General features: G+C 42.6%; 1 protein-coding gene and 3 long non-coding RNA genes across 14 annotated transcripts; 2 read left to right on the top strand and 2 right to left on the bottom strand.

Annotated features, from left to right (window-relative positions):
• Positions 1-56,442: 56,442 nt before the first annotated feature.
• LOC130357066 (uncharacterized) lies at positions 56,443-63,232 on the bottom strand. The gene is made up of 3 exons (XR_008889097.1): positions 63,119-63,232; positions 59,040-59,187; positions 56,443-56,646 (listed from the first exon to the last, which is right to left on the bottom strand). It is a non-coding gene; the product is annotated as an uncharacterized LOC130357066 (long non-coding RNA).
• LOC130357065 (uncharacterized) lies at positions 62,253-115,841 on the top strand. 2 transcript variants are annotated; one of them, XR_008889096.1, is made up of 3 exons: positions 62,253-62,352; positions 66,345-66,492; positions 109,749-110,357. It is a non-coding gene; the product is annotated as an uncharacterized LOC130357065 (long non-coding RNA). The 2 variants fall into 2 exon arrangements; XR_008889095.1 differs by lacking the exons at positions 62,253-62,352; positions 66,345-66,492 and adding exons at positions 101,824-101,933; positions 115,428-115,841 and having other exon boundaries at positions 109,749-109,788.
• A 22,256-nt stretch (positions 115,842-138,097) lies between these two features.
• LOC130357063 (uncharacterized) lies at positions 138,098-870,918 on the bottom strand. 10 transcript variants are annotated; one of them, XM_056559412.1, is made up of 17 exons: positions 870,842-870,918; positions 855,191-855,361; positions 840,366-840,651; positions 825,679-825,833; positions 755,225-755,278; positions 669,119-669,161; positions 641,431-641,469; positions 569,798-570,017; positions 509,361-509,400; positions 458,869-458,917; positions 413,405-413,499; positions 384,710-384,810; positions 255,778-255,874; positions 255,027-255,204; positions 240,979-241,133; positions 236,293-236,470; positions 138,098-140,926 (listed from the first exon to the last, which is right to left on the bottom strand). In XM_056559412.1, the coding sequence occupies exon 17, from the start codon at positions 139,606-139,608 to the stop codon at positions 138,481-138,483; it is 1,128 nt and encodes a 375-aa protein (XP_056415387.1). In that variant the 5' UTR covers positions 139,609-140,926; positions 236,293-236,470; positions 240,979-241,133; positions 255,027-255,204; positions 255,778-255,874; positions 384,710-384,810; positions 413,405-413,499; positions 458,869-458,917; positions 509,361-509,400; positions 569,798-570,017; positions 641,431-641,469; positions 669,119-669,161; positions 755,225-755,278; positions 825,679-825,833; positions 840,366-840,651; positions 855,191-855,361; positions 870,842-870,918; the 3' UTR covers positions 138,098-138,480. The 10 variants fall into 10 exon arrangements, 9 of the variants coding, with proteins under 9 accessions (XP_056415387.1, XP_056415386.1, XP_056415385.1 ...); XM_056559411.1 differs by lacking the exons at positions 236,293-236,470; positions 240,979-241,133; positions 255,027-255,204; positions 855,191-855,361; positions 870,842-870,918 and adding an exon at positions 840,944-841,078; XM_056559410.1 differs by lacking the exons at positions 236,293-236,470; positions 240,979-241,133; positions 255,027-255,204; positions 855,191-855,361; positions 870,842-870,918 and adding an exon at positions 840,858-840,955.
• LOC130357064 (uncharacterized) lies at positions 587,188-610,670 on the top strand. Its single transcript, XR_008889094.1, has 3 exons — positions 587,188-588,261; positions 589,665-589,839; positions 610,269-610,670. It is a non-coding gene; the product is annotated as an uncharacterized LOC130357064 (long non-coding RNA).
• Positions 870,919-879,759: the final 8,841 nt, after the last annotated feature.

Raw genomic sequence — 879,759 nt, 5'->3', positions numbered from 1 at the left:
TTCAGGTCAACTTATGGGGTACCTCCATACTCAGAAGAGATGGGGTTACAAATTTTGGGGGGTATTTTCTTCTATTAACCCTTGCAAAAATGTGAAATTTGGGGGGAAACACACATTTTAGTGAAAAAAATATATATTTTTTTACATATGCAAAAGTCGTGAAACCCCAGTGGGGCATTAAGGCTCACTTTATTCCTTGTTACGTTCCTCAAGGGGTCTAGTTTCCAAAATGGTATGCCATGTGTTTTTTTTTGCTGTTCTGGCACCATAGGGGCTCCCTAAATGCGACATGCCCCCCGAGCAAAATTTGCTCTCAAAAAGCCAAATATGACTCCTTCTCTTCTGAGCATTGTAGTTCTCCCATAGTGGACTTCAGGTAAACTTATGGGGTACCTCCATACTCAGAAGAGATGGGGTTACAAATTTTGGGGGGTATTTTCTGCTATTAACCCTTGCAAAAATGTGAAATTTGCGGGGAAACACACATTTTAGTGAAAAAAATATATATTTTTTTTACATATGCAAAAGTCGTGAAACCCCAGTGGGGCATTAAGGCTCACTTTATTCCTTGTTACGTTCCTCAAGGGGTCTAGTTTCCAAAATGGTATGCCATGTGTTTTTTTTGCTGTTCTGGCACCATAGGGACTCCCTAAATGCGACATGCCCCCCCGAGCAAAATTTGCTCTCAAAAAGCCAAATATGACTCCTTCTCTTCTGAGCATTGTAGTTCTCCCATAGTGCACTTCAGGTAAACTTATGGGGTAACTCCATACTCAGAAGAGATGGGGTTACAAATTTTGGGGGGTATTTTCTGCTATTAACCCTTGCAAAAATGTGAAATTTGGGGGGAAACACACATTTTAGTGAAAAATAGTTTTTTTTTTTTTTACATATGCAAAAGTCGTGAAACCCCTGTGGGGTATTAAGGCTCACTTTATTCCTTGTTACGTTCCTCAAGGGGTCTAGTTTCCAAAATGGTATGCCATGTGGTTTTTTTTTTTTGCTGTTCTGGCCCCATAGGGGCTTCCTAAATGCGACATGCGCCCCAAAAACCATTTCAGAAAAACATACTCTCCAAAATCCCCTTGTCGCTCCTTCGCTTCTGAGCCCTCTACTGCGCCCGCCGAACACTTTACATAGACATATGAGGTATGTGCTTACTCGGGAGAAATTGGGCTACAAAGATAAGTATAAATTTTCTCCTTTTACCCCTTGTAAAAATTCAAAAATTGGGTCTACAAGAACATGCGAGTGTAAAAAATGAAGATTGTGAATTTTCTCCTTCACTTTGCTGCTATTCCTGTGAAATACCTAAAGGGTTAAAACGCTGACTGAATGTCATTTTGAATACTTTGGGGGGTGCAGTTTTCATAATGGGGTAATTTGTGGGGTATTTCTCATATGAAGACCATTCAAATCCACTTCAAATCTGAACTGGTCCCTGAAAAATAGTGAGTTTTAAAATTTTGTGAAAAATTGGAAAATTGCTGCTGAACTTTGAAGCCCTCTGGTGTCTTCCAAAAGTAAAAACACGCCAATTTTATGATGCAAACATAAAGTAGACATATTGGAAATGTGAATAAAAATTTTTTTTATTTGGAATATCCATTTACCTTACAAGCAGAGAGCTTCAAAGTTAGAAAAATACAAAATTTTCAATTTTTTCATCAAATTTGGGGATTTTTCACCAAGAAAGGATGCAAGTTACCATACAATTTTACCACTAAGTTAAAGTAGAATATGTCACGAAAAAACAATCTCGGAATCAGAATGATAACTAAAAGCATTCCAGAGTTATTAATGTTTAAATTTACAGTGGTCAGATGTGCAAAAAACGCTCTGGTCCTGAGGTGTAAAATGGCCTGGTCCTTAAGGGGTTAAGGACATTACATCAAAGTTGGATAAGCCTGTAGTGTGGTTTTCCACTTTGATTTTGATTGTGACTCCCTATCCAGACCTCCAGGGGTTGATAAATTTGATTTCCATTGATAATTTTTGTGTGATTCTGTTGTCAGCACATTCAACTATGTAAAGACGAAAATACTGTATTTATCGGGGTATACCATGCACCGGCCTATAACACGCACCCTCATTTTACCAAGGATATTTGGGTAAAAAAAGTCTGTACCCTTGTTCATGATATTTAGAGATTCTCTGGTGTCTGGTATTGTGCCAAGGGACTGGCGCAAGGCTAATGTGGTACCAATCTTCAAGAAGGGCTCTAGGTCTTCGCCAGGCAATTATAGACCGGTAAGTCTAACGTGCATTGTGGGTAAATTGTTTGAAGGACTTATAAGGGATTACATACAGGAATACATAGGGGATAATAGTATTATAAGTGATAGCCAGCATGGGTTTACTAAGGATAGAAGTTGTCAAACCAATCTAATTTGCTTTTATGAAGAGGTGAGTAGAAGCCTTGACAGAGGAATGGCTGTGGATATAGTGTTTCTGGATTTTGCCAAAGCGTTTGATACTGTCCCTCACAGACATCTGACAGGTAAGTTAAGGTTCTTGGGCTTGGAAACTTTAGTTTGTAACTGGATTGAACACTGGCTCATGGATCGTACCCAGAGAGTGGTGGTAAATGATTCGTACTCTGATTGGTCCCCGGTTATTAGTGGTGTACCCCAAGGTTCAGTACTGGGCCCGCTGCTGTTTAATTTATTTATCAATGATATAGAGGATGGTATTAACAGCTCTGTTTCTATCTTTGCAGATGACACCAAGCTTTGTAGCACGGTACAGTCTATAGAGGATGTGCATAAGTTACAAGATGACTTGTATAGACTAAGTGTCTGGGCATCCACTTGGCAAATGAGGTTCAATGTGGATAAATGTAAAGTTATGCATCTGGGTACTAATAACCTGCATGCGTCGTATGTCTTAGGGGGGATTAAACTGGCAGAGTCACTGGTAGAGAAGGATCTGGGTGTACTTGTAGATCACAGACTACAAAATAGCATGCAATGTCAGGCTGCTGCTTCCAAAGCCGGCAGGATATTGTCATGTATAAAAAGAGGCATGGACTCGAGGGGCAGGGACATAATACTCCCCCTTTATAAAGCATTGGTACGGCCTCACCTGGAATATGCTGTTCAGTTTTGGTCGCCTGTTCATAAAAGGGACACTGCGGAGTTGGAAAGGGTGCAGAGATGCGCGACTAAACTAATATGGGGCATGGAACATCTTAGCTATGAGGAGCGATTAAAGGAGTTACAATTGTTTAGTCTTGAGAAGAGACGTTTAAGGGGGGATATGATAAACGTATATAAGTATATAAATGGCCCATACAAAAAATATGGAGAAAAACTGTTCCAGGTTAAACCCCCCCAAAGGACGAGGGGGCACTCCCTCCGTCTGGAGAAGAAAAGGTTTAGTTTAAAGGGGCGGCACGCCTTCTTTACCGTGAGGACTGTGAATTTATGGAACGGTCTACCTCAGGAACTGGTCACAGCAGGAACAATTAACAGCTTTAAAGCAGGGTTAGATACATTCCTGGAACAAAATAACATTAATGCTTATGCAGAATTATAAAACTACATCCCTTTCCCTTATCCCCTTACATCCTTCCCTTCAATCCCCTGGTTGGACTTGATGGACGTATGTCTTTTTTCAACCATACTAACTATGTAACTATCCTTGGTAAAATAAGGGTGTGTGTATGTGTGCATGTGTATACCCCGATACACTGTTTCTGACCCCGTGGAAGCCCCCAGGAAAGGCAGGGGGAGAGGCCATCGCTGCCCGCTTCTCTCCCACTGCCTTTCCTGGGGTCTAGAGCTCTGCTGCTGCCCCTTCTCTCCCTCTGGCTATCGGCGCCTCTGCCCCATTGCCGGTGCCGCTGCCCCATTGCCTCCCCCATCCCCGGTTTTATAAATACCTGTTGCCGGGGTCGGGTCCGCGCTGCTTCTGGCTCCGGTGTTGCGTCCCCTGTGTCGTTGTTATGTGCTGCCAGACGCAATGACGAGTGACATCTTCAACGTGACATCACTCGTCATTGCGCAGCGCATAGCAATGACGCAGGGGATGCCACACCGGAGCCAGAAGCAGCGCGGACCCGACCCCGGCAACAGGTATTTATAGAACCGGGGATGGGGGAGGCAATGGGGCAGCGGCGCCGGCAGTCTCTGGACCCCAGGATAGGCAGGGGCAGAGAAGCCGGCAGGGGAGGCAGGTCTCTGGACCTGCAAAAGCCGCTGCAGTTCATTGATTTAAAGTGCCCGCTTTAACTCATTGAACTGCATCGGCATATCGGCATATAAAACACAGATAGACTTTAGGCTAAAAATTTTTGCCTAAAAAATGCGTGTTATACGCTGATAAATACGGTATTTCATACGATTAGTTCAGTCATTCAGATCTAGGATGTGTTATCTTTATTTTTTGAGCAGTGTAGGTTATAAAGTAGGAGATGATGAAGAGGACCTGTGTGTCTCATTGCCGCAGCTTCCTATTGTATTGAGTCATTGTTACACAGCACTCCAGGCTTTGTTACATTTACTAGATCATCTGGTACAATAGGAGCCCAGACTATTAGTCATTAATCTGCAGACAATATATGCTGCCACCACATCTGAAGTCACTTACATACTGTACAAAGCTTCCTTTTTATTGCTTGTTATGTAAACATCACAGTATAGTAAATCATGTATAATTTCATCCGCCAAGAGAGCTGTTCTTCAGTGCTCCAGACAGCTCCATCCAGCTCTGTATTATTATATATTTCAATGATATTTTTTAGATCCTTATTTCCATTTAGTAATTCATATCTTGTTTGGATTGTTGACTATTGTTGTTATATTTTTCTTTGCACTGTATATTAATTCAATTGAGCGATGTATCTAGGTAGTATCAACAACATTACATATATTATTATTTATCTCTATTGCTATAATGTTAAAGAGGTTAAACTAGCAGATCAATGATGGTCTGACTGCTAGGACCTACACCAATCCTAAGAATGGAGGTCAAACATCCCCCAAATTAATCGAGTGGCCGCACGCTTGTGCAGTCAGTGTTTTCACTTCATTGCCAATGAGGCTTTTGATCACTGCAGTTTTCTGGTAGATGGGGAAACCATTTGATTGATTTTTTTTATGTCATGGTGCCTAATGCAAGTTATTGACTGGAACTATAGAGTCATAATGCTCCATACAGGTCCTATCTATGGTTTTCCACTTTCTGGAATATCTAACCTCACTCAAAATGTAATCTGCCATGGATTGTACACATATGTGCTCATATATTATTAATGGAACACTGCCAAAATGTTACAGTCATCATAGGGGGTGCTTATAACAGATAAATACTTGTATGCCTGTCATTTGCAAAAACTATTTATATAATGTAGATAATAACTTTTATACACATTTGTAATATATATTGGAACAAATGTGTCTATTTTTGGGTGAAAAATGTCTTGTCCCTGCAGATATTGCCTGAGTGTCTCTGTCCAAAGACAAAATACAGGAAGTGTGGGTGCGACAAGTAGGGCTCTGTACACTGAGGACAAGCAGGGCTCTGTACACTGAGGACAAGCAAGGCTCTGTACACTGAGGACAAGCAGGGCTCTGTACACAGAGGACAAACAGGACTCTGTTCCCTCTGACTCTAGATATAAATCTGTCTTTATATATAAATCTGGCTTTAGATATCAATCTGTCACATGTTTTTTTGCCACATTTCAAGTAAAGATCGGCAAGTGATACACCAGTCTTGATTCATTTTCCTAATGTTTTTACAGTCTGGTTTGTAGGATACTGAACTGCATAAGTAGTTGTTGATATTATGATTAATATAATGTCCATCAAATATTAGTTTTGGGTGAAATAAAAGACACTTGTTTTACATTAAACTATCACGTTACATTAGGATTTCCCATCTTCACAGATGTTCTAGATGACACTATAGTTGGCTCTGTACACTGTAGCACCATTTGTAACCAATTGCTAAAAAATTGCAGCAGATAAGGAACAAGGCTAAGTCAAGGGATATGACATTACCACTATACATAATAAAAAGTTGGGCATAGTATGTTAACTCCTTTTTGCCCCATAACTTACTATTATATCAGGGAGGAAGTAGGGACTATGGAAAGGGCTCGGGATTTATTTATACCAATCAATGAATGACATAAAAGTAATAAAATGACCAATGCCAAAATTGCTGTTTTTCGGTCACCTTGCTTTCCAAAAACATGAATTAAAAAGCATTCAAAAATCCTCTCTGTAGATGAATAAATAAATAAAAAAGTTATAGGGATCAGAATAAGGTGATGCAAACTCTTAGGGGGGCATTCACTAAGCCGCTCCAGTGTGGCAAATCCTCAAAAGTCACCCACTTTTTGGGCAGAAATGGTAATTTTTTTGGGTTGAAAAATCGTAATTTCTGCACAAAAATGTTGGACTTTTAAAGGGCTTTACATACATGCAGCATACTAAAATACCACAAATAGTAAATATCTCTCTTAGTTTTTACATTTTTTAATACTAGTATAACAAAAATAATATGCATTTGGTATCGCTGTAGTGAACCTAACCTGTGATTTTTACTGCACATTGCAAATGAAAACAAAACAAAAAAAGGGTGCAATTTTTTTTTGTTTGTTTTTTTATTCTCTTCCACTTATAATTTTTTCTCATTTCTCAGAACATTGTTTGCTAAAATGCAAGTTGTCCTGCCAAAAACAGGTCCTCTTACAGCTTTGTCCAAGGACAAATGAAAAAGTCTTTTGAGAGGTGAGGAGGGGAAAAATAACTATGGTAACAGCTGACACCACAATAATACTAAGCACAAAAATGTAAATACATGAACTTATAAAGACCTATCTTATACCGATCCTGGGTAATAATATAACTTACAGCAACTTCTAACTATGTTAGCTAAATGCAGAGCTCACATCTCACAGAGATTCCCTGCTGCTTCAGAATCTGTATAAAGGAGACCCTAGAACTAACCAGCAGAATTATGACCGCAGCTCAGGGTTGACATTCCTAGACAATAACTAAAGGGTAATATTTTCAAAGCACCTCGGCTTTTATATACTGTAATTTATGTTTTGATGCAATAAATTCTAAAACGATAGTCAAAGGTAAATGGTCACTTTATGTACGGTGCTACTGATATTCTCCCTGACTATACAGAAAATATTTCAATTTAAATGAGATTACTATGCACAGTAGAATTCCAAATCAAATTTTGGACTGTACATTCAATGACACTATGAAGTAAATACATTTACATTAGATGAAACATAAATGAATTCAATCAATATTGTATTTAAAAGAAAAAGTCAATTCATCCATGTACAATAAAACTGCAAATTACATTTATAGGCATATATCCAGCTGCATGTAGAGGAACAAATCCCTCAATAAATATAAAACTCAACGTATGTATGTTCCAGCATGACTTCTTAATGGCTGGAGATATTTTGACGAAACCTGATACACATGGTACTTATATGTCAAATGTAAATATAGTAAAGTTAAAAGGGTTATACAGGATAAAAAAAACAGAACTAATTTGTTTTAGCAACAGCACCACACTTGTCCTCAGGTTGTATATGATATTGCAACTCAGTTCCTTTGATGTGAATGGGGCCAAGTTGTAATACCACACCCAACCTGAGGAAAGGTGTGGTGTGTGGTATTGTTTGTACAAGAAAATCTTTTTTTTTTCTATTCCTGGATAACCAGGGGGGTTTGTCTGGAGTCAGGGTATGAGGACGAGATATGAGGATGATATATGAGGACAGAATATGAGGTCAGGGAATGAGGTTCGGATATGAGGACGGGATATGTGGTTGAGATATAATGTCAGGATATGAGGATGAGATATGAGGATGATATATGAGGACAGGAAATGAGCATAGGATTTGAGGTTCGGATATGAGGTCGGGGTATGAGGTTCGGATATGAGGTCAGGGTATGAGGACAGGATATAAGGTCGGGATATGAGGTTGGGATATGAGGTTCCAATATGAGGTCAGGATATGAGGTCGGGATATGAGGTCGGGATATGAGGACGAGATATGAGGTTCGGATATGAGGACGGGATATGAGGTTCAGATATGAGGTCAGGATATGAGGATAGGATATGGGGATGGGATTTGAGGTTCGGATATGATGTTGCGGTATGAGGATAGGATATAAGGTCGGGATATGAGGTCGGGATATGAGGACGGGATATGAGGTTTGGATATGAGGTCAGGATATGAGGATAGGATATGGGGATGGGATTTGAGGTTCGGATATGACGTTGCGGTATGAGGATAGGATATGAGGTCCAGATATGAGGTCGGATATGAGGATGATATATATGAGGTAGGGATATGGGGATGAGATATGAGGAAAGGATGTGAGGATGGGAGCGTAATTGTTGCCTTTCTTCTCCTACAAAGTTTAGGTAGGAAGCCCGGGCAACTTTGGGTACTCTGCAAGTACAGTATAACAAAAACACATAAAAGTTAAGATGTCTGATAACACGCTCAGAATACCTCATAGGGAATTTTTATTACCTTCCATTTTTATTTAACTAACTTGACTTGGGATTGCAGTTGTCTTGCATGTTTACTCCTTTTTAGTGATTTGATTTTTTTTATATTTTTCTAGGCTCTTTCTCTAGGGTCTTCTATCTTTCATTGGTGAACCTCTCAAATCGGAATGCTTGATCAATTACGGTCAAATGTTATCATAACCAGCTTAATTGAGTAGGTAATGGACTGCAGAGGGTATCAGGGCACATTTGGAAATACAGTGGTTATAAAAAGTCTACAGCCCCATTCAAAATGCTAGGTTCTTGTAAATGTGACCTATAATGTGAACAAGTTAATTGCAAAATAAACTAAAATCTTTAAGGGTAAGAAAAAAAAACTAATACACTATACACTGGTTGCATTAGTGTGCACACCCTCTTATAAATGGGGATGTGGTGGTGTTCAGAATTAACCAATCACATTTAAATTAATTTTAAATAGAAATCATTTAACATGTTAAATAGAAGTCATTTAAAGTGACTCAGAATAATCACAAATAAAGTTCAGCTTTTCTAGTAAGATTTTCCTGACATTTGCTTAGTTGCATCTCAGAAATCATTCAGAAGAAGGGTACAAAAGAATTTCCAAAGCATCTGATATACCATGGAACACTGTGAAGATTGTCATCATCATCAAGTGGAGAAAATGTGGCACAACATTTCCTGGATAAACTGGATGTCCCCCCAAAATTGATGAAAAGACAAGAAGAAATCTAGTCAGAAAGGCTTACAAGAGGCCTTCTGCACCATTAAAGAAACAGCAGGAATTTCTGGCAAGTACTGGCTGTGTGTTACATGTGACAACAATCTCCCATATTCTTCATATGAATGGGCTACGGGGCAGGGTGGCAAAATGGAAGCCTTTTTTTTTTTACAAAGAAAAACACCCAAGCCAGACTGAATTTGCAAAAACAAACATCAAGTCCCCCAAAAGCATGTGGGGAAATGTGTTATGGTCTGATGAGACCAAACTTTTTGGCCATAATTCCAAAACATATGTTCGGCACAAAAACATCATTGCACATCACCCAAAGAACGCTATACCCACAGTGAAGCATGGTAGTGGCAGCATCATGCTTTGGGGCTGTTTTTCTCAGTCAGGGTAGAGGGAATTGTGAACAGTTCTAAATAACAGGCAATTTTGGCATAAAACCTCAAGGCTCTTGATAGGAAGCTGAAGATGAAGAGGAAGTTTACTTTTCAGCACAACAATAACCCAAAGCACACATCCAAATCCATAAAAGCATGGCTTCATCAGAAGAAGATTAATGTTTTGGAATGACCCAGCCAGAGCCAAGACCTTAAAGGGATACTCTGCCCCTAGACATCTTATCCCCTATCCAAAGGATAGAGGATAAGATGTCTGATCGCAGGGGTCTTGCCACTGGGACCCCCCTCGATCTGTGTGCAGCACTCGGCATTCTAAGCAGTATGTTTAGAATGCTGTGTTCGTGACGTCACACCACACCCCCTAGTAAATGGAGGAGTGTGGCATGATGTCATGACCCCTGCCGCATGAACCCAGCGTTCTAGATATACTGTATAGAATGCTGGGTGCTGCATGGAGATCATGGGGGGGGGACCCCTGCGATGAGACATCTTATCCCCTTTGGATCCTTTGGATAGGGGCAGAGTTCCCCTTTAAAGCATTTCTGTTTTTAAAAACACTGAATACCAGCAAGTCTCACTACTCACTTACAGGGCTGCCATCAGAAATGTTGGGGCCCCTTACACAGCTTGTAGTCTGGCAGGTAGTTTGGTAGAAAGATAGCCAGGTAGGTAGTCAGGTATAAAAACAGGTAGGTATAGCCAGGTAGGTAGATAGATATGCAGGTAGGTATGAAGACATGTAGGTAGGTAGGTAGCTAGTTTGCCAGGTAGGTAGGTAGCCAGTTAGTGTACTAGGCTGGCCGGTAGGTAGGTAGCTAGGTAACAAGACAGTAAGACAAGTAGTTACGTAGGTGGGAATACACTCAGGTAGGAAGGCAGCAGGTTGTGGAATAAAACTCTCAGAAAGTAGCATGGGTAATACAGTTTTTCTCAACCAGGGTGTCTCCAGCTGTTGCAAAACTACAACTCCCAGCATGCCCGGACAGCCAAACGCTGTACGGGCATACTGGGAGTTGTAGTTTTGATACAGCTGGAGACACCCTGGTTGGGAAACACTGCTCTTTGTTTGTGAAATACTGAATTGGCTAGAACAGTGTTTCCCAATCAGTGTGCCTCCAGCTGTTGCAAAACTCCCAGCATGCCCTGACAGCCTTTGGGCATGCTGGGAGTTGTATTTTGGCAACAGCTGGAGGCACACTGGTTGGTAAACACTGGTGTAACATGATGTGTATGCTGAATAGGCTAGGACAGTGTTTCCCAACCAGTGTGCCTCCAGCTTTTGCAAAACTACAACTCCCAGCATACCCTGACAGCCTTTGGGCATGCTGGGAGTTGTAGTTTTGCGACAGCTGGAGGCACTTTGGTTGGGAAACACTGGTGTAACACGATGTGTGTGGTTCCCATACATATCCCCCCCCCCCCCCCCCCGCGTACAGAAAACAAAAAAAAAAAGATACTCACCATGTCCCACGCAGCGATCTTCAAAAGCCGTGTCGCGTGTCATCTTCTCCACAGGGCAGGCGCCGGTGAGTGACGTCATCGGCGCCTGCGTCAGGGCAGAGGTCATGGCCTGCTCTGAACTGTTTACTGGTGAGTGGGTGGGCGATAGGGAGGGATTAGTAGTTTGACCTTCCGCCGGCCACTGCAGATTTAGAGAGGCAGTGGCCGCAGGCATGTGTGGCAGAGGAGCCCTGCTGCATTCTGACTAATTGGCTGACTGTATGTAGTCAGTCAATCAGTCAGCAAGCAGCGTACAATGGTGGGTCCCCAGCGGTCAGTGAGTGACAGACACAGTCACTCACTGACAAGCAAAAAAAAAAGGACAGGGCCGGCCGGGCCTCCCTGAAGCTCCGGGCCCCTTACAGGAGTTTGGGTTGTACCCCCCTGATGGCCGCCCTGCTGATCATAACTTATTATCCATGGGAGTGGGCAGCATCCCCAGCCAGCCGAGAGATCCATACATTTCTCTGCATATACTTGGAATGGACGGGTTGGCCAGGGAGTGGAGCAATGCCGCCTGCTTCCCCGGCTAATACCTTGTGATCGCAGCAGAGACTGATCAACATGACATCATTGTTTTTAATGACAGCAACATTTTAACTAGGCACTTGCGAATATAAAAAAAAACCTTTGTAATACCTGTTATTGCTCCTGTTAATTGTGTTCCCTTTTACCTCTCCATCCTCATGCTGCTCAAATCTTCTCTGAATATCAGCTAAGCTCTATTCTGTGTCTGCAAGACAAGCAATACAAGTTTATTAAGGAGGGGGAGGGATCTCCGCCCAACAGCTATAGGAGTACTGCAAATTAAAGATGAAGCCTGCAGAGCAGAAATCTACAGAAAAATACCATATACGCGTTACATAATGGAGACACATGTGTATGGTGGCGTTCTGACCCTCCCGGACTGATAAAGTTGTGAAAAAGAAAAATGGGGGCAAGTTGAATTTCAACTGCCCAATCTTTCTGTTCTCAGGGGTGAAATGTCTAACAGCGGCTTACATCCTGTCTCTCCATTTTGAATACATGAATACACAACCAAATTGGAAAAGATAGCTGATGGCTGAACAAATGCTTAGCTTATGTGTATTGCCTCTATACTTACCCTCCTTGTTTGTACTTATACAAACCTTTCACCCACCTCTGCCATTGGTAATACTGCTCTCAGTATACTGGTGTAGTTTGGTAATTGTATGATTTATCATTTAGTCTCTGCATCTGCACATAAACTTAATTCGTCCTGGGTGCCAAATAGTCAAGGCCCACCCCAGTCCAAAAAGATATAGTAGATATGTAAAAAGAGAAAAAACGAACACAGGTGGCGCTGTCTGGTGCAGTTACCAAAGGCAACAAGTCATATAAGAAGAACAGTTACATGAGCCTGATGATATTGGGCTAAGGCTCAACATCTTTGTGTGCATATAGAAATAGATGAAAGCAGGATGGCCTCCAACCCAGACCCAACCATGGAAGGGTTCCAGTAAACGAATCTTGGAGTCACTGGAGCATCCAGAGGAGCAAAAATGGGTTTTCAAAGGGGCGAGCGCCGCAGTGGTAACTGGGTCAAACCGCGGACAGTTGGTTAAAATAAAAAAAGATTTTATTAAGAAGTTGATGATGCGTTTCAGGAGCTTGTGCCCCCTTTTTCAAGTCTCTTGAAAAAGGGGGAACATGCTCTCAAAACAGGCCGTCAGCTTCTTAATAAAACTTTTTTTATTTTAACCAGGTGTCTGCGGTTTGTCCCGATTACCAGTGTAGCTCGCGCCCTTTGGAAAACCCGTTTTTGCTCCTCTGGATGCCCCAGTGACTCCAAGATCCAGTCCAAAAAGAACAGAAATTTTGCTGTGCTTCAGGACTGGCTCTGGGAGAAGGGGTGGCAGTAGAGCAAGGAAGGTAAGTATAGCTTTTTAAATATTTTGCACCAGACTCTGCACATTTTTAGAAAAAATACAAATCAAAATACTCATTAAAAATACTTGAACCCCAGGCAGATATACAGGTGACAATGTTTTCTTAGAATCAATTGCTCTCAGTAATGAGCTTTAAAATTATATAGATATAAATGATATAAAGCAAATTTATCATGATGACATTTTTGTTGACTGACATTGTGTGGTCTTTGGGATTTGCTACATTTTTAATTTTGCACTTGAGTCTTCATTTTTAATTTAGAATTTGGCATTTGTGTAGGAGCGATTGATATAAAACATGTGCATTAGTGGTTTTCTAATCGGCCTTCTTTCTACAGATTCTAGTATTGCACATGAGAGACAAGTCAGGCAGAAATGGTTAACTATGAAGCCAAAGACTCTTGGTGATGAATATAGGAGCTTTCAGGGATCCTTTCCATTAATATCTAGGGAACATTTACGGCCAGCTTTATCCAAACTGATGAGGTGATTTCAATGTTCTTGAATTCTGGCTGAGGAACACAGTGTAGTCAGCATTTTAAGAAAGTCCGTGTGTGCTCCAAGGATAAAATGTTTTTCAAAACTTTATTCTTTAAGAATTAATTCTTCTTATTCTTTTCTTAAAGAGGTTGCATGGGATTAGATTAACAGGACTTTGTTTTTCAAAAAAATAGCCCCACACCTGTTCACAGGTTGTGTGTGGTAATGGCGCTTACAGGGGTTATGCAGCAAAAAGTATCTTATCTTCTCTCCACAGGATAGGGGGATAAGTATCAGATGGCAGGGGGTCCGACCGTTTGGACCCCTGTGATCTCCTGAACAAGTCCCGGCTCTATGAGAGGAGTGTGCTTGGGATGGCATGAGTGCCATTCATTCTCAATGGAAGCGCCAAAGACACCTGAGTGCTGTACTCGGGCATCTCCGGTGCTTCCATAGAAATGAATGAAACGTGTTCTGTCCCCAGGAAGTGATCATCTCAGAGAGCTGGGGCCTGTTCAGGAGATCGCGGGGGTCCAAGAGGTCAGACACTTATCCCCTATCATGTAGGTAGGGTATAAATTACCTTTCTCTGCACAACCCCTTAAATCCTGTTCCTTTGAATGGAGCTAAGCTGCTGGACATGTGAACACTTGGACAGAGATGTTGCTGTAAACACATACTACTACTTTAGGAAAAGTCGTCAATGAGTGATCATGGAGGTCCAACTTCCATTCCTCCCATGATCAGCTAAATAAAAGGACCATGGCACTACAAACAAGACGAGGCCAGTCTCTTGGACTGCTAACAGGTTGAATCTTGATTCCTGCTCACTCTTAATACTAATACTGCACTCAAAGGTCCCTGTCTATGGATCAAGTGCAGAAAGATAATGGATCACCACTAGGTTTTCCTGGCAGTATCTGGATAACCATTCGGGTTTCATGACCGCAATCTATACCTTTGGCCTCCTTTATTTTCTCACACCTGATATGTGAGGAACACCACCGGTCCCCATCCCTGAGAGAAATATAAAACGCAAGACCCCTACTTGGTTACCTGTCTAGGCCCCTGGTTACTGTATCCATCTGCATCCCATGTACCCACCCCCTCCTCCAGAAAGAAATGTGGAACACCTGCCCATCCTGGATTACACAACGAGGCCCAGGCAACCAGCGATACCTGTCTGTCGGGGGTGATGTCACGAGGGGGCAGAGCCGTGACGTCGCAATACAGATTGCGGGGGTCCCCAGCAGCGGGACTCCCGTGATTCAACATCTTATCACCTATCCTTTGGATTGGGGATAAGATGTCTAGGGTGGAGTACCCCTTTAGGGACAGGGACATTTTTCATTTTTGCACTTATTATTTCCTTCTCACCTTCTAAAAACACTTTCAATTTTGCACCTACAGACCCATATACCCATATGAGGACTTTTTGGCACCACCAATTTCACTTTGTAATGACATCAATTATTTCACCACAAAATCAAAGGCGAAGCCAGAAAATAATATTTGGGGCAAAATTTTAAGAAAAAAAAATGCCAAAAAAGCCTTCTGATTCTACGCAGTGCACTTTTTGGTAAAAATTACAACTTATCTTTATTCTGTAGGTCCATATGGTTACAAGGATACCTAAATTTTATAGCTTTGATTTTATTTTACTACCTAAAAAAATAATGACCACATGCACCAAAATTAGTAAGTGTAAAATTGTCATCTTCTGACTCCTATAACTTTTTTATTTTTCCATACACAAGGATGTATGAGGGCTCATTTTTTGCGCCCTCATCTGAAGTTTTTATCAGTACCATTTTTGTTTTAATGGGACTTTTTCATCGCTTTATATACATTTTTTTAGGGTATACAAAGTGACCAAAAATGTGCAATTTTGGACTTTTTTTTATGTAAACGCCATTATATATTTTTATAGTTCGGACATTTGTGCATGCGCAATACCACATATGTTTATTTTTATTATGTTTACATATTTTTTATATGGAATTTGGGAAAAGGGGGGTGACTCATACAGATCAATGTAGTTTCATAGAACTGCATTGATCTGTGTGCTCTGCGCTCGAATGATAAAGCCTGGTTGAGCCAGGCTCTATCAATCACAGAGCTGGGACCAGCACCGGAGGAGAGTTAAGCCCTCCGGCTACCTCCACAGTGGATCACCAGGGACTGGTAAAAGGTTTGTTTAGACGCTGCGGTCAACTTTGACAGCAGTGATCGAAAGGGTTAATAGCAGGCCACGGCGATCACTGCATGTTGGCTATTAATGGCAGTCCCCAGCTACAGGAATCAGCTGGGGGCCAGCCGGTATGGCACGGGCTCCAGTCAGGAGCCCATGCCATACACCGGAGCCCATGCCATAAACTGGTGCCAGAAAGTTATACAGATTAGTAAATTACTTTTACTTAAAAATCTTAATCCTTCCAGTACTGATAATCTGCTGTATGATCATATGCTGTATGTAGTTCTTTTTAGTGTGACCACAGAGGTTTCAGGAACTGTCCAGAGCAGGAGAGGTTCGATGGGCTTTTGCTTCTACTCTGGGCAGTTCCTAACGTAGACAGTTGTGTCAGTAGAGAGCACTGTTGTCAGACTGGAAGGAACTACACAACTTTCACTGTAACATGCAGCAGCTGTTAAGTATTGGAAGGATTAAGATTTTTAAATAGAAGTCATTTATAAATCTGTATAACTTTCTGGCACAAATACACCACAGTGAGCCAAGCTGTGAAGACCCCTCTCAGTAGAGTTATCCTATTAAGACTGTGCTTTCTAAGGCTAGGACTCCACTGAGATTTTTGCATTGCGATTTTTGTGGCATAAAAACGCCAGAAAAAACGCCAGAAAAACTGCCACAGTTTTTCCCTGTGTTTTGGCATTTTTTCTGGCGTTTTTACCTTTGTGTGGAATTTTGCCGTTTTTGGCCCCTTTTGCATTTTTTTTTACAAAATAGTTGGGTACCAAAAAAAAAAAAAAGGATGCAGTGGGGATGTAAAAATGTTTTTAACTAAATGTTTATTTTTTATCAAAAATTTTAATAATTTTAATAATTTTTTTTATAAAGTGTGTGTGTGTTTAACTTTTTTTTCATTTTTACATTTACATTTTACATTTCGTTAGGTACAATTTTTTCCATCACTACTGTATCTTTTTTTATTAATGAATTTTTTATGGTACCCTACGAAATTTTAATTAAAAAGGTATCTCCATAATTTTTTTGGATCGCTAAAGTCCAAAAAAGAATAAAAACCACCTACAAAAACGCTACATTTAAAACCAACATGGCGTTTTTCTTGGCGTTTTTGCTCTCCCATAGACTTCTATGGGAGGAAAACGCCACGATTTCAGGGCAAAAAACGCCAAACTAGGTTTTGGCAGGCGTTTTGAAAATCCAGCCTCTGAGCCCGAAATTGCTGAAAAACGCCAAAAGGATTAAAAAAACGCTAAACTGAAAAACACCAAGTGAATCTGGCATTTTGCAGTTTACCATTGACTTGCAGCTAACATCTGGACGTGGCGTTTTTTCACTGAAAAAATGCAGAGCGGGAAAATTGGCGTTTTTGACTGCGTTTTTGCAAAAAAAACCTCAGTGGAGTTCCAGCCTAAAGCAACATCTGAAATACTTCCAGTGTTACCAAAGACTTAATACATTACTCATACTCAGCAATCTGCTAAGGGGACGGTACCAATGTCTCATCCAATGAAGCCCAAAGCCGGTGTACACTTGTCACCTTGTGCTCATAGGAGACTTTATTTTGTATAGGTTTTGAGTTTACATCTGTGTCTGATCCAAGTAATTTGCACCTAACATCTCGGGCACACTAGCACCCAGACATTATTAACTTAGGCTGGATTCACACCACCTTTTTGCAATACAGTTACCGTATCAAGTTTTTGATTAAAAAAAATGGATTCCTCAAAACCTGACTAAACTGTATCAAAACATGTGTACAAATTTGAATCCGTATACGGTTTTAAAAATTATGTCCGGTTGCATCCCTTTTTTAAGAATTTTTTTTTTTTTTTTACTTTTCACTCCATTTTGAATAAAGTTTCACTTGTTTGATTGAAATTCCAAGAAAAAAACTGTGCAAAGTCAAAACCGTATGGTGAAAACGGATGGAACTGTACGCACATACGGTTCTGTACGGTTCCCATTGACTCCCATGTTTAAATAAACGTAGCTGTTTCAATACGGTTTTTTATCTGGACCAAAAATTGTGGTAGGCTACGGTTTTGGGTACGGGAAAAAAACTGACAAAACCATACAGGATGCAAAACGGACATAGCCGGATGCATCTTTTGGAATACGGTTTTCAATGAAGAATCAATGCAAATGGTTTTCAAATTGAAAACGTATACAGGAACTGTATCGCAAAAACATGGTGTGAACCCAGCATAGAGTGGCCCGGGGGTCAAGATCTACCCGCATTGTGCAGACCCTCCCATCACAGAAGTTGCTGAGACCATAGAAGGAGGATATTTAGGGTTCAGCCACACCCTCCAAGCTAATGTGATACCATAGACTGCTATAGGGATAATACTACACGCCCCTTCCCTGTGGGAACCACAAAAAAATTAGGCATGTATGCATATCATTGCCACTTGTTTCCATTGACCAAAGAGTAAGAAATGATGAACAAAATTAATCTACATTTGTTGTAAACTTCATTATTTATAATACTAATGACTTCTTATGTAGCAGAGAAGCCTTTCGGTCCTCAGGCATCAGGGCCTAGGTGTGACTGCTAGCTGTGCATTCCCTATGGCTTTTTCCCAGCATCTCATATGGATTGGCAATTCTATTGAGAGTCCGTCATATTCTGAAAACACCCTTTAATGCTATTATTCAGGACCATAAAAAAAAATCATATTTTATATAAATACTTGATGAAATTTCCAATAGGCTATTAAAATAAGAACGTTTCTGGACAGCAAAACACTTATTAGAACCACATTTAGAGATGTTTTTGTGCATTTTCTATTATAATTTTGTTAGTGTACTCACTAAAACATATTAGTAATGGAAAGTTACTAAGAGGCTTACAATTACTGGGATATAAAGCCTCGTAGCTCTGAGTCATACCTCATATATTTTTATTATGTGACGATATAACTACATTAGTGTTCGATGATACGAATCTCATTGGATCATTCAAATATAATGTTAGATATTGTAGGTTCTGCTTTTAATTCTAAAGATATATATATATATTTATATCTATATATACATACATTTTTATAGTAGTGCATAAATACATAATGTAGTATTGTTCCTGTTTTAACCCCTTAACAACCCGGCCATTCTTTCTTTTTACATTTTCTTCTTCTCTTCTAAGAGCCGTAACTCTTTCCATCTACAGAGCCCTGAAGTTACAAAATTTTTGTGTTCCAAGAATATTTGGAGGGGCCTAAATGTACGATTAATATACCACTTTGGTCAGACCACACAGCGGTATATGGGAAACTAGAAAGTTTTGGTGAGGAGGTTAAAAAAATTCTATTTTTCATGGCGATTAAATAATAATTTATTAAGAGATGTAAAATGCGAAATTACCTTTACAAATAAAGAGTTTCTGGAGGTACATTTGAACGACACAACTGCTATACCGATAAAGTGGGAAGCCCTTAAATGTGTATTAACCCCTTAAGGACCGGGCCATTTTACACCTTAGGACCGGAGCGTTTTTTGCAATTCTGACCACTGTCACTTTAAACATTAATAACTCTGGAATGGTTTTAGTTATCATTCTGATTCTGAGATTGTTTTTTCGTGACATATTCTACTTTAACTTAGTGGTAAAATTTTACGGTAACTTGCATCCTTTCATGGTGAAAAATCCCAAAATTTGATGAAAAAAATGAAAATTTTGCATTTTTCTAACTTTGAAGCTCTCTGCTTGTAAGGAAAATGGATATTCAAAATAAAAAAAAATTTGGATCACATATACAATATGTCTACTTTATGTTTGCATCATAAAATTGACGTGTTTTTACTTTTGGAAGACACCAGAGGGCTTCAAAGTTCAGCAGCAATTTTCAAATTTTTCACAAAATTTTCAAACTCACTTTTTTTCAGTGACCAGTTCAGTTTTGAAGTGGATTTGAAGGGTCTTCATATTAGAAATACCCCACAAATGACCCCATTATAAAAACTACACCCCCCAAAGTATTCAAAATGACATTCAGTAAGTGTTTTAACCCTTTAGGTGTTTCACAGGAATAGCAGTAAAGTGAAGGAGAAAATTTAAAATCTTCATTTTTTACACTCGCATTTTCTTGCAGACCCAATTTTTGAATTTTTGCAAGGGGTAAAAGGAGAAAATTTTTACTGGTTTTTGTAGCCCAATTTCTTTCGAGTAAGCACATACCTCATATGTCTATGTAAAGTGTTCGGTGGGCGCAGTAGAGGGCTCAGAAGGAAAGGAGCGACAAGGGGATTTTGGAGAGAACATTTTTCTGAAATGGTTTTTGGGGGGCATGTTACCTTTAGGAAGCCCCTAGGGTGCCAGGACAGCAAAAAAAAACCCACATGGCATTATATTTTGGAAACTAGACCCCTTGGGGAATGTAACAAGGGGTAAAGTGAACCTTAATACCCCACAGAGGTTTCACGACTTTTGCATATGTAAAAAAAAATAAAAAAATGTACCTAAAATGCTTGTTTTTGCAAAAATGTAACATTTTTACAAAGGGTTAAAGCAGAAAATACCCCCCAAAATTTTAAGCCCAATTTCTCCTGATTCAGAAAACACCCCATATGGGGGTGAAAAGTGCTCTGCTGGCGCACTACAGGTCTCAGAAGAGGAGTAGTCACATTTGGCTTTTTGGAAGCAAATTTTGCTCTGGGGGCATGCTTCATTTAGGAAGCCCCTATTGTGCCAGAAAAGCAAAAAAAAAACCACATGGCATACCATTTTGGAAACTAGACCCCTTGGGGAACATAACAAGGGGTAAAGTGAACCTTAATACCCCACAGGGTTTTCACAACTTTTGCATATGTAAAAAAAAACTAAAAAATTTTACCTAAAATGCTTGTTTTTGCAAAAATTTTACATTTTTACAAAGGGTTAAAGCAGAAAATACCCCCCAAAATTTGAAGCCCAATTTCTCCCGATTCAGAAAACACCCCATATGGGGGTGAAAAGTGCTCTGCTGGCGCACTACAGGTCTCAGAAGAGGAGTAGTCACATTTGGCTTTTTGGAAGCAAATTTTGCTCTGGGGTCATGCTTCATTTAGGAAGCCCCTATTGTGCCAGAAAAGCAAAAAAAACCCACATGGCATTATATTTTTGAAACTAGACCCCTTGGGGAACATAACAAGGGGTAAAGTGAACCTTAATACCCCACAGGGTTTTCACAACTTTTGCATATGTAAAAAAAAACTAAAAAATGTTACCTAAAATGCTTGTTTTTGCAAAAATTTTACATTTTTACAAAGGGTTAAAGCAGAAAATACCCCCCAAAATTTGAAGCCCAATTTCTCCCGATTCAGAAAACACCCCATATGGGGGTGAAAAGTGCTCTGCTGGCGCACTACAGGTCTCAGAAGAGTAGTCACATTTGGCTTTTTGGAAGCAAAGTTTGCTCTGGGGGCATGCTTCATTTAGGAAGCCCCTATTGTGCCAGAAAAGCAAAAAAAAAACCACATGGCATACCATTTTGGAAACTAGACCCCTTGGGGAACATAACAAGGGGTAAAGTGAACCTTAATACCCCACAGGGTTTTCACAACTTTTGCATATGTAAAACAAAACTAAAAAATTTTACCTAAAATGCTTGTTTTTGCAAAAATTTTACATTTTTACAAAGGGTTAAAGCAGAAAATACCCCCCAAAATTTGAAGCCCAATTTCTCCCGATTCAGAAAACACCCCATATGGGGGTGAAAAGTGCTCTGCTGGCGCACTACAGGTCTCAGAAAAGGAGTAGTCACATTTGGCTTTTTGGAAGCAAATTTTGCTCTGGGGGCATGCTTCATTTAGGAAGCCCCTATTGTGCCAGAAAAGCAAAAAAAAACCCACATGGCATACCATTTTGGAAACTAGACCCCTTGGGGAACATACCAAGGGGTAAAGTGAACCTTAATACCCCACAGGGTTTTCACAACTTTTGCATATGTAAAAAAAAACTAAAAAATTTTACCTAAAATGCTTGTTTTTGCAAAAATTTTACATTTTTACAAAGGGTTAAAGCAGAAAATACCCCCCAAAATTTGAAGCCCAATTTCTCCCGATTCAGAAAACACCCCATATGGGGGTGAAAAGTGCTCTGCTGGCGCACTACAGGTCTCAGAAGAGGAGTAGTCACATTTGGCTTTTTGGAAGCAAATTTTGCTCTGGGGGCATGCCGCATTTAGGAAGCCCCTATGGTGCCAGGACAGCAAAAAAAAACACATGGCATACCATTTTGGAAACTAGACCCCTTGGGGAACATAACAAGGGGTAAAGTGAACCTTAATACCCCACAGGGATTTCACGACTTTTGCATATATAAAAAATATATTTTTTTTCCACTAAAATGTGGGTTTCCCCACAAATTTCCCATTTTTACAAGGGTTAATAGTAGAAAAGACCCCCCAAAATTTGTAACCCCATCTCTTCTGAGTATGTAGGTACCCTATAAGTGGGCGTAAAGTGCACTACGGACGAACTACAATGCTCAGAAGAGAAGGAGTCACATTTGCAAACTTTGCTGAAATGGGGGGGACATGTCGCATTTAGGAAGCCCCTATGGTGCCAGGACAGCAAAATACCCCCCACATGTCATACCATTTTGGAAACTAGACTCCTTGAGGAATGTAAAAAGGGGTAAAGTGAGCCTTAATACCCCACAGGGGTTTTACAACTTTTGCATATGTAAAAAAAAACTAAAATGTGCTTCCCCCCAAATTTTACATTTTTACAAGGGTTAATAGCAGAAAATACCCCCCAAAATTTGTAAATACATTTCTTTGGAGTAAGGACATACCTTAATTTTTGATGATTTTCGCTCCGCTGGTGCACACCAGGTCTTGGAGTAGGAGGTCAGTCAGGGGCCTTGAGCTTATTATAGCAGCCAGGATGTGGGACCCCCCCTCAAGGAGCGTTAATGGGTGGGGAGCACTGAGCCCTAAAATAGGGGAACACTATGGGGGACAACAGGCCGTAACTGGGGTAGACAGGTGAGGTACAGTAGCCCGTAATATGGGGTACAGTGGGCCAGAAAATAATATAATAATAAAATATGATATGTTCCCAGAATGATGACCCAGAGCACAGCCAAAACTAAAAAAAATATGCCCGCCCCAAACCCTATGCTCTGAGTAATCATTCTGGGAATGTGAGGTGTGAGGCCGTCCCTAACCTGTTGCCTCAAATGCGCACCCGCTCAGGTGGAGAGAGAGCGCTGCGCATTTGAGGCAACATAAAAAGTCCCCGATGATAGTGACTCAGTGACCTATGACCCATTTTTGAAAAAACACCCCCAGAGGTCTTATCAGGTTTTTTTTTTTTCAGTTTTTTTTGGGCAATTTAGTGATTTATGGGGGTAAAATTTTGGAATGTACTCTGGACTTGGTACATTGGTCAAATTATGGAAAATTCAACTGAAAAGGGAAAATTTAGGGCTCCATGGAAGTATGATACTCCCTGAAGCAGCCTATGCAGAGGCCCGGATTATCTGGGCAAGTGTCACACTGAATGGTGGTGTCCCTCCGTCTCCCCTTCCTGTAACACACTCTGCATTTTTTCTGGGATCGTCCCTTCTTTCCACTGGGGGGGGGGGGGGGACCTCACCTGGAAAGTGTTGGCCTGGGACGATCCTGGCGCCTATAACTCCAGACCCTTGGGAAGTCCGGCCTGATCTTTCCCGGTCAGCAAAGATCAGGAACCTTAGGACTTCTTCTTGGTACTGAAGGAATGTCCCTGTGTTGCCAGCGTACTGGGATAGTACAAAAGCGTTGTACATGGCAACCTGTACCATGTAGACCGCAACTTTTTTGTACCATGCCCGTGTTTTCCGCATGGCGTTGTATGGCTTGAGGACTTGATCTGAGAGATCAACTCCCCCCATATACCGATTGTAGTCCAGAATACAATCGGGCTTGAGGACCGGTCCCACGGTACCTCGCACAGGGACAGGGGTGCTGCCGTTCCCATGAATAGTGGTGAGTATAAGGACATCCCTCTTATCCTTATACTTCACCAACAACAGGTTATCATGGGTGAGGGCACGGGACTCACCCTTGGGAATAGGCGTCTTGACCAAATTTAGAGGGAGGCCTCTCTGGTTTTTCCGCACGGTCCCACAAGCGGACGTCGATCTGGCGGAAAGGGATGTGAAGAGAGGGATGCTGGTATAAAAGTTGTCCACGTACACGTGGTAACCCTTATCCAGCAATGGGTACATAAGGTCCCAAACGATTTTCCCGCTAACACCCAGAGTGGGGGAACAATCTGGGGGTTCAATACGGGAATCTCGTCCCTCATACACTCTAAACTTGAGAGTGTACCCGGAGGTACTCTCGCAAAGTTTATAGAGCTTCACGCCATATCGCGCCCGCTTCGAGGGAATATACTGGCGGAAGATGAGTCTCCCCTTAAAACTGATGAGAGACTCATCTACCGAGAGGTCCCTGAGCGGTACATAGGCCTCCAAAAATTTGGCCCCAAAGTGATCGATGACCGGCCTCACTTTGTAAAGCCGGTCATGGGCGGGATCACCTTGGGGCGGACATGCCTCATTATCTGCATAATGCAGGCATTTCCGAATGGCCTCATACCGGTTCCGTGTCATCGCCATACTGTAAAGCGGGGTCTGGTAGAGGACGTCCCCGCTCCAGTAATGACGAGCACTTGGTTTTTTGACCAGGCCCATATGCAGCGTGAGGCCCCAAAATGTCCTCATTTCCGCTGCATCAATGGCGCGCCATTCATTGGGCCTGGCCAAAAACGAATTGGGGTGGTGGGCAATGAACTGCTGGGCGTACAAGTTCGTTTGCTCCACCATTAGATTGACCAGGCTGTCACTGAAAAAAAACTTAAAAAAGTCCAGATCAGTGAACCCAGCCGTGTCAATCCGAATTCCTGAGTCGCCAACAAACTCAGGAACCCGTGGCTGATAATCCTCTGGGGGGCTCCAGACAGGGTCATCGGAAGGGGGCTCCGGTGCACTTGTCTGGGGGGCCGGACTCCTATTACGAGTGGCATTGCCACCCGTACTAGTGTCGGCCACTGGGTCACTCTCATGGGGGGTGCGTGGCCTCGCCAGGCGGCGTCTCCGCCGCCGTACAGGGGACTCATCATCACTACTAGATGAGGAGGAGGGCGATGAAGAACACAAAAATGTTGGATCTTCATCGTCCTCACTGGCAGATTCGGAGTCTGAGGCTAAAAAAGCGTAAGCCTCCACTGCCGAAAATGCCCGGCGGGCCATCGCCTTTATTGTACGGTGGGGGGGGGGGGGGGAAGTATGTAGTGTGTGGTGCTTGGTGTACAAAGTGTAGAAAAGTAATAGAAAGAGAAAAAAAAAGCTGTGGCCAAAAAAAAAAAAAAAGGGGTGGCAAACGCAGCCCCCTGAACCCCTAATAGGACCCTGGGTAACGGATCAGAAGCTAATAGGACCCTGGGGGACCTATTAGGGGGTCAGGGGGGGGATTTTTTTTTTTTTATAAAAAAATAAAAATAAAAAAAGCTCCGCCGAAAAAAAAAAAGGGGTGGCACACGCAGCTCCCTGAACCCCTAATAGGACCAGGGGTCAGGGATCAGACCCTAATAGGACCCTGGGGGACCTATTAGGGGGTCAGGGGGGGAGGGGGGTTACTTTTTTTTTTACTTTTTTTTACTTTTATTTAACTTTTTAACTATTTATACTCCTACCTGTCCCTAAAATGATCTCACCCTATTCTAAGGCTCCTGAGGCGGCTCCGGAGCTCTGAGAGGGGATCAACGGTCCTCTTCCTGCTGCTGCACCCACTGACTGAACCAAAACAGCGGGTCCAGCAGCGGGAAGGAGCCGTTAACCCCTCCTCTGCCGCTCTGCTATTGGCTGGACGATCGCCAGCCAATAGCAGCGTTGCTGGGGCGGTGACAGTATTGTCACTGCTCCCCAGCAACGGTAGGTGATTGGCGGTGTAATTGTACACCGCCGATCACCATTTATTTCCAGGTCATCGGGTCACAAGTGACCCGAATGACCTGAATCGCTGAAGATCGCTTGCGTTATTTCGCAAGCGATCTCCGGCGATCGCCGACATGCGGGGGTCCCGGGACCCCCCTCGGCATTTGCACGGCATGCCTGCTGAAAGATTTCAGCAGACATGCCGTTCCGATCTCTGCCCGGCGAGCGGCAGAGACCGGAAATACAACAGGACGTTCTCTAACGTCCTTGGGCATTAAAGCCCAGGTAGCGGGGACGTTAGAGAACGTCCTATGTCCTTAATAGGTTAAAGGGGTTATTCAGGAAAAAACTTTTTTTTTTTTTATATATATATATATATATCAACTGGCTCCAAAAAGTTAAACAGATTTGTAAATTACTTCTATTAAAAAATCTTAATCCTTTCAGTACTTATGAGCTTCTGAAGTTGATTTGTTCTTTTCTGTTTTTCCTGGAATACCCCTTTAAGGGGAATTTTTATGTCCCATGGAAGTAGAATTAAGAAAAGCAAGCAAGGATGTTGACATTATTACTTGGTAACTTGGCAGAAAAAGAAAATGTTAACAAAAAAAATTCCAGTATCCAGTTAAAAGCCGAGATCTCATATTTGAGGAGAGAGATATTATTACATCTGGATTAAAGGTCATTGTGTATTAGGGATAAGCTTAGACAGAGGGGCTTTAAATATGACTATAAATGTGGACATACACTTGCTAGCCTTTTACATCCTCGCTCCTACCAACACACAGATTGCAGCTAAACAATCTAAAAAAGGCAAGATGAGATGAGATATTGGGAGAATTTTATACTTACTATAGAGATCTTTACAATTTAAATACAGATGGCCCACAGTCTCTAACTGAAACGGAAAATGTAGAGAAGCAGGAATATTTGAGGAATATCGCTTATGTCCGCCATTACCGGCGGGTCCCTGGCTGCTGAGAGCAGCCGGGACCTAGTGTGCATGATGCGAGCACCTTTCCAGTGCTCGCTTCATGTACAGAACGTAAATGTACGTCCTGGTGCGCTAAGTCCCAGCGAATCAGGATGTACATTTACATCCTATGTCCTTAAAGAGTATCTGTCACCAAAAAATGTTGATATGTTGTTAATTATCCTCTAATAAAAACTTTAAAATTGAATTTTTTTAAAAAAAATGCCTATTTATACAACTTTTTTGCTTTATATAAAATTACCTCTAGGGGTCTCCGTAGATGTCCTGGCCACAAGTCTCCCATAGAGTTCTGACTAATGCCGGCCTCGCATGAGCCTGAACTCAGTCAGTGCAGCCGGGACACTGAGAATCACAGCGCAGCTCCCTGACTGTCAATCAGACAGGCAGGAACGATCGCCGCGTCATTAGGCTCTGCCCCCTCTGAAGGAGAGCTGGCCGGCGGCGCATGCCAATCGAAGCTTAGTGCAGCGCTGGAGAAGAGGAAAGCTGCACTGAGTCTTGGCACAGCAGATCTCTACACAGCAGGTCTCGCTACTTTCCTCCCTGTAAAGCATGTTTAGTGCTAAAAAAGGAGGAGGAGACCCCAGAGCAGCCTGCCGCGCCATAGGCAAACATCTCTGCGTGCTCCCGACACTGAGCGCAACTGAGATGATGAGAGGACGGAAGCGGTCCCCCAGCATGCTTCAGTGACGTTGTGGTTGCTCGGGCACGCCCACAACCTCCTGCCTGCAGCTCACACTATATGAGCAATAAGCTAGGTAAGAAACAGAGCTTTTTAAAGATTTAAACCTGGTCACAGGTACACCTTAAGGGGTTAGGTGACGCAATCAATATTGATTGAGGCATCTAGTGGGTAAAACTGTCAGGATTGTAATATACAGCCAGTACCTGCTGTATATGAAGTGGGCTCAGCTCTTGATTTTATGGGAATGTGTTAATTCCAAGTATTTAGGATCTATATCAAATGAGTGCGGAACACGGGACCAATAAAAACATTTTTGGGCCCATATTGTAATGTCTACCTATGTTGGTTCGTGCCATGATATAGATGTATTTTCTCCAAGAGGCACCATGTGGATGGACCCAGAAAAAAAAGACTTGTTGCCCATAGCCCTGCAAGACCGCTCTACTGCCAGAATGTCATGGTACCATTAAACAAAACATGGGCTGCTCCTGGTTTTTCAAGAAACTAAGGGTTTTCCATTGTCATTAACTCGGAAAGGATATGTTCACATCAGCGTTTTGGAGCTCCACTCTTAACAGAGAGAGAAAATTGAATTGGCGAACGGAGTTTCTTAATGGAGCCTTAGTGACCCACATCATGTTTGCCAACATAACAAATCCAAACACCAGACTGGGCTTCATACACCTTTTTGCACCGAAATCTTCCAACTCCCCCTACCTTTGAGATTTCTTTCCCCATGCTACTCTTCCCCATGCTCACTCTTATCCTATTGAGCCTTTGGAGTGACTTGACTGACAACCTAGGCCGAGTGCCACTTTGTGGGGAAGGGTGCCTGTGGGTTGAGGTTGAGGGGTTCCAAGCAGGTCTCCCTTCTTCTTGGATGACTGGAGCAGGTCCGCTGTAAGGTTGAGGGCAGTGTTGGTAGTGTAGTAGGAGAATTAACTATCTACAAAGGGGCAACTATCTACAGGAAGACAACTATCTACAAAGGGGCAACTATCTACAGGAAGACAACTATCTACAAAGGGGCAACTATCTAAGGCAGTGTTTCCCTACCAGGGTGATCCCAGCTGTTGCAAAACTACAACTCCCAGCATGCTTGAACAGCTTTGGCTGTCAAGCCATGCATGGAGTTGTGTGTGCATGTGTGTATGTACCCAGAGACATAATCACAGGACTGCTCTTTCTCAAAGAATATTGATTTATAAATGATATTTGTGGAATTGGGAAAACATATTTTTTTACTTTGAAATTATACTTTTTTAGCCATTATCCTTCAACGCAATACCTGTATTTCCTCTGTCCTGGTTAGTGTACCCTACAATTATATGCGTAACCGATTACAATGATGATAGCGTGTAATGAATAATGTTAGCGTACGGTAGGTGTAATAATAAATGCAGACGTGAATGATTACATTTTATACAAGAAAGTGCACGTTCCGGGGTCAAGGCATATTTTATGCTTATTTGCTAATGCCAGCACTAGAATGGCTCTAATATAGAAGCATTTGTCTTTCTGGAACACATGAGTTAGAATCTTAATTACAAGCACATTATAGCACAGAGGAGTCCTATCAGACAGAAGAGAACACAGAGGAGTACTATCAGACAGGAGAGAACACAGAGGAGTCCTTTCAGACAAGAGAGCGCACAGAGGAGTACTATCAGACAACAGAGAGAGCACAGAGGAGTAATATCAGACCAGAGAGAGCACAGAGGAGTCCTATCAGACAAGGTGAGAACACAGAGGAGTACTATCAGACAAGAGAGAGCACAGAGGAGTCCTATCAGACAGGAGAGGGCACAGAGGAGTCCTATCAGTCAAGAGAGCACAGAGGAGTGCTATCAGACAGGATTGAGCACAGAGGAGTACTATCAGACAGCAGAGAGCACAGAGGACTGCTATCAGACAGGAGAGAACACAGAGGAGTACTATCAGACAAGAGAGAGCAGAGAGGAGTCCTATCAGACAGGAGAGAGCACAGAGGAGTCCTATCAGACAGGCGAGAGCACAGAGGAGTCCTATCAGACAGGAGAGAGCACAGAGGAGTCCTATCAGACAGGAGAGAGCCCAGAGGAGCACTATCAGACAGATAGATCACAGAGGAGTGCTATCAGACAGGTGAGAGCACAGAGGAGTACTATCAGACAGCAGAGAGCACAGAGGACTGCTATCAGACAGGAGAGAACACAGAGGAGTACTATCAGACAAGAGAGAGCAGAGAGGAGTCCTATCAGACAGGAGAGAGCCCAGAGGAGTCCTATCAGACAGGAGAGAGCACAGAGGAGTACTATCAGACAGGAGAGAGCACAGAGGAGTCCTATCAGACAGGAGAGAGCCCAGAGGAGCACTATCAGACAGATAGATCACAGAGGAGTGCTATCAGACAGGTGAGAGCACAGAGGAGTACTATCAGACAGCAGAGAGCACAGAGGAGTACTATCAGACAGCAGAGAGCACAGAGGAGTACTATCAGACAGGAGAGAACCCAGATGAGTCCTAACAGACAGGAGAGAGCACAGAGGAGTACTATCAGACAGGAGAGAGCACAGAGGAGTACTATCAGACAGGAGAGAGCACAGAGGAGTCCTATCAGACAGGAGAGAGCCCAGAGGAGCACTATCAGACAGATAGATCAGAGAGGAGTGCTATCAGACAGGTGAGAGCACAGAGGAGTACTATCAGACAGCAGAGAGCACAGAGGAGTACTATCAGTTAGGAGAGAGCACAGAAGAGTGCTATCAGACATGAGAGAGCACAGAGGAGAACTATCAGACAGGAGAGAGCACAGAGGAGTGCTATCAGATAGGAGAGAACACAGAGGAGTGCTATCAGATAGGAGAGAACACAGAGGAGTACTATCAGACAGGAGAGAGCACAGAGGAGTCCTATCAGATAGGAGAGAGCACAGAGGAGTATATCAGACAGGAGAAAGCACAGATGAGTCCAATCAGACAGGAGAGAGCACAGAGGAGTGCTATCAGACATGAAAGAGCACAGATTAGTACTATCAGAGAGGAGAGAGCACAGGGGAGTGCTATCAGACAGGAGAGAACACAGAGGAGTCCTGTCAGACAGGAGAGAGCACAGAGGAGTCCTGTCAGAGAGGAGAGAGCACAGAGGAGAACTATCAGACAGGAGAGAATGCAGAGGAGTCCAATCAGACAGGATAGAGCACAGAGGAGTGCTATCAGACAGGAGAGAGCACAGAGGTTTCCTATCAGACAGGAGAGAGCACAGAGGAGTGCTACCAGACAGGAGAGAGCACAGGGGAGTCCAATCGTACAGGAGAGAGCTAAGAGGAGTACTATCAGACAGGACAGAGCAAAGAGGAGTACTATCAGACAGTAGAGTTACATAGTTATATAGTTTATAAGGTTGAAAAAAGAACAGAGGTTGAAAGAGAGAACAGAGGTTGAAAGAGATTGAAAGGTTGAAAATGAGGTTGAGAGGACAGAGGAGTGCTATCAGACAGGAGAGAACACCGAGTAGTGCTATCAAACAGGAGAGATCCCAGAGTAGTGCTATCAGACAGAAGAGATCACAGAGGAGTCCTATCAGACAGGACAGAGCACAGAGGAGTCCTGTCAGACAGAAGAGAGTACAGAGGAGTGCTATCAGACAGGAGAGAGCACAGAGGAGTGCTATCAGACAGGAGAGAGTACAGAGGAGTGCTATCAGAAAGGAGAAAGCACAGATGAGTGCTATCAGACAGGAGAGAGCACAGAGGAGTACTATCAGACAGCAGAGAGCACAGAGGAGTTCCATTAGACAGGAGAGAGCACAGAGGAGAGCTATCAGACAGGAGAGAGCTCAGAGGAGTCCCATCAGACAGAATAGAGCACAGAGGAGTGCTATCAGACAGGAGAGAGCACAGAGGAGTGCTATCAGAAAGGAGAAAGCACAGAGGAGTACTATCAGACAGGAGAAAGCACAGAGGAGTGCTATCAGACAGGAGAGAGCACAGAGGAGTGCTATCAGAAAGGAGAAAGCACAGAGGAGTGCCATCAGAAAGGAGAAAGCACAGAGGAGTGCTATCAGAAAGGAGAAAGCACAGAGGAGTGCTATCAGACAGGATAGGCGGCAATGCATTTCTATTCACAGATTTATACATTCAACAGATTTCCGACACAGCACGGAAACGGCACGGAAATTCTGCTATGTGAACAGTGCAGCAGAATCTCATTGAAATCAATGCCGAATCTCTGTGCGGAATTCCAATGCGGAATCGTGCACGTAGATTTCATCATGTGAACATAGCCTAAGAACAATCCGTACCTGAATGCTGTATAGCTAGGAGTAAATTTTGTCTTCATTATTTTTTATTAAAATGTTTTCTGTTCATCCATTAATGAATTCCCCCCCCCCCCCCCTTTTTTAGAATGCTGCTTTTGGGACATTTGGCATTTAAATACGGAGAGCTATTTGTGTGTCTTTATGCCTTTTTTTTTTATCATTCACTGTTTATTTGAATTCCTTTCACCACCGAAGAAAAGATCTGCACTTCTGGTATTAGGGGATGTTTTTCGATATAATACTTTGATTCTAGTCGTAGCCTGAAAGCAGCTGTACCTTAAATCAACAAAACTCACAGATTCGGCCCGTCTCATATTATTAGATTCCAATATCAAGTGGCAAAGATGTTCCTTGTCATTGTTATTTAGATGGTGGTGTTTTTCTTATTGAAATTTCTAGCTCTGTGTGATCTTACTTTTATGAGCTGCCAACCTTCTCTGCCCCTCATCTGTTTTGGAATCTGCACCTTTTTATACAAAACCAAGATAACATTCTTTGAAAAAGAAGAAAGATTGGCAGCGAGTTGAGAAAAAAAAACCCACGAGACATTAGGCAAGTTTAATAACGTGCACAGCATGCCCTGTGTCCAATAGCCGAACAATGACCCAAAATAACTTGCTGCGGTACAGATAATTCACAATCTCAGAACTTCATTTGGTTTCTTTTCGCAGTAGGAATATATTTTAAGGAACAAAAGATTACTGCAATGTGGACATTTGACATTTTCAAGGGAAAACAGTTAGTGTGGAGCATTTTTATCATGTCAGGCAGACATCTCATAGAAGGCAGGATGGTGGGTGCTTGGACATTGTGACCTCTAATGACTGTGAGCAGGTTCCAATTCATTCTTTACGCAGCTTTAAGTCTCTATTCATATTTAAAGGGAACCTTTTAGGAGATTTCAGCTCCCCCATCTGAGAGCAGGATTTAAAAGATAGAGGGAAGATGAGCTATGTGATATCTAGGTTTTTCTGATGTGATGTCTTAGAGGGGTACTCCGCTCCTAGGCATCTTATTCTTTGGATAGGGAATAAGATGTCTCATCGCGGCTGGGTCCCAGCGGCCAGACCCACGCAATCAGACATTTTATTCCCTATCCTTTGGATAGGAGATAAGATGCCTAGGGACAGAATACCCCATCTAAGGCATCACATCATATAAACCTATATATCACATAGCTCATCTTCCCTCCATCTATTAAATCCTGCTCTCAGGTGGGGAAGCAGATGAAGAATCATGGTGCACACACCCGGCGTTCTGAACACTATGTTATGTTCAGAACGCTGGGTTCGGGTGCCTGTGGTCATGCCGTCATGCCATGCCCACTTGTGACATCATACCACACCCCCTCTATTCATGTCTATGGGAAAGGGGGGGGCCATCACGCCCACTCCCATAGACATGAATGGGGGGGGGGGGGGTAATGTGTCATTACCTCACATGGGGGTGTGGCGTGTCACAACCCCAGCTGCCCGAACCCAGCGTTCTGAACATGATGTTCAGAACGCCGGGTGCATGGGTGCAAACACAGTGATCACGGGTGGTCCCAGCGTCCAGGCCCCCGCGATCAAAAATTTTAACCCTTATCCTTTGAACAGAAGATAAGATGTCTGAGGGTGGAGTACCCCTTTAATAGCAGAGTAAATCTCTTGGGAGAGACAGTGAGAGTCCGGCTTTCCCTGCCCCCACACAGTGATTGGTAACTTTCCTTATATCATTGTGTATAGAGAAAGCTGTTAATCATTTTATCTGGGTCGGGTAATCAGGACTGTCACATCTCTCCAATTCTGTCAGGATTTACTCTGCTCCATATCCAAGAAATCTACATATCATAGAGTTCTGCTACTCTCCCTCTATGGTATTTTGCTCTCAGATGGTTGTATCAGGGTAAACATTTTTTTTAAATATGTCTGGGTGTACAAAAAAAAAAATCCAAAAGCAATACTCACCTGCCCTGATCCGCCACAGCTGTCATACCGATGCTTTGAGTTCTCACGCCTCACTACTACTTCATAGTCCCTTTTATACACTGTCCTCATAAGAAGTGCCTGCAAGGATGAGTGGGGCAGTTCCTATAAGGACAATGTGTCACAAAAATTAGCTTGATGAGAGTGGACTGGGAGTGGACTGGGAGTGTCGGCTTGGCACCTGCAGGGGATCAGGGTTGATAACGATTGCTTCTTTATCATTTCTAAAGCACCCCTGGACAACACCCTTTAACATTGCAGAATATTTTTGTGTGCCATTAGGCCTATGGAGTCTAATAAAGAACTCATAAAATACATTCAGACCCTTTCATTTTTTCAATATTTTTACAATATTGTGCAGCCGTGTCCGACAATCAACAAAATGTTACACTCCATAATGAAAAGTGAAAACAGATTTTTAAACATTTTAGCAAATTTATCAAAAAGGAGAAAACTTAAATATTGCTGTGACATACAGTAAGTATTAAGACCCTTTACTCAGGACTTAGTTGAAGCCCCTTTATCAGTGATTCCAGCCTCCAGTCTTCTTGGTTTACACACCTTTTCTATCTCTGTACTTTGCTCCATTCAGCTTTCCCTCCATGTTGAACAGTCTCCCTGTCCCATCCACTGAAAAACTCCCCCACAACATTAGCTACCATCATCATGCTTCACTGTAGGGATGGTATTGGGCAGGTGATGAGAAGTGCCTGTTTTTTTTACAGACATGACACCTAAAATTGAGGCCAGAGAGTTTAATTCTGGATTCACCAAACATTAGACTCTTGTTTTCATTGCCTAAGAGGCCTTTAGATGCCATTTGCAAACTCCACATGTGCATTTATGTGGTTTTTTTTGTTTTTTTTTTACTTAGGAGAGGCCTTTTACTGTCTCAAATTGGTGGAGTGCTGCAGTGAGGGTTGACCTTCTGGAAATTTCTCCCATCTGTACACAGGGTCTTTGAAGCCCTGATCCTGGTTGTTTCATGCTTCTTCCGTTTAACCCCTTAACGACCACAGACGTAAATGTACGTCCTGGTTTGGCGGGACTTCTCGCACCAGGAAGTACATTTACGTCCTGTGTATGACCGCGAGCCGGGGACCCGCCCGTAATGGCCGACATCCGCGATCGCGCAGATGTCCGCCATTAACCCCCAATACAGCTCACGGCATCTGCGGCATTGCCGCAGCGATCCGATCATCCAGCATGACAGCCAGAGTTCCCCTTACCTGGCTCCGGCCGTCTCCCGGGGTCTTCTGCTCTGGTCTGCGATCGAGCAGACCAGAGCAGAAGATCATCGATAATACTGAGCAGTGCTGTGTCCTATACATAGCACTGCACAGTATTAGCAATCAAAGGCTTGCTATAGTTAGTCCCCTATGGGGACATAAAAAGTGTAAAAAAAAAGTTGAAAAATGTAAAAATAAAAAGTAAAAAAAAAGTGAAAAATCTCCTCCCCCAATAAAAATGAAAATTGTCAGTTTTTCCCATATTTGGTATTGTCGCATGTGTAAATGTCCGAACTATCAAAATATAATGTTAATGATCCCGTACGGTGAATGGCGTGAACCTAAAAAATAAAAAAAATCCAAAAATGCTGCTTTTTTGTCACATTTTATTTAAAAAATGAATAAAAAATGATCTTAAAGTTTTATATATGCAAATGTGGTATGTAAAACAAGTACAGATGACGGCACAAAAAATGAGCCCTCATATCACCCTATATACGGAAAAATGAAAAAGTTATAGGTGGTCAAAACAGGGCGATTTTAGATTACTGATTTTGTACAAAAAGTTTTAGATTTTTTTTAAGCGGTACAAAAATATAAAAGTATCTAGCCATGAGTATATTTTAATCGTATTGACCCACACAATAAAGAACACATGTCATTTTTACCGTAAAATGTACAGTGTGAGAAAAAAAAAAACAAAAGATGCAAAATTTTGGTTTTCATTTCAATTTCCTCTCTACATTTTTTTTTATGTTCGCCGTACATTTTATGGTAAAATGAGAGGTTTCATTACAAAGTACAATTGGTCACGCAAAAAACAAGCCTTTATATGGGTCTGTAGTTGGAAATATAAAAGAGTTATGGATTTTAGAAGGCGAGGAGGAAAAAAACGAAAACGCAAAAATAAAATTGGCCTGGTCCTTAAGGTGAAAAAGAGCTTGGTCATTATGGGGTTAAAAAATGGAGGCCATTGTGCTCATGGGAACTTTTAGTGCAGCACACATTTTTCTGTACCATTCCCGTGATCTGCGCCTCCACACAATCCATTCTCGGAGCTCTCCAGGCTTCTTCCTCATGGCTTGGTTCTTGCTCTGATACGCATTGTCAGCTGTGAGACCTTATATAGACAGAGCGGTGTCTTTCCATATCTTGTCCAATCATCTGACTCCAATGAAGGTGCAGAAACATCTCAGAGAAGATCAAGAGAAGTGGAAGGAGCCAGAGCAAAATTTCATGTGTTATAGAGAAGGGTCAGAATACTTATTTCCATGGAAAATTTTAGTTTTTCATTTTTAATAAGTTTGTAAAATTGGTAAAATTCTGTTTTAATTTTGTCATTATGGGAATTGAGTGCAGGATGATGGGAGAAAAGTACCTTATTTTTCGCCGCCAAAACTGGGGGAAAAAAGTTGGTGCGTCTTATATGGCGAATACACCCCTATCGCGGAGGTCCCTGTGGCCATCAACGGCCGGGACCCGCGGCTAATACAGGACATCACCGATCATGGTGATGTCCTGTATTAACCCTTCAGACGCGGTGATCAAAGCTGACCGCCGCGTCTGAAGGGAAAGTGACACTAACCTATTTCACCGCGGCGGTCCCGAACAGCCCGACTGAATAGCCGGGTTAGTGCTTACAGGACATCGGGAGGGACCTTACCTGCCTCCTCGGTGTTTTCTTCGTTCAGGGATTCCCTGTATGGCCGGCGCTTTCCTTCCTCGTCATCACGTCGTCGCGTACGTGCGTCGGCGTGCGTAACGATGTGATGGCGACGACGGAGAGCGAGGATACCCGGCCAGCAGCAGAGACGTTCCGGAGTGACGGGGACACGGCGACATCGATGGAGCAACATCCGGAGCGGTGACGGGACACGTGAGTATTAACTTCTATGCAGTGGTCTTCAATCTGCGGACCTCCAGATGTTGGCTGTCCGGGCATGCTGGGAGTTTTAGTTTTGCAACATCTGGAGGTCCGCAGGTTGAAGACCACTATTGGGTTCAAAATCTTTATTTTTTTAGATTTTGCACCTATAAATTGGCTGCGTCTTATACGCCGGTGCGTCCTATAGGGCGAAAAATACGGTAGATTGTTTTTTAATTTAAGCACAGGACGTCTATATAAAAAAAAGGGCCTGAAGACTTTCTGAATGCATTAATGCAGCTGCCAAACAGATCCACCATGTACTGCCCTATAGGCATGAGACAGACAATAGCAACAATGTCGCACATTGGCTCTGTAAAGAGCCACGCTATGGTAACAATGTAACGTGCCGCTGAGATCGGTTTGTTGGCCTCTGTATCTGTACTAGTCCATTGTCTTAATGAAGGAAATGCCCCCCCCCCCCCCCCAATCGCATAGAGCAGTAACTTCATGAAAAAAAAACCTGAACAAAACCTTCACATATGCGTCTAGCCTGAAACATGAAATATGCTACTGATGCAGTCAAGATGTAGTTTAAGCCACTATCTAGAAGACACAATTGCATAAAAGTCGATGCTTTTAAAAAAAATCTAAATTAGCTGTAATTATTAAAATGTGAAAAGTCCAAAAAGTGATGGAGCCCACCACAAGATCTATGACAACCCCCCTCTATACATTTACATGCCTTTTTTAATTCCATTATCTGCTTATTATGTATAAGATCTAGGAGGTTATTTGTGAATCATCCCATAAAATATAGCTCAAAAGGGACTTCCAATTGAAGTTGTCATCTTCTGGACCTTTATTGCCAAGTTGTATTAGCGAATCCTTATTGTATTAGTGCCTGCTCATGTTGTAGGATCCTCAAATTTTTTACAGTAACTAATGGTGTTTAATAAATTTGGCAGATCTTTTGTTACTGTTGACAGTTTAACAATAGACCACTTAATGGTTGGCTTACTTTCTGCCAATGTTTTGTGCCAGAGCTTTCCCTTAGTCATGCCACGTTTACTTCAAAACCCCACACCCTTTGTTGGACATGGTGGAAAAGTTGCCTAAAACACAGATTTTCAAGGCATGTACAGTTGAAACCAGAAGATTACATACGATATATAAAAAGACACATGCATGTTTTTTCTCACTTTCTGACATAAAATCATAATAAACCGTACCCGTTTTAGGTTAGCAAAGTGATTTATATTTGCCAAATGCCAGAATAATGAGAGAGAGAGAGAGAGAGAGAGAGAGAAATTTTTAAGGCATTTTTATTACTTTCTGTGAAGTCAAAAGTTTACATACATTTCATTAGTATTTGCTAGAATTGCCCTTAAAGGGGAATTCCGCCCCTAGACATCTTATCCCCTATCCAAAGGATAGGGGATAAGATGTCAGATCGCCGCGGTCCCGCTGCTGGGGACCCCTGGGATTCCCGCTGCGGCACCGCGCTATCATTACTGCGCAGAGCGAGTTCGCTCTGCACGTAATGATGGGCAGTACAGGGGCTGGAGCATCGTTACGTCACGGCTCCGCCCCTCGTGACATCATGGCCCGCCCCTTTCAATACAAGTTTATGGGAGGAGGCGTGGCGGTCGTCACGCCCCCTCCCATAGACTTGCATTAAGGGGACGGGCCGTGATGTCACGAGGGGCGGCGCCATGACGTCACGCTGCTACGTCCCCCGTATCGCCCGTCATTACGCACAGAGCGAACTCGCTCTGTGGTGTAATGATAGCGTGGTGCCGCAGCGGGGATCCCGGGGGTCCCCAGCAGCGGGACCACGGCGATCTGACATCTTATCCCCTATCCTTTGGATAGGGGATAAGATGTCTAGGGGCGGAATACCCCTTTAAACCGTATGACTTGGATAAATCGTTTTGGATATCCTTCCACAAGCTTCTTAAAATAGTTTGTAGGAATTCCTCCTGACTAGAGATGAGCGAACTTTTGAAAAATTCGATTCGCCGAACTTTTCGAAAAAATTTGTTTCGATACGAATTTATTTGCTGCAAATCTATATTAAAAATGGCTATTTATGGCCTACAGACAGCCTCAATAGGGGTATAGAACACTTTGCTGTGTTCTAACACGCATATGGAGTGTGCTGGGGTAGTGAAATAATACTGTTTTTAAGAATAACATGCAGATTACCGGCATCGCTTTTAGAATCACTGCCGCAGAGCGGTACAATGACAGAGCCTGGAGGTAGCATCAATATGAGGAGACCATATAGTGGCTGAATGACACAGCGTGGAGGTGTTGGCAGCATGAGGAGACCATATAGTGGCTGAATGACACAGCGTGGAGGTGTTGTCAGCATGAGGACACCATAAAGTGGCTGAATGGCACAGCGTGGAGGTGTTGGCAGCATGAGGAGACCATATAGTGGCTGAATGACACAGTGTGGAGGTGTTGGCAGCATGAGAAGACCATATAGGGTTTAAATGTCCCAGCGTGGAGGTGTTGGCAGCATGAGGAGACCATATAGTGGCTAAATGACACAGCATGGATGTGTTGGCAGCATGAGGAGACCATATAGTGGCTGAATGACACAGTGTGGAGGTGTTGGCAGCATGAGGAGACCATATAGTGTCTGAATGGCACAGCCAGGAGTTGGCAGCAGCATGAGTAGACACTAGGCCTTCACAATCCCGAAGATTATAAAATTAATTCTGAAATTTAAACCAAAGTTTTTGGGTAGCTAGTGCTACCATAACAAAATTTTTATTCCCCGACCCAGGCCCAGCAGCATTAGTAAACCATATATTGCCTGAATGACACAGCCTGGAGTTGGCAAAAGCATGAGGAGACCATTGAAATATAAGAATTTTAAATAGAAATCTAAGATTTTGAAATTTAAATTGAGGATTTTGAAATCGAACTTTTAACTCACAAGTTTTAGTGTCCCGGGCCCCGGCGTGTGGATACAAAGGACCTAATCTAACAAGGAGTCACATGTCACATGGCAGCCCAATGACAGAGCCTGGAGGTGGCATCACTAGGAGGAGACCATATAGTGTCTGAATGGTACAGCCTGGAGTTGGCTGAAGAATGAGAAGACCCCAGGGCTTCACAATCCCTAAGAAAAAAAGATGAAGTTTGAAATTTAAACTTAATATTTTGGGTAGCTAGTACTACCATAACAACATTTTTCATTCCCAGGCCCAGGCCCAGCAGCATCAGTATATACCATATATTGGCTGAATGACACAGCCTGGACTTGGCTGAAGCATGAGGAGACCATATAGTGTCTGAATGGCACAGCCTGGAGTTGGCAGCAGCATGAAGAGACCATTGAAATTTATGATTTTTAAATTTAAGATTTTGAAAATTGATATTATGGATTTTGTAATTGAAATTTCACTACTCTGCCTGACATACTTATTGCGTATATGAGGGGAGTACACTACGCTTCACTTTGCTTAAAACAGTATTTGTCTAGAACAGCAGCAGGTGTGTACTATTGGCTGTCCTTTCACAGTATATAGACCCTTGACAGATTAACAGGTACAAAATAGTACACTAATTAGATGTAGGTATGTGTTATGCACTAATGAGGGCAGAAAAATGTGCTACAGTACACTTAAAAATACTTATTTTTACCTGTGTCCAAGATTACAAAATTCCTTTCTAATCAGAAATTGTCAGAATACCACCTGACATTCAAAACAATAAAATGATACATACATTCTCTGAAGAAAAGGATCCTTCATTAGATGACAATATGAGTATTATGTGTTCCAGTGACATTAGCTCATTGGAGGAACAGGAAAACTTGATACAACTTAATTCTGCAACTGAAGAACCACAACAAAGAATGAACAACTTAAAGCCTACTGGAACTGAGGAACTTCAAAATGGTAAATCTACCACCTGGGATAGTCAGTTTATTCCAACAGCGGGTGGTCAGTATCCACAGTTCCCTGTTTCTGCTAGTCCTTGGCAATATTCCTTTTATTACTGGTCTGGTATTAACATGGCAATAATGCTGGGAAAGTAACTCAAGGATACCCACTTGTTTCCTACAATACACAGTCAATATATGGAGACCATATAGTGGCTGCATCACACAGCCTGGAGGTGGCTGAAGCATGAGGAGACCATATAGTGTCTGAATGGCACAGCCTGGAGTTGGCAAAAGCATGAGGAGACCATTGAAATTTAAGAATTTTAAATAGAAATGTAAGATTTTGGAATTGAAATTAAGGATTTTGAAATTGAACTTTTAACTCCCAAGTTTTAGTGTCCCGGTCCCCAGCATGTGGGTACAAAGGACCAAATCTACCAAGGAGTCACATGGCAGCACAATGACAGAGCCTGGAGGTGGCATCAGTATGAGGAGACCATATAGTAGCTGAATGACTGCCTGGAGTTTGTGGCACCATAGGGAGACCATATAGTGTCTGAATGGCACAGCCTGGAGGTGGCTGAAGCATAAGGATACCATATAGTGGCTGAATGGCACAGCCTGGGGATGGCATCAGGAGTCCTGAACCCTAATGCAAGGAATTTCTGAAACTGGGGACCAGCACATTAATTATGTTTTGCAGTATTCATGGCAGCACAATGAGAGAGCCTGGAGGTGGTAGAATCAGCATGAGGAGACCCTAGAGCAGCACAATTAGAGAGCCTAGAGGTGGCAGCATCAGTATGAGGAGACCATATGGCGGCACACTGACAGTGCCTGGAGATGGTAGCATCAGCATGAGGAGACCATATGGTGGCACAATGACAGAGCGTGAAGGCAGTAGCATCAGCATGAGGAGACCATAGAGCAGCACAATGAGAGAGCCTGGAGGTGGCAGCATCAGCATGAGGAGACTATAGTGCAGCACAAGTAGAGAGCCTGGAGGTGGCAGCATCAGCATGAGGAGACCATATGGCGGCACAATGACAGAGCGTGAAGGTGTTAGCATTAGCATGAGGAGACCATGACAGAGCCTGAAGGTGGCAGCATGAGGGCCATGCCAACTGAGGGTTGAGTCTGAGGAACCCACCGACTGTTGACTGGAGGTGTCAGATGTCACTTGGGATGAAGTGGATGACCGAGTGAACCGATCAATCATGGCTGCTGCGTTGCTGGTCGCGACACGACTACTAGTTGACACCGGGAGCTCAGACCTCTAGCTGCGACTCCGGCTGCCACACACCCCTATTCTGCTGCGACCTCTGCCTGTGCCTGATAAATTTAGGCCTCTGCCACTCCTCTGTGCACGTCCTGGCACTACTCTGCCTTACATACTTATTGCGTATGTCAGGGGAGTACAATACGCTTCACTACGCTTAAAACGGTATTTGTCTAGAACAGCAGCAGGTGAGTACTATTGGCTGTCCTTTCACAGTATCTAATCCTTTGACCGATTAAAAAGTACAAAATAGTACACTACTTAGATGTACGTATGCGGTATACACTGATGAGTGCAAAAAAATGCGCTACACTATGCCAAAAAACTCAGTATTTTTGTAAAACACCAGCAGGAGATTACTTTTATCTGTCCTTTCACAGTATTTAGGCCCTTGACAGATTAACAGGTACAAAATAGTACACTACTTAGATGTACGTATGCGGTATGCACTTATGAGGGCAGAAAAATGTGCTACAAAGCACCTAAAAAATCTTTCATTTTTTTTTTAAAACACCAGCCGGTGATTACTTTTGGCTGACCTTTCACAGTATGTAGGCCTTTAACAGATTAACAGGTACAAAATAGTACACTACTTAGATGTACGAATGCAGTATGCACTTATGAGGGAAGAAAAATGTGCTACAATGCGCCTAAAAACTCAGTATTTTTGTAAAACATCAGCCGGTAATTACTTTTTGTCTGTCCTATCACAGTATGTAGGCCCTTGACAGATTAACAGGTACAAAATAGTACACTACTTAGATGTACGTATGCGGTATGCACTTATGAGGGCAGAAAAATGTGCTACAATGCACCTAAAAAATCTTTAATTTTTTTTTAAACACCAGCCTGTGATTACTTTTGGCTGTGCTTTCACAGTATGTAGGCCTTTGACAGATTAACAGGTACAAAATAGTACACTACTTAGATGTACGAATGCGGTGTGCACTTATGCAGGCAGAAAAATGTGCTACAATGAGCCTAAAAACTCTGTACACCTTTTTTTTAAACACCAGCCGGTGATAACTTTTCACTGTCCTTTAACAGTATGTAGGCCCTTGACAGATTAACAGATACAAAATAGTACACTACTTAGATGTAGGAATGCGGTATGCAGAAAAATGCTCTACAGTACACTTAAAAAAGTATCAACACCAGCTGGTGATTACTTTTGCCTGAACTCCTTTCACAGTATGTAGGCACTTGACAGATTAACAGGTACAAAATAGTACACTACTTAGATTTACGTATGTGGTATTCACTTATGAGGGCAGAAAAATGCGCTACAATGCTCCGAAGAACTCTGTAATTCTTTTAAAACACCAGCCAGTGATTACTTTTGGCTGTCCTTTCACAGTATTTAGGCCTTTGATAGATTAACAGGTACAAAATAGTACACTACTTAGATGTACGTATGCGGTATGCACTTATGAGGGAAGAAAAATGCTCTACAATAAGCCTAAAAACTCTGTAAGTTTTTTTACAACACCAGCCGGTGATAACTTTTGGCTGTCCTTTCAAAGTATATAGCCCTTGACAGAGTAACAGGTACAAAATTGTACATTACTTAGGCTGCTTTCACACTATAAAATTCATCCGTTTTAAAGATCCGTTTGATGTTCCGTTATGAAAACCCTGAAAATCGGCCATTAAACGTCCGTTCGAATATCCCATACGTCTGTTAGAAAATCCCATTTTAGTCTATGGGATTTTTACATTATCCGTTTTAACCTGTTATAGCCCATTATTAAATACGGACGTTATTTTGGTACGGAAGATAGTAACGGGGAAAGAGCATGCACAATTTCTTCCGTTCATTCTCCCATCACAAAATAACGTCCGTTATTAATAATGGACTATAACGGATTAAAACGGATAATGTAAAAATCCCATAGACCATAATGGGATTTTCTAACAGACGTATGGGATTTTCAAACGCACGTTTAATGGCCGTTTTCAGGGTTTTCATAACAGAACATCAAACAGATCTTTTAAATGGATGGATTTTATAGTGTGAAAGCAGCCTTAGATGTATGTATGCGGTATGCACTGATGAGGGCAGAAAAATGCGCTACAGTACCCTTAAACTAAAAAATATTTTTGTAAAACATCAGCAGTACACAACAGTGCTGCAGCCAAGAAAAGCTTTGTACTAAACACAAAATTGCACTCTGTCACAGACTATTAGGAATGGACTGCTGGTTATTACACCATCTACAGACTAGTATAACCAGCAGATGATTTTTTGTGGAACAAAGACACTGAATTGCGCTGAAAAATTATTCCTGCCACCTCTGCTAAGGTTTATGAAGTTGAGGCAGCTTGTTGAAATGTATGAGACAACACACAACCATGTGCCCCTTTCTGTAATACTATGCCGAAGAAAATTACTGGGAGGTTAATGCCTGCAGCTGCAGTAAAAATCCTTTTCTGGGAAAAAAACAAATGCTCTCCGTCCACGAGAGCGCTGATGTGACTTGGAGGATGTTAACTGCTGCTGGACTGCGCTTTTCTCTGCTGTAACACACACACAGGCTGTCCGTCCTTTCCTTATGCAGTGTAATGAATGATATGACGAGCCGCAAAATGGCTGGCGATTATATAGGGCTGTGACATCACAGGGGTCACTGGCTGCTGATAGGCTGCATCCTGCATGTGATTCAGGGTCATCCTGCCTACTTCCCTTCCCGCCTTGCCTTCCCGCCTTCCCAGCGTTCCTTGCCCCATGTACTGACATGTGGATTTGGCATTTTAGATGCCCTGGAGCCTGGAATGCTGTAAAATTGAGTTTAATGAAGCGATTCGCGCGATAGAATCGCGGTGATATTCGTATTCGTTGAGAATCGAATATTTCCTGAAATTCGTAACGAATTTGGATTAGTCAGCTTCGATTTGCTCATCTCTACTCCTGATAGAACTGATGTAACTGAGCCAAGTTTGTATGTCGCCTTGCTCGCACCTGCCTTTTAAGCTTTGCCCATAAATTCTCTATAAGATTGAGATCAGGGCTTTGTGATGACCATAACATAACATTGGCCCAGATTTATCAAACTGTGTGAGAGAAAAAGTGGGGTGATTTTCCCACAGCAACCAATCACAGCTCAGCTTTCACTGTACCAGAGCTTGTTAGCTGAGCTTATTTGTATTTTGTATTTTCTGCTGTGTGTCCTGTTCAGACATTGTTTATGTCTGAACAGTTTCTGTTTTAATTCTCCCTGGGATGGGAAGAGTTAACCTTCTTGACTTCAGCACTAGGGGGAAATATAAGGCCTCTTCAGGTGTTGTTCTGTGCTGGTGATAAGACCTGTTCTCTGACCGTGTTGGCTTGATGTTCACTATGTCCGTCTGTGCACATATCCTGAGTTTTAACCATGGTTATCTGTCCTGTTTGATATAAATGTTTTAGCCTGCTTTGTTATGGTACATTTTTCAGGTTTTAGTATTTTTGTATGTTTGTTCTGCATTTGCTTTGTGTTGCCTTAGTCTGTATTCACAGACTAAGGCATTTTGTCAGTCATGTTTTGACCTTGTTTGATCCTGCAATCCTGAGGATAGTTTCTTATTCTGAGCCTTGGGCTAATCCATCTATCTAGGAGTGAGTGAGTCTTGTGTATGTTCCCGTGTTTACTTGCATTTAGGATTTTTGTTTATTCCTAGGCCAGTATTCTGATCATTCGGTGGAGAGTGCCTGCTGGCTAGGAGCCTATTTGGCTTTGGTATTGATGTCCCTCCATGACTGGAGTGGGGTGTCTAGTGTGTTCCTTGTTCTGAGTCCAGTGTGAACAGTGCTCTTGATTTCCTGACCCGTTTAGTATTCTGACATTCAGTTAACTTGTTCATCCCCTGCATCTCTTGATTTTATCTGCTTTAAACTTGTGCCCACATCTAGTCTTGTTCATATTATCATATCTGTTGTTAATCTTGATTCTGGTTTCTGAATTGCATGTTAGCATGCTATATCCTGCCTTTTTTTGTATTTATATATTTGTTTGTGGGTTATTGTATTCCTGTTATGTTCCTGACTTGTTTCCCGACTTTGTACAGTTCTGTTTGTGTTGTTGACTTCTACGCCAATGCATCTTAGCGCAAGAAAGGGACCGGCTCCAAGTTGTCGATCTGTCACTTAGAGCGGATGGGCAAGTAGGAAGAGAGAGTAGTTTATAGGGACAGCTTTAAGGCTCACTTCGACCTACCCCCCCCCCCCCTCACCCCTTCATGACACCTTGTTATCCTTAAACCACTTTGTAACCAGTTTGGTAGTATGCTTTGGGTCCTTATCTATTTGGAAAACCCATTTCCGCCCAAGCTTTAACTTCCTGGCTGTTGTCTTGAGATGTAGCTTAAGTATTGCCACATAATCTTTTTATCTCATGATGCTATCTATTTTGTGAAGTGCACCAGTCCCTCCTGCAGCAAAACAACCCCACAACATGACGCTGCCACCCCCATGTTTTTAAAGTTGGGATGGTGTTCTTAGGCTTCCAAGCTTCTCCCTTTTTCCTCCAAACGTAACGATGGTCATTATGACCAAGTGAAGAGGGCAGAAAGCAGGGGCCTCCAGCTCCCCCAAAGGGATAAACAGTTAAAACTTCACTTTTATTCCATATGTGTTAAAACCAATAGGATATCCAGCATTATGATAAAACAGGAAAACACTGACACGTTTCGATCCAGATGTAGCTCTTAGTCATGGCCAAAGTCATTGGCCATGACTAAGAGCCACATCTGCCTCAAAACGCGTCTGTGTTTTCTTGTTTTATCATAATGCTGGATATCCTATTGGTTTTAACACAAATGAAATAAAAGTGAAGTTTTAACTGTTTACTGCTTTGGAGTAGCTGGAGGCCCCTGCTTTCTGCCCTCTTCATTTGTCTAGCGAAGGATACTTCCCACAGTTTACATGCCCTGCTCTCTGAACACAGACTCATCTCTGAGTTGTACATTGGAGTGGTGAGCTGAATTTACAATTTTCTTCTTTTTCTGCTCATTATGGCCAAACAGTAAAATTTTACTGGCAGAGTGGCCTTTCAGCCCATGTTAATGCAGTACTCGTTTCACTGTGAATACTTCCACAACCTTACCAGCTTCTGCCAGCATCTTCAAAAGGTCTTTTGCTTTTGTTCATGGGTTTATATGCACATGTCGGACCAAAGCATGTCCATCTCAGAGAAACAGAACCCATCTCCTTCTAGAGTGATATGACGACTGGACATCTTGTTTGTACTTGTGTATAATTGTTTGTACAGATGAATGAGGAACCTGCAGGTATCTGGAAATTGCACCCAAGGATGATCCAGACTTGTGCAAATCCACAATTCTCTTCCTGATATCTTGGCTGATTTCTTTAGACTTTCCCAGGATGTTAGACACAGAAGCTGTGTATTTCTGGTGTGCATTAAAATACATTCATAGGTGTGTCTCTAATTAACTCAGATGTTGCCAATAAATCAGAAGCTTCCAAATGTCTTTATTAAACATCACTGTTTACATTTGCCTACATGGGGTCACAGTTTAATGTTGGGCTTCCTTTGGTTTCCTTTCTTCACACATTTAGGTTGAGTTCCCTTGTTGACAGTTTTATTACAAAATTGTACTTTATTCCCTCCCCATTCTGAACTGAAATGACCTCAGCATTTTGTAAACACCCCTTGTGTATGCGAATCTGGATAAACCCCTCCTCCTTTGAAATATAGAATATACTTTTGCACAAAAATGTGTGACTTTTTGCAATTTTTGCTTTTTATAATTACTGAGAAAGTGAGCGTAGACTGCCAAGGACCAACAGATTTACTATAAGTTATGCCTGAACTTGGTGTAATAGTGCAAATCTATGTCTACTCTTAGCTAGGGCAGATTTGCTCTTTCAGTCTAAGGCAAACATAAGATGCCCCAAATGTATTAAGGAGTATGCCCTTTTAGAAAATTTGGCACACTTTATAACAGCCTACTAAGGATTAAGTCTGGCATATGAAATATTGCTTGTTTGATGGATGATCATTGGCTCAATTACACATGGAGATACCCACCTGTTTGGCTGAAAAGGGTCATCGATCAACTTTTTTATCAGCAGTGTTGTGATGACTGGTCGAGAAATCTTCAACCATCATCTCCTTGCGTAATAGGGGATTTGCTGCCATCAACAAATCCAGAGATCGTTAATGTGGCCTTTCCCATATATTGCTCAAGCCATGTAAAGGCTCTGTAAAAGAGAGGTGAACTATAGATATTATGCTTGTTTACACCAAGGGGTCAAGCTGTGTAAAGGGCCCCTAGTCAATTTGATTATGAGTCTCACCTTATGGTTGCTATGAGCAGAGTAAAGCTATAGGGGGTACAGAGGCAGAAGTTGTGGCCAGGCCCTGGTGTCTGCAGTAGCCCAAAGGCCCATTTATTAAATAAGAATGTTGTGTCCTGGAGCAGAACATCCTTGTCTACTTGCTCTGTCAGGTGGATGTCACTAAATGGTGTCTGCTTCTGCCACCACAACTCCATATCTAAATGTTTTATGTCATGGCAAATGCCTTTTCTGAATGTCTTGTATAGAATTAATGTATCTTGAATGTCATGTAAAAAGTTAATGTTGTTTCTTAGGTTAAGTTACCACTCCTGGCGTCACTAACATTCACCTCAGTCACATCACCCAACAGTCTTAACTTCACGTAATACCCCTGCCTACCACAATAAGACACTATTATAAGTGGCACATGGAAGGTAGAGGAGCCTGTTACAGATTTTGCCTTTGAGCCCAAGATTTTCTAGATAAGCCTCTGGATTTGAATGCACTTTGTATACTGAGCTGGAGAATAAGTCAGCTAACTGGGAATCAATTCATGATAGTGTTATACAATGTGTTTGCTCTTCCTGGGATATAGCTATGCCACAGATAAGTTTCTTTGAAATAGCGTCTGCTTCTACTTCTAAGAATACAATCTTCATTTTGTAGCGATGCCAATGTATGTAGAGCTAAATACATCCCTGCCCAGAATTCATTCAGGCCGCCTCTGCCAAGTAGAAAAGTCAAATAGGGTAAAAGATTGAAGCTTTTTCTATTTCGCTAAATACCAGATGGAAACATTTCTGCAGTAACAAAAGAAGGTAATTTGCCGGGGTATTTTAAGTGTATCTCTGGTTCTACGGCGGCAGAACATCACCGACGCACAGGAACATTTTCCAGGAGGTTGATGAAATGCTCATAATCTACGACAAATGTTATCCTTTGTGAACTCGTACAAATGACTTTTCATGTAAAGTTTAAAAATTCTGATAATTTTGCCCTGATGTTAAAATTCATTTTATGCATCAATTAGGCTAACACCCTGACATTGTGTAAATGTTATTACCTAAAAAATACTATATTGTCTGTGTATTGAAAAATCCTAGTTTTAGCTAAGTGACTTCATATCTATAATTGAGATTAACCTCTTAAGGACCCAGCCCATTTTCACCTTAAGGACCCAAGCATTTTTTGCACATCTGACCACTGTCACTTTAAGCATTAATAACTCTGGGATGCTTTTACTTTTTACTCTGATTCAGAGACTGCTTTTTCATGACATATTCTACTTTACATTAGTGGTAAATTTTCATCGATACTTGCATAATTTCTTGGTGAAAAATTCCAAAATTTGATGAAAAATTTGAAAATGTTGCATTTTATTTTTTACTTTGAAACTCTCTGCTTATAAGGAAAATGGACAACCCAAATAAATTATACATTGATTCACATATACAATATGTCTACTTTATGTTTGCAATTTTTGTCAACATTTTTAAAATCTGAATTTTTCAGGGACCAGTTCAGTTTTGAAGTGGAAATGAATGGCCTTCATATTAGAAATACCCCATAAGTCACATTTAGGAAGCCCCTATGGTTCCAGAACAGCAAAAAAACACATGGCATACTATTTTGGAAACTACACCCCTCAGGGAAAGTAACAAAGGGTACAGTGAGCCTTAACACCCCACAGATGTTTGACGACTTTTTGTTAAAGTCGGATGTGTAAATTTTTATTTTTTTCACTAAAATGCTGGTTTGTCCCAAAAGTTTACATTTTTACAAGGGGTATTAGGAGAAAATGACCCCCAAAATGTGTAACCCCATCTCTTCTAAGTATGGAAATACCCCATGTGTGGATGTCCAGTGCACTGCGGGTGCACTACATTGCTCAGAAGAGAAGGAGCCACATTTGGCTTTTTAGAAAGAAATTTTTGCTGAAATGGTTTTTGAGGGGCATGTCGCATTTAGGAAGCCTCTATGGTGCCAGAACGGCAAAAAAAAATATACGTGGCATACTAGTTTGGAAACTACACCCCTCAAGGAACGTAACAAGCAGTACAGTGAGCCTTAACACCCCACAGGTGTTTGATAAATGTTCATTAAAGATGGATGTGAAAAGGAAAGATTAGATTTTTTACACTAGAATGCTGGGGTTACCCAAAATTTTTCATTTTACAAGTGGTAATAGGAGAAAATGTCCAAGTAAATTTGTAGATGCATTTCTTTGGAGTAAGGACATACCTCATATTTGACGTAAACTGCTCTGCTGGTGCACACCAGGTCTCAGAAGAGCAGGAGCGCCATTAAAGCTTTTCGAGAATTTTGTCAAGCGACTTGAGTGTTTACAGAGCTACCATGGAGCCAGAATAGCGGGACTCCCCCCTCAAGTGCCATAATTTTGGAAACTACACCCCCCAGGGAATGTAACAAGTGGTACAAGGAGTATTTACACCTCACAGATGTTTGGAACATTGTGCTGTAAAATTACAAAATAGGGTTTTTTTTTTCACAAAAATGCCGGTGTTACCACAAATTTTTCATTTGCACAAGGGGTAATAGGAGAAAAGGCCTCCCAAATTTTGTAACCCCATTGCTCCTGAGTATGGAAATACCCCATATGTGGACGTAACATGCTTTGGGGGCGCACTACAGGACTCAAAAGTCATAGAGCTATGTTTGCATTTGAGGCCTATGGCATATCAGTAGCTGACGGTTACATACATTCAGCAAAAAATAAAAGAAAGGAACACCCACATGTGACCCTATTCCACACAGTACACCCCCTGGGGAAGGTGTATAGGGGGGAATTGAACATTTGGAATGGACGTGTGTTCCCTAAATTTATTTTCCAGGAATGGATGAAGTGTACTATGGGGGGGGGGATGAAAATTTAAATGTTTCTACTATTATGCCAATTATGTTCCCAGAATGATGACTCATCATAGCCAAAAGTAAAAAATATGCCTGCCTCAAACCCTATGCTCTGAATCATCATTCTGGGAACCTGATGTGTGTGGCTTTCCCTAACCTGTTGCCTCAAATGCGCACTCCGCTCAGATGGAAAGAGAGCGCTGCGCATTTGAGGCAACATAAAAAAAAGTCCCAGATGCTAGTGACTAAGTGACCCATGACCCATCTTTGGAAAAGATACCCCCAGAGGTCTTATCAGGTTTTTTTTTTTTTTTTTTTTGATGAAAGAGTTTTTTGGGCAATTTAGTGGTTTATGGGGTTAAATTTTGGAATGTACTCTGGACTTGGTACATTGGGGTCAAATTATGGAAAATTAAAATGGCGGGAAATTTAGTACTCCATGGAAGTGTGATACTCCCTGAAGCAGTTTTTTATGCAGAGGCCCGGATGATCGGGGCAAGTGGAGATGATACTTTCATGGTGCAGGCGCTAGAGCTAGTGGAACGATTAAAACTTGACTATCCCGCAGATCTTTTGTTCTGGGCTCTGTCGAGAGCAAAAAAACAGAATCGTTATGATCTCCTATTTATAAAAAAAAAAAAAAAAAGCAATGTCCCACAACAACTAATTCAGTTGGTCCTCCTCCGGCATTACCTCATGGGGAGGAACAGAATTATCCTCAAATTGTCCACAAGGAGGAGAATGAGCGTTTTTGCTTTTCCTTCAAATTTTCTCCGGTGGCAGATACCATCAGAAAAGCTATTATGAAAATCTGGCCCTTGATTGAAAAAGACCCTAGCTTAGGTCGGATTCGTCTGAAAAGACCGCTTATTACTTTTCGAAAAAGTAAAAGCCTTAAGAATGAGCTAGTCCAGAATGAGTGGATCGAGACCCAGCGGTAACCATAAGTTAGGTTCTTGTAATTGGTGTTCCTATTTTCTACCATGTAAAAACATTACATTAGGGGGAGTTGATTTTAAAATCTCTGATTTCATTTGTTGTAGATCTAAATTTATAGTCTATAGCATTCAATGTAGCTGTAGGTTTTTCTAGTACAATTAGACCCCTCTTTACCAGGTTTACGGAACATATATAGTCCGTTGGGTCTGGAAAAGGTTCACCCAGGTTCATCAATCGTGTTAAATCCCAACACAACAGCGATACTTCTAATTTGTGTTTTTTGGGATTGGGATGTGTTACCAGTAGCAACGGCGAAGATAGGCATAAGAAGTTGCTACAACGAGAAGCCTACATAATCTTAAAGACAAGAACCCAAGATATGCTAGGATTGAATGACAAAGTTGATTTTAGTGTTTTTTTGTGATTGTAATATTTCTCTATTACTTTTTTATGTTGAAATCTTAATGTAACTCACCTGTCCTGCTGATGTCACCAGAGGCATGTACTTCAGTGCCGTCTTGCAGGAAGTGGGCAGGTCTGTAGAAGCACACGAGTTGTGTGAAACGGCGTTACCTGTATTCACTGCATGAGGAAATATAGAACCTGTTTCCTCCCGATTTTAAGAAATGTCTGTTCCTGTTTGATGTTTCAAGAATAAATACATTTCTGCTTGCACCTAACAGAGAGCTGCCACTTTTTCCGTCTTCAGTATGTTGTGATCGGGGCAAGTGTAGCATTGAGTGGTGGGGTCCTTCCATATCCCCTTCTTGTGACACACTCTGCATTTTTTCGTCTATTTTTTCCAGTGTGGGGGACCTCACCTGGAAAGTGCTGGCCTGGGACGATCCTGGTACCTATATTTCCAGTTCCTTGGGAACTCTGGCCTGCTCTTTCCCGGTCGCCAAATATCAGGGCCCTTAGGACTTCTTCTTGGAACTGGAGGAATGTCCCTGTGTTGCCAGCGTACTGGGACAGTACAAAAGAGCTGTACATGGCAACCTGTACCAAGTAGACCACAACTTTTTTGTACCATACGTGTTTTTTCCACGTGGCATATGACTTGAGGACTTGATCAGAGAGATCAACTCCCCCCACATGCTGATTGTAGTCCAGAATACAAGAAGTGTGTATGTGTGTGTGTTTGGTGCGAACTTTATATAACGGTGTGTGATTAGAAATCAAACACCGTTATAGAAAAAAAATGCTGCAGGCCCAAAAAGAAAAAGGTTACTAAATGCAGCACCTTGAAGCCCTAATAGGGCCCGGGTCATGCTGCAAAATCTGCAGCGGACCCTTGAGGACCTATTAGGGGGTCGGCAGGGGGGAATTTTATTTTTGTTTACTTGTTTTTTTTTTTCAAACCCCTACCTGTTTACAGTAAACTCACCCTGACTACAGGTGGCAGGAGGCCACTTCTTCAGCCCTGAGGGGCAAAGATATGGTCAGAGGAGGGGTCCCTAGCTCCTTCTCTCACCTCTTCCCACTGACTGACTTCGGTGGGAGAGAAGGGGACATTAACCCCTCCTCTGCCAGCTGCTATTGGTCGGATCTTCCGCGCGGTGGGAACCGGAATTCCTATAGGCGTACAGGTAGTTCTTAAAGGAGAACTCCAGAACATAAAAATTGTCCCCCATAGTGCCGGCAGTAAAAAAATAAAGATGTACATACCTTCCTCCGCTCCCCCGGGGCCTCCGGTAACCGGCTCCGGCCTCCGCCGTGATCCTCTTCCTGGTTGCCGGTGGTCGGAGAGTCTTACTGTGCTCAGCCAATCACCAGCCGCAGTGAAGTTCCGACTCGGCCGGCGAGAGGCTGAGCGGCAGTGTGACGTTTTCGGCCCTGGCCGCAGGTGCCGTGTAGTCTGACTTCTCTGCGGATGGTGATTGGCTGAGCGCGGTATGATTCATCCGACCACCGGCAACCAGGAAGTGGATCGCGGCGGAGACCGGAGCCGGTTACCGGAGGCCGCAGGGGAGCGGAGGAAGGTATGTACATTTTTTTTTTTACTGCCGGCAGTATGGGCCACTATTTTTATATTCCGGAGTTCTCCTTTAAGTCCCAGGACATCATGGCGTACCTGTACGTCCTTGGTCCTTAATGGGATAACAAGCTTGTAGATTGCATACTGCGACAAGTTACATCAGACGTTCATCTAGTCTGAAGACAGTAAAGTGCTGTGAAAAACACAGAAGTCTTACTTTTTCTCATTCAGGTATAGATTGAGGTAAATCATAGAGTGCCATATGAAAACACAGAATGACCTCCAACCCTCATTGTGTACTATGTACTATGGATTTACAGTACCAGTTAAAGGGGTTCTCCCACAGTTAAGGAAACTCTCAGCAATGCCTATATGCATGCAATTTTGCCAATTTGACCTCTTAGCTGCCACTTCACAACTGAGTGTAACATCTAGGGGGTTAAACTGCCAGTTTTTGAGTAATCACCTGTCAGCTATAATATGCAGTTGGTGTAATACAGCTGAGACCTGATAACACCAATGTTGTCATTTTACCCCCCTAGATTCCATGCTCAATAATGACTGTGCTCACATAGTTATGGAAAATCCTGCTTTGTCTGCTCCAAACATTTAAAGGGGTATTCCAGGGGTATTTTTTGACTATGCTACAGGGGCTGTAAAGTTAGTGTAGTTGATAGTGTGTGACGGTGGTCTCGCAATTCTTATGTGATTTTCATCCCAATATTTATTATTAACAGCATACAAAATGACTGTTGTCTCAGATTTTTCCCAGGTTGCAATGCGGCCGAGATCTGACTCACTAGTCAGCCGATGACAGGGAGCCTGTCTGCTTTAATGGGTGGAGCGCTTGCTGGGTGGTAGAGAGAGAAATCTGCAAATAATGCAACAACTGTAGGCACCATCTTTTGAATGGATGCAGCTCATCTGTGTTTCAATGGGTTGGGTGGCTGATGTGTGGGAGGGGGGAAATGGAATTATGGGATTTGTAGGCAAAGAAGGAGAGTTAAACCAGAAATACCAGTTCACAGAAAGCTAGCCACAGCAGTATGGTACTCTCACAACATAGCCGTTTAGCCCCAAGACAAGCTGAGATCCTTCCTAAGCATGTCCCTTACTGTCTGGCAGGTACATGCTAAAATCACCTTAGGGTGTTAACCCCTTTAAGTTTGCATATCTATCCACTTAGATGCCTCAGTCACCATTGGCATCTAGGGGGTAAAACTGCCAGGTTTGGAGTTATCAGATGACAGTTGTAATATGCTTGATGGATAGTACAGCTGACAGCTAATAACACTGATACCAGCTGTTTAACCCCTAGTTGCCACGCTTAATATTGACTGTGGCATCAATTTACTGTGGGGTTAGATGGGAAAATTGGATCTACAATCTTAGTTGGATCAAAAAAAGCTCAGCCCTTAATAACAGCCGCTCTTCTACTGCAGATGGCATCATCAATGTGCTGTACATAAACAGCAGCCTTCCCACATTCTAAAAGGTACAGAGTGTGACACCATAGGATAACTCAGAAGGTCAAAGCAATATTTTAGCAAAACTTTTCATGTAAAATATATTGTTATATTATTATTAATATATGAAAGCAAGCTGAGGGCACAGGGTTAACTAGTATTGCGGGCTCTGAATCAATATAACCAGCAAGCATAGCGGCCGAAGCTACCTTCACCATAGCTCACATTGGAGGTGCTCTGCTTTAATAAGAAGAACACAATAACTGTAACAATATATAAGATTAAATATGTGGGCACGAATGGTCGTTTGCCTCTGAGCGCCCTCCGATTCCAAATGGGAATACTGAGTTGCCACAGATCCGGTGAGTGACTGCTAGTTCAATCTTACACATTGGCCCTCATTTACTATTGCAAACCCGACATGTTTTATCGGGTTGTACGCTGAATTCTGTCGCATTGTGCCAGAGTCTGTCGCATTGCGCCAGAAATTCTGTCTGCGCCAGATTTTGCGCCAGAATTTGCGCCAGAATTGAAAAAACCCTGACTAACTCTCCATTTTGCTAAGTAAACCCGAAAAAGGGGCATGGTTGCCGGGAAAAGGGGGCATGGTCTCCAAAAAGGGGCATGTTCCTGACATTTTCACAAAAACCCAACATATTTACTAAGGTTTCCACATAAAATGTGGTGGATTTGAGCTGAGGAAAACCAGACAGATCAGAGCATGTGTAAAAAAAGCAAAGTATGTAGGGAAAGTGGAAAATGTAGGGAAACCTTAGTAAATACCGTGGAAAATAAATTGTAGGGAATTAAAACCCACAAAGAAACCTACACTCCACTCTTAGTAAATAAGGGCCATTGTTACAGTTATTGTTATATTATTTCTTAATAAAAAGAGAGGTAGAGGTGGAAATCCTAGAACCATCAAAGGGCAGAACTAATCTAAGAGAATAGTAGAGCCTACAAGGAAGTGCTTAGGTACTCCATCCACGGCTGCCAGGTGGCGTCAAAAGCCTTTTTAGAATCCAAATCAATGCTTGTTTATTTGTTATTGGCCATTATCCAATTTAGTTTGGATCCAACCAGATGGAGAAAATAGATTGAGTCGCCCAGCTCATAGCTATTGCAATTTTGGCAGCTAGAAAAATGAGGTAGATAATGAGGTAGATAAGTTTCCGCTTCCCCTTTGTGATTTCCGGTATCGGGACATTCAGTAGAGCATGTTCTGGGTTCTTACGGAGATTAACCCCTGCAACAGAAAGGATCAGTTATATGCGTATCCAAAAAAGCCTCACTTGCAGGCATTCCAACCATACATTGAACATAGGGCTTCTCTGTTGACATTTACAGAAACATAAAGGGGAGGCCGTTGGAACCATCCTAGCTATTTGCATGATCCAGCTTTTCAAACAGCTGGAGAAACTTGGTACACATCAACACATCAACTAAAAATATAGGATAGTTAAATTAACCCTACCTCCCCTCATTTGCAAAGGTCAGTCTTTGTGTCTAAAGTCCCATGCAAGTCTGTGAGACTTCCAGTAACTTACTTCTGCATCTCCTGTTGAGTATGTTCATCCAGCTTGCAAGCCACACCCCTCACGGAAGCTTTGCCCCACACAGTCCATGCCAGTACTATTTTTGGCTCCTTTTTTATTTCAGCTTAACCCCTTAAGGACTCAGCCCATTTTGGCCTTAAGGACTCAGACAATTTAATTTTTACGTTTTCATTTTTTCCTCCTCGCCTTCTAAAAATCATAACTCTTTTATATTTTCATCCACAGACTAGTATGAGGGCTTGTTTTTTGCGCGACCAGTTGTCCTTTGTAATGACATCACTCATTATATCATAAAATGTATGGCGCAACCAAAAAACACTATTTTTGTGGGGAAATTAAAACGAAAAACGCAATTTTGCTAATTTTGGAAGGTTTCGTTTTCACGCCGTACAATTTATGGTAAAAATGACGTGTGTTCTTTATTCTGAGGGTCAATACGATTAAAATGATTCCCATTATTACTTACTTTTATATTATTGTTGCGCTTAAAAAAAATCACAAACTTTTTAACCAAATTAGTACGTTTATAATCCCTTTATTTTGATGACCTATAACTTTTTTATTTTTCCGTATAAGCGGTGATATGGGGGCTCATTTTTTGCACCATGATCTGTACTTTTTTTTTTGCATATAAAAAACTTTTAATACATTTTTTATAATTTTTTTTAAATAAAATGTATTGAAAAAGTAGGAATTTTGGACTTTTTTTTTTTTCGTTCACGCCGTTAACCGTACGGGATCATTAACATTTTATTTTAATAGTTCGGACATTTACGCATGCGGCGATACCAAATATGTCTCTAAAAAAAATTTTTGCCGCTTTTTGGGGGTAAAATAGGAAAAAACGGACGTTTTACTTTTTTATTGGGGGAGGGGATTTTTCACTTTTTTTCTACTTTTACATTTTTTTACTTTTTTTTTTTACACTTGAATAGTCCCCATAGGGGACTATTCATAGCAATACCATGATTGCTAATACTGATCTGTTCTATGTATAGGACATAGAACAGATCAGTATTATCGGTGATCTTCTGCTCTGGTCTGCTCGATCACAGACAAGAGCAGGAGACGCCGGGAGCCACACGGAGGAAGGAGAGGGGACCTCCGTGCGGCGTTATGAATGATTGGATCCCCGCAGCAGCGCTGCGGGCGATCCGATCATTCATTCAAATCGCGCACTGCCGCAGATGCCGGGATCTGTATTGATCCCGGCACCTGAGGGGTTAATGGCGGACGCCCGCGAGATCGCGGGCGTCGGCCATTGCCGGCGGGTCCCTTGCTGCGATCAGCAGCCGGGATCAGCCGCGCATGACACGGGCATCGCTCCGATGCCCGCGGTTATGCTTAGGACGTAAATGTACGTCCTGGTGCGTTAAGCACCACCGCACCAGGACGTACATTTACGTCCTGCGTCCTTAAGGGGTTAAAGGGGTTCTCCACTGCCCTGTCCTCTGGAGCTCCACTCGCAGCGTCCGGAAGTTTATTACTCCGGATGCTGTGTGCGGGCTTCCGTGTTCGAGGCCGCCCCATTGTGACGTCACGCCCGCCCCCTCGTGACGTCACGCCCACCCCCTCAACGAAAGTCTATGGGAAGGGGGCGTGACAGCGGAAGACTGGGCAATGCCAGTTATTCTGCAAGTAAATAAACAAATATAATTTTGATATATTGAAAGAAGAAAGAGTTGGCCTCTCTCACACTTACTTTTATGTCAAAGAGGAGACAACAAGTAAGCTGAAACAATAATGGTGGTAAAGGCCTTCATGGTGTCACCTCAGGATAACATTTCGCAGCCTTGAAATCATTGCATGTGTCAGTATTTCGAAGCTCTGCTCTCTGGTTGGACACACTAAATGAAATCAAGCCTAAAACCAAAGACTTTAATTTCCTGTGTTCTGTGTCTAAATCCACAAAGCCCTTACAGAAGAATAATAAAGGAAAGTAGATGTGGTGCTCCGGGAGTTAATGGCCAAATACTATTATTCCTTTACAACACAGAATTACTGCAAAACAGCCCCCATACTTCTCCGAAAACCTGTATCCTTGGTTAATGTTGCGCTTGACGTCTACCTTCAGGGCACCTACTTTGTTAAGTGTTTGTTGTGCTCCGGATCTCAGGCAGTAAACAGATGATATTTCAGCAAGTTGAAGGGTCATCTGCAAAGGGTGCTAGGGCTCCAATCCAAACAAAAAATGTTGCATACTGTAGACCTGTGAATCGGCTTCTAACACTCTATAAAAAATTTGGAAGACCCCACATATGAGTTAAACATTCTGTCCCAAGCTGTAGACTTGCAGTTGTTGGCTAATATGGTAAAAAAAAAAATCATAATAACTATTCCATTGAATAAGAGAGATACTTCTACTTCTACTATCTACAACCTTTCAATCTCTGCAATTCATTAGCTACTGGCTTATGGCTGAGGCAAGAATTTAAGATAGTATGGGTAACTTTATTATTTTACTTTATTAAAATCTACCAGTGTACTTTATTAAAATCTACCAGTATATTTTATTCAAATCTACCAGCGTGCTTCCAACTGTTGCAAACCTGTCCAGGCATGCTGAAAGTTGTAGTTTTACAACAGCTGGAAGCACACTGATTGAGGAACACTGTGTAGGCTGGGTTCACACCACGTTTTGTTAAATACGGCTCCCGTACACGGTTGGGAGGAGGGGGGCGGGGCTTAATCGGGGCCCCCGCACTCAGCCGTATTCGGGAACCGTATTTAATGTATGTCTATGAGCCGACCGGAGTGAACCGCAGCCTCCGGTCGGCTTCGTTTTCGGCCGTATGCGGTTTCCCGACCGCAGGCAAAAACGTGGTCGACCACGTTTTTGCCTGCGGTCGGGAAACCGCATACGGCCGAAAACTAAGCCGACCGGAGGCTGCGGTTCACTCCGGTCGGCTCATAGACATACATTAAATACGGTTCCCAAATACGGCTGAGTGCGGGCGCCGCGATTAAGCTCCGCCCCCCTCCTCCCAACCGTATACGGGAGCCGTATTTAACAAAACGTGGTGTGAACCAAGCGTTAGAGTGCTGGCAGGACTCCTACATCTATTTTTCAAAAACAAACTCTGGATATGATGCTAAGCCTGTTCACTCAAATTCTTTGGTCAACCTTGGTGAGGCCTGTTCCAAGTAGAACCTGTCCTGTAAAACCTTTGTATGGTCTTGCCCACAGTGCTGCAGCATAGTTTCAGGGTTTTAGATCTTCTAGGCCTTTTTCATGTAGAGCGACAATTTTTTTCAGATCCTTAGAGAGTTCTTTGCCATGAGGTGCCATGTTGAACTTCCAGTGACCAGTATTAGAGAATGTGAGAGCGAAAACACATTTAAATGGACACTCTCAGTAAAATTTTTTTTGCTATGTCACTCCTTATGTTAAATAAAACATCTTTCTAATGTACTTCGGTTAAAAAAAAATTTTTAAATGCTGCCACTAGGTGTCTCCCTACTTTTCCAGGCCCCATTTCCCCCTATCTCTTGCACAGACTTTGGACTCCTGCTGGCCTGGCAGAAGTCCAAAATCAGGAAATGCAGTCTGGTGTGCTGAGGGGTGTTTGTGCAGCCTTATCCAATCATAGCTCATCTCACATTGAACTGCTCTGGGCTGTGCGTAGCAGAGTGAGGGAGGAAGTTCTTCCCTGTATGGCTTCAGATTATGTCATACCTGCTGGGGAATGCCTAGGGATGTCCTGATACCTTTTTTTTTAAGACTGAGTACCGATACTTTAATTCTAGTACTCGCCGATACCAAGATTTCTCTCTTCTCTAGTGGGCAGAACAGGGAATTTGCATTGGTGGTGAGACCAGTGTCTCCGGAGCAATTGCACTGATGTTCACATGGTGAGCAGTGGTAGAAACCGGTTCACATGCACTATCTACCTATGCATTGAAGTTTGTGCATGTGATTGCCTTTAATAGTAGGTAGTATCCCCTTGTAGGTAGTATAGATAGTTGCAGACATTAGCAGCAGTCCTCTGTAGACAGCAGCCCCCCTGCAGACATTAGTAGCAGCCCCCTGTAGACCTCATCACCCCTTTGTAGACAGCAGCCCCCCTGTAGACCGCAGCCTCCTCCTTGTAGACAGCAGGTACCCCCCTTGTAGACAGCAGGTCCCCCCTTGTAGACAGAAGCCCCCCCCTTGTAGACAGCAGACCCCCCCTTTATAGACAGCAGCCCTCTCGCCCTCTTTGTAGATAGCAGCCCCCTCCCCTCTTTGAAGTCAGCAGCCCCCCCCCCTTTGTAGACAGCAGCCCCCCTTTGTAGACAGCTGCCCCCTCCCCCTCTTTGTAGACAGCAACCCACTCCCCCCTTTTGTAGACAGCAGCTTACTTCCCCCCTTGTAGACAGTAGCCCATTCCCCCCACCTTTGTGGACAGCAGCCCACTCCCCCCCCCCCTTGTAGTTGATCACTTGAGCCTGTTGGGAGTTGCTGCCTCGTTCTCCCGTCCTCATCACAGTCACTGCCCCTTTCTGTCGTCTGCATCATGGAGTTCTATGGAGGAGCATTTGACATACACGTCACTCTGCTTCCTCCATAGCGTTACATTGGGAATGGTGTCTCAGAGTTTAATCAGCGATCTTTAATCAGCGACCACTGTTTAATCAGCGATCTTTAAACAGCGACGGCAGCCCTGTGTACAAGGTAGGGCTGGCACATAAGTCTAGTTGTCCCCTATTGGGAGTGTTTTGTCCGCTATTGGGAGTGTTTTGTCCCTTATTGTGTGTGTCCGCATCCACTACTGGGGGTGCCCTCTATTCAGAGGTTGCAAATACATTAAGTCTTATAGGACTCTGCTAGGGAATTAAAAACTGTCCACTATTAGGAGCTGTCATAACAATGTACATGAGAAGGAGTAGCACTATTTTTTGTCCAAGATAATAACTTGCATTTTGCATTTTCCACCCATTCACCCATTCTGCCCCCCCCCCCCCCTTTTGCCGGCTTCATCCCTCTAATTTTCAGTTGTGTCTGAGCTAGTGGGTGAAGGATTGTTGCTATGATATCTCTCATACACTATACAAAAAGAGGAGGTGATCCTTCTTTCCTATATCTTTATAGCATACTTTCTCAGAAGAACCAGCAACATAGAGGACATTGTAGATCAGTACTAAACAGTATAAGCTGTGAAACCAGCAGTGGGATGATACTGTATATAACACTTTCTACAAATAGCAAAATGTCTCTATCTGTATTTGTCTCTTTCCGACCACTCTTGACCTCTTCCCCTCTTCATTGCTATAGGCAGCTGTTACCTGAAACTTAATTGAGTTGATTTATTGGGCCGTCCATCAAGATGGACCTGAGCAGTTCTTCAAAGTAAATGATGAGTTTGGGGAGGAAAAGAGCCAGAGGAGGAAATTATAGGGCATTTCTCTCTGATAAGGTATACAGTATTACAAATGTTCCTGTATTTGCTTTTTCTATTGATTCATGCAAAGTTTGTTGAAGCTGTAATGCTAAGTGTTATCTTCCAAAGCACCCTAGACCCAATGGAGTGGTGAGTCGCGCTTGAGCAACTCCGCTCCAATTCTTGTCAGAGCAGGGGCAGATTAACAACACTCAGGGCCCCCGGGCCAAAAAAAGCAATTGCCCCCTGCAAGGCTCCGCTGTTGATCACACTTCTGCCATGCCCCTATTCCATCCAAATCCCTCCACCACCTCTACACACAAAATAAACATGAATTTGATAAAGGGAGGAATCCCGAAAGCTTGTCTCTACAAAATTCTGTTAGTCCAATAAAAAAGGTATTTCAAGATACTGCAATATTTTTTGATTTGCATGTGTATGTATATATATATATATATATATATATATATATATATATATATATATGAAACACTTTAATGTAGGTAAAATAATTTTCCATGACCAATAATGCCAGTATACAAGGAGGAAATATATACCACCACACAATACTGCCATACTGTACTGCCATACTGTACTAAATAAAACCACAATACACAGACCAGTATACTATAAAGGATGTGTATACTATATAAGTGATTGTATACAGTGCACATATAGCGGTAGATATCAGCTGTACATAGATCTGTATACCATAAGTGATTATGTACAGGACCATATAGAAGTAGAAACCAGCTGTACAGAGATCTGTATACGATATAAGTTATTACATCTATGGACTCACAATTTCGTCTTTTCTGATCAGCTGCATCCTCTTTCCTTTGCTTCTCCATCCGGATAAAGGCACCATGTCGATCTCTTAACATCTGTGAAACGATTGGGCAGGGAAGGAGTGCACATTATTCTTGCCCACTCCCCTATCCCTGCCTATTTACCTACCCGCCAGGCGACGGGTTTGTAACCACGGTGACAGTCCCTCCCTAGAGAAGTGAGGGGAGTCAACTGTCAAAATAATAAAATACAATAATAGACACAGGTCAAGGTACAGTAAACTAACACACTCACATTAAGTCAAAGTCCACTATCTGCGTCAAAAAAACAGGAGTAATCAAAGTACAAAATCACTAATACCAGAAAAGAGTCAGAGAGCAGAACCAAAGGGTCAAAATGCCAGATATTACAGATACAGTAAAAAGCTAGCTAGGAGTACAAACTGAGCTCTTTAGCAGGCAAAGACTGGGAGTAGACTGCCAGCTTCTATGGAGCCAGAATAGGTGCTCCAGTCAAGGTCAGCTGACCAGTGCAGACAGCTGAGCATAACCCAACAACAAAAAACAATAAAGAACCTGTCAGAACCTTTTAACCCTATAGGGTCTGACAACCTGCAGGACAAACATGCTAGACATGTTAAGCATTTTCCCAGTGCCCTCCTCTCCTCTACACAAACTGTATAATGCCCTCCTTGGTGTCCTACACAGTAAAAGGGCAAGCAGGTGGGTAGATCAGGAAGCCAGATATGTAGGTAGGTGACTAGCCAGGTAGGTATGTAGGTAGCCATGCATGTAGATGGGTGGCTAGCTAGGTAGTTAGGCAGCCATGTATGAAGGCCAGGTACGTACATAGTTAGGCAACCAGGTATGTAGGTAGGTAGCAAGATATGTAGGTAGGTAGTTAGGCCCCCAGGTATGTAGGTAAGAAGTTAGTAATTCAGGTATAAAGCTAGGTAGCCAGCACCCCGTCCACCCAGTGGTGGATCAAGAGTTTAGTCTCGGCAGGGGCACTATCATAGTATTTTGTGGTAGCGGACAGAAAATAAGGTGTTGCTTACCGAAGTTACAGGTAGGTAATGCCCACAGGTAGGTAGTGGCCCCTGGTAGGTCATGCCCCCAGGTAGTTAAAGGGGTACTCCGCCCCTGGCATCTTATCCTCTATCCAAAGGATAGGGGATAAGATGTTAGATCGCCGCGGTCCCGCTGCTGGGGGCCCCGGGGATCGCCACTGCGGCACCCCACTATCATTACTGCACAGAGCGAGTTCGCTCTGTGCGTAATGATGGGCGATACAGGGGCCGGAACAGCGTGATGTCATGGCATCGCCCCTCATGACATCCCGTCCCCTTAATGCAAGTCTTTGGCAGGGGGCGTGATGACCGCCACGCCCCCTCCCATAGACTTGTATTGATGGGGGCGGGGCCATGATGTAACGATGCTCCGGCCCCTGTATTGCCCGTCATTACGTGCAGAGCGATCTCGCTCTGCGCAGTAATGATAGCGGGGTGCTGCAGCAGCGATTCCTGGGGTCCCCGACAGCGGGACCGCGGCGATCTAACATCTTATCCCCTATCCTTTGGATGTCCCTTTAATGTCCTTTAATGTCCCCCAGGTAGGTACTCATGCCCCATGTAGGTAAATCCCCCAGCTGCCACCTGTATGAAAACCCCCTATGTAGGTGGTAGATGGCCCCCCTATTAGTTTGGTAGTTTTTACTCATATTAGCTATGCAGGAACCAAGTAGATAGTTCACCACATTAGCTAGGCAGCAGAGTTCCCCCACATTGGGTGTAGGCAGCAGAGTTCCCCCACATTAGGTGTAGGCAGCAGAGTCCCCCCCCCCACATTAGGTATAGGCATCAAAGTTCTCCCACAGTAGGTATAGGAAGCACAGTTCCCTCACAGTAGGTATAGGCAGCAGAGTTCTCCCACAGTAGGTATAGGTAGTAGAGTTCCCTCACAGTAGGTATAGGTAGCAGAATTCCCCCACATTAGGTATAGGAAGCAAAGTTCTCCCACATTAGGTATAGGCAGCAGATGCGGCTTTCTGCTGTATGTGTGTGAGCGGCACATACATCAGAAAGAAATGTTGTATCCTGGATCCTCAGAAGCAGTGGACGGACCAGCCTGTCAGTCCGCCCCTGTGTCTCGAGTTCATGGGAGTTCCGTGGATGGATCATCCCCCTTTCCCAATCAGACATCTTATCCCCTATTGCTGATAAGGTGTGATAGGGTATGCTTTCACCAATTGATAAGGGAGTAAATACATTTTATCTGTGTAATTCTGGAGCAGAAGTTTTCCTAAATTGAACATTTCAATGTTTACTAACTGTTTTTCATTGCCAAAGTACACCCGTATAAAACCTCAGCTTCTTGAAGTGTAAAATGTTTAGACACCACATCAGTGAAAGGGTTAAATGGTTTTGCTAATAATTTGTAATAACACATAATGATGGAGTTTTTGGTACCTTCATTGCAATTTGGCATTAGCTGTTATAACAGGGGAATCCTGTTCATAGAACATTACAAATATTCTCACTGTATCTAATATTATGAAATTGAAAATGATGTAAACCAAAAAAAATTCTCCAGCAAGAAAGTTGAACGTAATAAGAATTTAAACGATTCATAGGCTCAAGATGGCCTCCTGCCAGATGAAACTAGGCAATTACCTGTCCTGAAGTAATTTCAGGCCTCGGAACGAAGAATAACACATTCAGAATTGGATGTATGAATTGTGATTAATGTGTTCCGAAAGGCAATTATATAATTCTCTTCCAAAATGACTCCGCGAGACCAAATGTCCTTATGTCGTTTCTGGTATTTTCCATCAATATAATATCTGCCAAAATTGTCTTCTTAAAATCTGCATGATAAATAGCTCTGCACAGATTGCTTTTTCCCCAGAAAATCTGTCATATTCCATTGCTCAGCTACACAGCTATGGTTTTTCTTTTGGTAAAAGGATTTATATGGGTTGATGCCTTGGTAACATGAATATGGAAACCAAAATATCCTACTGAAAAGAAATTATGTTTGCAGAAATATGTGCAAAAAAGATCAACTGTTAAAGCAGCCTAAAAAAAGCCAAAAACCTGCACGTGGGTCACCGCAGTGTATTGCAGCCCAGACACTGTAAGCTATTGAATCTGCATCCTCACTGATAATACTCACTGCGCATGCGTAGCCAGAATGACAGCGACAAGACAGATCTAATACTGTCTCTTTGTTGGCGCACAGATGCGATGTCAAGATGCAGAAGATCGGGGATACAATACACAGAGTTGTTGCTGCCCTAAGGCACAAAGGACCCTAGGCCACGCCTCTGTGACACTTGGATTGCCAATGAAATAGTGTTTTTGGTGAAATAAAGACTCTAGTTACAAAGGTATGACATGTATAAAGGTATAAATTATTATGTATACTTATTATTATGATCTGTTGAACTGTGCTGCCAAAATTTGAACATCACAGATTCGCTTTAATGTCAATGTCCTCTCTTTTTTATTTTTCTGTAACTTTACTAGACACTGTCCATTCAGCAAAGTTTGCATAAATCAATAGTACAAGTGAATATGAAAACACTTTGAAATATATATTAACTGAGAAAATGCTTTCACCCTTCCTCCTCCTAAACTCGTCATTTAATCTAAAAATACCATAAGTCCCACTGAAGTATCAGATTACAGCTGCCAATAGAAGTCTATGGAGGCAAAAGAAGACAGGAAACTGGGATGCTTGTAGTAAGTATTAATATTGGTTGTAAAATACAACTGAAAACCACAACTGAAAACCACAAATGTTGATGCATAGTATATGGTACAATGTACCTAAATGTAAAAAAAAACTTAGCTCACACCATCATAAAGAGGTATTTAGCAACTCTTTTAGTGCCCAGACTATATTTAGTGAAGGAATTCTCTCTCCTGGAGTAGATTATTTTACACTAAACCTCAGAAAGAGGTATTGCATTGTATACCAAAAACTCTATATTATGCCGGGGCTGTAGGAAAAAGAAAAAATCTATACTTACCTATCCCCAGTCCCCAGCAGGTCCCACTGCAGCTCCTGTTCTACTCCATTGATGCTTGTCTCTACTTCTTGTTTCCAAAGCAAGAGGTCAAGCAGGACTTATCAATCACTGGTCTCCGTGATGTCCCATCTGGGCCAGTGATTTTCTGAGTTAGCAGGTCCTGCTTCAACCTTTTGTCTTGGAAGCAGGAAAGAGAGGCAAGCATCAAGGGGGTTGAACGGGAGCTGCAGCAGGACCTGCTGGGGACCAGGGGTAGGTAATTATGTTTTTTTTTCTTTTCTCTACAGCCACAGCATTATATAATGTATTTCCATTGTATTCCATATTGATGCATAATCAGTAAAAAGAGAAATTTTACCAACCAAATCCTCTGAATACACAATGAGGACTTGGAACTCCTGGGCCCCAATGGAAATTCTGACCCCCATCTAACATGTTTCATTCATTCAGGTTTCATGTGGCAAGGTGCAACTTACCCTATGCCTGCCCAAGCTAGCAAAAATAGACTTTTAGACTTGCACCTTCCTGAAGTCTTTTATGAGCGAAGGAGGGAAGTAGCCGCTGCAGCCAATCAACGGCTTCAGTGGTCACGTTCCATATTCCTGGCATCACTGCTCAGTGATGGAAGCCAGTAACACCGGAGTGCCCACCAGAGACTGATTAAGGAATCAGCATGCGATCAGAGGAGGGGGTAAGTAAAAGTTTGTTGTTTAATTGCATGTGGGGCATTTTAAATATTTTTGTTAAGAAAAAAAAACCTTGGTTAACCGTTTATTTAACATAAGGACAAGCATCTTTAAAACACATTACACTTCTTTTCCTGTCTCCCTTGAATAAATATATTAAGGTTTTATCACACTTTAAGTACTGGGCTTTTATTTTATTTAGGGTAACAATTTGGGAGGAGCGAATTGAATATGACAAATCAGAATTCATTACGAATTTCAGGAAAAATTCAATTTGCATCGAATGCGAAAAACGCCTCGATCGTTCTATCGCTCTAATTGCTTCATTAAATTCCATTTAGTGCAGTCCAGGCTCCAGAGCATCTAAAATGGCGAATCCACATGTGAGGACATGGGGCAAGGAGTCCAGGGAAGGCGGGAACAAGGGAAGGTGGGATGACCCAGAATCTCATGCAGCCTGTCACCCCTGTGATTTAACAGTCCTATACAATCGGCAGCCATATTGCTGCCAGTCACTTCAGCCATTCACTGCAGAGAGATAGATAGGGACAGATAGCGCTGTGTGTTGCACAGAAAAGCTTTTTTCCAGCAGCGATTCACCTCCCAGTCAAGTCAACGTTCTGTTGCACAGAGAGAGGGACAGAGAGCAGTGTGTGTTTCACAGAAAAGCATTCTTACTTCAGCAATTCAACTCCCAGTCACTGTCTACAGCGTTCCATTACAGAGAGGCAGCGATTCACCTAAAGCACAAATCCTGCCTAGAAGCACAGATAGGGAAGGGAGTGAGATTGAGAGAGAGAGAGTGCAATTTTGGGTGTAGTACATAGCTACTGTGTGCTGCAGCACTGGTGTGTACTGCTGGTGTTCACATATACTTTTTTAAGTGTACTGTAGCGCATTTTTCTCCCCTCATAAGTGCATACCACATACGTGTATCTAAGTGGTGTACTATTTTGTTCCTGTTAAAGTCTCAAGGGCCTAGACACTGTGAAAGGCCAGGTAAAAGAACTCAGCGGCGGTTGTTCTACACAAATACATTTTTTAAGCATACTGTAGCGCATTTTTCTCCCGTCATAAGTTCATACCACATACGTACATCTAAGGCTACGTTCACACTGCCAGCTGTCTCTGGCAGTGTGAAGTCCATTATTTTAGGATCGAGAAAAAACTGTGAAAAAATTGTGCTTGCCCCGACTTTTTCTCAGTTTTTTCTCTACAAAAATAATGTCTGCTATTGACTACAATGGTGTCCATTGGGACCTGTTATTTGCTGGTATGCTCCAGCAAATTTACGGCGAAAAAAATTAAAATAATAAGAGGAAGTTTGACAGGCAAATTTGCCGGAGCATACCAGAAGTGTGAAAGGGCCCTAATTTGTGTACTATTTTGTTCCTATTAAAGTCTCAAGGGCCCAGATACTGTGAAAGGCCAGGCAAAAGTACTCACCAGCTGGTGTTGTACACAAATACTTTTTTAAGTGTACTGTAGAGCATTTTTCTCCCCTCATAAGTGCATACCACATACGTACATCTAAGTGGTGTACTATTTTGTTCCTGGTAAAGTTTCATGGGCCTAGATACTGTGAAAGGCCAGGCAGAAGTACTCACGAGCTGGTTTTGTACACAAATACTTTTTTTATGCTGTCTCATTCTGCCACCATATAATCTCCTCATGCTGCCACCACCTCCACTCTGTGTCATTCAGCCACTATATGGTCTCCTCATGCTGCCGCAAACTCCAGGCTGTGTCATTCAGCCACTATATGCTGCCACCAACTCCAGGCTGTGTAATTCAGCCACTGTATGTTCTGCTCATGCTACCGCCACCTCCAGGATGTGTCATTCAGACACTATATGCAAAACAACAACTCCCATTACAATGGGAAATGTAGTTTTGCAATATCTAGGGAGCAACAGGTTGGGGAATGCTGGTCTGTACTATTCTGTTTTCATTATTCTCTGCCTTGTCTTGAAAGGCTCCAGAGGTTTATATTTAATCATGTTTTTTAAGTTATGTGACTCATAACCTACAAGTTGTTACTAGATATGTAAAACAAAGAGATTTTTTGCTTTCTAAGATATGTGCCATAACCATGATAATCACTCCCACTGCGGTACTGTCAGCAATATCGCTCCCACCCTCTACACTCATCTTACTTTCATCATCTCCTTAAAAAGATAACTGGAAAGGGTCTGTCTGATACCCAATCCATAGTTCACTGCACCACTGAATGGCATAAGCAATTATAAAGAACAAGACTGCCTCAAGATAATTCTTAAGGATCCTACAGCATGCGAGCACTGAAAAAGTCAATGATTCTGCATCTAGAAAAGTGCTTTGGCATAGGTAGGGAATGCTCATCCAGACACAGATACGTGCTGAGCGCACAATATATCAGACACTTCTCATTATTTTATATGGCCCTAAAATTGCACTGTGTACAGAACAGCAGTGGAGGAGCCGTCTCGAAGCGTGCCTTTGTTTCCTACATTGTGAAGAATTTACTTTTTGCTAGTTTTAGTGGTCACAATATGCATATATCTTATGTGAAAACAAAAATGAAATGGCTCTAAAGATCAAGTCTCTCACATACCTCGAGTTTAGAGTGTTTATTGATTCAGCTGCAAATTGGGAATTCTTTCACGTTAGACCCCTCTTGTGAGAACAGTCACATGATATTCAATACTTCATGTTAACAGTTCTACAGCATTGCACTGTGTACAGAACAGGAGTGGAGGAGCCGTCTCAAGACAATTAAATTAGCTAAAGACAATTAAATTGAGACAATTAAATTAGCTAAATTTTGTGATGAAGACTCTTGAAAAGTTGCATGGTAACATTATCGCCGAACATATCTGCTTTTCAGAAATACTATATAAATAAGAACATCTATAATATGTGCTAAATGGAAAAAGGGTCTAATACATTTTCTCCTTTGATGGGTCTGGTAATGTAATATCACTTGTTTTTCTCCAAATCGGGTCATCAGAATAGCTTACTTTGGAGCTAACCACTTGTCTGATCTATATTTATTGGTTAAAACACAAATTATTAGATTGTGTTGTGTATGGATGGGAACTTCTGTTCATACTGTCTCATACTAGTCAAACCAAAGTCTTGAGAAGGAAGAGCTACCCGATAGACAGCTGCTTCAGGGGTTCTTGCCAGGTATCACTATTAAGCACAGTACTGGATGGCTATAGAGATGCCTTAGATACACCTCAGGGGAGGTATGGATTCTCACTGAGGATAACTAGTAGGATACTGAGACTTCAAGGCCTATTTACATATCGTAAACAAGAATCAATATTTCCCCCCCCCCCCTTCTGTCCTGAAATGACAATATTGCCATTCAAAATCATTTCCTATGGAGAACCCATTAGAACACTAGGGTTAAGCCTAACAGATAGGAGGAAACAGCAAAAATAATTAGAATCTGGTTATTGTGTTTGACAACGCCCCTTTTTTCTATTATACCTAGAAAAGTGTAAAAAATAAATAAAGAAAGAAATAGTAAACATATTGGGTAATACTGCATGCGTAAATGTCCACACTTTCAACATATAGACCCTTATTTACTAAGAATGGAGTGTAGGTTTCTTTGTGGGTTTTATTTCCCTACAATTTATTGCCTTTATACAGATCTGTATAGAACTTTCACAATAAGGTGTACACCGTGAATATGAAACCTTCTAAAATTTGCTAAATTTGCTAAAATTTCTTTTCAATTTCCCCACCCAAAAAATATTTGTTGGTTGCACCATACATTTTATGGTAAAATAAGTGATGTCATTACAAAGGACAATTGGTCAGGCAAAAAACAAGCCCTCATATGGGTCTGTGGATGAAAATATAAAGGAGCTATGATTTTTAGAAGGCGAGGAGGAAAAAAACTAAAATGCAAAAAATAAAATTGTGTCCTTAACCCCTTAAGGACTCAGGGTTTCCGTTTTTGCCCTTTCGTTTTTTTTTGCGTCGCCAATTCTACTTTGCAGTGACATTAGTCATTTTACCCAAAAATGCACGGCGAAACGGAAAAAAAATCATTGTGCGATAAAATCGAAAAAAAAACGCCATTTTGTAACTTTTGGGGGCTTCCGTTTCTACGCAGTGCATATTTCGGTAAAAATTATACCTTATCATTTTTCTGTAGGTCCATACGGTTAAAATGATACCCTACTTATATAGGTTTGATTTTGTCGCACTTCTGGAAAAAATCATAACTACATGCAGGAAAATTTATACGTTTAAAAATGTCATCTTCTGACCCCTATAACTTTTTTATTTTTCCACGTACAGGGCGGAATGAGGACTAATTTTTTGCGCCGTGATCTGAAGTTTTTATCGGTATGATTTTTGTTTTGATCGGACTTTTTGATCACTTTTTATTCATTTTTTTAATGGTATAAAAAGTGACCAAAATACGCTTTTTTGGACTTTGGAATATTTTTGCGCATACGCCATTGACCTTGTGGTTTAATTAATGATATATTTTTATAGTTCGGACATTTACGCACGCGGCGATACCACATATGTTTATTTTTAATTTTTTTACACTGTTTTATTTTTTTTATGGGAAAAGGGGGGTGATTCAAACTTTTATTAGGGAAGGGGTTAAATGACCTTTATTAACACTTTTTTTTAACTTTTTTTTGCAGTGTTATAGGTCCCATAGGGACCTATAACACTGCACACACTGAACTCCTATGCTGATCACTGGCGTGTATTAACACGCCTGTGATCAGCATTATCATCGCTTGACTGCTCCTGCCTGGATCTCAGGCACGGAGCAGTCATTCGCCGATCGGACACCGGGGAGGCAGGTAAGGGCCCTCCCGGTGTCCGATCAGCTGTTCGGGATGCCGCGATTTCACCGCGGCGGTCCCGAACAGCCCGACTGAGCAGCCGGGTCACTTTCAGTTTCCCTTTAGAAGCGGCGGTCAGCTTTGACCGCCGCTTCTAAAGGGTTAATACCGCACATCGCCGTGATCGGCGATGTGTGGTATTAGCCGCGGGTCCCGGCCGTTGATGAGCGCCGGGACCGAAGCGATATGATGCAGGATCGCGGAGCGATCCCGCTTCATATCGCGGGAGCCGGCGCAGGACGTAAATATACGTCCTGCGTCGTTAAGGGGTTAAAGGGGTACTCCGGTGGAAAACTTTTTATTTTTAATCAACTATTGCCAGAAAGTTAAACAGATTTGTAAATTACTTCTATTAAAAAATCTTAATCCTTCCAGTACTTATTAGCTGCTGAATACTACAGAGGAAATTATTTTCTTTTTGGAACACAGAGCTCTCTGCTGACATCATGACCACAGTGCTCTCTGCTGACATCTCTGTCCATTTTAGGAACTGTCCAGAGCAGCATATGTTTTCTATGGGGATTTTCTCCTACTCTGGACAGTTTTTAAAATGGACAGAGGTGTCAGCAGAGAGCACTGTGGTCATGATGTCAGCAGAGAGCTCTGTGTTCAAAAAAGAAAATAATTTCCTCTGTAGTATTCAGCAGCAAATAAGTACTGGAAGGATTAAGATTTTTTTATAGAAGTAATTAAAAATCTGTTTAACTTTCTGGCACCAGTTCATTAAAAAAAAAAAGTTTTTCACTGGAGTACCCCTTTAAGGGGTTAAAAGCAGTACAATGATAGAAAAGCATGTAAACATGGGTATCATTTTAATCATATTGACTCAGAAAACATGTCATTTTACATTTCTGCACTTTTTTTTTATTCTTTATTTTTATATGCACACACAATTACAATCCAACAGAAAAGTCAAGCAAAGAAGGAACAAAAATTATCAACTTCACCTAGTTACAGCAAAACCTATCCTGCTCCCTTGCCTTATAATACTGTGGTAGCTTTATCTTATATTGTATGTACTATAGTTTTTGTTTTCCCTTTTAACCCCTCTCCCTCTTTCCCCACTCCCCCCATAAAAGAAACAAAAAGGAAAAACCCTCTCCCTTTAAACCCCTCCCCCTTTATACTCCCGCCCTCTCCTCCCTCTCTCTCTCCCCCTCGCTTTGGACCTCCTAATACTCCAATGAATCTTCCAATTTTTTCCATGCCTCCCAAATACCCCGGAACATGACCTCTTCATCCCTATCTACTGAGCGCAGGTTCTCCAAATACATAACATCATTTAGTCTTGTGCACCAACTTGTTAAGGATGGGGCACTTTTTTGTCTCCACAACGCCGACACACAACTTCTAGCCGTGGTTATCAAAAAACTAAGAAGTGAGTATCTATAATTCTTTAACGGGATGTCATTATATTGTAGTAAGAAAAATTCTGGGGTGAGAGGAATAAATTGTCCCATTACTTCAATAATAATATTATGGACCTGTTTCCAGAATCCCCTTAACAAGGTACAGTGCCAAAAGATATGTAGTAAAGTCCCTTCCTCCTTTCCACAGCGCCAACATGTGATATCTGAACCACCTTGAAATCTACCTAGCGCTTTTGGCACTCTATACCACCTCGCCATTATCTTATAATTGAACTCCTGTATACGAGTGGAAATAGCTGAGCAATTTGTGAGACTAAACATCTTAGTCCATTCTTACAACGAAAAGTGCCCTTTTAGGTTGCTTTGCCATTTTTGCGTAAATCCTGGTAAGATTTGGTCTGCTGATGTAATCCATATTTTATATATCTGTGAGACAGCATGTTTAACCTGTATCCCCACCAGACACATCTCTTCAAATCTCGTGTTAGCACTCCTAAACATCTCTGTATTTGGGATTGAGGCCATGTAATGTCTTAACTATAGTTCACGCCAAAATCCCAAATCAACTCCTACTCCTAATTTCCCAACATCCTTCGATTCCTTAAGTTGTTCTTCTCTCCTCATGTGCCTTACTCTAAAGGTATCTGCCTCTATCCATTGTCTAAAGACTGGGTCTTCTACGCTAACGGGGAAAGCTGGGTGTCCTATTATAGGTGTCTGCTGTGAATTACAGGGCAGAAACACTTCCTGTACCCTGTCCTCTATACAAATCGCATACGTGGCACCAATGGTTGGGTGTTCTTTCAGCCCCCCCAGAAAGCTCTTTTTGCACCATGGAAGAGATCTTAAAGGAATTTTTGTCTCTGCCTCCTCAACTCCCACCCAAAGTTTACATCTTGGTTGTCTATACCATTCCACTACCCGTGCCAGATGTATGGAAACATAATAGCCTTTAGGTCAGGTAAGCCAACCTCTCCCCCTTATCTTTAAGATGACACATGGTCTCTCTCTTTATCCTAGCCTTCTTTCCCCCCTTAACAAAGTCCTGTTGAATTTGGGTCATTTCCTTAAAAAAGGCTGGGGGGAACTTAATTGGTATGCATTGAAAAAAATATAGAATTTTTGGTAGGATAGTCATCTTGTAAAGTGCACACCTCCCAAACCAAGAAAAAAGGTTAGGAGACCATGTCTGGCACAGTTGTTGTACTCCATTAACAAGTTATACAGTTCTTTTTTGTCAGCCGATATCCAAACCCCCAATAATTTCACTTCATGATCTGCCCACTTTAAACTAAAATTCTTCTGCAAAAGAGACACCGTCTCTGTCTGTAATGATACATCTAATGCTGCAGACTTCCTCAAATTTATCTTATAATTAGGCAAACGATTATAGCTTTCAAATTCCTTCAAGAGCGTAGGCAGTGAAATTATTGGTTCTGTAATGAAAAAAACCAGATCATTGGCAAACGCTGCAACTTTATGAATAATACCCTGAACTGTAATTCCATGTCCATGCAGGTCTATGTTCTGTCTAATTTTACATAAAAAGGTTTCCAGCAGGTAAACATCAGTGGTGAGAGTGGGCACCCTTGTCTAGTGCTGTTTCTTAACCCCAAGTCACCCAAAAGGATCCCATTAACCCTTAGCCTAGCCGTAGGATATCTATTTATTTCCATGACCCAATTTAAGATGCTTTTTTTGACTCCCAGGTATTTAAATGTTTCTTCCATGAAAATCCAGTTCACCTGGTCATTTCTGCACTTAACCCATCAACGACCATGGACATATATTCTCGTCCAATGGCCATTAACGGGGTATGACGCGGGCTCCCGACTCGAGCCCGTGTCATACCGGCCGGCCCCCAGCTGATTCCTGTAGCTGGGGGCCAGCGTTAATAGCTGACATGCGGCAATTGCCGTGGCCGGCTATTAACCCTTTAGATCGCCGCTGTCAAACTTGACAGGTGCATCTAAAGGTGCCTGTATCCAGTGGGGTGGATCGCCCCCCCGCAGCGGGATCGCGAGGGGATCCACTACTGAGGTAGCCTGAGGGCTTACCTCTCCTGCTGAGGCAGCTCCGGTGCTCAGAATGATAAAGTCTGGCATGGCCAGGCTTTATCAATTGAGCACAGAGCACACATATCAATGGGATTGTATGTAATCCCATTGATCTGTATGAGGAATCAAATGGTTCCTCCTAAAAGTCCCCTAAGGGGACTAAAAGTGTAAAAAAATAAATAAATAAAAGTTTAAAAACACACACATTAACCTCTTCCTTATTAAAAGTTTAAATCACCCGTTTTCCCAAATTCCATATAAAAATATATAACAATAATAAAAATAAACATATATGGTATTTCCACATGCATAAATGTCCGAACTATAAAAATATATTGTAAATTAAACCACACGGTCAATGGCGTACGCGCAAAAAAATAGCGTATTTTTGGTCTCTTTTCATACCATAAAAAGAGGAATAAAAAGCAATCAAAACGTCAGATCAAAACAAAAAAGGTACCCATTAAAACTTCAGATCACGGCGCAAAAAATTTGCCCTCATACCACCCCGTACGCAGAAAAATAAAAAAATTATAGGGGTCAGAAGAGGACAATTTTGTAGTTAGGATTTTTTCAAAAAGTACGACAAAATCAAACTTATATAAGTAGGGTATCATTTTAATCGTATGGACCTACATAATAAAGATAAAGTGTAATTTTTACCAAAAAATGTACGGCGTAGAAACGGAAGCCCCCACAATTTACAAAATGGTGTTTTTTCTTCAATTTTGTCGCACAATGATTTTATTTTCCGCTTCGCCTTAGATCTTTGGGTAAAATGACTGATGTCATTACAAAGTAGAATTGGTGGTGCTAAAAATAAGCCCTCATATGGATTTTCAGGTGCAAAAAAAGGGTTATGATTTTTAAAAGGTAAGGAGGAAAAAACGAAAGTGCAAAAGCAGAAAACTGCTTGGTTCTTAAGGGGTTAAAATGAAAAACAAACAGCTTCTTTACAAATAGTATGGAATAAAATGAATCTTACTATTTTATGTATAAAGCTTCCATGCAGACCCATGTGTCTTCATGACGATAGACCTAAACAAACCCTGTGTTCTAAATGACAGATAGAGAGAACAGGTGTAAGAATAATACACAACTGCAGGATCAGTTCACTGAGAGGATTTGCTCGTAGTCTATACCCAGTTATATACAGAAACTCTCTATAGGAGCTGTATATGCCAAAGAAGAGTATATTTTTACTTTTTTAAAATTTTGTTTTGATTTTACGTATTTTTACACAAAAAAATAGATGTTTGGCATTACAGGTGACTTGCAATGAAGCCTTTCTTCTCGTGTACCTTTTACGTTGGCAAGTATATTACACAAGAGCCCTGTGCGGGACTGTTTTTTTAATCCCGCTCCCACTGAATTTCAGACAATTATTGCCAGCTCCCGCAATATGTGTCCAATCCAGCCCGCTAGCGCAAACATTTTGTTACAGGTTTTAGAAATGGTACCCCCAGTGACATTTCATTACCTCCCCGTGCCATTTCACCTTCCCTTGTGTTATTTCATCAGCCCCCTGTAGCATTTTAGACGTTTGCGAGACTGCGTGTGATATTGCAGGGCCATCTGTATGTTCTGTGTCGGCCCGCTCCCACCCACACCCACGTTTTTTTTGGGATCTCCCAGGACCCGGGGGATCCCAATTCAGATGCAGGTGTGGTGTCCCGATACAGGTGTGGTGTCCTGTCCTTTGTCTAAGGTAGTGCTGGGCGGTATACCGGTATGAACCGGATACCGTTTTTTTTTTCTCCCACGGTATGGATTTTTGCCCATACCGCTATACCGGTCGGGCCCCTCCCCCACCCTCCGAGTCAATAAAAAAAATTAAACTTACCCGTAATGGGGGTGGTCCGGGCCATCCATCCTTCCTGTAGTGTCCGGCAGCATTCCGGGTGGCGGGTGAACCGGTCCGGGCTGTCCTTCTTCTCCAGGGGTCCTCTTCTCCACTCCGGGCAGGCTCCGGCCTAGTACGCTGCATAGACGGCGCTACACCGTGACGTCAGGACGTCAGGGACGTCACTGCGTAGCGGCGTCTATGCAGCGTTACTAGGCCGGAGCCTGCCCGGAGTGGAGAAGAGGACCCCCGGAGAAGAAGGACAGCCCGGACCGGTTCACCCTCCACCAGGAATGCCGCCGGACACTACAGGAAGGATGGATGGCCCCGACCACCCTCCCCGGACGGTCCCTGCAGCAACTGGGAAGGTGAGTCAGGGTTCTGGGATGGACAGGGGTCTGTATAACATACTATACTATACAGTAGGCCCTCCAGCTGTTGCAAAACTACAACTCCCAGCATGCCCGGACAGCCAACGGCTGTCCGGGCATGCTGGGAGTAGTAGTTTTGCAACAGCTGGAGGCACCCCTAGTTGGGAAACACTGACCTATACTATACACTACTATATAGTCCAACATGCTGGGAGTTGTAGTTTTGCAACATCTGGAGGCTGTAGGGTTGTTTGTTAAATCTATTTAAAAGGGTACTCCACTGCCCCAGTGTTCAGATCATTTAGTTCCAAAAGCCCATTTAGTTTCGCTACGCCACCTCAATGCAACTCTCAATGTAAAAAAAAAATAATACTGTGAAATACCGTGATACCGTGATACTTTAGAAAAATACTGTGATACTCATTTTTGGTCATATCGCCCAGCACTAGTCTAAGGTCCCCACAGCTAGAGTCCCTTCATGTCTTTAGGGCTCTCCTGTAGGGCTTACCCCTAGTCACCTCATATAAATGTGTTATTTGATGTACATATTAATTTAATGTATAGGAAATATATGTACAGGACCTTTGTGGTCACGTGATACGCAGTTGCAATATGTGATATGCTTAAGGACCTTTGGAGGTCTGGTAATGTACCCAGAGTTCACTGGGTTCATAGCTTACAGGGTTGCTGACCAATGAGCTTTGCCCAGCCCCTTATTATATAAAGGGCTGTAGTCAATCAATTCTCTCTCTTGAGACCTGTACATGAAAGCAAGCACATCTCATCAGCATCATCAATTCATCTAGGCCCAAAGCCTAAGAACCTGCAGCCACTAAACGTGAGTTACTCAAAGCACTGAATCCTGTATGACTACTATCCGCTCAAATATTCTAAAAGAGTAGCGCAGTGGCTAGCATCAAAAGCTCATTGCTTCCAAGTCCCAGCAAACCTGTGAGGAACCTGTACCCCGGTTTACTCTAGAAAAGACTGTTATTTTCAATACCGTTGCATAAATTCTACAAGTAAAGTTTCTTCAGTTTACTTCATAAAATCTGCTGTGGACATTCCGTTATTTCCCTGCCGTTTGTGGGACGGTTGGCGGTAGGAACATTACTATTGAGGAAACCACACCCTGGTGTCACGACATTCAAGGGTTTATACCACCAGACCCTACACTATTACCGCAACACTCTAGACACCATTACTCTCCCGGCACCACACAGGGCTCTGTATCCAACTCTTCCCATTAAAGGTACCAATGAGGACCATGGGTTTGTCAAATCTATCTATATATAGCCATATATGGCACATCCATAGACTATGCCATACTCTCCCACCTATCTGAAGAATTTGTGTTCTCTTTGTTCTGTTTGGTAAGTAAAGTCCTATATGTTCTATAAGTAGAGACATTGCTGTGCGCTCAACCGGTTTTACACTTAGTAGCCATCGGCTCCATCATTAGCCACCTTTGTTGGCAGTACAGGGTTTAGGAGAGGGCCTTTATCCTAATAGGTAGGGCTTCCCCGTATGCATGCCATAAATATCTGAAATGGCAATACCCCTTTAATCAGTTGGTATTGTCGCCATGCTAAGACGTTTTTTCTTTTCCAACAGCCAATTTATATTCATGACAGAGATTTATTATATAAGCTTTTTAGCAACTAACTACATTGACCTACGACAGGTACATCTAAAATGTAGCATCATAATTTATCCATTATGCGCCGGACAATTAAGCTAAAATGCAGTTTCCATAATAACAAGGTAAAATACTTACATTTTTAATGACAATTGTGAAATTCTATTAAAGCCTCTTAAGATAGTTCAAGTTTTATTTTCTTGATTACATTTCCAGAAACTTATTTTTATCCAGTGGTAAAAACAAATAGCTCTTGAAGGACATAAAAAGTCATTACCATATTTTTCGTCCTATAGGATGCACCGGCGTATAAGATGCCCGGACAGCCGTTAGCTGTCCGGGCATGCTGGGAGTTGTAGTTTTGCAACATCTGGAGGTCCACAGATTGAAGACCACTGCATAGGAGGTAATACTCACGTGTCCCCGCCGCTCCGGACCCGTCACCGCTGCCCTGGATGTCGCTCCATCGCTGTCGCCGTGTCCCCGTCGCTCTGGAACGTCTCTGCTGCCGGCCGGGTATCCTCGCTCTCCGTCGCCGCCATCACGTCGTTACGCACGCCGACGCACATACGAGACGACGTGATGACCAGGAAGGAGAGCGCCGGCCATACAGGGGATCCCTGAACGGAGAAGACACCAAGGAGGCAGGTAAGGTCCCTCCCGGTGTCGTGTAAGCACTAACCCGGCTATTCAGTTGGGCTGTTCGGGACCGCCGCGGTGAAATCGCGTCGGTCCCGAACAGCCCGACTGAACAGCCGGGTTAGTGTCACTTTCCCTTCAGATGCGGCGGTCAGCTTTGATCGCCGCGTCTGAAGGGTTAATACAGGGCATCACCGCGATCGGTGATGTCCTGTATTAGCCGCGGGTCCCGGCCGCTGATGGCCGCAGGGACCGCCGCGATAGGGGTGTATTCACCGTATAAGACGCACCGACTTTTTCCCCCCAGTTTTGGGGAAGAAAAAGTGCGTCTTATACGGCGAAAAATACGGTATATGAGTCTTGCTATAAGAGAGAACAATGGGGACTTTTAGGCTCTTGTACATTACAAGCTGTTGGTTTTGCAGGAAATTGTTGCCTTCTTGTAGTGATTACTAGGACAGGCTCGTAGATGTCATGTTGAACGTTTTGCTGTAGTTCGCACTCAGTAGGGTGTCTCCTGCTGCAACATGATCACTTGACAAGGAAATAGACCTCAACAAGTGGGTGACCGGTTTTGGAAAGTAGATTGAGGTCATTCCTCTACTACATTGGAAGTATAGAATTGTATGAAAGTCTTGGATCATATCATAGAATAACATGCACATTTTTATTAATTTTAGAAATGTATTTTTTATAATTGCCATAATGTACAGTTTTAATTAAATAAAAATAAATACAACTCAATACATTTATATATATATATATATATATATATATATATATAAAACTAAATGGGGGGAATTTATCATTGTATATAGAGCTATCTTGTGTCTATTTTTTTGCGCAAAAAAATGCGCAAGTGTTTTTTTGCGTCTTTTTTTTGTGCAAAATTTTCATCTCCTTGTTTACAGTTAATTCTACCATAGAGCATTTTCTACTGTAGAATCAATTTACTAACTGCATTTTCTTGAGCAAATATACACTCCCTCGGAGGACACGTACCATGATGGGAGTTGTAGTCCAGGGGCTGAGGTGCAGATCGCACCGGGTCATTCTCCAGAGATCCGCTGCGATCCGCATTTATTAACTGTAAAAGTCGGCGGTACATGCGGCTACATCGCACTGTCACCGGCTTCTATATACACTGTCGTAATTCATAATCCCCACCGCCAGGAGAGGGGAGCTCTGATTGGTGGATAGCTATTAAGCAATCAAAGCTCCCCTCTCCCGGTGAGGATTATGACTTATAAGAGCTGTATATAGGAGTCGGCGGGCAGCGCACTGTAGACGCATGTGCCACTGACTTCTATAGTTAATAAATCCGGATCGCAGTGGGTCTCTGGAGAATGATCACTGCGATCTGCACCTCAGCCATTGGACTACTACTCCCATCATGGGACATAGTCTGTTCCATGATGGGAGTAGTTGTAGTATTGCGGTGCTGTTGAGGGATGGCACTTGCACATCCCCCGGCTGCGGGACATTTAGAACTACTACTCCCATCATGGACAGACTCTGCCCATGATGGGAGTTGTAGTCCAGGGGCTGAGGTGCAGATCGCACCGGGTCATTCTCCAGAGACCCGCTGCAATCCGCATTTATTAACTGTCGGCGGTACATGCGGCTACATCGCGCTGCCACCAGCTTCTATATACACTGTTATAATTCATAATCCCCGCCGCCGGGAGAGGAGAGCTCCCGGCGGGGATCATGAATTATGACCGTGTACTGTATATAGGAGCCGGTGGCAGCGCGATGTAGCCGCATGTACCACCGGCTTTTTAATTTAAATGCGGATCGCAGCAGATCATTCTGGAGATCTGCTGCCATCCGCGTTTATAAACGGCATTCATTTAACCCGGCGATGCGCGGCATCGCACGGGTTAACTGGCAGAAGTCCCGCTATTTCCAGCAGGGGACAACTTCTGCAACACCCCCCAGGACCATCTGTCGATGGTCCTGGTCAGCGACCACTGTGATTGGTCCCTGTGGACCAATCACAGTGAATGAGCTGACTGGGTGGGGGGGGGGGGGGGTAAAGTTCATTTCCCCTGCTCTGCCCACCGCTAGAAGTCTGGGCACAGCAGGGGAAGATGACGCCTAGAGCTGCGGCGGGGACCGCAGCACTTACCGAACAGCTGGAGGCACACGGGTTGGCGGCGGCGGGTAAGTGGAGGCGGGGGCAGCATCTGCATCAGAGGCAGCAGTGAAGCTCTTCACTGCTGCTTCTGGTAGTTTAAAAACTACAACTCCCAGCATGCCAGACAGCCTTTGGCTGTCTAGGCATGCTGGGAGTTGTAATTTTGCAACATCTGGAGGGCCGCAGTTTGGAGACCACTGTACAGTGGTCTCCAATCTGTGCTCTTCCAGATGTTGCAAAACTACAACTCCCAGCATGCCCAGACAGTCCAAGCATGCTGGGAGTTGAAGTTCTGTAACATTGGCCCTTCAGATGTTGCTGAACTACAATTCCCAGCATGCCTTGGCAGTCTGGACATGCTGAGAGCTGTAGTTTTGCAACATCTGGAGGGCTACGGTTTGGACACCACTACACAGTGGTCTCCAAACTGTTCTCCTCCAGTTGTTGCAAGACTACAACTCTCAGCATGTCCTTCGGCTGCCTGGGCATGCTGGGAGTTGTAGTTTTGCAACAACTGGAGGCACACTGGTTGGAAAACATTGTCTGTTTCCTAACTCAGTGTTTCCCTACCTGTGCGCCTCCACCTGTTGCAAAACTATAACTCCCAGCATGCACTGACAAACCGTACATGCTGGGAGTTGTAGTTTTGCCACAGCTGGAGTTGCACGGGTTGGGAAACACTGAGTTAAGTAACAAACTCTCAGTGTTTTGCAACCAGTGTGCCTCCAGCTGTTGCTTAACTACAGCCCCGCCTGATGGGAGTTGTAGTTTAGCAACAATTGGAGGCTCCCTGTTTATGAACACGCTGCATTGTGTGCGCTCTTCCCAGGGGAGAGCACAAAAAATGTACTAACCCATATTTCTTGTTTTTCTTTTCTCATTTCAGATACGTGAATGTGGAGGACTACGTCGGATTCGGTGGACTGCGACGGTGACCAGCAATTTTTTTTTATTTCAATAAAATGGTAACGAGGGCTGTGGGGGAGTGTTTTTTTAAATACATTTTTTTTCAATGTGTCCGTGTTTTTTATAATTGAATTATCAGGGTTAGTAGTGGAAGCTGTCTTATAGACGGAATCCATTACTATGCCAGGGTTTAGCGTTAAGCCCCCAAAACAGCTAGCGCTAACCCCCAATTATTACCCCGGTACCCACCGCCACAGCGGTGCCAGAAAGAGCCGGTACAAACAGGCCCGGAGTATCAAAAATGGCGCTCCTGGGCCTAGGCGGTAACAGGCTGGTGTAATTTAGGCTGGGGAGGGCCAGTAACAATGGTCCTCTCCCACCCTGGTAATGTCAGGCTGTTGCTGCTTGGTTGGTATCTGGCTGATACTGAAAATAGCGGGAACCCTATACGTTTTTTATTTTTATTTTTTATAAATAAATAAATTTAAAAAAGTGTGTGGTTCCCTCATTATTTCGGAATCAGCCAGATACCAACCAAGCAGCAACAGCCTGATGTTGCCAGGGTGGTGAAGACCATTGTTACTGGCCCTCCCCAGCCTAAATAACACCTGCCTGTTACCGCCTAGGCCCAGGAGCGCCATTTTTGACGCTCCGGGCCTGTTGGTACCGGCTTTTCCCGGCACCCCTGTGGCGGTGGGTACCGGGGTAATATTTGGAGGTTGGCGATAGCTGTTTTGGGGGCTAACGCTAAGCCCCGTCTTGGTGATGGATTATGCTACAAGACGCCTACTACTAAGCCTGAAAATTCAATTAAAAAAAACATAACACATTGAAAAAAACAATTTTATTTAAGAAAAAACTGCTGGGGACCCCCGGGATCGCCGCTGCGGCACCGCGCTAACATTACTGCACAGAGCGCCTAATGCGCCTAATGACGGGCAATACAGGGGCCGGAGCACCTCGTGACGTCACACCACGCCCCCTCAATACAAGTCTATGGGATGGGGCGTGGTGGTCGTCACGCCCCCTGCCATAGACTTGCATTAAGGGGGCGGACCTTGATGTCACGAGGGGTGGAGCCATGACGTCACGCTGTTCCTTCCCTTGTATTGCCCGTCATTACGCACAGAGCAAACTCACTCTGTGCAGTAATGATAGTGCTGTGCCGCAGCGGCGATCCCGGGGGTCCCCAGCGATTTGACATCTTATCCCCTATCCTTTGGATAGGGGATAAGATGTCTAGGGGGGGGGGGGGGGAGTATCCTTTTAAGGACTCAGACAATTTTATTTTCACATTTTCGTTTTCCCTCCTCACCTTCAAGAAATCATAACTCTTTTATATTTTCATCCACAGACTAGTATGAGGCTTGTTTTTTGTGCGACCAGTTGTCCGTTGTAATGCCATCACTCACTTTACCATGAAATGCATGGGGCAACCCAAAAAATACTATTTGTGTGGGAAAATTAAAAAGAAAACTCCAATTTAGCAAATTTTGGAAGGTTTCGTCTTCACGCCGTACAATTTACGGTAAAAGTGACATGTCTTCTTTATTCTTTGGGTCGATTAAAATGATACCCATGATAACATACTTTTCTATTACTGTTGCGCTTAAATAAATAGAAAACTTTTTAACCAAATTAGTACTTTAAAATCCCCCTATTTTGAAGACCTACAACTTTTTTTATTTTTCCATATATATGGTGGCATTAGGGCTCATTTTTTGCGCCGTGATCTGTACTTTTTATTGATATCATATTTGTTTACATAAAACTTTTAATAAATTTTTTCTTAAATTTTTTTTGGAATAAAATGTTATAAAAAAAAAGCAGCTATTTTGGACTTTTTTTTTTTTACGTTGACGTCGTTCACCGTACGGTATCATTAACATTTTATTTTAATAGTTTGGATATTTATGCACATGGCGATACCAAATATGTGTAAAAAATATATTTTTTTTACACTTTTTGGGGGTGAAATAGGGAAAATGGGACAATTTACGTTTTTATTAGGGGAGGGTGTTTTTCACATTATTTTAACTTTTTTTAACTTTTATTTTTACACTTTAATAGTGCCCATAGGGGACTATTTATAGCAATCATTCGATTGCTAATACTGTTCAGTGCTATGCATAGGGCATAGCACTGATCAGTATTATCTATCGGTCATCTTCTGCTCTGGTCTGCTCGATCGCAGACCAGAGCAGGAGACCCGTGGAAGGTAGCGGAGGAAGGTGAGGGGACCTCCGTCTACCGTTCTGGATGAGCGGATCGCCGCGGCAGCGATGCGGGTGATCTGATCATCCATTTTAGTGACCGCGATGCTGCATGTCCGCCATTAACCCCTCAGACGCCGTGATCAATACAGATAACAGCATCTGAGGGGTTAATGGCGGAAATGCCTGGGATCGTGGATGTCCACCATTACCGGCGGGTCCCTGGCTGCTATCAGCAGCCGGGACCTGCCGCACATGACCCGAGCATCGCTCGTAAATGTACGTTAAGTACCAGCTCACCAGGACGTAAATTTACGTCTGGCATCGTTAAGGGGTTAAAATATAGGATAGTTAATTTAACCCTTAACTACCCCCATTTGTGAGAGTCGGGGCTTTTGTTTAAAGTCCCAAGAAAATCATTGGAAAAATGTATGTTCCCACATAACTTCCATACGTCTGGAGATATTTCAATACCTGGTACACATATTACTTATATATCAAATAAAAATATATGATAGTTAAATTAACCCTTACCTAAACCTTTATATAAAAGATGGGTTTTTGTTTTAAGTCCCATGCAAGTATATGGGACTTCCAGAACCTTACTCCACAAACTCCGCTCTGCATCTCCTGGTGAATGTGTAAGTCCGGCTTGCAAACTCCACCCCATCTCACAAAGACGGAACAGGATATGGGGTCGGGATATGGGTCGGGATATGGGGACGAGATATGGGGACGGGATATGGGGTCGGGATATGGGATCGGGATATGAGGTCGGGATAGGAGGTCGGGATAGGAGGTCAATATAGGAGGTCGGGGTAGGAGATCAAGATAGAGGGACGGGACAGGAGGTCAGGATATAAGGATGGGATATGAGTTCGAGATAGAAGGTTGGGATATGAGGTCAGGTAATGAGGTTGGGATATGAGGATGGGATATGAGGTCGAGATATGAGGGCGGAATATGAGGTCAGGATAGGAGGTCAGGACAGGAGGTTTACCCTGGCAATGCGTCCTTAGAGACATTGGCGCATGCGCATTGGCCTGCTTTCTCTGCAAACATATACGGAGATACTGCACCCCTTTTACAAGTCATAATTCCAGTATTTCTTTGCTCTATTTCAGCTAGACATGTGATTCATGATGACACGTGTCTCGGGAAACACCCAGTTTAGAAGAGGTTTGCTATGGGGATTTGCTTCTAAACTGGGCGTTTCTCGAGACACGTGTCATCTGAGAGCACTTAGACAGAAAAGAACAACTCAACTTCAGAAGCTCATAAGTACTGAAAGGATTAAGATTTTACAAATCTGTTTAGCTTTCTGGAGCCAGTTGATATATATATATAAAAAGTTTTTTTCCTGGATAACCCCTTTAACCCTGTACTGTGACATCACTTTATGTATTATCTCTATACTGTATCATCTCTGTGTGTATTATTCCTGTACTGTGACATCACTGTGTGTATTATTCCTGTACTGTGACATCAATGTGTATTATCCCTGTACTGTGACATCACTTCGTATTATCCCTGTACTGTGACATCACTGTGTGTATTATCCATGTACTGTGACATCACTGTGTGAATTATCCCTTTACTGTGACATCACTGTGTGTATTATCCCTGTACTGTGACATCACTGTGTGTATTATCCCTGTACTGCAACATCACTGTGTGAATTATCCCTTTACAGTGACATCACTGTGTGTATTATCCCTGTACTGTGACATCACTATGTATATTATCCCTTTACTGTGACATCACTGTGTGTATTATCCCTGTACTGTGACATCACTGTGTATTATCCCTGTACTGTGACATCACTGTGTATTATCCCTGTACTGTGACATCACTGTGTATTATCCCTGTACTGTGACATCACTGTGTATTATCCCTGTACTGACATCACTGTGTGTATTATCCCTGTACTGTGACATCTCTGTGTATTATCCTTTTACTGTGACATTACTGTGTATTATCCCTTTACTGTAATACACTGTGTGTATTATCCCTGTACTGTGACATGACTGTGTATTATCCCTGTACTGTGATATCACTGTGTATTATCCCTTTACTGTAATACACTGTGTGTATTATCCCTGTACTGTGACATCTCTGTGTATTATCCCTTTACTGTGACATTACTGTGTATTATCCCTTTACTGTAATACACTGTGTGTTTTATCCCTGTACTGTGACATGACTGTGTATTATCCCTTTACTGTAATACACTGTGTGTATTATCCCTGTACTGTGACATCATTGTGTATTATCCCTTTACTGTGACATCACTGTGTACATTATCCCTGTACTGTGACACCACTGCTACGAGCAGCGCTCCGGTCATTCATTCTGACCGTAAGCGCTTTCCTCCTCCTGTTACCAGCGGCTCCGAGACTCGCGGTGTAGGATGCATCTCCTTACCCCATGCTGTTTCTGGCTCCTCTCTGCTTGCGCATCAACAGCGCGCGGATCCACTTCCCTTAGACCGAGCACGCCGGCGCTATGCGATTTAAATGGCCAGGATGCCCTTAATTATGGTCAGCTGTGCTGACTCTATAAGAGTCAGCACTTCCCTTTCCCTGTTCCAGATCTTTGTTTGCCTAGTGCCTTAGAGAAAGAATTACTGTGTTTGCTCTGCCGTGTTCTGACCTTCTGTTCCGTGATCTGACCTTGCTCCTGTGCCACGTGCCTATTGACCTTCTACTACGTTCCTCACAGTGCACCTGTGCCGCCTGCCCTGACCTTCTGCTATCCTGACATTGAGTTACCATATCCCTTCTGTGCTACGCTAAATCTTAGCAACCTGTGTGGACGAGTCGTGGCAGGGGTAGCGACCGGGGTGCCGCCTGCCGCCGTAAGTCCATCCCGCTGTGCAGCGGGCTCTGGTGTAAATCAGCGGCACCTTAGACTCCACTCCCTGGTACGGCCCACGTCATCTTCCATGCAGGTACAGCGGATCCATTACTACCGTGAGTGTTACATTAAGATCCGGCCATGGATCCCACTAAGGGTGCCTCTGCCTGATGTCTCGGACCTTTCCAGCATCATGTCTTTACAGTCGCAGCAGTTAGTTCGTCAGGCGCAACAACTGAATCAATTGTCTGCCATGATTGCATAGTTTCTCATCAAGGCCTCCAGATGGATCCTGACAAGCTGACTGCGGTATTGGATTGGCCTCATCCTACTGGTCTACAGGCTATTCAACGCTTTTTGGGATTTGCCAATTATTATCATCAGTTCATCCCACATTTTTCTTCCTTAGTTGCCCCGGTTGTGGCTCTCACTAAGAAGAACTGTAACCCCAAGACTTAGACGCATCATCCGTAGGAGCGGGTGCCGTTTTAATTCAGAAAAACTCCAAGGGCAAGATTGTAACCTGTGGTTTCTTCTCCAAGACTTTCTCGCCTGCAGAGAGGAACTACTCTATTGGAGATCGGGAACTCCTTGCAATTAAATTTGCCTTGGAAGAGTGGCAACATTTATTAGAAGGTTCTTCTAACCTTGTCAGCATCTATTTAGACCATAAGAATCTTCTATATCTTCAGTCTGCTCAGCGACTGAACCCTCGGCTGACTAGATGGTCTCTTTTCCAGATTCAATTTCTTTATTTATTTCTGCCCTGTGAACCAAAATGTCAGAGCCGATGCTCTTTCTAGTTCCTCCGATGTGGTAGGATTGGACTCCACGCCAAGGCATATCTTTCCTCCTGAGCGATTGATTTGTGCAGCTCCAGCCAACCTTCAGCAAGTCCCACCTGGGAAATCTTTTGAGTCTTGATTTGGGGACATTGTTCTTTGCTGGCTGGTCACCCTGGAGTACAGAAGTCCATTCAACTTATCTCTCGGCATTACTGGTGGCCTCACTTTGAACGCAATGTCACAGATTTTGTCTGTTCCTGTGTTACCTGTGCCCGCGACAAAACTCCATGACAGAAACCTGCAGGTCTCTTACAGCCTTTGCCCATTCTGGAATCTCCTTGGTCTCACATAGCTATGGACTTTATTACCGATCTACCACCTTCCTGCAATAATATTGTCATCTGGGTGATAGTCGATTGATTCTCCAAGATGGCTCATTTCATTCCCTTGCCAGGTTTTCCATCTCCTCCACAGTTGGCGAAACATTTTCTTTAACATATTTTTCGCCCCCATGGACTTCCAAATCACATCTTCTCGGATCGTAGAGTGAAATTCATTTCCAAGTTCTGGCGTTCTCTCTGTTCCCATCTTAATATCAATCTGGACTTTTCCTCTGTCTACCATCCTCAGTCCAATGGTCAGGTGGAGAGAGTGAATCAAATCCTGGGATGCTATCTCCGTCATTTTGTCTCAGCTCGACAGGACAATTGGGTCGACCTCCTACCTTGGGCAGAGTTCCATTAACCCCTTGGGGACAGAGGGTTTTTCCACTTTTGTTTTTTCCTCTTTACCTTTAAAAAATCATAACCCTTTCAATTTTGCACCTAAAAATCCATATGATGGCTTATTATTTGCACCACAAATTCTACTTTGTAATGACATCAGTCATTTTACCCAAAAATCTACGGCGAAACGGAAAAAATTATCATTGTGCAACAAAATTGAAGAAAAAATGCCATTTTGTAATTTTTTGGGGCTTCCGTTTCTACGCAGTACATTTTTCGGTAAAAATGACACCTTATCTTTATTCTGATCTGAAGTTTTTAGTGGTACCATTTTTGTATGGATCTGACTATACGCTATTTTGGACTTTGGAATTTTTTTGCACGTACACGCGTTCGTGCGTTTAATTAACAACATATTGTTATCATTCGGACTTTTCCGCACCCGGCAATATCACATATGTTTATTTTTATTTACACCGTTTTATTTTTTTAAATGGGAAAAGGCGGGTGATTCAAACTTTTATTAGCGAAGGGGTTAATTGATCTTTATTAACTTTTTTTCACTTTTTTGCAATGTTATAGCTCCCATAGGGGGCTATAACACTGCACACACTGATCTTTTACATTGATCAATGGTTTCTCATAGGAAACCAAAGATCAATGATTCTGCCACTTGAATGCTCATGCCTGGATCTCAGGCACTGAGCAGTCATTTGGCGATCGGACAGCAAGGAGGAAGGTAGGGAACCCTCCTTCTGTCCTACAGCTGTTCGGGATGTCGCAATTTCACGCGGCGATCCCGAACAGCCCCGTGAGTTAACTGGCATTAGTTTACTTTCACTTTAGAAACCACGTCTAAAGGGTTAATAGCACGCGGCACCACAATCCCTGCTGCGCGCTATTAGCCATGGGGTGACCCCGCGCTATAGAAAGGGAGTGGGCGAAGGGCGTACAGGTACGCCCTCCGTCCCCAACAGGTTAAAATCATAAGGATTCTGAGTCTACGAATGCTGTGTATGGCCATGATCTTCGTTCTCCTCTTAGTCTTCCAATCTCCCCTGGCTTGCCAGCTGTTGATGAGCTAGTTCGAGACTTCACCTACATTTGGCAACAGACTCGGCATTCTCTGTTTCAAGCCTCCTCTCGTATGAAACTCCAGGCGGATAAGAAGAGAAGACCTCCTCCGTCTTTCTCTCCCAGTGATAAGGTTTGGGTGTCCTCCAAATATATCAGTTTCAAGATTCCCAGCTACAAGTTGGGTCCTCGTTTACTGGGCCCATTGTAGGAGTTGTAAAGAGTTCATCCTGCCTCCTATAAACTTTGTCTGCCTTCTTCTCTGTGTATTCCTAATTCTTTCTATGTTTCTTTCCTCAAGCCGCTTGTGATCAACTGGTTCTCGCAAAAGATTGTTGTTTCCACGCCTGCTTCTGGTTCTACAGATGTCTACGAGGTAAAGTAGACTGGAAAGGATATGGCCCAGAGGAGAGATCTTGGGAGCCAGAGGAGAATATCCTGGATCGTGACTTGCTCTGGAACTTTTTAAGCCCCAAAAGGAGGAGGAGACCAAAGAGGGGGGGTGGTACTGTTATGAGCAGCGCTCCGGTCATTCATTCTGACCGTGAGCGCTCTCCTCCTCCTGTTACCGGCGGCTCCGGTACTCGCTGTGTGGGAGGCACCAACATGCGAGTCAGACATCTCCTTACCCCATGCTGTCTCTGGCTCCTCTCTGCCTGCGCATCACCAGCGCGTGCATCCCTATCCCTTAGGGCGCGCGCGCCGGCGCTATATGATTTAAAGGGCCTGTACGGCCTTAATTGTTGTGACCTGTGCTTACTCTATAAGAGTCAGCACATCCCTTTCCCTTTGCCAGATCTTTGTTTGCCTAGTGCCTTAGAGAAAGCGTTACTGTGTTTGCCCTGCTGTGTTCTGACCTTCTGTTCCGTGACCTGACCTTGCTCCTGTGCCGCCTGCCTATAGACCTTCTGCAACTTTCTAACCACGCACCTCTGCGGCTGTCCTGACCTTCTGCTATCCTGACATCGAGTTGTCATATCCCTTCTGTGCTATACTACATCTCAGCAACCTGTGTGGACGAGTCGTACTGGGTTAGCGACCTGGGTGCCACCTGCCACAGCAAGTCCATCCCGCTTTGTGGCGGGCTCTGGTGAAAACCAGCTGCATCCTAGACTCCACTCCCTTGTTTGGCCACGTCATCTTCCAGGCAGGTACAGCGAATCAACTACTACAGAGAGTGTTACAACCACTGTGTGTATTATCCCTTTACGGTTACATTACTGTGTAGTATCCCTGTACTGAGACATCACTGTGTATGTTATCCCTGTACTGTGACATTGCTGTGTTTATTATCCCTGTACTGTGGCATTACTATGTGTATTATCCCTGTACTGTGAATCACAGTGTATTATCCCGAGTATACAAAAAAGAAGGTTGCAGCAGCACTCTTGGTCAAAAAATGGAGGCTCTTAGCGCACTTTTTGATCAAAACGTGTCCCCCATCCCCCACATGGAGGTGGCCTCATTTCTGATGGGACCCTAACACTCATTTCACTTGGGCATATGGCCTCTGACTGGGCAACATGCTGGATCCACTATCAGTTTAAAAAAACTTCCTGTGAAACAGGGAGGGATGCATGGCTACAGAGGGTGCCACTCCCCCTAAATTGCACAGCAAAAACAAAAAGAAAAATAGCCAGCACAACTACTTAATACACGTGTGCACGCTGTTGTGGCAAATACAGAGTATACAAAAAAGGTTGCAGCAGCACTCTTGGTCAAAAAATGGAGGCTCTTAGCGCATTTTTTGATCAAAATATGTCCCCCATCCAACAAGCGGAGGTGGCCTCATTTTGGTTGGGACTCTAACACTCATTTCACTCACCTCTGCTGGGCATATGGCCTCTGACTGGGTGACATCACTGTGAATATTGTCCCTTTACTGTGACATTTCCGTGTGTATTATCCCTGTACTGTGGCATCAATTGGTGTATTATGCCTGTACTGAGGCACAGAGTGTTTTGCATTTCAGAGGTATGGTATATTATAAGGAATTTCTGGGTTGTACAGTTTTTATGTGCCACAATATGTTGCGTTATTGTATTCAGAGGGTACACTGTATGGCAAGGTTATATTCAGAGGCACAGTGTGTAATAGTATTATATTCAGAGAGCCCAGTGTGTGGGGATATTATATTCAGAAAGTGCAGTGTGTGGTATTATTATATACAGAGGATACAATGTGTAGGAGTATTATATACAGAGGGTATATTGTGTGGTAGTATTATATTCAGAGGCTACAGTGTGTAATAGTATTAAATTCAGAGGGCCCAGTGTGTGGTAGTATTACATTCAGAGGGTACAGTGTGTGGTAGTATTATATTCAAAGAGCACAGTGTGTGATAAGGAAAGATTATAGAGAAGACATCATCTGTAGTCACTGATATTATTGTGTATTTCCCTTACTATGTCCCATCAGAGCTTGAGTCAGTTGTGCGTTGTGCATGGATGAAACAACAACTCCTAGCATAACCTTACCACTGCTAAGGTCACACTGGGAGCTGTAGTTTTACATGATAAAAACATCTTTAGCACTTTCCCATTACATGGCAATTGGCATACTTGATTACTATACTGGAAATAATTTTCCGCAAGGCGCTACACCCCTGGCGTCCTTCACAACAGGCTTTAAGATTACTTTGAAAGGGTTGTATGGGGTGACCATTTTCTACCGCACCGGGTGACAACCAACCCTAGCAACACCACTGTGGTCCCATGAAGAGTAAAAGGGATTTCTTGGTTTTCAATCTTTAACCTCCGTGAGTACTCAAGATGGGGACTTACCAATAAGTAGACTGCCAGGCATAATGTCATCTGGAGGCAACGTGATGCAGATGAAAGAAAGGAAGGTTGTGGTCCAGAAATGTAGAACCTTCCAAGCACAGGAATTGATGTGAGAGATGGAAAGCCCAGACCAGGCCACAAATTGGGGAATGTTTAATAATACAACTATTAAAATAAATACAAAAAACTACATTGTTAGCTATGTCTGTGGTAAGGAATTAGATTTTTAACTGGAAAACTATGCTAAAGTGAGGTCTAAACAAGAGTTTCCCTTTTTGGGCCAGTCATTTTCATATGTAATACTTTCTTATGTATTTATGTGTGTAAAGGCAGCTTCCCTTTTTCCTTCCATACACTTTAGAGCTTTAGACAATAATCAACTGAACGTTCAGACTTTGGAGGGGGGGAGGGGTTCTGGGTTGGCCTGGGTGCTGCTTGCCGCAGCAAGACCATCCCGCTTTGCGGCGAGCTCTGGTGAAAACCAGCGTCAGAACGGCATCCGCAACATAGTCTGATTTGCAATGTTGCCACACGTTGGAGTTTCACCCTCCATATGTTGGACCGACTATACGAACAGAGAAAAGCCATCACCGATTTCTTGATGATCTAAGCGGATAGGGTGACTCCTTGTAACATCTGCGCTCCGGCCATGAGCTCTCTCTTGTCATGTCCCCGCTACCGACAGGGCTGGGATTCACATCGCGGGACGCGCCCGCATGCGAATCCCAGCCAGTCACTCAACTCCCAGGTCTTCCTGTTTTCACAACCCCGGCTCGCGTGCCCCGGACTCCTAGGGCACGCCCCGGAGCTCTTACATTTAAAGGGCCAGTACTCATTTAATTAAGTGCCTACACCTGCACCCTGTCTTTAAGTATCAACTCCTCCCTTTGTTCCCTGCCGGATCTTTGTTGCCTTGTGCCCTAGTGTAAGCATACTGTGTTCCTGTGTTCCTGATATCCGTGTCTCTTCTCCTTGTTCTGTTACCTGACCCTGCACCTGTGCCAACTGCCCTGATCTACTGCTTCCTTGACAACATCTTACCTGTTTCCTTCTGTGCCATGCCATATCCCAGCAAACTATGTGGGCGAGTCGTGCCTGGAGTAGTGACCTGGGTGCCGCCTGCCGCAGCAAGACCATCCCACTTTGCGGTGGGCTCTGGTGAAAAAGAGTGACACCTTAGACTCCGCTCCCTGGCACGTCTCACTTCATCAGCCATGGTGCAACAGCTTCTTGCCGCTCAGCAGCAACAACAGCAACAGCAGCACCTGTTCCTGAGCCTCCTCCTGTGTCTGCAGCTTCTCCCGGGACCAAGCTTCATTTGTCCTCGCCTTCTAAGTATGATGGAGATCCCAAGCTGTGTACAGGCGTTTGTGGTCAGTCTACTGTCTGGAAAAGCTTTAGCCTGGGCTACTCCTTTCTGGGATCATAGAGATCCGGTCTCCTTGAATCTGTGGGCGTTTCTGCCAGAATTCTGCAATGCATTTGAATAATCCGCACGAGCCTCCTCTGACGAGATGGCTCTTCTGAACCTCTGGCAAGAGAACTCCTCCGTTGGCGACTACGCGATTCAGTTCCGCACTCTTGCCTCTGAATTTGCTTGGAATGACGAGGCCTTGTGTGCTACCTTTAAAAAAGCACTTTCCTCTAGAATCAAGGATGATCTTGCTGGATGATATTCTCTGACTAACCTGAGCAAACGTATCCATTTAGCCACTTGAAATGATGTGCGTATTGCCGAGAGGCAGGAAGAACTTCCTTTGGAAAAAGAACCTGCCCGACATGGCGATTACCTCGTCTGGCACCCGTGTTCCATCATCCACCCCTACTGTCTTCTTTGCCTCCTGCCGAAGAGGCTATGGAAGTGGACCGTTTTCACTTAACGCAGCAAGAAAGATCCCGTCGATGCAATGAGAATTTGTGCCTATATTGTGCTAGTCCGGAGCACTTTCTCAAAGACTGTTCTGTACGTCCTCCGTGTCCGGGAGAACGCTCTCATCTTGGACAAGAAGGAGTGGCATCCCTTGATTTGAATATTACGTCTCCTTGCTAGACCATCACGGTTCAAGTGTTTAGTACCTCTGCCACGACTTCTTTCATCGCTTCTGCTTTTTTTTGCCCTCTGGTTCCGCTGGCAACTTCATTGGTGCATTCCAGGTCCATAAACACCGTCGTCCAGTGACACGTCTTGTCAAGCCCTTCTACATTTCTTCTGTTAATGGACAAAATCTGAACTGTAAGGTGCAATTCCGCACTGAACTCCTCCTCATGCAAGTGGGGGATTTGCATAAGGAAAAAAATGAGATTTATGTGCTACCACATTTTACTTCAAAGATTCTTCTTGGTCTTCCTTGGCGTCAATGTCATTCTCCACAACTTGACTGGAAATCTGGTAAAATCCCATGCTGGGGACAATATTGTCAAGATTACTGTCTTGTGCCTCCTCTTAGGCCTGCTAATAAAAGGATTGGACTCCACGCCAAGGCATAATGTTCCTCCTGTGATATCTTCTGTGTCTGTTAAACTCAGACGTAAAGTCTTGAATTGGGGACATTTATCTTTGCCAGTTGGTCACCTTAGATGACCGAAGACTCCACGACAGAAACCTGCAAGTCCCTTACAACCTTTGTCCTAGTAGCTCTTACATTTAAAGGGCCAGTACGCATTTAAGTAAGTGTCAACACCTGCACCCTGTCTTTAAGTATCAAATCCTCCCTTTGTTCCCTGCCGAATCTTTGTTGCCTTGTGCCCTCGTGAAAGCATGCTATTTTTCTGTGTTCCTGATATCTGTGTTTCTTCTCCTTGCTTCATTACCTGACGCTGCACCTGTGCCACCTGCCCTGATCTACTGCTTCCTTGACCTCATCTTGCCTGTTTCCTTTTGTGCCACGCCACATACCAGCAACCTGTGTGGACGAGTCATTCCAGAGGTAGCGACCTGGGTGCCGCTGGCTGCAGCAAGACCATCCCGCTTTGCGACGGGCTCTGGTGAAAACCAGTGGCACCTTAGACTCTGCTCCCTTGCATGTCATCATCCACACAGACCCAGAGGATCCACCACCTGTCGTGACCCTTACACTCCCCTGTGTAACTTCAATGTCAACCAGTGGCAGCTCATACGTGACAGGCTCTTTGAGGAAGCCACATTATTAGTCAGTCGCCAGGATTACAGGATGAACAACATCATTCCACTGCTTCATTTCCTACAACACGTGTTGGAAACGATGGCTGGTCAGGGCACTGGAGACGTGGCGCTTACATCTCACGGCCACATGATTCCCATGGGGGCTGAACTGGAGGAGGAGGTGGAGGGGCACAGTGGAGCACAGTTTAGGTTTCACAAAATGGGCGGTATTTTTAGGCATCTCACAGGAGAGGAGGAGCAGGAGCAGCCAGAGGAGTTAGAGGGTTATGAGGAAGGTAAGACAGAGGACCCACCGCAGCAGTATGCAGTGGAGATGGAGGCAGGTAGTCCCTCTGAGTCACTTGCACAAATGGCACGATGCATGCTCAGATGCTTGTGTAGTGACCGCCGAATTGTTACTATTCGGCAGCAGGATGACTTCTGGCTCTCAACCTTCCGTCACAAAATGGGGTCCTTTTTTACACCCACTGAGAGGAAGGACAAACTGACTTACTACATAGACATCCTACTTAGTCAGTTGGCCGATGCCTATCGGCACCATCGTCCATTCTCTCGCAGGTCTAACTCGCGGGGCTCTCTGTGCTCACCTTCCACTGCTATGGCTGCTGGGGAGAGGTGGGGTGGCAGGAGCAGTACTAGCTTAATTAGCAGCAGCCTGATTCTACAGTCGCTAATGAGTACCTTTCTTCACCCGTGAAGCAACTCATCAGCAGCGTGTAGACCTAGAGCAGGACCTGTACCAGCAGGTGATGGCATACATTGACATGCCCATGCCAACACACCTTAAAGATCAGCTGGACTTCTGGGCAGCCAAACTTGATTTGTGGCCGTAAATAGCAACGTTTTCCCTGGAAAAACTGTCCTTCCCGACCAGTAGTGTGCCATCAGAGCGGGTGTTTAGTGCGGCGGGGGCCATAGTCACCCCAAGAAGAACTCGTCTGTCCACAAAAAATGTGGAAAGACTGACCTTTGTGAAGATGAATCAGGCATGGATCAGCCAGGATTTCCATCCACCAATGCCTGATGCATCAGAGTAGATTGACCATGGTGCCACACTAACACTTCACAAATATGGATAGTGCAAAACAGATTTAAGGCGCTGCTCCCCAGTTACAAACATTCCTCCGCATCAGACCTTTTTTCACCCACCTTCGTCACCCACCGCACCACTCTGTCACCGGGTCACTTTCAGGACTCCTGATGCTGCTGTTGCCACCTCCAGGCTGTCTCATTCTGCCACCATATGTTCTCCTCATGCTGCTGCCACCGCCGTGCTGTGTCATTCAGCCACTATGGGGTCTCCTCATGCTGCTGCCAACTCCAGGCTGTGCCATTCAGCCACTATAAGTTCTCTTCATGCTGCTCTTTTCTGTGGCAGATTTTAATGTAAACTGAATGACTGAGCACAGCTTCTAATTAGCAGTAACAAATCCTGCGCATCAAATCTGTGCAAGATACTGTATGTGTGAACATACCCTAAAGCTTAGCGATTGTGAGGCGCTATGGTCTCATCATGCTGCTGGGACATTACCTAAACATTTTTATGGTAGCACTAGCTACCATAAATCTTCAATTTAAATTAAAAAATTCATCTTTTAATCTTAGGGATTGTGATGCCCTATGGTCTTCTCTTGCTGCCGCCAATTCCAGGCTGTGTCATTCTGCCATATTATGGTGTTCTCATGCTGCTGCCACCTCTAGGCTCTGTCATTGTACCACCATGTGACTCCTTGTTAGATTGGGTTACAGTTTTAGTAAACGCCAGGACATTAAACTTTGGAATCTAATATAAACCTTAAATTAAAATTAAAAAAAATTTAATATTTTCAAGATTGAGGCCCTATGGTCGTCGACGTCATATTACCTGTGGAATTATCAAAAGAATCCAAGGAAACAGCTTGGAGTGATAACAATGAACCATAACTAATTAAATTAAAAATGTGCACTTTCACAGTCAGGGGGGCTGAGAGGCAGGGACTGGAACAGGTGGTATTTCACCTGGCAGAGGACTACCAACTTGATGCTTGTCAGAATGGGTAATCAAAAAATGTAAATAAATTCAAATAAAATAAAATAAAAATTACATAAAATATCTGCCACATCCAGACGCTCTGTGGCAGTGATTCTATTATCGATACCTGTAATCTGCATGTCATACTGAATAACAGTATTACTTCACTAACACAGCACATTCCTATGCATTTTAAGACAAGGCAAAGTGTTCTACACCCCTATTGAGCCTCTCTGTAGGCCAGAAATAGGCATTTTTAATAGCGATTCGGCGCAAATAAATTCGGACCGAACCACATTTTTTCACAATATTCGGCTAATTGCCCAAATCAAATTTTTCAAAAAATTTGCTCATCTCTAATGATCAGCTATTGTTACCACAGGACATGTTTACGGCGCGTTCTCTTTATAATTTATAACTGTACATCTGGCTCATAAAGAAAAAGGCAAGGAATTGGTAAAATACATTGTAAAACTATATGTCCAAACATAAAAGGGATTTACAGGGCTCTAACAAATAACATACCATATTCCATACTCAAAAATCTAAAGGCATGCTCCGTCTCACCAGCAAAATAAATAGCCATTTTATTGCACATTCATGTTTCCAAGGAAACTGGCTATAATGAAACAGACACAATGATTCCTTTGATAATGGAAACGGAAAAACGGAAGGTCCTGTCTCAGTTTCAGCTGACTTGCATCCATGTTTATTTATAACAAGCAATAAACTTAATCCTGTTCTTAAATATTTTACAAGCCTGTGCTAAGATATAACTGGTGATAATAGTGACGCTGTGGTAGCAACCGCTGGATTGAAAGAAGTTAAATGATCACGAATCACTAACTGGATTGATGTATTAGGGGGGGGGGGGGGCGTAGCGATTTAGCATTGGGTCTCAGGACTCTCAAGGTGCTCCTCTCAATATATTTGTAAATTTTCAACTTTTTTCTCGAATTAAACATTTTTGCATGCTAAACTATGGAGTAATGGATACCTGCTGGAAAACTCTGCTCATTACATCTGCATACTTGTGAATGTACCCTAAAAGTAGAAATATGGATATATATAGTAACAGCGCCAAATATTTTATAACCTGTAGAATACTAGGTTCAGGAAAGCCCACAAGAAAAAGGGGGAGGTGCGGAAATCTCCCGAGGATATCAATGAGTAAGGGCAAAATAAACATTCATAGGTTTAAATTAGACTGATAAACTAACTGAGCTCCTTACTTTATAGATAACGCATGTGCACTCTACTGCTCACCCAACTATTAGTGTTATTTATTGCCACCAGTGTCCTGGAAGAATGACTGGGCCACTCAAGTGCCACTGCTTCCCTCATCTGCTCATTTCCCCATCTCTCTTCTTCAGTCTTGAAAGGCATATTAAAGGGAAACTCTGCTGCTCAGAGTTTGGAACGCTGGAGCCGGTGCCGGGAGCTTGTGACTTCATAGCCCTCCCCCCTCCTGACATCACGCCCCCTCCCATAGACTTGCATTGAGGGGGCGGGACGTGACGTCATGAGGAGGTGGGGCTATGACATCACAAGCTCCCGGCGCTGTTTCCAGCATTTGGAACAGTTCCAAATGCTGAGCAGTGGAGTACCCCTTTAAGCTTGGCTTCCATTGTCAATGCCATGGTTGCAGAGATGTGTTGAGCTCCGTTTTTACCAGTAACTTGCTACGCAACCAACATCAGATCATCCCTACACTTAGAAGGGAAGCCTAGTGGTATAATCAGGCATTTTTAGATCTAGGGAGTTTATAGTCCCATCCTGGGGATTCTCCTCAATTTGGTGAGTTGCTCTAATAGTTTATTTTCTTTTCAAGGTTCATACAATTTTGTTTTTTCATTTTACCACTCTTTGTTGTTTTCTTCTCAGTGGCCCTGAAGTGCCACTGCTCCTCTCACTTACTTGTTCTCCCATCTCTTCCAGTCTTGAAAGGCATATTTTGCATGACTTTTTAACGCCGGTCCCATGTTTCCCAAAATGCATTGAGCTCTGTTTTTATCAATAAATATCTACACTACTAGCGAGAATTGTTGGTTCATCCCTACGCTCAGAAGGGAAATCTAATGGATATATTTAGGCATTTAATGGTTAGATGGGGATTAGAGTCCCAACTTGATGACTCCCTCCCCCCATTTGATGACTTTCACTGATAGTTTCATTTATTTTCCAAGGTTCATTCTAGAGTCTTTCTACACCTCAGCGCTCTTCATTAGAGAAACAGAAGAAAGTTTCAAAATGATGAAACCTTTATAAAACACCATGTTTCTTTATTCAAAGTTGGCATTAAAAACTTGCCCAGTAGAAAAAGAAATGTATGATGTGTTTTGGCTTAGCACATAATCTTATGATCTTACTGGGGGAGATATATCAAAACCTGTGGACAGGCAAAGTTGCCCAGTTGCCCATAGCAACCAATCAGATCGCTTCTTTCATTTTCCACAGGCCTTGTTAAGAATGAAAGAAGTGAGCTGATTGGTTGCTATTGGCAACTGGGCAACTTTGCCTGTCCACAGGTTTTGATAAATCTCCCCCACTGTGTTACATATAGACTTTTAATCTTAACATTTAAGTATTGGTTCATCATAACACAGAGTAATGAAGTTCAGTGTCTGCATTTAGGCATTTCTGAATATAGGGGGATTAGAGCCCCATTCTGGGGTTTGTTCCTCCCATTTGGTGAGTTGCTCCTATAGTTTCATTTCTATTCAAGGTTCATACAATTGTGTGTGCCTGTGTGTGTGTGTGTGTGGGGGGGGGGGGGGGGTGAGATGAGTAGCAATTGATAAATCTACATAGACCCAATGAGTAACAGACTGGACTGGTTGGCAGAATGTCAGCTTTATTATACAACTAAAGACAACATGTTTTGAGAGGTTAAAGAGTATGTCCCACCATCCTTTATTTTTTTTTTCCTCCCTGCCTATTGCCCATCTATCCCTAACCCCCTCCCTGCCTCTAATTTTTTTTTTTTTACTGTATTAGAAATGTCTATTTGTCTACATGGTAGTGTACTCACTTACCAGGCAGACTAAGGGCGGAAGTCGGCCCCCAGCAGGCATCAGTGACGTTGAGCCTGCTGGGGGCCAACTTCCGCCCTTAGCTCATTTATTCTGCGCTCCCGTCTGGAGCGCGCATAGATGAGCGGCCAATAGCAGGTTGCTCCAGGGTCTCCTCCTCCCTGTTTAGCAGTGCAGATGTTATGCAGGGAGGAGGAGTATAGGAGCATCGCCCACCTGCCATGCTATTCTACGCCGCCGAGCTCGGGACCAAAATGAAATATAATGTGGTTTGTCTTTAAAACAAAAACTATATAAATAAAATCCTCTGCGTAGACCCTCTGTATGCCCCAGTGTAGTATAGCAACAGGTGGAGGCATACTGTTAGTTCTAATCCTCAGTGTGCCTCCATCTGTTGCTAAACTAAAACTCCCAGCATGCCCTGACAGCCAATAGCTGCCACCAAACTGTACATGCCGGGGCGGGGACGGCATTCACAGCCGTCGCTCTCACCTGTCTGATTGACCAGCAGGGAGCAAGCGCAGGCTGACTGAATTCGGACTGATGCCGAGCCGGGAACAGTCCAAATTCATCTGTGACGTCACCCGCTCTGCAGCCGGCCACCAGGAGGGAGACACCTAGTGACCGGATTTTCAAGATGGAATTTAAATAATTTACAGACAGAAAAAAAAATAGAAGTATATTAGAGATATGTTGTAGTACATAAGTACTACAAATTATCAAAAAAAGATGATGACAGTGCCCATTTAAACCCCTCTTCGTCAGGTCGTTCAATGAAAGGGGGGTTCAACCCCTTGAAACACATTGTCTTTAGTTGTATCATAAAGCTGACATTCTGCATCAAGATCAGAACCGACCCTGCTGATTTCTTCCATCCTAATCTGCGCCGATCAAATAACCCAGCTTTCCTGAGTGCTGCACGAAGCGCTGCTCAGAACACCTGTCCTTGATCTTGTTTTATAGTGGTCCAGCAATAGGACTGTTGTTGATGAACCAGATAATTTTTAGGTTTTCTGATTTGAAAAGGCTTCTTTCTTAAGTTTTTTGATGATTAAATAACCACCGACGAGTCCTGTTTTATGTTGTGTGACTGTCTTTATCTGTTCTAAACCCGCTGTGCCTACCTCTCCCAATGCTAATCCCCCACAGTAAGTAAATACAACTTCCTATGTCCACAGCCCCATATCATACACGATGCCTTCATCCCATGTGTCTCATTTAATATCATAAATTTGCCTTTATTTGCCGCATGTTTATCTCTGACAAGCACCTAATGAGGATGTTAACAGCAAGAAAGACAGCACAGAGGTCTGACAGCTGGATGCGAAAAGAGATTTAAATAGGAAAAAATTGTCATAAACATTTGAAAGGTTTGCTAGGATTTTTTCCATGATAATAAACTAAGTACCTTGTTTTCATCACAGACTTCTCATTAGACCTGTCAGTCTGATATACAGATGAATGCACAGGATCTGAAAACTATTGAAACAGAAAAATGTATTGTTTCCAGTAGCAACCAAAATAGTCTGTAATGTATTGTCTGGCTGATAAAACACACATAAATGACTTGTAATGATGAATAACATGGGGTCAAGGGTTATTGGTACTGAAGTAATAGATCTATTGTGGATCTGACTTAATTTTTGCTAAACTTAAGAAAAACTTAATGCTACGAGATGTTTTTCCACAGAAGACACCTATCACCTTTCTATGGGATTGTGAAGGTTTGACCCCTGAGACCACAACTGATCATGACCCCCTCAACCCCATTAAATGGAGTAGTGGTCTGACCAACTGCAATCTACCATAAAATGGCCAGACAGAAATAGCCAAGTACAGCCATATGCTATTTTGTGATCTATGGAGTCCCAGCGGTTGGAGCCCCACCAATCAAATACTCATCACCACCTATACTGTGAATTGGTAATGAGTGTCTTTTTTGGGAATCCTTTTTAAAGGGAACATTTCCCATTGAGATTGCTCCTCCTGTGGGCAGGGTCATCATTGGGGTTGTATAGATCATACTGCTATGGTCTACCCTCACATGCAAAAAGTTATTATAGAACACTATACAAGACAACGGGATAGCGTCCAGGCACTGCAGAGCAATGGAGTAGCCGTAGAAACAGGTATGGAACAGGGCTGCTATAACAAGGACACCTGTTGCTATATGGTAGGGGAGTGTGTGGTGCGGCTTCAACCCAGCAAGAGACTTGTATAGACAACAACGAAGAAATGTAGAATGAATTGCACTCACCACGGATATTCCCAAGATCAACGATCCTTTAATGCATAGATTGTGATAGCAAAGTCTTACAGGAAGGTCATTTCCATCAAGCGGGGAGTGAGAGCAGCCGCTCTCGAGAAGCAGGGGCACACAGGTAGGAGGCGACTAGTTTCGCATCAGAACGACAGAAGAAGCGTCGTTCTGACGCGAAACTAGTCGTCTCCTACCTGTGTGCCCCTGCGTCTCGAGAGCGGCTGCTCTCACTCCCCGCTTGATGGAAATTACCTTCCTGTAAGACTTTGCTATCACTATCTATGCATTAAAGGATCGTTGTTCTTGGGAATATCCATGGTGAGTGTGATTCATTCTACATTTCTTTGTTGTTGTCCAAAAATTCATTATATTTATTTCATGTAAGGTAAACTGTACAAACCCAAAATATGTTGTGTGGGATACAGATCCAAGGTCACTATTCAGTTTTTTTTTTTTTTTTTACTGCATGGAATTAGAATAGCCAGCACTATATATCAAACCCAATTTGCATATAAAACTCCACTCAGTTTTGCTTTCTGCACTTTTATACTTTATTATACATTTACTAGCTCTCTGTCGGTTGCCCGGGTTCATTTTTGTGGCCCTCCATCGGTCCAATATTTGAGATTGCTGTCCATATACTTGTTTTTAATTGTGACATCAATAAAATTATTTGTTTTATTCGAGCGTAACTTTGTGAACTCCAGTTTTTTTTCCTCTTGTGTATCTATTGTAATTGAGTTTTTCCGCCTTAAAAATAGAATCTAGTAAGGTACTATGTAGCCAGTCATGGCCATATATTTGAATAGGTGTCACTGTGGATTCCTTGTGTGTTTTGCTAGTACAGAGGAATACGTGACTCTGTACTGGCTCACCACACACTACTGGTAAGAACCGAACAAAAGTGAGGACTTACATGTACCATTAGACTGTAAGATAGTCAAAACTAAGGGGGACATAAACAATAATTCTCAATTTGCTGTAAAACCATTTACACAAATAAATGGCAAAGTGCATATAGATTATATGGCAAAGTCTAATGGTAAATAAAAATTAGGGAAAAGAGAATAACATCAATCATTACCAAGTGGAAGGATGTAATAAGTAAGCCTCCACCACCCAATGTTTCACTCCATTAGCTTCTTCTGGGGCATGGTGTACATCTTGTAAAGGATTTTTTTTTTCCTGTGTAAACTCTAGCCATGAATTTAGCTAACTCTATTTCCCTACAACTACACTTTCTGAATTATACCCCTTCCACAAAGTGGTAGGTAGATAGATTTGGCAAAATTCCCGACTATAAAGTACACAGGAACAGGAAAGCAGTTACAGCTTGTACACCAAACAGGAAGCTAGGCTAAAAAAACAGAGCAAATAGTTTACATTAAAAACAAAAGGAAGGCATGAAAGATCACAAAAAGGTTGTTCATTTTCATGATTTTTTTGTTTTTGTATGCATCAAATTCAGCTGAAATTTAGCGAGTTACTTTCAGTACTCGTGTATCCTAAAAAACACTAACCATTTTTATTATGCATAATAACATTTACTATACAGGTGGTTGCATATATCTAATGTGTGTAAAGTCTATTGAACAATGAGCCTAATAACTGGCAAATGTGTTCACGTTGGCATAATCTACTTCTTTCACACAGCATACAGCAGGGGTTGAGTCACTGGACTTCCCAGAACACTCATTACTCAATGTTATTGCTCAATAATGAGTTTATTCTATTGTAGTTCTTGTATTATACATTATTCTCGAGCTTGCTATTGTTCTATAAAGGCATCAGTAGCCAGAAAGGCTGGGATGGACTCCAGAATCATGTGTCTGCTTGGTTGTCGCCCACAAGGGATATACCATGCCAGCCTTTAATTCTGCTTATTGTGTGTCTTTCATCCATAGACTATCCAGCCAGGCAGGGTAATTGATCTGACAGAAAACATACAAGATACAGTATATAAGACGTAACCTATACTAGTTCTCCAGATTATTTTCGAAAGGTGATCATTGATCATTTGTGCCCAACTAGATATTGGCATCGTTCAGTCCACTTGGCATGTAGGCATACAAAACTTGGCACCTTTCTCTATATATGAGGGACTATATGTTTACAACACTAAAGGAACTGGCATTGATACGTATATAATCTGTCCTGATCTTTTAGTTCTTCCTTTCCAACAGATGGCAAAACCATCATTTCAGTATACTTGAGATGATCCCTCATTGGCAAAGGGAAAGGCTATTGAATATGCTAATGTATTTTATTTTCACATGCTTTGTAAATATATGAATGACCCCCAATTTCTACACAACATTCGATAAAAACACCAAATAAGATCACATGGATGACTTTTTGGACATGTGAAGGACCCACATAAATGCACATACACTTTAAGGGTGTAAACATGGCTACAGCTTTATTGAAATCACAGGTCTAAAATAAACTCAGGATGCAGGTGAAATGCTAGGCCACTGAGATTCACGAATATGGTGAGGTCCCCGCTCTCTGACATACAACCTTAGGCGAAACAGCCGAAAAGAAGTGACACGCTCTGACTTGCAGCCAGTACACCATAAGGGCACCAATGATCCTACTGAGGATCCCCATTCTTATGCTTAACCACTGTGCTCACCCGTGAATGATGTTCCCATTACGACATCCTTAAAGCTCACCGCTTCCAAGATCCATGGCCGACATTTATCATTGTCTTTAGACTGTTTTTTGTGCCTACAAAAGGCGCAAAAAAGGCGCAAGCAGGGTTTATTTGCCCTTTTAGCGCCTTTTGGTTTACACATTTCTGCTGATTTTGAGTTGCAATCCACTGATTTTGGCAATACACATGATATGGAAGAGTTTTATTAACTGCGCCTTTTTGTGAAAAGGCACAAAAAAGAGGCAAAGCCACTGAAAAGTCTCTAAAACTACACCAGCCCAGACTTAGCTTAGCTTTTTGGTGTTTGTGAAGAGAGACATTTCAGAAAATGTGACCTGCACAAAATTTATCATTTATGCTCTGTGAACATTTAATAAATTTGGTGCATTAAAAATGCTTCACTTATACCTACAATGATAAATGCTTCACTTACACCTACAATGATAAATGCCGGCCCATGAGCTTTAACATGCTCTACTATTTAAATTTAGTCCACCATAACTTGCCTGCAACATCCACCTGACTCCTGTAGAAAATGTGTCGTATTTTTTTTAATACATGTTTTGTTCAAATAAAGGGGTACTCCACCCCTAGACATCTTATCCTCTATCCAAAAGGATAGGGGATAAGATGTCTGATCGCAGGGGTCCCGCCACTGGGGACCCCCGTGATCTCAACTGCGGAACCCCAGACATCTGGTGCCGGATGACTGACGATGCAGGGCAGAGGCTCGTGACATTCCTTTAGAGCATCGGGTGCTCCGCCCCCTCAATCCAAGTCTATTGGAGGGGGCTTATCCCCTATTCTTTGGATAGGGGATAATATGTCTAGGGGCAGAGTACCCCTTTAAGGCAAAGCCAGGAATGTATAACCTAAAACTACATGTTATGGCAAAACTATAAAAATTTGGCTAAAAAAGCAATTCCTTGACTCACAAAAAAACATCCTCTAGCGCGTAGGAGAAGAAACCCCCCTTGTGGAGGAAATCTCTAGGGAACCAAGGCCAAAGAATTGCACTTCCCTTGGGCTTAGAGGGTAGTACCAACCTGTAACTCATTACATTAAAATAAAATTGTACATGGTAATGGATATACAATGGCAATTAAAAAGACATACAAAGATACAAACATGCATCATGATTTAGGTAGTAGATAAACGGTTGTAGAAGAAAGATTAAAACAGGGAGGGTGGAAAGGAAATGTTTTCACCAGATATTCTGTGAGAGAAAGAGGAAAAATCTTCTATAAAGGAAAGAGGAAAAGAGAGCTCAGACAGGGAGTTACATCTACATCTTAAAACCCCAATCTCCTCCCAGAAATATACTCGACACCCATAAACCCTTTCCTCCTAAGGGTATGTCCCCGTGGAATTCTGCCTCAATATTCCACACGGACATTGATCACATTAATTTTAATAGGATTCTGTTGCACCATTCACACAGTGGAATTTCCGTGGCAGACATGTCTATTCTTTTTGCGGATTTTGCTCGGAAATGCATTGCCGTCTATGGGATGGTACATTTCCGAGTGGCCCTAGCGCCTGGCAGATTATTCAAATGTTTGACATGTCCACCGACATTTTTCAGGTGGACATTCTGCACATTTTACGTCATGTAAACATGGACTGAAGCAGAACCACTGTTGCTTAAATCTATACTACCATACAGGCAAGTTTACAGGGGCTAGAAGTCAAAGTCATGTCCTCCTTTGCTTAGGGCTTCGGAGGAGTTTCTGTGTCTACTGTTTAGGTCATGACAGCTCTTACTTTGTAATTACTTCACGTGGGACAAAGGTTTGTAGACAAAAATATATCTCTCAAATGTAACCCACAAAAACTATACATTATCTACCTCCTGGATCAGAGGCCGGTTGACAATGAACAGCAAAAGGCAAGTGAGAAGCAGTCCCTGCAGACATCAAGTTTAGAATTGAGGCCAAGAAGTTTAATCACAGTTTCATCTGACCAGAAAATCATGTTTCTCTAATATTAAGTCCAGATTGTAGAGGCTGCCAGAGTGACCATTGGGTTTTTGGTCACCTGTCTAATCATGACTCTTCTATGATTACTTAGTTTGGTGGCAGCCAGCACTAGGAAGAATCATGGTTGTTCCAAACTTCTTCAATTTAAGAATTTTGGAGACCACTGTATGTTTTTGTACCCTTCTCCAGATCTATGCTTTCACTCAATCCTGTCTCCGAGCTCTACAGGCAGGTATTTCCCTCCATGACTTGGCTTTTGCTCTGATATTTATTGTCAGCTGTGAGATCTTATATAGACAAGGCTGTGTCTTTCCAAATCCTGTCCAATCACCTGAATTTACCACAAGTGACTCCAATCAAGGTGGAGAAACATCTCAGAGATGATCAAGAGAAATGGGAGGAGCTAAAGCTAAGTGTCACAGTAAAGGGTCTAAATACTTATGTCTATGTAAAATTAAAGTTTTTCCTTATTAATACATATGCAAAGATTTCTAAAATGTTGTTTAAACTTATTTAAGGGTATTGAGTGCACAAGTATACTGTAGGTTAAAACACTATTTTGTATGGTTTCCATTTTAGGACATCGTCAGTCATCAGATGTAACTCCGTCCTCCGACAGGTGAAACGACGTCCCACCTCAGACCAATCGCCGTCAGTCGTCAGCTGCAACTACGTCCGCCGTCAGGCAAAACGGCATCCCGCCTCCTCCCTCGGACCAATCACAGTCAGTCCTCAGCCGCAACTACGTCCTCCGTCAGGCGAAACGGTGTCCCGCCTCCTCCCTCACACCAATCGCTGTCATCCTTCAGCCACAACTCCCTCATCCAAAAGTCCCTTATCCAAAACGCCATCATGCCTCAGACGACTCTCCCTCAGACGCAACTTCCTGCCGCATAGCAGAGCCGATGCTGAGCAGCACTGTATAGCAGAATCGACATTGAATAGCATGTACAGCAGAACCCGTATAGCAGAGAGACGACACTGACTCGGCTCTGCTACACGGCAGGAAGGTTTTTCATCTGAGGGAAGACAGAGTTTTGGATGAGAGACTTAAGGATGAAAGAGTTTTGGATGAGAGACTTTAGGATGACAAAGGAGGGAGGAGGGAGTTGCGGCTGGCGCCTGACGGAGATTGGTCCGAGGGAGGAGGCGGGACGTTGTTTTGCCTGATGGATGACGGAGGTACGGCTGATGACTGACGAAATCCTAAAGTGGACACCGTAATTTTGGGATATTTAACACAAGATACCAATGTAACAAAATGGGGGGGGGGGGGGGGGGAGTCAGAATGCATTGTAATAGGAGTCTTGTTTCAAAGCTTTGAAAAGGGTAGGACTACACAGCCGCCATCTTTAGGTGGCCCTAGAGAGACAGTTTACATTCTTCTATTCGTAAACTGCACCATTCTAGATACATATCAGATACCTTTCTGCTAAGCACTCATTTGTCCCACAGCTATCTGTCCCAACCCTCCGCCCATACACATGCTCACTTAGCTCAGCAAGCCTGCATGTGTTTTCCTTAGGATGAAAGCCACTTCTATACACCTCTAAAGGCGTCTTATCTTCCCTGAGATGAAAAGGATTAGGCAGCTTGAGATCCAACTGCCTGATCTTTCTCCTCTATGACATCATCTGTTGGGACAGAGTGGGGAGGTCGACCATACACACTACATGGCTGGCTGCTTCTGTGGTTACATTCACAATAATGTGCATGGCCGTCTTGAGGGTATCTTTGTTTTATACAGCACAGTAAGCACATTCAATGTTATCATTTTATTTTGTCAGACAAAATCCTGAAGGAAGAAGTATTTGCATAGCTCTGAAGGTGACCCCGTACCCTTCTCTATTTTGTACGTGCTTTGTTCATCCATTTTTCCACTACTATCAAATTGATTTGTGTAAATGTTTGTTATTTTTGCTCTGTTGAAGCACGCCAGATTGTGATTGTACTTTCTCTATGTAGACTCAGTACTGTTTTTTTTTGTTTTGTTTTGTTTTGTTACCTTGTCTGGATATTTCTATCTTCTCAATAAAGCACAGGATGGAGACACTTAAAGGTGATGAATTTTTGCCAGGTTTTGAAATCAATTAGAAGAATTGGCTCCCGAGGTAGAAAAGCATATTGGCAAACATCTTCACGTACTGGCAGACACAGTCTTTTTTGACTGTATGATCACGAAAACACAGTGTCACTCATCCCCGAAATAAGGAAAAAGTCATATTTTCAGTAGTAACTTTTGGATTGCTCTACCGCAGCGTTGAGGATATTGAATACCATCCAACAGTATATTTTTGTTTTCTAGATAAATGATGTGTGAGGCATATTCTCATATGAACATTTGGCTCCAGTTATATTTTGATTGATTCATGTTTCCTACATTATATACAGATGGAGCGCCTTCTCTCTGGACATATGACAATACGCAGAAATGGGGGACTTTAGCTTCTTCTCACACTTTCCCAAAACTTAGAGTATTCTGATATGGCAAAAGAAGGGGGGAGGAGTATAAAATGGAAACAATAGTGAAGGAGGGCAAAGAAACTACAAAAATATACATAACAGAAACAAAAGCAGGAAGCGCGAACTGCATATGAATTAATACAGTTCCTATCCATCTCAGTTAAAAATCTGTTTTCAGTAAGCTCACAAGCACACTCTAGTGGTGGCTGAAGGTAGCTAGAATGTTATCATTCTTTGGCTGGGAATATGAAGCAATGTGTTTAAAAAAAAAAAAAAAACACAGATTTCTAACCCATATAAAGATGTATTATGAAATTATTTATGGAACAACCATATGTTAAGTTGTCTATAAACTCTACCACCTTCCTTCTAGACCAACTAACCTAGCAGCAGTAACTAAACTTATTCCTTAAAGAAAGTAACCATATGGATGTTCTTGAGATAAATGGTGAAGATACAATTCAAACAAGGTGGTCTCAACTCGCAGGCAGGAGGTGCTCAACCCCAAATGCGGTTGTGCATATATGCTGGGGGAGCAGATCCTGCCCTTGTGGTCTGTTGCTGTGGGAGATCCCCAGCATAAAAATTCATACAATGGGGGATGCCTGCAACAGACCACAAGTGCCACAATGGCATCCTACACCAGATAGACGGTGTGGATATGTAACAATTAGAATAATACAATACAGGAATTTAGGTGCACTACTGTGGAAGATGTATACAATGACATTGGCTAACCCTCAACACTGATGTTAAAATTGAGACATTAACCAGTATATCCTTATATGAAGGACATACCTGAGCCTGCACACCAACGCCAAGGTTTCTCAAGTGGCACGGGGCTTATAGTCTGCCTCCCTCCTCCCATTGTATGTGTGCCCAGCCACACCTGAGTCAGACCTAATGCTGCTGTAATTGCCCACTGGCCCCTGGTTTTGCTTATCATGCACAGATAGGTTAGTGTTAGGTCCCGAGCCACTTGAGAAACCTTGGCATGGTGTGCGGGCTCTGGTGTGTCCTTCATATAAGGATATACTGGCTAATGTCTCAATTTTAACATCAGTGTTGAGGGTTAGCCAATGTCATTGTTTACATCTACCACAGTAGTGCACCTAAATTCCTGTATTGTATTATTCTAATTGTTACACATCAACACCATTTATCGGGTGCAGGATGCCATTGTGGCACTTGTAGTCTGTTGCAGGCATCCCACATTGTATGTATTTTATGCTGTGGATAGCCCTTAGCAATGGACCACAAGGGCAGGATCTGCTCCCCCAGGATAAATGCACAACCGAATTTGGGGTTGAGTACCTCCTGCCTGCCAGTTGAGACCTCCTCATTTTTGTTGTTTAAATCTTATACTTGGAGGTGTAAAAACTCCACATTTAATGCGCCTTTATTACTATTATAGGCAGCATTAAGGTTCACCTGTCCGGCAACATGTCAGCCAACTTGGGTGGGGCTTGTAGTCTGCCTCCCTCCTCCCATTGTATGTGTGCCCAGCCACGCTGGAGGTGATCTGGGAGCAGTCTGTGAGTCCGACCTAATGCTGCTGTAATTGCCCACTGGCCCCTGGTTTTGCTTATCACGAAGATACAATTCAGTAGTCATCAAATACTTATGGAAAACCTGAAGGTAGAGACAGAAATTTAGAATGGGCATGTGCCTTTAGACTTAAAAGGGATACCCAGCATTGTAAAGTTCTCAGAATAGGCCTTATATATTAGGCCAGGGTCTGTTTCTCGGCACACCAGCTGATCAGCTGTAAGAATTTTTACCAGGTCTTGTCCCTACACCGTTGCTATTGATTGTATCACTGCGGATACAAGGACAAGCAGACGTAAACACTCAAGAGGCTACACTGCTTTAGTCTCTCCAATAGATACCTCTACTAAAAGGACATCAGAGCAAGCAGACGATCCCATGACCACTTTAAAGGGGTTCTCTGGTGGGAATTTTTTTTTTTCATATCAACTGGGTGCCAGAAAGTTTGCTCCTGCTCTGGACAGTTCCCTACATGGACAGAGGTGTCAACAGAGAGCACTGTGGTCAGACTGGAAAGAACTACACCACTTCCTCTGAAGCATACAGCAGCTATTAAGCACCGAAAGGATTAAGATTTTTTAATAGAAGTAATTTACAAATCTGATTAACTTGTTGGCACCAGTTGATTTGAAATCATTTGTTTTTCCTTGGAGAACCCCTTTAAACAGCTTTTTGGCAAATGGGTTTGTTCAACCATGGTTACTTTGAAAAGTTGGAGATTTGTGCTACAACTCCCAGCATGCCCTGACAGCAAGCGGCAGGTCAACATTTACTAGGTGATCCTCAATCCGGTGGGTGTCCAGTCGTTGCAAATTTACAACTTCCAAAATTTCCTGACAGCAAGCAGAAGATCAGCATCTACTGTAATGATCCTCAATCTGTGATATTTAGAGAAAGGAAGGAAGGCGCCTCATGTGCGGGATCAGTAGATCTTGCAGGTGGGGGTAGGGGAAGGTAATTCCCAAGCCGCTTACCAAAGTTGGTTGTGCGCCCACACACAACAAGGTTAGAAGCAGAAAAGATATGAAGGCAGGTCCACTGCAGCCCTCCTGGATAGGTATGAAATCAAAGGCGAATGACCAGGGAGTCAGGAGTTTGTCTGGCGCAGAGAGGAACCATCAGACAGCCAGGTAAAATCAATGGATTTATTAGATGCAACACGTTTCGCTGCGCATGCGCAGCGAAACGCGTTGCATCTAATAAATCCATTGATTTTACCTGGCTGTCTGATGGTTCCTCTCTGCGCCAGACAAACTCCTGACTCCCTGGTCATTCGCCTTTGATTTCAATCTGTGATATTGTGAAACTACAATTCCCTGCATGCTGGGAGTTGTGATTTTGCAAAAGCTGAAGCGCCACAGTTTAGAAACCTATGCCTTAGACTAATGGTAGTTGTAGTTTTGCAACATCGGGAGGTCCACAATTTGAAGACCACTGCTCTGGGAACTTTAATTACCTCCAATACTCATACGATCATGAAGAATAGCCGACTGAAGTGCATGGCAGCATGCACTTCACTCCCCAGCTGTCAATTAAATCTGACTCTTTCACTGCATAAGGCTACAGCCTAGGTCTCTAAACTGTGGACCTCCAGCTGTTGCATAACTACAACTCTCAGCATGCTGGAAACTGTAGTTTCACAACATCTGGAGCTCAACAGTTTGGAGGCCTAGGGTCTATAGAGTGAAAAAGTCAGATCGGGCAGCTAACACTAACGCTTTAAAGGGGTACTCCCCTGTAAACATCTTATCCCCTATCCAAAGGGTAGTGGATAAGATGTTAGATCGTGGAGGTCCAGCCACTGGGGACCCCCGCAATCTCCTCTGCAGCACGCCTGTCATTCGATGCACAGAGCAAACTCCTCTACTCTGTACCGATAAATGGCGATGCCGGACGGCATGCCCCCTCCATTCACGTCTATGGAAGCAGGCATGATGGCTATGCACGAATGTACGAATGCGGAAGCTGCAAGCTCCTGTGTTCTGGACGCCGCAGCTGCCGGCCCAGAGGTCGCAGGGGTCCCCAGCAGTGGGGCCACTGCATTCTAACATCTTATCACCTATCCTTTGGACTGTCTTCCCATGCAGTTCCTCCCAAAAGAGAATATTTCATAAGAAATGATACAATAGGGAAAAATGTACAGGAAATACGGTAAGTTATTTGTTATCTGTTATTGTGAGGCAGCATATGGCAAATGGCGATGGGCTTCAGTGACAAACCATATTAATATTTATCTTACATCTTCAGCATCCTACAAAGTACCCGACGGAATACGGCGCAGAAGGCGAATTTACAGCTGACGCGTATATGTATTCCGAGCACAGGACGAATCTGAAGACATGATCATCTCCTTTCTATTTGTATTCAGTGACATTCGCAGGGTAGCAGACAGTGTTGTCTGCAAGTCTCACAACGAGACGCTGCAAGTGTCAAGGAGATGGATTATATCTGCAGTGTCTGGATCCCCAACCCGGCTTCAGCCAGCAACAGCCCGGTCTCACCTTAATAGTGATGAATCTCTTGGCTTTATGCGGAAGGCAAAGGAAACAGGGGCTAATATGTTTAAATGATGATTTAATGCCGCCTTAAGTATCAACCTAAGTGGAAATATTTAAAGGATTTCGTGGGGATCAAAGTGTTTTCAGATCCTTCAATGGGTAAAAAAATAAAATTTGCAGTGCATACTATTGAAGTATTTATTAATTGATTCTTCTTAACCCATTTCACCAGAAGTTAAAGAAAAGTCTGCAGCCGTAATTGCTCCCACATAAACGCCCAGTGCAGATGTCTCTCCCATCCTTATTATATTAAGTGCAGAAGATTTGCATTTCCCTGCAGCAATGAGTCTCATTAAAAGATGAGAGATGTCGTTTTGGTAATTAACATCGGTAGTTTTCATGTACATTTCCTTCAGATATGTGGAAACATGGATTTTTTGACTTATTTTCCGCACTGTTTCACCTGCTTTTGGCATTGCATGAGCCAGGAAAAACATAGGTCTACAGTCGATGGGACACGTTGATACTCTTGGATAGATGGGACCAAGACCTGGTTGGTCCCATCCTCCTTTCTATTGGGTGGCAAGAACTTGTACAAGACCTCTCTCCAGAATAATGGGGTTGTTAATATGGAAGCATGTGGAAAGTGAGGCAGGACAAGCAGGGATGGATAGTGGGGGGACCATAGGAAGCAGTGTATGGGGAAAGGGGGGATGGTGAGCTGTATATAAGGGAAGGTGGCCATAGTGAGCAGTATATGAGGGTTATAAAAAGTAGAATGTGTGAGAGAGGGGGCCATTGGGAGCAGTATATGTCGGATAGGGCGCCACAGGGAACAGATAATGTATGATGGGGCCATAGAGACCAGTATATGTGAGATAGAGGGCTATAGGGAGCAGTGTGTGGAGAAGGTCAGTCTTTTGGTTTGATCTGCGGTCTGTGTCCTCTTATTCAAATTCATTATCTCTCCATGGGATAAGTGGTAAGTATCTGATCAGTGGGGCCTGACTGAGTTCCCCACCAATCATGAAAACTGAGGTCCCTTGGGAATGAAGCTACAGAGCACATGGTCGCTCCCCAACTTGCCTGCCGCTCATGGTTGCCCGCCTACTCCTCTGTTCTTACGTCTGATGCTAAATGGTTAAAAGAATTTTCCAGGTATTATTTATCAATTACTTATTTTCAGGATGGGTCTTCAATATCAAATTATTGCGGTGCCAAGAATCCGGCGCCCCACCAATCAGCTGTGGAATTTTTTTTTATTATTTTTTTTTAAATCAACTGGTGCCAGAAAGTTAAACAGATTTGTAAATTACTTCTATTAAAAAATCTTAATCCTTCCAGTAGTTTTTAGCTGCTGAATACTACAGAGGAAATTCTTTTCTTTTTGGAACACAGAGCTCTCTGCTGACATCATGAGCACAGTGCTCTCTGCCGACATCTCTGTCCATTTTAGGAACTGTCCAGAGCAGCATATGTTTGCTATGGGGATTTTCTCCTACTCTGGACGGTTCTTAAAATGAACAGAGATGTCAGCAGAGAGCACTGTGGTCATGATGTCAATAGAGAGCACTGTGTTCCAAAAAGAAAATAATTTCCTCTATAGTATTTAGCAGCAATAAGTGCTGGAAGGATAAAGATTTTTTAATAGAAGTAATTTACAAAACTGTTTAACTTTCTGCCACCAGTTGATAAAAAAAAAAAACAACAGTTTTCCACCAGAGTACCCCTTTAACCCCTTAACCCCTTAAGGACATAGGGCGTATCCATACGCCCCCGTTTCCAAGTCCTTAAGGACCGAGGGCGTATGGATACGCCCTGAGCATTTCCGGCCCCCACCGCTAGCCGGAGGGGAGCCGGAGCCGGATGCCTGCTGAAATCGTTCAGCAGGCATCCCGGCATATCGCCCAGGGGGGTCATTATGTCCCCCCATGTCGGCGATTGCCGCAGATCGCTGGACAATTCAGTCCAGCGATCTGCGGCGGATTCCGGGTCAATCGGGTCTCCAGTGACCCGATGACCCGGAATTACTGGCTGATCGGGGCCGTCAGAGACGGCCCCGAACAGCCATAGCCAGCAGGGGTGAGGTGGCACTGGTGCCACCTCACGATCGCCCTGATTCGTCGGCCGGATTACCGGCCGACCAATCAGGGCGCCTGCTGCGGGTGTCACTCCCGCAACCCGCTCCGCCCCTCTTCCGGAGGACGTGAGCGGGTGCGGGAAGACGACCCCCGGTGCTGGGGACCCCGATCCCCGGCGTCCCTGTTGGGATCGGGGCCCCAGGAGCAGCGGCGGCGGCGGAGACGACGAGGGACTGACCTGTGCGGCGAGGATCGTTAGAGGTGAGTGACAGCCTCCTGCTGTTGCTTAGCAACAGCTCCCAGCATGCAACAAGGGCATGCTGGGAGCTGTAGTTATGCAACAGCAGGAGGCAGACCACCACAACTCCCAGCATGCCCTTATGGGCATGCTGGGACTTGTAGTTTTGCAACAGCTGTAGGCACATTCTTTCTATGGAAAAGTGTACCTTCAGCTGTTGTGTAACTACAACTCCCAGCTTGCACAAACAGCTCAAGTGCATGCTGGGAGTTGTAGTGGTGCATCTGGTGGTTGCATAACTACAACTCCCAGCATGCCCGTTGGCTGTCGGTGACTGCTGAGAGTTGTAGTTTTGCAACAGCTGAAGGCACACTGAGTTAAGTAGTAAACCAGTGTGTCTCCAGCTGTTGCATAACTACAATCCCCAGCATCCCCAGCCAATGTAGTATGCCTCCGGCTGTTGCATAACTACAAGACCCAGCATGCCCTTCCGCTGTCCGTACATGCTGGGGGTTGTAGCTTTTGCAACAGCTGAAGGCACACTGGTTGCAAAACACTGAGTTTGTTACCAAACTCGGTGTTTCACAACCTGTGTGTCTCCAGCTGTTGCAAAACTACAACTCCCAGCATGCACTGATAGACCGTCCATGCTGGGAGTTGTAGTTTTGCAACAGCTGGATGTCCCCCCCCCCCCCCAATGTGAATGTACAGGGTACACTCACATGGGCGGAGGATTACAGTAAGTATCTGGCTGCAAGTTTGAGCTGCAGCAAATTTTCTGCCGCTGCTCAAACTGCCAGCGAGAAACTACTGTGAACCCCCCGCCCGTGCGACTGTACCCTAAAAACACTACACTACACTAACACAAAATAAAATAAAAAGTAAAAAACACTACATATACACATACCCCTACACAGCCCCCCTCCCCTCCCCAATAAAAATGAAAAACGTCTGGTACGCCACTGTTTCCAGAACGGAGCCTCCAGCTGTTGCAAAACAACTACTCCCAGTATTGCCAGATAGCCACTGACTGTCCAGGCATGCTGGGAGTTTTACAACAGCTGGAGGCACCCTGTTTGGGAATCACTGGCGTAGAATACCCCAATGTCCACCCCTATGCAAGTCCCTAATTTAGGCCTCAAATGCGCATGGCGCTCTCACTTTGGAGCCCTGTCGTATTTCAAGGCAACAGTTTAGGGACACATATGGGGTATCGCCGTACTCGGGAGAAATTGGGCTTCAAATTTTGGCGGATATTTTCTGCTATTACCCTTTTTAAAAATGTAAAATTTTTGGGAAAACAGGCATTTTAGGTAAAAATTTTTTTTTTTTTTACATATACAAAAGTCATGAAACACCTGTGGGGTATAAAGGTTCACTTAACCCCTTGTTACGTTCCCCGAGGGGTCTAGTTTCCAAAATGGTATTCCATGTGTTTTTTTTGCTATCCTGGCACCATAGGGGCTTCCTAAATGCGGCATGCCCCCATAGCAAAATTTGCTTTCAAAAAGCCAAATATGACTCCTTCTCTTCTGAGACCTGTAGTGCGCCAGAAGAGCACTTTTCACCCCCATATGGGGTGTTTTCTGAATCGGGAGAAATTGGGCTTCAAATTTTTGGGGGTATATTCTGCTATTACCCTTTTTAAAAATTTTAAATTTTTGAGAAACCAAGCATTTTAGGTAAAAAAATAATATTTTTTTTTACATATGCTAAAGTCGTGAAACACCTGTGGGGTATTAAGGTTCACTTTACCCCTTGTTACGTTCCCTGAGGGATCTAGTTTCCAAAATGGTATGCCATGTGTGTATTTTTGCTGTCCTGGCACCATAGGGGCTTCCTAAATGCGGCATGCCCCCAGAGCAAAATTTGCTTTCAAAAAGCCAAATGTGACTCCTTCTCTTTTGAGACCTGTAGTGCGCCAGCAGAGCACTTTTCACCCCCATATGGGGTGTTTTCTGAATCGGGAGAAATTGGGCTTCAAATTTTGGGGGGTATTTTCTGCTATTACACTTTTTAAAAATGTAAAATTTTTGGGAAATCAAGCATTTTAGGTAAAAAAAAAAATATTTTTTTTACATATGCAAAAGTCGTGAAACACCTGTGGGGTATTAAGGTTCACTTTACCCCTTGTTACGTTCCCTGAGGGGTCTAGTTTCCAAAATGGTATGCCATGTGTGTTTTTTTGCTGTCCTGGCACCATAGGGGCTTCCTAAAGGTGACATGCCCCCCAAAAACCATTTGTCGCTCCTTCCCTTCTGATCCCTCTACTGCGCCCGCCGAACAATTAACATAGACATATGAGGTATGTGCTTACTCGAGAGAAATTGGGTTTCAAATCCAAGCAAAAATTTTCTCCTTTTTACCCCTTGCAAAAATTCAAAAATTGGGTCTACAAGAACATGCGAGTGTAAAAAATGAAGATTGTGAATTTTCTCCTTCACTTTGCTGCTATTCCTGTGAAACACCTAAAGGGTTAATACACTTACTGAATGTCATTTTGAATACTTTCGGGGGTGCAGTTTTTATAATGGGGTCTTTTGTGGGGTATTTCTAATATGAAGACCCTTCAAATCCACTTCAAACCTGAACTGGTCCATGAAAAATAGCGAGTTTGAAAATTTTGTGAAAAATTTCAAAATTGCTGCTGAACTTTGAAGCCCTCTGATGTCTTCCAAAAGTAAAAACTCATAAATTTTATGATGCAAACATAAAGTAGACATATTGTATATGTGAACCAAAAAAAAAATTATTTTGAATATCCATTTTCCTTACAAGCAGAGAGCTTCAAAGTTAGAAAAATTCAAAATTTTCATTTTTTTCATCAAATTTTGGGATTTTTCACCAAGAAAGGATGCAAGTTACCATAAAATTTTTACCACTAAGTTAAAGTAGAATATGTCACGAAAAAACAATCTCGGAATCAGAATGATAACTAAAAGCATTCCAGAGTTATTAATGTTTAAAGTGACAGTGGTCAGAATTGCAAAAAACGCTCCGGTCCTTAAGGTGAAAAAGGGCTCGGTCCTTAAGGGGTTAAGGACTCAGGGTTTTTCCGTTTTTGCACTTTCGTTTTTTCCTCCTTACCTTTTAAAAATCATAACCCTTTCAATTTTCCACCTAAAAATCCATATTATGGCTTATTTTTTGTGTCGCCAGATCTACTTTGCAGTGACATTAGTCATTTTACCCAAAAATACACGGCAAAATGGAAAAAAAATCATTGTGCGACAAAATCAAAGAAAAAACGCCATTTTGTAACTTTTGGGGGCTTCCGTTTCTACGCAGTGCATATTTCGGTAAAAATTACACCTTATCATTATTTTGTAGGTCCATACGGTTAAAATGGTACCCTACTTATATAGGTTTGATTTTGTCGCACTTCTGGAAAAAATCATAACTACATGCAGGAAAATTTATATGTTTAAAAATGTCATCTTCTGACCCCCATAACTTTTTTACTTTTCCACCTATAGGGCGGTATGAGGGCTCATTTTTTGCGCCGTGATCTGAAGTTTTTATCGGTATGATTTTTGTTTTGATCGGACTTTTTGATCAGTTTTTATTCATTTTTTAATGGTATAAAAAGTGACCAAAATACGCTTTTTTGGACTTTGGAATTTTTTTGCGCGTACGCCATTGACCGTGCGGTTTAATTAATGATATATTTTTATAGTTCGGACATTTACGCACGCGGTGATACCACATATGTTTATTTTTTTTTTTTTACACTGTTTTATTTTTTTTATGGGAAAAGGGGGGTGATTCAAACTTTTATTAGGGAAGGGGTTAAATGACCTTTATTAACACTTTTTTTTTAACATTTTTTTTGCAGTGTTATAGGTCCCATAGGGACCTATAACATTGCACACACTGATCTTTCACACAGATCACAGGCGTGTATTAACACGCCTGTGATCAGTGTTATCGGCGCTTGACTGCTCCTGCCTGGATCTCAGGCACGGAGCAGTCATTCGCCGATCGGACACCAAGGAGGCAGGTAAGGGCCCTCCCGGTGTCCGGTCAGCTGTTCGGGATGCCACGATTTCACCGCGGCGGTCCCGAACAGCCCGACTGAGCAGCCGGGTCACTTTCGCTTTAGAAGCGGCGGCCAGCTTTGACCGCCGCTTCTAAAGGGTTAATACCGCACATCGCGGCGGGATCCCGCTTCATATCGCGGGAGTCGGCGCAGGACGTAAATATACGTCATGCGTCGTTAAGGGGTTAACCTCTTAAGGATGCAGGGTCTTTAAAACGGGGTCACACTGGGACCCGCATCACACCGGGTCGGTCCTGGCTGCTATTGATAGCTGGGACCCTGGGCTAATAGCACGCGGCACAGATCGTTGGGCCGCACTCAATTAACCCTTCAGATGTGGCGATCAGAGTCGATCGCCGCGTCGAAAACAAAAGTAAAAGCTTCCCGGCAGCTCAGTCGGGCTAATCGGGACTATCGCGATAAAATCGCGATGTCTTGATCGGCTAGGACGCGAGCAGAGGCCCCCTTACCTTGCTCCATCACGTCCGATTGACGTTTGATTGCTCCAAGCCTGAGCTACAGGCTTAAGCAATCAACCCCCTATTACGCTGATCCGTGCAAAGCTATGGCTTTGCAGGGATAATGGTAAGAGATCAGTGTGTGCAGTGTTATAGGTCCCTATGGGAGCAATAACACTGCAAAAAAAAAGTGAAAAAAAAGTTAATAAAGATCATTTAACCCCTTCCCTAATAAAAGTTTGAATCACCCCCTTTTCCCATAAAAAAAAAAAAAAAAAAGTAAATAAAAATAAACATATGTGGTATCGCCGGGTGTGTAAATGTCTGAACTATAAAAAAAATCATTAATTAAAATGCACGGTCTATGGCGTACGCGCCAAAAAATTCCAAAGTCCAAAATAGCGTATTTTTGGTCACTTTTTATATCATAAAAATGAATAAAAAGCGATCAAAAAGTCCAATCAATGCAAACATGGTACCGATAAAAACTTTAGAACACGGCGCAAAAAATGAGCCTTCACACCGGCCGTATGCAGAAAAATTAAAAAGTTATAGGGGTCAGAAGATGACAATTTTAAACGTATAAATTTTCCTGCATGTAGTTATGATTTTTTCCAGAAGTGCGACAAAATCAAACCTATATAAGTAGGGTATCATTTTAACCGTATGGACCTACAGAATAAAGATAAGGCGTCATTTTTACTGAAAAATGCACTGCGTAGAAACGGAAGCCCCCAAAACGTTACAAAATGACATTTTTTCTTCAATTTTGTCGCACAATGAATTTTTTTCCGTTTTGCCGTGGATATTTTGGTAAAATGACTAATGTCACTGTAAAGTAGGATTGGTGGTGCAAAAAATAAGCCATCATATGGAATTTTATGTGCAAAATTTAAAGCGTTATGATTTTTAGAAGGTGATGAGGAAAAAATGTAAATGCAAAAACAGAAAAACGTTGAGTCCTTAAAGGGGTACTCCGGGGAAAACATTTTTTCTTTTAAATCAACTGGTGGCAGAAAGCTGAACATATTTGTAAATTTCTTCAATTAATAAATCTTAATCCTTCCTGTACTTATTAGCTGCTGAATACTACAGAAGAAATTATTTTCTTTTTGGAATGCTCTCTGATGACATCACGACCGCAGTTCTCTCTGCTGATGTTATTAAAATAATAATAACACTTTATTTATTGTTGTCCTTAGTGGGATTTGAACCCAAGTCCCCAGCACTGCAAGGCAGCAGTGCTAACCACTGAGCCACCATACTGCCCTTAGCATGCATCTGCTATTCATGGTTGCCAAAATGGACAGAAATGTCAGCAGAGAGCACTGTGCTCATGATGTCATCAGTGTTCCAAAAAGAAAGAAATTTCCTCTGTAGCATTCAGCAGCTAATAAGTACTGGAAGGATTAAGATTTTTTAATAGAAGTAATTTACAAATATGTTTAACTTTCTTCCACCAGTTGATTTAAAAGAAACTTCACTTCACCGGAGTACTCCTACTGAAGTGAATGATAGCGTAGCTGCAGTAACCCAGCATGGCCACTAGGCAATGTATGGCGCTGTCTTATTTCTGTGTGTACTGGCGCCCTAGATTTGGCAACAGCTAATTGGCTGGGGTGTTAGGTGTTGGCACCTCACCGATTTGGTATAGATTACCTATTCTGTGGATAGATCATGAATACATTTTGCCTGGCAAACCCTTTCAACTTCTATATCACGTATGTCTACGGCTGTACTTAAGATAGCCATGATCATATCACTGCATTTCTGCTTCCTTCTGTACACCCTATTTTTATGGATTCTAAAAATTCTATAAATATTAGCATGGAAAAGAAAAAGAAAAAAACGATGCCACCATCTTTCCTTTGATCTGTAGTAGTCAGAATAAGAGATACTTTTGTAATTCAGCCATCATTTCCATTTTACAAATGTACCTTCCCTAGAAAGCTGCTGTTTTCATAGTAAAATCCCATCTATTATATCCCTAGTGTAATTGTTGCTTTTGTTGTACTGTTCTACCTTATACATTAACATGTTCCTACGAGATCGCACACCGAATCTTTATCTGGAAATGGCAAATGGATTTACAGATACGAAACTATTATATACCCCCCTCCACCAACATCATCATAAAAGGGGCATATAGGAAGTACAGACAGCAGCATAATAAAGTATATGGCTATATGGAGCTCAGCGGTCTGTATACAAATATTTTATTTTTTAAAAAGAAGCTCAAATTAAAATTCAGTGTAGAATAAGGACTCAATGGTTAGTAATATTGCATGACAGCAACAATGGAGTCCAGGGTTTGAATCCAACCAGGATCTGAAATCTGCCCATTTGTGGGCTTTCACTAGGACAGTGGTCTCCAAATAGAGATGAGCGAATTTACAGTAAATTCGATTCGTCATGAACTTCTCGGCTCGGCAGTTGATGACTTTTCCTGCATAAATTAGTTCAGCTTTCAGGTGCTCCCGTGGGCTGGAAAAGGTGGATACAGTCCTAGGAGACTATTTCCTAGGACTGTATCCACCTTTTTCAGCCCACCGGAGCACCTGAAAGCTGAACTAATTTATGCAGGATAAGTCATCAACTGATGAGCCGAGAAGTTCGTGACGAATCGAATTCGCTCATCTCTATCTCCAAACTATGGACTTCTGTATGTTGCACAACTACAACTACCAGCATGCCCGGACAGCCGTTGGCTGTCCGGGCATGCTGGTAGTAGTAGTTGTGCAAGATCCGGAGGTCCACAGTTGGGAGACCACTGCTTTAGGAACTCCATTGCAGAGCATCTTATCCCATATCCACAGAATAGGGGATAAGCGTCTGATAACGTGAGATCCGACTGCTGAGACAACCCATGATCACCTGCCTCGCACCCCATCTCTCCCAGTGGACAGAGTGGATTATTGTCGACCCCCGCACAAAGTGGTGGCTGACACGCCTCTCCATGTATCTCTATGGTGGAGCCAGAGATAAAACATTCAGGTTTCTCCGGCTCTCCCATAGAGTTACATGTAGGGCCACTTTGACAGCAATTTGTGCATGGAATGGAGATCGTAACCATGAGAGAGACGATGTGTCAGGCAGGTGATCGCTGGGGGTCCCCGTGATCTGACCCCCGCACTCAGATACTTATCCTCTATCCTGTGGATAGGGGATAAGATGTCCCTCAACATAGTACCACTGTAAGTATATACACCCCCCCCCCCACCGTTTCCCGATAAAGCTCACATGTGCCGCCCACAGAACTATGCCATCCTGTCCATCTGACTGGGTACCTAGACCATCAGGGGGGTAACAAGCTCTATTGAGAGGATTTACAAAACTTTTGTAGAGGATAAGTGGTGCAGTTGCCTATAGCAACCAATCAGATTGTTTATTTTTTTCCCAGAGGCCTTTTTTCGAAATTGAACTGGAAGTTGCTGATTTGTTGCTATAGGCAACAGCCCCACTTTTCCTCTGCCCATGTTTTGATAAATCTCCTCCTATTTCTCCAGAATAGGGGGAGGGGGATCGCCATTCTATATACAGGTATGTGATTCCCCCACCCCCGCCCCACCCCCCAGTCTATTTATACATGCCACTAAATCATTTATTGATAAAGAGACCACAGGGGAATATAGTTGTTGCAATTTACAATATCTCTTTGTCTAAACAATATTTTTTCTAAATTGGCATAAACCATTGGTCATCTTGATCATGCCTGGCCCCGCCCACTCTCGTCTCGGAACGGTATACCTCCGAAACAACCAAGGAGCCGAAGTGGAGAGCCGGGGAGCAGAACAGGGGGGACCTTTTCCTTTAATGGAGATATCCTTTAAAAACAGTTAGTGAACATGAGCATTGGACTCTTGAGATATGTGACTAATACAATGGACACATCCACATCTTAACTGAATACAATTCATCATCTTGAAGAGAAGGAGCACAAGTTAATGTCCACCAATGGAATAACAGTTGATGTTGAATATGTTTTGGCAGCCACTGTTACTACATTGTTGTAAGTTTTGCTCCACAGTTTTGTTGGCCTTTGTGTTATCCAAACAGCATGTGTGGATGGAAAGACTTCACGACCTTGAAGACTTTAAGCAGTTAGTTTGCCCTAAATTGAAGTTATGCTAATATTTAAGGCTCACATCTTAATCCCCGGCTGATCGACTTGGCCAAACATAAACCATCGCAGATGGAATTCTAGCATAAAATAACAAGTCTTGAGTTAAGCATTTCCCTAATGAAAACTCGTCCAACCCTTATATTAAAGCAAAATAATAATTAAGATATTGGGAACAATGGTGGAACTGCTGCTAGACAGCCATGTTAAGGGACAAATGTCACCTTTTCATAGAGATTCTAAAATGAAAACTGTGGTTATGCTGTCAGGAGAGGGGTCTAGACAATATATCTACTAACCTATAATCAGACTCTTTCACTTTTTTTTTTTTTTTTTACTGTCATTTCTCTAATTATAGAATTAAACAGAAGATGTTCTCATGCATAAAAATGTCGAAATCTTTTACCGCTCTCTTAGAGAAGCTTACAATTCCCGCCGCTTCAAAAGAAAATCAGATTATTAATTTGAAAAAACTAATTCAATCTTTAATGAATTTTTCTTCCATCTTCTGATGAAAATGGTCATCGCTATGTGGGGGGTACACAATATTTTAATAGTTACTAAGAATACATCACTTTGCCCTCGGTTGTCCATTGGCTAAGCTCCTTTTATCCACATAACAAAATATTCTTTATATTATGTATAACTAGCTGAGTATACAGAAATAAGGTTGCAGCAACACTCTTGGTAAACAAAAATGGAGGCCCCTTGTGCACTTTTTAATTAAAACTTGTTCCCCATCCACCATGCAGAGCCGAGGTGGCCTCACATCGGATGGGACACAAACACGCTTATTCTACACACCTCTGCTGGGCATATATCCTCTGACTGGATGACATGCAGTATCCAATATCAATTTATAAAACCTGTAAACAGGAAGGGGTACACGGCTCAGGAGGGTGCCACCCCCCAACTTGCATTGCCAAAAAAAAATAATAATAATAATATCAAAAAAAAATTTCAGCACAACTACCTAATACACAGGTGCACGCTGCTGTGGCAAATACAACGTTTACAAAAAAAATGTTGCAGCAGCACTTTTGGTTGAAAACACGAGTACCTAGTGTTGCCCGGTCTTCCTATCTAAACCTTGTGGGAGAGAAAAAAAAAAATTACGCTCTAGTCCTCCTATCCTGACCTCCAGGGCCAGTTCTGCCTGTAAGCAAAATAGGCAGCCGCCTAGAGCGCCCTTTTAATGATGGCGCCACTCTGTGCGCTGCAAGAAAGTTAGTAGCCAATATCCAAAGTACCCGCTCATCAGAAGCACCCGTCCAGCCAGCACCACCATCGCACCCCTGTACCATAATAATCTGCATTCTTCAGCCAGCTGGAGGAATCTTATCCTCATATCCCCATGAAAGGAAATTCTTTTTTTGTTTTTCCAGATCAAACATAACAAAAATTATGGAATTTCTTTGGAATGTACTGTAAAATCTAAAAAACGTAAACTTGTCTGCTGGTAAGGAAAAGTGTTTACAGATCTTATTATCATATACATTGGAAAGGCTTATAAAACTCCCCACAGGTATGTACGCTACAAATTTCATGTAGCATATTTTATGCTGCCAATTTTAAACTGTGTTCAATTATTATTATTTTTGTCATACAACCCGCAGTATATACGCTACAGTTGAACTTCCACTGAAGGTGAAAATCCAACATAGAGTGAAGAAATAGATGTTGGTTGTTCCCAGCCACCTTTGAGTAATATTTGTTATTAAGAAGAAACAAAATGGGTAGAATAAAACAGGAAAACCTATAGGTAGACCAAGGAATACATGAAAGCATTAGGATAGCAAACTGAAAGCAATACGCCTTCAAAATTGAAAATGTACAACAAAACAAAAAAGGTTTCAATGTTTGTGAAATAATTTTAAGTAAGATTGACTGAATGAAATAGGATTTACAGGTAGACTTTAGACCTTAACTTAAAGGGATACTCCGCTGCTCAGCGTTTCGAACAAACTGTTCTGAATGCTGGAGCCGGCACTGGGAGCTCGTGACATAATAGCCCCGCCCCCTAGTGATGCCATACCCCACCCCCTTAATGCAAGTCTATGGGAGGGGGCGTGACAGCCGTCACGCCCCCTCTCATAGACTTGCATTGAAGGGGAGGGGCGTGATGTCATGAGGGGGTGGAGCTATGACATCACGAGCTCCCTGCTCCAGCGTTCGGAACAGTTTGTTCCAAACGTTGAGCAGCGGAGTACCCCTTTAAGAAAACATGGCAACAGTGGAATAAAGGAATAAAGAGAGAAATGATCAAGTGTGGAAGATCAAAGTAATACACACTCATCAATCATAAATCTGTATTGGTTGAGGAGATTGTGCTGGAACTTTAGTCTGGTACAATTCCAATAAAACCTATAAAGATGACACCTGATTCATTTCCAATTCATTTCTGATATGGGGTCACATATTAGGTAAAGGACAAGGGGAGATGGCAAAATGTCTTAAAATAAATAACTCCACTTATACTTGTGGACAGTGATAACCTGGGGATTGTCGGTTACCTGTTTTGTATGCACAGAAATTCACAGTTGGATAATCAAAAGCAACAGAAAGACATGAAAAGTAATACTGGATATAGTGCTCAATGGGCTTGAAAGCATGACATGCAATCTAATATTAAATGAAGAGCAAAATGGGAAAAAAAAACACCGTTCCTGGTTTCACTACTGCAGATAATAAAACAGACGCTGGAATAATGCATGATGACATTTCAGAATTGCAAAGTAAGCCTAAAAGTAAAATGAAAAACACTGGTGGGTGCGCGGGGAGATTAAAGCAGAACATTGACCTGCAGCCCAATAATAAAAATCCATTAGAAGTTATTTAGCACATGTACGGTGGGTGTCACCAGGACTTCATAAGGGCAATGATGAGAGGCGGCCACCGAAAAATCTACCAGTATAATGATTGCAAGAGTGCAACCTCAATACCCAGTACAATCCACAGCAGAAGTTGAGCTAGATCTATCTAAGCCATTGCAGGCAAAAAGTGATGCAGTTGTTCAGCTTTCCCAGTGTTCTTTGGTACCTGCATATCTACCTGGAACAAATATTTGCCCTTAACCCCTAGGGGAAATGTGGCATAAATGTGCGGCATTGCATTCTGGTACTTGGTGCACAGTGCCGTATAGTTATGGTGTCACAGCATCTATAGGAGCTAGTGGGTTCGGACTGGCTCATATGGGGTCTGATCAAATAGCCATCAGAGGTCTCTTACCCTCCTCCGTGCTGTAGAATCTCCAATCTTCTTGTGCGGTCTTCCTAAGCCGGCTGTACAAGTAAATTACCGATATAACAGATTAGTACTATTTTATTACATAGTACTGAACAGTACATAAAATGTAATTATTGCATATAATAGTCCCTTATGGGGACTTAGTGTAGGGTCACACGTGCCGTATTTTGCTGCAGTGTAAAATAAATACAGTACATACAGTACATGGAGTATAAGCCGAGTTTTTCAGCAGATTTTTCGCGCTGAAAACGCCCCCTTGGCTTATACTCGAGTGAACTCTCCGCCTGTCAATCCCTTCTCAGTGGTCTTCAAACTGTGGACCACCAGATGTTGCAAAACTACAACTCCCAGCATGCTGTAGTTGTAGATTTGAAACCTCTGGAGGTCCGCAGGTTGAAGACCACTGTGGCCTTCGTCATCATCCAGCCCCCCCCCCCCCCTTTTGTTTTGTACTCACCTGCCCTCGGCGGGAAGTTAGGGTGAGCTGGTCCGGGCCATCTATGCTGCAGGGACCGTCCGGTGGGAGGGTTAATCGTTGCGGGCTGTCCATTTTCACCGGGGGGGGGGGGGCCTCTTCTCCGCGCTTCAGGCCTGCCCCGGACTAGTGACGTTGCCTTGACGACAACGTCCCAAAACAAAAGGGGGGGGGGCTTGATGATGACGAAGGCCGCAGTGGTCTTGAACCTGCGGACCTCCAGAGGTTTAAAAACTACAACTCCCAGCAAAAAAACATTATAAACAAGGGAGAACTCCTTTAAAGGAGATGGGGGCTACCCGTCCTGTCCAAAAGCGACAAGAAATTCATAGATACTTTCTTTTGGTGATGAGCGGCAGGGGCCATTCGCGATATTTCGGGAATATATGAGAAAATTCATAATGAAATTTGCCTAATGCGCGATTATATCTTTCACCTAAAAGAAGGGAGGGATCAGTGTCCTTTGAAAGTGCCGATATACGAAATATTCGCGCTCCACAACGACTCACAGTAAAAAATATTGGAGCCTTCTTTGGTCCACAAGCTGGAAGTAGGGAGGGATGATCTTTTTATTTTTTTACACAGTACACATCATTGTCGTCATTACGAATATGTATCGCTATATTCTACATATTCGTAAAGTGCCGATATTCGTGGTAAAAATTAGCATTTCGAATATTCACGCTCAACACTACTTTTAGACATAGACAACCTGAGGACAGGGGTGGCGCTGTTCTTTAAAGGGGTACTCCGGTGGAAAACTTTTTTTTTTTTTTTTTTTTTTAAATCACCTGGTGCCAGAAAGTTAAACAGATTTGTAAATTACTTCTATTAAAAAATCTTAATCCTTCCAGTACTTATTAGCTGCTGAATACTACAGAGGAAATTATTTTCTTTTTGGAACACAGAGCTGTCAGCTGACATCATGAGCACAGTGCTCTCTGCTGACATCTCTGTCTATTTTAGGAACTGTCCAGAGTAGGAGAAAATAAGCCATCATATGGATTTTTAGGTGCAAAATTGTAAGGGTTATGATTTTTAAAAGGAAAAAACGAAAGTGCAAAAATGGAAAAACGCTATGTCCTTAAGGTGTTAAGTACAAAAAGGCATCAGAACTGCACAGGGTAAACTGACACCAACCCCCTTATCAGTCTAATGCCTTCACCTAGGAGACCTCCAGTCCAACAGCTTGACGAGATGACAGGTGCAGTGATCAAACAACCCACCTAAAAACAGGATTCATGGGAAATGTAGGCTGCATTACACAACCCACATCATCGTGCTTTTGTAAACCAAGATTAAGTCTATCCTATGCTTGCCACATGTGCAAAAAGAGGTAACCAAAAAGTCCTATACAGAAAGATGTACATTATTTTCTTATAAAAGCCTATGCTGCACTATATACCGTATTTTTCGCTGTATAAGACGCACTTTTTCTTCCCCAAAACTGGGGGGAAAAAGTCGGTGTGTCTTATACAGCAAATACACCCCTATCGCGACCGTCCCTGCGGCCATCAACGTTCGGGACCCGCGGCTAATACAGGACATCACCGATAGCGGTGATGCCCTGTATTAACCCTTCAGACGCGGCGATCAAAACTGACCGCCGCGTCTGAAGGGAAAGTGACACTAACCCGGCTGTTAAGTCGGTCTGTTCGGGACTGCCGCGATTTCACCGCGGCGGCCCCGAACAGCCCGACTGAATAGCCGGGTTAGTGCTTACAGGACACCAGGAGGGACCTTACCTGCCTCCTCGGTGTCTTCTCCGTTCAGGGATCCCCTGTATGGCCGGCACTCTCCTTCCTCGTCATCACGTCGTCGCGCACGTGCGTCAGCGTGCGTAACGACGTGATGGCGGCGACAGAGAGCAAGGATACCCGGCCGGCAGCAGAGACGTTCCGGAGCGACGGGGACATGGCGACAGCAATGGAGCGACATCCAGGGCAGCGGTGACAGGTCCGGAGCGGCGGGGACACGTGAGTATTCCCTCCTCCTGCAGTGGTCTTCAATCTGCGGACCTCCAGATGTTGCAAAACTACAACTCCCAGCATGCCCGGACAGCCAACGGCTGTCCGGGCATGCTGGGAGTTGTAGTTTTGCAACATCTGGAGGTCCGCAGGTTGAAGACCACTATTGGGTTCAAAATCTTTATTTTTTTAGATTTTGCACCTATAAATTGGGTGCGTCTTATATGGCGGGGCGTCCTATAGGACAAAAAATACGGACAACCTAAATAAAATAATAGTAATAAAATAAAGCAAGATTAAAAAAATTCTCAGACTGCTTCTCTAACATTGCAAAACATGCATTATTTCATCCGACCACTAGATGTCAGTGGTCATAATTCAACTGCATTTTGCACACAGACACAGCTGCAGCACGCAAATCGGTGAAATCTCAACCTGTTCTCAAAGCTACCATGGAAATAATCATTCTGTGCACAGACCCCTGGCAAAACATTCAGTGGGGGCCTTACTGACAGCACCCAAATATCTAGACGTGAATGGTTAGGCAGGCTGCATTTCAGTCCATGTATGTATATGTGTAATGCAAGGTGCAGATTCCATTTACCAAAAAATGAGCTGCAGCACGATGCTGTTATATACTAGCACGGTTTGTATTATCAAGGGCAAGACTCCAGGTAACAAGGGGGTCGGCTCTTCAGACCTCAAGCAACGTCGCCATCAGTAGTTTAGTTCAAATCAATAGTAGCCGTCTAAAATATAGAGCAGTGGTCTCCAACCTGTGGACCTCCAGATGTTGCAAAACTACAACTCCCAGCATGCCCGGACAGCCAACGGCTTTCCGGGCATGCTGGGAGTTGTAGTTTTGCAACATCTGGAGGTCCGCAAGTTGGAGACCACTGATATAGAGTTTCTTGAAAGGGTATTCTAGGCCAAAACTTTTTTTTATATATCAACTGGCTCCGGAAAGTTAAACAGATTTGTAAATTACTTCTATTAAAAAATCTTAATCCTTCCAATAGTTATTAGCTTCTGAAGCTGAGTTGTTGTTTTCTGTCTAACTGCTCAATGATGATGTCACATCCCGGGAGCTGTGCAGTTCCTATAGGGATATTCTCCCATCATACACAGCTCCCGTTGTAATGCCCTCAATCACTTTACCATAAAATGTATGGCGCAACTAACAAAATACTATTTGTGTGGGGAAATTAAAAAGAAAACCGCAATTTTGCTAATTTTGGAAGGTTTCGTTTTCACGCCGTACAATTTACGGTAAAAATGACATGTGTTCTTTATTCTGAGGGTCAATACAATTAAAATGATACCCATTATTACATACTTTTATGTTATTGTTGCGCTTAAAAAAAATCACAAACTTTTTAACCAAATTAGTACGTTTGTAATCCCTTTATTTTGATGACCTCTATCTTTTTTATTTTTCCGTGTAAGCGGCGGTATGAGGGCTCATTTTTTGCACCGTGATCTTTACTTTTTATTGATACCATATTTGCTTATATAAAACTATAATACTTTTTTAATTAATTTTTGGGGGAATTTTTTTTATAAAAAAGCAGCTATTTTGGACTTTTTTTTTTCTACATTCACGCCGTTCACCGTACGGTATCATTAACATTTTATTTTAATAGTTGGGATATTTACGCACATGGCAATACCAAATATGTATATAAATATTTTTTTTACACTTTTTTTTTGGTGAAATAGGGAAAATGGGACAATTTACGTTGTGATTGGGGGATGGGGCTTTTCAAATTTTTTAAAACTTTTTTTTATTTTTACACTTTAATAGTCCCCATAGGGGACTATTTATAGCAATCATTTGATTGCTAATACTGTTCAGTGCTATGTATAGGACATAGCACTGATCAGTATTATCGGTCATCTTCTGCTCTGGTCTGCTCGATCGCAGACCAGAGCAGAAGACCCATGGAAGGCAGTGTAGGCAGGTAAGGGGACTTCTGTCTGCCATGCTGGATGATCTGATCGCCGCGGCTGCGCTGCGGGCGATCCGATCATGCATTCAAAGTACGTCCTGGTGCATAACCGTACGTCCTGGTGCGTTAAGTACCAGCTCACCAGGACGTACATTTACATCCTGCGTTGTTAAGGAGTTAAAATGGGCCTTTCAGCCTTTATTTTCCAGGCGGACATTCCGCAGGAAAATAGCACAGTGTGAACATAGCCTAAGGGTGCGTTCACACGAGCGGACCCACATCATATTTTACCCTGCGGATCTGCTGCTGAAGGACCACTGCATGGTGGCTTTACATGTGCCTGCTCGGAGCGGCAATACGACGCTACGAGCAAACACACTGTGATGCGCTAGTTGCAGCGCGCATGCAAAGTATACTCGCACATCGCGGCAACTCTCAACCTAGATCATGGAGCAAGGGGAGTGGCCGCAATGTGTGCGAGTACACTGCGCATGCACGGTGACTCACACATCGCTTCAGTGTGTCTGCTGGTATCTGCGTAATGCCGCTCTGAGCAGGCACATGTAAAGCCACCATGCAGCGGTCCTTTAGCAGTTGATCCACAGCATAAAATATGGTGTGGGTCCGCTCGTGTGAATGTACCCTAAGACTAAGTTTATGTGAGCGGTTTTTATATTCGTTACTCATTTCCATGATAGAATTTGAGAAACAGAAATGAAAGTGAAGGTAACGGAAGATACGGAGGAAGATAGTGGGAGAACTGGAGCACGGAATGGGATCAGGTAAGTGTGGTTGTCATGGCTGTCACCTGCACTACCTGTTTGTACGGACAGGTTAGAGCAGGTGACACTGATGACAGATTACCTTTAATCCCATAAGGCCATTTTTCATTTTTGCACTATTGTTTTGCATCTTAAAATCAAAAAACACTTAAAATTTTCCACCTACAGACCCATATGAGGGCTTGTTTTTTGCGCCACCAATTTTATTTTGTAATACCATTAATCATTTCACCACAAAATCAATGGCAAAACCAGAAATAAATATTTGTGGGGCAAAATTGAACAAAATAAAAAACGCAATTTTGTAACTTTTCGGGGCTTCCGATTCTACGCAGTAGACTTTTCGGTAAAAATGACACCACATCTTTAGTCTGTATGGGGGAGATTTATCAATACCTGTCCAGTGAAAAAGTTGCTGAGTTGCCCATAGCAACCAATTAGATTGCTTATTTCATTTTTGAAAAGGCCTTTGCAAAATGAAAGAAGCGATCTGATGGTTGCTATGGGCAACTCAGCAACTTCTCTTCTGGACAGATTCCCCCTATGTCCTTAAGGTTACAAGGATACCTAATTTATATAGGGTTTATTTTATTTTACTACTAAAAAAAATGCACCAAGAATAGTATGTGTAAAATTGTCATCTTCTGATCCCTATAACTTTTTTATTTTTTTGCTTACGGGGTGGTATGAGGGCTAATTTTTTGCACCATGATCTGAATTTTTTATCAGTACCATTTTTGTTTTTTGGGACTTTTTTTTATCAGTTCAGATAAACGCAGGCCAATGGGGTCCATTCACATGAGCGGATGTTCTGACCCATTGAAGTTAAAGGGGTACTCCGGCGCCTAGACATCTTATTCCCCTATCCAAAGGATAGGGGATAAGATGCCTGATCGTGGGGATCCCACCGCTGGGGACCCCCGTGATCTTGCACGCAGCACCCAAGTTAAACTCAGTCCCCGGAGCATGTTCGCTCCGGGTCTGATTACCGGCGACCACAGGGCCCGCCCCGCCCCGAGTGACGGCCCGCCCCCGCCCCCGAGTGACGTCACGCTCCGCCCCTCAATGCAAGCTTATGGGAGGGGGCGTGACAGCTGTCACGCCTCCTCCCATAGGCTTGCATTGAGGGGCGGAGTGTGACGCCCCCTCCCATAGGCTTGCATTGAGGGGCGGAGCGTGATGTCACACGAGGGCGGAGGCGCGACGTCGCACTCCGCCGGCCCCGTGGTCAGCGGTAATCAGACCCGGAGCGAACATGCTCCGGGGACTGAGTTTAACTGGGGTGCTGAGTTTAACAGTGGCGGGACCCCCGCAATCAGGCATCTTATCCCCTATCCTTTCGATAGGAGATAAGATGTCTAAGCACCAGAGTACCCGTTTAATGGAAGCAAAATCCACCTGTGTGAACTGACCTTAGAGGAGTTTTCTGGTTATATATAAAACAAGCTCAAGCTCTATTATGAAAAGCTATGAACACTTCTACTTTATTTGTCCTCAGCTAAGAACCATTTTAAAGGCTATGGCCACCTGGACCCCATCTAGTAGTAAAGAAAGCCAAACAGACCTGACCACTTCACTGGATCTATGCAGCCGACACACCAGCTGAGGCCGGTATAAACTCTTTATGGGGCTGGAGAAAGCCTGGCATTTCATTTGCAGGGCTTCTGTTACCTGCGCTGTGGTTTCACCTCACATGGCAGACGCAGATGGCAGCCTGGAAAATCCATTGCCAGGTTTCCTAAGAGTAGGTAGCGATGTATGCCTGTGTGGCTAACTCTGACATACTGTTTATAGTGTTTTTGTGTCTTTTTTTTTTTGTGTTTGACTATTTCAGATGCCACACTGAAGGTACTTTCACACATGTATATTTTGCTTCGTATTTTCTATTAAAGTCAATGGGTAGTAAAAATCAGCTGCAGAAAATCTGCAGCAAAATTTGCAGCAAATTATGTGCATGTGAACTTACCCTGGAAGGGATTTTATGGTATGTTCTGACATCATAAAACATGCACTTTCTATTTTTCTTTTACCTTGCCCTTTTTATGCCATCTCCTTCTATATTACCCCTCATTAATAAGAAATGAGTGGTATAATACCACCCATTCTGCGCACTATAGCGGTGCAGTAGTTGGCCCTTGGCGATATGATTGCAGGGTAAAGTATGTATATAGATTGCAATTACTGCTGACATCTAAACAACATTAACAAAGACTCTATTGGATTTTTCAGGTAATCAAAGGTCATATTATTAAAAGCTTACAAGCTTCATGAGTGCGGCAATAAATCACTTCCCCAAGCTGGAAAATCACTCCAAAGAAAAATGGAAAGTCTTGTGTAAATATGCTGAGCGTTCCCTACAATGTGGCACATTTACTACGTAGGGGAGATGCCCCATTTTGTATACAGGACTGTGCACGAATAGAAAATTGATATTTTATTTAATTGTCAATATTAGAACATTTATTTCTGCAATCCATAGCCAAGGTTCAGTTTTTGAATGGCAAATAAAGCAATATTGGTCCTTGTTTCGTACCGTGTTTCCATAATATCAAAGTTACAATGGTGGTCGATGAAGGTTTTTACTACTAAAAATATATTACAATTTATTAAATTAAACAGGTCTCCTTTCTTCCACAAACAGCACCACATCGGATCACAGGTCATGTTGGTTATTGCAATATGGCTTTATTTCCTTTAATGGGAACCAATCATTAGATTTTACCCTACATAGCGCTTGACATAGCGTTATATAAGGTAAAATCTCTTCATATCTTCACCATCCCTGGGAGCAGGAGTATCCCCCAGGGATGGTGAGGATAAATATTTTACCCTATATAACGCTATGCCAAGCGTTAGGGTAAAATCTGATAATTGGTTCCTTTTATTCCAGGAACAAACTTTATATATATATATATATATATATATATATATATATATATATATATATATATATGAATATGCAAAGCAGCTCATTACACCACCTTCTCAGGTAGTGTTCCCTGGTATCAGCTTGTCTCCTGTTAATGAATATAAAAAGCTGATCGGGATTTATGCCAAGCCAGACTACTCCCCTAAAGAGAAGTTTTCTACCCATCTGCAGACAGCTGTTTCGTGGTTTATTGAAACAGCTTTATTGTCCGTTCAGTCATTACAAGTCATACAATAAATTACAATCACACAAAGCATGACAGTACAATAAAAAGCAAAGGTTCCCTAAGCTATACATCGCACATCATGCTACTCTAACACTCCGCTCAATCCTTTAATAGAAAAGCACAAGATATCGAATAACAAAACAATACAATCTGTGATTGGGGTAGGGGTGTGGGCTTTGGGGCGGGGGCGTGGGGGGTATGGGCGACTATGTGGGGGTGGGGAGGGGGCGGATCACAGGGCCAAACTACTGGGCTGTATCTTCAAGGAGACATGGGAGAAGGAGAGGGGTCTTCACTCCTCTTCTTCCTCATCGACGGCCGGGCTGTCCAAGATGGAATAGTCTCTAAGCAGGCTCTTGATGAACCTGCGGCAGTCCCGGACGGACATGTTCTCCCTGTTGATCATGAGGCGGTTCCTGGCAAGCCACACTGCGTCCTTAAAACAGTTCATAAGGCGCCAGGCCTCCTGGATGGCCTCCACGTCGTGGGTCCCAGGGAACAGACCATAAAGCACCGAATGGTACGATAGGCAGTTCCTGGGTACAGAGTCTCTGAGTTGATGTTCCAGGGCGTCCAACAGACCCTGTGCAAAGGGGCACTGCCAAAACACGTGCAAAGATGTTTCCTCCACATAGCGGCACCGAGGGCAGTACCGGGTTGTGCACAGGTTGCGGCCATCCTTGACGGCCATCCACGACAAGTCCTTGTGTCCATTGGTAAGCCGCTTTTTGGCCACATTAGTCCAAACTGTCTCTGCAGGGAGTCCCGGAACCAGCTCAGTCAAGTCCTTAGCTCGGATGAGCATGTAGATTGTCTTCGGCTTCCATAGGTCAGGTTTCAGTCCTTCCAGCTGGTGCTCCCTCACAAACTGGACAACATCCCCATAGAACCAGGGAGCGTTCCAGTTGTAAGGGATGGAGCTGTCCCACCTGTCCAAGCCCAGCTGTCTCCAGAGGGGCATAAGAAACAAGCGAGACATGGACCTGCCTGCTGAGCCAGTCTTTTCAACAAGAGTCCGCTGCATGCTGACACATGCAAAGGAGGCCCTCAGCAGAGTGGGGATATCGGGTATTCCCTTCCCACCCTTGCAGGGATCCTTGTACATCACAGTCCTCTTGACTCTGTCCCTTTTGCCCCAGATGAAGCAAAACACTGTCCGGGTGATGGCCTTGCAAACGGTGGTATGGGGAGGCCAGGCCTGTGCGGTACATTGGAGCACAGGCAAAACTTCACTCCGCAGTGCTTTGCCTTCAATAGAGAGCTTTCTGGAGCTCCACAGTCCAATCTTAGAGTTCATCTTTCCTAGTCGGTATTGCCAAAACTTAAGGGCCGCTCCTTCCTTCCTGAACCAGACTCCAAGAATTTGAATGAAGTCTGGCTTAACAGTAAAGGGGAAGGGGGGGGAGAAGCCAGGTGCCATTCCCTGAAGAGCATGGCTTCCAACTTCCCGCAGTTGACTTTTGCCCCCGAAGCTCTGACGAAGTCCTTGCAGGTCTGGACGAGTGCAGTCACCGAACGCTGGTCAGTGCAGAAGACGGCCACGTCATCCATGTAGAGCGAGCACTTGACCTCGTAGCGATCTGATCCTGGTGCGGTAATTCCTCTGATCTCTCCATTGTGCCGGATAGTCTCAGTGAAGAGCTCTATAACACAAACAAAAAGAAGAGGTGAAAGAGGGCAGCCTTGTCTAACCCCTGAAAGGATGGAAAAAGGGTTAGTCTTCCAGCCATTCACCAACACCGTGCTGTAAATATCAAAATACATGACGTTAACAAAAGAGCAAAACATCTTCCCCAGACCTAGCCTGCGCAAAGCCCTGCCCATGAATGCGTGGGAGACACGGTCAAATGCCTTCTCCTGATCCATACTGACCAGGGTGGCGCGGCCACGAAGGTCCTGGATGTAATAGACCGTGTCTGTCACAAGGGCAAGGCTGTCACCAATCCTGCGACCAGGAATGCCGCAGGTCTGGTCTGGATGGACGATCTGCCCGATGACAGATTTCAGCCTGTTGGCCAGCACCTTGGCGAGGATCTTGTAGTCCACGTTCAGGAGAGAGATGGGACGCCAGTTTTTCAGGTCACATCTCTCCCCCTTCCGCTTATACAAGATCGTGATCATCCATTCCCTCAACGACGGATTCTGCCCCCCACCACCATCTCCTCATACACCTCCAACAGGTCTGGACAGATCAGGTCACCCAGCGCTACATAGAGCTCGGCCGGGAGACCGACACTGCCCGGGGTCCTGCTGGGCTTAAAGTATTTAGTGGCAGAGAGCAGCTCCCCCACCGTCAAGTAATCGTCCATAGCCGGCGCACCTGCGGGATCAACAACGTTAGTGATACCTGACAGGAACCTCTCGGCGGCTTCGGGGTCGGATTACTTGGGGGCGTAGAGGTTGCTGTAGAAGTCGGAGACGACCCCCCCCACCTCCTCCTTGCCCCTCCTCATGTGTCCGGTCTCATCTCGTAGCTCAGTCAGGGGCGTGTGGCCAGCATGGAGCTTCCTGAAAAAGAAAGAGTTACACTTCTCACCCTTCTCCAGATTCTCCACCTTGGAACGAAAGATGATTTGCTTGGATTCCTCCTCATAGTGCCTTTTCAAGCTCTTTTTGGTCTCCTCCAGCTCCTCCCTGACGTCCCAGCCACACTGGAGCAGGTCCCTCAGGGACCACAGCTCGCGCTGCAGTTTCCTGAAGTCCCACTTCTTCGCGCACGCCTGTTGTCTGCCTTTTGCCTGAAAGAAACAACGGAACTCGACTTTAACATATTCCCACCAATCACTGATGCAGTTAAACAGACATTTGTCATGACGCCATACAAGGTACGCATCCCTAAGTTTTTCCATGACCTCCCTCTGCTCCAACAGGGAACAATTCAACTTCCAGGAGCCTGGGCCAGGTGAGAATCCATGGCCCAGAGTCCCCCGAAATTGAATGGCCCTGTGGTCAGAGAAGAAGCAGGGGACCATAGAGTACGACACCTTTCTGACTGCTCTCGAAGTGAAGATGAAGTCTATCCGAGAACGGAGCGAGCCATCGGGTCGACTCCACGTATTGTTTACGGAGCCATTCCCGATGGACCCAACAACGTCCTGCAAGGATGCCTCTGTCACCATCTCAATCATCAGCTTAGACGTCATGTCCAGGTTGGCGGATGTGCCAGAACTGCGCCCGTCCACCTCAGGGGGCATTTGAAGTCACCACACTACTGCCCTAGTGGTGGCGAGCTGGGCCCGCAGGGCCTGGAGAACCTCAAGTCGGACATTCTTCTCAGGGGAGGCATACACGTTGATGAGCTGCACGGGCTCACCCGCCCAGGAACCGTCTGCGACGAGAAGTCTGCCACAGACGAGCTCCCGGACGGAATCAAGTGCAAAGTTACCTCCCCTGATCAGGATGGCCACCCCCGCAGACCTACTGTCACCCCCACCAGACCAGTAGGAAGGGCCGTGAGACCACTGCCTGGCCAGATGGTTATAAGACCTAGAAGCAGACAAAGCACATTCCTGCAGCATGTAAACATCACACCTCTGAGAATCTAAGAACATAAATACAGTCTGAAATCTAAACCTAGCTCTAATACTCCTCACATTAATGCAAAAGATGTTAAGATCAGCCATGGGAATAAAAAGAGAGGTTAGTTCAGGTACTAGTTACCACTCCGGTCGGGCGGGTCCTCTTCTCTGGCGCCTGTCAGCTCCTGTGGCTTCTCATAGCGCCCTTCCAAGAACTCGTCGTAGACCGGGTTGGCCGGTAGGGGATGGGGCGGGAGGGGCAGGGGTGGGACGGCATGGGGCAGGGGTGGGACAGGATGGGGCGGGAGGGGCAGGGGAAGGGGTGGGAGGGGCAGGGGAGGGACGGGACAGGGCAGGGGTGGTGGCTTTCCCCTTCTTACCCTCCTTGGTCGGCTTGGCCATCCATGCTGCTGGCTCCGGAGCTGGGTCTGGCTTCGGATCTCTCGCTGCCACAGATGCCCATGTTCTCTCCCTCTGGGGGCAGTCCTTGTAGCTGTGGGCCGCCAATCCGCAAAGATTGCAGGTCTTGCTCTTGGGGCAATCCTCGGTCGTGTGACCTGTCACACAGCAAAACCTGCAGGCATCCTCTTTACAGTCCTTGCCCTCGTGGCCCATCTTGCCACATCTCCTGCAGGTCTGCGGCATGTCCGGGTAGAAGATAAGTCCTGTGGAGTTGCCCAAGGAGAATGTCGGTGGCAGGTGCTGTAATCCATCTGGAGAAGCAAGGTTCTTGTTCAGTCTGACGACCACAGACCACTTGCAGGTCCAGTATCCGAGGGAGTTCAGGATGCGGGTGGGCTCCCTCACCACGGTGCAGAAGCACTTCAGGAAGGTCGAGATGTCCGTGCCTGGGGTGTGTGGGTTCCGCATTGAGACCGTCACCCGCCTCTCCTCTCTTTGAATAGGGCAGTTGCCCACAAAGCGAGAGAAAGGGGATTCGGGACTCGCTCACCGCCTCCCAGTATCTTCTACAGGTTCCAATGGTGGCAAAGGTGATGTAGAAGATTCCGGACAGGAAAGTTGCAATTCCGAAAGTGTCTGCCGAGGAGAAGCCTTGATCCGCCAGCATCTTCTTGCAGAGAACGTCGTGGGACATGTCCGGCATCCTTCCGTCCACAGGCTTTAGCTTCAAGGCAACAGTCTGCCTCATGCAGGGCTCCAGGGCTGTAACTTCCAGGTTGGGGATTCTGCCGCCCTTTTGCCTTGCTATGGTGGAGGTTGAAGCTTGCTGTGGTTGGGACTGGACCTCCAGGCCTTGCCCTGCAGCCTCCTGGGTGGACTTGCTGGTTGAGGCCATGGCTTCTTCCAGCAGGCTCTTTTCCGCTTTCTTGCTTGTGGAGATTCTTCGAAAAGTCTTCTTTCCCGGGTGGGAGGAGCTATGCAGATCTGGTCCTGGTGGGAGGAGTTATGCAAATCCTCTCCAGAGGCAGCGAGTTTCTTCAAAAAGATTCTGCGCCACCTTTGTCGAAGTTCTGGAATTCACCGCCAATTCTTCCTCAGCTTCTTACGGAGCTGCAGTCTTCAAGATGTTCTCCTTCTTCAGATGTTCCGAGGCAGGCAGGAGATGATCTTCAGGTGGTATGCTCTCGAGAATTGCGGGTTCTAATAAGAACGAAAAGTAGCACAATGCTGGGAGTTCTTCAGATCGCCCCTCATCAGTACAGAGCAGGGTGATCTGGCTTGGCTGAGGTGAGAGGCCTTAGACCAACTAAAGGGGCTAAGTATTTACCTCAGGGAGAGGCCACCACTTCAAAGATCCCTAAACACCCTCTATAGTCATTAAAGGGGTACTCCGGTGGAAAACTTTTTTTTTTTTTATGAACTGGTGCCAGAAAGTTAAACAGATATGTAAATTATTTATATTACAACATTTTTACCCTTCCAGTACGTTTTAGCAGCTGTATGCTGCAGAGGAAATTCAGTTCTTTTTGAATTTCTTTTTTGTCTTGTCCACAGTGCTCTCTGCTGACACCTGATGTCCGTACCAGGAACTGTCCAGAGCAGGAGAAAATCCCCATAGCAAACCTATGCTACTCTGGACAGTTCCTGACATGGACAGTGGTGTCAGTAGAAAGCACTGTGGACAAGACAAAAAAAAAAAGAAATTAAAAAAGAAAATAATTTCCTCTGTAGCATACAGCTGCTAAAAAGTACAGGAAGGGTAAAGAGTTTTTAATACAAGCATTGACAAATCTGTTTAACTTTCTGGCACCAGTTGACTTATAAAGACCTAAAAAAAATTTTTTCCACCGGAGTACCCCTTTAAGCTGTATACTTAACAGACAATCATGATAGTAAACAGATTTGCTTTTTTATATGATCTCAAAGACAACAAAAGAACAGCCAGCACCACCGTACTGCACATCCACCACTCAGACTCAGCTCAAGATATCGGACCCAGGTGTGTTGATCCGGCAATGGCAATGCGGCGCTACATGCCAAGAAGTCCACAGCAATGGATATCACTTCACACAAAGAAAAAAGGAAGCGGAGTGCTCACTGTTCCAATTGCAGGCAGACCGATCTTAGAAACATAAAATATGTCGGCAGATAAGAACCATTTGGCCCATCTAGTCTGCCTAATAATCTGAATCCTATCAATAGTCCCTGGCCCTATCTTATATGAAGGATAGCCTTATGCTTATCCCATGCATGCTTAAACTCCTTCACTGTATGTGCAGTGACCACTTCTGCAGGAAGGCTATTCCATGCATCCACTACTGTCTCAGTAAAGTAATACTTCCCAATATTACTGCAGAAACCTTTGCCCCTCTAATTTAAAAAGATTTCCTCTTGTGGTAGTTTTTCTTCTTTTAAATATGCTCTCCTCCTTTACCATGTTGATTCCCTTTATGTATTTAAAAGTCTCTACCATATCCCCTCTGTCTCTTTTCTTCCAATCTATACATGTTAAAGGTGTACTCCGGTGCTTAAACATCTTATCCCCTATTCAAAGGATAGGGGAAAAGATACCTGATTGTGGGAGTCCCACAGCTGAGGACGCCTGGGATCATGCACGTGGCACCCCGTTTATAGCGTGTTGGCTCCGGGACTGATTACCGGCGACCCCAGGGCCAGCAGCGTGTGACGTCACGCCTCCGCCCCCGTGAGACGTCACGCTCCGCCCCTCAATGCAAGCCGACAGGAGTGGACGTGATAGCTATCACGCCCCCTCCCGTAGGCTTGCATTGAGGGGCGGAGCTTGATGTCACACGGGGGCGGAGGCGTGATATCACACGCCGCCTGCCCTGCGGTCGACCATAATCAGACCCGGAGCGAACACGCTCCAGGCACTGATTACAAACAGGGTGCCATGTGCATGATCCCTGTGGTCCCCAGCTGCGGGACTCCCGCGATCTGGCATCTTATCCCCTATCCTTTGACTCCTGGATAAAGCCTATCCCGGCAAAACGCGTCAGAGGTTTGGTGTGGAACTGGGGTAAGTCCTGTACCGCTGCATGATCTTGTTTGCTGCACTGTTAGTATATGCTTTTTACTAGGCATTTCTTTGTACTGTAGCACTTGTGCACTTTACTTGCATAGCCTTTTCTTACTTCATAGGCAGCTTTATTGAATAGTTCATTGGCCTGATATCCTTTTTATTGTATATCTGCACTTTCTGTGCAGGGTTATTTATACTTCATGCAGCATACTTTTCTTACATAGACATTCAGCCATTGGGGTGTACAGAATTGTCTTACCCCAGTATCCCCGTCTATTTCTTTCCCACTGTGTGTACCATAATTTTGTGTATTTTAAACTATGTGATTTCTAATAAAGTATTTCACTTTTACATAATTTATTTGTTTGGAGACTTTTTTGTGCGCTGTTGGCGCCTGTAGGTGTTTATGGTTTATTGGAAGCTATATCTCCAACATTAGATTTATATCTTTTTGGAGCTGTTTCATGTGGCTAGGTTTTTTTAGGGGATAAGATGTTTAAGCACCGGAGAACCCCTTTAAGGTCCTTTAACCCCTTAACGATGCAGGACGTATATTTACGTCCTGCGCCGGCTCCCGCGATATGAAGCGGGATCGCGCCGCGATCCCGCATCATATCGCGTCGGTCCCGGTGCTCATCAACGGCCGGGTCCCGCGGCTAATACCACACATTGCCGATCGCGGCGATGTGCGGTATTAACCCTTTAGAAGCGGCGGTCAAAGCGGACCGCCGCTTCTAAAGTGAAAGTGAAAGTGACCCGGCTGCTCAGTCGGGCTGTTCGGGACCGCCGTGGTGAAATCGCGGCATCCTGAACAGCTGACAGGACACCGGGAGGGCCCTTACCTGCCTCCTCGGTGTCCGATCGGCGAATGACTGCTCCGTGCCTGAGATTCAGGCAGGAGCAGTCAAGCGCGGATAACACTGATCACAGGCGTGTTAATACACGCCTGTGATCTGTGTAAAAGATCAGTGTGTGCAGTGTTATAGGTCCCTATGGGACCTATAACACTGCAAAAAAAATGTACAAAAAAAGTGTTAATAAAGGTCATTTAACCCCTTCCCTAATAAAAGTTTGAATCACCCCCCTTTTCCCATAAAAAAATAAAACTGTGTAAAAAATAAATAAAATAAACATATGTGGTATCGCCGCGTGCGCTAATGTCCGAACTATAAAAATATATCATTAATTAAACCGCACGGTCAATGGTGTACGCGCAAAAAAATTCCAAAGTCAAAAAAAGCGCATTTTTGGTCACTTTTTATACCATTAAAAAATGAATAAAAAGTGATCAAAAAGTTCGATCAAAACAAAAATCATACCGATAAAAACTTCAGATCACGGCACAAAAAATTAGTCCCATACCGCCCTGTACGTGGAAAAATAAAAAAGTTATAGGGGTCAGAAGATGACATTTTTAAACGTATAAATTTTCCTGCATGTAGTTAGGATTTTTTCCAGAAGTGTGAAAATCAAACCTATATAAGTAGGGTATCATTTTAACCGTATGGACCTAAAGAATAATTATAAGGTGTCATTTTTACCAAAATATGCACTGCGTAGAAACGGAAGCCCCGAAAGTTACAAAATGCACAATGATTTTTTTTCGTTTTGCCGTGCATTTTTGGGTAAAATGACTAATGTCACTGCAAAGTAGAATTGGCGATGCAAAAAATAAGCCATAATATGGATTTTTAGGTGGAAAATTGAAAGGGTTATGATTTTTAAAAAATAAGGAGGAAAAAACGAAAGTGCAAAAACGGAAAAACCCTGAGTCCTTAAGGGGTTAAAGGGGTTATCCAGGAAAAAACCTTTTTTTTATATATCAACTGACTCCAGAAAGTTAAACAGATTTGTAAATTACTTCTATTAAAAAATCTTAACCCTTTCAGTACTTATGCGTTTCTGAAGTTAAGGTTGTTCCTTGCTGTCTAAGTGCTCTCTGATGACACCTGTCTCGGGAACCGCCCAGTTTAGAAGCAAATTCCCATAGCAAACCTCTTCTAAACTGGGCGGTTCCCGAGACACGTGTCATCAGAGAGCACTTAGACAGAAAATAACAAACTTAACTTCAGAAGCTCATAAGTACTGAAAAGATTAAGATTTTTTAATAGAAGTAATTTACAAATCTGTTTCCTGGATAACCCCTTTAACCTTTCCTGGTAAGTTTTATCCTGAAATCCATGTAACTAGTTTAGTAGTTCTTCTCTGAACTCTCTCTAGAGTATCTATATCCTTCTGGAGAAACAGCCTCCAGTACTGCGCACAATACTCCTAGTGAGGCTTCCCCAGTGTTCTGTACAGCGGTATGAGCACTTCTCTCTTTCTACTGCTTATTCCTCTCCCTATACATCCAAGCATTCTGCCAGCGTTTCCTGCTGCTCTATTACATTGTCTTCCTACCTTTAAGTCTTCTGAAATAATTACTCCTAAATCCCTTTCCTCAGATACTGAGGTCAGGACTGTGTCAAATATTCTATATTCTATATTCTGCCCGAGTGTTTTTACGCCCCAGGTGCATTATCTTGCACTTATCCACATTAATAGCGTGCTATTAACCCTTTAGACGTGGCGATCAAAGTTGAATGCCACGTCTAAAGGGAAAGTAAATCATTCCCGGATAGCTCAGGGGGCTGTTCGGGATGTCCGGCGAAATCGTGGCATCCCGAAGAGCATCCCTTTGCCTCCTGGTGTCCGATCGCCGAATGACTGCTCAGTGCCTGAGATCCAGGCATGAGCAGTCACGTGGCAGAATCATTGATCAATGGTTTCCTATGAGAAACCATTGATCAATGTAAAAGATCAGTGTGTGCAGTGTTATAGCCCCATATGGGAGACCTTTTGCGATATCACTAATGAAGATATTAAACAATATTGGTCCCAGTACAGATCCCTGAGGTCCCCACTTGGAACAAGACCTTGCTCTGAATATTCTCCATTGACCCTCTGTTATCTGTCACTCAGCTACTGCCTAATCCACTCAACAATATGGGAGTCCAAGCTCAATGACTGGAATCCGCAGACCGCACCGGTCCAAGCAGGGAGGCGGCAGATGGATTCGGGGGGGGGGGAGCTCAGACGTCGGGTCACGGACCATATCACGTCCCTAGGCACTTCGTCTCAGCGGCCTGATGAAGCACCTAGGGGTGTGATATGGTCAGTGGCCCGACGTCTGAGCTGTCCCCGGATCCATCTGCCGCCTCCCTGCATGGACCGGTGCGGTCTGCGGATTATCGAATATGATCGGTCTGCTTGCAATTGGAACGATGAGCGCTCTGCTTCCTTTCTTTCTTTCTGTGAAATTATATAGATTTGCTTTTTTGATGAAATGAAGGGACCTTATTTACATCACCACTATGACCGTTACCTGGTTCCCACATCCATATGTCGGCATTGCATTGGCAACAAAGATCATTGGATGATTATAGAAATAAACACCAACAGAATCTTCAGAGTAGGTGGGGTTGGGGGGGTTGAGTGTTGGCTAGGAAAGGGCTAATATATATAGAATTTAAATAGATGTATATTAAAGGGGTACTCCGCCCCTAGACATCTTATCCCCTAACCAAAGGATAGGGAAGAAGATGTCTGACCATGGGGGTCCTGTTGCTGGGAAACCCTGCAATCTCGGCTGCTGCTCCCGACGTTCATTTAAAGCGTTGAGTGCAGTGCCGGATGTTTGTAACATCACAGACATGCCCCGCTTGTAACGTCACAGCCATGCCCCCTCAATGTAAGTCTATGGGAGGGGGCGTGACGCATTGCCAGTCATCCGGTATGGAGCATAGTTTGCTCCGTTCACCGGATGTCTGGGGTGCTGCAGCCGAGATCGCGGGGGTCCCCAGCGGCGGGACCCCCATGATCCTTTGGATAGGGGATAAGATGGCTAGGGGCAGAGTACCCCTTTAAAAAGGAGCTAAACTGTGTATAGTATTAATTTAAAAATTTGTTTTAGGAGTACTCCTTTAAGTTTATCCCCACTTTCAACCAATACCAACTCTTATGGTTGCCTGGTCCATAACTGTACAGCTCAGACAGTAAAGTAATGCTATCAAACTTTGTAATGGAATTGCACTTCCTTCAGCCATAAGCAAGGACTCCATGTTCTCCACGAATGAGAATTATTTATTGCTTTGGTTTTTATAGGGGCGATTTACATATTTATAGATCTCAAACTTATATTAAGATTTCACATAAAACCCTCAGCCTTCTCTTCTCTAGGGTAAATAAATTTAGTTTTGACAACCTATGCTCTTAGCTGAGATCTTCTATATTTAATATATATATTTTTGGTTGCCTTTCTTTGAACTCTCTCCAGCTTTCAGATATCTTTTTATGGACTGGTGCCTGAAACCAGACTGCATACTCAAGATGTATTTGTATCCATCTTTACTATACAAGAAATAGCTTGTTGGTATTTAATGCAGCAGACTGACATAACATGCTATTTTGTAGTTTAGTAACATTTACACCAAAACCCTTCTCCTTTGGAGACTCGTAAGGCTTACGCTAACATTTTTCGTAATAAACAAAATAAATCAAAGCCTATGTACAACTCCCATTCCTTTATATAGGCGCTGTCATTTGAACAAACTTTGCTCAGATCACTTCTACAAGCTAATATGAGAAACTTTGTAATATATCTTATTAGACAAAACCCTTCTTTCTCCTGTTGTCAAAAATGTCCTTCTCCCTTCACCCTTACTCTGAAAATCAGCTCAGCTTTGTCTGCAAGACAAGCAATAGGAGTCTATAGAGGGGGGGAGCTCTGCTCACCAGCTCTTGGATAACTGCCGATTAGAGATAAAGCCTGCAGAGCAGAAATCTGCTGAAAAATACCATATACAAGTTATATACAGTGTAATAGGCAGAAATAGTGCTGCTTCTTGTACACACAGGGCAGCTCATCATGCAAAGTCATCTGAAATGACCGGTATGCTTTAATCTAGGACTACATTGTGATTTTGACTGTGACAGGGGTCACACAAATTCAAGTGTAGTTCTAGCCTAAGGAGGCATTAAGGTCAATAAAGGGGATTGCGTTGCGACAAGTGACCATAACCCAAAAGTCACAAGAAATCCTTTTTAGACATATATTTCTTGCAATTGCTGGCTTATGGTTGCTGCCACTTTTGGTTTATAATTTGAACCTATTTACTTACCTTAGCTGAGATGCAGTGTGAGTCACATGGCAAACCCTGTGACTGCCAAAATAGCTGTACACCAAAATAAAATAAACTGTGTATTTATATGTAACTGTTAAGAAACAGCATGAATATAAAGCACAAAATAATTCATTTTTTGGAAACTTCATTAAAGGTGAAAAGTTAAAGACAAATCACATGCTAATGGGGGAGGGCGTTGAAGGATTACAGTACAGATAGTGGTTGTCAGTCAAGGGTGTAAATGAGGTGATCAGTGCACAGAGGGGAGTGACTAACTGGTGAAGGGGCTGAACTATGCTGGAGGGGAACACCCAGTGGGCGCCAAAGCCTAATTTGCATATATTTATAAACATTTATATCTCAGCCCTGAAGAGGTCAATTTACAGTACTTATGCAGGCACTTATGCAGGCACTTATGCAGGGTCAAAAGCCCTATACACACATATCCTTACTTTGTACCTGCTAACAGGTCTGCTTTAAAGGGGTACTTTCAATCTCACCAACTGATGTATTTGTCCAAATTACATTCATTATCTATACACAGCAGTTTCCCTCTTCCAGCTGTCACTCACATGTAGGGAGTGATAGAAAAACATAATTCTTAGATCCACTTTGTCTCCTCAGTGAGACCTAGCCCTCTCCCTTCAAGACAACACTACTTGATTTCTGTTTGGTATAGAGCTCTAGCTATACAGCCACACCTCCCCTCCCTGTGTGAGGAGCTTGTGAGTCATGAGAGAAGAGCAGTGAAGATTCTCAGCCACAGCTCAGCACATAACCTGCTATTTTCCTGTGTAGATCTAATCACTGACTGCTGCCATTCAGAGCATAGCATGATTTATTGCTGGAGGAAGGATAGTCTGAATGAAAAGACCTGTACAGTGTGTGTGCAGTGTAAACATGCACACAGATAGTGAAAGCAATTGGCTGGCAGCCATTAAACAGACATGCACTGACTTCTGGGAGTTGTAGTCTGTGCTGAAAACAAGGAAAAATAATATTTAGGAGACATCATGGGCCAAAGTTTCTGCCACATGGATAACTACACAGGACACAGAATAGGTAATGTGATGGCTTTGGAGCATTTTTATTTTTCCTAACTTCCCTGGAGTACCCCTTTAAGTCTTTATTCACAGTATATTTCTGAAATATCTTGGGCATATGTGCCAGGAAATCTCCCGACAAGTACACCAGATTTATCCATAGAGCCCTATTCATCTGGCACGGGCCAAAAGAGTGTTTGGTACTGGACTAGTACCATTTTTTACTGGGTATAGAATGAAGTAGTAGGCTACTCCATTACATACAGAGGATTTTTTTTCAGTTGTACCTTGTAAACAATTATGACCTTGGCGGCATAGTAAATATTATTAAAGATAAGTAGGATTCCATTTCTACTAGATGAATGACACTATCTGGTGAGTGTCATTAGGCAAATTAATAGTGCTGTTTGGGTAATGACACCAAATTGTTCTCTTTAAACAAAGCGGCAGATGTGATTAAGTCGCCTGTGGAATGAATGGAAGTAGCGTTTACAATTTAGAGGATACTTAATTGAGCCCCATGTATAAAGGCGATGTGTTCCATTAGTATATATATCACAATGTCATATATCATACACTATACTTCATGGAGAAACTGACTTCACTTGAGCTAAGAAAAATAGCGCTAATAAATTAAGGACTAAATGAACTTTAAAAATAAAAAAAAGATAAAATCAAGCTGTTCCTTGAATGTTATTCTCAGATAATAATTGGGTTTAATGAGGATGTATCAGCTCTCCTGGGGAGTCTGTTTTGGTAAATACTTGCATTCTTTATGAACTATTCTGGAAACTATCTGCCATGTGCCGCCCCTGTTGTTCCTCTGGAACAATTATGAATAAATAGAAAGTTAAGCCTACTTCCATTGAAGCCAGCTCGCCATGCAACAACTCAAGGGGCAAACCGGCAGCCACTGCAACAGATCCCTGCTCCCCTGTACATGCTGTAGCTGCAAGAAGCAGAATTTGAATATTTACTAAGCTTCATGCGTCAAAATTATGGCTAAATTTGTATGAAATAACTGGTGTACTGGCATTTATTTTGTTATATTCTAGGACAGCTACATCTATGTGTTTTATTACTATAACTTGTTCATGTGATCACCAGTCTGACTCTCACAAAATTACTTAATGTGCGCCAGAGGATGTCAGTCCTGGGTCAGCTGACTTCCTGTGAACTACACAATGACATCAGTACCAAACAAATCCCCTCCTGCTATCTCCTAGCTATTACCATCATGTGAGTCCGCTCTACCCACCTTTAATGGCCTTTATTTTGTACACGTACTTGATTGGTTGTTAAGGGGTTCATATTTTGAGGGCTATGGGTCTAAGGGACTTATAATAGCTTTAAACCAAATAAAAGGGGTACTCCTGAAAAAAAAATGTTTTTAAATCAACTGGTGGAAGAAAGTTTTCAAAACTTGTATATTGTTTCTATTTAAAAGCATCGATCCTTCTAGTACTTTTGAGCTGCTGTATTCCCTGGATTAAGTTGTGTAGCTATTTCCAGTCAGACATGGTGTTCTCCACTGACACCTCTGTACTGTTTGAAAGTGTATCTGTCATGAGATTTAAAAGAAATGCTCCAGGCCTACTCTTTAACTGGTGTTGAGCCTATCTGTGTGATGTGTATGGTTTCATCCTTTTTTATGGCTGATAATTCCCTTGTTTATTTTGTTCACACAATGCTTGCAGTTCATTGAGGAGGAGGGAAGTTTCCGTGCTTTTCCCCCCACTCCTCAGAGCTTGCTTGTCCCGCCCAAAATTCTGGTATTTTGTCGTGGTGCAGACAGAGGCACACAGGCAATATTTTAAGGGACAAGACAGTGGTCTGGACAGTGAAAGGACCCCTAGTGGTAAGAAAAATATAGCATTTTTTCACCCAAATATATAAACATTTTTAACCAATGTATATAACAAATATACATATAATGTTATTATCTGCATTATATAAAAAGTTTTGCAAATGACAGTGTCTATGAATGCCCTGAGGCGCAGACCTCTCTCAGTTCACCCCAGTTCATTAGCTTTCTCTTTGGTCTGGGTAACCTCATTGTCAGCACATTTTGCCGCATGTATTCAAATAGTCACAGGAAGTAACATCTGCTATACATTACACTGCCTAGAAGCAATTGTGATCCCTGAAACAAACTCCAGCGAATTTTTGCACTAAATGTTAAACTGTTCTTGTTTATTTTGCAAGTTCCTGAGTAAAATGGAAATAGTTTCCGTGGCCCTGTATCTGTGGTCGTTATTGCCTCAGCATTTGGCCCGGGAAGCTACTAACCTTTTGAGTGTGGAGGTTAACCCTGGCATCACAAACTCTACTAGTCACAGCACCTCACCATTACCACATGCATGCCATTACCTCAAGTAGCCAACCACCCATGGGGTGCCCATTTAGTACATAAGAAATAAAAGGGTACTCTGGCTAGGGTAGGTTGAGCAGCAGTGTTATGTATTGAGCCCGGCCACAAGTAAAAAGACCGGGGCCAGGGCACAATACATCACAATGCCACTGCCGAGGTGGGTTACTGCTGTGGTAATCAATTAGCTAAGCTGCATTGTTGTATGATGGGTCCCAGGATCATCACCTGAGTACCCATTTAATGAAGAGCAGTGTTTCCCAACCAGAGTGCCTCCAACTGTTGCAAACCTACAATCGCGATGTGGAAATGCTGATATAGAGTAATAGAGACTGCATTGAGTCTCATTAGAGTGATTGGGAATTCCAATTTACATTGGAATATCTTTTTAATATTTTCCATACATATACATAAGACATGATGCAAAAACATGATGTGAATGGGGACTTAACTAGAAACATACTTACCAGCCTTATCATAGAATTACATGTCAATAGGAGAACTAGGATGAAGAACAATACAATGTGGAATTGAGCTGCACATGAAGATTCAGAGGTACAGTCCTTTTTATTTTTGTCTGTAGATAAGATTTTATTCTACTGTTATCTAAATTCTATGTGTTTAGATGAGGAGGAGGATGGAATAAACCCCCAGGGGTGATGCAGCAATCAATTTAGGCCCGTAGGAGGGAGATATCCTGCAAAATACTATTACTGTATATGGGTCATTTACATGGATTACTCACCTAAAGTATTTCATTTATAATTAAGCTAAATACATAATATAATCATTGAGTAAGAGAAAGCTAAAAACAAAACTATTCCTAATCCAATATCTCTATTTTACTCTACTGTTGATAGTAAGCACATCATTTTAATGTAAATATAAAGCTGAAAAAGAGTGAAAAGTACATATTTCGCACTCACCTGGTTTCATGCCAAAGAATGGTTTCTTTATGCCATCTGTGGTGTCCCGGTACAGGACTTTGTCCTGTCCCTTGTCTAAAATCCCCTCAGCTAGAGTCCCTCCATGTCAATAGGGCTCTCCTGTAGGGCTTACCCCTAGTCATCTCATATAAATGTGTTATTTAATGAACATATTAATTTAATATATAGGAAATATCGATGTATAGGACCTTAGTGGTCACGTGATACACAGTTGTAATGTATAAAATGCTTAAGGACCTTTGGAGGTCTTGTGATGTACCCAGAGTTCACTGGGTTCATAACTTACAGGTTTGCTGACCAATGAGCTTTGTCCCACCCTCTTATTATATAAGGGGCTGCTGCCACTAAATTTGCGCTCTTAGTTCCGGATTATCAAGCAAGCACATCTCATCATCTCATCAGCATCATCAATTCAAGCTAGGCGTGAAGCCTAACATTCCGCAGCCACAAAACGTGAGTTATTAAAGCTCAAACTACTGAATCCTGTGTGACTACTATCAGCTCAAATATTCTAAAATAGTAACACAGTGGCTAGCATCAAAAGTTCACTGCTTCCAAGTCCCAACAAACCTGTGAGGAACCTGTAAACCCGATTCACTCGTAAAACACTGTTATTTTCAATACCCTTGCATAAATTCCGCAAGTAAAGTTTCTTCAGTTTACTTCATAGAATCTAATGTGGACATTCCGTTATTTCTCCCTACCGTTTGTGGGACGGTTGGCGGTAGGAAGATTACTATTGAGGAAACCTCACCCTGGCATCACGACATCTAAGGGTTAACACCACCAGACCCTACACTACCACTGCAACACCCCAGTTACCATTATCCTCCCGACACCACAAGTCATGTATATGAGAAATAAAGGTTCGGGTAGGGAAGAAGAAAATGTGAGCTCAGCCGAGTTCGTGGAACGACTGTCCCGTTTCGCGGGTTCTCCACTTGGTCACGCCCAGAGATGATGCTCACGGTCTCGGTTAAATAACCTACCGCCGTGATTGGAGATCAGCTGACGTGCTGTTGCCGAGCAACATGACTCTGCATTTTGGCGGCTGCCGAGGGCAGTCACTTACATCTTCCAGCTGTGTTCGGTATGCAGCATCCATCTGCAATGAGGTTGAGTAGAAAGGGAACCACGGGAGTGATTCTGTATGCATGAAAATGCAAAAGGGGGGGTAGGCAGAAAGAGGGGGGGAAGAAAACGAGAGGGAGGAAAGCAGGGTGTAGGTGGGAGAAAATAAAGAAGGGTGTAGATGAGAAGGGGAAAGGGAATGCACTGAATTCGTTGTGTTCATTAAACCCTAAGGGTCCAGTAGCTCCCAGCCTGGACATCCAATGTGCTTCCCCTTTGTTGCAGAAAGGTTTATCTGGTAAGACATTTAGGAGTTTTCATGACAGTTTCCAGACCAAAGAAAGTTAATAATGTGGGGTTGCCATTATATTCTGTCTGCAGATGTTCGCCCAGTCTAGGCACCCCTTCTTCCCTCCGGGAAAGTCGGAAATGTTCTCTAAACCGCACAAACATCAGATGGATGGTGCATCTGACGTAAAAATATCCACAGGGGCACTGTGTGCCGTACACTACAAATTTAGTTCTGCATGTTATGAGATCAGTGACGTGCACGTTCTCTCCGCCTAGATGGTAGTTTCGCCCTTGTTTTAGTTGGCCGTAGAAGGAGCAGTTTCCACACTTGTGATTTCCCGTGGGGCGCAGGTCCTTAAGCCATGTGGATGGTGGTGCGTATTCCGATGTAAATGTACTGCGTACCAGTTCATTTTTTAACGTTTTGGTCAGGGCTGTGGAGTCGGTAGATAAATGTTCCGTCTCCGCAGTTTTTTGTACTTCCGACTCCGACTCCCCGACTCTGATTCCTCTGTATTAATATGCGAATGTATTTATAAACACTTACAGTTGAATTCAAGAAGCTGTTACACCTAGTTCTTCTACGCTCTTCTAGAAGAGAGGTAGTTGGTCAGAAGCTGCTGCCTTCTCCTTTTTGTGTGCTGATCTGCTGCTGAAGATAGGGCAGTGGGAGGATCCAGGAAGGGGCATTTATAATAAAACATGATTTCCCTAGTAGAATCCCATAGTCATGTTTAAAGTTTAAGCTAACAATCGGAGTTTACAAGTTTTTATAGCCTTAGCTGAATGGCAGCAGTTTTCCAATGGTTGACAGCTTCAGTCTTGAACTATTGACCCTCCATTCCCTTCACTTTTACACGTGTCTCTAGTCCGGCAAAAAAACATATTTACTTAATCCCTTATCAGTGAGAGGCTAGGTTACTTAACGCGTTCGTTTTGCGGTTACGTGAGACACTGCATGCATTGGTCTTTATTCTTACAGTAGAGAAGTCCTTAATTATAACTTTTTGTGAATTGGGACATTTAAACTTGCTTTTTTTTTAAATTCCAATCTAAAATTAGCAGCAGCGGAGTCGGTGCATTGTTTGCCGTCTCCGAATCCAGGTACCCAAAATTTCGTCCTCCTCCTCGACTTTGACTCCACAGCACTGTTTTTGGTACGCTTGTGAGCAATCAGTGGTTTTTCCATGGCTATCTCCATAGGGGGTAACCCTTGATAATGTGCCAATGGCGGTAGATAGCCTTCCGGATCACGCTGGACATTTCACTGTGTTTGAAAGAGAAGTTAAAGCGTCTTGGAGGAGAGGGAAATGTGGTCTTTGTAATAGGTTCCTCTCTCGATATCTCATTAGTTTTATTAAAGGCTGCATTCCGGCATGAATGTCGGGTAGCCTTTTTTCATTAGATGCTATTTTAATTGATCTGCTTGTTCTTTAAAGGAAGAATGGTCACTAGATCTTTTTTAGCTGCAAGAATTGGCTATTTGGGAGTGATCTTTTTGTATGGGTGGTAAGAATCATAATGCAAGTAGAGTAGAGGTGCTGAAGGTTTTCTGTAACCTGCGATTTGTAGCTCTGAATTCTTTATGGAGACGACCACATCTAGGAAAGCGACTTCATGGTCACTGTATTCCGAGGTAAAGCCATGTTCATTGTGTTCCCGCTGTTCAAATACAAGATGAATTGTTCAAAGCTCTCTTTGTCCCCTGACCAAACCACAAATATGTCATCTACGTACTGTCTGTATGCTTTGACATACCTCAGGAATGGGTTGGCATTGGAGTAGATCATTCGGGCTTCAAGGACAGCAAGGAAGATGTTTGTGTAGGTGCAGGAGACCGGTGTACCCATAGCTGTGCCGGTCTGCTGCTTGTACCATGCCCCATCAAATTGGAAATAATTGTTATTTAGGACTAGTTGTAGACCTTCTGTATATGCAAAAAATCAAACTCATCCAACGGAGTTCCCAGGGTGTATACAGAATATATATCCAATTTCCCTGATTTTCCAATACTAGGGAACCCCTAATATTAAAACTCATATCTTTATTGTTCTTTATTAAAATTCTATAACTTGTGAGAGAAAATTATTGATGTGCTTTAAAAACAGTTTGGGAGCAGGTGAAATGGGGATAATTTCCTTCATATAGTGATAGAGTTGGATATTTTCCCAGAGATTGGTATTTATTCCACTCTCCTGAGTCAATTTATTAACTCCAATCCTAGTATTATTTTAATTCACTCTTGATTCCTAAAATGCTATTAAAACTACATATGTTGGCACCCCCCCCCCCCCCGACGTTTCGCTGGCCGTAACCCGCTTTATCAAGGGCCGAGGTGCTAATGGTAGAATTCTCTGTATTCGGGGTTTAAATGGCTTCTGTTTGTGGGCGGAGGGCGATTCCCGTTCTTCCCCATCCAATCAGGTCGCCCTATGTCACCATCTGGATGTTTGAAACTCATTGGGCCAATAACTGCTTAGAACGTCATTCACCAGTGACGTCTATACTGTTGAAGGTTCCGGTCATGCGCATCTATTCCGGCACTATGTTTCACCTACAGTTCTGTTTATGCGCTACAGTTATACAGTTCTGTTTATACAGTTCTGTTTATGTTTAAAAAGAAGGATTTATGAACATCTTGCCATTCGCCCTAATTTCTCCTCCCAATCCATGTCTGGTTTGACCAGGCATTTAGTGGAGCATCATGAAGGGAAAAGTAACACCATCTCCATCCAGGGAATTGAAAAAGTACCCCCCCCCCCCCCAAACGGGGGGATGATTGGTTACATGCTCTTCATACGAGAGAGGCTTTTTGGATCTTAAGGATGGAAACACGTGCTCCTATGGGTCTTAACTATAGAAATGACCTCATGTATTTTTACTAAACTAGTATTTTTTCTTTCAGCCTTATGTGGTGTTTTCTGTATATCTTTTAGTCTTGGTTATGGTAGGACCTACTCGCCCTCTGAGTGTTGTGTTGTGATCCCTGTCCCCTATTGATGTTTTATGGAATACGTGCTTACCCACAGGTTCCCATGTGTCTGAATACTAAAATATTTATGAACTTATCATGTCTCCGAGAATACGATCTCATGGCAGTCTCAACATATGCTTATATATATATTTTTTCTATTAGTGGTCTTGTGTGCATTGTATTTAAGCATCTAACCCGCCTAATCGATAAACATGTTTATTACAATTTTTTCATCATTTAATATCATATTTTGCTATGGGTTAAACTCCCATATGTATGATTATACTTATATGCGTTTTTTGGACATATAGGTTGGAGTTCACAATATGCGTTTTATTTATTTACTTATTACCATATTTTGTTCTTAGTGTGCTCGGGTTTTTTTTTCTAATGCTGACTATGTTATGACAGTCTAGCCACCCGGGTATGCCCCACGAGCGGCCGCTATACAACAATACTGCATTGTTTGCATACATTGGATGTCACCATACTTATATTCATATGACAAACAGGTCACTCATGGGTTAATCAGCCATCTTTTTCCACTTAGTTAGATCTTACCTGGCCGCACCTTCCTTTCTTTCTGACTACCTTCCTTATGCCACGTCACATCCTGTTTGACGGAGGCGGGGAGTTTTTTCCACGGTGGGACCCGACCATATGCCAGTGGGTATTTAAACCCCCGTGTGACTAGTTACCAACGCCATGACTAAGAGCAACTGCTCGAAACGCGTCGGCGTTTCACCCCCCTTTTGTTTTTAGTGACATGTCACTTGCCACCTTGTGGCGATTTTCCATGTTTTAATTAGTTGCCATTAAAGGTTAAGTTTTATTGAATACCTCAACCCAGGAGCTGGACCCCCTCCACTTCTTTTTCTCTGTTTATGCGCGTTTTCCATCTGGGGCTGTATGCAGTGATCTCACAGTCACTGCGTCAGTTCCGGTATCTCGCGTCCCCGTGGTCAGTCAGCTGACCTCTTTGTTTACATTCTCACTCAAGTGACTGTAATGTGCCAGTCAACGGAATCATATGATCACACTCCATAGCTCTCTATTGGCCACATTCTTATTAAAGGATTCGGCACTTGCTTCTGATGTAGGCTTTCTCCAAGTCATATGGCCATAGATAATAAATCTCTTTTGGGTATTTTTATATAACAGTCTCATCCTAGATATAATGATTAGGAAGTTATTTTTTTCTTTTGGGAATATTTCCTATGTATTTGAGTTTTATCTCTTATATTTAATTATATTTATATCCATCATTAATCTCTATTAGTAAGTCATATTATTTGTTTTATTATTATTAACTCTTTATTGTATTCACACTGCCTTATTATAGATGAGTTGTTCATTCAGGTACTCGATAATATATGGATTTTTCTTATTATTTTTTAGTATATTATCACTCTCATTTATTTATTTATATCTATTTGTTAAACTTATTAACCCTTGTTATTCTTCTATTTATTTATTTCTAGATCTTGATCTGTTGGAGTCCGCACCATCCAGTAACTCTCCCAGGCATCCGCCATCCTCCATCCGCGGTAGGTATCGTATTATTTTTTACAGTGTGATTGTTGACATTTGTTTGTTCTTTAATTTATTGTTCTTTTCTGAGTGTCAGCTCTTTGTCTCCACAATTTTTATATAATTATTAACCTTTATTTATTCTTTTATTTTTTATTCCTTTCTAGGTGTAGGCTGTTCTGCTCCACAACGCATCCCCAGATCTCCCAGACCCTCCGACATCAGGATTCGCCATCAGCCATCTCCGGTGTGTATCTAAATAACCTCTTATGATTGGATCTTATAGTTCTCAATGCCATATAATTTCCAGAATCTTAGTATTGATACATCATTCTCTTTTGATATCTTTATTACTCTCACTTATTTAGTTCAATATTATTAGTTCAATCAACCAATTCATTTATTGTAAAAATGCTGAAAAGGAGAAACCCTCATTTAATCCTTTCGGGGATCTACACTGTAATCAGTAGATCCATTTGGCTTCTTCTTTTTGTAAGATGTTATCTATATTGCCTTTTCTGGGTCCCATTTTAATTTGAGTTATACCCCAGAATTTTAGTGTCTCCATCTTACCACCATGGTGTTTTCTCACATGTCTAGAGATGGGTGTATCTGCACCCGTCCGGATTGTACTTAGGTGTTTTCCCACCCGTCTCCTTAACTCCTGTGTGGTCTTACCCACATATATAAGTGGGCATTCACATTGTGCTCCATATACTACATTTTTACTCCCACAGTTGATGAAATCTCTAATCGTATAATTTCGTCCATCATGTGGGTTTGTAAATATTTTGGTTTTTGGTAAATACTTACAGATCACACAATGTCCACAGGGGTATGAGCCTTCAGGAGGGTTTGGTAACCAACTTACTCTCTCAACACTTCTTATTTCCTTCTGGTGGCTATGGACCAATAGGTCTTTTAGGTTTGGGTTTCTCCTGTAAGTTATACTTGGTCTAGGGCCAATTACTTCTCTCAGGTCTTTGTCCGCCTGGAGAATTGGCCAATATCTTCCCATTATAGATGTTATTTGGGACTAGTATGCATCATACATCCCAATACATCTAATAATTTTTCCTTCGGTTGTCTCCAGTTTCTCATTGAGAAGTTAATTCCTTGGTCTCTGATTCGCCTTATTAAAGGCTTTCCTCATACATTTCTTTGGATAGCCTCGATGTTCAAACCTAGACATTAGTTTATCACTTTCCAGTTTGAATTGTTCATCCTGTGAACAATTACGTTTTGCCCGTAAGTATTGCCCGACTGGAATACTTTTCCGTAGGGGACCCGGATGCCAACTGTTCCAACGCAACAAGCTATTGGTTGCAGTTGGCTTCCTGAAGACCGTAATCTGTATCCGATTGTGTGTATCAATCGAAATTGTAAGGTCCAAAAAATTGATACTTCGACCCCCAATTTCATGTGTAAATCTCATTCCAATTATATTATCATTACATTTTTCGGTAAATTCCAAGAATGAGGTTGGTGTGCCCTCTCAAAAAATTAGAATATCTTCCAGATATCTACCCCAAAAAGAAATGTGCTCCATGTATTGTGTCAAATCTTCACCACCAAAAACAAAATTGTGCTCCCACCACCCCAAGAACAAGTTTGCAAAAGTAGGTGCACACGTGATCCCCATAGCGGTACCCTTTATCTGTTGATAAAAGGTACCCAGAAACAAAAAATAATTCTGTGTGAGTAGAAAATTAAGTAATTCAGTGACAAATAAATTGTGATAAAAAAATAATCTACTTTTAGTGCTCAAGTAAGTAGTAATTGCTTCTAAACCAAGGTTGTGTTTAATATTACTATACAGTCCCTCCACATCTAAACTCATAAGTGACGTGTGCTCAGTGACTGTGAGATCATTAATTTTTTTAACCGTGTCCTTAGTGTCTCTTAGATGTGAGGGTAAGGTGGGGACGAAGGGTGCCAAAATCGTGTCTACGTATCGACTGATATTTTGGGTTAGGTTCTGATTACCTGATACTATTGGTCTTCCTCGTATTGGTGGATGTTTTTTATGTGTTTTTGGGAGGGCATAAAAGGTCGCTATCCTGGGGTGTGGTATCATTAGAAATTTGAACTCTTCATCTGTTATGAGTTTGTTCTCTTTAGCTCTTTCAAGTATCATTTTAAGTTCCTTAAAATAGTCCTCTGTTGGATCTTTCCTCAGGATCTCGTATGTCTCCTTATCCTCCAATATATCCAACACCATTTTGACATAATCTGATCTTTCCAGGAGGACAATATTGCCTCCTTTATCAGATGGCTTTATTACTAATTCGTCTATTCCTCTCAATTCTTCCAAGGCTTTTTGTTCCTCTCTTGATAAATTATTACCCACTTTGTTCATCCGGGGTTTAATTTTTTGGATATCAGCTGTAACCATATCCACAAACATCTCAATGTTGGAATATGTGGAAAAGGCTGGGGTCATGGTAGATCTTGGTTTCAGGTTAGTAAACGGGGCTCCCAATTTTATTTCTTCCCCCTCATTTTCCATTTCTAAATCAATCAGAGCCTCAAGTGCTACACTCTCTCTATATCTTATTTCAGTGTCCTTATTATTTCTTTCAACATGACATTTATGTAGTGCCAGTTTCTTGGCAAACAGGTTTAGGTCTTTAACCCATTCAAATTCATAAAATTTAGGGATTGGGGTAAATGACAGACCCTTTAGTAGTAGGGATTTTTGTGCTGTTGTCAGGACATGGGAAGATAGATTAAATATCTGCATCTCATCATCTGTATCTTTAACTTGATCATCTATGGTGTTTAATCCCTCCTGTGATGTTTTCACATCATCAATGGGGGAGGTGGGACCGTTGGTATATTCAGGGTTGGTACTTGTCCCTGTTGTCCCAGATTGGGTTGGGGCAATCTGGGTACCATATTGGTACTCATGGGGATCAGATGTACCCCTAAAAAACTGTTCATTGATGATGGTGCATTTAATAAAGGAGTCATCATCCTTTGTGCTCCTCGGATCACATTGGTAATTGGGGGATTCGTTATCTGATTTCCAAAATTCTGTTGTTGTGTATTTGGAAATTGTCCCTGATAGGAGGGACAAGCACCAAATTGTTGCAATGATCCATTCCCATCTCGGGAGCTTCTGTCCCCATGTTCCTGTCCTATTTCTACCTCTACCTGTTGTAGGGTTTGTATTTTGATTAGGTTGTTTTTTAGAGTTGGGGTAATATTTTGATCTGTTCCCCTTTCTAGTCCCTGTGGAGCTACCGCTCGAATCCGAAAGCCCATCCTCAGTATAAGAACTGTCTGGGTCAGTCACTTTTGGTGGTCTAAAGGGCTTATTCTTACCCCTCGAGTATTGGTCTTTATAGGTATATACATTATCGTTAGCTAAATCTGTATAGTCCCGAATATACTTACGATGTTTTCGTTCTTAAAGTTCATTTTTGTATATCTCCAAGTTATTCTGAAGTCTATTTTCCAAATTACTATATTCTGGGTTATTGACAAAATTTTGTATTTGGTTTATTTCAGTCTCTAATTGTGTATTCGTTTTCTGTAAAAACTCCTTTCGTACTCTAACAAATAGTTAATAAACCTAAGGGAGTTCTCAGTCTGGAGGTTCTCCCAACCTCTTATAAAGTTCTCATCCTCCCTATGAGCTGTTGGTATTAGGGGTAATCTCAGACCTCTATAAACCAGCTTTTGTTGTACATAGGTTTCCAGACTGAAAACTTCTTACCACGATCTTATATATTGTTTAGACGTTTTGGTCAGAGTGCGGAATGCTTGTTGTATATCTACTTGATATTAACAGCGGATTTAACCGCCAATTGAGCAAAAAATCAAACTCATCCAACGGAGTTCCCAGGGTGTATACAAAATATATATCCAATTTCCCACTCATGCTTACGCCCTCGTGGGACTGATTTCCCAATACTAGGGAACCCCTAATATTAAAACTTATATCTTTTTTGTTCTTTATTAAAATTCTAATACTTGTGAGTGAAAATTATTGATGTGCTTTAAAAACACAGTTTGGGAGCAAGTGAAATGGGGGATAATTTCCTTCGTATAGTGATAGAGTTGGATATTCTCCCAGAGATTGGTATTTATTCCACTCTCCTGAGTCAATTTATTAACTCCAATCCTAGTATTATTTTAATTCACTCTTGATCCCTAACCTGCTATTAAAACGCCATATGTTGGCACCCCCCCCCCCAACATTTCGCAGGACGTAACCGGCTTTATTAAGGGCCGAAGTGCTAATGGTACAATTCTCCATATCCAGGGTTTAAATGGCCTCTGTTTGTGGGTGGGGGGCTATTCCCGTTCTTCCCCATCCAATCAGGATGCCCTACGTCACCATCTGGATGTTTGACACTCATTGGGCCAATCACTGCTTAAAACGTCACTCACCAGAGACGTCTATACTATTCCTTGATAGGTTCTCACCTTGTCGAAGGTTCTGGTCATGCGCATCTATTCCAGCGCTATGTTTCACCAACAGTTCCGTTCATGCGTGTTGTCCATCGGGGCTGTACGCAGTGATCTCACAGTCACTGCGTCAGTTCCGGAATCTCGCGTCCCCGTGGTCAGTCAGCTGACCTCTTTGTTTACCTTCTCACTCACGTGACTGTAATGTGCCAGTCATCGGAATCATATGATCACACTCCATAGCTCTCTATTGGCCGCATTGTTATCAAAGGATTCGGTACTTGCCTCTTATGTAGGCTTTCTCCAAGTCATATGGCCAAAGGTAATAAATCTCTGTTGGGTATTTTTATATAACAGTCTCATCCTAGATACTATGATTAGGAAGTTATTTTCTCTTTTGGTAGGAATTGAGAGGAATAGATGAATTAGTAATAAAGCCATCTGATAAAGGAGGCAATATTGTCCTCCTGGATAGATCAGATTATGTTAAAATGGTGTTGGATATATTGAAGGATGAGGAGACATACGAGATCCTGAGGAAAGATCATACAGAGGACTATTTTAAGGAACTTAAATTGATACTTGAAAGAGCTAAAGAGAACAAACTCATAACAGATGAAGAGTTCACATTTCTACTGATACCACACCCCAGGATAGCGACCTTTTATGCCCTCCCAAAAACACATAAAAAACATCCACCAATACGAGGAAGACCAATAGTATCGGGTAATCAGAACCTAACCCAAAATATCAGTCAATACGTAGACACGGTTTTGGCACCCTTTATGCCCACCTTACCCTCACATTTCAGAGACACTAAGGACACGGTTAAAAAAAATTACTGATCTTACAGTCACTAAGCACACGTCACTTATGATTTTAGATTTGGAGGGACTGTATAGTAATATTAAACACAACCTTGGTTTTAGAAGCAATTACTACTTACTTGAGCACTAAAAGTAGATTATTTTTTTTATCACAATTTATTTGTCACTGAATTACTTAATTTTCTACTTACACACAATTATTTTTTGTTTCTGGGTACCTTTTATCGACAGATAAAGGGTACCGCTATGGGGACCACGTGTGCACCTACTTTTGCAAACTTGTTCTTGGGGTGGTGGGAGAACAATTTTGTTTTTGGTGGTGAAGATTTGACACAATACACGGAGCACATTTTTGGGGGGGTAGATATCTGGATGATATCCTAATTTTTTGGGAGGGCACACCATCCTCATTCCTGGAATTTACCAAAAAATTATATGATAATATCATTGGAATGAGATTTACACATGAAATTTGGGGTCAAAGTAACAATTTTTTGGACCTTACAATTTTGATTGATACAGACAATTGGATACAGACTACGGTCTTCAGGAAGCCAACTACGAGCAATAGCTTGTTGCATTGGAACAGTTGGCATCTGGGTCCCCTACGGAAAAGTATACCAGTCGGGCAATACTTACGGGCAAAATGTAATTGTTCACAGGATGAACAATTCAAACTGGAAAGTGGCAAACTAATGTCTTGGTTTGAACATCGAGGCTATCCAAATAAATTAATGAGGAAAGCCTTTAATAAGGCGAATCAGAGACCAAGGAATTAACTTCTCAATGAGAAACTGGAGACACCCGAAGGAAAAATTATTAGATGTATTGGGATGTATGATGCATACTCGTCCCTAATAACATCTATAATGAGAAGATATTGGCCAATTCTCCAGGCGGACAAAGACCTGAGAGAAGTAATTGGCCCTAGACCAAGTATAACCTACAGGAGAGGCCCAAACCTAAAAGACCTATTGGTCCATAGCCACCAGAAGGAAATAAGAAGTGTTGAGAGAGTAAGTTGGTTACCAAACCCTCCTGAAGGCTCATACCCCTGTGGACATTGTGTGATCTGTAAGTATTTACCAAAAACCAAAATATTTACAAACCCACATGATGGACGAAATTATACGATTAGAGATTTCATCAACTGTGGGAGTAAAAATGTAGTATATAGAGCACAATGTGAATGCCCACTTATTTATGTGGGTAAGACCACACAGGAGTTAAGGAGACGGGTGGGAAAACACTTAAGTACAATCCGGACGGGTGCAGATACACCCATCTCTAGACATGTGAGAAAACACCATGGTGGTAAGATGGAAACACTAAAGTTCTGGGGTGTAACTCAAATTAAAAAGGGATCCAGAAAAGGCAATATAGATAACATCTTACAAAAAGAAGAAGCCAAATGGATCTACTGATTACAGTGTAGATCCCCGAAAGGATTAAATGAGGGTTTCTCCTTTTCAGCATTTTTACAATAAATGAATTGGTTGATTGAACTAATAATATTGAACTAAATAAGTGAGAGTAATAAAGATATCAAAAGAGAATGATGTGTCAATACTCCGATTCCGGAAATTATATGGCATTGAGAACTATAAGATCCACTCATAAGAGGTTATTTAGATACACACCGGAGATGGTGGATGGTGAATCCTGATGTCGGAGGGTCTGGGAGATCTGGGGATGCGTTGTGGAGCAGCACAGCTGACACCTAGAAAGGAATAATAAATAAAAGAATGAATAAAGGTTAAAAATTATATAAAAATTGTGGAGACAAAGAGCTGACACTCAGAAAAGAACAATAAATTAAAGAACAAACAAATGTCAACAATCACACTGTAAAAAATAATACGATACCTACCGCGGATGGAGGATGGCGGATCCCGTTGGTGGATGCCTGGGAGAGTTGCTGGATGGTGCGGACTCCAACAGATCAAGATCTGGAAATTAATAAATAGAAGAATAACAAGGGTTAATAAGTTTAACAAATAGATATAAATATATAAATGAGAGTGATAATATACTAAAAAATAATAAGAAAAATCCATATATTATCGAGTACCTAATGAACAACTCATCTAGAATAAGGCAGTGTGAATACAATAAAGAGTGAATAATAATACAAATTAATATGACTTACTAATAGAGATTAATGATGGATATAAATAAAATTAAATATAAGAGATAAAACTCAAATACATAGGAAATATTCCCAAAAGAGAAAATAACTTCCTAATCATAATATCTAGGATGAGACTGTTATATAAAAATACCCAACAGAGATTTATTACCTATGGCCATATGACTTGGAGAAAGCCTACATAAGAAGCAAGTGCCGAATCCTTTGATAAGAATGCGGCCAATAGAGAGCTATGGAGTGTGATCATATGATTTTGATGACTGGCACATTACAGTCACTTGAGTGAGAATGTAAACAAAGAGGTCAGCTGACAGACTACGGGGATGCGAGATACCGGAACTGACGCAGTGACTGTGAGATCACTGCGTAAAGCCCCAGATGGACAACGCGCATGAACGGAACTGTAGGTGAAACATAGCGCCGGAATATATGCGCATGATCGGACCCTTCGACAAGGTGACAACCTACCATGGAATAGAATAGACGTCACTGGTGAGTGACGTTCTAAGCAGTGATTGGCCCAATGAGTGTCAAACATCCAGATGGTGATGTAGGGCGACCTGATTGGATGAGGAAGAACGGGAATAGCCCCCCACCCACAAACAGAGGCCATTTAAACTCCGGATACCGAGAATTGTACCATTAGCACCTCAGCCCTTGATAAAGCCGGTTACGGCCGGCGAAACGTTGGGGGGGGGGCGACATATGGCGTTTTAACAGCAGTTTAGGGATCAAGAGGGAATTAAAATAATACTAGGATTGGAGTTAATAAATTGACTCAGGAGAGTGGAATAAATACCAATCTCTGGGAGAAATTATCCCCATTTCACTTGCTCCCAAACAGTATTTTTAAAGTACATCAATATTTTTCTCTCACAAGTGTTAGAATAAACTTCTGTATATGCCTCCAATTTGCTTGCTGACGCTGATGGCTTGAATTCCAACCTCATGCACAATCCTCGTGTATAATGACCCTAGTGCATCTCCTTCTTCTACCTGTATCTCTGTTAGACAGGCTAGGAAGTAATTTGTATCCCTTAGATACGACGGAATGTCCGATAGTATTGGGAGCAATAACCAATCCAAATATTTCGACAGGTACTCCGTGACCCAGCCGATGCCTGAGATTATAGGCCTGCCCCGTGGTTTCTCAAGGCTCTTGTGTACCTTCGGAAGAAAGTACCACTGTAGCCTCGAGAGATTATCTGGAAGCAGTTTTTCGGCTGTTTTCTGGGATAACAGATGTGACTTCACTTTCTGCCTTAGAAAGGTCTGTAATTGGGAGAGCACTTTGGCGGTGGGGTCGGAGGAAACTTTCCGATAGGTGGTGGCATCTGAGAGTTGACGGAGATGTATATTGTTCTGTTGACATGATTACTGTGTTTCCTTTGTTGGCCTTTTTAATGTTCAAATCTTTCCTGTTTTTAAGCCAATCCAATGCTCTTTTTTCTTTTTTTGATAAGTTGGCTTTGGGGGTGGGGTAGATTAGAGCTTTGACGTCATTGAGGACCTTGGTTGTAAAATGGTCCAAACTGCTGCTGCTTTGTATGGGGGGCAGAATCTGGACTTTTTTCTTCCTTTGAACTCTGGGAGTTATGTTGTGGTGTTACTGAGAGAGACTTTGGGGTGCTGAAGGCTCAGGAGTAACTCAAGGTTTCTGTTTTCTGCAGAATCTGAAGTGAAATTTGCACTGAAGTCGAGTGTGCCAAGTACAGCAGGAATTTCACCCTCTGTTGTGTTCTTTCTGATGAAAGAACTTGTGTAGTGCCATTCTCCTTACCCCTTTATGCAGATCAATCTAAAATTCTGTCCAATCGAATGATTCAGTTAAACAGTAGTTAAGTCCTTTTCTTAGGAGCGAAGTGCACTCTTCGTTCAATGGCGTCCTTCATGTTCTCTTCCAAGTCACCTTCTTTCTTTTCTTTCCTGATCTTGTTGTGACTCCTGCGTCTTCCTCTGCCCCTTCTGTTTCTGTGCCTAAAAGGAATGAACCGCGTTCGGAACTAAATTGGGTCTTTTCTAGGGCTTACTGGGACCCGCTCTATCTTCCGAAGAGCTGGAGTCAGAATATGTTGTCCAGTAGTCCTTACTCCTAGTCTTTCTTTTTTGTGCAGTTTTTTTCTTGTTGATGTTAGTGCTTTGTGCAGTTTTTTTCTTGTTGATGTTAAAGCTGCCTGCCTTATCTACTAAGCATCTATGGCTGTGTATAAATGGTTATGCATGTTTAGCAGATTCTATCCTTTTCTTGATTCCTCCCGTCCAAGTTTCCTTTTTTCCCTATTCCTGCCTCCCTCCCATCTGTCCTTCTTTTCTCCCTCCCTACATCTGTCTTTCCTTTCTCCCTTCCTTTCTTTTCTTTCCTCCCTTCCTTCCCCCTTTCTTCCTTCCTTCCCTCCCCTTCTTTACTTCCTTTCTGCCTCCCTAATTCCTTCCCTCACATCTGTCCTTCCTTTCTGCCTCCCACCCTCCCTCTCTTCCTACCATGCTTCCTTTCTTTGCTTTTCCTTCCCTCCTTCCTTCCTTTCTCCCTCCCTCCTTCCCATCTGTCCTTCCTTTCTCCTGTTATTCCCCTTCTTTCCTCTCCCTCTCTCCCTTCCTCCCTTCCTTCCCCTTCTTTGCTTCCTTTTTCCTTCCAGCCTTCATCCTATGTTTCTCCCTACCATCTGTCCTTCCTTTCTACCTCCCTAGCATCCACCCTTCATTCTCATTTCTTCCTTTCACCTTCCTATCTGTCCTTCCTTTCTCCCTATTTTTCCCTTCTTTCCTCCCTTCCTTTCCCTGTTTCTTCCTTCCCTTTGTTTCCTTTCTTTTTTCCCTGCCAAATTCCCTCCCTCACATCTGTCTTCCTTTCTTTCTCCCCCTCTCTCTCCTTCCTATCCCTCCTTCCTTTCTCTTCTACTTCCCTTCTCTTTCCCTCTCCCTCCCTACCTTCTGTCCTTACTTTTTCTTTTCAGCCTTCCTCCCTTTCTTCCTCCCACCCTCCCAGCCTTCCTACTTTGTATTCAATGTTAATGTTCATTGTTTTCCATGCATATTTATGCTAAACCAATGTAGAACACATGTAGAAACCCATGAGGCAATTTGGCTTAAAATACATACTCCACATTCACGTTCAGCACTTTCAATGCGTATTTATGTTGAACACAGATACAAACACTATACGGGACATTTATCCTTAGAGGTTTCTTTTTTTTCCTATATTTGGCGCATTAAATGTTGCACATGTGCCAAAGCGCTTTTTTTTCTGTAAGCAAAAACCTATAAACAATTACAAAAGTCAAATTTAGTTTTCACTTTGCAATCAATGGTACTGGATTTATAAAGTGTGAATATCGCCCAAAAAGTTACAAACCCCTCTAATACACCGCAGATCTACACAAGCCCAGACCTGGCTAACAAAAATGCCTTTGGAGGACACCTTAACCCCTTAGGGACTCAGCCCATTTTCACCTTAAGGACTCAGAGACCTTTTTTGCAATTCTGTCAACTGTCACTTTATATATTGATAACTCTAAGATGCTTTTACCTTTTATTTTGATTCCAATACTTTTTTTGTGACATATTATACTTTAACATAGTGGTACATTTTTGTTGTTACTTCCATTATTTCTTGGTGAAAAATGCTAAAATTTCATGAAAATTTTGCATTTTTTCAAACTTTTAAACATTCTGCTTGTAAAAAAATTGTACATTCCAAATAAATTATATATTGATCCACAAATACAATATGTCAACTTTATGTTTACATCATAAAGTTGACATGTTTTTACTTTTTAAAGACATTAGAAGGCTTCAAATTATAGCAGCAATTTTCAAAAATGTTATGAAAAATTCTAAATCTGAATTTTTCAGGGACCAGTTAAGTTTGAAGTGGATTTGAGGGGCCTTTCTGTCAGAAATACCCCATAAATGACCCCAGTATAGAAACATCACCCTTCAAAGTATTCAAAATGACATTCAGAAAGCCCTTACATTTAACCCTTTAGGTGTTTCTCAGGAATAGCAGCAAGGTAAAGGAGAAAATTCAAAATCTTCATTTTTACACTCACATGTTCTTGTAGAGCCATTTTTTTTATTTTTACAAGTGGTAAAAGGAGAGAAATCCCATCAAAATTTGTAACCCACTTTCTTTCGAGTAAGGAAATACCTCAAATGTGGATGTAAAGTGTTTGAGGGCACAGTAGAGGGCTCAGAATGGTAGGAGCAACAATGCGATTTTGGAAAGCAAATTTAGCTGAAATAGTTTTTGGGGGGCATTTAGGAAGCCCCTATGGTGCCAGAACAGCAAAAAAAATTTTTTTACATTTTTACAAGCGGTAATGCACCCCAAAATTAGTAACCCCATTTCTTGTGTGGACGTCATGTGCTCTGCTGGCGCACTACAATGCTCAGAAGAGGGGTCACATTTGGCTTTTGGAAAGCAAATTTTGCTTAAATGGTTTTTGGGGGCATTTAGGAAGCCCCTTTGGTGCAAAAAAAAAAAAAAACACATGGCATACTATTTTGGAAACTACACCCCTCAAGGAACTTAACAAGGGGTACAGTGAACCTTAACAGCCCACAGATGTTTGACAACTTTTTGTTAATGTCGGATGTGTAAATGAAAAAAGGGGTAATATGAGAAAATGCCCCCTAAAATTTTAACCCCATTTCTAGTATGGAAATTATAGATAATAGATATTATAGTTTACTTTCGCTTACACTTATTTTTATTAACATACATCCCTTTTTAGCGGTGATTGCATACAGATTGTAGGTCTCTGATACATTACTTCCTAATTTTATTTTACAATTCTATATTTATTCACCATTTACCAAGCCACATTTATATACCGTATATACTCGAGTATAAGCCGAGTTTTTCAGCACGATTTTTCGTGCTGAAAACACCCCCCTCGGCTTATACTCGAGTGAACTCCCCCACCCGCAGTGGTCTTCAACCTGCGGACCTCCAGAGGTTTCAAAACTACAACTCCCAGCAAGCCCGGGCAGCCATCGGCTGTCCGGGCTTGCTGGGAGTTGTAGTTTTGAAACCTCCGGAGGTCCGCAGGTTGAAGACCACTGCGGCCTTCAACATCATCCAGCCCCCTCTCACCCCCTTTAGTTCTGAGTACTCACCTCCGCTCGGCGCTGGTCCGGTCCTGCAGGGCTGTCCGGTGAGGAGGTGGTCCGGTGAGGAGGTGGTCCGGGCTGCTATCTTCACCGGGGAGGCCTCTTCTAAGCGCTTCGGGCCCGGCCTCAGAATAGTCACGTTGCCTTGACAACGACGCAGATACGTCGTTGTCAAGGCAACGGCTCTATTCCGGGCCGGAAGCGCGGAGAAGAGGCGCCCCCGGTGAAGATAGCAGCCCGGACCACCTCCTCACCGGACCACCTCCTTACCGGACAGCCCTGCAGGACCGGACCAGCGCCGAGCGGAGGTGAGTACTCAGAACTAAAGGGGGGTGAGAGGGGGCTGGATGATGTTGAAGGCCGCAGTGGTCTTCAACCTGCGGACCTCCGGAGGTTTCAAAACTACAACTCCCAGCAAGCCCGGACAGCCGATGGCTGCCCGGGCTTGCTGGGAGTTGTAGTTTTGAAACCTCTGGAGGTCCGCATGTTGAAGGCCGCAGTGGTCTTCAACCTGCGGACCTCCGGAGGTTTCAAAACTACAACTCCCAGCAAGCCCGGACAGCCGATGGCTGCCCGGGCTTGCTGGGAGTTGTAGTTTTGAAACCTCTGGAGGTCCGCAGGTTGAAGACCACTGAGGGCGAATGATGAGAAGAGGATGATGAAGGGGGGGGGTGTGGGGATGATGAAGGGGGGTGGGGATGATGAAGGGGGGGTGTGGGATGATTACAAGGGGATGATGAAGGGGGGATGTGTGGGATGATAAGGGGATGTGTGGGATGATGACAAGGGGATGATGAAGGGGGGATGTGTGGGATGATGACAAGGGGATGATGAAGGGGGGATGTGTGGGATAAGGGGATGTGTGGGATGATGACAAGGGGATGATGAAGGGGGGATGTGTGGGATAAGGGGATGTGTGGGATGATGACAAGGGGATGATGAAGGGGGGATGTGTGGGATGATGACAAGGGGATGATGAAGGGGGGATGTGTGGGATGATAAGGGGATGTGTGGGATGATGACAAGGGGATGATGAAGGGGGGATGTGTGGGATGATAAGGGGATGTGTGGGATGATGACAAGGGGATGATGAAGGGGGGATGTGTGGGATGATGACAAGGGGATGATGAGGATGTTAATGACGGGTCTGGATGATGACAGGGGGGGATGAGGTATTTCCCACCCTAGGCTTATACTCGAGTCAATAACTTTTCCTGGGATTTTGGGTTGAAATTAGGGGTCTCGGCTTATACTCGGGTCGGCTTATACTCGAGTATATACGGTACACAGTCATATGACAGACCTTGAGAACCAGTCACCCTGTTTGTATATTTCTTCTAATTTTGTGGAGATTGCACCCAGACTAGAGTTCTCGATCACAACACAGATAGAGTACCGGTATATCACAATTTTTATTTTATACCATTTTGGAAACTATACCCCTCATAGAATTTAATAAAGGGTGCAGTGAGTATTTACACCCAACTGGCATTTGACAGATCTTTGGAACAGTTGGCTGAGCAAATGAAAAATTAAAATTTTAATTTTCATGGAGCACTGTTACAAAAATCTGTGGGGCGTAAATGCTCACTGTACCCCTTTTTTTTACTTTACATGAGGGGTGTAGTTTCTAACAATGGGGTCACATGTGGGGGGGGGGGTACATTGTTCTGGCACTGTGGGGGCTTTGTAAACACATGTGGCCTTTAATTCCGGTCAAATTTTTTCTCCAAAAGCCCAATGGTGCTCTTTCTCTTCTGAGCATTGTAATTTGCCCGCAGAGCACTTTACATCCACATATGGGGTATGTTCTTACTCAGAATGAATGGGGTTACACATTTTGGGGGGGATTTTTTCCTATTTTCCCTTGTGAAAATGAAAAATTTAGGGTAACACCAGCATTTTAGTGATTTTTTTTTCTAATTTTCCCATCCAACTTTAACAAAAATTTGTCAAACACCTTGTTACGTTTCGTGAGGCGTGTAGCTTCCAAAATGGGTCACATGTTAGTGTTTTTTTTTTTTTTGCGTTTATGTCAGAACCACTGTAAAATCAGCCACGCCTGTGCAAATCACCAATTTAGGCCTCAAATGTACATAGTGCGCTCTCACTCCTGAGCCTTGTTGTGTGCCCACAGAGAATTTTATGCTCACATATGGGGTATTTCCGTACTCAGGATAAATTGCGTTAAAAATTTTGGGGCCTTTTGTTTTTTCCTTTTACCTCTTGTGAAAATGAAAAGTATGGGGCAACACCAGCAGGTTAGTGTAAAAAATTTTTTTTTTTACAATAACATGCAAGTGTAGACCCCAACTTTACCTTTTTATAAGGGGTAAAGGGAGAAAAAGCTCCCCATCATTTGTTGGGCAATTGCTCCCGAGTACGGAAATACCCCATATGTGGCTCTAAACTGTTGCCTTGAAATACAACAGGGCTCCAAAGTGAGAGAGCACCATGTGCATTTGAGGCCTAAATTAGGGATTTGCCTAGAGACGGACCAGGATGCAATAATTACACATGCCTCCGATACTAAAATTAACCTATGGCAGGGTTTCCCAAACAGTGTTGTTTTGTAAACAGTGCCATCCGTCCCGGAAGTTTTCCATTTTTATTGGGGGAGGGGGGGGATGTGTATAAGTAGTGTTTTAGGGGTATATGTAGTGTTTTACTTTTTATTTCGTGGTAGTGTAGTGTTTTTAGGGTACATTCACACAGTTGGGGGTTTAAAGCGTGTTTCCCACTAGGAGTTTGAGCTGCAGCGGAAAATTAGCTGCATCTAAAACTTGCAGTGAGAAACTCCACTGTAAACCCCCGCCCGTGTGAATGCCTCCGGCATGCCCTTTGGCTGTCCGTGCATTCTGGGGGTTGTAGTTATGCAACAGCTGGAGGCACACTGGTTGTAAAAGGTAACAAACTCTGTGTTTCGCAACCAGTGTGCCTTCAGCTGTTGCAAAACTACAACTCTCAGCATGCACTTACAGCCGAAGGGCATGCTGGGACTTGTAGTTATGCAATAGCTGGAGGTACACTGCTACAACTCCCAGCATGCCCTTTGGCTTTCCGTGCATGCTGGGGGTTGTAGTTATGCAAAAGCTGGAGGCACAAAAATTTACCTCCAGCTGTTGCATAACTACAAGCTCCAGCATGCACAAACTACCAAAGGGCATGCTGGGAGTTGAAGTTGTGCCTTCTGCTGTTGCATAACAACAACTCCTAGCATGCCCTTTTTTCATGCTGGGAGTTGTTGCTAAGCAACAGCAGGAGGCCAGCCTTACCTCCTACTGCTGAGCTCTGAGGATCCTCCGGCTGCCGCCGCTGTCTCCACTCTTGGGGCCCGATCCCGCCACCGATGCCAGGGATCGGGGGCCCCACACCAGGTAACCACTCCTGGCACCCGGTCTAGCCTTCCGGAATAAGGGCGGAGCGGATGCCATTACAGGACACCCCCAGAGCAGGAGTGCTGGTTCCACCAGTGCCACCTCACTCCTGCTACCTGTGATGGGTGCCGTCTCGGATGGCACTATCACACTTTTTTGTTTCCGGGTCAATGGGGACCCGATTGACCCCGAATTTCTGCAAATCGCCGATCTGAAGGACCCTCCCAGGCGTTTTCTGGGTCCCAGAAAGTACAGGCAACCTGACTGTAAATGCTTATTCCACATTCACTATAACGCTGTTAATGCATATTTTTGTTAAACCCAGGTAGAAATACTACATATATATATATATATATATATATATATATATATATATATATATATATATATATATATTTAAACCCAGAAAATACATGTAACTTGGCTTTAGATGCCTATTTTGCATTCACTCTCAATGCTTTTAATGTATATGTTAAAATACAGGTCAGCCCACTACTTTGATCAGTTTGCTTTGTATTGTAATGTAATAGCTTTTATGGGCTCATTCTGCCGTTACACTGCTGGGATCTGTAGTGCATCATCTGGACACAGTAATGCAGGTGATAGGAAGGCAATTTTGGAGGTCAGCTCACTGATCAATGCTTTGCTCAACTTGCTTTCTGTTGGATTTGTGAAGGCTTTCTGGGATCAGTAGTTAGTCTGCTGTCTAATTTTTCTCCAAGATGGTGGCCCAAATACATAAGGTTTTATGAGCCTCTTAAACCAACTCTTTGCTGTCTCCCAATTGGCCTGGTAGCTGTATGTCACATGATGAAAGCAATGATTGGATAACCTGGGTTCATGTGATCTTGCTACTAGCTGCAAGGTATGCTGGGATACCCTGACATCATCTCAGAGTTCCTAGTACTTCCTCTATTCATTCAGATGCCAACATGCCATGTGTCCCTCATTCCTTCTGCTCAGCCTGAAAAGTTGGAAAGTTCTGCGATCCAATTTTACCCTAAAGTTCTGAGCGAGACCAGGTCTGCTGGGCTCAGCTAGCTTATATTTTTAACATATTAAAGGAAGTATGCAGCAAAAACTACTTATCCCCTATCCACAGGGCCGACACCCCCCCCCTCCATGTATCTCTATGGGAGAGGCGGGGATGAAGCGTTCGTGTCTCCCCGCCTCTCCAATAGAGCGACAATGCCTGGGCCCCATTTGGGAGATTGCGGGGTCCCAGCAGTCGGACCCCCGAGATCAGACACTTATCCCCTATCCTGTGGATAGGGGATAAGTTGGTTTTGCTGCAGATGTCCTTTAATATATGTCCAGGATGTTAGAAGTTTTCATCATCCCCTGGTCATGGTCACTCAAAGTCAAAAGACCATAGTTCTGTATGATGACTAGTGATGTCGCAAACATAAAATTTTCAGTTCGTGAACCGCGAACGCGAACTTCTGCAAAAGTTCGCGAACCGGGCTAACTGCCATTGACTTCAATGGGCAGGCAAATTTTAAAACCCACAGGGACTCTTTCTGGCCACAATAGTGATTTAAAAGTTGTTTCAAGGGGACTAACACCTGGACTGTGGCGTGCCGGAGATGGATCCATGGCAAAACTCCCATGGAAAATTACATAGTTGAGGCAAAGTCTGGTTTTAATCCATAAAGGGCATAAATCACCTAACATTCCACATAGATCATAGATCTGCCCATGTTAGCAGCACATAGTTAGAGCTCCCCTTTAGGCAGCACATAACATTCCCCCATATTAGGCAGCACATAGTTAGAGCCACCGTTGAGGCAGCATATAGTGGGATTTGAACCCAAGGCCCCAGCGCTGCAAGGCAGCAGTGCTAACCTCAGAGCCACCAAGCTACCCTGAGCACACACCTATAATCCACGGTTGCTAAAATGGACAGAGATGTCAGCAGAGAGTCCCAGAAAAATTAGGCATGTACACATGCCTGAAACATTTGGTATTGTTGCAGCCGCTTCTGTAGCAGCGGCCATAAAAATTGCTGCACCATAACAAGTGCAGCAAAAAATTAGGCATGTACACATGGATGAAAAATTGGGTATTGTCGCAGCCGCAGCTGTAGCAGCGGCCACAAAAATTGCAGCACCATAACAGGTGCAGCAGCAGAGGCCCGAAAAATTAGGCATGTACACCTGGCTGGAAAATTTGGTATTGTCGCAGCCGCTGCTGTAGTAGCGGCCAGAAAAATTTCTGTTTGTTTCGCCAGACAGAAAGTGCCCTAAAACATTGCGGCTTGAACCCTAGTTGGTGGCCGATAAGCCACGTAAGTCATCCGGCATTCAGAGTTCAAATACAGCAGCGTGTGGACCATTTTTAGCCCAAGGCAGCTCATCTGATCAGGCCTTGTTCAGTCAAATGTATCGCCCAGTGTCAGTCCCTTTGGGATCCATCCCTCATTCATCTTAAGAAAGGTGAGGTAATCCAGACTTTTTTGACCAAGGCGACTCCTCTTCTCAGTGACAATACCTCCTGCTGCACTGAAGGTCCTTTCTGACAGGACACTTGAAGCGGGACAGGCCAGAAGTTTGAGTTCTTCCCCCCAGCCACGTACAACACCACGGGAACCAGATGAGTGACAAGGAGCACCCTGAGATGCCTGCTGTGGTTGGTCTTCCTCCTCCTCTTCAAAGCCACATTCCTCCTCTGACTCCTCTTCCTCATAATCCTCTTCCAGTGTTGCCACAGGTCCAGCAAGCGATGCTGATGAGGCTGTTTCTGGTGGTGATGGTGTCCACAACTCTTCCTCTTCACGTTCATCTACTGCCTGATCCAGCACTCTTCGCAGGGCACGCTCCAGGAAGAAAACAAACGGTATGATGTCGCTGATGGTGCCTTCGGTGCGACTTACCAGGTTTGTCACCTCCTCAATAGGATGCATGAGCCTACAGGCATTGCGCATGAGCCCCCAATAACGTGGCAAAAAAATTCCCAGCTCCGCAGATGATGTCCTAGCACCCCGGTCATACAAATATTAGTTGATGGCTTTTTCTTGATGGAGCAGGCGGTCGAACATTAGCAGTGTTGAATTCCAACATGTCGGAATGTCGCAAATCAAGCGCCTCACTGGCATGTTGTTTCGCCGCTGGATATCTGACAAGTGCGCCATGGCCGTGTAGGAACGCCTGAAATGGTACTTGAGCACAAAGCATTGTACAATCAGATTACACACATGTGCCATGCACGGCACATGTGTCAACTTGCCCAAACTCAATGGCGCCAACAAATTTTTTTCATTGTCACAAACCACCTTGCCGATCTTCAGTTGGTGCGGAGTCAGCCACTGGTCCACCTGTGCGTTCAGGGCCGACAGGAGCGCTGGTGCGGTGTGACTCTCTGCTTTGAGGCAAGTCAAACCCAACATGGCGTGACACTGCCGTATCCGGGATGTAGAATTGCACCTGGGGAGCTGGGAGGGTACAGGTGATGTGGAGCAAGATGCAGCAGTAGCAGCCGCTTCTGTAGCAGCGGCCATAAAAATTGCTGCACCATAACAAGTGCAGCAAAAAATTAGGCATGTACACATGGATGAAAAATTGGGTATTGTCGCAGCCGCAGCTGTAGCAGCGGCCACAAAAATTGCAGCACCATAACAGGTGCAGCAGCAGAGGCCCGAAAAATTAGGCATGTACACCTGGCTGGAAAATTTGGTATTGTCGCAGCCGCTGCTGTAGTAGCGGCCAGAAAAATTTCTGTTTGTTTCGCCAGACAGAAAGTGCCCTAAAACATTGCGGCTTGAACCCTAGTTGGTGGCCGATAAGCCACGTAAGTCATCCGGCATTCAGAGTTCAAATACAGCAGCGTGTGGACCATTTTTAGCCCAAGGCAGCTCATCTGATCAGGCCTTGTTCAGTCAAATGTATCGCCCAGTGTCAGTCCCTTTGGGATCCATCCCTCATTCATCTTAAGAAAGGTGAGGTAATCCAGACTTTTTTGACCAAGGCGACTCCTCTTCTCAGTGACAATACCTCCTGCTGCACTGAAGGTCCTTTCTGACAGGACACTTGAAGCGGGACAGGCCAGAAGTTTGAGTTCTTCCCCCCAGCCACGTACAACACCACGGGAACCAGATGAGTGACAAGGAGCACCCTGAGATGCCTGCTGTGGTTGGTCTTCCTCCTCCTCTTCAAAGCCACATTCCTCCTCTGACTCCTCTTCCTCATAATCCTCTTCCAGTGTTGCCACAGGTCCAGCAAGCGATGCTGATGAGGCTGTTTCTGGTGGTGATGGTGTCCACAACTCTTCCTCTTCACGTTCATCTACTGCCTGATCCAGCACTCTTCGCAGGGCACGCTCCAGGAAGAAAACAAACGGTATGATGTCGCTGATGGTGCCTTCGGTGCGACTTACCAGGTTTGTCACCTCCTCAATAGGATGCATGAGCCTACAGGCATTGCGCATGAGCCCCCAATAACGTGGCAAAAAAATTCCCAGCTCCGCAGATGATGTCCTAGCACCCCGGTCATACAAATATTAGTTGATGGCTTTTTCTTGATGGAGCAGGCGGTCGAACATTAGCAGTGTTGAATTCCAACATGTCGGAATGTCGCAAATCAAGCGCCTCACTGGCATGTTGTTTCGCCGCTGGATATCTGACAAGTGCGCCATGGCCGTGTAGGAACGCCTGAAATGGTACTTGAGCACAAAGCATTGTACAATCAGATTACACACATGTGCCATGCACGGCACATGTGTCAACTTGCCCAAACTCAATGGCGCCAACAAATTTTTTTCATTGTCACAAACCACCTTGCCGATCTTCAGTTGGTGCGGAGTCAGCCACTGGTCCACCTGTGCGTTCAGGGCCGACAGGAGCGCTGGTGCGGTGTGACTCTCTGCTTTGAGGCAAGTCAAACCCAACATGGCGTGACACTGCCGTATCCGGGATGTAGAATTGCACCTGGGGAGCTGGGAGGGTACAGGTGATGTGGAGCAAGATGCAGCAGTAGCAGCCGCTTCTGTAGCAGCGGCCATAAAAATTGCTGCACCATAACAAGTGCAGCAAAAAATTAGGCATGTACACATGGATGAAAAATTGGGTATTGTCGCAGCCGCAGCTGTAGCAGCGGCCACAAAAATTGCAGCACCATAACAGGTGCAGCAGCAGAGGCCCGAAAAATTAGGCATGTACACCTGGCTGGAAAATTTGGTATTGTCGCAGCCGCTGCTGTAGTAGCGGCCAGAAAAATTTCTGTTTGTTTCGCCAGACAGAAAGTGCCCTAAAACATTGCGGCTTGAACCCTAGTTGGTGGCCGATAAGCCACGTAAGTCATCCGGCATTCAGAGTTCAAATACAGCAGCGTGTGGACCATTTTTAGCCCAAGGCAGCTCATCTGATCAGGCCTTGTTCAGTCAAATGTATCGCCCAGTGTCAGTCCCTTTGGGATCCATCCCTCATTCATCTTAAGAAAGGTGAGGTAATCCAGACTTTTTTGACCAAGGCGACTCCTCTTCTCAGTGACAATACCTCCTGCTGCACTGAAGGTCCTTTCTGACAGGACACTTGAAGCGGGACAGGCCAGAAGTTTGAGTTCTTCCCCCCAGCCACGTACAACACCACGGGAACCAGATGAGTGACAAGGAGCACCCTGAGATGCCTGCTGTGGTTGGTCTTCCTCCTCCTCTTCAAAGCCACATTCCTCCTCTGACTCCTCTTCCTCATAATCCTCTTCCAGTGTTGCCACAGGTCCAGCAAGCGATGCTGATGAGGCTGTTTCTGGTGGTGATGGTGTCCACAACTCTTCCTCTTCACGTTCATCTACTGCCTGATCCAGCACTCTTCGCAGGGCACGCTCCAGGAAGAAAACAAACGGTATGATGTCGCTGATGGTGCCTTCGGTGCGACTTACCAGGTTTGTCACCTCCTCAATAGGATGCATGAGCCTACAGGCATTGCGCATGAGCCCCCAATAACGTGGCAAAAAAATTCCCAGCTCCGCAGATGATGTCCTAGCACCCCGGTCATACAAATATTAGTTGATGGCTTTTTCTTGATGGAGCAGGCGGTCGAACATTAGCAGTGTTGAATTCCAACATGTCGGAATGTCGCAAATCAAGCGCCTCACTGGCATGTTGTTTCGCCGCTGGATATCTGACAAGTGCGCCATGGCCGTGTAGGAACGCCTGAAATGGTACTTGAGCACAAAGCATTGTACAATCAGATTACACACATGTGCCATGCACGGCACATGTGTCAACTTGCCCAAACTCAATGGCGCCAACAAATTTTTTTCATTGTCACAAACCACCTTGCCGATCTTCAGTTGGTGCGGAGTCAGCCACTGGTCCACCTGTGCGTTCAGGGCCGACAGGAGCGCTGGTGCGGTGTGACTCTCTGCTTTGAGGCAAGTCAAACCCAACATGGCGTGACACTGCCGTATCCGGGATGTAGAATTGCACCTGGGGAGCTGGGAGGGTACAGGTGATGTGGAGCAAGATGCAGCAGTAGCAGCCGCTTCTGTAGCAGCGGCCATAAAAATTGCTGCACCATAACAAGTGCAGCAAAAAATTAGGCATGTACACATGGATGAAAAATTGGGTATTGTCGCAGCCGCAGCTGTAGCAGCGGCCACAAAAATTGCAGCACCATAACAGGTGCAGCAGCAGAGGCCCGAAAAATTAGGCATGTACACCTGGCTGGAAAATTTGGTATTGTCGCAGCCGCTGCTGTAGTAGCGGCCAGAAAAATTTCTGTTTGTTTCGCCAGACAGAAAGTGCCCTAAAACATTGCGGCTTGAACCCTAGTTGGTGGCCGATAAGCCACGTAAGTCATCCGGCATTCAGAGTTCAAATACAGCAGCGTGTGGACCATTTTTAGCCCAAGGCAGCTCATCTGATCAGGCCTTGTTCAGTCAAATGTATCGCCCAGTGTCAGTCCCTTTGGGATCCATCCCTCATTCATCTTAAGAAAGGTGAGGTAATCCAGACTTTTTTGACCAAGGCGACTCCTCTTCTCAGTGACAATACCTCCTGCTGCACTGAAGGTCCTTTCTGACAGGACACTTGAAGCGGGACAGGCCAGAAGTTTGAGTTCTTCCCCCCAGCCACGTACAACACCACGGGAACCAGATGAGTGACAAGGAGCACCCTGAGATGCCTGCTGTGGTTGGTCTTCCTCCTCCTCTTCAAAGCCACATTCCTCCTCTGACTCCTCTTCCTCATAATCCTCTTCCAGTGTTGCCACAGGTCCAGCAAGCGATGCTGATGAGGCTGTTTCTGGTGGTGATGGTGTCCACAACTCTTCCTCTTCACGTTCATCTACTGCCTGATCCAGCACTCTTCGCAGGGCACGCTCCAGGAAGAAAACAAACGGTATGATGTCGCTGATGGTGCCTTCGGTGCGACTTACCAGGTTTGTCACCTCCTCAATAGGATGCATGAGCCTACAGGCATTGCGCATGAGCCCCCAATAACGTGGCAAAAAAATTCCCAGCTCCGCAGATGATGTCCTAGCACCCCGGTCATACAAATATTAGTTGATGGCTTTTTCTTGATGGAGCAGGCGGTCGAACATTAGCAGTGTTGAATTCCAACATGTCGGAATGTCGCAAATCAAGCGCCTCACTGGCATGTTGTTTCGCTGCTGGATATCTGACAAGTGCGCCATGGCCGTGTAGGAACGCCTGAAATGGTACTTGAGCACAAAGCATTGTACAATCAGATTACACACATGTGCCATGCACGGCACATGTGTCAACTTGCCCAAACTCAATGGCGCCAACAAATTTTTTTCATTGTCACAAACCACCTTGCCGATCTTCAGTTGGTGCGGAGTCAGCCACTGGTCCACCTGTGCGTTCAGGGCCGACAGGAGCGCTGGTGCGGTGTGACTCTCTGCTTTGAGGCAAGTCAAACCCAACATGGCGTGACACTGCCGTATCCGGGATGTAGAATTGCACCTGGGGAGCTGGGAGGGTACAGGTGATGTGGAGCAAGATGCAGCAGTAGCAGCCGCTTCTGTAGCAGCGGCCATAAAAATTGCTGCACCATAACAAGTGCAGCAAAAAATTAGGCATGTACACATGGATGAAAAATTGGGTATTGTCGCAGCCGCAGCTGTAGCAGCGGCCACAAAAATTGCAGCACCATAACAGGTGCAGCAGCAGAGGCCCGAAAAATTAGGCATGTACACCTGGCTGGAAAATTTGGTATTGTCGCAGCCGCTGCTGTAGTAGCGGCCAGAAAAATTTCTGTTTGTTTCGCCAGACAGAAAGTGCCCTAAAACATTGCGGCTTGAACCCTAGTTGGTGGCCGATAAGCCACGTAAGTCATCCGGCATTCAGAGTTCAAATACAGCAGCGTGTGGACCATTTTTAGCCCAAGGCAGCTCATCTGATCAGGCCTTGTTCAGTCAAATGTATCGCCCAGTGTCAGTCCCTTTGGGATCCATCCCTCATTCATCTTAAGAAAGGTGAGGTAATCCAGACTTTTTTGACCAAGGCGACTCCTCTTCTCAGTGACAATACCTCCTGCTGCACTGAAGGTCCTTTCTGACAGGACACTTGAAGCGGGACAGGCCAGAAGTTTGAGTTCTTCCCCCCAGCCACGTACAACACCACGGGAACCAGATGAGTGACAAGGAGCACCCTGAGATGCCTGCTGTGGTTGGTCTTCCTCCTCCTCTTCAAAGCCACATTCCTCCTCTGACTCCTCTTCCTCATAATCCTCTTCCAGTGTTGCCACAGGTCCAGCAAGCGATGCTGATGAGGCTGTTTCTGGTGGTGATGGTGTCCACAACTCTTCCTCTTCACGTTCATCTACTGCCTGATCCAGCACTCTTCGCAGGGCACGCTCCAGGAAGAAAACAAACGGTATGATGTCGCTGATGGTGCCTTCGGTGCGACTTACCAGGTTTGTCACCTCCTCAATAGGATGCATGAGCCTACAGGCATTGCGCATGAGCCCCCAATAACGTGGCAAAAAAATTCCCAGCTCCGCAGATGATGTCCTAGCACCCCGGTCATACAAATATTAGTTGATGGCTTTTTCTTGATGGAGCAGGCGGTCGAACATTAGCAGTGTTGAATTCCAACATGTCGGAATGTCGCAAATCAAGCGCCTCACTGGCATGTTGTTTCGCCGCTGGATATCTGACAAGTGCGCCATGGCCGTGTAGGAACGCCTGAAATGGTACTTGAGCACAAAGCATTGTACAATCAGATTACACACATGTGCCATGCACGGCACATGTGTCAACTTGCCCAAACTCAATGGCGCCAACAAATTTTTTTCATTGTCACAAACCACCTTGCCGATCTTCAGTTGGTGCGGAGTCAGCCACTGGTCCACCTGTGCGTTCAGGGCCGACAGGAGCGCTGGTGCGGTGTGACTCTCTGCTTTGAGGCAAGTCAAACCCAACATGGCGTGACACTGCCGTATCCGGGATGTAGAATTGCACCTGGGGAGCTGGGAGGGTACAGGTGATGTGGAGCAAGATGCAGCAGTGGAAGAGGACTCGGCTGAGGATTTTATGGAAGAGGATGGTGTAGGAGGAGTAGAGGAGGTGGCAGCAGGCCTGCCTGCAAGTCATGGCGGTGTCACCAACTCCTCGGCAGAGCCACGCATTCCATGTTTGGCAGCCGTCACCAGGTTTACCCAATATGCAGTGTAGGTGATATACCTGCCCTGACCATGCTTTGCAGACCAGGTATCAGTGGTCAGATGGACCCCTGCCCCTACACTATGTGCAGACATGCCATAATTTCCTTTTGCACAATGGAGTAAAGGTTGGGGATTGCCTTTTGTGCAAAAAAATTTTGTCCGGGAACCTTCCACTGCAGTGTCCCAATGGCTACAAATTTTTTAAAGGCCTCAGACTCCACCAGCTTGTATGGTAAAAGCTGGTGGGCTAGCAGTTCCGACAAGCCAGCTGTCAGACGCCGGGCTAGGAGGTGACTTTGAGACATTGTCTTCTTGCGCTCAAACATCTCCTTGACGGACACCTGACTGTGGGCAGATGAGCAGGAACTGCTCAAGGCGAGAGACGGAGAGGCGGATGGTTGAGAGGGGGCAAGGAGGGCAGCTGTGGTTGACCTGGCTGAAGATGCTGGACCAGGAGGAGGATGGTGGCTTTGATTTTGTGTGCTGCTTGTACAGACGTGTTGATCCCATAGGCGTTTGTGATGTGGAATCATGTGCCTTCGCAAAGAAGTTGTGCCTAGGTGGGTGTTGGACTTCCCACAACTCAGTTTCTTCTGGCACAAGTTGCAAATGGCCTCACAGTTGTCAGAGGCAGACACACAGAAAAAAGGCCACACTGCTGAGCTCTGCGATGACGGCATTCTGGTGGTGGCAACAGCATGCGTTGATTGGCGTCCCGTCTGGCTGACCTCGGGTGCCGATGCATGCTGTCTGACTGTGCCACTAGCTCCTTGCGACGACCTCCCCCTGCTTCCAACTCGTCTCCTCCTCCTCTCTGTCTCCCCATCTAAACTTTCCCCCTCTTCTTCTCTTCTAGCGGGCACCCACGTGGCATCCACGGACACATCGTCATCATCAACACCTTCACCGCTATCTGACATCTCAAGAAAGGAAGCAGCAGCGGGTACAACATCCTCATCACACCGTACGTCCATGTGTGTAATGCTGCCTGACTGAGACATATCCCTGTTAACTACATCCTCTGGCAATAATGGTTACGCATCATTCATGTCTTCAAACTGATGTGTAAATAACTCCTCTGACGGATCAAGTAAAGCTGCTGTGGTGCTACTGCTGGTGGTGGCGGCAGGCGGGCAAGTGGTAGCATGAGAGGTGCCCGAAGCTAAGCTAGAGGAGGAGAAGGATGGTGCGTCAAGGTTCTGAGCGGAAGCTGCAGTAGATTGGGTGTCTTGTGATAGCCAGTCAACTAAGTCCTCAGAACTTTGGGGGTTCAGGGTACATGACCTCTGAACACTGGCCATTCTAGGGCCAAAGGGAATCCCAGCACCACGATGGCCCCTGCAAGGTAGCCTTCCTCTGCCTGTCATTTTTTTGGTTAAATTTGCACAAGTGTCACACCAAATGTGATTTGCACTAGGGTGACACAATTTGCCCTGCAGGCAAAAAAAACTGGTAACTTTGACGTTAACTGACAGTGACGACTGGTTTTATTTAACAGCCATAAAAGGTTTATTTTTTTTTATTTGCACAACTGTCACACCTAATGTGATTTGCACTAGGGTGACACAATTTGCCCTGCAGGCAAAAAAAACTGGCAACTGTGATGTGAACTGACAGTGACAACTGGTTTTATTTAACAAATATTTATTTTTTAATTTGCACAACTGTCACACCAAATGGAATTTGCACTAGTGTGACAATGAGGAAAAAAGCTTGCCAGTGGAGTTCCCCTTTTAAGCAGTGGTCCCCAACCAGGGTGCCTCCAGCTGTTGCAAAACACACAGACTGATATATTTCAGCCCTTTGAATACTGTAGTAGTTAGTTGCTTTAAAGAAAAAAAGCTTGCCAACGGAGTTCCCCTTTTATGCAGTGGTCCCCAACCAGGGTGCCTCCAGCTTTTGCAAAACACACGGACTGATATCTTTCAGCCCTTTGAATACTGTAGTAGTTAGTTGCTTTAAAGAAAAAAAGCTTGCCAGCAGAGTTCCCCTTTTAAGCCGTGGTCCCCAACCAGGGTGCCTCCAGCTGTTGCAAAACACACGGACTGATATCTTTTAGCCCTTTGAATACTGTAGTGGTTAGTTGCTTGAAGGAACTTAAGTTTTATACTGTAGTACCCCTTTTAACCAGCGGTTCCCTCCCAACCAGGGTGCCTCCAGCTGTTGCAAGACACACGGACTGATATCTTTCAGCCCTTTGAATACTGTAGTAGTTAGTTGCTTGAAGGAACTTAAGTTTGATTCTGGAGTACCCCTTTTAACCAGCAGTTCCCTCCCAACCAGAGTGCCTCCAGCTATTGCAAGACACTCGGACTGATATCTTTCAGCCCTAAAAAGGGCTTTTTTGGGTGCTGTCCTTAAAGCAGATGTTACACTAGTGCTTTAGAAGTAAACTGGACCCTCAATACACCACCTAGCAGCAACCTAGCCATCGCTTTCCCTATACAGCAGGAGCAACTTCTCCGACCCTCCACTTCCTAAACCTGCAGCATGCTGAATGACGGTAAAATGGTGTCCGTGCAAGAAGTAGGGGGGTCTGGAAGGGAGGGACTGCTGCTGATTGGCTGTAAAGTTAAAGTATAGGGGGCGGATTGAACTTCACATATGTTCGCCCGGCGATGCGAACGCGAACATGCTAAATTCACCAGGAACTGTTCGCCGGCGAACAATTTGCGACATCTCTAATGATGACTTGTTCAGTACTGTGTATGCCCAGCCCCCAATATTGTAACATAGATTAATACCTTAGTGCCAGGTGGTTTCAGTGTATTAATAAATGGAGCTATTGATATTTACCTGCTCAAAGAAGTGTGACTGTCTAGCTGAGCTCTTGAAAATCATATGTCCACATGTGGTCTTCAGTGGAATGAGTGACATGAAGCAGACTGGTATGATTCTTCCTATGTCATGATTGACAGTGAATGATTAGATATGCAATCCATTTAGACAACCAAAGCTTTACTTTAAAATTGCTTTCAGTCCTGGTCCTCAGGAGGATTCATGGCAGAACTCCCCCTTTGGACACTTAGGGGAGCATAAGCTAAACTGTTAATAAGAAATAAATATAAGAGTATATATATATATATATATATATATATATATATAATTATTATTATTATTATTATTATTATTATTATTATACAGGTATGAACACCATGCACAGGAAGGTATTTAGTTCTCAGTACAGAGAATTCCCTTTTCAAGATCCCATACTACTTTAATAAACTGCAGTGCTATATAAAAATCACTAAGATTAATGGTTTCCTAAACACAAAAAAAAAATGCTAAAATAAGACTGCACCTTATACCCTAAGAATATTGTATTTCTCCTTTGAAAAGAATGACTATGCAGAATTAGTTATTTTCTGTACAACGATAGGTAGATAGGTAGATAGACAGATAGATAGATAGATAGATAGATAGATAGATAGATTATGTAGATAGATAGATAGATAGATGTGAGATAGATAGATAGATAGATATGAGATAGATAGATAGATATGAAATAAACCAGGGAGAGCTTTTTCTTCACAGGACCATCTTAATCATTAAACATGGGCTGCATCACATAATATATGCTATAGGGAAAGCTCTTTTTTGCAGGAACTAACGGCCACCAATATACTCACACCTGTGACATATTCGTGTAAACTTATGTTGTAAATACTTTTTTTTATATTACACTGGTCTGGTCATTGTTAAGTTTACCTCCCTGATGACGCCATCACTACATCATTTGATGGAAGAAAGGCGTTGGTGGTATTCTGTACATGAGAAATTAGCACCACTGGGCTGGCAGGGCCCCATTTGCCCAAGTGTGTTCTTCAATAATAGTGGTGTTTCTACTTGACCATTAGTTGTGGTTCATTTTTGTTTATCACAAACTCGGCACAAATTGTCCTCAGGTTTTAATGAAAGTTATTATTAAAAGTTATATTTTAGGCACTTCACGAGCACGCTTTTCTGCTTATAATTTTGTTCCATCACTCGATATCAAAGAAACAAACTAAAAAAACAACAACATATTACAGTGTGTGATCGGGGAGGGGTGTGGGATCTATGGGGTAGAGAGGAGCGGATTACAGGGCCAAATTACTCGGCAAACATATGGGGAGGTAGGGGAAGTAGAGGGGTGTTAGTCCTCTTCTTCATCGACGTCTGAACTGTCCAAGATGGAATAGTCTCTAAGCAGACTGTGGATGAGCCTGCGGCAGTCCTGGATGGACATGTCCTCCCTGTTGTAGATAAGGTAATTTCATCTCAAAACAGTTCATAAGGCTCCAGGCTTCCATGATGGTCTCCACGTCGTGAATCCCAGGAAATAGTCCATAAAGCACCGAATGGTACAATAGGTTGATCCTGGGTACCGAGTCTCTAAGTTCAAGTTCCAGGGTGTTCAATAGACCCTGCGCAAAGGGGCACAGCCAAAAAACATGAATAGATGTTTCCTCCACGTAGGGGCACCTAGGGCAGTACCTGGTTTTGCACAGGCCAGAGACAGTCCCCCCTGAATGGCCATCCACTACAAGTCCTTGTATCCATTGGTTAGCCATGCAGAGGCCTTATGGAGCCCTGGAATGACCTCTAGGAAGTCCTTAGCTCTGATGAGCTTGTAAACAGTCTTCCACAGGTCGGGCTTGAGTCCCTCCAGTTGATGCTCCCCTATGAGCCGGACAAAATCAATATAGAACCAGGGAGTTTGCCAGTTGTAAGAGATGAAGCTGTCCCATTTGTCCCTCCCGAGCCTCTTCCAGAGGGGCAGGAGAAACAGGCAAGACATGGGCCTCCCCGCGGTGCCGTTTTTTTTTAACCATAGTCCTCTGCACGCTGACACATGCTAAAGAACACCACAGCAGAGTGGGGATATCGAGGATGTCCTTCCCACTCTTGCTGGGCTCCTTGTACATCACAGTCCGCTTAACTCTGTCCATTTTTCCCCAGAGGAAGCAAAACAAGGTCCGGATGATGGCCCTGCAAATGGCGGCAAGAGGGGGTCATGCCTGTGCGGTGTACTGTAGCACAGGCAAAACTTCACTCCTCAGGACAAGTGTTTCATTCGAGAGCTGTCTGGTACTCCAAAGTGCAATCTTTGAGTTCACCTTAGCTAGTCTTTCCAGGATCTGAGGGCCGCGCCTTCCATCCCGAATCAGACTCTGAGCATTTTGATGAAGTCTGGTTTAACAGTAAAAGGGAAGGGGGCAGAAGAAACCAGGTGCCATATTGCTCAGTGGAGGGCTAATGGCTTAATTATCTCCACAACTCGTGCTCTCTGCAAGGAAAACACACACCCTTACCTACCTCAATATGCCTCTCACACTGCCAAGCTAGATCAACCTTGCTGTGCACTGATGAAGAGCAAAAACTCTGAAACAGGCTGTCTGCAGATGGGTTAAATCTTTCCTTCTGGAGAGATGTCTAGCTTGGTTTAATCCCGGTCAGGTAGCCAGACTTCACAGTGAGTAGAAACTCTGATTCTAAGGGAATGCCACCAGGATCGGTGGCATGTTAATGAGCTGTTTTGCATATTTCCCAGTCAGGTGATGTCAGCAACTTTTGAGTGATACAGGGGTTTGTTTACATCTCCTCTACTTCTGATTGGAGGGGCCCATGGCGATGTCTTATGACATGGACAGGAAGTGGCTGGCGGATCATAGGTGCATGATGGATCCAGGAAGAAGAATCATTCAGGGTAAAAGTCAAATTCTATATGTCACAACATCAGACATTGGATGTAATTTCTTTTCATCTGTTCTTAGCGCTGTGATTGGTCGGTGGTCGGGCAAATGGAGGAATTTAGTACACCACACGATGGGTTAATTTGATACATGGATAGGAAGCGCTGATTGATGAGGTCATAGCCTACACGTATAAATAGGGTCATTTTGTACACTCAATGCTGTCAGTTTGTTTTCCTTGAGAAAGCCACAGTGTCAGTGGTGAAACATGTTGGAGTGTGACAGTTTCTGGGTCTCTTTAGTTTATAGAATACACTGCTTAAGCATTGGAGATGCTAAAATAAGTGGCGGATGCCACATTATCTTGCCCTTGACAGTGGTGCTCTTCTTAAAGCACTAACACGTGTAACTCTACTTTAGACTTAAAATACATGCAAATAGTCAGCTGCAGTAAATTGTAGAGGTTGTGTCGCTAGCAGGACCCCTAAAAAATTAGAGTGGTACATACAAAAATTGAGACCATAGGGACTGTGTTTTTTATAATTTTTTTTAGTGTATTATAAAACTTAGTGTTACGCTGAGCGCTCCGGGTCCCCGCTCCTCCCCGGTGCACTCACAGCGTTCTCCTGTTCGCAGCGCCCCGGTCAGACCTGCTGACCGGGTGCGCTGCGATAATGTCCGCAGCCGGGATGCGATTCGCGATGCGGGACGCGCCCGCTCGCGATGCGCATCCTGACCCACTTACCAGACTCGTTCCCCGTCTGTGCTGTCCCGGCGCGCGGTACCGCTCCCTAAGGCGCGCGCCGGGTCTTTGCGATTTAAAGGGCCAGTGCGCCACTGATTGGCGCATGGGTTTTAATCAGTACCTTCACCTGTGCACTTCCCTATAATACCTCACTTCCCCTACACTTCCTTGCCGAATCTTGTTGCCATTGTGCCAGTGAAAGCATTTCCTTGTGTGTTCCTAGCCTGTGTTCCAGACCTCCTGCCGTTGCCCCTGACTACGATCCTTGCTGCCTGCCCTGACCTTCTGCTACGTCCGACCCTGCTCTTGTCTACTCCCTTGTACCGCGCTTATCTCAGCAGTCAGAGAGGTTGAGCTGTTGCCAGTGGATACGACCTGGTTGCTACCGCCGCTGCAAGACCATCCCAATTTGCGGCGGGCTCTGGTGAAAACCAGTAGCAACTTAGAACCGGTCCACCGACACGGTCCACACCAATCCCTCTCTGGCACAGAGGATCCACCTCCAGCCAGCCGAATCGTGACAGTAGATCCGGCCATGGATCCCGCTGAGGTCCCGCTGCCAGTTGTCGCTGACCTCACCACGGTGGTCGCCCAGCAGTCGCAACAGATAGAGCAACAAGGCCACCAGCTGTCTCAACTGACCGTGATGCTACAGCAGCTTCTACCACAGCTTCAGCAACCAAACCCTCCGCCAGCTCCTGCACCTCCTCCGCAGCGAGTGGCCGCATCCAGCCTCCGTTTATCATTGCCGGACAAATTTGATGGGGACTCTAAATTTTGCCGTGGTTTTCTTTCACAATGTTCCCTGCATTTGGAGATGATGTCGAACCAATTTCCAACTGAAAGGTCAAAGGTGGCTTTCGTGGTCAGCCTTCTGTCTGGGAAAGCCCTGTCATGGGCCACACCGCTCTGGGACCGCAATGATCCTGTCACTGCCTCTGTACACTCTTTCTTCACGGAGATTCGAAGTGTCTTCGAGGAACCAGCCTGAGCCTCTTCTGCCGAGACTGCCCTGCTGAACCTGGTCCAGGGTAATTCTTCAGTAGGCGAGTACGCCATCCAATTCCGTACTCTCGCCTCCGAATTGTCCTGGAATAACGAGGCCCTCTGCGCGACCTTCAAAAAAGGCCCATCCAGTAACATCAAAGATGTGCTGGCCGCACGAGAAATCCCTGCTAACCTGCATGAACTTATTCATCTTGCCACTCGCATTGACATGCGTTTTTCCGAAAGGCGTCAGGAGCTCCGCCAGGATATGGACTTTGTTCGCACGAGACGGTTTCTCTCCCTGACTCCTCTCTCCTCTGGTCCACTGCAATCCGTTCCTGTGCCTTCCGCCGTGGAGGCTATGCAAGTTGACCGGTCTCGCTTGACACCTCAAGAGAGGACACGCCGCCGCATGGAGAACCTTTGCCTGTACTGTGCCAGTACCGAACACTTCTTGAAGGATTGTCCTATCCGACCTCCACGTCAGGAAAGACGCACTCCGACTCCGCACAAAGGTGAGACAGCTCTAGGTGTGAACTCTGCTTCCCCACGTCTTACTGTGTCTGTGCGGATTTCTTCTTTCTTCTTCTACCTTCTCCTTCTCAGCTGTGGCCTTCTTGGATTCCGGATCTGCAGGAAATTTTATTTTGGCCTCTTTCGTCAACAGGTTCAACATCCCGGTGACCAGTCTCGCCAGACCCCTCTACATCGCCTCTGTTAATAATGAAAGATTGGACTGTACTGTGCGTTACCGCACGGAACCCCTCTTAATGTGCATTGGACCCCATCACGAAAAGATTGAATTTCTGGTCTTCTCTAACTGCACTTTGGAAATTCTTCTTGGACTACCTTGGCTTCAACGCCATTCCCCAAAGCTCGATTGGACCACCGGGGAGATCAAGAACTGGGGTACTACTTTCCACAATAACTGTCTTATGCCTGCTCCCAGTACTGTCAGTCAAAACCCTATGGCTCCTCCGATACCAGGTCTCCCCAAGGCCTATCTGGACTATGCTGATGATTTTTGCAAAAAACAAGCAGAAACTTTGCTCCTCACAGGCCTTTTGACTGCCCTATTGACCTCCTCCCTGGTACTACTCCACCCCTGGGCAGAATCTATCCTCTGTCCGCTCCGGAAACACAAGCCATGTCGGAGTACATCCAAGAGAATTTAAAAAGGGGGTTTATCCGCAAGTCTTCCTCCTCTGCCGGAGCTGGATTTTTCTTTGTTTCCAAAAAAGACGGCTCCTTACGACCTTGCATTGATTACCGCGGACTTAATAAAATCCCTGTAAAAAAACGCTATCCCCTACCTCTTATCTCGGAACTCTTTGACCGCCTACGTGGCGCCAACATCTTTACCAAATTGGACTTAAGAGTTGCATATAATCTCATCCGCATCAGGGAAGGGGACGAGTGGAAGACCGTGTTTAACACCAGAGATGGACACTTTGAATATCTGTTTATGCCTTTTGGGCTTTGCAACGCCCCTGCCGTCTTCCAAGACTTTGTAAATGAAATTTTTCGTGATCTTCTATATACCTGTGTTGTGGTCTACCTGGACGATATTTAGATTTTTTCTTCTAACCTAGAAGAACACCGCCGGCATGTCCGCATGGTTCTTCAGAGACTTCGGGACAGTCAATTATATGCCAAAATGGAAAAATGTCTCTTTGAATGTCAATCTGTTCCCTTCCTAGGATACTTAGTTTCTGGCCAGGGACTCCAAATGGACCCGGACAAACTATCAGCCATATTGGATTTGCCACGCCCCTCCGGACTCCGTGCTATCCAACGTTTCTTGGGGTTTGCCAATTATTACAGACAATTTATTCCACATTTTCCACTATTGTGGCCCCAATCGTGGCCCTAACCAAGAAAAACGCCAACCCTAAGTCCTGGCCTCCTCAAGCGGAAGAGGCGTTCAATCATCTCAAAACTGCCTTTTCTTCTGCTCCCGTACTCTCCAGACCTGACCCATCTAAGCCCTTCTCACTCTAGGTAGACGCCTCCTCGGTGGGAGCTGGAGCGGTACTCCTACAGAAAAATTCTTCCGGACATGCTGTTACTTGTGGTTTCTTTTCCAGGACCTTCTCTCCGGCGGAGAAAAACTACTCCATTGGTGATCGAGAACTACTGGCCATAAAATTGGCGCTTGAGGAATGGAGGCACCTGCTGGAGGGATCCAAATACCCAGTTATTATATACACTGATCACAAGAATCTCTCTTATCTTCAGTCTGCCCAACGGCTGAACCCTCGCCAGGCTAGGTGGTTGTTGTTCTTTGCCCGTTTTAACTTTGAAATTCATTTTCGCCCCGCTGACAAGAACATTAGGGCTGACGCTCTCTCTCGTTCATCGGATGCCTCTGAGATGGAAGCTTCCCCGCAACACATTATTCCTCCGGACTGTCTGATCTCCACTTCTCCAGCTTCCATCAGACAAACTCCTCCAGGGAAGACCTTCGTCTCTCCACGCCAGCGCCTCAGGATTCTCAGGTGGGGACACTCCTCACACCTCGCAGGCCATGCTGGCATCAAAAAATCCATCCAGCTCATCTTTCGTTTTTATTGGTGGCCTACCCTGGAAGCGGATGTTGCTGATTTTGTGCGGGCTTGTACAGTCTGTGCCCGGGACAAGACCCCTCGCCAAAAGCCTGCTGGTCTCCTCCATCCTCTGCCTGTTCCTGATCGACCATGGTCTCAGATTGGTATGGACTTTATTACTGACTTACCTTTATCCCATGGCAACACAGTTATTTGGGTGGTCGTTGATCGGTTCTCCAAGATGGCACATTTTATCCCTCTTCCAGGCCTTCCTTCTGCGCCTCAGTTGGCGAAACTATTTTTTATGCACATTTTTCGCCTTCACGGGCTTCCTACGCATATCGTCTCGGATAGAGGCGTTCAATTTGTGTCGAAATTCTGGAGGGCCCTCTGTAATCAACTTAAAATCAAGTTAAACTTCTCGTCTTCTTATCATCCCCAATCCAATGGGCAAGTGGAAAGAATTAATCAGGTTCTTGGTGACTATTTGCGACATTTTGTTTCCTCCTGCCAGGATGACTGGACCGATCTTCTACCATGGGCCGAATTCTCGTACAATTTCAGAGTCTCTGAGTCTACCGCTAAATCCCCATTTTTTGTGGTGTACGGCCGTCACCCTCTTCCCCCCCTTCCCACTCCCATGCCTTCTGGTTTGCCCGCTTTTGATGAGGTGACTCGGGACTTCTCCACCATCTGGAAAGAGACTCAAAAATCTCTCCTACAGGCCTCATCCCGGATGAAGAGACATGCCGATAAAAAAAGAAGAACTCCCACTGTTTTTTCTCCCGGAGACAAAGTATGGCTCTCCGCCAAGTATGTCCGCTTTCGTGTCCCCAGTTATAAACTGGGACCACGTTATCTTGGTCCTTTTAAAATTGAATGCCAAATCAACCCTGTCTCCTACAAACTCCTTCTTCCTCCTTCTCTCCGTATTCCCAATGCTTTTCATGTCTCTCTCCTTAAACCACTCATCCTTAACCGCTTCTCTCCCAAGATTGTTGCTCCTACTCCTGTTTCCGGGTCCTCTGACATCTTCTCGGTGAAAGAAATTTTGGCATCCAAGACGGTCAGAGGTAAAAAAAAATTTCTTGTAGATTGGGAGAATTTCGGCCCAGAGGAGAGGTCATGGGAACCCGAGGACAACATCCTTGACAAGAACCTTATCCTCAAATTCTTAGGTTCTAAAAAGAGGGGGAGACCCAAGGGGGGGGGGGTACTGTTACGCCGAGCTCTCCGGGTCCCCGCTCCTCCCTGGAGTACTCACAGCGTTCTCCTGTTCGCAGCGCCCCGGTCAGACCTGCTGACCGGGTGCGCTGCGATGATGTCCCCAGCCGGGATGCGATTCGCGATGCGGGACACGCCCGCTCGCGATGCGCATCCCGACCCGCTTACCAGACTCGTGCCCCGTCTGTGCTGTCCCGGCGCGCGCGGCCCCGCTCCCTAGGGCGCGCGCGCGCCGGGTCTTTGCGATTTAAAGGGCCGATGCGCCACTGATTGGCGCATGGTTTTTAATCAGTACCTTCACCTGTGCACTTCCCTATAATACCTCACTTCCCCTACACTTCCTTGCCGAATCTTGTTGCCATTGTGCCAGTGAAAGCATTTCCTTGTGTGTTCCTAGCCTGTGTTCCAGACCTCCTGCCGTTGCCCCTGACTACGATCCTTGCTGCCTGCCCTGACCTTCTGCTACGTCCGACCCTTCTCTTGTCTACTCCCTTGTACCGCGCTTATCTCAGCAGTCAGAGAGGTTGAGCCGTTGCCGGTGGATACGACCTGGTTGCTACCGCCGCTGCAAGACCATCCCGCTTTGCGGCGGGCTCTGGTGAAAACCAGTAGCAACTTAGAACCGGTCCACCGACATGGTCCACGCCAATCCCTCTCTGGCACAGAGGATCCACCTCCAGCCAGCCGAATCGTGACACTTAGGTTTTCATTTGACACTTGATATGAGTCGGATCCATTATTCCTTAGGGGGTTACTTGTTGTACCATTGTAGCACCTTCAGAGGGCTCAAATTGTTGTTGGCTTCCTTGTGTTGAAAGATCCGGAAGTGGTCATCAGCTTTGATCAGAATGTCAGGTGAGTATTATACATATATATATATATATATATATATATATATATATATATATATATATATATATATAGTTGTTTTTAGCTAAGTCTGGCCACTTATAAAAAAAAATGGACAGTTAAACCACCTTTTAATCCATTATTATACAATTATACAAACTGAACAAGTTTATTATTTTAATGGACATCTGTTAATTTAATTTTGTTTTGCTTTAATTTTCAAGCTCCGAAGCCAAGATTTACCCGGTTTCCAGCCTCCACGTCAAATATCATCTGCTGTTTTGACCGCTGGAATAGGTTCCTAAAAAATTCAACAGAAATGGCAAAACTTTGACAAGGTTTATCGTAACTTGAAAGAGTTGCTGAACGTTTTACAGATCAAAGTGAAAATGTCACTTATTCCCTGAAAATATGATTGCTTTAATATGCCCATTAGATTTTATATCACATGTGAACAGTGCAGAAGGTTTTAAACTTGTTTCGGATTTCTTATTCTAACACTCCACATTTTCTAGTCTAAGTAAAACAAGTAAAAAAAACAAGTATAATCTAGATGTAGTTATGGTCAAGGGTTTAATATGTATTTTATTGCAAGGGTGGACCCAGATAGCAGAGAACCCCTTTAAAAGAATGATTCCCGGACCCCCAAATATAGAAACCCCCCTTATATGTCTCTAAAATTCCACCAGTATCTGTGAGCTAGGAATACTTAGGCATTAGACCTCTAACCTAATGAATCTAAGAGAATGTATGTGTGGTATCACGGGTGGTGTAGGGAAATACCTTATCACCTCGTGAATATTCCACAATCCAAAATATCCTCCCATACTCAGTAATAATATATGATATTGGCACAGCAGGGGGTTTGACTAATCGCTAAAATCCATATAGTCGATGGACTAAATATCACTAAACAGTATCTTAAAAATCCGTGTCATATGACACCATGTATCTATTCTTCTATATTTTTGTATCATAAGTGCACCTATACCATTGACTTCCAGCAATTATACTACACATATGTCCCTCACACAATATGTATACATGTAAACAGCTATCTCCATAACATTAATGTATCACTTATATATCTCCATAACATTAATGTATCACTTATATATCACCACTCAATTCCCCACAATTGCAATATGTGATATAAAAAATACCAATCAAAAAAGTGTGTAAGATTATAAAATATACTTTTCCTCATAGCAAATTACTTACTGTAGGTCATGTAAATCATGACACACGGTATTACTCCAACATGGAGATCCAATATACCAAAATCAAAGAATATATAAAATATATAAATATCCCCTACCATGCAAACCACTTGAATTTATGCCACAGTTGTTAAATATACCATATACCAATTATAAACCATTAATATCTATGATGTCTAGATCCCTTGCAATCCCACTGCATATTATCCAACAGTAACCCATTGGCACCATACCTCCATCCAGTACCCTAAATGTAACAAATGATCACTAGTACCCGTATATCAATCTAATGTAACTCACTTCTATAGGTCACTGACATAAAAAGAATAACAGTAATATGTGCCTATGTGACATTATTGTCCACCTAAATGCGCCATGTGGGAACCAGCCAACACTCCACCTGCAAATCCTGTACATACAATTCTGTAGAAATACAACATGATTATAATATTTACATCTGTAAACAGTATTTTATTCATATTATTTCCACTGATTTAAATAAGCGGCCTACTTCGGGCCATTAGTAGCAGTTCTCTTATCAAAATATAAATTGTTTTCCATATCTGTTATTCTGCATATGTATCATTTCCTACTCCAACTCAATGATCCTCCAGGTGGAGTGTTGGCTGGTTCCCACATGGCACATTTAGGTGGACAATAATGTCACATAGGCACATATTACTGTTATTCTTTTTATAATGTCAGTGACCTATAGAAGTGAGTTACATTAGATTGATATACGGGTACTAGTGGATGATCATTTGTTACATTTAGGGTACTGGATGGAGGTATGGTGCCAATGGGTTACTGTTGGATAATATGCAGTGGGATTGCATGGGATCTAGACATCATAGATATCGATGGTTTATAATCGGTATATGGTATCTTTAACAACTGTGGCATAAATTCAAGTGGTTTGCATGGTAGGGGATATTTATATATTTTATATATTCTTTGATTTAGGTATACTGGATCTCCATGTTGGAGTAATACTGTGTGTCATGATTTACATGACCAACAGTAAGTAATTTGCTATGGGGAAAACTATATTTTATAATCTTACACACTTTTTTGATTGGTATTTTTTATATCACATATTGCAATTGTGTGGAGTTGAGTGGTGATATATAAATGATACATTAATGTTATGGAGATAGCTGTTTACATGTATACATATTGTGTGAGGGACATATGTGTAGTATAATTGCTGGAAGGCATTGGTATAGGTGCACTAAGGCCGTTGATTGCGGCCGAAACGCGTCACCTGTCATCACTTTGCGTTATGGCTGAATAAAGAAATTTCGTATTGCTTGACATCCGCGCTGGACATCTGTTTCTTATCAGGTGGCACTTATGATACAAAAATATAGAGGAATAGATATATGGTATCATATGACACAGATTTTTAAGTTATGGCCTATGCCGCTGAACACTACTGCTTAGTGATATTTACAGTTTATTAGCGATTTAAGTTACATATGTGGTATTTTTATGTCTGGTCTCTATGGGAGCCACATGTTTTTGATTTTTAGTTGGGGGATATAGGACTCATCTTTATCTTTATACTCATATTTACTATTGGTCATAGATATTACGGATACAATACAATATACTGTCCGTCGACTATATGGATTTTAGGAATTACTCTCACCCCTGCTGTGCCAATATCATATATTATTACATTATTACAGAGTATGGGAGGATATTTTAAATTGTGGATTGCGGATATTTTGTCCATCAGTATCTTTGTTCTAACAAACGAGTGTTTCATGTGATCACATGACCGACTCACGTGACCCGAAAGTGAGTTACGTGAGTCAGCGAACGAACGCAAAGCATCAGGCACGGCGTGCTTACGCATGCGCAGTACAGATACCAGTAGGGCGGAAATGCCTGTACCGATTGATGAAGGCAGAAGTATACGCCATAACATAGTGTGTGCGCGATGTGAGATGCTAGGAGGGACACTCCACCTGCCAGTTATTTTTCCTAATTGATACATAGTATATATATTATAATAGAGGGCATCATAGCACAACACCCCTGAGGAAGTCACCATTAGTGATGAAACACGTGGGGTTCCTAGCTGCTCCTCCGTTTGTGGTTCGCTGTTCTATATTGGCTTTTGTGGTGATTATTTATTTATGTCACCTTGGACCAGTAGCTATTATTATATTTGATTATTGTAGGACAGGATATTGGAGAGAGGGAGTTCATGGCCCCTATCCCATTTTGTGCTCTGCTCCTTTTGAGCTGTTTTAATTGGTTTTAACTGCCCTTATGCCTAATATCCTTGTGTATTTTTTGAAGTAAGTGTTTGTTACAATAAAGATATTACATTCGAATATTGCTTCTTTTTGCACTTTGTACAGCAATAGCATTTCCTTTGGAGACACCACATATGACATATAATAGTATCCATAAGCAGGTTAGCTTCCAATACTGATCACTTAAAGGGGTTATGCCTATAAGGTGCCTTTACGAATCACCTGCCAGCCAGTAACGGACATGCTTAGGAAGGATCCTGGCTTTTCTTGGGGTTAAATGGCTATGTTGTGAGTCCACAATAACGTCGCTGTTTTCTTTTTGTGAAATGGCAATTTCCTGTGAAGTTCCTTCCCTCCAACTACAAGTCCCAGGATATCTTGTTTGTAAGTGTGAGGTAATTTTATTTCTTCCCACACAGCCACTCCACTCATTGTAGTACAGCTGCAGCAGTGTGGAGAATGACCCCTATCCCCTCCACCCAGCAGTTTGTCCACCCTGCAGTTGCTCCACTCATTGACATACAGACAGGCTTCCTTTGAACACCTGACTAGTGATATAGTACCTCGAGCCACACTGCAACCTGAAAAGCCTGAGATGACATTTTGTATGCTGATAAAAATAAACATCGGGGCAAATATCACCTAATAATTGCGAGACCAGCCACCAAACACAGGTACAGAAACTTTTTATGAACAGGAAGTAAAGACATTATATTATTAACAGGAGAGAAACTGTGCACCAGAACTGCTATCACTCAGTGAAAGTATTACAATGGGTTTCCTACAATGGACATTTATCACCCATCCATTCAGTGGGTGATAAATATGATATCATTGGGGGTCCCCCATTTGGATCCCCTCCCATCACTAGTATTGGGGTCATGAGTACCCATACAGTAAGGAGTTTGATTAGACCAATGGTTAAAAATAAACCCTGCAATGTCTCCATTCAATCTTTATGGGGCTAACATAGACAGTGAAGAGGAACATGGTGCTCAGGACCATCGTTTTAGTTATCATTTAACTTTTTTAGAGCCAATAAGTAGCCTTTAGACTCATCTTGTTGATGATGAATACACTGAATGGTCACTTTATTTGAGACACTGGTCCTTTCATAATTGGAGATTCCCTGTATGAAAAAAGACATTTGAATTAATCCACATTAGAATGGGAAAATCTTGTGATCCGAGTGACATTGAATGAGCCCTGGGCATTGGTGCTAGACTAGCCTTACAGAAGTTGTTGCAAACAGGAATCAATGAGCCCTTCCTGTCAGGTGTCAGCAGTTTAGGCTGGTTAAGGTAGTGTAATGTGAGGGGAAAGTTTTCTTGGAACACCTCTGATAGCTATGAATGGATGTTTAGAGAGTGGGTTTATCTAATCATTGTGGTCAAACAAGTTCTTCCCAACAAGGCAGATGTTCGATACTGTACATTCAGCATGACAATACATTGTGCCACAAAGGTCATAGAGTTATGGGTTGGTTCCAGCAACTTTTTCTCACTTCCCTGGCCTTCACAGTCCCCAGATCTTAACCCAGCATGGCAACTCTGTTACGAGGTAAAACAGCCTGTTCAGAGCCTGTCAGTATCTCCAATAATGTGTGGCAACTGTGAGAAACGATCTGGGCCATTATTCCTAAATGGGACAGCACTGTGGAAATAGTGGGTGCTCACTTCCAAAACCTAGGGTTCAAAAGCACATGTAACAACCAAAGACAAAAGATGGCATGCCAAGTAAACCCAAATAGTGTAGTATTTATTCATTCACTTATTCCTTCCACATATGGGTGAATTAACATGTCTTTGGTTATTATATGAGATTGTGGTGACCCGCAGGTGTAGCAGTGTGAGTAGTGGGATCAGATGGTATTAACCCAGGGGGCAAGATGTTGTTAACCCCTAGTGTTCGTGACGCCACTGTGGTTTTAGGGTTCTGGAACACCACACGCCCGGTTGCTAGTAGTGAAATGAGAGTCCACAACCAGTCACTGTCAAACAGAGTCTTTACTGAGTATAAGACAGATGGAATTATCTTCACAGCTAAGGCCAGATTGCGCAGAGAGGTGGCCAGGACCCAGAAGAACCTTGCAGCTTGCTGTACCAATATACTTGTAATTAACTTCACTTGAGATTGGACTTGACTTAACTATATGCAGGACTTGGCTAGTTTCAGTGACAGCAGACATAGACTTGTGACTTACTGGAATGACTGTAGCTTTTGGGGTCTTCCAGATGCTGATCACGTGCACTGAGATCTCTGGTGGTTGCTGTCTCAGTAAAGACTGATGGTACAAGAGCTGCTTGCAGCAGAAGAACGTGAATTGTAATGGCCGCCCCTTTATATAGTGGGGGGGCTGGATTAAAGCCAATTGGTCAAGCTGCAGGTCCTAGGTTAAGCTGGTGCTCTCTGGGAGAACACGTGACAACAAATCATGAGACTGCATAACATAACATGTGACAGACTTACACAGGTCCTTGAGACCTCCCACAGGTCCTCTGTACTACCTATACATAAGGATACTGTCTAGGCATTAAAGTGATATACACAACATTCTGGAAACAACAAGGGGAGACCTTGCAGGGGAGCCACCAGGTCACTTAGGGTCTCAACCTGACAGGGCCTAAGGGTAGTACAGGACCATGTCCTAAACTCGGACATTACAGTCTGCCCAAGCCAATATCCCTGTAGATCTATCTTAACACCTAGTATTATTTGTGCCAAGTCAAATTGCTGTGGTTCTAAAAGCCAAGGAAGGTCCAATGTGCTGCTAAATGCGTGTCTCTAAAGTGGCCATTCAGTGTATAGAAAGAAAGAGACAAGCGCTCCATAGTGTAAAACACATCAGGGAAATGGTGGAGCTGATAAGGTCAAACGATAAAAAAAATGTTTATTGGTAAGAAATACACCTTTTTTACCGTTTATGCCGTGATCAGTCTTTCTAGCGCCGTGTGAATCCTGCCATCCACTCTTAAGTCCGCATTTTTTGCTCTATTCAGTGTATAGAGACATGTGCAAGGGGAGAACAGTTTTAGCTTCTAGATGACAAGGCTCTTTTTGTAACTTTCTTTATCTTTTCTTTTATGATAAAAAAAGTTTTACAGTAAAGTAAAAAAAAACTGCCAAATACCAACCTGCAAAAAAGCGCAAAAAAATTTGAAAACTGTACTCATCATTTCTTACTGGTCCCTCTATTCCGATGACTAAGCCACAATGACGGTGCATTCATAGTGTCGTGTCATATGGCCACATTATCAACAACCGCCGTGGGAGGTTACATCACTGCAAATGAAATGTTTCTGCAGCAAACATCAGCAGAGCCTGCGGCCATTGTACAGTCAGCCGGAATCAAATCTCATTCTATCGGGAAGTAAGGGATTTAAAACTTCATACAAGACAAATAAAAATCTGACTCCCATAAAGATATATGGGGGAGATCTGTGCCCTTCTTTGTAATAATATAAGTCCTCAGGTCGTTCCTGATTGTAGAGTGGTCCATCCTCCCCCGGACAGGAGATTTGTTAGGAGATTAAGGTTTTGGAGACATGAGGCATGAGAGTAGATTTGTACATTTTAACCCACAGCTTTTGCATGAGTGCCAAGCCTGGAGTGGTCTATCTATGATGGTGGGGGAAATGCAACATCTGTAAATCATGAAATTAGTGCTGTCTCCTTCCAGAATATATATAGGTTGACTTATTGATTCTTCTTAACTACTCCATTCATCTTAAACATCTTCTCCCTCCTTTGTCAGTGCCGTCAGCTCCTTCCATAAAGCAATGTGGTTTTTAATGCCCATAAAGGTACAAAGTAGTTAAGGAGAAGAGTTCTGCCAAGTGTCCTCAACTGCCCTTTGAAGCTAGTAGCCATCATAGTTTCCCTACCATGACGATATGTGATTATGTTTCAATTTATATAGATTATATTATCATATATCATATTTATATAGATTTTTCTTTGTCTTAGTTTTTTTCGCATTTAAAAGAAGGTATCTGGATTTCTGAAAATAAAGCTAAGGCTGCATTCACATTACGATTGTTACATACGGGGACCAGATCTGGCTGGGAGATGGGAAAACCAAGCGCTCTCGTATCCCATCAGAATCAAATAGTGACTCTAGTTGACTCATTTTTGCCCCATTTCCAGTTCTGTGACCAAACTTAAAACCATAGTATACTCCGGTTTTAAGTCCGGTCACAAAACCAAATACGGGGCAAAAATGAGCTGACTGGAATCACTACTATCTGACTCTGGATGGCTCATTCAAATTAATAAGATGGGGCCGGCTGGGATACGAGAGCGCTTGGCTTTCCCATCTCCCAGCCAGATCCGATCCCTGTATGTAAGAATCGTAATGTGAATGCAGCCTTAGTCATAATATACAGTAAGAGAATGTTTTCACAGATTTCTCACATAATTAAAGGGGTTATCCAGGAAAAAACTTTTTTTTATATATCAACTGGCTCCAGAAAGTTAAACAGATTTGTAAATTACTTCTATTAAAAAATCTTAATCCTTATATCAACTGGCTCCAGAAAGTTAAATAGATTTGTAAATTACTTCTATTAAAAAATCTTAATCCTTTCAGTACTTATGAGCTTCTGAAGTTAAGGTTGTTCTTTTCTGTCTAAGTGCTCTCTGATGGCACGTGTCTCGGGAACCGCCCAGTTTAGGAGCAATCCCCCATAGCAAACATCTTCTAAACTGGGCGTTTCCCGAGACAGGTGTCATCAGAGAGGATTGAACAACATGTTATACACCATACACCATTTTAGTGATCTCCTCAAGGAGACTGAGGGGTAGATTTATCAAAACTTGTGTAAAGGCGGAGTTGTGCAGTTGCCTATAGCAACCAATCAGGTTGCTTCTTTCATTTTTAAAGAGGCCTGTCAAAAACAAAAGAAGCAATCTGATTGGTTGCTATGGGTAACAGCACCATTCTTCCTCCACACGGGTTTTGATAAATCTCCCCCTCTGTCTCCTTGAGGAGATCACTAAAATGGTGTACGGTGTATAATTTGTTGTTCAATGCTTTATGGAAAAAGAATATGCAAAGCAGCTCATTTCCATACTCTTCCCCTAGTCCCACAATGAAAGCCTCTTACTGACCAGTTAGTACCTTACTCCATACTAAGGGTACGTTCACACGGGCGGATTTTTTTGCTGGTTTTCCGCTGCGTATTTGAAAGGGGACGGGCTCTTCTCGGCTGTCCGCAGCAGATTTTCCGCGGCGGAATTTACTCTGCGGAAAATCCGCCGCAAGCCCCATTGAAGTCAGTAAGGACTGTGGCCGATTTTCCGCAGCGCAAATTCCACCGCAGAAAATCTGCTGCGGACTGCCCAGAAGAGCCTGCCCACTTTCAAATATGCAGCGGTAAACCCGCAAAACAAATTCGCTCGTGTGAATGTACCCTTATAAAGGGCAATAACCTTTAAACAGGTGTCTACAAAATGGTTACTAAGGGTCAAACAAGGGAAACTTCCTCTGGTAGGTAGGAATGTAGAACAAGCTCTTTTCTTCTGTTTCTTTCCTTCACATGGTCACATGTTCTACTTCTTAAAAGAGTACTGCAGCCATAGCCACTTATCCCCTATCCGCAGGATCAGTGTCTGATAGGGTTGCCACCTGGCCGGTATGTTGGACACCCTGATGGTATTTTAATGCTAAAAATACTGGTAATGCAATGGCCGGTATTTATCCAACCAATCCTCCAACTCCCGGAATGTTGTACCATAACCTATATCAGTGTTTTCTAACCAGAGCGCCTCAAGCTGTTGCAAAACTACTACATGCTGGGAATTGTAGTTTTGCAACAGCTGGAGGCACCCCAGGTTGGGAAACACTGACGTATACTATATACTACTACAGTCATGGCCGTAAATGTTGGCACCCCTGAAATTTTTCTAGAAAATGAAGTGTTTCTCACAGAAAAGGATTGCAGTAACACATGTTTTGCTATACACATGTTTATTCCCTTTGTGTGTATTGGAACTAAACCAAAAAAGGGAGGAAAAAAAGCAAATTGAACATAATGTCACACCAAACTCCAAAAATGCGTGTCTGTGTGTGCCACACTAAGCATGGACAAGAGAAAGCGGAGAAGAGAATTGTCTGAGGACTTGAGAACCAAATTTGTGGAAAAATATCAACAATCTCAAAGTTACAAGTCCATCTCCAGAGATCTATATTTGCCTTCGCTCACAGTGCGCAACATTATGAAGAAGTTTGCAACCCACGGCACTTTAGCTAATCTCCCTGGATGTGGACGGAAGAGAAAAATTGATGAAAGGTGTCAATGCAGGATAGTCTGGCTGGTGGATAAGCAGCCCCAAACAAGTTCCAAAGATATTCAAGCTGTCCTGCAGGCTCAGGGAGCATCAGTGTCAGAGCGAACTATCCATTGACATTTAAATGAAATTAAATGCTATGGCAGGAGACCCAGGAGGACCCCACTGCTGACACAGAGACATAAAAAAGCAAGACTACATTTTGCCAAAATGAACTTGAGTAAGCCAAAATCTTTCGGGGAAAAAGGTCTTGTGGACATATGAGACCAAGATAGAGCTTTTTGGTAAAGCACATCATTCTACTGTTTACTGAAAACAGAATGAGAACTACAAAGAAAAGAACACAGTACCTACAGTGAAATGTGGTAGAGGGTCAATGCTGTTTTGGGGTTGTTTTGTGGCCTCTGGCACTGGGTATCTTGAATGTGTGCAAGGCATCATGAAATCTGAGGATTACCAACGGATTTTGGGTCGCACTGTACAGCCCAGTGTCAGAAAGCTGGGTTTGTGTGTGAGATCTTGGGTGTTCCAGCAGGACAATGACCCCAAACAAAGGTCAAAAAGCACCCAGAAATGGATGTCAAAAAAGCGCTGGAGAGTTCTGAAGTGGCCAGTAATGAGTCCAGATCTAAATCCCATTGAACACCTGTGGAGAGATCTTAAAATTGCTGTTGGGAAAAGAGATTGCTCTTCCAATAAAAGAGACCTGGAGCAGTTTGCAAAGGAAGAGTGGTCCAACATTCCGGCTGAGAGGTGTAAGAAGCTTATTGATGGTTATAGGAAGTGATTCTTTTAGGAAGCAATATTTTTTCAAAAGAGTGTGCAACCAAAAATTAAGTTAAGGGTGCGAATAATTTTGTCCAGACCATTTTTGGAGTTTGGTGTGACATTATGTCCAATTTGCTTTTTTTCCTCCCTTTTTTGGTTTAGTTCCAATACACACAAAGGGAATAAACATGTGTATAGCAAAACATGTGTTACTGCAATCCTTTTCTGTGAGAAATACTTAATTTTCTAGAAACATTTCAGGGGTGCTAACATTTACGGCCATGACTGTATATGGTCCAACATGCTGGGAGTTGTAGTTTTTATTTAGGACAGCTGCTGAGTCACAGGCTGTATCAGGGCATTCTGGGAGTTGAAGTTAGTAACTAACTGCAACTCCCGAACTTAAAAAAGCGATAAAAAAGTCAAATCAAAACAAAAACGGTACTGTTCAAAACTACAGATCAGGGCACAAAAGGCACATAAGGATAAATAAAAAAAAGTTATAGGGGTCAGAATAGGACAAAATTTCCCCCACATATGTGTATCCTGTGATGTCACGCATACATAATTATTTATGCAAATTAGCATGGCTGGTATTTTTTTGCAAGAAAGGTGACAACCCTTGTGTCTGATCTCGGGGGTCCAACCGCTTGGACCCCCAGATATGAAAAAGATAAATAGATAGATAGATCGAGTCCCATAAGAAGCAGCATATCCAGACAAGATGAAGATGGGTGCAAGCACAATAGAGCCTCGGCACCCCAGTTCTTCTTAAGATACAATATATATAGGCAGCACACCAAGTTAGTGCAAAAGAAACTTATGTCTTTTATTCCATGATGCAGCATATGTTTCGGCGATCTCTCACCGCAATTTTCAAGTGAGTACAAGTGATACAAAGGGGGTTTAAATACACACTCCCCCAATTAGTGACATCATACTGATTAGCATAATCAGTGACATCATATGAATATCAAAATTGTAAACAAAGTGCAAAAATTCATTTTACAGTGTTAAATAATAGTCTATACATATGGTACATGGAAACATAAATGTGATTAATACACACACTGTGAGTATATATATCAGAGACGATCTTATAAATACAGTCAGCAGATCGCCGATTACTTGTGACCATTAGTGACAGTGTACAGGTGCAAAGAGTTAAAAACACTACCAGTCATGATGTCAGTGGAAGCCAACCGACCTCGGGATGTAAAACGCCATGTCCGCAACCCCGGGACTCCAGCTAACCATGCCGAAAGTCTCTTCCGGGTACAGAGGCGCTATAGCCAATTACAATGAAGCGTCACCGTAACCAAGGTAAAAAAGGGTGGAGATACTTCAAGCGTAGTATCTCGTTGCACCGCTTGTAGACGTGTCTTATTGCACATGCCAGATCAATGCATAAAGCCACTGAGTGCCATTTTGGAAAAGGGCAACCCCCATAACCTATATAAGGCATATAAATATAATATATAGCATAAGAATGTAGTATATAGGGACTAGATGTTACAGTATAGTCTGAAAGCCATATAGTTAACCCCTAATGTGCCCCCACATTCATATGAGTATTACACAATATACAGACATGGGGCCACGACACAGCAATCTCCCTATTATAAAGTGCACTGGGGTGTGAATCTAGCACAGGATCCCATCAATCAACATATCCTCAAGTCCAGTTTTGATGATAAGATCACCACCTGGACTTAGGAATGTAACCCTAGGCTCCTATCATACAGAGGACCAATCAGCATGGGGTATAGGCACAAGGAGTCTAGCAGAACATCTGTTAATAATAGTTGTCATTTATTAAGCAGCTCTATGAATGGTACATAATGGAATATACTAAGATATACAAAGTTGAAAAATCTCTTCGTGGCACTAACCCTGTAATGGATTATAGGTCACTTCTGGAAAAAGTAATAATGTCAACAACTCAACAACAATAAAAAGCAAAATTGTGGATCCAAAGGAGGACTGTGGTTGTTTTCAGCTTCCTATGGCATCATGACCGGAACTTGATGATCTGAAATTAAAATAAATAGATTATAAATAAATGAAAATATACATATCACTTGACTTGACACAACTAACCTGGACACTGTCGTTTCAAAGGGCTATACAAAATGATGACACAAACATTTTTGGAGAAACAATAAATTCTACGTTAAGTCCGTTTGGTTTTAGAGACCCGAGGTCGTAGATCCACCTTAGTTCCCGTTTCTGTAAGATGGCAATTCTATTACCCCTTCTTTTAAGTGGGGGGATATAATCAACCACCATACACTTCAAATCTTGTTCTAAATGCCCCGCCTCCGTGAAATGTTTAGACACCGGTAAGTTAGCCTTATTTTTCTGTATGGTATACCGATGCTGATTCAATCTTTTTTTTAAGTCAAATTTTGTCTCACCTACATAGACAAGGTTGCAAGGGCACAATAAAATGTATACTACGTGGTCACTATCACTATAATTTGAAATGTTTTACTTGTTTTTGGATGCACAAATGTGTTCCCCTTCTGGAGGTACTTGCAATTTGCACATCTTCTGCAGGGAAAACAACCTTTTGTTTTGCACCGAGAGGTATTTTTGAGTGCTAACCCTCTGTTTAGACACATCAGCCCTGACAAGATAATCTCTAAGATTCCTTGCTCTGCCATACGACATTAATGGTGTCTCCCTAAATTCAGGTATATCTGGAAAACTATCACTAATGAGGTGCCAGTGTTTTCTTACTTTTTGGGCTATAGCCCCTGACACCTCATTATATGTTGTGATAAATGGGATACGTGTTAATTGGTCTTTCTTAGTTCTGGGACTCCTTATACCCTGACGTTCTTCAATTACAGGGGGCCTCTAGAGATAAATTATGTTATCATATTTTGTATGGCTCTATCCAATTTCGCATTTGTGTCCACAATCCTACTGGCATGTAAAAACTGGCTGTACGGCAGCAATTCCACCATGGACATAGGGTGACAGGAATGAAATCTTAATAATGTTTTACAATCAGTAGGTTTGCAGTATAAGTCATTGGACAGTTTGCTGTTGACAATAGCAACCTCTGTGTCAAGAAACTGTATTTTTTGACTCGAGTTTGTAAGGGTAAACTGGAATTTCCTATCTATATAATTGAGACAGGACTGGGAATCTACCAGTTCACTGTTGGTACCATCCCAAATTAAAAAGGATCTTCCTGGAGTGGTGGGCCACATAGATATAACTCTCTTCAAAGTCCGCCATTACTATATTAGCATATATGGGCACCATGTTACTGCCCATGGCAGTCCCACACAGCTGAATCTAGTATTTCTCATCAAAAAAGAAGTAATTGTTCTGTAAGACAAACATGAACAGTTCTAGTTCAAACTAAAACTGTTGGGGGTGAAATTTGGCATTTACAAGGGTTTTTCTAACAGCTTGGAATCCCCTCTCATGCTGAATTGACATATACATGCTTACAATATCAAAGCTCGCAATCAAGGTATTTGGCGTCAATATTACCTGGGAGATCTTAGACAAGAAGTCACTTGTGTCCCGCAAGTATGACTTGGTATTGATGGGGTATGGCCCATAAATTGACACATTATTAGAGAGTGACCCCCTGCCAGAGACAATGGGCCTACCCGGAGGGTCCTGTAGACATTTGTGAATCTTTATAAATGATAAAAAATTTGTTTAGCTTCTTGTCCAAAAGTCCATTTTTAACAATGTTTTGAAGGGCCCGTTCCATTTCCCTTCTGGGATCTCTAGGTAAGACTCTTTAGACGTTAGTGTCACCAAGTCGTCTATATTCCTCTTTTAGATACGTGCTTCTATCCATGACCAAAACCCCACCGCCTTTATCGGCTTTTACAATGAGGTTGTGGTCATGGATTAGCCCCTGCATAGCAAGTAGTTCCCCATGTGTGAGATTGGGATGTTTAAGATGCATTTGTTGCTGTTTGATATAGGAGAACTCCCTCCTGACACATTCAGCAAAGGTTGTGACTGCATGAGATTCCACAATTGGTTGGAAATCACTGGGTACATATAGATCTAACTTACAAAATTCTAATCCAACATTATTACATGCATCTGTGGGTACCATATCTTTAGATTTATGTTGAAAAATTTTTTTTTAAGCTTAACCCTACATATAAACTGGATAAGGTCTAGTTCCAATTGCAACCAATCATTAAATTTGTTAGGGCAAAAGTTAAGTCCTTTTGACAATAATAACAACTGATCATTAGACAAGGAACAAGAAGAGATATTTACCACAGTTTGTCTATCCATAGTCTTTACTTCTTCTTCTTCTGTGTAGGAGTGTTCTGTCCCTGATTCCTTGTATTCCTCTGAATCTTGGCTTTTATGGGTGCGGAAGTGTCTATGGCCTCCCCTCCTCTGTCTGTTGGGGAGACCTGGACCTCTAAAAAAGGCTGTGGCTTGACTTGCTGTTCCTTGTTGTTAGGACCAGATTTCCTTGCAGAATCCATCATTTCAACCCCATCAGTCACAATATTACCCCTTCTAAGGAGATATTTTCCTGTTGTGGCCACGTTGTCCCAGGCGTACACTCGTTGTTATAGTCTTGACTATCTCTAAACCACTTGTGGCATTTGGCTTCTTCAACTAGAGTGCATTGTTTGGTCGGGAAATGTTGTTGCTTTTCAGAAAGTTTAGCATAATCCTCTGTGGTGAGGGCCTTCTTTAATGCATTTTCAAGCTCCGTGGTTTTAGTTTGAGTAGCTACTAGATCACGTTGTAAAAATTCAACATTTAATAAAATAAGATCAAGTGTATAATTATTAGAAATGGCTTCAAACCAGGTTCTATAAGAAAAAGTAAGAAAACACTGGCACCTCCTTAGTGATAGTTTTCCAGATATCCCTGAATTTAAGGAGACACAATTAATGTCGTATGGCAGAGCAAGGAATCTTAGAGATTACCTTGTCAGGGCTCTAACGAGAGAGGGTTAGCACTCAAAAATACCTTGCGGTGCAAACAAAAGGTTGTTTTCCCTGCAGAAGATGTACAAATTGCAAGTACCTCCAGAAGGGGAACACATTTGTGCATCTAAAAACAGGTAAAACATTTCCAATAAAACATTATTTAACATGTGAATGTGACCACATGGTGTACATTTTATGGTGCCCTTGCAACCTTGTCCATGTAGGTGAGACAAAATGTGACTTCAAAAAAAGATTGAATCAGCATTGGTATACCATACAGAAAAATAGGGCTGACTTACCGGTGTCTAAACATTTCATGGAGGCGGGGCATTTAGAGCAAGATTTGAAGTGTATGGTGGTTTATTATATCCCCCCACTTAACCCCTTATGAACTGAGTGTTTTTCCATTTTTGCATTTTCTTTCTTCCTCCTTACCTTTTAAAAATCATAACCCTTTCAATTTTGCACCTAAAAATCCATATGAAGGCTTATTGTTTGCGCCACCAATTCTACTTTGAGATGACAGCAGTCATTTTACCTAAAAATCTACAGAAAAACGGAAAATAAAATCATAGTGTGACAGAATTGAAGAAAAAATGCCATTTTGTAACTTTTGGGTACTTCCGTTTCTACGTAGTGCATTTTTCGGTAAAAATTACACCTTGTCTTTATTTTGTAGGTCCATATGGTTCAAATGCGGTACCATATCATTTTAGCGGTACCATTTTTGTATTAAAAGGTCTTATTGATCGTTTTTTTATAAATGTTTTCATGATATAAAAAGTGACCAAAAATACGCTATTTTGGATTTTCTTTGCGCTTGCGCCATTGACCGTGCGGTTTAATTTATGATATATTTTTATATTTCGGACATTTCCACATGTGCCGATACCACATATGTTTATTTTTATTTACACAGTTTTTTTTTTTTTTTGTGGGAAAAGGGGGGTGATTCAAACTTTTATTAGGGAATGGGTTAAATGATGTTTATTAACTTTTTTTTCACTTTTTTTTTTTGCAATGTTATAGCCCCCATAGGGGTGCAACGAGATACAATGCTTGAAGTATCTCCACCCTTTTTACCATGGTTACGGTGACGCTTCATTGTAATTGGCTATAGACTTTCGGCATGGTTAGCTGGAGTCCCAGGGTTGCGGACATGGCGTTTTACACCCCGAGGTTGGTTGGCTTCCACTGACATCATGACTGGTAGTGTTTTTATCTCTTTGCACCTGTACACTGTCACTAATGGTCACAAGTAATCGCCAATCTGCTGACTGTATTTATAAGATCGTCTCTGATATATATACTCACAGTGTGTGTATTAATCACATGTATGTTTCAATGTGTGTATATACTATCATTTAACATGTCACTAATTATGCAAATCTGTATCATGTCACTACTTGGGGGAGTGTGTATTTAAACCCCCTTTGTATCACTTGTACTCACTTGAAAATGGCGGTGAGAGATCGCCGAAACGTTGTCTGCTGTATCATGGAATAAAAGACATAAGTTTCTTTTGCACTAATTTGGTGTGCTGCATATATCTATTGTATGCATAGATAGATAGATAGATAGATAGATAGATAGATATGAGATAGATAGATAGATATGTGATAGAAAGATATGAGATAGATATAGATAGATATGAGATAGATATAGATAGATAGATATGAGATAGATATGAGATAGATAGATATGAGATAGATAGATAGATAGATATGAGATAGAAAGATATGAGATAGATAGATAGAAAGATAGATAAGAGATAGATAGATATGAGATAGATTTAGATAGATATGAGATAGATAGATATGAGATAGATAGATAGATAGATAGATAGATATGTGATAGATAGATATGAGATAGATATAGATAGATATGAGATAGATATAGATAGATATGAGATAGATAGATAGATATGAGATAGAAAGATATGAGATAGATAGATAGATAAGAGATAGATAGATATGAGATAGATATAGATAGATAGATATGAGATAGATAGATAGATAGATAGATAGATATGAGATAGATATAGATAGATAGATAGATAGATATGAGATGAGATAGATAGATAGATATGAGATAGAAAGATATGAGATAGATAGATATGAGGTAGATAAGAGATAGATAGATAGATAGATATGACTTGAAAATAGTAGTGTAAGGCTACGTTGGAAACATTGTACCTTTTCTTATATACTATAGAATGAACCATCATTGCACTGGATATGGTTTGATGAGCTGCATTTATGAGAAGTAGATAGATAGATAGATAGATAGATAGATAGATAGATGAATAGACAGACAGATAGATAATTTGCTATCTGCACAATACATTGTTTGTGAGATATGTAAAAGTTTATACAGAATACAAGATACAGAGGTTTTATTTAATCCGTTCTCTTATTCCTCGCAGAGTAACACACATGGCAGTATAATCTTACTTCTCTGTTTCCAGTAATGTGTTGACACTGAGATCACTGCGGTAACATTGTTCAAGACATTTACATCTCAGATAAAAAAAAATGAACATAAATTGCTATTTCATGAGGCATAAATTTATACGGTGTCTCCTGAGCAGCTAATGCTATATCTGCCATGCTTCATTAGAATATTACCCTCCATTCATACCACTATGTAATTTCCTATGAAAGAGAGAGAGGAAAAACAAAGCGCCACATTCGGCTGAGCCCCTTTAAGGATGCTGACCTAAAATTACATTTTAATTTTGTTTGCATTCAACAATCACTTAGGCTCGCACTCGCTGGCCAAAGAAGATCAGATAAAACAGCTCCATTACACAGATCAGTGCTTTATTTATTAACAGGTGCAAATGGAACGAAACAAATGTCAGCGTCTGAGATGCATAGAAACAAGAGCTTCCATTACAATACGGCACCTGGGATTCTCCAGCTGTTGCAAGACTATAACACTCTGCTTTCGAGGCTGCCAGGGCATAATGAGAGTTGTAGTTCTGATGTAAAGGTATACACATACAGATACAACAGCAGTCAGCCCAATGCTTGTTCGGTAGGTACACAGCTTTCTCTCCCAATTCCCCCATAGCAATGTCTTCTGACATTCCCCCATACACATATTGTTGCGCGCGAATATTCGCAAATTTTCATAGCACTATATATTCGTAATTACGAATATTCGTTTTTTTGTTTTTTTTTCTTCCACAGTACACATCACAGTGATCACCCCTCTCTGCTTCCAGCTTGTGTGGTGTAAAGAAGGCTCTAATACTACTGTGTGAGACTGACATGCGAATTTTCGCATATGCAAAAATTTGTATATGCTAATTTTCGCATATGTGAATTTTCGCATATGCTAATTTTCGCATATGTTAATTTTTGCATACGCGAATTTTCGCATATGCAAAAATTAAATGAAAATATTACGAATATGCGAATGTAGCGAATATATGATGAATATTCGTCCATATATTCGCGAATATTCGCGAATTCGAATATGGCCTATGCCGCTCAACACTACATACACATAAACACTGGTATTTATAAGCTGCTGTTCTGCTTCTCTGGTAGCAGCGATTCAACCCAAGAACAAAAGTATCAGGTTGTTTAAATCCAACCTGCCCAATCCTTCTCTTTTCAGACATCATTTGGAAAAATCGGGAGGCCCCCTTATTCATTGCACAGTTTGTTCCATTCAAAATTGGTGGGTTCAGGCTAAGTTTCCACTTGTTTTTTTTGCCATTGCAGTTTTTGAGCCAAAGTCAGAAGTGGATCCATAAGGGAGGAGAAGTGTAAGTCCTTCCTTTATATGTCTTATTCATTTTGAATACATTTCTGGCTTTGGCTCAAAAAACTGCAGTGGCAGACATCCAAAAACTACCAGAAAAAAAAAACAAGTGGAAACTTAGCCTAAAACTTGTTTTTTTAGGTTATGCACATTAGCAGGCTTGGTGCATGGGGGGCATTTCCAAGCCCCCAAGTGCACAATGACTCCGGTCAGCTCATTTTTGACCCATATCTGGTTTTGTGACCGGACCTAAAACCGTAGTATATTACGGTTTTAGGTCCGGTCAAAAAAACGCATACAGGTCAACTCCGGTTGGCTCAATAAAGTGAATGGAGTTCAGTGCTGGTCCGGCTGGGATAATGGAAAGCCCAGTTTGCCCCTCCCCCAGCCGGATTCAGCACCCGTAATGTAAAAACAAAGTGTGAATGCAGCCTTACACTAGAGCTGGGCGGTATGACCAAATATGTGTATCAGAGTATTTTTGTAACTTATGGCGGTTCCACGGTATATAACGGTATTTCTTTCACCCCCCCATATCATATGACCCGCCAGCGCTGTACTGCTCCCCCCCCCCACCAAATCATGTTACCCACCAGCGCTGTTCTGCTCCCCCCCCCAATTAATTATCAGCCCAGCGGGGTACTACTCACATATGTCACCCGCAAGCACTGCCCTCTTGCTCTTTGTTGGGGGCCGCCGGCGATGGAACTCTATACTGTATGCCAGTGGTCTCCAACCTGCGAACCTCCAGATGTTGCACAACTACATCTCCCAGCATGCCCGGGCAGCCGTTGGCTGTCCGAGCATGCTGGGAGATGTAGTTTTGCAACAGATGGAGGTCCGCAGGTTTGAGACCACTGCTGTACGCTGTATCACTATGCCCGGGCTACAAAAGATAAAGAAAATAAACTTTAACTTACCTACGTCGGCCTTACACTGGGGACGGGAACGTCGGACAGCCGTCAGCCTATCACTGGCCGGAGCGATGTCCCGCCCCGGCCAGTGATAGGTTAAACGCACTGTCATGTAAGAAGCCGTCCAGAGCTCCTTACATGACAGTTGGCTCAGGGCTGGGCTGATAATTCATTCCCGAGGGGGAGGGGCCAAACCGGTATTGCGGTATGGGAAAAATTCATATTGTGCAGCCCAAAAATTTCGGTATTCGGTATGAACCGGTATACCGCCCAGCCCTACCTTACACAGTCTTAGATGATCAAAGTTGTGAAGGTGTACCCTGGAAGTGGCACATGTGCAGTACGATGTGATGGCCAACATGACCCCTCCATGCAGTTCTATGGGAGATCTGGAGATTCCCGAGTGCAGTGCTCCGGCTCTCCCATAGAGATGCATTGAGGGGGCATGTTGTCCATTGCATCATGCAGTGGTAGACACACCTAATTTAAGAGGAGAGCCACAGCCCTGTCCAGTAGATTGCGGCAGTTCTCAGCGGTCAGACCCCCTGATATCTGACACTTATCCCCTATCCTTAGGATAGGGGATAAGACTTATTATCCTGAGATCTCCTTTAGGGTCAGATTACCTGCGGAATTTCCACTGCGTATTTGCTGCGGAAAATCCACTGCAGATTTTGTTGCCATTGACTTCAATGGGTCAGCAGAAAATCCGCAGTAGAGGCAGATTTGCAGATTTTACTTCTGACCCATTGAAGTCAATGGTAGCAAAATCTGCTGCGGAATTTCTGCAGCAAATACGCAGCAGAAATTCCGCATGTAATCCGCCTGTGTGAATGGACCCTTAAGATTTTATCTTTTTTAGGCTAATCAGACCCTGTTGGGTCTTCTCCGCACTATGCTTATTGCTGAGTATATCCATAAGGCCCCATTAACCTGATGTATGCCATAAGATTATCTTTTTGGTACACATTAGTTAGGTGTAGGTGACTATACCCTTGTTTGCAAGTCAACTTTACTATTCTATCAAAAAAAAAAAAAAATACAAATTCGGAATTAGATTAGTGCTGAATTAATTTACCTCTAGTCCTGTTGGTAAGCAGCATATAGTTAAATAATGGGACTAGAGAAGTGTTTCCCAACCAGGGCGACTTCAGCTGTTGCAAAACTACAACTCTCAGCAGGCCTGGACAGCCTTTGGCTGTCCAGGCATACTGGGAGTTGTAGTTTTGCAACAGCTGGAGGCACCCTGGTTGGGAAACACTGGACTCGAGATAAGCAAATTAAATGAGCACAAATCGGATCTGATTTGAATTTCACAACAGATTCAGATTTCTTAGAGACTGAAATATTTGTGATTCATTTTGGATGATTTGTTCAAAGATAGAAGACCCTGCTTCTGTGCATGAGCAGCCTGGAGGTATGGAAATCCACCCAGCGTCAATGTACCGGCAATTTGGATAAAACTTTAAGAAATGTCTTACGCGCTGACGAAAAACTCCAAACAGCATCTGTACATAAATTGACCTGCAGTAAAGATTCCAAATCTGCAGCATCCCCTCCTTACAAAGCTGATCATAGCAAAATGTATGTTGGGGTTCCTGTGTATACTGGTGGTTTTATACATGGCATTTACCGGATGGAATTTTCCTTCCAGTCCACATGCTTTAAAGGGGTATTCCAGGAAAAAAGAGTTGTTGTTTCTGTCTGGCAACACTACTCTCTGCTGACATCTCTGCTTGTCTCGGGAACTGCACAGAGTAGAAGAGGTTTGCTATGGGGAGGTTCCCAAGACACGTGTCATCAGAGAACCCTTAGACAGAAAAGAACAGCTCAACTTCATCAGCTCATAAGTACTGAAAGGATTAAGATTTTTTAATAGAAGTAATTTACAAATCGGTTTAACTTTCTGGAGCCAGTTGATATATAAAAAAAAAACTTTTTTCCTGGATAACTCCTTTAAATACCATGTCTGTCATGGTTTATTACACAATTTTAATGAGTGTGGTCTATTCTGCAATTAGGTATGTGCTTTAAAATTTGCATAACTACTTAGTAAAAAAAAGAGATTGTCTACATTTTTTTTTATTACTATTGTACTATTGTGGCGTGTGTGTCACATTGGGCAGGGAATGGTGCAGCCCTGAGCTTGCCCACAGCAACCTTTCCTGCCTTCTTGACATTCCACCCCAAAAGTCAGGAAGAAAGTCAGGACACACTGGGTTAACTAAAGCACGAAGCAGGGAGCACAAAACAGGTGACAGCAAACTAACAAACTAACAAATAGAGAGTGGTCTATAAAGCCAAATTAGAACCGAGAGAGCAGCGAGGCACAGAAACAGACAGCAAGAGAATAGCCAGGTCACAAGCTAAGGTACAGAATAGTCTAGCTAGTAGTCAGAAGTCAGATACACAATACAAACAGACAAGATTATAGAGGTGTGAGCTGCAATCACAAACAAAGGCTGAGCAGGGCTTTAAATATACCAGCTCTAGATGTGTGAGCGACAAGGCTTCACCAGATTGGCCTGGGGCCTACAGCTCCTTAGGGGCTAAAGCGCAGCATGTGATAATTGGCTACACTGTTTTCTCTTGTTGTTTAGGAGTTATATGTAATGTTTGACATAGTAGCCATTTTGTGGTGTTAAAGCACCTCTATTTATCATTTGGATAAACGGCAGATTTGCCTATTGGCAGATATTGTTTAGGAAATGCTATGGGCCAGAAGAAAAAATTGCAATTGCACATTTTTTTAACATATTCATTTTGTATTTAAAGGAGTACTCCACTGGAAAACATTTTCTTTTAAATCAACTGGTGCCAGAAAGTTAAACAGATTTGTAAATTACTTCTTTTAAATAACCTTAATCCTTCCAGTTCTTATCAGCTGATGTATAAAACAGAGGAAGTTCTTTTCTTTTTGAATTTCCTTTATGCCTGACCACAGTGCTCTCTGCTGACACCTCTGTCCATGTCATGAACTATCTGGAGCAGAATATGTTTGCTATGGGGATTTGCTCCTACTCTGAACAGTACTTGACATGGACAGAGGTGTCAGCAGAGAGCACTGTGGTCAGACAGAAAAGAAATTAAAAAAGAAAAGAACTTCCTCTATAGTATAAAGCAGCTGATAAGTACTGGAAGGATTAATATTTTTAAATAGAAGTAATTTATAAATGTGTTTAACTTTCTGGCACCGCTTGATTAAAAAAAAAAAGGGTTTTCTAGAGGAGTACACGTTTAAATTCACATTTTCTGTATTAAGAATCCTCAGACACAGTTTTGAACCACAATTTGGTGCCGATTTGCCACTGTGGATTTTAGATTTTCCACAGCATTTCCATTATCTATGAAAACCCCAATTGTCTTTGTAGAGTGTAAACTACAGTTTGACCCACATACGTATAAAGAAACACCTTTTCCGATATAATGTGCTTTTCCCTAGCATTCCTGTAGTGCCATCTGCTTCATTTCAGCTATGATTTATCCATACAATTACTATAGCCATGTGACTACTAGTCTGACAACCAGAAGATTACAGAGTTTAAAGGGGTACTCCCGTGGAAAACTTTTTTTTTTTAAATCAACTGGTGCCAGAAAGTTAAACAGCTTTGTAAATTACTTCTATTAAAAAAATCTTAATCCTTCCAATACATTTAATGGTCTGTATACTACAGAGGAAATGTTTTTATTTTTGGATTTCTCTGATGTCATAACCACAGTGCTCTCTGCTGACCTCTGCTGTCCATTTTAGGAACTGTCCAGATCAGCATATGTGTCACGATTCGGCTGGCTGGAGGTGGATCCTCTGTGCCAGAGAGGGATTGGCGTGGACCGTGTTGGTGGACCGGTTCTAAGTTGCTACTGGTATTCACCAGAGCCTGCCGCAAAGCGGGATGGTCTTGCAGCGGCGGTAGCAACCAGGTCGTATCCACCAGCAACGGCTCAACCTCTCTGACTGCTGAAGATAAGCGCGGTACAAGGGAGTAGACAAGAGCATGGTCGGACGTAGCAGAAGGTCAGGGCAGGCAGCAAGGATCGTAGTCAGGGGCAACGGCAGGAGGTCTGGAACACAGGCTAGGAACACACAAGGGAACGCTTTCACTGGCACAATGGCAACAAGATCCGGCGAGGGAGTGCAGGGGAAGTGAGGTATAAGTAGGGAGTGCACAGGTGAACATACTGATTAAGCCTGCTGCGCCAATCAGTGGCGCAGTGGCCCTTTAAATTGCAGAGACCCGGCGCGCGCGCGCCCTAAGGAGCGGGGCCGCGCGCGCCAGGACAAGACAGACGGGGAACGGGTCAGGTACGGGAGCCGGGATGCGCATCGCGAGCGGGCGCCTCCCGCATCGCGAATCGCATCCCGGCTGGAAGTGATATTGCAGCGCACCGGGTCAGCAGGTCTGACCGGGGCGCTGCGAAAGAGAGGATGCTGCGAGCGCTCCGGGGAGGAGCGGGGACCCGGAGCGTTCGGCGTAACAGTACCCCCCCCCCCCCCTTGGGTCTCCCCCTCTTCTTGGGGCCTGAGAACCTGAGGATAAGACTTTTGTCTAGGATGTTGTCCTCAGGTTCCCAGGATCTCTCCTCTGGGCCACAGTTTTCCCAATCCACTAAAAAAAATCTTTTCCCTCTGACAGTCTTGGAGGCCAGAATCTCCTTCACGGAGAAGACGTCAGATGAACCGGAAACAGGAGTGGGAGAAACAATTTTGGGAGAGAAGCGGTTAATGATGAGTGGTTTAAGGAGAGAGACATGGAAGGCATTGGGAATACGGAGAGAAGGAGGAAGAAGGAGTTTGTAAAAGACAGGGTTAATCTGGCACAAGATTTTGAAAGGACCAAGATAGCGTGGTCCCAGTTTGTAACTGGGGACACGAAAGTGGACATATTTAGCGGAGAGCCATACCTTGTCTCCGGGAGCAAAAATGGGGAGAGTTCTTTTTTTATCAGCAAATCTTTTAATCCGGGATGAAGCCTGTAAAAGAGAATTTTGGGTTTCTTTCCATATGGTGGAAAGATCACGAGTCACTTCATCCACAGCGGGCAAACCAGAGGGCAAGGGAGTAGGGAGGGGAGGAAGAGGGTGACGGCCGTACACCACGAAAAATGGGGATTTAGCAGAAGATTCGGAGACTCTGAAGTTGTATGAGAATTCGGCCCATGGTAGAAGATCTGCCCAGTCATCCTGGCAGGTGAAAACAAAATGCCGTAAATAGTCACCCAGGACCTGATTAATTCTTTCTACTTGCCCATTGGATTGGGGATGATAAGAAGAAGAGAAGTTTAATTTGATCTTGAGCTGTTTACAGAGGGCCCTCCAGAATTTAGACACGAATTGGACGCCTCTATCCGAGACGATATGCGTGGGCAAACCGTGAAGGCGAAAAATGTGTACAAAAAATTGCTTTGCCAACTGAGGCGCAGAAGGAAGACCAGGAAGAGGAATAAAACGTGCCATCTTGGAAAATCGATCAACGACCACCCAAACAACTGTGTTGCCACGGGATGAGGGCAAGTCCGTAATAAAGTCCATACCAATCTGTGACCAAGGCTGTTCAGGAACAGGCAGAGGATGAAGAAGACCAGCAGGCTTCTGGCGAGGAGTCTTATCCTGGGCACAGACAGTACAAGCCCGCACGAAATCAACAACATCAGTCTCCAGAGTCGGCTACCAATAAAATCGAGAGATGAGTTGCAAGGATTTTTTGATGCCCACATGGCCTGCGGGGTGGGAGGAGTGTCCCCATTTGAGAATCCCGAGACGCTGGTGTGGAGAAACGAAGGTCTTCCCTGGAGGAGTTTGCCTGATGGAAGCTGGAGAAGTGGAGATCAGACAGTTCGGAGGAATGATGTGTTGCGGAGAGACCTCTACTTCAGAGGCATCAGAAGAACGAGAGAGGGCATCGGCCCTAATGTTCTTGTCAGCAGGGCGAAAATGGATTTCAAAGTTAAAACGGGCAAAGAACAACGACCACCTAGCCTGGCGAGGGTTCAGTCGTTGGGCAGACTGGAGATAGGAGAGATTCTTGTGATCAGTGCATATGATAACTGGAAATTTTGATCCCTCCAGCAGGTGCCTCCATTCCTCAAGCGCCAATTTAATGACCAGTAGTTCTCGATCACCAATAGAGTAGTTTCTCTCCGCCGGAGAGAAGGTCCTAGATAAAAAAAACACAAGTAACAGCATGCCCGGAAGAATTTTTTTGTAGAAGGACAGCTCCAGCTCCCACAGAGGAGGCATCTACCTCCAATAGAAAGGGTTTAGATGGGTCAGGTCTGGAGAGCACGGGAGCAGAAGAAAAGGCAGACTTGAGATGTTTAAATGCATCTTCCGCTTGGGGAGACCAGGACTTAGGATTGGAATTTTTCTTGGTTAAAGTCACGATAGGGGCCACAATAGTGGAGAAGTGTGGAATGAATTGTCTGTAATAATTGGCGAACCCCAAAAAACATTGGATATCACGGAGTCCGGAGGGGCTGGCCAGTCTAACACGGCAGAAAGTTTATCTGGGTCCATTTGTAGTCCCTGGCCAGAGACCAGGTATCCTAGGAAAGGAAGAGATTGACATTCAAAGAGACATTTCTCCATTTTGGCATAAAGTTGATTGTCCCGAAGTCTCTGAAGAACCATGCGGACATGCTGGCGGTGTTCTTCTAAGTTGGCAGAAAAAATCAGAATACCGTCCAGATAAACCACAACACAGGAATATAGGAGATCACGAAAAATTTCATTAACAAAGTCTTGGAAGACGGCAGGGGCGTTGCACAGGCCAAAGGGCATGACCAGATACTCAAAGTGTCCATCTCTGGTGTTAAATGCAGTCTTCCATTCGTCCCCCTCCCTGATGCGGATGAGATTATAAGCACCTTTTAAGTCCAGTTTGGTAAAGATGTGGACGCCTTGTAGGCGATCAAAGAGTTCCGAGATAAGAGGTAAGAGGTAGCGTTTTTTTACCGTGATTTTATTAAGTCCGCGGTAATCAATGCAAGGGCGTAGTGAGCCATCTTTTTTGGACACAAAAAAAAATCCAGCTCCGGCAGGAGAGGAGGACTTGCGGATAAACCCCTTTTTTAAATTCTCCTGGATGTACTCCGACATGGCTAGAGTCTCTGGAGCAGACAGAGGATAGATTCTGCCCCGGGGTGGAGTAGTACCCGGGAGGAGGTCAATAGGACAGTCATAAGGCCTGTGAGGAGGTAAAGTCTCTGCTTGCTTTTTGCAAAAAACATCAGCATAGTCCATATAAGCCTTAGGAAGACCGGATACCGGGGGAACCACAGGGTCACGACAGGGAGTACTGGGAACCAGTTTAAGACAGTCCCTGTGACAAGAAGTACCCCAGTTCTTGATTTCTCCAGTGGACCAATCAAGGGTTGGGGAATGGCGTTGAAGCCACGGTAATCCAAGAAGAATTTCTGAAGTGCAGTTGGAGAGGACCAAAAATTAAATTTTTTCGTGATGAGGTCCGATGCACATTAGGAGAGGTTCCGTGCGGTAACGCACGGTACAGTCCAATCTTTCATTATTAACAGAATTGATGTAGAGGGGTCTGGCGAGACTGGTCACCGGGATGTTGAACCTGTTGATGAGAGAGGCCAAAATAAAATTTCCTGCAGATCCGGAATCCAAGAAGGCCATAGCAGAGAAGGAGAAGGTAGAAGAAGATATCCGCACAGGCACAGTAAGGCGTGGAGAAGCAGAGTTCACATCAAGAGCTGTCTCATCTTTGTGAGGACCATTCCACAGCGGGAGGCACAGGAACGGATTGCAGAAGACCAGAGGAGAGAGGAGCCGGGGAGAAAAACTGCCTCGTGCGAACAAAGTCCATATCCTGGCGGAGCTCCTGACGCCTTTCGGAAAAACGCATGTCAATGTGGGTGGCAAGATGAATAAGTTCATGCAGGTTAGCAGGAATTTCTCGTGCGGCCAGCACATCTTTAATGTTACTGGATAGGCCTTTTTTAAAGGTCGCGCAGAGGGCCTCGTTATTCCAGGATAATTCGGAGGCAAGAGTACGGAATTGGATGGCGTACTCGCCAACAGAAGAATTACCCTGGACCAGGTTCAGCAGGGCAGTCTCAGCAGAAGAGGCTCGGGCAGGTTCCTCAAAGACACTTCGAATCTCCGTGAAGAAGGAGTGTACAGAGGCAGTGACAGGGTCATTGCGGTCCCAGAGCGGTGTGGCCCATGACAGAGCTTTCCCAGACAGAAGGCTGACTACGAAAGCCACCTTAGACCTTTCAGTAGGAAACTGGTCCGACATCATCTCCAAGTGCAGGGAACATTGCGAAAGAAAGGCACGGCAAAACTCAGAGTCCCCTTCAAATTTATCCGGCAAGGATAATCGAAGGCTGGAAGCGGCCACTCGCTGCGGAGGAGGTGCAGGAGCTGGCGGAGGAGAAGATTGCTGGAGCTGTGGTAATAGCTGCTGTAGCATCACGGTCAGTTGAGACAGCTGGTGGCCTTGTTGCGCTATCTGTTGCGACTGCTGGGCGACCACCGTGGTGAGGTCGGCGACAACTGGCAGCGGGACTTCAGCGGGATCCATGGCCGGATCTACTGTCACGATTCGGCTGGCTGGAGGTGGATCCTCTGTGCCAGAGAGGGATTGGCGTGGACCGTGTTGGTGGACCGGTTCTAAGTTGCTACTGGTATTCACCAGAGCCCGCCGCAAAGCGGGATGGTCTTGCAGCGGCGGTAGCAACCAGGTCGTATCCACCAGCAACGGCTCAACCTCTCTGACTGCTGAAGATAAGCGCGGTACAAGGGAGTAGACAAGAGCAAGGTCGGATGTAGCAGAAGGTCAGGGCAGGCAGCAAGAATCGTAGTCAGGGGCAACGGCAGGAGGTCTGGAACACAGGCTAGGAACACACAAGGGAACGCTTTCACTGGCACAATGGCAACAAGATCCGGCGAGGGAGTGCAGGGGAAGTGAGGTATAAGTAGGGAGTGCACAGGTGAACATACTGATTAAGCCTGCTGCGCCAATCAGTGGCGCAGTGGCCCTTTAAATTGCAGAGACCCGGCGCACGCGCGCCCTAAGGAGCGGGGCCGCGCGCGCCGGGACAAGACAGACGGGGAACGGGTCAGGTACGGGAGCCGGGATGCGCATCGCGAGCGGGCGCCTCCCGCATCGCGAATCGCATCCCGGCTGGAAGTGATATTGCAGCGCACCCGGTCAGCAGGTCTGACCGGGGCGCTGCGAAAGAGAGGATGCTGCGAGCGCTCCGGGGAGGAGCGGGGACCCGGAGCGCTCGGCGTAACAATATGTTTGCTATGGGGATTTTCTCATGCTCTGGACAGTTCCAAAAAGGGACAGCAGAGGTCAGCAGAGAGCACTGTGGTCATGACATCAGAGAAATCCAAAAGGAAAAGCATTTCTTCTGTAGTATACTGCCCCTAAAAAGTACTGGAAGTATTAAGATTTTTTAATAGAAGTAATTTAGAACTGGTACCAGTTGATTTAAAAAAAAAAAAAAAAGTTTTCTACGGGAGTACCCCTTTAATGTTTGCTTATGTATTCCTTTTTTTTGTTATTTTTTTCTTACTATATTTTTGCTTATGTGCGACTTATTTATCAACTGCTTTGAGCCTGTTGATAAATTTCTTTCACGTAAGCAATTTTTCTTTTTTTGCTTTGGTGGTGGCTTTTTCTGCTCCATGTCTGAGCTGGAGTAAATTTAGTAGGCTTTTTCATGTAATTTTTTGCGACTTTCGCACATGAGAAATCTCTGACCACTGCAAGTCTAAAATCTCTTTTTGCTTTGGTAAGCAAGATTTTTATTTTTTGCTTAGCACACTGCACAATCAAAAAGTTGCAGAAAAAAGAGTAGTCGCAAGTGCGACTTTTTTGCGACAATTTTAAGCAAAAGAAAAAAAAAACTACTAAATGCTTTGATAAATGTCCCCCCTATATGATTACCTCATCACCTCCCTTCAGGCAGTTCAGACTCCTCTCCTTTCAGCCCCATTTTCCTTGTTCTGATCCATGTCTCTTCCATGCTACTAAAGTTCTTAAATCTGCCCTGACAGAGGCAAGGAGTTCAGTGACAGTAGGTGAGTCCATACACTGATCAACGGAAGAGCATATAATACTTTATAATGTGAGTGAACAAGATCCATGTAACTTTCTGTACTAAAAGGGATACAGTGATGAGACTCCACTCCCTCTCTCTAGATGATTATGTGGAATGTAGGCAGCACTAGGAAATCATGTCAGAGAGGAAATAGGAATTAAGATTACTGAAAACCCATGCATGCCACGTGAATTAAAACAGCCGTTGGCTGTCCGTGCATGCTGGAGTTGTAGTTTTGCAACATCTGGAGGTTGGCAGGTTGGAGACCATTGCACTAGCCCATTAGTTCCCTATACCATTAAAGAAGGGAGGGCTCAATATTCGCGAATATGCGCATATGCGAAGATCAGAGAGGGATGCAGTGATCACTGTGATGTGTACTGTGAACAAAAAAAAATAGAGAATATTCATAATTGCGAATATATAGTGCTATATTTGCAATATTCGCGAATTGCGAATATTCGTGAGCAACACTACACTAAATAAGCAAATCTTCTGGGCTGCTTTTTAATACCTTGAGTTTGAAGGTAGCCTTTTTTTGAAGGGCCACTAGCTGTTGCAAAACTCCTGGCAAACCGGGATAGCTGAGAATTGTAGTTTTGCAACGGGCACATTGGTTGGCAAACACTGGTCTAGATGCTTATTTTGCAGAAAAAAGTGTCAAAATGTCACTTTTTTTTTTAACTACATATTGCTATGTACCGGTGAAATAAAAATATATTAGGGTAGAAAGATGTCCTTAATTCTGCTTATTTTTAGTTAGCTCACAGGCTTATTGCACTGCATGTATATTCTATAGACAAACCATATTTTGTAATTCAGTAGATTTCTGCACGAAATGATTCCATGTGGTTGCCAAAAAATAAATGTGACTGGAGAGAAGGATTGCACAAATAATGCTTGAAAAAAATATTCAAAAAATTTTAGTTTCTTTTTCAGATTTTCAAGTAAAAAAAAACAACTGCATTCTGCAAAGAATAGTAGAATTCCTTCTGTTTTGAAGAAAGACAAACCAATAACATTGGGCTACATTTATATCATGGAGCCAGTAAGGGTGTATGGAGGTGGGGCCCCCCCTCCAATAATAGTGGGCCCACTGGCGGTTATTAATGTCTTACATTGATGACGTCTTAGATAGTTGGAATGCTCGTTGGTGGTAAAGGGGTACAGGTCATATCCCTGCAGGAAAGGAATAGAGAGGGCGCTACCTAGCGCATTACCACTAAAAACCAGGGTGAACAGAGGTAATTACAATGCTCACCCAGAATGTTACACTCGCCAAGTGTAACAATGGAAAATAACTTGTGTGTAAGTATGCCGGCAGCCGGTCCACCTTCAGAAAGATGCACAAGGAAAACAAGGAGCCTCCAAGGAGGTGGCGGACATCAGGAGGCGCTGGACACACTCGGAGGGTAAAATCAACTTTAATCACCCATCATGCAACACGTTTCACAGATTATCTGCTTCATCAGGCGATGAAGCAGATAATCTGTGAAACGCGTTGCATGATGGGTGATTAAAGTTGATTTTACCCTCCGAGTGTGTCCAGCGCCTCCTGATATCCCTGCAGGGGCATGTACTGTTTTGACCTGTATTGGCAATCTAATGACGGCCCATAGAAGTCCCCTAAATCATCCCCTTTCCATATAAAAATATGTAAACATAAAAATAAACATATTTGGTATTGTTGCATGCAAATTAAATATTTAAATATATAGCTATTGATCCTGCATGGTGTAAATCGCAGAACTGCATGTTTTGGTAATATCACATCACAGAGACTTTTTTTTTTTTTATAAAAGGCGACCCATTAACAACTCTATAGGTCGGAAAATAAAAAAGATATAGGGGTCAGATTTTTAGGTATACAAATTAGACTAGAAAAACATGATGGAAAGGATTCAGCATTGTTATAATCATACAATTTTGAAGAATAAATATACCACGTCAGTTTGACTGGTGTAAAAAGAAAATCCCACCCCCCACTTTTCTAAACTGCTTTTTATTTTTTTCAGCACATTTTTTTTTTTCGGTGTTGCAGCATATTTTATGGAAAAATAAAGCATGTCACTACAAAGAAAAAATGGTCCAGCAAAAAACAAGCCTGTATATGGGTAAAGGCTATAGTAGGAAAAATAAAAGCGTTATGGCTCTTAAAAGACAAGCAGGAAAAAATAAAAACGCAAAAATGAAAATTGGCTGCATCATTACGGGGCTAAAAAAATATTTTAACATTCCCCATACCCCCCCCCAGACCTTGCAGTAAAAAAAAAATAAAAATAATAGATTCTGCAAAGAGAATTTGGACTGGGCAGAATTCTTTCTGTTTTTGAAAAAAAAAAAAGACAACACAGGAACAAACCAATAACATCAGGCTAACCCAGTTCCTAATTCTAGTGATTTTGGGTGATATTTTCATTCCTAGAAAAATAACAATCGCAGTGTTTCAGTAGGAGATGAGGGAAGCCCACAGAGCATCAAATAAGAACCAGACATTGAGGTCATTACTGAATAATAGCAGACAATAGCGATAGATATTTTTTTGTAAAGCAGAACTTCGTGCTGTGACATCTGTTACTGAGGCAGGAACACAGAGAGGCATCAAGAAAACTTGACCTTGTCTTAAAAATAGTAAATAACACAGCAGCCCCTTCATTTCAGGGTGGATAAAGAAGTAGATTTGGGACCTGCGAATAAAAAATTACTGGATCGGGAAGGAAGGTGGGGTCAGTGCTGGACAGAAGAAACCATAACATCTGTAAAATGAGATAAAAGCTCAAAGTCAAGGACAATGTGATTATAGTAGATGTAAAGTGTGAAAAATATGAGACTATACCACAAGAATTCTACAATGCAAAAATATCAGTTCAAAAATATAAATGAGTAGTAGCAGGATTTGTCCATAAATGTATATTATGCATTTCCATTTAGATAAATTTTGACTTTATGTTGAGCCAAAATAAAAGAAAGAAAGAATAAAATAAAAAAAATAAAAAAAAACAAAGAGACTTGCTTTTGTTTACCACGGAGCGTATGATGGGTTAAAAGTTTTGTCTGTGACAGTGAAATTGAGGCCAGCTGTAGGTCATATTCACGTCCCAGTCACAGGAAAATGAACCTGTGAGACAGAACCTAATTATCTGCTAAACCAAAAGCCAGTCTCAGTTCAATAACTTACGACAGAGCTGGCAGACAGATATAGTGTTGCCATGGAAACACCAAAAAAAACCTTTCGACTGCAGACAGGAACAAGAAGGAAAACGAGACTATAACCCTAAGTGTGCCGGCGCTGTTTCATTGTCCTCAGATGACAAGGGTCTCCTGCTCCCACATCTTCCAAAATGTTTTTGTTCCAAAAATATATTGTGGATTGCTGTATTGTTACTGTAACTAACGTCTCTTTTCTTTGTGCACAAAAATAAAAATGGACTCCTGAATAGGAGCCAAGACGAATCATGAGGTTGCGGAATCTGAGGCGGTCTAGATTATGGATGTCGCACATTCTGCATTCATAACCGGTTTTATTACCTTTTTATTGCCCAATGCATTGATCGTCATAGCTTTTTGGTAAAAGGACTACACATTACTATTTATTTTTATGTTCTTTATGTCTAATGCTTTCAGTTTGGAAGACAAGCATTCCCCGGTCCTCCCTCCGAGAAAGCAAATTATCAGGGAGATGAAAGACATGGATGGCGGAAAGAAAAAACAGTAGCCTACAGGCAAATAACATTTAAAGGGGAACCTATGATCACTGTCATGCTGCTCCAACCTCGAGTCTTCAAGGTTTCTTTAAGGTTTCCTCTATGGTTTCTTCCTACCGCACCAACCTTGATAGATATTTCTCATCCTGCTTGGATATAGGGAAAGCTCTATAATTCAAGACTGGTGGGGTGGAGAGAAATCACCAGGACCATCCTGAAGACATATGGTTCAGGCAGCATGAAAATGATGACAAGTTCCCTTTAGCCAGATTTGTTAAGAAGTTTGTTGACAAGCATTTTTCCTGATTCAATTTACATGATACATTTGGCAATAATGGACATTCTTAAAGAAGTTGTCCAAATTGTGAAATAGCTTATTGTTCAAAGTGCCCCCTGATGAGAAACTGATCCGGGGCTATCTCATTGCTGGTTAATCCCAAGTGAGAAATACTTTTTGTAATAATTCTCTACTCTTAGGTATTAGGGAGAAAACACGCAATATAGTAGTGTTACAGTTACATTGCGGTTTGTATTTCCATCCCCTACAATTTTTTGAGGTACCAGTCCTTTCCATAATCTTAAAGAATACTTCTCATGATCTTGTTAAATTGTATAAATACTCCCGGTTCACTGCCCCAATCAAGATGAGCTCTGATTGGCTAAGGCTGCACACACCCCCCTCAGCATTTCCTGATTTTGGACTTCTGCCAGGCCAGCAGTGCAAAAGATGGGGGAAAATGTGCTATGGACAAGCAGGGAGACACCTAGTGGCAGCTTTTTTTTAAGCATAAATAAAACAGTACATTCCAAAAAATGTTACCATAAGGAGTGCAATAGCAATTTTTTTTAATGAGAGTGATCACTTAAAGTCTTTATGCCGAAACATCTGTTTTTACATTTAGCTCTTCTACTAGTCGTACCATAGAATGAGTCTTCCCCATTGCCTGCCGATGTCTTGAAATATTCCTTGTCCCTTTGAACAATAGCACAATGTCAAAGGTCTCATCTTGTTTTATCCCCTCTCCTCAGATCTAGAGACATGTGGTTGCAGTCATCAAGAAAATGTTATCAACCTCAGGAGGTGAAGATTTATAACCGAAAAACGCTATGACTTTCGTCTTGCCACCTTCACAGGCAAAGATGTGAATTACCCAGGGCGGGTAAGTGGGGTCACTTCAGTTTACTAGGAGAGCATGAAACGATTACTGCAAGACATATTCCTGACCTCTCAATGACAGATTTGATAGATACTGTAGGTTTACAGGAGTAAAAGACACAAGTGGAAGATTATAATGTTCTAAGGACATTAAAGATTTAGAGAAGAGCAGCACCAGTCATTCACCTTGGAACACCCTCATCCTCATACTGGAAATTACAGCTATACAGAAAGATGTCCATATTGCTAAATTATACATCCTGGTGTTGCTAAAATCTCCACCAGATAGAAAAATAATACATACATTTTAAAAATTCTGCTCCATGGTCCTCCTGCCTCCAGCCAACATGGGTGCACATGATGTACATTGTGTACCTTCTGCCCTGATAATACATCTTGTTATAATGAGGAATCATCCATGAGAACATCATGCAACCTTGGAGGCCAAGGGAACATTTTCCATTGTGATGCAGCAGCAACTGGCCCTGGTGGTCAAGTGTTATAATTATATACAACAGAGAACCTGTGCATCAATACTAAGGCAATAACAATTAGAGATGAGCGGATTTCTCATAATAATTCTGTCTGAAACGAAAAATGACCCAATTGCCCTAAAAAAGTTGTGTATAAGGCTCTGAGGTCTGATAGGACTGTATCCCATTGCATCCAAGTTCTTTATTGCTAAGAGAGTGTAACTCTACCAAAGTAAGGGTTAGTAGGGTTTAGGTCTAACCCAAACCTAACCTTTCTCTTGATGACTAAAATAGTTGCCACCACCCAAACATTTCTAATGCATTCAAATCTTGAAATATGAAACAAATTTAAATAATTAGATTTGCTCAACTTATGAAACTTTTTTTTGGGGGGGAGTTATTTGTGTAAATTAATGTCATGATAGGGAGGCAGAGAACAGGGAGTAGTGAGCTCTAATTGTCCCTACAACAGCTGTCCCTTCCTATTGGCCATCCGCCCTAAATGACATATCCACAACCACGAGGATGGACCGTATACTGCGCTAAAGTGCATGGGCGTAAGAGTCAAACAAAACAAACAAAACTGTAAATGTCAGGAAACAAGTCTGGAACATAACGGGAATATTACAAAGCTACAAACAGATATACCAGGCAGGATAAGTATACAGCAGACAAAACCAGGAGATGCAGGGGATGAACAGCTAAACTGAATGTCAGGAAATCAAGAGCACTGTTCATACTGGACTCCAAACAAAGAATTCACTGGACACCCCACTCCAATCATGGAGGGACATCAATACTGAAGCCAAATAGGCTCCTAGCTAGCGGGCTCACCCACAGTGTGAACAGAATACTAGCCTAGGAGGGAAGAAAATACAAGAAAACATGGTACAGACTCAAGATTAACTCACTCCTTGATAGACGGATGGTACAAGGCTCAGAACAGGAGTCTATTCTAGGAGATCCAGGATCGAACAAGGACAAAACAGGACTTGCAAACACACAGAGTGAACACGGACTAAGGCAACACAAACCAAAAACAGAAAAAAGCTGTAGCAGACCATGTAATCAAAAAGTCACTTAATTATTAAAAATACACATATAACAAATAACAAATGACACAAGAGGAATGGCTGACTGATAAATAGGACATCTCCTGGGTAAGGTGCAAGTTTGTGCGGCAAATACCTATTGTAAAGGTATTTGTAAATTGGCTAGTGCCATACGCTTAATTTGTAAGTCACTGGAGCAATGTATACAAACAAATAGCACAGGGTAATAAAGAGAGGTGATAAATATGGAGACAAAGTAACAAAGCTATATCAATGGTACAAGCAGTAATGGTAAATACTGAAGATATTTCACATAAGATGCATAGGTGCATGTAATACAAGCTGAGGTCATACCAACTACAGAAGTAAGTTAGCAGCGTGTCCAGGAGGCGTCCACCCCTACGACCGTTTCTGACCAAATGTCCTTCTTCTGGGAGTCACTGCACTGAGGACAAGCAGGACTCTGTACACTGAGGACAAGCAGGGCTCTGTACACTGAGGACAAGCAGGGCTCCGTACACTGAGAACAAGCAGGGCTCTGTACACTGAGAACAAGCAGGGCTCTGTACACTGAGGACAAGCAGGGCTCTGTGCACTGAGGACAAGCAGGGTTCTGTACACTGAGGACAAGCAGAGTCCCATACACTGAGGACAAGCAGGGCTCTGTACACTGAGGACAAACAGAGCCCCGTACACTGAGAACAAGCAGGGCTCTGTGCACTGAGGACAAACAGGGCACTGTGCACTGAGGCTCTATGACACGCTCCCACAGCAGGATGGTTGACAACTCGGGAACCTGCACAGAGCCCTGCTTGTCCTGCCCTCACTTCCTGTATTTGGTCTCTTCATAGAGACACATATGCAGGCTGCAGGTAAAGAAAATCTTGCTATATGGATTGGACCTACAAGGGATCCACCATCTCCCAGCTCTAAGATCCAAAAAATATTATCAAATCCAATTGATAAAAAAAAAAAAACAGTAATGAACTATAGATTGTATGCACAGTCATCCAAATATAGAACATTACAGGTATATCCACCACAAATAAATCCCAACGCGTTTCTGCCAGTATTGACTGGCTTCCTCAGGGGGTATATAGCATGGATACTCTAATGAGTTTACATTCTAAATAATATGCCAAAGGTTATGCAGCAACTCATAAATTCAACTGAATTGCAATGATAATTCAATGCATGCCAAAGGATATACTGCATCAGTTGCACAAGATTGCAACAATAATTATATAGAAAATATACAAATATGTGGTCAGATGTAGGGTACACTTGGGGTATGGCAGTTCCTGTCAAATAACCCTCAGACAGCAGCGGCGATGATCTCCGGTACCTACAGTATTATGAAAAAACATAAGAGAAAAGGGGGGCTTATAAATAACATATGTCTTTGGACCCCATCCTATATGTACAGCACAACCTGTCACGGTCACGACCATAGGAGATCCAAAACCTGCAAGAAAAAAAGGCCCCATCCCTTTCATTGTTCCAAGGTGCCTGAGGAGAAAGAGATCACCGCATACCATGCCGCTAGGTGGCTACTCACTATTACGCTGCATGTCAAATGTTCCCAACGGAGGAGCGCTTACCTGCAGTGGCAGGGAACTGTGTATTACTACAGCTGCTAGGCGCTCTACCACATGGAGCCGGCGTCAGGCGTCATGTCCTGTCTCCGGTCCTCCACGTCAGCATGACACGCCCGGCTGTGATGTTGCAGCGGTGCAAGTACGGGTTTGCTGTAAGTGGTGCTTCAGTTCTGGCCTGGTTCTGTCAAAATATGCACATCATGTGATTTTTTAGATTTCAAATCTTGTATAAACTGATGAGCATGTATATCAGCAGAGACCAGAATATTAATCCCACATAACAATATACAATCAATAGAGTAGATACCCTGCTGTTAACCATCAGGTGATTAATCACACTAACATAGATATTGTTACATTAATTATACTGTGCAGTCAGGACTGTCATGCGCAGAACTAGGAAACATGAGATGGTGGCACTGATCAGCAACCCAAGGCATCCAAACAAAATTAAAGGGATACTCAATTTTCAGCTTTTATAGGTGCCGATCCAAAACCACTCATATACATGTCCACCACAACATCATTGATCAAGAAACTGACTAAGGGCATTTACCATTAACCCTCACAATATCATTCAAAAATAATAATGAGTCATGTAATTTCATGCAAGCCGAGAGTATAAAATGTAGAAACACCAGGGAGTCATACGACATTAAATATCGATCGGGATAAAGGTATTAGAATCTACAGAGGTGACACTTAACTAAATGATGTGACTACCCTTAGGGAGATCTATTTTAAGGAGGGAATAAGTTATTTCATGGGCCTAGGGATCCTGATCTTGCCCTACACTAACTCAGAGCCCTACACACCTAGACGGGTTTCCCTGTCCTAAAAAGGACAGACTCGCTCGCCAACCTCCTACTTGGCCTAATAAGTGCTGAGCTAGGCGGGGTCTCCACTAGCTGGCTCCAGTCCACCGTATTGGGCAGTCACATCACTAGTAACATAACTCATAGCATCTAAAACTGTAGGAATGGGGATGAGAGGTGTAAATTAAACGAAGCAAGAAAAATGTATTTGATCATTGAGTCCTCTAGGAGACAATGTTCCCATTTCACATATCCATCGACTTTCCTTTTGTAACAATAAACGGTCAAAATCCACACCTCTCACTAATGTATATAACCTTTCTATACCAAAGAATTTAGCATCTCTCAAATTCCCAGCGTGTCTCTCATTAATATGCCTCACCAATGATGTATCACGTTTATTCCTGATATCCCCCAAATGTTCTAGTACATATGGCATGAGCATTTGGCCATATAGATCACCGATGAAGTACCACAGTTGATGAAATCCCTTATTTGGTATCTTTTCCTTGTCACATCAATATTTCATCCTCGACACATTGGGACGAGCTTTACACCGCCCACATGGAAAGCATCCCTTAGGTAACGGGACTTTCTCCAATCAGATCTGACCTGCCGTCTTATCTGCTCTCAAGTGGCTATGGGTAAGAATGTCTCCAATGTTTCATCCTCTTCTAAAGGTGATCTGTGGAAAATCAGAGACGATGTCACTGATATCTTGATCCATTTTAAAAATACTCTAAGTATCTCTGAGTATCTCCCTTATGGCCGATGATCCCTGATGAAATGTCACTATAATTCGTGCCATATTAGTGGTCTAATCTCGTGTTATTGGTATAAGTAATGACTCCCTTGGTATACTCACGGCTTGTCTATATGCTGATGAAAGTACATGCTCTGGATAACCCCTTTCCTTAAATCGCCTTCTAAGATCTTTCGCCTCTCGTACAAAATCAGTTCCTCCTCAGGCGGAGATACTGCCCCCTCAGAATACCCCTCTTGAGGGGTCCCGGGTGGCAGCTCTCCCACCTCAAGAAACTGTTGGTAGCAGTGGATTTCCTATGTATTAATGTTTTGAGGCTCCCATCCTGATTCTTTTGAATGCGTATATCCAGGAAGGATAAGGCTTCTTTACTCACTTCAAATGTAAAAAATAAACCTAATTCATTCGAATTCAATGATGCTAAAAATTCTTCAAACTGCATTTTAGTCCCTGCCTCAGGATGAAAATCTCATCTATGAAACGCGCCCATAAAATGGCGCGCTCACAGAATTGTTCATGTGCATCAGCAAAAACAGATGTCGCCTCCCACCAAACCAAGTTAAATTAGCATAGCTGGGGGTACAAGGGCTCCCCATAGCCATCCCTCTGAGTTGGTGGAAGAAACTATCATTAAATAAAAAATAATTGTGTGTTAATACAACATTTTATAATTTCAATACAAAATTGTTATGTGGTTGCATAACAGTCCCTCCGAACGATAAAAAATATGACACCACCTTCAGCCCAATCTCATGGGGTATAGATGAATAGAGGGCCTCTATGTCAATACTGGTAAGTAGAGTGTCATCATCCACCATTAAACCCTCTATTTTCTTTAGGAGATCCATTGAGTCCCTAGTATACTATGGTAGGGACAGGACGAATTCTTTCAAAATCTGGTCTATATAGATACCCAGGTTTTGACCCAACCCTCCTATTCACGCCACAATGGGGCAACCCTTAAGTCGGGTCACCCCCTTGTGCACCTTCGACACGGCACAGAAGGTAGGCATAACTGTTTTCTTTGGTAACAAAAATTCTTATTCTTGGTCACTGATTAGCTTTTATAATTTGTCTTGTGTTAATATTTCCAACAACTCACATTTATAAGATTGAGTGGGGTCATGAGGTAACACCTCATACGTGTATTTATCATCAAGTAGTCTCTGACACATCTTAATGTATCTTAATTCATAACCACTATATTGCCCCCCCTTGTCTGCCTTTTTTATAATCAAGTCGATATTCTCTTGAAGTCCCTTAAGAGCTTTTATTTCATTGTTAGAAAGATTAGTCCTCATCTCAGAAGAAGGAGGCAAAGATAGTGATGGGACGTCACGTAGTACTAATTCTAAAAAAAAAAAGTCAATACAAGATGTATCTCTAATGGGAGGAAAATATTTACTTCTTGGTCTTCATGATGTAAATGGTCCCTCGTCCTGCGGTCTCCTATAGTCCTCTAACAGGGATGCTAGATCTCTCACAGCCGAAAGATCATTAATACTGATGCATAGTTCTTGGCATTCCTTTCTCGCTCTTACTTTATGGAATTTGTGCCATTTAAGCCTACAGGTGAAGGTCCTTGGTCCATGTAAAGTGGTCAAATCTCACAGAGGGTACAAACAAGAGACCATGACCAAGGACCATAACCTGTTCATCCATCAAAACCATTCCTGAGAGATTGATCACTTGTAAAGATTTGTCAGGCTGAGATCTGAGTCCTAGCGTAGATTTTCATTGGGTTGCAAAGGATAAGGTTCTCGACTCATATCTTGACCTGGGTCCCCTAAAAAAGGAGAGGAAGATGATGACACAGATAAAACATCCCCCCCCCCCCCGCGCGTGCCCATTCGGTATCATGATATTTCTTTCTTGTGTCACCCCGACCACCATTGGAACCATGTCCTCTGTAACCTCGATAGCTCCCCCTTCCCCGTTTATTATGTGAGCTACCTCGGTCACCCTCAGCTCAGTGTCTGAAAATGATATTTCGGTCTCGGTGTTCCAAGGTAACAAGAGGCCTTGGTTAACACGCTATACGCCCTGTTGTCTCGAAAATCGTGGAGATCTCTTATAAACCGAGAGTGCTTGCGCTCCTTCAGTGGATACTGAAATCGCTCTATAGAATTATGGGCCTGAGTTTCTTTAACTACAAAGTCCGGATTGTCCCAAAATCTTAGGACAATCTCCTGTTGTTCCTTTAATTTGGTTTCAGCAAGAGCAAGATTACTCTTTTCTTCCTCTAATAAGATGTGTAAAAATTTAAGAGATGTATCAGTAGTCTCTGCTTCTAACTTTTTAAGTACAGATGGGGTACGAAATCGAGCTGCTGGGAGCACAGGGATTCTCAAGTCCCTTGGGACTATACCATGTTTGATATAGCTCTCAAATCCCTGTATCTCCCAGAAAGAAGTCACGTATTGTTTGTGGCAATAAACCAAATCCCTAAGCACTATTTTCAGTGATGGAGTAAATTTAGGTAATGAAAAAGTATGTTCAGAGAACACTTCCTTCGCTTCAGTCAACCACTATATATATATATATATATATATATATATATATAGCTGCATGCAGAATTGTCCAGACTATTAAAATATAATGTTTATGGTCCTACAAAATGAACCACTCAAACGAAAAAATTATTTGGTCACATAATTTATCAGAAAGAAATGAATAAAAAGTTATTTCAAAGTTTTAAAATGTTCCATTTAAACTAAAATGGTACCAATGACTATAGATCGTACTGTAAAAAACTTAACCCCATACAATTCCATAGACGAAATCTTTTTAAATGCTTTAGGGGTCAGAATAGGGCCATTTTAGGAAAACAAAACAAAAAATGTTGCAATTTTTCAAAAGTATTAAAATGAAACGATACCAGTATAATTTAATTATTAGTGACCCCCCCCCCCCCGCTCGACCTACGATGGCTCCGACATACGATAATTTCGATATGTGATGGCCTCTCAGAGGCCATCGGATGTTGAAGGCAGCATTAACATACGATACTTTTGTATGTCGGGGCCATCGCATAAACGGCTATCCGGCAGCGCAGACTGCTTCAGCTGCCACCAGATAGCCGTTTACAGTGCTCCGGTGATGGTCTCTTACCTGTCCTCGGGGCTCTGGAGCGTCCTGTTCGGGATCCCCTGCATTGCCGGCGCGCTCCTCCATCATTCAATAGGAGCGGCGTGTGTAGCGACGTGATGGCGGAGACAGAGAGCGAGGATCCCAGGGAAGCAGAGACGTCTGGAGCGTCGGGGACACTGCAAGAAAGCGGCGACAGTGATGGAGGGTGACATCTAGGGCAGTGGTGACGGTCCGGAGCGGCGGGGACAGGTGAGTATAACTTCCTATTCTTTCCATTGCACGGATCCCTCAACATACGATGGTTTCAACAAATGATGGTTAATTTTTCATCGTATGTTGAGGGACCACTGTATTTATAATAACCTACACTGTAAAGTGCACTGCGTACAAACAAAATCCCCCAAACTTGCAAAATTGCGTTTTGTCATTACTAAGTAAAACAGGTCCAACAAGTCCTTAATTAACCTTGTTAATGTAAAATTGATAGAGTTTTTAGACGACGAGCAGAAAAAAAAAGGAAGATTCAAAAATGACAATTGGCAGCACTGTCTGTACTATTAATAATGGGGACTATTGCATCGTTGACTGTAATATTAATACATGAGACTCCTGCAGCACTGTCTGTAATATTAATACTGGGGACTTCTGCAGCACTGTCTGTACTATTAATAATGGGGACTATTGCATCGTTGACTGTAATATTAATACATGAGACTCCTGCAGCACTGTCTGTAATATTAATATTGGAGACTTCTGCAGCAATGTCTGTAATATTAATAATGGGAACTCCTGCAGAACTGTCTGTAATATTAATACTGGGGACTCCTGCAGAACTGTCTGTAATATTAATACTGGGGACTCCTGCAGCACTGTCTGTAATATTAATATTGGAGACTCCTGCAGCACTGTCTGTAATATTAATACTGGGAACTCCTGCAGCACTGTCTGTAATATTAATACTGGGGACTCCTGCAGCACTGTCTGTAATATTAATACTGGGGACTCCTGCAGCACTGTCTGTAATATTAATACTGGGGACTCCTGCAGCACTGTCTGTAATATTAATACAGGGGACTTCTGCAGCACTGTCTGTAATATTAATACTGGGGACTCCTGCAGCACTGTTTGTAAGATTAATACTGGGGACTCCTGTAGCACTGTCTGTAATATTAATACTGGGGACTCCTGCAGCACTGTCTGTAATATTAATACTGGGGACTCCTGCAGCACTGTCTGTAATATTAATACTGGGGACTCCTGCAGCAATGTCTGTAATATTAATACTGGGGACTCCTGCAGCACTGTCTGTAATATTAATACTGGGGACTTCTGCAGCACTGTCTGTAATATTAATACAGGGGACTCCTGCAGCACTGTCTGTAATATTAATACTGGGGACTCCTGCAGCACTGTCTGTAATATTAATACTGGGGACTCCTGCAGCACTGTCTGTAATATTAATACTGGGGACTCCTGCAGCACTGTCTGTAATATTAATACAGGGGACTCCTGCAGCACTGTCTGTAATATTAATACTGGGGACTCCTGCAGCACTGTTTGTAAGATTAATACTGGGGACTCCTGTAGCACTGTCTGTAATATTAATACTGGGGACTCCTGCAGCACTGTCTGTAATATTAATACTGGGGACTCCTGCAGCACTGTCTGTAATATTAATACTGGGGACTCCTGCAGCAATGTCTGTAATATTAATACTGGGGACTCCTGCAGCACTGTCTGTAATATTAAAACTGGGGACTCCTGCAGCACTGTCTGTAATATTAATACAGGGGACTCCTGCAGCACTGTCTGTAATATTAATACTGGGGACTCCTGCAGCAATGTCTGTAATATTAATACTGGGGACTCCTGCAGCACTGTCTGTAATATTAATATTGGGGACTCCTGCAGCAATGTCTGTAATATTAATATTGGGGACTCCTGCAGCACTGTCTGTAATATTAATACTGGGGACTCCTGCAGCACTGTCTGTAATATTAATACTGGGGACTCCTGCAGCACTGTCTGTAATATTAATATTGGGGACTCCTGCAGCACTGTCTGTAATATTAATACTGGGGACTCCTGCAGCAATGTCTGTAATATTAATACTGGGGACTCCTGCAGCACTGTCTGTAATATTAATACTGGGGACACCTGCAGCACTGTCTGTAATATTAATACTGGGGACTCCTGCAGCACTGTCTGTAATATTAATACTGGGGACTCCTGCAGCACTGTCTGTAATATTAATACTGGGAACTCCTGCAGCCATGTCTGTAATATTAATACTGGGGACTCCTGCAGCACTGTCTGTAATATTAATACTGGGGACTCCTGCAGCACTCTCTGTAATATTAATACTGGGAACTCCTGCAGCACTGTCTGTAATATTAATACTGGGGACTCCTGCAGCATTGTCTGTAATATTAATACTGGGGACTCCTGCAGCACTGTCTGTAATATTAATACTCGGGACTCCTGCAGCACTGTCTGTAATATTAATACTGGGGACTCCTGCAGCACTGTCTGTAATATTAATACTGGGGACTCCTGCAGCACTGTCTGTAATATTAATACTGGGGACTCCTGCAGCACTGTCTGTAATATTAATACTGGGGACTCCTGCAGCACTGTCTGTAATATTAATACTGGGGACACCTGCAGCACTCTCTGTAATATTAATACTGGGAACTCCTGCAGCACTGTCTGTAATATTAATACTGGGGACTCCTGCAGCATTGTCTGTAATATTAATACTGGGGACTCCTGCAGCACTGTCTGTAATATTAATACTGGGGACTCCTGCAGCACTGTCTGTAATATTAATACTGGGGACTCCTGCAGCACTGTCTGTAATATTAATACTGGGGACTCCTGCAGAACTGTCTGTAATATTAATACTGGGAACTCCTGCAGCCATGTCTGTAATATTAATACTGGGGACTCCTGCAGCACTGTCTGTAATATTAATACTGGGGACTCCTGCAGCACTGTCTGTAATATTAATACTGGGAACTCCTGCAGCACTGTCTGTAATATTAATACTGGGAACTCCTGCAGCCATGTCTGTAATATTAATACTGGGGACTCCTGCAGCACTGTCTGTAATATTAATACTGGGAACTCCTGCAGCACTGTCTGTAATATTAATACTGGGGACTCCTGCAGCATTGTCTGTAATATTAATACTGGGGACTCCTGCAGCAATGTCTGTAATATTAATACTGGGGACTCCTGCAGCACTGTCTGTAATATTAATACTGGGGACTCCTGCAGCACTGTCTGTAATATTAATACAGGGGACTCCTGCAGCACTGTCTGTAATATTAATACTGGGGACTCCTGCAGCAATGTCTGTAATATTAATACTGGGGACTCCTGCAGCACTGTCTGTAATATTAATATTGGGGACTCCTGCAGCAATGTCTGTAATATTAATACTTGGGGCCTCCTGCAGCACTGTCTGTAATATTAATACTGGGGACTCCTGCAGCACTGTCTGTAATATTAATACTGGGGACTCCTGCAGCACTGTCTGTAATATTAATATTGGGGACTCCTGCAGCACTGTCTGTAATATTAATACTGGGGACTCCTGCAGCAATGTCTGTAATATTAATACTGGGGACTCCTGCAGCACTGTCTGTAATATTAATACTGGGGACACCTGCAGCACTGTCTGTAATATTAATACTGGGGACTCCTGCAGCACTGTCTGTAATATTAATACTGGGAACTCCTGCAGCCATGTCTGTAATATTAATACTGGGGACTCCTGCAGCACTGTCTGTAATATTAATACTGGGGACTCCTGCAGCACTCTCTGTAATATTAATACTGGGAACTCCTGCAGCACTGTCTGTAATATTAATACTGGGGACTCCTGCAGCATTGTCTGTAATATTAATACTGGGGACTCCTGCAGCACTGTCTGTAATATTAATACTGGGGACTCCTGCAGCACTGTCTGTAATATTAATACTGGGGACTCCTGCAGCACTGTCTGTAATATTAATACTGGGGACTCCTGCAGCACTGTCTGTAATATTAATACTGGGAACTCCTGCAGCCATGTCTGTAATATTAATACTGGGGACTCCTGCAGCACTGTCTGTAATATTAATACTGGGGACTCCTGCAGCACTGTCTGTAATATTAATACTGGGAACTCCTGCAGCACTGTCTGTAATATTAATACTGGGGACTCCTGCAGCATTGTCTGTAATATTAATACTGGGGACTCCTGCAGCACTGTCTGTAATATTAATACTGGGGACTCCTGCAGCACTGTCTGTAATATTAATACTGGGGACTCCTGCAGCACTGTCTGTAATATTAATACTGGGGACTCCTGCAGCATTGTCTGTAATATTAATACTGGGAACTCCTGCAGCCATGTCTGTAATATTATTACAGGGGACTCCTGCAGCACTGTCTGTAATATTAATACTGGGGACTCCTGCAGCACTGTCTGTAATATTAATACCGGGAACTCCTGCAGCACTGTCTGTAATATTAATACTGGGGACTCCTGCAGCAATGTCTGTAATATTAATAGTGGGGACTCCTGCAGCACTGTCTGTAATATTAATACTGGGGACTCCTGCAGCACTGTCTGTAATATTAATACTGGGGACTCCTGCAGCAATGTCTGTAATATTAATACTGGGGACTCCTGCAGCACTGTCTGTAATATTAATACTGGGGACTCCTGCAGCAATGTCTGTAATATTAATACTGGGGACTCCTGCAGCACTGTCTGTAATATTAATACTGGGGACTCCTGCAGCAATGTCTGTAATATTAATACTGGGGACTCCTGCAGCACTGTCTGTAATATTAATACTGGGGACTCCTGCAGCAATGTCTGTAATATTAATAGTGGGGACTCCTGAAGCACTGTCTGTAATATTAATACTGGGGACTCCTGCAGCACTGTCTGTAATATTAATACTGGGGACTCCTGCAGCACTGTCTGTAATATTAATACTGGGGACTCCTGCAGCACTGTCTGTAATATTAATACTGGGGACTCCTGCAGCACTGTCTGTAATATTAATAGTGGGGACTCCTGAAGCACTGTCTGTAATATTAATACTGGGGACTCCTGCAGCACTGTCTGTAATATTAATAGTGGGGACTCCTGAAGCACTGTCTGTAATATTAATACTGGGGACTCCTGCAGCACTGTCTGTAATATTAATAGTGGGGACTCCTGAAGCACTGTCTGTAATATTAATACTGGGGACTCCTGCAGCACTGTCTGTAATATTAATAGTGGGGACTCCTGAAGCACTGTCTGTAATATTAATACTGGGGACTCCTGCAGCACTGTCTGTAATATTAATACTGGGGACTCCTGCAGCACTGTCTGTAATATTAATACTGGGGACTCCTGCAGCACTGTCTGTAATATTAATGCTGGGGACTCCTGCAGCACTGTCTGTAATATTAATACTGGGGACTCCTGCAGCACTGTCTGTAATATTAATACTGGGGACTCCTGCAGCACTGTCTGTAATATTAATACTGGGGACTTCTGCAGCACTGTCTGTAATATTAATACTGGGGACTCCTGCAGCAATGTCTGTAATATTAATACTGGGGACTCCTGCAGCACTGTCTGTAATATTAATACTGGGGACTCCTGCAGCAATGTCTGTAATATTAATAGTGGGGACTCCTGCAGCACTGTCTGTAATATTAATAGTGGGGACTCCTGAAGCACTGTCTGTAATATTAATACTGGGGACTCCTGCAGCACTGTCTGTAATATTAATAGTGGGGACTCCTGAAGCACTGTCTGTAATATTAATACTGGGGACTCCTGCAGCACTGTCTGTAATATTAATACTGGGGACTCCTGCAGCACTGTCTGTAATATTAATACTGGGGACTCCTGCAGCACTGTCTGTAATATTAATGCTGGGGACTACTGCAGCACTGTCTGTAATATTAATACTGGGGACTCCTGCAGCACTGTCTGTAATATTAATACTGGGGACTCCTGCAGCACTGTCTGTAATATTAATACTGGGGACTCCTGCAGCAATGTCTGTAATATTAATACTGGGGACTCCTGCAGCACTGTCTGTAATATTAATAGTGGGGACTCCTGAAGCACTGTCTGTAATATTAATACTGGGGACTCCTGCAACAATGTCTGTAATATTAATACTGGGGACTCCTGCAGCACTGTCTGTAATATTAATACTGGGAACTCCTGCAACAATGTCTGTAATATTAATACTGGGGACTCCTGCAGCACTGTCTGTAATATTAATAGTGGGGACTCCTGAAGCACTGTCTGTAATATTAAGACTGGGGACTCCTGCAGCACTGTCTGTAATATTAATAGTGGGGACTCCTGCAGCACTGTCTGTAATATTAATACTGGGGACTCCTGCAGCACTGTCTGTAATATTAATGCTGGGGACTCCTGCAGCACTGTCTGTAATATTAATACTGGGGACTCCTGCAGCACTGTCTGTAATATTAATACTGGGGACTCCTGCAGCACTGTCTGTAATATTAATACTGGGGACTCCTGCAGCACTGTCTGTAATATTAATACTGGGGACTCCTGCAGCAATGTCTGTAATATTAATACTGGGGACTCCTGCAGCACTGTCTGTAATATTAATACTGGGGACTCCTGCAGCAATGTCTGTAATATTAATAGTGGGGACTCCTGCAGCACTGTCTGTAATATTAATAGTGGGGACTCCTGAAGCACTGTCTGTAATATTAATACTGGGGACTCCTGCAGCACTGTCTGTAATATTAATAGTGGGGACTCCTGAAGCACTGTCTGTAATATTAATACTGGGGACTCCTGCAGCACTGTCTGTAATATTAATACTGGGGACTCCTGCAGCACTGTCTGTAATATTAATACTGGGGACTCCTGCAGCACTGTCTGTAATATTAATGCTGGGGACTACTGCAGCACTGTCTGTAATATTAATACTGGGGACTCCTGCAGCACTGTCTGTAATATTAATACTGGGGACTCCTGCAGCACTGTCTGTAATATTAATACTGGGGACTCCTGCAGCAATGTCTGTAATATTAATACTGGGGACTCCTGCAGCACTGTCTGTAATATTAATAGTGGGGACTCCTGAAGCACTGTCTGTAATATTAATACTGGGGACTCCTGCAACAATGTCTGTAATATTAATACTGGGGACTCCTGCAGCACTGTCTGTAATATTAATACTGGGAACTCCTGCAACAATGTCTGTAATATTAATACTGGGGACTCCTGCAGCACTGTCTGTAATATTAATAGTGGGGACTCCTGAAGCACTGTCTGTAATATTAAGACTGGGGACTCCTGCAGCACTGTCTGTAATATTAATAGTGGGGACTCCTGCAGCACTGTCTGTAATATTAATACAGGGGACTCCTGCAGCACTGTCTGTAATATTAATACTGGGGACTCCTGCAGCACTGTCTGTAATATTAATACTGGGGACTCCTGCAGCACTGTCTGTAATGTTAATACAGGGGACTCCTGCAGCACTGTCTGTAATATTAATGCTGGTTACCTATTATATGAATACTGGTTTATTCTCTTGCTCATTCCATAGTATTAATTCAGGCTTTATCTTCAGCTAATGTAACATGTTAATATAAATGAGGGCCGCACCTTGCTGCTGATTTAAGCTTCTGCGCAGAGGATATTGATTTCGCTGACTGTGTCTCAGTGTGAGGAGAAGGAAAAGCGCTTCTGGCAGCCAGGGACTCAACATTAAAGAAAGAAATCTTTAATAGAACAAAATGGAATCCAACATTTAATTACGTGGAATAATACACTGCTCAAAAAAATAATGGGAACACTTAAAGGGGTACTCCACTGGAAAACTTTTTTTTTTTTTTTTAGATCAACTGGTGCCAGAAAGTTAAACAGATTTGTAAATTACTCCTATTAAAATATCTTAATCCTTCCAGTACTTATTAGCTGCTGAATACTACAGAGGAAATTATTTTCTTTTTGGAACACAGAGCTCTCTGCCAACATCACAAGCACAGTGCTCTCTGCTGACATCTCTGTCCATTTTACGAACTGTCCAGAGCAGCATATGTTTGCTATGGGTTTTTCTCCTACTCTGGACAATTCTTAAAATGGACAGAGATGTCAGCAGAGAGCACTGTGCTCGTGATGTCAGCAGAGAGCTCTGTGATCCAAAAAGAAAAGAATTTCCTCTGTAGTGTTCAGCAGCTAATAAGTACTGAAAGGATTAAGATTTGTTTAACTTTCTGCCACCAGTTGATTAAAAAAAAAAAGTTTTCTCAACGGTGTACCCCTTTTAACAACACAATGTAACTCCAAGTCAATCACACTTCTGTGAAATCACGCTGTCCACTCAGGAAGCAACACTGATTGACAATCAATTTCACATGGTGCTGTGCAAATGGAACAGACAACAGGTGAAAATGATAGGTAATTAGCAAGACATCCCCAATAAAGGAGTGATTCTGCAGGTGGTGAGCACAGACCACTTCTCAGTTTCTATGCTTCCTGGCTGATGTTTTGGTCACTTTTGAATGCTGGCAGTGCTTTCACTCTAGTGGCAGCATGGGACGGAGTCTACAACCCACACAAGTGGCTCAGGTAGTGCAGCTCATCCAGGATGGCACATCAATGAGAGCTGTGGCAAGAAGGTTTGCTGTGTCTGTCAGCATAGTGTCCAGAGCACGGAGGCACTACCAGGAGACAGGCTACATTTGGGGACACATTTCGACTTGATTAACACACAGCATTTCACAGCACTTTTTATGGTATTTTGTTTGTGTTTTTACCTGTGTCATCCTCAAATATGGGAGCTGTGTGGTTCTGAATAGGACCCACCACCTGTTCTAAGCTCATGGAACCAATGACCCAGATTTACTATTGCATAAACACAAAATGTCCAGCGGTAAGAAATGTATCCCTCATCTGCAGGATAGAGGACGAATGTCAGATCACTGGGGGTCCGACTGCTGGGAACCCCCACAATCTCCCATATGGGGTCTGGCTCCACTCAAGAAAGTGACGTTTCACACTTAGCAAGTCAGCTGGTGAAAACACGCTCCCTCCATCGATCTCTATGGGAGAGGGGGAGACATAGCGTTCACGTGTTTCTGCCTCTCCCATAGAACTGAATGGAGGGGGTGTGTTTCCACCAACTGACATGCTGGGTACAAAACTCGCTGTAGTAGAGCAAAGCCGGGGCCCCGTACAGGAGATCATGGGGGTCCGACTGTTGAGGCATTTTACCCCTGGACATCCATCTTTAGACTATAGTAAAATTCTAAAACTAAAAAAAAAAAACATTTGTTGGCTACAAAATAACACAACAAATTGATTAGCAATAGATACATTTATTGCAGAAAACTCTGAAAAGCACATAAAAAACTAAAGACGGGCAGAGTGGAGGCAATACATGAGAATATGATAATTCATGCATACTGCGTGTATTATATAATAAATGTGCTTAATAAATAGCATGCAATCTCAAAAACATCCCATGTGTATATATATTTAGCCAATATAAACAGACAGATTGTACAGGAACAAAATAATGGCAAAAGTGCAAAGTCAAGAATCAATATTATGTATAAAAGAAAATGCATTGCATAATACCTATATATAAACATAAACAACAACATAGGGATGAGCAGTCTGTCATCCGTCAGGTATTACCTCCACCTCAGAATTCTATTATGTTATATGAAAACTGTATTTTCATGACAATATAATGTCACAAATTCTTGGTTTTAAGATATTCCGGCTATTAAAAATGATGTGAAAAAGGTTTATAGCGTAGGATAAGCCATTTACTAATGTATTGTTTGTTGCTGAATTGATGGATTGTAAACTTTAGCTTTTTACATTGATAGAAAAGAAAATATCAAAATCACTTTAAGATGTTGTAAAAATTGGTTTATGGTTTTAGCAAAAAGCAGTTCACAGATCAGTTCTTCAGGACCGATCCTTATCATAGACCGACTTTCTTAACCATAAATTTTCATTCAGATTGAGATCCGGACTGTTTGCTGCCCGTGTCATTGAGTTGACATTCCTTTCCTGAAGAAAAGCTTCAACTTTCTTAAAGGGGAACTCCGGTGGAAACAAGTAGAAAACAAATGTTTCAAATCAACTGGTGCCAGAAAGTTAAACAGATTTTTTATTACTTCTATTAAAAAATCTTAATCCTTCCAGTAGTTATTAGCTGCTATATAAAACAGAGAAATTTGTGAATTTCTTTTCTGTCTGACAACAGTGCTCTCTGCTGACACCTCTGTCTGTCACGGGAACTGTCCAGATTAGAAGCAAATCCCCATAGAAAACCTCTCCTGCTCTGGACAGTTCCTGACATGGACAGAGGTGTCAGCAGAGAGCACTGTTGTCAGACAGAAAATAAATTCACAAATTTCTCTGTTTTATATAGCAGCTAATAACTACTGGAAGGATTAAGATTTTTTTTAATAGAAGTAATTAAAAAATCTGAGAGCACTGTGGTCAGACAGAAAAGAACTTCACAAATTTCTCTGTAGTATACAGCAGCTGATAAGTACTAGAATGGTTAAGATTTTTAAATATAAGTAATTTACAAATCTGTTTAACTTTCTGGCACCAGTTGATTTGAAAAAAAAATTATTCCACAGGAGTACCCCTTTAACTCTGTAGCAAGACACATTATTATCCAGAAAAATAACAGAAAGAAGAAAGCATACGACTCAAAATAGATATTAAAAGGGGTACTCCAACATCAGAAGAAAAGGCTGCAGAAGCATTGCTTCACATATCTACCCCAATTCTGAAATTAACAAACATCCATTTGTTTTGTGCATCTGTAGACCTCTCACATACCATGTCAGAAACACTATTTCCTGGTTGAGTAGGAGCTCAGTACTACAATTTTCTGAATACATCGCTTTCCACTAAAAAGTACCTGTCACCAAATAAACTTTTCTAAAGTAACTCAGGCTATGGTCCCTACTCCTAACACTCCTCCCACCCTTAAAAAAAAATTCAGAGCTTTAAAAAGCTGTGTATCTTATCTTTATTCTTGCTCACATAGGGCAATCTCCAAGTAGGAGAAAGTGGGCGTTTCCCAGCAGGAATGACATCACTGAAGCCTGCTGGCGGACCACTTCCACCCTCACATGGTTGCAGTACTATGATGAATAGAAGACCTCAGGCTCTGTGCATGTTTCAGTGATTCTCAATGCATGTTTAAGTGAGGCTCTGTGCAGCTGAAGAACCTGCTGCATTCATTCCATCTGCTTCTCTCCCTGTGACATTGCTGAGTACAAGGTACCATGCTGTAAACAAACCTCATTCTGTCCCTATAAAAACATATATATATATATATATATATATATATATACATATATATATATATATATATACCGTATATGTGGGCGTATAAGACGACTGGGCGTATAAGACAACTGGGCGTATAAGACGACCCCCAACTTTTACAGTTAAAATATAGAGCTTGGGATATACTTGCCGTATAAGACTACCCCTCCTACCGCTATGTACAGTACCTTGTAGTTCCCCCCATATTAAGTAGGCAGTATAGTTCCCCCACATTAGGTAGGCAGCAAGTTCCCCCACATTAGGTCAGCAGCTCCCCCACATTAGGTCGGCAGTTCCCCCACAATAGTAGGCAGCTCCCCCACATTAGGTCGGCAGCTACCCCCCACAATAGTCGGCAGCTCCCCCCACAATAGTAGGCAGCTCCCCCCCCCCACAATAGTTGGCAGCTCCCCCCACAATAGTAGGCAGCTCCCCCCACAATAGTCGGCAGCTCCCTCCACAATAGTAGGCAGCTCCCTCCACAATAGTAGCCAGCTCCCCTCAAAGACATACAACTTCCAGCCATATAGAGTGTATGTCTGTGTACTGCCCCCCACGGTGTTCCGGTCACCGCTCCTCCGGCCCGGGGGCACAATCTACTGCTATGGCCTATGGACCATAGCAGCAGTCCCGGGACCGGAGGAGCGGTGATCGGAACACTGTAGATGATGCTCCGCCGGTCACTCACCAGGCCCCGGCCGGCGCTCGTCCTCCTGCGCCTCTATGGTTGTACGCACGTGACGTCACTGATGTCCCGTGCATTCAACCATAGAGAGGTGGAGAAGCGCAGAAGGACCGGAGGAAGACCGCAGGAGGCCTGGAGGAGGAATGCGCGGTGGTCGGGGAATGGTTAGTGACCCGTGGATATCCTTATGTCCCAAAAATATTTTTCGGGACACAGGGATGTCTGGCATAGGAATACTTATGATTATCTGCCCGGGCCGGCTCCTGTGTGTGGCTGCAGGCGGGGGCCGGCCAGAGCATGTAAAAACTAATTCCTGTATACTAAAAACCAGGGTGCCCCCAGCTGTTGTGAAACTACAACTACCAGCATGCCCAGACAGCCTTTGCCGGAGGCACCCTGGTTTTCAAGTATACAGTTATTTGTTTGTTCATGCTCTGGCCGGCCCCCGCCTGCAGCCGCACACAGGAGCCGGCCCGGGCAGATAATCATAAGTATTCCTATGCCGGACCCCAATACATATAAGATATATAAGAGGACCCCCGACTTTTCAGAAGAAAATTTGGGGTTAAAAAGTCGTCTTATACGCAGGGATATACGATATATATATACATATATATATATATATATATATATATATATATATATGGCAGAGAGATAGTTATTACCCATAGACGGGGCTTCAGATCCTCCTAAGGCAGCAGAGGATGATACAATGTTTCGGGAGAGAGGGTAGAGCCAGGAAGCTGGTAACATGATACCACACTGAAAATTAAAGGACTACATAACTTCCTGTCAGGAGTATTTCAAGCAAAAATATGCTGAAGCCAGTACAATTTGTGACAACACTATAAATTATATATCTGGGGGTCATATTTTTATTTACATACCAATTTTTTGTTACTGGAATACCCTTTTAAATTGTGGATAGTTATTTGTTGTTCAAAATAGATTTTGTCTTTAAAACACGAAGTATTACTGAAATCACGCAGGTATACAGAAGATTGTCTCCTCCTAGGCCACTCAATCTTCTGATGGGATCCTGCTGAGATGCCTTTTGCTGTAGAATGAACATCTGCTAAGAGTTTAGTCTGTGTAGTCTCCTGAGTGCACAATGATCATTAGGATTTTCTAAAATAAAATCTGTCCCCCTGGATAGAATTCATCTTCTAATATCTGTTGTACATGTTATATTTGCCAGTTATATTTGTACAGATTTGTAAATTACTTCTATTAAAAAATCTTTATCCTTTCAGTACTTATTAGCAGCTGTATGCTACAGAGGAAATTCGTTTCTTTTTGAATTTCTTTTTGTCTTGTCCACAGTGCTCTCTGCTGACCCCTGATGCCCATATCAGGAACTGTCCAGAGCAGGAGAAAATCCTCATAGCAAACCTATGCTACTCTGGACAGTTCCTGACACGGACAGAAGTGTCAGCAGAGAGCAAAAAAGAAATTCAAAAAGCAAAGGATTTCCTCTTTAGCATACAGCTGATAATAAGTACTGGAAGGATAAAAAATTTTAATATAAGTAATTTACAAATCTGTTTAACTTTCGGGCACCAGCTCATTTAAAAACAAAAAGTTTTCCACCGGAGTACCCCTTTAAGGGTATGTTCACACGGACAGATTACCTGCGTAAATTCCGCAGCGTATGTGCTGCGGAAAATCCGCAGCTGATTTTGCTACCATAGGCTTCAATGGGCAGCAAAAACTGCAGCAGCATATCTGCAGCAGATCTGCAGCAAAAATATGCAAATGTGAACAAACCCTTAGGGTATGTTCACACGAGCAGATCCACAAAGTGGTGCCTTTACATGTGCCTGCTCGGAGCGGCAATACGCTGCTACGAGCAGACACACTGAAGCGAGTTGCTTCATCTGTGTACTCGCGCACATCGAACCTATGTTTTGGGGTGTTGGAGACCCATAATGGTAAGCTATGGGTTGTTAAAGGGGTACTATGGATAGGGGATAAGATGTCTGTCCCGCTGTTGGGGACCCCCGCAATCTAGCATGCAGCACCCACCTGTAAGTACTGCCGGAAGCGCTGTAGGTTCTCAGTTTTTTGCCTCCCGACCACGAGGGCGGAGTATCGTGACGTCACGCCCCCTCCCATAGACTTTCATTGAGGGGGCGGGGTGGGACGTTACACAGGGCGGAGTCCTTTGGATAGGGGATAAGATGTCTTGGGGCCCGGAGTACCCCTTTAAGATCAATACACAGCATCACTGAGAGAAACACCACTAATACTGCTAATAAAATATGAGAGCTACAAGTACAACCATTGACAACTCGCTGTATATGCCCCATTGTCACCCAACCTAAATATAAAAATGCTCTGTGAAAAGAGCAACTGACCTCCACCCTATCTCTGGAGTCCCCGGCATCCCACTATCATACATTTCTTGCAGATTGTACCGGAATATATGGATATTAATCACAAGATGATACATGTGTGGCGGCATAAGGTGGCTTATTCTAGGATGCATATTTAGATTTTTCCTCTATGTCATGGCAACTCAGGGTTGTTTACTTTATAGAAAATTCACAAATCCCCAATATAAAACAAAACAATGTTTAATATCTAAACATTCTGGTTTCATAACGAATCACTCAATTTAAAAGATTTTTTTTAATTAATGGCTTATATATTTTGATGAAGGAGAGATACATTTTTGGAATCACATTGTAATTTTCATTTCTAAATCACATAATGGCACAAGTCTGAAACTGCTTATTATTCTGTAGTTAAAAGGGTAAATGCTTATAGATCTTACCAAGCGCAGAGTTTCCAGTTGTTTCTATTAAAAGGACTGAAATCAAACACAGAGTGTGGCAAAAGATGTTGGTTGTTCCCAGTCTGCTGTGTAAAATCTGGTGAAAGTATAAATAAAATGGAAAGGTTATAAAAAGGCAAACTTACAGTTAGACCAAGGAAGACATCAACGTGTCTGGATAGAAAACTCAGATTTACATGTGAAGAAAATTAAAAAAATGCTCAACAAGACAAATAGGTTAAAACGGGAGACAATGTTTGTAACAGAGCTGTAAGAAAACAACTGTATGAAATAGGATTTACAAAAGCCAAAAATAGAGCCAACTATAGAATCCGCAGAAACACCTATAGAGAAGAAAACAAGGTTACAGGAGGTTAAAGAGAAGGGATTGTGGAGTGTGGAGAATGGTAGGAAAGTAATAATCGGTTATCAATCACCAATCTACATTAACAAAGGAAATGTGGCTGGAACCTCTGTCTGGTGCTGATATAATAATACATATAAAAATGACACCTGAAGAAGACAATTGTATTTCACAATTGTTTATAATATTAAGTTGCATGTCAGGTAGAGAACCAAGGTTTAACCCCTTTTTTTTTTTCAAGAAAGAAATATCAACAATGATATGAACACAAACAGTCCAGATCTTTATCTGACTGCAAATAAAAAGAAACTTAAAAAATTGGTAAAAATCCTGTAAAGGTAATCCGTCACCGCTCTTTAAGAAAGTTGAAAACAGCCAGATGTAGAATATTGTTTGTTATTAGTGAAGTCTGAGCTTTAAAGTATTTAAACGTCCTAAAAGTTTGAATAGGAGCAGCAGTTTTTTGGTTAATTATTCTTTTTTTTTCCCCCTCTACGTGATCTATTAAAACATATACCTTTAATTACAGAATTTACTCTCATGCGTTTGAGATGATGATGAGGTTTCATGAAGCCGGAATGTTCAGCTATGAAACACTATATTGTTTAATGCCTGTGATCTGTGTACTGGTTACAGCGAGGGGATTCCATTATTTATACCTGCAGTTGTGCTTTGTGAAGGGCATTTTTCCTTTTGATATTTGATGTCCCAGTTTTCTATACATAGCACTATTTATTGATAGATTTTATATTACAATGTACTTTGCTCAATCATTGTCACAATTGTTTTCAGAGCAATTGTTATGTCATACCCACAGTATGTTGGGGAAGGTTGCCTCCTGTTTTAATTGTGTGTGCAAAGTTTAAATGGGCACTGTCATTAAAACTAATTTTTGCTGTTGCACTCCTTATGGTAAATAAAAAATGCTTTCTAATGTACTAGGTTGAAAAAAAAATATTCTATGTTTTTTTGTTTAAAAAAGCTGCCACTAGGTGTCTCCCTACTTGTCCAGAGGTCATTTCCCTCCATCTCTTGTACAGACTTTGTACTCTTGCTGGCCTGGCAGAAGTCCAAAATCAGGAAATGCAGTCCGGAGTGCTAAGGGGTGTGTGTGTTCAGCCTTATCAAATCATAGCTCATCTCACACACTGAACTGCTCTGGGCTGTGTGTAGCAGAGTGAGGGAGGAAGTTCTCCCCTGTATGGCCTAAGATAATGTCACACCTGTTGGGGAACCTCCCTTCCCAGTCTGTGAATCTGACTGAGCAGAAAATACAGAACAATACCAATGTAGAAAACTAAAAAATAATAAAAATAAAGGCAGGGGGTGGTTTATCATGATGGGGCAGTGAACTGGGAGCGAACATGATGGGGCAGTGAACTTATAAAATGTAACAAGATTTTTAACTGTAGTTTTAGTAAAGTGTCACATTGTTTATTTACTTACTGTTGTATGTGCCCTTGTATTACTCCTGTTTTCTCATGTTTTGCATATTTGGACATTATTTGTTGCACTCCATTAAAACTAACACAAGATCATTCTGCCTCAGCCTGCATGTCTTTTTCTTATAGTGCATGCTGGTTACATTTCTTCCCCAGGTAAGGATGGGTTCACACTACGTTTTCTCCCATACGGGAGCGCATATGGCAGGGGGGAGGTAAAACCTCGCGCTCCCGTATGCCTTCGTATGCGCATTCATTTCAATGAGCTGGCCGGAGTGAAATGTTCGGTCCGGTCGGCACCTAAAACTGTGGTCAACCACGGTTTGAGGTCCGGTTGTAAAAGCGCATACAGCGCAAAAATGTGCCGACCGGACCGAACGTTTCACTCCGGCCGGCTCACTGAAATTAATTACATACGGGAGCGCATAGAAAGGCATACGGGAGCGCAAGGTTTTAGCTCCCCCCTGCCGTATGCACTCCCGTATGGGAGAAAACGTAGTGTGAATCCAGCCTAAGTGACACTCCACATGACCAGCCATTTTGGAGATGCTCTGACCCAGTTTTCTAGCCATTCACATTTGTCCCTTGTCAATCAACAAAAAATAAGAAACAGTCTTGATATACGTACGGGAACCGCAGGGCCAGAGGAAGTACACATTGATGTACTAGACGTATGCAATGGTCGTCCAAAATGCCCCTGCCATCTGTGTTACTCCCTGCTTTATTATGTATGCACCAGACTGAAGAATTATCATCGTTCTTGGTAAATGCCACTTGTCTATCTATATACCATGTCACTTGTCAATGTCTCTCAGGTCCTTACACTTTCCTGCTTCCAACACATCAACCTTAAGAATCAATAGTTCCCTTGCTACTAATATATCCCTCCATGATACTGTTTTGTGTTCACTACATGGCATAATGTAGACATCATGTGGCACTGGCAATATTGTGTAGAGAGTTAATGATACTATTTGTTGGGATCATTTAGTATAGTATGGTACTGTTAATGGGACCTTAGAAATACACACAGAGATGACAAAGGTTTGCCCAAAGGCTTTCCCAGACCTTAAAGGAGAACTCCGGTGAAAATGTTTCTTAACTTACCTGTAGCTCCACCTGATGTTGGAATCGGTCTTCTCCGGTGCGCTCTTTTTCAGGCTTTTGATGCCCAACATGTTACCCTATGCTCAGTCAATTGCCTGCCACAGCGATGTCCTTAGCGACAGTGTGATGTAATGGGCTCGGCCCTCTTACATTACACTGCCGCTCAGCCGATCACCAGTCAAGGCGGGACGTTGTTACAACCAGCGATTAGCTGAGCCCAATGTGATGTGTCGGGACCAAAATCCAGAAGAAAACTGGGGTCGGAGGACAGGAAACCGATTCCTGCAGCACCAGGAGAGTGGTGGAAGGTAAGTTAAGGTTTATTCTTGCAGCCCGAGCATCTAAGATAAAGAATTATTTTGACCAGAGTTCTCCTCTAAGCTGACCAAGAGGTATTAAGATGCAACCTCATAAAATGAGTGGGGTCATCTAGCAGCCATTGCAGGAGGATGTGGCATGACATTCATCACCAGGAAACTATGTAAGACATGGAGGCTCTGTGTTCCTGAAGGATATATTTGGCAATTGTTGCCCTAACCCGTCCTCTTTAACCTGGAGTTCTTCATTCGACTTCATGCTTTGGTAACCTTAGTTTCTATAGTTGATAAAAAGCAGTGTTTGGCACAATTTAATACATTATATATTTTTTCTACAAAGGTTGTCAAGCTTACATAACATTATAAGCCACTTCATCAATCCATAAAAGTTCAAAGTTTCGACTGTGTGATTTCTGAAGACGTCTTGAGCAAGTGGTGTTATTATCTTTGTGATCTTCTTTTTCCCCTGCACTTATGTTATTACTGATTGAAGTATTCAGCTATTTACATATGGCAGCAGTGCAGACATAATCATTGTGAGTGGAGGCAGAGCATGGCACAATGCTGGCAGCCGAGTACTATCCTAAATTATAGCATGGACAATTAGAGCGCTGCGATGATCAATACATCCATTATCTTGTTAAGAGATGAAATATACAGCAGCCATTTATCTGATTCCAGGAATTACTCAATGAAACATTGAACACGGGCAAGTGAGGCCACTATAGATTATATATCTGCTCATAGGAAAACACTTACATGCAAGAGAGACAGATCAAATGGGGTCAAGCAGGATATGTGCATGAATCCCAAGATTCCCAATATGATGTCACTGGGTGTGCAGTGGGTGCTCCCACACTCTAAAACATACTGATGGGTAAATTTAGATTGTGAGCCCCAATGGGGACGGGGACTAATTAGAGTGAACAGTGTACAGCACTGCAGAATCTGTGTTCGCTATATAAATATGTATACATTTATATATAATTATTATTATTTTTTTTTCCTACATGCAAAGCCTACTGTGAAGCAATAAAGCTTATCCCTGGCTCTGGCAGAGTATATCTAAATCCAGTTTCAAATTACTAAATTCTGATTTGAATCAACTCCCGTTTGGTCACGTTGAAGAAAGCACTGTGTGGTGTTTCCGGTGGTTTTTACCCAGAAGCTCTCTCCAGTTCATGCTGAGAGGACATCCATCTCTACTATCCTGTTCTTGCTCTGAGAATAAAAATAGTATAGCCAGAAGAGGGAATAGCTGAACAAGGACCCTTCTTCTAACACTAAACTCTTTGTGGGCTAACAGACAGAGTTAGTGCTGTGTGACTTACATGTCACAATCTTCTATATCTGACACTCTGCAAAAGGGAATTATGATATCAGTAATTGCTAATCATTCAATTATATTTACCGCAGTCAGCCACGCTGCTTAGGCCCTTATCAGTAGAGAGTAGAGTTTAGTGAAGTTATCAAAAGTTCAATTCACGAACCAGCAATAAAATAAGTATTAAAACACATGTATACCATAAGAGCTCTAAAGTCCTGTATAACACTGCTAAGGTCACCTAAGAATGTATTCCAAGTAGTTTTAAAGTGGTTTTAAAGGGGTACTCCAGAAACATTTCTTAGAAGTAACTGGTGCCAAAAGTTAAACAGATTTGTACATTAATTCTATTTAAAAATCATAATCCTTCCAGTACTTATCAGCTTCTGTATGCTCCACAGGAAGTTGTATAATCATTCTCTGCCTAACCACTATGCTCTCTGCTGACACCTCTGTCTGTGTCAGGAACTGTCCATAGCTAGATAGGTTTGCTATTGGGATTTGTTCCTGCTCTGGACAGTTCCTGACATGGACAGAGGTGTCAGACAGAAAATAATTAAACAACTTCCTCTGGAGCATACAGCAGCTGATAAGTACTGGAAGGATTAAGATTTTTAAATAAACGTAATTTACAAATATGTTTAACTTTTTGGCTCCAGTTGATTTTAAACAAATTGTTTTCCAATGGAATACCCCTTTAACCTCTTAAGAATGCAGGGTGTACATGTACGCCCTGCGACCGCTCCCCTTCTATGATGTGGGCTCAGGAGCTGAGCGTGTGTCATAGCATAGTGCCAGGACCCGTGTCTAATGCCGAACATCAGCGATTGTGGTGATGCCCAGAATTAACCCCTTAGACGCCGTGATTGATTGCGGCGTCTAAAATTTTTCAAAAATCTGTCCAGCAGCTCAGCAGAGATGATTGGGACAACTGCGGTAAAATCAGCTGAGAGGAAGGCAGGAGGGCCCTTATCTGCCTCCTCGCCGTCCGATCTGTCCCTCGATGCTCCTGTCAGCCTTAGCAGCCTGAACAGTGTATGCAATCCAAGGATTGCATTTAATAGTCTCCTATGGGGACTAAAAAATGGTGTAAAAAAAAGTTTTGAAAAAAAAGTTAATAAATGTGAATTAACCCTTTCCCTAATATAAGTTTGAATCACCTCCGTTTTCCTATAAAAAAAATATGTAAACAAACATAAATATATGTGGTACCACCGCGTACGTAAATGTCCATACTATAAAAATGTTATGTCCAACTGTTAATGGTGTACACGTAAAAAATACCAAAGTCAAAAATTGAGTATTTTTGGTCACTTTGTTTACTCTAAAAAAAGGGGGTTCTCCCCTGGAAAACATTTTTTTTATCAGCTGGTGCCAGAAAGTTAAACAGATTTGTAAATTACTTCTATTTAAATACTTAATCCTTCCAGTACTTAAATGTTTTTTCTGTCTGACCACAGTGCTCTCTGCTGACACCTCTTTCCATGTCAGGAACTGTCTGGAGCAGGATAGGTTTGTTATGGAGATTTGCTCCTATTCTGGACAGTTCCTAAAATGGACAGAGGTGTCAGCAGAAAGCACTGTGGTCTGACAGAAAAGAAAATTCAAACAGAAAATAACTTCCTGTGGAGCATAAAGCAGCTGATAAGTACTGGAAGGATTAAGATTTTTAAATAGAAGTAATATACAAATCTGTTTAACTTTCTAGAACCAGTTGATATAAAACAATGTTTTCCAGGGGAGTACCCGTTTAAGCATTTTTTGGTCATATGGCAAGTGCGCTTTAATCTATCTCCATAGCTATAACCAATATCCTGTTCTGTACTGAGATGTCTATCAATGGGTGAATCTTCCCTTTTGGCGTAGGTTTTGGTTTTTCATTTATAGTTTTCTTGCTTCTGGAGGAATTAAAATTTACCAAGAAAAGTCAAGTCAAATCTATGGGGGAGATTTATCATTGCTTTTAGAGCATTTTTTTTTTTGGCGCAGTTCAGGCGCAAGCAGCATATTTTGAGACAATTATGCGTCTTTTGATATTGACCGTTTTACTCTTTTTAATGACCCATAGAACTTTTTCTTTTTGACCATGCAGTGGTCATGTATTTATAATTTGCGACTTTTGTCAAAAGTCGCTATTTTTTACTATTTTGTACTTTTTTTGGGCGCAAAGCTACACCACCTACCAGTAGGCGTGAGAATAATTTCTACCTTCCACAATTCATCCTTTAACCCCTTGTGGACGACAGCATCCCACTCCCCTTCTATGACACATGCTCAGGAGATGAGTGGTCCTGGCAGCTATCTGCCACCAGGGCCCATCTCTAATGACAGACATCACCGATCATGATGATGCCCGGCTTTAACCCCTTAGACACTGCAATCAAATTTGATTGTAGTGTATAAAATGCAAGTAAAAATGTCCAGACAACTCTGTGAAAGTAAAAATACCAAACCTGCCAAATTCTGGACCTGGGAAAGTGTCTACTTCCGTCCCTCACAAGAGTGTATGTGGTAGAATGTATGTGGTAGAGCTTTTCCACCACAGAAGAACTGCTCAAAATTCATCATCCTGCTGCACCTTCTTGATAAATAAGATGCACGCTAGTCAAACCCACCACCCAAATAAACGTGGGAAAATAGCTCTACCGTAAACATTCTTTGATAAATCTGGGCCTCTATGTGCAGTTATTTTATCATCAGGTTGCCGCAGGTTTTCCTCCGCCTGCCATAGAATATTGTTATACACTTATGTACAAGATGAAGGGTAAGCCATGCTAATCCTTTACTGTGATTATGAGACTGTCGAAACAGACGCTAAATAAAAAAAATATATAATATGGAAGAACTGTAGCGATCACAGAGGATTTGTTAAAATTAAATGGATTTCCATTGGAATTGAGTCTCTTACTCTTGTTGTAAATGTCAAAGTGTCAGACAGGACCATTAGAGGAGTGAGATTTATAGAGGAGACGGAGAGATAATTCTGTCTATACACCGAAAGCACCGACAGAGGAAAGTAACACTACACATCGGTATCAGCTCCCACCACGTTCACAGCTATAGAATTATGGGGTCGCGACACTCAGTAAAATAATGTAGTTTTCCCACTTACACATTATCACTTCTTTAACTCGGGCATGGAGCCAAAAGGAGAATAATCCCTGTTATATATTTTCTCAAAAGGAAAATAATTCGGTGGAGTCGGTTTATATTGCTTGGAAACTAGGACAAATTGCCGTATGACAAGTAGTAATTCAGGTTTATGCTATTATAGACCGGACTGAACTGCAAAGTCAGACGTGCGTTTCATCGCTCAAGTGGCAGCTTCTTCAGGGGTCAAGCAGAAGTGTCACTTGTGCTGATCCGCGTAGGGCAGTGTTTCCCACCCGGAGTGCCACCAGCTGTTGCAAAACTACAACTCACAAACTAGGACAAATTGCACTATGACAAGTAGCAATTCAGGTTTATGCTATTATAGACCGGACTGAGCTGCAATGTCAGACGTGCGTTTCATCGCTCAAGTGGCAGCGTCTTCAGGGGTCAAGCAGAAGTGATACTTGTGCTGATCCACGTAGGGCAGTATTTCCCACCCGGGGTGCCTTCAGCTGTTGCAAAACTACAACTCTCATCATGCCCGGAGTTTTGCAACAGCTGGAGGCACCCTGGGTGGGAAGCCCTGGCATAGGGTTTGTCTGTACTTAGTGACCTATGATTCCTCCTTTATGTATTGTACTTGTTGTAAATAGTATAGGGTGGGCCATTTATTTGGATACTTAATAAAATGGGAATGGTTGGTGATATTAACTTCCTGTTTGTGGTACATTAGTATATGTGAGGGGGGGGGGACTTTTCAAGATGGGTGGTGACCATGGCGGCCATTTTGAAGTCGGTCATTTTGAATCCAAATTTAGTTTTTTCAATAGGAAGAGGGTCATGTGACACATCAAACGTATTGGGAATTTCACAAGAAAAACAATGATGTGCTTGGTTTTAACGTAACTTTATTCTTTCATGAGTTATTTACAAGTTTCTGACCACTTATAAAATGTGTTCAATGTGCTGCCCATTGTGTTGGATTGTCAATGCAACCCTCTTCTCCCACTCTTCACACACTGATAGCAACACTGCAGGAGAAATGCTAGCACAGGCTTCCAGTATCCGTAGTTTCAGGTGCTGCACATCTCGCTTCTTCACAGCATAGACAATTGCCTTCAGATGACCCCAAATATAAAAGTCTAAGGGGGTTAGATCGGGAGACCTTGGGGGCCATTCAACTGGCCCACGACGACCAATCCACTTTCCAGGAAACTGTTCATCTAGGAATGCTCGGACCTGACACCCATAATGTGGTGGTGCACCATCTTGCTGGAAAAACTCAGGGAACGTGCCAGCTTCAGTGCATAAAGAGGGAAACACATCATCATGTAGGCCACTGGATATGTGAAATTGCTACATGATGATGTTTTCCTCTTTATGCACTGAAGCTGGCACGTTCCCTGAGTTTTTCCAGCAAGATGGTGCACCACCACATTATGAGTGTCAGGTCCGAGCATTCCTAGATGAACAGTTTCCTGGAAAGTGGATTGGTCGTCGTGGGCCAGTTGAATGGCCCCCATGGTCTCCCAATCTGACCCCCTTAGACTTGTATCTTTGGGGTCATCTGAAGGCAATTGTCTATGCTGTGAAGATACGAGATGTGCAGCACCTGAAACTACGGATACTGGAAGCTAGCATTTCTCCCACGGTGTTGATATCAGTGTGTGAAGAGTGGGAGAAGAGGGTTGCATTGACAATCCAACACAATGGGCAGCACATTGAACACATTTTAAGGGTCAGAAACTTGTAAATAACTCATGAAAGAATAACGTTACATTAAAACCAAGCACATCATTGTTTTTCTTGTGAAATTCCCAATAAGTTTAATGTGTCACATGACCCTCTTCCTATTGAAAAAACAAAAGTTGGATTCAAAATGGCCGACTTCAAAATGGCCGCCATGGTCACCACCCATCTTGAAAAGTTTCCCCCCTCACATATACTAATGTGCCACAAACAGGAAGATAATATCATCAACCATTCCCATTTTATTAAGGTGTATCCATCCATATAAATGGCCCACCCTGTACAATATGGAATGATTTACCTTAAGGATGTTGTTGATATAGCTTTTGCACTTATTTTTATATTGGGATTGCTACCGATAGTTCCCTTGTTTTTAATCTATATAAATAAAAGACAATTTGCATCTTCTTGAATTTGCACCATTTTGAATGGCTATACTTTTTTGGTACACGCGCATGTACACTCACTGGCTACTTTATCAGGTACACCTGTTCCCTTGCTTGTTGACAGAAAACGCTAATCGGCCAATAACATGGAAGCCACTCAAGGCATTTAGGCATGTAGACTTGGTCAAGACAATGTGCTGAAGATCAAACCTCAGAATGGGGGGAGAAAAAAAAGGAATTTAGTACAGGCTCACCAAAATTGGACAATGGAAGTCTGAAAGAATGTTGACTTTTCTGATGAGTATTATACCAGCTGAGACAGTCAGATGGCAGGGTCAAAATTTTATGTACAATAAACAACATAAAGCCAAGGATCCACCCTGTCCTGTTTAAACGGTTCAGGATGGTGGTGGTGTAATGGTGTGGAGGATTTTTTGGGGGGCACACTTTGGGCCTTTTAGTACTAATTGAGCATTGTTTAAATATGACACTCTATCTGAGTATTGCTGTTCACCATGTCTGTCCCTATATTACCACAGTGGGCCCATCTTCTGATACTCCCAGCAGGATAATGCACCTTGTCACATCCCATCATCTAACACATGACAATGAGGTCACTGGACTCCAATGGCCTCCACAGTCATCAGATCCTATCCACATTTGGACAAATCTGCAGCAACTGTGTGATGTCATCATGTCCATATGGAGGAACTGCATGATGTCATCATGTCCATATGGAGGAACTGCGTGATGTCATCATGTCCATACGCAGGACTCGGGTGATGTCATCATGTCCATTTGTTAAAGGGGTACTCTGCCCCTAGACATCTTATCCCCTATCCAAAGGATGGGAGATAAGGTGTCTGATTGCGGGGGTCCGGCAGCTGGGACCCCTGCAATCACTGTACAGCACCCAACATTCATTTAGAATGCTGGTTGCAGGCGGTAGGGGTCGTGTCACGGCCATGCCCTTGGTGATGTCACGTCACGGCCCTCGTGACATGATGTCACACCCCCTCAATGCAAGTCTATTGGAGGGAGCGTGGCGACCATGCCCCCTCATATAGACTTGCATGGAGGGGGAGTGGTGTGACATCACGAGGGGCGTGGCCAGGACATCATGACCCCCACCACCTGCTCAAACACCTGCTCGGAACAATATGGTCTGAACACTGGGGCAGCGGAGTACCCCACTTAAGATAGGCTGTATGCTTATTTTTGTGTACTATTTCTTTCTTTTTTGACCATTTTGCACTTGAGACTTAAAGTCTTCATCGTGTCTAGGGTTGCACTAAGAAGCAGTAGACTACTGAGAGGACATTGATGTAGTGTGATGAGCTCTTCCTAAGTTGTCTCATGGCCTAGTTTAGTATCTTTTACTCCTTTGCATACAAATGACTATTTAACAGACCTGAATCTTCACCTCCATCCAGTATTACAGCAGTTTCATTGTGAGACCTGCTTTTCTTTCTGGATGACAGTGTTCCAATTCTCAGGGCACTTTTGGTCACCAAGAATATGTAAATCCTTCCAGCTGAAATGTTTCCATGGCCTTGTCACCTAGACATGAATAAATGGAAAGTTATGGAAACAGGTTTAAAATCCTTGAAGAAAGTAGAAACGTCCCTGCATATTTTCCTATATAATTAGAGATGAGCGAATCGAAGTTGACGAACCATGAAAAATTCGATTTGTAATGAATACTAATATCGCCGCGATTCTATCGCGCAAATCGCTTCATTAAACTCCATTTTACAGTGTTCCAGGCTATTGGAGACCTAAGATGGCGGATCCACATGTGAGTACATGGGGCAGGGGATTATGGGAGGGTGGGAAATAGCGGCGGGAATGAAGGTAGGCGGGCTGACCCTGACTCACATGTGAGATGCAGCCTATCAGTGTTCACTGACCCCTGTGATGTCACAGCCCCTATATAATCGGCGGCCATCTTGCCTCTCTTCATTTCATCTATGCACTCAGATGGAGAGGACGGGACTGTGTGTGTGTGAATAGCTCATACCACAGCGTTACACTGCAACTGCTAGTCACATCAGCATTAGGGAAAGGCAGGAGTGCAGAGTGCTGTGCTGTACACTGAGAAGGATCATTGATTGCTAAACCTCCTATTCACGTTATTGAGCATTGCAGCAGAGAGGGGCAGATAGCTGTCAGCTGCCTCATACAGATCTCCAAGCTGCCTGAACTTTCTGAAGCATCTTATCTCCTCATTTTCAGCCCAATTGAGTTTATTTATTTTTTTTGCTCCACAAATCTTCTGCTGCTCAGAATTGTGTGACAGAGTGCAATTTAGGGTTTAATCCCTGGATTTTTTTTTGTGGTGCTGCACTGTTGGGTCCTGCTGCTGTTCAGAAATACATGATTGTTCAGTGGACTGTAGTGCATTTGTACCATTTTGTACCTGTTAATCTGTCAAAGGGCTGGCTACATACTGTGCAAGTCCAAACAATACTATTCACTGGCTGTTTTATTTTTTTAAATAGTTTTTTCTGCGTATAGTTATGCATATATAACTGCCCATATCAGTGCATACCGCATAGGTACATGCAAGTATTGTACCATTTAGTACCTGTTAAGCTATCAAGGTGCTCCATACCGTCAAAGTTCAAACAATAGTATCCACCGGCTGGTGTTTTACAAAAATACAGAGTTTTTTCTTCTAATAGTTAGGCATATTATTGCCCTCATCAGTGTATACCGCATAGATACATCCAAGTATTGTGCCATTTAGTACCTGTTAAGCTGTCAAGGTGCTCCAAACCGTCAAAGTCCAAACAATAGTATCCACCGGCTGGTGTTTTACAAAAATACAGAGTTTTTTTTCTGCTAATAGTTAGGCATATTACTGCCCTCATCAGTGCATACTGCATAGGTACATCCAAGTATTGTACCACTTAGCACCTGTTAAGCTTTCAAGGTGCTCCATACCGTCAAGGTCCAAACAATAGTATCCACTGGCTGGTGTATTACAAAAATACAGATTTTTTTCTGCTAATAGTTAGGCATCTTACTGCCCTCATCAGTGCATACCGCATACGTACATCCAAGTATTGTACCATCTAGTACCTGTTAATCTGTTAAGGTGCTCCAAACCGTTAAAGTCCAAACAATAGTATCCACCGGCTGGTGTTTTACAAAACTACAGAGTTTTTTCTGCTAATAGTTAGGCATATTACTGCCCTCATCAGTGCATACCGCATAGGTACATCCAAGTATTGTACCATTTAGTACCTGCTAATCTGTCAATGTGCTCCAAACTGTCAAAGTCCAAACAATAGTATCCCCTGGCTGGTGTTTTACAAAAATACTGATTTTTTTCTGCTAATAGTTGGGCATATTACTGCCCTCACCAGTGCATACCACATAGGTACATCAAAGTATTGTACCATCTAATACCTATTAATCTGTCAAGGGCCTACATACTGTTCAAGGACAGCCATAAGTAATCACCTGCTGCTGTTCTAGACAAAAGCTGGTTAAAGAGTAGTGTAGCGTATTGTAATACCCTCAAAAACGCACTAAGTATGTCAGGCAGAGAAGTGCCAGGACGTGCACAGAGGAGTGGCAGAAGCCTAAATACTTCAGGCAGAGTTGGCAGCAGACTTGGGGCAAGCGGCCTGAGCTCCCGTTATCAGCCAGCGGTCGTGTCTCCACCAGCAACCCATCTGGTTAACACGCTCATCCACATCATCACAAGTGACATCTGACACCCCCAGTCAACAGTCGGTGGGTTCCTCAGATACAACCCTCAGTTGGCATGGCCCGGGAGCAGTCGGTGCCCTCCCATTGCCTTTGTCCTATGCTGTTCCCTCTCCTAAAGAAGTATCTTATGCTGTGGGTTCAGCTCCACTATTTACTGAGGATGATCTAATAGAGGACAGTCAGCAGCTACTGGACAGCCAAGAAGGGGAGGAGACATACGCCGCTTGCTCCGCTAGGCGGCCAAGTAGTGATGCGGAGAGTGACGTGGGAGGCGGTGTTGCAAGTGTTCAGGGTCAACACATGCTTCGCCACCATAAAGCGGCCCGGGAGAACCGTGGCTCCGATGTAGTGGTCCAGCCTGCTGACAGAGTCACACAGGGGAGGAACTGCTAAAGTTCATTCAAAAAGAAATCCGAGTATGGCTTACTCCACGAAATCTGGAAATGGGAACCATGGTGACCGACAACGGGAAGAACATCGTGTCCGCGCTGCGATAAGGAAGTGTGAAACATGCGTCCTGCATGGCACACGTGTTGAATCTGGTTGTCAAGCACTTCCTCAAGTCTTCACCCCATTTGCAAAACATCCTGAAAATGGCAAGGAAACTGTGCATGCACTTCAGCCACTCGTACACCGCCAAGCACACCTTCCTTGAGCTGCAGCGTCAGAACGGTATCCCACAACATAGTCTTATTTGTGACATTGCCACACGTTGGAATTCCACCCTCCATATGTTGGACACATTATACGAACAAAGAAAAGCCATCACCGATTTCTTGATGATCCAAGCAGATAGGAGTACTCCCCTGTGTAACTTCAATGTGAACCAGTGGCAGCTCATATGTGACACCTGCCATTTGCTGAGGCCCTTTGAGGTAGCCACATTATTTGTGAGTTGCCTGGATTACACCATGAACGACTTAATTCCACTCCTACATTTCCTACAACAAATGATTGAAACCATGGCTGGTCACGGCAATGGAGACGTTGCGCCTACATCTCAAGGCTACATGAGCCCTGTGGGGGCTGAACTGGAGGAGGAGGATGAGGGTCAGAGTGGAGCACAGTTTAGGTTGGATGAGATGGCCGATGTTTCTAGTCTTCGGACAGGAGAGGAGGAGCAGGAGCAGCCAGAGGAGTTGGAGGGTTACGAGGAAGTTGAGACAGAGGACCCAGACACACCGTGTCAGTATGCAGTGGAGATGGAGGCAGGTAGTCCCTTTGAGTCACTGGCGCAAATGACACGATGCATGCTCAGTTGCTTGCGTAGTGACCTCCGAATTGTTAAAATTTGTCAGCGGGATGACTTCTGGATCTCCACCTTATTAGACCCTCGCTACCGTCCCAAAATGGGGGTCTTTATTACACCCACTGAGAGGGAGGACAAACTGGCCTACTACAGAGAGATTCTACATGGTCAGTTGACTGATGCCTATCGGCCACATGGTCCATCCACTCGCAGGTCTGACTCGGGGGGCCCTCTGTGCTCACCTTCCACTGCCCTGGCTGCTGGGGAGGGGAGGGGTGGGAGGAGCAGTACCAGCTCAATCAGCAGCAGCCTACAGTCGCTGATGAGTGGCTTTCTTCACCCACATAGTGAAGCAACTTATCAGCAGCAGGTAGACATGGAGCAGGACCTGAACCAGCAGGTGGTGGCATACCTTGACATGGCCATGCCAACAACCATTGAAGATCCGCTGGACTTCTGGACAGCCAAACTTGATTTATGGCCACGACTAGCAGAGTTTGCCCTGGAAAAGCTGTCTTGCCCGGCCAGTAGTGTGCCATCAGAGCAGGTGTTTAGTGTGGCCGTGGCCATAGTCACCCCAAGGCGAACTCGTCTGTCCACCAAAAATGTGGAGAGACTGACGTTTGTCAAGATGAATCAGGGATGGATCAGCCAGGATTTCCAGCCACCAATGCCAGATGCCTCAGGGTAGATTGACCATGCTGCTACACCAACATTTCCCAATTATGGTTGGTTATGAAACCCTCTTGGGTTATCAATTAGGGTTATGAAACCCTCTTTGGTACTGCCATTGCCTGCTCCTGGCTCATCCTGTGTCTTTCAGGAACTACTTGCCTCACTGATGCTTCTGGCCTTGGGCCTTTAATTTTTGGATGTTTAGCAGTAGCTAAATATATGCTTAATACAAATGTCAACATTGATCTTTAAATGTAAGGGGTTATGAAACCCTCTTGGGTACTGCGAATGCCTGCTCCATACTCATTCTGTGTCTCTCAGGAACTACTTGCCTCCCTGCCCTCAGGCCTTGGGCCTTCAATTTTTTGGATGTTTAGCAGTAGCTAAATACATGCTTAATGCAAATTTCAACATTAATCTTTAAATGTATGGCGATGGTTATGAAAATCTCTTGGGTACTGCTCCTGACTGCTCCTGACTCATTCTGTGTCTTTCGGGAACTACTTGCCTTCCTGATGCCTCAGGCCTTGGGCCTTCAATTTTTGGATGTTTTGCAGTAGCTAAATACATGCTTAATGCAAATTTCAACATTGATCTTTAAATGTAAGGGGTTGGCTATGAAACCCTCATGGGAACTGCGATTGACTGCTCCTGACTCATTCTGTGTCTTTCAGGAAATAATTGCCTCCCTGATGCCTCAGGCCTTGGGCCTTAAATTTTTGGAAGTTTAGCAGTAGCTAATACATGCTTAATGCTAATTTCAACAATGATCTTTAAATTCTTGGCGCTCTGCTAGGGCCTTCTCCTACCCCGCCGGGGCCGATCCGAGGACCTCACTAAACCATCCGATCGGTAGTAGAGACATGCGGTGTGTACAAAGGGCAGGGACTTAATGAACCCGAGCTTATGACCGTCACTTAGTTGTGATTCTTCTTTCCTGGCAAATAATTGCAATCCCTGATCCCTATCGCGAAGGGGATTCAGCGGGTTACCCGCACCTGTTGGTGAAAGATAGACACACACTGGTCTGTTCAGTGTAGTGCGCGTGCAGCCCCGGACATCTGAGGGCATAACACACCTGTTATTGCTCGATCTCGCGAGTGATCGTGCAATGTACGGGGTTATTAAAGCCTCTTGGGTACTGCTGATGCCTACTCCTGACTGCTCCTGTGTTTTTCAGGAACTACTTAGCTTCATGATGCTTCTGGGCTTGGGCCTTTAATTTTAGGATTTTTGAAATACATACATGCATGCTTAATTAAAATTTCAACATTTATGGTGCAATGTATGGGGTTATTAAACACTCTTGGGTAGTGTTTTTTTAAAATTTTCTGACAATTATCACAGTAATAAACTTGAATTTTCCACAATAATAACCATTACACCATTGAAAAATTGTTGCGTGTGAATTTTTAAGTAAAATAAAAAAAAAAAAAATACGCAGAGGGATGAACTCTGCTTCTTTATTTCCTAAAAAATTATTTTATAGAAGAATGTCTTTTGGTGGTCTTCTGGACTCTTGGATATGCGCTTGTTCTTGAACAAAGGTACAAAAACCAAAAATGGCCGGTCAGGGCTATGGAGATGTTGCGCCTACATATTACGGCCACATGAGCCCTTTGGGTGCTTGTGAGATTAGGTCCTTTGTACCCACCCAGCGGGGTCCGGGACACAAATTTTGATTTAAATTTCAAATAAAAAAATCACACATTTCAATGGTCTCCTCATGTTGCAGCCAACTCCAGGCTGCATCATTCTGGTATTATATAGAGAGCACTCGCTGTCCTAAATTTTCGTTAAAATTTTTCGTCAAAAATGTTTGTCTTTTTTATTAGGGATTGTGAAGCTTTGGTGTGTACTCATGCATCAGCCAACTCCAGCCTGTGTCATTCAGGCAATATATGGTTTACTGATGGCGCTGCTGGGCCTGGGTCTGGAAATTTCAAATTTTCTCATAGATAGCATCCGCTATCCATAAGTCTTCTTCATAAATTTCTACAATTGTTGTGTTTTTTTGGAGGGATTGTGAAGCCCTAGTGTGTACTCATGCATCAGCCAACTCCAGGGTGTGTCATTCATGCAACATATAGGTAGCACCCTCTGTCCTAAATATTCTTAAAATTATTTTAAAAATGGTTGTTTTTTCTTTGGGATTCTGAAGCCCTGGTGTGTACTCAATGCTGCTTCCTGCTACACTCTGTCGCAGGACCAACGGGCTGACAGTGTGCTACTCCGCCTCCACATCCTCCACTGTGTCTTAAGCCTCCACTGCCCGGACAAGTCTCAGTGGACCTTCCATGTGTGCAGGTCACGGCGGTGTCACGCTGTTCTTCACATGGTTTGCCTTGGCGAGAAGTCTTGGAAACAATGGCCGGTCAGGGCAATGGAGACGTTTTGCCTAAATCTCACGGCCACATGAGCCCTGTGGGGGCTTGTTGGATTTGGTCCTTCGTACCCACACGCTGGGGTCCGGGACACACAAAGGTTGTTTTAAATTTCCAATCAAAAAATGATGGCGCTGCTGGGCCTGGGAATTTCACATTTTCTCAGGCTCCAGGCTCTGTCATTCAGGCAATATATGGGTTACTGATGCCGCTGTGGGGCCTAGGTCTGGTAATTTCAAATTTTCTCATGGGTAGCACCCGCTATCCAAAATCTTTTTCAAAAATTTCAAAAATTGTGGTGTTTTTTGGGGGGGATTGTGAAGCCCTGGTGTGAACTCGTGCATCAGCCAACTCCAGGCTGTGTCATTCAGGCAATATATGCTTTACTGATGTTGCTGTGGGGGCTTGCTGGATTTGGTCCTTCGTACCCACACGATGGGATCCGCGACACTCAAAGTTTGTTTTAATTTTCAAAGAAAAAAATTATGGCGCTGCTGGGCCTGGGTCTGGAAATTTCAAATTTTCTCATAGGTAGCACCCGCTATCCAAAATCTTTTTCAAAAATTTCTAAAATTGTGGTGTTTTTTGGGAGGGATTGTGAAGCCCTGGTGTGTATTCGTGCATCAGCCAACTCCAGGCTGTGTCATTCAGGCAATATATGGGTTACTGATGCCGCTGTGCGGCCTGGGTCTGGTAATTTCAAATTTTCTCATAAGTAGCACCCGCTATCCAAAATCTTCGGTTTAGATTGAATTAATTTTTTAATCTTAGGGATTGTGAAGGCCTAGTGCCTACTCATGCTGCTGGCAACTCCGGGCTGTACAATTCATCCACTATATGGTCTCCTCATGCTGCTGAGACCTCCATGCTGTGTCATTCAGCCACTATATGGTGTCCTCATGCTGCCAACACCTCCACACTGTGCCATTCAGCCACTTTATGGTGTCCTCATGCTGCCAACACCTCCATTCTGTGTCATTCAGCCACTATATGGTGTCCTCATGCTTCAGCCTCATCCAAGCTGTGTCATTCAGCCCCTATATGGTGTCCTCATGCAGCCAACACCTCCACGCTGTGCCATTCAGCCACTATATGGTCTCCTCATGCTGCCAACACCTCCATGCTGTGTCATTCAGCCACTATATGGTGTCCTCATGCTTCAGCTTCATCCAAGCTGTGTCATTCAGCCACTATATGGTGTCCTCATGCTGCCAACACCTCCACACTGTGCCATTCAGCCACTATATGGTGTCCTCATGCTGCCAACACCTCCATTTTGTATCATTCAGCCACTATATGGTGTCCTCATGCTTCAGTCTCATCCAAGCTGTGTCATTCAGCCACTATATGGTGTCCTCATGCTGCCAACACCTCCACGCTGTGCCATTCAGCCACTATATGGTCTCTTCATGCTGCCAACACCTCCAGGCTGTGTCATTCAGCCACTATATGGTGTCCTCATGCTTCAGCTTCATCCAAGCTGTGTCATTCAGCCACTATATGGTGTCCTCATGCTGCCAACACCTCCACACTGTGCCATTCAGACACTATATGGTGTCCTCATGCTGCCATCACCTCCATTCTGTGTCATTCAGCCACTATATGGTGTCTTCATGCTTCAGCCTCATCCAAGCTGTGTCATTCAGCCACTATATGGTGTCCTCATGCTGCCAACACCTCCACGCTGTGCCATTCAGCCACTATATGGTCTCCTCATGCTGCCAACACCTCCACACTGTGTCATTCAGCCACTATATGGTGTCCTCATGCTGCCAACACCTCCACACTGTGCCATTCAGCCACTATATGGTGTCCTCATGCTGCCAACACCTCCATTTTGTGTCATTCAGCCACTATATGGTGTCCTCATGCTGCCAACACCTCCACGCTGTGCCATTCAGCCACTAAATGGTCTCCTCATGCTGCCAACACCTCCACGCTATGTTATTCAGTCACTACATGGTCTCCTGACACTGATGCCACCACCAGGCTCTGTCATTGTGCTGCTGTGCGACAGTGATTCTAAAAGCGATGCTGGTAATCTGCATGTTATTCTGAATAACAGTATTATTTCACTACCCCAGCACACTCCGTATGCGTTTTAGAACACAGCAAAGTGTTTATTACCCCTATAGAGGCTGTATGTAGGCTAGAAATAGCCTTTTTTAATATAGATTTGCAGCAAAAAAATTCGGATCGAAACAAACTTTTTCAGAAAATTCGGTGAATCAAATTTTTGAAAAGTTTGCTCATCTCTATATATAATGTTCGGCAAAATTCACATAAATACCAATCTGCTCTTTGTGAATTCAAATAGGGAGAACAGACATGGTCGCACATCCACAACATGCACCTAGATCTAAGGCTTCTCAGCAACATTTATTAAACTAGCAGGTGGTTAGTGTACTTTATGATCATGAAGTACAAACCCACTAGCCACGTCACAGCCACCTGTAAGTAGCGGGTCCATAACATTCCTAGCATAAAATGGCGCAACACTGAGCAGCAACCAATACCTCCGCAACACCAGTGCCCACAATGGGTCAGCACTCTGCTTCTCCCCCTCAGCCCGCCCTATATAAATTTGGCAAGAAGCTGCATAGGGCCCCATTCTTTCTAGGGATGGACTGTCACCGTGGTTATGGACCCGTTGCCTTGATTTGTCAGTTTAGATTGGGATTATCTGACACCTTAAAAGACATGCTGGTGATTTACCCCTCTCCTGACATTCTTGACCAAGCCATGACGTTAGCTGTCCGTTTAGATAGATGTCTACGTGAACGTAAACAAGAGTGTTCTTCTTCCTTCAATTTTCCTCTTTTGCTTGAATCTTTACCTGTCTATAATAACCGACCTGTGCCTGAGGTGGAGCCCATGCAAATAGGGTCAATTCATACTCCAGAGGAGCGCAGAAGATTTTGTCTACTAAACGGCCTGTGTTTTTACTGTGGGGAGAATACACACTTCATCGACTCCTGTGTCAAGCGTCTGTGTCCAAGTGTTAATCGTGGAGGCCACTTGGGTGCACAGGTATGTCATGCCTGTCAGAGAGCTATGCCTGGCAGAGTTCTTCTGGGCGGGGGGCATTATTTCATCTAGTGTACAATTTGACTTAACATTTGAGAGTGTTGTAAAGCCTGTTTTGCATCAGTCTCTGGCTGAACCAGAGTCATGTGACACCATTGGCAATAAGAGTGTGGAGGTTACTCCTGTTGACTTGCAGTCAGAGGGAAGTAGTGAGATTCTGGAGGACTACTGTAAGGGCACCAATGAGTGGTGTGATTTGGAGGATGACGATACAGATTAGGACATTGATGGTCCATCTGTATCCAAGTTAAGACCTCTTTACTCTCAGGTTGTGAAGCTGACCTTTATTGGAGCACCTGCTCTAGCTCTATATAAGCTGGCAGTCTATTCCCAGTCTTTGCCTACTAAAGAGCTCAGTTTGTACTCCTAGATAGCTTTCTACTGTCTCTGTAATATCTGGCATTTTGACCCTTTGGCTTCACCCTCTGACTCTTCTCTGGTATTAGCGATTTTGTACTTTGACAACTACTGGTTTTTGACGCGGATAGTGGACTTTGGCTTTTTGTGTGAGTGTGTTAGTTTTTCTTCTGTTAGTCTCTCTGCTCCCTACTGTACCTTGACTTGTGTCTGTATTATTGTATTTTATTATTTTGACAGTTGACTCCCCTCACTTGTCTAGGGAGGGACTGTCACCGTGGTTATGGACTCGTTGCCTAGGGCAGGTACGTAAGTAGGCAGGGATAGGGGAGTGGGCGAGAATAGTGTGCACTCCTTCCCTGCCCAGACGTGACAGTACACTAATGACCTGTTAGTTTAATAAAGATCATTAATCATGTTGTGGATGTGCGACCATGTCTGTTTTCTATATTTGAATTAACATTGTGTCTTCTATCCCCCTCTTTCTTTTCCACTTGGTCAGCACTCTGCTCCTCCACCTCACCCCAGCCATAAATAAATTTGGCAGGAAGCTGCATAGGGCTCCATTCTTTCTGGCAGTCTCACAGTCTCTGACTGGGAGCACATAGTTAGTGAGCTTTTATAACTGTTCACACTGGTGAGGTGCTGTGCGGCGTCCATTGCTGCTGCAGTGCCGTGTCTGTGGGGAGGGTGCAGCCCTGGGACTGGTTTGAGTGGCATTGGGGCTGCTCTGCAAGTGGGTCGTTCCCCCTTTGGGCATTGATGTTGCGGTGGTGGTGGTCACTGCTCAGTGCTACGCCATTTTATGCTAGGGACGTTAAAGACCCGCTACTTTCAGGTGGCCATGATGTGGCTAGCAGGCTTGCACTTCATGATCATAAAGTACACTAACGACCTGTTAGTTTAATAAATGTTGCTGAGAAGCTTTAGATCATTCTGCATGTTGTGGATGTGCGACCATGTCTGTTTTCTATATTTGAATTTGCATTGTGTTTTCTATCCCCCCCTTTTTTTTGTTTGTTTTTTTGTTTGGTCAGTACTCTGCTTCTCCCCCTCAGCCCAGCCCTATATAAATTTGGCAGGGCATAGGGCCCCATTCTTTCTGGCAGTCTCCATGTCTCTAACTGGGATTACATGGTAAGTGATCTTTTGCACCTGTTCACACTGGTGTGGTGCTGTGCAACGTCCATTGCTGCTGCGGTGCCATGTCTGTGGGGAGGGTGCGGCCCTGGGACTGATTTGAGTGGCATTGGGGCTGCTCTGCCAGTGGGTCATGCCCCCTGTGGGCACTGGTGTTGTGGCAGTGGTGGTCACCGCTCAGTGCTATGCCATTTTATGCTAGGGCTGTTAGGGGCCCGCTACTTACAGGTGGCCGTGATATGGCTAGCGGGCTTGCACTTCATGATCATACAGTACACTAGCGACCTGTTAGTTTAATAAATGTTGCTGAGGAGCCTTAGATCATTGTGCATTTTGTGGATGTGCGACCATGTTTGTTTTCTCTATTAGAATTCCCAATCTAATCTTTGCTTCCATTTTTAGACCTGCTGTTTTCTGATGGGTCACTGTGGGCAACAATCCCTGCACTAGTTTACATACATGAAGTCAAAAGTTACATCATATCATAAATATATATGTTTTTTACCATCTTTCTTTATAACAAATAACTTTATAAAATGACAACACAAACTGTATCATTGTGTATCCTGCATGTGGAAAATAACCATTGAATCGGAAACTTTGCCTAAATGGCCAATATTTTACATAATATTATCTTTATAGGTACTGAATTCTTTGCAGATCAACCTCCTAATGTATTTTTATGGCAGTCACAGATTCGTAAAGGCTCTGTTTACATTGTTGTCAGTTTTGATTTTCTGCTCTATCATATTGCAGTATCCCAGTACAGATCCATCTTCCATGAGTTACTTGTTGTTGAATGGTAGCAGGTATGTCACTGCATTTTACTACGTTAAATTCTCACTGGGCTGGGACTGGGCTGGGGCTTCAGATGCAGAACCATGATGAATGCCACTGTATAGGTGCACAGTGGTGTATGATGCCCACAGTAACCAGTAGTAAAAAGTAGTAGTCATAGTATATGTTTTTAACTGTAGACTGTAGACTTGTACATTGTAAAAAAGGATACAATGGCATAGAGGTGAATGAGGTTTTATGGCTATGTTTAAAGTTAAGCGAACTTTTAAAAAGTTCGGTTTGCCACACTCGCAAGCTTGGCTATTTTTTTTAATATATCAACTGGCTCCGGAAAGTTAAACAGATTTGTAAATTACTTCTATTAAAAAATCTTAAGCCTTCCAATAGTTATTAGCTTCTGAAGTTTTCTGCTCAATGATGATGTCACATCCCGTCAGCTCCTGGGACGTGAGTCATCAGAAAGCAGTTAGACAGAAAACAACAACTCAACTTCAGAAGCTATTAACTATTGGAAGGATTAAGATTTTTTAATAGAAGTAATTTAACTTTTCGGAGCCAGTTGATATATATAAAAAAGTTTTGGCCTGGAATACCCCTTTAAGTCGGAAGGTCGAGGCCAGTCGAATAGAGCGGACAACTTGTTAGGGGCCATTTGAAGACCTTGACTAGTAATGATATATCCCAGAAATGGAAGACAGTTTTTTTTTTCCAAAAATACACTTCTCAAGTTTAGCATAGAGATGATTGTCACGGAGATCTTGAAAGACCTGGCGGATGTGTGAACGATGAGTCTGGACATTGGGCGAGTAGATGAGAATATCATCCAAATAGACCACGACACCGGAGTATAAAAGATCACGAAAGATATCATTGACAAACTCCTGGAAAACTGTTGGAGCATTACATAGTCCGAACGGCATCACAAGATACTCAAAATGATCACGAGTGTTAAACACAGTCTTCCATTCATCACCTTCTCGTATGCATATGAGGTTATAGGCTCCTCAAAGGTCAAGTTTGGAGAAAATTCTTGCTCCACGCAGACAATCAAATAATTCCAAGAATAACGGAGGTGGGTAGTGGTTCTTGACAGTCATTTTATTCAAGGCGCAATAGTCAATGCAAGGTCGCAGATAGCAGTCTTTTTTTCCCACAAAGAAAAATCCGGCTCCGGCAGGGGAAGAAGACTTCCTAATAAAGCCTTTTTGAAGATTTTCTTGGATGTATTCAGACACGGCCTGAGTTTCAAGAATAGACAAAGGGTAAATTCTGCCTCGAGGAGGTGTGGTTCCAAGCAATAAGTCTATAAGGCAATCGTAGGGACGATGAGGAGGTAAAACCTCAGCTTTTTTTCTAACTGAAGACGTCAGCAAAGTCCAGAAGAAACTATGGCAATTCCAGGCAGAGGAGTAGGAGGAGACATCAATTTAGACGGAAGTGTATGACTACAGTTGTTGTTGCAGTAAGGTCCCCAATGGAGTAATACAGAAATTTAGGTGCACTATGTGGTAGATGTAAACAATGACATTGGCTATCCCTCAACACTGATGTTAAAATTGAGACATTAGCCAGGATATCCTTGTATGAAGGACATACCTGAGCCCGCACACCAATGCCAAGGTACGGCAGCCTTAGGCCGACTCATAGCCTCCCCCCAGATACCCTCCAGTATGGCTGAGCACACATACAATGGAGTACTTCTCCAGTTTTCCAAACTAGCTGTGGGGCATGGAGTTGCAGCCAAGGAAGGCCAAGCAGAAGAGCGAAGGTACAATGTGGAAGTACATAGAAGGACAAGTTCTCCTTATGTAAGACTCCGACCTGCATAGACAACGGTTCAGTGCAAAATATCACAGTAAAGTCCAGATTTTCTCCGTTCACCGTAGAGATGTACATAGACTCAGCCGCGGCCCGGCCGGGAGAGCGGAGCGGTGAGCGCTCACAATTGGGGCGTCGGACCTGAGCTCTAACCGTAACAATTGTGTAATATTTTCTGTATAAGAGCTGTGATACATTTTTATATATTACATTCTGCTCTTATTTATCAGCTCTGTGGAATTCATTGATTTATGAAATAACTGAGTGAGGAAAATGTCTCTACAGTGTGCATTGGAAACTGCTCAAGTTATGTCAATGATAATTTATTGACATAACTTTAATAATAACAATATTAATAATGCTAGACTCACTCAAGCACAAAACTAGTGCATCATTTATATCTGTATTATAGCTGTATGTCCCGGCCGATGACCCAAACTGACAGCATTGTAGATCCCTAAGTTGTTAGTTGAGGACATTACACCACCCACTATACAAATGCCCATAATACAGGCACATAAATAAGCCTTTATTACACCCACATAAAACTAATAATATTATAAATGATCCTATAAATGCTTTTATAGATAGTTTGCATTTAAGCAGCATATGCCTCCCATACCACCGAAAATATGCACTTTCCAAAAAGGTTTATATGAATGTATCTCGGCTACAAGGATTCCTTAGCTTAACTTTTTTCCGTTGACTTGATTGTGTTTGTTACGTTGTCATTCTGTGGGGTATAAATACAATGAAGACAGTTATGTCAGCGCCATTCAACTGTCTTTGTCTTGTGAAATATCTCAATTAACTTTGAAATGTTTTAACACACATGTAGGAATAGATAAAACCATCCATCTTTACATAGACGTTCATCTAAGACAATGTGGCTTACTCTTGGCTTCAAATATTTATGGATTAAGTGTCCTTCTGTCAAGACGCATAAATTATTGTTAACCCCTTCACACAGCACACCATATATATATATATATATATATATATATATATATATAAAATGCCTGCATTCTAGGGGACTATGAGGCTAGCTCAGGAGCTGTGCTGGCTTCATGCCCAGTGATTACAAACTATTAATATGATATAACGCTTATGAATCAACACAGTGAACGATGTAAACATTAAAAAACATACCAAAAGCCATAATAGCACTTTATATGCCAGAAAAAAAATTATGAACAAAAAATCCTATCAAAACAAAAATGGTATTGATAAAACATAATGATCACAGCACAAAAAGTGAGACCTCAAACAGCCACATACGTACAATAATTTTTTTTTTATTATAGAGGTCAGAATAGGGCAAAATTAAACATCATAATCAATATAGATATAAAGTGCATATATACGTACAAATTACATTAATAAGGGACATCAAGTGCATGTCTGATAAAAAAAAAAGTGTCATAAATATACATTCAGTGCCCATGAAAATACAGAAAAAGATATTAAAAACAGTTTATAAATGCATCATTAGTAATAAGGCAACAGGTGACAGTAATCATATATCTGAAGGGCGGGAAGGAGCTGTGGCATAATCAGCTTACCAGCCTGTAAACATAAAGAAAGAAAGCATGTGTGCTGTCCCATGTGGGACGCCAAGAGCGGGAACAGGAAGCCAATCAGTCTCCAGAGAGGGGAGTGTGTCACTGATCACGTGATGTGGAATGTGCCGATCACCTGATCATCATGTGACACCGACACAACACTTGATAAGGGCAGCGCTGGACTGTATATATCAGACGCATGCGCATATCCAGACCAAAGGGAGCGCCAGACATGCAGGAAGAGGGAAGAGAGAAGGGCACATATCAAAAAAAAATTAAACATGTAAAGAAATAAGAAGTCAAGTATATTATACACCTCAAATTAATATGTGTACAGATACAAAAGTATATATTAAATATATTAAAGTATTGCATATTATAGAAAGTAACTAGACCAAATGGTAAAGTACGTAAAAAAGTGGAACTAGATAAACAGAATTACACCCTGTAAATGTATGTATGCCCATCCATCCAGGACAGATCATATATGCACAGGGGCTTTTGTCCAGAACCCTCCCCCACTCCCCGACGGGATATCTATGCCAATATGGGCCATAAGAAAAAGAAAAACAAATAAAGATAACTATACTATAAAGATTACTATACTATATGAATTATTATGTCCCATATTGTCTTAATGTAACACTTTCAATAAGGCAACACTGGATTTCAGTCTCCAGTAGTGTTGCTCGCGAATATTCGCAATGCGAATTTTATTTGCGAATATCGCATATTCGCGAATTCGCGAATATTCGCGAATATAGCACTATATATTCGTAATTACGAATATTTGTTTATTTTTTTTATATTTTTTTCACAGTACACATCACAGTGATCATCCCTCTCTGCTTCCAGATTGTGTGGTGTAAAGAAGGCTCTAATACTACTGTGTGAGACTGGTGTGCGAATTTTCGCATATGCGAAAATTTGCATATGCAAATTTCCGTATATGCTAATTTTGGTATATGCTAATTTTAGCATATGTTAATTTTCGCATACACGAATTTTCGCATATGGGAAATTAAACGAGAATATTACGAATATGCGAATATTCGTCCATATATTTGCGAATATTCGCGAATTCGAATATGGCCTATGCCGCTCAACACTAGTCTCCAGTAATTTTTTTTTAGACTACTAGAAAAGCCCTGTAAAGTTTTCTTTTGCAACAATTTCTAGTGCATATTCTCACTTGCTGTCTTAGGGCACTGCTGTCTCTTCTTAGTTTCTGAAAAAATCTGGTAAAATTTGCTTTTGTGTAACAACCAGAGACACACTGGGTGATAACCACAAATCTTCTCAGCCCTGTGTATTCTGTGGTTGTCCCTGATGGGCAGGTTTTATAAACCACACCCCTTTTGCAGACTTTTAAAGGTGTATTCCAGTATCATAGAATAATACAACTATGACCCCAAGATATATAATCAACTAATATAGTTTGATCACTTTTTTTTGTTGCATGATTTACCCCTGACAGAAAGTTGTGTTGTCCTCTCATATTTAGTGGGGTGTTGTCTCAGCAGTCCCCTGGCTCGTATCCCTCACCTTGAATAATGCATCATTCTCTGCTGTCTCTCTAATCCTCTAATGCATCATCATCCAATGCATCATCCTCTACTGTCTACTGTCTGGAGGCTTGGCAAGATCTTGTATCTGAGCCTAAGCCTCATCCTCTGAGTGATTTCACCACCTTTTCCTGATGTATATATATATATATATATATATATATATATATATATATATATATATATACACACACACACAAACACACACATTAGCACATTTAGGGAAGAATGAGGTGTGTTGACAGCATGCTGCCTTGTACAATACCACAGGCAAAGGAGCAGTCAGGGAATGATTACAACAGCTTTTGCAGACTTGCTGTTTGGAGAAATAGTCTACTTTATAAAGCAATGGTCTGCAGCAGCTCTGGGTAAGGAACTGGCAGGAGTGCGGTCAGAGGAGAGTAGGCATAATGGGAGGGCTGTGAGAAGCAATTGCTTTCTGGGAATTGCAGTACTGAGCAACCGTTCAACCAGGAAGCACAGTGATTATCTGAAATAGGAAAAGACTCACAGACTCACAACACAAAAAGATTTTGGTGGCTTCAAAACTGGGGCAGATAGGTAAGCAATGCTATATAGTTCTGCAGCATTTTTTTGTTACCAGAAAATGGAGTACTCCTTTAAGCATTGCACTTTTATTTTGTTTAGGTTTTATGAGCATGAATAGAATAATGACCCTTCCATTAGACTGAGATTCATTGAACAGGGATTGTACTATTATGCCAATTATCTCTTATCATACATAAGCACAGGAATAATTATTATTCCATCCAGCAAAATATGAAGCACAAAGATTTGTGTATTTTAGTGGTTATGTCAAGGTCAATTTAAAACTAATATAGTTATTTCTTTCCTGGAAGATTACACAGATAAAGATAGAGATCTGTAGGCTTCATCTATAGGTAAAATAAAGTATAATTACATTCCTACATCTATTTTTACTTCTCTAAGTTACAGTGACCCGAGCCATTTCTTTTTTTTCTTAAGTTGTTTTATATAATGGAAATAAAAACAGGGAGGTATAACTGGATAAAAAATGTTCACCCCCCTTTCAAACTACTTTAAAGGTGACCAGTATTTATTTTATTTATTTACATCCCTGCTCTTTTTATGCCTAGGGGTCCAGTGGGGTCTTTGACTTGGCATAAGACCACTCATTGGACTTTTAAGTATAAAAAGGAGTCCAATGGGCAGTGCTTATAGTGATTCACAGCTCATATTCAGAATCATATAGTAAAGACCACCCAATGGACTCCTAAGCATTCAAGAGTAGAGATATGAATGACTCAAATTCAAGTTATACTAAATCTTCTACAAAATGCATTAATCTGCTCAGTTCTTCTGAGAATTATGACTGCGGATCAGATACCATGTTTATTGTGACAGGTTCCCTTTAAGCAAAAACACACAAAAACACAAAAATCCTTTCTATCTGAGGTAAATTCTGTTAGAAAAAAAAACTGAAACATATATCATTCATCATTAGATGGCTCGTACAGATCAATGCAGGACATATACCCTGCACTAATTGTAACGCCGAGCGCTCCGGGTCCCCGCTCCTCCCCGGAGCGCTCGCAGCATCCTCTCATTCGCAGCGCCCCGGTCAGACCTGCTGACTGGGTGCGCTGCAATATCACTCTCAGCCGGGATGCGATTCGCGATGTGGGAGGCGCCCGCTCGCGATGCGCATCCCGGCTCCCGTACCTGACTCGTTCCCCGTCTGTCTTGTCCCGGCGCGCGCGGCCTCGCTCCTTAGGGCGCGCGCGCGCCAGGTCCTCTGCAATCCGTTCCTGTGCCTCCCGCCGTGGAGGCTATGCAAGTTGACCGGTCCCGCTTGACACCTCATGGAGAATCTGTGCCTGTACTGTGCCGGTACCGAACACTTCTTGAAGGATTGTCCTATCCGTCCTCCCCGCCTGGAAAGACGTACGCTGACTCCGCACAAAGGTGAGACAGTTCTTGATGTGAACTCTGCTTCTCCACGCCTTACTGTGCCTGTGCGGATATCTTCTTCTACCTTCTCCTTCTCTGCTATGGCCTTCTTGGATTCCGGATCTGCAGGAAATTTTATTTTGGCCTCTCTCATCAACAGGTTCAACATCCCGGTGACCAGTCTCGCCAGACCCCTCTACATCAATTCTGTTAACAATGAAAGATTGGACTGTACCGTGCGTTACCGCACGGAACCTCTCCTAATGTGCATCGGACCTCATCACGAAAAAATTGAATTTTTGGTCCTCTCCAACTGCACTTCTGAAATTCTTCTTGGATTACCGTGGCTTCAACGCCATTCCCCAACCCTTGATTGGTTCACAGGAGAAATCAAGAACTGGGGTACTTCTTGTCACAAGGACTGTCTTAAACCGGTTCCCAGTACTCCCTGTCGTGACCCTGTGGTTCCCCCTGTATCCGGTCTTCCTAAGGCTTATATGGACTATGCTGACGTTTTTTGCAAAAAGCAAGCAGAGACTTTACCTCCTCACAGGCCTTATGACTGTCCTATTGACCTCCTCCCGGGTACTACTCTACACCGGGGCAGAATCTATCCTCTGTCTGCTCCAGAGTCTCTTGCCATGTCGGAGTACATCCAGGAGAATTTGAAAAAGGGGTTTATCCGCAAGTCCTCCTCTCCTGCCGGAGCTGAATTTTTTTTTGTGTCCAAAAAAGATGGCTCCCTACGCCCTTGCATTGATTACCGCGGACTTAATAAAATCACGGTAAAAAAACGCTACCCCTTACCTCTTATCTCGGAACTCTTTGATCGCTTACAAGGTGCCCACATCTTTACCAAACTGGACTTAAGAGGTGCTTATAATCTCATCCGCATGAGGGAGGGGGACGAATGGAAGACTGCATTTAACACCAGAGATGGACACTTTGAGTATCTGGTCATGCCCTTTGGCCTGTGCAACGCCCCTGCCGTCTTCCAAGACTTTGTTAATGAAATTTTTCGTGATCTCCTATATTCCTGTGTTGTGGTTTATCTGGACGATATTCTGATTTTTTCTGCCAACTTAGAAGAACACCGCCAGCATGTCCGCATGGTTCTTCAGAGACTTCGGGACAATCAACTTTATGCCAAAATGGAGAAATGTCTCTTCAAATGTCAATCTCTTCCTTTCCTAGGATACTTGGTCTCTGGCCAGGGACTACAAATGGACCCAGATAAACTTTCTGCCATCTTAGATTGGCCACGCCCCTCCAGACTCCGTGCTATCCAACGTTTTTTGGGGTTCGCCAATTATTACAGACAATTTATTCCACACTTTTCCACTATTGTGGCTCCTATCGTGGCTTTAACCAAGAAAAATGCCAATCCCAAGTCCTGGTCTCCCCAAGCGGAAGACGCATTTAAACATCTCAAGTCTGCCTTTTCTTCTGCTCCCGTGCTCTCCAGACCTGACCCATCTAAACCCTTCCTATTGGAGGTAGATGCCTCCTCAGTGGGAGCTGGAGCTGTCCTTCTACAAAAAAATTCTTCCGGGCATGCTGTTTCTTGTGGGTTTTTTTCTAGGACCTTCTCTCCGGCGGAGAGAAACTACTCCATCGGTGATCGAGAACTACTGGCCATTAAATTGGCGCTTGAGCAATGGAGGCACCTGCTGGAGGGATCAAAATTTCCAGTTATCATATACACTGATCACAAGAATCTCTCCTATCTCCAGTCTGCCCAACGACTGAACCCTCGCCAGGCTAGGTGGTCGTTGTTCTTTGCCCGTTTTAACTTTGAAATCCATTTTCGCCCTGCTGACAAGAACATTAGGGCCGATGCCCTCTCTCGTTCTTCTGATGCCTCTGAAGTAGAGGACTCTCCGCAACACATCATTCCTCCCGACTGTCTGATCTCCACTTCTCCAGCCTCCATCAGGCAAACTCCTCCAGGGAAGACCTTCGTTTCTCCATGCCAGTGTCTCGGGATTCTCAAATGAGGACACTCCTCCCACCTCGCAGGCCATGCGGGCATCAAAAAATCCTTGCAACTCATCTCTCGTTTTTATTGGTGGCCGACTCTGGAGACTGATGTTGTTGATTTTGTGCGGTCCTGTACTGTCTGTGCCCGGGATAAGACTCCTCGCCAGAAGCCTGCTGGTCTCCTTCATCCTCTGCCTGTCCCTGAACAGCCTTGGTCACAGATTGGTATGGACTTTATTACGGACTTGCCCTCATCCCGTGGCAACACAGTTGTTTGGGTGGTCGTTGATCGATTTTCCAAGATGGCACATTTTATTCCTCTTCCTGGTCTTCCTTCAGCGCCTCAGTTGGCAAAGCAATTTTTTGTACACATTTTTCGCCTTCACGGTTTGCCCACGCATATCGTCTCGGATAGAGGCGTCCAATTCGTGTCTAAATTCTGGAGGGCCCTCTGTAAACAGCTCAAGATCAAATTAAACTTCTCTTCTTCTTATCATCCCCAATCCAATGGGCAAGTAGAAAGAATTAATCAGGTCCTGGGTGACTATTTACGGCATTTTGTTTCCTCCAGCCAGGATGACTGGGCAGATCTTCTACCATGGGCCGAATTCTCATACAACTTCAGAGTCTCCGAATCTTCTGCTAAGTCCCCATTTTTCGCGGTGTACGGCCGTCACCCTCTTCCCCCCCCCCCTCCCTACTCCCTTGCCCTCTGGTTTGCCCGCTGTGGATGAAGTGACTCGTGATCTTTCCACCATATGGAAAGAGACCCAAAATTCTCTTTTACAGGCTTCATCCCGGATGAAAAGATTTGCCGATAAGAAAAGAAGAACTCCCCCCATTTTTGCTCCCGGAGACAAGGTATGGCTCTCCGCTAAATATGTCCGCTTTCGTGTCCCCAGTTACAAACTGGGACCACGCTATCTTGGCCCTTTCAAAGTCTTGTGCCAGATTAACCGGGTCTCTTACAAACTCCTTCTTCCTCCTTCTCTTCGTATTCCCAATGCCTTCCATGTCTCTCTCCTTAAACCACTCATCATTAACCGCTTCTCTCCCAAACTTGTTTCTCCCACTCCTGTTTCCGGTTCTTCTGATGTCTTCTCCGTGAAGGAGATTCTGGCCTCCAAGACTGTCAGAGGAAAAAAAAATTTTTGGGTGGATTGGGAAGGCTGTGGCCCAGAAGAGAGATCCTGGGAACCTGAGGACAACATCCTAGACACAAGTCTTATCCTCAGGTTCTCAGGCTCCAAGAAGAGGGGGAGACCCAAGGGGGGGGGGGGTACTGTTACGCCGAGCGCTCCGGGTCCCCGCTCCTCCCCGGAGCGCTCGCAGCATCCTCTCATTCGCAGCGCCCCGGTCAGACCTGCTGACCGGGTGCACTGCAATATCACTCTCAGCCGGGATGCGATTCGCGATGCGGGAGGCGCCCGCTCGCGATGCGCATCCCGGCTCCCGTACCTGACTCGTTCCCCGTCTGTCTTGTCCCGGCGCGCGCGGCCCCGCTCCTTAGGGCGCGCGCGCGCCAGGTCTCTGCAATTTAAGGGGCCACTGCGCCGCTGATTGGCGCAGCAGGCTTTATCAGTGTGTTCACCTGTGCACTCCCTATTTATACCTCACTTCCCCTGCACTCCCTCGCCGGATCTTGTTGCCATTGTGCCAGTGAAAGCGTTTCCTTGTGTGTTCCTAGTCTGTGTTCCAGACCTCCTGCCGTTGCCCCTGACTACGATCCTTGCTGCCTGCCCTGACCTTCTGCTACGTCCGACCTTGCTCTTGTCTACTCCCTTGTACCGCGCCTATCTTCAGCAGTCAGAGAGGTTGAGCCGTTGCTGGTGGATACGACCTGGTTGCTACCGCCGCTGCAAGACCATCCCGCTTTGCGGCAGGCTCTGGTGAATACCAGTAGCAACTTAGAACCGGTCCACCAACATGGTCCACGCCAATCCCTCTCTGGCACAGAGGATCCACCTCCAGCCAGCCGAATCGTGACACTAATCCATCACATCTTTGCTTGATTAATAGAGAATGTCGCAATAGAAGAGTGACGGCAATCTCAAAAGACAAGGTAAGTCCTCAAGATGCCCGGAGACAATGGATCACTGCCAATCGCCCATTACTCCACCCCCCTGTGCACACCCCGCCGCACAATCTCGGTCCACACCAATGCCACGTCAACTTTGAGAGTGGTTATCTAAAGGGTTACTAGCCGACACTGGCGATCTCCGCGTAGCTGAAAACTGCCGGAGGCCATTGGATAAGATGCGGGAAGGAGTCAGGATCTTGCTCCATATGTCCTTATGGCCCCATGAGGTAAATGTCATGGCGCAAGAAAGGGTTAAATAGGTTTTATAGCCTCGAAATGGAGGAAATAATAAAAGAAGTCTTGAGCACTAATCCCATGCTCTTCCCATTTTGACACTTTTCAGGTCCCAGCCAGTCCCTTCTTGTCCCTCTTGACACAAGGACATATGACCACTACAGCCAATAACCCATTGCAACCGTGACGCACTACAGCCAGAGATTAGCTGCGGAAGGCACACGTCCATGTTTCCAGCAACCAGGGAGTAGAGACGAGAAGGAGACTCAGTAAGGGTTCATATGGGAATAGTTGGGGATCAGTAACATGAGTCTGACAATATTTATTTTAAAAATTATTTCCACTATCCTGTGCACTGTTAATACTGTAAGTTAAGCACAAGTCACTCCACATTGCTCTAAAGACCTGCTGTATGTTAATAGTACATTATATGACTTTTCTGTATATACATTGATGCACCTATTCCAATGTTTGCAGAGGATTATATATTTTCTTAGCAAATATTGGTAAATGATGGTGGCTGGATTATGAGCAAAAGAAAAGGGATGAAAAAATGCGACACTCAGAATATCAGTAAAGCTAAATGGTATACATATACAGCGGCTGAAATAAGTACTGAACACATCACCATTTTTAACTAAATATATTTCCATAGGTGCTATTGACATGACTTTTTTACTTGATATTGGTAACAACCTAAGTAATTCATACATACAAAGAAGCCAAAACAAATAAGCTTAGAAATTAAGTTATGTGTAATAATGTGAAATGACACAGGAAAAAAAGTATTGAACACATTAAAAAAAGGAGATGTAAAAAGGCATGGAAAGCCAAGACAACAGCTGAGATTTATCAGCAATCAAAAAGCAACTAATGTGTTACTAGCCAGTGTATTAGACCCCCCCTCCGGGATATCAATATGGTAACCTCCCTCCAGTACAGGAACATGGATGGAAACAGAAACCTGTCATGAGATCCACCGAGTTATCAGTGGTCATGTTCACAGGGAGATCCATAGGTGTTTGGGTCCACTCTAAAGTTTCTGGAGCATCACATCCACCATACCAGGGACAATATGGGTCATAAGAAAAAGAAAAACAAATAAAGATAACTATACTATAAAGATTACTATACTATGTATTATTATGGCCCATATTGTCCCTGGTAGTATGAATGTTGCCCATAGTATGAATGGTGGGGTGGATGTAAGGTGCTCAGGAAACTCTTTTAGAGTGGAACGAAACTGATAATTTGGTGGATCTCATGACAGGTTTCCGTCTTTATTTCAGTCCTGGAGTGAGGTTACGGTATTGATATCCTGTTGGAGGGGGGGGGGGTCTGGACTAAAGCACCTGTGCATATATGATCTGTCCTGGATGGATGGGCATGCATACATTTACAGGGTGTTATTCTATTTATCGAATTCCACTTTTTTACGTACTTTACCATTTGGTCTAGTTACTTTCTATAATATGCAATACTTTAATATATACTTTTGTATCTGTACACATATTAATTTCAGGTGTATAATATACTTGACTTCTTATTTCTTTACATGTTTTATTTTTTTGATATGTGCCCCTCTCTCTGCCCTCTTCCTGCATGTCCGGCACTCCCTTTGGTCTGGATATGTGCATGCGTCTGATGTATACAGTCCAGCAGGGCGCGGCCCTGATCGAGTGTAGCGTCGGTGTCACATGATAATCAGGTGATCGGCACATTTCAGATCACGTGATCAGTGACGTGCTCTCCTCTCTGGAGACTGATTGGTTCCCTGTCCAGGATGCAGAAGCGCCACTCTTGGCATCCCGCATGGGACAGCACACATGCTTTCTTTGCTTATGTTTACAGGCTGGTATGCCCCAGCTCCTTCCCGCCCTTCAGATATATGATTAATGTCACCTGTTGCCTTATTACTAATGATGCATTTATAAACAGTTTTTTATTGAAAGTTTTCAACACAAAAATCAAAGAAAATAACAAACAAATGGAACAAAACAGCCTGCACCCACAAAAATACAGAAAAGTACATCCAAAAGGCTTGAGATAGGCTACTGTGGTACAATAAACAAAATAAGAGCCATTGCTAACACCGGACGCAGCCAGATAAAGGCACCTTGCAATATGAACAGATAAAAGTCAACATAGCCCAAAGGGCAACACAAACGTGAATGGGGGGGGGGAGAATAAGAACACTGAGGAACCACATAAAGACACACAGAGACACACACAGGACGAAACAAAAGACACAGGGTCGGGATGAAAGGCAAAGAAAAGAGAGAAAAGCAGGCAAAAAGGGAAGTGAGCCCAACAGGTTACGGCGGTTGTCGATCAGAGATACGGTCCCAAGGTTTCCAAATCGAGAGAAAGGAGGGAATAGCATTGTTCAGCAAGGCTGTTAGGTATTCTAAGAAGTGGATCTCTCGGATACAGGCCAGTAGGTCAGACTCGGAGGGGGGGAGAGTCAATTTCCAACATTTGGCTATGAGAGTTTTAGCGGCCAGAGCTTGATGCATGAAAGGTTTAAATGGTTTCTTGGCCAGGGCTGGGTGGGAGAGATGGAGAAGGTAGATTTGGGGGTCTAGAGGGACCGAGATACCCACGGAGCCAGAGCTCAATCCCTGCACCAACTTCCAGTAGTAAGCTATGAGAGGATAGGACCAGAAAATGTGGAAGACTGTACCCAAACCCACCCCGCAATGCCAGCATTGAGGAGGGATAGTAGGATTCAGTTTAGGGCTCAGGAGTGTGATACCAGCCCATAATCATCTTGTACTGAGTTTCTTTATAAGCAGGGCAGATGGATGCCCTAAACACGCTCTCCCAAATAATACGCCACTGAGGTGAGGTGAGGTGAGGTGAGAGAAGTGTTGAGGGCCTCCTCCCAATGGCCCATATAGCAATGAGAGGGAGGATCCCCATCAGGGAGCTGGAGCAGTAGCGAGTAGATGTCGGAGAGAAGACCCCGCACCTGAGTTCCACCATGACACAGCCTTTCGAAACCAGTCGGTCTAGAGACCGCAGTGGATCCGGTCGCGGAGGTCAAAAAGTGCCGAAGTTGCAGGTAGTGGTAGCGCTCAGACACGGGGAAATCCCAACGAGGCACCAACTGTTCAAAGGGTAAAAGGGAGCGGGACAAGGGATCAACAATGTCCTCCCAGCAGAAGAGGCCTCAGGAACCCCATTCCCGTCCTTTTAGGGAGGACATACCAGCTGAAAAAGTAGGACAGTAAAGAAAAGACCGCAGGGGGGAGGAGGGGGAAATCAATTTAAACTTCCTAGAGCAGTAGTTCCAAACATATCTAGAGAAGGACATAGGACCCAGGAGGGGAGGGGGGGGTGATAGAAGTGATCAGAGGGGACAAAAGGCAGAGATGAGCAGCCCAATAATACTTAGCTACATCAGGAACAGCCAACCCCCCCCATGGCTCGACTATCCATGATGACTGACATCGGCAATCGATGCCTCTTCCCATTCCAAATAAAGCAGAAAATAGCAGATTGAAAGGAGCGCAGGACAAACAAGGGCACCCGCGTTGGCAACATTTCGAAAAAATACAATAACTTGGGCAAAAGCGTCTTTTTAACCGCCGCGATCCAATCGGAAAAAGATATATACTGCGACTTCCATTTCTCAAGCAGCGCCCTAAGTTCATGGAAAAGGGGAAGGTAATTAGCAGAGTAAAGAGTGGAGTACTTGGCGGTGATGTGAACCCCCAAGTACTTGATAGCAGAGGTAGACCATTTAAAGGAGTAGTTAGAGCGGAGAAGAGTGGAGACAGAGGAGGGTAAGTTCAGGGGGAGAGCTTCCGATTTAGAGAGGTTGACCTTATAGCCCGATACAACACCATAGTCATGGAGTACCCTATAAAGATTAGGAAGAGAAAGCAAAGGGCGGGAGATGGTAAGGAGTACATCACCAGCAAATAAGCAGATCTTGAACTCCCTGTCATGTATGGGGATACCAGCGATGTCCGCATCCCCCCTGATCATAGCAGCAAGCAAACACCAGGGGGGGACAGCGGACAGCCCTGTCGAGTTCCATTGAAGAGAGGGAAAGTAGGAGAATGAGCATGTGGGAGTTTAAGGGAAGCAGTAGGAGAAGAATAAAGACCCTGCAGTGCTGTAAGGAAGTTACCAGTAATTCCAAATTTTTTGGAGGGCTGCAAAGAGAAAAGGCCACCCCAACCTATCAAAGGCCTTTTCCGCATCCAGGCTAAGAATCAGCACCTGGTCAGATAGTCGATTCATCAAGTCAATCAGACCCACCACCCTCCTCGTGTTGTCTCTCCCCTGGCGAAAGGGGATGAACCCGACCTGATCCTTATGGATAAGGGAGGGAAAAAAGGAGCTAAGCCGTGAAGCTAAAACCGTAGAAAAAAGCTTCAAGTCCGAATTGAGGAGGGAAATGGGCCTGTAACTGGAATAATCATGGGGGTCTTTGCCCGGTTTAGGTGTGAGGGTAATTAACGAGTGGAGAAAGGATTGCGGGATCTCCTCCTCTCCCATAAAATAATTAAAAAGAGGGACACGCTTAGGCACAAGTATGAACGAATAGGTCTTATAGTAGAGATAACAGAAGCCATCAGGCCCCGGAGAGCGACCCACCGGAAGGGACTTAAGAACCTCAAAAAGTTCCTCCCCAGTATTTGGTGCGTTAAGAACACCACGATTGGCCTCCTACAGGGAAGGTAAGCCGCATCGGGATAAATAAGAATGCAGAGCGGCAGCACGCTCCCCCGAGTGTGAACCTTATGCGGGTGGGAATAAAAACTAAAAGAGCGGTCCGTGGGGTGATTTATGCGCCATAAATCATACAGCAAAAAGGCCTTGATAGTCCTCCGGAAAAGGGTAGCCAGGCGCAATTGGGCAGGAGAAGGTGGGGAGCTAGTAAGGGAGTGGTGATCTATAGTCGGAGAAAAAACAAGGTTGAAGTCTCCCCCCCAATAACCAAGCAGAAGAAGGGTATTTATGGAGCCTAGAGAGGACCCTACGGAGAAACGAGTGTGAACCTTATGGGGGTGGGAATAAAAACTAAAAGAGCGGTCCGTGGGGTGATTTATGCGCCATAAATCATACAGCAAAAAGGCCTTGATAGTCCTCCGGAAAAGGGTAGCCAGGCGCAATTGGGCAGGAGACGGTGGGGAGCTAGTAAGGGAGTGGCGATCCATAGCCGGAGAAAAACAAGGTTGAAGTCTCCCCCCCAATAACCAAGCAGAAGAAGGGTATTTATGGAGCCTAGAGAGTACCCTACGGAGAAACGGGATTTGAGACGTGTTAGGGGCGTAAATATTACAGAGCAGAAGGGGCACCCCACCCAGGACTCCCTCCATTATAACACAGCGCCCATGAGGGTCAAGACAACAGAAGGAGACCTGTAAAGAGCAGGAGCGGGAAACCAAGATAGCTGCCCCAGCCGTCTTCCTATCTGAAACCGCAGAGAAGGCCTGGGGGTAGGAGTGGTGAAGAAAACGGAAGGATCCAGAATGGTCAAAGTGTGTCTCCGGAAGGAAGACAATATCGGCTCGCAGGTCGACCAACTCACGCTGCAGTAAACGCCTCTTAAGGGTGCATTCCCACCTGGCGTATTTTGCTGCATATTTGCTGCTGCGTATTTTATTTCCCATTGAAGTCAATGGGTTAGAAAATACGCAGCAAAATACGCCAGGTGGGAACGTACCCTAAAAGGGGTGTTAAGCCCCTTAACATTCAAGGAGACACACCTGACCATGGTGGATGATGAGAGGAAGAAGAAAGCCAATAAAGAGGCATACCCACGACAAACAACGGAAAGGCAGTAGTCGACTTGAGAGGAAGAGACAAAGGATCCATGACTTCAAGGAGAAACCAAGGGGAAGGGTGACCTGCGGAATAGAAAAAGAAAGAGAAGGGAGGGAACAGGGGACAACGGAAGGTTGGACAAACGAACAACACATAAACAGGACAACACAAAAGACAGAAAAAATAAGGCAGTACAGTAAAACAAACCATTGACAATAAATTCAATGCAGAGGCCAAGACCACCAAGGGGGATCGAAAACCAAGGCATGGACGATCCATTGCTTAAGCCTGAGGAGTGGATGTGGAAGAACACCACCAAGGGACGGCCACAGAGCGGGGCAAGCACCCAACCCCAAGGCCATAGCAAGAATCACATAAGCTAAGATAAAATAAACTACAGGTGACCAATTATGCAAATGGAGAACAGGTAGCAATAAAATATGTAAACTAAGCAAAACAGGGGAGGAAGGAAGGGAATGTCAGCATGAAATCCACACAGGACCAAATCCAGTTACTTCAAGAAGTTAATTCTCGTAATGAAACTGGATAGAGGGGAACCATCCAGGACAACTCAGTGGGGTGCTCTTGGGGGGGGGGGGGCCCGAAGACACAAAGAGGGGGGAGTTTCCTCTAGGAACCGGACTTGCGGGAGCGTACAGGTTGCCAAACCGGGGGCAAGAGGTCCCAGTCCACCAGCTGGGGGATCGGCAGGTCCAGGGCCAAACAGAAGGCCGGAAGGTCAGAGTAGGATCGCAAGACAGCAGAGCATCCATCTCCATGGGCATGGAGGGCAAACGGGAAATTCCATCTGTATGGCACCTGATGGGAGCAAAAAAACCACCAAGAGTGGTTGAAGCATATGGCGCTTACGCAGCGTCAGCCAGGACAGGTCTTGGTACAACTGAATTCCGCAGTGAGCAAGCTTTAGCTATGATAGCCTCCTTTACTTGAAAATCGTGCACACAGTAGACAACATCCATACAACATAGTGGCTGATTTGGGGCAGAGGGCCCTATGCGCCCTGTCCAGCTTAATCCTGTGGGTGGTCGATTCCCCCAGGATCAAGTTAAAGATGGCTTCCAAGGTAGCAAATAAGTCCTCATCTCGTGTCGCCAGCCAACACACTCGGATGTAAATTGTGCCAGCCTCTGTTGTCCAGGTCTTCAACATGGGCATGAAGGTCACAGAGAAAGCAAGTTTGAGAAGCAATGGGGGAGTGAAGTTGGGCGATGTAGGCTCTGGTGGTATAATACGCGTCCTCCAGGATCTCCCCCCGGGCAGAGACATGTTGTAGGTTGTGCCGCATAGCTGCAATTTCAGCCCAACAGGTATCCATCACCTCAGCAATGAGGGAACGAAAGTCCTCCTTCGTAGGAATTTGAGAAAGAAGCTGGCTGAGGTCTTGCAATGTGGCGGGTAGGACCGGAAGGCTGGAGCAAGGCAGCTCAGCCTCCAAGACAGCGTCCCTGGACATGGAGGCTGCTCCCTCGGGAGAGGGTCCAGGGAGGCAGGAAGGAGACCCCTGAGAGGGCAGACCAGGGGCACCAGTGGACATCTTGTTAGGTCTGGGGATCCTCTGCTGTTTAGGGGAGAGTGCCTGAGGTTGACTTGCAACAGGATTCTCCAAGGTGGCAGTATGGAGAGAAGCAGGTGTGCCCAGGCCCTGGGAGGACAGCCGGGGAGTGGGCAGCACAGGGCCTTAGCCAGGACAGGAGGACACAGAGTGGGTCTGATCCGGCAGAGAGAGCAAGGGCTGCTGCAGGGAAGCTACAGGGGGAGGTCTCAAGCCCCTAGCAACAAGCGCCCAAGATGCGGGCCCACAGTCCTGGACACTGAGGATGGAGGGTGGCCCTCGGGGGAGGGAGGCTGGAGGGGAGAGCAGAGGTCACAGGGACTGTGCGGCAGAGGTCCGCAAGCACTCACCCCCGATTCTGCGCAGCCCAGAGGGTTAACCCCGCAGCAGTGAGGCCCACGGCAGGAGGCACCGGCAGCAGCAGGGAGCCGTGCAAGAGACCAGGCCGATCTGGGGCATAGTGCCGATGAGGGGCAGCAGGAGTCTTCAGCTGCGGAGGAAAAGGCGGAAAGCCAAAGGCCCTGAGCGCAACCGCAGGCCCTACGCCGACCCAGTAATGGTGGGCGCGCGGGAGCAGGGGCCGGAGATGACTCCAGGAACCTTCGGATGCCTCCTGGGGTGAATGTCAGTGGCCGGGTGGTTGCAGAGGGGTCCGGTGTCTGCGGGAGGCCCTCCCCATAAAAAGTAGCTAGGTCACCAGGGGTTTATGGGCAGATTTTATGGCCAAGGGAGCTCACTCAGAGTGCAACCATCTCGCAGCATGCCAAGCCACGCCCCTCTATAAACTGTTTTAATATCTTTTCCTGGATTTTCATGGGCACTGAATGTATATGTATGACACTTTTTTTATCGGCCATGCACTTTATGTCCATTATTAATGTAATTTGTACTTATATATGCACTTTATATCTACATTGATTATGATGTTTATCAATGAATTACTCACATGATGTGTGTTACATAAACCACTGTGGATCACTTGTATTTTGACTTGAAAATGGTGGTGTGAGACCACAGAAACATTATCTTTTACTATGCTGGATTAAAGCTACACAATTTTTGGAATCTGCATTTTTGGACCTAGGACCAAGGTCCCTGAGATCGCTTGCACCCACACCCACATCCCTCTTTTACCTTGGAATGCTGCTTTTCCATTTTTTTTGTGTTATATATATATATATATATATATATATGTATATATTCACCAAGAAAAAATAATATGGCTATTAGTATGTGAGAGGGAAAAGCCAAAATTAAAATTGGACTGGTCATTAAGAGATTTTCCTGTATCTTTAAAAAAAGAAAGAACTAGAGGCATAAACCTAATGAAAAAGAATAAAATCTTTACTTACCCCAAAATTCCCAGCACAACTGATGCTCTAATCCATGGTCTTAACAGTGGCGTGACATTCATAGAGGAGACGGCTGAGGCCAGTGTATCGCTGCTGCATCACATGAACGATGTACATGATCTTAATGTAACACTTTCAATAAGGCAACACTGGATTTCAGTCTCCAGTAATTTTTTTAGACTACTAGAAAAGCCCTGTAAAGTTTTCTTCTGCCACAATTTCTAATGCACATTCTCACTTGCTGTCTTAGGGCACTGCTGTCTCTTCTCAGTTTCTGAAAAAATCTGGCAAAATTTGCTTTTGTGTAACAACCAGAGACACACTGGGTGACAACCACAAATCTTCTCAGCTCTTTGTATTCTGTGGCTGTCCCTGATGGGCAGGTTTTCATAAACCACACCCCTTTTTCAGATGTTTCAGGTGTATTCCAGTATCATAGAATTGTTTTTAAATACAACTATGACCACAATTTATATAATCTACTAATATAGTTTGATCACAAATTGTACTGGCTTCAGCATTTTTTTTGCATGATTTACCCCTGACAGAAAGTTGTGTTGTCCTCTTATTTTTAGTGGGGTGTTGTCTCAGCAGTTCCCTGGCTCATACCCCTCACCTTGAATAATGTATCATTCTCTACTGTCTACTGTCTGGAGGCTTGGCCAGATCTTGTATCTGAGCCTGAGTGAATTCACCACCTCTTCCTGATATATATATATATATATTTGTGGTCAAGGCTTCCCATAATGGATATGAACTTACCTAACCTTATACTAACAGCGGTCTGAGGTGTGCCATAACCGCATGAGATGAGGGCCCGCCTATAGAGCGCATACCCTGTTGTGAAAATATGATAAATGAGGGAGGGTTGGGTGGGAATAACGCCGCACCCGCCCCGAGGTAAAGGAGCCCGGGGTTTATGTAGTGTCCAGCCCCTCCCACAAATACAGCCCATTGGGCTTTAATACTTGTGGTCAAGGCTTCCCATAATGGATATGAACTTACCTAACCTTATACTAACAGCGGTCTGAGGTGTGCCATAACCGCATGAGATGAGGGCCCGCCTATAGAGGGCAAAAGACAAGCCAGAATAGGTAAATATATATGACCTTTATTAATTCACAAAACTAACACATTAAATACATCTGACATTTCTTTCTCGGGGTTTGGAATGTATCGAGCGTAACAAGACGACTTCCATCTACCCAACCTCTTTATGACATGAGCGGGCACCTTGTGTTTTGACGCGGCCGATGCTGCACCTATCCTGAAGGAATGGCCAGAAAATTTCTGCGGGTCTAGGCCTAGCATGGTGAGTAGAGAGCGAATAGAACTAGTGAAAAGACTAGTTGACAGCGGCAAACCATCTACTGCCAGTAAAGGCACCTCGGGACCCACCCCGCGTGTGATATTCATGAATTGATCCAAGACCCTTACTGGGCACCACTTGTTACCCGAGGAAAAATAAGTAATCAAAACCTCCGATTTGGATGTCTTGGTACTTAGCAGAGATAAAATATATCTGTCTCCAACTCGCGATAACTGTTGCCTCAAAACTGGCCTGCCCTTAACTGAACTAGCTGTCACTTCTCCAGGCCTGAGAAAACCATAAAAAATTAAGTACATGGCCGATTTAATCAAAATACTGCGTACAACCCCCAAAGGTGCTGTATCCAACAAATCCGATAAGCTACGGAATATCTCACCTGAAATGGGCCACCTAGCCCCTGCCCTGACAGTTGGGGTGCTGCGAATACCGCGCAACACCGACTTTATCGCGTGTACAGAAAAAAGTGAAGGCCTGCTTGGATATTCCATGGCCAGGAAGTGCTGAATACCCGCCAAGTATAATTTGATAGTATTAAATGAAAACTTCTTGGTAAAATGACAAAATGAAATGAAACAAACTAAATTTGAAACATAATCTTCTGCAGAATTAGAAAACTCTGCTATAAATTTGGTATACATGTCCCACGCAAGATTGTACACTCGAGCAGTGCTAGGAGCTAACGAGCTCATCATTAGCTTCCGAGCCAGTTGTTTGTAAAGACCTAATCCATGCTGAGAAGTTGAAATTGTGGTACTGGACACCCTCGCGTATCTGCCCCCGGCATTACCTGAAAGAAAACATCAAATTTTAGCCTAGATAACGCATCAGCTGCTATGTTTCTACTACCTTCAATATGTTCAGCCGAAAAATGGAAATTAAATTGTAACGCGATCCAAACTAAACGTCTTAAAAACCTCATTACTTCTGCCGACTTAGATCTCCCTTTATTGACGATGTCCACAGTGGCCGAGTTGTCACAAACAAAAATCACCGACCTATTGCACCAGTACTCCCCCCAAGCCTGAGCTGCCGCCACTATGGGAACGATTTCAAATGTAGCGGAGCTGTCCGTGAAACCAGGAATAACATAAACCTGCCCCGGCCAGCCGCTAGCTATCCATCGAGAACCCCATATAGCAGCAAAGCCCACGCTGGATGAGGCGTCTGTGAATATGCGGGGAGAATCGGAACCAACAACAGGCACAATGAGAGACACCCCCTTCCAATTTGCTAAAAACTGCTGCCACATGAGCAGATCCGACATAGCTGAATGACCCAGGTGCACTATGCTGTCCTGAAGCGGAGCAGCGGCAACCAATTCTAACAACCTAGAAATGAAGGACCTGCCCTGGGGAATTACCCTCATGGCGAAAGCCAACATACCTAAAAGACTCTGCAACTCTGCTTTGTTCGTGACCCGGGACCTAACGAACTTATTAACCATGTCTCGGATACGTGATAGTTTATCTGCAGGCAACCGGGCCTCCATTTTGTTAGAATCTAAAATTATCCCTAGGAAAGTCAGAACCTTGGTCGGACCTTCCACCTTAGCGGGGGAAACAGGAATTCCTATCTGACTGAAAACCTCAAGTGTCTTTCCCAACTGCCACGGAACTTGCTGAGGGGGCTCTAACAACAGAAAATCATCAAGATAATGAATAACGTTGCTACAGCCGACAGCGTGTTGTAAAATCCACTGCAAAGCGCAAGCTAACTGATCAAAAAGCCATGGACTGGATTTAGAACCAAATGTAAGTTTTACCGCAAAATAATACAGTTGTTGCCACTTCACCCCATACCACTGCCAAAGATCCTTTTTTACTGGCAACAGCTTAAAAGCATCCATTATATCTACCTTGGACAACCATGCACCTGTACCCAACGTTAGCAACATCTGGATTGCTTGGTCAACGGAAGAATATTTCATAGCAAACTCATCTGAGGGGATCAAAGAATTAATACTGGGTATGACAGAGCCGTGCGGTGCTGACAGATCGAAGATCAATCGTTTTTTGTTACTGAACTTTCCTGAGACAATACCAATGGGGCTAACCCGCCAATCTTGAAATGGAGGTACTGAAAAAGGACCAATCATGTAACCTTTATCAACTTCCCTATCCAGCAACTCTGATACTGACATAGGGTCATTGGCCGCTGATAATAAATTATTACATTCATATGTGGATTGCGGAAGAGCTACTAGTCCTGTATGGAAACCGCTGCTGAAACCATCCAAAAGCCAATTTACCCATTCTATGTTGGGATGAAGTTCAAGGTACCCCTTCAAGACATGCATCTGTATGACACCTAAATATGATGAACCACCTTTTATTGAGCACAGTGAATGGGGGTGAGCCCGAAAACACTTAAGACAAACATGTAACAGTCTACACTGATTGTAATTGCATGTAGCTAAATTATAATTATTACAAATTTGGTTTTTACCCAAAAACCTAACTGGTCTGCCCAACTTATCAACCGATTCTGTGGCCCTGTTACCAGCATGTGAGGTACCTGGTTTACTTGCTGAAGCCTCCTTCTGCGCTAAATTGCACCATGCCGTGGCATGTGATATAGATTGACATAAAGCGCATGACGGGGCCCTAAGCCCCGCAAAATGCCGGCAAAACAGCTCCGTGTCCAGTTTGGACCAGTCATACGAGTAACCATGTTGCGCAAATGCCGCCGCTGCTTTTGCCAAAAACGACTTGTGATAATCGTAAAAGTAGGTCCCTCCATATTTGTTACATAGGTCTGCCATATTAAATAGGTAAATATCCAATTCCTCCCTCCTAAGAGGTTTTGCCGAGCAGATTACATCCCTGAACATGCTAAATGCCACAATGAATTCCGGAAAAGATAATTTCCTATTCAACCTGGCGTCTTTGCTCCTCAGCACCACAGACAATTCCCCACAGGCAATGGTTCTAGTATCTATCATGTCCTGGGTGGCAATGAGCAAAGACGCCAAATTGACGTCCCTTCCCTCCAAAATGTCCTTACGCACATTGGAAGGAACAAAATACGCTGGTGCCACCCTAGGAGGCAACAACCCCCTACCTGAATCCGAACTGCACCCTGGTACCGGCACTGCCACCTGCATGCTGTTAGCAGCTAGATCTGGGACTACGGCAGGCACCAGGACACCTGCTGCAGGCCTTTGGGCATTGTTGCTCTCGAGACTGTCCAACCTAGCCTGCACAGTTGATAAGGAGTCCACCATAGTCGCCATTAAGGCATGCAACTGTCCCAGGGAAGCTGTTACAGGATCCTGCTGTAGACTGGTCCCTGGCAATGGGTCAGCCATCAGTATCTTATATAATTCGGCTTTTCGTGCGGAAGCAGGAAAAGGAACCCCACGCTTCTTAAGTTCCTCCATCAGTTTTGGGATGGTCCATGTTCGATACGAGGGAGCGTCGCCCCCCTCAGACACCCTGGATGGGGTATCCAAGACGGACAAGGACTCCTCGATATCTGACCCATGAGACATGCTTGAGTAGGTACCTGTCCGGGCCAAACGGGTGCCGGTGGAAAATAAAATGTAACAATTAAACCCAAACCAGCATGTGTCATGGACTTCTCTCACTTTTTTATTTTTATTTTTTTTACCCACCTAGGTGCTGCTGATGTAATCGAGTAACCACCACTGACACTGGACCTGTAATTACTAAGGAGAAAAACCTGACCGTAAATGGCAATATGCGTACACTAAGTGCAAAATAAATAAAGCGATTGCAAATCGATCTGAAAAACGTGTCAGATTGCCAACCAGAACATGCCGCAATGAGGTTGCTCTGAAGAAGAGTCAGTAACAACAAACCAAGTAAAACAACCCTCGAGCTGAAGGAACGAGTTAGGCAACAGGGTACCGAGAAATTTGACTATATAACTACGTAACGTGCGTAGTTAGGACTGACATACCATTCGTGGCAGTTACTTAGGATAACTGCTGGTGTATAAGCATGACTACCGAAACGAGATTTCCGCCAGACCCAACAACGTGACGGGTCATCGTCAAGATATAACCAATTTACGTAAAACGAGACATCCCCATTCACATACAGTGTGCTCTACTACTCACATAAACATATGCATATACATACATACACACATATGTACATACCTGCATATACCCGCCTGCATATATACATACAGATACCTACACATACGCACACATATATGTAAAGAAAACATGTACACACCCACGTGCCTATACCCAGACCATACGCATATACCTGCCTGACCCATACCCATACATATACGCACACTTATGTATCCCCACAGCTATACACCCATACGAGCATATATATACATATATATATACACCTATCCATATCCCCCTTTTTTTTTATTTTATTTTTTTTTTATCTCTATTGCTTGCTCTGAAGACGTGTCAGCAACAACAATACGTACGCCCGACAGAATCAAAAGTAACCTAAAACCATGTAACCTACCCGAGGTAACTTGTAGCTGAACCAACCAGGAGGAACCCCTCAATGAATCACCTGAATCCAGGACCAACCGAATCTATATGTACACACACAAACTGAATTATCAAACAGAAAAATAACGCCTAATTCTGCAGAAATGTGTCAGAAATGATGCAGAATAACGTTGTCCCCATTTTAAGTAATCTATAAACCTCCAGTGACCCCTACAACAGTGTACTAACTATATCTGCCGAATCCACCACAGATCTGGTAAAACCGACCTGGTGGATGTTCTTAAGTACATTAACCCCTGTATTACCCAACGTAAACTGTCTTAAAAGCTGACTTTGATGTGACATAATACAGTCTAAGTATGTGAGCCTGGCTGCGGGAGCCAAAGCCATCTCATATGGCAGTAGTGCCCCCCCCCCCAAAAAAAAAAGAGAAAACCTTCAATAGACCCACCTACAATGGGGCGTACAAATGAATCGCAGCTATGCGGTGACCAAATAACTAACCACCAACCGAACATAAAACAATACCTACCTGTAAACTGTCTTAAATGAAATAACCCCCTGATCTAACAATACACCGCACGTCATGGACGGACGTCACCGAGTACGATGCCGGAAAAACGTGTAGTGGGGCGGGATACGGATCCCGGTGCATACCTAACAAAGGCCCGTAAAGTAACTACAATATGCCGGCCAGCCGGCACTTACCCTCCACGCGCTGCCTCACACCTGACGTGAAAACTCAGCAGCCGAACGCCGGAGCAGGAAACCGGAAACAGGAAAAAGGAAACCGGAAACAGGAAGTGACGCGACGAGTGAGCTCACTTGCAGCCACACAAGGGAAAACTGCAATAACGCCGCACCCGCCCCGAGGTACAGGAGCCCGGGGTTTATGTAGTGTCCAGCCCCTCCCACAAATACAGCCCATTGGGCTTTAATACATATATATATATATATATATATATATATATATATATATATATTAACACATTTAGGGGAGAATGTGGTGTGTTCACAGCATGCTGCCTTGTACAATACCACAGGCAGAGGAGCAGACAGGGAATGATTACAACAGCTTTTGCAGACTTGCTGTTTGGAGAAATAGTCTAGTTTGTAAAGCAATGGTCCGCAGAGGCTCTGGGTAAGGAACTGGCAGGAGTGCGGTCAGAGGAGAGTAGGCATGGTGGGAGGGCTGTGAGAAGCAATTGCTTTCTGGGAATTGTAGTACTGAGCAACTGGTCAACCAGGAAGCACAGTGATTATCTGAAATAGGAAAAGACTCACAGACTCACAACACAAAAAGATTTTGGTGGCTTCAAAACTGGGGCAGATAGGTAAGCAATGCTATATAGTTCTGCAGCATTTTTTTGTTACCAGAAAATGGAGTACTCCTTTAAGCATTGCACTTTTATTTTGTTTAGGTTTTATGAGCAAGAATAAAATAATGACCCTTCCATTAGACTGAGATTCAATGAACAGGGATTGTACTATTATGCCAATTATCTCTTATCATACATAAGCACAGGAATAATTATTATTCCATCCAGCAAAATATAAAGCACAAAGATTTGTGTATTTTAGTGGTTATGTCAAGGTCAATTTAAAACTAATATAGTTATTTCTTTCCTGGAAGATTACACAGATAAAGATAGAGATCTGTAGGCTTCATCTATAGGTAAAATAAAGTATAATTACATTCCTACATCTATTTCTACTTCTCTAAGTTACAGTGACCCGAGCCATTTCTTTTTTTTCTTAAGTTGCTTTATATAATGGAAAAAAAACATGGAGGTATAACTGGATAGAAATGTTCACCCCCCTTTCAAACTACTTTAAAGGTGACCAGTATTTATTTTATTTATTTACATCCCTGCTCTTTTTATGCCTAGGGGTCCAGTGGGGCCTTTGACTTTCCATAAGACCACCCACTGGAATCTTAAGTGTAAAAAGGAGTCCAATGGGCAGTGCTTTTAGTGATTCACAGCTCATATTCAGAATCATATAGGAAAGACTTTAAATTATTGAGAAGGACCACCTAATGGACTCCTAAGCATTCAAGAGTAGAGATATGAATAAATCAAATGCAATTTATACTAAATCTTCTACAAAATGCATTAATCTACTCAGTTCTTCTGAGAATTATGACTGCGGATCAGATACCCTGTTTATTGTTTATTGTGACAGGTTCCCTTTAAGCAAAACCGCACAAAGACACAAACTTTTTGGAAAATATGCATAAATCCTCTCTAAATCCCCTTTATCTGAGGTCAATTCTGGAAAAAAAAAAAAACAGAACAGAACTTTTTTTTTTTTTTTTTACACTTTATTAGTTTCCCAAGAAACTTGTATGATTCATCATTAAATTCCTCATACAGATAAATGCAGGACATATACCCTGCACCAACCCATCACATCTCTGCTCGATTAATAATGTCGCAATAGAAGAGTGGCGGCAATCTCAAAAGACAAGGTAAGCCCTGAAGATGCCAGGAGACAATGGATCACTGCCAATCGCCCATTACTCCCCCCCCCATGCGCACACCCCGCCCCACAATCATGGTCCACACCAATGCCCCGTCAACTTTGACAGTGGTCATCTAGATGGTTACTAGCTGACACTGGCGATCTCCCCGTAGATGTGGCCCTGGGCTACTGAAAACTGCCGGGGGCCATTGGGTAAGATGCGGGAAGGAGTCAGGATCTTGCTCCATACGTCCTTACGGCCCTATGAGGCAAATGTCATGGCGCAAAAAAGGGTTAAATAGGTTTTATAGCCTCAGAATGGAGGAAACTAATAAAAGAAGTAATGAGCACCAATCCCATGCTGCTCCCATTTTGACACTTTTCAGGTCTCGGCCAGTCTCTTCTTGTCCCTCTTAACACAAGGACATATGACCACTACAGCCAATAACCCAATGCAAACGTGACCCACTACAGCCAGAGATTAGCTGCGGAAGGCACAAGTCCATGTTTACAGTAACCAGGGAGTAGAGACTAGAGGGTGACTCAGTAAGGGTTCAAATGGCAATAGTTGGGGATCAGTAACATGAGTCTGACAATATTTATTTAAAAAATTATTTCCACTATCCTGTGCCCTGTTAAAACTGTAAGTTAAGCACAAGTCACTCTGCATTGCTCTAAAGACCTGCTGTATGTTAATAGTACATCATATGACTTTTATGTATATACATTGATGCACCTATTCCAATGTTTGCAGAGGATTATATATTTTCTTAGCAAATATTGGTAAATGAGGGTGGCTGGATTATGAGCAAAAGAAAAGGGATGATAAAACGAGACTCTCAGAATATCAGTAAAGCTATATGGTATACAGCGGGTGAAATAAGTATTTAGTCACCATTTTTCTCACTAAATATATATCCCTAGATGCTATTGACATGAATTATTTACTTCATGTTGGTAACAAGTAAGTAATTCATATATACAAAGAAACCAAAACAAATAAGCTCAGAAATTAAGTTATGTGTAATAATGTGAAATGACACAGGAAAAAAAGTATTGAACACATAAAAAAAAGAGTGAAGAAGGGCATGGAAAGCCAAGACAACAGCTTAGATTTATCAGTAATCAAAAAGCAATTAATGTCAACAAATGGCTATAAAAAGGCCTCATTGCCAAATGGTGTCAGAAGACACATCTCATGATGGGCAAAAGCAAAGAGCTGTCTCAGGACCTTCTCAACCCAATTATAGAAAAACATAACAATGACGTTGGCTATAGATATATTTCTAAGCTTCTGAATGTTGCATTGAGCACTGTTGGGGACAAAATACGTAATTGGAAAGACGATCATTTCACCATAAATTTGCCTTGACCAAATGTTCCCTTACAAGATGTCTGAGGAGATGAGGAGAGAGAAAAATAATCAGAAAAGTTGTCTAAGAGCCAAGGACACTTATGGAGATCTTCAAAAAGATCTGGAATTAGCAGGTGCTGTTGTCTCAAAGAAACAGTATTTAGTGAGAGAAATGGTGACGTGTTCAATACTTATTTCACCTTCTGTAGCACTAAAGTAACTTGGTAAATAATATATTAACTATGATGTATTCTCTCTCTGGTACTTATTAGCCTACAACCTTGAATTATTATGTTGTACAGTAGCTGGAAACAAAAATTTCCTAAGGTGTTATTTTAGATTTATATACACTATATAGCTTCAATTGTGTACACCAGACCATCATATCTACAGTATATGTGCTGACAACCCATAAAAAAACATGGGTCTCAATATGGAGTTGGTCCCCTCCCCCCCTGCAGATTGCACTCTTTTGAGAAGACTTTCAACATCATTTTGTAGTGCATTTGGGAGATTGTGTGCCCATTTAGCGGAAACATATTTTATGAGGTCAAACCCTAATGTTCAAAACGCTGTGTTCGGGCAACCATGGTTGTGATGTCAAGCCCCCTCTAATCGTGTCTATAGGAGCGGCTCGGTGTGACGCCATGGCCGCCCGAACCCAGTGTTCTGAACAAAATGTTCAGAATGCAGGGGTAACAGCAGCCAGACCTCCGCAATCAGACATCTTATGGGGATAGGGGGGATAGGAGATAAGGTGTCTAGGGGAAGAATACCCTTTCAAGGTTGTGGAGTCATGGGAGCTCAATGTTCCATCATAAGGCTCTGAGGATATGGCTCAACTATATACACAAATTCTAAAGTTGAATAAATTGACTACTGGTATAAAAACTCTTAAAATGATGTTGAATATTTGTAATGATTATAAATAAAAATGCATGTTATCCTTATACTAGATACTCCGTCTTGTCGTTAGCCCCCTCCCCTTTAACATTGGTCATTTTTAAGTGAAAATGCATTTAATTTAGGGAAAATCTAATCTAATTTTTCTGGATTTCAGGAAGAATGAAGTAAACAACTCAACGTAATCCTATTTGTCCAGAGCTAAATGTCACATAAGAGAAAATTGACAACTGGAAGAAGAGAAAAACATTTCAAAGGTAAAGATAAGCAATAGCTTGTTGCACACAATGCTTTTTTCCACCTTCATTTTGAAAATTGCCTTAGAAATGACAATGTTCACATGTCTAGTGTCAATGAGTAACAGCATTTCTTTTTGTCAATAAGCCCAATGTATTTAATAAAAGTTCAATTCTATAGAAAGTATATAGTTACCGATGACAGAACATTGTGCCGAAACTCTCCACAATTGTGACATACTAAAGATTGATCCTGATAAGCTGACAGCATAGCAGGCTAAGTGTTTATAAATGTAAAGTAATACACCTAGGCTGTGGTAATAATAGGGCAGTGTAGACAGTAAATGGAATACAACTCAATATAAAAGAGCAGAAAATGATCTGGGTTACCAGAAAGCTAAGCAGTAGCATTCAATGTTAGGCAGAAGCTGCTATAGTTAATACAAATGTAAGTACCGTATTTTTTTACGCCAATAAGCCGCTGCAGTTCAATGATTTAAAGCGGGCACTTTAAATCAATGAACTATAGCGGCTTTTGCAGGTCCAGAGACCTGCCGTCGCTGCCCGATTCTCTGCCCCTGCCTGTCCTGGGGTCCAGAGACTGCCGGCGCCGCTGCCCCATTGCCTCCCCCCATCCCCGGTTTTTCTGACCCCGCAGAAGCCCCCAGGAAAGGCAGGGGGAGAGAGGCCATCGCTGCCTGCTTCTCTCCCCCTGCCTTTCCTGGGGTCTAGAGCCCTGCTGCCGCCGCTTCTCTCCCCCTGGCTGTCGGCGCCTCTGCCCCATTGCCTCCCCCATCCCTGGTTTTATAATTACCTGTTGCCAAGGTCTGGTCCGCGCTGCTTCTGGCTCCGGTGTGGCGTCCCCTACGTTGCGGCTATGCGCTGCGCAATGACGAGTGACGTCACGTTGAAGACTCCCGCCACACCGGAGCCAGAAGCAGTGCGGACCCGACCCCGGCAACAGGTAATTATAAAACCGGGGATGGGGGAGGCAATGGGGCAGCGGCACCGATAGCCAGGGGGAGAGAAGGGGCAGCGGCGCCGATAGTCAGGGGGAGAGTAGCGATGGCAGCAGAGCTCTAGACCCCAGGAAAGGCCGGGGGAGAGAAGCGGGCATCGAGGGCCTCTCTCCCCCTGCCTTTCCTGGGCTGCGGGGTCAGAAAAAGTGTATCGGGGTATACACACGCACATACACGCACCCTCATTTTAGCAAGGATATTTGGGTAAAAAACTTTTTCTACCCAAATATCCTTGGTAAAATGAGGGTGCGAGTTATAGGCTGGTGCGTGGTATACCCCAATAAATACGGTATATGTAACCCACTGGGATGACTCTTATGCATTGTTCTGCAATTATATGAAGTGTCCAGTTAAAGCAAAACTGTAATGAAATCTTGGTGCAATAACCTGCACACAGCCTTTGTACTGTGTGCAGGTGATGTGGCACGAGGTACGCGATGCCTCGCTGCTGCCAGACCCACCCCCACATCTACCCTGTATGTGCCCTTCAGCTAATCTAACGTGCGCGCCGCTGTGTATCATCCAGCATGCACTCGCTCCCGCCACCGTCTTCCTCCTTAGTGCGCCTGCGCAGAGCACGCGCAATCAGGTTAGTTCTCGATACTAGGTGCAGAGAGGAAACTAGCACTGCGCTGGCGCACGGAGGAGGAAGATGGCGGCGGGAGCAAGCACTTGCTGGAAGACACACATCGGCGCGCACGTTAGATTAGCTGAAGGGCGCATGCGCTGGTACCTGTGTGTCAATCACACAGCGGTCCCAGCGCTGACATACGGGGTAGGCCTGGGGGTGGGCATGCAGGCAGCAGGGAATCACGTACCTCGCGCCACGCCTATCCAACCGTCAGTGGCTTTCAATAAAAACATTTTTTGGCGTCATGAAAGCCTGCAAATTTAAGGTAAAAATATTACGATGCACACCACCTGCACACAGTACAAAGGCTGTGTGCAGGTTATTGCACCAAGATTTCATGACAGTTGCGCTTTAACAGTGTACTGTACCAGCAAATTAAATGAGCAGTGACTAAAGCTGGAGGAGGAGTTTGTGTTGACATGTGCTAGTGGCCATCTTGGATATTTCAGTTCCAATAGAACAAGCAGAGAGAAAGGACACAGAGAGACAGCCTGTGAGAGGTAAACAAGATCCAATGCTGATAGCAGGAAATCCTCTGTGAGCATTGAAAAGAATGTGAAGCTGGACTTACCGAATTTACAGACTGTGTGAAGGTAAACGTGAAACCCCTCCTCCCTGTCCCACAACAAGGAACCCTGAACTCACATACCAATAAAAGACCTTGAGATCCACTTGCAGACATTTTCATCCTACTCCAAGTAACCCTCTGAAGCAGAACTTTGTATGGGCCCCATCTATTTAATGTGTACCAACTGAAGGTGCCGAATGGCTGCTAGGGCAAAGATTTGGGTGGGCGGCTGCTGTGCATGTGGGTGAGTGAAACCTACAGTGTATAAATGTTCCCGTGACGTATTGTCTCACCAGGAACTGCTCACTCAGCCAATCACTTAATAAGGCGGGACACCACTGTGGCCTGTGATTGGCTTAGTGGGCAGTTCCTGGTGAGACAATACGTCACAGGAACAAGAAAGAAGCTGGGACCAGTGGAGACTGAGAGGCATTGGAGTATCAGCTGCAGGGACCAGGGGTTAGTAAGTATGAATAATTTTTTTATTTTTACATCATCCCCAGGTATGTATAAAAATAGGAAAATAAATAAACAAAATCCCCTGAATTAACCCCTTAAAGGGGTACTCCTGTGGAAACCTTTTTTTTTTAAAAAAAAAAACAACTGCCAGAAAGTTAAACAGATTGGTAAATTAAACAACCAAAGAAAACGTAAGTGCATTCACCGCATAGCAGCGACTGTCGGGTCCAGAAGTCAGGTAACGGGATATCGGGTCACGGCATGGGCGCTGGTGAAGTGTGGCGCTCGGAGGCTACGCCGGCAGTTTCGCACGTAAGTGCGTGCTTCTTCCGGCTTTCTAAGAGGCTGGAAGAAGCACGCACTTACGTGCGAAACTGCATGCGTAGCATTCGAGCACCACACTTCACCAGCGCCTATGCCGTGACTCGGTATCCCGTTACCTGACTTCAGGACCCGACAGTCTCTGCTATGCGGTGAGTGCACTTATGTTTTCTTTGGTTGTTTGATTTGATACTTCATATTTGTGTACGTGCACCCCGCAGGAGACTTTGATCGGAGGTCCTTGCTGCCTACATAATTAGGTGATATAGCCCCTTGAGTGCTCTCACCATTTTCTTGTCTTGGTTTTTTAATATAGGTATGTAAATTACTTCTATTAACAAATATTAATCCTTCCAATATTTTTAGGGTCTGTATACTACAGAGGAAATGGTTTTCTTTTTGTAACACAGAGCTCTCTGCTGACATCATGACCACAGTGCTCTCTGCTGACATCTCTGCCCATTTTAGGAACTGTCCAGAGCAGCACATGTTTGCTATGGGGATTTTCTCCTACTCTGGACAGTTCTTAAAATGGACAGAGATGTCAGCAGAGAGCAATGTGGTCATGATGTCAGCAGAGAGAGCTCTGTGTTCCAAAAAGAAAACCATTTCCTCTGTAGTATTCAGCAGCTAATAAGTACTGGAAGGATTAAGATTTTTTAATAGAAGTAATTTACAAATCTGTTTAACTTTCTGGTACCAGTTGATTTAAAAAAAAATAAAATAAAATAAAAAGTTTTCCACGGGAGTACCCAGACTTGGCCATTTTTCCTTTTTGCACTTTCGTTGTTTCCTCCTCACCTTCTAAAAATCATCACACTTTCAATTTTGCACCTATAGACCCATATGAGGGCTTTTCTTTGCGCCACGAATATCACTTTGTAATGACATCAATCATTCCACTACAAAATCTACGGAGAAACCAGAAAAAAATATATTTGTGGGGCAAAGTTGAAAAAAAAATGCCATTTTGTAACTTTTGAGGGCTTCCGATTCTATGCAGTAAACTTTTTTGTAAAAAGGACAACTTATCTTTATTCTTTTGGTCCATATGGTTACAAGGATATCTAACTTATATAGCTTTTATTTTCTTTTACTACCTAAAAAAAATTATAACTACATTTGTATGTTGAAAATTGGCATCTTCTGACCCCAATAACTATTTTATTTTTCCATATACGGGGATGTGTGAGGGCTCATTTTTTTGCGCCATCATCTGAAGTTCTTATCAGTATCATTTTTGTTTTGAGGGGACTTTTTGAAAACTTTTTACAAATTTTTAAGGTGTACAAAGTGACTAAAAAAATGCAATTTTGGACTTTGGTATTTTTTTTTAACGTAAACGCCATTGACAGTGCGGTTTAATTAACAATATATTTTTATAGTACGGACATTTGCTCATGCAGCGATACCACATATGTTTATTTTTATTATGTTTACATATTTTTATATGGAATTTGGGAAAAGGGGGGCGATTCAAACTTGTAATATGGAAGGGGTTAATGGGTGTTTTTTTCTTTTTACTTTTTTATTCATCTTTTTTTTTACACTTTTAGTCCCCTTAGAGGACTTTTAGGAGCAATCAGTAGATTCTTCATACAGGTCAATGTGGTTCTATAGAAGCACATTGATCGGTGTGCTCTGCGCTTGATTGATAAAGCCTGGTTCAGCCTGGTATCAATCACAGAGCCGGCTACCTCCACAGTGGATCGCCCCCTAAATGGGCACTGTCATTTGCAAATCACTTTTTATATAATAAGATAATACCTTTATAAGTATATTTGTAATAAACATTGGTTAAAAAATGCGTATCATTTTGGGCGACAAAATGCTTGTCCCTGCAGCTATGTGTGTGTCTCTGTGTGTCAGCTATTGCCTGTGTGTGCCAGCTATTGCCTGTGTGCAGAGACAAAATACAGGAAGTGAGGGTGGGACAAACATGGCTCTGTGCAGGCTCCTGGCTGGTCAATCTGCCTGTTGTGTGAGCCAGGGTCATGTCACAGAGCCCCGGTGCACAGAGCAACCAATTATCAGCTTTGAGGAGTGAGAGAGAAAGTTCCCACTTGAAATGTGAAGAAAAGCAGGTGAACACCCCCTCCTCCTCAGTGAACTGCCTGCTGTGTGAGCTATATAAACTAGGTAAACTAGCTAGGTAATTAGGAGCCATTAAAAGATAGAAACCGGGATTTAAGCACACAGACAGGACCTGCACCAGTTAAAGAGTAAGCCTGCATGATTTTTTTTTTTGTGTGGTGGTTGTTATGGACAAATAAGACAGTTTTTTTTTTTTAGGCAGCTTGATAGGCCATTGTGAGAATTAAAGAAAAACTGTCATAAAATCAACTGTTTTTGTTGCTTTTAACAACCAATCAAAGTCCAGATTTAATTTCGCATAGTACTCCTGAGAAAATTAAAGCTATGCTGTGGTTGGTTGCTATAAGCAACAAAGATAGTTTTTGTTTTAGACAGTTTTAATTTATTCCCTTTATTACATCTCAAAATAAATCCCTACAACCTTCGTTGGTGTTGTAAAAAGATAAAGGTTGTTGTATTCGTGTTTATACAGTGGATAAATGTTTATACATGGCCGTAAATGTTGGCACTCCTGAAATTTTTCTAGAAAATTAAGTATTTCTCACAGAAAAGGATTGCAGTAACACATGTTTTGCTATACACGAATTTATTCCATTTGTGTGTATTGGAACTAAACCAAAAAAGCAGGAAAAAAAGCAAATTGGACATAATGTCACACCAAACTCCAAAAATGGGCTGGACAAAATTATTGGCACCCTTTCAAAATTGTGGAGAAATAGGATTGTTTCAAGCATATGATGCTCCTTTAAACTCACCTGGGGCAAGTAACAGGTGTGGGCAATATAAAAATCCTACCTGAAAGCAGATAAAAAGGAGAGAAGTTAATTTAGTCTTTGCATTGTGTGTCTGTGTGTGCCACACTAAGCATGGAACCCAGAAAGAGGAGAAGAGAACTGTCTGAGGACTTGAGAACCAATTGTGGAAAAATATCAACAATATCTTCTCCAGAGATCTAGATTTGTCCACAGTGCACTTTATCAAGAAGTTTGCAACCCATGGCACTGTTGCTAATCTCCCTGGGCATGGACAGAAGAGAAAAATTTATGAAAGGGGTCAACCCAGGATAGTCCAGATGGTGAATAAGCAGCCCCAAACAAGTTCCAAAGATATTCAAGCTGTCCTGCAGGCTCAGGGAGCATCAGTGTCAATGTGAACTATCAGTCGGCATTTAAATGAAATGAAACGCTATGGCAGGAGACCCAGGAGGACCCCACTGCTGACACAGAGACATAAAAAAGCAAGACTGCACTTTGCCAAAATGAACCTGAATAAGCCAAAATCCTTCTGGGAAAAGTCTCGTGGACAGATGAGACCAAGATAGAGCTACTGTTCTACATTCTACTGTTTACCAAAAATGGAATGAGGCCTACAAAGAAAAGAACACAGTACCTACAGTGAAATATGGTGGAGGGTCAATGATGTTTTGGGTTTGTTTTGCTGCCTCTCGCACTGGATGCCTTGAATGTGTGCAAAGCATCATGAAATCTGAGGATTATCAACGGATTTTGGGTCGCACTGTACAGCCCATTGTCAGAAAGCTGGGTTTGCGTTCGAGATCTTGGGTCTTCCAGCAGGACAATGACCCCCCAAACATACAAAAAAGCACCCAGAAATGGATGGCAGCAAAGCGCTAGAGAGTTCTGAAGTGGCCAGCAATGAATCCAGATCTAAATCCCATTGAACACCTGTGGAGAGATCTTAAAATTGCTGTTGGGAAAAGGCGCCTTCCAATAAGAGAGAACTGGAGCAGTTTGCAAAGGAAGAGTGGTCCAACATTCCAGATGAGAAGTGTAAGAAGCTTATTGATGGTTATAGGAAGCGACTGATTTATGTTATTTTTTCCAAAGGGTGTGCAACCAAATATTAAGATAAGGGTGCCAATAAGTTTGTCCAGCCCATTTTTGGAGTTTGGTGTGACATTATGTCCAATTTGCTTTTTTCCCTCCATTTTTTGGGTTTAGTTCCAATACACACAAAGGGAATAAACATGTGTAAAGCAAAACATGTGTTACTGCAATCCTTTTCCTTTTCTAGAAAAATGTCATGGGTGCCAACGTGACTGTATTATGTGACTGTTTTCTATTGTGATATACACTGCTCAAGAAAATAAAGATAACACATCCTAGATCTGAATGAATGAACTAATCGTATGAAATACTTTGGTCTTTACATAGTTGAATGTGTTGACAACAATATCACACAAAAATTATCAATGGAAATCAAATGTATCAACCCATAGAGGTCTGGATATGGAGTCACACTCAAAATCAAAGTGGAAAACCACACTACAGGCTGATCCAACTTTGCTATAATGTCCTTAAAACAAGTCAAAATGAGGCTCAGTAGTGTGTGTGACCTCCACGTGCCCGTATGACCTCCCTACAATGCCTGGGCATGCTTCTGATGGATGTCCTCCCAGAACTGGACTAAAGCATCCGCCAACTCCTGGACAGTCTGTGGTGCAACGTGGCATTGGTGGATGGAGCGAGACATGATGTCCCAGATGTGCTCAATCGGATTCAGGTCTGGGGAACAGACGGGCCAGTCCATAGCTTCAATGTCTTCCTCTTGCAGGAACTGCTGACACACTCCAGCCACATGAGGTCTAGCATTTTCTTGCATTAGGAGGAACCCAGGGCCAACCGCACCAGTATATGGTCACACAAGGGGTCTGAGGATCTCATCTCGGTACCTAATGGCAATCGGGCTACCTCTGGCAAGCACATGGATGGCTGTACGCCCCCCCCCCAAAGAAATGCCACCCCACACCATTACTAACCCACCGCCAAACCGGTCATGCTGGAGGATGTTACAAGCAGCAGAACGTTCTCCACGGCGTCTCCAGACTCTGTCACGTCTGCTCAGTGTGAACCTGCTTTCATCTGTGAAGAGCACAGGGCGCCAGTGGCGAATTTGCCAATCTTGCTGTTCTCTTGCAAATGCCAAACATCCTGCATGGTGTTGGGCTGTAAGCACAACCCCCACCTGTGGACATCGGGCCCTAATACCACTCTCGTGGAGTCTGTTTCTGACCGTTTGAATGGACACATGCACATTGGTGGCCTGCTGGAGGTCATTTTTCAGGTACTAGCAGTGCTCCTCCTTGCACAAAGGTGGAGGTAGCGGTCCTGCTGCTGGGTTATTGCCCTCTTACAGCCTCCTCCATGACTCCTGATGTACGGGCCTGTCTGCTGGTAGCACCTCCATGCTCTGGACACTATGCTGACAGACACAACCAACCTTCTTGCCACAGCTCGCATTGATGTGCCATCCAGGATGAGATGCACTACCTACTTGTGTGGGTTGTAGACTCTGTCTCATGCTACCACTAGAGTGAAAGCACTGCCAGCATTCAAAAGTGACTTAAACATCAGCCAGGAAGCATAGGAACTGAGAAGTGGTCTGCGGTCACCGCTTGCAGAACCACTCCTTTATTGGGGGTGTCTTGCTAATTGCCTATAATTTCCACCTGTTGTCTGTTCCAATTGGACAACAGCATGTGAAATTGATTGTCAATCAGTGTTGCTTCCTGAGTGGACAGTGTGATTTCACAGAAGTGTCATTGACTTGGAGTTACGTTGTATTTAGAGATGAGCGAACTTACAGTAAATTCGATTCGTCACAAACTTCTCGGCTCGGCAGTTAATGATTTATCCTGCATAAATTAGTTCAGCTTTCAGGTGCTCCGTGGGCTGGAAAAGGTGGATACAGTCCTAGGAGACTCTTTCCTAGGAATGTATCCACCTTTTCCAGCCCACCGGAGCACCTGAAAGCTGAACTAATCTATGCAGGCTAAGTCATCAACTGCCGAGCCGAGAAGTTCGTGACAAATCGAATTTACTGTAAGTTCGCTCATCTCTAATTGTATTGTTTAAGTGTTCGCTTTATTTTTTTGAGCAGTGTATCTATACAAAAAGATGGTGTGCATGTTCAAGACCTTCATGACATCACAAAAATAACACACAGTAACATTTCCCTCACCTATAACATGCTACATAAAACCTTAATGTAATAGCAATTATAAAATATATTTAACACTTAGGGGGAGAGTTATCAAAACCTGTCAGGAGGAAAAATTGCTAAGTTGCCAATAGCAACCAATCAGATCGCTTCTTTCATTTTTGAAAATGCCTCTGAAAAATTAACGAAGCAATCGGATTGGTTGTTATGGGCAACTCTGTAACTTTTCCTCTGGACAAGTTTTGATAAATTATATTGCTATGTGCCTGCTCCATGCCTTTTGTGAATGGTGTCCTGGTTTAAGGAGCACTCCAGCTTTTTCCCCGTTCCAGCAGAGCTGCATCCATGCATTTCATTACTGTAACCTGGTCATGTGATCCCCAGTCTGACAAACTAAAAGTTACATGGCTTAATATGTCAGAGGAAGTGGATAATCCTGGGTCTGCTGACCTCCTATAAACTACAGGATGACCTTATCACCTATTAGATCACTCCTGCTAGTGCAGATCCCCCTCCCAGCTCTGTCTGTGTATTGCTGTTATTTTGCTGCTCAACACACCTGGGTGAACCAGCACCAGCAACCTAATTAGATGACCAGGTACAGTGATAAAATGCCTCACCCTCTCTCTGCATAGCCAGAGGACCCATGGGAAATGTAGGCAGCATTAGAAAGTGATTTCAGTTATGGATTTGCATCCAATATAGACCCTTACTTGTTCTTGTCGCATGCATTAAAACAGGTGAGCGCACAAGGCATACACAAGAACCCCTATATTATTCTCTAATAATAACCTATGCTGCACTACATATTAATTAAAAAAAAACTATTTCCAGAGTGCTCCTTTAATAGAAATAAAGGAATTCATTGTAAATGTTTACTAATCCCATTGCATGATTTATTAATATTAAATTATACATAATATGAAATCATATGGTGAAAGAAACTTTTTTGTTGTTGTTGCCAAGTTACAACCTTTTCCTAACGAAAATAAAAGTTTGACAACATCCCCAATACGCTACTATATGAAACTATGAAAATATGAGGTACTTAGCTTGCAAATTTGGCGCCAAATAGCGTGGACCGTCCCACCACGGTAAGGTGACCTCATTCTGGCGCCAAATTTGCAAGCTAAGTACCTCATATTTTCATAGTTTCATATCTTCATTTATTGCATTACAGCTGTATAGCTTTTCATGTTCTATCTATATACTCATGTTTTATCTATATACTCATGTTTTATCTATATCTTTGTGCTAGCAGTGTGCTGCTGTATTCTCCTGTTGCTGTATATTTAGCCCAGCAGCCTGCACCTGCAAGCCAGGTTTTTACAATAGTTTGGATCAATAATGCTGGCCAATTTATCCTTTGGTTGCAATACGCTACTATAGTTATTTATAACTGAGGATTGGAGGCTGTGGGGGGTATTTATCAACGGATTTGTGTTTTTTCCCGTAACTTTGGTGCAATTCTTTGGCGCAGTTTCTTTTTGCACCAAAGTTTGGCGCATTCTTTCCACTGTCATTTTTTAAACTTGCTCAAAATCACACGGTCCTGTGTGTGATTTTTGCTTTGATCAATAATTCATCATTTGCGCCAATCGATCTTTGGCGTAATTTTGCACCCTTTTTTGGCGCAATTCACCACCAAGAAATTTTGTACATGGAAAACACACAGCAATGTCAGAAAATGTTAAGGCATCAAAATACATAAAAAAAAATTTTTTTGTGGAAGACACCTCCGGAGCTGTGCAATAATATCCTGCAAAATAGTTGTCTCTGAGGGACCTTCACCCTCCGTTGAGCCAGCATTGGACATGGCCACACAGGTTCAGGAAAGGTAAGCACTAAAAGTAACCCAAAAAATAAAAACACTCAAATTAAAAATAAAATCCATCTCACATGGTGGCTATAAACCCCACAAAAGAAAATAACTCATGTCGCTTGCTGATATACTGCAGGAGGGACTCCGAAATGGCTGCTCTACAGGGTAAAATACGCGTCCTCTGTGGCGGTAAGTTCTGTGTAAAAGGCGCTGTGAACAGCTGATTTCGGCATTTGTGGCAAAATTACTAACAACGTGCGCCAAATGATAAATTTGGTGCATGTCCACGAAAACCAAAGTGAAAAAAAAAAAGGGTAAAAAGAAACTGTCAACAGGCAAAATTGATAAATACCCCCCTATGTTTATAATACAATATTATATTACTTTGAGGTAAGAAGCTTTTTAATGTTACTGAACTGTTATGATTTGATATGTTATATTATAATGGAAGGTTTATAAATTCTTCAATCCAGGAAACCATATTTACTTGGGAAATATTTACTATATATTTAGGCAGCTCTAAACTCTTATCCCTTCTTTTATGTATTGTAACTGGAATGTGATTGTGTAATTAAGTAAGAAAAATAAAATATATATTTTTGGTTTGAATCAACATTTGTTATAGTTAATTGCTTCTAATTTTTTTAAGCTATTAGAACGATAATTTCTAATGTTACAACCATGATATCTTTATTGTAAAATATTAACTTTCTGATTTATTTATAGTTATATAAGTTTTGGTCAAAAAAGAAAGTTTATTTATTTATTTATTTATTTAGTTATTTTGGTACTATCCTTTGGAAAAGATTTGTTCTGAATAAACAAAATGCATCTATTTTCAGTAGATGTAGTAGTATCAAAATGACCAAATAATATGGAATTATTTTTTTGATCTTTCCTATTTATATTATTATATATTTAATGTTTGTTTGTTTGTTCTACTAAAAATCTACTTGATATAAAATGTTGACCAGACATTGCAACTATGGGATAGACCATTGATTTTACTCTATGTCCTGTCTGTTCAGACAGGGCTTCACATGATATTGTTTGTTCATAATATAGTTCCACTATAATAATTCACCCTTTTACTTGTCAATCACATCTGGCCTCAAGTGTAAATCCTGATATCTAATATAATCCTGATCTATATATATATATAGATATATATATATATATATATATATATATATATATATATATATATATATATATATATATATGTCATGTGTTATTGGCTGATAAAAAGAAAAAGAGCTCGGGGGAAATGTGAAATCTTTATAGTCCCGATCTACTATGACTATATTTTCCTTTTCTGGTAGGATGTTATATTTATTTTCAAATAAAGCTAAAAATTATAGAATGGTATATTCCGTTTAGAGGAAAATATTAGATTTCTTTATGTTTTTAATTTATTTATTGGTTTATTATATTTGTCTCTTGTATGTGGTTTACCTAGAATTTGTGTATCACTCAATTACAATTTTCTGTAGTAGTGACTCATTTACCATTCTGCACCTTCTGCCCAGCAATCCCAGGGTTGAGAGAAGAAAAAAAAATAAATAAAAAAAAAAAAAAAAAAAAAAAAGAAGAAAAAAAAAAAAGGAAAGCAGCAGCAATCCGGAAGATGGAAAGTTTACAGGGAAAGTGATTTCACAGTAATTATTATGATAACTCTGCTGACAGTTGCAGCTCTGTAATACTTTACAGCAGGATTTATCACATATTACAGCGTATGTGTGTTTTCTCTCTCGCACTCTGATATCTACTGATAGCATAGTGTTAAAAAATAAATAAATAATTAAAAATAAATATATTAACTAGAATAAAAATCCAACATAAACAAAGTAACTATTTCTGTGTAAAAGGCAGAGATAATGACTATTTGTGCTGTAGTTCAAGTTCAAAAAAATAATTCTGATACTATTTTAAATTTAAAATAATTTTTTTTTTTTTTTTTTATTTATAATGCGACAATTTACAATTTTTAATTTTTTTTAAATATCTTTTATTAAAAAGGTTGGGATACAAATGTTGATATTGGTCTACATTAAATATATTTCTACTAGTTCTAGAATAACAACTAGTTAAGCTCATCGATGTAAGGATAGTGTGATAATATGTGTAGAATATTATTGTATTGTTTAATCCTATAATAATGTGTGTATTGTATCATTTATGTAGTATTGTATAATACTGTACACAGTATCTTTTATGCACTATAGTTCTACATTTCTATTCAATTTGCAAAATGATTTTTTTATTTCAATATTATATATATTTATATATTTTTTCCCCCTATTTCTTTGTCATAACAGTTTTTCCCATAAGAGCATAAATCATTTACTTTACAGTAGCTTTAACCTGGTATAGCAGACTGAGCAGGAAAAGGTTAAAACATTTCTACTGAGGAAGCTGCACAACTACTGAGATATATCTGGGGAGCTTTTCCCAATTAAAAAATGAAATATGAAAAAAAAAAAAAACATTGACATCTAAAATTTTGCTTTGAATATTTTGAATACAGATGCATGGCATCCCAGGGGTTAAGCGGTCATAGCTGCGATAACATTGATTTTTGTCTTTAAAAAATTTAAATGTACAAATAAGCTGGTGTCAAAACCTAGGTGATCCTTTATTTCCAGCACATTGACCAAGCTCACATCAGCAGCAGACAGCAGTTAATATATGCGTCTGGCTCAGTCTCGTCTACCCGCCAGGAATTCATCGAATTGTTAACAACCCTCCTTTTTTGTATGCACCGCACATGATTCTCTCTCTCCCTCCCTCCCCCTCCCTTTCTGACATTCTACAGCTGAAGATTTTTTTTTTTCATAGCGGTAGTACAGTATGATATTATTACCTACTATCACATATTTTAGGGAAGATAAAAATATCATCGACTCTGCAATAAAAACAAAACATGTCCAAAAAAAAACAACGAAGGTCTGATTTTACATTTAACCCCCTGGTGCCCAGTCGTCCTCAAATAACCTTAAAAAACAGGAGAACAATTGATTCACACTGATGTTTATTTTGTATTGTTATTTTTATACTTCTAGAATTTAAGATTTCATTATTTTGAATTAAAAATGAAAGGAAAACTTATCTATAAAATCTAGCAATGCTGGATATACTGTAGCTTTTTCAAGGAACAGGCACATCGAGATATATATGGTTTATAAGTCTATTCTAGATATTAATGGAATGATCAGTATCCTGCGGCCATTACAGTAGCCATATTACCATCCTAGGTTGGGGGAGAACAATATGTTTCTTATATATAGTTTTACTTTTATTGATTCATAAAATCCACAAATATACATAAATATAGTATTGCATATATTGTAAATATATGAAATAAAACTGCCACACTGTGCCAAAAATACAGATTTTAATGACATTTAATGGAATATCATGAAAAAGGGTATAAACATACGACATGTTAAATAGAATTAACAAAGCATTCACACAGTATATAAAATAAATTATAGTTTATTATTTTAAAGCCAAAGCACAACATAAGACACACATACTGTCCCATTTTCCCACCCTAAAAAAAGGGATATAGAATACAAAGAGGGATACAATGACATGATTTATTCTCTCAATATCAGAGATAACCAGTATTACAGTCCAGAGCTGCTGATTCCCCTCCGCCTAGGTCCCAAGAGCCAAACTTGTGATCAATGCTGAAAAATCCTCACAAGTTAGGGTCTCAGGGACTAGGAAAAGTCCAAAATCACTCCCGCTGCTTTCGTCTTGTAAGGGTTTTATTCGCTTTCCACCGGAAAGATTGCAACGATATTTCAGCGTTACAGTAAAGCAAATACATACATATTGTAATATTACTCCAAGAGCCTAGACATAGGGAAAAAAACGACTTTAAACAGGTACAATGTGAAATCCTCATTATATGAAGAGTCAGTATGAGAGACGATGAACCCTAAATCCATATCCTGCTGCTACCTGGGCCCAAGGATATGGCTGGCTTTACATCTGACTCCGTAATGAGGAAAAAAATCAATTTCTTTCTCCTTTAAAAAAAAAAAAATCTTATTTTTAACATAAGGAGCCGAAAATCCTCCCTGGCTGCAGACAACAGAAGATCAGACGCTGTGCACCTACACAAGTTTAAGCATCGCAGCTGATACAGACAGGGAACAACGGGAAAAAAAAAAAGGAGGTGAAAACATTTTCCTATCACCAGGGGGGCTCTGGCTGGCTATGGGTCTATACCACAATCCCGGCATATTCATTTCATAAGATAGCCTTGTGTCACAGGAGCAATATTATTTCCAATGAAGGTGCATCCCCTTTGTCGTTTCTTGCCGAAAAGACATTTTCAGTGGCCCAGAGAGGTCTTGTTGACTGTAACAAACCCGAATAACTGTAGGATGCAGCGGATGGAGAATCTGCGTCGTTCCGAAGGCTTCTTCTGCATGAAAAAAAGAAAATAAAAATAAAATATAGAAATGAGTGTTAGCATGTGATAAGCAAATCATAGAATCAATCAGTGAAAGAGACAACCTCCTGAATAGAGGCTTAGAAGGTGCCAGTAGGACAATCACCAGTTTTTGTCGTTTTTAACGTTTCGTCACTTGCTGACCAATAATAAAAAAAAAAGGTGTAGTAAAATCAGTAGCCTTTATCCAGTTATGGAGCCTACGCCGAACCCTTATCTTAAAATGATTTTACATGCAATATTTGAACACAGTCTACAGACTAACAATTAAAATGAGGAATCTGTGCCCTCCACAGATATGGCATTAACATAATTACATCCCCCCATCGCCTAGACCCATCCTCCTCAGAGACTACATCTGATGCTCCCAAGATTGAAATCAGTGAGATTTGAGTCGCTCGCAGACGTACCTTTTGCTTGTCACTGACTGGCTTTTTTTTTTTTTCACCTTCCATAGGCACGCGCAGAAACACAGACAGACACACACTTGCAGACACGCACAGACACACACGTTTAGAAAAAAAAAAGCAAACGCCGGATGCTGCTGACTCAGAACAGTTGTGTTTGGAGGGGGTGCAATAGGCTGATATTTTCTGCACTCAACATTAACAATAACTCTCTCTAGTATCCTCCCTCTCCAGGACCTGCAGAAATGCAGTATTTGCATGATGCTGACACTCAGCCCTTGCAGGTCAGACGTCGGTGGGGGTGGGGGAGCCCAGGCTGGGGATACACACACGCAGGCATGCATATAAGGCAACAATCCAGCCTCCCTTAAGAATTACCGTCTTATCTCCCAGCATTATCGCTTTCTCTCTGTTTATTTGACATCTTTTCAGATTTCAAAATAAATAAATGGCGTTGAATAAGCTGACTGCACCTTACCCCCCGAAAGCCTGCAGTGCCCAACCTCTGCCCCCAAAAGCGATAAGTAAGATCTCCAAAAGCAGTGCTGAAAACAGGCTGAGACTTTCATCCCCAGTCCTCTCTGTGCCTGAAGAATAGCAAGTGATCCAGCCACGCACGTGACGTGAGGAGACAGAATGCCAGCAATTCTTTTACAGTCTTAAGAGTTTTTTTCTTCCTCTCGCTCTCTCTACGCCTTTGTAGGTCCTCTCCCTCCTCAGTGAACAAATGCTTGTGGTAACAATGCTTTTCTATAGTCCACAGCCCGACAATGCCATGATCAAGCATTTTATCGCCACACAGTCACAAAATCCAACCAAAGCAACAAAACAGATAAGACTCCTCAGATCTAGCCTCCTTACGTCCTTGTCATGCCTTCCAATACCCTGAAGACCCTTCTCTTCAATTAATATCCAACATAACATTTGTCTTTACATTAGAAACCTGTCTAGGTAACTGTAAAGTAAATGGATACGGAGAACGGAGCTGTAAAGCCAGGAGATGTATAAATAAATCATCCATACTTGCTGAGAACCCATTTGAGGTAATGGAGCGACATCCCGGCACTTGTTACCTTCAGCCTTTTGTTATCAAGCACACCTTTCTGAAGTGCCGTACTTATAGGATCTCCTCCGACCACCGCTGTGCTCTCTTCACATACTTGCAGAAGACAGAGAACAATGGAGAAGCTAGCCACATAATCATCCTAAGCCCAAATGCTGTCTCATGGTATACAAATGCCAAGAGACCATTCCCAGCATGCATTGCAATGCTGCAAATACTTCCGTAAGTAATAGACCGGCACAATAATAACATTTTTAAATCATCATACAAATAATAATCATAATCTACACAGAAATACATGCAGCATGAGCATTACTAGTAGTGACACAGACACCTTTCGATTTAATGTTATACGTACATTAAGAAGCGATGGCAATCTAATGTCCTTTTGCCCAGACTCATCCTTTTTTTTGCTGCTCCGGCAATCCCCTTTTTTTCTTTGTGTCTTTTTCCCCTCTCTACTTTTACCCACAATGCCCTGGTTAAAGAAATGTCATGACCTCAGATGCGAATACGAAAAAAAAAAAAAAAAAAGGAGAGAGAGAAGACACTATTTTAAAAATGGATCATGCGCTCTGAGAGAGAGTGGATACTGGTAGAAGACTGTGGACTGCCTCTAAGAACAGCCGTCACCTGCTCTGCGAATCAGAGGAAGCCAATGCTAATGTTTAACATGTCTAGATTCACTCCAGCCCAATCTCTCGCACTCACTGGAGCTCATGCCAACGGTTCAATGATGTACGTGTAACCTAATGATTCTAGGGCTGTTCAACCCTTTCATGGCAATGTACATATATAAGTATAGAGTGTATATGACATTGATCCTCGTTCGTGAAATATAACAATGCTCCTCGAGAGACTGAGGGCAATCGACAGAGAGAATAGGGATAGAACTATGTATTTAAACAATACATAGACTACCAGAGGTATTATAATGGTACCGTCCTTATGGCCAAAGGGACTTTGCGGACCACATTCAATCAATACTCCTCTGCAAAGAGATGCTGTAATCTATCAAGTCAATTGCCTTTGCTAGCATACATTTATTATTGAGCTGTTAACCCTTGGAGTTATTGAGCTGTTAACCCTTGCACTGTTGTCTTTTCATTGTTTTTACAATGTAGAGATATACACACTACGATTCTGACACACTGGTATGATACATAGGTGCTATGCACTGTATGTGCGGCTGAGGTATAGGGCTCAATGTAACTGTGGTACTGATGTGGACACTAGACGGGGCTTCATTTGCATGTTACATTGTTGCACTAAAGTATAGTGATACTAGGAGTTTTATATATGGCAGTACCCATCTCTATATATTATACTAGAATAACAGAAAAAGTCCATGCTTACCGGTACAAGGGCATGTTAAAAAATCGATTCTGGGCAGGATGTAGTCAGGCCCCAATGAGATATGGAGAAGGTTATATAGGGGCAAAATACTGATAAACAGCTACTCACGTGCTTACTATTCATAGAGAGGATGGCTTAGTAATAGACTTGCACATAGATAAGGCTTCTATTAAGTGTCAGACACAAAGTTACATGGTCTACAACCCATTGGTTATACCCATGCTGTTTAAACACCCAATGTTCCCCCGACATAACAAAGGAAGGGTGTGTCCTGCAAAATGATAACCATAAGCAAGCAGGAGATGCTTTGACCAATATATGCAAGCACCTCAAAAGTTCTTATTTATCTTGAAAGTCTCTAAACTAACATTACAAACAAATCACAGAAAATTGGATAAAAATGAATTGAAGGCCTTACTTATAAAAGGTCAATAATCAGTTCCCAACAGGATGGAGACAAGCAATAATTCTATATGAGGAGGGCAAACAGTTATATATTGTATTTATATTGAAGGTTATCTGTCAGCTCCATATAGCTCATAACTATAAGCAGATAGCTGATAAAACAAGTAAAATCTTTCTTTTAGCTGATGGCTGTCTGCAAAGTTATGAAACCATGTTTTCTTTTCAAGCTCAAGAGCCATAGAGGAAATCTTGGGCTTTAGCGTACAGGAGGTGTGCATATTGCAGCTTTGCATGGCTTCTAAGTCTATTGAGCTTGGAAGAAAAACATGACTTTATAGCTTTGCAAACAGTTGCATTCAGCTAAGAGAAAATTATTATTTGTTTTATCTCCCTATAAGCACTTATGTCTGCAGCTGTAAGCATGATATGAAGATGACAGTTTTCCTTTAAAGCATCACTGTTAACTTTTGACATGTTGCACAAGTTGAGGATGCCATAGAACTGAACCGGGGAGGAAAGTTACAGCTACTGCATAGCATTCAAAAATTATCACCAAAAAGATGAAAAATATGTTGTTACCTATGCCATATCTGTCTGGGATCTTGCTATTCAACAGAATGTAGATTGGTCACGGGAACATGATGTGCCTAGTTTTTAAGGAGTCTGGGAAGATGTTTGGCACTATGGATGACCTTGATTGACCCTTTAGGTTTATTGGGAGAGATTGGTGCAGTTGCCCATGGCAACAAATCAGATTGCTTCTTTCTTCTTAAAGAAACCTGTGAAAAATGAAAGAAGCAACCTGATTGGTTGCCATGACCAACTGCACCATTCTTTCTCCATTAGGGGGGAAATTTATCAAAACCTGTCCAAACGAAAAGTTGCTGAGTTGTCCATAGAAACCAATCAAATTTCTTTTTTCATTTTTCAGAGGCCTTTACAAAAATAATAGACACAAGCTGATGGTCAACTTTTCCTCTACACAGGATTTCATAAATCTTCCCATTTGTAACCATAAGTTGAAATATATCTCATGGCTGCCTCCTAAGACCAATAGTTGACTAAATTAAGTAGAGACATAATGGCCCTGAGTGGAGTTTTCTTTGTGGCTTGCGATTCTTGACTTGTATTTTTCCACGGTATGTAATACTGTTTCCCTATTTTGCATTGTTTTGCACATGTTCTAAACTGTGAGGTTTTCCAAAGCTCAAATCCACCACATTTTCTGTAGAAACATTAGTAAATATGTTGAGATTTTTCAAAAATGGTTGGGACTCGCCCCCTTTTCCTGGCTACCACACCCCTTTTTTGGGTTTTCTAAGTAAAATGGACAGTTGTTCAGGTTATTTGATTTTTTTTATGTGCAAATTTTGGCTCAGACACGATTTGTGGCACAATGCAATACATTTTGGTGCATAACCCGACAAATCAGGGCCAATATATAATTTCGGTCATGAAAGTTGCCCATGTAGTGTATAACATCTAGCACCCACAAACAGTGGTATAAATAGTGTGGTAACCATGGTAAATTGTGGACCTGACCTCGACCCGGCATAGCAATAATAGGGTATATAACCAATGCAAGCAATAATATTATTACCATTAACTATTTCTCCCTATAGAAGGTAGGCCCCTCTGTGTCCCCATATGGTATTAGTCTCTGCATTACCCCCATATGTGGTCCCATGAAGAAAAGAAAGACAGCGTAGTAGAGTGACAGTCCATATGTCTCATGTCAAGCAAAAGAACAAGGAGCACTGGTTCCCTGTTCTGTCATGTTGCACTTTTTTGTTTTAGGGTACGTTCACACGTGGATATTTTGCTGTAGATTTCTGCAGCAGATTTTGCTACCCATTGAAGTCAAATGAGCTGCTGAAAATCTGCAGGAAAATATACAGCAAAATACGCTTGTGCGAATGTACCCTTACTACGTTTTGGATATTATTGGTATTAATGGTGGAATCCATAAACTTATTATTCTTTGTTTTTGTAAACACCTTAGGCTGACAATGTACATTTTATGCTACTTCTTACATAGAGGAATTCAATGCCGGCACCAGTAACCTATTTAAACGGCACATATGTCAGAGTGCTATCAGAGGGGGATGCTCAGGTGTGTTCCTGCGGCTGTTGGTGTTCGTAATGCAAGCGTACAAACAGAGAAAAGACAGTTCGTACTAGTATAGGAGAAATAATACGCTGCACTCACCAGACTTCCAACGAAAGTGTCTTCTTTATTCATATAAGATAAAACACGCCAGCAGCTACAGCGGGAGAGCGGGCACACAGGCAAGCGGGGGGAGTGGCGACGGACCGTTGCGTGCTCGTAGCACTTCCTCAGGCCATACGTCATTCCGTCAGAAGGTGTGTTCTTATACCTGCCAGCGCAGGTATCACCATAGTGATCATAACAACAAACATGCTAAAATCACATATAAAGTGCAAAATACATTAAAACCAACATCCTAATGTCGCTGTGAGTCTTACCTACTTTATACAACCATTAGGTGGCTAAAAATGCCCCCATTTCGCATTTATCATTTAGACCTAACTGGCCCAATGCGTCTGTCCGGAGGATCCATTTGGATTCCCTTCTTAGGAGTTCCTGGTTCCTATCTCTACCTTTTCCCGCATATTCCACTTTTTCTATTGCATTGAACTTAAAGGTTCTTAAAGGCTCTCCTGCGTGGCACTCATTAATGTGGGCTATAAACCTGGTAGCTCCTACTCCTGTACTCAGTGACCTAACATGCTCACGGATCCTGTGAAACAATGGCCTAATGGTTTTGCCAATGTGAAACCTGCCACACGTGCAAATTAGGGTATACACAACGTAACTGGTTCTGCAAGTAAAAAACTGTTTTATCTATACGTCATATCCCCCCAAACAACACATTTGGCTTTAGCATTATATTTACAGTAGGAGCATGTTGAGCAATTAAAGTTCCCCAATGGGCGACTATCCGTCAGCCAATTGGTTTTATGTTTTTTCTCTCTTTTGTATTTTTTTTATATGATCATGTACTGTTCAATTCTTTTTAAATGTAGTGTTGCTCACAAATATTCGCAATGCAAATTTTTTTCGCGAACATCGCATATTCGCGAATATAGCACTATATATTCGCAATTACGAATATTTTTTTTTTTCACAGTACACGTCACAATGATCATCCCTCTCTGCTTCCAGCTTGTGTGGTGTAAAGAAGGCTCTAATACTACTGTGTGAGACTGGCGTACAAAATTTTGCATATGCTAATTTTTGCATATGTAAATTTTCGCATATGTGAATTTTTGCTTATGCTAATTTTTGCATTTGCAAATTTTCGTATATGCGTATTTTCGCATATGCAAATTTTCGTATATGCATATTTTCGCATATGCGAAAATAAACGCGAATATTACGAATATGCGAATTTAGCGAATATATGACGAATATTCGTCCATATATTCGCAAAATATTGCAAATTCGAATATGGCCTATGCTGCTCAACACTATTTAAATATAATAATTGGTGGATTTTCAACAGTGTTTTTCAGATCTGTTTATCGCTTTTTTAATTAACAAATTCACAGGAGTGTTTCTAAAGGAGAAAAACGATCTCTCACTCTTCTGTTTCTTTTTAGTTGTAAGGATCTCCTCTTTAGGAATTTTGTCAATCCTCTCTTTTGCTACTTTAAGTACTTTTGGGGGGTACCCTCTTCTGAGTAGACGACCCTCTAATTCTTCTGCCTGTTTCTCAAACAATGTGGGATTATTATTAATTCTCTTCAGACGTGTTAGTTGGCTGAAGGGAATTGCATTTTTCATGTGTGCTGGGTGTGCGGACCCAAAATGCAGGATAGAGTTCTTGGATGTAGATTTTTTATGACCTGTTGTTACTATGTTATTGTCTACGATTTCAATTCTGACATCCAAGAACTCCAAACTGTCCCCTCCAAACACACTGGTAAACATCATATTAACCTGATTGACCTCATTTAGATACCGTACGAAACCTTCAAAATCCTCCTCCGTTCTGTCCCAGACGACCAATATGTCGTCTATGAACCGGAGGAGGTTCTTAATGTGACCTACAAAGGGGTTTGACCTTGTGAAGATGTATCTCCTCTCAAAGATGGCCAGGAACAGGTTAGCGAACGAGCACGACACTGGAGTGCCCATAGCCGTGCTCATTCGCTGCCTGTACCACTGGCCATCATACTGAAACGCATTGTTGTGCAAAATTAGCTCAAGGGTTTCGGCCACAAATTCTATGAAAGCGGGGGACTTCTCTGTGCATTCCAAAAATTCCCAAACTGCCCATATACCCGCGTCCTGAGGGATTCGGGTATATAGGCTTTCTACGTCAATAGATGCCAGTTTATATCCATCTTGCCAGCAAAAACCTTTTAAGGAAGATATAAGATCCCCCGTGTCTCGTACATGGGTGGGAGTGTGCCTTAGCAATGGGGACACCAACCAGTCGATGTAACTGGATAGGTGCTCCATCGTAGCACCTATCCCAGCCACTATGGGCCGTCCTGGTCGTGGGGACACTTTCTTGTGAGTTTTTGGTAAAATATACCACTTGGGTTTAGATGGATTATTGGGTAGGAGGCATTCTGCCAATTTTTCAGGAATTATATTTCTTTCTGTGTTTTTCGTAAGGTGACCTCTCAGTTTCTCCATTATTTTTAATGTGGGGTCACTTTTCAATTTTTCATCACTATTCTCCAATTGCTTGTGGGCTTTTTTTTCATAGTCATCTCTACGCCAGACCACCACTCCTCCTCCTTTGTCTGGTTTCGAGATGACTATGTCGTCCTTCTCCCCAAGCCACTTCAAGGCATCCTTTTCCTCTGCGGATATATTATGGGTAGGGGGAGGATAAATTATTGCTTTGATGTCCCTACTTACAGCTCTGTGGAATAAATCCACTGCTCCTCCTGGAGTAACTGGAGGATTGAAACCTGGGTTAACTGGAGGATTGAAACCTGGGTTACCCCAGTATGATGGCCAGTGGTACAGGCAGCGAACGGGCACGGCTATGGGCACTCCGGTGTTGTGCTCGTTCGCTAACCTGTTCCTGGCCTTTGAGAGGAGATACATCTTCACAAGGTCAAACCCCTTTGTAGGTCACATTAAGAACCTCCTCCGGTTCGTAGACGACATATTGGTCATCTGGGACGGAACGGAGGAGGATTTTGAAGGTTTCGTACGGTATCTAAATGAGGTCAATCAGGTTAATATGATGTTTACCAGTGTGTTTGGAGGGGACAGTTTGGAGTTCTTGGATGTCAGAATTGAAATCGTAGACAATAACATAGTAACAACAGGTCATAAAAAATCTACATCCAAGAATTCCATCCTGCATTATGGATCCTCACACCCAGCACACACAAAAAATGCAATTCCCTTCAGCCAACTAACACGTCTGAAGAGAATTAATAATGATCCCACATTGTTTGAGAAACAGGCAGAAGAATTAGAGGGTCGTCTACTCAGAAGAGGGTACCCCCCCAAAAGTACTTAAAGTAGCAAAAGAGAGGATTGACAAAATTCCTAGAGAGGAGCTCCTTACAACTAAAAAAACAGAAGAGTGAGAGATCGTTTTTCTCCTTTAGAAACACTCCTATGAATTTGTTAATTAAAAAAGCGATAAACACGCATTGGTATATGCTCCAGCAAGACACAGATCTGAAAAACACTGTTGAAAATCCACCAATTATTACATTTAAAAAGAATAGAACAGTACATGATCATATAAAAAAATACAAAAGAGAGAAAAAACATAAAACCAATTGGCTGACGGATAGTCGCCCATTGGGGAACTTTACTTGTTCAACATGCTCCTACTGTAAATATAATGCTAAAGCCAAATGTGTTGTTTTGGGGGGACACGACGTACAGATAAAACAGTTTTTTACTTGCAGAACCAGTTACGTTGTGTATACCCTAATTTGCACATGTGGCGGGTTTTACATTGGCAAAACCATTAGGCCATTGTTTCACAGGATCCATGAGCATGTTAGGTCACTGAGTACAGGAGTAGGAGCTACCAGGTTTATAGCCCACATTAATGAGTGCCACGCAGGAGAGCCCTTCCCCTTTAAGTTCAACGCAATAGAAAAAGTGGAATATGCGGGAAAAGGTAGAGATAGGAACCAGGAACTCCTAAGAAGGGAATCCAAATGGATCCTCCGGACAGACGCATTGGGCCAGTTAGGTCTAAATGATAAATGCGAAATGGGGGCATTTTTAGCCACCTAATGGTTGTATAAAGTAGGTGAGACTCACAGCGACATTAGGATGTTGGGTTTAACGTATTTTGCACTTTATATGTGATTTTAGCATGTTTGATGTTATGGTCACTACGTTGATACCTGCGCCGGCAGGTATAAGAACACACCTTCTGACGGAATGATGTATGGCCTGAGGAAGTTCTACGAGCACGCAACGGTCCGTCGCCACTCCCCCCGCTTTCCTGTGTGCCCGCTCTCCCGCTGTAGCTGCTGGCGTGTTTTATCTAATATGAATAAAGAAGACACTTTTGTTGGAAGTCTGGTGAGTGCAGCGTATTATTTCTCCTATACTAGTACAGTACATTTTATGCTATTTTGTAAGAAAGGGTTAAAGCTAACAATCAATGCAAAAATGTGATCTTTCGCCAAACTGTGGTGGGTGACTTGATACATCAACCTGAGGCACCCAACATTTGCATTGGAGCCTTTGTTCAGCTCGTACTTTCACTGACAATGCAGAACACAACCAAGCCCTAACAATCCTAATTCATAAATCAATGCACAGTTTGCTCTTCCCCCATGGATTGTATTTGTATTTCTACCTAATTACATTTACAAACACAATAAACGGGAAAACCCAGCCACCAGTATTGAGCTTCTTCCTTTAATCTCAGCCACATATTTTACATTTCTACATAATTGAGAAGGTTAAAAGCTGATTTCCAAGTTATTATTGCAAAAATCTAATTTTTATTATCAGTTAGGAAACATTAAACACTCCAGTTGTCTGCTTGGCATAAAGAATGATTTAAGTATAAATCAATATATGTTTAGAGTATTGGTATTTGGGGAAATTGACAGCGATATAAAGTAGTTATAGGACTAAATGCCTTCTTCTTCTGTAAATAACCACAATTATAACACATCACAGTGCTAAAAAATGATGTACATTAGTAGTAGGGACCCTCTGCTCAGGAATTGTATGTATCATTTAGCAAGTAAAAGAAACAATGTCCCACTGATTTTAATAAGCATATGGTTTCTGAACAGATCACATTTGGTCGCTGTTAATCCAAGCAGCAAGTTACCAAGGGATAAGCTTATCATCAGGGGGACCTAAAACAAAAAGGGCTTGTTCAAAGTGGACAACATATTTAACCTAGTTTGAAATTGACATTTTTCATTCACTTTGCCCACAGAATACTTGAAGATAGCCTGTCATAAAAAAAAAAAAAAAAAAAGAAAAAAAAATATTTTTGGACATGGCACAGATCTTTGTCTCACTGTTCTACTAATGCTCAAAAGGAAGTTGTGTAGTTCTTTCCAGTCTGACCACAGTGCTCTCTGCTGCCACCTCTGTCCATGTCAGGAACTGTCCAGAGCAGGAGAGGTTTGCTATGAGAATTTGCTCCTGCTCTGGATAGTTCTTGATACGGACAGAGGTGGCAACAGAGAGAACTGTGGTCAGACTGGAAAAAACTACACAACTTCCTCAGGAGCATACAGCAGCTGATAAGTACTCTAAGGATTGAATGGGCACTCTCATTAAAACATATTTTTGTCATTGCACTCCTTATGGTAAATAAAAAATATTTCAAATATAATTTGTTTTAAAAAAATTGAAGTTTTCTATGTTTTATTTGTGCTTAAAAAAGCTCAAGAGCACATTTTCCCCCATCTCATACACAGACCTTGGACCAAAGCCCAAACACAGGAAGTGCAGCTTGGAGTGCTGGGGGGGGGGGGGGGTGTCCAACCAACAGCATATGGCAGTTAAGTGTGAGAGGAGCTATGATTGGACAAGGCTGGACACACCCCCCTCAGCACTCCAGGCTGCACCTTGTGTGTTTGGACTTCGGTCCAAAGTCTGTGTATGAGATGGGGGAAAATGTGCTCTTGAGCTTTTTTAAGCACAAATAAAACATAGAAAACATCATTTAAAAAAAATAAAGTATATTAGAAATATTTTGTATATACCATAAGGAGTGCAATAGCAAAAATTAGTTACCCTTTAAAGGGTACCTCTCATCAAACAAACTTTTGATATATTATAGATTAATGTATGCAGAATAACTTTACAATTGCATGTTATTAAAAAATATGCTTCTTTCTATTTAATTTTCTACTTTGAAGAAATGACCACTAGGGGTCTCCCTACCAGTCCTGGCAGCAAGCATTTCAGACTCATGCTGGAGTCCTAAACACTACGACCTGCCAGTCTGCTTTGTTCACAAAGGAGAACACTCAGAGCTGCCAGCCTGCTTTGTTCACAGCCTGTTTGGCTGTGAACAAAGCAGGCTGGCAGCTCTGAGTGTTTAGGACTCCAGCATGAGTCAGAAATGCTTGCTGTCAGGACTGATCGGGAAAAATACAATAGAAAGAAGCATATTTTTCATTAACATGCTATTGGAAAGTTATTCAACATTCATTAATCTAAAATATATCAAAATTTTATTTGATGAGAGGTACCCTTTAAGATTTTGAAATAGAAGTAATTTACACATCTGTGTAACTTTCTGGCACCAGTTGATTTGAAAACATTTATATTCCTTTATAGTACTCCTTTAAAGGAGTACTCCACTGGAAAACATTTTTTATTTTATCAACCGGTGCCAGAAAGTTAAACAGATTTGTATATCACTTCTATTTAAAAATCTTAATCCTTCCAGTACTTAACAGCTGGTGTATACTACAGAAGAAGTAATTTTCTTTTTGAATTTCCTTTCTGTCTGACCACAGTGCTCTCTGCTGACACCTCTGTCCGTGTCATAAACTGTCCAGAGCAGGATAGATTTGCTATGGGGATTTGCTCCTACTATGGACAGTTCCTAAAATGGACAGAGGTGTCAGCAGAGAGCACTGTGGTCAGACAGAAAATTAAAGGAAAGAACTTCCTGAGGAGCATATAGCAGCTAATAAGTATTGGAAGGATTAAGATTTTTAAATAGAAGTAGTTTACAAATCTGTTTAACTTTCTGCCACCAGTTGATTAAAAAAAAAAAAAAATGTATCGATTATTTTAGTTAAATTTATCCAAATACCAGATGGGCCACAAGCTATGGACTTTTACCAGTGAAGCACTTGTTTAATGTCACTCGTACATCAGAAATGTCCACCCATCACCAAACACAACAGCTCAGCTCTTTTCACATGAAGCCAATACTATACACAACCTATAAGTAAAGGCTACCCTCTTCGAATTGCAGCTGCCCCTCTATTCTCTAGGTCAGTGTTTATTACTGCAGTCAGCCACAACTATGGCGCATTGAGGGGATAAGCCATCACGTCCTTAGGATTATACCATCCTTAGGAACTATGGGGGACATTTATTAAAACCTGTCCAGAGGAAAAGTTGCTGAGTTGCTCATAGCAACCAATCAGATCGCTTCATTCATTTTTCAGGGGCCTTTTCAAAAATGAAAGAAGCGATCTGATTGGTTGCTATGGGCAACTCAGCAACTTTTCCTCTGGATCGGTTTTGATAAATCTCCCCCCAATATCCTTAGGCTATGTTCACACAGTGGAATATCCGTGTGGAATTCAGCCAGAATATTTCGCACAAACATCTGTAGAGTCCCATTGATTTCGATGGAATTCTACGGCACTGTGCACACAGCAGAATTTCCGTGGCAGATGTTTCTGCCGTGGAAATCCTGATTCCAGTGTCCGCAGAAAGAACAGAATTGTCTATTATTTCTGTGGATTCCGCTCGGTAATGCACTGCCATCTATGAGACGGCGCATTTCCAAGTGGTCATAGCGCCTAGCTAAACCCACCGAAAACTATTAAAGGGGTTATCCAGGAAAAAACTTTTTTTTTATATATATATATATCAACTGGCTCCAGAAAGTTAAACAGATTTCTAAATTAGTAGAACGAAGATAGAAAAATGTCCGCACTCACCAAGCCGTATCAAATGATTCGCTTTATTGGATTCTTCAGATATCCATGAAAAAGCATAAGACAAAAACACCCGAGTGCAGGGAGGGGGAGCAGCTCCGAACAGGGAGACTAGGAGCGGCTGTCAGGAACAACAGCACCGTTTCGCGTTAATCACGCATCTTCCGGTTCCGGGAACCGGAAGATGCGTGATTAACGCGAAACGGTGCTGTTGTTCCTGACAGCCGCTCCTAGTCTCCCTGTTCGGAGCTGCTCCCCCTCCCTGCACTCGGGTGTTTTTGTCTTATGCTTTTTCATGGATATCTGAAGAATCCAATAAAGCGAATCATTTGATACGGCTTGGTGAGTGCGGACATTTTTCTATCTTCGTTCTACTATATATGAAAGACTGTCTCTATTATTGTCCAGCACCATATACCAGCCTGACACCCGTATATATTGATTGCTGCACCTGCATAGTGGTTCTCTAGCAGTGCCCACCCCTTTTTTTCTATCTCTACAGATTTCTAAATTACTTCTATTAAAAAATCTTAACCCTTTCAGTACTTATGAGCTTCTGAAGTTAAGGTTGTTCTTTTCTGTCTAAGTGCTCTCTGATGACACGTGTCTTGGGAACCGCCCAGTTTAGAAGAGGTTTGCTATGGGGATTGGCTTCTAAACTGGGTGGTTCCCGAGACACGTGTCATCAGAGAGCACTTAGACAGAAAAGAACAACCTTAACTTCAGAAGCTCATAAGTACTGAAAGGATTAAGATTTTTTAATAGAAGTAATTTACAAATCTGTTTAACTTTCTCGAGCCAGTTGATATATAAAAAAAAGTTTTTTTCCTGGATAACCCCTTTAAAGTCTTGTCCTTCACCTCTGAGAGAATGACCCTATAGCTATGTATTTCCCTACCAGGGTGCCCCCAGCTCTTGCAAAACTACAGCTCCCAGCATGTCCGGACAGCCTTCGGCTGTCCGAACATGCTGGGAGTTGTAGTTTTGCAAGAAGTGTAGGCATCCTGGTTGGGAAATACTGCTATAGCTGGTCTTCCAGAATGCATCTCAATAGACCAGCCATCCATTTTGACCCCTGGTCACTGATGCATAGGATCTCTAGATGCCTTCTTGTTCCTCTGTTTGTTCCTGGTAGGAATAATCATTTTACTTACAATTAATGGGGTGGCAGACAGATAATGCACTCGCTTCATTTGGAAGAAGCAAGTTCTCGCTCTACCATATTTGTTGATAAACACAGGAAAATGTCATTCTGAAAGTCCTCCCACGTGCCACCGACAGACTGAGAACATCATTGTACCAGCACAAAGCGCCCTGTGTATGGGCATGCAAATTCACTCTCCACAGCTGACTCCGGGAATGTTAGTTATTTAGTTAGGCAAAGTGATTACACTAACAGTCGGTATTCCAAACATCCGAACAGCGCAGAATACATGGGGGGGGGGGGGGGGGGCACAAGAAGGGACATTCTGCTTACTTCCATTGCCATAACCATGGCTAGTACAGACTGAGCTACAGGCTCATCTACACTACACACAGCTCCTCCTGTTGGACACATGACCGTAGCAAAATCCCCTACCTATAAGGTCAGCATTTTATGAATGATGCACAAGTGTAGAGTTATGTCTCTAAGTCTTACTATAGTCTCCAAGCCTCTTCAATAGGTCATGGGTTAAAGTGTACTAATCCTTTAGACTATGTTCACACGACGGAATTTCCCCGATTCCACGCACATTCTGTTAAACAGATATGCGGAATTGCAGAATTCTGCCGAAATTCAAGCCCTGTTGACTTCAAAGGGGACTGGTCTTATATTTTTGTGGAATGTGGAATTTGTGCTGAGGAATGTCTGCCACCGAAATTCCACTGTCTGTATGGGACTGCGGGGTCCCATTAAGAACAAAAGGCAGTGAATTTCGGCTGAATTTTCAGCTGAATTCTTTAGCGGAATTGCGCATGGAAACTCTGCCGTGTGAACATAGCTTAAAGTAACCTTTTGGATATGCTGTCCTGTATGTGTACATGAGCATTAGCAATATTTCTGCCCATTATTTAATTAGTAAATGGCATTTTTTCTCAGTTTCCCTCCCTGCAAGCTCCATCTTAAATTTTCACTTGTCCCTAAGCTTGTGGGAAGACTAGGTACTATTATGTGCATTAGAATAACCAGCCAGTTTATCACGTTATTTTGTTTGGAGAAAAGACGTCTTAAGGGCGATCTGATCACAATGTACAAATATATGAATGGACAGTACAGAGATCTTTCTAATGATCTTTTATACCTAGGCCGGTAACCATGAAAAGGGGGCATCCTCTGCGTCTAGAGAAAATAAGTTTTCACTATTGGCCCAGAGATTCTTTAGTGTAAGAGCAGTGAGACTATGGAGCGCTCTTCTACATGAATCCAGGGATTTTTTATGATTACCATGTTTGGGTGTCCGGTATGTGTAATACTGCCATACCGGTTTGGGGCAATTGGTATCTGCCTAGTAGGGTTTTTTGGCTTTGTTGGGTTATAGGTTGAACTTGATGGACTCTTGTCTTTTTTCAACCTTATAAACTATGTCTCATACTCTGCACACATGTAGAAACGAGGATCCTGTTCTTCTATATCTCGAAAGCACATCCTCAGAAGAAGCAGCATAGAAGGCAATACTGAGAAGTGTAAGCTGTAAGACCAGTATTGTGGTAAGATCTAATACTCACTATAAATTTTCTCTCTCTAAACTCATATTCACTTTGAAATACTGCTAAAACTGTCTTAGGAGAGAGGGCGGGCTCAGACATCATGCTGCACATACAGTTCTATTGAGGCGAGGAGGATAGAGTAGTTGAAAGAAACAGAGGCAAAGACAAACACACAGTGTAGCTGCTCAAAGCTCCAGTGTTATATCTCCCCCCCCCCCAAAGGCTGAATTTGCAGCTTACATTGCCCAGTACTGCTCTGCAATGCTCTCCATGCTGCTGCAATTTCTTTTGAGAGTGTGCTAGGCAGATATAGAGCAGCAGGATCCCCTATTTTGTGTGTGCAGTGTATAGGAGATATCTTAGCAGCTAGTCTCCACTCACTAGCTCAGGGATAACTTAAAAGAGATGGCACCTGAAGAGGATAAACCAATTAAATAAGCTATATACAAGTTATATAACGGAAGAAATAGTGTTACTCCATATTCACACAAACCAGCTTATTCTGGAAATGTATCCGAAAGTACAGGTGTGCTTCAAATGACTAATAATGTTATGCCATTTCGTGTGTGCAGCGCTTATGCAGATCTATAATTTCTTCATGGTTATAACACATGGTATAGGTGACATTTTTTTTGCACCTTTTTTTGTGTGCTGGTAATGTGTACATGTGCCAAACTTTATAATGCAGGTTGCATGGCACCACTTTGTATGGTTCCTCCACTGCAACTTTTTCTGCAATGTTTTAATCGATTGCACAAAATTTGTTTGACTTGTGTAAGTCAGGTCTGTTGTGCTGTGTATGGTTGCAATTGAGGGTATTTTTTTGTTTAGAAAAGTTGCGCTTTATAAATTAGAAACTACTGCAAAGTGGAAAAAAAAAAGTGTGTACCAAAGTCATTTTAGTCAACATCACTTCAGGAACTGATCAGCCATAACCTTAAAATTACCTGCCTTTTTTGCACTTCAACAGGTCATGTATTAATGAGGCTTCTTGCTTTAGTGACAGAACACTTAAAGGGGTACTCCGCCCCTAGACATCTTATCCCCTATCCTAAGGATAGGGGATAAGATGTCTAGGGGCGGAGTACCCCTTTAAGTTTGGGTCCAGGTTTTGGGAGTGACTGAAGGTTCTGGAGATAAAGTCACTCCCAAAGTCACTCTTGTGTGTGTGTTGGAGTCCTGGACCTGATCGCACAGGTGTGTGAGCACTGCTAGAGAGCATAGAGAAGTTGCTCTGAAGCAGATCAGCTTGTCTGTGGTATGTAGAATACTGATCAGTGCAGTAAGAAGACTGATTTTGGGACTGAATGTGCCTAATTTTGGGTGAGAAGCTCGTAAGTATATTTAAAGAACCTGTTTGAAGGGTCCCATTCTACGGTTTTCTGTGGGACAAGACCAGGGGGGTCTAGCATTCATTCTTTACGCATATCAGTGAGAATTAGCCATCCATGATCTTGTATCCAATTCACCACCAGTCCTTCATTAGACTTCATTTTTGGTAGGTACTAACCACTGAATACCAGAAATACCCAACAAAACAAAACCACTGCAAATGAAAAGTGTCTTATATGGGTCTGTGGATGGAAAAATAAAAGTTAAGGCTCATAAAAAGTGAGGAGGAAAAAAATGTAAATGCAAAAAACTGGATGTGTCCTAGGGGCAAAATAGGGCAATGTCTTTAACTCATTAAGGACCAAGGGCGTACCTGTAAGCCCTGAATCCTTAAAGGGGCATTCCAGGATTTGTTTTATTTGACTGTGCTACAGGGGCTGTAAAGTTAGTGTAGTTCATAATATAGTGTCTGTACCTGTGTGTGACGGTTTTCTCACTATTCTTCTGTGATGTTCACCCCAGTATTTATTTTTACCAGCATACAAAATGATTGTTGTCTCAGATTTTTCCCAGCTTGTATGTGGCCAAGACCTGACTCACTAGTCATCTGATGACAGGGAGCCTGTCTGCTTCAATGGGTGGAGCGATCTCTTGGGAGAGAGATCAATCTGCAATTAATGCAACAGCTGTAGGCATCCTGATTGAAAACCACAGGTCTTTTGTTTCAATGGGTGGGGTGGCTGATGTGTGGGAGGGAGGAAAATGGCATTGTGGGATTTGTAGTCAAAAAAACATAAGTCAAACAGGAAATACAAGTTCACAAAAAGCTAGCCACAGTGTTATGGTAATCTCACAACATAGCCATTTAGCCCAAGACAAGCGCAGATCCTTCCTAAGCATGTCCATTACTGTCTGCCAGGTACATACTAAAATCACCTTATGGTGGATAACCCCTTTAAGTGAAATTTAAGCGAGCACTGGAGCTGCTCTCACTTCAGATCAGTGAGTGTCGGCCACTATCAGTAGCCAGACACTCACTGTTGATGTCGGTAAGCGGCGCTGCTGTAATTGAAGCCTTTAGATGCCATGATCAATAGGAGTCTAAAATGAAAGTAAGAGTTGCTGATAGCTCAGTGGAGCTCACCAATCATATTGTGGGGGAGGAGGAGGAGGGTCCCCTTACCTGCCTCCTGCCCACCGATTGTCGATCCAATAATGCAGCCTGGCTTAGCTAGATTGCATTTAAAAGTCCCCTATGGGGACTTAAAAAAGTGTAATATATAAAAAAATGACTCTAAAATTTAATAAAATAAAATCACCCTTATTTTCCCATTTAACAAAAAATGTTTAACCCCTTAAGGACCCGGGCTTTTTCCGTTTTTTCATTTTCAATTTTTCCTCCTTAACTTAAAAAAATCATAACTCTTAAAAATTTTCACCTAAAATTATATATAATGGCTTAATTTTTGCATCACTAATTCTACTTTCTAATGACATTAGTCATTTTACCCAAAAATCTACGGTGAAACGGGAAAAAAAATCAATGTGCGACAAAATTGATGAAAAAACACTATTTTGTAAGTTATGGGGGCTTCTATTTTTACGCAGTACATTTTTTGTCAAAAATGATACCTTATCTTTATTCTGTAGGTCCATACGGTTAAAATGATACCCTACTTATATAGGTTTGAATTTGTATCACTTCCGAAAAAAATCATGAATACATGCAGGAAAATTTATACGTTTAAAATGGTCATCTTTTGACCCCTATAACTTTTTTATTTTTCTGTGTTCAGGGCGCTTTGAGGACTCATTTTTTGCGCCGTCATCTGAAGTTTTTAGCGGTACCATTTTTGTTCTGATCAGACTTTTTGATCACTTTTTATTCACTTTTTTGTGGTATAAAAAGTGATCAAAAATGCGCTATTTTGGACTTTGGAATTTTTTTGCGCGTACGCCATTGAACGATCGGTTTAAAAAGTGGTATATTTTTATAAATCGGACATTTCCGCACGCGGCGATACCACATATGTTTATTTTTATTATTATTTACATAATGTTTTTTTTATTTTTGGAAATGCCGGGTGATTTAAACTTTTATTAGGGGAAGGGATAATTGAAAGGGTTAATGATTTTTTTACACTTTTCTTATGCAACATTATAGCTCCCATAAGGGGCTATAACATTGCATTTACTGATCTTTTACACTGATTTATCCATCTCCATAGGAATGGATCAATCAGTGTTTTCGGCGATTGAATGCTCAAGCCTGGATCTCAGGCTTGAAGCATTCATTCGGCGATCGGACAACACAGGAGAAGGTAAGAGACCTTCCTCCTGTGCTACAGCTGTTCGGGATGCCGCGATTATACCGCGGCGATCCCGAACAGCTCCCTGAGCTAGCCGGGCACTTTTACTTTCGTTTTTAGCCGCGCGGCTCAGCTTTGAGCGCGCGGCTAAAGGGTTAATAGCGCGCGGCACAGCGATCAGTGCTGCGCGCTATTAGAGGCGGGTCCCGGCTTCACTATGACGCCGGGCCCGCCGCGATATGATGCGGGGTCACCGTGTGACCCCGCGTTATATCGTAGGACCGGGACCCATGACGTATGCATACGTCATGGGTTCTTAAGAGGTTAATAAATAAATAAAAAGAATTAACATATTTGGCATTGCTGCATGCGTAAATGTCCAAACTAACAAAATATTATGTTTATGATCCCACACGGTAAACTGTGTAAACGTAAAAAAACACCAAACACCAAAAATACTGATTTTTAAAGGGGTATTCTGGGATTTTTTCAATTTGACTATGCTACAGGTGCTGTAAAGTTAGTGTAGTTCATAATAAAGTGTCTGTACCTGTGTTTTATGGTGGTCTTGAAATTCTTCTATGATTTTTGCCCCAAAGCTATTAACTTAAAGGAATACAAAATGAGTGTCTTTGTCACGATGCCGGCTGGCAGGTAGTGGATCCTCTGTGCCAGAGAGGGATTGGCGTGGACCGTGCTAGTGGATCGGTTCTAAGTCACTACTGGTTTTCACCAGAGCCCGCCGCAAAGCGGGATGGACTTGCTGCGGCGGTAGTGACCAGGTCGTATCCACTAGCAACGGCTCAACCTCTCTGACTGCTGAAGATAGGCGCGGTACAAGGGAGTAGACAGAAGCAAGGTCGGACGTAGCAGAAGGTCGGGGCAGGCAGCAAGGATCGTAGTCAGGGGCAACGGCAGGAGGTCTGGAACACAGGCTAGGAACACACAAGGAAACGCTTTCACTGGCACAATGGCAACAAGATCCGGCGAGGGAGTGCAGGGGAAGTGAGGTATAAATAAGGAGTGCACAGGTGAACACACTAATTAGAACCACTGCGCCAATCAGCGGCGCAGTGGCCCTTTAAATCGCAAAGACCCGGCGCGCGCGCGCCCTAGGGAGCGGGGCCGCGCGCCGGGACAGGACCGACGGAGAGCGAGTCAGGTACGGGAGCCGGGGTGCGCATCGCGAGCGGGCGCCACCCGCATCGCGAATCGCATCCCGGCTGGAGGCGGTATCGCAGCGCCCCGGGTCAGTGGATCTGACCGGAGCGCTGCAGTAACGAGAGTGTAGCGAGCGCTCCGGGGAGGAGCGGGGACCCGGAGCGCTCGGCGTAACAGTACCCCCCCCTTGGGTCTCCCCCTCTTCTTAGAGCCTGAGAACCTGAGGAGCAGACTTTTGTCTAGAATATTGTCCTCAGGTTCCCAGGATCTCTCTTCTGGACCACAACCCTCCCAATCAACTAAAAAAAAGGTTTTCCCTCTGACCTTCTTGGATGCCAGAATCTCTTTGACGGAGAAGATGTCCGAGGAGCCGGAAACAGGAGTGGGGGAAACAAGTTTGGGAGAGAAACGGTTGATGATAAGTGGTTTAAGAAGAGAAACGTGAAAGGCATTAGGAATACGAAGAGAAGGAGGAAGAAGAAGTTTGTAAGAGACAGGATTAATCTGGCACAAAATTTTGAAAGGACCAAGATAGCGTGGTCCCAACTTGTAGCTAGGGACACGGAAGCGGACATATTTAGCGGAGAGCCATACCTTGTCTCCAGGAGAAAAAATGGGAGGAGCTCTTCTTTTCTTATCAGCAAACTTCTTCATGCGTGATGAAGCCTGTAAGAGAGAATTTTGGGTCTCTCTCCATATGATGGAAAGATCACGAGAAATTTCATCCACAGCGGGCAGACCAGAGGGCAAGGGGGTAGGGAGAGGAGGAAGAGGGTGACGGCCGTACACCACGAAAAATGGGGATTTGGAGGAAGATTCAGAGACTCTGAAGTTATACGAGAATTCGGCCCATGGTAGAAGATCTGCCCAATCATCCTGGCGGGAGGAAACAAAATGTCGTAAATAATCACCCAAGACCTGGTTAATTCTTTCTACTTGTCCATTGGATTGAGGATGATATGCAGAAGAAAAGTTTAATTTAATCTTGAGTTGTTTACAGAGAGCCCTCCAGAATTTTGACACGAATTGGACGCCTCTATCCGAGACGATCTGCGTGGGCAACCCGTGAAGACGAAAAATGTGTACAAAAAATTGTTTAGCCAACTGAGGCGCTGAAGGAAGACCAGGAAGAGGGATGAAATGTGCCATTTTGGAAAATCGATCAACGACCACCCAAACAACAGTGTTGCCACGGGATGGGGGTAAGTCTGTAATAAAATCCATACCAATCAGAGACCAAGGCTGTTCGGGGACTGGCAGAGGATGAAGAAAACCAGCGGGCTTCTGGCGAGGAGTCTTATCCCGGGCACAGACAGTGCAGGCTCGCACAAAGTCCACGACATCCGTCTCCAGAGTCGGCCACCAATAGAAGCGAGAGATGAGTTGCACAGATTTCTTGATGCCTGCATGACCTGCGAGATGGGAGGAGTGACCCCAGTTGAGGACTCCGAGGCGTTGGCGTGGAGAGACGAAGGTCTTCCCTGGAGGAGTTTGCCTGATGGAGGCTGGAGAAGTGGAGATCAGGCAGTCAGGAGGAATGATGTGTTGCGGAGAGAGCTCTACTTCCGAGGCATCCGAGGAACGAGAGAGAGCATCGGCCCTAATGTTCTTATCGGCAGGCCGAAAGTGAATTTCAAAATTAAATCGGGCAAAGAACAGAGACCACCTGGCCTGGCGAGGATTCAGCCGTTGGGCAGACTGGAGATAGGAGAGGTTCTTGTGATCGGTGTAAATAATAACTGGAAATCTTGATCCCTCCAGCAGATGCCTCCATTCCTCAAGTGCTAATTTAATGGCTAGAAGCTCTCGATCCCCGATGGAGTAGTTCCTCTCCGCCGGAGAGAAGGTCCTAGAAAAAAAACCACAAGTAACAGCATGCCCGGAAGAATTTTTTTGTAGAAGGACCGCTCCAGCTCCTACTGAGGAGGCATCAACCTCCAATAGGAAGGGTTTAGATGGGTCAGGTCTGGAGAGCACGGGAGCCGAAGAAAAGGCAGACTTGAGCCGTTTAAAGGCGTCTTCCGCTTGAGGAGGCCATGACTTGGGATTGGCATTTTTTTGGGTTAAAGCCACGATAGGAGCCACAACGGTAGAAAAATGTGGAATAAATTGCCTGTAATAATTGGCGAACCCCAAAAAACGTTGGATAGCCCGGAGTCCGGAGGGGCGTGGCCAATCTAAGACGGCAGAGAGTTTGTCTGGATCCATTTGTAGTCCCTGGCCAGAGACCAAGTATCCTAGGAAAGGAAGAGATTGGCATTCAAACAGACATTTCTCTATCTTGGCATAAAGTTGATTGTCACGAAGTCTCTGAAGAACCATGCGGACATGCTGGCGGTGTTCTTCTAGGTTTGCAGAAAAAATCAGGATATCGTCCAGATATACAACAACACAGGAGTATAAGAGATCACGAAAAATTTCATTAACAAAGTCTTGGAAGACGGCAGGGGCGTTGCACAGGCCAAAGGGCATGACCAGATACTCAAAGTGTCCATCTCTAGTGTTAAATGCCGTTTTCCATTCATCCCCCTCTCTGATGCGGATGAGATTATAAGCACCTCTTAAGTCCAGTTTGGTAAAGATGTGGGCACCTTGGAGGCGATCAAAGAGTTCAGAGATGAGAGTCTATGAGAGTCCGCGGTAGTCTATGCAAGGACGTAGAGAGCCATCTTTTTTGGACACAAAGAAAAATCCGGCTCCGGCAGGAGAGGAGGATTTACGAATAAAGCCCTTTTTTAAATTTTCCTGGATGTACTCAGACATAGCAAGAGTCTCTGGGGCGGACAGAGGATAAATTCTGCCCCGGGGTGGAGTAGTGCCCGGGAGGAGGTCAATAGGACAATCATAAGGCCTGTGAGGAGGTAGAGTCTCAGCTTGTTTTTTGCAAAAAACATCCGCAAAGTCCATATAGGCCTTAGGGAGACCGGTTACAGGGGGAACCACAGAGTCACGGCAAGGGGTACTGGGAACCGGTTTTAGGCAGTCCTTGAAACAAGAGGGCCCCCAACTCTTGATCTCCCCAGTGGACCAATCCAGGGTTGGGGAATGGAGTTGAAGCCAGGGTAGTCCAAGGAGAATTTCGGAAGTGCAATTGGGGAGGACCAAAAATTCAATTTTCTCGTGATGAGGTCCGATGCACATTAGAAGGGGCTCCGTGCGGAAACGTATGGTACAGTCCAATCTTTCATTGTTTACACAATTGATGTAGAGGGGTCTGGCGAGACTGGTCACCGGGATGTTGAACCTGTTGACGAGAGAGGCCAAAATAAAATTTCCTGCAGATCCGGAATCCAAGAAGGCCATAGTAGAGAAGGAGAAGGTAGAGGCAGATATCCGCACAGGCACAGTAAGACGTGGAGAAGCAGAGTTGACATCAAGGACTGTCTCATCTTTGTGCGGAGTCAGCGTACGTCTTTCCAGGCGGGGAGGACGGATAGGACAATCCTTGAGGAAGTGTTCGGTACTGGCACAGTACAGGCAGAGATTCTCCATGCGGCGTCGTGTCCTCTCTTGAGGTGTCAGGCGAGACCGGTCGACCTGCATAGCCTCCACGGCGGGAGGCACAGGAACGGATTGCAGGGGACCAGAGGAGAGAGGAGCCGGGGAGAAAAAACGCCTCGTGCGAACAAAGTCCATATCCTGGCGGAGCTCCTGACGCCTTTCGGAAAAACGCATGTCAATGCGAGTGGCTAGATGAATGAGTTCATGTAGGTTAGCAGGGATTTCTCGTGCGGCCAGAACATCTTTAATGTTGCTGGATAGGCCTTTTTTAAAGGTCGCGCAGAGGGCCTCATTATTCCAGGATAGTTCTGAAGCAAGAGTACGGAATTGTACGGCGTACTCGCCAACGGAAGAATTACCCTGGACCAGGTTCAACAGGGCAGTCTCAGCAGAAGAGGCTCGGGCAGGTTCCTCAAAGACACTTCGAATTTCCGAGAAGAAGGAGTGTATAGAGACAGTGACGGGGTCATTGCGGTCCCAGAGCGGTGTGGCCCATGACAGAGCTTTTCCAGACAGAAGGCTGATGTTACGCCTAGCGCTCCGGGTCCCCGCTCCTCCCCGGAGCGCTCACGGCGTCTCTTTCCCTGCAGCTCCCCGGTCAGTCCCGCTGACCGGGAGCGCTGCTCTGTCATGGCCGTTGGGGATGCGATTCGCACAGCGGGACGCGCCCGCTCGCGAATCGCATCCCAGGTCACTTACCCGTTCCCGTCTCCTGCGGTCATGTGCTGGCGCGCGCGGCTCCGCTCTCTAGGGCGCGCGCGCGCCAGCTCCCTGAGACTTAAAGGGCCAGTGCACCAATGATTGGTGCCTGGCCCAATTAGCTTAATTGGTTCCCACCTGTTCCCTGCTTATATCTAGTCTCCTCCCTTGCTCTCCCTGGCCGGATCTTGTTGCCTTAGTGCCAGTGAAAGCGTTCTTTGTGTGTTTATACCCTGTGTACCAGTACCTTTGCTATCTCCCTTGACTACGAACCTTGCCGCCTGCCCCCGACCTTCTGCTACGTCCGACCTTGCTACTGCCTACTCCCTTGTACCTCGCCTATCTTCTGTATCTTCAGCAGCCAGAGAGGTGAGCCGTTGCTAGTGGATACGACCTGGTCACTACCGCCGCAGCAAGACCATCCCGCTTTGCGGCGGGCTCTGGTGAAAACCTGTAGTGTCTTAGAACCGGTCCACTAGCACGGTCCTCGCTATCCCTCTCTGGCACAGAGGATCCACCTCCTGCCAGCCGGCATCGTGACAGTAGATCCGGCCATGGATCCCGCTGAGGTTCCCCTGCCAGTTGCCTCTGATATCACCACGGTGGTCGCCCAGCAAGCCCGACAGATCGCCCATCTAACCCACCAGATGTCAGAAATGTCCACCATTGTGCACCAACTTCAGTCGCAACTTCATCAGCAATCATCTCCTCCGCCAGCTCCTGCACCCCTTCCGCAGCGAGTGGCCACTCCTAGCCTCCGCCTGTCTTTGCCGGACAAATTTAATGGGGACTCTAAGTTTTGCCGTGGCTTCCTTTCGCAATGTTCTCTGCACTTGGAGATGATGTCGGACCTGTTTCCTACTGAAAGGTCTAAGGTGGCTTTCGTAGTCAGCCTTCTGTCTGGAAAAGCCCTGTCATGGGCCACACCGCTCTGGGACCGCAATGACCCCGTCACTGCCTCTGTTCACTCCTTCTTCTCGGAAATTCGAAGTGTCTTTGAGGAACCTGCCCGAGCCTCTTCTGCGGAGACTGCCCTGCTGAACCTGGTCCAGGGTAATTCCTCCGTTGGCGAGTACGCCATACAATTCCGTACTCTTGCTTCTGAACTTTCCTGGAATAATGAGGCTCTCTGCGCGACCTTTAAAAAAGGCCTATCCAGCAACATTAAAGATGTTCTGGCCGCACGAGAGACTCCTGCTAGCCTGCATGAACTCATTCATCTAGCCACTCGCATTGACATGCGTTTTTCTGAGAGGCATCAAGAGCTCCGCCAGGAAAAAGACTTAGATCTCTGGCCACCTCTCCCACAGTCTCCACTGCAATCTGCGCCTAGGCCTCCCGCCGAGGAGGCCATGCAAGTGGATCGGTCTCGCCTGACCCTGGAAGAGAGGAATCGCCGTAAGGAAGAGAATCTTTGTCTGTACTGTGCCAGTACTGAACATTTTCTGGTGGATTGCCCAATCCGTCCTCCACGTCTGGGAAACGCACGCTCGCACTCAGCTCTCGTGGGTGTGGCGTCTCTTGATGTCAAGTCGGCTTCTCCACGTCTCACGGTACCTGTTCGGATTTCCACTTCAGCCAGCTCTCCCCTCTCAGCCGTGGCCTGCCTGGACTCTGGAGCTTCTGGGAATTTTATTCGGGACTCCTTTGTGAATAAATTCCGTATTCCGGTGACCCGTCTTGTCAAGCCACTCCACATTTCCGCGGTCAACGGAGCCAGGTTGGACTGTACCATACGTTTCCGCACGGAGCCCCTTCTTCTGAGCATCGGATCTCACCACGAGAGGATTGAACTTTTGGTCCTCCCCAATTGCACCTCGGAAATTCTCCTTGGACTTCCCTGGCTTCAACTTCATTCCCCAACCCTGGATTGGTCCACTGGGGAGATCAAGAGTTGGGGGTCCTCTTGTTCCAAGAATTGTCTAAAACCGGTTCCCAGTAACCCTTGCCGTAACTCTGTGGTTCCTCCTGTATCTGGTCCCCCTAAGGTCATTAAGGACTCTGCCTGCCACAGGAAATGCCCCTCCCCCCCTCCCAGTTCCATCAGGCCAGCTTCTGTGTCCCCTCATGGCCCTCGTCCTGGTGTCACACTGCCCCGTGCCAGGTCCCGCCCTCTGCCCTCTCTCCCCATTCCTACTCCTGCGGTTCTGCCTGCCGTTGAGGAATCCCTCCATCCTTTCCCGGTGTCCTCATCCCAGGGGAGGCAGTTACCCGATAAAGAGAAGGGGAGACCTAAGGGGGGGGGTACTGTTACGCCTAGCGCTCCGGGTCCCCGCTCCTCCCCGGAGCGCTCACGGCGTCTCTTTCCCTGCAGCTCCCCGGTCAGTCCCGCTGACCGGGAGCGCTGCTCTGTCATGGCCGTTGGGGATGCGATTCGCACAGCGGGACGCGCCCGCTCGCGAATCGCATCCCAGGTCACTTACCCGTTCCCGTCTCCTGCGGTCATGTGCTGGCGCGCGCGGCTCCGCTCTCTAGGGCGCGCGCGCGCCAGCTCCCTGAGACTTAAAGGGCCAGTGCACCAATGATTGGTGCCTGGCCCAATTAGCTTAATTGGTTCCCACCTGTTCCCTGCTTATATCTAGTCTCCTCCCTTGCTCTCCCTGGCCGGATCTTGTTGCCTTAGTGCCAGTGAAAGCGTTCTTTGTGTGTTTATACCCTGTGTACCAGTACCTTTGCTATCTCCCTTGACTACGAACCTTGCCGCCTGCCCCCGACCTTCTGCTACGTCCGACCTTGCTACTGCCTACTCCCTTGTTCCTCGCCTATCTTCTGTATCTTCAGCAGCCAGAGAGGTGAGCCGTTGCTAGTGGATACGACCTGGTCACTACCGCCGCAGCAAGACCATCCCGCTTTGCGGCGGGCTCTGGTGAAAACCTGTAGTGTCTTAGAACCGGTCCACTAGCACGGTCCTCGCTATCCCTCTCTGGCACAGAGGATCCACCTCCTGCCAGCCGGCATCGTGACAGCTGACTACGAAAGCCACCTTAGACCTTTCAGTAGGAAACTGGTCCGACATCATCTCCAAGTGCAGGGAACATTGGGAAAGAAAGCCACGGCAGAATTTAGAGTCCCCATCAAATTTATCCGGCAAGGATAGTCGTAGACCAGAAGCGGCCACTCGCTGCGGAGGAGGTGCAGGAGCTGGCGGAGGAGATGATTGCTGAAGCTGTGGTAGTAGCTGCTGTAGCATCACGGTCAGTTGAGACAGCTGTTGGCCTTGTTGCGCTATCTGTTGTGACTGCTGGGCGACCACCGTGGTGAGGTCGGCGACAACTGGCAGAGGAACTTCAGCGGGATCCATGGCCGGATCTACTGTCACGATGCCGGCTGGCAGGTAGTGGATCCTCTGTGCCAGAGAGGGATTGGCGTGGACCGTGCTAGTGGATCGGTTCTAAGTCACTACTGGTTTTCACCAGAGCCCGCCGCAAAGCGGGATGGACTTGCTGCGGCGGTAGTGACCAGGTCGTATCCACTAGCAACGGCTCAACCTCTCTGACTGCTGAAGATAGGCGCGGTACAAGGGAGTAGACAGAAGCAAGGTCGGACGTAGCAGAAGGTCGGGGCAGGCAGCAAGGATCGTAGTCAGGGGCAACGGCAGGAGGTCTGGAACACAGGCTAGGAACACACAAGGAAACGCTTTCACTGGCACAATGGCAACAAGATCCGGCGAGGGAGTGCAGGGGAAGTGAGGTATAAATAAGGAGTGCACAGGTGAACACACTAATTAGAACCACTGCGCCAATCAGCGGCGCAGTGGCCCTTTAAATCGCAAAGACCCGGCGCGCGCGCGCCCTAGGGAGCGGGGCCGCGCGCGCCGGGACAGGACCGACGGAGAGCGAGTCAGGTACGGGAGCCGGGGTGCGCATCGCGAGCGGGCGCCACCCGCATCGCGAATCGCATCCCGGCTGGAGGCGGTATCGCAGCGCCCCGGGTCAGTGGATCTGACCGGAGCGCTGCAGTAACGAGAGTGTAGCGAGCGCTCCGGGGAGGAGCGGGGACCCGGAGCGCTCGGCGTAACAGTCTTCTCAGCTTTTCCCAGCTTACAATGTGGCACGAGACATTACATCACTAGTCAGGTGATCAGAGAGAGCCTGCCTTTGCTTTAATGAGTGGAGCGACCGCTGGGTGGGAGGAAGCTCATTCTGTTTTTGCAACAGCTGGAGGCACCCTGGTCAGAAAACACTGGTCTATTGCATTAAAGAGATCACAGGTGTGTTTCAATGGGTAGGGTGGCTCATGTATGTGAGGGATGGCATGCTTTGGAGGAAAACTGATGCTGGAAGTGATCCCATTCATTTAATAGGAACAGTTCACAATCATCCAGTGTCTTAGTTTGGACACAGGATGGTTGGAATGCAGAAGCAATAGACGCCAGATGCTACACAACTGATGCATGTTGTCATCAGTTGTGGCATCAGTTGCATTGATATTTAGACTTAGTTCACCTATGCCGGATACCGGACATATATGAACCCAGCCTTACTGGGCAGAAGATACAATCTTAGGGAACAAAATCACATGAGTCAAAGGTCTTATCCCAATATGCTGCTGTTACCAATGGAGCCACAACTTTGCCTACCTTTCAGTAGGAAAACTGAGACACTTTTGGTTGGAAAATTAGGAAGGATCCATACAAGTGATTATAGCCAAATGTGGAAGAGAAAGGCAAAACCTCATTCAAGGGCCGTCCTGTAACTACACAGAACTTTGACTTATACTGTAAATCAAGGCCTCATATAGTTAAGATTCAATCCACACCTAAGACCCCTAAAGATGAGCAGGTGCAGAAAAGTGTCACATTTTTTCAACAATCACAAATATAGTAAAAAAAAAAAAAAAAAGTGCATTACCAGTGTTGACAATGCAAAGAGGGTATAGACTCCAACTTCTCCTCCTATTCCAGGAATAGATGTCAGCCTCTGCCGGCTGGCCAGATGGAGGGTGCAGAGCCTTTACCAGCCAGAGAACACTGACAATTATTCCTGGAATAGAAAAAAAAAGTTGGACATTGTAGACACTGGTGGAGCGCAATGTGTTTTTTTTTATATTAGCAGGATTTGATCCTAAGACTATTAAACACATGGGTGCATGTAAATATCAGAATTGGAAAGGTACATCATGCCATGCTCTAAGGAAGTGGTTTCCTGCCTTGGGTACAAGTACCCCCAGAGGTAATTAGGTAGGTAGGACAGCAAAGGGGAAGCGCGGGCACTGGGCTGCTGTGGGCAGTAACTATCATCAGCTTTGTTGCTCCACTGCCCCTGCAGACGCGAGCACCGTTCCAATGCTGTATGTGTATATGTACGTCCTGGTGCGGGAAGTACCGCCAAGCCAGGATGGACATTTACATCTGTGGTCGTTAAAGGGATACTCCATTGGAAAACATATATTTTTTTTTTTCCAAATTAACTGGTGCCAGAAAATTAAACTGATTTGTAAATTATTTTTATTAAAAAATCTCAATCCTATCAGTACTTATCAGCTTCTGTATGCGCCCCAGGAAGTTGTATAGTTCTTTTCTGTCTGACCACAGTGCTCTCTGCTGAAACCTCTGTCCATGTCAGGAACACACCAGAGAAGGAGAGGTTTGCTATCTGGACTGTTCCTGACAAAGACAAAGGTGTCAACAACTCAACTTCCTGTGTAATATACAGCAGCTGATAAGTAGTGAAAGGATTAAGATTTTTTAATAGAAGTAATTTACAAATCTGTTTAACATTCTGGATCCAGTTAATATGAGAAGAATTTTTTTTTTCCCACCGGAGTACTCGGTCACAGTGAAATAGATTTTCTTCCTATCTAACATTTATGTTGTATGATGTTTTTTTTTTTGTTTGTTTGTTTTTTGCAGGACACATTGTACAGTTCTTCTTGAAATTTTTTTTTGCTTTTTTAACATTTGAATTTTAAAACAAAAAAATTGAAATGAAGAAAAAAATGCTATTATTTTGGGATACAAATATTTCAACTGAAATATATAATAATGGTAGATATTGCTCAATCTGGAGGTGGATAAGTACACTAGTCCCAAGTGTACCCCATGAACTGTGGTAACAAGTGAATCAAAGTAAAATGTATAAGAAGATTGGTCCTCAAACACCCGTATAGAGGGGGTGATCCTTATCTCATTTACATTTTCACCCAATTATTCTTTAAAAATATTTATTTTACTGCTTAAAATAAAAAAAAAAAAAAAAAAATATATATATATATATATATATATATATATATATATATATATATATATATAACTTTTTTTCTTATTTTTTCTAATTGGTTTGCATAACCATTCTCTGACTACTGTAACTTTCAGATTTTGGGGCAGACTTTTTTTTTTTATACCTTTTAATATCTAGTTTTGTAGTTGTAATGTGACAAAAAAACTGAAATAGGCATTACATATTATTGTTTTATTTTCTATTTTCATAGATAATAATAACCTATTATTATTATGGTGTGAACATTGGTGATACCAATTATTTTGTGTTAACTTTTTTATGCTGTTTTTATTTACTTATTTATTCATAATTTTTTAATGCAAAGTTTTATTTGTAAGCTATGATTCGGCCACATTTACAGAACATTGCAATATGGCTATAACAGGCTGTACTAGGACACCTGATATGGTAAACATAGAGAAGAAAAAGAAAAAGACAGGTGCACTCCTAGTGCAGTATGGTTAGCTTTAAAAATGGCCCCAAAAGGAAAATTCACAGGTGTCAGACCCAAAAATAGTAATAGAGATTCAAGGTTTTACGTACCAGCAATAAAATCGGGACTTCGTCCAGGCGCTTCCCCTCAGATGTAGAGATCACGGAACAAACGGTTGGTTATAACGTGGTTCTTTTTAATGAGTGCAACATAAAAGTTTGGAGTCCTTGGATGGACTCTTCATCATGCCTGATGAAGAGTCCATCTAAGAACTTTTATGTTGCACTCATTAAAAAGAACCACATTATAACCAACCGCTTGTTCCATGATCTCTACATCTGAGGGGAAGCGCCTGGACGAAGTCCCGATTTTATTGCTGGTACGCAAAACCTTGAATCTCTATGGTAAACATAGAGGCCTTTATAAGGCTCCTGGATGTTGCGACAATCGGTTCCCACCCTGCAATTACATTGTGGGGAGTGCCGTCCCGATCCCTGAGATGACTGGCATCTCTCAGAAAAATCTCTAGATGCCACGGTCACTACTGACTGCGGCATCTAGGGAGTTAAACAACTGGCACCAGCTTCTGAGCCTACCCCATGAGCTCACCCGCTTCTGAGCCTACCCTATGAGCCCACCAGCTTCTGAGCCCAACCTATTCTTTCCCAATGGACATATGTCATCCACTGTTGCTAAGCATGTCTACTCTGATGGTAGCTACTTGATGATTACTTGTAGGAAAGCCCCTACCCTCTTGTAAGGAACAGTCCTCTAGACTCTACGCAAACTGGCTGTCATGACAATTGATCGGCACTCTGCAATTACAATGTGTGGGGGTGACGTTTGGATCCCTGAGAGGACTGGCATCTGTCAGGAAAATCCCTAGATGCCACTGTCACTACTGACTGTGGTATCTAGGGAGTTAAAGGACTGTCACCAGCTTCCTATGAGCCCCCTCAGCTTGTGAGCCTACCCCAAGAGCCCAACCTATTCTTTCCCAATACTCTGATGGTAGCTACCTGATGATTACTTGTAGGAAAGCCCCTACCCTCTTGCACGGAACAGTCTCTGTTTTAACCCTAAGCCCAAATCCGTTAGCAACGCAGCAGGTCATCATCCCAAGCTGACCCTATAACAACAGTGTTTCTCCGTCTCTTCATAATGCAGTGTTATATTTATCCAGTGAAAACCTATGACACTCCATTGAACTATTTTTTTTATCCGCCCTGTTTGCTAAGCAGCAAGTCCCGTATATATTCTGAAGACGTAAGCCATGTCACCCATGCTCCTGGGAGAAAGCAATATCTATGGAGTTTGATCTTGCAGTTCAAACAGAAACAGAAAGTCCTGAGAGTCCATTACATTTACAATGGATGTGAGAGGCTGCCTGCCTGGGAGACAGCAATCTGCTCATCACATATTGATTTTTCATGAGAGAAAGGGGTCCCATAGGAGCCATGTTTTTTTTTTTTTTTTCTGCATTTGAATTAAGAGTATACAATCATGTATACAAATCAAGTGAGGGGCCGCCATGTTTTCACTGTGTACGACTGATCTTAAAAACTATAATGATAATAATAATACAATAATAATAATAATAATGAAGAATATTAATACAATATTTGACTATTTCTATGGTTCCAAGGTGATGTTATACATTTAAACACATTTTTTGAGTAATATTATAAGTTAATGTTTTCTAAAATATTGCAAAACTACAACTCCCAATGTGTGTGACAGCCTTCGTCTGTCAGGGCACGATCGGAGTTGTAGTTTTGCAATAGCTTAGGTACTACGGGTTGGAGAATAATGTACTACAGGTACTTCAGGTTAGAAATAATGTCATTATTTTATATTGTATTAAACAGTGTATTCCTATCTTGTCCTGAAGGGGTCACTGTTGCCTATGGTAAATGTCTATAGAACACAGGGAACAGGCCAGACAAGTGGAAGAATTAATATGCACAGATCATTTGTCGCTTACAGTTTCTCTCCTCTAACTTTTGTTTTCTTTTTTTTATAAATGACTTCTATCTCTTCCTTTACTTTGTCTAACTCAAGATTCTGAGTTGAGGTTCACAGTGATTGCCTATTATGTATCTGTTATGAAGAATGATCCCTTTTATGAGCAGAAACTTTGGGATAATGGAGAAAGAATTAATGTGGAGATGAAAGGCTTCCTATTGGGTCACTCCGCTCATAAAGGAGAGATTATAGTTATAGATAAATACTATGTCATTTCACCAAAGGTAAAGAAGTCTTATTGCTCTCAATAAGAGAAACAAAATAATAGCCTTGCGGTTATGATACTTATTAATGGCTAATGGTTAGCCATTAAAGGGTATTGTTACTGAAAGACTATTATTGTACCGAGAGCAGTGAGACTTTTTTCAACTCTGGACCAGAACAGTATGCAGGTATAGCTTTCCCTTAATGGAAATCCAGTTTTATTTTAGCCAGCAGAAGTCTAATATTCTACAGGGTGGGCCATTTATATGGATACACCTTAATAAAATGGGAATGGTTGCTGATATTAACCTCCTGTTTGTGGCACATTAGTTTATGTGAGGGGGGAAACTTTTCAAGATGGGTGGTGACCATGGCGGCCATTTGGAAGTCGGCCATTTTAAATCCAACTTTTGTTTTTTCAATAGGAAGAGGGTCATGTGACAACAAGAGAATGAAAACCAGGAAGAGAAGGTAAGAATTTAACTAAGTAAGAAAATAGAAGGCGTAAGACAAAAGCTAGGTCATGGAGGCTGTCAATCCGACTAATGATCCCAAGGCTCCCAGATTGATAGAAACAAAGGGATGGTATTATTGAGGAAAGCCTTGAGAGATTCGAGAGACCAGATCTCATTAACGCGAGCCAGTAAGTCTAACTAAGAGGGAAGGGTCTGTCTCCAATGTTTAGCGATTAGAGTTTTAGCCACAAGGACCACGTGCATAAACAACCTAAATGTTTTTTTATTTTGAGCCCTACAAAATAGATGCAAGAGATAGATCAGAGGGTCAAGAGGGACCTGCACACCAAGTACTGAACGAAGGAGTCGCTTAACCATATTCCAGTAGGGCACTATAAGAGGGCAGGACAAGAAAATGTGAAAAGTACAGCCCAAACCCACTCCCTAACGCCAGCATTGAGGAGGAATATCTGGGTTAAATTTGTTCAATAGAACCGGTGTGCGGTACCATTCCATTAACATTTTAAATTGCGCCTCTTTATAAGCTGTACAAATAGAGGCCTTGGAGGCCCGCTCCCAGATTATCCGCCATTGGAGGAGCGTGAGGGAGGTATCGAGGTCTTCTTCCCAGCGGGCCTACACAATAGGTTTTAAGTTTGTTACTGAGATGCAGTTTCAGCCTGTCTTCTTGTCATAGGTTTCTCCCTGTGCAGCATCTTATAGCACACAAAAAACACAAAAGAAATAGCAAAAACTGACAGTAAAAGTCAGGGGAGCTGTAATTGCTCTGCAATTAAAGGGGTATTCCGGCCTTATTCCCCCTCCCATAAACATGAATGGAGGGGGTGTGGGGTGACATCACGAGGGAGCGTGGCCATGACATCACGTTTATGTGACCACAATGGAGGGGGAATGGAGGGGGAATGGCGCCACGACCCCGGCCACCCGAACCTGGCATTCTGAACATAAATGTTCCTAACAACGGGGTGCTGGGCCGGAGATCGCGAAGGGTCCCAGCGACCGGACCCCCCCACAATCAGACATCTTATTCCATATGCTTTGAATAGGGGATAAGTTGCCTAGGGGCAGAGTACCCCTTAAAATTAGCACCAGTAAAGAAGACAGTGTGGCTAATATGACAAGGCTAAAGAACAAAAAATACCCCACTGGGCAAAGAAAGGGGCCCTTAACGTAACAACTCCAAACCCCAGGGCCGTAGCAGCATTAGCCTCTTGATAGCACCGTTGTCACGGCAAAACATGTCGAGGAGGGCATGACTATTATATTTTAGCATTGATTAGTGATAGAGGGTCTCACAGTGTACTGCAGGGCTGTGAATCAGTATGAATACTAAAAGGAGATCTCTCCATTATACAGTTACCAGATATTTACCCTATCACTGAGCAGACTTTTAACATTTTTTGTTGGGAGTGTTTAATTTTAAAGCACACCAATAAAAGTTACTTTTTAGGGGAAGTATAATAAGGGGTATTTTTACTACGACCCTGGGGTTTGAAGTTGTTAATATGACAAGGTATCCCCCTATTGAGAAATTAGAACCCCCACCTTGCTTTGAGTGCCACAGGCTGGCAGGGCATGCTGGCATATGATGTTGGCTGTCCAGGCATGCTAGGAGTTGTAGTTTTGCAATAGTTGTAGGGCCACAGTTTGGAGACATCTGGTTTAGACACACTGTGAAATCGTTAGTTAATAGTAATCCCTCTACTTTGGGAGTCCGTAACAGAATGCCTTTGTTCCAGCATATAACTGGTAAAATACAATCCCTCCTCCACTTGTATGAACTAGTTTTCTTTTTCACAACTTCTAAAATGAAAATTAAATTGAATTGCATTAAATGCCCACTGTGGGTCATCCATAAATGTGCAAGATTGATGTCCTGCTGAGCAAGTGACATTTAGTGGATCAAGGAACATCATTTACTGCAGAAATGCAGATTGTTATGGAGAGTTCACAATAGTGCTGGGCGGTATGACAAAAAATGCCTATCACTGTATTTTTGTAAGTTATGGCGGTTCCATGGTATCTAACGGTATCCCCCCCCCCCCCCCACGCTGGGGAACTAATCATATGTGCTCTGCTTCTCTAACCCACCCCCAAATGAATTATCAGCCGCAGTGCTGCACTGTCCCCCACATCGGGGAACTTATCATATGTGACCCGCAGGCGCTGCTCCCCCCGTTGTCCGGTGAGCCACCGGAGCTTTAAATGAATGAGTCGTGTCCCGCGCGCTGGAAATGTTTAATAAAGGACATCTGTATTGATTAATTTTACATATTCCTGTACCTGGGCTGCAAAAATGACAGTACATGAAAGTGCCCTCAGCCTATCACCGGCCAAGGCGGAACATCGTTGCGGCCAGTGATACGCTGACGGCTCTGTGACGTTCCCATCCCCAGGAAGCCGCATGAAGATCGCAGCTGAAAACAGTGAGGTCGATACCGGGGGAACGTAGGAAAGTGAGTCAATGTTTATTTTGTTTATTTTTGCAGCCTGGGCACAGGAAAATTAATCAGTACAGATGTCCTTTATTAATAATTTCCAGTGCCGCGGCACGCAACTCATTCATTTAAAGCACCAGTGACTCACAGGAGGAAGGGGGGAGCAGCGCCTGCGGGTCACATATGATTAGTTCTCCAATGTGGTGGACAGCGCAGCGCTGCGGCTGATAATTCGGCTGATAATTCATTAATTCGAAGGGTGGGAGGGGCCCGACCGGTATTGCGGTATAGGAAAAATTCATATTGTACAGAATTAAAAAAACGGTATTCGGTATGGACCGGTATATTGCCCAGCACTAGTTCACAGGTCTTATAATTCACAGGGGGTGTAAAACTTAACAAGTAGCAGGAGGGTAGGGTGCTATGGTGTACTGAACACAGACTAAGTATCTAACATTGCTCAATGCAAAATGTTGTAGCACTGATTCAAAAGAGCCACTAGAGATGAGCGAATCTCCTGAAATTGGACTTCAGATTCAACGGCCAATTTGGGTTCATGCAGCATCAGACAGGAGTCCCCGCTCCTGTCTGATGCTGCAGAGACAAGGCATACGATGTATCCTGAGTCAAAATTTGCTAAGCTGGGCACAGAGAATGTACATGCGTACAGCCCTACCTCTTACCTCTCTTTGGCCCAATACATCCGCTGTGCTGGGCAAATTTGGTGAACAAATTTACTTGCCCTTAAGTGCCACCTATACTTAAGCCTATGTTCAACATTCTAACCAATGTCTGCTTCTAACCAAATTTTCTGCCTTGAACCTTGGCACAGTTTATCAGCCAAATAAAAAAAACATACTGGTAACCAAGGGTTGGACTTGATTTACAGGATAGTCACCTACAGCTGGCACTAGAAGAAAATATCCTTTTTGGAAAAAGCTATTATTATGCATACTTTATCCTAGGTAGTATAATATGTGTAGAAAGAGAAAAGTGTAAATCCGCACTCACCACCGGGTTTGGCAACAGGAGCTCCTAAGTAGAGTCAGTCATGGGACCAGAGCGGCTGGATCGCTTTGTGCGCTCAGAGGCGATAACTGGTTATTTCGCGCATTTGCGCTTCATACGGCCTCGAGGCCCATGACTGACTCTACTTAGGAGCTCCTGTTGCCCAATCCGGTGGCGAGTGCGGATTTACACTTTTCTATTTCTACACATATGATATTACAGTCTTTCTGTTTATTTATCCTAGCACCACCACCCGGCTTTTCTGTTTCAATAACATTAATGCTTATGCAGAATTATAAAACTACATCCCTTTCCCTTATCCCCTTACATCCTTCCCTTCAGTCCCCTGGTTGGACTTGATGGACGTATGTCTTTTTTCAACCATACTAACTATGTAACTATGTAATGTTGGCCCGACTGTGCATATTTACCCCGTCGATCGCTATTAACACTTCAATTGAACCAAGCATTTGGTGCCGTCCTAGCCACCTCTATCTACAGGTATTTATCCCAGGTAGCATTAGCCTCAAATGGGCTCTGTCAGATTCAAAAAAGTGTTTATATGTTATACTTCTTGGCAAAATATTAACCTTTCTAATCTTCTTCATAAGAAATTTTTATTTCCTTTTTATAGAAATCATGGTTTACAAAAAACAAAAAACACCCCTAGGGGTCCCCATATTGTCCAGAACATATTTCTGTCTGACTGCAGCATCATCTTTGTCCCAGCTGAAGCACAGGCTGGGACAAAGTCCAGAACGTGAGGGCGGAACTAGCACTCTGCTGTGTACTCCTCTCTCTGGATGAATAGACACAGCACAGCAGACTCAGGGAGGATTATGAGTCATGCAGAGTAAGGAACACACCCCCTTAAAAGCACAGGATGACAAACCAAGTGAGCAACAGAAAGAAGGTATTTGTAGGAGAAATATAGGTGCTAGACACATAAAAATTATATGTACATGATCAGGATTAGATACTAAATAACAAACAACATTTTGTTTTGTGGGAAATGACAGGTTCTCTTTTCCCTTCTTGCAATCTGGATCTCCATAATAAAAATCAGTAGCTTTTAAGAATTAGATTTCATCCACATATATCATTTTACTATGGTAGGCAAAGTCGGGCTGCATGAAAAATTAAAAGTAACCAGATTTTCTGACATGACAGATGTTTCTACTTGTATTGCTGTGTGAAATCTTCCCTGCCAGGAAGAAATAAACGCTTTTAGAAGCGGCTGCGATCACATCTGAAAACACAACTTTCACTGCGCAAATGTAGGTATTTTTACTTCTTTTACAGATGTAGCAGACTGAGCTTCTGCTTTGATACAACGTATTGAGATATGGGGGAGATTTATCAAAACCTGTGAAGAGGAAAAGCGGCCCAGTTGCCCATAGCAACCAATCAGATCGCTTCATTCATTTTTCAAAGGGCAATGGGCAACTTTTCCTCAGCACAGGTTTTGATAAATCTCCCCCAATAACTTTAGGGTATGTATGACAGATTTGAAATCTAAGTGGAGAATGAGGAAATCATATTTTTATAAGACAATCTCAAAAACAGTGTTTCCCAACCAGCGTGCCTCCAGCTATTGTAAAACTACAACTCCCAGCATGCCCGGACAGCCTTTGGCTGTCCGGGCATGCTGGGAGTTATAATTTTGCAACAGCTGGAGGCACACTGGTTGGGAAACACTTCTCTAAAGAATTATAGGTGCCTATTTCCAGCAAAGCAAATGGATGTTTCCCACTGTATGTAAGACGTCTACTGGGTCCCAGTGTTAGGAATGGGTTGCCTGCAATTTTCTTTTTCTGTTCACTTTTTTCCTATATTTTTTTTTTTATATGTCCTCCAAAATTTCCGAAAAGACCTTTGGGTGATAAATGATTTTATTGATCTTTTTTATATTGCGATGCCCAGAGGCCACCAAGCCTCTTTCCTCTACATCAATCGTTTGGCCTGCTGTGTGATTGACATGGATTCCGCCGTGCATGTGCCTGCGCTCACTACACTAGTATGACACACAGCGAGATGTCTCTGCGAGTGCACTCTCCCTCCACGAGTGCTCGCTCCCAATGCCTTTGAGCACATCAGGAGCTAACACTTGCAGAGACATCTCGTTGTGTGCTGTACTCATTGTGTACCGTATAAGGCTAGGCTCACATTTATCTGGACTCCGGCACAGATTGCCTCCAACGTGCTCCGGAGGGAAACTGATGCTAGAACTGATCCCATTAATTTGCATGGGACAATTCACAATCATCCAGAGCCCCAATTTTGACGCCGGATGGTTGGTCACGTCACGGCACCGGACAGAGGAACGCATACCTGCTGTGCAGAAACAATGGACGGTGGATGCCATACAACTGATGACAAATTGTCATCAATTGGGGCATCAGTTGCGTCTAGATTTAGGCTGAGTTCATCTATTCCGGATGCCGGACATATGTGAACCCAGCCTTAGTGTAGTGAGCTTCAGCACATGCGTTCCTGGCCTGTGTGTCAATCACACAGTGGGCCATGCACTGATATAGCAGCCCTGGGCAGTGCTGACCCCCGGTTAGGCCTCTTTGACTGTTCTTGACTGTCGGAAAAAGTTTTTAGGATCTACATAAAGCTACAGAATAAGCAACTAAAGGTATGTCTGCATTACACAGGTACAGAGCTTTTATATACAGTGCATACTTTGTATTTTCAAGTGTCAGTTGCACTTTAAATGCATAAAATGTAATAATAATTGGAGTTACTGTCTCTTTTAACACATCACTGAGCTCAGCTGAGAACGTCTCCCTTTCTCGGTGCCTCCCGAGCCCTCCTTGTAACGTTCCTGCCTTCACTACCAAATACCAATCTATCACTGGGTGTTTTCAAGCACAGCGGACTGGCAGCTTGAGTTCCAGGAAGTCAGTGCAGACAATAATTATTGTATTCTTTTCATCCTTAAAGTAAGGAACGTTAAACAGGCAATTACCGAATCATTCATATTATCTCATTTTAATTGGTGATCGGTGGTTTACCGCTGCGGCATGAAAGGATCCGTCTGTCCCACTGGGATTTGGACCTGCGATCCCCGATGTCACAGGCAGATGTTTCATACACTATAGGGGCTTAACTTGGTAGAACCGCTATTGAACTTGGAAAAACAGTAAATTACTTACATGTATTATATGAAAATCAGGAATAAAACTGTCTCTAGTGCCATCCATTGGAGCTAGCTTCTTTAAAATCCTTAAACAGCTGTCCTTGAAGGAGTGACTTGCTAAAATCCCCAATCATGTTTCAAGGCTCTTTAATGGTTGTGGCATTGACCTGCAGGGTAGCTACCTCCAATAGGTGGCACTAGAGAGTTTTATTCCTTCTTCAACAAAAATCTAATTTCCATAACCTTTCCCAGAAAACATTGCCTGTAAGGCTAGGTTCACACTATGGAATTTCCGAGACTCCGATTACGCCAGCAGCGACTAAATCAGCGACACAATCTCGTGTGCATTGCAGTTTCCTATAGTAGAGGGTAATGTATTCCAGGTGTATTCTGCTTGAAGAATGAGAAAGTTTATTCTTTCGGTAGTGAAAGAGTTCTAAAGGTCCTAAAAAAAAACAAGACCCCTTCTATGCCAATCTCTTCCTTCTACGAATAAATTTGGCCAAGAAGTTTTTCGATCCATATTTGTGAAGATCTCTCCATCCCCAAACTTAAATGAATAGTTTTCTTTTTCTTGAGCTTATAAAAAAAAAATCATGATTTTGTGATACTCTTTCGGGAGATGTGTATGCTATATGTGTGGTCTATATGTGGTCTATCCAGCGGTTGTGATGTTGACTGCAGCCTGTTGAGGATTTTCCTACCATTGTATGGTTGTAAAATTTGAAACCTAGTCTGTTCTTCTATGTTCCTATGGCACCTTTTTCCCTAATCCTCTTGACTTGACATATTCTTAGATAGGTGGCATAAGAAGATCAACTTTCCAAAATAAAAATTATTTTACAATACACTGTCCAGAGATGTTTAATGCTGTATGTGACTATGTGCTGCCTCCCAGTAGTCCTGGTTTTGCTAGCATGTTGTGAAATGTACTGAATTTGTATTGTAAAAAGTTGGACTACTGTACAAAATTCACAGAATAGTAAGGGTAGATTCACATTGCAGAATTCCACAGTATGGGGGCACCTAGTGGTCTTAAAAAAAGACCACCAGGGATCCTTGTACTATCCACAACATAATCCTGATAGACTGCAGCATCATCTTTGTCCCAGCTGAGGCACAGGCAGTGACAAAGTCCAGTAAGTGAGGGCGGGACTAGCACTCCTCTGTGCTCATTCCTGTCCTGTCTATTAGACTCCTGTCTGAAAACAGAGAGGATGGGGTAACAAAGCCGCTTGTGATGAATAGATGAAAAGACACAGAACAGCAGGGACAGGCCCCCTCCAAACCACAGGATGACAAACCAAGTGAGCAAAAGAAAGAAGGTATTTGTGAAAGAAATATACGTTTTAGACGTAACCTTTTTTTTTTTTCTTTTTTTGTGGGATATGACAGGTACTCTACAAGTTTCAAATGCCTATAGCCCACACTTATTACAAAATATTTGCTTTGCTGGTGTTTATAAATGCTTCCATCAAAATATTTTTTTCAGTTGAAATTATCCTCTAAATAAAAATTCAGTGGCATGTCGCAGCACGTCTCCTGTTATCTGGACATCACTATCTAAATTCTAATTAGACAGAAATGAGTTAAGAAGGGATTGTTTATCAGGATATTAATAAAAGAGCGATTGAGTAGACCACACTCTGCTCCTTGGCCGGTGTTTCCTGTTCTTAATGGCCTCTTGCACCATCTGACTCCCGTAGAGCAGTCTCCTTGTTGGGGGCCATGAATAAACTGCTCACGGTTATGTCTGGCCTCAGCAAACATTCTCGTTCCGTCTTGGAACTATTTTTGGAGAATATGTTTTTCTAGGTTCCAAAAAAAAATTGAAAACAAATTCTTTGGAAAAAATGTATCACATTTTTAGTACCACCATCTTGTGGCCCCCGCAGGCAGGTGAGATGTGCATATTCTGCTATTAGTGCCTGCACTCTTTCGCTTTGCAGTTTTATTTTTTCTCAATTTCTCCTTGCTCTGCCGATCGATAGTGCTGATATTTCCAAGGGTCAGACATTGTACCTTTATTGATCGCAAAAGCAGCCTGACACAGCTGAAGAGCAGATGAATCCAGACAGATCAATGGCAACCCTACCATGTCGAGATGTGAAACATTAAGGTTTATTTAAAGCCATCAAAGCATCATGTGCCCTGGATTTTATCCTCCATAAAACTGTGCTACAGGAGCATGGGAGAAATACATTGCAAGCGTGAACGGTGTAAGGCCATATTGTGCTATTGGCTCACATGTAATATTATACTCTATTATGTAAAGAATACATTTGCATACAGTACGTCATTCATTTTTGCTAGCACATTTTATTTTGTAACTTGTTTTTCTTTTAGTGACTCTTTTAACATTATGATATTTCTAGAAACCGCTCTGTCTTTTTATAAAAAAAAATCTATAACCTTCTACTGCTCCTGCGCCACATCTATGCAGCTCCGATTTTCCCGCCCAGAAGTGATGTGATGGCATCCCTGGACATTACAGGGGTACTCTGCCCCTAGATATCTTATCCCCTAAGATGTCTGATCGTGGAGGTCCCGCCGCTGGGAACCCCCGCGATCTCTCCAGCAGCACCCCATGTCATATGCTGCATGGAGTGAAGTTCGCTCCGTGCATGATGACGGGCGATACAGGGGCCGGAGTATTGTGACGTCACAGCCCTGCCCACTTGTGACTTCATGTCCTGCCCCCTCAAAGCAAGTCTATGGGCAGGGCCGTGACATCATGAAATTCCGGCCCCTGTATTGCACGTCATCAAGCACGGAGCGAACAGATGACACAGGGTGCTGCAGGAGAGATCAGAAGGGTTCCCAGCAGCAGGACCCCCGCGATCAGACATCTTATCCCCTATTCTTTGGATAGGGGATAAGATATCTAGGGGCGGAGTACCCCTTTAAGCACTTGGAACTGCAGCCATTCACTGGCCTTAGTGGTCTCTTCCTGCACATGATCACCATGGCATGAGAACAATGTACGAGGACATTATTGAGACATGTACAGGAAGGGAAACCAGAGTTGCGCAGGAGAAGCAGTGAACTGGGGTTACAGGTTTTTATTCATTTTTACTCCTTTCCTTGCACATAGGCAATTTTTATGGAAGATCAGTAAGCCCCATTCAATATTTTTTTTTATATTTATATATATGCTAGCTAAGTACCCAGCACTGCCCGGTTTTTCCTACCTAATTCTTGTGGAAGAGGAAAAGAAACAAAGGAGAGAACGTTTGTCCTCATATCCCAACCTCATATCTCAACCTCATATCTCGACCTCATATCCCTTCCTCGTATCCCGTCCTCACATCCCAACCTCATATTCTATCCTTATATCCCATCCACATATCTTGTCCCCATATCCCATCCTCATATCCCGTCCCCATATCCTGTTCTCATATCCTGAGCTCACATCACGTCCTCATATCCCGTTCCTATATCCGACCTCATATCTCTTCAGCGGATACCATCCTCATCTCCCATCCTCGGGTGGGGCTGAGTTGTGATGAAGATATTGTAAGCTGAAAATTAAAGGAGTGTGGCTTAAAGGGTGGGCGTGTATTTTCAAGATGGGGCATGGAATGCGTGGAGGGTGAGGCTTGCTAGCCGAACTGACACATTCAACAGGAGATGGAGAGCGGGGCTTGTGGAGTTAGGTACCAAAAGTCCTATATACTTGCTTGGGGTAGGTTAGGGTTAATTTAACTATTTTTATTTGACATATAAGTAACATGTGACCAAGTATTATCGAAAAATCTCCAGCCGTACAGGGGTTATGCTGGAACATACATTTCCCATTGATTTGCATTGGACTTTAAACAAAAACTCTGACTGACGCAAATTAGGGTAGGGTTAGGGTTAAATTAACAATCCTATATTTTTAGTGGACATATAAGTAACATATGGCCAAGTATTATTGAAATATTTCCAGCTGTTTGTAAGTTATGCAGCAACATATATTTCCAATAGACTTGCATGGGACTTTAAATAAAAACCCAGACTCTCGCAAATGGAGGTGGGTAAGGGTTAAATTACCTATCCTATGTTTGTTGTTGAGATATAAGTAACATGTGTGCCAAGTTTCATTTTAATATCTTCAGCCGTTTCGAAGTGATGCTGGAACATACACACATTAAGTTTTATATATATAGATTCACTAGCTGAGTACCCGGCGTTGCCTGGTTTTACCTTCCTAATCCTTGTTGGGGAGGAAAATAAACAAAGGAGGAAGCTTTTGACTTCATATGCAGTCCTCATATATTGTTGTCATATCCCAACCCCACATCCTGACCTCCTATCCCCTCCTCCTATCTTGACCTCCTGTCCCGTCCTCCTATCCCGGCCTCCTATCCTGATCTCCTATCCTGTCCTCCTATCCCGTCCTCCTATCCCGACCTCCTATCTCGACCTCCTATCCCGTCCTCCTATCTCGACCTCCTATCTCGACCTCCTATCCCGTCCTCCAAACTCGAGCTCCTATCCCAACCTCCTATCCTGACCTCCTATCCAGACCTCCTATTCCGACCTCCTATCCCGTCCTCCTATCCCGACCTCCTATTCCATCCTCCTATTCCATCCTCCTATCCCAACCTCCTATCCCGACCTCCTATCCCGTCCTCCTTTCCAGTCCTCATATCTCGACCTCCTATCTCGACCTCCTATCCCATCCTCCTATCTCGACCACCTATCCCGACCTCCTATCCAGACCTCCTATCCCATCCTCCTATCCCAACCTCCTATCCCGTCCTCCTATCCCGACCTCCTATCCCGTCCTCCTATCCCATCCTCCTATCCCGACCTCCTACCCGACCTCCTATCCTGACCTCCTATCCCGACCTCCTATCTCGACCTCCTATCTCGACCTCCTATCCCGACCTCCCATCCCATCCTCATATCCCGACCCGTAATATGTGTACCAAGCATTGAAATAGCTACAGCCATACGGAAATTATATGGGAAAATACATTTCCCATTGATTTGTATGGGACTTTAAACAAAAACCCCGATCCTCACAAATGGGGGTAGTTAAGGGTTAAATTAACTATCCTATATTTTAAGTGGACATATAAGTAACATGTGACCAAGTATTATCAAAATATCTCCAGCTGTTTGGAAGTTATGCGGTAACACATATTTCCCATTGACTTGCATGGGACTTTAAACATAAGCCCCGTCCCTGGCAAATGGGGGTGAGTAAGGGTTAAATCACCTATACTATGTTTGTTGTTGACATATAAGTAACATGTGTGCCAAGGTTCATGTTAATATCTTTAGCCATTTGGACGTGATGCTGGAACATACATACATATATACATACATACACACATACACACACACGTTGAGTTTTATATATATAGACATCACCAATGAGTTCCAATTTGCCAACCCAGTTTAATGGTCAAATTATGATTGGCTGCAGCTACCAAAAGGGAGGATTTATCAACATATTACATAGTGTTGTGTTAATATAGAATTAATATAATATGTTGTATAAATATAGAGTATACAGTAAGCACCTTCTGTGACAGCTTCAAGCTGCTTTTATCATTTATAGCTATGCTGAGGATTTGGAGCTCTGTATCACAAACGTTTTGTTTTGACCAGTACAAAGATACGATCGGAAACAATCTGATTAACAAACAAAAAGGACATTTTCTTAAGGGTGGGGTCACATGTACCGTATTTTGCTTCATAATTGCTGCTTCATATTTTCTTACTTATTGAAGTCAATGGGTGGCAAAATAAGCAGCTGATTTTGCTATCCATTGACTTCAATGGGTAGGAAAATATGCAGCAGCAAATACACAGCAAAATACGGCACATTTGACCCTACCCTAAAAGTGGAACTGTCACCCGGTACGAGGTATAGAGGTGCAGCCACCAGCAGTTAGGACATTACTGACGACACCTTTACCGTGGACGCAGTTTGTAAAGTTAGATCGCAACTGTTTTCTAATCCAGCCGAACAGTCGGAGAAGCCGGCCGAGCTGCAGTGGCACGCTTTCTCCCCAACTCCCCAAATACCATACAGGGTTTTATGCTCGGAGTGGGTCATAGCAGGTCAGGGCATAGAGGAGTCTTGCTGCTACGACTCAGCCAAGCTCCCCTACTGTTCAGGAAAATCGGAGCAGTAGTGAGCTGAAATATGGTGCAGTCTTCTCTATTTCACCCAATTTCCTGCTCGAAGTATTTTTTTTTTTTTAAGACAAAAAGGTTCATAGGAATACCATAATGTTAAATGTTTAAGTGTCACTAAAAGTAAAAAAAAAGAGTTCCAAAATGAAATGTGCTAGTAAAAATTAATAACATACTATATGCAAATACATTCTGTACATAACAGAGCATAATATTACAGTGATGGATGATATGAGCCGATAGCACAATATGGTCTATCACCATTCAGTTGCACTTTAAATGCTTCACTTTTATAAACAATGTTTTTGACTTTGCTTATAGCCTGCACTGAAAACTTGCTCCAAGAATATACTAGGCGTAAGCGCATGCATGGTTTCAGACTAAAAACCAACCCTATGGCTAGGTTTCCACTTGGTTATTTAATTTTTTTGTTTTTTACAAAATAATGCCAGAAAAACGGCCACTGATTTTTACCATTGCATTTTTAACTTTGTGTGGTAATTGCTTTTATTTGTGTGGGCCAATCGCAACTCTTAGCAGCGTATATGAATCTGTGATATAAAGAGAACTTCACATCACAGCATAGTACAGAGCAGGGCAGGGGAGAGAGGTGCGGCGTGCCGCCCGCTTCTCCAGATTAGAAAGGATGATTGCAATGGGTGTCAGGAGTGACACCCGCTGCAATCTGTCTCTTAGTGCAGGTACTACTGCTACCAGCATGGAACATTGTGTTCCATGCTGGGAGTAGTAGTAGTACCAAAATAATGTTGAAAATATACAGAATGAAGTTGAACAGTAGTTAAAAATCACACACTTTGTAAAGCACATTATTAAAATACATTATTAATAAAAAGTTTCACAAAATTAATTTTAAAAACAATTATAATTTTTACAATTACATGGCCCCTTCATTCATTTTTAATACCGACGGCTTCATTTTTATGTCCCTGTCCACTCACATAAATTGGTCCCTCATTGAAAATTTATACAAAATTCTGTTCTAAAAAATTTAAATGTCGTTCCCTACAACTTTTTTCATCTCTACTCTGTAACTTTTTTTTAATAGCAACCTATGAAATTTAATTAAAAAAAGCTAACTCCTTCCCTTTTTTTGGAATAAGTAAAAAAGTAAAAAAGAGAATAAAAACAGCTCGCAAAAAATGCCAATGTTAAAACCCCAATGGCTTTTTTTTGTGCTGTTTTTTTCCTCCCATAGACTGCAATGGGAGAAAAATGGCAAACGATTTTCCCAAAAAAAGTCTTAACATGAGGTCATTTTTAAAAAACTGCCAGGGAGCCAAAAATTGCAAAAAAAACTCCAAAAGGATAAAAAAATTTAAAAAACGCCAAACTGAAAAACAATTTCATTTTGCAGTTCCCTATTAACTTTTATTGGTGTTTTTTGGTAAAAAAAAAAAGTGGAAACCTAGCCTAGTGTAGTCTTTTTCTGGAGTCACATGTTCCCCAAGCTATAGCTCTCCAGCAACAAGTCCGAGTTCACTGCTAAAGATAGTAAGAGAGAACTGAGATAGAAGTGAGTTATACATGAATATAGGCTGTCATGGTTAGTTTAGAGTCGGTAACCCTGGAAATGAATGGGACTGCATTAAAGCTGTATGTGCAAACTGGATTCACATTGGATTTACATGGTAGATATGCTGCATAGAACATGTGCAATACTGAACTGTAAATTAAAAGGGGTACTCTGGCCCTAAGACATCTTATCCCCTATCCAAAGGATAGGGGATAAGATATCTGATCATGGGGGTCCCGCCGCTGGGGACCCCCAGAATCTCTCATGCAGCACCCACTATCATCAGCCTCACGGAGCAAAGATCGCTCTGTGTTGGATGACTCACGATCACAGGGTCGGAGTATCGTGACATCCTGCCCCACCCCCTTGTGACGTGGGGTGGGGCGTGACATCACAAGATCATCAGTATCGGAGCGATCTTTGCTCCGTGAGGCTGATGATAGGGGGTGCTGCATGAGAGATTGTGGGGTTCCCCAGCGGCAGGACCCCCACAATCAGACATCTTATCCCCTATCCTTTGGATAGGGGATAAGATGTCTTAGGGCTGGAGTACCCCTTTAAGTTCTTCATAATACAAATAATAGGAGTGAGATTCTATCTCTACGGTCACATTTTGTAAACACTTTTAGAGAGTATGCCATATGGCATTTTTTTTATGTGCCACTGTTTGGTTATAGACTGGCATACGTTGGAGCATTATTTCAAGATAATAATCCTGATATAGATGTTGGATGCATTTCTATGACCTGATGGTCTTAGTAATAAATGTAAGCTTATGCAATATGTCCCATGGGAGTCTGTGAAGAGTCCAGAGCAACACAGACATTAAGCCAGAAAGACTTTAAAGAGTTGAAATAACAAAAAGAGTCACTTGAAAGTCACATGTACATATTACTCAATGGGAGGAAAAGGTCAAACTATTTCTCACATTGCTGGAAAATGCCATTGTGATTAAAAGGATTGTCTGGTCGTAGGGATTTTCAAGTGACTCAGTTTATTCCTGTCTACAATCTATTCCTATTTTCAGTGATTTATTTAAAAATTGTTCAATAAAATGTATGAACGCAGCCCTAGTCGATAAGTCATCTAAGGTTATTGGAATGGTCAACTTTGTATCTCCTAGTGGAGGAAATCTGAAGATTAAGAAAGTTTAACAAAATAAATTCTTAGGTTTTCTCTTATTCTTGACTTTTTAACAAATGTTATTGAATATTACAGTGTGGACACATGGGAGACTATGCTTGGCCAACGTATAAATGTGTCCACCCTTACTACTCTGCAAGTTTTGTTAAGAATTACAACTTTCCATGATACACAGTCAATACATTATTGTGACATGCTAAGAAAACCCTGGGTGACCACATGTAGACATGGAGCATCAATATCTCACAACAAAATATCATTAAATTATTTATTTTTTGTTTACATCCTGTTTTTGTTTGGTTGTCTAGTGCCTAGTACATTTCAGGAGTAGTCAAGCCCAGAGGGAGGGTAAGGGAGGACCCATTTGAATGATTATATAAGTTATATACACATTAATAAAGTCAATATAACTCTGCTAAAAAGGTTTTTCCATGAAAGTAAGTGAATGCATTCACAGGGACCCTTAAATGGGTACTCCACACCTCGTTTAGAACACTGGGTGTGGGCGGCGGTGATGTCACGCCCCCGCACATAGAATTTCATTAAGGGGGCGTGGTGTGACGTCACAAGGGGCGTGGTTGTGATGTTATGACCCCCTGCCGCCCGCTCCAAGCGGTTGGAACAAAATGTTCCAAACGCTACGGCGGCGGAGTACATCTTTTATAACATTAAGTATTAAACAGCCACAGAGCTCCTTCAAATTATTTCCTTGTACAGAGATGTGATATTCCAATGCACAATAGCCCCACAAATTGCAAAAAAAGGACCTTGATCCCTAATAGATGTTAAGCAGGTATCTAGAGGTAGGGCCCTGGCCAATCAGAATATTATAGTTTATCCTAGTTAGGTTATGCTACCAAAGATAGACTTGTTAGTATATTCTGTTTCGTCCCAACTCTGCCAAAAGTTCAGTTCAGCTCGAACGCAAACCTTGGGTGATCTGTTTTGGCCAAACCTGCTAAAATAATGTCAGTTACATATCAGAAAGGAGGAGAAAGGATCACATGACCTCAGGGAAGCCCATTATATCTTGCAAACAGCTCTTCAAACCAGAAAGCAGTACAGTGTTCCCTTAACATACGATGGTAATCCGTTCCAAACGAACCATCGTATGTTGAGCGATCCGTGCAATGTAAAGTATAGGACGTAATACTCCCCTGTCCCCGCCGCTCCGGACCCGTCACCGCTGGCCTGGATGTCGCCCTCCATCGCTGTCGCCGCGTCCCCGGGGTGTCCCCGCCACTCCAGACATCTCTGCTTCCCGATGATCCACGCTCTCCATCGCCGCCATCCCGTCACTACGCACGCCGCTCCTATTGGATGATGGGACGGCGCTGCCGGATAGCGGTTTATGCGATGGCTCCAACATACAAAAGCATCGTATGTTGATGCTGCCTTCAACATGCGATGGCCTCTGAGATGCTGACATCACTATTCCTCCAATCACCTGTTCTGCAGGGTTGCGATGGCTGGACCTGTGTTGTGGATGGGGCTAGAAGCAGTTGGCTCTATTCACTGCATAGTGACATTGTCTGGTAACTCATCTGCCATTGCACTGAACAAGAACTGAGCTGCAGTAACCACGCATTGCCACAATGCAGTGAACGCAGCCAATGAACCGACTGAGCCTCAATAATGAAGGGACTGTTTACACTTCCACTGTGGCTTCTGTCTGTTTGTAACCAAAACCAGAATGGTCTGCCAGATCTATCATATGTATGATGTATAATGCTGGTGCCCAATGGGTCTCACTTATTGAGAACTGTCATCTTTCATTAATTTGCATGCAATTCTATCAAGTCTACTGAGACTACTGAGGCTTAAAGGGGTATACCAGGAAAAAACTTTTTTTTTTTTTAGATCAACTGGCTCCAGAAAGTTAAACAGATTTGTAAATTGCTTCTATTAAAAAATCTTAATCCTTCCAATAATTATCAGCTGCTGAAGTTGAGTTGTTCTTTTCTGTCTAAGTGCTCTCTGATGACACGTGTCTCGGGAGCTGTCCAGAGTAGAAGCAAATTCCCATAGCAAACCTATTTTGCTCTGTGCAGCTCCTATGGGAATTTACTTTTACTCTGGACAGCTCCTGAGACAGGTGTCACCAGAGAGCATTTAGACAGAAAAGAACAATTCAACTTCAGCAGCTCATAAGTACTGAAAGGATTAATATTTTTTAATAGAAGTAATTTACAAATCTGTTTAACTTTCTGGAGCCAGATTATATATAAAAAAATGTTTTCCCCGGATAACCCCTTTAAAATAAAGCCTATAATAGTAACAAAGCCTTACTGGCATCTATTTGCCCCCCTTAGGCAAAAGGGCCCTAGTGCTACTGCTGCAGTACTTATACTTCAAGATATGCAATGCAGAAATATTCCCTTATAACTAAATGCAATAACATATATGAGTACACATGGGGAACATGTGCTCATGTATAATATAAACACATGGAAAAAGAATCTGTTTTCCAGCACATTTTCTGAAAAAGGGAAACCCAATGCAGACAAAGCCAAATCCTATGAAATGACAGTGATCTTCAGCAGGTAACACTGCAAGCACCATACATGTCAGTTTAAGATACTAGATGGGACATCTATCAGCTCTGTAAATACAGGATCTTGAAGTAAATGTATCAAGTAATGCATTTAAATGTCAAAGTTACACAAACATTAACAATATTTTCAAGCTTCATCTAAGGCCCCTTTCACACTATAAAATTCATCCGTTAAAAGATCCGTTATTACTTCTGAGCATGCTCGGAAGAGGTGACATCAGCAGACTCCTGCAGTGCTGAGGGACTACTACTACTCCCATCGTGGAACAGACTTGTTTCCATGATGGGAGTAGTAATTCCCCGGCTGCGGGAGTCTGCCGGTGGCTGGGGAGGCAACATTAGTGTTTGTACTACAACCCCCATCATGGAACAGGCTCTGTTCCATAATGGGGTTGTAGTACAGGGGCTGAGGGATTAATCGCATCGGGTCTCACTTCTGAGACCCGATGCGATTAGATGTTATTAAGCAGGGGAGCGGGCGGCATCCCCTGCGATGTACAATGGATTTACTTTCATTTTTAAATTCCCCGCCAGGAGCCCTGAATGGCCAGTACTGAGGAGCCATTCAGGGCTCCCAGTGGGGTTTTCAAATTGAAGTGCTGGGTGGGGAAAGATATATAGAATCATTGGGGGGGGGGGGTATATGTTCCCCCCGCAACGCATATATATGTTCCCCCCGCAGCGCTATCATAAGGCCTCGGCAGTGCTATGAATGGAAAGTATTCTACAGCAGCGCATCTGGCTGGCGCGATGTGCTGCTGAAAGAATACTTGTCATTCATAGCTCTGCAGCGGCATCTGTATATGGATATGCTGCAGGGGTCAGACATGTATCCATATGTCTGGCCCCCACAGCGCTTATATAATCATATGCCTCCGCAGTGGTATGAATGACAAGTATTCTACAGCAGCGTATCTGGCCCTCGCAATGTGCTGCTGAGAGAATACTTTTCATTCATAGCGCTGCCAGGGGCATATGATAGCACTGCATAGTGAACATATATAAATGTGCTGCAGGAGGAACATATATAAATGCGCTACGGTGGAACAATATATAAATGCGCTGCGGAGGGGAAAGATATATAGAAGCGCTGTGGGGGCCAGATATATTACCCTTCCCCCACCCCCCCAGCAATTCTGTATATCTTTCTATCGCTTATATTTGAAAACTCAGCCAGGAGCCATGAATGGCTCCTCAGTACCAGCCATTCAGGGCTCCTGGCGGGGAATTTAAAAATTAAAGTAAATACATCGTACAAGGGAGCTCCCCTGTTTAATATCTTCTAATGGCATCGGGTCTCAGAAGTGAGACCCTGTGCGATCAATCCCTCAGCTCCTGTACTACAACCCCCATCATGGAACATAGTCAGTTCCATGATGGGGGTTGTAGTACAAACACTAATGTAGCCTCCCCAGCCACCGGCAGACTCCCGCAGCCGGGGAATTACAACTCACATCATGGAAACAAGTCTGTTCCATGATGGGAGTAGTAGTAGTCCCGGCTGTAAGAGTCTGTAGGCAGAGGTGTTAAAACGGCCGTACATGAAGGATGTTATAGCGGGTCTTAACGGATGAATATGCCCGTTATTTTGATGGACATTATTCAGCCGTTAGCACCCGTTATTTCATCCGTTATTATACATCTGTTTTTACACAGAAAACAGATGTTTAATAATGGATTAATGCTCATAGTGTGAAAGGAGCCTAAAAAAGATAAAATAAAATAAAGTTTTAGTCATGTTTAATGGAGTATAAGCCCAGTACTGACAAACCAGTGTAACTAAAAATTTGGAAACTGCGTAGCTTACATCCTTCTAGGATCAGAGACACAATAAGAGTAGAGATCTCCATCGATAATACTGAGTTGGAGCAAAAATTGTTAATACTGTCTAGTTTTAACCAGACTTAAAACTTAGACCAGACTTGAGCAAAACATATGGTTCGGACTAAACTAGTTTGGCCCATACCTGTACTTTACCAGTAGCACAAAATATGTATATAACAGTGTCTAAGAGCCCTAAAGCCCTGTTAGGTCACCTAGGAGTGTATCTATGTACTTCTGAGTTGTGTTCAAGGCAAAGTTCAAAATTACGGCAACATGTATGGCTAAAGAGATGATGCTTGATGGTAAAAAGCAGACTATTTAAACACATTGCACTAGTTGATGGAGAAGGCAACAATTTCCTGACCGAAATTATTCCTCGTGAATTCCTCTTGAATTTCTCAGTGTGAACGCACCCTAAGTGCTCTCTGATGACAGGTGTCTCGGAAACTGTCCAGTGAAGGAGCAAATCCCCATAGCAAACCTATTCTGCTCTGTGCAGTTCCCGAGACAGACAGAGATGTCAGCAGAGAGCACTGTTGTCAGACAGAAAAGAACAACTCAACTTCAGCAGCTGATAATTATTAGAAAGATTAAGATTTTTTAATAGAAGTAATTTACAAATCTGTTTAACTTTCTGGAGCCACCCAAAGTTTGAGTTTAGCCTGAACCGAACTCTTAGCAAAGTTCTGACCAAAGCTGAGTTCTGTGCGTTCATCTATACCAAAAAATTTTAGTGCCTTTTAAGCCACACTCTTTTCCTCTTGGCCATGATTCCTTTTTGAACTTCTTTGAAAACAAGTGAGGTGCAAAAAGTGTCAAAAACACATAATATATCTAATGCAAGGCATGTTTGCAATGGGCAAATAAGGTAGTGTGTTGAAAGAAATCCATATGCTGCCCAACTAATATTTCTATAATTTTTTTAATCTGTAGATTGACAGCAACTAGGGGGTGAACTTTGCTGGGCTCTAGCGGCCGTGACGGGGCGGAGCCTTGACGTCACAATACTCCGTCCTCTGCACTGCCCGTCATCAGCCACAGAGCGATCCTCGCTCTGTGCTGCTGAAAGATGGGGTGCTGCAGGAAAGATTGCAGGGGTCCCCCTCAATCTAACAACTTATCTGGTTCTAAGATGTTTAGAATCAGAGTACCCCTTTAAGATCACCAGGAGTATAAGCTCACTTCAGGATACCTAGAGTATGTTCACACAGCGGAATGTGTGTCCTGGCGGACATTTTGCAGACAGTGGGCTTTGGCAAAACACGCCTCTGCTAGGGCCCCTGGAAATGGCAATTCATTTCAGAATGGATTCTGCAGAAAGAACTGACATGCCAATTCTTTCTGCAGAGGCTGCAATTTTAATTTCTGCGGCTGATATTTCTGCCGCAATGAAGGAAGATTTGCAGATTTTTTTGTAGACCCATTGAAGTTAATGGTATCAAAACCCTCTGCCGATTAATTATGTGTGAACCTGCCCTAAAAAAAAAATCGATTCCACAGAGATCAAAGATACAGTCACTTTTTTGGGCTGGTCTTGGAAAACATTTTTAGCCTAAGTTTCCACTTATTATTTATTTTATTATCAAAAACTCCCAGACGTTAGCTGGGAATATATAGGAAAATATGAAAAACACCAAACCCACTTAGCATTTTTTCCTTTGGCATTTCTTTCACTCTCCATTGGCTTTTTTTTTTTTTTTTTTGGCTCAGTGGCAGTTTTCTAAAATTACAACATGCTGAGACCAAGGCATTTTTTCCCCCTATAGACTTCTATGGGAGGAAAAAAAGGTAAAGAAAAATTTAATGTGGATACAATTTTTTCTACCCTTGTTTACTTTTATCTGTGTGAAAAACGGCATCCTGAAAGCGGTCAAAAACTGGCAAACACTCAAAAAAGCAATTTATGCTAAAGCTAAAAAAAAAAAAGGAAAAAAAAAAAAAAACGCTACAGTGTTGGAAAAAGCAGTTGCAGGTTTTTTTGGGCCATTTTTGGTGGCGTTTAAGTTGTGCGGAAATATAGCCTAAAGGAGAAATCAGTCAGTGGTTGAAATTTTGGTCAAAGGTTTTAACCCCTAAAGAACAATGGACGTCGCATCACAACCGATAAAAACTACAGATCAAGGCACAGAAAATGAGGCCTCATATAATCTCGGATACGGAAAAATTTTAAAGTTATAGGGGTCAAAAGAGGACAATTTTAAGCCTACTCTTTTTCATAAAAAACTTTATAATTTTTTAAAAGTATTAAAATAAAACAAAACCTATACAAGTAGGGTATCATGTTAATTGTATGGACAGAATAAATAAAATGTGTAATTTTCACCGAAAAGTGCACTGCGTAGAAACAGAAGCCCCCAAAAGTTGCAAAAATGTTTTTTTTTTCAATTCTAATTTGCCCCACAAATAATTTACACCATAGATTTTATGCTAAAATGAGTCATGTCATTACAAAGAAATATCGGTGGCACAAACAACAAGCCCTCATATGGGTCTGTAGGTGGTAAGAATAATAAAAAAAAAACTGTTGTCCTTAATAGTCAATAGTTAATCAGGAAAATGTTATATGGACTAAAACTTCAACATCAAAAATGAATAGCCAAAGTTAGAAGTAACAACTATGCAACAAAGCGCCTCTTTGTTTTTGCTACAATAAATGTCATCCACCACAATGCAAGGTGCAGAAGTCCATAAATATGGATGAACTTCCCATAAACCGGCTACTTTACCTCCCATAAGTGGCCCAGTGGATCCAAACCAGCACGATGGTATATAAAATATACAAAAGAATTACCTTCCAAACATACATTATTCACAAAGGCTCAAAGAATAAAACACCAAAACAAGTGTATCTTTTTTTATCATGCAGACAAGAATCGCATCCCGGGTCTCTGGGAGCACAGCCACTTTTGTTGAGGAACCATTTAAATCTAAAGCAGATGTAGCAGCTGTTTTTTGCACCTGTCAGCGCACACCAGTGACTGAAATAATGAGCTAGCCCCCACCTGAGACCTCTATTAGGAGGTGGGGGCATCTTCAGAACGTGAGAGAACACACTGTAGTGCCGAAATCTGTTGGAGCAACGTACCTCTGCTATCTCCATATGTGTGCATGAGATATATCACACGGGCGCAACACAATGCCACCGGTCTACACTAATGATCTCTTAACAACAAGAGCAACGTCCGTCTCTCCCACCAAATAGGCTCTTGCCGACGAGAACGGTTTCATCAGCTGCGCCACATTTTCTACAATGACCTGGAATAATTCATGCTTCATATAATGAATCCACCGCCCTGTAGTTCCCCCCTGCATTCGGAACATGGGAAGCCCCTAGTTTAATTACAATCTCTGGGAAAATAATACAAAAGTAAGGTCTTCTACAGAATAAAATGTCTTGTCAAACTTGAATGCGATGTATGAAATAATAAAAAAAAAACTGCAAAAACACTCTAAACACTCGAAAGCCTCGTCCTACAGCCAAACAAAGAGTCCTCTTTCTGGCCATTTAATCTGCTAATTTATTTTCTCAACCAACACATAAATCGAAACACAGCTGTAACCAATGACTTGCAGATCTAGTTCCTCTTCCAGCTGGATCCTGTTCTGCTGAAGCAGCAAGATTTTCCACATTGTTCCCTTTTGTACATCTGGAGAAATCATTTGAGTTCAAAGGTGACAAGAAAAGCTCTTTAAATAAACCCAACCAACGGTGAAGATGCCCAGGCAACCAGCAAATCCCCATCAGGGGGATGCTTATTAAAATAAAGCTTCCATTGAGAGGCGCTCCTTTTGTGTATTTATACATGTATCCGCCTTGATTTTTTCCCTTTTATCAGCAAAAAAAAAGCCTAATAATCCTCTGCTGTTGACTAATGAGCTTTCACCTGTGCTATATAACTTTGCAATTTAAGATGACCAGCCTAAATACAGTAGAAAACCAATGAGTGAATTATTGATCGAATTTTCAAAATGGCCACCTTTATTTTGCCTATTTTGTCTAACACTTCAACTATCAACAATTTCACAAGTTTCTCATGAATGGGTAGGCTGAATAAATACAGTATAAATAACCACCATCCATGGTAAATACATGATACATTTACGCCAAGAGTTTAAGGATCTGTTCACATTAGCATCATGGCTTAAAATGTTTCTCTTATTTTAACAACACATTTTTCTTAGGATTTTCAGGCAAAATTTTTTTCTAAAGAACCATGACCCAACATGGTTTATGTTTACCTTGAAAACCATAATGCTGTGATGTCTCTGTCACACGGCTGTCCAAAAAGTTACTGCTAAACCCAAGTTATTGTGTTCACCTGGCCATGCTGGTGTTCCATCACTTTTGATGTAAAAAAAAACAACCCTGTATTCTTTGCTACCAAAATAATGTGAACAAAGTCTTAAAGAGGTTATCTGTCAAATAAAAAAATAAACAATGCAAGAAGTAATAGTCACTTGACTGATCCTCTGTCACCCCGTTCTAATGAATTACTGGGTCCTCACTGGTTTCAGTACTTCCTGGTTCTTCCTGACAGAGACATCTGACCAATGCAGCCAATCACTGGCCACAGTGGTAACCCACTCTGGAAAGTGACTCAATAAAATGGTCACATATCCATATCGAAAAGGAATGGGAAGTACTGCTGGGGACTCAGGAAGCAGCATAGTTGGAGCAGTAGGGGACTGCTAGGGTAAGTATTACTTGTTTAGATATGTTATAATATTCTCAGAATTTTAAAACACTTATCCAAAGATACAAAGTATCCCCTTCTATAGGATAAGAGATAACTAGCTGATCAGTGGAGGTCCACTTGCTGGGACCTCAACCAATCATGAAAATGGACAATTGTCCTTCAGATGAATAGTGTTAGCACAAATGTACTGCCCGTGATCCGTTCATGCTCTATTGGGCTTCCAAACATTGCCACAGTTAGTGTTCAGCAATGTTCGGTTGCCCTATAGAAAATTAATGGAGCACTGGCTACGCATTCAAGCTGCTGACTGCTGGGACTACCCATGGTCCCAAGAACTTAGGACAATTGGTGCTTTATTCATTCTGTAAGCCCCATAGAGAACGGAGCACTGGCTGTGCATAGACACACTTCTGCTTTATTCGTTCATAGGACAGTTGTCCACCATTCCTGGGTTCGGTGGGTTCTCTGTGGTCAGATCCCCACCAATAAGCTAGTTGTCTTTAATCCTGTGGATAGGGGATAACTTTGCATTTTAGGATAACCCATTAAATTAAATGCCTGGACCACCCATTGAAATTGGATAAGTTGGGATTAAATATGATTCTGTCATTCTGGTAACAAAAAATATCACTACAAGCGGCAGTATTTTTGTCACCAAAAGTGATGGATCCCTAGAAGTAGGCTGTGAATGGTAGTGTGCACAGAATTTAACTGTCTATTTAGCATCCATATTTTGTCGGCAACACTTTAACGCCTTTTAATCTTTGCAAAATTTAGATCTCCATAGGGTTCCATGTTATCTAAGTTGGATCCAGTAGAACCTTTGAAGAACTGGAAGTTGCAGAAAGAATAAGTAAACAGACAGGCCGGGAAACATAGATAAAAATGAAAGATCTAAGTAGTTTATCTCACTGTACCTTGTCTTTGTATCAGATTTTGACATAAGGATTCCCCTGTAGTGCTGGAAAGTGATGGAATGGTCTTCGTGGGATATTACGGCTTTTCCAATTATTCACACCTAAAAAATAAACGTTTTAGTGAAGTTAATTCAGAAAAATGAAAGTTAATACAGATTAATTATATTAGTCTAGATAGCGTATAAATAGCAATGTTATGTTAAATCGCTCTGTATAGCAAATAGAACTATGTTCTGTAAGGAATTGTCTAGACCTGTTGAGTTATAACTTCATCACTGACTTCCTAGAAAGAATCAAGGGGAAGAATGCTTTCTGATATTGAGGAGAAGAATTACTGGCCTATTCTCAACCCTAAAAAATTCCTTCCACAGGAAATGTTAAGAAGGATTACATGTTCTTGGAATTTTAACAAAGAAAGAGCGAATTTGGAAATGAACACATAGAGATGCTGCAACCTATAAAAGAAGCTGCACAGATAAAGTGTGATATCCTCTGCAGTGTTTTACAAGACATACAGAACATAACATGAAACTCAATATTTAACATAGTATCCAAAAATGTTATGGTAATCTATTTAAAATCTTCAATTTAAATTTGAAAATATATCTTTAATCTTTTCAGTTGTGAGGCCCTATGGTCTCCTCATGCTGCTGGGACATTACCTAAAAAATGTTATGGTAATCTATTTAAAATCTTCAATTTAAATTTGAAAATATATCTTTAATCTTTTAAGTTGTGAGGCCCTATGGTCTCCTTATGCTGCTGGGACATTACCTAAAACTTTTTATGGTAATGTATTTAAAATTTTCTATTAAAATTTGAAAATATATCTTGAATCTTTTCCATTGTGAGGCCCCATGGTCTACTCTTGTTGCTGCCACCTCCAGGCTTGGTCATTCTGCCACTATATGGTCTCCTTATGCTCCTGCCACCTCCAGGCTGTGTCATTGTGCAACCATGTGATGTCCTCATGCTGCTGGCATATTACATAAAAATATTAAATAATAAATAATTTGATTTACTGGAAATGGGAACCATGGTGACCGACAATGGGAAGAACATCTTGTCTGTGCTGCTTCAAGGAAGCCTGAGCCATGCGCCCTGCATGGCACACGTGTTCAATCTGGTTGTCAAGCAATTCCTGAAGTATTACCCCCATCTGCAAGACATCCTAACAATGGGAAGAAAATTTTGCATGCACTTCAGCCACTTGTACACCGCAAAGCACACCCTCCTCTAGCTGCAGCGTCAGAACACCATCCCTCAACATAGTCTGATTTGCGACGTTTCCACACGTTGGAATTCCACCCTCTATATGTTGGACCGACTATACGAACAGAAAAAAGCCACCACCGATTTCTTGATGATCCAAGTGGATAGGGGGTACTCCCCTGTGTAACTTCAATGTCAACCAGTGGCAGCTCATACATTACACCTGTCGTTTGCTCGGGCCCTTTGAGGAAGCCACATTATTAGTCAGTCACCACGATTACGGGATGAACAACATCACTCCACTGCTTCATAACCAACAACACGTGTTGGAAACAATGGCTGGTCAGAGCACCGGAGACGTGGCGCCTACATCTCGAGGCCACATGAGCCCTGTGGGGGCTGAACTGGAGGAGAAGGGGGATAAGGACAATGGAGCACAGGCAAGGTTTTGCGAAATGGGTTTTTATAGTCCTCTGACTGGAGAAGAGGAGCTGGAGCAGGCTGTGGAGCTACAGAGTGATGAGGAAGACGAGACAGAGGACCCAGACACACCGTTGCCCAGTGGTCTCCTCATGCTGCTGGCACATTAAATGAAACTAAATCTTAATCTATTTTAAAACTTCAATTAAAATTTTCCAAAATATCTTTAGTCCTTTCAATTGGAAGGCCCTGTGGTCTCGTCAGGCTGGGTCGTTCTGCCACTATATGGTCTCCTCTTGCTGTCGCCAATTCTAGGCTGTGTCATTCTGCCAGATTATGGTCTCCTCATGCTGCTGCCACCTCCAGGTTGTTTCATTGTGCCACCATATGGTCTCCTTATTCTGTTGGCACCTTAAATTAAACTTTTAAAATCTAAAATCTTCAATTAAAATTTTCAAAAATATCTTTAATCTTTTCTATTGTGAGGCCTTATGGTCTTGTCGGGCTGCTGCCACCTCTAGGCTCTGTCATTGTGCCGCCATGTGACTCCTTGTTATATTAGATTTTGTGGTCATCCAGTATTAGTTCAAAGTAAACGCTTTGAGCACCTGGGACATTAAACTTGTGAATCTAATCAAAATCTTAAATTTAAATAAAAAAAAAATCTATGATATCTTTTCAAGACTGAGGCCCTATGGTCATCGACGTCATATATTACCTGTGGAGTTACCACGAGAATCCAATCAAACAGGTTGGAGCAATAACAGTGAACCATAAATGATTAAATGAAGCAATCACACTTTCACAGTCGGGTGGGGGGGGGGGCTGAGAGGCAGGGGCTGGAACAGGTGGTAGCTCACCTTTCAGAGGACCGCCAGCTCGATTTTAAGATACAAATATGAGATTTTTCACTGCAGCCACTTTATGCTAGCTTTATACGCCCACTTATCCAACGGCACAAAAGCTGAATGTGCTCCTGTCCAATTTGCTGGGGCTGCAGTCCCTCCCTTTTGAAGAGGACACTCAATCATAAGCATGGGGGTGCACTGAGAGGCAGGGGCTGGGACAGGCATTAGCTGGCCTCGCAGCGGACAACCAGCTCGATTTTAAAATACAAGTACGAACTTTTTCACTGCAGTAACTTATACACTACAGCAAATTATACACTATTGGAGAAGGAATTACCGTGGCTGCTGGCACCAGATTTGCCCTCCAATGGGTCCTCAATAGAGATGAGCGAATCAAATCGGACTAATCAAATTTAAAAAAAAAATTCACTCCGCTCTAGTCATCGTTATTTATTACCTCTGGAATTACCACAAGAATCCAATGAAACAGGTTGAAGAGATAAAAATGAACCATAACTGCTTAAATGAAACATTTGCACTTCCACACAGAGTTAGACAGTTGGGGAAGGGGCTCTTTAATCTCTTCAATTGTGACGCCATATGATTTCCCGACCCTGATGCCCCATCCAGACGCTCTGCAGCAGTGATTCTAACAGCGCTGCCTGTTATCTGCATGTCATACTGAATAACAGTATTATTTCACTATAACACAGCACACTCCCTATACGTGTTAGGATAAAGCTAAGTGTTTTACACCTCTATTGAGCCCCTCTGTAGGTCAGAAATAGACATTTTTAATAGTGATTTGGCGTGAATAAATTCGTACCAAAAAAAAATCAATTTTTTTCAAAAATTCGCTCATCTCTATCAGTGATCTCCAAACTGTGGCCCTCTAAAACCCCAACTCTCAGCATGTCGTTTGCAATATCTGAAGGTCCACAGTTTGAAGACTACTGATCTATGTCTATGCAAGGGAATTTGGAATTATATATTAGAACAATAAAACTTTGACCACTATAATATTTGGAATTAATTCAACTTTCATCTATGAATGGCTTGAATGGGTATTCCACTGTAAACATCTTATTCCCTATCCAAAGGATAGGGGATAAGATATTAGATTGCGGGTGTCCTGACGCTGGGGACCCCCACCATCTCCCCTACGGCACCCCTGTCATTTGGTGCATGGAGCAAACTTTGCTCCGTGCCCGATAACTGGCGATGTCGGCTACCACGCCTCCTCCATTCACGTCTATGAAAGGAGGCATGACGGCTATGTACTAGCCGTCAGGCCCCTCCCATAGACATAAATGGAGAGGGCGTGGCGTGGCTGCAAGCTTCCTTGTTCCAGACACTGCCGCTGCCAGCCGGGAGATCCTTTGGATAGGGAATAAGATGTTTCCAGCAGAGTACCCCTTTAATTTTTGCCCTCTACATGCTAAAAATGTAAGGTAAAAAAAAATTCTGTACAGGACTAGTGACCCGCAGCCTTAGCTATTGTTCTACTTAGAAGAATACATCATTAATATAAGTATGTGACATTGACATTATTTGCTTCTTTGTAGCAGAGCGTATTACTTTGTCTCCCAAAAAAACAGGGGTACTCCGGTAGAATTTTTTTTCTTCAAATCAACTGATGCAAAAATTCAAACAGATTTGTAAATTACTTCTATCAAAATGTTTTAATCCTTCCAGAAGTTATCAGCTGCTCTATACTACAGACGAGTTTTAGTTGTTCTTTTCTGTCTCACCACAGTGCTCTCTGCTGACACCTCTGTCCATGTCAGGAACTGTCCGAAGCAGGATAGGTTTGCTATGGGGATTTGCTCCTACTCTCGACAGTTCCTGACATGAACAGATGTATCAGCAGAGAGCACTGTGGTCATACAGAAAGGAAATTCAAAAAGAAAAGAACTTCCACTGTAGTATACCGCAGCAGATAAGTACTGGAAGAATTAAGATTTTTTTTTAAAATAGAAGTAATTTACAAAACTATTTAACTTTCTGGAGTATCCCTTTAAGCATGCATATGTACCATGGGCATCAGATGAGAACTATAAGCCAAACATGCATTCAGCTGTAAGTTTGGTCAGCTTTAGACTAAGCTGAACCACTACCTTAGCCTTCATAATCTGGGGGGCCGTAATTAGTCCAGTTGACCCCACCATTTATAAAGGTCCAATCTGAAGTACTGCATTGCTAGTTGAAAAGGAATTAGATCATTGGGGGAGATTTATCAAACGATTTAGACTGCTTTTTCCTGTCTAAATTTGTCGCACAGAAAGTCGCAGTCTAAATATGTGCAACTTTTTTGCGACTTTTGCTTTAGAGGATTTGCAGGATGCATTCTAGTCTATTTTGGACAGAAAAATGCATTGGTGCTGAATTTATCAAAGGCGTCTTTTCAGCGACAAGTTGCATCGGCTTAAAGTACTCTGAAATGTCAGACCATACTGGAGCAGGTTTATATACAGTATGAATCATAGATCCCGAAGTCTGCGCTCAGAATTTATCAAGAGCCATGCGCCTTTTGATAAATTAGGCGCACAATAGACTGGCCTAACCCTCTGTAGGTTGGTCTATATTGATGCGGGACATAGGGGGAGATTTATCAAAACCTGTGCAAAGGAAAAGTTGCCCAGTTGCCCATAGCAACCAATCAGCTAGCTTCTTTCATTTTTAACAAGGCCTCTGCAAAATGAAAGAAGCAATGTGATTGGTTGCTATGGGCAATTGGGCAACTTTTCCTTTGCACAGGTTTTGATAAATCTCCCCCCATTATATTGTATGTTCCATCCAAAAGACTAAAACAATTTAAATCTGTGTAATAAAATAGTTATTGTGCTGTGTATTGTCCCTTTTTCTGCTTAAAGGAGTACTCCGGTGGAAAACTTTTTTTTTTTTTATTAAATCAACTGGTGCCAGAAAGTTAAACAGATTTGTAAATTACTTCTATTAAACAATCTCAATCCTTCCAGTACTTATTAGCTGCTGAATACTACAGAGGAAATATTTTCTTTTTGGAACACAGTGCTCTCTGCTGACATTATGACCACAGTGCTCTCTGCTGACAATATGACCACAGTGCTCTCTGCTGAAATCTCTGTACATTTTAGGAACTATCCAGAGCAGCATATGTTTGCTATGGGGATTTTCTCCTACTCTGGACAGTTCCTAAAATGGACAGAGATGTCAGCAGAGAGCTCCAAAAAGAAAAGAATTTCCTCTGTAGTATTCAGCAGCTAATAAGTACTAGAAGGTTTAAGATTTTTTTTTAATAGAAGTAATTTACATATCTGTTTAACTTTCTGGCACCAGTTGATTTAAAAAAAATAAAAAAAGTTTTCCACCGGAGTACCCCTTTAAATACACGTCAGACCAAAACAAACACTCCGCTGCTACATTTCCTGTGTTAGATCCATTGTCCTGAAGTGCTTACACTAAAATGAAATGAATTATTACTTGGTGTTCATGACAAGTGCTTAGAACGTCCTCTCGTCTTTCACATTGGGCTGGTTAATTTTATTACAGGCAGGTAGCATCCAAAACAATTGTCTCCAGCGCGGTGTGACATGACGGCGCGCACCACGGGAGTTTAATAATGCAGCAACAGGATGGAGGACATATGTATGTAAAATGCATTTATAAAATGAGCTTGTGCAGACTACACATAAAATACGGTAATATAGTAGTCCAAACGCATATTACATTCTGGTAAAAAAAAAAAAATATATATATAATATTGCAATAAATAAAATGAGAGTGGAGGAGGGGTGCAATGGGATGAAATGCATCTAAATCATACTTTATTGAAGAAGTAACATCTCAGCGGCAGATACGGTGTAATAAAGTAAATTGATCTGCCCTGTTACTAATCTCTCTTCACAGGTTGGAATTTCAGAAATGTTAAGAGCTCTTCCACATAGCTGTAAAGATCTGCTTAGTGCTGTATAGTGGCCCATAGCAGACGTTGTCACTTAGTGGCGCCACATGGGCAACCACAATAAAAAAAAAAATGTGTCACTTCTAGTGGTATCAATGACTAGGGTCGTACATCAATAGAGAAAAAACCTTAAAAAAAATCATAAAACTAACAGTCTGCTGAGGAATGATGGGAGGCTAAGATTAAAAGAATAAAACCTAACTTTAGTATATGATTTTTATATTTTTTACCACTTGATACTAGGGAACGACCAATTATCGGTTTGGCCGATATTATTGGCCGATATTCACGATTTTGGGCGTTATCGGTATCGGCAATTACCTTGCCGATAATCCGATAATGCCCCCCGCACCGCCCCCCCACTGCACCCCGTCCGCCCCCCCCCCCCACGCACCGTGTCCGTCCCCCCACGCACCGCGTAGCACCCGCCACCGCACCACCCCGGCCCCATTGCCTCCCCCATTCCCGGTTTTATAATTACCTGTTCCCGGGGGCCGGGGTCCACGCTACTTCAGACTCCTGCTGCGTCCTGCGTTACGCTGTGCGTACTGACGAGTGACGTCCTCAATGCGACGTCACCGTCAGTGCGCACAGTGACAGCTCAGGAGGATGCCACCAGTTTCTAACAGCAAAACTTGAAAAATTTGGAAACTCTAATGGGGCATCCCAGGTCCTATTACACAGGATAGATGATAACTGCCTGATCAGGGGCAGAGGTTCCACTGCTAGAACCCTCAGTAGTCAAAATAACAGGGGACCCGGGCCCCTAAGTGAATGAAGCCGTAACATGCATACTTACCAAGTACTGTACTCCGTTATGTTCAGAAATCAGATAGAGTGTGAATTAGATATACTCCAATCACTCAGGGATCTCTGAAACATAAAAAGTGAGCTCATTGGCGCTACCTAGGAGTGGGTGGTAGTGATAATACGTGTCACGTAATATGACGAGGTACAGGTGTATCTGTTGCTGCCTTGTATAAATGTGGGTCCCTAGTTTCCCCACACAGGGTTTAAAACAAAATAATTACTTAAATATACTGGTGCAACTGTATATAAAAATATTTTTTTGTTTATTGATAAATAGTAGGTAAAAGGAGGTATAGCACAAGATTCTGTAAAAAATATATCTCAGCTTGAAATTTCTATGTCACGGAAAATCTGCATATCTATTAAATAGCGAGACATCCAAGAAACACCCATCCCAGACGAAGGAGGACGAATCATCCTCCGAAAGTCGGAAGTTTCTTGGACCAACTGTACCTCCGTAGTGACGTCACTGGGGGCTATCCACCCACCAAACGGGCCACGCAGAGAAACCGAGGATGGTCGAGACGCCACCGGCCGGGGCAGTCTCCCGTACGGTTCCAAGAATCCAGTGACCTTCTCCGTAAGAACCTCGCCAGGACCCGGACTGTAACCATCCAGGATTATAGGATATTCCGGGACCACAGATACCTTAGTCCTATTATTGGACCATTCGGAACACAGTGAGTTTTTTCCTCATCACCACACAGGCACACAAGATTGGATTGGAACCAGGCACACAGGATTGGAACCATAAATATATATGTTGAGAAACAGGGTGAGCAACACATTACTCTTTTTGCTCACCCACTTACAGCTATATTGGTACTCACCAGCCATTATATTAACTCTGTCTCCACTTTGTATTATAAACAGCTGCAATACCCTACATACAGGACCACACACATATACCTATTTAAGAAACAAAAGGGCCCGCGTATATTCAAGGCCAACCAGATTCGCTAGGTATAATACAACCTTCTCTCTGTTTTTCATAACCATCCTGTTTTTTACATTGAACATTTTTTGAGACTCATACACATATACATTTTTTCCTTTTAGCCCGCAAATTTTACTCATCACGCAACTGAAAAAATTTCAAGCTGCAATATATTTTTTACAGAATCTTGTGCTATACCTCCTTTTAGGTACTATTTATCAATAAACAAAAAAAATATTTTTATATACAGTTGCGCCAGTATATTTATTTATTTACTCAGGGATCTCTGTTCTCATGATTGGTGGGGTTTTAGCAGTCAGACGCCCACTAGTCAGATACTAAGTTGTGGGCTAAATATCTATTAGCCTGCTGATAGAAGCTAATAGAGGATGTGGCACTGAGGATTATTATGATACCTTTAAAGGGGTACTCTGGTGGAAAACATTTTTTTTTTTTAATCAACTGGTGCCAGAAAGTAAAACAGATTTGTAAATTACTTCTATTTAAAAATATTAATCCTTCCAGTACTTATCAGCTGCTGTATAATACACAGGAAGTTCTTTTCTTTTTTAATCTCTTTTCTGTCTGACCACAGTGCTCTCTGCTGACACCTCTGTCCATGTCAGGAACTGTCTAGAGCAGGAGAGGTTTGCTATGGGGAATTGTTCCTGCTCTGGACAGTTCCTGACATAAAAGAGGTTTCAGTAGAGAGCACCGTGGAAAGAGAGAAAAAAAATTCGAAAATAACTTCCTCTATATTATACAGCAGCTAATAAGTACTGGAAGGATTAAGATTTTTAAATAGAAGTCATTTACAAACCTGTTTAACTTTCTGGCACCAGTTGATTTTAAAAAATAAATAAATGTTTTCCACCGGAGTACCCCTTTAATATCGCTATCCCGTGTGCTGTTTCTGTGTAACATCCATTTTATATGCATTTAAGGGGCAGCTCAGTAATCATTAGGAGGCATTGTTTTTGGAGGAGGATTAGATGGGTGGACATACCGGTGCATGCAGCGGTAAAGTAACCCCTTGTGTACCAAACGGCCGAACTTGCATATCAATTCAAAGGATGTTATACAGAAATAACATACCAAACAGCAATAATAAATGTATCCTAATCCTCATTAAATGGATCGCAGAAACCAAAATGTGTTTACATTGAAATACTGTTATTACAAGCTCTGGACTGGATTTGCTTTGCATTTATTTTTTGACACAATCTGAATAGCCGTATAGGAACACAATGGTGGATTGTCTTTATTTCAGTGCAAGAGCCACTTCTCTCATTGTAAAAAAAACCCATCACCACTAGAATACAATGAGCGATAGAAAACAAAAATATGTGCAGTTTTTTTTTTTATAAATCATAAAGGTTCCAGAAAGAACAAATTATATTGTCATAATGTCAGGTATACAACCTGCCGTTAGGAGTATGCTCTTTTCTAGTTTTTCTTATTCGAGAAAAAAAAAAATTATAGACCGAAATGTATAAATCTTTTAGAGATAAAAACTAGTGGTGGCATAGAATCACAGTTTGGCGTTTATATCTTAACTATCTCTGATAAAAATAAAGAGAGCTGGGCTGTAACTGGTTACTATAGGAAAATAACTCCAGCTTTTGTCTCCCATAGATTGATAAATATGGGCCATAAATTGACACTTCATTCTTTATATATCAATGTAAATGATAAGTTACAGAAGGTTACCATGTCCAGACCCATGGTATGTCCTTCAAGCCTTGGCATCTGGTCCTCTTCTGCGCCCTCTTCTTGTTTTTATACATCATCTAGTATGGCCCCCAATCCCTTTGTTTTTGTGGGACTTGGCACTACTCTAGGTAGGTCTGAGCTCTTTCAATAGACCCTGATGTAATGTTCTTGTGTCTTTTTGTAAAGAACTTGGAAGGCATCTTTTTCCCATTTCACATGACCCTGCACTATGCGTCTGTTCTCATCCTATTTTTTCATTATAACCTGAAGCATCCTTGAAAAATGAGTCAAGCTTTTTGAAACTATCAAGTGCCAGGATGAGATGGGACGTGACCACCAAGGGTTTAGGTATATTGTGCAATAAAATTCCCTACAGACTTAGCTGTCATTTTTGCCTATTTTATTTTTTACATTAAAAACATATTTCCATCATTATAATGTGGGCAGATATCATACAACATTGCAAAAAAAAAAAAAAAAATCAGGTGCACCTTTGAGAGTTACCGTATTTTTTGCTGTATAAGACGCACTTTTTCTTCCCCAAAACTGGGGGGGGGGGAAGTTGGTGCGTCTTATATGGCAAATACACATTAAAACCCTGTCCTATTGCGGCGGTCCCTGCGGCCATCAACGGCCAGGACCCGCGGCTAATATAGGACATCACCGATCGCGGTGATGCCCTGTATTAACCCTTCAGACGCGGCGATCAAAGCTGACCGCCGCGTCTGAAGCGAAAGTGACATTAACCCGGCTGCTCCGTCGGGCTGTTCGGGACCCCCGCGGTGAAATCGCGGCGTCCCGAACAGCGTACAGGACACCAGGAGGGACCTTACCTGCCTCCTTGGTGTCTGCTCTGTGCCGGGATCCCCTGCATGGCCGTCACTCTCCTTTGTCGTCATCACGTCGTCACGCACGCCGTCCCGTCATCCAATAGGAGCGGTGTGTGTAGCGGCGTGATGGCGGCGACGGAGAGCGAGGATACCGGGCAGCAGAGACGTTCCGGAGCGAAGGGGACACCCCGGCGATGCGGCGACAGCAATGGAGGGCGACAACTAGGGTAGCGGTGACGAGCGTTGACGGGTCCGGAGCGGCGGGGACACGTGAGTATTACCTCCTATACCAGTGGTCTTCAACCTGCGGACCTCCAGATGTTGCAAAACTACAACTCCCGGCATGCCCGGACAGCCAACGGCTGTCCGGGCATGCTGGGAGTTGTAATTTTGCAACATCTGGAGGTCCGCAGGTTGAAGATCACTGTCCTATACTTTACATTGTATTTGGTTCAGAATCTTTTTTTTCTAGATTTTCATCCTTTAAAATTGGGTGCATCTTATGTGCCGGAGCGTCTTATATGGCGAAAAATAAGGTATTCGAAATTCTGTTTGGTTCATCTATAAAATCTTCTCCCCCAAAAATAACCCTCATCCTACCAATGTTGTGCATTATTGTCAGTAGTTCCATTATAATTTATGCTGTACACAATAACTAACAGGAAGTGTCATAAACGATCAACAGCGGAACGATTTAAGGGAAACATAGCAAAGAAGGGCATTTTGCTATGGCTGCTACACCAACTGCTGCTGCATCAACTGAGCAGTAGTATTGTATGCTTATGGCTATGGCTATCTGTGTTATGGTAGAAATAGTAGAAATGTATACTCGTGCATTCTTATATCTAGGGATGCACCGAAAGGGAAATTTTGGGCGGAAACCGAAAACTTAGGCTGTGCTTGGCCGAAAACCGAAAATGCATTGCCCTGCCCACTTTTTTTTTAAATTAAGTTTTTATGTAACTTTTAAATTTTTCCATATACGGGGATGTATGAGGGCTTATTTATTGCACCGTGATCTGTAGTTTTTATTGGTACCATTCTAGATCTGACATTTCTTTTAAATACTTTTCATAATTTTTTTCTGATAAAAATCCATATTTTTGGACTTCGATTTTTTTTTATGTTTACGCCATTACTCTATCACTGTTATAAGCCATATACTGTTATGGGGTACTCTCACTGTTATGTGGGTACTTTATCACTGTTATAAGCCATATACTACTATGGGGACTACTATAAAATTCTTTAATTGGCCTCAACATATCCTCAACATATCCCCACACCTCTTGTTTGAATAGTTATTGTGTAATATTATATCTGATACTTGTCTTTGTTTGTACTGCGCTGCGGAAACTGTAGGCACTATATAAATAAAATTATTATTATTATTATGGGGATACTTTATCACTGTTATAAGCCATATACTATTATGGGGGGTACTCTATCCAAGACGATCATACACTATATCAGTGTTTCCCAACCAGGGGGCCTCCAGCTGTCGAGGCAACCTGGTTGGGAAACACTGCACTATATATTCCCAGGTTCCCTCTTATGAAGATCTGGAGCAGCTGCCGCACGATGGCGGATAACTCACAGAGTAACAGCGCGCCCCCTGTGACCTCCTCCACTCCACTCCACTGTGACCCACGGATACCACCTCAGCCACCTCATCCACAAAGCTCATGGCCCCATAGCTCAGCAGCAGACAGCTCCCTGTCGGCCCGAGTTACCATGGCTACCAGAAGCGGTTCACGCGGCGCAGCTCATGACGTCATCAGCGCGACAACATCAGCCGCCTACAATTTCTACCATTACCAGCTGGTCCCTGGCTGCTAAGAGCGCCTGCACTCACGTCATAGCCCCAGCGGAACTCAGGGCGTACAGCCGCGTTTTGGTGCACTAAGTCCCTGGAACCCAGGGCATACCTGTACACCCTGTGTCATTTAGGCCATGAAAATGCATCAGCCGAAAATGCCAAAAGGGGCATTTTCCGATGCTAATTTTTGGCGACCGAAATTTTGGTGCATCCTTACTTATATCTATATGTCGTGAAAACAGTAGAAAATGACTATTCTTGTTGATAGATTAAGGAGAAAAGTTCATACAGTTGCACAAATAGCAGATTTGCAAAAACAAACTTAAAAAGTGCCTTTGATATCCCCTTCCCCCCCCAAAAAAAAAATATATGTTACTCATCATACTCCTTTTGGTCTGTGGGTCTCTTCATCCAATCACTGCAGGCTGCTTTGTAGACCCCTCCTCTCTCTGCTGCAGTCTGATAGGACAGGAGTGAGCACAAATAAGTGCTAGTCCCCCCCCCCTCACTTAATGCCTGTGCTTCAGCTTGGACAAAGATGATGCTGTAGCCAGATAGGGTTATGTTCTGGGTGGTATGGGGTTTATCTTATTAACCATAATTTCTATAAAAAGTTAATAAAAATTTCTTATGAAGTATATTACAAAGGTTAATGATTTGCCAAGATGTACAACATATTAGGGATCGACCGATTATAATTTTGGCCGATATTATCGGCCGATAATCACGATTTTGGGTATTATCGGTATCGGCAATTACCTTGCCGATAAGCCGATAATGCCCCACCCCCCGCACCGCCCCCACCGCACCGCGACCGCCCGCCGCACCACGTCGCACCCCCGACCACACCACCCCGGCCCCATTGCCTCCCCCATCCCCGGTTTTATAATTACCTGTTCCCAGGGCCCAAGGTCCACGCTACTTCTGGCTCCTGCTGCGTCCTGTGTTAAGCTGTGCGTCAGTGCGCACAGTGAGAGCTCAGGAGGACGCCACCGGAGCCAGATGTAGAGTGGACCCCGGTAATTATAAAACCGGGGATGGGGGAGGCAATGGGGCCGGGGCGGTGCGGTAGGGGGTGCGTCGCAGCGCGGTGCGGCGGGGCGGTAGGGGGCGCGGAGCGGAGTGGCAGTGGTGGGGGGGGAGCGATCGCGGTGGCGGTGATAGGACTCAGGACCCCCGGACAGGCAGGGGGAGAGAAGCGGGTGGCGGCGGTCTATGGCACCGCAAAAGCCACTGCTGTTCATTGATTTAAAGCACCCGCTTTAAATCAATGATCTGCAGCGGTGTCGAGGGGGGATAAATAGCCGACAACTTATACCGGAATATCGGTATAAGTTATCGGTTATCGGCCCTAACCTGCACCGATTATTGGTATCGCCCCTAAAAAAACGATACTGATATCCCTACAACATATGAAAAGTTTTTCTAACTGGCAGAGCCAATGTAAACAATTTTGTACTTCATCTTTGCATTATTTCTACGCATTAATACTTTTAACATTTTCATATATGTGACATATTCTATAACTGACTATGATCTGAAAGTTACAGCAATTAGTAATAGAGTCTCAAAGGTGTATGAAGTGCAGCAAACCATAAAAGACCTTACTAAGTTTAGATAAGAGATTCAATTTGCAGATTCAATAAACAGTCTTCAAATTTCACAGCTGGTAAATCAACTTGCCTATTTCAACTAAAGGGTCAAATTTGCTAATCATTTTACTTAAAGCAAAAAAAAAATCAATAGAATGACAATACAAATGTCTCTTCTAAAGAATTATCTGTAATATTTTTTCTCAATCTCGTATTTTCCAGAAAAAAGGGGATCTGTCAGCTGTATTTGCTGTTAAGAGCGGCAGATATGCTGTTATGCTAGGTACACACTGTGGAAATTCCGCCTGCTAAAATATATAGTGTAGTGAATGCGTTTCTGTTCACAAATTCTCACTTCGGAATTTGTTAAGCGGAATTTGTGCACGGAAAATCCGCTTGGAAATTTGCGCCTGAAGAATGGCGTCGCTCATTCTTCAGGCAGAAATATTCGCGGAACACATTGCAGTCTATTGGAGTCCTAGCACCGACTGATTCAGACGGCACTGGCCGCACTCGGAATCTCTGGGTGGAAATTTTCTGCCCAGAGATTCCGCAGTGTGAACCTAGCCTCAGAGAATTAAAACAAGCTGTACCTTTCCTGAAGCTAATGGTGGTTGCCAAATGTATAAAATAGCCTTTTTTGTCTCAGCTAAGTGTCAAGGAGGTGGAGCCAGGATGCTCATGTGCCCGAGCCTTGCAGACTTTGTTGTTTGCTTTCACCTCTCAGCCCTTTCTTGATTGTAAGCCGAGTCCTTTATGTCAAGGAGGGGCTGGGAGTTGAGATTAGGGATGAGGTAAACCAGGCTGTGGCACTTGAGCAGGTCAGCTCCACCTCCTAGACATAAGCTGAGAAAGAAAAAGGCAATTTTATTGGTTTGGCAACCACCATCAGCTCCAGGAAAGGTACAGTTTTCTTTTAAACCCTTTACAGCTATTTACACAACTAACTAATGGAGACCAAAGCTATCAGCAACAAGAACAACTGACAAATAACCTTTAATTTACAATATTTTCTCTATTTTGAAATGAAAAAATGAATTTAGCATTTTCCACAAACTTCTACATAACCTAACACTGCTTTATTGTCTATTGGGAAGTCATTCAAATAATATTTTAAACATTATTATTCTTTACACCATTGGGAAGCAAAAAAATACTATACAAACAGAATAACATCTATCTCTATAGGGGATAATGAATGCCACTTCTGGGAGAAAGCTTTTTCCGAGACCTTGATAAAACTTAACATGATAGGATGTTTTGTTTGATTTTATTTAATTTGTTTCCATTTTCTCTTCTCATGAATTTAAATAGGTATATTTACACTTCTGAATAATGTAACATGAATTAAATAGAATTCTAAGGGTAACATAAAGTATGCAGCATTCTCAGCAATATTTATATAATTCACTATATAGTTCATTAAATTTTACAAGTGTGACGGGACACGGCAAGTGGTGGATCCTCTGGGCCCGGTTGGATCATGACGTGAGCCGTGCCCGGGAGTTGAGTCTAAGATGCCGCTGGTTTTCACCAGAGCCCGCCACAAAGTGGGATGGTCTTGCTGCGGCACCCAGGTCGCTACCTCTGGCACGACTCGTCCACACAGGTAGCTGGGAGGTGGCGTGGCACAGAAGGAGACTGGCAGGACATGGCAGGATGGCAGTAGGTAAGGGCAGGTAACACAGGTGCAGGGGAGGTAAGGTAGCAAGGAACAGGTACACGGTAACAGGGACACAGGACTTTCACTATGGCACAAGGTAACCAAAGTTCCGGCAGCAAAACAGGGGAGGAGCTGGTATTTAAGGACAGGAGACAGGTGTAGACACTTTAATTGAGCACTGGCCCATTAAGTGAAAGAGCTCTGGCACGTCCTAGGAGGCATGGGCACGCACACTGGGGCTGCGAGGACACAGAGAGGCGGAAGATGAGGGAGGTGAGTGACGGGCTGGGCGCGTCCCGCGATGCGAATCCCAGCCCCGCCGGCAGCGGGTACATAAGCAGAGAGCGCTCACGGCCGGCGTGTCTGGCTGGAGCGCAAGTGTTACAACAAGGCCTTCTAATCTGAACACATGGGAACATTTTTAAGGGGTTATCCCAAGATTTAACTTTTCCACTATATACAGGATAGAGGATAACAAGGTGATTTGAGGGGGTCTGGCCACTGAGACCCACACCTATGGGACTTTAAAACATATATAACAAAAAATCTGCACACTTTCTTAAATTTTAACTTAATTTAGATCTACTTTATCTACTAAATCTACATTAAAAAACAACAAATTATTCCTAATGTTGTAGGGCAAAAAATAATCTTCTTTTACCATGCTAATAATAAGGGCTCTTCACCCTGCAAAAATTCTGAGCGAAATCTGTAGGCTGTCAATTGTATTCCACTGCATACTACGGAGCTTCCAACTGGAATTAAATACTGATAAAAGAATAAACATATTCATTCTTTTGGTGGAATCCACCCAGAAATGCATTGCAGTCAATAGGACGGCACCTAATGTCTGCACAGACATTAAATCGTACCTATCATATCACAGAAAAAAAAAAAGTTATATGTTACTCAGCAACTCATCCTGATCATGTACATATAACTTTTATGTGTCTAGCTTCTGTTTTTTTTTTTTTTTTTTTAAATCAACTTATATCAGATCACATAGAATTTTGATCTTCTCACAGGCAGGGGGCGTGTCCCTCTCTTGCCCTCACTGTACATGACTGAACTTCCTCCCTCACTGTGTGTCACTAAGCTGTCAGCTGTCCTCCTCATGTTATCTCCTTTATACTGGGCTGACACACTTTAACAAACCCCCTCCCCATCTCCTTACTACTGTGGTACATGTTGCTGTAGAAGGCTGAACATGCTGTCACACTTGTGCTCTTCTTCTCCTCTATGCTATGGACGGAGCTGTGCACTGAATCATTCTCCTCCTTGATGCTGCTGAGAGCTGGGGAGGTGTGAGGGGGTGTGGCCTCCTCTCAGCCAATCACAGCAGGTGACAGCTCTCCTCTGCTCTCTCTGTGTTCGGAGATCTTCTCACAGGGAGCACACACAGGCTTATAAAGCTTCCCCCTCACTTCCTGTATTCTGACCGACTAGCTGATGCTAACGTATGATAAGGTCGGAAAGACCATAGTAACAGGTGTGGGACATTTTATAAGGACCTCTAGTGGGCACTTTTATAGGAGCAGTTTTCTAAGGGATACTGTGGGAAAAAAATTATGAAATAGTATTAGAGATATAATTATTTTCTATGGCTCTATTGTTTTTAAAAATATAGTTTGGTGACAGTGGCCATTTAAGCTCCGATTGAGGAGGAGGCTGCTCATTGTGTGAATGAGTCCCAAAGCATCTCCTTTATAATATTTACTAGAAGAGTACCTGGAGTTGCCCTTGTGGGAGAAGAAAAGCAACAATGACACTCTCGTCCTCATATCATGTCATCATATCACATCCTCATATCGCAACCTCATGTACCGTTCACATATTCCAATCTCATATCCCATCCTCATATCCCGACCTTATATTCCGCCCTCATATGCCATCCTCATATCCTGTCCTAATATCCCATCTAGAGGTGAGCGAAGTTACAGTGATTCGATTCGTCACAAACTTCTCGGCTCAGCAGTTGTTGACTTTAGCCTGCATAAATTAGTTCAGCTTTCAGGTGCTTCGGTGGGCTGGAGACTCTCTCCTAGGACTGCATCCACCTTTTCCAGCCCACCAGAGCACCTGAAAGCTGAACTAATTTATGCAGGCTAAAGTCAGCAACTGCCGAGCCGAGAAGTTTGTGACGAATCAAATCACTGTAACTTCGCTCATCTCTAATCCCATCCTCAAATCCCATCCACATAAAGCGATCTTATATCCCTCATATATATACCTCATATCCCTGTCCTCATATCCCATCCTTAAATCCTTGTCCTCATATCCTATCCTTATATCCTGGTCCTCATATCCCGTCCTAATACCCCATCCTCATATGCTGACCTCATATCCCCCTTCCTCATATCCAGTCCTCTTATCCCATCCCATGCACACACACACACACACACATACATACACACATACATAAAAACATACATACTGTACATTGAGATTGCAGCTCAGTTCCCTTAAAGCAAACACAGCCCGAGGACAAGTGTGGTGCTGCTTTTGGAAGACCTAAGCTCTGCTTTTCTATTGTTGGATAACCCCTTTAAAAGAGTCCCCTGAGCTGCAGAGTTGTGCAAGAAGATGGTATTTAATTGTTGCCTTTAACATTTCTCATAGCCCTCCAAGGAAACTTTAACTGACGAGGGCAACATCTATATGGAGATTGTATTCTCCTCATGTTAAAGTGCGCTTACTCGCGGTAATCCACTTTTCTTCTGTAATCCAAAAACCCACTGACAATAGGTTATGAGCCACAAAGGGGCAGGTCTGATGTGACCATCGCTGCACGGTCCTTTTTATTTAAAGGGTTACTCCGCTCCCAAGTGTCTGGAACATTGAGTTCCTGAACGCTGTGTGCGGGCTTCTGTGTTCACGCCCGCCCCCTCATGATGTCATGGCCTGCCCCCTCAATGAAAGTCTATGGTAAGGCAGCGCGATGGTATGACGGGGCATGATGTGACAAGGGGGCTGGCGTGAACACGGAAGCCCACACACAGCGTTCAGGAACTTAATGTTCCGGACACTGGGGAGCGGGGGTAACCCTTTAACCCCTTAACGACAATGGACGTAAATGTACGTCATGGTGCCGTGGTACTTAACGCACCATGACGTACATTTATGCGCCGCCATGACCTCGAGCACCGGATCAGTGCTCGCGTCATGCGCAGCAGGTCCCGGCTGCTATCAGCAGCCAGGGACCCGCCTATAATTGCCATTAACCCCTCAGATGCTGTGATCAATACAGATCACGGCATCTGCGGCAGTCTGGTACTTTGAATGGATGATCGGATGAGCGCTGCCGCAGGGATCCGATCATCCAGCATAGCAGCCGGAGGTCCCCTCACTTTGCTACAGCTGTCTCCCGGGGTCTTCTGCTCTGGTCTGAGATCGAGCAGACCAGAGCAGAAGATCACTGATAACACTGATCAGTGCTGTTCACTATGCATAGCACTGAACAGTATTAGCAATCAAATGATTGTTATAAATAGTCCCCTATGGGGACTATTAAAGTGTAAAAAAAAAAGTAAAAAAATGCAAAAAAAAAAGTAAGAAAATTAGAAAAATCCCCTCCCCGAATAAAAAAGTACCGTATTTATCGGCGTATAACACGCACTTTTTAGGCTAAAATTTTTAGCCTAAAGTCTATGTGCGTGTTATACGCCGATACACCCCCAGGAAAGGCAGGGGTAGAGGCCGTCGCTGCCCACTTCTCTCCCCCTGCCTTTCCTGGGGTCTAGAGCCCTGCTGCCGCTGCTTCTCTCCCACTGGCTATTTGCGCCGCTGCCCGTTCTCTCCCCCTGTCTATCGGTGCCGGCGCCGATAGCCAGGGGGAGAGAAGCGGCGCCGACAGCCAGGGGGAGAGAAGGGGCAGCGGCACCCATTGCCGGCGCCGCTGCCCCGTTGCCTCCCCCCCATCCCCAGTGGCATAATTACCTGGGTAGGGTCCGCGCTGCTGCAGGCCTCCGGCGTGCATCCCCGGCGTCGTTGCTATGCGCTGCACGGCGCTGCGCACTGACATCATGCGCCGCGCCGTGCATAGCAACGACGCAGGGGACGCGCGCCGGAGGCCTGCAGCAGCGCGGACCCGACCCAGGTAATTATGCCACCGGGGATGGGGGAGGCAAATGGGGCAGCGGCACCGAAAGTCAGGGGGACAGAACGGGCAGTGGCGCCGATAGCCAGGGGGTGAGAAGGGCCGGCAGCAGCGCTCTAGACCCCAGGAAAGGCAGGGGGAGAGAAGCGGGCAGCGACGGCCTCTCTCCCCCTGCCTTTCCTGGGGGTTTATCGGGGTATATACGCGCACACACGCACCCTCATTTTACCATGAATATTTGGGTAAAAAACTTTTTTTACCCAAATATCCTTGGTAAAATGAGGGTGCGTGTTATAGGCCGGTGCGTGGTATACCCCGATAAATACGGTAAAACATCCCTTTTTCCCATTTTATCCCCAAAAAAGCGTAAAGAAAAAATAATTAATACACATATTTGGTATTGCCGCATGTGTAAAAGTCTGAACTATTAGAAAATATATTGTTAATTTTCCCGTACGGTGAATGGCGTAAACGTAAAAAATGTAAAAAGTGTCCAAAATTACTGCTTTTTTGTCACATTTTATAAAATAAAAAAATGAATAAAAAAATGTATAAAAAGTAAACCCTAAGCAAAAGTGGTAGTGATAAAAACTACAGATCATGGTGCAAAAAATTAGCCCTCATACCGCCCCATAGACGGAAACACGGTACAATTATAGAAAAGCATGGGTAAAAACATGGGTATTTATTTTATTTTATTTATTTATATGGCGCCTACAGATTCCGCAGCGCTTACAATTATGGGGTACAAACAAACACAAGTATCAGACATAATATTACACAATAACTATTCAAACAAGAGGTGTGGGGATATATTGAGGGTATGTTGGGGATATATTGAGGATATGTTGGGGATATGTTGGGGATATGTTGGGGATATGTTGGGGATATGTTGAGGATATGTTGGGGATATGTTGAGGCCAATTAGAGAATGTTATAGGCCTGTCTGAAGAGATGCGTTTTTAGGCCACGTTTGAAACTATGGATGTTGTTGTTGAGTCTGAGGGATTGAGGGATAGCATTCCAGAGAACCGATGCAGCACGAGTGAAGTCTTGGAGACGGGAGTGAGAAGTTCGAATTATAGAAGATCTTAGTGTGAGATCATTAGCAGATCGGAGAGAACGTGTAGGATGGTAGACGGAGATGAGAGAGGAGATGTAGGGAGGTGCAGCATTGTGGAGAGCTTTGTGTGTGAGACTGAGGATTTTGTACTGTATTCTGGACTGAATTGGTAACCAGTGTAGTGACTGGCACAGGGAGGAGGCGTCGGTGTAGCGGCTGGAGAGGAAGATGAGTCTGGCTGCAGCATTAAGGATGGACTGGAGAGGAGAGAGTTTGGAGAAAGGAAGGCCTATTAGTAAAGAGTTACAGTAGTCGAGGCGGGAGTGAATCAAAGCAATAATGAGAGTTTTAGCAGTTTAGAACGTGAAAGAGACTGAATATGGGGAGTGAAAGATCAGAGTCAAGTATAACTCCAAGACAGCGAGCCTGCTGCCCGGGTATCATTTTAATCGTATTGACCCACAGAATAAAGAAAACATGTCATTTTTACCAGAAAGTGTACAGCATGAAAACAAAACCTTCCAAAATTTGCTAAATTGCTGTTTTCTTTTCAATTTTCCCACATAAATAATATTTGTTTGGTTTCGCCGTACATTTTATGGTAAAATAAGTGATGTCATTACAAAGTTGGTGATGCAAAAAACAAGCCCTCATATGGGGTCTGTGGATGGAAATATAAAATAGTTAAGATTTTTAGAAGGGGAGGAGGAAAAAATGAAAATGAAAAAATAAAATTGGTCTGGTCCTTAAGGGGTTAAATTAATAAAATAAAAATATAAATCTTAGCTTTGTGTCAGCACTATGGATACTAGAGGTCTAATGTGTCTCTCTGTTTGCTCGCTCCATCCCTTAGTTTTATTTTTATATATTTTATAGCTTGAGTATAACCCTTGCAAAAACTTTATATTTATGCAATTCACCAATTCACATCAATATCAATGGGATTTACAAAAAAAGGCAGAAGGGGGCCATGGTAAGGCTTTCTGGGCAACCAATGTAAATAAGAAAGTCCCTGGAAGTCCTAGCAGATCAGGGGAAGATGGCAGTGACGGCTGCGTGGCCAGCATTGCGGGGGGACCGGCAGAAGTTGAACCTGAACACTGGCGGCAGGCAGCTGTGACCAGCGCAGGTAAGTGGATGCAGCGGCGGCGATGTCAGATGCAGCAGTGAAGATTGCCGTAAAGTTATCTTCACTGCTGTTTCTAGGTGTTTCAGATCTACAACTCCAATCATGCCCAGACAGCCTTTGGCTTATGGGCATGCTGGGAGTTGTAGTTTTGCAACATCTGGAGGGCCACAGTTTGGAGACCACTGTGCAGTGGTCTCTAAACTGTGCCCTTCTAGATAATGCAAAACTACTACTCTCAGCATGCCCAGGCAGTCCAGGCATGCTGGGAGTTTTAGTTCTGTAACATGTGGCACTTCAGATGTTGCAGAACTACAACTCCCAGCATGCCTTGACAGTCTCGGCATGCTGGGAGCTGTAGTTTTGCAACATCTGGAGGGCTACAGTTTGGAGACTACTATACAGTGGTGTCCAAACTGCAGCCCTCCAGATGTATCAAAACTACAATTTAAAGCATGCCGAGACTGTCCAGGCATGCTGGGAGTTGGAGTTGGAGTTCGGCAAAATATGTTTTGCAACATCTGGAGGGCTACAGTTTGGACACCACTTTGGTCTCCAAACTGTTCTCCTCCAGTCGTTGCATAACTACAACTCCCAACATGACCATCAGCTGTCTGGGCATGCTGGGAGTTGTAGTTTTGCAACAACTGGAGGCACACTGGTTGGGAAACTGAGTTAACCGAGTTAACAAACTCTCAGTGTTTTGCAACCAGTGTTGCTCCAGCTGTTGCGTAACTACAACACCAAGCATGCACAGACAGCCAAAGGGCGTGCTGGGAGTTATAGTTTTGCGACAGCTGGAGTTTTGAGACCCCCATGTGAATGTACAGGTGAGGGTTCACAGTGGGTCTCTTGCTGCAAGTTTTAGATGTAGCAAATTTTCCGCTGCAGCTCAAACTCCCAGAGGGAAACTCGCTGTAAACCCCCGCCCGTGTCAATGTACCCTAAAGTCACTACATTACACTATACAAAATAAAAAGTATAGCACTGCATATACACATAACCCTACACAGTTACACCCCCCCCCCCCCCCAAATAAAAATGCAAAATGTATGGTACGGCACTGTTTCCAAAATGGAGCCATTGACTGTCCAGGCATGCTGGGAGTTTTGCAACAGCTGGAGGCACCCTGTTTGGGGAAACATTGCCGTAGGGTGATTTTTGTATCAGAGGCAAATATGATTCTTGCAACCGGGTCCATCCCTATGCAAATCCCTAATTCAGGCCTCAAATGCACATGGCGCTCTCTCCCTTCGGAGCCCTGTCGTATTTCAAGGAAATAATTTAGGGCCACATATGGGGTATTTCCGTACACGGGAGAAATTTCCTTACAAATTTTGGGGGGCTTTTTCTCCTTTCACCTCTTATGAAAAGGTAAAGTTGGGGTCTACACCAGCATGTTATTGTAACATTTTTTTTTTTTTTACACTAACATGCTGATGTTGGCCCATACTTTTCATTTTCAAAAGAGGTAAAAGGAAAAAAAGACCCCCAAAATTTTTAACGCAATTTCTCCTGAGTATGGACATACCCCATATAAATGCTCTGCGGCACACAACAAGGCTCAGAAGTGAGAGCGCCATGTACATTTGAGGTAATTTGTACCGGGGTTGCTGTTGTTACAGCGGTTCTAACATTAAAAAAAAACACCCACATGTAACCCCATTTTGGAAACGTCACCCTTCATGGAACATAACAAGGGGTATAGTGAGCCTTAACACCCCACAGGTGTTTGAAGAATTTTCATTAAAGTTGGATGTGAAAATGAAATGTTTTTATTTTTTTACAAAAATGCTGGTGTTATCCCAAATTTCTCATTTTCACAAGGGGTAATTTGTAACACAATTTCTTCTGAGTATATAAATACCCCTTATGTGGACGAAAAATGCTCTGCGGCACACTATAGGGCTCAGATGAGAAGGAGCGCCATTGGGCTTTTGGAGACAGAATGTGTCTGGAATTGGAGGCCATGTGCGTTTACAAAGCCCCCATAGTGCCAGAACAGTGGACCCCCTCCCCCCACCACATGTGATCCTAGTTTGGAAACTACACCCTCACGTAATGTAATAAGGGGTACAGTGAGCATTTATACCCCACATGTGTCTGACAGATTTTTTGAACAGTGGTCCATGAAAATGAAAAATTTTGTGGGGGGGGGGGGGGTCCACTGTTCTGGGAGTATTTCCATACTCAGAAGAGATTGGGTTACAAATTTTGAGGGGGGATTTTCTCCTATTACCCCTTGTAAAAATTTACAAGGGGTGTTTTTTTTTTTTTTTTTTTTTTTTTTTTTTTTTTTTTGCTGTTCTGGCACCATAGGGGTTTCCTAAATGCAACATACCCCCCCCCCCCCCCCAAAGAAAAAAAACCATTTCAGCAAAACTCACTCTCCAAAATCCCATTGTCGTTCTTTCCTTTCTGAGCGTTGTAGTGCACCCACATAGCACTTTACGTTCACATATGAGGTTATTTCCTTACTCAAGAGAAATTGGGTTACAAATTTTAGGGAGATTTCTCTCCTTTTACCCCTTGTAAAAATTCAAAAACTGGGTCAACAAGAACATGCAGAGTGTAAAAAGTGAAGATTTAGAATTTTCTCCTTTGCTGCTACTCCTGTGAAACACCTAAAGGGTTAACACACTTACTGAATGTCATTTTGAATACTTTGAGGGGTTTAGTTTTTATAATGGGGTCTTTTATGGGTTATTTCTAATATGAAGACCCTTCAAATCTACTTCAAATCTGAACTGGTCCCTGAAAAATTCTGATTTTGAAAATTTTGAGAAAAATTGGAAAATTGCTGCTGAACTTTGAAGCCGTCTGATGTCTTCCAAAAGTAAAAACATGTCAACTTTATGATGCAAACATAAAGTAGACATATTGTATATGTGAAACAATTTATAGTTTATTTGGAATATCCATTTTCCTAATAAGCAGAGAGTTTCAAAGTTAAAAAAATTAAATATTTTCTAATTTTTCATCAAATTTTTGAATTTTTCACCAAGAAAGGATGCAAGTATCAACAAATTTACCACTAACATAAAGTGTCACGAAAAAACAATCTTGGAATCAGAATGAAAAGTAAAAGAATCCCAGAGTTATTAATGCTTAAAGTGACAGTGGTCAGATATGCAAAAAATGCTCGGGTCCTTAAGGTGAAAAGGGGCTGGGTCCTTAAGGGGTTAAGTAAATCGATACTGACGGGTTTAATAGAACATGTATCAACACTGTATTGTATCAGCTAAATAACTAAATATATGAGGCTCACCAAGTTCAAGTATGAGCTGTGAACGAGACTCCTTTATTTAAGGCATTAAGACTCTAGAATTTAAACCTACATAATCAATGTGCTTCTTCTTGTAGTAGCTTTTCATCATAATTATTACTTTTCCATCCTAAATGAAGTTGACAGGTTCAGTAGAATTTATGGGCATTGATATTACTACATGCAAAAACGGTATATATCATCTAAGGAAAAGAAGAAAAAATATTTTCAATGTCAATGATTTGTTCTATTGCACTTTCTCCTATCAGTTTTCTCTTCTATCGATATGTCAACGAAACTATGGATCATATTGTGATATTGTGTTTTATCATTATTATTATTCTACAAAAGGGACAGAATGTTGATCCAGGGATTTATTATAATTGAATATTTGGAGAAGGGAAGGAATTTTTCCGCTTGGTATGGGGCAATTGGCATCAGCCTCATAAGAGTTTTTTGCCTTCTTTTGGATCAACACAGTAGGGACATTGGGGGACATTTATCAAAATCTGTCCGGAGGAAAAGTTGCTGAGTTGCCCATAGCAACCAATCAGATCGCTTCTTTCATTTTGCAGAGGCCTTGTTAAAAATGAAAGAAGCGATCTGATTGGTTGCTATGGGCAACTCAGCAACTTTTCCTCTGGACAGGTTTTGATAAATCTCCCCCATTATCCCCTTTGAATAGGGGGATAAGATGTCTAAGGCCAGAATACCCCTTTAAGACCAAAAGTCTTATATTTGGAAGAGTTAACAAGTTTTATATTTGGAAGAGTTAACAAATAAATACAAGAAAAAGAGATTTTGCCAGGAGTTATTGTATAAAGATACTAAGATACTTAGGAAGGCATTTATCATTTAAAAAAATGGTCCGCTGATTTCACCAAATGGATTGGGCTTATGGAGGAAAGGGTGTGGTTGCCCCACACAATGATTTTAAAACAGTTTATTCTAGCTAGAAGAGATGAGCGAAGTTACAGTGATTCGATTCGTCACGAACTTCTCGGCTCGGCAGTTGCTGACCTTAGCCTGCATAAATTAGTTCAGCTTTCAGGTGCTCCGGTGGCTGGAGACTCTCTCCTAGGACTGTATTCATCTTTTCCAGCCCACCAGAGCACCTGAAAGCTGAACTCATTTATGCAGGCTAAAGGCAGCAACTGCCGAGCCGAGAAGTTCGTGACGAATCGAATTACTGTAAGTTCGCTCATCTCTACTAGCTAGCAAGTTCTAAACTAGTGGAGATTCAGGAATGGTCTTAGCTCTGCGCTCGTACATAAATCCCGCCCCCCCCCCCCCCCAAGTCTGAAGTGTCCCTGTCATACATATATATATATATATATATATATATATATATATATATAAAATACAATCAGCAGTACAAGTTAGGAGGAGTGGGGAGAATAGGGCCTCAGGACAGAGATCGCTAGAAGCCAGGGAGTGAAGGAGTAAAGCGCTAAAGTGCTTGCTTCTCCCTGCTCATTCTCCTAATCAGTGGTGTTATCAGCACTGAGACCCTGACCAATCAAAACTTTTAATATGTCTTTGTGACAAAATGTTTTTTTTTGGAAAAAAGTTTTTGCTTTAAACGACAGGAACACTTCAGGCTTAACACATAGTTTCATCCTAAAACTCCTGGCTTAACATTTGTTACTAATATCTTTCATATTATTCTGGTGTTAATTTTAATTTCCAAATATAAAACTTCGGTATAAAAAAAAAGAAAATCTTTATGGTCTTTCCTGTTCTTACTCTCTTTCTATCCTTTAGGTATCTCTGCGCCAAACTTAGGAATTCAGGGCGTGTATAAAAAAATATCTTATATCTTTGACTTCTTGTTGCAGCTGTTCACTGAGCCTTGTAAATATATCTTCTTGCTTTCAAAAAGATCATTTTTTAGATATAAGGAATTCTGTCGTGAGCTGTTCACGTGTAAAAATGTTAATGTGATGTAAAAGGAATAAAAAGTGATCAAGAGGCTTGTTAATATTAAAGAACCCTATTTGCTTCTGCTGAAGGTCTGAGCAGATTAAAAGGGTACTCTGGTACTAGACCAGAATAGGGGATAAGATGTCTGATCGTGGTGGGGGGTCCAACCGCTGGGACCCCAGTGATCTCAGACCCGGCACCTGGGTGTTCTGGACATTTATGTTCAGAATGCTGGCTGTGCTTGTCTTCGGAGCAGCCGTGGATGACGCTCCCCCTACATGCCTATGAAAGAGCCCGAGATACAGCGTTCGTGTATCTCTGTATCTCCCATAGAGATATATGGAGGTGGCGTGTCGACCACAGCTTTGGGCTATGGTCGACAGTAATCCGGCACGGAACGGAAATTACTCCATGAATGAGGGTTACCGGGGTGCCAGTCAGGAGATCGTGGAGGGTCCAAGCAGCCGGACCCCCATGATCAGACACTTATCCCTCTTTTTTTGTGGAAAGGGATAAGATGTCAAGTACTGGACTACCCCTTAAATTTTTCATAAAAACTGCCATAACAAACTAGCTATTAAACAATTTCTTTCCATAGATAGGAAATTAAATCTGACCCTCAAACAAGGGGAATAACCATTATTTATATTAAGAAAACTGTGAAGAGTAAGGGTGTGTTTACACCGTGGAATGTCTGCTTTCTGGGCAAACATTTCACAGGCTGCAGGCTTGGACTGCTCAGAAATGCGCCATCTCCATAGACGGCAATGCATTTAAAGTGGAATACTTAATGCCTCATTGTACATAGTTGCTACTATTAATGAATATTGCCCATCCGAATTGCCCTTCCGAAGTGAGGCCCCCTCCACGTGCTGGATGGGGACACATTTTGATCAAAAAGAGCCTCCATTTTTTGACCAAGAGTGCTGCTGCAACCTTCTTTTTTTATACTTTGTATTTGCCACAGCAGCATACACCCGTGTATTAGGTAGTTCTGCTGGCTATTATTCCTATTAATTAATACAGACTGTTTTATGAACACTTTTCATGACTGTACATAGCCCCCTAGCTATGGATTATGAAGCTGCTCAGTTAAGGAGGAGTTTAATACTGCTTTTTATGATTTCATTTTTTATTGTGATAATGTTGAGTGATGGATCCAATCAGCAACCAAGTGTATCTAAAACAGTGTTGCCCAACCAGTGTGCCTCCAGTTGTTGCAAAATTACAACTCCCAGCATGCCCGGACAGCCAAAGGCTGGGAGCTGTAGTTTAGCAACAGCTGGGCACACTGGTTGGGAAACACTGATCTAGAACATACTCTACATCCAGCTGGATGTACTTCCTATCACCGATAAGAATTTGTGATATCGTACACTCATATAAGTGATGGTACCCAACCTTACAGAACAATGATAAATAAATCAGCACTCACATGTTTTGAAGATGAAGATCATTAGTTCCTGGTGACACCCTGTATACTTGTAAACCTAATATGGATGGAGTGCTTACTATCAGGAACAGATTTATCTACAGTGTAGAAGAAATGGGGGGAAAAATGGAGAAAAAAATCATTAGACATTTCATACATGTTAACTTATTTAATTTTTATATTCTATTTATCTTGGATATACTGTACTTATTTGCAATAAAATCATTTTAGGAGTGCCACTATAGCCCAGGAGCAGGAAACCCTGTCCGAGTCTCTCCTCCTGTACTGTCCAGAGTCCCTGGTCCTGTACTTTCCAGAGTCCTTGCTTCAGTACTGTCCAGAGTCCCCGCTTCTGTACTGTCCAGAGTCCCTGCTTCTGTACTGTCCAGAGTCCCTGCTCCTGTACTTTCCAGAGTCCCTGCTTCTGTACTTTCCAGAGTCCCTGGTCCTGTACTGTTTAGAGTCCCTGCTTCTCGACTGTCCGGGGTCCCCGCTTCTGTACTGTTCAGAGTCCCTGCGCCTGTACTTTCCAGAGTCCCTGCTTCTGTACTGTCCAGAGTCCCCACTTCTGTACTGTCTGATCCCTGCTTATGTACTGGCCAGAGTCCTCGCTTCTGTACTGTCCAGAGTTCCCGCTTCTGTACTGTCCAGAGTCCCCGCTTCTGTAATGTCCAGAGTCCCTGCTCCTGTACTTTCCAGAGTCCCTGCTTCTGTACTGTCTAGAGTCCCTGCTCCTGTACTGTCCAGAGTCCCTGCTTCTGTACTGTCCAGAGTCCCCACTTCTGTACTGTCCAGAGTCCCTGCTTCTGTACTGTCCAAAGTCCCCACTTCTGTACTGTCCAAAGTCCCCGCTTCTGTACTGTCCAGAGTCCTTGCACCTGTACTGTCCAGAGTCCCTGCACCTGTACTGTCCAGAGTCCCTGCTCCTGTACTTTCCAGAGTCCCTACTCTTGTACTGTCCAGAGTCCCTGCTCCTGTACTTTCCAGAGTCCCTGCTTCTGTACTGTCCAGAGTCCCTGCTTCTGTACTGTCCAGAGTCTCTGCTTCTGTACTGTCCAGAGTCTCTGCTTCTGTACTGTCCAGAGTCTCTGCTTCTCTACTTCTGGCTCTGGCTCCAGTACTGTCCAGAGTTCACACACCTGCACTGTACAGAGTCCCTGCTCATGTACTGTCCAGAGTCTCCACTCCCATATTGTCCAGAGTCCCTGCTCCTGTACTGTTCAGAGTCCCCGCTCCTGTACTGTCCAGAGTCCCCCCTCCCATATTGTCCGGAGTCCCTGCTTCTGTACTGTCCAGAGTCCCTGCTCCCATATTGTCCAGAGTCCCTGCTTCTGTACTGTCCAGAGTCCCTGCTCCCATATTGTTCGGAGTCCCTGCTTCTATACTGTCAAGAGTCCCTGCTCCCATATTGTTCGGAGTCCCTGCTTCTGTACTGTTCAGAGTCCCTGCTCCCATATTGTCCAGAGTCCCTTCTTCTGTACTATCCAGAGTCCCCGCTCCCATATTGTCCAGAGTCCCTGCTTCTGTACTGTCCAGAGTCCCTGCTCCCATATTTTCCGGACTCCCTGCTTCTATACTGTCCAGAGTCCCTGCTCCCATATTCTTTGGAGTCCCTGCGTCTGTACTGTCCAGAGTCCCTGCTCTCTTATATTGTCCAGAGTCCCTGCTCCCATATCTTCCAGAGTCCCTGCTTCTGTACTGTCCAGAGTCCCTGCTCCCATATTGTCCGGAGTCCCTGCTTCTGGACTGTAAAGAGTCCCTGCTCTCTTATATTGTCCAGAGTCCCTGCTCCCATATTGTCCGGAGTCCCTGTTTTGTCCAGAGTCCCTGCTCCTGTACTGTCCAGAGACCCCGCTTCTGTACTGTCCAGAGTAATGTACTATTACTACCTTTCTGGCTAGAAGACTAAGGTCATTCCATAATAAGATTGCAGCCACGTGAAACATCAAAGACACAAATGCTTGCAAATAAAGGGGTACTCCAGCATTAAAAAAAGAAAAAAAAAATACATATCCACTATCCACAAAGTTTGATGACAAGATCTAATTAACCTTTTTTAATTTTCATGTAATCTTATTAAAGGGGTACGCCACTGGCCAGCGTTCAGAAGTCAATGTTTCAAAGGCTGTTTTCGCGCTGCGGTCGCCCCTCAATGTAAGTCTATGGGAGGGGGTATGACGGCCGTGACCCCCGCAGCGCAAAAACGTTTGGAACATTTACTTCCGAATGCTGGCCAGTGGAGTACCCCTTTAAGCTAAGATCTGATGATGCCTACTACAGGGTTCTCCAGAGTTTAAAAACAGAACTATATTACTATATAACAATATTAAATCCATAAATAAATAATAATAATAATTAAAAAAAAAAAAAAAATATATATATATATATATATATATATATATATATATATGAAATTATACATTTTAAAAAGCAAACAAAAAAAGGGACATACAAAATAATGCTGCCATAATTGCCCACTGGCCCCTGTTTTGCTTATTACGCAGAGGTAGGTTAGTGTTAGGTCCCGCGCCATTTGAGAAACCTTGGCGTTGGTGTGCGGGCTCAGGTATGTCCTTCATATAAGGATATACTGGCTAATGTCTCAATTTTAACATCAGTGTTGAGGGATAGCCAATGTCATTGTTTACATCTACCACAGTAGTGCACCTAAATTTCTGTATACCGTATTTTTCGCCCTATAGGACGCATCGGCGTATAAGACGCACCCTATTTTTATGTGCAAAATCTAAAAAATTTAAGATTTTGAACCCAATAGTGTTTTCAACCTGCGGACCTCCAGATGTTGCAAAACTACAACTCCCAGCATGCCCGGACAGCAGTTGGCTGTCCGGGCATGCTGGGAGTTGTAGTTTTGCAACATCTGGAGGTCCGCAGATTGAAGACCACTGCATAGGAGGTAATACTTACGTGTCCCCGCCGCTCCGGACCCGTCACCGCTGCCCTGGACGTCGCTCCATCGCTGTCGCCGTGTCCCTGTCGCTCCGGAACGTCTCTGCTGCCCGCCGGGTATCCTCGCTCTCCGTCGCCACCATCACGTCGTTACGCACGCCGACGCACGTACGCGACGACGTGATGACGAGGAAGGAGAGCGCCGGCCATACAGGGGATCCCTGAATGGAGAAGACACCGAGGAGGCAGATAAGGTCCCTCCCGGTGTCCTGTAAGCACTAACCCGGCTATTCAGTCGGGCTGTTTGGGACCGCCGCGGCGGTTCCGAACAGCCCGACTGAACAGCCGGGTTAGTGTCACTTTCCCTTCAGACGCGGCGGTCAGCTTTGATTGCCGCGTCCGAAGGGTTAATACAGGGCATCGCCGCGATCGGTGATGTCCCGTATTAGCCGCGGGTCCCGGCAGTTGATGGCCGCAGGGACCTCCGCAATAGGGGTGTATTCGCAGTATAAGACGCACCGACTTTTTCCCCCCAGTTTTGGGGAAGAAAAAGTGCGTCTTATACGGGGAAAAATACGGTAATTCTAATTGCTACACATCCACACCGTTTATATGGTGTAGGATGCCATTGTGGCACTTGTAGTCCGCTGCAGGCATCTCCCATTATATGCATTTTTATGCTGGGGATTGCCCCTAGCAACGGACTACAAGGGCAGGATCTGCTCCCCCAATATAAATGCACAACCGCATTTGGGGTTGAGCAACTCCAGCCATTTGAGATCACGTCTTTGTTGTTATATATACATATATATATATATATATATACATATATATATATATATATATATATATATATATATATATAAAACAATGGCGCAGCACTCCAAAATTGCAAAAAAGTGTAAAAATGTATTCCTTCATGTCAAAATTCAAAGCGACGTTTCAGCTCCCCACTGGAGCTTTTTTCAAGCATGCTTGAAAAAAGCTCCAGTGGGGAGCTGAAACGTCGCTTTGAATTTTGACATGAAGGAATACATTTTTACACTTTTTTGCAATTTTGGAGTGCTGCGCCATTGTTTTCTATTACATGGACTTTGATCGAGTCAGGGCGCTGGCACCAGGCATCTGGTGAAGTAGTGCTGCATTGTTTTTGAATATATACATATATATATATATATATATATATATATATATATATATATATGTATGTATGTATATATATATGTATATGTGTGTGTGAAATTATACATTTTAAAAAGAAAAAAAAAGGGGACAGAAATAACTTTATACACAAAGCCTCCCACAGAGTTGCAGCCACAGGTCAGTATACATTCAAACTCTAAAGCAGAATGCATCACATTACGTTATCTATTTTTTAGTATACAGTACGTTATATTTATCTGCTGGTCCTTCTATACTATTGAATTCAATTTGACTGGTTTACAATTTCCTTGAACCTGAAGAAAACATGTACTGTTCTTCTCTAGCAACAGCATTATCGTTGGCAGAGCGTCTAGAGCGACGAACAATCATGGCTTCTGCTCATCAATAGTCTCCAAAGCGACAAAAAAGAAGTCGTGTGCAGATTTTAAACAAGCTGCATGAAAAGTGCGTGCAAACTCTTCCAGCGGTGAGAAGCCTATCAGTAACAAAAGCTCGTAGTCTGCAGTCACTTTGCCAGTGATCAGAATTTAAAAATGTACGATTATCCTGGTCTAACATGGAAAAAAACTAGCTGCTCTCCATCAGAAACAGTGCCACTCCTGTCCTCAGTTTGCGTGCGGTATTGCAGCTGGGTCCCATTGAAGTAAATGGAACTGAGTTGTAATACCACACACAACCTGAGAACATGTTTGGCACTGTTTTTGGGAGAAAGCGACTATGTTTTTCTATTCCTGGATAACCCCTTCGGACCTTGCAGCTTTAGGGTATGTTCACACGGTGTAATTTCCATGCATAATACTTCCGCTGTAATTTACTGTCTATTGATTTAAATTGTATTCTGCAGTTCCATTCAGGCAGCAGAAATTCTGCTTTCTGCAAAAATATTAGACCAGTCTTATATTTTGTGGAATTCTGTGGCATAATTCATTAATTGGGTTTGAATTTTGGCAGAATTCCGTGTTTTCAGAACACAGAAATTCTGCAATTCCGCAATTCCATTCAGCAAGCTCAGATTCCTAATAGCCGGCAAAAGTTGCCGACCCATAGGGGCAGCTCAAGTGCAAAATTTCCTTCTGAGCCGACTATGGGGGAAATTTATTAAAACCTGTGAAGAGGAAGAGTGGTACAGTTGTCCATGGCAACCAATCAGATTGCTTCTTTCATTTTGAAAGAAGCAATCTGATTGGTGGTTATGGGCAATTGCACCACTCTTCCTCTACACAGGTTTTGACCCTCTTCCTCTACACAGGCTTTGATAAATGTCCCCCAAAATCTTCTGTCTCCACTACAAGCTTCATGGTTTACATGGAAATAATGCCTAGAATTGGGCCTACTCTCTATTTTGAAGCTAAGGACTAACACAGTGCCAGGGTGGTCTTTCACTTAAAGAGTACCTGTCACCAAATAAAACTTTTAATATAGTGTTCTTTGTGTAATTGGCAAGGAAAAGAGTCAAAAAGACAAGCGCCCCTAGTGAAATAAGTAATTACACCAATATAAAATTGGAACAGGATAAGCTCACTCACCCTGCACAGTTGCGCGGAGAGCACAACATCTTTAAGCGTATTATATAAATTTCCTGCGGCTGTGTTCCTTTCCAACAGGTGAAAGGTCCAGTTTAGTAGTAGAAGAGTAGGTAGTAAAAACTGGAACTTGTTACAGCACTTGATCCAAGAGGCATCACATGAAACAGTATATAACTGTAAACTGTTTATTAAGACACATATCTACGCTTTTCTGGCTAAGATTGGGCCCTTCTCCAGGATGACATGCATCATTGTGTAATTAGCAGACACTTTCCCATTCACTTGCTTTTAAAATTATCAACATCAATATGTTTAAAATGTAATATAAAAAACAGCCACTAGGTGGCTCTGTTCTGTTCCCTGCCCCAATTAATACAGTGAGTTTGGTCTCCTCCCGGCCTGGCAGGAGTCCGAACTCAGGAGATGTTTCTCTGCACTGAGTCAGATGCACAGAAAGTGAAAGCTCCACAGATTCTCAAAGAAAGCTGCACAGACTGACAGCTGAAGGAGAGCCTCACTGAAATCTGCACAGACTGAAACATGCAGAGAGCTTGAGGTCTTCTATACATCACGGCGTTGCAACCATGTAAGGGCAGAAGTAGCCCCCAGCAGGCTTCAGTGATGTCATGCCTGCTGGGAAACGCCCACTTTCTCCTGTTGGGAAATTGTACTATGTGAGCAGAAAGAAAGGTATGATACAGCTTTTTAAAGCTCTGAAATTGTTTTAGGTCAGGAGGAGTGTTAGAAGTAGTTAGGGAAGTAGTTGAGAACAGTTCATTTGGTGACAGGTACTTTTTAATCATTGTTTTCTAAACAGTGTGCCTCCAGCTGTTGCACAACTACAATCCAAGCATGCCTTTTGGGAGTTGTAGTTTTGCAACAGCTGGAGATATACTGTTTTGAAAACACTGCTCTAAATACCCATGCCACACAGTGGAGAGAGCTGCACAATTTGTGACAGGTGTATGTGAGTGTATGTGGTCAAGAGGCTTGTCACTGCCAAATCTACTCTCTTATTCAGACAGTCCTTGCCCAAATTATAAATGCCCCTCATTGTCAGATCGGAACCTAATTTTGCACATAAGTTGTCCTTATGGGCGTGAAACTTATGTCGTCAGGATTTGGTCAGAGAAAAAAGTGTAAATACGACTCACCCTATCAGGCCATGTTCACACGGCGGAAAGTTTTGGAGTTTTAAGGAATGTCCATCAGGAAAAAGACGGGCGGACATTCTGAAAATAGCTGGCGCCAGCTAGAACATGCCAGCACTAAGACCGCCATATAGACTGCAATGCATTACCGAGCGGATTTCGCCGAAAGAATGAACATGTTCACTTTTTTTTCACGGACATCAGAATTGTAATTTCTGTGGTGGAAACCTCTGCTGTGGAAAGTCCGCCATGTGAAGGAGAATCCTATTAAAATCTATGGAAACTTCTGTTGTGTGAACAAGGCCTTAGATATATGTCAACACTTAAAAGCCATATAAAAAATGAAACACCCAAAACAATGAGGTAAAATAAAAATTCCAGGGCTCGTAAGGGTTATGAAAATAGACAAAGCTTCTTGGTTACAAAATGACTTTAAAAGCGCGGCTAAGCAGCTCTGCTGGAGTCATCTGTGGGGTGCTTTTACTAATAAGTTTCTGATGTGTATCTTCAAGGCTTCCCAGGAGTAAAGAATGATGCTGACTCTATATTACTCGCTAGTTCAAATAATGGAGAGGGGATCGGGCAGGGAAAAACAGGCAAGCTGTCCCCAAATTTTTCTAAATATCTCCCTCTCCTGTGGCCCCATGAACAACATATAAAGAATATTTCATATTTGCATTTTTAGATAAAGAATAACAATATATGAAATAGAAAAAACTTTGCATTGTGCCATACATAGAATATATACTGTGGCTAACCACAAGCACTGCCCACCATAGGTGGTCCCCCTTACCTAATAGTAGTGATAGTACTGATCCCCCCTTAAATACATCACCAGCATTGTCCAGGATGTAATATAAATAAATAACTAACTAAATAAAAGATACACTGAAACAACCAATGGGCAGATTTGTCTTTATTTCTAGAAACGTGACAACCCTTTTAATCTACGAGAAGTTTTTCCTGGATGCATTATATATATATATATATATATATATATATATATATATACAGTATTATCCTATAGAACATTAGGTAGTCACATGTAGAACACTCATCATTTGACATATGTTGATATATTGACATATTTACATGTCTGAATAGGCAGAGGGCAGCTTAACTCCTAAAGCAGTATTTTCCAACCAGGGTGCCTTCAGCTGTTGCAAAACTCACTAATGTCTGGACAGCTGGGAGTTGTAGTTTTGCAACAGCTGGTTGGTGAACATTAGATGGTTGGTGATCCTGTCTAGATGTGTGAGTTCAATAGACTTTAAAGGAGTAGTCCAGCCCTGAAAAGGTATACCCTATCCTAAGGATACGGGATAATTTTCCGACCGCGTGGGGGCCCCCTGGCTGGCCAGAGAGCGCTTGTTGACCACAGCACGACACACTCCCTCAAAATAGCGCTATGGCAGAGCCGGAGATTGTCGAAGGCAGCACTACGGCTTTGCCATAGAGTTGTATTGAGGGGGCGTGTCAGCCGCCGCTTCGTGTGGTGGTCGACACGCCGCCTTCCCTCAGGCTGCCGTGGCCCCGTATGGAAGATTGTGGTGCGTCCCAGTGGTCGGACCCGCTGCAATCTGAAAATTATCCCCTATCCTTAGGATAGGGGATACGTTTTTCAAGACTGGAGATCTCGTTTAATGTGCATGGCTGGGCTTTAGGTTGTGTTGGAAGGTAAAGCTTTTGCAGTTGGCCCCAAGCACTTCAAGCAATGCCACTGCATACCACTAGTAATGGTTGGAAGAAAGTGGTCTTCTGTCACCTCATGCCACTGAAGTGCTGAAGCCAAATGATATATATTAGGCTGGGATTCCCTATGTCCGGCGTCTGGCATATATGAACCCAGCCTAAATCTTGACGCAACGGATGAACGCAGCATAATGCCTTCCCCTGTCTGGTGCCAGTCTGGCGTACCCAATCATCCAGCATCCAAGCTGAGACACTGGATGAATGTGAACTGCCCCATTCAAATATTACATATGTAAAGGACATATGTGAAGGAGGTACAATCACAAAAGAACGATAGCATGCACTCACCGCTGGGACTGTATCTAAAGGTCTGAAGATCCAGGGTCACGGAACAGCATTCCAGGCTGTGCCGAAGCGCTCAGAGCGCTTCGGCAGATCCTGGTATGCTGTTCCGTGACCACGGATCTTCGGACCTTTAGACAGAGTCCCAGCAGTGAGTGCACACTATGGTTCTTTTGTGATTGCCCTTGTTGATCCTTTATCTGGATTGCGTGCACCCCGCAGGTGTCGGCTACAGTTCTGCTGGATCTCAGATTGAGACGACCTGTGTTTCTCCCAATGGTGGTTCTGGAGTATCAGATTTTTTAGGTGTGCTCTCCCCTAGTATCCTTCTGCTACGGTTTACATGTAAAAGAGGCCTTACAACAAATAATCAGCTAATATTATAAATACAATTCATATTCTACATTAATAGGTGTTCTTCAGAGACATAAAACGAGCAACATTACAGATGTGTCCAGCCCTACCTTTCCTTTAGTTTAGCTACGGAATACAATTTCTCATGAAAGTTTTTCAAAATCTGTGTAGCGGACGAGTCGTGCAGTTGCCCATAGCAACCCGATTGCTTCTTTTATGATCCTGCTGTTTTCAGTGAGATACCCAACTATGGGTAGGAACAGATGGACTGCAAACTCAAAATGCCTTTATTAAAAAAATCTACCATGCCCCGATCCTTTGTCACCCTATCCCTAGTGCAATAAACCTATACATTTGGTCGATTCAAGTAGAATTCCAGAGTAATGGTAACAGATGCTTTTTTGGTAATTTTTTTATTAACTATAATAATGTGGCCTAAAAGTAACAGAATAACCTGCCTTAAATGACCTACTGCAAGATAAAGTCAGACTTTTAACACACCATCGGAGGTGGTATATTGATTTCCCAGGAATAACTTGTGCGGTTAAGTGAAATATCTGACTGTGTGGGAGCGGGGAAGCTGTGAGGGTGTACATTGAGTACTATCGGTCCGCAGGTATGCTGAGCTCAGCTTTTATACATCCAGCATGTCTGCTCTTGTCTATGGGGAAAAAGCTGAATGCTGCAGGTGCTGCCTGCATTCAGGAAACCTGTCTAAAACACAATGAGAGGCCTGGACTAGAAGAAAAGATTTAGAGAAAAGATCGACATTTAAAGGCACTTAAGTCTATAAATATTGAGAGATCATTTTCCTAACTCCAGACATAATGATAACTCGCCTGTGCGCACTAATCCTTATAATGTTATATTGTTTCTAACTATTTTGCCTAACTGAGTTTCAGACGTCTCCATCATTCAGTTTCTGGAGTAGGACATAGCTAGATGACTATTAAGATTCTCTTTCTTATTAGTTTTCATTGTGCTAATTTCTCTCTAATTTTTCACCAGAACTGTTACGCCGAGCGCTCCGGGTCCCCGCTCCTCCCCGGAGCGCTGGCTACACTCTTGCTACTGCAGCGCTCCGGTCAGATCCACTGACCCGGTGCGCTGCGATACCGCCTCCAGCCGGGATGCGATTCGCGATGCGGGTGGCGCCCGCTCGCGATGCGCACCCCGGCTCCCGTACCTGACTCGCTCTCCGTCGGTCCTGTCCCGGCGCGCGCGGCCCCGCTCCCTAGGGCGCGCGCGCGCCGGGTCTCTGCGATTTAAAGGGCCACTGCGCCGCTGATTGGCGCAAGTGGTTCTAATTAGTGTGTTCACCTGTGCACTCCCTATGTATACCTCACTTCCCCTGCACTCCCTCGCCGGATCTTGTTGCCATTGTGCCAGTGAAAGCGTTTCCTTGTGTGTTCCTAGCCTGTGTTCCAGACCTCCTGCCGTTGCCCCTGACTACGATCCTTGCTGCCTGCCCCGACCTTCTGCTACGTCCGACCTTGCTTCTGTCTACTCCCTTGTACCGCGCCTATCTTCAGCAGTCAGAGAGGTTGAGCCGTTGCTAGTGGATACGACCTGGTCACTACCGCCGCAGCAAGACCATCCCGCTTTGCGGCGGGCTCTGGTGAAAACCAGTAGTGACTTAGAACCGGTCCACTAGCACGGTCCACGCCAATCCCTCTCTGGCACAGAGGATCCACCTCCTGCCAGCCGGCATCGTGACAAGAACATTCTCCCCCTTTAAGTTCTCCCTGGCAGTCAATCACAGTGAGAAAACCCGAAACCTCAATTAATTTCACCCTGAAAACCAACTACAATCACCAATGTGTATGTCTCTTCGGTTTTCCTTGTCTTCTAGAAGGAAAATAGATTAACTCCATAAAAAATGTTTAACTGAGCTCTAGCAGAGAGCAGATCTTAGGAAAAGCTGTTTCCTAAGGATATGTAACCCTAACTGAAGAAAAGAAAATCCCAGGGCACTCCCCATTCATTACCTTGCTGGGTGTTTTTTATTCGGTCATCAGGAATACAATCCCTGATGCAACGGGTAAGAGACAGACAGGTACATGGGAAAGAGAGGAGTTCTCTGGACAACGGTCTGTTTCACAATCTCTCACATTGTTTTATCAGGCCCACACTGTATCCAGCGTTTGTGAAATGCTGAGAGAGTATGAAACGAACCGTCACCCTTAGAGCTCCCCCATTTCTTCATACGCCTGTCTGTTTCTTACCCATTGCACCACGGATTGTATTCTGGATAATTAAAAGGGTTATCCACCATAAGGTGATTTTAGTACATACCTGCCAGGCAGTAATGGACATGCTTAGGAAGGATCTGCACTTGTCTTGGGGCTAAATGGCTATGTTGTGAGATTACCATAATACTGTGGCTAGCTTTTTGTGAACTGGTATTTCCTGTTTGACTTTTCTTTTTTTGACTACAAATCCCATAATCCCATTTTCCTCCCTCCCACACATCAGCCACCCCAACCATTGAAACATATATGAGCTGCATCCATTCAAAAGACCTGTGGTTTTCAATCAGGGTGCCTATAGCTGTTGCATTAGTTGCAGATTGATCTCTCTCCCACCAAGCGATCGCTCCACCCATTGAAGCAGACAGGCTCCCTGTCATCAGCTGACTAGTGAGTCAGGTCTCGGCCGCATTGCAAGTTGGGAAAAATCTGAGACAACAGTCATTTTGTATGCTGATAAAAATAAATATTGGGGTGAAAATCACAGAAGACTTGTGAGAAAACCATAACACACAGGTACAGACACTATATTATGAACTACACTATCTTTACAGCCCCTGTAGCATTGTCAAATAAAAAAAAATCCTGGAATACCCCTTTAAATAAAGGACAACCTGCAAGACAACGTATGGTGAGTGCCCTGGTTATTTCTTCTTGTGCTTTGGTTACATAACAGTTTATTGCTTTGGACGAGAGAGCATCGCTGGTTACTGAAATATCAAACACTGTAGAGATAGGGTACAGGTGTGATAGACGGAAAGCTGTGAACAAGGATTCCAGAAGTGCCAAGCATTTCTTTTCTTCTTGGACATTGTTTCTAAAGATATGTATGTGCAATGCATTCAATATGCCAGCTTAAATGATATCTACTTAACAAAGTAGTCTCTAATATTGATCTATAGAAAAACTAATAATGCAGAAATATTGGGCTAGTGGAGAAAGTATAAATCCTTGAGCGCTTCCCTTTCTGTTACGTTTTTATGAAGTCTGTTCAGTAGTAGTTCTATCAACTATATATAACCAATATCACCGCTATTCTGAAGTGGGCACAGTCACCCTAGAAACCCAGTATATGGGGCCCCATGCATTATGACTAATGAAGTTCAAGTCTTGTAGGAGCGGGCTTATCATTGGTCACATATTTTTGCACAATGTGTGAAAAACTCAAGAAAACCAAACAATGCCATGAATGGCTTATTGCAGTGGCGGGTGATTTATAAACTTCAAATCTGTGTGCAATCTGACGCCAACCTGGACCTCACTGAGAAACTTGTCTACATCTAAAAATGTTGAAAAGAGACAGCACTGGACTTCTCAGCTTGTGCAGGTGATCATCCAGGAATGCCAACCTGGAGAGCATACAAAACAAGAAGTAAGAAAGGAAGAATGCCCAGCGCACACACGTGTAAAACCGAGCTGCTTTATTGCATAGTTGCCATAGGATACATCGGACACTCAGGTAACGTGACGCGTTTCGGCCCGCAGGGCCGAAACGCGTCACGTTACCTGAGTGTCTGATGTATCCTATGGCAACTATGCAATAAAGCAGCTCGGTTTTACACGTGTGTGCGCTGGACATTCTTCCTTTCTTGCATATGTTTGGACCAAGTCCTGGTCCTGTCCGTGCGCAGAAGCCTGGGGTGGAGCTGGTTCTACTTGCTTGTACTCTCTAAAACAAGAAGTAGATACAGCACCAAAAAGCCGGAGACTCAAATCTTGATGGAGTGTGACTTTATTCGCTCACCAAAATGCAACGTTTCGGCATTTGCTTGAAAAAGGCAGTTTGTTGCCGAAGCATTGCATTTTGTCACACTCCATCAAGATTTGAGTCTCCGGCTTTTTGCTGCTGTATCTACTTCTTGTTTTGCCTACATCTAAGCTACTTTGCTATTTATGAAGATACGTCAGTCACATATACATGTGTAAGAATCATTAGCATAGTCTTCATGTGAAGTCTAATAGACAATGGGATCTTTATTTAATTTTTAATGTAGCACTAGGCCATTCTGCCCAGTGCAGTTCCACCGGTTTTACACATGGCATGTTGGCCCCCACAGTTCACACAGTGGTTGTCGGACATCTTCCTAAATCCCTGAATTATCTGTTACCTTATTCAATTATGTATTCACATAAATAGCCAGAATTTCAATTTAGGAATTGAGAAAAAGTGGGTTGAAAACCTTTTAGGAAACATAAGATGGCAATATTGTTTGTTACCCAAACCCCTGAGAAATAGGTATGTATGAGAAGAATACACAGAACAATTGTAACAACTACATGTGTTATTCAGTTAATAGTACACAGCTTTTAAAATATATCTTTCTTTTTGATCAACCACATCATAGGTTTTTATAAGTTGAGTGACGTAACCCTTACTGAAAATGTTTTGTAACATATGTATATGTAGCATATACTGGTGACCCTAAGTGTATATAGGGTAGTTACGTGTATGCACTTTATTTTGTATGGAATACTATCTATCTCATGGTTGTCTGACTGTGCTGTCCCTTATTAATTGTTTTGATGTAATTTCTCAATAAAGACTTTGTGTTATTTCTAATCTTTGTCTAGTGTGAATTGTAGGTACTGTGTATTTTAAGTAGTTAACAAATAAAGAATACAAACTGTAGCATGGGCATACCAGTTATTTCTGGTAAACAACCCTACAAGGAACATATACATCATGTTCTTGTTACAATCTAAACTGCAAAAACAAAGCTCCCAATACATACAAGACAGCCTTGGTCTGTCTATATCAGATTTCATCTATCCTGAACATAATACACTGCTCAAAAATAATAATACACTGCTCAATTTCACATGCTGTTGTGCAAATGGAACAGACAACAGGTGAAAATTATAGGCCTTTAGAAAGACACCCCCAATAAAGGAGTGGTTCAGCAGGTGGTGACCACAGACCACTTCTCAGTTTCTATTCTTCCTGGCTGATGTTTTGGTCACTTTTGAATGCTGGTGGTCTACAACCCACACAAGTGGCTCAGGTATCCGAGCTGTGGCAAGGTTTGCTGTGTCTGTCAGTGTAGTGTCCACAGCATGGAGGCGCTACCAGGAGACAGAGCAGTACATCAGGAGACATGGAGGGGGCCGTAGGAGGGCAACAACCCAGCTGCAGGACCACTACTTCCACCTTTGTGCCAGGAGGAGCAGGAGGAGCACTGCCAGAGCCCTGCAAAATGGCCTCCAGCAGGCCACAAATGTGCATGTGTCTACTCAAACGGTCAGAAACAGAATCCATGAGCGTGGTATGAGGGCCCTATGTACACAGGTGGGGGTTGTGCTTACAGCCCAACACCGTGCAGGACGTTTGGCATTTGCCAGAGAACACTGGCGCCCTGTGCTCTTCACAGATTAAAGAAAGTTCACATTGAGCATGTGACAGAAGTGACTCTGGAGACGCCGTGGAGAACATTTTGCTGCCTGGAACATCCTCCAGAATGACCTGTTTGGCAGTGGGTCACTAATCGTGTAGGGTGGCATTTCATTAGGGGGGGGGGGGCGCAGAGCCCTCCATGTGCTTGCCAGAGGTAGCCTGACTGCCATTAGGTACCGAGATGAGATCCTCAGACTCCTTGTGAGACCATATGCTGGTGCGGTTGGCCCTGGGTTCCTCCTAATGCAAGACAATGCTAGACCTCATGTGACTGGAGTGTGTCAGCAGTTATTGCAAGGGGAAGAGGAAGGCATTGATGTTATGGACTGGTCTGCCCGTCCCCAAGACCTGAATCCAAGCACATCTAGCACATCATGTCTCGCTCATCCACCAACGCCACGTTGCACCACAGACTGTCCAGAAGATGGCGGATGCTTTAGTCCAGGTCTGGGAGGACATCTCTCAGGAGACCATCCGCCACCTCATCAGGAGCATGCCCAGGCATTGTAGGGAGGTCATACGGGCACGTGGAGGCCACACACACTACTGAGCCTAATTTTCACTTGTTTTAAGGACATTACATCAAAGTTGGATCAGCCTGTAGTGTGGTTTTCCACTTTGATTTTGAGTGTGACTCCATATCCAGACCTCCATGGGTTGATAAATTTGATTTCCATTGATAATTTTTGTGTGATTTTGTTGTCAGCACATTCAACTATATAAAGACGAAAGTATTTCATATGATTAGTTCATTCAGTCAGATCTAGGATGTGTTATCTTAGTGTTCCCTTTATTTTTTTGAGCAGTGTACATCTGTATAACCCTACAGGCTTGAGCTTGAAAGTGAAAACAGCTCCATATGTAACATACCATACTATATGCTTTAGTCAGAAACCGAACACTCCATTATATTCTGCCAAATCTATAATACAGAGGAAAAGAGGCCATTAAACTATGTTGCTTTAAACTGTCAAACAGCTTGTGGGATCAGTGGGGATTTCTCCGAACAGGGCCGACCGGTAAAATAGTTTATGTAATCAAATATAATAAAGGATATCGTTCCACGTATATTTGTCAAAATGAAGACCGAGCAGAAGGCGGTCAGCCTATATGAATCTTATTATGGTAGATCGATTGCATATGAGGGAAAATACCTACCGTAAATAAATACAAACGTGTAACAGGCACAAAAAAAAAAAAAAACATTTAGACTAAAGTGACAAAAATGTACTTATATTACATGAATACAATTTCATCCTAATCTTGCACTAGAAATTTGCATAACAATTCCAAAAAATGTATTTAATCTGTTGCTGTAATAGTAAATCATCTGTTCACAAAGATGAGGAACCATAAAGGGTTTATCCAGTAAACATATCTAGTCTCCTATCCACAGCGTAGAGGATAAGTGTCTGCATGAGGGGGGTCCAACTGCTGGGACCATGTACAAGTCCAGGACCTCAATTCCTGGACTACGGCATGCTTGGGAAGCTGGAAAAGGCTGCTCATAGCTTAACTGTTCTACCATCCAACATGCAATAACCACAGGATATCTTTATTTCAGCATAAACAAATACAGCCATGGAAAGTTTATGAAAACCATTTGTGGAGTCTATGTACACACAGATTCAGACTATTCAGGCAGAAAAGTACCATAAAAAATTCAACTGAATCTACTCCGAGTCTTCTGCTGGAAGGGAAACCTGCAGGAGATTTCAAGAACTTGCCCACAGATATGGTCTGATCTCTTAAAGGGGTACTCCACCCCTAGACATCTTATCCCCTATCCAAAGGATAGGGAATAAGATGTCTGATCGTCCGATCTCCCTGCTGCACCTGTCGTTCATTTAGAGCAGGGGTGTCAAACACCCGGCCGCGGGCCAAATCCGGCCCACCAGACCTCGTCATGTGGCCCTCCGCCAGCCTTCACCTTTAATCTCGCTTTTTTTTTTTTTAAAGACAGCCGCCTCTTCAGCGCATGTGCGGCGATCCTCCTTCGGTCCTCCTGGTCCACCGCCTCTATGGTTGTACGTCAGTCACGTCCTGTGCGTACAACCATAGAGACGAGGGAGGAACAGGAGGACGGCAGGATCATCGAAGGAGGACGCGCGCAGGCCTTGGTAAGTGACCGGCGGCGCGTTATCTTCTTCAGCGTTCCGGTCACCGCTCGACCGGTCCTAGCACCTACTGCTATGGTCCATAGGCCATAGCAGTAGATGTGACCCCGGGCCGGAGGAGTGGTGACCGGATCACAGTGGGGACAGCACACAGATATACAGCCTCCAGCCATACACTGTATATATCTGGAGGCTGTATGTCTGTGGGGAGGGAGGGGGGGGGGTTGCTGCCAACCTTATGGTGGGGGCACTATACTGCCAACTAATGTGTGGGAACATGCTGGCAACTAATGTGGGGGAACATGCTGCCTACCTAATGTGGGGGGAACTATACTGCCAACCTAATGTGGGGGAACATGCTGCCAACCTAATGTGGGGGGAACTATACTGCCAACTAATGTGGGGGAACATGCTGGCAACTAATGTGGGGGAACATGCTGCCTACCTAATGTGGGGGGAACTATACAGTCAACCTAATGTGGGGGAACATGCTGCCAACTAATGTGGGGGAACATGCTCCCTACCTAATGTGGGGGGAACTATATTGCCTACCTAATGTGGGGGGAACTATACTGCCTACCTAATGTGGGGGGAACTATACTGCACCTAATGTGGGGGAACTATACTGCCTACCTAATGTGGGGGGAACTATACTGCCAACTAATGTGGGGGAACATGCTGGCAACTAATGTGGGAGAACATGCTGCCTACCTAATGTGGGGGGAACTATACTGCCAACCTAATGTGGGGGAACATGCTGCCAACTAATGTGGGGGAACATGCTGCCTACCTTATGTGGGGGGAACTATACTGCCTACCTAATGTGGGGGGAACTATACTGCCTACCCAATGTGGGGGGAACTATACTGCCAACTAATGTGGGGGAACATGCTGCCTACCTAATGTGGGGGGAACTATACTGCCAACCTAATGTGGGGGAACATGCTGCCAACCTAATGTGGGGGGAACTATACTGCCAACTAATGTGGGGGGAACTATACTGCCAACTAATGTGGGGGAACATGCTGGCAACTTATGTGGGGGACATGCTGCCTACCTAATGTGGGGGGAACTATACTGCCAACCTAATGTGGGGGAACATGCTGCCTACTAATGTGGGGGAACATGCTGCCTACCTAATGTGGGGGGAACTATACTACCTACCTAATGTGGGGGGAACTGTACTGTCAACCTAATGTGGGGGGAACTATACTGCCAACCTAATGTGGGGGGAACTATACTGCCAACCTAATGTGGGGGGAACTATACTGCCAACCTGATGTGGGGGGAACTATACTGCCAACCTAATGTGGGGGAACATGCTGCCAACTAATGTGGGGGAACATGCTGCCTACCTAATGTGGGGGAACTATACTGCCAACCTAATGTAGGGGAACATGCTGCCTACTAATGTGGGGGAACAAGCTGCCTACATAATGTGGGGGGAACTACAAGGTACTGTACATTGCGGTAGGAGGGGTAGTCTTATATGGCGAGTATATCCCAAACTCTACATTTTAACTGTAAAAGTTGGGGGTCGTCTTATACACTCAGTCTTCTTATACGCCGGCATATACGGTATGTGGCGGGGGGGAGGGGTCCTACAGATACAACCGGCCCTTTGAGGGTGACCAAACTGCTGATGCGGCCCCCGATGAATTTGAGTTTGACACCCCTGATTTAGAGCATCGGGTGAAGTGCCAGAGGCTTGTGACTGTCGCGCCCCACTAATGACTTCACGGTCATGCCCCCTCAATGCATGTCTATAGGAGGGGAAGTGATGGCCATCATGCCTCCTCCCATAGACTTGCATCGATGGGGCGTGATTGTGATGTCACGAGCCTCTGCCCCGCATCACCAGTCATCCAGCACAGAGCGAAGTTCACCCCGTGCACCGAATGTCTGAGGTGCTGCAGCCGAGATCGCAGGGGTCCCCAGTGGCGATACCCCCGTGATCAGACATCCTTTAGTTGGGGGATAAGATGTCTAGGGGCAGAGTACCCCTTTAATTATTACAATATAGAGGACCCGTTAGCTCTCATGTTTATTTTAGTAATCTATTCTTCAGAGAATGACAATCTTTTATTAGAACACCACATTCTGTGTTCCTCAGTTATTCCTCCTAGAAATGTATGGATCATTTAAAACTGGGTCTTACCAGTTGGGGTTGTGTAACTGCACACTCTGACTTTGTCACTACTGATGGTGTTAGGCTGTGCAAGGAAACATCCCTATGACAAGGAAAATGGTGACGTGTAGTTGTCACTTTATTCAGAAATATTCAGGAAAAATCATAGAGGAACCTCACAGAGAAGGGTTCAAATGCTTAAAGTAACAGGTCAGGAGAGGTGATGGGACCTCCTGATTGACCAAAGAACAGCAGCCTGTAGTGATGGAGCGCCGATAACCCTGATCAATGCTATACTATGGCACAACATTGTTCAGTTTATGCAATTGAAAATTTGCAGGTAAAAGTTCCCTATGCGGACTGAAAAATTGTGTAAAAAATGTTAATAAATGTGAATAAGCCCCTTCCATAATGAAATCTTATACCCCCCATTTTTTAAATAAAATAATGTAAACAAAAATAAACATATATGGTATCGATCGCCACTTGCGTAAATGTCCAAACTATTAAAATATAATGTTTATAAAACCGCACAGATAATGGTGTAAATGTAAAAAAAAATCCTGACTAAAATAGTAGTAAAATAAACAAAAACGAGGTTTGGATACTGGGCATTGTTCTAATCATTTGGACCTACAGAATAAAGAATATGTATCATCTTTACCGAACAGTTTACTGCATGGAAACATCACCCCCACCACCACCATCACCCAAATACAAAATTGTGTTTTCTTTTTTTTCAGATACCATAATCTGGTATCTATAGACTGAATATTGTTTCAGATGATAAAACGACTGACTTCACAGTATGTGGGCGACAGTGCATTTTAATAAGTAGATAAATATTGTTAGTTTTACAACAATTCCATTAGCTCTGGCTGAGTTATGCGAAAGAAAAATATGTTATTCTTGACTGCTGGGTGCTTGTTTTCGTGAAAGAAGTAGTTTGTGGAACGGGGGAGATGTTATCTTAGAAAAGAGCTAGCTGGCAATGGCATAGAAAGCTTACATTAGTACTTACAGTGAGGTTTTCAGGACATTGGGGGTTATTTATCATTGTGTTCTATTGCTTGTTGTGGTCTACATCTGCAAATTTTGTTTAATTTCGCGCTAATTGCGGGGTTTTTTATTTGTTTTTTTTTTCAAGTTAAAAAATTCGTCATTTTGACATTTTGGTGTTGCTAGACCATTTTTTAAGGTGACGGATGCAGTGGTCACGAAATTAGTATCTGCGTGTTTTTTATTTTTGCATAAATTTTGCCACAACTGGCGCAAAAAAAAAACACAAATCTAGACCACCTACCGACCAGGTCTAAAAAAGATTACTACTTCTGTCTGTATAAAATAAAAAAGAGAAAAAAGAGAGAGAGACAGAGAGAGAGAGAGAATAAGGTAGAGAATAAGAACGTTTAAAGACATAAAAAGTTAATAATAATTTAAAAAAAAAGTGCGACTGATAAGTAAAGCAGTTGTCCGATTGAAACAATCAGATATATTTTTTAAGGTACAAAAAAGGAATTGTAAAGACGTAAGAAACAATAACATTGTTAGCAATGGCCAAAATCTAACAATTGTGCCCAATTTTACAACATGTGCCCAAGTTTAAAACTCTAAGCAGCGGAGCACCCCTTTAAGGTAAATTAGTGTGTAAAAGAAGGTCTACAAAGAGAGTCTCACATTTGAGTAGTGGTTTACCTTGCCGCAGGCCAGGAAAAAAAAATTATTGTTCGAGAGACGGAGGTTTTAGATGAGCCGGGAGCATGTGATGTCATAGCCCCATCCCCTCATGACATCACGCCTCACCCCCACAATGCAAGTATATCGGCACGCCCTCTCCTATAGACTTGCATTGAGGGTGCGGACGTAACATCATGAGGGGGCGGGGCTATGACATCACGAGCTCCCGGGTCCAGCGTTCAGAACACTGAGCAGCGGAGTACCCCTTAAAAATTTTAACTGAAGCAAATAAAGCCAAACACACAGACAAACAAGCTCCCCAGAAGCGGGGTAGAAAATGATCTGGGTGCAGATCTGCAGGAGATTTATCATGGTCACTACGACAATATGATACATTTGGAGCAGCACTGCCAAAAAAAAACACATCTAGACAAACAACAAAAATGATCTAGCCAAGACCATTATTGATAAATAACCCCCATTGTGCTTCCCCATTATGTTATAGCATTAATCATAGCATTTATAATCTTCAAATCAGTCCATGGGAATAGAGTAAAGCAGGAAACGGCATTTCAAAGCTGAGAAGTCACTATTGGAATAAGTACCACACAAACACTTTGCTTATCAAAGTCTAAATGCTGCTATTACTGCCATTTCTTTATTCGGCAGGCATCAAGCTTTTATCATTTATTCACAGTTCAATGGCAGTCACATGCGCATTATTGCCTCAGAGCAAAAAAAAAACAAAAAAAACTACTTGGAAATAGTCTTGGCATAAGAAATGCTGAATTTTTAACAACCAGCAATGGCTGCCATGGTACAGACTCTCTTAATTCAAAATCTAACCCTCTCTGTATAACCTTTGAATTTTGCCAGTTGCACTGCTGCTCTTGTGTTTATGTCATAGTCTGTTCAGTAAAGCCTCATTAACAAAAATAGTGAAAGTGACCATAGTTGATGACTTTTCTTACTGTAAGGGTGGGTTCACACTACGTTTTGTCCCATACGGGAGCGCATACGGCAGGGGGGAGCTAAAAGCTCGCGCTCCCGTATGTCACCGTATGCGCTCCCGTATGTCATTCATTTCAATGAGCCGACCGGAGTGAAACGTTCGGTCCGGTCGGCTCATTTTTGCGCCGTATGCGCTTTTACAACCGGACCTAAAACCGTGGTTGACCACAGTTTTAGGACCGGTTGTAAAAGCGCATACGGCGCAAAAATGAGCCGACCGGACCGAACGTTTCACTCCGGTCGGCTCATTGAAATGAATGACATACGGGAGCGCATACGGTGACATACGGGAGCGCGAGCTTTTAGCTCCCCCCTGCCGTATGCGCTCCCGTATGGGACAAAACGTAGTGTGAACCCAGCCTAAGGCAGTGTTCTCCAACCAGGGTCCCTCCGGATGTTGCAAAACTACAACTCCCAGCATGGGAGCATTATCAAAGTCTAAATGCTGCTATTACTGCCATTTCTTAATTTGGCAGGCATCAAGCCTTTATTATTTATTCACAGTTTAGTGGCAGTTCCATTTGCTTATTAAGCATTATAAAAAAATAAAAATAAAAAGCTACCTGGAAATAGTAGTGTCCAAGCTTGTCCAATAGTGTGATGTTTTATTAGTCTTGGCCTATCTATTCAAAATTCAACCCTCTCTGCATGTTCTTTGAATTTTGTCAGTTCCACTGCTAGCACTTTCATGTCACAGTCTGTACAGTAAAGCCATATTGTGGAAAAAAGGCACAGTGGCCATAATTGATGATTTTTCTTACTGTAAGCAGTGTGTCTAAACCAGAATGCTTCCAGCTTTTGCATAACTACTACTCCCAGTAGTATGCCTGGACAGCCTCTGGCTTGACTTTTCAACAAAAAACTCAAAGCGTCTCCAGTTCTCCCCACTTTAGTTTATTAATATAACTTTTTTTTTTAACATTGCAGCTTCATGTCTCTAAGGGCTCGTTCACATTGCTGCCATACTCAGCTAAAGGGAGTTCAGTTAGTCAGTCCGTCAGAAGGACAGGAGTTGAGCAGAGAAAACAATACTGCATGTCCTATTTTTTTCTCCAGCGAACCCCATTTAAAGGGGTACCCCCATAGAAACCTTTTTTTTTTTTTTTAAATCAACTGGTGCCAGAAAGTTAAACAGATTTGTAAATCATTTCCATAAAAAAATCTTAATCCTTTCAGTACTTTTTAGGGGCTGTATACTAAAGAGAAATCCAAAAAAGAAATTCATTTCCTCTGATGTCATGACCACAGTGCTCCCTGCTGACCTCTGCTGTCCATTTTAGGAACTGTCCAGAGCAGGAAAATATCCCCATAGCAAACATATGCTGCTCTGGACAGTTCCTAAAATGGACAGCAGAGGTCAGCAGAGAGCACTGTGGTCATGACATCAGAGGAAATGCATTTCTTTTTTGGATTTCTCTTTAGTATACAGCCCCTAAACAGTACTGGAAGGATTAAGATTTTTTAATAGAAGTGATTTACAAATCTGTTTAACTTTCTGGCACCAGTTGATTTAAAAAAAAAAGTTTTCCATGGGAGTACCCCTTTAAATCGATGGGATCTGTCGGGAACTGGCAGTGCCAGTTGTGCTCTGACCCACTCAGGGTCCACTTGGCAAAAAAAAAAAAAAAAAGGTAAAAAATTGGTTAGGAAAACTTAATCATGCTATTATGATACATACACATAGCTCTGATCAAAGACTGGCCCATTCTTACTCACCACATAGGTCACTGAACATTTCTGAACTATTTAAAGCTCTTTCTGACTAAATGGGTTACAGTTATTCGTTTTTTTGTGTAGCTTTAGAGTATGAGATAAATATAATCACATCGACTAATTATTGTCTACAATTCTTTCTATTGGTACTCAAACTGTTCCTTCATAATTATAACAGGAATATTTTTTTTTTTTGTGAAATAAATTTGGCAATAAAAATAGATATTCACTCCAGTTTCACCCCATTCCATGGCTTTGAGAAGTAATGCATAGTGTTTGTAGTCTTTAGATCTAGAGTTTCACCATTTCTTCCAACATTTGATACATTACAGATGATGTGTTATATGGAACCGAACCATTGGCTGCCAGAGCAATATACTCTGCCTTGCTTTGTTCATAACCAATTTTGAAGAATTTTCAGTAAAATCTAAATCTAAATTAGGTTTCCAAACTTTGCTTTAAAAGTCTTAAAGGGGTTTTCTAGTAAAAAAATTAAAAATGATAGTCTATCCTTTGTGATCAGTGGGGATTCTTAGGAATTAGTAGTAAACAGTTCTATTGCTCAGATAAATGATTTTTCAAGAAAAAATAAAAATGATGGCTAGGCAAATATTATCTAATGGGTGCGGACCCTTAGCATATAGTGGTAAGTCAAATGGGGTGTCTAGCAAGAAACTTTCATGGCCTACCCTAGGCTTGGTATTCTCTGATCGTCAAGATCCTTAGGGTTCAGACCTATAAAGGGGATATGAGTTTTTCTATAAAAAAAAACCCACAAAACATTGATAGACTATCTTACACTAGGCAATCAGTCTCTGATTGTGGGGATATGTTAGGGGTCAGTGGTAAAAGGTGGCTGTAGTTTTAAGTTAAATAGGGTTTTCAGTAAGAAGAATTGATGACCTACCTTAGGCTAGGCCATCATTGTGTAAATGGCTGGGATCCTTAAAAAAAACATTGATTTTCTATTGGGGCCCTCAATACAGTATAAGGGTGATGTTGTTTTGACTACTGGAACCCTCACATTGACCAGGATCAATTGCTTATCTACTCTGTTCAGGTACAATGGTTTGTTCACATGTGTATCACAACCACATCAATGTTTCATCCCCCAGAAAAGCTCTTAAGCTAAGGGCTCCTATACACTGCCTTGTGCTCAAGTAAACAAAGCTCCATTGGCCATTCCATTGGAAGGACAGGAGTTAAGCACAGAAAAAAATACTGCATGTCCCAATTTTTTTCTCAGATGAACTCTTGTAAAATAACAGATCTTTGATGGACCCCATTCAAGTCAATGGGATTCATTGGGACCTGGCTGTGTCAGTTGTACTCTGACTGTCCTGGGTCTGTTTGACGCAAAAAAAAGAGCTAAATGGACCCAGAACAGGTCGGAGCACAATGGCTGTGTGAACCTAGCCTAAGCAGTACACTTGTTTATTTGAAATAATCCAAAATTGGTTTCTAGAAAAACGGTAAAGCTATAGAAATTTCTGGACAAGCAGTATGATTCAAGACTGCCCAAACTAACCATGGCCAAATCCCCATGGGCCTCAATTTATTTCTATGAATTGTAAAACCTACTCAGAATTTAGTTGTTCATGAATGATTTGGGCCACACCATCTATTACTTAATTTTTTCTCTTAATCCAAGCTTTTTCCAAATGTGCTTACAGTTATCCATTACTTCAGTGTTTCTCAAGCGCGGTCCTCAAGTACCCCCAACAGGTCAAGTTTTCCGGATTTCCTTAGTCTTTCACAGGTGATATAACTGTGGTGATTCCTGATTTACTGACCATAATTATATCACCTGTGAAAGACTAAGGAAATCCAGAAAACATGACCTGTTGGAGGGACTTGAGGACCGCGCTTGAGAAACACTGCATTACTTTAACCAACATAGCGCACCCAATTACCTTTGATCTCCTCTTTTCGAGTGACGACCCATTATAAATCGTTTCTCATTTATTCCTTTCATGGACCAACCCCTGTAAATTAAGTTACACAATCCTGAATAGTTATTTCTAAATATTTACTATACATTTATTCACAGTGTACAGAGAACATCACTCATACCCGCCGCTCCAAAAATGTGATATTGGAATCTAAATCGAAAGCATCCAATTTACGACTTCCTTTGAAGTCCGGGTAAATATCCTTTAATTAAATTCTCATTTGCAAAGCACTTTTGTTGTTGGTTAAAGGAACAATAGGTTTTCTGTTGTTTGCTCGGCAAGTATTAAAATATCAAATTCAAGGATAGCTGATTTTATCCAATGAATATAAGTGGATTTGGAGGGAACTCAAATATTTGTGCACACCTTGATCACCATGTGAAACAAAGACTAGGTAAAAAGTTGTAACTCTGCCATCGGCACATCTGCAGGAAGGAATTAGGAACATGAATCAGCCACTTGCGGGACTAAAAATGACCTGAAACTAAGGACAAGCAACCGAGGGCAAACCTTCTACAACAAGGAATATCGGCCATTTTATAGTTGCCATTCTTCATCGTCCATCTGCTAGCTCTCTTTCTATAGGAACCTTTGTTGGCTACTTCTAACAGATATAAATCTATCATAGAAAATGCACAGCTTATTACATTTGCAGTATATATATTAGAGATGTCTCTTATAATGTAGCGTGCACTTGTGTCCATCACATGACCAAACAGTAGTGGAGAAAGCATAAGAAAATCAGTGGCATACTAGCATAATCCTGTGTGCACTAACACTTTATAGCATTAGCACACAAGAAGTGACCACATCATTGTGTATTAGCGTAATAAAATTACTTTCTTGATATTGCAGAGGTCTGACGTGTTTCATACCATTCACTCCCTACTTTATCAAGTCCTAATTTTTTCACCAACTATTGCTGCACTTCAACCAGTGTGCCTCCAGCTGGAGGCACACTGCTTTGGAAACACCAAACTATTGTATAATGGGGAATTGTATACATAGATATTTCTGCTTTTGTAATCACTCCCTTTATTAGAGCGAGCGCTTTACATTTCTTGCCTTTTCACTAAAATTTATGTCACTGTTGAATGTATTTTGCCTATAGAACAGCCAAGAAGTGCAGTGAATTTGTGCAAACAGCAACAATATAGCACAAAACTAGTACTTGTGAATACTACCAAACAAATTACCTAAAACTGCAAAGTAGTGTGTTGTGTTGTGATATCTTAATGCACCAGGGATAAAAAGACAGCCAGTAATTGAGGAGTAATGTTAAACTCAGGTTTCTGTAACACATTAGGATAACATATCTCAAGTTCAGGAGTGCAGAACAATATCTTAATTCACCAGGGATCGAGATGTAGCTGGCAACATCTGTAGATAGATAGATCTGAAAAATATTGATATGAAATAGATAGATATGAGATAGATAGATATATGTATGAAAGAGAGATAGATAGATAAATATGGGATAGATAGATGATACATATGAGATAGATAGATAGATTTGCGATAGATAGATACGTATGAGATAGATAGATGATAGATAGATAACTAGATCTAATGATCGCACCTGGCCAGGATGTGCATGTTGCTCTATGGTCAGGAAAGAATTACAGTCTTGGACCAATCGGCAGCTGGGAGGGGTTATTTCAGGCCTCCTGAGCCTTTCAGGCTTCCTGATAATTTTACTTTGTATTCTGTATGTGTCTGTGCACACATTCATTTTGTTTTAGCCAGGTTTTTTTGTAGTTTATTTGTTTATGTGCTTTTAGCTTAGTTCGTTGGCAAGTTATCTGGCTGTGCCTTGGTCAGTAATCCTTTCTAATTTAGTATCTGTATTTGAAACCTATGTCTTGTATTTTGGCTTGTGTTCACACCTGTTTTTTGTAAATCCTAAATATTGACCCGTGTTTAGATTTGTTTGCACTTTGCGTATTCCTTCAATGGATAGGTCTGTTCCTTGGCGTGTCGCTTTGTCCCTAACCTGAAGTATATTTGGTTTTTGTACTTTGTTTTCCTCCATTTTTGGAGTTTGGTTTTGTAGTTAGTCTAGTCTGAATTGGTTCTAGTGCATCCTGATCTATATAGTGCTCTGACTTCAGATAACCTCAATACTCTGAATTCTGGTTTAGCCGTAATCTCTAGTTTTTCTGTCTCGATCATATTATCATACCTGCCATATCTTCCTTTGGTTTTTAGGCTGCTGTCTATACGCTATATACTGGCCTCTATGTTTTGTCTACTTTACATTCTTGCCGTAATTTATTCTGGTTCCCTGTCTTTATTAGCCTGTAACCTTCCGTATCCTGAGCTGTGTCCCTGACCTTGTACAGTTCAGTTTATTGTTTTGACTATGTCGCTCCTGCACTTTAGGGACTGGCGCCCAGTTGTAGAGATGCTGCTTATAGCGGCCTACGCAAGTAGGCAGGGAAAGATGCTCTGGGGTTAAGCTCTTCCCTGCCATACATGACACTATCTGTGATGATAGATAGCTATGAGATAGATTAAGCAATACATATGACTAGGTAAATAATATACTATAGATATTGGAGGCAGTGCAAAATAACCCAGAGGTCAGTACCAGAAACTCTTATGAAGCCATTTCCCGCAAGGAAAGGGGATGAGACAACCAATAGCCATTTTATAAGTGCATTCCCCAGCGCTCCTGGGTTTCGTCTTTACTTGGGAAAAAATAAAGTACTACACTAAATAAGTCATATAAAAGAAGATATGTCAGTCACACATGAATATGCCAGTGTTTATTTCAAATGGTTCTGTTCCACAAAAAGATAATTAGAAATAACATTCCACATGTTCCTTCCAAACATAAAAATCAAAGTGTACCAGTCTGTGGACAACTTTTATAAGACAATAAAAGCAAATTTTCTTTGTGAGCACATCAAATTTATTCCAGGCTGGAAAAAAAAAAGAAGCGCCGCGGCTCAGAATGTTATAAACTTTAGTTATGTTGTGACAGCTCTCGGCTGCATGGAGGCATTCTTGTATTAAACAGCTTAGTCCAAAAATTGTCTTCTTGGCAATTGGCTTAGAGGGCATCTGAGGCCATTGCTTCATGTGTACTTAAGGTGGACGTGTTAGTTATTAGTTTGCCCATGTACATTTAAAGGGGTACTCCACCCCTAGATATCTTATGTCCTACCCAAAGAATAGGATAAGATGCCTGATCGTCGGGGTTCCCAGACATTCAGCAGCCCATGTCATCTGGGGCCAGAGGATTGTGATGTGACGGCCCCACCCCTTGTGACGTCCCGCTCCTGCCCCTCAATGCAAGTCTATGGGAGGGGGCCTGACTGCCGCCCGCCCCTTCCGATAGACTTGAATTAAGGGGCGGGGCATGATGGCACAAGGGGTGGGGCCTTGACATCATAATCCTCCGGTCCCTGCATTGCTCCTGCACCAGATTACAAGGGGTGCTGCAGGAGGGATTGCGGGGTTCCCTGTGGTGGGACCCCCACGATCAGATATTTTATCCCCTATCCTTTGCATAGGGGATAAGATATCTAGGGACAGAGAACACCTTTCAGAAGGTAATCTGTTTTTGAGGAATTGTTTTAATATAATGTTAGGGAATTCAGGGTTAGTAGGTAACGGTCAGCCATTTAGAAGGGTCACTACAAAGGAGGACCTGGAGGACCTGACACGTCCATGCATATACGGGACCTGTCGCTTAGTGAGGAGCACAAGCTGCAGACAGCACACGCTCCTTTCATTTCTATGTGGGTGATGAAAAGACCAAAGTACAGCACTTGAGCATCATCGGCGCTCCCATAGAAATGAATGGAGCATGTGCCGTCTCACTGAGAGAGCTGGGGCCGTTCCCAAAGATCGCGTGGAGAACCTGTGAATAGGGGATGAATTCATTTTTGTTGAAGTTCTCCTTTAATGAATGCGTAGGCCCAGTGTAATGCTTTGCTTCTCCTGTGGAAGCGCTGCAGGGAAATTGAACACTTGATATTAGATTCCTACTCAGATTACAGATAACTCCCAGACCAGTGGTCTCCAGCTGCTGCAAAACTACAACTCCCATCATGCCCATAGAGCCAACGGCTTTCCAGGCATGCTGGGAGTTGTAGTTTTTTAAGAGCTGGGAGGGTCCACATTTGGAGACCACTGTCCTAATCTCAGAATAAGCAGTTATACTGAAATCTTCTAAGAGGTTCACTTTCAATTGAACTTGGCCCAAAAGTTTTCCTAATATTGTAAATTCAATCTAAATAATATCCTTTGTATTGTATAAAGGTATCACAGGTATGGGTTAAATGAAGAAAAAATAATATGTAATTAGTGATGAGCGGCAAGGGTCATATTCAAATTTGCGATATTTTGTGAATATATGGACAAAAATTCATCCTATGTTCGCGAAATTCGCATATTCGCTATGTTCATTTTCATGCAATAATCGTAATGAAATTCGTATAGTGTGCATGTGCGATTATATCTTTCGACTAACTAACACTATACCCTACACTAGAATCTGCTCAACTAACCTACCCTATCTAACACTAACGATCACTTTTTTTACACAGTACACACATCATTGTTGTGTTGTGTAGTGTGAAGAAAAAAAACGAATATTCGTCATTACGAATATATAGCAATATCTTCTACATATTTGTGAAATTGCTAAGTGCCGATATTCACTGTAAAAATTAGCATTTCGAATATTCACGCTCAACAATAATTGTGATACCAACCATGAAAACAAGTACGGCCCCTATTATTATTTATCACTCGCTTCCCTCAATTCTTAGTTTTATTAGATCGCCAATTCTTGTTCATGACATTGAATTTTTTTTTTTATTCACAGCTTTTATCACAATATAGCGGGTCAGTATTGTGCTCCAGGCAATGAATGTTACATGCAAGGCTACATATCAAGCAATGCAACAGGTTATCTGTACTTTAAAAAAAATGAATAAGTACATTATAAAAGAAGCTGCCTAGGGAAATAAGTAATAATAAGTAATAATAAAAACAAAGGTGTTGCCCACGGCAACCAGACAACTTATTGGTTTGTTATATTAAGGTTGGCAGGAGAATCAAAGCAAAGATGTAATCTGTTGTTCTTTGTAATCCTTTTAACCTTTCTTTGGAATTAAGGTATATTCTGTGGAGTAATTTCTGTGCATAAATATGTTCAGGCAGAGGAAAAAAAGAAACAATAAAAAAAAGGGAAAAAAAAGAAATAATAGTTTAAAAAAAAAAAAAAAAAAAAACAATACTCACCTTCCTCTCTCCTCTGCTGCTCAGAGAGCAAGGGTCCAGGCTGTGTAGGATAAAGGAATCGCCCACTCAGCCTGGCTGAAGCGAGATACCACTGTAGCCCCTGTTTGGCAATTACTCCTATCAAGGAAGCGCTCCACAGTTGAACCAGACTCCTTCCAGCATGGGAGTAAGGCAGGTAAGTATAGGTAGTTTTTTCTGTTTTATTAATTTATTTTTGTTAATTTTACTCTTTTTCCCATCTGTCGGACCATAAATTTGCATAATATTTCTCACTGCAATAAACCTAAAAGGGCATTGTCCTCAGTTTCTGGGAGAAATACACCAAAGGGAAACTGATGATTTAATAAATCCCATTCATTCAAATGGGACAGTTCCGATATATCTGGCACCTCAACTGGGACATCAGATCACCAGACAGTATTCCCTTGTCTGGCCTGGAGAAATAACTGGAGAGTCTGGTTTAAGATACAATGGTCTAGAAAAGACCAAAAAAATAAAATAAAAACTGAACCACTGAACAAAAAAAAAAGGTTTTGTCATTTCATCTCTTTTCGACTCCACTTGGCTTTATCAGCGGTTGGACAATTGGGCAAAAATACATTTAAGTCAATCAATGTCTGATCTGCAGGAATCCAACTACTATGATGCCCACCAGTCATGAAAGCTGTGTGAAACAGACAGGAGAGGACAGCACTTTTCTAGTTTGGATGACCAGTAGAGGTTTTTTCTTTGGACCTCTACTGGTCATACATTAGCGGCATACCCTATCTATCCTGGATGCAACTATAGCCATAGCAGCTTCTATGGGGCCCAGAGGTTGAGGGCAAAGAAGTAGGACAACACTTTTCTAGCTCTGTTGACCAGTAGAGGTCCGTTCTTTGGACCTCTACTGATCATACATTATTGGTTTACTCTTCCTATCCTGGACATACCTATAGCCATAGCAGCTTTTTTGTGGCCCAGAGGTTGAGGGGCCAGTCAGGTGTAAGAACAATCTACTCTTTGGTAGGGAATAATAAGTTGATGGATATCTGTTGTCTAACATTACTATGTGGGTTTCCTGATAAATGGTGTTATTACTTATACCTTAAGGCAGTATTTCCCAATCAGTATGGCTCCAGCTGTTGCAAAACTACAACTTCCAGCATGCCCGGACAGCCAAAGGCTGTCCGGGCATGCTGGAAGTTGTAGTTTTGCAACAGGTGAAGGCACACTGGTTGGGAAACACTGCCTTAAAGGGGTACTCTGCCCTTAGACATCTTATATCCTATCCAAAAGATAAGGGATAAGATGTCTGATCGCGGGGGTCCCGTCACTGGGAACCCCCACTATCTATCCTGCAGCACTCTGTGTTATCTGCTGCATGGAGCTAAAATCACTACGTGCCTGATGACGGGCGATACAGGGTCCGGAGTATCGTGACGTCACGACCCCGCGTCCTCCTTTTCTCAATACAAGTCTATGGAAGTGGGTGTGACATCCACCATGTCCCCTCTCATAGACTTGCATTGAGGGGGCGGGGTCGTGACATTGCAATACTTCGGCCCCTGCATCGCCCGTCATCAGGCACAGAGCAAATTTCCCTTTGTGCAACGATTGACACAGAGTGCTGCAGGAGAGATTGCTATAGCTGCTGCAATTTCAGTTTCCTGCCCCATTTGGGGCCCATCTTATTTTGCTGTAGGGCCCTATGAGTTATGCCCCTGCCACGTATGTGTCACCATTGTCTATTATGACTCCAACCCTTATTTATTGGCCGGTAAAAAGGAAGTATACGTTGTACGGTTTGTACAACCACTGAAAGAAGAATAATCCGATGGCTATCTCCTTCCACATGAATAAGAACCTGGACCCCAGAAGATGTGGCAGGCAGCTATGTCCCTACACATTTTTGAGTAAACCCCTTATGAAACGTACAGTAAGAGAATATATGAAGGGCAGCGGTAACAGCGATAAGCCACATTGAAGGTGAAGTGGTCAATGGGAAACATTTCTGGAGAGAAACAATGAATCGAAATTACCATATGATCTCAGGAAGGAAACTTTGTGTGAAATGAACTGAGATGTAATTGCTATGTGCCGAAACAGTGATTTAATCTAAACACTTCTGGGGGTCAGGAAAGAATTGTTTATTATTGTGTAGAAAGTTCTCTGAAGCGGCTGAATAGAAGTTTTTTTTGTGTTATTTTTATTTCCTCTGGATGGCCACAAAGTTGTAACCTAAGCTGAGGTCATTACAAAGTTAGAAATGATTTCCCTAACAATTAAGGCATGGTTGCGGTTTCCAAAAATCCATGCTCAGAGCTCCTCAGCTTTTATTTGGCTGCACAAAGAGCCAGCGGTGGGCACAATACCATGTGAAGTGCTATAGAGGTAGGCCTGGGGGACTCTGGGAAATTTCAGCCCTGTTGTATTAATGAGAAGGACTTTGAGATGGACGATACTGTACAGAGGAGTCGAATGGCAAATGACTGATGAAGAAGCAACTAAAATAGATTCACAGTCTTCTAAGAGGATCAGATTACAATAGTGCGGATAAACACTGAATCAAACATGGGGACATGTGTGGTATTAACTAGGATTTTATTGAGCCATGTTCAAACTACCGTTCAGCCCTTCCTGCAGGGATTCTGTTAAGGTATCTGTCACTTTTTGCTGCCATCAGAATTATTCTCCCACAACCATAACCCTAATGGACTCCAATAGGGCATCAATCACATTCACTGGGTGCCACTAGGATCAATCGTATAATAAATCCAGCAAAGCATTATGGGTTTAGTTAGTGTGCACTGTTGTATTGGTAAAGCTGTCTAGTAGGATTAATCTTAATCTCTGCTTATTCTGGTCTTAAAAGTCTAGTGGGTGGTCCTACTGAGTGAATGACGCCTATCTGGTTGGCATGCTCATACAGGCTGTCAATCGTAGGGTTATACCTCCCACTGGACTCCTTAGCCAGAATGCAGAGGTTTAGATCAATAAATTACAATTTAGTAAACCTAGTAAAAATTTACTTTGCGGCTCCAAAGAATTATGTTACTCTCCGGTCACTTAACTAGCCGTCCCTTATTCCCTTTCCCCCCAATGCCAGTTATAAAGGTTCTCATCATAGACAGAGACAAAAAGAATTGTGAACAGACCACAGCCTAAAGTGCACACTAATGTAAAGGGGTACTCAAGAGAAAAAAAAATGTTTTCAAATTAACTGGTGTCAGTAAACTATATAGATTTGCAAAACTATTTTTATTTAAAAAAGATCAGGCGTTCCAGCACTTATCAGCTGCTGTATGCCCTGGAGGAAGTCATGTAGTTTCTCTGCTGCCACCACTGTCCATGACAGGAACTTTTAAGAGCAGTGGAGGTTTGTCATGGGTATTTGCTGATGCTCTGGACAGTTCCTGACATGGACAGAGCTGGCAGCAGAGGGCACCATGTCTGAAAAGACTACACAACTTCCTTCAGTTCATAAAAAATGTAAACAATACTGGAAAGCTTGAGATTCTTAAACAGGAGTGATTAACTGTAAAACCTTCTGTCAATCGTTGATTTAAAAAAAATTCCTCTGGAGTACCCCTTTAAATTTCTACATTTCTAATACTTAATTTTCCCTGCACTGCAGGGAAATTAAACATTTGCTGATTACAGATTACCCACAACTTGTTGTACAGGAATTCATCGAAAAAATAAATAGCTTTTGTCCAAAGCGGAGAACCCCTTAAAGCAGTTCTTGATACGACTGTAACTTCTCCCAAGGTGAACCTCTGCTTTAAGGCACAAATCTCTAATTACACATAACCTTTTTATCAGAAAGCCCCTTGTATAAGGAATTTTATATAATAGCTTTCGTATCAGTATTGGCCAATTAAGTATTAAATCCATTAATCTCTTTGAACCTGTACATCTAGTTTTCTTCATCCAGCTTTTTGTGATAAGACTTTTTAACAGTTTCAGGAAACAAAGTAAAGATATTACAAGTCTGAAGCCTTTGGGCTGAGATTGTCTGTGTCAAGTTACCTCTTCTGACCCACGGCTCACTCTTTTGTATGGGTGTGAAGTCTATGGACGCCTGCGAATGATTACGATGACCTGACGATGCATTGAACTTTATATAGTGATGTGACTGTACAGTAGTTAAGGAACATCTAAAGCACCAGGGGGCATTGACAGCTTTCAATGCACCAAACACCAAACCCTCTCAAATTGTATGAAAGCGATCTGCCATAACTAGAGCTTTTTCATCTATAAAAGTCTCCAGAAATCAAAAGAAATTCTTTTTGTACAGTACGTACATGCACAGAGACGATAAGGCGGCACATAGAACATAGACAGTTTCCACTACGAGCTTGCGCCCCTGTATAGTAAATTCACATGACACCAATATTGTTTTCCTCCCTTGCTCCTGGGGAAATCTATCTCTGTAATAATAAACATTCAATGCTACAACATGCCACCATTTGTTTTCTCTGTGGACCATATGAAGGTCCAATGTTCACAATGACCCCATAGATTTCTATGCATTACAGCTCTGTACAGGTCAAAGATTGTATAAACTTGTCGTTATATGACCATAAGCAAGAACTGTAAAAATCCTATTACTTCCCTTGGGCTAATAAGCTTGTTTCGGGAAAAACAGAGGGAAACGAAAAATTAAGAAGAAACTATGGACACATCTGCAGCATTTATTTATTACTGCTTTAGAAAGTCAAAAATGCTGTTTTTATTATTAGTATTAATTATCCTTATTTTTATTGTTATTGCTGTTGTTGTTTTTGTTGTAATTATCATTATTATTCATATTGGTCAAAAGTTTTCTTTTCTAAGGACTCTGTGGTTGACAACCCTGTTCATAAACCATGGGACTTACATTAAGTCCACATAAATAGCTTATTATATCTATAGCTTTATAGCTTATTATATCTATACCTGATATATTTTATAGATTATCTATCTGTCATCTATCTATCTCTCTCAAATCTATCTATCTATTTCATATACATATATATATATATATATATATATATATATATATATATATCATCATCATATATATCATCTTTCAATTTTTCACAAGTCATACAACCTATGAACTATTTTAACACCAACCTTCTATCACCTTCTCTCATTGGGGTTTTATCATGTAATTTCCCTGTGTACAAAATTTAGACCAATTTTATAGAAATAAAAATCTAGTTTTGAAGTTCCCTAAAATAGTGGGGTTCACAATCAGTTACCTGCATTAATTTATCAGGATAGTTTCATGAAATAGTTACTATATACATGTTACAAGCCACTTTGTTCACTAACACACAAGACACAGTATTTATGTTAACTTAAAACTAGGCTGACCATATTTCCTTCAAACAAAAAGGGACGGCGTCATGTAATGTTCCGTATTTAATTTCTGTAAATGTTAGTGGGGGTGAGGATAGATATTAGTTAGTGGGAAAATATGAGCTTTAGGGTTAAGACACTGTAGTTAGGGGTTAAAATAAAGAAATAAAAAAAAAAATAATAAAAACTTTTACTCTCCCTTTAACAACCCCTCCGTCCTCCACATACATATTGCCCCCAGCTGCCCAGCCATACTGTCATGCTGTGGTGTTCCACTACTCTTCTAAGCACTAAGGGGGAGATTAATCAAAACCTATAAAGAGGAAAAGTGGTGCAGTTAACCATAGCAACCAATGAGATCACTTCTTTCATTTTTCACAGACCACTTTAAAAATGAAAGAAGCGATCTGATTAGTTGCCATGGGCATCTGCACCACTTTTCCCCTACACAAGTTTTGATAAATTTCCCCCTAAGTCCCTTGGCCGAAGGAGCAGGGTAGCACTGAAGCTGATGCGAGCGTTAATTTAGTTAATTTAGTGCAGATGCCCGCTCCAGGGTCCATGCTCGCGCTCTTCTGATGTGCTACTGCTCCTTTACTTAAGGAGTCACTTGTCATAAGTACTGGCAGCCTCACTCACTCATTTCAAGAGGCCATGGCGTCGGCTGTCATTTTAAGATCAGGCAGCACGGGCCGTGGACACTTTAAGAACAGTCACCAGCAGCTACGGCACAAAAACCACAAGTGTAAATTTTGTCAGGGGGACAAAGTTTCCATTTTTAGTAAAAAGACTGGACAGTGTTGAAAAAAATGGGACATGGTCAGCCAACTTCCAACGTGAGTCTAAAAATCTAATTCAAATAGTAACACATAGGTGAGTCCTATTCCTGTTTTGGGCTCTCCAATTTCATCATTTTCCGCAAACCAGAGCACCACAAATTTTCCTTTGCTTTGAACAACATCCACTGATATAGGGACTCCAGAGCTTTTTCCTATGATCAGTTCTGACTCAACAATTTCCATCATGTGCAATGATCAAGCAGAAAACCCAATGATTTCCCTGGAGTATTGATCCATGTTGCTGTCAGTCCACAATTGGAATAGAAGATGATTTTTTGTGATTACCCCAATCTACCCCTGCTGGGATAGCTTCGCTCAAGGCATTGATGGGGACTCCAGGCTTTAATCTACTATTATATTTAAAAAACAAAGGCTAAATGGAGAATCCCTTGACCCCTTAAAAGGGTTATCCAGGCAAACCCTTTTTATATATATATATATATATATATATATATATATATATATATATATATCTATATATCAACTGGCTCCGGAAAGTTAAACAGATTTGTAAATTACTTATATTAAAAAATCTTATTCCTTCCAATAGTTATTAGCTTCTGAAGTTTTCTGTCTAACTGCTCAATGATGATGTCACGTCCCGGGAGCTGTGTATGATGGGAGAATATCCCCATAGGAACTGCACAGCTCACGGGAGTCATCAGAGAGCAGTTAGACATAAAACAACAACTCAACTTCAGAAGCTAATAACTATTGGAAGGATTAAGATTGTTTAATAGAAGTAATTTACAAATCTGTTTAACTTTCCGGAGCCAGTTGATATATAAAGAAAAGTTTTGGCCAGGAATACCCCTTTAAGGACCCGGGGTTTTTCCATTTTTGTAATTTAGGTTTTTCCTCTTTACCTTTTACAAATCATAACCCTTTCAATTTTGCACCTAAAAATCCATATGATGGCTTATTTTTTGCATCATCAATTCTACTTTGTAATGACATTAGTCATTTTACCCAAAAATCTACGGCGAAACCAATAAAAATCATTGTGCGACAAAATTGAAGAAAAAAGACTGTTTTGTAGATTTTGGGGGCTTCTGTTTCTACGCAGTAAATTTTTCGGTAAAAATGACACCTTCTCTTTATTCTGTAGGGCCATACGACAAAATGATACCCTACTTATATAGGGTTGAATACTTATATGGGTGCATCATAACTACATGCACGAAAATTAATATGTTTAAAATCATCATCTTCTGATCCCTATAAGTTTTTCATTTTTCCGCGTACGGGGCGGTATGAGGGCTCATTTTATGCAGTGTGATCTAAAAAGTGACCAAAAATACGCTATTTTGGACTTTGGAATTTTTTTGCGCGTAGGCCATTGACCGTGCGGTTTAATTAATGATATATTTTTATAGTTCGTACATTTATGCACGTGGCGATACCACATATGTTTATTTTTCTTATGGTTAAATATTTTTTAAATGGAATTTGGGAAAAGGGGGGTGATTTCAACTTTTTATAATGAAGGGGTTAATGGGTGTTTTTTTTTTTTACTTTTCATTCAACTCTTTTTTTTAAAACTTTTAGTCCCCGTAGGAGACTTTTAGAAGGAATCATTAGATTCCTCATACAGATAATTTGGTTTCTGTGTGCTCTGCGCTCGACTGATAAATCCTGGTCCTGCCAGGCTTTATCATTCTCAGCGCAGGAACCGGCAGGTAAGCCCTCCGGCTACCTCTGAAGAGGATTGCTCCCCTAGCGATCGCGCTGCGAGGGAGGGGGGCGGCGATCCACCCCATTGGACCACCAGGGATTGTTTAAATGTCCTTTTAGACGCTGCTGTCAACTCTGACAGCAGAAATCTAAAGGGTTAATAGCTGGCCGTGGCAGTCGGCTATTTATGCCGGCCCCCAGCTACAGAAATCAGCTGGGGACCGGCCGGTATGACGTGGACTCGACCCCGCGTCATACACCGCTTGCCGTCTCGTCCTTAATCGGCAATCTGTTAAACTATTCTTTTCCTGAAAAAGTATCTTCTACTATATGGAGGATTCTATATTTTGCATTAGTCATGAAAGCGGAAAATACAGTGAATGCATTTAAATGGGAACTGTATGAATCAAAAACTTTTTATATGTTGAAAATTTTTGCAAAACATTAACCTTTCTAATATACTTCATAATATATTTTCTCCTTTTTTATAGAAATCAGGGCTTATAAAAAAGTTCCCCTATGTAGTTCTTTGTATTTCTTGAAAATTCAATAAAAATGTATTTGAAACAATAAAAAAAAAAAAAAAATTCCCCTATGGGTCCCTATACTATCCTGTCTGGCTAAAGCATTATCTTTGTCCAAGCTGAAGCACTGGCTTTGTGAGTCCAGTAAGTCAGGGTGGGACTAGCACTCTCCTGTGCTCACTCCTGTCCTGTTTATCAGACTGCAGCATGAGACTAGAGAGCAGCCTGCAGTGATTGGATGAAGGCACAAAACACAGCAGACTCAAGGAAGTCAATGAATCTTGAGTGAGGGTGGGCTCAGTGCTTGCCTGGGACACGCCCCTTCCTGAGCAGTGGATGTCAGAATGAGTGAGCAGCAGAACGGAGTAATATGTGAGCCAAATATAGGAGCTAGACACATAACAAAGACATGTAAAGAATCTGTATGACCTAGTAACATATATTTTTTCCCGTCATATGACAGGTACACTTTAAGCATGCATGGGATAGGCATAAGGCTATCCTTCATACAAGATAGGGCCAGGGATTATTAAGAGTATTCAGAATATTATGCAGACTAGATGTGCCGAATGGTTCTTGATCTGCCGACACATTCTATGTTACATAGATCTATATATTGTTTTATATGGACAAAGAAATATATTTGGACCAAACACAAAAAATTGCACACACAAATACACCTATTTGGCATTATTGAATCAAGAGCACGTGGCCTTATAGAAGTCTATGGTCCCTCTATAATTGATACATACAACAAGGATCTATAATACACACTTATGAATACTTTAGCTTTTCCGTCAAGAAGTTTTCACTTCGCTATTCACCATGTATAATCTGTCTTCCAATCATTTATTTTACAAATAGAGAAAACTTATTGTATATGGAGCAAACAAGCATAATCTAGAAAAAGACAAAATTCAAATATAGCAAGTTCCTAATAAACCAGTGTTTCCCAACCAGGGCGCCTTCAGCTGTTGCAAAACTACAACTCCCAGTATGCCCGGACAGCCGAAGGCTGTCCGTGAATGCTGGAAGTTTTAGTTATGCAACAGGTGGATGCATACTGGTTGGGAAACACTGTACTTAATTATGGCTGTCAACTCTTTTATCATGTTCTTTTTCCTTTATGGACACCACTGTGTAGAAATCAGTAAATAGCAGTAGCTCTACTAGATATATGGTACCCATATAGGCTGTCCGGGCATGCTGAGAGTTGTAGTTATGCAACAGCTGGAGGCGCCCTGGTTGAAAAACACTATACTTAACTATAGCTATTCCCTTTCTTTTTTTAAGTTCTGTTTCCATGGTACGTATATATATATATATATATATATATATATATATATAGTGACACTGTGGCAAGGAAAGGGTGTATTTCCCTAGCTAACCCTGGAGAAACCTCCACCTGAGGTCTAATTAATGAGGTAGCAGAAAGGGGAAGTGTGTTTAAAAGGAAGTCAGACAGAAAAGTTGGGGCTCACCCCAGAAGACAGCAAGGTGGCTGTGGGGGGAGGCAGGGGTCCTGGTGAGGAACACACAGCCCGAGCTGTGAGTGACCCCAACAGTGAAGTGTGGACAAGACACACAGCAAGAGGTTGCAAACGCTGTGTGTGAACAGTGAGTAGAAGGTTGAAGGAGGCATAAGTTTAACTAGCCGGGAAAAGCCCACCAGTGAATAGTCAGGGCATGCTGGATTATGTAGTTAGTGACTAGACGGTCTTGGGTTTGGTTTGTTCCTGTCTTATGTTTTTATTTATCCTGCAACCTGTCTAATAAAGCCGGCGAGGGTCCGGACTTGAATAAAGTACTGTTGTTTGCCTGCTGATTGAAGTGGAAATGTGTCCTGTGGCGGTGTCAACGAAGATCCCAGAGCTATCCCTAGGGACAAATCCTTACTATATATATATAGTAAGACAACAATGTAGCCAACAGAAAAAGTAAGGTGACATCTAATATTCTTATAATCTAGAGATCGCCAATCAATATTTGCCAGTTTTATGACGGTTACATTGCTTTATATCTTTATGTACACTATTGTATATTTTGTGCTATGATATTATTCCGATATGTCATTTTATTGCAGGGCATTCATGCAGGATTCAACAGCAGGGTAGCTTCTGGGGTAACCTACCCCACATTTTCATATGCTGGCTTTATATTTAAATAGTTAAATGGTTTTAGTGCGGGGTATATTCTGGGACATTTTATATGGCTCTATATTTATATGGTTGAAATAAATTAATTAAAAAAAAAAGAAATTGTAAAAAAAAAATATTAAATTAATTAAAAATGTATTAAATTAAAGAATTTATTACCAATAAGTCCTCAAGCAACAGGCATTAAGAATTGGCATGAAAAGGTAAATTCAAAATTTATATGACATAAAACAAATTCTGAACCAATATTTTTTTTTTACAATTTCTTTTTTCAATGTTTTGTGGGGAGGTGGGAGCTGTATTAATGGGTTGACTGATCAGTTATAACTAAACAATGATATTGGCGATTATAAATATTTTTATTTTCAAATGCATTTTTCCACCAAACTTGGCAAAAAACATGAATAAATAAATAAACAAAACACGAAAAATTCTATGTACCAGAATATTCAATAGGAATAAAGGTAGAGCAAAGTTAGAATAAGGTACGGCCTGTCTGTTGTTGAATTTACTGTATTATTACTAAGAATATAACTTAATAAAGCAAAATTTTGATCCTCAAAGTTATGGGAGGAAGATAAAGTAAACATAATACATAAATAAAATGTTATATATATATATATATATATATATATATATATATATATATATATATATATATAAATATATCAACCACATTTCTCTCTGATCTGAACAGTCCAAAAATGTTAGGACTCATATTATACCATATAGCATGCTGGGAGTTGTAGATTTATAGCTAGAGATTCGCAGTTTGGAGACGACTGCCATATAAAGATGTCCTTCTAACAACGATAGATAAACTACAGATCACTTATCATGTTGTCACAATGAGTTGCGCCAAATGACAAATTCATCTCCGTTGCATAAAGGTTCATACAACACCTAAAACAGAACCATAATTGGACTACGGCAGTATCCCGTTAGAATTAGTCACTTAAAGAGAATTTTACACTCTTTTTTTTTTTTTTTACTTTTCGGTCATAGGCCATGAACCAGAACCTAGGACACAATGCTATATGCAGTTATTGGTCATCCCCATGGGTGCAGAAGGGCAATTCACTCTTTTTTTTGGCTTATAGTCTATTAATATTACCAGTAGCTGATTTTTGTAGGGATACATGCTCATGAATATTGTTCAACACACAAAATGGCCACCTCCATTGTATGTTACAGGCATATTTTCAGCGGTTAAAGCCAAAATGGTTGCATTTTGTTGGGACAAAGAGGGAGATTTATCAAAACCACAGCACAGCAAAAGCTGACCAGTTGCCTATAGCAACCAATCACCTCACTTCTTTCATTAAAAAAAAAAAAAGGCCTCTGAAAAATGAAAGAAGTGATCTGGTTGTTTGCTATGGGCAACTGGTCAGATTTTCCTTTACACAGGTTTTGATAAATCTCCCCCAAAATGTCCTAAGAATTCAAAATTTTCTGGACGCTTATCACAGTCTACCTTTGTTTTTGACAGTAGACAGATCCGTGTTTTCAAACCAGTGGGCCTCCAGCCATTGCAAAACTACAACTTCCAGCATGCCCGGACAGCATTGGCTGTCCGGGCATGCTGGAAGTTATAGTTTTGCAACGGCTGGAGGCATACTGGTTGGCACACTAAGATAGATGATGTAATCCCTGTTACCCAAAGGTTAGAGGTATAATTCTGGGGTTAAAACGACCATTGTGTAACATTATTCAAAAACATTAAGATGGCATATTCTTTATATAATAACATCCTTCAATATTTGTATTATGTTATACTAGTTTTTTACATCCAAATAGGACTGAATGAGAAAAGTTTGCGCCATGGTCAACTAACTCCACCCCACTTGGAGACGCCACTATATTTATTCATTTTTTTAATTCCATATTTATTTATTTATTTTTGCCCCCCCCCCCCAAAAAAAAAGCTTCTTTTCCATAGGTCGATATGTCTTATTCACTAAAGTTTCTATAAATGTTTTCTTATTTTATTTTATTACATTTTTGCTCATTGACTGCCCCCCCACCCCCTCGGTCGCAACCTTATGGTTTCAAGACATTTAGTGCTTTCAATTATGCAACATACAATTGGGACAGTTTAGAACAAAACTGAAGACAGATGTTTTGTCTCAGGAGATGACGATTCCTCGATGGTTCAAGTGTGCTCCAAGGAAAGCTAGAAGGTTGTACAGTTAACTCCCAGGGTGTCATTCTAAACCATACAACCTACTACCTCAACCTGGATGCACACAGTTTCCAACGTAGTCCATATCTTCATGTCTTCCACGTTCTACACAGTTGCAGAGTCCCCACTCTTCCAAATTTCGCCCTCACTTTTTTAAATTTTTTTTATAAACACCGAGTAGTTGTTAAATTTACACGGTACATGCTATAAACACAGCATGCTTTTTATTTACTGGTGAAGCATAGAGAAAAACTACATCTGTAGGTGGGAAAAAAAGTCTAAAACTGTAAATCAAAAACATGCAAGTAGAAAATATTATTCATGCTAACACATGCCGGAGGAAACGGCGTGCTCTTCTTTGTCAATAAGGTTGGTGAAATAAACAGGCGCATAAGTAACTTATATCACTGGGGATATTGTTTAGTAACAAAATACACTAAAACGCTACAGAAAGGAAAACTGAAAGGTTGGAACATGAAATAAAACTTCACCAACATATTATATTGTATATAGTTTGTAGTAAAATATGTTAATTCTCATTTATGTTCTTAAAAAATAATAATAATAATACAAAAAAAAAATGACAGGGATATATATACACACACATATGTTTTTAAAAAGAAAGAGAGAGAGATAGGACAGAAAATTTAATAGATACATAAAGATAGACAGATACAGATAGAGATAGATAGGTAGGTAGATAGATAGATAGATATGAGACAGATATGAGGTAGAGAGATAGATAGATAGATAGATGGATAGATAGATAGATATGAGATGGATAGACTTACAGATATGTGATTGATAGATATTAGATAGACAGAGAGATAGATAAATAGATAGATAAAAAAAATTGATATGGGATTGATAGGCGATAGATAGATAGATAGATAGATAGATATAAAATAGATAGATATGAGATAGATAGATAGATAGATATAAGATAGATAGATATGAGATAGATAGATAGATATGAGATAGATAGATATGAGATAGATAGATAGATATGAGATAGATATGAGATAGATAGATAGATAGATATGAGATAGATATGAGATAGATAGATAGATATGAGATAGATGAGATAGATAGATGGCTATAAGATTAAATCTCTGCTGAAAAGCTAATGCTAAAAATGTAAAGGAAAATAAACTTAACCTCTAAAAGTAAATTTTAATATTTACTTTACATTTTACTTTTACCCCGTGGACTCAGAACCTCAACCACACAGACCCACAGAAACGAGCTTGAGCAGAACAATTCACCACAAGATCGGATCTACGGGTTTATGTTATTAGGTATAAAAACTTTTACGTACCCTTTTATAAAACTTTAATATGAAAATCAACCTTACCAGGAATTAAAAGTTTTTCTAACTTGTATAAAATTACTTGCAAATATTATTGTATCATTTTTATGGTAAAGCATAAAATGTTTTTAATATTTAAAATACATAAATAAAAGTTAGGCATATTAGATTAGTTTCACCATTCATTTCAAGAAAAAAAAAAGCAATAGCACAATAGAGAAAATTGCAACTAGCAATTAGTCTCTTAGTAAAAACAACAAGACAAAACAGTATTTATCACATAAACAAATAATATCTCTTATGAATAAATGCACCATTGTGGACAGACTGGGTTTGCCTCATTACCTAATTATAGAGAACGTATAGAGTGAAATCTATTGGCAACAATGACATTGCATAATATGACATAGCCTCAACAATGCATTATGGGATACATCCCTAGACTGATTTTCCTATCTCCATAGGACATGCACACCCTGGCAACAATCTTTATCGATCACTAAAACATATCAGATCCCTTATTAACAATACAAATTTTACCACGTTGGAACAAAACGCAAAGTTATTTAAGAACAGATGCCGGGAACTGATAGAATTCAGTGCACAATGACGGAAAATAACTTTTTTTTATTCCAAGCTCTAACCACGGCAAAGTAAAAACAAACACATACACATATTTATACACTTGTCAACCAATGTGAAGGAATTTGGCAGCGGAAGGTTTTATACTGTAAGTTTTTGTTTTTTTTAAGTGCGTCCTAACCCAACTTAAGAAAGCCTTAACCATTTGCATTATACAGTGATAAATAAGTGCCCCCTTACCTTTTCCTAAGGTCCTATAAACTTCTCGTTTTCGGTAAAAAGTTTAATCCTGAAATAATAAGAGAACAATAGGATGACTGGAATGAAGAAAGAAATATTCTTAAAATGATCTATATAAAAAAAAAAAAAAAACAGTAAACCAGCAGTTGTCAAAATCTAAATAATTATTTATTTAGTTTTTAATACACAATCCTGCACTCAATTTTCCAAGAATTATATATTTACCCTGCTACAAGGACATGACACATGATACAAGTAGTATTCTATGTGAAGTGGCGCCTGAACGTGCAATTATAACACTATGTTAAATTTAGCAATTTCCCATAAATATAAATAAAATATAACATTTGCATAAGAGAACGACATATGTAAATATGTTTAGGCGAATGTATGTGTGTGTGTGTGGGTATATATATATATATATATATATATATATATATATATATATATATACATATATATATATATATATATATATATATATGACATTTTAACAATTTTAATATATTTTTTGTACATTTTTCTGTTAATTGCCTAAACATACTTTTTTCTCAAAGATTCTCAATAAAGAATTCAACTTCACACCGAATAAAATAATAAAAAAAAGAGTTAAAAACTATAATCTTGTAATCCTTAATGTTCCACATAATACTCAACACCAGAAACCTAATATTACTCTAATTCCATGTAAAAAAAAAAAAAAAAAAAGCACATTTACATACTCCGAACCCCGTGTCTGGTTCGCCCTTTTAGTAATAAATGTATCTTTTTTTAAAGGCCAAATTAAAGTAGGATCCTAGAAAACAGGTATAAGCAGCTATGATATTAAAAAAAAAAAAAAACACAGAATCTACGTAATACTTAGTGCTACGTATACATATTTAATAAAGGTCCATCATTATTTAAGTAGCAAAAAAGTATTTCAAAAACATAAATAAAAACACAGAAGAATATAGAAACATTGATGACTGCTGGGTACAAATGACTGATAAGAGAGAAGTAAAGTAGTATATACCTGTAAAGACAGAAAGAGGCGCAGGTCGCTGCTGCGTCATGGCCTATTCCCCGAAATTCAATGCGCCAAAAAAAGTTTAAGATTTGTAATGACAAAATATATGGTCAATATGTTGAGCTGTCTGTCCATAAGGCAGAAGGATCAGGATACAGCCTGATTTTTTTTACTTTTTTTTTTTTGTAATTCAGTTCTCCTCAGGATTCCAGGCACAAAGCACTGCACAAAATCATCACAATCCTTGCCGCAAGAATCTGCACCACGGTGGAGGTAGGAGAGCCCATAAAATGTATGTAAGCAGCTTGCATTTTATAAAATAGGGGAAATGATCTGCCGGAGCAGGATGGGGGGGTCAGAGAGGCAGGTTGCCAGAATGCTTCAGTGTAGAGCAATGAGCTCATGTTGTATGCTGTCGCCCCATTTGCCTGCTTCATGTGCCTGATCACTGTACGTAATAGAACTTTTGACTTTGCCATCTCAGCGTTCAGCCGGATGTATGAGATGCTGCCTATCCATTTAAAAAAAAAAAAATACAAAAAAATGCAGATTAAAAACGTATTAGGTGGAAATATTATCCACATTTGTTTTTAATCTGTACAAAAGATAAGTAGCAAAAAAAATAAAATTATCAGGCGTGAAAGGGACAGCCTCCTGGTGGCCTGCCAGATAAAAAAAAAAAAAAAAAAGCCGGAATAAAGACGAAGTTGTTGCTTCAAAGCTGAGTCCTAGCTAAAGTCAAGTTTTTTAAAATCCGCCATTTTCTGAGCCGTGAAAGGAGAAGAAGGGGGGAAAGTCAGCACGGATGTCGCTATCCAAGACCCCTTTTTGGCATCCTCACAAAATCTCAGCCGTGCGGTCACATGATCCTCTGCCAAGTCGGGAGTGCATTCCCATAAACCATTCTGTTGATATTGCGAAGGCAGCTATTGTCTGGCATACTGTACACCCTGAGCTCAGCCCACTCTTCATTAAATTAGCTGGAAAGAAAAAAAAAACGCATCACCTTTGGGGGTTGGGAGTCATGGAAACGTCTACCTGGCACACTGCCCACTTTCTCTGCCCATCAGCGAGAGATGGAATCGTGGCTGCTTAATAGGATGATGACTAGGAATGCAAAGTTGTCCAGAGTGAATCTGATTCATTCTCGCAGAAACTCTTCAAGCTACTTAAGAGCAACGAGAGGGAGAGAGGAAAAATAAAAAAATAAATAAAAATTCTCGAAATGTTACTGCTTGTGAGATTTTCAACCTTTTCACAAATTGCCTTGAAATCCCTAAAAAGAAAAAAAAATCCTAGCGTTCTGTCAAGCTCCTGGACTGTGTTAACCTCTTTCTACCCATAGCCTTGAAAGATCCTGTCCTGGGTACTTGCTGCGTTGTTTAAAACTACTTTCTTTAGGGGAAATAGAAGAGAACCTGCAACATGTTAGAGAGCCAAAAAAACTTTAAAGAGTTAAATCCGACAATTATTCCCTCCTGTCACGGAAGGGGTGAGCGGTAGGAGCTGCCAATAGCTTGTCCTTTTCAGACTTGTTAAAAGTATTGTATAACAGATCCTTTATAAAATCTCATCCGGGTGCAGTCCTGACTTAAAAAAAAAAAATACTTAGAAAGTAGATGTGCGGCAAATAGCAGCTATGGCAAATACTGTATTGTCGTATTCTTGTTGGGAGTAATTCGGTAAAACAAAAAAAAGAGTAGTACGATGAAGCAAGTCTGTAAGGAGAAGGCCCCTCCTTGCTCTTATGTTTAAAGCAACCCTTCCTTAAAAAAATTATAATAATATATATATGATAAATACATTTAAAAAAAGGAGAAAACCACGAAGACTTGGAATAAAAGTCAAAAAAAATTTGAGCCTTCACCACGTGAGATAAAGTTAATGTGAAGCTGATGGTGTTCATTAGCGAGACTGCACTGTAAAACAACAGCTGGAGGTCCACACTTTGGAGACCACTGGTTTAGAAGTTATATGTAATCAGTGTAGGAATCCAATGTCAAGTGTTAAATTTCCCTGCAGCGCCTCCAAAGGTGAAACGAAACATTACACTGTGCCTATGCATTGCTTTTGCTAAAAAGGGCATGGATGTGTCAAGTGCTCCAGAAGAAACATTGTAGTGGCCCATCTAAATATAGAAACCACAAATCCCGGCTGTCTGGGAGTTGTTGTTTTGCAACAGCTGGAGGTCCACCGTTTGGAGACCTAGGCCCTATAAGGTTTTATCAGCTACATTTTTTTGTTTCAAAAATACTCAAAAACATATAGAAGCCATTTTAAACGACTAATACATGAATGGCTGTAGGATATACACAACTCAATTTGTTATGCCTGTATCTTGATAAATAGAACAGGATATATAGTAGCAAACAGGCGTCTGGCTGTGAGATAAGGTCAGCGATGGAGGAATCACAAGAAGGACTAAGCAGATTCTTCTTCATTTGAAGATTATCGGTCATCGAGGATCGGTGAATACTAAATGAGTTGCCTATTTTTTAGGGCTTATGTAATAGAGGGGTTCCTCTGCTCGAGATCCCCCCCTTCATTAACCATAGTAGAGCGCCCCTATAAGAAGAAGGTTTCCCTCCGAGGCATCTGTCTCATCTGCATTACATGGTAAGCTTATTGATTTGGGGTAAAGGTCACTCATCACATCAGTGGTAACAGCTGATTAGGGGGGGCAAGTATGCCGCCCCACTACATAGGCACAGATTTCTATCACAGTTTTTAATTTCAATTCTATGGATTTTGGCATGGTCATGAACATGGATAAGCTCCATATAGAAACCACAGTAACCCACCACCAAGTATGTGTCACTCCCTATAAGGCTGAATTCACACCACGTTTTGAGACTACGGGAACCAGATCTGGTTGGTGGGATTGAAAACCGTGCGCTCCCGTATTCCAGCCGGACCCGGCCCGTATCTCATTCATTTCAATGAGCCGACCGGGGTCATATCCGCGGCATACCACTGTTTTAGGTATGGTCAGAAACCGGATACGGGGCAAAAATTAGCTGACCAGACGCTTCTGAATCAAAGAAGTGACAATGTTACTCCTCTTTCTTTATCATCAAGAAGAATGCATGCCACATATCACAGTATGCGTGCATATATACATTCAAATTTCAATATGGTTTCCATGATGAAATACTCTTAAAACGTATTCAGCGTAAGCATGCCCGTATTATTGTCAAGATAACAAAACATTATGGAGAAACTAAAGGTTTGAAATATATATACTATAAAGTAACCAAATAAAGGTCGGTACAAGCTCCATAAATTCTTTATGGGTGTGCCAGAGATACAGGAGCGCCCATAGAAACTGCATGAAGAATGTGCCAACCCTATGGTATGGAATGTAAATGCTAGAGTACCCCTTTAACACCTTAATTTTTCCAGAAAATGTACTGCACAACTAAAAAAATATTTGAAAAACAAAATAATAATATGAAAAAAGCTATTTTTGCAAGTTGGGGGTGGGAGTCATTTTGAAGCTGTTCCCTGTGCGGAACAACTGATATGTTATAAAAATGTTTTTTTTAGGTCAATATTTTAAAAAAATATCTTTCATAATTTTTTAGCTCTTTAGAGGATTTGTATGAGCGATCATTCAAGTGTTCATACAGATAAATAAAATACTAGTATAGCCTTCTATGACAACAGATTAGCTCCCTGTGATCAGGATGTGGGGAGCTGATCCAACCCCCTATCCCACCAATAATGGGGCACATAATCGCTGTAAGCTTTGACAGCGGCATTTAAAGAGTAACTGTCATTAGGATAAACTTTTGTGAGTGTTCAGACCTCTGTTGATCAGGAGAAGGATCCGGGAGAAGACCACAGTGCTGCATGGTCCTCTTCCTGCCTTCCCCACCTGCTTGTGTCATGTTATCAAGATACTCTCATCGATTTTCATTACGAGTTTGTCTCAATCACAGCACACAAAGTCAGGACGAAACGCACAAACTTTTCTCAGCTCGTTCTCCTGATAGGCTGAGGTCTGAAAACTCAGACCTCTGCCGATCAAAACTTTTGACATGACGAAAGGACATTTTAAAAGTTTTTCCTAATGAGAGTGGCCATTTAAAGTGAAACTGTCACCTGTTTAAAGCTGCCCTAACCATGAAACAGGTGCAGGGTTCAGTAACACTATGATTTACTCTGAAATGGACATTTCAGAGAAATCATGGTTTAAAAACATAAAAATGGCCCTGAGTGATGTGTCTCTCTCTATGTATATATTTTTTTATGTACCTATTTATTATTTTTAAAACTCTCCTGGGAGGTGACCATATGGGAGATACACACTTCCCATAATGTCTATATAGTTACAGCAATCTATGGCACCTGAAATGAATGGGAGGCAATGGTCAGAAAAATGTCTAGACTAATACAGTCTCCAGGAATGGAGGAAGTTTAGCTATGTTTCAAAGAACCAAGAATAATCATAGGAGCTGCATACAGAGCCTTCAGTAGTGAATGAATAAAAAATCCCAAATCCAGGTGCTTCTCCCATTAAATAATGTTCTTTATTTCATCATCATGGAGATAAAAAGGAAGGTAGTAGCACTTTCAACGTGTTTGTAGCTCGGATAGAGCTCTTTATCAAGATGTGCATCTTGATAAAGAGCTCTGTCCGAGCTAGAAACGCGTTTAAAGTGCTACTACGTTCCTTTTTATCTCCATGATGATGATGATGAAATAAAGAACATTATTTTATGGGAGAAGCACCTGGATTTGGGATTTTTAATTCATTCACTACTGAACCTACTGCCGTTTGCCGATTCCCTGGGAGGATCGGGTGCTCCAAGGCTGCTGACCTGCTCAGTGACATGCTGTTTTAGATGTTATGCTCTGAGCATAACCAACTCTGGTGAGCGTAATTGATCCTCAGTTTCCTTTCTTTTTAACTATAGTAACACACTAGGATCGCGCTCCTCTCTCTTTTTGTCTTTCAAGCATACAGAGCCTTATCTGTGGGTAAAGAGTTGCTATACTGCCTTTTCTATTCCTTTAGCATTACAATAGGTCCAGACTCTGTCACAGTCTACACAACAAAGCTGAAGCATTTGTTTTTCAGAAAATGGGAAAAAGGAAATGTTAGCTTCTCTTGAGTATTATATTGGTGCAGTTTTGGGTGGTCTTCCCAAAGAGGGCTCACTATATTTCAAATCATTTTATAGACATTATAAAAAAATTGTTCATATAAAAAATATGATTCAAATACCATGGTTTTCTGCCCATACAATACAAATATATGACTTAAAGTCCAATACAAATACTGATACAAATATATGACTAAGAGTCCAACCTTGCTAGCATGCCCTAAAATCCATATGTCCACAAAAATCTTAAATAATGTCAAATGTTAAAAACATAGTACATGTATACATCAAAACTATTTATTTACTAATAATAAACCCATAATGGTATACAATATCTTCACAATAGCTGATGTCCCAATACATTTCACAATTTATGTTGTCTGCATCAGCCACAAATTCCAGTGAAAGTCAATTTACCTACGGCAAGGTAGTACTGTAGGTGAAGACACCTGGTGGGAGTCATTCCCAATAATATTTGATAGTATTTGATACATCAGAAAAGCAAAACTTAATATTTGGTACAGACAAAGGTTAAATGTTTCCTGTAGTTCTTGACCAAGTTTGCACACACTGCAGCAGGGATTTGGGCCCACTCCTGCATATAGACCTTCTCCAGATCTTTCAGGTTTTGGTGCTGTCACTGGGGAATACAGACTTTTAGCTCCCTCCAAAGATTTTCTAATGGGTTCAGGTCTGGAGACTGGCTAGGCCACTCCAGGACCTTGAGATACTTCTTACGGAGCCACATAGTTGCCCTGGCTGTGTGTTTTAGGTCATTGTCATGTGGGAAGACCCAGCCAGACCCAGATCTCGCAATACTTGGCCCCATTCTTCCTCCCCTCAATACGGCGCAGTCGTCCTTTCCCCTTTGCAGAAAAGCAGCCCCAAAGAATGATGTTTCCATCTCCATGCTTCATGGTTGGGATGGTGTTCTTAAGGTTGTACTCCTCCTTTTTCTTCTTCCTCACACACCATGACACAGAGTGTAGTTTAGACAAAAAAGCTCTATTTTTGTCTTATCAGACCACATGACCTTCTCCTATCCCTCCTCTGGATCATCCAGATGGTCATTGGCAAACTTCAGATGGGCCTGGACATGTGCTGGCTTGAGCACAGGGACCTTGCATGCGCTGCAGGATTTTAATCCATGACGTCGTAGTGTGTTACTTATGGTTTTCTTGGAGACTGTTGTCCCAGCTCTCTTCAGGTCATTGACCAGGTCCTGCCATGTAGTTCTGGGCTGATCTCTCACCTTTCTCAGGATTAGACCGAGGGAGATTGACCGTCATTTTGAACATCTTCTATTTTCTAATAATTGCACCAACATTTGTTGCCTTCTCACCAAGCTGTCTACCTATTGTCCTGTAACTCATCCCAGCCTTGTGCAGGTCTACAATGTTATCCCTGATGTCCTTACACAGCTCTCTGGTCTTGGGCAGGCATCTTTTATACAGGTAAGGATTTCAAATAGGGGCAAATAATACAGGTAATGAGTGGAGAACAGGAGGGATTCTTACAGAAAAAAATAACAGGTCTGTGAAAGGTGGAATTCTTACTGGTTGGTGATCACATACTTATGTCATGCAATAAAATGCAAATTATGATTTTTTTTTAAATCATACCATGTGATTACACTAAGTTATAGAAAGTGAGTTCCTAAAGTTGTTTAGGATCCAATCTATTCATCATGGGATAGTTATATGAAGCCTTTAATATTTTTTTTCTGGAATTACTGCAGTTGACGATCTTGAGTCCTATTCATCTGAATGATTAAGCAGAGATTTCCCTTCGCCCTGGGACCGATATGCATATTTTTGGTTTGGCTCGATGCCTCTATTCTGTGCTCGTGTTCGGAAAGGAAGTTAATATTATTTAAGTATTCTTACATGACAAGTGCACTAATATAATCGTCCAGCGCACTCTTGTAAACTTATACAGTTTATATCTTCATTTTTACTAGCAGCAGGTTCCTCATTTCTGTTACTGAGGCCATATCAGGTTAAAGAGCTGTATAATATATACAGATATAACTATACAATGTGTATCTGTATCAATTAACTATACTACCGCATGGACAGATGTCTTCACAGAACATGTCAGAAGAAAAGAAACAGCAATTATCTTATTTTATGGGGATCACCAACCACTGAAAAGTTATACAGGATAAGCCTTTGCTTGTGGACCCCAGTGCTCATCCTAAAATTAATTTACTATATGTACATAACTGCGCAAAAAATGTTCCCTTGTGGGATGAGATACGGCGGTAATTTGTTTCTTAATGTAGCTTTAAAGCAATTAAAGAGTTTATAGAGCTCCAAAATCACTGCATATATAGAGAGTGTAGTCAAGACATTCTGGATACCAGGCACTGCCACTATAGGAAGCTTAGGAGTCTACAGCATGGCGTTCATACATACAAATCTTTAGGTTTGTACTTGTTATGGCTACAGTCAATCAGAATTTTATTAAAGTAAAACCTCGCCAAAAGACCACCTCTTTGAGAAGATCCCCCCTTATTCAGACTCTCAAAATGTTTTCACTGTATATAAAGGGGTACTGCAGCCAAAATTAACTTATCCCCTATGCACAGGATAGGGGATAAGCAGCTGATGGCGGGGGGTCCCAGGAGTCGACCCCCCGCGATCAGCTGCTTATCCCTATCCTGTGGATAGGGAACGGGACCCGGCTTTGAGTGGGGAGCACGTGCAGTAGATGGTACGCACTCCATTGATTTCTATGGGAGCTCCGAAGAGACCTGAGTCCAGCACTCGATAGGGGATAATTTCATTTTGGCTGCAGTACCCCTTTAAAGGGAAACTGTATTCACTTTTGACCCTCGACAACCATCATCAACATGTTTTAGACCCCTATGATGATGTTCCCTACCATGTTCTTTCCTGGATCCCATACTACCATTGATTTCGTCTGGGCCTGCTCGAGACTTAGAGAAGTCTGACATGCTTGGGCTTTCAATCACGCATAACCACACCTATAAAAGTGGGATTACGGCAATATAGGTTTGATTACATCCTTGGGAGCAGTGACTAGTTCCCAGGTCAGAACACCCTGATGATTTGTTCCGGACCTACGTACAGCATAAAAAAGTTTTAAAACTTCATTTCTCCACTTTACAAAAATTCAGGAAGGACATGGTAGGGAACATCACAGTAGTGAGCAGTGAAGAGATTCACAAAAATGAAGTATGAACAATATCCACTAATAAGGAAATATGGAGGTACAAATAAAAAAAATGATTTAAGGCAACAACTCTAAAAAAAAATCTATAATGTAACAAATATGACTATTAAAAAATAAAAAGTGTGTTTTAAACAAAAACCCAAAAAATAGTGCCGCTCACAACTTTGTTCTAGTGTAGACAGAGGTTAACAGTAAAATTGTACCAATGCCCAGGTGTGTAAATAAAGTGGAGATCAGTAAAAAGCAAGAGAGCAGTCCTCAAGTGTATCTAGTAGGGACAGAAAATGACAAGTGGGGATAAGGAGGTATACAGTGATGTCCTAATATTGTGGAACAATTTCCAAAATTAATAAATCTTAAAGGGGTACTCCGGTGGAAAACTTTTTTTTTTTTTCTCAACTGGTGGCAGAAAGTTAAACAGATTTGTAAATTACTTATATTAAAAATCTTAATCCTTCCAGTACTTATTAGCTGCAGAATACTACAGAGCAAATTATTTTCTTTTTGGAACACAGAACTCTCTGCTGACATCACGAGCACAGTGCTCTCTGCTGACACCTCTGTCCGTGTCAGGAACTGTCCAGAGTAGGAGAAAATCCCCATAGCAAACATGCTGTTCTGGACAGTTCCTAAAATGGACAGAGGTGTCAGCAGAGAGCACTGTGTTCCAAAAATAAAATCATTTCCTCTGTAGTATTCAGTAGCACACCCGGCTAAGCCATGGCGTATTTTTTTTTTTTTCATTTTTCATCTGCCAGGATCCCGTCCTTATTTTAATGATTGAATAAAGATTGAAGATTTTTAGAGGTGAGTGCTCGGCAGCTTATTTTTCTCTATTTTTTGGATTCTCCTCATGCTGCATTTTCTTGCAGCCTCCTGTTGCTGTGACTCCTCGTTATTTTAATGAATATTTTCAGTTTGCTTAGTTAGCGTCCAGTGGTGACACCCGCATCTTTCCTCTATTTGTGCCTTTTTTCTATATACCTTCTCTGGTAAGCATTAAATCACATGAGGTATAAACTTATGTTTGGTAACTGCACTATGGAGCGCTTTCCTTTTTTCTATATGCCATAATATCAGTTCTATTACAGCCTGGCTATGGCAAAAATATAATATGCTGTGTGCTGAAGAAGTTAAAGGGGGAAATACATGTAAAAGAGGCAGAGAAATTGCACATTGGTCAACATGTTGGGCCTTTTTTTTACACCGTGGCAGTGCTGATGGTGCTCAGTGGATACATTTTTCACCAGTTTAGGTTGTCCCATTGGACTGTATTTAGATGTACATATTGCTTAACAACAGGGTCAGAAAGTGACTACTGTCTGAAAAGGTCTGGTCAGGCAAACATGGGAAAGAAAAGGATTATATACGGAGCTGGATTTATCATTAGGCACAGTGGGGGAGACAGCAGATGACAGGAGACACTTAACCATCTTAGCATGCTTGTCAGCCTTATTTTATTCCACGGGCAACATGAGGTAATGCTGGGTGCAAATGAATTAAAATGCATTAAAAGTAAAATGAAGTTACCAACTCAGGTTATTATCGGCTCATATGTGATTTGCTTTAATTCTGTTGCCTGGAAACTTGAGATCTGTTGTACTTACTATATGTCTGTATGTATAACCAATTATAGTGATCCCTCAACTTACGATGGCCTCCACATACAATAGTTTCAACATACAATGGTCTTTTCTGGACCATTGTAACTTGAAACCAGACTCAACATACAATGTACAGACAGTCCAGATCTGTGAAACGTGTCAATGGCTGGAAGAACTGACCAATCAGAATGGGCATTATACTGGTAAACCCCTTGTATTACTGAAGTACATGCACTGACTGGCTGTCTGGTAGCGCCCCCTACAGTACAAGGAGGTATTACATGTTCTGTACTACTCTTAACCTAAGGCACAGTTAGCTGTTCCTTTGGACACCAGGTGATGGTGGCTCCATCTTACTTTTTTAGGACATTGTGTGCACTGTACAAGACCCTCTACATAGCTTCAGCAGATCTTTCTTACTTTTATATGTAAGGACTTACTTTACCTGTATTAGTTATCTACCCTATTTTGTCTACCCTCACTTTTTCCTATATTTGGATGACATTTTGGTGGCTTCATAACCAATTACCAGGTTTCCAAAGAGTTATGGTCTCAACATACGATGGTTTCAACATACAATGGTTGTCCTGGAACTGATTAATATTGTAACTTGAGGGACCACTGTAATTATTCATATAGCATTACATAGTTTGTTTCTCAAGCTATTTGGATGTTGCAGCATCAACAACAAGCTCACTTGTTTATCCGTATCGTTTATATACACAGAGGTGGTAGAACATGGGAGTATGAGTCAGGGAAAAGCTCTCCCATAGAGTTTGTATGAAGTGGCAGTGCACATGCTCCAATAACGCCCCCTAAAGACACCTCTTTACTGTGGCCGTAGTAAGGAGAAGGAATGAGGACCCTCGTTCAAGTGAGTGGTGGAGGTACCAGTGGAGACGTACTGATATCGAAATGTTTGCCCCTCTTCTATAGAATAAATTATGATGGAAAACATTCATTAGGTGCGTTTACTCTCTTTTTGCAGTATGCATTCAATATATGCACCAGGGAAGTTCCTAGTGTGAAGTCACTTGAGTTGAAGGAAACAAAACACAATTTTCTGGAATACTTTATAAGAGTTATGTCTAGAAGGCGAGATGGGACTGTAGTCTTTTAAGATGGTGTTTTTATGGCACAAGATCCTTATGCAAAGACAATCAACAGCTCCTATCTCACCAGTCATAGCTGTGTACAGACTTATCGGTACCTCCCCCGGACAATATCTAACAGTAAAAAAGACATGTCTCATATACAGAAAGTTATTTTTGAAAACATTCTGCTATATAATTGCCGGTAATGGTCCTACAGCAAACTAATATGTGACCCCCTTTCTGACGAGCAATGCCCCAATACGGGCTAAAGGACTTGACATCTTTTTTGTCGCTCCTAATCTCCTTTTCATGATCCTTGGATTGTTTTCCCAATGCCTTGCTTCCTAATAAATGGACTGTACAGGAAAATCTCTGCACAAGTTCTAACCACCAATTGGGGTAAAAACACAATGTGGTTGGCCATATGCAGTAACCAATTACCTATTATTTCTGATATTCTGCTCTTAAACTGCATTTTTTAATACTTGCCGGTGTAATCAATGACATCATCATTGCTATAGATAAAAGTGAAAAATATTAAAAAAGTCACGTTAACAGCACCAACCACATCATGTGTTTTCACCCTTACGGATCACGACAACCTAAACTTAGCCCTCTCTCTCCATAGCTGCCCCATAGCATCCAGGTGGGCCTCCTCTGGTGTCCTTGTCCAGTCTGTTTGTGTGTTCATCTTATGACTGGCTACTTCCATCTTATCTACTTTGGGTGTTTTAGAAATGGTGCTGCTTAATCCTTACTAAGGGGTTGACTCCACCTCTTGTATGTACTTAGATTTGCCTGATCCTAACCCCTCTCCTCTGGGTTTAATAAAGTAGTGGAAATGCTGGCAGCAAGACTATTCAATATTTTCTGGAGCAATGTGTAGCTGGATATATATAAATGAGGTAATTTTATTCGGTTTTATTGTTTTTCGAGTAGCATCCAAACAGCTTGAAATCTCCAGACGATAGTATCTCAGCCTGAAGATAATGGTGGCTGAAAAAAACCACTTGAGTTTGACCTTTTTTATGGCACTGTAGTTATGATAACTGTGCACTTGCCTAATTCAATAATGCAATACCGATAAAGATTACGTTAGGTAATTGCTAGCGTTGGTTGCCAACCAATGCGATTAAAGGAGAAGAAAAGGAATATGGTTCAGTCCAATGTCTGTATATCGGAGGCCCCTCTTTGGAACAGTCTTCTGCACTGATCTCGTACTGCAACCTTCCCTGTGCCTGGAATGGTGTTAGTTCCCTGGGTCATATCAGGACAGCGGGTGAAATATCTGTATTTTATGGAACAAACTTCAGTGCTGGCTTTAAGACCACAATAAATTAGCCAAAACTTAAAGTGAATAATAGATTGCAGTTACCATATAAGACAGACAGCTGGCAGCATACTTCCTGCTCTCTCGTTTCTGAAAACATATTATGCTTGTTGGCAGGCAATTCAGCTCAAGTGGAAAATGACTGCTATGTGTAAGTATGGGATAGCACTGTGTGAAAATATATGAAATTAACATAATCGACAGGAAATAACATATAGTTATGGCAGACAAATATACATATAGAAACCACGTACAATAACTGGAGTAAAAAGGGTGAGTCTTATACTATACTAGGTTAAAAGCGAAAATATTAAATTAATAAATGGAACTCTAAAAGTTTTATAAAGTGAAATGTGTACATAAACAGACGTTTCACATGATGGATGGTAAGGAACCGTATTTTATTTATGGCTAGAATACCCAAAGTTGTTTGGATAAAATGCTATTACCCGACCATCGAACATGGCATATTACTTGAATCTGCCTCGCTGGCTAAAGTTTTATTCAATAAATCCCTTCAAGATGTACAGAAACAAATGCAATATGTTTCTGGCAGAAGCAATTACACAATAATAGTGCACCATGGAAATAAAGTCATTTGGATTATGAGTAACAACACGCTTTCTAGCATTTTGGCAGATAGGCAAAGAAAATTCGACAACATTTGTGAGCACTGTTTGGAGAGCTTATTCTCAGTGCATAGGGCATTTAGGACATATACCGTATATTTCTTTCTTTTTTAAAATAATTTTCTGTACCACTATTTTTCCCAAATACGTCCAAATTATTTAGCAATAGACAATCCCATTTAGTGATGACTTTGGTGCCAATTATTTGTCACTAAGGTCCATGGGGGAGATTCATCAAGGGATTTAGAGCTCTTTTTTTGCTTACAAAAGTTACACAAAAAGTCGCATGTGCACCTAAGCAAATTTTTGTGCAACTTTTGGCTGCAAGCAAAAAGCTACAATAGAGCTTACCAAAGTGAATTTCATTTTTCACTTTGCAGTGGTCAGGGAGTTATCAAGTGCGAAAGTCTCACAAAAAGTCGCAACACCTCAAAAACTCCGTAAATGTAAGCCCGCTTGGGCCTGGCTTACAAAACGGCTTTTGAGAGCAAATTTTTATATTTCCCGCTGGCAGCAGCTCCAGCGGGAAATATGATATAACAACTGTACACAGGAGCTCGGGCTGGTCTCACTCTACAGCCGCCCGGGCTCCCTCATATTTTCTCCCCGCTACCATAACATAATGACGAGGACACTGATTTACATCCCCCCCCTTGTCTCCCACCCGCCCACGCCGCACATCTCCCATCCACCCACGCCGCACATCTCCCATCTGTCTGCTAACTGTTGCAAGACTACAACTCCCAGCATGCCCTTACAGTGAGGGCATGCTGGAAGTTGTAGTCTTGTACAAGATGAGGTCGGGTGGGAGACAAGGAGGGAGGATGTAAATCAGCATCCTCGTCATTAATTTAGGGTAGCGGGGATAGAATCAGATGGAGCCCGGGCGGCTGCAGAGTGAGGCCAGCCCAGGCTCCTGCAGTAGAGTTTTCCTAGTCTCTAATGTAATTTCACATTTCCTGCTGGGTCCCGTGATTGGCCTGGGACCGAGCAGCCAATCACGGGACCCAGCAAGAAATTTGATTTTACAGTATGGGTTACAGAAACTCAGTGGCTCCGTCGTATACTATTCCCGCTACTCTATCTAACTTAATGAGTGGACAGGGACACTGCTTTACATCCCCCCCTTGTCTCCCACCCGCCCGTGCTGCACATCTCCCACCTGCTACAAGACTACAACTCCCAGCATGCTCTCACTGTAAGGGCATGCTGGGAGTTGAAGTCTTGTAGAGAGCGGGAGCTGTGTGGCGCGGGCGGGTGGGAAACAAGGGGGGGGGATATAAAGCAGTGTCCCCGTCACCTCATTAAGTTAGATAGAGCATCAGATGGAGCCCGGGCGGTTGCAGAGTGATGCCAGCCTGGCCTCCACAACGGCACCGGCGAGTATCTCTCTCCATATGCACTTTCACATTTCCCGCTGGGTCTCCTGATTGGCCGAGGCCAATCAAACGAAAAGGATCTGCGCAGCAACTATCGCAGTGAGTTAGGCCTGAGCCTTGCGGCAACCGCTGAGTAATTCAGAATAGAGAGTGTATCAATCCCCAGACACTCTGCAGCATCACCGGACCTAACATAACCCCTAAATCCGGACGGATCTGCAAATATCTACCCTAAATTCAGAGACTTTCTAAATAGCTCAAGGTCCGCAACAACTGTCAGTCACTGAGCGATATAAGGACTGTTTGTATGAGACTGTTACTGTGCCGTGGATGTATCGCAAGCACTTAAGTAAAGTTGTTCAAGTTCAATCTCCTTGTGGACCTTCAGTCATTTCATGCACCTATCGTTACTGGGAAGGGCGGCGATAGGCCGGAGCATTACCTCAGCATACCAGCCCTCAGCCTGGCGTCACGAACTATAGGGTTAACATTAACCCCTCATATACCGATACCATACCACCACTACCATACACCCCCCCAAGGGCTACCACAGCTCCATCTGCGGTAGTTCGGGCTGGCATCACTCTGCAGCCACCCGGGACTCCTGCAGACGGGCTGGGAGATGTGCAGGAGTTGTCCCTGCCATCACTCAGTTATGTGGTACATGCTGAGGGATGGCAGGGAGGGCTCCTGAACATCTCCTGGCCTGATTGCGGGAGTCCCGGGCAGCTGCAATGTTATGTCAGCCCAGGCACCCCTTTCTACGGTGCCACGGAGTTTACTGTAATTTCAAATTTCTCGCCAGGTCCGTGTCACGGGACCAGCGGGAAATATGAAATTACAATGATTTTCTGATCACCGCGGGACAGGGAGCGGAGCGCATTACCGCCTGCTTCCCTGGCTTAGTACTAGAAGCTGGCTTTGAGAACTACAACTCCCAGCATGCTGGGAGTTGTTGTTGTGCATGGGGGCCGGTGCCAAGCTTGTCACCTGCCGCACAACTACAACTCCCAGCGTGTCCTTACTGTAAGGGCATGCTGGGAGTTGTAGTCGAGCAGCGGAGGGTAGGTGACAAGCTTGTCGCTCGCCCGGACATCTCCCGTACCACATGACTACAACTACTAGCATGTCCTTACTATAAGGGCATGCTGGGAGTTGTAGTCATGCGGCATGGGAGATGTGCGGGCGGGTGACAATAAATGTATTAACCTACTTCTCTTATTTTTCTCATTTCAGATCCGTGTATCCTGTGGACTACTTCAGATTCGGTGGACTGCGTCGATGACCAGCGTTTTTTCCCCCTTCTGTTTAATGTCAATAAAATGTTTAACAAGGGCTTGAGGGGGAGTGTTTTTTTGGAATTTTTTTTTAAACGTGTTGTGTTTTTTTTAAATTTACTTGACAGGCTTAGTAGTAGAAGCTGTCTAATAGACGGAGTCCATTACTAAGCCGGGGCTTACTGTTAGCACCAAAAACAGCTAGGGCTTACCCCCAATTATTACACAGGTACTCACCACCACAGAGGTGCCGGGAAGAGCCAATACCAACAGGCCCAGAGCTTCAAAAATGGCGGTAACAGGCTGGCATTATTTAGGCTGGGGAGGGCCAGTAACAATGGTCCTCGCCCACCCTGGTAACGTCAGGCTGTTGGTTGGTTGGTATTTGGTTGAAGATAAAAATACGGGGAATCCTATGTTTTTTGTAAATATATATATTTAATTATTTATGCAAAAAAAGCATAGGGTTCCCCCTATTTTTATTCTCAGCCAAATACCAAGCAGCAACAGCCTGACATTACCAGGGTGGGTGAGGACCATTGTTACTGGCCCTCCCCAGCCTAAGTAATGCCAGCCTATTACCGCCTAGGCACCCCATTTTTCATGCTCCGGGCCTGTTGGTACCCCTTTGGCGATGGATACCGTGGTAAAAATTGGGGTTTAGCGCTAGCTGTTTTTGTGGCTAACGCTAAGCCCTGCTTAGTAATGGATTCTGCCTATAAGACAGCTTCCACTATTAAGCCTGTCAAATAAATAAAAAATAAAAAACACAACACGTTTAAAAAAATGTATTCCAAAAAACACTCCCCCAAAAGCCCTCATTAACCATTTTATTAACATTAAACCAAAAAAAGCTGATCACCGTACTCCTCTGAATCTAAAGTAATCCACAGGATACATGGATCTGAAATGAGAAGTAAAAAAATAAAAATAAAAATTATGAGTTAGTACATTTAGGGGAAAAAGTGTTACATTTTTTTTTAATAAACACACACACACACACACACACACATATATATATATATATATATATATATATATATATCGTACAATTTTTTCAAAGTTGCAAATTGGGGTTCTGAAGTAATTTATTGGTTTTTGCTTATGTGAGCCAAATTTATCAAACCCCTGTGATAGTATGATAAATGTGTCACACATAAGCAAAACCAAAAGCAAGAAAAAATGACTACAGAACTCACTTACCAAAGCAACGATGATAAATGTCCCCGCATGTCTTCTGGGATGATTCCCAATCAGATGTTATTGATGGCATGTGTTTCGTGATGATAATGAAATTAAATGTGGATGTGCACATGTTCTATATGGATGGAGAATCATTTGCTCTGTTTGGGCTAAGGAAACCCAGTCTAACATAGCATTAACTTGTTTAACATCATGCATCATACATGTACAGCATGTGGTCCTTGGCATTTAAACCATGCCATTGTAAATGTATGGTGCGGGTTAAAGCTCCTGGTTCTGCAATAGAGCAGGAATGGGTAGAATGTCAAGCAGAACTATTAGGAGAAGATAGAAGTGGTCTACACAGTGCTCAATAATAGCTTTTTAATAAATAGAGATATAGTATTGGCAATGTGCTGCCTCTATTGGACCAGAAGATCATGTGCTCACCCGGTTCCCCCCAACCCCCCAGCCTCAGACAGACATGTTGATTAAAAGGGAACTTTGGTACATAAGTACTTATCCCCTATCCACAGGATCCCATGGAAAGGGGATAAGTGTCTGATCGCGGGGGGTTCTGACCGCTTGGACCCCGCGTAATTTCCTGCCCGGCACCCTGGCTCTCCCCTGCTCATATTACTGTCGACAATGGCAGGAATAATACAATACAGAAATTTAGGTGCACTACTGTGGTAGATGTATACAATGACATTGGCTATCCCTCAACACTGATGTTAAAATTGAGACATTTGCCAGTGTATCCTTATATGAAGGACACACCAGAGCCCGACAATGGCAGGAAGCAGTGGGCGACATACACCTCCATGTATCTCTATTGGAAAGCAGAAAATACGTAAGTGCTGTATCTCCGTCTCTCCCAAAATATGTAAAGGTTTTAATTAAATACAAATAAAGAAAAAATACCACACTGCATGAAGCTAAACACACAACATAGTAGACCAACAAAAATGGCCTATTTGCCTAAGACTATAAACACAGTATTATATATTAAAATAATATTTAATCTTGGAGCCCTTTAGCAAATTTCCGGAATAAAGAACTATAAAGAAAATAAATAAGTAAATAAATAGTTTGTTCACATTACTCCTAATGTAACAAAAAAAATAAACTATAAAAAGCATATAAAAAAACTAGCAAAAAAAGACTACAAAAATTACTTTAGAAATCCTAGAAATGAAGACATTAGGACTGCTAAGCCACAAGAACAAAATGTCTGAAATAGGTAATTTAGTCTTTTAGGGGTTAATTTGGAGCCTCCCCTCCACATTATTGAAGCATATGGATACAATTTTACATCACTGATGTTTAATGATCCAGCTGTGAAGATGAGATTGTCGCGTGTTTTAGTTATTCTGAACGCATGACAAATCTTCAGAACAAACACAAAATATTGAAATGTAACTTTTTTTTATTTTTTTACATTTTTAAGTATCAAATCCCCCAAATAGGAAATAGAAATTAGAACATTATAGGCTATGTCTACTGCTCGGGGGAGAAATCTTTTTTCCACTCATTAGATAGCAGAACAATGCAAATGCAGAAAAGATGTAGCTCAAAACTTTTGGCTTCAAACTTAAATAAAAATGACAATTACAATTACAGTTCTAAGGGGTAAAGCCCATTTTCCATGCACAGGTTGTTTGGGTCTGGACCTGAACAAGTTCAACAGGCTTATATTTCTTTATACAATAAGCAGGTTTTTGAGGTCAAGTGGATGAAAAGTGTCTCACACACTGTCTAGGTAAACTTACTCCATACACTGGAACATTATCTGCAGCTGCAAAAGACAGAACGTGCTTAGAAAGCCGAAGACCTAATAAACTGAGATACATATTTTTTTCTAGTTTATATTAAGGCCAGTGTAATAAAGAAAACTGTGTCCTTGTAGCCGAATGTGACCCACCACACAGGGACACCCTTTTCTGCTTTACAGCCAGCTCCCTCTTACTCCCTAACTCTAATCCTAACCCCTAACCTCTAATCCTAACCCCTATCCTTAATCCTAACCCCTAACCTCTAATCCTAACCCCTATCCCTAATCCTAACCTCTAATCCTAACCCCAATCCCTTATCCTAACCCTAATCCCTAATCCTAACCCCTAACCTCTAATCCTAACTCCTAACCTCTAATCCTAAACCCTAACCTCTAACCCCAACCCCTAACCCTAATCCCTAACCTCTAATTCTAACCACTAATCCTAATCCCTAAACTCTAATCCTAACTCTTAACCTTTAATCCTAAACCCTAACCTCTAACCCTAATCCTAATCCCTAACCTCTAATTCTAACCCCTATCCCTAATCCTTACCCCTTACCCTTACAACCAATCCTAACCCATAATTCTAACATTAACCCGTAATCCTAACCCTAATTCTTACCTCTAATCCTAACCCTTAATCCTAACCTTAATCCTAACCCATAATCCTAACCCTAGTCCTAACCCCTAACAATGATCAGCTCTGAGAAGGGCTGAGAGCGCTGAGTGCGTTCGGCTACGGGTCACATTTTTTTTTACTTCACCGGGTTTACACATACTATTTTGGACAGTTTTTTAGGCAAAAAAACACAAAGAGCAAGCTACAAGCCTTTCCTTTATAGTTTTTCTCTGTGTCAGTTCCACTCCTGGTTTTGACTAAAAATACTGACCAAAACACTAACAAAAAATATTGTGTATGAGCCTACCCTAAAGTGTCCCTGTCATATTACAAAACGTATGACATATCACAGGGAGTTATCAAAAGTTTATCCCAGTTGATGTTCAGACCCGCACTAATCTTTAGCACACTTCACTTCCTCAGTTGGCCGCCATCGCTGTCCAATTTTAGGAGATAGCTCTATGGGAAAGTTATTGTCTAGAGAACACTCAGACCCTGACAGATTAAAACCTTTGACACGTCCCTCCAACATCTCAAAAGTTTTGTACAACATTTCAAATAAAAACTACATTTCATTCTGTCCTGTAATTTGAAGATACTATTTTATCTTGATCTACTTCTTCCTCCACCAGAGCTTAGACTAGGAGAAGAATGGTGTTTGCAACTTTCAGTTACATGCCCCAAATTTTGCAGTAATTTTTGGCACAAAACGTTACCACATGTTTAAGATACTATTATGAAGCAAATGTGTAAAATAGAATAATCCACTGCGCCTAGCTCACTTGTTTCAGTTTGTTACCTCAACAATGGGTATTGTTTTTAAAGGGGTTGTCCAACAATGGCAAAACACAGCAAATTTCTTCTAAAAACAGCACCACATCTGTCCTTAGGTTACGTGTGACATTACAACTTGGCTCCATTTACTTCAAAGGGACTCAGTTGCAATATCACAAACACCATGAGGACAAATGTGGTACAGTTTATTTTTTTTAAGAAATCAGCTCTGTTTTTTTTAATGCTGTATAGACCCTTAAATTGCAAAACATGCAAAATATTGCCATAAAGAAAGCTAATAGGTAGACAAAAGTATTTATTTTGGCTTGGATGATACTGAATGAGCCACTCATTCAGGATTAGTAAATCTGTCTCAACAAGTTTGGGATACTTTTTTTGTCTACAGCTATGAGAACTTACTACTACGACTGCTCAGACTATAATTTAATATATTTCAGAACAACCCTCTACTCAAACCTCTGTCCTTCACATTCGTTGGCTGAAACATGAAGGGTTCGTATTGGAAATGTACTTAAAGAGTTTGCCCAGGAAGCAGAAGATGTCCTACTCCTACTGCTCTATGGTGCCCCACTTCCTCTCCCTGAATACTGTAATGATACAGGAGGGGATGGGTATTTGTCCAATAACTGCAAGCTATGCAATGCTACCGATGTTGATTTTGTACATACATTGGACATCGCGTGTGGGCATGGTATCGCCCACATACAATGATCAGGATATGGACCCACCCCTTTCTATCTGGGAACAGTATACTTCTGAGACAAATAGGAAGTGGATGTGGGGCCCGGCAAACAGAAGAGGTCGGGACCTCTTCTGCTTTTTTGACAACCCCTTTAACCCAACAGTACCTATCCTTTGTATGCTCTTAGGTGTATGAAAAGTAACTCTCCTCCAGAAGGACAAAGCTTGTTCTCTGAAGCCACCTATTGGATGTAACATGAAAATCAATGTTTGACCTCTTTAAGAGTCTTAAAGCATGACCGGGGATTATTATCCCACCCAGAATCTTTACCAAAAGGACGAATTTCCCATCTGACAACTATTAGTTGGCTAGCAGAGAGGCCTTTCTCATGGTTTTGAGGGGGAAAGTTTCTGTTTAAGGAGAGCGTCAAGCTGACATGTGGTGTCAATAACAATGCTCTACTGGGAAAAATATACCGTAGCCTATTCTGAAGTATGTACTCTCCATGTAAATGTTTAAAGGGGTTGTGCGCTGCCCTGCAGTTCGGAGCTCCGCTCACAGCGTCCGGAAGTTCATTACTCCGAGCGCTGTGTGCGGGCTTCCGTGTTCGCAGCCGCCGGGCATGACGTCACACCCGGCCCCTTCATGACGTCTCGCCCGCCCCCTCGTGACGTCACGCCCGCCCCCTCAATGAAAGTCTATGGGACTTTGGTAGAGGGGGCGGGTGTGACGTCACGAGGGGGCGGGCGAGACGTCATGAAGGGGCCGGGTGTGACGTCACGCCCGGCGGCTGCGAACACGGAAGCCCGCACACAGCGCTCGGAGTAATGAACTTCCGGACGCTGTGAGTGGAGCTCCGAACGGCAGGGCAGCGCACAACCCCTTTAAAGGGGTATTTCAACAATTAACATATTTTAAAAACTAGTTTAGAAGTGGGTGATTAAAAAAAGGGAACCCACTCTTACCTCATTCCCGTGACCACCGCTGTTATAACAGAGCTCCGCCCCTGCTTTTCACTGCTTCTAGGTTTGGGGATGTGACATCACACACCCGCTCAGTCAATAAGCAGCTAAGGCAGGACATCACTGTGACCGCTGATTAAATGAGCGGGCAAGTGACCTCACCAAACCTAGAGGCCGTGCACAGCAGGAACTGGAGCTCTACAATAGCAATGTTGGTGCAGAAGCGAGAAAGGTAAGAGTGGGTCCTTTTTTTTTAATCACCTTCTCCATGACCAGTTTTTTTTCAAAGAAGTTAATCATTGGATTACTCCTTTAACCTCAAAGCACATAACTTTCCAGGTTTTTCATTACTGGCCCACTGCAGCTGAAAAACCTCTATTTTTTCCTTATTTAGAATATCTCTATTTTTTTTAAAAATTTCGGAAGAATAATCTGGTAATCCTGAAGTTTACCTGATTTGTATTAAAAAAAAAGAATGCAGAATTCAGGTCCTAAAGACATTAACAGTAAACTGTCCGTATATTACTAGAATCCACTAAATGGCAGCTTCCTAGCTATCCAAGTGACAGGTCTGAGTTAATACGCTGCGCTACAGTGGTTTGTAAGCAGTGTGTACATCATTTACAGCGAATCTGATACATTGTCTCAAATTCTTAACTGAGTACATTTAAGAATCTTTTTTTGTGCCAAAAATTCAGGTCATCTTTAGGACTAGGAAAGGGGAGAGAACAGGGTGTTAACATTTATGAAATAAGTGATAATAATATATAGTTAATCCATATCACATAAAGTTGATTACAATTTCACACTCCCACATTAAACCATAAGAATTGCTCTGTTGTGGTTCAGAAGAGGTGAAGTGTAACAAATAACGCTTAGCCATAAAATGGTCCATGAACCCAATAAATACAATCTTATCCATAATAGCTGTAATTCTCTTCTCTTACTATAGATATCAACCATTAATGCCTGCTCTCTGCTAATGGTGTACACATGGAATTGTTGTATTACTTTACTTTTAGCCTATTATTAAACACCATACTGTCCATTAGAATTTTATATTGATGAATAAACATGTATCTATTACATTTATAGAAAATACATTAGGAATTACTCATGTTCCTCTTATAGGGGATGCCTTTTTTAGGTCTCCTAAGGGAAAAAAAAATTGGTGGTGGAATTCGTTTTATTCTGTTTGTAGAGAAAAATGTGCTAAAACATTTTAATAAAAAAAAAAAATGGAAGTCCAGCGTGGTTCTCAGTCACATAGACATCAGGACAGCCTAAGTTACGACTGCCTTACATCCGAAACGCATTACTTGCTGTGCACCTGTCCTGATTAGGATCTACGTGACTGGATTTCTTTAGCACAAAAACCACCCTTAACTTCCATTCTTTTGTTATGATTTTGGGCAATCTTCCTACATTTGTGGATTCTTTTCTAAAAAAAAAAAAAAAATGGGAGGGTGGAGTCTGCTTAAAGAATGGACAAGACCAGAATTTCAGTGGTGGAATATCCGCTGCTTAAAATCCATAGTCTGAGTAGTCTGTGCAGCAGAATCCCAGTGTGTGCAGCATAGTGTGAACCTAGCCAGGACTGGGGTATTTTGGGCTAGGTAGACTATGTCATGAAGGGAGAATAATAGAGTGTTTGTAAAATAACCTAAAATTTTTAAAAATGTATAAAAAATCTAAAAAAGGTGCAAGTAGGTTTTCCCATTTTTGGACTGCAATGGCTTTATTTTGCCTGTGCCCAATTACTGTTGCAGAAATTGGGCCGACTAGTGGCTTCTCTACTCTACTCTGGGCCAGAATGCCTTCAAGCTACTCTTTTAGCTTAGATGGTCTGTTCTTATCCAAACTAGTAAGATGATGTTATTGCAAAAGAATATGTCATATATTGTAAAAAGAGAGAAATGCCAGCATGGAAATATGCAGAGTCCCGTTTTATTGGTAAAAGTCAGCTAACACAGGTAAGTGAACAAAATGACGCATTACCGCTAGAGATGAGCGAACTTACAGTAAATTCGATTCGTCACGAACTTCTCGGCTCGGCAGTTGATGACTTTTCCTGCGTAAATTAGTTCAGCCTTCAGGTGCTCTGGTGGGCTGGAAAAGGTGGATACATTCCTAGGAAAGAGTCTCCTAGGACTGTATCCACCTTTTCCAGCCCACCGGAGCACCGGAAAGCTGAACTAATTTATGCAGGAAAAATCATCAACTGCCGAGCCAAGAAGTTCGTGACGAATCGGATTTACTGTAAGTTCGCTCATCTCTAATTACCGCCCTTAGTCATATAACAAAAGACTGAATTTCTCGAGCTTATATATGGGAAATGACCCAGAGGAGATGGAACACACCTGCATCGGGTCATTCAACCCTTAACATGCTAAAACATATCTATGTATATTCAGAGAAAGATATAAGGAAAAACACAGATCATATCACTAAGAAAGAAAACGCCTAGCAATATGTATCAAAATACAAACTGATATAATTATAATATTTGAGCTAGGCGAAACCATATAGTAGTGATATATATATATATATATATATATATATATATATATAATGAAAGGAGGAACAAAATAATACATAAAACCGAGATGGGAAACAATTATTATAGGTACAAAAATACATATACAAAAATGTATGTGAATCTATATATATAAAACTCAATATGTGTGTTTGTATGTGTGTGTGTATATGTATGTAAGTGTGTGTGTGTATGTATGTAAGTGTGTGTATTTATGTGTATGTGTGTGTGTGTGTGTGTGTATGTATGTAAGTGTGTGTATTTATGTGTATGTGTGTGTGTGTGTGTGTGTGTGTATGTATGTGTATGTGTGTGTATGTATGTAAGTGTGTGTGTGTGTATGTATGTGTGTGTGTGTATGTTCCAGCATCACGTCCAAATGGCTAAAGATATTAACATGAAACTTGGCACAAATGTTACTTATATGTCAACAACAAACATAGGTAATTTAACCCCCATTTGCCAGGGTCAGGGTTTTTGTTTAAAGTCCCATACAAGTCTATGGGAAATATATGTTACTGCATAACTTCCAAACGGCTGGAGATATTTTGATAATACTTGGTCACATGTTACTTATATGTCCACTTAAAATATAGGATAGTTAATTAAACCCTTAACTACCCCCATTTGTGAGGGTTGGGGTTTTTGTTTAAAGTCCCATGCAAGTCAATGGGAAATGTATTTTTTTTCACATAACTTCTGTACGGCTGGAGATATTTCAATAATATCTGGTACACATATTACTTATATGTCAAATAAAAATATATGATAGTTAAATTAACCCTTACCTACACCCTTATATAAAAACTGGGTTTTTGTTTCAAGTATATGTATGCAAGTATATGGGACTTCCAGTACCTTACTCCACTCTGCATCTCCTGGTGAATGTGTCAGTCCGGTTTGCAAGCCACACCCCATCTCAAAAAGACACGCCCACAGTTTAAGCACCACCCCTTTCATTATCTACCCTTTTTGTGAATCGGTGGTCAGGCTTGCAAAATCATACCCAGTCCTACAAAACCATGTCCCTTCTATTTTCAGCTTACAAAATCTTCATCACAAATCAGTCCCACCTGAGGACAGGATATGAGGATGGGACATAAGGACGGGATATAAGGTCGGGATATGAAGACAGGATGTGAGGATGGGACATAAGGACGGGATATAAGGTCGGGATATGAAGACAGGATGTGAGGTCAGGATAGGAGGTCGGGATATGAGGACGGGATATGAGGATGGGATATGAGGCAAGGATATGAGGTTGGGATATGATGACGGGATATGAGGACAGGATATGAGGCCAAGATATGAGGACGGGATATGAGGACAGGATATGAGGTCGGGATAGGAGGACGGGATATGAGATTGAGATATGAGGACGGGATAGGAGGTCAGGATATGAGGTCAAGATATGATGACGGGATATGAGGTCGGGATATGAGGTTGAGATATGAGGACGGGATATGGGGTTGGGATATGACAACAATATATGAGAATGGGATATGAAGTCAAAAGCTTCCTCCTTTGTTGATTTTCTTCCTTAACAAGAATTAGGAAGGAAAAACCGGGCAACGCCGGGTACTCAGCTAGTATAAAGATAAAAACTAAAGGACAAAATTATACAGCAATACCAGAATAAAAATGAAAATAATAATGAATAAGTAAAAACTAGTAATGCAGCAATACGTCCTGCCTTTTGTTTGAGCCATTAGGTACCCGGGTGGCAAGGGTCATAATCCAAAAAATTTCATGTGATAATCATTTTTGTTTGAAGTCACCACTTCACTTCATGTACAGTAGTGTTACATCATATGTCACTGGGTCCACCTATAACATCAAGCAATGCATTAATTGCAATACCACACGTGATTTATCGCATTTCATGTACAGAATGCAAATTACAGTATGTGGGGTGTATCACTACAGGATCAGAAAGCATTTATCCGACATTCCCCATTTTAACACACGTCATATTTCAGCCGTGTCTTCTCATTGTGCTTAACATCATGCAGGGAGTACTTCTACATTACAAATACAGAGTATTGAATGGGGGTTCTCTTCCCCAGAGGGGTGTTGACTTCAAACAAAAATTATTGGCACGTGAAATATATTGGATTACGACCCTTGCCACCCGGGTACCTAATGGCTTGAACAAAAGGCAGGATGTATTGCTGCATTAATAGTTATTACTTACCGTCCTTTCCTTTTATCTTTATATTCACATACATTTTTGTATATTCATTTTTGTACCTATTATAGTTGTTTCCCATCTCAGTTTCATGTAGTACTTTGTTCCTCCTTTCATTATATATCACTACTATATGATTTCGCCTAGCTCAAATATAATTATTATTATTATTATATCAGTTTACATTTTGATACATACTGCTTGGCGTTTTCTTTCTTAGTGATATGATATGTGTTTTTCTCCTTATTTCTTTCCCTGAATATACAGTGACCCCCCAACCTACGATGGCCCCGTCATACGATAATTTCAACATGCGATGGCCTCTCAGAGGCATGTTGAAGGCAGCATCAACATACGATGCTTTTGTATGTCGGGGCCATCGTATAATCGGCTATCAGGCAGCGCAGACTGCTTCAGCTGCCACCGGATAGCCGTTTACGGTGCCCCGTGTGCTGAGGTGATGGTCTCTTACCTGTCCTCAGGGCTCCGGAGCATCCTCTTCGGGATCCCCTGCGCTTTCCTTCATCGTCATCACGTCGCTGCCGCACACCGTCCCGTCATCCAATAGGAGCGGCGTGCGTAGTGACGTGATGGCGGCGATGGAGAGCGAGGATCCCGGGGAAGCAGAGACGACTTGAGCGTCGGGGACACGGCGACAGCATTGGAGGGCGACATCCAGGGCAGCTGTGACGAACGGTGATGGGTCCGGAGCGACGGGGACATGTAAGTATAACTTCCTATACTTTACATTGCACGGATCCCTCAACATACGATGGTTTCAACAAACGATGGTTCATTTGGAACGGATTACCATCGTATGTTGAGGGACCACTGTACATTGATATGTTTTAGCATGTTAAGGCTTAAATCACCCGATGCTGGTGTGTTCCATCTCCTCCTGGTCATTTCCGTTATATAAGCTGGAGAAATTCAGCCTTTTGTTATAGGACTAAGGGCGGTAATGCCTGAAACGCGTTGTTTTGTTCACTTACCTGTGTTAGCTAACTTTTAACAATAAAACGGGACTCTGCATATTTCCACGCTGACATTTCTCTCTTTGTCCATTGGATGTTGGTGCTGCCATACACCTGCCGTGCTGTGGACGGGAAGCTTCTGTGGTGAGCTGGCCTATCTACCTTCCCTTGCCTCATATATTGTAACTATGGTAGGACAGGATAACGTGGGGTGTATGCTATCCCTATTATGTGATCTGTACATGTGACTAAATGGTTGGGAAACAATATAGTCTATTATTCAGCCCCAATGACAATTTCTAAATCACAATTCCATGTACAAAATTGTCATCCTCCATAAAACCTGAAAAGAAGCATTATCGCTTCGATGTTTATGCATTTTACCAAACCTGACAAGAGAGTTCAATGATGCACAATGTGCGACCTGTTTCTGCATTTGCATTCAAGGTTTCAACAAATAGAATTTCTACATAAATATTTGTCTTCCCTGTACAATAACACTGTTTTTGGAGGTATTGAGCGGCAACCAAATTTGCATTGGACGTGGTGAAAAGAAAATAGGTTATTTGTCCATTAAAGAGAATCTGTATAAATAAAAGGCAGTTGTTAACATTTTTTTATTTATAAAACCTTAAAGGGGTACTCCGCTGCTCAGCGTATGTAACAAACTGTTCCGGGCGCTGGAACCGGCGCCGGGAGTTGTGACATCATAGACCCGTCCCATCATGATGTCACGCCCGCGCCCTCAATGCAAGTATATGGGAGGGGGCGTGACAGCTGCCACGCCCCCTCCCATAGACTTGCATTGAGGGGGCGGGGTGTGACATCATGAGGGGGTGGGGCTATGATGTCACGAGCTCCCGGCGCCGGTTCCAGTGTTCGGAACAGTTTGTTCCACATGTTGATCAGCGGAGTACCCCTTTAAAGATACACTAAACACAGAATATGTAGAAAAGATCCCCTGAATGTATTCCTGAATTTTGATCCTATTTTGTCTCCCATGGGCTGAGCAAGCATTTCCGTTGTGTCAAGATGAGACCAGAAAGTGGAGATTAGTTGGGATCAAGGTAAAAATCATAATGGCAGCAGCGATTCCTTTTCTTTTTAACCATCCTGACTTGTTTATATAAATAAGTATATATATATATATATATATATATATATATACAGTGGTCCCTCAAGTTACAATATTAATTGGTTCCAGGACGACCATTGTATGTTGAAACCATTGTATGTTGAGACCAGAACTCTATGGAAACCTGGTAATTGGTTCTGAAGCCACCAAAATGTCATCCAAAAAATAGGAAAAAGTGAGAATTAAAGATAAATAAGTAGATAACTAATATAGATAAAGCAAATCCTTACATATAAAAGAAAGATCTGCTGGGAGCTGTAAATCTGTCTATGTTAGTGTTTCCCGAGCAGGGAGCCTCCAGCTGTTGCAAAACTACAACTCCCAGTATGCCCGGACAGCCAAAGGCTGTCCGGGCATGCTGGGAGTTGTAGTTTTGCAACAGCTGGGGGCACCCTGATTGGGAAACAATAGTCTATGTAGAGGACAGGAGCTTCTTCCGGGTCCTGTACAGTACATGCAATGTCCTAAAAAAGTAAAATGGAGTCGCCCTTACCTGGTGTCCAAAGGAGCAGTAACCCTGGTACAGGTAAAGAATACAGAACATGTAATACCTCCCTGTACTGTAGGGGGTGCTACCAGACACCAGTCAGTGCATACACTTCAGTAATACAGGGGATTTACCAGTGAATGCCCATTCTGATTGGTCGGTTCTTCCGGCCATTGACACGTTGCACAGATCTGGATTGTCCGTAACATTGTATGTTGAGTCTGGTTTCAACTTACAATGGTCCAGAAAAGACCATCATATGTTGAAACTATTGTATGTTGAGGCCATTGTAGGTTGAGGGATCACTGTATATATATATATATATATATATATATATATATATATATATATATATATATATTGCTAAAACCTTTCAGACAAATGAATGTAAATGTTTCTAGTGATAGAAGAAAAGTATTTCAGGGTCCTGTTATTGCATTGAAGAAAACTACAGTCAAACCATCCACAGCCTAAAATATCTGACAAGAAGGATAGACAGCTAGAAATCAAGCACTCAGCAGATGGAGATTAGACTGATATAAGTTTAGTTTTCCTTTTGATGTTATTTAAAGCTGGGAACATTCTATATATAAGTGTTGTGGGATGATACAAGGTAAAACAAAGTTTGAAGAGAATATCTGTCATTCAGTGTCCGTGTCATAAAAAAAAAAAAGAGCTTTTGACATGTTATAGAGACATGTACAAGTGCAAACAGCATCCAGAGGTAGTAATGGTTTATCAATTGACCTCTATAGTACCATTCAGGTCTTTGCCAAGCCTTAAAGGGGTACTCCGATGCTTACAAAATGTTCCGAACGCTTAGAGACGGCATGGGGGGCTCGTGATGTCATGGCCCAGCCCCCTTGTGACATCACCCCCCTCAATGCAAGTTAATGTGCTGTTCCAAACGCTAAGCATCGGAGTACCCCTTTATAAAAGACTAACTTTAGGGTGGAAATGTTGCAGCGTGCCATAGAGGGGAAAAAAAGGCTGATTGTACTTGTACATGTAGACGGATTGATAACACTTGCCTTTAATTACTGCAATTTATTTGCTAATCGCAAAGTGCTGCAGACTACTTGTCATGTCCAAGGGCAACGACACATGTCCGGCAATCTGACTTAATATGTATGGTCCAGCGCCCAGTTATTTCTGCAGGTCAAATTGGGGAGCACTGCAAGATTGTTACCTCCATCTGGCCTGTCTGCTGATCCGGCATCCCAATTGAGTAGCCAGATAAATTTGAGCTGCCCATTCAAATGAATGTGAGGACATTAAAGGGGTTATCCACCATAAGGTGATTTTAGTACATACCTGGCAGGCAGTAATGGACATGCTTAGGAAGGATCCATGCTTGTTTTGGGGCTAAGTGGCTATGTTCGGAGATTACCATAATGCTTTTTGTGAACTGGTATTTCCTGTTTGACTTTTCTTTTTTTGACTACAAATCCCATATTTCCATTTTCCTCCCTCCCACACATCAGCCACCCCACCCATTGAAACATAAATGAGCTGCATCCATTCAAAAGACCTGTGGTTTTCAATCAGGGTGCCTACAGCTGTTGCATTAGTTGCAGATTGATCTCTCTCCCACGAAGCGATTGCTCCCCCCATTGAAGCAGACAGGCTCCATGTAATCAGCTGACTAATGAGTCAGATCTCGGCCGAATTGCAACCTGGGAAAAATCTCAGACACAGTCATTTTGTATGCTGGTAAAAATAAATATTGGGGTGAAAATCACAGAAGAATTATGAGAAAACCGTCACACACAAGTATACACACTATATTATGAACTACACTAACTTTACTGCCCCTGTAGCATAGTCAAATAAAAAACAAATCCTGGAATACCCCTTTAATCATCATTTTCCTTCTGATGCTTTTCTACAGTGACAGAGGGAAACTGAGTCTGATCGCTGTGATGGCACCCTTAGAGACAAGTCAAAAATGTTACTGCTTGGGGTCTGAATGCTGAAAACCCGACCATTTGTTACAACAAGAATCTAGAAGTGATTTTCTCCTGGACTCTCTCCGGTGTGTCTCCGGTTGTGCATCATGCCTGTTTCCGACTGAATAATTATTTGCATCTTTTTAAAAAGTTGAAAAATTTTTGCACGTCAGGAAGGGGGAAGCAAAGAATCTGACATTATACACACTGATTTTCTGACAAGGTAACAGCAAAATTCATGGCATATTTATCAACCTGTATGTAACATTTTGATAAATTTGTTGCAAAATAAAAAAAAAGTGTGACAAGCAGCCAAAAAGTGACTTAAAGCGTACCTGTCACATCACAGAATAAAATCATGCTGTAATATGTTAATCACTAGGTCATGTAGATTCTTTACATGTCTTTTCTATGTGTCTAGCTTCTGTATTTGACTCCCAAATCCCTCCGTTATGCTGCTTACTCATTCTGACATCCACTGCTCAGGAATGGGCGTGTCTAAGGCAAGCACTGAGCCAGCCCTCACTCACCATGCATCCACTCCTTTCCTGAGTCAGGTTTTATTTTTTAGAAATTTGTAGGAAATAGCCGCAAAAGGATTTATTGCCGCTGCCCTTTTTCATCTTGTCTTTTTTTTTTTTTTTTTTTTTTAATAGAGGATGACCTTATAAACAAGTAATAAATCAGCCACACAGTCCAGCGGAATGTCTATTAGATGTAAATGTCTGTGAAATTACATTACTCTAATACCAAAAAATAAGCTGAGCCTTCTGATTGGTTCTTCCTACTTTAGAAATATTAAAAATAAAAATGTCTGATTAAGACTCCAAGCTTATTAGCAAACAGAAGCATGAGGCAATTGTATAAAATCACACAAGTGGCTGGAATTTCGTTTACATATATAAATAACAAAGAAGAAGCTGACAAGATATGCAGGAAATCAGTGTAATGCAAATTATAGTGGAGGAGAGATTGTCATTTGCACCAGAGCTTTGATTTCTTACACTTAGTAGGATCTTTGTTGCTGTCAGTGAATGGTAGTAAGCCACAAATGAGAACTTGCTACAAAAGCATCAATCTAGGCAATCCTGTTTGAGATGGATGCATCAGCAGCACAGGTTTCTTACAAGTCCTGATAAATTGATATATCAAACGGGTGGCCAAACTGGCATGTGGCTCTTTGGTAGGTGCCATGCGGCCTGTGGCTTACCACTAGGCCACTTTATTTCTATCAGGTAGAATCACTGCAACACTTTAAGACTTTATGAGCATTGCAGTGGCTGCCTGGAAAAGAAGACCAACGTCATGCCCCAGTAATGTGCCAACGTGATCCCGCCTGAGAGGAGCGAGGAGAGTATGCTGCCCCTTCCTCTCCAGTGAACTGACCGACTGGTGAGATCTGTGACTGTGGCTGGCTGCATAACTGTAAGTCACGTTCTGGCAGACTAACTACATACTTAGAGCACTCAGTCCAGCATGCCAAGCACAACGCTCTACTCCTCTGTCACCTGAAGCAGTGGGCACATAAAGACACATACGACTGATTAATATGGTACTACTGAAACACCCACCTACCTACTTATTTACCTTACAACCTACCCCTACCTATCCACCCACCTACTTACAGATGTATTTTCCTATTGGGGTCAGTACTACCTGAGTTCTCTGGAAAAATAAATAAAAGAGCAAAAAGTCCTTGCTGATAAAATATAGCATAGAAAAAAAATGATGGGGGTTGTAGTTTAGCAACAGCTGGTGGCTCCCTGTTTTTAAACTACAACCTCCATCATTCCTAGACACTACAAGACTGTCTAGGAATAATGGGTGCTGTAGTTTAGCAACAGGCCTTCAGCTGATGCTAAACAACAACCTCCATCATTCACAGAGAGCACAAAGTTGGTAAGTATGGGTCTGTTCACATGTGCGTTTTTAGCATGTTAAAATGTATAATGTGAACACACTCTTTCTGGCAGTGTCTTCCCAAACAGGGAACCTCCAGCTGTTGTGAAACTACAACCTCCATCATTCCCAGACAGCTAGAGGCAGTAGTTTAGCAACAGGGAGCCTCCAACTCTGTTTAAACTACAACCCCCATCATTCAGGAATGATAGGGGTTGTAGTTTAGCAAAAGCTGGAGGCTCCCTGTTGCTAAACTACATCCTCCATTATTCCCAGGCAGCCTCTAATCACCTATAATTGACACATGGAATTGTTATTACATAATGGGACATAGTTTTTTTTATTATTGATCTGAACTATACTCACCTCTTATATGTAAGAATAAAGATCATTTTTATTGTTCGGTGTACTTAGTAGACTGATTCAGGTAAATAGAGGATGGATACGCTGAGATGGTGGGAGTGGGTGACAACATCAATCCATATGATAGCAGAAGTAGATCCAAGAAAGCTGCTGCTGAACTTCTAGGGAAATGTAGATGAAGTCTCCGGAGGGGAATGTAAATAATAGCATGGAGGATGGAAGGAGAAAGCTCAGACTGTGAAACTAATTTATTGACGTGAAATAAAGACCACTGCTATAACATGTGTTATTATATTCCTTAAACTAACTGCTGATTATACGGGTCAAAGAGGGAGCAGCTCCAGACAGTCAAGTCTACATAATACGTGTGGACTGAGATTGCACACTTTTCAGATTCAGGGACTTGGGTTTATGACAAATTAAACTTGCTCTTTTGACCTGAACATGAAATGAGATTTTTCCAGCCAATAAAACCTAAGCTACCCAGGCAGGGTGTCAAGCCGGGGTCCCAGGAGGTCGCAGATGATGAATTAAACAGCAAACGTCCCTTTAGTTACTCACGGTACACATGTTATGTGCTACTGGGATCTCAGATCAATCTTATATATATATATATATATATATATATATATATATATATATACATACAGTTATCAATCTATGTAGGAATCAAAAACCTATCTATCTATTTCATATCTATCTATCTATTTCATATCTATCTATCTCATATCTATCTTTCTAATATCTATCTTTTTATCTCATATATATCTATCGATCTATCTAACATCTATATATCTTTATTTCTCATAGCTCTCACTTTTTCATGTCTATCTAATGTCTGTCTATCTATTCGTTCTCTGTCTGTCTATCTATCTATCTCATATCTATCTATCTCGTATCTATCTATCTATCTCATATCTATCTATCTATCTCATATCTATCTATCAATCTATATATCTATCTCATATCTATCTATCTAGTCATCCAGTCATGTAGTTTACCTATTGCACCCCCTCTGTGCTCCGCTGGTCCCAGGACTTTGACACATAGGTCACACTGCATTTGGAATAACACATCCCAGAAGAAGAAATGGTCAGGATCAATTCAGTTCAACAACTGTAAATTCATCAGTAGGATATTCCTAAAGACAAAAGAAGAAACAACAAACTACTACATTTTTCTTTCTATTATTTCTCTATCTCATATTTATATCTACTTATCTATCTATCTATTGTTAGGATTCGGCTAGCTGGATGTGGATCCTCTGTGTCAGCGAGGGATTGTCGTGGACCGTGTCGGTGCACCGATTCTAGGGTTGCTACTGGTATTCATCAGAGCCTGCCGCAAAGCGGGATGGTCTTGCTGCGGCGGTAGCAACCAGGTCGTATCCACCGGCAATGGCTCAACCTCGCTGACTGCTGAGAAGGCGTGGGACAGAAGGACTAGGCAGAGGCAAGGTCAGACGTAGCAGAAGGTCGGGGCAGGCGGCAAGGTTCGTAGTCAATGAGGATTGCAGGAGATCTGGAACACAGGCTTTGGACAACACTAAACGCTTTCACTGGCACAAGGCGACAAGATCCGGCAAGGAAGTGCAGGGGAAGTGAGGTAATATGGACAGGGAGCAGGTGGAAGCTAATTAGACTGATTGGGCCGGGCACCAATCACTGGTGCACTGGCCCTTAAATCTTAGAGAGCTGGCGCGCGCGCGCCCTAGAGAGCGGAACCGCACGCGCCAGAACATGACAGCCGGGGACCGGGACGGGTAAGTGACTGTGGATGCGATTCGCGAGTGGGCGCGTCCCGCTATGCGAATCGCATCCCCGCTGGCAATGTCAGTGCAGCGCTCCCAGTCAGCGTGTCTGACCGGGGCGCTGCAGAGAGAGAGAGGCGCCGCGAGCGCTCCGGGGAGGAGCAGGGACCCGGAGAGCTCGGCGTAACATCTATCTATCTATCTCATATCTATCTATCTCATATCTATCTATCTATCTCATATCTATCTATCTACCTACCTATCTATCTCATATCTATCTGTGGTGTCCCAGTACCGCATTCTATACGGTACTTATTTATTTATGGGTCCCCATAGCCAGAGTCCCTAGGACGTAGGGATCCCTGTAATCTAGTCTACCCCTAGTCGCCTCTATTCTAATGTATAATTAGTAATTAATGCATAGGTTAATGTAAATAGCATAGTATATGTAGATAAATGGTTAATTACTTGTTTCCATTTGCGTTGCAGGACCTGCGGGTCATGTGATAAGGTGAACTCTATGGTATTTGGCTTAAGGACCTTAGGAGGCCCTTTGTCGTAAGCAATCCCATCACACCATGTAAGGTGAATGGCAGACGTTCGGACCAATCAGATTCGCCACGTCCCTGCCCGTATAAGGGAGTGGCGGCCATGTTTCTCACTCTTACCTCGTGGGCTGTCAAGCAAGCAAGACCTGTACAGCAGTACTCGCAGTGAGTTAGGCCTGAGCCTCGCGGCAACGGCTGAACAATTATAATTATAGAGTGTATCACCTCCCAAACACTCTGCAGCATCTCCGGACCTAATAACTCCCCTAAATACGGACGGATCTGCAAATCTCTTCCTAAATTACGAGACTTATTGTCTAGCTCAAGGTCCGCAAGTACTGCCAGTCGCTAAGTAACCAAAGGACTGTTTGTATGAGACTGTTACTGTGCCGTGAATATTGCAAGCACTTCAGTAAACGTTATTCAAGTTCAAATCTCCTTGTGGACCTTCAGTTATTTTATGCACCTATCGTTACTGGGAAGGGCGGCGATAGGCCGGAACACTGATTCAGCATACCAGCCCTCAGCCTGGCGCCACGAACTCTAGGGTTAACATTAACCCCTTATATACCTATACCATACCACCACTACCATACACCCCCCAAGGGCTACCACATATCTATCTATCTCATATCTATCTATCTATCTATCTCTCACTCTCTATCTATCTATTTATATAACTATGCATTCTCTTTAATTTTAACATCATCAAATGGACAACAAATCTCATGGCAACCAATCAGAAATTAGTTTTCTTTCATGATCCATGAAATCACCAGAATACATAGACAGGAAGTATAACATAAAACATTAACTTGATTCAGAAAAACAAAAGATATTTTAAAGACTCACTCAAAAGCTTTATACATCAATGTCATTTCAAACAACTTTCCCCAATGTGATAGCCTATGTGATTTCTAACATATTTGTAAATCACTTAATTTACCCCAAATGATTCCCTTCCCCCAGAAAAAGAAACCAAAAGTCTTTCCTACTAGGTCACTGCTGCTATCTGCTGTCCACTGCCTGCTGTTAGAGGAATTTCTTCTCTAGAGCAAAGAGTCAAGACAGAACACAGAAAGTGGGGGCCGGGCTTAGACACTGCTATACAGGAAAGAGATTGGCCTGTGTGAATGCAAGCTGAGTCTTTCTGCCTCCTCCAGAGGATTTATGTTGTGTCTAAATTGTAAATCAATGCTTCTCTCTTATCTCTAACCACTCAATGTATCTTTGTATAAATATGTTTTTGTTTTGAATCAAAATAACACAGTTCTGCCTCCTGAATGTAATCCCCTTTCCCCCTCACTGGTTAGACCAGAGCAGTCACTGGGCTGTTCACTTCGTACACTAAAGCTGCTTTTGTTAAGTAACCCTCTTTGTTGCTGTGATCCTGCTTCTGTTTCTTTCTCTACTGCTCATCTAACACATCTTGCAAACCCAGTGCATCAATGACCCCCTCATCCCCAGATGCCAAATATAGTACTGTACTATAAATCATCCCCAAGCACAGTGCCACCCAGGTACTGTCATGGCATAGCAAGAGCGCTCTCTTGTCTTTGGTCAGAGAAGTGAGGGAAAGGATGTCCAGGTGTGAGTATCAATAGCAAACAACCAAGGTAAGTTGAGTCCCCTGAAATCGAGAGAATGACAGCTGTCCTCTTCTGACCCCTATAACTTTTTTATTTTTCCACGTACAGGGCGGTATGAGGGCTAGTTTTTTGCGCCCTGATCTGAAGTTTTATCTGTACCATTTTTAGATTGATCAGACTTTTTGATTGCTTTTTATTCATTTTTTAATGGTATTAAAAGTGACCAAAAATATGCTTTTTTGGACTTTGGACTTTTTTTTACGTGTACGCCACTGAACATGCGGCTTAATTAACGATATATTTTTAGAAAGTCCAATACAAAGAAAAAGTGTGGTGCGAGCACTAACTACCTGTAGCTATTCACATGCATGAGCTGGCCGGTGGTGCGATCCTACGTGCCGAAGTCACACCTGCTAACTGAGTGGTGCTAATCACGCTGTGGAATGCAGTTCGATCAATGTCACAGTAAAGAATTAATGCGGAGCACTCACCCAGTGTTCGTAGCAGGATATTCTTTATTAGATAGTCTTCTTCATATCAGGATACAGACAGGGGAGCGGCATGGTACGTGTGCGGGGGGTATGCAGGTCAGCGGCGACGGTCCGTATTTGCGCCGAGGCACTTCGTCAGGCCGGTGTTCCAGAGCACCAGAGCTCCGGCCTGACGAAGCGCATTGGCGCGAATACGCTGACCTGCATACCCCTGCACATGTACCATCCCGCTCCCCTGAAAATCCTGCTAAGAACACTGGGTGTTCCGCATTAATTCTTCACTGTGACATTGATATATTTTTATAGTTCGGGCATTTACGCACGCGGCGATACATCATTTGTTTATTTTTATTTACACTTTTATTTTCTTTAAATAAATAGCATGCAATGTCAGGCTGCTGCTTCCAAAGCCGGCAGGATATTGTCATGTATCAAAAGAGGCATGGACTCAAGGGACATGGACATAATACTCCCCCTTTATAAAGCATTGGTACGGCCTCACCTGGAATATGCTGTTCAGTTTTGGGCACCTGTCCATAAAGGGACACTGCGGAGTTGGAAAGGGTGCAGAGACGCGCGACTAAACTAATATGGGGCATGGAACATCTTAGCTATGAGGAGCGATTAAAGGAGTTACAATAGTTTAGTCTTGAGAAGAGACGTTTAAGGGGGGATATGATAAACGTATATAAGTATATTAATGGCCCATACAAAAAATATGGAGAAAAACTGTTCCAGGTTAAACTCCCCCAAAGGACGAGGGGGCACTCCCTCCGTCTGGAAAAGAAAAAGTTTAGTCTCAAGGGGTGACACGCCTTCTTTACCGTGAGGACTGTGAATTTATGGAACGGTCTACCTCAGGAACTGGTCACAGCAGGAACAATTAACAGCTTTAAAACAGGATTAGATACATTCATGGAACAAAATAACATTAATGCTTATGAAGAAATATAAAATCCCATCCCTTCCCCAATATCGCGCCACACCCCTACCCCTTAATTCCCTGGTTGAACTTGATGGACACATGTCTTTTTTCGACCGTACTAACTATGAACTATGTAATGGGAAAAGGGGGGTGATTCAAACTTTTATTAGGGAAGGGGTTAAATGATCTTTATTAACACTTTTTTTTACTTTTTTTTTGCAGTGTTATAGCTCCCATAGGGGCCTATAACATTACATACACTGATCTTTTACACAGATCACTGGCATGTATTAACACGCCTGTGATCAGTGTTATCGGCGCTTGACTGCTCCTGCCTTGATCTCAGGCACGGAGCAGTCATTCGCCGATCGGACACCGAGGAGGCAGGTAAGGTCCCTCCCGGTGTCCTGTAAGCTGTTCGGGACACCGCGATTTCACGGCGGCGGTCCTGAACAGCCCGACTGAGCAGCCGGGATAGTTTCACTTTCGCTTCACAAACGGTGGTCAGCTTTGATCGCCGCGTCTGAAGTGTTAATACAGGGCATCACCGCGATCGGTGATGTTCTGTATTAGCCGCGGGTCCCGGCCGTTGATGGTCGCCGGCGGAGGACGTAAATATACGTCCTTCGTCGTTAAGGAGTTAATAAATGTCTGAAATTTTTATGTCATACAGACATGTCAGAAGTTATTATTGGTAAGGGGCTGGGTCCCCCACTGCTTGCTAAAACAAATTGTCAGAAGTTCTCAGCTGAGCGTTATTCCCCTGTCTTTTCTGTCTCTGCACACATTTTGATAAATCTCCCCCTATGTGTCCAAGCAGAGCTATTCTGAAACCATGGGGCACAGGAGCCCTTCTGTTCCTTTGCTTTAGTTAATAATGGGTGATAGGTTAAGGATTTTGCAAGTTTATGATGTTTATTTGACAACGTTTTTAAAAGCCTTACAAACCTTTTTACTAAAATATATAAAGATATCTAGAAAGATAGATTAAATAAAAAAAAATCTATATGAACCATTTGTTTTAAACGGAAATTAAAATATACACAAATCCTCAATTTCACCACATTGAAAAGCAGTCATTATTTTATAGCAAACATTCTAGCTGTTTCCACCAGAGATAACATGGCGAAAGGGGCATTTTCCCTTATGTTATAAAATGCCTGGCTTCGCCCTTCTTCCCACTTCCCAGAAAACCGCACCAGTGTCTCTGCCAGCTTAATGATCAGCACAGGGGCCTGGCCACAAACTCAGTCCGACACTAGATTGGTGCCAGCGCCTGGAAGTGTGAGATGGATCAGCTTCTATTGCACCAGAATACGAGTTGCTGTGTAAAACTAGAAACAATATTAAGGCAAATGGCAATTTCATGTAACTGTATGTACATACATATCATAGTATATGATACATAGAGAATTTATGTCACACTAATAATTATTCTAACTATCCAGCTGAAGTCCAAAGAAAATAGATTTCTTAGTTCTATGTTGAAGCCAACAGGAAAACAAACCAGTGGCGTAAGATGTCAATAGAAAAAAGATATAACAGCAGTCACAAGATAAAAAAAAAAACAGTATTCACTAACTGGATAAAAAGGCCAGTAATCCCACAAAAGTGGCTTTTTAAGACCAAAAAAGTATTATTGCTGACAGCATCAAATTTAGCATCAAAAACTTAAAAATTTAAAAATGTATTAGTGTCCCCAACACATGACTAGCAACAACATTTAGACACCACACATGGGTCACAGCATCCTTGCTAGTTACAGTTAGCGCCTTGGACACTATTAACCATGTAAGTTTTTTTTATAAAATTTCATGTTAATTTATATTAAAATGAGTCCAAAGATTTTAAAAAAGAGGGAACATTTGACTAAGGATGGTTTCACATATATCTGGCAATTTAGCTCAGTAAATTGGCCACCACAGATGCCAAAACTGATGGCAAAGCACCCAGTTATTTCTTCAGGTCGGATGGGGGAACATTGTGAGACTCGTGCAACATCCGGCATGTACAGTGATCCCACATGCCAGAGACACCGGATGAATGTGAACTGTCCGCGCTCAGGCATCTGGAATTTGTTTCCCTCTGGCCCAAATGCCACCAGATCCCATATATCTGGTGATAAGTTTTTGTCTTGGCTGGTAGCAAAACTCAAGATAAGGGTATGGGATCATTCTAGGCATCTGGCCTGTCAAATGAAATGCCAAATCGGTAAAGGAAAATGTGCTCTGCAATGTTCTCCTATCCATCTCTAAAACATTTCTAGTAGAAAATGGTGAAAAATCCTGGTAACAACTAAAACATGTTTGCATCAGTTTTGGCATCAGTTGTGGTAATCTAAAAACTAATTTTGATTGAAATGAAACCAGCCTTGAAAAGTTAGAAAAGATACATTATGAACAGAATGGGCAAGATGAGATGCTGTGATGAAGGCTACCTCTTAAAACTATTTGGCTTATTTAGAGGCTTGTCTATGCTGATGGTTTTATATACCTATGGTTTCTAAGAAAAAAAAAAAAATACATTTTTGAAAAATAAAACCTTTTTGTCAACCAAAAAAAGCAATAAAAAATGAAAAATCCTAAACACTCAGATAATTCGAAGCGACCTGAAATGCACTCGTGGGCAATGCTGGAAAGATGCCCAGTGAGAGACGCACGCTACTTCTTCTTCAATAGTTGATGATTAGGGGCCCTCTTCCAACTGGAGCATATAGCATCTAACAACTTGTTAAGGAAAGATGATCACTTTATTTCCTGAGTAACGCTTGAAAAATCACTGTAAATTATCCACACTCATTTGATACCACGGAAGAAATCTACCCAGAAGACCCGGTTTGTCTTCCACAATACAGCCTTGATTTCCCAATTGGATGCCAACCCTTGGAACAATGTACCCCAGCATGTGATGAGAGTTAAGAAGGCGTGATATCGTTGATTAAATATCTTCTAATAACCTTCCATACAAAATCGTATTATGAAGAATGATGCCCCGCTGGACAGAAACTTGGATTTTTTTTTTTGTATCTGTATCATTATAATATTCTGTGCAGATTACACCCTAAATTAGGGTTGTCAGTGATTTGCTAAATCTTTAGAAAAAACAAAGCATGACAAGGGTCACAACGACTGAAGAACATCATCAAATAATATCTTGGTGATGCCCTACAGAGAGTTTGGGGGAATTGTCATTTAACTCTTTGGGGATGCTTCATTTGAGGTATAAATTCACATAACTAGAGTCCTACGTAAAACTACATGACAAACTCAGTACTAAGGCTTCATGCGCATGAACATTTAAACTTACCGATTGTGGGCTGGCTGTGTTACCATACCAGTTTGACCTAGGGCCAAACTTAAGAGTGTAGTTTAAGTGTAATTTAGATTTTCACCCTATCTCCTGCTCTAGGATACAGAAGCTGGACTTCTGCTGCTAGAGGACACCAGGTCACTTTCCGAACAGTGGTCACAGCCTTAATCTGGCAAAGCAGGCCAGGTATCTCTGGCCCCAGACACTAGGAATACAGGCAGAGGTGAGGCTGGTGCAACTAGTCAGCAGCTATAAGGTAACAGTAAGAGATCCAGCACTGCCCAGAGAGGTTTAAACAGTCAGTAGCAGAAAGCAGCTCCAGTTGGTGGTGCTGGTCAGCAGCAGCAAGAGATTCAACTAAGCTAGGGTTAAGCAGCTCCAAGGAGTAGATGATCATGTCGTACAGACAAAGAAGAACAGATAACTCAACCATTTGTGCCATAAAACCTCCTTAGAATGGGGTGTGAGAACAAAGTTACAAAGAGTATAAGAAGCAGAGCATAAGCTCTTTTGGTAGCAACAGGATGAATAGCTGGCTTGATACAGGCACGGGTTCAGTGTCAACAGTCCAGGTCATGCACAGGTGGGTAACCATGGTACACAAGGGCAATATCAGGTAAACAAGCGCACGTCAGGTACAAGTGCAGGATAGCAGATCAGGAAAAACACATCCTTGCTTTGGCAGAACCACAATACTGCTCAGGCATAGGTGAGCAGGCAGAGTAGCCTTAAATAGGTAATGCCAGGCAGGGTATAAGTGGAGGACATGTTAGGAGACATGTGCACTGATGCTTTAAGTTTCAGCCAGTGCACGGTCATGGCCCCTATAAGGAAGACTAAGAACAGCAGCCATGGAGGAGGAAACAGAGGAAAAGCCAGAGAAGGAAGTCCAGACCAGCCAACATGGAGTTGGAACAGCAATTGCAGCTCAACAGAAGAAAGTGCTGGGACAAGTCATATGCTGGCAGATGTTAACCACAGTGTTACAATCATATTATGGTTCTGTACAATCTCTGAGTTGTAAGGAACATTCATACAGTCATACACGGTACGGTAGTGCTGTATGGGGTCCTAACCATATGGTCCCTTTAATTTTATACATTAGCGTAGAGAGTTTAAGGCGAATTAGTACAGGCAGGTTTAAGGCGAATTAGTACAGGAACAGGGACTCCTGTCTAAGAAAAGAGAAATGCATTGTAGATCTCCTGCTTAGTTCACATTCACTGTAGAGCACCATGTTCAATGAAGGTGTGCGGCTTGACTGAGCAGGAACCCATAAAGTGTATGCCTAGCTTCTAACTACTTAGTTTCTATAATGCCCTAGTGTAGGACAAAACCGAAACTATGCAGAGGAGCAGGGACATCCATCACTCTGAATATTTACTGTTTATAGACAACAGTAGTTAAAGGGGTACTCTGGTGGAAAACTATTATCAACAGTGCCAAAAAGTTATAGATTTGTAAATTACCTCTATTTAAACATCTTAATCCTTCCAGTACTAATCAGCTGCTGTATATTACAGAGAAAATGGTGTAGTTCTTTTCTGGCTGACCACAGTGCTCTCTGCTGACACCTCAGTCTGTGTCAGGAACTGTCCAGAGAAGGAACAAATCCCCACGCAAACCTCTCCTTCTCTGGACAGTTCCTGACATGGACAGAGGTGTCAGCAGAGAGCATTGTGGTCAGACAGAAAAGAACTACACAACTTTCTCTGTAGTATACAACAGCTGATAAGTCCTAGAAGGATTAAGATTTTTATATAGAAGTAACTTACAAATCTATTTATCTTTCTGGCACCATTGATTAGAAAAAATGGGTTTTCTACCAGAGTACTCCTTTAAGGAGCAATTCTATAAATCCCTATTTACTCCCTAACATTTGGCCCAGAAAGTGTAGGGCTGAATCCAAAATAGTTGTGGAATTCAAAATGAATTTGAATGAAACTTCTTGAAACAAATTTTATAAAGTTCTCTCTAGTCATGGCAGTACAAATTGGGGTTCCTTCCCGCACACTATTTTTGCAACATTTTAACTGCTTGCAAAAAAAAAAAAAGTTAAGCATTCTAGTGGCTCAGGATTCTGTGAAATTTGCTCACAAATGCGTTACAATGTTATAACTGTTTCTCATAAATTAATAACAGCAAGAAGCTGAAAAAAAATCAAACAAGAGCACAAAAAAGGGAGTATGTGACTAACTTGTGGAATGTAACACACATGCTGATACAGATAACACCAAGAGCTGGAATACACATGGGTATCAGTGGGAGAGCAAGAAGTAATGGAGAACATATGTGATAGTTGTAGGGGTGAAGCCTGTGACCTGTATAATGTTACAGATTGGTTTTCATAGAACATTCCATCCATTAGAATAACTGTATGTGGGATATGCATATCATGTCATAGTTGTGTAACACATAGGAACACTAACCATTGGCTAAATACTCTGTATAAAGTGGCAAGATCCATACAGCCAATGATCATAGAATTCAGGTACTGGCACCAGGATTGTCCAGTGTTCTATTTGTATATAATATTGATAATATAATAGTCTTTTTGAAATCCTCCTAAAATGTCAAATAGGCTACCAGAGAGGTCTAAACAGTGTGATGACTCGCTCTTGCAGACAGGTGCGGTTGCAGTATAGAAGCACGGAAACAGGACTTTTCAAATCAAAGTTCAGTGTTTTATTCACACTTGGCAATCAGCAAACAGTCTTAAATGCAGATCAAAGAAAAAAGTAACAAAAGTTCACCTGTATTCCTTAGGTGTTTGTTCACATCTGAGTCCATGCCATGCGGCATCAAGCAAGTCTTTTCCAAGCCTCCAGGCAGTCTGCACACCAGCTTCCACATTCCACAAGGAAGATCTCAAAACTCAGCTCCCTGGCAGTGTGAGCTGCAACATGCAAATCCCCCTCAGCTGGTGGAGCAGACTGCCTTTAAGGCCAACAAAAGACGACCTGGATTGTGGGGAATGGCCCCCACCTTACACTTGACCATTCCCAGTAAGAGCCATCCTGGATTGGCTTTCTAGCCATACTACAACAACAGTGTCAGTCAGCATCGCAGCAAGACACTGGACAATCATCGGTTCTTACTTCTCCAAGGCCAGGAGCCTTGGTGACACATACCGACCATCAACCACAATGCCTTTCACCTTCTTACAACAGCTACTAAAATCAGTAACTACAGTATTTTTTACATAGTATATATTAAATACATATTTGAATGTATGTACAAAATCTTTGAAATACACCTTGGATTTTTGAGGACACAGCTCATGAAATCTCATTGGACTCATTTTCTCTGATCATTTTTATTAGCAAAATGGTATGAGGGGAACAATTTAGGCTAGGGCTACATGGTGACTTTGGCTGGGACACAGGTCGCATCACCACAGATTGTGAGTAATTGTGAGTCACTCTCACTGAACTGTACTACATTCCAGCTAATGCAACTGAAAGGAGTTACATTGGACCCACAAGAAGCCAGGGCCGCAATCCAAAAACCACCAGAAATCCATCTCTGATGGATATACCGCCGCAGTCATGACTCCTACCGTAACTAATATGCAACTTATAGGTTGCACATTAGCCTAAATTACCTGTAGCAAAAGTAGCTAAATCCTCTATGTAACCTCAAAACCTGATCCAGAGTGTTCTGCACCTCTGATAGGGCTTATGTTTACCTTCTAACAAGACAATGACCCTAAACACACAGCAAAGACAACACAGGAGCGGCTTAGGGACAACTCTGTGAATGCCCTTGAGCGGCCTACCAAAGGCCTGACTTGAACCCAATCGAACATTTCTGGAGAGACCTGAAAATGGCTTCAACCAAACAGTTCCCATCCAACCGAGGAGCTTGAGAAGATCTACAAAGATTCACAGAAAATCCCCTAATCCGGGTGTGTAACCCTTGTGGCATCAACCTTTTGAAGACTGGAGGCTGTAATCACTGCCAAATGGGCTTCAACTAAATACAGGGACCTATTATTTATGTCCATGTAATATTTTAGATTTGCTAAAAATTCAGAAATCCATTTTTTTTTAAATATTTGTTACGGAGTATTGAGCGCAGATTGATGGTGGAAATCTTGAATTTTGTTGATTTTAAAACAAGGAGCAACCTGACAAAATGTAACAAAATGTAAAAGGGCCTGAAGACTTTTCGAATACGCTGTACTTATGGATAACTATTCCCCAATAGTCCTAGAAAACCATCTCTATAAGTGACTAAAGTGCAATGAACTTTTTCCCTTTAAGAAAGAAACTAAAAATAAAAAAAAGTTAAGTGAATGTCGAACAATCTGTGTCACCGGTAAAATTCATTTGGCATTTTACAATCTCATTAAAATAAAAAGTTGAGTAAGAATTCTTTCACCCCACCCTATAACTGTTCCCAGTGCTTGGTCAGGGAAGGGAATTAGTAATCTCTTAATTCTTCTTTTTAAGATTTCTTCTCTGTTACCCTTCAATACCATAAAACTTCCTGTAATTGGAATATTGAGTTACAAACCCGCGGCTGCTTGTTAAGCCGATGCTGTTCAGTAAAGTGAAAAGAGGAGAAGCATGTTGAAGAGTGAAAGAGTGGCTTAGCTGCCATTGTTTCTGAAGGGCTGATTAAAACTCAGTAAATGCACTTCAGTCGGTGCCCGCAGATTCTATAGAATGGACCTCTCATTGCGTGGGACATACATTATTCAAAACAAACCCTAATAGAACGATTTTGTACGACAATAATGGCATATTGTTAAATTGTCCATTTCAACAAATGTAGCAGCCTTGGTTAAACTGGTATCTACTCGGGTAATTAAACGCCAAGGGGGGAAAACGTTTGTTCAATATTCAGCTAATTATTGTATCGTAGACTTTATTACGTCTATAGGCTCAATTCATGCCAATGACTGGTCATTATATTTATGGATAAAGCTGCGTTCAAATATTTTTCTCTCATTTTTATACCTCTACAGGACAATTTTATGCTAACATTGTTCAACAAAGCTCTAGACTATAACCTATTTAGCAAATATGCTTAAGTCTTTTCTTATTAACTTTTGTGCCTAGTATATTAATCCAAAATTCTGCCCTATTATATCTGTTTATAGGGGTGAGAGCCACAAATCTACTTTCTTAAATACAGAGAAGAAATTAGTTATGAAATCCCAGCTTTCTGCAGCCACCACTAGATGAGCTTAAAAGTTAACTGAACATAGTTTATTAAAAGGGTACTCTGGCATTGTTTTTTTTTTTCTTTTTCTAAAATTATAGCCAGGTTGCTGGCATTTAAAAAAAAAATACCCTCTACTTAGCTCCTGCTGTTCCCCTGGTGCCTCCGGTATCGCTGCCCCAACCTCCAGTGCAATCACCTTCTTGGTGTCCCACCTTGGCCAGTGACTGACTGAGAGGCAATGTGATGTACTGAGCAACAGAACCAGGGAGAAGACCAAGTTGGGGCTCAATATGTCACACTGTCACTCAACAGCCTATACAGGGCACTACATAGAAATCAAAAGGGTCAGTTCAAAATGCTTGACACATTAGAGAGTAGGCCAGTCTTGCCAAAATTGTCAAGGGTGGACAACATTTCACTGAATTTTATGAGGACGTTAAGACATACTATACCATTCAGTATACCAAGAAATAATGATAACGTAACCTACAGCTATATATACCAAAAAAATGTTCCACTGACCAATGTAAACATTGGAAATGAAGACCAAAGGTCAAGTATGCAAAAAAAAAAAAAACATAGACACGGCAGTCACACACAAAACTGACTTATTTGTCAACATTGATGAAGCTTATTTTACCTTGTACATTATACACTTTAAGGACATTAAATGAGAAACTTTCATCTTATATGTCCAGGTTTCTTACGACATCTTTAAAGGGGTACACCGGTGAAAAACTTTTTTTTTTTTTTAAACAATTGGTGACAGAAAGTTAAACAGATTTGTAAATTACTTCTATTAAAAAATCTTTACCCTTCCAGTACCTATTAGCAGCTGTATGGTACAGAAGAAATTATTTACTTTTTGAATTTCATTTTTGTCTTGTCCACAGTGTTCTCTGCTGACACCCAATGCCTGTATCAGGAACTGTCCAGAGCAGGAGAAAATACCCATAACAAACCTATGCTGCTTTGGACAGTTCCTGACAAGGACAGAGGTGTCAGTAGAAAGCACTGTGGACAAGACAAAAAAAAAATTAAAAAAGAAAAGAATTTCCTCTGTAGCATACAGCTGCTAATAAGTACTGAAATGGTTAAGATTTTTAAATAGAAGTCATTTACAAATCTGTTAAACTTTTTGGCACCAGTTCATAAAAAATAAAAATAAAGTTTTCCACCAGAGTACCCCTTTAATGTCAGCAAACAAGAAGGTAGGGAATTATCCAAAATGTCATGGGAAGGAGATTGAGGAACCATTGCTTCTGTCCCATGTTGTTTAGGATGTGGTGGCGTTAACCAGAACCAGTAAAGAAGCCCTGAGGCCACATAATCTTTATATCTGGCTATAGAGAGAGCCGGTCTTGTCTTTAAATATATAATCATATCTCATTAATATTTTCTAATATGCAATAGCAGAGATTAGAATAAAGGTAAGATTAGCCATAAATCCAGTATACGAGGTAATGTAAAATACCTCTTATGTAGGAATATAATGCACAGCATGTTCTAGTGGTTTGATACCAACACAAAACCATTTGTAGTGTTCATAACAGAATGTAGACATTCTGGGGGTGGATAAAGCACTTGTCAAAGCTCAAATTAATATGTACTGTGCAAAGAGACCTCTATGTATGCCACGTTCACAGCAGAGCCCTATTGTATGGCAAACGCACAATAGCGGAGCAACATAGGGGAACTGCTGACAATGCTGAACCATGGTGTGTGAACAGTTATATGAGTACAATCCCATTTGGGGCATCTTTGTCTTACCATGGCAGAAAGCAAAATCCTTCTGCAATGGTTAGACAAGGATATATATAAGAACATAGAGGATAGTACATTCAGTAACTGTGGTGAACTAACACATAAAAAGCTAAATCATTGTCCAGTACGCAGAATCCCATAGTTATCCACCCTATAAAAAGGACAATTAAGACGATGATATTGTACAGGGAAGTGTTCTAATGTACAATGTAAAAGGAAGAGCGCTATGGTTTTACTGGTCTACAAAGTGGATCAATTTGTCATAGTCTATCAATAAAGTGCCATAGTGGGTACAAACCCATTGTGTTCCCCCTGCACAAAGCAGTACCCCTTTTCTTTGGTCAGTGAATAAAGTCTCTTTTTTATTAGACTTGTATAGAAAATATAGCCTATTACTTTCCTGCTGATGACAAGGAACTTGCCTGCTGGGTCTTGGACCTGCTCCCAGCCTGCGGCACAATCACTGCCTGATGGTTTTCCATTTTCTGTCCTCCACTGATGAACTTCAATTGATGGCCAGAGTTCATAGCAGGACAAGAAACAGAGCCCGATCAGTCCGAGAGCACTAAGGAAGCTTAAGACCCCTGTGGTTATCATGTTCTATATAAATGACTGGTCCAATAAAAGTGTGGTGTCCAAGGACACTGCCAAAGTCACTGCTAAGCTGGTCTTAAACAGTTCAGAGTTTTTGATAAAAAAAAAGCCAAAATCATGGAATGTGCTTCCAACAACCTGATCTACAGTACATGATCAATAAATTATCCTTACCTTTATGTAATACTTTCCATGTAACATCCTCCTGACATTACTGTAAAAAAGCAAAACAAAAGGAGTCGTAAATGCAATGTACAGTATATCTATTGTCAAGATTTACATAGGCACTACATCTTTGGCAAACTTTGTATTTATTAATCAATGGTGTAAGCAAATGTAAGAAACTTTGTAGTATATATTTTCAGGGAAATATGCCTTTTTCTCCACTTATCAGGCTCCTTTTCCCCTCCCCCTACACCCCAAAACCCATCATCCACACTGCAAAAACTTCATTCTGTCTCCAGATGGATTATTGAAGTAACAGGTTACAATTGCCCATAAAAGTCTATGAAAAGAGGAGGTAGTAGAAGAAGTAGATGGAAAGAGACAAACAGAGACAGTGCTGCAATTTGTAGTGAGTGTTATATCTCATTTCAGTGCTGGATGCTTTATATAATGGCATTTATGCTGTTGCTATTTCTAAGGGTGCGCTATGGAAATTCAGGGGAGCAGAATCCCCCCTTCTGTGCATACAGAGTGTGGGAGGCATCATAGCAGCTATTCTCCTCCCCCTTTCCAGCTTAGGGCCATATTGAAGTTGTATACTCGGCAGCACAACTGTACACTGTGCATAGGGGGATGCAGCCAATTACTGGCTTAGAGATCACAACACATTACAGATAATGGGAAAATCCTCGTATGCCGTCCACCCTTTGGGCCAGCCTGGCAGTGCCAAGAAGAGGACCACTTGAAGCATGAGGCAGAGGCTAAAGACGCTCCAGATCCCTACCACTAAAGCATTGAGACTCTGCCCCTTCTCTGTTCTTACTGTGTGTTCAGTGTAGGGGGCAGTAGCTGCCAGGCAGAGGCCCCATACCCCAGATGATGATGCCGAACAGAAATGGCAGCTGCATAATGATGTTCCCAAAATATCAAGGCCAACGTCAGTGATGCCAGCTATATAAACATTCGCAGCCGCCATATCTGTATGACATCATCATTTTAAGGCGGGGCTTCTATCCAGCAGCTACAGCTACTTCTTTGCAGAGGGGCGCTAACCTGTTCCTTACAGCTCTCCACCTGTCCTGTTTTTTCCTCTTTTAATTTAAAAATGAGCTCAGGATGAGCTCAAGTTTTTATCCATAATGGAGGACATTTATTATTGTTGTCTTTGGTAAGTGAGTTCTGAAATCATAATTTTTTTGCTTTAGTTTTGCTTTTGTGCTACATAGTTATACTAACACAGGGGTTGATAAATTTGGAGCACATAAGCCAAACAAAAAAGTCTCAGCTGAGACTTTTTTGAGACTTTAGTTAAAATTTTACCAATTCTATTTTCTTTTCATTAAAGCAATATACAAAAGGAGAATGTTTTTTTTAACAATGCAGTGATCCCTCAACTTACAATGGCCTTAACATACAATAGTTTCAACATACAATGGTCTTTTCTGGACCATCGTAAGTTGAAACCAGACTCAACATACAATGTACAGACAGTCCAGATCTGTGAAATGTATCAATGGCTGGAAGAACCGACCATTCAGAATGGGCATTCACCGGTAAAATCCTCTGTATTACTGAAGTGCGTGCACTGACTGGTGTCTGATAGCGCCCCCTACAGTACAGAGAGGTATTACATGTTCTGTTCACTTTACCTGTACCAAGGTTAGCTGTTTCTTTGGACACCAGGTGAAGATGACTCCATTACTTTTTTTTAGGACACTGTGTTTACTGTACAGGACCCTGAAGAAGCTCCTGTCCTCTACATAGACCAGTGTTTCCCAAGCAGGGTGCCCCCAGCTGTTGCAAAACTACAACTCCCAGCATGCCCGGACAGCCTTTGGCTGTCCGGGCATGCTGGGAGTTGTAGTTTTGCAACATCTGGAGGCTCCCTGCTTGGAAAACACTGACATAGACAGTGATTTACAGCTCCCAGCAGATCTTTATTACTTTTATATGTAAGGATTTGCTTTATCTGTATTAGTTATCTACTTTTTCTTTTTTTTTTTCTCACTTTTTCCTATTTTTGGATGACATTTTGGTGCCTTTTGTCACCAATTACCAGGTTTCCATAGAGTTCTGGTCTCAACATACAATGGTTTCAACATACAATGGTCATCCCAGAACCAATTACTATTGTAACTTGAGGGACCACTGTATTTGAATATATGTAATACATGTTTACAGAACACTTCTACTGACTGAAGCTGACATGTACTTATTCGCAATATTGTGGAACGACATTCAGGGACTAAACAATAAGACCTGTGGAACACATACACTGACGCACAAATACATTTCCTTCCATCTATACAGCATTCACATTTGCCAATGTTAACACTTGCTGCTCAGGAAGAAAGATCGTTTTCCCATCGAACATCTAGCAGCAGATCACTGAGGCCAAGGCTGTGCATTGTTGTACCAACCAAACCATAGAAGGAACAAAGATGCGGTACAGGAAAGTGCACATCGACATGGTCAAGCCTACGTACTTCCCTTGGATCCTGTACATTTAGATACAAGATGTGTTACTAACTCCATTATAATGTGAGTTGTGGTAGCAGTAATAGTGTTGGACAACCTGCAGATTTACTAGACTTTTAATGTTCCTATCTAAATCATGTGGGAGAGGTAAAACAACAATGATATGTACGGTAAATAACGCATTATTGGGGGAGTACCCAGAGAAACAGCTCCATTGAACAACATGGCGGTTCCACGGTATTTACACCCCCCCCCATTATCAACATGTGATGGGCGCAGCTCTGCCCCCCAACATCCCTCCCCCCCGCGCACCCCATCACCCGCGAGTGCAGCTTCTGCCCCCCCCCCCCAGCCAAATAATTGTCAGCCGCTGCGCTGTATCTATTCCTGTGCCCGGGCTGCAAATATTAAAAAACAAACTTTAACTTACCTTCGTCCTCCGTTCCCCCGTTGCTAAGGCACCGGCCTCATGTTCCCTTCGCTGTCCTTGCTGCTTCCTGGTGTTGGGACATCACAGAGCCTTCAGCCTATCACCGGCCGCAGCGATGTCCCGCCTCGGCCGGCTTCTTACATCACAGTGGGCTCAGCCTATCATCGGCCGAGGCGGGACATCGCTGCGGCCGGTGATAGGCTGAAGGCTCTATGACGTTCCCATCCCCAGGACTGCAGCGAGAACAGCGGAGGACAGTAAGGGCGGTTCCTTAGCAACGGGGGAACGGAGGACAAAGGTAAGTAAAAGTTTGTTTTTTAATATTTGCAGCCCGGGCAGTGTCTAGGTCAGTGGTCTTCAATCTGCGACCCTCCAGATGTTGCAAACATTTGCAACATCTGGAAGTCCGAAGGTTGGAGACCACTGGTCTAGGTCTTATTTTCGGGGTAGGGCTTATTTTGATAAGCCCCGATAATCCAGCTAGGGCCTATTTTCGGGGTAGGTACTATTTTCGGGGAAATAAGCAGTAGTATGAGCTCCTACTCTTCACATCAGTGGTCTTTTTTTCATATATATATATATTATATATATATATATATATATATATATATATATATATATATTTTTTTTTTTTATTATTACATTGTTTTTGCATATTTCATGCATCATACATTTCAATAACAAATAAAAATGAAGAGAGACAACGAACAAAACAAAAACAGTGGGCCTAACCTACATACGAGGAGCCACGTCCTCTCCTCTCCCTCCCTCCACTTCTCCTCCATGAGATCCCCGCTTGCTCCCCCTAAGATTCCCATCTAAAGCTCCAGTCTCCCCTCTCTGTTTGTTCTCTTACACTCCTCTATATAATGCTTCATCCTTTAGCATGGGGTTTATATTCTAAGGAATCTTGATACATAATCCGAGGGGTCCATATGCTATGAAATCTAAGTCTGCACGGTTACTAGAGATCACATCCTCCATAAGCATTATATCATTTACTCGGGTATACAAGCCATCGCTGCTGTAACCAGAAAGCAAAGTAGAGAGTGTTTGTTTTCAATGGTATCTCACTGTGATGGAGTAAAACTAGGGCGGTAGTCCATGGAACGCCTCCTACTATTACTCTATACACTATGGCCTTAATCTTATTCCAAAAAGAAGAGAGAATTGGGCAGACCAGAAAATGTGAAATAAAGTTCCTTCGGCCTTTTCACAGTGACAACATTGGGAACTCACCTGATGACAGATCTTATTCAGTTTGCTCGGAACTTGATACCATCTGGTTAAGATGTTATATCCTCCCTATTGAGATCTAGAGAAAATGGCTGATTGATGAACTGAGGTGAAGATTTTTTACATCAATGGTCCGGTCCTCAGCAGACAGGAGAGGAGGGGGGAGAAGGGATGGGGGCGCTCTACATTCACAGCCTATGAAGTGATGTCACAGATACACAGCTGATATGGAGAGATCTGTGCCATATGGGTAATGACAGTAGATTAGTAAGTTATTATACACAGGTTGTATCTTTCATTGTATAACCTCTTTAAAGTGTAGCTCCCACCATCCATTGTTTCTTTCTTTCTGTCCCTGCCTATTGCCCATCTCTCCCTAACCCCCTCCCTCCCTTTACATTTTTTTTTTTACTATATTAAAATCCCTTTTTGTCTGCCTGGTAGTGTGCTCACTACCAGGCAGACTTCCCCAGCAGGCACCACGTCACTGATGCCTGCTGGAGCCGGCACTTCCGCCCTTAGCTCACTATACAGGGTGCCTCCAGCTGTTTCACCACTACAACTCCCAGCTTGCCCTAACATCTACTGGCTGTCAGGGCATTCTGGGAGTTGTAGTGGTGAAAAAGCTGGAGGCACCCTGTGGTGAAAACAATAAGCAGTGCTACTTCGGGAGCAGCAGCGGCGGCGGCGGCGCTCTCCCGAACCCCGCTCCCCACCCCCATACCTCTAGTGCTGAGCGGCGGCACTCCCCCGAACCCCGCTTCCCCCACCCCATTCCTCCAGTGAGGAAGACTTACCAGAGGATCAATGAGCTGCCTCCGGACAGGGTAACGGCCTCCGGACAGGGTAAGGGGGGGGGGGGGGGGAGGGGGCGGGGCCGCGCGCGAGGCCAGTGGAGCTGGCCAATGCGCGCAGCCCCAGCTATCAGCGTGCTCGCTCTCGCCTGTCTGATTGACAGGCGCGAGCGAGCACCGCAGTGACTGGATTTCGACTCATTTGCCAGGCTGAAATGAGTCGAAATCCAGTAGTGACGTCACTGCAGAATGCATTCGGCCACTAGGAGGGCGACCCCTAGTGGCCGAATTTAAAAGTGATTTTAAACTTGTTTAAAATCACTTTTTTTAATTAAAGTATATTAGAGATATGTTGTAGTACTTAAGTATTACAACATATCAATTTTTAGATTTCATGACAGTGCCCATTTAAGTTTACTATGACTATGGTTGGTGATAAGATACAGTAAAGTTGAGTTGAGTTATATAGTAACCATTAACCCCTAAATGGGCACTCCACTGGAAAACATCATTTTAAAAATCAACTGTTGCCAGAAAGTTAAACAGATTTGTAAATTACTTCTATTTAAAAATCTTAACCCCTCCAGTACTTATCAGCTGTTATATGCTCCACAGGAAGTTCTTTTCTTTTTGAATTTCCTTTCTGTCTGACCACAGTGCTCTCTGCTGACACCTCTGTTCATTTTAGGAACTGTCCAGAGCAAGAGAGGTTTGCTATGGGGATTTGCTTCTACTCTGGACAGTTCCTAAAAAGAACAGAGGTGTCAGCAGATTTTTAAATAGAAGTAATTTATAAATCTGTTTAACTTTCTGGCACCCGTTGATTTAGAAAAAAATGTTTTCCAGTGGAGTACCCCTTTAAGGACCAGGCCAATTTTATTTTTGCATTTAAGTTTTTTCCTCCTTGCCTTCTAAAAATCATAACTCTTTTATATTTCCATCCACAGACCCGTATGAGGGCTTGTTTTTTGCGTCACCAATTTTACTTTGTAATGACATCACTTATTCTACCATAAAATGTACGGCGCAACCTAAATAATATTATTTATTTGGGAAAATTGAAAAGAAAAGTGCAATTTAGCAAGTTTTGAAAGGTTTTGTTTTCGGTACACTTTAGGGTAAAAATGACATGTTTTCTTTATTCTGTGGGTCGATACGATTAAAATGACAACCATGATATATGATTTTCTATAATTGTGCCGCTTAAAAAACAATCTCAAACTATTTTAACAAAATTAGTATGTTTGAAATTGCCCTATTTTGACCACCTATAATGTTCTCATTTTTCCGTATAAGCGGCGGTATGAGGGCTCATTTTTTGCGTTGTGATCTGTAGTTTTTATCAGTATTACTTTTGCTTATATTTAAATTTTTATCAATTTTTTTTTTTTTTTTTTTAGAATAAAATGTTACAAAAAAGCAGCAATTTTAGATTTATTTATTTAATTTTTTATTACATTTACGCCATTCACCATACGGGATAATTAACAATATATTTTGATAGTTCAGACTTTTAAGCACGCGGCGATAACAAATATGTTTATTAATTATTTTGTTTACGCTTTTTGGGGGGTAAAATGGGAAAAACGGATGATTTACATTTTTATTGGTGGAGGGGATTTTTCACATTTTCTGACTTATTTTTTTTTATTTTTTAACTATTTTTTTACACTTTGATAGTCCCCATAGTGGACTATTTATAGCAATCATTTGATTGCTAATACTGTTTAGTGCTATGCATAGGGTATAGCACTGATCAGTGTTTTCTGTGATCTTCTGCTCTGATCTGCTTGATGTCAGACCAGAGCAGAAGACCCCAGGAGATGGCCAGAGGCAGGTGAAGGGACCTCCGGCCGCCATGCTGGATTGGATGATCGGATCCCCGCGGCAGCGCTGCGGGTGATCCTATCATCCATTGCCGCATCGCACTGCTGCAGATGCCGTGATCTGTATTGATCACGGCATCTGAGAGGTTAATCGTGGACATTCGCCATTACCAGCGGGTCCCTGACCTGCCGCACATAGGTCCCTGACCTGCTGGAGAAGCGTAAATGTATGTCATGGTGCGTTAAGTACCACGGCACCATGAAGTACATTTACGTCCATTGTCGTTAAGGGGTTAAGCATTACAATTTGTTTATTCAGTAATTTCTGTGCTTAGTTTTACACATCTGGGAAAGATCCATATTCCCAATCGGTGATTTGAGCTGCTGCATTGAAATATCCCATTGAGGACATTGGAGGTAATGAATCAGTCCACTATATACCGCTAACTCCATGAAGCTGGATAACATGTCTCTCAAGTATTGCTGGAGGGTGAAAAGCCAAAGTTAAATGAAATGAGGCATAAGTAATTTCTGGCTGCATGTCTGAGGAGGTATCATTGCCAAGAAATGGCATGTCCCACGTATAGCGCTATGTATAGCAGGATTTGGTTTAGTATATCACAAGCTATGGAGAATTTGTACTGACAGGAGTATAGCGGCACACAGGGGACACTATGTGGAATGTGTATGAAGCCTAAACTACCTGTATATATTAAAGCTCAATCTTTGATTAGCATTAAAGTGTACCTGTCGTCAACAAAAACTTTTCATTTAATATTCATAATACCATTATGTGTATATTTGTATTATACATTAGTTAAAACGTGTATATTCTTGGGTTAAAAAATGCTGTCCCTGCAGCTAATGCCTGTGTGTCTCTATGAGGAGTCCAAATACAGAGAGTGAGGGCAGGACAATCAGGTCTCTGTGCAGACTCCTGGCTTGTCAACCATCCTCGTGTGTGAGCCCATAGCATCTCACAGAGCCTCACTGCACAGAGCCCTGCTGGTCCTCAGTGTACAGAGCCCTGCTTGTCCTCAGTGTACAGAGCCCTGCTTGTCCTCAGTGTACAGAGCCCTGCTTGTCCTCAGTGTACAGAGCCCTGCTTGTCCTCAGTGTACAGAGCCCTGCTTGTCCTCAGTGTACAGAGCCCTGCTTGTCCTCAGTGTACAGAGCCCTGCTTGTCCTCAGTGTACAGAGCCCTGCTTGTCCTCAGTGTACAGAGCCCTGCTTGTCATCAGTGTACAGAGCCCTGCTTGTCCTCAGTGTATAGAGCCCTGCTTGTCCTCAGTGTACAGAGTCCTGCTTGTCCTCAGTGTACAGAGCCCTGCTTGTCCTCAGTGTACAGAGTCCTGCTTGTCCTCACTATACTGAGCCCTGCTTGTCCTCAGTGTACAGAGCCCTGCTTGTCCTCGGTGTACAAAGTCCTGCTTGTCCTCACTGTACAGAGCCCTGCTTGTCCTCAGTGTACAGAGTCCTGCTTGTCCTCACTATACAGAGCCCTGCTTGTCCTCAGTGTACAGAGCCCTGCTTGTCCTCAGTGTACAGAGCCCTGCTTGTCCTCAGTGTACAGAGCCCTGCTTGTCCTCAGAGTATAGAGCCCTGCTTGTCCTCAGTGTACAGAGCCCTGCTTGTCCTCAGTGTATAGAGCCCTGCTTGTCCTCAGTGTACAGAGTCCTGCTTGTACTCAGTGTACAGAGTCCTGCTTTTCCTCAGTGTACAGAGTCCTGCTTGTCCTCAGTGCACAGAGCCCTGCTTGTCCTCAGTGTACAGAGTCCTGCTTGTCCTCACTATACAGAGCCCGGCTTGTCCTCAGTGTACAGAGCCCTGCTTGTCCTCAGTGTACAGAGTCCTGCTTGTCCTCATTGTACAGAGTCCTGCTTGTCCTCAGAGTACAGAGCCCTGCTTGTCCTCAGTGTACAGAGTCCTGCTTGTCCTCACTGTACAGAACCCTGCTTGTCCTCACTGTACAGAGCCCTGCTTGTCCTCAATGTACAGAGCCCTGCTTGTCCTCACTGTACAAAGCCCTGCTTGTCCTCAGTGTACAGAGCCCTGCTTGTCATCAGTGTACAGAGCCCTGCTTGTCCTCAGTGTCCAAAGGATAGGGGATAAGATGTTAAATCGAGGGGGTCCAGCTGCTTGGGACCCCTGCAATCTCCGAGCCGGCAGCGGTGGCGGCCGGAACACAGAAGCTTACAGCTACCACGCTTGTGACATCACGCTACGCCCCCTCCATTTATGTCTTTGGGAGTGGGCATGATGACTAAAACATAGCTGTCACGCCTCCTCACATAGATGTGAATGGAGGGGTGTGGCGGCAGGCATCGTCAGTCGTCGGGCACGGAGCAGAGTTTTCTCCGTGCGCAGAATGACAGAGGTGCCGCAGCTAAGGAATCCCCGCGATCTAACATCTCTGGATAGGGGATAAGATGTTTACAGCGGAGTACCCCTTTAATGGGCTCACTAAAGCTGCCCATATGCATTTAATTGGTGTTTGGTAAATATGCCAACTTTAGTGGGACAAGCTGACTCTATAATGTGTATGATGGCCTCCAGACTCTCCCTCCCCCCCCCCCCTGATAACGGAAGTTAGGGAGGGAAGGATCAGGCATGTTGGATTACAATTGCCTTATCCTTTTATTCTTGAAGAGATAAACTGCTGACAGAGCTCTCTGACAACATCTTTTTTCCCTCTCCCCATTTTGAGCATGTATATAGGGCAGGGGTCTCAATCTGTGACCCTCCAGATGTTGCAAAACTTCAACTCCCAGCATGCCTGAACAGCCGATGGCTGTCCGGGCATGCAGAGAGTTGAAGTTTTGCAACATCTGGAAGGTCATAGCTTGAGACCACTGGTTTAGGGGGATTCGGGAGAGATTGGCAGAATAGGTATCTAATGTGCATGGCCAGTTGACCATTCAGATATACGAATACCAAATGAAATTCTACAGGTATAAAGAAAGAGCAGAGAGTGTACAGAAACATATACAAAACAGGAGCTCTCCAACATATGTGAGAACCAATAAGACTGACATACTACCGTAAATAAGAGGCAGTGATGCCTTAGAATAGAGTTTGCCAACCTGGGGCTCTCCAGCTGCTGTAAAACTTCAACCATGCCCAGACCGCCAAAGCAGAGCTACAGGTTTGGGGAACAATGACTTAGATGATGCCTCGAATTCTGACAACTCAATATAAACAAGACTGTATTTCAAGTCTTTAGTATTACCAGTATCTGGGAATCATGGGAAATAACCAATATGGCCACAATTATAGTTCCCATAGGGGCTTTAACTCTGGTGCAGAACAATATATCAGATTTACTCGGATCTCCGGAGGCTCACTCCTTTTTTTTTTTTTTTTTTTAAAGCTTTATCGATTTCTCACACCCAAATGTCTACATGACAGACATTCAACTGGGGATCTGACTGATGTGTGACAACTCGAATATGTTCTTCCTATGGGTACTACTTATGGGTATATTAAAGGTGTCATTGTATTATTTAAATATTATTCAAATGTTTATAGAAAATGTACACCAATATAAAAGATATGATATATCATTCTATATAGATAGATAGATAAAAATATATAAGATAAATAGTGAGGAAGTTAGGTTAAAGGGGTACTCCAGAGGAAAACATAATTTTTTTCAAATTAACTGGCTCCAGAAAGTTAAACAGATTTGTAAAATTACTTCTATTAAAAAAATCTTAATTCTTCCAGTACTTATCAGCTGCTGTATACTGCAGAGGAAGTTAATTTCTGCTGACACCTCTGTCCATGTCAGGAACTGTCTAGAGTACGAGCAAATCCCCATAGCTAACCTCTCCTGCTCTGGACAGTTCCTGACATGGACAGAGGTGTCAGCAGAGAGCACTGTGGTCAGACAGAAAGCAAATTCAAAAAGAAATGAATTTCCTCTATAGTATACAGCAGCTGATAAGTACTGGAAAGATTACGACTTTTTAAAAAGAAGTAATTTACCAATCTGTTTAACTTTCTGGCATCAGTTGATTAACCGGAGTACCACTTTAATAGATAGATAGGTAGATATGATATGATATATATATATATATATATATATATAGATAGATAGATAGATAGATAGATAGATAGATAGATAGATAGATAGATAGATATTGTATACGCAGCACAACCATATATTGGAATAGAAGAAGTGGATTCAAGCAGGCCAGTACACCCCAGGATACGACTGTGATAGTCAGCCATAAGCAAAGGAATTTTCACAGCACAGAGCTAATTTCTTTCAAAAAATACTTCCCATCTGTCTCCAGGTTGGGATGGGTTCTGCAGCTCAGTTCCATTGAAGTGAATGGAGCAAAGTTGTAATACCACACCCAACCTGAGGACAGATTGGGAGTGTTTTTAAAAGAAATTAGCTTTGTTTTTCTATTCCAAGATAACCCCTTTAAATAGATAGACAGAGAGAGATAGGTAAATGATAGATACATAGATAGATACATAGATAGATAGATAAACATAAAGATAGATAGATAGACATAAAGATAGATAGACAGAAAGATGGATAGATAGATAACGACAAATAGGCAGCAGCAACTCCATTAAGGTGCAAAACTAAGGTGTCTTTATTCACACAACGTGAGGCGACGTTTCGGTTTGCTCACCATGGATGTGAATAAAGACACCTTCTTTTTGCACCTTAATGGAGTTGCTGCTGCCTATTTGTCACTATACACTGTGAGCTCTGGACCTGGGTTCGATGCAGACGGCACCCGTGCACCTTATCTGTGGAAGTGCTGCTCTCCTTTGCTGTTTAGATAGATAGATAATACAGTCCAGAACAGCACAACCAATCCAACGTACATCAGTATTTAGGTGCCCGCTGTCATATGGCTCCTGGTTAGGGATACCAAGACTTCTATCCAAGTAGAAAGGACCCCAGCATACAAGGTTCCATTCAAATAAAGAGACTTTATTGCATCCTCAGCATAACAAAGTACAGACAGATAGATAGATATGAGATAGATATATAGATATGAGATAGAAAGTAGAGATGAGCGAACTTACAGTAAATTCGATTCGTCACGAACTTCTCGGCTCGGCGGTTGATGACTTTTCCTGCATAAATTAGTTCAGCTTTCAGGTGCTCCGGTGGCTGGAGACTCTTTCCTAGGACTGCATCCACCTTTTCCAGCCCACCGGAGCACCGGAAAGCTGAACTAATTTATGCAGGAAAAGTCAGCAACCGCCGAGCTGAGAAGTTCGTGACAAATCGAATTTACTGTAAGTTCGCTCATCTCTAATAGATAGAAATGAGATAGATAGATAGATATGAGATAGATAAATAGATATATATGAGATAGATAGATATGATATAAATAGTTAGATAGATAGATCGATATAGATAGATAGATATGAGATAGATATAAGATAGCTAGATATGATAGATAGATAGATAGATAGATAGATAGATAGATAGATAGATATGAGATAGATAGATATGAGAGAGAGAGATAGATAGATAGAGATAGATAGATAGATATGAGATAGATAGATAGATATGAGATAGATAGATAGATATGAGATGGAAAGATAGATATGAGATAGATAGATAGATGATAGATTGATTGATATGAGATAGATATAAGATAGATATAAGACAGATATAAGATAGCTAGATAGAGTGATAGATATGAGATAGATAGATATGAGATAGATAGATGATAGATAGATATAAGAAAGATAGATAGATATGAGATAGATAGATAGATAGATAGAGAGATACAGCAACAGAAGAATGCAGCAGCACACTGCCAGCACAAGGATATAGGTGAAACATGAATATGCAGTTAAAACATGGAGAGCTATACAGCTATGGTGTAATAGATGCAAATGTGAAACTATGAAATAGTGAGGCACGTAGCTCGCAAATTTGTCTCCGCCGGCGGTCAAATAGCTTGGACCGTCCCACCGCGATAAGGTGGCCTCATTGGGACGGATCCTACACTGTGAATATGCCTCTGTGTGAACAGTTTAGTAAGCATGGCAGGATCTGGAACATCCAAGACACCTTATATACACACCTGATAGAGGTGGGTGGGGTGCAAGGCCAACATGGAGGTAGCCACTCCCCCGTATGTGCAATACAGACAAAGAATAAGTCAGCCAGCACTTTAGTTGATACCAAACTATTATATGGACCTGGCCTGCAGGTGCACGCTACTAGGCTAGGTATACAGCAACAGAAGAATGCAGCAGCACACTGCCAGCACAAGGATATAGGTGAAACATGAAAATGCAGTTAAAACATGGAGAGCTATACAGCTATGGTGTAATAGATGCAAATGTGAAACTATGAAATAGTGAGGCTACCTTATCGCGGTGGGACGGTCCAAGCTATTTGACCGCCGGCGGAGACAAATTTGCGAGCTAAGTGCCTCACTATTTCATAGTTTCACATTTGCATCTATTACACCATAGCTGTATAGCTCTCCATGTTTTAAATGCATATTCTATATCCTTGTGCTGGCAGTGTGCTTCTGCATTCTTCTGTTGCTGTATATCTAGCCTAGTAGCGTGCACCTGTAGGCCAGGTCCATATAATAGTTTGGTATCAACTAAAGTGCTGGCTGACTTATTCTTTGTCTAGATAGATAGAGAGATAGATATGAGATAGAGAGATATGAGATAGATAGATAGATATTAGATAGATGTTACGCCTAGCGCTCCGGGTCTCCGCTCCTCCCCGGAGCGCTCACGGCGCCTTTCTCCCTGCAGCTCCCCGGTCAGCGCTGACCGGGAGCGCTGCCCTGTCATGGCCGTTGGGGATGCGATTCGCACAGCGGGACGCGCCCGCTCGCGAATCGCATCCCAGGTCACTTACCCGTTCCCGTCTCCTGCGGTCATGTGCTGGCGCGCGCGGCTCCGCTCTCTAGGGCGCGCGCGCGCCAGCTCCCTGAGACTTAAAGGGCCAGTGCACCAATGATTGGTGCCTGGCCCAATTAGCTTAATTGGTTCCCATCTGTTTCCTGGCTATATCTAGTCTCCTCCCTTGCACTTCCTTGCCGGATCTTGTTGCCCTAGAGCCTAGTGAAAGCGTTTTTGTGTGTTTATACCCTGTGTACCAGAACTTTGCTATCTCCCCTGACTACGAACCTTGCCGCCTGCCCCCGACCTTCTGCTACGTCCGACTTTGCTTCTGCCTACTCCCTTGTACCTCGCCTATCTTCAGCAGCCAGAGAGGTGAGCCGTTGCTAGTGGATACGACCTGGTCACTACCGCCGCAGCAAGACCATCCCGCTTTGCGGCGGGCTCTGGTGAAAACCTGTAGTGTCTTAGAACCGGTCCACTAGCACGGTCCTCGCTATCCCTCTCTGGCACAGAGGATCCACCTCCTGCCAGCCGGCATCGTGACAGTAGATCCGGCCATGGATCCCGCTGAAGTTCCTCTGCCTGTTGTCGCCGACCTCCCCACACTGGTCGCCCAGCAAGCCCGACAGATTGCCCAACAAGATCACCAGCTGTCGTACTTGACCACCATGACTCAGCAACTCCAGTCGCAGCTACAGCAGATTCAGTCTCAGCTACAGCAGCAGCAACCATCTCCTCCGCCAGCTCCTGCACCTCTTCCGCAGCGAGTGGCCACTCCTAGCCTCCGCCTGTCTTTGCCGGACAAATTTAATGGGGACTCTAAGTTTTGCCGTGGCTTTCTTTCCCAATGTTCCCTGCATCTGGAGATGATGTCGGATCAGTTTCCTACTGAAAGGTCTAAGGTGGCTTTCGTAGTCAGCCTTCTGTCTGGAAAAGCCCTGTCATGGGCCACACCGCTCTGGGACCGTGATGACCCCGTCACTGCCTCTGTACACTCCTTCTTCTCGGAAATTCGAAGTGTCTTTGAGGAACCTGCCCGAGCCTCTTCTGCTGAGACTGCCCTGCTGAACCTGGTCCAGGGTAATTCCTCCGTTGGCGAGTACGCCATACAATTCCGTACTCTTGCTTCTGAACTTTCCTGGAATAATGAGGCTCTCTGCGCGACCTTTAAAAAAGGCCTATCCAGCAACATTAAAGATGTTCTGGCCGCACGAGAGACTCCTGCTAGCCTGCATGAACTCATTCATCTAGCCACTCGCATTGACATGCGTTTTTCTGAGAGGCATCAAGAGCTCCGCCAGGAAAAAGACTTAGATCTCTGGCCACCTCTCCCACAGTCTCCACTGCAATCTGCGCCTAGGCCTCCCGCCGAGGAGGCCATGCAAGTGGATCGGTCTCGCCTGACCCTGGAAGAGAGGAATCGCCGTAAAGAAGAGAATCTTTGTTTGTACTGTGCCAGTACTGAACATTTTCTGGTGGATTGCCCAATCCGTCCTCCACGTCTGGGAAACGCACGCTCACACTCAGCTCTCGTGGGTGTGGCGTCTCTTGATGCCAAGTCGGCTTCTCCACGTCTCACGGTACCTGTTCGGATTTCCACTTCAGCCAGCTCTCCCCTCTCAGCCGTGGCCTGTCTGGACTCTGGAGCTTCTGGGAATTTTATTCGGGAGTCCTTTGTGAATAAATTCCATATTCCGGTGACCCGTCTTGTCAAGCCACTCCGCATCTCCGCGGTCAACGGAGCCAGGTTGGACTGTACCATACGTTTCCGCACGGAGCCCCTTCTTATGAGCATCGGATCTCATCACGAGAGGATTGAACTTTTGGTCCTCCCCAATTGCACCTCGGAAATTCTCCTTGGACTTCCCTGGCTTCAACTTCATTCCCCAACCCTGGATTGGTCCACTGGGGAGATCAAGAGTTGGGGGTCCTCTTGTGCCAAGAACTGTCTAAAACCGGTTCCCAGTAACCCTTGCCGTAACTCTGTGGTTCCTCCTGTATCCGGTCCCCCTAAGGTCATTAAGGACTCTGCCTGCCACAGGAAATGCCCCTCCCCCCCTCCCAGGCAAGCTTCTGTGTCCCCTCATGGCCCTCGTCCTGGTGTCACACTGCCCCGTGCCAGGTCTCGCCCTCTGCCCTCTCTCCCCATTCCTTCTCCTGCGGTTCTGCCTGCCGTTGAGGAATCCCTCCTTCCTTTCCCGGTGTCCTCATCCCAGGGGAGGCAGTTACCCGATAAAGAGAAGGGGAGACCTAAGGGGGGGGGTACTGTTACGCCTAGCGCTCCGGGTCTCCGCTCCTCCCCGGAGCGCTCACGGCGCCTTTCTCCCTGCAGCTCCCCGGTCAGCGCTGACCGGGAGCGCTGCCCTGTCATGGCCGTTGGGGATGCGATTCGCACAGCGGGACGCGCCCGCTCGCGAATCGCATCCCAGGTCACTTACCCGTTCCCGTCTCCTGCGGTCATGTGCTGGCGCGCGCGGCTCCGCTCTCTAGGGCGCGCGCGCGCCAGCTCCCTGAGACTTAAAGGGCCAGTGCACCAATGATTGGTGCCTGGCCCAATTAGCTTAATTGGTTCCCATCTGTTTCCTGGCTATATCTAGTCTCCTCCCTTGCACTTCCTTGCCGGATCTTGTTGCCCTAGAGCCTAGTGAAAGCGTTTTTGTGTGTTTATACCCTGTGTACCAGAACTTTGCTATCTCCCCTGACTACGAACCTTGCCGCCTGCCCCCGACCTTCTGCTACGTCCGACTTTGCTTCTGCCTACTCCCTTGTACCTCGCCTATCTTCAGCAGCCAGAGAGGTGAGCCGTTGCTAGTGGATACGACCTGGTCACTACCGCCGCAGCAAGACCATCCCGCTTTGCGGCGGGCTCTGGTGAAAACCTGTAGTGTCTTAGAACCGGTCCACTAGCACGGTCCTCGCTATCCCTCTCTGGCACAGAGGATCCACCTCCTGCCAGCCGGCATCGTGACAATAGATAGATATGAGATAGATAGATAGATAGATAGATAGATATAAGATAGCTAGCTAGATAGATAATGTGAGATAGATAGATAAATAGATATTAGATATCAGATAGATATAAGATAGATAGAGAGATAGATATGAGATAGATAGATAGATATATAGATATAAGATAGCTAGCTAGATAGATAGATGTGAGATAGATAGATAGATATGAGATAGAGAGATAGATAGATATGAGATATATAGATATGAGATAGATAGATATAAGATAGATAGATAGATAGATAGACAGATGGATAGATAGAGATAGGTAGATAACATACATATGATAGATATGAGACAGATGGATAGATAGAGATAGGTAGATAACATACATATGATAGATATGAGACAGATGGATAGATAGAGATAGGTAGATAACTAGTGTTGAGCGGCATAGGCCATATTCGAATTCGCGATATTTCGCGAATATATGGACGAATATTCGTCATATATTCGCTAAATTCGCACATTCGTAATATTCGCCTTTTATTTTCGCATGTGCGAAAATTTACATAAACCATAATTAGCATAAGTGAAAATTCGCAAATGCGAAAATTAGCATATGTAAATGTTCGCATATGCGAAAATTCGCACGCCAGTCTCACACAGTAGTATTAGAGCCTTCTTTACACCACACAAGCTGGAAGCAGAGAGGGATGATCATTGTGATGTGTACTGTGAAAAAAAAAAAATGAAAAAAAAAAATAAATAAAAATATTCGTAATTACGAATATATAGTGCTATATTCGCTATATTCGCGAATAAAATTTGCATTGTGAATATTCGCGAGCAACACTATAGATAACATACATATGATAGATATGAGAAAGATGGATAGAGAAATGACTCTTGTTTTTGGACTATAAAGCAGCAAAACACAAACTTCTACCCTGCAAAAGTTGTTCAAGAATGTTCTGAGGAACATGGCACAAAGTTTAAGGTGTTGACTTGGCTTCTGAATTCCCTGAGCTTAGTCCGATTTAGGATGTACTGGAAAAAGAAAGTTAGATCCATGAAGACCGCACCTCACAACTTACAGGACTTATAGGATCTTCTGGTAACATTGTGGTGCCAGATCCCACAGGACACATTCAGAGGTCTTGTGGAGTCCAGGCCGCCATGGGTCACAGCTGTTTTGGCTGCACAAAAAGGATTTTTTTTCCCTTTCACAAGAAGGGTTGAGATGTGTTCTGTATATACAGTAAGTTGTGATGTCAACAAGCAAACAGGGCAACCTCCAGCATTTATAGTACAATATACAGAAATCTCAGAATATCACAATCTCCCAAAGTCAGGACAAGACTAAGATATATCTAATTAAAACATTTTAGATATTTTTGGAGTTTCCCTTTCCCCTACAAGTAAACTGAATACAAACAATAATAAAAAAAATAATAATAATAATAATAATCCTAATAATAATCATAATATTTATATATGTAGCACCATCAGATTCCTAAGCACATTACAATTATTTTAAGAATGATCGCCAACATTTCATATCTCATCACATCATTGCTGGATTTTCTTTGGTAATTTGTCATTGTTAAATGGTGACTCTCATTAAAACTAATTTCTGCTATTGCACTCCTTATGGTAAATAAAAAATCTTTTTAATGTACTTTGTTTAAAAAAAAAAGAGAAGTTTTCTTTCTTTTATTTGCGTTTAAAAAAGCTGCCACTAGTTGTCTCCCTAATTGTCCAGAGCAGATTTCCCCCCATCTTTTGCACAGACTTTGGACTCCTGCTGGCCTGGCAGAAGTGTAAAAGCAGAAAATGCAGTCTGGAGTGCTGAGGGGTGTGTGCAGCCTTATCCAATCATAGCTTATCTCACACTGAACTGTTCTGGGCTGTGTGTAGCAGAGTGAGGGAGGAAGTTCTCCCCTGTATGGCTTCAGATGATGTCACAGCCTGCTGGGTAACGCCCCTTCCCAGTCTGTGAATCTGACCTAGACTGAGCAGAAAATACAGAGCAATATCAAGGTAGAAAACTAAAAAATAATAAAAATAAAGGCAGGGGGTGGTTTATCATGATGGGGGCAGTGAACTCGGAGGATTATAAAATTTAACAAGATCATGAGAGGTACTCTTTATAGAAAGAAATCCCAATGCTTATAATATTTTATTAAAGTAGTATAGAGAAGCATTGTGCGTTTTGGGGTTTCAGAATCACACAAGTATTTTCATCACTTATTTTTGTTATTCACATTTCTTTCAATCAGCACCAAGAACAATCTAAGATTGGGGGATGGGGTGACAGCACTCGTACAATGAACATTGACATGACTGCACTTCATAGTCAGATAAGAATCCTTAAGCAGATCAGCTTCCCCTACATTTATATCCCTGTGTCATTAGTTATAAACGATTATGACTAACGTACAGTATTAAATAAATAGGTTACCCATAGGGTGCATCGCTGGAAATGTCACCTGAAAAAAGATTTATATTCTTTTACATAACAGCAGCATCATCTTATGTAGCACCTTACAAAGGGTAAAAGGAAACATGGAAACCAGAGACACCAGGGGACGGAGTGCTGCCATAAGAGGCCATAAGGCTAAAGAGCCACAGGTTAGACCCACTGGTCTCCAGTATAAAAGGAGAATACAAGAGGTCAAGGACGGGTAAGAAAACATGTATGTTTGTTAGAGATTGACCTTAGATTCAAGAGGGCCTAGCATCTCCTCCATATACTTTCTTTCTATCTATATATCTATCTTTCTAGACAAAAGCAGAAAAAATTCAGCAGCACTCCGAGGAATATGATGAACTAGTGTTGAGCTTGAGGCGGGCGAAACGTCCCTGCACTATTTGATGAATAAAGCTCAACACTAGTTCATCATATTCCTCGGAGTGCTGCTGAATTTTTTCTGCTTTTGTCTTCATAGGCAACCCTTGACCTGGGTTGCTATCAGCGGGCACCCACAGCATCACACAATAGGAGTGCAATCCTCTTTGGAGTTGTACCTATCAATCTATCTCATATCTATCAATAATCTATCTATCATCTATCTCATATCTATCTATGTATCTTTCTCCTATTTATCTCTTTCTATCTATCCATTTTCTATCCATTTCTGTATCTTTCTTTCTCTATTTCTATTTTTCTATCTCTCTCTGTATAACAGAACAACATTTGTCATTTAATTGTTTAGCTTTGTATTTATTTTTATACAGCAAAATCTACAGATAACACATTTGTGATTATAATCCTGAACTTTGTGCAAAATGACAAACACAACTTTGCTACATTAATACATTTAGTTCTGAGATTTCTATGTGTTTGTTTATGTAGAACAGAGAATAATCACATTATTGTACAGTTATGATATCATCTTCTCCAAATAAATCTTCACTTGGTGATTAAAATAGCTCACAACTATCTATCTATCTCATATCTATCTCATATCTATCTTCTATCGATCTATCTAGCTATCTATCTATCTATCTATCTATCTATCTATCATATAGTCAAAGGGGTATTCCAGAATTATTTTTTTTTATACGTATCAATTGGCTCCAGAAAGTTAAACAGATTTGTAAATTACTTCTATTAAAAAATCTTAATCCTTCCAATAATTATGAGCTGCTGAAGTTGAGTTGTTCTTTTCTGTCTGACAACAGTGCTCTCTGCTGACATCTCTGCTTGTCTCGGGAACTGCACAGAGTAGAAGAGGTTTGCTATGGGGATTTGCTTCTACTCTGAACAGTTCCCGAGACAATTGTCATCAGAGAGCACTTAGACAGAAAAGAACAACTCAACTTTAGCAGCTCATAAGTACTGAAAGGATTAAGATTTTTTTTAAAGAATTAATTTACAAATCTGTTTAACTTTCTGGAGCCAGTTGATATTTCTCTGTGTCCTTTGTGGATTATGTATGTATTATTAAACATTTGTTCAATCAATTTGTTTTTGAGTGATTTTCTTCTCTAGTATAGGTGTATATATTTGTGCTTCCTCGCCGGCACTTTTTTTTTTTTTCACATTTTTCACATAAAATTGAGAGTTTGTTATAGGCTTACTGCTTTGGTTGTAAAAGTGAAGGTGATGTAGGAAGAGAAAACTGTACTGTCTACAATGTTTATATTTCATAGTTATATTTCCATTATTGTAACGCAATCTATCTCCTGTATACAGCATGGTATTTGTTTCACCTGATCTTTTGACTCTTAATGGAAATATTATTTGTGTGTTACCAGAGTCTGATCCAATTCTGTACAACCCATTTATGTTAAATTATCATAAATTATTTTAATAAAAAATAAAAGTTAAAAATATATCCTAAGGTGAAATACATTGGGGGCGACTTACTACTTACTAGAGCTGCAGTACGTAGTGCACCAAAAAGTAACCTAGAAAATATCATTATGGATTTTACAAACCTTTTTAGTTATCGTTGTCAGCATCTAGAATTAGGGGTGTGGCTAAGAGGAGTCATAAAATTGCCAGAAAAAAACTGAGCGTTACAAGATTTTGGCAGGAAAAAAAAAAGTGACTTATTGATCTAGGAAGGCGAGCCAAATGTATTACACAGTGTCCACCATACTGATCAATGGGGGGCATCTTCTGCCTGTCCAGTCTAGTTTTATCATGTCTAACTTTTCACCAGTATTAATAAATCCGCCCCAATGGACATATAAAACTATTACTAACTTGGAACTGTACTTCTAATATACAACATAACATGGACAAGTAGTAAAATGCTGCAGATATTTACGTAGATAAATGACTGAACCAATGTTTATTTGGAGAAGACAATATCTAAACTGTAATAAAGTAAATACTGAAGTCATTATTTATTCTCTATTCTACAAACAAAAATAAATCTAGAACCACACACAAAGAAAATCCAGAGCTAATGTGCTGAGACTGTCATTTAGGACAATGTTCAATAATAATGTTAAGATAGATAGATAAATAGATATGAGATAGATAGATAGATATGAGATAGATATGATAGATAGATAGATATGAGATAGATAGATAGATAGATAGATAAGAGATAGATAGATAGATAGATAGAGATAGATAGATAGATATGAGATAGATAGATAGATAGATAGATAGATAGATAGACATGATAGATAGATAGATAGATAGATAGATAGATATGAGATAGATAGATAGATAGATAGATAGATAGATATGATAGATAGATAGATAGATAGATATGAGATAGATAGATAGATAGATAGATAGATAGATAGATATGAGATAGATAGATAGATATGAGATAGATAGATAGATAGATATGATAGATAGATAGATAGATATGAGATAGATAGATATGAGATAGATAGATAGATAGATATGAGATAGATAGATAGATAGATATGAGATAGATAGATATGAGATAGATAGATAGATAGATAGATATGAGATAGATAGATAGATATGAGATAGATAGATAGATATGAGATAGATAATTTTGTCTTATAACACTTTTTGTACATGACTCCCAAGGCTTCTTTCACACTGCCGCCTCACCCCGTCAAGAACAGGGGGCAGCAGGCAACAATGTGTCCCAATGGACCCCATTATATTCAATGGGGTCTGTCGGACGCCGCTGTTTTCCAGCGGGAGAAAAAGACGGCGCAAGTTGTATTTTTTCTTCCGCTATTTTACCCCGGCGGCCGTCATACTACTGTGTGATAACGTTAGTGTGAAAGAAGCCTGTGAAGAACCACAGATAACAGCATTATATCACGATATGTTACAATATATCACAACACAGCTCTATTATTTCTATACATATAATTTATATGAAGTATTCTACGTATTTCGCAGGATATTTTTAGAAATTGTAAACACTGGAGCACAATTCAGCCTAAACAATGTAACAATCAAGGACACAATTACTATAGGAAAATGTATATTCTTAGCGGAGAACGTGTATAATCCCGGAGAATGCCTGAAGGACAATTACAACCCCGGAACATTAAGAGGACGGAATCACTGTACAGAATAAAGGGGCTTTAATGTTTCCTCTGATTCAGACTTCAACTTTTATCATAGAAATAATAAGAATACCGCTCAGGGGTCTTCTCAGTGAACGTTCACCACCGGGAAGTTGAGTTTGGACAAATTCCAGAATCATGTGCAGAACTACACTCGCTCTACAGATCCATGGACGCCTATACAGCAAATGGGCTGCATGAGAAGAACTCATATATAGTCCCTGATGGAAAGACACTTATTCTCTGTCATTTCAGACAGAAGATTTAGATTTTACATACCGCAGCATACACGATTACAGATGTAGCAGAGCTGGGTTTATCACATGTAGTAGAGCTCAGATGTTCAGATGTGGCACTACACATGTTTACAGATGTAGCAGAACTAAAGAAGTAATATGTTCAGATGTAGCAGAGCTGGGTTTATCAGATGTAGCAGAGCTCAGATGATCAGATGTGGCACTACACATGTTTATAGATGTAGCAGAGCTAAATAAGTAATATGTTCAGATGTAGTAGAGCTGGGTTTATCAGATGTAGCAGAGCTCAGATGATCAGATGTGGCACTACACACGATTACAGATGTAGCAGAGCTGAGTTTACTACATGTAGCAGAGCTCAGATGATCAGATGTAACCCCACACATGTTTACAGATGTAGCAGAGCTGAGTTTACTACATGTAGCAGAGCTCAGATGATCAGATGTGGCACTACACATGTTTACAGATGTAGCAGAGCTGGGTTTACTATATGTAGCAGAGCTCAGATGATCGGATGTGGCACTACACATGATTACAGAAATAGCAGAGCTGGGTTTATCATATGTAGCAGAGCTCAGATAATCATATGTAGCCCCACACATATTTACAGATGTAGCAGAGCTACAGAAGTAATATGTTCAGATGTAGCAGAGCTGAGTTGATCGGATGTGGCACTACACATGATTACAGATGTAGCAGAGCTGAGTTTACTATATGTAGCAGAGCTCAGATGATCAGATGTGGCACTACACATGTTTACAGATGTAGCAGAGCTAAAGAAGTAATGTGTTCAGATGTAGCAGAGCTCAGATAATCGGATGTGAAAACACTGAAATTATTACAAATTATAAAGAATAGATAAACGAAGAGATGTCAGACTGAGTTTATTAGATGTAGCAGAGCTGAGTTTATAACATGCTCTATAGCAGCGCTAAGGTGATCAGATGTAGCAGAGCTTTGTGACAGCACAGAGATAACCGGATACAGCAGAGCTGAGATGATTGAACGACATGTAACCGAGTTTGCCATTTGATCTGACAGAACTGTGTGTCGGTGAGTTTTACATCGATTTCCTGGTAGAGTTATTACGTTACACAATTTTTTCCCAACCAGGGTGCCTCCAGCTGTTGCAAAACGACAACTCTCAGCATGTCCGGACAGCCAACGGCTGTCCGGGCATGCTGTGAGTTGTCGTTTTGCAACAGCTGGAGGCACCCTGGTTGGAAATCACTGTGTTTGCACAAATCATCAGTGTTAAACGACAGGTCGGGTCCGAGCAATAGCAAATAACTACATATAGTAATACAAGCGTAAAAATAGATCTCTTACCAACATGTCGTCCGCCTCTAAAATATATCAGGCACGGCAAATAGATCTGGTTTTCACAAGCCACCAGGACCCTTCATGATCTCAGGGCAGTTATTCGCCTTCTGCACTATGCTCAAAAGGGAAAAGTTTAAAGGTCCCAAAAAAAAAAAAAAAAAAAGCCTCTCATAGACATGCCTAATACTCAATTAGGGGGGTGAGATTGAATAATGTGGATTTTTATCTTTAAGTAGGGGGGAAGGCTATGATATAAAACATGGAAGGTGTGGTCAGATGTTAGGCTATCCCTGATAGAAGGGCCCTGCACCTCACTGCTAGCATGTACTGGGAAGGCTGCCAAGGCAGTGACTTTGTTTGACCCGGCTGCCAATCTTTCCTGAAGCGGTGCGCCAGACTAAACACTGACACTATTTTAACCGAAATCAGGCTTCAGCAGCTGTTTACTCTCTGGCTTTAAGCTTGTGCACCGCCATAGCACCCCTGACCCCGCGCTGCACACACAAATCCGGATCTACAATGTTTTAGCTGCAGATAAATCATTTTTTTCAGTCCTCGTAGTTACTGTATTTGGGAAAATCTCGTAAAATCCGTTATAGCCTCTAAATCAGCGTTTCGCAACCAGATGTGCCTCCAGCTGTTGCAAAACAACAACTGTAGTTTTGCAACAGCTGGAGGCACACTAGTTTGCGAAATGCTACTCTAAATGCATGTTATTATCTAGGAATCTACCACTCCTTAAAGGGGTACTCCGGTGGAAAAACTTTTTTTTTCTTTTTTAAATCGACTGGTGCCAGAAAGTTAAACATATTTGTATGTTACTTCTATTAAAAGATCTTAATCCTTCCTGTATTTATTAGCTGCTGAATACTACAGAGGAAATTATTTTCTTTTTGAAATTCTCTCTGATGACATTACGAACACACTGCTCTCGGCTGACGTTATTATAATAATAATAAGTCTTTATTTATTGTTGTCCTTAGTGGGATTTGAACCCAAGGCCCCAGCACTGCAAGGCAGCAGTGCTAACCACTAAGCCACCATGCTGCCCTTAGCATAAATCTGCTATGCACGGTTGCTAAAATGCAAAGAGATGTCAGCAGAGAGCACTGTGGTCGTGATGTCATCAGTGTTCCAAAAAGAAAGGAATTTCCTCTGTAGCATTCAGCAGCTAATAAGTACTGGAAGGATTAAGATTTTTTAATAGAAGTAATTTACAAATATGTTTAACTTTCTGGCACCAGTTGATTTAAAAAAGAAAAAAAAAATGTTTTTCCACCGGAGTACCCCTTTAGAAGGGTTATCCAGGAAAAAACTTTATATATATACTTTAATGTGTAAGCTTTGTGCCACAACTTCACAGAAATATAGGCTGATATAGGCCTGGATAAATAACCATAAATAACACCCAGTCTTTAGCGGCTGAACATTTTGGTTATAGGACACGTCCCTCAAGCACATGAAAGGTAATTATTTTATTAATGGTATATGGGTTTTTAGGGAAAAAAAAAACATTTAGGGGGACATTTATCAAAGCATTTAGTAGGTTTTTGTTGTTTAACATTGTCGCAAAAAAGTTGTATATACTTTTTTTGTGTGACTTTTATGCAGTAGAGTGCCTAAGCAAAAAAAAAAAAAAAAGAAACTTGCTTACCAAAGCAAAAAATGATTTTTGACTTGCAGTAGTCACAGATTTATCAAGTACGAAAGTCGCAAAAAAGTTGCATCGCATGAAAAAACGTACAAAATTTACTCCAACTCGGACATGGAGCAGAAAAAGCCACTACCAAAGCAAAAAAAAGAAAGAAAACAAATTTGCTTACATGAAAGCAAAAAAATTGTAAGATAAAAAATAACTAAAAAAAGGAATACATAAGGAAACATTGATAAATGTCCCCCTGAATGTTAAAGGGGTACTCAGGTGGAAAACATGTTATTTTTTTGTTTCGTTTTTTTAAAACAACTGGTTCCAGAAAATTAAACAAGACTAGTAAATAACTTCTATTAAAAAAAGCTTAAAGGGGTTATCCAGGAAAAAACTTTTTTATATATATATCAACTGGCTCCAGAAAGTTAAACAGATTTGTAAATTATTTCTATTAAAAAATCTTAATCCTTTCAGTACTTATGAGCTTCTGAAGTTAAGGTTGTTCTTTTCTGTCTAAGTGTTCTCTGATGACACGTGTCTCGGGAAACGCCCAGTTTAGAAGAGGTTTGCTTTGCGGATTTGATTCTAAAATGGGCGTTTCCCGAGACACGTGTCATCAGAGAACACTTAGACAGAAAAGAACAACCTTAACTTCAGAAGCTCATTAGTACTTAAAGGATTAAGATTTTTTAATAGAAGTAATTTACAAATCTGTTTAACTTTCTGGAGCCAGTTGATATATGTAAAAAAAAGTTTTTTCCTGGATAACCCCTTTAATCCTTTCATTTCTTATCAGCTGCTGTATGCTCCAGAGGGAGTTGTTTTTTTCTGTCTGACCACAGTGATCTCTGCTGACACCTCTGTCCATGTCAGGAACTGTCCAGAGCAGGATAGGTTTGCTATGGGGATTTGCTCCTGCTCTGGACAGTTCCTGACATGGACAGAGGTGTCAGCAGAGAGCACTGTGGTCAGACTGAAAAGAACTCAACTTCCTGTGGAACATACAGCAGCTGATAATTCCTGGAAGGGTTAAGATTTTTTTTTTTTATAGAAGTCATTTACAAATCTGTATAACTTTCTGGCACCAGTTGATTTGAAAACAATTCTTTTCCACCGGAGTACTCCTTTAAGGAAACATTTATGGGATTATTTTATCATTTTTAAAAGAAATCCCACCACACGTTTACAAATGGGAAAGTACTTACAGACTTTACAGAGCTGGGGATTTGGCTCATTGACAGAGAAAAAATGTCTCTAACGAAATTTTAAAACTCCTTATGGGTTAATTCAGTAATTCTATTTACATTGAAATCTGCAGCAGAAAATCCTGCACATTATACTGTACATGTAAATACACCATCAAGATGGAATTATGATATGGAAGTGTGGCAAAAGATGTTGATTGTTCCCAGTCAGCTTTGCACACAATTTGGTACAAGTAGAAACTAATTTGGAAAGATTATAAAAGGAAAACATAAGAGCAGACAAAGGCAGAGCTCAAAGTGTCAGGTTAAACTCAAAGCAATATGCCTTGAAAAAATTGAAACAAAAGGATTTTAAAAATTTTCAAGATTAAAATCTGAGTGTAGCAAAAGATATTAGTTGTTCCCATTCAGCTATGTATATAATTTGGTGCAAGTAGAAACAAAATGAGAAAGATTATAAAAGGAAAACATAAGAGCAGACAAAGGCAGAGGTCAAAGTGTCAGGTTAAACTCAAAGCAATATGCCTTGAAAAAATTGAAACAAAAGGATTTTAAAAATTTTCAAGATTAAAATCTGAGTGTAGCAAAAGATATTAGTTGTTCCCATTCAGCTATGTATATAATTTGGTGCAAGTAGAAACAAAATGAGAAAGATTATAAAAGGAAAAATTTTGGCCAGACCAATGAAGACATCAAAGCGTCCCAAAACAAAAGAAAAACAAATACAGTGGTCCCTCAACATACGATGGTAATCCGTTCCAAATGAACCATCGTTTGTTGAAACCATCGCATGTTGAGGGATCCGTGCAATGTTAAGTATAGGACAGTGGTCTACAACCTGCGGACCTCCAGATGTTGCAAAACTACAACACCCAGCATGCCCGGACAGCCGTTGGCTGTCCGGGCATGCTGGGTGTTGTAGTTTTGCAACATCTGGAGGTCCGCATGTTGTTGACCACTGTTAGAGAAAGTTGTACTCACCTGTCCCCGCTGCTTCGGACCGTCACCGCTCGTCAGCGCTGCCCGGGATGTCGCCGTCCATCGCTGTTGCCGCGTCCCCGAGGTGTCCCCGACGATCCGGTAAGGCTTTCCAGGCAATCGCGCTCTCCGTTGCCGCCATCACGTCGCTACGCACGCCGCTCCTATTGGATGACGGGACAGCGTGCGCAGCAACGTGATGACGCCGCTGGAGAGCGCCGACGATGCAGAGGATCCCGAAGAGGACGCGCCGGAGCCCCGAGGACAGGTGAGTGACCATCACCGGAGCTCACGGCGCACCATAAACGGTTATCCGGTGGCAGCTGAAGCAGTCTGCGCTGCCGGATAGCCGTTTATGCGATGGCCCCGACATACAAAAGCATTGTATGTTGATGCTGCCTTCAACATGCGATGGCCTCTGAGAGGTCATTGCATGTTGAAATTATCGTATGTCGGGGCCATCGTAGGTCGAGGGGTCACTGTAGGTGAATAAAGCAGACAAAGTTTGTGACAGAAGTAAGAAATTGATTATGTGATTTACATATAGAAATACTTGATAAAAACACGTACTAACACCTAAACAGATGAAATAGGTTACAGGAGGCTGAAAAAAAGAATTGTGGAGTGTGTGTGATTGGATGATAGTGATACTCAATAATCAAGGCTCAGTCTGCATTGGGCAAGGAGGTGATTCTGGGACTTAAAATTGGTGACATAAAATATATAAAGATGATGTCTAAAGAAAACAATTATTTTTCCCCTTCATTGGGTTTATAGTACTAAGGAAATGGTTATCATTACCACTACAGGCAATGCACAGGTGAACATAGAAATTTTGGGCACTTTTCTCATTCTGTCAAATTGGTGCTGATAAAGTAATTATTCAGGGTGATAATACATCTTGCCACAGCGCAAAGAGTGTTAATGCTATTCTTCAGGCCTATCAACTCAATGACATGGCCAGCAAACAGCCGGGATCTTAATCCTATTAAAAATTTATAGTGGAAATTTTACAAATTAGTCTGTGGCAAGGCTCTATCCTGCAAAGCTGATCCATGGTAAATATATTCAGAAATAATAGTAGCAACTACCGTAAGTAAAAAATAATATCTTTTTTTAATGATTCTATGATTGCTTTCCACAATGTTACCAATATCATTTATAATTATTTAAACAAAATATTTCTGTCAACATATCATTTACAAATAGTCATTATCTTATTCATTTTAATATTTACTGAAATTGTTTGTTAAAGTGGAACTGTTATTTCAAACAACTCTGTATATATCAATAGTGCAAATACATATAAAAAAAACATATCTTATCAGAGAAATATGCTTTCTTCTCCACTTATAAGGCTGCTTTGCCCTTGGGGGGAGGGGACACAGGCACAGACTCTGCAGGCTGACTGTCTTACAGAACATGCTGGATTCAGGGGGGTAACCAAGGGTAACAAAAATGCCATATTCTACATATGTAATAGCTAGAAATAGTGCTACTTCTCATGTACACCACCATGACAGCTTACCCTAATGAGTAACCTTTAAATGACAGATGCCCTCTTTAAAGGGGTACTCCCGTGGAAAACGTTTTTTTCCATATCAACTGGTGCCAGAAAGTGAAACATATTGGTAAATCACTTCTATTAAAAAATCTTAATCCTTCCAGTACTTTTTACGGGCTGTATACTAAAGAGAAATCAAAAAAAAGAAATGCATTTCCTAAGATGTCATGACCACAGTGCTCTCTGCTGACCTCTGCTGTCCATTTTAGGAACTGTCCAGAGCAGCATATGTTTGCTATGGGGATTTTCTCCTGCTCTGGACAGTTCCTAAAATGGACAGCAGAGGTCAGCAGAGAGCACTGTGTTCATGACATCAGAAGAAATGCATTTCTTTTTTGGATTTATCTTTAGTATACAGCCCCTAAAAAGTACTGGAAGGATTACGTTTTTTTAATAGAAGTGATTTACAAATCTGTTTATCTTTCTGGCACCAGTTGATAAAAAAAAAAAAAAAAAAAAGTTTCCATGGGAAATGCATCCTAAAACAATCCTGAGACCATTAAAAAAAAAGCAGATAATTTTGCCAGAGGAAGTTTCCATACATGCAATGGCCACTACAGAATAAAACCAGTATTACAAGTTGCTCTCCGCTCTGGCGCACCATAAGTTGGTTGTTGCCCTGTGCAGTACCCCTTATGGTACCCCTATACTATGTACGGTAATGTGCCAACAACACTTCCTAATGAATACACTAGGGGGTGTAACTGCATAGACATAGCTGCTTTTCCAAAAGTTTAGGGACCAAATGAGATATTGGTTGCAACCTCTGGATGACTAAGACATCAGGAACAATGGTGGAACTATAAAGGTGCTCTGTGTCATCCATGCCGTCACTGCAAATCACCCATAAACATCTACAGCACCTACAACGGACCCACAAAATTAATGGCACAAAGCTTTAGTGATGACATTTCTGTGACTGTTTCGCACATGGAGGTAGGGCCTGCTGGAATGCTGGCTTTTAGATCGTGAACATTTTTGCAATGGATTTGCAGCATGTGAATTTACTCTAGCACCTTGTCTTCCAACCAGTGTTCCTCAGCTGTTGCAAAAAAAAAAAAAAACAACAACTCCAGCATCTGGCTGTGTGGGCATGCTGGGAGTTGTAGTTTAGCAAAAGCTGGAGGTACCCTGGTTGTAAGACACTGCCCTAGTACATGGAAAAGGTAACCCTTAGTTGTACCCTAACCATTCTCTCATTCTGAATAGTTCCCAGATCTAACATGATGTACCTCTTATAATTGGGGAAATGCAAAAAGAAAACATCTGTAGCATAAGCAGAGAAGAAGTAAATGTTGCATGTCACTCATACATATACATAAATACATACATTAGCATGATACCTACACAGCTACCTTGTGAGACCAAGATCTACATCAGGCTGCCAGCTGCCTATTCTGCAACAGTATGCTGTATAGCAGTGGTCTCCAACCTGCGGACCTCCAGATGTTGCAAAACTACAACTCCCAGCAGGCCCGGACAGCCGACGGCTGTCCGGGCATGCTGGGAGTTGTAGTTTTGCAACATCTGGAGGTCCGCAGGTTGGAGACCACTGCTCTATAGCTTAGAAGCAGCAGATAGATAGAGGCCTGTACCCTGCCATCCATTGTATTTCATTTCATAAGATGCAGTTATCACTTGCTGCACTGGAATCAAGAACACTTCTGCCTCTGAAGGGAAAGGGTTAACCCCCCTAGCATGGTCCCTTCTCTATGTTACTGTATCCTAATACATTTTACAGTCTGATGTTGGTTGTTCCCAGCCAGAATTGTATAAATTTGATGCAAAGAGAAACAAAATGGGAAAATTTATAAAAAGGAAAACATACTGGCGGACCAAGGAAGACATCAAAGTGTCATAGCTACCTATCCTGCATGAGCACGTGCCATATTTCAGAAGCAGCAGATAGATGCCTGTACCTGGCCATCTATGTGTATTGCATCTTGTAAGATGTAGCTATAACTTACTACACTGGGATCCAGGACACTAAAGGTGATGAAAAGCAAGGGTTAAAGGGGTTATCCAGGAAAATACTTTTTATATATATATATCAACTGGCTCTAGAAAGTTAAACAGATTTGTAAATTACTCCTATTAAAAAATCTTAATCCTTTCAGTACTTATGTGCTTCTGAAGTTAAGGTTGTTCTTTTCTGTCTAAGTGCTCTCTGATGACACGTGTCTCGGGAAACACCCAGTTTAGAAGCAAATCCCCATAGCAAACCTCTTCTAAACTGGGCGGTTCCTGAGACATGTGTCATCAGAGAGCACTTAGACAGAAAAGAACAATCTTAACTTCAGAAGCTCATAAGTACTGAAAGGATTAATATTAATCTGTTTAACTTTCTGGAGCCAGTTGATGTATAAAAAAGTTTTTTTTCCTGGAATACCCCTTTAATCTCCTAGCACTTACAATACCTGGTCAAGACCAGTATATGGAGGGTTAAATTCAAATGATTTCTTATAGATTCCCCCAAAGGGAAATCCAAAAATACCCTATTTTCCCATATACTTATTTAAAATTCATATGAGCTTTATAAAATTTTTGAATCACTACACACTGTTTTAAAATCTATAGTGCTGAGAACCCTTATTGCTTTTGCATATATCTGCTAGACTGTTAGAAAACTCTCCAGCATCAGTGCTTATTGTTATACAGTCTAGGTGTGCCTGCAGGTCACACTTATTACTGTATTTGGGCTCAGCACTACCTGTTTAAAAACTCCTACTCTCCTCCCTCAGCATGTTTCGCTACATAAGTAGCTTTATCAAGAGGCAGCGGGCATCTGAGCATGGACGCCTTATTTATAGACTCCATTTGTGACATCACTGGGGAGAGCCTGAGCGCTCCCCATCCAATCAAATTCTAGAATCCTGTTACTACTTCGTTGTATGGTCTGCTCGTTTTTGATCGACGAGATATTCATTCAATCAGAGCATTCTGTGATAGTCCCACCTCTTTAAACCACGTGACCACTCTGATTTACTGGCATCCATTTGTTTACTTCCTTACGTCACTTGTGCACTCTCAGCTGCGCGATCACTTTGTTTATTATCGCCGTGAGTGAGTGTTAATCTCGTCTGCGCATTCCCATGTGCTCCGACAGTTTGTTACTGTAGCGCCGTCTGCTCACAACTCATGTGCGCAAACACTTAGGCTTTATGTTGTAACTATGCTGCGCATATTCTGAGCACACTTGCGTGCGCGAGCACTTGGGTTCATTCTGTGTGAATTGCATATTGTAAGATGTAGTTATAACTTACTGCACTGGGATCCAGGACACTAACGGTGATGAAAAGCAAGGGTTAATCTGCTAGCACTGTCCCTTCTCCACAATACTGTATCCTAATACATTTTATAGTTTGATGTTGGTTGTTCCCAGCCAGCTTTGTGTACAATTTGATGCAAAGAGAAACAAAATGGAAAAATTGTAAAAGGAAAACATACGGGCAGAGCAAGGAAGACACAGCTGAAGTGTCATAGCTACCTATCATGCATGAGTATGCTCCATAGTCCAGAGGCAACACATAGATGCTTGTACCCTGCCATCTGCATTGCATCTCATAAGATGCAGTTATAACTTGCTGTACTGGGATCCAGGACACTGCTGCCTCTGAAGGACAAGGATTAACCTCCCAGCACTGCCCCTTCTCTGTGTTATTATTTTCTAATACACTTTACAGTCTGATTACAGATAACAATATGATGTTGGTTGTTCCCAGTCAGTTGTGTATACCATTTGGTGCAAGTAGAAACAAAATGGGAAAACTTTAAAAGGAAAACATATGGGCAGACCAAGGAAGACATAGCTGAAGTAACATAGAAGTGTCATAGCTTCCTATCCTGCATGAGTATGCTCCAGAGTTCAGAAGCCGCAGATAAATGTCTATACATTGCCATCTATTTGTAGAGAAGAACGATGATCCAGCACTTAAAAATGATAGCTTTACTGAAGATCACTTGACACTGTAAAACCGACCATACCAGCAGACACGTTTCGAGCGCTTCGCGCTCGAAACGCGTCCGAGAGTATGGTCGGTTTTACTGTGTCATAGCTGCCTATCCTGCATGAGTATGCTCCAGAGTTCAGAAGCAGCAGATAAATGTCTGTACCTTGCCTTCAATTTGCAGAGAAGAACGATGATCCAGCACTTAAAAATGATAGCTTTACTGAAGATCACTTGACACAGTAAAACCGACCATACCATCAGACATGTTTTGAGTGCTTTGAGCTCGAAACGCGTCCGAGGGTATGGTCGGTTTTACAGTGTGAAGTGATCTTCAATAAAGCTATCATTTTTAAGTGCTGGGTCATCGTTCTTCTCTGCAAATGGTGTGCCTTGCCGTGCAGTTTTGACTAGCTGCACTGGGATCCAGGACACTACTGCCAATGAAGGGTAAAAGTTAACCTCCTAACACCGTCCATTCTTTATGTTACTACTTTATTTCCTAATACATTTTACATTCAGAATAGAGATAAGCAAATCTTTAAAAAAAACGTAGCCCAGTCGCCACTTCAGCAAAGTGCAAATTTTCTATTCTGGAGCCACATTTGCTTCAGGCAGCAATTGTAACCCATATTCAACCATTTCACCCTCCATTGACTTATATGAGAAAAAATACAGCTCCATAAAAAAATAAAAGAAAATCCCCATCCCTGTTATGTGCACATAACTATTTACAGACCCGACCAAGTATCTATTGTGCTCCAGAACGTCTAGCCGGTGTACAGCAAGCGTATCATTAGATGTTTTTAGTGCCTTGTCTATTTGGAAATCCGGCGCTGCATACAATTTGCAGAAATGATCGACTGTGCACGTGACACAGGACAAATTGCGCCTTTTTATACAGTAAATCCCATTCTTGCTATTTAAAAAAAGGATAGAAGGTAGGCATTTACCGTCCCATAAATGTAACCCCAGGCACTGATCCAGCAATTCTCCCCCTTCTAGCAGGCCAGTTATTTCTTCACCACTGTATCGGCAACGTAGTATTAAGGCAAAGTTGCAGCCTAGAGAAATAACAGGTTCCATCTGCATACACTTAGGCAGGGCTCAGCCAAAAACGCAATTATTTCACTCTAGTCCAATGTTCCCATTAAAGGGTGAAATGCAACATGAATTTCTTCTAAGATGAACGGGTTTGGGATTTGCACAGAAGCATAACGACTGAAGAGATGACAGGAAATCTCGCCGCGTCCCTTTTAAGTGCCCATTTACGTGCCTCCAATTTTTCAGCTTCTGTCACTAAAACAATTTACCTGCTACAATCAATGGCTGACTGAATCCACCTGGTTGCAAACTTGGGGAAAAAAAATGGTGTATACGTACAAGAGCTTCCTCGCTGTGAGGCCTCTTTGTGTATGATTGCCCATGGCTGACGGAAAAGCTGTAACAATATCCAGTGAAGCGCTTGCACACCGGGTGCCGAGATCTCTTGTCCCCCAGAATAAGACAGCTGCATGTACAGGCTATGGCTTTACATTTCTGCACAGTACCCGCTGCTGTTCAGCCTTACTACACTTAACCCTTCACCTGACGGAAAGAAGAGGAAGAAAAAAATCATAACACTCACTAGACGCTCACTACATGCTTCCCAGCTCATTTCTGATCTTAAGAGCGCTCCCCACTAAGTGTGACAATCCACTGTCAGGTAAACTGGGTGAAAATAGGTTTTTCACACTTAGGACTCACATCTGGCCGACGCCGCTAGAAGTAATTTAAGGAAAGTGTAAAACACCGGCACCGCTTCCCAAATTAGCATACCTATGCCTGGCCTATGTCTCGTTCATTCTTGTTTTATTCCACTCATTTCTTGTTCTTTCCGTAGTTTATTATCCAAAAATAACTATTTTTTTTTTTCAGTTTTCATATTTTTTGAGCGACCAACGTTGAAAGGATTGAAATAATTTAATATAGTTTAAGAAAATTCAGCTCTGCATAGATCTATAATAAATGCAAGGTAAGATGTGGCCCTTGGCCCAGAATTGGAAGTTGAGCGATGGTTGCAAATAGCACGTGCAGTAGCACCATCATTGAAGGCTCTTTGTGGTAGCCTTGTAGCGTTAACCATATTGGAGGCCTCCATAATGAGTCACTCGAGAAAATTGATATGGCTACCAGAATGCTCACCTGAGCTCATGGATGGCCCGCGACTGACATATAACCATACAAATGCTATGTGGCCACAACCTTCCCTATAGTGTAAGACATACATGAATAAACTATGTACTTTCTGAACAAAGACACCTCATATAATTAGTATTGTGGATCCATACAAGGCCCAGGACAAGGACCAAATATAATATTTCTGGTAAGATTCTTGACTACTCAGCATGCTGGGTTGTGGCCATATAGACAACAGGTCGATAGCACTTATCATCTAGACGATTTTATTTTGCTTTTGTTTTATACATATGTTCCTTTTTGTTTTAAGCTTTCTTCTGACACAGAAGAATTACAGAACGTAAGAATGTAATCTCTTACATCAGTTCCTGTGCCCAGCAGGACTCACTATCTAATTTCCCTTCCCAAGGCTCGCACACGCTAACTACAGCCAACCAAAACTATAGGTATGTTTTTGGAAAGAATAGGGGGAAAATACACATTAAGTGCAGTATTTGTCTTGATGAGACTTGAACCCATGGCCCCTCTGCTGCATCGGACAACAGTTCTTTTTATATATAACAATAAAAAAATGCATAACTTACCTACCTAGGGTTCTTTCTGATACATGGAACCCTATATATTCATAAGATGTCCCCCACAATCTGAGCCTGATATCAGACAATCACACACTTGCTAGCCACAACTTGCAGCAGCATCACTTGGGTAACTCAACTCTAAAAGCCTCTGTTCTTGCCCTTATCTCGAAGCAGTCCCATAACACATGCAAATGTTTAACAATTAAACAATAAGGCAGATAAATGTCTTTGAAGAACATTTAGGGAATGCCCCAAGGTGGTGAAAAAGGTCAGTAGTTTAGTATAAGATATTCCAGCTCACATTGATTGTTAGCACAACATGAATTATTGGTGATAGAAGACATGAAGACCATCAGCGACCATCAGTGTATGCCTCTATGGCTCCTATCTTGTTGCCGGCGGCACATAGAATCCCTGTGACTCTGTACTATTTAATCATTCTTTTTATGAAAGAACATCTCTATAAGGCTATGTAAACACAGAATAATTTGGCCAAACACCAGGTCAGATTCAACTTTAAAGGGGTACTCCGCTGCCCCAGCGTTTGAAACATTTAGTTCCGAACGCTTGGAGTGGCGGTGGGGGTCGTGACGTCATGGCCATGCCCCCTCGTGATGTCACACCACGCCCCCTCAATGCAAGTCTATGGGAGGCGGTGTGGCGGCTGCCATGCCCCCTCCCATAGACTTGCATTGAAGGGGCATGATGTAACTAGGGGACGTGGCTGTGACATCAAGACCCCGGCCGCCCACACCCAGTGTTCTAAACGATCGCCAGGTGCTGCACAGAGATCGCGGGACCCCAGCGATCAGACATTTTATCCCCTATCCTTTGGATAAGGGATAAGATGTGTAGGGGTTGAGTACCCCTTTAATGCATGTTAATAGTGTTTCTTCAACCACATTCCCATACATTAGAAGTTTTCAACGTGGATTCGATCTGTGGCAAATACATGCTATGTTTGGAGATTAGTCCCAATATTTTCTTGGGTGGATCAGCATAGATTTCTGCAAACATATTGGTTTACTATTTGACACATGAATATTCCCTACCAGGGAATCCATTGGAGCATGCTACTTGTAATATTCATGGCAAACCCCTGATAATAAAGCAATGTTTTTATATGAAATTTGAGGTACAGTAAGGTACTTCTGTTGGTGCTTTATTACAGCTTCATAGAAGAGGTTTAAAGGACATCTGTCAGCTCTGTAGGAGGTATGGTGTGGTAGACATTGGCAGATAGCTTATGTGAAGATAAAGCTAAACACAACTGCTTTTGCTCTGATGGTTGTTTGAAAATTATAGGAGTCATAGAGGCAGTGCCAATTGACAACAATACGTCTCCTCCCTCTCCCCCACCACACTTTGCCTTGTATTGTTGATGGACAGTGCTCAGCTTCCAGCCATATATGTCAATCACTACAAAACAGAGAAGTGTTCCATGGTGCAGTACCTTTATGTTTCATCAAATGCTTAGTGTGAACAGGCGCTTACCCTGGGTAGTTGTGCAGATCCAAGCACAACTTCGGAAAGAACATATGATAGTATAATTAGACCCTCTGCAGCCTTCCCATCAACAAAAATTCAATACTCCAAATTTACTCCAACAAAAATGGGATTACTTGGGTGCTGAAAGAACTTCTAGACAACCAGGGACAAGTACTAGTTTGTTTAATACCCAGCATGCAACGCATTTCACTGGCCAATGGCACTTGTTGGAGGAAATTTGGAGTATCGTATGTGTCAATTAGTAAAAGCAGGGCAGAGCGGGGGAAGGAGGAGCCGCTGCTGCAGCTCAGCACCAGCAGTTTGACTCTTCAGATGCTGAAAAAAATGGGATCAGCAAAACTAAAGGTATGGCTATTATTTGTTTTCCCTGGCATCGATCTGCAGCTCCATACCTGGCAAAAGGTCACCAGTATCATAAATAATAATACATGGCACTTTGGTAGGTAGAGGCCAAGTTACCAATTCAGGGGGTGTCATTTCTCATTAGCATGTGTTTTCAAGTGATTTAAAGGGGTACTCGGCCCCTAGACATCTTATCCTCTATCCAAAGGATAGGGGATAAGATGTCTGATCGCGGGGGTCCCGTCGTTGGGGACCCCGGCAATCTCGGCTGCGGCACCCCAGTCATCCAGTGCATAGAGCGAACTTTGCTCCGTGACGAATGACTGGCGATGCGTGGCCAAGGGCTTGTGATGTCACAGCCACGCCCCCTCAATGCAAGTCTATGGGAGGGGGCGTGACTGTCTATGGGAGGGGGTCGTCATGCCCCCTCCCATAGACTCGTATTGAGGGGACGTGGCCATGATGTCACGAGCCTCCGGCGCTGCACCCGAAGCTCTAAAAGAACGCCAGGTGCAGCAGGGAGATCGTAGTGGTCCCCAGTGCCATGACCCCCGCGATCAGACATCTTATCCCCTATCCTTTGGATAGGGGATAAGATGTCTAGGGGCAGAGTACCCCTTTAATGTGTGCATTAAATGTTTAAAATTTGCGCACATTTTTTAAAAAAATCTGTGCTTCACTGCTGAACCAGCACAGTCTTACACAATCAACCCAAAGGTGGTGAATTTTCTGAACAAAATGTACAAATGATGTCCCCCTATGTGTTCACCCAACTTTATTTACTACAGAAATTTCAGTGACTAACAAGCTTTGATTTTTCTCTGATTATATTTTTCCATCTCATAAATATATAGAAGTTCACATGGCACTGCGTTGGGATGAATATTGCTTTTTGCTATGCGGTCATCTGGTCAGTGCTGCTATCAGCAAACAGGTGGTGGTGCTCACGCTAAATAGTCACTGCATATAGACACACAGAAGAAGCCATCCGGACGGGGCTCCCAACACCTACTGCCCTGCCGTAACATCCGTCTGTGTATAGCCATCTGTACTGCTACACATGAAATAAAGAAAACAGCATAGTACGCTGGTGAGTGTTCCGCTTTTTTCTTTGAAGCTTCTTCTGTGTGTCTATATTCTTCCATCTAAATACTAAATAACGTAAATCATCCATCATGGCAATAACACTCCATTATACTAAACACCAACATATCTCAATCCAATAATAAACTGTATGTCAGCATCTATACATGTGGTATTGCCCAACACAAAGAAGGCTACCATATTACACCTCTAGAATTTTGGGATAAAATTCATCACCACACATCAAACCATAGACAAAATACTGAGGAATGATCACATGACCTGAGCCTGGCCATGAGTGCACAAGAAATAAAGCTGACTACACTAGAGTATACAATGGCCTCAATCAAAGAAAGCACAAGTGAGTATGTGCCTTATATACCGATACACCGAACCCAAAAAAAGAATAATATATAAATAACTACTGTACCGCATCTGCTGGGGAGACCGATTAAATGCTCGCTCTCTGTACAGTCTAGGGGATTTTCATGACCCAGAGAAAACATATTCTTAGCACAGATGAAATGCATATCAGTGTGCGATTGGGTCATTTCAGGTTATGCTAGCATTCCTCCTCCTGATATTTCACACGTTCTCAAGTGAGTATTGAGGCTATTGCAATCCAAGAGTGAAAGATGTATTCATTCCCTCACGGTCAACAAGTGTCTACAGAGGCTCAAGCATCACAACCTACCCTCACATATAGCTGCCTCTGTCCACTGTACACGTGGACCCAAAGGTCTCGGAAAAGGCATCCCATTCTATAGAAACAAATACATGGCTATATAAACACGCCATTTTGATGCTCAAAGTACGGATGCAGTCAATTTTGACAACATTTGTAGGGATTCATAGCCTGTGAACCGAATCATTCACCTGCTTCCCCTCATACCTCTTTGGCTCCATTCTCTTAGAAAAAATGGGGACTCTCTGGTGCCTGTTTAGAAAAGCTATCCATCATGCAATGTACTGGGTCACTAAGCAAGCTTTGGGAGACCCAGAGGCAGTCCCATCAGGTACCACTATGCATCTAGGGAGCAGACAATGGCCCTGATTTACTAAGAGTGGAGTATAGTTTTCTTTGTGGGTATTTTTCCACAGTATTTACTAATGTTTCCCTACGTTTTACACCTTTCTCTATGTTTTGCTTTTTTTGCACATGCTCTGAGCAGTGGGGTTTTCAAGAGCTCAAAACCACCACATTTTCTGTGGAAACCTAAGTAAATATGTTGGAATTTTTTTTTTTTTATTATGGGGACATTCCCCCTTTCTGGCGACCATGCCCCCTTTCCCCGGTGTGGCAATGTCCCTCTTTTGGATTTTCTGAGTAAAATGGAGAGTTAGTCGGGTTTTTACATTTCTTGGTGCAAATTTGGGCGCAGACACAATTTTTGGTGCACCAAATTCTGGCACACAACCCAACAAAACAGGTCGAGTTTACAATAGTAAATCAAGGACAATAGAAGCATTGAGCCCTACAGCTGGGATATGCAGGAAGGGCAACTTTTCAGGCTATTACTAAAGTGCTGTAGGCTGAGTGAAATGTCAGCCTTAGAAGAATTCATTCTGGGTAAATCTGTTGGACAGACATCAGCCTGGGATGAAACCAAGGCAGGATTCCTGGTGCTAGACTGTAGTGAGGCTACAATTGTGAGGGAACGGTGTGCAGTATGAAGAGTAAAGATGGCAGCCTATAGCCTGTTGAATGGCCTGGATGGTTCAATCCTGCAACCTCAATGGCCAGAAAGAGATGGTAGGATGGTTTAGTGTTAGTGGTTTTGGGATTAGAGCCAGGGGGAGAAAAGTGTTCCCACTTGCTGGAAGTATCGTTGACAGTGTAAAAGGGTTTTTTGAACAATAAACCTTTTTTTATACTGTCTAATAAATTAACATATATAAGTAAACTGTCTGCTCTGTTGTATTCCCTGTCCCACTTCCTGTCTAGTGTCAATTCTGTAACATAACGTCCTGCTTCTGCTGTACACTCTAGCTAGGAATTCAACAGGAAAACCATTACAGGATGTACACTGGAAAGAGAGTGTGACAAAGTACAGTGACAGTTTGCATCAGAAGCAGAAGGAAAGCATGAAAGACCACTGAAAGGTAATACAATTACAACATTTTTCAATATATGTAGGGGCAAGTATATGTATTAAACAGTTAAAAATAGGTTTCATAGTCGGGAAACCCCTTTAAATCCCCTCTGACCATTGTCAAATTGAGTGCTTTGATGTATGAAGTTCTAGATTGTTGAAGAGACCTTACCGACACAACCTTACCAGCAAGCCTAATAGTGCCACCTACAGTATATTGCAACCACTACACCTACTGTGCCTTGTAAAAAATAATTGTAAGTGTCATGTCGCGGATGTGTTACAAAAAAAATTTACACCTGGAAGTGTCTCATAGCCTGGGTTGGACTTCCAACCAGAATACTAGGGCCTCTATTACTCACCACATGCATGAAGGGTAAGGCAGCAGAAACAACATCATCTATAGATTCTACAAAATGGCACTTTGAACAATCTTGACAAGACCATGGCACGTGAATAAGGGTGGAATTACCCATTAAATTAATACATTTAGCAGGTAATACTGACCACCTTATAAACCACAAATACAAAAAGAAATTAATGGAAAATAAACTCCAGGACTTTTATAAAACATTCTCATTCTCCTGCTCTTGCAAAAGAATGCTCCAACTAACTGGAACAAAGTCCTGCAATATTACCGTGGGATTACATCATTTTGGAGCAGCCATTTTCACTATTCAGGCGTCTCAATTCATCATTGTGTTCAGCTGGCTCAAAGTCACAGATTTTCTTCCGTTTAAAAAAAACTGAATTTCCATTCTTCAAGTTCTCATGCCGGTCTTCCAAAAACTGTTTTTCTACACTCAAAGCATGTTCTCTGTGTCCACTTTTGTCCTGTTTTCGAACAAATGGCTATGTCCTTTTCCTTGCAGCTATCTGGCTTGTATCCGTCAGCCTGACATACTGAAATAAGACCGCTATAGTCCGGTTGCTTAGTTACAAGCCACAAACAATTTCATAGGATGAGTTAATTATTTATCTGCCCATTCGATGTTGTGCACTGTTATTTTATATGATAATAATGTAGTATAATTCTATATATGTAATAGATTGCGCTAGGACCTGCCTAACCCTATTAATACTGCTTACTCCGCATACACATTAGATTAATGCCAACAGAACCCTGCAATATCAGTATGGACGGTGGTCCATGTCATGAGTATGGAGGTATTCAGACTTTTCATTGGTGGCAAATGTCAGAAGAAGAAAGCCACCAACAGAGGTGTCTGGTAACAGCTTAGGTAGATCTTATAAATTACAAATGTGTCAGATGAATCTAATGATTTTAGACGGACCAGCCAACGATCTAAGATGTATGGTGGCCTCCCAACTCCCCCAACCGCAGAGGTTAAGGGAGAGATGAAATAGACATTTGGGTGAAGAGCCATCAGTCATGGTGCACATTGGCACAATGACAAAATTCGGGGTAAGTGGAGTGTCTTAAAAATGATTTAAGGAACTTAGGCAGTACATTTTATGCAAGGAGCTTAAGAGTAGTATTTTTTAAATATTACCAGTTCCACGTGCTGTACCATAGAGTCGGCGGAAGATTAGGGAAGTAAATAAGTGGCTTTAGAACTGGTGTAGGAAGAAGGGGTAAAAGTTAATAAAGAACTGGGTTGAATACAGACTCTATGGTAAGGACGGGCTTTACCTCATTGGTACATAAAGGTGCAGTTGTGCTTGGGGAGAAAATGGCTGGGAGGGTGGAGGAGTGTTTATACTCGGGATAGAGGTGGGGGATTACACAAGTTGAGGACATGATAGTGAAGATAGAGTCAGGTTTTGGGCAACTGCAGTGTCACAGTCATGTTGTCTTGCAAATTTCAATATGACCATGCTAACAATCATTAGATATGATGTCACATGTAAGTCACCACGTAGCGCTAGAATAAGGACATACTTTTACAATGCTTATTGCCAGTTTGAGGGTCATAAAAAAGCCAATAATGCCATTCACTACATGATGCCCTCCTATGGAAATACCCTTAACAGGGAGAAAGAACACAAAGAAGAAATGTATTTGTCAGTGCGCAAAATTTATTATAATCTCCAGAGAAATCTGCCAGAGAAAATGATGGTGTATCACCTCTTAGTCACCTCCATCTTCTTCTGGAGTTTGGCGGAAGGGTGAGGATTAGCTCAGTTATCTTATCTGGTCGTTCTTCCAGGCAGAGGAGCTCAGTGGCCTACAGAGGGCCTCTCGGGACATTCATAGAAAACTCTTTTTTATTCTCAACTTTCAGATTGCAATCAGGAAGAGATTAGGAGATTTAGGATAACGCTGTAACTTTTGCTAGAGTTCTTTTCTTTTAATGCCCTATAAAGTCTGCTGCTAGCGATATACTCTTGTGAATACAATTTGCTTGCTTCCTTACTGGGGATCTGAGGTTTTGACAAGGCGGTGTTGAGATTTTTACAAAAGGGTTTATATGAAGCAAACTTTACAATAAAAAAAATGGACTTAAATGGTGTTTCAAATAAACTTTGAAAACAGCAGCAGTAGATAAAGAACATCTTCTGTTCAGGTGTCATTTACATAAACCAGCACACTAGTTCAGATCTTTTAAAGAAATGAAACAAAATGAAAGTGATCACAAAGGAAGTACCGTATATATAACCCATTTTACTGCCCCAGTAAGATGGGTCATATATAGTCATTAGTCACAATTTTTGCATCCAATTTTTTCCATAATCGGATGAAAGAATGTTCGTGAATAAAATATGGCGCTTCTTTATGGTGTGTGAACATATGGATTGACAGTATTATTTATGTGTACTGTATGGTGGCAAAAGTCATGTGTACAGTATGACAATATTTTTTTATTTTTACCGTATGGTGGCATTAGATAAGTGCACAGAAAGGCAGTATGTTTATTTGTTTAGCACGAGACTGTTATTTATGTGTACTGTATGGGTTATAAGTTGTGTATGGTATGGGAATAATATGTATTGGCCTTGTATTGTGGCATTAGAGATTAGTGCACAGTAAAGCAGAATTTTTTATCTGTACAGTATGGCAGCATTATTTGTGTGGTTTTATTTATGTTTACTGTATGGTGACATTAGCTATGTGTTCTCTGTTGTGGCATTAGTTATGTGAACAGTATGGCAGCATCATTTATGTGTACTATATATGATGGTCTTAATAAGTGCACTGTATGGTGGCATTAGTAATGTGTACAGCATGGCAGTATTAAAACACCATCCAAAGTTTGTCAGATTATCTAGGCTTAGTGCACAGCCAGTACTCTAGTCCAAATAGAAATCATGCAATGACCAGCACTTGTTAGAAAACTTCTTCCTTATTGGATATTCTTTAAAACATCACAACATGACGGCAAAAACAAGCAATGCTGAAAAATGATGAAATAGGCATTTTTCAAGTCACATGATCCTAAATCTCAATCAAATTTTTATTTGATTCTGATTAAAGGTCATGTGGCTCAAAACACCCTTATCTCAGCATTTTTCCAGTGTTGCTTGTTTTTATCATCCTGTTGTGATGTTTTAAAGAATTTTTAATAAAGTTTTGCTGGACATTGCTGGATTTCAGCATGGCAATATTATTTATCTGTACTGTATGGCAGTATTATTCATGTGCACTACATTAGTGGCATTACTAAATATTTATGTATATTTCAATAGTGGCTGTAGTTACCACAGTATGCTGTATTATGCTGTATTGCAGTATTATCACTTTACACTGTATAGTAAAATGATTTACAAAACTGCAAAAACTTATCGACAAACCCCCCACACTTTTTTTTACAAAATTAGACAAAACACGCCAAGAGTTAAATTTAAGTTTTATAAAACTTTGCAGACTGTACACATTTGTATGATAAAAGTAAAAAGGCACAAAGACAGTAACACATATGACCAGGCTTTATGCTAATAATCCGAAACAGAGGATATAGTGACACAATGGTAATCCATGACTTTCATTATACTATCACTATATACTTAAATCACCAGAAACACTTCATTTTCTAATCATCTCCTTAGAAAGCGCTTGATGTCCTTGTACATTGACAAAAAAAAAAAAAAAAGTTAATCAAGTTCATCTCGGATGTGGAATATCTGATTGCCTTGTGTGAATTTCAGCCTGAACGTACACAACTTCACTTCATGTCAGATTTAATAAGAAGCAGATTAAGTGAAGTGCCAAGTTTCAGAAAGTAATTTATATTAATGCTTATAGCAAAATTAGGTCATGGTGTAATTGTAATAAAGGCGTCGAGGCCTCACATTGTCAGTGTTATTAGACGCCCGGTCTTGGTTCTTTAGTCTCTAATCAAACTAAATGCCAGGAACAAAACTCCACAAGAACCCTGCCAGAAATTACAATTATTGGGGCTAAAAAATCAGCGGCATGGTATTAATTTATATGCTATCAAGATGAATCAAGAACAACTGAGGGATAAATAGCATATACGGCGTGTGTGACATGATTTAAGGCTGGGCTAAAAAAAAAAAAAAAATATATATATATATATATATATATATATATATATATATATATATATACATATTTTTTTCTCATCTTTTCAGTAATTTATTAATACTAATAGGGATTTTAAGGGCAAACTGGTAAAACCAGAATCCTATAATTATAATTAACTTTTGGTTAATTCTCAGTCAGCTATTGACCATAACAGAGCTTCTCTTCCCTGTAGTAAAGGTCGATAGTGTTAGTAGGTGGGACATGATGTTGGAGGGTCACCGGAAAGCTGGGGGGCCCCAGTGCAAGGATAGTATGAGGGCCCCTCCTCGCCTCATGTCTTTTTAATGAGGTTGTCCAGGCAGCAGAAAATCTATCTGTTCCACTGCCTGGCACTCCACTTTCGTTCACTGGTTGTATCGGAATTCTACTATTTCTGAGACAGGAGGGGGTGGGACATCATGCGATGTCCAACAAATGCATGATGTGACCAGTGTTGCGCAATGTCAAGCAGCTATTGGACATGGTGTGTGGGCAGGGCAAAATGTGTACAATCTATTTGGCTCTTCCTTTTGTGTTTAGACCTAAACTAAATCTGCTCGTGACTCTACATCTCCAGTTGGCCAAACAGTTCATTGCATAGCGGAGTTCGTAAGGCCCATGGGGAATGAATGGAGCACTGGCCACATACACATGTGGTGCACTCTTGTGATAAATGGGGGTTTCAGCAGTTAGACCCCCACTGATCAGCTTGCTATCCTCTGCAACAATTATAGAAATAATTGTTGGAGTGTCCTGATGGTGCCCTGTTAGAATTAATATCTAAAACATATTGACTATACACAGTGGTGTACATAGAAAATAGAGGTCTCATAGAAAAGGTCCAAATGGAGACCCCATTGTGGTGTGAGAATGGGAGACAGTTTCCATTCAATACCCTTTTCATTATCCCTTTGCTCTGAAACAATGCAAAGTCTTGTCACCAACCAGTAGCATGAGGGTCAGAACCGAGTAAGGGTGCATTCACACAACGTTTTTGCAATACAGTTCCCGTATCAGGTTTTTGATGAAAAACGGATTCCTTAAAACCTGACTAAGCTGTATCAAAACATGTGTACAAATTTTAACCCGTATACGGTTAAAAACCTTTATATGGTTTAAAAAAATGATGTCCGTTTGCATCAGTTTTTTAAGAAAAAAACGTCTACATTTTCAACTTTTCACTCCATTATGAATAAAGTTTCACTTGTTTGATTAAAATTCCAAGAAAAAAACTGTCCAAAGTCAAAAACTGGATGGTGCAAACCGGATGGAACCGTTCTCTACAGTTCCCATTGACTTCCATGTTAAAAATAAAAAACATACGGTTTCAATACAGTTTTTCAGCCGGACCAAAAACCGTAATAGGCTATGGTTTTGGGTACTGGAAAAAAAGACGCAAAACAAATGCAACTGGATGCATCGTTTGGCATACGGGTTTCAATATGATTCCATACGGTTTTCAAATAAAAAAATGTATACAGGAGCTGTATTGCAAAAACATGGTGTGAATGTAGCCTAAGGATGACCCCGTGTTTCCAAGGGCCCTATAGCAGCCACAAGGTCTGTCTCTGCGTTATTTATGCCCTTGGCTATACAGATTGTTGCATTTCTATAAATTCCCCATTATACATAGTTAGAAGCCAACAATTGTAAGTGGTAACAACAAAATATACTGTATAAGACTACATCCAAAAATATTGTGTTGAGTTTCTCAGCCCTGCTTCATCTAAAGGGGGGGGGGAAAGAGATGGGCCATAAAAAGAAGCCCTAAAAGAAAAGGAGATGGAAGCTATGAGGATCCTGCTGGCTGCATTATAAGTCTCTGCAAAAACATCATTAGTATTCACAGGATTATTGCCGTCCGGGAAGAAAACAAAGAATACTCATTTACAAATCATTCGGCTATCAGAAAGAAATATCCCATGGAAGGTTCCTTATATACGTGGAGACTATATTATAGTAATCATACAGGTAGCAATTTCTCATCAGGTTGTAAATTAAATTTAAGAAATGGTAAATTGCATTCAGGATTACAATTTATTACTGAGAAAAAAGAAATAAAAATAATAAAAGAAAAAAATTTAAAAAAATAATCTTGCATGCCACCGTGAAAACGATTAGTAACCCATCTGGGAGCTTATAAAGCAATTTTCATATATGGCCCCAACTTATTCCCCCTCCGGAGTGTTTATATTACACAGCATGCCAGGTCAAGTGGTCTTGCCTTAAATGAAATTGCTGTAACTAAGCCGTCTGTAAGTGGCACTTGTAGAATCTCTTGGCTTCTTTTTATTTGCATTAACATACAAAGAATCAATACCTGCTCATTTTATTCCTACACGTCAAACAATGCTTCAGGATATAATTCTCCCTTACACAAGATTTCCAGTTTCGGTTTGGTGTGTAAGTGACTCTTATATGTAAAAAGTCTATAAACTCGTTTTTGAGAAAACACACACATTTAATCTTAAGTAAAAAAAACTAAGACACTGCATTATCCTGAGTCTGGTGGTCTATGCTTAAAGGATAAAATCACCTTCTTATAGATTTATATAAATAGTATCTACATAAAAAACTGAATAACTTTCTAAATATATTACTTTACCTGTCCTGTTCTGATCCTGAGTTGTATCCTGTATTATACTCCAGAGCTGTACTCACTATTCTGCTGGGGAGGTCCCTGTGTACATACATTACATTACTTCTTCTGTACTGATCCTGAGTTGTATCCTGTATTATACTTCAGAGCTGTACTCACTATTCTGCTGGTGAGGTCACTGTGTACATACATTACATTACTTATCCTGTTCTGATCCTGAGTTATATCCTGTATTATACTCCAGAGCTGTATTTACTATTCTGCTGGTGGAGTCCCTGTTTACATATATTACTTTACTTATCCTGTACTGATCCTGAGTTATATCCGGTATTAAACTCCAGAGATGTGCCAACTATTCTGCTGGGGAGGTCACTGTGTACATACATTACATTACTTATCCTGTATGATCCTAAGTTATATCCTGTATTATACTCCAGCGCTGCACTTACTATTCTGCTGGTGGAGTCCCTGTTTATATACATTACATTACTTATCCTGTACTGATCCTGAGTTCTATTCTGTATTAAACTCCAGAGATGTGCCAACTATTCTGCTGGTGGGGTCACTGTGTACATACATTACATTACTTATCCTGTATGATCCTAAGTTATATCCTGTATTATACTCCAGAGCTGCACTTACTATTCTGCTGGTGGAGTCCCTGTTTATATACATTACATTACTTATCCTGTACTGATCCTGACTTACACCCTGTTTTATACTCCAGAGCTGCATTCAAAATTCTGCTGGTTGTTGTTACTAACAGATACACCCCTTTTGGCTAAACTCCCATAATACAATAGGACAGTTAACTTATACCAAAGTAAATGATAACACAGTGCTTTTTTAAATATTGCATTTTTTTTTAAAGCATTAAGAAATGCTGATAGAATAATGAACCTAGCAATAAAGGCTATACTTAGAATCAGTACAAGATACATAAAATTATGTGTTAACATAGTTATTCATCTTTATATTGATTAAACATTTTATATATAAACTATAAGAAGATGTTGATTGTGGTAGGGAAGTTGAGAAAAAAGACCTCTTAAAGGCGCTGCAGACTCCAATGGAATAAAACCGAAGCCAGAGTTGTACAAAACACTGGGAGGTTTATTGTAATAGATAAAACAATAAAAAGGATTACGCGTTTCGGGGGAGCCACCCCCTTCTTCAGATCAGAATACATGCAGTGAGATATGCAGAGTTTAAATATGTACAAAATGGGCGCCAACCACTTAAGTGGGAGGAGCCAAACATGTTTATGTCACATGATGCAAAAAACAGAATGTAATAAATGAGTCTAAAAAAACATCCAGTATACATTTAACAGTTGTATCAGACCATTGTGAATGTAAAATCACAAGAGCCATCTTATAAATATAGTAAGGAATGTAAAACAGACCTACAGAACATCGATCTCTGTTGGCAGTGTCCGGACCGTCAAAGATAAACATCCGGCGCATGCTGGATGAGCTGATGCTAAAACCAGATGTAAACATCCGGACAGTGCCGCGGTCCGGATGCTGTCACGGACGCCAGCCCCTTACGCGCGCCAGCAATGTTGATAAACAAATACTATGGTCACGGGCATCTGGCCGGACGTCATAGGACCAAAAAACAGCCAACGGATACAAGGGCCACAGATGCGTTGCTAAGAGACGATCGTCACGTGACCGGAATGAACCAGTAGGTGTTCAGAGACAGCGAAGTTGACCGCAATAGAGCACCTACTGGTTCATTCCGGTCACGTGACGATCGTCTCTTAGCAACGCATCTGTGGCCCTTGTATCCGTTGGCTGTTTTTTGGTCCTATGACGTCCGGCCAGATGCCCGTGACCATAGTATTTGTTTATCAACATTGCTGGCGCGCGTAAGGGGCTGGCGTCCGTGACAGCATCCGGACCGCGGCACTGTCCGGATGTTTACATCTGGTTTTAGCATCAGCTCATCCAGCATGCGCCGGATGTTTATCTTTGACGGTCCGGACACTGCCAACAGAGATCGATGTTCTGTAGGTCTGTTTTACATTCCTTACTATATTTATAAGATGGCTCTTGTGATTTTACATTCACAATGGTCTGATACAACTGTTAAATGTATACTGGATGTTTTTTTAGACTCATTTATTACATTCTGTTTTTTGCATCATGTGACATAAACATGTTTGGCTCCTCCCACTTAAGTGGTTGGCGCCCATTTTGTACATATTTAAACTCTGCATATCTCACTGCATGTATTCTGATCTGAAGAAGGGGGTGGCTCCCCCGAAACGCGTAATCCTTTTTATTGTTTTATCTATTACAATAAACCTCCCAGTGTTTTGTACAACTCTGGCTTCGGTTTTATTCCATTGGAGTCTGCAGCGCCTTTAAGAGGTCTTTTTTCTCAACTTCCCTACCACAAGCTACATCAGGATTGGTCTTCTTCCTTTCCCTGTGACCTCCGGCTTAGCAGCGGTTCCAGTATTCCGTGAACTTTTGTAACCCCACTGTGGGTTGATATGCAAGTTCTGACTTGCTCTCAGGTGAGCAGCCACTACCTAGGGGTCATTTATTTTGACCACAAACTGCTGTAATATTCCATTCCCATACGGTATCACACGAGGCGCCTCCCTCTGGTCTCTCCCTTTTTTCTTTCTACAGGTCAAGAAGATGTTGAGGGTGGGAATTGTGGTCTTTCTGTAGGTTGTTACTAGCATAGCTATAGGAAGCATTTCTAAGGGTCTATTCACACGGCAAAATTTCGGCTTGCGGAATTCCGCTCCAAATTAAAGCCCATAGACTTCTATGGGATTCCGCACTTCCATTCACACTTGTGAATTCTATGGGATTGCGAAATCCCATAGAAGTCTATGGGCTTTAATTTGAAGCAGAATTCCGCAAGCGGAAAATCTGCCGTGTGAATAGACCCCTATAAGAACATTATATTAGGAAAAAGCTATTTAAATGGATGTCCAATCCTGTCCTTCTCTATCTATAGTCTTTTATTTTATCACTGACTAGCTGAGTACTCAACATTGCCAGGTCTTTTCAGGAGACTGGGAAAAGCTGAATGGCATGTATACTCTGTGACACCCAGCATGTCCAGCCTCCTGAAGCCTCAGCAATGATAGGCTGTTCATCCTCCCTGCGCTCCTCACTTAAACAGTGCTGCCATGCCCTCTCCTTGCCACCACACTAACTTTTCTCTGCACCTGCCTGTCAATCAGTTAAATCATACTTTATGTGATGTTGTTCCGGTTGCAGGATGTTTTAAACTTCCGTGCAATCTTCGCAGCCCGATACTAACATGATCAGGAGATCGTCGTCGTCATGGTAAACGTCATGGTAAAGAATGATTTCACTGATCAGGCTCCAGTGTTTTACTCTTGGGCTGCAGAGATTGTCAGTGTTGGAAGATCCTTAACCTTTACTATATTTTCATTTGTCATATAAGAAAGATGCGCACCAAGTTTATTTGAAATATCTTCAGCCAATCGGAAGTTATACTGGAACGTACATAGATATACACAAGTGTTGAGTTGTGTAGGAAGTTGTGTAATCCTTTCAGTCTGACCACAGTGCTCTCTGTTGACACCTCTGTCTGTGTCAGGAACCTCTGTCTGTGTCAGGAACTGTCCAGAGCAGGAGAGGTTTATTATGGGGATTTGCTCCTGCTCAAGACAGTTCCAGACACAGACAGAGGTGGCAACAGAGAGCACTGTGGTCATGATGTAGAGACATCCGCTTTTCACCCACTCAAAAGTGTTTTGAAGCGACAGGCACAACCTGTAAAATATAATGTTAATGATGCTTGTTCTCACTAAAGAATTTTATCGACTACTGATGTCACGACTGACTGCGGGGAAAGGAAGCCCTAAACTGACCCTAAAAACAAAACTGACCCTAAAAACACTCTCCCTGCCTACTTTTCCATCCATACTAAGCGATGAATCGACAAGTTGGAGCCGGTCCCTGCCTGCGCTAAAGTGCAGTGGCGTAAAAACAAATAATAAACATAGTCGGTCAAAGGCCAGAAACAGGAGAACTACCAGACAACCAGATATACCTGACAAGATACAAATACTAAGATGGCAGAATATAGTGTATAAACAAACAGTTCATAAACCAGATATCAGATAAATGGCAGACATGATAAAATGAACAAGACTAGGAATGGAACAGGAATACAGCAGAATCCAGGAAATGCAGGGGATGGACGTAAGAACTGAGAGCTAAAACACAAAACTGACCAGGTAACATAGGACACTGTTCACACTGGGACACAGAACAAACAAACAAGACACTCCTCTCCACAAAAGGAGTAGCCATTATAATAAAGCCAAATAGACTACTGGCCAGCGGGCAAACTCCACCATGTGATCAAGATGCTGACCCAGTAGGAAACAGAAATATAATACATTAAACTTCATAAACATGGATACAAGAAAACCAAACTCTACAACTCTGGTCAGGATACTAGACAGGATATTTCTCAAGATACAAAACAGGATATATTTCAAGATACAAAACCGGATACATTCAAAACAAAACTCCACCAAGTGGAGGAACAGGACAGGATTCTAACAGTGTGAACACAGACTAAACAAATCAGAAGGGACATACAATCCTAAAACTGACTAATGTGACAAAGACTAAAATACAAGGAGCATGCTATTTAACCATGGCTAAAAACCCAGAAAAAAAATCACAAGATAAATACAAGGTAAATGCGCAGGAAGAAATAGTAGCTTTATTGCACAAGCAGACAAAGTATATTGCATTGAATAACTTCACAGCAGCATGTATGCACAAACAGACATCATAGTAGCAACAGGTCATCACCAGCTCAGAACCTAGACTGAGCTGGAGATATATAGACACACCCGAACTGCCATTGGGTGAAAGGCTAAGTGCTTTAATTATTCCCTAGCCGGGGAACATCTAACTGTTCAGCCACAACCTAAATCCAATGGTCGTGTGTGAACATAAACCAAGACAGACATTACAACTGACTCTCAGATGTTCCCATTCTTGGATTATTAATCCAGTACTGGGATCCCCACTATCTGATCATTTATATGAAATACTATAAGGCTAGGGTCGGACTGGGGATATAAAGCAGCCCTGGAAATATTTGCATACCAGCCCCAAAGCACTGCATTATTGTGGCAGCTAGCAGCCGCAGGGAAGGGACAGGGAAGCCTGGCATTTGATTTGCCAGGCTTCTGTCGCAGGACTTTGCGCCCTAACATCATACAAAGTAAAAAGATGCAGGGGTGGCACGAGGAAAGCCTTGCATTTGTTTTGCCAGGCTTCCATAAAAAAAAAAAAAAAAAAAAAAATGTTGCGGCTGCACCTTGAAGTCAGAGTAAGCAACTCCACCATATAGGAGGGAAACCTTGTTAATTAAATTCTAGGCTTTCTCTTAATAAGTTCCAAGAGGGAAGCCTGACATTTCTTTTGCCAGGCTTCTGTCTCCATCGTGTTGCAGGCTTGATCCTGTGCCCTTTAAAGGTGGGAATTTTTTTTTTTTTTATCAACTGGGGCCAGAAAGTGAAACAGGTGTGTAAATTACTTCTATTTAAAAATCTTAATCCTTACAGTACTTATCAGCTGCTGTATTCTCCACAGGAAGTTCTTTTCTTTTTTAATTTCTTTTCAGTCTGACCACAATGCTCTCTGCTGACACCTTTGTCCATGTCAGGAACTGTCCAAAGCAGGGTAGGTTTGCTATGGGGATTTGATCCTGTTCTGGACAGTTCCTGACATGGACAGAGGTGTCAGTAGAGAGCACTGTAGACCGAATGAAATTCAAAAAGAAAAGAACTTCCTCTGGAGCATACAGAAGCTGATAAGTACTGGAAGGATTAAGATTTTTATAAAGAAGTAATTTACAAATCTGTTTAACTTTCTGGCACCAATTGACATTTTTTCATTTTTTTTTCATCAGAGTACCCCTTTATATCATACTTTGAGTCAAAGGGCACATTCTCATATGTGCAACACAACAGATTTCAGACTGCCATCGGACTCCGCCATTCGGAACTCCATCGGCAACTGCCTCTGTATGAAGGGAGTTTAGTGAGGAAAAAATAGTGCACGTGCTATTTTTTTTCTCCACTAATTTCCACTAAAGTACTGGATCCCTGACAGACCCCATTCAGTTTCAATGCAAGAAAAAAAAAAGTGCCAAATGGACCCTGAATGGGATGGATTTCAACAGCAGTGTGAAAGCACCCTTAATAATAATAAAAGGGCGCAGTGAGTCTGTGAGGGACTGGTTACAAAAGGGGAGATTTATCAAAACCTATGAAGAAGAAAAATTGACCGGTTGCCCATAGCAACCAATCAGATTGTTTTTATTTTTCAGAGGCCTTTATAAAATTTAAACAGGCAATCTGATTGGCTGCTATGGGCAATCGGTCAATTTTTATTCTTCATAGGTTTTGATAAATCTCCCTAAAAGATCCAAAAACAAGTCCACTGCACTAAAGCCCTGCAATGGGATTGGGATCCCGCAAGACCAAATGAAAAACGTGTAGGCGGGAATGAGGCTGCCGCGTGCGGACAGGTTCCCTTTAACTGTAGTTAAATATATTAAAAGTATTAACAGTTAATTAAAAAACAATAAATTAATTGTGAAAAAGAAAACCAAAGTGCCCCCTTTCCTCACACAGTAGTAACAGCAGGTTTCCCCTTTCCAGGACCACCACACCAACAAGCCCACATAACAGGTCTCCCCTCTCCAGCCCCCCTCCCCCCAATACACACACACTCACAGCAGGACTCTGCATCCCAGCCTAAACTATACACACACATGCACACACACACACACACAGCAGGACTCCACATCCCAGCCCCCTCTATACACACATACACGCACACACACACACACACACACACACACACACACACACAGAAGGACTCCACTTCCCAGCACACCCATACACACACACAGCAGAACTCCACATCCCAGCCCTCTCCCCCACACACATAGCAGGACTCCATACCCCCCCCCCACACACACACAGCAGGACTCCACATCCCAGCCCCCCCTATACACACACACAAACACACACATAGCAGGACTCCACAACCCAGCCCCCTCTATACACACATACATGCATACACACAGCAGGACTCCACATCCCAGAACATCCATAAACACACACAGCAGGACTCCACATCCCAGCCCTCTCCCCCCCCCCACACACACACATAGCAGGACTCCATACCCCACTCCCCCCCCCCCCACACACACAGCAGGACTCCACATCCCAGCTCCCCCTATACACACACAAACACACACACACAGCAGGACTCCACATTCCAGCCCCTTCTATACACACATACACGCACACACATCAGGACTCCACATCCCAGCACACCCATACACACACACAGCAGGACTCCACATCCCAGCCTTCTCCCCCCAAACACATAGCAGGACTCTATACCCCCCTCCCCCACACACACACAGCAGGACTCCACATACCAGCCCCCCTATACACACACAAACACACACACAGCAGGACTCCACATTCCAGCCCCCACTATACACACATACACGCACACACACACACACACACACACACAGCAGGACTCCACATCCCAGCCCCCTCTATACACACATACACGCACACACAAACAGCAGGACTCCACATCCCTGCCCTCTCTCCCCAAACCCATAGTAGGACTCCATACCCCACTCCCCCCCCCCCCCATGCACACACAGCAGGACTCCACATCCCAGCACACCCATACATACACACACACTCACAGCAGGACTCCACATCCCAGCACACCCATACATACACACACACTCACAGCAGGACTCCACATCCCAGCACACCCATACACAATGATGCTGTATGTGTTGTGACTCCTCCAGCCACTGCCAGCACACAGGGCTGTGTCTGGAACTGCAGCTCAGCACCATTCACTTCAATTGAAAAACTGCAACTCCCAGCATGCCCGGACAGCCGAAGGCTGTCCGGGCATGCTGGAAGTTGTAGTTTTGCAACAGCTGGAGACATACTGGTTGGGAAACACTGCAATACACAGTCATAGTAGTACACTAGACAGGTATATTAAAATAATCTAAAATTGTTGAGATGCCCTAAATGCTTTTATGTTAGAAATAATAGAAGATTATCCATATACACGTATTTATAGCACAATAAAGAAGGTCCCTGCCCTGCAGGTCTAACAGCTGGAGACTCAGCCTAGTGAAATCTCTTATTTCCCAGCATTATACCAACAGGTATAGAGGCATAGAGAAGCCAGCTCGACCCGCCACGGTACTGCCCAGCAGGAGAGTGGCAGCACCCACAGTGCCTCTTGTTCTTCATCACTGTACAAGCATCAAGAGAGCTAAAAAAAAAAAAAAAGCTGAGATCAGGGGTCATGGCGGCCTTTGTTGCGCAAAAGGTTTTACATTTCAATGTCCTATACTTCCCACAAATCGGGAAAAATGCAGCGCTGGTTAAATGAGGACAGCTTATCGTTCTGGAGGCTGATGCAGGAAATGAGCTGGAAGGACAATAAACAATACGCTTTTCATAGGTAACGCCAGCAGATCGACAGTATTATATCTACGGACGGCTGCGCTTGCTAAAGGTTTTTTTTTCTGGCAGGTGGCGGCTGCGGGATGCTGATGGCAAACCAATGTATATGTATTAGGGAATCGCATTAACGGCTATTCTATAATATATACAGTACGGTAACTGAATCGCTTCCTACCACAAGAGCGAGTAAGTCTGGAAAAAAAAAATCATTACTGTTAGCGTCTTTTTCCCGGCTTAATTTTCCTGGTTCGGGCCTATTCTTGCAGCCCTAAATTGGCCAGCGCATTTATCATTTGCACCCAAATTTTTTCTCCTTATGTAAATGTTTTACCTATGGTAATAAATGTACACCCTGCGCCCGGTCTATAAGGCGTGTACAGGTGCTGACACGCTTCACACCCAGTGGATCACGACTGCTATCAGCAGCCAGTAAATGTGAAGAAAAATGTTAATAAAGGTGAATAAGCCCCTCCCCTAATAAAAGTTTTAATCCCCCCCCCCCCCACACACACACACACACACACTTTTTTTCAGTTTAAAAAAAAATCTGCGCTGGCTTAATTGTTTTTTTTTCTTCTGTGCTTCTAATGGGTGTAGTTAAAGGGGTACTCCCGTGAAAACATTTTTTTTTTAAATCAACTGGCGCCAGAAAGTTAAATAGATTTGTAAATTACTTCTATTAAAAAATCTTAATCCCCCCCCCCCCTGGTACTTTTTAGGGGCTGTATACTAAAGAGGAAATGCTTTTCTTTTTAGATTTCTCTGATGTCATGACCACAGCGCTCTCTGCTGACCTCTGCTGTCCATTTTAGGAACTGTCCAGAGCAGCATAGGTTTTCTATGGGGATTTTCTCCTGCTCTTGATAGTTCCTATAATGGACAGAGATGTCAGCAGAGAGCACTGTGGTCATGACATCAGAGAAATCTAAAAAGATAAGCATTTCCTCTGTAGTATATAGCCCCTAAAAAGTACTGGAAGGATTAAGATTTTTTAATAGAAGTAAATTACAAATCTGTTTAACTTTCTGGCACCAGTTGATTTTTTTTTTTTTTTTTTTAAGTTTTCCACAGGAGTACCCCTTTAACCAAAATTTTTGTGCAAATGTACTCCAGTGTCCAGCTGGCAAAGGAATGTGTGTGATCTTTTTATCTTTTTTTTATTTTTATTTTTTGCACTATCCATGGACAATATAGAGGTGTAGCCAGATTTCTTAGTAGGCAAAGATTTAATTTGGTGCTTGGCATCTTCCCAAAAACTTTACAATTTTCTGTAGATGTAGCTGTATGAGTAACAAAGCAGGATTCAGCTCACCTCTCCCAGTTCGGTGCCCGGACCCATGCCCGGTCAGGCACACTCCATGGAATAAACAAATGCAGATGGTCCAGCACTTCAAAGAATGCAGCTTTATTCTGGTTAACAGCACACGTACAGGTAGACGTTAGACATGTTTCGAGCGCATGCGCTCGAAACATGTCTGAAGTCTACCTGTACGTGTGCTGTTAACCAGAATAAAGCTGCATTCTTTGACATGCTGGACCATCTGCATTTGTTTGCAGCTGTATGCATTTTTTTAAATCCTATATTATAAGGGAAGGAGAGAAAAGAAAACAAAAAAGATTTCTGCAGTTTTTAGGGTTTCGATTCCATGTTTACAGAATTCCCAGCATTTAGAAAAAAAAAACATGCATGTGGATGTGACTGCAGAAGTAGTGATTACAGCTCTGGAGGTGACTAGAGTATAAGACACGATGTAACAGCAGAATAGTGAGTGCAGATCTGGAAGTGACTGAAGTAGCACACATGATGTAATAGCAGAACAGTGAGTGCAGCTCTGGAGGTGACTGAAGTAGCACACATGATGTAATAGCAGAACAGTGAGTGCAGCTCTGGAGGTGACTGAAGTAGCACACATGATGTAATAGCAGAACAGTGAGTGCAGCTCTGGAGGTGACTGAAGTAGCACACATGATGTAACAGCAGAATAGTGAGTGCAGCTCTGGAGGTGACTGAAGTAGCACACATGATGTAATAGCAGAACAGTGAGTGCAGCTCTGGCGGTGACTGAAGTAGCACACATGATGTAATAGCAGAATAGTGAGTGCAGCTCTGGAGGTGACTGAAGTAGCACACATGATGTAATAGCAGAACAGTGAGTGCAGCTCTGGAGGTGACTGAAGTAGCACACATGGTGTAATAGCAGAACAGTGAGTGCAGCTCTGGAGGTGACTGAAGTAGCACACATGGTGTAATAGCAGAACAGTGAGTGCAGCTCTGGAGGTGACTGAAGTAGCACACATGATGTAATAGCAGAACAGTGAGTGCAGCTCTGGAGGTGACTGAAGTAGCACACATGATGTAATAGCAGAATAGTGAGTTCAGCTCTGGAGGTGACTGAAGTAGCACACATGGTGTAATAGCAGAATAGTGAGTGCAGCTCACTTATGCCACTTACTTGTCCGTCATCTTCCTCTGTATCATGACATGCCAGCAAAACCCTCGACAGGTGGCAATCCTCATCAAAACCACTGTGTCACATAGTCACATAAAGCATACATACTGGCCCTCATTTACTATTCTAAACCCAACTTGTTTTGTCGGGTTTTTTTGGCGCATCTTTGTCTGTGACATGTCGCAGACATCGTGCGCCAGTCTGCGACACGATGCAACATTTTTTCCCGACGGACCCAATGTGGATTCTCCCAAACCCGAAAAAGGGGCGTAACCCGACATTTCTGAGCTTTCCCACGTATTTATAAAGGTTTCCAACCCGAATTTGTTGAATTGTTGTGGATTTTTTCCCGACAACTCAGAGGAGTTGGAAACCAAAACCAACAAAACCCACGTGCGACAAACAGGATGCGACATAATAATAAATACCAGGGGAAAAAAGCAGTCGGGTAAGAAAGCAAGATAGACTTACAACCTGATTTTCTAAGTAAATGAGGGCCAGTATGTATCCCAACAGTGTATCCTAAAATATATATATTTTTTTTTCTTAACTAGTCATGTGATACACATTTTGGGATATGTTGAGCCATGAGGAAATAAAGGACACATCTGCATATGTACAAACTCTAAATAAAGAAAAATGATATTCTGGAGAAACCCTTTTCACTATATGTTACCATTATTGATACTACTAATTATAGTAATAATACTACTAATAATACTCATAACTGCACTTTTGACAATTTCTCGACCTGTACAATCACTTGCAGTTATCATCCTAAAAAAAAATCTGTTTTCAATACTGCCATCTGGTGCCTTGTAATATTATTGCGCACATGTGTGAACACGCAGTGTGGCGTCATCTTATGCTGCGACACTTCACCAATGTCACCAAATGCGCCTATACATTAGGAAAGGCAGAAAGGTACTTTGTAGGATGATGCTCATGAAGTACACCGGATAGATGTGGGTCACTCAGGGGGACAACATTCAGTAATCTATAATGAACTTATTTCTGCAGAATAAACAGGAAGAGGTCGATAAGAAAAAGTAAAATGTGAGTGACTTACGTTTACTGCAGAGGGTCATGTCGCACGTCCTCGGTCACTTAGGAAGCATGGCGGTGAATACATGAATATAGCAGTGAGGCCTCCAGATGCTTTGCAGTCAGAAAATATCCCCGGCTCAGCACATTCCTTCTTCAAAGATGACTTGTCCATTCCTCCAGCAGATGGCAGTAACTACATCTTCAAGTTCGGAGAACTCGGAAGAACAATGGACTTCTTTATCCTGGAAAGTTAAGAAAATGGCTGGTTTTGACAGTGGAACAGATGTACAAGGCAGATATTAAATCTTTAAGGGCTTGGAATCGCCTGCAGCACAATGACAATGACCAGTTGTACCTGTGGGGTAATTTATAGCGGCGATTATTAATAGCGTTCTGATAGAAGGCCGGGATGGTGTATTTTGACAAGTATACATTAGTCATGTTTGACTTTGGAATTGCTTTCCCTGGAGAGACTTCTCAGAACCTCTCATTAGACATGGGCTCTTTACATTCCAGATCCTTTGCCGATACCCAGATGTTGTTCTTCTCTCTAAAAATCTCAGCCGTCCATACAAAAAAATGAAACCAGACAAATAGTAGAGTTCAGCTCATTTTACTCAATTTTAAGAAATTGGATTAAAAAAAAACAAGCCATATGTATTTATTTATTTGTTTCTTTAACTATTTATTATTTGTTTGTTTATTTATTTATTTACTTATTACATTCTATTTAATGCTAGAATAGGTTACAAAATGAATTCTGCTTTGTGTGACAGCTCATCCCATAAGTCCGGTCATTAGGTCACGTCTGAATGTACAAAAACATGAATACTCAAGGCATTTTAGAGCTAAATGTAGTGGTTTGTATGCATAAAATAAGTAATATGCCCAGTGGCGTAGCTACAGGGGGTGCAGAGGTTGCAGTTGCACCTGGGCCCCTGTGCCTAAGGGAGAACCAAAAGTCTAGCATAAGAGAGCAGCATTGTAAATTGCAAGAGATATTTTAAAGGGGAGGGATAGGGGCCGCCTTGTGTAGATTTTGCATTGGGACACAGAAGTTTCAAGCTACACTGTTCAAGATAACCATATTTAAAGGGGTACTCCGGTGAAAAACTTTTTTTTAAGTCAACTGGTGCCAGAAAGTTAAACAGAATTGTAAATTACTTCTATTAAGAAATCTTAATTCTTCCAGTACTTATTAGCTGCTGAATACTACATAGGAAATTATTTTCTTTTTGGAACACAGAGCTCTCTGCTGACATCACGAGCACAGTGCTCTCTGCTGACATCTCTGTCCATTTTAAGAACTGTCCAGAGCAGGAGAAAATCCCCATAGCAAACATATGCTGCTCTGGTCAGTTCCTAAAATGGGCAGAGATGTCAGCAGAGAGCACTGTGCTCATGATTCAGCAGAGAGCTCTCTGTTCCAAAAAGAAAATAATTTCCTCTGTAGTATTCAGAAGCTTATAAGTACTGGAAGGATTAGGATTTTTTTATAGAAGTCATTTACAAAGCTGTTTAACTTTCTGGCACCAGTTGATTTAAAAAAAAAATAAAAAAATAAAAAAATAGGTTTTCCACCGGAGTACCCCTTTAACTCCTAAATACTACCAGGATGCACATAAAATTGGGAAGGAAAGGGCATTTAATGCCCTAATAATTACCTGACAGTCTAAGTGAGAATTTGCCTTAATTATAGAAACATACTTTAAAAACAAATTGAAATATGGAGCTACAAGATACTGGGTAACTTGTCTAGAAAAGTCTCGGAGACTCCAGAAAGAGCAGGGAAATCTCATGTCCTCTGGAGTCTGTATTTGTGAAGAAGTCTGGTCTGGGGTCTGTATTAAGAGAAGTTTGATCTGGGGTCTGTATTAAGAGAAGTTTGATCTGGGGTCTGTATTAAGAGAAGTTTGATCTGGGGTCTGTATTAAGAGAAGTTTGATCTGGGGTCTGTATTAAGAGAAGTTTGATCTGGGGTCTGTATTAAGAGAAATTTGATCTGGGGTCTGTATTAAGAGAAGTCTGATCTGGGGTCTGTATTAAGAGAAGTTTGATCTGGGGTCTGTATTAAGAGAAGTTTGATCTGGGGTCTGTATTAAGAGAAGTTTGATCTGGGGTCTGTATTAAGAGAAGTTTGGTTTGGGGTGTGTATTAAGAGGGGGCCTGGTTTGCTGTCTGTAATAACAGGGAGTCTGGTCTGTTGTCTGTTTATAAAAGGAAACTGGGCTGGTGCCTGTAATAACAGGGAGTCTGGTCTGTGGTCTGTATTGGTTCGGGGACTCTGGGGATCTACATTTATTTAGGGCGTCTGCTTTTATTTAGGGGGTTGGGTTTATGTATTTGTGATGGTGTCTGGTCTAGGGTTTGGTCTGGGGTGCTGCTATTATATTATGAGAATCTGCACCCCACAGCCGGGAATTGCTGTGCCTAAGTTTACACATGTTGGGCACTGCACTATATGAGACAGTCTGGAGAGTAACTGCCTTATAAACAATTGTCTGTCTGCATCTGGAAAACTGAGGACTGGTGTAAGCGACCAGGCACCACAACCTACACCAGGAGACCTTCACACAGAGAGTGCCTACTACTAAGTGCAGCTTTCTAAGCACTGTGCCAGCCCTGGAGGTTAGAGGTTAGAGATCTGGCCGAAAGATCCCAGCCACTGTGAACCAGACTGTAACAACTAGGTGCTTCAATCACTATCACCCCCCTGCACCCCACTATATCTCCACCCCACATGCTGCTCCTGGGCTGCTGCACCTCTTAATATGGTATATAGAACAAAAAGTAAGAATAATAGTATTGCAGTCCTTTCTATAGGTCCTTGTCCTTTTTTAATTACATTGCAATATTCCCTCTATAACTTTAATAGACAATTTGCATTTTCTCAACGCAAACAGCCATCATTCCCCAAATCTGTAAGAGTCCAAATGTAATAGTCACAGCTAACAAATCAGTGGGCAGTAATCTGTATCAAATGTTTGTGGTGATCAACAAAAGGTTAATTAAAACATAAAGAAATTCATTGTAATAACCTACTAGACCAGCGGTCTTCAACCTGCGGAGCTCCAGATGTTGCAAAACTACAACTCCCAGCATGCACGGACAGCCGTTGGCTGTCCGTTCATGCTGGGAGTTGTAGTTTTGCAACATCTGGAGGTCCGCAGGTTGAAGACCGCTGGTCTAGTGTATCTAAGATGGTAAAAACTGACCGTTCATATCTAGTTGGCAGATATGTCATTCACGTCTACAGGTTGCAGTAAAGACTGTCCCCAACCCCGTCCGCAGGCCCACTAACAGTCCAGGATTTTAGTTTTTCACTGTTCTATTCAAACAAAGTAACTGAAAAAACCTGGAATGTTGGCCGGCCTTGAGGACTGGGTTGGGGACCACTGGACTATAGCTGACCCCTTGTTTCTGTTCTAGTCTGAATATGGAAATCAGCACAGAACAGAAAATATAAGGCAAGGCTCACATTACAATTCTGCTCTCCTTATCACCTATATGTTGGCAATCTGTTTAAATGGGATGTTGACATGAACATGCGCGTACAGGCATGGGCCCCATTCAGTTTATTGGCCCGAACATAGAAAAGTGACTATGTTTGTGACATTTCCCATATGTATTTTGTATGTGGTACCACATTATGCTTCTGGGTAAATCAGAGTCGGTGCCACCTATAGGCAAGATAGGCAGCCCCCTATGGCGCCCGAACGATGGGGGCGCCGTTCCGCCCACTGCATGAAAGTTAACTGTCTTCCTGTTAGCGCGTGCAAGAACCCCCCCCTTCGGCTAGTAAAGGAGCTCGGCGCTGCTGCTGCACGCAGCGCTCCTTACTCAGGTCCGGCCCTGTTTAACAACACCCCCAACACACGGTGCAGCACTCCTGGTATACAGGAGCACCGCAGCACTGGCAGTTGCCCTATCCATATCCCCCGTCCCGGCCTCCCTACTGTGTAACACGGTGCAGTGCTCCTGGTATACAGGAGCACCGCAGCGCAGAGAGCAAAGATGGCCCAACCGTGAACTCTCCTGCACAGCTCCTGACTCCAGCTGTTGCAAAACTGGAGGAGGTACCCTGGTTGGGAAACGCTGTTATATATATATATATATATATATATATACACACACACACACATACACACCAGTGTTTCCCATGGTGCCTTCAACTGTTGCTAAACTGCAATTGGGCATGCTGGGAGTTGCTGTATATATATATATATACACAACAGTGTTTCCCAGGCTGCCTCCAGTAGAGCGCAATCGCGACCTGGTCTCAACTATGCTGGCTCGGGCCCTTTAAAAATCATGAGCACAAGCGCTTCTGCATGGAGCGCTAAGACATCAAATTCCCCCCACCCCCCGAGTGGAGGTTGCATGTCACCCCAGTAGGAAAGAGATTACATGAGGAGGAGGTTTGTTACAGTGTGTCACCCCAGTAGGAAGGAGATTACATGAGGAGGAGGTCTGTTACAGTGTGTCACCCCAGTAGGAAGGAGATTACATGAGGGGGAGGTTTGTTACAGTGTGTCACCCCAGTAGGAAGGAGATTACATGAGGAGGAGGTTTGTTACAGTGTGTCACCCCAGTAGGAAGGAGATTACATGAGGGGGAGGTTTGTTACAGTGCGTCACCTCAGTAGGAAGAAGATTAAATGAGAAGGTTTGTAACAGTTTGTCACCCCAGTAGTAAAGAGATTTCATGAGGAGGTTTGTTACAGTGTGTCACCCCAGTAGTAAGGAGATTACATGAGGAGGAGGTTTGTTACAGTGTGTGAGGTTTATTACAGTGTGTCACCACAGTAGGAAGGAGATTACATGAGGAGGAGGTTTGTTACAGTGTGTCACCCCGGTAGTAAGGTGATTACATGAGGAGGAGGTTTGTTACAGTGTGTTACCCCAGTAGTTAGGAGATTACATGAGGAGGAGGTTTGTTACAGTGTGTGAGGTTTATTACAGTGTGTCACCACAGTAGGAAAGAGATTACATGAGGAGGAGGTTTGTTACAGTGTGTCACCCCGGTAGTAAGGTGATTACATGAGGAGGAGGTTTGTTACAGTGTGTTACCCCAGTAGTTAGGAGATTACATGAGGAGGAGGTTTGTTACAGTGTGTCACCCCAGTAGTAAGGAGATTACATGAGGAGGTTTGTTACAGTGTGTCACCCCAGTAGGAAGGAGATTACATGAGGGGGAGGTTTGTTACAGTGCGTCACCTCAGTAGGAAGAAGATTACATGAGAAGGTTTGTAACAGTGTGTCACCCCAGTAGTAAAGAGATTTCATGAGGAGATTTGTTACAGTGTGTCACCCCAGTAGTAAGGAGATTACATGAGGAGGAGGTTTATTACAGTGTGTCACCCCAGTAGTAAGGAGATTACATGAGGAGGAGGTGTATTACAGTGTGTCACCCCAGTAGTAAGGAGATTACATGAGGAGGAGGTGTATTACAGTGTGTCACCCCAGTAGTAAGTAGATAACATGATGAGGAGGTGTGTTATAGTGTGTCACTCCAGTAGTAAGGAGATTACATGAGGAGGAGGTTTGTTACAGTGTGTCACCCCAGTAGTAAGGAGATTACATGTGGAGCAGGTTTGTTACAGTGTGTCACCCCAGTAGTAAGGTGATTACATGAGGACTGGGTTTGTTACAGTGTGTCACCCAGTAGTAAAGAAATTGTATGTGGAGGAGGTTTGTTACAGTGTGTCACCCCAGTAGTAAGGTGGGGTGTGTCAAAGGGCGGAGATAATGAGCAGGGTCAAGGGGGGCGGCAAAATTTGCTTTCGCCTAGGGTGACAAAAATCCTTGCACCAGCCCTGGGGTAATACACATATATGTGCAGGAAACCACCTGAATATAGTAACTAGTTGACTACATTTGGGCTATTAAACTCAGGGGGGCCTGTACATGCACATGCATGGTGTTTGTCAATGTATAAGTGACACAAAGGGCAGAATCACAACGTGAGCCTATTGTCTGTCCTATTTTCCATAGATAGAATAGAACAGAAATGCATCTATACATCTCTCCAGGCATCCAGTAGTCTGCACTGTATTGTGACAGGCAGGACACTTGAAACAGCTGTCTACAGACTGTTGAATCTTCTGGAGTCTCATATGAATAATATTCTTTTTGGATTAAAGCAAATCTACCTACTTTTTTCCCCAGAGAGTATTGACTGAAAACAAAGTCTGCATAGCACAGATCTCTTCTATAAGACTCAGTACCCCCATCCCAGCTGTATCTAAGGCATCTCTGTAGGCTGGCGTTTCCCAACCAGTGTGCCATCGTCTGTCCAGGCATGCTGGAGGTTGTTGATTTTGCAACTGCTGGAGGCACACTGGTTGGGAAACACTACGGTAGGCATCATTACTCTTCACTGTACTGAAGAACCTGATCCTACAAAGATCTGCCTACGGATACATAACTTTTACTATTGAAGGAAACTTTGGTTTCTGAAAAAATTTTCTTCCTTTTGGAGGATAGTAAATTTGTATTCTTTATACTGTATAAAGAGTGAAGAGTAGAATTTAGGTTTAAACTCTTATGAAAATGCTTTATTTTTACCTCTGTAATGTTGTAGTGATTGCTACATTCCATAGATACCTTAAAGGGGTACTCCACTGGCCAGCTTTCCGGCTTAGTTCGGAAAATTTTGTTCTGATTGCTGTGCGCACGCTGCGGGGGTCGGTCACGCCACCTTGTGATGTCAGGCCACGCCCCCAATACAAGTCTATGGGAGGAGGCGTAATGTCACCCACGCCCCCTTCCATAGACTTGCATTGATGGTGCGTGGCCTGATGACACAAGGGGGCGTGGCTGACCCCCGCAGTGCGCGCACAGTGTCCGGAACATTAGTTCCCAATGTAGCCGGAAGGCTGCCCAGTGGAGTACCCCTTTAATGAGTATGAAAATAAAATGCATAATGTCATTGTGATTAAACTTTATATAAGGTAAAGATCTTAAATTACTTGAGACATAGTGGTGTATCAAATAAACATGTGCAAAATGCCCCGTAACAAAAAGATGTTCATATGAAAGTTTACACTATTGGATATTTGTAGCCATCCGTAGCTAGGAACAAAATGTATTTATACATTTATATGAATAAACAATATGAATAAAAAGAACAAAATGGCAAACATCTGAATGATGTAAAAGTCTAAAATGATGAAAACTGTCTAATAACAGTACACAGTGGAGCTAGAGAAGGATGTACACAGAGGGGCTAGAGAAGGCAGTACACTAAGATGCTAGGGAAGGCAGTACACTGAGATGCTAGGGAAGGCAGTACACTGAGATGCTAGGGAAGGCAGTACACTGAGGGGCTAGGGAAGGCAGTACACTGAGGGGCTAGGGAAGGCAGTACACTGAGATGCTAGGGAAGGCAGTACACTGAGATGCTAGGGAAGGCAGTACACTGAGATGCTAGGGAAGGCAGTACACTGAGATGCTAGGGAAGGCAGTACACTGAGATGCTAGGGAAGGCAGTACACTGAGATGCTAGGGAAGGCAGTACACTGAGATGCTAGGGAAGGATGTACACAGAGGGGCTAGGGAAGGATGTACACAGAGGGGCTAGAAAAGGCAGTACACTGAGATGCTAGGGAAGGATGTACACAGAGGGGCTAGAAAAGGCAGTACACAGAGGGGCTAGAAAAGGCAGTACACTGAGATGCTAGGGAAGGATGTACACAGAGGGGCTAGAAAAGGCAGTACACTGAGATGCTAGGGAAGGATGTACACAGAGGGGCTAGAAAAGGCAGTACACAGAGGGGCTAGAAAAGGCAGTAAACTGAGATGCTAGAGAAGGCAGTACACTGAGATGCTAGAGAAGGCAGTACACTGAGGTGCTAGAGAAGGCTGTACACTGAGGTGCTAGAGAAGGCAGTACACTGAGGTGCTAGAGAAGGCAGTACACTGAGGGGCTAAGGAAGGCTGTACACTGAGGGGCTAGAGAAGGCTGTATATGAGGTTCTAGGGAAGGCAGTACACAGAAGAGCTAAGGAAGGCAGTACACTGAGAGGCTATAGGGAAGGCATTGCACAGAAGGGCTAGGGAAGGCCGTGCACAGAGGGGCTAGGGAAGGCAGTACACTGAGAGGTTAGGGAAGGCAGTACACTGAGGCCGGGCTGGCCTACCTGGATACCGGGAAACAAGGTCATGACGTTGTATGCAACGGCCGCAGAGTGGCGGAGCTGAGAACCAGCTCCCAGCCCCGCCACTCACTTCACTTACTGACAGGAGGCCGCGCAGCATGTCCGCATCATGGCACAGGGGGACGCACTGATATGACATCATCACGCCGCCTACTCGATGACACGGATGTTCTGCGTGGGTGCGGTGAAAGGTAAGTTGTTGTTTTGTTCTTTTTTTTGTTTTTTCAAATCGTGCAGCAAAATGGACGAGTGGAGAGGGAGTGGAGGGGGTAGACCTAGGTGGGTGAAGCCTGCCAACCTAAGTGCCTACCTATCTGCCTGCCTAAAGGGGGGAATATCTATCTATCTATGGAGGGTGGAAGGGGGTGGGGGGGGGGGGGAGAGATATACCTAGCTAATGCTGCATTCACACCACAATTGTTACATACCGGATCCGGCTGGAACATGTAAAAACTGGGCGCTCCCATCTCATTCATTTGAATGAGCCTACCAGAGTCAGATAGTGACTCCGGTCTGCTCATTTTTCCTTGCATCCGGTTTTGTGAAAGGACTTAAAAATGTAGTATACCATGATTTTAGGTCCGGTCACAAAACCGGATACAGGGCAAAAATGAGACGACCAGAGTCACAATCTGACTCCGGTTGGCTCATTCAAATGAATGAGATGGGGGCCAGGCCCGGCTGGAATACGGAAGCTTCTGGTTTTCACATCTTCCATCTGGATTTGGACCTATATGCAACAATCATGGTGTGAATGCAGCCTAATGTGGAATGGAGGTGGAAGTGGGAGGAAGCCTGCCTACCTACCTAATATATTGAGGCAGAACATTTACTTAGCTAAGAAGGGGAGAGGGAAGGGGGAGGGGAACCCTGCTTACCTATCTAAAATAAAGGGGGGGATCTACCTAGTTTATATGGAGGAAGAGGAGGGGGAGCAGCCTGCATACCTACCTACCTAATATCAGGTTGGAGGGGTGAGAATAGCAGTTATAGTGGAGAGAAGCCGACTTACCTAAATGTAAAGAAGGGAGTAATCTACCTGCTATAACTGTTACATGGGGGCACAGAAGTGGGTCTAAATACTTTATGGGGGCACAGAGGGGGCCTAACTGCTAAATGGGTGCACTATTACTATGTGAGACAATATTGATGACAAGTTTGTATAGTAGTGTGGATGGTGCTGAAGCGAGGAACTTAAAATGTTTGTCTGGCAGATTCTGGAGTGACAAGTCTTGGCCGGAAGAAGTCTTCATGATGCCCAGGACCGAAGGAGAAGAAAAGTAAAAGTGAACGACTCAAAGAAGACGTCACCTGTGATTCACTGGATGTAACTGTAAGCACTTATATAGTACCTTTGTGGTGTTGGTATCTATCTGTATATGATCACTGTATGGGGTTAACCTTGGTGTTTGCCTAGTGGATTTTTTTTCAGTAGCAGTGTGGGGATATCATTCTGTGGTGATACTGGTCATGGTGTGACGGTATTACTTGTACCCTGTATGCTGGTATTCGATCAGTAACAGTATGACGGTAATATGTATGGGGATAATATCCCCTCTTGTATACTGGTATTATTGGTAATATTGGTCTCAGTACACAGAATTTGGTCAGTAACAGTATGACGGTAATACTGTGGGGATCAAAAGTTTGGACACAACAGGTAAAAAATTGTATTAGGCTGGAATTCCACTGAGGGTTTTTTTGCAAAAATGCAGTCAAAAACGCCAATTTTCCAGCACAGCGTTTTTTCAGTGAAAAAACGCCACGTCCAGATGTTAGCTGCAAGTCAATGGTAAACTGCAAAATGCCAGATTCATTGGCGTTTTTCAGTTTGGTGGTTTTTTAATCCTTTTGGCGTTTTTCAGCAATTTCGGGCTCAGAGGCTGGATTTTCAAAACGCCCGACAAAACCTAGTTTGGAGTTTTTTGCCCTGAAATCGTGGCATTTTCCTTCCATAGAAGTCTATGGGAGAGCAAAAACGCCAGGAATGACGCCACGTTGGTTTTAAATTTTGCGTTTTTGCAGGCAGCTTTTATTCTTTTTTGGACTTTAGCGATCCAAAAAAGTGATGGAGATACCTTTTTTATTAAAATTTTGTAGGGTACCATTAAAAAAAAATTACAAAAAAGATACAGTAGTGATGAAAAAAATCTTTTTTATTACGAAATGTTTATTCATTTTTAAACAGGGATAAATTGATGGGGGGGGGGGGTAAAGCACAAAAAATGTAGCCGACAATAATAAAAATGTAGTTTGTGTGTGTGTTTTTACACTTTTTTTTACATTTTTTTAGGTAGTACTACTACTCCCAGCATAGAACACACTGTTCCATGATGAGAGTAGTAGTAGCTGTACTAATAGACAGATGGCCCTTTGCGATCCTTCTGTATAATTTATAGATGCGCTGCACATATATATACACATATTCATATTTCCTGCAGAGAGCTGTGATTGGCCAGATGGTTCCAGCCAATCACAACTCTGTGGGAAATAGGAACATGTGTATATATACGGCAGTGCAGGGGACCATAGAAGAATGTCCGGCTGCATCTATACATTATACAGGAGGATCACAGCGGGTGTTAGAAGTGATACCTGCTGTGATCTTTCCTTAACTACAAGTACTACTACTCCCAACATGGAGTATACTCTGCTCCATGCTGGGAGCTGTAGTACCTGCATTAATAGACAGATCGCATCATGTGTCAGAAATTACAATCACTGCGATCTGTCTATTAATGCAGGTACTATAGCTCCCAGCATGAAGCAGAGCGTGCTCCATGTTAGGAGTAGTAGTACTTGCAGGTAAGAACAGATCACAGCGGGTATCACTACTGACAACCATTGTGATCGTCCTGTCTATAGCAGAGATGGAGCGGCTGTATACAGCGCTCGCATCCCTGCTCTGCACTATACTCCGGCCACTCACTCATTCATATTTTCCTCAGAGCTGTGATTGGCTGCCACCATCCGGCCAATCACAGCTCTGGACGGAAAATATGAATAATGTTCTATTCACATCACTGGCCGGAGTACAGAGCAGAGATGTGCGCGATGTATAGAGCCGCTCCACATCTCTGCTATATAATTGATGATTACATCGGGTGTCAGGACTGACAACCAGAGCGATATGTCTATAGTACAGGTACTACTACTCCCATCATGGAAAGTGTGTTCCATGCTGGGAGTAGTAGTACTACATAAAAAATGTAGAAAAAAAAAAGAAAAAAGTTAAACACAAACACACACTTTAAAAAAAATGTCATACAATTTTGTTATAAAAAAAATAAACATTTAGTTAAATACATTTTTACATCCCTACTGCATCCTTTTTTTTTTTTTTTTTTTTTTTTGGTACCCAACTATTTTGTAAAAAAAAAATGCCAAAGGGGCCAAAAATGGTAAATTCCACACAAAGGTAAAGACGCCAAAAAAAAAAAGCCAGAAAAAAAGCCAAAAAACAGGGAAAAACTGTGGCATTTTTTCTGGCATTTTTAAGCCCAAAAAGTCGCAGGGCAAAAATCTCAGTTGAATTCTAGCCTAAATGTGCATAAAGAAGCCAAGGAAAGATGGAAAAACCTCCAAAAGGCATCAAATTACAGATTAGACATTCTTATAATATGTCAACAAAAGTTAGATTTTATTTCCATCATTTACACTTTCAAAATAACAGAAAACAAAAAAATGGCATCTGCAAAAGTTTGGGCACCCTGCAGAGTTAATATCTTGCACTGCCCCCTTTGGCAAGTATCACAGCTTGTAAACGCTTTTTGTAGCCAGCCAAGAGTCTTTCAATTCTTGTTTGAGGTATCTTTGCCCATTCTTCCTTACAAAAGTCTTCCAGTTCTTTGAGATTTCTGGGCTGTCTGTCACGCACTGCTCTTTTAAGGTCTATCCATAGATTTTCAATTATGGTCAGGAGATTGTGAAGGCCATGGCAAAACCTTCAGTTTATGCTTCTTGATGTAATCCCCGGTGGATTTTGAGGTGTGTTCAGGATCATTATCCATTTGTAGAAGCCACCCTCTCGTTAACTTCAGCTTTTTCACAGATGGCATCAAGTTAGCATCCAAAATTTGCTGAAATTTTATTGAATCCATTTTTCCTTCTACTCGTGAGATGTTCCCTGTGCCACTGGCTGCAATACAATCCCAAAACATGATTGATACACCCCCATGCTTAACAGTTGGACAGAGGTTCTTTTCATTAAATTCTGTTCCCCTTCTTCTCCAAACGTACCTTTGCTCATTCCGGCCAAAAAGTTCAGTTTTAACCTCATCGGTCCACAGAACTTGTTTCCAAAATGCATCAGGCTTGTCTATATGTTCATTTTCAAAGTTCAAACGCTGATTTTTGTGGTGAGGACGTAGAACAGGTTTTCTTCTGATGACTCTTACATGAAGACGATATTTGTTCAAGTATCTCTTTATAGCGGAATAGTGTACCACAACTCCAGTGTCTGCTAGATCTTTCTGGAAGGATTGTGCAGTCAAACGTGAGTTTTGAATTGTTTTTCTCACAATCCTGCGAGCTGTTCTGTCTGATATTTGTCTTGGTCTTCCAGATCTTGCTTTAAATTCCCCAGTTCCTGATGACTGCCATTTCTTAATTACATTCCGAACAGAGGATATTGACATCTGAAAACGTTTTGCTATCTTCTTATAGACTTCTCCAGCTTTGTGAGCGTCAACTATTTTCAGTTTCAGATTTCTAGACAACTGCTTAGAAGAACCCATGGTGCTGATTGTCGGGGCAAGGTCAGATGAGTCTGGGCATTTAAAACCATTGAGATTGACATCACCTGGTCTTCACAGATGATGATTGAGAACAATCCATGACACTGGCAGGTCTCAGCTTTGCAAAGGGGGCAGAGCATGCTATAAATTCTGCAGGGTGCCCAAACTTTTGCTGACGCCATTTTTTGGTTTTCTGTTATTTTGAAAGTTTAAATGATGGAAATAAAATCTAACTTTTGTTGTCATGTTATAATATATATATATTTTTCCATCTTTCCTTGGCTTCTTTATGCACATTAATAGAAATTTTTACCTGTGGTGCCTAAACTTTTGATCCCCACTGTATGTAACAATATAAAAAGGGAGTTACTAGGACGTAATACATATATAATCAATCTCACGGTGGGGAATTTACTTTTCCTGCACCTCCAAAAAGATGACCCACCTGAATGAGCGGGCAATTTTAGTTGCAGAGCCAGCAATGTTAGTAACTTGATATAATAAAATTGCTCATAATGCATGTATTCATGTCCTGGTTCATATGCCCCCTTACCAGAACAATCCATATAAAAAAAGGTTGTATAACCATATAGTTTAAGGAACTACCTTGGGTTTGAAAGTTAACCCCCTTAATTTTTATGTTTTTTTCCCCTTTTCCTTCTCGTCTTCTTATAAACATAACACTTTAAATTTTCCACCTGCAGACCAATATAAAGGCTTATTTTTTGCGCAACCAATTGTACTTTGTAATGACATTGCTTATCTTTCAAATCTAAGCTAAAACAAACAAAAAAAAAATATCTGTGGAGTGAACTTTTGTGGGTTTTGCTCCTACCCAGTGCACTTTTTCAATAGCAAAAAAATCTAAATAAAAATTATTCTGTAGGCCCATACAATTACAATGACACCAGATTTATAAAGGTTTTGTTTTATTTTACTATTTTTAAACAATTATTGTTGTAAATAAAAATGAGTATGCCAAAATTGTCCTCTTTTGACCCCTATAACATGTATTTTTCTGTATACGGGGCACTATGAGGACTTATTTTTTGTACTGTGATCTGTAGTTTTTATCGGTACCATTTTTTGTTCTTATTGCACTTTATCACTTTTTATACATTTTTGATATTTCTGGACTTTGGAATTTTTTACCGTTTATGTCATTTACCATGCGGTTTAGTTAACGTTATGTTTTAATATATATTTTATATTTTAGCACAAGTCGATACCAAATATGATTGCTTGTTTTTGAATGGGAAAGGGGGGTGATTTAAACTTTTATTAGGGGAGGAGCTTATTCACATTTATTAAAGGGGTCAGGCTGTTAAATCTGCTTTTCTGCCCCTGCAATTTCTCCTTGGTTGTCCTGATCAGCTTCCTCGAACCAATCAGCAAAACTATTTTCCTGCTTTTTAGATGCTGTGATCAAGTTTGATTGCGGCATCAGGGTTATTGTTGGATATCAGCCTGATCGATGATGTCCAGCATTAGCCACTGTATATGTATGCCCTTTGTCTTTAAGAAGTTAAAAAAGGTGTCACCAATTGAAAAGAAGATTAGGGGGAAAGTTGCTGCAAACCTTCACAAACCTATAGCTCAAAATAGGAAATCGGAGCACAGACTGAAGGACACCTTGGAACTATAGATAGAACTGTGATTATTATGGTAAGCTTATGCATAGATCATTACCGAGTCACAGCACTTAATGAAAAAAAGGAGCCCACCGCTAATGGGATTATCTAATGTGCAACTCAAAAACATAAAATCAGACCCATACCAAGGCAAATCTACATCCCAAGCAGTGCCCGTCTGGGCGACCTTCAGAAACGGCTTCTTGTGACCTTCCTGTGTCACTCAGCATCCCTGTGTATTAACTGGTTAACTCTGCACCTTATGGAACATCCCTATGAATCTGGAATAGAAAAACCCAGGCAGCACCAGGAGGCTGGAATCAGAATTTCATCATCCTCCAAAAACTGCATTATCACTCTTTTACTTCAATTTACTGCATAATCAAAGCGAATCTCATCTGGAAAGATAACACTATTTCTATATGTTAAAAAAAAAAAAAAAAAAAAATATATATATATATATATATATATTTTTATATATATATATATATATATATATATATATATATATATATATATATATATCGGAATGGATTAAATAAAAAGTATTTTGTTTCTGGATATTATTTGTTTATTTTTATATTTGTTTTGTTTCTGGACACAAGTTAAATAACTAGCATTGAACATGATAGTATTACTAATAATAAAAGTTATATAAAATATAAGTAGTAATGTGAAAGCAATAGTATGGCACACACTCAGACTTAAATGTATAGTTAGCTATCTTATATACACTGCTCAAAAAAATAAAGGGAACACTTAGATAACACATACTAGATCTGAATGAATAAACTAATCGTATGAAATACTTTCGTCTTTACATAGTTGAATGTGCTGACAAAAATCACACAAAAATGATCAATGGAAATCAAATTTATCAACCCATGGAGGTCTGGATATGGAGTCACACTCACAATCAAAGTGGAAAACCAGACTACAGGCTGATCCAACTATATGTAATGTCCTTAAAACAAGTCACAATGAGGCTCAGTAGTGTGTGTGGCCTCCACGTGCCCGTATGACCTCCCTACAATGCCTGGGCATGCTCCTGATGAGATGGCGGATGGTCTCCTGAGGATGTCCTCCCAGACCTGGACTAAAGCATGGAGCGAGACATGATGTACCAGATGTGCTCAATCGGATTCAGGTCTGGGGAACGGGCGGGCCAGTCCATAGCATCAATGCCTTCCTCTTGCAGGAACTGCTGACACACTCCAGCCACATGAGGTCTAGCATTGTCTTGCATTAGGAGAAACCCAGGGTCAACCGCACCAGCCTATGGTCTCACAAGGGGTCTGAGGACCTCATCTAAGTACCTAATGGCAGTCAGGCTACCTCTGGCAAGCACATGGAGGGCTGTGCGGCCCCCCAAAGAAATGCCACCCCACACTATTAGTGACCCACCGCCAAACTGGTCATGCTGGAGGATGTTGCAGGTAGCAGAATGTTCTCCATGGTGTCTCTAGACTCTGTCACGTCTGTCACGTGCTCAGTGTGAACCTGCTTTCATCTGTGAAGAGCACAGGGGGCCAGTGGCGAATTTGCCAATCTTGGTGTTCTCTGGCAAATGTCAAATGTCCTGCACGGTGTTGGGCTGTAAGCACAACCCCCACCTGTGGATGTCGGGCCCTCATACCACCCTCATGGAGTCTGTATGACCGTTAGAGTGGACATATGCACATTTGTGGCCTGCTGGAGGTCATTTTGCAGGGCTCTGGCAGTGCTCCTCCTGCTCCTCCTTGCACAAAGGCGGAGGTAGCGGCCCTGCTGCTGTTCTTTTGCCCTCCTACGGCCTCCTCCACGTCTCGTAATGTACTTGCCTGTCTCTTGGTAGCGCCTCCATGCTCTGGACACTACGCTGACAGACACAGCAAACCTTCTTGCCACAGCTCACAATGATGTGCCATCCTGGATGAGCTGCACTACCTAAGCCACTTGTGTGGGTTGTAGACTCCATCTCATGCTACCACTAGAGTGAAAGCACTGCCAGCATTCAAAAGTGACCAAAGCTTCAGCCAGGAAGCATAGGAACTGAGAAGTGGTCTGTGACCTGCAGAACCACTCCTTTATTGTGGGTGTCTTGCTAATTGACTATAATTTCCACCTGTTGTCTGTTCCTTTTGCACAATTGATTGTCCATCAGTGTTGATTCCTGAGTGGACAGTGTGATTTCACAGAAGTGTGATTGACTTGGAGTTACATTGTGTTGTTTAAATGTTCCCTTTATTTTTTTTTTAGCAGTGTACATTTGTTTCAGAAAAATGATAGATAGACAGATAGATATATGAGATGATAGACAGATATTGAATAAAAAGGTAAATTATGTTGTTACATAGATATAGATAGATATTACAGTAGATTGAAAGCAAAAGTCGATAGAGCAATAAATAGACATAGATCTATGACATACATACATACATTTATGACATAGATACATGATATACGTAGATTGATATACAGATAGATATGAGATAGAAAGCAAGATGTAGAATAGATAGATAGATTGATATGACACAGATAGATAATAGATAAATAGATAAACAGATAGATAGACAGATAGATATCACTTATTCTGAACATTTAAACATCCAAAAACCATAACATAGGTTAACAATAGGTAATAACAAAACAAAAAAAAAGTAAAGAAAATCAGAATTTCCTTTCTAGAAAATGGAATAAAGAAAATGAAATTCTTAAATTTTTGTAATAATCCTCTCCAATAATATCTATTTTATCACATGAAATTCTAAGCTAAGTTGGGATATGACTAAGTGTTCTCCCCTATACTGTTCAGCTTGCAGTATGTTGTACTCAATCTCCATTTTTCAATATATAGTTATAATCTACCTCCCACCAAGTCCCAGTCTCGTCCCACTTCACCTCTACATCACAATCTCAGTTCTCTAACCAAGCAAAATTCCAGAATCCAAAAAAAGACAAGAAATCGTCAGCTCCTTGAAGACTCTATCCTGCTACTTTCCTGCCGGATTGAAGAATACATTTAGCACAAACTCCTTGTAATAAAAAAAAAAAAAAAAAAGAAAGAAATGTGCAGTCAGGGGAAAAGAAAAATGACAATGCAGCTAAGGTCAGCAAGATAGAAATTCATTACTTTTCATGCTTTGTCGAACCTATGAGAACGGCTTCGTTTTAAAGAGATGCAAAATCTAGATCGAAATGCTATTCATTCGAGGGGCTATGGCAACAAAAGGGGGGTCTGTGGCCTGGCCACATAAACCTTGACCTTTAACCCTTTATTTCAATCCAAGAAACAAAATGTAAAGTGCAAATCTGGACTATCATAGGAAGGCTGAATGCCAGCAAACGTTTGTCTTGGTCTGACCTAGCAAGAGGATTTTTATGAAACAGCAGAAGCCTTGGAAAGTGTCATGTGACTCTTTTTTTCCTGGTATGAACCATGTGCCTGCGTATCATTTTGCTGTGAAATACTATGCGGATTTCAGCCCAACCTGCCTCTGCTTCTAAGGCATGACACGAGTCTGTGAGGGAGCATGAGAACAGTTCTCCATGAAAGGCAAGGTTTTCATAGTTGGCCTGTAACCATGGAAGCAGATGCCTTTTTTTTTTTCCGCTTGCCCCTGCTTACCTCTTTGCAGCCAAGAGCTGCTCCCTTTTGTTTTGGGGGGGTACGCCTTGATTTTTCCTTTACCATGAGCGAACTTGCTTCTTCTTCAAAGGGCACGGTGATGCAGGTCATTGGTCTAGACTGTTTGAACGGTCGAGGGAACAGCCTTGATGTAACCCTTGCTCCTTCAGAACCACACCACCAGCCGTGCGACTGCAGACTGTAGGGGGACATTTGAGCTCTGTATTGAAAAGGAGATAGTCCGATTTTGCCATTGTGCCTTTTCACTCATCGATCGAATGAATATCGAACCTTCTGTCGTTGCATGTGTGAAATAGATAGCTTAGCAAGCACTTTTCCAACCAAACCTGAGCGGTGGGCCAAACATTTTTTTTTTTCTTCCTCCCTACCCACGGTTATTTATTTATATATTTATTTTTTATTTTTTTCCAGTTCATGTTTCTTTTCTGAAATGGTCATCTTTTATAGAGAAAATGTCTTCTTGTTTCTGTATTTGTTTAATTTTTTTTGCATTTAACTTCAAAATGTTATCAATATATTTATATTATTTATTTATTTATTATATATTTTTTATGTTATTACATCATTTTACATTTACATACATTTTTATTAGATCATTTTCTTAGGTTCTTACCACATTTTTATATCACTTTGTTTTTTCATTAAATTATATTTGTGTATATAAATATATATATATATTATTCTCTTATATTTTTATATCATTTTCCTAAATTATCATGTTATTTCCAAACAATATTAAATAATTTTATCATATTATTCAAACATGTTATGGTATCATTATTTTATGTATTTTATTTATTTATTTGTTTTCATATTGCTTACATTTAGCTTAAGGTTACACATTTTGTATTTTTTTTTTGTTTTGTTTCAGCAGGTTACTAATACAATATAAATAGAATAGTAACATGTTTGTGAATTCTATTTTAACAGAAATATGTATTTTTTTTTATTTTGCTTAAAAATATTTTGTTTTCCTTTTCCATATCCAAATAACAAGACTTGCATACAACTAACTAAATTATTTTATTTACTTTAAGCAAAAATGTATGTAATAATGTGAAGCATTGATATATCTATCTATCATACCAAATGTTATAAAGCGATAGATAAATATAATAAATATATAGGTATATTAGGTATATATAGGTATATATTGATAGATCGAAGGATGGATAGATAAATAGATAGTAGATATGGCAGAGAGATTAAATTGATTATAAGATTTTAATAAGATAGATAGATAGATAGATAGATTGATAGATAGATAGATAAATAGATATTAAATGTGACAGAGGGATTAATTTGATAATAAGATACATAGATAGATAGATAGATAGATAGATAGATAGATAGATAGATAGACAGGAGATAGAGTAGTATTTTTACACATTCACATGTTACTGTGTATCTGCTTGAAAAAGGATCTGGTGAGAATTGAAACGTCTTTTTCTACCATGGAATTCTGCGGGAAAGTGTTTTAAGATAGATAGAAAGATAAAGCGATAGATATGAGATAGATAGAAGGATAGATAGAAAAATAGAGCGAAACATATGAGATGGATAGATAGAAAAATAGAGCGAAAGATATGAGATAGATAGATGGATAGATAGAAAAATAGAGCGATAGATATGAGATAGATAGGCAGATCATAGATATTGCTAGCAATTGATAAAGATATAAAAAAAAATATCAAAATGTACATATACATTATCTCCTGAATATTTCATTATTCCAGTATAAAGAAATCCAAAGTTCTCTGCCAAAGTAAAACCACTTGAGGGTGACAGCCAGCACCACCTGCTCAGTCTGGGAGAGAAGTCTGATAGTGAGGACTCAACAACCTGATATCAAAATACCAAGAGGACTTAACCAATCTTCATGGTTGTGCTCTCAGTATTAGACTTTGGTTGGTATGTATTCCTTCAGACACCATTATCTCATCCCACATAGTAGGTCTTCTCTTTTTTCTTTTTTTAATTACTATAGGCAAAGAGGAGGCACACTTAAGAGAGTAGATTATTGTACCAGATTCACCAAGAGGGTTGTTTGCATGGCAGCGATACGCAGAGTGCAAGTACTAAGTGTCTAAGGGCAGCAGGAGTACTACTGGATTATAATAGCTGTGGTATATAGATAGAGGAGAAAGAGAGTGGGTATGATAAACCTTCCTGACAACGAAACATGAGGGTAACATAAGATGATGTTAATCTACAATAGTCATTTGTTACACTGACTATAGTTGGCTTATAGAAGTTTAAAGACATATATTCAGTAGGCAATGTTCATACAGTGTTATTTGGCGTATTTCATTTGTAAAAATGAGTCCGCAAGATTGCAATCAAATTGTGTATGTATTTCACATTAATGTGATTTATCACTTACTGAATTTACGTGTCTGTAAAAAACGTGTCTAAATTTTTACATATTGTATGCACAGACAACCACTTACATACAGCATATTAATGTTAAAAAGGCAGACGCAATTTGTCCGCGATGCATTTTTGCAGATGGATTTCTACAAATGGAAAACATCTAAAAAACACAGTGTGAACCTCGCCTAATACCATGTGAATATCTGCGTTTATATTCACAGTCTACAGCATAGACAGGGTACTAACCTTTTTCTTATTTTACTTTATTCCTTATTTTATATGTTCCTTTTATTACAAATTTATTAGGAGATAATTATAAAGTAGATCTAAATGAGAATATCAGCATTGTAAATCTTAGAATCTGTCATTTACTAGAATTTACTAGATATTTTTTATTTTGGAATTCTTTTGTTAGAATTTTTTTTTATTTTGTTTTACATATTACCACATAAATACATTACAACAAATACTTTTATATCAAAATGTTATTTGTTACTATAAAAATGGAATCAAAAGCAAAAGTCTTCTTTAGTCTATCCTTATATATCTATATTTTAGATAGGGATATTATATTGAGAGATAGAGAAAGATGAGAGAGAGAGAAGAAATAGATGCTATATGGTAGATAGATAGATAGATATATATGATATTGAGAATTAGATAATAAATGTATATGAGACAGATAAATATGGAGAGGAAGATAATAAATTGATATAAGAGACATATATAATAGATATAATCGATGTAGGATAGATATCAGATATAGAGATAGATAGACAAATAGACATTTAGACCGACAGCTAAATATTGCTCCTAACTAATAACAAATAATTTTCATTAAGAACCATTACCTTAAAATTTTAATACATTTAGAAAATAAAAATTATAACATAAAACAACAACTTAAAGACACATGATGCACAGGCTAACATATTTAAAATATATGTATAAATAAAGTTTATCTCTCTTATAACTAACATTATTATATTAAACATTAATATGGTGTACCCATAACATTACATTATGTACTTTTGACTTTTTCAAGCAGGTATAATAATGATTTTATTGCTGTTATTGTTACCACTACCAATGGTATGAAATGGTATTATGAAATGTATATGTATGTTTAGATGTATATCGAGTTCTTGTGTAATTGTGTATGCATTTTACATTACAAAGTAAGATAAGGAACCCATTACATTTGGCATGTCCTTAAAATACATCTTTTGGTCGTTGTTGTGACGGAACATCAAAATCTCCCACCCATGACTCCCACAAGGTTCCATACATTTCTTTTTTAGATTTCAGGCAGTATTTTCTTAGATTTTTATTTTTTTTTTTATGACAAAAAATAAATAAAATAAAACAAAACAAAACAATAATGCTAACAAAAGTTATTTAAATGGCTGGAAAAAAAAATTCTAAAAAATCTATGTTTCCATCCATTCATTCATCTAGATGGAATCCCCCCTTGTTAAAGGTAAAGCCTTATCTTTGTTTTCCAGGATCTATATGTTGTCAGTCGTCCATGTTTAGATGCGAACATTACTAAGCGGGTCTAGGAGTGAAGGATCATACAGACAATTTAGGAGACAGCTCAGCAAATAATAATAATAAAAAAAAAAATGCATACTTTGATTTCATAAGACAGACTGGATCAGAGTCAAAGCTGCCACATGCTGTGTGAAAAAATGCCACCCTGATGTGAACAAAGGGTTTAAAATGGAGTCAAAAAGCATGCAAGCTCAATGTCTAAGCCTTTCCTGTGTATTGTTCTGCCACAACCTGCAGGACATCAAGTGGGCTAGAAAGAATAGAGTGCTCTCAGAGATTACTGTTGACAGTGAAACGCACAGGGATTTTTGGGGGATTAGTAGAATAAATAGATCCAGTGTTTATGTTATATATAGATAAATATGAAAAAATACATACAAGGAGCAGCCACTGTAAACTGGAGCTCTAGAATTACAGGCACATTTATACAATATGGCCTAAGAGGAGAAATGGGGCCCAATGTGAAATTATATATATATATATATATATATATATATATATATATATATACACATACACAGATATTATACACATAATAATGTATCACGGCCATGAGTTTAGATCCTAATATTGCAAAGGATATATATATTTTATATATATATATATATATATATATATATATATATATATATATATATATAGATATGAAATATATAGATAGACAGATAGATAGATATGAGATAGATAGTTAGATATGATATAGATAGATATGAGATAGAAAGATATGAGAGATAGATAGATAGATAGATAGATATAAGATAGATAGATATGAGATAGATAGATAGATAGATATCAGATAGAAAGATATGAGAGATAGATAGGAGATAGATATGAGAAAGATAGATAGATGTGAGATAGATAGATATGAGATAGATAGGTAGATAAAAAATAAAAATATGTTTGATATCCAGATCTAGATTTGTTTAATAAAGAGAATGATGAAATGATACATATTAAATAGATAGATAAATAAATACTGTACATAGATGGATAGATATAGATACTGTACATAGATAGATAAAAGATAGAGCTAGACAACTAGATAGATTGATAGATAGATACCCCTTGTTCTGAATGTTTTAACATCTAAAATCCATAAGACAGGTTTGATTAAAAAAAAAAAGTAAAAATAATAATTTCCATAGATGGATACTGTAGCTATATAAATAGATAACACAAACAAGGATAAGTTGGCCAGCACATACTAATACCAAACTATTGCATGGACCCAGCATACAGGTGCACGCTGCTGCACAGAGGCATATTAACAGTGTAGGGTCTGTCCCAGTGAGGTCACCTTATCGCGGTGGGATGATCCACACTATTTAGCCAAATGGTGAGCAAAGCACCTCAATTGTTTTATTGTTTGCTTTGTAGCAATATAGCATTTCATGTTTTATCTGTATCTTTGTGCTAGCAGTGTGCTGCTGCATTCTTCTGTTTATATATTTAAATAGATAGAAATAAAGATAGATAGATAGATAGATAGATAGTGAAGCATTTAATTAATAAATAAATAATGTATTGATTGATAAGAGGATAGACAAATAAGTGAATAGATAGATAGATAGATAGATAGATATGAGATAGATAAATAGAAAATAAAGAAATACTGTAGACAGATAAAAATGAGATTGAGATTAGATTAATAGATGAAGAAATATATAATAGTTGAAAAGACATGTACATTAAAATATATATAATACATATATATATATATATATATATATATATATTCTTTAAATTGATGGCTAGATAGAGAAACCAAGAAATGAAAGATAGATAGATATGATATAGATAGATAGATATATCCCAAGGAGAGCAGCACAACCTATTAGATGAACACTGATACAGGTGCACGCTGTAAGGGAACCTGGGTTGGAGGTTCCACTCACATATACGATTCCAGTAAAAAACAGCACACAGGATTGTGAAAAAGTAGTGAAGATTTATTCCATTTCCAGTGCAAAAAAACGGAGCAACGTTTCCGCAGCCTCTCGCTTGAGCTTGAGAAAGGCAGTGAGAGGCTACGGAAATGTTGCTCCATTTTTTTGCACTGGAAATTGAATAAATCTTCACTACTTTTTCACAATCCTGTGTGCTGCTGTTTACTGGAATCGTAGATAGATAGATATGATATAGATAGATAAATATTTATGAGATAGATCAATAGATAGATAGATATGAGATAGACAGAAAGATTGATAGATATGAGATAGATAGATAAATATGAGATAGATAGATAGATATGAGAAAGATAGATATTAGATAGATATTAGATAGATAAATAAATATGAGATAGATAGATAGATAGATAGATATGAGGAAGATAGATATTAGATAGATAGATATGACATAGATAGGTAGATAGATAGATAGATAGATAGATAGATAGATAGATAGATAGATAGAAAATAAAGAAATAATGTAGACAGATAAAAATTAGACAGATAACTAGATATGAGATAAATAGTTATGAGATAGATCGATAGATAGATATGTGATAGATAAATATGAGATAGATAGATAGATATGAGATAGATAGATAGAAAATAAAGAAATACTGTAGACAGATAAAAAGGAGACATAACTAGATATGAGATAGATAGAAAGGCAGATTGGTATATAGATTAGATTAATAGATGAAGAAATATATAATAGTTATGAGATAGGCAGACAGATAAACAGATACTGTGAATAGATAGATTTACTATAGTAGAGCGTGTATTGGTTTATTCCATACTGTTTTATTTATTACCATACTCTTTCATTCCAGCATTAACCAACATTAGGATGTATTTAACTGAAGATGAATTTGGGAATTTTCTTGATGTTGTTGTTTTCCATTTGCATTTAAACTCAAAGTATATAAAAAAAAAATGTCTTTAGAGCCAGTAAATCCCAGAAGCTTCCCCAGAAGGTCAAGATGGGAACAGTTTTCTATTTACTCTTTGTAACTCTGTATAAAAATCAATTTGTTGCTTTCATTACAACCACACAATCAATTCCATTTAAAGCATGATGCAACAGTCAAGTCCAAAGACAAAGCCAAGGAACTCAGATCAAGAGAATTTTTTTTTCAAGATGTTGGTGGCACAGCTGTGTGTAAGAGGGGAATACAATGTCTGTCTGACTATGTCTGTCTGTCTGGGTATGATGTCATGTAACAGAGATAAAGCGCCGATCCCCAGCCTCATGCCATTCATACACTTGCAGTAGGGATTATTGGTGAACATTGGTGCAAGGGAAATAATATTGCCCCCATAATAAGACCACTACTACCATTGGTCTACTAAGGACCTGACATCAGTGATCTAAGTGGAGGCTGCGAACAAGACATGAGTGAAGAATCACCAAATGGGCACAAAAAAATCCTAATTTAATTTGGTGTTTGCTTTTGGTAATTTTGAGTGAATTGGGTGAATTAAGATCTGAATTTGGTGAATTTGTCGAATTGACATCTGATGCAAAGATACAGCTAAGGATGTGGATTTTCTCCTCTTTGAGCCCCACTTTCAAACCTCCCGTGTCCCTCCTTAGCCTGTTTATGACCCCGTGCTGTACATGTCGCCATGGACATATGTGATCATCAGTATTAAACACATGGCATGGCAAAGGTACTATGGGGGGATATCCAAAAACAGACATTATTTAAGTGTTTTCAATTGCACCCAAAAGTGCATAAAGGGGTTATCCGGGGTTAGAAAAACAGGGCAGATTTCTTTAACAGTGAATGTGATATCAAAGACCTTTAAATAAATTTGCATATCCTTTATTTATGGGCAGATGTTTGGTAAAAAGAAAAAAAAAACATCTGATAAATAAAAAAATTAAAATAAAAAATAAAAAATATATATATAACCAATTTTCATAAAAACAACTGAAAAAACAGTGTGAGAACATTGCCTGTCAGTGAGTAATGCCATGACCTGGGGTTGTTTTCCCCCATAATTGGGACTTGCATGGGTATAACAGTTACAGCTTAAAGGAGTAGTCTCATGGATAAAAGCTTATCTCCCAGGAGACCAGGACCCCCTTCAGATAGGGGATACGTTTTTATCCATGAGACTACCAAGGGTAGGGTCACGCATTTGCAGCGTATTTCATGCTGCTAATAACAAAATGGAAACCATTGTTATTAGTAACCCAGTTTACTTAAGATCATAGATTATTATACATCAAAACTGTCAAAATAAACAAGGAAATTTTTTTTAATACTTCAGTTAATATAATAAAGAACTATACAATACAAAAAATCCCTATTAAAAAAAACAGCTCTGTGTGTAGTAAAAAAAAAAAACTCTGCAAAATTTTAAATAAATAAGTTGTGATTGTTAAAGGGGTACTCCCACCCTAGACATCTTAACCCCTATCCAAAGGATAGGGGATAAGATGTCTGATCGCGGGGTCCCACCGATGGGGACCTCCGCATTATTGCATGCGGCACCCACCTGGTTTTTCACCGGAACCGCTGGAAGGTCTGAGTCGCGACTCCGGGGACGGAAGTCCGTGACATCAGGACTCCGCCTCCGTGTGACGTCACGTCCGTCCCCTCAATGCAAGTCTATGGGAGGGGGCGTGACGTCACACGGGGGCGGAGTCCTGATGTCACGGACTTCCGTTCCCGGAGTCGCGACTCAGACCCTCCAGCGGTTCCGGTGAAAAACCAGGTGGGTGCCTGGTCTGATGGATATACTGCATGTAATAACACCCAAAACCATAAAAGTTAAATATATTTAAATTTCAACAAAGTTGCAATACCGACATCACATGAGATTAGTCTCCTTACAGTATAACTCTTTAAATTGTTGCTTATTATTCCTCTGTTTTCCTGCATTAGACAATACATATTAAACTGTTATAATAGGATGAAATATAAATGAACCTCCTTGCAATTGAATCGGAAGAAATAAACTTTTTTGTTTTTAATGTAATATTTATCCTGACTGTGAAGAGTCAGTACCCCCTAAAGAACATGGCTACTTTGGGTCTTTAGCATTAGGACAATATTTAAATTGTACCTGTCATAACAATTTTTTTTTTTTACATATCCTAGGGATATGTCAAAAGTTTTTATCACTTAGGGTCTGAGTGTTCAGACCCCAACTGATCACTAGGAAGAGCGGGGAGAGTAGCATTGTCTTTGTGTCTATTTTAGTGAGACATTCCCTTAACCCCTTAACAACAATTGACGTATATGTGCATCATGGTGCCGTGATACTTAATGCACCATGGGGTATATTTACGCTCCGCCATGACCGCAAGCACCAGACGGGTGCTCGCGTCATGCGCGGCAGGTCCCGGCTGCTATTAGCAGCCAGGGACCCGCCAGTAATGATGGACATACGCGATCGCGTGGATGTCCGCCATTAACCCCTCAGATGCTGTGATCAATACAGATCACGGCATCTGCGGCAGTGCGGTACTTTAAATGGATGATCCGATTATCCAGCATGGCGGCCAGAGGTCCCCTCACCTGGCTCCGGCTATCTCCCGGGGTCTTCTGCTCTGGTCTGAGATCAAGCTGACCAGAGCAGAAGATGACCGATAATACTGATCAGTGCTATGTCCTATGCATAGCACCGAACAGTATTAGCAATCAAAGGACTATGGGGACTATTAAAGTGTAAAGATGAAAGTTAAAAAGAAAGTTAAAAAAAAATGTGAAAAATCCACTCCCCCTAATAAAAATGTCCCTTTTTCCCATTTTAGCCCCATAAAGTATAAAAAAAATTATACACACATTTGGTATCGCTGCTTTTTTGTCACATTTTATATAAAAAAATAATAATACAAAAATGTATCAAAGTTTTATATACATAAATTTGATATGAATAAAAAGTAAAGATCATGGTGCAAAAAATGAGCCCTCATACTGCCGCTTATACGGAAAAATGAAAAAGTTATAGGTTGTCAAAATAGAAGGATTTTAAACATACTAATTTGGTTAAAAAGTTTGCGATTTTTTTTAAGCGCAACAATAATAGATAAGTATTTAATCATGGGTATCATTTTAATTATATTGACCCACAGCATAAAGAACACATGTCATTTTTACCGTAAATTGTACGGCGTGAAGACGAAACCTTCTAAAATTTGCTAAATTGCAGTTCTCTTTTTCATTTCCCCACACAAATAGTAATTTTTGGGTTGCGCCATACATTTTATGGTAAAATGAGTGATATCATTATGCAGGACAACTGGTCGCGCAAAAAATAAGCCCTCATACTAGTCTGTGGATGAAAATATAAAAGAGTTACGATTTTTAGAAGACGAGGAGGAAAAAACGAAAATGCTAAAATATAATTGGCCTGGTCCTTAAGGTCAAAATGGGCTTGGTCCTAAAGGGGTTAAAGGAGATCTCTGGCGAAAAACAACTTATCCCCTATCAACAGGACCCCCCACGATCACCAGGACGGGACCGAGTTGGGCATCATCGGCGCTCCTGTAGAAATGAATGGAGTGCATGTTGTCTACTGGTGGACGACACACACTGCTCACTGAGAGCGCCGGGGTCCCGTCTCAGTGATCGTGGGTGGCCCCAGCAGCCGGACCCCGCGATGAGCTACTTATCCTTTATCCTGTGAATAGGGGAAAAGTTTATTTTTGCCAGAGTACTCCTTTACACTTGTTTTATAAGACCCCTTCGGTCAAGTGATAGACAGGGCACCCCAAATGTGGACTTTTTCCCAGCTCATTCTAGTAAATGGTCAGGATCTGAAAAAATCTCAGACCCAACCGATCAACTTTTTTGATATGTCTCTATGAAACATGTAACCTTTTTATATAGTAAAAAAATAAAAAAATTAAAAAATAAAAACATTTGTCTTGGACTCCTACCTGAATTACAGCTCCACTAACTTTATTGAATTGATGTGGGGGAGCTGGTGACCTGCAGGTCATTACCACCTTCTACAAGCTATACCTACTGCAGATTACACATGACTGAAATATCATCCCGGCCTGATTCAAACTTGAAAGAGAATGACATATTCAGAGGGTTTTCAATCATGTCTTGAATATAGGTTGAGAGCGGAAAAGTCTTCAAAGGTGAGCTTTTAATACATCTCAATATATAGGATGTTTCTTTTTAAGAAACACAGGGTCAAGCATTCTTAATAGTTCAAATAATATACAGGGTGGGCCATTTATATTGATATACCTTAATAAAATGGGAATGGTTGGTGATATTAACTTCCTGTTTGTGGCACATTAGTATATGTGAGGGGGAAAACTTTTCAAGATGGGTGGTGACCATGGCGGCCATTTTAAAGTTGGCCATTTTGAATACAACTTTTGTTTTTTCAATAAGAAGAGGGCCATGTGACACATCAAACTTATTGGGAATTTCACAAGAAAAATAATGATGTGCTTGGTTTTAACATAACTTTATTCTTTCATGAGTTATTTACAAGTTTCTGAACACTTATAAAATGTGTTCAATATGCTGCCCATTGTGTTGGATTGTCAATGCAACCCTCTTCTCCCACTCTTCACACACTGATAGCAACACCGCAGGAGAAATGCTAGCACGGGCTTCCAGTATCCGTAGTTTCAGGTGCTGCAGTATGGGCAAAAAAAATTAGAACAGGACCCACCGTTTATGCAGAAGATTTTGTTCAGTGATGAGGCAAACTTTTATGTGAATGGTGAAGTTAACAAACAAAACCACCGCTATTGGTCTGACACTAACCCACATTGGATAGATCCCTCCAAGAATGTTGAAACACAAAAATTGATGGTATGGTGTGGTATATGGGGTACAAAGTTAGTGGGGCCATTCTTCATCAATGGAAACCTCAAGGCCAATGGATATGCGAAATTGCTACATGATGATGTGTTTCCCTCTTTATGCACGGAAGCTGGCACGTTCCCTGAGTTTTTCCAGCAAGATGGTGCACCACCACATTATGGGTGTCAGGTCCGAGCATTCCTAGATGAATAGTTTCCTGGAAAGTGGATTGGTCATTGTGGGCCAGTTGAATGGCCCCCAAGGTCTCCCGATCTGACCCCCTTGACATTTATCTTTGGGGTCATCTGAAGGCAATTGTCTATGCTGTGAAGATGCGAGATGTGCAGCACCTGAAACTACGGATACTGGAAGCCTGTGCTAGCATTTCTCCTGCGGTGTTGCTAACAGTGTGTGAAGAGTGGGAGAAGAGGGTTGCATTGACAATCCAACACAATGGGCAGCACATTGAACACATTTTATAAGTGGTCAGAAACTTGTAAATAACTCATGAAAGAATAAAGTTACATTAAAACCAAGCACATCATTGTTTTTCTTGTGAAATTCCCAATAAGTTTGATGTGTCACATGACCCTCTTCCTATTGAAAAAACAAAAGTTGAATTCAAAATGGCCGACTTCAAAATGGTCACCATGGTCACCACCCATCTTGAAAAGTTGCCCCCTCACATATACTAATGTGCCACAAACAGGAAGTTAATATCACCAACCATTCCCATTTTATTAAGGTGTATTCACATAAATGGCCCACCCTGTAGTTCATGGCCACCACATCTCAACGAGCAGACAGTGTAAAAGCTAAAATAGTCAACCTCACATCTGTCCATGCATGTAAGTTGCACCACTTATCACCACTGAGTAATGCATTTGACCCCCCCCCCCCCTTTGCTGGTTCCAGGCTTCCTCATCCTGCAATGCTATGCCAGTTCCTGTTGTGCCCTATAGGGGATGCACGCTGCATCCTAAAGAACTCATGCATGCCCTCCAACATCCACCAATCCCTGCCAGGCACCATATAACTCTACTCTACCCATTATCTGGTGCCTAAGCAAGTTTAGCTCACTAACAGCAAAGTACTCTGATATCTGTTCTGTTGATTAATGTTTGACCTATGTCTGTTATCCTGATCCTTCCTCTGCCTGACTCTTCTGTACTTCGCTGGCCTCCTGTGCTTGACCAGGACTGTCAACTGCGTCTCTGGTACCTGATCCAACTTGCTACCACCTGGCTGAACCAGCAGCATGCACCCGTGTATTAGGTAGTTGTGCTGGCTATTTTTCTTTTTGTTTTTGCTGTGCTATTTGGGGGGAGTGGCACCCTCTCTAGCCGTGCACCCCTCCCCTTTTTCACAGGAGGTATTTTAAATTGATAGTGGATCCAGCATGTCACCCAGTCAGAGGCCACATGCACAGCAGAGGTGAGTGAAACGAGTGTTAGGGTCCCATCCGAAATGAGGTCACCTCCGCGTGGTGGATGGGGGACAAGTTTTGATCAAAAAGTGCGCTAAGAGCCTCCATTTTTTGACCAAGAATGCTGCTGTAACCTTCTTTTTAGTAAAATACTATGGGATGCAAACAAGTGGTTTCCAGGACCTATTTAGTTATTCTGAGAGAAGAATGAGTCATTTAATAACAGCTTACTGATCCCACTAGATAGATGTAAAACCAGCATAAACCTTGTATACCTTATAGAAATAGTACTGAAATGTCACCGCATTGAATGGAAAGCTATTTACATTGATACATTAACGGCAGAGGTACAATTATCCCACACATGATACATTTTCTCCTGTTAAACATACATTTTAGTACATAAACATATTTCACTCTTTATTCACTATTGATTTGTTGGGACTTTGCGTTTCTTTTCAACCTTTCCAAACCATTAGAACTTTTATTAACCCCTTCCTGCCGCAGCCAAATGCCATTATTTCCTTATTTTATTTACTATCTACAGAGCAAAATCAGGGCTTGTTTTTTTTTTTGCAGAAGTGATTGTACTTTATATTGACACCTTTAATTTTATCATAAAATGTGCGGGGAACTGAACAAAAAGTATTTGTGGAGGGAAATTTTTTTTTTTTCTGCAATCATGCAAATTTTGGGGGGTTTCATTTTTATGCCATGCAAGTTACGATTAAAGTGACATTTTATCTTTATTCTGTAAGTGAATATGATAGCTTTTGCTTTGTTTTACTACTTTACAAGATATATATATATATATATATATATATATATATATATTCATTCTTAAAAGTGCACAATTTGATAAGGTAAGACTTTTACATTTTTTTATTTTAGCTATTTAGCAATAATGTTATTTTTTTTTTATAGTTTGGTCAATTCTGCATGCGGCAATATATGTAAATGTTGTTTGTTTAATTTTTTTTATTTAGAAAATGGTAAAAGGGAAGTGAATTTAAATTTTTGTAAGGGAAAGGGCTTTTTTCCCCCAAAGAGGATGTTTATAAGCAATCATTAGATTGCTTATTCTGATAACTGCTATGCTATTGCATTGGCCATTGCCCTCTGGCTGTCATAGTGACTGATTGCCACCCTGTGATTGTGTTGCAAGGGGTGCTGATCATGCAGCTTACACCCGCAGCACCTGTATTTTTTTTAATTTAACCTCTAATGATCATGGCATTTAACACCTTAATGACCAAAGACGTACCAGTATGCCCTGGGCCCGTTACCGGCATTTGAAGCGTGCTCATGATCTGAGCACGCTTGAAACACGGTGATAGTAGCCAGGACCCATGGTTAATCGGGCCGATCGGGCCGATGACTGGCATTAACCCTTTAGACACCACAATCAAAGTTGATTGTGTCATCTAAAATGAAGGTTTTACCATTGTGGTAAAATTGGGATGTCCCGATCAGCTGAGTTGATGGCGGGATGGCCCTTACCTGCTTCCTCACTGTCCGATTGGTCCTTTGCTGCTCCAGGAAGCTTCAGCAGGCTGGAGCAGCAGAGCACCAACAACACTGATCAATGCTATGCTATGGCATAGCATTGAACAGTGTATGCAATCTAAAGAGTGCATGTTGTATAGCCCGTGTGGGGACTAAAAAAAAAAGTGTAAAAAAAAAAAGTTAAAAGTAATTTAACCCCCTTTTTTCCCCTCAAATTTCCCCCTTACCACCATACTCCCCCCCCCTCCACCTTGCATGAATTATCAGCCGCAGTGCTCTGAGGAACTAATCATATATGACCCACAAGCGCTGTCCTGCTTTTCTCCCCCCCCCCCCCCCACCGAATGAATGAACTATCAGCCGCAGCGCTGTCCCCACATTGGGGGACTAATCATGTTACCCACAACATGTTCTTCTTTTCCTCCTGTGAGCCGCGGCGCTGGAAATAAATGAGTTGTAAGCCGCGGGCGCAGGACGGAGAACGGTAGCTGTCACCTCCCCCTGCAAGCTCTGAAAGCCAGTGGGCCAGGGCACTGCAGAAGTTCTGATCTGAACTTCTGCAGTTCCCATGGCCCACTGGCATTCAGGGCTTGCAGAGGGAGGTGACAGCTTCTGTTCTCCATATGGTGGTAAGGTAGAAATGAGTGGGAAAAAAACATCGTCAAATACCGTGGAACCGCCATAAGTTTGAAAAATACTGATACACATATTTGGTCATACCGCCCAGCACTAACTATACTGCCGGCTGCAGCACCCGGTATTTAAGTCTACCCCCAACTTTTGAGTCATCTTATATGCCGGAAAATATGGTAGTTAAACAGCACGGTTGATGGCGTACACATAAAAAAATATCAAAGTCCAAAATTGCTAATTTTTGGTCACTTCATATACCATAAAAAATTAATAAAAAGTTTAATCAAAATAGAAATGGTACCGATAAAAACTACAGACCACGGCGCAAAAAATAAGTTATAGGGGTCAGAAGATGACAATTTTAAGCATACTAATTTTGGTGCATGTAGTTCTAATTTTTCTTATTATAAGTAGTAAAATAAAATAAAAGCTATATAAATTGGGTATCCTTGTAACCGTATGTATCTACAGAAAAAAGAAAAGGTGTCATTTTTACCGAAAAGTCCCCAAAAGAATGTTCTTAAAAACTACAGACCACGGCGCAAAAAATAAGTTTTAGGGGTCAGAAGATGACAATTTTAAGCATACTAATATTGGTGCATGTAGTTATAATTGTTTTTATTATAAGTAGTAAAATAAAATAAAAGCTATATAAATTGGGTATCCTTGTAACCGTATGTACCTACAGAAAAAAGAAAAGGTGTCATTTTTACCGAAAAGTCCCCACAAATAATGTTCTTTTTTTCTGCAGATTTTGATATGAAATAAGTGATGTCATTACAAAGTACAATTGGTGATGCAAAAAACAAGCCCGTATATGGGTCTGTAGGTCTAAAATTGAAAGTGTCATGCTTTTTAGAAGGGGAGGAGGAAAAAACAAAAGTGCAAAAACAAAAATTGGCCTGGTCCTTATAGCCAAAATGGGCTTTGTCCTTAAGGGGTTAAAGAGTTAAATGGCCAATAACAGTGTAATTGTTGCTGTTAGTCATTAGCAGTGAGTTCTGGCTGCTGAAAAAGCAGGTGGTCAACAGGTATGAAGCGTTCTTCATACACTCCAGCCTACATCCCCAAAGGCCATTGAGCAGAGTACAGTAATAATACGGCCATAATATTGAGACTGTACCCACCTAAATACAAATGCACATAAAAATGGAAGAACTGTGTGATACCGCTATTAAATATTGAGATCCATGTCACCGCAGGTATTATCCACTGATGGAATGTCCACATAAGCTCTCATTTCTAATTCAATTGACTCTACATGATATTATACTGTATCTGTTATAATGAAATCTCTCCAAAAGACCACCGCTTTGTCCAGACCAAATTATTATTATTATTTTTTTTTACCAATTTTCAGTTTCACCATAGATTAGGCATACTTCTTTGAGAGTGGTCGTCTCAAAGAGGTTTCACTGTACAGTTTATTATATAAATTACCCTATATTAAGGGTGCATTCCAACCGACCCATTTTCGAGTTGGCATGTTCTGTCAGTGCTCTGGTGTTGATGGAAATTTTCTGTGTGGGCATTTCACCATCTGAACATAGCCTTAGCCGATTGACCAACCCTCTGACTGCCTGAATACCACAGGATCCTCTGTGTGGACAGTAAGTCAGTTTAGAAAAGACAATTCAGAATTTTCAAAGGCTCCTAAATGAGTCAAACAGTGACTTGAAGGGAAGCCACAATCCAACAGGTGGCACCAAAGAGCAAGATCTTTTTTTAAGAGAGTACTTTGCATATTTCTCCCCACAAATCTAAGCATATGGGGTCTACAAGACTCCACAAGCCTTTTTGACCCTCTCCTCAAGGATAGTTCTTATCCTGTAAATCTCATAATAGTACCCACATTACATTACATGTACAACAGTATTAAAGAATGGTTTTATTTCTATTTACAGCTAAACTTTGTGTCCATAACTCTTGAACTATTGTTTAGCAGTTAAAGTAACTAAATATTAAACAAAATCTTAACAGAGTATTATGGTACCAACATTTTTTATTCTAATAAAACTATCATCACCTGACATATAACTTACTAATATAGTGTTAACACAAATTGTACTGGCTTCAGCATGTGGTTGCTTGAAATACTCCTGACAAAAAGTTGTGTAGTCCTATCGTTTTCAGTGTGGCATAATATCTAGCTCCTCGACTCCTTCCTTTAGAAACAATGCATCATTCTCTGCTGTTTCAGGAGGTGTGGCTGGATTTTGTCTCTGAGCTCAAGCCCCGCTTCAGTAATGTTAACACATCTGAATTGCCCCTACAGCCTACAACACATTTTCATCTTTATTGAGAAATTTAGGGAAGAAAGATGTGTGTCTACAGCATGCTGCCTTGTGCTGAGCAAGGCCACAGGCAGAGGAGCAGACAGACAATGAATGCAGCAGGTGCTGAAGCTTTACTGATTGTGGTGCAATAGTCTACTATGTACTAAAATGTTCTGCAGTAGCTCTGGGTAGGGGGTAGGCATGTTGGGAGGATTGTGATGAAGAGCTGAGGAAAAGCAATACATTCTGGGATATGTTGTATTGAGCAACAGCTCAACAAAAGAAGCATATGGTAGGGGAGAAGATTAGATACCCACAAAACAAATACATTTTTGGTGGTATGAGACCTGGGGCAGGCAGGGAAGCAATGCTATATGTTTCTGCAGCATTTTTCTGTTTTACCTGATATCAGACAACCCCATCAATAAGAGTGAAGGCGACTTATTGACTGTATGAAAATCTCAAGAAATGTCTCTAGGTATAACCTATTGTTATAGCTGTTGTTCTTGTTGGAGCAGGAAGATTAGAATTTACAGGGATTCTCTTATTTAAATCGAACAAAGGATGTAAGCCAAATACTCTCAGCTTCCATATTGACCGTCTTGACGTCATTTTGATATTATTCATTGACAGTTATTTAAACAGAGAAAACATATTGTTGCATCACCTTTCAGAGGATGCATTCTTATGTGTTCTGAATGTAATGCCCCCGATCTATTCCTCTGCCTCAAGCACACATCTAGGCCGGCTTATGCCAATTTCATAGGTTTCCATTAACCTAGTATAAAAACAAGCGATTGAAGAAGATATGAAGAAATCTATGAAGAACTCCAAGAACTCTATGAAGATGGCCCCCAGTTGAACCCAAACCCCAAGGCAAGATTAGTAACCACTGAGCCACCAAGAAAAAAACTTTAAATATGTGTATCAGAGGCACAGTATCTCTCAAATGTTAGTGAGATACGGGGTACATGAAGAGGTGAATGAGTATGCATGTCCCATTACTACCAAAGGAAGGGAATATGACCCTTTTCCTAAACATTGGTTTGATTACCATTTGTCAAATCCCCAGAAATGTGGTATACCCCAATGTACATTTCAAGGGATTTTTTGAGAACTTCAAATTGGAGGCTGTGTAAGGGAGCCAACTAGTGTTGAGCGGCATAGGCCATATTCGAATTCGCGAATATTTGCGAATATATGGACGAATATTCGTCATATATTCGTGAATATTCGCATATTCGTTATATTCTCGTTTTATTTTCGCATATGCGAAAATTAGCATATGCAAATTTTCACATATGCGAATTTTCGCACGCCAGTCTCACACAGTAGTATTAGAGCCTTCTTTACACCACACAAGCTGGAAGCAGAGAGGGATGATCACTGTGATGTGTACTGTGAAGAAAAAAAAAAAAAAAGAAAAAAAAAAACGAATATTCGTAATTACGAATATATAGCGCTATATTCGCGAAATTCGCGAATTCGCGAATATGCGATATTCGCGAATAATATTCGAATTGCGAATATTCGCGAGCAACACTAGAGCCAACAAGGTGGCAATATACTGCACAGCCAATACTTACCAAATTCTCCATACGCTTGATGGAGTATCCTAAGGACAGACCACCAATTTTCTAATCATGTAAAATCCCTTTAATGTATTTATTCTATAAAGAAAGAAAGAAAGCCCTATTTTTCATAGTTGATATCATCTTAAAATAGGCACTGTCAGATATAAAAACTTTTGATATGTTGTAAAGCATGCAAAACCAATAGGTATTGCAATTGCTTTCATTAGAAAATTTTCAGTATTTCATTCTGAAAAAGCCAGTCAAAGAACTGCCCCCCCCCCCCCCCCTGCCTTCTGGAATGCATTCAGTCCTTCTGTGAACACTGCTTCGTCCTGGACATTTTGGAGGGGGGAGGGGCTGTACACACTGCAGACTCATGTGAAGAGAAGAGGAGGGGCAGGAAGACTGCTGCCGGGCTCTCACTGATGTCTGCTGTGTGAGAGAAACACATTGCATTGCAGACAAAAAAGTAAGTGTCCCTGCATGTATGTGTGTGTGTGTGGATATATGTGTATTTGTGTATATCAGTGTGTCTATCTAATGTGTATGTGTAAGAATATATGAAGTAAGTGTGTGTGTGTGGATATATGTGTATGTGTGTATATCAGTGTGTCTATCTAATGTGTATGTGTAAGAATATATGAAGCCTATGTGTGTGTGTGTGTGTGTAATAAAGGGGGACTACAATCATATGCCTCCAACTGTTGCAAAACTAAAACTCCCAGCATGCCTGCACAGCCATATGATGTGTGGGCATGCTGGGAGCTGTAGTTTTGCCACAGCTGGAGGCATCGTCACCAAAAATATATAGGATAAGAATATGATTGCTGGAAAACTGTAATACCAAAACACCAAATCACAAACTTCAGCAATACACAATGAATATACAAAAATTAGAAAACTTTATTGGACGAAGCGCAGTAGCGCGAAACGTGCATTGGGGTAAGTGCAGGTGGCATATGGCTCTACAAGGACATACTATGTTTTCTTTTTGTGCCCATGTTTTGGTTGCTATCTTTACTTGTAGGGTTGATATGTACCTATTATGATATACTTATTCCTTACACTACCATGTATTGGCACTTGTATCTTTTTTCTCCAGTGTTTGCTGCCTATACCTCCTGTATTTTATTATATGTACTATTCCAATAAAGTTTTCAAATTTTTGTACATTCATTGTGTATTGCTGAAGTTTGTGATTTGGTGTTTTGGTATAACAGCTGGAGGCACCCTGGTTGGGAAGCACTGGACGGAGGAGAGGGAGTGGAAGTGGTTATCACAGTGAGGGACCCACCCCCCTTCTTCTGGGGGACAAAATTAAGGTTTTACAGAAATAAAGCTAATTCTGAGAGAAATGTAGGTCACAGACACATACAAAGTACATGTACATGATCAGGATGAGATACTGAGCAACATATAACAGTTTTTTTTTTATGATCTGACGGGTACACTTTAAAGGCTAAGTAATTGTAGTGATGGGTGTTGCTATGTGTCTAAATAGAGAGGTCCATTCTAAACTGAAGAGAACATGGTAATCACTGTGTATGGTGGGTGAGGATGGAGATTTTGGAGCGTCACCAGGAATGATTTGAAGTAAAGTGTAGCTGATCACTGGAGGTCTAACCACTGGGATTTCCTGAGCGGGACCCTGACACTTTCAGTGAGAAGTTCCATTTAATTTCTATGGGAGCGACAGTAATGCCCGAGTGCTGTACTTGGGTCTCTTCGGCACTCCCATAGAAATTAATGGAGTGCGTGCTGTCTACCGCATGCGCTCCTTACTGAGATCCGGGTCCTGTTTCAGAGATCGCTAGGGGTCCCAGCGGTCGGACCGCCGCGATAGAAGATAAGTTCATTTTGACTGGAATTCACCTTTAGGGTCTATTCACACGTACAGTATTCTGCGCAGATTAGATGCACAGGATTTCAAGCTGTGTTCAGTTTACAGTGTTTAAGAGTACCTGTAATTTTCAAAACCTTTTTTATATAATGCAGATAATAAAATTATATGTAAATTTGTAATATACCCTGGTAAAAAAAAAAAGTGTATATTTTTGGGTGGAAAAGTGCAGAGACACACACACACAAGTAGAGACACAATACATAAAGTGTGGGTGGGACAAGCAGGGCTCTGTGCACTGAGAACAAGCAGGGCTCTGTGCACTGAGAACAAGCAGGGATCTGTGCACTGAGGACAAGCAGGGTTCTGTACACTGAGGATAAGCAGGGCTCCGTACACTGAGGCCAAGCAGGGCTCTGTGCAGTGAGGCCAAGCAGGACTCTGTGCAGTGAGGACAAGCAGGACTCTGTACACTGAGGACAAGCAGAGCTCTGTACACTGAAGACAAGCAGGGCTCTGTACACTGTACACTCTGAACACAAGCAGGACTCTGTACACTGAGGACAAGCAGGGCTCTGTACACTGAGGACAAGCAGAGCTCTGTACCCTGAGGACAAGCAGGGCTCTGTACACTGAGGACAAGCAGGGCTCTGTACACTGAGGACAAGCAGGGCTCTGTACAATGAGGACAAGCAGGGCTCTATGCAATGAGGACAAACAGGGCTCTGTGCACTGAGGACAAGCAGGGCTCTGTACACTGAGGACAAGCAGAGCTCTGTACACTAAGGACAAGCAGGGCTCTGTACACTTATGACAAGCAGGGCTCTGTACACTGAGGACAAGCAGGGCTCTGTACACTGAGGACAAGCAGGGCTCTGTGCACTGAGGACAAGCAGGGCTCTGTGCATTGAGGACAGGCAGGGCTCTGTGCACTGAGGACAGGCAGGGCTCTGTGCACTAAGGATAGGGGATAAGATGTTTTTTGGCGGAGTACCCTTTTAAAGAATAATTAACAATTTGCTTTTAATTATATTTCACTTCAAAGATAAAGAAGGAACGGCCATTAATTATATAGGTGAAGTTCAAAGCTATTCCATCTGTTGACCTTACTGGTATGCTGCCTGGTAGAGGATGGGTTAAACATTATCAAAATGAAGATTGCAAAAACAATGTATATTTATGAAATGGCACAGGAACTATTGATTCTAGCCTGTGATTCCAATCACATGCCTCCACTCCTCTCCATCCACGTATACGAACAAAAAGCTTTATCTACAGTGGCCAGTGAGCAAAGTCGGATCTATGCGGGGACTATCCATCACACTTCTGTCTTAATTGAATGACACCAGAATGAAATCGATAAATTGTTACAAGAGACAGCTTTGCATTTCCACACTTACTTATACTCCTTCTCTATTACTCGCAGCCTCCAACGTGACTAGAAAGCCAAGCCGGAGCCGAACAAGGAGGGCTGAAGAGCAAACAACCTTTTGAACAAACTTACAAGAAACACAGTGTATAAAAATCTAAGAAGCTCATTGGTATGCCAGAAGCGGGTTGATAAAGACGCCTGTATCCACAGTTGGAGCCTGCAGGCACCAGGGATTATGGGTATTAAGAATATTACCATTTCACTAAAATGAAGAAGAAAAACGAGAAGGTTTAACCTGCGATATGGAACTCAACAGTTGAGAATGTTGTTATGATATAATTATAAGCGGGGGAAAAAATCTGAATTTATAGAAATTTTTGAATATTTAAATTAGATTGTTTAGAGTTTAACAAATCCCAAAAATTTTGCATCTCTTTATAATATTAAAATAATGACCCAAAATTTGTTTCTAGATTAGCTTTTTGCCCACCTTTTCTCGACTGATTTACCATGAGTCTCAGTCATTTTTTTTCTTGATCTGCCAACTACCCCGACAATTCAACTTAAAATCACTGAAAGGTAGAAAGGATTAATTTAGCACACAATGGCGCACCAATGCACATGAGAAAAACAGACATATATACAAGGTGGCGCGCAGATAGATAATCTAGCAGAATGAGAGCTTAAAGTGGTACTCCGCACAAAGGATAGGTGATAAGATGTCTGATTGCGGAGATCCCACTATTTAGAATGCTGAGTGCAGCATGGGTGCAGGGAGTATGCAGGAGGTACCAGCGGCAGGACCCCCCGCAATCAGACATTTTATCCCATATCCTTTGGATAAGGGATAAGATGTCTGTGGACGGAGTACCCCTTTAAATAAATCCAAATGCAAGGTCGCCAACACCAGTCAGTTAAAAGTTTCCTTTATTTATTTCCATTAAGCGGCATACAAATAGTAAAGAGAAATGTAACTGACTGGTGCTGTGGACCTTGCATTTGGACTTTTATGTACGGTTGGAGAGGATCGTCTTTTCCATGATTACATGAGAGGTGAGAAATACTTTTTCTTTTTTGTATTTTACCCCTTTACCTCTTAAGGACCACAAGGCCGGTTTTAGACTGTGTGGCCCTGGTCAAAAATAAAAAAATGGGGCCCCCAGATTGCATGACCAAAGATCACTATTGTGCCCCCCTGAATTGTGCTGCATCTCGGCTAATGTGAGTAAATGAGATTGAGCTGAAAACCACAAATGGCTGTGACTACAACATGAGAAACGTAATAATTCCATCCAGGATGATTTTGCGGCTGCGGTAATTTGGGGGTTGCAATGTGACCCCATTTAGTGCAGATCAGCTCAGCTCCCCCCTTTGCAAGAACGGTGCACGGACACCTGTGGAGTAACAGCAACTTGTTAGGACAAGAAATCCAGCACAAAACAGCATCATAAAATATATGTTAACAGGTAACCACAGGGTCACAGAAAGTCATAAATATTATGAAGCCGTTTTAAACCACCTAAAGAACAAGAACTGATTTGTGCAGGATCTCTTTATGTGTGACCACATTTACTTATATTAGCTAAGATTCAGCACGATTCAAGGAGAACAATTTTTGACTGTGCGACCCATTTTTGCCATGTAGCCCTTACCTAATACTGTCACCTTGTTCTTATAATAGTCACTGCATACAGATAAACAGTGATCTTCTCAATGCTACCTATCAGTAATAGCGCCCACATAACTATAAGGCTATGTTCACAGACAGAATGTCCACATGGAGAATCTTTGTGCAGATATTCCGCAAACTGCGGGGCACCGATATAATATGCCGGCACTAGGACGGCACAGGAATGCGCCATCTCATAGACAGCCATGCATTCTGCGTCCTCTCATGTTCTTTCTTTGTACGGACACAGAAAATGGAATTTCCATGCCGGAAGCATCTGTGGATCTGCCGGTGACCTGACCCATTTTGTGCCTCCAGCTGTTGCCACCCCGCCTTTCCCCGCCTCGCCCGCCCCTGGCCTGCTTAAAATGTTCCGAATGCTGGGGCAGTGGACTACCCTTTACGTATGCAGCATAGTCCCCCCCCCATTAAGTTGACAGCAAAGTTCCCCCCATATTAGGTAGGCAGCACAGTTCCCCCCACATTAGGTTGGCAGCACAGTTCCCCCCACACTAGGTTGGCAGCACAGTTCCCCCCACAGTAGGTTGGCAGCACAGTTCCCCCCACATTATTTTGGCAGTATAGTTCCCCCACATTAGGTTGTCAGTATAGTCCCCCCACATTAGTTCGGCAGTATAGTTCCCCCCACATTAGGTTGGCAGTATAGATCTCCCATATTAGTTTGGCAGTATGTTCCCCCACATTAGGTTGGCAGTATGTTCCCCCACATTAGGCTGGCAGTATGTTCCCCCACAGGCATACAGCCTCCAACCATATACAGTGTATGGCTGGAGGCTATATGTCTATGTATTGCCCTGCTTCAGTGCTCCGACCACCGTTCCTCCTGGCTTTTAGACCATAGCAGTAGGTCCCGGAGGCGCGGTGGTTGGAGCACCGAAGCTGACGTGCCACTGGTAACTCACCATGCTGGCCAGCGCGCGTCCTCCTGCTTAATGCTCCGCTCCTCCACATCCCCGTTCCTATGGGCGCACGCACGGCCCCTGCATTTTTAAAGTTAATGCGGGGCCGCCGGGGGCATCCTTGTGTCCCAAAAAGATATTTCGGGACACAGGGATGTCTTTAATAGTGATGGGGGAAATTAATCTGGGGGGGGGGCAATTGCCCCGTTGCCCCCCTCCCTGGATCCGCCACTGATACCTACACTACCGATACTGCCCCTTGGCTCCGCCCTTTGACACGTCCCACCTTACTACTGGGGTGACACTGTAACAAACCTCCTCCTCATGTAATCTTCTTACTACTGGGGTGACACACTGTAAAAAGCCCCCTTCACGTGAAATTAGCATACTACTGGGGTGACACTGTAACAAACCTCCTCCTCATGTAATCTCCTTACTATTGGGGAGACACACTGTAACAAGCCCCCTTCACATGTAATTTCCTTACTACTGGGGTGACACACTGTAACAACCTTCTCTTCATGTAATCTCCTTACTACTGGGGTGACACTGTAACAACCTCCTCCTGGGGTGACACACTGTAACAACCTCCTCCTGGGGTGACAACTGTAACAACCTCCTCTTGATGTAATCTCCTTACTCCTGGGGTGACACTGTAACAACCTCCTCCTGGGGTGACACACTGTAACAACCTCCTCTTCATGTAATCTCCTTACTACTGGGGTGACACTGTAACAACCTCCTCCGTGGGTGACACACTGTAACAACCTCCTCCTGGGGTGACAACTGTAACAACCTCCTCTTGATGTAATCTCCTTACTCCTGGGGTGACACTGTAACAACCTCCTCCTGGGGTGACACACTGTAACAACCTCCTCTTCATGTAATCTCCTTACTACTGGGGTGACACTGTAACAACCTCCTCCTGGGGTGACACACTGTAACAACCTCCTCCTGGGGTGACAACTGTAACAACCTCCTCTTGATGTAATCTCCTTACTCCTGGGGTGACACTGTAACAACCTTCTCCTGGGGTGACACACTGTAACAAGCCCCCTCCACATGTAATAAGCATACCACTGGGGTGACACACTGTAACAAGCCCCCTCCACATGTAATAAGCATACCACTGGGGTGACACACTGGTGGTGGATGGGCAGTAACGCATTTGTGATGTCATGAGGCAGAGGAAATCAGCGATCATGCCTGTCTGCCTTAGAGGAGCACAGCACTGCTGCTGAAAGCAGTACTCCTCCGAGGCAGAGAGACATGATCGCTCAGAAGCGCCATTACTGCACACTGTCCAGTGGCATCTTCAGTTTTTAAATTTTGGGGACACACTGGGGTTCAGAACAAAAGTAGGGGTGTGTGAAAGTAGCCTATCATACACACGCACATCTCTCATACACATGCACATCTATCATACATATGCACATCTATCATACACATGCACATCTATCATACACACGCACATCTATCATACACATGCACATCAATCATACATATGCACATCTATCATACACACGCACATCTATCATACACACGCACATCTATCATACACATGCACATCTATCATACACATGCACATCTATCATACGCATGCACATCTATCATACACATGCACATCTATCATACACACGCACATCTATCATACACATGCACATCTATCATACGCATGCACATCTATCATATATATGCACATCTATCATACACACGCACATCTATCATATATATGCACATCTATCATACACACGCACATCTATCATACACACGCACATCTATCATACACATGCACATCTATCATACATATGCACATTTATAACACACACATGATTCATATAAACACATCTATCATATACACACATCATTCATACACTCATATCTATGATACATACACACATCATAGATACACACATCATACATACACATAAATCGATCATGCACACAATACATATACACACATCAACCCAACCCAAATCCTTTCCTTACCCCCATGAGATAATTGCTGGAGATCAGGTTGGCTGAGGCTGCGTTGCTTCTGCGCCAGGGTCATGTCAGCAGGGGCTCCCAGCAGCCCATGGCCTCCTCAGTCCTGCGAGGCCGCACATGAAAGGAGTAAAAAAAAAAAAAAGTTTTGGCAGCAATCGCCCGGGCCCCCGAGCAGTGCAACACATATAGTGGCGGGGGAAGGATCCACCACTGGCCAGTGGAGCACAAGCAGCGTTCCTCCACTAAGTATGATGAGGACGTGAGGGGTTTATTATTATTATTGGAGCGCCGCCTGCCGCGTTACTCTGAGCGTGGTGACGTCTGTCAGTAGAGCGCAAGTAGCCCTCCTCCAGAATGATGTCTTTCAGTGGAGCGCAAGCAGCGCAAGGGGAGGAGTGTAGTGCGTTAGGACCTGAATACTGCATTTTGCTCAAAATAAAATCGGGGCAAAAACATCGCCATTTTGAGCAAAATGTACTATTGTTAATAATACCCTCAAGCTTTTCAGGGGCCCCCTTTTGGATGGGGGTCCTGGGCAACTGCCTGGGATGCCCCGCCCTAACGTCGGCCCTGAGGAACACAGATTCTTTAATTTTTTAATGTAGTTTTTTCCTCCTCACCTTCAAAAAATCATAACGCTTTCAATTTTCCACCTACAGACCCATATGAGGGCTTTGTTTTTGCGCCACCAATTTTACTTTGTAATGACATCAATAATTTCACCCGAAATTTACGGCGAACCTAGAAAAAAATATTTGTGGTGCAAAATTGGAAAAAAAAACACAATTTTCTAATTTTGGGGCTTCCAATTCTACGCAGTGCCCTTTTTCGTAAAAATGACACCATATATTTATTCTGTAGGTCCATATGGTTACAATTAGGGATGTCCCGATACCATTTTTTTTAAGACCGAGTAAGAGTACCGATACTTTAATTCTAGTACTCGCCGATACCAAGTACGAGTACTTATATTTTAAGGGGAATCTGACACCAGGGTGACCCGGTTTCTGGCGCTGCTTACCGTATGATATGTGGGTCATTGTTGTGTACAATCGAGGCGGCTGCTGTAGTAAGAGCCTAGATTTTTCTCTCCTCCATTGGACAGAACAGGGAATTTGCATTGGTGGTGAGACCGATGTTAACATGGTGAGCATCGGTAGAAACCGGGTCACCTGCACTATCTACCTATAAATTCAAGTTAGTGCAGGTGACTCTGCTGTAAGATTGTCTTTAATAGTAGGTAGTATCCCCTTGCAGACATTAGTAGCAGCCCCCCCCCCCTGTAGACAGCTGGCCCCCTGTAGACAGCAGCCCCCCCCTATAGACTGCAGGCACCCCTGTAAACAGCAGCCCCCCCCCCCATTTAGACAGCAGCAGGGCCCCCCGTTTAGAAAGCAGCAGCCCCCCCCCCCATTTAGACAGCGGCAGGGCCCCCCTTTAGACAGCAGAAGCAGTGCCCCCTTTAGACAGCAGCAGCAGGGCCCCCCTTTAGACAGCAGCAGCAGGGCCCCCCTTTAGACAGCATCAGCAGGGCCCCCTTTAGACAGCAGCAGGGCCCCATTTTGGACAGCAGCAGCAGGGCCCCCCTTTGGACAGCAGCAGCAGGGCCCCCCTTTGGACAGCAGCAGCAGGTCCCCCCTTTGGACAGCAGAAGCAGGGCCCCCTTTAGACAGCAGCAGCAGGGCCCCCCTTTAGACAGCAGCAGGGCCCCCCTTTAGACAGCAGCAGCAGGGCTCCCCTTTAGACAGTAGCAGCAGGGCCCCCCTTTAGACAGCAGCAGCAGGGCCCCCCTTTAGACAGCAGCAGGAGGGCCCCCCTTTAGACAGTAGCAGGGCCCCCCTTTAGACAGAAGCAGCAGGGCCCCCTTTCGACAGCGGCAGCAGGGCCCCCCTTTAGACAGTAAGCCCCCTGTAGACATTAGCAGCAGCACACAGTTCACCTGCGGCTGTCCTCCGTCGGGTGCTACCGCTCCACTGCCCCTTTCTACCGTCCTCCCGGTCCGCATCATGTTGTCCTATGGAGGAACATGTGACATACACGTCACTCCGCTTCCTCTGTAGCGTTATGCTGGGCGCAGGGGAGGAGGCGGAGTGACGTGTGTGTCACATGCTCCTCCATGAAACACTATGAAGCGAACGGGAGGATGGAAGAACGGGGCAGCGGAGCGGTACCAGGTATCGGGCATGGTATCGAGGACATTAAACGAGTCCCCGATACCATGTAAATGGCTAGTATCGGCCCCGATACCGATACTAGTATCGGTATCGGGACATCCTTAGTTACAATGATACCCAATTTATATAGGTTTTCTTTTTTTTACTACAAAAAAATTACTAAAATTAGCATGTTTAAAATTTTCCTCTTCTGACCCCTCTAACCCTTTTATTTTTCCATATACGTGGTGTTATGAGGGAAATTTTTTGCGCCGTTTTCTGAAGTTTTTATCGGTACTATGATTGTTTTGATGACTTTTTATATATTTTTTTAGGTTATACAAAGTGACCTAAGTGACAAATTTTTCACCATTGACCGTGTAGTTTAATTAACCTTATATTTTTAAAGTTTGGACATTTGCGCATGCGGGAATACCACATATGTTTATTTTTATGTATTTTTTATATGGAATTTGGGGAAAGGGGGGGTGATTTAAATTGGCCCACTGGACCATGAGGGAGTGTTTAAATGTCCCTTAAGACACCGCTGTCAGCTTTGACAGCGGCAATCTAAATGGTTAATAGTCGGCCGCATGTCGGCTATTAACAAGAATCAGCTGAGGGATGCGCCATACACAGTTAATGGTGTGTATACACGTCCTTGGTCGTTAACCAGTTAAATACCCTAATACGGCGTCATTGTGAAAAACAGATATTAGTAAATCTGGTTAAAATGTTAAAGATTACATTCAGAAATGGTTCGGCATTAGGATATCTTTTTTTTGAATTCCTTGCGGGGACATCTGAGCCAGAGACTTGCACCAAAACTATGGTGATCTGGAAACCGATTTTCCTAATGTTCCACAGACTTGCATTGGACTTTTGGCAGATACGTATCCATATCACATAAGTCTTGGGGCAAGTCTTGGAAACAGTAGTTCCCTAGGAATTTTTTTAAGATATCCTCATGCCGGACCATTGCTGGAGGAACTCTCTAAAGATTCTCCAATAGTCTATAAATAAATGTTAAGAGAGATAACGATCGGTCAACAGATTATTAGCATGTATGGCTACCTTAAAGGGAAAGTTAGACAATCTAAAAACAAGCTAAAAACGTATATAGGTAGCTGCAACCTGACAATAGGGACAATAGAATTACTGCCAGACGAGTACTAATGTGAAAAAGGTTGTGTATCCCATACAACCTGCGAACAATATATAAAGTGGGGGTCCACTTTCCTCAAGTCTGGGCTTGATTGTCACCAATAAATGGGTGTATATAAAATATATGTAGAAAATGATTTAGATCCAGTGAATTCATTTAAAACAATTTACTATTACAATGATAGTGCTTGTGGTGTCCTTTGTAGGGCCCTTACATCGGACTCACCACGATAAGCAAGGTAGTGAATGTCTAAAATATTCATACAAGTAAATAAAGTAGACATATAATATACAGGGTAAAAAAGTGCTGGTATCCCAGTGTGGTAGATAGTCTGTATCGCTTATAGATGTATACAGGGAGATCGTGCCTTGTATGGTTGATTACAAATAGTCTGAGTAGCAATGTCTCTGTATAGCTCGTATCTGGTCGGGACACTGCATGTGGCAGCGTGTTTGTAAGGGGTTAAAATCAATGCGCTCTGCGGTGCTGGGGTTTCCTTGTGTGTATCCCACTCTACCCTGGCAGCACAGGGATAGCGATTGGTGAGTGGTATATAGATAGTCTCTTAATTGTAATCCTGTCGGGGCATGAGGCAGTGCTCTGCAGCGCTGGAGGCCCCTCAAATGTGGACCACAGGGAAAGTTTTGATTGGATTTGGGGATTTGGCACACTGTGCCTCTTACCAGCAATGTCCTGGAGCCTGGTTGCCAGAAAAAGGTTTTCGCTGGGGAGACGTCCGCTGGGTGGTGGAATGCGTACAACCCCAGTAGCGTGCTCCGGTGAATGATGGTAAAGATCGTCGGGTTTGCCAATACTGGGGTACAGGTGATAGAGGCTAGACGCATTTCGAGGTACTCATCTACCTCTTTTTCATTAGCAAATGGAGCAGATTTGTAAATTTTGTTTATTTAAAACTCTTAATCCTTCAAGTATTTATCAGCTGCTGAATGCTCCAGAGAAAGTTGGGTAGTTCTTTCCCGGCTGACCATAGTGCTCTCTGCTGCAACCTCTGTTCGTGTAAGGAACTGTTCAGAGCAGGAAAGGTTTACTGTGTAGATTTGCTCCTACTCTGGACAGTTTCTGGCATGAACAGAGGTAGCAGCAGAGAGCACTGTGGTCAGACTGGAGAGAAAAGACTGGTAAAAATAAGAGGGGGAATCAGGAATTAGTTTCAAGAGAAGATCCGGACAGCCCTACTTTCTGGAATGATATGCACCTATGCACCTATGGGGTATTTGCCACGTCAAGAATTGTTACTATCAATTTGGCAGGTGTAATGTTTCCTTTTTGTCATCCTCACTTTTCTTTTTGCTATTTTGCACATCATCACGTTCACATCTACATCCCAGTCTACATGTCATTTTTAGTATCCCAAAAATTGTATGCATTAAATTCTATCAATCCTCGAAAAGAGACGAAAAGCTGTCTGATATCTAGACTCTAGTTTCTTGCCCGGCTGACTTTCAAGGTGACTGCAGATGTTGGTGTATATAAAACAGGTCCATTATCTGCTGGTAATAAAACTGATGGTTGGATTTATCTGCTTTTACGGATACTTCATAACTTTGGAGAAGCTGCAGCTGCTTCTAATGAGAGCAGGTCCTTCAGATAATCTTGCACCACTAGTGATTATGGTTTCTTCACAGTCCTTGAGATCTGCAATGCATTATTGATAATCCCATCACTGTGTTAAAAGGAGTGACTGACACTGTTATAATACAAGACACTCCCAGAAAGGCTCCGGTGATTGCCGGGAATCAATCACACTGAAAACCAGGGACAAAAGAGGAAAAAATGACACTGCACACCTCCCTATAATAAAATACAGCATAGTGCCAAGCAAAGATTGGGGTGATAATGCTACATAGCTATAATGTAAGTAGAGTCGGACGTGTTGTTAGGTGCATTACCCATTTAAAGGAACTGTAACTTTAAAGATGGACACGAACTATTCTAAAAAAAAGCATCCTGAGGATCTCAGAACTGGACATATATGAGATAAAGCAGTGATAACGGAGGCAGGGATTATTCTAGATTTAGTAAACCCATTGAAGGAACAAGAGATTGCATTCACTGGCATGGACAAAGATAAGATAAACTTGAGGTTTTAGTTTGGTATAAATATACGAGAGATGACCACCAAATAATTATCAATCCAACCGCTACCTATGATAATAATAATAATAATAATAATTATTATTATTATTTTATTTATAGAGTGCCAGCATATTTCACAGCGCTTTACAGAGATTGTCATCACTCAGATTGGTCCCTATCCCCATTTGGGCTCACAATCTATATTTGCGTATCTGTTTCCTGAGTACCCAGAGGAAACTCAGGGAAAACATACAAGCTGTTTGCAGATGTTGTCCTTGTTGGGACTTGAACCTAGTACCCCAGTTCTAAAAAGCAAGTGTAATAACCACTGAGCCACCATGCTACCCGACCTTACTCTTACACATGTACGATAGGGGAAGGGGAGACAAGCTGTTACCAGACATTTTTGATGCTGAATTATCTCCTATGTAATCAAAGGATCTTCCATTGGGTGACAGTCGGTATGCCCCCATCCACATTGGATTCTTGGCAGGTCCCACCAAAATTGAAGGTAAGTGCCACCATCTAGTTTTAAACCATTAAAAATCAATGGCATTGTTAGAAATACAACCAAGAGTCTACATTCTTTAGAGTAGATTTATTTGATGCCAGGATGGTTTCTAAGATGTAAATTAACCTAATCTAAGAAGATTGGCAATAAAAAATTGGAAAATTTACAAATTGGTCTATTTAGTGTCATGAACAGGACACAGCCATAGACACAGACATAGGACATAGCCATAGTCTAGTAATGGAATGTATTAGTTGTTCTTAGGGCAGAAAGTGTACATATGTAGCCACAAACAGTCACAAACAGTAGTATTTCTTGGAAGCAACATAGATACAGTACAGTGTACAGTGCTTGTACATCGCTCTTTCGGGGCTCCCAAAGAGAATGAATAGAGCGTGTACCGCCACTCCATGCACAGTGAGTGATAGAGCCCAATTAAGAATAGAATATCATACACTGCAGTTGCAACACATTTGCCACTCTCCTATATATCTCTTCTTTCTCTTCCTGGTAGCTGTTCCAAATGTTCTTTAAAGTCTGGGTGAATATCCAGACACCCCTTCCAATCAGCTAGTTGAAGAAGCTGCAAGAGCTCCAGCCTATTCAGTGTTCACATGTGATCATTGTTGCATTGCTGTACTATTAGTTGTTGTGGTGCAAGGAACTGCAGCATCATCCCATTCAAGTTAATGGTTCCTTGCACAGTGGCTACAAATAACAAATAGTACAGCAATGCAAGGACAAGAACAGGAAAACACTGAAAAGTCTCACTTGTGCCCTGCTGCCCCTTCAAAAGACATTTTGGAAAGACATTGCAATAGCCCCAAAAACAGCTAGCGCTAACCCCCAATTATTACCCCGGTACCCACCGCCACAGGGGTGCCGGGAAGAGCCGATAACAACAGGCCCGGAGGGTCAAAAATGGCACTCCTGGGCCTAGGTGGTAACAGGCTGGTGTTATTTAGGCTTGGGGGGCCAGTAACAATGGTTCCCGCCCACCCTGGTTAACGTCAGGCTGTTGCTGCTTGGTTGGTATCTGGCTGAGAATAAAAAGATGGTGAACCTTATGCATTTTTATTTTTTATAAATAAATCAATAAAAAAAAAACGCATAGGGTTCCCCATATTTTTATTTTCAGCCAGATGCCAACCAAGCAGCAACAGCCTGACGTTACCAGTGTGGGCGAAACCATTGTTACTGGCCCTCCCTAGCCTAAATAACGCCAGCCTGTTACCGCCTAGGCCCAGGAGCGCCATTTTTGACTCTCCGGGCCTGTTGTTACCGGCTCTTCTCGGCACCCCTGTGGCGGTGGGTACTGGGGTAATAATTGGGGGTAAGCGCTAGCTGTTTTTGGGGCTAACGCTAAGCCCCGGCTTAGTAATGGATTCCGTCAATAAGACGACTTTCAATACTAAGCCTTAAAATTCAATTTAAAAAAAAAAAGATCACACATTGGAAAAATGATTTTATTTAAAAAAACAGCCTTCATTAAATATTTTATTAAAAGGAAAAAAAATCCAGTTCATCCGAATCCGCCCTAATCCTCTACATACACGATCCTAAACAAGAAGAAAAAAGAAACACAAAAAATGAGTTAGAACATTTTTGGTGCTCTCTGCTGGGGAGAGCGCCAAAAATGTCCTAACTAATTTTTTGTGTTTCTCTTTTGTTCTCGTTTCAGATCCGTGTATGCAGAGGATTACGGCGGATTCAGAGGACTACTGCGGATGAACTGGATTTTTTTTCCTTTTAATAAAATGGTTAATGAGGGCTGTTGGGGAGTGTTTTTTAAAATAAAATAATTTTTCCAATGTGTCATCTTTATTTGCCAAAGGCTGTCTGGGCATGCTGGGAGTTGTAGTTTTGCAACAGCTGGAGTCTCCCTGTCTGGGAGGACACTGCCAGAAGGATCAGTTCACATTATACAAAACGGACAATGTGAACAGAGCCTCACGCCAGCCTTTCTCCCGTTTGTTGCCCCACCCCTAATGATGTCTTCATTAGGGGGCGGAGCTACACTGACCCGGCTGAGACAGGAGCAAGGGAGGTAAGTGGAAATCTTCTGTATACACTATAGACAGCTATCTATAGATAGCTGTATATACCGTATACTGCCCAAAGGGGCTATAGGAGCAGGCAGTCCCATCAGTCTGGTGACAGAACTCACGGCTCCTGTATAGTATACACGGGTACAGTATGCACCCCTGTATACTATACGGCCTGGAGAGGTGAGTAGAGATGCTGTACATCATTCCTCATCTCCTTACAATCTGTGGACCTGGCACTCAGCATCTAACCCACAGAGTGGTACCTGAAGACCGTGAAAAAACAGGGTGCAAATTTGGCTGTTTCACCACACCAGAAAAAACGTCTGGCGTTTTTGCTGGCATTTTTTTAGGTGTAAAAAAAAAAAAAAAACCTGGAAACCTAGCCTCAGTGAAGTTTTACTTTTACCTAGTACCCAAAATAACTAACTGTATGATAATATTTTGTAGAAAATCATTGGGAAAAGACATATGAGAGGCTTTCTATGATAATAGAAATATAATATAAACCAAGAATCATTTTTCCATTGATAGTCTTCCTGAGGGTGATTATTCATATTCCAAGAAAGCCTTTTTTGGATAAATGTTCAAGGTGTCTCAACGGGAAAAACAGTTTCCAATATTACGCGTAAGGGCTGAAAAGAATAAAGCAGCTGAATTTAAGTTGGAATACATGTTACAGCCACCAGCGGTTTTGGATTCATCCTGGGCATAATAGTAAGAGATAGAGTTCTTACCATTTTCTAGGGTATATGATAAAAAACTTATAAAATACATAAGATAAGTGAAATACAGTGAAGGAGTTTAAAGGGGTATTCCACCCCTAGACATTTTATCCCCTATCCAAAGGATAGGGGATAAGATGTCAGATTGCCGCGGTGCCGCTGCTGGGGACCCCTGGGATCCCCGCTGCAGCACCGCGCTATCGTTACAGCACAGAGCGAGTTCGCTCTGCACGTAATGATGGGCGGTACAGGGGCCGGTGCATCGTTATGTCACGGCTCCGCCCCTCGTGATGTCACGGCCCGCCCCTTTCAATACAAGTCTATGGGAGGGGGCGTGGCGGTCGTCACGCCCCCTCCCATAGACTTGCATTAAGGGGACAGGCCGTGATGTCACAAGGGGCGGAGCCATGACATCACGCTGCTCCGTCCCCCGTATCGCCCGTCATTACGCACAGAGCAAACTCGCTCTGTGCTGTAATGATAGCGCGGTGCCGCAGCGGGGATCCCGGGGGTCCCCAGCAGCGGGACCGCGGCGATCTGACATCTTATCCCCTATCCTTTGGATAGGGGATAAAATGTCTAGGGGCGGAATACCCCTTTAAGCATGCATGGGATAGGCATAAGGATATCCTTAATATAAGATAGAGATAGGCATAAGGTTATCCTTCATATAAGATAGGGATAGGCAAATGGCTATCCTTCATATAAGATAGAGATAGGCATAAGACTATCCTTCAGATAAGATAGAGATAGGTATAAGGCTATACTTCATATAAGATAGAGATAGGCATACGGTTATCCTTCATATAAGATAGGGATAGGCAAAAGGCTATCCTTCATATAAGATAGAGATAGGCATAAGGCTATCCTTCATATAAGATAGAGATAGGCATAAGGCTATCCTTCATGTAAGATAGAGATAGGCATAAGGCTATCCTTCATATAAGATAGAGATAGGCAGAAGGCTATCCTTCATATAAGATAGGGATAGGTATAAGGCTATCCTTCATATAAGATAGAGATAGGCATAAGGTTATCCTTCTTATAAGATAGGAATAGGTATAAGGCTATCCTTCGTATAAGATAGAGATAGGCATAAGGTTATCCTTCATATAAGATAGGGATAGGCATAAGGTTATCCTTCATATAAGATAGGGATAGGCAAAATGCTATCCTTCATATAAGATAGAGATAGGCATAAGACTATCCTTCAGATAAGGTAGAGATAGGTATAAGGCTATACTTCATATAACATAGAGATAGGCATAAGGTTATCCTTCATATAAGATAGGGATAGGCAAAAGGCTATCCTTCATATAAGATAGAGATAGGCATAAGGCTATCCTTCATATAAGATAGAGATAGGCAGAAGGCTATCCTTCATATAAGATAGGGATAGGTATAAGGCTATCCTTCATATAAGATAGAGATAGGCATAAGGCCATCCTTCATATAAGATAGAGATAGGCATAAGGCTATCCTTCATATAAGATAGGGATAGGCATATGGCTATCCTTCATATAAGATAGGACCAGGAACTATTCATAGTATTTGGAATATTAAATAGATAGGCTAAATAGACTAGATAGGCCAAATAGTTCTTATCTGCTGACACATTCAATGTTTCTAAAATAGTTTATTGTTTTTATCCATGAATGCTGAATTAGTGCTTTGAAGGTTACTGAACGACTATAGTGATAACCCTATGAGCGATAACCCTAACCCTAATTTTTTTCCGTTTTCCCTGACTTGTTCATAGATATTGCCTCCTGAACTTGAATCCTTGTCTTCTATGCTGTCATCACCATGAGGAGTATAAATTCATGTATTCGGTATGGTAATGGGGTAGCATTAAATAAAGCGCTCCAACGATATAATATACAAACATGACATTTAACAAGGGTGAAAGTAAACATCCCTGTAACACATGAGGGATTAGGACGGAGTTGGTCGGCGTAATTCACTGGGAGGCAGTGAAATTTGACAGGAGGAAGGGTAGTCCAAGGTCTGGCTCATTAGGACAAGGGCCCGATAATGCAGAGATAATGTCATTATCTCAACAAAGGCAGTAAAATAATTTGTCACCAATTAGTCTCAATTATCTTAAGTGTAACAATTAACCAGAAGTAGAATAACCTTTGAAAAGCTAATAGGCCGCAGCCATTTCAATGGCTGTAATCTAAGCTGGTTCTCAATGGCCTATCAGACCTATTGTGCCTTTGTGATGTCTATGTAATGAAACACTTCACAATGCAGGCAGATGCCAATTCATTGATGGAAATAAAATAATAATTTATGACCAAGACATATTTTTTTTCTACTGTTGCCAGCTTCTCACATCTGTCTGCCATCTATTGATATAATGATTTTTCCAGTACATTTTTCAAAAATCCCATAAAGTAAAATTGGAGAGTCCCCCTTTTGTTGAGATAATTATCCGTGACCACGGCTGGTGCCTGGGGCTAAAATATCAAATCAAAGGTTAGCGTGTGGATGGTTATGCACTCTCGTAAAAAAAAGGGCTAAAAAGAAAACACTAGTTTGCTCAGAAATAATAAAAAAAGAAATGGGCAAGAAGCTATTCTATCTGTTAATGCCCGTCTCGTAAGCTATCCATCTGGTAGGATAGTGCTTGGAGAATAATTGGCAGAGACTCAATCTTAGCCGTCAAGATTGGAAGAGAGTGATTGTCTTGACGGATCTATTGTGTTCCCCTGCTATGTATGTATTCAGACGTAAACTAGTGTTTACATATCAGGCTAAAACACAAGACAACCCCCTACTGAGTCGGGCTTTGTAGGTTGGCTTCCAAGATAATAGGCAAATGATACTGTGCTCTAAATCACTGAAAAGAAAACCCACAGAGTAAAGACCTCATAGGGCGGAGTGGAAAAGTCAAGTCCTCCTAGAACCAAATTCACTGTCTGACTAATATACCAGGGGTTGTTTTTACAACAAATTAACTTTTAGGGCTCATGTCCAAAGGTCAGACAAACACTGTGGCCTAGAAGGGTTTTAGCCATGTTTAAGTGGTACATGCACCTCCCCTGCAGGTATTTTGTGTTACCATGAGTATATTTGGATGTGGATTTAAATTTATTTCCAGATGTGAAGGTTAATATGTTGTATTATTATCATTTTTATGGGTGCCATTGGGAGAAGAAAGTATCATTGGCTGAATTAACTTATATAAGAATGTGGTGACTTTGTATAAACCACGGAAGTTTAGGAAATTAGAAAATAAATTTAAGCAGTATTTTTGGTGGGAATAATGACAGAAGATATGAAAAGTATGAAGCTAGTAAGGATTTATAGAATAGATCTTACAATCCAGAACATAGGATGGATCAGTTCTATTGTATACTTTGGTACAGACTTTGTATTCTCGTGAATAAGTTCCGCTATTCACAAAGTCCCAGATAAGTTAAACTGAGCAAAAACAAACAACGTGGATGGGACTCACTAAATTAGTGTTTAAAATGATTATAATTGTTTAAATAGTTATTGTAAATTTTAAATATTTTAAAACATTACAAATTATATTATAATGAGAAGTTCATTGCAATGTTTTTAATTATTATTATTTTTTTTTGTGTGCTGAATTTTCTTTACATTCCTTTATATATATATATATATATATATATATATATATATATATATATATATATATATATGAATTACTCAAGGTTGTGCCTATACTGAAACTACACTTTTATATTGCAAAGAGTTTTTTCAGTTATGTTTTACTTTTTGGCTACTCTTCTTGCAGCTGTTTCTTTAAATCATAAATCAGCCATATAGGGGGAGATTTATCAAAACCTGTGTAGAGGAAAAGTTGACCAGTTGCCTATAGCAACCAATCAGTTTGCTTCTTTCATTCTTACATGCCCTCTAAAAAATAGAAGAAGCGATCTGATTGGTTGCTATGGGCAACTGGTCAACTTTTCATTTACACAGGTTTTGATGAATCTGAAATGGTCCAAAATAGTGTGTGTGTGTGAACAGAGCACATTGTCTTAAATAGAAGCAGCAATTTTACCCAAGCAAATTTACCCAGTTGTGACTAGTAAACTATTTAATCTTCTTTTTCCATCAAATACTTGTAATTTGGCAATATGCAATGCTATTATCCATAAATCCACAAATAATAAGGCTGGGTTCACATTTTTTGTTCAGTATTTTGCTGAGTATTTTTCTCAGTATTTTTATTTTTTTTTTAAATCAAAACCAGAAGAAGAACCAACACCAAGAGAAAAGCTATAAGGGCACTTTCACATGTACAGGATCTGCTGCATATTTTTGCTGCATACTTTGCGCAACTGATTTTGCTACCCATTGAAGTTAATGGGTAGCAAAATCAGCTGCACAAAATAAGCAGTAAAAATATGCAGCAGATCCTGTATGTATGAACGCACCCTAATAGTATTTTGTTTAGTATTTATCGCCAAAAAGCAGGATGTGGAACCAGCATAGAAAGAAGTGCAAATCTTTCTAATTGTGACCACAGCCTAAAGAAAAAGAAGCCATTGTAAAAAAAAAAAATATATATATATATATATATATATATATATATATATATATTTATTTAGTTTCCAAAGTGTTAAAATGTTTTGTTCTCCTAAAAAAATGGGTGATCACATATGCATGATATCTTTTCCTAAAATTCTGCTGACAGTCCAGTTTACATTTTATTTAATGCATTCATGATAAAATACTGTAAACCATCTGGTGTGAACAAGGACTTAAATGGCTAAATGATGTGCATTTTGTTTTATAAGCTCCAAACACATAGTAAATATAATGTATTAAGGAGCTCTAATGGCATTGTAGTATATATATATATAAATAGAGATAGAGAGAGAGAGAGAGAGAGAGAGAGAGAGAGAGAGAGAGAGAGAGAGAGAGAGAGAGAGAGAGTGAGAGAGAAAGAGAGAGAGGGAGGGAGGGAGGGTGAGAGAGAGAGGGAGAGAGAGAGGGAGAGATAGAGAGAGAGAGAGAGAGAGAGAGAGAGGGAGAGAGGGAAGGAGAGAGAGAGAGAGAGAGAGAGGAGGAGAGAGAGAGAGAGAGAGAGAGAGGGAGAGAGGGAAGGAGAGAGAGAGAGAGAGAGAGAGAGAGAGGGAGAGAGGGAGGGAGAGAGAGGGAGAGAGAGAGAGAAGGAGAGAGAGAGAGAGGGAGAGAGAGAGAGAGAGAGAGAGAGAGAGGGAGAGAGATACATATATATATATATATATATATATATATATATATATATAAAATCTTATGACATTGTAGTATATATATATATATATATAGAGAGAGAGAGAGAGAGAGAGAGAGAGAGAGAGAGAGGGATATATATATATATATATATATATATATATATATATGTAATCTAATGGCAAAGATGACCCAGTTTGCAAAATGTAACCTAGTAGGAAAAGAAGGAACTTTGCAGTAAATCTTGGTAGGAAGAAGATAAGGCTGACTCCAAGGTGAGGAGCCTTATAGGTATCGTATAACATATATACGATGGTAAAGGTGACCCAGTTTATAAGATCTAACCTAGTAGGAGAAGAAGAAACTTTGTAGGAGATCTTGGCGGAAGAAGATAAGGCTGTGACTCTAAGGTGAGGACTGAAACCCTGCTCCACCGCCTTTGTGTGCACTGCAGGAATGTGCTTGCCTTTCATTCTACTTTTTGTGTCTAGCTCTCTGGCTTGCAAGCGTATCTTAAGCCATGCAGGGTCGGGGCAAACAGAGAACTGCATTCATGAATAGATCAAGTTTATGTGAGAATCTGCTCCTCCAGTGCCCTCAATTTCCATATGAATTGTTAATAAAATCTCAGGCTGAAAGCACATGATCACATCAGTGGGGAAGTCATGCAGAGAATCCCCCGGCTAAGAAAAAAAATGCTCTATCTTTCTCATCCCCCTTTCTTTATTCGTGGGAATTAATCCTTGTAACCCCTCCCAAATCAGCCCCCCTTCCCTCCACCCTCGACACCATTCTAACACCTGATCACTAGGGAACAGATTGCCGAAATGACATAGACACAAAGGGAACAAGATGGTAATAGCCCTCACCTGCCTAGCAGTTGGCCACCACAGATACCTTTGACCAAAAAGAATATTAAGATAGGGAAACAATGACTTGCGCCTAACAGCTGATGCAAGGGGCTAGATGACTTTCCCACAGCTTTTTGACATTGGGTGAACTGAAGAGCAGAGAAGACAATGGAAGGTCATACATGGTGCAAAGAACAGAACCCATGGCTATTAATGTTATCTTCCCATGGAAATGTAACGGACAAGAGACCATGTCTGCTGCCCCCGATTCTTGTATCATTTACCAAGGTCCCTCTTGGCCTTTTGAATTTATTCTGATATATGTCAATGAGGTACAGGGTTTATAAATGGCAAGCCAGCTTGGTTTCCTTTGTATTAAAGAACAGCAAACATTATGGTCACCATTCATTCAGACTCTGTTAACCTCCATATGCACCCAAAAGATTGAAGAAAATGTATGCATTGTATGCTACGCTAAATGCTCCTTGTATGGAGTCCCATGTGAAAAATAAAAGATTATTTTGGGGAATTATTCATCATGCAATCTACAGGCATAACGGTGGTTACAAACCAACCAAATATATGTAACATATAGCAGACTATGACTGCTGAGAGGCCCCCAGAGAAATGGCATCCCAGACTAGTATGGTTGTTTCCCATATTTTATTGAATGGTAGGAAGCTGTCTTAGAGTCCCCTCTTCATTGGTCCTTAAAACACAGGTCCAATTTGCTATGTGGCCCCTCACCTCTATGTAAGACATTGTTCAAAACCTTCACTTTACCCCTTAGCGTCACATGCCATTTATTTTCTCTCACCTATTTTTCTCTATATTTGCACCTATTTTTCTCTATATTTGGTAGCCTGATATAACATACAATTCTTTATGTGATATAAGCATGTTCATCTTATCACCCCTACAGCTGTGCCCCTGATGAATCACTTTATGTGGAGGAAAAGTGTCAGGCAATATCTGTAATAGGAACTTACCAAGAAATAAGGGGAGTGCCCCGACAGCCCCAGAGCGAGCATGGGTAGAAACATATACTAACTCTATTAGGATGCACTAGGCAGGGTGTATCTTCCTGAACCCCAGGAGATATCATAACTTGTACTTTTGCCATAATAGATCAATGACAACTATCAACGGATTGACAAGTTTTCCCTAAACTGAGTGAGATTCAAGGCTTTTGTTGCATTCATATCTGTATTGGTGTTTGTTCATGGTGGAGGTCCATTGGTTGGTGTGGCTATTGGATGGTTGTATGAGTTGTCACCCCCAATGACTTTAGTAAACTAGTCAAATTGGAAAGTTTACTAGTTTACTGCTTACTGTAGATTTTTTGGATTGAAATAAAAGCTGTTTTAATACAGAGCACATCCCTTTGTTACATTGCCATGTGATGAGAGAAAGCTCTGTAAATGAACCAGAAAGTCAGCTATATATTACAGAAGTCAGCTATATATTACAAAAATCAGCTATATACTATGCTGTTATTGTTGGGATCTTAGTCAAGGCCATTTCTGGTTGTTTAAAACTCTCAAAGATCACGGACAATGGCTTACATGGCATCTGGATAGATGAAAGATGGTGCTGCCTCTCTAAAATATAATCACATGGTGAGGATGGGTTGCTATGGCAAATAGGACGCCTACAGAAGGTTGCTGGATGTGTCATGTATGCATGCCTATTAGGTTTATACAGACAGGTATGATCACACAGGCAAAACAAATCCTCAAAAATGTCCCATTGAGTTCAATGGTAAATATTAAAAAAGCATGTGGTTTTTCAAATATCAGCGCTGAAAAATTAGCACTAAATAAAAAGAAATAAAATGTCTCTAGAATGCCCATTTAAAGTAAAAAAAAAAAAAAAAAAAAAGCTGTACCCCCTTTAACCCCTTTGCACTTTAGTTTTTTCTCCTCCTTCCCTTCTAAAAATCGTGCTTTAAGCAGCGGGAACAGGGCGTACTTAACTACTAGGACGCAAGAGCATACCCCATACGCCCTGTGTCCTTAACGGGTTAAAGTGTTTCAAGAGTATTCAAAGCTTCCCCAGTAACAGCAGTTTTCTCATTATTTTTAGGCTGGCCTTACACATAAGATAATGTTCGTCCAAAATGGTCAATTTTAGGCAACCCTCATCTCTAAATTACATGTGAACAATTGTTGATGATGGCAGAGGGCAGACATAAAGAAAAACTGTCATCAGTATCACCGCCCTAACCTGCTGGTACAGGCAGGTAGAGTGGGTGACACTGATGACAACCATACTTACGTGTCCGCGATCCGTGCTCTAGTCCCGTTATCTTCATGTGTTCCCTTCGTTCGGCTGGCAGACTTGGAGCACGGGCAGAGCTCCCTGAGGTTTCCACTGCTGTTTCTCTCCTGGTCTCCGCTATGAGCAGGCCTAGGAAAACAGCACCGGTGACATCACAAAGCTCCGCCCATGCCCCAAGCAGGGCCGAAAGCAGGTAACAGATGAAGATACCGGAAAAATGGGAGCACGGAGTATGGTTATCTTCTTTTTATAGAAATCATAGCTTATAAAAAGCCCCCTAGGGGTCCCCATATGATCCATAACAAAATCCTGTCCGGCTGCAACATCATCTTTGTCTTAGCTGAAGCACAGGCTGGGACAAAGTCCAGTAAGTTAGGATGGGACTTTCATTTCTCTGTGCTCACTCCTGTCCTGTCTATCAGACTCATGTTGGAAAACAGAGAGGTAGGGTTTACAGAGCAGCCTGCAGTGATTGGACAAAGAGACCCAGTGAATGCAGGGTGAGTGAGGGTGGGCTCAGTGCCTCCTTCGGACACTGCCCTTCCTGAGCAGTGAATGTCAAGTGAGCAGCAGAACAGATATTATTGCCTCCTCTACGACCCCTTTATAAACTGGGTCTTTACACAGCAAACCAAGAAATAGAAAAGATGCACAATTATTTATTTTTTTATTGAATGTCAACTTGGAACACACGTTGCAAAACAACGTGTTGAGATCACAATGTTGCTGATGTCATAGAATGTTTTATGAGTGTCTTACATCTGCCTCAAAAAAGCCTAATAAAGAATAATGACTCAGATGCAGCTGCTTATATGTGCTAGCAGCCTGTATCCCCCCGGTTAAGTAATTCCCTGCTCTGTTCATTGCACAGATCTTATAACAGATTGGCTCTGAATATGCATTGCGGAAATATATAATTCCAGCCACTTGCACAATGACAAAAGTTTGCTTAAGTTGTGATAATAATAATATATAAATATATACACACTGTGTACATAAATATATATATATATATATATATATATATTATTGATTATTAATAATCACTGTAGAAGATTGCAAAGAAGACAGCACTCACCATACAGTAGAAGAAGCTTTAATGCAGCAGTTGGTGCTTGAGGGACATCGGTAGGTAGGGGGGCATACACAGGACAGACTGTTTCACGCGACATGCGCGCTTCCTCAAGCCGGGATACCCCCCCCCCCCCGTTCTCCCTGTCTCTGCCTCCCGATGTTCCTCAAACACCAACTGCCACATTAAAGCTTCTTCTACTGTATGGTGAGTGCCGTCTTCTTTACAATCTTCTACAGTGGATATACAGTCATGGCCATAAATATTGGCACTCCTGAAATTTTTCTAGAAAATGAAGTATTTCTAACAGAAAAGGATTGCAGTAACACATGTTTTGTTATACACATGTTTATTCCCTTTGTGTGTATTGGAACTAAACAAAAAAACAGAGGAAGAAAAGCAAATTGGACATAATGTCACACCAAACTCCAAAAATGGGCTGGGCAAAATTATTGGCACCCTTTGAAAATTGTGGACAAATAAGATTGTTTTAAGCATGTGATGCTCCTTTAAACTCACCTGGGGCAAGTAACAGGTGTGGGCAATATAAAAATCCCAGCTGAAAGCAGATAAAAAGGAGAGAAGTTCACTTAGTATTTGCATTGTGTGTCTGTGTGTGCCACACTAAGCATGGACAACAGAAAGAGGAGAACTGTCTGAGGACTTGAGAACCAAAATTGTGAAAAAATATCAACAATCTGAAGGTTACAAGTCCATCTCCAGAGATCTAGATTTGCCTTTGTCCACAGTGCGCAACTGTTACGATTCGGCAGGCTGGATGTGGATCCTCTGTATCAGCGAGGGATTGGCGTGGACCGGTTCTAGGGTTGCTACTGGTTTTCATCAGAGCCCGCCGCAAAGCGGGATGGTCTTGCTGCGGCGGTAGCAACCAGGTCATATCCACCGGCAACGGCTCAACCTCGCTGACTGCTGAGAAGTCGTGGGACAGAAGGACTAGGCAGAGGCAAGGTCAGACATAGCAGAAGGTCGGGGCAGGCGGCAAGGTTCGTAGTCAATAAGGATAGCAGGAGATCTGGAACACAGGCTTTGGACAACACTAAACGCTTTCACTGGCACAAGGCAACAAGATCCGGCAAGGAAGTGCAGGGGAAGTGAGGTAATATGGACAGGGAGCAGGTGGAAGCTAATTAGGCTGATTGGGCCAGGCACCATTCAATGGTGCACTGGCCCTTTAAATCTTAGAGAGCTGGCGCGCGCGCGCCCTAAGGAGCGGAGCCGCGCGTGCCAGGACGTGACAGCCGGGGACCGGGACAGGTGAGTGACTTGGCGATGCGATTCGCGAGCGGGCGCATCCCGCTATGCGAATCGCATCCCCGCCGGCAATGTCAGTGCAGCGCTCCTGGTCAGCGGGTCTGACCGGGGCGCTGCAGAGAGAGGAACGCCGCGAGCGCTCCGGGGAGGAGCAGGGACCCGGAGCGCTCGGCGTAACAGTACCCCCCCCCTTAGGTCTCCCCCTCTTTTTGTCGGGATGTTTCTTCATCCGGGATGAGGCCTGTATGAGGGATTTTTGAATCTCTTTCTAGATGGTGGAGAAGTCCCGGGAAACCTCATCAACAGCGGGCAAACCAGAAGGCGTGGGAGTGGGGAGGGGGGGAAGAGGGTGAAGCTGGGCACGGGGCAAAGTGTTACCAGGAAGGGAGCTATGAGGAGGAGACACAGCATAGTCCAGATAGGCCTTGGGGAGACCAGGTAAAGGAGGAGACACTGAGGTTTGACTGACGGGACTGGGAGCAGACGTGAGGCATTTTTTATGGCAAGAAGCCCCCCAGCTCTTGATCTTTCCGGTGGTCCAATCAAGGGTAGGAGAGTGGTGTTGGAGCCATGGCAGACCAAGGAGGACTTCAGAGGTGCAGTTGGGCAAAACAAAAAGTTCAATTTTTTCGTGATGCCGTCCAATACTCATGAGCAGGGGTTCTGTGCGGTAACGCACGGTGCAGTCCAATTTAACTCCGTTGACTGAGGAAATGTAGAGTGGCTTGATGAGACGGGTCACCGGAATGCAGAACTTATTCACCAAAGAGGCCAGAATAAAATTTCCAGAAGACCCAGAGTCCAAGAAGGCCGCGGCTGAGAAGGAGAAGTTGGCAGAAGCAAAAATCCGCACGGGCACAGTGAGACGGGGAGAAGCAGACTTCATACCAAGAGACTCCACACCCACGTGAGCTGGGTGCGTGCATGCCTTTCCCAGACGTGGAGGGCGAATAGGGCAATCCACCAAGAAGTGTTCGGTGCTGGCGCAGTACAGACATAAATTGTTATCCCTACGGCGAGTCCTCTCTTCGTGGGTCAGGCGAGACCGATCCACTTGCATAGCCTCCTCGGCGGGAGGCACAGGGGTAGATTGCAAAGAATACTGTGGGAGAGGTGCCCAGAGATCAAGGTCTTTTTCCTGGCGGAGCTCCTGGTGTCTCTCAGAAAAATGCATGTCAATGCGGGTGGCCAAATGGATAAGTTCTTGCAGGTTGGCAGGAATCTCTCGTGCGGCCAGCACATCCTTGATGTTACTGGATAGGCCTTTTTTAAAGGTCGCGCAGAGAGCCTCGTTATTCCAAGATAATTTGGAAGCGTGAGTACGAAATTGGATGGCGTACTCGCCTACAGAAGAATTACCCTGGACCAGGTTCAGCAGGGCAGTCTCGGCAGAAGAAGCTCGGGCTGGTTCCTCGAAGACACTACGGACTTCAGCGAAGAAGGACTGGGCAGTGGCTGTGGCAGGATCATTGCGGTCCCAGAGCGGTGTGGCCCAAGACAAAGCCTTTCCAGATAGAAGACTCACTACGAATGCCACCTTAGACCGTTCTGTAGCAAATTGGTCCGACAACATCTCCATATGCAGGGAACATTGAGACAAGAAGCCACGGCAGAGTCGGGAGTCCCCATAAAAATTTGTCCGGCAGGCTAGGAGCGGCCACTCGCTGCGGAGGAGGTGCAGGAGCTGGCGGAGGAGATGGTTGCTGCTGTAGCATTGGCAAAAGTTGCTGTAACGTGGCGGTCAACTGCGACAGCTGCTGTCCTTGTTGGGCAATTTGCTGCGATTGCTGGGCGACCACCGTGGGTAGGTCAGCGAGACTTGGCAGCGGCACCTCAGCGGGATCCATGGCCGGATCTACTGTTACGATTCGGCAGGCTGGATGTGGATCCTCTGTGTCAGCGAGGGATTGGCGTGGACCGTGTCGGTGGACCGGTTCTAGGGTTGCTACTGGTTTTCACCAGAGCCCGCCGCAAAGCGGGATGGTCTTGCTGCGGCGGTAGCAACCAGGTCATATCCATCGGCAACGGCTCAACCTCGCTGACTGCTGAGAAGGCGTGGGACAGAAGGACTAGGCAGAGGTAAGGTCAGACGTAGCAGAAGGTCGGGGCAGGCGGCAAGGTTTGTAGTCAATAAGGATAGTAGGAGATCTTGAACACAGGCTTTGGACAACACTAAACGCTTTCACTGGCACAAGGCAACAAGATCCGGCAAGGAATTGCAGGGGAAGTGAGGTAATATGGACAGGGAGCAGGTGGAAGCTAATTAGGCTGATTGGGCCAGGCACCAATCACTGGTGCACTGGCCCTTTAAATCTTAGAGAGCTGGCGCGCGCGCTCTAAGAAGCGGAGCCGTGCGCTCCAGGACGTGACAGCCGGGGACCGGGATAGCTGAGTGACTTAGGATGCGATTTGCGAGCGGGCGCGTCCCGCTATGCGAATCGCATCCCCACCGGCAATGTCAGTGCAGCGCTCCCGGTCAGCGGGTCTGACCGGGGCGCTGCAGAGAGAGGAACGCCGCGAGCACTCCGGGGAGGAGCAGGGACCCGGAGCGCTCGGCGTAACAGCAACATTATCAAGAAGTTTGCAACCCAAGGCACTGTAGCTAATCTCCCTGGATGTGGACAGAAGAGAAAAATTGATGAAAGGTGTCAACGCAGGATAGTCCAGATGGTGGATAAGCAGCCCCAAACAAGTTCCAAAGATATTCAAGCTGTCCTGCAGGCTCAGGGAGCATCAGTGTCCGCGCAAACTATCGTCAACATTTAAATGAAATGAAACACTATGGCAGGAGACCCAGGAAGACCTCACTGCTGACACAGAGACATAAAAAAGCAAGACTACATTTTGCCAAAATGAACTTGAGTAAGCCAAAATTCTTCTGGGAAAATGTCTTATGGACAGATGAGACCAAGATAGAGCTTTTTGGTAAAGCACATAATTCTACTGTTTACCGAAAATGGAATGAGGCATCCAAAGAAAGGAACACAGTACCTATAGTGACATATGGTGGATGGCACAGTACAGCCTAGTGTCAGAAAGCTGGGTTTGTGTCCGAGATCTTGGGTGTTCCAGCAGGACAATGACCCCAAACATAAATTAAAAAGCCCCCAGAAATGGATGGCAACAAAGTGCTGGAGAGTTCTGAAGTAGCCAGCAATGAGTCCAGATCTAAATTCCATTGAACACCTGTGGAGAGATCTTAAAAATTGCTGTTGGGAAAGGGCACCCTTCCAATAAGGCTGGGTTCCCATTACGTTTTCGCCCATACGGAAGCGCATACGGCAGGGGAGAGCTAAAAACTTGCGCTCCGTATGCCTTTCTATGCGCTCCCGTATTTAATTCATTTCAATGAACCGACCGTAGTGAAAAGTTCGTTCCGGTTGGCTAATTTTTGCCCCGTATGCGCTTTTACAACAGGACCTAAAACCATGGTCGACCACGGTTTTAGGTGCGGGGAAAAAGCGCATACGGGGCAAAAATGAGCCGACCGGACCGAACGTTTCACTGCGGTCGGCTCATTCAAATGAATTACATACAGGATACGTATGGGGGAAGACGTAATGGGAACCCAGCCTTAGAGAGACCTAGAGCAGTTTGCAAAGGAAGAGTGGTCCAACATTCCGTCTGAGAGGTGTAAGAAGCTCATTGATGGTTATAGGAAGCGGCTGATTTCAGTAATTTTTTCACAAGGGTGTGCAACCAAATATAAAGTTAAGAGTGCCAATAATTTTGTCCAGCCCATTTTTGGAGTTTGGTGTGACATTATGTCCAATTTTCTTTTTCTCCTCCCTTTTTTGGTTTAGTTCCAATACACACAAAGGTAATAAACATGTGCATAGCAAAACATGTGTTACTGCAATCCTTTTCTGTGAGAAATACTTCATTTTGTAGAAAAATTTCAGGGGTGCCAACATTTACGGCCATGACTGTAGCACGCTTTATAGACAGAGCACCACAGTAATGCATAGCGGGTGTGGATTTCATCAGTGGTTTCTAGCAGCAAAGAAATACATGTACACGTAGTGGCGCCAATGCCGAAGCCACCCTCCTTTCATTCTGAATTATTATTAATAATGATGATAATAATATATTAACCACTGCAGCCTACTCAGTTATAATGGTATAGAGGAATGGAGTCCAAACTGTGGGCCTCCAGCTGTTGCAAACCTACAACTCCCAACATGCTGGAAGTTGTAGTTTTGCAACAGTTGAAGATCCACAGTTTGGACACCACTGGTATAGAGGCTCCTACTTTATCTTGAGATAACACTACTTCTGCATTCTTCTTTACATAAAGTGTGATCCTATTGTAGACCTGCCACTCTACGTTGTGCAATCCCTCTGTTGTTCCTCCTGGAAATGTATGAACATATTGACAACTGGGAGTTACCATTCACTTTATGAAGAGAAATCGGAGAAAACTGATTGATCATTGTCTGTGTAATTCATCTTTTTTTTTTTTTTAACCCTTGTTTCCGTGGGCATATGTCATGTGTACTTCAACTTCACTCACATTTATCAAAGAGATGCAAGTTTTTTTTATAAATAGCAAAGTACAGTATGTAGACAAAATTGTTAGTGTGTTCCAGGCTGGTGTGAGATTATGTAAAAAAATCTTGATCTTTTAAAGGAAATCTGTCCCCAGTGTCACCTGCACTAACCTGTCGGTACCGACAGATAGTGCAGGTGACACTGATGACAACGGTACTCACCTTGTCCCGTTCTGTGGCGGGGATCTCCGGTAATCTTGGCCGTTAGCTCCAGCTCCGGGCATCCGGCTTGGGGTGCGGGCGGAGCTTGGTGACGTCACTGCTGCTGTTCTCTGGCAGCGGGACCCAGCAGGGAGCAGCAGCGGTGAAGTCACTAAGCTCCATCCATGCCCCAAGCCGCTGCTGGTCTTCGCTGGATCTCGCAGTAGCTGTGACGTCACTAAGCTCCACCCGTGCCCCAAGCCAGGTTCCCGGAAGTGGAGCTAACGGCAAAGATTATCGGTGATCGCCACCACGGAACGGGACAAGGTGAGTACCGTTGTCATCAGTGTCACCTGCCCTATTTGTCGGTACCGACAAGTTAGTGCAGGTGACACTGATGACAGATTTTCTTTAACTACCATTGCAGCAGGGGCCAGTGGTTTCACCAAGGAGAGACAGAAACCTAAAAGTGTGACCCTTCACATTAGGGCAGTGTTTACCAATCAGGGTGCCCTCAGCTTTTGTAAACCTACAACTCCCAGCATGCCTGGATAGCCTTTGGCTGTCTGGGCATACTGGGAGTTGTAGTTTTGCCACAGCTGGAGGCCCCCCGGTTGGGAAACACTGCATTAGGAATTAAATATTTAGTCACAGCAACCTAGTTGTAGTCACTGTCTGTGCACTGCATGCTATCATCCCACCTCCAAGTTACCTTTTGGATTTACGTTAAGTTTTTTGCTCTCATTTTATATACCTGGAGCAAAGAATAAATACAAATTTTAAAACTAAAAAAATTAAAAATAAATCCTTTTGCTCTTGGAGGATATTCCATGTCCCATTAACTTCTGCTGATTTAGCCACAATATTGAGCCAGAGTGGTTACATACATAGGATCGGTAATTAAATACACTTTCTACTTTATCTACAGGTAAAATGTACGATTGTAGTGTTATTCAAAGTAACATAAGATTGAGAGAAGACACAAAGAAATAAAAAGTTATATTCACAAAAAAAGGTTAAAAAAAATGACTTCCAGACAAATATCAGTCTCTATGTACAGGGTAAGTGCTCTGGAAAGGGCAGTTTCTACTAAAAGGGGTACTCTAGTGGAAAACAATCTTTTTAAAATCAACTGGTGCCAGAAAGTTAAACAGATTTGTAAATTACTTCTATTAAAAAATATCTTAACCCTTCCAGTACTTATCAGCTGCTGTATAATACAGAGGAAGTTCTTTTTTTTTCTTTTTTCTTTTATGTCTGACCACAGTGCTCTCTGCTGACACCTCTGTCCATGATCGGAACTGTCCAGAGAAGAAGCAAGTCATCAAAGCAAATCTATCCTGCTCTGGACAGTTCCTGACATGGACAAAGGTGTCAGCAGAGAGCACTGTGGTTACACTGAAAAGGAATTCAAAAAGAAAATAACTATTTAAAGGGATCTACTTCAATAAAATACTCCAATACAAGCCTTTGACAACTGGAAACTCAACAGATGCTTGGTACAAAAAAAAATAAAAATGAATCGGCACTTAGTATTGTGATATATTCAGATCTAAAAGAACACACTTTAAAACATTGGCTTTTCTATCCACAATTTGACATTTTTTATGGCATAAAATATATCTTTAGGCTCAGGGCTTTACTCACATACATTTCTCACTATTGCCTAACGTTCCAAGATACCTTTTAGAGAGAAGAAACCCTATAGAGTGGTCCCTCAACATACGATGGTAATTCGTTCCAAACGAGCCATCGTTTGCCGAATCCATCGTATGTTGAGGGATTCGTGCAATGTAAAGTATAGGAAGCTGTATTCACCTTTCCCCGCCGCTCGAGATGGTGTTCCCGGGCCTCCGCTGGGCTCTCCACTGTCTTCTCCGGTCCTCTGCTATCTTCTCCGGTCCTCCGCTGTCTTCTCCGGTCCTCTGCTGTCTTCCGCAAGGCCTTACTGGGCCTGCGTAGTGACATCATTACGCCGCTGCGTACGCCATTCCTATTGGATGACGTGCACAGCAGCGTATTGACTTCATCAGAGAGGGCCGAGAAGACACCGGAAGACCAGCGCTGGACCCGGAGGGCACCCCGGAGCATCGTGGAGGGGTAAGTAATACTTACCGCACCACACGGGGAACATTAAGCTGCTATCTGGCAGCAGCTTAAGCATTTGGCGCTGCCGGATAGCACTTAATGCGATGGCCCCGACATAAAAAAAGCATCATATGTCATGTTGACATCGACATGCGATGGCCTCTGAGAGGCCATCGTATGTTGATTTGATCATATGTCGGGGCCATCGTAGGTCGGGGGGTCACTGCAATGGGTTCAGTGTCACAGTCTAGCTCAAGTTGTTAACAATGTAGAACAGCGTTTCCCAACCAGTGTACCTCCGGCTGTTGCGAAGCAACAACTCTCAGCAAGCCCGGACCGCCTTTGGCGGTCCGGGTTGTTGGGAGTTGTAGTTTTGCAACAGCTGGAGGCACACTGGTTGAGAAGCACTGATAAAGAACAACATTGATTTAGTTGAATTTTTACTAAGAATTGCACAAACATGATACCGTAATACCATAACTAGAAACTTACCAAGCACCTTGCTCCGTCCAGCTTGAACATCATTTTTTCCTAGAGAGAAGGGAACACGTTGTTATTTCATGAGTGTAAACATTTACATGAAATAAAATAAATATCCAAGAATATCTAAAACAGAATGTTGGCTAAAATCTTTTCTCTTCTCTTTGTTCTCATCTAACAAAAATAAATACGATTCAATATAATCATACAAGTTATCAATGGTTATCTGCCACTTAGATTTCCCAGATTCCCAATGAACTTGCCCAGTTATGAAACAATAGGAGGGCACAGAAGATGACAACCCGGAGCCTTCAGTGAACAGGGAATATTTATTTTACTAGCAGAGTACCTGGCGTTGCCCGGTCTTCCTACCTAAACCTTGTGAGAGAGGAAAAGCTGAACCTGTTCCCCCAAATTGATAGCATATGTCCAGAAGCAGCAGTAGCAGCATGAAAAACATTATAGAACAGTACTGAGAAGTCTAAACTGTGAATCCAGCGCTAAAGTGAAATCTAATATACTTATGATATATACTATAAACTCCTGTAGTGTCTGCAGTCTCTATGTCTGCTTCTGGCTCTCTCCAACCACCCACCACTCCTCTCCCTTTATCTTCATCTCCTCTTCACTAAAGGAGTACTATTGTGCAAGAGAATTAATTCCCTATCCAAAAGATAGGGAATAAGTGTGTTATTGTGAGTAGAGGGGGGCTTGGGGGGTGCTGTGGGTCCAACCACTGTAACCCCGTTGATCTCCTGCACGGCACCCCAGATCTCCCAGGAACAGAGTGTGTAGACCCTGCATAAAAGGTGGCAGACATGCCTCCCTCTATGTATCTCTATGGGAGAGCCGGAGATACAGCGTTCAGGTATCTCTTGCTCTCTCATAGAGATTTATCGAGGGGGGGGTGTCAGCCGCTGGACCTGTCGAACCCCATATGATCAGACACTTATCCCCTATCCTTTGGATAGGGGATTAATTGTCCTACATGATAGTACTCCTTTAACTTCAATGGGAACCATGTAACCTGACCCCTCAGAAATCCGTCTCTTATTTTTTTTTCAAGACAGACTTGGGCAATTTTTTAAAAGTGAATAAAGAGTTAAGGAGAGGGATGCAGGAAAAGAAAATGATAAGTAGAGAAAGTGGTATTTTTTTCCTGACTCTATACAAAGTTTCTTATATTTGCTTGTACTGTTGATTTATGCAAATTCTGTTAAAACAACAGTGTCTATTTAAGGCTGCAAGTTTATGGGCACATATGCATTCATGCTGATAGTATTTGAATCAAGCCCATTCTACTATATTTGCTAATCTACCTGGTATGTCAGACCTGAGCATATGTTTACCAATTATTTTGTCTTGCCAAAAGCGAAGCTCAAAGAGGTCAAATTGATTCTTTTGATGAATCTTGGCGGCAGACGAATCTAAAATTGATTTCTGGAGAGGAGCGAATAAATTTAATTAACTCTGATTACAAACAAAAATCTTGCCTTATGGTTTTCTTTCAATTATTTTTATTTTTTTTATTTTACAGTCAACGGAACGACAGAGGGAAACCAGAAAAGTTGATGACAAAAGTGAAATAAGTTGTGATATGGCATTCAAAAATGGGGGGAAAAAAGATAAGAAAACATTATCATTAAAACTATTGAGATCTGCAGATGGTTTAGTCCCAATACATTTAATTAATAAAAAAAAGAAAACCTGCTCTTACACAAATAAGTGGAGTACTTCTACAAAAAGTTTTTTCCCCTAAACCCCTCTTTATAACCCTAAATAGCATTGCCTTTTAGCATTGCAAGAGTCAGATCGGCCTTGGAAAATACTAGAGAATCCTCTGAGTGAGCATGTGTGGATGAAACATCTTTTGGGCGACTATCTACTGTAAGTTTCAGATAGGGCCAACTTCTTCCCAACTCTTTTAAAGCATCTTTCTATTAAGAAAACTGTTAAGAGAATATTAAGAGATTTTATGCAATATTACAGTGCATTTGTAGTAGAATTTTCCAACAAATGGGGGGAGGGTAAAAAGGAATATATATGGCAATACATGGTAAGACCTAGGAAAGCCAGTAAGTCCACATGTCATCTCTCACCTCCACAAGTTGGTAGGCGGTAGTCCGAACAATAATAAACCAGTAAAACAAAGGGTGAAGGGTTGCGTGGCGGGTCAGATGAAGTGGTGTTAGGGAGGAGTGTGGCAAATAGATGGATGAGTCATGAGTACAGTTAGTGCATACATTATTTATGAGTAATGGAGTAGATAGCACTCACCTTTAAATCTCAAACCAACAAAGCCCAGCATGGACCCAATAAGTAGAAAAAGAAGAAGTGGGAGAAATGCATTTAAGATGAATTGTAAGATCTTGATTCTAAGTCAAGAGCAATATTTCTGTATTTAGTCCATGGAGTCCATATCTTCCGAAATTTGTGGTGGGCCTTATGCTTCCTGAAGTCTAGAGATCTGGTCAACCTTTTGTGACCCATGCTGGTAATGTGGGTGGCATATTTTCTTTCCAATTATTGGCTAAAGGTAAACGGGCCGCTGCCAGAAGAGGTCTAAGCATGGTTTTGGACAAAGGATTTCATGAGTCCAGGAATAGGAAAAAGAAGCAAATTTTAGGGGAAAGAGCAATATTTGGCTCTACTACTGAATTGTTGACTTTCATCCCTTTTTACCAGAATGTTTAAATTAGGGGAGACATCTCCATATATATAAGTAGAAACCTGTTGCATTTTTGTATCTGGGAATTTTCCATTAACTCTGGAGAGTTTAGAGGGTGAAGAGTACAACGGCCAACTTCTTCCCAAATGAAGACACTGATTGGTCAGCTAAAACAGTCATGCATTAAAATTTACAACTTAACACAAAATTTTCATTAAAATTGAAAAATTTTGATCAACTTTAATTTAATGTATATAAACATCAACATCGTAACGACACCAAAAGACCTCACTACTTCTTAGGGTATTCTTCTTAAAGGGGTATTCCGGCTTTAGGCATTTTATCCCCTATCCATAGACATGAATGGAGGGGGGCATAACATAATGTCACGAGTGGGGCATGGCGTTACGTCACGTCTCCAGTCGGGAAAACTTCTGGTTTCCGAGCCTGGAGACGCATCTCCGCACATAATGCGGGTGCTGCAGGGAGATTGCGGGGGTCCCAGCGGCGGGCCCCCTCAAAATCAGACATTTTATCCCCTATCCTTTGGATAGGGGATTAAATGTCTAAAGCTGGAATACCCCTTTAAGAATTATTGTAATTTATAAACTATTACAATAGTCTCTAAATTGTGGACCTCCAACTGTTACAGCTTCCAGAATGCCCGGACAGTAAACAATCACTATCAAAAAATAGAAACAGATTATAAAAAATAACTTCTCAGAACATCTCAGTATCTGGCTCTAATCAGGAAAAATAAAATCTACATGACATGTTCCCTTGAAAGCCATTGCTGTTGAATTTCTGCCCTTTGCCTTCCCATAGAACCCATGTATTACACAACTCCCTTAAGTTGTGTGTCATTAACATTCTCCTGATGCCGAGGAAACCTTAATCACAAATAGGAGGTGGATATTCGGTTCACATCATCTATCATTTTACACATGCAGAACAGTCATTACTATTATTATCTTATCTATAGGGATCCTTCAAAAATGTCATCTATTTTAATAAAAATCAGCGCAAGCTAAAAATATGCACCGAGAATACTTCTTAATTTTACTTTAGCATGACTTCATGGAGACCTTGGGTATTTTACGGTCAAACTGAGATATAATCATTTCATTACACCTCGGGTGAACCTTTACTTTTATATTAGAAAATTACAACTTCCTAATGTACAACTCAAGTAACAGAGTAAATGCGGGAAATCTAAACAGCAGAAGAGTAAACTGAAGACAATTGTTTTATAATTGGAGAGTTTCTTCTATTTCAAATTAAAAGATACAAACAAATAGTCACCCAGGTGCAGTAACCGTCAGGGAAGTTGCGGTTTCATACAGATTTTTCACTACAACTGGAGCCTCCGATTCCCAGCCGCAAACATAGGCACTCACCGTGGGCTAGGCACTGTAGCACTCCACCTCCGCGAATATGCATGTGTGATGCTTCAAGAGCTCTTGAAACTGCACCTGGGTGACTATTTGTTTGTATATTTTTAAATGGAATAAAAGCTACTTTCACATAAAGTATTGGCATATAAAACAATTGACTCTTTCATGTTCATATTCTTGGATGATGCTTTTGACTGGGGTATGTGAAGCCTTCAGTGAACACGGTTACACCCCTGGTTGCCCAGATAAAGGGGTATTACAGGAATGTTTTATTTTATTTGACTATGCTACTGGGGCTGTAAAATTAGTGTAGTTCATAATATAGCATCTGTACCTTTCCCTGATGTCTCGCATTCTTATGTGATCTTTGCTCTGGATGTTCATTTTTAACAGCATACAAAATTACTCCTGTTTTAGGTATTCCGAGGATGCAGTGCGGCCGAGACACATCCTCACTAGTCAGATGTGTGAGAGGGAGGAAAATGGAATTATGGGATTTGTAGTAAAAGAGAAAACTCCAACAGGAAATATCCAGTTCACAAAAAGAAAGCCACAGCTTTATGGTAATCTCACAACATAGCAATTTAGTACAAAGTTAAGCACAGATCCAGGGGTGTGGAAATTTTATAAAAAAAACTACTTGTCCACAAGACTAAAATGGAGCAAAATCTACTTGTCCCTCATGGCGATCCACTTGTCCGGGCCAATTTTTGCTTTTACACTCTCTTTTTTTCCTCCTCGCCCTATAATAGCCATAACTACCTACAATAATGATGCCTTTTAATTTTTAAATAACATATTCTCTGAACCAAAAAATAGGTGATGAAATTGAAATAGTAAAAGATCATTTTGCAGATTTGATGGTTTTCTTTTCTACGCCATTTACCTTGTGGTTGAGATAACATGTTATTTTGATACTTTAAGCTTGATTACAGCAACACCAGATTTGTATAGTTTACGTCATGTTTTACAAATGTAAAAAAAATTCTGAACTTTTTTGAATTTTTTTAATTGCCATTTTTTGACCCCTGTAGCTTAATTTTTTTTCCACATACCAGGCTGTATGGGGGCTCATTTTTTGCGCCATAATCTGTTTTTTGTATCGGTACCATTTTGGTATTGATCTGACTTTTTAATCACTTTTTAACTTTTTTTTCTGGGATATTATAGAAATTGCTATTCTGCTGTTTGGTATTTTTTTTACATTTACCGTACAGGATACATAATGTTATATTTTGATAGGTTGTACAATTACGCACAAAGCGATAACAAATATGTTTATTTTTATTATGTTTGCATGTTTTTATATAGGAAAAGGGGGTGATTTGAACTTTTAACATGGAAGGGTTAATGTGTGTTTTTTTAAACTTTTATTAAAACTTGTTTTTTTTACACATTATTAGACTTATAGGAGGAATCATTAGATTTCTCATACAGATGAATAGAGTTCTATTGAACTCATTGATCTGTGTGCTCTGTGATCCATTGATAGAGCCTGGTCCAGCCAGGATCTATCAATGACAGAGCGGGACAGCAGGGAACAGAGGTAAGTCCTATGACTACCTCCATAGTGGATCGTCCCCTCACAATCGCGCTGCGGGGGGGGGGGGGGGGGTCGATCCACCCCACTAGCCCACCAGGGAGCAGTCACATGTCCCTTTAGACACCGCTGTCAGCTTTGACAGGATCTAAAGAGTTAATAGCCAGCTGCGGCTACTAAAAACAGCCGCGGGCTGTAGAGTATGGAGCGGGCAGGAGTCCGGAGCCCGCTCTATACATACTGCTGAGCGCCGCATGCTAGTTATTAGCGGCGGTGTGACACTTGCTCCCTGTCCAGACATGCGTCCGCTCCTCCCCTCAGCTCTCCAAAGCTAGAGCTGGGGGGAGCGAAGGCAGAGGATGCAGGTCTGCACGGGGAGCAAGAAGCTACTCCGCACCCGAAACTGCATGTCCTGGGCATCGGGCGATAGGGATTCCACATCCCTGACAGATCCTTCCTAAGTATGTCCATTACTGTCTGGCAGGTACGTACTAAAATCCCCTTATGGTGGATAACCCCTATAATCCGTCTTTTGCCTTTGATTGTAAGAACCACATGGAAACATTCTCAAAATCAGGTCAAAGCTTTTTACTGAGTCCTGGTAACAACTTCAATATTTCTTAGTAAGGAGACACAGTACTCAAAAATTTCAGGTTGCAAACAGATACCGGCACTTACCACTCTGTTGTTGTCATTCATACATGGTCAGTGATGCAGACAACCACTGAGTAACAGCTGTTTCAGGCAACAGTGCGCTTCAACTGGCCTGGGCAGAGTGGTGAGTATCTGTATTTGTTCTTGCTTTTTTGTTTGGATGTTGCAGTACAGATTCTCTATGTACTATCCATTACTAAGAACGTTTTTTTTTTTTTATACTTACCTTTCTTTGAGACTTTAACAGTTACAACCTGCACAGCTGCTGTCCCTTCACTCGCGCTCACTTAGATAGGCTCACATTGGTCATACCCTCGCTCCCGATAGGCCATAGCAATTATACCTTGCAGCTTTTGGCTAAACCAATGCACTTGCTACTAGATAGACATGGATAGACACTAGTCTATAGATAGACATGGTTTCTTGGGGCAGGGTATTCTACTCTAAAAAGGTTTACACCATGGCATAGGTAACAAAGTCCTCTGCAACACCTACTGTAAGTACTGTGTACCTTCTGCCAAGTATCAGCTGCGTAGCGTGGGTTGTCAGCACCCGGGGCAAGGCAAGTAATTTGCGCCTCCTAACCCGTGGATTTTAGCACTCGAGTCTCTTCCACTAGATTAGTTAAAGAAACCCTTACCCCCTAAGCACATGTTTTGTTTGTTATGAAAATACTGATAAATAAATTAAAGGTTGCTAGACCCACTGGCTTACATCACCTTATGTTGAGCTGGAGCAGCTACATACGGATCGAAATCTGTCTCGTCACTGTTAAACCAACCAAACTTCAATCCATCTGGTCAGCTCAACATGCCAGTCTTGACCTGCAGACCGGGAACATCCCTAAGAAACTTCAGTTTTGGAGATGCTCTGCTAGCACTACACAGCCAGCCCACTGAGCCCAGTACTACTCCAGTCAGTCCTGACTCCTTTCACCCGTGACTCCTACCTTTTTTTTCACCGGCTGTCCCAGACCCGATCACAGCAGTCAACAGGCTATGTTTTCTCCTCCAGGTCCTCCTAGGTTTTCCTCCTGCAGCGTCTGTCACCACTGGCTCCTTCTCTCCTCTCTGGCCTGTGTCACCTGCTTGCCGCCGCTGCCAGCTTCTTCTTGCTGCTGCCTGGGCTGGTCTGGTGTGCTTCTCTCCCACGCTCAGCGCTGCGCTGGGTGGCTGCTGCACTATCCCTCCCCCAGATAGTCCCTCGCTCTCTCTTCGCACCCACCGCACGCCTGCCCCTCCCCCCCCGCCTCCACAGTGGGCGGCGACCCGGCGGCTCAAACCGGATTCGCACAGCCAGCACTGCAGAGAGAGTGAGTGAGCCAGGCAGGGGCAGAGAGCTGCGAGTGCGAGCGCGCCCCCCCAGATGTTGCGCCCGGTGCGGCCGGCCCCCCCTTCACCCCCATGCTACGCCACTGCCGAGTATCACACTCATGAGGGAGAATTTAGGTGTCTCCTGATCCGATGCAGTCTGGGCTCATCTTTTCTGGAATCCTCCTTTGTGATAGTGATACTCAGCAGAAGATTCACAGTACTCCAATGGTGCATCAGATTGATAGTCACAGAGGCATGTGACATCAAGGTGCATGTGACTAATTGTGGCACAACAACCTCTCTAAAGGAACAGGCCATTGCAGCAGCAGAAATCTGTCTCTCTCATGTTACTGCAACCTTCCACTATACAACTAGGTTCAAAACCAGTATAAACAGGGGCCCTTCCCTATAGGGTTGTTACTGGTGAGTTATTTGCAGCTGTGAGAGTAACCATCTGCATCAGCATTGATTGTCTGCTTGGTTCACTACATACTTGATACTAAAATATCTGCAGATTACATATTTTACCAGTTACCAGTACCAAGAATTATATCTGCCATATTACAATCTAAACTTCTATGTCAGTCTAAAGGGGCCCATACACACAACAGCATAGTTGCTTGAATCCACAGAGTTTGATAGGATTCATCAACTGTCTTATCTGCATTTAGGTGTGAAGACTGTTCAGACCTGTTAAATTTCCTTTTTTTCTCCTGGGAGATACGTCAAAGTTAGCCAAGTCTTTTAGAACACACGCACACTCCAATCAAGCATTTGTCTGACTTCTGTCAAAAGTTTTTGCATCCCTTAATTTTGAGAAATTGTATCTTCATTATTAACACAAATGTGTTTTCCTTTTAAACATGTAAATAACCCTATTGATCATACAGACAGAACCACAGGATTTGTTGACAGCCCGTGATGTTAACCTATGAAAACCCAGCAGTGGAATAAAACGTTTTATTTGCTATCCAGAAAATGACTTAAATCTCGACTATTGATGTACAATGAGAGCGTTAACCTTGTGCCGAGGTTCTGTCCCACCGAGCACCATAGAAGATGATTAGATTTCAATTACTGATTTTATTATCTACACAAATGTATCTGTTGAAAGAACAAAACATTTTATCTTTACCTCGGAAAACAAATCCTCAGTCTTTCTCCGGGGACAGTTCAAGCATAATTCACCTTGTCTAGACTTTGCCTAATTACCATTCATCTCAATATTTCAAGTACAATAAAGAAGGGCATTTTGCTTATTTTAACACCTTTATCAACACACGACCTTCAATTTAATATAATTGTCGATGCCCCTGCATTTAGATTCCGGCTTACACCAACCACTGAGTAATAAAATAACAGCTTTTTGTTGTCGTGGCAGACACAGAGAGCATCTTATTTGTATGCGTTGCGTGTACGGTGGCGAAGACTGTAATACAGATGTAAAAAAGCAGAACGAAACATCGCTAATGAAGCCGTCTCCGCCAGCGCGTTTAAATGCTGTCTTGTTGATGATTTATGAATTATGGGTGTCAAAGAGTTTATAATATACTGTACAAAAACGGTTTCTGTTCACAAAATATTTACATTCGTTAGTTTACGGTTTGGCACATACGCTGTTATTTTGTTATTTGCATACATTTTGTAAATGGGAAAAAAGACTGATGTCCAGATGTTGCCTGGGAAGTGTAAATAGTATAGAAAACCATTAAAGATTTAAAACATATGTTCAAAACCACATACCATAGATATAATTTACATAGAAAGTTGAGTAACTTTGAAAAAACTTTACATTCATTTCTTTTTTCTGATCCAAAATGGCAGCCTGTATTATAGTCCAGAATCATAATTCTGCTGAGTGCTGTTAAAACCAACAGTTTGGTGATATAACACCGTAGCTGAGCTTTTACAATGTAAAGCTCTTTGTATTACAATCACAATTAAAATTTGGAAGTGATGAGCTGACCATCCATATGACTGAACCTGCAGTCAAAATACCAAAATAAAAAAAATGTTTAATGATAGAGGATATTTATTATAAACTGGCATATGATCTAGACAAACTTGGTTGGCATGAGATGCCCCAAATTTATTAACAGGCACAGTTCTAAATGGATGGGATGTAGTGTTTACCTAGCCCACTTGTAATGGAACCCTATGGTATGTGCGCCGGAGCTCAGGACACTCCCACCTGTGACGCGCACCAGAGCGTACACAGGGGGAAGAGCTAACAGATGATGTCCACCGGCGTGTTCCGATCCCTCCCACCAACGGTGTAGACATATGCCATAGGAGGGGAGGAGCGGGACACCATCGGCATGATTGCAACAGGCTGTGACCTGATCCAACTTCATCCACTGGCGCCTGACGCAGCGGTGGGGTAGAGGACCAGGATGCGGGTCCATGGCAACCAGATGCTATGGGTCAGTAGTAGTGGGTGTTAACCCCATGACAGCAGGGAGAAAAGGATACGTCAGCGGAGATAAACTGCACTCATAATTACAAGGTAGGTAGTAAAACCATGAGAAAAGTGCAAATCAGCAATAATAAAATCAGTCCAAAGGGGAGAGGAGGAAAGGGGGGAGGGGGGAGGGGGAGGGAAAGGAAGAGAAAAAAGAGCCATACTGACCTGTGATTATAAAGGGGGTCCTCCACCTTCAGCTCTAGGTGACTGCGATGGGGGCGGCTTGTGCGCCCTCATACGCAAAACTCTTCCTGGGGCTGTGGGAGAGGACCCTCTTTGCATCTGACTCTCCCCATCTGAGCAAGGTGATATCATGGGGGTGGTACATAGATGATGTGCTGATTATATGGCAAGGCACTATGGAAGAATTTGATCAATTTAAGAACTAGCTAAACGCAAATTATCTAAATATACAATTAACTTATAAGACCAGTCGCTCTGTTATTGATTTTCTAGGCATCCAAATCCAAGTGGACAATAATGGATACATCCAGACTGACTTATATCGTAAAAGTATGTCCGCCAATACTGTGCTACATGCGACATCAGCACATCGATCTCATCAGATTAGGAACATACCTGTGGGATAATTTCTTAGAGCAAGGTGGCTCTGTTCCGTGGAAGCAATGTTTGAGACCAAAGCATTAGACCTCAAGAAAAGATTCCAGGAAAGAGGCTACAATAACAGGAGCATAAAGCATGCATATTGGCGAGCTAAGTGGGCAACACAGACTTAACTATTACATCATCACCAGGAGGACCAACAGACATCAGAACAGGTAAGATGCATCCTGTATATTGCGGTACTTCTAAGAGCACTCAGATAGTAGATATTATTAAGAAACACTGGTCGACACTTCTTACCGACCCTACATTGAATCGCATACTACCCTCCAGAATGTCAGTGGCCTATCGTCGTACCAAAAATCTGAAGGATGTGTTGGTGCATAGTTATTACACACCTAAAGAGACAACACCCATTTTTGGGGCCAGAAGCCCCAAATGGGGAAGTTCAGCTTGTGGCAAGTGTGTCGCTTGCTGTAACATGGACATGAGTACTGTTTTCTTTGATGCATCCAAGTCAAGGAGTTATGAAATCAGATGTACCATTAACTGTTCCACACAAGGAGTCATTTATGCTGCCACCTGTCCCTGTGATTTAATTTATGTAGGGATGAATATGTGGAAGCTTAAACGATGAGTTTGTGAACACGTTCGGGACAACCGGGGGCAGTTGATGCAACGGACTTACAGGGTTTGAAAACCATTCCTCGCCACTTTTAAACTGAAACACCAATGTGACGCGTCCCTCCTTCGATTTCGGGGAATAGATCATATCCCCATCGGACCTAGGAAAGGTAATTGGCCCAAACTTCTTGCTCAGGGAGAAACACGCTGGATTTTTAAGTTGGGAACCATGACCCCTCATGGCCTTAACGAGGTCAACAGTTATGTGCCATTCCTACCGCATAATGGTGCTCAGGAGTCTCCTTCGCAATCTTTCATATGAATTCAGCTCGGTTGCTTTTTAATTTCTCTTTTTAACTTCCGTGTTTTTTTTTTAATGGTTTTAATTTTCTTTTCTTCCCACCTGCATGTTTAGTGTACCGGGAATGATGTCCACTTACCTACCTTTTTGTGATTAAGTTTTTACACGATAGTAACGCCTTGAATATGATGGAGCTGTAATCTATTACTGCCTTCCCTTTGGGACTCTTTACATGATGTCACAATTTGTGTGACACCGACTATAAACGCATAAGAATAAAACATTTTTTTCATGTATTTTTTCAGGATTCAGGAGCATCTGCAGTACCATAAAGCACACACGAGCGATGTTTTATAATCCCTGTTCAGTATGGCTCTTTTTTCTCATAATCATAACCACTTGTGGTTTACAGCATGACCACATTTACTACCTGAGTTGCAATGTAGCACGATCACTTGAGTGACATATGGCGATTTTTAGCCGGGCAAACACATGTCACAGCTAAAATCACAGTAAGGCTAGGTTAACACTACAAAATTTCCATTGATTTCGAGTGTGGCCTGTGCCAACAGAATCAGTCGGCACTATGACTGTGCATACAATGCTGTCCTCATAGATGGCAATATATTCCAGGCGGATTCCACAGAAAGAATGAGCAAGATAATGTTTTCCATGGCAGAAATTCAGCAGTGGAACTTCCTCCGATGAAATTTCACAGTGTGCGCCATGCAGCAGAATCTCACAGACAGCAGCAGGATTCTGCCTCAATGGAATTTCTGAATAGAGAATCAAAAAGTAATTCCACTCGGAAATTCCGTAGTGTGAACCTAGCCTAAGTGTTTTGAGCCACAAGAAATCACCCTTCTTTTAAGCCCCACCCGCTTTTCAAGAAATAAGAATACATCTGGTGCAAAATGAGCTTAAAGTGGTACTCAGCCCCTAGATATCTTATCCCCTCCGCCGCTGGGGACCACCGCGATCTCGGCTGCAGCACCCCAGACATTCTGTGCACGGAGCAAACTTCACGCCCTGCTGGATGACTGGCGATGCGGGGCGGAGACATGTGACATCACGGCCACACCTCTTAACACAAATCTATTGGATGTGGCATTCTAAACGAACGTCAGGTGCAGCACGGAGATCATAGGGGTCCCCAGCGGCAGGACTCCCGCGATCAGACATCTCTAGGGGCGGAGTACCCCTTTAACACATAAATTTGCAATCCTGTCGTACAGGGTTCAATACATAAGTGTTGTCCGATTTACAAACGGGACTTCTCTGGCAGATTCCATTGGAAGATTGAACCTGTTCACTTTTTTTTTGCCAAAATCCAATTTCCCCCAGGTTACTCTCAATGTGTGAATTGAGTAGCACAATTCTCATTGAAATCAATAGGAGGCGTGAATGTTTGTGCCATGCACTAAACTCTACTCCACCTTCAGTTCTTGAGAATGCGCACAACCAGAAATGCCTTCAATTCCTAAACAGTCCGACTTCACAGGAGCCGTTCATCAAACACAATGATGAAATAAAAGCTGGCGAGGAGCCATAATGCAATATACGTTTTGACAGTTTTCCCTGATGATCTGTAGATATCCTTTATATAATAGTTCCGTGCCACACTGAGCTGCAGAAGGGAAATTGCCTCCTCTATAGGTGTCCTGGCAATTATCTAACATGGTTAAACATCTCTACCAGGAGAACCCGAATAATCGAATTGACCACTTGCCTAATCTGACTTTTTTGTTCTTCGGTAAATATTTGCCTTTTGTCATCTGTTATGCTGCCTTGTATTCAAAAATAAGAATCTCCTTGTTTTGGAATAGAAAACATTTAATTAAGATTATTTCCGATTTCTAAAACCCCCCTCCCCAGGTGCTGATTAAAGAAGCATGCAATAAGATAGGTGTGTGGGGGGGCTGAGGTTGGAAGCCTGCTGGTTGTAAACAGGGTATAACAAATGTCCCTCCGCTTCAAAACAAGAAAACATTGGCCCTCCTGCTGATTCGTAATGAGGAAGAAGCCGTCCCCTACAGACACAAAGTGCTGAGAGGATAGGAAAGAAAATGGGCTGAGGAATCATATGACCGTAAGCAGAGAGGAAGGGGGGGGGGGGGGGTCCTGTTAATGGAAGGACACTGCATTGTATCCCCTGATAGCAGGGAAAGCCTCAAAGGAGATGTTTATAATCAATTGCAGGTTGGGAAAGATAGTAGTTGATCTTATAAATAAATATGTGCTCATAATACTCAAAATTAGACAGCACATCCGCCTAGATTCCCCAAATCACTAGCCCAGCAGCAAAAAAAGATATGAGGACATTTTACCTGCCTATGACTTCCATAAGGATTGAGCCCACCTCTTCAGTACTAATGATCAGTAAGTCTGCCTAGTTATTCCCTAATATTGGGGGGGGGGGGGGGATTAGGAATCTATATATGCAATTATTTGTGAATAATGAAAACATATGTAAAGCATTGAAATGTGAAGTTTTCCTTTAGGGCCTATTCACATGGAGCAATTTTCGAGTGGAATCCTGCCTATGGCTAGGGTAAGCAGAGTCATTTCTGAACGAAATTCCGCTCCAAAATTCCGACGCAGCAGAATCCCAATGCTGTCTATGGGATTATGCTGCACAGTGCATGCTAGGGAATTTCATAGGAAGGGCTTCCGCCACTGAAATTCTACCTCTGAAAGAATGGGGATGGAAATTTCTGCGCTGTTCTAGCACTGGACGCCCAAGTATTCTCTGACCAGATGACCAGAATGTTTCTGGTTGGAGATTCCTCAATATGAACCCTGATAAAAATTCTGCTTAGAAGTTCCAGTGCCGCAGCCTCCCATTGTATTGGATGCAATTCTGCTGCAACGTGTACAAGGCAAATTTATCCCGTCCTCATATCCAGTCCTCATATCCTGACTTCACATCCCTTTCTCATATCCCATCCTGATATCCCATCTTCATATCCCGACTTTATATCCCGCCCTCATATCCCATCCTTACATTCCAACCTCATATCCCATCCTTACATCGTGACCTCATATCCCAACCTCATATCCCATCCTTACATCCTGACCTCTTATCCCGTCCTCATACCCCATCCTTATATCCTAACTTCATGTCCCATCTTCATATCCCCACCTCATATCCGGTCCCTATCCCCACACTAAGTATTCTCTGCACCTGTTCCCGGACAGTCAGCAGCATGTTTAAATGCCTCGAGCAATCTCTCCAGCCCGAAAGTAACGCTATCATATCATATAAGAATGATAACGTTGACTTCAATGGAATCTGCTGCAAATTTTTCGCTGTGAAAATCCCTCTGCGAAAAATCTGATGCGGCTCAAATTTTCATCGGGAAGCTCGCTTCTAAATCTGCTTGTGTGAATGTACCCTTAAAAGACAATAGAAATTAAAATACGGATCTGTATTTTAGCCTACATATCTTTAATGTTACCTACAGGGCAAAGGGAATTTCACTCTAGCATCTGATATACTGTGTGTATGTTCTAGAAATGTAACTCTTCCATACAGGGTGCTACTGGCAAATATATTAATACAATGCTTTAAGTTTACAAAGAATGGAAGGGAAAACAGCTGAGTGGGATATGTACAAAAATGCCTATAACTAACAATGCATGAGGATCGGGTCGGCAAACATGATTTATGAAAAACAAATGCTTTTTTTTTTTTTTACTTATGAGGGTGAAATGATGGAGTAAAATGAAACTGAACTGAGTAGCTATAGTTAATAAAAAGTCTAGCACAGGGTTTCCCAACCAGTGCACCTCCAACTGTTGCAAAACTACAACTCCCAGCATGCCTGTACAGCCAGAAGATAGGAGTGGAGGAAGAGGTAAAACATCAGCAGATCTCACACCACTTTTTCCATGTGGTTTTAAAAATAAAAATGTGTGTTTCATTCCAACTAGGAGTCTTGGAAACTGACTGGGAATGTATGCCAAGCTAGAGATCTCTTTAGAATGACACAATGGCTCAGATTTATCAAACTGTGTAAGAGAAAAAGTGGAGTGATTTTCCCATAGCAGCCAATCACAGCCCAGCTTTGGCTTTACCAGAGATTGTTTGCTGAGCTGTGATTGGTTGTTGTGGGAAAATCTCTCCACTTTTTCTCTCACACAGTTTGATAAATCTGGACCTATATCTGTAATGTCCGTTTATTTGTTTTTGTATTTTTCTGTTTAGGTGTGTATTCTCACACCAGTTTGTTGGGAGCAGTTTGCTATTCTATCTGGATAGGGAATAGTTAATGCTCTGAATGAATGAGAACTCAGGTGGAGTTATTTAACCAGAGTTCTCCTGCATTCTGGTGCTGGTTATTTAGTTTAATGCCACTATGTCTGTTTGTGCTATATTCTTACTATGTCTGCTTGAGCATTTACCTTGTATTTATCTTGTTTTTTTATCTGGGTTTTTAGCCATGGTTATATAGCATGCTCCTTGTATTTTAGTCTGTGTTACATTATTCGGTTTTAGGATTATGTTTTTTGTTCTGCTCTGTCTGTGTTCACACTGTCTGAGTTTAGCTTGTACCCTGTGCTCTGTATGTTAAATTCCTGTTTGGTATTCTGGAGTCTATTCAGACTCATCCGCTTCTAGTCTAGTGTTTCATGTATTATATTTCTGTTTCCTACTGGGTCAGCATTTTGTCCACACGGTGGAGTGTGTCCGCTGGCCAGTAGCCTATTTGTCTTTATTATTAATGGCTACTCCTATAGTGGAGTGGGGAGTCCAGTTTGTATGTTCTGTGTCCCAGTGTGAACAGTGTCCTATATTTTTATTCTGTTTGGTTGATCTGATCTTTGTCCTTTGTACTTATACCTGTTTGTTAACAGCGTCCTATGTTACCTGTTCAGTTTAGTGTTTTGGCTTTCAGTTCTTCAGTTTATCCCCTTCATCTCCTGGATTCTGCTGTATACTCATATCATGCCTGGTCTTGTTCATTTTATCATGTCTGCCGTTTATCTGATATCCAGTTTATGAACTGTTTGTTAATTCACTATATTCTGCTCTGTTTGTGAGTTTATATTCTGCCCTGTTAGTATTTGTATTCTGTCTGGTATATCTGGTTGTCTAGTAGTATTCTGTTTCTGTTCTGGTCTGTATGTATATTATGGGTTTTTACGCCACTGCACTTGAGCGCAGGAAGGGACTGGCGCCCAGTTGTCCATTTATCGTTTAGAATGGATGGGCAAGTAGGCAGGGAGGCAGGGAGAGATGTTTTAGGGTCAGTTTGCGGCTCACTCTCCATGTTCCCACGGTTGGTCTCAGACAATATTCATATGAAAACAGCGGTTTTGGGGTGACTGTCTATTATCAGTAAAGAGCAGGGTGTTGGCTGGCATGTGAAAGGCCTATCATTGGGGCACTAAATTGGTAATGTTTCTACTTAAGAAGAGTACTCATAAAGATGGGTAGAGCCATTTATGTTCCACTGGAAATTTTGGTAAAAAGAATATACAAAGCAGCTCTCAAACCACTTTTTTCCAAGGTTTTCCCTTTAAAAGTCTGAGTTTTTCTCTTCCACTAGGAGTTTTGGAAACTGACTGTGAATGCATCTGCAGAAGAAGATAATACCCATCTGCAGACATCCTGCTCAGGCAATCACCCTGAAACAGGTATCTGCATATGGGTAATCACTTCTTCTAGACATGTCTGGCTTGGCATAAATTCACAGGCAGTTTCCACTGACTTTGTAAAGGAAAACCACTTGGAAAAAAGTGGTGTGAGAGCTGCTTTGCATAAGCTTTATTCCTAAAGAAGTGTAAATAGCATATAAGTCTTCACATGTCATTAGGACACTCTCCTTAAAGGGGTACGCTGGAGGGATTTTTTTTTTAATCAACTGGTGCCAGTAAATTAAACAGATTTGTAGATTACGTCTATTAAAAAATCTTAATCTTTCCAGTACTTATCTGCTGCTATATGCTCCAGAGGAAGTTGTGTAGTTATTTCCAGTCTGACCACAATGCTCTCTGCTGCCACCTCTGTTTCAGGAACTGTCTATAGCAGGAGAGGTTTGCTATGGGGATTTTCTCTTGCTCTGGACAGTTTCTGACAACGACAGAGGTGTCAGCAGAGAGCACTGTGGTCAGACTGGAAAGTACTACACAACTTCCTCTGGAGCATACAGCAGCTGCTAAGTACTGGAATACTTTTTAATAGAAGTAATTTACAAATTTTATATAACTTTCTGGCACCAGTTGATTTGACTTTTTTTTTTAAGGAGAAACATCCTTTTAATCTTATACATTTCTTAGTCTAGACTTGAGAAAGGCCTTGTGAGGTTGAAATGTTTCTGAAGATCTGAATAAATTCAAAGTGTTATCTGAAGCTGCGGTTCCTCAGACCTCACTTATTTCACAAGTTATTGCAACCAGGCCGCACCAAGTGAAGTACAAAGGACTACAAGTGGTGCACGGGATACGCAATCTTGACCAGAGTAAGGGCAAACATCCCACCAGGAAAAGCAAGCTTACTCAAAAAGCACTCAAGGCAGTAATACCTTCAGAGAAACAATGCAAACAGATGGAAAAGACCCAACATATGCAGGTTAGACACAAAATCAATAGGATTTCTTTATTATTTAACTTATTCTATAATCCGCTTAATACTTTGTTCTTAAGTTGAGAGCAGCTGAAATGCATTCATGGTATTCCAAGCATCTTACAACACTTCCTCCTTGATATTAACCACAAAGATATAAACTCTTAGTGGTCCTTGGTTTAACCACAGGAGATAAGAGATAAAACATTTTTATGATTTCAAATAAAAGAACCGGGACTTTGAGGTTGTAGAACACAGTGAAAATGTAACAGAGAAGGTAATGTAGAAAATCCCATGTCCAATTCCTCAGGGAACACTAGAATCTCATAACTTTTCGGGCTACATTAAAAGCTCTTCATCAGACGAAGATGCAGCCCATTAATTTGAGAGCTTTTAATATAGCCCAAAGGGTTGTATAATTGTGGTGGTGACTGGGGATTTCCAGCAGTGCGTACAATTTGGCCCCAACTCAATATGTTACGTTGCACATTAGCAGGACTCAGTCGTGATCTGTTCAGGCAATGTTTGTCATTAGATGAAACTGTTCTTTACCCATGAGAGCTGGTATGGAAAGTCTATGGCATATGACCTACAGTATATGATCACTCCATAACTTACTGTAGATGGTACTTAACTTAGATGCACAATGTGCTACTTGCAGGGGCAGGCTGGGAGCCAAGCACACAGTATTGGCACTCCTGTTTAACTTCTCCTCCCTATACGCCCCCACCCTCCATTGTGACAGCACTAATAGTACATATATAAAACACATATTTGTTTATATACAAATATATATATATATATATATATATATATATATATATAGCATACATAGGACAGCAGTACTCCCAGGTAGTGAAAAAATCGGGTCTTTATTCACAAATGTGCAGGCAACGTTTCAGCTGGCTCACCCAGCTGAAAACGTCGCCTGCACTATTGTGAATATAGACCAAGTTTTTTTCACTACCTGTGAGTGCTGCTGTCCTACGTATGCTGTGTGAAGTTTGGGATCCCTCACCTAGATCCTTATACAGACTGCGTCCCGACATCCTATCATTTGATGTGTTGCTTTTTTTTGGAGTTCTACATACATATATATATAAAGATGATGAAGCCTTTATCAATCATGCTTCATGGAGAAGCTGAAACGTTGCTGTGACATAAGATAATAAAACGGCACTTGAATTGAGTGATGCACCCTTATTTGTGTATATATATATATATATATATATATATATATATATATATCAATGCAAGTATGTATGTACAGAATATATATATATATATATATGTTTGTATGTATGTTCCAGCATTACTTGTAGAATTTTCAATGAAATTTGGTGCACCTGTTACTTATATATCAACTAAATGGTAGAGTTTGATCAATATTAACCCATCTTCTTGGCATGCGAGGGTGAGGTTTTTTTGTATTCAGTTCCATGCAAGTCTACGGATTTTCTGGTACATCTCCTGATCGTGTTACTCTTGGGCTGAAGAGATTGTCCAGGACTTTAAACATCCCACTGGCTTTCCAGCAGACTGGTGCAGGGAATAGTTCGCGCAGGGATGGTATAGGAGAACGGAATATGAGGTTGCATATGAGGACGGGATATGAGGATGACTAATATGAGGACGGGATATAAGGATGAAATGAGAGGACGGGATATGAGGACGGGATATGAGGACGGGATAATGAGGACGGGATATGAGGATGGAATATGAGGACGGGATATGAGGACGGAATATGAGGATGGGATATGTGGTTGGGATGTGAAGACAAAATATGAGGACTGGATATGAGGAAGAGATATGAAGAGAGAGCATTATTGTTGCTTTTCCTCTTCCATAAGGTTTAGTTAGGAAGATCGGGCAATGCCAGGTACTCAGCTAGTCTATTTTTAACAATTTTCCATGCATGATAATACTGCACACAGTACATCTGAATAAGTCATATAGCTACCAAATAAGACAGATATATAAGTATATTACAATTGACGGAATCCAGTACATATGTTTACAAGAGTCAAATAATATCACCTCACCATAACCACATATTACCACCACATAAACCAATATTCCCCATACAGTGTAGAATATTGTTCATCATTATGGAAGTCGATAAGAACTTAAAGCCTGAAGAGGAGCAACAAAGTAATAAATGGGATTTTTTATTGTGGATTATTCTATAATATTTTTTTCCTCATATGATAGGGAAAAACATATTCTGTCTATAAAATAATTTACTTTCCCTCATTTGAAGGATGTTTCAAGAAATCAGAATGTTCCGCTATTATATATTGCTTTGTATTCTGTACAACATTGCTTTGTATTTTATTTGTGCTGGGTGACTATCCTCTAAGGTTGAAGATTCCTTAATATTTGCCATTGGATCTATAGTTCCTAGCCATTTGTTTGGTTAGCTAACCAAATGGATGTTAGTGCAGCTTTCTCTATTGATGTCAATGGAGGTTTTGGAAATGAAGGAGCAAGCGGAGCATGTGCAACCAAATCTATATTTGTTCCTTTCTTATACTCATGTTATAGCCCCTAGTCCTCCAAACTGTGGACCTCCAGCTGCTTCAAAACTACAATAACAGGTCTTAAACTGAAATGTAAACAGCCTTAAGATAGAACAGAATACTGCAGAAAATAGCAAAAATACATAAAATAACTAGCTTTTGCCCGCGGCTTTACTCGCGTTAAATTTGGGTTAACATAGATTTACTTTTTACGAACCTATAGTAATGAGGCCGCTCTGGGTAAAGTCTACGGGCATGCAAACAACCTGAAACATTACATCTGCTGTTTCACGGAATTGAAGATCGACATCCTTTGAGGACTTTTACCAAGTCTGGGTGCAGGGGAACCCGCCTTCTCGCGCTGCTTATATACTGCCAACCTCCTATCCCATCCTCCTATCCCGTCCTCCTATCTCGACTTCCTATCCCGAACTCCTATCCCGAACTCCTATCCGTCCTCATATCCCATCCTCCTATCTCGACCTCCTATCTCGACCTCCTAACCCGACCTCCTATCCCGACCTCCTATCCCGACCTCCTATCCCAACCTCCTATCCCAACCTCCTATCCCGACCTCCTATCCCGACCTCCTATCTCGACCTCCTATCTCGACCTCCTATCTCGACCTCCTATCCAGTCCTCCTATCTCGACCTCCTATCCTGTCCTCCTATCCCGTCCTCCTATCTCGACCTCCTATCCCGTCCTCCTATCCCGACCTCCTATCCCGATCTCCTATCCCGTCCTCATATCCTGTCCTCCTATCCTGACCTCCTATCCCAACCTCCTATCCCGTCCTCCTATCCAGACCTCCTATCCTGTCCTCCTATCCCGACCTCCTATCATGTCCTCCTATCCTGTCCTCCTATCCCGACCTCCTATCCCGACCTCCTATCACGTCCTCCTATCTCGACCTCCTATCCCATCCTCCTATCTCTACCTATCTCGACCTCCTATCCCTACCATCCCATCCTCCTATCTCGACCTCCTATCTTGACCTCCTGTCCCGAACTCCTATCCCTACCTCCTATCCCGTCCTCCTATATTGACCTCCTATCTCGACCTCCAATCCTGACCTCCTATCCCAACCTCCTATCCCGACCTTCTATCCTGACCTCCTATCCCTTCCTCCTATCTCTACCTCCTATCCCGACCTCCTATCCTGTCCTCCTATCTCAACCTCATATACCATCCTCCTAACTCGACCTCTTATCCCTACTTCCTATCATGACCTCCTATCATGACCTCCTATCCAGATCAGACCGTCCTCCTATCTCGACCTCCTATTTCGACCTGCTATCTCGACCTCCTATGCTGACCTCATATCCCGACCTCCCATCCTGTCCTCATATGCCGACCTGTAATATATGTACCAGGTATTGAAATATCTCCATCCCTACGGAAGTTATGTGGGAACATACATTTCCCATTGATTTGCATGGGACTTTAAACAAAAACCCAGACCCTCACAAATGGGGATAGTTAAGGGTTAAATTAACTATCCTATATTTTAAGTGGACATATAAGTAACATATGACCAAGTATTATCAAAATATCCCCAGCTGTTTGGAAGTTATGCAGTAACATATATTTCCCATAGACTTGTATGGGACTTTAAAAAAAGCAAAAAAAAATCCAACCCCTTTTTCACCCCCTTAACGACGAAGGACGTATATTTACGTCCTCCGCCGGCTCCTGCGACATGCCGCGGGGTCACCCGGTGACCCCGCGTCATATCGGGTCAGTTCTGGCGGCCATCAACGGCTGGGACCCTCGGTTAATACAGGACATCACCGATCGCGGTGATGCCCTGTATTAACCCTTCAGACGCGGCGATCAAAGCTGACCGCCGTGTCTGAAGCGAAAGTGAAAGTATCCCGGCTGCGCAGTCAGGCTGTTCGGGACCACCGCGGTGAAATCACGGCGTCCCGAACAGCTTACAGGACACCAGGAGGGACCTTACCTGCCTCCTCGGTGTTCGATTGGCGAATGACTGCTTCGTGCCTGAGATCCAGGCAGGAGCAGTCAAGCGCCGATAACACTGATCACAGGCGTGTTAATACATGCCAGTGATCTGTGTAAAAGATCAATGTATGTAATGTTATAGGCCCCTATGGGAACTATAACATTGCAAAAAAAAAAAGCGTTATTAAAGATCATTTAACCCCTTTCCTAATAAAAGTTTGAATCACCCCCCTTTTCCCATAAAAAAAATAAAACAGTGTAAATAAAAATAAACATATGTGGTATCGCCGCGTGCATAAATATCCGAACTATAAAAATATATCGTTAAACCGCATGGTCGATGGGGTGCACGTAAAAATATTCAAAAGTCCAAAAAAGCTTATTTTTGGTCACTTTTTATACTATTAAAAAATGAATAAAAAGTGATCAAAAAGTCCGATCAAAACAAAAATGGTACCGATAAAAACTTCAGATCACGGCGCAAAAAATGAGCCCACATACTGGTTATAGGGGTCAGAAGAGGACATTTTTAAACGTATACATTTTCCTGCATGTAGTTATGATTTTTTCCAGAAGTACGACAAAATCAAACCTATATAAGCAGGGTATCATTTTAACCGTATGGACCTACAGAATAAAGATAAGGTGTTATTTTTACCGAAATATGCACTGCGTAGAAACGGAAGCCCCCAAAATTACAAAATGGCGTTTTTTCTTCGATTTTGTCGCACAATTTTGTTTCCCCTTGGATTTTTGGATAAAATGACTGATGTCACTGCAAAGTAGAATTGGTGACGCAAAAAATAAGCCATCATATGGATTTTTAGGTGGAAAATTGAAAGGGTTATGATTTTTAAAAGGTAAGGAGGAAAAAACGAAAATTCAAAAACTGAAAAACCTTGCGTCCTTAAGGGGTTAAGGGTGGAATTTCGAAAAATCCTTTCTTATTCCTTGTCTACGTCTTAAAAACAACACCTGTGCAACAATTCCGGTTTCTAGGTCCAAGGGTTTAGGCTGGGCGTTGATGAGTCAGTGAGTCAGGTCTTCTCCTTTTATATATAAGATTAATATTAATAATAGATAGTTTTACTTTGAGATATTATACCACAACCTATAATAAACAATCCGTTGAACCCTACTGCCGTGGGACTGTCTATAAAGTGTTGATCTTAATCTTGGAAAATTCCTGTTTAGTGAATGCAGAAAGTAGCTTAATTTAAAGTAATACCTAAAGGGCTAAAGCTGCATGTAATAATATACAATGGAGAAGGGTAAATTATTTGGCATTGCAAATGAAATTTAGGAATAAACCTTCATTCAATTCAGTAGTCCTAAATGTACTGTACATCCCACATGGAACCTGACCTCTCTGCTGCACTCTTAGGCTATGTTCACACTGTTTAATTGTTTCACTGGCAAAATGAGCCTCAAATTTTCATACTTTTTATGTTGCTTTTTGGAGCTTTTGATGCATGTTTCATTTTACAGACCATTGGAGCTTTTTTTTCTTGCCTTTTTTTTTTATCTTTTCAGGTGCCTTTTCTGTATTTTATGCAAATCAGGTCTTTGCTTTTATGTGTTTTGGAGTGTATTTTCATACATAAGGTCCATGTTATGTCCTTTTTCCCAATGAATTAAAAATGATTGGAATAGTATGTGTTTTAAAGGGGTACTCTGGTGGAAAACAAATGTTTTTAAAACTGGCTCCAGAAAGTTATACAGATTTGTAAATGACTTCTATTTAAAAATCTTAATCCTTCCAGTACTTATCAGCTGCTCTATGCTCCCGAGGAAGTTGTGTAGTTTTTTCCAGTCTTACCACAGTGTTCTCTGCTGACACCTCTGTCTTTGTCAAGAACTGTCCAGTAGGAGCAAATCCCCATAGTGAACCTCTCCTGCTTTGGGCAGTTCCTGACATGGACAGAGGTGGCAGCAGAGAGCACTGTGGTCAGACTGGAAAGAACTTTCTGGCACCAGTAGATTCGAAGAAATTCTTTTTTTTTCCATCAAAGTACCCCTTTAAGCTATTTCCCATCCAAAAATATATATTTTTTTCTGTATATAATGTTTGGTATTTTTTTTTTTTTGTGTATAAACCAAACATTTCAGTATTGTAAAAAACAAAAAAACTTGATTTGCATAAAACACTAGTGAAACGCTCCAAAACAAGACAAGAAATGTTATGTTAAACATGCATTAAAATGCTTCAAAAAGAAATAAAAAAAAGTTTGAAAAACTTGATCACAACACAAAAATGCCCCAAAAATTCTATGCAATTTAATGAAAAACAAAACAACATAATTAATGTTTTATGGAGACATAAGATGGACATTATGGGGGAGATTTATCAAAACCTGTGCAGAGGAAGAGTGGCGCAGTTGCCCATAGCAACCAATCACATTGCTTCTTTCATTTTCCACAGGCCTCTAAAGAGGCCTGTGGAAAATGAAAAAAGCAATCTGATTGGTTGCTATGGGCAACTGCACCACTCTTCCTCTGCACAGGTTTTGATAAATCTCCCCCTATATGCCTCAAATTATGCTCCAAAAATATGTGGGAACAAAGCCTAGCAATGTTCTTTTCTTTCTCGAATGCCGCCTGGCAATGAGTGCTGCTGCTAAGATTATTCTTAGGGTCTATTCACACAGCAGAATTTCCACATGCGGAATTCCGCACAGATACCGCCCCAAATTAAAGCCCACTGAATATGAGGTCAGAAGGGAAGGAAGAAAACCAGTCCTGAAGAAGAAATGGAGCGGAGACTACTGAGAAGTTGGTAATCTACAGAGTCAATAGCTGCAGAGAGATGTTAGAGAATCAATAGAGAGAAACTGTCATTCCATTTGGCCGTCAGGAGATCATTAGTTACTTTTGTTAGGGCCGTTTCTGCAGAGTGTAGGGAGCAGAAAACGGACTGTAAGGGGTCAAAGAGTGAGAAGTAGCCAATAAGGTGGGTCAATGTAATATACAGGCAGCAAGGATGACTAATGGGAACTATAGTTAGGACAACCATGGCCCATTGCTAAGGCAATTGTAGCCTGACTAGGAATACTCGCTGTATTGTGAGAGAGAGATACCTAAAGGAACAGGCGGTATATAGTCCTACGTACTTGATTCCATCAGTTGTTGTGGTTGGTTTGTTAGAATTCATTTAGATGGTGGTTTCTTTAAAGACAAAACATTACATGATTTCATCAAAGGATTTATTCTGATATCTGTATTTGTAGCAGGAAAGGTTTTATTTCCCATGACAGGGAGATAATTCACTCCTGACTCATAGGGGTTGTTTTCGCATTCCTCTATATCCACCATAGGTTGTAATATATACATTTGTGTATTTATGTACAAATGTATTGGGGTATGGTTTCGCTTGGAGACTGCTAGAAATACTAAAGAAAAGTCCCTTTAGCCCATAAACATTTCTTAAAAAAATCTTTACAGAAATAAATGCCCCTTTGTCCCAATAACAAAACTTTTGTCCTATGCTCTGAATTATGAAGGTTTTTTTTTTTCCAGGGCAGAAGTTATAAGCCCCCCCCCCCCCCAAGTTGCAGAACTTGTGTGAGTCCTCTATGTCTCTGCGTCCTCTATGTTTCCAGGCACAGCTCCATGTCATTTGTAGTAGTTATGCATATGCATGCTACTACATGTTGTTTAGTCTCATTTAGGCCATGGCGGAATTTCCAAGCAGAATTCCTCAGGAGTATTCCACTCAGAAATTCTGCTGCAGCAGAGTCCTATTGATTTCAATGGGATTCTGCTACACTGTGCACACGGCAGAATTTGCACGGCAGATGTTTCTGCAGCGGAAATCCCGATTCTGGCGTCCGCAGTAAAAATAGACATGTCTATGAGACGGCGCATTGCCGTATCACAGGCGGCAATGCATTTTCAAGCGAAATCTGCAAAAAGAATAGACAAGTCTTTTCTTTATGTTGATGCTAAAATCAGAAATCCTGCTGTGTGAACAGTGCAGTAGAATCCCATTGAAATCAATGATTCTGCTACAGAGGAATGTCCGTGTGGATTATTCCAGCAGAATTTCGTATGGAGATTCTGCCATGTGAACATACCCTAATGTAGTGGCCCAGTACAGGAGTTGCACCCCTGTCCCCTTGCTGCCCTATCAGGCAGCCTCCATACAGTGTCCCCTGGGCCCCCTTACACCTGTTCCCCTTGTTCCTGTGCTTCTATGTCTATGTTATGCTCTGTATTGTATATAAAATGTGTTATAGCTTTAAGAACAGTGGACATGTGATTAACCTGTTGTCTTGTAACCCAGTGAGCTATCAGTGACCATGTGACCTAAGGGTAACCTATGGGACCCCTCCAGAGTTTCCCCCATATAAGCTCTGGGTGGAGCTAGCTCACTCTCTTCTCTTCCTGCTAAGCTGAGGAACAGTGAGGTCAAGTCCCCGGTGTGTGTCTGGAGTCCAGAGGAGGCCTAAAGTCAGTCAAGCAGCCACCGATTCTCAAGTCCATTTCCTCACAGATCAAGTCAAAGCCTAATAAGCTACAGAAGGGGTGAAGTCAGTCATAGTCTGTCATAGTCAAGTCAGTCTAAGTCATCCTGTCTCAAGTCAGCGTGGCCTGCATCCAAATTGTCCAAGTCCACCATAAGTCCCAGCAAGCCCTAAGGTCTCTGAAGTCACTGGTCCCCTCCGTGGGACTAGCCAAGCTGTATAGACTGTTACACCTGTCTGACTCAGTAAAGCTGCTGCTGTTCTGTAACTTGGCGTCAGAGTCATTATTTGCCCCCCCCCCCCTCCGTGCCTAGCCCAGGATCCAGCGGTATTCCTTCGGGTGGTGTAGAGGATAAACCATGTCCTGGTGTCACGAACACAAGGGGTTAATGCCATCTACCCCTAAGGTAATTCCATCTGCCCTCATCTTACCCTCACACTAAGTAGTCAGAGTAGTGCAGCTATAGGCGTCATGTCTATTATAGGCATCTGGTCTACATAGTTGGAAACATGAGTCAGTGTTTATGTCAGAATTGTAAAAAAAACAGTGAAATGAAAAGGAATTTACATATAGAAAAGTCAAAACATTTTAGTCATACTCATTAGTTTGACTGATATTTCACCCATTTATAACACTATATTATGCATAAATATGTGTTACTTACTAGTATACTGCTGCTGAATGATGTTGTGTAATCCTCAGAACATCTAAAAAAAAATAATAATAATAGTTACAGATGACTAATCTATTACTTATATGTTCATCAATGTGTGGCTTTTAGAACAGTCCGATATAAAGTAAATAATTGGAGAGTTATTTAATGAGGACCTGTGGCCAACTCAACAAAAATGAGAAAACAGTAAACAGCTTAAAGGGGTACTCCGGCGCATAGACATCTTATCCCCTATCCAAAGGATAGGGGATAAGATGCCTGATTGCGGGGGTCCCGCCGCTGGAGACCCCCGTGATCTTGCACGCTGCAAGATCACGGAGCTGTCATGCCCCCTCCCATAGGCTTGCATTGAGGGGGGCAGAGCGTGACATCACACAGGGCGGAGCCTTGACGTCACAACGCTCCGGCCCCATGATCGACAGTAATCAGACCCAGAGTGAACACGCTCCGGGGACTGATTATAAACGGGGTGCGGCGTGCAAGATCACGGGGGTCCCCAGCAGCGGAACCCCCGCGATCAGGCATCTTATCCCCTATCCTTTGGATAGGGGATGGATAAGATGTCTAAGCGCCGGAGTACCCCTTTAAGGTGCCCTGATGACTCAGCTTTTTACGGGTTGTTGATATGTTTTCCTGTCCTGGAGATAGGAGGGTTAACAATTTGTCTGACTATTCAGGAAATCAGTCATATGGGCATGAAATTAATATTAATAATGGCAGTGACTATCATGTGACAGGCGCAATTACACAGTCAGGGGTTGTGTATTGGGCATTCATGCTCCATAATGTAACACATTCACACCCCCAGTCTGTATAATCAAAATCATCACCTGATAGTCACTCCCATTATTAAAGCTAAATCCACGCCCATCTGACTGACACCCTGAATTGTCAAACTCTAAAACTATTAACCCTCTTATCTCAGGAATAGAAGCAAGTATCTGTGAAGTGTAAAAGGTATGTGATCAGGGCACCACAAGCTATTAAATCAAAATTCTTGGCCACATGTCCTCTTAAAGGGTACTCCGCTACTCAACGTTTAGAACAAACTGTTCCGAATGCTGGAACCGGCGCCAGAAGCTTGTGACGTCATAGTCCCACCCCGTCATGATGTCACGCCCCCTCCCATAGACTTGCATTGAGGGCACGGGCGTGATGTCATGAGGGGGCGGGGTATGACGTCATGAGCTGCTGGCTCCAGCGTTCAGAACAGTTTGCTCCAAACACTGAGCAGCGGAGTACCCCTTTAAGGGTCTATTTACACGTACAGTATCCTGTGCATATTTGATGTGCAGGATTTAAAGCTGCAGATTTGATGCTGTTTTCAGTCATTTAGTTAATATTGGAATCTGGAGCAGAAAATTCTCCGAATCAAATATGTGCAGGGTTCTGTATGTGTGAATACACCCAAAAAAATGATCCATCTGCTGACTTCACATAATGTATCTAACCACAGCAATAGGGCATGTTTATAGGCAACACAAATAAAAGTTTTCTGGCTCCACATGTAAAATCTATTCAGAACCAACACGTTTCAGATAGTTTGTACATCCTTATATGTGTTTTACCATATAGGCAAAGGAGAACAACTGTGGACAACTGTTACACATAAATGAAACGCATAAGAGTTTGTATACCATGCAGCTCTCTGACATATATAAATTTTAATCATAAAGACCTCATCAAATCGTAAAATGATGTCATCTCATACAGAAGAAGGAGAAGAAATACCAATTCAGTTAATTTTGGAAGCTCCCTTAACAGTACTGTATTTTCCGCCGTATAAGACGCACTTTTTCTTCCCCAAAACTGGGGGGGGGGAAAGTTGGTGCGTCTTATACGGCGAATACACATTAAAACCCTGTCCTATCGCGGCGGTCCCTGCGGCCATCAACGGCCAGGACCCGCGGCTAATACAGGACATCACCAATCGCGGTGATGCCGTGTATTAACCCTTCAGACGCGGCGATCAAAGCTGACCGCCGCGTCTGAAGTGAAAGTGAAACTAACCCGGCTGCTCAGTCGGGACCGACATGGTGAAATCGCGGCGTCCCGAACAGCTTACAGGACAACGGGAGGGACCGTACCTGCCTCCTCGGTGTCCGATCGGCGAATGACTGCTCCGTGCCAGGATCCACTGCATGGCCGGCGCTCTCCTTCGTCGTCGTCGCGCACGCCGTCCCGTCATCCAATAGGAGCGGCGTGCGTAGCGACGTGATGGTAGCGACGGAGAGCGAGGATCCCGGGCAGCAGAGACGTTCCGGAGAGAATGGGCCACCCCGGGGACACGGCGACAGCGATGGAGGGTGACATCCAGGGCAGCGGTGACGGGTCCGGAGCGGCGGGGACACGTGAGTATTACCTCCTATACCAGTGGTCTTCAACCTGCGGACCTCCAGATGTTGCAAAACTACAACTCCTGGCATGCCCGGACAGCCAACGGCTGTCCGGGCATGCCGGGAGTTGTAGTTTTGCAACTTGTGGAGGTCCGCAGGTTGAAGATCACTGTCCTATACTTTACTTTGTATTTGGTTCAGAATCTTTTTTTTCCTATATTTTCCTCCTTTAAAATTGGGTGCATCTTATATGCCGGAGCGTCTTATATGGCGAAAAATACGGTATATATATTGGTTGTGTGTATAAAGTTCTAAAAGGCCTGCAAAGTAAGAAACCTAATACCATGTTGGTGCAGGCTGTATACATAAGACTGGAGTAAGATAAAACAATAACAAAAAAAAAAGATAGATCATGTCATCACTAGGAATTAAGTGCAAGCTTGAGCTGCAGCAAAGATTATATGGCTAGAATGACTTGCTTAAGAACAGATTAAACTAGATCAGCAAAAGAAAAACTCATTTATTGATACAGAACCAGCAAGATCCCAAAATGCCCTGGCTAAGAAGTAGTTAAAGAATGGGGAGATGCTGGAGCTACATTTCTATCACTGACTTTGTTTCGGTGTATTCACATGTACAGTATCCTGCGTATATTTGATGCACAAGATTTGATGCTGTGTTCAGTCATTTAGTGTAAACCGTCCGCAGCTTCAAATCCTGTGCATCAGATACACTTGAATAGACCCGTGGCAAACCCCAAAAATTTAGATTTAATAGCTTAGGGTGCCCTGAGCTCACACCTTTTTACACTCTCTAGATATTTCTATTCCTAAAAGGGTTTATACTTTTGAAGTTTGAAGATTCAGGGAATCAGTCAGATGGGCAAGGTAAATCCCCACCGGTACCCCCACTGGATTTATGAAAAGGTGCATGCCTCATGATAAATTCAGGCATTTCTTAGGTTGCCTTCTAACAGGTGTGAATAATAAAAGAAATTCTGCAAGGCCTACCGTGCCCCCTATGTGTGAAATCACAGCCCTTAGTGATAAGCTCCGCCTACTTGGTGAACATGGTGGAAACCGTTAAAAAGGTGCAAATTTTGTGCACCTTTTTGACAATCTCTGCCAGGCTCAGAGTATCATAAATTCCCCCCCATCCCCCCTTACACCCACCCACCCATAGGCATGAGAGAAAAAATAGATACTGTATATACTCGAGTATAATCCGAGTTTTTCAACACGATTTTTCGTGCTGAAAATGCCCCCCTCGGCTTATACTCGAGTGAACTCTCCGCCTGTCAATCCCTTCTCAGTGGTCTTCAACCTGCGGACCTCCACACGTTGCAAAACTACAACTCCCACCATGCTTGGAGTTGTAATTTTGAAACCTCTGGAGGTCTGCAGGTTGAAGACCACTGCGGCCTTCGTCATCATCCAGACCCCCCTTTTGTTTTCTACTCCCCTCCCCTCGGTGGGAAGGAAAGGCGAGCTGGTCCGGGCCATCTATGCTGCAGGGACCGTCAGGTGGGGAGGGTTAGTCGTTCCGGGCTGTCCATTTTCACCGGGGGGGGCCCTCTTCTCCGCACCTGCCCCGGACTAGTGACGTTGCCTTGACGACGACACACAGGGATGCGCATGAATGTCCCTGTGCGGCATCATCAAGGCAACGTCACTAGTCCAGGGCAGGCCCGGAGCACAGAGAAGAGGGCCCCCCTTGGTGAAAATGGACAGCCCGGAACGACTAACCCTCCCCACCTGACGGTCCCTGCAGCATAGATGGCCCAGACCAGCTAGCCTTTCCTTCCCACCGAGGGGAGGTGAGTAGAAAACAAAAGGAGGGGTCTGGATGATGACGAAGGCCGCAGTGTTCTTCAACCTGCGGACCTCCAGAGGTTTCAAAGCTACAACTCCCAGCATGCCCAGACAGCCGATGGCTGTCCGGGCATGCTGGGAGTTGTAGTTTTGCAACATCTGGAGGTCCACAGGTTGAAGACCACTGATGAAGGGATTGACAGGCGGTGATGATGAAGGAAGGGGATGATGACGGGGGTCTGGATGATGACAGGGGTCTGGATGATGACATGGGGGGATGATGTATTTCCCACCCTAGACTTATAGTTGAGTCAATAACTTTTCCTGGGTTTTTGGGGTGAAATTAGGCTAGGTTCAGACTACGGACTTTCCGACAGAAATTCAGTCGTAAAATTTCCATCAGAAATTCCGCTTGCTAAAATGTCTAGTGTAGTGAATGGGTTTCCGTTCACAAATTCACACTTCGGAATTTGTGAAGCAGAAAATCCACTTTGAAAATCCGCTTAGAAATTTCGCGCGGAACACATTGCAGTCTATTGGAGACTGCAGTGTCCGTGCGGTCCTAGCGCCGACTGATTCAGCCGGCACTGGCCTCACTTGGAAAATCTGGGCGGAAATTTTCTGCCTGAAGATTCCGTAGTCTGAACCTAGCCTTAGGGGCCTCGGCTTATATTCTGATCAGCTTATACTCGAGTATATATGGTAGATTTTCCCCACAAGAACCAATCACAGCTCAGCTTTCACTTTACAAGAGCTCGTTAGCTGAGCTGTGATTGGTTGCTGGGGGAAAATCACTCCATTTTTTCTCTCATACAGTTTGATAAATCTGGGCCATAGTGCTTTATTTTATGTCAATTCATAAGACAAAGGGGACACAAGCCTTCCCCCCGATAGTCATTATATTAAATGACATTGACACTGTCTTGTGGAAATACATTCAACATTAATCTATAGAACAAATAAATAAAGAAAAGTATAAAACCTAACAAAAATAAATTAATTAATAAGTACAATAAAAGAATATAATTACATTAAAGCGAATACATAAAATATAAGAGCAAAGGGGAAAAAAAGGAAATCATTTTATATATAAAAATTTATAAATAGCAGTAAATGAAATGAATGAAATACAAAATAAAATTAAAGCTGAAGAAGACATGAAAGACAAAATAAAATAAACGTCTAAAAGGAATGTCATAAATTTATTAACATAAACATTTGAGCTGATCCTTGCACATGTTCCTTTTTACTTTGAATTACACTAAATAGGAGATATGAAAGATGACATACAGCCATTCAGAGGGAATTATTTACACTGCACTCTATTCATCACCAGCTGTTTCCAGCAACCATCTGCAGTAGGGGGAGACTTTGCAGTGACCCCAGAACAGCAAAACCTTGAGGGAAGACTCTCTGGAAAAATTCAGACCTCAAACATAATATGAGTAGTTGCTGATGGCAGATAAGAACCAGTTGGCCTACGACCACCTTGGAATTTTTTCTTTGTTCTCTCTTTTTTTGCACGTTGCTGGAACTGTTTTAGTATTCAGTAATTTTACTCTCTCATTTACCTTGTCACTTTCACTATAATTCCTTAATTCTGTTTACAAGAACATTTTGCGAGCTGATGACATACATCCCCACTTTGTTTTAAAAACACTGTCCAGGAGAAGCGTGGGGCGACCATGAGCGAGCAAGAAAATACCCAAAGTTTTAGCAACTCCTGCAGTATCCTGGAGTGGGAAGTAATCACATGTGTGTCGATATTTATTTTAGGCTGTCATGTCATCATGGTTACCATGTGTTTTGCGCATTTTATTTCAATATTTTGATAACCTCTGCTATAGTCAAATCACCAGCTGAACATCAATTCCTAATGTTTATAGGGGTTGAACAGTAATCATTCTAGAGAGAAAAGACATATGTTATCTGGCCCAATCATACAAAATGGTCGAGGAAAATCAACATGACCGCTTAGGGATAGGTATTCCCGATACAGCGGGTCATGGAGTACCTATTGTTCTGCATTGCCGGGAATACTAATAATATAGTACCTGACAAAATGTGCTAAGATATTTAATTCAAAGAAAAAAACTCAGCTCTGACAAAGCCAAGCAGCAAGTACAGTGAATAGCAATAGCAGGGAGGTCATCTTCACTTACACCGATCGGCCAATAGCCAATACTAATAATTGTACTGAAGTGAACACTAATAATTGTGTCCTGACAATAGCTCCTGTCAAGGGGTGGAATTTAATAGATAGCAAATAAGCAATTGTGTTTGAAGCCCGAAAAACAGGCAGGTGTGTGGATCTGCAGGACTTTGAGTTTTGATGACTAGACGACAGGGTCAGAGCATCTTCAAAATGGCAGGTCTTGTTGGGCAGTAGTATACTCAGTGTTTAGTCCCAACCACAAGTGCGCCAAGTAAAACAGTGAAAGGGTCATACATGCATAGAGTGAAGGATAGCTTGCCTGGTCTGATCCCACAAAGAAGGACTACTATAGCACAATTTGGTGGCTATTTACCGCTGGCTATAATAGAAAGGTATGAAAACCCACATGGCATCGTAGCCTGTTATGCATGGGGCTGTGTAGCCGCAGACCGGTCAGAGTGCCCATGCTGATTCCTGTCTACCACCAAAAGTAGGAAATAGACATATTGTTACGCCGAGCGCTCCGGGTCTCCGCTCCTCCCCGGAGCGCTCGCTTCACTCTCTCCGCTGCAGCGCTCCGGTCACGTCCTCTGACCCGGGGCGCTGCGATCCCGCTGCCAGCCGGGATGCGATTCGCGATGCGGGTAGCGCCCGCTCGCGATGCGCACCCCGGCTCCCCTACCTGACTCGCTCCCCGTCTGTTCTGTCCCGGCGCGCGCGGCCCCGCTCCCTAGGGCGCGCGCGCGCCGGGTCTCTGCGATTTAAAGGGCCACTGCGCCGCTGATTGGCGCAGTGGTTCCAATTAGGGTAATCACCTGTGCACTTCCCTATATTACCTCACTTCCCTTGCACTCCCTTGCCGGATCTTGTTGCCTTAGTGCCAGTGAAAGCGTTCCTTGTGTGTTCCTTGCCTGTGTTTCCAGACCTTCTGCCGTTGCCCCTGACTACGATCCTTGCTGCCTGCCCCGACCTTCTGCTACGTCCGACCTTGCTTCTGCCTACTCCCTTGTACCGCGCCTATCTTCAGCAGCCAGAGAGGTGAGCCGTTGCTAGTGGATACGACCTGGTCACTACCGCCGCAGCAAGACCATCCCGCTTTGCGGCGGGCTCTGGTGAAAACCAGTAGTGGCTTAGAACCGGTCCACTAGCACGGTCCACGCCAATCCCTCTCTGGCACAGAGGATCCACTACCTGCCAGCCGGCATCGTGACAGTAGATCCGGCCATGGATCCCGCTGAAGTTCCTCTGCCAGTTGTCGCTGACCTCACCACGGTGGTCGCCCAGCAGTCACAACAGATAGCGCAACAAGGCCAACAGCTGTCTCAACTGACCGTTATGCTACAACAGTTACTACCACAGCTTCAGCAGTCATCTCCGCCGCCAGCTCCTGCACCTCCTCCGCAGCGAGTGGCCGCTCCTGGGCTACGCCTATCCTTGCCGGATAAATTTGATGGGGACTCTAAGTTTTGCCGTGGCTTTCTTTCCCAATGTTCCCTGCATCTGGAGATGATGTCGGACCTGTTTCCCACTGAAAGGTCTAAGGTGGCTTTCGTAGTCAGCCTTCTGTCCGGAAAAGCCCTGTCATGGGCCACACCGCTCTGGGACCGCAATGACCCCGTCACTGCCTCTGTACACTCCTTCTTCTCGGAAATCCGAAGTGTCTTTGAGGAACCTGCCCGAGCCTCTTCTGCTGAGACTGCCCTGTTGAACCTGGTCCAGGGTAATTCTTCCGTTGGCGAGTATGCCGTACAATTCCGTACTCTTGCTTCAGAATTGTCCTGGAATAATGAGGCCCTCTGCGCGACCTTCAAAAAAGGCCTATCCAGCAACATTAAAGATGTTCTGGCCGCACGAGAAATTCCTGCTAATCTACATGAACTTATTCACCTAGCCACTCGCATTGACATGCGTTTTTCCGAAAGGCGTCAGGAACTCCGCCAAGATATGGACTCTGTTCGCACGAGGCGTTTCTCCTCCTCGGCTCCTCTCTCCTCTGGTCCCCTGCAATCTGTTCTTGTGCCTTCCGCCGTGGAGGCTATGCAGGTCGACCGGTCTCGCCTGACACCTCAAGAGAGGACACGACGCCGTATGGAGAACCTCTGCCTGTACTGTGCTAGTACCGAACACTTCCTGAGGGATTGTCCTATCCGTCCTCCCCGCCTGGAAAGACGTACGCTGACTCCGCACAAAGGTGAGACAGTCCTTGATGTCTACTCTGCTTCTCCACGTCTTACAGTGCCTGTGCGGATGTCTGCCTCTGCCTTCTCCTTCCCTGCTGTGGCCTTCTTGGACTCTGGATCTGCAGGAAATTTTATTTTGGCCTCTCTCGTCAACAGGTTCAACATCCCGGTGACCAGTCTCGCCAGACCCCTCTACATCAATTGTGTAAATAATGAAAGATTGGACTGTACCATACGTTTCCGCACGGAGCCCCTTCTTATGAGCATCGGATCTCATCATGAGAGGATTGAACTTTTGGTCCTCCCCAATTGCACCTCAGAAATTCTCCTTGGACTTCCCTGGCTTCAACTTCATTCCCCAACCCTGGATTGGTCCACTGGGGAGATCAAGAGTTGGGGGTCCTCTTGTTCCAAGAACTGTCTAAAACCGGTTCCCAGTAACCCTTGCCGTAACTCTGTGGTTCCTCCAGTAACCGGTCTCCCTAAGGCCTATATGGACTTCGCGGATGTTTTCTGCAAAAAACAAGCTGAGACTCTACCTCCTCACAGGCCTTATGATTGCCCTATCGACCTCCTCCCGGGCACTACTCCACCCCGGGGCAGAATTTATCCTCTCTCTGCCCCAGAGACTCTTGCCATGTCCGAATACGTCCAGGAGAATCTAAAAAAGGGCTTTATCCGTAAATCCTCCTCTCCTGCCGGAGCCGGATTTTTCTTTGTGTCCAAAAAAGATGGCTCCCTACGTCCTTGCATTGACTACCGCGGTCTTAATAAAATCACGGTTAAGAACCGCTACCCCTTACCCCTCATCTCTGAACTCTTTGATCGCCTCCAAGGTGCCCACATCTTCACTAAATTGGACTTAAGAGGCGCCTATAACCTCATCCGCATCAGAGAGGGGGACGAGTGGAAAACGGCATTTAACACCAGAGATGGACACTTTGAGTATCTGGTCATGCCCTTTGGACTGTGCAATGCCCCTGCCGTCTTCCAAGACTTTGTCAATGAAATTTTTCGTGATCTGTTATACTCCTGTGTTGTTGTATATCTGGACGATATCCTAATTTTTTCTGCCAATCTAGAAGAACACCGCCAGCATGTCCGTATGGTTCTTCAGAGACTTCGTGACAACCAACTCTATGCCAAAATTGAGAAATGTCTGTTTGAATGCCAATCTCTTCCTTTTCTAGGATATTTGGTCTCTGGCCAGGGACTACAGATGGATCCAGACAAACTCTCTGCCGTCTTAGATTGGCCACGCCCCTCCGGACTCCGTGCTATCCAACGCTTTTTGGGGTTCGCCAATTATTACAGGCAATTTATTCCACATTTTTCTACCATTGTGGCTCCTATCGTGGCTTTAACCAAAAAAAATGCTGATCCCAAGTCCTGGCCTCCTCAAGCAGAAGACGCCTTTAAACGACTCAAGTCTGCCTTTTCTTCGGCTCCCGTGCTCTCCAGACCTGACCCTTCCAAACCCTTCCTATTGGAGGTTGATGCCTCCTCAGTGGGAGCTGGAGCTGTTCTTCTACAAAAAAATTCTTCCGGGCATGCTGTCACTTGTGGTTTTTTCTCTAGGACCTTCTCTCCAGCGGAGAGGAACTACTCCATCGGGGATCGAGAGCTTCTAGCCATTAAATTAGCACTTGAGGAATGGAGGCATCTGCTGGAGGGATCAAGATTTCCTGTTATTATCTACACCGACCACAAGAACCTCTCCTACCTCCAGTCTGCCCAACGGCTGAATCCTCGCCAGGCCCGGTGGTCTCTGTTCTTTGCCCGATTTAATTTTGAGATTCACTTTCGTCCTGCCGATAAGAACATTAGGGCCGATGCTCTCTCTCGTTCCTCGGATGCCTCAGAAGTTGATCTCCCTCCGCAACACATCATTCCACCTGACTGCCTGATCTCCACTTCTCCTGCCTCCATCAGGCAGACTCCTCCAGGAAAGACCTTTGTTTCTCCACGCCAACGCCTCGGAATCCTCAAATGGGGTCACTCCTCCCATCTCGCAGGTCATGCGGGCATCAAGAAATCTGTGCAACTCATCTCCCGCTTCTATTGGTGGCCGACTCTGGAGACGGATGTTGGGGACTTTGTGCGAGCCTGCACTATCTGTGCCCGGGATAAGACTCCTCGCCAGAAGCCCGCTGGTTTTCTTCATCCTCTGCCTGTCCCCGAACAGCCTTGGTCTCTGATTGGTATGGATTTTATTACTGATTTACCCCCTTCCCGTGGCAACACTGTTATTTGGGTGGTCGTTGATCGATTCTCCAAAATGGCACATTTCATCCCTCTTCCTGGTCTTCCTTCTGCGCCTCAGTTGGCTAAACAATTTTTTGTACACATTTTTCGTCTTCACGGGTTGCCTACGCAGATTGTCTCGGATAGAGGTGTCCAATTCGTGTCTAAATTCTGGAGGGCTCTCTGTAAACAACTCAAGATTAAATTAAATTTTTCCTCTGCATATCATCCCCAGTCCAATGGACAAGTAGAAAGAATTAACCAGATCTTGGGTGATTATTTGCGACATTTTGTTTCCTCCCGCCAGGATGACTGGGCAGATCTCCTTCCATGGGCCGAATTCTCGTATAACTTCAGGGTCTCTGAATCTTCCTCCAAATCCCCATTTTTCGTGGTGTACGGCCGTCACCCTCTTCCCCCCCTCCCTACCCCCTTGCCCTCTGGTCTGCCCGCTGTGGATGAAATTTCTCGTGACCTTTCCATTATATGGAGAGAGACCCAAAATTCTCTCTTACAGGCTTCTTCACGCATGAAGAGGTTCGCGGATAAGAAAAGAAGAGCTCCCCCCGTTTTTTCCCCTGGAGACAAGGTATGGCTCTCCGCTAAATATGTCCGCTTCCGTGTCCCTAGCTACAAGTTGGGACCACGCTATCTTGGTCCTTTCAAAATTTTGTGTCAAATTAATCCTGTCTCTTATAAACTTCTTCTTCCTCCTTCTCTTCGTATCCCTAATGCCTTTCACGTCTCTCTTCTCAAACCACTCATCCTCAACCGTTTTTCTCCCAAATCTGTTCCTCCCACTCCTGTTTCCGGCTCCTCGGACGTCTTCTCGGTCAAGGAAATTTTGGCTGCCAAAAAGGTCAGAGGGAAAAATTTTTTTTTAGTAGACTGGGAGGGTTGTGGTCCTGAAGAGAGATCCTGGGAACCTGAGGACAACATCCTTGACAAAAGTCTGCTCCTCAGGTTCTCAGGCTCCAAGAAGAGGGGGAGACCCAAGGGGGGGGGTACTGTTACGCCGGGCGCTCCGGGTCTCCGCTCCTCCCCGGAGCGCTCGCTTCACTCTCTCCGCTGCAGCGCTCCGGTCACGTCCTCTGACCCGGGGCGCTGCGATCCCGCTGCCAGCCGGGATGCGATTCGCGATGCGGGTAGCGCCCGCTCGCGATGCGCACCCCGGCTCCCCTACCTGACTCGCTCCCCGTCTGTTCTGTCCCGGCGCGCGCGGCCCCGCTCCCTAGGGCGCGCGCGCGCCGGGTCTCTGCGATTTAAAGGGCCACTGCGCCGCTGATTGGCGCAGTGGTTCCAATTAGGGTAATCACCTGTGCACTTCCCTATATTACCTCACTTCCCTTGCACTCCCTTGCCGGATCTTGTTGCCTTAGTGCCAGTGAAAGCGTTCCTTGTGTGTTCCTTGCCTGTGTTTCCAGACCTTCTGCCGTTGCCCCTGACTACGATCCTTGCTGCCTGCCCCGACCTTCTGCTACGTCCGACCTTGCTTCTGCCTACTCCCTTGTACCGCGCCTATCTTCAGCAGCCAGAGAGGTGAGCCGTTGCTAGTGGATACGACCTGGTCACTACCGCCGCAGCAAGACCATCCCGCTTTGCGGCGGGCTCTGGTGAAAACCAGTAGTGGCTTAGAACCGGTCCACTAGCACGGTCCACGCCAATCCCTCTCTGGCACAGAGGATCCACTACCTGCCAGCCGGCATCGTGACACATATGAGCATCATTTACTAAAATATTGGTGTATTATTCTGTCAAAAAACATTGCTGTACCTATAAAAACTAACACATTATGGATCAACATCCCATAGATTTCCTCAGTCTCCAATATGATAGTGGTTTATTGTAAGACACCCCTTTTAAACAGACATCCAGTTGCTTATATCCTTATTGGAGAAAGGTCTACAAAAAATGCACCAAACCAGGTAAACTATAAATCATTCAATGACTGTGTCATATTACAGCAATAACAGGACCAGACTACAAAAATAAGCCGGATAAGAACCCCTTACATATAGTTATTATCCCTACAGTCTGAGATCCTCTGACTGGTCAGATCTTTCTAATAAAATGTTTTGTATAAACCCAGCCTATACTGGCCTGAAGACATTTCATATGGATATCTCATGAAAACCTGGGAGATAAAGACATGTTGTATGCAAAGTGATTCCATCTGAGGGATAACTCACATTTAAACTTTTCTTTGGCAGAAAATGGACACTGATGTAGAGATGAGCCACACCATGACTACAGATCCGGAGCCAGAAAACACTATAACAACAGCAAAGTATTTTCTCATCTGATACTGATACAAGTGTCTAATGAGTCTATGGGGCAGTTAGTCTTCTGAGCTTTGTCCCTGAAACACGAACCCCTAAAATGCTTGGAAACTGCTGCAAAAATACATCTACATATATACAAATATAAAAAAGTAAAGTAGACGTTCTATGATATTGCAAAAGTTTTCTCCCTTCTATGTAAATAGTGTTGAGCAGCATAGGCCATATTCGAATTCGCGATATTTCGCGAATATATGGACGAATATTCGTCATATATTCGCTAAATTCGCATATTCGTAATATTCGCGTTTTATTTTTGCATATGCGAAAAAATCGCGCATGCGAAAATTTACATATGCGAAAATTAGCATAAAAACAAATTAACATAAGCGAAAACTAGCATATGCAAATTTTCGCATGTGCGAAAATTCGCACGCCAGTCTCAAACAGTAGTATTAGAGCCTTCTTTACATCACACAAGCTGGAAGCAGAAAGGGGTGATCACTGTGATGTGTACTGTGAAAAAAAAAAAAAAAAAAGAATATTCGTAAGTACGAATATATAGCGCTATATTCGCGAATATTCGCAAATTCGCGAATATGCGATATTCGCGAATAAAATTTGCATTACGAATATTCGTGAGCAACACTATATGTAAACACTATTACTCAATTGATGTTACTGATAAAGCAGTTTGACAGTGTCTTCATGGATTTCTAGGAAGCTTTCCCAATGGTGATAACAAATATGGCCGTACTTTATGTGGCCCTTTTTGAAAAAACAGCTACAATACCATAATAAATAAATAAATAAATAAATAAATAAGTCCTGTAAGTAAAAAAAAAACTTACTTACTAAACTTTGGCTGTTAACTTGACAGACCATTTCCCATAAGTTGCCATTAGGGAAACTATGAATTAGAGCTGACACTCAAAACCCGTCATACCACACTCTCTTTCACTATGCTGGCTATTATAATATGAAAAATATAAAGAACAATTTTAACCACCAACAGGGAGCTGGATCTTCGCTCTTTGTTGGATAGGATATGTTTCTGTTTTCTCTCTGGTCCTATTGTTTCTGCAGGAGATAAGCAGAAGGAGAGTTAAATACTTCTAATCCCCCTCAGTTTAGTTGAAATGACATTCACAATCGACTGAGACAAATCATAAAGTTGTTGTCTGGATGATTGTTTTGTATACACTTATGGTTTTGGCCATGAAATACCGTTTTCCAGGCTTTGTAAAAATGTATACATAGGAAGGTAATGAGGGTGGGTGGGCAAATGCAAACCTAAAATGACTCCTAAGCTCGCTCTGGAGTCCCCAGTGGACATTTTCCGATGACATCATTGTATCCGTGTTGCAAATCACTGGCCTCAGTGGTCATGTCCACTTGCTCCTACACATAACCTCTGAGACCAGTGAATGACTGCAGTGCCCAGTTATTAGGGATCATCACAACGCTTCCACTGGGGACCCTGGAGGAGCATCGGCAATGAACCAAAATTATACTAAGAAATGTGTATCATTTTTTTTATCCCGCTCCATTTGCTGTCTGTGTCTTATTTACAAAGCCCAGAACACCCCTTTAATGGCAGCTGATCACTGTAAAGCTACCCATATGCTACTGATCATTGGTCAACAGCTGTGGTTTCTAACTCCCCCATATATGTGTCCATTCAGCTTGTCCAAGTTTGCACATGTTTTCAATGGCGAGGAAATCTGCTATAGGTGGAGAGTTAGAACTGCCTCACAGCCATTAGATGAAATCATTAGGTTTGGCCAAACATTATCAAATATGCATGGGTCCCTTAAAGGCTGCTCATACAGTTTAGATAGCTGTCAGCTGAATGTCAGAAGTAGCCATCTCTCTTGATCCCTTCAGTCAAGCATGCTTGTTGTGAATGGGGACTGAGGACTAAGGGGGAGATTTATCAAAACCCGTCCAGAGGAAAAGTTGCTGAGTTGCCCATGGCAACCAATCAGATCGCTTCTTTCATTCTTCAGAGGCCTTTTCAAAAATGAAAGCAGCAATCTGATTGGTTGCTATGGGCAACTCAGCAACTATTCTTCTGGGCAGGTTTTGATAAATCTCCCCCTAAGTGCTTCTAGGAGTGGCTTATCTTCTCTGATAAGAATGGGCATGGTAAAATACAACTTCCTCATCCTGCTCTCCTTGATATCGGCAGTTGAGGAGGCCCCATAAACATTAGATGGTTGGCTATCTTGGTTATTCCGTCAAATTTGGTGGGTGCAGCCAAATGTAGCTCTTTCTTTTGACCCCTTTGGTTGAATGGAGACAAAGTAGCAAGTCACTGCAAGACACCTCTTTAGAGGTTATCTCCTCTACGACAAAAAAAAGGTACTTAATGAAATTCAAACTTACTGATCCTTCTCTGACATCCAGGAAGAGTTTAGAGGCTCCTTTACACGGTGTGTGCCAGTATAGTTAAAATCAGCAAGTTCAGCCAACAGGAGTACTCAAGTTTAGGAATACTTATCTCCTATACAGGAGTTACTGCGTTCAGGTATTTACGGCTTTCCCATAGAGGTACATGGATGGGGCATGTCGTGTAGGAGGCCAACACGTCCCAATCCTGGGGACTGCCGTGGTGCCATCCTATGGATAGAGGACAAGTGTTCCGCACTACAGAACCCTTTTAAAGGAGTTGTCTGATGATGAAACACTTTCATAAATGTAAATATGTTGGTAAATAAAATCATTTTATTTATTATTTTTAACTTTCCTGTGGTCTTTCTTTCCTTCTGCTCTTAATGCAAACTCTGCGTTTACTTCTCTATGTTGCCCAACATCTGGTCTGGTGTAGATCCTGCAATGACCTTCCTGTTCATGTGTACACTTAAAGGGGTATTCCGCCCCTAGACATTTTATCCCCTATCCAAAGGATAGGGGATAAGATGTCAGATCGCCGCGGTGCCGCTGCTGGGGACCCCTGGGATCCCCGCTGTGGCACCACGCTATCATTACAGCACAGAGCGAGTTCGCTCTGCATGTAATGATGTGCGGTATAGGGGCCGGAGCATCGTTGCATCACGGCTCCGCCCCTCGTGATGTCACGGCCCGCCCCTTTCAATACAAGTCTATGTGAGGGGGCGTGGCGGTCGTCACGCCCCCTCCCATAGACTTGCATTAAGGGGACGGGCCGTGATGTCACGAGGGGCGGCGCCATGACGTCACGCTGCTCCGGCCCCTGTATCGCCCATCATTACGCACAGAGCGAACTCGCTCTGTGCTGTAATGATAGCGTGGTGCCACAGCGGGGTCCCGGGGGTCCCCAGCAGCGGGACCGCGGTGATCTGACATTTTATCCCCTATCCTTTGGATAGGGGATAAAATGTCTAGGGGCGGAATACCCCTTTAAGCTTGGGTTTCACTTTACTCTCTCTCCCACTACACTTTTTTAATTTTAAGCCCCTTTCACTAGTCCTCAAACTCAGGTTGGCTGTGGGATTACACCTAAAAGGAACTGAGCTGCAATACTACACACAACCTGAGAACAGAGGTGGTAGTCTTTTTGGAAGAAATTAGCTTTGTGTTTTTAACCCTGGATAACCCATTTAATCTCTTGTATATAGGCAATTTAAATTGCAGCTACTAGCAGCCAGCTATCCTTTGCATTCACTCCAGGCGGTGCAATAGTGAGGTGTATTGTGGTAAATATAAAAGCAAGTACACTAGCGATTGTTTGAGCAAGGCGATTGTGTGGTTGTATACGCATTGACAACCTGGAGAGGAGTCTCCTGCTCAGTGAGCAAGTACTCTCTGGGGTAGAGGTGGGGGAGGATAGTGGGACAGAGGTGCAGGACAGTCAGGCAGTTAGCTGGGTTACAGTTAGGAAACGGGGTAGAGAGAAAAGTGTCTGGGAGGCTAGTCCTGAACTGACACACCCAACAAGTTTGCCCGGTTTGCAGATGAGGGGGATGCCATTTCAGAGCTAGCAGTACTGCAGCAGGACTCTGCCTCTGACCGCCAGGGGGGTGTCTGCTCTAGTAAGGATGGAGGTAGGAGTGCAGGGCAGGCCAGACAGGTGCTGGTAGTGGGGGACTCAATTATTAGGGGGACAGACAGGGTGATCTGTCACAAAGACCGGGATTGCCGAACAGTGTGTTGTCTTCCTGGTGCCGGAGTTCGGCACATCGCGGATTGGGTTGACAGGTTGCTGGGTGGGGCTGGAGAGGACCCAGCAGTCATGGTACATATTGGTACCAATGACAAAGTAAGAGGTAGGTGGAGTGTCCTTAAAAATGATTTCAGGGACTTAGGCCGCAAGCTTAAGGCAAAGACCTCCAAGGTTATATTTTCTGAACTATTATCTGTACCACAAGCCACACCAGAGAGGCAGCAGGAAATCAGGGAGGTAAACAAGTGGCTCAGTAGCTGGTGTAGGAAGGAGGGGTTTGGGTTCATGGAAAAATGGGCAAACTTCACTGTAGGATACCGGCTCTACCGTAGGGATGGGCTGCACCTCAATTGGGAGGGTGCAGCTGTGCTTGGGGAGAAGATGGCTAGAAGGGTGGAGGAGTGTTTGAACTAGGGACTGAGGGGAGGGAACCTACCACATAGAGGGGGAAGATAGTGTAGATAGAGAGGGGGGACTTATTAATGTACCTGGGGGTGGAGCGGAGGGAGGGGTTAGAATAGTTAATAGGGATAGGCGTCATAGGAAAAAAAAAACATACACCATTGAATTGCATGTTAACTAATGCCAGATGTCTGACCAATAAAACTGACGAACTGGAGTTGAAAATGTCTGAGGAGGATTATGACATAGTGGGTATAACAGAGACTTGGTTGGATGATAGCTGTGACTGGGCGGTCAACATACAGAGTTATAGTCTATTCAGGAAGGATCGGACAAAATGGAAAGGGGGAGGAGTTTGTCTTTATGTAAAGTCCAGTCTGAAGGCCGCACTGCGGGAGGATATTTGGAAGGGAAACGATAATGTGGAGTCATTACGGGTAGAAATATACGGAGATGAGAATAAAAAAAATCTGATAGGGGTTTGCGATAAGCCACCAAACATAATGGAAGAGCCAGAAAATCAATTACTGAGGCAAATAAACAAGGCAGCAAATCAGAATGATGTGATAATAATTAGTGTTGCTTGCGAATATTCGCAAAGCAAATTTTATTCGCGAATATAGCACTATATATTCGTAATTACAAATATTTTTTTTTCACAGTACACATCACAGTGATCATCCCTCTCTGCTTCCAGCTTGTGTGGTGTAAAGAAGGCTCTAATCCTACTGTGTGAGACTGGCATGCGAATTTTCGCATATGCGAACATTTGCATATGCTAATTTCCGCATATGCGAATTTTCGTCTATGCTAATTTTTGTATATGCAAATGTTCGCATATGTAAAATTTTGCATACGCGAATTTTCACATATGCGAAAATAAAACGAGAATATTACGAATATGCAAATATTCGTGAATATATGAAGAATATTCGTCCATATATTCGCGAATATTCGCGAATTCGAATATGGCCTATGCCGCTCAACACTAATAATAATGGGGGATTTTAACTATCCTGATATAAACTGGGAGACTGAGACCTGTGAATCTCATAAAGGAAACAGGTTTCTGACTATAGCTAAAGACAATTATCTGTCCCAAATGGTGCAGGGCCCAACCAGAGGGGGTGCCCTACTAGACTTAGTATTAACCAACAGACCCGACAGAGTAACTAATGTGCAAGTAGAAGGATATCTAGGAAATAGTGATCATAATATAATACATTATAACTTGTTCTTCAATAAAGGAATCTCTCGAGGGGCCACAAAAACAATTAACTTTAGGAAGGCAAAGTTTGACCAACTCAGAGAAGCCCATAACAATATAAAATGATATAATATCCTCAAAAACAGGAATACTGACACTGAATGGGAGACTTTTAAAAATATCTTAAATTCTCACTGTAAGATGTATGTACCTTATGGGAATAAAAGGGTCAGAAATAAAAGAAAACCAATATGGATGAATGAGAACGTTAAGGGGGCAATTAATGACAAAAATAAAGCATTTAAACTACTAAAACAGGATGGCAGTGAAGAAGCATTAAAAAGCTATAGAGAAAATGTAAAATATGTAAAAAAAAAAAAAAGATAAAACCTGCAAAAATAGAGACAGAAAGACTTATTGCCAAAGAGAGTAAAACTAACCCCAAAATGTTCTTTAACTATATAAATTGCAAAAATGAAAGCGTAGGCCCTTTAAAAGTGATGAGGAAGAAATTATAAACGGGGATCAGGAAAAAGCAAATATATTAAACAAATTCTTCTTCACTGTATTCACTGTATTCACCGAGGAAAATTAAATGCCAGGAGAAATACAGCGAGATAAGGTAAACTCCCAAGTACAGGTCACCTGTCTAATCCAGGAAGAAGTACAGTACCATCTACAAAAAATCAAATTAGACAAATCACCAGGTCCAGATGGTATTCACCCCCGTGTTCTAAAGGAATTAAGTAATGTAATAGACAGACCACTATTTTTAATATTCAGGGACTCTATAGTGACATGGACTGTTCCCCAGGACTGGCGCATGGCAAATGTGGTGCCAATATTTAAAAAGGGGTCAAAAGGTGACCCCAGGAATTATAGACCTGTTAGTTTAACCTCTGTTGTATGTAAATTGTTTGAGGGTTTTCTAATAGATGCTATGATTTTCTAATAGATGTATGATTCCTTATCAGCATGGCTTTATGAGGGATCAGTCCAGTCAATCTAACCTGATCAGCTTTTATAAGGAGGTGAGCTCCAGACTGGACCAGGGGGAATCGCTGGGTGTCATATATCTGGATTTTTCCAAAGCATTTGATACGGTTCCACATAAAAGGTTTTGTGCATAAAATGAGAAGGATTGGGCTGGGGGAGAATGTGTGTAAGTAGGTAAGTAACTGGCTCAGTGATAGGAAACAGAGGTTGGTTATTAATGGTACTTATTCTGATTGGGTGACTGTTACTAGTGGGGTACGGACATCCGTCTTGGGTCCTGTTGTATTTCATATATTCATTAATGACCTTCTAGAGGGGTTGAATAGTAAAGTAGCAATCTTTGCAGATGATACTAAACTCTGTAAAGCGGTGAACACTATAGAGGACAGTGCACTTATGGATCTGGATAGGTTGGAGCTTTGGGCTGAGAAGTGGCAGATGAGGTTCAACACTGATAAATGTAAAGTTATGCACATGGGGAAGAATAATCCAGGCTGGGATTATGTATTAAATGGGAGCACACTTGGGACGACTGACGTGGAAAAGGACTTAGGAGTCTTAGTTAACAGTAAATTTAGCTGTAGTGACCAGTGTCGGGCAGCTGCTGCCAAGGCAAATAAAATCATGGGGTAAATCAATAGGGGCATAGATGCCCACGACAAGGAAATAATTCTACCACTGTACATATCACTAGTCAGACCACACATAGAATACTGTGCACAGTACTGGGCACCAGTGTACAAGAAAGATATAGTGGAGCTGGAGAGGGTTTAAAGACGGGAAACCAGGGTAATACGGGGAATCGGAGGACTACAGTACCCAGAAAGATTATCAGTATTAGGGTTATTTAGTTTAGAAAAAAGAAGGCTTAGGGGAGACCTAATAACTATGTAAAAGTATATCAGGGGACAATACTGAGATCTCTCCCTTGATCTATTTATACCTAGGACTGTATCTATAACAAGGGGGCATCCTCTACATCTTGAGGAAAGAAGGTTTCTACACCAGCACAGACGGGGGTTCTTTACTGTAAGAGCAGTGAGACTATGGAACTCTCTGCCAGAGGAGGTGGTCATGGTGAACTCTGTAAAAGAGTTCAAAAGGAGTCTGGATGCATTTTTGGAGAATAACATCACTGGTTGTGTATACTAGATCTATAGGGAAAGAACGTTGATCCAGGGATTTATTCTGATGCCATATTTGGAGTCGGAAAGGAATTTTTACCTCTAGTATGAGTTTTTTTTTGCCTTCCTCTGGATCAACTCAGTAGGGACTCATTAGGGTTATAGGTTGAATGTTGAACTTGATGGACCTTTTCAACCTTATGAACTATGTTACTAAGTTACAAAGATTTTCAAATGATGAAAAATATTTACAACTCTTTTGGCAAAATAAAGTTATTTTATTACCATACTGTGGTCTTTCATGCATTCCTTCTGCTTGTAATGGAGACTGCCTTTTCTCTCTGTTCTTTCCATTGACCCACCTCCTGTGTATGTCCTGTACCAGAATTCCTGCTGTACAGTCAAGCAGGGATTTCAGCCAATTCTATCTTTTCCCCCACTAGTTTGAGGGATAGTAAAAAGGGGTTAAAATAAAAAAAAGTGTAGTGGGAGGGAGAGAGAGTAAAGTGACATCCAAGTGTACACTGGAACAGGAAGGTCATTGCAGGATCTACACCGGACCAGATGTGGGGCAACGGAGAGAAGAGAGCACAGGGTTTGTAATGAGAGCAGAAAGAAAGAAAGACCACAGGAACATTATAAAATAATTTTACTTACCAAAATGTGTACATTTATGAAAGAGTTTCATCATCACAGAACCCCTCCGACCTCCGATCTCCTGCATGGCACCACAGCAGTCCCCAGGAATGGGGCATGTCAGCCTTCTACACGACATGCCCCATCCATGCACTTCTATGGGAAAGTCGGAAATACCTGAATGCTGTACCTCTGGCTCTTCATAGAGATACATGGAGGGGGCGTGTCGGCCATTGATTTGTGCTGGGGTTGACACTCCCCATTCCTGTGGACTGCCAGGGTGTCGTGCAGGAGATCAGACCCCCTGCGATCAGGCACTTATCCCCTATCGTATGTATAGGAGATAAGTGTTCCTACACTGAAGTACTCCTTTAAGAGTGGCTTTTTACAATCCTTGGGGTTCAGCTGTTTGTTGCTATGTGTAGTAAAATGTCCCTAAGAAAATTTTGGACAGGCATTGCCTTTGATAAAATAAATTACTCATTAATTATTACTTTTTTTTTTTAAAGAGTGTTATTCTTATGTGCAAAACCAGATGTTAAGCAAAAATAGTTTTCTGTTGAATCCTTTTCACTGCTGATTTAAAAATAAATAAATTAAAAAAAATGTGAAGAATGCAAAAATAGACCAGAGAAGAAGTTGAAATTGCTGAAGTCTAAAAAGGACTGACAGGTGTTGAAAGTAATGAGAGGAATACCTGCTCGGGAAATTAAAATTCAGAATGAGATGATATAAAATCCTGGGGGTGTTATTATAGTCAGACGCCGGGTTAATTAACTGTGCGCTTAATGTGATGGAAGTAATCGGCCGGGGCGTATCTGGGTTTGGTGGATAATTCTTGATGAGCACTATTAAGACGTGATCAGGACTGCCATGGTAGATCAACAAAGCAGTTTTTTTTCAACCAGGGTGTCAGACCAGTGACGAGGTTGTAAGTAATCACTCTCTTTACTGTATACATTAAACAGCCATATACATGGCTGTATAATGTATACATCCCCTCCTCCCATTCACCAAGAAGTTAACTAGTGCTGCTCAGTACTGCTAACTAACTTCTTCCTTGCTGGGCCAATGCATAGTAGTGCTCAGCCCAGCAAGATGTTACAGTAAACCAGCGGATTCACTGGTTTACTGTAACAAAACAAACTTTTGGGAACTTCGCTCAACTGTAATAACAATAATAATAACAGCAACAATAATAATATTGCTATAATAATTATAAGAATATAACATAGATATTGGATGTACTTTAAAATATTCTGTGTTGTACTAAAACTAAATAAATATTTGGAATTAATTGTAATAATATAAAGTAATGAATAAACAATACATTTTTTCAAAATAGTTAAAGGAAACATGTCACAATGTAAATACAGTGCAGACTGCAGGCATCAGGTTATAGAGCTGGAGGAGCTGAGCAGATCGCTATACATTGCTCAAAAAAACACTATGATAACACATCCTAGATCTGAATGAATGAATTAATCGTATGAAATACTTTTGTCTTCACATAGTTGAATGTACTGACAACAAAATCACACAAAAATTATCAATATAAATCAAATTTATCAACCCATGGAGGTCTGGATATGGAGACACACTCAAAATCAAAGTGGAAAACCACACTACAGGCTGATCCAACTTTGATGTAATGTCCTTAAAACAAGTCAAAATGAGGCTCAGTAGTGTGTGTGGCCTCCACGTGCCCGTATGACCTCCCTACAATGCCTGGGCATGCTACTGATTAGGTGGCAGATGGTCTCCTGAGGGATGTCCTCCCAGACCTGGACTAAAGAATCCGCCAACTCCTGGACAGTCTGTGGTGCAATGTAGCGTTGGTGGATGGAGAGAGACATGATGTCCCAGATGTGCTCAATCGGATTCAGGTCTGGGGAACGGGCAGGCCAGTCCATAGCATCAATGCCTTCCTCTTGTAGGAACTGCTGACACACTCCAGCCACATGAGGTCTAGCATTGTCCTGCATTAGGAGGAACCCAGGGCCAACTGCACCAGCATATGGTCTCACAAGGGGTCTGAGGATCTCATCTCGGTACCTAATGGCAAGCACATGGAGGGCTGTGCGGCCCCCCCAAAGAAATGCCACCCCACACCATTACTGATCCAATGCGAAACCAGTCATGCTGGAGGATGTTGCAGGCAGCAGAACGTTCTCCACGGTGTCTAGACTCTGTCGCATCTGTCACATGTGCTCAGTGTAAACCTGCTTTCATCTGTGAAGAGCACAGGGCGCCAGTGAAGAATTTGCCAATCTTGGTGTTCTCTGGCAAATGCCAAACGTCCTGCAAGGTGTTGGGCTGTAAGCACAACCCCCACCTGTGAACATCGGGCCCTCATTCCACCCTCATGGAGTCTATTTCTGACCGTTTAAGTGGACAAATGCACATTTGTGGCCTGTTGGAGGTCATTTTGCTGGGCTCTGGCAGTGCTCCTCATTCTGCTCCTCGAACTGATAAGTGATCTGTGGTCACCACCTGGAGATCCACTCCTTTATTGGGGGTGTCTTGCTAATTGCCTATAATTTCCACCTGTTGTCTGTTCCATTTGCACAACAGCATGTAAAATTGAATGTCAATCAGCGTTGCTTCCTGAGTGGACAGTGTGATTTCACAGAAGTGTGATTGACTTGGAGTTACATTGTGTTGTTTAAGTGTTCCCTTTATTTTTTTGAGCAGTGTATATAGTTTTGTGGAAAAAGTTCCAGGATAACTTGCCATTTATTCATGTAAATCTCTGTTCATTTTGACCTAAGTAATCAAGTGGGTGTTGCTGCACAGTGATGACAGGTATGTGTTTATAAATTTGAATATAGGGAGTTGTCAATCACTGGTTAGCCCCTCCCACTTGACTACTCAGACCTTATAATTCAAATCTGCTGTGAAAGATATATTTGTTAGAAGGGTGACCTGAAAAGAACAGAGCCATCTGCAATTAGCTGTAATCCATGAGGGAACCAGGATGCAGGTTTACAATTTCCCTACAGCACCACCTCAGGGGAAATTAAGCATAACATAGTTCTAATTAAAATCAATACCCTATTGATGTAAGGCAATTAGATGTTAGGTCCTCCATGGAAACTTTTTGCTCTGACTTATAGATGAGGGTCCTGAACAATATACCTCGCTTATAGCCTAAATATTTCCTAATAGGGTATTTGAAAATAGGTTTTATAAAGCTTGCACTATATGGGGTCTTATACACACAAGTTACACACATACAAATCCCATAATTCATTAGTGAACATGCTTTAAAAATATCATAGAAAGATTTTAAAGAAAATTCAAGCGACTGACACATATTCCTTAATAGATTCCAATACCAGCGATATGATGTGTATACCTAAAGAAATACAAATAAGTAGAAAAGCAATAAATGCAAGAGTTATTCAAGTGATTATGGAGTAAACACCAAAACATGACAAAGAGGTGCTGAGGTCACTTTAAGAAAACACAGCTGAAAGGTCCTGAATCCCATGTGTTGGTGACCAGATTAAATCCTCATTGGCCTTCATTTCAACTCTGACATAAAAGGTTCACAGCAAGAAAAAAGCCAATTCATCTTTCATCCAGGCCAAGAGTTTAACAAAGCCCTTAATATCCCCCTGCTATTGCTGAACTTTCTCTTTAGTGTCAGACATATCTGGTTATAAACTCCTTGAAGCTGTTAGCACTCTATCTCTCTCATATCTTATATCATATCAGGAAATCATGAAATATTTACAAATCACACTTATTGGTTTATTTCTGCCTTCTTATAGCTTCACCTTCAATCTGGACACCCAGTTAAGTTCTATTTAGTTCTGTCTCCAAGTAAACCCAAGACGATACAATAAAATCAAATGAGCTAAAATTGTATCACTGTATTGCATTCATTCAATATGATTAATTTCTTTCGTTTTTGTTTTTAAAACACATAGTTCCAAATATTTTGTATTGCTGAAGAGCGATACTGTTAAAATCTGCCTGTCTGCAGCCTCCACTGGGAGGAGCTTTGGTTATTGTTTTAATGTGATCCTCATAATGTCTACACGCCACCTGGTGGCAGATGTAGGCAGTCAGATTTTTGTAATTAAGCTTGATGCATGAAACTTGAACCTATGTACCATTTAACTTCACTCTGACCACTGCAAAGATATATCGAGAAATGTATCATCACAGAATGTTAGCAGACAGCTGATGGAGGTCTCCTTTAAAAATTACTCTACAGCTTTTGTTTTGACGTTATTGGCATATTTTAGGAAAAAGAAACATTCTCAGTTTAAGGCCAAGTATAATGTTTATGCTCAATCTTCTGGCAATCTGTACAAATTCTTGTCAATATTTTACAGACGCCATGATTCCGCTTCTACCGTCAGCCTGCTCTTTCTCACCTGTCACCAGGCTGACATCTAGCAAATAAGATCCACTATGGTCTGTTAAATCATGGGGTATAGCAGAGAGTTACATAGACCAGGACAAGCCATTATATGCCCTCGGCCCTTTACTGTTATAATTGTAAAAAAAAAAATCAATGTCTATAACAGAACCATAAGCAGAACCATAAGCAAGACCCCTATATCTGCTTTACTTCATGGTCTCTGCAGCTTCACCTCCCCAGTAATTCATTCAGTAATAGACTAAATCAAATCTTTTGCACACTACTTAATAAAGGCAAAACAAGAGGTAACTTATAGGGAAATGAACTTCAGTATAATTTATTTTAACTGGCTAAAAGCCACCACCTCCGAGAGCATGATAAACTTTCTAGAGGAGCTTTTCGCTTCAGACCAGAAGCAAATTAATATCACAGCCATGTGAAATTGAGATCATATACAATAAACCCTCGTGGACACAGACAATTTTCATGTTAGATTTTTATGCTTTTTCCTCCTTGCATTATATTTCCCTTGCAATATCTGTATTTTTGTCCTCTGATATTTGTGTCATATAATATTAAATAAAAATTATATATATATATATATATATATATATATATATATATATATATATATATATATAAAAGTCCTACACAAGCAGCACATCCCCAAAGTGCCAAAGGTTTAAGGTGCACGCCATCATCGGGTTCCTGGTCAGGGAATCCAGCATCAATCCAAATGAAAGGATCGCAGCACACATGGAAGTTCAATAAAGTGAAGTTTATTGCATCCTCACAACACAAAGTGCGACGTTTCTGAGGCCTCTCGCCTCCTTTCTCAAGCATGCTTGAGAAAGGAGGCGAGAGGCCTCAGAAACGTTGCACTTTGTGTTGTGAGGATGCAATAAACTTCACTTTATTGAACTTCTATGTGTGCTGCGATCCTTTCCTTTGTGTGTATATTTTTTTTTTTTTTTTTTTCTTTGGGTGAAGTATAGGAGCAGGGACACCTGAGATACAAGCCATTCATTTTAGTTTTTTATGCTTTTTCCTATTATATTTCCCTTGCAATATCTGTATTTGCGTCCTGTAAATATAAAAAGAGATTAGTTATTAAAAATAAATATTTTGGATTTGTTTTCTTTAATTTCTTTATTTTCTATTTATTTTGGGTAAATAGCTGGAGCAGGGACACCTATCAAAGACAGGAGTCCCTGCTCGTGTACACTGTTTGCCAGTTTATCTGAGATACAAGACATGTAGTGTATGCTCCACCACCAAGTTACTTTAAAGGAACAGGAAGTCCTGCCAGGAGTTCCTGCACCTGTAAATATTTTCCAGGGCCCCTACTGCAAGAGCATAGACCACAACATCAAATATTTACAGGATAGCTGACACTTTAGGAGGATTGTAATGCTTTATGTTGTCGGCATCGAATGAATGGTAGAGCAGCAGATGTTATCAGCAAAACTGCAATGTATGGATTCTAAAATATTAACATTTTGACCTGTATTCCATTAGGAGTGTGGGATGTTCCATTATCTACCTGTAAGAAAAGATAAAACTTTATACAGCTATCTCACTGCAGCCAGTGATTGGCTGAGCAGACATTTCCTGCATGAATGAAATGTTAGAGAAAGCGGTAAACAGCAGAGAGCAGGAGGGACTGGGAGCGATTGGAATGGCAGCTGCATGGGATCAGGGCTGTTTAGTAATTTCTGTATTTGGAGCATATAAAATATCTTCTATATGCTCCAAATATCCCTTTAATTTAGTAGAGAAATTAATAAATATATGAATTATCTTCTGTATACTTAAAAAGGGAAATTCAAAGGAATTGCAAATGCATTAGAATAACAAGAAAAACAGCGGTTAATGTGTCTTCTGAATCTGAAGTAATAAAAAAAAAAAATCATATGTTGTTGTTGGTTTAAAACAGAAAAAAAATATCTTACCTACCCATGGTCGCCTGCTAGTCCCCACAGCTCCAATTCAGCACTATCCAGTCCCCAGATCTCCTGTCTTCTTCCTGCTTTCGAGACTGTGCTTGTTGCAGGAACTGCCCACTCAGCTAATCACTGGCCACAACAGTGTTCCGTCTTGGCCACTGATTGGCTGAGAAAACAGGTCCAGCAACAAGTGCCCATCTCGGAAACAGGAAGAAGACCGGGAATCAGGGGACTAGATGGAGAAAAATGGAAGCTGTGGGGGCCAGCAGGGTAGGTAAGTATAAATGTTTTTTTTTTTGTTTTTTAACCCAGCCCAGCAACATATGAGTTAAAAAAAATGCTGAAATGCCCCTTCATTGAATTAACAAAATTGGCATGTGGATTCTTATAGTCCACGTGATACTCCATTGGGGAAAAAAGTAGTTATCTTTGTAGGAAAAAATCTTGCTTTCTGGTGCCACCTATTGGAGTCAGCATCCTTGCAAGTCAGTACTTGAACCCTTGAAACATGACTAGGGATTAATAACTAAACCATAACGTCCTCCAAAAGATAGGGAGAGCCATTTGTAGACAGCTGTTTCAGGGTTCTTGCTTCTTGTCAGTACAGAGCAGGCTACTGGCTGGCAAGCAAAGGGGCCTTTGCCATGGAACGAAAGGGGTTATTAGTCTTCTTGAGCAGACCACCATACCGGTAGGTGTAGACTATGCAATACATTGCTTTACTGCATTTATATGAAGTATGTTAAATAAATAAATTAATCAGAATTGTTTTCAACATTTCATATATTTTATTACTAAGTTACTATATTTCTAATCTGCTTTAGTATATGGCTGTTTTTGTAACAGCAAATGAACAAAAAAAAGTGGATTCCAGGATCAGGACAGATGTACTGTATAAACAGGACATTGTCAGCGTGAAGTGCACTGTGATAAATATTTAATGCTCCACCGTGCCCCATGGCTCTTTCTCTTGCTCCTGACACACTTCTCCTATTCCTAGGAGTATCTGCTGAGCAATGCATTTTGCTGTTATACCTACAGCGGATATTTAAAGCATCTGCTTAGTTAGCAATATTTACTTAAAGAAACCGCTCTGCAAAGATTGAAAATAATAATGTAATGGAAGCTAAGGATACATATAGGTAAACATTGCTGCATAACACTTATAGACACCGATTAGCTATAATATTGTGTTGGTACCTCCTCTGTCACAAAATGTACTTTGACCTGTTGGGGCTTGGACTCCAGAAAACCTCTGAAGGTGTCCTGTGGATCAACCATCAAGACAGAAGAAGTAGATCATTTCAGTCCTTTAAGATGTGAAGTGCTGCCTTTATGGAATAGATTTGGTTTTCCAGTACTTCTCACAAATTATCGATTTTAGAGGCTACATCAACAATTAAAACTTTTTGTCATGTTCTCCTCACCGTTCCTTAACAATTTTTGAAATTTGGCAGGGTGCATTATTCTGCCACAAACATTAGGGAATAACACTGCCATGAAAGGAGGTGGGGACTTGGTTTGTACAATGTTAAGGAAGGTGGTAAATGTCAGAGTGACATTCACATGCCGGGGCCCAAGGTTGACATATTGACATAGTGCATCCTCATGCCATCAACATGAAGAGTACAAGAAAATGTGATTCCTCAGACCAGATCGCCTTCTCCAATTGCTGCGTGGCCCAAATTCCAATTGTGAATATTTTTTAAGGCCAGAAGTAACTTTTTGAGCAACAGTGGTACAGTTACTTTTCTGCAGGATTGGACCAGGTGAGCCTTGGATTTCCATGATCCAGTTGACTAGTTGTCCTCCATCCACTTTTGGCAAGCTCTATCCACTGCATCCTGAGAACAACCCCCCCACCCCCAGACCTGCTAGTCTGCAGAAAGTCTGATCCGATTGCCTAGCAGTCACAATTTATCCCTTGTCAAAGTCAAATGTGGAGGTGCTGCTGTCCTTATTCATGTATATAGTTTTTATAGAGACATTCAAGCTTAATTATTTATTAGAGTGACTCAAAATTCAAGTGCACACCTATAGGGAGGTAGTTAGGTCACCAAAAGCTATATTAGTACATTTACACTTGGCCAAGCCAGGGATAGCTGTTGGTCGAGAAAAAGTTTGTCTGCTAGCTATCTAAGAAGTATGGCCAGCTTCATACTCTATTTTGGAACTTTTTTTTAACAACCTCTTTACAAATCAGGGAATTTTTTTTTTAAGTAAGCCAAATGTGATCAGCCAAATTGTAATAACTAGATTTTTCTAAATCCTTTTATTCTCCCTAGGTCAGGCAAAGCCAACTACTATTTTGTAGCAGTACCTTGGGAATGTCTGGAGATAAAGATGTGACAAATTATGATCCCCCAAAAATGTATGCAAAAATTACTGTTGAACCTATAGTAAAAAAAAAAAAAAAAGTGGCAAAGGTAGGAATGGCCGAATAGAGGGTATGTTTTGTCAGTACTGGAGTTTTTGTTTCAAAATTACTTCAATCGTGGATGTAGTTTGTTTTTTTCTTTTCATCTACTCAAAGAATGAATGTCGGGCATTTATAGAAAATGCTTGAATGTGAAGACGACTAATCAGTCAGTCATAGTAGTCACATCTGTCATCTCAATGCTACTTTAATAAAGACAACACTGGATGAATAGACACCACTTCCAGGACTTATAGAAACAAGTCTTAATGAGATGAGACATATGTTAATTGATCCATTCAAGTACTCCCCTCATAAGCTAAGCGTGCACTCATCGCCGCTAAGAAAAACTAAGCCTTGGGGTCAACGTAACGGTGGCAAATTGAAATGTTTTGTAAATTATCCACATGAAACCAACTAAACACTCATTAAATCCATGCAGCTCTTAACATGAGTGTCATGAACCTGCTTAAAGTCACAGACTTCTCTTCTCAAACTTGCCAACACGTGCTCCTTCGCGGAATGCTACCCACAAAGAAGCCGGTTAGTATCGGCCACGGAGAGAATGTGCTTGGTTGTGCTTCTAGAGTGTACTGTATATGTGCCTAAGAATCAATGTATATTTCCATATATAAATATTTCATGTATTAAATATGTTACTAAGATGCAATATAACACCTTACGTTTTCTGGTGTTAATGGCTCATTTACATACTATATTATGGCATGTTGATTTAACAGAGGTCCATACATTTTCAAGACATTTGTCTAATAGCAAAAAAGGAAAATGACTACAAAATGTCTATACTTTATGCACACAACTAATTTATATAATTGGGCACATTATAATCTCCCCTATGGGAGTGCCGCAGGGAAGTAACATTTGAATGCTGTCTACCCCAAAACATTAGGCTAGATTCACTCTGTTTTCGTCTGCGTTACAGTCCGTTTAGTTTTGCTGTATGCAAAAATGAAGTGAACTACTCTTTTGCGTATCTTGAAAACTGGATATGTTATAGGGACCGACCGATTATCGGATTGGCCAATATTATCGGCCGATATTCACGATTTTGTAAGTTATCGGCATCTAACCTGCTGATAACGCCGATAATGCGGGTTGCTTTAAATCAATGAACTGCAGCAGCTTTTGCGGGGCCAGAGACTGCCGCCACCACCCACTTCTCTCCCCCTGCCTGTCCTAGGGTCCTGAGTCCAACCAATGACGCTGCCCAATTGCCTCCCCCAGCCTATCCTCTGGCCAGAGCCCGCTGCTGCCGCTGCCCCATTGCCTCCCCCATCCCCGGTTTTATAATTATCTGTTCCCGGGGTCCGCGCTACTTCTGGCTCCTGCGGTATCCTGCGCTGTTGCTGTGCGCTGGGCAATAACGAGTGACATCCTCAACGCGACGTCACCGTCAGTGGCCCGGCACACAGTGACAGCTCAGGACACCGCCGGAGCCAGAAGTAGCGCGGACCCCGGGAACAGGTCATTATAAAACCTGGGACGTGGGAGGTAATCGGATCGGATACCCGCGGCAGCGGTGCGGGCGTTCCGATCATCCATTTTTCTGACCGCACTGCCACAGATGTCGTGATCTGTATTGATCAAGGCATCTGAGGTGTTAATGGCTAACATCGGCGCAATTGATGATGTCCGCCATTACCGGCGGGTCCTCGATGCTCGCGGTCATGTCCATGACTTAAATGTACGTCATGTGCGTTACGTACCACAGCACCATGACGTACATTTACGTCCGATGTCGTTCAGGGGTTAATGTTGTTCACTGTACAGGATCATTTATATTATATTTTAATAGTTCGGAAATTTCTGCATGTGGCAATACCAAATATGTTTTTTCTTTTTTTTTTATTAGGGTAGGGGGATATGTATTTTTTTATTTTATGTACACTTTTTAACCCTTTAACGACCATGGACGTAAATGTACGTCCTGGTGTGGCGGTACTTAGAGCACCAGGATATACATTTACGTCCTGTGTATGACCGCTTGCATCGGAGCGGTGCTCGCATCATACACGGCAGGTTTCGGCTGCTAGCAGCAGACGTGGACCAGCCGGTAATGGCCGCCATCCGCCATCGAGCGGATGTTCGCCAGTAGCCCCTCAGATGCCGTGATCAGTACAGATCACGGCATCTGCAGCAATGCGCATGTTAAAATGGATGATCGGATCGGCCGCAGCGCTGCCGCGGGGATCCAATCATCTGTAATGGCGGACAGGGGTCCCCTCGCCTGCCTCCGGCCGTCTCTCGGCATCTCCTGCTCTGGTCTGAGATCGGGCAGACCAGAGCAGAAGATAGCTGATAATACTGATCAGTGCTATGCCCATGCAAAGCACTGAACAGTATTAGCAATTGAATGATTGCTATAGATAGTCCCCTATGTGGACATAAAAAAGTGTAAAAAAAAAAAGTTGAAAATTGTCAGTTTTTCCCATTTTACCCCCAAAAAGCGTATAAAAAATTCATAAACATATTTGGTATTGCACCAGGCGTAAATATCCAAACTATCAAAATATAATGTTAATGATCCTGTAGGGTGAACGGCGTAAATGTAAAAAATTTTTTAAAAAGTCAAAAAATGCTGCTTTTTGTCACATTTTATTCCAAAAAAATTTATTAAAAATTATCTAAAAGTTTTATATATGCAAATGTGATATCGATAAAAAGTGCAGATGACTGTGCAAAAAATTAGCCCTATATACGGAAAAATGAAAAAGTTATAGGTGGTCAAAATAGGTTACTGATAGATTACAAATTTTATATAAAAAGTTTTAGATTACAAAAATAAAAAAAAAGTATTTGACCATGGTATCATTTTAATCGTATTGACCCACAGGATAAAGAACACATGTCATTTTTACCGTTAAGTATACAGTGTGAAAACGAAACCCTCCAAAATGTGAAAAATTGTGGTTTTCATTTAACTTTCCTCCCTAAAAAAAATATTTTTGGGGGTTCGCTGTACATTTTATGGTAAAATGAGAGGTTTCATTACAAAGTACAATTGGTCGTACAAAAAACAAGCCCTCATATGGTTCTGTAGATGGAAATATAAAAAGAGTTATGGATTTTAGAAAGCGAGGAGGAAAAAACTAAAACACAAAAATATAAGTGGCCTGGTCCTTAAAGGGTACCTCTCATCAAATAAACTTTTGATATATTTTAGATTAATGAATGTTGAATAACTTTCCAATAGCATGTTAATGAAAAATATGCTTCTTTCTATTGTATTTTTCCCGATCAGTCCTGTCAGATAGCATTTCTGACTCATGCTGGAGTCCTAAACACTCAGAGCTGCCAGCCTGCTTTGTTCACAGCCAAACAGGCTGTGAACAAAGCAGGCTGGCAGCTCTGAGTGTTCTCCTTTGTGAACAAAGCAGACTGGCAGCTCGTAGTGTTTAGGACTCCAGCATGAGTCTGAAATGCTTGCTGCCAGGACTGGTAGGGAGACCCCTAGTGGTCATTTCTTCAAAGTGGAAAATTAAATAGAAAGAAGCATATTTTTTAATAACATGCAATTGTAAAGTTATTCTGCATACATTAATCTATAATATATGAAAAGTTTTTTTGATGAGAGGTACCCTTTAAGGTTAAAATGGGCTTGGTCCTTAAGGGGTTAAGTGCCTAAAGGAAACTTTTACATGCAGCCATTAGATTGCTGACACTGAATAATGATATGCTATTGTTATCGATGATCTACTGATACAGTCTGGCTAAGCAGGCTCAATCAGCAGATCGGACCTGGGACCTGCATGGAGTAGTTGAGTGGACCTCTAGCAGGAAAAACAAACCGATCAGACTAGCGGCATGCTGGGATTTGTAGTTTTGCAATAGATGGAGGAACACTGGTTGGGAAACACTGATGTACACACATAAAGATGGCAGCATTATTTTCCATAATTCTTTTAGGAATTGCTCCATAGTGGGAACGTACAAACTGGAGGTACAGTAGATCTGGTTCTATTTAAAGAGAAAATCAAATGAGTTAAAAAAAATGATGTGGCCGGATACTGAGTCAATTTCAGTTTAGCTAAATCACTCAAAATGTAGCATTTCATTGCCTGCTTCAGTGCATACTTCTCCCTATTATATAGTGGTTTGAGAACATGTTAACTGGTCTTGGCATCGGTGCCACTGCTTTTGAACTCTCAAACCACAAGTCCTACCATGCCCAGTGATGACCATAATGACCATAATGACAGGATCCGCTCTGACAAACCAAACGCCTGGTACTTGGCCCAAAGATTATGCATCTATAGCTGTTCTCTACTTGTATTACCACATAACATGTTCATAGTAATCTTTATTCTTCTCTACACCTCGGATTACACCATCTGACATTTAACAATTCATATTTCATTAACGCCTGAAAACAAAAAGTCTACTGGGTCACAGTCAGGGCTCCTGGACAAAGAGCCCTATGAGAAATCCTGTAGGGAAATCTCATTTCCCTTACCCAAGTGTGTAGAGATGAGCGAACTTACAGTGAATTCGATTCGTCACGAACTTCTCGGCTCGGCAGTTGATGACTTTTCCTGCGTAAATTAGTTCAGCTTTCAGGTGCTCCGGAGGGCTGGAAAAGGTGGATACAGTCCTAGGAAAGAGTCTCCTAGGACTGTATCTGGACTGTACTGCTAGAAGTATTGGGTTAGTTGGGTAAAGATGGGGGCATCATGAACCAACACCAGGATAGGAACCCTCCCCTGATCATTTGGGCGTCTCTTTGCAGCTATCACTCATTGGATCTTACGTCTTTTATTACACAGATGTCAAAAACACAGAATTCTGATGAAATTAAAGCCCCATTGACTTCACAGCGATGCCGCCCGGAATTGTCAGCGTTTTGCAGCCCAAAAAACTCCATGTGGTGAATTTGGTGTGTTTTTTTTTTTGGGGGGGGGGGGGTTTGCAAAAAAAAAAACTATGTAAAACAAGTGGAAATACAGCCGTATGTTCACACTGCGGAAATGTAGCTGAATCTCCGCTCGCGGAATTCAGTGGACAGAGATTCAGCCTGGCAGCTGGCGGCAGCGGTAGGACCGCGCGGCACTGCGCCTTCACCATTGACGGCAATGTAGTGCTGGCGGACATTCGCGCAAAGAATGAACATGTTCCTTCTTTGCGCAGAACAATTTCAGCTGCTGAAATTCCGCAGTGTGAAGACCCATTCACACAGATGCTAACGTTCACTGTGCGGGAATTTTACTCTCAGAATTCCACTCACGGAATTCTGTGGGGATTCCGCAGTGTGAACATATGCTACCTTCACACAATGGAAATTCTGTCATTCTGCTCAAATTTTGTTCTGCAAAGCTTGCTGATAAATTTTTCCAGTTTCACTGAATTTTCAGTGGAGTTTCTGTGTGCTCAAAACGGGATGCCGCCCGGAATTCTGCAAAATGTCAATGTTTTTGCAGAATTTCTGCTGTGTGCATGGGACAACGGAATCCCCGTTCAATTCGTCAAATTTTGCAGAATTTCTGTGCAGAATTTTCTCGCGGAATTCTGCACTGAAATTCCGCTGTGTAAACAAAGCCTTAGGGTTCACACGAGCGGATTTTTTTTTGCCGGTTTTCTGCTGTGTATTTGAAAGTGGAAAACCTGCAAAAAAATCCGCTCGTGTGCACGTACCCTAAGAGAGACAGTTTTTTTTACCTTCTGGAGGGGATCTAATTTGCATACATCATTGGTATAGTGCAGTGTTTCCAAACCAGGGTGCCTCCAGCTCTTGCAAAACTACAACTCCCAGCATGCCCGGACAGCCAAAGGCTGTCCGGGCATGCTGGGAGTTGTAGTTTTGCAACAGCTAGAGGCACCCTGGTTAGGAAACACTGGTATAGTGTATGGATGGGTCTGTAAATGACTATGAAGCCAACTACTCTATGTATCAGCTACTGTAGTTATGCAAAGTTTCTTTTTTCTTTCTTTTTTTTTTTCTTCAAAAAATTTAAATTTAAAAACTGTGACTTTCCTTTTGTCTTTAAGCCCTCGTCTGAGCCATAAAATGCCAGCCATTTTCCGACATTACTGATGTGTGTTGTGGGACAGGTTCTAACATCTGTACAGGTGCTGCAACAAAGGCAAAATTCGGAGAAATGAGCTGAGCGGCCTGACAGCTGTAATTACATTCTGTAGACACAAGCCTTGGCATTTCTGTGCACTTCCTGAAAATGCTTTCTAATAATGTCTGGCTTGTCAGGGACTACTATATAAATCTCTCCGTCGGAATGTAATGTAGAGAGTAAACATAATAAGAACTCAGATTAACAAAATCTATGTAAATTCCAGGAGAGTATTAACAGGGTTTAAAGACTGCTTGAAGACGGTGCTTCATTCTGAGAACGGTAACAGCTTAGGTGACAATGAATTGGAGACAGTATAAAGGGTTAGGTCCTTTGATAGCCAAAGAGAAGGTGCGCTTATGTTTTAGGCTATGTTCACACGGCGGAATTCCGTCGGAATATTCCACTCGGAAATTCCGCTGCAGCAGAGTCCTATTGAATTCAATGGGATTCTGCTGCACTGTGCACACAGCAGAATTTCTGCGGCAGGTGTTTCGGCCACAGAAATCCCCATTTCGGCATCCGCAGGAAGAATAGCCATGTCTATTCTTTCTGCGTATCCCATAGGAAATGTATTGTCGTCTATGAGACAACAAATTTCCGAGCAGTCCTGCTTTCCGGGCAGAAATTCCGCACATTTTCCACTGTGTGAACATGGCCTTATTGTTGCAGAATCACAACTAGTTACTTTTCCACAGGAGAGGTAACAGATGTCTAGTTCAGAGGGTTCCAGCTCTGAATCCCCCATTTGAATGAAGCGGCAGTCAAGCATGGATGCTTCCATGCCATTTAGTCTCTATCAAAGATAAAAAGGAGAGCGCTCCATAGCATAGAACTAGGTAGCTGCCACGCCCCCTCCCATAGGCTTGCATTGAGGGGGCAGAGCGTGACTTCACACGGGGGCGGGGCCGTGACATCACAATGCTCCGGCCTCGTGATTGCCAGTCATCAGAGCATGTTCGCTCCGGGGGCTGATGGTAACAGGGTGCTGCGTGCAAAATCACGGGGGTCCCCAGTGGTGGGACCCCCGCGATCAGGCATCTTATCCCCTATACTTTGGATAGGGGATAAGATGTCTTAGCGCCGGAGTACCCCTTTAAGAAATTAATGCAGTTAAAAACATGGGCAAAAACAGACCAAAATATGAATATGGGAGTCCCACCTCAGAGATACCTACCAGTTAGGGAATACAGGTGAAACTCAAAAAATTAGAATATCGTGCAATCTTTATTTATTTCAGTAATGCAACTTAAAAGGTGAAACTTATGTATGAGAGAGACTCATTACATGCAAAGCAAGATAGTTCAAGCAGTGATTTGTCATAATTGTAATGATTATGGTTACAGCTCATGAAAACCCCAAATCCCCATTATATTATGTGATTTGGGGAGCCATGTCATCTGCTGGTGTTGGTCCACTGAGCTTCATTAAGTCCAGGGTCAACGCATCCATCTACCAGGAGATTTTGGATCACTTCATGCTTCCTTTCCTTATAAGTTGCATTAATGGAAAACAATGGATTTTTGCACAATAATAACATTTTTCGAGTTTCACCTGTAGGTGTCCACTGACCCCAGTTGTCAATGTGTATAGCATAGACCGCTACAGGAGGCGAGCTGGAGAGGTAACGTGTGCAACACTCGCCAATAGCAATCGCTACACCACAAGTGTCTTAAGTGGGAATATTGCTAGAATTTAGTAAAAAGAAAAAATCCCTTGAAGGATTTTGCACATGCAGTGATTTAAATTTGAGATGAAAATGCATGGAAAGTGTCACCTTGATGCTGATGGACTAAGGCGCTCCAAATTGCGTATTCTTTACTTCTTCCACCTTAGCTCAATGGGATTCAGTGTTTATCTTGGCCCTTATGACCGGTGTGCTTGTTCTCTCTTATTTTACACTACGTCTTATGTAGTTGGGATTAAATGTGATGTTAAGCAGATGTTGGCCATTATCTATCATACCCTCCTTTTCCCTCCCGGCATGATGTCATTTGTTGGCTTTAAGCTTAGGCACTAACCTATTGGACGTGACACAAGAAAACATTTCGGACAGGATCTTCATTGTAGCCGGGTTGGAGATTACAGATGTGCAGTACTTTTGTCTCCTTATGTAAAGCACATTATTTCTGTGGTCTCATGGGCCATTGATGTTTTCGAGCAGTGAGTAGGATTACATAATCTTAGTATTAGGGTGAATAAACATGTTATTACAGTACCTACTGCATTCAAGGGAAAATATGTAACATAATGATACACCAGTTAAGTGTTCATACTCACAAGCCATTATGGGCAAGTTTTACGAATCTTTAAATCAAGAAAAAGTCGACCCTAGAGTAGCGGTACTCAACTGGCGGACCGCCGCCAGTTGTCGGGACCCCGGCCGGTTCAGGGAACCGGCCAGAGGTGGCAGCCGCTGTCCTGGCATTCATATGTATCGGTGTCTTTTAGACACCAATACAAGTGAATAGCTGAGCGCAGCCGGAGCGAGGGAACACTGTGCTCCTTGCCCGGCCAGCGGTTTTCCTATGATGCAGGCTGCGAGATTAGCACTGCCTGCATCATCTGCTCTGGCCAGGCCTGATTAGAAGAGGCTAGAGCAGCAGAGCAGCGCAGGACCTAGGACAGAGAAGCAACAGGACCTGGCTGTCCGCGGGGCCAGCCATCTGAAAGTAAGAATGATTTGTTAGGTTGTTTGTTAGGGCAGAAGGGAATAAATGGATCTGTGGGGCATAAAAGTGAAAATGAGAATGATGCAGGGGTTTTGGGGTGGTGGGGGTTAGGGCAGAAGGGATAATGGGGTCTGGGGGGGCATAAAAGTGAAAATAAGAATGATGCAAGGGTCTTGGGGGGGCGGAGGGTGGTGGTGTTAGTGTTAGAAGGGGATAAAGGGGTCTGGGGAGCATAAAAGTGAAAAGAATGATACAGAGGTCTTGAGGGGGGTGTTAGGACAGAAGTGGATAAAGGGGTCTGGGGTAAGAATGATGCAGGCGTCTTGGGAGGGGTGTTAGGGCAGAAGGAAATATAGGGGTCTGGGGGGCAAAAAAGTGTAAAGAAGAATGATGCAGGGGTCTTGGGGGTGGGGAGTGTTAGAAAAGAAGAGGACAAAGGGGTCTGAGGGGGGCAGAAAAGCTTAAAGAAGAATGATGCAGGGGTCTTGGCGGGTGGGGAGTGCTAGGGCAGAAGGCACAGAAAAGTGTAAAAAAAGGATGATACAGGGTCTTGGGGGGCAGAGGAGTCTGGAGCAGGTTTTAGTGGTCAGGGGGACAGAGGAGTCTGGATGAGGACTTAGGGGTCAGGGGGCAGAGGAGTCTGGGGGGATCTGAAGGAGGATGGGAAAGATGGGTCTGGAAGAGGACCTAGGGGTCTGAGAGACTTAAGGCCCATCCACATTGAGGAAATTCTGCAGCCGGAAATCTGCTTGTAGCAGAGTCCAAATGTTTTCAATGGTTTTCTGCTGCTCTGTGCATACTGTGAAATCGCCAAAGTGGAATTCCCCCAGCAGAATGGACGTAAACCCCAAGAATTAACATGTCATTCTGCTGGTGGAATTCCGTTGGACTGCATTGTCATCTACAGAGATGGCGCACATCCGTGCAGTTCTACTGCCAATGGCTTCGGTGGCACCTGCAGCAAGCGGACTGTCACGATTCGGCTTCCAGGTAGTGGATCCTCTGTGTCAGCGAGGGATTGGCGTGGACCGTGCTAGTGGACCGGTTCTAAGAGGCTACTGGTTTTCACCAGAGCCCGCCGCAAAGCGGGATGGTCTTGCTGCGGCAGTAGCAACCAGGTCGTATCCACTAGCAACGGCTCTACCTCGCTGACTGCTGAGAAGGCGTGGGACAGAAGGACTAGGCAGAGGCAAGGTCAGACGTAGCAGAAGGTCGGGGGCAGGCGGCAAGGTTCGTAGTCAGGATGGGTAGCAGAAGTTCAGGTACACAGGCTTTGGACACACTAAACGCTTTCACTGGCACAAGGCAACAAGATCCGGCGAGGGAGTGCATGGGAGGAGGTCGGATATAGTCAGGGAGCAGGTGGAAGCCAATTAAGCTAATTGGGCCAGGCACCAATCATTGGTGCACTGGCCCTTTAAGTCTCAGAGAGCTGGCGCGCGCGTGCCCTAGAGAGCGGAGCCGCGCGCGCCAGCACATGACAGCAGGGGACCGGGACGGGTAAGTGACCTGGGATGCGATTCGCGAGCGGGCGCGTCCCGCTGTGCGAATCGCATCCCCAACGGCCATGACAGTGCAGCGCTCCCGGTCAGCGGGACTGACCGGGGCGCTGCAGGGAGAAAGACGCCGTGAGCGCTCCGGGGAGGAGCGGGGACCCGGAGCGCTAGGCGTAACAGTACCCCCCCCTTAGGTCTCCCCTTCTCTTTGTCCGGTAACTGCCTCCCCTGGGATGAGGACACCGGGAAAGAATGGAGGGTTTCCTCAACGGCAGGCAGTACAGCAGGAGTGGGAATGGGGAGGGAGGGCAGAGGGCGAGGCCTGGCACGGGGCAGTGTGACACCAGGACGGGGGCCATGGGGAGGCACAGAGGCTTGCCTGACGGGACTGGGAGGGGGGGAGAGGCACTTCCTGTGGCAGGCAGAGTCCCAGTTCCTGATCTCCCCGGTGGTCCAATCAACGGTGGGGGAATGAAGCCGGAGCCAAGGCAGACCGAGGAGGACCTCAGAGGTACAGTTGGGGAGAATGAAGAACTCAATCCTCTCAAGGTGGGGTCCAATAGACATGAGGAGGGGCTCTGTGCGGTAACGCACGGTGCAGTCCAATCTGGCTCCGTTGACCGCGGAAATGTAGAGCGGCTTGACGAGACGGGTCACCGGGATGCTGAATTTATTAACAAACGACTCCAAAATAAAATTTCCAGAGGCACCGGAGTCCAAGCAGGCCACGGCTGAGAGGGAGGAGTTGGCTGAAGAAATCCGCACGGGTACCGTGAGACGTGGAGGAGCAGACTTGGAACCAAGAGACGCCACACCCACGTGAGCTGGGTGCGTGCGTGCGTTTCCCAGGCGTGGAGGACGGATAGGGCAATCCACCAAGAAATGCTCGGTACTGGCACAGTAAAGACAGAGATTTTCTTCTCTACGGCGATTCCTCTCTTCCTGGGTCAGGCGAGACCGATCCACTTGCATGGCCTCCTCGGCGGGAGGCCCAGGCGAAGACTGCAAGGGATGCTGTGGGAGAGGTGCCCAGAGATCTAAGTCTTTTTCCTGGCGGAGCTCTTGGTGTCGCTCAGAAAAACGCATGTCAATGCGGGTAGCCAAATGGATGAGTTCTTGGAGGTTGGCAGGAATCTCTCGTGCGGCCAGCACATCCTTGATGCGACTGGATAGGCCTTTTTTAAAGGTCGCGCAGAGAGCCTCATTATTCCAGGATAGTTCAGAAGCAAAAGTACGGAATTGTATGGCGTACTCGCCAACGGAAGAATTACCCTGGACCAGGTTCAACAGGGCAGTCTCGGCAGAAGAAGCTCGGGCTGGCTCCTCGAAGACACTCCGGAGTTCAGCGAAGAAGGCCTGGACTGTGGCTGTGGCAGGATCATTGCGGTCCCAGAGCGGTGTGGCCCAAGACAAGGCCTTTCCTGAAAGAAGGCTTACTACGAACGCCACCTTAGACCGTTCTGAAGGAAACAAGTCCGACAACATCTCCATATGCAGGGAACACTGAGACAAAAATCCACGGCAGAGTTTAGAGTCCCCATCAAATTTGTCCGGCAGGGACAAGCGGAGGTTAGGAGCGGCCACTCGCTGCGGAGGAGGTGCAGGAGCTGGCGGAGGAGATGGTTGCTGCTGTAGCAGAGGCAGAAGTTGCTGTAACATGGCGGTCAACTGCGACAGCTGCTGTCCTTGTTGGGCAATCTGCTGCGATTGCTGAGCGACCACCGTGGGAAGATCAGCGAGACTTGGCAGCGGCACCTCAGCGGGATCCATGGCCGGATCTACTGTCACGATTCGGCTTCCAGGTAGTGGATCCTCTGTGTCAGCGAGGGATTGGCGTGGACCGTGCTAGTGGACCGGTTCTAAGAGGCTACTGATTTTCACCAGAGCCCGCCGCAAAGCGGGATGGTCTTGCTGCGGCAGTAGCAACCAGGTCGTATCCACTAGCAACGGCTCTACCTCGCTGACTGCTGAGAAGGCGTGGGACAGAAGGACTAGGCAGAGGCAAGGTCAGACGTAGCAGAAGGTCGGGGGCAGGCGGCAAGGTTCGTAGTCAGGATGGGTAGCAGAAGTTCAGATACACAGGCTTTGGACACACTAAACGCTTTCACTGGCACAAGGCAACAAGATCCGGCGAGGGAGTGCATGGGAGGAGGTCGGATATAGTCAGGGAGCAGGTGGAAGCCAATTAAGCTAATTGGGCCAGGCACCAATCATTGGTGCACTGGCCCTTTAAGTCTCAGAGAGCTGGCGCGCGCGCGCCCTAGAGAGCGGAGCCGCGCGCGCCAGCACATGACAGCAGGGGACCGGGACGGGTAAGTGACCTGGGATGCGATTCGCGAGCGGGCGCGTCCCGCTGTGCGAATCGCATCCCCAACGGCCATGACAGTGCAGCGCTCCCGGTCAGCGGGACTGACCGGGGCGCTGCAGGGAGAAAGACGCCGTGAGCGCTCCGGGGAGGAGCGGGGACCCGGAGCGCTAGGCGTAACACGGACATTCCACCAGCTAAATGTCCACAGTGTGAAGAAGCCCTTAGGGGTCTGCAGGAGGAGGGGAAAATGTGTCTGGGGGGAGTACAAGGGTGGGATTCTGACAAACAGAGGAAACAGTGTCTGGCCGTATTATTATTAGGGGTCATGATGTCTGGCAGGGTTATAATGATTATTGTTGTTATACAGAGGATAAGGATCTACTAACAAAGAAACCAATGATGTCCAGGTGTCAGACTCTGCAGAGAAGATGGAGTTGAAAGAAGACAAGGACCAGATGAAGAAGAACAGTAAAGACAACAGAGAAGACATCTCCTGTGAGTCATTATACAGTTGTGTATTCGTGTATTCTCCTGATGGTGCCCATCAGAGCTGGAGTCACTAGTCATTTCTGCAGTGATGATGGGTGACACTGTACCCCAATCTGTGGCTCTCCAACTGTTACAAAACTGCAACTCCCATAATGCCTGAAGCTTTGCAGGGATGATGGGAGTTGTAGCTTTGTAACAGCTAGAGAGCCACTTAAGCCAAGGTGATTGTAGAGTATGCAGCCTATTTTATTTTAATGGGTGTCTGGCTTCTTCAACACCCACCGTAAAAAAAAATGGACTGCATAGTCTTATATGCCCAGAAGTATGTGTATTAGAGGAATTTTACAACCTTTATCTCTACAGTTGTTTCAAAACTACAGCTCCCATTATGCTCTTCTGTCTGCATGATGGGAGTTGTAGTTTTGCAAAATCTGGAGAGTTCATATGGGGGGGGGGGGGACACAGAGGTATAATTCACTTCAGGGCACAGTGGCAATATAATATTTGGGGGCCCAGCATGTGGTAGTTTTATACTCAGGAGCACAGTGTGAGTCAGCATTATAATCAGAGGCACAATTTGTGGCAGTATTATACTAAGGGGCACAGTGTGTGGCAGTATTATATTAGGGGCATAGTGTTTGACAGAATTCTATTTAGGTATACAGCATGTGGCATTGTTATATTCAGGGGCACAGTGTGTGACAGTAATTATACCAGGGGCACAGTATGTGGCAGTTATATATTCAGAGGCACAGTGTGTGGCAGTTGGAGAACGATTATGACTTATTAAGTACTAATTATGTTCTTCAACAGGCAGCGCCTATTTCTGGCATGGCACTGAGGTCGCTAGGTGTGAACCATGTCTTAGCGTTTAGCTCGGACCTTCACCGGATGGCAGACCTGGAAAAGTGGACCCCTACTAAAAGTAGTTGAGTACCCCTGCCCTAGACTATAGTCAATTTGGAATCAGAGTATCCTTGAATCAGAACAACAAAAATTATGTCAAAGCAGATATGTCAAATGACAGAAAAGGAAGGTTGCCCAACATAGCACATTGATGTAAATGGAAACAGTCCGGTTTCTGTCATGGTGTTTGGCATTTTACCGGAACAGATAGTGCTGTATGCTGCGTTATTTTGTTCAGGATTTTTGACAGAACCTGCAAAAAAGGCTCCCAATGCAAATGTGAACAGGGCTTGATGTATTACTTTGGCCATCTTGTATTTGATCCCTTAAATGGGTGCTGCCATTAAAACTAATTTTTGCTATTGCACTCCTTTGGTATTAAAAAAATAAAATTTATTTTTCTATGTTTTATTTTTGTTTAAAGAATGCTGCCACTTAGTGTCTCCCTACTTGTTCAGAGCACATTTCTCCCTATCTCTTACACAGACTTTGGACTCCTGCTGTCCTGGCAGAAGTTCAAAAACTGGAAATGCAGTCTGGAATGCTGACGGTGGGGGTGGGGGGCGGTTGTGCAGCCTTAGACAATCATAGCTCAGCTCCCACTGAACTGCTCTGGACGTGTAGCAGAGTGAGGGATGAAGTTCTCCACTGTATGGCTTCAGATGATGTCACACCTGCTGGGTAACACCCCTTCCCAGTCTGAGACTGAGCAGAAAATACAGAGCAATATCAAGGTATAAAACTAAAAAAATAATAAAAACAAAGGCAGGGGGTGGTTTATCATGATGGGGACAGTGAACTGGAAGGATTTGGTAGAACATAATTTTTATGTCATAAATCCCTGGCCTTAAAGGGGTATTCCAGGCCAAAACTTTTTATATATATATATATATATATATATATATCAACTGGCTCCGGAAAGTTAAACAGATTTGTAAATTACTTCTATTAAAAAATCTTAATCCTTCCAATAGTTATTAGCTTATGAAGTTGAGTTGTTGTTTTCTGTCTAACTGCTCTCTGATGACTTACGTCCCGGGAGCTGTGCAGTTCCTATGGGGATATTCTCCCATCATGCACAGCTCCCGGGACGTGACATCATCATTGAGCAGTTAGACAGAAAACTTCAGAAGCAAATAACTATTGGAAGGATTAAGATTTTTTAATATAAGTAATATACAAATCTGTTTAACTTTCCGGAGCCAGTTGATATATATAAAAAAAGGTTTTGCCTGGAATACCCCTTTAATAGTGATGCTTGTATGTATTGTAGGCACTGCTAAAGAGAGTGATTGGTCACAGCCTCATGTAAATGAAATACTGTACATCATGTGACCAATGCAGGAAACACAGGGACAATCAATGTAGCAGCAGAGATGGTGCAGAAAAGGATTTAAGGGTACATCAGGGTAATTTCTATAATCTTGTGCCATTTTCAGCTTAGGCATTTTTCTTAAAATCTGTGGCATGGGACCATGGATATTTTGTATAAGGCTTCTACATACAAGACCTCAACTTAGCTTTCAATATTTTATTACTTTTATTTATAGGCTTGGTCATACAAAGTATTTCTGTCACTATTTTGATCAGTATTTTTAGCGAAATCAGGAATGGAACCAACACAGAGAAAAATTATAATGGAAAGATTTTCACCTTTTTCTGTGTCTTGGACCCATTTCTGGTTTTGGCTAAAAATGCTGATAGAAATACAGTGTGTGAACCCAGTCTTATCAGAAGAAGAAAAGTGTTTATTATTAAATTTGTAGGACAAATTGGCCACTCACGCTCCACTGCTTTTTTTTCAAGAGGCTTTTCCTTTAAATTAGTGTTTAACTCTAACTAGGAGTCTTGGAAACTGACTGGGAATGTATTCCAAACCAGAGATCTCTCCAGAAAGAAAGAACAACCACATGTAGACAGCTGTTTCAGGGTTTTGCCCCTCATCAGTACAGAGCAGGGTGCCGGCTAGTGAGGGATCTGTCGTTGTTAGACAAAAGATGTAATCTTTCTCCTTGAGAAGAGCATCATAAACTTGGAAAAAAGTGGTGTGAGTGCTGCTTTGCATATCATTTCTTTTCTGAATTTTGGGAATGCTACATTTTGGAGACACAGATGGAGGCTACATAATCAGAAGCTGATTAGAGAAAAGATTTTGTGCTGCTCCACAATCAGCTGCTATTGATGGAGCCTCTGTCCATGCCTCCAAAATCATGTCAGGCTACGGAGGTCTTACCCTGTTCCATGCACGTCTCAAGCAGGACTTCATAATTTTATTTTTTTTAAGCCAGTCTGCTTCTTTTAATTTAATGACACAGACTGTAGACATACAAATACCTGTGGCTGCACCAATTGGAAGTAAAGAGGGGCTGCGGCCATGGCATGCTTTTGCAGTTTAGAGAAGATTTTCAATTATAGACTCTAGAATCTAAAGATCTCCAAGTCATAAAAAGAAAGGGTATAGTGTTTACGGTCCTTTTATTTTAGTGATTGATGGGGGTGAGGAGGCATAACCTTCCCCCAAATCATATCCTTTGTAATTGGGCCCCCAAAACTATAGGCAGGCATTTATAGTACTAGAGTTCTCTTAAGAGTTAAGAGACAGATAGACTTTAATGGTCTCTCCAGTTTCTGGGACCCTCCATAGTTATGCCCATGACATAATTTAAACATGATCATAGTTCAATAGCATGCATATTATGTTGTTATAGCTATAGATATGTTGACATAAGCAAATTTTGCGGTAAATTCTACAAATAAACAATATCATAATAGTCAAGCAGTATAACCATCGCACTATACTCTTTGCAGATCAAACCAAAGGTAATAATCCAGAGGTCTTCCCCTGCACATCTTCATATGTAAAAGATGGAAATAAAAAACAAATACAAAATTGGTGTAAAAAATACTATTTGGTCTTAAAATGATCAAGGAATATTGGAGCAAATCCACTATATTAACCTTTCTATTCAGGTCATATTACACACGGGGCTCTGGATATTAGAGATTACGTATACAGGATATTGGGCTGGAAAGTAGGAAATGTATATGGAGGATGGAAAGGTGTATTGTATGGAATAAATATTCAAGGTCAAAGTCCATAGACCATGAGATGATGGAAGGCTATGTCTGATATAGTAGTTTATAACCATTCACTTGGATGGTGCTGAGTTGCAAAAACACACATAGTTCATTATAAGAATGGCATCTTATATAGAAGGCAGCTATGGTTTTTTGGTAATGTTTTCAAAGTCTTTGATAAGTAATTGATTCACTTAATGCATCCTGATGGTAAGCCAAAACCAGAAGAGTTTGCAAGTCAGCAATATGCGGATCGTCATAATATTTTCAGTCATGATAATCACTCCATTATTATTATGGGGAATTAGGGCTCGAGAAACTATGACAGTGTTTCCCAACTCTAGGAAATATTTTTTTCTGTGGGGTTCCCCTACCGAGCAAAAAGGGGGGGGGGGCACAACATCAATTCATCTGTTGGCTATATAGATTACAGTGCTACTTTATACAGCAACTCACAAGTGTCATCTTCTAAAAACAGCATTGTTTCCTTCTCTTCTCTGGTTCATCATAACAATTCCTTCCAGCCACAATTCTTCACCGTTAAAACTGCAAAACAGACCGATTAGGCTCCGCACTTTTCCTGCATCAGCTTTCAGATTCGCTTTTACAAGTGAAGATGAATACAGGGGCATATAGGTTTATAGGGGTAACAGAGGGGTGTAGAAGATTGTATATGGGTGACAGGGGGCATATGGGGTGACAGAGGGGTGAACATGGGTAATAGTGGTGTTGGGGGAGTAGAGGAGTGTACATGGGTGACAGAGGGATGTTGACGGGTGTACATGGGTGAAAGTTGGTTCTAGAATAGTGTACATGGGTGACAGGGGGCGTAGGGAGTGACAGAGGGGTGCACATGGGTGTAGAAGAGTCTACATGGGTGAAAGGGGGGTGAAGGGGGTGACAGAGGGGTGTACATGGATAACAGGGATGTTGGGGGTGTAGACAAGTGTACAGGGGTGACAGAGGGGTGTAGAAAAGCGTACATGGGTTACAGGGGGGCGTAGGGGTGACAGAGGGGTGTACATGGGTGTAGAAGAGTGTACATGGGTGACAGGGAAGCGTGGGGTAAGAGAGGGGTGTACATGGGTAACAGGGGTGATGAGGGTGTAGAGGAGTGTACATGGGTAACAGAGGGGTGCTGAGGGGTGTACATGGGTGACAGATGGGTGTAGAAGAGTGTACATAGATGACAGGGGGCATAGGGGGTGAAAGAGGGGTGGACAGGAATGACAAGGTGGTAACAGAGGGGTGGACAGTTGTGACAAGGAGGAAACAGAGGGGTGAACAGGGGTGACAAAAGGACAGAGGGTGAATAGTGGTGGGTGGACATTGGTGATGGGGGATAGACTGGGGTGTGGTCAGAGGGGTGGTGAACATGGGTGACAGGGGCGGACAAGGTGGACATGGATGACAGGAAAGTGGACAAAGGTGAAAGGGGGTAAAAAAGGGGTAACAAAGGAGGGCAGACAGGGGTAACAGAGGGAAGAGGGTGCAGTACCTTAATTAAGCTGAGCTGTTTTTCAATGTCCTTCTGCAGGGGGTCAGGAGGATGGATGCTCCTGGGGCCGGGAGGATGGATGCTCCTGGGGCCGGGAGGATGGAGGCTCCTGGGGCCGGGAAGATGGTCCTGGGGCCAGAAGAATGGATGCTCCTGGGGCTGGGAAGATGGTCCTGGGGCCAGAAGAATGGATGCTCCTGGGGCTGGGAAGATGGTCCGGTGCACCATCCCCATTGCATATATCCCCTTCCCTGCCTGCACGCCTGTGACTTACTCACGGCAGTGCAGGAGGGAGGGGGACGCTGCGCATTTCGGGGAACCCCGTTTGGGAATCACTGAACTATAAATTAGAAAAAGATAGACCTTCATGGAGAGGAAGGGTTTTATTGAGCTAATACAGTCAAATTGAGCCATGGGGCTGGGGTGCCTGGACTATAAGAATGGGCATAATTAAAGGAGTAACCTCATCATATAACATGGTGGCACATTGTATGTATTTTCCATAACATTATGAAGAGTTTAGGTGCGACCTTTGGGACCACCACTTATCCTGAGAATGAAGGGGTAATGCACTGATTCATTGTTGCTTCCCCTTTCTAGTTTTTCACTGTGCAGTGTTGCCTGGCACCTGGCTGTGCTGGGGAAATATAACACATTTCCATAAAGGAGAATGGGGTTGTGTGCAGTTACCTGCACAGTCAGGTGGCTGGGATTGGTGGTGTGCAAGGAAAAACAATGAGAGGCCACATCGCTACCATCCCTTCAGTTCAAAGATGGACCCCCACCTAGCAATATTCCAGCTCTTTATGGAATGGGAATATCCCTTAAAGGGATACTCCAGTGGATTTATTTTTTTTAATCAATTGGGGCTAGTAAAAGAAATTTGTAAATTACTTCTATTAACTAATCTTAATCATTCAAGTACTTATCTGCTACTGTATACTACAGAGGAAATTGTAGAGTTCTTTTAAGTCTGACCACAGTGCTCTTGGCTGACACCTCTGTCCATGTCAGGAACTGTCTAGAGCAGTAGAGGTTTGCTATGGGGAGTTTCTCCTACTCTGGACAGTTCCTGACATGGACAGAGGTGGCAGCAGAGAGCACTGTGGTCAGACTGAAAAGAATTTTACAACTTCCTGTGGAGCATACAGCAGCTGATAAGTACTGAAAGGATTAAGATTATTTAATAGAAGTAATTTACAAATCTGTTTAACTTTCTAGCTTCTCTGAAACAAATAGTTTTCCACCGGAGTATGTTGATTTGTCAACATGTCGTGTTATCATTTGCTTTAGTTGGCAAATGGGTTGCCAGTAATAAACATTACAGAGCAACTAAATGGTATCGGTGAGTATTTATATATACTTGTACACAGTATTAAAAGATGCTATGTGCGCATCCCTAATGATGTTTATACATATTCATTGTGTAAGAGCTCTTTAAGAACAAATCACAGGAATAGTGGGGACAAGGAGCATTGGTTTACCAAGCAAATCCCCACACTGTATTCCTAGTCTCTTTCAGAAAAGGCGGCCATTTTGATAACCATTTGCACATAGTAATTTTTTTGTTCCTTAAGACATATAATACTGAATAAGACACATCTTTATGAGCAGCCAAGTTAGAACTGAAAAATATAGACCAAAAAAATCCCTCTGCTTCTCACATGAAGTTTAACCAGATCGCAATGTTCTTCGTGTTATCCGTATTGTAACATTTAATAAGAAAACCCACACCCGTGCGCGCCTGACAGCTTGACAAACTGCTGGAATGAGTCAGCCTGTATCACAGACATTTCGAGTTTCCTAGAAAGCACAGAGGTATGTAAAGGAAGCCTGAAACATCTGCACTCAAGTATTGTATACAAAATGCTAAACCGAGGGAAAGAATCGCTGCGTACAATGCACCGGTTTTTACTTACATTATGTTATTTTTTTTAATTCACCCACCCTGTAAACATAAACCAGAGCCGTTAACCTGAATCAGATGCGGGAGATTACAATGCCTTCCCTAATAATACACATAGCGGATTATTTACTAACATGCTGGAATGAGTAGTTATTGCTTTAGTGCATAGCAACTGGTCATTGCTAACATCCTGCCACAGATCAATTAATATAGGATAAAATATTAGTGGTTCCAATGGGTAACAACATAGAATTAAACACCCAACCTACAGTATATTTATAATTTAACTCTTATTTACGAATTGAAGCAACTTATGACCAGAAGCCCAGAAGTTTTTTCCTATTAGAACATTTACTGATATGTGTGTGTATGACGCCAGCAGAGTTTTATTTTTATTTTTTATTTAAATGGGAAGTTGCGCTCCTTACCGTAAAACAAGACATAGATATTTATTTGCTTTGGAAACATTTTTCAATACGAGTAGTTAAAAAATAAAACAAGCTTTATAAAATCAGACTTATAAGGGTACACTTAAAGATATTAACATTGTTCACCTTTCTTGACAAAAATGAAAAAATTTAATCTTAGGGATGCAAACTTACCGTAATTTACTTCGTAATTAAACCCAAATGTTTAATTGAAAAAAAACAGAATTCTACTGCATTGAAAAGGGTTAAGGACATTGACACAAGACTTATTATCATGGTGATAATTGAAATATTTAATTACAATAGTGAAAAAAAAATCAGGGTATGTAACGTAACCGATGCTACAGCCCATAGCCCTTTAGTGGTAAGGAATTTTGCCGAAAGTGAAACTGTTGAGCTAACCACAAGACTGCTTTAATCATCTGTAAAGCCTCTTATGTCACACTAAGGAGTGCTTTACTTACACAATAAAAGTGGAGCTAGGGAAGATTTTCCTTAGGCCTCTTTACTGTATTAATTCCACCATCATACCACATGTATCATACCAAAAGAATTCTCTACAACATCCAACAACACCGGCATCGACAGATTGCGGTTTTTCCAAAAACTATAGCAAAAAATTGACAAAACTGTACAGATTTTATTTACCAAGTGACATAGTAAAGTGGACAAAGCGAAGTGACTTAAAATGTTTCTTAAGAGATCAACTACGTTTTCTTATTTTATTCAGAAGAGTCAAGTTAAAAGAGCTGCACCATTTATTTTCAGCAATAATAGAAAATGAGGTCAAGTGAAACGCTCAATAAAAAAGGAAGAATAAAAAGCATCCAATGTAATAAATATCTATGAATAAACCATATAGAAACTTGTAGCAATATTGGAGGTATTTCACAACTCGATTTTTTTTTTTAAGAATATTAAAATGCACAGTAGGACAATACAGCAAAATTGTGATTTAGATGGGCCATTAGTGCTGATGAAAAATTATCATTTAAATTCTATTTATAAATAAAAATTCAAATTTCAATCGAGAGGAGCACGGTGGTATTGGCATGTAAAAAAAAACTGAAATTATACATCTAAAATAACGTGGTATGTTAGAACTGAAATAAAGAACAGTACAAAATTACAAAAATATTCAGTATACTGGAGGTGGCCTTTAATATTATTATTTAAGATCATAAAGCCTAAATCATTTTACTCTTGTCGTAAAATATAGAAAGTAAGAAAATAAAATTAATTGAATACTTTAATTTTCATTTTATTTTTAACATTTCTGAATATAAATATTTGGCATTTTAAGAAAACATAACGCCACAGGTTAATTCAGTACCACAAGACTTGTCTAAGTACAAACTACAGACTCCCCCCAAAAAATCCCCAGACTATGTTTTCACTCCTGCGACAGCAAACAAGAGCAATATGCTTCCTATTGATAACGTCTAAAGGGGTGAGAGTAAAAGAAAACCACAAACCAGCCATTAAATATGTATCTCAAGTTAGAACAAAGGAAATGATAAGTGCAAAGACGAAAAAAATATCTTGAGCATAAAAAAAAAAAATCCAAGGCCAAAAAAAAAAGAGTTTATTTTTTTCCCTAGTAAATGGAGCTCTCGTTGTTTCCATGGAGCGCCTATTAGAAAGCTACAGCCTCATTGTTATAAAGTGATTTTTTGGGGGAGTTTCTATAAAGAAATGCAGCTTCTGAGATCTCTCTGGCAAGCAGATGGATCACACAGGCCCTGACCTCTCACACTGCCAAGAATTCTCACACAAAGCCCTTTTCATATTGACCGCAGCCTAAATATCTCAGATAAGGCAGTGATAAAGTGTCTGTAACATCAGATTTCATTACATTTTGATTTTTTTTCCTCCCAGTACGGCACTGGGACGATTCGAACCGTGGGTGGAATTTACTTAACAAAAATAAATAAATAAATGAATAAATAAATAAAAAAACTATTCCTATCTATAAAAGAGAGAAACACATCATAACACAGGAATGTAGCAGAGCCCTACTTGTCAGTGCAGAACAGATGAGTTTGTAAATTGTAAATACATTTTTTTTCTTCTCACAGTATACGATTCGGAATCCGTACAGTCCTAAAAAAGAGTTACAGGACTAATTCCCCTCTGCTACATGTGCATGCACAGAATCAGCATTTTTCTCTGTAAGCGTCTACTTCCGCAGCAATACAACAAGCTCTGGCACCAGGCTGCACTCACCATGTGTTAGCAGGAGTCTTCTGGATGCAGTTTCGCTCCCTGGTCCATTTCACGTTTTGTCTGTAGTCGTCTTGTATTGTGAAGCTTGGTGGCTTCACATAGGCCCGTCTCTCTTCTCTCTCTCTCTTCTCTCTCTCTCTCTCTCTCTCTTCTCTTTCTCTTCTCTCTCTCTCTTCTCTCTCTCTTCTCTCTCTCTTCTCTCTCTCTCTTCTCTCTCTCTCTTCTCTCTCTCTCTTCTCTTCTCTCTCTCTCTTCTCTTCTCTCTCTCTTCTATCTCTTTCTCTTCTCTCTCTCGCAGTGCCGGCTAATTTTCCTGTCATTCAATCTCAGTCCCACTTTCAAAATTAGTCTGATGTGCACATTTTCTGGTGACTCTGCATCGTATAACGTGATCATTTTTTCTAAGTCAAAATTATTTTTTTAAATAAAAGGTGGCCTGTTTTCCTTCTCTCTCCCCCACTCACCATGACAGTCAGATGAGGAGGCAGATGCTGTGCTAAGTCTTTGGGTTAGGAAGTTTGCAGAGAGGCGAAAGAAAGAGAGCTGGAAGAGCCGTGCATACTCCTAGAAAACTTCTTCCTCCTTCTTGCTAGGCTAGGCTAACCTCCTTCACAAAACTTTGGAATGTAAAGGGAGGACTCTCGGAGAGGGGCCCAGCTAGACAAGCCTTTCTTAATCAATTAGCTTGCAGGCATTACTTGTGACCCCGGGTCACACAGCAGAAGTGTGTGTAGGGTGTTCCTTAAAGGAATACAAAATCAGCATTTTTCTGTGCATTTGATACAAGGCTCCCCCCCCCCCCCCCTTACCACCTCCTCCTCCTTCTAGAGATGCTCGAGCAAAGCAGGTATCATGTCTCAGATTTGCTATGAACTGCACAGCCATAGAGCAGCAAAGTACCTGCTGTACTTGTGATCATGTAATTAACTGGGGGGATTTTGCACAATGGGAAAAAATAATAATAATTAAGTATATATATATATATATATATATATATATATATATATATACACATATATATATATATATATATATATATATATATTATATATATATATATATATATCTTTATTTGTATATATATATATATATATATATATATATATATTCCATTTTTTGTATTTTTTTTATTTGTATATATATTCACAACAAGAAATTGTTAAGCAATTGTCATAGGGATTTTTGAAAATGGGAATGTGGACTATGTTGGAGATACACCTAATAAAGTCAGGGGTTGTTTGGCTATCCAAATGCACCAGAAATGATTATTTTATTTATCATTATTATTATTATTTTTTAACTAATTAATAATTTATTATTATTTTATATATTTTATTATTTCATTATTATTGTTATTTATTTACTTAATTTATTTATTTCGTTTTATAGCACCCTTGTTTTCGCTAATGTTAAAATTATGTTGCTGCTTGTAAGGAAAGCTTATCTCAACTTCAGAAGTCCAGAACAATAGCTTAAATCATTGTTTTTCAAACAGTGTGTCTCCAGCTGTTGCAAAACTACAACTCCCAGCATGCTCGGACAATTTTTTTACATTTTTTTTTACACTTGAATAGTCCCCATAGGGGACTATTCATAGCAATACTATGATTGCTAATACTGATCTGTTCTATGTATAGGACATAGAACAGATCAGTGTTATCGGCCATCTTCTGTTCTGGTCTTCTCGATCTCAGACCAGAGCAGGAGATGCTGGGAGCCAGAAGGAAGAAGGTGAGGGGACCTCCGTGCGGCATTCTGAATGATTGGATCCCCGCAGCAGCGCTGCGGGCGATCCGATCGTTCATTTAAATCGTGCACTGCCGCAGATGCCGGGATCTGTATTGATCCCGGCACCTGAGGAGTTAATGGCGGACGCCCGCGAGGTCGCGGGCGTCGGCCATTGCCGGCGGGTCCCTGGCTGCGATCAGCAGCTGGGATCAGCCGCGCATGACACGGGCAACGCTCCGATGCCCGCGGTTATGCACAGGACGTAAATGTACGTCCTGGTGCGTTAAGTACTACCGCACCAGGACGTACATTTATGTCCTGCATCCTTAAGGGGTTAATACCCCACAGGTAATTCACAACTTTTGCATATGTAAAAAAAAAAAAGAAAAATTCCCCTTAAGGACTCAGGGTTTTTCCGTTTTTGCACTTTCATTTTTTCCTCCTTACCTTTTAAAAATCATAACCCTTTCAATTTTCCACCTAAAAATCCATATTATGGCTTATTTTTTGCGTCGCCAATTCTACTTTGCAGTGAAATTAGTCATTTTACCCAAAAATGCACGGCGAAACGGAAAAAAAAATCATTGTGCGACAAAATCGAAAAAAAAAACCATTTTGTAACTTTTGGGGGCTTCCGTTTCTACGCAGTGCATATTTCGGTAAAAATTACACCTTATCTTTATTCTGTAGGTCCATACGGTTAAAATGATACCCTACTTATATAGGTTTGATTTTGTCGCACTTCTGGAAAAAATCATAACTACATGCAGGAAAATTTATACGTTTAAAAATGTCATCTTCTGACCCCTATAACTTTTTTATTTTTCCACGTACAGGGCGGTATGAGGACTCATTTTTTGCATCGTGATCTGAAGTTTTTATCGGTATGATTTTTGTTTTGATCGGACTTTTTGATCACTTTTTATTCATTTTTTTAATGGTATGAAAAGTGACCAAAATACGCTTTTTTGGACTTTGGAATTTTTTTGCGCGTACGCCATTGACCGTGCGGTTTAATTAATGATATATTTTTATAGTTCGGACATTTACGCACGCGGCGATACCACATATGTTTATTTATTTATTTTTTTACACTGTTTTATTTTTTTTATGGGAAAAGGGGGGTGATTCAAACTTTTATTAGGGAAGGGGTTAAATGACCTTTATTAACACATTTTTTTAAAAATTTTTTTGCAATGTTATAGGTCCCATAGGGACCTATAACACTGCACACACTGATCTCTCATCCTGATCACAGGCGTGTATTAACACGCTTGTGATGAGCATTATCGGCGCTTGACTACTCCTGCCTGGATCTCAGGCACGGAGCAGTCATTCGTCGATCGGACACCGAGGAGGCAGGTAAGGGCCCTCCCGGTGTCCAATCAGCTGTTCGGGACGCCGCGATTTCACCGCGGCGGTCCCGAACAGCCCGACTGAGCAGCCGGGTCACTTTCAGTTTCACTTTAGAAGCGGCGGTCAGCTTTGACCGCCGCTTCTAAAGGGTTAATACCACACATCGCCGCGATCGGCGATGTGTGGTATTAGCCGCGGGTCCCGGCCGTTGATGAGCGCCGGGACCGAAGCGATATGATGCAGGATCGCGGCGCGATCCCGCTTCATATCGCGGGAGCCGGCGCAGGACGTAAATATACGTCCTGCGTCGTTAAGGGGTTAATACCCCACAGGTAATTCACAACTTTTGCATATGTAAAAAAAAAAACACATTTTTTAAAAGGGTAATAGCAGAAAATACCCCACAAAATTTCTAACACAATTTCTCCCGAGTACGGCGATACCCCATATGTGTCCCTTAACTGTTGCCTTGAAATACAACAGGGCTCCAAAGTGAGAGCGTATTGCGCATTTGAGGTCTAAATTAGGGATTTGCATAGGGGTGGACATAGGGGTATTTTACGCCAGTGATTCCCAAACAGGGTGCCTCCAGCTGTTGTAAAACTCCCAGCATGCCTGGACTGTCAGTGGCTATCTGGCAATACTGGGAGTAGTTGTTTTGCAACAGCTGGAGGCTCCGTTTTGGAAACAGTGGCGTACCAGAAGTTTTTCATTTTTATTGGGGAGGGGAGGGGGGCTGTGTAGGGGTATGTGTATATGTAGTGTTTTTTACTTTTTATTTTATTTTGTGTTAGTGTAGAGTAGTGTTTTTAGGGTACAGTCACACGGGCGGGGGTTCACAGTAGTTTCTCGCTGGCAGTTTGAGCTGCGGCAGAAAATTTGCCGCAGCTCAAACTTGCAGCCGTATTCTTACTGTAAACCTCCGCCCATGTGAGTGTACCCTGTACGTTCACATGGGGGGGGGGGAATACCTCCAGCTGTTGCAAAACTACAACTCCCAGCATGTACGGTCTATCAGTGAATGCTGGGAGTTGTAGTTTTGCAACAGCTGGAGGCACACTGGTTGTGAAACACAGAGTTTGGTAACAAACTCAGTGTTTTGCAACCAGTGTGCCTTCAGCTGTTGCAAAAGCTACAACCCCCAGCATGTACGGACAGCGGAAGGGCATGCTGGGACTTGTAGTTATGCAACAGCTGGAGGCATACTACTTTGGCTGGGGATTATATTTATGCAACAGCTGGAGACACACTGGTTTGCTACTTAACTCAGTGTTTCACAACCAGTGTGCCTCCAGCTGTTGCAAAACTACAACTCTCAGCAGTCACAGACAGCTAACGGGCATGCTGGGAGTTGTAGGTATACAACAGCTGAAGGTACACTTTTCCATAGAAAAAATGTGCCTCCAGCTGTTGCAAAACTACAAGTCCCAGCATGCCCATAAGGGAATGCTGGGAGTTGTGGTGGTCTGCCTCCTGCTGTTGCATAACTACAGCTCCCAGCATGCCCTTTTTGCATGCTGGGAGCTGTTGCTAAGCAACAGTAGGAGGCTCTCACTCACCTCCAACTGCAGATCCACGCAGCCGCCGCCGTGCAGGTCAGTCCCTCGCCACCGCCGTCGCTCCTGGGGCCCCGATCCCAACAGGGACGCCAGGGATCGGGGTCCCCAGCACCCAGGGTCTTCTTCCCGCACCCGCTCACGTCCTCCGGAAGAGGGGCGGAGCGGGTTGCGGGAGTGACACCCGCAGCAGGCGCCCTGATTGGTTGGCCGGGAAACCGGCCGACGAATCAGCGCGATCGCGAGGTGGCACCAGTGCCACCTCACCCTTGCTGGCTATGGAGACCCGATTGACCCGGAATCCGCCGCAGATCGCTGGACTGAATTGTCCAGCGATCTGCGGCCATCGCCGACATGGGGGGACATAATGACTCCCCTGGGCGATATGCCAGGATGCCTGCTGAACGATTTCAGCAGGCATCTGGCACCGACTCTGCTCCAGCTAGCGGCTGGGGCCGGAAATGCGCAGGGCGTATCCATACGCCCTGTGTCCTTAAGGACTTGGAAACGGGGGCGTATGGATATATGCCCTGTGTCCTTAAGGGGTTAAGATAGATGCCTCTGATGTATGCCACCGTATCAGCATACATACTGTGTGGTTTATGATTTTTTTACTGGATGCCTCCGTATACAGTAGTGTAGTCATCTAAGCAAAAGGACGTATACATTTGACGTTTCGGCCAGGAGCTTTCCTGAAGCATATAACAAATGTACATTGCAAAGTGCAAGTGTAAATGCATCCCAGGCCATGGTCACACATTTCTGGCCACATTTTCAGTCTTAGAAAAAAAAAATGGCTGTAAAAAAAACAGCTGGTTGCAGGTACTGAACAAAAAGTAGCTCAAAAAATAACATACCACTTAAAGGGGTACTCCGGTGAAAATCTTTTTCTTTTTTTTTTTTTATCAATTGGTGCCAGAAAGTTAAATAGATTTGTAAATTACTTCTATTAAAAAATCTTAATCCTTTCTGTACTTATTAGCTGCTGAATACTACAGTGGAAATTCTTTTCCGTTTGAAACACAGAGCTGTCTGCTGACATCATGAGCACAGTGCTCTTTGCTGACATATCTGTCCATTTTTGGAACTGTCCAGACTAAAAGGAAATCCCCATTGCAAACATATGCTGTTCTGGACAATTCCTAAAATGGGCAGAGATGTCAGCAGAGAGCACTGTGCTAGGGATGTCAGCAGACAGCTCTGTGTTTCAAAAAGAAAAGAATTTCCGCTGTAGTATTCAGCAGCTAATAAGTACAGGAAAGATTAAGATTTTTTAATAGAAGTAATTTACAAATCTGCTTAACTTTCTGGCACCAGTTAAAAAAAAAAAAAAAAAAAAAAAAAAAAAGGTTTTCACCGGAGTACCACTTTAATTTTACGGTCATAAAAATGACAGTTGTAAACTTAATGGGGGGGGGGGAATTTATCAAAACCTGTCTGGAGTAAAAGCTGCTGAGTTGCCCATAGCAACCAATCAGATCGCTTATTTCATTTTTTAAAAAGGCCTCTGAAAAACCAAAGAAGCGATCTGCTTGGTTGCTATGGGCAACTCAGTAACTTTTCCTCTAGACAGGTTTTGATAAATCTTCCCCAATATGTGTATGCACAAATGCATTTATTGGTATTGTGTCTACCAGAAAAGCCTTTTTGTCAAATTTTTGTGCTTTAAAATGGCAGTTTTTATGGCCAATTAAAAACAGGCAAAAAACACTGTGAACATAGCCGTATCCTGCAGGACGTTGGAGTATTGACTGGAGAACATTTATTACTTTGTGTTCTGAAATCAATAATTTAGGTTACAATTGACAAATCGCTTTATGGTTACAAATATAATCAGTAGCCGAGTTGAAAGTAAATTTGAGGAAGGTTCACACGCCCTGTTCACATACAGATGTCAAATATTTTATTGGCTTTTATAAGTAAATAAAAAACATACCATAAACATAAAAAAAATAAGCCACTGGTATTAAAAACATTCAAATGCATTCCATACATGCGCAGAAATAGGTAGCGACATTTCTTGTATGCGCTGAATGTGTTCAGCTACTGTATAGCCCCTGCACAGAAGTTAAGGAAGCCTGGGACAGCTTGGGATTTTAAATCACTTTTTTGGCAATTTGCCTGTTGTTAGGGAAAATCCCTCTCTAGTGTTAGGTGGATTTGCAATGTTCCTTAAACATAAATGAAGGCTTCTCTGTCATTTAAGCAGCAGTAATACAGTACTCAATGTAACCCCTTCCTTGCTGTCCTACTGCTCTTTCTTTTATTTCTGCTTATATAGCAATTGCAAAGTCAGGGCATCAGTAAGGCTATGTTCACACAGGGAGAATGTCCGCAGCAGATCGATGGCAGAACATGCCGGCGCTAGGACAACTCGGGAATGCCCCGTCTTATAGACAGCAATGCATTTCTCAGAAAGAATAGACATGTTGGAATTGGAAGTGCTGCACCAGATGTTTGCGGTGAGGAAATTCTGCTATGTGAACAGCAGAGTCCCACTAAAATCAGCAGGACTCTGCTGCTTCGGAATCTTCGTGCAGAATTTAATTGCGGAATTCCGCATGGAAATTCCATCATGTGAACATAGCCTAACTTTTTCTCCCTCCACATGCCTTCCATAGTACTTTACTGTAAACCCCATCCCAGCACAGGGCCAGCCTGTTCAGTCCAATGCACTTTCACCAACACTGTCATAGCATAGCATAGAAGAAGACTAAGTACTTTGCTGGGATTGGCTAGACAACTAAGAGTGGAAGTTACTGTGTGTGCTACAGGCAAATAGCATAGCTCTGGTCCCACCCACTGAAATGGAGAAAATGAGAAATAACTGTGCACTATAAGGCTAAGTTTCCACTTTTTTTCCTGCGGTTTTTTTTTTCTGTGAAAAAAACACCAGAAAAAACGCCAGTGCAATTACCTGCATCTGAAGTTTTTTCTGTCATTTATGCATTTATGCGTGGATATTGCATTTTTGGCCCCTTTGGCGTTTTTTTTTTAATTTGTTGGGTACCAAAAAAAAAAAAAGGATGCAGTAGGGATGGCAAATTTTTTATTTTATATAACGAAATTGTAATACATCTTTAATAAAGTGTGTGTGTTTCTCTTTTTATCTCTCTATTTTTTAATTTTTAAGGTAGTACTACTACTCCCAGCATGGAACAGACAGTTCCATGATGGAAGCAGTAGTACCTGTACTAATAGACATATCACCCCAGGTGTCAATCCTGACACCCGATGCGATCGTCCATAATATAGCAGAGATTCGGAGAGGCTCTATACAACTATCACGCCGAGCGCTCCGGGTCCCTCTCCTCCCCCGGAGCGCTCGCGGCGTTCGGCTCCTGTTTGCAGTGCCCCGGTTAGACTCGCTGAACGGGAGCGCTGCTCTGTTTCCCCCGGCGGGGATGCGATCCGTGCTGCAGAACGTGCCTGCCCGCGGGTCGCATCCTGTTCTGTTCACCTGCCCCGTCCTCCTTCTGTTCAGTCCCGGCACGTGCGGTCCTGCTCTCTAGGGCACGCGCGCCGGGTCTCTCAGATTTAAAGGGCCAGTGCACCATTAATTGGTGCCTGGCCCAATCTGTTCCCAATCATTCCCAAACACATATAAACCCACCTCCCCTTCCTGTCCTCGCCGGATCTTGTTGCCTTGTGCCAGTGAAATCATTTTGTGAGCCCATTGCCTGTGTATCCAGACCCTTGCTGTTGCCCCTGACTACGAACCGTTGCTACCTGCCCTGACCTTCTGCTATGCCTGACCTTGCCTTTGCCTTGTCCTTGTGTCCCACAGCAGCAACCATCTCCTCCGCCAGCTCCAGCTTCTCCTCCCCAGCGAGTGGCCGCTTCTAGACTCCGCCTGTCCCTGCCTGATAAGTTTGATGGGGGCTCTAAGCTGTGCCGTGGGTTCCTGTCCCAGTGTTCTTTACACCTGGAGATGATGTCGGACCAGTTTCCCACAGAACAGTCTAAGGTGGCGTTCGTGGTCAGCCTGCTGTCTGGAAAGGCCTTGTCCTGGGCCACACCGCTTTGGGACCGCAACGATCCTGCCACTGCTACCATTCAGTCCTTCTTCTCCGAAGTACGCAGTGTCTTTGAGGAGCCAGCCCCGGCTTCCTCAGCCGAGACGGCTCTATTGAATCTTGTCCAAGGGAGCTCTTCAGTGGGCGAATTCGCCATACAGTTCCGTACACTCGCCTCTGAGCTAGCCTGGAACAATGAGGCCCTCTGCGTGACCTTCAAGAAAGGTTTATCCAGCCACATCAAAGATGTTCTGGCCGCACGAGAGATTCCTGCTACCCTGTCTGAACTCATCCATTTGGCCACCCGCATTGATACACGTTTCTCAGAAAGACGCCAGGAGCTCAGCCAGGAAAAGGATCTTGTTCACACTAGGTGGTTTCCTCGCTTGGCACCTCTCTTCCAGTGTCCTTTGCAACCTGTTCCTGTGCCTTCCGCCGAGGAGGCTATGCAAGTGGATCGGTCTCGCCTGACCCAACAAGAGAGGACTCGCCGCAGGAACAAAAACTTGTGCCTGTACTGTGCTAGTACCGAACATTTCCTGAAGGACTGTCCTAGTCGTCCTCCGCGTCAGGGAAACGCACGCACCTAGTTAACGTGGGAGAGGCGTTACTAGGTGTGAATTCATCCTCTCCACGACTGACTATACCTGTGGGGATTTCTCTACCCGCAAATACGAATACTTCCTTCTCCGCTGTGGCCTTTCTGGACTCAGGTTCAGCAGGAAATTTCATTGAAGCCTCTCTCATCAACAGATTCAATATTCCTGTTACCCGTCTCGTCAAAACTCTCTTGATTTCATCAGTGAATGGAGAAAAACTGGTCTGCACCATGCGTTAACGCACAGAACCTCTGCTCATGAGCGTTGGAGTTCTCCATCATGAAAATATTGAATTTTTTGTATTGCCCAACTGTACCTCTGAAATTCTTCTTGGCTTGCCCTAGCTCCAGCGTCACACACCTATCCTCGACTGGGCCACTGGGGACATTAAGAGTTGGGGATCTTCCTGCCATAAAGCGATGTCTCAAGTCTGTTCCTACCAGCCAAGTCTCCATCGCTACACCATTGCCAGGCCTTCCTAAGGCCTATCTGGACTATTCTGACGTTTTTTGTAAAAAGCAAGCAGAGGTTTTACCACCACACAGACCCTACGACTGCCCTATAGACTTGCTTCCTGGTACCACACCGCTCCGTGGCAGGATTTACCCACTCTCCGCTCCAGAAACGCAAGCCATGACTGAATACATTCAGGAAAACCTAAAAAGAGGTTTCATCCGGAAATCTTCTTCTCCAGCCGGAGCTGGATTCTTCTTTGTTGCCAAAAAAGACGGATCTCTACGCCCTTGTATAGACTACCTCGGTCTTAATAAAATCACAGTGAAAAAACGCTATCCTCTGCCACTCATCTCTGAACTCTTTAACCGACTGCGTGGAGCAAAAATTTTTACCAAACTTGATCTAAGGGGTGCATATAACCTCATTCGTGAAGGTGACGAGTGGAAAACCGCATTTATCACTAGAGATGGACACTTTGAATATCTCGTCATGCCGTTTGGACTTTGCAATGCCACTGCAGTCTTTCAAGATTTTGTTAATGAAATTTTTTGGGACTTGCTGTATACCTACTGGTAGTGGTAGTCTACTTAGATTACATTCTAATCTTTTCCTCCAACCTAGAGGAACATCGTCTCCATGTCCGTCAAGTGCTCCAGCGTCTTCGTGAAAATCATCTGTACGCCAAATTTGAAAAATTTCTTTTTGAACGCAGCAGCCTTCCTTTCCTGGGATACTTAGTTTCGGGTCAGGGTCTTCAAATGGATCCTGACAAACTCTCCGCGGTATTGGATTGGCCACGCCCCTCTGGACTCCGTGCTATCCAACGCTTTCTTGGATTCGCTAACTATTATCGTCAGTTCATTCCCCACTTCTCCACCATTGTTGCTCCAATTGTGGCACTGACTAAGAAAAACGTGAATCCAAGATCTTGGCCTCCCCAAACGGATGAAGCTTTTAACCGACTCCAGACCGCCTTCGCCTCGGCACCTGTCCTGTCCAGGCCTGATCCTATGAAGCCTTCTTTCCTGGAGGTTGAGCTGGAGCTATTCTTCTTCAAAAAACCGCTTCTGGAAAAAACATCACTTGCGGTTTTATCTCCAAAACCTTCTCTCCTGCAGAAAAAAACTATTCCAGTGGAGACCGTGAACTTTTGGCCATTAAGTTGGCGCTTGAGGAGTGGAGACATCTCTTGGAAGGATCCATTCGCCCCATTACCATCTACACGGACCATAAAAATTTATCTTACCTCCAGTCCGTCCAGCGGTTAAACCCTCGCCAGGCTAGATGGTCGTTGTTTTTTGCCCGCTTCAATTTTGAAATACACTTCCGTCCTGCTGACAAGAATGTCAGGGCTGATGCTATATCACGTTCCACCAATGCCTCCGAGTCTGAAGCTCCTCTACAGCACATTATACCACCTGAGTGCCTGATCTCCTCTGCCCCAGCCACTCTGGTGCAAATTCCTCCTGGGAAGACTTTTGTCCCTCCACGTCTTCGCCTCAAGATCCTCAAATGGGGTCACTCCTCTCTTTTTGCGGGCCATGCTGGAATCAAAAATCCATTCAGTTAATTTCCCGACTATGTTGGTGCTCTTCCCTGGAGAAGGATGTGCTTGTACAGGTTGTGCCCGTGATAAAACTCCTCGCCAGAAGCCTGCAGGTCTTCTCCTTTCTCTGCCAGTGCCCGAACAGCCATGGTTTCATATTGCTATGGATTTCATCACTGACCTTCCATCTTCTCACGGCAACACAGTCATTTGGGTGGTCGTTGATCGTTTTTCTAAAATGGCTCATTTTGTCCCTCTGCCGGGTCTTCCTTCCGCGCCACAATTGGCGAAACATTTTTTTCTTCAAATTTTTCGTCTCCACGGGCTTCCCACGCACATCGCCTCTGACAGAGGCGTTCAATTTGTTTAAAAATTCTGGAGGGCACTTTGCAGTCAATTAAAAATCAAATTAAATTTCCCTTCTGCTTACCACCCACAATCCAACGGTCAAGTGGAAAGAGTGAACCAGGTACTTGGTGACTACCTGCGACATTTTGTTTGTTTCATCCCTTCAAGATGATTGGGTCGACCTTCTGCCTTGGGCCGAATTTTCCTACAATTTTAAAAAATCTGAATCCTCTTCTAAGTCTCCATTTTTTGTGGTGTACGGCTATCACCCTCTTCCCCCCTCCCCATACCCACTTCTTCTGGAGTTCCTGCCGTGGGTGAACTGACTCAAAATTTTTCCTGTATTTGGCGTGACACTCAAAAGTCTCTTCTAATGGCGTCTTCCCGTATGAAGAGAAACGTAGACAAGAAGGGAAGGGTTCCTGCTGTTTTTTCCCCCGGTGACAAGGTATGGCTTTCTGCTAAGAACTTACGATTGCGGGTACCCAGTTACAAGTTGGGCCCTCGATTTTTAGGCCCATTCAAAGTCAAAAAACAAATTAACCCTGTCTCTTATCAACTTCATCTTCCCCCCTCTCTCTGTGTACCAAATTCTTTCCATGTTTCTTTGCTCAAGCCTGTTGTTTTCAACCATTTTTCTCCCAAGGTCACTGTTCCTATTCCGTCTCTGGCTCCTCCAATGTATTCTCTGTGAAGGAGATCCTCGCCTCTAAAGTTGTCCGAAGTAAAAGATTTTTTCTAATTGAGGAGCTCATTCACAAATTCCTTGGTTCTAAAAAGAGGGGGAGAACCAAGGGGGGGGGTACTGTCACGCCGAGCGCTCCGGGTTTCTCTCCTCCCCCGGAGTGCTTGCGGCGTTCAGCTCCTGTTTGCAGCGCCCCGGTCAGACTCGCTGACCAGGAGCGCTGCTCTGTTTCCCCCAACAAGGATGCGATCTGCGCAACGGGACGTGCCTGCCCCGTTCTGATCAGTCCCGGCATGTGCGGTCCCGCTCTCTAGGGCGCGTGCGTGCCGGGTCTCTCAGATTTAAAGGGCCAGTGCACCATTACTTGGTGCCTGGCCCAATCTGTTCCCACTCACTCCCAAACACATATAAACCCACTTTCCCTTCCTGTCCTTGCCGGATCTTGTTGCCTTGTGCTGGTGAAAGCGTTTTGTGAGCCCATTGCCTGTGTATCCAGACCCTTGCTGTTGCCCCTGACTACGAACCGTTGCTACCTGCCCTGACCTTCTGCTACGTCTGACCTTGCCTTTGCCTTGTCCTTGTGTCCCGCGCCAGTCTCAGCCGCCAGAGGGGTTGAGTCGCTACCGGGTGGAACGACCTGGGGGTTACCTGCCGCAGCAAGTCCATCCCGCTTTGCGGCAGGCTCTGGTGAAAACCAGTAATCCCTTAGATTCCGTTCCCCTGGTACGGCCCATGCCATCGCTTCTCTGGCACAGAGGATCCACTACCCGTGTCCTCCCCGCATACCAGTCCGGACCCTGACAACAGCGCTTACATCTCTGCACTATACTCTGGCCGGTTAGTGATGTGAATAGAACATCACCCATTCATATTTTACGCCCAGAGTGGGGATTGGCTGGATGGTGGCAGCCAATCACAGCTCTCAGCGGGAAATATGAATGAGCGATGTTCTATTCATATCACTGGCCGGAGTACAGAGCAGAGATGCGGAGCGCAGGAGAAAGCCGCTCCGCATCTCTGCAATAGATCGGACGATCACATCGGGTGTCAGGAGTGACACTTGCTGTGATCTGTCCTTAGCTGCAGGTACTATTACTCCCAACATGGAGCACACTCTGTTCCATGTTGGGAGCAATAGTACCTGCAGTTAAGGAAAGATCAGAGCGGATGTCACTCCTGACACCCGCTGTGATCCTCCTGTATTATGTATAGATGCAGCCACCCGCTCTTCTATGTGACGTATATATATATATACACCTATTCATATTTCCCGCAGAGAGTTGTGATTGGCTGGAGCCATCTGGCCAATCACAGCTCTCTGCGGGAAATATGAATAGGTATATATATACGGCAGTGCAGGGGACTATAGAAGAGCTGCCGGCCTCATCTATAATTTATACAGAAGGATCGCAATGGACCCGGGACGATCTGTCAGTTAGTACTGGTACTACTACTCCTATCATGGAACAGTGTGTCCCATGTTGCAAGTAGTAGTACTACCTAAAAAAAATTATAAAAAATAAAGAAAAAAAGGTAAAAAACACACACACTACATTTTTATTATTGTCGGCTACATTTTTAGGTCCCTGCCCACACACATAAATTGATCCCTGTTTAAAAATTCATAAAAATGTTGTTATAAAAAAGATACATTTCGTTAAATACAATTTTTTTTATCACTACTGTATCTTTTTTTTTTGTGGTACTCATTTTTAATTAAAAAAGGTGTCTCCATCACTTTTTTGGATCGCTGAAGTCCAAAAAAGAATAAAAAAAAACGCCTATAAAAACGCCAAAGTTAAAACTCACATGGCGTTTCTCTTGGCATTTTTTTTTTACTCCCATAGACTTCTATGGGAGAAAAATGCCTCAATTTCAGGGAAAAAAATGCCATAAACCAAGGAGCTGAAAAATGCCAAAAAAGAGTGAAAAAATGCCAAAAGTATTAAAAAAAAACACCAAACTGAAAAACTCAACGTCGAATTTTGCGTTTTTTCACTTTCTTGATCTACAGCTAACATCTGGCCGCAGCGTTTTTTCAATAAAAAAACGCCATGGGGGCAGTTTTGGTGTTTTTTTTTGGGGGGGGGGGGGGGCAAAATGCTAAAAAAAAAAAAAAAAAAAAAAGAAAAGCTTAAAGGCCATCAGTAGCTCAGTAACATCAGTGAACAATCTAAAATCACCTTGTCACCACGCTGATTTTTTAAAACTATTTTGAAACTATAGGCAAGCTTTATGTTTCATTTAATTTAGATGAAGGTGCATCGGTAGTCATTGGTGGGACAGAATGTAGGGAAAGTTAATTCCATGTGTGGACCTGCCATAAAACACTCCATATTTAAATTTCCTGGACCCTTATAAGTATGACATGTAAGGTTGGGTTCACACATATTATTTTAGTCAGTATTTGGTTTTTATTTTGGAGCTAACTTTTGGTCAATATTTTAGCCAAAACCAGGAATGGGTCTAAAATACAAAAAAGGTGCAATGTTTTTGTTATAGTATAGTTCAACTTTTGGTTTGGCATAAAATATTGATCAAAATGAGAGTAGTTTTTTGGTAGGATTTGTTGCAGTTTCTTTATGCCGTTTAAATAGGGGGACAAATTTTGTAGGGAGAGTCCTACTTATCCTATTCTTTTGTATCCACTCCTAATTTTGGTTTAAAGGGGTTATCCACCGTAAGGTGATTTTAGTACGTACCTGGCAGTAGTGCTGGGTGGTATACCGGTTCATACCGGATACCTTTTTTTTCCGTCAGACGATATGAATTTGGCCCGAAACTGCTATACCGGTGGGGCCCCACCCCCCACCCCTGAATGAATTAGAGCCCACGGCTCCGCTCTGCTAGGGGAGAGCAGGATGAGACTCCTCATCCCCGCTCCCCCTGCAGCCTTTTGCCCGCCCGTTCTCTGCAATCAGAGCCAGGGGAAAGCGCAGACTTGTGAAACTGCATCCCCTGGCTCTGATGTTTCCTGGAGCCTGGAGAAGCGGAGGAGGAGGTGAGGAGTGCGCTGCCTTCTGTCAGGGCTGAATGTGTTGAGACGGGGGAGTATGGAAGAACCGCTATCCCGGGCTGGAGTGGCGGGCCTGTGTGTGAGGAGAAGCCGGCCGGTGTCTTTGTGTGGGAGCCTGTGTGTTCCCCGAGCTGGGGGAGAGATGTGAACGGGGTTACGGTTGAGTGTGCGCTGTGTAGATACTCGCTCGTACAGTCCCAGTGCTGCAGCCGCGCTCCTATTGTCTGGAAGGTGTCAGTAATAAACCCCAGTGTGTGAGCCTGTAGAGGCTTCAGCACAAGCTTGTACAGGCCGGGCCTTCACACTGTCTACTGTTCTGTCACTGCAGAGTAGCTGATAATAGGGACCTTCATTGTCCTGGACACAGAACCCCATGTGAAGTGTTATAGTTCTTCCTTGGGACTCTTCCGCATTCAGGCTCCTATCCCCATAATACTGTGGCTACTGGTATTTCCTGTTTGACTTTTTTTTTTTACTACAAATCCCACAATTCCATTTTCCTCCCTCCCACACGTCAGCTACCCCACCCATTGAAACATAAATGAGCTGCATTAATTCAAAAGACCTGTGGTTTTCAATCAGGGTGCCTATGGCTGTTGCATTAGTTGCAGATTGATCTCTCTCCCACCAAGCGATCCCTCCACCCATTGAAGCAGACAACAGTAATTTTGTATGCTGGTAAAAATAAATATTGGGGTGAAAATCACAGAAGAATTGTGAGAAAACCGTTGCACACAGGTACAGACACTATGGTATATTATGAACAACACTTACTTTACAGCCCCTGTAGCATAGTCAAATTAAAAAAAAATCCTGGAATACCCCTTTAATAAAAACAATTATAGAAAATGAGACCTTTTTTTACTTATAGTCACAGAAAAGGCCTTGCTCACTACTTATTGGTACGAGGGGAGGGTTAACCCCTTAAGGAACTACAGTTTTTTTTTCTCCATTTTTTCATTTTTGTTTTTTCCTCATCACCTACTAAAAATCATAACGCTTGAAATTTTTCACCTATAGACCCATATGAGGGCTTATTTTTTGCTCCACCAATTTTTCTGTGTAATGACATCAATAATTTTGCCACAAAATCTACGGCAAAACAAAAAAAATATTTGTGGGGCTAAATTGAAAAAAAATGTTTTTGTAATTTGGGGGGCTTCCGTTTCTACACAGCACACTTTTCTGTAAAAATTATACATTGGCCCTGATTTACTAAAGTCCAACCGACTTTTTTCCTCGGTTTCTGCATCCAAATTTTACACCACACAACCTACACTTTTGAAAACCCTCGGATTGTTTTTTTATTACAAGAAAATGGGCGTGGTTAACAAAAAATGGGCGTGTTCCCGACAAAAAGCAAAAATTACTCTGAGTACTTCCAAAATCACTCCTGAAAAAGTGTGAGTTTAGCCAAGAGGATGTGTAAAAACTACCAAAAGCGAGTGATCTTGGCAAAGGCACAGCTTAATGTGGTGGAGAGTGCTTAAACTATTTTCTTTTCTTTTTTTTCATTGTTTTACAGTTCTACACAAGAATTTTTTAAATATGCAATGCATTTTAAACTTTAAAATATGCTTTTAATTGTATACAGTGGGGATCAAAAGTTTGGGCACCCCAGGTAAAAAATTGTATTAATGTGCATAAAGAAGCCAAGGAAAGATGGAAAAATCTCCAAAAGGCATCAAATTATAGATTAGACATTCTTATAATATGTCAACAAAAGTTAGATTTTATTTCCATCATTTACACTTTCAAAATAACAGAAAACAAAAAAATGGCATCTGCAAAAGTTTGGGCACCCTGCGGAATTTATAGCATGCACTGCCCCCTTTGCAAAGCTGAGACCTGCCAGTGTCATGGATTGTTCTCAATTATCATCTGGGAAGACCAGGTGATGTCAATCTCAAAGGTTTTAAATGCCCAAACTCATCTGATCTTGCCCCAACAATCAGCACCATGGGTTCTTCTAAGCAGTTGTCTAGAAATCTAAAACTGAAAATAGTTGATGCTCACAAAGCTGGAGAAGGCTATAAGAAGATAGCAAAATATTTAAAGAGCACCTGTCATCAACTAAACTTTTCCTAATCGCCCTGCCCATCTGCCCCTAACTCTAACTAAGCCTATTCTTGTGTTTATTGCGGTTGTAAATCGCATGTAAATACCTTTATATATTCATCTTCGGTAGCTCAGGAGCGCCCTTTCACAGAAGAGCGTAAGGAGGCTGTCCCGGCAGGCGCGATGTCACATGAAGCCAGGTGGGGACTGCTTCCGCCCTCTTCTTGTATTCTGCGCTCCCTCCCAGGAGCGTGCATACCAGCAATGTACAGGGGAGGGACGGCAGCCAATCAGAGCCAACAAAAGTAGTACCACACTCTCTCCTCAGACCATCAGCGCTGCACTAAAAAATCAATGCTGATGGCTGGACAAATATAATGTGAGGGGCGGGGAGAACCAGGGGAAGGAGCTATTACAGTGACAGAAGTAAGATAACACGGGAACACAGAGCAGGGAGTGCAGTGAGAGGATACAATGTATAAGATAACAGGTGCTGAGGGGCGGGGGAGGTGACTGGGCTCTGAGAGGCACGCGCAGGCTTCTAGCTCACAGTGCTGCTCATGCATGATTGACAGGCACTGAACTTCCTGTCGAAGGACCAGTGCCCTTCAGCATTTAGTCCTAAGAGCTGCACATTTACTATGCAAAGCATAGGATGCTGCCTGCAGACCAAGCATAGAAGAGTGACCTCTAGTGGCCAAAAGTATAAAATGAAAAAACTGGTATAAATATTAATATTTTTTAATGAAGATATATAACAATATGTCTTCATTAATGATTAGGAACAACATATTAAAAGTTTTTGTTGATGACAGGTGCTCTTTAAAGATGTCAATATCCTCTGTTCAGAATTTAATTAAGAAATGGCAGCCATCAGGAACAGTGGAAGTTAAAGCAAGATCTGGAAGACCAAGAAGAATATCAGACAGAGCAGCTCGCAGGATTGTGAGAAAAACAATTCAAAACCCACGTTTGACTGCACAATCCCTCCAGAAAGATCTGGCAGACACTGGAGTTGTGGTACACTGTTCCACTATAAAGAGATACTTGTACAAATATGGTCTTCATGGAAGAGTCATCAGAAGAAAATCTCTTCTACGTCCTCACCACAAAAATCTGCGTTTGAACTTTGCAAATGAACATATAGACAAGCCTGATGCATTTTGGAAACAAGTTCTGTGGACCGATGAGGTTAAAATTTTACTTTTTGGCCGGAATGAGCAAAAGGTACATTTGGAGAAGAAGGGGAACAGAATTTAATGAAAAGAACCTCTGTCCAACTGTTAAGCATGGGGGTGGATCAATCATGCTTTGGGGTAGTATTGCAGCCAGTGGCACAGGGAACATCTCACGAGTAGAAGGAAAAATGGAATCAATAACATTTCAGCAAATTTTGGATGCTAACTTGATGCCATCTGTGAAAAAGTTAAAGAGAGGATGGCTTCTACAAATGGATAATGATCCTAAACACACCTCAAAATCCACGGGGGATTACATCAAGAGGCGCAAACTGAAGGTTTTGCCATGGCCTTCACAATCTCCTGACCTCAACATAATTGAAAATCTATGAATAGACCTTAAAAGAGCAGTGCATGACAGACAGCCCAGAAATCTCAAAGAACTGGAAAACTTTTGTAAGGAAGAATGGGCAAAGATACCTCAAACAAGAATTGAAAGACTCTTGAATGGCTACAAAAAGTGTTTACAATCTGTGATACTTGCCAAAGGAGGCAGTACAAGATATTAACTCTGCAGGGTGCCCAAACTTTTGCAGACGCCATTTTTTTGTTTTCTGTTATTTTGAAAGTGTAAATGATGGAAATAAAATCTAACTTTTGTTGACATATTATAAGAATGTCTAATCTGTAATTTGATGCCTTTTGGAGATTTTTCCACCTTTCCTTGGCTTCTTTATGCACATTAATACAAATTTTTACCTGGGGTGCCCAAACTTTTGATCCCCACTGTATATATATTTTGTGGGGGGAGGGCTGTTTTTAAACTCTAATTTTTGGAATCAAGCCAACACTGTCCTGCAATTCCAAACTTGGTTCATTATATAAGACTTTTTGAATCTCTCTAAGCTATACGGAACTTTACCCACTGGATTATAAATTGTGCAATATTGCATTCGAAATCGCTGCCTATCCTTTGGATTGCATAATATGGACTTTCTTAACTTATCTGCATAATTATTTTTACAATAATTTTTATATATTGTTTTATTAATTTTACATTTTTTTGTTTCTATTGACACTGCTGCAAGGGCCCTGCAGGCAGTTGCCATAGACAATTACATCAATAAATATATGTATGTTTTAATATAATACATATTGTTTCTACTTCAGTACCAACTGCATATATACACAATTCTTTATAAGCAGTCCAAAATCACAGCACCAGACAGGTGAGGGATCTTCAAAGAAACTGGGTAGTCGTTATTAACCCCACATCAAGAGCAACGTTTCGGTAGTAGTAGCCTTTGTCAAGCATGACAAAGGCTACTACTGCCGAAACGTTGCTCTTGATGTGGGGTTAATAAAGACTACCCAGTTTCTTTGAAGATCCTTGACCTGTCTGGTGCTGTGATTTTGGACTGCTTGTACAAATATCCTGGGCTGGCTGCCTGGGCAACCACGGGCACATAGGTCGAACCCCGGTGCTGTCCCACCACCTTCTTCTACACAATTCTTTATATACGCTCTCTCACCATTTTTTCAGAGCATACAAAAGACCAGATTTGAGGAAAGTGTTTCTCTTCTCACTTTTAAACTCCTATATTAGATGGTCTAAGTCCATAATTTTTTTTTTAAATTACCTAATTCCAGTTAAATCTTGTGTTTAGCTTGTTTGGTTTGGCACATGCTATTGATAATTAGTATTCTATACCCATGTTTTTAGTTTTTTTTCTTTTAACTCGGAGTATGTGCGACACATTTTCCCGTGCGACACAAAAAAAAATACAGAAAATGAACCGACATGTGCGACACATTAGTAAATCAGCTCCCAGAAAAAGAGGAGTGAAATCTAAAACACTCCAGAAAGAACACTCAGATTTTAGCAAATCAGGGCCATTATCATTATTCTGTTGGTCCATACGATTAAAAGGATACCCAACTTGTATGGGTTTGATTTTGTTTTACTTCTGTAAAAAAAATATAACTTTATGCACAAAAATTTGTAGGTTTAAAATGTCCCCTTGTGACCCCTATAACTTTTTTATTTTTCCATATAGGGGGCGTTTGAGGGCTCATTATGTGCGCCATGATCTGAAGTTTTCATCTGTATAATTTTTGTTTTGATGGGACTTTTTGATTTTGGGAAAAGGAAGGGGTTAATGTGTGTTTTTTTAAACTTTTATTAAACTTTCTTTTTATTTACACTTTTAGCCCCTTAGAGGACTTTCAGGAGGAATCATTAGATTCCTCATACAGATCAATGTGGTTCCACAGAACCACATTGATCTGTGTGCTCTGCGCTGGTCCTGCCAGTCTTTATCATTCTCAGAGCCACAGCAGCCAAAGGAGAGGTAAGCCCTCTGGCTACCTCAGCAGTGGATCGCCCGGGGGGTGTTTAAATGTCCCTTTAGACGCTGCTGTCAGCTTTGACAGCAGCAATCTAAAGGGTTAATAGCCGACCGCGCCGGAGGACCGGGATGCCAATAACGGTGCAACGGGGGAACGGAGGAAGGTGAGTTAAAGTTAGTTGTTTTTTTTTTGCAGCCCTGGCACGAGGGAAGATAAAAGTTTTGCGCCACATTTCTCCTTTAAAACCTATTACCACCATGATGTAGATCAGCCACAATGCTATATGGGGTAGGTCACACAGGTACAAAATACTGATGAACAGCTACACTATTTATCAGGGGGGTAGCTGCATAGTATTATACCTCCACATAGATAAAGCATATGTCCACCAACAAAAAAGGACCAATTGTGTACAAATATATAGTTTTATTCAACATATATCAAAAAACACATACCGTATATACTCGAGTATAAGCCGACCCGAGTATAAGCCGAGACCCCTAATTTCAACCCAAAATCCCAGGAAAAGTTATTGACTCGAGTATAAGCCTAGGGTGGGAAATACCTCATCCCCCCCTGTCATCATCCAGACCCGTCATTAACATCCTCATCATCATCCCCTTGTCATCATCCCACACATCCCCCCTTCATCATCCCCTTATCATCCCGCACATCCCCCCTTCATCATCCCCTTATCATCCCACACATCCCCCCTTCATCATCCCCTTGTAATCATCCCACACCCCCCCCTTCATCATCCCCACCCCCCTTCATCATCCCCACACCCCCCCTTCATCATCCTCTTCTCATCATTCGCCCTCAGTGGTCTTCAACCTGCGGACCTCCAGAGGTTTCAAAACTACAACTCCCAGCAAGCCCGGGCAGCCATCGGCTGTCCGGGCTTGCTGGGAGTTGTAGTTTTGAAACCTCCGGAGGTCCGCAGGTTGAAGACCACTGCGGCCTTCAACATCATCCAGCCCCCTCTCACCCCCCTTTAGTTCTGAGTACTCACCTCCGCTCGGCGCTGGTCCGGTCCTGCAGGGCTGTCCGGTGAGGAGGTGGTCCGGTGGGATACTGGTTCCGGGCTGCTATCTTCACCGGGGGCGCCTCTTCTCCGCTCTTCCGGCCCGGAATAGAGGCGTTGCCTTGACAATGACGCAGAAGTACGTTGGCAATGAACGCACCTCTGCGTCGTTGTCACGGCAACTTGACTATTCTGAGGCCGGGCCCGAAGCGCTTAGAAGAGGCCTCCCCGGTGAAGATAGCAGCCCGGAACCACTATCCCACCGGACCACCTCCTCACCGGACAGCCCTGCAGGACCGGACCAGCGCCGAGCGGAGGTGAGTACTCAGAACTAAAGGGGGTGAGAGGGGGCTGGATGATGTTGAAGGCCGCAGTGGTCTTCAACCTGCGGACCTCCGGAGGTTTCAAAACTACAACTCCCAGCAAGCCCGGACAGCCGATGGCTGCCCGGGCTTGCTGGGAGTTGTAGTTTTGAAACCTCTGGAGGTCCGCAGGTTGAAGACCACTGCGGGTGGGGGAGTTCACTCGAGTATAAGCCGAGGGGGGTGTTTTCAGCACGAAAAATCGTGCTGAAAAACTCGGCTTATACTCGAGTATATACGGTACATTTAAAAATCGAAAAAATATTAAAATCAAGGCACATACAGCAACAGGAACAGATGACTGGAGATGGTAAAGAAGGTACAACATCACATGGAATACGGGAAAGGACAAATCAATTAGTTAACTCTCTGAACAAGTATTACAGTATCTATATAAAGGAAAAGAAAACAGACTATATCAGGAGTCAGAGATTATTATAGACGGAAAATAGTTCCTACAAAAAAACAGGCTGTAAGTTAGGAGTAAAAAATAGCAATAATAGAGAACTATCCGCCATGCATGCTACCACCTACCAACTCCAACCCCAACGTACGTTTTGCGTTATGCTTCGTCAGGGGGAGAAAGCACAACGCAAAACGTACGTTGGGGTTGGAGTTGGTAGGTGGTAGCATGCATGGCAGATAGTTCTCTATTATTGCTGTTTTTTACTCCTAACTTACAGCCTGTGTTTTTGTAGGACCTATATTCTGTCTATAGTAATCTCTGTCTCCTGATATAGTCTGTTTTCTTTCCCTGTATATAGATGCTGTAATACTTGTTCAGAGAGTTAACTACCCTATTTTTCGCCCTATAGGACCCACCGGCGTTTAAGACGCACCCAATTTATAGGTGCAAAATCTAAAAAAATAAAGATTTTGAACTCAATAGTGGTCTACAACCTGCCGACCTCCAGATGTTGCAAAACTACAACTCCCAGCATGGGAGTTGTAGTTTTGCAACATCTGGAGGTCCGCAGATTGAAGACCACTGAATACGAGGTAATACTCACGTGTCCCCGCAGCTCCGGACCCGTCACCGCTGCCCTGGATGTCGCTCTATCGCTGTCACCGCGTCCCCGTCGCTCCGGAAAGTCTCTGCTGCCGTCGGGTATCCTCACTCTCCGTCGCCGCCATCACGTCGTTACGCACGCCGACGCATGTACGCGACGACGTGATGACGGGGAAGGAGAGCGCCGGCCATACAGGGGTTCCCTGAATGGAGAAGACACCAAGGAGGCAGGTAAGGTCCCTCCCGGTGTCCTGTAAGCACTAACCCGGCTATTCAGTCGGGCTGTTCGGGACCGCCATGGTGAAATCGCGGCGGTCCCCAACAGCCCGACTGAACAGCCGGGTTAATGTCACTTTCCCTTCAGACGTGGCGGTCAGCTTTGATCGCAGCGTCTGAAGGGTTAATACAGGACATCACCGCGATCGGTGATGTCCTGTATTAGCCGCGGGTCCCGGCCGCAGGGACCGCTGCGATAGGGGTGTATTCGCCGTATAAGACGCACCGACTTTTTCCCCCCAGTTTTGGGGAAGAAAAAGTGCGTCTTATACGGCGAAAAATACGGTAATTGATTTGTCCTTTCCCGTATTCCATGTGATGTTATACCTCCTTTACCATCTCCAGTCATCTATACCTGTTGCTGTATGTGCCTTGATTTTAATATGTTTTTGATTTTTACATGTATGTCTTTTCATGTATATTTTCATGTACCTGGGATCCTTAGTATGCCTTATATATGCGGTAACAACGCTAGGCAGTTTGATGACTCAGTGGTTTGTGCTGAGGTCCTAAGTTGAAATCCGACCAAGGACAACATCTGTAAGGAGTTTCTCCCTGTATTTTCTGGGGTTTTCTCTGGGTACTTCAATTTCATTTAAAACATATTGGTGAATTTGGAATTTAGATTTTGAGGCCCAGCACTGATGAATAGTAGACATGTGAGTAGTGGTTCATCAGTATTTTGCACCTGTGAGACCTCCCCCATAAAGTATTGTGGCTGATCTATTTTCATGGTGGGAATATGTATGGCCTCTTTTCTTTGATTTTAAAGATCTGCAGCCATAGAACACTTACTGATTAATGAAAACTGATTGCAGGGGGTCCGAACGCTGGGACCCCCTACGATCTCCTGTACAGGGCCCCGGCTCTGCCGCAGCTCTCCCCGTGCAGGAGTCATGTCAGCCTCAGCATGCCGAGACGCCCCCTCTATGTATCTCTATAGGAGAGGTGGAGATTCAGCATTCATGCATCCCCACCTCTCCCATAGAGCTAAATGGAGGGGGCGTGTCTGTCAACCTCTTAGTGAGGTCGATGACGCAAGCATTAGCCATGCAGAGCCACGGCAGTGCCAGGTCCCCATATGGAAGATCGCTGGGGGTCCAAGCGGTCAGACACTTATCCCCTATCCTACAGATGGTTGCAGTAGATCCTATGGTTGCAGTAGTCCTTTAGGTAATGTTGATCCTATTTTCTGTGATATTTTTTTTTTGCAATGTTAGTGTTGAGACTTGCAAGAGAATAAGGACCCTGGTAGCAAACTTGCGTATTTTGGCAAAAATATTAACTAATACCTTGTGTTCATGTGTAGTATCATGTGTAGAATTATTTTTCAGGATGTAGTCTGGCCTTGTGATGCTGGGGAAGCCCAGGGTGCCAGCGCTCTGTGAAGCGCACATAGAGGATGCTAGACACCTCAAGTGTCCATTCACCCTAAGAGGGTTTGCTGAGGGAACTGGAAAGTTGAAAATATATGCCCTAAGTATTAATTCTACTTTCTACTTTCTGCAAAATATGATGTGTCTAAAACTTTAGAGAACCGTCGGAAAGTAATAAAGATGATAAGTCTGCTGTTCTCAGATAAATGTTAGGAAGCAGCTCTGGCTGCATCCTCTTAATTATTTTAATCCTCAAAACAGACTGTGAAATAATTCGAGAAGAGTCTGGCGAATTGGAGATTTTCCGCTCTCAGTTATAATTAGGTAATATTTTAGCTAAAAGCAGGAATGTCATGTTTGGGGAAAAGAATAGGCTCTAAGTATTGTCAAGTGTGGCTTCATTAGTGGAGGCAAATAATAATAGACAGAATATTTAGCAAAAAAGTCCTAACGTTAGGGGGAAAAAAAAAGATTAGAAGCAGCCATAATGTTAAAAAAAAAACACTGACAGGTAAAATTATATAGTTTATAAGGTTGAAAAAAGACCAGAGTCCATCAAGTTCAACCTAAAAATAATGTAACCATGGTACCTGTCAAGGTGTGGTGTATATTAAAGTGCCCATAAACCTTCAATGGCAGTTGGCCAAAATGACAGATATTCCTCCTACCCTGACTCTCCCACATAGATGCATGGTTGAGTGGGCTTGCGTTTTCGATTGGGAAAGGGGAGTAAACCACTGCCAGATACCTATAGCAGGCAGAGATTCCATGTGCAGTAGGCGCCACTGGGCTGAAATGGTGCATAAACATGTTCATTCTTTTGGCGCATTAACATGTTCACTCTGCTGCACCGCTATGGTGCAACAGAATGTCATTGAAGACAAACTTGGGGTGGAAATTTCATAGTGTGTAAGGGGCCTAAGTAAATATTTCAGGACATATAGAAAAAACAAAGGACCGACCCCCTTTTAGAGTCTTGAAGCTGCTTAGCTGGTCTCCATGCAAAATCAGGAAAAAACGGACAGAAACACTTTGTATATCTGTCATAAATATTAAGAACATGCTAAAAAAAAGAAAAAAAAAAAAAAAAAAAAGCCCAAATAACCTACAAAATGTGTTGGCTTTCAGTTAAGTTAACCTGGGCCAATGTGTTGCATGCATGAAAAATGGGCTAGCGCAAAGATTTGCTCAAAAAGGGCCAAATTGTGATGGCTAGAGCATCTCCAAAATAGCAGGTCTCTTTGCTCATGTCCCCGCTGCCGGCGTGGCTGCGATTCGCATGGCAGGGCGTGCCTGCATGCGAATCCCAGCCCGTCACTCACCTCCCTCATCTTCTGCCTCTCCGTGTCCTCCCCGGCGAGTGTGCCCCCACCTCCTAGGGCCTGCGCGCACCGGAGCTCTTACTCTTAAAGGGCCAGTGCTCATTTAATCAAGTGTCTACACCTGCAGCCTGTCCTTAAATATAAGCTCCTCCCTTGGCCTGCAGGATCTTTGGTTACCTTGTGCCATAGTGAAAGTCCTGTGTCCCTGTTACCGTGTACCTGTTCCTTGCCACCTTACCTCCCCTACTCTTGTGTTACCTGCCCTGACCTACTGCCATCTTGCCACGTCCTGACAGTCTCCTTCTGTGCCACGCCACCTCCCAGCTACCTATGTGGACGAGTCGTGCCAGGGGTAGTGACCTGGTTGCTGCCTGCCGAAGCAAGACCATTCCGCTTTGCGGCGGGCACTGGTGAAAACCAGCGGCACCTTAGACTCCGCTCCTTGGCACGGCTCAAGTCATCATCCACACAGGCCCAGAGGATACATTACCTACCGTGACCCGTTACAATAAGATCCGGCCATTGATCCGGCTGGGGTGCCTTTGCCAGATGTCTTGGATCTTCCAACCGTCGTGGCTCAACAGCAGCTAGCTCATCAGGCACAACAACTGAATCAACTCTCAGCCATGGTGCAACAGCTTCTTGCCGCTCAGCAGCAACAACAGCAGCAGCCACCTGTTCCTGAGCCTCTTCCTGTGTCTGCAGCTTCTCCTGAGACCAAGCTTCATTTGTCCTTGCCTTCTAAGTATGACAGAGATCCCAAGCTGTGTAGAGGCTTTGTGACACAGTGTTCTATCCACCTAGAACTCATGGCGGATCTGTTCCCGATGGAGCGTGCTAAAGTGGCGTTTGTGTTCAGTCTAATGTCTGGAAAAGCTTTGGCCTGGGCTACTCCTCTCTGGGACCGTAGAGATCCGATCTACTTGAACTTGTCATGCTTCCTTGCAGAATTCCGCAATGCATTTGAAGAACTCGCACAAGCCTCCTCTGCCAAGACGGCTCTACTGAACCTCTGCCACAGGAACTCCTCCGTTGGCGACTACGCGGTTCAGTTCCCCACTATTGCCTCTGAACTTTTTTGGAACGATGAAGCCTTGTGTGCTACCTTTAAAAAAGGACTTTCCTCTGGAATCAAGGATGCTCTCACTGCACGAGATTCTCCGGCTAACCTAAGCGAACTTATCCATTTAGCCACTCGAATTGATGTGCATTTTGCCGAGAGGCAGGAGGAGCTTCCTTTGGATAAAGAACCTGCCCAAACACGGCGTTTACCTCGACTGGCCCCAGTGTTCCAAAATCCACCCCACTCTCTACTTTGCCTCTTGCCGAAGAGGCTATAGAAGTGGACTATTTTCACTTAACGCAGCAGGAAAAATCCTGTTGATGCAATGAGAATTTGTCTCTTTATCGTGCCAGTCCAGAGCACTTTCTCAAAATACTGTTTTATACGTCCTCCAGGTTCCAGGAGAATGCTCTCAACTTGGACAAGTTACAGTGGCTTCCCTAGATGTTAATATTACCACTCCTCGCTCGACCACCCTGGTTCAAGTATTTTCCTCTGCCAAGACGTCTTTCATAGCTTCTGCTCTTCTGGACTCCGTTTCCGCTTGTGACTCCATTGGTGCCGCCCAAGTCCATAAACACAGTCTTCCAGTGTCTCGTCTTGCCAAGCCCTTCTACATCTCTTCTGTAAATGCACAAAATCTGAACTGTAAGGCGCAATTTCGCACGGAACCCCTCGTCATGCAAGTATATGCATAAGGAAAAAGCGAGAGAGAAGAGTTCTATGTGCTACCACATTGTACTTCGGAGCTCCTTCTTGGTCTTCCTTGGCTTTAACGTCATTCTCCACAACTTGACTCGAAATATGGAAAAATCACTTGTTGGGAACAATATCACAAAGTCTTGTTCCTCCTGTGATATCTTCTGTGCCTGTGAAATTCAGACGTAAAGTCTTGAATTGGGGACATTCTTCCTTGCCAGTTGAACACTTTAAAAGATGGAAGACTCCACAACAGAAGCCTGCAAGTTCCTTACAGCCTTTGCCCATTTCAGAAATCCCCTGGTCTCATGTAGTGGGGAACTCTCTGAATTCCAAAGAAGAGGGGGGAGACCAAAGGGGATGGGGGGTACTGTAACGCCTGCGTTCTGGCCGGACACGCCGGCCGTGAATGCTCTTTTCTCATGTCCCTGCTGCCGGTAGGGCTGGGATTGCGCCCCGCATGCGAATCCCAGCCCCTCACTTACCTCCCTTATCTTCCGCCTGTGGACGAGTCGTGCCAGGCGTAGAGACCTGGGTGCCGCCTGCCGCAGCAAGACCATCCCGCTTTGCGGCAGGCTCTGGTGAAAACCAGGGCACCTTAGACTCCGCTCCCTGGCACGCCTCACGTCATCATCCACACAGGCCCAGAGGATCCACCACCTGCAGTGACCCATTACAATAAGCAATTCTCTGATAATTTATTGGGGAATTTTTGCATGGTAATGGCATTGACTCATTGAAATCTAAAGAGGGCTTAGAAAAGCAGACCAAACATTACAAGTGATCCTTTTTTTTATGTGATTACTTTTCTGCCCCCTACTGGCAAAACATGCACTGCACTCATCAACATTGTTTATTATGCTTACTGCTTGTTATAGAATAGTTTTTATAAAGTAAAGTAAACATTGGCTATATAAAAAAAATATACAATCCATTAAATATTTATATATTGAGAGTCTAGAAATTTTTCATTTCTGAAACTGAGTTATAAAGGCAGTCCAAAGTAGCAAAGGAAAAGTGCATACTACTTTGAGGTCCTTGAACACACAAAAGCTGTGCATACGGACCCTGTTTGGCAGCACTGGTTCTTTATTACAGAGACACAGGAGCATCTAATGCTGCCATTTGGTGCCTCCATGATATGCCTTAAGACGTGTTCACACAATGGAATTTCTGCTAGCATGGATTCCGCTAGAAGATGTTCAATAAGTTCAATGGGATACTGCTCCTCAGTAAAATTAGATTCCACTGGAAGATAAAAAATATTTATCTTGTGGCAGAACCCAGCAGAGAATTTCTGACACTTTGCTGCAGTAGATAGGACAGTGATGACTGTCTGCAGCAGACTGCCACAGACATTAAGCGCTGATTCTAGAGGAGGGTTCTGTAAGCAGAATAAAATCGATCCATCTAATGATAGTTGGGACTTTGATACACACAGAGACACTGGGGAGGATCCAAATGTACAAATGGAATCTAATGAAATGTATTTATATGATATTCATAACTCAAATACATATGATGAGCATACGGTAATTCATGTAATGTTTCCAGTCTTCCTTTAAGTGAATTAAACAAAATAGAAATAAATAGAGATTCAGACTTGGTGGCATGTTTATCCTTTCAGGAGCAGGCCAACTTGTCTGAATTTAAGGAATTGGGTGATACCAGAAACCCAGTCAGTCCAGTGTTTCATACACCAAACCCAACTTTGTATCCTGTCACATTCCACACACCTATTTTGGACCAATTTCAGAACATAGTAGAGCAAGATCTTATGGTACTTGTTAACAATTTGGCCCGCTTAAACATAATCTGTCACAAAAAGAAAAAATGGCATTAGAAGAATTAGAATCCATGGAGGATATAATAAAGGGGCAGACAAGGGGGGTGGAGTGGTAGTGCTAGATCGTGGACCCCCCCCCCGATCTCCCTAACGGGGCGCCGCCATAAGTGCTCATGGTGAGCGCTAAGGCACGTAGCGTCGACCTAGAGGTCGACGGTGATGCCCCGTCTCCTCCCCGTCCCCATACAGTTCTATGGGGGATGCGGGGAGGCATGAATGCTGCCTCCCCGCTTCTCCCATAGAGATGTAAGGAGGAGGCGTGTCGGCCGCAAAGTCATGCTGCGGCTGGCACGCCCCCTGCACGGGAGAGCCGCAACCCCGTACAGGAGATCGCCGGGGGCCCCAGCGTTCGGACCCCGCGCGATCAAACACTTATCCCCTATCTTGAGGATAGGGGATAAATGTTTGTAACGCTGCAGATGTCCTTTAAATCCCAATCCACATCACTTGCATGGAGCCAGCCCCGGGAGCTTGTGACATCATAGCGTGACGGCTGTTTGTTCCAAATGCTGAGCAGCTGAGTTCTTTAAATTTGTCACTGCACCATGCAAAATAGGCATATTTTGTTTTACTTATATTATTGGGTTATATATTTTCAATAGTTTGCATGGTACAGCCACACATAATTAAATATACAATATAATGCTGCACATAGATGTTGCAATATTCTGCATAAAATCCAACTTCTTTTGCAGTGTTCTTTTCAGATATATATGCATCTTTTTAGGAGAATTTACACTGCTGTTTAAAATATAGAGGTATTTATATATTTAATTAGTAAAAATAATGCATTGAATCAACATGAATAATATACAGCGTGTTTATCCTTTCGAAAGTATTTTATATAGTGTCCAACGCAGGTAAGTAACTGGCGCAGTGATAGGAAACAGAGGGTGGTTATTAATGGCACTTATTCTGATTGGGTGACTGTTACTAGTGGCGTACCAGAGGGGTCAGTCTTGGGTCCTGTTCTATTTAATATATTTATAAATGACCTTGTAGAGGGGTTGAATAGTAAAGTAGCAATCTTTGCAGATGATACTAAACTCTGTAAATTGGTAGACACTATAGAGGACAGTGCACTGTTACAAATGGATCAGAATAGGTTGTAGGTTTGGGCTGAGAAGTGGCAGATGAGGTTCAACACTGATAAATGTAAGGTTATGCACATGGGGAGGAAAATCCAGGCTGGGATTAAATTAAATGGGAGAACAATTGGGACGACTGACATGGAAAAGGACTTGGGTGTCTTAGTTAACAGTAAATTTAGCTGTAGTGACCAGTGTCGGGCAGCTGCTGCCAAGGAAAATAAAATCATGGGGTGCATCAACAGGGGCATAGATGCCCACGACAAGGAAATAATTCTACCGCTGTACAAATCACTAGTCAGACCACACATAGAATACTGTATACAGTACTGGGCACCAGTGTACAAGAAAGATATAGTGGAACTGGAGAGGGTTCAAAGACGGGCAACCAGGGTAATATGGGGAATGGGAGGACTACAGTACCCAGAAAGATTATCAGAATTAGGGTTATTTAGTTTAGAGAAAAGAAGGCTTAGGGGAGACCTAATAACTATGTATAAATATATCAGGGGCAGTACAGAGATCTCTCCCATGATCTATTTATACCCAGGACTGTATCTATAACAAGGGGGCATCCTCTACATCTAGAGGAAAGAAGGTTTCTACACCAGCACAGACGGGGTTCTTTACTATAAAAGCAGTGAGACTATGGAATTCTCTGCCTGAGGAGGTGGTCATGGTGAACTCGGTAAAAGAATTTAAAAGGGGTCTGGAAGCATTTTTGGAGAATAGTAACATTACAGATTATGGATACTATATTTATAGGGACAGAACGTTGATCCAGGGATTTATTCTGATTGCCATATTTGGAGTCGGGAAGGAATTTATTTCCTCTAGTATGAGGGGTTTTTGCCTTCCTCTGGATCAACTCAGTAGGGACTCATTAGGGTTATAGGTTGAACTTGATGGACTCTGGTCTATTTTCAACCTTATGAACTATGTTACAATTCCCAGAATGCATTGCTTTCCTTCAGCTCTTTATCACAGTACTCCCTCCCAACCTACTTTTCTCCCATAGCCCTACTGGTAGTTCCCCCACTTAGGGCTGTTGAAGAACCTTTCCTTTTTACAGCATACTATTTGAGATTGCAGCTTCTGCGATTCATTGCCTGTCTGCTCCTTTGCCTGTGATATTGTTAAGAACAAGATTGCATGTTGTAAACACAAGTCATTCTGCTTAAATGTCCCTTTAAAAATATATGTGTATATGACAGGGAGATGGCACTATAGCTGTGGGGGCTGGTCACAGGTGAGGACATCACTCAGAGGAAAGTGCTAGACAAAATCCAGCCACATCTCCTTAGACATCAGTGGATGATGTATTTTCTTGAAAAAGAGGAAGGAGTCAGGAGCTGCTGAGACAACACCACACTGACAATGAGGAGACTACACAACTTCCTGTCATGGGTGAATCGTACAAAAACATGCAGAAACCAGTACAATTTGTAATAATCATATATTGGTAAGTCAGACAGTCCTATTTAAATACATTTTCTGAAAATTGGGGTCATACAGTCTATGAGCACCATATTACAGATCTGCACAGGTTAATGGGCTATTATGAATGGTGAGTCGGCTACTATTCATATTCTATAATATTCCTCGGAAATGTATACTGTCTGCATAGCAAGAAGGTTAAAATCTTAAGTCAACCATAAGAATGCTAAGCTATTTTATAAAAGGTTTAGCTATTTACGCAGAAATCCAAGAATTACTTTTAGAAAGTAAATGCTTTTTTCCTTGACACTGTTCAATTGTTACGCTGGGAACTGTTTTTTTTTTTTCCACTAAATGTGAACTTACCTCTATCAGTAATTGCCTTTTCCTTTGAAAAATATTATCTGAAGAGCACAGCGTCTGTAAGGGAAGGAAATGTAAAATAAATGTTCCAGTATGTTTTACTATTCACTCGCTGGATTACAGATCTTTGCATTTTTCCATTTAACCATGAACTAATAACCCGGAACATTACAAAAAAAAAAAAAAAAAAAAAACAACACTATCACCTACATTACTAACCAGTTGTTAAGCTGCAAAATAACTTGATGACATTTATTGTCTATGGAAATGAATTAAATCCATTATGCTGCCATTCTAAATTATGCTTGACTGAGTCCTGAGTAACTAGTTGCCATGCGCAGCTATTAACCAATGACATAATAAATAGGGATGCTTATACATTACGTGAGTGGCTAAAAAAGTTACACATAACTGGTGAAGTTAAACACCTCTCCAACATGGTCACCTTCAAACATAATTTACATTGACAGCAGGAAAGATTTTGCGGCACCGATTACCTTGAAACGGCAATTTCTTAGGGAAAAAAACTATTATAATTAACGTTATATATAAACATCGAAATGCACAACAAGCACAGTAGATTGTGAATAAATTATAATCAAAGGTTAGAAACAAAAATAGAAGTAGCAATCGGGGGAAATCAGAGTCCCTGAGCAACCATCATGTAAACCACAAAAGGGCCCCTCTGGGACCAGAGAATGGACCATCTAAAGGATCCTGTGTGTATTTTATAGGGTTAAAAAATGCTGACAAATCCTGTTAAAGGGGTTCTCTGCAACTAGACTTCTTATCCCCTATCCAAAGGATAGGGGATAAGATGTCTGATTGCAGTGGTCCCACTGCTGGGGACCCTTACGATCTCCGTGCTGCACCAGGTGTTCGTTTAGAGCGTTGGGTTCAGCGCCGGAGGCTTGTGACGTCACGGCTGCGCCTGCTCGTGACGGCGATCACGCCCCCTCCCATAGTCTTTGGATAGGGGATAAGATGTCTAGGAGTGGAGTACCCCTTTAAGTTTGAATTGTAAGGCATTATATATATATATATATATATATATATATATAGGCATTATATATATATATATATATATAGACAGTATATATATATATATATATATATATACTGTTGCTGTATATATATATATAGAGAGAGAGAGAGAGAGAGAGAGAGAGAGAGAGAGAGAGAGAGAGAGAGAGAGAGAGAGAGAGAGAGAGAGAGAGAGAGAAAGAGAGACAGAGACTGAGAGAGATAGATATTTTTTTGGGTTAGTTTGTAAAATAACAGGATGATATGACAACAATATTATAAAAAAAATTATAACAACAACAATAATTTTTTTTTACTAATAACAATGAAAATAACTATTACTGTATTATAATAATAAGAACAAATACATCAACAATAATAATATTAATAAAAATATTATGTAAAAGTATTATGTAAAAGTATTATAATCATGGTACCCATCCCAAAATGAAAATGAAAATAATGATTTTAGACCATTCATTTTAAAAAAAACTTTTGGCAAAAACATTTGCCAAAAAGTTTTGATCAGTCAGGATCTCAATCCTTTACCTCCTGGCTCGCTGTGATCTCAGTCTACTTGCTCTAGATGAGCTCTAAAGATGTATAATGGAGCACGTCAAATGCAACTGGATGGAGATCACACCTTCCGCCACTCCCCGGTGACCCCCATATCGGTCTCCCCACCTCCGGCCCCGGTCTTCTTCCTGGATTTCAGCTAATCGCCGTCCACAGTGATGATAGGCTGAGCAGCAATGTTATTTAATGGGCCCGGCCTTATTCCTGGTGCCTAGGCCCTTTACATCACACTGACGCTTAGCCTATCACAAGATAAGGCGGGACAACGCTGCATCTGGTAATTACCTGACCCGCAGTGTGAAGTTTTTGGACAGCTTTTGGTGGCAATGTTAAATAATCTGATACTGATGACCTATGCTGAGAATAGAGAGTCAATAAGTTTAGCCTAGAAACCTCCTTTAAAATGAATTTCTATTAATAGCAACCCCAATGTTATTGTGGTGGCAGGATACACTTTTGAAATGGCCACCAACAGAATTGTTAAAAGTCTTTTAGACTTGCATGGGACTTCCGGCAAATCTGGAAACCACTGGCTTTAGCTCACTACATAGTTGGTATCAGTTTTTAACCCCTTAAAGACGTAGCGATTTTAAATTTTTGCATATTTTTACTTTTATCTCCATCTTAACATTTCCAAATTTTTTTTCTCTACAGACCCATATGACATTTTTTTTTGTTTTTTGTTTTTTTGCGGAACCAACTGTTTGTTGTAATGAAGTTACTCATTTTCCCACAAATACTAAGTCAAAACGAAAAAAAAAAAAAACATTTTGCAAATGTTGGGGCTTTGTTTTTTCCTAATGAACCAACCACAGCTTAAAGGGGTAGTCCGGTGAAAACCTTTTTTCTTTTAAATCAACTGGTGCCAGAAAGTTAAACATATTTGTAAATTACTTCTATTAAAAAATCTTAATCCTTCCAGTACTTATTAGCTGCTGAATGCTACAGAGGAAATTCCTTTCTTTTTGGAACACTGATGATATCACGAGCACAGTGCTCTCTGCTGACATCTCTGTCCATTTTAGCAACCGTGCATAGCAGATGTATGCTAAGGGCAGCATGGTGGCTTAGTGGTTAGCACTGCCTTGGGCCTTGGGTTCAAATCCCACTAAGGACAACAACAAATAAATAAAGACTTATTATTATTATAATAACATCAGCAGAGAGCAATGTGCTTGTGATGTCATCAGAGAGCATTCCAAAAAGAAAAGAATTTCCTCTGTAGTATTCAGCAGCTAACAAGTACAGGAAGGATTAAGATTTTTTAATAGAAGTAATTTACAAATCTGTTTAACTTTCCGGAGCCAGTTGATTTAAAAGAAAAAAGGTTTTCACCGGAGTACCCCTTTACATTTCACTTTACAAGAGCTCGTTAAGATGTGGAAGCTGAGGTGTGACTGGTTGCTGTGGGAAAAACCAGACAATTAGGGTTTTGGGCTATTTAATAAATCTGGGAAATTTTTTTTATTCTGTATGTCTTTTTTAAGAAGATATAGTAGTAGTTTTTAGTACCATTTTGGTTTTGATGGGAGCTTTTGTAAACTTTTTGTCTGGTGTATGAGGTGACCAAAAATCAACAATTCTGTATTGTTATTTTTTTTGTTTTACTTAAATGGGCACTGTCACCAACTTTTATTTTTGATATCTTGTAGTACTTATGTGCTACAACATATCTCTAATATATTTTCATTACATTTTATTTTATTATAAAGGTGAAATTTATGTTTGAAAACCGGCCACTAGGGGTCTCCCTAGTCTGAATTCATTTAGGCTGCGCTCGCTCCCTGCCTGTCAATCAGAGAAGCACGCATTGGCTCCCCTGCTCCCTGGCCTCGCACGCCGACCCCGCCTCCCGGCATTCCATTGCTGTTGTCCTGCACTTACTTTTTTTTGTACTGTCGCTGCACTGTCCTGGTATGTCTTCTTTGGGGGGGAGCGGGTTGCGCGGCGGGGGTCGGGTAGCGGGGTTCAGGGGGGGAGGTGACTGGCTGGGCGGGTTTTGTGTTGCGCCCCGGCCATGGAAAGGTATTGTTTTTAACACAGGGTGCCTACAGTTTTTTCCCCACTACAAATCCCAGCATGCCTTGACAGCCAATAGATGTCTGGGCAAGCTTGGAGTTGTAGTGGTGGAACAGCTGGAGGCACCCTGTGTAGATGAACTAAGGGCGGAAGTGTCGGCCCCAGCAGGCATCAGTGACGTCGTGCCTGCTGGGGAAGTCTGCCTGGTAGTGAGCACACTACCAGGCAGACAAAAAAAAGCATTTTTAATGTAGTTAAAAGAAATTAAAGGCAGTGAGGGGGTTAGTGATAGATGGGAAATAGGCAGGGACAGAGAGGGGGAAAAAAAGGATGGTGGGAGCTACTCTAACGCAATTCACCCTGCGGTTTCAATAACATTATATTTTAATAGTTCAGACATTTCCACATGCGGCAATGCCAAATATCTTTATGTTTAATTTTCTTTACATTATTTTATTTGAAAAATGGGGAAAGGATGGTGATTTATTATAGAAGGGGCTTATACTGAACAATGCTATGCCATAGCTCAGCATTGATCAATTGCCATTACTACAGGCTGATGAGGCTGCCTGCACAGTTGAAGCACCTATCAAACAGGAGAAGACAGGGTAAGCGACCTGTCATCTAAATTAAGCCTGTCATCCAAGGTAATCGAGACCATGTAATTTTGTCAGGGTAGTCCCGATCAGCTACTTTAAAGGACCAGGACATGGATTATTATATTTTTGTCACCGCAATAAACTTTGATTGTGACATCTAAAGGGTTAATGCCGGACATCAGCCTGATCAGTGATGTCCAGCATTAGCAATGAGACCCTGGCAGCCTACTTTGGGACTTTAAGGGGAATCTGACAGCTTGTTCACCTGTACTAAACCCTACACACAAGTGTACATGGTGTTAACTCTCCTGAATCGGTGGTCCTGAGATAAAGCCCCTATTACTGGAAATGAGCTCTTTCGCACAATCAACAATCAAATACTTTAAGCTACAAGTTAACACTGTTGCAACTTAAGACATTGACATCTGCTGAGTAGGACTTTTGTCGGGTACAATATAACTACTATAATTATACAAGTGATCTTTTAGAATAAATCATATTGTCTTCAGGGCTCAAATTGACTTGAAATCTGTTCACCATTAACTTGATAAATGAAATTAATTTTTCTAATTGAGATGTTTACATCCATTAGATCAGAACTACCACAAAGAGTTGTGTAAGATTGTTCCTCATGAATTCATGGTGGTAAAATATAAATTGGTCTTAGTGAGATTTAGAAAAATCTGTCGGACTGAAACTAATTTCTTAGACTGACATTTATCTGTGAATTTGGAATTATCTTGAGATTTAGAAGATGATATGCATCAATCTTCTCGCGTCTATATGACTGCCAAGTTAAAAAGGGTTGTAACACTACAACTGCACCCTTTAGAAAAATAGTAGATATATAATATTTATCATGTCCCTATTTTAGCAGTATATAGCAGAGGTTAGTCTCTGAAGCAGCCATGTGAACATCTCTGGGTCCAGACTCAATGAGGCTTCTCCTCTCTCTCCCCCTCTCCCAGCAGGAACTCCCAGCATGATCTCAAGCACCAATAAGCTGCTGAATTGCATCCTCCAATTCCACTGCCAGTTACATAGTAACATAGTTAGTACGGTTGAAAAAAGACATATGTCCATCAGTTTCAACCAAGGAGGTGAAGGGAAGGGTTATGTGAGGGGATGCTATGTTTCTTCATATGTATTAAAGTTATATTGTTCTAGAAATCTATCTAACCCTGTTTTGAATCTGTCAATGTTTTTTTCTGTGACCAGTTCCTGGGGTAGATTGTTCCATAAATTCACAGTTCTTATGGTAAAGGCGGCGTGTCACTCCTTGAGACTGTGCTGTAGACAGCATGCCCTCCAGTCATTTGTATAGGAGTGCCGAAGATAGCCGAGTGCTGTACTTGGGCATACCCGGTGCTTCCTTACAAATGAATGAACCCCCCCTTCCCCAGATTCAGACGCATATATTATCTAACTGTGCACGAAAAATGTAGTTTTACACTGCATCCATTCAAAGTAAACATTAGTTTGTATGTGGAAAAACTTTTTACACATCATTTGGCTAATACACTGGGCAAAACATATGTCCTAGAACTATGGAACTGGGTTCAGAGTGGAGAAATTCTGGCGCAGAAGCCTCCTATTTTCTTTATTGGTATTCTGCTGCATGGTGCACACTGCTGAATTTCCAAAATTCTAATTCCAGACTCTGTTGAAAAAATGGACAAGTTCATTCTTTTGGCAGAATTCCACACAGACTACATTGCCAACACCAAAAAATATACCATGTAAGACGAAACTTTCGTCTTACATGGTCTATTTTTTGGTGTTGATTATTGTTAGTGACCATGAGACATCGCATCTCGGATGGCCATTGAACATAGTGGGTAACCCACAAACTACATTGCCATCAACGGGGGGGGCAAATGTCCGTGCAGTCCTCGATGGAACTATTCTGTACAGTTTAAAGTATACCAACACATATCAACGAAAGCAACATATTTATCATAGTTTTGGCTAATGATGATATATTTAAATATATAAATATCAAATGTACAGACAAAACATAGTGTGATCCTAGATTGATACAGAAATTAGACATTTATTAGCAAGAACCCATCCTTATCATTCAACCCATTTAGATTTTTTGTATTATGTTTTGTATTATCAGATACTTAAAAACTGAAATGTTAAAACTGACAAAAAAAAGGGCTTTTTTTCTGTAGCGACAATAAATTTGTTTCTCGTAAAGAAATAAGTACCAATAAAATGAGCAGTTAATATGTGCAAATTTAGTATTCGGATCACAATTGACTTTAACAGTATTTGTACAAGAAACATTCATTAATTCAAAAACAAGGAAAATTGGTTTAGCTAAATTTGTTTAAAATACGTATTTCCAATTCACTTAGTAGGTGCTCTGTACTGTGCTCATAGTCGGCCCCTGCTGGGTAATGCACTTTTTATGACCAGCTAAGCAGTTTGGGAAGGTAAGATTCAACAACTGCACGTGTATTTCTATCCAGAAAACTGCTTGTTATCATATGTTTATGCCGCAAATGTTTCACATGAAATATGACACATGTGAATACACCCTTATTAATTTGGGGGGTTGTCCCACAAAATACTTTGGTGGCATTAGCTAGCTATACCTCAACAATAAAATATGGAAGGGACCTATAAATCAAACAGCTGTTTTTTCTCCCCTATTTACTTCAATGGAGATTGTGTGGCCACTTTCCTAGGACCCTAAAGGGTCTCAGTTTGTGGCAGACTGACATTTTGGATGCATTTCATTCATATGCCATCACAGCTTTTTGTGATAAAGCTCCTTTAATATGCAGAGACTTTGATTGGCTTTATGAGTTGCCTAAAATAACTAAAAAATAATATTTAATGTGGTAAAAATTGTCCTAAATGCTCAGTCAAAACCAATGATTTCATTATATTTCTTCAAAATTATTTTGTGCACCGCAATGCTGTGAAATGCTCTTTTCTATGTCCAATACATAAAGGGAATGCTCTTCATGAGTCCAAAGTTATCGTAGTAATGGGTCATCAGTGACAATGTCAGTTCTCCACAGCTGAAGACTCATAGATTTATATACACAACACAAAGATGGTGCACATGAGAATAATATATAGTGCCTTAAAGCAGTGGTGACATCTGGACAACCCCTTCTATAAGGGTCGTACTACACGGGTCTAATGTGATCACTGATCAAATAGATCTGTGTTCGTTTAAGGAGCCTATTGCATGCCTTGATTTTCATGCAGGCAGCTCCACACGAATGATCTTCGGATGGTTGGTGTGGGCCTTTATTATTGTCAGCTACGCATCCCTTATTACAAACAGGCCCCAACCTATTTCTAAAATGAGCTAAGAGAAGGCTGTGCTAAGCGCGTTTTCTCCCTGCTCTGTGCCATATGACCAAGGCAGTCTTATAATGTAACTCTATGGACTGATCTCTAGACACATGCACGGACAAAGGGGAGAAGCAGTGATCAGTAGTGTTGAGCGGCATAGGCCATATTCGAATTTGCGATATTTTGCGAATATATGGATGAATATTCGCCATATATTCGCAAAATTTGCATATTTGTAATATTTGCGTTCTATTTTCGTATATGCGAAAAATTTGCGTATGCAAAAATTAGCAAATACAAAAATTTGCATAAGTGAAAAATCGCATATGCAAAAATGTAGTATTAGAGCCTTCTTTATACCACGCAAGCTGGAAACAGAGAGGAATGATCACTGTATTGTGTACAGTGGAAAAAAAAAGAAATAAAAAGGAATATTTGTAATTACGAATATATAGTGCTATATTCGCAAATTCGCGAATATGCGATATTCGCGAATAAAATTTGCATTGCGAATATTCGCGAGCAACACTAGTGATCAGCTGTGTGCTCCTCCCCACTCGTTCTAGAGGTTTCGGGGTCTGAATGTTAAGAACCCGACCAATCAAAACTTTTGGCGTGTCCCTGTGAAAACTCAGGACCATTTAAAAGAAGTTATCAGCCAATGAACAAGCTCATTCATCGGCAGATTTCTGGGCCATTGTATTTTTGCTAAAGATGGATAATGAGGAGCAAGGACAGTTTTGAGTAGAGTTCCCCATCAGCAACCACATATGATTTTGATGTAACTGTAAGGCTAAAATCAGAAGTGTATTCAAAGGGAATAGGACATATAAAGGAAGGACTTATACTTCTCCTCCCTTATGGATTAAATTCGGACTTTGGCTCAAAAACTGCAGTGGCGGATTTCCAAAAACTACCAGAAAAAAAACAAGTGGAAACTTAGCCTAAATATCTTGCCTTCTACTGGATGATAATTGTATTGAAGAACACTAGAGAGTTTCTATGAAACTGTACAACTCATATAGAGAAATACTGCTGAACATCCACCATTTGTATTTTGATCTACTTGCTTCTCAGCATAATTAAAAAACTAACAGGTTGTCACTATACATTTTGATTAAAAAGTACAAGCCCACTCGCCACATCAAGGCCATCTAGTCAGAGTGGGACCCTAACCTAACACTGGCGTAGCACTGGGCAGCAACCACTGCCTCCGAGACACCATGCCCACAGGGGGATTGACCCAGTGGCCAGGCAGCCCCACTGCTGCCTGACCAAGCACTGGGCCGCATCACTCCACAGACAAAGCATCACAGAAACAATGGCCACCACCAGGACTGGACTGGGACCAAAAATAGGCCCGGGCATTTTAGATTAAGCAGCCCATTTTGATTGTGGGAGTGGCTATGTGGAGGTGGAGCGAGAAATGGGAGGGGCCATATGTTAATCACAACTGGGTACGTAACAGAAAATGTATACTATATAAACATTAGGCTAGAGTAAAGCAGTGTAGGTGTATTTCAGTGTGAATAATGCATTCACAAAAATGCACAAAACTTGTGTCTGTATTTTTAACATTATTGTGCTTAATGTCTATGGGAAAGTAGTGTCTGTGCACATAGTATGTAAAAAAAAGGCATATTTTCTATAACTGTGTAAAAAAGTGACGGATGTCAAAAAATACATTTTTTTCCCCCCATAAACTTATATAGAGCACATTAATGTTAAAAATACAGACTCAATCTTTCTGCAATGAAATAATGTATACTGAGACCAATATTACAAGGAGGAATATTATCACCATATATATTACCATCATACTGTTTCTGACCAAATCCTGTATACTGAGACCAATATTAATAATAATATCAGTATACAAGGAGGAATATTATCACCATACATATTACTATCATACTGTTACTGACCAAATCCTGTATACTGGGACCAATATTACCAATAATACCAGTATACAAGGAGCAATATGACCATACATATGATATATTACCATCATACTGTTACTGATCAAATCCTGTATACTGAGAGCAATATTAGCAATAAGAGTATACATAGATGATTATGACCATACATATTGCCATCATATTGTTACTGAACAAATCCGGTATACTGAGACCAATATTAGCAATAATAGGAGTATACAATGAGGAATACACTTCTAATAGTGGTACCTCCAAATCTGTGTTCGCTGCAGGTTCTCTCACCTTCCCTGTTACGTCAGTGGCAGCTCTGGCAGGCAGTGGTTAGCAGGCACATTGTAACAGCACAGCGGACCCACAGTGTAGCACAGGGGTTTGACTCAAGACATCCCTGTGTTCCGAAAGATGCTTTCGGAACACAAGGATGCATCTGTTAAGTCCCTGCGGCCCGCGTTTACTTTAAAAACGCGGGGACCGCCGGGAACAGGCGCACGCAGCGACGTCACTGACGTCCCATGCGTGCGCCCATGGCAACGGAGCGGAGAAGCAGAGAAGAAGCAAGGACGTGCGCTGGAGGTAAGTGTTTACCAGTGGCGCGTCGCTTCGGTGTTCTGACCACCGATCCTCCGGTCCTGCTATGGCCGGAGCGGTGGTCGGAACACTGAAATGGGGCAGTACACAGGCATACAGCCTCCAGCCATGGCTGGAGGCTGTATGCCTGTGGGGGGACATACTGCCAATGTAATTTGGGGGAACATACTGCACCTAATGTGGGGGAACATACTACACCTAATGTGGGGGAACATACTGCAAGCCTAATGTGGGGGACTATATTGCACCTAATGTGGGGGGACTATATTGCACCTAATGTGGGGGAACATACTGCCAGCCTAATGTGGGGGGACTATATTGAACCTAATGTGGGGGAACATACTGCCAGCCTAATGTGGGGGACTATATTGCACCTAATGTGGGGGACTATATTGCACCTAATGTGGGGGAACATACTGCCAGCCTAATGTGGGGGACTATATTGCACCTAATGTGGGGGGACTATACTGCCAGCTTAATGTGGGGGACTATATTGCACCTAATGTGGGTGAACTATGCTGCCAGCCTAATGTGGGGGACTATATTGCACCTAATGTGGGGGAACATACTGCCAGCCTAATGTGGGGGACTATATTGCACCTAATGAGGGGGAACATACTGCCAGCCTAATGTGGGGGACTATATTGCACCTAATGTGGGGGGACTATACTGCCAGCCTAATGTGGGGGACTATATTGCACCTAATGTGGGGGAACTATGCTGCCAGCCTAATGTGGGGGACTATATTGCACCTAATGTGGGGGAACATACTGCCAGCCTAATGTGGGGGACTATATTGCATCTAATGTGGGGGGAACATACTGCCAGCCTAATGTGGGGGAACTATACTGCACCTAATGTGGGGGGACTATACTGCCAGCCTAATGTGGGGGACTATATTGCACCTAATGTGGGGGACTATATTGCACCTAATGTGGGGGGAACATACTGCCAGCCTAATGTGGGGGAACTATACTGCACCTAATGTGGGGGGGACTATACTGCCAGCCTAATGTGGGGGAACTATACTGCACCTAATGTGGGGGAACTATGCTGTCAGCCTAATGTGGGGGACTATATTGCACCTGATGTGGGGGACTATATTGCACCTAATGTGGGGGGAACATACTGCCAGCCTAATGCGGGGGAACTATACTGCACCTAATGTGGGGGGACTATACTGCCAGCCTAATGTGGGGGAACTATACTGCACCTAATGTGGGGGAACTATGCTGTCAGCCTAATGTGGGGGGGACTATATTGCACCTAATGTGGGGGAACATACTGCCAGCCTAATGTGGGGACTATATTGCACCTAATGAGGGGGGACTATACTGCACCTAATGTGGGGAACTATACTTCCAGCCTAATGTGGGGGACTATACTTCCAGCCTAATGTGGGGGAATATATTGCACCTAATGTGGGGGAACTATACTGCCAGCCTAATGGGGGGGACTATATTGCACCTAATGTGGGGGAACATACTGCCAGCCTAATGTGGGGGACTATATTGCATCTAATGAGGGGGAACATACTGCCAGCCTAATGTGGGGGACTATATTGCACCTAATGTGGGGGGACTATACTGCCAGCCTAATGTGGGGGACTATATTGCACCTAATGTGGGGGACTATATTGCACCTAATGTGGGGAAACATACTGCCAGCCTAATGTGGCGGACTATATTGCACCTAATGTGGAGAAACATACTGCCAGCCTAATGTGGGGGGGAACTATACTGCCAGCCTAATGTGGGGGGGGGGTGACTATATTGCACCTAATGTGGGGGGACTATACTGCACCTAATGTGGGGGAACTACAACCTAATGTGGGGAACTATTCTGCACCTAATGTGGGGGAACTACAACCTAATTTGGGGAGAACTATACTGCACCTAATGTGGGGGGAACTATACTGCACCTAATGTGGGGGGAACTATACTGCACCTAATGTGGGGGAACTATACTGCACCTAATGTGGGGGAACTATACTGCACCTAATGTGGGGGAACTATACTGCACCAAATGTGGGGGGAACTATACTGCACCTAATGTGGGGGAACTATACTGCACCTAATGTGGGGGAACTATACTGCACCTAATGTGGGGGAACTATACTGCACCTAATGTGGGGGAACTATACTGCACCTAATGTGGGGAGAACTATACTGCACATAATGTGGGGGGAACTATACTGCACCTAATGTGGGGGGAACTACCCAGTTCCCATTGAAATACTGGTAAGTTTGTTGATTTAACTTTACTTGTTCTTCATTTTAAATATTGTATTTATTCGTGCTTTGTTTCTTCACTTCAGAATAAGATAAATGCAGTGTGCATAGGAATTTGTTGATAGTTTTTTTTTATTTATTTTTTACTCCGGCCCTCCAACGGTCTGAGGGACCATGAACTGGCCCCCTGTTTAAAAAGTTTGAGGACCCCTGGTGTAGCATATGTACACAGTGACCTCACCAGCAGAATAGTGAGTACAGAGGCCATTTGTCTCTTAACCCCTGAGGACGTGGGTCATACCACGAAACATGTAGGGGAGACAGATTGATTACATTTTTTTGCAGCACTTTCCCCAATCGACAGTGGTCTGCAGCCACTGTCAAGTACATATTACTGTGAACTCCAGATAGGAGAAGTTACACTAGTTGAGGGAATAGCCTGCTAATTTTATTCACTACAGGGGACTTTTTTAATTATAGTGAAATAAAAGTGAAGTTTTATATTTACAGTTAGGGAGGGAATTTTCAATAAGGGTTTTTTACCCCGTCACCTTGGTGACTGGGGTTTGGAGGTTTTTCTCAGCTCTGGAGTATAACACAGAATATAATTCAGGATAAGTACAGGATAAGTAATGTAATGTATGTACACAGTGATCTCACCAGAAGAATAGTGAGTTCAGCTCTGGAGTATAATACAGGATATAACTCAGACAGGATAAGTAATTTAATGTATGTACACAGTGACCTCACCAGCAGAATAGTGAGTACAGCTCTGGAGTATAATACAGGATATAACTCAGGATCAGTACAGGATTAGTAATATAATGTATGTACACAGTGACCTCACCAGCAGAAAAGTGAGTACAGCTCTGGAGAGAGGTTGTGTTCCGCTGAGCTCCTGAGTCTTCCAGTGAAGCAGTGATTTTCTTCCGCCCCTCCCCAGGTGTGTGGCAGATACCTGGGTAGAGGGTTTTCCTGCTATGGAGCCCCAGGAGGCTTCATCTTGCACTCCCCGTACCCGGCCGACGGGGGGTGCAAAGGAAAATGCGACGGCCAGCAGCCAGGATGGGGTGAGACGATCCACCAGGGCCCATCGCCATGTGGGGCCCCCTCCCCCATCCCCAGCTGGGAGCTGCAAGGCTTCCAGCAAAAGTTCCTCTGGGAAAAGAAGCACATCCAGGCAGAGGAGTGGAGTGAAGGCTTTTACCTCGAGCTCCTCAGAACCCCAGCAATGGGGGGGTAAAGGAGCCAAGGGAATCCCTGGAGACTTTCAGATCTAGAATCCAGGCAAAGATGGCCCAATATGAACGGCTTGGGAAACAGCTACGAGGTCTAAGAGAAGACATTAAATTTGCAACTTACCAGGCGGATACAGCAGCCAAGGGCAAGAGAGCAGCGTTCACTGCAAAGGTGAGAGCACTAAACAAAGAGGTGGAGGAGATTGTTCAGCTGAGAGCGGACATTGTGGCTGGAGCCGGCTTCTTCAGTGAGAAGATTCTTAATGAGGAGAGGTTCCCCAAAAAGGGGGTCTCAAGAGGTGCAGAAAAAGAAAGTCACCAAGATGACTGCCAGAGCGAGGAGGAGGAGATGGAGGAAGGTGAGGAGGGGGATGTGAGTGAGGGGGATATGGACACGGGTTCTGTTTGTACCACCACTGTTACCCCAGACCCCCCACTTACCCTCAGTGCGGACTACATAAACCCGGCTCAGGTGGCCTTACCTCCCTCCAGTGAGGATGATGAGGATGGCAGTGACTGCAGTGATGGCAGCAGCTCGGCAGATGGGGGTCTCCTGCGGGCGATTGTTATGCAGGAGTCCCCCACCCGTCTGGAGAACTTCACTTTTGGTGATGATTTGGGCCCAGAAGAGAAGGGGAAGAGGAAGAAAGTGAAGGGCAAGAAGAGGAAGAAGGCACAAGGAGTGAAATTTGTATTTTCTTCTTTCCAGCAACCTGGGTCGGCTGAGAAGTCAGCTCAGGGTGCTGGGTCCCCCAATCTGCCAGACCCCGTTTCTGTAGTGGAGCGGGGCCAGCATGGGGGATACAGTAGTGCACCCAAAATGGCTGCGGGTGCTATAGAAAAAAAAGGGCACCCTCCTGTGAGGGGGGAGGGTGTCCAGGCGCAAGAAAATAGCGGCAGATTCACCCGTCTGGGGGGCGGTCCCTCGGTTGAAGTGGGCGGTACAGGTCTCGGCGCTGCAGGGCACTCCCCTGTGAGGGGGGGGGGGGTGTCCGGGCGCCGGACCTTGTTGGTTCAGGGGGCGGTCCCCTAGGTGACGTTGACGGGGCGGGAGTGCGTCTGGAGGGACAGCTCCCGCCAAGATGCACAGCATTTTGTGGGGGGGCGTGGCCACCCATGTCAGAGGCGAAGCCTGTCTCTGCGTCCCAGGAGAGTGGAAGGAAGAACTCTACAGCGCCAATCCTAAAACCGGCAACCCTTGTACATGATACAAAAGACCCAGCCAGCCCAGTCTGTAATAAAAGGGAGAGTGTAGGCAAGAGTGGAAGTGAAAGCAAAAATGGTAATGTGCAGAATGGGAGTTATGGTAGTGTGCATGGGAGGAGTTGTGGTAGCAGTGTGGATGAGGGGGGTGCAAGTGGTGTACAAGAGAGGGGTGCAAGTGGAGTGCAAGGGAGGGGTGCAAGCGGAGTGCAAGAGAGGGGTGCAAGCGGAGTGCAAGAGAGGGGTGCAAGTGGAGTGCAAGAGAGGGGTGCAAGTGGAGTGCAAGAGAGAGGTGCAAGTGGAGTGCAAGAGAGGGGTGCAAGTGGAGTGCAAGAGAGGAGTGCAAATGGGGTGCAAGAGAGGGGTGCTAGCGAAATTCAGGTGAGGAGTGGTAGTGGAAGTTTGGTGGCTGACACCTCTGTTAAGAATAAGGGTCCTGGTTTGGTTTCTGGTTCGACTGCCCCCCCGGTAGTGGCTGCTTCTCCCAGAAGCTATGCCAGCGTCACTGCCGGGGGATCAGGGGGATCCCCATCTCCATCTGGCTCTGGGGGTCACTTGCAACAGCACCTCCTGGAGGCTCTACGTAGGGGAGACAGATCAATTCATGTAGAGGGGAGGGGTGAGGTTGACCTGTCTTTTTGGATAGAAAGACACGGCTTAGGCGCCTTCCGAGAACAAAACAGGGAGGTGGTCTGGTCCCTTCCGACATCCGGGCAGGAAAGTGGCCGTAGGAATGTGGTCCGTTTAGTGTGGAGGGGCGAAGATGCGTGTCCGCCTCGGGGTAAGGTGGTTGAGCTCCTCCTCCGGATGGAATTCAGGGCAAGTGACATCTTTGCCCTGATCCACCCCTACGGTACTTCCGAGTTTGACATCAGCTTCGTTCGGCCAGAGGGTTTGGAACTCTTCTGGTCGAACTGTGAGGTGGTGAAAAGCGAGCCCGGCTGGCGGGATTTTGCCGTAAAGGCGATATCCCGTCAGAATTTGGTCAAGAAAGTGACCGTTTTGACACGTAACGAATCACTTTTATGCTATGATATCATGACCTGGCTCAGCAGATATGGTGATGTGACGGACATGCCGAAAAAGAACTACGACGAACATGGGATCTGGTCTGGGGCCTGGACGTTTTCCGTCAAACTGAAGCGTTCGGGGAGCACTGTTGCCCACATCCCATCAGCTGCTTTTCTTGGGAGAGACAGAATCCAAATTTTCTACCAGGGGCAGCCAAAGGTCTGTCACAGGTGTGGCAGCCCCACTCACTTTAGCGCAGCCTGTACCGTGCAGGTCTGTGCTCTGTGTGGTGGGGTAGGTCATCTTGCCGCATCCTGTAGTCAGATCAGGTGTCATCTGTGTGGTGTCTTAGGACACCCTTTCAGCCGTTGTCCTAGCGCCTTTGCCCTTGCGACGGTCACCTTGGCTAGGCAGAGCAGTAATGTTGCCTCAGCTGGGGAGGGCACGAGTGCGGGTGAAGGTGCAACAGGGTCAGTGAGGAGGAAAAGTCCCGCCAAGCTGAGGCGGGAGGCTAATCGGAGAAGGAGCAGAGAACTGGAGAGTTCCCATGTGGCAGGGGTAGCTTCTGGCCCTGCTCCAGAGGTTAGTCCTGAAACTGCTGAGGCCCTGGGGGAGAATGTGCTGGATGAGGAAATGGGGAGAATCTGTAGAGAAGAAGGCAGCAAGGCCGATCTTTCCGATTCCTCCCACTATGAAAGTGTGGATGAGGAGGGTGAAGAGAGGCCAAAAAAGAAGGGCAATAAAGGGAGAAAGAAGAGGTCGGAGCCCTCTAGCCCCCGTGCTACGGACCAGGTCCCAAGCGGAAGCTTACCTGCCCCCCCTCTGATTGATCTGTCTAACCGGTACTCTGTACTCGATGCCATCTCCTCCCCCTCCTTGGAGGGGGGGGTCGAGGATGGGGTGCCTGAAGTGGGGGAGCCTCCAGGGGGAACTGGGCCCTGTCCTGATGGGGCTGTTTCCTCAGGGGATGGGGCCAAACCAGAGCCAAGCGGAGATGGGGATTCAAAAATGGACCAGTCAGAGTCTAAAAAAAGGTCCAAAGGGAAAGAAGCCTCCTCATCTGGGGATGAGGGGGTGAAAAAAAAAAACAGAAATGAGGGGTTAGGGTCGTCTAACTCAATCACCCATGATGGTGGCACTCACCCCATTGACGCTGGCATCTATTAACTGTGCCAGCATAAAGTCGGATACGGCTAGATTCACAGCCTTTGATTTTCTCGGCCGTGTTGAAGCCGATATTTTGTATCTGCAGGAGACCAGGTTGTCAGATCTAGCCTCCCTGGTAAAAGCCAGAAGAGAGTGGAGGCGCGGGCCCTCCCACTGGTCTCTTGCGGCTGAGCCGTATAGTGGGGTGGAGGTCCTTTTTTCCGCACCGGTTGAATGCAGACGGGTTATTGAGTTAGAAATGGGGAGGTGCCTGATCTTAGATGTCCTCATGAAGGGACAGGAGCTCCGGCTCATTAACATCTACGCCCCCACAAACCAAGTGGGGCCGCAAAGATCTCTTTATGAGGATCAAGCCCTTCCTTTTTACTAGCCGGCAAGTGATCTTTGGAGGGGACTTCAATACTGTCACAAGGTCCCAAGATAGGAGAGGTTCCAATGGTCCGCTAGCTTACGACAGCATAGCTCTCAATAATATAGTTAGGGAAGCTCGCCTAGAGGATGCCCACATTCAGAGCCCCTCAGGCCACGCGGGTTTCACCTATCATCGAGGTAGCTGCAGGTCTAGGATAGACAAGTTTTATTTAAAGGAGGAAGCCGTCTCTTCCGCAGTGTCCGTGGTTGAGGTGGAGTTCTCCGATCACTGTATGATTTTGTTTTCCTTGAATGTTTCAGAGACCCCCCGGATGGGTAAAGGTTATTGGAAGCTGAATTCGTCCCTCCTGGAGGAAGCGGAGATAAGACAGTCCTTTGAGGATTTTCTTCAGAGTCAGGTACCTTTACTGGACCTTTGTAGTAGTAAGTCAGAGTGGTGGGAGATATTCAAGAAGCGTGTTGCGGGGTTCTTCCGCCAGCTCTCGAGCCTCAGGTCCCTGAACAGGTATCGCTTGTATCAGGGTCTGAGGCGGAAACTCGAGCTTCTCGTCTCGACTGGAGGTAGCCGGGAGGATATCTCCAGAGTGAAGTCCTTGCTGATGAGGTGTCAGTATGATAGGCACGCATTTTTGGTTTTTGAGAGGGATTTTGGGAAGTACCGCTCGCCCGACCCTTACAGAAACTGCAAGATGTCAGTGAGTAGTAAAATCATCTCAGGACTGATTGATAGTACGGGATCTCTGAATCGGTCCAGATCAGGGATCCTGGAGGTCATCAGATCCTTCTACTTGCACCTCTTGGGGAGGAAGGATCTAGATCGGGACAAGATGTCGGCTTTCCTGGCTGAAACCATTCCTGAGCCAGGGGTAGACCCCTCTCTTGGCGTTTTGGCAGAAGAAATCAGGGAAGAGGAAGTGAGACTGGCGATCGAGGGGCTTGCCCCCAAGAAGTCGCCAGGTCCGGATGGCTTAACATCCGAGTGTTACAAGACCTTTAAGGAGTCTTTAGCTCCCCTCTTGACTGTGGTATTCAATGAGTGTCTCTCCTCGGGCACTCTGCCTAGGTCAATGAGGAGGTCAGCCCTGATTCTTCTCTCAAAGGGTAAAGATCCTGTCCGTGTTGGGAATTGGAGGCCCATAGCTCTTCTCAAAACGGACAGGAAGCTTCTGGCCAAGATACTGTTTAATCGGTTGGTGGAGTTTGCACCCCGGCTCCTTTCGGGGGCCCAGCACTGCTCTGTTCCAGGCCGAAGCACCTTAAGTGCTGTCCTTAGTGTCAGGGAGGCAGTGGAGCGGAGTAGTGCAGGTCTCTGGAAGGGGTACTTACTGTCCTTGGATCAGGCCAAAGCATTTGATCGGGTGAACCACGAGTACCTCTGGTCCGTCCTCCTGAGATATGGCTTACCGAGTACTTTTGTTAATTGGCTCAAGATCTTGTATGCAGGGGCAGAGAGTTTCCCGCTGGTGAACGGTTGGTCTGGCCGCTCTTTTGAGGTGGGGTCCGGAGTCCGTCAGGGTTGTCCTTTGAGCCCGCTGTTATACATGTTCGCAATCGATCCCTTCGTCCAGAGGGTAGATTGTGGGCCATTGGCGGGAGTCGGGATGAGTCTGGCGGAGCCGGATGTCGCCCAGAGAGTGGTGGCGTACGCTGATGATGTCACCATTTTCGTCTCCTCGAGGGGGGAGGTCGATGTGGTGATGTCAGAGGTGGACCGCTACTCGGAGGCTTCCGGGTCTAAGATCAACCGGGATAAGTGTGAAAGTCTCTGGCTGGGAGGGGGGGATCCCACGTTTGATCTCCCGGACACCCTTCCAGGGCCCCAAGAATCAGCAAAAGTTTTGGGCATCACATTCGGCCAGGATGATTATCCCACCAAAAACTGGGATGGTAAGCTCCAGGATGCCACTCAGAAGGTGAACCAGTGGAAGGGTTGGTCTATGACCCTCAGGGAAAGGGTACACCTGATCAAATCGTACCTGCTTCCCTTGTTTATCTATCTGGGCAGTGTATGTATCTTACCAGAGGCTTACTATACTAGGGTCTACAGCCTGTTTTTCCAACTGTTATGGGGGAACAGGATGAACCTAGTCAAGAGGGAGGTTACATACCGCACAGGGAGACTAGGGGGTTTATCTATGGTAAACCCTGTGGTGTTCTTAACAAACACCTTCTTGAAAGCCAACATCTCAAACCTCTGGTCAGAGAGGGCTCCTCCGTGGGTACTCTCCTGCAGGGAGTGGTTTCGGCCTTTCTTCCAGGAATGGGAGAGAGGAGGGCAAGTGAAGGACCTCCGTACACCACATGGATATCTTCCGGCTTACGCTACCCCGACTCTGAAGGCGATACGTCGGTGGGGTCTGGGAGTGTGGGAGATCAGGACCCAGTCAAGGCAGTTCCTTGACAAACGGTTTCTGTTGACCCACTTCCAGAAGCCTCTGGCGCTCAGGGACTGCCCAGGTCAGGATCTGAGGGTGGGGTTGTTTCTTTTAACCTCTTCAGGACATAGGGCGTATGGATACGCCCTGAATCCCGAGTCCTTAAGGACCGAGGGCGTATCCATACGCCCGTGGGAATTCCGGCCCCCACCGCTAGCCGGTTGGGGACCGGAGCCGGATGCCTGCTGAAATCGTTCAGCAGGCATCCCGGCATATCGCCCAGGGGGGTCATTATGCCCCCCCATGTCGGCGATCGCCGCAGATCGCTGGACAATTCAGTCCAGCGATCTGCGGCGATTCCGGGTCAATCGGGTCTCCGGTGACCCGGTGACCCGGAATTACTGGCTGTTCGGGGCCGTCTCTGATGGCCCCGAACAGCCAGAGCCTGCAGGGGTGAGGTGGCACTGGTGCCACCTCACGATCGCCCTGATTCGTCGGCCGGATTACCGGCCGACCAATCAGGGCGCCTGCTGCGGGTGTCACTCCCGTACCCGCTCCGCCCCTCTTCCGGAGGACGTGAGCGGGTGCGGGAAGATGACCCCCGGTGCTGGGGACCCCGATCCCCGGCGCCCCTGTTGGGATCGGGGCCCCAGGAGCAGCTGCGGCGGCGGGACTGACCTGCAGCGTCTGGATCGTTGGAGGTGAGTGACAGCCTCCTGCTGTTGCTTAGCAACAGCTCCCAGCATGCAAAAAGGGCATGCTGGGAGCTGTAGTTATGCAACAGCAGGAGGCAGACCACCACAACTCCCAGCATTCCCTTATGGGCATGCTGGGACTTATGGTTTTGCAACAGCTGGAGGCACATTCTTTCTATGGAAAAGTGTACCTTCAGCTGTTGTATAACTACAACTCCCAGCTTGCACAAACAGCTAAAGTGCATGCTGGGAGTTGTAGTGGTGCATCTGCTGGTTGCATAACTACAACTCCCAGCATGCCCGTTGGCTGTCGGTGACTGCTGAGAGTTGTAGTTTTGCAACAGCTGAAGGCACACTGGTTGTGAAACTCAGAGTTTTTTTTTACCTAACTCAGTGTTTCACGACCGGTGTGCCTTCAGCTGTTGCAAACTACAACTCTCAGCAGTCACCGTACACCATGCACCGTACATGCTGGGAGTTGTAGTTTTGCAACAGCTGGAGGCACACTGGTTGTGAAACACTGAGTTAGGTCACAAACTCAGTGATACATAACCAGTGTGCCTACAGTTGTTACAAAACTGCAACTCTCAGCAGTCACCGACAGCCAATGGGCATGCTGGGAGTTGTAGTTATGCAACAGCTGGATGTCCCCCCCCCCCCCCCCCCAATGTGAACGTACAGGGTACACTCACATGGGCGGAGGCTTACAGTAAGTATCGGGCTGCAAATTTGAGCTGCCGCAAACTTTCTGCTGCAGCTCAAATTGCCAGCGAGAAACTACTGTGAACCCCCGCCCGTGCGACTGTACCCTAAAAACACTACACTACACTAACACAAAAAATAAAATAAAAAGTAAAAAACACTACATAAACACATACCCCTACACAGCCCCCCTCCCCTCCCCAATAAAAATGAAAAACGTCTGGTACACCACTGTTTCCAGAACGGAGCCTCCAGCTGTTGCAAAACAACTCCCAGTATTGTCGGACAGCCGTTGACTGTCCAGGCATGCTGGGAGTTTTGCAACAGCTGGAGGCACCCTGTTTGGGAATCACTGGCGTAGAATTCCCCTATGTCCACCCCTATGCAAGTCCCTAATTTAGGCCTCAAATGCGCATGGCGCTCTCACTTTGGAGCCCTGTCGTATTTCAAGGCAACAGTTTAGGGTCACATATGGGGTATCGCCGTACTCGGGAGAAATTGTGTTACAAATTTTGGGGGGTATTTTCTGCTTTTACCCTTTTTAAAAATGTAAAATTTTTGGGAAAACAAGCATTTTAGGTAAAAAAAAAAAAATTTTTTTACATATGCAAAAGTCGTGAAACACCTGTGGGGTATAAAGGTTCACTTAACCCCTTGTTACGTTCCCCGAGGGGTCTAGTTTCCAAAATGGTATGCCATGTGTTTTTTTTTGCTATCCTGGCACCATAGGGGCTTCCTAAATGCGGCATGCCCCCAGAGCAAAATTTGCGTTCAAAAAGCCAAATGTGACTCCTTCTCTTCTGAGACCTGTAGTGCGCCAGCAGAGCACTTTTCACCCCCATATGGGGTGTTTTCTGAATAGGGAGAAATTGGGCTTCAAATTTTTAGGGGTATTTTCTGCTATTACCCTTTTTAAAAATAAAATTTTTGGGGGAAAACAAGCATTTTAGGTAAATTTTTTTATTTATTTTTTACATTTGCAAAAGTCGTGAAACACCTGTGGGGTATTAAGGTTCACTTTATCCCATGTTACATTCCCCGAGGGGTCTAGTTTCCAAAATGGTATGCCATGTGGGGTTTTTTTGCTGTTCTGGCACCATAAGGGCTTCCTAAAGGTAACATGCCCCCCAAAAACCATTTCAGAAAAACGTACTCTCCAAAATCCCCTTGTCGCTCCTTCCCTTCTGAGCCCTCTACTGCGCCCGCCGAACACTTTACATAGACATATGAGGTATGTGCTTACTCGAGAGAAATTGGGCTACAAATACAAGTAAAAATTTTGTCCTTTTACCCCTTGTAAAAATTCAGAAATTGGGTCTACAAGAACATGTGAGTGTAAAAAATGAAGATTGTGAATTTTCTCCTTCACTTTGCTGCTATTCGTGTGAAACACCTAAAGGGTTAAAACGCTGACTGAATGTCATTTTGAATACTTTGGGGGGTGTAGTTTTTATAATGGGGTCATTTATGGGGTATTTATAATATGAAGACCCTTCAAATCCACTTCAAACCTGAACTGGTCCCTGAAAAATACTGAGTTTGAAAATTTTGTGAAAAATCGGAAAATTGCTGCTGACCGTTGAAGCCCTCTGGTGTCTTCCAAAAGTAAAAACTCATCAATTTTATGATGCAAATATAAAGTAGACATATTGTATATGTGAACCAAAAAAAAATGTATTCGTAATATCCATTTTCCTTACAAGCAGAAAGCTTCAAAGTTAGAAAAATGCAAAATTTTCAAATTTTTCATCAAATTTACGGATTTTTCACCAAAAAAGGATGCAAGTATCGACAAAAATTTACCACTATGTTAAAGTAGAATATGTCACGAAAAAACAATCTCGGAATCAGAATGATAACTAAAAGCATTCCAGAGTTATTAATGTTTAAAGTGACAGTGGTCAGATGTGCAAAAAACGCTCCGGTCCTTAAGGCCAAAATGGGCTCCGTCCTGAAGGGGTTAAACATGAAAAGGATCCCCCAGAAGTTTTGGGACTTAGCCTGGCACTGCTTTCAGGGGAAGCTATATGTGAGGGACAATTTGAAGTGTAGGAGATCTGATGACCGGGACTGTCCCCGAGAAGAGTGTGTGGACACGCTGGAAAGCATGGACCACTTCCTCCTTCGTTGTCCCTTTAATATAGGGGTTTACAACCGGGTGGGCGCTTCCATTGGCTGGAGTCAACTTGCTGGCCTTACCTACCCAGAGTGGGCTTATGGAGCATTCAGGAACCTGGGTGGTCGAGACCGGGGCACTTTATTCTTAGTTAGCTTAGTGATTAGGTACCACACGTGGAGCGCACGGTGTTTAGTGTCTACGCAGCGTAAAGTCCTCTCCGAGGTGGAGGTCTGTAGGAATATCACCGGTGACCTCGGGAAGATCAGGTCTTTGGAGTATGGCAGCCTTGGTACCAGTAGGGCTTCTCTCCTGTGGAGAGGGTTTTCTTTTGATGTGCCCTAGGTACTAGACCTTCTGGGTAGAGTACCCTTGTTTTGGTTAGGGACAGTGATGTAAGGGGACAGGGTTAGGGTGATAGTAGGGTCAGTTTTTATTTTAGGGATAATGGTAGGGTGAGAGGTAGGGAGGTGTTAGGGAGAGTATGTAAATTTTTGTATGTATCAGGATTGCCATCCTTCTGCCTGGTGGTTGGCTAATGCATGTGCACCATAGCTTTTTGTTTTGTTTTCCAATGTTTAGGTTATGAAGGGCTTACAGGCACCAAACTTGGGCCTAGTGTGGGTTCTATTGTTTATGTATGTTATAAAGTTGGTTATGGTTAAGTTGGTTGGGAGGAGTACTAGGTTGGGAGGGTGTATTTGGTGGGTGGTGGTTTTCTTTTGGTGGACCTGGCATGGGTCAGTCGTGGCTGGACATTGAGAACTGTGGACTCTGACCCATGTACAGGAGGGCGGGTGGGGTGGTGTGGGTGAAGGGATAGTTTAGAGTAGGATGTTTTATTGTATATTTAGGTGTGTTTCCTGTATAATAATAGGTGTGTATATAGTGTATATAGTTTATATGTATAAATTGTGTACATTACATGTAATTATTATAAAAAGATATATATAATTTTTTTTTTTTTTTTATCTTGATTTGTGAATTATATATTGTTTATATTGTGTTTATAGTAGAGATAGATATGGCAGTCAAACCAGATGTTATTTTTGTAGTAATTTTTGTATCCAGTTGTGGCTTAGGTCTTGTGGGATAACGTAGAAAACTTATGTGTGTGTGGAAGGGGAAAAAAAAAAAAAGTGTATATATATATATAGATATAGATATAGATATATATAGATATAGATATATAGATATATATAATTTGGTGTGCAGTGGGAGTGCTTGTTGTGTTTTCGGTTTGTAATATGTGTTTTTCCCAAGTTTGGGTGATTTTTGAGTTGAAGATTAATTTATCTTTATGCCTTTGTAAAGTTATGGATCTGTGATGCATGTGTGTGGCATATTATTATTATTATTATTATTAGTGTTATTATAAAAAAAAAGGGGGTGTGGTGTGTAGTGGGAGTGCTTGTTGTGTTTTCTGTGTGTTTTGTAGTGTGTGTTTTCCCAAGTCTGGGTGTTTTTGAGTTACGGCTAAATAGTGCTATTTTTATGTTTCTTTTTTGGTTATGTAAGTTGAGTATGCATGTGAGTGTGTTGTTAGATATTTGGTTATGTAAGGTGTGTTTTTCTTTTTGTTAGGAAAACTGGGCTGGCCGGTTAGGCAGGATTTATGTTCTTTTATTTTAAATGTAAAATTTTGGTTATGTTATTTCATGTTGCTGTTTTCAGCTATGGCCAAGTTGTGCTGGTTTTGTGTTTTTGTTATGATTTATATTTTTCTAATAAAAGATCTACAGGATATAACTCAGGATCAGTACCGGATAAGTAATGTAATGTCTGTACACAGTGATCTCACCAGCAGAATAGTGAGTGCAGCTCTAGAGTATAATACAGGATATAACTCAGGATCAGTACAGGATAAGTAATGTAATGTATGTACACAGTGATCTCACCAGCAGAATAGTGAGTGCAGCTCTGGAGTATAATACAGGGTATTACTCAGACAGGATAAGTAATGTAATGTATGTACACAGTGACCTCACCAGCAGAATAGTGAGTACAGCTCTGGAGTATAATACAGGATATAACTCAGGATCAGTACAGGATAAGTAATATAATGTATGTACACAGTGACCTCACCAGCAGAATAGTGAGTACAGCTCTGGAGTATAATACAGGATATAACTCAGGATCAGTACAGGATAAGTAATGTAATGTATGTACACAGTGATCTCACCAGCAGAATAGTGAGTGCAGCTCTGGAGTATAATACAGGATATAACTCAGGATCAGTACAGGATAAGTTTTTTACTTATTCTGAGAAGTAAGTAAATCAAAATACAAATGGTGGATGTGCGGCTATGTTTCTCTATTTGTGTTGCACATTCTATGAAACTGTATTTCTCAATCATGGGTGGACACCTGACTCTGGTTCTTCTATTAAACTCTTATGACAAGTTCAAACGTCGTGAATTTCCACATGGAATTTTGCATTGTAATTCCCCTGAAGATTCTGGAGCAGCAGAGTCTCATTGTATTCAATGTGATTCTGCTGCTCTGTGCACTTAGCGGAATTTCCACCCCAGATGCTGCGGACGCTGTACGGAATGCATAGCCATCTATGAGACGGCGCATTCCTGTGTAGCTTTAGCATTGGCATGTTATGCCGACGCCCGCAATCTCCGGAATGTTCGCACGGAGATTTTCCGTGCGGACATTCCGGACGTGTGAACATAGCCTTACACTTCTTTCTTTGAGAATAGGCATAGGATCCTATGCCATCGTTTGGGCAGATCAAGCAAGGAGAAAACCTACCAAATTTCAAACTTCACACATATGACCTATTGGAGCAAACAGACTTTATAAAGGGTGTTTCCTAGCTCATGATCTCTTTATATGAGCATAAATAAACAAATAAAACAAGCTTGGCTCAGGGTTTATGGTTAAAAACACAGTCACAATATGGGTAAAAAAAAATCCATGCACGGGTTTTCTTTGTGGTACAGTCATTTCAATGTCTCCATTTTTAAGGCCTACCATTTTTTGCTTATTAATTTTATTATATCATTATCTCATTATACTGTAATGAAGTTATGTTTCTCTTACTTGATAACCTATATATTTCTGGAAGGGGCAACTTATTTCCAATATAATGTATAAATCTGTATGCAATGGGTTCCCCTATGTGGTGCCCACAGGTATCCACTATTACAATGTCACTACTTGTAGAGGAAAAAAGCTCAGTGCCAGGCTCCCTCTCATCACAAGCTTTATAAGAAGGTCATGCTCTAGCTACATGGTAGGTTTTGTCAAGTTTTTCATGGTAGGTACACTACTTATAATCTATTTAAACCTATCATCCCTTTTATGCTGCCTTTACCTTGAGTCATAGGGGTGGAACCTGGCAGCTTCTCCCAGCCCCATCACCCTTGTCTGATATATCTCTTCCTATACGCAAACAGGGAAAGACTTATTAATTTGGGCAGTGGGGTGAGGAGAAGCAGCTGCGGATCACCTCAAAGACTTGTTCTTTGGGTAACGTGAAAGTGATGACAGGTTTCCTTTAAGTGTAACTCCAATTCAAACTTCCCAAAGTGTAAATGGGTCTAAATTGGGAGATTTATCACCTGTCAAAGAAATACACCAGAAACACCTGTGAAGTCCCTCAAAATGCCCACTTTGATTGTGCTGGCATGTATGCCATAATGGAACTGTTGGCAAATACAGTGGGGATCAAAAGTTTGGGCACCCCAGGTAAAAAATTGTATTAATGTGCATAAAGAAGCCAAGGAAAGATGGAAAAATCTCCAAAAGGCATCAAATTATAGACATTCTTATAATATGTCAACAAAAGTTAGATTTTATTTCCATCATTTACACTTTCAAAATAACAGAAAACAAAAAAAATGGCATCTGCAAAAGTTTGGGCACCCTGCAGAATTTATAGCATGCACTGCCCCCTTTGCAAAGCTGAGACCTGCCAGTGCCTCGGATTGTTCTCAATAATCATCTGAGAAGACCAGGTGATGTCAATCTCAAAGGTTTTAAATGCCCAGACTAAACTGACCTTGCCCCAACAATCAGCACCATGGGTTCTTCTAAGCAGTTGTCTAGAAATGTGAAACTGAAAATAGTTGACGCTCACAAAGCTGGAGAACCCACGTTTGACTGCACAATCCCTCCAGAAAGATCTGGCAGACACTGGAGTTGTGGTACACTGTTCCACTATAAAGAGATACTTGTACAAATATGGTCTTCATGGAAGAGTCATCAGAAGAAAACCTCTTCTACATCCTCACGACAAAAATTAGTGTTTTAACTTTGCAAATGAACATATAGACAAGCCTGATGCATTTTGGAAACAAGTTCTGTGGACCGATGAAGTTAAAATTGAGCAAAAGGTACGTTTAGAGAAGAAGGGGAACAGAATTTAATGAAAAGAACCTCTGTCCAACTGTTAAGCATGGGGGTGAATCAATCATGCTTTGGGGTTGTATTGCAGCCAGTGGCACAGGGAACATCTCACGAGTAGAAGGAAAAATGGATTCAATAAAATTTCAGGAAAAGAGAGGTTGGCTTCTACAAATGGATATTGATTAGTGTTGCTCGCGAATATTCGCAATGCAAATTTTATTTGCGAATATCGCATATTCGCGAATATTCGCGAAAATAGCACTATATATTCGTAATTACGAATATTGGTGTTTTTTTTTTTTCACAGTAAACATCACAGTGATCACCCCTCTCTGCTTCCAGCTTGTGTGGTGTAAAGAAGGCTCTAATGCGAATGCGAATATATGTGAAAATAAAACGCGAATATTACAAATATGCAAATTTTGCGAATATATGACGAAAATTTGTCCATATATTCGCGAAATATCGCAAATTTGAATATGGCCTATGCCACTCAACACTAATAATGATCCTAAAAACACCTCGAATTCCACAGGGGATTACATCAAGAGGCGTAAACTGAAGGTTTTGCCATGGCCTTCACAATCGCCTGACCTCAACATAATTGAAAATCTATCGATAGACCTTAAAAGAGCAGTGCATGACAGACAGCCCAGAACTCTCAAAGAACTGGAAAACTTTTGTAAAGAAGAAGATACCTCAAACAAGAATTGAAAGACTCTTGGCTGGTTACAAAAAGCGTTTACAAGCTGTGATACTTGTCAAAGGGGGCAGTACAAGATATTAACTCTGCAGGGTGCCCAAATTTTTGCAGACCCATTTTTTTTATGTCTGTTATTTTGAAAGTTTAAATGATGGAAATAAAATCTAACCTTTGTTGACATATTATAAGAATGTCTAATCTGTAATTTGATGCCTTTTGGAGATTTTTCCATCTTTCCTTGGCTTCTTTATGCACATTAATACAAATTTTTACCTGGGTTGCCCAAACTTTTGATCCCCACTGTAAGTTGTAATGTTACAAGGTTCCATGAGATCAGCAAAGGAAAAGGTTTGACCAACACAATATAAACATTTGAGACATCTGTGACGCAAGTGGAGTAACAACATACCTCAATGGATAATACAGCTATAAAAGTATAACAATAAGCTTCTAACAAAACACAGGCTGGTATCCTGCACAGTGTATAACCTATTTAGGAGGTCGGAGACAGAGGCACAATACTACAACAAGGGACGAGTAAATCTTTCAAAAATCATGAATGGGAGACTGCAGCCATATTGCTTCCTTTACAAGCTAGGTGAACTGAGGCAAACAGGAACCACAATATCTCAGAGCGAAAATAACAGGAAGTAAATGTGGAAAAATGACCGTCCAGACAGGATGACTTTATGGGACCTGCTTTACAAGAGATTTTCCGTTCTTAGACATAGTCAAACACCAGTAAATTACTAATAATGCTTCATATCCTAAGACTAGAAGTCCAAAGAAACTGGAAAAGGATGGAAACACTCAGGCCTTTATGATTATATGACCTTTTCCTCTTAAAACAAAAACCTAAAGTCACCGCCTGGCAGAGAGGACGGAAAGTTTTTGTCAGGTGTAATTCACACACAGAAGACTTCAGGAGCTGAATGGGACAGAACATTACTTTTCTATAGTTATTTTCTTCATAGGCTATAGCATTTTACAGGAAATGTAGCATTACCGGAAGGCCGAGATTCATTATATATTCTTCCTATTATTTTAACAAATGTTTAAAGGGAATTTTTTTTAAATCATTAAAGAGTGCCTATCATGAACTCACCTGTCCCTAATTGCCCCCCCCCCCCGTCCCTGACTCTTCCTGACTCTAATCCTACCCTTTTTTTTCTAAAACACCTTTTCTAACCTATATGAGTGTCTTCTCTCTTGCTCACTTTCATGATGGGAAGTGGCCTGGCAGGCGTGACATCAGCTGCTGGCTGGCTGAGGTAGTGCTGGGGGCAGTCCACGGCCTGGCACTGGCAGAGTGGAGACCCTGCAGCATCCGCAAAGCAGCAATCACAGGTGGCTCCGGGGGTCTTCGCTCAGATCTCTAACAGGCTCCCCGTGATGAGAGCAGCGGGTGCTGCGGTGACATTGTAAGTTGAAAGCACCAGGGTGGGGAGGGGGGGATGTGGCGCTGTGATCCTCTCTTCATTCAGGGCAGCGCTACACTGAGCACAGCGCTCGCTCCTGCCTGTCTGATTGACAGGAGGAGAGCTGTGCTGTACGTGTCCTTGCTGCAGTCTGTGATTTTGGACTCATGCCATGAGTCCGAAATCAATGCAAAGCTTTGCGGCCAGGACTGCTAGAGAGACCCCTAGTGGTGAGTTTTTTACATTGAAAATAAACATAAAAGTAATAAAAAAAAATGTATAACATCCTATTAGAAAGTGATTCATTAGGCACTAATCTTTTACATATAAAAAGTTTTTGGGATAACAGGTGCCCTTTAAGGAGAGTTTTCTCTACACCTATCTTCTGTACGCTCTCATAACTCTCTCTCTCTCCATATATAAATATACATATATATATATATATATATATATATATATATATATGAACCAGATACAGGCGCAGCACTCCAACAAAATAAGGGATTTAATTTCTCATGTCAGCATTACAACGTTTCAGCTCCTCCTGGAGCCTTTTTCAAGCAGCCTTTTTCATGCTTGAAAAAGGCTCCAGGAGGAGCTGAAACATTGTAATGCTGACATGAGATATTAAATCACTTATTTTGTTGGAGTGCTGCGCCTATATCTGGTTCTTATCTTGGATGGACTCTGATCAAGTCCTTTGGGACGCTGGCACCAATTTTTTGGTTGGACTGGATAAGTAGTGCTGCTTTATTTTGGGATTATATATATATATATATATATATATATATATATATATATATATACATACATATATTCTCTCTCCAATAGTCCACCTTATTCATAGTGTTGAGCGGCATAGGCCATATTCGAATTTGCGAATATTCGCGAATATATGGACGAATATTCGTCATATATTCGCGAATATTCGCATATACGTAATAATCTTGATTTATTTTCGCATATGCGAAAATTCGTGTATGCGAAAATTTACGTATGCGAAAATTAGTATATACAAAAATTTACATAAGTGAAACTTCGCATATGCGAAAATTAGCATACGCAAATTTTCGCATATGCGAAAATGCGCACACCGGTCTCACACAGTAATATTAGAGCTTTCTTTACACCACACAAGCTGGAAGCAGAAAGGGATGATCACTGTGATGTGTACTGTGAAAAAAAAAAAAAAAAATTCATAAAAAAAAAAAAAAAGAATATTCGTAATTACGAATATATAGTGCTATATTCGCAAATAAAATTTGCATTGCGAATATTCGCGAGCAACACTACTTATTCAGACCAGATTTTCAGTGACAGACTTTTAGCTCCATGTTTATTATGCATTCTTTGAGAAGACCACCCCTGGAAGAGTTTGGGTCTGGAAACATGCCTGGCCAGTCCATCACCTCAGTTTTTGGGCAAGGAAGGGGTCACCTTGGAGGTGTGTTTATCATGTTAGAATACTGCTCTGTGGTCCAGTATCCGTAGAGGGGATCATGCTTTGCTTCAGTATGTCACAGTACATGTTGGCATTTTTGGTCCCCTCCATGAACTGTAGCTCCCCAGTGCCAGCAGCACTCAGGCAAGCCCACACCATGACACTTCCACCATGGCAAGACACATTTGTCCTTGTTCTCCTCTAAGGGTTTCTGCCACTCATATCTATCTACAGTATTCATTATTTATTTCATTTAATAACACAAAAATAATGCACCAAAAAGGAGTTTGAATCACATAAAACTAAATGAATGAATGTAATGATGTTATATATAAGCGGTTACATAAATTTATTAGGGAAAACTGCAATTGAAAGGAGGCTCTAGTACCCTGCTTAGCTGCCTCACCACAAGATACAGTTGGCCATGGAGGAACACAGGTTCCGTATGGCATCCTATGGTACATTTGTCTATAGATGTTGAAGTTGGGCATTATCCAGCTGATGCCAGTTAGAAGCCAGGAGAGGCAACACATCTTTCTACTCTCTGTTCAATGATTTGCCCCTCTTTTAAAGTCTGTCATTTGGGAAAAATGTATTGGAGTGCATCAAAGAGGCATGTCTAGACATAGATGATCTCTTACTAAGAGGTACAATACCCAAAAGTAGCCTCTGACATCATTTACATATCTTTATTGTATTATTATTATTGACCATGCAGGATCAGAAATGTTATAATTTATTTGTTCAGACAATTCTGTACAGGGTAATGCCAAACAAGTTCATTCACTTTTTTTTTTTTTTGGGAAAATGGAAAAAGTTAGGTAATTTGAATTTTTATTACTGGTGGAATTTTTTTTATACAGTATTGTTGTATTTACATGCATGGGAAATTGACTATGGTAGGCAGTGATGGCATTTGTATGCATCAGCTTAGTTTTCAGAAAAAACATTCACATTATGATGTTATTACGTGATATTTACGTCTCTGCTTTCAAACCTGCTATCGGCTCTTGCCCCGTATCTTTTGGAGACCTATCAACATATATATATATATATATATATATATATATATATATATATAAATAGATAGATAGATAGATAGATAGATAGATACATACACTCACACATACACCAAGAATTTGGATGGCTGTTCAGTTACAACAAAAATGTTTTTTGTTACTTGAAAATAATTCTAATGGAGAGTTGAAATGTTGCTGCTGTGATATGAGTTGAATACATCACATTTGATAGTGGACTATTTGGGAGTGCTGTGCCACGCCATTGTGTATCTAAGGGGATCATGAATGGATCTGGGACGCTGCCATTCCTACATCTGCAATTGGTTGAATAGAGCTACATTACATTATATATATATATATATATATATATATATATATATATATATATATATATATATGTATACCAGCTATAAACAAGAATTCGGATTGCCGTTTAGTTGCAACTCAAATACTTTTCGACTTGCCGTTCAGATCCTTCTATTTTACAACGTGCATGTAAGCATGCAAAGAGTTAACAGGAAAAAATCTGAAGGAATCCTACTGAAGACTTTGCAAACATTTGGGTTGGGTTGAGTTTGTTTAAATTCATAAGAACCTGGCAGAGTAAGAAGTTCTCAAACTATGGGAGTCGGCACCGTCCCTCAGAGGTCTGGCACAAGCCTCTGTCACCCACCAAGCCGTGGCGTAGCGGAGTGTAAAATTATTAGGCAGGTCGGGGTCCCGGTCCTTCATCTCTGCCATTTTAAGAGGTGTTTTTCATTTAAAACAGTGTGGGGGTCCTATTTGTCTCTCCTTCCCTAACTCATAAAACAGCCTTGCCATGTTTGGAGCACTGAAGCTGCTGTTTATTACCGCACTTGTAAAGTATGCTGGATATTACAGGGTTGACTTCCATCTCAAGAAACGCTCACATCATGAACTGTTGCTCTTGGCATTAATGGTTGTTATTAAAGCCAACCCAAGTGAGTCCTATACTTGTTCTACTGTAAAGCACTGAAGAAGCGCTGCAGCATCCTCCACAGGTTCGCCTTCAAGCCCATTCACATTGAGGTTTTACGTAAAGCAACAACCGGCAAAAAGGATTTTATAGAACATTAAATGCTAACATTTAAAAGCATGCTGTGCGCAATTTTGTAAACAATAATGAGAAATGTATGGCTTGTACGAGGGGGTCTGGCTATACTTTCAAATGTTTAATTTTTCTAGTCTCTAGAGCAGTGTTTTCCAACCAGAGTGCCCCCAGCTGTTGCAAAACTACAGTTCCCAGCATTCTGAGAGTTGTAGTTTTGCAACAGCTGGAGGCACCCTGGTTGGGAAACAATGCTCTACAGGAAAGGAGTGGTGCACACTAAGGGTACGTTCACACGAGCGGATCCCCAGCGTATTTAACGTGGCAGATCCGCCGCTGAAGGACCGCTGTATGGTGCCTTTACATGTACGCTGCCTCTCCGAGCATGCACCTGTAAAGGCAGCATTCAGTGGTCCTTCAGCGGCGGATCCGCAACGTAATACACGCTGGGGATCGGCTCCTGTGAACGTACCCTTAGGCTAAGTTCACATTACCGTTGTGCTCCATCCCATTCTGTGTCTATTCAGCTAAATTTTTGTGCCCAAAAACTGGTCGAACCACAAATGGGTTCTCAAATGGGTTCCGTTGGGGATCCGGTGATCTACAGGAGAAAAAAAATTGTGCATGCACTATTTGTTTGCCAAGCTAAACTCCTGTTGTTTTGACAGAAATGCCAACAAAGCTCCATATAGCGAAGCAAAGCATTGTTTGAGTGTAATTTGCCCCCATGCCGTTTTTATAAAATGAATTTCACCATATTTATGCCATGTGTACCAAATTATTAAAAGGGGGCATGGCCTAAGAAAAAGGGCTCTGGCAAAGGGGTGGGGCTTAAATTGTGGCAAAAAATTATTGGCGTTACCTATACCACCCAAAAGGTGGTGCGGACTTAGAGTAGACAGTGTAAGATGTGCCTGAGTCTTTGTCAAAAATCTGGCGCGATCTTAGACTACCTAGTCTATGTAAGACGTAGCGGACAGATGTTTGCAGGGGGTCAATAGGGATATGTACAACACTAAAACCACTTTGCGTTTTTAGGTTTGGCATTTTTTCCCCCCTTATCTCAGCATTTTGCTGTGATTTGGGACTCACTGGCAGTTTTTCCAAATTGCCGCATGCTGAGACTATGGTGTTTTTTTTATGAAAAAAGTCACAGTTTCAGCATCCACCGAGGTAAGTAGGGATGCAAAGCATCCATACTTACCTTTGCCTGCCATACAGTATCCAGCACAGCAAAGCGCAGTGCTAGATACTGTCTTTGTTGCCAGAGGCAACAAGAGAAGTGTTAATTAACACTGCTTAGCAGTGCTAGTTAACTCTTTGAGGGGGTATATAGTATATACAATCATCTATACATTCACTTTACCACCCTGGCTCCTGCTCTGGCCTGGTCCAGCTGTTGCAGAACTAGAACTCCCAGAATGCCGTTGGCTGTGTGGGAATTCTGGGAGTTGTAGTTTTGCAACAGCGGGAGACACCCTGCTTGGGAAACACTATCTGTCTGTCTGTCCGTCTGTCCATCTATCTCATAGCTAGCTAGCTATCCGTACATTTCATATCTATCTAATATCTATTTATCTATTTATCTATCTCACATCTATCTATCTCATATCTATCTTTCTATCTAATTCATAAAAGGAAAACAGCACCCAAAATACCTTGCCAAAATTGTAGCAATCCTTGCAGAAATAGAGCCTTGGTACGCGGCTCAGTTTTAACAAAAAAAGTTGAATTCTGCTGCACACAAAAAAAAGTGATGAAAAAACAGCAGATTTATTGCATCACCAGTGTACACAGACAGCTACGTTTCAGTCAGCCTGGCCGAAAAGTAGCTGTATGTGTACAGTGGGCCCTCAAGTTACATTATTAATTGGTTCCGGGATGACCATTGTATGTTGAAACCATTGTATGTTGAGACCAAAACTCTATGGAAACCTGGTTATTGGTTCTAAAGCCACCAAAATGTTATCCAAAAATAGGAAAAAGTGAGAATTGAAGAAAAAGTCCTTACATATAAAAGTAAGAAAGATCTGCTGGGAGCTGTAATCACTGTCTATGTCAGTGTTTTCCAAGTAGGGAGCCTCCAGCTGTTGCAAAACTACAACTCCCAGCATGCCCGGACAGCCAAAGGCTGTCCGGGCATGCTGGGAGTTGTAGTTTTTTAACAGCTGGGGGCACCCTGCTTGGGAAACACTGGTCTATGTAGAGGACAGGAGCTTCTTCAGGGTCCTGTACAGTACAGGCAATGTCCTAAAAAAGTAATGGAGTCGCCCTCACCTGGTGTCCAAAGGAGTAGCTAACCCTGGTACAGGTAAAGAGTACAGAACATGTAATAGCTCCCTGTACTGTAGGGGGCGCTACCAGACACCAGTCAGTGCATACACTTCAGTAATACAGGGGTTTTACCAGTGAATGCCCATTCTGATTGGTCAGTTCTTCCAGCCATTGACAGGTATCACAGATCTGGACTGTCCGTAGCATTGTATGTTGAGTCTGGTTTCAACTTACGTTGGTCCAGAAAAGACCATTGTATGTTGAAACTATTGTATGTTGAGGCCATTGTAAGTTGAGGGATCACTGTACACTGGTGATGCAATAAATCTGCACTTTTTACATCACTTTTATTTGTGTGCTGTAGAATTCTACTTTCTTAATCAATCTATCTATCTACAGCAAAGAGGTATTGAGGCAGTACAGCCAAAATAGAATGTAGAGAGCGGGTGCAGGCTGGAGCTAGACAGTCGCAGTTGCAGACTGTATGGAGATATCCAGAAAAAAAGGGTTCAGCAGCACACCAAAAGTTGCAAACAAAGGTGGGTTTTAGAGATGAGCGAAGTTACAGTGATTCGATTCGTCACGAACCTCGCGGCTCGGTGTTTGCTGACTTTAGCCTGCATATAATAGTTCAGCTTTCAGGTGCTCCCGTGGGCTGGAGACTCTCTCCTAGGACAGTATCCACCTTTTCCAGCCCATAGGAGCACCTGAAAGCTGAACTAATTTATGCAGGCTAAAGTCAGCAACTGCTGAGCCGAGAAGTTTGTGACAAATCGAATCACTGCAACTTTGCTCATCTCTAGTGGTTTTAACCCTCCATGTTCAGATACAACGTTTCAGCAATATCTCACTGCCTAGCGCAATGGGTATCAGTGCTCCAATATATCAGGTAAACAATAAAGTGCATAATCATTATCAATTTACAGAAATTTTACAAAAAAAAACCACATAAATATATTAATAGTGCAATACATATTTTCTCATAATAATATAAAGTGCATCATCCGTTTACATACTCAAAAAGTAGTATCCATATACATATAGAATCATATAAAATCAGTGCATAAGGTTAAATACAGTGCAGGTGTACACAGTGATTCTAATTAAAAACATAGTGGGAGGGCAGACTGTCATGACTCCCCAGCATATAGTGTATAGAAAGCATGCCATAGCAATATGTATTTGTGGAAGGTGACGAAGTCACATGACCCCGCACTCACGTGATCAGCGTCTCGGCGTCTAACATGCGCATAGAGCCCGGTGTCTGCTCTAAGCTCTGTGCGCATCATTCCCATATGGCCAAAGGCTAGCTACATATTTTTGTTTTACTATTTTGTAAATAATTGTAAAAAATTGCTTTGCATTATCATATAATGACCCCTACAACTTTTTAGTTTTTCCCTTTATGGAGCTGTGTGATGGCTTATTTTTTGAAGGGTGAGCTGTTGTTTTTATTAAACCCATTTAGGGGTCCAAAAACGTTTTGATCATTTGTTGGTTTGGAGACCGAGGGACGTTCTGGCATTGGGTATTTACTTCTTTATTTTTTGTTTCATTTTTTTAATGGGACATTTGTATATCCGGTGATAACAATTTTGTGAAATTTACAGTATTCTGTCATTTTGGTGATCTCCTGTTGCACTTGATCTGGATTTTATCAGTGCTCTTGTAACTATCTTACTCCCGGCCAAATCCGTATACAGAATTTATATACCGAAGCATACCAAAGTAAATCAAACAGAGCCTATGTCAGTTTCAAATTCTTCTGCCCATTATTATGCCATCCACTTGGTTATATCACCTCTGTATTTAGCATAAGTTCCCACCCTCACTAGGGGGGAAGGTATACCTTTCCTGAAAAGTTTGGCGGGCTTCTTTGTTCAGAAACTCTACACGATGGGAGGGGTCAGACAGGAAGGAGCAAAATAGCATTAGGGGGAGGGGTGGCTCCTAAATGGGCATTCTAAATATACAGTACATAAACGTATATATAAAGGACGACTTTAGGTGTCATGTCAGGTATGGAAAATGTAAACGACGCCCACATGGATATTTACAAAAGGCATTGCTGCCAAGCTTATGCCACAAGGCAACCATGACCACGTCAGCTCCTCACCAATTAACATTAGCCCCTTGGGGTAAAAACTTTACAAACTACCAAATGTTGATTTAGTAGTGGTTCTACAAAATGGGAACTTATTAAGTTCAACTCTGCTGTATCTGTACTTTCTAGAAAAAAAACTGAAAAAAGGGACATGAATCATTCAGAAAATCACAGAAAAAAGGCCAACGTACTGGTTACTGATACAAGGGCAGATTAGGCACCTATTCCCATTATGATGCAGCTATTATGTGGCTGATCTGCATCGTAATGGGAATAGGTGCCTAACCTGCCCTTGTATCTGTAACCAGTAAGTTGGCTTTTTCCTGTGAATTTTTTGTATCTTTGCTTTACTAACATCCTAGATTCTGTTGTGTCCCATGTATACTGCTTTAATTAAAGACACATAAATATAAACTAATCAGAACCCAGGAGACTTATGATCTTATGATCTGCAGTGATGCCAAAGAACATGAAGCTCTCTGTCATACTCCTATAAACTTCCAAATAATAATAAGGATCTGTGTGCAATTAAATCCTTTTTTTCCCCGGCAGTCACATGATTAAAACACGGCGCTGCGGGTTTGTTTTTTCTATTGATAACATCAGAAGTCTGGTTGTCTCCAAAAAAGATTACATTTTCATGTTACAGTAAATACTCTTTTTAAAAGACCTAGTCACAGAAAAGAAAATAAATATCTGTCTTTCTGTCCTACATGGGAAAATATTGCAATGTGATATTTTATGGAGTGGAATAATTGCTTATAACTGTCCAGTCCTGTCAGCAACTTTATGAAATGTAGAATGGGCTCCAATTACTTGGAGTATTATCACATGAAGAGGTGAAGGATCTTTAAGAAGGTCTTTATCAGACTTGGGTACATGTAAGTAAATTGGTAAATATAAGTAAATATGACCCAAAGGGATTGTCTGGCAATATATTTATTTTCAGACAGAAGTAGCTTTGGTCAAAAGTCAAAGCTTGATTCAAAGGACAGAAGCACTAGGTCAAATTGTAGCTAAATAACACATCATTGTGTAGTGCACACTTGACGGTTTTCACTGGTACTGGTGGCCTTATAGGGGTTATCCAGGAATATAAAAACTGAGCTTAGTTCTTGTAAAAACAGCAACACTCCTGTCCTCAGGTTGTGAAATGTATTACAACTTTGTACCATTCACTTCAATGAAGCTGATCTGCAATACCAACCACAACCTGTGGACAGGGGTGGTGCTATTTTGGGTAGATAACAATTTAGTTTTTTTTTTAATCCTGAAGAACCCCTTTAAAGAATACCTCTCATGGTGGTCAGCAGGATATCTGTTTAAATGTTGCCGCAACTATGTAACCAGAGACAAACATCCTTAGGAGATGGATTTTCCGGAAGTCTTATAGACATGCATGGGACTTGCAGCAAATGCGTCTCCTTACACATTAGTCTTGGGACTACACAGTTGCCGCAAAATTTTAACAGATATTTTGGCGGAGATCATCATCAGAGGTACAATTTAAACTTGCTTTCAACTCTACAGTGATTTGAGGGTCCATGGTTTTGTATTTTTTACCTACAATTTGACAAAGTGCTTTACTGTCCCTTTCAGCAAGCTTTGACTTTCGACCACAGATACTTCTGTCTGCATATGATTAGCTTGTCCTAATGTGATAAAGGAAACAGTAGACCTCAACAACAACTTAGGTTACAGATGCCTCTAGCAGCTCCGGACCAGGTCTGACATGTCATGTCCCTTGGGCTGAAATTCCACTTTTGTGAAAAACTGTAACAGCATTTTATTTTATTTTTTATTTTTTTTAACAGAGACCGAAGTTGATCCAGCAGGAAAAAGTCTAAGTCCTTCATTTATATTTTGTATTCCTTTTAAGTACACTTCTGACTTTAGCTAAAAAAATAAATAAATAAATAAAACCTGCAGCTAATGCTTTCCAAAAAACTGCAAAGTAGAGACCCTGTCGGTAGTTCACAGTAAGGCTATGTTTACGTGGCTGAATTTAAGCAATTCTGCACAAATTCTGTTTCAGCAAAGCTGAAATTCAAGCCCCATTGACTTTAATGGGATTCCGCCACGGAATTCCGTAAAATATAAGACTGGTGTTATGTTTTTCATAGAGCGTAATCCCACTAAAATCAATGTGCAGTTAATTTTGGCCGAATATCCAGTGGAATTCTTCCGTGGAATTCCGCATGGAGATTCTGGTGTGTAAACTTAGCCTAGGTCAGCAGACCAAGGACTGTCTTCCTTTTGACACATTTAAGCCAAGTAACTTTATCAGGCTGGTGATCACATGACCAAGTTAAAGTGATAAAAGGCATAGATGCAGTTGTGCTGGAATAAAACAAATGGAGCTATATGATAACGATACTAAGTGTTAAAAAAAAAAGAGTGATTCTTTAAGGGCACCTACATTGGGAGTTTATTCAGTCATTGGTCTATTGGAGTAGCACAATGTATGTGTACGCCAGTGAAGTCCATCTACATATAGCAGTTTAGTGATGTGTTTTTTGTCAGGTACATACTGCATACTGTCATAGCTGGCATGTAAACCGTATACTCAGAACTATAGTTAATGGTTATTAAATCTGCTCCAGTTTTGTTTAATCGGCTTACCGCAAGGTGTTTCTATCTGACTTGTTGATGGAGCCGTTGATGGATATTTTCTTTTGGCCGGTCCTGCAGCCACATACTTACTGCAGTGCAAAATGGAAGCCATTAATAGAGGCCATTCGCACTCTCGCCGGTAAAGATGTTAAACATGACTCTGGCTTTGGAGTGTTTGGAGTTCTCTCTCCAGGTCTCTCATCATTGCTGCCAATAGGAATATGCAAAAACAGTCTGTATCTCTGGCACCAATTTCTGTGTGACAGTATAAGGTCTGTATTTTTATTTCCTAGGGTATGCTTAACCGTGTTCATTTAAACTAACTGGAACTCCACATATCCCAGCAGAGAATGTAAAGATTATATTTATTTAAAGAGAACTTCCATCTTCTGATAACATTAAGAAATGTTTTGGGAGTAGATATTTACTGTGTATATACAATGCATTCAGACATTTTTCAGAACCTTTCCCTTTTTTCGTGGTTGATAATTTGAAATAAAATCTAGAATCCATATTGAGAATTTACTCCATAAAGATCATACTCCAAATTTGCAAATTTATAGTCATTATGGCTTAGTTTCAAAGATGGTAGACTGTAACCTAATTTTTTTTCCTTATTTGTATCATCAAAATTATAAAGTGTTGTATAATTTGTTGGAACTATGTAAACAAATATTTATTATAACTATTATTATTATTAATAAGATCATGTGTACAGATGGGAGAAACTTCCAGAAGTTCAACCATCACTGCATCACTCCACAAATCTGTTCTATATGGCAGAGTGTCCTGAAAAAAGCGTCTTAGTAAAAGCCCACCTGGAGTTTCCAAAGGCCCCTAAAGGACTTTTAGGCTAGGTTCAGACTACGGAATTTCCGCTGGAATTTTCGCTTTGAAATTTTCGGCAGAAATTCTGCTTACTATAATGCATTGTGTAGTGAATGGTTTTCCGTTCACAAATTCACACTTCGAAATTTGTGAAGCGGAAAATCCGGATGAAAAATCCGCTAGAAAATTTCCGCATGAAGAAAGGGGTTGCTCTTTCTTCAGGCGGAAATCCTAGCAGAACACATAGCAGTCTATAGGAGACTGTAGTGTCCGCACGGTCCTAGCGCCGACTAATTCAGTCGGCGCAGGCGGAACTCGGAATCCTCGGGCAGAAATTTTTTGCCCGGAGATTCCGTAGTCTGAACCTAGCCTTACACTCTGAAAAAAAGATTCTCTAGTCTGATGAAACCAAGATTTAACTTTTTGGCCTCAATTCTAACTGCCATGTCTGGAGGAAATCAGGCACTATTCATCACCTGCCCAATACCATTCCAACAGTAAAGCATGGTGGGTGCTGCATTGTGATGTGGTGGTGTTTTTCAGTGGTTAATACAGAGAGATTGGTCTGGGTTAAGAGAAAGATGAATGGGGCAAAGTTCAGAGATATGCTTAATGAAAACCTTATCCAGAATGCTCCAGACCCCAGACTGGACCACCTTTCAACAACACAATGAGCAAACATCCAAGACAACACAGGAGCGGCTTAGGGACAACTCTGTGAATGTCCTTGAATGGCCCTGCCAGAGCCATGACTTGAACCTTATGAAACATTTCTGGAGAGACCTGAAAATGGCTTCCACTGATGGTCCCTATCCAACTTGACAGTGCTTGAAGGGATCTGCAGAGAAGAATGGCTGAAAATACCCAAAACCAGCAGTGCAAACCTTGTGGCCTCATCCCCAAGTAGACTGGAATCACTGCCAAAGGATCCTGAATAAAGGATCTAGATTCTTATGTCGTTGCAAGATTTTAGTTTCCTCCTTTTCAATAAATTAGTAAAGATTTACGATCACTGTCTCATTATAGGGGATTGAATGCAGAATGATGAGAAAATATTGTTTATTTAATTTTTTTGTTTTTCACATTTTTAGCACAAGGCCACAACATAACAAAATGTGAAAAAAAGTTAAATGGTCTAAAGACTTTCAGAATGCATTGTGTTACTGACCAAATGTTGGGACACCTACAAATTACACATACAGAAGCCATTAGGACATGTCATTCAAAATCTGCAGGCAAATCTGCCGGCATTAATATGGAGTTGGTCCCTCTTTGCAGTTATAACTGCTTTCACTCTTCTTGAAAGACTTTTTACAATTTTGATAATTTTCCATAAAAACGTGGCAAAGATACATGGGATAGAGTGACAGTACTCAAAAGCTAATTTTGCCACCCACCCCCTTGACTCCTCCCGATGACACACCCCACTTTACTACTGGGGTGACACACTGTAACACACCTCATCCTCATGTTATCTCCTTACTACTGGGGTGACACACTGTAACACACCTCCTTCTCATGTTATCTCCTTACTACTGGGGTGACACACTGTAACACACCTCCTTCTCATGTTATCTCCTTACTACTGGGGTGACACACTATAACACACCTCCTTCTCATGTTATCTCCTTACTACTGGGGTGACACACTGTAACACACCTCCTTCTCATGTTATCTCCTTACTACTGGGGTGACACACTGTAACACACCTCCTTCTCATGTTATCTCCTTACTACTGGGGTCAGAGTATATCTAAAAAGTAATAGGCAGAGCTCCTCATGGGGCAAATAACATTTTTAGGCAAGAATAGCAGGTAAAACAACCAAATTGGTAATGGTATAACTGCTCACCTGGCACAGTTGTGTAACTGACATAACTGCATTCGTGCATGAAACAGTGATGAAAGGTGGTGCCACCTTCCGATATCAGCTCGAAACAGGTTCCGTCCAAGAAGTATGCAGAGAAGGAAGTATCTTGAAAAGACCAGATGATAGGCGCGATCCACCAATGGAAGGAGATAGTAGTGTTCAAGAAATAACTTTATTTGCCACTCATAACGCATTTCAGAGTGGGGGAGCCCCTTCTTCAGATGAACTGGTGTGCATACTGGAGTGGCTTACTATTGGGGTGACACACTGTAACAAACTCCCTCCTTATGTAATCACCTTACTACTGGGGTGACAGCTTAGCAGCTGTCAGGACCTGGAGAAAATAATTTCTTGCGGAGGGAAGAATGGCACACGCTTTAATAGGGTGGTCTAGATGGCTGCCTATTTTGCCTATAGGTGGAGCCGGCCCGGACCACATGTGAACACAGCCTCTGGTCTCTGAAGAATACAGTAATATTATCTCACATATTTCATTACATGTGATTAGCATTTTGCTAACAAATTCTTTGAGATTGAGAAGTTGGTAAAAAAAATTAAATGTTGGTGCCATATTGAAAAAAGTGGCATGAAGCCAAAACCTTACTTAGGGCTCATTCACATCACGTTTTGGGGATACAGCTGCCGGACGGAGGGTGAATCTGAAAACCGGTCGCTGCCGCATCTCAGTCTGGCCCGCGCTGCACCCCATTCAATTGAATAAGCCGGACAGAGTCAGCTAGTGACTCCGCTCAGCTCACGTTTGGACCGTATGCGGTTTTGTCGCCAGACTGAAAAAAGGTCTGGCAACAAAACCACATGCAGGCCAGCCGGATCCGGCTGCCATATACCCAAAAAGTTAAGTGAATACACCCTTATTTTCAAAACAACACAACTGAGTTTAAAAGATGGTGTGAAACAAAGAAGGCCTGATGAATATTGCTGTAACATAAATTGCGCAGGTTTTTAAAGCGTACCCGTCAGATCCAACAAAAAACATTTTTTATAAATATATCACTCAGTATCTAATCCTGACCATGTACATCTGATTTATGCGTCTAGCACCTTTATTTATTTTTTATTACACTTTTAATTTAGCTCACTAGTCTGAATTCCTCTCAAAGGGAGGGGGCGTGGCCTCACTGTGCAGGTCTCCGCCCCCTCCCTCAGTATGCTGTTTGCTCACATCTCCCCTAGCATTAGCAAAACTACAACTCCCAGCTTGCCCTCACTGACAGTAGTGGGACACAAGATGACAGTGGGAGGATTTTTCCTCCAGTTGTGAGCCCTGCGCTCACAGCTGTCAATCAAGGAAGTGTGTCCATGACATAGGTGATGATGCATGGACACAGCAGGACTAGTATGTGTCCAAGCAGTCAGGGGGGGGGGCAGTTGTTTGACTGGCTTTTTCAGTATGAGATACTGAAAATTTTCGAATGAAAGCAATTGCAAAACCTATTTGTTTTGCATGCTTTACAACATATAAAAAGTTTTTGTATCTGACAGTGCCCATTTAAATATGTTCCCCCAATAGATCCAAAATTCACACTTATGTTCTCTTTACAAGCAGGAGTGATCCTGTTTATTTGCACCCCTATATATTGTGTAATATGGGACTTTTATTTATATATAAAAAATATATATATATATATATATTATTGAAATGATATTCCCCAAAATGCATATTTAAAAACAGCTTTTTAGGTAATACAGGGAAAAGTTATGTTAGTCTGCATATATCTTCTTGTGTATCAGCCTTGTGGTTACAGTCAAGCACAATTGAACCTTAGTCTCTTGTAGAGTTCAGCTGGGGTTACCGCTTTTTTTTGTCACCGCAGCTTGAGATAACTTTTCAAGAAGGTAGAAAATACAATACAATAGACATAGGAGCAATCCGCCATACCTACCTATTGACTATAGTTCTATTTTCTCACAGCCTGCAGCCTATTCTTAGGAAGGAACAAATGTTTTCATTTTTATTCCTAACAAACCGCCAACAGGGATTGTGAATAGCGCTGCACATGCCCAAACCGTAAGATAATATATCTGTAGATTAAAGTTTATACATAGCTCTGGGTCCTTTGCTAGAAATAATTTCTACGGTATAAATAGCTGAGTGTCTAGGTTATTAGTGTTGTGTTCTTAGTAAATCTAGGATTAAAGTGTAAAAAGAAATAAGTTAACTGTATAGGAATTAATTTGCATGTAGCTGTGTTCCCTAACACAGTTGTTTCTCAACCAGGGTGCCTCCAGCTGTTTCAAAACTACAGCTCCCAGCATGCATGGACAGCCAACGACTGTCCGGGCATGCTGGGAGTTGTAGTTTTGCCACAGCTGGAGGCACCCTGGATGGGAAACACTGCTCTAATATGTAATGTTTTTTAGCTGAGACTAGTTTTTTATGGCTTTAAAGGGGTACTACAGTGGAAAACATTTTTTTTTTTTTAAATCAGCTGGTGCCAAAAAGTTAAACAGATTTGTAAATGACTTCTATTTAAACATTTTAATCCTTCCAGTACTTATCAGCTGCTGTATATTCCACAGGAAGTTCTTTTCTTTTTGAGTTTCCTTTCTGTCTGACCACAGTGCTCTCTGCTGACACCTCTGTCCATTTTAGGAACTGTCCAGAGTAGAAGTAAATCCCCATAGCAAACCTCTCCTGCTCTGGACAGTTCCTAAAATGGACAGAGATGTCAGCAGAGAGCACTGTGGTCAGAAAGAAAAGAACAACTAAACTTCCTCTCGAGCATACAGCAGCTGATAAGTACTGGAAGGATTAAGATTTTTTAATAGAAGTAATTTACAAATCTGTTTAACTTTCTGGCACCAGATGATTAAAAAAAATATTTTCCAGTGGAGAACCCCTTTGAAGGGGTACTCTCGTGGAAAACTTTTTTTTTTTTAAATCAACTGGTGCCAGAAAGTTAAACAGATTTGTAAATTACTTCTATGGAAAATTTTTAATCCTTCCAGTACTTTTTAGGGGCTGTATACTAAAGAGAAATCCAAAATCAAAATGCATTTCCTCTGATGTCCTGACCACAGTGCTCTCTGCTGACCTCTGCTGTCCATTTTAGGAACTGTCCAGAGCAGCATGTGTTTGCCATGGGGATTTTCTCCTGCTCTGGACAGTTCCTAAAATGGACAGAGGTGTCAGCAGAGAGCACTGTGGTCATGACATCAGAGGAAATGCATTTCGTTTTTGGATTTCTCTTTAGTATACAGCCCCTAAAAAGTACTGGAAGGATTAAAGGGGTACTCCGCCCCAGACATCTTATCCCCTATCCAAAGGATAGGGCATAAGATGTCAGATTGCCGCGGTCCCGCTGCTGGGAAGTCCCGGGATCCCCGCTGTGGCAGCCCGCTATCATTACAGCACAGATCGAGTTCCTTTGAATAGGGGATAAGATGTCTGGGGCGGAGTACCGCTTTAAGATTTTTTAATAGAAGTGATTTACAAATCTGTTTAACTTTCTGGCACCAGTTGATTTAAAAAAAAATTTAAAAAAAAAAAAGAGTTTTCCACAGGAGTACCCCTTTAAAGGTCAGCCAGCAAGTTTTGATAGCACTTTTCTATTCTCTGGGCAGCCAGTACAGGGAGCAATGCACTATATAGGGAAATACCATAGGCCAGGTCATTTATGTTTTACAACAGTGAAGCCTGTAAAAGGAATCTATCAGCAGAGTAATATTCACATCTAGACCAAGCAGCCATGCTTCATTGCTTGTTTCATGATTCTCATCCCTTCAAATAGCATCAACAGCAAGTATTCAGGTTAGACCCCCACCATGTTTATTCAGCCCTCAATCTCAGCCGCCTCACTATGCCGAAATGGTTGTGCTTTTTAACTTAAGGGTACGTTCACACACGCGGATTTTCGCAGCGTATTTAGCTGCGGATCCGCTGGTGAAGGCCCTGCTCTATGCTGGCTTTACATGTGCCTGCTGGTAGTGGCAATACGCCGCTACGGGCAGACACACTGCAGCGATGTGCGCGGCTTACTCGCACATCGCGGCCGCTCTCCCTGCTCTGAGCTAGGCAGAGAGCTCCTGCGATGTGCAAGTATACTGTGACTCGCACATTGCAGTGTGTCTGCTGGTAGCAGCGTATTGCCGCTACGAGCAGGCACATGTAAAGCCAGCATAGAGCGGGCCTTCAACAGCGGATTTGCAGCATAAAATACGCTGTAAATCCGTGCGTGTGAACGTACCCTTATAGGGGTTTTCAACTGGAATTTTTTTTTTTTTAAATCAACTGATGGACACCTCTGTCCATATCAGGAACTGTCCAGAGCAGGATAGGTTTGCTATGGGGCTTTGCTCCTACTCTGGACAGTTCCTGAGACAGACTGAGGTGTCAGCAGAGAGCACTGTGGTCAGACAGAAAGGAAATTCAAAAAGAAAATAACTTCCTGTGGAACATACAGCAGTTGATAAGTGCTAAAAGGATTAAGATGTTTTAATAGAAGTCATTTACAAATCTGTTAACTTTCTGGCACCAGTTGATTAAAAAAAAATGTTTTCAGTGGAGTACCCCTTTTGTGGTCAATGCTTACCGGACAACGTACTTACCGAACATTGTTCCAGCAACCTTACCTAACGGTCTGAGGTGTGCCAAAACTGTACGTGAGGGCACGCCTATAGAGGGCATGCCCTATGTAATGGTGACAAGAAAAAGGGGAGGGCTGGGAGGGATTGAACGCTACATACGCACCTGGTGCAGGTAAGGGGAGGGTATATGTAGGGACTCCCAGCTCCTCCCACAAATTAAGCCTGATAGGTTTCCACTTGTAGTCAATGCTTACCGGACAACGTACTTACCGAACATTGTTCTAGCAACCTTACCTAACGGTCTGAGGTGTGCCAAAACCGTACGTGAGGGCACGCCTATAGAGGACAAAAACACACAGATAGGGTTTGAAAAGGTTTATTTTCAGAAACAACATTACAAAGCAAAAAAGGTAAATACCTCGGCTAACTCAGCATGGGGGTAAGGGATTTAACGTTCAAAACAACCAGAATCCCACCTGCCCAAGCTTTTAATCAAATGAGCGGGCACTTTGTGACGTGAAGCGGCAGATGCTGCCCCCATTCGGAATGAGTGCCCAGATATAGAGTTGGGATCGTGGCCCAAGGCGGCTACTAGTGTACGAACGTGTTTAACGAACCAAGAGGTGGTGATTGGTAGGTTATTGTGCGGGAGTAATGGAAATGTAAGGACGAGCTGATAGTGCCGCCAGCAACTGCGGCAACACCAGAACCGGGCACCATTTATGCCCAGAGGGGAAAAACCTGACCTGTACTGGTTTGAGGGAAGTTTTAGTATGTTTCAGGGTGAGGGTAAAATATGGGTCCTGGAAAACTAACTGGCCCTTCGACAGCCCCAAACACTTAGTGGAGGAAACAGTAAACTCACCTGGTCGTAGGAAACCATAGAACCCTAAGTAAATGGCTGCCTTGATGGCTAAACTGTCCAAAAACCCAAAGGGAAGGGCATCCAGAGCATCAGACACACCTCGGAACAGTACACCGGAAATGGGGACTCGACTAGGGGCCTTGCGTACTGATAACTTGAGAATACCCCTTAAAATAGCTCTGATTGGATGGGCGGCAAACAAGGACGGCCTATTAGGATGTCTGAGGGCCATGTGGTGTTGGATACCTGCCAAGTAGTTTTTGATGGTGCTATGTGACAGATGCAAAGTAGAATGGCAAAAAGCCACAAAACAAAGTAGGGAAGAGATATAGTCCTCCGTATCTTGGGGGTTAGTGGCTAGAAAATTCTGATAAGCATCCCATGCCACCCGATAGGCCCTCCTGGTGTTGGCTGACAGTGAACTGATGATGAGGCCGTTGGCAATGTGTCTGTAGGAGCTCAACCCATTATCAGGGACTGAAAAGGGGGGACCGGAGAGCCCGCTGCGTCTGCCCCGGGCATTGTCTGAAAGAAGAGATGAAATTTAGCTCTAGACAGGGAGTCTGCAGCAACATTGTTAACCCCTTCTATGAACTGTGCGGTGAATTGGAAATCGCAGACAAAGGTGACCATTTTCCTGGACCAGAGTCTACCCCACAGCTGGGCTGCTACTACTACAGGGAAGATCTCAAAAAGTGCAGAACACGTTGAAAAACCTTGAATACCTCTAACCTGCTCCGGCCACATGTCGGCCACCCAATGGCTGTCAAAAATTGCTGCGAGACCTATAGATGAAGAGGCGTCGGAAAAAACCCTGGCAGAGTCTAATGAGACACTGGGCACAAAAAGGACACCCCATTCCAGTTCTGTAAGAACTCCTGCCACATGAGCAGATCAGCTACCGCCTCATGACCCAGATGGACCGCAACCTCCTGACTAGGGGCTAGCGGCAATAGTTCCAAGAGACCTGACACAAAGGAGCGACCCTGTGGTATAATCCTCATAGCGAAAGCTAACATACCAAGCAAGCTCTGGAGCTCTACTCTGGTGGCTACCTGGGACCTCGTGAACCTACCAATCACGGAACGGATCCTGTCCAGTTTGTCTGAAGGTAGCCTAGCCTCCATATTTACTGCATCCAATACGACGCCCAAAAAGGTCAGCGCGCTCACCGGACCTTCCACCTTTTTTGGGGACACGGGCACCCCTAAATGCTCGAAGAGTGCTAGACACTCCTGTAACTGGAAAGGAATTACCCCTGAAGACTCAATGATGAGGAAGTCATCCAAATAATGAAGTACATTCCTGCACCCAACAACGTTCTCCATCGCCCAATGTAAGGCAATGGCCAACTGATCGAACAGCCAGGGGCTGCTCTTTGAGCCAAACGTTAGCTTAACCGCAAAGTAGTACAGCTGCTGCCATTTAATGCCGTACCACTGCCAGAGGTCCTGCCTGACGGGCAACAATTTAAAAGCATCGGTGATGTCAATTTTAGACAAAAATGCCCCTGGGCCTAGCTGCAAGATCATTTGAATGGCTTGATCGATGGATGCATATTTCATGCCGAATTCCTCTGACGGAATTAGGGAATTCAAACTGGGGATTAAGGATGAATGAGGTGCGGACAAGTCATAAATCATACGTTTTTTATTATTAAACTTACCCACCACTACTCCAATCGGGCTGACCCTCCAGGAGATAAATGGTGAAAGACAAAAGGGGCCAATGATAAAACCCTTAGTCACCTCCGCCTGTAACAGTTCCGTCACTGCCAGAGGATCCGCCATGGCGGACCTGAGGTTATCACACTCATGTGTGGATTGAGGCAATGCCAACAAGCCGGTATGGAAACCTTGTATCTGTAACCTAGATGCGTCACGTCAAAGAGGTACATATCTAACTCCTCCCTCCTGTCCGGTCTGGCGGAACAGATAACATCACGGAAAAGGCTAAAGGCAATCACAAACTCAGGTATGGACAACTTCCGGTTCAGCCTGGCTTCCTTACTCCTGAAGGTTACCGCCAGCTCCCCACAAGACACCGTTTTAGCCTCCGTGATGTCATGGGTGGATATGAGGAGAGATGCCAGATTGACATCCCTGCCCTCCAGAATATCCTTGCGGATGCTGGCCGTGATGAAATGGGAAGGAGCTACCCTGGGCGGTTCCTTCTGCGTACCTGCAGCAGGTGTCAGAAATGAGGATGCAACTGGCATCAAAGCATCACTAGGCCCCGGGAGAGGCTGACCAGCCGGCTCCATGACAGGAGTGCTGGCAGCTTGTGCGGCCTGGGCGTTGCTTCTGTCCATGGCATCGAGCCTAGCCTGAAAGACTGCCATGGTATTCATGACAGACGTAATCATGTCCTGCATCTGACTCCCAGAAGCGGGCTCTGGAGCCACCGGCTCCGGGTCCTGGCCAGAGCCAGCACCTGACTCGGCAGCCAGTAACCTATAGAGTTCCACTTTCTGGGCGCCCGCAGGGTACGCAATGCCTCTCCTGCGGAGCACGTCCATCAGCCTGGGGATGGTCCACAAGCGGTACTGCAACCCGCTGTCCCTCTGAGAACTTCCCAGCGGGGTAGCAGGTAGAGACATCGTCTCTTCGATGTCCGAGCCGTGTGACATATCCACTCCCACCTAACCGGGCCAAACGGGTACCGGAATAAGAAAACAATCGTAAGAACACCGTAACACCAAATGTACGTGGCTCATTGGAGCGAGAATACACACCTGATGACAAGCCACTAACCTTGTTATTAACTATATATATATATTATTATTATTATATATATTTTTTTGTTACCCTTGTGGTACATACTCACTCATGCGTATTGTAGTGTGTTCCCCTACCCCTGGACGTGTATAACGGTATGACTGCGCTGAAGACGAGTCAGGAGGCAGTGATAACGTGATTGTACTGAAAGAGACAGTAACAAATACCCCAGTATGAAATGTTAGATTAACTGTACTGAGTGAAGTCAGGAGACAGTTTCAACTACGAAATTGCACTGAAGACGTGTCAGTAACAAATAATTGTGTACGTACGGATTGCTGCTCTGAAGATGAGTCAGGAGTCAGCATGAACTTAAACTGCTCTGAAGACGAGTCAGCAGACAGTTCGACTACTTAATTGCTCTGAAGACGTGTCAGTAACAATTAATAGGATGTATGTAGGGAATAACTACTGCTCTGAAGACGAGTCAGGAGACAGTTATGATAGTGCCATCGCTCTGAGGACGAGTCAGTAACAATGACAAAGTAGGCTGTGTTGCTGCCATGACAACCGAGTCCGGGGACAGCAAAGCTTAAGATTGCTCTGATGACGTGTCAGTAACAATAAATAAGATGTATGTAGGGAATAACTACTCCTCTGAAGACGAGTCAGGAGACAGTAATGATAGTGCCATCATTCTGAGGACGAGTCAGTAACAATGACAGGGTAGGCTGTGTTGCTGTCATGACAACCGAGTCCGGGGACAGCAAAGCGTGAGATTGCTCTGATGACGTGTCAGTAACAATATATGATGCCAGGAGTGTACCCACTCTGAGGAAGATTCAGAGGCAGCTACTGAGGTAACTAAAAGCCCTACCTGACCGAGTCAGGAATGACCTCATTTGTATTGAAAATACGTACTGGTGTGTACCTATGTCTGAGTATATGTAACGTGTAGAGGCCCCCCTTTTTTATCCCCCCCCCCACTACCCATACCTGCGCACAACCCTCCACAGTCTCCCCCTTATTATTATTTATATATTTTTCTTTCTTTTTTTTCCCTTTTTTTTTTCCCTTTTTTTTTTCCCGTAACCCGTAGCAACCAGGCCCAAACTAACACAAACAAAACCCCAAGAGTAAAAATAAATGGGGAGGCAACGCACCTGACACACTAAACCAAAGACAACACTGTAAAAAGAAGACAAGAGGGGGAGAAGGTATAAGCAAACAGCAGGCTGCAGGTCACGTGGCAACCTGAAAAACCCCCACTGTACTCGTGAGTAACATGACCCCTGCGGCTGCCCGTACAGAGAGCCCGAGGGGAGCGTACGCTGAGGCTGACCACTGCCGGCGGCGTGAGGACTGCGTGCCGTCCCCCCCAAGCCGGGAAAGGAGAGGAGCGCTACAGCCGCACTACCCCAGTAAAGGAGTAGTGCATCCCGAGCGCCCGCCGCCGTCCCCGACCCGAAGGCGCACACCTGCCACTCTCCCCGCCGGACAGACTCGCAGCAGTAGCAGGGTTATGCCGCAGCCGCCTCGAGAAGCGCGGCTGCTGCTGCGGCGAACAAGCAAAACACAAAGCACCGAACCCTCTCCCCTACAACACCCGGCGTGGCAGCCGGTTAAGAAAGCCATGCCGACGAGCGGCACTTACCTGATACAGCAACGAAACGGCAATGTGCGAAAACCGAGCACCGGGAACACCAAAGAACGCCGGGAACGTAAGAGCTAGTGGCAGTGTACTATGAAGAAACACTGCTGAACGCTACATACGCACCTGTTGCAGGTAAGGGGAGGGTATATGTAGGGACTCCCAGCTCCTCCCACAAATTAAGCCTGATAGGCTTCCACTAATGATAAAAACATTGCTCTGAGGAAATGCATGTAAAAAGTATTGAAATGCTATACCACGGAGGGCTGCATGCTGGCCATAGCCACACATTGTGCAGGTGAGCGAGTTTACAAATGGACCCCAGTATGTTCTTCATAGACTGTGCAAAAGCTACAGGCAGTGCAATACCTATTAGACTATGTTCACACGGCGGAATGTCCACACAGAATTCAGTGGGATTCTGCTGCACTGTTCACACGGTGGAGTTTCATGGAAATCCCAATTGCGGCATCCGTGAAAAGATTAGACAGGTCTATTTTTTTTGCGGAAATGCATTATCACCTATGAGTGCGTTTCTGAATGGTCCTATTGCCAGACAGATTCTTTAAAAGTGCGGCATGTCCATACATTTTTTACGCAATGTGAAGATGGCCTTATAATCTGGCTCAGTCCTGCAAAGTGTGAACATTTCTTCTAGCTTTGCTCCTGGTAGGTAGACAAGTCTGTTACAGAAAGTGTGAATACCTAGTTAGAGCGTACCTCCTTGGTGCAGTTTAGTTCCAGCCTATCTTGTGTCCTGTTCAACTCAAAGCCTGCTACAAGCAAGTCTAAAATCCTGGTTTACGTGTGCAGTGGTTACAGTACTGTGCAAAATATGGAGGAATTTACCCATAAGGTAAAATGTTGTAAGGGTATTGTTTTTTGAAACCACAAGGAGAGAGGGGATCCATGGTTTTTTGAGTTCCAGCTCCAGAAAGGAGTGTCTATAAGTCAGAGAATCACTGTACAAGGGCTCCTCTGCATACACTAATCTCTATGTGGATCTACAATTGGAGTTATTGCTCTGAAGCTTAAAAGGGGTACTCCCCATAGACTTGCATTGAGGGGGCGGGGTGTGACGTCATGAGGGGGTGGGGCTATTACATCACGAGCTCCTGGCGCCAGCTGCAGCGTTCGGAATAGTTTGTTCCAAATGCTGAGCAGCGGAGTACCCCTTTAACATGTCACTGAAGTTTCTTCAGCGTACACCCTGCGCTATATCATGTCGCAAAACAGTAAAATGTAACTATCTGCACCACAGTAAGCCAACCTGTGTTGGCCCTTTACACTATAGAAAAACAATTTGGACTTTTTCTGTATTTTACAGAAAGTATATCTGCTATCTAAACAGCAATCTAAACGGGACAATGACCAACTATTCCCATCTCTGCTTAGAACTTGTAAAATACCCCTCTGCACTAAAGAGACTGTGCTTTGCTTGAATTTAAACAAAACTCTTAGTAAAATTCTACATTGTCTCAGAGTTATACAAGTATCTGGATTTCTAATTCCTGCACCTGACACTACAGGAACAACAAATTTGACAAAATTGTCGTTAGGCTCACAGTCCACCTTCGGGTTAGCTTTACCACCCTGTCATGTGACATCCTCATCTACATCCACGAAAGCCTACTACTGCCAGCTAGCCTGCACTATAACACCTATCATGCTATTGAATACCATGTGTATTACTCTAAAAGCTTTGCAGACCGATGGAAGGCACATTGAATTCCTAGTAGCCGTGTATGTTTAAAGGGGTACTCCACTCTGGACATCTTATCCCCTATCCAAAAGATAGGAGATAACATGTCTGATCACGGGACGTGTCGAGTGACCACATCGGCCACGCTTCCTCCCATAGACATGAATGGAGGGAGCATGATGTGGCGTCACAACCACGGCCGCCCGAACCCAGCGTTCTGAACAAAAATGTTAAGAACACCAGGGTGCTGCCCAGAGTTAGTGGGGGGGGGGGGGTGGACCCCCGAGATCAGACAGACATCCTATGCGCTATCCTTTGGATAGGGTATAAGATGTCCAGGGAAGGAGTACCCCCTTTAAAGACCTCTCTAAAAAAAAAAAACTCTCTTTTTCTAGACCCCCTAGAAATCAATTCTGTTAATTTCAGCTCTGGATATGCTCATGGGAGCCTAGACTCAACTGGGCGGTCACCACAGCTTACTTCTCAGTGGGAAGACCCTCAGGTTTATGACAGTCTCTAGGTATTTCTTCAGTCTTTGAATTGTAAAGTAAGTGGTGGTGACAGTCTAGACCCTTATTAAAGGGGTACTCTTTTACAGATTTGTAAATTAAAACACAAAAGAAAAGCAACAGTGTCCGGCACTGCTGGGGTAAACTTGTTGGGACTAGGGATGTAATGGGTCATGTAAGAGAACAGTGTAGAGATATGGTTGTGCTCTGGTTCGCTCTAAACAGCAATATTCCAAACTTCTTAATCCAAGGAAAATGAAGAAAAACCGGCACTCACCAATCTTCTCTCTAAAATTCTTTCTTTATTGCAGAATACTCACAACATTTAAAATGTAGAGGGGGGAGAGGGATCGACGTGGGGGGGGGGGGGGGGTACAGAAACAGGCGACAGATTCTGTTTCACTTGGCTAGCGAGCTTCCTCTGGCCAGATTTGTAAATTACTTGTATTAAAAAATCTTAATCCTTCCTGTATTTATTAGCTGCTGAATACTACAGTGGAAATTCTTTTCCGTTTGAAACACAGAGCTGTCTGCTGACGTCACGAGCACAGTGCTCTCTGCTGACATCTCTGTCCATTTTAGGAACTGTCCAGAGTAAAAGGAAATCCCCATAGCAAACATATTCTGTTCTGGACAGTTCCTAAAATGGACAGAGATGTCAGCAGAGAGCACTGTGCTCATGATGTCAGCAGAAAGCTCTGTGTTTCAAAAATTAAAGAATTTCCGCTGTAGTATTCAGCAGCTAATAAGTACAGGAAGGATTGAGATTTTTTAATAGAAGTCATTTACAAATCTAGAAAAAAAAGTAGAAAAAAGCCAGCATGGCTGAATTAAATCTTCAAAGCTTTATTCACGAATCCTCGTTAAAAACCTTCACGGTGGCAGAAAGACATGGACATATACAAAAATAGAAAATATTGCACATGGAAAAACAGTCCCAAACAATAACTGACGCGTTTCAGGTTGCCATACCCTTACTCATAGCTATTATTCGTGAATAAAGCTTTGAAGATTTCATTCAGCCGTGCTGGCTTTTTTCTACTTTTTTTCTACCTATGTCTGGAGGTAGCCGTGCACGCCCCAGGTGAGCTGAGACTTTTTCTCTTTTGTTATAATTTACAAATCTGTTTAACTTTCTGGCACCAGTTGATTTAAAAAAAAAAAAAAAAAAGTTTTTCACCGGTGTACCCCTTTAACACATCATGTAGCAAAAGAAATGTCACCTATTTAGTGAGAATGGAATCCCATCAAAAAAGGACCAACATCCACAGAGCTTTGGCTCCACATGATGACGACTGTGCAGGCTTGTTACTGTGGTCACAAGTCCTCTTTAATATGGCTTTGTAATAGACAAAATACTCCTCTTTATAGTGTTATTATTATATATTATTATTAATAACATTGTAATATTTTTTTCTATGCAATTGCTACTTATAATATATTGAGATATATTAATACTGGTTCACCAAAGGTAAATCTAATAAGACCTACAGAGTCATACTCTCGAGGCCCCTGGTTCTGCTGCAGGCTCGCTATATTACAATAAGCGCAGTGTTTATTTAAGCCAGTACAATACTGTCTTAGTAAGCAGTTTGCACTGCCATGACCTGTCCGCGCACCATCATAGCGCATGATATATTGCTATGTGCTGGTGTCACTAGGTTCCAATTGGATATGTGAACCCTCACAATACACAGAAAGCCATTTAGTTCACATATCCAACAAATGGATTTAATTTCTTTATATACTTATACATTTGTTTCAAGACAATGTTTTAATACATTCCAAACGATACCGTTTTATTGTTATACCAAAGATAACATTAAAACCCATGTGAAACGGCTTAAGCTTAAACCACAATGTTAAATTGAACATTTGTGTTCTGCTAAGTCTGGAGGAAATTCAGCGGTGAAGCCCTTATAGCCAACTTAAAGAAAATGAAGTCCAAAGAATGCTCCCCCACTTGGGACAATGAACTTTCCAGCCTCCCCCGGCCAAATTCTAAAACAAAAAGTATAAAATAGGGCTAGGAACAAAGGGTTTGTGTGGGCTGCCCGTAAACTCATATGAACCGCTGCGTCTATTATGCACAATTCCCAAAGAAGTTATTAGCACGGTTAGTTCTTTTTGTAATTAGACAATGGAAAATATTTTACAAGTGTTTAATGACTAATCCAAGGTGTGCAAACTGCGAGCTACATAAACTACAAAAACCTCTGCACATATATTCAGATATGGGACATAAAAGGACAACCCTGATGAGCCACACACCACTCTTTTTCATGGTTTCTGCAAGTGGCTAACCTCTTACATCAATCTTTGAAGGAGTTCGTTATTTGCACAATGTCTATAGGCTTAAAGGGCTACATTTTTTTTTATCAACTGGTGCCAAAAAGTTAATCACATTTGTAAATGACTAAAAATGTTAAACCTTTCAGTACTTATCAGCTGCTGTATGCTCCACAGGAAGTTGTATTGTTCTTTCCTGTCTGACCACAGTGCTCTCTGCTGACACCTCTGTCCGTGTTAGGAACTTCCTAGAGCAGGAGCAAATCCCCATAGCACAATACGGAGGTGTCAACAGAGAGCACTGTGGTCAGACAGAAAAGAACTATACAACTTCCTGTGGAGCATACAGCAGCCGGTAAGTACTGGAAGGATCAAAATTTTTATGTAGAAGCAATTTACAAATCTGTACAACTTTTTGGCACCAGTTGATTTATAAAAAATTGTATTCCACCGGAGTACCCCCTTAAATCACTACATGAAGTGAGAGCTGCAAAGTTATAATGAAGTAAGAAGTTTCCTACCATAGCACGGCATATTAGTACTAATTATAGAAAGCAATTAATCTAGTATGACCATGATTAATGATGATAATTGTTTTCATAATCATTTTTAATGTGGACCTTTGACTTGCGTTATCATTTCATAGCATAAGGTGCCATGTTCACATACCTTTTTAGGGTGCGTTCCCACCTGGCGTATACGCAGCGTATTTCACCCTGCGCAAAATTTACACCAGCAGCGGGAAATACGCTCACTATACACACAGGGCTTTCCGGCGGCAGCCCTATGAGTGTAGTGAGTTTTGGAGGCAGGGCCATGTGCCAGCGTGACTGTGATGCGCGGCTCCGCCTCCAAAACTCACTGCACACATAGGGCTGCCGCGGGAAAGCCCTGTGTGTATAGTGAGCAAGGAATACGCAGCGTATTTCCAACTGCTGCCGTAAATTTTGCGCAGCATGAATACGCTGCGTATACGTCAGGTAGGAACGCACCCTAACAGTTTCTTGATACGCTTTTCTGTTCCTGAGATATGACAATATTTGTACCCTCCTTATTCCTGAGGTATGAGGGTTTATACTGTAGTTTGTTTTACAATTCAGGGATTCGGTCAGATGGGCGTGAACTTATTTTAATAATGGGAGTGGCTATGCGAGATTATAGAGTAAGGGGGTGTGTATTAGTCATACACGTCCCTCAATGTGTAACATGCACGCCCCCTTAGGCTGGGTTCACACTACGATTTGAACTACGGCTCCCGTATACGGCTGGGAGGAGGGGTGGGCGGGGCTTAATTGCGGCGCCCGCACTCAGTCGTATTCGGGAACCGTAGTTAATGTATGTCTATGAGCCGACCGGAGTGAACCGCAGCCTCCGGTCGGCTGCTTTTTCGGCCGTATGCGATTTCCCGACCGCAGGCAAAAACGTGGTTGACCACGTTTTTGCCTGCGGTCGGGAAATCGCATACGGCCGAAAAAGCAGCCGACCAGAGGCTGCGGTTCACTCCGGGGAGTGAAAAAGTGCGTCTTATACGGCGAAAAATACGGCATTTGCTTCAACAGTGCACTACAGAGTTATTGGGAGTTTGACCTTGGATCCTGTCACCGGGGCTGAAGTAGTAGGTACAATATAAACACATGCCAGTTGGGTTTTGGGCTGCATCATAACCACACTGTGCGCAACCGAGACTGCTACCTGTGTCTGTGCCTTTATCATATGGGATACACACACCGAATTTTGATTTGTGCCCTTTCAATCACTTTTTTGGGATCAGTTGGGTTGTTTTTAAATATTAGCCTGATGAAGGTTTTTTGGACATTATCCTATACAGGGGTTTTCCTTGTACAAAACCTATATGTAATGGTACAAACAGTTGAGGCTACCCATGCTTAGAAAAAAGGATCTGCTTTAGTTCCCAAAACAGCACTACTTCTGTCCATGGATTGTTCATAATTCTACAGTATTTGGGTACAACACCTTACCCATTAACATGTGGAAATACTCCTTTTAGACATGAATCATAAATCAGTATATTCAGATGTATTTATATTTGCTGATAAAATTTCACAATATGTAAATAAGTAAAGAGAAAAAAAATGCATTTGAAGAAATCTCATTAACCTTCACTACACAAATGTGAAGGAGTCTGATACTGTCCTTAAGTCAGCGAGTTATTAGCAGATATTATTAGAACATGCCTGACATATCTGGAATTAACTTGAATAATGTGGTGTATAAAATGGGATTATTTCAGAATAATGTCATCCCTACCATTACACATCCACTTATATCTTATTAAATCTTTGATGAAGCGTGCCTTCTCAATCCTGCTCCTTCAAAATAAATATTAAGACATGAGGGATGTGTATAAGGAGCTACTCAAATTATCTGGAGAGGACAAAATGATGTTGCGTTTAGGACTCGTAATTGCAGTATTTCTGATATTTTTTTAATTTGTTGCATAATTAAAAGAGGTATCCAGAATTTTCATCCTCATCCTTAAAGGAGGCCATTAATTCATGATTGGAGGGGATCCCACTTATAGGACACCAGCCAATGAGCAGGTTTGTCTGTTGTATGTCCAACAAACATGCATTTAAGTGTGGATGTGCCTGGTATAAAGATTCACTCAAAAAGTAAACATGACTGTGAGGGGCTGGGTTTTAGGATCAGGCACATCCACACTAGTACATATGGCCACGTGCCTGCTGACTGGTAGGGTTTACTTTCTTGTCAAAAATCTGCTTGGGAATCAGACTTACATGGATTAGCTAAAGGCAGTGGCTCCTGGATTTAGGGATTTGTATGTAATGTCCATTTATGTGTTTTTGTATTTTTCTGTTTTGGTGTCTATTCAGACTCTAGGTTTGTGATGTACTGTTTTCTATATTATTCTTCCTTGGGTTAGGATGAGTTAACTCTACAGCCCTGAGAGGTATAAAAGGCCTCTTCAGGTGTTCCTGGGTGCTGGGGATTAGTGCTATTCTGACCATGTCTGGTTTATCTTGCACCTTGTATTTGTCTTGTAGATTTTAGTCTGAAGTACATCTGTCGGTTCTTCTTTAACCTTGTGATCTTAGTCTGTGTTCACACTGTGAGTCTTGCTTGTGTCTGTTCTCTCTGTTTGGTATCCTGATCTGTATTCCTCCATGTTTAGGAGTTTGACTTTTGTGGAGTCTGTTCAGACTCCTCCTGTTCTCAGTCTAGCATTCTGTGTATTATATTTCTATTCCCTTCTAGACCAGTATCTTGATCACACGGTGGAGTGTGCCCACTGGCTAGTAGTCTATTTGGAGTTAGTATTTTTGTCCCTCCATGTTTGGAGTGGGGAGTCTAGTTTGTTCTTTGTGTCCAGTTTGAACAGTGTTCTATGTTTCCTGACCTGTATAATGTTTTACATTCAGTTTATCTGTTCATCCCCTGCATCTCCTGGTTTCTGCTTTATACTTATTCCATATCTAGTCTTGTTCATTTATTCATATCTGTCGTTTATCTTTATTCCAGTTTCTGAACTGCATGTTAGTACACTATATCCTGCCCTGTTTGTATATTTATACCTGTCTGGTTTATCTGGTTGTGTGACTCTCTATGTACAGTATTATTTGTTTTTACGCCCATTGCACTTTAGTGTAGGAAGGGGCCAGCACCGTGGTTGTCGATCCACCATTTGGGGCGGATGGGCAAGTAGGCAGGGAGAGTGTTATTAGGGACAGCTTAGGGCTCTTTCTCTCTGTCCACCCCCGGTCATGACATTGGCATGACCCTGTGAACCCATGTAGGTAGATTTGTCAGATTCACTTAAAGAGGATCTGTGGCCTCACTCAACATGAGATATCATCATGCTCCATACAGAGAAGCTGCTTTACAGGTTTAAGTACCTTGATTTTTTTTTTCTAGACCCCCTGTTGGTACCATTAGTTGCGGCATCCAATATACAAAGGTTTTGTCCATCAAAAGTTCTGCTCAAACCGTCTGTCAGTAGTTCCATCACAATTTATGGGGAAAAATGAGCAGCATGTTGTGCTACTATGCATATAACATTACAATGGCACCTGATAAATCTTATGTTAAGTCAATGGGGTCAGCCAAGCATAATTGTTATTCAATGGGGTACTCCGCTGGAAAATATTATTTTTTTTAATCAACTAGTGCCAGAAAATTAAACAGATTTGTAAATTACTTCTATTTAAAAATCTTAATCTTCCAGTACTTATCAGCTGCTATATGCTCTACAGGAAGTTATTTTCTTTTTGAATTTCCTTTCTGTCTGACCACAGTGCTCTCTGCTGACACCTCTGTCCATTTTAGGAACTGTCCACAGTAGAAGCAAATCCCCATAGCAAACCTATCCTGCTCTGGACAGATCCTGACATAGACAGAGGTGTCGGCAGAGAGCACTGTGGTCAGACAGAAAGGAAATACAAAAAGAGTGGAGCCTACAAAAGCTTATAAGTACTGGAAGGATTAAGATTTTTAAATAGAAGTAATTTACAAATATGTTTAACTTCATGGCACCAGTTGATTAAAAAAAAAAATGTTTTCCAGGGGAGTACCCCTTTAAGGTGGTTTAAACATAGATTTCCAACCATCCTAAAAGAATAATGGGATGCATGTCAAGACTTTGAGTGGGGGTGCTATGTGAAAGAGCGTCAGCCCAACTTATTGGAAGTACGAAAATCATCACTCTGCAGTCAATGCTAAAAAGAAACACTTTAAAGAGGACCTGTGGTCATTCCCAAGAAAATGAGATTGCAATAAATAGCTTGGGGTACCCTGATCACACACCTTTTTACAGTTTCTTGACGCCCTTCCCTTCCTGAGATATAAGGGTTTATTAGTTTGCTGATGATTCAGGGAATCAGTCACATGGGTGTGTACTTAATTTTAATAAAGGGAGTGATTATCAGGTGATAGGTGGGAATATACAGACAGGGGGGGGGGGGTGTATTAGACATACACAATGTACAACATACACACCCACTGACTATTTGACCCCACCAATCACATGATAGTCACTCTTATTATTAAAAATAAGTTCACGCTCATTTGATTGATTCCCTGAATTGTCAGAAAAACTACAAACCCACATATCTCAGGAAAAGAAGGGTGTATTAAGAAACTGTAAAAAGGTTTGAGATCAGGGCACCCTGAGATGTTTAGTGATACCATTTTTGGAAGTTCAGCCAAAGGTCCTCTTTAAACACTTTAAACCATTAGAATACTACTCTCCCAATCACTCATCATTACTCAGTAGAGGCATGCGAGGGCACGTAGTGTCTATGTTGTCAACGATCCCTTAGTACTACATGGGGAGATAGCTCAGGCTTATGCCCCACTAAGAGCAGTGTTGACCACCTCCTTGACTGTCTATGGATTGTAAATGGGGTGGCCGATGCTCTTAATGAGCATTAACCTGCACATTCTCTTCAATGAGAACTGAGCAGTGGTAACCACCCAGTTGACGATCTATGCCCTGATTAGCATATTGGCTGTTGAAACTTGGGGTAGCTTTTGAACAGGATAGGGGGCTAGGAAAAAGCCCTTAAATCTATAAAGTCGTGACTAAACCTGAATGATTATGGCTGGTGGAAGAGGCCACAAGTTCTCTTTAAGTGAAGCTTGTATGGAAATATGATTATAAATATTTTATATGAAAATGGAGTGGTCAGTAAAAATGCATCTATATTAGTAGCACCATAGGCATGCATAATTAATTATAATAATAGTAATTCTTTATTTATACAGTGAACACAGATTTCGCACTACCCACTGACTAGGGCTCCACTGGATTACTATTATAAATCCCAGTTAGGAGCCTGAAAGTATGTACCACATCAATACAAGATCATTATGACAACAGGCACATCATAAGCACAGACATTTTACTGTATATATTGGCTCTACTAAAAGAGTCAACCTAGACAGTAAAATACTCCATGTTGTGCAAGTTATCTTAGAAAACAACCCACAGGGATGATCAAAATATCCAAAGATGATTTGTGCTCATGACAAATGCTGGGATATGAAGCTTTTAAGAGATGGCATGATACCAGACTACATAATGGCCTTTTGTGGTGAAGAAACAATAGTTTATTATATTGTAAGTCAAGGGGTCAGGTTGAGTCCTTATTTGCTCTTCAGAGGAATCTAAGTTCAGGGATCTCTGCCATGTCTGACTACTCCATGCAGAGCCTGTACCTCATGTAAGGATAAGGAGAGGGGAAAATAAAATTACATCTCAATACTTAGAAAAAACTGTAATTAAAGAGACCTTAAAAGTCCCATTATGTACCTGCCGTTACAAATTAAAATTAATTGTGGGGTTTATATTATCCTATACATCTGCCATTTAGTGTTTTATAGATACATTGTGATCTTGTGACGTTTTCATGGCTGATATGCTATCAGGACACTACATGGCCGGTAAGGAGTTTGGAGCATTGTTTCAGCCTAATATTTTATTAACTGTATAAATCAATGTATCAATCTCTAAACACAATCCTAATACTGATAAGGCTCTGCTTACACTTGTGTTTATAACAAAGACCCCACTTTATCCTCAGATCTTCCAACGGTAGTAGGAAACAGCACTTGTTCCACTATTTAAAGGGGTTATCCACCATAAGGTGATTTTAGTACATACCTGGCAGACAGTAATGGACATGCTTGGGAAGAATCTGTGCTTTCTTGGGGCTAAATCGCTTTGTTGTGAGATTACCATAACACTGTGGCTATCTTTCTGGCATTTTTTCTATTTCCAACTACAAATCCCATAATTCCTTGTTTGTAAGTTTGAGGTCACTTTCCTCACTCCCACACATCAGCCACCCCACTCATTGAAACACAAATGAGCTTCATTCCATTCAAAAGACCAGTGTTTTCTAACCAGTGCGCCTCCAGCAGTTTCGAAAATACAATTAGTTGCAGAATGATCTCTTCCCACCCAGCAGTCACTCCACCCATTGAAGCAAACAGACTCCCTCTGATCACCTGACTAGTGATGTAATGTCTCGGACGCACTGCAATCTGGGAAAATTTGAGACAACAGTAATTTTGTATGCTGTTAAAACAAACATTGGGGCAAAAATCACAGAAGAATTGCGAGACCAACGTCACACACAGGTACAGACATAATAATATGAACGACACTTACTTTACAGCCACTGTAGCATAGACCAATAAAAAAAAATCCTGAAATACCCCTTTAAAAGACACAAATTTGTCTTGAAGGAACACTCTGCTCCCTAGCAGCCTGCCCACACTGCAATGAGTCTCCACCACAAATATTGTCTGCCGGGGCCATGCGAAATACATCAGCGGTAAGACTGCACAGACAGGCACCATCTCCGTAGATGGCAATTCAGTCCCAGTGGAATTTGGCCAAAAGAACAAACATCTTGATTCTTTTGATGGGTCCTGAATCTTGAATTTCCTTAAAAATTCTGAAGTGTAAATGATGCAGCAGAATCCTATTGAAAGCAATAAGAATTCTGCCGCCGAATATTTCGGGTTGAAATTAAGCAGTGTGGATGGGTCCTTAAAGTGAGCACACGGCAGCATACACATTAGAAAATGTGTCCCTTACACAAATGTGTCCTTTATACAACAGATATCACCTGTACCCAACAAGCCCTATTGATTTGGGGGGGGGGGGCAGTCAATTTCTTCTTAGTTTCTTTCATTTTGATGCATGTATAACATTTTATTGTTCATGTTTTAGTTGAGATATATATACCGTATTTTTCGCCGTATAAGACGCACTTTTTCTTCCCCAATACTGGGGGGAAAAAGTCGGTGCGTCTTATACGGCGAATACACCCCTATCGCGGCGGTCCCTGCGGCCATCAACGGCCGGGACCCGCGGCTAATACAGGACATCACCGATCGCGGTAATGCCCTGTATTAACCCTTCAGACGTGGCGATCAAAGCTGACCGCCGCGTCTGAAGGGAAAGTGACACTAACCCGGCTGTTCAGTCGGGCTGTTCGGGATCGCCGCGATTTCACCGCGGCGGTCCCGTACAGCCCGACTGAATAGCCGGGTTAGTGCTTACAGGACACCGGGGGGGACCTTACCTGCCTCCTCGGTGTCTTCTCCGTTCAGGGATCCCCTGTATGGCCGGCGCTCTCCTTTCTCGTCATCACGTCGTCGCGTACGTGCGTCGGCGTGCGTATCGACGTGATGGCGGCGACGGAGAGCGAGGAATACGGCCGGCAGCAGAGATGTTCCAGAGCGACGGGGACACGGCGACAGCGATGGATCGACATCCAGGGCAGCGGTGACGGGTCCGGAGCAGCGGGGACACGTGAGTATTACCTCCTATGCAGTGGTTTTCAATCTGCGGACCTCCAGATGTTGCAAAACTACAACTCCCAGCATGCCCGGACAGCCAACGGCTGTCCGGGCATGCTGGGAGGTGTAGTTTTGCAACATCTGGAGGTCCGCAGGTTGAAGACCACTATTGGGTTCAAAATCTTTATTTTTTTAGATTTTTAGATTTTGCCCCTAAAAACTGGGTGCGTCTTATACGCCGGTGCGTCCTATAGGACGAAAAATACGGTATATATATATATATATATATATATATATATATATACAAAAACAAAGCAAAAACAATATATATATATATATATATATATATATATATATAGCAAAAACTATATATATATATATATATATATATATATATATAAATAAATATATATATATAAATAAATATATATGTAGTTTTTCCTTTGTTTTAAAAAAAAATGTTAGTTTATCCTTTATCAATGTACTTTATATAGTATAAAAACTTCCACACTGGCCGGTTCTCTGTTCCTTTAATGCCTGTACATGGCCCCAGTTCACTTGGTGGTATTTACTGGTGGGTATAAAATGGAAGAAGTCAAGCATAAAACTCCTTGTCAAAACACTTCTAACACCCGGTTCATTGGTAAAGACGCGTTTAATAGCATTTTAAATTGAGGACTGGGAACTCCAGAAAGCACAATTAGAAATGTATAATGGATATGCGCTGTGTATTGTTCTTATTATGGGATGATTAAGGAATCATCATAAATGGGTTAATGATGCTTGTATGATGCACGAGGACCTTGGTAAGGGAAATGGGGAGATAATTGGGACAATGTTACACCGGAAAGTTTGGCTGTAATCAGTGTCCCAGCATGCTCGGCTATTATTGGTGCTGTATGGTAGGCTTCACTTAGTGCACATCTTAAGTCAAATAATTGAAGATGAGATTAGAAATTAACACAACAAAGTCAACTTCTTAGTAAAATCAATTCTTACTGTCACATCAGAAGAATAGGTGGTGATATGTAAAGGCTAAGGCTTGGTTCACGTCAGGTTTTAATGTACATTTTGTATGTACCGTATTTTTCGCCGTATAAACTGCCAAAACTGGAGGGAAAAAGTCGGTGCGTCTTATACGGCGAATACACACACCTATCGCCGCGGTCCCTGCGGCCATCAACGGCCACGACCCGCGGCTAATACAGGACATCACCGATCGCGGTGATGCCCTGTATTAACCCTTCAGACGCGGCGATCAAAGCTGACCGCCGCGTCTGAAGGGAAAATGACACTAACCCGGCTGTTAAGTCGGTCTGTTCGGGACCGCCGCGATTTCACCGCGGCGGTCCCGAACAGCCTGACTGAATAGCCGGGTTAGTGCTTACAGGACACAGGGAGGGACCTTATCTGCCTCCTCGGTGTCTTCTCCGTTCAGGGCTCTCCTTCCTTGTCATCCCGTCGTCGCGTACGTGCGTCGGCGTGCGTAACGACGTGATGGCGGTGACGGAGAGTGAGGATACCCGTCCGGCAGCAGAGACGTTCCAGAGCAACGGGGACACGGCGACAGCGATGGAGCGACATCCAGGGCAGCGGTGACGGGTCCGGAGCGGCGGGGACACGTGAGTATTACCTCCTATGCAGTGGTCTTCAATCTGCGGACCTCCAGATGTTGCAAAACTACAACTCCCAGCATGCCCGGACAGCCGTTGGCTGTCCGGGCATGCTGGGAGTTGTAGTTTTGCAACATCTGGAGGTCCGCAGGTTGAAGACCTCTATTGGGTTCAAAATCTTTACTTTTTTAGATTTTGCCCCTAAAAATTGGGTGCGTCTTATACGGTGGTGCGTCCTATAGGGCGAAAAATACGGTAAGTGGAACATAAAGTTAAAAACGCAGAAAAAGGTATAAAACTTTATACACACATCTATTTTTTTTCATGTATGTTAAACCTATAGCCCTGTATTTCTAGACATTTATTTCTATTAAAGAAGATAAACATATATCCTTTAAAATCTTTTCCTTGTAAATGAAGTTGTAGAATTTAATTTAAAACCTGTTGCTGCACATGCTTGAAAGTATAAGAACAGATCAAATAAATATGTGGGAATATAAGGCTTAAAGGGGTACTCCACTGCCCCAGCATCCGGAACATTTTGTTCTGAACGCTGGGTGCGGGCTGTGGAGTCGTGACGTCACGGTCACGCCCTTCGTGTCGTCACACCATGCCCCGTCAATGCAAGTCTATGGGAGGAGGCGTGGTGGCTCCCACGCCCCCTCCCATAGACTTGCATTGAGGGGGCATGGTGTGACAACACGAAGGGCGTGACCGTGACGTCACGACTCCACAGCCCGCACCCAGCGTTCAGAACAAAATGTTCCGGATGCTGGGGCAGTGGAGTACCCCTTTGTGCGTGAGGCAGTGGGTACAGCCCTAGGCACTATTCCAGCAGTACCCGTATCTCCAGAGGTAGTACGGGCTCACAGAGAAAACCACCAGTTAGTAAGAGCACCTTGCTACACATTATACAACTATCCTAAAATTGCCCAGAGGCAGGAACATGCACACATAGGCTCAAAAGGGGGCTTGAGCCTCTGCCCCTTTAATGCATTTACCCTATAATGCCCTCACTGATTGGGACTTTTGTGGGGTGATGCAGGTCCCATTCAGCTGACATGACTGCTGGAGATCCCTTACCTCCGGAATTGTGTTGTGTTAATATATGTAAGGTTTTTACAAACATTTTTTTTAATAATGAGAAGTGCCCTATCTTTCTACTTGAGCCCCTGCCCCCCAAAATATCTGTGCAAGACCCTGCCTAGAGGGACTACTACTCTCAGCTAGCTTGGATTATTCCACTTATCCTCATGTGTACCACACTCTGTTAGTTCTCCCTGGCAGACTAAGCATTTTAGGGTATGTACGGATATAACTGGCTGATTTCTGGGTGCATTCCACCCGAAAAATGAACATGTTCAGAACGTTCACATGTAATCAGTTTATCATTGAGATCAATGAAGGGCTGCTGCAAGTAGAATCTACTCTGAATTTCCTCTTGGAAATTCCGAAAGGGAATATCTGTAGTGGAGAATAGTGTTGCTCGTGAATATTCGCAATTCGAATATTATTCGCGAATATCGCATATTCGCGAATTCGCGAATTTCGCGAATATAGCGCTATATATTCGTAATTACGAATATTCGTTTTTTTTTTTCCCCAGTACCAATCACAGTGATCACCCCTCTCTGTTTCCAGCTTGTGTGGTGTAAAGAAGGCTCTAATACTACTGTGTGAGACTGGCGTGCGAATTTTCGCATATGCGAACTTTTGCTTATGCTAATTTTAGTATATACTGATTTTCGCATATATAAATTTTCGCATACGTGAATGTTTCGCATTTGCGAAAATAAAACGAGAATATTACGAATATGTGAATATTCGCGAATATATGATGAATATTCGTCCATATATTCGCGAATATTCGCGAATTCGAATATGGCCTATGCCGCTCAACACTAGTGGAGAAGAGCCTTAGATATCCCTCAATCACCTACTCTATTTCCTGGGCAGAGTGTTGACAGACTGAATCTATATCCAAACAAGCCTAAAGAGTGTGCTAATGCAAGATACCCTATACAGTGACCCCCCGACCTACGATGACCCCGACATACGATCATTTCAACATACGGTGGCCTCTCAGAGGCCATCGCATGTTGAAGGCAGCATCAACATACGATGCTTTTTTATGTCGGGGCCATCGCATAAACGGCTATCCAGCAGCGCAGACTGCTTCAGCTGCCACCAGATAGCCGTTTACGGTGCCCCATGTGCTCCGCTGACGATCACTTACCTGTCCTCGGGGCTCCGTAGCGTACTCTCCGGGATCTCCTGCATCGCTGGCACTCTCCTTCATCATCATCACGTCGTCACGCACGACATCCCGTCATCCAATAAGAGCGGCGTGCGTAACGACGTGATGGCGGCGAGGGAGAGCGACGTTCCCAGGCAGCAGAGACCTTCCCGGAGCGTCAGGGACACCCCAGGGATGCGGCAACAGCGATGGAGGGAGACATCCAGGGCAGCGGTGACTCTCCAGAGCGGCGGGGACACGTGAGTATAACCTCCAATACCAGTGGTCTTCAACCTGCGGACCTCCAGATGTTGCAAAACAGTGGTTGTAGACCACTGTCCTATACTTTACATTGCACGGATCCCTCAACATGCGATGGTTTCAACAAATGATGGTTCATTTGGAACGGATTACCATCATATGTTGAGGGACCACTGTATAGGTACGTATGAGACTGAACTTTTTTTTTTACATTGTGGATGTGGAAGTACACATTAAAGGGGTACTCCGCTGCTCAGCATTTGGAACAAACTGTTCCGAATGCTGGAGTCGGTGCCGCAAGCTTGTGACGTCATAGCCCAGCCCCCTCATGAGGTCACGTCCTGCCCCCTCAGGAGATCACACCCCGCCCCCTCAATGCAAGCCTAAGGGAGGGGGCATGATGGCTGTCACGCCCCCTCCCATAGACTTGCATTGAGGGGACGGGGTGTGACGCCATGAGGGGGCGGGTCTATGACCTCACAAGCTCCCGGCGCCGGCTCCAGCATTCAGAACAGTTTGTTCCAAATGCTGAGCAGCAGAGTACCCCTTTAAATAATTCCTAGACAGTCATTTGTTTCTCTAAAATTCACTACCAAATAACTAGGCAAGCATAGTGTAGACATCACTGGGAGATGGATGCAGAAGATTTCGACTCATCCTTTCACTGAGAGGTAAGTAAAATCTGTGGCAGAGAGCATTACAACTGAGAGCAATTTTATCGAAAGTCGATTCCAAAATACAGATACAGAATATTTTTTAAACACTGGAAATGCAGTTTCCATATTACATACAATAAAAATAAAACATAAATAAGTCTTCTAATAAAAGTTCATAAACAAAAATTTTGCTATAAAACGTATTAAAAGGAATATACGTTCTATATACGTGACAGAATCCCGAAGGTCACTTACCTGGATTTTAATTTGTGGCCACTTTTATGCTCCCAGTTCTACAGACAACCACGCAAAGTCATGCCATTCCAGTGATGCTCACCCATTGTGGTTTGTTCAATACAATGAAGTTTCTAATTAATCCTTATGTATGCACGGGTGGGAGGTCTTGGTAGCTGAAGAAAAAAAGAAGATGCTGAATACTGATGCATTTACAATAGTAAATATGCCCCAGAGTTTTTTCCACGCTTTTGTGTTTTTGAGTTTATAGCATTTGATTTATGCTCATTAACAAAAAAACAAAAAATAAACTACTTGACTGACTGTCTTATGGCAAGATTGAAGCATTCTCATTATTTGCATTGCCGCTCACTAGGGGTGCATGCAGCATTTTCTCAAGTGCTGGGATTTAGAACTATTAACCCATTGGGGACTCAGGGTTTTTCCGTTTTTGCACTTTAGTTTTTTTCTCCTCACCTTTTAAAAATCATAACCCTTTCAATTTTGCACCTACAGACACATATAAGGGCTCTTTTCTTGCGTCACCAATTCTACTTTGTAATGACATCAGTCGTTTTATCCAAAAATCTATGGCGAAACAAAAAAAATATTAAAAAAATCACTGTGCAACAAAATTGAAGAAGAAAAAACACAATTTTGAAAATTTTGGGGGTTTCTGTTTCTACACAGTGCATTTTTCTGTAAAAATGACACCTTTTCTTTATTCTGTAGGTCCTCACGATTAAAATGATACCCTAATTATATAGGTTTGATTTTGTCGTACTTCTGGAAAAAATCATAAATACATGCACGAAAATCAATACATTTAAAAATGTCATCTTCTGACCCCTATAACTTTTTATTTTTCCCATACAGGGATGTATGAGGGCTCATTATTTACGATATGACCAGAAGTTATTATCGATACCATTGTAGTTTTGATCGGACTTTTTGATCGCTTTTTATTCATTTTTTATAGCATAAAAAGTTACCAAAAATACGCTATTTTGGAATTCTGATTTTTTTTTACATGCACGCCATTGACCGTGCGGCTTAATTAACAATATATTTTTATAGTTCGGACATTTATGCACGTCGCAATACCACATATATTTATATTTACTTTTATTTACACAGTTTATCTTTTTTTAATGGGAAAAGGGGGGTGATTCAACTTATATTAGGGAAGGGTTTATCGTTATTAACTTTTTTTTGCACTTTTTTCAATTATGATAGCTGCGTCTAAAGGGTTAATACCGGACATCACCACGATAGGTGATGTCCGGTATTAGCCACGGGTCCTGGCTACCGTTAGCCGCCGGGACAGATCCGATATGACGCAGGACGTAGAGGTTAAATAATACCTCCACACAAGGATGACATAATACTACTGAAGTGACTAAATAATAACATTATACTGCCCAGGTAGATAGCGAGTAGATGCCTATAGATAGTAGATAGCTAGCAGATACTCCAGATAAGTAAGTAGATATCTAGTATAGGCCCTAGGTAGGTAGGTAAATATCTAGTATATGTCCCAGATAGATAGATAGCTAGTAGATGCCCCAGGGAGGTAGTTAGATAGCTGGTAGATGGTCCAGGTAGGTAAAAGTAGATGGCTAATAAATGTCCCAGGTAGATGGCTAGTAGATACCCGAGGTAGGTCGTTGGATAGCTACTAGATGTCCCAAGTAGGTAGAAGTCTAGAAGATAGCCCAGATATGTGGGTAATTAGCTAATAGATGCCCCAGGTAGGTAGATAGCTAGTAGTTGCGCTTGGGTAGGTAGGTATATAGCCCCAGGATCCAGCACAAGACAATAAGATGATGTCATTGCACATGGCTTCCAGCGTTAGCGCTGTGCCACTGTATAAGGGACAGGAGCAGTGATTCTTGTTTCCTGTTCCTGTACAATACTGTGGATGGTGCAGCATGCTGTGCGGCCATTCCACAGACAGCGGAGCGCTGACAGAACATACCAGCACTAGGACTGCACGGAATGCACCGTTTCATAGACGGCAATGCATTTCCGTGTGGATTCCGCAGAAAGAATAGACATATCTATCCTTTCTGCGGACACCAGAATTGAAATATCTTCACCAGAAATATCTGGCGTGGAAATTCTTCCATATAAATAATGCAGCAAAATCCTATTGATATCAATGGGACTCTGCTGCTGCAAAATGTCCTTGCGGAAATCTTATGCAGAGTTCTGCACAGAAATTCCATTGTGTGAACATAGCCATATCCCCTGCCACTCCAAAATGTTCACCATTCTGTTTACACCCTCCCCCTCTACAATTCTGCAGCAATGATGTCACGTACATTATTTATGATGTTACCTGATATCAACGTTGCAGGCCCAGAGGAGAACATTAGAGGCGAGGAAATGTGTTTTTAACTTTTTTTTTGTCAGTTCCAACTCTTACCCAATTTTCCAAAAATCGATTTTAAAGGCTAAAGGATTTTCTTAAGAGATTTAATAATATTCAAACCCCAAGATAAATTATAGGAAAAATAAATGAACAGCACAAGCTTCCAAATATGGGTTCCAAAAGCAAATGAAGAAAATTTGCACTTGACTAGACATGAAATATAAAATAAGAAGAGAACTCCTGCATGATGTTTTATTTCTACTATTTTTTGTATTATGTGTTAGATGTCAGTTTTACTCCATGTTTTACATCCTTTTATCTTCTATTATCTTTATAGGGACATAGGGGGGTATTTATTAATTTTGCCTGTTGACCGTTTCTTTTTACCCTTTTTTTTTTTCACTTTGGTTTTCGTGGACATGCACCAAATTTATCATTTGGTGCAAGTTGTTAGTAATTTTGGCGCAAATGTTGAAATCATCTGTTCACAGCGCCTTTTACACAGAACTCACCACCACAGAGGACGCGCATTTTACCCTGTAGAGCAGCCATTTCGGAGTCCCTCCTGCAGTATATCAGCGAGCGACATGAGTTATTTTCTTTTGTGGGGTTTATAGTCACCATGTGAAATGGATTTTATTTTCAACTTGGGTATTTTTTTTTTGTTACTTTAGTGCAGTGGTCTTCAACCTTCGGACCTCCAGATGTTGCAAAACTACAATTTCCAGCATGCCCGGACAGCCAACGGCTGTCCGGGCATGCTGGGAGTTGTAGTTTTGCAACATCTAGAGGTCCGCAGGTTGGAGACCACTGCTTTGGTGCTTACCTTTCCTGAACCTGTGCGGCCATGTCCAATGCTGGCTCAACGGAGGGTGAAGGTCCCTCAGAGACAACAATGTCGCAGGATAGTATTGAGCAGCCCCGGAGGCGTCGCTGCTTTCACAAAAAATATTTTTTTTTAATGTATTTTTACACCTTTACATTTTCTGACATTGCTAAGTGTGTTTTCCATGTGTAAAATTTCTTGGTGGGGATTTGCGCCAAAAAAAAAACGGGATTTGCACCAAAATTGCGCCAAAGATCGATTGGCGCAAATGATGAATTACTGACTAAAGTTAAAATCACACACAGGACCGTGTGATTTTGAGAAAGTTGTAAAAATGACAGTGGAGAAGATGCACCAAACTTTGGCGCAAAAAGACTCTGCGCCAAAGTATTGCGCCAAAGCTACGTGAAAAAAAAACACATAAATCCTTTGATAAATACCCCCCAGTATACCTTTATTTGACAGTTTTACCTATTTTTTATTTCTCTTTTCTTGGTCTTTTTTAGCACTAAACTCTTAAACGATGGACAAAGTATTCTGGGGTCATTCACTTTCTTAACATTTGCCCTCATATGTTTGTTCTTGTTTCTTGTTAGGGTAATCACATAGTTAACTCTCCCTTCCAATAAAAATATAAGGTCCACTGACTATGAGACAACTGGGATTTGCTCAGCAGACCTGTAAATGTCGTACAGTATATCTTACCCTGGATTTATAGAAATAAAGAGAACACAGATTGGACTGATAAGGTGGATTTTTTTTCCAATTACCATATATTACACGGGACATGGATATGTCTAGGGCTTTCCTTCGTTTTTCTTGAATTATAAAGAATTTAAGGGGAGGATTAACTTTTGTGGAGTCACAAGATTATATATCATATACAGCTCCTATAAATTACATAGGCTAGAACCTAAAATGATATATGGCAGCACATTACTGTATTACGTATAGTAACTTCATTGGAGTTGTTCTCACCTTGTAATAAGAGACGGAGGGGGTAGTAGGTCTCTTAGTGGTGACTGCGCAACTAGTATATGGGGTCTTATAATCTATGCAATGCTCTGTGGGAAAACATATGCAAAGTAGCTTTACCCCCAAATAGAAAAGAGCTTGCTCCTTACTGCCACCTATTGGTGGTGGAATACAGATGTAGCCAGCATCACCTTGATCCCTAGTGCTTTACAGGGGGCCAATGCATATTCTATAAGAAGGCCGTCAACCACAATGCTTCATTTATAGTACTGGTCTCCTTATATAGAAATAAATTAACTTATAGTCCCCTCAGGCTTCTGGGCCCACACCCTCTGCACCTCTGCCTTCAAGTCAATGTTTGACCCTTGAGGCGTTCCCTGTCAGATCCAACAAAACATTTTTTTTATATATCAATCAGTACTAAATTCTGACCATGTACATCTAATTTTTATGTGTCTAGCACCTTTATTTATTTTTTTATTGCCCTTTTAATTTAGCTCACTAGTCTGAATTCCTCCCAAATGGAGGGGGCGTGGCCTCACTGTGCAGGTGTCCGCCCCCTCCCTCAGTATGACGTCTACTCACATCTCCCCTAGCATTAGCAAAACTACAACTCCCAGCTTGTCCTCACTGACAGTAGCGGGACACAAGCTGACAGTGGGAGGATTTTTCCCTGCGCTCACAGCTGTCAATCAAGGAAGTGTGTCCATGACATAAGTGATGATGCATGGACACAGCAGGACTAGTATGTGTCTAAGCAGACAGGGGGTGCAGTTGTTTGGCTTTTTCAGTATGAAATATTGAACATTTTCTAATGAAAGCAATTGTAAAACCTATTGGTTATACATGCTTTACAACGTATGAAAAGTTTTTGTATCTGACAGTGCCCATTTAAACAAACTTAAAACATGACAATGCTATCTCCAGTGATGGCGATGAGGAGCAAACTTTTTTCCATGTTGAAATGTAAAGATTCGAACTAACTACTTAGTAGCCAATGCTTTAAATAATGCATGCCACAAGTGCTATAATTCAATGGTACTATACATCCCAGCAGGTTTAGCATACAGTGTATGGCATGAGGAGTGAACAAGCAATGATGATCTCTGGGCCCCTGGTTCAATCATAAGTTGTGTCCCTGCTGATGGTTTTACACAAATAGTGCCACAGTCTTTTCTGATGGTATCTACTAGGATACTTATAGCATACTACTATCAGCTGTCAGATCCAACACGACTTAAAAGGAGTCTATCAGCAAGTATAAGCCTCAGAACCACTGGCAGCAATACATAGAGCATAGGTAAAGCAGTGAAAATGGTCCTTGAGTTATGGTCACGCTTTTTGCAAAACAATTTATTGTGTATCCTGACATTCACCATCGCAAGAAGGAGGGAGTTGGACCCTGATGTTCAGTGCCAAGGAATGTCCTCCTCAGCTCGGAACATGGGTATAATAAAAGCCATAGCAAGTGGCATGGAGTTTTTAAAGTTAAAGAGGTACTCCGTTGCAAGACTCCTAATCCCCTATCCATAGGATAGGGGATAGGATGTCTGATCGCGCGGGGTTCCACCGCTGGGACCCCCGCAATCTCCGTGCAGGCACTCAGCGTTCTGAAAATGATATTCAGAATGCTGGGTTTGGAAGGCCGTGGTCATGGCATCATGCAACTGCCTCCCAAACCCAGCGTTCTGAACATATTGTTCAGAACACTGGGTGTCTGCACGTGTCTATGATGTCTAGTAATGGAGTAACCCTTTAAGGGGCCCCTCTGGATTAAGAAGGTTATGCAGTATCTTTTTCCAGAGTGGGACAAGTTGGTGGCTTCCCGTTATCTAGGACTACGTGGGGTCTCTTATATATGGTTATATTCCCCAAGCTCTAGTATCTGAATCAAGAAAAAGCTACAGCTGTCACTTAAAGCTGAGAGAAAAAGCCAGGAAAGAATCCCGGGCAACTAACTTAAGGAGTCCGCCTCCTGGACAGCCAGGACATTAACCTGTTTACACAAAATCAGGTACATGTACCTGATGGAAATAAACTGTCACAGCGCCTCCAGCCGAGCCTACCTGTAGCTGGCCAGGGACCAATCGCAGCAGTCCCCGGCTGGCAATTGCTGCTTGTGGTCCATCAGTCTCCTCCTTCCCCCTCACACACAGTGAAGCGATCAGTGGTGAGGGGGGGGGGGGGACGGTCGGGGGAGGCCACCTGCAGCACTCAGGATCGGAGCTGCGCTCCTGATTTAACCCTGTAGACGCTGTGGTCACTGTGACCGCAGCATCTATTAGGGTAACAGAGGGAAGGAGCTCCCTCTGTCACTGATCGGCGTGCTGCAAAGTGAAAGCAGATTGCCGATGGTTGCCATGGCAACTGGAGGACTGACAGTGGCCTCCGCTGTCATGGCAACAGATGAGTCTTTACCTAAGGTAGTAACTGATCTATCCTATGTCTATCACAGACATAGGCATAATTCAATGGAGTACATATGGGTACTCCATTGAATGATGTGTATAATAGTAAAAAAATTAAAATTGAAAAAATTTAAATGTGAAAAAAATTATAAAAAATGTGCAAAATAAAATAAAAAAATGTGAAAAAAATAATAAAATAAAAATATATATGTATGTAATACACCCCAAAACACACCCAAAAAAAAGAGTCCTCACACAATTGCGTCAATGAAAATATAAAAAAGTTATGGCTCACAGAATATGGCGACTTACAAACGTGATTTTTTTTTTTTTTTTACAAAAATAGTTTTTATGCTATAAATAGATCTAAAATATAAAAAAAAGTATAGAAATAATTATATAAAAAACAACCGCAGAATAGATTTTTTCTGGTACCCCAGAATGGTACCAATGAAAGTGTCAACTTGTCTCCCCTAAATGTTTGCACCCCAAGGCCTCTGCGATGATGCCGACAAAATCCACACAGCACACCATGATGTCTGAGGCCTGTGTGAGAGACGGACGTAGCGCATAAAGGCCACATATGGGATATTTCTAAATGCGTCAGAATTCAGGGAATAAATCTTAGACGTATTTCTTTGTGTTACAGAAAAAAAATGGATAAAAATGAAAAATCTGCAAAAATATCTGCAAAAGACATTTTTAAATTCAGCCTCCACTTTGCTTTAATTTCTGTGAAAGACCTAAAGGGTTAATAGACTTCTTTAATGTCATTCTGACTACTTTAGGGGGTACAGTTTATAAAATGGGGTGATTTATGGGGGTATCTAACATAAAGGCCCCTAAATTCTACTTCAGAATTGAACTGGTCCCTGAAAAATAAGATTTAAAATTTTTTCTTGAAAATTGGGAAAATTGCTGCTAAACTTATAAATCTTCTAACATTCAAAAAAGTAAAAAAGTGTTAATCAAACGATGGGAAAATAAAGTAGACATATTGTAGATGCGAATTAATCATTAATTTGGTACGGTATGAATATTTATCGTACGAGCAGAAAATGCAAAGCCTAGAAAAATGCTAATTTTTAAATTTTTTTTTTGCAGAATTTTGGATTTTTTTTTACAAAAACCACTAAATATATCAATCAAAATTTACCACTACTGTAAAGTACAACATGTCATGAAAAAACTATCTCAGAATCGCTTTCATAAGTAAAAGCGTTCCAAAGTTATTACCAAATAAGTTGTCACATCCAGCACTCCGGCCAGACACACTAGCCGTGGGCGCTCCCCTTCTCTCGCCTCCCCAGCTGGCGGGGCTGGGATTCGCATAGTGGGACGTGCCCACATGTGAATCCCAGCCCATCACTCACCTCATTCTCTCCTGCCCTCTCCGTCCTCCCTCAGCATCGGCACGCATGCCCCCGCCTCCTAGGGCATGCGCGCGCCGGAGCTCTCAGATTGTAAGGGCCAGTGCGCCCGTAATTATGTCTGGCACCTGCACCTTTTTTTTTTATAAGTACCTGCACCTCCCACATACCCCTCCCGGATCTCTGTTGCCCTAGAGAAAGTGTTGTTAGTCTAGCCTTCCTGTGTTCCAGACTCCTTAGTTCCATTACCAGCCCTAGCTACTTGCCTCCTGTCTATAGACCTCCTGCTACGTTCCTGACTACGCTCCTGTGTCGCCAGCCCTGACCTACTGCTATTCTGACCATGACTTGCCGTATCCCTCCTATGCCCCGCATCACCTCAGCCGCCTGTGTGATCGAGTCATGCCAGGGGTAGTGACCTGGGTGCCGCCTCCCGCAGCAAGACCATCCCGCTTTGTGGCGGGCTCTGGTGAAAACTAGCGGCACCGTAGACTCCGCTCCCTGGCACGGCCCGCGTCATCTGCCACACAGATCCAACGGATCTACAACTACCCTGAGTGCTTCTGCCAATTGCCTTGAGTCTTATATAAGTGGACGCATATCTGATTTTTAAAATTTTCCTTGGTCATTAAGGTCAAAACAGGCTATAGAGTAAAGGGGTTAAAACAAGCTTTTCTTGGTCATGCAACCTGTATGACCTTAACCCAAGGAATGTCATCAGTTTTGAGAGCTCAAGTCTGACGAGAGACTCCCTCTAAAAAGAGGCTGATAGCAGAAATAAAATACATAAAAATACACTTAATCAATTGGTAACAGACACACAGTACCTATTATATACAGTACCATCAATACTACTAGTAAGAAAGGTCTAATTCCGTAGAACTATATTGTAACAACTTTGTATTTATTTATTTGCCATCATATTGTAAGAAGTTGGGGGGGGGTGGGTTGCTGTCTAGTTCTGAGACACTGTAAACTTAGACAGACCAATTTAAAATGTGGCAGAATTAGCAAAGTGTATCCTGCTATTTGAGAAATCTGGCATATCTAAAATCTGTTTAGTCTATGTTTAAGCCAGCTATTAGTTGGCTTACTTTAAATGAAAATAGTGCAACTTTTTTGGCCACATCCCTTTTTGCCTGACCCAGTGAAAAAGTATCTAAAAAGTGTCTAAAACTCATAAAAAGTAGTGCAAGTCATGTAAATTCTTTATGCAAATTGTTCCAGAATTCTGTCGTGTTTGCAATATCAAAACCAGGCCAATCTGTGTAAAGCGCTCCACAATATGTTAGCAGATCTAATACCTATGGCCTATTAAAGGCCATTAATGATATGAAGCTAGATAACTCTTTTTATAGGGGTACTCCAGTGGAATTTTTTTTTTTTTTTTTTATGAACTGGTGCCAGAAAGTTAAACAGAGTTGTAAATGACTTCTATTAAAAAAATCTTTACCCTTCCAGTACTTATTAGCAGCTGTATGCTACAGAGGAAATGCTTTGCTTTTTGAATTTCTTTTTGTCTTGTCTACAGTGCTCTCTGCTGACACCTCTGTCCGTGTCAAGAACTGTCCAGAGTAGTATAGGTTTGCTATGGGGATTTTCTCCTACTCTGGACAGTTCCTGATACAGGAAGCAGGTGTCAGCACTGTGGACAAGACAAAAAAGTAATTGAAAAAGAAAATAATTTCCTCTGTAGCATAGAGAAGTTTTTTATAGAAGTAATTTTCAAACCTGTTTAACTTTCTGGCACCAGTTGATTTAAAAAAAAAAAAAAAAATGTTTTCCGCCGGAGTACCCCTTTAGGGTGTGTGTATTATAGAGGCAGAAAATGTTGCTTCTGTGAGGCCCCTGGATTGAGTAAAATATGCCCCGTTTAACCATAACCTTTATTTTGAGGATGAGAACCGATTCTAGAATGCCTTGTTCAATGGAAAAATAATGTTAGCAGTTCACCATGTGCAGGCGTGATGCATAGAAAAATTGATGCATTGATGCACTTAGTTGTCTTACTGGACCTAAAACAGTTTTGCTACTACCTGCAATAGAGAAGAAAAAATACATCTACCTTGTTTCTGTCCATCCAGGGACTGCACCGGGGTTAAGGTCCAAATGTTTCTATGCACCACACATTTGACGTCACGTTCCGCCCCCTCAATGCAAGTCTATGGGAGGGGGCGTGACGGCTATAACAGGTGGGCAGTAACAGGTGGGTAATGCATGCTATATTGCGGGGGTCCCCAGCGGTGGGACCCCCGCAATCAGACATCTTATTCCCTATCCTTTGGATAGGGGATAAGATGTCTAGGGGTGGATTACCCCTTTAAGGTGCTAACGCCCACCAGAAAGTGGTACAATTTTTTTTCCAGAACCCTAACCTCTGTTTACACTTCTGCCAGACTGAATGGAGAAAACAGTGGGCTCTTACTAAGTGACGCCAGCTATTATGACAGAATAGAGAAGAGGCATGCAAGACGTGGGGAGGAGATCTGAGAAAGCATATTAGAAAGCCCCTTTTTTAATATCTCTTATGGACTCTTCTTCCACAGATTCTTTTCCACTGGATTCTGTATCATATACAATATTCCTTGCTAATAAAAGCTGGTGATAGCAATAGGAACATGTCAGCACTGCTCAGAATAAAGACATCATTGGTGCCTTGTGATGTTAGAGCACAATGCGACCCCTGCTCGATGAACGACGCCGTACGGCTCATCCCGAATCACCATGTACTGATTACAGATGCAGGAGAACCAGGCCGATAATATTCACTCTCCTAATAATATCACTGACATCTTTCTTTATTATCCTTACTCTCGGGGATTAATATTTTACTTTGCTGCCTTTCACACTAAAGGATTAAGATGAAAGATTTAACATACATTTAAAATGGATGAAACAGCAGGAAGACTATGTACGTTAACACATTAAAGCAAAGGTGATTGATCCTAGTTGGCTTTTACCTGTTTTATCATATGTCCCAATATGAACTGTACATGGGTCATTGTGCAGGACAGTACGCAATGTATTTATGTTTTCACCAGCATGACAATTTAGAGACTATGTTTTATGGAAGAGCTAATAGATTTTTATGATCCAAGAATAATATGGGCTCTGTAGATGGATAATGAAAGATTGGTGTATCCAATAGTTATGAGAAGGTTATTGAAAGATGGCAATCAATATGGCGGACATACCATGTACAGTAGGGGCCGAAAAGATAAGGAGGTCTACTGTCACATTAATAGCAGCTTCATTCTATCTCTGAGACTGCATGTAAAGGATTGTTTGAGAGACACAAGGGATATGCTCTCTGATGAGACTTTGGATAGTAAATGGCCCATATTCTGTTTCTGCACAGAGACCCTATGACCAATTATTTGTGTTTTGTACCTCCTATTTAGTATTTTGCAGACTGCAGCCCTGTACATAGAAGGGATGAAATACATGGTGAAAATCTATGGCCAGGGTTGCATCTGAAATGAGGCGAGATGAGTATCTCACCTCAGGCAGCAGATTAAGCCGATCAGCCTTCTCTGCATAGTGATTGACCATGCATACATTGTGTGCTAGAAACATGACATGCTTCTTCTTAACTCATAATTCATAAAATTACGTATTTTCACAATCCTCTCTACAGTTGCACATCTATAGGATACAGATTGATGACCTTATAGAAATAGATTCTTGGCAATAAAAATGAAATAGATATCAAACACAAGACAAATTTCTGAGCTAAAGGCATTGACTCATCTGCTTTGTCAGGACACCACTTTCTTATGCAGCAGAATGTAATACAGCATGAATAAATGATGACTAAGACTCCAGACAGACTGAATTAATATTATGGAAGATTACCGGTTGCAGCCACAGCTGCTACAAAAACCTTTTCTCTTCTGCTTCTGTTTTTATCACAAAGTAAAGCGAGCATTCACGAGAACGATGCAAACGCACAGTAGTCACACAGATGTATGGGTATTTACATGCTTGTACCATATCATTTTACATACGCTATTGTGATGGATGGACTGATGTACCAAAGCAGTACAGTGACCCCATGACCCACGATGGCCCCGACATACGATCATTTCAACATATGATGGCCTCTCAGAGGCAATCGCATGTTGAAGGCAGCATCAAGATACGAAGCTTTTGTATGAGGGGGCCATCACATAAACGGCTATCCGGCAGCGCAGACTGCTTCAGCTGCCACCAGATAGCCGTTTACGGTGCCCCATGTGGTCCGCTGACGATCACTTACCTGTCCTCGGGGCTCCAGCGCGTCCTCTTCGGGATCCCCTGCATCGTCGGTGCTCTCCATTGTTGTCATCACGTCGCTGCGCATGCCGTCCCGTCATCCAATAGGAGCGGCGTGCGTAGTGACGTGATGGCAGCAACGGAGAGTGAGGATGGGGAAGCAGAGGCCTTGCCAGAGCGGCGGGGACACCCCGGGGACGTGGCGACAGCGATGGAAGGCGACATCCAGGGCAGCGGTGACTGTCCGGAGCGGCGGGGACACGTGAGTATAACCTCCAATACCAGTGGTCTTCAACCTGCGGACCTCCAGATGTTGCAAAACTACAACTCCAAGCATGCTGGGTGTTGTAGTTTTGCAACATCTGGAAGTCCACAGGTTGCAGACCACAGTCCTATACTTTACATTGCACGGATTCCTCAACATACGATGGTTTCAACAAACGATGGTCCATTTGGAACGGATTACCATCGTATGTTGAGGGACCACTGTATACACATTCCTATAATATAAGTACATTATCCTGAAAGTGAGAATGTATCGACATGCGAGGGCTTTGGAAATCAGTCATTACTATATTATTACTTACAGAATATAGCCCCACGGTATTCATACATATATGTATTACATCTTATAGATTGTTCTTCTATCACACTATTTACAAAATGAAATACGCACATCAACCTTCAAAAACCCAACAGGAAAGTCAAATCTTAAGCTCAAGAATAAATTCATAAATAAATACGGTAAATAAAACAGAAGAAAAAAGTCTTAACAATGACAAAAGCGACCCCAAGAGTCAGATGGAGGAACAGTGATCTCGCAATCCTAGACAGACACAGGTGTCCTACTATAACATGGGCTGCTGGCTCCAGAGACTATTGGAGAAAAAAAATCATGTTGTGTGTTCCCCATATACCCCCCAAAAAGTAGGCGAATGTAGAAAACATTTATTATGTATCTCAAAAACACATTGAATCTGGAGAAGTCCACCGCCAAGTAGGCAGCGATCATCATCAGCGCGCTCCCTCCCTCCATTCCTTCCTGCCTTCCTTCTCCCGGTGCACATGCAAAAACATGGAAAGGAGAATTCTGAAAACGGATCCTACTTTTTTTTTTTCCCCCTAAATCCGACACAGTATTTTAAGTGTCTTTATTTCCAAGAAAATTCTAATTTATAACATGGGGAGGATTTTTTGGCACAGGCTGAAGTGCAGATGTTATTCCTTAAGGAAGGCAGCCTTGATTGCCTGGGTGAATAATGGCCAGGCACTGGCACCGAGCCAGGACTCCTCTTACAGCAGAATGTATAAAACCACTCTTCTACAGAAAGAGGCCCCAGAAGGATAATATATTATTACGCATGATTCAAATTACAGGATCTGCAGCAGGGGAGCGAGTGGCTGAACCGAGACAGCCGCACACAGAATACTGATGATGAGATGATGGAATGCAAGGCGCATTGAAAGAGCCACAGTTTACCGTTCACCTCCTCTGTATTCTTTAGAAAGTGACTGCACGCTTGATTATTTCTCTGTCTCATTGCTCATTGGTTGATAGAGATGTATTTCAGAGTTTCTTTTGAATTTGTAATTTTTGGGAAAAAAATTAAAAAATGTATTTTGACACCTTTAAACATGCAGTCCCATTTCCAAAAAGGAAAAATGTAAAAAAGAAATGCTGCTTAGCATAATGCATTTCTTTTTTCTTTTCTTATTTTTTCTTATTTTTTTATTTTTTTGCTAATGTTGCAATACAGTTTACTGAAAGGCCTTAAGCACGTACAAAGCGAAAAACTAATTTGTTTTACATTTTTTTTGCGTCCTTTTTTTTATGGAATCACTGAGACGACGGCGGATGATAAAAGGCGACTAAACCATTTCCTACAGAAAGCGAATAAATCTTAATGATTTGCATAAAAGGATTATTTATTTTATTATTATTTTGAATATAATGTATATCCTATGTTTTATACTTGCATGCACACAGGGTTTTTTTTCTTCCTACCGCAACATTTATGCATTGCCTCGGGCTTATGAATTTCTATATGAAAAGATGCAAATAAGGCGAAATAGAGGATGTAGGGATTACGCATATTCAATAATGATCTTGCCGCTGTTAAATATTAAAATCGCTGCAAATTAAGTACTTGACTTGGGCCAGAAGACAGATATATCAAGGGTCTATGTCATCTGGGGAAGAATACAGGGAATGCAGAATGGGACGCAATACATGGATTTAAATGGTAAAAGGCATCAGCGATGGAATGGGTGCCAAATATTGGGGGGACGAGGTGCACGGTAACGGTGCAAAAAAAAAAAAAAGGAATAATTCACCCAGTTACAATGAGAGGGGCACATGATCACATAATTGTTGGCACCGAGCCGAGGCTTTTGCATAGTGAGGGAAATTATGCTGGCAGAATAATTAATGGGGGGACCTAATCGCACAAAAAATATGTTAAACAAGGTTCATTACTGCATGATGTAAATGAGTTTCTCACCAATGATGTCACTGATTGGCTGAGATGAAAAGCTGGTTTCGAACAGTGCAGCATGGCCAGATTAGCTGCTAGCTCTTCAGCTTACTGCCTTACTGCTCAGACACGTTCTGTCTCGCTTGCTCGTTGTTTCGTTGCAAATCTTGTATCAGCCCAGCTGCGTCTCCATAGTAGTGGTACCCTAAGCAAGAGTCTCTCTCCTGTTTCCCACAGCTCTTGTCTGTAAGGCGGTCGCTGCTGTGAAATACCAACCCTTGGCACTCAGCCCAGACTGCGATCTTACATTTGTCTATAATAGAAAAAAAAAAGTATTTGAGAAAATTAATATAAAAGCGCTTCTTTTACAAAACTGGACCAATTAAGTGCGACCATCCCGTTATTATTATTATTTTTTTTTTTTCTTTCCTAGTTTAGAACCCGTATAAAGTCATTTTAATTATGAGGCGGAAATAAAGAAAAAAGTAAAAATAAGAAAAAAATATCTTATTTCTTTACCTCTTGAACAAATGGGTTCCCCACACAATGAAAAGGAACAAATTGGAAAAAAGAAGAAGGAAAAAAAAACGCAAAAAACTAATTACCGTTCTTGCCGTTAGTTTTGAGTTTTAATGAGCGGTCTTTATAACTATGCAAAATGGGATTGGAAATTAAAAAAAAAGAAGAGAGAGAAAGGGAGAAGAAAATCTGTTCGGCTTGTACAGTTCAGCTGTCTGACCCCCCTGATAAAAAGGAATGCAGTCATATCAAGTTTAGCAGACAATGAAGTACCTAAAGGTTTTCCCTAGACAAGTCCTTTATAACCAGTCGGTATTATGTGCTGCAGACAGCGTCCAATCGCTACGCTGGATTCTACAGCAATGACACAATAGGTGCCCTGGCCACTGTGTCCTGATACAAGCTCAGGTTCATGTACTGTAGATCTTAAAATTCATAGGTCTTTAATATTCAATGGAAGCCAAACGGCAGCGGCTGCTTAATTCTTCACCCGTAATTATAACCGCCTAATTGCTGTACATAAGCCGCCCTATAACGGTGGGTGGCGCATGCGGTCATAACACACGTCAGAAGAGTGCCCCCCCCACCCCACCCCAATCATTGCTATATAGAAAATCGCAAATTATCCGACGCAGCCAGCAGTTTAAGATTAGGTAAAAGCTTCATAGTCTCATTAACCCATTTTTTTTACAGCTTATCGGACCATCGACGGCAACATTCATTATGTTAGGGAAAGTAATGCAACCGCAGCGGATGCAGTATGTGTCAGCACAAAAAAAAAAATTCAAAAAAATCTTCAACTGAGACCATATAAAGGGTTAATCTATTGAGTTCTACTCCGGCGGAGATTTGAAAATAAAATAAAAATAAATGCTAAAACCTAAATGACATATCTCAAAGCTTCCCTAATTGGAGACCCATTGTGCTAATTCTCTGACGTGTGAAATAAACCGACAATGTAGCGGTGCGTACATATATAAAAAATGTTTTTTCTTTTTTTTTAATCTCCCCCCCACCTTCCCGAATTAAACATAGCTGCTCTCGCGCTGCATAGTGGGAATCTCCGCACTAATTTGAGTCATTTTTTTTTTTTATATGCATGCAGGATTAACATATTCATGAACTAAATGGCTGCTATGACTGCAGATTCAGCCCCGACTGTAAGCAAAAGCTCAACCCTCCAGCCTGCACAATGGATATAATGAGGGGGGGGGGGAAGGATGGCACCTGAAATAGGAATCTGTATAACCCCTCAACCCCATGAACCCCCCCCCCCCCCCCATATATCAATTTTTGAATATTTAAAAGCCTGTAAATACATTGACCTTTTACAGCCAGGAGGGAAATATGCCATTGGGCACCTTAATCGTACTGTCATGGTGTGAGATCAGCCGTGTTCGGAGCTATCAGTGATCATCAGCATCACTACCAGATGGTAGGTTTTTATTATTAAAAGATATATCCATTACCACAGAGAGTGTGATGGCCGCACGGAAAACAAAGGCTCGCCTGTGTTTTGTATGCTGTCATTCTCTTGTTCTTTTTTAGTGTTGAGCACCATTACACGCAATGGTACCGGCCATAAGTCTACTGATGTAAAGACGATCTGCAATAGGATTTATAAGCAGAATTTAGCATTTGTTTTTCTTGTGTGGGCTCAGAGGTAGGTTGACCTGAAGTCACTGATAACCATGATATCTAATCTGGTTGTGCAAACTCAGCACTGCTACATCTGTAAAAGCATAATGGGGGAGATTTGTCAAAACCTGTGGAGAGGAAAAAATTGCCCAGTTGGCCATAGCAACCAATCAGCTTGCTTCTTTCATTTTTAGGAAGGCCTGTGAAAAATGAAAGCAGCGATCTGATTGGTTGCTATGGGCAACTGGACAACTTTTCCTCTGCACAGGTTTAGATAAATCTCCTCCAATATGCATACGGTCCTGGCAGGCCTCACTGCACTGTTTATCTATTCAGAAATGGAACCTCAAACCTGAAATGCTATAATGTATGGCAGAATATATAATGCTTTATACGACTTATCTATTTATACTGCAAATAAAGGGTTTTCTAATCAACTGGTGCCAGAAAGTGAAACAGATTTGTAAATCGATTCCTAATAAAAATCCTAACCCTTCCAGTACTTATCAGCTGCTGTATGCTCCAGAGGAAGTTGTATAGTTCTTTTCAGTCTGATCTGTTCTTAATGCTGCCACCTCTGTCCATGTCAGGAACTGTCCAGAGCAGGTAAGGTTTTCTATAAGGATTTGTTCCCGACAGAGGTGTCAGCAGAGAGCACTGTGATCTGGATAGAAATACACAATTTCCTCTGAAGCATATAGCAGCTGATAAATACTGGAAGGGTTAAGATTTTTAAATAGAAGTAATGTACAAATCTGTTTAACTTTTTGGCACCAGTTGATTTAAAAAATATATATTTTCCACCGGAGTGCCCCTTTAAATTTAGGTTTTCTCTATCGCTGCAGGTAAATCTATGGATGGTGCATTGTGAAGGGGAAAAGAATCAGATAAAAGACATGCGCAGTAATTCGTTAGCTGTATAACATATTTTCTACAGTAAAACTTCTCCAAAACACCCCAGTGACAGACTTTCAGTTCTACCATATAGTATGCATACAGCGACATCTCCTTGAGACACCCTCCCAAAATTGCATGGAAAAGTGGTGTTCTGGGTGATGGTCATCTCAAACAAGATGGCCTGTATGCATTTTATATGGAGGGAATAAAAATTGTCACAAGAAATCAGGCCCTTTTAGTGGTTTCACTTAGCCATCTTTTTTGAGAAGACCACCAGCCTAGAAGACCACTTTTTAACCCCTTAAAGACCAGGCCATTTTACACCTTAGGACCAGAGCGTTTCTTGCACATCTGACCACTGTCACTTTAAACATTAATAACTCTGGAATGCTTTTAGTTATCAATCTGATTCCGAGATTGTTTTTTCGTAACATATTCTACTTTAACATAGTGGTAAAATTTTGTGGTAACTTGCATCCTTTCTTGGTGAAAAATCCCAAAATTTTATGAAAAATTTGAAAATTTTGCATTTTTCTAACTTTGAAGCTCTCTGCTTGTAAGGAAAATGGATATTCAAAATATTTTTTTATTTTATTCACATTTCCAATATGTCTACTTTAGATTTGCATCATAAAATTGACGTGTTTTTACTTTTAGAAGACACCAGAGGGCTTCAAAGTTCAGCAGCACTTTTCCAATTTTTCACAAAATTTTGAACCTCGCTTTTTTTCAGAGACCAGTTCAGGTTTGAAGTGGATTTGAAGGGTCTTCCCATTAGAAATACCCCACAAATGACCCCATTATAAAAACTACACCCCCCAAAGTATTCAAAATGACAATCAGTAAGTGTTTTAACCCTTTAGGTGTTTCACAGGAATAGCAGCAAAGTGAAGGAGAAAATTCACAATCTTTATTTTTTACACTCGCATGTTCTTGTAAACCCGATTTTTGAATTTTTACAAGGGGTAAAAGGAGAAAATGTTTACTTGTATTTGTAGCCCAATTTCTCTCGAGTAAGCACATACCTCATATGTCTATGTAAAGTGTTCGGCGGGCGCAGTAGAGAGCTCAGAAGTGAAGGAGCGACAAGGGGATTTTGGAGAGTACGTTTTTCAGAAATGGTTTTGGGGGGGCATGTTGCATTTAGGAAGCCCCTATGGTGCCAGAACAGCAAAAATAACCCACATGACATACCATTTTTGGAAACTAGACCCCTTGGGGAACGTAACAAGGAATAAAGTGAGCCTTAATACCCCACAGGTGTTTCACGACTTTTGCATATGTAAAAAAAATGTAAAATAAATTCACTAAAATGTGTGTTTCCCCCCAAATTTCACATTTTTGCAAGGGTTAATAGCAGAAAATACCCCCCAAAATTTGTAACCCCATCTCTTCTGAGTATGGAGGCACCCCATAAGTTGGCATGAAGTGCATTACGGGCGAACTACAATGCTCCGAAGAGAAGGAGTGATATTTGACTTTTTGAGAGCAAATTTTGCTCGGGGGGCATGTCGCATTTAGGAAGCCCCTATGGTGCCAGAACAGCAAAAAAAAAACACATGGCATACCATTTTGGAAACTAGACCCCTTGAGGAACGTAACAAGGAATAAAGTGAGCCTTAATACCCCACACGGGTTTCACGACTTTTGCATATGTAAAAAGATATATATTTTTTTTCACTAAAATGTGTTTCCCCCCAAATTTCACATTTTTGCAAGGGTTAATAGCAGAAAATACCCCCCTAAATTTATAACCCCATCTCTTCTGAGTATGGAGGTACCCCATAAGTGGACCTGAAGTGCACTACGGGCGAACTACAATGCTCAGAAGAGGAGGATCATCATTGAGCTTTTGGAAAGAGAATTTGTTTGGAATGGTAGTCAGGGGCCATGTGCATTTACAAAGCCCCCCGTGGTGCCAGAACAGTGGACCCCCCCCCCACATGTGACCCCATTTTGGAAACTACACCCCTCACAGAATTTAATAAGTGGTGCAGTGAGCATTTACACCCCACTGGCGTTTGACAGATCTTTGGAACAGTGGGCTGTGCAAATGGAAAATTACATTTTTCATTTTCACGGATCACTGTTCCAAAAATCTGTCAGACACCTGTGGGGTGTAAATGCTCACTTCGCCCCTTATTACATTACATGAGGGGTGTAGTTTCCAAAATGGGGTCACATATGGGGGGGGTCCATTGTTCTGGTACCATGGGGGCTTTGTAAACACAAGTGACCTTCAATTCCGGACAAATTTTCTCTTCAAAATCCCAATGGCGCTCCTTCTCTTCTGAGCATTGTAGTGCACCCATAGAGCACTTTACATCCACATATGGGGTATGCTCTTACTCAGAAGAAATTGGGTTACAAATTTTGGGGGGCTTTTTTTATTTTACCTTGTGAAAATGAAAAATTTAGGGTGACACCAGCATTTTAGTGAAAAAAATTTTTTTTTTCATTTTCCCATCCAACTTTAATGAAAATTTGTCAAACACCTGTGGGGTGTTCAGGCTCACTATACCCCTTGTTACGTTCCGTGAGGGGTGTCGTTTCCAAAATGGGGTCACATGTGGGTATTTATTGTTTTGTGTTTATGTCAGAACCACTGTAAATCAGCCACCCCTGTGCAAATCACCAATTTAGGCCTCAAATGTACATGGTGCACTCTCACTCCTGAGCCTTGTTGTGCGTCCGCAGAGCATTTTACGCCCACATATGGGGTATCTCCGTACTCAGGAAAAATTGCGTTACAAATTTTGGGGGTCTTCTTTTCCTTTTACCTCCCGTGAAAATAAAAAGTAAAGGACAACACCAGCATGTTAGTGTAAAAAAAAAATTTTTTTTTTACACTAACAGGCTGGTGTAGACCCCAACTTTTCTTTTTCATAAGGGGTAAAAGGAAAAAAAAGCCCCCAAAATTAGTAACGCAATGTCTCCCGAGTACGGAAATACCCCATATGTGACCCTAAACTGTTTCCTTGAAATACGACAGGGCTCCAAAGTGAGAGAGCGCCATGCGCATTTGAGGACTAAATTAGGGATTGCACAGGGGTGGACATAGGGGTATTCTACGCCAGTGATTCCCAAACAGGGTGCCTCCAGCTGTTGCTAAACTCCCAGCATGCCTGGATAGTCAGTGGCTGTCCGGAAATGCTGGGAGTTGTTGTTTTGCAACAGCTGGAGGCTCTGTTTTGGAAACACTGCCGTACATTACGTTTTTTATTTTTTATTAGGGGGACAGTGTAAGGGGGTGTATATGTAGTGTTTTACTCTTTATTATGTGTTAGTGTAGTGTTTTTAGGGTACATTCACACTGACGGGTTTACAGTGAATTTACCGCTAGGAGTTTGCGCTGCGGTGAAAAATTTGCCACAGCCCAAACTTGAAGCAGAAAACTTACTGTAAACCCGCCAGTGTGAATGTACCCTGTACGTTCACATGGGGGGGCAAACCTCCAGCTGTTTCAAAACTACAACTCCCAGCATGTACTGACAGACCGTGCATACTGGGAGTTGTACTTTTGCAACAGCTGGAGGCACACTGGTTGGAAAACCTTCAGTTAGGTTCTGTTACCTAAATCAGTATTTTCCAACCAGTGTGCCTCCAGCTGTTGCAAAACTTCAACTCCCAGCATGTACTGATCGCCGAAAGGCATGCTGGGAGATGTAGTTATGCAACAGCTGGAGGGATCGCAACTACAACTCCCAGCATGCAGAGACAGCTGTTTGCTGTTTAGGCTTGCTGGGAGTTGCAGTTTTGCAACATCTGTAGAGCTATAGTTTAGAGACCACTGCACAGTGGTCTCCAAACTGTGGACCTCCAGATGTTGCAAAACTACAACTCCCAGCATGCCCAGACAGCAAACTGCTGTCTGGGCATGCTGGGAGTTGTAGTTTTGCAAGATCTGGAGGTGCACAGTATAGAGATCACTTTGCAGTGGTCTCAAACTGTAGACCTCCAGCTGTTGCAAAACTGCAACTCCCAGCAAGCCTAAACAGCTCTCTGGGCATGCTGGGAGTTGCAGTTTTGCAACATCTGGAGGGTTACAGTTTAGAGACCACTATAGTGGTCTCAGACTGTAGCCCTCCAGATGTTGCTAAGTAACTCACCGGCTTCCGTTGGATCCAGGGAGCTGCGTCGCGGTCCTCTTCTTCTGCCGATCGTCGCCCGCTGCCGCCGCTGATCGTCGCCGCTGCCATCGCCGATGGGTAAGTGGATCTTCGGCGCCGGTCCCTGACAGTTTCCCCGTCCTGCCCCGCCTATTGTGGGAGGGCAGGACGGGGAAACCGAAAGTAAACCCCTCCGCCCCCGATCTGCTATTGGTGGTCGCATCTAGACCAACAATAGCAGAGATAGGAGGGGTGGCAACCCTGCCACCTCACTCCTATCGCTACAGGGGGATCGTGGGTGTCTAGGACACCCGCGATCCCCCTTCTATTCCGGGTCACCGGGTCACCATAGACCCGTATGACCCGGAATCGGCGCAAATCGCAAGTGTGAATTCACTTGCGATTTGCGCCGATCGCCGACATGGGGGGGTCTAATGACATGGGGGGGTCTAAGGGCATTTGCGCGGGGTACGCCCTTGGTCCTTAAGTACCAGGGAGCAAAGGCGTACCTGTACGCCCTTGGTCCTTAAGGGGTTAAATAAAATTTTGGTAATCTCCAAAGTGTTTTTTTTTTGTGTGACATCTTTTATTTCTTACCAATTTTTTCTTTTTCTTTTTTTTTTTTGCCTAAAATATAGCGTTTGCCATTAAAATGCTGTACTCCATTCATGTGTGTAATATCAACCTAAAATTATGTATTTTTTCTAACCTTAGACATTCACATGCAGCTCGTAGCGATGTGAGTTTCTTGGATGGGTAAATATTTGCTGCGTATAAGACAATGGAGGCTGGAACCGTATTGCAGATTTCTAGCCTCCACTGACTTACCGTATATACTCAAGTATTAGCCGTTCCGAATATAAGCCGAGCCCCCTAATTTCACACCAAAAACCTAGGAAAAGTTATTGACTCGACTATAAGCCTAGAGTGGGAAATACATCATCCCCCCCATGTCATCATCCCCCCCTGTCATCATCCAGACCCCGTCATTAACACCCCCGTCATCATCACCCTCACCATCATCACCTTGTCATAATCACCCAGTCATTATCGCCCCGTCATTATCACCCCGTCATCATCCCCCTCGTCATCATCCCCCTCATCATCATCCCCTTCGTCATCATCCCCCTCGTCATCATCCCCCCCCCCCCTTCATCATCAAGACCCAAGTTTTGTTTTCTACTCACCGGGCCGTCCATCTTCAGCCATCTATGCTTCAGGGACCGTCCAGTGGGGAGGGTTAGTCATTCCAGGCTGTCCATCTTCACCAGGAGGCTCTCTTCTCCACTCCGGGCTGACCACGAACTAGTGACGTTGCGTTGACGACAACGCACAGGGACGTACGTGCACAGCAGACGTCCGTGACTTCCCTGCACATGAACGTCCCTGCGCGGTGGCGTCAATGCAGAGTCACTGGATCGGGGCGGCCCGGAGCGGAGAAGAGGGCCTCCCGGTAAAGATGGACAGCCTGGAGCGACTAACCCTCCCCACCGGACGGTCCCTGCAGCATAGATGGCAGAAGACGGTTGGCCCGGACCATCCCCTCACAGTTAGGTTTTTGTTCACTCAAGTATAAACCGAGGGGGGTGTTTTCAGCACGAAGAATCGTGCGGAAAAACTCGGCTTATACTCGAGTATATACGGTATATGCAATAACTGTGGCTTTATTAGACCCTGTTCACACTGTGGAGATTCTGCAAAATTCTGTGCCGATTCCACTTGCAGCAGCTTCCCAATTATTTCCAATTGAATCATCCTGAGAAGTGTCATTTGTCAATAGGGCGGTGCTTATGTCCGCAAAAAATTGCCGCGGCCGTCAGCACAGATTCCAAACCAGAAGAATGGCGCAGATTCAGGGAAGCCTAATAAAGGCCTGACAAGGAAGACTTTCACTGATATTGCTATCTCTTAGTGTAATCCTTTTGATCCCATTGTGCACCATGATAAGTCACTAGATCAGTGGTCTCAAACGGTGGCTCCCCAGATGTTGCAAAACTTCAATTCCCAGCATGCCCGGACAGCCAACGGCTGTCCGGCTATGCTGGGAGTTAAAGTTTTGCAACATCTGGAGGGCCACAGTTTGAGACCACTGCACTAGATAATACAGGAGGGTAACCTGCACTATGGAAATCTGCAAATAACATATCGGCCAAGATTTATCAATCTATCTGAGGACAAAATCTGTCTGATCCCCATAGCAATCGATCAGGTTTTATTTTACCAGAGCAATCTGAGAAATGAAAGCTAATTGGTTGCTTTGGGCGATGCAGACAGTTTTTGATGTAAAGACAAATTCAGACATCACAGTATAACAATTCAGACAAGAGAAGCGAGGTGGACCAAAGGCGTAACTTGTAGTTCATAGGCCCTAGTGCAAAATCTGTAAAGATGCGCATGTCTACCATGTCTCAATAATATTACTGGTATCTTCTTATGGGGCAAAGGTGCCTTGGGGCTTCCTTAGTCACAGGGCCCCAATGTGACTTCTACCTCTGCATCACTCGTAGGTACCCCCTGCGTGAAACATTGCTGTGGCCGGCTGACACGTCATTACCAGAGCGGTAGTGGAGGGAATGAACAATAGTTTATAAACCATGAGAAAATAAGTAGGACACAAGAGGAGTGAGGATCCTGATCACAAGAGCTTACAATCTATGACGAAATAGGAGACAAGAGGAGTGAGGATCCTGATCACAAGAGCTTACAATCTATGAGGAAATAGAAGGAACACAAGAGGAGTGAGAATCCTGATCACAAGAGCTTACAATCTATAAGGAAATAGGAGACAAAAGGAGTGAGGATCCTGATCACAAGAGCTTACAATCTATGAGGAGGAGACAAGAGGAGTGAAAACCCTGATCACAAGAGCTTTCAGTCGATAATGAAATAGGAGACAAGAGGAGCGAGGACCCCGATCACAAGAGCTTACAATCTATAAGGAAATAGGAGACAAGAGGAGTGAGGATCCTGATCACAAGAGCTTACAATCTATAAGGAAATAGGGGGACACAAGAGGAGTGAGGATCCTGATCACAAGAGCTTACAGTCTATGACGAAATAGGAGACAAGAGGAGTTAGGATCCTGATCACAAGAGCTTACAATCTATAATGAAATAGGAGACAAGAGGAGTGAGGATCCTGATCACAAGAGCTTACAATCTATGAGGAAATAGGTGACAAGAGGAGTGAGGATCCTGATCACAAGAGCTTACAATCTATAATGAAATAGGAGACAAGAGGAGTGAGGATCCTGATCACAAGAGCTTACAATCTATGAGGAAATAGGTGACAAGAGGAGTGAGGATCCTGATCACAAGAGTTTACAATCTATAAGGAAATAGGAGACAAGAGGAGTGAGGATCCTGATCACAAGAGCTTACAATCTATGAGGAGGAGACAAGAGGAGTGAGGACCCTGATCACAAGAGCTTACAATCTATAAGGAAATAGGAGACAAGAGGAGTGAGGACCCTGATCACAAGAGCTTACAATCTATGAGGAAATAGGGGGACACAAGAGGAGCGAGGACCCTGATCACAAGAGCTTACAATCTATAAGGAAATAGGAGACAAGAGGAGCGAGGATCCTGATCACAAGAGCTTACAATCTATGAGGAGGAGACAAGAGGAGCGAGGATTCTGATCACAAGAGCTTACAATCTATAAGGAAATAGGAGACAAAAGGAGTGAGGATCCTGATCACAAGAGCTTACAATCGATAATGAAATAGGAGACAAGAGGAGTGAGGACCCTGATCACAAGAGCTTACAATCTATGAGGAGGAGACAAGAGGAGTGAGGACCCTGATCACAAGAGCTTACAATCTATGAGGAAATAGGAGACAAGAGGAGTGAGGACCCTGATCACAAGAGCTTACAATCTATGAGGAAATAGAAGGAACACAAGGGGTGAGGACCCTGATCACAAGAGCTTACAATCTATGAGGAAATAGAAGGAACACAAGGGGTGAGGACCCTGATCACAAGAGCTTACAATCTATGAGGAAATAGAAGGAACACAAGGGGTGAGGACCCTGATCACAAGAGCTTACAATCTATGAGGAGGAGACAAGAGGAGTGAGGACCCTGATCACAAGAGCTTACAATCTATGAGGAAATAGGAGACAAGAGGAGTGAGGATACTGATCACAAGAGCTTACAATCTATGAGGAGGAGACAAGAGGAGCGAGGATCCTGATCACAAGAGCTTACAATCTATAAGGAAATAGGAGACAAGAGGAGCGAGGATCCTGATCACAAGAGCTTACAATCTATGAGGAAATAGGAGACAAGAGGAGTGAGGACCCTGATCACAAGAGCTTACAATCTATGAGGAAATAGGAGACAAGAGGAGTGAGGATCCTGATCACAAGAGCTTACAATCTATGAGGAAATAGAAGGAACACAAGGGGTGAGGGCCCTTCTTCCCCTCTCCCCAGCCCCCCTCACACTACGCTACTGGGTAACAGGGCTTGTTCTGTATAATGGTAGGGCCACCTAGTATACTAAATAGGGTTGCCCAGAAAAAGCTTCATAGGCTAGTCACCCAGCATTATGGTGCAAAAGAATACAAGGAGTGCGGGTGGTATGTTTCAGTTGAGCTTCTAAGAAATAATGGGGAGCACACGCTCTATTGATTTCTATGGTAGTGTCGGGGATGCCTGAGTGCCTAGGTATCTTTGGCGCTTCCATAGAAATTAATGAATGACTGATTCCAAAGCATGCGCTCTTTCCTAGAGCTGGGACCCAGTTCTGGAGATCGCAGTGGGCGATCCAGAGGTCGGACCCTACGAGATCAGATATTAACGCTCTATCCTTTGGATAGGGTATAAGTTAATTTTCACTGGACAACCCCTTACCATGTAATGAATCTAAATTACATATCTGTAACACACATATATATATGTAGAAAAAATATAGGCAGCACACCACAGGTGGACTTCAAACAAAATTAGGATTTATTCCATGATGTGGGAGACATCATGGAATAAATCCTAATTTTGTTTGAAGTCTACCTGTGGTGTGCTGCCTATATTTTTTCTATACATTGAGGAACCAGTGGACCGAGGTTCAGATGATGCGGGCACCCCGAATTCTTTTTTTCTATCTATTTCTGGAGGTGCTGTTTTTATTGGATATATATATATATATATATATATATATATATATATATATATATATATATATATACACACACACACACACACATATACCTCAGTGGATTCATTATTAGAAGTGCCAGCTTTTCGGCACCATTCATTTTATAGTTTCATCATATAGAATACTTTATGAATAATATTTCATTGGCTATTGGTTTTTTGGCAAGAGACTTATAACTAATGCACTCAGTTCAATATTGAAAATGCATACCAGCCAAAATTACTGTTTAAAATCATGAAAAACATAAAAATGTACTCTTAAAGCAGGTGAATAGTGATTTCTTTGCATATTGTAGGAGCAGACTTTAAACAAGATCTTATAAAAAGTTTCATTAAAGGCTTGAGTTTCAGAAAAAGAAGGTCTGCCTTAGGCATCATGCACATGGCAGAGCCCGTATGATGGCAAACAGAGGTGACTCCATTAGGCCCCATACTAAGCTCTGTCATATGTGAAAAATATCTTCCCCTAGAAGCAATGTACTGTAATATGTTATCCATTGGAACATAGCATAATGCTTTCAGTCAGATTCTTATGGAATTTGGCACAAAAAAACACCTTTGTTCGTCCACATGAAAATTGTGGCATACTGAGATACAGTAAGGACCACATATGCTTCTATGTGTGCAGTATTAATATAGCTGTCCATAAAACTTCATATATAGAACTCAGGTGTCCATATGTGGTGTCCCAGTACAGCAGTTCCAGCTGTTATTGTTGGGTAGAATTGTTGGGAGGCTGAGCTGCTATAAGTTTGATGGACATAAGTATTTCAGGTACTGGAAAAGTTTACAAAATGTAATGTAAATGTCTTTGCATTTTACTTTATTTTGCGGTAAACACAGTGCAAATGGTTAATGTTTTCACTTATGTTGCATAACATTGCGCAGCTGAAAGGTTAATTTGGTCACATGTAGTCTCCTAGCCAATAATTGCATAAGCCAGCCCAAAGTCCAGCAGCCCTCCTCTCGTAAAGAAAGGTGGACATAAACCAGTTCTACAGTAGTCAGGGCTTTAGCTAGGTCTAGCCAGTACCATATGTACCAAAAAGTCGCTTTCTTTAAAGGGGTATTCCGGAATCTTTTTTTTATTTGACTGTGCTACAGGGTCTGTAAAGACAGTGTAGTTCATAATATAGTGTCTGTTCCTGTGCTTCATGGTTGTCTCACAATTCTTCTGTGATTTTAGCCCAACCTTAATTTTTAACAGCATACAAAATGAGGTTTTCCCAGGTTGCAGTGTGGCACCCGAGGCATTACATCACTAGTCAGGTGTTCAAAGGAAGCCTGTCTTTGCTTTAAAGGGGTACCCCGCCTAATAACATCTTATCCCCTATCCAAAGTATAGGGGATAAGATGTCTGATCGCAGGGATCCTTGCAATCTCTGGCGCAGCACCCCAGTCATCCGTGCATGGAGCGATCTCTGCTCCATGCAGGATGACTGGCGACTACAGCAGCCAATCCCCCTGTATTCATGTCTATGGGAGGAGGCATGACTGATACATACTAGCCATCATGCCCCCTCCATTCATGTCTATAGGAGAAGGCATGATGGCTATATACTAGCCATCACGCACCCTCCCATAGACATAAATGGAGGGGGTGTGGCGTGACATCATGAACATGGAAGCTCCAATCACTGCAGGCTACTCTGTAACCCTACTTATGACATATACTAGAAAGGTAATGTTTTACCAAGATGTACAACATATTAAAAGTTTTTTTATCTGACAATGCCTCGTTCACACTACCGTTAGGACGCGGCAGTGTGACGGATGTCAGGGCTGCCGGGGAAAATAGTGGGAGAAAAAATACAGCTTGTGCCGTCTTTTTCTCCTGCTACTCCCGCTGAAAAACAGTGGTGCCCGACTGACTCCATTAACTATAATGGGGTCCATCAGGACCCGATATGTCCCGTCAAAATGATGGCCATGAATCTTGAAAAAAATAAGAGAGTTTAACGCCATTCTTGACGGGGTGCAACGGCAGTGTGAAAGAAGCCTAACTAAGGACAAACTGTTATTTGGTTATCCCAAAAAACAGACAAATTCATGAAAAATTTTATTTTATCAAACAAAGCTTGTTGAGAGTAAGGGGGTTAAGTTGCCCAAAGCAACACATTAAATTGCTTCTGTTATTTTTTTTTTACATTTTTAAAAGTTAAATCTGGAATTGGATTGGTTGCTACTGCTCCACTGTTCTTCTGCATAAGTTTTGTTAAATCTCCCCCTGTGTCTGTGAAATCCCAAGAAAAATAAGAGTCAAGTGGCCTCCAGCTCCTCTATTACATATCTCATGTTCTGCATTTATATTCACTTTAGATAAATGGTAACTCATAAGAAGTGCCAGGGCCACGTTGGGTGCAGAAACGCAAAGAAGTGCACGATACTGACAGGAATTAATACATAACATAATGAAATGTCCTTCCTGCAGCCATGTTATTAAGGTGAATGGAGCTGACAAGCAGATTAATGGCACAATGTCAGGATATCTGGGAGAAGCTCGTCTGAACTTGTCATCCACTTGTCTACTAACTTGCAATTTCTCAGCGCTGAAGGCAGAAGTGCTGATCATTGGGAGGAAAGGTCAGCGCTGTGTTTTCTACAGTATTGAAGTGTTACTGATCAATGCAGGAAGAGAGGATGACTGATGAATGCCCCCAGCAAGGACTTTTCTCGGGTTCTCAGAGGTTCATATGGGATTGTTCTAGTCGAAACAAACATAATGTCAGAGCTCGATTATTTATTTATGTAAACCATGCCATTCCTTTAAAGGGGTACTCCGCCCCTAGGCATCTTATCCCCTATCCAAAGGATAGGGGATAAGATGTCAGATCGCCGCGGTGCCGCTGCTGGGGAGCCCCGGGATCCCCGCTGCGGCACTGCGCTATCATTACAGCACAGAGCGAGTTCGCTCTGCGCGTAATGACGCGCAATACAGGGGCCGGAGCATCGTTATGTCACGGCTCCGCCCCTCGTGATGTCACGACCCGCCCCTTTCAATACAAGTCTATGGGAGGGGGCGCGGCGGTCACCACGCCCCCTGCCGTAGACTTGCATTAAGGGGACGGGCCGCGATGTCACGAGGGGCGGAGCCATGACGTCACACGGCTCCGTCCCCTGTATCGCCCGTCATTACGCACAGAGCGAACTCGCTATGTGCTGTAATGATAGCGGGGTGCCGCAGCGGGGATCCCGGGGCTCCCCAGCAGCGGCACCACGGCGATCTGACATCTTATCCCCTATCCTTTGGATAGGGGATAAGATGTCTAGGGGCGGAGTACCCCTTTAAGGGGTACTTCAGTGGAAAACTTTTTTTTTTTCTTAATCAACTGGTGCCAGAAAGTTAAACAGATTTGTAAATTACTTCAATTAAAAAATCTTAATCCTTCCAGTACTTATTAGCTGCTGAATACTACAGAGGAAATTCTTTTCTTTTTGGAACACAGAGCTCTCTGCTGACATCACGACTTCAGTGCTCTCTGCTGACATCTCTGTCCATTTTAGGAACTGTCCAGAGCATCATATGTTTTCTATGGGGATTTTCTCCTACTCTGGACAGTTCTTAAAATGGACAGAGATGTCAGCAGAGAGCACTGTGGTCATGATGACATCGATGACAATTAGGATGCCCCATATATATTCTAGATACACTGACAAGCTAATGCCAACAAAATTGTCACATCCCATGGACAATTATCCAACATGTATAACCAGTTGTAGATCTATGCATCTTTATACCTTTTTTTGATCATAGGTCTTGTTTTAAGGAGTTTTCCCACTAAAGAGGGCTCTAAATGGCTCCACATTCAAGTGGGCAACAATGTAAGACATTGCTGAGTCCACACTCTTTACAATAGAGTAGATTCAGAGAATGACACGCAGGGAAAAGTTTAGCTTGCTAATATTTAAAGGATCTGCTTTGGTGTAGTCAATGCAGTGTACATAGCCTCGGGGGTCTAGTGCTCAAGGATCTTGTGAAAAACATCCAATGCGATGTACAGAATTAATTTTTTCTTTAACTATATATATACATATAAATATGCAGTACATGACAACGTCGGGAACATTCAGTTAAAAACTGGTTATCGATATTGTATGACTTGTACCACACAAAATAAGTTGGTAGATACTAATACTAACTAATCCTTGTGGGAGAGGGAAAGCAACATAGGAGGATGCATTTGTCCTTATATTCCATCATCATCATATCCCAACCTCATATCCTGTCCACAGGTGGGGCTGTAGTTGTAATGAAGAGATTGTAGGCTGATAATAGACGAGGGCATGGTTTTGCAGGGGCATAGCTTTGTGGGAGTAAGCAAGCCAACACCCAAAAAGGGTTGAAATTAAAAGGGGTGACGTGGTGGGGGCTTTTTTCAGGCTTTTGTGAGAGATGCATGGCTCGCATGCCGGACCAATGACCAATAAAAGATCAAAATTGAAGATGCATGGCTTGTGGAAGGGGGGTTGGCTTGCAAGCCAGAGTGGAGTTTGTGGAGTAAAGTAGGGCTCAGCTATGATGAAAAGATTGTGGTTGATGGACCTGTGATGTGGGTGCATTAGGTGAAAAAGGTGTGTCCGGTTTTGAGCCGAAACAAAAAAAGGACATAAATAGAGAGAGTGTGGCTTGTGGGAGGGTTTCCTCAAAATATCTCCTGCTATATGGAAGTGATGCTTCAGACGTGATGAAACATACACACACATACAAACACAAACATTGCATTTTATATATGATATATATACATATATATATATATATATATATATATATATATATATATATTTATTACTGGCCTAAAGGCTACAATATTTGCAGAGAAAACTACTCTTTTGGTTTGACAGACACCTTTTTTTTAATCAAATTTAGTTTATAAAGTGCAAAAGAAAAATGAAATTATGAAATAAGTGGCTTTTCAATTGTTTAAATAGTTGTTTCAACAAACTGCAATAGTTCAAATGAATAGTTCAAGCAAATATAGGAAACTTTGTAATATATCTTACCACAAAAACTGTAAAGAGTCTACATATGCTAACTGTAAGTAACAGATCTCACCCCAGGGCTTGATTCACAGTTTAGACTGTTCATTGCTGCTTCATAATGTCTTTTATGCTACTGCTACTTCTTAGGCTAGGTTCAGATTACGGAATCTCCGGGCAGAAAATTTCCGCCCGGAGATTCCGAGTGCGGCCAGCGCTGACTGAATCAGTCTCCAATAGACTGCAATGTGTTCCGTGCGGATTTCCGCCTGAAGAAAGAGCAACCCCTTTCTTCAGGCGGAAATTTCCAAGCGGATTTTCCGTTCACAAATTCTGCTTCACAAATTCCGAAGTGTGAATTTGTGAACGGAAACCCATTCACTACACTATACATTTTAGCAAGCGTAATTTCCGCCTGCAATTTCAAAGAGGAATTGCAGGTGGAAATTCCGTAGTCTGAACCTAGCCTTATGGTATGCTGTGTGTGCAGTGTATGAGAGCTAACATAAAGTGACTGTCAGGATCCGGGCTAGCGGCTGGTGATGACACTGGAGGTGGATCCCCTGTACCAGAGAGGCGATGACGCGGGCCGTACTGGGGAATCGGTTCTAAGCAGTTACTGGTGTTCACCAGAGCCCGCCGCAAAGCAGGATGGACTTGCTGCGGCAGTAACTACCAGGTCGTGTTCCCCAGTAGCGACTCGACCTCTCTGGCAGCTGAGACAGGCGCGGTACACAAGGACTAGACAGAGGCGAGGTCAGACGTAGCAGGTCAGGGCAGGCAGCGAGGTTCGTAGTCAGGGGCAACAGCAGAAGGTCTAGGTACACAGGCTTGGGACACAGAATAACGCTTTCTCAGGGCACAAGGCAACAAGATCCGGCGAGGAGAGGAAGGGGAAGTGGGTTTTTATACATTAGGGCGTGATTGGGCCAGGCACCAATTAGTGGTGCACTGGCCCTTTAAATTTAAGCAAGTCGGCGCGCGCGCGCCCTAGGGAGCGGGACCGCACGCGCCGGGAGGAAGCAGACGGGAGCGAGAGGTGAGAGAGACGGGGCGCAATCCGAGGGCGGACACGAGCCGTGCCTCGGATCGCGTCCCCTCCGGGGACCAGAGAGCAGCGCTCGCGGTCAGCAATGCCGACCGGAGCGCTGCAGGCAGAGGAACGCCGTGAGCGCTCCGGGAAGGCAGCGGCACCAGGAGCGCTCGGCGTGACAGTACCCCCCCCCCCCCCCCCCTTGGGTCTCCCCCTCTTCTTGGAGCCAAGGAATCTGTAGATGAGTTCTTTGTCTAGAATATTGTCCTCTGGCTCCCAAGACCTCTCCTCGGGGCCACAATTCTCCCAATCAACAAGAATTTTTTTTTTTACCTCTGACAAACTTTGAAGCGAGAATCTCTTTAACCGAGAAGACGTCAGAGGAGCCCGAGACAGGAGCAGGAACGGTGACCTTGGGAGAAAAGCGGTTAAGAATGAGAGGCTTGAGGAGGGAAATATGAAAGGAGTTAGGAATACGAAGAGAAGGAGGAAGATGAAGCTTGTAAGAGACAGGGTTGATTTGACTTTTGACCCTGAATGGCCCGAGGTAACGTGGACCCAGCTTGTAGCTAGGGACACAGAACCGAATATATTTGGCAGAGAGCCACACTTTGTCACCAGGGGCAAAGACAGGAGGAATTCTTCTCTTCTTATCCGCATGTTTCTTCATACGAGAGGAGGCCAGCGAGAGCGACCTCTGAGTCTCCTTCCAGATAGAGGAAAAGTCCCAGGTCAAATCATCTACGGCAGGGACTCCAGACGAAGTGGGGATAGGGAGGGGGGGAAGTGGGTGACGGCCGTACACCACAAAGAATGGAGACTTGGCGGATGACTCAGAGTCTTTGAAATTGTACGAAAATTCGGCCCAGGGTAACAGGTCAACCCAATCATCTTGGCGGGAGGAGACAAAATGTTGCAGGTAGTCACCAAGGATTTGGTTTACTCTCTCCACTTGTCCATTAGATTGCGGGTGGTAGGCGGAAGAAAAATTCTATTTAATCTTTAATTGGGTGCAGAGTGCTCTCCAGAATTTCGAGACGAATTGAACGCCTCTATCGGAGACGATATGTGTAGGCAGTCCGTGGAGACGAAAAATGTGCAAAAAAAAATGCTTCGCCAATTGTGGCGCAGAAGGAAGGCCAGGGAGAGGAACAAAATGGGCCATTTTGGAGAATCGATCAACGACCACCCAGATGATAGTGTTGCCATGGGATACATGAAGCTCAGTGACGAAGTCCATCGCTATGTGTGACCAAGGCTGTTCGGGAACTGGCAGTGGAAGAAGAAGACCCACGGGTCTTTGGCGAGGAATTTTATCACGTGCGCAGACAGTACAGGAGCGTACGAAGTCCGTAACATCTTTTTCAAGGGAAGGCCACCAATAGTGTCTGGCAATCAACTGAGTGGATTTTTTGACTCCAGCGTGACCTGCCAGGTGGGAGGAGTGACCCCATTTGAGAATCCGGAGGCGAAGACGTGGAGGGACAAAGGTTTTTCCTGGAGGAACTGGTGCCAGGGAAGCCGGAGCAGCAGAGATCAGACACTCAGGGGAAACGATGTGTTGAGGAGCGGTTTCTGCCTCCGTGGCATCAGTGGAACGAGAAAGGGCATCCGCCCTGACATTCTTGTCTGCAGGACGAAAATGTATCTGGAAATTAAAGCGAGCGAAGAACAATGACCACCTGGCCTGACGAGGATTTAAACGCTGGGCGGACTGCAGGTATGACAGATTTTTGTGGTTAGTGTAGATGGTGATCGGGTGGAGAGACCCTTCCAGGAGATGCCTCCACTCCTCGAGTGCCATTTTAATGGCCAGCAATTCTCGGTCACGAATAGCGTAATTTTTTTCAGGAGGGGAAAATGTTTTAGAGAAAAAAACGCAGGTGTCGTTTTTCCCTTTAGCATTTTTCTGAAGAAGAACCGCTCCGGCTCCAACTGAAGAGGCATCCACCTCGAGGAAGAATGGCTTCAGAGGATCAGGCCTGGTCAAGACTGGTGCGCAGGCGAAGGCGGCCTTAAGGCGAGTAAAAGCTTCTTCTGCTTGGGAAGGCCAGGATCTCGGATTCGCATCTTTCTTGGTCAAGGCCACTATGGGGGCCACGATAGTGGAGAAGCGAATCCGAGGAAGCGCTGGATAGAGCGAAGTCCAGAGGGGCGTGGCCAATCCAAGACTGCGGAGAGCTTATCGGGGTCCATTTGAAGACCCTGTCCAGAGACCAGATATATCCTAGGAAAGGAAGACAGGTACATTCAAAGAGGCATTTCTCAATTTTGGCATAGAGATGGTTAACTCGGAGGTGCTGGAGCACTTGGCGAACATGGAGGCGGTGTTCCTCTAGGTTGGAGGAGAAGATTAGAATGTCATCGAGATAGACCACCACGCAGGTATACAACAAGTCCCGGAAGATCTCATTGACAAAGTCTTGGAAGACTGCGGGGGCCTTGCAAAGAGAGAATGGCATGACCAGGTATTCGAAGTGACCATCTCTAGTGTTAAAAGCAGTTTTCCACTCATCTCCTTCACGAATTCTGATGAGATTGTACGCGCCCCTGAGGTCAGGCTTGGTAAAAATCTTTGCTCCGCGCAGTCGGTCAAAGAGTTCCGAGATGAGTGGCAGAGAGTAGCAGTTCTTTATGGTGATCTTATTGAGCCCGCGGTAGTCAATACAAGGGCGTAGCGACCCATCCTTCTTGGCAACAAAGAAGAATCCTGCTCCAGCAGGAGAAGAAGACTTCCTGATGAAACCTTTTTTGAGATTCTCCTGAATATATTCCGTCATGGCCTCCATTTCAGGAGCGGAGAGAGGGTAAATCCTGCCACGGGGCGGCGTGGTCCCAGGGAGCAAGTCAATAGGGCAGTCGTAGGGCCTATGTGGTGGTAGGACCTCTGCCTGTTTTTTGCAAAAGACGTCAGAAAAGTCTTGATAGGCCTTTGGAAGACCGAGCAAAGGAGAAGCAACAGAGACTTGGCTGGTGGGAAGCGACTGAAGGCAGCGAGAGTGGCAGGAAGAACCCCAGGATTTTATGTCCCCCGTGGTCCAGTCGAGGGTAGGAGAATGCCGCTGGAGCCAGGGTAAGCAAAGGAGGATGTCTGAGGTGCAATTAGGCAGGACAAAGAACTCAATCCTTTCTTGATGGAGAACCCCCACGGTCATGCGTACGGGGGCCGTGCGGTAACGCACGGTAGAATTCAGGTGTTCTCCGTTAACTGAGGAAATGTATAAGGGCTTGACTAGACGGATAACAGGGATGTTAAACCGGTTAATGAAGGAGGCTTTTATGAAATTTCCAGTTGAACCAGAGTCCAAGAATGCCTCCGCAGAGAAGGAGGCTTTATCAGCTGGAGAAATCTGCACAGGAATAGTCAGGCGTGGAGAGGAAGAATTTACACCCAGTGACGCCTCTCCCACGATCACTAGGTGCGAGCGTTTCCCTGACGCTGACGACGAATGGGACAGTCCTTTAGGAAATGTTCAGAGCTCGCACAGTATAGGCATAAGTTCTCGTTCCTCCGGCGAGTCCTCTCTTGCTGGGTCAGGCGAGACCGGTCCACTTGCATGGCCTCCTCAGCGGAAGGCACAGTAACAGGCTGCAAAGGATGCTGGAAGAGAGGAGCCAGGCGCGGGTATCGCCTGGTGCGAGCGAGATATTTCTCCTGGCGGAGCTCCTGACGTCTCTCAATGTAGCGCATATCAATGCGGGTAGCCAGGTGGATTAGTTCAGTCAGGGAGGAGGGTATCTCTCGTGCGGCCAGACAATCCTTGATATGGCTGGATAAACCTTTTTTAAAGGTCGCGCAGAGAGCTTCATTGTTCCAGGCCAAATCAGCGGCCAAAGTCCGGAATTGTATGGCATATTCGCCCACGGTTGAGTCTCCTTGGGTTCAGTAAAGCAGTTTCTGCGGATGAGGCACGAGCAGGTTCCTCAAAGTCACTGCGGACTTCAGAAAAGAAGGACTGGACTGAGGCAGTGGCAGGATCGTTGCGGTCCCAAAGCGGCGTGGCCCGGGCCAAGGCCTTCCCGGAAAGTAGACTGACGATGAACGCCACCTTAGACCGTTCAGTGGGGACTTGGTCAGACAACATCTCCAAGTGCAGGGAGCATTGAGACAGGAATCCCCGGCAATTTTTAGAGTCCCCATCAAACATGTCTGGGAGAGACAGGCGGACTCTAGTGGAAGAAGCAGCAGCTCGGAGAGGAGGAGATGCTGGAGCTGGCGGTTGAGGCTGTGGAGGCAGGAGCTGTTGAATCATGGCGGTCAACTGCGACAGCTGTTGTCCTTGTTGAGCAATTTGCTGGGACTGCTGGGCAACCACGGAGGTGAGATCAGCGAGGCTTGGCAGCGGTACCTCAGCGGGATCCATGGCCGGATCTACTGTCAGGATCCGGGCTAGCGGCTGGTGATGACACTGGAGGTGGATCCCCTGTACCAGAGAGGCCGTACTGGGGAATCGGTTTTAAGCAGCCCGCCGCAAAGCAGGATGGACCTGCTGCGGCAGTAACTACCAGGTCGTGTTCCCCATTAGCGACTCGACCTCTCTGGCAGCTGAGACAGGCGCGGTACACAAGGACTAGACAGAGGCGAGGTCAGACGTAGCAGATGGTCAGGGCAGGCAGTGAGGTTCGTAGTCAGGGGCAACAGCAGAAGGTCGGGAGGAAGCAGACGGGAGCGAGAGGTGAGAGAGACGGGGCGCAATCCGAGGGCGGACACGAGCCGTGCCTCGGAGCAATGCCGACCGGAGCGCTGCAGGCAGAGGAACGCCGTGAGCGCTCCGGGAAGGCAGCGGCACCCGGAGCGCTCGGCGTGACAGTGACAGGTAGGATTTAAGATTAGTTTACATCTGTGTTTCCCAATTCACTCCTCCAGGAACCCAAACAGGTCATGTATTGAGGATTCCCTAAAATACATTTTCTGCAATTATGATATTGAGTGGCTATTCTTGGGATAGGCCACCAATATGTCATAGGTAGAGTTAGAACTGCTACCACCCCCCACGATCAGAATAAATAAGGGGCCATGGTACTCCAGGAAGTGTTGTGTCCCCTTTATTGTTTACTGTGCACAGCGCTATACATCTGGGTGTGGCTCTGCCTGGTACTGTAGCTTAGTCATTCAACTGATTGGCACGAGTCATTATTATATTGTTTCTTGAGGACTGGTTAGAGAAACTTTATGAACTCTCAGATAGGAGATGTTCATACTTTCTTGACAGCCAAATCTTTTACAAGGGCCGATTAACAGCCAAATAAACATTCGTAGGAACATTGATTCCCAATTACTGTTTCATGTTAAGTCAAGAACAATCCAGTGATTGCTCATTAATTCCCCTGTTTACTTCCAACAATTGGGCCATGTAAATAGTCCTGTCAACATGCACCATATATATAGTCAAGTTTCCACTTGTTTATTTATTTAATTTTTTTAAGTTTTGCCCAAAAAAAACGCCAAAACGGCCCCCATGGCGTTTTTTCATTGAAAAAACGCTGTGGCCAGATGTCAGCTGTAAATCAATGAAAAAACACAAAATTCTTTTTCCACTTTGCGTTTTTTAGTTTGGCTTTTTTTTTTTATCCTTTTGGTGTTTTTCCTATCTTTTTTGGCATTTTTCAGCTCCTTGGCGTTTTTGAAAAGACACAGCATGTTGAGCCTATGGCGATTTTTTCCCCTGAAATAGTGGCATTTTTCTCCCATAGCAGTCCATGGGAGTAAAAAAACTCCAAGAAAAACGCCATGTGGTTTTTAACTTTGGAGTTTTTGCAGGCGGTTTTTATTCTTTTTTGAACTTTAGCGATCCAAAAAAGTGATGGAGATACCTTTGAAATTTCGTAGGGTAACATTAAAAAAAATTATAAAAAAGATACAGTAGTGATGGAATAAATTGTATTTAATGAAATGTATCTTTTTAATAACAACATTTTTATAATTTTTTTTTAACGGGGACCAATTTATTTGTGTGGGCAGGGCACCTAAAATGTAACCGACAATAAAAAAAAAAATGTAGTGGGTGTGTGTTTTTCACACTTTTAGGGTACGTTTTTCAAATGTTTTAGGGTACGTTCAGATGCGCGGATTTAAAGTGCGTGGCGACTCGCACATCGCTTCAGTGTGTCTGCACGTAGCGGCGTATTGACGCTCCAAGCAGGCACATGTAAAGGCAGCATACAAAGGTTCTTCAGCGGCGGATCCGCAGCATAATACGCTGTAAATCAGCTCATCTGAACATACCCTTAGGTAGTACTACTACTCCCAGCATAGAACACACTGTCCCATGATGAGAGTGGTAGTACCAGTACTAATTGACAGATCGAGCAGTTTGAGGGTGCATATTGTTGTGTGAGATGTGTGTGGGTTGTTCATTTGGAAGCCCAGATCCTGGATCTAGAGGAGCAACTGGCAACACTGAGATGCACTGACAACTTGGAGAGGAGTCTCAGGCTCACTGAGCAAGTACTCTCTGGGGTAGATGTGGGGGACTATAGTGGGATGGAGGTGCAGGACAGTCAGGCAGTTAGCTGGGTTACAGTTAGAAAACGGGGCAGAGGGAAAAGTGTCAGGGAGGCTAGTCCTGAACTGGCACACCCAAACAAGTTTGCCCGGATAGCAGATGAGGGGGATGCCATTTCAGAGCTAGCAGTACTTCAGCAGGACTCTGCCTCTGACCGCCAGAGGGGTGTCTGCTCCAGTAAGATGGGAGGTAGGAGTGCAGGGCAGGCCAGACAGTACTGGTAGTGGGGGACTCAATTATTAGGGGGACAGACAACAGTGTGTTGTCTTCCTGGCGCTCAAGTTCGGCACATCGCGGATAGGGTTGGCAGGTTGCTGGGTGGGGCTGGAGAGAACCCAGCGGTCATGGTACATATTGGTACAATGACAAAGTAAGTGGTAGGTGGAATGTCCTTAAAAATGATTTCAGGGAAGGACTTCCAAGGTAATATTTTCTGAAATATGACCTGTACCACGAGCCACAACAGAGAGGCAGCGGGAGATTAGGGAGGTAAACAAGTGGCTCAGAAACTGGTGTGGGAAGGAGAGGTTTGGGTTCATGGAGAACTGGGCTGACTTTGCTGTCGGATATCGGCTCTACCGAAAGGACGAGCTGCATCTCAATGGGGAGGGTGCAGCTGTGCTTGGGGAGAAGATGGCTAGAAGGGTGGAGGAGTGTTTAAACCATGGACTGGGGGGGAGGGAACGTAGAGGGGGAAGATAGTGTAGATAGAGAGGGGGGACGTATTAATGTACCTGAGGGTGGAGCGAAGGGAGGGGTTAGATAGTTAATAGGGATAGGCTTCATAAGAAGAAAAAACATACACCATTGAATTGCATGATGACTAATGCCAGAAGTCTGACCAATAAAACTGAGGAACTGAAATGGTTGATGTCTGCGGAAAATTATGACATAGTGGGTATAACAGATACTTGATTGGACAATAGCTGTGACTGGGCGGTTATAGTCTATTCAGGAAGGATCGGAAAAACAGAAAGGGGGAGGAGTTTGTCTTTATGTAAAGTCCAGTCTGAAGGCCGCACTGCGGGAGGATATATGGGAGGGAAATGATAATGTGGAGGCATTATGGGTAGAAATATATGGAGAGGAAAATATTAGACTGAAAGGGGTATTCCAGGCTAAAACTTTTTTTATATATATCAACTGGCTTTTTGGCTTGATCAAAAAGTGCGCTAAGAGCCTTAAAAAATTCTGATAAAAAAATTCTGAGATAATAAAAATCTGATAACATTTTTTTCTTTTTTTGATATAATGTGCCGCTGCAATCTTTGTGTTTTAGGAAGTTGTGCTGGCGATTTGTGTTTTTTGTTTTATGCAACTTTGAGGGAATGGCACCCTCTCTAGCCATGCACCCCTCCCCCTTTTCCCAGGAGGGACTTTAAATTGATAATGGATCTAGCATAACACCCAGACAAGAGGCTATATGCACAGCAGAGGTGAGTGTTGTGTTAGACTCATAATGTATGTTAGAGACCCATCCGAAAGCAGCCACCTCCACGTGGTGGATGGGGGACACGGTTTGATCAAAAAGTGCGCTGAGCGCCTTAAAAAATTCTGATAAAAAAATTCTGAGATAAAAAAAATTCTGATAAAATAGTTTTTTCTTTTTTTGATATAATGTGCCGCTGCAATCTTTGTGTTTGTATACTAGGAATAAAAGAAAACATATATGGATGAATAAAAATGTTAAGGGGGCAATAAATGACAAAAATAAAGCATTTAAACTAATAAAACAGGACAGTGAAGAAGCATTAAAAAGCTATAGAGAAAAATGTAAAATATGTAAAAAACAGATAAAAGTCGCAAAAATAGAGACAGAAAGACTCATTGCCAAAGAGAGTAAAACTAACCCAAAATGTTTTTTTACTATATAAATAGCAAAAAGGTTAAAAATTTAAGTGTGGGCCCTTTAAAACACGATAAAAAAGAAATTATAAACGGGGATGAGGAAAAAGCAAATATATTAAACAAATTCTTCTCCACTGTAAAATGAAAATGAAAATGGAAAATGAAAAGGAAAATGAAATGCCAGGTGAAATTCAGCGAGATAAGGTAAGCTCCCCAGTACAGGTCACCTGTCTAACCCAGGAAGAAGTATAGTGCCGCCTACAAAAAATCAAAATAGACAAATCACCAGGTCCAGATGGCATTCACCCCCGTGTTCTAAAGGAATTAAGTAATGTAATAGACAGACCCCTATTTTTAATATTCAGGGACTCTATAGTAATGGGGACTGTTCCCAGGACTGGTGCATGGCAAATGTGGTGCCAATATTTAAAAAGGGGTCAAAAGGTGACCCCGGGAATTATAGGCCTGCTAGTTTAACCTCTGTTGTATGTAAATTGTTTGAGGGTTTTCTAAGAGATGCTATTTTGGAGTATCTTGATAAAAATAAATGTATGACTCCATATCAGCATGGTTTAATGAGGAATCGGTCCTGTCAAACTAACCTGATCAGCTTTTATGAGGAGGTGAGCTCCAGACTGGACCAGGGGGAATCGCTGGATGTCGTATATCTGGATTTTTCCAAAGCATTTGAAACGGTGCCACATAAAAGGTTGGTGCATAAAATGAGAAGGATTGGGCTGGGGGAGAATGTGTGCAAGTGGGTAAGTAACTGGCTCAGTGATAGGAAACAGAGGGTGGTTATTAACCTGTTAAGTACACAGGACGGATGGGTACGTCCTGGGTACCGGTCCTGCGATATAACACGGTGTCACACGGTGAACCCGCATCAAATCGCGGCGGGCCCGGCATCATAGTGAAGCCGGGACCCGCCGCTAATAGCGCCGCGCAGCCGCGCAGCTAAAAACGAAAGTGAAAGTTGCCGGTTAGCTCAGGGAGCTGTTCGGGATCGCCGCGGCATAATCACGGCATCCCGAACAGCTGTAGCACAGGAGGAGGTCTTCTTACCTTCTCCTGTGCTGTCCAATCGCCGAATGAATGCTTCAAGCCTGAGATCCAGGCTTGAGCATTCAATCGCCGAAAACACTGATTGATCCATTCCTATGGAGATGCATCAATCAGTGTTAAAGATCAGTTAGTGCAATGTTATAGCCCCCTATGGGGGCTATAACATTGCAAAAGAAAAGTGTAAAAAAATCATTAACCCTTTGAATTATCCCTTTCCCTAATAAAAGTTTGAATCACCTGGCATTTCCAAGAATTAAAAAAAACTGTGTAAATAAAAATAAACATATGTGGTATCGCCGCATGCGGAAATGTCCAAATGATAAAAATATACCACTTTTTAAACCGCACGTTCAATGGCGTACGCGCAAAAAATTCCAAAGTCCAAAATAGCGCATTTTTGATCACTTTTTATACCACAAAAAAATGAATAAAAAGGGATAAAAATGTCTGATCAGAACAAAAAGGGTACCACTAAAAACTTCAGATCACGGCGCAAAAAATGAGCCCTCCTAGCGCCCTGAACACAGAAAAATAAAAAAGTTATAGGGCTCAGAAAATGACAATTTTAAACGTATAAATTTTCCAGCATGTATTCGTGATTTTTTTCTGAAGTGATACAAAATCAAACCAATATAAGTAGGGTATCATTTTAACCGTATGGACCTACAGAATAAAGATAAGGTGTCAATTTTGCCAAAAAATGTACTGCATAAAAACGGAAGCCCCCAAAACTTATGAAATAGTGTTTTTTCATCAATTTTGTCGCACATTGATTTTTTTTCCATTTCACCATAGATTTTTGGGTAAAATGACTAATGTCATTACAAAGTAGAATTAGTGACGCAAAAAAGAAGCCATCATATAGAATTTTAGGTGAAAATTTTAAAGAGTTATGATTTTTTTTAATTAAGGAGGAAAAATTGAAAATGAAAATAACGGAAAAACCCCGGATCCTTAAGGGGTTAATGGTACTTATTCTGATTGGGTGACTATTACTAGTGGGGTACCACAGGGGTCCGTCTTGGGTCCTGTTCTATTTAAAATATTTATTGATGACCTTGTAGAGGGGTTCAATAGTAGAGATGATTCGATTCGTAACGAACTTCTAGGCTCGGTGGTTGCTGACTTTAGCCTGCATAAATTAGTTCAGCTTTCAGGTGCTCCTGTGGGCTGGAAAAGGTGGATACCATCCTAGGAGAGAGCACCTGGAAGCTGAACTAATTTATGCAGGCTAAAGTCAGCAACCGCCGAGCCGAGAAGTTCATGACAAATCGAATCACTGTAACTTCGCTCATCTCTACTGAATAGTAAAGTAGCAATCTTTGCAGATGATACTAAACTCTGTAAAGCGGTAAACACTATAGAGGACAGTGCACTGTTACAAATGGATCTGGATAGGTTGGAGGTTTGGGCTGAGAAGTGGCAGATGAGGTTCAACACTGATAAATGTAAGGTATTGCACATGTAGAGGAAAAATCCGGGCTGGGATTATATATTAAATGGGAGTACACTTGGGATGACTGATGTGGAAAAGGACTTGGGAGTCTTAGGTAACAGCAAATTTAGCTGTAGTGACCAGTGTCAGGCAGCTGCTGCCAAGGCAAATAAAATCATGGGGTGCATCAATAGGGGCATAGATGCCCACAACAAGGAAATAATTCTTCCGCTGTACAAATCACTAGTCAGACCACACATGGAATACTGTGTACATGGAGTGCTCACTGACATCACCCACTGACACCGCTAAGTACTCACTATCACTCCTCACATGACTCCCAGTGCATTTAACATTAGTAACTAGATGGCCACTGGCTTAAAGGACCAGAAATAGAGTGTGTTGTGTTTACTGCTGTGGATGACAGAGGCAGAGGAGCATGTTCCTTGGCGCTCCTCTCTGGTGGGTCACTGACATTTTGCTGCTATTAAGCAGACGTGCCTGCACAAAGTGCAAACATCTGCTACCCAGCCAGCCACTGGACAGATTTTAAAGGGCCTGGCGGCTTGGTGAGTGAGTGTAATGTATGTTCACAGTGACTCCACCAGCAGAATAGTGAGTGTAGCACTGGCGTGTAATACAAGAAGTAAGTCAGGATCAGTACAGGATAAGTAATGTAAGTACACAGTGAGGGAGATTTATCAAATCCTTTGCAGAGGAAAAGTTGACCAGTTGCCCATAGCAACCAATCAGATCGCTTCTTTCATTTTTCAGAGGCCTTATCAAAAATTAAAGAAGCAAACTGATTGGTTGCTATGGGCAACTGCACCACTCTTCCTCTGCATAGATTTTGTTAAATCTCCCCCAGTGACTCCACCAGCAGAATAGTGAGTGGAGCTCTGAAGTATAATTCAGGATATAACTCAGAATCAGTACAGGATAAGTAATGTAATGTATGTATACAGGGAGCTCACCAGCAGAATAGTGAGTACAGCTCTGGAGTATAATACAGGATATAACTCAGGATCAGTACAGGATAAGTAATGTAATGTATATACACAGTGACCTCCCCAGCAGAATAGTGAGTGCAGCTCTGGAGTATACCAGATGTTGCTCCTCATCCTGAGTTAATACAGGATTAGTTTATATAGGATGCAACTCAGGAGCAACATCAGGAATACTCCAGAGCTACACTCACTTTTCTGCTGGTGGTGGGGGTCAATGTTTACAATGACATTACACCCTGTATATGGGTATATACTGTATACAGTGACTCCACACAGCAGAGCAGTGACTGAGTATTATATAGGAATATCTCACCATGATCTTCACAGGGTCTATGTTCCCAACTGCTCCGCACAGGAGGTCCTTCTGTCAGAGTACATACTATTCTGATAGCTCCGCCCACTCCTGTCACATGACCATCCTCACAGTTCGTTTAGCCATGATCTCTTCTCACCTGCTGAGCTCTGCCCACCCCATGTACCGGTCACATGACGGTGACATCACCACAGGTCCTTCACCTCTATCATAGCAGCATGGTGATATGAAGCAAAACCAGAAGTAAATGGACCTGAAATGGGACTTATTGTCATAAATTACTACATTAGTATTTAAAAAGAAATCTCACACATTTTTTGTGAATGTCCCTCCTGCACTAGGCCTCACAGATTGGCATTGTTGGCCACATGCTGAGCATGCATAGGTTCATTGATTGTTTTTCTCAACTTAAATAAGGAGTTCTAACATTCCATACCCAGAGTTCAGATATGTATCCTGAGGGCTTAAAGGGGTACTCCGCTGAACACATCTTATCCCCTATCCAAAGAATAGGGGATAAGATGTTAGATTGCGGGAGTACCCCTTTAACCTTGGCCACAGAAAATAGAATTGCTGTAGGATTTTATAGGGCCTGTAGTATATGTAGGGGCCACAAGGGAGGCAACCACTCTTCCCAACATTCTAATTTATTTTGGGGTTCACACTCTCCCCGTTTCCTCTAGTATGCCTATTAAGATTTCAATTGTTTCATTGTTTTGGACTGTACCCCTGGTTTTACCTTTTCCAGTCATCCATTGTTCTTTGGGCAGTTTAGTGCACTTCTATGATTGGACAAAGACTCCAATGGCTTTAAAATTGATCCCTTAAAAAAGGTCCGTAGTTGGGGTTCGGGCACAGTGGGCGAATTCAAGCTGAAGAGAGAAGACATGCCCTCTTTCTTCTCATCAAGTCTCTACTTCGTAGCTGATTGGTTTGTTATTTCTTACTTCCTTTTATATTTATTTATTTATAAAATTATTAATTGATTATTTTAACTATTTATTAAAGTATTTTATTATCTGGAATTTGAGTAACCCTAATTAAATAAACAGTGGCTTTTATTTTTCCAATATTAAATAAAAGGGTACTCCGGTGCTCCAGGTTCTGAACATTTTGTTCAGAACACTTGGAGCTGGAGGCCTTGATCGTGATGCCAAGACCACGCCCATCCATTCATGTCTATGGGAGGAGGGGTGTCAGCGATACGCCCCCTCCCGTATATATGAATAGAGCGGGCATGGTGTGACGTTACGACCACTGCTGCAGGAACCCGGCGTTGTTTAGAAGGTCGGGTGCTGCGGGAGATCGCGGGGGCCCCAACAGCGGGACCCCGACAATCAGACATCTTATCCCCTATCCTATGCATAGGGAATAAGATGTCTAGCAGTGGAGTAAACCTTTAAATTGTCTGTGTGGTTATTTCTCATTGAATTCGGGGATTAGTGAGATAGAACTCCCATAAGATCCCACAGAACAATAAAAAAAGCTTTAAAGAAACTAAAAGCCAAAATCCATGAATTCACCCATTTTATTGTCATCTTTTATAAGGACCGATCTCAAGGACTGAAGTCCTTCAACCTTCTAGTGAATGGAGAAGCAGCACAAATGCTCAACCCCAGCTCTGCTCACTCACTATGGGGATGATGAAGATGACTGAGTACAGTGGTCAGCTATCTTTGAAAGTCCTATAGCGAGTGAGTAGAGTGGGTTCCATTTCTTCTAAAGAATAAAGATCCTATCTTGTGATCTGTGGGGGTCCCAGTGTCTAGACCCCCATCGATCAGATACTTATCACGTATTTTGTGGATAAGTGGTAAGATATAATCTTTGGATAACCCCTATAAAGGGGATGTCAATGATTACATTATCATGGCCACTTTTCTCCAAACACAGTGCCACATATGTGCATAGGTTGTTTTTGGTATTGCAGATTAGGTTTAAAACGGAAAGGGGTGCAAAGCTGCAATGCCACACATAACCAGTAGACAGGTGAGGCACTGTTTCTGAAAAAAAGAAAAAACTGCCATGTTTTTAATACAAGACAAACCCTTGCTCCCTGGTACTTAAGGACGCAGGGCGTACCGGTACGCCCCGATCCATATACCAGGGTTTGAAGCATACTCACGAGCTGAGCACGCTTCATATCTGGTGAGTCCTGACTGCTATCAGCGCCCGGGACCCAGGGTTAATGCCGGACTCGCCAATCGGGCTGATTCCCGGCATTAACCCTTTAGATGCCGCAATCAAAGTTGATTGTGGCGTCTGTAGTAATGTTAAAAAAAAAAAAAGATCCTGGCAGATCAGCGGAGCTGATCAAGACCATCAAGATGTCCTTATCAGCTGAAAGGGTGGCAGGAGGGCCCTTACCTGCCTCCTGGCCGTCCGATTGGTGCTCTGATGCTCCCAGCCAGCCATGGCATACTGGAGCAGCAGAGCACCGATAACACTGATCAATGCTGAGCCAAAGCTCAGCATTGAAAAAATTTATGCAATCGAATGATTGCATGTTATCGCCCCTTATGGTGACTAAAAAAAGTAAAAAGAGTTTAAAAAAAAAATAAAGTAAAAAGAATAAAAAAAAACAGTTAATAAATGTGAATAAGCCTCTCCCTTAATAAAAGTTAGACTCACCCCCCCATTTCCCATTTTTAAATAATGTAATAAAAAATAAACTTAAACATATGTGATATCGCCGCGTGTGTAAATGTCCGAACTATTTAAATGTAAGGTCAGTTTAACCACATGGTCGATGGCGTACACGTAAAAAAAATATCAAAATAATTATTTTTTATTTTTGGTCACTTCATATACCATATAGAAATGAATATAAAGTGAACAAAAAGTCCCATGAAAACAAAAATGGTAAAAACTACAGACCACGGCGCAAAAAATTAGCCCTCATGCATCACTGTATACAGAAAAATCTAAAAAGTTATAGGGGTCAGAAGAGGACAATTTTAAACACACTTTTTGGCAGTTATAATTTTTTTAAGTAGTAAAATAAACTAAAAGCTACATAAATTGGGTATACTTGTAACCGTATGGACCTACAGAAGGTGTCATTTTTACTGAAAAGTGCACTGCTTAGAAACAGAAGCCCCCAAAAGTTACAAAACTGTATTTTTTTCATTTCACCCTACAAACAAGTTTTTTTTTGTTTTTTTTTGCCGCAAATTATATTATAAAATAAGTGATTTAATTAAAAAGTACAAGAGATGATGCAAAAAAACTAAATTGAAAGCGTTATGATTTTTAGAAGGGGAGGAGGAAAAAACAACAGAAAGGGATTGCAGTAACACGTTTTGCTATACACATGTTTATTCCCTTTGTGTGTATTGGAACTAAACCAAAAAAGGGAGGGAAAAAAGCAAATTGCCAGAGGCAGCAAAACAACCCCAAAACATAACTGAACCTCTACCATATTTCACTGTAGGTACTGTGTTCTTTTCTTTGTAGGCCTCATTCCATTTTCAGTAAACAGTAGAATGATGTGCTTTACCAAAAAGCTCTATCTTGGTCTCATCTGTCCACAAGACATTTTCCCAGAAGGATTTTGGCTTACTCAAGTTCATTTTGGCAAAATGTAGTCTTGTTTTTTTATGTCTCGGTGTGATTTTTATATTGCGCCAGGTGAGTTTAACCCCTTAAGGACCGGGGGTTTTTCCGTTTTTGCATTTTCGTTTTTTGCTCCTTGCCTTTAAAAAATCGAAACTCTTTTAATTTTGCACCTAAAAATCCATATGATGGCTTATTTTTTGCGCCACCAATTCTACTTTGTAATGACGTCAGCCATTTTGCCCAAAAATCTACGGTGAAACGGAAAAAAAAATCATTGTGCGGCAAAATTGAAAAAAAACGCCATTTTGTAACTTTTGGGGGCTTCCGTTTCTACATAGTACATTTTTTGGTAAAAATGACACCTTATCTTTATTCTGTAGGTCCATACGATTAAAATGATACCCTACTTATATAGGCTTGATTTTTTCGGACTTCTGGAAAAAATCATAACTACATGAAGGAAAATTAATACGTTTAAAATTGTCATCTTCTGACCCCAATAACTTTTACATTTTTCCGTGTATGGGGCGGTATGAGGGCTCATTTTTTGCGCCGTGATCTGAAGTTTTTAACGATACCATTTTTGCATTGATAGGATTTATTGATTTTTAAATGATATAAAAAGTGACCAAAAATGCACTATTTTGGACTTTGGAATTTTTTTGCGCGCACGCCATTGACCGAGCGGTTTAATTAATGATATATTTTTATAATTTGGACATTTCCGCACGCGGTGATACCATATATGTTTATTTTTATTTTTATTTACACTGTGTTTTTTTTTTATTGGAAAAGGGGGGTGATTCAAACTTTTAATAGGGGAGGAGTTAAATGATCTTTATTCGCTTTTTTTTTAAACTTTTTTTTTGCAGTGTTATAGCTCCCATAGGGACCTATAACACTGCACACACTGATCTCCATCATTGATCACTGGTTTCTCATAAGAAACCAGTGATCAACGATTCTGCCGCATGACTGCTCATGCCTGGATCTCAGGCACTGAGCAGTCATTCGGCGATCGGACAGCGAGGAGGCAGGTAGGGGCCCTCCCGCTGTCCTGTCAGCTGTTCGCGGCTATCCCGAACAGCCCGACTGAGCTAGCCGGCAACTTTCACTTTTAGCCGCGCGGCTCAGCTCTGAGCGCGCGGCTAAAGGGTTAATAGCGTGCGGCGCCGCGATCGGCGCTGCGCGCTATTAGAGGCGGGTCCCGGCTTCACTATGACGCCGGGCCCGCCATGATATGACGCAGGGTTTTTTTAATAGAACAGATTTTTTAATAGAACTAATTTACAAATCTGTTTAACTTTCTGGCACCAGCTGATTTGATTTTTTTTCCACTGGAGTACCTCTTTAAATGGGCACTGACACCAACTTTTATTTTTGATATGTTGTAGTACTTATGTACTACAACATATCTCTAATATATTTTCAATATATATTTTTTTATTATAAAGGTGAAACTTACGTTTGAAAAACGGCCGCTAGGGGGTCTCCGGCAATCGTTCCGAATTCATTTAGGCTGCACTCGCTCTCTGTCAGTCAATCAGACAGGCGGGAGCGAGCGCTGAGAACAGAAGAAGCGCATTGGCTCCCCTGTTCCCTGGCCTTGCCCGCCGGCCCCGCCTTCCAGCATCCCGTCGCTGCTGTCCTGCACTATGGTATGGGTTGAGCGGCGGGGTTCGGGTAACGAGGTTCGGGTTGCGCCGCGGCCATGGAAAGCTACTGTTTTTAACACAGGGTGCCTCCATTTTTTCCCCACTACAACTCCCAGCATGCCCTGACAGCCAATAGATGTCAGGGCAAGCTGGGAGTTGTAGTGGTGAAACAGCTGGAGGCACCCTGTGTAGATGAACTAAGGGCGGAAGTGTTGGCCCCAGCAGGCATCAGTGACGTCGCGCCTGCTGGGGAAGTCTGCCTGGAAGTGAGCACACTACCAGGCAGACAAAAAGCCATTTTTAATATAGTTAAAAAAAATGTAAAGGGAGGGAGGGTGTTAGTGATAGATGGGAAATAGGCAGGGACGGAGAGGGGAAAAAAATGGATGGTGGGAGCTAATCTTTAAGTCCTTAAGAAGTTAATATAGCATAGTCCTTAAGGGGTTAATATAGCATAGCATTCATGTAACTCTATGTGAGGCTGATGTACACGATCACCAGGATTGGTCACTTCAAGCCACAGTGTATAAACCCAGCCTTCAAAATGACCTTGAATGCTTTTTTCATTATTACATCCAAAGTGACAGCAAGTTGTATAGTTAATGTTATTTGACATTTTGATGGTGGATCAATGGAGGGGAACATTAATCTTGCATTGTTTTATGGGTCTTATAAACAGCTAGGTAAATCGTAACCTGTTTACTAATGCAGCAGGCTACTCGGGATAAATGTCACCAGCAGACTGTCTAATGAATGACCCGTCACCCCGGGGGGACACTTGGTATTTGATACACTCTCTCACTAGCTAATTAACACCACCGGCAGAAACATAATCACTGTCTAAGAAAACAAAGATCCATTTACATAACAAAAGACTTTTCTAACTGTGTAACCTTGAATACACTCCAAATATCAAGTGTGAATTTAAAGGGCATACACCAGAGGTCTTATATAACAAAGTTCAACAACCCTGTCTGCAGTCGTGCACAGAATCTGTAATGTCGCCCTCCTCTACTGCATCTCCGTGTGGTTATACTTTTGTTTAAAACGCCATTTTACCTGTAAAGGATGCAAGTGAGGTACAAAGTAATCAGCTTTTTACTAAAATATTAAATTTTATTTATTTATTTAAAAGGGATTTAATGCCAAGCCAGAAATCTCCCCATAAAAGAAGATGACCTATCTGCAGACCGCGCTGTTTGCGGGTGTTGCTCCTCGTGAGTACAGAGCAGCGTGTTCTGGTTTGGCTGGTGAGAGGCCTGTCACCTAGGCTAAGCGACATGCCTCACCAGCTAAGCCAGATCACCCTGTTCTGTATTGACGAGGGGCAACACCCAGGGCCGGACTGGCCTACCGGGAAAATTCCAGATAGGCCGCCCAATGCAGAAAAAAGCAAGGGCCGGCCACTGCCTGCCTCACTCCAGCATACAAGGTCCTGACATTGGTATCAGGAACTTGTATGCAGCGGCCAGGGGCGGACTGACTGGCCGGTCTGTTTGAATGTGGTCCGAGGGCCCACCGGCCGGCTAAAGGGCCCACTCGTCCCGGATCTCCAGACAGACAGCGTTTGCTCTCTGTGTGAGCCGCATTTGTGGCCTACACAGAGAGGAGACGTAACCTCTGCCACCAAACAGTGCAGACGCCGATGACGTCACTCATCGGTGCCTGCACTGTGGAGGATGGAAAATGCACTCCAGAGGAGATCGCTGATCGGTGCGTGGGACATCAGGTGAGCACTTTTTTTTTTTTCATCCTGAAGAGGGGGGAACTCTGCTGCCTTTAGCTACTGGGGGGGAACTCTGCTGCCTACACCTACTGTGGGGGAACTCTGCTGCCTGTACCTTCTGTGGAGGAACTCTGCTGCCTACACCTACTGTGGGGGGACTCTGCTGCCTACACCTACTGTGGGGGGACTCTGCTGCCTACAGCTACTGTGGGGGGACTCTGCTGCCTACACCTACTGTGGGGGGACTCTGCTGCCTACACCTACTGTGGGGGGGACTCTGCTGCCTACGTCTACTGTGCATGTGTGTATGTGTATATGTGTATATATATATATATATATATATATATATATATATATATAAAACTCAATGTGTGTGTATATGTGTGTGTATGTTCCAGCATCACATCCAAACGGCTGAAGATATTAACATGAAACTTGGCCCACATGTTACTTATATGTCAACAACAAACATAGGATAGGTGATTTAACCCTTACTCACCCCTATTTGCCAGGGTCAGGGTTTTTATTTAAAGTCCCATACAAGTCTATGGGAAATATATGTTACTGCATAACTTCCAAACGGCTGGAGATATTCCGATAATACTTACTCACATGTTACTTATATGTACACTTAAAATATAGGATATTTAATGTAACCCTTAACTACCCCCATTTGTGGGGGTCGGGGTTTTTGTTTAAAGTCCCATGCAAATCAATGGAAAAATGTTTGTTCCCACATAACTTCTGTACGGCTGGAGATATTTCAATAATACCTGGTACACATATTACTTATATGTCAGATAAAAAGATAGGATAGTTAAATTAATCCTTATCTACATCCTTACATAAAAGATGGGTTTTTGTTTCAAGTCCCATGCGAGTATATGGGACTTCTAGTACTTTACTGCACAAGCTCCGCTCTGCATCTCCTGGTGAATGTGTCAATCCGGCTTGCAAGCCACACCACGTCTCACAAAGAGAGGAGGTTGGGATAGGAGGTCGAGATATGAGGATGGTATATCGGGATATGAGGACGGGATATGAGGTCAAGATAGGAGGATGGGATAGGAGGTCAGGATATGAGGACGGCATATCAGGTCAGGATAGGAGGTCGGGATATGATGACGGGATGTGAGGTCGGGATATGAGGATGAGATATGAGGATGGCATATGAGGTCGGGATGTGAGGTTGAGATATGAGGACAGGAAAGGAGGATGGGATAGGAGGTCGGGATATGAGGTCGAGATATGAGGACGGCATATGAGGACGGGATATGAGGATGGGATAGGAGGTCAGGATATGAGGTCGAGATATGAGGAGGTCGGGATGTGAGGACGGGATAGGAGGTCGGGATAGGAGGTCGAGATATGAGGATGGGATATGAGGACGGGATAGGAGGTGGGGATATGAGGTCGAGATATGAGGATGGGATATGGGGATGGGATATGACAACAATATATGGGGATGGAATATGAAGTCAAAAGCTTCCTCCTTTGTTGATTTTCCTCCCCAACAAGGGTGAGAAAGGAAAAACCGGGCAATGCTGGGTACTCAGCTAGTATATATATATATATATATATATATATATATATATATATATATATAAAACTCAATGGCCCTCATTTACTAAGAGTGGAGTGTCGGTTTGTGTTTTTGCAAGCCCTTTACTCCTTTTTTTCTGATGATATTTACTAATCTGTCGCCCAATTTCCCTTTCTTTCTGTCGAAGTTTTTTTTTTCTGTCGCACAAAATGTATTCTGTGCGACAGAAAAAAGTCTCTGCAAATTCTGATTACATTAGTGCTTGTACTACTACCCCCATCATGGAACAGGGTCTGTTCCATGTTGGGGGTAGTAGTAGAGGGGCTGAGGGATTGATCGCACCAGGTCTCACTTCTGAGACCCGATCCGATCAGATGTTATTAAGCAGGGGAGCGGGCGGCATGTTTAAATTCCCCACCAAGGAGCCAATCAGGGC

This window comes from Hyla sarda, chromosome 2 (assembly GCF_029499605.1).
Source record: "Hyla sarda isolate aHylSar1 chromosome 2, aHylSar1.hap1, whole genome shotgun sequence".
NCBI lineage: Eukaryota > Metazoa > Chordata > Amphibia > Anura > Hylidae > Hyla > Hyla sarda.
This window is presented reverse-complemented; position numbering and strand designations above follow the sequence as displayed.

Coding starts and splice junctions, on each gene's coding strand:
- LOC130357063 (XM_056559412.1), bottom strand. CDS start 139,608: ATGGCACCTGGCTTCTCCCCCCCCTTCCCCTTTACTGTTAAGCCAGAC.